Below are 1,153,433 nucleotides of genomic sequence, written 5' to 3'. Positions count from 1 at the left end.
TCACAAGAAAAGAGAGATATGGAATAATTTCCCCATGACATAGTGGTAATCAGAGAATTCAATTTAAAAACATTATTATTATTATTATTATTATTATTATTATTATTATTATTATTATTATTAAGCTCTCTGAGGTTGCCTTCTCTTACAAATAGCGAAGACACATTTCATTCTGGTACAAGTAGATAAGGGAAATGTCAGAAGTTATTTGAAATGTAAAATACTGGGTTGAGTAGTGGGGTGGTTTTTTTAAGCTTCTCTCCCCCCCCCCCAGCTCTCCCCACTTTGATTGTACTGAAAGCAGAGTTCTGTGAGCTCAGGTAAGAAGTGGGGGGGGGGGACACCAAAGCTACCAAAACCTGCTACTTAAATGTAGAATATGCCATCCTGACCATCCCTACTCGCCTTCCAAAAAACCCTCAGCTTTTTGTGTTTCAAATATTGTTTCTAGTCCTTATAAGAATTTTAATGACAACATGGAAAGACTCTGGCTCTGTATTGTGGGAGGAGGGGGGCATTGTGCAAACCACTCTCTCAGGGAGCCCTCAGCGAATCTTTCTCTTCGTTGTCCTTCTTGAGAGCTGCTACCCTTTCCTTGATAGGTAGCAGGTCAGTGAATAAGCCGGCAGTGGCATCTACTGCTTTTCCTTCTTACTACCACCACTGGCTGGGCCAGAAGCTTCCCTTATCTCTTTCCCACCCCATCTCTGTCAACCATGAGCCACAGGTTCCCCACCCTGAGCTAAAGGAGTTAATAGTTCTGCTTCATCTAATTGTAGAATTAATTTTGAGAAATCAGTTTAAACCAAAATTTGGGCCAACTTGGATGTAGGGCATAGTGAGCTCATTGAGAAAGGCACCTGCTTTCTATGCAGCCGTTTACAGGTCCAAATTCTGGCATCTCTAAGTGTGGCTGGGAGAGAACATATCTAAAATCATAGAGAGCCACTGCTTTTCAGTGAATACAGTGAATACTGAGCCAAGCAGAGAAATTGGCTCAGTATAATGAAGCTTTTTGTGTCCCTATAGCAATATGGGTACATCACTGGGGATAACTGTTTGTTGCTGTGTTTGTCCACTTTTTTCCAGCAAGGGGTCTCCTTCAACATCAGCAGCAGAGGCCTTATGCTGGCACTATGTGACCTCCCCCCCTTCTGCCATTCGTACATGAACTAGCCATTTGTAAGTCAATTCTAGGGAATTCCCATCTTCTGCAAAGCAAGATCCTTCTCTCACTTCCCCAGACCCTTCTCACCCCCAACATATTGGGGGCAGAAATTTTCTACTAGCTTCAACCAGGAAACTGTCAGTTCCATAGGTGCACTGAGGAAATAGCTTCATTCAGTGATATTTATTTATTGTTCCTCACACCCTGACCTTTTCAGAAATAATCCTTCTGTCAAAAGGAGGGGGGGGCAGAAATTATTTCTCTGCTTCTCTGAGATATTCTGCTACTCCACTTTAAAGGTTTATTGGATACACGGATAATCATATCAAGTTGATATTCTGCACCATATCTGGAGTGAACTGTCTCCCTCACACTGCAATGAGTGCCTACTAATAGGGTTCAGGCAGGAATTCAGTTCGTGGGTGCATGCTGATTAAGTAGCAGTAGCAGCCCAGGGAGAATTGAACAAAACCCCAGAGAGAACATTTATGATATCAGTGTAGCAAGCCACTATTGTTGTCCTCAAGCTTTCAAACCTATCTCCAAATCCCTCATTAAAGCTCACATTTTCCTTAAATATCTTTGGTACAGCCATCCAGATGTCGGTGGGTGCCAACTCCCATCACTTCTGACTTTTGGCCATGCTGTATGAGCAGTGGAGGTAAACAGTGCTAATGGGGCACTGCCCCATCATAGCTGTCAATGTTTCACTTTTTTAAAGGGAAATTCCCTTATTCTGAATAGGATTCCTCACAAGAAAAAGGAAAAGTTGGCAGCTATGTGCCCCATCGGGATGTGGGTGGCACTGTGGGTTAAACCACAGAGCCTAGGACTTGCTGATCAGAAGGTCGGCGGTACCACTCTGGCGGGAAGGTAAGCGGCGTTTCCGTGCGCTGCTCTGGTTCACCAGAAGCAGCTCAGTCATGCTGGCCACATGGCCCGGAAGCTATACGCTGGCTCCCTCGGCCAATAAAGCAAGATGAGCACCGCAACCCCAGAGTCGGTCACAACTGGACCTAATGGTCAGGGGTCCCTTTACCTTTATGTGCCCCATCAACCTCAGTCTACCTTTAACCAGCTCCCAACGGCCTGTCTTCTCATTTGTGTCTAGTCCAGGGGAGGGCTGCACCTGTCAACTGCCTTCTTAGTCTATCATTGGCTCAGGCTCCACTGTTTCCCTGCCTTTTGAATCACTTGTCCCAATGAACCACAGCTACCACTGGGGCTGGTGCATTGGGAGTGGTAATCCAACAATGTCTAGAAGGCCACTGGTTCCCCATCCCTTGTCTCAACCAGTGCTATTCAGCCTTGAATAGTTCCTCACCATTGGCCATGTGAGCTGGGGCTGATGGGAATTGTACTACAACTGGATAGTGTTCTCGAAGCTACGAACATGAGTTTGACCAAACTGCGGGAGGCAGTGGAAGACAGGAGTGCCTGGCGTGCTCTGGTCCATGGGGTCATGAAGAGTCGGACACGACTAAACGACTAAACAACAACTACAACATCTGGAGGACCACAAGTTCTCCATCCCTGCCCAACAATGCTAAAACTTCAGTAAGAAGGCTGGAATATGCTTCTCATTGACATACTAGTTTTCCATCTGCAGGGTGATTTTTGATCATTTGAGTGTAGGAGGGTTTCATTGTATGTATCTCCAATTAAAAAAAAACAAAAAGAGAAGGGGGGAGGAAGAAAGAAAGAAAATAAAGAAATAGAAATAGAAAAGAGATTAAAAGAGAGAGAGAGAGAAATAAATTCAGAAGGTAAGGGACTTCCAATTCTTCATCTGATCACTACATAAAACAATATTCACTTCATCCAGTCCAATATAACACCCAAGAAAGCCACTTTCTATAAACAAACGTTATCTTCAGTCCTCAAATCCAGATGTCATTATTTCTGTTTCTTTTTCATGTGTCATGCAAAATCTATGAGAGGTTTCCAATTCTTAACAAATGTTATCAATGACTTTTCTTTGATTAAACTTGTCAATTTTGCCATCTCATCTCTTTGTTTTAACAGCATTCTTCCATTGTTGGTAATAATGGATCCTTCCATCACTGTGCATATAAATGTCTCACAGCCACAATCATACAATGTAACAAAGTTCCTTACTCCTTTTCTAACTGTATATCCAGAAGTCCTAGCAGGAAGAGCTCTGGCTTCAGCTGAAAGTCAGTATTCAATATTATCTGTATCAATGTATATATTTGTATCCAATATTTTTTCACTTTTTTAGATGACCACCAAACATAATTAAATGTCCCTTCATGTTCATTACATTTCTAACACATATTTGGAACATTTTTATACATTCTAAATAGTTTCTCAGGAGTTAAGTACCAACGATATATCATTTTATTTAAAAAAATTAATTCAAGTCACAACTCAGTGTATATTTTAACCCTTTAATCCACATATGTCCCCACCGTGCCATCTGTATAATATTCTCTAAATTTCTTGCCCATTTATTCATGCATTCTTTAATTTGCTCATGCATTTCACAATTCAGCAGTAATTTATATGTTTTTTCAATAATATGTTCATTATCTATATATAACTTTACTCTAAAATGTGTCTTTTTTGTTCTATACCAAAGTCTTCATCCACAGTTAGTTGTAAGTGAGCAACTCGGTCCCTGCTCCTGCCAACCTAGCAGTTCGAAAGCACAAAGTGCAAGTAGATAAATAGGTACCACTCCGGCAGGAAGGGCAGGAAGGTAAATGGCATTTCCGTGCGCTGCTCTGGTTCGCCAGAAGCGGCTTAGTCATGCTGGCCACATGACCCGGAAGCTGTACGCTGGCACCCTCGGCCAGTAAAGAGAGATCAGCACCACAACCCCAGAGTCGGTCACGACTGGACTGATTAGGGGTCCCTTTACCTTACTCCTGTATCCAAACTAAGCAGCAGACTGCAAAATATAATTTGAAACCAGGCACTCCCAATCCTACCCTTTCCTTCACATCTTGCAATACTTTCATTTTAACTAGTGGTTTTGTTTTTGTTTTTTTACCTTGCCAGGAAAACTTAGATAAATCTTTTCGCCAGTATTTCAAAAAACAGCTATTGTGAATAATGCCTTACTGTTTAAATACATTATTCACAATAGGTATTGTTTGAAATAAAAACATCATTCTCGCCAAAACATTCCTTTTTATCACTGAAATTCTACCAAGCAATGATAGTTTTAGCTTCTCCCATCCTGACATATATTTACTTCAGCCCATGTTTTAACAGTTATTTTCAAACAATGTATATATTAGTCATAGTGATACCCAAGTAACTTTTTTTCCCCAATTTGAAACCCAGTTTTCTCCATCAAATCCTTCTGACCATCTGTTGTCATATTCTTTGTTAACTTTTTTGTTTCCTGATGATTATTCTTAAAACCTGCTAACATACCAAACACATTTAGTTTGCTCATTAAGTACTCCTACTTCATGCAGTGGGTTTTCTAAAGTTATCATCAATTCACCACTTTTTTGTTTTCAGATCCTCTTAGTTAACATGTTTCTTTTTAAATATTTATTCCCATAATTCTCTGATTTTGTCTAATGTCTCCAAGCAACACTTAGAGACCAATTGCTTAGATACTTAAAACAATGTGAAAAGTAATGGGGATAATGGGCATCCTTGTCTTGCCCTCTTTTGTATATCACAGGGTTTAGTCAAATCTGCATTTACCACTACCCATGCTGTCTGCGATGTATAAACTTGATTTTACCCATTTAGTAAAATTGTTTGCAAAGTTCATTTCTTGCAGTACTTTAAACAGAAATACCTAATTCAGGTTGTCAAAAGCCTTTTCTTCATCCAGGAAGATCTGGACAGCTTGCTTTTCATTACGATGATGCAAATATTCCAAAATATCTAATGCATTACTAACATTGTCTCTTAATTGTCTTTTAGACAAAAATCCACATTGATCATAGTAAATAACATCCTGTAGAATTGTCGATGTTGTTGTTGATGATGATGTTGTCTTTCTGCCAATATCATTGTAAATAGTTTATAGTCATTATTCAGCAAGGAGATAGGTCATTAATCTTTTGCTAAAATAACATCTTGAGTCTCTTTTTGTATAAGTGCAATATATGGCCCCTCTCCGTCTGGTACTTTAGCACTGTAGAATATCATTTATTTTAAAACTGGCAATGAGAATCTAGCCTCTTTCCTTAACATCCAATAGTATTTTAAATTTGATCCTTGGTCTTTCCCCCTGATAGATGATTTTTGATAATTCTTTTTTCCATTGTTTGCTTGAAGCAGCCCATATTACCTTTTACCAGAACTGTCTGAAAGAAATGACATCTTAGGCAAAATATTCATTTCTCTCACTGAGATTTTTCCCAAAAGATAAAAAATCATTCTACATCTCTCCATATCTTGTTTAATATTACTCCATACATTTATATAATTATTTAGAAACAAATTTGCATTATTTTTTATCTAGTTACTGATATTCCACCTTCTTCTTCACCTTAATATGAGTTATTTTTTGCAGTTATTTCTTGCAGTTTCCCAATTCAGCAGTCATTTATTGTTGTTGTTTAGTCGTTTAGTCGTGTCCGACTCTTCGTGACCCCATGGACCAGAGCACGCCAGGCACTTCTGTCCTCCACTGCCTCCCGCAGTTTGATCAAACTCATGCTGGTAGCTTCAAGAACACCATCCAACCATCTCATTCTCTGTCGTCCCCTTCTCCTTGTGCCCTCCATCTTTCCCAACATCAGGGTCTTTTCCAGGGAGTCTTCTCTTCTCATGACGTGGCCAAAGTATTGGAGCCTCATTTATACATCTTCACAATAATATGTTCATCATTATATATAACTGGACTTCATTTTCTTTCTTTCCTTGTTCTATACCAAAGGTCTTTTTATTCAACTTAAATGACCAAACATTGGAGACTGTAACTATGCCCATCCATATTTTTTTGTTATCATTTTAGTTTTATTATTATTCATGTAAAATCCTGCTAAATCACCAAACTGCTTTATTACTTCCAGTACCTTAACCACATTTTCCATTGGGTTTTCTAGGAACTCTATCACACCACCTGCAAATGCCCTCAGTTTGTAACTTTGAAGGTTTACCTGTAGGCCTCTTATACCATTACAGTACTTAATTTGTTCCGGAGGTCTATTCTTAACCTGAAACTGTTCTTAACCTGAAGCACCACTTTAGCTAATGAGGCCTCCTGCTGCCGCCGCGCCGCCAGAGCACGATTTCTGTTCTCATCCTGAAGCAAAGTTCTTAACCCGAGGTACTATTTCTGGGTTAGCGAAGTCTGTAACCTGAAGTGCCTGTAACCTGAAGCATATGTAACCCAAGGTACCACTGTATTTTCTCTAATATCCCTGCACAGCACTTCTAAAACCAGAATAAACAATAACAGTGAAAGTGGGCAATGTTGTCTTGTTCCCTTAGCAATAAAACATTTCTCTGATTGAACACCGCTTACTATTATATTTGCGAATTGTTCTATATATAATGCCTTTATTCCTCATACAAATCTCTCCCCAAACCCCATTAAATTTGGTAGTTTTCCCCCAAAAAACCTTCCAAGAAACATTATCAAATGCTTTCTCCATGTCTAAAAAAAAAAATTATAGCTAATTTCTTATCACTTTTTGCAATGTATTCAAGAGCATTCAATGCAATTCTTTCGTTTTAACTGCCTAGTTGGCAAAAATCCTGTCTGACTTTCATGTATTAAGTTTCTTGACACTTGTTTAAGTCTTCTTGCTAATATTGCTGCAAACTATTTGTAATCACACTTAAACAGGGAGATAGGTCTATAGTTCTTAACTTGGGTTGGGACTTGATCTTGTTTTGCTATCAATGTAAATACTTTCAAGTGTTCTGTATCAAAGCATTGTCCATTATCGTTTATAAGCATTGGATTCAACGGTCCTGAAATACTTTCTAATAATAAGCAGTTAAGCCATGGGTAGGCAAATTAAGGCCCGGGGGCCGAATGTGGCCCAATCACCTTCTAAATCCAGCCTGCGGACGGTCCAGGAATCTGCATGTTTTTACATGAGTAGAATGTGTCCTTTTATTTAAAATGCATCTCTGGGTTATTTGTGGGGCAGAGGAATTTGTTCTCCCCCCTCAAAAAATATAGTCCAGCCCCCACAGGGTCTGAGGGACAGTGGACCGGCCCCCGGTGAAAAAGTTTGCTGACCCTTGTCCAGCCCTGGCACTTTATTAATCTTTGCTTCACTTATTGCCTATTCTGCTTCCATTGTTGAAATAGGGGTCTCCAACATTGCAATTTATTCTCTTCTCAAGATTTGTAGCTTTCGTCCTTTTAAAAATCTACAGTATATATTCCATAGTTGTTGGTTTTTCATTATACGTTATTCCTCCATCTGTATTATTTTATTTTTAACATTAGACTTCCTATCTTTTTTTCAATTGCCAAGTCATCAGTCTTCCTGGCTTATTTGCAAATTCAAAATGTTTCTGCTTGAGAAATTTTAACTTTTGTTTCATATATTGACTGATCAACGTAGAAAGTTGAATTTGTAGCATTTCATATTATTGTCATCGGCTTATCAATTGGGGACTTTTCATACAGTCCTTTCTCCTATAATATCTCTTGCTTTTTTGCTCTTTCAACATTTTTGAAAGCACTTTGTTGCATTAAAAACCTCTTATGACAGCTTTCTCAGTATCCCAAACTATATTGTAGAGGGAGAGGGAGAGTACAAAGCAGAACACATTCTAGACTCCAGGATGCGAAGAAAGAAGTTGCAATACCTGATTGCCTGGAAGGGGTTTGACCCTGAAGAAAAAGTCATGGGGATACGCAGAACATGTCCATGCATGAGACTTGCAAAGGGCATTCCATACGCACCATCCCGACCAACCAAAACCACCAGGTTGGGGGGAGGAGGAGGGCACTGAAGAGGAGGGTGATGTCAGGTACTGGGCAGAAGAGGAGGAAGAATGGTGGAGACTTCCTCCACATCCTGTCCCTTCTAAGGAGGAGGAAGAGGAAGACAGTATAGATTTACAACAGGGGGTTGTGGGAGGTTACAGCTCAGAGGCAGATGAAGGGAATAGTTGGAAAATAATGGGACAGCAGACAACAAAATGATCTGGACTCCTTGGCAGGTTTTGAATAAACACCCACAAATTTATTAGTTGAACACAGGATAGATAAAGCAAGGATATGTACAATTTTATAATATGCAGAGAACAATATGTGCAAAGAAACCAGAGATGCGAGCTGAGGGATGTCCTTGGTGGGGTGGGAGGGGTGGGGGAAAGGGGGGAAATAATGCGATTGATTATGTGGAATGATATTTTGTTATGCTGAAATTGTTTAATAAAAAGAAGAAAAAAGAGAAAATAATGGGAGAGACAGAGCAACAGCTGACTGATACATTGTCATTTGAAAGTATTCCAGACCCATCATCTCCCAGAACCCAGCGAGCCTTAAAAGTAGGAGAGCAAAGAGCTCAAAGACAAAGGGCACTTAACAGCACCTGTAGAGGAGGTGATGATGATGACAAATGAAGAAGTGGGAGAAATGGGGGTTGGAGATTCATTCGGGTCTGCACCATTATTCAAAAGGCTGGGTTCTATAGCCTCTTTCTGTAAAATTTGAAATAAAAAAGGTCTGTAAGAAACTTTTCTTTGTCTTTACAATTCCTGGGCAACCAGCCAGGAGCTGCTGACAGCATCCTGACATTAGCTTGGAAAAAAGGAGAGGAGAGATGAGAGCCATCTTCAGATATCTTAAGGGCTGTCACATGGAAGAGAGAGCATGCTTGTTCCTCTTGCTCTGGAGGGTAGGACTTGAGGCAATGGCTTCAAGTTACAAGAAAGGAGATTCCAACTAAACATTTGGAAAATCTTTGTGACAATATGAGCTCTTTGGCAGTAAAACAGACTCCCCTGAGAGGTGGTGGACTCTCCTTCCTTGGAGGTTTATTAAGAAGATGGCCATCTGTCATGGGTGCTGTTATGTACTGAGCTGAATCCTAGAACAATAAGATTCAGAATGCAGCAGTCTGATTGGTGTGCAGGAGCCACCCAATCCAGCTCCTGGTGGAAGTGAATCAGCGACCTCATTGGGCTGCAGGAGCAGCCAATCAGGCTCCTGGATGAAGTGAATCCACAACCTGATTGGCCTACTGGAGCAGCCTGGAATTAGCCCATCACGTGGGGCCCATTGTGTAAATAATGTCTATATAGCTAGACATTTTGGGGGAAAGTTTCATTCATTGCTACTATGAGCTGAATAAAGAGCATGAAATTCACACTTGACTCCGAGTATATTTCAAATGCTTTAGCTGGGACTCCTGCACTACAGGGGGTTGGACTAGATGACCCTTGGGTACCCTCCAACTCTAAGATTATACGATTCTATAAAAAGAAACTGGAAGCTTTTCTCTTAGAGGTTATAGGGACAGAGGTTCCAAAAAAGATGTTTGAGTTGTTTATGTATGTAACAACAGTGGCTAGGATTCTATATGCAAAAAAAAAAAAAAAAAAAAAAGGAAGGAAGGAGAAGTTCCCACCAAAGAAGAATGGATAAGTAAGGTGATGGACTCAATATTGGCAAAGCTAACAGCTAAAATAAGAGAGTCTGATTGGAGAGAAAAAAATATAAGCCACCCCTCCAAGCTGCATTCCCAGTAAGGATTCCATCCACCTCAGACAGAGGAGCTACATGCTTTACATTGTGCAACATGCTGTTGTTTAGTCATTTAGTCATGTCCGACTCTTTGTGACCCCATGGACCAGAGCATGCTAGGCACTCCTGCCTTCCACTGCCTCCCGTAGTTTGGTCAAACTCATGTTAGTAGCTTCAAGAACACTGTCCAACCATCTCGTCCTCTGCCGTCCCCTTCTCCCTGTGCTCTCAATCTTTCCCAACATCAGGGGCTTTTCCAGGGAGTCTTCTCTTCTCATGAGGCGGCCAAAGTATTGGAGCCTCAGCTTCAGGATCTGTCCTTCCAGTGAGCGCTCAGGGCTGATTTCCTTCAGAATGGAGAGGTTTTATCTTCTTGCAGTCCATGGGACTCTCAAGAGTCTCCTCCAGCACCATAATTCAAAAGCATCAATTCTTCGGCGATCAGCCTTCTTTATGGTCCAGCTCTCACTTCCATACATCACTACTGGGAAAACCATAGCTTTTACTATACGGACCTTTGTTGGCAAGGTGATGTCTCTGCTTTTTAAGATGCTGTCTAGGTTTGCCATCGCTTTTCTCCCAAGAAGCAGGCGTCTTTTAATTTTGTGACTGCTGTCACCATCTGCAGTGATCATGGAGCCCAAGAAAGTAAAATCTCTCATTGCCTCCATTTCTTCCCCTTCTATTTGCCAGGAGGTGATGGGACCAGTGGCCATGATCTTCGTGTTTTTTTTATGTTGAGCTTCAGACCATATTTTGCGCTCTCCTCTTTCACCCTCATTAAAAGATTCTTTAATTCTCATTCCTCCTCATTGTGCAACATGCACTTTGGATAATTGAAGATGTGGCAGAGACTGCCGTGGCTTTAAAAATATGGTTTATTCACCTATTTACACCTTCAATCTGCATGGAGGGAGTCCATATCTTTCTGCATAGTCATTTGGAGAGGAGTTTGTATCCCACAGCAGCACAGCCCTGGAGCCAGCCTCCCCCAATGATGGATCTCAGCTCCTCTTCCCTTTTCCCCCTCCTAGCAACCCTTGCTCCCAGACTCACCTTTCCTGTCACCTAAAGCACACAGTTACTCTGGTAATCTTTCAAACCCCTGTCTCTGTTCACACCTCAGGGCAAGGGGGAAGGAGTTCTCTTGTATTGTTAATGGCCCTCTGTTGTTCTTTTGAAAGCAGTAGCTCAGCCAGGTTGGTTTGCATAAGCCAGCCCAGGAACTCCCTGTCTGGTACAGCTCTGCAGCTTGTACTGTACTTTAATCCATATCCCAATTAATCAAAATCCTAGCATTTATTAATTTCTAGGGTTTAGGGAGGACCCCCTAAATCTATAACAATATGGACCGTGAATGCTGATCTATTTAAAGACTAGAAATGCTGATTAATTTTATTAGGGCTTTTTAAAAAAATCAAACTTATATTGAAATATTAATAACTGAATTTAAGATTGGAAATATGAGAAGCTGAAATTTACAATGTAGTCCATCCCTGGTACTAAGATTAGACAATACTGGGCTGTAAGGATTAGCATTGTCTAACTCTCTCTCTCTCTCTCTCTCTCTCTCTCTCTCTCTATGTAATTTCACATGTTCTTCCAATAAAATGAACAGAACTACAAAGTAAATGCCTAAGGCATCATTGTACACACAGTCCTTAAGTGCAAACATAAAACATTTCTACTTCCAAATTTGATTTTGGCTGGGCTGGCCCATTCACTGGTGAATCTGAGAAGGATCAGCCCCTTCAAAATTCATGTCACTTCTAAGGGGCGGGAGGAGATCTGCTTAACAAACTGCCAAGTCATTATTTTGGAAGGCTGGTTCGTGGCTTTTCACATCTTGAATTTACAATACAAGGAACACTGTGTTGGAGGATGGGTTCATTCACCAGCTGTTGCTTGGCACTGTCCACTTCCGTGAGAGCACAATTCTAATTAAAGGCACCACACACATCCGCTGTGTGCAAATTAGCTGCGGTCCTGTGCTGTTCTCTGAAGCGCTCCCCTGGGTGACCCTTGCTGTGCAACAAGCTGGCCCTCTGCTAGATCAAAACAAAACTTTGGCCTAGCAACATTGTAATAATAAAAACAGAGTATATTTCCTTTTCCCAGCCTACGTTTGTAAAAAAAGGGAAGCAATAACCGAACCATTGAAGTGCTCAGGGAACTGAAATTCACTCACAGCATCTGTGCCATTTTGCATGTGCATGTGGGTGTGTGTTTTAAAAATTAGCTTTCCCTTTAAATACATGTTCCAGCAAGCCACATAATTGGATTTTCTTTTCTTAAAAGAAGGGAACATAAATTACTCCTGTTGGGTGCAGATTAGGTTACTGGATTTCTTTTCTTCTGTCATCGTCGATGCCCCGGTGTCAGAGAGCTTTAATATTTAATGCATTCCTAATTAGTCTCTCTTGGTTTAAGGCACTTAGCAAAACCTAACACCAGCCGTAGAGTCAAGTTCATTTAGGGAAGCAAAATTAGCCAGACATCATTTCCACATCACAGCCAGCACACACCCACAAAGGTCTCTCTTGTCCCCTCCCTCTCTCAAAGACACATGTGCTTGACAACCATAAAGTAATGCTTGGCTGAGAGGCGAGTGGCTTGATTTACAGCGACAGTTGCCCCAAATTACCTCCTGTACCCAGGGCACTGGCATTTTGAATTCCCTTTAATTGCTATGAAAACACATCATTTTCAACTATGTTTACCAAAGAAATTTGTCCCTGGTGTTGTTTGGCCAGGAGACCCATGTTTCATGCTCTCGAAATTGAAGGTTCTCACTCTCTCAGAAATGCAAGCTTTGCTGGGTCAATCTGCAACCCAAACCTGTGGCTGTGTTTACTCATAAGTAAACCCTCCCTAACTTTTCTGCTGCAAGAGAAAGCCTTTCAGATATTTGAAGATGGCTATAATATTTCCTCTCCATCACCTCTTCTCCAGGATAAAAATGCCCAACTCCCTCAATCATTCCTCATAAGGCTTGGTTTCCAGATCCTTGGTCATCTTGGTCTCCCTTCTAAACACCTTCCAGCTTGTCAATATCCTTCATGAATGCCCTCTCAACACCCCTGTTTACAAGTCATGGTCACAGGACTGCTGGATATCTTCCTGTAGTGATTTCAGCCTTCGCTGGTGGATAAAGGTGGTGTTACTGCCTTTGCTCATGATAGAAGTTTATAAAATTAAACATGGCAGAAAGAAACTGGGAGAAAAAAACTTTTCCTTCCTCTTTTAGGATCATAGAACTCATGGACATACAATGAAGCTGAATTTTGGAATATTCAGGGCAGGCACATAAACTATGGAACTTGCTCTCAAAGTAGGCCATGATGGCCACCAATGTAGATGTCTTTAAAAGAGGATTGGACACCTTGCCAGATTTTAAAATTTATTTTGAAGCAGCTGCACTCTGATTAAAGAGTGGATACAATTAGAAGATACCGATGTCTTAGACGTGGAGGGATTCGACAATGTGTTTGGATGGCACACATATTTATGGTATGATAAAGTAAAGGCCCATAATGCATATAAAAATCATGTAATTAGGAAATCTTTGTACAATGTTTGGACAAAATATAAAGATCTTTTAGAAAGGAAGACGCCCAGATGGCTTTCACCAACGGAGGCGATGGCCCAGAAAGTTAAACATGGAAACCAAATGGTTGAGATATTCAGATTTATTATTGGAGGATAAAGAAGGATACAAATTAAAACCATTTGATCAAGTTAAAGATAAGTTAAATTGGTTACATTAACACCAGATTAATGAATTGTAAAAACTAGATTAAAAAATAGTTTTGCTTCTGAAAAATCTAAGTTGGAGACAGAGTTGTTGGATTCTAAAGTTAAAAATCTGTCTAAAATGTATAAGTTACTGTTGGAGTGGCATACAAAGGATGAACAAGTTAATTCAGTGATGATAGATTGGGCAAGAGATGTAGGACATAACATAATGTTCGAGGATTGGGAAAGATTGTGGAAGAAAGGGGTTAAGTTCATTGTATGTACATGTTAGAGGAAAATATAATGAAAATGATGTATAGATGGTATTTGACCCCTGTCAAACTAGCAAAGATTTATCATAACTGTGATAATCTTTGTTGGAAATGTAATGAAAAAGAAGGTACTTTCTATCACATGTGGTGGACCTGCCCCAAGGTGAAAGACTTCTGGGAAAAGATTTATAATGAATTGAAAAAAATGTTGAAATATACATTTATAAAGAAACCAGAGGCCTTTCTTCTTGGAATAGCAGGTTTGGAATTGCCCAAGAAAGATGTTAAATTATTTTTGTATGCCACAACTGCTGCTCAAATTTTACTAGCTAAGAAGTGGAAAATGGAAGAAGTACCAACTGTGGAAGAATAGCAGATGAAGATGATGGATTTTTCGGAGCTAGCTGACCTGACGGGAAGAGTCCGTGACCAGAAGGAGGAGGAGTATCAGGAAGAATGGACAAAATTTAATGATTATTTAGTTAAATATGCTAAGTTAAATTAATTGGAAAAAGCTTGCAATTACCAGATAGACTTAGGATTTAAATATGTAATGTGGTGAATTAATATGTGTAATGCTGAACTGGTAAGAAAGAAAGATGTTAAGTGATTAAGTTAAGTTTATAAGAATTTTGATTTGGAAAACCGTTAAAATGATTTGCATTGAAATTCAACTCGGGGGATACGAGGAAGTCACTTAACAATGTTAATAAGATTAGTTTTAATAAGGTTATGATGTTTGTTTGTTTGTTTGTTTGTGTGTTTATAATTTTGTGAAAATCAATTAAAAAATCTGGGGGGGGGGGGAGAGGATTGGACAAATTCATGGAGGAAAAGCCATAATGTCTGTGCTTTGCCTTCATTGTCAGAGGCAGTAATGCTTGTGAATACAAAGTGATGGAAGCCAGGGAGGGGGGAAGTGCTCTTGCGTTTGGTTCCTGGTTGCAGGTTTCCCACAGGCATCTCTTTGGCCACCATGAGAACAGCATACTGGGCTAGACAGGCCATTGGCCTTATCCAGGATGCTCTTGTTATGTTTGTTTATTGCTTCCATCTGCCCTTCTCTGCCTTCAGAACCTACAGCTTGAACTCATTTCACACTAGAGCATGGAATTGCTATGACACATTTCAGATAGCCCTGACTTCACCGGCACAGTTAATGCAGAGTAAGTGACCAAAGTCAGCCCATATTGCAAACCATCTTTTTCCATTTCTGATATCATCCCCTCCAGTGTGACAGTCAACAGAGGGTTAATTCCAATTCTTTCACCATGCCCCAGGGCAATGTTGAAGCTTAAACCGCCAACAGTTAATTAAAAATAAACTGACACTTTACATTAAGGATAGTTTTAATAACCATTTATAAATGTTACATTAAAAATTCATGCCCTGTTATCAACCCCTGCTAAGGATTTACAGCACAATGGAAGTGTTATGAATGTTTTATAGATGCTGCAGAACAAGAAAAAAAATCTCTTCCTGAAGAGATATTTTCAGGGGCTTATTTGTCTTCCCTGGGCCACATTTTAAGTGTCTGAGACAACAGCAGCAAATACATATGGTGTGTGAGATGCTTAGAGACTAAATTTAGACTCTGTGCTGGCGAGAAGGGACCACCCACTTCCAAGTTTCATATCTCCATCCAGGCCCCATGTCACTCTTAAACTCCAGAGAAATGCCAGAACTTAAGAAATGCTTTCAGATTCCATTTTGGGTTTGGGGTCCATTGCAAATCTAGAAACCAAGCCACACAAGGAACAGTTGAAGGAGCTGGGTATGTGTAGCCTGAAGAAGAGAAAACTGAGAGGTAATACGATAGCCACCTTCAAATATTACATGGAAGATGGAGCAAACTTGTTTTCTGTTGCTTGAGAGGGCTGGACCTGAACCAATGAATTCAAATTACAAGAAATGAGATTCCAGCTTAACATTGGGAAGGACTTCCTAATGGTGAGAGTTATTAGAAAGTAGAATGGACTACCGTGGAGGGTAGGACCTGAACCAATGCATTCAAGTTACAAGAAAGGAGATTCCGACTAAACATGAGGAAGAACTTTCTGATGCTAAGATCCGTTTGACAATGCAACAGACTCCCATGCCACCAAGGCCTGTTTTTAATATTTATAGTCATTGGAGTAGCAACTGGCTTACAATTTTCCATGCCACTGGACTCCAGCAGAGCTTGGATTTTACCGCTTTGGCTGATCAGAAAGGAGCCTGATTTTTCTCCATATCCATACCTAGTAATTTTTCATTGCTCCTCAATCTTTAATTTCAAAATGTGTTTGCAAACCTCCCTCAAACTTGTTTTTCTGTTTGTTTGAATCAAATACCTGCAGAAGATCATTAACATACACCACCAAACAATTCCATTGTCATCATTAATAGTATACAGTCATACCTTGGGTTAAAGTCGCTTCAGGTTGAGCGTTTTCAGGTTACGCTCCGCGGCGACCTGGAAGTAACGGAGCGCGTTACTTCCAGGTTTTGCCGCTCGCGCATGCTCAGACGCTCAAAATGACGTCACACGCATGCGCAGAAGCGACGAATCGTGACCCGCGCACGCGCAGATGCGCATTGCATACTGCTCTGGATGCGAACAGAGTTTGTATACTAAATTTGGATCGTCCACAAAACCCTGTGGTTGAACCATGTATATCTCTTCTTCTAGTTCACCATATAGAAATGCAGATTTGATGTCAAAATATGAAACCTTCACTTTCTTTTCTGCTGCTACTTTCAACAATAGTCTAACACTGGGATTTTTCTTGTAGGTGTGAAAACTGATTCATAGTCCACATTGTATTTTTGTGCATAACCCCTTGCAACTAATCGAGTTCTGAATCTCTCTACTTTACCTTGTTCATTTCACTTCATCTTAAACACTTATTTGGAACTGATGGGTTTTCTCCCTTTAGGTAAAGGCATAAGATCTCAAGTTCCATTTTTATGCATTGCTCCATATCTTCTGACATAGCATCAAACCAGCATTTTGCTAATTCTGGCTCCATACTATTAATTTACAGCAAGTAGGACAGGAAGATGTTAGCAGAGAGCCCTGACACTTAATAAATCCAGTCTGTGGGGTGAAAAGAGACCTCAAGGAGTTTGGAAGAAGAGAAAACGAACATTTTTTCTAGCTCCTAAGGTTTTCTATGGGACTTTCAAACCACTAAGCAGTCTTCTGAAGGCAAACACCTGGACTTAAACCCTAACTTGCCTGCTCAATGCAGGCAAAACCACTCCTTTCATATGGAGAGGTCCTATAACGCTATCTTTTGCATTTATTAGTTATCACTGATTTTTTATCCTCTAATGGATAGGTCTAAGCTGAGATAACAGACCAGCACAATACATTTCTTCCTGAACAATTGGTTAGTTTTAATTTAAATTTTAGGTATAGCAATTGTGTGTGTGTGTGTGTGTGTGTGTGAGAATATGTTTTAACTGTTAACTGACACTTAAATCAAATGGCCTCCAGAAAGTTATCTCGAAACAATTCCAACCATGCCTCCCTCCACCCCCACCCCAATACTAAACAGCTGAAAATTGATGAGCTTTTAGACCCAATAGGTCAATACCAGATGATAGTAAACCTACAATTCCTATCTTTAATAGATTTAGTGTTTTAGAAATGGAAAGTCCAGAGCCCCAGCACTTATATGACCGCAGTACTAATAACACTAATAATAAAATCAATCATACAAGTGTAAGTGGACAGGACGATTTCTTTAAAAAAACCAAAACACCACAACCCACCTCTTCTCCAAGTTATAGGGTACTTATTGCCAAACAATGTAATTTGGTGGCTGCAACAATCAAAAATATTTTTAAAGAACTCAGAAACATCTCAAATAATGTAAACATCCTGCTATCTGTGATAAAAAGGATAAGCTCTACATTCCCTCCCAATTACTGAGAAGTGGGATAGTACTGAAACATCAAATAATAATGCAGTTGGTCAAACTTCCCAACTCCCAATAGTCAAGAATTTTTCATTGGATCCAAACCTACTTTTCCAGGCTAACAATATAGCCCTAACCATTTACCTTCACAGGAAATACACCTTCCAGAGGAATACGAAAACCTGTGCCTTGAAACATCTTAGCACTTTATGACAATTACCAATGAGGGAGATTGAGCTATCATTCATCAAAGACCCTCCTTTAACACAAAAATGCATTATAACATTCTGATCGGATACAATCCCATCTCTGCTTTTAAGGAAGAAATACAGGGTGCGTGTTTTAAAAGAGGCCCTGTGGGACATGTGTACTCTGTATCCACCGGGCCTCTTTTAAAGGACTCACCCTGTATTTCCTGGCTGGATTAGGTGTGCTAATCAACAGAGGGTTTTGTTTTGTTTTTGATACAGTGGTACCTCTGGTTACGAACTCAATTCATTCTGGAGATCTGTTCTTAACCTGAAACTGTTCTTTTAACCTGAGGTACCACTTTAGTTAATAGGGCCTCCCACTGCTGCCGCCACGCGATTTCAGTTCTTATCCTGAAGCAAAGTTCTTAACCCGAGGTACTGTTTCTGGGTTAGCGGAGTCTATAACCTGAAGTGTCTGTAACCTGAAGTATCTGTAACCCAAGGTACCACTGTACATTGAATAAACCTCTCCTGACCCTAAAGAACTCCCAGGTCCTGGAAGGATTCTACTCAGGGCCATGCCCCACGACTGAAAGTCAAATTTTAAAAGAAATGCCCTTGAAATCCTTCAGCAATGAACATCAGTGTTCCAAGTCACATCTCAAACTTGTGAATACTCCCGTGAAGTACTGCTTTCAAGACCTGTCTAGCTGAGGAGGACTCTTCTTGTGCTCCTAGTTTCTTAGGAATCATTTAGTCATGCTCTTCCCCTCCAGTCTTTAGCTCCCCCCAAGGCTTTAGCTTCCCTTTCTGTCAAATAGGGAGGTGTGTGTGTGTTTACTGTTTCACAGGAGCAACATTCAGCTAAGTTCATTAATGCCTATCACTTAACAGCATGACAAAGCACAGATAAAAGTTTATAAAAAAATATATAATGTGACAAATTTTATTAGACTCATTTCGAAACAAGATTTCATGCCTATGCTTGTAAATATTTGAATGGTTGGGTCCCTTCAGCAAGCATGGTCCCGGAAGGCAAAGATGAACAGATCTATATCAGGCAAGATATATTTCATCATGTGGAATGAAAAACTGGGTTTAAACAGCTGGAAAGCAAGTTTGGGTGAGCAGTGAGAGCAAAACCTTTGGGAACAAATCAGGTCATAAATAGAGATGCCACAGTTGTGATGGGCATTTGCCTAGTGCATTGAAGGAGGTGGGAATGGGGCATATCCTAGCTCAGTTGTACAGCACGTGTTCTGCATGCAGAAGGGTCCACGTTCCAACTCTGGCATCTCCACTTGAAAGGAACAGAAGGCAGGTGATGGAAAAGATAAAGGATAATGACTGTCAGAGCCGAACAAAATGGACTAATAACCTGACTGGGTATAAGGGAATTTCCTTATGATCACAAGTTATACCTGCAGTGGATGTTTTCATTCTGGCAATAATAGGTCCAAACTACATGAAATGAGAGAGAGGCATGATTGCTTCTCCCAAAACTGTTGTTGTTGTTGTTGTTGTTGTTGTTGTTGTTGTTGTTGTTGTTGTTGTTGTTGTTGTAAGCTTTATGCTTTAAAGCCATAGGCTGCAACAATGTACATACAACAAACTAGCATTTTTGACAGCCAGACAGACAACTATATATGAAAGAAAACAGAAAAATAATGCTCCTCTCATGTAAATCACTGATGACAATAAGCTAGAAACACATTAAAATACAATATATCAGAAGCACATTTCAACCCCCCCCCCCCAATTATTATTATTATTTTACTTAGGGGCAGAGCCAGAGACAAAAGTGGTCAGAGCAATATATGTAAATGTTGCCTTCATACAGTAGGCTAGTTTCTACACACACACACACACACACACACACACACACACACACACACTTTATGCTCCTTCTAAGCAGACTGAGTTCAAGGGCACATTCCAACTATACAATCCCTTGGCCCAGTGTTTATACTATTAACAGGGTTCACTATCAATTATGCAACATTTATTAAAGAACATGGGGCCAAGTTCAAATCATAAACTCCCCATCCTTTCTCTGCCTCTCATTTGCCTTCCTAAAGCTAATTTGGGGGTAAATGGCTTTTCCTTCCCCCACTTTCTGTTGAGGCTGGTTGTCAGCTTTCTTCAGAAGTGAGTTGCAAGGTGCGCTAAATGCAGCAAGGGGCTCTATCAGCAACGACTTCAAAAAGCTCATTTCACACGCTTTTGTTCCTTTCATCCTTTATTGTCCCTTGTTATGTTAGACTCCCACCGCTAACTGGCCTTATCTGCTCAAATTCCTGACAAGGATTTTGGAGCCAGCACAGACAAAAAAGAACACACACACACACTTGCGATACCCACCATTGAGAACTGCTGCTTTCAAGCCTGCAGATTTCAGCATGTATAGTGAAAGGCACCTTGTCTGCATAGGCACACCTGAGGAAACAGCAGGTCCAGGATGACATGCTTTGCTTTCACATGCAGGACTAGTTCTACATCTCAGATAGCACACTGCTGCAGGGAAGGGCCTTAATTCAATGGTAAGAGCAACTGTTTTTCATGCAGAAGGTCCCAGGTTTGGGGGAGAGCTGGACCATAAAGAAGGCTGATCGCCGAAGAATTGATGCTTTTGAATTATGGTGCTGGAGGAGACTCTTGAGAGTCCCATGGACTGCAAGAAGATCAAATGTATCCATTCTTAAGGAAATCAGCCCTGAGTGCTCACTGGAAGGACAGATCCTGAAGCTGAGACTCCAATACTTTGGCCACCTCATGAGAAGAGAAGACCCTGATGTTGGGAAAGATGGAGGGCACAAGGAGAAGGGGACGACAGAGGACGAGATGGTTGGTCAGTGTCCTCGAAGCTACCAGCATGAGTTTGACCAAACTGCGGGAGGCAGTGGAAGACAGGAGTGCCTGGCGTGCTCTGGTCCATGGTGTCACGAAGAGTTGGACACAACTAAATGACTAAACAACAACAACATAGGTCTGGGGAAATGTTCCATCTGAAACCCTGGAGAAATACTGCCAGTTAGAGTGGTAGACAATATGAAGCTAGATGGAGGAATGGTCTGACTCAGTAAAAGGCAACTTTCTATGTATGGACCAGCCCTGCCTTTATGCAGAGATAGAAGGGCAGTAACCTCAGGCAGATGATTCTGGGTGTCATGGAAAAGCAAAGATGCATCCCACAGCCCAGAGATCCACACCTTTGTCATATTTCCGAGCACCGTACAGGAGTTCGGGAGCCCGGTACCACCTGCTGGCCACTTGATGGCTATACAGTCTCTCTCCATCGCTGGTGAACACCCTGGCCAGGCCAAAATCAGCAATTTTCAGCTGACCCGTGGAGCTGATCAGCAAATTGGCCGGTTTCAGATCCCGATGCATGATGGAGTTGGCGTGGCAGAAGTCCACCCCTTTGAGCAGCATCAGCATGTAGCCTTTGACTTGGACCTCGGTGAGTGGTTGCTCGGAGTTGCGGATGACCTCCGACAAGTCGGACAGCATGTATTCGAAGACGAGCACAAAGCCTGTGCCGTGGGGGAAGAAATCCTTCAGCTTCACCATGTGTTGTTTTTCCTCAATCTCCTGCAGGGCTTTGATCTCCCGAAGTGCTTGATTGGGGATCCCATCCTCTAACTTGCGGAGAGCCACCTTCTTCAGGGCAACAGTCTCACCTGTTTCTATGTTCTTGGCTTTGAATACGATCCCATGGGCTCCTTCTCCAATGCGGCCTAGGATGCTATATTGGTCCATGGTGGCCTAGGTAGAGGCACAGGCACAGGTACAGCATCCCCACCAAGGACCCACTGCAAGCATCATCCGAAAAGCAGCAAATTGTTTATGTTTATTACATTTTTGCTATCATAGACAGAGAGGAGCACTTGTGGGATTTTCTTCCTCAGATCCAAAATCTAGCATTGGGTACTATAAACCTGAGGGGACACCATCTGCTCTCCTGCCACAGAGAGCAAGATACTTTCATATTTAGGAACCCTTAGACTCTGTACCAAAAGATAGTTGCCAGCACACCAGGAAGAAGAGTCAAGACAACCAAACGTGGACAAATAGGTTATATTGATTAAATATAATGACTTGGAGATTGGCAAAACAAACTAATTAGTCATATTTAACCAATGTTACCCATTTGAATTAAGTCCAGGCAGGTGCTCATTAATTTCTAATCCAATCCCCTGGGCAAGTTAACAGCCATACACTGTGTGCACATAGAAAGGTTTCCTAAGATTCCCCCTTCTCCACTGCATGGACTTTGGTGTAAGAACCCAACAGGCACATCGTGGCTCCGTTGGCCAACATTCACCCTGATGTGTCCATCAGGTACACCAGTTCAACAGCCAAACATAATCCAACAGTGTGGAGTAGGTGAAAAAATTATTATTATTATTATTATTATTATTATTATTATTATTAACAACAACAACAACAACAACAACAACAATAATATCCTACTTAGGCCCTGGAAAATAGTCTGTAGGCCCACAGTGCAAAAGGGCAGGAGGGGGTGCCAAATAAAGAAGAGGGGAGACTGTGGGATGGAATAGCCTGTCATCACCTCTCCCCATTGGGCAAAACCACCCTCAGGCCATAATATTCTCCCCCAGGGAGGCACCACCCTTCCTCTTCTTGGGAAGGAAGGGTGGAACAAATTTGTGCCCCTCCCATAAATGGGGGGAATGGCATAATCATAATCAGAAATCCAAAGTAGCCCATATTCTGCACCATGATGAGCTAGATTCTGCAACCTATATCTATTATGCATATTGAATAAATTTGTATATATTCTGTAAGCAAACACCCATAACTTTCTGCTATTGGCTGGGAACAGTCTTTGAAACACCATCCCACTTTTTTACTTTTGGGGATTTGTTATTAAATGGTTGATATGAATAATTCAATGTGCTGTTCTTCAGGGTTTAGTACCCTCTCTCAATCCCTTAGAGCAGTTTCCTCCAAGTCTTCATATATTGTTGAACTTCATTTCCCACCATCCCTCACTACTGATTGGCCAGGCTGGCTGGTGAAGATGGGGAATGTAGACCAACAATATTTGAGATCTAAGCTTAGGGAAGGCTACCAACTTGGACCATTTTAAAAGAGGATTAGACAAATTCATTGAGGAGAAAGCTACCAATTGGTACTAGTCATGATAGCTATGTTCTAGCTCCAGGACTGAAGACAGCACATATCTGAACTCCAATTACTGGGGATCATGAATGGGAGTGGGCTGTTGCCTTCATGTCGTGCTTGTGGGGTTGTCATAGGCATATGACTGGTCACTGTGAGAATAGAATGCTGGACTAGATAGGCCCTTGCTCAGATCTAGCAGGGCTCTGCTTATGTTGTTCTGAGGTGCTTCGCCTCTAGCATGCATATAGCTGAATTCACGCACATGGTTGCTAAGGCAGCGTGTGACACAGAGCTTGCCATTTCACACACTGCAGCGGCTGGTATATATATTTTGAGCAGTTGAGAATGATAACATTGTAAGGCAATTATGCTTTTCTAATGCTGCTTTAATCAAAATGAAATGAAACGAAACGAAACACTGCCTTTGCTTTTAAATTAGTATGGGGCAGGTGACGGCAGGGTAAATGAATACAGCAACTGGGGGAGAAGTGTTCAGCAATGTGAAACAGTTTACTTGCAGGGTGCATAGTGTGTCATACAATGCTCCTTTGTGCAGGAATAGGAGCGGTGAATGTAGGTAAGGATGAGCAAATCTGTTTTGGTTTCTATCAGTTTCTTTCTTTTACAATATTAATTTCTACAATCTTAAATTCAGTTCTCAATATTTCCATGTCAGTTTCCAAATTGATTTTCAAAAAGCCTCCATCCATGTTCAGCATCTTAGTGGGGATCTGTTTAATATATGCATTTTTGCATGCAATTTTCTCCAATACACACATTTCTGCAAGCACTTTTCACTCATGCATTGTATTTTGGTATGCAGTCTTTACTTTTAAAAAATCATTTGTTAATGCCCATGTCCTAATATATCATTTCTTTCACACAAACAGCATTGCAAAACTCAGAGAAGTGTGAATCTTGAAGGATGGCTGTGTTTCAGTTCATGTACAATTTTAGAAAGTGAAAATTAGATAGGTTCACATTTAAATGTGAATTGGATCCAATCGCACCCACCCATCCAGTCCCTAGGTGCATTTCCTGATTTCCACCTCTGAAAATTAAATTATGGTGACATTCCCCTTCCACAATTTAGCCTTCATCACTCCAGGCCCCTGAATCCCTATTCTTTGGTGACAATATGTTTTTCTGAGCTTCTACCTCACCCCAAATCAGGGGCAGATCTGCTATGAAATTAATGAAGCCTAAGCTTCAGGGGGGACACAGGTCATGCTGTGGGCTAAATCACAGAGCCTAGGACTTGCCTATCAGAGGGTCGGCGGCTCGAATCCCCATGACAGGGTGAGCGCCCATTGTTCGGTCCCAGCTCCTGCCAACCTAGCAATTTGAAAGCACATCAAAGTGCAAGTAGATAAATAGGTACCGCTCCGGCGGGAAGGTAAATGTTGTTTCCGTGTGCTGCTCTGGTTTGCCAGAAGCAGCTTAGTCATGCTGGCCACATGACCCAGAAGCTGTATGCTGCCTCCCTCAGCCAATAAAGCAAGATGAGCGCTGCAACCCCAGAGTCGGCTGTGACTGGACCTAATGGTCAGGGGTCCCTTTACCTTTAAGCTTCAGGGCCTCAATTCTCAGAGGAGCTCCAGAAGTGACTTTAATCCACATTGCTTAAATTTTATTTATTATGAATTTTGCAGCACAGTACTCCAACCAAGCAATGTGCACAAAAATGCACACAGTAGGGTAAAGTGTACATAAGAATGCACTTACAGTGGTACCTCGGGTTAAGAACTTAATTAGTATTGGAGGTCCGTTCTTAACCTGAAACTGTTCTTAACCTCCCACTGTCGCTGTGCCGCCACCGCGCGATTTCTGTTCTCATCCTGAAGCAAAGTTCTTAACCTGAGGTACTATTTTTGAGTTAGCGGAGTCTGTAACTTGAAGTGTCTGTAACCTGAAGCATATGTAACCTGAGGTACCACTGTACTATGTTCTGCAAAAGTGGGAATATTAGGAGAAATCTGAACAATAGGGCTGTTGAATGTTCATGAGGACCCCTTTTAAAAAAGAATTCACAAAGCATTGGGGAAATGTGGAGACCTGAAGACTGAAAAAATGGGAAGCTGCACGAAACTGAAATGGATAGAATCAAACCATCCTTAATTAGTGTTCATCAAAATGCAGGGATTTGAACTACCACGGCCTGATGCTATCTTGGCTGTGCTCCATGCTCAGAACCAGCAGCTCAGAACCTCTTGCATAATGCACACCTCACTCAGAGACAGCCACCCACACATCTTCTCCTATAAGAGGCTGCTTTTAAAATCCTTTATTCAACTCCATCTGCTCACACAGGGACACAGGGAAGTGCAGCACACACAAGGAGCCATTTAACTATCCCTCTTTTTTTTGACTCACGCAATTCAGTTCCAAATTGTTTTGATTTGCACCGATCTACGCTGTGCTTCAGACTGATTCCCTCCGTCTCCCTCTCTGTAAGTACCATGAGGCATTTACGCAGCATTCATATATAAGCCTTACACGGCAACGAGATGGTGTGAAACCTGCAGCCTCTTTTCCAGATGGCATGTGCGTAGGCCCATACAGTGGTACCTCAGGTTACAGACGCTTCAGGTTACAGACTCCACTAACCCAGAAATAGTACCTCGGGTTAAGAATTTTGCTTCAGGATGAGAACAGAAATCATGCAGTGGCAGTGGGAGGCCACATTAGCTAAAGTGGTGCTTCAGGTTAAGAACAGTTTCAAGTTAAGAACGGACCTCCAGAACGAATTAAGTACTTAACCCGAGGTACCACTGTAGTGTAACACTCTCCCTTTCAACAGCAAGCAGGAGAGACAGGGCAGTTTGTAAGACTGACACGCAGGAATGTTTCTTCCCGCACATCAGCTGTTAGGTAAGAGAGTGTTATGTACTAATCTTGGATCATAGAACAATAGGCTGTAACCTGAAGTGTATGTAACCCGAGGTACCACTGTATAGCAAAACAAAACAAAAAAACCAAAAAACAACACAAAGAAAAGAGTCCCATTTCTAGTCATTAAAGGAAGGCACCCAATTTATTTATTTATTTATTTATTTAAGGGTGCAATACTATACTCATTCAGGAGCAATCTCCACTGAACAGTGGGAGTCAGACCATTGGTCCAGCATTGCCTGAAAGCAGAGCTTTTTTGGGGTTGGTACTGATTGGTATACCGCCACCTCTTTTTCTCCTGCTACCATCTCACTGCCACTGCTTGCCCACCCCCCTCGCTGCCCCCAGCACCTTTGCCACTTCCTCCTCCCCCATCACTGCTTCCTGCAGCTGTAGGAACAGCCTCCTGGAGGTGCTTTACTGTGACTCTTACAATTGCCAAAGTGCCTTCAGGGCGTGCCTGACACTCATAAGCTCTGGTGCAACATTTTTACAATTGTCAGGCACTTCCCAGAAGATGCTTTGGCTATCATAATGGCCGCACCAGACAGTGAGGAGACAGTGAGCCTGCGGAGTGGGTAGGCAAGAAGCGGTGGGGGACATGGCACATATTTTTCTTCAAAAAAACAACTACTGCCTGAAACTGGCAGTGGCTCTCCAGAGTCTCAGATAAAGGGCTTTCCCAGACCTACCTGGAGATGTCAGGTATTGAACTGGGACCTTCTGCATGTTTGACCATTGAGTTACAGCCCTTCCAGGTCAAGCCATGGCTGTCTCCATGGCTCCTGGCACATATGAGAATGCAGTTGATTCTCCAGTCCTAAATAGTAAACCTCTCTATTGATGCCTGTACTGTATCCATGCCTGTAGGTCACTCCTTTGACCAGATATTTGCACATATCAAGGCCAACTCAGCTCTCACTGTCTCTAAAATGGAGGAAACACACACACATGCATACAGTCTACTTGCTTTTCTGTCCCAGTTTCATTCCGCCCTCTCCATAAGTGGATTGTTCCTTCACCAAATCTCCCTGAAGTATTTTTAATCTAATCTTCTCTGTAGCGGAGAGGTCCAGGTCACTGATGAACATTTCTTTCCTAAAGCAAAACCCCAAAAGATAATAATGCAAAAAAAGGCAACACAAACACACTTATAAGAATAGAACATGCACCTGAGACTTACTGTAGAGGTGAAGAGAAAATGTCAATATTGAGAGCAAACAAAATTGAGCAAACAAACTCAGGGGCATGTCGCCCCCTGCTGGAGTCTTTCCAGGTGAGCTCTACAGTGATGTTTTCCTGCCAAAACTATATTGGAAAAAATTACTGGTCTACCCTCCCATGCCATTGAGCTTGTCCTCCAAAAATCAGCAAATGGGAACAGAATGGAATATTCTTTAAGAAACAATGAGGCAGCCTTATTGGTTTGTCTAGCTCAGGACTGGTGATTGACTCTCCATGTTTTTAGGGAAGGAGTCATCTGTCCCTCTCCTCTCAACCCTACCTAGGGAATCTGGGAATTGAGCCTAGGGCATTCTGCAAACAAAACATCAGCTCTACCACTAGGGATGAGGGAGCAATTTGATTTGGTTCACATTTAAAGGTGAACCTACCTAATTTGCACTTAGGTGGACTAAAGCACAGACATGCTTTGGAATTTGTGCTTCTCTGAATTTTGCAATGCAGTTCTCTAGTCAACCAATGTATTTTTAAAAAGGAAAGACTGGGTGAGGTTTGCATAAAAATGCAAAGGCTTGAATTCAGTGTTGCACTATTATAACAGTCCCGACAACACAAGGATTTTTGCTTGCCAGAAGGAAGAATCTCCCTGCACCTCCTCCCAAGGTTCTCATTAACCTCCAGGGCAGACTGAGGAGGAGGCAAGTGTGGGGGAAGTGAAGGGAAAGTCCTGTTGTGCTAGCAGCACTCATTGCACTGGCTCCCACTTAGTGCAACAGTTTAGGTGGATGCAGCCCGCATATGCATGAAAAAAACATATACATAAATACATTAAATTAGGAGGAAATGTTTTGCAAAAATGTGTAGATATAGGAAAAATTGCATGACAATGTGTTTATAGTTCAGTCTGCAGAATGTGGAGGGCCAAAAGTTTCCCACTTGGCTTAATGTAAGTGGTATTGTTCTGAACTGCATGCCCAAAGCAGGGCTCATGGGAGTTGTTGGGTGCAGGGATACCAAAGAGGGATGTCCAAATGTCAGAGTGATCAGTTCTAGTGCTTCATTAAATAAGGTCTAGACCTGCCAGGTGTCCAAGCCTTTTCAGATGCGGGACGGACACCACAGCAAAGAGATGGCTTGTCTGTACCTAAGCAAATGTGCCTACATTCTTTATACACAAAGCAGCAGATGTCACTTTGACCGGGCAATCTGAACAACTTTGAAGATATCACCACCCCATTTGATGGGACTTTACCAAATTTGAATTCCAACTGCATGAATTTGGATAGCTATCATTGTCCTATTTGGCAGGGCAATTCTAATCAATACCAGCTTGGATGCCTCTGAATATATCATAACCCAACTTGGCACAAGGACTTCCCAAGATGGAGGAGATGGTCTTCATCTACATTTGGATGCTAGATGCCAACTTGAATTGAGATGGTGGACCAAATTAACCCTAATTAAACATTAGATCTCTCACCCACAAATTGAGTCAGGTCAGGCTCAGGTGCACCTTGGGTCGAGTTGGAACCATGGGTTGGTTTGTGTAGTGCACGCGCAAAGCCTCAAAACTCACAAATTACACTGCCCCTTTAAAAATCACATTTTTTGTTCCTTTGAATTCTCTAGCAGCAACAGGCATATCCTGTTTGATTTAGTTAAAACAGCACATCTAACTCTCAGGTCAAAGTGCCCTCAGACACTTACTCCTTGGCACCCACCAAAGCCCACAACCCCTCCTATTTTTTATTCTAATAAATCACTGTACCATGTGGGTGGGTGGGGATGTTGCCTTAGTATAATACCATTAGAAATGTACATTCCATCCTCTTCAACACCCCCATCCAATGCTCTTGCTTACCCTGACCTGCCTAACACAAGAGCCCTTATAGGGTCCTTTGTAGGTTCTCCATCGGTAGGAGAAAATAATAGAGGCCAACCAGAGAATACTGAGAAGCAAAGCAGTTAGTAAGTCTGATCTTTATTAAAGCTGTTGCAGCAGGGTTCTCCCCACACAGGCAGGAGAGAGGAGGAGGACCCAGAACAAAGGTGTCCAAGCCCTTACATAAACTTTTGAACTGCCCACCCTGGAGCCCAGACCACCACCCCCCAATACATCATACATACATCAGAGAAGGGGCGGACTACAACAGAAATCTGAGTGCATTGTTTTTATCCTGTCTGCCAGGTTACCTGATTGGATTACCTGGGCATCCTGGCCACTCTTGCGTCAATTATTGAATCCAGGTCACAGGTTACAGGCTCACCCTATTCATATCTTAACTGTGCCCTTGAGACAGGATTTGTGAGCAAAGAGACAATGGGGAGGCTCCCCATTTCCTTCCACCTTGCAGGGAAATATTTGAGGTCAATTTGGAAGAGACAAATGGTTTCAGGACTTTTCTGTGGGTCTCAGACATGTGGTCTATACATTTATGTATGTGTTTGCTTGGTACATCTATGAACATTTATTTTATGCATATATAAGACGTTAAAATTCTTATAACTGTACATTTTGCTGAATGGGTTTAAATGGTTGTGCTTTTTAAGCAGTTGGTGGGACTTTCACCCATCTTCTATGCAGATGACTTAACCATACTCATGTTCCTTTTGCAGTACCCCCTAGTGCTCTAGAGGGTAATAAACACCACAAGATATAGACAACAGCCTCCTAAATCAGGACTTGGATTCATCAGTTCTCCCAGAAGCAGCTCCTGCCTTACTTTTAATCTTGCCCAGCCTAGCTTGTGAAACACACAGTGAAATTGTCGCCTGAGGGGCTATGGCAGCTGCTGCAGGCTATTAGCCCACCATTGCCCTCCTTAACTTGCACCACTGGGCTTTCTTCCCCCCTTGTATCTTTTTTCTTTTTCTTTCATGATTCCTGACACACCAGCAGGAAGCTTAAGTGTCAGGCTTAATTTTAACATTTCCTGGCACTTTGCTGCTTGCATGGCTCACAATTCGTGCCTTATTTTGGAGACAATTTGTGTATTTATAATTAATATGGATTAGATATTATTATCCAGGCAATATGGCAGGCAAGCAGTTAGAGGAGAGAACAGCTGTTCAATAATGCAAATGATGCACACATAAATTACATTTTAGCATTGGGATATTATTACCCAGACGGACAAAAGTTCAGAACCCTGGGGCGGCTGAATTAAAATAGCCCCTGTGTGGAAAGTCGCCATAGAGACAGAGAGGAGGATTGCCAGCCTGGTGAGTGACAAGAGCAATGCTGCTCTTGGGGGTTAGCTGGGCTTGTCAGGCAAGGGATTCAGTGTTGACACTGGTGACCTGGGTTCAAAGAGCTAGAATCTAGTTGGTTGATCAATGATTACATCAACTGCCTTTCAACTTTGATGTCACTATGACAACGGGCAATTGACTGGTCAGTTGTTGGCTCACAGAGCTGGGTGTGGCAGATGATCTAGTATGCTGTCTGGATCTCTACATAAGACAAAGAACCATTATTTGGTGGTCTGATAAAGGTTTCCTTAGAACAACAGAGAGCGGCAAGATACAGGCTTGCCACTCTCCTGTGTGGTGATACAGACTCCAGAATGGCAGGTGATCAGGAGAGGGAGAGGCCACAGGTAAGTGGAAGAGCACATGATCTGTATGAAGGGGGTCCCAGGTTTGTGTATTTATTTATAAAAATATTTATATACTGCTAAACTGTAAAAAATATGCAACATTATATTTAAAAACAAACAATAAAAGCATAAGAAGTTTAAAATGATTTTAAAACAGAGAAGTTAAAAACAAGCATCAATAAGCCATTGTGGAAGGATGGACTATTAATTACTTGCATAGGCCTGGTGGAATAAAAAAGTTTCAGCAGGCATTTAAAAGTTGAACAGTTGGCACAGAAGTCATCTGCTGAATCTCCATTGGCAGAGTATTCCACAGAACCTCTAACTCTCAAGTATCATACTGAAGGCTTGCTTTCTCATTGTTATCCAACAAGTCTCACCAACTTGCAGGGATGAGACTGGGGGTGATACAAAGTGCACAAGGATCTTCCGTGGGAGAATCGGTGGAGGTAGTGACCGAAGGGGCTGAGCAAAGGAGCTCTGAGGGAGCTGGTGGGGAACAGCAACAGCAAACTGACTGGAAGGGACATACGTGGTAAGTGCACGAGTGGGTAGAGCACGCATGCTTGTTTGTTTGTAACGTCACCTCTGCCCTCCCCCAACCTCACCTCACCTGCTATTGGTTGGGACAGATGGTGAGGTCACACACAGCCCTGAGAGGGAAGCTGGAGCAGTGAAGCTGCTTGCAACATCTGCGGTTCCCAACTGAGTCGCAGCCGTGTGTGAGTTAACTGCTGCACAAGAGAAGGCAGGGTGCCATTGGCATTTTGAGAAAACCCTGGATATTTTGCCCAATTTAAAAAATCCACCCGGACAGAAATTTCACCATTTAAAAAGAGGACATTTCCAGGAAAAGGAGTATGTATGGCAACCATTGCTATATGGACACTTTGGGCCTCTTATGCAGCAGATCCAGGTATTGGGTGAAAGGTCTCTTTAGTCCAACTTTTTGCTTCCCATGTTGACCAGTCAGATTCCTAGTGCTCAGGTCAGAAGTCCAGAAGCAAGACATGAGTGCAATAGCTGTCTCCCATAGTTGTCCCCCAGTGAGTGGTATTCAGAGTCACACTACCTCTGATCCTGAATGCAACCAGCCAGTGTGGCTAGTAGCCATTCATAGGCTTCTCCTTCATGAATTTGTCTAATCCCCTTTTAAAGCCATCCAACGAATGCAGCTGTAACAAGGAAGTGACCCATGTAGTTTCACCAGGCTGCTTTTATTCAACAGATTCCCTTCCATTTGTTTCAGATCCACTCTAAAGACACCTTCCCTCTCCCCATGCTATATTTCTGCCAAGCTGACATTCTGAATGCTAGAGGAGAAGGCACAGTTTCTCACACGCACAGTAAATAAGGCTGAGATTACCGGTAGTGTGGAATGGGACTGACTATTGCAATATTTAATCTGCTGGGTGGGCATATCATTAAAATGGATATCCAGGGCTTTAATCATGATGCCAAGTTGCCATCTGCCTCCTCCATGCTCCCTCTTGGCTTAGGCCGGGGCTCAATATACGAGGGGACAGCTTGCAAGAGCACCGTCGTCATAATTCATCTTCTGAGCACGATGGCACAAGCTGTTTTGGCTTGATGAATCCCTGCCATATAAACATGCGTTCCCCATTAAAGCTGCTCAAGCAGGCAATTAGACCTTGGATGAGGTTAGGGGCAGAGGACCAAGCTGCCACTTGTTCTTCAGTGCTGGACAAATGGGGTGCTGCATCCCCTAAGAAGCTTTCAGAAGCACCTTAGATAATTTAATCAAACATGGTGTTCACTAGTGAAATGATGTGAGAGGTGAATGTTTCCCCCCAAGGCTTGGCTTGCTTTTCTTTCACTGTACAAGGCACAAATATGGAAGGCATGCAGGTTTCATGTTTCCATAGAATTCCACCGAACCCCAACAAAATATGAGTTCAACATAGGTTGCTCAAGAGACTGAACTGCAGGCAGCTATTGGAGATGAGCGCTGGGCTCAATGCCAGAGAACTGGGAATGCATTGAAATACATCAGAGGCTGAAAGATTTTTTATTTTGCTTCGGGTGCATCTCCGCCCAAACAGAAAGACTTTAATACCCATTCTTTTCCCAGATCAGAGGTGGGGAACCTCAGAACTGGGAAGTCTCCCTACTTGTCCTTCAGAACTCTCCCCAGGTCACACCCCCTCCCGAGCCACGTCCTCCCCAAGCCACACCCCTCACCATCCTTGCTTGGCATCCTCATGAGTGTTTTTGTCAGGCTAGAATGTGTCCTTGGACTCTGGGAATGCCTCTTGCTTGGCTGGATGGAAGAGAGAGAAGGTGTGTGTGTGTGTGTGTGTGTTGGCCTGCTATACAAAGCCAAGATTTAGATGCATTGCTGCACACACTGCTGCTCTAGCCATGCCCACAACTGACACATGTGCTCTGAGTGGTTACCCAGCAGACAATAAGTCCTCTGAAAAGGTGGCAGAAAAATAAACATAAATTTTGCCTTTGTTTAGTATGCTTGTTTCTTTACATTCACACACCACTATCATCCATCAAGGTAGCCTTTGGCCCCTGGGTCCTGAGATACTTCTTATGTTCTTAATAGTTTCAGAGTTGCCAAATGCAGTATACTTCAACCACCCAAGGCCTTGAATAGTAACATTTTTAAATTTCCCCTACATACACTAATGATGAGGGGGACAGGGACAACTCAACAAAGAGGGCATCGCATAACCAGGTTCTGAGAAAACTCTGCTGTGAGTCCCCACCAACCAGGAAGTTTAGGAGCATTATTCTCAGTTAAGGATGAGGGGTGATTGCTTTTCCCACAACTGGTTACTTCCTACGCCCCTTCTCAAAGCTAAGTTTGGGCTTACCGTGTTTTCTGTTGTGCTTGAAATTGAGGTGTAGGGAGAGGGTGGGAACTTGGTGAGGGAGGGACTGGATTCCATTTTGTGCCAGACCTAAATGCAGAAGGAGGTAGGAAATGATGCATGAAGGCAGTAATTTCCATTCCAACCACTGCTCATTGCATGTAGCACTGTATCCATTCCCAATGCAGTTTGAGTTCTGACCAAAATTGCATTATTTGTTTCACTGTTTGCTGTGGCAGAATTTTGCATAATTAATCACATTATCATTACGTTTTCCCAAACCATTCATTTCATGCAAATGAGAGGGAAGGAGTCATCATTGACATGTTGTTTGTTGACCGAAAACAACAACAGCAAATACTAATCATACTTGCTGATCAATTTCTGCTTCAAACATGGAACGAATAAGCAATTATTGGCAATTTCTGTTCTCATTTTCATTTCTGTCAGAATTCTCAGCATCCTTAGTTTGTAGGCAAGGATGCAAGAAGGCAAGGATTTGACCTTTGTCACAACCAGTGCTTTCTCCATTCAACTGCAGGCCTGTTTCCACCAAATGCTATGTTGTTTGTCATGCCATCCACTATTTGATGTAATTTATGCAAGTTACATAACTTACACTCATTTCTATGCAAAAGATATAGCAAAACAATGTTCTGAAATGTCAGTAATTATATATCATTTGCAGGCTTGGAAAAGAACAATGATGTGACTAATTTTATTCAATAACCTGATTTATGTCTCTGATTGCATGGGAATGCACAAACTGCAACAATTTCCGCTTTCTTTGAATCACCTGTTCAGGTTTACCCACAACTGACATTACTGAATATGTGGATGGACAACAGGAAAGCTTATTGCTGTAAAGAGCTTTTGACATGGATGTCAGCTGCAGCTAGGACTTCAATAGCCAGCCTAGCAATGGAAAACTTTGAAAAATCTGCATTTGTCTGTGCGGTATAAGAACTTACGGACTTTGGCTATTGTGGAAAAAATAAACATATACTACTTGTTTTCAGGGTGAGGGGTGAAGGATCTTTCTGGTGGGATTATGCTTTGGACTTAGATGCTCAGCATTCACTATCCATGGCAGCTTGGGAAAGATGGATGTCTTGATTTATATTGGTGTGTCAACATTTCTTTCTCTTATTATTTATATTTCATTTGCTTTGTATATGGTGTGATGTGCCATCCTGCTACCACACTTTCAGGTTGTTAATGCCAATAAAGTTACAAAAGAAAGCCCCACTTCCTTTTTTTGTTTTCATCAAAAGTCTCCAATATCCCTGGTTGTGGGCCTTGCTTGAAGTGGGGGAGAAGCTTTACAAACTCAAGCTACCAAACTTCTCTCTGGCTTTGGTACTGGAATCATTTTTTAAAGGTTGTTTTCACACCCTCCCCACCCTTTTTATATTTAAAAAAAATGCATTTCACACTTATTTCATAGAGACACACTTGAAGAAAAGTGAGTCAAATGTGACTGAGTTCAGGTTTAGAATAAAAAACCCTGCCAAATTGGAGCCATCCCCTCTGATGTTCAAGAAGGGAGGGTGTGACCGTATGTTGCAGAAACTAGAGTGTATAGATATCACACAATAGGGCTCAGACACTCAAGTTCCAAGGAGATGGGCCGAAAAGTGAGGAAGAAGAAAAGGGATATCAGAGTGGCGCTGACAAAAGGGGGGTCTTGCGCACTGCTTTAGGCAGAATGAAAATAATCAGTGCCACAGGAGAGGAGATGGAAAAAGCAGTCATTCCGAAAAAGTAGACATTTAAGAAATTAAAATAAAGGCCACTGCTCTGAATGGTATCATCTTTATGCAAGGAAAAGAAAGATACTATCTGAGACACAATCTGGACAGTGAAGGATATTTCCCCACCCTTCATTTCCTTCCCAGCCTTTCAATGCTGGTCAGATTATACCCTCCATGAGTGGTCATACCACCTACTCTATAGATGATTATGCACTATTTCAAGGGTGAAGAACCTTTGGCTTGGGCACCAGTTGTAGCTGTCCAAGCCTCTCTGTATGTCCCTCAAGGCTCCCCAGGCTACACGCATCGCACCAGCCCCACTTCTTAACCTCTTTGAGTTGTTTTAGCCTGTCTGGAAATCTAATATGGGGCAGATAGATGTTCAAAGTACACATCCTGTATTTTCAAACCTTCCATTTTGTCTGCCATTGTTGTTGTTACGCTTGTGAAGGCCCTGAGGTGATGTCAGGTGGGCACAAACAATACAGCATTCTGGCTGAACTTGTAACAAGTCTGAGCTTGCTGCTTCATCATGGCAGCCCTCAGATTCTTCCTGGGCCACACCCTCTTTCCCCAAGCCACACCTACCAGTGGCCTTATTTCACACCCTCCTCAAGCATCTTTGCCTGGCTGGAAGCTACCACTGAGTGCTGATGATGCATCTTGCTTGCCTGGATGGAGGTTAGAGATACATGGAAACGGCCCTGCTGTGCTGAGGCAACCTTTATATTAATTGCCCCTTTCCTCCTCTTACCACACCCACTACTGGAATGTGCTATCAACCCAACTGGAATGTGCTATCAGAGACCACCCAAAACTACATCTGAAGAGGAAGATGGTTGTGACTGGCAGTTAGTGGAGGCAGAAGCAATGCTGAGCAAGAACCCTAATGGGGGCAGCAGCAGAGGTGCCAACAGGCCTTCTGAGCACTAGGGCCAATTGCTAGTACCCAGTCCTGCAGACCCCCTGCCCTGCATGTAGCATAGGGGAAAGGTAAGACAGTGTTCAGCTGTGGCCATTTCCCAGTGCATAGGTTGAACGATTGTGTTTGATCATCACAGATGTGAAGATTAACAAAACATTTGGCAACCCAGGAAAGGTTGTTGTCCCAGCAAGAAGTCTGCTTTTAAACAGCTGGGGTTTCCAGACTAATTTGTCCAAGACACTGAATGCTTTTGCAATTGTAAGTGAGTCTTGTAAATGGAGGTCGCAGCAGGGTGCTTGTGCTTTTACTCCTAACAGGAGTGAGGTTCCGAGTGTCTTGCATGCCACTCTGCATTCCAAACCAATTGTGACAGTTAGAGGGGCTTTAATTGAAGCTGATGGATTTCAGGTTGGCTGAGGGCTTTTGCCAAACCGGGAGGCCAGCTTCTCTCTGGTTTGAATGACAAAAAGGTTCATCGGGCTTCCTGCTGAAATGGCTCGACACAAGTGAGTAGGACATCCTCATGAGCCCTGGGTTAGCAGTTGATCCGGCAAAGTTGCTAGGTGAATCTGCTCCAAATTAATGCCTCTTCTCATACACTCCAGTGATGGGAGAGATTTTCAATGGTGCATGTCACAGCCGAGAGTGCTGAACTCAATATGGCATTTGCCTGCTTTACAGTCTCCCTGAGTGTGCAGCATTAAAATGAAGTTTTCTTAAGCAGTACTGCTGAAGTTCTCAAGTGCTTGGATGCCACTTAATTCGGGACTGAGCCAGTGAAATACAGTGAGGGACCTCAAATAGGAATTCTCAAATGCCGAGTCATCCTATAACAGTAGTCCAATACAGAAGATAGATCCACTGCCATTTCTTCCATTGAACCCTGAGGAGACACCTCTATCTATGCCCAGACTCCAGTGACTGGCCCACAGACCAGTCCTGAGGATCAGGAGAACCCAGAGGTGCTTATTTCTCCACTTAAAAAAATTAAAATAAAAAATATCTCTGCAGCTTGAAACTCCACTCTCTAGAGAGCCTCCATATGCTGTAGGACTCCAACTCCCATCACCCCTGACTATTGGCTGTGATAGCTGGGGCTGATGGGAGTCCAACTACAGCTAGAAGGCCACAAGTCATCCCCACCCCCCAGTCTAGAAGAAGCCAACAGCTAGAGGAAAAGGCACCAGTTTTTAAACTGTCCAGATGAAGTATGCAAGGGGTGAGTTTTCATCTTGGACACAGCTGAAACAACTTGCTTTTTCTGCCTCCATTCCATTGCAGGGCTGCTAACTGTTGTCCTGAACTGGTACTGTGGTCCTTGTCCAGAGTGCTAACCTGGCCTAACATTAGCTTCTTGTCTATTCCAGTACTTATGGGTCTTTCTGTCATGCCAGATGAATCTTGTTTCTTTTTTCTTTTTTTGTTAGAGTTACAAGCTTGGTGGATCAGAGGAATACTGTGGATGTAGTGTATCTTGATTTCAGTAAGGCTTTTGACAAACTCCCCCATGATCTTCTTGCAGAAAAGCTGGTAAAATTTTGGTTGGATGAGGTTACTGTTAGGTGGATTTGTAGCTGGTTGACTGACCAAATCCAAACAGTGCTCACAAATGATTCCTCACCTTGCTGGAAAAAGTGACAAGTGGGGTGCCATAGGGTTCTGTTCTGGGCCTGTTGTCGTTCAATGTCTTTATAAATGACTTGCATGGAAGAATTTAGGGGATGCTCATCAAATTTTCAGATGACACCAAACTGGAAGGGGTAGCTAATGCAGCAGAACACAGAATTGGAATTCAAGATGATCTTAATAGATTGGAAAACTGGGAACAAACTAACAAAATGAATTTTAATAGGGACAAATATAAGGTTTGATACTTAGGCAGGAAGAACCAGCTGCGGGTTGGGTAGATGTGGAAAACCTGGCTTGCCAGTAGTACATTTGAAAAGGATCTAGGGGGTCTTACTAGACCACAAGCTTAATATGAGTCATCAGTGTGATGCAGCAGCAGCAAAAACAAAAACAAATAAAATAAAACAGAAAACTAATGCTATTTCAGTCTGCATCAGCAGAGTACTGGGTCCACTTCTGGGTATCACAATTTAAGAAGGATATTGACAAGCTGGAACATGTGCATGTTGCATGCATTTAGACAAGTAGGAGAGGGTATTTTCTTTAGTAATTATCCTTCCTCTTACCCACTTGTGTAAGAAGACATACATCTATTTCAGCAGAGTTAGACTCACAATCCATGTATGTGGTGGACCTATAAGAAAGCAAGGAAATTTTGGGAAATGATATATGATGGGAAATGATATATGATGGGAAACCATCAGAACAGCAACAGATGGACTCCTTGAGCAGCCAGAACATTGCACCTTCACTGGTCTTGATGTATGCTGAGGTAGAAGGAGGAGAGTTTTCAAGCCCTCTTTATTTTTTGCAAACATAAACATTCTCAGAGACTATGTGACTAGACTCCAGTACTCCTTTAAAGAGGTGGCTGCTCATGAAGCCCTGCCAAGAGCTGCCCTTGGCAAAGCAGCAGTTAGGCCATTAGCCACCTCATGAACAGCTGTCATAACACAATATAAGTAGTAGTTACAGGTAGGTAGCCATGTTGGTCTGCTGTAAAGGTAAAGGGACCCCTGACCATTAGGTCCAGTCGTGACCAACTCTGGGGTTGCAGCGCTCATCTCACTTTACTGGCGAAGGGAGCTGGCGTACAGTTTCCGGGTCATGTGGCCAGCATGACTAAGCCACTTCTGGTGAACCAGAGCAGCGCACAGAAACACCATATACCTTCCCACCAGAGCGGTACCTATTTATGTACTTGCACTTTGACATGCTTTCGAACTGCTAGGTGGGCAGGAGCAGGGACCGAGCAATGGGAGCTCACCCCATCATGGGGATTCGAACCGCCGACCTTCTGATTGGCAAGTCCTAGGCTCTGTGGTTTAACGCACAGCGCCACCTGCGTCCCGTTGATCTGCTGTAGTCAAAACAAAATAAAAAAATTCCTTCCAGAAGCACCTTAGAGACCAACTAAGTTTGTTATTGGTATGAGCTTTCGTGTGCATCTGAAGGTATCTGAAGAAGTGTGCATGCACAGGATGCCTGGAGTTCTTCTGCTTTCAGTACTGCTACCAATCCTCACCAAAACTCCAGGAAACCTTAAAAGGGAGCATAGTGGTACTGGGAGACCCCAGAGGGCATTTTCCTCAGTGTGCCCTTGAACCTGGCATCCATCCTTGCTCTTCTGTCAGAAGTCAAATGAGTAGATGATTTGCTGCTGCTGCTGCTGCTGCTGCTGCTGCTGCTGCTGCTGCTGCTGCTGCCACCATGGGAATGGCTGCATAGCTGTCAACGTTTTCACTTTTTTAAGGGAAATTCCCTTATTCCGAATAGGATTCTTCGCAAGAAAAGGGAAAAGTTGACAGCTATGGGAATGGGATGTCCATGCTTGCCCATGATTGGCCAGGCTGCACTAAGCAGTGAATAATGATGTCCCAGCATTACTCTCAGGATCAATCCCTGTAAATGCTAGACTCCATCTCACACCATACATGCAGATTGGCCACATCAGCTGGGGCTGATGGGAGTTAAATAAATAAATAAATAAATAAATTTTTATTTATACCCCAGGGCCGGGCTCAGTGCGGCTAACACCGAATATAAATTAAAATAGAACACAATAGGGAAAGGGGGAAAGGGAAAAAAAAAAACCAGTTAATTAAAATACGACTTAAAATGTGGCTTAAAATGCAGCCTCATTTTAGTAGTAGTCCATAAATCAAGACCATAAAAGGTGGGAACATCAGATATTCACCTGAGCCAGCTATCCATGCTGGTCCTACATGGGCCAGCAAAAAAGCCAAGGGAAAATTTAAATGCCAAATCCCATATAAGGGGTCAGAGTGAGTCCAAGCCAAAGGCCAGGCAGATCAGCTCCATCTTGCAGGCCCTGTGGAAAAATGTCAAGTCCCACAGGGCCCTGATCTCTTGTGACAGAGCGTTCCACCAAGTGCTGAAAAAGCCCTGGCCCTAGTTGAAACCAATCTAACCTCCTTGAGGCTCGGGACATCCAAAGTGTTGTTATTTATGGACCTTAAGGTCCTCTTTGGGGCATACCAGGAGAGGCAGTCCTATAGGTACAAGGGTCCTAGGCTGCATAGGGCTTTAAAGGTCAAAACCAGCACCTTAAACCTAACCCTGTACTCCAGGTCCAACACCACTTAAAGGGCCACCCATCCACCACCTCTGCTCTAAGGACTGTAGGCAGAATTGCCTATTGTAAAAGGCTGGAGCAAGGGTGTTGCCGAGTGGATCACAAAACTATAGAACCAAATGGTTATCTAGTCCAAACCCCTGCAATGCAACAGTCACAGCTAAGCAGAGGCACAGATGTGGTAGAGATGAGCATCAGCTGTGCTCCAATCCTCACTTAAACTGTGCATTCTGCATGATGCGATTTATCTTCCTAAAGTTATGGGCTGTTGGGTTTGTAGTGGGGTAAGGGTAAAATGAAGTAGGGGAATTGGAGAAGAGGAAGCGTGAAGCACAGCTTAGCAGGGGGGAAGATGGACAATTAAGGAAGAATTTAATTGACAATTATTTAGATAAAGTCAAGAGATGTTTCTATTCTCAGCCCAAGTGTGGATAAGTGGCACAGGGACTAAGCATACAAATTAAAATAATAACCGTTCAAAGCTTTAGAGGAGAAAATCTTCTTTTCTTTTCTTTTTTTGTTGTGCAGAGAATTGAGACTATAGGAAGTGGGGTGGAAATCAGCAGGGGGAAATTCTCAAGAGCTTACACTAGGGGCAGTCAGGAAATAATTAACTGGCTTCCTGAGGGGTGAATGTGTGTATTAAAAAAGAGGGATTTGGAGGTTTGAGGGGGGAAGGAAGAAAAGATAAGATTCTAATGCAAGGGAAGTCTGTGATGAGCTCACGGACTTGTAATTCATTTCTACATCATATAAAGGTTAAAATAATAATGGTTGCATATAAACAATTTCATTCAAAACAATCCACTCAGTTCCTAATTTATTAATTTGTAAGCTTTTTTGTAATCCACTCTTCAGCCCGGAAGAGTCCCAGATCAATAAAAATATACCCTCAGGCATATGATCTCATAGAAGAGTGCCCAAGGCAAACCTTGGCCAAAATGCATTGGACGTTAATAAAAAGAGCATCATCACCTTTCTTCAGCATCTTCAGTTTGGCTCTGGTTTTTACAATCTAAAAGACACAGTGCAAAAGGGGGAAACAATGGGGAGGGAAAAGGAAAACAATCAAACTAAGGGGCTAGTTAGTGTTGTGTATTGCCTTTTTGTGTTCCCTGCTTTACAGAGTGAACTGAGATCATTTAGGAACAGCTCTCACATTTTCAAATCAGATTACACCATTAACAAGGCAGAATATTAATAATATCATAATTAATCAATAAATTAACTTTGTGTAACATCCTATACCTTCAAGTCTCACAACATAAAATCACAATATAAAAACACACACAAAACAAAAACAACCCAATAACCCACACCCAAACACATTTTAAAAGGGCATTAGATGTCATCTGCCAAAGGCCTGGTTAAAGAAGAATGTTTTTGTCTGTTGTCTAAAGGTGAAATGAAGGCGCCAGGCAAACTTCCCTGGGGAGAGCATTCCATAAACAGGGAGCCACTGCAGAAAAGGCCTGTTCTCGTGTTGCCACCCTCCGGAGGAAGCACACAAAGAAGCACCTCAAAAGATGATCTCAGGGTTCGGGTAGATTCATATGGAGAGAGGCAGTCCTCAGTGGCGGGGGGTGGCACGGTGGTAGCAGAAGTGTGCCACGGTAGTGGCAGCACACAGTGATGGAGGTGGAACAGTGGTAGTGGCGTCAGCGGTAGCAGTGGTGGTACACAGTGGTGGGGGCATAGTGGTTCTGGAGGTAGCAGCAACATGCAGTGAAGTGGGTGGCAAAGCGGTAACTGTGGCAGGGGGTAGCAGCAGTGACATGCAATGGGATGACAGTGTGTGTTTGTGTGGCATGTGGCAGTGCAGTGTGGGAGCCCCAGAAAATATGTGCCATAAAAATACTGGGCTTGTGGAGGCCTAGGCAAAGTTTTTTTTTATGGTGCCAGCATGCTCATACACGTGCACTGCCATGACATGACATCATGTCATGACATGGTAGTGCGTGCACTTCACAACCACAGTCAGGTGTCCAATTTGGCATCCCTGGCAATCCTTGTGGTATTGCATTCCTCAGGTATTGATGAGGAGCCAGTTCCTTGATTGAGCTTACAAAGGAGTCATCTGCACTGCAAGGGAGTTTGAGTTTGATGACGAGGCCAAACAAATCCTGAGCCCTCAGGAGAGATTGCACCTCAAATGCCAAACACAAAGTGCCTAACTACAGGCAAGGTCTCCTTGGAAATAAGATCCCTCTTTTGAGGCAGTGGCATATCATGGGTTGCTGGTGCCTGGGGTGGAGCAACTGTTGATTACTCTAAGAAACTCATTTTCCCATGAGTGCTTGGTGGATCCCTGCTACAGTCTGAACAATTTAAAGGTAAAGGGATCCCTGACCATTAGGTCCAGTCGTGACCGACTCTGGGGTTGAGGCGCTCATCTTGCTTTATTGGCCAAGGGAGCCAGCGTACAGCTTCCGAGTCATGTGGCCAGCATGACTAAGCCACTTCTGGCGAACGGCGTTTACCTTCCCGCCGGAGCGGTACCTATTTATCTACTTGCACTTTGACGTGCTTTTCAACTGCTAGGTTGGCAGGAGCAGGGACCGAGCAATGGGAGCTCACCCCGTCATGGGGATTCGAACCACCGACCTTCTGATCGACAATTCCTAGGCACCTGCGTCCCTGAACAATTTACGTATTCAATAAACATTTGCCATATGTTATAAAAGGAATATGGATTGTATTTGCCCTCTACCACTCCCACATGCTATGCCTCTGTCTGGAGGAGACCTCTGAACAAAGATAGTAGCTAGGAGTCAGCTGGGGTCAGGGTGTGGTTCCAGCACAAAAGCGGACTGGGTAGAAAACCAAATCATCATACGAAACTTTCTGAGCACAAGCAACCATCCTGTCTTCACACAGACACAATTAATCTATATGGTTTTGTTTTAAGTGTTGTCATCTTCACTGGTGATCCATAGGGATTTCTTTTCTTCTCCTTCCTCATCTTAATAGTTTAGTTGCTACCAAGGCACTCCGAGAATGGGGCCATGGAGGGTTTGCTGTTGGGGGGGGGAATTAATTTAAGACGCATCAACCAATTTGTCACTTTTGTAATGAGAAAATGAACAAACTTGTGCCCTAATATAAATAATAATTTATAGCTGGGGCTTAAAAAGGAATACATAAGTCTTTTGCCACCTTCTTTATTTGACATGTGTGTGTACACACACACACACAAAGATGAAAACCTCAAAAGATAGCTTGGGGAATACTTTGAATATAGGAAGTGGTCTTAGAGAGAAGACGATTCATGGCCAAGAATTTGCACTAATTGCCTCTGTGCTCTGATAGAACAAAAATAAGTTGGCTGGAGTATTCTCAGCATATGCCATGTCCTTGGGCCGTTTTAGGCAAGATTGCTTTTCACTGCAATTAGGGGTGCTACCTGAATTCAAGCAGGGGTGCCCATGTGTGGCTGGTGCTTTTGGGGACTGGTAAGATGGAAGGCAAGGACCTAAGCAGGGTCCAGTAAGGTTCCAAATTGGATGTGGGAGTGTGTGCTGAGATCCCTGCATTGCAGGGGGGTTGGACTAGATGACCCTGGAGGTCCTTTCCAACTCTGCAGTTCTATCATTCCAATTCATACTAGCTTCATCCTCTTCCTCCTCCTTTCTACAGGGGCAACCCTGAGCCTACCAAGGAGGCAACTGACAAGCAGTCCCACCTGCTGGACTGGTTGCAAGAAAGATATCAAGGAAATGGGGGCTGGATGAGGCAAGTTCAGCTCAAGACTTTGTGCTGCCTGAGGCGAATGACAAGATGGCACCTTCCCCAAGGCACATAAATAAGCCAATTGCACTGGCTGTTACTCCAATACTGGTAAAAGTTCAGTGTCTTCCACTGCCCTTGAGGGCAGTAGACTAGCATAGGGTGTATACAGGCAGGCCACTTGGCACTCATAGCTCTAGCTGCTCTCCCCACTTCAACATCTGCTGCCTGAGGCAGCTGCCTCACTCTGTCTCATAGTAGGGCTGGTGCTGGGCAGAGGGTAGGCTGAGGTTGGAGGGACAGTGGTGCATTTATCCTAGCACATTACCCTGCACAAGTGAGTCCTTGGAAGCATTATCAATGTGACTGTAGCCTTAGTTCTGAATGAACCTCTCTTCCACTATTGATGCAGATGCCACAGCTTACACCAATATGTAGGGGATCTCACCACTCTGTCACCATTTGAGGAGAACCCCCCACATTTACCCTATAACAGCCACAGGTTATCTTATGGGGTTTTGCCTGAGGTAAGGCTTTGATACTTGGTGACTCAGGCAGAAGTTGAACACATAAGATTTATTTTACAGGAAGAAAGTTGGTAAAACAAATGAAGTGTCTGGAGATAAAGTTATTTAAGGAAACAACAAATTAATCATTATTTTAAAACTAGTGGATGTTATAGGCTTCTAAACAAGGTAGGAATCACACAGCTTCTTTTAAACTTTTGTTGCTTATTTTCAGTTAGATGTTACAGGTATCTAAACTAGATGGTAAATGGTAGATGCTTAGCTTGTTTTGAGTTAATTCACTTCAGTTTATTAACATAGTTGTTGCACAGGCGTTACAGCTTAATACTTTGGTTCTTAAACAAGGTGGCACTTTTTGTTAGTTTTCCAACTTTTTAACAATCACACCCCCTTCAAATAGTATAACTGATCCATGTGATCACCACACCCCTCTTAATTGGTTTGGCAGTCTTCTCTTTCTAGACCTCTCTCCTCCTGGCAGGAATGAGACTTAAGTAAACTGCTTACAGCTCTATTTATCCTTGCTTAAACTCAACTAGGGTTGCCATATTTCAAAAAGTGAAAAGTTGTTGAGCTATTCTTGAAAAATCACAAATAAATTGAATGTTTCTGAGCTATTTTTGAGAATAATTGGCAAAAATGACACTGCCATTTCCCTGGAAATTTAGCTGATTTCTGCCTGGACACTGCAGTATTCCGGATATGTCTGGGAAATTCTGGATGTATGGCGACCCTAAACTCAGCCCTCCAGTTAACTCCTGTCTGAATACTCTCCCAAGACACTAAACACTGTCTTTATATCCCAGAGATTTCTTTCTCTATTTTCTTCATAGAGGAGGTTACACACAGATCAGAGCCAACTCTCTCTCACAAACCCTCCTCAAACCATCTCAGACTATCTGAACAGTCTCTCAGAAAGATACAGTGGTACCTTGGTTTACAACCATAATCCGTTCTGGAGGTCCATTTGTAAATCAAAACAGGTTGTAACCCAAAGTGTGCTTTCGCCATTGGGGCCTCCCCCCCAAAATTTGTTCGTAATCCAATAAAAATGGGTTGTAATCCCAGAAAAGTTTGCAAACCGGGACACACACTTCCGGGTTTGACGTGTTTGTAATCCAAAAGGTATGCAAACCAAGGTACCACTATACTCCCAAAGTGCTGTCTCCACCCATCCACCCCGACTAGCTGTCTTGGTAGCCAATCAGAGAGAGGCTCCAGCCCTCTGGTGGAATTCTGTTTTTGGGTTTTTTAATTTTTATTTATGATTTTCAGTTATATACATTTCAATAGTTTTACAATCATTTTAACATTTCAAAACTCAACTTCCTCCCCCTTCTTTCCGCAGTTCCTTAAGCCTATTTATTATATTTCCTGCATATACCAAATTAACTTTTATACCAAATTATTGTATTGGTATAACTTTTATACCAAATTATTCATTTATTCATCTACTTTAGATGAATCTACTCTTATGAAACTGCAGGTTTTTACAATAGTCCTGCCAATGTTCACAGCTCGTTTGTAAATATTCAATAAACCATTTCCATTCTTTTGTAAAAGGTTTGTTATCTTGATTTCTTATTTTTCCTGTAAGTTTTGCCATTTCTGCCTATTCCATAAGTTTTTGTATCCATTCTTCTTTCATCGGGACTTCTTCTTTCCATTTGTGGGCAAATAACATTCTTGCCGCTGTAGTCACAAACATAAAAAAAATTCTATACAGTTTGGGTAGTTCTGCCCTTATAATTTGTGAGATGTAAAGGTGCAGTCAAGTGCAACATTCCAACAGAGGATTAACGGCCTCCATGTTCTAACCGGTTGCTGTGACAATCAGTTTGTTGGTTGCTGGTAGTTTTGAAAGATTAACTGCTCAGTTGCAGTCACCTCAGGACCAACTTCCCTCTGGTATAGTTTATTTGCTTGTTATGTAACCTAAGCCTACCTTCAGGTACAGTTCTGTAAACCTGAATGAATCAGAGAGTAAAATAGTTTTATATTAACATGAATCAGATTCGTGTGTGTATTCTTTAAGAGGGATTCAAATGGATTTTTAACCAGGAAGTCATCTTTATTAGTAGAACTCAGATGAGTCAGCAACAAGCTGATTGCTGCATAAACTTATAAAGGGGATTGTTTAACTCTGCTAAAATAAACCTTCTCACATAATTCCCAAAAGGAAAGCTTCTGGATTGTTGGTTTTTGGTTTGTTTGTTTTTTAACAAATGTTATTTTGAACATCTTTTTCAATTCATTATATATCATTTTGCAGTAAGCTTTAACCTTGCTACAAGACCACCACATATGATGAACAGTACCTTCTTTCTCTTTGCATTTCCAACATTTATTTGATTTTGATTTATACCAATTTACTTGGTGTTACATAGATACCATCAATATAACATTTTCATATAGTTTTCGCTTAAACCAAAGCATGCTATGAAATTTATATCCATATTCCACAATCATTCCTATGCTTTCATATCTATATTACAACCAATATCTATTGCCCAATGTATCGAGGATTTTACTTGCTTATCCTTTGTCTCCCATTCCAATAATATATTATACATTTTAGACAGCACTTTAACATTATATTCCAACAGATCTCTCTCCAATTGTGATGCTTGTTCCCCAAACCCTCGTATCCTATCTTATTATTAGCTGCCTTCTGCCACGTCAATCCACTGGTCCATGTAGCTCTATATTGTCAACAACAAGATTTCAGACTGGGGTGTTTCCCAGCCCTGCACAGAGTGCTAGAGATTGAAGCTGTGGCCTTCTGAATGCAAAGCACATGCTGCTCCACTGTGTTCTGGGTCTTCTCCTTAAATGCAACCTTTGGCTACCAGTGATGGGTAGCGGGTATATGTTACCTCCAGGATCAGAGGCAAATGTCTCTAAATACCAGTTGCTGGGGAATATCAAATGCTAGGGATTGAAGCTGGGTGCTTCTACATGCAAAGCGTTTAAAATCTATACTGAGGAGCCATTAGCTGGAAAGCCCCAAATTAAGGCTGCTGTAAGCCCCTGCCAAGGCTGTGTCCGTCTCCACCACTGCAAAACGAGCAAGAAATGCAAAAGTCAAGTCTTCTATTTGCTCCTGCCTGCTTGTCCATTTTCATCCATTGCAGTTCACAACATAGGAGACAAAATGCAGCCTGGATACAAACACAGCTAGCAAAAGGGTCAAAAGCATCACTTGGTGGAGTCAATACAAAGGTAAAGGTAAAGGTACCCCTGCCCGAACGGGCCAGTCTTGACAGACTGTGGGGTTTGTGCGCCCATCTCACATTTATTGGCCGGGGGCCAGCGCTGTCCGGGGACACTTCCGGGTCACGTGGCCAGCGTGACATCGCTGCTCTGGCGAGCCAGAGCCGCACACGGAACGCCGTTTACCTTCCCGCTGGTAAGCGGTACCTATTTATCTACTTGCCCCCGGGGGTGCTTTCGAACTGCTAGGTGGGCAGGCGCTGGGACCGAACAGCGGGAGCGCACCCCGCCGCGGGGATTCGAACCGCCGACCTTTCGATCGGCAAGCCCTAGGCGCTGAGGCTTTAGCCCACAGCGCCACCCACGTCCCGTAGTCAATACAAAAGGGAACTGCATTTGACATGTCAGAGAAGGGGGGAGGAGAGAGAGATCAGGATAGTAATAAAGGCCTAGGAAGCTCCCCCCCACACACACACACATTGCTTCAGCCCTTTTGAGTCCCCTGAAACAGGGCAAATTAATGAGGAATTCAAAGACAAGAGATTACAGCTGAAGGTGATGTGTCAGGAATAGGCAGGAGGCAGATCAACAAGGGAGGCTGCGTTTTAAAAAGCTTTAATCTGGCCGACATGTGTTGTCAGGGTGGCGTGCTGCAACCTGCTCTGTGATATGGTGGATTGTGTTAGACTTTGTGCTGGTTTAATTAGAGCTTTGCAGCTGCCCTTGGTCACAGCTAATTGTCTTAATTGAAATAGTGGGGCCATGGGCCTCTAAACCCCCGGACTCAGTGTTTCAAGGCATTGTCTGGCGTGCTCGGAATTTGGTCAACAACAGCAGATGCTTGCCGTGCTTTTGAGAAGCTGGTACGGGAGAGGAGTGTGGGGAGGCTGTGGCCTGTTTGGAAAAGCTTGCTGGTTGAACTGAGTGATATTTATAAGGCAAAGGAAAGGTACAAGCAAAATAGCATTGGGTAAAAATGCTTCCATGCTACTTCTGAACTAGTGCACAAGTGCTCAGCATGGTGGTAATAATTAATAATTGATGATAAATAAATATATCTATTAATGAGTGGCTATATAAATTTACGGGACGCAGGTGGCGCTGTGGGTAGAAGCCTCAGCGCCTAGGGCTTGCCGATCGAAAGGTCGGCGGTTCGAATCCCTGCGGCGGGGTGCGCTCCCGTCGTTCGGTCCCAGCGCCTGCCAACCTAGCAGTTCGAAAGCACCCCCGGGTGCAAGTAGATAAATAGGGACCGCTTACAAGCGGGAAGGTAAACGGCGTTTCCGTGTGCGGCTCTGGTTCGCCAGAGCAGCGATGTCACGCTGGCCACGTGACCCGGAAGTGTCTTCGGACAGCGCTGGCCCCCGGCCTCTTGAGTGAGATGGGCGCACAACCCTAGAGTCTGGCAAGACTGGCCCGTACGGGCAGGGGTACCTTTACCTTTATATAAATTTAACAGTAACAGGGTATATCAGTTGAACCCCACTCAGAATAGACCCACTGAAATCAATGGACAAGACTAACCAGGGTTCATTAATGTCAATGGGTCTACTCTGACTCCAACCCCTTGCAATATGGGAATCGCAACTAAAGCATCCGAGATAGATGTCCATCCAACCTCTGCTTTAAAATCTTCAAGGAAAGAGTCCACCACCTTCCAAGAGAGTCCAGCTCTTACTATCAGGAATAGCTCAGTCAGTAGAGCATGAGACTTAATCTCAGGGTTGTGGGTTTGAGTCACACGTTAGACAAAAAGATTCCCTCCTTGCAGGGGGTTTGACTAGATGACCCTCATGGTCCGTTCCCATTCTACAATTCGATGATTCTATGATATCACACCTCATCCTCCTTTTTACCAGGCTAAACATACACAACTCCCCCAACCGTTTCTCATAAGGCTTGGTTTCCAGACCCTTGATCATCTTGGTTGCCCTCCTCTGCACACATTCCAGCGTGTCAACATCCTTCTTAAATTGAGGGGCCCAGAACTGGACACAGTAATAGAATAGATCAGTACTATTTCTTCCTTTGATAGTGACACTATTCTTCTGCTGAACTCAGGTGCAATTCAATATTATTATTCCTATTAAATTCACATAACCATCCATTAATATGAATCAATTTTATATAGGCAGCCATTAATAGATATTCCCCAGATGGCTCACCAAATAGTATGAAAATACAATATATAATAATTTTTAAAATCAGTAAATAAGCAATAAGAGTGCTGCTTTTGTTGCTGCTTTTTCCTGACATTTTCTGTAACCTGCCCCAGGGGTTGTATGGCACAGCTTATGTTCTCAGTTTTTAAAAAACAAAATAGGTAAAAAGGAAGTTAGAGTTCCAGACTAGGACCCGGGAGTCCATGGTTCAAATCACTACTTGACCATGAAGTTCACTGGGTGAGCTTGGATCTGTTGCTGCCACTGAGAGCCAGTGTGGTGTAGTGGTTAAGAGTGGTAGTCTCGTAATCTGGGGAACCAGGTTCACGTCTCCACTCCTCCACATGCAGCTGCTGGGTGACCTTGGGCCAGTCACACTTCTTTGAAGTCTCTCAGCCCCACTCACCTCACAGAGTGTTTGTTGTGGGGGAGGAAGGGAAGGAGAATGTTAGCCGCTTTGAGACTCCTTCGGGTAGTGATAAAGCGGGATATCAAATCCAAACAACTCCTCCTCCTCCTCCTCCTCCTCCTCCTCCTCCTCCTCCTCCTCCTCCTCTTCTTCTTCTTCTTCTCAGCTCCTTCCACCAGCCTCAGCCAGCATGGCAGGTGATCAGGGATTATTGGAGTTGTAGTCAACAGGAGGGCAACAGGTTCACTGCCCAGCTACAAGCATACAAGTTTCTGACAGTATGAACTGTTAGACAGTGGAATAGACTCCAGCGGGGGGGGGGCTCTCATTCACTACAGGTTTTTAAGCAGAAGTTGGGTGGCCATCTGTCAGGGATAATCTAGTTGAGATTCCTGCATTATAGGACGTTGGATTAGATGATCTTATGGATCCCTTCCAACTCTGCAGTTCTATGAACCTGTGCACAAAGTAGCTGCTCTGCCACTGAACTCCAGCTGTTCCACTAGACAGGGAGGTAATTTATAGTGGTGTGGCAATAGGGATGGGAATAGTTAAGCCCCCCCCCCTAAATTCAGTTGTTTCTTCAGTTGTGATCAACCTGAGTTGCGATCAACCACAGGAAAAGTGGCTTTTCCTGCTCATCAAAGGCTGTTGGCTATAAAATGATGACATTTAATGGCTATTTTAGTTCTTAGCAAAAAGCACTCTATAAAATTATCACTATCATCAGTGCTATTTTCCAGGAAAAAGAGTTGCCGGACCATGAACACTTCCCTCTTTCTCTTAGAATGGCAATGGCACCCACCTGAGAGCTGCCGGGACTGAGGTCTTGTGAATTTTCCCTGAGAAAAAGCCCTGACTACCATTATTTACAATAGTTGCTCCGGCTACTACTTCTTGCCTTTGCTGGATGCAGTTCTTAAATAATTCACAGTGTAAGCAAATTTTGTTTGTTTGTTTAAAGCATTTTTAACAGCAATATTCAGCCAAAAAAGGCTCTCAGAGCTGCTTACAGATCAATAAGACAAGACAGTCCCTACGTTCAGGATTACAATCTAAAAGACACAACACAAAAGGAAAAGGGAATGGAGAGGGAGGAAGAAAACAATAAACTTATGCAACAGTTCTTAAAGTGGCCAGGTTATTGTATAGTTATCATCTGGGATGAAACAGTCCAAGGGGGAGGGGGACCAGAAGGAGCTGTTCTCTCTAGAGAGTCAATGGTGTCACTTCTGGTCTGCACATGGCGCCATGAGCAGTGACTCCCCTCTCCTGTGAGTGCTAATTGTCTTTGGGATAACTTGATTAACAGACTGAGCAAAAAACTTACTAATTGGGTAAATACTCTCTCTGCTTTTCTACACTACCTTTAATTTTGAAGTGGCTTAATCATGAATAACAAGAATAACAGCAAGGAATCGGGGGAACTGCTGCAAGCCCAACTACACCAGTAATGGCCAAGCCAAAAAAGACGACAGGGGAGACTGAAACAGTCTCGAGCCCTAGTCCCTTACAAGAGATTTTATCTGTTCTCAAACCAATACAGAAAGATCTGGCTGAGATTAAATCTGACATGGATGGTGTTAAAAATGCACTTTCAGACATGCATTAAAAATAGATGAATTTGAACAGTGTTTGAACATCCACAAGTTTGTCAGAACATTGCAGATAAACATATCACCCTCCTGGAATCTCAACTATGGAGGTTCTCTTCTTATATTCTGCATCACAACAAGTCTCTGCTATTATGATCAAGCTCAGCACAAACGAAGAAAGCAAAAAGAAAGCGAAAGAAGACTTCCGGCATAGCGAACTGCTGATCCCACAGTAGCAGATGCCAGCTGTGCAGTTAATTAAGGATAATTTGGGAGTAATTATCCTTGGAAGCCCCCCTTCCAGGGTTGGGAGGGAGAGCTTTCTCTCCCGGATCGTCCGATAACTGCTTCTCACTCCGATGGAATGCTGGGGCAGGGACACAGAGTGCATAGCACTGTATGTATTGGAAACTCCCCAGTGCAGTTGCCATGCGCAGAGGTATCTCTGTTTCTTTTAAGATGTATCTGAATTTGGACTTAAGAAACAGACATGTTTTGGAGGAAGGAGAAACAAAACCTGTGAAATGAATCAGTCAAGGTTTTGATCTGGAGAGGACTCTCGTTATCATAATTGGAATGCTACATAAGTGAAGGGGAGCCTTTGTTCTTTCTTTCTTTTTTACATTATTTTTGCTGTGCTATGAATCGGTAAGCCTTCACTGAAAAAGAATCGATTATTAATGGAATGGAATTACCAATGGATTACAACTATGTATGGAATGTAAAGAGGGATACAACAAGAACTTATAATTTTCTTTACGGAGCGCTTGAAAGAATAGAGTGTGTGAATACTGTGATGATTTGTAACATTGCCAACTAAAGAGAGCTCTAGTTCTGATTTATTACAGTTTTGCTGAGATGCCAGCTTGTTAGATGAAGCAAGGTGATAAACACTGGAAGTTAACCAGAAGTCACGGCCAGATGCTGGATGCTGTGGTGTACCTATAAATGAGTTTTCAAAGGAGGAGCAATGTTGAAGAAATTTGACTGGTTACAAAATGAAGGAAAAGAAGAAGGTAAACAAATATTTCACACAGCTACAGGATATACAGTAAATTCCCTCTGCAAGTTAATGGATTTGGATTTATTAAACGATCGAAAGTCATCACATCAGTGGCTGCTACAACAAAGGATTAAGATCGGAATTGTGGAACGTGGACTAATTAAGAGAACTGGCACAGGATCAAGGAATAACATCAACTCCTGGTAGCCGGGACATGGGAAGTCATCAAAAAATGTTTAATTCGGAACTGTTTAATTCACTCTTTTTATTGTATTGTGAATTGGCATGATTTGGCATTGTATTAATGAGGCTTTCATTGGATTGCTATTAATGAAAAAAATAAAAATATATTTTTTAAAAAAAAAAAGAAAGTGAAAGTAAACACTTTGATTTCTGCCATTACTGTATGACCTTATCAGTCCATCAGGGAAGAATGCTGGACTGAGCCTTGCGTACCAATTTTGAAGGACAGCACCTATAAATTACTTGAACTATTTCCAGCTAAAGAACTTTTCTTGAAGACTCAGAAATACTTTTAATATCCTGACAGTGTCTGGATTTTGTGAATATTGCCACCACATTCTGAAAGTCATCTTTTAAATAAGAATAATAAAATGATTGCACTACCTACTGTATTTAGTTTAGTTTTGTTTGTTTTCCCCTCTTTTACTGTTTCATACAATAATTTTTTTTAAAAAATTCATTTTCATTTCCCCCATACCTTCCCTTTTTATTGATATCCTTTGTTTTTACTTTTCTATTTTTTCTTTCTCTTCCCAATAACAGAGGTGCATTCAATAAATATACTGCCGTGTTTCTTATTTGTGAGTATTTTTCGGAAGCTGGTTGTCCAACACAGCTTCTGCTTGAGTTCAGGAAGCTCCTGCAACCAATTGGAAGCCGTGCCTTGGTTTTCGAACGGACTCCCAGAACGGATTAAGTTTGAGAACCAAGTTTCCACTTTATATGGACATGAATTCTCCTGATATGTTCCATGAAAGCTTTCCAAAACTGAATCAATGTACTTATGACTATCTGATAACCAGTGGTGATTTAAGTGAAATATTGGATCCTAAGTTAAATAGAAATATTTAGTTAAATAGAAATATTCTGATAAGGAAGATTGCATCTTTAGTGAAGGAATCAAAAATATGTGCAAGAATTTAATAGACCCATGGCGATTAAGGTATCATACCAAAAGAGAGTACACACTTATATCAGTTCTTCATCATTTTTTTTTATTAGATTACTTCTTAACATCAAATTCAGGATTGTAGAATTGGCATTAGCTATATATATTAGCTATATATCTGATCATAATGCAGTTATCTTGAATATCATAAGTAAGCAAAAATGGTATTTTAATGTTTCCCTACTTCATGATAAAGAATTTATACAAGAATTTATACAACAAATGTGGACAGAGACTGCACAATATTTTGAACTCTGGGACATCATCTGCCCAACTATTTGAATGGGAAGCATATAAAGCATATATTCATGGTTGAATTATTACATACATATTATATAAAAATAAAAGAATAAAAAGGAAAAGCTGTTGAAAGAAGACCTTTGGGCGCACATGGTTAGGAATCCAGCCACCATGGTATATTAGAAAATGCAAAAAAAGTAAATTTAAACTAAATAATATGTTGTCTCAGTAAATAGAATTTATGCTCACCTGTGTAAGTCAGAAATACTGGGATAATGGTGAAGAACCAGGAAAAGTTTGGCAAATAATAAATAACAAAAAAATAAACATTTATCTCAGGTATTAAAGGTGATAAAGGTGAAATGTATAAAAACTCAAAATATATTAATGACAATTAAAAAGTGTTTTTACTTGGAATTATATACTAAACCAGAAAAGAAAATGTTATCAGCACCAATATAGGATGCAGAAATTAAACAAACTATTTTTAAAATGACAAGTGACAAAACACCAGAATTGGATGGACCCCTCATTGAATGTTATAAGACATATTTAAATCTATTAGTACCAAAACTTCATGAATTGTATGATGAGATAGTTGATACAGATATTTTATTAACAATATTTAATCAAGTTTATATTACAATTATTCCCAAACTAGTAAGAAACATACACAATGTGCAAATTATCAGCCTATATCCTTGATTAATGTTGAAACAAAGATTTTAACAGTGATCCTAGCAAACAGAATTCAGCAAGCATAGAAGCCAACTACTAGGGGCTGTGGGGGCTTCAGCCCCCACAATAAAATATTTGAGGGAGCCAGGCCCCCACAAAATTGATAGGTATGTCAGGAGGTCCCACACACGCGTAAGAGTCCGGTAGAGACACATGCCCAACTAGCATGTTCTCTCCCTCCTGGTGGTTTGCTCGGGAGATTCAAAATCTTTGTCCAGCTCGGACATCACAGCAACTGATACCCAAGAGGCATCAGCACACTTCAGGATCAGCAGAGTATAGGCAGTCAGCATTCAGACTCAGTAGCGCAGCAATTTGGCTGAACTACGTTTATTTACATATACACACTCGGAGCATCGTAACTCCTTCCTTTTCAACATCAGACAGCAAAGAGAGAGAACAAAAGGACAAATGTCCTACATCATGGAAACACAGTAATATAAACATCCTGTCTCCATCACTTCCCACAATGTGGAATGAAAACATACACCGTCATGTGATAAAACCAATCCCATGACTGCAACACGGGGGATGAATCCTAACAGGGTATTCCCATTCAAATTGTGTTTGTGCACTGCATCATGTGCTTTATTATGTAGGGTGGGGCTTACCTGCGTCCCCACAGTATTTTATTCAAGTTGGCACCCCTGTCAGCAAGTAATAGTGGTGATTATCAAGAGGTTTAAACAAGCTTTATAAAGACAAGACATGCTGCAGATAATATTAGATTAGTAGTAGATTTTGTAGATTTAAATAAAAATAAAGAAATAAAGTTTGTAATCATATCACTAGACACTGAAAAGGCAATTAACAAAATTTATAAACAGTATGTGGAGGTCAAAATCTGATTCAGGAATATCAATTCTAGATTTGTTCTAAATCTATTAGATATCTAGGTATGTTAATACCAAGAGATAGAAATGGCTAGTCACAGTCAATATTTTTATTTTTATATGCCACTCATCTAACTGGGTTGCCATAGCCACTCTGGGTGGCTCCCAACAAAATATTAAAAACACAATACAACATCAACTATTAAAAACTTCCCTGAACAGGGCTGCCTTCAGATGTCTTCTTAAAGTCAAGCAGTTTTTTCCCTCTTTGACATCTGATGGGAGGGCATTCCACAGGGTGGGGGCCACTACCAAGAACGCCCTCTGCCTGGTTCCCTATAGCTTCACATCTCACAGTAAGGAAACAGCCAAAAGGCCCTCAGAGCTGAACCTCAGTGAGCCGCTGATGGGTGAATGCTCTTGTGCTGGGCAGGTGTGGGGCACAGTGCATGATCTTCACCCTCTATGCATCCCACCCCCGCCCAGCACGCAGCACTCACCTGGTGGTGGTTGGGGATAGAGAGCGCGGAGGGTGATTTTCACCTTTTGTGCATTCTGCCCCTGTCCGCGCACCACTCTTTGCCTGTCAGTAGACGGGTCTAGGGAGTGCAGAGGCATCCACTTCACCTTGCCTCAAGGATGGGTCAGGTCTGCGGTGGAATAACCAGACTTGTCTTCTCTTCCTCTCTTGCAATCTTAATTTCCTGGTTTGTCTCTAACTTTAAGCATATATGAGTTGATCTTCAACTAAAATTTCACATTCACATCTTAGTGGGTTTTATTACACTAAAAAGTCAATACATGTTGATTTGGGTTGCCAGTAGTGTGGATGCAAACCAGTAACCTGGACGTTGCATGTGGCTCATTCCTTGGTCCAGTTTCAGCCAGGCAAATATTGGTCGTAATAGTAGATTGGGCTTGCAGGCTTCCCTTCTCCTACTTGATGCTGTTGGCAACATACATTTATTTTGGGGAGGGGCTGCAAAAGATTTGGCAGTCTTCAGGAGATGCATGGCTTTGAGTTAATTTATAAGATCCCGGACAGCAAGGGAGTTCATTTAATTGAAAGATGTAATTATCAGGTGTTGGAGGCGAAGGGGCTCATTAATTTCACAGACATTCTGTAGACTGAACTGTCCTCATTTCAATTTTTCACTCCACATCAAGGCTGAAGCTGTGCATCAAAGATAGACCAAAGGGAAACAAGAGATCTCTTTTGCCTCCCCTCTGAGCAAAGACCACACCAGTCTGCAACCCAACACAGGAGCCATATCTCAGGTCAGGTTCCCTGGAGAACTCAGCTCTTAATGGAAATTTCCAAAACTGTAAAAACACCACTTCTGTAGAAAGGAGCAGGAGTAGAAAGGAACAAATGCTGGTGTTCACCCATAATGGGAGCATAAAGGAATTCCTACTGCAGGAAAAGGATTTCTTTTTGAAGGAAGGGGGAACGTTTCTTTCTGAATCTGTTGGGGTCAGATGCTAACTGTAGGTGGACCCATGGCTATAGGCAAATTTGGATGGGGGCTCTTTCTTTGCATCCCATCACCACCTTCTCTCTCTCTCTCTCTCTCTCTCTCTCTCTCTCTCTCTCTCTCTCTCTCTCTTCCCCTCCCTCCCCTCCCCCTCTCTGCTATACTTCCTTCTCTCTGCCACAACTTTCTGCCTCCATATCCTTCTTTCTTTCTTTGGTCTTCCTCCTCAGCCACTGGGTTGCTGGGAAATGGAAAATAGAGCTGCAGCTCAGTGGCAAAGCATGTGCTTTGCAAGCAGAAGTTCCCTGGTTCAATCTCTGGCACCAGCTGCGGAGCATATGCCCATGCTGCCCAGGGTGGGCATGCAGGGCGCCCCCCCCCCCGGGAAGCATGCCATAGTTCAGTGTAGAAGAGGGGCTGTTACAGCCAGGCCAAAGAGAGTGGGAGCCAGCTTTGCTGCCCACTCTCACCCTCCTCTCCACCACTGGGCCAGGCCTGACCTGGCGGTTGAGGCAGAGCTGATGTGGCCAGGCATGCCTTGCCACAGTCGAGGTAGGCTGCTCTCCACCACCCAGCAGCAGAACTACCACAGCTGGGCACAAGGTGCCTCACAGCCAAGGAGGGTGGGCGGCACCATGACTGCTGACTCTCCTGCTCTCCACCGCAGGGTCAGACCTGACATGGCAACGGAGCTGCTGTGGTCTTCCATGCCTTGCCATGGATGAGGAGGGCTGCTCTCCACTGCTAGGCCAGACATGCCCCAGCAGGAGAGCTGCTGCGGCCAGGTGTGAGGTGCACCATGGCCAAAGAGGGTGGACAATAGCGCTGCCACCAACTCGTCTTCTCCCCTCCCCCAGGTCAGGCCTGACCCAGGGGTGGAGCTGCACCAGGCACAAGTGCTGCAACCAAGGCGCAGCTTCTTCTTGCATGGAGCCCAGCTCCCATGAAGGAGCCTGCTGTGGGGGCGCCTGTTTGAACCCAGGGGCCTGCCTCTACATAGGATTGGGAGACACCCTTGCCTCAATCCCTTGGAAGCAATTGCCACTTAGTGTAGACAAAGCTAAGTTGATGAACCAAGGGTGTTTCAATATAAAGCAGCTTCCTGTGTTCCTGTGACCTTCCCAGAGGTCTGAACTTCTACAGGACTTTTGAACATAGAAGCCAACTCATAGGAACTGAGGTGCTTTAAGTCCCCCTCCAAATAAAAAATTTGAAGGAGCTGCCTCCCAGACGTTGATGGGCATTGCCCTTCAAATGGGGTGCATGTGCTTGATTATGCAGGGTGGAGCTTACCTTGCCCCCAAAATTTTATTCAAGTTGGTACCCCTACTTTTGAAAATAGACTAAGGGCCAATGAAATTAGGCCATGGGCTGCATGTAGCTCTAGGCCCAAGTTGCCTGGAGCTACATGCAACCCATGGCCTAATTTGTTTCATGCCAGTGTGCTAGATTTGAACTGAGACTACCTGAGTTGAAATCACTGGTTCTCTGGAGGAGGAGAAATTCAATTTGCACTTAAAGGCAAACCTACCAAATCTGCACTTTCTGAAGCAATGCATGAACTGGAACTGTAGCCAAATAGAGAATAATTGGAGAAATTTGCACTCAAATTCTCATGTATTTTCATGAGGACTTTTTTTAAAAAAAGAAAGAAAAAAAGAATCACAAACTGGTGTGGAAATGTGAACAGAGCTTAAGTTTGGAAAAGTGAAAAGCAGAGACACCAGAATGGACGGATGCACCCATCCCTACTCCCACCCCAAATTCACAGAATCAGGACTCTTAGGAAACCACATGTTCCCTGAGCCTAGGCAGTAAATAAGCGGGCAATAAGGCCTCACACATCTCACCTGTCTCCAGTGAACCCTCAACACTGACACTTATTTGTTTGCTTGTTTCATAAAATTTATGCACTGCCTTTTAAACGGGTCCCAAGCTCTTAAGGCCTTTATATACTAATAGAAGCACATTGAACCCTGGCCTGTAGCAAATCGGCAACAAGTACAAATCTCTGTTATATGCTGACAAGGCCTCACAACTGTCAACAATCATGCTCCAGCATTCTGTACTAACTGCAGTTTCAGGATCAAGCTCAGGGGAAACCTAGCATAAAGTGCATTGAAGTAATCCAGTCTTGAAGTAACCAACATGTAAACTACTGTAGCAAGGCTTTCTCAGGTAAGCTGTTGAACCAGTTGCAGTTGGTTAACGGCATTTCTAGCCACTGAGGCTACCTGAGCCTGCAGTGACAGAGCTGGTTCCAGAAGCATCCCCAAAGTGCAATCCTGCTCCTTCAGGGTGAGTGCAAGCCCATCTGTGGTAGGCAACTGACCAATTTCTTGAACATGGGAGCTACTCACTCACAGTGCCTTTGTCTTGTCAGGATTCAACCTCAGCTTGTTTCTCCTCGTCCATTTCACCACTGCATCCAGGCAATGACCCAGGGACAGGACAGCATCTCCTGATTCTACTGTTATGAAGAAACAGAGAGGAGTGTCATCAGCATACTGAAGGCTCCTCAGCTTAAAACTGCTAATGGCCACCCCCAATGGCTTCAGCACTGAAGATAAGGTAGTCCCTTGTAGCACATCGCAGTGTTGCTGCCAAGAAGTCAAAAGGTGCTGCTGAAGTTAGCATTGGAATAGCCACAAGACCATACCCCCAATTCTCATTTCCTAGAGCTGGTCCAGGAAGATGCCATTGTCAATGGTATCAAATACTGACAAGAGATCAGGAAGCAGGAGCAAAGTGGCCTGCCCCTTGTCCCACTCTCTGCAAAAGTCATCCATCAGGGAAACCAAGGATCTCTCAGTTCTCTAGCCAGACATGGACCCAGATTGGAATGGATTTTAATAATCTGTATTCTCCAAGGATGCCTGCAGCTGACCAATCAAGGCCATCTTCCAGCATTTGATTTAGGGTTGTGTTCCTGATTCCTACGCACAGGGCTCAAAGATGGGGGGGGGTCAAAACAACAGCAACAGCAACAACAGTAACAATAATCCTATATTTATACAGGTATCTAGTGAGAAGATCCATAAAAAACACAATTATGCCAAAAAGATTCATTGTAAAAATAAGAAATATTTCATTGGGGAAGGGGAAATATTGTCATCACTCAGGGCAGTATATTACCAAGAGATGGTGCCTATGTTGCCACTTATTGTGAGTCAGTAACCTCTGGACCGTCCAAGATCACTCTACCAGCCAACTACTAAAGGATATAATATGAGCTGCAAAATGAACCTTTTTCACAGCCTATACTGCCACTTGATAGGCACAATTATGTGTTCATCCCAGTATTTGCTCAGCTTCAGAGCAGACTTGCACCTCTTTTGTTCAAGTCTTCATCTGACTTGTTTCATTGTCCAAAGTTCCTCAGAGTACCAAGGAGCTACTTGAGCTCCAAACACTGGAGAGGATGGTCAGGAGTGATCATGTCAACTACCCATTTCATCTTGCCATTCCACTGTGAGACCAGGGCTTTGACAGCATCACTAGCTTTCTCCATTCAAAAATTCCCCAGAGCAGTGATTTTCAACCAGTGTGCCATGACACCCTGGGGTGCCTTGAATGGTGGTCACGGGTGCCATGGGCAACACTGACCTCCATCCCCCTTTCCTTCCCTCCCTTTTCTGATGCCCTCTTGTGTCTCTGCCTCCCAAAGGCTTGCACGGCTACAAGCTTCCCCTGCGAATGGTGCCTCTGGGGCTGGCCAGGGGGTGCTGGTTGCCAGGAGCTGAGGCAGCCTCAGAGTAAGCAAGAAAGTGGATAAGGGAACCCAGCCAGCCAGTCCGCCTGTTGGGAATGGACGGACAAGTGGGAGACTGGGCAGGCAGGCAGGCACTGTACTGGCCTTTCTTGTGCTTGCTGTGTGCGATGCCTGCCTGTGAGCTGAGTGTCTGGCGCTGAAGGTGAGCCTTTTTACCATGCAAGTCCAGCAGCATCTGCTGCCTCCCAAGGTGAGTAAGCTAGTGGCCTCACATTCATCTTCAGCCAGTCTCCATCAGGCCACTAAGGCTGGGGGCATCCTCTTCCCAGGCCCCTGTATGATAGCTTGAGGAGGCACCTCTCTTTGGGGTGGGGGGGAGGCTCAGAGACCAGGGGCAGCTGCACAAAGGACTCCCAAGGAGAGGGGAGAAGAGAGGAGGCTGAAGGAACACTCCATTTGGGAGGGTGCTTGAAAAGAGGCGAAGGGCTGCCAGCTGCAGGCAAGGAGTGACATAAATTGGCTTCTGAGGTTCAGAGCGCACTTCCCCACAGGGGAGCCACAGAAAGAATGTAGTTGGTCAAGGGAGCCATGGACTCAAAAAGGTTGAAAACCTTTGCCCCAGAGCATGCAGGGGCACACCTGGTTTCATCAGTCTCTGAGGGGGGGCCATCAAAATTGGCCCACCACACTTACTGTATAAGGAGGAACTGCCACTCCCAGTCCAAACTTACCATCCAAGGGAGTACACTGCACTCCCCCTATCTTTGTTCCATCCCTCGTATCACAAGGGGCCAAGATTACATCAGAGTGTGCCCTTCCTGGTGTGTTGGACCAAAGAGACCCATAATTGTCATGGAGACCATGAAGTCTTGGGCTAGCCCCACAGCAGCCTCCACATGGATAATTAAGTCATCCAGGAATATCATTTTAATTTTTAATATGATTTATATTAAATTTTCTGTTTTACAATTTCAGATAAACATTTTACATATTTAAGATGTCAATGACTTCCCTTCTTCTCTTTCCATAGTTCATTTTACATATCTTATATCCCTGCATATTTTACAAAAACTATACTAATCAGTTTTCCATTATTACATCCATCAAAACTTACTTTCACTGCTGAATTTATCTTAATGCTGCCAGAGTTTCCAGCTGTACACTATTATTTTCCATATATTCAATAAACATTTTCCAATCTTATTCAAATGTATTTTCTTCTTTTTCTCTTTTTCTATATGTTAAGTCTGCAAGTTGCCAGGAATATCATTTTAAGATCCACCAACAATACCCCAGAGACTACATCAGCCAGCCTGGTCAGGAATACTGCCAGGCAGCAGGGTGGTCAGTAGACCAGCAGCATCCCTGATTTGTATCTCTGGCCCAGCAGCAGGTGAAGGTCCTCTAAGCCCATCCCAAGATCAATACACTTCCTGGTCAAGGAGATGGTATTCCTATAGAAAATAACAGTACCCTCACCTCAACACCCTGGTCTAGCCTAGCATGGTACTGAAAAACCTTCTCTGCAGAGCAGGGAAAGGTCAGGCCCATCCAGCTCACTCACCCATGTCTTGGGAATGCAAGCCAGATCAGCTCATTCACCCACAATCAAATCGTGAATGAGCATGATTTTATTATGGGTTGATCTGTCATTCAACAACAACAGCACCAGACTAGAGGGCTCAGTGGCTATGCTATACTAGTAATGTCTAGTGGAGTGAGAGGACAAGAACAAAGAACAGAAACAAAACACTTAGGCCTAGCCCTCATGGGTGTTCAACAACCCCTACTCCCATTGAGCTTTCCTCTGTCTACCACCACTGGAATTGGTCACCATCTTGACCACTCGATGTTACCTGCCCACCCAGAAACATTAACACACCACCATTTAATTTATAAGCAACTGGGGAAAACAAAGGCCCAGTACTATATTACCCCATACCAACAGAGGTTAAATCCCCTAGCTCCTCTCCTCCCCATGCCTCTCACTCAAGGGAAGTTCCACAAAACCAAACTTCCCTACAAGCAAGCTCTCACCCTGGCTGAGGTTCACAGGCCTGTCTCATGCAGTGTCCGGCCTATACTTCTATTTCTTGACTTACAGTGTGTGTGGCAACCCTGCCCTTGCATCATCCTGAAGTGGCAACATGGCCAACCCCATCACGGCTGCCCCCACCCCTGTGGTGGGGCCTGCTGTTATAGTAAGGCAAGCCCTGCACCATATCCCAACCCCTGCTGCATTCACTCAACCAGCAATCAAACCGTAACCCACACTACAAGCAGCACAGGTACCTGGAACCAGATAGCCCATAGGTCACACAACTGCTGCAGTGTAAAGCACACACACTTACTGACTGGGGGAACAAACCAGGCAAGAACCAGGATGGTGCAGAGCCCACCCCTCCCTGTTTCTCTGAGGGTCTGCTCTCAAGAGTGAAGAGTTTGATTAGGAGGGGAGATTGGCAAGGGTGGGGGGGATAAAAGAAAATAACCCATTCAGAGACTCTTTGGATCATAATTAAGTATGGACATCCAAACTGGATGAGTTTAGATTCTGAAGCTGAATTTCCAAAATCTGCCTTCCCCAGCCTCATGCACTACGGATGTCTTGGACCACAGCTTCCTTCATCTCCAGCCAGCTAATGGCCAGGGGCAACAAGATTTGTAGTTCAGCATCTGTAGGACCACAGTTCTCCTTCTTCCTGCTAGAACCACAAGTAGGCATCAGAGTTGGCAATACTGGCTACATTCATATGTAATATGAGAGGAATGGTGGAAGTTGAAGCACATAGTTAAATAATGAAATTTGCTCAAGCAAAATGTAGTGATGGCCACCAGCTTGAGTAGCTTTGAAATGAGATTAGCTAAATTCCTAGAGTATAACACTATCAGTGGCTACCACCAGGGCTTTTCCTTGCCTTATTTTGTTCTTATGTTAGTCCAACAACATCTGGAAGACCACATGTTCCCTGATCTTTAACTAGGTAGGCCTTTGGTATGATCCATATGGATATGCTGAAGATTTGGAACTGATAAAAGGAACGCCTAACTAACACTTGAAATATGCTGATACAGGATGTAAAGCTGAAACAGGCTTTCACAAGTTCATGGAGGAGCTTAGATTTATTGTTGGTGGTTGGCTAGGATAGTGAAATGGAAGCGCCCTTTAAAGGAGCTGTACACCTCTAAATTTAGGGACGCGGGTGGCACTGTGGGTTAAACCACAGAGCCTAGGACTTGGCAATCAGAAGGTCGGCGGTTTGAATCCCCGCGACGGGGTGAGCTCCTGTTGCTCGGTCCTTTCTCCTGCCAACCTAGCAGTTCGAAAGCACCTCAAAGTGCAAGTAGATAAATAGGTACTACTCTGGCGGGAAGGTAAACGGCATTTCCGTGCACTGCTCTGGTTCGCCAGAAGCGGCTTAGTCATGCAGGCCACATGACCCGGAAGCTGTACGCCGGCTCCCTCGGCCAATAAAGAGAGATGAGCGCTGCAACCCCAGAGTTGGTCACGACTGAACCTAATGGTCAGGGGTCCCTTTACCTTTACACCTCTAAATAATAGCATCTGGTGTATGGGAATGCTGAAGGGTTATTGCAGTGATGGGGGAACTGAGGTCCTCCAGGTGTTGCTTGACCATAACTCCCATCACCCCAGACAACGGACTATGCTGTTTGAGGCTGATGGAAGGCAGAGTTCATCAGCATCTGGAGAGCTACAAGTTTCCTACCCCTGAACTAATGCCCTCCTGCCCTGTTTCTTTGTTTCCTGGAAGCAGGTGGTTCATTTCCCAAAATGCCTCTACTTAGTGTTTCTTGAGTATTGTTGGACATTAAAATGGCAACACTCAGCCTCCCATTTCTGCTGCTGCCGCCAACTGCTTCCAGATAAGCCCAATGCTGCCTTCTGAAAGAGAACACATGCCCCCAGAGACTCCTTTGCACAGGAGCATATCGAACCTACAACTGGTACCCTGGAGAGCTCAATTCCTCCTCTACCAGCCTACTGCATTTCTATGCTCCATGTGGAAGATGTGATTGTCCTCTTTCTTTCCAGATAAGGGACAGATAGTGCCCCCTTTTTCTTCTACCAGCCCACTCACTCCCCTGCATGGAATTCCTGGTTGTGTAGTTTAACTAGGCTAGGACTTGCTTTAGTATCTCGGTACATTAGGTGTGCTTATAGACCAGGGATTCAGAACCTCAGCCCCCTGAGGACCTCTATCTCTGGCCCTCTCAACTAACCTTAGGTTACACCCCTTCTCTCCAGACCACACCTCTCAACACACCTGGTGTTCAATATCCTTGAATATTTCTAATTTGGTATAATGTGTCTTTGACCTCTGCAAATGCCTATTGTTTGCCTGGATGGAGGAAGGAGAGGGGTATGTGAGCATGTGCTGAAACAAATCTCCTACACAATGGTAAAATAAACATTTGATGACGCACCCACTTTTGTTTCTGGCCTTGCCCATCACATGCAGCCCCTGGTATGCTGCCCGGAAGAGCAAAAGATCCCCCACTCCTGTTATAGACACTGTTACTAATAGAATCCAAAGTCTCACATGCCATGAAGGCTTTAACTGTCCTGCTGAGTTCTATGTGCCTGTTTATATGGCCTCACTTTGGTGTTCTCTCTATCACTCCCTTGTTCCTGGCAGATGCTACCCCAAAGCCACTGTCTCCACATTGTTATGCTCTTTGGTGTGCCAGCCTGCATTTATGATTTATTTAGAACTGGATTGTATTGCCTCTCAAGGCCAGCGCTCCTTAATCTGTCACTGTTCCCACCACGGCCATACACAAACATTTGTTTTCGCTGCATCAGCATCTCTGTTTGCTGAAGAAAGATGCCCATTGTTAATCACTATAGCAACTGCAATTTGGTACTTGGTAGTTGGTGGAGGAAGGGGGTGGTGGGTTGTACGTGAGTTTCTAGGTATTTTTATTCTCCTTTTAATATTAACACACACCCTTGTTGACTGAAAAGTTCTTGCTTTCATCAAGCAAAAGTATTTATAATTTAGCAGAAATGGTAGCAGGCCCTACGCTTTGCACTTGAGATGCATCACAGCCAGTGTTGTTCTGCTGTGTGTATGCATGTGTGCCTGGAATAGCAACTAGAGCTTGTAAGTGATTCAGCTCAGGGGCTTTGTCTGGATGTCGACAACATGGAATGGCTCAAGTGCATTCTCTGAATGCACACAAAGAAGCACGTTTGTCGCTCCAAGCAACTCTGGGTCTGGCATGGGGCTGGATAGGAGGTCATTTAGGAACCTTAATATATATATCACCTCCATGATGGAAGAAAGGAGAATTCAGAATCTGAGAGTTGGGAGTGACTTTTGAAGTCATCTAGCCCAACCTGCTGCTCTATGCAAGTATCTTGTAACTCTGGCACCTCTAGCAGATGGTCACCCAGCCTCTGTTTAAATACCACTAGCAAAGAAGAGCCCTCCTCTACCAGCCTGTTCCACTGCTGAACAGCTTTTAATGTCAGGAAGCTTACCCTAATCTGTTTGCTTGATGTTTCCACTCATTGGTTCTAGCCCTGCTCTCTGAAACAACAGAAAACAAATTTGCTCTATCTTGTGCAGTGCTTTTCTTTCTTTAAAAAAATGTTTAGGAGTACTCTCATTCCTTCAGAGACTTAGGAAACACCGTGACAGGAAATGATGCCGCCATCAGGGATAGCAACGGAACTGACAATTCACTGTGCTAGAGAAGAAACTAAAAAAAATAATATTTTTAGTTTCTTCTCCCGTTAGATTCACAAAATGTTTAGGGTTATGCATACCCCTGCACCCCCCTGCACCCCCTCCCCCCCACTGATCTTGTGCATGGCCAACTCTCATGAGCCCCATGGGGGAGGGTATGGACAGGCCAGGAGAGGAGGCTGGACAGAAAGAGGAGGAGCCAGATGAGTTGCCCACTGTCTCATCACTGAGAACTAGGTACCACCTCCACCATTGGGAACCGACCCATGTCACCATCTGGAGAAGCACGCCAGTATGTAAGGCAAGAGAGTCTTGCAAGTGAACATGCCATGTCTTGAGGGTAAGGGCTGCAGTTCAGAGCATCTTCCTAGCATACAGAAGGTCCCAGGTTCAAGCCCCAGTATTTCCAGCTCAAGCTGGAAGAGAATCCTGACTGAAATCCTGGAGAGCCTTCAATTAGTGTAGACAGTACTGAGCTAGATGGAACAAAGGTCTGACTCAGTGTAAGGCAGCTCCCTGTGCTCCTGTCTCACCTTTAAAAGCTGATGGAAGGGGTGTGCTTGTTGAGGCAGCTTCATAGCACAGCTTTTGTCCAGTTGTAGACTGTGTCATTATTGAGCTCTCTAGTCATAGCTGTGGCAATCTGTACCCATAGCTTTTCCTGAACCATTGCAAGCCTTGAAGAGTGTTTTCTTTCTTATTCTCACAAAAGACCCTGTCATTGCCTGTGGAACAGAAGCCTGGACACTGACAGTCCTTCAGCTGTTTGAAGACCACTATCATGTCTCCCATTCTTCCTCTTTTCTCCAAAGTAAACAGCATACGCTGGGATATAACCATAACAAACAAGCATAGCACTGAGTCCCTGATGTTTTGGGAAGGACTGTTGACATCACTGAGGCCTTGATAAGCTAGGATATAATTGAGGGGGCAGTTCTCCATCTGGAATGGATGTCAGGTGTGAATATCTCTGCTCATGGATGCAGATACAACTGTGCTCCAGACCTGAAGGGCAGCACTAGGTCAGGATGTTGCAGAAGGTCAAATTCAATATTGAGTGAGTTACCACATGCATACAGTGGGGTTCATGCTTCTCATATTCTCCCAATGCATGGATAATGGGGCAGAGGCAGCATGGATGAACACAACCCTGCTCTCCCACTCATAGGATTCTTAATCGTGTGGAGAACAATTGAATAGTTTTATGAAAGCCCTCTTCCATACCTTGCTGGCAAAACTGGGCTAGATCAGGTATGGAGAAGCTGTGAACATCCAGAGGTTGTTGAACTCCGTCCCATCATTCCTGAACATTAGCCGTGCTGGAGCCAACCGGAGTCCAGGACCACATTCCCTTCTAGGCAACCTTCTGAGGGCCATATGGTGGTAGGCATGGCCAGAACAATAAATACATTATTTTCTTTGTACAGTAGGCTTTCTACATTAGGCTGATTCCTACAAACACTCCCATGCCCCTTTCTATTTTCCATCCAGGCAAGCCAAAGGCATTCTCAGAGCTGAAGGAGACATTCTAGCCAGGTAGAAACTCTCAAGGAGGGTGTGAAGCAGAGTGGGTTGATCTGGTGAGAAGGGGAGTGGTTGCCATAGGACCCAACAAAGAGGCTTGGGGAGCAACAGATCCAGAATAAGGCAGAAGCCCCAGACTGTGGGTCCCCAGTGCTGTGATGTGACATCATCATGGCATGGCGTGAGCACAGCCGTCACTCTCCAGCACCGCTTCTGTCCTTCTGAAGTGGCAGGAGGGGGTCAGCAGAGCATGGGTGCATGTTTGCAGCTGCAGAGGGCCCCAACAGAGGCCCTGAAGGTGAGGCAGAGGCCCTGGCCAAGTAGTTGCTGTGGTGCTAGAGAGCTGGAGGTAAGGCAGCAGACAACAGCAGCAGTGGGCAGAGGCTGGGCACCCACAATCACCATTTTTTGGGTGCCCAGGCACTCAGGTTCCGCTGGAGATGGCACCAGTGGTATAAGGCAGGATCAAAGATTCCCAAGAGGCATGGTGTATTGTGGAACTGCGCCCTTGTGGAACATCTGCTGCCCACCTTTATATAATCATCCCCGTTCCCAACCACTCCTGCCATGTCTCCAAACTGGGTTCTGTTTTCCCCACTTGCATTTTGCCTTGAGATTGTCCCCTCTCCATCTGCTCTTCCTCCTACCAAAGCCCACACAGCAAACTGTCCTCCTGCTCAGCTCTCCTCAACTAGGCAGGCCCTTTTCCTCACCTGACCATGCCTGGACACATTCTCCCCCTCTGCTTCTGCCTCATTTGTTACACAACCACCCCTGCATTCTTTCTACAGAGATGGGAGGAGAGACAGCATCTTTGCATGAGCCCCCACACAAGATTCCTGCCTCACTAGAGCCGAACTGCTTAGCAACGGCATTCAGTGCTGTCATGAGACTCTATGGAAGCTCCAGCACAGCTCACTCACTGGGCATGACCTAGAAGAGCACCCACCACTATTCAAGTTCAAAAAGCTGCACACAGCCCAAATGCCTGCCTGCAAGAGGCTCCCATACAGCTTCAGAGCCTCTCTGGAGCACAGAATTCCAGTAATTGCACTGAATTACAACCATTATTATCTTTTGTGCAGACTACTATCCACTAGGGGATTAAATGAAGACTGGAGATTAGTCTAGGAGCTTGTTTAAAGAAAGTTCTCTATTCCTTTTCTTCTTCCACTCCTGTTCGCTCTTGGACAGAAGAGGGGAGTGAGAGCCCGTACCTTTTCTGTTGGCGAGATAAACCCTCTTTTCACATGCTCAGGAGAGTCAAATTGGTACTGAGACCAACCAACACACAAGAGAGAGAGAGAGAGAGAGAGAGAGAGAGAGAGAGAGCGCATGATTGCATCTTACAAAGGGGTTCCATTCCAGGGGTTCCACATATAATCAAAAATTGTATATACCCAAAGCCTTGGAGCTACCCCTGTAATAATACCTATTGCACACCTGCATGGAGAGATGTGAGTGTAGAAACCCCTTAATTCTGTGCAGGCTGAAGATGTAGCCTACTGCACAAGGGTTCACTTACTTTCTTCTCTGATTCCTGCTTATCACTGACATGTGGCCCCTGGGAGGTTATCCACAAGGGAATGCAACTCTCAGGCTAACCAGGGATCCTCACCCCTGTGTTAGCAAGTTAGACTAGGACTAGGAAAACCTGAGTTCAAATTCCTACTTGGCTATGAAGATCACTCTGTGACTTTGAGGCAGCTGCTATAAACTTTGAGCATAACACTACCTCACAGGATTGTTTTGGGGATGAATAGTGAGGTGGAGAATTGTGTAGAGTACAGTAGACTGACACCCTCCACACTTTTAACTTGTGCACATTCAACTTCATGCATTGGGCAATTAAAACAAAACCAAAGGGGGCAGAAAGATGTTGACAAGCTGGAACGTGTGCAGAGGGGGGAAAACAAGATGATCAAGCATCTGGAAACCAAGCCTTATGAGGAATGGTTGAAGGAGCTGGGTATGTTTAGCCTGGGGGAAAAGGAGACTGAGAAGAGATACGATAGCCACCTTCAAATATTTCAAGGGCTGTCCCATAGAAGATGGTGCAAGCTTGCTTTCTCCTGTTCTGGAGGGTAGGACCTGAACCAATGACTTCAAGTTACAAGAAAGTAGATTCTGAGTAAACATCAGGAAAAACTTTCTGGTTGGCTGACAGTGGAGTGGTCTCCCTCAGGAGGCAGTGGACTCTCCTTCCTTGGAGGTTTTTAAGCAGAGGTTGGATGGCTATCTGTCATGGATCCTTTAGCTGAGATTCCTGCATTGCGGGGGGGGGTTGGACTAGATGACCCTTGGGGTCCCTTCCAACTCTACATTTTTGTGATTCTATGAAAGGGAACAGACATCCAGGAAAAGACTTTCACACCCGCCCTGCCCCCAATGTGTTTTTTGGCTATATGCCATTTGGGCTTCATGTGCTACTCCTGGAATACACCCTCACATAAGCTGTGGGTCTACTGTATACTATGCTGAGCTCCTTAGGATAAAGCATAATAAGTAAATCCAATAAACAAAATGCAGAACTAGGTGGATCTTCAGAGTAATCTGGCAGGTTTGTATACCGTTACCTACTAAATAGGTCAGGGCTGGGGAACATGGAGGTTCCCAGTGTCATTGGATTTCAGTTCCCATCAGCATCGGCCAGAATGACCAGTGATCATGAATGGTAGGAGTTGTAGCCCAGCAATATCTGGAAGGCCACAGGTTGCTCATCCATGATCTAAAAGAAGTACATGCATACTGCGGCAAATTGTCACAAGAGCCATGGAGTTGAGAATTGTAGTTCATTGTGCAATAGAATACTTAAAGAACACAGGGGGCTTTGTTGTTGTTGTTCTACAGCGCCCTGTTGAAGATCTTCACCAAACCCCCATAAGTTACATTTCAGTAAAAGCACAGATGGAGAATGTGTGGCCCTCCAGCTGTTGCTGGACTGGAACTCCCATAAAATCTGACCATTTGCCATGCTGACTAGTGATAGTGGGGTTTGGAGTTCAACAACATCTGGTAGGGCACAGGTTCCCTGCCCCTGAAATAGACTGGTAAGTTGGTTATAATTATGCAGGTTTCCAAAAGGTGTCTGTCTGTCTGTCTGTCTGTCTCTTTCTCTCTCTCTCTCCCTCTCTCTCACCTACACCCACCCACCCACCCACCCATCCCTGATAAGTTTTTGCCAAGTAACATTGCAGCCAGCTGTGCATATATTATAGAATATGGAGAGGAGAAGGGGAGAAAGGGGGCATTATTTTACAACCACATGTGGGCACCCGCCCCAAAGCCTTTGATTTGCTTTCTGGGAATGCTTTGTGGCTCACCAAACAATTGAAAACTACATAGTTGCAAGGTGGAATCAACAAAAACAACAACAAAAACCCCAGGGGCATTAATTATATATAGAGAGAGATTTCCTTTTTCTTCCCTCCCTCTTTTTATTTTTATTTTTTAAAAGACGCTATTGCTTAATTATTGTTTGCAAATCTCCGGTATTTAAATTGACTTATTTGCAAATGTCTGTTTAGAAATTGACTTTGTAATTATAAAGTCCGTGCAGGCATATCGCAGGCCCTGGAGGGGTCTCTAACGAGGAATGATAATGTACCAAGCAATGTGAGCCTCCTGCGTTGCATTCTAATAGCAGAGAGATGGTTACGAGCTGAGGCAGAGGGGTCTGCTGGCAAATCCCACAACCTAACAGAGGAAAGAGTGAGAGAGGGTGAGTGCAGAGTGGAGACGAGATGGATATCCAGACAGAAATTGAACCCATAGGGAACCCATGGGGCTTCAGGATGTGTGTGTGTGTGTGTGTGTGAGAGCGAGAGAGAGAGAGAGAGAGAGAGAATGAATCGCTTTCCCTTCCAGCTCCAGCAATCGGATCGAGCTCAGTTTGAGCATAGAATGAGAATGAGGCTGCCTCTTGGTCTAAAACAGCTGCTCAGCACTCTGCTGCACAGAAATACCAGCATTCAGTGTGTAGCAGGTGATGCCTTAACAGGCAGCTTGTCTTGCAAGTGGACTTTGAAGCAGCTATGCACTGTTGTGATGCTAGTTATGATGCTCCTGGCTGCTGAGAATAGGTGGCTTTTGAGTTCTTTGTAGTCTGAGTGTGCATTATTATCATGGAGAATAATAGGTCCAGTTCCAGGATGGCTTCTCATACCTGTTTTGTTATTTTGCACAATACTTCTTGTTGTTTTTGTTGTTTTACTTATACTCCACCCATCGGGCTGGGTTTGCACAGCCACTCTGGGCAGCTAACATCATATCTGAAAACATAATACGTAAAAGCATCAAGCATTTAAAACCTCCCAAAACAGGGCTGCCTTCAGATGACTTCTAAAAGTTGTGCAATTCTTTATCTCCTCGACATCTGAAGAGAGGGAGTTCCACAGGGCACCACTACTGAGAAGGCCCTCTGCCTGGTTTCCTGTTACTTTGCTTCTCGCAGTGAGGGAACCAGCAGAAGATCCTCAGAGGAGGACCTTAGTGTCTGGGCTGAGGTATGGAGATGCTCCTTCAGGTATACTGGGCTGAGACCGTTTAGGGCTTTAAAGGTCAGCATCAACATTCTGAAGTGCTCAGAAACATACTGGGAGCCAGTGCAGTTCTTTTAGTACCAGTATTATATGGTCTCGGCAGCCACTCCCAGTCACCAGTCTAGCTGCTGAATTCTGGATTAGTTGTAGTTTCTGGGTCACCTTCAAAGGTAGCCCCATGTAGAGCGCATTGCAGTAGTCCAAGCGGGCGATAACTAGAGCATGCACCACTCTAGCGAGACAGTCTGCGGGCAGGTGGGTCTCACCCTGCATAGCAGCTCGAGCTAGTAGACAGCTGCCCTGGACACAGAATTGACCTGCGCCTCCATGGACAGCTGTGAGTCCAAAATGACTCCCAGGCTGCACACCTGGTCCTTCAGGGGCATGGTTACCCCATTCAGGAACAGGGAGTTCCCCACAACTGCCTGCCCCCTGCCCCCCCAAAACAGTACTTCTGTCTTATCAGGATTCAACCTTAATCTATTAGCCACCATCCATCCTCCAACTGCCTCCAGAAACTCACACAGGACTTCACTGGTTCTGACTTAAAAGAGAGGTATCATCTGCATACTGATGAACACCCAGCCCAAACTCCCTGATGATGTCTCCCAGCAGCTTCATATAAATTTTGAAAAGTATGAGAGAGAGGACAGAGCCCTGAGGTACCCCACAGGTGAGAGCCCAGGGGTCCGAACACTCACCCCCACCCCACTTTCTGGACATAACCCAGGAGGAAGAAGCAGAACCACTGCATAACAGTGCCCCCAGCTCTCAACTCGTCTAGACAGTCCAGAAGGATATCATGATCAATGTCATCAAAAGCAGCTGAGAGATCCAGCAGAACTAGGAGACAGCTTTCACCTCTGTCCCTAGCCTGCCAGAGATCATTTAGCAGCATGACCAAGGCAGTTTCAGTCCCATGATGAGACCTGAATTCCTGATTGGAATTGATCTAAATGGTCCAGAGCCTTCAGGGGTGCCTGGAGTTGTTCAGTGACCAACCATTCAGCAACCAACTGGGCAATAGTTGGCCATATTGGCCGGGTCCAAATATGTTTTTTAAAAAGCGGTTTAATAACTGCCTCTTTCAGTGGGTCTGGGAAGGATCCTTCACAGAGGTTAGCATTCACCATCCTGCATAGCCCATTGCCCAGCCCTTCCTGGCTCACTTTTATGAGCCAGGATGGGCAAGGATCAAGGAGAGAGGTTGTAGGACTGATGTCCAAAAAGGTTGAATTTCGGGACAATCCCATCACATGTGGAGGTAAGTGCCTGTAGAGGAGCAACCTCTCCAGCATTTTGATGAGGTTCCTGGATGTATCACTGCCAGCTTCCATTATAGATAAGTTTCAGGGTCAGTTCCCTTCTTTTGGCTGAGATTGATTTAAAGGGTGGCTTTGACCGCAGTTTAGTCCACTGGGTAACATTTATTTCATAGCCTATGCCATGTGCCCATTGTTTTTGGATTGAGATGAGGGGGTTTGTGGAATTCTGGAGTAGTATTTTATGTATTGTGGACAGAATCCCTTTGCCATGTCCCTCTGCTGTCAGGAGGTTTTCGAAGGTGGTCAAAGGCCTAGTGGCTGCTGTTTTTATTGCTGGGATGTTTAAGATGTGCAGTTGGTAGTGTGCTTGCCAGGGTATTTGGGTGTCCCCTAGTTTTTCTTGTATTTCTTGTGTTGGTATGGGTTGATTATTTTTGTAGAAGTTTGTTAGGTGGTATAATAAGCCTTTGGTTTGCCAAATTTTTATTTGGAAGTTTTGGACTGCATGATGAAATAGTAGATGGTGGGCCAGGTAGGGACAGTTTTCATACTTTTTCCTTCTATGCTTTAAGCATGGACTATGTGAACCTGTTTGGTGTTATGGGGATTTTTCTTTGTTTTGGAGGAACAGGTATGCTGCGGTGGGTATGTTTTTGATTGTGTCTATATCTATATTTGCTTGTTTTGCTGTGTTCAATCAGAATCAGTAATTTCTTCATGGAATCTGTTATGTTGAGACCAGGGACAAAGCCATCCTGGTCTGGTGCTATTAGTTTGTGTAAGAAAAGGTTTAGAGCATTAGTCAAGATTGATGTGAATGTCTTGTAGTCTTGATTTATCAGTGAGATTGGGCAATATGATTCTACTTTGTGACTATCTGAGTGGCTTTGGGATAGAGATTATTTTGGAGGATGTCTAAGTTTTAGGAATGAAGGCCCTTTTGATATTGTTAAACAGGCAGGTCATATAGGGAAACTGGATTTCTTTGAATTTCTTGAGAATTCTGCTGTAAAGCCATCAGGCTCTGGAGCTTTCTGTGGTTTTGATTTTTGAAGACCCTCTCTATTTTCTCTGGGTCCATTAATTCTTGTTCCTCTGCAGTTAAGACTGGCATAGTCTGTCCTCTGAAGTTAAGATTGGCATGGTCTGTCCTACTAGGAAATTTTTATTTCCTTTTTTGGATGGATTAAAATTCAGCAAATTCTGAGGTTATTTCTTTGGAGGAGAATGTAATATTGCCCTCTTTTTGGTGATGCAATGTATTCTTGTTTTGAGTGCTTTTTTCCAGCACCTGTTTGCTAATAGTCTGGAGTTTCCCCCTCCATGCTCATAAAGCATTGTTTCAAGTCTAGTGATTGCCATATTGGTGGAAGGTCGAGTCCAAGGTCTCTCAGTAGTTGCAGGCCATGTGTTGTGTTGTGCCAGTGGTTATATTGAGGCACCAATATTTGTGTCCTGCAGTGTTGAAGCACATGGGCATAGTTTTTTTATTATTATTTGGTTTATGGTCTGCTGTGCTAGATCCTGTAGGAGTCATGATGGCGTTATATTGGAGATTGGTTGACTTTCTGAGGTTGTTCCATATTTCTTCTTTCTTTCTGTAGTGGGCAAAGTGCACAATTATGTCTTGTGGAGGGGCACTGACTTTCGGCATGGGTCTCAGAGCTCTGTGTGCCCTTTCCAGGTCATCTACTTTGAGTTCCAGGGCTGGAAGGTATTCTCTGAAGACCAGAGTTCATAGGAGAGTGAGGAGGTGTCAGGGACTGGCTAGATGAGGAGCAGTGGAAACTGCCTGACCAAGATTCCCCCAGGGAAAGCACAAAGAAAGAGGAATTGTATCCTGGATCCTGGTGGTGGAGAACTGGACATACCCCCAGAGGACGGGAAGAGCTGGGAAGTACTGAAGACTGGGATCTTGGAGGAGTAAAAGGAGGAAACAACCAGCTGCCCCAGTACAAGAGCAAAGACAGGAATCAAACTTACCAGCTTTTCTGCTGACAGTCTCCAAGCCCCCGGCCCACTCCCAAAACCAGATGTTTGATGAATATTCAACAGCAGAGAACCAGGCAGAAAGAGGATCCCTTGGGGTTCACTGTAGACAGAGGGAGGTGCCTGACACAGAGGGAATGGAGTGGGAGGTACAAGCCAGCCTGAGCAACTGCTTGCCTAGGTGGAACATATCTCAGGGGTCTCCGTATGTTCCCCATTCTGCTTCCTTAATAAAGTTAGCTGGTGTTTCCCTAGCTTTTTCTGATCTGTGATCGAACTGTTCTCCTTGTCAGCTCCACTGACAGGAGCTGATGCTTTAGATCAGAAGTGAGGAGTCTGTTGCTCTTCAGGTGTCCTTAAACCACATCAGCCCCAGCCAGCATGGCCAATGGTCAGGGACATTAGAGTTGTAGTCCAGCAACAACTGCAGGACATCACATTGGCTACCCTTGGATTGTGCCCTGGGACTTTGCATTCAGAATTCATGCATCTCATCTAAGATTCATGAATGAGTGAAAGCTTCTAGTGATAATCTGTAGTAGTAATTTCCCCCACATTACACGGTGCATGCATTGTTCCAGACCAACAGGAAGGACTGGAAATATGTGGCCCTCCAAATGGACACCAATGCCCATCATCACTGACCCTTGATCATGCTGGCTGCAGCTGATGGCAGTTGGAACATCTGGAGAGCTGCAGATTCTCCAGCTCTGATGCAGGGCTTTGCAAGTCACAACCAGCACTTTGAACTGGACCCAGAAACCCTTTGGAAGCTGGTATAGCAAAAAAATAAAAATATATGTATTGGCATTCTATGCACAGAAAATTATCTTCCCACAAGCAGTTTAGCTGTTGCATTCTGCACCAAAAGAAGTTTTTTTAGATCAGGACTTGGGAACCCATGGCTTTTCAGATTTTGTTGGATTCCAGCTTCCATCAGCACCAGCCAGAATAGCCAATGGGCACAGATTATGGGAGTTGGAGTCCAGCAATGTCTAGAAGGGTACAGTTCCGTCATCTGTGTTATAGGCCCACTTGAATGGCAACACCTGAGTTCATGATAGGTACGTGTGACCAACTAGTTTGGTGTAACCAAGCTACCACATCCCTTTGGTGGCCTTCTTCAGGAAAGGCCAGAGTGGGCATACTGTCGAAAGTTCTGCAAATGCATTCAGAGCTTTTAGTGCACAAGCTGGCACTCAACTGCAGATGGGGACCTAAGCATAGCTAAGACATTGATTAGGATGGGCCCTCCTTGAGCTTTCTCTTTGCTTTTCTCTCTGCCTTGGAGAACAAAAGGCCCTGATGAGATAATGAGATGTACAGATAATAATATACTAAAGGCTAGATTATATATCCCCACTTGGATATATTGCGAGGCATATTCCTCCGTGGGTGGCTTGTGGACAGAGGTTGGCAGTATCGTATTTCTTCCTTTTTGCACTCTTTAATTTCAAGTGGTTCAGCTAAGACAATAATTGTTCAGAGGAGAAGCCCATTACAGACATATGCGTGCATTAATTAAAGCCATCAAGGAATCTGCAACGTTTGCTATTGATTCAGAGACCCGCAGATAATTAATGGCTCTCGATGACACTTTCAGGGAGGGGGAAATGTTTTTCTGGCAGTGCTTCACATATGTGGGATAGACTTCTCTTCTCTTCTGAAAGTCTGCTGTGACTCCTAAAGGCACACAAAAAGAAGACAGCAGGGAGCTTTTGAAAGCCGCTAAACATTTTTGTGTCTGGAAAAAAAGGCATTTGGAATAGGGAACACTGATGCCTCTAAGGTGCAAATAAACAGAAGCAGCCCAATTTATTACAGTGGTACCTCGGGTTACACACGCTTCAGGTTACAGACTCCGCTAACCCAGAAATAGACCTCAGGTTAAGAACTTTGCTTCAGGATGAGAACAGAAATCGTGCTGCAGCAGCACAGCGGCAGCAGGAGGCCCCATTAGCTAAAGTGGTGCTTCAGGTTAAGAACGGACCTCCAGAATGAATTAAGTTCTTAACATGAGGTACCACTGTATTTTGATGTTTATTATATGCCAGTCTTCCCCAACTGGTGCTCCTCCCAACTCCAATCAGTCCCAGTCAGTATGGGCAGTGGTCAGGGATAATGGAACATGGATTCCAGAAACATATGGACAGCTACAGGATGCAAAATGATCAAGTAGCTGGAACAGAGGCACTGACTTGCACCCAAGATTGAGGAGGCCTGGCATGCGGCATGTGTGTGTAACATCATGTGAGTGTTGTGCATCACATGCGCATGACATTACAGTGGTACCTCGGGTTACAGACACTTCAGGTTACAGACTCCTCTAACCCAGAAATAGTACCTCGGGTTAAGAACTTTGCCTCAGGATGAGAACAGAAATCATGTGGTGGCGGTGCAGCGGCAGCAGGAGGCCCCATTAGCTAAAGTGGTGCCTCAGGTTAAGAACAGTTTCAGTTAAGAACGGACCTCCAGAACGAATTAAGTTCTTAACCCGAGGTACCACTGTTTATGTGACATCGCATCATCGGAAGGAGGCCAAGCACAAAGCCCAGCATGGCACAGCTTCATGGAATTGTAGAGTTGGAAGGGACCCCCAGGGTCATCTAGTCCAACCCCCTGCAATGCAACATGGGGCTCAAACCCACAAGCCTGAGATTAAGAGTCTCATGCTCTACCAACTGAGCCATGCTAGCACCTTGCTTCAATGGCTGGCGGCTCCTCCTCTCTCATGCTCAGGAGGAGCGGGCTGCTGCGCTGTGCCATGCTCAGCTCTGCGCTTGGCATCCTCCACCCCCTTAACACTGATGGGGCCAGGCCCCCTCCCAACAGATTTTTTTGGGCGTGGGCACCTCAGCCGCATAGAGTTGACTCGCATGGATCTGGAACAACTCCCCCACTGAGAAAAGCTTACCACATTGGAGGCTTTCTAGCACTATTGCTTAACACAAGTTTGTCATGGCGTTTAGCTAGAACAATAAACTTATGAACTGAACTGAAAGCTTACAGAAAAGGTGAGAAAGGGAGATGACAGAGGTGTATAAAACTATGCATGCTGTGGACAAAGTAAACAGAGAAAAGAAATGACTTCTTCACCTAGAGAATACTTAAATTACGGAATTCACTCCCACAATACCTAGACATGGTCACTTGGATGGCTTTAAAAGAGGATCAGACAAATTCATGGAGGTTAAGGCTATCAGTGATTAATAGTCATAATGGCCATGTTCTAGCTATACTGCTAGAGACAGGATGCCTCTGAATTCCAGTTATGGGGATTCCAAATGGGGAGAGAACTGTTACTGTTACTGTTAATGAGTCTTTGGCCTGATCCAGGAGACTATTCTTCCATTTTTAGTTTTCACAACCACAACCTAGCCTAGTTTTGCCAACTCTGCCTGGGTGCCTCTTAGAACAGGGTGTTACAGAACACTAGTTCATTGTCCTTTCATTATCTGGAACATCTACAGGGCACAAGATTGGGGAATGCTGTTATAGATATTTCAGCCCAGCCTTTAAGCAAGTTCCCAGGGCACCAAACGAAAAGCAAGGTATAATTTCTAACCCATTTTGTTTCAACTGAATTTAAAGTGTAGGCTCCTTCCTCACTTGGCGGAAACCCCCTTTGGCTCCATCTCCCCTCTTTTCTAGCCCCTCCCATACATGCAGCCATTTTAAGGACATCCCTGCAGATTTTTCTTTTTCTCAGCATGCAAGCAAACAATCTGCACAAAATGGCTGATGTGACATTTACTCGCTGGAAATTGGAGCTGGGAGCAGCAAAAGGGAATACAAAAGAACCTGTGACTCCTGACAGGTAGGATTCTTGTGGGACTAATTGTTCAGGGCCAACCATAACCACCACCACCCCTCCAAGTGGTTTCATAAAATGAAATAAATTTATCAGGGTCAGAGGAAGTGCTTTTTTCTGGGGATACTCAACGGTACACAATACCAGCAGCTAAGAGCTGACGCGTCTGCTACAGCATCTCTGATAGACAGCCACTCCACATCATCTCAAAATCCTCTTAATGAAGAAGAATCCACTGCTTTACAGGGCAGTCTGTTCCACTGTTGAACCATTCAAACTGTCAGGAAGCTCCACCAAATGTTGAGTCAATATCCCCTTTCTTGTAATTTGAGCTCACAGGTTCAGGTCCTACTCGCTTGACAGTGGTGGCTGGTGCTCATCGACTGATGGGGCAGAAGGCAAGGAGCCCAAATAGTAGGTTGAGCCAGAGCCTACTAATTCTAGTTTTGTCCCCATCCTCCTCCTTTCTGCTGAGTTCTGCAGGAGTAAGACGAATGCTAAGGAAGAGGAAACTGGCAAGTAGTGCTGCCATTTCCTGGAGTGGTTGTAAGAAAGCAAGCAGGTGAATGCTGGGTGTGAGCAGACTGCTGTTGGCCATACAGTCTCCCACTTGTCCTAGTGGACCAGACTTCACTTCCTCTTGGGCAGTGATGGGGAACCTGCGGGCCTGACAAGGTTGTTTGGACTACAACTCCCACCATCCCTGACTATTAGCTGTGATTATTGGAACTGATAGGAACTGGAGTCTGAAAACATTTGGAGGGCCACAGGTTTCCCATGACTGCTCTGGGGCAACAGAAAATATTTTGTATATCAACCCTTCAAATATGTGAAGTTGGCTACCATATCACTACTACGGCTGAATTCACACAGTGGATTATTCCATTCTCCCAACCTAACTGTAAATTTCTGCATTATACTTGAGCTTCCACATGACATAAAAGCTCTTCTAGAAATATAGTTTAGTGCTCATTTCCATGTTATTTTCAAACAGTTGTGGTTGTTTTGTTTTTTGGTATGTTTTTCTGGGAGCAAATAACACAGACATGAACACTAAGCTTACACTATGTTCTGTTATATTTCTGGAAGAAGCTTTTATGTTGCATGAAGGCTCAAATATAATGCAGAAATTAACAGTTGGGGAAACGTCTGTAGAACAGAATAAACTGCAGTGTAAATGCAGCCTTTGTCATCCCTTCTTGAAGCTAAACATACTCATGCCTCATAGGACACATTCCAAATTTTTATTGCTAAGACTGAACAAGAAGTGATTAGCACAAAAAGCTTATTATTGTTGTTGTTAACAAATGTGGGGTTCTAATGATTTATTTTATAACAAACAAACAGTATCTGGACAACATTCATGTGACAAAAGAAGAAGAGATGAGATTGACAGATTAACAGGTAAGCAAGTATTACCCCCAGCAACAAGTTCACCAAAGTAGATTTGAGTTACAGAAGTCTCACACACTTTTACTGACTGTGATGAAGATGTAACCATGGTCTGTTCCTTTTTTTATTCTTATTTCTTGTTTCAGGAGAGCCTCAAAGAGTGAGCAACACATTTGTCATGCCCAACAGCTATCTGCGCATTCTAATACGTTTCACAAATGGATTCCAGATCACATAATAGTCCAAAGCTTTTTTTTTTACTTCCCTTTAACTAGCTTAATGTTGCTGTTGTTGATGCTGTTCTTGCTGGGGTGTGTGTTTATCTTTAACACCTATAAATCTTGTTCTCTGTGTGTGCACCATGGAAGCTTCAGTAAAGCTGGTAAGCTTAGCAAGACGAAACAGTTGTTTTAAGCAGAGTTGTTTTACTTGGCACACACAAGGCACTCACTTTGTATTTACACACCACATACAGCTTACACTAAGGCTTTTCTCCTTCTGATTCCAGAAGGGTTTCTGTACTTCAAATACCTTGCTGAACAAAGTCCACAAGCAAGTTCCAAGAAATTTGCACAGAGTCCTACAACAGCTCAGAGTTCTCTGAGTCCTGAAGTCTGGCAATTATACAAGTCTTCTTCTCAAATAAGATCTTCTAAAAACTCCACAGATCTTCTAAAAACTCCACAGTTCTGCACCAATCCACTCCTTCCTGATAACAACCCACAACCCATGCAGTAATTCGATCCCTTTTAGAAACAAAGTTACATGTCTAATCTGCCCAGTAAGACTGATAAGGAAGTCACCAGATTCAGCCAGGTTGCCTCAGGAATGAGACCTATTAATTGCATTCCTTAACAGTTGTTACCCACCATTCTGCTTGCTCTTCTTAAAAAAGTGGGAATTAGACAGAAATCCTGGCTGATCTAGTGCAAATCATCCACAGACCTACTAACAGATCCTAATTTTTCTTCTGCAAGCTAGGTATATTATATGTTTCTCCCATAATGTGACTCAAGATGCCACACTCAGGTTCCCAGCAGGGCCGTCTTAACCGTTGGTGCTAGGGGTGCATGGCACCCGGGTGTCGGGCTCTTAGGGGCTCCAGGCCAAGAGTACGGGGCTAAGCGTTGGAGTCCAGGGAAGAGCCGCCAACAGCTGAGCGAAGCAGAGCCCTTCGGAGTGCTGCGGGCTCTTCTGCTGCAGGCGGCTCTTCTCTGGACTCCAACGTTCGCCCCCGGACTCATGTTGAGCCACCCGCAGCAGAAGAGCCCGCGATGCTCCAACAGGCTCTGCTCTACTCAGCTGTTGGCTCTTGCCCCAGCTGCATGGCTGATAACTGTTTCAGCGCCATGCCTGGAGTGCCATGTAACATTGTGGGCACTGCGCGACGCATCCTGTTGCATGTGTCAAGCTGCGGGTTCCTTTGCTGGCTTTTCCACTGCCGGCACATGCTCCCAGTGCCACCCAACGTGGGGTGCCAGCACAGAACGATGGGGAATGCAAGTGGAAGCGGAGGAAACATCTCCGGATGGGATCCATTGCGTGCCGACACCAGCAATAAAACCCGCCGAATAGGAGCTCGCTGATCCTGCCCATGTAATGACTAGATCAAGTCTGATGAAATTATTCACTATATTCACCCTAAAGCGACACAGTCCACTCCAACGTTGGGATTCTAGCATTTCATTTTGCTGTACATGTAAATAAGACTGAATTTATCCAGTGCTGAAGCCTTTATTCTGTATCTGTTGTTTAACACACACAAACACACACACCCCACATTCAAATTTATTGCAATTCCAGTTTTTCTTTCCATGTTTCTTTTATTGACATTCTCTCTTTAATGAGGGAAATATGACCACCTCTCACTACCCATAATTCATATATGCATACTAATTAGGCTGACATGTCACGAGGTAACGAACTATGCCAATCACAGAAGCACTTTGCAGCAAAATGCAACAGATAGAACAAGATGGTTAAGAAAATGCAGGGGAAATCTTTGTTTTGACACTTTGGTTGCTGCCACTTCCATCCTCAGAAATGGAGGAGATTGGGATGAGAAATCCTCCTCTCACATATGAAATTGATGCTCAAGGCCCAGTCCCACAGGGAAGAAATTAATCCCTCAATGAAATTAGATAAAATGCCCAAAGCCTAGGTCTTCAACCAGTGTGCCATGGTGCCCTGGGGTGACTTGAATGATGGTCGGGGCACTGCGAGCAGCACTAGCCTCCATCTCACCTTCCTTGGTCTTAGCATAACTCCTCCTCCTGCCCATGATCACTGAGACTGGATGTCCCAGTGCATCACCCCCTGTGGAACCTGCCCCAGCCATTCTGTTGGCTGGGGCCCACTCCCAGGCAGCCCTGACCCTCTCCCCTTAAGAACAGAACTATACAAAACTATACCAACTATACAAAAATAAAAATAGAAACTATTAATAATAAAAACAATTTACAGTGGTGCCCCGCAAGACGAATGCCTCGCAAGATGGAAAACTCGCTAGACGAAAGAGTTTTCCGTTTTGGAGGTGCTTCGCAAAACGAATTTCCTATGGGCTTGCTTCGCAAGACGACAATGTCTTGCGAGTTCCTGCTGGTTTTTTCCCCTCCCCCCCTTTTTCTAAACTGCTAATCCGCTTATCAGCTGATCCGATCAGCAGATAAGCCGCTAAAAGCCGCTAAAAGCTGCTAATAGCGCTAATCCTCTAATCCATCAATGGGCTTGCTTCGCAAGACGAAAAAACCGCTAGACGAAGAGAATCACAGAACGGATTCTTTTTGTCTTGTGAGGCACCACTGTACAACTATACTAAAATTAAACGAATCCCCAACCCAACACCCATCCTACCCCCCAACAGAGAAATAAACAACAACATCACAAAAAGCCCACCATTTAAAACACCACAGATAAAATGTAATTTAAAAACAATTAAAAGAAGAGCCCTCTCTGCCGAGTAGCAGCTGCAGTCCTTGTGAAGCCTGTCAGGCCCTGCCCCAAGCCAGATCCCAGCAGGCAGTCCTGGGCGGCAGTCATTTTGTTGTTGTTTAGTCGTTTAGTCGTGTCCGACTCTTCGTGACCCCATGGACCAGAGCACGCCAGGCACTTCTGTCCTCCACTGCCTCCCGCAATTTGATCAAACTCATGCTAGTAGCTTCAAGAACACCATCCAACCATCTCATTCTCTGTCGTCCCCTTCTCCTTGTGCCCTCCATCTTTCCCAACATCAGGGTCTTTTCCAGGGAGTCCTCTCTTCTCATGAGGTGGCCAAAGTATTGGAGCCTCAGCTTCACGATCTGTCCTTCCAGTGAGCACTCAGGGCTGATTTCCTTCAGAATGGAGAGGTTTGATCTTCTTGCAGTCCATGGGACTCTCAAGAGTCTCCTCCAGCACCATAATTCAAAAGCATCAATTCTTCGGCGATCAGCCTTCTTTATGGTCCAGCTCTCACTTCCATACATCACTACTGGGAAAACCATGGCTTTTACTATACGGACCTTTGTTGGCAAGGTGATGTCTCTGCTTTTTAAGATGTTGTCTAGGTTTGCCATCGCCTTTCTCCCAAGGAGCAGGCGTCTTTTAATTTCGTAACTGCTGTCACCATCTGCAGTGATCATGGAGCCCAAGAAAGTAAAATCTCTCACTGCCTCCATTTCTTCCCCATCTATTTGCCAGGAGGTGATGGGCCCAGTGGCCATGATCTTCGTTTTTTTGATGTTGAGCTTCAGACCATATTTTGCGCTCTCCTCTTTCACCCTCATTAAAAGGTTCTTTAATTCCTCTTCACTTTCTGCCATCAAGGTTGTGTCATCTGCATATCTGAGGTTGTTGATATTTCTTCCGGCAATCTTAATTCCGGCTTGGGATTCATCCAGCCCAGCCTTTCGCATGATGAATTCTGCATATGAGTTAAATAAGCAGGGAGACAATATACAGCCTTGCCGTACTCCTTTCCCAATTTGGAACCAATCAGTTGTTCCATATCCAGTTCTAACTGTAGCTTCTTGTCCCACATAGAGATTTCGCAGGAGACAGATGAGGTGATCAGGCACTCCCATTTCTTTAAGAACTTGCCATAGTTTGCTGTGGTCAACACAGTCAAAGGCTTTTGCATAGTCAATGAAGCAGAAGTAGATGTCTTTCTGGAACTCTCTGGCTTTCTCCATAATCCAGCGCATGTTTGCAATTTGGTCTCTGGTTCCTCTGCCTCTTCTAAATCCAGCTTGCACTTCTGGGAGTTCTCGGTCCACATACTGCTTGAGCCTTCCTTGTAGAATTTTAAGCATAACCTTGCTAGCATGTGAAATGAGTGAAATTGTGCGGTAGTTGGAGCATTCTTTGGCACTGCCTTTCTTTGGGATTGGAATGTAGACTGATCTTCTCCAATCCTCTGGCCACTGCTGAGTTTTCCAAACTTGCTGGCATATTGAGTGTAGCACCTTAACAGCATCATCTTTTAAAATTTTAAACAGTTCAGCTGGAATACCATCACTTCCACTGGCCTTGTTATTTGCAGTGCTTTCTAAGGCCCATTTGACTTCACTCTCCAGGATGTCTGGCTCAAGGTCAGCAACCACACTACCTGGGGTGTACGAGACATCCATATCTTTCTGGTATAATTCCTCTGTGTATTCTTGCCACCTCTTCTTGATGTCTTCTGCTTCAGTTAGATCTTTACCACTTTTGTCCTTTATTATGGTAATCTTTGTACGAAATGTTCCTTTCATATTTCCGATTTTCTTGAACAGATCTCTGGTTCTTCCCATTCTGTTGCTTTCCTCTATTTCTTTGCATTGCTCGTTTAAGAAGGCCTTCTTGTCTCTCCTTGCTGTTCTTTGGAAATCTGCATTCAATTTCCTGTATCTTTCACTATCTCCCTCGCATTTTGCTTGCCTTCTCTCCTCCGCTATTTGTAAGGCCTCGTTGGACAGCCACTTTGCTTTCTTGCATTTCTTTTTCATTGGGATGGTTTTAGTTGCTGCCTCCTGTATAATGTTGCGAGCCTCCATCCATAGTTCTTCAGGCACTCTGTCCAGCAAATCTAAATCCTTAAACCTGTTCCTCACTTCCACTGTGTATTCATAAGGGATTTGGTTTAGATTGTATCTTACCTGTCCAGTGGTTTTTCCTACTTTCTTCAGTTTAAGCTTGAATTTTGCTATAAGGAGCTGATGATCTGAGCCACAGTCAGCTCCAGGTCTTGTTTTTGCTGACTGTATAGAGCTTCTCCATCTTTGGCTGCAGAGAATATAATCAATCTGATTTCGATGTTGCCCATCTGGGGATGTCCATGTGTAGAGTCATCTCTTGTGTTGTTGAAAAAGCGTGTTTGTGATGACCAGCTTGTTCTCTTGACAGAACTCTATTAGCCTTTGCCCTGCTTCGTTTTGATCTCCAAGGCCAAACTTGCCAGTTGTTCCTTTTATCTCTTGATTCCCTACTTTAGCATTCCAATCCCCTATAATGAGCAGAACATCCTTCTTTGGTGTCACTTCGATAAGGTTTTGTAAGTCTTCATAGAACTGGTCAATTTCAGTTTCTTCAGCACCAGTAGTTGGTGCATAAACTTGGATTACTGTGATGTTAAAAGGTCTGCCTTGGATTCGTATCGAGATCATTCTATCATTTTTGAGACTGCATCCCAGTACAGCTTTCGCCACTCTTTTGTTGACTATGAGGGCCACTCCATTTCTCTTACGGGTTTCTTGCCCACAGTAGTAGATATGGTAGTCATCCGAACTGAATTCGCCCATTCCCGTCCATTTTAGCTCACTGATGCCCAGGATGTCAATATTTATTCTTGCCATCTCATTTTTGACCACATCCAACTTACCCAGGTTCATGGTTCTTACATTCCAGGTTCCTATGCAATATTTTTCTTTACAGCATTGGACTTTCCTTTCGCTTCCAGGCATATCCGCAACTGAGCGTCCTTTCGGCTTTGGCCCAGCCGCTTCATCAGCTCTGGATCTACTTGTACTTGTCCTCCGCTCTTCCCCAGTAGCATGTTGGACACCTTCCGACCTGAGGGGCTCATCTTCCAGTGTCATAACTTTTATATGCCTGTTGTCTTTGTCCATGGAGTTTTCTTGGCAGGGATACTGGAGTGGCTTGCCGATTCCTACTCCAGGTGGATCACGTTTGGTCAAAACTCTCCACTATCACCTGTTCATCTTGTGTGCCCTGCTCGGCGTAGTTCATAGCTTCTCTGAGTTCTTCAAGCCCCTTCGCCACGGCAAGGCAGTGATCCATGAAGGGGGGCGGCAGTCATACCTCAGGTTAAAGTCGCTTCAGGTTGAGCGTTTTCGGGTTGCGCTCTGCGGTGACCCAGAAGTAATGGAATGCATTACTTCTGGGTTTAGCTGCTCGAGCATGCGCAGACACTCAAAATGACGTCGCGCACATGCACAGAAGTGGTGAATCGCAACCCGTGCAGACGTGGGTTGCATTCTGCTCTGGATGCGAACGGGGCTCCAGAACGGATCCCGTTCGCATCCAGAGGTACCACTGTAGTAAGAAGCATTACATTTCCGTTTCAGCTGTAGCAGTTATTTCTAAATTGGCACCTATACATTTAAATTAGCCTAAGCAGATTTCATGCAGATTGGTGGTCTCTTTCGCTGAAGCATTCCACCCCACCCCGCTCTCTTTGGCAGTAGATATCTTATACAGAAAGTTTGCATTTCAGTATTCTTGTCACCCTTTTTATTTATTTATTTATTTCAATGGCACCCACTTTGAGTCCTTGACCCTAGGAGTGAATTAATACAGGGCTGAGATTCACTCCATGCATTTTGCGGCTGTCAGGTGCAGCGCTTGGGGGACCCAGGAGAGAATCAATGCAACGACTGGGATTCACCCCACCCCCAGCTCTCTGCTGAGTGCACACAACTGTGAGATTGTCGGTGGGGCCAAGGGAGTGAATTACCACAGGGCTGTAATTCACTCCCAGTCAGCAGCTGCCTCAACACACAAGACTGAGTGATGCTGGGGTGTGAATTGACTCCCAGACAACCTTGACAGAGAACGGAGGGGGATTTTTGCAAGCCCTGCAAGGCAGAAAGCTTCTTTGAGTCTCTGCCAGGGAGGGGAAACAAGGCCTCTAAGATGCTTTTTAAAAGTTTTAATTGGTCAGATAACAACTATTTCTACTAACACTGGGTCGCTGTACAGCACATACAGGGGCATTCAATATATGGTGGATGGGCCAGATTTGAGTGGGGAAGCCAGGGAATGGATGGCAGACATAGTGAATAATCAGGATGCTTATTGCAATGAGAAGGAGGGCAGGGAATCCAGTCAAGAGAAAACTACCATATTTTTCGTCCCATAGGACGCTCCGTCCCATAGGACACACCTAGTTTTTTTTGGGGGGGAAATAAAGGGAATTTTTTTCCCTTTATTTCCCCCCCCAAAAAAAAAGCAGGTCGGGGAAACCAAACCAGGTCGAGGAACAGCGGAATAGCGGCGCTGCGCCTCCCTGCTGTCCCCCGAGCTTGTGGGGCTGGCCTATGTCTGCCCAGCGCGAGGGGCGCTCTGTTTCAGGGCGCCCTGCCCGCCCGGCGGCAGGCTGCTATCCGCAGCGTGGGGAGCCCTGCGGGGAACTTCTGCAAGGGTCCCCACGCTGCGGATATCTGCCGGGCGCGGGGGGCGCTCTGCTTCAGGGCGCTCCTCGCGCCGGGCGGCAGGCTGCTATCCGCAGCCTAGACATCCCTGCAGGACCTCCCGCAGGGCTGCCTAGGCTGCAGATGTGTTCCTGAAGCGCCGGGCACTCTGCTTTCAGGACGCCCGATGCTCCGGGAAGCAGGCTGCTATCCGCAGCCTAGACAGCCCTGCGGGACCTCCCACAGGGCTGCCTAGGCTGCGGATGTCTTCCTGAAGCCTGGAGAGCAAGAGGGGTCGGTGCGCACCGACCCCTCTCGCTCTCCAAGCTTCAGCAAAAGCCTGCAATCACCCCATAGGACGCACCCAGATTTCCCCTTCATTTTTGGAGGGGGAAAAGTGCGTCCTATAGGGCGAAAAATACGGTATTTATTTCAAGATTTCTACTTCATCCCTTCTAATACCAGTGGAGGCTAGTCCATTAGGGCTGTAGCAGGGAGTTCCCAAGGCTCGAGTTGGATGGTCAAACAAAAGGCTCCAGCCAAGATAAGAAGCAAAACAGAGATCAAGAGGCCTGTTCTTTATTGTTGCAACAAGACTTCAAACTACAATATAAAGGAAGCAGAGAAAAGCCCCGAACAAAGGGGTGCTTTTAATAGTTTCCCATAGTTATTCACAACACCCTTGGAAAAATGTCATGCACTTGTCATAAACATATCATAAATCAGGCACGGCATCTGAACTGAAATCTGAGTCTCAGACCTGTCCTGCCAATCAAACTTATTCTATATTCCTGTTTGCTTGTTCACACTTTCACTTACAGTATACCCAGAGGGGGTCCTCTGCAATTCTAGCAGAGCTGGGTTTGCAAAGCAGGCTTTGACAGCTACAGCTCCCGTGGAGCCTTTCTTAGGGGGCGCTATTGTATAACCGCATCTGTGTTGCGGGCAAAAAGGGACTCTTCTGATTGGTTGCCAGTTTGACAGCTATTTGAATAATGGTTCTTGATTAGCTAGGCATCTTGTGGATGGGAAATAATGCATGGGCATGGCAAATGGTCTACCCTTATCTATGAGCACACCATGGATGCGAAAGAGAAGGAAATAAAGGAGAGAGAGCAGGCAAGGCGAAGTCTGGTGACTCTGGCCATGGGAAGGGCTGAGTGCCCCCTCCCCCCAGATTCCTGGCAACAGGGCAAATGAGGCACTGTTCTACCCAGCGGCGTAGCGTGAGTTGTCAGCACCCGGGGCAACGCAAGTAATTTGCGCCCCCTAACCCGGGGCAAGGCACGTAATTTGTGCCCCCCCCTAACCCCTAACCTGCGAGTTGCCGCTGGCACTGCTGCCCAAACGACGCCGCTTGCCCGGAGGAGGAGGGGGGCAGAGAGGCGAGGAAAATGCAACGGCCCAGCAGCTGCAGCGGCGGCGGCGGAGGCGGGGCTGTGAGGAGGGGCTGCCTGGCGCGTCCTCCACGGCGAGCGCTGAGAGCCGCTGCCTGCCGGGCGCCTTCAGCCGGGCGCCGCGAGACATGCGGCTCTGCTACAGCCTGCACCCGAGGCTCTTCGGCGACTCCGGAGGCAGCGAGCGCGCCCCCCCAGATGTTGCGCCCGGTGCGGCCTGCCCCCCTTGCACCCCCCACGCTACGCCACTGGTTCTACCAACCCCAGCCTGCTCTTAGCTAGCCCCCTCTGGCCTGCTTCCCACTTAAAACCAGTTGAGGGGTGGCACTGCCTGACCAGAGCCATAGCTAGGTGATCTTGCGCCCCTGGCAGAACCGTTCAGATTGTGCCCCTTAGCCAAGGACAAAGTAGCTCTTCTTTCCACCTCTCCTCCAACCACCACCCCTCTTATAAAGACCCTCTATTTAAAACATTTTCTTATGAGGCAATAATCGATATTTTTATTTATAGACATATTAAACGTTTATTTATAGACATATTTATATACGTTTGTTTATAGACATATAAACGGCCTCCGCCCAGTATACCTGAAGGAGCATCTCCACCCCCATCGTTCTGCCCGGACGCTGAGGTCCAGCTCCGAGGGCCTACTGGCGAGAGCCTTCTGGCGGTTCCCTCATTGCGAGAAGCAAAGCGAGAAGCAAAGCTACAGGGAACCAGACAGAGGGCCTTCTCGGTAGTGGTGCCCACCCTGTGGAACGCCCTCCCATCAGATGTCAAGGAAATAAACAACTTACCTGACATTTAGAAGACATCTGAAAGCAGCCCTGTTCAGGGAGGTTTTTAATGTGTGACATTTTTTTGTATTTTTAATCTTTGTTGGAAGCCGTCCAGAGTGGCTTGGGAAACCCAGCCAGATGGGCGGGGTACAAATAATAATAATAATAATAATAATAATAATAATAATAATAATAATAATAATAATAATTGACATATTTTTAGCTGATTTTGTGGGGCCTTTCTCACCCCCCTAGCTACAACCCTGTGCCTGCCAAATTCCTCCTCCTTTGCCCCAGAGCTGCTCTAACAAAACCGAGCAGGCAGAGAGGTGGAGACAAAGCAAGGGTTAATATGTGGTGCCTGCTGTTGGCTCTGTCTTCCCTTACTGTTGGTGCCCCTGCCTTCTGCCTCACTGTTTCCAATGGTCACCACCCAGCAGTGCCCAGGCCAGCATTTTAGAAGTAGAACTGGCCTGTTCAGTCACTTCCAGCTGCTCATTACTCCTCTCATCAGACTACAGCAGAAAGGAGAGGAAAGATGGGACTTTGGAGCCTCTCTGTCAACTCCACTGAGAGACCAGCAACCTTTGGCTTTTACTCTTGAACTTTTTCTGATCTGGTTGAAAATGATCAGAGCTTTGTGCCCAAGAAAATTTGTGCCCAAGTTTGCATTTTCCCCGAACACAAAGCTTGCCTCATTGCTAATGTTTGCATACTTCTCTGAGAGCCTTTTTCTCAGAATGAAGACTGGGGGTAAAAAGATTGCATCAAATAAATAAGCAATAGAGTAACTAAACAAAGCATTTCCAGCACATTATTGTTCTGGGATTCCCACACCTGGTTAGTTCCCTCATTCACTGTTTCACAATCGCACAACTTCACAACTCATTTATTCATTAAAATGATTGTTTAAAGATTATTTAAAAGTAGTTTCATGTTGTGCTTTGTACGAGCGGGACTTGCAAAAGAATGTTGCAGTGTGGAATGCTCTTGTTAACTGTTCCAATCAGCCAGCCATGAGCTCCCTCAGCGTAATCTATTCCATTTAGAATCATAGAATCATAGAATCATAGAGTTGGAAGAGACCACAAGGGCCATCGAGTCCAACCCCCTGCCAAGCAGGAAACACCATCAGAGCACTCCTGACATATGGTTGTCAAGCCTCTGCTTAAAGACCTCCAAAGTAGGAGACTCCACCACACTCCTTGGCAGCAAATTCCACTGTCGAACAGCTCTTACTGTCAGGAAGTTCTTCCTAATGTTTAGGTGGAATCTTCTTTCTTGTAGTTTGGATCCATTGCTCCGTGTCCGCTTCTCTGGAGCAGCAGAAAACAACCTTTCTCCCTCCTCTATGTGACATCCTTTTATATATTTGAACATGGCTATCATATCACCCCTTAACCTCCTCTTCTCCAGGCTAAACATGCCCAGCTCCCTTAGCCGTTCCTCATAAGGCATTGTTTCCAGGCCTTTGACCATTTCTCCTTGCCACCCACCCTACTTTTCCAATTTTCTCTCTACAGCACTCAGTCCCAACACTAGTTGGAGCCAAAGCCAATGTTTGACAGACAAGTAACTCTTGTTTTGCTTGTGTATTCCTCTCTGCTGAGGCAAGGGAAAGATAGGGACTAAGGAAGAGGAGGCTGGCAGGGAGTGTCAACCCCTGAGCTGGTTGTAAACAGGAAACAGGCAGCTGGAAGCTGGCTGAGGGCACACTGAGCTTGGTGGGGCAGTGTCCCTCTTGCCCTACTAGAGCAGCCTTCCCTAATCACACATTGCCACTTACTGTAGCACATTCAGTTCTCATTTGATAATTTTGGTGTGCTTGCTGGTAACTAGTCAGAATTCACATGTTCTACCTCCAACACCAGAGGCAGTATGCCTCTGAACACCAGTTGTTGGCAATTGCATGTGGGAATAGTAATGGACTAGATGGGCATTTGGCCTAATCCACCTTCAGGACTCTTCTTACACACACACACACACACACACACACACACACACACGTTTGGGCACTACAAGTTCTTTTGCCTGGCAAGAAGGCATCCTTCTCTGTTGCATATCTGGATTGAGGACTGAGATCAGTATGCATATGTAGAAACTAGCTTACTGTATAAAAAGTGAAACTGGTGTTGATTGCTCCACTCACATTTGCCTCTGGCTCCACCCACCACTGGCATGTGGCACTTAGAAGCTTAGCTAGAAGGGAATGTGGCCCTTAGGCTGAAAACACTTCCCTACCCCTGCTTTAGAAAAAGGTCCCTTGAATAAATGGCTCTCCATAGTCCATTTGAAGGACTGAATTGATGGGACCATACATTAGTTGGAGGTTGGAGGCAGTTCACAAATTTGGGGCCACAACTGAAAGCTCCCTGTCTATTGAACCAGCCTATCTGGCTTATCACATCAGTCAGGGGTGCCAACTTGAATAAAATATGGGGGGGCAAGTAAGCCCTGCCCTGCATAATTGATCACATGACACGGTGCACAGACACTATTTTATTGGGGGGGAGACCCCTCAGCCCCTAGAAGTTGGCTCCTTTGACACCAGTAGGCTCTGGAGCAGGACTCAGAAGCTGATGTGGGGGAGTTACAACCTTGGTGGATCAGGGGAATACTGTGGACATTGTGTATTTTTATCTCAGGAAGGCTCTTGATTAAGTCCCCTGTGATATTCTTGCAAGGAAGCTGATAAAACGTGAATGATGTAACCATTATGTGGATTTGTGGCTGGTTGACTGATTGAAGCCAAAGAGTACTCATTAATGGATTCCTGTCATCCTGGGGAAAAGTAACAAGTGGGGTGCCACAGGATTTTGTCCTGGGCCCAGTGCTTTTTTCAGGGGGTACTCAAGGCTATGCAGTACCGGCACTTCTTTTTTTGTTGTTAAAAAGTGTGGTACTTACTGTAACAACTTCATGGTGAGTAGTGACACCTATTTTTCTAGGGAGGAAAGCACTGCCTGAGCCCATTATTGTTTAACATCTTTATAAATGACTTGCATGAAGGAATTGAGGGGATGATTATCAAATTTAAAGATGACACCATACTGGGAGGGGTAGCTAATGTCGCAAGAGAAAGAATCAGGATCCAGGATGACCTTAACAGATTGGAGTGCTGGGCCCAAGCTAGCAAGATGAATTTCAGTAGGGACAAATGTTAGATTCTGCACTTAGGCAGGAAGAACCAGATGTACAAATATAAGATGGGGGACACCTGGTTTACATGTGAATGAAAAGGATCTAGGACTTAGTGATCTAGAACTTGGTGGACCGCAAGCCTTTTTTATTCTTTGTTGAACAATAATAAGTACATAATTACAAGTGCACAGAATAAGATAAGACCCAAACAGAAAAGAAATAGCAACCAATATGATCAAAGGTCTGGAAGCCAAGCCTTATGAGAAACAGTTGAAGGAGCTGGGTATGTTTAGCCTGGAAAAAAGAGTGAGAGATTTAACAGCCATCTTCACATATCTTAAGGCCTATCCCATGAAAGATGGAGCAATTTTCATGTTCTGGAAGGTGCCAATTGTTTCAAGTTACAAGAAAGGAGATTCCAACTAAACATCAGGAAGAACTTTCTGACCGTAAGAGCTGTTCAGCCATAGAACAGTCTCCCTCGGAAGGTTGTGGACTCTCCTTCCTTGGAGGTTTTTAAGCAGAGGTTGGGTGGATACCTGTCATGTATGATCTGGCTGAGATTTCTGCATTGCAGGAGGTTGTACTAGATGACCCTTGGGCTCCCTTTGAACTCTACAATTCTATGATTTTTAATTCCATGGGGAACTGGCAAGATCTCTTTAAATTGGAAATGCAATTTCTGGGAAAGCTCATGAATACCAAACTAGTTCCAGATTGAGCTGCAGGGAGTTCACCACTATTCCACAGCTATCATCCATCCTCAATCCTGCATTTACGTGCTTGCATGCAGTACTGGGGGAAAGCAAAAAAATTCATTTAGAACACTTTGCACTTCAACTTCCATCAGCCTAATCCAGCATGGCTAATGGTTTTGAGTGATGGGAGTCAGGGCCAAGCCAGTATGTTTTGCTGCTTCAGGCAAAACAGAAAATGCTGGGGGTGAGGAGCAGTGGTGCTGCTGTCTCTGCACCCACCTGCTACTGCCAATTGTGGAGGAGGCAAAGGAGTCGGTCTCAGTGGCAGGAAGGTTTAAAGGAAGCAAGGGCAGCAAAGGGGGCATCACAGCACATGTGTGTTAGCCACAGCAGTGGGTGGGTGCAGAGGAGGAAGTGGCTGGAGTTGGGCAAGTGAAGATAAGGAGGGGCCAGCAAGAGGCAGAGGAGGTTGGATCTGCCACCTGAGGTGACTGGGCTGGCCCTGATGGGTGTTGTAGTCAACTAACAGAGGGGGCACAGTTTCCAGCTAGGTTTCATTTTGTGTCAATGCCTGTCCATTTCTCCTGGCCTATGCTTACCTAATTGCACTCCATGGGAGTCGTCATCATTTGGTATGCCTGCAGCCTTCCTCTTTGCAGCTCTTTGTTTTGGTGGCCTGCCTGGCTAGTGCTTGGGAGGAGGCTGAATCTCTCTGGCTCCTCAGAGACGGTGACATTAAAAGTTCATCACTGGAGTGGTGAGATAGGAATAACATCAGGGTTATAAAACACATTTCCCACACAGATAAAAATGAGCAATGGAGGGAACAGAGGCACCGCACTGGGCCCTTGCGCCATTGTTCCTGTTACTGAGATGGCAGCTGCAGCAGCGAGGTGAACTTGGCTTGATGGAGTGTTTAATGAAGGCGACCTATTTGTAATGCTTCTTAGCCTGAGACGCCTTCGTTTATCCATTGCCAGCTACTTCCTCAGTTTATTTATTTGCTTTCCCCTTTCTCCTGTTGCACATTTTCTTAGGGGGGGGGTTAGCTTTAAAGCTTTCCTTTCCCTTCCCTTCCCTTCCCTTACTAGTGCTTGATTTAATACTGGAATGTCTTGATAAGGGGTTATAGCTATCTATATCTATCTATCTATCATCTATCTATATCTAAGCCTTACAGTTGTTAGGGTCTTGGGCTGCTTAGAAGACAGTTTATATCTTAGCAACAGCTGCAGCCTTTCCTTTGCTCCTAACCTGAGGGGAGGCTTCTTAGATTCAAACTAGTTCTGAATCTAAGCACTTTTCTTTCTCTAGTGGAGTAGTGGTCAGCAACTTCATGGAGGGTAGGGTTATCAATAGCTACAAGCTATGATGGCTTTATTACCAAGCTTCCTCAACTTTGACCCTCCAGATGTTTTTGGCCTACAACTCCCATGATCCCTAGCTAGCTGGACCTGTGGTCAGGGATGCTGGGAATTGTAATCTCAAAACATCTGGAGGGCCAAGGTTGAGGAAGCCTGCTCTATCACTCTCAGGAGCAGAGGCAGTGTGCCTCTGAATACCAGTTACTGGGGAGTTACAAGCAGTGCTACTGTGTTTATTCATTTAATTACTTTATTTTTTTACCAATCTAACTAAGATAAAAAAGATTACAACTCAATAAACTAAAAGTTATAAAACAATTTATTCAACTGTATAATTATTATTCCATAAAATGACTGGGTCACACCTCAGAGAAAACCTTATTAAATTTTAAACAATGTCTTCAATAGCAGCCTAAACATCAGAATACTAGGCACTTGATTAAGTTCAGCTTGAGAGTGATTCCAGACAATTGGAGCTACAAGACTCAATTGGAGCCCAGTCTCAAGTATGTACTAAATGCACTTCTGGGACATGGCACTTTCGCTAGTGTCCCCATCTGAGGAGCACAGCTGCTGGGTAGAGGAAGTGAGTTGGTCTCTTAGGTCACTTTGTGCCAAGTTGTTTAAGGCTCTAAATGCTGAACACAGAACGTTTAACTGTGCCAAGTCCTATTTGTGAGCTTCCCAGAAGAGGCATCACGGTTGGCCACAATGGCAAAAGAATGCTGGATTAGATGGGACTTTGGCAGTGCTTTTAACTAGAAAGATAGTTGTCAGTACTCGCCATGAAGTTGTTACAGTAAGTGCCACACTTTTTAACAAAACAAAAAAACAAAAACAAAAAGGTGCCGGTACTGCATACCCTTGAGTACCCCCTGAAAAAAACACACACACAACTGCACTGGACTTTGGTCTGATCCAGAAGTGCTCTTCTTATGTATGTTTATCAGTTTCATGAGTTGGGGTGAAAATAGCATAAGAATGTGGGGAAGACTGGAATCAGTGGGCAGTGGTGGGGAGAGGTATGGGCATAGCCAGGATATTTGTTTGAGGGGTCAGGCTTTTGTTAGGGGGGCTGGCTTTTGTGGTGGGGCAGAACCCCAGTTTTGTATTGATTTAGGGGGGCAGTTGCCCCTCCAGCCCTCCCTTCACTATGCTCATGGAGAGAGGTTACATACCAAATGAGGATAAAAGGGGATCTAAGCAAAAGTGCCTGACTGTTTGGCATAATTTTCTTATGCCTACTAGTGGTTCTGATGTGACGATATACCTCATCACCAGGGATTCTTCAAATGTGGACATCTGATCCCTGCTGGTTGTTTCTCACTTACTAAATGGTTTGGTAACTCATTAATGCACATATTCTGGTAAGATCCTCCTCTAATGAAAGTTAGAATTAGACATTATTTAATTATTATTTATATATATGAGGGTGACTTCTCTAAGAACATATTTAGTAGTGGTCTTTACTTTGTATTCATTCTTATTTTATTTTATTTTTGTTTTGAATCTAAATAAAATTGTAAAAAGAAGAAAAAGAAAAAGAGAAATAATATTTTAAGGCTTGATGGTTTATAACATTTTATTTTATTTATCCATATGGTGTATGCAGGTACAGTAAGTTACTGGTACACAATACAATGAGCATACAAGTTAATAGATGTAACAGTGTCCAATCAAACGATAAAAAGCAAAAGTCAGCAATCCTTATGCTCCCCTAGAGGTCAGTTAGATAAGCTAAAGAAACTACCGGTACTCATTTTGAAATGGTCAGACCTGAGTATTACAGCTGCACTCAAACAATATTCCTTTTCCGTCACTTGCTCATGCAGTGAAGTAAGGAACACCATTTCAGATAAAACCACAGCGGACCTTGCCACCAAACTCTGCCAATTTGTCCTTACCCACAACAACTTCAAATTCGGTGATGACCTGTTCCTTCAGATCAGCGGCACAGCAATGGGCACCCGCATGGCCCCACAGTATGCCAACATCTTCATGGCAGATTTAGAACAACGTTTCCTGAACTCCTACCCACTCAAACCTCTCTTGTACCTGCGATACATTGACGATATTTTTATCATCTGGACACATGGTCAACAGACCCTGGACACCTTTCACCAGAAATTTAATGATTTTCACCCCACAATCAACCTTACAATGAATCAATCTATGCAAGAAATACATTTTTTGGACACTACTATAAAAATACAGGATGGGCGCATAGACACCACCTTATACCGCAAACCAACTGACCGACAAACATATCTACATGCCTCCAGCTACCATCCCAAACATACCAAACAGTCCATTGTATACAGCCAGGCACTACGTTACAGCCGCATCTGTTCCAACTCTACAGACAGAGACTCTCACCTAAGAGATCTACAGCAAACCTTCTCAGAACTAAAATACCCAGCAGACGAAGTTAGACAACAGATCAACAGAGCCAGACTGATACCCAGAGAGAACTTGCTGCAAGACAGACCCAAAAAGGAAAATAACAGAACACCTCTAGTCATCACATACAGCTCCCAAGTTAAAACAGTACAACGCATCATCAGAGATCTACAACCTCTCCTGGACAATGACAGTTCTCTTTCTCAAGCTCTGGGAGGAAGACCTTTCATTGCCTACAGACAGCCACCCAATCTTAAACAACTCCTAACCCACAATAATACTACAACCAGACTTAACACAGACACTGGCACCAGAGCCTGCAATAAACCCAGATGCCAACTTTGCTGCCACATACACCCGGACAACACCATTACTGGCCCCAACAACATCACACATACCATCTCGGGACTATTTAATTGCTCATCGTCTAACATTGTGTATGCTATCAAATGCCAACAGTGTCCTTCAGCTCTCTATATTGGACAAACAGGCCAAACCTTACGCCAAAGAATAAACGGACATAAATCTGACATCAAGAATCACAAAACAGAGAAACCAGTAGGAGAACACTTCAATCTCCCAGGACATTCTATACAAGATCTCAAAGTAGCTGTTTTACTACAAAGGAATTTCAGAAACAGACTGGAAAGAGAAGCTGCTGAATTACAACTCATTACCAAACTTAAAACTATGGAAAAACCTGGGCTGAACAAAGACATTGGATACATATCTCACTATACATGACTAAACCATTTCTCACCTCCTCACCCCTTGCCTTCTCCTGTAAGACCTATTACAGTCGTTAAGAGTCGTCAACAGGCTCTCCCAGCTATCTGCCTATCTCGCATTCCCACCACCCTTCTGAGTAACACCCCTCCCCACCTTCTCACTATATAGAGGGATCTGGCTACTTCTGTTTCAGTGTATCTGAAGAAGTGTGCATGCACACGAAAGCTCATACCAAGAACTAACTTAGTTGGTCTTTAAGGTGCTACTGGAAAGAATTTTTTTATTTTGACTATGGCAGACCAACACGGCTACCTATCTACTACTTGCTCATGCAGGTAAGCTTTAATCACAGACCCAAAGTTTGGAAAATGCAACTGACTGAGGCACAGAAGTGTAATTTTCCCAAACATACATCACAAGCATATGTTTCGGGGGGCTTGGTGGCATATCATGATTGGAGGCCATGAGGCCAAGAGGTAGGAGAGGAAAAGTTTAAATCTAAGACTGCTAAATGTCCAGGACATATCAGTAAAAAAAAAAATGTCTGGGAAAACAGAGATGTATGGCAACCCATAGCTCAAGAAAGCTCAACAACTTTCCCCCAAAAAAGCTCAACAACTTTTCAAAATATGGCAACCCTATTTTTATCAGGGTACCCATTTTCAAGATCTTATCCTTGGTGAAATGGGCACTGTTGAGTTGACCTCAGCAACCTATGTTGAGAAAAGCCCAGTACGTTATGAAAACAAATCAGCTGCCTCCAGGGATGAAAGTCAGAAGGTCTCTTTGGCATGTTTCTTTTATCTCCTCCATCTGCTGTCAATTTATTCCCCTTAGGTGATCAGTATTGAAATGAAATGGTTTAGGGATCAGTTTAAAATAGGATAATTGAGGAGTGCTTGGCGAGAATGAACAATGACTTTTTGAGGGGTGTTTGTGTTGGTTATATGGCAGGGTTCTGTGAGAATGAGCTGTGTGCAATGTTAGTCCTACTCAGAGTAGATCCATTTAAATTAATGGATGTGATTATCTTAGGTATCGTACTTTACATGGGTCTGCTCTGTGTAGTAGTTAGTTGGATGCAGTTCAATGCATAGTACAGAATTATGTAAGCAAGTACATTTGGCCTGTATAGCAATATATTTAATGGTCTATCGACTTCTTTATATAAAAAAAAAATACTTTCCCAAGCAAAAGGAAGTTCTCTGCAGCCTTTTCATCATTTCTATTTTAAAATATCAAGGCCAGCTTTCCAGACACTGCTTGTCTAAGGACAGCTTACAACAATTAAAAAACCATAAAGATTGATTTTCCTTAACACAGGGCTGAAGAACTTACGGTTCTCTAGATGTTGCTGGACTCCAAACCCCACCATCCCTGACTATTGGCTATGCTGGCTGCGGCTGATAGGAATTGGAGTCCAACAACATCTGGAGGGCAACATGTTCCCCTGTTACTCTAGAAAGGAGGGTGGAATAAAAACTCTGACCCTTCAGCCAACAAAAGACAAACTCAGTGCATGGGAAGAATTCAGATTTAATGCTCCAGAGTAAATCTAGAGATCCCAGTGTATATCTCCGAAAAGCTGGGACTCCTCAACAAAGGCTGTATAAAGCTTTGATAATATTACAGAATGGAAGCTTAGATTATCCTAGTTGGCTATCTCTGCACACACTAAAGACATGCACCTATGTACTACACAAAGGGTAAGGTAAAGGACCCCTGGACAGTTAAGTCCAGTCAAAGGTGACTATGGGGTTGCAGCGCTCATCTCGCTTTCAGGCCGAGGGAGCCAGCATTTGTCCAATACCAAAGCAGCAGATATCTTTAAGCAAAGTTATAAATTTGTCCCATACAGAATGTTACACTTCTCTGCCAGTGTCACTACATAAAGAATGCCTGAGTCCAATGAAATTATTGTCCTCCTGACTTTGAAGTTTCTCGTCCGGAAGGTCAGCAAGCTCTTGGCACACTTTGCTAAGCTGATAAGGTGAAGTGAGAGGCCCATGATGAGTGCTCTGCTAGCAAAAAGAAAGAAATGCTGCTTCTAATTCTCTAATTGGGGGTTCAGGGAAACCAAAAAAGTGTGAAAAACAAATATATAAACATTTCCCAACTAACTAACACACCTGGATCTGGTTCTGTTCAAGGTTTTAATTAGCAAGCTGACAGTTCAAGGCTATTCGACCACTGCTTGCACCTCTAGCGTCTGACAGCAGTATATTCATTGCAAAACAAGCTCCTAGATGAAAAACAAGGTCAAAGAGACGTAGGATATAAGCATAGGTTTGTGTGTGCTGTGGATTCTGACATACTTCCTGGGCTACGACATCCACCTGGGTCATGACACCCAGGTATCACCCCACCCTCTGCTTTAGCAGAAGGAATAGTGGAGGATGTGAAGAACTGAATCTTAACAAGATCTATTTATTTATCCAATCTACAGACTGAGGACCAGCCCATTCCATATTTTTTGTATGATGATTTCAACTTATTAATGCAAAAGGCTCCTCCCGGTATGTAAGAATCTGCAACACCTAAATCAGTCTCAGAGTTTAAAGCCTATATGGCACTTATGAATTATCTTCATCCATGAGTTTTTGTCCAAATTGTCCATAGTACTTATCTTCAACCCAAGAAGCACTTTTAACTCAAACATGCATTTGGGGATCCATTTTAATCATTTTAACCCATCTTAATCTTTCACCATATATTTGCCTGGTTGTAGCACTCCTGTTGCCACCCACCTTGGATCAGGCTGCACCCCACTAGTGGGTCCTGGTGCTGATCCACTAGTTAAAGACCAGTGGCCGACACCATTGGCATCATTGCATGAATTGTTATGGGAGGAGGTTCAAGAGAGGCTATTTCAAATCTAAAAAATATTCCCAAGGGGTTTTGGAAACTTCCAAGGTTCTGACACAGTTTGACTCCAGATTACCATCAGTGCTGGCTTGTGGTGTATCCCAGCATGGGAAGTGGGAGATTTTGCACTCGTGTATATCCAAATGGCTCTGAACAATCAATTGGATTTGCATCCCATGTCATGGCTCCAGCTGAAAAGAAATATTTTCCATGTATTCTCTTCCAGTTTTCAGTGCTAGTAAAAAGCCAATACAATTCTGGGCTGCATCAATAGGAGTATAGCATCTAGATCAAGGGAAGTAATAGTGCCACTGTATTCTGCTCTGGTCAGACCTCACCTGGAGTACTGTGTCCAGTTCTGGGCACCACAGTTCAAGAAGGACACTGACAAACTGGAACGTGTCCAGAGGAGGGCAACCAAAATGGTCAAAGGCCTGGAAACGATGCCTTATGAGGAACGGCTAAGGGAGCTGGGCATGTTTAGCCTGGAGAAGAGGAGGTTAAGGGGTGATATGATAGCCATGTTCAAATATATAAAAGGATGTCACATGGAGGAGGGAGAAAGGTTGTTTTCTGCTGCTCCAGAGAAGCGGACACGGAGCAATGGATCCAAACTACAAGAAAGAAGATTCCACCTAAACATTAGGAAGAACTTCCTGACAGTAAGAGCTGTTTGACAGTGGAATTTGCTGCCAAGGAGTGTGGTGGAGTCTCCTACTTTGGAGGTCTTTAAGCAGAGGGGCTTGACAACCATATGTCAGGAGTGCTCTGATGGTGTTTCCTGCTTGGCAGGGGGTTGGACTCGATGGCCCTTGTGGTCTCTTCCAACTCTATGATTCTATGTATTCACACACCTTTTGACAACAAATGTTACTGTTTAGAGCCTCAGCACCACCTTCTGAAACAGGTGAACAGGCAATGTGTTCCTGCTTAGATTTATCTAAATCAAATCCAGTTCTGTAGGACACTTCATGAAAACAAGCTGTCCCTCAGTGTTCACCAAGGGGAGCATATCATAGGCGAGGCAACTCCTACCACCGCTAGTTCCAACGGCTTGAGAATATGCTGGATCCGATCTTTATTGTCCTTAAACTTCCCAGACAGCATCTTCAGAACTTAATTTGATTTTGATTGATTTCTCAAAACTTGAAATACTTCTAAACTAATTTTCAGTATATTACTCTTGTCAACTCTTAAAGATTTTGTCAGGAGGAATTTGCTGAACAGACACAGTAATTTCAATTCTTCTTTTGGCATATCACCCCTGAAAGAGGAATAGCTGGTGGAAGGAAGAGAGGGTGAAGGGGGTGGGCAGATGGTTATTATAGCAGCCATTATTAGAATATACATTGTAATCATTTGGCTGTTATTTATGGGGCATTTGGTTTCTTTGGGGGAGCATGGGCAGCTGGCTAGAAACTGTCATAAGGAGAAAATAAGAGCATTTTTACTGGATCAGATCAATTCAGTCTCAGTGTTTCCATTACAGCCATAAAAGGATTCTCTGTTCCTGTAGTCATATTAATGGTTTAACCAACTCAATACCCAACCTCTAAAGGTGCTCAACTTTAGAAACAATAGAGGAAACACAGAATCAGCAGTGAAAGAGATGTAATTCCAAGTGCATGGAGTTGGCTTCAGTGAGGGAAAGGCACCCAGCACATTTTCAGAAACACTCTTCTTTGCTGAGCTTCACATTATCCAGAGCTGAGTCTCAGCACTGAAAACACCACATACAGAGGTGGACTTTGCAGCCTGAAATGAAAATCTTTCAAAGTCCAAATGAAAGGCTGTATGTCTGAATCTAGTTCCATGTTTAAAAAAACAAACTTAGAATACTAGGGTTTCTAACTGAGATTTCTTTCTGGCACACTATTTCTCCACATTCAGGGAGTTTTAACATATCGGAATACTTAGGTATGGTTGTTTGTTTGTTTGTTTTTTTAACTGGGCTGGACTTTGAGCAGCAGTCTCAGCTGATCCGGGAACATAACACCAGGAGCTGTGAGACAACCCAAGAGCAGCCAGCTTGAATAGCTTCACAAGAAGTGCTATAGATTGGGGGCAGAGGGCGCTAAACCTTAGGAATGAATAAATGCTAGTATTTTGATTAATTGGGGTATGGATTAAAGCAAAGGTTTTCAACCTTTTTGAGTCCATGGCTCTCTTGACAAACCACAATCTTTCTGTGGTGTCACTGATTTCCAATGAAGCCAGTCGGGGGTTAGAACATAGCAAGTTGAAGCTCCTCAGCGACCTTCAAAACCATGTAAGGATTGGGAGGTGGGAATCTCCACTTACACAGGAGTTACACCCGAGGCCACTATGTGCATCCTGTGGAAGTGGAGACCCCACCCCCTCTGAGGAGCTTCAACTTGCAATGTTCTAACCCCTGACTGGCTTCACTGAAAATCAGTGACACCATCAGTCATATCCATCAATTTCAATGGGCCTACACTGAATAAGATTAACACTGGCTACCACCTAATATAAATGGGTTTTATCCTACTCAGGGAAGACCCATTGGAGGCCAGTGACCGCTTAGTAAGCAACACCCATCATTTTCAGTAGGTCTCCACTTGGATATTATTATTATTTCTATTACTGTTCATTGCCTGTCTATTACCCATGTATTTCAATGGGTTTCCTCTTGAGCTGGACTCAACACTGCCTACAACCCAATAATGATGAAGATGGGCTTCACCCAGAAAAGTCCTACTCAGGACTCACTAGGGTCAACTGGTCAAGGCTGCCCCACTATCTTCCAGTGGGTCTCCTGTCAAGCAGGGCTTACATTGGTCACGGCCCTGGCAGGAAGAAGTTGCCTTGCCGGGTTCAATCATCACCTCACTCTCACTCCAGCGACCCCATGAAGCATCTACTTTCCTCCTCTCCTTTCCCTCCTCTCCTCCTTGCAGGCTCCCCTCATGTCCCCACTCAGCATCTGGGATCATAGAGATGGACTAGAGGGGCGCACACTTGGGCAGTACCCTTTCGAAAGTGACTGCATCACATAGCACAGTCATACATGAAAAAAGAAAGGAAAGCGTCTCATTTTGGTTTGAGCAAGGAGTTTCCAGCTTTGTTTCAGAAGCCATGTTTTTTTCATCAGACGAGAGAAGTAAGGAGGAAGGGACGGAGGCTAGTGCTGCTCATGGTGCCCCTGACCATCATTCAGGTCACACCAGGGCACCAGGGCACACTGTTTGAAAACCTAGGGATTAAAGTACAAGCTGCAGAGCTGTGCCAGACAGGGAATTCCTGGGCTGGTTTATGCAAACCAGGCTGGCTGGCTTAGTGCAGAACAAACCTGTTAACATGACAAAAGGTGTTGATGGGGCATTGGGAGTGGAATCCTTTAGCTTGGGGACTGAGCTGTTACCAAGGTGATGGAGTGTATTTGAGAGGCCTGGAAAATGGAGTTTTGAGGAAGGGTTGCTAGGAAAGAGAAGCAGGAAAAGCAGCTGGGATCCATCTTTGGGAGAGGCTGGCTACAGGCCTGGCTGCAGAGATACCTTGAACTTCAGTTGTCTCAGGCCCTGCTTGTGGGTGCATTGGTGCAACTGGTTGGTCACTGTGAAAAAACGATGCTGGACTAAGTGGTTCCCCTTTGGTCTAAGGGGCTCTTCTTAAGTTCTTAACAAGAAAGCAACAGAAAATTGCCTCCCTTCACAGGGGAATAATTGTTTGGGGAAATTTGTTTGTTTGTTTTTTATAAAAATTTTATTGGTTTTACAAAGTAAAACCAATTGGTTTTGTTTGTTTGTGTTTATTTACAAATAAACACAAACAAACAAAAAAAACACACAAACAAACATGTATAATTTCGTATCCTTTTTTTTCTTTAAACCTTACTTCGCCGACTTCCCCATACCTCACCTTTCTGCATCCCAATTTCCAAAATTATTTCAGCAAATCCTAACACTTGATTTTATCAATTTTTTCCCTTATTCTTTTCTTTTACTTAATCTTTTACAGCTGTAACCCCCATTTTTCCCTAAATCCTCAACATTCTAACATTCATTAATTTTGCAATGTTTCTTAAGATAAATTTTGAATTTCTTCCAATCTTCTTCCGCCGTCTCTTTCCCCTGGTCACGGATTCTGCCGGTCATTTCAGCCAGTCCCATATAGTCTATCACCTTCATCTGCCATTCTTCCAGAGTGGGTAAATCTTGAGTCTTCCAGTGCTTTGCGATGAGTACTCTTGCTGCTGTGGTGGCATACATAAAAAAAATTCTATCCTTCTTTGACACCAATTGGCCGACAATGCCCAAGAGAAAGGCCTCTGGTTTCTTAGGGAAAGTACATTTAAGTACCTTTTTCATTTCATTATATATCATTTCCCAGAAAGCCTTAATCTTTGGGCACGTCCACCAAAGGTGATAAAAGGTACCTTCAGTTTCTTTGCATTTCCAACACTTATTATCAGGCAAATGGTAAATTTTTGCTAGCTTGACTGGGGTCATGTACCACCTATAAATCATTTTCATAATATTTTCCTTTAAGGCATTACATGCCGTAAATTTCAAACCGGTGGTCCACAACTGTTCCCAGTCAGCAAACATAATGTTATGACCAATGTCCTGTGCCCACTTAATCATAGCTGATTTAACTGTTTCATCTTGTGTATTCCATTTCAGCAACAAGTTATACATTCTAGACAAATTCTTAGCATTGGGTTCTAACAATTCTGTTTCTAATTTTGATTTTTCCACCTGGAAGCCAATTTTCCTGTCTTGTTTATAAACCTCCATTATTTGATAATAATGGAGCCAGTCTCGTACTTTGGTCTTCAATTTCTCATGACTCTGTAATTTCAATTTGTCACCCTCTTGTTCCAAAATTTCCCAATATTTTGGCCATTTAGCCTCCATATTGAGTTTTCTCACAGCTTTAGCCTCCATTGGCGACAACCATCTAGGGGTTTTGTTTTCCAACAAATCTTTATATCTGGTCCAGACATTGTATAATGCTTTCCTAACAATATGGTTTTTAAAAGCTTTGTGCGCTTTAACCTTATCATACCATAAGTATTCATGCCACCCAAATACGTTATTAAAACCTTCCAAGTCCAAGATATCTGTATTCTCGAGGAGCATCCACTCTTTCATCCAGCAGAACGCTGCTGATTCATAATACAGTTTTAAGTCCGGCAGGGCAAATCCCCCTCTTTCCTTTGAATCCGTTAAAATCTTAAATTTTATTCTGGGTTTTTTGCCCTGCCAGACAAATTTCGAAATGTCCTTCTGCCACCTCTTGAAACAGTCCATCTTGTCAAGGATTTGCAATGTTTGAAACAAAAATAACATTCTAGGCAATACATTCATCTTTATAACTGCAATTCGGCCTAACAAGGAAAGCTTCAAATTTGACCAAATTGTTTGGGGAAATTTGGGCAGGTTTCAGGCCACCCTTATTGTATGACACCAGGTTCAGAGCAGGTGGGTGTGGCTTGCCCAAAATGGCATCCTGAACCAAGTGGGGAGACCTGTTGGGGCAAATTAGGCCCACTAGTCAGAGGTTCCCCACCACTACTTCAGACCATAGGTGATGCAGATCTGCATGGTATGGTGTAAAGCAGGGTTGGAGAGCCTGTGTCCCTCCAGATGTTGCTGGATTCCACTTTGCATTAGTCCCACCCAACATGGTTAATTGTCAGAGATCATGGCTGTTGGAGTCTCATAACACATCAGCACAGAAAGCTGCCCGATATTGAGTCAGACTCTTGGTCCATCTAGCTAAGTATTGCCTACTGTTGACTGGCAGTGGCTCTCCAGGGTTTCAGGCAGAGGTCTCCCCCAGTTCTGCCTAGAGCTCAACCTAGAGATGCCAGGGATCAGCGGCGGAGCAAGCCAATCAGGCACCTAGGGCGGCATGCGTGCCCTGTGCCCAGGGGTGGGGCTAGCCGCCCCCAGGCGAGGCGAGCAAGGGCAGGACGCTCCGTGGGGCCTCCAAGGAGTCTGCCTGCCTCCTCCCACTCAGCCGCCCTACAGCTGAGGGGGAGGCAGCGGGTGGACATTTGGGGCAGTGAGGAGTCTGCGCGTGCCAAAGCCAACATGTCACTCCCAGGAGAGACGTGGCTCGGGTGCGCTGCAGGTCCCGCGGTGAGTGCCGCCTGGCATTTTGTCACGCCCTCTCAGTGGTGACACCCAGGGCAGCTTACATCCACCATGCACCCCTTCCTCTGACCCTGCCAGGAATTGCTCTGGGGACCTTTGGAATGCAAAAGAGATGCTCTACCACTGGGCTACATCCCTTCATCTGCATCTGGATGTCCAGTCTCCCCATCCTTGCTTTAGATCATACCTAGAAGAATGTGTTTCACCAGGCTTAGATAATGTGAGGTATGATAATGAAAAATATGCCTTGCAATCACATGCATAATGCCTTTCTCTTGAATCCATTTTCAGGTATATTCTGAATGAGCTGCTCCTTCCTTTACACCCTTCTTTGGGAAATTAATTAAGCACTCTTGTTAACAGAGAAGATCATTATGCCATGTCAGGGAGCAATTTTTGAGCTCCGAGTTATTTTCTTCTGCCCTTTATTTCTCCTGCTCACCCCCCCCAAAAAAAAAACCGAATCCCCTGCTGTGTCATCATCTCCATTTTAACTTCTTTATATGGGTCTATTTGTTTCTTGAACAAAGTTTTTGAGAAGATGGTGCAACATAAACGTTTAGAGCAAAAAATGTTAATAGTAATAACCAACCATATTTCAACAGGGAATTTATCTCTGCACAACTTCTCCAAGCTTCCAGCACTTATCATCCCAGGCATATCAAGGAACTTTCCTAAAGGTTCACAACAATAATATATTAAGAGTTATAAGCTGCCTTTCAAGCACTCCAAGTACTTCATATAAATATAATAAACCCATTAATCCAAGGGAAAAATTAGCTGACTTCAAAGAAACAACTTTGACACTTCATATAAATAGGTACTGTCCATTCCCACTTTGCAAGTTGAAGCTCTAAAGCAATGGGGGATGCAAAATTAAGGCTAATTATTATTATTATTATTATTATTATTATTATTCCCCACCCATCTGGCTGGGCCTCCTCATGGATTGGGTCATGTGTTATGAATTGTTTTGAACTGAGAGGCAGACAACCAGATTGCCCAGACTGTTCTCTGTAGGGCAGAGCCAAAATAAGAGGAGAAAATTTCATGGGGTAGAGGGAGGGTAAGGTAAAGGGAGCCCTGACCATTAGGTCCAGTCGTGGCCGACTCTGGGGTTGCGGCGCTCATCTTGCTTTATTGGCCGAGGAAGCTGGCATACAGCTTCTGGGTCATGTGGCCAGCATGACTAAGCTGCTTCTGGCGAACCAGAGCAGCGCACGCAAAAGCCGTTTACCTTCCTGCCGGAGCGGTACCTATTTATCTACTTGCACTTTGAGGTGCTTTCGAACTGCTAGGTTGGCAGTTGGCAACCTTGATTGGTTGGTTCACATCAGAATCCAAAGAACACACTGATTTTTTTAAAAAAAGAAATATGCCAATAAACATAAGCCTTGGGTGTGGGGGGGGGCGAATCTCAGGGCCAAACGTCTCACCAAGTCTCTCTATCAGTCCATTAGGACTCTCCCCCTCTCCAGGCTGGGAAATGTCCCTGAAATCTGATAATTTTTTTTGCCTGCCTGGATAGAGGATAGAGAGGAGTGTGTAAGTGGGTGTAGAAACTAGACTAATGTAGAAAGGTAATATTGCTTCACTCATTATGGTATCTGGCCCAGCGGCATAGCTAGCTGCTCGGGCACCTGGAGCAGTGCACATGTCATGCACCCAGGGGCAGGCTGCGCCACCCACGGGCCACGGGCCACGGGGACAACTGGCACAGTGATCCCCACCCACAGGGACAATTGGCGAGGTGATCCCCACCCATGGGGGTATCAGCGAGGCGATCGCAGTGATCCCTGCCCAGGAGGGAGGTCAGCGTGGTGATCCCCACCCATGGGGGCAATCAGAGAGGCGATTCGCGGCAATCCCCACCCAGGGAGGAGATCGGCACGTCGATCCCCGCCCAGGGAAGAGATTGGTGCGGTGATTTGCAGTGATCCACACATCACACAATTAAACTAAGGAATTCGCAGCCACAAGAGATAGTGATGGCCACTAACTTGGATCGCTTTGAAAGAAAATCAGTCATGGAGGATAAAACCACTAGCCACAATTGCTATGTCCTGCCTCCACTATCAGAGGCAGTATTTGGTTCTGCATATCTGCTGATGGGAACTGCAGGTGGTGAAAGTTGCTGTTGCGCTCTGGTACTGTTTGTGGTATTCCCACTGAAGTATCTGGGTGGCCACTGTGAGAACAAGACTACTCAAGCAGGCAGGCTCTTCTTGTGTTCTTATGGATACACACAACTTCTGATTACTAAAATTCCACCACGCCTCACTTGTGAGCTTCCCTGACTATGGGCAGAAGTTAGAATGACAAGTCAGATGGACCATTTGGCTGAGCCCAGCAGGACCATTTTCATTTTCTTATGTTTCCCTTTGTTTCCTTTTTCTTTCAGCACAGCTATGGAACCTTCGTGTCCTTGGATTCTGCTCTGCCCCCCACCTCCCTCCCCAGTTTTTATCATGTTCAGCATTCTCTGTTCTTCCAGCTCAGCTTTTATCATCAAAAATCACTTTGGCACCTTTGGTGTCAGCAAACAGCTGTTTATCTGCTATATCTTTCTAAAGCCTGGCTTTGAAATGGCCCCTTTATATTTGATTCAGGATCATCTGTAAAGCAGAGAGAAAAAGCAATGAGAATATGTTTTCCTGCTGTGGATCAATAAAAGTTTAACCTTCCTCCACTCCCATGCCAGAAATTGCTCCCCTTCTCTCATTCTTCTCCCTACAGCTACATCTGCATGTTTTCTTCCCAGTGCTTGTAGTGTTTACTCATAAGTAAGCCTTGCTAAATTCAATACAACTTACTTTCAACTTTGTATGACTTTTTCTGAATTGCAACCTTGGCTCTGTGATTCAACCTGTGCTTGGACAATTAAAATCTGTCATGAAGGGGCAGGGAACCTCAGGACTAGGGCCAAATGCGGCTCTCCACATGGTGCTGACAATGCCATGGTTGCAGGTTTGATCCCCATATGGGACAGCTGCATATTCCTACATTGTGGGGGACTGCACTAGAAGATCCTCAGGGTCCCTTCCAACTCTACAGTTTTATGATTCTATTATTCCAGGCTTTTCTACCTGCCCCTTTGAACTCTCCCAAAGCCACACCCTTATCCCCAAGTGACACACCTCACCATTCCTGCTTTGTACTCCAAATGTATTTACACACATTGCTCCAGTCACTTTTGTGTCTGGTACTGCCTGCCATTGGCACACGGTCCCTGGAAAGCTGTGCCAAAGAGAATGTGGGCTCTGGACCAAAAACGTCCCCCACCCCTGCCTTAAAGAATGACTGCCACACAATTTTGGAGCCAGCCCTCTGTCTACAATAGGGGATAATCAGAGTGGTCTAAGAGAGCTTTTGTAAGGAATTCTTCAGATACTTGAAAAGTGCTGTATATAGGGATGGACAACTCTGCCCCATTGTTGTTGTTTAGTCATTTAGTCGTGTCTGACTCTTCGTGACTCCCTGGACCAGAGCATGCCAGGCACTCCTGTCTTCCACTGCCTCCCGCAGTTTGGTCAAACTCATGTTCGTAGCTTCGAGAACACTGTCCAACCATCTCGTCCTCTGTTGTCCCCTTCTCCTCGTGCCCTCCATCTTTCCCAACATAAGGGTCTTTTCCAAGGAGTTTTCTCTTCTCATGAGGTAGTCAAAGTATTGGAGCCTCAGCTTCAGGATCTGTCCTTCCAGTGAGCACTCAGGGCTGATTTCCTGAAGAATGGATAGGTTTGATCTTCTTCCCATTAGATCTCATCAAATTTCTGCATGGGGGTTCTGTAGGATAATTCCTGGGAAATATTTTTAATCCATGATTTAAAATAATGTGCAGTAAGATAATGTGTCGGAGTTCTTAGGAAATGGTCTAAAAGTTGCTTTCCTCCACATACACATAAACACCTTTAACAATGTAAATATGCTCAGAGCTGTTTCAAAAGTACTTCAGCTTTGCCACACTGGGGGGGAAATGCTTTTAAAAGCAGGTACAAGCACACTCTTGAATTACGTGTCTGTAGTGTGGGAACAGTTGATCTACGAAAATGGACATTGCAAAAAGACTTACACTGCTTGGCTGGAAAAATAAACACCCACCATCTGCTACCTAGTGGACTGAACATATCTCTAACCTAGAAGTTTGAACATATAGCTTATTTATAGCCAATCTTGTTTGAATACCTATTTGGACATGCCTTAATTAATTTCTATGCTTAGGATTGATGGGACAGTATTATTGTTAATGTCAGCGAAGGATGTTTATTTTGTTTCTATATTTATATTTGCAAAAATATCTATTTTTAAAAAGGGGAGAAGATGGTGATTTTCCTAGTGTATTTGTATGTGCGATTTTACATTCAAAGGGCTATAGCATGGGGAAAAGATTTTTGCCTCATGTGGGCAGCCATATTTTTCTGCAGAAAAAACAACAGGATGCTTTCAGATAAGTATTCATCCCACAGAACTCAGTGGACAGGTTGCTCACCAGGGCAAGACAGTTTGAGCATATTAGACTGATCACGGTCCAACTGCAGTCTACCAGTTAGTTTCCAGACCCAATTCAAAGTGCTGGTTTTGACCTATAAAGCATTAAATGGCTCAGGACTGCAAAACCCATACCTTCCAATATTTATTTGATGAAAATAGGGACACCCCATTCCATAATTTATACCCCACACAACCTATTGGGTTGGCCCAGCACTCTGGGCAGCTTCCAACATATATTCCAACATAATTAAACATTAAACATTAAACAAAACTTCCCTGTACAGGATTGCCTTCAGAGAGCTCAGAGGTTGGATAACTCCATACCCTCCAACATTTTTTCTAATGAAAATGTTGACATCCTAAGAAAAAGCGGGACATTCAAATAAAAAACTGGGGCGGCTTCTCTAAATCAGGGGCACCCTTGGAAAATAGGGAGACGGAGGGTCTGCAATACCTCAAAGACAGCCTCTCTCCATATGAACCCAACCAGACCCTGATATCAGCCTCTAAGTCCCTTCTTTGTGTTCCTCCATGAGAGATCCAGAGGGTGGCAATCTAATTTCTTTCATTTCTACTTTCTTTTTTTTTTAAAAAAAGATATTTATTACTTTTCCAACAATTTAAACACAACACAACAAACAAACAAACAAACAAAAAAGAAACAATACAATACAAAAACACTAAATAACACTGACACATTAAACTAACATAACCAAACAAAAACAGTTTAAAACTCTTTCTGTATCTTATCTTTCATTCACTTATTTCCACGAACTCCTCACACCTCCCTTTTTGTAATCCACTTCTATTAGTTGTTTCAGCAATTCCTTTCCATCTTCCTCTGTTTTCTATCCTATAATTATCGTAACACATTCTAACCTTATCTTTCCTTCAATACTCTATTAATCTATTTATACTTATTTCCTTATAACATTTCTACTGCAGCCATATCACTTCATTCCAACATTCTTCTAACATTCATTAATTTTACAGTGTTTCTGTAAATAGTCTTTAAACTTTTTCCAGTCTTCTTCCACCGACTCTTCTCCCTGGTCTCGGATTCTGCCAGTCATTTCCACCAGTTCCATATAGTCCATCAACTTCATCTGCCATTCTTCCCTGGTGGGTAAATCTTGTGTCTTCCAATACTTCGCGATAAGTATTCTTGCTGCTGTTGTTGCATACATTAAAAAAGTTCTATCCTTCTTTGGCACCAATTGGCCGACAATGCCCAGGAGAAAGGCCTCTGGTTTCTTCAGGAAGGTATATTTAAATGCCTTTTTCATTTCGTTATAAATCATCTCCCAGAATGTCTTAATCCTTGGGCATGTCCACCAAAGGTGAAAGAATGTACCTTCAGTCTCATTACATTTCCAGCATTTATTGTCGGGCAGATGGTAAATTTTTTCTAGCTTGACTGGTGTCATGTACCACCTATAAATCATTTTCATTAAATTTTCTCTTAGGGCATTACATGCCGTAAATTTCATACCTGTGGTCCATAACTGTTCCCAGTCAGCCATCATTATGTTATGTCCAACATCTTGTGCCCATTTAATCATAGCTGATTTCACCATTTCATCCTGAGTGTTCCATTTCAACAGCAAGTTATACATTCTTGATAAATTCTTGATTTTTGGATCTAACAATTCTGTTTCCAATTTTGATTTTTCCACCTGGAAGCCAACTTTTTTGTCCAATTTATATGCCTCCCTTATGTGGTAATAATGGAGCCAATCTCGCACTTTGTTTTTCAATTTTTCAAAGCTCTGCAATTTTATTCTGTCTCCATCTTGTTCCAGAATTTCCCAATATTTCGGCCATTTGGCCTCCATATTGAGTTTTTTCTGTGCCTTCGCTTCCATTGGTGACAACCATCTTGGGGTTTTCTTTTCTAACAAATCCAAACATTAAACAATGCTTTTCTAACAATATGATTTTTAAACGCTTTATGTGTTTTTACCTTATTGTACCACAAATATGCATGCCAACCAAATGCATCAGTTAATATCTTAAATTTTATTCGAGGCTTCTTGCCCTGCCAAACAAATCTGGAAATATCTTTCTGCCACTTCTCGAAGCAATCCGTCTTATCCAAAATTTGCAATGTTTGAAACAGAAATAACATCCTTGGCAACACATTCATTTTTTATCACAGCAATTCAGCCTAACAAAGATAACTTCAAATTTGTCCATACTTCTAAATCCTTTTTCACTTCAATCCAACATTTTTCATAATTATCCTTAAATAAATTCACATTTTTGGCAGTCATGTTAACCCCTAAATATTTCACTTTCTTAACCAATGTTAGTCCTGTCTCCTCCTGAATCTTCTCTCTCTCATTCACAGTTAGGTTTTTCTCTAAAACCTTAGTTTTCATCTTATTCAACTTAAAACCTGCTACCTGTCCGAATTCTTGAATCAGTTCCAATACCCTTTTAGTACTAGATTCTGGCTCCTGTAAAGTCAATACTAAATCATCAGCAAATGCTTTCAGTTTGTACTGTTTAGCTCCCACTTGTATACCTTTAACCTCTTGGTCCTTTCTAATCATATTTAGCAAAACCTCAAGAACTGATATAAAGAGCAAGGGAGAAATTGGGCAACCTTGTCCTGTCCCTTTCTCAATCTTAAACTCTTCTGTCACCACATTGTTCACAAATAATTTTGCCTTTTGTTCTGAATAAATTGCACCTATACCATTTTCAAAACCTTGACCTACCCCCATCCCCTGTAGATTCTTCTTCATAAAACTCCAAGAAATGTTGTCAAAGGCTTTCTCTGCATCCACAAACATCAAGACTGCCTTAGTATTGATATTCACTTGTAGTTTTTCTAGAATATTAATTATATTCCTCGTATTGTCAGACAAATGTCTGCCCGGGAGAAAGCCCGCTTGGTCTTTATGAATTTCTTCTGCTAACACCTTTTTTAATCTTTTAGCCAAAATATCTGCAAAAATTTTGTAACCCACATTAAGCAGCGATATAGGGCGGTAGTTCTTGAGCTATGTCTTTTCAGACTCTATTTTTTGGTATAAGTGCAATATAAGCTTCCTTCCACGACTCTGGTGCCTGTCTCCCTTCCAATATTTCATTACAGACTTCCTTCAATGGTTGTATGAAAGAATGGTTATTCTTTCAAAGATCTGTAATATCTTGAAGTCAAACCATCTGGTCCTGGAGATTTACCTAATTGCATGTTCTGGATGGCCCCTTCTACCTCCTGATCCATTATTTTATAATTCAACATTAGCTGGGTTTTTTAAAAATATTTTTTTATTGGGTTTTCACAATTTATATAAACACACACAATACACAATACAGACATACAAACACAAAAACAAACATACATAATTTCAAGTCCTTAATTTCTTAACCACTTTCCCTGACTTCCCCACACCTCCCCTTCTTGCATCCTAATTCCAATAGTTAACTCAGCAAGTTCTTATCTCCAACTTTTACCTTATTAATATTTTACTTAATTCTTCTTAATTAACCAAATTTAACTTATAAACCTCAATTAAACCACAATACTCATCATTTACGTCCTTTTCTAAGATAGACCCAAATTCCCTTCCACAAATTTCCCAATTTTTATATTAATTACAAAACATAATAACAGAAAACAACATACAATTATACACCCTTTGGATTCCAAAACTCTCGCCCCCCCCCTTTCCCGGTTTCATTCCCCAAAGAATGTCCATCAGTCTATCAGTTCTCAGCCTGGATCCCTCACGTCCGAGGCCCTCAAATCTCTCTCAGTCCCTCTCTGCCGGTTTTGTTGGTAGTCCTTTATGTTGGACATCGAGTCTCGGAGAAGCTCTGTCCCAATAGGGTCTATGTTTCTTCCAACCAGACCTCCATATTCAAAAGCGGAGCCCAAATCATGTTTCTTATTCCTTTTAAGTCCAAGTGTCCCAAATGTCCCAAAAGCTCCAACTTTTGTCTTAATCAAATTTGTAATCCATAGGTCTTCCGATCTCCCCATGGGGAGATCTCTCCAATCTTCATTCTCAAATTCAAACCAAATTCTCATCATCCAGGTCTTGTTTTCCTTGTAATCCATTTTTACAGGCCTCTGGTTGTCCTTTTTCACCTGCGGCATTTCAGCTCCTCCTTCCCACTCCTCTGAATCAGCACATATCTCTTCTTCTTCATCTGCAAAATTTTCTTGAGTCAAGTCCTTGGCACAATCAACAAGTTTATTTGCTTTAGAATTCAAGGTCGTTACATCTGTAGCCAAAGCTTCACTCTGATCTTGTAACTTTCCCAAGAAAAAGAACATTCTATCCAGCTCAGCCTGTATTTTTCCATCTGCAGCCATTGTAATGTCTCAGAACCCCCTCTAGAGGGATTCTAGTTACTTAGTATTCTTTCTCCAACAGTCAAGTTACTTTGTTTTTGTTTCTTTATTTTCAACGACTTAAGATCAAATGTATCAAAAATAGCCAGCAGAAATAACAAAAGACAATTTTTTCTAACTTTGACAGCTCGTTTGATAGCTGTCAAACTCTTTATGTCTCCTCAACAGGCTCTCTCACGGATCGCTCCCGGATCCCGGGGGGTTGCACGTCAGCTCCTAAAAATCAATTCTTATCCTCCAGCGAGCGCAATACTTCTAATGCCAAATCGTGAAATTAATAACTTTTGTCTCGCAAAGAGAGAAGTGGTCTCTCGACCTTAGTTATCCAATTTCTTGCTTTAAATTGTCAACAGGACAGAGGGCGGACTTCCTTTTAACACCTCCCCCGATCGTACCAAATTCAGAAGAAAAGAGATTTTTAAGTCCAATTTCCGTACTACTCACGGGTTGTTACTTTTGCAATCCAAATGTTCAAAGAAAGAAGCCAGCGCTCTCCGGCCATGGCTTGCGGCTTCACTCCGTAGAAGAAGCGGTCTACTCACAGCACCACGCCACTCTCTGTCCCCCGCTCCGAAGCCTTTAAAAAGGCTTCTTCGCGGGTCAGGGGGCGCAAATGGTGCCCGCCGAGTCACCAAGTCCACAGGCTTCAGCGCCTGTGGTTTCTGAGGGTCCCCGCATCGCCGCCGCAGCAGGACCCGTCTTCCACGGAGCCGATTCCCTCCGGAGCTCGGAGGGAATCCGCCATTAACCTTTTCGCGCTAACCTGGAAGCCTCCAACATTAGCTGTTTTTCCTGAGAGATTTTGTGTAGTCCATTTATTTTCAAAAATCGATCAATATCCCTTTCTTTCAGATTTGGTCAATTCTTGTCCATGTCATTTTAGCCTCAGAGAAGAAAGTTCCCTCTCTTCCCAGAGGGTTCTTCATTCTCCAAATGTCAACTAAGTCCATACTTTCGGTCATGTCAAAAAAGGTTTTTGGTAGTCTACCGTCTTTGGTGACTACCTGTCTCTGTGCCTTATCCATATTTGTAGACACCACTCCATTCATGTCTCCCATCAAAATCATATTATAGTCCACATAGTCCATCAGGGTCTCGTGTAGCTTCTTAAAGAACTCCGATTTTCCTTCATTTGGTGCATAACTACCTACAATCAATAATTTCTCTCCTTGTAATTGAATTTCAATTGCAACAAATCTTCCTTGGTCATCTTTGAATATGAATTTCGGTGATAGGCTCTCTTTTGCATAAAGGACTACCCCTCTTTTTTTTAACTTTATCTGATGAAATAAATTCTTGGCCCAGTCTTTTATTACTCAATATCTTCCTGTGTAGCCTTATCTCATGTGTTTCTTGTAAACAGATCAAATCCAAATGTTCTTTTTTCAATAAATGAAAGACTCTCCGCCTTTTTTCTGGGGAATTTAGACCATTCACATTCCAGCTTGAAACCTGCAACACCATCATGTAATTACACTGATATTCCTCCAACTGCACCCAATGCTTGCTCTTCTTCTGTTGGTGGTGGTGGTGGCATGTTCACTGGGAGATCCAATCCAAAGGATAATGCTAATATATCCAATATTCCCCTGTTTGGTGATCTTCTATCCAATGCTCTTTGCTCTAGTCCTCTATCCGATGATCTTCTATCCGATGCTCTTGGCTCTTTTCCAAGTTCCTTCTGCAGATCTTCATATTTATACAAAAACTTTACTTTATCTTCTACTGATCTTATTTTTATTTTCCTTCCTTTGAAACTGAAAGATAGACCTTGGGGGAACTCCCACCTAAAGATGATTTTATTCCTTCTCAGCAGGGCAACAATATCTCCGTAGTTAGGCCTAAGATCCAAAAGGTATTTCGGGACGTCTTTAAAAATTTCCACTCTTGACTGTTGTACTTCTAGGTTCTCCTGGTAGTGCCAACCCAAGATTCTATCTCTCTCTTCTTTAGTTCGGAGGGTGATCAAAGAGTCTCTTATTCTATTCTTCTCTTTTTTCCCTCCTCTTCCAAGTCTGAAGGCCCTCACAATTCTAAACTCTTCTTGACCCAAGTCCAAGTCCCAAAAGTCAGCAAATTCCTGTGTAAGGAAATCTGTCAAGCTTTCCTTCTCCAATTCAGGTAGGGCTCTGATCCTCAAATTCGTCTGTTTTTCTTTAAGTTCAATCATAGCAAGCGTCAACTTTTGTTCATCAAGTTGCCTCTGTAGGGCTGGGACTCTCTCTCTCTCCAGTTGTGTTACTTTACATTCAGCAGCAATAGCTTTCTCTCTGGCTTCCTCTGCAGCTTGCCGTATCAAAGTAGATTCCTGTATCAGTTTCTGGATGGTTTCTGTATTAGTATTCACCTTTAGTCCCAGATTATTTATACTTTCTGTATTTAAGTCAATTTTAATATTTGCAGCATCCACTTTCACATTTGTCGCATCCACTTTCGCATTTGTCGTATCTACTTTCTTGTTAAGCTGTTCCAATGAATCATTTATCTTATTTAATGCAACTGCTAAGGCCTCTTCTGTCGACATTCCTCTTGGTTTTGAATGTACTGGTACAGAAGCAGAAGAAGCAGAAGCAGGGGGGCCTGATGTTGAACCTCTCCTGGGTTGCTGCCAAGTCCTCCCAGACCTTAATGTTTTTTCAGCAGTTGGCTGGTCTGTTTTTTCCTTTCCATTTGCCATAACACTTAAAAGATTCAAGGTCAGTCCCAGAGTCTCACAGTTTTTTATCTTGCAGCTGGAAATTCCCCTGACCCAGCTCTTGTAAAGCAACCAGTTTCAAAGCCAGTTTCAAAGACTTCCACTAGGGGAAAACAGTTTCTATTTCTCTCTCTCTCAGTTTCTATTTATAATAGTCAATAATGTCCTCTTTTAAACACAACTCAAACAATCCAGAGTTAGTTTCAGTTTTCAGTTACTTTTACTCCTTTTTAAAAGCAACCGGAGACAGTAGAAACAATGTATTTCTCTTATTTTGCTAGCTGTCAATGAACGTTCTAAACACTGTCAATGAACATTCCAAAAGACGTCAGTCCTGCTAGCAGCCCATTTCCAGGGTCAGAGCGGCAGTATTTTAACTCTCTTCACTCTCTCCCACAGGCATACTCAGTTCACAACTCCCCCCCCTTCTCCTGCCTCCAAGGGGGGGTTTAATGTTCTTTGCCGATGGAAATTTAGTCTTTTACAAAAGGCTTTCCAAGACTTCAGCTTGCAGCATCATTGCTTCAGTCTATTTACAAAAGGGGAAGGCGGACTTCCTGTATTGAACCTCCCCCGTTTTGATACCAAATTAAACGTTAAAAATCCAATTCTCCCGCTTCAGCTCTACTCATGGGTAATTACTTTGAAGTCAAATTGTCCACAGGAAAAAGTCAGTGCTCTCCGGCAACTGCTATGCGGCTTCACTCCGTGGAAGAAGCAGATGATTCAAAGCACCGCGCCGCTCACCCCACGTCGCCACAGACCCCCGAAACTGGGTTTCCTCGTGAGTAGGGGAGGCGCAAAAGGTGCCCGCCGAATCCCACGCTCACAGGCTTCTCCCGCCTGTGATTTTTTATGGGTCTCCGCTTTCACCGTGGTGGCCAGACCCAAATTCCCATGGGGCAAATTCCTCCCGATCAGAGGAATTCTGCCATTACCGGAGGCACCAACCCAGAAGTCTCTTTCATTTCGACTTTCAAATCACTTTCCTTATAACAAAAAGTCTGAATTTCTGGGAAAGTGTGTTTCTTGCACAAGATCTCCCAATTGGCTATAATTGCACAACCTGAATTTGCTGGGATGTGATTGAATCCTTCCCAAAAATAGCAACGGTCTGGAAGCAGCCAGTCTCTCATGAGCGTGGCAATAAAAACAACAAAAATGCAAGCACTTAACAATCCTCTCATCTTTCATCACTAACTTTCACAAAAGAAACCCTAGAAATCCTGTTTCAGATTCATCCCTCTAAGCTTGCTTCAGCATTACAATATCTTAAATTTAATTTCTAGGTGTTCTGAACCAGCGAATAAATCATTGCGTATTAGCCCACTGAGACTGTAGCGGAAGCACAGGAGAAAATGTCTTATAAGGCACCAGCGAGACACTCATTGATAGATCTGATTTCATTCTCCTTCTTTTCCCACCACAACTCATTTGTCTCTCTGTGTTTTTCTGCTGGTCAAGGAAAAGACAGGAAGACCCTTCTCTAAAGAGTCTTTTCCAACTGGCAGATTTACTCCACTTGAGCTTCCTTACAGCTGTTGCAGCTGCCATGTTGAAGAAGCAGAAACAGAACACTCATATTCATTCATTCTGGCTCTTTCAACATTTTCCTCTTTAAACCACTTGAGACTTTGTGAGAAAGTCTGGAGGATACAAGGGGTCAAAAGAGAAGGAGGGATGCACCTGCTGCTGGCACTCCAGAGACTATTGTGTCTCCTCTGACATTAGATGAAAATGAGGACTGGTGTGTAATTTGTAAAAATAAAAAAAGTGATCATGCTTGGACCAACTACTTTACATGCAGAAGGTCCCAGGCTTAATGCCAGCTACTCCATGAGGAGCTGTGATAGGCTCATGGTCTGAAACCCTGGAGAACCACTGTCAATCAGTGTAGACAATCCTGAGCTAGTCGGACCAGTCGGTGGTCTGACATTGTATACAGCAACTTCCTGTGTCCCTAATGCAAATCCTTAACCGCTATATTGGAGAAGTGATAGCTCAGTGGTAGAGCAGTTGCTTTGCATGCAGAAGGTCCCAGGTTCAACCCCTAGCATCTCCAGGTTGGGCTGTAAAAGAATTCCTGCCTGAAATCCCAGAGAATCACTGCCAGTAAGTGTTGACATTGCCAAGCTAGATGGATCAGTGGTCTAACTCAGGCTTCCTCAACCTCGGCCCTCCAGATGTTTTGAGACTACAATTCCCAGCATCCCTGACCATTGGTCCTGCTAGCTAGGGATCATGGGAGTTGTAGGCCAAAAACATCTGGAGGGCTGAGGCTGAGGAAGCCTGGTCTAACTCAATATACGTAATGCTACTTCCTGTGCTCCTATCTCCAGCTCATCTTTGGGAACAAAATGTTTGCTTGAACAAAAAAAGTTGAAGCTTTTCTTCTTTTCTGTCACCCATTAATGTGTTTCTGATGTTTATTTCTTAGTCCCACACCACCTGCAAAAAGAAGTAAGTAAATCTGATGGAAAAGAAGAGGTCCTGGGTGTTTATAGCCTTGGCTTCAAAAATAAGACTTTAAAAAAGGGATCACACTGATGTGTTTTGTCCATGTTCTGTCAAATGCCAGCTGTTGTCAGCGATTAGATGTTTTTTGCAGATCAAAGCAAGTAATAGGCCTTTCTAGATAAGGATCATAATAAGCCAAAACTACAAGGGAAGGAAGGGGATGGGGTGGGGGAAGAGATGGAAACAAAGTGAAATAACTATTATCAACAGCTCTAGGTATCTGCAAATCAATTAGACCAAGGAAGTCACTCAGGGGTCTAGAATGCTGTATGGCTAATATTCAGGCTTACTAATGGAAAATCTAGCTGTTCTTTCAAAATTGAAAAACAAAAAGAAAACAAAATCCTGCACACTTTTATTGTGGAGTGGAGCTAGATCATTCATGCACCCATGGCTTACTTTAATTATTAGCAGAGCAATGGTGGCAGGAAGAGAAAGAGGCAAGTAAGCCAAGAGTGGGGAATCTGTTGCCCTCTAGATGTTGCTGAACTCCAGTGCCCCCTGACCACTGGCAGAGTCTGGCAAGAGCTCAGTCCTCCCATTGAGGCTCCTAGTGGCACCCAAGGCCTCATTTGTCTCCAGCCTGCAGTCTTTAACACAGGGCTGGGACAGTGCCCCTTTGTGGGCAAACTTCTAGGGATGAAATGCTGGTGATGGGCATGGTGAGATGAATGAGAGGGTGAAGCAATGATTGCAACTCTTACCTTTGTACAGAATCAGAGGTCCATAGGCAGGCACACATCTCAACATCCAGGGAAGCACATGCCATCGTCACAGTCCAACAGTGTGTAAGGTGTGTAAGGGCCAGGTAAAACATCCAAGAAGTGTGTGAGCAGTATGGCCTGGGGAGAGGAGGACTTGTAGCATAAGAGCCAACTCCTAGGTGCCAAGGGGCCTTCAGCCCCCTTAATAAAATATTTGATGGGGCTACCCCCCCAAAGTTGATGGGCATTACCATTCAAATGGTGTGTGCACACTGCATCATGTGATTGATTACATGGGGCAGGGATTACGTTGCCGTCCCCCCCCCCAATATTTTATTCAAGTTGGCACCCTTAACCTAGAGAGAGTTCCCAGGGTAGAGAGAGAGTTCTCAGGATAAAGAAGGCTAGAGGGGCACATTTACTCACCCCCACCCCACACCTGAGTTCCCCAATCCCCAATTTCAACAGTTGGGGGAGCAGCCAGAGACCACCCTGAAATTTAAGCCTAAAGCTGCACTAATGTTGCACTCAAGGAAAACAATGTTAGGTGGGGCTGTGCTCCAGATTTGGCTGAAGCCTGAATATGGAGAAACTGGGCTTGGGCTGAGTAATGTCCAGACAACCCAGCACCATTCTGGATCAAGTCAGAAAGTAGAGATAGATTGTGGGGGCCTGTCATCTCAACTGGAATGCTGTTCCATGGAACAGGGGCAGCCACATTGAAACCCTGCTCCAATTTATACTGGCATAGACTTCTAATATTTAATATATTTAATTAAATATATATATATCTAATATATATATATTTTAAAAGGGAAGAAGAAGAAGAAGAAATACGTTCTCCCTCTAATGTGAAGTGCACTGACCTGAAGGTGGCCTCGCAACATAGGGTCATGGGGGATGTCCTCAGGAGGAAGCCACCATCATTTTGGGTTTCCCTGCTGGGTGCCACCGTTTTCCACCATGCTCTGCTTGTTCCCCATCGAGCCCACACCCACCACCAACACCCTTCGGTTGGCAGGGGAAGGACCCCCATGGCGGCTACCTTACTGCCAAGCACAGCTTGCCGCACGGTCTCCCAGGGGATTTTTGTGTTCCTCTTCAGCAGGTTGGTCCCAAGATGAGCACTATTCCCAGCAACAGGCCTTCATGTGGCCTTCTCCACCCTTCCAACGCATCTTGGCCTCTCCTTTGCAAAGGCGGCAGTAGCGGCAGTGCCCGTCATGCCACACAGTTCCCCTGGGCTGCCAGGTTCCCCTGAGCTGCCAGTTGGGTCAGTCTCCATCCATGGACAAGGAGCACCCAGGGAGATGCTCTTCTCTGTGACATCTCCAGTTGCCTCACTCCCGTTGGGTTCTACTCTGCCTGCAGTAGCAGCTGCTGCTTGCAGCGATGGCTTCAGTGGTGAAAGAACCAGCTAGATGCTCCTGCAGGTATTGTGTTTTTCCTAGCAGCCCACTTGTAGATTTGTCTACTGCTCATGCAATGGGACTTCCCTTTACTCTTTTCTGAGCTTCAGCCTATCCAAACCCACCATGGTGCCAAACAAAAAAACCCTGGATATTTTGCCAAAATCTGCCTGGACAGAAAATTTAAGCCTGAAAAAGAAGACATGTCTGGGGGAAACCAGACATATGGCAACCCTAGTACCAAAGCCTTTTTATCCAACTTAAATCTCTCAGTTAATTGCAGGTGAGGAAACCACTGGAGACTGTAACCTTCCTTTGTGAGTTTTCTCCTTGTTTTAATTTTACAGCCCCTTTGACTCCACGCTAATGCCTCTTGATAAGTTAACCATTTGTCCTTGCCTGTTGCCTCTTTTCTGTGAAACGCTTCTTGTGTTGAGATCCATAAGAGTATCTTTGCATAAAACCTAGTTTTATATCTATTCCAGACTCTCAAAATAATATATCTAACAAAACGATCCACATTAACTTTGCCCTTTCTGACAGTAAGAGCTGTTCAGCAATGGAACAGACTCTCTCTGAAAGTGGGAGGTCATTGGAGGTTTTTAAGCAGAGGTTGAATGGGCACCTGTCATGGATGATATAGGTTTTTCCTGAAAGTCCCCAAAGTATTAGAAATCTACTCCAGTATAAATTGGAGCAGGATTTCAATGTGGCTGCCCCTGTTCCAAGGAACAGCATTCCAGCTGAGATGACAGGCCCCCACAATCTATCTCTACTTTCTGGTAGCAACTGAAAACATTTTCATTTTGACAAGCTTTTCCAGCTGAATGAAAAGGTCTTCTGCCTTAGGCATTCATTTTGTATTGTTTTTAAACCTATCTTCAACTAGTGGAAGCCAGCACAAGGAGTCTTGCTAGCAGAACAGAGCCCCCCCCCCCCGCACAACCCTGAGAACTCAAAAACAGCTTGGGGGAAGGGTAGGATCAGAGTATTCCCCACTACAGCCAGAATGGGGCAGAGACTGAATGTCTAGTAGCTATATTTAGCTGTTTTATGGTATGTCTATTAGTCAACATGATACATATATGTAAAAGACAAATCATAAATTAATACAATAACAATAATAGTTCAATTCTGTTTATGCACTGATCTGCATTTTCAACAAAAAAATCTTCATGCAAAATTGTGTGCGTGTGCGTGCATGCGTGTGTGCTTCCCTCCACAATATACAGTTTTAAAGTTAATGTCTCTCAAAATACATATTTATAGATTATTATTTTTTTTAAAAAAAAACACCATCATTTTATATACATTTTCAGCTGAAAGCTACATTGCAAAATTCAGGGAATTGTGAAAACCTAAGGATGACTGGCTCCCGAGCTGCACATTAGCTTGGGAGATGCAGATTAGGTCAATTCATATTGGAAATTACAACAACAACAAAACAATAACCTACTGCTCAACCTTTGCTATGACTATGAGACTGCTACTCTCTGTGGGTACATGTTGTACGGATACAGATGGAACGATTAAAGCAGTGTTCTCAGTAGATCTGAGAAATCACTTAGTTGCTTAGTAGAAGAAGCAATCAGCAAAATCTTCAGGGCATATTTGAAGAGACTCAACTCCTTTCCTTATCCAAGCTGGAATGAGGGATGACATGGAGACATGGAGAGGAACAGAGGGCCAAATATATAGTCCTGGAAACAACAGCTGTCTGGGACATCTTCAGCTCTCCGGAACCATTTTCACCACCTGCTTTATGCAATGAGCAATGGAGAATCGGCACGGAGGAAGAAAGGAAGTAAAGAGAATTGGCACATGACATGTGTTCCCAGAGATAAAGCGAGCCTAGTTCAGAGGTTACTAATTGGGTTTCTGCTTCGTGTTCATATTTAGCACAACTCAAAATAAGAACACACATCACATTTTAACTCACACCTTAGCTGCCCGACCTCCCCATCTCCAAATGGGGCTTTCTTTTCCTGTCCCTGCCTACCCAGCACATCCACACACACAACCCCCAAACTGGAGAGCCTGGAAGAAAAAATATCCATGCTTTTGAAAAATTTGCATAGCATTGGAACGAGCAAGAAAGCTCAAAGCGGTCAAGGCTGTCTCCAAGGCTGAAAGGTATTCCTACGAATCCTACCATTCAAACAAACCTTCTCATCACAAGCCAGGGCTGATTCGAAACTGCTGACTGAGTGACTTATCTGCAGCACACAGAATGTAGCCAAGTGACCCAAGTTGGGGAAAGTCTTAGAGGTACATTAAGAAACAACTGGATAGCTCAGCTGGTTAGAGCATGATGCTGATAATGCCAATGTTGCAGGTTTGATCTCCATATGGGACAGCTGCATATTCCTGCACTGCAGGGGGGTCAGACTAGATGGTCCTCTGGGTACCTTCCAACTCTACAATTCTATGATTCTGTGATAGAAATGTGGGTAGGAACTGTCTGTTGTAGAATGTTCACTCACTATATCACAGGCACACATGCAGGCTTAAGGTGCAGAAAGGAAACAGAAACCAGTTCTGGTAGAAAGAGTTGTGCAGAAAGCAGAAAGAGTTGTGCAGAACACACTGGCTGGGCATCACTAGTGACTTCTGGTTAATTACAAATGATTGGATTACTTCATAGGTGAGGAACCTCAGGCTAGAGGTGAAATGCAGTTATACAAGCCTCTGTATCTGGCCTTTGGGAGTCTCCACACACCAAGCCTCCATTCCAAGACACAAACCTAGGCCGTGTCTGTCACTGACTCTGCTTTGCACCCTCATGGGTGCTTTTGCCTGGTTGGAATGTGTCCTGGAACCCTGATAATGGCTCTTGCTTGTCCAGATGGAGGATGGAGAGGGTCCGCATGTGTGTGTGTAGGCACAGGCCTATTGTACAAAGTAAAATTCACACCTGTTGCTCCACTGACCTTTGCCTCTAGTCCTAGAATCATATAACAGTACAGCTGACAGGAACCACGAGGGTCATTACATCCAACCCCCTGCAATGCAGGAATCTTTTGTCCAAAGCATCCCTCTAACTGAGAAAATCCTGCTTCTGTGGCTGATGTAACTACATCCTTTATTTCACAGGTAGCCAATGTGTCATTGCATTGCAGCTCCCATAATCCCTGACTACTGGCAAGCTGGATCTGGTTCCTAAATCCTAAAATCCTAGAATTGTAGGAATTGAAAGGGATCCTGAGGGTCATCCTGTCCAACCCCTGAAATGCAAGAATCACAGTGAAAGCCTTAATAATAGGTGGCTATCCACAGATGGGGAAAGTGCTGTAGACTTCAAGGCCAACTTGCGGGCCTCCCAAGTCATCTAGTCAGACACTATGAGAACAGAGTATAAGTAGAGTCTGACGGAGGGGTTCCTTCTAGGCCAGCATCCTGTTCTCACAGTGGCTGGCTAGTTGCACCCAATGTGAAACCCACAAGCAAGACCTGAGCATGAGCGCAACTCTCTCCACCTGAGGTTTCCAGCAACTGCTTACTCAAAAGAACTGCCACCTCCAACCAAGGAGGAAGAACATAGCCATCACGGCTAGCAGTCCACAATAGCTCTCTCCTCCTCCATGGTTTCATCTCATCCTCTTCTAAAGCCATCCAGATTGGTGGCCATTACTGCTTCCTATGGGAATAAGTGCCACAGTTTAATTCTGTGCTGCCTGAAGGAAGGCTTATGATTCTTATGTTCAGAAAGAGCTTCTTTGCACGGGCACCTAGAGGCCCCAAAGCAGAGGTTGGAGGGCTGTCTGTCATGGATGCCTGAGTGGAGACCCCCACCCTGCAGTAGGCCATGACCCACAGGGTCCCCTCCCATGCTACCATTTAATGAGAGTTGGCATGCAATAACTTCTGAAGGGCACCATGTTGGCTACCACTGACTTAAATATGTGGGCTTCTTTACAGAGAAGCAAAGCAGAGCTTTTAGGAGTGCAAAAGGGAAAGGGAAGCCATTCCTTTACGAAGCACTAATAAAACAATGAAATATAAGCACTTCTATACCACCCCACATTCCTCTCTGTCTTAATCCTGTGATTTATGATGTTACCCATCACCCTTTTAGTGACGGACAAGTCTACAGCATTGCATTCATTCAGTTACAGACCAGTTGGCACTGTAATAGAGTTCTAGGACAATATCTAGACACAGATGAACTTTGAAGCTCAACTTCTCAAGTTGGTACCAGTAATGATCCAATAACAAAGGTGAAAAACATCAGTGAAAGATAGAGCACAGCTTCAGATCTAGCAATGAAGAGCTGCAAAGTTAGCAGTCAAGTTGGGACTCAGCTCATAATTGAGGCATATACTGTGCTGTAGAGATCTGTAGTCTGCACTGAAGAATTGTGATGCTCAGCAACTCTTTCTGGTTCTTAAATTCCTCAAGAAAGAGTTTGTCTTCAGGATCGGTGATTGCAGATCAGTTGCATCTTTGTTTTTTACCGTATTTTTCGCCCCATAAGACGCACTTTTCCCCCTCCAAAAATGAAGGGGAAATGTGCCTGCGTCCTATGGGGTGAATGCAGGCTTTCACTGAAGCCTGGAGAGCGAGGGGGGTCGGTGCACACCGACCCCTCTCGCTCTCCAGGCTTCAGGAAGCTCTGCGCAACCCTCGGGAGACCGGCTCCGAGGGTTGCGCAGAGCTGCCTGCAGTCCCGGGATCAGCGCAGCTTTGCGCGGCCACGGGAGCCGGGGGCGAAGCTCCACCCCGCTCCCGGTGCCCGCGCAGAGCTGCCTGCAGTCCTGGGACCAGCGCAGCTCTGCGCCGCCATCCGGAGTGGGGTGCTAAGTCCCGCCCCGCTCCGGATGGCGGCGCAGAGCTGCCTGTCATCCCGGGATCAGCACAGCTCTGCCCATCACCAGCCCCACAAGCTCGAGGGACAGCGGGGAGGCAGAGCGTGCCTTCCCACTGTTCCCCGACCTGGTTCTTCCAGCCCCGCACCTGGGGGGGGGAAATAATTTTTTTTCTTTCTTTCCCCCCCAAAAAACTAGGTGCGTCCTATGGGCCTGAGCGTCCTATGGGGCGCAAAATACGCTAAATGATATTTATTAAAGTTTCAGAAAAAATTACAAAAGTAAGAAAAAAAAGAGAAAAAAGAAAAAAAGAAAATACAAAATACAGAAAAATAAAAACAAATCAAAACAAATCAATCTTTCCATGTCTTGTCTTTCATTTACTTGTTTCCCTGACCTCCTCACACCTCCCTTTTTTGTATTCCAGTTCAGTTAGTTAATTCAGCAAATCCTTTCCCTCTTTGTTTTTATCTTAATCCTTTATCTTAATATATTATAACTTTAGATTCTCACCTATTAACAATCCATTTTTACATACACCTTTGTAACCTTGCTGCTAAAACCACTTAACTTCATTCCGACATCAATCTAACATTCATTAATTTTGCAGTATTTCTGTAAATAGTCTTTAAATTTCTTCCAGTCTTCTTCCACCGACTCTTCTCCCTGGTTTCGGATTCTGCCAGTCATTTCCGCCAGTTCCATATAGTCCATCACCTTCATCTGCCATTCTTCCAGGGTGGGTAGATCTTGTGTCTTCCAATACTTTGCAATAAGTATTCTTGCTGCTGTTGTAGCATACATAAAGAAAGTTCTATCCTTCTTTAACACCAATTGGCCAACCATGCCCAGGAGAAAGGCCTCTGGTTTCTTCAGAAAGGTATATTTAAATACCTTTTTCATTTCATTATAAATAATCTCCCAGAAAGCCTTAATCCTTGGGCACGTCCACCAAAGGTGAAAGAATGTACCTTCAGTTTCTTTACATTTCCAAAATTTATTATCGGGCAAATGATAAATTTTTGCAAGCTTGACTGGTGTCATGTACCACCTGTATATCATTTTCATAATATTCTCTCTTAAGGCATTACATGCCGTAAACTTCATACCTAGAATCATAGAATCATAGAATCATAGAGTTGGAAGAGACCACAAGGGCCATCGAGTCCAACCCCCTGCCAAGCAGGAAACACCATCAGAGCACTCCTGACATATGGTTGTCAAGCCTCTGCTTAAAGACCTCCAAAGTAGGAGACTCCACCACACTCCTTGGCAGCAAATTCCACCGTCGAACAGCTCTTACTGTCAGGAAGTTCTTCCTAATGTTTAGGTGGAATCTTCTTTCTTGTAGTTTGGCTCCATTGCTCCGTGTCCGCTTCTCTGGAGCAGCAGAAAACAACCTTTCTCCCTCCTCTATGTGACATCCTTTTATATATTTGAACATGGCTATCATATCACCCCTTAACCTCCTCTTCTCCAGGCTAAACATGCCCAGCTCCCTTAGCCGTTCCTCATAAGGCATCGTTTCCAGGCCTTTGACCATTTTGGTTGCCCTCCTCTGGACACGTTCCAGTTTGTCAGTGTCCTTCTTGAATTGTGGTGCCCAGAACTGGACACAGTACTCCAGGTGTGGTCTGACCAGAGCAGAATACAGTGGCACTATTACTTCCCTTGATCTAGATGCTATACTCCTATTGATGCAGCCCAGAATTGCATTGGCTTTTTTAGCTGCCGCGTCACACTGTTGGCTCATGTCAAGTTTGTGGTCAACCAAGACTCCTAGATCCTTTTCACATGTACTGCTCTCAAGCCAGGTGTCACCCATCTTGTATTTGTGCCTTTCATTTTTTTTGCCCAAGTGCAATACTTTACATTTCTCCCTGTTAAAATTCATCTTGTTTATTTTTGCCCAGTTCTCTAATCTGTCAAGGTCATTTTGAAGTGTGATCCTGTCCTCTGGGGTGTTAGCCACCCCTCCCAGTTTGGTGTCATCTGCAAATTTGATCAGGATGCCCTTGAGTCCATCATCCAAGTCGTTGATAAAGATGTTGAATAAGACCGGGCCCAAGACAGAACCCTGTGGCACCCCACTAGTCACTCTTCTCCAGGATGAAGAGGAACCATTGATGAGCACCTGTGGTCCATAACTGTTCCCAGTCAGCCATCATTATGTTATGTCCAACATCATGTGCCCATTTGATCATAGCAGATTTCACCATTTCATCCTGAGTATTCCATTTCAACAGCAAGTTATACATCTTTGACAAAATCTTGGTTTTGGGATCTAACAGTTCTGTTTCCAATTTTGATTTTTCCACCTGGAAGCCAATTTTCATGTCCAAATTATATGCCTCCATTATCTGGTAATAATGAAGCCAATCTCGCACTTTATTTTTTAGTTTTTCAAAACTCTGCAATTTCAATTTGTCTCCCTCTTGTTCCAAAATTTCCCAATACTTCGGCCATTTGGCCTCCATATTGAGCTTTTTCTGAGCCTTCGCTTCCATCAGTGACAACCACCTTGGGGTTTTATTTTCAAGTAGGTCCTTATATCTTATCCAGACATTAAACAGTGCTTTCCTGACAATATGATTCTTAAATGCTTTGTGTGCTTTGACCTTATCGTACCACAAATATGCATGCCATCCAAATACATTATTAAAACCTTCTAAATCCAAAATGTCTGTGTTTTCAAAAAGCAGCCATTCTTTCAACCAGCAAAAAGCTGATGATTCATAATAAAGTTAAAGGTCTGGCAGGGCAAATCCACCTCTTTCCATTAGTATTTTAAATTTTATTCTGGGCTTCTTGCCCTGCCAGACGACAAATCTAGAAATATCTCTCTGCCACTTCTTGAAGCACTCCATTTTATCCAAAATTTGCAATGTTTGAAACAGAAACAACATTCTAGGCAATACATTCATTTTTATCGCAGCAATACGGCCTAGCAGTGAAAGCTTCAAATTTGACCAGATTTCTAAATCTTTTTTCACTTCAGTCCAGCATTTTTCATAATTGTCTTTAAATAGATTCCCATTTTTAGCTGTCATGTTAATCCCCAGGTATTTCACTTTCTTGACCACTGTTAAACCTGTCTCATTCTGAAACCTCTCTCTCTCTCAAACGCTGTTAATTTTTTCTCTAAAACCTTTGTTTTTAACTTATTCAGTTTAAATCCTGCAACCTGACCAAATTCTTGAATCAGTTCCAAAACTCTTTTGGTACTAGATTCTGGCTCCTGTAATGTCAATACTAAGTCATCTGCAAAAGCTCTCAATTTGTACTGTTTAGCTCCGACTTGAAAACTTTTAACAAATTGGTCCCTTCTAATCATATTCAGCAGGACCGATATAAAAAGCAATGGGGAGATTGGGCAACCTTGTCGTGTCCCTTGCAGATCAGTTGCATCTTTGGTCACCTTCAGAATGTCAATATTTTGTGGGAATGATTCAAGCACATAGTGGAGATTTAGCTTTGTGCAATTAAAGTGGATTAAACACTTTGGACATATCCACATTTACCTTTTGCCCAACACTTTGAAGGTACAGGTCTGTGTTCCTCAGTCTGTGTCTGAACACTTGTTTGTTCCCTTCACCTTTCCCCAGGAAAACCTGATCTTTACCGTTGAATCAGAACAAATGGAAATGCTGTTTGCTCCGATTCAGCAGTAAAAAGCTAGTTTTGAACTCTCTGGACCCCCCCCCCCCAAAGTGTGCTCAGGCATGGAGCTTTAAAGCACAGACCATGCCTGGAAAGCGCAGAGGAATGGTAGGTGCCATAAGCTCTCTGTCATATCCTAGAACAAAAATCCACTTTTAAAAATTAAAAAAGTGGTTAGGAACATGACGGAAAAACACACTGAAAAGTGTGAGATGAACACAAGCTTAACAAGAAGACAAGCAACTTAGGATCAGAGGCACCAGCTTGTAAATGAGATTGGGGGCAACTGTCACAGCTGCAATGACATGACATCATGTCAAGATGTTGCATGTGCGACGATGTCACGTCAAGATGTCGTGTGCAGTCTGAGAAGCCGGGAACACGGCAGCAGCACAGCTTTAATGGCAAGTGCTCCTCCTCCTCTTCCTCCTGCCACTGTGTTCCAGGGGGAGGAGGGGGAGGAAAGCAGTCCCCGGCCCATGGCAGTGGCAGAAGGAGGCAGAGGAGCCACACACCATTAAAACCAATGCTGCCACTGCGTTCCTGGCGCAGCAATGCTGCTGCCCACCCTCCTCAACTGCGGTTTGCCGGCTGCAGCAGCTCCATCCCCTGGTCAGGCTTGACCCGGGGGGGGCAGTAGGCTATCTCTGCACCCTGCCCCCCTCGGGGGCTTGCCCGGAGCACCCACCCCAGCAGCACTAGCCTAAGCTCCATTGCTGCCTGAGTGTAGACTCCTTGCTTTGCAAATTCAGGAGACATCAGGACACCATGGCTGACTCTAATTTGGGTTTATCTGTTTTGCAAGCAAACTATGCAAGGCTGAAGTCTGTTGGTCACTCCTCTCCTTCTAGAATCTGCATTCAAATAACACTTGAGCTTGTAGTAGTACCTGATAATTTATCTACCTTTTTTTTTTTTTTTGAAATTAGCATGTTGGTTTAGAGCAGGGGTGGAGAAACTCTGGCCTGTAACCCTCTGAGCCCTTGGAATTCCCACTAGGCCTAATCCCCTCCCTAGGCCACACCACAGCAACCCTGCTTTGCACCCTTCTTGTGTTTTTGTGTGGCTGGTATGCATCCTTGAACTCTGATAATACTTGCCTGGATGGAGGATAGAGAGGGGGGCAGTGAGGGCCACTGCAGACTGTCTGTTGGCGGGTGCATTCTGCCATGTGTCACTGATACAATAACAGTGCATTAGTGTTGGATTCATACTGGACCATCCATATATCACAATGCTGCTTTGTGGTACTTCCTAGTGTCACTGCATTATTGCCCCCTGGACGGGCACTCTTGCACTAAAGTGCAGCAAAGGTAAGACGATGCACACACACTCTGGAACATTCATGGTAAAGTTACAGGATTTCAGGGGAAAGTTATGGGACATGCACTGATTGGAAACAAAACATTAAATCTATACCAAAAGCCAGGGCTATCTTAAGCATATCTGGTGCTGTGATGCAAAGATCCCTCTGGCACCCCACCCCCCCGTTTCCCAGAGTTGTTGACCTTTTCCCAAGCCTCTGCGGGGATTGCTCTTCTCCTGTGGGGGCTTGGGAAGGAACCTGCACACCCACCAGTCATACAGTTGGCAGGGCGCAGCTTCCATCCTAAGCCTCTGCAGGGATCGCTCTCCTCCCACGGAGGCTCGGGAAGGAAGCTGCATGCCCACCAGCCATATGGTTCACTGGGCGCAGCTGGCGGGCGTGCAGGAGGGAAAGGGGAGGCCGCCGGCAAAGCCGCGCAGCTCCCCCACTCGCTGGGGCGCCCCTGAGAGGCCGGCACCCTGGCACAATGCACCAGTAAACCCAGTGAGAAAGACGGCTCTGCCAAAATGTTTCAAGACACAAGTAACACTGAAATCAGAACTACCCTGGTACCACTATAAGTACAAGTTAACACATATGCAAAATAAAAATGATGTCTGGAGGGGCTCTGTGTGTATGTAGAAAATACATTATTGTACCAAGGTAAAATCTGTCTTCATTGTTCCACCTACTTTTGCCCTGCCCACTGATGTGTGGCCCCTGGAAGGTTGCATGAAAGGGAATGTGGCCCCCAGGCGGAAAATGGTTTAGAATGTGCTATAGACAAAAAGGGGAAGTAAAGGCATCTTTTTAAAATATTTGTTTTCCTCTGGCTTGTTATTTGGGTTTGGGATTGTTGTTATTCTAAATATATATATATATATATATATATATATATATATATATATATATATATATATATAATTATTGGATGAAATTGCGTTGGTAGCTTGTCTTTTCCACTCGCTTCTCCCTTCACCTGGGCAGCTGCCCCAGACATATATCACTGTCTCTCAGGATAAATGGAGGTCCGTAAGTGCCGCAAACACTAATGACAACATTCATCAAAAAGCCGAACGGTTCCATATTGTGGCAGTTGCTGGGGCACCTGCAGCCTTACGGATGAAGGTCTCTCCTATTCTGCTGCCTGCTCTTCCCACCACCCCAAGCCTCCCATGCTTCGGAAATGTCTTCTTTTGCCTTCATTCTGACTCAACAAATACCTGCTCATACTTTAATAAAGCTTTGGTTCCTTGGATGACTGGATTCCCTTTTGGAAAACAGCTTGATGGTTCACTGGGAGTTTGTGGTGGCTTTCTTTTGGGCACATCTCAGTTCTCAGCCCCCAAGGTTTAGCCTTTGTAATACCCATTTCACAGATGCAAATACCAAGGTATCTGCTCTCAGGTGCAGTTGTGGCTGAGCTAGGTGCCTGTTGGCATATCCTGTTGTGTGTGGTGTGGGTCGCTTGCTCATCTGCAACTATTTAATTATGTGCAGTCCTTCCTTTCTTTGATGCACCTCATCTCTGTTTGTAGCATACTGTAGTCTGGATCATATGGATTGAAAATACCCCCATCTCCACTGCCACCACCATTGGACAATCTCAAATGTATATGAAAGAAATGCACTTTGCATGTACTCAGGGACACACACTTCTCATACTGTCCAGGGCTGTGATTTGCTGTGGAGACACACATAGGCATAGCCATGAGGGTGCAGTGGGGGATGCCCCCCTTAAATCAAGTAAATAAACTTAGCTGACCAATTACATTGCAGATAACTCAGTGCTGCACCCCCCCAACATAAAGCACCCCCCACAAATAAATAAATCCTGGCCATGCCCATGCAGACACAGCTCTCCCTGCTAAGTCTTTTCAATACTGGAAGACATGAAGGGCCTCAACCCTTTTCCAGGCAAATGGAAGGGCAATTGTTCATTCCTAGTGGGAATGTTTAAAGCAAGGGTAGAGAGCCATGGCTCTGTCCAGGGTGAAATCTGTTGGGGGCAATATACCAGGGGTCAGAGCCAGTGGTGGGTGGGGTCAGAGCCAGAAGTTGTGGGTGCCTCATAAGGATGAGTGAGTCTGTCATTTTTTGTTTTTCTCCATTTCTCGTTTCTTGCTCTGGAAACTAAGCCTTATGAGGAACAGTTAAGGGAATTGGGGATGTTTAGCTTGGAAAAGAGGAGATTGAGAGGAGATATGATAGGATCTAGGGAGCAGAGGTAGGGGGGCCGTGGAAAGCCCTGTTCTTATGTAGAGGGGGTCCCCAGGTGATTTTATGTAAATATATACACTTGTCAGGAGCGGGTGTCAGGAGCAGAGGTTGGATGGCCATCTCTCATGGATGCTGGAGTTGAGATTCCCACATTGCATGGGGTTGGACTAGATAACCCTTTGGATCCCTTCCAACTCTACAATTATATGATTCTTACAACATATCTGGAATAGCATTGGAGAAGGGAGAAGGTGAAGAGTGCCAGGTTTCTGCCGTGCCTGCATAAAATAAAACCACAGAAAATTATGCTTCTTTTATTTTCATGAGCAAGAAGATTCCCTCCTAAATGGAGATAAATAAAAGTTTATTGAAATATGAAAGCACAAATAGAAATGGCTGCTTTGGGCCCATTGCGGCAATTAGGCAGGAGGCATTCATTTCGGTGTTTTTATAAGCAACTAAAAAGATATTTTGGAGTAATGGTGAAATTTATTCATCCCGGGCAAGAGCAGTCCAAATTGCAGTATCTGTTTTCCCTTCGAGACTCTTTGCTGAGTTGTGTGTGTGGATTTAACTCACCTGTTTTTCTAGGCTGGGTACCTAGATGTCTAGTCTCACCCATTTTGCCTTGTTCATCTCAAAGCAGTGTCAGATTTTCTTTACAGCAGGAGAGGGTGGTGGGTAGGTGAGGCCAGAGGAAAAGCAGTCAGAGCAACAACTGCAGATTTTACCTTTGTACAGCAGGCTAATTTATAGTTGTCTGCTCTCTCCTTCACCCCTCTTGCACATTGCAGAACCACATCAGGGAGTGGCAAGAGAACTTTGACCCATCTAGAACTTCTGGAACAGTCCTAAGGGTGGACTGGTAACCTGAAGAGTTGATTACTGCAACGTGCTCTATGGGTTACCAGTCCACAAATCACCATGGCCAGGCTATCCCTGTCCAAGAAAGGCTGTAGTTGGCTTACCATTCATAGCTGGTAAATTATGGCAGCAGAAGGAATACGGCAGCATAAACAATACTCTCCCTTTCTCCTCCTTTTATTTACTTACTGAATTTTAATACTTCCACCACTCTGGGCAACAGAAAAGCCAATGGAATAGTAACACTATGCATCCAAAGAACAATGCATCATCATTAAAATATCATAAGGAATAACAAGCATGCAGATGCAGATGAGACTCAAGCCATTAGGAAATCCTGCTTGCCCAATTAAAAGTATCCTGAACTTAGAAGGCTTGATTCCATACTTCTTAAAACTGGAGGACCAGTGTGATCCCATTGTAATCATGTTAGTTGAGGGCTGGGGAGATCCAGGTTCATATCCCACCCACCTTTAGCCATAAAGTTCATTGAGTGAACTTGGGCCAGTCACTATACCCCAGCCTAACCTACCTCATAGAGTTGTTGGGAAAATAAAATGGGGACAAAGCATGTCCGCTTTGATCAATGGAATGATTGTCATAAGAACAGGAGAAGAGCCAGCAAGAATAGGCTATTGGCTCATTTAGTTCCGTGTCCTGTTCTTACAGTGGGCAAGCAGAGTGTTACTATGGGAGACCTGCAGGCAGGACTTAAGCCCCAGAGCGCTCTCCCACTCTGGCAGTTTTCAGAAACTGGTATTCAGAAGCACTACTGTCTCTGATCTTGGAGGCAAAGCATTGTCTCTGAATTCTTCTCCTTGCTTCTGAGAGATGCCCCTGTTCTCCTCACCTAGTTATGCCCGAGTTCTTATTCTCTGTACCATGCAATTATGTTATGAAATAAATGCCAGGATGTGAGACTATATTTCTTGTCTATCTAGATTGATAGATCTAGATACCTGTCTAGGCACTCTCCAAATAAATTCCAAACAAACAGCCTTTCAAACTCAATAATATTTCAGGGGCCATTAATCACCAGTGCTGCCTTGTTTGCTGAACCAGGTGACTACAAGTTAATAAAGAGGAGATTGAAGAAGACACTTTTACTGGGGAGGGGGAATAAAAGGAGAAAGATAATTCCTCCATTTGCTGTGAACAGACATTCTGATCTCATCAGGAAGCCTTAAGGAAATATAATCCTAACCACACCTACTGCAAGAAGAAGGAAAAAAGCAAAAGAAAGATAGCAGTTCCTGGGCTCCATCAAAAAGCAGAGGGGCATTTGTACCAGCCCTGGTTAAGTAGAAATGCTGAAAATAAAAAAGAGGATTATCCTGTCCCTCCACTGTCAGAGGCATTATGCCTCTGAATACAAGTTGCTGGGAGTCACAGGTTGGCAGAGTGCTGTCCCTCATTCCAAGAAAACTGGAACCCCTAGAATCTCGCACCGCTTGGAGATTGGGGTGGCGTTCAACAATATATAAAATATAGACAGTGGTGCACTGTGCCAATGCTTTGGCACAACGATGGCTTCATTGTAAGTTGCTTTGAGTCCTTTCCATTAGTAAAGCTAATAAATCATCATCATGACAATCAATGGGTAAACTGCACCATGGAGTGTATTCAATGCCAGTTTGACTCAGGGCTTATCCACACTTACCTTTGGCCCCACTCTTTCCTAGCACAGGCCCACACTTTAAATCTCCATGTCAGAGTGTACATTTTCTTTTGCCCTGGAGCATTCCCCATCAAAACTCACTCTTTAAAGCTGAAGCACAACAAACAGCAATTTGGGTTTTCTGTGGATTGCTGTTTCCTCCAATTCAGCTTTAAAGAGTGGATTTTCACAGGGAAAGCTTTTGGGCAAAGGGAGCTTAGACACAGGTTTAAAGTGCAGGCTGTGCCTGGAAAGCGCAGAGGAAAGGCAAGTGTAGATAAGCCCTCAGAGCAGACCCATTGACTTTAATGGACACAACTAACTTAGATCCATTAATTTCAATGGGTCTGTCCTGATTAGCACTTAGTTCAATACAAGTCTGTGTGAATTGGCTTTAAGGCAGGGATGAGGGAACTCATTCCTCTTCCTTTTTTGTTGGACTCCAAATCCCATCAGCCTTGCCCAGCACAGCCAATGATCAGAGATCATGGGAGTTGGAGTCAAACAACATTTGAAGGGCCACAAGTCCTGCAACCTTGTTTTACAACAACCCTGTAGGGTAAGAGAGGGGAACCTGTCTTCCTCAAAGAGTTGGCTCTCAATTTCCAACTCACCTCACCCCTGCAGGCATCAAGTCTGATACCCATTCTCAGATTTCTGTCAACTTTTTCATTATACAGTGGTACCTTGGGTTACAGACACTTCAGGTTACAGACTCTGCTAACCCAGAAATAGTACCTCAGGTTAAGAACTTTGCTTCAGGATGAGAACAGAAATCGTGCACCAGCGGCGTGGTGACAGTGGGAGGCCCCATTAGCTAAAGTGGTGTCTCAGATTAAGAACAGTTTCAGGTTAAGAACAGACCTCCGGAGTGAATTAAGTTCTTAACCCAAGGTGCCACTGTGCATACATTTCCAGAAAACACAATATGTCTCTATATAGAGAGCCAGTGTGGTGTAGTGGTTAAGAGCGGTAGTCACGTAATCTGGGTAACCGGGTTCGCGTCTCCGCTCCTCCGCATGCAGCTGCTGGGTGACCTTGGGCCAGTCACACTTCTGTGAAGTCTCTCAGCCCCACTCACCTCACAGAGTGTTTGTTGTGGGGGAGGAAGGGAAAGGAGAATGTTAGCCGCTTTGAGACTCCTGAAGGGGAGTGAAAGGTGGGATATCAAATCCAAACTCTTCTTCTTCTTCTTCTTCTTCTTCTTCTTCTTCTTCTTCTATAAGTACTCCAATTCTCCTGCATGTTTGGTTTCTTTAGTGCACAGGCTTCAACAGGAGATTGCTATAAAGTTGCTTTCCTTTAAAGTAAGTCTTGGTCCTGATCCACATTCCATACAAACATCTCCTTATACAATGATTTAAAAATTCTCTATGTACATTTACCTTTTGCTAACACAGGTAAACATACCACCCATACCAATTCCTGTATCCTTTTTAGGAGACTTCATATTGGCAGTGCTCAGACACTTTCAACCCTGACATTTAAAACCTAAAGGACTAGAAACTTGATTTTCTTCATGCAGTACTCACATACTTTCTAGCCCACATTGAATGTGTTAAGGACGAGAAAGTTTGTTTTTTAAAAAATACTTTTCTCGGGATCTTTATTTTTTTATTTTTTTATTTTTTTGCTCATTATCAGGAATGGGCATACTCCCCTTGGCTTGGCTTGAATCTTTTTATTTATTCCAGATTTCTTTTTAAAATTAGTCTTTATTTTTAAAAAATTGTGTTACAAAACAAACAGATAAACATCTATTGTCTCCACTTTCTCTAGCTTTCCAGGAAAGCACTGTGAGTGGCTGTTTCTTTTTGTGAAATGGCCTGGAAAAAAATGTGTGAAGTGCACCTTTGCAGTTCCCCTCCACTTTCTCTCCCCTCCCCCCCCCACCTTACATTTGAAAAAGGAGAGTGGGTATAAGCAGCACTGGAAAGGCTTAAAGCAGGGATAGAGAACCTTCTTCAACCCTCCAGTCACATGCCAGTGGGGAGAAGCCAGAGGTAAAATTGGGATGAACAACAATTTTAACTTTTAACTTTATGCAGTACACTATTTACTCTGCACTTGTAAGAAATCAATCTTTTAGTGTTGCAGCACTTGCACTCTGGAACTTTGACATCAGGGAGGCAACTTCACTGTACTCTATTTTGCACCCCTTTGGTTCTGTGCCCTCTTTGCACCACCCTAAATCCAGCACTGACTTCAGGACTGTTGTGCAGCAGGGGGGCAAGGGGTAGGGAGACTCTTCTGAGCTTCCCTGTTAGTCCTAAGAGGCCAAAGGATGGCAGTAGTTTTTTTGGAAACAGGTTCCTGAAAACAGGGAGGGAGGGAGTGGGGGTGCTCTTCCTAAAACAGACAGATTGGCTAACACACACACACACACACACACACACACGACTTAGGTATTAGAAAGATGTCCCAAATGGAGACATTTGGGTGTATTTCCCCCTGACCCAGATGCAAAAGTTACGAATGATCTCCTGTGAAAGAGAAAAAGAAATTATCTAGCAGGAAAGTTGTCCAGCCTGTGAAAAGTTCCCCCTCATGCGCTGAGATTCTGTGTTATTTGCATCCTGCTGTGAGCGATTATTGCTTCTTTTTCCACCAGCCCAAGCAGCCTCCCTGATAATAATCGTAAAAAAATTTAAGCTGGAGGGTATTAGGGAACAGACCTTCATTTGCTTGATTTTCAAGGGCCTTCCTATCTCCCGCCGGCAGTCTCAGAGCCTCGTGACTCCTTCAAAGAGCCGCTTTCCAGGAAGGCTGAGGCGTCCCTTTCCCCGTCCTTATCGGAGTCCCTCAGACTGGCTCATTTGCCTAATGGCAGCTCTGTATCTGACACGTGGCGGCGCGCACCTGAAGCTGACGACCAGGGGTGACCTTTCCAAATTGAACTTTTTGTCGCCGTTGTTGTTGTTAGTTCTGCGCGCACCAGAAAACCCTCACAGCATCATTGCGCCACCAGCTTCCCGGTCTCTCACCTGCAACAAGTGCAACTCATCAACCAACAATTTTTTTCAAGGGGTGGGAGGGGAAGGTAGGCTCAGAGAAGATTCATTTATCCACAGCGTTGGCCTTGACAGCAAAACCACAGGAGGCAAACCGCCACAGAGACCATCTTTACAAACATACCATTTAAAAAAAACACCTAGCAACCAGAAGTGTCATTTCCAATATATTAAAAACCCATGATTGGATGATCTACCCACCCACTCCCAAAAATCCAAATATTGTATGTTGTTGTTACTATCACCAGTAGCATCTTCATTATTAATTTCATTTGTGAATCTCTTCCTACAAAGCAGCCCAAAGCAATTCCAGAGTGCTATAAAAGCCACATGCAAAACAATTGCATACATGTAAAAAGTTAAAGCAATTGCACATGTACAAATGGTTCATATAATTTCACATGTCGAAACAATATCATATATTTTAAAAGATGCTGACCGATATAATGGGGTGGTGGTGGTCATCATCAATTAATTAATTACAGTCAACAGAACAAAAATAAAACCAAAGGATTGTTTCATTAATTTCAGTGGATCTACTATTGAGTAGGACTTAGTTGGCTACAACTCAAAACCTTGTATCTGGAATAAGGCAAGCTAGATTTGTCTTTTATCTCTTTATTATTTCTAAACTGCCTTTCAGGTTAAGTCCAACCAGAGTAGCTCGCACAGGAAATTAAAGGTATAAAATGCACATGAAATAATATATTTACCATTATAAAACTAAGGGCTCCTCCCACTGACCTGTTTATTGTGCCTTTGCCCTAATTTGCTTGTGCAAAGCTTCCACATAGATTAGACTATGCCCAATATTTATTGAGAATTAGTTTTGATTTCTTTACAGAGCAGTTTTAAGACAATCAGCATTCATCCTGATTTGCTTGTGGGGCATTTGTACACCTTCCAAGTAATCATTCAACCATTCCCCACTTTTCAGCGGGTTTCCCCATTGCTTTCCTAGCTTGCAAAAAGTCTCCTTTTTTAAAAAAAAGTTTTGTTATGCTAGGGCAAGGATAACCAACACAGTGTCCTTCAGATGTTGTCGAACTCCAACTGCTACTGACTCCAGCCAATGACATATAGTCAGAGATGATGGGGACTGTAGTCCAACAACATTTGAAGGGCACTGTCTTAGGTGTTTCTGTAGAGCAACAGAGCCTTTCCATCCACTAATTCCATAATAAGTCCATGCCTCGTCTCAATGTGGATTGTGAACTTGTGCTGCCTTTAATCCCATCCTGGTCTATACAACTTTCTCCTCCAGCTACTAATGGCCCACACTTTCTCTTCCCTAAATCTGAAGACTGCCTATGTAACTAATGTAGCTCTCTTAGTCAGATTTTCAAAGCATAGAGAATACTGTGGTTGTGGTGGGAGTGATAATTGGGGAAACCAACCATGGCCAGAGTGCATGGTGGGTGGAGCCATAGCCAATGATGTGCACTTGTCCCCATCCTCCTCCCTGCTGAGTTCTACAAGGACAATAGCAAGAAGATAATACCAAGAAGGAGGAAGCTAATGGTGAGTGCCACCACTCAGACTATCAATAAGAAGAAGGCAAGCAGTTGGGGACTGGTTGAGGACAGACCAAGGTTGATGGGGAAGTTCCCCATTCACTCTACTGTATGAACCTTCACTGGTTCTTATGAACCCACAGGCTACAAGACTGGAGGTCCCGTACCCTATACATGCAGCCACCATGCCTCAACAGAAATAAAATAAAGACACTTATGCATCTATCCGTCTGTCTGATTTCGACAGGTCTATCCAAATACATTTGCACTTTAGCCTTGCTGCTTTCTGCTTGTCTCCTCACAGTGGAGCTCTGACACCCCCTGCTGTTTGCTGCAATCTGAAAAGCTGCCAGTCTCAGTCCTCACTGCTGCTTTTTCAGCAATCGCTGGGGAAATCCAACTCTGGATTTTAGCCAGTTTCCATTCTGGACACATGCACAGAGATACACACACACACTTTCCTTTCAGGCAGTGATGCCATATGCCAAAGAAGTACTTGGGAACAGAAGCAAAGAAAGCTTCAGCAAATCTGAGGCCAGTCGAGTGGAATCTTGCAACCTATGTCTTTTGGGTTATTGCTTTTTCGAATTGCAATAACACGATCTTCAGTTAATGCTTTCTGGGTGCTTCGCTGTACAAGACGAAGGGACTGACAGGGGGGGAGCTCTGATGCAATTTGTCAGCACTTCTGATCCCCAATTTTGCTCTGACCTTCCATCCATATATGGACACAGTTCCAAGTGCTAAACTGATGTATTTGAATAAGGGAACGGCATTAGCCCAGTGGTGGAGCATCTTCTTAGCATGAAGTAGGTGCCCTGTTGGATCCCCGGCATCTCTAGGTAGGGCTAAGAATCTGAAATCCTGGAGAGTTGCTGCCAGTCAGAACAGGCAATATGGAGCTAGATAGACCATTAGTCAGACTTGGTGTAGGGCAGTCCTCTGTCTTCTTTTTAAAAATTAGCACTTCATTCAGAACCCCAAAGAGTGGAGCATTAGTTTGTTGTTAGGAAAAGGGTTGTAACTCAGTGACAGAGCAATTCCTTTGCATGCCAAAGGTATTGGGTTCAATCCCAGGCAGGGATGGGAGAGATCCCTGTCTGAAACCCTGGAGAGCCACTGTTAGTATATCACACTGAGCTACAACAAGGCAGCTTGCTATGTTTCTTCCTACGCTCCCACATGGCCATAGGCACCAACTCTATGGGACTGAGGACACCTCAGGCCTCCCAATATATTGGGATGGGGCTGAGCCCCTCCACAATCTTGAGGGGCTGGGCTTTATTGGGCCTCTCTTCAGTGGTCCCATCAGGCCTCACCAGGCCCACCCACAGCTGTGACAGGCCTTACTGGGCCGCCCCCTCCCTCCTCCTGCTGTGTGACATCGCATGTGCATTGTGGGCCCTCCAAATTTGACAGAACCCAGCGCCTAGGCACATGGCACTGAAGGATGCACACACATAGTGGGGTCCACAAGTGAAATACCATTTTCCAATGCATTTCCTGTCACATTCCTAGCCATTAAAAGCTTGCAAGCAAAAACAGGATCTGGCAGATTGAGTGGACAAGGCCAGCAGTGGGTCCAACAGTCAAGAAGGCAGTTTCTGCATATGCTTTAGGTCATAGGAGCCAACTCCTTGGTGCCTTCAGCCTCTCCCAATACAATATTTGAGGGACCAACACCCCCCCATTAATGGGCATTTCTATTCAAATGATGTGTATGTGCCACATTATGTGACTGATTATGTGGGGTGGGGCTTACCTACCCCCCCATATTTTATTCAAGTTGGCACCTCTGCTGTAGATGGAAGTGAAGGGCAGATGGGGTTCATCCACCTGAGAAGGTAGCCCATCTAGAACAAGGAAAACTGATTCTAAACCGCTGCTCCCTTGCAGGATAAAAGGTAAAGGTAAAGGGACCCCTGACCATTAGGTCCAGTCGTGACCGACTCTGGGGTTGCGGTGCCCATCTCGCTTTATTGGCCGAGGGAGCCGGCGTACAGCTTCCGGGTCATGTGGCCAGCATGACTAAGCTGCTTCTGGCGAACCAGAGCAGTGCATGGAAACGCCGGTTACTTTCCCGCTGGAGTGGTACCTATTTATCTACTTGCACTTGATGTGCTTTCGAACTGCTAGGTTGGCAGGAACAGGGACCAAGCAACGGGAGCTCACCCTGTCACTGGGATTCGAACCGCCGACCTTCTGATCGGCAAGCCCTAGGCTCTGTGGTTTAACCCACAGCACCACCCGCGTCCCAACCCCTTGCAGGATATATTCAGGCAAAGAAAAGGCTAAGGAGCAAGCCCCACACAAATCTGGAGTAGAGTTCCTAAGACAGTTGGATGGTACCTTGTATTCCTCCTTCTGGCAACTCCTGCAGCCAAGCTGGTGCCAAACACATTGCTCCACTTTCCTTTGGAATGTATCAGCCTGGCCAGGAGGAGGGTCTTATCGTCTGAGCAGCCACAGACTGCCCAGGCTTGTGCCCTGTAGAGGTCACTTTGGCGCTGCTTGACTTCACCCCTGGAGACACACTCTTGAGACAGATGGAGGCCAACAAAAAAGCCTGGATGAACCCATTCAGTGCATAGGCTACAAACGCAAAATAATTCCAAAGTTCTAAAATCAAAATCAAAACAGCTATTTTAAAATGTAGCAAACCGAAAATAATTTTAACAGCAGCATAAAATGGGAAGGCTGAAAACAAGCTGGAATAGATGACGGTGGTTTGCAAGCCTATTTTAAAATTTGTTTTGAAAGAGCCAATTGTACCACAGTGGGTACAAAGTGTTTCATAAACTTGGGACCAGCACTGAGAAGGCTTAGCCTTTCATGCCTGTCTAGTGCCAATCTGATTGATCTTACTTCTGTGCAGGGCGTGCCAACTTATGGGAGCTGAGCCCTTTTGGGGGCCCCCAATATTTTGGGGTGAACTTGAATTGAACTGTGAATTGAATGCAAACCAAACTAGTTTAGCTGGAGCTAGTGCCATTTAAAAATGAACTTTCCAAGATCATAAGAGAAGAGTTAGTGATGGTTGTATCCAACTATGTCCAGCTAAGGGGACAGTTAATAGGTCAGTGGTAGGGCATCTGTTTTGCATGCAGGAGATCCCAGGATCAATACCTAGTTTTCCCAGATACAGCTGGAATGGACTCTTGTCTGAAACATCGGAGAGCTCCTGCCTGTCCTTGTAAATCAGAGGTTTTCAACCTTTTTGAGTCCACAGTTCCCTTGACCAACTACATTCTTTCTGCAGCTCCCCTGTGGGGCTCAGGAGCCCAGTTATGTCACCTGCTTACTTGCAGAGCTGGCAGCCTCTCACTCATTTCAAACACCCTCCCTTGTGGAGTATTCACTCAACCTCCTCTTCTCTCCCATCTCCTTGGGAGTCTTCTGGGTGGCCACAGCTGCCACCCCTGGTCTCTGAGCTGCCCACCCCAAAGAGAGGCGCCTCCTCACATTACCCCACAGGGGCATGGGAAGCACTCCCAGTCAGTCCGAAAGGCACCATTCGTCTGCTGCAACAAACAGCTGTGCAAGCCTTTGGGGGGCAGAAATGCAAGAGGGCATCAGAGGAGGGAGGGAAGGAAAGAGGGTCAGAGGCCAGTGTTGCCTGTGACACTCATAGAATCATAGAGTTGGAATAGACCACAAGGGCCATCGAGTCCAACCCCCTGCCAAGCAGGAAAACTCCTGGCCATCCTTCAAGACACTCCAGGGTGCCACTGAAAACCACTGGTGTAAATGATACCAAGCTAGATGAACCAGTGGTCTGATGCAGTAGAAGGCTGTTTCCTATGTTCCTAAGTCCTACTTGGAGGAGACCCACTGAAATTAATGGGCCTAAGTTAGCCATGCCCATTCATTTCAATGCGTCTATTCTGGAAGTTCACTAGCATTGGATGCAAACCTGAGGTTTCCCAGCATTGCTAGCTACCAACAGCACAATTCGGACCCTTTGGATGAGGTCAACTGGAAGCCTCAAGTCGTCCTGATCTTGAAGATGGAATAGCTGGAGAGAAACGTTAAACTCATAATTACTACACTCCCACCCTCTGCATGCCCTTTGATACTATTTGACATCCAACAAAAGAACTGATGATTTAATGAAGAACCAAGGGACTGGTTGTTTTTTTAACCAGACTCAGCCTTCTTCCTGCCTACTTGCTCAGCGTCTCCACCTCCCCAATGAATTCTCTTGTTCCTCCTCCATCTCTCCAACCCCAAGAATCCACCAGCTGCCTCATAGGCCCAGCAGTGGGGATAGCAGGGAGCAATCAGATGACTGTGACACTGGCAACACATACAACCTGAGTTTGCTATTATGAGTAATGGTTAGCAGAGTAAGATTCCAATCTTAGGTCAGTGATGGCTTCAGGTTTTGAAGGGCCTTTGAGCAAGACACACTCCATGGTAGACTCCCCGTCCCCATAGAGTCTACTTTCTAATTTCAACAGGGGCAACAAACTTTTTTTTCAGTGGGCTCTCTGCTGCAGTTTGGTTCCTCAGGAAATGCCCAGTCATACTAATGTTTAACACCAGCCCTGTAGAAGTTTGTGGGGAAATCTGTTTGAGAAACAGCAGTTGGATGCTTTGAACACACACACACACACACAGAGAGAGAGAGAGAGAGAGAGAGAGAGAGAGAGAGAGAGACAGCGCACTGAAGTATTGAACAGAATGTGCTATTCGTGTGTGTGTGTGTGTGTGTGTGTGTTTTCCAGGGACATCTGTGGTTCTCCTGATGCTGCTGGACTCCAAATTCCAGCAGCCCCATTAGCAGCTTGGTCAACAGTCAGGGGTGGTGGGAGTTGTACTTCAACAACAACTGGAAGGCCACAGGCTCCACACTCGTGCTTTGCTCTCTAACCATGAGAGCTAGCACCTTGTTCCTTTTGTTAACAACAACAAAAGAAGAGCAGTCACTCTCAGAGCATGTCCAACTTGTTTGGCTCTCACTATGAAGGGGAGAGGAACAGTGATATTTTTCTAGAAAAGAAGTGCTGGAACTCACCATGAACGCCTCCTTTGTTCTCTTATAATGGAAATGGCACACACCTGAGAATTCTGGATGAAAAAAAGCCCTGGAGAGAAAGCTGATTCAATTTACATTTAAAGGCAAACCTGCCATATTTGCATTTTCTGAAACAGTAAACGAACCAAAACACAACCGTCCTTCAAAATTTGCATTTCTCTTAATTTTGCAACATGGTTCTCCAGCCAAGCAATGTGTGCAAAAAATGCATATACCAGACTAAAGTGTGCATAAAAATGTTCATATTCATGAATACAACATACAAAAAATGCATTGTGTTAGGGGAAATTGTTTGGGGGGGGGATATATCAGGAAAATTGTATACCAATAACTGTATCTTAACCCTCACTGAAATGTTGGTGAGGACTTAAAAAAATAATCACAAACTGATGTGGAAATGAGGAGCACTGGACTTAATTTGGGGTAAAGACAGAGGAATGGAGAGAAACCAAAATGGACAGATCTGCCTATCTCTAGTTGATGCATGTTAGTATTGGGGCCACCAAGCTGTGCCACTTCTGTAAATTGTGCCTGTGTGATGCTGTGGGCCTGATACAAGCAGCAGATTTCACAGGGACACCACAATGAGACAGATGAAATTGCAAATGCTTGCTGGGTCTCAGGAGGCTGCATAGGGTGGGGGCACAGAGCAACTCTCTGGCATGGACACCCCCTGCTCATTCAGTTGCTGTCTCATGCTCTTTGTGGCTCTGCTAAAACAGATGCAGGCACAAACTGCTTGCAGGGGAAACAGTGCAAAAGAAATTGAAGCCCAACACAAACATGATCCTGGACCGAAATTGGGATTTGGCACCAGTTTTGCATAGGGTAGAATGAGAGAAACTCCCAAGCCCAGTGTGAGGAGGTGTGTGTGGATCTGAATTCAAGATATGGTTTATCTCTGTAGATCATGGCCTAAGTATAAGATTGACATAATTCTAATATGACACGAGACCTTCCATGATGAGCTTGGAACAAGCCATATTCCAGCCTCCTGTAGAAAGGCATTTGGGCAAATGCTGAGTTCACCAACCTCTGACCTGAAAGATTAACATACACAAATATAGTTGCTAAGTACAGGGTACTCAATTCCTCAATTAGCTCCATCCCCACAATGGTAAGGTGATGTGATCACAGACAGAGATGGCCAGTCTTACTATCACAAGTCTTTCACCCTTTTGCAAGTAGCTATGGAAATTGGAGAAATCACTCATTTCACAGCCCCCTCCCCTCTCCACTGACATGCCTTGCCAAATGGGTATAAAAAACCCATTAGATTCAAAGGTTAGCTGGCTCTCATAGCTCCAATGGGGCAGCAATTATCCAGCACTTCCCAGGACTCTGCACACTTTTGCTTCACTCTAAGGACGGGTATACTTTCCTGCCTTCCTTCCCTTCTCTCCACCTGTAGTTTATGCCCATGCTTCTGTAGGCCTCTTAGAATAGTTAGGGGATGTTTTACTCTTTAATTAAGGTGTGTATGTATTGTAATTTGCTACCTGCTTAGACTGTAACTTCGCTGTTGAAAGCAGCATTTTTATATATTCTGTCATTCCTATTTCTACAATAAACCAAGCTTTCTTTCTTTATTTCTTTGTGGGAGAGCTTCTTGTGAGCATAAGGTTATGGGTTAACACACATCCATAACAAGTGCACACCATAACTCCAGCAAAAGATCCTAAAGCACTCAGCAGTGTGTATGTAAACATGCATGAGAGCTGGTTGCACACATGCGAGTCCAGGTACACACTTGTAACAAATTCCAGCTTCACATGGGGAAGATCCAATCTTTACAACTGAACTCAGTTCCCCTCTCCCCCACAACTGACTACTGTCATGAAGCAATGTGTTTCAGATTGGAAGTTTAGTTGCTGTCTCCCACAGGCCTGAATCAGATTGGCTCAGAATAATCTTACCTATTTCCCCACCCACCCACCCAAAAATGGACAAATAACTTGAGTTTTTTGCAAGCTAAATAGCATCTCTTTCTGAACCTGCTGCCTCCTCTCACTCCCAGCCACTGCCACCCCCAAACTACTTCCCCCCACCTCACTGACTACTGCTACCTTGGTGATAAGAAGAAAGAAAGTGAGGTTCCCCATTCCCCCCCAGGGGTGGAGGAAGGGGAGGTACGGTGGGTGCAGGTCACCCTGGGTGTCACCACTGAGGGGGGTGACAAAATGCTGGGCGGCACTCACCGTGGGGCCTGCAGCGTACCCAAGCCACACTTCTCCCCTGCGAGAGACGCAGTAGCTTGGGCACATGCAGACTCTGCGCTGCCCAAACGGTCCACCCACTGCCTCCCCCCACAGCTGTATGGTGGCTGAGTAGGAGGAGGCAGGCAGACTCCGGAGGCCTGCAGTGCGCCCCACCCCTATGGGTGGCTTGCCCTGCCCCTATGGGTGGCTGGCCCCACCCCTGAGTGTGCCGCTCCAGGCACCTGAGCGGCTTCCTGCACTGCTTTGGCACTTGACATGCTCTACAAAGTAATCCGGCTAGAGTTAGCTCTCACCATGAGCTACTGTGGTGTTAGGAGTCTTTGGGACAGCAACATTTCCCAGAAGCTGTCTGTGTCTGGCAGGGCCAAAAGTAGGCTTTCTGTCACCTGGATCCAAGACCCAGTTTGGCACATACATACCCCAGATGCATGTTTGCATACGTACACATGCAAACAAACAAACAAACAAACAAACACACCTCAACACTTTAAAAGAGTGCATTTTCACATTATCAGCCAAGACCCTCTGGTTTCCTTTTAAAATGCCCCCTACCCCTTTGAGGCTTTTTGCCACCCACCCATTTTCTTGGTTCTGTGCAAACCCTTTCAAGGAGTTTTGACATGTAAGTTAACTCCTGTGTAAGCTTCAACGAGATTCCTTTCAATTTTATTTTTGATTAATCATTTTAGGAAATGATAATTTTGTAGTCCTTTTAGGTTCCATGTAAGGGGAAGAAATGCTTTTTGCGAATCTGAAGTAGAAAGTGCTTGTCCATCACAATCCTAATACAGCACACCTTACTTTCCAGTGTGCAGATCATGTATAGTCTGTAAAATGCTTCAGCCTTAGCTATTTAAACACATTCATTGTTCTGAAGGGATCATAGAATTGTAGAGTTGGAAAGGACCACAAGGATCATCTATTCCAACTGATTCTCTTCCTGAGCTTCCCACCCCTCCCTCCCTCCTTCCCTCCCTCCCTCCCTCTAGAATTTCTTTCTCACATACAGTGGTACCTCTGGTTAAGAACTTAATTCATTCCGGAGGTCTGTTCTTAACCTGAAACTGTTCTTTTAACCTGAAGCACCACTTTAGCTAATGGGGCCTCCTTCTGCCGCTGTGCCGCCGCTGCACGATTTCTGTTCACATCCTGAAGCAAAGTTCTTAACCCGAGGTACTATTTCTGGGTTAGCGGAGTCTGTAACCTGAAGTGTATGTAACCTGAAGCATATGTAACCCGAGGTAGTAGCAAACCCACAGGGAATCCTGTGTGTGGTGGAGTCTCCTTCTTTGGAGGTCTTTAAGCAGAGGCTTGACAACCATATGTCAGGAGTGCTCTGATGGTGTTTCCTGCTTGGCAGGGGGTTGGACTCGATGGCCCTTGTGGTCTCTTCCAACTCTATGATTCTATGATTCTTCACTGAGGAGAGCCGCACAGCCTCTCCAGATTTTCCAACTCTCCTTCCCCCTGCATCACATTGTTAATGAGCCTTCTTCAGCTTCATGGGGAAAGGGGGAGGATGGAGCTCGCAGCTGCCGTTCATGTTTTCATTTTCTCTCTGGCTGAAGCCCAGACATGCTGGGAGCCTCAATGGCACCCCTCTGGAGGCTTCACCTGGGGCAGAAACCCTGGCTAGACCCACACACAACCCCCCCCCCCCAGCTTAGTGTCTGGCACACTAAGAAACAACACACCAGGCACCAGTATACGGCAGAGTATACCTTGCAATCTTTCTTCTACCTCCTGCCATAGCTAGTAGAAATCTACCATTGGAAGGGAACTCAAGGTAGGCTTGCCAGGAAAATTCCTGACGTCCTGGTTTTCGGATGTAAAAATGGCATCGGGGGAATTTTGCCAAATTGGTAGTATGGCAACGTGATGGAAAAAGCAGCAGAAACAGCTCCAAAAGCTTAATATCACTATTTTAGGGGGAGTCTAAAAAAAAGGTCAACAATTTGGGTTTGGGTTTTTAATAATAATAATAATAATAATATTGGTGGGATCAACAGAAAGAACCAGAGCAGCCTCAAGTATCTTGATCTTCAATCAGTACGTCGTCCTGTAGCTCATTGTGATGAAATTCCAGTGCCTATCTTCGGAGAACTTCCTGACATTAGTGACGAAGATGCCTCCAGTGTTGAAGGACATAAAGAAGAAGAAGTGGTTCTTGAAGATGATGCTCCACATCCATTTTCCCAAAAGGAGTTGAATGATCTAGTTCGTGACCTCAGCTTGTCAAAGGACTCTGCCGAACTGTTGGCATCCAGATTAAAGGGGAAAAAAACCTCCTCTCTGACAGTGCTCGCATCAGCTTCTTGAGCAACAGGCATCAAGAGTACCTCCGTTTTTTCTCGGAAGAGAAGGACTTGGTGTACTGTGCAGATATTGCGCAGCTTCTGCTCAAGCTTGGAGTGCCACAGTACGAACCCAAAGATTGGAGACTGTTCACTGACAGCAGCAAGCGATCACTGAAATGTGTTCTGCTACACAACGGCAACCAGTTTGCCTCTATACCCCTGGTTTACTCGAGTACACTGAAGGAGAACTATGAAGCGGTGAAGTATGTGCTGGAGAAAATTGGTTATGAACAGCATAAGTGGATTATTTGTGTTGACCTGAAGACTTTTTGTTGGGACAACAGTCTGGCTTCACCAAGTATCCATGTTTTCTGTGCATGTGGGATAGTAGGGACCGTGCTCAGCATTACACAAAGAAGGACTGGCCTGTGCGGGAGGAATTGGTGCCTTCCAAAGAAAGGAACGTCATCAATGACCCTCTGGTGGACAGAAACAGAATACTCTTCCCACCGCTGCACATCAAGCTCAGCTTAATCAAGCAGTTCACCAAGGCTCTGGACAAGGATGGTGACTGCTTCATTTACTTGTGCCAGGCTTTTCCAGGATTGACCATGGAGAAGTTGAAAGCTGGCATCTTTGATGGTCCTCAGATCCGTCAGCTCATCAGAGATCCAGAGTTCGTAAACTCAATGAACGAAGTGGAACTGGAAGCGTGGAAGGCATTTGTTCTGGTAGTGAAGAACTTTCTTGGCAACAATAAGGCCAGAAATGGCAGCTTCCATGACAGCTTCATCGAGAATTTTGGGATAAAAAAACCTACCCCATGGAAACTTTTCATTGTGCAACTTGCACATTAGTAGATCTATAGCAGTGTTTCCCAAAGTAGGCACTACTGCTTGCTAGGGGCGCTGGAATGATCCAGGGGGGTGGTAGGAGCTTTGGGTGCAATTGGGGGCACTGAATAAAAATAAGGGGGTGATGGAAACATAAAGAAAGAACATTTTGAAAAACCATTCATACATGTTCCATCTGTTGGGTAATGACGCTTACCGCCAGTTCAGGAGCCATTGTGTAGCATTAACAATGCCTCCCCTGGAACCAGTGGCTGTGTGCTGGAGGTGAGGGGTTTTCCTAGGCTTGGGTGAACCCTTTTTGGCTTCACCCAGGCCCAGGAAATGGATCACTGCTTGCCTGCCTATTTGGCTAATGGCAGGAGGTCTCGGGCGCTGGACCTATCCTAGGGACAGATTGGACAGCGCCTAGTCCACCTCCTTGTCCAATTTTGAAAAACAATTTGTACATGTAAATAACAGATTTCTAGGGGGATAGTAAGTATTTTTTTCTGAAGAGGGTGCAGTAAGCCAAATAAGTTTGGGAACCTTTGATCTATAGGGTATTCCTAGGGCATTGTTACAAATTGTCATCTGTACAAAGTCCCTAAATTTATGCAAGTCACCACTTAGATTGAATTTTGCCATTGGGGCGTGTTTCTTACCCCAGCCAATGTGGTGTATTGGATTAGGAACTGGGAGCCCAGGGTTCAAATCACCTTTGGCCAGTCACACTGCCTCTCAGACTACCCTACCCTCCTTTTGCCTCCACAAATTTTCCTGCTGCTCAATTTGTGCCCAGTGGGAAGCTTGGCTAATATAAGTAATTCTGCAACATCTTGGAAGCAAATGCTCTCCCACCCATCTTTCTCCATCCTACTCACCCTGCACTCCCGGGCTTCCAGCATGCTCTACTCTCTGGCTGTTATAATTGCCTTCAGCAATTCTACTCAATACTAGCTGGCCCAAATCTATATTTCCTTTGCATCCCCTGGTGGATTTGCTGTCTCTGAGGAATTCCTTTTCAGCTTTTCTCCTCAGCAGAAAAATGTATTAAGCTCATCAGCTGTTCCTCTCCTTCTCTCACAAGATTCTACCCTTTTAAAAGAAAAAAGAAAAAAGAACTACCAGTAACTGTCGCAGAGCCATTTACAGCAGGGGTAATGGAATTCTTGTGAATTTGCAAACTATTAGTAAAAAGGGGAGCAAATGCAGCTATTTATTTACAAGCACAGTAGTTGGAGGGGGAGTCTTTTTAATTGCATTTGGAATCTATTGCAATGATTTCCCCATCTGAATGCAAAGTTGCCAACCGAAGCTTCAGTACATGCAATAGATTGGGGGGGGGGAATCTAGGTCAAGATGAGTAAATGTGCTAAATGGACCATTACTTTACAACATAATTAGAAACGAGCACTTCCTCCCCCACCACCACCACCACACCCCAGTAGAGAATTGGGACAGTCAGGAATAGACTTAAAAATAAGCATGCATAAAAATGTAAGGAGAGCCCTGCCTCATCCTGCATCCTGTTTACACAATGCCAACCAGATGCCTGTGGAAAACCTGCAAGCAGGTGTGCAACCTGAGTGCAACAATTCTCTCCCTACCAATAACTGGTAGTCAGAGGCAGAGGAGTTGGGACATACAGTGGTGCCCCGCAAGACGAATGCCTCGCAAGAAGAAAAACTCACTAGACGAAAGGGTTTTTCGGTTTTGCGTTGCTTCGCTAGACGAATTTCCCTACGGGCTTGCTTCGCAAGACGAAAACGTCTTGCGCTTTTTTTTTAAAGCCGCTTGAAGAGGCGCAGTTGCGACGGACCGTGCTTTGCAAGATGAAAAACATCGCAAGACGAAAAGACTCGCGGAACGAATTCTTTTCATCTTGCGAGGCACCACTGTAGTCATTGTAGCTAGTAGCCATTAATACCATGGGTATTAATGGTTTCTTGGGAGAGTGCAGAGAAACTCATACAGTCATTATAATTTATAATCTAATGCAATGGGGGTTAAAGAGCCTGGTGGGCACACTAGTAGATCTCTGTGGTGGTTTAGTCCTACACTGCAGCGATCCAGTCTAGATGTTGTTTAGGCATGGATTATTATATCTGGATTGTCCTCCCAGGAAGAACCCTGTTAAACCAATGTAGTCCAGCATCCTGTTCTTACAGTGGATCTGAGTGCAACAGTGTTGTCACCACAATAGAAGTTGTATTGGAAGAAGGAAACAATAGTAAAAGTACAGTCATACCTCATGTTACGTTTGCTTCAGGTTGAACGTTTTCAGGTTGTGTCCTGTGGCAATCCGGAATTACCGGAAAGGGTTACTTCCGGGTTTCGCTGCTCACACATGCGCAGACATGCAAAATGACGACCCCTGCATGCACAGACGCACAGACGCAGGTTGTGTTCTGCTCATGTTGCGAACGGGCCTCTGGAATGGATCCCGTTCGCAACCAGAGGTACCATTGTAGTAGAGAAATATTGTGGGAAAAGGCATCACATATTCCCAAAGAGGTCACAGAGACCTCAATTCTGTTGATGGAAAACTGCTGGCCTGTTCATTAAAGTGATCATCAAATTCTGGGTATACTTGGAAATCTGTTGTTCATCCTGTTGTGTTAGAGAGGAGTCTGGTCACTATAGGGCAGAGCTTTCCAAGTGGTGTGTGTGACACATTAGTGTGTCAGCTGCAGTGTGTAAGTGTGTTGCACAAATGCTCCCCATGCTCCTCCCAGGGCTGGAAAAGGTTAGTAAAACTGAATTACTGTTGCAAAATGATGCGCATCTAAAAAGTGTGTCACCAACATGGAAAGTCTGTAAAGCTCTGCTGTAGAGAGATATCAGGGGTTGCTGTCTACTCAAAGAAGACCCATTAAAATTAAGGTGCTTTGGTTGGTCATGCCTGTTAATTTCACTGCATCTGCACTAAGTATGATTAACATTAGAGACAACCCCAAGACTCCACTGCAGGTCTAAAAAGGGGCACAGAATTCACAGCCACAGAAGCCATAGAGGTCTGGTCATCAATAAGGGCCAGTGATGTCACTGTGCTGGTCATCAATAAGGGCCAGTGATGATCACAACGAGCAGTGGCAATGTTGATGGCTGGGCTTATTAAACTCAAAAGTGAAGCCCATCAGAATGATGTCTACTGAGAGTACCAGTGATCCATGTCAGTTTATTATGACTTGACACAGGTTTAATGAGAGTTCGCAGGACTCAGAATGGGATTTTGTGTGGCTATTCATTAGGAATTGAAGGATTTGTCAGTTTCAGTTCTCTCTGGCTTCTCATTTTTCCAATCTTAAATTCACTTCTTCACATTTTTTGCAGCAATTTGCAGTTTGTTTTGTTTGTTTTTTTAAAAGTTTATCATGAAAAATCACCAGCATTTTATTGTGAATTTCTCCTAATGAACACATTTTTGTAGCAATATTTACATTTTTTGTTATCAATTTCCCCTAATATAATGCATGTTTGTATTGTTTTCATGAATATGTACATTTTAATACACCTTTTTCTAATACTTTCATTTGTTTGGATGGAAACTGCACAGCAAAATTTAAATAAATGCAGCCTGTTAAGTATAGCTGTGTTTTGGTTTGCATATTTTAATGTTTACTGAATAGAATTTCTTCCTCATCCTTACTGACTACTTAGGCAAGGCACAGATATGTATTTGCTACCAAAGTATCTGGACTGGTCAACGGACTCTCTTTGTCTTCCTGAGCTTTGGCATGCCCCTGCATCTTTTGGTTTTCCTTTAGTTATGACTTATGGTGTGCTTAATAATAATAATAATAATAATAATAATAATAATAATAATAATAATAATACTCCGCCCATCTGGCTGGGTTTCCCCAGCTACTCTGGGCAGCTCCCAATAGAATATTAAAAACACAATAAAACATCAAACATTAAAAACTTCCCTGAAGAGGGCTGCCTTCAGATGTCTTCTAAATATCAGGTAAGTTGTTTATCTCTTTGACATTTGATGGGAGGGCATTCCACAGGGCAGGTGCCACTACTGAGTAGGCCCTCTGCCTGGTTCCCTGTAACCTCACTTCTCTCAGCGAGGGAACCGCCAGAAGGCCCTTGGCACTGGACCTTAGTGTCTGGGCTGAATGATGGGGGAGGAGGAGACTTCCGGGTTGGCGCCTCCGGCAATGGCGGAGCTCCTCCGATTGGGAGGAACTTGCTCCGTGAAAAGCAGGGTCTGACCGCCACGGTGAAGGCGGAGACCCATAGAAATCACAGGCGGGAGAAGCCTGTGAACCTGGGATTCGGCTGGCACCTTTTGCGCCTCCTCTACTTGCGGGGAAACCCTGTTTTGGGGATCCGGAGCGACGTGGGGTGAGCGGCGCAGTGCTTTGAATCGACCGCTTCTTTCACGGAGTGAAGCCGCATTGCTGTTGCCGGAGAGCGCTGACTTTTTCCTGTGGACAATTGGATTTTAAACGACTACCCGTGAGTAGAACGGAGAATTGGATCTTGAAACACTTTAATTTGGCGCCGAAGCGGGAAGGCTCTAAACAGGAAGTCCACCTCCCATTTTTGTAAATAGATTGAAGCAGAGATGTTACAAGCTAAAGCCTTTGAAAGCTTTTGATAAAGGATTAAATTCCCACCGGACAAAAATATATAACCCCTCTTGGAAGCAGGAGAAGAGGGGGGAAGTTTTGGATCTAGTGTGACTGCAGAAGAGAGTGAAAATCAAATTGCCACTGCTCCGAACCTGGAAAAGGGCTGCCAGATGACATTCGGGGAATGTTTATTGACAAAACGGATTTGACAGCTAGCTAAAATAAGAAAGGCACTGTTTCCATTGTCCTCTTCTGCGTTTACAAATGGAGGAAAAAGTAACCGAAAATTGAAACTATTGTTATTTGCTTGAGTCGTGCTTGAAAGAATTGATACAAAAGGAGACTGTTTCCCTCTAGAGGGAGCATGTGAAACTGTTACAGGAGTGCAACAGGAAGATCTCCAGCTGCAAGATAAGATTCTGAAAACTAGAGTCTGACCGTGGACCATTCAAAATGTTGATAGGAGAAGCTATTGTGACTGTATTATACAAGATAAACTACTCGCTGGAACAGCTCCATAAAAAGACAGATGACACAATCTCTAAAATTGACAATTTGGAATGGAACATGACTAATTTGAGTCAAAAAGTGAGTGCCAATACAGAAACAATTCAGGATTCAATACAGGAACATATCTTGGTTGGACAAATGGTGGAGGAAAAGGAGAAAGCTGATGATATGAAAATGGTGGAGAAAAAGGAGAAAGCTGATGATGTGAAACCAAAAGTAGTACAAGTGGGATCCTTAATTTCTCAGAAGCAAATTGAGGATTATAAATTGAGGTCTTTCATGACTGAATCTAGCAAAAGTCAAATTTTGAGGCTAGGATCCTGGCTTGGATTGAAGAAGGAAAGTTGGAAAGAACCCTCTATCCAGGGATTGACTGACTTTTGGGACATGGACCTGGGTTTGGAGGAGCTTGAAGATTTGGGGGTCGCTAGAATTGGAGGAATCCTGAAATACGTTCTGAAACACTCTGTGGGCTTTATTTTTAACTTTGGAAATTTGGCTGAATTGTCCAGAAGGAACAAAAGTATTGTTAGGCTGGAGTTTTCCCGAGATTTGCTCCTGAGCATCAAAGAATATGAAGAAGACCTGCAGAAGGGACTTAGAAGAGATTTAAGAGCCTCGGATATAAGAACACCAGGTTAATGGATTATATGGAACTGACGGAAAGGACTGGCAGAATCCGAAGCCAGGGAGAGGAGATAGTGGAAGATTATTGGAAAATTTAAAGTGTTTATTTAGAAATTTTGTTAAAGTAATGACTGTTAGAAAAATGGTGGAATGATATTTTATGGATTTAGCAGAAATGCTATAAGAAGTTGGGTGCATATAAGCAATCTACCTTTAATGGGAAATAAGGTTAAAGAATATGTTATTTATAATATGACAGAAAAATAGAGAAAGATGGAAAGGATTTGCTGAAACAAGTACTAGAAGTGGGATACAAGAAGGGAGGTGGGAGGAAGTCGAGGAAACAAGGGAATGAAGGACAGAGTATGGAAAAGGAGGGATGTTTTTAAATTGTTTTTGTCTTGCTTTGTTTATGTGTTTAGTTTAATGGGTTTAGGGTGGGTTTGTATTGTTTATATATTGTATTGTTTTTGTTTTTTCTTGTCTTTTTTTTCTTTTTTGTCTTTTCTGTCTTTCTTCTACTTTTTTGTAACTTTTAAAAGCAATAAATATTATTTTTTTTAAAAAAAAAGAATGATGGGGGAGGAGAAGCTCCTTCAGGTATACTGGGGCGAGGGCATTTAGGGCTTTAAAGGTCAGCACCAACACTTTGAATTGTGCTCAGAAATGTACTGGGAGCCAATGTAGGTCTTTCAGGACAAGTGTTATATGGTCTCGGCGGTCACTCCCAGTCACCAGTCTAGCTGCTTCTCCATCTTGCCCTCTGGGTTGTTGGTTTTTGGCTTTGGCCTCTGACTAGCAAGGGAGCACAGGAGTAGCAAGCATTTGAGAAAGAAAATGTTAATCTTCCTTTAAGTCAAGAGTAGGAAGTAGAGGTGGGTGAACCCCTTTGTTGTTTGTATTTTGAAAGTACGGAATTATCTTTGATCTAATATGATGCAAGGGCCAAAGCTTCATGGAGGATTCAACATGGTGGCCAATAAATGCACAATACAGCTGAGCACTAATTCATAATGAAGACTACTGATAAAAACGCAAGAACATAACGGTGAAAAAATGCCTCTCCAGAACTAAACCCTCACCCCAGAAACAACCCCTAACCCAGGCATGGGGAACCTGCCATAGAATCATAGAATTGTAGAGCTGGAAGGAGGGTCAACTAGTCCCTCATGCAGGAATCTTTTGCCCAATGTGGGGCTTAAACCCATTAACATCCTTCCTTTCTTCCCCCATTTAGCTGGAGGGACCAAGCAGAGTGGTAAACACCCAGCCATTAAAAAAATATACGTAATAAAAAAGCCCAATGCACAGCCATCGATTCCAGTGGATCTTCAGAGGTTTGCTAGTCAAACAGAACAAAACAGAGTCTTTAAAACCCTAAATGCCAAGGACATAAATAGCTAGCCTCTCAAGGCCACAGAGTGTACAGGAAAGGGAATAGACCCCAGCCTTGTACAAGCCTTGCAAACCAAACCATTAAACTGAACCATTGGGATATCCCCCCATGACATGATTTCAGCACACTAGATGGTAAAGTACCTTTTGTTCCTACTCCCCAAAGTTCATGCACACTGTTCATTCCACACTGGAGAATGTGGCAAGTTATTATTTGCAGGTAAGTTGTATATCTTCTCTTTATTACATTTTATTATGTTGTTTCAACAGACTCTTAAAGCTGAAACACCAACCGATAGCAGCTTTAAATCTCGGCCCATATTATTCCCCCCTTCTTTGAAGTTTTTCTCACTTTCATGCACACACAAATATACTGTACCTCCCCCTTCATGAGACAAATTTTATAGGTCCTTTGGCAAGGGCTGCAATAGTGAAGAATCACTGGAAATCAGTGATAGAGTAGAAGGAATGGAGAAAATGGGAGGCAGACATAGAGGTGGTGTTCAATAGTGGTCGGTCAGTCCAATGCATTTGTTTATAGCCAAAGCTCAACCTTTGCAAAAGAAGATTCGGCTATGAACACAAAGGAGGGTATGGAAGAAACTGCCTCATTAACAATACAAACCACACGGTCATAAACATAAGTGCCAGATCCCTGCTTGAGCAATGTAAGTAAGTAAATAAGCTTTATTGTAGTAGCAAAAGGCCATGACATTCTTGAGCAGTGGATTCAACTAAATAGCTTCCAAAATCCTTTCCATCTTCTACAATTCTGTGAAAAGAATGCAGCCATTAATTTACTGAAGTTTATATCCTGCCCCTCCACAGTAGAAACAGCACTCAGGGTGTTTTACATCCTTTGAAAACAAAATAATAATAATGGGATGTATAATAAAACAAATTTAAACAACCATAAAAGCAGTGCCAGATTATCATGTAGACAGAGTAAGCACTGACCTATGGGCCCCATGCCTTTTAGGGGGCCCATGACAACAGATCAAAATAATATTGATTTGATCTTGAAAGAAAATTACAATCAAGTTTTATCACTTCAATGTTATTCCACTAGAGGGCACATGGGGGTGAGATTTCCACTGCCTGGGGCATCCAAAGGGTTTAATCTGGCACTGAATAAAAGAGAAAAGAGTAGAAGATTTAAAAAATCAACTTTAAAATTGCAGGATTGGCTATTAAAAATCCTAACAAAGCAAACTGAAAACTTATCTGAATAGTAATAGATCTTGTAGCGAGGTAGTAGAAGACAGGGATGATGAAGAAGAAGAGGAGGAGGAGGAGGAGGAGGAGGAGGAGGAGGAGGAGTTTGGATTTGATATCCTGCTTTATCACTACCTGAAGGAGTCTCAAAGCGGCTAACAATCTCCTTTCCCTTCCTCCCCCACAACAAACACTCTGTGATGTGATTGGGGCTGAGAGACTTCAAAGAAGTGTGACTAGCCCAAGGTCACCCAGCAGCTGCATGTGGAGGAGCGGAGACGTGAACCCGGTTCCCCAGATTACAAGTCTATCACTCTTAACCTCTACACCACTTTCGCTGTGTCCAGAGACAAGGCTCTTGCACAATTCCTGACAAATATAGCTTCAAGCATAGTCCAAACACAGAGAAGAGCATCTATATAACATCTGTGGGACTTCTGGGTGAAGATGGTGACAAGAAAAGCTCCCTACCTTTGAGCTCTGTGGTCTGTCCTAGTTTTAGTTTGTTTTTATTTTGAATAGTTTAAAATCAGTTGGCTCAGCAGATGTTAACTGCAGCATACAGACAAGGAGCCTATCTGTTGTCTGTAAAATCTCAGGGAATAGGCAGGATGGGATTGAAAGCAGACCTGGCCATAACATTAGGCGAAGGGATGCAGCTGCCTTAGATGGCAAATGTTGAGAAGTGGGCAAAACCAGTGGTGTTTTCTTGAGCCAGAGTTTGTGCCAGGCAGCCTATTCTGCACTCTCTAAGGTAGGCTGCTGCACTCAGATGTGACAGAGGATGCGGCCCTTATCACCAGTGTTGATATAAGATTCAACTACCAGCCTGGTTGGCTTCAGTACATGGAAGGAGCGGTGCGAGCACAGCTAGTAGTTGCATCAGAGTGCTCTTTCTGGGTGGCAGCAAGAGAAGAGTGAAGTTCCTGGTGCTTCTCCTTCACTGGTCAATGTATGTCACCAAATACAGTGGTACCTCTGGTTAAGAACTTAATTCGTTCTGGAGGTCTGTTCTTAACCTGAAACTGTTCTTAACCTGAAGCACCACTTTAGCTAATAGGGCCTCCTGCTGCCGTGCTGCTGCCGTGCTGCTGCCGCTGCACAATTTCTGTTCTCATCCTGAAGCAAAGTTCTTAACCCAAGGTAATATTTCTGGGTTAGCGGAATCTGTAACCTGAAGCGTATGTAACCTGAGGTACCACTGTATATGGTATTCCCTTGATCGTATTTCTGGGAGGTAGAGGGGTGGCCCTAGATCCTGTGGCCTGTGATAAAAGTCAAGGTGTGCTTCCTTTCTGCAATGATATGGAGTGGGGGATGGCAAAGAAAGGCTCTGGCTTCAGTTTCCCTCTCCCCCCCTTGCCCCGCACCCACTACAGAGACGTAGCTGGTGAGAGGTACAAAATGGATTTGCCAGCCTTGCTATTAAAGAGACATATCCCAGGCACTTAGAGGGGGAGGGGAACCATTTTCTCCCCACTTGTGTCATAAAAATCTTGCATCAAAAATACAATAAAGGCAGATTTACACAATCAAAGGCCCCTGTGGGCTTCTTTCTATCTGTATTCCACATGGGCCTTTGATCGATTGAGTTAAAACCCAAGCGGGCTGTTTTTCCTCCTACCATTCTTTCCTCCTACCATTCCTCTTCTTTTTTGCTGATTCTATTAGACTGCATTTTCTGGCTTATTTATTTCATATATATTTTTTAAAAAAGAATCTTGCCTCTCCTCCAAAGTGCTCTTGACAGAATAAATAATTCCTGTCTCATCCCTGCACCAACACATGCACACATTTTATCATTACAAAACCCTGTGAGTTTTGTTAAACTGAGAAATAGCCACTGGCTCAAGATCATCCAGAGATGCTACATAACTGGGTAGAGATTAAAACATGGTTCTTCCTATTCTACTCAAAGCTCTAGCCCAGTCTTCCCAAACCACATGCCCTCCAGAATCTTTGTGCTATGACTCCCATAATCCTAGACCATTGGACATGCTTGCTGGGGCTGATGGAAGATGGGATCCAGCATAACAGGCAAGCACCAAGTTGGTGAAGGCTGCTTCAGCCTTCAATACTACACTGCTTTCTCTTATGATTTCTTGTTAGGATATGATACATGCTGCATTCTTGTACAATAGACATGGAGAGGTCTGCAGGTAACTTGAAGATGAGTAGTCGTTTGGAAGCTATCTTTTTTTTATCTTGTTTAGTTTTACTCGTACGAAGGCTAATGCTGTGTAGTGCAATGCTGTAATCCAGGTATGTGCAACTTCAAGTAGCCTGTGATCTATGATCCAATATCAAAAGCAGGCAGTGATCTAACACCCAGGGATGGGTGCAGGCACTGGCTACGTCCCCCAAGGGGGCAGGGTGGGTGGCAGGGATGGGTGCAGGGTGGGCGGGAGGGCGCTGGTTGCTTCCCCTGATGGTGCAGGGTGGGTGGGTGCCCAGCTCTCTCTCCCTCCCAAGCCAGCCCTTTCTCCCTCCCCCCCCCAGCAGCTCTGTCCCCCAAGCCAACCCCCCTCTCCCCCAAAACAGCTCTCCCCCCCTCAAAGCAGCTGAGCTGCAGTGCTGTCCAGGGGGATGCTGCCTCCCCCCCCAATCTCTCTCTCCCCACACCCCTCAAACCAGCTGAGCTGAGGATAGGCCCATCTTACCCATAGAGGCTAGTGGTGTGGGGTGTCAGGGCATCAGACAAGAATCTGGGGAGCACTGAACAAGTGCGCTCAGTGAGTGAGGGTCCGTGCGCCGCTTCTGCCAAGCGTAGGCTCATTTCTTCCCTTTTAGCCTGCAGGCGCCGAATTCTGCGGGGCACCAGAAGGCTAAAAGAGGGGGGAAAACAAGCCCACGCTTGGCTGGAGTGGCACACGCACCCTTGGTGCAGGTCCGCTCACTTGGTGTGCTGCTTGCTGTGGCTACTGCAGCATGAAGCAGCCCGCTGAGCCGGGAGGTGCCACATGCAGCAGCCTCCGCCTCTTCCCTGCCAGAGGAGCTGCCCTTCAGCTGCTGCCCACCTCCTCCAGCCCTAAAAAAAGGTCCACAACTCTGGGAAAGGGGGGACGGAGGAATCTTTGCACGACACGCCGGATATGCTTAAGACGGTTCTGGCTGTGGAGCTGTTCCTCCCTCCCACCCGTCAAAGGGAGCCTCGCAGCTGGTGTGAATCCCAATAGTGCCTGCCCTTCCTCTTTCCCCCCTGTCAAAGGGGGCCATACAGCTGGTCCTGATCCTGACCCCTTCTTCCCTTCTTCCTTCCCTCCACGCAGCTCCTCCTCAAGCTTCCCTCCATCTCCAGCAGCTGCCCCCTTCCCCGATTGGGAAAGCCATGATAAGCCCACCTCCCCTCTTCCAGAAGCATCACTCAGACCTCTCCCAGCTCCCTCGTGCCTTCCTCCGTCCCCCCACGTGCGCGCTGCTCAAAGTTGTTGCATCGCGGTGTAGACTGGCAGTGGCTGCTGCTGCTGCATCTGAGGTTGCAGAGAAAGGCCCTGAGGTCAACCAGAAAAAACCACGGTTGACTGGGGGCTCACAATCAACATGTTGTACATGCCTGCTGTCATCTACCACTAGGTGCCACACTTGGTGTGTTCTGCTCTCCAAGGTTATTGCCGTTTTCAACTGCACTACATACTCCAGGGATAGCTAAGCTGTGTGCCTCCAGAAGTCCCTAGACTCCAGCTCCCATCAGTCCTAGCTACCATGGGATTATGGAAGTTGTTTTTTTTCCAAAAAATATTTTTAATTACTTTTTCATTAATAACATTCCAATTCATAACATATCAAATCTTGCCACATCATAACACAAATAATAAAGCCAATTATACATTCCAAATTAAATAATTTAATGGGACTTCCCATGTTCTGGCTAGTAGGAGAAGGTCTTTAATTCTTGTTCCTGAATTTTCCTCTGTTTATTCTCAATATCATAGTTCCGATCTTAACCCTTTATCACCATGACAATCACTGGTATGCGACTTTTAATTATATTTAAAAAATCTATATGTGTGTTGGCATGCAAGAGGAATTTTATTCATTCTGTTGTTTTACAATTGTTTTTGGTGCCATCCCCCTTCAGAGGGCCCCCTTTTAATCCATGCTCTGAACTCTAAAACTCTGGGCTGGCTTCCAGTTTTCCTTTGTTTAATAAAATTCAAAGCAGTCTTTCAAGTCTCTTAACGAGCTGATGTTTCCCAAATCCAAATAAAGGTCTTCCATAGAAGGCAATGCCATCAGGTATAAAGGGACCCCCGACCATTAGGTCCAGTCGTGGCCGACTCTGGGGTTGCAGCGCTCATCTCGCTTTATTGGCCGAGGGAGCCGGCATACAGCTTCCAGGTCATGTGGCTAGCATGACTAAGCCGCTTCTGGTGAACCAGAGCAGCGCACGGAAATGTCATTTACCTTCCCACCGAAGCAGTACCTATTTATCTACTTGCACTTTGACGTGCTTTTGAACTGCTAGGTTGGCAGGAGCAGAGACCGAGCAACTGGAGCTCACCCCATCATGGGGATTCGAACTGCCAACCTTCTGATCGGCAAGTCCTAGGCTCTGTGGTTTAACCCACAGCGCCACCCACATCCTGCCATCAGGTATATTCCACAGTTAATAATTGTTTGGTTCCCCTAGAATCCAAGCTTGCTTGCTCCCCCCCTCCCCGGGCCCTAGGGGAAGCTTGCATAGATCAAAGATTCACTATCACATGGACAAAAATCCATGTGAGCAGATGCAGTTTTTTGTGTGAAATATTCCCCAGTTTTAGTCCATCAGCTGTCTTTCACTCCCTTATGGAGGCTCCTTTCTTTTTCGGTGGCACCACAGTTTATGCCATTTTATCGTCCCAAGCTAAAAGCACATCTAATCTTGTTTTTGTCAGTTCTAATTAGAGCCCTTCACAAGGGACCGCGCCATAAAATATCAAATTCCAAAGTTTTTATACAGTTTCCCCTGCATTCCATTTAATTCTTTGATCTTTCTTTGTGAGGCTTGCCAAATCATGAAATAACAAATATAGAGAAGAAACAGAAGAAACAGCCACTCACCTCACATAAAATGTAGCGAAATGTCGAGGGTCCTTTTCAAATCAAATCTTTGGCACTCAGTGACTGAATTATTTAGCAGGTCCTCTTTTTTTGCCTCCTTCTTTCCAGAACATGCCTGTTTCAAAGTCCAAATTCAAATATTTTCTGAAGAACAGGGATCCTCCTGCTCATGGCAATGGCTCTGGAGAGTTTCCAATTCATGCGATACTCAGCACCCAGCGTCTCTGCCCCCACATTCTGTAGCAAGCGGGAGTTTTCGGATGACGGCAAGCCCCCCCCCTACCCTGAGGGGGTTCACCATATTATCCCTGAATAATTGCACAATTGGAGTCTGGTGCCATGGGAAAGCAGCCAAACGCCATGGCGATCAGATCGGAAATGGGATTATGGAAGTTGTAATCCAACAAAATATAGAAAGCCACAGATTAGCCATCCTTGGACAGTCAGAGATGCTGTAGCTGCAAACTTCCTGCTCTGAGTTTGACTAGATGACCTACAAGGTTACCTTTGAACACTATTGTGCTCAGTATTGTTCAATAGTATGAGAAGAGTGTATCACTCAGTGCAGAAGGAAGGATGGGAATAAATTGAAAGCGACTTTTGAAAAAGATATAAAAAGCAGAGGGTTTGAAATTAAAATATCAAAGTTAAATAAAGAAGTCTTACAGAGTAAACAAAAAATACTTACAAAAATGTATAAATTATTAAATAATATACAAATGGATCAAAAAATTAAAAGTAAGAATATGTTAAGGTGGGGACAAGATTTAGGTTATGAAACTGAATACAAAGATTGGGTTAAATTTTGGACAAAAAATATAAATTTTCTTATCAATTGAAAGAAAATTTCATGAAGATGCACCATAGATGGTATATGTCGCCAGATAGGTTGGCAAAAATGAAAAAAACGGGTGATAATAAGTGTTGGAGGTGTAATAGAATGATTGGAACCTTATACCATGTGTGGTGGTCATGTCCGGAGCATAAGAAATATTGGAATATGATAGATGAGGAAATTAAAAAGTAAATAAAAACATCACATAATAAAAGAGCAGAGTCATATTTATTAGGAATTTTAAATGGTGACATCCCGAACGACAAAATTAATATTTTCTTGTATGCAACAACAGCAGCAAGAATGTTAATAGCCAATAATTGGAAAGGGAATTACCGGTATGTTCCAACCAAAGAAGAATGGCTGAATAATACTTGGAATTAGCAAAGCTGACTGATTTGATAAGACAAAAACCAAAAAATATAATCCAGAAACAATGGAAATGTTTAAATGATTATTTATGTAGACAAAGATTAAATGTAAGGTATTGGTTGTGTTTAGAATAGATTTATGAAAGATTTTAAAAACTTATTGATTAGAATATTTGTATGAAATTGTATGGGGAAAATACGGAATAACAGATAAAATTTTGCTTAAAATGTATATAGGAAGTGCAGTGTAAGCGATGGAAGTCAACCAATGAAATTTTATTACAGTATTGAAATATCTGTAGAATAAATTTGGAAGAAATTCTTCCAACTTTTCTTCTTTTTCTCCTTATTTTTTCTTTTTCTTTTCTTCCTTTTTTCTGTTCTTTTTTTATACATGTGTGCTTATCTGAAATATGTATGTATGTATGTATCTGCAATATTTTGCTTATATTTTGTAATAATTACGTTATATTAAAAAAATTTTAAAAAGGAAATGCTTCTGGTTCTCCAGCAGGGAGGGAGGAAGTCAAACACTGAAATGTTAAAATGCTTGTAAAATAAATGAAATGTATAAATTTGAAAATTATAAATTAAAACCTAGAAAAAAGGAGAAGAAAAAGGATGACTTCTCGGTCTAGCAAGGTGTCCCTTTGTGGTCCACTGGGATGTGTCCTAGAGAATTGGTTCATTGTGCCGGGAGGGCTGGGGGGCAACTTGACCAAGCAAAACTTAAGGCAATTTTGCTAGCAGGAATGGCATCTTTATGACCTCAGTGAACTTGTTGTTTGGCCTGAATTCGGATTGATAGATTGCGCTATCATTTTGAAATTGTTGGAGTTCCTTAGGAACACTGGAAAATGGAATGAACATGATCATGGAGAATTGTTTGATGATTTGACGTTGAAACCTGCTTTGATGAAGCCTTGTAAGTTTCTGTCAGTCTTAGAAAAGGCTCCTCTACATAAACCCTCTGCACCCACCCCTGCTACTTTCTGATCCTGAAGAATATGACCCTCCCCCTTATGTGTCTCACCCCAATCCTGTCCCTGTTGATGACACTCTTGTTCACCCTGACCTGCCGCCATCCCCAATTCAAGACAGAATGTCTCCATATCAGATTTACAGAGTCTTTACCCTCTGAGGCAAATACAGTCATACCTCATGTTACATTTGCTTCATGTTACATTCTTTCAGGTTATGTCCCACGGTGACCCGGAAGTATCAGAAAGGGTTACTTCCAGGTTTCGCCACTCGCGCATGCGCACAAGCGCCAAATCATGCTGCGCACCTGCTCAGATACAGCGCTTCAGGTTACACTCTTTTCATATTGCAAACAGGCCTCCGGAACGGATCCCGTTCACAACCAAAGGTACCACTGTATCTGCAGGTCTCCAGACACTACTGACCTGGGTTCGCACCTCATTCTCCAGCATGGACCGTTTCAATTGGAAGAATCAAATGCCCAGTTTTTTCAGCTGACCCAGATCAAATGACCAGTCTAATGGAATCAATCATGTCCACCCAAAGCCCACTTGGGTAGACCGTAAGCAGTTGGTGGACCCTCTTTTGACTCGTGAAGAGCAGAGGCTACAGCTAAGGGAGCCCCAACCCCCAAATCAAGGGGACCCTCAGGCATACACAGAAACTGTTGTCCCCTCTCAGGACCCGACTTGGAAAATAGATGATGGGAGTTGGGAGTCAGACTGCCTTACAGAAGCCAGATACAGAAACAATTTTACTAATTTTACTACCCCACTCAGTGGTGTAGCTATAGGGGTGTGGGCAGGATGGATTGCCCTGAGCAGCATTGGGCCTGCAGGGTGCGTGAGCTGCAGCCTTCTGTCCTGGGCGCCCCCAGCTGATGGGCACTCTGGGGGGATGTGGAGGCTCATGTGCCCTGCAGGCCAAGCGCTGCCCAAAAAGGGGAGGTGAGAAGGTGTTTTGTGTCATTTTTACAGTTCTGATTTTTACTGCATTTTAAAAGATCACCCGTGCACATCAGGAGAGCTGAATTGGAAGGCAGAATTATTATTTCCTGAAAATCTCTTCCAGTCTAAAAGGTGTACAAAAAGCATCTATTCGGAACCATGTGCACAAAAAGTGTATATTAGTGAGAATTATGTACAAAAATACCTTAGATTATAGAGAATTGCTTGCAAAAAAGAATTGCACATAGATATCTACAAAGTTTCATGTAGGTTTTTCATTTATATTTCCTAATGCAAATTGATGTGGAAATGAGGTGAGCTGAATTTAAGACTGAGATAGGAGGTAAAAACTGAAAAATGAGAAACTGAGTCTAAGAGATGCATCCATTCCTGCCAGTGTGGTAGTCTGTAACACAACAAAGATAATATGCAGACTTTCCAGCTGAATTATTCACAGTAGGAACAGGGGAAGAATGGGGGGTGAGGGGGGTGAGTCTAGATTAGTTATTGAAACCCATACAGCCAAAGAAGTGTGGTGCATCAGCTAAGCAGGCATCTAATAACATTTTGATCTCTAAAAAGCTAGCATTTTGAGTATCTTTATGGACAATGGGGCCAATACATGCTCACACTCATATCACAGTGGCTAAAATAACATAATTGTTATGTTGTTATGTTACATTGGGTTCCTTCCAATTCTACATATCTATGATTCTAATTATTAGAGTCCTAAAGCAAACACTTTTGACCTCCATCTTCATCAGCTGCTCTGGTGGGCATCAAAGGGTGGAATATTCAGAAATGTGGCATTTGCTGTATCTGAGTGATGCCTGCAGGTTAAGGCCATGTAGTGGTAAGGACCTAACAGAAGCAGAAGACATCAAGAAGAGGTGGCAAGAATACACAGAGGAATTATACCAGAAAGATATGGATGTCTCGTACACCCCAGGTAGTGTGGTTGCTGACCTTGAGCCAGACATCCTGGAGAGTGAAGTCAAATGGGCCTTAGAAAGCACTGCTAATAACAAGGCCAGTGGAAGTGATGGTATTCCAGCTGAACTATTTAAAATTTTAAAAGATGCTGCTGCTAAGGTGCTACACTCAATATGCCAGCAAATTTGGAAAACTCAGCAGTGGCCAGAGGACTGGAGAAGATCAGTCTACATCCCAATCCCAAAGAAGGGCAGTGCCAAAGAATGCTCCAACTACCACACAATTGCACTCATTTCACACGCTAGCAAGGTTATGCTTAAAATTCTACAAGGAAGGCTCAAGCAGTATGTGGACCGAGAACTCCCAGAAGTGCAAGCTGGATTTAGAAGAGGCAGAGGAACCAGAGACCAAATTGCAAACATGCGCTGAATTATGGAGAAAGCTAGAGAGTTCCAGAAAGACATCTACTTCTGCTTCTTTGACTATGCAAAAGCCTTTGACTGTGTCGACCACAGCAAACTATGGCAAGTTCTTAAAGAAATGGGAGTGCCTGATCACCTCATCTGTCTCCTGAGAAATCTCCATGTGGGTCAAGAAGCTACAGTTAGAACTGGATATGGAACAACTGATTGGTTCAAAATTGGGAAAGGAGTACGACAAGGCTGTATATTGTCTCCCTGCTTATTTAACTTATATGCAGAATTCAACATGCGAAAGGCTGGGCTGGATGAATCCCTAGCCAGAATTAAGAATGCCGGAAAAAATATCAACAACCTCAGATATGCAGATGACACAACCTTGATGGCAGAAAGTGAGGAGGAATTAAAGAACCTTGTAATGAGGGTGAAAGAGGAGAGCGCAAAATATGGTCTGAAGCTCAACATCAAAAAAACGAAGATCATGGCCACTAGTCCCCCCACCTCCTGGCAAATAGAAGGGGAAGAAATGGAAGCAGTGAGAGATTTTACTTCCTTGGGCTCCATGATCACTGCAGATGGTGACAGCAGTCACAAAATTAAAAGACGCCTGCTTCTTGGGAGAAAAGCAGTGACCAACCTAGACAGCATCTTAAAAAGCAGAGACATCACCTTGCCGAAAAAGGTCTGTATAGTTAAAGCTATGGTTTTCCCAGTAGTGATGTATGAAATTGAGAGCTGGACCATAAAGAAGGCTGATTGCCGAAGAATTGATGCTTTTGAATTATGGTGCTGGAGGAGACTCTTGAGAGTCCCATGGATTGCAAGAAGATAAAACCTATCCATTCTTAAGGAAATCAGCCCTGAGTGCTCACTGGAAGGACAGACCATGAAGCTGAGGCTCCAGTACTTTGGCCACCTCATGAGAAGAGAAGACTCCCTGGAAAAGACCCTGATGTTGGGAAAGATGGAGGGCACAAGGAGAAGGGGACGACAGAGGACGAGATGGTTGGATAGTGTTCTCGAAGCTACCAGCATGAGTTTGACCAAACTGCAGGAGGCAGTGGAAGACAGGAGTGCCTGGCGTGCTCTGGTCCATGGGGTCACGAAGAGTCAGACACGACTAAACAACTAAACAACAGCAACAACAGTGTTAATATATAAGGACCAAGGACCCAGCCATTTCTCTTGTTTCCCAATCTTTTGCTTTAAGACTTGAATATATTCATCTCTATTTTAGAGTCCACTGTAATAAATATGTTTTAATGATTAACTGCATTTCTGGATCCTGGAAGAAGGATAATAATCCTTAGTTTGAAAATATTTTTTTCATATACTAACAAAATAGAGATCGGGAAGGCCAGTGTCTTCAGATAAGTAGCTTGCAACTCCTCCACTCTTCCCATGGTTTATTTAGGGAAGGGCACTTTCCCCCCACAATTTATGAAGATGATAAACTGGAAATAGAAATAAAGCTGCAATCCTAAGCATGCTTATTTGGAAGTTAGCTCCATCCAAATCCATCATACCTACATAAAAGAAAATACACATTACTGGGAGGGGTAGCTAATACCCCAAAATACAGAAAGAGAATTCAAGATAATCTTAACAGATTGGAGAACTGTGCCCAAACTAACAAAATAAATTTCAATAGAGACAAATGTAAGGTTCTCCATTTGGGCAGGAATAACCAAATTTACAATTTGGCGTCTGGATTGCCAGCAGTACAGGTGAAAAAGATCTAGGGATCTTAGTAGGTTAACATGAGTCACTGGTGTGATGCAGCAGCAAAGGGGGGGGGGGAGAGAAAAGCTAATGCTATTCTAGGCTGCATCAACAGAAGTATACTGTCCAGATCATGGCTAGACAAACTAAGGACCAGGGGCCGGATCTGGTCCAATCGCCTTTTCAATCCAGCCCACAGACGGTCCGGGAATCAGCGTGTTTTTACATGAGTAGAATGTGTCCTTTTATTTAAAATGCATCTCTGGGTTATTCGTGGAGCCTGCCTGGTGTTTTTACATGAGTAGAATGTGTGCTTTATTTAAAATGCATCTCTGGGTTATTCGTGGGGCATAGGAATTTGTTCATATTTTTCTTCAAAATATAGTCCGGCGCCCCACAAGGTCTGAGGGACAGTGGACCGGGCCACTGCTGAAAAAGTTTGCTGACCCCTGGTCCAGATCAAGGGAAATCAAAGTTCCATTCTATTCTGCCTTGTTCAAGCTACACCAAGAGTACTATGTCAACTTACCCTCTGATTCTAGATTTCTATGGTTCTTATGCGAATTTCTGTTTCTGTGTATGATGTGATGGATTTTCAGAGCACAATTTGATTTGGGGTCATTTCCAAATATTCTCCACCTCTTCTGGGACCTTCTTTTTAATGTGACCATTCAGAATCCTTCCTGACATCTAGGGTTATTCACCTTTTCTGAGAGGGTATGGTTGGTTGGAACGTTCTGTATTATTGATGGGATTCTTGCACATTTCTGTGTTTCTCCCTGCTCCCACATGTCTATATGTTTATTTAAGATGTTAAAACCTTAATTAATCATTAACCTTGCCTCTGAACCTACTCAAGAGTGTATCCAGAGCATAGCAGAGTGATGATCCCCAATTAGATCTAGGGCTGGACAACCCGATGCCCCACAAATCTCAGCCACGACCTAGCTTGTACTAAAAACCTTCATTTTAGTGTGTCCATATAGCATTTTCCCCAGATTTATTTGTAACAGCATTTTTTTTAAAGAAAAGTGATTGGCAGACATATATGCCACCAACCTATGATCCCTTTCAGCTTTTAGCAACCACTTTAGGCCCACTAAGCAATGCTGGGTCAAAAGCAGAGAATCAATGCCACCACCTAATCTGAAAAGGCTAGCACATATGTTCTCCTTGTTAATGTTCCCTTCCCATTAATGAGAATAATAGCACGGGCCTAGAATGTTGCCTTCATTTAACAGCTAAGGAAGAAAGAAAATGCTTCCCTCAGCACATGGCACAGTTCCAAGAACCACCTGGAGAATCCAGATAAGGTTGAAAGGGGTGGGGGGGGGAGTTGGCATTACAACAAAGAAAAAGAATTTTAGCTCAAGACACTGGTAAAGAAAAGGCACCGCTATTTTAAAAAGGAGGTAACACTGAGAGCCACTGCTATACCCTGGGCAGCCAATAGCAAGTGGGGGAGAAAAAGGTGGCCCAAATGATCAAACAATTAGCGCATCTTTCCTTTCAGCCCTGGGGCCACATGGCAGTTTGAGCTATGGAGCCATAGAGTTCTAGCATTGTGGGTGAAGTAACTGTTTGTATGTCTCGATCCACTTTCTTCACACTATGCACCACATACCTCTATTCTGCCCCTCCTTAGGCTGCTCTCCTAACCTGGTTGGGTGGGGCCAGAAGTAAAAGTAGGCAGAGCAACAAATGTGAATTTTTACTTATGTACAGTAGGATAGTTTCTACACACTCACATGTAGAGTCGTTTCTACACACTCTACCCTCCATCCAGGCAAATAAGAGGTATTGTTGGAGTGCAAGGACATATTCCAGCCAAGTTAAGGCATTCAAGGAGGGTACAAAGCTGGGCTGGAGATGGGCATGGCCTGATGAGGGTGGGTGGCTGGAGAGAGTTCTGGTTGCCAAATAGACTTGGGGTGGGCACTTGAGGCTTTTGAGTTTAGAAACAAGGTGACAAACAATGCCATCCTAACCATGTCGACTCAGAAGAAGTAAGTCCTACTGAATTCAACAGAGCTTAAGGTAAAGGTAAAGGGGCCCCTGACCATTAGATCCAGTCGAGGCTGAGTCTGGGGTTACGGCTCTCATCTCACTTTATTGGCCGAGGGAGCCAGCGTACAGCTTCCGGGTCATGTGGCCAGCATGACTGAGCCGCTTCTGGTGAACCAGAGCAGTGCACGGAAATGCCATTTACCTTCCCGCTGGAGCAGTACCTATTTATCTACTTGCACTTTGATGTACTTTCGAACTGCTAGGTTGGCAGGAGCAGAGACCGAGCAACGGGAGCTCACCCCATTGCGGGGATTCAAACCGCCGACCTTCTGATCGGCAAGTCCTAGGCTCTGTGCTTTAACCCACAGCACCACCAGCATCATCAGAGCTTATTCTTAGGTAAATGGGGTTAGGAGTGCAGCCTAAGAAGGGGCAGAATAGAGCTAGGTGGTGCGTAGTCTGGAGAACGTGGATTGAGATATACACACAGTTACTTCACCCACAATGCAAGAACTCCATAGCAGTAACTTCCATTTTGGGTTCAGCTCCATCATACAGACCCCATTCTCCTTCCCTCCAGAAGAGCTGTCAAACTCTTCCTTTGGTCTCTGTTTTGCTTTGAGCCCCAATGGAAATTTAGCTAGCATGCTCCAAACTGGCTTCTTCTCATTTTTAAAGCCACACAGTACAAAACCAGCCAATACTACAGCTTTTTAAGCATCAGCCTTCAATCTTCCTCTGCTCCCAGCAGCCCAAGGCACTGACATCAGCCCCAGAGATACTTTTTGTAAATAGAACAGATGATAAAATAGCCTTTAGGCTTTTAGGATTGCTCCCCCCCATTTGTCATAAAAGAAAGAAAGAAAGAAAGAAAGAAAGAAAGAAAGAAAGAAAGAAAGAAAAGAAAGAAAAGTATTTTGTAACCAATTTTCTAAAAGGCACTAAGGCACCAGAGAGCCAAGGGAGATTGAGTTTTTCAAAGTCCTGTTGTGAAAGCGACTGGTGGCTTGAAAGCCCATCTCAAATGTAATTTGCTGGTATAGGGTGGTTACACAATGAGGTGTGTAAATGCTACCCTCCCTACAGAGTCCCCTTCAGCTCTTCTTATGATTATGTGATGTTCCGGGAAAACCAACGCAATGTGGAGCCTGACTCCAAGTCCCAGCTGCTATTTGCACATCAATGCCAGAAAGGGCGGGCAGACAATTCTTATCAGATCTTTAAAACTTCCCATTTCCCATTTCTTTCTTTCTTTTCCTTAAAAAAAACCACACACCACTGTTGCTAGTCTTATTTACATTATTGAGAATTTTGCTACTGAAGACTGGCGTGCATCCCAAGGCAATTTCTAATGCCAATTCGCCACATGATTGTAGGTGAGTGGGTTTGTGTCACACACTCAGAAGATTACCCCCTGTGGTTGTTGAATTTGTCCTTCATAAACTCTTGGAACTGAATTACACAAAAAGTTTTATTTATTTATTTCATGAGATGAGGCAATACAATTCAGGCGGGTGGGAAATGGAAGAGAGAATTACATTTAACCAAATCCTCATTGTTAGGATTTGTTAGGAGCATAAGAAGAGCCGCACTGGAGCAATCCAAAGGCGCACCTAGTCCAACATCTGGTTCTCATGGTTGTCAGCCTGATGCCCACATGCAGCACCCCAAGCAGAAACTGAGTGCAATGGTGCTTTCTCTCCACTTGTGAATCGAAGCAGAGGTGCACTTGTCTGAGTATTTGTTTGGGTGAGGGGAGGCAGAGGAACAAATATCTAGCAATCACATCAATTTCAGACCAATTTAAATTTTATGTTTGAGATGTGCCTTCAGGTTCTCCATTCTCCTATGCCTAAGAATGGACAATTCTGCATTTTGATTTCTCTCTATTGCTAATTTTTCCAAGTTCCCCATTTCTGCATCATTTTGTGGCTTTTGAAAAAGGTGCACTGTCCACAAGAAAATTCATAGGCCTTTTCATGCATGATTCTCCTAATATATGCATTTTGTATGCAATTTTGCCTTATATAAACATATTTGCATGCAATTTCCTTGAATATACAGTGGTACCTTGGCTTACATATGCTTCAGGTTACAGACTCCGCTAACCCAGAAACAGTGCTTCAGGTTAAGAACTTTGACTCAGGATGAGAACAGAAATTGTGCTCCAGTGGCGCGGCGGCAGCAGGAGGCCCTATTAGCTAAAGTGGTGCTTCAGGTTAAGAACAGTTTCAGGTTAAGTATGGACCTCCGGAATGAATTAAGTACTTAACCCGAGGTACCACTGTATGTGCTTTACTAGGCATTTGTAAAAAGAAATAAACTGGAGAACTACATCACAAAATTCAGTGAAGTGTGAATTTTAAATAGGAGATGGTTTACATATTAGTTCGAGAAGAAAAATATCAGCTTCACAATATCAGTTTCACAATGAAAACTATCAACAATGAGAACAGACCATTTCATAAATAAAAACATGTACAAAGTTTTTTGGAAAAAAAACGAACAGCAGCAGAAACACTTACATGTTTATCTTCAAGGTTTATTTGTTGTTGCGGCCATCATGGTCATTTCAGCTTTCACTATAAAGAAATATCCACCCTATCCATACTATACAGAATGCACACAGATAAACCATTAAAAGACAATATTAGCCAATTTATGCATACAGTTGTACCTCAGAAGTCGACAGAACCTGTTCTGGAAGTCCATTCAACTTCCAAAACATTCAACTTCCAAAACACAGCTTCTGATTTGCTGCAGGAAGCTCCTGCAGCCAATTGGAAGCCCCAGAAGCCCCATCGGACTTTTGGCTTCCAAAAGAACATTCAAAAACTGGAACACTCACTTCTGGTTGTCGATCATTCAGAAGTCGGAACGTTCGATTCCCAAGTCATTCAGGAGCCAAGGTACGACTGTATATATTGGCCAAAAAACCTAGGGAACACTGCTGGACTATAGAGGAACATAAAGTAGAAAAGGTCTCTTGCTTTAAATACCTGGGTATAGTCTTTAATGCCTCAGGAAGCAGGAAAGTGCATGGGGACTATGTTACTATTAAGGCTCAGAGGAGCTCATTGGCTATACAAAAATTGTATAGATCCAAAGAAGGCTATTTTATACCAGCAGCATTGAAATTATTTGAAATAAAGTCTATAGCCCAACTCTTATATGGTGCCCAGCTACGTATGTTTCTTTCCAAATTTGGCATCGCTGGAGTGCATACAATCTAAAGTTAGGTCCCTAGAGGTGTCATCAATGCCATCTTGGGGCTGGAGGAAGGTCTCTTGAGCATAGAGGCCAGAGTATGGAAGTTTATCCTCAGCTATTGACTAAGATTATTGTTGGTTTTTTCCTACTGAGCTTCCTCCCTTTGTTCTCAAAGATGAATTCCAATCTGCATGGTATCAAACAGTTATGACCAAAATTCTAGCTCTGGGCTTTTCCCTTTGAGCATCTGCTCAGAATGAGCTTTGAGCAGGCTAAATCAGCCATCAAACAGCGTATCACAGACACAGAAAGCCAAATGGATCCGGATAGGTCCCTCTCCTTTATTGTCAGTGATTACAGTCAGTATCTTTGAACTCCTAAGGAGTATTTAAGCAATCTGGATCTGCCTAAACATCATAGGGCATTCACCCTGGCTTGATACCGTGCTCTCCCCTCTGCTGTTCTTGAAGGTCACTATAGAAAAATCCCCTATTTGGAGAGATGCTGTCCCTGTGACTCTGGCCAAATTGAAATTGTAGAACATGTGCTTCTCCAGTGCTTGTTTTACAGAGATTTATGCTCTGACCTTATCTTGCCTATACGCCAGAAATAAACTGGGAGTTCTGAACAGTTTCTTGCCACTCTGCTGCTCCTAAATAATAATCCCAGTATAATATACAAGGTGGCTAATTTTGTGCAGCAGCAATTAAAATACGACATATAATGACTAGCACCTAGGAGTAGTATAATCCAGTGTTTCTCAACCTTTTTCTGACTGTGGCCCCCTTCTGACCTTGTTTCCTTCCTGTGGCCCCTCTGTCCTACCAGTAGAAAGGTAGCTATTTTGTTTGTAAATAGAACCTGTCTTATTTATATTTTTTTATAATTTTTATTTTTATAATTATATAAATTATATAATTTCACCTGCGGCCCTTTGAAATATCCCAGTTGAGGAAACTGGTATAATATACTGACAGATGGTCATCCCTAGGTCAGAAGGGTTCCCTTCTGACAGGTAAATGAACAACTAGAACTGCTTTTTAATGTATATGTGATTTTAAACTTTTTTTTATTGTGTTCTGAGCTTTTAAATTTTGCGAAAAGGCAAAATGGACTAATTTCTCCCCCATCTCTAGCTGTGCCTGCATTTTAGTCCTGCACCATCACTCAGTCTTCTCCTATCTTGTTTATCATCGAGCTGATTGGCCTAATGGCAGGATTAAGTGTTATTTGCTGATTCCTACCACCCCTTTAACTCAAACGAACTCTCCAATGAACTACCCTAAATAATTCTGCCTCCATCTTTCATGCTGACACCCTCCAAGTATTTACAGGAGATTATTAAACCACCTCTTTAGTCATTCTTTATCTGAGTGGTGTATAATTAGTTCCTTTAATCCTTCCACATAGGTCAACCCCTTCTCTAAGCCCTTAAATCATTTTTATCACCTTTTCCTGGATCCATTCCAGTGGACTGGTGACTCCCCACCACTCTCTATTTTTCTCATCTGCCCATCTTCCTAAGACATGCAGAGTCACACTTTTCAAACTAGTTACATGAATCAAAACAAAGCTATCCTTTGGAATTTGCATTTCTATGCATTTTTTGATACAGTTCACGAATCAACTTGTACAAAAATGTGCACAAAATCTGTACGTTAGTGAAGTTAACATACATATTGGGGGAGATGTGTACTTGCCAAAATAATATACATAAATGTGTATTTTCAGAGAAATTCAAACTAAAATGCTGGTGAATTTTCATGAGGTTTTTCTTTTAAAATTGCTGAGGAAATGTGGACTGAATTTAAAATTGGGAGAAAAATAAGAAGCTGAGAGTAATCAAAACTGGCGTATTCATCTATCCCTGCTCAGAAACTAGGGAGCTACAAAACCACATTGGATGGAAAGGACCCTGAGTACCCATAAAATTCCCCATGAACAGGCTGGGTACCCACAAATTTTGGCTCCAGGGTCATGCACTGCATAGCACCTACGGTTCTGGGCACCCATGGCTGTGGGGCCAAGCTGGCACTCCTGACATACTCCCTCCTCCCATTCTGATGATGCATATCCTCATGTATCCCATATGACTATATCAGTCCCATTAAGCCAGGGAATGAGAACCTGTGGCTGTTCATGCTTCGACTCCAACTCCCATCAGTCCCACCTAGCATGACCACTGTAAAGGGGTGATGGGAACTGCAGTCCAACAACATCTGGTGAGCAAGAGATTTTCCAGCATCTGCCTTAAGCCAGCCATTTTCATGACCCAGGCATGTTGCTTTCTGCCTACTTGGCAGATGCAGACTAGACAAAATGTCACATAAGAAGAACCCTGTTGAGTCAGCCCAGGTGCCCATCCAGTGTCCATCCAGTTCAACATTCTGTTCTCACACTGGCCTACAAGATGCCCCTGGAAAGCCCACAAGTGGGACCTGAGTGCAACATCACTCTCTCCCACTTGTGATTTCTAGCAATTGGTATTCAGAGGCACACTGCCTCCCACAGTTGAGGTAGAACATAGCCATTGATAGAGCATTACCCTCCATCCATGAATTGTGTAATTCTTTTTTAAAGCCACCCAAGTTGTTGGTCATCACTGCATCTTGTGGGAGTGCATTTTTACAAAATAATGTGGCTTGAGTAACCCCTGAAAACTATTAATCAAGCTTCATATCCCTCCTGGCAGATAATCCTTTTATGTTTCCATTTTAACTACTGAACCAGTCTCTTTCTTTGATTGTTTCACATTGTAGCATTTTAATAAATGACAAGTTTATAAATGTAGTGTGCTTTTTCTCCACAAAGGATAGGCAGATTAATTAATAATTGGGCATCTGTTGGCTATTCTTTGCCAGAGTATCTGGTAGGGCTGAGCATGGTCACCAAATCCAATTTGAAGCCCAATCTAGCACTTAAAAGCAGCCCCTATCCATCCTGAAATGATTCAGTGCAACCCAACCTGCTCCTAGAAGCCTTATAAGAATCCCAGGAGAAGGACTGTGAGCAACATCATGGGAGAGGTGTTTCCAGTGGCAGAGCAAGCCGATCGGGCGCCTGGGGCGGTGGGTGTGCTCAGGGGGGCGGGGCCAGCCAACCATGGGGGCGGGGCCAGCCAGAGCAGGATGCTGTGTGGGGCCTCTGAGGAGTCTGCCTGCCCCCTCCCACTCAGCTGCCCTACAGCTGAGGGGGAGGCGGCAGGCAGACCATCTGGGGCAGTGCAGAGCCTGTGGGCCCACTGCAGGCCCCGCGGTGAGTGCTGCCCAGCATTTTGTCACCCCCCTCAGTGGTGACACCAGGAGCAGCTGCCCCCACAGCCCCCCTTTCCTCCACCCCTGGGTGTTTCTAGGACTATGGTGAAACTGTGAAGTTCCCTTGTAATTTTTGCTATTGGGTGCTGCATGTTTTAAAGTAATTTTATTTTCTTTATAGTACAGTGGTACCTCAGGTTAAGAACTTACGTCCGTTCTTAACCTGAAACTGTTCTTAACCTGAGGTACCACTTTGGCTAATGGGGCCTCCCACTGCTGCTGCGCCGTCGCCGCCGCGTGATTTCTGTTCGCATCCTGGAGCAAAGTTCTTAACCCAAGGTACTATTGCTGGGTTAGCGGAGTCTGTAACCTGAAGCCTCTGTAACCTGAAGTCTCTGTAACCTTAAGCAGCTTTAACCTTAAGCGTCTGCAACCCGAGGTACCACTGTATTGGAATGTGTTTTTTTGGTATGTTATTATATTTGCTATTTGAAATGAATCGTTTGAGCATGATTTTTTTTGTGGTAAAGCAGCATATAAATAAAAAGAATGCATGAATGAAATGCATGCAGGCTGCCTGTGCATACCAAAATGTACATTTTAGAGGAAATTAGCACTAAAATGCTGAAAATTTTTCACTTTCTTTTTAAAAAAATTATTCAAATAACTGCAGAAATATGGAGAGTTGAATTTAAGACTGAAAACAATTAGAGCCTGGACTCATTCTTACCTATTAAACTGTTATTTGGTGTGGATGGGGTGGGAGTATTTCCTAAGGGTTTGGGATTATTTTACTTCTGCAAAGCATGGTGTTTCCTCTCTCTTGTGTGTGGATGGTAGTATTTGGGCTATGTAAGGATCAGAGAACTGGAGAATTGAGATTGCTACTATTAGCATAGACTCTGTGGATCTCTAGATACATATACATGTGGATAAAAATAACGACAAGCCTTACTGAAGGTTGAAGCCACCTTGAGTGCAATCTTGGCACAGCTAAAGAAGAAGCACAGAGGTTGCTCAACTCCCCTGCCAGCTTCACTTTACATCAAAACCTGCTTTCGATGCCACAGACTTATTAAAGATGGGGATTGTGGCGCTGAGTGTGTGTATTTACAAAAACTGGGTCAGCAACATAAGCTCTCCAGATTTTATTTTTTTATTTTTTTTAAACCCACCCTCCACTAAAAGCCTGCCAGTGTTAACATCACTCTTTGGAGGGGAGTTTTTTTATTTTTTTAAATGCTGCCTTTCTTTTGACTGGTCTTCGGAATATTGAGTTTGGTGGCTTCTGTCCCAAGATAATTTACCCTGTAGGATCTGGGGACCAATTATATCATTGTATTTGTTATCCATACAGTGAGGAGGTTTTTTTCTCTCTTTTTTAAGGTATCATGTCAGCAGATGAATGTGACAAATATATTTTATCAGACTGTCTGGGTGCTACCACAGCACCCAAAAGCAAAGAGGAGACCAGTACTAGAGTACCCCAGTATTCTGGAGTGCTTTCAGACCATTGCTGTGTTCAAGCACATTCTAACAAATTCAGGTTGCACAATTAAAGTTTGTTTATAGCTCTTGTACAACACACTCACTTCCCCATCCAAAATTGGGTCACATCTACACCATACATTTAAAGCATGCTTAAAGCTTTACTCCAAAGAATCCTAGGAGCTGCTCTGTTTGTCACAGAGTAACAATTCCCAGCACCCTTGTTAGTACAGCTCTCAGGATTCTTTGGTGGGAGCTGTGACTATAAGTTGTATAAGAGTGCTTTAAACTATGGTGCAGATGTGACCAGTGCTTTAAAAAAAAATGTTTAGGGGTACTCTCATTTTGACTCAAGAAAGTTACCATTTTATAGTTCAAACTGGGAAAAATAAATACAGTAAATGGACAAAAGTACAGTCATACCTCGGGTTATAGACGCTTCAGATTGCATTTTTTTTTTTCAGGTTGCGGACCGCTGAAACCCGGAAGTACCAGAACAGGTTACTTCCAGGTTTCAGCGGTCATGCATGCGCAGAAGTGCTGAATCGCAACCCTGCAAATGTGCAGACGTGCAGACGCAGGTTGCAAATGCTGCAGGTTGTGAACGTGCATCCCACATGGATCATGTTCGCAACCTGAGCGTCCACTGTACAAAGATTCAGAAAATGTTTAGGGGTATGCGTACCCCCAGAAAAAAAAGCACTGGGTGTGACCTTAGACTTGTTTCAGTAAGGCATAGGATGGTGAAAAGCTTTGGGAAGTGTAGCATAATGCTTGATGCAACAGTTTGTCCATACTTCCGCTTGTCCCATGCCTAAAAAGCACAGGTCCACTGATTTTATGTTTGTCCTGTGCACTCTAGACATGGACTGCATTTGCCCCCCAGTTTTCCCCTGGAAAAGAGGACCTGTCGCTTATCGGGAAGTGACCCTGATGCCCCATTCCATCTGAAATGAGATGGCCAGGTGTGGTGGGCTGCCAGGCCTCACCAGCTCCTTTGCTGGTACCTGGCCCTTTAAGTAGACCCTGATCCAGGACACACCTGGAATACTGTGTCCAGTTCTGCGCACCACAATTTAAAATGGATATTGACAAGCTGGATCGTGTGAAGAGGAGGGCAACAAATATGATCAAGGGTCTGGAAACCTTATGAGGAATGGCTACGGGAGTTGGGTATGTTTAGCCTGGAAAAGAGGAAACTGAGAGGAGATATGATAACCATCTTCAAATATCTGAAGGGCTGTCCCAAGCAAAATGGAGCAAGCTTGTTTTCTCCTACTCTGGAGAGTAGGACTCGAACCAATGGCTTCAAGTTACAATAAAGGAGGTTCTGACTAAACATCAGGAAGTAAGAAACATATGACAGTAAGAACTGTTCAAGAGTGGAATGGTCTCACTCAGGAGGTGGTAGACTCTCCTTCCTTGGAGGTTTTTAAGCAGAGGTTGGATGGCCATTTGTCATGGATGCTGTAGTTGAAATTCTTGCATTGCAGGGGGTTGGACTAAATGGCCATTGGGGTCCCTTCCAACTCTCCAGGTCTATGATCCTATGAGTATTGAACCTAGGCCTTTTCAGCCAAAGCTTGTACTGTACCATTGAGTTACAAGGCACAGTTTCTGACCCATTGGGGTCCCTTCCAACTCTCCAGGTCTATGATCCTATGAGTATTGAACCTAGGCCTTTTCAGCCAAAGCTTGTACTGTACCATTGAGTTACAAGGCACAGTATCTGACCCATCCCCACCCCCATAGTCCAAGGGTGGGAAGCCTGTGGCCTTCCAGATGTTTTTGGACTACAACTCCTGTCATCCTATTGGTCATGGTGTTGTCCAACAAGATCTAGAGGCTATTCCAGAACAACACAGCATTGAGACAAAACTGGTGTTAGCAGGGGTGAATATATTCAAACTACCAGAATGGAGGTTAGATCAGGTCATGCTCCATGGGGCATCAGTGGCCAGATAGTATAATAATTTGCTATCCAGTTGCTCCTTAAAGCCAATCCTGTCCTTCACTGCCCCCATTTCAGGTTGACAAGGAAGGGGGGAATACACATTGGCCATTGTTCCATGTGATTACATTGAACTGAATATCCAGCTGCTAGAAAATCCACCTGCTTCTCTCCCATCCTAATTGGTACCCATCCCTTGTCCTCTGTCTAATATATTCAGCCATGAGTTTAGGGGATCTCTGAAGGCATAAGTTGTCAGCTAGTCAGAAGCAAGCATTGACAGGGGAATTATGTCTAATCTCCTACATTCAGGGCAGATCATTCCAAAGGGCTTAAAGAATATTTGAAATAAAGAAAGGAACCTTCTCTTTCATAACTGATGGAGAAAAACCATGGCTTGCTTCTCAACAGCTGAAAAGGTTTACCCCTGCATAGCTAGCTAGCAGAGCAAGGGCTATCTATATCTCTCCCACAACTACCTGCATCCTTTTCTCTGGGTCAATGAGTCCCAGCAAAACTTATTTTATCTACTATGTATTTTGGAAAATGGTTTGTCTGCATGTTCTGTGCAGGTTAATCCACCTCTCGATATATTGTCACCAAACTCAATACAAGGATTTCTTCATAGACAATTTGGATGCCAGGTGCCATTTTGAATCAAGATGATGGACTAGAAACATGGCTTTAGTGTGTGACTTTGCCCATTTTTGGAACAGGTTCAGACACCTCTTGAGATATCATCACCAAACTTGACCTGAAGACTCACGAGGTGTTTGGGGGTGGGTGGGTTCTTAGGTTGATGTTTTGAATCAAGATGCCAAACCAAAATGTGACTTTGGCATGACTTCACCCAATCCTTGGCGTGACAGGTCCAAATTAACAAATTACACTAACCATTTAAAAAATCAGATTTATTTTTGTTGTTTGTTTGTTTCCAAAAGTTCCCAGGACGTGCTAGGACTTCCCTGCTAGTTTAGAATATTTACATATTGCTTTTCTTAGAAAAAAAAATGTTCATAAGTTTCATAGTAATCTTTTATTACAAAACAAATGTGATCAAGATCTCAACATGTAAAGGGCTGCTATTATTGTTAGCATTATTTAATTTTGTTTCCAGTCTTTCACCATAAAATCCCAAGGGGAGCAACAGCCCCTAGAAAAGAACCAATCTCCCTAGCTTTGTAGCTTCTCATTGGCAGAAGATTTTTGATTTGTGGAGCATTCAGTCATGCATGTGTTGTCAATTTGCTGCCAAACCAGGTATGTGTTAATCTGCTAAAAGCCAAAACAACCTTAAAGTACTTTAAGGACTACCTGAACCCTTTTGTGCCACCTCAATCCCCGAGAGCCTTCGATGGGGCACTTAGAATCATAAAATGGTAGAGTTGGAAGGTACCCCAAAGGTCAAGTAGCCCAACCGCCTGCAGTGAAGGAACCACAGCCAAAGAACCCCAGACAAGTGGCCTCCCAACCTCTCTTTAAAAACCTCCAATGAAGGAGAGCCTACCATGTTCTGAGGCAGTCCATTCCACTGTCAAACAGTTCTTGCTGTCATAAATTTCTCCCTGTTGTTTAGCTGAGTGTTTACCAAAGTGGGTGATGCCACCCTCTGGAGGGCACTGGAACAGTCCAGGGGTACTGTAGTAGCCTTGGGTACAATTGTGGGGTGCTGAATAAAAATAAGGGGCCCTAGGTCACCTCCTTGCCCAGTTTTGAAAAACCATTTACACATGTTACATCTGTTGTGTAATGGCACTTACTGATGTGTCTTATTTACAACATCTTTCTTTACTGTGATGTAGGACATAGGTACAAGTATAGAAACATAAAAGAGTGTAAATTTGTCACTGCATCGTTCTGTTTGTTTGCTTAAATAAGGCGGATTTCCAGGGGGCACTGAGTATTTTTTTTTCTGAAAAGGGGGTGGTAAGCAAAATAAGTTTGGTTACCGAAGGCTTTTCACCAAAGCCAGACTAAATGTCTTTCCCTCTGCAGTGTTGGATGGCAGGTTGAGAGGAGTTCCCTACCAGGACAGACTTTGCTCGTGTGCTCAAGACATCGATTCCATAAAATATATTTTGTTGCATTGTGCAAAATATGAGCAAGCCAGGGCTGAACTGATACTACCCTTGCTGGTACCTTTCCCGGGAAAATCAGAGGTTCACTATGTCAGGTTCCTACTGGGAGACTGGACAAATGCTAGAACGTTAGCAGTTGCAAAGTTTTTATCAGTGGTTGCAAGAACAAATGAGCCCTATATTCTAAACAAAATGCTTGTTTAACCTGGAGGTAGGCTGTATGAATTGTGCATTGATTTGTAATGATTTGTTGGGTCTCTGGACCGTAATAAAGATTGATTGATTGATAAGTTTGGGAGCCTCTGCTTTAGTTAGAATACCCTTTATCATCTTGGTCACCCCCATCTGTACATGTTCCCGTTTGTCAATATGCTTCTTAAACTGTGGTGCCCAGAACTGGACACAACACTCCATGTGGGGTCTGACAAGGGCAGAATAGCATGGAACTATTATTTCCTTTTATATGGACGCTAAACTTCTGTTGATGCAGCCTAGAACTGTAACTAGCCTATTTTGCTCCTGCATCACACTGTTTGCTCACATTAAGTTTGTCAACTACTTATTGTGGTTCCCAATATGGCAGAGGTTTGGTTGGCCTTTACTAGGAATTGAGCCTCTACAGTGGCAGGCCCTGCCCTGTGGATCTCCCTGCCAGTAGAGGTTCAGCAGGAATAAAAAGCATCATTATTCCAGACAGGCCTTTGAGATGTGAATTTCTTTTTACAAACTTGTATTTATTGAAGGTTGTTTTCTTTTTTTCTTTTTTAATGTTTTATTGATTGTTTTATCTTACTGCAATTTTGTGTGCTGCATAACGTCTTGCTCTATTTTTATGAAATGGAGATCTATAACAAATGAAACAAACAAACATTCCCCTGTCCCTACCCCCAACCCTCCAGCTTGGTCTTCTGAATGTGCTGATCTGCCTTTCGTTGTGTATTCCAATACACAATATGGTCCCAAGCGACTCACAGTAGCCTGGTTCTGTATTCAGCAAACACTTACCCTATAAACAACACGTCCATCGTAAACTCTTATTATCATTCTCCCAGCTGCTCTCAGGCTTTCAGAACCCCATTATGATAATGATAATACAAAAAAAGGAAGAAGAATCTTAGGACAGTGTGATTTGAGGCAGAAGTATATTTACACTGTGAATTGTTTGTCAAGGACCCACAGAGAGAGGAAGGGGAGGGAGGGAGGAAGAGAAAGATGCCTGTGCAGTCATTTTCGGGAGCAAACTGATTCTCCCCTACCTTTTGTTCCTTAATTTAAAGCTGTAGCTTCTGAAATCCAGGCTAATATTGACATTGTCCTAAGCTTCCTCTTCTTTCCTCAGTCATAAGGACCTTGAGCAATGTCCTTGTTTACTTCACTTTAAGCAGAAAAGAAGATCAGCCACTGGATCAGATCAAAGACCCATTTAGAACAGTAACATGTCCTCAGAGCACCCCAGCAGATGCTTCTTACTGGGACGCCCACAAACAGACCATGGATGCCACAGCACTAAATACCAGATGATGAGGGCAGAGGTGTTGAGCAGGTTAATTCATTGGATTATTCCACTGCACACATTTTGATTAACTTGATTAGCAGATTAAAGGTAAAGGTACCCCTGCCCATACAGGGCAGTCGTGTCCGACTCTAGGGTTGTGCGCTCATCTCACTTAAGAGCCAGCGCTGTCCACAGACACTTCCGGGTCACGTGGCTAGCGTGACAAAGCTGCTCTGGCGAGCCAGCACCAGCGCAGCACACGGAAACGCCGTTTACCTTCCTGCTATAAAGCGGTACCTATTTATCTACTTGCACTTAGGGGTGCTTTTGAACTGCTAGGTGAGCAGGAGCTGGGACCGAAAGACAGGAGCTCACCCCGCCGCGGGGATTCGAACCGCCAACCATACGATTTACCCACAGCGCCACCCGCGTCCAGATTAGCAGATTAGAAGGTGATTATTATTATTATTATTATTATTATTATTATTAATAGTACTTATTAAAGGGGGAAGGCTGTGGGTGGCAACAGTCATTTTGGAAGAAGAATTCTACATTTTAGAAGAGGCATTCTCCTTTTCTAATTCATTATGTTATTTATTTATTTATTTATTTATTTAACAAATTAATACAGCGCTGGATTATAATAAAACCTCAGAGTTGTTTACAAAAAGAATATCAGTTACAAGCATTATAAAATAACTATTTAAACATTCAAAACTATTTAAAATCAACAATAAGTTAAAAAGCAGATCAAAACACAGTAAAACACTTCTTTTCAAAAACCTATTTGCTGTAATGAACAAATAAACACTGCCCTTGGGGAAAGTCATATATTTTTGTTTGTTTCTTGTTTATTTCCTGTACAATTTCTCAGGAAGCAACTCTATTTCCACAAAGGACCTGAATAGGAAACCATTGGTTACCTCCCATGAAACAGGAGTGTGACAGCCATATTGTTGGTAGGGATGAGGACCACGTCTGCTCCAGGCCTATGGCTACATACCCGTCACCAAAAAATAATAATCTTATTCCCTCTTCCTTTTATACTAGGCATAGACAGTATAGAACCTTGAATAAATAAAGGAGCCTCTCTTACTCTCTCTCTGCTTCCCATTTATTATTGTTAGCAATACAGTGGTGCCTCGCAAGACGAAATTAATGCGTTCCGCGAGTCTCTTCGTCTTGCGGTTTTTTCGTCTTGCGAAGCACGGCTATTAGCGGCTTAGCAGCTATTAACGGCTTAGCGGCTTTAAGAAAAAGGAAACAAACTCGCAAGAACTCGCAAGACGTTTCGTCTTGCAAAGCAAGCCCATAGGGAAATTCATCTTGCGGAATGACTCAAAAAACAGAATACTCTTTCGTCTTGCGCGTTTTTCGTCTTGCGAGGCATTCGTCTTGCGGGGTAGCACTGTACACAATTCAACTCATTTTTGTTTCATTTTCAGCAAGTCATGGATTGACCCAGAAGAGGGGGGCAGTTGTGGGGTTTGGCCCATGAGGCAGGAACCAGGGCAGAGGAAAGGCCAGAGCCCTCAGAGATGGAGAAGGGCACACAGGTCATATCAGAGGTGGAGGAAGAGACTGTTCAGGTGAGGGATGGGCCAGTGGATGTAGCTTCTGAAATGCTATCCTTATGGCAGGGAAAGGGGACCTCTGGACCTCTGGACCTCCAGGTGCTGTTGCACTACAATTCCCATCATACTTGACCACTAGCCATGCTGGCTGGGGCTGATGGGAGGCAAAGTGAAGGACACCATGTTCGTCTCCCCCCTCTTAAAGATTCCACACCACATACACAGATAATTTCCCCAAGGATAAAGGCTAAATTCTTTTATTAGGGTCATCCAACCAGAACATTCCCCTGTCCCCCACCCACTGACCCTGCACATCCTCCAGAATTTTACTGATCAGAATAGTGATAGTGACACCTTGGTAGCATCCCTATTACCATGCCAAGGTCCCTACCCTGCACCCTGAAATATCATTATACACATTGCTGAAGGCTCTTCTCTGCCTTGTGCATTGATATACTCAGCAATAGGCTGCATCCCATGAATTTATAAGCCGAAAGTGTGTTTGTTCATCACAGTAAAGATATACTATGGAGGAGTGAGTGATAATATGGTATCGACAGTTCAAAAATATACCTCAGTGTGCAAAACAGTAGCTTCCCACTAAAAGTTCATGTTCATGTTTTTATATCCATGCTAGAAACAGGGAGCCATTCCCTTCCACACACACACATACTAGGGATTATGGGGAGGGTGCTGAGCCATGGAGGATAAGCAACAGCAGGAGGTAGTGCCCACTGGACTGGTGGGGCAGAAAGCATCTCTAGATAAACCAGAGCATATTACAGGCAGATGGCTCTGCCTGTCCTCCCCATCCTCCTCCCTGCTGAGTTCTACAAGTGGGATAACACAGAGGCTGAGGAGGAGGAAGCTGGCAGGGAGCGCTCCCCCCTGGACAGGTTGTAAACCAGAAAGCAGGCAGGTGGGGTCAGGTTGAGGGCTCACAGAGGTTGGTGGGGCCATGCTCCATTTGCCCAAATGGACTAGCCCCTACTGAAAACTTATAAACGACATCCCCAAAGGCAAAGAAATGGGGAGGGAAAGAAACATAAATTCAACTGAGTCAAGGAATAGAGACTGCCCCCAATAAAGAAGGACATTTGTAGTGCATCACATTGCTTCCCAGATGGAAATTATTCAAGGTTCAATAAAGTAACCCTTCATAACATTTGTTCTCAAACATTGCCTTCACTTGGTGCAGGGAGGGCCCTACAATGGGGCAGAGTGAGGCATCTGCCTCAGTTGCCAGATGCTGAGGGGCAGAGAGTGGATGGAGCTGAGAGTGGCCTGCCTTGTACACTTTACGTTTTCCTTCTGCCCTCAACTGCAGTGGAAGTCACTGTCCTTTCACCAGTATTGGAGTACAATTCAACTACCTATCCATGCTTTCTGCATGTGCCTTGGTGGAGGGTACCATCTTGTCCTTTGCCTCAGCCAGCAAAGCGTCGGCCCTGACTTGGTGGCTGGCTCACAGCAACAGAAAAATTGAGATATGGCCCTAGCCTGCTAACATTAACCTACTAACATTAGCTTCAGTTCTTCCTTGTCCATGTTTAGCCATTAAGCAAGGCTGACCGCAGCTGTCTCAGGAATATATGCCGGTTCAACTCAGAGTCCCTCCACACCAAATAGGTGTTCCTCCGCAAGTAGCGGAACAGGCCCAACTTCCGCTGCAGAACTGCTTTGTCTGTCCCATCTAGGACAACCCAGATCATACTGGCTTTGCTGTCCAGCAGCTGCCAAGACTGAGCTACCTCGAGCTCAAAGTTACACCATCGGCTCTCCAGGAAGTGACTAGAGACAACAGTGATGACTTTCCGGCTGCTCTGGAAGCCTTGTTTGATAATGTTGGTGATGACAGGCACTCCAGGGATGAAATCGCGATAGAAGAAGCAGAGGCGGAAACTAGGCACTCCCATTTCTAGAGTTTCCTCCAACTCCCGTCTCACCCACTCCTGGTCTCTGCTGGAGTAAATGACAAAAGCATCATAGACATTGTCCTCCTCAGCAGAGCGACGGCGTCCACCAAGCAACACTGCCAAATAATACAGGTGAAAATAGTACTTATAAACCAGAATCAAAGATAAGACTAGAACCACAGAAATGGTCATTGAGATAGCCACTGTGGCTGTACTGACACGGCAAGAAGCTAGGTCAAAATTCATCAGACGGGCATCTCTTAAGTGCTTGGGGCTGTGGCAGATCATGTTTTCAACTTGCCGGAGGAGGTTCCTGTTCTCTTTGGCCCACTGCAAGAAATGCAAGTTCTCACAGGAGCAGTCAAAAAGATTCTGAGAGAGGTCCAGATTCTTCAGGCTGCTGGGCAAATTCTGTAGATCCTTCTCTGTTAAAACAGACAACTGGTTGCTATGGAAATCCAGGATAGTGAGGGCTTGGAGGTGCACATAGGCCTCTGGATGGAGGCCCAGGAGCTTGTTATGACTGATGTTCAGTTCGCGGAGCTCATGGAGGCTGGCTAGGCTGTTAAGGGAGAGATATTGCAGCCGACAATTGGAAATGTCCAAGATTCGCAGACTGCTGAGGTTCTTTAAGGTGTTAAGCAACTTATTGTTTTCAAAGGTGTTGCCAGCCATTTTCAGCACTTGCAGACTTTTCAACCCACAAAATGTACATTCTGACTGAATATTTGTCTGGGTGTGTGAAATATCAAGGTAGATGAGATTTGGAAGGCACAGAAAAACAGGGACCTCTCCTGCTCCACTGAGTGTGGTATGTTGTAAATCCATCATTTCCAGTTTGGGGAGGCCATAGCACTCAGGCTCTAAACTGATTCTAACATTGAAGCTAAGATTCAAATACTTCAAATTTGGAACCCCTTTTCTGAGGCAGAGCCAGCAAAGGTCAGCAGTAAGCGCATTCTGACTGAGATCCAGGGTCTCGAGCTTCTGCAATCCCTGAAAGTCCTCCTCAAATTCAACAAGCTGTTTGGTTCGGGTGATGTGGAGTGATCTTAGCTCCTTCAAGGAAGACAATCTCACTGAAGGCACCTGTCTAAATCTGGAGTTCTTGAATTCAAGATGGTGTATGCTTGAGTTTTCTGGGAAATTTGACACGTCTTTTATGTAGGTATCTACCAGTCGTATAGTGGAGAAGTTGTTCAAGCAAAGAGAGAGGTCATCTGTATTAACAACATCACCATTAGTGCAGATGAGAGTTATCTCCTGCAAGCGCATGTGACATAGGGCATCCAAGATACCTTTACTGAAAGTCTGCAGCTTCTTAATGTTCCTATATTCTCCTAACACTAAACTGTTGGCATATAAGCCAGTCAGATTCTGAAGGCTGGCTTGCATAATGGTGCTACTCTCAAAGCAGCCTCTCAAAGATAGTTTCTGAAGGTGAAGTCCTGCAATGGCATTTACCTCAATATGTTTTATGTCATTCTTAGATAGCACAAGTGTGAGGTTCTGGCTTGACAGTGCATCCAAATCTCCTACCGAAATGGAAGATATCTTGTTTGCTTCGAGGTTCAAAAACTTTAGAAATAGTAGATGGGAAAAATATTCAGGAAGCTTCAATGAATCAATGTAGTTGTTTCCCAGATTCAGTTCTTGGAGAGATGTCAATTGTCCAATGGGCAGGGTGTCCAGGGAGTATAGTTCAGTTTGTACAGCTACTAGTCTTTTCAAGGATGTCAAATCATGAAAAGCTCTTGCACCCAGGAAATGGAGAGGATTGGCAGTCAGGATCAAGACAGAAAGGTTACAGAGACCAGCAAAGGCATTGTCTTCGATATTCTGGATGTTGCATCTATTGTTGGACAAAAAGGAGAGAATCTGAAAACAGGGGGCTGCTCATGGGCTCCATGCAGCCATCAACCTCTTTAAGCTCATGGGCACATTTGGACTTTTTGGGAAATGTTGAGGCTGTCATTCCCTCTGGTTCCATCTCTTAACCTTCCACAAACAGAGAAAATGTGTATGTGTATGTGTACATCCCCCCTTCACTATTCCAAAGTATCTGGGCAAAATTCAGATCCATCAGAATTAATCTGAACCTTGAAAAACTCATAGAGCTGAAAGAGCAACTGGGAAATTATGTCACTCTTCCAAATTAATTTCTTTGTGCTTTTCAAGGGAGATAAGGGTAATCCCTGTCACTACTCATGACCAAGGAGGCAATGATTGGAGGTGGGGGAGTAAAATATTCTGCATCAACAGAAGTATAATGTCCAGATCAGCTGACATCATAGTCACGCTCTATTCAGCCTTGGTCAGAACAAGCTGGAATATTGTACAGTTTTGGGTGCCACAATTTAAGAAGGATATTGATAAGCTGAAACGTCTGCAGAGGAGGGCAACCAAGATGGTCAAGGGTCTGGAAACCGAGCCTTATGAAGGAGAAGAGTGAGAGGAGATATGATAGCCATCTTCAAATATCTAAAGAGCTGTCCCAAGGAAGATGGAGCACAAAATGAGGATTGTCTGTACAAGCAGGCCACCATTTTATTGCACCATTTTATTTTATGTAGGGTTGGGCGGGACCCCCAGGATCATCTAGTGACTAGTCCAAACCCTTGCAATTCAGGAAAACTCCAAAGGGAACTCCTTTGGATCGCTGCCTTTTCCTCTGCAAGGCTATGCATGGGATTAGTCCAGAGGCTGCAGCTGTGGGGAAACCAACTGCCAACATTTAACACCTGGCTTGGGGGATTTGCACTGACTGCCATTTGGCTACTGGGCCAAGTTCAAGGTGTTGGTAGTAATGTATGGTGCCTTATACAGCCCAGGACCAGGTCACTTGAGAGGTTGCCTTATCCCTTATCTGCCCAGCAGATCAGGACTGTCTGTGGGATAATGTAGCTTTCAAACTCAAAAAATCTCAGAAGCCCCCTCAAACAATAAGCTTTGTTGGTTGAAGCAGTGCTCATAATGATGTAGCATTATTCCAGATTCATTGTTGTGGTGGGGAGTGGGATTATTAGTAATAATAATACCCACCAATCGGGTTGGATTTTCCCAGCCACTCTGGGTGGCTTACAGCATATATTGAAACATAGCAAGCTGGTTCCCACTGGCCTGTGGGAGCATCCAATTTTCCCCTTCTATTATGCTCCTGAGATTGAAACACCTTTGAGGTGTGTCATTGTTCTCTTTGAGCTGATAGTTGAAAATTAGCCACGGATTGTAGTAGTAGCAAATACAGGATCTTGGAGGAGGTTGAATTCCTGTGCCACCACCAGGATTATATACTTCCACACACACCAGAAATTAGTGGAATTTACCCTCACCACAAAGATAAGGCAAGCCCTTGTTTGTCCTGCTCACATACACCCCAACCAACTGTAAGGAGGAGCCCAGTCAGATAGGCAGGGTAGGTAAAGATAAAGATACTCTTGACCGTTAGGTCCAGTTGCGGACGACTTTGGGGTTGCGTGCTTATCTCGCTCTGTAGGCCGAGGGAGCTGGTGTACAGCTTCCGGGTCATGTGGCCAGCATGACTAAACTGCTTCTGGCAAAACCAGAGCAGAGCATGGAAACGCTGTTTACCTTCCCACCGGAGTGGTACCTATTTATCTACTTGCACTTTGACGTGCTTTCGAACTGCTAGGTTGGCAGGATCAGGGAACAAGCAAGAATTCATGACATCATGATTTCATGAAATCATGAATTCATGACATCATGATTTCATGGAAGCATGAATTCATGATTTCGCGAAATCATGAATTCATGAAATCATGAAATCATGAATTCATGATGTCATGAATTCATGAATTTGAAATCATGAAATCATGAAATCATGAATTCATGATGTCATGAATTCATGAATTTGAAATCATGAAATCATGAAATCATGAAATCATGATTTCATGAATTCATGAATTCATGAATTCATTATTTCAAATTCATGAATTCATGATTTCAAATTCACAAAATCATGACATCATGAATTCATGACATCATGATTTCATGAAATCATGAATTCATGACATCATGAATTCATGGAAGCATGAATTCATGATTTCCCGAAATCATGAATTCATGAAATCATGAATTCATGATGTCATGAATTCATGAATTTGAAATCATGAAATCATGAAATCATGACATCATGAAATCATGAATTCATGAATTCATGATTTCAAATTCATGAATTCATGATTTCAAATTTGCGAAATCATGACATCATGAATTCATGACATCATGATTTCATGAATTCATGATTTCAAATTCATGATTTCATGAATTCATGAGTTCATGAATTCATGATTTTGTGAATTTGAAATCATGAATTCATGAATTCATGAAATCATGAATTCATGAAATCATGATGTCACATCGTGAATCCTAAATCATGAATCGTGATTCGTAATTCATGATTCATAAATATCGTGAATCCTAAATCATGAATCGTGATTCGTAATTCATAATTCATAAATATTGTGAATCCTAAATCATGAATCGTGATTCGTAATTCATGATTCATAAATATGAGGAATCCTAAATCATAAGTATGATGAATTATGAATCGTGATTCGTAATTCATAAATCATAAATATGAGGAATCCTAAATCATAAGTATCATGAATTGCAAATCATGAATCGTAATTCATAATTCATAAATATCATGAATCGTAAATCGTGAATCATAAATCATGATTCATGATTCGTAATTCATAAATATTATAAATATCGTGTTTTTCCGGCCAAGGGCCATATTCCTTTCCCAGCAACCTTCAAGCGGTGGATTAAGTGGTGAATGCAGAAGTAGGGAGAGCAAAAGAATGTAAATTTTACCTTCTGCACAGTAGGCCTGTTTCTATACATTCACATGCCTCTTGCCTCCATCCAAGCAAGCATTATCAAAGCTTAAGCACACATTGCAGCTATACAAAAAACTTCTGGAGGGTGGAAAGCAGAGTCATGGGAAGAGTCCCAAGAACCATACAGACATGCCTGGAGACCCCCATCCCAGTAGCTTTATGTAGCAGATGCTGTAATGTTTGCACCAACTGTTACATTTCCACCAGCTCTGCATCTGTTGTCGTTGGCTCTCAACATGACATGAAGCCAATTGGGCCAGTGGTCTCAGCAATAAAAATACACTACTTTACCTAGTGAGGTCCAGAAACTTTAGTGCGAAGAGTGGTGAGAAATAATTTGAGGTCAGGATTCCCAGTGGGTTGAAGCTGAGATCCAGGCTCTGGGCGGAATCTGGAATATCCGGTGGAATAGCACTGAGGTTCAGCTCCATGCATTTGTAAGTGATACCTGGGATCACCTGAAACAAGAACAGGTCATTTTGATAAAACTGTGTTTATAAAGATGCTACAGAGAATGAGGAAGACATGCCTAATTGTTAGGAGTGACCAAGCAACAATCTGCACAACAGTGGTCAGTGGTACAAGACTTATTTACCTTCTGTCACAGCCATCACAATGACTTAACCAAGAGGGAGAGTGGGAAGAGCAAGGCAGTAAAGCACTGGGGCAGAAGGAGTGCTACAAACACATCATAGATTTAAACACATTTAAAGCACATGACTTCCCCTGGAAAATTCTGGGGAATATACTTTAGCCTTCACAGAGCTACAATTCCCACCACCCTTAACAAACTAGTGTTCTGCAGGGGAAGTCATGTCCTTCAGCATCAGGCGCGCTGAGCTGGGCCCCACATGGGGGAGCTCTCGTGTATGCATGATGTCACACACACAAGACAATGCCCCCCATCAGGCCACACCTGCCGGGGTGTGTGGGTGCCTGCCAGAATGCTCTGGTGACTGAGGCGGGTGTGTGTGGAGGGCATAAATCACCCATCACCCCCACCCAGTGCTCACCCAAGGGTGACAGGGGATGGCATTCCCCTCAATATTGGGGGGGTTCTGCCCCCTGCCTCAAAATATTGAGGTGGCTGAAGCCCCATACCCGGCACCCCAGCTTGGAATGTACTTTAAATGTCATATGCACAGCCTTGCTATTTCACTACAACCAGAATGAATCTGTGCTTTCTTTGGCCCCTTAGAATCCTCACTGATGGGCACCAGGAGAAACTGGGTACAAGAAGGCTTTAATATTTGCATAAACACACACACACCTGTTTCCGACCACTTTGGTTTACGAAAGAAAAAAACCCTAGCACTCAAGAGATTCAGAGATATCGGCAGGAGGAGAGAAAAGGTTCCAGAGGAAGGCTTAGTGGCAAACTACCTGCTTTGCATTCATGGAATCATAGAAATACAGAGTTAGAAAGAACTCAAAGTGTCCTCTAGTCCAATCCCCAAGCAATGCAGAAAGTTCTAAATTCAATCCCTGGCATCTCCAGGTAGGACTGGGCAAGATTCCTCCCCTGAAATCCTGGAGACCTCCTGCCAGTCAATGTGGAAATTACCGAGCTAGATTGATCAGAGTGGTCTGAGTCAGTACAAGCCAGCTTCCTACAGCCCTATTTCACAGAGTCAAACCAGTACATTATGCCTTTGTGCGTGCACACCCCACGTCATGGTGCCTTGAGTATCTAAGTGCAGCTGTGTTGTTCCGACAGCTGAGGCTGAAAATCCTAGAGGTGCTTATCTCTCTTCTAATCACAGTAAGAACACTAGGACAATTGACATTAAAAATCAGCTGCTTCACTCTGCCTAATGGCTGGCACTGTCCAGAGGAAACATCAGCTCATATTTCAAAAGCACACCTACCTCCAAGCAGGGGTTGAGGCTTCTGATTATCATCTGGGACTGGAAAAACACAGCCAAAGAGAATGTGATGATCAGTGAAGGGCAGAGGCAACCATTCCTGGGCATCTTCCAGTGGAAAGAAAGAAACACACAGTTTGAAGAGGGGAAAAACAACATTAACAAAAGGAGAGTTGCATCGCCACATGAGGCCTAGTAAGAGCCATGAAGGGTAGAGAGCTGCGTCTAGAGAGGCGCACTGGAAGAAGGAAGTGAAATTGAAAACAGAACAGCTCGGTGGCTTTCTCTTAGGCAGGGTTCGTGTTGCTGGTAAATTAAGTTAGGAAGGCATGATGACCACAGAATGCCAAGAGGAAGTTGCGTTTTACCATGTGATTTCCCCTTAGCTGATTAGACAGTGGGTTAAGCTACACATTCTATGGAGTTCTGTCATTCTGTCCTCCACAGTTGTAGGCGGTGCTTCTGAATACCAGGAAAGGAGTGAGCTCTTGTGCTTGAATGCTGTTTGCCCACAGACTTGGCCTCTTGTCACAACAGGATGCTGGACTAAATCACTCGTGGCCCTGATCCAGCAGTTCTTATGTTCTTTCATTATGTACTGTGTTTCTTTCTTCCCTTCCTTTTGATGTATTCTTTAATAAATTTATGTGATGTATAATTTAACAAATTACATTTTTAATTCCACATAATTACAAACATACATGAACAAGCATGCAACATACAATGCACTCATCATATTATTCAAATATATTATGTGATTTGTAGATTGCTTCTCAAGGGATTTACAAGACAATAAAACCTCTACAGAACAGTGTGTGTGTCTGTGTGTGTGTGTGTGTACACACACACACACATACATAACACATTTGTATACATGAGATCAATTATATAGATATAAATAGTGCTTGAAAGGAGCTAATTCAGATTAACTAACTCACTGAATTGATTAAAAAATCTTTGAATTACACCTGAAGTGGGTGAAGTAAACATGAATTTTGTACTGAAAGTTTTTTTGGGGGTATTTATTTCAGTTTTAGTTCAATAATGTATGTATAGGGCATTCATCATACTTAGCTCTGTGTTTGACTGTGGCCATAGCAGTCAGCATTTTTACCAATCTGAAAAGTGATGTTGCTGTTTAAGCTTAAAGATCATAATTGTTAGAAAAATGAAACCACTTTTCACATTAGACTGTCTCTGTGTTTTGACATTTTGGGGGGTTTTTTAATAGTAAATTTTATTAGTATTTTTCACACAACAACAAAAGAAAAATAACAATACACAAAACACAAAAACAAGCATATGAAAAGCAAATCAAATCTTACAAATTAATAATATAAACACTAAAAAGGAAAACAAACATTGACTTCCACCAATCCCACAACACCTCTTTTACCTCTCATTGTATCTTCCTGTTTTCCTTATCATCTCTATCTTAGCATCTAGATATAAATCCCTCTTTCTTATCCTTTAACTTCAAAAGATTATTCCAGACTCGGCCAGATTTCTGTCCTCGAACCTTGACTCTTAAGGTATTCCTTTAGGCACTCCCATTCCTTTTTCACTTAACTTTTTGGTTTTTGTCTTATTATATCTGTCAATTTGGCTAATTCTAAATATTCTGAAAGCTTACATAACCATTCTCCCCTAGTGGGTAACTGATTCCCTTTCCAATACATAGCCACCAGGATTCTTGCTGCAGATATCATGTATAAGAAAAAATAAGTTTTGTCTTTTGGAATATTGTTATTTAAAATTCCTAAAAGGAATGCCTCTGGCCTTTTACTATATGATATTCTTAGTATTTTCTTTATTTCTTCGTGGATCATGCTCCAAAATTTCCCAATTTCGGGGCATGTCCACCACATATGGTAAAAGGTTCCTTTTTGTTTCTTACATCTCCAGCACTTATTATTATATGTTTTATTCATTTTTGCCAGCCTTTCTGGTGCCAGGTACCACCTATGATGCATTTTCATATAGTTCTCTCTTATTAGGTAACATACTGTGAAATTTCCCATTCATTATATATTGAGTGACATTTTTGTTAGTCTTCTTAAGTATATTTTAAACTTTAGAAGAACAACTTGTAAAATTTTAAAGACTGGGGAGAAGATGCTAAGAACCAGGGGAATGAATTGTGAATTTAACTGGAACAATTTTTGTTGCTGTTGTTGTTGTTTATTACATTTGTATACCATCATTTATTCATAGATCAAGCTGAGTTTAGTCCTTTTTTGGAGAGCGCAAGTTTGACCAAGAACTAAATCCTTTTTGGAGGGGGCAAACCGAAACTAGAACTAATTCCTTATTAAAATTAACTTTCCAAAGCACTGAGATAAACAAAAACACAATTTAGAGGAACAACAGCAGCAACAGCTGCTGCAGGAGCAGAAGCAACAACAGCAAGGCCCGCTCAAGACTCCTGATGTCTTGATGGTGATTCCTGCCCCCACCAGGTAAGAAGAGATGAACATCGGGAACATAGGAAAGATTAAGATCTTCATTGGAAACAAGGGTGAATATCAAATTAACCGTACCCAGCAGTTGAAGTGGGAATCAAAGGTAGACACCAGGGATGGGGAGACTGCTCTGAATTACAATAGGTGGGTGCAGACCCCAGGAGACCCCAGAGGGCAGCCCCTGCCATTTCCTCCATAATGGTTGAAGGAAACCAGCAGTACCTTCTATTCACCAAGCAGTGGGCAATGCATTCATTGCAGGACGGATCTGGTGTCCGAGTGGATGCTGACACTTGAAGTGGTCACCTGACTTTGTCTCATGGGTGGGCCAGCCATATCTATCTAAAACAAAACAGTAATATAATTTTTGCAGTCCATTTGACATCAAACCACAAAAGCAGCAAAGGAGAAAGTGGGGTATTAAAAACCCACTTTAAAATGTGCAGGAATGGAGCTTGCCCATTCTCACATGGAACTGAATCCCACAAATAAGGGGCTACCCCTAAATAGGCCAACTTTCTCCACTCCATCTGAGCAGAAATAATGGCAGACAAGGAGAATCTGCTAGACACTTTCCCATATTGTTTTTCCAGCCCAATATTTGCTTCTTTTGTCTATTCAGACAGTTTCTAATCCCACCTTTCTGCTTTAAAAAAGAACACTCTAGGCAGCTGACAGCAGAATGCTCAAATGAAAACAATCCTAAATATAGATACAAATGCAAACCTAGAACTGTTAAAAATAGAAAGAGCATATAAAAACATTGTGTTCGAACATTCCCAGAGGGAGGATGCAAGGCAAGTGGTGGCTGTTGCTCAGTCTCCTCACTTTTGACATTGCTTGCATACTCAAAGAGGGCAGGCAAAGTTACTAAGTTCTTATAACATCCAGTAGCAATGGAAGCAGTTCAGAAAGCTTGATTGAATGCCTGCTGCTAGGTGACTGATGAGAACAAACCAAAGGCAGCTGCTCTCTTTGGAGAACCAATGGAATAATAATAATAATAATAATAATAATAATAATAATAATATTTATATCCCACCCTCCCCAGCCAAAGCCAGGCTCAGGGCAGCTAACAACAATAAAAGAGTACAACAGTACAACACAATAATCCTGCTTTCCTTCCCTTCCTCTACCCTGCAGCCTAATGAATTAGGACTTGCCGATCAGAAGGTAGGCAGTTCGAATCCCCATGACGGGGTGAACTCCCATTGCTCGGTCCCTGCTCCTGCCAACCTAGCAGTTCGAAAGGACGTCAAAGTACAAATAGATAAATAGGTACCACTCCGGCGGGAAGGTAAACAGTGTTTCCGTGTACTGCTCTGGTTCGCCAGAAGCGGCTTAGTCATGCTGGCCACATGACTCGGAAGCTGTATGCTGGCTCCCTCGGCCAATAAAGTGAGATGAGCGCCACAACCCCAGAGTCGGTCACGACTGGACCTAATGGTCAGGGATCCCTTTACCTTTAGGTGACAGTTGAGAGAGCCAAAGGCAGCTGGTCTGTCAGAAGAGCTGATGGAACAGCCCTGTTTCCTTTATGTTCCTCAGTTCTGCAGCCTGATGGAATGTAACAATTATTCTTAACAAATAATTTTATTTGGACCTGTTCTCTGTGGCCCATCTTTGCTCAAACCTGGGCTACAGCTGAAGCTTACAAGCTACCTTCATGGCATCCTCATACCTATGAGTATTGCTGGTGTAAGAACTTCCTTTGCAGACCTGCTTAACAGATCTTTCTTGCCGTGCTGTTACCTCATACATTTGCAAGAGAAAGAAGGGTCTATCAAATACACTGGCCTTCCAGCAGACAACCCCACATCCCACTTACACTACACCAGTGCAAGTAATGGGCACTGGGAAAATGTGTTAGGTAAGAATTTACTTCTATATTACTGGTCCTTGCCCAGGAGAAGGAAAACCTTTAAATAAACAAGAGACCAAAGAATAGCAAGCTAGCGTCCCCTGTAGGAACCCAGTTTATTAAAGCTATTGCAACAGGACAGCCAACCAGTTATTCAGTGAACCCTCAGTTAGAAAGGACTGCCATGAGGCACATCAGAACAAAGCTTATACTGTATAGCAGTTTCAAACACAGCACACAAAGAGTCATAAAACATTTTTTAATCTTTCTACATACATCAAGAAAGGCTACAGGTTATGCGATGTAAACATGCATGGCTCCATACTGATAATTTACCTTATTTATTTGGTCTCAACTTGCAACTCCGATAGTTGTCTTGGCAGCCAGACCTTCAGTGAGAAGGGAAGAGGGTCATAAATTCTTCTCCAATCTCCTCTTTCTGGGCCTTGGATAGCTTCAATGAGAAATGCTGGTTCTCACCCAGATGCTTACTCAGGCATAGGCAAACTCCAGTCCTCCAGATGTTTTGGACTACAGTTCCCATCATCCCTGACCACTGGCCCTGATAGCTAGGGATGATGGGAATTGTAGTCCCAAACATCTGGAGAGCTGGAGTTTGCCTATGCCTGTGTTAACTCAACATTTACTTTTTAGCAAAACATCATTTACCCTTCTAGGGTCAGAAAAGGCTAGAAAGCTATGCAGTGTCTACAAGGCATAGGAAGAAAGCATGAGGGTTTCAAAACGCAGGCTCACGGGAATCGTTTGTTGATGCATTCTGTCCAAGAGATGAAATGCAATTAATATTGGGACAGGACATAATAAAAATCTATATCTAATATTCAATCAAATATCACAGTTATTACCGTACTTCATGTAGATCCAGACAGCCAAGGGACACAGACTGGTTGCATTGCTCCTATCTCTTGAAGGGGTCTTGATCTGGATTTTGGGGAGCTATGGGGAGCTCCTATCTCTTGAAGGGGTCTTGATCTGGATTTTGGGGATCTGGATTTTGTGCCAGCTATTTACCTTTTAAAAAATTGCATTAATGTTGTCATACCTAGTTTCAACCTAAGAAGTCGCCCCCTCCCCCCAAAAAAGAGGGGCTTTAGCAACACAATGAAAACACATTTAAAAGCCACATGGACATTTATCAACAACAGCAACAACACCTCCATTAAAAAGATGACAGCACATCAAAACAACTGGAAAGGTTCAGTTAACAGGGAAGTTTCTGCTAACTCTCCAGGGTCTCAACATACACTTAGCACTTACAGAGTGGCTTGTGGTGACTTTGCACCACTTTAGAAAGTGTTAGAACATATTGGAAATATTTGAATAGGAGCCAGCCAGTCTCATGACCCTGGAGGGACCTTGCAAACTTGCAAGGCACATTCAGCATAACCTGCAGGGCTGCCATAAGGCAGGTTTGAATGTCTGTTATTTTCCTTTGGAATCTAAGGGGGTGACTCTCCGATGACAAGCTCTTGGGACTGGAATCAGCATCATCAGATTTTGTGGACTCTGTTTTGTAGTAATGCAGATTTGCATGACTATCCTTGGAAGTATTTAATTAAACACACATGCATTTGTTCTAATTAAAGTGTGAACTATGATTATTGGTAATTAATTACCCAATAGCAGGATGGATTTCTAAAAATTCATAGAATCACAGAATTGTAGTGTTGGAAGAGCCAGCTGGATAGAGCCAATGGCCTATCTAGTCCAGCATTCCGTTCTCACAGTAGAAAACAGGATTTAAGCACAAAAGCCCTCTCCCCTCCTGTGGTTTCCAGTGACTGGTGTTCAGAAGCATTCCTGCCTACAACTGTGGAGGCAGAGGATAGAACAAAAGGAGCCATGGAGGGTAGAATGTGGAGGCAGAGCATAGCTTCATGGTCATGATGATGCAATGCAAGAATCACAGCTAAGGAATCCCTGACAGATGGCTATCCAACCTCTGTTTAAAAATCCCTAAAGAAGGAGAGACCATCAATTTATTATATACTTTGTTCCACACTTGAATATGGGACGCGGGTGGCACTGTGGGTTAAACCACAGAGCCTAGGACTTGCCAATCAGAAGGTCGGCGGTTCGAATCCCCGCAACAGGGTGAGCCCCCGTTTCTCGGTCCCTGCTCCTGCCAGCCTAGCAGTTCGAAAGCATGTCACAGTGCAAGTAGATAAATAGGTACCACTCCGGCGGGAAGGTAAACGGCGTTTCCGTGCACTGTTCTGGTTCGCCAGAAGTGGCTTAGTCATGCTGGCCACATGACCCGGAAGCTGTACGCCAGCTCCCTCGGCCAATAAAGCGAGATGAGCGCCGCAACCCCAGAGTCGGCCATGACTGAACCTAATGGTCAGGGGTACCTTTACCTTTTTACTGTTGAATAACTCTTACCAACAGAATGTTCTTCCTAATGTTCAGTCTGAATCTCCTTTGAATCCAATCTCCTTTGAATCCAATGGTCTGGGACCTAACCTCTGGAGCAGCAGAAAAAGAGCTATAAGGTCCTTACAATGAATTGTTTCATTGGCATTGTTCCCCCACCCCATCCTGATTGGCAGCCTTAACCCTTGTCTTAACCTTTAACCATCTCAGTGAGACATAGGTCTAAATCAGGGCTGTGGTGCTTGTGGCCCTCCAGATGTTGTTGAACCTCAATTCCTATTAGCCCTAAAACTAATGCTCAGGTGTGATGGGAGCTTTAGCTCAGCAGCATCTGAAGAGCCACAGCTTCTCTATCCTTGTTCTGAGTATTTGTCTGCCTTGTTCACCCTATCAGAAGTTCCCAAAGAGATCAATGGTGAATTCTTCCTATGACCACATTTTGCTGGAATTCAGCTTATTTCTAGTTACAGATAGGTAGCCGTGTTGGTCTGCCATAGTCAAAATAAAAAAATTCCTTCCAGTAGCACCTTAAAGACCAACTAAGTTAGTTCTTGGTATGAGCTTTCGTGTGCATGCACACTTCTTCAGATACACTGAAACAGAAGTTGCCAGATCCTTCTGAGTAATACCCCTCCCCACCTTCTCACTATATAGAAGGATCTGGCAACTTCTGTTTCAGTGTATCTGAAGAAGTGTGCATGCACACGAAAGCTCATACCAAGAACTAACTTAGTTGGTCTTTAAGGTGCGACTGGAAGGAATTTTTTTATTTTAGCTTATTTCTAATAGGAAGAACAGTTTGTTTCAACAAAAATAACAGCAGCAACAGGATGTGTTATTGGGCAGCTTGTGGGCAGTGTATTTATAGAGTGCTGATGAACCACAAATTCAAAGTTGTTGACCTCAGTCACGGATCTGCTACTTAGGATTAATAAGGTCTGGTTTCACAGTCCCATTGAGAGAATGAATGAGAGGAGGAAAAGTGGTTAGATGCCTTTTGGGAATAATAATGACCTACTAACTAGAGTTCATGTGGGGATGAGAGAAGAGAGCTGTGAATGCTTTGCATGTTGGATGGATGGATGGATAAACCTAGGATAACTGATGATGATAACTGTTCTCACTGGATTGCTGATTTATTTATGTTCATTTACTGATGAATGGTCAATATCTTTATGTAGCATTGTCTCCAGCATGTCTGTACACTATAAATCCATAAGCACAACCTAGGCTGCATATATACACCATAGATCTATGGCACATGACTTCCCCCAAAGAATCCTGGGAAGTGTAGTTTGTTGGGGATGCTGGGAACTATAACTCTGTGATGGTTAAACTACAGTTCCCAGGATTCTTTGTAGGAAAGCCATGTGCTTTAAATCCATGGGCATATGCAGTGCTAGAGTCTTATGGCACCTTCAGTTTGGAATGGGTGGGTATGTCTATTTCAGGTGCATTTAAGTTTCACACATGTTCAGTCATAACTCTGTCCAGTCCCATTTCTAACTGAATCGCTCTCTCTCTCTCCTCTCTCTCTCTCTCTCAGTGTGTGTGTGTTCCTCCTTACAAAATTTACCGGTAGCAATGCATGCTAGAGACACAACCCAAACTTTTGCCACTGTCCAGTGGGGCTTACAATGCAGAGAGGCCACCACCACATTCACAGTCCTGTTACACACCCGGACAAGGGCAGACAGTGGGGGGCAGGCGCCCAATCAGGCCTGGTGCCATTATGTTAAAGCAGTGGGGCTGGCTCAGAATCCAAAAGTTCCAAACCCCACTTAGCTCTACTCCCTTCCTGACCCTCGAATGCCTTGGTCTAGGCAGCATTTCTATTCATTCACATGTTGATGGGTATCCTCCTTCTTGCTGCAGGAGTGATATTGGGGGCAGCCGCCGAGACCACATAACACCAGTCTTGAAAACCTTCATTGGCTCCCAGTACGTTTCTGAGCACAATTCAAAGTGTTGGTGTTGACCTTTAAAGCCCTAAACGGCCTCGGTCCAGTATACCTGAAGGAGCGTCTCCAACCCCATCGTTCTGCCCGGACGCTTAGGTCCAGTGCTGAGGGCCTTCTGGCGGTTCCCTCATTGCAAGAAGCAAAGCTACAGGGAACCTGGCAGAGGGCCTTCTTGGTAGTGGCACCTGCCCTGTAGAATGCCCTCCCATCAGATGTCAAAGAGATAAACAACTACCTGACATTTAGAAGACATCTGAAGGCAGCCCTGTTCAGGGAAGTTTTTAATGTGTGACATTTTAATGTATTTTTAATCTTTGTTGGAAGCAACAAAGATTAAAAGCCACCCAGAGTGGGTGGGGTAACCCGGAAAGATGGGCGGGGTACAAATAATAAATTGTTGTTGTTGTTGTTATCAGTCTACAGGAATAGAATACGAGAGTCTGTCAGGAATGGGCAGAAGGACACTTTCGCCCAACCCCACCCCCAAAACCCCCAGACTAGTACAAAAGGGGTGTGTGGATTGTTTCCTTAACCACACAATGTACATTTGTGTATGTATTTCAAATGGCTCATATCCAATATTAGTCCTGCTTGCAGTAGACTTCCCCCATCTTAAAACTGGTGTACTTTGTCCATTCATTTCACTGGGTCTACTCTGAGTATAACTAAGATGGATACAAGGCAATGTTTACATCTCAAAATATATTTTATCCGAAAATGCCCTTTTGCCATCATTTCTGAAACATATTTTGACCTGAGAATGGTATTGCAACAGTAGAAGAAATGGGAGATACACAGAATAATTGCATTTGGATCTACACATTAGTCCAAGAAGTGCAGCTCAGGACCATTTGCTTCAGAATTCACAGAACTCAAACTCCTCAAGCATCCCTACATTTGAGATGAACAGATTCATTGCAGTGTAAGCATTCATAGGCTAGCACCAAATATTATGGAATCATAGAATTGCAGAATTGAAATGGACCCCGAGGGTCATCTAGTCCAAACCTCTGCAATGCAAGAATCTCAACTAGATTATACATGACACTTCTGTTTAACAACTTCCAGTGAAGGAGAGTCCACCAACACTTGTGGGAGTCTATTCCACTGTCAAATAGCTCTTAGCATCAGAAAGTCCTTCCTGATGTTTAGTCGGAATCTCATTTCTTGTAACTTGAAGCCATTGGTTCAGGTCCAGGAGAAAACAAGCTTGTTCTGCCACCCACATGACAGTCCTTGAGATATTGGAAGATGCCTGTCATATCTCCTCTCAGTCTCCTCTTTACAGGACTAGGCATTGGACTTCCCATACCCCAACCCATATAAATAAGAGACCAAATAAGAGACTGGGTTTTGGGTAAAAACAGGCCACAACTTTATTGAATACAGATGGAAGATGTTTGGCTTGGGCATGGGGCAATCTAAATACAGTGGACGCTTGGGTTACGAACATGATCTGTGCAGGATGCACGTTCGCAACCCGCAGCATTCGCAACCCGCATCTGCGCATGCGCGGGTTGCGATTCAGCGCTTCTGCACATGCGCAAAGCGCAATTTAGCACTTCTGCACATGCGCGACTGCCGAAACCCAGAAGTAACCCATTCTGGTACTTCTGGGTTTTGGCAGTCCGCAACCTGGAAAAACGCAACCTGAAGCGGACACAACAGGAGGTATGATTGTACTTCTGGCCCACCCACTGGAAGTGACGTGTGGTCAATCCAGGTGGGGTTAGCTAAGACTTACATCAAATAGGGTGACCCCCTGCAGGAACCGCCGTCTGGGGGAGTGCCTTCGGCCCTGCCTCCCCTCCATCCAAAACAAGGGATTGCCCCAATGCTCAACCAGTTGTGACAAATTGCTATGAGGCAGGCAAAACCACCGGGCAGTGCCAGTTAGCCTGGTGGGCAAATTCCTACCCAGCCCCATAAAGAACAGTGACCACCAGATGTGTATCTGAAGAAGTGAGCATGCACATGAAAGCTCATACCAAGAACTAACTTAGTTGGTCTTTAAGGTGCTACTGGAAGGAATTTTTTTATTTTGACTATGGCAGACCAACACGGCTACCTATCTGTAAACAGTGGCCACCATAGCCACAGCAAAGTCATTGCCTATCAGTGTAAACCGTGGGTGGGTGAGATGTGGGAGGAGGGAACCTGGCGCAGGAACAAACAGGCTGTGCCCCAGGTGTGGACTGCTTAAATGGGCAGGGGGCAGATCCGAGGGAAGCCCACTGTCGGCTCCATTGGCTCCGCCCCCTGGCACAGCCCACATCCCAGCCTGCATCCCCATTTACCAATGCAGGGTGCAAGCTAAGATCCAGTTCCTGATAGGTGGCAAGGGCATATGCTGTTTGAATTCCACCATCAGGGCCCCAGTGAAGCCTCTTCCATCCAGCAACACTGCCACACCAAGGGAGGTGAGCGGACTTACCAGGCTAAACGTACCCAACTCCCTCAACTGTTCTTCTTGGTTGTTCTCCTCTGAACACATTCCAGCACGTCAATATGCATCTGAAACTGTGGTGCTGAGAACTGGACACAGTACTTCACGTGTGGTCTGACCAAGGCAGAATACAGCAGGACTATTACTTCCCTTAATTAGGAGACTATACTTTTGTTGAAGCAGCCTAGAATAGCTTTTCTTTTCTTTTTTGCTGCTGCTGCGTCACACTGTTAATTCATGTTAAGCTTGTGTTCTGCTAAGACTAGCAATGTACAAACACATTGTTTTCCATTCTGCCCTGCGTTCATTGTATGCAGCAATGTTTCCATTCCTCTGCAGTTTGTATTTTGACAAAAATGACATTATTTGTTTGGCTTTCCGCTATGGCAAAAAAACCCCCGGGCAATTCATGGAATTAATTAATGCACATTATCTTTTCGTTACAATGTTCTACCCCATTCATTTGAATGCAAAGATGGCATGGCTTAATTATACATCATTTGCAAACCAAAAGAAACAGCAAGTGCCAATTATATTCGCTGGATTGAATTCCATTCTGGACACAAAAGAATTAAGCAGAGATTGGAACACAGGCCAGCCAGGCAAACACACACAAAAAGTGAGTGCAAAACAAGGCTAGTAAGGGGTGCCTCCATCGTAATTTCCAAGGGCCATATAGAGAGGCTTGGAGGGCCACATTTAGCCCCTGGGCCTGAGGCTCCTCACTCCTGCTGAAGTGGGTGACAAGAACTGATGGTTTTGGGTACACATGTGCCCCACAGAAAGCTAGCCCTACTCAGATTAAACCCATTGAAGTTAACGATTATAACTATCTTAGACCCATTATTTTAAATGGGTCTACTCTGGGTAAAATCCTAAAAGGATACAACCAATTGTGTTTGCTAATTGTGAGGGATGCGCCAGGAGGCCTCCAAAGGCTCAGCTTCTGTTTTGCAATGGCTCAGTTCAGCAATGCTAAATGGAGCTAGGCTCGATTATCTTGATGGTATGTGGTGATGCCTTCATTGCACTTGAGCTCCCACCTTGGGAAACTTGTTGCTTCAGTTGTATTTCTGTAGACAGCCAGAAAGGTTTTGTCTCAAGTTTGTGGTTTGGTTTGGTTTGGTTTGGTTTGGTTTGGTTTGGTATGGTTTCTTGTCGAAAACTGAACTAAAGTCATATGGGGTGATCTATGTCCCACTTTTGTTGAAAATCTAAGGCCAAAGTTAACAGCTGCACCAACGGTAATAGAGGTAGTAATAATAACCATAGTTATCATGGTTGTATTTTAGAACAGCATGAGAAGCTGCAGTCTCACTTCAGGTTATATAACCTTCCAGTACCCTAATTCTGAGGAGTTAATTCTTATCATTCTTAGGGCTCTTCTGAACAAAGCATCTCAGAAATGCTGCGTCATTTTCTTGTCGCTGGAAGCAGGAAACCACAGCCCTCAGTCTCTGCACGCAATCGCTGCTTCCTTTTTTGTACCGGACACATCCAGGAAGATGTTGGCAGGAAAACTGCTTGGTCACAGGGCAGGAGCGGTTGCACTCTGCCTGCAATTGGGACTAGTGGCTTGAGTCTTTTATTGCATATTTTATTGATGGATGTTTATATTTTAATGTCTGGATGGGAATGTTTCATTGTGTGTTTTAAATATGGATGTTTGTATTTTAATTCTAGACTGCCCCTTGGAATAATGTTCCAGGACATTATGGAAACATAAGGCGCTTCTCAGCAGGATGGAACTGGGAGAGTGCCAGTGAGCTTTGCAACCCCTAAATTCACACCCACCAAACCCCCAGAATGCAAAAGAATGTGATCTCATGTATCTGAGATTCCAGAAGTTCAGCGCCACACTATGGGTATTTTATTGGGGGAAAGAGCTAAACAGCAGGACCAGGAGCCCACAGGTCCCACCTGTGTCAAATATTTACAAGACACGGGAATCTGCCTGTACTAGGTCAGACCATTGGTCCACCTAGCTTCATATTGTCTGCATAGAGTAGCACTGGGCAAGGGATATAGGCCATAACATTGAACTGGCTGCATGAAAAAAAATTATATGAAAATGATGTGCAAATGCTATTTGACTCTTAGTAAATTAGCAAAAATGTATGTCTAAATCAGAGGTATGTTGGAAATGTAAAGAGAAAGAGGGTACTTCTTACCACATTTGGTAGTCTTGTAAGGGAGCAAAAGCTTTCTGGAAAATGATATATAATGAGCTGGGGAAAATGTTGAAGATAGCTCTTAATAAAAAACCAGGAGCTTTCCTTTTAGAGATATTAGGTTCACAGATACCCAAAGATTTTTCTAAAAAAAAACTGTTTATGTACTCCATATCAGTTGTTCAAGTTATTTATGCCCAGAGATGGAAAGAAGATACAGTCCCTACCAAGGAGGACTGGCAGCTATAATTGATGGACTATGCTGAAATGGCAAAGTTTACTGGAAGAATAAGAAACCAAGAAGAAAAAACTTTTAACAAAGAATGGGAAAGATTTGTGGATTATGCAAACAATAATTGTAAACAACTAAGTTCATTAGTAGGATTAATGTAAAAGAAGCAGTTAAATATATTTATTAAGGAAAACATAAAAGTAAAGGTAAAGGGACCCCTGACCATTAGGTCCAGTCGTGACCGACTCTGAGGTTGCGGCACTCATTTCACTTTACTGGCCAAGGGAGCCTGTGTACAGCTTCCAGGTCATGTGGCCAGCATGACTAAGCCACTTCTGGCAAACCAGAGCAGCGCACGGAAACGCCGTTTACCTTCCCGCCGGAGCGGTACCTATTTATCTACTTGCACTCTGACATGCTTTCAAACTGCTAGGTTGGCAGGAGCAGGGACCAAACAACAGGAGCTCACCCCATCGCAGGGATTCGAACCACCAACCTTCTGATCAACAAGTCCTAGGCTCTGTGGTTTAACCCACAGTGCCACCTGCGTCCATTTAAGGAAAACATAGGGAACAATTAATAAATTGAATTAAGTGGGAGATGCAGTAATGAAATTTAAAACACAAGAAGCCACAAAAGGGGGGAATCAAATTGTGTATTTTTTTATTGGAAAATGTAGTTAATTTGTGTGATTGTAAAAAATTTCAAAAAATTGAAAAATAAAACATTTAAAAAATAGAGCAGCAGTGTTTCTCCAGGCTTTCTGGTCAGGCAATCTTCCACTCCCACCTGGAGGTGCCAAAGACTGATGATGGGACCTTCTGCATACAAAATGAGCCACAACCCCTTCCTCTGACTACTTGCAATAACTATAACTGCTTGAAATGCAATATTCGTAGTTTCAGTCAGCTAATTTAATACATGTAGTGTAAGAGAAACCTTACTTTTGATGGAGTCCTAAATGAAAAGACTCAAACCTGCACATCAATTCAAAGACAGCACCTGGCTATGAGTGGGTCTCCAACTGATGCATCTGATTCAACAGGGTCTAGTTTACAAGTTTCTGCCACAATAAATCTGAATGTCTTTAAGGCTCCACAAAACTGTTCACTGTTTTTGCTGTAACAGACTAGCATGACTACTCCCTCCTGAATTTAATTAAAGGTGCAAACTAGGTATGAAATGCCCAAATCTGTTGGGCCTTCCTGAAACCACATTTCTGCATGCTTTGAGGATGTTTTTATTAAAGGGAACTAAGTGAATTACACAGAGTTAAATTTTCTGCAAACACCCGCAATGATACGGATTTTGTCTGTTTGTTAAAGGAAACCCACTGCCGTTCACCCTGGAAATTCTATAATCTTTTACAAGCATAAGAGAATATATTTTTTTTGTCTCAGATCAGGAGAGCCCCCTGGTGGCTAATTTAAAGGATAATTACTTTGGGCTCCTCTGGACAAACCTGCTTATTTAGCATTCATCCTTATTTACTTGCACAAAATTTAAACAGTGTTTAGACTAAGGCTGTGTGCACTCCATATTTTTAAAGTATAATTAACAAACAACTCCCCCCCTCCAAAATACTGGGAACAATAGTTTGTTAAGGGTGCTGAGTGTTGTGAATTTTCCATGATTCTTTGGGGGTGCTTTCAATGTATGGTGTATATGCAGCCTCTATTGAGTAGTCATTCCTATTTGTTTATGGGGTGCTTATGAAGGAATGAGCATTCATCCTGATTTGCTTGTGGGGCATTTACATGCACATCTTGGTCAGCTCATAACTTTTTTTGTTTGTTTCTTTTTGGCTACAGAAAGTATCCAGTGGTGCCAAGACTAGAGTTCGATTTCGTTTTCCAAAAGGGGCAAGTTTTGTCCTTCTGCCCTTCAGGTTTCCTAAACTAAGCCTCTGATTCAGGAATGTTCTAGAACCAAGGAGCTTGATTGAAATTGCACGAGTTAAATGCTCATGAGATGTCATTGTACTGGGCTTAGAAACCATGCACCAAAGTTTATGAAGCTAAAATGCTCCCCCACAGCTGGCCCAGATACCATTTCCCATAAGAAATCCCATAATGAGTTCATTTCCCATCAGTATGCAAAAATCTGCCCATTTCAGCTTCTCCCTGTTTCTCATTTTTCCAATCTTTAATTTAGTTCTCAGCATTGTCATATAAGTTTCCATTTAAAATAAAATAAAAGAGTCCTCATGAACATTCATCCACATTTTACTGCAAATTTATCCCAATAGACACATTTCTGTATGCAATTCTGGGTAACATACACATATTTTGCAAAGCATTTTTCCCCATATACAGTGATACCTTGGGTTAAGAACTTAATTCGTTCTGGATGTCCGTTCTTAACCTGAAACTGTTCTTAACCTGAAGCACCACTTTAGCTAATGGGGCCTCCTGCTGCTGCCACGTAATTTCTGTTCTCATCCTGAAGCAAAGTTCTTAACCCGAGGTACTATTTCTGGGTTAGTGGAGTCTGTAACCTGAAGCATCTGTAATCTGAAGCGTCTGTAACCTGAGGTACCACTGTAATGCGCTTTTATTAATATTTTCACACATATAAGCATTTATATAAACACCCCAGTATCTGAATTTTGGTACGTTACCTGCCTGAAGAACTGAAGCTCAAATTTCAAAGGATTTATAATTTATTTATTTCAAAAAAAATTATTTATTATTGAATTTCTAAATAACCTTTCAGAATGAGATCACAAAATACATAATAAGACAAAGACAAACCAATAACCACCCACCCTGCAAAAAGCCACAGAACGTTAATTCAGCGAATGGCTTGGTTGTAGAGGAATGTTTTTGCCTGGCGCAGATGAGTCACAGTCATGAATTATTGGGTTTCACAAGGACCATGAGTGCTTATGTTCAATGCTGACAGTACACAGAAACCTATGTATCTGATTCGGGGTGGGGGACATCAAATCAGTTTAAAAGATGGCTGCATTTTAGTTCATGCATTGTTTTGGAATGTGCGAATTAGGTAGATTTGCCTTTGCATCGAATCAGTTTTCTCCTACATCTCCATCCATAACCCTCAGTGGAAAAGGATGTTTTCTCCCACTGGCTGTTCCTGAGCTGAAGAAGAGATAAGAGATGAAACAATGGGGGGAAGTAATGCATTTCTGCATTGCAAGGAGTTGGACTAGATTACCCTCACGTCCCTTCCCACTCTACCATTCTATGATTCTATGGCATCTGTCTTTGCAATGCAGTGCAATCCTTTGTGCTGCCATCCTACTGAGCTTCAAAATATATAGTGCTTAGGTAGTGTGGCTTGACTGACAGTCTTAATTATATGGGGATAGTGCCAAGGCTCAGGCTAGCAAGGCACAGAACATTAGGATAATCCGTTCCTCTCTTGAAGGTAAAAGGTTGGAAAGCAGGGTCTCATCTTACCCATCTGAAGGTGATCATCTAATTATTCCCTGAGAGCAAGAGAGAGGATTTCATCAAACTTGGCAGGTAGAAACTCACCGTCGGAGGCTGGGACACGTTTCAGGCAAGGCCTGGGGATTTTAGGCAACAGAAAACTTTGTGGCGTTAACAAGCATCTTTGCAGCTCCTAAGCTCACACCAGGCAGTTTGGCTCAAGAAATGTTCTGAGCCAATAGCTGGTTGGATCATGAACAGGATGAATAGGTTTGGTGGGGCGAGATCATGATTCATGAGTTCCAACTGTTCCAATTTCACTGGAACGCCCCCTATTTTCTAAGTTCTGTCGCTATGGAGAGGTCCATGGCTCAGTGCTAGAGCACCTGGTTGGTTGGCAGGTAGATACCCACACCACCACGCCTCACGGATTGCTAGTAGTACATGTGGAAATGCTCTACGGGTGTTAGCATACCACAAGCTTAACAGTGTGATGCCGTAGCAAAAAAAGGGGATACTATTTTAGGCTGCATCTGCACAAGTGCAGTGTCCCAGTCAAGGGAAGTAATAGTCCTGCTTTATACTGCATATGACGCAGGTGGCGCTGTGGTCTAAAACACAGAGCCTACGGCTTGCTGATCAGAAGGTCGGTGGTTCGAATCCCCACAACGGGGTGAGCTCCCATTACTTGGTCCCTGCTCCTGCCCACCTAGCAGTTCGAAAGCACGTCAAAGTGCAAGTAGATAAATAGGTACCACTCTGGAGGGAAGGTAAACGGTGTTTCTGTGCACTGCTCTGGTTCGCCAAAAGCAGCTTAGTCATGCTGGCCACATGACCCAGAAGCTGTACGCCAGCTCCCTCAGCCAATAAAGTGAGATGAGCACCACAGCCCCAGAGTTGCTCGCGACTGGACCTAATGGTCAGGGGTCCCTTTACCCTTTAACTTTATACTGCATAGGTCACACACATCCTGGAGTACTGTGTCCACTTCTGGGCACCACCAAAGGCAGTTATGAGTAGCAGACACTGGCTGCCATGCTGCATGGGATGCCACAACAATGCTGTAGAACAGAACATGAGAAAAGGGAGGACACCAAATTCTAGCGTCGAACAAGGCGCTGCTGAAATTTAAGTAGGCCATTGGCTCCACAATTTAGGAAGGCTACTCAACCAATATGATCAAGGAAGTTAGGGGCGTTTAGCCTGGTAAGGAGGAGGCTGAAGAGATATGATGACAGTGTTCCAACATCTAAAGGGCTGTCACAGGGAAGATTGAGCAAGCTTGTTTTCTCCTGCTTCAGAGGCTAGGACCCGAAAGAAAAGAGTTTCTGACTAAAAATCAGGAAGAACTTTCTGACAGTAAGAGCTGTTCAGCAGTGGAGCAGTCTCCTTTGGGATGTTGTGGACTCTCCTTCCTTGGAGGTTTTTAAGCAGAGGTTGGATGGCCATCTGTCATGGATTCTTTAGCTGAGATTCCTGCCTTGCAGGGGTTGGACTAGATGACCCTTGTTCTATGAATCTATTTTGCATCTCCAGTTAAATCAGTGGTGAAGAACCATTCCAGTCTAAGAGCCACAGTCACTTCTAGGCACCATTCTGGGTAGGGTAGGGTAGAGTAGAGTAGGGTGGGGGACTTTGAGGATGAGTTTATGGAACCAAGGGACAGTGGCCCCCAAAAAGTTTGGGAAGTCCTGGTGAAGGCAGTAGCAAAAACCTCATTATTTTCTAGGAAGATACCCTTCCCAAAATAGGAGGTGGGGGAGGTGAAAACCAAAGGTAATTTTTGCTTTTAAAAATCAAGATGCTGACAAGACTATTTAGAAATTCCTACCATAAAATTCCAGCTCCCTTCTGCATAGTGAAATCTTTCCTTTTCATTTTATTTAACTTTTTATTTTTCATTTTTTACTTCAGTTCTTCATTCTGGGATCCAGTTTTATTTTTAGAGAGGCTTTTTCTCCACGCCGCACCCCATTTTATGTGTTAGGAATATCCCCCCTCCTCTTGTCTCTCTTTCTCTCACCACCACCCTTTAAAAAAAAATATAATTAAAGTATTTGTCTCCGCAGCAGGCAATGTAAACTGTATGGCATCCAATTTATGGATATTTTTATAAAAGGAAGGAGAAAATCGTTTAAGAAAACAATTATTGTCAAACGTGCACAGAATCCAACCTCTGTAGTGCTGACCCCTCCCCACCCCCGCCCCATCTCCAGTAACCAACTTTGCCATTGCTAAAAATGCATAACACATCTTTTTAAAAAGATACCCTCCTATGGGTATATTTTTAATTTCATAAATCCAAGAATTCAGCCTGTGCTTAGGGTTTTTTAAAAAATAGAAAGCATATTTTCCCCCTTTGCTTGTTAAAAAGGTAAAGGAGCCCTGGACAGTTAAGTCCTGTCAAATTCGACTATGTGGTAAAGCGCTCGTCTCGCTTTCAGGCCGAGGGAGCCGGTGTTTGTCCACAGAGAGCTTTCCAGGTCATGTGGCCAGCAGGACTAAACCACTTCTGGTGCAACAGAACACCATGACAGAAGCCAGGGCGCATGGAAATGCCATTTACCTTCCCATCACCGGGGTACCTCTTTACAGTGGCGTAGCGTGGGGGGTGCCAGGGGTGCCGGCCGCACCGGGCGCAACATCTGGGGGGCGCGAGTCCAGAGGGAAGGGACAAGTTCCTTCCTCTGCCGGGCTCCCTGCCGCCACCGCCAGCCTTGCGCCCTAGCGCGCGCTCGCCCCCCACCGCCGCTGCGGCTGCGCTCCACTCACTGCTCGCAGGAGGAGCAGCCACTGCAGCAGTGCCGACGCCGCCACCGACACCTGGCCAGGCACGGGCAGCCTCCGCACCCCGCCGACGCCCGACGCCATCCCCTTGGCCCAGCCACAGGCGACGGCTGCTTCTGCCGACTGGGAGGGAGGAGAGCTCCGAGGGGCCTCGCCGCGCCCTGCGCTCCCCAAAACCCTCCGAGAGGAAGCCGGCGGGCGGGCAAGGGTCTCCCAGCAGAAGGGGGCGCCGCTGGCTCCGGCTCTCAGCGCAAGTCTCAGCCACGGGGGGGGGGGAGGACGGAGCACGGCTGGAAGCCCCCGGACCGGCCGGGAGGAAGAGAGGCGCTCACCAAGCCCAGATCTGGAGCTCCACCTACAGCCCAAGGAGAGGAGGGGGCGGGGAGGCGCCCGAGGGGAGGGGGCTTCGGCTGCCTCAGCCCGCGGTGGCTCCGCAAATAATAAATTTAATAAATTCCTGCTGAGCCTTTGGGGGGGTCCTTGGCTCCTTCGCTCGCCCCCAGCCCCAGTGGCGCAGCGTGGGGGGGTGCAGGGGGGCCGGGCGCAACATCTGGGGGGCGCGCTCGCACTCAAGTGCTAAAATCCACGGGTTAGGGGGCGCAAATTACTTGCCTTGCCCCGGGTGCTGACAACCCACGCTACGCCACTGCCTCTTTATCTACTTATGCTGGCATGCTTTTGAAGTGCTAGGTTAGCAGGAGCTGGGACAAAGCAACGGGAGCTCACTCCATCATGCGGATTCGAACTGCCGACCTTAAGATCAGCAAGCTCAAGAGGTTTGGTGGTTTAGACAGGGTCGTCTTACCCATAGGCGCTAGGGGTGCAAGGCACCCAGGCACCAGGCTCTCAGAGGCGCCAGGCCAAGAGTCTGGTGCCCGAGAGTTGAGTATGGGAAGAGCCCATCCATCGGTCGGAACACCGCGGCGGGCTATTCTGCTGTGGGTGGCTCTCCACTGCGAGTTCAGGGGCGGCCGAGCCAGTGAGATGCCCACCTGTGCACCTGGGACTGGTCAACTGGGGGGGGGGCGCCGGGCAGATCTTTGCACCCCAGCACCACATATGCTTAAGACAGTCCTGGGTTTAGACCACAGTGTCATCTGCATCCCTACTCATTTTAATTTTTTTAAAACCAGCTGGGGAGAACATTAGAAAGTTACATCTATTTAATATCAAGGCAGGGTCCTCTTAGTGGCTGCTCCAGTGTTATGGAATAGATACCCCAAGGAAAGCAATAGATGCTCAACCCTATAGGTAGTCAGGGGTAAATGGATGCCCTCCCAAAAACAGGGAGCATAGGTAACAGAACTCCCCCCCCCCATTTGTTGCAAAGCAACTGGTAATTAGAGATACACTTGCTTTAAACCTGGAGGTTCCATTTACCTATCATAGCTATTTATTAGATGTCTCACCTGTCCTTTACCGTATGGTCCTAGGGCAAGTTACAATAGAATATACCATTTTATTTTATTTTTTAAATGCACCCATTGAGTTGCATCCAATTAGTGCTACTCAAAGTAGACCTACTGAAATTAATGGGCCTAAGTTAGACATCCATTTCAGTGAGTATGCTATGAGTAGGACTAACATTGGAGACAATCCACTGCAGTGATAAAACATGCAAACTGCCACAACTGGAACAGAATAGTGGGTGGGGACTCCACAAAACAAAATACCTAAACCGTCAGAGGCCAGGGTGGAGATGAATCTTCAGTGAATGGTGAAAGCACAAGACACACCTCTATGGGAGGGGGAAGTTTCACTGTTTGGGGGCTACCATAGAAAAAATTCTTCCCTGCACTTTTGAGGGTGGTGGAACTACAGTGGTGCCTCGCAAGACGAAATAAATCCGTTCCGCGAGTCTCTTCATCTTGTGGTTTTTTCGTCTTGCGAAGCACGGCTACTAGCAGCTTAGCGGCTTAGCGGCTATTAACGGCTTAGCGGCTATTAACGGCTTAGCGGCTTAGCGGCTTTAAGAAAAAGGAAACAAACTCGCAAGAACTCGCAAGACGTTTCGTCTTGCGAAGCAAGCCCATAGGGAAATTCATCTTGCGGAACGACTCAAAAAACAGAAAACTCTTTCGTCTTGCGCGTTTTTCGTCTTGCGAGGCATTGGTCTTGCGAGGTACCACTGTACCTGCATCTGTTAACACCTGATAGGGTTTGTGGGAATGGAGATGGTCTTTTAAACAGTTGGAAATATGACACCAGGCTTGTATAGAACAGGGGCAGTGATTTATGAAAGATAGCAAACAGTCTCTAGTACCTTGGTGGTTTGGGCAATAAAAACTGGCAAATTAGGATTTATGGAAGGCCCATAGCTGAGTGGTAAAACATCTGCTTTATGGACAGAAGATCCCAGGTCCAATCCTTGGCATCTTGAGACTAGGAGAGACTGAAACCTTGGAGATCCACTGCTGGTTAGTGTTGGCAGTGCTGAGCTATATGGATCAATGGTCTGACCCAGGGCTCAGCTACATTAGTAAAAAATAAAGCGTTATAAATGTTATAACACTGTGACACCTGATGGCGATGTAGAACTGAAATCGGAACTCTGTGAAATTTTCCATTGCAAGCTTCAAAACGGGTTTTTTCAGAGCATTTTCAGAGTAGTTTTTTTTTTTTATAGCTGTGTAGATGCAGCCTCAGTAGAAGACAAATTCCTGTGTTTCCTATGGCCAGGTAACCTGAAAGGTCACCTGCCCCTGTGTAGGTCTGTAAGATCATGTAGATCCAGTGGTGGAATTCATGCTCCGGCACCGGGGGGTGGGGTGGAGAGCAGGCGGGGGCGGGACTGGTGCGCATCCCGGGGGCATGGCACACCACCCACAGGGGTGTGATGGGCATCCTGGGGGTGTGGCGTGCCGCCCACAGGGGTGTGGCATGCCACCTGGGGCCGTGGCGTCCAGCGTGGGGGGAGGCAGCCGTGATGGCAGCCCACCGGGATCGCGCTGCTGGGGGGGTGTGCTCCCCCGCACTCCTCTTCCTCTGCCACTGCATAGAACATCTGGAGAAGCTCCACTTGTGGTACCACACTTTTGAGAATATTGGAGGATGGTGAACATAAAGGAGACATTTTCTGATCTCGCCCTTGAAGTGCCCATCCCTCCACTATATGTGAAGCAGCAACTCTTTTGTCCAGGCAAAAGTTCAGGCCCTGTTTCAGGCCTGACTTCAGCAAGAACTCTTTTGGCCAGGCATCCCCAACCTTCGGCCCTCCAGACGTTTTGGACTACAATTCCCATCATCTCTGACCACTGGTCCTTTAAGCTAGGGCTCATGGGAGTTGCAGGCCAAAACATCTGGAGGGCCGAAGGTTGGGGATGCCTGGTTTTAGCAGTGAAACCATGGGAGGAGATAGACTCTCCTTTACCAGGGGTTTTTAAGCAAAGTTTGGGTGGCCATTCATCAGGGATCCTTTAGCTGTGATTCCTGCATTGCAAATGATTGCATCAGACGACTCTTGGGGTCCTTCCAACCCTACAGTTCTATGATTCTGTTATGCTTTTTTGCTACTGTTATGCTAGCTACGTTCTATTTTTGTTTTAATGTTATTTTCTTTCTTTTTTTTTGAATGTTTTGCAGTGCTTAGAGATTTATTTTTTTAAAGATGGTGGTTTATCAATGCTTTTCAACAACTATATAAATCACAAAGCTGGTAGCAGAACACAGAACATTCTACATTTAAAAACAACAACACTATTTTCTTTATTTTATAGAGGTCAGTTCAGATTTCTTTGAAGTCACCTCTCATCATCATGCCCGTCTCTGGTTCTTACTTCTTCCTCTGCATGCTGCTTTGCTTGTTTCAAAGAAAGGGGGGAGGAGAGAGAGAGAGAGAGAGAAACCACACAACTTCTTTAAATACTACTTCTGCAATTCTAACCCAGCAGGATAAGCTAGAAAACAAATTAAAACCATGACAATAACCATCCTGCACCAGGGTGAGAAAGAAATGGATTGGCAAAGGAGAACTTTAATAGCCTCACTTGAGCTTAAATCTATTTATATTATAATAAGAGGTGTGCGTGCATGCACAGAGCCACGTGTACACAAAGCAGGAAGGAGAAAAATCAATCATATGCAGTTTAAAACAAGCAGACCTGCCACTAAGAGTCCATCATGCTGAGAGACAAAGAGAGAAAAATTGAGAAAAGCAATCTCTAACTTGGCGCTATGAGGAAGGCAGGTGTTGGGATGGTACTTCCAATATCAATTCATCAAGGGAGATGCTCATTTCAGACAAAGAGAGGTGAAGAGTTGCAGAGTCGGGAACAGGCACATCCGGGGTGGCTGGTGCCCATTGGGACTGGCAGGGCTGAAGGCAGAGAGAGGCCAACAGAAGATGGTGCCAGAGCCAAGGATAGTCTAAGCCAACTAATTTTGTCCCTGTCCTCCTGCCTACTGTGTTCTGAGGAGAAAGCTGACAGGCAGAGCCACACCCTGGGCAAGTTGAGCCAAGTGTGGCGTAGTGGTTAGAGTGCTGGACTATGACCTGGGAGGTCAGGATTCAAACCCCCACTCAGCTGTGAAACTCACTGGGTGTGGCCATGGGCCAATCGCTGCCTCTCAGCATGACCTACCTCACAGAGTTGTTGTGAGGATAAAATGGAGAGTTGAAGAACTATGTGCTGCCACCACCGTGAGCTCCTCGGAGGAAAAGATGGGAATGTATAAATAAATGAAAATATTGGGTGGGGGCTGGCAACGGGCAGACTGAGACTGACAAAGCAGTGCCCCCATTTGCCCTAATGTGCCAGCACCCACTGGCACACATTTCTCATGAAAGGTAGTGGCATCTCAGGTTGTCAATGTGCCTTGTCCTCACCCCAACCCATGGAACAATTCCTGTGCCTTCAAGACATGGGTGGAGAACCTCAGCCCTGGAATTCAAATTCATTCCTCCAGTTCACTCTGCTTGGTTCACAGGACTCTCTCCAGGCCACACAGCTCACTGGCCCTGCTGAATGCCACCTAGTGGGCAATTGTTGTGACTCTTGCCTTTGTTCAGTAGGCTACATTCCATCCATGCAAAAGAGAAGAAGAAGAGTTTGGATTTGATATCCCGCCTTTCACTCCCCTTCAGGGGTCTCAAAGCGGCTCACATTCTCCTTTCCCTTCCTCCCCCACAACAAACACTCTGTGAGGTGAGTGGGGCTGAGAGACTTCACAGAAGTGTGACTGGCCCAAGGTCACCCAGCAGCTGCATGTGGAGGAGCGGAGACACGAACCCGGTTCCCCAGATTACGTGATTACCGCTCTTAACCACTACACCACACTGGCTCTCAAAGCCAGATATTTCTACATGCACTCACCTCTCTATCCTCCTATAACAGTTCAAGGACACATGCCAGCCTAGAAAAAGCATTCAACGAGGATGTGGCATGTGGTAGGTGGTATGGCCTGATGAGAGTTGTGGCTTGGAAGAAGTCCCAAGAGCCAAACAGAGATGCCTAGAGGGACACATATGGCCCCTGGGCTTGATGTTATCTCCCACCCCCCACAATAGGAGAATGCCTGTGGTTTTTGGCACCCTCATACCATATGGCTTGTATAGAAAGCTGCCTCAAACACTGAGTCAGACCCTTGGTCCATCTAGCTCAGTAAGCCTTCTGGGTGGCTGCTCCTAAACTTTGGAATTCCCTCCCTAGAGAAGCTAGATCAGCTCACTCCTTGTTGTCCTTCCACCAACCAGTTTGAAGACCTTCTTGTTCCAAGAACTGGTTGTTTTTAATGAAAGGGCTGGTGCTGTGCTGTTTATATTGTAATTATCCATATGTTTTAGATAGATAGATAGATAGATAGATAGATAGATAGATAGATAGATGATAGATAGATAGATAGATAGATGATAGATAGATAGAGATAGATAGATGATAGATAGATAGATGATAGATAGATAGATAGATAGATAGATAGATAGATAGATGATAGATAGATAGATAGATGATAGATGATAGATAGATAGATAGATAGATAGATAGATAGATAGATAGATAGATAATAGATAGATAGATAGATGATAGATAGATGATAGATGATAGAGATATAGATAGATAGATAGATGATAGATAGATAGATAGATAGATGATAGATAGATGATAGATAGATAGATAGATAGATAGATAGATAGATAGATAGATAGATGAATGATAGATGATAGATAGATAGATAGATGATAGATAGATATAGATAGATAGATAGATAGATGATAGATAGATAGATAGATAGATATAGATAGATAGATAGATAGATGATAGATAGATGATACATAGATGATAGATAGATAGAAAGATAGATAGATGATGATAGATAGATAGATAGATAGATAGAGATAGATAGATAGATAGATAGATAGATAGATAGATAGATAGATTAGATAGATAGATAGATAGATAGATAGATAGATAGATAGATAGAGATAGATAGATAGATAGATAGATAGATAGATAGATAGATAGATAGATGATAGATAGATATGAGAGAGAGAGAGATGATAGATAGATGATAGATGATAGGTAGGTAGGTAGGTAGACAGATAGATGATAGATGATAAATAGATATATAGATCTTCAGTTCTATCTAATTGTTGTCTAATGATTACTTTTTTCTATGTTTAAAGCCTTTTCATATTTTTATCTGTAAACCGCATTGAGTCCCTGTTGGGAAGAAAGGGGATATATATATATATATATATATATATATATATATGCTTTCGTAGATTTTCACGGGTACAGGAATGCAGGTTTTGGTGTCTTCGGGTGTCTTCCCGTGTAAGAGTCGGGGTGTCTGGGCGACGTTTCGACGAGGTCTCACTCGTCATCTTCAGGCTGGTGCTTTCGGCTTCTTGTTACTGGAACAGAGCAGGCTCTGCTCCAGCAAACCACCCAGAAGCAGTCCTCTGCTCCAGCAAACCACCCAGAAGCAATTTACACAAAGAAGAACAGAAAGCACTCACCAACCTGAGGAAAGACAACAACATAATCATTCTCCCAGCAGACAAAGGCAACGCCACTGTTGTGATGAACACATCGGACTACCAAGCAAAACTATCAAATCTACTCCAAGACCCTACCTACCAACCTATAAAAACAGATCCCACCACCTATCTGGAAAAAACCACCAAATCCAAAATAAAAGCCTCTCCTATCAGTGAAGAAATCCAGCTAAGAATCATCCCCAGAGAAAAATCATCCAGATGCCCCAAACTCTACGGTCTCCCCAAGATACACAAAGAAGGAACACCACTCAGACCAATAGTCAGCTCCATAGGCTCACCTCTACAAAATCTCGCTAAATTTCTCGCTAAGCAACTTCAGCCCTATGCAGAATCCATCGCTTCACACGTTACTAACTCCTTCCAGTTCATAGAAACAATAAAGAAACAATACCTACATCCCGATGACCTACTTGTGAGCTTCGATGTTGTATCTCTCTTCACTCAAGTGCCCATTAATGAAGCCTTGACAGCCATTCAAAACAAATACAACCCCCCCAAATACATCCTGGACCTGACCAACCACTGCCTAACCAACACGTACTTCATCCACAATGGACAAAGATACAAACAGATAGAAGGAGCACCTATGGGATCACCCCTCTCACCGGTCATCGCAAATTTGTACATGGAACACTTTGAAACCAATGCTTTAGACAAGTCAGAACACAAACCCAAACTTTGGCTCAGATATGTTGACGACACCTTTGTAATTTGGCCACACGGGAAAGAAAAACTAGATAGCTTCCTCACACATCTCAACAGCCTACACCCCAAAATACAATTCACTATGGAAATAGAAGACAACAACCAACTCCCCTTTCTTGACGTCCTAATCTACAAAAAACCTGATGGCTCCCTAGGACACACTATCTACCGGAAAAAAACACACACCAACCGCTACTTACATGCACAATCACACCACCACCCTGCACAAATAAACTCCGTAGCCAAGACTCTCATCTCCAGAACCAAACGCCTGGCTGACAAAGACCACTTGACAACTGAGTTACAGAATCTCTCAAATGTGTTAATCGCCAATGGATACCAGAAAAACAGGGTTACGAAGCTAATCCAAAAAGAAACACCCCCCAAAAACCAAGACACAGAAGAAAACAATGGCATGGCCCTCCTTCCTTATATCAAGGGCACTACAGACAAAATCAGCAAAATCCTCCATAAACACAATATCAAAACAGCCTTCTGCACCAACCAAAAAATAGCCAATATCCTCAGAAACCCAAAAGACAAAATCCAGCTGGAAAACCAAGGGGTCTATGAAATACCCTGCAAAGTCTGCCCAGCCACGTACATTGGACAAACAAACAGACGAATAAATGCACGTATCGCAGAACACAAGAATGCCGTCAAAAAAGAAGAAAAAACTTCCTCTCTTTTCCAACACATGAAAGAAACAGGACACGAAATTAATTTTGCAGATTCCAAATTGCTCTTTAACATGGAACATCACCACAAGAGAATAATCATGGAAGCCATCGAGATAGAGAAACACCCTCACAACATGAACAAGCGTGACGACACGTCCCGCCTGCCAGACATCTGGAAATTAGCCCTCCCCACAAAAACCGACACCAGAACCAGAGGCACACAGAACGCCGTCACCAATCAACCACACCAGACCCAAACCCAGACCCTCTCCACAGACATATTACAGACTCCATCCAGTAACCAAACTATAGTGGCACCTCCTGATGCTACCCCCCTGCAATCCCTACACAGATCTGGCTGGCACAAGGCACAAAACCATAGCTCGCCCCTATACACGAAGCCAAGCCAGAGCACAACTAAATGCAGCACAGCCATCTTCTCAGAAAAACTCTTCACAAGCTCAATAGGTCAAGACACGAAAGCTTTAGCAACTAATCTACACTTAATGACCCACCCAGTGATATTCAGAATATCACTCATGAAATCACCCAAGATATCCCTCAAGTAATTAAGGAACAAAAGAAGAAAAGGCACACTAATCTAGGAACTTTCTCTCTGCCCAGAACGTTGGAGGCTATACACCACACCCCTCAACAGTATTTATAAGAACTCAAACACCAGACTCTGCTCTGTTCCAGTAACAAGAAGCCGAAAGCACCAGCCTGAAGATGACGAGTGAGACCTCGTCGAAACGTCGCACAGACACCCCGACTCTTACACGGGAAGACACCCGAAGACACCAAAACCTGCATATATATATATATATATATATATAACAACAACAACAACAACAACATACACTGGCTGGGAGTGACTCTTTGGGGTTTCAGGCAGAGGGAATTCCCAGACCTACTTGGAGATGCCATGAATTAAACCTGGGACCTTCTGCATTCCAAGCAGATGCTGTACTGCTGAGATGCAGCACTTCCTAGGAACCACTGGAAGCAAAATAATAAAGTAGAAGGGCTGTGGACTTGATCCAGCAGGTGACTCCTTATGGCCTTATGATGTTCTAACCATTCCATCAAAATCAAAAATCCAGCAGATACAGCTTCCTACTTGCCTGACGACAGACAACATGGTATAGTGGACAGAGTGTGAGACTAGGACTAGTGAGATCTATGCTGAGATATCTAGTCAGCTAGAAAGCTCTCTGGGTGCTTCCCTCACAAGACCATTGTAACAATACACTGGATGTGTGGGAACTTGACACTTTTGCAGCCGCCTTAGAGCTGGATGGATGGATGAATTGTCAAAGCCACAAAATATATGCTAGGTGAAGATAGTGGCACTCCAACTGCTAGGAATCCATAGGTAATTGTGGGACTAGGCCTTGGAACCTGGAAGCAAAAAAACAAAACAAAAAAAAAACCCCAGATGCTGTCACTCAGGCAGGTTTATTTATTTGCTCAGTCAAAATAGAAGGGGCTGCCTAGGTATTTAAGAAAGCCATTTAAATTGGTCAAGGTTTCGTTGGTGGGATTAGGACTTATGGCTCATATTTGGGAGGGGAGATTTTGGTTGACTACTAGGAGACACTTCTTGACTGTAAGAGCAGTTTGATAGTGGTGCCTATTTCCTAGAGGCAGTGGAGAAGAGTCTGCTAGGACAAGAGGTGCCCTGCCCCACCAACCTCACTCTGCCAATCGATGCCTTCATTCCTACTTACAAACAGAAAGAAATAGCATCAGTATTAAGGAAACAGCCAGTTATTTGTTCTTGTTTTCATGCATAATTCAAGGGTTTTTACCATGGCACCTAAAAAATAAAATAGCAACAGTCAGAGATGCTGTCCCTGTCAAAATCCCCACTTCTGCAGGACATGGTAGCTGAGATGTAATTTTACTGATATCTGCTTCCTAGCTTTCATCTTTAAACCTGGAAACTGTAATTTTCAAAATTCTGAGATCCACAAATTTGGCCCTTTGGTTGTGCCTCTCCTGAAGAGCTCTGTGTAACTCGGAGAGCTGACATTGTCTTTAGACCAAGTAAGCCTTTTCCCTTTCTTAAATGCTTTTCCTCCGCCTGTATTTTTGATAGAAAAAGGAGGCAGAGGAGGGAGGCAAGATTCTTTCTGTAGCTCTGCAATGCCTCCTTGTGGCATAAGCATGAGCTACAAGCAGGAAGAATCCTCAATGCTTCTACCAAAGTGGGAAAATAGCCTAAAGTCTGGCTAGCAACACCCTCCACTAATCAGCTGTCAATGATCAACCTCACAGTAATCTTATGCAACTTCATCCAGTACATAAAAACTAGATCTTGTGGGCACAAATGAAGACACTGGGAAGCAGCTTTAGAAAGCACCCAGGCACTCATTTGAACATTTTAATCTGCTGTCAACAGCAAGAAATAAGCAATCCTGTTCGGAGTTTAGGTTGCCAACATTTTCATTTGCTTCCCCTACAAGTCTCCTGTGCCTTCAGCTGTTGTTCGACGAGAAGTGCAATAGGAAATTGAGTGTATTAAACACGAGGCTCAACCTTTCCCTGCATACAAACATTAACAATAAGCAAAACTTCTATCAGCTGCATTTCACCTGGCAGCTGTAAAACAGACATGCAAGCCCTGATTTTGGGGGAGGGGGTGCAGAGGGGCAATACTCTGTTCTGAAGGTCAAGGTCTGGCTTGATTAAGGGTAGGTAAAAAGGTAAAGGGACCCCTGACCATTAGGTCCAGTCATGACTGACTCTGGGCTTGTGGCGCTCATCTCGCTTTATTGGCCAAGGGAGCCGGCGTACAGCTTCCGGGTCATGTGGCCAGCATGACTAAGCCATTTCTGGCAAACCAGAGCAGCGCACAGAAACGCCGTTTATCTTCCCGCTGGAGCGGTACCTATTTATCTACTTGCACTTTGATGTGCTTTCAGACTGCTAGGTTGGGAGGAGCAGGGACTGAGCAATGGGAGCTCACTCTGTCGCAGGGATTCGAACCGCCAACCTTCTGATCGGCAAATCCTAGGCTCTGTGGTTTAACCCACAGCGCCACCCGTAGGCAGATGCAAAAAGAAAACGGGGCTCTTGCATCTTTAATAGTTGTGTTCCTAAAGTTCCCTTTTCCACAGAACCATTAAAGGTGTGCAAGCCTCTGCTCCATTTGAACCCAAGTCCAGCCCTTAATGCTGTGCCTTCAACAGCCAGGTTTGATCTACAACAAGGGTGTGGAAACTTTTCCAACCTGAGGGTCGCATTCCTTTCTTCACAACCTTCCAAGGGCCACATGCCAGTGGTTTGTGGGGCTGCCAGAGGCAAAGGTGGAAGGAGCAACAAATGCAAATTTTACCTTCACACAGTAGGTTAGGCTCAGGTCCTATTCATGGGCCTCAGGTATCTTGCTTGGCCATTGGGAGAGTGGGGTGCTAGACTAGATGGACATGTGGCACCCTCATCCAGCAAGTTCTTCTTATGTTCTTAGGTCCAAGGGTCCACTAAGAAGAATGAAAAGTTGGCTTAGCACATATTTGAAGTAAGAAAAGAAATGCCCATTATCATGTGCTCTGTTTTACAGAAAGCAATCCTCTATTTGAAGGGCTGTCCAACAACAGGGCTATTTGAAAGTGTCCTCTAGTTGAAGGGCTACCTGGTCCAAGTCCACTTTAAAGATATGAACCTCTAAGCACGGACAGGAGGAGGACCCTTGACTTTGGCCACCAACAGTTAGTGCCTGGACAGCAGATACAGGTGACCTGATCAAAGTTTTCTCCACTATGTTGAACTGCATTGTGTTTCTGTTTATTTCTAAACTTGCATATATACATCAGCATATGATTTTTAAAATGCAAATTGGCATCTGTAAGTCACCTTGCTACATATTGCTGTCTAAAACAGTGCTTTTATAAAGTGGGTAGAAGCACCCCCAGCGGGGGCGAGATTACCAGGTGGTGGGGGGGACAGCATTAAGAGGCAGGGGGTAGGCAGTGGGCACTGGAGCTACAATGGCTATCAGACTTTGTGGATATGCTATCGCTAGATCAAGTTCATCAAATTCTGTTGAATTAATTAAACCAAATAGTTTCTATTTTAATTTTGAATAATGATGCAATTAACTGTTACTGTTTTGAATTTTCTTGTGTTAGACCCACTACTTGGTGGGTCATGTAAACTGCTATTTTGAATTATGCTTCTTTTGGGGAAGGGAGGGGAAGGGAAGGGAAGGGAGCACTGTGGATGACTTTATGAAACCAAAAAGGCATTGTCCCCAAAGGTTTGTGAACCACTGACCTAAAGGGTGAAGAGAGTCACAGTAAATCCATTGAAGTCCAGAACCAAACGTTCCCTAACTGAAGCATTGCAGGATAGTGTCTCCCCCCCCCCCGTGCTCTTTTCTTAATGAATATGGAGGCATTTAAGCCCCCTGCTGTTTGAGGTGTTTTTCTTTTGCTCTTACATTTGAGATTGATAATCAGTCTAACGATGGATCCAGTTGTACTTAATCTAGAATACCTACATCTCAAGGCACATTAAGCCATGTTTACCATCTGGAGAAGCAGTTTCAGGCAGGATAAGAAGAAAACTAATGTACTCTGGAGCATATGAGGAAATGCTAGCAAAAGAATGTTTTCAAAAGGCATCTGTCAGATGTTCCCATAAAGGCAAAACAGGGGCAGTAGTTTACTAAGGACAGGGACTATAAAAGGGGTGCTGTCCTTGATAAATAGTTACTGTTGGGAGTGTGTGCTCTCCCAGGCAAATCACTTTTTAAAAAAATATTTACTTTAATGTCCAGAAATGCCTTGTTAATGTTCATAACCAAGGGTCGTCTAGTCCAATCTCCTGCAATGCATAAATCACAGCTAAGTAATCCATGACAGACAGTCTTTTACAGCTGGCTCCTATCAAGCAGAGGTGGGTAGCCAACTACCTACGCCCCCATAAAATTCCCTTCGCCCCCATAAAATATTTGAGGGGGTCAGGGCCCCCCAAGTTGATAGGCATTGCCATTCAAATGGCACCTGGGCCCTCCCAATATTTTATTCAAGTTGGCATCCCTGCTCTGCTTTAAAACTTCCAGTGAAGAACAGTACATCTCCTTCTGTTCATCTGAACTCCCAGAATTGTATCCCCACCACATGTAAGTTTTTTCTTTCTTTCTTGTTGTTGTTTAGTCGTTTAGTCGTGTCCGACTCTTCGTGACCCAATGGACCAGAGCACGCCAGGCACTCCTGTCTTCCACTGCCTCCCACAGTTTGGTCAAACTCATGCTGGTAGCTTCGAGAACACTGTCCAACCATCTCGTCCTCTGTCGTCCCCTTCTCCTTGTGTCCTCCATCTTTCCCAACATCAGGGTCTTTTCCAGGGAGTCTTCTCTTCTCATGAGGTGGCCAAAGTATTGGAGCCTCAGCTTCATGATCTGTCCTTCCAGTGAGCACTCAGGGCTGATTTCCTTCAGAATGGATAGGTTTGATCTTCTTGCAGTCCATGGGACTCTCAAGAGTCTCCTCCAGCACCATAATTCAAAAGCATCAATTCTTTATGGTCCAGCTCTCACTTCCATACATCACTACTGGGAAAACCATAGCTTTTACTATATGGACCTTTGTTGGCAAGGTGATGTTTCTGCTTTTTAAGATGCTTTCTAGGTTTGTCATTGCTTTTCTCCCAAGAAGCAGGCGTCTTTCTTTTTAGCATGGCAATATGAGCAGTGGTAGATGACTGGATCCAGCAGTTGTTTTAGGCCCCAAATCCCTGAAATATTACCTGCTTCCCTACAAATCCTCTTAGATGTTAAGATCAGCAGAGGGGGCCCTCTTGATATTTTCACCACTCTGGAAAGTTTGGGTGGTGACTGCCTGGGAGAGGACATCCTCTGTGGTAGCCCCTGAGCCACTGCTTAGTGAAATTTAGGCAATTCCCTCCCATAGAAGTGTATTTGACAGCTTGATTGTATACCTTTCACCATATGCTGAAGGCTAGGGATGTGACTCAGGTTCAGCAGCCCAAGATTGCCCCAGATCGGATTGGGTCCATTCATACTTTGGGTTAATTCATTCTACTATATCATATCATTGTATTGTGAAATATAGGATGAGAAATGGTAATTTAATCCTTGCTGGACTGGTCATTCCAGAATGTCAAATGTCTCCTCAGTACTGTATATGTTTGTTCTTGTTTTGTTTTCACCAAATTAAATAAATATATGTTTGTTTGTTTCTTTTTAAAAATATAAATACTTGCCTCTATTTTTCATGTCTGATGCATTAGATTTACATTTCCCCCCTTTTCTTCTTGGCACTAAGTTATCTCCAGATTGCACTTTCTTTTCTCTTTTTTTTTAAAGAGTCTTCACTAAGTTACTCTCAGACAGCTTGGAGTTGTCAGCCACTTTCCAATCTCCCAGCCAACATTAAGTCATGGCTTTCGCAGAAAGACAGAAAAGAACCGTCACTTTTTCTCTGCCAGAGATGATCAGTCTGGAGCCTGTCACCAGCCTCAAGTCTTGTTCTAAAATATTTAATTTTGTGATGATAAATTGGCAGATTGTTTGAAACAGACAACAAGGAAACAGAAGGGTGGGGAAAACAGACATGGGCAATCTGTTGCACTGCCCTGCCCGGGCCAGGTTGAGAGTGTTTCCAGGAAGATGGAAGAAGAGGAGATGTCCACAGCTCAGCTGCAGAGCATTTGTCTTGCATGCAGAAAGTCCCAGGTTCAATTTTAGGCAGGGTGGGGAAGGCTTGTGCCTGAAATCCTGAGCAGCCACTGCCAGCCAGTGTAGACAATACTGAGCTAAATGGAAAAGTGATCTGGCTTGGTTTAAGGAAGCTTCTTATCTCCGTATAGCATAAGACCTTAGACTTCTTTGTGAAGCTTTTGGGGAAGGACCGTAGCTCAGTGGTAGAGGATCTGTTCTGATAAGAGGGGAAGCCAACTCTCCTATCCTCCACTCTACCCACACAAGCAAGCTCTTCTGATCTGGCCAGCAAGGCAAGAATTGCAGTACCATGGAGAGCTCCGAGCAAACCACTTGCTCCAACAATGGTTGAAAGCAGACAGGGACTGGATCTAGACACAATTTTTAAAAAATGCATTACAGGAAAATGCATTATAAAATGCAAAATCACATAGGCGATTTTGGCTGCTCTACAGCACCATCTGGTGTCACATGTTTATAACACAGTTATAACGATATAATTGAGTGTAGCTGAGTCCAGGGCCTTTTATGGCCTTTTAAGCCTCTGCTCCCAGACTACAGGTTCATTCAGACTACCTTTTGTGCTGCATTTCTAGGCATAGGTCAATGTTTTAAAGCACTGTGTTCAAGTGCTTTTTTAAAAATGCCCATGCACTTTCCCCATGAAATGCTGCTCTTTACCGCTGAATCGAAGCAAACAGTAATCTACAAAAATGCTAAATTGCTGTTTGTTCTGATTTCATGCTAAAGAGCAGCTTCTACTGGGGAAAGTGTACTTTAAAGGACAGACCTGTCTATAGAAAGAGTGGGGCAAAAGGTAGGTGTGGATGAGCTCTACATATCCCATGCTCTAGTGGACTCACCCTTTTCAGGCTCACCCATTGGCCTGAAAACCAGCATTCCTCCTTTGCTCCACGGCCCCCCAACAAATGCACTTCAGGTGCCACAGGACTGATGAGGCTGTGCAAGAGGTCTTTGGTTCCTCCAACTTAGGAGAAGGTACCCATAAGCTGCTGCTGCTGCTGCTGCTTCGGCGATCACTCGTAGCTGAGTAAGATCATCTTCCATAAATACAGTTTTAAAAATGAGTCCGAAAGTGATTGTGGAGGCCAATTCTGGATCCACACGTCCCTCCACAGTAGGGACCTTGGTTTCCGGGCAGGAGTTGATCATGGTGTGGATTTGCCAAGCGTGCCTTCCTCTTAGCATGTTTCTCCCTTGCGTCCTGAGTTTGAGTGTCTTCAAAGCCCATGACACCTTTGGTAAAGGCTGTTCTCCAACTGGAGCACTCACAGGCCAGTGTTTCCCAGTTGTCAGTGTTTATACTACATTTTTTTTTTAGATTTGCCTTCAGACAGTCTTTAAAACTCTTCTTTGTTGACCACCAGCATTACACTTTCCATTTTAAAGTTTGGAATAGAGTAGTTGCTTTGGAAGACGATCATCAGACATCCACACAACATGACATCCTGGCTCTGACTCCATGGGATCTAATGCTTTGGGAGGTGGTTTGGATGGCTCCCATCTGTTAGCCTCAGGCAAATAATAATAATAATAATAATAATAATAATAATAATAATAATAATAATAATTTATTTCTACCCCGCCCATCTGGCTGGGTTCCAACAGCAGCAGGTTTAGGAATCTGAACTTGGTTCAGCCCCTTAGCTAGAAACCTTGCAGCCTCTTACTCTGTAACACCTCTTACCTGGTCAACTTCGGAGTCACAACACCAGCAAGGGAAGGAAAAAGTGGTTCCTCCCCTCCCCTTCCGTTCCTTCCCTTCCCCAGATTGGTCTGCTAGTTTTCTTGTATCTTGGGACTCAGGCAAGCAAAACAGGTAACTTGGCAAATTTACCCCTCACCACCTGAAAAACTAGAAGATGGATGAGGCATATTCCCATAAATGGCAGTGACAAGATTTATTAGACTATGTACTCTCTGCAATCAGTGGTGGTAACCTGAGAATTGATATTATCTGAAGAGTAATAATACATTTCTCTGCCTTGCCATTTCCATAAAAGAAACAGGAAACTGAGCTACTGAATGGGAGAATGATTAGAGTGTTGTTTCTTCTCTCTCTCTCTGCATGAATTTAAAGTTTCTCCTGTGTTTGATCAATGTTCCAGGGAGCAGTGCATTTGCACTGTGGGCAATGGAGCATCTTTAAAATCTTTCCTGCTTAACCACACAAGAAGCATAATGGGTTTGAATGAGAGAAGCAGACAGACAGAAGCAGTCATCACATCAATCATGGCTTACACTTACCATTGTTTGCAAGCCACAACATGGTAGGCACTTCCAAATGTGCGGGATACATGGTAAACCAAGGTTTAGCAGCACTTGCCTACTTTAGTTTTCCAAAGCCTTAGTACACTGGTTTCTAGGTTCAGAAGCCTACAGAGACACAGCAGTGGCTGTAACCATGGTTTCTCCATTCTAACACAAATGATTTTGGAGGAAAAGGAATTTTCTCCTCTCTGGTTGAGGCCAAAGAATTCCAATACTTGTTCTACTTGAGGAATGGGAATCCTACATCAAGGGATCAAATGTCATCCTCCAAGTCTTTGTCTGGTCCTCACAGGAGTCTCCCCAAGCCAACATCATTCTCCCAAGCTACCTCCTCTTCCCAGACCACATCCCTTGTCAACACTGATTTGCACCCTCCTTGAATGTTTTTTCCTGGCTGGAATATGACCCTTCAATATTGTCTCTTTCTTGCCTGGATGGAGGATAGAGAAGGATGCATGAGTGTATGCAGACACAGACCTACAAATGCAAAATTTGCATTAATTGCTCTCCCTACTTTTGCTTCTGGCCCCACCCACCACTGTCATGTGCCCCCCCCCCAGAACGTTGCCCAGAAGAGAATGTGGCCCTCAGCTGAAAATTGTTTCCCCATGCCCCTTCTACCTCCATTTATCACCCATAATTTATGGAAGTTAACTGAGTTTTGGCTGGTGCCTCCATCTAGGCTGGATTGGGGAAAAGAAGGTTCCCCAAATCAGCAGGACTGGCTTATCACATTTTGAAATAAGTAAAGGGATGCACATTACAATTAAAACATCCATAACACCATTATTCCCTGGAGTCTAAAATTGCCTAACTGTACCAATGGGACTGGGATAATGTTCTGAATAGGCTGTCTGTTGGTGAATCATCCTTCTTACAATACACAAGGGAACCCTAAAATACCTGATATCATACACACATCCTTCAGGCTGATGTTTGGGCTGTGTGATGTAAATTTCATAGAATCAAAGAACTGGAAGGGAACTCAGATGTCATCTAGTCCAACCTCTACTACAGGATCTCTGATACATGTAGCCATCCAGCCCTCCTTGAAAACAGTCCCTCACCTCCAGAGACAATGTACCCTATTATCAAGCAGCCTGTACTATCAAGAACTTCCTTCTAACATTTTATCAAATTTTCCGTTCTTGTAATTTGAACTCAGGCGGTAAGCTTTGGCACATCAGACAACACATTTGCTCTATCTATGCATGAAAACTTTTCAAATAAAATAAATTGTTTGGCAGTCCCAATATGAGATAATGAGCCCCTGAGGCAAGGACTGTGTCAGTTCAGTGCATGCAGGTCCTGCTTTCTGAAAAACAATGCATTCCCTAAAAATCGTTTGTTAAGTGAGTGTTTGCATAATGAGCTGACAATTTCCATTATTTCCTATTGGAACATTTGTAATTCTGTGCTGGATTACCAAATAGGCAATTGCCCTTAAATAGCTGCCCTCAGCCTGACTGACTCCTTACTTACAACCAGTCTCAGCTTTCTCCCCCTTGGTTCCAGCTTGTACAACTCAGAAGGATGTGGGCAAATGCAGAATTAGTTGGCTCCACATCTACTGTAGCCTCCCTGCCTTGCACCCTACCAGCCCCAATGGACACCATCCGCCTTGGGGTTATGAATTACACCATTTCAGACATCCCTGGCCTGTTATGAGCCAAGTCCAAAACTTCTCCAAAGTTCACGAACATCCCATTATAACTCCAACACTGCCACCAGCAGTAGCTGCAACCTGCCAGTCAGTTTCTACCACAATCAGCAGCTAATTTACCCTTGCAAAGGAGGCAAGGGAAAAGAAAATTGGCAGCAGACAGAATTATCCAGGGAGAGGAGATAATGTGTTTGCAAAGAACAAGCAAACCAGAATAATGATCCCTAATGCAACTGCTGCACTAAAGCCTCTTTAAAAAAAAAAGTCCTCTTGTTAGAGGAGGGGTGGGTCTTCAGATTCAGCCAAGAAAGATTGCCATGGGGGTGGGGGGTCCCAGCCAATATAGTGAACCTTGCTATCTCACTTCAGAATGAAGCCAGAGGAATGGCTTCTGCCAGAGGCACAATAGGTCCCAGCCAGACTGAAAATAGAAAATGTAGCCAAGTGGAATAGCCTCTGGGCAAGTCTCTGCTGGGATGGGAAAGCTTTCCAAGCTTTTCATGTTAGCGACACACTTTTTAGAAATGCATCTTTTCATGACACAGTAATTCAGTTTTACTAGCAAGCCAGAGGTTAAACTAATCCTTGACCTCTCAGCGGCTTTTGATACCATCAACCATGGTATCCTTCTGGAGTGACTGTCTGAACTAGGGGTGGGTGGCAACGCTTTGTGGTGGTTCCAGTCCTACTCGGATGGTGGTTTCCAGAGGGTGTTGCTTGGGGAATGCTTTTCAGCCCCGTGGAACCTTTAATGTGGGGTTCTGCAGGGCTCAATCCTATTCCCCACATTGTTTAACATCTAGATGAAACCGCTGGGTGGGGTTAACCGGAGGTTTGGAGTACGTTGTCAGCAGTATGCTGATGACACTCAGCTCCACTTCTCCTTTACATCTGCAGGTGAGGCAGTGGAAATGCTGGACCAGTGTCTTGCCTCGATAATGGACTAGATGAGAGCCAAAAACTGAGGCTCAATCCAGATAAGACTAAGGCATTGTTAGTGGGTGGTTCCCTAGACAAGATGGGTGGGAGGTTGCCTGCTCTTGATGGGTTTACACTCCCTCTGAAGGAGCAGGTTCATAGCTTGGGGGTACTTTGGGATCCTTTGCTGTTGCTCGAGGCACAGGTGGCCTCAGTGGCCTGGAATGCCTTCCACCAGCTTTGGCTGGTGACCCAGCTATGCCCCTATGTGGACAGGGATAGCCTAACTACTGTTGTCTATGCTCTGGTAACCTCAAGGTTAGATTACTGCAATGTGTTATACATAGGGTGTCCTCTGAAGATGGTTCAGAAACTTCAGCTGGTGCAGAATTCAGCAGCCAGGTTGGTAACTGCAGCAAGATGGTATGAGCCTATTACACCGATCCTGGTCCAACTGCACTGGCTACCAATTAGTTTCCGGGCCCAATTCAAAGTGCTGGTTTTGATCTATAAAGCCTTAAAGAGCTCAGGACAGCAGTACTTCAAGGACTACCTCTTTCCATATAAACCTACTCAGACCCTGAGATAATTTTCTGAGGCCCTTCTTTGTGTGTTTCCTCCTTGAGAGGTCCAGAGGACATGAGAACAGTGCCTTCTCTACAGTGGCTCCCCATCTATGGAATGCTCTCCCCAAGGAAGTTTGCCTGGCGCCTTCATTATACACCTTTAGGCACCAGGCAAAAAACTTCCTTTTTAACTAGGCCTTTGGTTGATTTGACTGACATCTTATGCCCTTTTAAAATGTGGGGTTTTTTTGGGAGGGGGGTTATTGGGTTGTTGTTTTTATTTTGATTATATATATTGTGATTTTATATTTTGATTTTGTTCTGTGAACTGCCCTGAGACCTACAGGTATAGAGCAGTATATACATTAAATAAATAATAATAATTAATAACCCCTTTCCAGCCCCAGGAGGAACGTGAGGAACATTCACGTGACACAGCTACACACTGCACTCAATACACTAACGTGTCATGACACACAGTTTGGAAAGCTCTGGAAATGGATGTTAATCTCAGACAAACAAATGGAGGGGCCCTTTCTGTCTCACACTGCCTTCTAAGGCAGCCACATGGAACAGCCTCTGATGTTATCTGCTCGCATAATGACTATAACAGGAAGAGATGAAACTGGGCTTTCTGTCACCAGAATTCAAGACCCACTTTGGCACCCCCCCACACACACACACCAGATGCGTGTTTGCATACGTGCACATACAAACAAACACACCTCAATACATTTATTTGTAAAGGGCCTAGAAAGGAGACAATATATCATTTGAATACAAAGAAGTATTATGACTGTATGACCAAAGGGAAAATGATCATCCCTTCCAGTAATAGCAAATTGTTTGTCAAAAGTAGAACTTCCATGTGCAACAATTGTCTATCTGATGTCAAGTTTTGAATTGGATTTATTTGGTCACAGGTTCATTAAAACACTGCATTTTCATAAGATCAGCTAAGACCCTCTGGTTTCCTTTTAAAATGTTTTTTTTCCTCTCTCTCTCTCTTTGAGGTTTTTTGCTATCCTACCCCTCTTCTTGGTTCTGTGCAAACCCTTCCAAGGAGTTTTGTCGTGTAAATTTACCCCTGAGTAAGCTTCAACAAGATTCCTTTCAATTTTATTTTTGTTTGATTACTCATTTTAAGAAATGATAATTTTGTAGTCATTTTAGGTTCTGTGTAAGGTGAAGAAATGATTTTTGCAAGTCTAAAGTGCCCTTCCATTACAATCCTAATGTAGCCAGACTGACCAAAACTTGTCAGGGAACTGCCTCTGGCAGGAAAAATGCTCACACACACCCCTTACTTTCCTGTGTGTAGATCATGTATACTTTGTAAAATGACCCAACCTTAGCTGTTTAAACACATTCTAAGTTCTGGAGTGATCATAGAATCACCCCAAGGATCATCTAGTCCAACCGATTCTCTTCCTCAGCTTCCCACCCCTCCCTCCATCCCTCCAGAGTTTCTTTCTCACACAGTAAATGAGCCTTCTTCAGAAGGATTGAGCTTGTGGCTGCTATTCACTTTTTCATCTTTCTCTCCAGCTAAAGCCCAGACATGATGGGAGGCTGGGAGCCTCAATGGCACCCCTCTGGAGGCTTCACCCAGGACTAGAACCCCGCCCCCAGCTATGGCTCTGATGGAGGAGAATTTATTTGGTCTGCATCTTAATGTAAACCAATCTAATTTGCCAGTCCTGAACTTATATGTGGATTGGTACATGACTATCCATTGGTTTAAGCATGTCTTTGAATTTTGCAATGCAGCTTTGGTTTAAAAAATGTCTTTTATGGGAGAAATGCATATATATATATGGACAATGCATTGAAAAGCACACAGAAACACCTACAAAATGCAGATTTTCAAGGAAAATGCATAAATTTATTTTTTTTAATGATCACATTCACACATGCTTAAGATCATACAATTATAGAGTTGGAAGGGACCCTCAAAGTCATCTAGTCCAACCCCCTGCAATGCCTGAATCACAGCTAAATAATCCATGACAGATGGCCATCCACCTCCGCTTAAAAACCTTCAATGAAGGGGAGTCCACCACCTTCAGAGGGAGTCAGTTCCACAGGTGAATAGCTCTTGTATGGTGCTAATGTGACAGGATGGAAAGGACTCCTGATTGAGCATGTGTGAAACTGGTGTGGAATTGAGAAAGGCTGGTCCTTCCACTCCTAAGCCATAATAACACCATAAAAGCCTACCAAGTCCCTCTCCCCAGCCAAAAAAGGCTTTCCCCTTGAGATGATAATAATAATAATAATAATAATAATAATAATAATAATAATAATAATAATAATAATATATTATTTATACCCCGCCCATCTGGCTGAGTTTCCCCAGCCACTCTGGGCGGCTCCCAATCAATGTTAAAAACAGTAAAGCGTTACATATTAAAAACTTCCCTGAGCCTTAAGATGTCTTCTGAATGTCAGGTAATTATTTATCTCTTTGACATCTGATGGGAGGCCATTCCACAGGGCGGGCACCACTACCGAGAAGGCCCTCTGTCTGGTTCCCTGTAGCCTCACTTCTCGCAATGAGGGAACCTCCAGAAGGCCCTCGGCGCTGGATCTCAGTGTCCGGGCTGAACGATGGGGGTGGAGACGCTCCTTCAGGTATACAGTTAGGCTAAGCTGAAGTGATCTGCCAATACTCACACAGCACCCACTTACTTTGAAATGAACAACTGAAGCTTCCAGTTTTCTTGATTCATAAGGAGTTAACTTTCTATTGAGCAGCCACTGTCATAAGAAGGATGGGTTTAATTTCAGGGCTGGATCCTAGACAACAAAGGAGAGAGTGGGGAGGAAGGGAGACAGAGACAGAGACAACATTAGACTGCTGGAAGGGAGGGAGAGAAAGAGACAGATTTCAACAAACAAAGGCCATCCCCCTGCGAGGGATTCATTCAAATCCACAGTGTCAGAGTCTATTGGAAAATCCAATAAAACCCACTTGATCTTTTTCTCCATGTGGAGTTGTCACCAGATGCCTTAATTAGATATTGTCATTAACAAGAATGTAGCACACAAATTAAACCAAGCCTGCCCTTAATCTTTGGTGGCCAGTGAGCCAATTTTACCAAAGTAAGCTCACGGCAGGGGCGAGAATTCTTTATTTAGGCTCTCCTTTATTCTATTTTACCATTTTGGAACATGCTATGCAAAGAGAAGTTTTGTTCTGGGAACTGTTACAAGTCTCACCCTGAATCCCTATTTTTGGGTGGCTTCAGTCACATACCGGCAAATTAGGGATGCTCTCTTAAAACTGATTTGGCTCTCTTACACAATAAATCCACCCAAAAAAAACTAGTCCCCCCCCTTTTGTTTCATTTTGCAATATAGAAAGTGACAAGAAGATGCAGTGGAACGTACAGGATAATAATGATTGCTCCCCATAAACAACTCAGAATGAACACTGAGTAAATAGCTGGTGGCATCTAACAAACTTTGTGCTAGGGTTGTGATATGTCTGGGATTTCCTGGACATTACTGGGATCTCAAAGGCAGAAAGGGATGTCCAGAGGGAATTTTTGGAAGGTGGCGGTTTGTCCTGGATCTTCGGCAAGTAAATCACAGGGGGGTTTTGAAAGAAAAGAAAAGCTGAACAATTTTTGGGGTGTCCTGGTTTTTACTTATTGAAATATGGCAACCCTAATTTGTTCAGACAAATCAAGATAATGTTCAATAAATAGGTAAATCTGGAAGCAATCTAAATGGCTAAGCTAAATTTGATGCAGGATGGGAAAGGACAGACTTGGCCAAGGGTGGGCATGGGAGATTGTCCCAACTCACACTGTGAAAAACCAAACTAGTGTGATCAAGCCACATGAGGATATCCTTGAGGAGTCACAAGCTTCTTCACATCAAGACATCTAGTCTAGTGTTGTCTAAACAGACAGGCAGAGGCTACCCAAGCTTCCAGGCAAAGATCTTTACCAACCCTGGTACCTGCCACATATAAAGCATGTGCTCAGTCACCCAGCTACGATCTACCTAGCTCAGCCATGTCTTCCTTAATCTCAGCTAGCTATGCTATTTCTTTGTATCCTATTGCAGTGGTGGGGAAATGGTTTTCAGCCTGAGGGCCACATTCCCTTCTGGACAACTTCAGGGGGGCACATGCCAGTGGCTAGTGGGACCAGAGGCAAAAATGAGCAATGAATGTAAGCCTACCTTTGTACAGAAGAGTTGGTTCAACACACACATCCAGGCAAGCAAGCAGTGACGTAGCATGGGGAGCAGGGAGGCGTTGCCCAGATGCACAATTGGGGATCCTGAACCAGGCACCCCTTGCAGAGATCCCTGTCATGCACCCTTCACATCCCACCCCTGCCTAGCACATGAGCTCTCACTGTGGCAAGGCAAGGACTGGAAGAATGTGCTCCATACCTGCTCCAGGTGCCGGCAAACAGAACTACACCCCTGCAAGCAAGAGGCATTATCAGAGTTCAATGGCACATTCTGGCCACTCAAGGAGGTTGTGAAGCAAGGCCAAGAAAGGATGTGACCAGAGGAAAGGAAGTGCAACTGAGGAGTAGGCTGCAAGTAGGCAAGTCCCAAGGGCCATGTATTGGAGGGGTGTATTTGGCCCCTGAGGTGAAGGTTCCCTTCCTCTGTCTTATTGGGAAAGCCTGAGAGTTTAAGGAAGAGTAGCAGACCACCTGGTAGATCCCTATGGACCATGTTTCTCCCATTGACTACTTAAGATGATGCATCATCCCCTTAACCATTTAGGAGTTCTGTGAATTCTGCTGCAGAGTCAGACTTCCCAGCAAGACATCCCACTGCCCACTTGACCTAGTGCCCTTTCTCAGTGCTGCCCTTTCCATCTATCCAGGCTTTAAAAAGGTCACGGTGTCATAGACCAGTCATGCTAAGACACTGACCTTTTCTTCTGAGAAATTCAAGTGTTTACAGGCAATCTGTCAATGTTCTGCTCTTCTAAGATGGTATTCAGTAGTAGTGTGTGTGTGTGTGTGTGTGTGTGTGTGTGTGTGTGTGTGTTTCTGGTCTAACCTCTGCACTCATGTTCAGAGAAAAACACAGATAAAGAATATTAGGAGGAACAGGAAACCCTTGGTCCAGAGGGCCAAATACAGTCCTCCAGGTTTTCACTGCAAAATGCTGCAAAATTTGGCACCGGTTTGGAGGGGATCCCAAATTTTGGGGTTTGTAGTTAATGAAGCTTTTGAGGCCTTTGCCCAGGCCACATCCTTTTCTCCAGCCACACAGCTCACTGACCATACTTTGCACACCATATGGCCTGACATTGGCTCCATCTGCACTATAACATTTAAAAAAGGATCATACTGATTTAAACTGTCATAGATTCCCTCAGAGAATCTTGGGGTGTATAGTTAGCTATGGGTGCTGAGCTTTGTTAGGACACTCTACTTCCTCTCAGAGAGCTACAATTCCCAGTTTCCAGAGAAGAGGGATTGACTGTTAAAGTACTTGGAGAAATGTAGTTCTCTCCTAGCATAAGGGTCTCCTAACAATTCTCAACATCCATAACAAACTACCCTTCCCGAGTCGAAATAATAATAATAATAATAAAATTCAACTGAGTTAGACCAACACGGCTACCTACCTGAATCTACAATTCCCAAGATTATTTTTTGTGGGGGCGGGGGAGCCATGACTATTTCAAGTGGTATGATACAGCTTTAAATGAATAGTGCAGATGGGACCTTAGTGTAAGGCAGTGATGTCCAAACTTGGCCCTCCAGCTGTTTGGGGTCTACAGTTCCCATCATCCTTGACCACTGGTCCTGTTTGCTAGGGATGATGGGAGTTGTAGTCCCAAAACAGCTGGAGGGCCAAGTTTGGCCATCACTGGTGTAAGGCAATATGCTATGGTCCACCCTGGAGAGGTTTTGGTGAATTCAAAACACTGCTCACTGCTACTGTGACCTTTCAGTTGGCCTTAACAAAGGCTTGACTATTCTCTTCACTTTTGGATTTATTTGTTTTCTTCCCTAACAGGCCTTCCACCTACAGTGTTTTGCCAGTCAAAGCAGAGTCATGCAGACAGGATAAGGCAGCTTCATAGCACTTAAACCTGCTTATATCAGTTTATCTCATTGCCCACTTATCCCTGAGTCATAGGGTCCCCTAAGTGACTGTTTCTGCTTCCATGTCCTTGGATTGCAAAACTCTTGATTAAACACGCCACTGTTACACCTTACAACATGCATGCCTGCAGCAGACACTGAATACTGGCACAGTTCCTCATTTGGTCCAGAGTGATGACTCATAGTGAAGGGAAATTATCCCTTGAACCAGAGAGAGTGAGAAAGAAAGGACCTGATTTTTATTTAGAGCTGAAATCAAAGCTTATACAGCACCTGCCTCTAAGCATCATTGGACAGGACTGAGGTTCCCTGAGCCTTTTGTTTTGCTTACCCCTCTGTTTAGAATGTTCTCAGCATAATGTGGGTATCTGGACTGGGAGTCACAGGTTGTTTGGGAGGTATCCATCTCTGAATATTGTTTCTCTTGTGACTGCAGTCAGCGAAATACAATTATCCAGTTAGCATATTTCTGGAGTTTTCAGTGAAGCATTTTGGCCTTCTCCACAGCTGCTCTCAAGGGAGCAGGAATCAGGGTGGTGCAGTGGTTAGAGCAGCCTTTTCACAACCTGGTATGCTTCAGATCATATTAGGACTACAACTCCAGACTACTTGCCATGATGGCTAGGACTGATGGAGCGCAGCGTCATCTGGAAGGCTGGGAAAGGTTTAGTTGGAACACTGAACAATGGTTGTGGAGACTTGATTCAAATACCCACTTAGTGGAGACATTACTGAGGTAGATGAACCAATGGCCTAATGATGTCATTCATTTTGCAAGAATCTTTTAGTGTGGTTGCACTTGCACTTTGGAACTCCTTGCCTGCTGGTGCCATGCAGCCGCCTTCACTGTACTCTGTACATGCTTAACAAGTTTTTGTTCAGGCAAGCTTATTCCTACATGTTGTAGCTACATGTGTATTGTTATGCAGTATGACTCACTGCTGTTTTGTGCCTCTCATACACCACCCTAGAATCCATTTTGGATGGAAGAACATTGACAAATAGTTTAATTATAAAAATAAAGACATTTTAGAAATGCAGATGGGGAAGTAACCCTGGGATAGCTGTTGGTAGCGCATGAGAATCTTAATCTCAGAGTTTGAGCCCAAGTTGGGCAAAATATTCCTGCACTGCAAAGGGTTGGATGAGATGATCCTAGTAGTCCCTTCCAACTCTAAATCTATAATTCTATGATTCTAAGCTGGAAAGAATGAGGTGAGACAGCAACAAGTCACTGCAAAAGCAGTCAGCATGATGAGACATGCATGTCCTGTTTTGCTTTACAAGTGGCTTTTAAATGTTAAGACTTATTAGCGGCTGTCGTTAAATTGCTGTGCTTTCTCCCCAAGATCCCTGCAGATGAAATGCACCTTAATGTTAATTGGACATGTTGTTTCCGGTTTTGAAGAGAGAGCACTTTGATTTGTTAAAATGGCCCTCAACCAGACTGGAGTACACACACACACACACACACACAACTTGCACCACAATTTACATCCAAGTCAGCCTTCTTGGTTTCAGCTGGGACACAGGTCCAGCACACAAATTTGACCCTGGGCAAATTAAGATAGTCTGAGGGTTGCATTGTAATTAGACAATGGGCAAGCTAAAAACCAGCTGTTAGTAGTGCAGTGGCAATGAGGATTGAACCTGGGACCTTTTGTATATAAGGCATGTGCTTACCACTGAGCTACAGCCCCTTCCAAATGTATCTATTTCACCAACAGGTGGCATTCTGCTTTGCAATGTGCTGCTCTGCTCTGTTGGCAAAATAAATACAATTTGGGGGGAAGGCTGTAGCTCAATTGTAGAACACCTGCTTTCCATGCAGCAGACCCAAGAGTCAATCTCCATTGCCACTCCGCCACTGATGGCTAGTATTTAATTCACCCCAGTCTAAATGTAATGCACAATAGGAAGTCTTCTCTTAGGGCTTCAAGTCTCCTTTGCCATTAGCACCCTGGAGCATTGGAAACCTCTGGCAACTTGATGTTTTGGTGGTGCCATCTAGGTTCTGTTGCCATACGTGCCAACTTTAGAATTGCCACTTGGCCCCTGTGAATAACTGCAATCCCACAAGCCATATAAATCCTCATCTTAATCAACAGATGTGAGATGAGTTGTGGGTAGAGCATCTGTTTGCATGCAGAAGGTCCCATGCTCATCGAATCATAAGCCTATAGAAACATAGAATTGCAGAGTTGGAAGGGACCAAAAGGTCATCTAGTCCAACCTCCTGCAATTAAGAAATCTCAGCTAAAGCATCCATGACAAATGGCCATCCAAAATCTGCTTAAAAACCTCCAAGGAAGGAGAGTCTACAACCTCCTGAGGGAGACAGTTCCACTGTCAAACAGCTCATACTGTCAGAAAGTTCTTCCTGATGTTCAGCTGGAATCTCCTTTCTTGTAATTTGAAGCCATTGGTTCAACTCCGACCCTCCAGAGCAGGAAAAAAACAACCTTGCTCCATCTTCCATGTGACGGCCCTTGAGATATTTGAAGATGGCTATCATATCTCCTCTCAGTTTTCCATTTCAAAGGCTAAACAGCTTCTTCAACTGTTTATCATAAGGCTTGGCTTCCAGACCCTTGATTATCTTGGTTGCCCTCCTCTGCACACGTTCCAGCTTGTCAACATCCTTCTTAAATTGTGGTGCCCAGAATTGGACGTGGTATTCCAGATGTGGTCTGAACAGGGCAGAATAGAGTGGTACACCTTACTTCCCTCCCTTACTTCAGGACACCTTACTTCTGTTAATGCAGCCTAAAATAGCATTAGCTTTGCGGGGGGGGGGGAGGCTGTATCACACTGTTGACTCATGTGATCCACTGTTGAGCTTGTAATCCACCAAGGCCCCTAGTTCCTTTTCACATGTACTCTAGTAATCCAGGTGTCCCCCATCCTAGTTTAGTGTCATGTGCAAATACGATGAGCATCCCTGCAATTCCTTCATACAAGTCATTTATGAAGGCACTGAACAGCAACGGGCCCAGGACAGAGCCCTGTGGTACCTCACTTGTCACTTTTCCCCCAGACTGACAAGGAACCATTAATGAGGACTATTTGGGTTCAGTCAGTCAGTCAACCAGCTACAAGTCCACCTAACAATTACCTCATTCAACCTACATTTTACCAGCTCCCTTGCAAAAATATCATGGGGGACAGCATTCCTCTGATCCACCAAGCTTGTAACTCCATCCAAAAAAGAAATGACATTTGTCTGGTATAACTTCTTTTTTGAGAAACCCATGCTGAGTCTTAGTAATCACAGCATCCTTTTCTAAGTGCTCACAGACCGATTGTTGAATTATCTGTTCTAGGAATTTTCTTGCAATCGATGTCAAGCTCAACAGGCAGTAGGTACCTGGGACTTCTTTTTTTCCCTTTCTGAAGATGGGGACAACATTTGCCCACCTCTAGTCTGCAGGGACCTCATGTGTTCTCCAATAATTGTGTCCTAAAGCAGCTCATCAGGCCAAGGGAATTTGAATTCATTTAAAGAAGTTAGGTGTTCTTCTCTCTGTTACCCAATAGCATTTCTCCATCTTCTCGATGCAGAGGACCTACCACTTGTTTATTCTCCCTCTTACTTCAGACATAGCCAAAGAAACATGTTTTTTTAAAAAAACTTTCTTGCAAGCCTGAGCTAATTCCGAGCCTTGGTCAGCCTGACCTTCACGCTCCAATTGTTGGCTACTTGTGTATCCTCCTCCTTTGTGATTTCCCCTTTCTTTCATTTCTTATACATGCCCTTCTTAACTCTCAGCTCATCTGTAAGATCCTTATGCAGCTACATCAGTTACATGCCTCCCACTGTTCTTTCTTGTTGGGATTGTCTGCATTTGGGCCTTCAATATTTCTCCTTGTACAAACTCCCATTCATCTTGGACCCCCTTTTATTTGAGTATTTCTAACCATGGGATCTCACCTAGTAGCTCCTTAAGCTTTTAAAAACCTCTATATCATGAAACCCAGGAGCACACGACCACTTCCTCCCAAGTTTCTGAGTACTTCAACTGAAGCTATTATCCCCAGTACCTGGTATTCTTCTATCATTTGTAATCTTGTCTCCCTCCTCCAAAAGATCTAGTTTAAAACTCTCCTGGTCAGGCCAGGACACATTCACTTGGGGGGCAAGCCCTGCCCACTTGGCATTTCCCACCCCATGACATGGGGTGCACACGTGCACTGCTCACTCTCTTCCGTCTCCTCCTTAGTCTCCTCATATTGCAGATATTAATACAGTATTGCATAGCTTGAAGCTATGGGGTACATAAAAACTGACTCCTTTTGAAAATAAAACATTTTCAAGGCCCATAAGTTTAATTACAATTTCACTTGCAGATCTTTCCTCAAAACAGAATAAAATCATCAAAGATACACCCAAATAACTCCATACAATATCTTGTGCTGTCCAGCACAGGCTCAGCATGCTAAAAATAACTTTAACTTATAATCAGAGCTGACAAACATTGCTCTCTTTCACACAGGTTGCACTTTGCCTGTGTTCCAGTCCCAAGGCTGTGTGCTCCTGAAGAGCCATTTACACATCTTTACTCCACAGAGCCTGGGAACAAAGTCTTCAAAGGCAACTCCCTTCAAAATGTCAATTTGCAATTCAATACCTTTGTCACATGTTCAAAAGACAAACAATCAGTATTAGAGCATAGAACATTCACAATTAGATCATTAACTCACTTAGAGCTCAGAAAGCTCTCAATATGCTGCCATGGGGTGGAGTGGACACAATGTTGTGCTGTTGTTTAATCGTGTCCGACTCTTCGTGACCCAAAAGTATGGGTCCCCAGATCCCAAAGAAATTAGGTGGGGCCACAGACAAATTTTTGCTTTAAGGTTCGGTTTACTCCTGTTGGTTTGTGCACGCTTTGGACACTCCCCTTTTGCTGCATTTACCCATGCAGAAGGGTCATGTCTGGGTAGAGCATCTGCTTTTGCATGCAGAAGGTCCTAGGTTTTATTCTCAGCATCTCCAGATAAGGCTAGAAAAGGCTCCATATCTGAAACCTGGAGAGCTGCTGCCAGTCAGTGTAGACAATACTGAGTTAGACAGGTGTTGGTCTGATGCAGTATAAGACAGATTCCTCTGTTCCTTTTATCCATATTGGAGGTCCAGTGAAATCAGTTTACCCTATAGTTGTGCCAACCCTGCCCCAAGGTCCTCCAACAAGCTTTCTGTCCGAGGGTAGATTTGAACATAGGTCAACTCATTCTTATGCCTGACACACTCTAACCACTGCATGATGGGGATCCCTCAAATGCCATGGATCCAAGTCCTAATGTAGGGGAAATATTCCAAGGCTCAGCTGTGCAGATCCTTGACTCTTCTTAAGGCCAGGTAAGCGAACACTTAGAATCAGCCCAGCAGTATGGTACACCTTCCTGCAATCCTATCCAACTCTCTCCTTCGTGATATGTTCTTACTCCGCAGTCTCTGGTCATTACTCTCTCCACTCCTTCATTACCAGAACGTGCCATTAAAGTTTCACTCACTTCACAATGATCTCCTATTATCTCTCCATGGAAATTACCCTAGCAACAAGCTCCTTCCTTCACTATCTATCAAGCTGAAGAAAGCCATTAAAGAAATTGCAGTACGGACACAAACCCACCCATTCCTCCTCCTCCTCCTTCTTTCCCCTCCTTGTTTTTTAACCATCCCTCCACAGGTAGAAATGAGGCAACTTACGATGACTTTCTATTGCCATCTAGAGGGCATGGAAGTAAGGTCACCACCTATCATTTTCACTGCTGTTACTGTTACAATGTAAAACCTGCAAAACGTAGAATCAAGGGGGGCTTGAAAACTATCTAGTCTAATGTCATGGTCAGTTCAGGAGATCCAGATCTACAGCATCCTCAACAGACGCCCATTTAGCTTCTGCTTGAAACCCTCTAGCAAAGGAACTATATTGATGGATGGTTCAGACTGATGCTTGCAACACCATGAGCTGTATCTAGTGCAAGCTGGTCCATTTGGGCAAACAGGGGACTGCCCAGCCAAACTCAGGCTGTCCTCAGCCAGCTGCCACCTGCCTAACTTCCTGCTTACATCCAGCCCAGGAGGTGGTCCTGCTTGTCACCTTCCTCTTCCTTAGTCTCAAGTGTTTGCCAGTGTGGTGTAGTGGTTAAGAGTGGTAGACTCCTAATCTGGGGAACCGGGTTCGCGTCTCCGCTCCTCCACATGCAGCTGCTGGGTGACCTTGGGCCAGTCACACTTCTCTGAAGTCTCTCAGCCCCACTCACCTCACAGAGTGTTTGTTGTGGGGGAGGAAGGGAAAGGAGAATGTTAGCCGCTTTGAGACTCCTTAAAGGGAGTGAAAGGCAGGATATCAAATCTTTTCTTCTTCTTCTTCTTCTTCTTCTTCTTCTTCTTCTTCTTCTTCTTCTTCTTAGAACTCAGCAGGGAGGAGCATGGGGAACAAAGCTAGAGTGAGTTCGCTCTGCCTGTCATTGACTCTGTTGCCACCTACTGTTAACATTTCTGCCTTTTGCCCTATGTGCACCAGCTACATCCTCTGTTTCTAGCAGAGTGTGCATGTCTTTAGTGCAGTGTATAAGTAGGGATCCTGGAACAGTGTAGCAAGCAGCATTCCTGGATCCCACCCCTACCCTCCAAACTTCCTTCACAAATGCATGAGCATTAATGTTCTTGTGCAACTGAAAGGAAGGACCAGCATGAAGTTGAGGCTTGTGTCCACCTATGACCCCCTGCAGGCACTGATCCCACCCACTGAGTTTGGGAATTACCAACAATATCCTGTGGCATGCACCTCACCACAGCAGCAGCAAAATGAGCTCTCTAAATCTGTGACCTCATTCAAGTCCATCTGTGCAACTCCCTCCACCAAGCTGCTGAAAGAAACATTTTCTCCCTGTAGGAAGAACAAGCAAAAACAGTGAGACATGTGCCCTCCATGATACTCTCCCAATAGGATAGGGAACATTCAGGATTAATTGCAAGGGCTTTGTGAGAGGTGCTTCTCACCATGCCCCCCAAAAGCACATGGAAGACCTTTTCACTTAGATTAATGGCTAGATAAAGCGGAGACAGGCTAAAAGCAATGAACTCAGCCTGCGTAATTCACTGCAGTGGGAGATCATGGTATGATAGACTTCGGCTAGGGTGGGAAAGGTGCTCTATAATTTTTCAGCCATTAAGAATATGTCATTATGTCTTCTGGGGGGTGCAGGGGGGAAGAGATGTAGGTGTAATAAGTGTAGTTTAAGGAATCATCATCCTAAGCCAACTTCTCCAGCTTCCCATTAACATGGAATTTTAGAATCATTGGGTTGTAGCCAGTGTTACTCCTACTCAGAGTAAACCCACTGAAATTGATGGGCATAAGCAACTCGAGTACATTAATTTAAATGAGTCTGCTCTCAGTGGGTCTAAAATTAGGCACAGCCCATAGAACCAGGGGTCCCTTGTAAGCAGTCAATGGTCAAATCCCTTGTTCAGTGCAGGAAACCCAGATATAAAGGATTCCCAGTGGACGGCTGTCCAGCATCTTCTTGAAGACTTCCAGTGAGAGAGAGCAAACCACTCTTCTAGTTAATTGATTCCATTGTGGAACTGCTCCTAATACTTCTCCTAATGCTCAACTTTAATCTACCCTCCTGTAACTTGCATCAAGGGCTCCCAAACTTTGGTCTGCAGACCACTAGTGGTCCACTAGCTTCATTCAGGTGGTCTGCAGTATGTTGGTGAAGAACAGTGGAAGCAGCAGTTGGGAACAGCAGAAGCAGCGGCTGCTCCATCATTCTTAGAACCTGGCTGTCCACCCAGAAGGTGAGCAGGATAGACCGGGAGGGAGGGGAAGATGGAATTTGAAATGAGAGGAGAGAATTAGCAGCAAAATTGGTGAGAGGCTAGAATTAAGAAGTTTAATCATGATTCAGTTAAAAATCATACAGTATCTAGCGCAGAGCATTACAGTGCTACAGCAGGCACACACACACAAAAATCATTAAGTGGTTGCGTTCAGTAGTGGAGGAAGGGGGTGGAAGGAGGGACAGGGTGCACCAGGCAGCACTTACCTTCAGGTGGCATGCTGGAACCCAAGGTGCAGTGCCCTCCAGCCCTGTGCCTACCGGCTCCCTCTTAGCCACCCCAAAAAGGCAGTGCAGGGCTGGCATCCACCAGTCACCTCCCCCTCAGCTGCCCTCCAGCAGGAGGGTGCCTAGGAGGGACGCAGTGGCTTGGACCTGTGGTGCTTTTATGGGCAGTGCGCACGCATGCCATGTCCTGGGGCACCGGGGAGGGATGCAATTCCGGGGGCATGCCCCGCCCCTGGGACACCTCGCCCCCAGATGCCCTGCCCTATGGAGCAACATGAGCATGCTGGCATGCAAATGTCCACCCCATTTGTCCCCGGGGCTCCCTACTGGTTGCGTTGAACCAAAGTGAAATGTTCAGGAAGACCTGCAAACACCATCTTGGTAGTCAAGATAGCCTCAGAAATAACTGGTAGTTTTTTCATGAATGAGCTCATGTAAGTTTATGTTTCCTTGCTTTGATATACGGTAATTGGCTTGCCTTGAGACTGTGTTTATCTGTTGACCTTGCAAAGCTGGGCTCTAGGCCCAGAGAAGAAAGAAGCTTCGGGTAGCTGCCACCTATGGCCTTACCAGTTGGGTGTGATGGGATATTCTGGGCAAACTGATGTATGGTGCTTTGTGCATAAAGGCTATGCGAATGTTTGCTTGGGTGCGGACAAGTCATGATGACAAAAATATGTCTGACCATGGGATCTCACCCAGTAGCTCCTTAAGCTTTTTGAAACTGGCCTTCTTCAAGTCCAGCATGCATGTCAGACCACACTCAGCTTTTGCTTGCTTCTGCATCATGAAACCCAGGAGCACATGACCACTTCCTACCAAGTTTCTGAGTACTTCAACTGAAGCTATTATCCCAGTACCTGGTGTTCTTCTATCGTTTGTAATCTTGTCTCCCTCCTCCAAAAGATCTAGTTTAAAACTCTCCTGGTCAGGCCTGTAAGACTCTTAGTAAACACACTCATGCCAACCGCTGTGAGGTGCAGCCCATCTCTTGCCAAAAGTTCTTCCACAAGGAAGCACAGACCATGATCCAAGAAGCCAAACCCTACCTGTTGACACAATCGGTACAGACAGTGGTTTACCTCCAGTATTTTCCTCTCTCTTCCTGGGCCACAACCTTCAACAGGAAGGAGTAATGAAAAGACCACCTTCTTGTTTATCATGATATGTTACAGTATGAGAGTGAAACTTTGGTAGAGCACCAAAGCCCTGCAGATAGCTGGTGGCAGATCAGCTAATTCATCAATAGGGAAAGTTGCCACTGAGCTACCATTCCAGCTCCGCTTCCTTGGGGAAATGCTGCAGCTCAGTGTCAGTACAGCTGCTTGGCATACAGAAGGTTCCAGGTTCAAGCCCAGCATCAGCAGGTACAGCTGGTAGTCTTTCCCTTCTGAAACCATAGAGAGCTGCTGTCAGTCAGTGTAGACAATGCTCAGCTAGATAGATCAATTGTCTGACTTAGTAGGAGGCAGTTTCCTGTGTTCCTGTGATATTTTGCATTTGCCCCGCCACCCAAAAATCTTGCTTATTCTGGTGCTTCACCACACTGGGCAAGGAAATGGAACAACTCAGCTGCTTGCTTTGCCACTGGCTGCCTGGCTGGCAGGAGTCACATTCTGTCAACTGTTCCCAAATTGCCTTGCTTCAGTTTGCATAATCTGTGGCTGCCAAGACTGGCATGGAACACGAGACCCAAGGGAAAGAGAAGTAGTAGGCCCAGAATCTAAAATGTGTGAGCTCAAGAAAAAAGTGGTTTCTTTCTGAACATATGAAATGGCTTTGCTAAATGAAGCCTTTACTGCACTTAATTATTGTGGGGTGGGGTGGGGGGTTAGTCATAATTTCTGCTTTTTGTTTTTCTTAATCCAGCAAGGATAGCCAGCTCAGTTGGCAACATGAGATGGATGATCTGGAAGGACCAACTGAGAAACCACAGACTTCGCCAACCAGGTGCCCCACAGTTACTTTGAACTGCAGCTCCCATCAGCTGCAGCCAGCGCAGCCATGCTGGCTGAGACTGATAACCATTAGACTCCAAAACATCTGAAGGACACTAGTTTAGCAAAGGCTGGCATATAGTTATCAACACAGTCTGAGAAATAGATAGCAAAAAGACTTCATTCACCGTTCCAGGGCCTCTTGACATGTTCAAATGCTTATGTCATAGTCTAATTCTTCAGATGGAATGTGATAGGTGCTACCTGCACTATCCATTTGGAGCAATATGGTACCTCTTTAAAACAGTCATAGCAACATCTGGAGGGGGCCACACATTGCTCCTACCTGGTCCAAGGAGACATTGAAAAACAATGCATTGGTTGAGCCTACATGGATTTCCCAGTTTGTAAAGAAACTCTTCCTTTATGGGTGTTACTATTGAGCTGCCATGAAAAGATCTTGCATTTCAGAATTTAACACTACATCACTGGTAAGCAGCCACCTTATTGGAAGGACCAATAAAGAAGGAAGAAGGAACCTTTTTTTCAGCCTGAGGCCTACATTGATGCCATGGATTGGTTGGATGCAGAGGAACAGTGGGAGGAACCCGTTGGGAAACCACCAAGGGAAGAAGTTTCAGAGCCCAGGGAGTGGTGGTGGAACAACAAATGGAAGAAGACTGGGAAAAGGGGGTTTGGAAGCTGAGGAGGTAACTGGGCTTAGTGAACTAGGAGAGTCAGTGGCAGAGAGAATTCCAGTGTCAGGGGCAGAAGCAAAAGAGGAGGGAGGTCAAAAGGCAGAGATGAGTCAAGCTGGTAAAGAGTCCCAGGTATCTCCCTTCCTGCTGCAACGTCCCCTCTCCCTTGTCTCCCAGAACCAGAAGAGGCATGAAAAGGGCAGAGGAGAGCCTGGTGATGTGCAGACCTCATGGGGGCAAGACCTACCAGAGATGAACTGCTGAGCTCAACAGACCTGGCACTCCTGTACAGATCATATTTTTGCTAATGAAGAGTTTACTCAAATTTGCACGGTGTGATTTACTGCTGGCTTGCTCCTGACAATTCCCTCCTAGGCCAATTTTCTGGGAGCCACAAAGTAGTGGTGGGCAGGGCCAAAGACAAAAGTGGGTAGAGCAATGATTGAGAATTTTATCTTTGTACAGCTTCTAAATTCTTGCCCCCTCTTAGTCCTGCCAAACAAGAGGTGTGATTAGAGTTCAAGAACATGTTCCAACCAACCAGGCATAAACACTCAAAGAAGTGGGCTGGTGAGGCATGTAGCTGGAGTGGAGGGAAGGAGTGTGGCAGGAGAAGGGCTGTGGCCTGGGGTGTGTGGGAAGACCAGATGGCGAGTGCTGCCTACTGGCCTACAGACCTGGGAGAATTGGGGGGGGGGGATATAAGAGAGCAGAGTGATTAGTCCCCAGCAGTCATTTAACAGTATCCTGAGATCAGACAGAAAGACAAGGATGTGTCAGAAACTGGAGAACCATGAGGAGCATAGAACAGTGGACAGGAGGAAGAAGGAGGGGTAGAGTTCATTGTACTTAAAATTGATGGAACAATCAGTCCAAAGCTAAAGCAATTTTAAGATTAGAGCCCCTTTTGTTGGAAAAAGTGATCTTTCTTTGATGAAAACACCGCCTTCACCCATCCTCTATGCAATCTTTTTTTTGTGGAACCACTACCCTGTATTTCACTCCTGGCCCACTTCCTTTATCTTCCTGCCTCCTTGCCTTCAAGTGAAGTTTTAGCTCCAAACCACATAAACACCTTGTTTAAATTGCTTTAATCTCCAAGTGCTATTTCTATTGATCCACAACAGTTAAGCTGTCAATCAGACCTTTTCACTTCATGCTCTGGAGAAGAAGGCCAGAAAGATTAAAACAACAAGCAAACAAGATGGGGAAATGGAACCAGGGTGTGGGGTGGGAGTGAGAGGAAGGAAGCTCAAATTATTTTTTGCAAATCACTCTTAGAGCAAAGGTTAAAACCAGCACTTTGAATTTGGCCCGGAAACCAGTTGGTAGCCAGTGCATTTGGACCAGGATTGGTGTAATATGCTCAAACTGACTTGCTCCAGTGAGCAACCTGGCCTCTGAATTCTGCTGTAGTCGAATGAAAGGATACTATAGCCATGGTGGAAAATTCCAAAGTGCAGTACCTACTCTAGATGGAATCATAGAATTATAGTTGGAAGGGGCCCAACAGATCATCTAATCCAGGCATAGGCAAACTTGGCCCTCCAGATGTTTTGGGACTACAGTTCCCATCATCCCTGACCACTGGTCCTGTTAGCTAGGGATCATGGGAGTTGTAGTTCCAAAACTTATGGAGGGCCGAGTTTGCCTATGCCGGAACTAATCCAATCCTGTACTATGCAAGAACCTCCTGCATTGTTAGGTATTAATTTGTATGCCGAGCTCATGTGGTGTTAAGTTGTCAAGTCTATGGATCGAGGTGTTTTCTACTGTTTCCAGAGTCTTTTTTGTCAAGCTTGTTGATTTATGGTTCCTAAAACACATGCATATTTAATATCGTATCCAGAGCATTTTCACTCAGTGATGCAAATTGTGTTGTGTGTTGTGTGACCTGCAGGTGATGTTTTGTTTGTTACAGTAAGTTCTACCAGCCATAGTGAACCTGAATGAAGACACGGGAGATACTGTGTTTAGATTCATTAAGATGTGACCTAGGATGGTTTAAGGACAGCTCTCATTAGCAATCTACTTAGTTCTGAAGGCTGTTGGATTGCTACAACAGAAGGTTTTAGCTGGTTGCTTTAGCAAGACATTCAGTGTTGGCTAACAGGGAGAGCTTCCCCTGGCTGCTAAGTGATTGCTAGGAGATGCTGAGTGGGAATCACAAACATTTTTTCTATGTAATGAAGAACTTTACAAGCAAGGTACAGGCAGCACAAAATTTCAGTTACTACCCCCTGAATGGGGCTGGCCCTAGGATTAGGAAGAGTGAGGCAGCCACATAAAGATAACAAATGCTCAGACATGGGGATGATTAGAGGCTGTGGACAACCAGATGTCCATGGAAAGCCCATAAGCAGTAACTGAGCACAATTCTTGTGATTCGCAGAAATGGTATTTAGCAGACGCCATTGTTACTTTCCATAAATGTGTCTTATGCTCTTTTAAAGCAATCCAAGTTGGTGGCCATCACTGCGTCTTGTCAGAACTTAATTCCATTTGTGGATGCTATTCCATCACCAGAACTGAAGTTGGATTCCGCCTGCCCGTCTAATCCACTTCTATGTGAAGGGTGGTGTCTTGCCCTCCACAGGTAGTAAAAAGTTCTGACGACCAACCTGGTTTAGACTTCTCTAGAATTTCCAGAAAGATTTGCTTTCTGTTCCCTCCAAGTTTAAACGTGTATCCCCTTTACAGTGGTACCTCTGGATATGAACGGGATCTGTTCCAGAGCCCTGTTCGTATCTTGAAGTAAACATAAGACATGACTGTGCGTCTGCGCATGTGCGGGTCACGTTTTGCTGCTTCCGCGCATGCATGTGATGTTGTTTTGAGTGTCTGTGCATGCACGACTGCGTGTCTGCGCATGCACGGGTCGCGTTTTGCCGCTTCCGCACATGCACGTGACGTCATTTTGAGCGTCTGCGCATGCGCAAGCAGCGAAACCCGGAAGTAACGTGCTCCGTTACTTTCGGGTCGCCACAGAGCGCAATCCGAAAATACTTAACTTGAAGCTACTTCAACCCAAGGTATGACTGTATTAAATTTTGATTTGAATTGGAGAACAACATTCTGCTATCAATTCTCTTTGGTGTTAACTTTCATTTGACTCTGTTTTTCATTATTCCAAACAATCCAATTTCTGTTGCATTCCATGCTTCCACACCCCTTTATATTTTCTATTGATGTTTCATCTTAATGGCATGTTATTGTTTGTATATTTTTATATTGATTAGAAATGTTATTGTTTTTCTACAGATCTTATAGATTCATATTTTTGAATTCTGGGCTGCCGTTTTCTTCCAAAATCATCCAAAGCAAAAGAAGACATAATCAAGGGTGCCAAAGATGAGCAAAGGGTGCAGGGGGAGAGAACTGTCTTCATCAGTGGCCATTTCAACTATCAATGAAACATTTACGGTATGTCATTTTGTTTATCTGAGCATTCACAACCCAGTCTTCAGGGGAAAAAAGAGGCACCCAGAGTCGCTGACATATGATCAATTGAAAACAAGCAAGCAAAATCATGATCAAAAAGGCAATGACACAGAAGGAAAAGACGACAAGGAGGGAAGAAGGAGGGAAGCAAACTCGGGCACCAGTTGTTACAGTTGAATGTTAGACCTTACGCAAAGCCATAGAGACTTGCAAACTACCCAACCTAAGATGAACTTATAATGTCTGGTTTCAATGGATTTTTTCAAATGCTTAACTCAGTCTTTTGTTTTCTTTATCATTTTAGGTAAGTTCATGAAGATACCAACAAAAGGTAAGTTCGGTGTTGTCACAATACCGAGAGATGCTAGTGAAGTTGTAGACAGGGTGCCGGCATTTTGCACCTGTTTTGGCCTGGCAGTCCAACATTCCCAAGGTAGTTAACATCCATCTACAGCTTCACTAGCATCTCTCAGTATTGTGAACAATACCGAACTTACCTTTTGTTGGTACAGTGGTACCTGGGGTTACATACGCTTCAGGTTACATATGCTTCAGGTTACAGACTCCGCTAACCCAGAAATAGTACCTCAGGTTAAGAACTTTGCTTCAGGATGAGAACAGAAATCGGGCTCTGGGGGCACGGCGGCAGCAGGAGGCCCGTTAGCTAAAGTGGTGCTTCAGGCTAAGAACAGTTTCAGGTTAAGAACGGACCTCCAGAACGAATTAAGTACGTAACCTTTCTTTTTTCTGTGGAACCTGGGGGTGGGGAGATATAAGACAAAGTCAAAGGGGCCCTTCAGATTACTTTTATATTGAGCATTCATCCTGATTTGCTTGTATAAAGCTTACAGCCAAAAATCACAAATGCATGTTTTGCTAGACATGCACAGGACTAGTACACAGAGTTCTTGAAAGGACTCTCTGTGTGTAGTCACATCCTTGGCCTCCTCTGAGTGTGAATTCCGTAACAAAGGAGAAAATCCTTTATATTTCCTTCTGCCCATGAGGAGACTCTCCGCCACGCCTCCAAGCTGATCAGAATTGCATGGCTAAAGCTCCTGCTTTCAGCCATGTTAGCTAAGACTACCAACTTCTATTTTACCGTAACTTAGAAGAATTTTTCTGCACACCGCTTTGCTGTGTATGTTGCTTGCATTGAAATGTAGGTAAACGTTTTTTCTGCTTATCTTACTAAAAACAGGTCGTTTATTCTCTGCAACAGGAGATGGAAGGTCAGCAGACCACTAATGAAATGTAATTGCCTAATTCCTAAGCTTTAATAAACTGCAAACTTGTAAGTGTTTTACTCTGCTAAAAAGCCTTCACAGCCAGATTACTTTTGTATTTCTCACACACATGTGAGATAAGCAGTTTAGATCTAAATCTACAGATTTAATCCTCAATTCACCTGTCACATATTGAACACTATTTGCAGGGTGTTTACATATCTCACTGTTAGTAATTTGTTCATCCCACACTTTCCAGTAAATTTCCCCATCTCTTTCCAAAGAGCAAAAAGTCTGTGCTTTTTTTAAAAAGTGGGTTTGTTGGCAGTGCAGCAATGGAGCCCCTTAGTTAACTTTAAATGCAGAAAACAAAAGTTCAGTGTGTGCTTAGGGATGGTGGAAAAAATTGATTCAGTTTGCGTTTAAAGGCAAACTTACCAAATTCACACTTTCTGAAACAATGTGTGTTGGCATCTGCCTGTTTTAGGAGACAATGGAGGAGTGCGACTTTGGGGGTGAGGTCAAGCTGTTGACAGGTTGCAACACCTGCTGTGCCTGTAGAGACTGATATGGGAGAGAGATGTTTTGTTGCAGCTGGGGCAGTTGAAGGCGTCCAGTTGTGCTGCTGCAAATACACCATGAAATGTCTTCTCTCTGTGCCGTGCTTCTCCCACCAGTCATTTTTTTGGACACGGCAATGGATACATATCTTGACTCCCTGTCTTCAAGGGATTCCCAGATGGCAGGGTTGATGTTGGCAGCCTTTGTGTCACGTTCACAGACATCTTTGTAACACAGAGTTGGTTCTGTCAATTGGTCTGGTGCCAGAAACCAGCTCCCCATAGAGCATGTCCTTGGAGATCCCACCAAATAATGTATACCAAAAAAAAAATGTATATACTATGGCAAAGTTTCTAATAATGCATATGTTGGTGAAAATAACACATTATATTTGGGGAAATGATTTGCCATATGTGTATATTGGGGGAAACTGCTTACAACAATGTGTAAATTAGGAGAAATCGACATTAAAAACTGATGAGTGAGGGCTTAAGAAAAAATAATTGCAAACTGTTGTGTGTCATTATTTTTCAGGTAGGATTCAAATATGTGCCAGAAACTGGTTTCTGCAAATAAAGTAGGTTAAAGCACTGCATTGTCCTAATGTGACAAATCAACTTCTTGCCCTAACGTAACAAATGCACACAGACTTTTTGCAATTTGGTATTGCCAAGAGGAGCAATACTTGTTGTTGGATTCCAAACACAATGCACGCACAAATGGGCTGGTGGCAAAAGATTTAACTAAATAGCCCAAATAATGCATTGCAATTATCTTACACCCCAGAGCTGTTGGAGACATTAGGTGTGGCTTCCACAGCTGGAGCTTGGTCAGTACACAAGGCTTTCTAGATACTGACCTAGACTAACACAGGTGTTCTTGTGAATTATGGTAGGTCTTTATGGCCACCTTTGCTGTCATCCGGGGATGTGGGTGGTGCTGTAGTCTAAACCATCGAGTCTCTTGGGCTTGCCGATCATAAGGTCAGCAGTTCGAAAGCATACCAGCGCGAGTAGATAAATAGGTACCACTGCGGTGGGAAGGTAAACAGCATTTCCAAGCACTCTGGCTTCTATCATGGTGTCCTGTTACGCCAGAAGCGGTTCAGTCATGCTGGCCACATGACCTGGAAAGCTGTCTGTGGACAAACGCCAGCTCCTTCAGTCTGAAGCAAGATGAGCTCTGCACCCTATAGACACCTTTGACTGGACTTAACCATCCAGGGGTCCTTTACCTTTACCTTTTGTGGCTTATATACCCTTGGGGCTGCACATTTATATGAGACATGTGTTCCTGCCAAAATAAAATACTATTTTGCATTGTTGGGATTACATAAGCCAACATCACCCCACGCCCTGGAGTGAAAAAACCAACACAGATAGCCTAGCCTAGCCTATTCTCCCTACTTCAGGTGACAGTCTTATCTTAAAAGTAAGAATTCTCACAGTTCCATCTCAACATATGAGAAACTAATACATTATAAAATGAACAGAATTAACCAGTGCTTTTTTAAAAAAATAAAAAACAGGGGTACTCTCATTTTCCTACTCATATTGAAATACTGCCCCTCAATGAGGCCAAACTTAGATTCACAAAATGTTTAGGGGTATGCGTACCCCTGCATACCCCCAAAAGAACAGCACTGGAATTAACCATTCAATGGGCCAAGACCACAGGATTTCTAGGCATTACTGAGCATGAGAGGAGCAGACTTCTGCGCACCACCTAATCTCCTCAAGGTAACAGTCATATTTTGCAATGTGGCAATACAGATTGGGAAACCAGTTGAGAGATCCACTGAAAAGTTTGAGATGAATGAACGATTAATGGGAAGCCACATAAACACCCCACAAGCAAATCAGGATAAATTCATGATTAATGCTCATTGCCGTAAAATTCTCCACAAATACAAATGAATGCTCTATAAAGACCAGATATAGAATAATCTATAATCAAAAAGTGCCTAACTCTGACTAGATTGTATTCTTATCCTGCGTGCTGACATCCACACATGTATAAAGTAATATTAAGTTTTAACGTTTCAACAAATAAGCTGTGGCTTTTTTCCTTTTTATTTCCTAATTAAGACCCTAAATAATTTTGTTCCATTTAAACCTTTTGATATCTCCTTGTTCATTGTTTACTATTAACACCCTTAATTATTGCAAAACAAAATAGTATGCCAGTCACTTAGTCCAAGATGCTTGTAATTAATTTTCCATTATAATCAACCTTCATATAACCTACACAAACTCATCTGTAACTCTGTCTTCTTTTTTACATGAGACATCTAATTATGTATTTATTTTAGGAAGATGTTAATTATGAATAGGTAAATGCTTCTGAATGTAAAAATAACTGTTCTTATTTATGTTATACTTTTCTGATGCTAACAATCCACAGACGATGAATGACGCATAAACATTGGGCTTGATGAGCATGTTCTAGAAGTGTCCATTAGTAACCAGGAAATCACAGGTTCTTCTTCTCCATCTTTGTTGTCCTCTTCTGGAAACTTCCATTTACGTTTGTTGAGAGTTGGGAAGAGTCTTGAAGCAGTGCAGGGAATCTACAGAGAGCAGAAGGGAGAACAGATATTGTAGAGGCCATGTGGGCTTTTTACACTGATGGCAGGAGAGGGAAGCCAATGGTGGAGCTTTAATTCATTTCACATTTAAAGGCAAACCCTACCTAATCTGCACTTTCGGGGGGGAGGGATACAGAGTTATCCTTCAAAATTCACATTTCTCTCTAGCTTCCTCCAAAAGATTCTGGGAACTGTGGTTTATTAAGGGTACTGAGAGCTGTTAGTAGACCTCCTATATAAGTTATATATAGCAGTTATATAATTCCCTCACTGTTATATAATTCCCAAAGCAGTTAGACATCAGTCCCTCTTTCCAGGGGGACTCTAGAAACCGTAGATCTCATAGGAATAAGGGTCTTCTAGCTGCTCCCAGCACCCATAGCAAATGACAGCTCCCAGGATTCTTTGGGGGGAACTCATGACTGTTTAAAGTGACATGATACTTCTTTAAATGTATATGGGATCTAATAAAGTAGAATGAATGCCCCGGTATAAATTCACCTATAGTGCTCTATTGTTGTATCAATGACATGTTTCAGAATATGCTTGAGTTTTCTGCAACTCAAAAACACTGGTTTGGAGAGATAAATAGGTATGGACAGGATTTCAGTCCACATTACAGGGGCATGCAATTTATTATTTCTGGCTGACTTTCTGGGGAAATGATTTCTATTTATTACGTACGTAGAGTCAGCAAAAGCAATGCATAGAAGATTGTTGCATCTGAGTTCAGTATTTTTCTTGCAAAATTAAAAGGGAGAAGGCAGGGAGAAGAGAAAACCAAATAAACTGCTTTGGATTTGCTTATCTCTGATTTTCCAACAGTTGAAATTTACAAGAAATACTGACTGTTGCCTGATTTGTTTTTTCCTTGAAAAACAAAATATGTTTTTAAGGAAAACTATAGAAGCAAGTCTTATGGGGAACACTTTTAATCCTCAGGTGGAATCTCTTCCTTAGAACATAAGAGGTGCCCAGCTGGAGCAGGCCAAAGACCCATCTGATTCTACATCCTATTCTCAGATTGGCTAACCAGATGCCCCAATGGGAAGCCTACAAACAAGGCTGAAGCACAACATTGCCATAATGGCTAATAACCATTGATACCTTTATCCTCAATGAATTTATCTAATTGACCTTAAAAGCTAGCCAGGCTGGTGATAATCAATACATCTTGTGGAAGTTTAACTAAATCACATAGTTTAACTAAATCAGTTTAACTTCACTTGTAGGCCTTGAAAATGAAGCTAAAACTCCCAAATATTTAGCCCAACCTAGAAATCTGGCAATCCTCACAATGCCCTTCTTTGGTTTCCTAAAGGCAGCACAGAGTGGACAGGAGAAGAGAACACAGGAAACCTTTTTTTCTGCAACTCTCTTATTCAGGGAACTAAACCTCTGGAGCTTCAGTTGCCTGGATATTAAAAGAGCCATCTGCACATCAGGCAATCCAGGTGGCAAATATGAGGCAGTGAGTCATTATTTTATCATTAGCACTGAGGGTAATGACACTGCCAGTATGACTCATTGATTTAAAGGTGATCAGTCAAGGAAAGAAGAAGGAGAGTGGACATGAGAGGTGTATAACGTGTCTCTCTGATGCAGAAATGCCCCAGTCCATAGATTTGTGGCCTGTGCTTCTCAGCTAGAAGAGGAAGGAGATTTAGAGGTGTTGGCAACTTTCTGCTTCACTCTGCCATGCCTTTCAATATCTCACCTGGGGAAACTTGGGTTTCCATGACTTCTGTCTCTCAGTATGGGCACTAGCATGGCTATTTCCACCTAGCACTGAATGCTGAAAGCCTGCTCAAATTTCAATAGCCTAGTTAGTTAAAGTTAGTTTATTTATGGATTGCAATTTCCACAGATACAGTTTCTACAAATCTGTGCTCAAAGCAGTTAACATAAAACTCAAACAGTCTAAATACAGCAGCACAATCTTTGACATTTTTTTTTAATTGTAATTTTTGGAGCAACTCCCATCAGCCCTATTTCTGCATCAGAGTGACCTCCTCACAGCTCCTGAGGTGCCTAGGTCATCAGGGATCTCCTTACATCAGTAGTAGGCATATTTTACTGGCTCATCACTGAGCTTCCAATTCAAACTTCTGCCTTTCTCAATTGACCTTCCAATTCTCTCATTTCTTTTGCCCACCCTTCTGGATTCCACTTGAGCTTGCTGCCAGCTGCTGTGGTGCTCCAAGCTGATGCTCAGCTCTGGGACTCCTGTCTCTCCTGCTTTCAGCCAGAGTGGCACATTGCAGAGCATCCCCTAACAAGGGCTGCCATCCTGACACTCACCTCCTGACCCAGCTGTTTCCACAACCAGGTGACTTGCAAGGAGTGATTCCTCAGAGGCTGCCCAGATTCAGTTCGCCCAAAGATGGAAAGAAGGCACAATTCCAACCAAGGAAGGGTGGCAGATAAAACTGATGAACTATGCTGAAATGGCAAAACTTACAGGAAGAATTAGAACCAGGAAAAGGCAAATTTTAATAAAGAATGTCGAAAGTTTATAATTTATTTGAAAATTATTGTAAACAACTACATTCATTGGTAGCTTTGACAGAAAACTTGTAGTAAAAATTTGAACTGTGGGTTGGCAAAGGATTTATAATAATAGAGTTACAGAAGAGATGCAGAGAGAAAGTCCTTACATGAGGCTCCACAAAGGGTGGGGAGGAGGAAGTCAAAAGTGATTTCATGTTTTTATTGTGTCTGTATATTTTTCTTTTGCTTATTGTATGTAAAATTGAAAATGCAAAAATAAATTATAAAAAGGAGTGACTCCACAGTGGCCAGCCGCAACTACAACCACAAGTCCACATCCACTCTGCAAGTGTGAGCAGGAAGCAGAGGTTCCCATTTTTCAACACTGAGTTTTCCTCCATCTCTCCATCTTCACTTTCAGAAGGACCTGTCCTCTCAAGATCTCTACAAAGTCCTGTTTCTGTCCGAGGCCATGGTGGCAGCTCTTCCATTCCCAGGAGAGACTTAGGCAGAGGGAAGTAAAACACCCTGAAAACACTTGAGGTGATTAAGGGGACCACGGATCCTGCGGTCGTCTCTGTGCCCCACTCCTGCCTCCGAAGAAGCAGGGTGTGTGTGAAGACACAGGATATTGAACTCTCCGCTTTGGGATTTCTATTTTAGAATGGACAACAGACTACAACAGGAGGTACGTGGAGTGGAAATTTAAGAGTTCTGGACAGAATCTTGGACAGAGTGGACTGCGGAGATAAGTAGAAAAATCTAGCGAAAGTGAACTTTTGGACATTCATACATGCAGAAGGAAGGAAAGGAATTCATTTTAGAAATGATAATTGCTGATTTATTGTGGATTGATAATTTGTAGCGTAACCTGTGCTGATGGTTAAGGATAAATAAGTTTTTTAAATAAATAAATAACAGCTATTGTAATATAAGGTGAATTGCAAGGAGTGGAATGTGAACTAGAAACTCTTAGAAATTTCCATTCCACCTTTAGTTACAAACATGGAACTGCTGCGTGTCACATGTCTGTTTACGTTCCAGCACAGTCTGCTGGGAACTTCCATATTGTGTATAACTTTTGTTTTTTACTCTCTCTCTGAGGAGAAGAAAGGGAGACAACATGTTTGTTTTGGCCTGATTTATGCTTAATAAATCATTAGCTGTTAGTATGTTTCCACAAGCTTCGGCGCCTCTTCTGTTTGCGCAGCATGCTCTGCTGATATAGCGTGTTCAGGCTTTTGAAGTCTGAGCTGCTGATTTACGTTGCACCAGAGATGTGGGGTTCGTCATGGCTGGAAGGGCATGATCCAGCTGGGGGCTAGCCAGCTGGCATCTCGACCCCCAAAGGATGCTGACAGAAACAACTAGGAAAATAAAGCAACAAAAAGAGGAAACTTTGGACACATCAAGAATGCAGTGCAGCAAACCAATTTTTGGAGAAATTGTATTAAATTGTTCCTAATTTGTGGCTGATTTGGTAAAATTTGAAAAATTAATAAAAACGATTTGACAAAAACAAAGTGCATGTGGGGGATTACATCTTTGTTACTCTTTCTCTCATCACAATTCTGCCCAAACTTACCAACTTTTGTCTCATCCAGTGTTGCATCCTGTCATGGGCCAGGAATTGGCTTTACCTGCTGAGCAACAGCCTGAAGAAGCAAAAGACAGAGTGACTCCACCTGCTGCTGATCAGCTTTCTTGCTCCTAATGAGAACCAGCTGGCTCCAGCTTTCTTAAGCAGGGTTCCAGCCTCAGTCAGTTCCTGGAAACAACATTCGTCATTCCTGGCCAGACCTTGATGCTTCTTTGTTCTCATGACCTTGGAGTCTTGACTTTCTTGACCCGTGGACCATCTGACTATGTGAACTGAGATATTCCTGACCTTAGGATAGGACTGAACCTTGCATATTGACTCTGCCTTAACTGGACTCTGAGAAGCCCTCTAAAACTATTTCAAGTCAAAGCAGAACCTGACCAGTATGTGCATGTCTACACTATTTTTAGATCTAAGACTCCACCTAGCTCCTAACTGCTCCTAGCAGCTGGGGGGGGGGGCATTTGTATTTCCTTTTCTTCCACTCATCTCCCATGTAGCAGCGTGTTAACCTTTCCAACCAGGCCTCTGCCATTGCACGGACATGTTTGCGTGAGGGCCCTTCTAAGCTGGAAGATGGTGTCAAAAGGGAAGGGAAGTGGGTAGCAGAAATAAGAGAGGAGGAGAGAAAGACTGACAGAGGAGAGAAGGGAAAAGAGGGAGAAAAACAGGGAATTCAGAGAGAGGGAGAGAAGGGGTGGAAGAAAGAGGGAAAAGGCAATGTTTCTGTCCATTTTTGCCTTTGGCCCCAACCACAACTGGTTTTCAACCCTCAACTGATTAAGAGAAAGCAGGCAGTGGCAAAAAAAGAGAAGAAGTTCCTCACAGCAAATCTGTTTAAAAGGCATCAAACATTTATTTTTATTTTATTTTTTTAGGTGCCCCATTATTTGAACGGATGGTTTTGAAATTCCAAAAGCTTGCTCGCCTATCCACCACCACCCATTTTTGAGAATAGGAACAGCAGCTGCCACTCCGGCATGTGTATTTGCATCCTCTTTACGTGGAACTCCAGAGAAAGTAGAAAACTGACAAGCCCCAAATGATGAAAGCCATGGCAATAGCATTTGATTTGTTAATGATTTTTTAAAAAAGGAAATTGCCCTAAAATACCTATGAGGGACTCAGATTTCCTACACAATGTGTGCTGTTCCAAATCTCTTTGTTCTTTTTTTAAAAAAATACTCTGGGGGTGGGGAAAGGAATTGATATCTTAAGGTTCTTTTTAGCAAGCGAATGTAGCTGAAAGGTGACATTTAACACATGTTTGATTTGAAAATTGTTTGTAATCCTTGAACATCAAATGCTAGCAAGAAAGAGGGAGATGGAAAATAGGCAGCTGCATTTGCCGTTCAACATTACCTTAGTAATCGCCCAGACATATGAGCTATTGTGAGCTGTATATAGGGTAAAGTGCAATTGCCCTTGCTGAGAGTGCAACATCACAGCTTCCAGCATTGCATAGCCATTGTGAGGCAGCAGCTCCTGGCAGCATATTTCAGTGACAAAGCAGATGATTTGCAGCATACAGAAGATTCCCCAGGTTCATAGAATCATAGAATCATAGAGTTGGAAGAGACCACAAGGGCCATCGAGTCCAACCCCCTGCCAAGCAGGAAACACCATCAGAGCACTCCTGACATATGGTTGTCCAGCCTCTGCTTAAAGACCTCCAAAGTAGGAGACTTCACCACACTCCTTGGCAGCAAATTCCACTGTCGAACAGTTCTTACTGTCAGGAAGTTCTTCCTAATGTTTAGGTGGAATCTTCTTTCTTGTAGTTTGGATCCATTGCTCCGTGTCCGCTTCTCCGGAGCAGCAGAAAACAACCTTTCTCCCTCCTCTATGTGACATCCTTTTATATATTTGAACATGGCTATCATATCACCCCTTAACCTCCTCTTCTCCAGGCTAAACATGCCCAGCTCCCTTAGCCGTTCCTCATAAGGCATCGTTTCCAGGCCTTTGACCATTTTGGTTGCCCTCCTCTGGACACGTTCCAGTTTGTCAGTGTCCTTCTTGAATTGTGGTGCCCAGAACTGGACACAGTACTCCAGGTGTGGTCTGACCAGAGCAGAATACAGTGGCACTATTACTTCCCTTGATCTAGATGCTATACTCCTATTGATGCAGCCCAGAATTGCATTGGCTTTTTTAGCTGCCGCGTCACACTGTTGGCTCATGTCAAGTTTGTGGTCAACCAAGACTCCTAGATCCTTTTCACATGTACTGCTCTCAAGCCAGGTGTCACCCATCTTGTATTTGTGCCTCTCATTTTTTTTGCCCAAGTGCAATACTTTACATTTCTCCCTGTTAAAATTCATCTTGTTTGTTTTTGCCCAGTTCTCTAATCTGTCAAGGTCGTTTTGAAGTGTGATCCTGTCCTCTGGGGTTCAATTCCTTCCTTGCATCTTTGCACAAAGGGGCAGGGATGGGGCACCTCAGACCCAAGGGCAAAATGTGACCCACAGGACCTCTCTGTCTGGCCCTCAAAACTCTCCCCAAACTATACCTTTCACTGGTCCTGTTTCACACCCTCTTTGAAATGGGTGTACAGTACAGTCTACTGCACAAAGGTAAAATTTACATTCTTTGTTCCACCCAGTTTTGCCTCTGGTCCCACTCAACACTGGCTATTGGAAGGTTTCCCAGCACAGAATGTGGCCCTCAGGCTGAAAAGGATTCCCCGCTTTTCCATTACACAAAGCTGGCTCTAAAGGTTTGACAATAGCAAGTGATAAAATCTAGCCACCATTTTTACTCCTTTGAGCACCCCTGAAACTTAAGATGCCCCTTCTCCACCTTACTGTCTTTGCTCCATCATTAATTCTCACACTTAGGAGCGGAAAGGGATGCATAAGTTGTGACAACTGAGTTGTGGCATATCCCAGCCCTGTAAGGTTAAGCATCTTGACGCAGAGCATGAAATAAAGAACAGCAAAGAGCAAAAAAATCAATAGTCCTGAGCAGAACTCATTTTCAATATGCGAAAGCAGTTTGTGATTAGCAAGGAGCTCAGCAAAAAAGCCATTATTTCCAGCCTCTGCTCTAAAACTTAAATGTCAACCCATTGCACAAGGCAGCACAAAAACACTCTCACGAGAGAGAAATGGCAGGTAGACCTTAGAAAGCTGGCTATCTGAGGGGGTTGTCAACATTACATTTGTGGGTAACGGTCCACCTGCCAGTACCTCCTATGGCACAGGCAAAAGGTCTTATTATATAACCCCTCAAATATCAAAATTACTTGGGGTGGCATATCTACACCATTTTTGGTTCTTTTCTCTTTCTAACCTTTTATATATGAGTAAAACAAAATGTGGAGTAAAACAAAATGACAGCCATTTTGTTTTACTCATAATCCAGGGCAGTCATTTTGTATTATGGCACATGCAAGACAGCCATATTGTGTTCTTGTTGTTCTTATTATTTGTTTGTTTTATAATTATGTATTGTTACGTATAAAGTGGTACCTCAGGTTGAGAATGTAATTCACTCTGGAGGTCTGTTCTTAACCTGAAACTGTTCTTAACCTGAAGCACCACTTTAGCTAATGCTGCCGCTGCACCGCTGCTGCACAATTTCTGTTCTCATCCTGAAGCAACGTTCTTAACCCCAGCAACTATTTCTGGGTTAGTGGAGTCTGTAACCTGAAGCGTATGTAACCTGAGGTACCACTGTAATTATGTTTTATAAAAACAACCTTAATATGAAGATCACAGGACAGTTTACGACATAAAAATACCAAATGAGACCAATAACTAAAAGGTAAAGGTAAAGGTACCCCTGCCCGTTCGGGCCAGTCTTGACAGACTCTGGGGTTTGTGCGCCCATCTCACTCAAGAGGCCGGGGGCCAGCGCTGTCCGGAGACACTTCCGGGTCACGTGGCCAGCGTGACAAGCTGCATCTGGCAAGCCAGCGCAGCACACAGAACACCGTTTACCTTCCCGCCGGAGTGCTACCTATTTATCTACTTGCACCCAGGGGTGCTTTCGAACTGCTAGGTTGGCAGGCACTGGGACCGAGCAACGGGAGCGCACCCCGCCGCGGGGATTCGAACCGCCGACCTGACAATCGGCAAGTCCTAGGCGCTGCGGTTTTACCCACAGTGCCACCCACGTCCCTGAGACCAATAACTACCCTCCCTCAAACACATTTAAAAGCTCATAGATTGTTTAGTCAGTCAAAGTCCTGATTACAGAGAAACCACTTTGCCTGGCACCTAAAGATATGTAATAAAGGCACCAGGTGGGCCTCCCTGGGGAGAACATTTCATAAACGGGGAGTCACCACAGAAAAGACGCTGTTCTCATGTTGCTACCCCTGGACCTCTTGTGGAGGGAGCACACAAAGAAGGGCCTGAGGTGCCACACCCATGGCAGTTATTTAGCCTAGGGCTTGCCCATCAGAAGGTTGGCGGTTCGAATCCCCACGATGGGGTGAGCTCCTGTTGCTCGGTCCCTGCTCCTGCCAACCTAGCAGTTTGAAAGCACAAACTGCAAGTAGATAAATAGGTACTGCTCCAGCGGGAAGGTAAACGGCTTTTCCATGTACTGCTCTGGTTCACCAGAAGTGGCTTAGTCATGCTGGCCACATGACCCAGAAGCTGTATGCCGGCTTACTCGGCCAATAAAGCCAGATGAGCACTGCAACCCCAGAGTCGTCTGCGACTGGACCTAATGGTCAGGGGTCCCTTTACCTTTACACATACCTTAGTAGTCATTTTGTGATTGGTGCCCATGGCACTTTCTCTTTTTTAAAAAAAATAAATAAATTTTTATTAAATTTTACATAACAAATTTAAACTCAAACAAATCATTCACCTCCTCATTTAGCATTCTCTAAATCCCTTGACTTCCCTCCGCCCTTCCATGGTTACCATTATCAATCTTTCTTTTTATCTGCTTATCTTATTTTCTCTAACTTGTTAAAAGAATAGTAATCCATTTTTCCATAGTTTTTCGTACATTACAAGCATTACTGAAATGCTGCCAAAGATTTCAGTTGTTTTCAGTGTTCTTTTTAGTACATTATGAATTTTTCCCATTCCTTCTTAAAATTCTTCTCTTCCTGGTTTCCGATTTTCCCAGTCAATTTCACCATTTCGGCATAGTCCATCACCTTCATCAGCCATTCCTCTCTGGTTGGAACTTTGTCTTCTTTCCATCTCTGGGCCAGTGGTATCCTCACTGCTGTCGTTGTGTACATGAATAGTCATTTCTGCTCCCTCGGAATCTCTGTACCTAAAATGCCTTTTTTAAAAAGCCTCTGGTTTTTCCACAAATTGTATTTTAAACATTTTCTTCAACTCATTGTAAATCATTTCCCAGAATGCTTTAGTATTCTGAAGAACATGCCTTCCTTCTCCCTACATTTCCAGCAAACATTGCAAGCAGTTCTATACATTTTAGCTAATTTTACAGCTGTAAAATACCACTAATAAATCATTTGCATGTAGTTTTCTTTCAACGCATAGCACACTGTAAATTTTAAGTCTTCCCACCATAATTTTTCCCAAGATGAAAATTGGATATTGTGCCCAATATCTTGTGCCCATTTTATCATTAACGATTTAACTTCTTCATCCTTAGTATGCCACTCTAGCAACAATTTATACATTTTAGAAAGTGACTTCACATTATTTTCCAATAATTCCTTTTCAAACCTTGAAATTTCTGTACTAAATCCATTTTTCTTATCTATTTTAAACCTATCATTTACTTGATGATATTGCAACCAATCTGTAACTACTGTCATATCTTCAGAACTTTTCGATTTCAATTGTTGTTGTACTTCTGTGAGCAACTCTTTGTAAGTTGCCCACTTACAAAGAGCATGGCACTTTCTCAACATTCCTAATTTACCTGACGTCCCACATAGTTTGGTGACTCCTATCTTAAATGAGTGAGCTGTGCTCTGTACTTGGAAGATCAGGAATAGACACACACACATACACACACACACACACACAGAGCCAAATCAAGTTCAACAACCATCATGTGAATAAATAAATATATGAATATAACTACCTAAGAAATTGTTTAATCCTTTGTTTCTTTCCTTTATAAAGATCATTTTTAAAATCAACAAACCCCAGACACATCGCTTAATTTGCTGTTCTTCCCAGACTGAAATATATCTTTAATTTTGCATCACTCCTAACAACATACATAGTGTGGATTGAACATACGTAGAACTGAACACTAATCAAGAAAAAAAGATAGTATCGGAGAAAACAGCAAACTATAATTAAGATTACTACCTTAGAAGAATGGCAGATGAAACTGATGAACTACATGGAAATGGCGGAAATGACTGGCAGAATCCGAGACCAGGGAGAAGAGTCGGTGGAAGAAGATTGGAAAAAAATTAAAGTATATTTACAAAAACATTGTAAAATTAAGGAATGTTAGAAAGATGCTGGAATGAATTTACATGGTTTTAGCAGAAAGGTTATAAAGAATTAAGTAAAAATAGATTGTTAATGGGTCAAAGTGTAAAATTTAAGGTTAAATTGTGTCAAGATAAACTATGGAACAAAGTTTGAGAAAGAGGGAAAGGACTTGCTGTAACAACTAATTGAATTAGAATACAAAAAGGGAGGTGTGAGGAAGTCAAGGAAACAAGTAAATGAAAGATAAAGATACGAAAATACTGGATGTTAGTGTTTTTAAATGTTTTTGTTTTTTCACTCTTATTGCTTTGTTGTACTGTTTTGGGGTTTTCTTTTTTTCTTTTCTCTTTTTTTCTTAGTATTGTATTTTTCTTTTATTTTTGAAGTATTGTAATCTTTTTTCTTGTTTATCACTGCCCACTTTTCTTTTTTTGTAATTGTTAAACTTTAATAAATATCATTTTTTAAAAAAAAGATTACTACCTTAGAATCAATAAATATCAAAATGAAAACAAACACGCATACCTATATGTATTTATGTGTGAGTATACGTGCACGCACACGCACACAAACAAACAAACACAAACACACACTCATATGTATATGTATGTATGTATATTCCAAACCATGACCTTTGGAACATAGAAAGTTGCCTTATACACCAGCCCACTGGTCCACCTAGCTCTGTACTGTCTACACTGACTGGTAGCAGCCCTCCAGGAGACATTTCCAGCCCTGCCTGGAAATGCCAGAGATCACACCTGGGACCTTTTGCATGCAATGCAAGTGTTTCTGCCACTGGCAAAAGAAATGGCTGATTCACACTGCACGTAGTTAAACTATATTCCGAGGGCAGCCCGGAAAGGTTGAGCGCCATGAGAGAGGCAGGAACATCTCCTTCTTTTTAAATCTAAGGGCTTATTCACAATTAAATTTTGCCCTGTTCTTTCCAGCTGTGTGCTTTAAATCTCCACCTCTGAGTGTGTTGGGGGGGGTGGCTTTCCCTGCTAAAACCTACTCTTTTAGGCCGGAAGGTTTGAGGCCTAGTTCTCCAACTGTCACTCCTCATTGGAGTGACACTCCTCCAACTGTCACTTCCTTATTGAGAATGCCTGCCGGAAGGAGAAAACGAGATGCAAAGAGCCAGAAGATCGTTATTGGGACTCACAATTGGGACTCACAGGTGACTGGGAGGGCGTGGGCCTGTCTTATTTAGGGCCGGCGCAGAGGGGGCTCGCCCTCTTTTTGCCGGCTAGCCAAGAAAACAGAGCAAATAGAACAAACAGTGAGTAACAACGTTGGGTGAACCTTACCCCACCTTAAGGAGGATGACAATGACCCGACCCCCCTCCTCCCAGAAAAAGCTAATCCGTCCAAGAGGGCAAGAGCAGGAACAGGAGGGATTCCTCCCACTCCTAACGCTGACCCACCCATGCCTCTAGAACAAGATACAGTGGTACCCCGCAAGACGAATGCCTCGCAAGTCGGAAAACCCGCAAGACGAAAGGGTTTTCTGTTTTGGAGGCGCTTCGCAAGACGAATTTCCCTATGGGCTTGCATCGCAAGACGAAAGCCCATAGGGAAATGCTGGCGGTCGGGAGCAAAGACTTTCGCCCACAGCCGGCCTTCAGAAGAGGACCTCTTCTGAAGGCCGGCGGGGGGCAAAAGTCTTTGCTCCCCCCGCCTGCCTTCCCCCCGCCTGCCCTGGGCGATCTTAAAATGCTGGCGGGCGGGAGCGAAGCGTTCGCTGCCGACCCCCAGCATTTTAAAATCTCCAAGGGACAGCAGAGAAGTCTCTGTCCCGGGGAGATTTTTTTTTTTTTTTTTTTTATAATAATTTTTATTACATTTTTCCAGATTACAGAAAGAACAAAAGAAAAAGCAGAACAGAAGAAAAAAAGAAAAAAGAACAAAAAATCACATCCAATTCAACAGCTTATTTCAAATTTCCCTTGGGCTTCCCCACATCTCCCGCATAATGCATTCTTGATAATAAAGTCATCAGCAAATTATACCCTTATTTCGTGTGTTTCTTTATATTTTCAGTTGCAGTTTAAGTTTAAATCTCTTATTCTCCATTTACTCCAAAAAAATATAACATGATATCATTTTTACCCATTTAAACTTTGATTCTTTCACAAATGTTAGCAATTTCATAATTAATTAAATTTCATTGCTGGGGCTAACGTTCCAAATCATACGACGTCTTATGTTTCATACAACTTATAATACTTTTGCAAATAGTCTTTAAATTTTTTCCAGTCCTCCTCCATTGCCTCTTCTCCCAGGTCTCGGATTCTTGCAGTCATCTCGGCCAGCTCCATGTAGTTCATCAATTGCGTCTGCCACTCCTCCAGTGTGGGCAAATCTTGGGTCTTCCAATGCTTGGCGATAAGGATTCTTGCTGCAGTTGTAGCATACATCCCGGGGAGATTTTAGAATGCTGGGGGTCGGGAGCGAAGCGTTAGCTGCCGACCCCCAGCATTTTAAAATCTCCCCCTGTCCCGGGGAGTGTTCCGAAGTGGGGCGGGGGGGGCGGGGACGCCTGCCCCAGCCGCCCCACTTCGGAAAGCTGTTCCGAAGTGGGGCGGCGGGGGGCGGGGACGCCTGCCCCAGCCGCCCCACTTCGGAAAGCTGTTCCGAAGTGGGGCGGGGGGGCGGGGACGCCTGCCCCAGCCGCCCCACTTCGGAAAGCTGTTCCGAAGTGGGGCGGGGGGGCGGGGACGCCTGCCCCAGCCGCCCCACTTCGGAAAGCTGTTCCGAAGTGGGGCGGGGGGGCGGGGACACCTTCTGAAGGCGGGCAGGGGGCGAAAGTCTTTGTCCCCTGCCTTCCCAGGGGCTTTTAAATCGCCCCGGACAGCGGAGGACTTCTCCGCTGTCCGGGGCGATTTTAAAATGCCGCCGGCCAGCATTTTAAGATCGCCCTGGACAGCGGAGAAGTCCTCCGCTGTCCCAGGGTTTTTTAAAATGCTGGGGGTGGGAAGAAAAGCCCTTGTCCCCCCCCCCCAGCCTTCAGAAGAGGTCCGGGGACAGACTGTCCCCGGACCTGGTCTGAAGGCGGTTTCCCTAGGAACGCATTAATTGATTTTCAATGCATTCCTATGGGAAACCGTGCATCGCAAGACGAAAAAACCGCAAGACGAAGAGACTTGCGGAACGAATTAATTTCGTCTTGCGAGGCACCACTGTATCAGAGGAGCCTGCTTTCAACCGATTCCGGATATGCACCACTACCAAGAGATTTGCATGTTGTCTGCAGAAACTATGGTTCTGGTTCTCCAAAGACTGAATGAAATCCTCACCAAAATAGTTAACATTGAGAAACAATTGGATACTAGCTCCTCTCCTTTAAATGCCCAAGGGCTTAAAAGGATAATAAGAAATGACTTTGTTAACAACTCACCAACTCAATCTATGGATGAAGTAAGGTCCTGTCAAGTCTTGCAAACGAACCAGATAATGCTTGAGAATCACCGATACACTCATAGGTGGATGAACCGCAGACAAAATTACTATGTCCTTGTCTCAGCTCCTGAATTACCATTACCGAAATGTAGATCTAGAAAATTTCCACTTCCTGCCTACCATGAGAAACACAACACGCCTATTTATGACCTTTAGGTCATCAGCCCTCCTATCTCGACTCATGGAGATAAAGGATACTCTATGGTGGATCCACTCTCTCCGCCCAGTGAGAGTATTTAAGGACGAAACAAGGAGGCAATTGGTTCCTTGCATAGAGTCAAAGCTAATGCGGATAAGGGAAACCCAGCTCAACACTAGAAACACTAATTGCCCAAAGGAAAAAAAGAACTCTGCAAGCCTAGAATTACAAGACCTGAAGAAGAGACTAATGAGTATAAAGACTGATATTTCTACCCAAAATATAAGGACAGTAGAGCCTAGAGCACAATATTTAAAGACGTCCAACAGCTCTTTATCCCGTAGAAAGACATCAGTGCAACTCCCTGTTCCCTTTTCAAACGACACCGAATTAGATGAGGAATTTGGCACCTCCGACATTTCTATGGCAACAACACCTAAAGAACTCTATGTTGCTGACAATCTGGAGATATCCAGCACCAAATCTACATCTGGACCTTTGCCTAATGTTCCAAAAATTAATCAGAATGATCAACCTTCTCTACTGTACTCCTGGCGAGACAGGATGGACAGATCTTCCAAACTCGAAGCTGGCTCTTTGTTGGCCAGTGATCCACATTTTATAGCACATACCTCATTAATACTCCCACAGCCACAGATAGAACCAACAATCCTCCAAGCAATCCAGGAGGGAGAGGGGGATTGACAGTTAACTAAACACCATGGGACTGTCCTCCCCGCTTGGGGTGCGGTTGGTTGGGTTCTATCTTCTAGGGATACTTACCCTATCAAACCTCCACCTCTTCCCCATACCATTTTAACCCAGGAGTCCTGGCCCAAGGATGACTTGTTATTGAGGGGATGTTACCCATCTATTGGGGAGGCTAGTATGGGGTCTGGGATTTCCACTATTGAAGGGCTAGGGAGGAATGGCGGTGGGGCTAGATATCTCTATTGGCGAAGGGTTTCGAGATGCAGTGATCCTTGAACCCCTTCCAATCTACGCCCCATTCCAAGGGATGAGGGTAGGGCGAGCAAGGATTGCCCACCTCCGTCATTGGTGCTGTGCAATGCCAGGTCCATAGGCAACAAAACCGCCACCATGCGTGACTTTATTATTATTATTTACTATTATAGAATTTGCTCCCACATGAGGCAGTGATGTCCACCAACTAGGGTGGCTTTAAAAGAGGATCAAAAGAGGACTAGCTAGGATGGCTATGCTCTACCTCAATGGTTAGAGGATGTTTGCTTCTGAATAGCAGTTTCTGAAAGCCACAGGAGGGGCGAGTGCTGTTTCGCTGAGGTCCTGCTTTTGGGTTTCCTGTAGGCAACTGGATGCTGGACAGGGTGGGGCATTGGCTTGATCCAGCAGGTGCTTCTTCTATTCCTTGTCACCCCAGGACAGCCCATCAATTCCAGGAGTCCTGAGATCAATTTGTGAGCCTCTTGTTCTGCTGCCATGACAACTGCAGCACACAAAATTAGCTGCCTCTTCACTAGGAAGATCCCCCCCCCCCGCCCAATAAAACCCCAGTATATCCTCTTGAAGCCTTTTGCACTGATTGCTCTCTCTCTCCTTCCTTTCTCCCTTCAAAGCTGGCACATTCCTGAGCCTCTCTGAAACAGTCACTCCAAGCATCCCTGATTGAATGCTGAGTTCTTGACATCCACGAAGAGAATGCACAGTGAGGGGGACAAAGGGTTCTCCTGGACTCTGAATCGACAGGAAATTCTCTAAGATTGGTGTTGTGTTTAGAGCCACCTGGAGTGGACAATTTTTGCCCATTCTGAAATGGTCCCACCTGAACGGAGAACTGGAAACAAGAGAAGAAACATTGGGGAAGCTCAGGTCCAGGGGCCAAATGCAGACCATCCAGTCCTCTCCAGCTGGCCCCCAGAACTCTCCCCAGGCCAAATCTCTTGCCAGACCTGACTTCGACCTTCCTTGAGTGCTTTTGCCTGGCTGGGATGTGCCCTTGAACTCTGATCATGCTTCTTGCCTCGCTGTAAGACGCAAGTGTGTCTAGAAACCAGCCTGCTGTACAAAAGTGAAATCTACACCTGTCTCTTCACATACTTTAGATTCTGTTCCTAACCACCACTGGCCTGTGGCCTCCTGGAAAGTTTCACAGAAGGGAATATGGCCCTCAGGCTATAAAATTTTCCCCAACCTGGGTTAGACTAATCCAAGTTTGTTTTCAAAGGACTGATATGCTTTTGAAGGATGAATCGTGAAGATTTGGTGCTTCAGTTTACAGTTAAATGGCATGGGGCCAGGTTGTTTGTGTGGGAATTAAACTTTAGTTCCCATTTACAGAGTTATGCAGAAGAGATCCTGGGTTGTTTGACCCTTTAATTAGTTCCCTTTTACCTCCTATAAAAACTATGCAAGACATTCTCTGTTTAAAGTTTAAATAACATATAACTTTTACTCAGTGTACTTGCACTTGTTAGATTAAATATACAAGACAGATGTTATTTACATTGCTGATACATCTTACATAAGCTTGTCTCTAAGACAAATAGTGTTGCAGACTGACTAACTGAGGCAGACAGCAGCACAACAGAAAATACCTGCTGCTCTCAAACAAAAGACTGTTAATAACTGCCACTGCTGTACCAATGGACATAACTGCTTCAGAGTTCTATAGCCCTTGCAAGCATTAACCCTTTACCTAGCATTTTGAATGCTTTCATCCCACAGTTCAGGGGACTGACTTCAACCATATGTTCCTGCCCGGCCCCTGAGATAAGTTATAGAGGCCTTGTGCATAGGCTCCCCTGGAAGATGAATCAGATTAGCAGGCACAAAAAAGCAGAGCCTGCTCAGTGGTAGCCTCACATAAATGGAACTCTCTTCCAAATTATTTATCTATGGTGTCATCAACACAGGCTTTTAAACAGGCCTTTAAAACACAGTTATTTTAGGTTGCTTTTTCTTGAAAGATTCATAGAGATGCTTGTCTACAACTGTTTTAAGCTGTTTTACTTGATGCGTAGCTGGCCTGTGAATGGCTTTATAATAATAATAATAATAATATAATAATAATTTATTATTTGTACCCCGCCCATCTGGCTGGATTTCCCCAGCCACTCTGGGCGGCTTCCACAGAAACCAAAAAACACTAAAATATCATACATTAAAAGCTTCCCTGAATAGGGCCGCCTTAAGATGTCTTCTGAATGTCAGGTAGTTGTCCATCACCTTGACATCCAATGGGAGGGCATTCCACAGGGCGGGCGCCACCACCGAAAAGGCCCTCTGCCTGGTTCCCTGTAGCTTCGCTTCTCGTAATGAGGGAACCGCCAGAAGGCCCTCGGCGCTGGACCTCAGTGTCCGGGCAGAACGATGGGGGTGGAGACGCTCCTTCAGGTATACTGGGCCGAAGCCGTTTAGGGCTTTAAAGGTCAGCACCAACACTTTGAATTGTGCTCGGAAACGTACTGGGAGCCAATGCAGGTCTTTCAAGACTGCCAATCTAAATGCTTGGTTTTTTTACTATGTATTTTGTGGAGTGCTTTGCCCTAAAAGGCAGCCTAGAAATATGGGCATTAAAAAAGGGCCTCTGGAACAGGCTGCAGAGAGATATAGATATATGTAGATGTAGATATACTTGATGAGAAAACACAGAACAAACAGTTGAAAAGTTTTTGAGGATATCCAAAGTAGAATAAATTAGAGTCCCAAAGGCAGAGGACATAAGCCACTTCAGATGGGGTTCAACAGCCTCAAGAAGGCAGATGGAAGCTGAAGATCTAGTCTATATCCTGTAATGTATTCCTATAAAAAAAATTGAAACTTTCCAACATACTGTACAATATAATAAAAAAACTAATCAAACTAAAGTAAAAAACAAAACAACAACAAAGAGAAATAAAAGAGAAGAGAAGGGGGGTGAGGAGAGAATCCTGTAATATATCCTGAAATGAATTCCATGAGTGGACTCCAGGTTCCAAAAAAGCCAAAATGCTTTGCTTTCCCTTCGCCCAATTTTATATTCTACACTTATTTTTCTTCAAGTGCAATATGCAAAAATCTGTGGAACCATTGCTCAAAAGTTAAGCTGACCACCAACTTCCAGGTTTTTGTAATTTCTAACCAAGCAGCTACTAACATGAAGGAAATTAATGTTTTACCCATTAATTTCTCATTGCACTCCTACCACACGTTAAGTACAGTTGTACCTCGGAAGTCAAACAGAATCCATTATGGAAGTCGGTTCGACTTCCGAAATGTTTAACTTCCAAAGCGCTGCTTCTGGTTGGCTGCAGGAAGCTCCTGCAGCCAACCAGAAGCTGTGAAAGCCCAGCCAGATGTTTGGCTTCCAAAAGAACGTTCAAAAACCAGAACACACACTCCCAGTTTCTATCGTTCGGGAGCTGAAACATTCAACGCCCAAGGCGTTCGGGAGCCAAGGTACGACTGTATTGCTAATTGTGGAGTAAGAGGAACCATCAGGCTGCAGTTTGCGAACAAAGCTCCACAGAGTCAAAGATAGTTTACATAGCTGGAAATCAACATGGTGTCCTCTAGATCACTGTTTCCCAACCTTTTTTGGGCAAAGGCACACTTGTTTGATGAAAAAAATCTCGCGGCACACCACCATTACAGCCCCGTGACGTCAGCACGCAGCGTCACGCCGGGAGGGACGCACGAAAGTGAAAGTTTTCAATTTTTTCCCCTCCCCCTTGCCGGGGAACCTCTAAGCTTTGGGGGTGGGGGGGAGGAGGCAGCAAAGCGAGGCAGGAAGGAGAGCGCGGCTTGGCTGAGTGAGCTTTGGCAGGGGCAGGGAATGAGAGCCGCGAGGTGGGCGCTGCGGACGGAGGCGCTGCCCGCCGAGCTCGCAGCTCGCCCGTCGAAGCCTGCACGATCACCCGCCGCGGGGAGCCAGGGGCGGCGGTGCGGTTGCCGGGCAGCGGCGGGGGTGGTGGTGGCGGTGGCTGCTTGCCGCCCTCCTGGGCGGAGGCGGGCACGGTGGGCACCGGCACGGCCAAGGGCCCCTGCTTGGTGCCGTCGGATGTGGGAGCTCGCTCGCTCGCCGCCCCGCGTGTGCTCGCCGAGCGGCGATAGGATGTAGCGAGCGGCGATGGGGCTAGCCGGAGAAGAGAGGGCGAGCCCCCTCCGCTCCGGCCCTAAAAAGGGCAAGCCACGCCCCCTCCAGCCAGCCAGGAGGCGTGGCCGGATGGGATTCCCCTGCTCTCGCGGGGGCTGAGATGGGATTCCCCGCTCACGTGGGGGCGGATGGGATTCCCCGCTCACGTGGGAAAGGGCGTGATGCCCGCAACCCCACCTCCTGGGGCGGGCCCAGTGGCGAGCGGATGCGCAGGCCCAGTAGCGAGCGGCGATGGGATGTGGGAGCTCGCTCGCTCGCCGCCCCGCGTGTGCTCGCCGCCGCCGCCCCGCCTCTCACCGCCCGACTCGCCCGCCTCCACGGAACACAAGGCAAAGTTCCACGGCACACTAGTGTGCCGTGGAACACCGGTTGGGAAACACTGCTCTAGATATTGACCTCCAACTCCCATCAGCACTAGGCAGCATGGCCAATCATTAGGCATGATGGGAGCTGTGGTCCATCAACATCAGGAAGGCACTATATTGGCTACCCTTGACATAGTCAAAAGTAAGCTGTTGTGGGAAAGGCAAATCAAGAAGTAAACAAGACGAGGCACCTGATGAGATGAGGAGTTCAGACTGCAGGAATGACTTGGGTTTATTGAACTTACATCTTGATTTGTTTTCACAAACTCTGTGGGGAAGTTAGCTGATGCCAGCTGATTATTGAGAATTCCTTCTGAGTTTATATGAAGTTGTGTCAAGTAATTGTTATCCTATATGTTCCAGCACATTTCTCTTTAATTTGTTTTTATTGCAAGTCCAGTTTTGGGGAGTCAAGTTTGTTGTGCAACAGCAACGGGCAAACTTTAAATGTGTAGCCTGAATTTGCCAGTATGTGGCCAAATCTCACTTGAAAAGAGTGATGTTCTGGAAGTGCCCTTGGGTGTCGGTTTTATATTACACAGTGTGCCTTTGTTTGGACTGTAGGGTCAGCCAACAAGCAATTGGGCTTCAACATCAACCTAGAGGGTGCTCTTGATCCACAGAGCCAAATCTGCCTGGTTGGCTGAAGTATCAGAGCACTGGTATGTCAGACTGGTGGCTAGAATCCTTGTTTTGAGACATACACACCCCTTGGTGCCTCACAACTAGTTTAAATATTTGTAAACGCAGGCTCTCCACACAAAAGGCACATCAGTTGTCTGGGAGGTCAGTTAGCTGAGATCAAACATCAGCTGCAAACCCCAGGGCTGCCATCAGGAGTTGACATAATAGAGCACTTCCCAAGGCCACTCACCATACATGGCTAGGGAGGGTGGTGGGGCATATCTGAGAGCCTGCTTAGTCAGCTGCTTCTCCTCCTGTTTGCTGTTGTAATCTGCTTGCTTACCCCACACTCTCTCTGCCCTATTGGGGATGAGATGAGCAAGTGAATAGTAAAGGCAGCAAGGGCAAATTGCAGCATACACCACCTGATAACTCCCCATCTTTCTTCCTGGCAAGCAAGCATTAACACAGTGAACATAAGAAGCTGCCTTATACTGTGACAGACTTTTGGCCCATCTAGTTCAGTACTGTCTATTCTGATTGGCAGCAGCTCTTCGGGGTTTTGGACAGGAGGTTTTCAAAACATCACAGGAAGACCAGAAGCTGCCTTCTTCTATGTCAGGCCATTGGTCCATCTAGTTCAGTGTTGTCTACACCAACTGGCAGCAGCTCTCTATGGTTTGAGATGGGGACCATTCCCAGCCCTACCTGCTGGTGCTGGGGATTGAACCTGGGGTCTTCTGTATGCAGTGATTTCCCATATGGAAAGGAGACTAGGGTCCACTAAAGAAGAGGTCCTCACGCTAAGGTTATCCTCAGATATAGGAAGTTGCCTTATAGCAGGTCAGACAAACTATCTAGTTCAGTACTGTCTTCTCTGATTGGCAGTGGTTTTCTGGGATCTCAGGCAAAGAAGGGATTAAAATAATCCATGTCATAATAGCAGTAAGATAGCTCCAATACTAATCACTGGAGGAATATGAGTAAGAGGTGGCTGTTCCCTTCTTGTCCTTATTTTGGGCTTCTCTGAGATTGACCATTATGGGAAACGGGATGCTGGACTACATAGTCCTTTGGTTTGATCCAGCAGGGCTCTTCCTATGTGCCTATGTCTTTCAAACGTAAGAGCCCTACTGGATTGGACGAAAGGCCCATCTAGTCCAGCATCCTGTTCTCACAACCAGGTATCTCAGGGAAGCAGGAAAATCCAGGAAGGGACAGCTCTTCTCACCTCTTTGTTCAGAACTTTTCCTTAATGTCTCTTCAAGAAGTGCAGATTACCTAAAACCCTCCAACTGGGTTGAAACTCAGTGTGTCTGTTAGTTAGACTATAATTACATTGGCTTTAATTCTGGTTCAGCCGTTAATATCTGGCCAGTGAAAGAGCTGGACACGTTCTCCTGTTCTCCACCCATTCCACCACCCTCACCTCTGTAAATGTCGAATTATTTTACAGTTGATCATCTGCTGGATTCTCCGACCTTTAAAAGCTGAACACTCTGTGCCTGTTGAATTTTAATCAATTTATATATCTCTCTTTTCTCTTCCCCTCCCTCCCCCCCTTGAATGGAAATGTCAGACTACTGGTATGGAATTACTCAGTGCCAGATAATGTGACAAAGACTCCAGAGTTCAGTGTCTGAAGTCATTCAGGAGCAGGGTGCAGCTTGCATTAACAGAGGTAATTTGTGAGATGTGAAAATTAGATGGCTCATGGGAGAACAAGCATATATTTTTCATTAGGTTTCATTTTGAAAGTTCTGGGACCCCATTCTTATTTCATCCAGAGACCTCTGGCCTCATTAAAATCTTGTCAGGGGTTGGTAATGACTGGAAAGTAGCAATGGTGGAGGCCATCAAAGTGTGTGGGGTAACCAAGTTTGTTGAAGGAGCCTGGAGTGAAAGGCAGTGGTGTCCAGACAGTCAGATTTGAATGGACCACAATGGAAGGAGGGCGAGCTATCAAGCATAGCAGGGATGCCACACCATCTGAAGGTCATCTTTAAAAACAAAACACCATACACACCCACACTACAGCAATTGCTTTAAAAAAGAGAGATTTTGACCCATTATATTAAATGATTTTTTAAGAAAAACAAGAGAGAGAGAAATTACTTTGCTTACAAGGCAGCTCTCCTTCTAAAAATTTGCTTCATTTGCATCTATAAATAAAGATATGAAAAATGTGTGCAAACGGCTTGTGCCCCCAAATCTTGTCAAGACCAAGCAATGCTAAGGGGAAAACGGGGGTCGATCAGTGGTAGAGTACCTGCTTTGCATGTGCAAGGTCCCAGGTTCATTCCCCGGCATCTGTAAGTAGGCCTGGGAGAGAACACAGTCTGAAACCCTAGAGAGCTGCTGCCATCAGTGTCGGTATTACTGGACTAGGTGGACCATTGGCTCTGTATAAGGCAGTTCTCTATGTTCCTAACGCCCCTGGCAAAAGGCACATTCATGAGTAGACATTAATTGTGTCAGCATTTCCCTTTTTTTCTCTTTGCAGAGTATTGAGGGTGCAAGGCTCAAAGATAATCTATTTTATCAGAGCCCAGAAAGGTCCACTCTTATTCAAGAAAGGGCAAACCAATTATATCTGTTTGGCTGAAGTTCCTGGCTTTTGGTACAAGGTACAAGCATGTGCCATTTGTAGCAACAACAAAGTGCAGATAGACAGAGAAAGGCATCACAATCATCATTTTCACTGTTTATTGTCCCATTTTCTATGGACTGTATTTATATACACCACTGCGAAATCTGAATACAGTAATTAAGCAGTATATAAATGACTTTTATATGCCTGTTGTCTTTGTCTATGGAGTTTTCTTGGCAGGGATATTGGAGTGGCTTGCCAGTTCCTGCTCCAGGTGGATCACGTTTGGTCAAATCTCTCCACTATGACCTGTCCATCTTGGGTGGCCCTGCACAGCATAGCTCACAGCTTCTCTGAGTTTTTCAAGCCCCTTCACCACGGCAAGGCAGTGATCCATGAAGGAGTTCCATGAAGATCAAACCTATCAATTCTGAAGGAAATCAGCCCTGAGTACTCACTGGAAGGACAGATCCTGAAGCTGAGGCTCCAATACTTTGGGCCACCTCATGAGAAGATAAGACTCCCTGGAAAAGACCCTGATGTTGGGAAAGATTGAGGGCACAAGGAGAAGGGGATGACAAAGGACGAGATGGTTGGACGGTGTTCTCGAAGCGGCCAACATGAGTTTGACCAAACTGCGGGAGGCAGTGGAAGACCAGAGTGCCTGGCATGCTCTGGTCTATGGGGTCACAAAGAGTTGGACACTACTAAACGACTAAATAACAGCAACATAAATGGCTTAAATAATTAAGTAAGATCTTCATCAATAATAATAAGGAATTATATCCAGTGCTAGTCCTACTCAGATTAGGCCTATTGAAAATATCAGATATAACTATTAGAGTCCTTAATTTCAGTGGGTGTACTCTGAGCAGGACTTAGTTGGAGACAACCCTAAGTTTCTAACATTCCCTTTCCACCCAAGGCAAGAAACAGCAAAGTAGCAATTAATAAATGGAATAACCAAAAAGTTTAAAGTCTGTGAGCATTTAGGGTTAGCAGTTAGTCCTGAGTATCTGGGTATAAACTTCTGGTAGTAGTTTGCGAAACCCAGGAATCATTGCAAGTCTTTCTTGGTTCTGGGTTCCTGCCATGTCACCACTGCCTGCACTTTGGCAGGGTCCATGTGTACTCCTTGGGGAGTGATGTGTTAGCCCAAGGACTCCACCTCAGTCACGTGGAACTGACACTTCTCTAATCTGATCCTGTCGTTTGCAAACTGTAGTCTTCTACCAGCTGCATTCCAAAGCTGGGAGCTAGCGTATTCATGACAGCCACAAAAGACTGAATCAGAATTCAAAATGACCATAACAGTTTGATGAACTGGGCCCAAGCTAACAAAATGAATTTTAACAGAAACAAATGTCAGGTTCTGCACTAAGCCAGATGCGCAGGACACATGAAAAGGATCTGGGGGGGGTCTTGGTGGATTACAAACTCAACAGTGGATCACATGAGTCAACAGTGTGATACAGCAGTGAAAGAAGCAATGCTATTCATAGAAACATAGAATCATAGAATCATAGAGTTGGAAGAGACCACAAGGGCCATCGAGTCCAACCCCCTGCCAAGCAGGGAACACCATCAGAGCACTCCTGACATATGGTTGTCAAGCCTCTGCTTAAAGACCTCGAAAGGAGGAGACTCCACCACACTCCTTGGCAGCAAATTCCACTGTCGAACAGCTCTTACTGTCAGGAAGTTCTTCCTAATGTTTAGGTGGAATCTTCTTTCTTGTAGTTTGGATCCATTGCTCCGTGTCCGCTTCTCTGGAGCAGCAGAAAACAACCTTTCTCCCTCCTCTATGTGACATCCTTTTATATATTTGAACATGGCTATCATATCACCCCTTAACCTCCTCTTCTCCAGGCTAAACATGCCTAGCTCCCTTAGCCGTTCCTCATAAGGCATCGTTTCCAGGCCTTTGACCATTTTGGTTGCCCTCCTCTGGACACGTTCCAGTTTGTCAGTGTCCTTCTTGAATTGTGGTGCCCAGAACTGGACACAGTACTCCAGGTGTGGTCTGACCAGAGCAGAATACAGTGGCACTATTACTTCCCTTGATCTAGATGCTATACTCCTATTGATGCAGCCCAGAATTGCATTGGCTTTTTTAGCTGCCGCGTCACACTGTTGGCTCATGTCAAGTTTGTGGTCAACCAAGACTCCTAGATCCTTTTCACATGTACTGCTCTCAAGCCAGGTGTCACCCATCTTGTATTTGTGCCTCTCATTTTTTTGGCCCAAGTGCAATACTTTACATTTCTCCCTGTTAAAATTCATCTTGTTTGTTTTTGCCCAGTTCTCTAATCTGTCAAGGTCGTTTTGAAGTGTGATCCTGTCCTCTGGGGTGTTAGCCACCCCTCCCAGTTTGGTGTCATCTGCAAATTTGATCAGGATGCCCTTGAGTCCATCATCCAAGTCGTTGATAAAGATGTTGAATAAGACCGGGCCCAAGACAGAACCCTGTGGCACCCCACTAGTCACTCTTCTCCAGGATGAAGAGGAACCATTGATGAGCACCCTTTGGGTTCGGTCAGTCAGCCAGTTACAAATCCACTGAGTGGTAGCATAGTCAAGACCGCATTTTACCAGCTTCTTTACAAGTATATCATGGGGCACCTTGTCAAATGCCTTGCTGAAATCAAGGTAGGCTACATCCACTGCGTTCCCTTCATCTACCAGGCTTGTAATTCTGTCAAAAAACGAGATCAGGTTAGTCTGACATGACTTATTTTTCAGAAATCCATGCTGACTATTGGTGATCACAGCATTCCTTTCTAGGTGCTCACAGACTGTTTGCTTAATGATCTGCTCCAGAATCTTCCCTGCTATTGATGTCAGACAGACTGGGCGGTAATTATTTGGGTCCTCTCTTTTCCCCTTTTTGAAAATAGGGACAACATTTGCCCTCCTCCAGTCTGCCGGGACTTCGCCTGTTCTCCAGGAATTCTCAAAGATGACTGCCAGTGGTTCTGAGATCACATCTGCCAGTTCTTTTAATACTCTTGGATGCAGTTCATCTGGCCCTGGAGACTTGAATACATCTAAACTAGCCAAATATTCTTGTACTATCTCCTTAGTTATTCTGGGCTGTTTTTCCTTTGCTGAATCATTTGCTCCAAATTCTTCAGGTCGGGCATTGTTTTCTTTATCGGAGAAGACTGAGGCAAAGAAGGCATTGAGGAGTTCAGCCCTTTCTGTGTCCCCTGTTTGCATTTCACCATCTTCTCCTCTGAGTGACCCCACTGTTTCTTTGTTCTTCCTTTTGCTACGAACATACCCATAAAAGCCTTTTTTGTTGCTTTTAACCTCTCTAGCAAGCCTGAGTTCATTCTGTGCTTTAGCTTTTCTGACTTTGTGTCTACACGTGCTGGCTATTTGTTTGAATTCCTCTTTAGTGGTTTCCCCCCTTTTCCATTTTTTGTACACATCCTTTTTTAATCTTAATTCAGTTAAAAGTTCTTTAGATAGCCACCCTGGTTTCTTTAGGCACCTTCCATGTTTTCGTCTCATTGGTATTGCCTGATGTTGTGCTTTTACTATCTCCCTCTTAACAAACTCCCAGCCATCATGAACTCCCTTTCCTTTTAGTATTGCTGTCCATGGGATCTCACCCAGCACTTCCCTAGGTTTTATGAAGTCGGCTTTCTTAAAGTCAAGAAATTGAGTCCTAGTATGCTTGGCTGCTCCTTTCCGCTGTATAGTAAACTTCAGAAGAGCATGATCACTCGCGCCTAATGATCCTTCCACATCTACCCCACTAACCAGGTCATCAACATTGGTTAGGACCAGATCTAAAATGGCTGTTCCTCTTGTTGCTTCTCCCACTTTCTGGACAATGAAGTTGTCTGCAAGGCCAGTGAGGAATCTGTTTGACCTTATGCTCTTGGCTGAGTTTGACGTCCAACAAATATCTGGGTAATTGAAGTCCCCCATTACTACTATCTCCCTTCCTTTTGCATGCTTGGCCATCTGTTCCAGGAAGGCATCATCTATGTCCTCCGTTTGGCTTGGGGATCTATAGTAAACTCCCACAATGAGGTCTCTGTTATTCTTCTCTCCCTTAATTTTGACCCAAATGCTCTCACTTTGGCTTTGAGGTTCTAAATCTTGGATCTCTTCACAGGTATACACATCCCTGACATATAACGCCACTCCTCCTCCTTTCTTGTCTGGTCTGTTTCTCTGAAATAGATTGTATCCCCCCATTATTACATTCCAATCGTGGGACTTATCCCACCAGGTTTCAGTGATGCCTATTATGTCATATTTAGTTTGCTGTACCAAGAGCTCAAGCTCATCTTGTTTATTTCCCATGCTTTGCGCATTAGTGAAGTCCATTAATCATTCCCCCGTGTCTCTTATTTAAGGATTTTTTCCTCCCTCCACTAGGTCCGCGTGTTGTTTGCTCCATTTGGTCTATGACATTTGGATGATCATCTTCATTAATTGATAGACTCCTACCTTCAGGAGCACTGTCTCCCTTCCCCACATTAGTCAGTTTAAAGCCCTCCTGATGAGGTTTCTGAGATTTTTGGCAAAAACATTTCTCCCAACCGTTGTGAGGTGCAGCCCATCACTTGCCAGAAGTCCATCTTCAAGAAACTGCAGTCCGTGATCTAAGAATCCAAACCGTTCCTGTTTACACCATTTGCGAAGCCAGCTGTTCACTTCCACTATTTTCCCCTCTCTCCCGGGGCCATGTCGTTCAACTGGGAGGACAGACGAGATGACAATTTGTGCATTTAGTTGCTTCAATTTCCTGCCGAGAGCCTCGTAGTCTCTTTTGATCTTCTGGAGGCTATTGCTTGCAGTGTCATTGGTTCCCACATGAACCAAGAGGAAGGGGTATTTGTCAGTGGGTTTAATGATTCCTTGCACTCGTTCAGTTACATCTTGGATCTTAGCCCCAGGGAGACAGCACACTTCCCGAGACATCTTGTCAGGCCCACAGATCACTGCTTCTGTTCCCCTCAGTAGGGAATCCCCTATCACCACTACACGCCTCCTCTTGGGTTTGGTCGGGGTTCTTCCGTGAGCTGTCCGTTCCAGGGTCGCCTGCACATTCCCTGAGGACTGACTTTGCTGCTCGTCTTCATATACCTGATCGACTGTAATGAGGGAGAGATCCTCAAATGGAGTCTGCTCTTCGTCTTCCATGCTAGGGGGAAAGACCTCAAAGCGATTGTGTATTTCTAAACAATCAGAGTGAACCCTGGGCCTCCTACTTCTTTGAGTCACGTTTCTCCATATATCTGGCTCCTGTGTTGGTGAACTATCCTCCTTCTCAGGGGAGTCCCCTGTCTCCTCCTTGGTGGGGACGGTGAGCTCTCTTGCTTCCAAGAAGAGCTCCAGCTCTCTAATTCTTTGGAGCATAGCTACACGTTCCTCCAGTTGCTGGACTTTGTCTTTTAAAAGGGCAATCAACATGCAATTGCTGCAGGTAAAGCTGCCTGCAACCTTTGGCAAGATGGCAAACATTGCGCAGGAATCGCAGGCGACTGCAGCTGTTCCCTCCCCTTCCATCTTGCGATCGTGTCGTTGGGGGTGGCTACAGAGGTCCTCCATCATAAAAAGCTTGAGGACAGGACAAATAACTTCCCCCACAAAAAAAACCTAGGTCTCCCCCAACAAACGTTTGAGACTAGGTCCCCTAAATCTAAAAGATGGGTATAAGTGCGCGCGCCGCTGCCCTGCAAACTCTGATAAGCTCCTCCCACAGCTAATCCCCTGCCTCAACAGAAACCCTGCCCCCTCTGACCTTTACACAGGGAAAACAGCTAATCAGCCACAAAGAAACACACACACACAAGAAAACCCTTTTTGCTCCTTCTTCAACTGCTGCCCTGCAAACTCTGATAAGCTCCTCCCACAGCTAATCCCCTGCCTCAACAGAAACCCTGCCCCCTCTGACCTTTACACAGGGAAAACAGCTAATCAGCCACAAAGAAACACACACACACAAGAAAACCCTTTTTGCTCCTTCTTCAACTGCTGCCCTGCAAACTCTGATAAGCTCCTCCCACAGCTAATCCCCTGCCTCAACAGAAACCCTGCCCCCTCTGACCTTTACACAGGGAAAACAGCTAATCAGCCACAAAGAAAGGTTAGGTTGCATCAACAGAATTATAGTGTCCAAAGCAAGGGAAGTAATAGTATCACTCTATTTGCCCTGTTCATACCATACATGGAACACTGTGTCCAATTCTGGGCACCACAGTTCCAGGAGGAGGGCAACCAAGATGATCATGGGTCTGGAAACCTGGCCTTTTGAGGAGCAGTTGAAGGAGCTGGGTATGTTTAGCTTGGAAAAGAGGAGACTGAGATGAGATTTGATAGCCATCTTCCAATATCTCAAGGGATGTTACACGGAAGAGGGTAGAAGCTTGTTTTCTCCTGCTCTGGAGTGTAGAGCTTAAACCATTGGCTTCAAGTTACAAGAAAGGAGACTCCGACTAACCATTAAAAATAAAAAAAATCTGACAGTAAGAACTGTTTGACAGTGGAACGGTCTCCCTCAAGAGGTTGTGGACTCTCCTTCCTTGGAGGATTTTAAGCAGAGGTTGGATGGCCATCTGTCATGGATGCTTTAGTTGAGATTCCTGCATTGCAGGGGGTTGGACTAGATGTTTCTTCCAACTCTAAAATTCTATGATTCCGTGATTCCATGAAAACCTCTTGAACCAATGCCTAGAAGCATGGGACAAGTGGGAAACCACCCAAAGTGTGCTTTCTAGGCAGAAGACGTGTATGAGCCCTGCATAAAGATTAGAGTTGAATGACAACTGAATGCAAAAATTCAGTTTGTTAAGCCTGCTGAGCAGTGTTAAAAGACCCCTATTCCATACCCTCCAACATTCCTCAGTTGAACATAGGGACATTTCTCTCTCTCTCTCTCTCTCTCTCTCACACACACACACACACACACACACACACACACACACACGACTGACTCTCCTTGATCCCCCACCAAAGAGCATTTCCTATCAGAATAAAGGCGAGTGGAAGAATGAGGAAATCCCAACAAAAGAACAGTGGCAAGAAAAATTGAAGAGCTATGCAGAGTTGGCTAAATTGACATGCAAACTGTGGGACAAGGACAACTGTGACTTTAAGGAAGAATGGGAACTTTTTACAAATTATCTAAAAGACAACAAAATGAACTGAACTGCTTGGCAGGTTTTGAATAAACATACACAAATTTATTGGTTGATAACATGATAGATAGAAAAGGCAAGGATATGTATCATTTTATAACATGCAGAGAATAATATGTGCAGAGAAATCAGAGAGAGGAGCTGAGGGAGGTCCCTGGTGGGGGGGAGGGAGGGATGGAAGGGGGGGGGAAGGGAGGAAATAATGTATGTGGATATATGGTTTGATAATTTGTTATGTTGAAATTGTTTAATAAAAATATTTTTAAAAAGAATAAAGGTGAGTGCCAGCACTACATCAATGGGACACAGCGCATATCATAGAATCATAGAGTTAGAATAGAGTTGTAGTTTGGATCCATTGCTCCGTGTCTGCTTCTCTGGAGCAGCAGAAAACAACTTTTCTCCCTCCTCTATATGACATCCTTTTATATATTTGAGCATGGCTATCATATCACCCCTTAACCTCCTCTTCTTCAGGCTAAACATGCCCAGCTCCCTTAGCCGTTCCTCATAAGGCATCGTTTCCAGGCCTTTGACCATTTTGGTTGCCCTCCTCTGGACACGTTCCAGTTTGTCAGTGTCCTTCTTGAACTGTGGTGCCCAGAACTGGACACAGTACTCCAGGTGAGGTCTGACCAGAGCAGAATACAGTGGCACTATTACTTCCCTTGATCTAGATGTTATACTCCTATTGATGTTATACTCCATATGACCTCCACCGCCCTGAGAAAACCCCTTAATCCTTATTTTATTCTTTAGTAGATTTATAAAAAAAAACAACCACAAAAACACACCACCAATAAATAAGTTTCGGAAAGGGGAAAATTTAGACACAGATGCACAAAGCATTTCTTTTTTAGAAAAATAAATCAAAATTCCTTCTGCTCCACTTTGCTCCCCCCCCTTTTCTTCCCACCCAGGGCAGCCCTGCTCTCTGCCTGCACTTCAGAGCAGGTGCATCATGTGGGGCTGGGCCTTGACAGCAGCAGTGTCTCCTCCTCGGCCACTACAGCAGCCAATAGGAGCAGCAGCCATGGAAAGGACACGGAGAGGCAACTGGATACTCCATTGTAGATGCAGCTGCAGCTGCTTAGGACAAGCACTGGCTCATACTCCTCCCCAAGCCCAGTGGTGGCAGCACTGACAGGAGTAACAGGGACATTCTGAGATCAACTCAGAAGCCAGGATGGCTTTCATAATTCTGGAACTGTCCCTGGAAAATCGGGACACTTGGAGAGTATGCTGTTCCCCTCCCAAAGCTACAGTCCCAGTGTTCCTTCCAGGAAAAGGGCTTAACTGTTAAACCACTTTGGGAATTGTAGCTCTGGGAGGGAAATAGGGGTCTCCTAACAACTCTCAGCGAAGGGACACGGGTGGCGCTGTGGGTTAAACCACAGAGCCTAGGACTTGCTGATCAGAAGGCCGGTGGTTCGAATCCCTGCGACGGGGTGAGCTCCCATTGCTCGGTCCCAGCTCCTGCCAACCTAGCAGTTCGAAAGCACATCAAAGTGCAAGTAGATAAATAGGTACCGCTCCGGCAGGAAGGTAAACTGCGTTTCGGTGCGCTGCTCTGGTTCGTCAGAAGCAGCTTAGTCATGCTGGCCACATGACCTGGAAGCTGTACGCTGGCTTCCTCGGCCAATAAAGCGAGATGAGCGCTACAACTCCAGAGTCGTCCGTGACTGGACCTAATGGTCAGGGGTCCCTTTACCTTCACCCATAACAACTCTCAACATCCTTACATTTCCCAGGTTTCTTTGGAGAGAGCTATGGCTGTAAAAGTAGCATGATATTACTCTAAAAGTATACTGAAGGTGTGGCTTAAGCAGGAAGTGGACCATTCAGTGCTTGGTGTTCCTTTCCCTAGGATGTGATTGCAGGGAATTGTAAAATCCACTGATGATGGCTTCCAGAGGCCTCTTAACAGGGGGTGTAGGAATAGACTGCACCAATGCCCAAGGAAGATAGAGAGTGCAGAGCTTCTCACAGAGCCCATTTGACCTGATGGGAGCTGTGCTTGGTGCATTTTGTGAATCATTATCTCCTGCAAGTTCACACACTCAGTCACGCTACAGCAGCCCCATTGACTTTGGTGCAGGGTGGATGGCTGTGACTGAAGGACATGACTGGCAAAAAAAAGTTCTCCTTTGCAGCACCTGTTCCTCTATAAGCTAAGGAAACATCAGAGAAGATATAGCCTTGGCAGTAAGGGGGGGGGGAGGACACCAAGGTTGCTCGACTCCTCTTATGCAACAAACTGATATTAAAACAAGAGTGAGCGACAAAAGAGTGATTTGCAAAGATGTGTACCAGGCAGTTGCAAAGACTAGTGCTTTGGCTGATAATAGTTTGTACTATAGATAGGGTGGCCACATAGGAGCAGATGCACCCACTTCAAAGAAGTGCGCACTTGCAATTCTGACATTCCCAGAAGGTGAGAGAGCCTCATGAGTGAGCATACCACACCACATCTTTAAAAGCTTGGTGAGAACCAGGAATCGTTTACATGCAAAGCAGGAGCTGTATCACTGAGCATTGGTCCGTCTCTCAAGTGGACATACCAGGGATTGAACCAGGGATCTTCCACATGCAAAGGAGGCGCTCTGCCTCTGAATTACTGTGTGTCCCAAATGGGAGTGTTAGTAAAACACTGAATGGAACAGAAAACATTGATACAATTGTATAGATAGTTAAATATCAAGGTCTTTAAAAAAAAAAACATGCTTTTTTTTTAAAAAAAAAGCATTAAAAGAAATACATTGAATTTTGCATAAGGCTCATCATCGCCATCTAGTATCACATTGTATATTGCACGAAAAACACACATAAAACATTTTATTTGCAGCTATATAGCTGAGTCCTCGGTCCTGACTCAGAATCTGAGCTTTTGCAACCAAATCACAGGCATATAATGCAGGCATGGGGAACCATTTCAGTCTGAGGGATACATTCCTTTCTTAACATTATTCAGGGGGCAATGCAGCAGTGGTGGGTGGGGTCAGAAGTAAAAGTGAGAGGAGCAATACATGTAGATTTTACCTCTGTACTGTAGGCTAGGTTCTACACACACACACACTCCTCTATCCTCCATCCAGACAGGCAAGCAAGCAAAAAGCATGACCAGAACTCCGGAACACCTTCCAGCAAGGCAAAAACACTCTAGAAGGATCAATGAGGGGCTTGCCTGGGGAGATGGGGTATGGCTGAGGAGGTATAGCCTGGGGAGAGTCCCAAGGAACAGACAGAGAGAACCGCATTTGATCCCCAGGCCTGAGGTACCCCAGCCTTCCAGCATTTAAACCCAATTTCATTATAAAATTCCTGAGCAGTTCCTGCTAGAGATAAATGGCAGAATATATTCTTATGAAGGTTGTACACCACCCCACCTCTCTACCAAATGGCAACAAGACCCAGGGGGTTCCTGATGTTCCTCCAGGATTGTGTTTCCATTGGGAAAATCAAGGCACAGCGGAGAGTGTCTTTAAGAAATGTGGTTTATTGGGCGCACATTTACATGTGGAGCCTTCCATGGAGAGGGTGCAGAACATTATACCTCGAGAATGTCTCTCATTGTCCCTCTCCTAGCTTCAGCAAGCTTGAGTCCAGAGCAGCAGTCAGTCATGTCTCCTGGTCTCTTGGTGCAGCTTCCTCTAGCCAGCACCAATATGGGCTTTTGTTCTCCCAGAACACCTTTAGAATTTCAAAAGGGACAATTTAACCTGTGACATCATGCCCTCCCTTCACCTGGGCAATCTGCCAATTCTCCTTAGAAGCGGGTGGGAAGGCCAGCTCTTTTGCATTGCCAGTGATGCTTAATGGCTCAGTGCTTGGTTCCCCATTGTTCCTTAATGGCTCTGCACTTAACTAGCCCGCCCAGGCTGGTTGCATAAGGTAACCCAGGAATTTCTTCTCTGGCACATTTCTGCAGCTTGTATTTTTCTTCATATCCCAGATATTGCCTAAATAATACCATTTATTAATTTCTACCATTGACTAACAGACTCCAGTGTGCTAGATCTATTGCAATATATATTTCTGCTCGACAACAACGCATGGTCACATTGTATGTCTGTATCCTTCTTCCTGTTGCAAAAGAGAGGCCTTGAAGAGTCTTAAAGCACCCCCTTATGCATCTATTTGCAGCATGCGCAGGTCAAGACACCCTGCTACAAAAATGCATGTTTGCTGTAAAGAGTGTGTGTGATTATTATTCTCTGCTTGCCCCTTTAAAATGGATTGGGAACACATTTGTATATTTCAGAGGAGTAAAATGCCACATAATAAAGACTCTCATGCCCTTCATAACTGACTCCAATGTGTACAGGTATCTTTAAGTAAAAATAGTTTGTGAGAGAATCTACACTGGAGAAAGAAGGTCAACTAAAAATAGGGCACTCAGACTCCAACAAGATAACCAAGCTAACTATTGTAGGGTGAACAACAAACCAGGATGAAAATGTGAGTAGTGAGGAGCAACAGGAATGATAAAGAATAAAAAAGCTTATAAAAGATATTCCTTACATTGCCAATTACATTCTGCATCTATTTCAGAGGCATGTGGATGTGTATTTGTTTTGGGGCTACAACAGATGTTTCATGGGTGGGCAGGGGGGAGGTTTAAAATATTTCCTGAGTAGCTCTACATTTGAAACACCTTCACCTCGTTTGAGCTTCTTTGCAGTCTAGAAGAGGATGGTGCCCATTGGGATTGCTAGGGCAAAAGGCAATGGTTGGTGGAGCCAGATCCAGTGACAGAGACAGAACCAATGAAGGGCAGAGTTCAATAAGGCAACACTGAAACTAATGAAAAGGAAACTGACAGCCCGTGCTACCTCCTGGACTGGGTGTAAGTCAGGAGACCGGTGGGTAGGGGATGGCTGAGATTGCTGGGGCAGTGCCCCATCCACCTTAATAGGCCAGCCTTCACTGTTGCAGCCATTGTTCTGCTTCTTGTTTTGTTTTTTTAGCCAGCCAGTTCTTTTCCTAATCACTCAGGGCTTTTCTTCTGTTCATCGCATGATCCTAGCCAGTCAGGGATCATATTGTGAGCAGAATGACATGGTGGTATAGCCAGTGTGGTCAGTTCTGGACTAGGACTCACTGTGTGGCTTCATGCCAGTCACCATTTCTCAACCCAAGCCACCTCACAAGGTTGTAGTAAGGTTGAAATGGGGAGGACCATGCATGCTACCTTAAGCTCCTTGGAGGGAAGATGGAATATGAATTTAATAGTCAATAGATAAATCAGATTAAGCGATTGTGTCACATGACTAAAGAAAACCTAATTGAAGCACAGTTCCTGTATTCAAACATGAAGAACAATAATCACATGAGGGAGAGAAGCAGAGCATATTTGCTCATCCTGTCCCTGTTGGGAAAGAATCATTCTGCATAGAAACAGTAAAGATGTTCATACCTTTAAGAACAGTTTTTGTGAGCTCTGCGCTAATTGGGTGCAGCTGGCCATGGCTACAAAAGGAGAAAAACTGCAGTTTGAACTCTGCCTGCAGGAAAAACACCCACAAGCTTTACTGTTTGTTGTTTTGAAAAAAAAGTCTTTATTTGGTTTGGTTTTACACCTGTCTCATGGAGTCACAGTCTCTGTCATCTGCCACCAGTGGAAAATCCCCCTCTAACAGTTCCTGCTATACACCCCTACTCTGCTCCTTCCCCAACACTTTCCACAAGTTGAGGGCAAGTCTACAGTGGGGGAACCTACTGAATGTGCATAGGTTGTTCCTATGAGCTGGAACCATGAACACTACTGTACTGAGGTTTCCAAATTCTTCTTGTTGCTAGCTCAATCAGTTTCTGTAATGAAACCTAAATCAGTGTGAGGTTTAGTAAATTTCCAATATCACCATCAATTTTAATTTAAAAACCTAGGGTTGTATATCACCATGTTTTATTCAGAGTAGACTTATTGAAATTAATGGATCTTAGTCACATCTGTTAGTTTCAGTGGATCTACTCAGAGCAGAACTAACAGTAGATATGGCCCAGAGCTTGTAAAAATAAGACAATTCACCTGTATTAGCCATGCAGATGGGGCTCGTCAGGGCTATTTTTCTAGAAAAAGAGGTGCTGGAACTCACCATGAAAACCTCTCTCCTTCTCTTAGAATGGCAATGATGCCCACCTGAGAGGTGCAGGACCCCACTTGAGACGTGCAGGTCCTGTGAGTTCCCCCTGAAAAAAGCCCTGGGGCTTGTCAACCTGGGAAGGTAGACCATCTAGGAAAAGGAAAACTCTGTTCCTAAACCTTCACTGCCTTGAGGCTTTCTCATTAATGAGAAAGGCTTCAAGAGTAATCCCCAAGGGAAAATCTGTAGCTGCTGCCTTGCAGGACATATTCAGGAGAAGAAAGGACTAAGAAGTAAGCAATACATAAATCTGGAGTCCCTAAGATACTTCGATGGCATGTTGTATGCCTCCTTCTGGAAACTCCTGCAGCCAAGCTTCTGCCAAATGTATTGCTCTGCTTTCAGCAAAACCAAGAGAGGGTTTTGCCATCTGGGCAGCCCTAGGGTTGCCATATTTCGAAGAGCTAAAAAAAAAGGGATGCATTTGCCAACTCATGATTTACAACTCATGATTTTCCACAGGTTGGTCCATGGCTTTGCATGTTGCTAAATGCAGTAGTAACAGCTACTGGGAAGAGGAGGCTAGTGTGATATACTGCTGAACCAAGCCTTGCACAACATTGTGCCTTCTAAATAGAGGTGTCAACTCCTAGGGGTCCAGGTCCCTTCTCTTAGCCTTCAATCTTGGGGGTGGGAGTAGGCTCCGAATCACAGCCCTGCAGAGCACAAAGCCATGAGCAGTGCTTGGTCTCCTCCTGCCCAACAAGTGCCAACCCAGGCCCAAGGCAGGTTGGGTGCAGAAGGAGAACAGAAGTGGTTGTAGTCTGCCCAGGACAAGCCGGAAAGGACCGGGGTGAGTGGGAGGACAGTGTTAAGAGGGTGAAAAGACTCCTCTTGCCTTGGCCAAGATGGAGAGGCTACCTGAGTGGCCCCCTCCTCTTACCTGAACTCCTTGTCGCTTGACGTCATTTTCATCAGCAAGCTGGAGATGTAGTACAAAGCACTCACCACGTTGATGGTTCCGGTGGGGGCCATGTCTCTCCGGCTCCATGTCGCCCAGTTCTGTGTGCGTTGATAGTAGCTGAGGGGGGAGCGATGAGGAAAGGTGGGATGGGGTGGGCTGAGGGAGCGCTTGTCTGGTGAGGGAGCGTAGCAGTTCCGCACGGTGCCCTTACCCGAGGTGAGGGTGGAACACGTCAAGGCAGGGTGAGCAGGGAAGGATTAACACCCGTGCTGCATGGAGGTCAGAATCATCGAGAGATCTGAGAGGAAAAGGGAAGTGAGGAGGAAGATGAAGGATAAGGAGGAATGAGGGTGACCTCTCTTTTCTCAGACAAATGGGGGGGCTGCTGTTTGTCTGCCTCACGCTCAAAGCCTAGGTTCAAAGAGATCATTGCACAAAAGGGGGCTGTGCTAATGTCACTACTTCACAGACTCCAATTAGCTCCCCATGGCAGCCATGGGCATGATGCTCACACATGCACTGCATCCTTGTCATGAGGGAATGTGTGTGTGGGACAGTTAGTTGAGGAAGAGGGGAGGGTGAATGGGCAACATGGTCACCATGTTTGATTTGGATGCTGCACAGAACCCCTGCTCAGATAGAGATTTTAGCCCTGAAAAAAAGAGGACATGTCTGGGGGAAACCGGACATATGGCAACCCTACACAGCCCAGGACCTCCACACATACTGCCCAGGCTTGTGCCCTGGAGAGGACATTTTACTGCTGCTAAGGCAGCAGGGGGGAAATGCAGGATGCAACAGTTATGAGTTAACAGTCTCTGCAGCCAAAGCAGATGCTGTGGTTCTCCAGTGGTTTGACTTCACCCCCCACCCCAGAGGCGCATTCCCTTGTCTCTCGAGACAGACAGATAGATGCCAACAACTCATGTAGCAAAATTAGGTGGCAGGACAGAGTGTACATTCATGAGACCCGAGGAGATGTCATGGAGGGACTGATTGGAACCTCAGGAGGAATTGAAGGCATTCAGGGCGTTGGAGCAAACTTTTTCAGCCGGGGGCCAGTCCACTGTCCCTCAGACTTTGTGGGGGGCCAGACTATAATTTGAAAAATAACAATGAACAAATTCCTATGTCCCACAAATAACCCAGATATGCATTTTAAATAGAAGTACGCATTCTACTCATATAAAAACATGCTGATTCCTGGACTGTCCGCGGGCCGGATTTGGAAGATGATTGGGCCAGATCCGGCCCCCAGGCCTTAGTTTGCCTACCCATGAGCTAGAGAATACTGCTGGGATTGGGGAGGTGAAATAAGGACTCCAATAGGGCTTCCGGTCTCTGAAAGATGGCGAATGGAGCACGCATCTGATCATTCTGACAGATCTGAGCCTTGAGGAGTGGAATGCCAAGGGTGGAATGCCAAGGTGAGGCATACCCCCCAAAAAGTCTTGAGAGGGCCCTCAAGACGTCAAGGGGTCCAAAGAGCTGTCCCACAATTCCCAGACCCGTGCGCCGAAAGGCTTGGGAGAGTGGGGAAAAGAAGTGGGACTGAGTGCAGTCTTCGCAGTAACATATCTCCAAGGGAGCGAAGCCTTAACGCTCCGGCCACCAGCAGAGATTTTCCGTAACCAACATTCAGGCTGACAGGAATGTAAGAATATTTACTATTGAAATCAATTAAGATAAATTTGGCACCAGACGAAGGATTAAAAAGGAAGTCCGTTCTTCATCTTCTGGGTAATTAACTGTACATGGGGGAAAATTGCAAGTGGAAAACTATTATCTTATTTGATATTTACAGTGTGGGCCTGCTGATGGGAGAATTCAAAGCAACTGAAACCCATTCTGTATTGTTTGACACTGCTACAGGATTTTAAAGTTGGTCACAACTCGGTATTTGTGTATGGAAAAGGGAAGGTAGTGCTAGGACTACCTTCTGAGAGTCCTTATGCTGCCCTTCCAAAACTTTCCTCCATTTGCGGGGAAGAAAGGTTAAGGCAATTGAAATCTAGTGTTCTTGGCTTGTTACTAATGCAGTGGTACCTCTGGTTACAAACTTAATTTGTTCCAGAGGTCCGTTCTTAACCTGAAACCGTTCTTAACCTGAAGCACCACTTTAGCTAATGGGGCCTCCCGCTGCCGCTGCGCCACCACTATGCGATTTCTGTTCTCATCCTGGGGCAAAGTTCTTAACCCAAGGTACTACTTCTGGGTTACCAGAGTCTATAACCCGAAGTGTTTGTAACTGGAAATGTTTGTAACCCGAGGTACCACTGTACTGGAGAATAAAAGTAGAAACTGGATTTTGAACTGCAGCCGCCGTTAAAATTCACCTCAGCAGAGGAGATTTGGATTAAGACAATTAAAGTACTCTGTTGGGGGAATATAAGAAAGACATATCTGGGCTGGAGGGATCTACAGATCACGGAAATAGGTTTCCTGTATATAAATCGGAATTTTAAGGAGAAAAAAAGAAACTGGCAAGAGAGGTTGATATACCTATTTATAAGAATCTTCAAGTGCTGCAACTCTTCATTCTACCCTGAGACATTTTAGAAAATTGGATACTGAGTTTAGTACTATCTCTCCTGGACAATTAAGTGGTAATTCTTATGGATATATTGTTTCTGTCTCTTCTTTAAGGTAGATATTTGTTATATATGAATATCAACTCAAACTTTGGATTTTATGTTAAATTGCATATGTGTATAAAGTAAACGGGTCGAAAGAAGTGGAATAGTGAGAAAGCACAAAAACTGTTACAGTTTACTGAGAAATTACCTTGAATGTCCTTGAAACTGATAAGGTGGTGGTGAAAACTAGCTGTTTTGAGAACAACAGAAAGATGAAAATATGACAATGATTAAACAGTCAGAGTTGAGTCTGGACAGAAGGGCCCAAGTAGGGGGAGGCGGGGCACATAGATGCAAGGGGCACATTGATACACCAACAATATTTCAATATTGAGATAAAAAAATTCCTTCCAGTAGCACCTTAAAGACCAACTAAGTTAGTTCTTGGTATGAGCTTTCGTGTGCATGCACACTTCTTCAGATACACTGAAACAGAAGTTGCCAGATCCTTCTATATAGTGAGAAGGTGGGGAGGGGTATTTCTCAGAAGGGTGGTGGGAATGTGAGATTGGCAGATAGCTGAGATGAGCCTGTTCTCAATATTGAGAAACATTATTCGTGTTGTGACATCACTAAAATGTGTCTATACATGTGTGAGTATGACTGTTGTGTATCAAAACTAAAGAAACAAATTGTAAGGCTGATTATGATCTCTCACAATAAAAATGTTTTTTCCCCATTATTATTTTTTAAAATAATTACCATTCTCATACAATTTACGCTTTGTATCCAAGTGCCCTGTCCACTGTATCCAAGTGCCCCGTAGGTGGGGCAGAATGATACAAACCCATTTTTTACTCAAGTCATTATATTCTTATCTTCTAACTTTAATGGTTCTTTTGATTGCTGTTATAATATTGATTAGTTATGCCGTGCATAAAGCAATTTTTTTAATTATTTGACTCATTTTGGTGCAAAAAATATCTGATTGAATTTTTCTGCATCAATCTGCCCCACTTTGCCCTACAGAACCCAGGGGATAAATCTCAATCTGAATTGGCGAATCTTTTTTCTGAACTGAAAAAAGAATTCATGAGGGAAATTATGGCTAAAATAACAGATGAGTTTACAACCCGAATGGACCGAAGCAGTAAAAGGGTGACAGAACTGATTGAAACAGTAGAGTCTTGGACAGGGAGAATTGAGGAAGGGGATGTTCCTAGGCAAAAGTTGGAGAGGAAGCCTGAAAAACTGGGAAAAGATGGTTAATATGAAGAAAGTCCAAAATAACAGGGTAGATTTGAAGGTTTTGTGGTTTAGGCAGAAAACACTTGAGGAGGCCTTGGTGAAGAAAACAAAGCAGAAAATACAACCTCTGAGACTGTGAGAAGTCTGGAGGGAAGGCGAGCGGGATCTGGAACTTGCCTCAAATGACAGATGTCTTCTAATGAAAGTTAAGGACGCCAGTTAGGGGAAAGAGTGGGAAATAGTCTTGGAAATAGTTCTTGTTTATGTGTCAAATTTTGTAGATATTGGTACATTAGCAGGCTTTGATTAAACACTTGCAATTAGTAGAAATGGGGATAAAATTAGAAGGAAAAATAATAGTTAAGCCCAGATGTGGAATGCAGAAAGTTGTTTTAAATTATATTCTAGATTCTTAAATGATATCTGTGTTAAATAATGGTAAATGATTTGAAGTGTAAGTTTTGATTAATTATGTGTAATTATTAGAAAATTGGGTAAATGAATATGGAAATGTAAGAGAATTTTGTTTATATTAAGAATCAGAAGAGGGGATGGAGGGAAGTCCAGAGATTCCTGGAATCTTGAAGAAAAGGTTTTGAAAAGATATTGCTATACATGGGGATTGGGGGGGGGTAAAAATGTTCTTTTTTACTGATGTTAATGTGGAATTAAATTGTGAAAAACAATAAAAAATTATTTAACAAGAAATCAGGACCCCAGGAAGTGTCTGAGTCTTGGGAGAAGACCAGTAGTCCAGAGAATGGAGAGGTGCATCTAGGAGGAGGACCAAAAGGTGATCTTGAATCCTGATTCTGTCTGATGTGGCATCAGCTACCCCTCTCAGTTTGCAGATCTGATGAGCAGCCCCTCAACTCCTTCATCCAAGTGGTTTATGAAGTCATTGAACAACTGTGGGCCCAGGACAGAGCCCCTGCAGCACCCCACTTGTCACTTTCCTTCAGAATGATGAGGAATCATTAGCGAGCACTCTTTGGATTTAGTTAGTCTACTAGCTACAAATCCACAGTTACCACTTTTTACCAGCTTCTCCACAGGAATACCATGTAAACTCAGTAGTGTCCATCCGCTCTTGGTCTGTTTGTATGATTAGGGTTACGTCTTGAATTTCTGAACTCATTTTGAGCAACGGAGATACTTTGTACTTGTCTGTATCTGTCTATATCTGTGCCTGCAAAAGCCTAGAAGCTGTATATATCCATGTCAATAACTGTTTTACTGAGCCTTGTCTTCTGCAACAGTGCATTTTCCGAACCTTACTCTGCTTCTGAAGCAGCAGCATTTGGATACCTGTTCAAGGTGTGCTTCAAAGACCGCAGACGCAGCAGTTGGAGAAATAGAAAGTAAAGTTTATTGCTGACAGCAATAGGTCCAGGCGAGTTCTCTCCCAAAGACTGGACCTCGATCAGTTGTGCTCTGGGCTTATATACTTTTTTCCAGATAGCTATAGGCATTACATATTCATAAACTTCAGCAAAACCAATAAGCACAGACATCGCCCTTCCCAAATCCTCCTATGTCCATATACAGATCACTTCTGCTTTCCATATAGTTGCTCATTATATTACTAATTACTCATATACTGTTATCAGCAAGCAAAGCAAAAATCCCCTTTTGGCAAGCAAAGCCCAAAATTCCCCCCTGTTATCAGACATCCTGTATCTTATGAGGAAAGCACCCAAATTGGACATCCTGCTCTGCTGACTGTCTGGTCATGGTGACCATCTCATGACTATGATGGATGCCTTCCTTACAGACTGCAAACACAGCTAAATATATTTATGTTTTCTGCTAACGCAGCAATAAGGCACAGAGAGAGACAGCATTTGATTTTCAGAATTAGGCACTTCAAGCATTAGGCACTATACAGTAAAGTGAGACATAACAATATATAAGGCACAGAGATATACCTGTATACTTTCCTTAGGTGGCCCTGCCAAATAAAAAGTGTCTATATACTTCAACATGAAAGCCTGTTGAAGGGAGGGAGGGAAGTCCACATGCAGTAGAGCATTTAGAAAATAAGTGGACATATGACTGTTGAATTTTAGAGTATTTATTTTGTTTATGTTAAAGAAAACTCAATAAAAAGCATTGGGCGGGGAAGTGTCTATATACATAGCAAAAAGTAAAGAGCAGAACAGTGATTACTACAGCAAGTAGAAGGGGTCTCCACCAAGGACCGGGCATTCCTACAAAGAGAACCACACTCCGTCCAGTCATACCCAGTGGAAATTTTCTCGTCCTCTGTACCTGGGTTTTTTTGGGGGGGGGGTTTGCATATAATTTTTTATTATTTTCTTTATATAATCTTTTTTCAACAACATCCATCAACCAAGATATATACCCTTTTGCTCTGCCGAGCTGTGACTTCCCTGCATCCCTTCATTTGGTATCCCTTATCACATTTTTTATCACATATTTTATTCTCACATCTTATCTATTTTACATTGTAGGTGTTACTTCAACCCTGCTAGTGTTTTTAAGTTTTTACAGTTCTCTTTGAAATACTCAATAAATTTACTCCAATTATCCTGGAATCTCTGGTCATTCTAGTCCCGGATCCCTCCTGTCAATTTGGCTACTTCCACATAGTCTGTCATCTTTGCCTGCCACTCTGCAATGGTAGGAAGTTCTTGTGATTTCCACTTTTGGGCCAGCAAAGTCCTTGCAGCAGCTGTGGCATAGACGAATACTCTTTGATCCTTTGTCTAAATCTCCTTTCCCATCAGACCTAGCAGGAAAGTCTCTGGTCTTTTGGGGAAGGTGTATTTTCTTAAGTTCATTGTAAATTGACTCCCAGAAGTTCTTTACTTTAACACAAGTCCACCACATATCATAATATTCTCCTTCTACCTCTTTACACTTCAAACATTTTCTGTCCCTCTTCCTAAACATTTTTGCCAACTTAGTTGGCATTAAATGCCATCTATAAATCATTTTCATTAAATTTTCTTTCAAAGCCGTACATGCCGTAAATTTCAAACTCTCATTCCATAATTTTATCCATGCATCCAATTCAATATTGTGCCGAAAATCTATAGCCTATTTTATCATAGCTTCTTTCACTTCATTTTTCGTGAACCATTCAAGCAACAAATCATACATTCTGGATAGTGTTTTACCTCTACACTCTATTAGTTCAATTTGAAATTTTGTTCTTGTTTTTTTATCCTCAAACCCAACTTTCCTTTTATCTTCATTCAGTATATCGTTTACCTGATGGTATTGCAACCACCCTGTTAACATACTTTCAATTTGGTCATACGGCTTGAGTTTTAACCCTTGTTCCATACTTCTAGTGATTTCCTTGTATGTCGCTCTTTTCCCTTCCATATTCACCTTTTTGATTGTCAGTACATCTATCGGTGATACCCACCATGGGGTTTTCCTTTCCAATAATTTTTTATTCCTTTCCCATACTTCGTATATTGACCTTCTAATCACATGGCTTAAGAAACCTTTGTGTACTTTTACTTTGTCGTACTATAGGTACAAATGCCACCCATACCTATTGCCATGACCCTCTAAGTCCAAGAGATCAGTGTTTTCCAATGTCATCCATTCCTTCAACCATACTAGACAGGACGCCTCATAATATAAATTCATATTTGGCAAGGTGAAACCGCCTCTTTCTTTTTTGTCTATTAATATTTTCAATTTAATCCTCAACTTTTTCCCTTGCCAGACGAATTTTGATAATGATTTTTGCCAATTTATGAGTTGTTCTGTCCCTTTAATTACCGCGGAGCTGCAGCCATTGCAAGAAGCCCGAGATAGCCCTCCAGGGAATCTCAAGGTTCAGCGAAGGCTACGTGGACCTCGGAACCTCAAGGGGTATCTTGGGGGACGTGGCACCCGGTGGTGTCTGGTCATGTTCCCCTGCTCTTCGGGTTTTAGAAATAAATCCAGAGATGGGATCGAGCTTCTAATGAAAGCGGCGAGCTTCCAAAAATTAAAAACCAATTTGGAATTATAATTGGTAGAGTCTGTCCCAGCAGCTTGGAGACGATGGCGTATAGCGGAAGGTTGCAGGAAGGAGCGAGGAAAGAAAGTATCTGCTGAGTGAGTGTTACTTATTAAGACCTTGGTTATATTGTATAAAGTGTCGAGGCGACGCTTTTATTTAAAATAACTTGTGGTGAGTGGAGTTAGAGGTTTCCCTCTGTCAGTATTGGCTGGAATTTGAACTGTCTGCTGCTTAAAATAAATTAATTCATAACACTCCACCATTTTTAGATGAGAAAAGTTGTACTAGCCATGACTGGCTAAACATATTAAAGATCTGGATTAGTGACCGATTGCCGAACATGGAAAAATCTAAAACATTCAACTGTAGCTCTTTATTGGGATTAACAACGGACTTTGTTGGAGAAGGAGACTTTGGCGTTTGGATTTATAAACACCCCCCCCCCCAGCATTCTTTCGTGAGGAGGAAGACACTGGAAACCCCGTTCTTTATTGCTTTTGGAGTACACGGCTTTTTTTTTTTTTTTTTTTTTTAGGTTTCCAGTGGACTAAGCTGACAAGCGGACTTTGTTGGGGGGCTTAAGACAGTGTTGGAGAAGGCGATTTTGGTGTTTGGATTTATAAAATCCCCCCACCCCACCAGCATTGCTTCGTGAGGAGGAAGACACCGGAAACCCTGTTCTTTAATGTTTTTGGAGTACATAGTGCTTTTCTGAGGTCACCAGTGGATTAAGCCAAGAAGCGGCGGAAAAAAGAAGAATGCAAATTGGGTCACAAATATCTTCCTTTTTTATTCTTTCTCATATACAGCAGTTTGGATTCTCCGCTCTTTGTTTCTTGCTGGCTTTCTTCGGATGAGACGGTGGGACAGACAAAGAAAATGAAAGTAACTGTATTGAAGGACCGTCATTTCTGTGTTTGCTGCCATCGCATCGGACAGGAGGGAATCCAACCTAAAAATAGAAAGGTTGGATTTGTGACCTCTGGGGCTTGTCAGAAAAATTACACAGGACAATTTAAGAGCCAAACAGTACTTTTGGGCAATAAATAAACAACATGTCTGGGGGGAAATGGGAAAAAGGGAATAGGCACCCCAGGAGAAAGACATCCTTCCTGGCAGGAGAATGGGAAAGAGGTCAAGGAGATTAGAGACTGTAATGGAATGGTTATACCAGATTTAGATAGATCAATGAAAAGACGAGATGCAAATGAAGGTAAATAACCGAAAACATTCTTTGATATTGTTAATACATTGGGACTAATTGATATTTGGAGACTTAAAAACCCAGCAACAAAACAGTTTACATTTTTCTCAAAACCAAATCAAAGATCTGGTAGAATAGCTTATATATGGTCCTCTAAGGAATTGATTCAAAGAGTTTCAAAAACAGAGATCTCCCCAAGAACTTTGTCAGACCATAATTCATTATATATGGAAATAATAATAATAATAATAATAATAATAATAATAATAAATTTTATTTATACCCCGCCCTCCCCAGCCAAGGCTGGGCTCAGGGTTGCTAAAAACCAATAATAAAAACAAGTTGAATGAATGCAACTTAAAAACAAGATTAAAATACACATTAAAACATTAAAATGCAGCCTCATCACAGGAGGAGAAAGGAAAAAAGAAAGGGGGAGGGAATCAAATTGGCTCCAAGCTAAAGACCAAGCAGAATAACTCTGTCTTACAGGCCCTGCTGAAAGAAATCAGGTCCTGCAGGGCCCTGGTCTCGTGAGGCAGAGCGTTCCACCAGACTGGAGCCAGTGTTGAAAAAGCCCTGGCTCTGGTTGAGGCTAATCTAACTTCCATAGGGCCTAGGACCACTAGGGTGTTGCTATTTATGGACCTTAAGGTCCTCCGTGGGGCATACTGGGAGAGGCGGTCCCATAGGTACGAGGGTCCCAGGCCGTGAAGGGCTTTAAAGGTCAAAACCAGCACCTTAAATCTGACCCTGTACTCCACCGGGAGCCAGTGCAGCTGGAAAAGCACAGGGGGAATAAGCTCCCATGGCAGAGACCTGTGAGGAGCCTCACTGCAGCATTCTGCACTCACTGGAGTTTCTGGGACAACTTCAAGGGCAGCCCCGCGTAGAGCGAATTACAGTAGCCAAGCCTGGAGGTGACCGTCGCATGGATCACTGTGGCCAGGTGGCGGGAAAGGTAAGGGACCAACTGCTTGATGCGGAGAAGGTGGAAAAATGTCGCCTTGGCTGTTGCTGTAACCTGTGCCTCCATGGAAAGGGAGGTGTCAAGGATTACACCCAAACTCTTAACGGAAGGCAATGGCACTAATTGGGCCCCCACAGAAGGGAGTTAAAAGGGAAAGACCCCTCAGCATTTAGATGGAGATGAATGAGTCTGTTTAATGACCAAAAGATAGTGCAAAAAGCCAATGGGATAATAGCAGAATATTTCAAATGGAATTTAAATAAAGGAACACCCATTGAAACAGTATGGGACGCAAGCAAAGCAGTGATGAGAGGCTTTTTGATTCGAAATAATAGTTTCCAGAAAAAAGGAAGAGAGAAGAAAAAAGAAATTCTGGCTCATCTCATGGAGAATGAGAGAATGCTAACAATAAAACCAAAAGACGAGACAATAAAACAAAATATTAAAATATTGCAGACTCAGTTCTCCATTGTGGTGGGTCAGGAAGTTGAGTGGAAAATAAAGACAATGAGACAAAAGAACTTCGATTCGGCTAATAAAAGTAGAAAAAATTGGTATGGCAATTAAAGTCAAGACAAAAGCAAAACACAGTTTGTAAGATAAAAGAGGCAGATAAGATAATTGAAGACCCCAAGGAAATTATAAAGACTTTCCAGAGATTCTGGTCTATAAGGAGTTATACGCAAAAGATAGTAAGAGAATAGAAAAATATATGCAAAACCACCAATTGCAACAAATTCCTACAGAAGAGAAAGAACAATTAAATCAAGAAATATCAGAACAAGAAATTGAGAAAGCAGTAAGAAGAAAGAAAATAGGAAAGGCTCCAGGCCCACATGGCATTTCTGCAAAATACTATAAAACAAAGCGAAAGCTTTCGCAGATGATCTAGTCTTAACTTTGGAAGACCCCAAATATAGTGTAAAAGAGGCCTTAAAGAAACTGGAAGTTTTTGGAAAGGTATCTGGGTTTAAACTCAATAAAATTTAAACAAAAATGCTAGTAAAGAATATGAACAAAGAAGAAATAGAAGAACCATAAGCATCTCCAGGTATTATGGTGCTTAAAAGGGTGAAATATCTGGGAATCTGGTTGACAACAAAAAATATTGATTTGTTCAAATATAATTATGAGAGTACATGGAAGGAAATTAAGAAAGATCTAGCTATATGGAGTAGAATATAAGTCATTCCTGGGTAGAATATAAGTGATAAAGATGAATATCTTACCTAGAATGTTATTCCTATTCCTCTGCATCTGCAACTGGTTTGACCGGTGCAGTCAGCTCACACACCACACACATTCCCACTGCGATTCCCAATCGACCAGGAGTAGTGGGTGGTGGGGGAAGGAAGGCTACTGTGACAGGTATGGTGGCAGGGTTTGCGCCCCGGGGTGGTGGAGGAGAGAATACCATCACTCTTTTCTGGGGCTCACCTGGCATTTTTTCCCCTATGGTAAGTCAAAAAGCCCAAGGCAGGAAGTGTGCCACTGTAGCAAAGAGCCAAAGGGAAATGCTGACCTTATATCCCTTCCTGGCTCTTGCACCAGGTGCTGTGAATTACCAATTGGCCTCACCTGTGTGGCCGCGCCTTGCCTCTTCAGAACAAACTTAGGAAAGCCCAAGTCCTGCGAAGCCCTACTGGTCACAGGGCCTGGCTCCTTCATGCACTCCTGACAATAAGATGGGAGACACCTGGCTTGCTAGTAGTAAAAGGATCTGAAAAGGATCCTTTTCAGTAGTAATAAAAGGATGTGAGTAGGATCTACGAATCTTAGTAGACCACAAACTTAACGTGAGTCAGGTATGATCCAGCAGCAAAAAAGAAAAAAGAAAAGCTAGTGTTATTCTAGACTGCATCAACAGAAGTATAGTTTCCAGTTTAAGGGAAGTAACAGTCTCACTCTATTCTGTCTTGGTCAGACCACACCTGGAACACTGTGCCCAGTTCTAGGCACCACAGTTTAAGAAGGATGTTGACAAGCTGGAACGTGTGCAGAGGAGGGCAACAAAGATGATCAAGGGCCTGGAAACCAAACCTTCTGAGCAGCAGTTGAGGGAGCTGTTTAGCCTGGATAAGAGGAGACTGAAGGGCATTAAGATACCCATCTTCAATATCTCAAGGGCTGCCACATGGAATACGAAGCAGGCTTGTTTTCTCCTGCTTTGGAGGTTAGGACCCAAATAAATGGTTTCAAGTTACAAGAAAGAAGATTCTGACTAAGTTTCACAAAGAACTTTCTGACAGTAAGAGCGGTTTGACAGTGGAACAGTCTCCCTCAGGACGCTGTGGACTCTCCTTCGTTGGAGATTTTTAAGCAGAGGTTAGTTGGAATCTCATGGACACTTTAGTCGAGATTCTTGTATCACAGGGGGTTGGACTGGATGACTCTTGGGTCCCTTCCAACACTGCAATTCTATGATTAATCAGATCTAGTTGGGTCACTGGACTGTTACCATAGCAACTGAACTTTCACCTGCATCATCATGGGATGATTTACAATCATGAAGAAAATTAACCCCTTCTAGTTACTCTGTTTTGTACCTGGTTTTTTTTGTACCTCAAACCTAGCCTGTGTACTGTTTTGATTTACACATCAAAGCCTTTAGCCACATTAACTGAGGACCAATGGGAGGTGGAATCCAACCACATAAGGAGGACCCAGAAGTTCTTCCTTTCAGTGCCTGGCACCTTCCCTCTGTACATTGCAGATCTCTCCCTTCACCTTCCCAGCAGCACACTCTGCTCAAGCATCTCAGCTGTGTTGCCTGCCTCCTTTGCTTCTTCTCCCTAATAGTCAGTGCCACATGGAAGCCCAAATTGGCATGATGTTGATTATGCAAGAGTGGGTTCTTAGCACCTCTAATCAGCTGGTAATCCAATAACCTTCTCAGCTAACATGCACTTGCCACATCCTGATGGCTGAGAGAGAGCAGGAGCAATCCCATCAGGCTACTAATTATCACCTGGCAGCTGTAAAGGTGAGCATCAGGTGGGGAAGCAAGGAGAATCCAGTCCTGGGTTATAAACCATGTGTCAGGTATTCTCTCCTATACCAGTTATCTGCTACCCATCCATATATATATATATATATATATATATATATATATATATGCAGGTTTTGGTGTCTTCGGGTGTCTTCCCGTGTAAGAGTCGGGGTGTCTGTGCGACGTTTCGACGAGGTCTCACTCGTCATCTTCAGGCTGGTGCTTTCGGCTTCTTGTTACTGGAACAGAGCAGAGTCTGGTGTTTGAGTTCCTATAAATACTGTTGAGGGGTGTGGTGTATAGCCTCGAACGTTCTGGGCAGAGAGGAAGTTCCTAGATTAGTGTGCCTTTTCTTCTTTTGTTCCTTAATTACTTGAGGGATATCTTGGGTGATTTCATGAGTGATATTCTGAATACCACTGGGTGGGTCATTAAGTGTAGATTAGTTGCTAAAGCATGTGTTGGTGCCTTTTCTTCTTTTGTTCCTTAATTACTTGAGGGATATCTTGGGTGATTTCATGAGTGATATTCTGAATACCACTGGGTGGGTCATTAAGTGTAGATTAGTTGCTAAAGCTTTCGTGTCTTGACCTCTTGACCTCCCATTGGTCCTCAGTTAATGTGGCTAAAGCTTTAGCAACTAATCTACACTTAATGACCCACCCAGTGGTATTCAGAATATCACTCATGAAATCACCCAAGATATCCCTCAAGTAATTAAGGAACAAAAGAAGAAAAGGCACCAACACATGCTTTAGCAACTAATCTACACTTAATGACCCACCCAGTGGTATTCAGAATATCACTCATGAAATCACCCAAGATATCCCTCAAGTAATTAAGGAACAAAAGAAGAAAAGGCACACTAATCTAGGAACTTCCTCTCTGCCCAGAACGTTCGAGGCTATACACCACACCCCTCAACAGTATTTATAGGAACTCAAACACCAGACTCTGCTCTGTTCCAGTAACAAGAAGCCGAAAGCACCAGCCTGAAGATGACGAGTGAGACCTCGTCGAAACGTCGCACAGACACCCCGACTCTTACACGGGAAGACACCCGAAGACACCAAAACCTGCATTCCTGTACCCGTGAAAATCTACGAAAGCATATATATATATATATATATATATATATATATATGCAGGTTTTGGTGTCTTCGGGTGTCTTCCCGTGTAAGAGTCGGAGTGTCTGGGCGACGTTTCGACGAGGTCTCACTCGTCATCTTCAGGCTGGTGCTTTCGGCTTCTTGTTACTGGAACAGAGCTGTAACAAGAAGCCGAAAGCACCAGCCTGAAGATGACGAGTGAGACCTCGTCGAAACGTCGCCCAGACACTCCGACTCTTACACGGGAAGACACCCGAAGACACCAAAACCTGCATTCCTGTACCCGTGAAAATCTACGAAAGCAAATATATATATATATATATATATATATATATATATATATATATATATATATAAGACAATGAAGATGCTTAGCATGCAGAAGGTCTCAGAACCAATTCCCTGTATCGCCTGTTAAATTAATCTGCTCATGCAGTGAATGGAGGAGGGGAAATTCTTCCTGAATCACTGGAGCAGCATTCTCAGTCAGAGGAGAGAGTTATAGTGCTGGATGGACAAATAGTCTGGCCTAGTGTACAGGAGGCATCCTAAAATACTTGTAGAACTATTTGAATCTCAGCCTCCCATCAAGCCTTGTTAAAAGACAGCAGAAGGAAATGTTGCAACCTTTGGGGCTTTTTTGTTTAGAAAAACAGAAAGGGAGGGGGGAGATTGTGACCAACGAATGGAAACTAGGAGCTGGTTTTTTTGTGTGTCTTACTGTTATTGCAGTGCCACTAGACTATTTCTCAAAAGTGAGACATGCTCTCACCCACCCAAAGGCAGATGCCCCAGTTAGAAAAAACATACTCAATCAAAGAAATAGACCAAGAAGTACACAGCACGCAGGCCAATTTTCCAGTTGACGCACAGGGCACTATAATATCCAGGTTCTTGACGGGGAAAATGTCATTGAGGATTCAATTTCTGTAAAGCAGAGGTGTAATATTTTCCTAATGCTAAATAGAAGGAAGAAGGGCTATGCTAGCAGAGGGAAAGGTTATGGCGGTAGCATGAAACGCTACCCCCTGCAATGCATGAAGCATAGCTAAATAATCCCTGTCAGGTGACCAATCCAACCTCTCTTTATAAACCTCCAGTGAAGGAGAGTCCACCACCTCCCAAGGTTGTCCATTCCACTGACAAACAGCTCTTACCATCACAATGTTCTTCCTGAAGTTTAGTCAGAATCTGCTTTCTTATAATTTGAAATCAGTGCAGGGCAGGCTATTCTGGTATAAATGAATACATCAGACAGTAGAGAATGGATGAGAAAGTTGTGGCCCTCCAGATGTCGTGGGACTCCAAACCGCATCATCCCTGACCACTAGCCACATTGACTGGGGCTGATGCAGAATTGGAGTCCCACAACATCTGAAGGGCCACAGACTCCACAAACTCTGTAGGAGAACCTTCAGTAATGTGGAACGCCCTCCCACCAGATGTCAAAGAGAAAAACAACTACCAGACTTTTAGAAGACATCTGAAGGCAGCCCTGTTTAGGGAAGCTTTTAATGTTTGATGTATTATAGTATTTTAATATTCTGTTGAAAGCTGCCCAGATGGGTGGGGTATTTATTATTATTATTATTATTATTATTATTATTATTATTATTATTATTATTTAACTATTATTAATTATTAATTTTTGTTATTAATTAATTTTGTTATCATTTATTAATATTATTTAATGGCAATATTTAATAGACTATTGTATTTTAATATTCTGTTGAAAGCCGCCCAGATGGGGTGGGGTATAAATTATTATTATTATTATTATTATTATTATTATTATTATTATTTATTGATATTAATTATTGTTATTATTATTTATTGTTATTATTTAATGGAAAATAATCCTCACGATAAGAAGAGTGACACTCCACATTTGTGCCTGTATCAGTCTGTGAAATTTTGGAGAGTGTAAGTTACTGTGAAATGCCAAGTGCCTGACATCTTGTCTGGGGAAGTTTTGATTCCCAAGCAGCAAAAATGAGAGCTTTATCTAGCACCCAGTATGGTCATAATCGTTCATGACTAGTGGTGAACTGCATTCATCCAGGTGTGCCACTGCTTTTATCTATGATATGAATCCTCTCTTCTGTCTACTGGCAATGCCACATCTAATACATTAAAAAAATTAGATTTGCCATCTTTGCTACTGCATTGCATCAGTGGCTTACAGCATAATTCTATTAATTGTGTTGATATTGTTTTTTAGAACTGTGTTGTTTTTTTATTTTTTGTAGTCACTTAGAGTGCAAACTTCTTTAAAAAAATATAGCAGGTCACGTAAGGCAGGTAGAAGAAGCTGACCAAATGATTCCTGACTGCAGTGTAGGTTTGGGGAGATGCTAATGAGAAATGAGGGGGTCGGGACAGGATGCCAGAGATGAGATACTTTGACTCTGTGGTGAGAAGCAAGAAGATGAGTGAAGTTGCTGTTTACTTAGAGATATATACCGTATTTTTCGCTCTATAACACGCACCCGACCATAACACGCACGTAGTTTTTAGAGGAGGAAAATCCGTAGGCATGCCACCCGTAGGCATTCCCTCCATAACACGCACAGACATTTCCCCTTACTTTCTAGGAGGAAAAAAGTGAGTGTTATGGTGCAAAAAATACGGTAGTTACAGAAAGAGGCTGGAACGATTGCTGACATGCTGTTTTGCTGAGCAATAAGATTTTTTAAATGCAGCTGAGCAAAATCTAAAAGCCCTTTCTGAGGTCAACCGAGGTCATCCATAATCTGTAAATGCAGGTGTGGGGAACCTCAGTCACAGGAACCATATTCTGCCCTCTCCATCTGGCCCTTGGGATTCTTCCAAAGCCACACACCCTCCCCAGGTAAACCTCTGACTAGCCTTTATCTGCAGCCTCCTTTTTGCATGACTGGAATGTGTCACTAAACTCAGATAATATTGCAGGATCACCTTACCCCATGTACACACAGTCTGCAGAACTGTTACAAGTGCTGTGTAATACTCATTCCACATGTGTAATAAATCAATCTTTTAGTGTGGCAGCACCTACACTTTGGATTCTCTGCCTTTGGGTACCAGGCAATTGCCTTCACTGTATTTCTTTTGGCACCTGCTTAGAACATTATTTTTTCTTAGGCATGACTATCCAGACATGCAGAAGTTACATGTGTTTCATAATTTCCTCTGTGCAATGTGGCAAAGAAAATGAATATGCCAGCATAACATTTCCCTTCGCTGGATGTGGTAAGCTGTAACTTATTGTTCCACCTGAGTGGCACTTGCATTGGTGCCATATATCCTCTCGTGTTGATGTAGGTGTTAGACTTGTAGTGAGTGTGTAATTCCTTTACGTTCTAGTCCAGAAATTCCTTTTTCTGTTGGTGTTGTTCTCTATGTAACTTGGACAGAAAACTGTTCTGCATCTCTTCCCCCACAATTTATTTAACCAGGGTTGCTCTCCATTGTGTGTTACACAAGAACCCAGTAGGAGACAGCTCTGTACCTCTTCAGTATTTCCCAGAAGTGTGTGAAATGCAGAATTTCCATTTGTGATCTTCTGGGTTTGGAGGGGATGGGATGATGAATCCCATCTTTTTGTAGTAGATCAATGTGAAAAATCGCTTTTCTTTTCTGAATAAAGTGAATTGGATAAGGGCCTGAAATACATCTGCCTCTGTGGACAACCTGCCCCCACCCCCACATAGAAGGTCAAAAATTAGGTTTTCCTAGGGTCTGAGTCAGATTTTAAAAAGAGGGACAATAATGTCATTATTATAATGTCATTATTTTCCTTGTGCTGGAGTGAATTGAGGAAGTTGATGGAATTAGTGTTTGCTTTTCTTTCATACACTAGCCCCCAGACAATAGTGATTTATTTGCAGTGCCATTTTGCATAATTTCTGAGCTTGCTAAAGAGTTTCCTTCTCTACTTTTGGTAATGGGTCAGTTGAGAATGTGTAAATCAGGGTACAAGAAGACTGAATACTATTTGTTACAGTAAGATGCAAATGGAAGGGAAGTGTTTACTAGATTATCTGAGGGCAAGCATGAGAAGTGTAATGTATCCTCCTGATACTTCTGGGGACAGAGTTCTTAATCACATTTATTCTGAAATAATTGGTTTAAAAGTTTGTTAAGGAGCAAGACGTTCAAATAGCTTTCTCCACACCCACCCACATCCTTTCTCCTATAGCTGAAAATGAAATGTTCTAGCAATATGTCACAACTTCTATAGCCTACATATAGTAGGGGTATTTAAAATGAGAGTCATCATAATGATTCATAGTTAAAAATCGGTGAGGCAGCAAATGTGTGCTCATTTTTTGCTTTTCAAATTATGCCACCCCTACTGCCACCCCTCTCATTCTGATCTGACTAGCTCTACCATGGTGGCTTCCTAATATTGTCCAACCAAACAAAGGTGCTGTAAATGTGTATTCCAAAATTGCCCAGGTTGGAAAGTTAAAAGGAAGGTTTCCAATATTTGATACGGGTGGCACTGTGGGTTACACCACAAAGCCTAGGACTTGCTGATCAGAAGGTCGGCAGTTCGAATTCGACGGGGTGAGCTCCCGTTGCTCGGTCCCTGCTCCTGCCAACCTAGCAGTTTGAAAGCACATCAAAGTGCAAGTAGATAAATAGGTACCGCTCCGGCAGGAAGGTAAACGGCGTTTCAGTGCGCTGCTCTGGTTCGTCAGAAGCAGCTTAGTCCTGCTGGCCACATGACTCAGAAGCTATACACCGGCTCCCTTGGCCAATAAAGCAAGATGAGCGCCACAAGCCCAGAGTCAGTCATGACTGGACCTAATGGTCAGGGGTCCCTTTACCTTTACCTTTAAGGTAAAAAAAAGGTAAAGGACCCCTGGACGGTTAAGTCCAGTCAAAGGCAACTATGGGGTTGCGGCGCTCATCTCACTTTCAGGACGAGGGAGCGGGTGTTTGTCCACAGACAACTTTCAGGGTCATGTGGCCAGCATGACTAAACTGTTTCTGGTGCAATGGGACACTGTGATGAGTGTGAAAGTGCTCAGAAATGCTGTTAACCTTCCCACCGCAGCGGTACCTATTTATCTACTTTAGCTGGTATGCTTTAGAACTGCTAGGTTGGAAGAAGCTGGGACCAAGCAACAGGAGCTCACCCCATTGTGTGGATTTGATACGCTGACCTTCCAATCAGCAAGCCCAAGAGGCTCAGTGGTTTAGACCACCGCGCCATCTGCTCCCCTTATTTGATACTGGACTATAAGTAGGCATGATGGTATAGTTCCAAATTTAGAATTCCAAATCTACCTGAAAGGATTTTCTTGGTGTTGTTGAACCCGAAATACATTTCCTAAACACATAGTTTATCTTCTGGAAATATGTTCCAGGTATAAAAACTGACAGAGCTCTCAGAAAATATATAATTATGGGAATAATATTCATTTTGAAAGCATTCACCCTTCCCGAAAGGGTAAGGTTTAATGACTCCCATCCGTCAATATCCAAATAAACCTCTTTCATTATTTTATTTATATTGACTGTTACTAGCTGAGTTATATCTCTTGGTATTAGCATACCTAAGGATTTAATAGATTTGGGGCAAATTCGGAATTGATATTACTTAAATGAATGAGCAATAAAAAGTTTACCTATTGGCATCAATTCCAACTTGTACCAATAAATAAAGTATCCTGGTATTTTACCAAAGTCATAAATTGTTTGCATTAACATAGGAGTACTAGTATGAGGTTTCAAAATAAACAAGAGAATATCAGCTGCAAATAAAACCAATTTATATTGAACTGAATCATGGACTGCTCTGTAAATCTTGCAATGTTGTCTAATAGTGCAAGCCAAGGGTTCTAGGCAAATATTAAAAAGCAAAATACCGTTCACTTTAACTCTAGATGTAAGTGAGTCATACAATAGTTTAATCCATTTTATAAAAAATAAATAAATCCAAATTTAGTTAAAGCTACCTCTCTATACTGTTTATAAATTTTGTTGAAAGCCTTTTCAGCTTCTAGTGATAAACTTAGAAATTGATCTTTATTTTTGTTTAAATCTACCAATCCATTTCTAATCTAATATTATCTACTGCTTGTTTTTATGAAGTCTGTCTGTTCACTCTTAATGAGCAGTGCTTTTACTTGGTGAATTCTGTTTGCTAAGGTCACTGTTAAAATTTTTGTATCAACATTGATCAATGATATAGGCTGATAATTTGCACACTGAGTATGATCTTTATCTGGTTTGGGTATGAATGTAATATAAGCTTGATTAAATGCCCTACCTTTAGCCAATGTTTTTTCTAGAAAAATAGGTGCCAGTTGTTACGGAAGGGGGGGGGCATGTCTTCTTCACTACAATATATTTGCTCAATTTCTCTAGGACTCCATCACCCCTCCCCTGTCCTCCATAATCTCTCAAGTAATCCTGTCAAAATCACTCTGCCAAACCTTTCCTCGGGCAATGCCAGGTGACAGACTATGCGTACATGGACCATTGTCTTCTCAGGATGTGCTTATCTGCGCATATCTCCAGCTCTGCATATCCCCCCTCCCTCCTCCATATGTTAATCCAGTGTAACCCAACCTCTCCTTAATGTATTCATGATGTAATCTGTGTAACCCAACCTTTCCTTAATGTATTCGTGATGTAACTGGGAGGTATTTTGCACTGTATTCTGGGACATGGAGGGAAATTTCAAAAGTTCATGTCACCCCCTTTCTCGCTGTTCAATCTCGCCTTGAACCTGTTGCGCAATAAACTTGGACCTTCTGCAGTTGCTCCTGTGTCCGGCTGAGCTCATTTTCTTCCGCAGGGACCCACGGACTTAGTCCGATGAGCTGGGTGGCAGAGTAACCCCGCACCCAGATTTTAGCCGTAACAGTTGGCTGCCCAACGTGGGGCTTGCGGTTCTCCCGAGCTGCTGACTGGGGGCCCCGAAATCTTCAGCCGGCTCCAGGCCATTTTGCCTGGGAAGATCCTTTTGGACCCCCAGCCATCTTCTGGGCGGTAATCGAAAGCCCTAGGAGTTCAGCCGGGGAGCAAAAGAGGGATCCAGCCGGCTTATTCATCGATCCCGGGATCATCATAGAAGACGCGTGAGTATAAGGAAAAAGGAAAATCCAGTGCACTGGTGGGAAGGGGGTGGAAGTCTCCTGGCAACTGAATTCTCTGCCCTCCTCTCTATCGCTCCTTCTTGCCTTTCTCTTGGTCCGGTTAGTGAGAGAGACCGTGGACCGCTGCTCAACCCGAAAGGGGGGTTCTGAGCTCTATCCCTTTTCCTTAAAATCTCCAGCCAGCCGCACCAATTGGGAGCCCGAAAGTAAGACGGAGAGACCCGACTTGAAAGATAGCCGACTCTCTGCAACTGGCATCCCAGTTGAAAGCAAGGGGTTGGAGCTCTCTTTCCGAACTTCCCGAGCGTCCTTGCTAGGGGGCAGGAAGTGGTCTTGCTTTCTATCCCAATCCCAGCCGCACCGGTCGAGCTACATACCACGTGTACTGTAAGCTCGCTTCCGAAAGCAAGGGGGATTTTCGACCCGAAATTCTATCCAGGGACCACCCGATCTGGCACCGCATGGCGCGGGCGTCCAGTAGGGCCCCTTTTCCTGAGATGTGACGATAGGTAGGAGGTTGCCAGGAGGGATAGCCCATGAGGAATTGGGCAGGACCGGCAGAGTGGAAAGAGACCCCAGGTTACAGGAAATAAGGAAATAGGAAATGGAACGCAAGGAACCGGATAGCTAGAGCTCTCTAAAACCCACTAAGGAAGTTGCCAGGCAACTAGAAGCCCCTTCTCCTCTTTACTATACGTCCCTGTACTAAGCATACCAAACCCCTAGACATACCAATCCTAATCAACCCCTCTTTTTCCCCTTCTCTATCCCAGACACCCCCCCAAAAAAAGAAAAAAGCAAAAAAAAGCAACAACAGCAACGCATGCATCTATAAAGGGGTACCCAGTCAACCAAGCGTTGTGAGCCCTACCAGTCTGATTACCTGGTGGTGTGTTTGAAGAGGCAAGGAGGCTCATAAAACCATGTGGGACCTTCCTACTAATTTCACTTAATGAAGCCAAAGGTAGTGGCCCATCTCCTTGCAATAACCAACTAAAGGATGAGAATATATATGTTTACATGTTGTCTGTCATGTGTGTTGTCTGTTAATACATATATGAGAAGATGTATGTTTACATGTTGTCTGTTATGTGTGTTGTCTGTTCCTTCTGTCTCTGGCAGACTGCCTTTCTTAAGTGTGCATAGTTTAAACTGCAAGCTTGCTTCAAAATTTAAATCTAAGGAAGCCATGCTGGATCTTAGCAGTCCTAAATAAGACAAAAAATTGAGAATGAAGTGTGCAAATGTTTACCCCACCTCTTGCTTTGCCCCAACTTTTGAGATTGTGAGTCTACAGTCTTATTTTGGAAGGTGCTGATAACCTAATGTTTCTGCTGCAAAAGCCTAGTTGAGCCAACTGCTCTCTCAAGCTAAAATGCAGTGTATGTACTTCATTAAGCATATGCCTATAAAAGTATGGTGTTCATTCAAAGAAAAATATTTGAATCCAGTTTTAACTTTGATTTGGTTGGACAGAAGAGTTATTGTAAGGCTCCTGATATCAGTCTCTATAAGACTTCATGGCCTCTTTTGTTAGAAAATGCCCCCCCTCCCCCTTGTTTCACTCTGCCTCTTTCAGTTGTTTTCCCCCTTCTTACTTCTGTGCCAGGTAAATTTACTCCCGAGTAAGCTTCCTTTAAAGGAAACTGCAAAGAGGGGAGGGGGGCAACACTCGTGTATTCCCTTAAAAAAAAATCAAATCTAGGGCTGCTTTAACTGTGCTTTATAATAGATCCTCTCCCTATCTTACGAAAACTGTTCACTTCAATCTTCCTTAAATATCATTTCAAACTCACTCAAACTATCTCAAGATCTGCAAAAAGGGTTCTGTGTAAAGTTATGTACTTTTATTTTCCTCTTCCTTAGTACATGATAGGAGCATAGATGTTTCCTTTCCCAGCTGTAAATCTGTACTTAAATGTGTATGCCTCTTTGGTAGTACAAATCTTGCTGCAAAATCTTGCTGTGAACCCTATATTTTGGAGGGTTGGACTAGATGACCCCAGGGTCCCCTTTCAACTCTCCCGATTTGTGGCTGTGTGGAAGGACATGTGTCTGCAAGCATTGGAGGGTACTTCTTAAATTCTGGTGACGTGATGGAGTTGAAATTCAACCTAGCTATGCTCTTTAGTTTTAAAAGGTGAGAGGTGAAGCCCAACTGGTAATATCAAGCATTTAAGTGATTACAGTGTTCATCATTTTGTCTATTATTTAAAAAAAAATCAAACTTAAAAGTCCATTAAAAGTTTAAGCACATAAAAATTCATATAATCAAGTAGAATTAGCCTTGACCATCCATCCTGTAAATAAAGGGCAGTAAAATTTGTCTGCAGATGGTAAGGCTGAGAATGTTAAAAAAAAAAAAAAACCAACAAAAAAAATCATATGAATTCTAACTCTCTGGCCATTTTACTCATAAATAAGAGAGCGGTTGATTGTTCCTCGAATGACCAGATAAAATGACCAATAATGATAGTCCTTTCCTGTAGATAAAGGAAGCACTCCTGTTGCTTGGGCTGAAATTGCTAGCTTTGGTGAATACTTAAATTGCTGAGTTTCTCTTTTTTGTTGTTTTAAAATCTAACCCTATTTTTAAAATCTACTCCTTACCTTTCCCCTCCTTATTCTAATTGAGCCAAAGGATGCAACATTTTCAATGGTATAAAAGGTTTGCTGAGACATGAACTCTGCACATGCACAGAGGCTAGATCAGCTTTAAAAAAAAGAGAGAGAGAGCGAGAGAAAGGAGGGGGGAGAGAGAAGGTTTGGAGAGCGTGAAACCTATACAAATTTCCTTATGTAAAACTTGGAACCATTGAGCGAAATCATCCTTAATGTGTTTTGCTCCAGGGCTACTTAAGACAATAGAGTTAAGTACTGGACATGCCAAATTCTTTTCACAGGTAAATATCAAAGCACTCCCACTGTGAGTTCCTCTCTTGAGTAGTTTCCCTCCCCCCCCATGGGATTTAAATTTTATAACAGTTTTCTTGTGTGTGTGTGTATGTGTATATGCCTATGCATTTTAGGAACAGCATTTCCTGACAGACCTCTCACATGAAATAATTTTCCCTTTTAACAGAGTGTCCTTTCTGAGGGGATGCAAACAGTGATTTAAATACTCTATAAAAAGTAATTGCATTTGTTTTCCTTTTGTCTTACTTCCCTTAAAGCCAAACAGTCACTTTCTTTCTGTTCAGCAAAACAAGTCTGAATCCCTGCTATATTAGCTGATTTCCTTCTATCTCTTTGTGGCTTTGACATTATTTTTTAGGTTACAAATAATCTGTTTTCCTTTATTAAGTTCGTTTTATCAGTTCTTCCATTATATATGAAATTAATCGAAGCACAACCAAACATTGTTTGTGGAATGGTATTTGTTTACCTTTTGCCTGAGCATTTCTTAATTCTGTCATTTTGGCTAGTGCAAGGTACTTGCACAACTTTAAATTGCCATTCATTTTCTTGGAATTAACTCATTTCCCAGTATTCCACTATTAACATTACAGCTGATGTCACATCAAGAAACACTTTTATTTTCATTTGGGATGTTAGAATGCCAAAACAGATTACTTCAGGTTACTTATTAATTGTGTGTCTTAGCATTTATTTATTTTTGGTTCCTCATAGCTCATTTTGTGTGTTTGTGTTTTACTTTGGGGACATGTTCATCACATGTTGAAAGTCAGTTTCATGAAGTTCTTTTATCAGATAGCACATGGTGAATTTTAAGTTTTTCCCCATTGTTTTCCCATCTTTTCAGTCTAGTGGTTTTGATAATATATTTAATAATAATTCTTTTCTAAATCTGATGTCCTTGTGTCAAGTTTGTTTTCATCTGACTGGTAATCTAATTTTTTGCTTTCTTTTGTATTTTTTTAACCTTTGTATTTTTTCAGTTCTCTTTCTATACATGTGGAGTAATTTTTATTTTATAATATGAAAAGAACAACAACAACAAAAACTAAGTGAAGGAAAGCAAACAAACTTAGCAGATAATAACAGTAATTATATGGAAATGTGATAATAAATAATACTAAATAGTAAATTTTATTTCTATCCTGCCCTCCCCAGCCGAAGCTGGGCTCAGGGCGGCTAACAACAATCAAAATAGTCCAATAATGATAATGAATAAAATGTTTAATCCACTAAGATTGTTATTATTTGCAGCTTCCCATGGAAACTGGAGGACATCCTTTTTGCCTTTTGCCCCTTCCTTGTCTAACTGTTTTTAAGTCACCCCAAAACCCTGCCCCTTACAGGATATCACTTCTACAGATGTGCAATGATGAAAAGCAGCAACAACCCCTCAACAACCCCTCAACTCAGTTCTTCGCTATCACAAGACCTGCAACACCAGAGTTTTCAAAGTGGCCACAGCTATCTCTTTAAAATGATATAGACTGACGGGGGGGGGCTGACAAAGGGGGGAGGAGTTGAATTGCAAGGACATTTTTTCACTTGAACCTCAAGCCTCTGCTCCAAGATTCAAAAGATACATACGTAAAAGATCACAATGGTGTCAAGATATGCAACAGATATTTAATTATTTTGTTTTGTATTATGTGTTATTATGTAAGAATGTTGAAATGTGTCTGACAGTGTGATTTCCACAAAGGGGGGCAATTTATTGTGTGTAACTGTTTTTATGTTTAATGTCTTATTCCTTACACACCAGTGGAGAATTCTCATGCATTTTATACTTTCTAATAGCTCACACTATTGTGTAGTCCAATGTTTAGATAACCACAATTCGTTGTCCCACCTGGCACTATGCCAACCTTCCCTACCCATTTTAAAAATGTGCTAAAACTTGCTTTACCAAGGAGAAGCTTCTAAGAAACATGAAGGTGGATATGCTTTGGTTTAGCAAGAATGATTCCTTATAGACTTAAATTGACTTATTTGGACAACTGCCCTTGTTAAGAATGGTTTTCTTTTAACAGATTGGTTTGAAGAGTTGAGAACCATGGGGCAAGATAAATTCAAATTGGACTCAGTTTGAATTGGGCACGTGTATCCAGGCTGCAATTAGCCTTTTGGTCCTTTAAGTGCAAGTGAGCAACCCCCATGCGTGCAAAACCACAGCCTATAATAAAATCCCATAGCTAAAGGCCAAGGCGAAGACATCTCCCTCAGAGATGCCCAAACCTGTGCCAGCTATGGTGAATGCCAGGCGACATGGTTAAATGAAAGCCCTGAGGGGATTCAACAGACAGGATGTGTTGCTGTAGCACTATGTCAGTGTGAGACCACAGAAGAGCTACCTTGACACCTGAGAACACAAAATGGCGGGGGGGAAGCAAACTGCACTTTGCAGTCATTAGTGGACCTTCCTGCCTAAATGTAAAGCATAGATCACTATTGAGAAAATATTTCTTCCAAGGTGCTAGAATACCACAAGTAACTGAGCAACAAAATATTAATTTACGTGATATCCTATGTCTAGCTATGTGTACTGTTACACCATTATATTTCTGTGCAAATATCCTTAAAGCAGCATGATATGCAAGTCCCTTTCAGGTTTGCATAAACCCACACATCTGGTACGGTAGATACCAAGTTATTATTTAGCGCATATATATAACACGCGTGTACATTGTATTCGTCCGTGTTGCTCCCTCTTTTGCTGCCCTGCTCAACCCACCTCCTTTCCATTAGAGCGTATTCCCACTCACAGGGAAAACCTACATTCACCGAGATTTAGGGTGCGGAGAAAAGATTTGCAAGTTCTTACAGAACTTTAATGCAAATCTATCTCCGAATGGGGGACTGTTACGGAAGGGGGGGGCATGTCTTCTTCACTACAATATATTTGCTCAATTTCTCTAGGACTCCATCACCCCTCCCCTGTCCTCCATAATCTCTCAAGTAATCCTGTCAAAATCACTCTGCCAAACCTTTCCTCGGGCAATGCCAGGTGACAGACTATGCGTACATGGACCATTGTCTTCTCAGGATGTGCTTATCTGCGCATATCTCCAGCTCTGCATATTCCCCCTCCCTCCTCCATATGTTAATCCAGTGTAACCCAACCTCTCCTTAATGTATTCATGATGTAATCTGTGTAACCCAACCTCTCCCTAATGTATCCGTGATGTAACTGGGAGGTATTTTGCACTGTATTCTGGGACATGGAGGGAAATTTCAAAAGTTCATGTCACCCCTTTCTCGCTGTTCAATCTCGCCTTGAACCTGTTGCGCAATAAACTTGGACCTTCTGCAGTTGCTCCTGTGTCCGGCTGAGCTCATTTTCTTCCGCAGGGACCCACGGACTTAGTCCGATGAGCTGGGTGGCAGAGTAACCCCGCACCCAGATTTTAGCCGTAACACAGTACAACCATGAAGTTGTTACAGTATGTGGCACACTTTTTAACCAAAATAAAAGAGGTGCCAGTACCCCCTGATAAAAGGCACTGCCTTTAGCAAATGATGATGTTTTGGAGTTAATAGAACTATGTATGTCTTATACCATTCAAAAGGAAACCCATCCAATCCTGGTGTTCTACCATTTCTCATTTTAAGAATTATTTGCTTAATTTCTGCTTCCGATACTGCTGCTATTAACATTTGTTTCTGTGAATCCTCTAAATACAGTGGTACCTCTAGTTGTGGACTTAATCCGTTTGGGGTGCCATTCACACCCTGCCCCGAAAAGTCTGCAACTAGACTGCTTCTTCTGTGCATGTGCGTGGCACGATTGAGCGCTTCTGCACATGTGTGAAGTGCGCAGATCGCTTCTGTGCATGTGTGCGTGGCGAACCCAGAAGTAAACACCAGGTTCATAAGATGAAAGTCCATAACGGAACGCAACTAGAGGTAACACTGTATGGTATATTTATTTTGTTAAAAACCTCTGTATCATCATACGCTGCATAGTATTTGACATGTACTGGACTCTGAAGTCAAAACGAGCAAAGAACTGTGTCCTGCAGATCTGCCACTTGTTGAGACAACACATTGTCTGCCAGTACTCAAGATTGAGATGATCATTGAAGACCTCCACCTGGTGCTGTACCCCTTCAAGAAAGTTCTTCCATGCTTTGAACAGCTGCTACCTCAGCTGGGCATGGACCAGTTGTTGGGGCAGCATTATAAAGTCTGCTTGCCCTGAAATCCATCTACCTGGCCCTGCAGTCCCCCCTTGGGGGCCATCAGCTACCCTACCTGGAGGATTCCTGCTGTTGCTACTGTTGGGGATACTGCAATCTCCCCCCACTCTGAGGACTCCTGCTGCTACTGCTGCTGTTGGGGGGACTGACATATCCCTGTGGGAATGTTTAGGGAGGCAGGAGAGGAAATCTTGTTTATTAATATCCTTCCTAACTTCCGCTAGTTCTATAACTTAGCAGAGTTTTAACATTCCCCTTTAAATGCACAGCGGGTAGCTGGTTGCAAGCTTGTTTAAGCTTCTCAATATAGATTCCTGGTAAGATCCCTTATTTTCCTCTTGAAAGAATGAACTCACGACAATCTTATTGAAAGTCATAAAAGAAGTTTACTCACAGCATCATCAGTTCACAGTTGGATCCCTGAAGGCAGACTTAGTTCCGGATATATACATGTGAGTGTATCCCATATGGATAGACTTTGTTGGCTGAAAGCCAACAGGACACCTCTAGCTAAAAAGCTGCTCCAACGACGAGAGGAAGTCAAAGAGTCTACTGTGTGCCTTGGGCTTTTGTTACCTGCACAGGTAAGGTCATGCCCACCTCTAGTCACATGCAAGAGGAAGGATGCCCCAGCCCAGGAGGAAGTTTTCGACTGGCTGGACCAAACATCCCCTTTGCGTGTCCACTCTAGGAAAACAAGGAATGTTGTACTAGACTTGCCACTTATCCCACACTCCCCTCTGAGGATTTGCAGGACTCCTGCTGCTGCAGTGGGGGGATGGATGGCTGGTGGGTGGGATGTTGGGGTGGGTGGGATGAGGGCATGGGCCAGCCCCCCATGTTAAAGTTGTTTTAAAGGGGATAGGGTTTGTATTTGTATGGGGGTTGTCTTAATGTATAGTTGTTTTAGCCTGTATTGTATTGTAGCTTTTTTGTTTTTAGTTAAGTTGTTTTGTTTTAAGGGGGGGCAGGGCTGCCTGGAAGAACAGCTGGGGCAGATTCCACAAGGGGGGGCTCTTCCTTGTCCAACCCTCGGCCCATCTCCGGGTGTGGTAAGACAACCTTGCCAGGCCACTGAGATGGACCGGCTGCCTGGTGAGGCCTAGTCAGTGGCTGAGGGCATGCTGGAGGGGTCTGTCTCTGCACCGGTGGCCAAGCGCTGCTCCCAGGCACCACTTGGGAGAGGGAGCCCAGCAGCCTTCATGATGGGGGGCGCGGGGTGAGTATCGGGGAGTAGGGCCACACTGAAAGGGAGTCCCCCCCCAGCTGCAGCCTCTGAGCAACATTTGGACGGGGCCAGAGAGGCCTTCCCTCCTCACTCTGCTTTGTGGGCTGGCTGCTTGTGGGGGGATTTTTAACATTGATTGGGCACTACCGTTTGATTCCAGAATATGTTTGTGTGTGTGTGTGTGTGTGTGTGTGTGTGTGTGTGTGTGTAGATAGATATGTAACAGAAATGACAAGGGGGGGGCACATCTTTAAAGTTGTTAAATGTTACAAATATTATGCCTGAATGTATCCTTCCAACTTGACAGCTCAGGGAAGATACCTAGCTTTAAAAATCGTATAAAATCAACCCCTTTTGCCAGTTTCCTCCATTTCAACACTATTTGCTCTTGGAAAAAGGACTCTTTTCCCTGCCCCCTCCCCAAGCTTGAAGACAAGTATTACACACCTCCTACTCCAGGAAGTTCCCAGAGGTGACAACTGCTGAGCTGATTGTTGGCCAAGGAAAACCTAATCCCATCACCAGACTTCGAGGGGTCCAGACATGCAAAGGAAGTTCTATTGTACTTTGGGTGGTGGGACTTCAGAGGTGTTTGCCTATGCTAATCTTATACCTGGGTCTTGCCCTGACATGTTTTGCCTATGCTAATCTTGGCCCAAGGACTTGTCTGGACATGTTTGCCAAGGTTGAACAAGTGTAACCCCTGTCTACCCCTCCCCTTTGGTGACATGTCAGTGATATAAAGATGATGTACCAATGATGCTGTACGAACTGTATTCTGGGATGTGGTGGGAAGTTTTAAAAGTCAATGTTGCTCTGGGTTCACTCACCGCTGTTGAACCTGTTGCGCAACAATAAAGGATCTAAGTCTACTGACTGCTGTTTTGCTCCAAATTACTTGGCTGGAATTTCCTACTTTTACTGACTGCATGGGCCCACGGGGAACTGGTACCCCAACGAACTGGGTTGTTGAGTAGTCTCTCAACCCAGAATTTCCTTAACAGATATAGATAGATTTAGATATAGATAATATAGATATCCCATACACACACATACCCCCTTCTCCCTACCCCCTTTTCCCTTTTCCTTTTTTCTCCACAAATATACACATATTTGGCTATTATTATTTTAATTAAAAACAACCAATAACACCCCTCTATTATTTCTTGCTTCTGCAACCGTTTCCCCTTTGCTTCTCAGGTTGCCATGGCAATGCTGCCAGCTTTTCAACCACATAGCCACAGGAACAAAGTCCAGCACCTCACGGCCCTACCTTCACCTTTCCTCTGAAGTGTCTTCCCTCTAGGCAAGCTCAACCAAAGGCAGGCGCAACCTAATATACATGTTGGTGATTAACCATACTCAGGCTGGTACATCTGCAAATAAGAAGCAGCCTTATTCTAAGTTGCACCATTGACTCATCTAGCTCAGGACTCGTCCATACTTCTGCTTGTCCCATGCCTAGAAAGCATAGGTTAGAGCAGTTTTCCCCTTGTCCTGCTCCTTTCCCAGGGAAAACCCACTCTTTAACTCTAAATAAGAGGAAACATCAATCCGGAGGAAAACTGAATTGCCTTTTGCTCCAATTGAGCATGAAAGAGTGGTTTTCCTTGGGGAAAAGCAGCCAGAGGAAGTGTGGATGAACCCTCACTCTTGTCTGTGCTGACTGGCAGCAGCTCTCCAGGATTTCAGACAGGGAATCCCTAGGAATGCCAAGAATTGATCCTGGGACCTTCTACATGCAGGGCAGTTGCTCTACCACTGAGCTACATTCCTTTCCAAATACAGTCATACCTTGGTTCTTGAACACCTTGGTACTCATAGGTTTTGGCTCCCGAACGCCACAAACCCGGAAATGAGTGTTCCGGTTTTCAAATGTTTTTCGGAAGCCGAATGTCCAATGCAGCTTCTGCTTAAGTGCGGGAAGCTCCTGCAGCCAATCAGAAGCCACACCTTGATTTTTGAACGTTTTTGGGAGTCAAACGGACTAGTTTGAGAACCAAGGTAAGACTGTATGTAAAAATACCGTATTTTTCACTCTATAGGATGCACTTTTCCCCCTCCAAGAATTCAGGGGAAATGTTTGTGCATCCTATGGAGTGAATGCAGGCTCCTTGGCTTCAACGATAGCAACATGAAGCCCCCGAAGCGCAGAGGGAGCACTGACCCCTCTCGCTCTCCAGGCTTCAGGGATAGCCGCCTTCGGGTTCCTTTTGCTGAAGCCAGGTCCTGGCTTCAGCAGAGAGGGAGAGCTGTGCAGCGCCCCTTCAGCCAAGCGGGAGGAGAAATGGAAGGGGCTCCGTTTCTCCTGCCGCTTTGCTGAAGGGGTGCTGAGCACCCCTCTTGTTCTCCCCCTCTAAAACAAGGTGCGTCCTCTGGTCGGGTGCATCATATACAGCGAAAAATACAGTAAAAATTGGAAGCTGCCTTATACTGAGTGAGAGCATTGGTCCATCTAGCTCAGTACTCTCTGCCCTGACCTGCAGTGGCTCTCCATGGTTTCAGGCAGAAGATTTTGTCCAGGGATTGAACCAGGGACCTTCTGTATACAAACCAGATGTTCTGCCACTGAGCTATGCCATTTACCCCTTCTTTGATCAATCCTAATACACTTCGAACACATTGCAGATGCCTATTTCCCACCCTATCTCCTTTTGCTTCCTTGTTGCACTTTCAAATAGTCTGCCAGGGCTACCAGCCTCAGTCAGTGCAGCCAATGGTGATGGATGAGGGGAATTATGTGTTGGAATTCCTGCTCCATGACTGCAGTCATGGGATTGTTGTCTTTCACATGACGTGGTATGTTTTGACTCCACAGAGTGGGAAGTGATGGAGACGGGATGTTTGTGATACTGTGTTCCCTAAAGTGGGACTATTGTCCTTTGTTCTTTCTCTTTGCTGCCTGATGCTAGAGAGAGAGGGAGCCATGTTGCAGTGCTCCGTGTGTGTTTATACGTAAATAAACTAGATTAGCCAAAATGTTGAGTTGCTGAGGTCTGTCACACAAGTTGTGAAGACTCTGCAGATCCCTAGGTGTGCTGGTGTCTGTTGGCATCGGTCGCTGTGATGTCCGGACAGAAGAAAGCTATTGAAGCTCCCGAACGATTGACCAGGAGGGAGAGAACATGTCAGTTGGGCATGTGTCTCTGCCAGCGTCCTACTTGAGTGTAGGCTGAGCTCCTGACATTATCATCCAGCAAGATCTGGAGGACCACAGGCTCCCCATCCCTGATTTAGACTTCCATGCTTGTCCAGGAATTTTTAAGGGGCTACATTTGGTTTTTACTTGTTGTCTTTAATTTTTGTTAGTTTGTGATGGTTTATGTTTGGCTTTTATTGTGTTTCATTGTCTTTTTTCAATATCACACAGTGCCGTGGGAGTAGTTTAGATGAAGAACAATTTAGAAATGCATTGTTATGAGTTGGGGGGCACAGTTTAGTCTGTACGCGTGAGTCCTTTCAAATTCCTGGAACCCAGGCCAGGTTCTTGATAATGGCCCCCTAAGTATGAATCGTTAAGGTAACAAAGGAAGTTGCTCAGTGCCAGAAGACAAATGGGTAGGGCCCTCCTCCCTCAACTGGCTGGTAGTTAGAAGGATGAAAGCCAGAGCTGAGTATGTCAGAGAGACCTAGTCACTAGAAGCAGATGGCAGGCAGAAGCCTGGGAGGTAGAGACATGCTTGACTTCTGCTGGAATCCAAGGCTGTGGCTATGGAAGAAGCGAGACCTTGGGGTGTTAATGCTGTGATTGGGATGTTAATGCCATTGTAGGCTCAGTTTGTATATATGTGTAAATAAAACATATACAGTCATACCTTGTGCCACGTTTGCTTCAGGTTGCGCGTTTTCAGGTTGTGCCCCACAGCGACCCAGAAGTACCAGAAAGGGTTACTTTCGGGTTGCACCGCTCGTGCATGCGCAGACGCACAAAATGACCTCGCGCATGCACAGAAGTGGTGAATCGCAACCCGCGTGTGCGCAGACACACAGACGCGGGTTGTGTTCTTTTCAGGTTGTAAACGGGCCTCCGGAATGGATCCTGTTCGCAACCAGAGGTACCACTGTATTCTAAACCAGGGGTCAGCAAACTTTTCCAGCATGGGGCTGGTCCACTGTCCCTCAGACCTTGTGGGGGGCCAGACTATATTTGGGGGGGGGTGGATGAATTCCTATGCCCCACAAATAACCCAGAGATGCTTTTGAAATAAAAGCACACATTCTGCTCATGTACAAACACCAGGCAGACCCACAAATAACCCAGAGATGCATTTCAAATAAAAGGACACATTCTACTCATGTAAAAACATGCTGATTCCCAGACCGTCCGCGGGTCGGATTGAGAAGGCGATTGGGCCGGATCCAGCCCCCGGGCCTTAGTTTGTCTGCCCATGTTCTAAAGACACCAAAGTCCCTTCTGTCCCTCATTCCAAGGAAACCAAACCCTGCGTAAGCACCTGGAACCCCTGGAGTAGGGTTGCCATATGTCCGGGGAAACCCCCTCTTTGGGGGAGCAAACATGCCCATTTTTAAATTTTAAAGAAAATGTCCAGGGTTGGGTTGGGGGGAGGTGTCTTGGGATTGGGTGGCTCAGGGTCAGCATGCTCTGCATGCCATGGCTGCTGCCAGCCTGAGCCAGGGAAAGAGGCATGAGGGCACAGCAGCGCCCCCACGTGCCTTTCTCCGGCTCAGGCTGGCAACGGCTCAAGCTGCTCTCTTTTTTGCTCTTCAAGATATGGCAAGCTACCCTGGAGTCTCGGACTGCTCAGAGTGGCATGCAACAATGTAGTGTTTGATCAATTTGAACTGCAGAAATTGCCTTTTTACAAGTGCCACATAATGGCTGCATTCCAACATGGGGTTTATTGAGTTTTCCTGATTATAATGCTAGCACTTCTGTCCTGATTTCTAATGCTCCTTTTACACTACAGTACCTGTTGGGTTATAGAACTGCAACTTTTTAATCAATATATCAGCACATAGTGCTAAATTTTAAACAGCAAAAAATAACTGTATGCGAGGGCATAGCCCCAAATTTTGCCCATGAAATTGCAATGTAAAACTCCTACAATTTTCTGAGTTAATGCAGTTGCAAATTGACTTTTTTCTGGAAACAATTAGCAGGGAAATGAGTGCTAAACTTCCGCTAGATTTCCAGAAGTGACCTTTACATAATGTGAAAAATCACATAAAATGTGGAAATTATCTGGTATGGAAATATCAGGAAAATGTAGTAAATTATTTTCTTTATGTAGCAAAATCTCATTCCATATTTGTGAGAGCTCAGTTCTTTGGTATGGGAACAATTGTGCTTGGGAGCTCCTAGGCAGTTGCCCTGATTTACTGTTTTAGATACTGGCTTTTTGGTTCAGCAAGCCTATCAAGACATATAATTTAGTCACCTATATCTGTTTTAGCTTTGCATTATCTCTAAGCTTTCTTTGTGCACAGCTGGGGAAACTGTTTTATCAAGAGTGTATATATATTTTTACATAAATTTCACCATAGATATAAGAGAGAGGGAGAGAGAAGAAAATACAAATTGTTACAGACATACAAACTTGCTGGATAGTTTTGGTTAAAAGACAAAGCAGCCCAAGCTATATATTTATGTTTTGGTGACATCTTCAGATTAGTTTGCAGGGCTGTTCTTGGAGATGGGTCCAGAGATTACGGCTGGTACAAAATACTACTGGAACATAGGAAGTTGACTTATACCAAGTCAAACTATTGAATCCATCTCAGTACTGGCTGCCTGCATTAGGGGCAGCAAATCTGGGGTCCTCAGTGTTGTTGTTGTTTTTTTGTTGTTGTTACAGTGGTACCTCAGAAGTCGAATGGAATCTGGAAGTTGGTTCGACTTCCAAAATGTTCAGAAACCAAGGCGCAGCTTCCAATTGGTGGCCATCTTCCAAAGGAGTCCATTCTGCTTTCAAACCACTCCTACTGTCAGGGACTGGGATAAAGAGGCAAAGGGATGGTGGGGATCTCCCCCCCCTTCTCCTTTGGCTGACAGGGAGGGAGGAGATATTATTGAATTGTAGCCAAGCTATGAGGGACATAATGAGACAGAGATGGGTGAGCAGCCAAGCTATGCTGAGTTAGGAGAATTAAGGGAAGGGAGAGAGCAGCCAGCGAACACTTCAATAGACAGTGTAGAAGATCCTCCATCCCCTAGGACTCGGCGGTCGTTGAGGGTACAAGAGCAATGCACACAGCAATGTTTGGCAATGGGAGGCTTCTGTAGGGGCCGGTGCTGTTGGGGAAGGGGAAGAGAGGAGGAGCCAGAGTGATCAACTCCATCATGAAGAAAGACTGAAATTCTTCAACTGTTATCGCAGTGACTGAATAAATCTAAATTAAAAGCTTTCTTGTTTTCTCCCAGCTCCTTGAAACCATCGGGAGGGGAGGGAGAGAATTCCTCAAGCCTGACACTTACCCTTAGAACATTCCTAACAGAATAGCTCAGAATGGTGGGTTCAAGCCCCACATTGGACAAAAATATTCCTTGCAGTGGGTTTGATTAGATGACCCTTGTGGTCCAAATTCTATAATTCTTTGATTCTATGATATTTCTCAGTCTCCTTTTCACCAGACTAAACATACCCAACTCCCTCAAATTTTCCTCATAAGGCTTGGTTTCCAGACCTTTGGTCATCTTGGTCAATATTCTTGGTCAATATCCTCCAGTGAAGGAGAGTCCATCACCTTCCTTGAGAGTCTATCCCACTGTCAAACAGCTCTTACTGTCAGGAAGTTCTTCATGATGTTTTGTCAGAATCTCCTTTCCAGGTTGAAGAGTCCATTTGCCCTTGAGTTTGTCTGATCCTCATTTAAAGCTGTCTAGGAGGTGGTCACACACCCTCCCAGAGGCCTTCACAGTAGATTACATTTCAGCCATGCAAAGGCAGGTTTTTCTGCACACACACACACACACCCTCTGTCCTCCTTTCAGGGACACTAGAGGCATTGTCATAGTTCAAGGAGACAGCATAGCATCATCAAGCTGGAAGCTACCCCCAAAGGTGATCTAGTCCAACCCCCTGAAATGCAGGAATCTCAACTAAAACATCCATGACAGATGGTCACCCAACCTCTGCTTAAAAACCTCCAAGGAAGGAGAGTCCAGCACCTCTCGTGGGAATTTGTTCCATTGCTGAACAGCTCCTACTGTCAGAAAGTTCTTCCTGATGTTTAGACGGAATCTCTTTTCTTGTAACTTGAAGCCATTGATTCGAGTCCCACCCTCCAGAGCAGGAGAAAACAAGTTTGCTCTGTATTCCATTGGATATTGGAAGATGGCTATATCTCCTCTCAGTCTAAACATACAGGCTAAACATACTCAGCTCCTTCAACCGTTCCTCAGAAGGCTTGGTTTCCAGACCCTTGATCATCTTGTTTGCCTTTCTCTGCACACATTCCTTCTTAAACTGCGGTGCCCAGAATTGGACACAGTATTCAGGATGTGGTCTGACCAAGGCAAACTAAAGTGGGATGATTACTTTCCTTAAGTAACTGACGCCCTGTATGAATTTCTCCAAACCCCCTTTAAAGCCATTCAAACTGATGGCATCTTGTGGTCATGAAACACAGTATTTAACTATGTGCTATGTGAAGAAGTTCTTCCCTTTGTCTGCCCTGAATCTTCCAACATTTTCCTTCATTGGATGATGCCTGGTTATAAGGGAGCCCATTCTTCACACCATGAATAATTTTAGACAATTCTATCCCCTCCCTTACTCACCTTTTTTTCTAAACTATAAAGCCCCAAATACTGTAATCTTTCCTCATTAAGTGATAATGGTGTATCAACAAGGTCATAGGAAAACTTTCCAAGTTGGTCACCAGCATTTGTAGCAAATTCTACAGCTTTAACTATGTGCTGTGTGAAGGGATTGTTCCTACTGCCTGACCTGAATCTCATTCAGTTTCACTGGATGACCCCAGGTTCTAGTCTTATGAGAGAGAGAGAGAGAGAGAGAGAGAGAGAGAGAGAATCCTCTCTCTAGCCACTTTCTTCACAACATGCATAATTTTATACATTTCTATCATGCCCTCACTCTTACTTACACCTAAACTTTGTAGGGAAGCTCCTCCAACCCCTTGATAATTTTGGCTGCCCTTTTCTGAACCTTTTCCCGCTTCTAAAATATCATTTTTAAGGTATTATTTGAGTAAAGCTTTTTAATCAGGTAAAGTAACCTGGGGTCTAAGCCCAGTGACTCCAGTTTGGACCATAACAGCCCCCTGTCAACTGAGTCAAAAGCAGCCTTAAGATCTAAAAAGCCCACAAATAGGTCTTCTTTATGGTGCTGCGTGTACTTGGCGGCTAAATGGGATAACACTGTACATTTAGGATTTCCCTGATCTAAACCCTGCCTGCTCTGGGCCTATGCCCACCTGGTGGAAACTCTAGTGCACATGGCCCTTAAATGTAAAATATATGATGATCTCCGCCATCAATTTCTAGACCATCTATGTATTCCAACATGGAAACCAAAGACAGAGGTTATACGCTTCTTATTACAGGGCAGAGACCAGGAGCTCACCAAGACAGTAGCTAAGTTCCTCTATTTGATTTTTTTGTCGCCAAAGTACACTACAGGATCCTACCCTTGTGGAAACCCACAGAGGATGAAACAGATTGCTCACCTCTTCTTCCCTTTGGCTGGTGGCTGTGCTGTTGGGGTGGCGACGGGATTGCGCTGGCTTATTTATTCTTAATGTATTCTGAATGTTTCTATGTGATGCCAATAAAGGTTACTTGACTTGATTTTTTAGGTGCAGTGACCAGAGGTATACACAGTATTCCAAGTGTCATTTCTCCATAGATTTTTTTAAGGCATTTTAATACTGAGTTTTCTTTTTGCTGAATCCTTCAAACAAAAACTAAGCAAAAAAAACCCCAAAAATTTAAAAAATGGAACAGTAGCTTGATTATGAAGGACAAAAATGGAGCAAACTCATTTTCTTTCAATTGCAGACAGCTAATGTCTTCCTGGGAATATAGCTGAAGAAGCCTTTTGTTGTAATTTTTGAAACCAACTTTTGCTTTTGGTGTTACATGATTGAAATTTGCCTTTGAACCATGAATTGCTTGAGTTTTTCTTCCCCCAGTGGCCGATTGTTTGATTTTACACATTATTTATTCAATTGTTTATATCCTTCCTTTCCACTTGAAAATCCACAAGGAAGCTAACAACTTGATTTAAAAATCACAAACACAGGCATACACCAATAATTAGAACAACAAAGAAATCAAAATGGTATTGACAGCAAGACAATAAGTCTACGGAATTGACTACAGTCAATTCCAAATTACGTGCATACTGAGCATGTATCCTGATCTGCTTCCACAAAGTTTGCAGAGAGATTAAATGACACCAGCTATTTATTGAACAAGAATTTGGATTTGTTTGCAAGGAGGTTAGATGGCGTTGTAGCAAGCAAATATTATTCCACAGTTCCCAGTACATTTCCCCTTCACTTTCCCTGCTGCAAAAAGTCCAATGGGGAGGACAGGGCAGGTTTGCCAATGAGATTGACACATGCCTCCAAAAAAACAGCAGTCCTGAAGCACCCTAAGAGCAGCTGCAACTTTCCAAATGCTAACCAGAAAAGTCATGCCTTTGCTATAAATCTAAAGCACAAAAGGGAATATGATGTTTTTCTCATCATTTCTTCACTGAAAGGGGATACATTCCACAGGTACAGTTGCTTTCCCAGTTTGGTTTCCTTTGGAGTGGAATCTCTGGGGGCATATCAAACATTATGTAACATTTATTTACAAATATCCAGTTTGGGCATGGGTGGAGCCACACAGTTTAGAGATTTCTCTGTTCCCACATCAGGTCTCCAGGGAGGCAGCCAGCATCCCAAGATGCCCAAATTCATCTATCTTTTAAAATCTCAGTCAAAAACTGTCCCTTGCTTACATACACAAACACCTATCCAACCCTCTCTGCTTGGCAAGATGGGTGGGAGAGAGATATTTGGTTCTGTTCTGACCATCAGCTTAGAATGTGCCTCTTATACAGCAGAATTGTAGAAGTGTAGAGTTGGATTGGACCACAAGAGCTATCTTGTCCATCTTTTGCCCAGGGTGGGGCCTAAACTCATGGCCCTAAGACTAAGAGTCTCATGCTCTACCAACTGAGCTAAGTGGGATTCTTTTTCAGCTCAAGGGCCACATCTCCTTCTGCGCAGCTTTCCAGGGGTCATGTATCCATGGTAGGCTGGACCAGAGGCAGAAGTGTGTGTGTGTGTGTATGAGCCTACAGTACAAAGATGTTTATATATACGGGCCAAATGGAGAGGCCTGGAGGGTCGCATTCAGCCCCTGGCCTAAGGTTCTCCACCAGTGATATACAGTAGGTATGTCCAACTCCCAAGAGACTGCAATCTACTCCCACTATTAAAAAAAAAATCTGGCAGTGATCTACCCATTGGATTTACAAAAGTTGTTGAGCTTTTTTTTGGGGGGGGTGTATCAGGATCTCGCGATCAACCACAATCTGCCACGGACAGCCCAAGGTTAACCAGTAGATCACGGTCGACCTGTTGGACACCCCTGATATACAGCAAAGTTAGATGTTATGACTCACAGTGACTCCATTCCTAGAACCAGGGACTGCTCCTTTTTTTAAGCTCCCTCTTTTACCTGGAAGTCATCTGCCATTGCACCCTAGCCACTGCCATATGTGTGTGCAAGTTGAACCTGGCATCACTTTAAGCCCACCCCCACCTCACACAACCCTCTGCCCCATCCTCTCTCTGTCATTCCATGACAGAACAGAATCAAATTAAAGTTCCATTTAGTAGCTTTATGGCCTATTATTTATAACACTTCGGCTCCAAAGTGCTGTTTTATAGAGTGGTTAAGCTGCCATCGTCTGGATAGACTTTGCCATAAATGTCTCGAAGTGCACAGAACATAATGTCCCAGTGTCGCAAAGGAAAAGGCAAGAGATTACTCTCAATTATTTCATATAGTCTGTTTTATTGTCTTATTGTAATAAACTGTCATTCCCCTACAACACTTTAAAATCAATAGTTTGCATTAAAAGTAATGAAAAGTCGTTATTAATCCCACTTAGTGCTTCAGCTCTCCTGCTTACCAAGATGGTCTTGGAGAATGAGGAAAGGGAGTAATTATTCATTTCCAATCAATAGGAACATTTCCAAATGGTCCTGTGTGTATCACCATTATCACTGCCATGTGAGTTAATAATGGTGGGGAAATAGGTCCCAGAACTCTGGCCTGTTGAGATGCTTTCCTGTGCCAGCGCCTCATGGGGTGCCCTTGCTCCAGTTATGAGAAAACAGATACTTCTGCAAAGCTGGTTACAATCGCAACATGAGCACTGTTCATTCACAGTGGAGGTTGGTCGATTGGGGCAGATAGGGCACTTCCTTACCAACCTCCATCTAACTTCAGTTAGTCCCCACCTGCCCACCTTCTTTACTTACAGCCCAACCAGCAGGTAGACCAGGTTGTCAGCTTCCCCCTCCTTAGTCTTGCCCTTCTAGAGCTCAGCAGGAAGCAGGATTGAGACCTAGGATTAGCTGGCTCTGCCTGTTATTGTCTCTGACTCCAGCTACTGTTGGCCTCCCTACATTTCAACCAACCAGCCCTGATTGGAACCAGCCACCATCGACCCCCATAACCCACCAGAGTCTCTCTGAACATTCCACATTCTGTTCTGGCTCCATCCCCAACCTCCCGTATTCTTCTACTACCACTAGGGCAACATAAGAAGGCATGGTTTTCCATTCTACCCTGTATTCATTTAATACAGCACTGTTTCCATTGCACTGCAGTTCATCTTCCATTAAAAAAAAAAGCCTGCATTATTTGCTTCGCTGTCCACTATGGCAAATTTTTGTTACTTACACAGTCAATACATTATTCCATCCTATTCATTTCAGTGCAAGGGAAATGCAATGCAAATGGTGAACAGTGTGGGATGACGACACACAACCAAATATGTATTGTTTGCAGTCTGAAAGCAGGACCGCATTTGCTGGGTTTATTTCCATTCTGGACACAGGGTGAATAAGCAAACAGGGGCAATTTCCACTCCCATTTCTGTTTTCATCAGAATTGTCTGACATCGCAAACCACCTCTAACCTTAATGCCCTGGTTCCTCCCTCAGGGCAAAGAATTAGTGCTTTGGAATTTAAATAAATAGCAATCCTTCCTGTACAATTTCATGGTTATATAGGTGAGCTGGGGGCAGGAAGTTAATGCTCGGCTCCCAAGCCCAGCTGTATGTGGAAACAACAACTCTGGAACACACAAAAAAACAACACCCAAACAGAGCCATTTCTGTCTTTATATAAACTCCATTTAATCAAATTTTCTGATGTTTTATCGGTGCCTAGCTGGATGGATGGATGGATGGATTTACTCTGTCTTTGATACAATGTCATTCTAATGAAAAAGAACTCGGCAGCATATTAATTCCGAGGGACGATAAACATCAAAGTGTCTGCGTGCCTGCTGAACAGGCAGGGATGTTGCCATAATACGGGGAGGGGAGAGGGGGACAATTGCTATAGAGCCAGGTTCCATTGGGGGAGTGTAATACAACTTCATAATAACATGACAAAGAGCAAATAATTGTTACAGGGGATTAAAGATCAAGGGAGGGCTTGTTTTAATAAACTTCACCGCTGTCTTGTTTGTAGGAAACATTTGGGGTTAAACACTGCAGGAGCTGTGATCATGGAAAATGAATACGACTTACAATGTCCACAGTGGATTCTGAAGCACTTTTCAGGAAACAAACATTGTAGCACATTTAAATAACAAAAATGTGGTGCCATGTAGGGGCTACGAGACTGAAGTTTAGAATTAGGAAGTCTCCAACTGGAATCTTCCTGCTGCAGTGAGCAGACCTGAACATTCTATATATATGCTAAGTGGTTAGCTTGTTATAACAACTAGTGTCCCATAGAGACCAAAGGAGCAGTGACCCACAGGTAGGAGTTCCCAGGCTCCATCAGAGCTTGAGCCCACTCTCCCACTCCTTTTCCCCACTTTATAAAATCTACATTCACACCATATATTCAAAGCACTATGATATCACTTTGAACAGTCATGCCTCCCCACAAAAAAGCATTATGGGAATTGTAGTTTGTTAAGAGTGCTTTTTAGATGTCCCCTGGTCTCCTTTCAGGGCTACGGTTCCCAGACTGCCCTGTGAAGAGGGGTTGACTCTTAAAGCACCCTGGGAACTGTAGCTCTGGGCGGGGGTAGGTGTCTTTTAACAAATCTTAGGACCCTTAACAGAGTGCAACTCCCTGAATTATTTGGGGGAAGCCATGACTGTTTAAAGTGGTATCATAGCACTTTAAATGTATGGTATGGATGTGGCCAGGATCAGTGATGTAGCATAGGTTGCCAGCACCCAGGGCAAGGCATGTATTGCACCCCCTAACCCATGGACCATTAGCACTCCCTGAGTCTGTGGAAAGACCAGTCCAGTTACTGAACTCCAGTATTGAACCCCTTACCCCCCCCCCAAGCACATGTATTGTATCTCCAGTAAGTGTGTTCGGCATCCCAGCCTTCAACATGGAAAGTTGTGTGTGTGGCAGCAATCATGTGTTTGAGAAGCCAGTATGCAGTCCTTAGGCATGGCCGGTGATGGCTCCCTGTTGAGTGTCAGCCAGGGCACATGAAGCCTGCCCTCAGTGCTGTGTGAATGAGCCCCATGTCCTGTGTTCTCTGCTTTGCATAAACAAGGGCATTGCTCATGGGCAACTGCAAGTGATGACCTGGTTTCTGTGGACAAACAAAGAGCCCATTGGAAAGACAAAAGTGCTCTGCTTCTGGAAGCACAACAAGCAACTGGAAGAGCAGTGGGACACACATGCATGCCTTGACTACTTCCCTTTCTGGGTTACATGTGTCAGTGACTTCCCCACCTTGTTTTCCACAGATCCACACACAGCATCTGAAGAAGTAGGTTGTTGCCCACAGAAGCATGTACCACTTTATAATAACACATTATCCAAAGTTATCCAAGCTGGCATGAAACATATTTTTCCACAAATCTCCCAGAATATTTTATCCTGTATCATTTTTTCCATGTGCCCCACATTTATCTAAATATAACCACAATGGCCTCATTTACATCAACACTTCAGCCCCTAACCCCAGCTGTTGCCAGGCACTGACAGAATGCACTTTGCACATAGTCTGAACCTATTCTAACCATATCTGTGTAGTGGAAGTCTGATCTTTTGCTACTCTGTACAGATCTAGCCTCAAAACTCCATTGGAATAATTATGCTTTGCAGGGATGGCAGGGTAGCCAGTTTGGGATAACAAATCCACAGATTAGGAGATAACAAATCCACAGATTCCATGATGGTGTCTCTGTGGCTGCACCCAAGTTGTGTGGGTGGAAAAGAGGAGGGAGGTTCAGCCCCCTCCTGCCTCTCTGCTTTTGAGAGGCTGCAAAGTTGCACACACGCACACAAACACACTCCAGAGAGACGACCCCTCCCTGTAAAGTTGAACCCACCCACCCACTAGAGGGATGATCCCTGCCTGCCTCCATGAAATTAATGTACCTAAGTAATTCATCTCTAGCCATTTCAGTGGTTCTACTTAGCTGGATACAATCTCCTGTCTGAAGTCACCAAAATGCAGGAGAGAATGGATATAGAGAAATGAACAAAGAGCTTATCTTTGGAAAGGGTTGGCATGTGTCAGGCAGTGCCCTAAAGCTGTGTTGTAGGTTTCTTTGTGGGGGGGGGGGCTGAGTCCCTTCCAATTCTTGGAGCCCTGTACCCAGTGAGGGTTAGAATATAACAGAGGAAGTTGCTGGACTTATCAGACAAGTTTATTTGTAAGGCATGACCTTAGCTGGCCACTTAAGTGTCTTCATTCCCAAAAGAATGAGCTAGTAGTGATGCCATTCCCCACCCCCACCCCTCACATAGGTGCTAGATAGGGGACAGTAACATGTGGTCAGTGGACTGGGGGACTAGGTTAGTCCCCTAAATGTTCCTGGTAAATTAGAGTATTACAGTATTAAAGCCTGACACCTCCTTCCCAAAGCCCATGAAGCTTCTGTCTGGCTTAGGGAGGTATGTGCAATGCCCACATGCACGGCATCAGGATGTCATGATGTTGCCCCACTCATCACCCTCGCAAGCTGGTGCCTCTGGCCACCACATGCCACTGGTAGAAGAGCAAAAGCCAGAGAGTTATGTTTGAGTAAGCTGGAAGCAGGCTGGAAGCTGGATATACATAGGCATGTTTTCTGTGTGCTGGATCTAAAGCTGTGACGAATGGAGAAACAAGATCTGTTGGGGAGTTCATTCAGTGGGCCCCTCAGGTTGTATATGAGTATAAATAAAGCCATATATCCTAAAGACACCACAGTCTCTGTGGACCTTCATTCCAAAGAAACAGAACTCTGTGTAAGTGCCTGGAATCCGTCTCTCACTGCTTGGTGATTGGGGTGGTGTGTTAACAGCTGTATCCTTGACCCACCACAATATTGGATGAAAGAACTAATCTCATTCCCAGAAGTACGGTACTCAGCACCCACTTCTGCACAATGGAAACCAGGTCGCTCTAATTTGGGCATGTAGGTATGGATTTCAACAGCACACTGTTCAGGCAACATGCTGGTCTGCCTTTCCTGATAGAGCCAAGAATAGAATGACGATCAATAGACTTTTTGTCTTATGCTCAAGACTAAGGGATCAAGAAGAAGCTAAGTGGGACAGATCAAGTGACAAGCAAGTGAGCAAAGGAGAGCAGAGCTTGGTATGGCAAATGCAGGGGGAAGCTAAGATATGATCACCTGGTGACTCTCTTCACATTCCTCCCACTTCACTGAAAAAAAACCAGGAAACAGATTGAGCAAGGAAGCTTGAAGGGTGATGAGCAGGAAATATATCAATGTGGGTTTTGCATGCACATGCACACATACAAAGGTTTTGCATGCCTTCAGACAAGGACACTGAGCCCAGGTCCTGCCCCCCCCCCTTGCTGTCTCCCATCAAGCACAGTGATGCAGATGTTCAGAATTAAGAACTCCAGAGCACACATTTCCCTAGTTCAAAATTTCTGGGCAATTTATAAGCCATAACTCTCCAACATCCAAGCTCAGGTTGCAATTTCTTTGGCCTCATCTCCAGGACCTGCCCACCCTCCCATTACAGCTTCCCTTCTCTCCTTTCCTATGAAATTTACTTGGTGACAGTAGCAGCAATGAGAAGGATTACTACTGCATCCTTTACTGAGCTATGCAACTGCTTTGCGGATGCAAAGACCCTGGGGAATGCCATTTCCCCAGGGCTACTAAATCATTTCAGGTGATGATGATGATGATTATTAAAATTTATATACTGCCCTTCATCTGAGGATCACAGGGTAGTTATACAACATAAAAACACAATGATAACCAACAAAACTTAACATGGTTTTAAAAGACCATAGACTAATTTGCCAAACACCTGGGAGAAGAGGAATGTTACATATCTTTAGGCATCAGATGAGCCTCCCTGGGGAAAGTCTCCATAAATGGGGAGAACTGTTATTGTGTTGCCACTCTCCAGGCTTCTCATGGAGGAAAAACACACAGAAAGACATCAGATGACGATTGTAGGGTCTGGGTCGGATCATATGGGGAGAGGCTGTCCTTGAGGTATTGTGGTCCTGAGCTGTTTAAGGCTTTAAAGGTCAAAACCAGCACTTTGAACTGGTGATCCAGAAGACCTAGGAAAGTAATTACAATTCCCAGAGATATTAGCATATGAGATACTGCATACCCTCCAAGTGTCCCAATTATAAAGGGACAGCCCCAGAATTATGAAAGCCATCCAGGCTTTTGATTTGATCCCAGAGTGTCCCTATTTTGCCCACCATAGCCGCCAAGCTCAGGGAGGAAGGTGAGTCGATGTTTGTCCTGAGTGATGGCAATGGGGGTTGTGAGGGAGCACCTTCCATGGCCGCTACTGCTAGCCTCCTCCCTTGGGTGGCTCACAGTGGCTGCTGGATAGCAGGAAGGCAGGGAGAAGGAGAGGCTGCTGTCACTGAGGCCCAGCCCTATGTAATGTGCTGGCTTTGAGGGGCGGACAGAGGGCAGGACCACTCTGGGTGGGAAGAAAGGGGGAGTAGTGGAACTGAGTGCAAGCAGTCTTCATTTTGTTTTTTAAAAATGCTTCGTGCATCCGTGTCTAATCCTGCCCCTTTCTGTAATTTATTTATTAGTGTGGTTTTCTTTTCTTTTTTGTAAATCTACCAAAGAATAAGATAAAATGAAATCAGGATTAGGGGGTTTCCTCAGGATGGTGGAGGCTGTGTGTGCTGCGTCCCGTTGGCGTAGCGGTGGTAGCGCTCCTCGCCCTTCTGCTGGGAGGAAATGCACGTGGGAGGAGTGAAAAATGTTCCTATTTTTATCTGAGTAATGTTGATACTGTTCCTGCAGCATTCTGGGAACTATTCGAACTGCAGCAGACCTCATTATCTAGCACTACCAAGTAAGTTTTTATGGGGGAAGGAAAGTGGTCTTAGCAGGGTATTCTCAAAGAAATTGGGGTCTGTAAAGCCCCCCTTTTTCACCCCATTTCATCTACCTCAAACCATTCTTTTGGCATTTTCTTCACTACATACAAATGGAACTGCAAAAATGGGGCAGCATTTCAGTTCACCCTGGCCACTTTAATCAGCTTGCCACATAGCATATGAGCCTGTTTTGCATGCCACTGCCCTCAGATATAGACAGTGGCATTTAGGGCTTCTTTAGTGGTGACACCCCAGCTGCAGAATATTCTCCCTAGTGACACTTGACAGGTGCCTTGTTTGCAACACCAGGTGAAGACAATTGTGTCCTCATGTGCTTTTTAATTGGTTTTCTGTTTACCGTATTTTTCGCTCTATAAGACGCACCAGACCACAAGAGGAGGAAAACAAGAAAAAAAATATTCTGAATCTCAGAAGCCAGAACAGCAAGAGGGATCGCTGCGCAGTGAAAGCAGCAATCCCTCTTGCTGTTTTGGCTTCTGGGATAGCTGCGCAGCCTGCATTCGCTCCATAAGACACACAAACATTTCCCCTTACTTTTTAGGAGGGAAAAAGTGAGTCTTATAGAGCAAAAAATACGGTAATTGCTGCTCTGGTTTTCCTTCTGTGGTGCTTAATAGTTTATGGCTTTCATGTCATACAAACACTGGCGGAGGAACAGGGCTGCGGAGGGAGCAGACCACCCCTGGCACCACTATTCTGGTAGGGTGCCATTGCAGCGGGCCCCCCGGACACGCACCATGCACCCCCCTGCGCGCTGGGCGCCACACCCCCACAGGCAGCACATCACACCCCCAGAACACAGACCATGACCTCGTGCAACGCCCCAGGAGCGTCAGCCATGCCCCGGCCTGCTCTCCGCCCCTGGTAGTGGAGCATGCAGCTTCACCACTGCATACAAGTAGCTAGCTGAGTTTTTTTAAAAACCACTGTTAGCTACCTTGAAATTGTGGGGGGGGGGGGTTAGTGAAGGGATTAAGAACCTCAGGCCCAGGGACCAAATGCAGCTGCCCAGGCCCAGGCTAGGAGCTCCAGTAGCACAATGGGTCAGTGTGTCTGGCTGTTAACCAGAAGGTTGGTGTTTCGAGCACCCAGAGACAGCTGTGGACAAGATTCCTGCATTGCTGGGGGTTGGGCTAGATGACCCTGGGGTCCCTCCCGATTCTACAATTCTATGAGTCTTTAGCCAGACCACAAAAACTCTTCTCAGGCCACACCTTGCTTTTCCCTGGCTGGAATGAATTCTTGAACTGTCACCTGCTTGCCTGGAGGATAGACAGGTGTGATTGTGGCTGCTTGCAAAGACCTCTGGTTTTGCATGGCTGGAATGCAGCCTACTGTGCAAAAATAGCAGTCACATCCATTGCTCCAACTGCTTTTGCATCTTGCTACATTCATTACTAGGGGACGCGGGGGACGCTGTGGGTAAAAGCCTCAGCGCCTAGGGCTTGCCGATCGAAAGGTCGGCGGTTCGAATCCCCGCGGCGGGGTGCGCTCCCGCTGCTCGGTCCCAGCGCCTGCCAACCTAGCAGTTCGAAAGCACCCCCGGGTGCAAGTAGATAAATAGGTACCGCTTACCAGCGGGAAGGTAAACGGCGTTCCGTGTGCTGCGCTGGCTCGCCAGATGCAGCTTTGTCACGCTGGCCACGTGACCCGGAAGTGTCTCCGGACAGCGCTGGCCCCCGGCCTCTTGAGTGAGATGGGCGCACAAACCCCAGAGTCTGTCAAGACTGGCCCGTTCGGGCAGGGGTACCTTTACCTTTACCTTTACCTTTACATTCATTACTGGCATACGGCCCCTGGAAAACCTTCCCATCAGTAAATGTACCCCCTGCACTAAAAATTGCCCCGCATCCCTGTTTTTATGAAAGACACACACACAAAAAGCCTTTTTCCTTTTTTATTATTATAATACATAGCATTAAGGGGCAGAGTTTACACATGTACTTCTTAACACCCAATGCATTTGTGGAATTAATCCCAGGATGAGCTAAGGGTAGGAGAGGATGGCGAGTGCTTCTTTCCATGTTGTTGAGGTATCAGCATGGTGGATGGACCATAAAAGTCATTAAGAGGCATAAAAGTCAAGTGTGTGCAGAAGGGAAAGGAAGACACATTGCTCCAGCAGCTCACTGCTACAAGTAAGGAAGGGATGGCCCTTTCTCTGAAGATGATAGTCCTCTAATCGAGCAGTGACTTTATCTGAAATTAAAATCAAACCTGACATATGGACAGTGGTAGGAATGAATTATATCTCAGAGATGGCTAGAGCATTCCTTGCTAATTTTCTGCTTTATTCAGACAAGGAATGGTTTGAGAAGGGAAAGCAGAGATGAGGGGGTGGGGTGGTTCCCATGCTACCAACTCTGCAGGCATCAACAGCTGTAGGATAGAATAATATGAACAGTGAGCCACTGTGCAAAAGCACCAAGTGGGGTGAGTAGGGCAGGTGGCTGGGTGGAGAAGGAATCCCTTAAACATCCGAAGCATCCATGTCGTGAGTCCCATGGAAATGTCATGAAGGAGATGGTCAAATCATGAGAAGGAATGGAAGGAACTTAGTGGCTGGAGCTGGGCAACCCTAGGGAGGGTCCAAGCAGGATGGGGGAGGTGAAATTTACTGACCGAGTTTACTTGTACACAGCTTTTCCACAATGAACTGTACCCCAAGCAGCTTACAGCAAACAGCCAAAATGTCAAAATACAGAGCATTGGAAATACAGATATGCAAAATACAGAACCTATCAGTAATTTTTTAAATGGCGAAAAAAAAGGCAAACAGAATAAATTTAATATTACAAACACACACACAATCTAGGCACCTGTTGAGACGTCTGATATCTGATAATTGTCTTGGGGGATGGTTGTCTCAGTGGGTCTCATGCTCAGTGATAGAGCATCAGGTTCAATCCCTGGTATCTCCAAGCAGGGCTGGGAAAGAATCTGTGCCCGAAACCCTGGAGACCCACTGTCAGTTAGTGAGGGCAGCAGTGGAGCCTAGTACACCCTCCTTTCTCAAGCAGTTCATGCTGGGCATGCTGCCTTTACTGGCACACTGCTCCATGGAGTGCAGGGCCCTTGGAAGCAAGTTTGCCGGCCCCCTGCAAGGTTTGGAAGCTGCCGACTCTGATCCAAGGATCAGTGACAGTGATGGAACTTGGGCAAAGGGTTTCCTGCCTTTGTGACTGGGCCACACTTCTTTAAACAGTGATTACAGAAACATTTCTGAACAATGTTGTTGTTTAGTCGTTTAGTCGTGTCCGACTCTTCGTGACCCCACGGACCAGAGCACGCCAGGCACTTCTGTCTTCCACTGCCTCCCACAGTTTGGTCAAACTCATGCTGGTAGCTTCAAGAACACTGTCCAACCATCTCGTCCTCTGTCGTCCCCTTCTCCTTGTGTCCTCCATCTTTCCCAAGATCAGGGTCTTTTCCAGGGAGTCTTCTCTTCTCATGAGGTGGCCAAAGTATTGGAGCCTCAGCTTCACGATCTGTCCTTCCAGTGAGCACTCAGGGCTGATTTCCTTCAGAATGGATAGATTTGATCTTCTTGCAGTCCATGGGACTCTCAAGAGTCTCCTCCAGCGCCATAATTCAAAAGCATCAATTCTTCGGTGATCAGCCTTCTTTATGGTCCAGCTCTCACTTCCATACATCACTACTGGGAAAACCATAGCTTTTACTATACGGACCTTTGTTGGCAAGGTGATGTCTCTACTTTTTAAGATGCTGTCTAGGTTTGTCTGAACAGTGAGGAGAGGCTAAAATCAGGGAAGGGAGCTATTCCCAAATGTGTAGAACTTTAGACGGGGGGGGGCGGGGTGTTGAAGTCTAAAAATGCCCTTCAAACACAATGCATTTGTTCAACGGTGAGGAAAAAGGAGGAGGAGGAAGTTCAAAATGCAGTTTGTAAACTCTCCTTCTTACATAGATCCTCAATTGATTAAAAACCCCAGTACATTAAAACAGCATACTTGTTGTTCACACATTCACACTGAGAGAGCATGAAAAGTGCTTTCTGGCAGCACAAAATTGCATGTGCAAATTGAAGTTATGTCCAGTAAAAGTCCACCCACTGTTCTGACATCCCAGCACAGGGAAAGTAACATTATCCCATTTTCCTGCAGCTCATTTTACTGGCTATCTACTGTGCTGTGTTGAAAAGGGACCCTACCCTACTGTTGCAGTCAAAATATATAGAATAGGATGGGGAAACTGTGGCCTTCTGGGTGCTGTACTTCAACTCCCACCTACCCAAATGAGCCAACTCATAGGGGCCAAGGCGTCTTCCCCACAAATAAAATATTTAAGGGGCCCACCCCAAGCTGATGGTCATTGCCATTCAAATGGTGTGTGTGCACCATGTCATTTGATAAATTCTGTGGGGTGGGGCTTACCTGCCTCCCCATACTTTATTCAAGCCGGCACGCCTGCACCTGCCCCATTCACCATGGCCAATGGAACATAGGAAGCTGCTTCATAGTGAGTCAGATCATTGGTCCATCTAGGTCAGTATCATTTACACTAACTGTTAGTGGCTCTTGAGATGCTCTGCATGCAAAACAAATGCTCTACTGCTGGGCAACAGCCCTTCCTCCAAATGTTCAAGGATGATAGGAGAGGGAGAGGTGTAGAAGATACATACTGTGTCACCCATGATATGGAAGATCCAAGAGCTTGTCTGCCCTGCTGCCTGCCTTTAAAGTTAGACATATGTAGCTCAGCCATAGAAGGGCTTGCCAATCAGAAGGCTGGCGGTTCAAATCCCCGTGACGGGGTAAGCTCCAGTTGCTCAGTACCTGCTCCTGTCAACCTAGCAGTTTGAAAGCATGCCAGTGCAAGTAGATTAATACTTGCTCTGGTGGAAAAGTAAACGGCTTTTCCATGCACTGCTCTGGTTTGCCAGAAGAGGCTTAGTCATGCTGGCCACATGACCCAGAAGCTGTACACCGGCTCCCTCGGCCAGTAAAGGAAGATGAGCACCACAATCCCAGAGTTGTCCGCGACTGGACTTAATGGTCAGGGATCCCTTTACCATTACCTTTTACCTTAACCATTCCCTGGTAAGAGAATTTATTTTCCTAGTCTGTGCAGAAATGCAAACTACCAGTAGACTTCCTAGTAGAAAGATCAGACGTACTTCTCTTATGTATGTATGGTTGTGCCTTTTTCCATACCTAGGTGAGAGCCAGTGAAGTGTAAGGGTTAGTGTGTTTGACTTGGAGACCAGGGTTTGAATCCCAACTCAGCCATGAAGCTCACTGGGTAACCTTGAGTAACAGCCACTGCATAACCCCCAACATTTCTCTGATGAAAATAGGGATGTCCTATTCTATAATAATGATAACAATAATTTTATTATTTATACCCCACCCATCTGACTGGGTTGCCCCAGCCACTCTGGCAGGCGTCCAACACACACACACACACACACACACACACACACACACACTAAACATTTAAAAGCTTGACCATGCAAGACTGCCTTCAGATGTCTTCTAAAGGCTGTATAGTTACCGTACTTATCTTCTTGGCTTGGGGATTGCATAACTCCATACTCTTCAACATTTATCTGGTGAAAATAGGGACGTCGTAAGAAAAAGTGGGACATTCTGGGATCAAATCAGAAACAGGGATAGTTTCTGTAAATATGGGACTGTCCTTGGAAAATAGGGACACTAGGAGGGTCTGCCACTGTCTCTCAAGCTACCTTGCCTCACAGAGGTGCTGTGAGGTTAAAATGGGGAGGGGAGGCTCATATGCACCACGTTGAGCTCCTTGTAGGAAAAGGTCGTATATAAATAAAATTGATAAATAAGAAGAACATAGGAAACTGCCTCATACCAGCTCTGACTATTGGTGCAGCTTGTGCAGTAGTCTTCCCCAACCTGGTGCCTTCAATGTGTTTTGGACTCCAATTCCCATCAGCCCAGCCAGCACAGTCAGTGATCAGGGATGATGGGAATTATAGTCCAAGCCATTTGGTTGCAGGAGGGCTGGTGTATGCACTGCCTGGCTGTTACCCTCCAAGGTTACATGCAGTGGTCCTTTCCAGCCTAGGATTGAGCCTGGGGACTTCTGTATGCATAGCAGGTGTGTTACCCTTGAGCTACAATATATTCCCTTTTTCTGCACTGAGCTGTGGTCCTTCCGCCATTCTTTTCCCTCCTAGTTCATGTAGCCAGTGGCAGAGGAGCTGGGTGGGTAAGATATGTGGCTCTGCTAAAATGAAACTGACAGCAAGGCTGTCTGCAACACAACTGAATTTCAAAGCCATTCTTGCCAATAATGAAATGACTCTAAAACAGAACGTAATCAGTAATTCACATTGTAAGGCAAGTCTAATTGCTGTGAAGAGGGGGGATGAAATGGGTTTTGGAAAAGGTTCCACTGATGTATTTCGCATTGAGTTTGGTGAGGTCACAAGATAATGGGACATCCATGCTCAAGTGTCATATAAATCAATCTTCAGAACATCTTCAATCTTTGTTTAATGGTAAAGGAGAGCAATGTTGCTTCCTTCAAAGCATCAGAAAACTTTGCGAGGTTTCAGTCTTTGGTTTTCTGTCTTCACCCAAAAGGAAAGTGATGTTAAACCTGGTGATAGCCTCATGAGCTGCATCCAAGGGTACTAAAGGAGCCTGCAGATGTACAGTAATCTCAAAGCCTTTGTCTATCATCTTTGAGAAATCTTGGAGAATAGGTGAGGTCCCTACAGACTAGAGGTGGGCAAATGTTGTCCCCCATCTTCAGAAAGGGGAAAAAGGAAGACTCAGGGATTGACTGGTGAGCTGACAATGATACCAGGGAGGGTCCTAGAACAGATAATTCAACAGTCGGTCTGTAAGAATTTAGAAAAGGATGCTGTGATTATGAAGACCCAACATGGGTTTCTCAAAAATAAGCCATGCCATACCAATCTGATTTTCGAATTACAAACTTGGTGGATCAGGGAAATGCTGTGAACATAGTGTATCTTGATTTCAGTAGGGCTTGTGACAAACTCCCCCATAATATTATTGTGAGGAGGATGGTAAAATGTAGGTTGAACGAGGTAACAGTTAGGTGGATTTGTAGCCGGTTGACTGACTGGAAAAATGTGACAAATAGGGTGCCACAGGGTTCTGTCCTGGGCCTGCTGTTGGTCAACATCTTTATAAATGACTTGAAGGAATTGAGGGGATGCACATCAAATTTGCAGATGACATCAAACTGGGAGGGGTAGCTAATGTCACAGAAGACAGAATCAGAATTCAAAATGACCTTAACAGATTGGAGAACTTGGTCCAAGCTAACAAAATGAATTTCAGTAGAGACAAATGTCAGGTTCTGCACTTAGACAGGAAGAACCAGATGCACCAATATAAAATGGGGACACCTGGCTTACTAGCAGTACATGTGAAAAGGATCTAGGGTCTTGGTGGACCACAAGCTTAACATGAGTCAACTGTGTGATGCAGCAGGGGAGAAAAGTTAACACTATTCTAGGCTGCATCAGCAGAAATATACTGTCCAGATCAAGGGAAGTAACACTCTATTTTGCCTTGGTCAGACTAGAATACAGTGTCCAATTTGGGCACCATAATTTAAGAAGGATGTTGACAAGGATGTTGCAGAGGAGGGCAACCAAGATGATCAAGGGTCTGGGAACTAAGCCTTATGAGGAACGGCTAAAATAGCTGGGAATGTTTAGCCCAGAAAAGGGGAGATGGAGAGGAGATATGATAGCCATCTTCAAATATCTTGAGCTGTCACGTGGAAGAGGGAACATGCTTGTTTTATCCTGCTCTGGAGGGTAGAATCATAGAATCATAGAGTTGGAAGAGACCACCAGGGCCATCGAGTCCAACCCCCTGCCAAGCAGGAAACACCATCAGAGCACTCCTGACATATGGTTGTCAAGCCTCTGCTTAAAGACCTCCAAAGTAGGAGACTCCACCACACTCCTTGGCAGCAAATTCCACTGTCAAACAGCTCTTACTGTCAGGAAGTTCTTCCTAATGTTTAGGTGGAATCTTCTTTCTTGTAGTTTGGATCCATTGCTCCGTGTCCGCTTCTCTGGAGCAGCAGAAAACAACCTTTCTCCCTCCTCTATGTGACATCCTTTTATATATTTGAACATGGCTATCATATCACCCCTTAACCTCCTCTTCTCCAGGCTAAACATGCTCAGCTCCCTTAGCCATTCCTCATAAGGCATCATTTCCAGGCCTTTGACCATTTTGGTTGCCCTCCTCTGGACACGTTCCAGTTTGTCAGTGTCCTTCTTGAATTGTGGTGCCCAGAACTGGACACAGTACTCCAGGTGAGGTCTGACCAGAGCAGAATACAGTGGCACTATTACTTCCCTTGATCTAGATGCTATACTCCTATTGATGCAGCCCAGAATTGCATTGGCTTTTTTAGCTGCCGCGTCACACTGTTGGCTCATGTCAAGTTTGTGGTCAACCAAGACTCCTAGATCCTTTTCACATGTACTGCTCTCAAGCCAGGTGTCCCCCATCTTGTATTTGTGCCTCTCATTTTTTTTCCCCCCAAGTGCAATACTTTACACTTCTCCCTGTTAAAATTCATCTTGTTTGTTTTGGCCCAGTTCTCTAATTTGTCAAGGTCGTTTTGAAGTGTGATCCTGTCCTCTGGGGTGTTAGCCACCCCTCCCAGTTTGGTGTCATCTGCAAATTTGATCAGGATGCCCTTGAGTCCATCCTCCATGGATTTGAACCAATGGCTTCAACTTACAAGAAAGGAGATTCTGACTAAACATTCGGAAAAACTTTCTGACAGTAAGAGGTGTTCAGCAGTGGAACAGACCCCCACAAGAGGTGATGGACTCTCCTTCTTTGGAGGTTTTGAAGCAGAGGTTGGATGGCCATCTGTCATGGATGCTTTAGCTCAGATTCCTGCATTGCAGGGGGTTGGACTAGATTATCCTTGAGGTTCCTTCCAACTCTAAGATTCTATGATTCTATGAACTGGCTGTGAATGATCAGGAAAAAGACCTTGGGGTCATGGTGGCTAACTGAATGAAAATGTGAACCCCGCAGCTGTGAAAAGGACAAATTCCATTATAGGGATTATTAGGAAAGGGGCTGGAAATAAAACTGCCAATAGCGTAATGCCATTATACAAATATCTGTTGCAACTGCAGTGGAAATGTTTCATGCAGGCATCCCAGAAGAAACTAGTTGGCCACTTTGAGAACAAGATGCTAAATAGCCCTTTGATTTGATCCAGCAGGGTTCTTCTTATGATGTTATATTCTTACTGTATACACTACAGCAATAGAGACAAGAAGACCCTCCCTGTTTGTCTAGTTGTAAGTTGTTTTAACTGATATTCATCTTGTATTTTTAAATTATGACCTGTTCTGGGACCTCAGGTGAACGCTGGTTACGGAATCGAAGAATAATAATTGTTCCCACAGTGCCCCTGACATAGTCCTATTTGCAGCTCTGCTGTTGGCGCCTGCTATCATTGCCAAGTAAACCTTCCAATACCTACCTAAAGGTAAAGGGAGCCCTGACCATTAGGTCCAGTCATTGCCGACTCGGGGGTTTGGCAATAAAGCTCATCTCACTTTATGGCCAAGGAAGCTGGCGTACAGCTTCCGGGTCATGTGGCCAGCATGACTAAGCCACTTCTGGCGAACCAGAGCAGCGCACAGAAACGCCGTTTACCTTCCTGCTGGAGTGGTACCTATTTATCTACTTGCACTTTGACGTGCTTTCGAACTGCTAGGTGGGCAGGAGCAGGGACCGAGCAATGGGAGCTAATGGTCACGGGGATTCGAACCACCGACCTTCTGATCGGCAAGTCCTAGGCTCTGTGGTTTAACACACAGCACCACCCACGTCCCTACCTGTTGTTAAATGTAGGATCTAGTAAGCCTGCTCTCATAGAATCATGGAATCATAGAGTATGGCTGGGGATGGGCTATGGCTCAGTAACAAAGAATATTGCTTTGCATGACAAAGCTCCCAAGTGATGAAGTGCAGCAGGGTCAGTTGGGGTGAAGTACTACTGATTATTCCACAGCAGGGAGTATGATGTCATCTCCTGGGGCGCTTTAAGACAATCCTCTGCATAGCAAATAAATAACCATTTCCCAGAGAGAAACCCACCTAATCATCTAAGATAAGCAGAGGAAGAGGGAGGTTGCATTAACATGCAATGCTAAGGATAATTACATTTGATATTTTGAAAAATCCACTAAGTCTGTATATTGTAATTGACCAGCCATGTCACAAGAGAGTGAGCAAATCTGTGAGTCCACCAGAACATTCCATCAGGCCAGATGTTAAGGAAAGCAGAGGTGGGGTGAATGAGGTGGGGAAAGCTGCCTTGGTACCAAAGCTATAACATCTGCACTGGTTAAAAAAATCATTTTTGCTGCGCAGTCTTGGAAGGCTATGGGGGTTGTCACCACCCTGGGTTCAGTTTTGTGGAATGCTCTCCCCAGGGAAACATGCCTGGTGCCTTCACTGTCAGTTTTCAACCGCAAGGCTTCACCCAGGCTTTTAGTTGTTAATTTGGATCACACCTTGGTATGATGGCAGTCTTTTCTATGGTGCTCATCTTTTAGGGAGCAGAGAGACCTGCAAAGCATCACTATCATCTTCTAATATTACAAAGTAGCACATCAATATTCAAGGTATTTTATAGTGTGCAAGATGATAAGTTCTGCCCCAAAGAGCTTACAATCTAATATTTGGCACAAACAGAGGCCATGGATGCCATGCATCACAGTCCCATACTTTGCGGGGGGGGGGGGGCTTCTACCAGCTGCTGGCTTGTATGCTATGGTGAGGCAAACTTACCCGTTAATCTTTGCCTTCATTCCCAGCCAAACACACACTTGCACAAAACCAGCAATAACCTTGGGGAGATGAATGACCTTGAGAGATTGCAAATATATTGCCTGTCATCCCTTAACAGAGCTGCCTCGGGTCCAGAGCTCCTCTCTGCGTTTGCTTGGCTAAGTGCAGGCCCTGAGAATACCGCAGAGACACACGACTCATTACAAGGCACATAGAAAATGTGTGCAATCTGTGGAGGGGCAAGGATGGAGGAAGGAACACAGTGACTTAAAGACCTCCCCACCGTGTGTGTCCCCCCCCTTTTCTTCTTTTTGTGCATTTCTTGGAAATTTAAAAGGTCGCCAGGAGCTAATGAACCTCGGATAGCAAAGCTGTCTCCTGTTTGTTTGTCATTTTGAGTTTTTCTGGTTGATTAGGATCCAGCCTGGCAGGAAGGTATGAAATAACAAGTGCCTGGGAGTTAAGAGAGGTCACATTTTGTTTCCTGAAAAATGCTGAATTGACTGTGGAGGGGGGAATAGTTTGTCCAGAACACTAAATGGAGTGGGGGGGGGGAGAGAAAGAAGAGCGAGAAAGTGCAGCAGTGCCACAGAAATAAACACACTGTTCTCTGCCTCTACCTACCCTCTTTACTTATCATTTTTTAAAGCATACCCCTTCTTCAGTAAATCTATTTATTTCTCCCCGTCACCAGCCCCCGGTTACAGAACTCAGTGACTTTGCCACCCAAACAAAAGGGAACTGTGTTAGGAAGTTGGGTTGACTCATTCGATTGGTTAGAAGGTGGGGCTGCACTGCTTAAGCATTGCAGACTACAGTATTTCTGTGTGAGAAGCTTGGCTTTATTTATTCATCTGCCATCCCTTTAACAATAAATCCTCTGGACAACCTACAAAACGCTATTATTATTAACCGTAAAATGTCTTTAAAAAATGCAATGCAAACATAAAATTGAACATGCTAAAGCACCACCAGAATAAAAACAGAAACAAACCCCAGGACAAAGTAAATGGGGTTCCCACTGTCTAAAAAGCACTCAGGGAAGTTCAGGTCCACAGTCACTTGCTCAACCAAGTGAATAGTTGTGGACAAGTACCATCTGGATGGGGAACACTGAACCAGGCAAAAACAGTCAAGGGAGATGTGAATCAAGGCTGGCAAGGAGTGTGTCTTGAGAAGGCTGGCCACATCTGCCCCCGGAAACTAAGGTTCCCTACCTCTGCCCTAGAGTTTCCTTTACAAGCTCTCTTTGCCCCCTGCCCCCTTGTAATGAGTGTTCACCTGTACTCCTGTTCCTGCCTATTGGCCTTGTTTCTGGCTTCAACTGTGTTATAATCATCATCCCTCCCTCGGCCCAATACAACCTTAGTGTTCAAAAATGTTACTTTACTTTTATTACATTTCTATCCCACCTTTCTTCCAATGAACTGTAGGTGACGTGCATGGTTCTTTCCTTCCTCATTTATGGGACCACCTCTCCTGCTCTGCCCCACAGAGGACCTTAAGGTCCATGAATAACCATAGTTTAGAGGTCCCGGGCCCTAAGGAAGTCAGACTATCCTCCACCAGGGCCAGGGCCTTTTCAGTGATGGCTCCGACCTGGTGGAATGCTCTGTCCCATGAGACCAGGGCCCTGCAGGATTTAACCTCCTTCCACAGGGCCTGTAAGACTGAGCTATTCTGCCTGACTTTTAATTTGAATTCAGCCTGATCTTTTATTTCCCTTCTCTTCCCTCCCCCTCCCCTTTTATGAAAATTACCTGCTCTGATATCCCACACCTAATTATCCCCTGGCCTTCTCGCTGGCCCAAGTAGGACCAATTCAGCCAGCTAGCCCTGGGGATTATCTAATGCTTATTAGATGGATTTCCCCTAAATTGATTTCTGAACTTTGAATTTTATTGTTATTCATGTTTTTATACTGTATTTTATGCTGCTTTTACAATTAAGTGTTTTCAATTTGTTGTTAGCTTTTGATTGGCTCTAGTTTATCGTACAAGGTCTGGACATTCTATATGCATACTGGGAAATATCCTTTACTTTCAGTATTATGCTAATGACAATGGATTTTCAGGATCTGGTAACCTGTACCTGTTTCTCCCCACTCCTGGGCTATCTGCCGTGTTTGGCCCTGAACTACATTATAATCCACTCCTGCATTTCTGCCATGAGTGGGGATGGATGATCTGGCTTTTCAACCACTGCTGATTGCAAAGCTCCCCAAGAACAGAGGCCAAGGCGTGTAATGAAAGCTACTGTATACAATCGTAACCGCAAGGGGCAATTTAGGCAGATAGAATGCAGTTACCCAAATTACAATTTAGCCAGGGCATAAATCTTTCAGCAGTAATAATAACACTTACCCCGGCTATGCAGGTTTGCATGTTCAAAGCACAGATAGTAATTTGTGTGTCAGAGGTACTTCAGACCCTGGAAAATTATTAACCATCAAGGAAGTCGCTCCAGCTGTGAGCACCTCCGGTTTCAAATTTGCAAAAGCGGCTTGGGAATCTGTGCTCAGATTATTTTTCTTTGGCCAACCATTGCAGAAACCTGCAACTTTGAATGGGAAGAGTAAAACAACAACAACAACATGTGACAACCTTTCTAGCCTGCCAGAGCTGGGGTTCTCATTCAGCAGGCTTTAATCCTGCCGTGGCATCCTGATGCCCTCTGGATTAGGACACAATAAAAGATTGGAAGAATGCATTGCAGTATCCACCACTCCTCAATAAATAAATAAATGGCCCCTCAAATTTTGAAGGTCATGGCCCCATTGTTCCCGAAGGAGATGTTTAAAAAGCAGTATATTTCAGTAATAGGTCAGCACCATTGAAACAAGCTAAAAAACAAAATAAAATAATTAAATCAGCACCACAATAAGACCTTTAAGATGAAGCAGTATTGATTAGAGTGTGGTGCTGATAACGCCAAATTGTACTAGGCCAGGCTTCCTCAACTTTGGCCCTCCAGGTGTTTTTGGCCTACAACTCCCATGATCCCTAGCTAGCAGGACCAGTGGTCAGAGATGATGGGAATTGTAGTCTCAAAAACATCTGGAGGGCTGAGGTTGAGGAAGCCTGTACTAGATGATCCTCAGGGTCCCTTCAGACTCTATGACGCTATGATTCTATGGGTGAGCTTTTAAAGGCCATATTGAAAGGGCCAAACACACAGTGGGAGGGAGGGAGCTCCACATGTGTGAGGCAGCCAATATCACAGATCTTTGAGCAGGGCCTTCATCATTCATCTGAGCCAGGGCAAGCTCATTCAGGTAAAGACTGCCTTGCAGCTATCTGCCAAACAGACTGGGTATTCTATTCCCTGCATCTGACAACAGGAGCAAAGAAGCTGCCTTATCCTGAGTCAGACCCTTGGTCCATCTAGCTTTGTATTGTCTACACTGAGTGGCAGCAGGTCTACAGGGTTTCAGGAAGCGGTTTTTCTCTCTCTCTCTACTGAGGACTCAAGATGCAACTTTCTGCATGCAGAGCAGATGCTTCACCACTGAGTGATGGCCCTTCCACATGAAGGCTTTTGCCATAATACATTTGATAGTCTGTTTACTTCAACAGACTAATATGGCTGCTCCTCTGGAAATTGGTACTGTTAGAGCAATTGCTATTATTTATTGCCCCCAGTTACCATTCTGTGTGTGAAATAACCATGCACACTTCATATTTATTGCCCTCGGTTACCTCCATGTGCAAAACAACCATGCACACTTCATATTTATTACCCTCAATTCCCATTCCAAGTGCAAATTTAGCATGCACAGAAAATATTTTGTAGGATTTGTCCTTTTTATAGTATCGCTGGATGAGCACTTTAGGAATTCAGTTTATAGTGTTTCATTTCCTTTTTTGTTTCTAACTGGTTTTTAATTGTTTTTGTATTTGTACAGAATTGGAAGTTGCTTTGGGACTTTTACAAAAAGCAACAAATAAATGCAAATAATAATAATAGTTTGCTGTCCTTGATCACCTTTCCATGTGGATAACAAGCATATAGAGCAGCTCATATTTATTGCCCTCTTCGCAATTCCATGTACAGATTAAGAGTAAACATGTAATTTTTGCTCCCCTCGATCACCATTCCGAGTCAATAGCATAGCAGCCCCCACCAGTGCCTGGTGAAGTGTGGGGTGTGTGGTTTGCAGGTGTACGACACTATGGGGGTGGAGCATCCCAAGGGGGCAGGGCAAGCAGCGCGGGGTGCGCCACCCAAGCAAATGCATCCCTCCCACATTTGGTTTTGGGACAGCTTCCCTCTCCCCACCAGGTGAGAAGGTGGTTTGGCATTTTGTCAGGGACTGGGAAGAGGAGGAATGGTGAAGACCTTTCCAGGGAAGAGGAAGAGGAAAACAGTTTAGATTTACAACAGGGGGTTGAGGGAGGTCACAGCTCAGAGACAGATGGGGGGGGGAGTTGGGAAATAGTGGGAGAGGAGGAGGAGGAGGAGGAAGCACCAGGGGGGTGACAGCTGATGGACACAGTGTCTTTAGAAAGCATTCCAGACCCCCTCCTCCCAGAACACAGCAGGCCTTGGGAGTAGGAGAGCAAAGAGTTCAAAGGCAGAGGGCACATAGCAGCACCCGTTCCACAAACGAGGAACTGGGAGAGACAGCAGGATGGAGATTCACTCGGGATAGCGCCATTATCTAAGAGGCTGGGTTCTATAGCCTCTCTCTGTAAATACTGAATAAAAAGCGGACAGTAAGAAAAATTCCCTTGTCTTTGTACATTCCTGGGCAACCAGCCGAGATTCGCTGGCAGCATCCTGAAAACATCTTCTCTCCAAAATAACTTTTCTTCTTGGGTTCTTCTGCCCCACCCCTCCACTCACTCACCTGGCTCCACAGTTTGCCAGCTGCCCCAGTGCGGTTTGCCAGCCCTCCCTCCCAGGAACAACCCAAAATTAAACCCAAACTTTTGGGAAGAGGCCAGCTGGCGGCCAGGAAGGAAATAGGTGCCACCCAAGAGCTGCCAGCCAGCCTTGGAAGGGGAGGGGGACTTGGAGGGGCAGGGCTGCTTCTGTGTTGCCTGCGTGCCACCTCTGCAGCTCTTGCTCCTCCAGGCTCTCCAAGAGTTACTGTGGGAGAGCCACTATGAAGGAGTGGATGCCATGTTGCAAAAGAAAACCAGAAACAAAGGGAAACGTTTTTCAACATGCTGCTCAGCTTTTCTTCCTATGGAAAAGAGGCAACTCGCAGAATGCAAAGCACAGCCACCTCCGAAGAGACCTGTGTCAGCCGGAGACATAGCTGGGCGGGCGGGGGGGCTCCAGCCAGGGTTTCTGTCCCGGGTGAAGCCTCCAGAGGGGTGCCATTGAGGCTCCCAGCCTCCCAGCATGTCTGGGCTTTAGCTGGAGAGAAAGATGAAAAAGTGAATGGCAGCCGCAAGCTCCGTCCTTCTGAAGAAGGCTCATTTGCAGAGAGAAGGAGAGTTGGGAAATCTGGAGAGGCTGTGTGGCTCTTCCCAGTGAAGCAAAAGATAAGATCCCCTGTGGGTTTGCTACTGTGTGAGAAAGAAACTCTGGAGGGATGGAGGGAAGGGTGGGAAGCTGAGGAAGAGAATCGGTTGGACTAGATCAGTGTTTTTCAACCACTGTTCCACGGCACACTAGTGTGCCGCGAGATGTTGCCTGGTGTGCCGTGGGGAAAATAGAAAAATTCGAAAGATTTTTTTTTTAAAGAAAAAGTCAAATTTTCGCCCACTAGGCGGGTGCCGGACTGTGTCCTGGGTATGGGGGGGTTGACTCCACCCTTGGCCAGCAGGGGCGCCGATTGGCGCTCCTCAGGGTGACACCCTCCACTTTCCTGATGTCCAGGCTGTGATTGGTCCAGACTCCAGCCTGGACCTATCACAGTAGGACATCATCTTCCGACTTCCTTCCCGCCCGAGCACAGTGTGCGCAGCAGCGGAGAGAAGAAGACGTCGCGACTCGAGTCACCAGAAGGACCGGAGCAGGAGGAGACGGACGGAGACCAGGACTCGGCGGAAGTCGGCACTGCAGAGAGACCGCATCTGGATCCAGACCAGGCCGCAGGTGCAGCGTGAGGTGAGGAGGTCATCTGGAACCAGTCGGTCACAGTCGGGTCTCGGAAGAGAGATGAGTGAGTCCAGCCCTGTGCTGCAGGAGCAGCCCGGTATGTTTATATATAGTCAATATAGGCACAGAGTTAAATTGTTTAACATTTTCTAATGGTGGTGTGCCTCGTGATTTTTTTCATGAAACAAGTGTGCCTTTGCCCAAAAAAGGTTGAAAAACACTGGACTAGATGATCCTTGGGGTAATTCTATGATCACTTCAGAACTAAGAATGTGTTTAAACAGCTAAGGTTGGGTCATTTTACAAAGTATACATGATCTACACACAGGAAAGTAAGGGGTGTGTGTGAGCATTTTTCCTGCCAGAGGCAGTTCCCTGACAAGTTTTGGTCAGTCTGGCTACATTAGGAATGTAATGGAAGGGCACTTTAGACTTGCAAAAATCATTTCTTCACCTTACACAGAACCTAAAATGACTACAAAATTATCATTTCCTAAAATGAGTAATCAAACAAAAATAAAATTGAAAGGAATATTGTTAAAGCTTACTCAGGAGTAAATTTACACGACAAAACTCCTTGAAAGGGTTTGCACAGAACCAAGAAGATGGGTGGGTGGCATAAAGTCTCAAAGATGAAAAAAAAATATTTTAAAGGAAACCAGGGGGTCTGGGCTGATATAATGAAAATGCAGTCTTTTAATGATCCAGTGACCAAACAAATCCAATTCAAAACCTGACCTTGGATAGACAATTGTTGCACATTGAAGTTCTACTTTTTACCGGAAGAGATGCTCATTTTCCCTTTGGTCATACGGTTGTAATACTTCTTAGGATTACTTTATATTCAAATGATATATTGTCTGCTTTTTATGCCCTTTACAAATAAATGTGTTGAGGGGTGTGTGTGTGTGTGTGTGTTCATATGTATGTGTATGAACACATGCATCTGGGGGTGGGGTGCCAAACTGGGTTTTTGACCCAGGTGACAGAAAGCCCAATTTCACCTCTGCTGGATCCTGCCCTGAAGGCTCGCTTGTCCCACAGTGTGCCTCAGGCTGCTTTTTCTGGCAGCACTGGGCCTGCTGGAGGGCGACCAGGAGGGGAGGCAGTGACTGGGGTCCCCTGCAGCCCCAGTGCCCCTCCCATTCCTAAGCTACTCTTCCGAGTGATAACAAGTATGCACAGCTCCTATGTATTGCCTCTCCATCACCACACCAAGCTGTGTCAACTCTGTTCAATAAGTTTGCGGAAAGAGATATAATGGGGGAAAGAGACAATAAAGCCCCCTGCCCCCAGGATCTTCAGGGCTTGAATAACTTTCCTAGGCACAATTAAATGGAACACAGCACTCAGATTTAGCCTGCAGCAGAGATCCCAATGGGGGCAATGCAATCTGAACCTGCAAAGCCTAAGCTTCCCTTCACTTTCTCTTCCTTTCTTGCTCAGAGCAACGAGGGAAAGACTGAATCATTTGGTGGAAGGGAAAGAAAAAAACAAACCCAGAAACCACTGCCATCTGAACTTTAATGGCTTAGTTTCTCGTAGCTGGAGGCAGCGGTTCATATGCATTCCAAACAGTGCTTTGAAAGCAAATGTACCATTTTGGAAGCTATTCTACCTGAAAAACAATATATTTCATCTACGTTCCCCCTGCATCCTCGCAGGGGCAAGAGAACACATCAATCTGAGGGGGGTGGCAGGTTCACACATGCAAGTGAGATGTCTGGGCAGGGAGAGAAAGGGAGAGAGTCAGAAGAAGGTTGATCTATTGCAGGTGCAACCCCCCCACCTCCCCCCTACAATAGCTTTTACTGGAGGCCCCCAAAGCACTGGGGTTCTGAATGTCTGTAGGATAGGAAGTGATTCAGGAGGATGAATCAAATCAGTCTTCTCTGGTTTTCTCTTCCCAAACTCTGCACACTACATGTGTAGGTTCAGCCCTGCCCAGGCCTCAAACCTGGCATCTCCTCATCGTGCTTAAGAAGAGCCCTAGCTGGATCAAGTCAAAGGAAAGCTTGCACAGAAAATGAGGCAAGATAGAGGCTGCTCACCTATTACACACATCATGCTGCAGCAAAACTTCCACAGAGCAATTTTCTGTAAGGCACGGGTGATGCATGTGCATATGTCTGGCTCCTGTTGGAGTTTTGTAAATACACTACAGCTGTGTGCAGAAAGAAAAAAAAACACTGGTAAGACTGCTGGTTGAAAGGATAAAGAAAACCCAGAACTAAGCTGTTCTGCATAAAGGCTTTGTATGTGGCCAGTATGGAGCCAATAAGTGAAAACTAGCACATGCAAACAAGAAATACTGACTAAAACCCCAGTGCTTTGGGGGCCTCCAGTGAAAGCTATTGTAGGGGGGAGGTGGGGGTTTGCACCTGAGATTGATCAGCCTTCTTCTGACTCTCTCCCTTTCTCCAAGCAGTGGCACCATCTGGGGGGCAAGGCAGTGTCCCCCCAAAAAAAATTCAAAGAGGGGGTCAGGCCTGTTATGTATATGAAAATAAATTTTGATGATATGCAAAGAAGCAGAGTAGCTCACAGCTAGGAAGCTAAGTAATTCTTCTAGGTGATTGATAGCCTCTTTGTAAAGACTATACAATGTCCAGATTCAGAAAAACTTTACTTTCATAAACATATAACTAATAACAATATATTTATTCAAACATGGGTACGTTCTCACTTGTAGATGGAAGTCTTCTTCCTTAGACTTATAAATAAAAACTGTGGTGAGACTCGCACAAGAGTTTTACCTCACTCAGGCCTTACAGCTTCTTATAAGAAGTTTTTACTTTCACCTCAGCAGTATTTTCTCTGCTCCTTAGAGAGAGCTCCTGCACAGGTTTCTCCCAATTAACGTTTAGGGATCTTCCTCTGTATGTTTCACTTCAGACAGATCACACTGACACAACACTGCCCTCAGCAGTATCCAGAGAAGCCTCCCAGCAGCCATTCTCCCTCACACACAGAGAGGGGACAGAGAGCAATTAAAAACAACAGTTACTGGAATAACAGTCACAACAGAATGAAATGCCTCTCTCATGTGACTCAGTCAGCCAATCACAGGAGAGCTACTGCCAAAGGGGGGGGGACCCATGTTAAAAGTACATAGTAATTTAACACAAGTAAACATTCAAATTTCAGGAAATTCAATCATTATCCTTAACAGGGCCCCTTCAATATTTTGCAGCCTGCTTTGGCTGTGATGGGGTCTGTCAGGCAGAAGGCCACACCAGCCTGCTCAACATCAGGAGACGTGCCTGACGTCACACATCACTTGTGCGCACCAGGTGAGGGCAACTTGGTGCCTGTGCCAGGAAGGAGATTCAGGGTTGCCACTAATGAGCCCTGTTAGCTACACGTAGGGCTGCTCGGGAGAAGGGGGAAGTACATGGCAGCATCTCCCATATCAGGGCCAGATTGAAAGCCAGTAAGTGTTGGAGCCCCCAGCTGCTATATAAGCTCCCAGTTTGGGCTGCTCCGTCGCTGATGCAACAGCTCTCTTGCAAACTTTAGCCTGCCAGAAAAGAGAGCAGGGTTTATCCTTGGCACAAGCTGATATCTACCATTAGGGCAGGACTTTGAGGCAGTAACCCAGGTCCAGGATCAGCAAGAGCCTGCCACCACCCCCTGCATATAAAGGAGCAGATGAATGTAGGACAATTAACACTGTTGTCTGTGAGCATTCATTTGCCTCCATCTTATAACAGAAGTACCGTATTTTTCGCCCTATAGGACGCACCTTTTCCCCTCCAAAAATGAAGGGGAAATGTGTGTGCATCCTATGGAGCGAATGCAAGCTTTCGCTGAAGCCTGGAGAGCCCCAGCGCCAGCCCCACAAGGTCGGGGGACAGAGGGAGGTGGAATGCCGCCATCCCGCTGTCTCCCGAAGTGGTTTGGAGGCTGACGGCGGGGAGACCCCACCGCCGGCCCCGCAAGCTCCGGGGACAGCTGGGAGGTGCAGCGCGTCTTCCCGCTGTCCCCGGACCTGATCTGAAGGCGGGCTGTGGGGAGAAGAGCGCTTCTCCTCGCTGCCGGCCCCACAAGCGCCTGGGGGGGAAATAATTTTTTCCCCCTTTATTTCCCCCCCAAAAAACTTGATGTGTCCTATGGGCCGGTGCGTCCTATGGGGCGAAAAATACGGTAACTGTTTTTGAGTCCCACTCTAGAACCATAGAATTGTAGAATTGGAAGAGACCCAGGGGTCATCTAGTACAACCCCCTGCAATTCAGGAATTTCAACTAAAGAATCCATGGTGGATGACATCCATTACAGATGATCAAGTCTCTGTAGGAGACTTGGATGAATTTCCCTCTCATTCATTTTTCCAATAAGGAATTCATCCTCCAACTGGTCACCCAAGTACCAGGAACAATGTATTGGGGAGAGTGTCAGAATGGCAATGATACTGAGAGCATGTTCTTGGGCTGGGAGACATAGCCACCTTATGCTGTCAGAGCATTGGTCCATCTAGCTATGGCCCTTGCTCTAAAGAAGCAGGATGCTGGTTTTAGATGGAACTTTGGTCTGGTCCCTCAAGCTCCCGCTTATGTACTACCCATAATTGTTATGTTCTGCCTGTACTGTACAGGCAGTACATCTCTGAATGCCTGTTTCAAGGGGAATGCTGTTGAATTAAGGCTCTGCTTTGTGGCTTCCCATAGGCATCTGACTGGCCACTGCAAGAACAGGAAGTTGAGGAGGTGGCTGGCTCTGCGTATATTCCTTTCTGTTCTAGTGGCCAGTCATACAGCTCCAACACTTTTTGTGGTGGCTGTCAAGGCCAGCTGTCAGGGTGCCAAGCAGAGGTTTTTGCCAGAAACTGGACCTCAGGTCTTGTCAATGCAGGGTAGGTGCTATCCAACTGAGCAACAAGCCCTCCAAGAACAAGTTGAAATATATGCTTTGTATGGTTTGAGGAAGGGAGTGTGTGAGAAGGGATGGACAGTCAAATAGCCAGTCCTTTGAGGGGGTGAGACGTCAGCTGCATAAGCATAATGGCTCCGTGGTGTTGCCCTGGCAACTGTAGCCTCCAAGACGATGCAATCAAATTTGGGGAAGAATGAAATGAGAAATGACAGAGGGGACGGGAAACAGAGATATAGCGCATGCAGGCTGCCACAGAACAGATTCAGGCAGCAAGACATTATTCCAAGCAATTACACTAAGCATCATCTTGTATTTGCCAGCTAATTACAGAATATTATTTGGAGCCCACTGTCCATCCGTGCCAGCCGCCCCTTGCTCTCTGGGCTTCGTCAAAGCCTAAGGAATGACATTCTCATTAACCTGACTGTGTTTGATCTGTTGCTACATCTCCACTTGGCACAAGCCCAACTAGAACCGAGCTGTCCCCTTTGTAACACATCACCACATCCTCTGTTGGTTCTTCTCCTGCTACCCCCTTCTTCCTAGTGTACAATTTGTACAAAGAGAGGGCCCGGTGTTATGGGGAAATCACACCCTTTGGAGCTGAAATCTCTTCCCTCAAATTAAAAATATTCAGGGAGCTCGGTGGGGTCACCCAGTGATGTGGTCCTCAGTACATGCACAGGAGCCACCTTTAACATTAATTCCATCAATCCAATGCTGAACAGAAGCACTGGAAAGATACCTCAAAGAGGAACCCCATAGAATCCATATTAAGGCTTGCCTGTTTCTCTGCACATGCATGTATGTGCAAACACCACATGCAGGTGGCTTGCTGGAAATGGGCTTGACTTCTCTCCTGACCCTCTGCTCTCACAGTGTGGATTCACTGGGTTAAGAATCAGAGAGCACACATCTGACATTAGAAATGTTAGAGCCCTGGGGGATCAGGCATGCTCTCCAGATACCTATGGGGAACCCAGAAGCAGAATCTGAGTGCAACAGCAAATCTCCCCCCTTGTGATTCCCAGAAACTATTACAGTCATACCTTGGTTCTCAACAGGGCCATCTTAAGCATATCCGGCGCCATGGTGCAAAGATCCCTCCGGTGCCCCCCTTCCCGTTTCCCAGAGTTGTCCACCTTTTTTTAGGGAGGGCAGTGCTGCCAGCGGGGCTGGAAGAGGCGGGCAGTGGCTGGAGGGCGGCTCTTCTGGTGGGGAAGAGGCAGAGGCTGGATGCGGCACCTCCTGGCTCAGCTGGCCGCTTCATGCCGTGGTAGCCACGGTAGATGGAGGCTCTGGGTGCGGCACTGCTTCGGCGTGGCATGGCGGAGGCGGGCAAGGGTGGCAAGCTGATGCCAGGAGGCGCCACGTCCAGCCTCCAACTCTTCCCTGGCGCCCTCCAGAACATGGTGCCCTTGCATCCTGCGCCACTAGCCTCTATGGGTAAGTTACCCCTGGTTCTCAAACGCCTTGGTACTCATCCATTTTGACTCCCAAATGTCACACACCCGGAAGTGTGTGTTCCGGTTTGCAAACATTCTTTGGAAGCCAAATACCCGACGCAGCTTCTGTGGCTTCCGATTGAGTGCAGGAAGCTCCTGCAGCCAGTCGGAAGCAGTGCCTTGGTTTCTGAATGTTTCCGGAAGTCGAATGGACTTCCGGAACGGATTCCGTTCGAGAACCAATGTGCGACTGTATTCATATATTTTTTCCTATTTTTTTATTGATTTTCCACATTTATAACAAATATAACATAAAAAACACACACAAAAGAAAACACATTACAATACTAAAAAGAAAAAGGAGCAAAAATATAAACACATGTTACTTGTAAAACCCAATTTGTCTTTCATTGTTAACTGACTTCCCAGAATTCTCCCAACTGAATTTCATTGTATCACCTTGTAACAGCTCTCCAAAATCATCTTTCTAATAAAATTAACTCCTTCAATTTACTATCTTCTCTTTTCTTAATAATCTAAATCCATATTTCTTTACAATTCATTCTTATTCTAATTCTAAGCCTATTTGATAGTTTCAAGTGTCTTCTAATTATCTTGGCTAAATAATCTTTAAATTTCTTCCAATCTTCTTGGTACTCCTCTTCTTCCTGATCGCGGATTCTTCCAGTCAAGTCGGCCAGCTCCAAAAAGTCCAACATCTTCATCTGCCATTCTTCTATCATTGGTACTTATTGCGATTTCCAATTTTTGGCTAATAAAAGTCTTGCCGCTGTAGTGGCATACAAAGACAATCTAACATCTTTGGGGGGGGGGTAATTCCAATCCTATTATTCCAAGTAGAAAGGCCTCTGGTTTCTTAATAAATGTACTTTTCAACATTTTTTTCAACTCATTATAAATCTTTTCCCAGAAGTCTTTCACTTTGGGACACGTCCACCACATACCTTCTTTTTCTTTGCATTCCCAACATAAATTATCATTCGTATGGTAGATCTTTGCTAATTTTATCGGCGTTAAGTACCATCTATACATCATTTTCATAATGTTTTCTTTTAATAAAGATACGACTGTATTCAGAGGCATACTGCCTCTGATATTGGAGGCAGAGCAAAGCCATCATTGCTAGTAGCCATTGATATCCCTCTCCTCCATGAATTTTTCTAATCCTCATATAAAGCCATCCATGTTGCTGGCCACCACTATGTCAAATTCTATAGTTTAACTATGTCCTGTGTGAGAAAGTATTTTATTTTGTCTGTCCTGAATCTTACACCATTCAGCTTCATAGAATGTCCATGAATTCTAGAAAACCCCTAAAATGGATTTTGTCTTTCTCACATCTACTGTGACGGAGGGTTGACAACATCACTGAACTATCCACCACAACCCCCAAGGTCTTATTCTGGGTTAGTCTCTGTTGGTTTACAACCTACAAGTATGTATGTGAAATTCAGATTTATTTCTTTATTGCCCCAGTGTACATCTCTTTGCACTTGCATTGGATTGCATTTGCCATTTAACTGCCTGTCCACACAGTTCTGAGATCCTTCTGCAGTGTGTTGCTGCTGCGGGAAGTGGCAGGAAAAAGTCTGCTGTATGGTTCTAGAGCATTTTTGGAAGTTTTGCCTGCTTCAGGCAGCCTGGCTAGCATCATGAAAATAAATGGGAAAAGGGAAGTTCTGGGCTCATCCACACATATCTTTGTCCTGCACTTTCTAGACACAGGTCTGTACTTTCAAGCTTTTCTTTTTGCCTGGTGCTTTCTGCACCAAAAAATGCTCTTTACTGCTGAACTGGAGCAAATGTCAATCCATCGAAAACCCGAATTGCTATTTGCTCCAGTTCAGTGGTAAGGATTGGGTTTTTGTGGAGAAAGCGTCAGGCCAAAACCCCCCAAAAAACAACGCACTCAGACATTAACTAAGAAAGTGCAGGCCTGTGCCTAGAAAGCCCTCACTGAGCTAGTGAATCTGCTAGTGGCTTTAAAAGTCAGGGAGAAGGCTGGCCCTGGGTATTATATATATATATACAGCAACCCATACAGTTTTCAGAATTTGATGTTACTGTTTAACCCTCTGGCAATCCTGAAGATTATCCTAAATCTACTAAATTGGGTAGGGGAGGGGGTAATCACAGGCGATCGCTCCCTCATCTGCTGCAAGCCCAAGAAATTGATGAGTCTGTAACTGCTCCAGCCAGATGGCTTGGAATGGGCATTTACTGTTCTGCTGTCTCCATCACTAGATGCTGACAGCCCTTTATCCCAGGCCTAGAGTGTTAATCCCATCACCTTCTGTGGCTTCGGAATAATTTTCCCCCTAGTGTACAAACCTCTCAGATACAAATTCTTCCCTCTTGCCACTAGTAACAGAGAATATCGGGGGGGGGGGACATGCCAGGAACTGAATTAACACTGGCAGGGGTCCAAGACCTGGTGATGGGGTGGGGGTGGGGGAAAGGTGCCTGTGGCACTTGGACAAATGTAAAGACTTTGGGTTTGCAAGCAAGGGGAATGGCAGGCATACATGGAAGAATCTGTTTTTGCCAGCTGGGACACAGGGAGGCAATCTTAATTTGATCGCTTGCAGGCTTAGCAGCTCAGCAGAAGGAAATCATTGGAAAATCCATCCAGTGCAGAAGTAATTCTCATCATTAGGAAACAAGATAGGCTTGTGGTGTCTGCAGTGCTGAGGCAGGTGCTGTAGACAAAGGAAGGTGCTGGCCGTAAATGATGTGCTTCTCTTTGTCCTTTTATCTATCTAACCGTTGCCTTTCTTCTTTTACACTTTGGGAGAAACTGCTCCTGCTGGAATTCTCCCTGCTCTGTGCAGCAATGATGCATGCAGCCCGCATCCCTCGTATTGGCTTTGGAAGCCTTAAGTACCCTGCAATGCATGCTAGACTACAAACTGCCTGCTGGACACTGTTGGAGGACATATCCCAGATTGAAACACAGGAAGTTGCCTTATACGGAGTCAGACTGTTGGTCTTTCAATACTGTTAGCAGCAGAGGTAGGGAACTCCAGGCCTCTTAAAACTCATTGCAGCCCACTCTCCAAAGGCCACACTTCCTCTGTTTTGAACCCCTGGGTGGAGGATAGAGAGCAGCATGGGTGTGTATAGAAACCAGCCTACTGTACCAAGGAGGGGTCATTCTTGGCTCCACTCACTTTTGACTCTTGCCATTCATTACAGGTAGAGGCAGGATGCCCAGAAGGAAATGCGGCCCTCAAGTTAAAAGGTCCCCCACTTCCGCAAAATAGTATTGTCAACTAACATAGCTAGGGGTAGTTCTGCTAATTGCACAGTAACTTGGGTGTAAGTGCAACAAGGAAACTTCCTTGTACCAAATCAGATCATTGGTTCATCATCACTCTCGACTTTGCTTATAGCACCCTTCCCCAGCCTGCTGCCTTCCACAGTGAATCACAGAATTCTAAAGTGGAATGGGACTCCAAGTGTCATCTAGTCTATCCCTTGCAATGCAGGAGTCACAGGTAAAGAATCTCTGACAGATGGCCATCCTGCCTATGTTTAAAGACCTCCAGTAAAGGAGAGTCCATTTATGTAGACATTAAAAAAGCATTGGGGACAGGATGGTATCTTGTGGAAACCCACCACACAACTGCCCAGAAGTCGAAAGACAACCACCCACTGCTGTCCTATCAAACCAACCCTGGATACAGGATCAGAACCACTGTCAAGCAGTGCCACCAATACCCATCTTCCTAAATTGACTCAAAAGGATACCATAGTCAATGGTATCAGAAATCATAAAGAGATCAAGTAAGAATAACAGGGTCACACTCCACCTGTCCTCCGTCCAATAGTGGTCATCCATCCAAGCAAACAAGGCTAATTCTCTCCTATAATTAGGCCCAAACCAGGATCAAAATGGGTTGGGATAATTGATTTCATCCAAAAATACCTGCAACTGTTCCACCACAATCCTCTTGATCACATTTCTTAAAAACAGAACACCTGGAAGGCATCTTGCTAGTCTAGTAGTCTGACTAGGACCAGAGCTTTAGGGTTTCAGAACAAAGTCTTTCCCATCTGTACCTGATGATTCCACGACTGAATCTGGGACTGCATACTCACTAAACACTTGAGGCACGTCTAAAGGATGCTTCCCTATTAAGTATAGTGATTTAATTTACTGAAATTGGGAATGCTTAAATGCATTACTGTGTCTTTAATTCTGGAACGTTCCCCAGTTGCTCTCAAGTGATTAGTTAACTCTGGTCACATGGGGGGTATCTTATTCCATTCTCCATTATGTTTTGTGTTTAATGACTTGACTGGTTGCATTTCCATGAATTCAGAAGAGGAGACAATGTTAAATAACTCTCTCTAAATGCTATAGAGGTAAGGAATGCTAATGTTTCTGTGTGAAGGTATGTGACAGAAAGAAGGACAGAAGTTGATGTTCTCCCAAAGAAGCAGTAAGAAGTCTGCTGGAAGGAGAAAGTGGGAACATCTCGGAAGGAACTGCATGGCCCGGCTGGGTCATGTGCAGAAGTCTGGAAAGAGAGAAATACTGTACACCATTTGTTCGAAGGTTTAAGGAAGAAGCTGTAATCTCCAACTAAGAAAAAATAAGCTCATGCTTGTATAAGCATGTGAATGAAAATACTTTGCACATATTCTTCTTTAGCTATATGTTATGCAAGTAATAGCTTTTGAATATTTTAACAAGTGTTAGGACATTGTTTTGTTTCGAGAAAAGAGTCAGTATTGCACATGATTTGGCTTCCTAGCTGCAGTTTAGCTACTCTGCCCACACTCTGCCTAAATAATCCTGGGAACGAATTCGTTAAGGATGCTGGGAATTGCAGCTCTGTGAGGAATATTCTTCTCCGGGGGGGGGGTTGCTTTTAATATATGGTGTGTAGACAGCCCGAGACGTTCTTCATGCAGTGGTATGCACATCTATCTGGGAGAAGTACTTGCTTCTGAGTAAACATGCAAAACAAGTCTACTTTAAATCCCTGGTTGCCCTGAGGGGTGGCAGACTTTGGGCCTTAAAATTTCAGCAGTGCACTGTGCAATGCCTAAATTTGGCGCCCCCTGCCTCCATATTCCTTTGTTCATTGTTGCTGCAGCACACTTTGCAGCACTGTCTCGGCTCAGTGCCCAGTGTGAGCAAACCAGTTGCACTTTCCTAAATTCACTTCTGCCCTAAGGACAACAAACCACCCAACCAACAACGGCAGTTGTATTCTAAAGTGTATAGCCTACTATCTAGCCAATAAATAAAGAGAAACAGACAGGGACTGGAAATCTCGAATCTTTAGATAAAACCTTTGGGTTTTCCACCTCCACCACTGCTACCATCTCACACTTTCTCATGTAGCATTCCCAAAGCAAGCCATTTTAAAAATAGTCAAATACTTTTGGATAGCATTAAAAAAAAAACAACAGATCAATAACTTGATGCAGGCCAGACCACTTGAGTGCCAGTTCTTTTCTTTTTTTATAGTAATAATAAAAAACCTTGCTGCCCAATAATGGAGGGAAGAGGAAACGAAGATGGATCTCAAGGGACACTGTCAGGTTTGGTGTTTCGTTTCTCTCTCCCTCTCTCTCTCTCAGAAGAAAAACCCAGGATGAAAAATTCCACAATTCATTTTGCCAATAATGCTAACCATTCATCATCCCAAACAGAAAATCTAATGTCCTGAAACTGTTTTTATTGCTTTCGCGTCAGGTTCTTGTTTGCTTTCATCCATCGTATTTATTTAAATAAAAGCTGCTGTGATTCTTTTTCATCCACAATGTTTTAAAAGATGTTGGTGTTTCACTGAGGGGAGGGGAGGTGTGTAATTAATGGAACAAAGCGCTAACTGCCCTCTTTGGTGCCCTCCCAACAGGCTTCTTCATTAAGCCCTGGTTGTTCTTCTATAATTATGAGGCCTGTGCATCTATCTGTGTGCACTTTTTTTTTTTACCACCTATCCAAGTTAATTAGCTGTTTCCATTTCTCTTTCTCACTCCCCTCCCCTCCATCTTCTCAAGTGGCTCTTAGGACTCAATGGGAGTAAACAGTTCTCTCTCTCTCTCCCTCTCTCTCTCATCTTATCATCACAACTAACCTGCAAGGTAGACTAAGCTGATAGGTGATGACTTGTCCATTGCACCATAGGCGTGCAAAGGGGTGCTGAAACCATGGGTTTGTCTGCATTCAGTATAGTATAAACCTGAGGTGGGGAACCTGCAGTGCTCCAAATGTCATTGGACTCCAGCTTTTATCAGCCTCATACTTCATAGCTAGTAGTCAAGGATGTTGGGAACGGGAGTCCAACCGTTCTAGAGGGCCACAAGACAGTAATCGGTCTACACACAGCAGGAAAGGGGAGAGCCCTAAAATAAAACTATCACTTGGGAAGGGGAATAGGGAGTATCCTAGAATCTACCAAAGTCACACTTCCTGGCATAATTTGTGAATCGAAATGCAGCCATCATTTGAAATTTGCACTTCCCTGAATTTTGCAGTGCAGCTCCTCAGCCCAAACCTTGTGTAAATAACATACAAAAATGCAGTATATTAGGAGAAATTATTTGCAAAAGTATGTGTGTTAAGCAAAATTTGCTGTTATAGATGTGTTCATTAGGTGAACTTTGCACTAAATGCTAAGAAATCTTCATTCTTTTCCCCTTATTAATCAAAAAAATGCTGCAGAAATGTGGAGGAGTGAATATAAGATGGGGAAAATGAAAACCAAGAGAACCAAAATTGACAGATCCATCCATTCCTACCTGAAAGAGGGCACGACACTCTAGATCAGGGGTCAGCAACCTTTTTCAGCCGTGGGCCGGTCCACCATCCCTCAGACCATATGGTGGGCCAGACTATTGGGGGGGGGGATGAATGAATTCCTATGCCCCACAAATAACCCAGAGATGCATTTTAAATAAAAGCACACATTCTACTCATGTAAAAGCACACTGATTCCCAGACTGTCCGTGGGCCGGATTGAGAAGGCGATTAGGCCGGATCCGGCCCCTGGGCCTTAGGCTGCCTACCCCTGCTCTAGATCCCTGATCAAGACTTCTCTGCACTTCAACATTTTGTTGCAGGTCACACTTGTGCTTTACACAATCGCATGCTCATGCACTCACTCGTGTGTGCGTGTTGTGTGTGATATATACCCACCTCAGAGCTCTAAGCAGCATTGGATGACTGAGTTTCTCAGCTATACTAATTTCCCATAATGCCCCAGTGTGACACTGTGTTAGGAGCATTGTGGAAAATTTAAATGGTGGCTGGACTCAATTGCATGGTACTGCTGCTTCTGTCCACAGCCAGGCACTGACTTTGAGGGGAAAGGATGCCCCTTGTGGGGGGTGAGATTTAGGGGGGGGAGAGAGACTTGATTAGACAAATGGATTAGTCTTTTGTATTGATATTCTAAGGACTATGGGGGTTTTCTTCTGGATTTCATTTATTCTTTTTCCTATTTGATTTTGCTGTTAGTAAAAGGGGGAGAAATTCAATTTAGTTTGCTTGTAAAGGCGAACTGACAAATGCACACTTTTCAAAACAATATGCAGACCAAAACACAGCAGACCTTCAAAATTCTGAATTCCAATTACTGGAAACCACAGAAGGGAAAAGGGATCTTGTGCTCAAGTCCTCTGAGAGCAGCACTCTCATAATTTTCTTATGTTCAAACTTCCTGAATTCTGTTGTGCAGTTCCTCAGCCAAGTTATGTCTATGAAAATGCTTATACTAAAGTGTGCATACATTAGTGGAAATAGCATACAAAATGCATTGTATTGGGGGAAAGTGCTTTGAAAAAATATGCACATTGGGCCAAATTGCAAACAAATGTGTGTATATGAAGAAAAATTAACCTTAGAATGCTGCTGACCTTTCTTTTAAAAAGATCTGCACGTTGATATTGTAATGTCGACAGTGGCGTAGCGTGGGTTGTCAGCACCCGGGGCAAGGCAAGTAATTTGCGCCCCCTAACCCGTGGATTTGCGCCCCCTAACCCTAACCCCCAGATGTTGCGGCCGGTGCGGCCGGCCCCCCCCCTGCACCCCCCACGCTACGCCACTGAATGTCGAAGATTGGGGGGAAATGAAAAAGTGAGACAAAACCAAAATGGGCAGATTCACCCACCTTTGTTTATTTCAATTCACGCAGCAAATGGCATTATATGAAACATCTAAACAAAGAAAACGTAAATAAGGTCCCTTGTTCTTATTTTTGTTTTCAGACCATTTCCACAGCATCCTCTGCTGCCTCAAAAGCCTTAAACACACTGCATTCAAGCTATTCCTCCTCTCTTCCCAGCACCCTGTCCCTGCCCCACAATGCCTGCTAGTTCCCACTGGGTTGAAAAGCAATAAAAAGTCAAGAAGAAGTATAGCCTCCCCTCTTCTCTTTGTCATGTGGATGAATAGCACAGCACAAAGCACTGAATGCAATCAGTTCAAACAAACTTGCTGCTCCAGAAAAGTACATCTTTGCAGTGCCCTGTGTGGCTGGCTGGGGTGGAGGAAGGTTGCTGTGTTTCTGCATTCAGAAGAACTTTTGCTTATAAGCTCCCAGTTGGGATCTTCCATGTTGACATAGGGCTTCGTGCTGCTTCTGCTGCTTTTCTGTTTCTTCGTGTCACAGAAACAAATCTAGAAAATGGTAACTTGAAATCAGGGTACCTATGAACATTTCAGAGAATCTGGCATCGTAACCTCAGAGTGGAGAGGTGGTGTTGTTTAGCAGGTTTATATACCACCTTTCTGCCAAGGAGCCCGGCGGTCTACAATTTAAATACAGAAAGAAAAAGAATATATAAGCCAAAGACTGACAAGAGTCCCCTCATACCAACTGGTAGGGAATGCTCTGTGTGCTCTCTGGCTTTCTTCTGTCAGGACATGAGGGAAGGTGAGGGAGCAGCTGCCACAACAGTTATTTCAAGCTGTTGGTGGTTCTGGCAGCAGCTGATGTTATGTGTGCTCCCGACCTGGGCTCACTTAACTTAAGAAGAGCCTTTGCTGGTTCGGACCAGAGCCCCATCTTGTCTAGTATCCTGTTCCCACAGTGACCTACCAGATGCCTCTGAAAAACTGACACTCTCCCACTCATTCCTCAGCATGACACCTCTGTTTCTGACATTCATTCTGCCAGTTCACTGCTGCAAACCAAGACAGAGAAGGGGAGAAGCAACATTGACCTTGCTACCCATGACAAAGCTGTTTTTATATATAAAAAAGGCCCCTTACTATTTTGCATCCTCAGATATATTGATTGAATCTCTCTCTCTCTCTCTCTCTCTCTCTCTCTCTCTCTCTCATATCTTTTCCTTCCTTCCTTCCTTCCTTTGTTTCTCCATCTATCTGTCCATCTTCCTTCCCCACATGCTTTTGAATGGTTCCACAAATCAGCCCAGGTACATGTGTATGAGATACAGATATTTAGATATGAAAGCAGCCTTGAACCCAAAGTTGTTCAGGAATTCTAAAAAAACAACACCACAACAACAACAACTAAGTTTTGAGACCAGTGGTTAAAATCCATGATGTTTGGAAAGATTAATCCAGTTATAGAAACTAGTCCACTGAACAGGGACACGGGTGGTGCTGTGGGTTAAACCACAGAGCCTAGGACTTGCCAATCAGAAGGTCGGCGGTTCGAATCCCCGTGACAGGGTGAGCTCCCGTTGCTCGGTCCCTGCTCCTGCCAACCTAGCAGTTCAAAAGCACGTCAAAGTACAAGTAGATAAATAGGTACCGCTCCGGCGGGAAGGTAAATGGCGTTTCCGTGCGCTGCTCTGGTTCGCCAGAAGTGGCTTAGTCATGCTGGCCACATGACCCGGAAGCTGTATGCCGGCCCCCTCGGCCAATAAAGCGAGATGAGCGCCGCAACCCCAGAGTCGGTCACGACTGGACCTAATGGTCAGGGGTCCCTTTACCTTTACCTTTACCTTTAGCCCACTGAACAAAAGTAACATTTACATTTATTGCTTTTCTCATTTTTGTCTCTGTCACTGCCCAGCACTGGTATATGGCCCTTGGAAGGTTGCAAGGTTGCCCAGAAGAGAATGTGTCCCTCAGGATGGAAAAGGTTCCCCACACCTCCTCTAGCCTCCACAACACTTTGCGGCTGTGAGTATCTGGCCCCAGCATTATGATTTGCTCCTCTCCAACTTTCCCCTCTACTCATGCAATGAGGCTAACACAGAATAAACTAAGCTATTTCCCAGAGAACAGAGCAGTTACAAAGAAAAGAGGGATCCTGCCCCCATCCCCACAGCCACAGTGCTGGGATCTGGCAGACATCCTAGGGCGCAGGCAATAGAAGGCTGATTTTATACAAGGTCTTCCTTTCACAGTGGCTTTGCCATTCATTCTCTGATGTCTGGCTCCTGCCAACACCATGCAGATCTGGAGGTGGGTGGGAAGAGGAAGACTGGAGGAAGGTGTGGTGCTAGGCAGTCAACTTAAGGTGAGAAAGGGTGACTGCAAACATACACCATCAGTGTTTTCACACTGGAAAACAGAAATAACCATCTTTGTTTAATATTATTCTGTGCTCCCCCTTTCCAGAATCTTATACATGGGCCAACTTCCTCCAGGGGAGGCTGTGCCAGATCTAAGATTGTCTCCAAATGGTCAGTATTTTGCAGGAGGGGTTCAAGAACACATCTGGAATGTCTGGTTGGAGCAATTAAAGTGGATTAAAGTACTCTGTTACCCTGGCAGAAGAAATCCACTTTTTTAAAAAGCAAGCTTTTGTGGTTGATGAAATTTTTGTAAATGTGTGTGGGGTGTGTGGGTGTGTTTGCATGCGTTAATTTATTTCCAGGCATTCTTAATATTCAGAATTTCTAAGAAGTGAAGATATTTTACAAGAAATATACAAAGAATGAGCACAATTGAAATTTGTCCTCCTAATGAACAAATGAATGAATGAAAAATGCAAACACCCAAAAATGTAGTGCTTGAATGTCCACTGTCATACTGGATAAGCTCAGTTGGTGTGATGCTGATAACACCAAGGTTGCAGGTTTGATTCTCATATGGGATAGCCACATGTTCCTGCTTGGCAGGGGGTTGGACTAGATGATCCTCAGGGTCCCTTCCAACTCAGTGATTCTATGATTCTATATAACCTGTATGACACCCAGCTCTACCTCTCCTTTAAATCAGAACCAGTGAAGGCGGTGAAGGTCCTGTGTGAGTGCCTGGAGGCTGTTGGAGGATGGATGGTGGCTAACAAATTGAGGTTGAATCCTGACAAGACAGAAGTATTGTTTTTGGGGGACAGGGGGCGGGCTGGTGTGGAGGACTCTCTGGTCCTGAATGGGGTAACTGTGCCCCTAAAGGACCAGGTGCACAGCCTGGGAGTCATTTTGGACTCACAGCTGTCCATGGAGGCGCAGGTTAATTCTGTGTCCAGGGCAGCTGTCTACCAGCTCCACCTGGTATGCAGGCTAAGACCCTACCTGCCCACGGACTGTCTTGCCAGAGTGGTGCATGCTCTAGTTATCTCCCGCTTGGACTACTGCAACGCGCTCTATGTGGGGCTACCTTTGAAGGTTGACCCGGAAACTGCAATTAATCCAGAATGCGGCAGCTAGACTGGTGACTGGGAGTGGCCGCCGGGACCACATGACACCGGTTCTGAGAGATCTGCATTGGCTCCCAGTACGTTTCCGAGCACAATTCAAAGTGTTGGTGCTGACCTTTAAAGCCCTAAACGGCCTTGGTCCAGTATACCTGAAGGAGCATCTCCACCCCCATCGTTCAGCCCGGAAACTGAGATCCAGCGCCGAGGGCCTTCTGGCGGTTCCCTCATTGCGAGAAGTAAGGTTACAGGGAACCAGGCAGAGGGCCTTCTCGGTAGTGGCGCCTGCCCTGTGGAACACCCTCCCACCAGATGTAAAAGCAATAAACAACTATTTTACTTTTAAAAGTCATCTGAAGGCAGCCCTCTTTAGGGACGTTTTTAATGTTTGATGCTGTACTGTTTTTAATATTCAGTTGGAAGCCGCCCAGAGTGGCTGGGGAAACCCAGCCAGATGGGCGGGGTATAAATAATAAATTATTATAAATTATTATAACCTTCCTGCAAGCAAATAAAAAGGGTTGTTCAGCCAGATGACTTCTTTATTGAGCATTCATCCTGAGGTTTGGAGCATAGGAGGAATTCTGAGGTGAACCAGAAAGAATAGAACTACATGGATGTCAAGCTAGGAGGCAGGGCTGACAAATAATCATGGAAACAGGAAAACATCCAAGCTAGGGAACCAGGCAGAGGGCCTTCTCGGCAGTGGCACCCACCCTGTGGAACGCCCTCCCACCAGATGTCAAAGAGAAAAACAACTACCAGACTTTTAGAAGACATCTGAAGGCAGCCCAGTTTAGGGAACTTTCAATGTTTAATAGACTATTGTATTTTAATATTCTGTTGGAAGCCACCCGGAGTGGCTGGAGAAACCCAGTCAGATGGGCAGGGTATTATTATTATTATTATTATTATTATTATTAATAATAATAATTTATATCCCGCCCTCCCCAGCCGAAGCCAGGCTCAGGGCGGCTAACAACAATAAAACAGTACAAAAGTACAGCACAAACAACATTCTAAAATCATTCATTATAAAATTAATTAATTCAAGCCACTGGCAACCATTGGGCCAAAGCTCCATGAAGATTGCCGAGGGAGGGAGTCAGGCTGTGCCCTGGCCAAAGGCCTGGTGGAACAGCTCTGTCTTGCAGGCCCTGCGGAAAGATGTCAAGTCCCACAGGGCCCTAGTCTCTTGTGACCGAGTGTTCCACCAGATCGGAGCCACAGCCGAAAAAGCCCTGGCTCTAGTTGAGGCCAGCCTAACTTCTCTGTGGCCTGGGACCTTCAAGATGTTTTTATTTGAAGACCATAAGTTTCTCTGTGGGACATACCAGGAGAGGCAGTTCCGTAGGTACAAGGGTCCTAGGCCGTATAGGGCTTTAAAGGTTAAAACCAGCACCTTAAACCTGATCCTGTACTCCACCGGGAGCCAGTGCAGCTGGTATAGCACCGGGTGAATGTGATCTCGCAGCGAAGACCCCGTAAGGAGTCTCGCCGCGGCATTCTGCACCCGCTGGAGTTTCTGGGTCAGTCTCAAGGGCAGCCCCACGTAGAGCGAGTTACAATAATCCAGTCAAATTTGATGGGTATTGCCATTAAAATGGTGTGGAGAGGGCTGCATCTTATCATCAACTATGTATAGCAGGGCTTACCTAGGTCCCTCCAATGTTTTATTCAAGTTGGCACCCCTGCTAGGAGCATCCAATAGGCAGGCTGTGTAGATGGAGTCAGGCTCTGGGCCCCGAGGCACCTAATAAAAAAGCCATCACTGCCATTTGATAGCTCACCATATGGGGGAGCTGCATAGGCCATATGGGGGACTCTCCAAGGCCACCTTGAGTTCCCTAGATGAAAGGAAACAGAATACTGTGGTACCTCTAGTTAGGAATTTAATTTGTTCTGGAGGTCCATTCTTAATCTGAAACCGTTCTTAACCCGAGGTACCACTTTAGCTAATGGGGCCTTCCGCTGCCGCCTCGCTGCTGGAGCACGATTTCTGTTCTCATCCCGGGGCAAAGTTCTTAACCCGAGGCACTACTTCTGGGTTAGTGGAGTCTATAACCCGATGTGTTTGTAACCCAAGGTGTTTGTAACCCGAGGTACCACTGTATAAAAATTAGTAGGTGGGATTTAAAACCTAGAGTTCTCTGCCACAGGATGCAGTGATGACCTCAAATGGCTTTAAAAGAGAATTAGGCAAATTTATAAAGATGTAGAGGTCTCATCTGCTTATGCCCTGTTTGCAGGCTGGCTCCCACTGGCAATTGTTTGGCCACAATGGGAAATGGGATGGTGGACTAAATGGACTAGACTAGACCTGATCCAGTGGGGATCTTCTTATGTTCTCACTAGCCATGGCAGTTAAACAGAACACCCACTGTTCAGAGCAGCAGAGCACCAAAATCTTTTCCACAATGGACCACTTGAAAATTGTATTGTTTTTCGCCTGTGATCTCGAAACTTCTGATCAATGTTGGATGCATCTCGAAATCAAACGCTCTGAGCTGCACCTGGGTGACTTTTCATGCACCACCCCTTCTCTCTCTCTCTCAGCTGAGTTTCTCACCACCATCTATTGTCTGAGGCAGTCACATGACTCCCAGCATGATTAAATATTTATAAGTTCTGTAGCTTTCAGCATTTTTCATTGCAAACTTCTTTCTTCCCCCTCCACTCTTTCCTTCCCTAGAACAGAGAGAGGCATCATAGTGTAAGAATCTCTCCAGAAATGGGCTGATGAATCCGCCATTCAACTTTACGTTATATTCAGTATTTGCACAGCGCTTTTGAGTGCTCAGCCCAACACATTATTTTGTGTCGTTGCTCCTCAGGATAGCTTCCAAAATTATCCTTGTCCACATTTCTTCCTGTATTTTGTAGCTCAGAATGAAGTGGAAACCAGCGTGTTACAAACTATTCCCAAATTGCCACAGTGCTACAATCCTTCATGCCTTTTCAGTGGTACAGCATTTGCTTGGCTTGCAAAAGATTGCAGGTTCAATTCCTAGCATCTCCTGGTAGGTCTGAGATAGATTACCAGTTTGAAATGCTAGGGAGCTGTAGTCAGTCAGTCTAGACAGATAGATGGACTATTGCCATGGCTTGTGATGTCATTTTAGAATGAAGATTTTGTAGCTCAATGGCAGAACATCTCCTGGTCATGTAAAATATTCCAGGTTCAATCCTGCACTGCCGACCTTAAAACCCAAAGTGCTGTTTATGTTTTAAATTTATTTTGAATATTTCTATACCACCTTTTAGGACAAAGCCCATTGCAACAGGAGCGTACATGAAAACAACCATAAGGCAGTAGCACTGTTGTGGAATTAATATGCATCCATGCCATTCCTCCTTCCTGGGCTATAAATACTGATCAGGCAGGCAGCAACACAAGGAGCATAAACAAGTGTATCAAAGGGAACTAAAGGACACCAATCAATCCTCCAGTTTTTCAAAACAGACAAGGCCATTCATTGCAGCGGGGCGGGGGAGTTATAAGTGTAGGAGGCTGAGATAAATTATGCCTGGCCACCTTCAGTTATTGCCAGGATTCCCTTGGTAACCCTCCACTTTGGTTCATTGCTGGGTTGGCACAACTGAAGAGCTGTGTTAGGGGTAACTTCCTCTCAGTGACTTTTTCTTCTTTGACTTTCTACTTTCTGCTCTTTCTACTTCTGCCCATTTATGGAATACTCTTCCCAGGATACTCACCTGGCACCAACTTTGTCACTGTTTCAGCACCAGGCAAATATGTTCTTCTTTTGCCCAATATTTGAACAGCACCAATAATATCATACTATGCTGCTGCTTTTTAAATAGGCTTTTGTAATTTTATTGTTGCATTGTTTTTATTATTATTTTACTTGCTTATAAATGGCTTTGGCACTTTTTAGTGGGACACAATACAGTGGTACCTCAGGTTACATACGCTTCAGGTTACATATGCTTCAGGTTACAGACTCCGCTAACCTATAAATAGTGCTTCATGTTAAGAACTTTGCTTCAGGATGAGAACAGAAACTGTGCTCCTGTGGCATGGCAGCAGCAGGAGGCCCCATTAGCTAAAGTGGCGCTTCAGGTTAAGAACAGTTCCAGGTTAAGAACAGACCTCCGGAACGAATTAAGTACTTAACCGAGGTACCACTGTATACAAATTTAATAAATCTGAATCTGCGCCTCACATTGCTACGTTTAATTGCAGCTACCACTTGTCACTCTGGTCGATAAGGACAGTTAGAACACACCCAGACCTGTCCTTTTCTGTGCAAAGACACCAATGCAGACAGGGATTCCCCTTCCAAGAAGACCAATAGCCCTGGATATGTGTGCAGAGCAGTGATAGATTTGCGCTCTAGACAGCTCTGTACCTGGGCTTTGAAGTGTAGCTTTGCTGGTGGGGTTTCCTGTGCAGAATCTCATTGTGATTTTCAGGCAGGCTTTTGAAAAAACAAGAGGAAATTAATCCAGAGCTCGCTACATCCACCTGGGAGCTGACAAGCCTGTGGGGTCTATTTCTGGCACTTGTCTGCAGTAACAGGCAGCTCCGTATGTGTTGTATCAGGGGCACACAATGAATTATTTGTTTCACAGGGTTTCCCCCCCAGTGAAATAGTTCTTTTGCAAAAAAAAAAAAAGTCATGCAGCTTTATTCCCCCCAACTAGGTCTGCAATCTTAGTGCTTTCCTCGAACAGGAAGCAAGCTTTATGACCTCCAAACGCTCTCCCCCTCCCACATGTCCTTTGCATGCAGAAAGCTGTAGGTTCCACATAATCTCCACATAAGGCTGGGAGAGGCTGTTGTGTGAAACCCTGGAGGGCCAATGACAGTAAGTGTAGACAATAATGAGCTACACTGAATAATGGTTTGAGTCCGTTTAAGGCAGCTTCCAGTGCTCCTGTGGATACAAACAGGCCATAGTTCAGTGGTAGCACATTTGTTTAGCATGCAGAATGTTCCAGGTTCGTTCCTGGACTACTCCAGTTAGGGCTGTGAATATCCACATCCAAAACTCTGGAGGACTGCTGCCAGTCAATGTAGACATTACTGAGCTAGATAGAGCAAATGTCTAAGGCAGCTACCTATAGTCCAGCAGACAGACTTATTGGAGGGGGATTTTCAACTGGTGGCAGAGAACAGACTGTGTGACACCATGAGACAGGTGTAAAACCAAACTAAAACGAAGACTTTATTACAAAACAACAAACAGCAAAACTTCTGGGTGTTTTTCCTGCAGGCAGAGTACAAACTGCAGCTTTTTTCTTTTGTAGCCATGGCCAGCTGCAACCAATTAACCCAGAGCTTACAGAAACTTCTTAAAGGTATACATATGTTTCTGTGCAGAATGTCTCCCAACAAGACTACACACAACTGGTCACCAAAGCCTCATCAGCCCACAATAACCCCAACATGATAAGCCCACTCAGCTGCTGCTGCTGCTACTTCACAGATGTTGTCAGGGGCTCCTGTGCTGCAACTGGGAGCCTTTGGGTTTATGTGTGGCTACCCCATGTGAAGAGTCAGAGAGCTGCTTTTTGCAACATCTGCCTAGACTCAGGGTGGGGAATCTTTTTTCAGCTCTAGGGGCCAAGTGCCAGTTGTGGATGGAGCCATATGCAAAAGCGGGGAGATCAATTCATGTGATTGTAACCTTTAATATAAGAACATAAGAAGAGCCCTGCTGGATCAGGCCAGTGGCCCATTGAGTCCAGCATCCTGTTCTCATGGTGACCAAGCAGATGCCTGTGGGATACCCACAAGCAGAACCCAAGCACAAAAGTACTCTCCCCACCTGCTGTTTCCATCCACTAGTATTCAGAAGCATCGCTGCCTGCCAACTGTGTAGGCAAATCATAGTATCATGGCTAATAACCATTAATAGGCCTCTCCTCCATGAATTTCTCTTTTGGCAGCCATCTGTCTCAAGAGACCATGGAGTACAACTCCAGGGATAAAAATCAAACTACTGTATTAGCAGCACCAAAGTGACCTCCCCAGGGTTGAACCAACTGCCCTGTTTTAAATGAGACAGGCTTGCTGCTCACTTTGAAGGTGTCCTGGGCTCTGCCTTCATCCTGGGGTGTCCTGGTTTTACAGGATGGGTGGGCAAGGGCAAGTGGTGATGGGCAAAAGAGTGCAGAGATGGGGCGAAGGGGGTCTCCCTCTCTGGTTGCAACAAGCTCCCATCCCCCCTGGTCTTCAAGAATGAGCAGAATAGGAGGGCAGAACAAAGATCAGAGGTGCGTAGACAATATCCCCCATCTTATATTTGTGCATCTGGTTCTTCCTGTCTAGGTGCAGATCCTTACATTTGTCTCTGTTGAAATTCATTTGTACATTCAGCTCGGGGCCTGAGGTTCTCCACCCCTGATCGAAAGACCAGCCACACATGATTAAGCAACACTGGAGACAGAATTCTTTTGATACAGCCATAACTTGAGCCCAAGTTATGCCTAAAAGGTAAAGGCAAAGGTACCCCTGCCCATACGGGCCAGTCGTGTCCGACTCTAGGGTTGTGCGCCCATCTCACTTAAGAGGCCGGGGGCCAGCGCTGTCCGGAGACAATTCCGGGTCACGTGGCCAGCGTGACGAAGCTGCTCTGGCGAGCCAGCACCAGCGCAGCGCACGGAAACGCCGTTTACCTTCCCGCTACAAAGTGGTACCTATTTATCTACTTGCACTTAGGGGTGCTTTCAAACTGCTAGGTGGGCAGGAGCTGGGACCGAACGACAGGAGCTCACCCCGCCGCGGGGATTTGAACCGCCAACCATACGATCAGCAAGTCCTAGGCACTGAGGTTTTACCCACAGTGCCACCCGCGTCCCGAAGTTATGCCTAAAGCTCTCTGTAAATCATACTGCATGTTTCAATACCTTCTAACATTTCTCTGATGAAAATAGGGACATCCTATTTCATAATAATAATTTTACTATTTATAACCTACCCATCTGACTGGGTGGCCCCAGTCACTCAAGGCGGCTTCCAACATATATAATAAAACATGAAACATTTTTTTTTTATAAAAAAAACCCACCAAACTTCCCTTACAGGGCTGCCTTCAAATAGCTCAGGGGCTGGATAACTCCACACCTTCCAACATTCTCTGATGAAAATAGGAACATCCAAAGGAAAAATGGGACATTCTGGGATCAAATCAGAAACTGGGACAACTTCTGTAAATCCGAGACTGTCCCTGAAAATACAGACACTTGGAGGGTCTGTATTTTCACTATGTGGAAAAACAATTTACAAGTTTTCTGTCTCTTTCCTATAACTCTGCTAGTGACTCCACATTCCTTATTCTGAACTGGGAGAGTTCACATCTAAAACCAGATGCAATTGCTAGTTTAAGCTGCTTTCCCTCAAAGTAGCCAACAGAGGGCGTTGGCATCTAGCTGAGCTGAGTCTTCAATGTACAAATACACATACTGTATATTTTAGACATGCTAGTGGCAAAACCAAGCTAGGCCCTTTTGTCATATTTTGACATTTCACTGTTTACAGGGCTCTGCCTCCCTTTGTTCCCTTCAGCCCATGCTTTTAGTAGGGATTGTTTTCTCTCAGAGATGATTTAGGTGGGAGGGGAACAAGAGCTATTTTTCTAGAAAAAGAGGTCCTGGAACTCACGATAAACAACACCCTTGTTCTCTTATAATGGCAATGGCGCCCAAATGAGAGGAGCTGGAACTGAATTCCAGTGAAAGAAAGCCCTGGCTAAAACTCTTCGGCAATGCAGATCTGATACATAAAACTTAGCACACAGAAAGAGAGAGAGCATGCCAAAGTATCATCTCTGATCCATGCTCTGCTCAACTAAATCAAAAGAGCTACCAAGCCAGACTTTTGGAGAGACTAGAGGAGACGGAAGGAGAGGCTTTTGAGAATGCATGCCAGCACATTAGTGCCTTTGGAATAAAGAAAGCTGCCTTCAGAGGTAGATTTGAGGGAGTACAACTGGTTTGCCCACACTGGGCATTGAGCTGAGACGATGCCACAGGGTGTGCTAGTAAAGGTAAAGGGACCCCTGGCCATTAGGTCCAGTCGTGACCGACTCTGGGGTTGCAGCGTTCATCTCGCTTTATTGGACGAGGGAGCCGGTGTACAGCTTCCGGGTCATGTGGCCAACATGACTAAGCCGCTTCTGGCGAACCAGAGCAGTGCACGGAAACGCCGTTTACCTCCCCGCCAGAGCGGTACCTATTTATCTACTTGCACTTTGTGCTTTCGAACTGCTAGGTTGGCAGGAGCAGGGACCGAGAAACGGGAGCTCAACCCGTCGCGGGGATTCAAACTGCCGACCTTCTAATCAGCAAGTCCTAGGCTCTGTGGTTTAACCCACAGCGCCACCCACGTCCTTATGCAGGGTGCGCTACAACAATGGAAAACAAAAGGCAATAGGCTGGGGGGCAGGGTACTGGTTTTAGGCATTGCACAGGGCGCTGCTGAAATTTTAAAGCCTGAAGTCTACCACTCCTATATTCATCTAGCTCAGGGTTGCCTACACTGACTGGCTCTCCAGGGTTTCAGGCAGTGGGCACGTCCAGCCTGACTTGGAGATGCCTTTGGGGATTGAACCAGGAACCATCTACATGCAGAGCAAACCATCTACCACTGAGCAGTGGCCCTTCCCCTAAGCCTTAGCTTCATTGATGAAAGGCTTTCACTGACATTACTAACCATTTTTGGTGGCTAGAATGAGATAACAGCATTTAAGGAGGTGCAAACTTCATTTCTTTTTTGTTGCTGCAAGACAGGTGATCACAAAATATTAGAAAGGTGGAAATGGAGGCTCTGTGTAAGAATGGCATTGTGTTACAATTGGCAGTGCCAACCCACCCATGAAGAAGAAGAGGAGGAGGAGGAGTTTGGATTATACATATACATATACATATATACATTTTTTTTAAAAAAAAACAGAAGCTTTTTTACTTGGTATTATAGGTCAGGACATTAATAGGCAAGATGATAAATTGTTTTTATATGCAATAACTGTGGCAAGAATATTGTTAGCCCAGAAATGGAAACAAGAAGAAATTCTGACGAAGGAAGAATGGCAGACGAAATTAATGGACTATGCAGAATTGGACAAAATGACAGGAAGGATTCGAAACCTGCGGGACCAGAGATTTACAGAAGATTGGGAGAAATATATGAATTATTTGAAGAGCAACTGTAATTAACAAATTACGCTAGTAGGACTACAAGAGGTTTTGTAAGGAGAAATATACAAAGTGTTACAAAGTAGAAAAAGATAGGGATATTGGTTATGAGATTGAAATGTAATATGGAAGATAAGAAATGCATACTGAGAGATTAGATTGGAAAATTTTCAGACAGGATTGATGGAAGTCAAAAATTTGAATAAAATGTAAAAATATGTTTAATTACTGTTGAAAATGATACGTTCAAAAAACTAATAATATATATATATATATATAGAGAGAGAGAGAGAGAGTGTTTGGATTATCACTACCCGAAGGAGTCTCAAAGTGGCTAACATTCTCCTTTCCCTTCCTCCCCCACAACAAACACTCTGTGAGGTGAGTGGGGCTGAGAGACTTCAAAAAAGTGTGACTAGCTCAAGGTCACCCAGCAGCTGCATGTGGAGGAGCTGGGAATCGAACCCGGTTCACCAGATTACAGTCCACTGCTCTTAACCACTACACCACACTGGCTCTCCATGAGGTAGACTGAAGCAGCAGCCTCAGGCAGTGGAATCCCCATGGGTGCCATGCCTTCCCCTTCTGCTGCTGGTGCCTTGAGGTGGCTTCTGGTGAGATCTCGTGGAACTCTCACAAGCACTCACTGGATGCTGCTGCTGCCACCACACAACCTTTGTAAGCAGGGCTTCAGGGGTCTGGTGCCATGGCACCTTCCTATTTTGCCTCAATTGGTGAAATGGGATTGGCAGTCCCTGATGGATGGCAAGGTGCCTTGGCAGTGAAGCTGGCTAAAGCTGATTGGCAGGTCCTCAGGCACCAAGTTCAAAAGAAAAAGGGGGAAGGAAAAGAAAATATCATCGGGTGACTTGGTGATGTCAAGTGATTGACAGGTAGGTTGCTCCACCCACCCATCAAACTTGGCCCATGATGGGCAGAGGAGATAACAGTCTGGTCCACTGAGCTATCAAGGTTCCTCACCCCTGGACTAAATAAACCGGAGCTTCGAGGATGGCTAAATGTGAGGATAACTTTGCACCTCACTGTTATAATTTTATTCTATGGTTTAATAGAGAAGGTAGCCATTGGATTTCACCACCCAAACATGGGACTTTATGGACTGACCTGCTGAGATAAATAAAAGACATCCCTTTCCTACTCAGCAAATTAAACTAGGGTTTAGATGCATTAGCAGAAGTTTGAACTGTGCACAGAAATCTCTTGGAGGAGTGCACGTTGGCCTGGATGTAATTACAAAGAGAAAAGTTTAAGGTAAAAAATACATGTTAGATAGTAAAGATACTAGTTCTGGCGAACTGAGTTGGAGATGCAAAGAGCCATGTTAGAGAGAGAGAGGGACAGAGGGAGAGGAAGAGGGAGACTAAAGTAAATATGACTCCTCTCCCAAGGTGTGATTGAGAAGAAAGGCAAGGGGAAGTTAGGTTAGCAAACCTAAGATTACCAGACATCAGAAGGAAGGTCAGCACAGGTTAGGTCAGAAAGACAGTCTTGGAAGCTTTGAATTCATCTCTATCTACCTTCTCCCTGAGTTGCATCCTAACTGACTGATACAGTATCATGCCCCTTTAAACAGGGTTGGCTTCCCCAAAAGAAACCTGGGAACTGTAGTTTGTTCCAAGTTCTAAAGATACACTAATCCCCTTCCAGAGCTTCTGGGAATGCTTTAAGAGTTCCCTGGGAAGAAGGATGGGTTGTTAAACCACTCTGGAAATTGTGAGAGGAATAGGGGTTTCCTAATACCTCTCAACAGCCTTAAAAAACTACGGTTCCCAGCAGGGTCCAAACTTGAATAAAATATTGAGGGGCAGGTAAGCCCCACTCCACATAATCAATCACAAGACACACACACCATTTGAATGACAATGCCCATCAACTTTGGGAGCCCCAGCCTTCTAAAATATTTTATTGGATGGCCGAAGGGACCTGGGCCCCTAGGAGTTCCCAGTATTGTTGGGAGAAGCCATGACTATTTAAAGTGGTATGATAATGCTTTAAATGAATAGTGCAGATATGGCTTAAGATTGCTATATACCTACGTATGTACTGTGAAAATGATGTGCCACATGTTGTTAGGTTTTTGAAAAATATATATAAATAAATGGTTCTCTCACTTTTTTAAAAAAAAAGTACATTACTTATGGGTGGCTTTTCTTAACATTTAACCACGCTTTTGTGTTTCCTATGGGTTTTCTGAAGAGAAGGAATCAACAGTCCTGAAGCTAGGACAAATATACCGTATTTTTTGCACCATAACACTCACTTTTTCCTCCTAGAAAGTAAGGGGAAATGTCTGTGCGTGTTATGGAGCAAATGCCTGCGGGTGGCGGGGGGGATCTGCTGTAGTCGTGAGCAGAGGATCCATGGTTCCCCTTCCTTCCCTCCCCCGTGGTTACAAAGCATGGATCCACATGGATCCTCAGGATTTTTGCATTGGGCTACTCCAAACTCACTGTCAGATCACATGTCTGTGGCCACAGCATGAACCACAAAAATCATATACGTATCCACTATTTCATGTAGAATTTTTTTTTCTTGTTTTCCTCCTCTAAAAACTATGTGCGTGTTACGGTCTGGTGTGTGTTATAGAGCGAAAAATACGGTATATCTATATACACACACTCACATGTTTATATATAATCACATATACATAAATCTGAGCAGATGGTGTCCGTTGCTTTGCAAGTACACAGAAATCCTTGGGGTTTGGCGAAGACAGATGGAAAGATCCTATTCTCAGTACCTTCAAAGTCCATCTTTTGCAGCTGCTCTAAAGACCTGGACATCTCTAGGCATATCATGGGGTGCTGGATTGGTCTGAACTAAATTAAAACCAAACACGATAAGCCATAGCTCAGCTGGTGTTGATAATGCCAGGGTTGCAGGTTTGATCCCCATATGGGACAGTTGCATAGTTGCAGGGGGTTGGACTAGATGATCCTCAGGGTTCCTTCCAACTTTTATGATTCTATGTGGGTCCTGCAACCGATCATTGTAGTGTGGAGTGATGCTGTTCAGACTCCAGCCAGGCAGTCATACTAGAGATTCCACTATGTTTCCCCTCCTCTTTGTTTCCTTCCCTGCCCCTAAGCCAATGCTCTGTAGCTACTGATCCTGTCCAGTACTCAAGTTCTCTTTGCACTGGTTCTGCCACCCCCAGCCACTTCCCTTCTTGTACCTCTGCAAACTTTGTGTATGCTGGTACTCTTACATCCACTTTGCTTAGCTGGTAGTGAATGAGACTCTTAATCTCAGAGTCATGGGTTTGAGCAGATGGGTGAAAGATTCTTGCATCGTAGGGGTGTGGACTAGATAACCCTCATGGTCTCTTCCAACTCTACAATTCTATTATTCTATGGATGGCATGGTTTTGACTGCATAAGGACCTACCCTCAGAAAATGAATCTGCAGATAGGATTATACAGCCAAAAGAATGGTTCAAGGCCTCATGAGGAGTAAAATGGAACACCGTTGTGGCTGATAGCCAGAGATGATGGGAGTTGTCCAGCGACATTCGGTGGCAGGTCAAGGAAGTTTTCTTTAATCCAGGGGCAACCGTCAATGTGGTAGCCTCCAGATGGTGCTGAACTCGATCAGCCCCAATGAAAATAACCAATGGCCAGAGATATTGGGAGTGGCACCCCAACAACATCCAGAAGACACTATGCAGACTTGCCCTGTTTTAAGCTATGGGCAGTCCTGCTACCATGGAGGAGACCACAGCAGTTTGCTGCTTGAGACAGAGGCCAATTTTAAATAATTTATTAAAAGACCTTGGCAGATGTCAAGAGGGGTGTCTGAGGGTTCTGAGCTTCCCATGGGTGGCAAATTGGGAGGTGATGTGACATCCAGGCCCAAAGGCATTGTAGTGAGGGGGCTTTGCTGCTTCCACCACTACCACCACAAAATTGACAATACGGGGTGAGGCAGGACATTGATGGGCTGTACAGCCACCAGCCATTGTCAAGCTAAGGGGCAGAGGGCAAATGAAGACCCTGAAAAAACCTAGAGCCTGATGCCAGCCTCAGCTGAGAGGGGCCAGAAGACTGCATAACTGAGGATTCCAAATAGATTGGCAATCGACTTGCTAACTGTGGTTGCTGCTTCACTCGGTGGAACCTGCTGTACTCCATAGGCTTGTTCTATTTTAGCAAAATGAGTATGTATTTAGGGCACACGTTTATCTGCCGAAGTAGCATCCTATGGAGAATTCCCTGCTAGCAGATTCTTGCACCCTTGGGTGGCCCAATCTCCTGCAGGAGGAGCAACCTTCTATAATAAGAAAGAGAACGCTCACTCCCTACCCACTCCAGCTCCTCAGTTACCTTCAGAAAGCTGCCTTCTGCTGAAACAGATCACTGGTCTATCCAGCACAGTGTTGTCTGCACTGACTGGCAATAGCTCTGGGGTTTCAGGCAGGCATTTGTCCCAATCCTTCTCATAAGTGCTGGGTGCTGTACCTTCTGCATAGAAAGCAGGTACTCAGTTGCTGAGCTATGATCTTTTCTCCCCAAAACTGACATTTTAAAATGTATTTGGGCGCCTTTTTTTTTTATCTACAAACAGCATTGAAAACTTTGGAGTATTGCCAAATCTCAATAATAATAATAATACCCCAATCCAAATCTTTATTACAGTCATAGACCAGCATAAGATAAAAGCACCTTCATATATAAATAAAATATACTAGATGGGCAGTAAGGCAACTGCAAAAGTAGTGGGTACACATACTCATACTCACAGATACAGTAGACCAACATAAGATTTTAAAAAAACATAAAACATGTAAATCAAACCTTCAATTTTAGACTTGCTGTGTGGCACATACCGTCCTCTGACGTATGTCAATCATAGCAGCACAATATCTGGCAACTGAATATGTTATAACAGGATTTATATCTTGGAGCAGTAAGGAGATACAGTGGTACCTTAGGTTAAGAACTTAATTCATTCCAGAGTCCGTTCTTAACCTGAAACGGTCCGTTCTTAACCTGAAATGGTTCTTAACCTGAAGCGTGCTTTTGCTAATGGGGCCTCCTGCTGCCGCTGCGCCGCTGGCACGCAATTTCCATTCTTATCCTGGGGCAAAGTTCTTAACCTGGAGCAACCACTTCCTGGTTAGCGGAGTTTGTAACCTGAAGCGTCTGTAACCCGAAGCGTCTGTAACCCGAGGTACCACTGTACAGTCATACCCCGGGTTGCAAACGCTGCGGGTTGTGCGTTTTTGGGTTACGGATGCGCCGAAGCCGGAAGTACTGGAACTGGTTACCTCCAGGTTTCGGCGCTCACGCATTTGCAGAATTACTAAATTGCGTTTTGCGCATGCGCAGAAGCGCTGAATCGCAACCCACGTGTGCGCATAGAATCATAGAGTTGGAATAGACCACAAGGGCCATCGAGTCCAACCCCCTGCCAAGCAGGAAACACCATCAGAGCACTCCTGACAAGCCTGAGTTCATTCTGTGCTTTAGCTTTTCTGACTTTGTGTCTACATGTGCTGGCTATTTGTTTGAATTCCTCCTTGGTGTTTCCCCCCTTTTCCATTTTTTGTACACATCCTTTTTTAATCTTAACTCAGTTAAAAGTTCTTTAGATAGTCACCCTGGCTTCTTTAGGAACCTTCCATGTTTCCGTCTCATTGGTATTGCCTGAAGTTGTGCTTTTACTATCTCCCTCTTAACAAACTCCCAGCCATCATGAACTCCCTTTCAGATGTGTGCAGATGTGGCGCTGCAGGTTGAGAATGCTGTGGGCTGCGAACATGCCTCCTGCATGGATCACATTCGCAACCCGATGTTCCACTGTATAGAACTGCCCTGTGTGTCCTGGAAATGTGTGTATGATCAGCAGAATAAACTTAACACATATGTTTGTGTAATACTGGCAGTGGAGGAAAACATGTTCATTTGTTTCTATATGTCCAGAGCTGCAGGGGCATTTTCTCTCCTCGTAAGGTGTCTTCCTGAAATGACCTTCCTGGGTGGCTGAAGGGAGAGCCTGGCAACAAGCCAGAGTGAAAGCTCTTTGCTGTTTTGGTATCTCAAGATAGGCTAAATATGCCATTGGAGAGGTGAGGTACCTACTGGTTTCACTGATAATGAACTTTGGGGACCTAGCTACATATATCTGAATGACGTTCTACAAAAACCACACGCTGTTTAATGGTTTCTTTGGCCTGTTCATAGCCCATGCTGAGTAAAAGCTGTGAGGTAAGACCTAGAGTTAACATTTGTCTACCACTGCTGGTTTCCATGTCATTTGAAAGTTGTGTTTTATGATTAGTGGGGCAAGGTCATGTGAGTAAAAGGATAGTCCCTGTGAGAACAGAACGTTGCACTAGCAGGATCCTTTGGTCTTAATAGCGGGCACTTCCAATGTTGTTTCCCCCATCAACAAGATGGCCACAGCAGTGTCCTAGTTTAAAGGAGTCAGGGCCAGCCCCCCATGCGGTAAGGTGGCCAACTCAGGCTGCAGGCTCTGGAGTTGGGAGGGGCGGCAGATCCACCACACCTGCCACCTGCTGTGTGCTACTGTCAGCTGCTCCCTTCCACAGCAGCAAGAAAGGCGACTGGAAAAGGCTCTCAAACCCCTCAGCCGTCACTCTCGTCATTATTCTCTGAGAGAGGGAGACACAGCTACTGTGAACCGACCCCCCCCCTTCCACAGACACACCTTCCTCAAGAGGGTTGGTTCACAGCAGACAAGGAGTGAAGATGAATATTGCAAAGAAGGGCAGGACTCAGATCAGCATCAGATATAAGGGGGAAGTAAAGATCAGCATGGGGCGCGGGTGGCACTGTGGGTTAAACCACAGAGCCTAGAGCTTGTCAATCAGAAGGTTGGCGGTTCGAATCCCCGCAACGGGGTGAGCTCCCGTTGTTAAGGCTGAGGCTTGGGAGTTAAGGCTGAGGCTTGGGAGTTAAGGCTGAGGCTTGGGAGGAAAGAGTCCCAAGGGCCAAAAAGAGAGATATAGAGGAACAACACATTTGCAAGGGAGTACCTCTCTACCTAGGGACACGGGTGGCGCTATGGGTTAAACCACAGAGCCTAGGGCTTGCCAATCAGAAGGTCGGCGGTTTGAATCCCCGTGACGGGGTGAGCTCCCATTGCTCGGTCCCTGCTCCTGCCAACCTAGCAGTTCAAAAATACGTCAAAGTGCAAGTAGATAAATAGGTACTGCTCTGGCGGGAAGGTAAACGGCGTTTCCGTGTGCTGCTCTGGTCCGCCAGAAGTGGCTTAGTCATGCTGGCCACATGACCCAGAAGCTGTACGCCGGCTCCCTCAGCCAATAAAGCGAGATGAGCGCTGCAACCCCAGAGTCGGTCACGACTGGACCTAATGGTCAGGGGTCCCTTTACCTTTACCTTACCTCTCTACCTACGCCACCTGAGGATGTCTGTTTGTGGAGACAGACTGCTGTCTGGAGACAGAAGAAGAGAGAGATCTGTGCTTTTGGACTGCTGCACAAACAGAATTTTGGGGTGCTGCCTGTCTTCCTGGAAATCTGATGTGAGAGCACTAGACTTTTTCAGGTATAATATGTGCCTCCAACCATGCTCAGCCTGTATATCTACAAATTCAATTGATAAAGCACACTTAAGCATAACGTGTTGTGTTAAGAGCTTTTTGTGTTCATTCAAGCTCCAAAAAGGTGGGAAATTGCAGCTGCTACAGGCCACAAATTATTTAGGCATTGTAGATATGGTACTGTATTTTGTGCTTCAAGTTTCACAGCTATCTTGGAGCTGAATGACTGTCGGAGGCAGAGGATTGAACCTAGGTCCCAGATTTGGCTGTTCACTGGAACGGATGCAAAGAGTCTCTGCCATGGAAGCTACAAGTACCCAACTAGAATACTTGGGCATAGCCATGGGGGGAGGGGCAACTGTCTCCCCAAATCAAGTAAATAAATAAAAATGAAAAGAAATAATCCCAATATTTGAAATTGAAATGCTCACTGGGGTCACTTGGATGATGTTGTGGTCATTCTAGTGACGCAACTGGTAACCTGATTAAGCAATAGGTGTGGCTTCTGCAAACTGACCAATTGTGACACAGGTAGTTTGGTTCTGGAAGCTTCTCACAGTTTTCAAATGACTGAAGATTTTGACAGATTTTTCTAAGCAGTTGGGGGTCAAGAGAAAGTAATTTAAAACAACGGTTGCTGAGACATTTCATTCTAAATCTGCTAGACAGAGCCAGACAGAGGATGATGACAGGGGGTGTCTTGCCTGCCCCCAACATAAATCCTGACTATGCCCATGACCCTCCGCATAGAATTATAAGAGCTGGAAGGGACCTTTTCATTACAAAATGTTCATAAGTCTCATTTGTCAAACATGGGTACGTGCTGCACCTCTGGAAAATGTCACTGCTCTGAAAAGTATGGTGTGTGTGTGTGTGTGTGTGTGTGTGTGTGTGTGTGAGAGAGAGAGAGAGAGAGAGAGAGAGAGAGAGAGAGAGAAACACAATTCCATTGGACTTCTCCCCAGTCTGTCACTGCCTCTATTTTGCTAATGTGAATTGTTCAAATGGTCCCAAGGGTAGGGTGACTGGATGGATGGATCTTATATCGAGCACATAGGCATAACCCATGGGTCAGCAAACTAAGGCCCAGGGGCCGGATCTGGCCCAATTGCCTTCTGGATCCGGCCCGTGGATGGTCTGGGAATCGCCGCATGGATTGGCATGGGGATTCTGACAGTTTGGGGTGCTCCATTTCCCACACACACACATACACACTGCGACGGCGCCTCCTCCCTCCCTCCTCCTGGCTTCTCCCCACCCTGCCTAGAAGAAAAGGGGGGCTGGGCTTTGTTGAGCCGTGATTGGCTGAGTGCCATTTTAAGCAGCCCCTCTCTGGAACCAGCCCTTTCGCGCCGCTCATTGTCCCTCCACTGCTGCCGCCACCAACCCCTGCCACTCGCAAGGCACAGGTAAGCAGCCACCGGGGCTCGTCCGGTGCTGTGGAGAAGGGAGGGGAGAGTTGGTGGTGGGGATTTCACCCCCCAAAATATAGTCCAGCCCCCCACAAGCCCTGAGGGACAAAAAAAGTTTGCTGACCCCTAGCATAACCCCCAAACCACCCCATTAATGTAGTGCATTATTTTTATTTTTAAGTTGTTTGGTACTTTTGCCATTTTTATTTTACTGCCAATGGATGGAGACTTGTTTACTGCAACTTCTTGAATCTCTGCAAGTAAAATATTCACTTATTTGCAAAGCTACATGTCTGTGATTTATTTTAGTCTAAGTATTTTTGTGGAGAAGTTTGTGTAAAGATGGATGAGGGCAGATGTAAATCTAAGCAAGTTTTAATGGAGTGATCACAATTGTGCTTCACTTTGCTACTGTGTTATGAGAGAATAAGATATCTCTCTTCCAAACTTCTCTCTAAAAACTGGTAGATTCGCCTTTAAAGGTAAATTGAATAGAAGTTCTCCCCCACTTTTATGCGCTGTATATATAATTGGTGGTTGGATGGGGTAGGAAAGGCAGAGTCATGTTATACTTTCTGATATTTCTCCTTATGTTTCCTTTCATAACTCTGTGTATTTTTAGGTTCAAAAAATGGAAACAACATAGCCAGTGGGATTTGGTGCTTAGATGATTTTTAACTGCTCTATTAATAACCAGTCAAACAGTGGTCAAGCTTTTTAAAAGCAAATCTTAATTAAATCAGCTTACTACAGTTGTTTCACTTATTGAGAGGGCAACAAAAAGACTTTTCATCTTCCTATGTATTTAATGCTTAAAATAATTAACCCCAAAAAGTTAGCCAGGACCTAGTGTGAAACATTGAAGTTTTAATCCTTAACATGGTGCAATGAATTGGTATAATTTAGGGAACAATGTTAAGTATAAATGCATAAGATATAAGAGGCCGAGCAGTTCTTATTGGTGTTTTGTCTCCAAATACCAGCATGAATAGGACACAAAAGGAAAAAAGAATTGCAATATGCACACTGTATTAAAAGAAACAGAAAGCAAACATAATAAGGGTCATTTCTCCCGTATATCAGCCTTTGTCAACTTGGTGCCTTCCAGATGTTTGGAACTGCAGTTCCCATCATCATCTACCAGCATGGCCATTCTAAGCCTGTTCCAAATGCTATTTAAATTCACTTGGCAGCAAGCCAACCATTCTAGTATTTAGATCTGTGATTCTCAGGGCTCCTCCAGTCCACCTCTTTATTCAGCGTTCATCCTGATCTGCTTGCACAAAGCTTACATGGAGGTTAGTCTGTGCCTAGTCTTTACTGGGCATTTGTTTTCAATGCATTTCTCCATCACATTCCTAACCTCAAAAACTCAATCTGTTGTGCTAGGGGGGACAGAACACTTTTTACCCATGTTAATTGTGCAAAACTAAATTTTCTGGTATGTGCTCTCTCCCTCTCTCCTCTCCTGCAAAACTAGGACCTCGTTGGGGATAAGAACTGGCCTGAATAGTGCCCTGAACCCTGGACCAGACAGGAAGATGGGTAATTTAAACGCCCCCCTGAGAGAGAGAAATCAGCACATAAAAAAAGAACTGCAAAGATGTGTTCCCAACATGTTCTGATCACGTGAGCAAGTGAAAAATGTTGATTGTGTCAAGAAACAAAAATATAATGGTTATTGGGCAGCATGCAGCTTTGCTGAACAGACTTATGAAAGGATATGTGCAATTTTTCTTGATAAGAGTATCGCTGAAACACGTTGGCAATACTAAACTCTCATTTTTTTAAAACAAACCTGCGCATACCTGCATCCTTTTTCAGCTGCGTTTGGCCCTCCTTTTGCTTTCCTTGAACTCCTAAAAATAGACGCACACCCCTTATCCACATTCAAATGATTACAGTAGTACCTCGGGTTACAGACGCTTCAGGTTACAGACTCCGCTAACCCAGAAATAGTACCTCGAGTTAAGAACTTTGCTTCAGGATGAGAACAGAAATCATGCGGCGGCGGCAGGAGGCCTCATTAGCTAAAGTGGTGCTTCAGGTTAAGAACAGTTTCAGGTTAAGAACGGACCTCCAGAACAAATTAAGTTCTTAACCCGAGGTACCACTGTACTACGAGTTGGACCTGCAACAAAGTGTTACAGCACATTCCTCATCTCGTAACAGGGGTGCTGTTGCTGAGGCTTCTAGTCAGCTTGCCATTCAGAATGCTGTGTGTGTGCTGTGGTGACTCAAGCAAGCCAACACACATACGCACATACACAATTCCCCACCACCACCTCACTTTATTTTCCAACCAACACTCAGCGGTCCATTGTTCCTGGAGGCTACAGATCAAACTAAGCATGCACTGGGAGGGTTGTGCTAACTACTGCATACAGCAGGAATAGGAAACCTTCTGTATGCAAAGCAGATGCTCTGTTCTGCCCCGAAAGGGTTCAGTTATTTAGTGATAAGATTAGGCAGAAGGAATAATAATGTTGCCCCTTTAAGAAAAGGTAGTGCATTTCCCATTTCCAGACCTCAAGGCAGCCTGGGAAATAAAGGAACAGTAATATTTTAGTTTCTATTGGCTCTGTTCAGAGCAGGAAAACTTTCCCTTCCCACCTGTCTTTCCTTGCAACTTTCTGTTTTAGTTCATGCAAGTTCAGGAAGAGAGGCAAAATCGGTCGTTCCTACAGAACTCCATAAAGAACTCCATAACTGTAGAGTTTCCCGACCACATTCATTCAAAGCCAAAAGGACAGCCTACTGGAATGTGAGTCCATGTGCCTTGTAAACTTCAATAAAATACATGTTTAAGAGCTTTGTGGAGTTTTGTTGCATACTATCCAGACTGAGAGAGAAGTCTCAGGACAGAACATGCTCTAATACTGAGTTATGCTTTTCCTCCACAAGGCAATGGATGGATGTCCGCAAAAGGCAAAAGTAAGGATGAATTTAGGACAGTAATTCACCAAGGGCAGGCAACAAAAAGTAGGAACTGCGTCAGGTAAATAGAGACCAGTATTTCAAATATTCTGAAATGTTTTGTACATGACATTCTGACTTTTAAAGATTTATTTACATTCTTCCAGTAGCATCTCATGCCCCATAAAACCACATGCTGGCTCACAGTTAAATCGGAGGAAAGAATCCTGGCTGTTGGATCATAAATGTCACTTCCTGCATTACTTAAAATATTCTTTCACTACCCCCTGCTGCCCTCCCTCTCCCAAATCCAGAAATCTTTTAATTGAATTGCTGACCTAAGCATGCTCCTGCTTTAGAGGCTGTGAAAGCTGACAAGACCACAGGTTGTATTGACGTAACTCTAGGCCACAGCTAGATAATATATGGGCACAGAACAGAGTTAATACACCACAGTTTAAAGGGGGAAATTAATTCTGCGGTGTTTTCCTTTGGACTGTGAAAAACTCTCTCTGCTCTTCCTTAGAGGAGTTATTGATGCTGATCTGCATCTTGAAAAGTGAAATATAAGCCTCATATTACATCACAGTAGGGCAATATGACATATTTGACTAGCTGGCCCTAGAATTTGCCAGATCTGTTACAGACAGTGCAAATTGTTCCATATATTGTAAATACATATGTAGTGCACCATCACTGTATATACATATCATCAATAATTGGTCCAATTGAAAACCACTTCAGAAAGAAAATTCTAAGCCTCTGCTGATATTTTGCAATAACTCTCTCATCTCCTGTACTGCTTAATGAAAGATACATTACACTAGGCTGTCCAGAACCGTAACTCAGAAGATTGTAAGGCAAAGCAAATGTTCCACCTGCTACCACTTAGACCAAAGTGGTTATTTTCTCTTCCTCTTTCTCCTTTTTAACCTGGATTGCATTGGCGTTTTAAGTATTTTTCAGTTTAGATTACTGCATACAGATGCCTAGAGAGAGACCACGCACAGACCAGCTACCATTGTGTCTCTCTCTCTGTGTGTGTGTGTGTGTGCGCGCGCGCACACACACACACACACACACACACGACCATAGCAACTGATGCTGCTTAGAAAAATACATCACATCACTTCTGGGATAGCTGCTAATGGCTACAGAATGAGAGCTGTAGCCTCCGGGAAAGGCTCAATCACCAAGAGGGATCTGGGAAGAGCACAAGGGTGCTGTGCACTCCAAAAGCCCCAAATTGAATTTTGGGTGCTGAGGATTCGGTGGCACCGGTCAGCGAATTCTCCTGTCCGCCCCACCACACAGAAAGGCGGCAGCGGCGGGGGGAGGGGGAATGAGACGGGACTGAGTCATGGCATGGAAGAAAAACATCTTTACCCCCTGGTGAGAAGCCTCGAGCTCCAGCTAGGATGTAGTAATCCTTTCCAATTAATTTAAAGCGCTATTGAATAAAGATATTTGGAATTAAAAGAATCAGAAAACTGGGCATTATGATGGGGAAACGTTTCAGGAGGTCCGCCCTATTCTGGCATTACCTTCTGTGATGCATGCGTTTGTCAGTTGAGTGAGTGATTTTCGGCATTTCCCTCCCAAAAAAAGCTCAACAACTCTGGGCCATCTCCTCCCATTTTCTTAAATTGGAGTCCCCAAAAGTAGGGGGTGTCTTATACATGGAAAAATATGGTATCTTCTTTGATCCCTTTCCCATCCATTAATAAGCTGGTATCTTGCTGAAGCCATAATAAATCAGAACTAGAGTCCTCTTTACCATCATAGAAGGTCAATGCCACAAATCATTACAATATTTTCACACAGTTCAATTATTGTAGTTATTTCGTAAAAATTATGAAGTTCTCGTTAATTCCCTCTTGCATTCCATTAATAATACATCTTCGGGGGAGGCTTGCCAGATCATAAAACAGCAAGTATAATGTATATGAAGATAGAGTAAAGGCTTCCTTCCTCCTACATACCAATCAGGTTATGGCAAAAGTCCTCTCCAGTGGCTGATTCATTTAGCAGGTTATCTTGTCTCCTTAGTTCAGAATGCACCTATTACTTAAGTCCAAATCCAAATACATCTTAAGAAACAGAAGGACCTCTGCTCATAGTGACTGCGTTGGAGAGTTACTGATATGTGGCAGTGCTAGGCACTCAGCATCCCCTGCCTCCAACATTCTGTCAGAATGAGAGGCGGGTATTAGATGAACTGCAAGTGAAAGTTCACCCCCCCAACCCAGCTTGCAAGGGTAATTACTCTCAAATTATCTTTAATTTGCTGCACGGACGCTCTCCGCTAGTGTGGGAGCCACTTTTTACCATGGTGGTAAGCACCGGAAGTCCTTCATAATACAATTTTATATCTGTTTGCTCAAAGGCTGATCCTCTTCTGTCACTACGACATCCAATTCTGAAATGTGCCAACTCTTTCTTGTATTTTCTCCAAAATTCCACAGCCTTCAGTATCTCAGTGCATCTGTATTTTTTTTCATTCTATATGTAAATAAAATCCCTTCTGGGAATTCTCGCCTAAATGGGATTCCCTTTTTCCTGAGCGCTTTGGTCAGAAATTTAAAGTCCTTTCTTTGGTTCAGTATTCTTTTTATAATTTATTTCAGAATTAGTATCCTCTTGCCATCTACCTATAGGTTGTTTTTAAAATGCATTTGCAGAATTTCATCTTTAATAGCTCTTGAGAAGAATTGCACTAGGCCATCTCCTGGTAGCTTCTTTGTTCTGGTGAACACAGACAACATGGAATGCCAGTGTGGTGTAGTGGTTAAGAGCGGTAGTCACGTAATCTGGGTAACCGGGTTCGCGTCTCCGCTCCTCCACATGCAGCTGCTGGGTGACCTTGGGCCAGTCACACTTCTTTGAAGTCTCTCAGCCCCACTCACCTCACAGAGTGTTTGTTGTGGGGGAGGAAGGGAAAGGAGAATGTTAGCCGCTTTGAGACTCCTGAAGGGGAGTGAAAGGCGGGATATCAAATCCAAACTCTTCTTCTTCTTCTTCTTCTCTATCACAGCCAGCATCTCTTCTTTCATTTTCCCCAGAAATTCCGCTAGTTCTGTAGCGTTTGTCTTTAATGTTCTCACCTTCTTGCTCCAATTCCACAAAACCGCAAGATTTTGGTCTCATTTCCAAGAGAGTCATCTGATCTAATACCTGCTCTTTCTCCAGTTTAAGAGCACCCACGTCCTTCTGAGTTGTGTCCACATTGGTTTTTTTAACCTCTTGATGTTCCACCCAAATTTTCTTCACAGAATCTTCAACAGAGGTTGTTCTCTTAGTCTGTTCCACAATGTTGAAAGGAAGCTGAGTTATTGTATTTTTATTAGCCTCTAATGCCACTTGAACCCCTCTCAGGGATTCATTTAAATCTGAATTTTTCTCCTCTTCCACTGCCACCAATCCTCTCCTTGATGAAGTCCCTATTCGCCTTTCTTAACTTCTGTCATTTTGGTCCTGTCAGTTGCAAATAAGTCAGCTTAGACAACAGCCTTTCTGGGTCAGGATTTTGTTTAGTAGTTCTCTTCTAGACTAAACAATCTCACAGCCAAATTTTTGTGATCCCGTGATTCTTCCCCCTCAGATTTCAAATCTAGACCAGCATAAGAGGGTAAAACAACTTCAGAATTTGCATGCAGATGATCCCAGCCACCCTGCTCACAAAACTCTGCATGTCTAGACACTACAATCCCGCCATGCCCAAGAAAAAAATTGATAGCCTTTGGACAAGCTCTGATATCTGACAAACCTCAACCTCTGTGCTGTGGGGTCCCCTTTTCTTTTCTTCTCTGCCCCCCTCAGGTTGTGCACCCAAGCCCAGCAACTAAAGGTTCTGAGATGATCCACGCATGGCTCGTTGCCAAAAAGCAGTAAATAAGGAGTATTATCTACTGTAGAATGAAACAGCTTGTTCTGTATGTAATTAGCATACAGAATTGCTCCCCCCCTCACAACTTTCTGGGTATATCAGAATCACTCAGCATAGAATCCTGCATTGTTTGCAAAGATCGAATCTCACATTCTGTTCTCCTGAGGAGAAAATGGTCATGTTTTACGCTGACTGATCCCACACTTCTTCAGCCAGGTATGGAAAGCTCCTGACATGAACTCTCCACCTCTATCAATTTGAAACTGTGCCACCTTGTGGGAGAATCTTCTATCCACATAGTTAACCCAATCCTTAATTACCTGGAACGTTTCACTCTTTTGCTTTGTGCCTCACCCACATGAGGTGCTAAAAATCATTGATTAGGACTAAAAAATACTTAGCCCCTCCTTCCATCTCAGGGAACGGCCCAAAGAGATAAACATGAACCAGAACAAATGGTCTCTGACTAACCCTGTCACTTTTCTGATAAGACCCACATTTATTCTTTGATTCTTTGCATGTATTGCAATCCAGAAAAAGTTGAACTTTTTCCCCCTTTCATTTTGGACCCTTCACACAGCTCAGACATTTTACCCACATTTTTTTGAAATTTGCAGTCCCAATGCATCAATGCCATGAATGTAAACAACCATTATGCAAAGCTTTATTTCATGCTCTCATGCACGCCCCAGACTCTTTCACACAGCCTGGTTGGTCTTACAACACATACAAACCATTCTTCAGTGGCGCAGTGGCAAGTTTGCCTGCCTTCTCTACTGTACAGCAAGAATCAGAGAAAGATGCTTTGAAACCTTGTTTCACAAGACATGATACAGACATTAAATTATTTTCCAGACAAGGAACAATTAACACATTAGGCATTGCAGCGTCAAGACTGTGAACATACACACTGTCACGCCCAGCTGATTCCTGCACTCTACCATCAGCCAGGACCATGTGTGCAGGTGTATTAGGAAACTCCTCTTTGAAAGATTGTGATGAGCAAACTAGAGACTTAGATTATTCACTGTCAATTATCCAGCATAGATGGGCACCTCCATGAGATTCCTTGACCATTGAGCCTGATGCTGATGCTTCTTCTGCTTCTTAGCAGCTGCTGGCTGCTGTTTGGCTTTGCTGCCACCCAAATTAGCAGTGCAGTTCCGCTGAAGATGTCTTGATGATCCACATGGAAAACCCTATGCTGACTCCTATGTGCAGTCACCAGCCTCTCCGGAATGCTGTCCATCACCAGCTGCGTTCCTTCCACCAGAACACCTCCCACTTCTTGGGTTGCATTGAGGGGTTAACTCCTCCCTCTCCTGGTGTTTTGACACCTCCGTCAATGATCTCCCAGTGAGATACTGCATGGTCCCTTGCTGCTCAGGCAGAGCCTCAAGAGTTAAGACCAAACTGTCCCATGATTTATTCAGTGATGACAATATGATATACACCTTCTGCTGCTCTGAGTAATCCTCACCAAGCTTGCTGAATTGTGAAAACAAATCACACATCTTTTGCAGATGATCTGAAACACTTTCACTTTCCCTCAACCTGGCTCTATACAAAGCCCTTGTTCTTACTCCCCACCGAAACTCAGCTGTATCTTGATTGGCAGCATCTATTCTATGCACATGTGATAGTTGGGAATTTTCCAAACTTAAATCAGATTAGCATGGGATTTGTCCTCAAACTCTGTTGCCCATTATCAAGATTCCCAACAGGAGGATTCATTACAGTGCTCCACAATCCCTCCTGCTTCAAATACGCCCACATCTTGTCACTCCAGGATAAATAATTGTGTTCATTCAATCTTTCCATCGGGAAAGAAACTGACGTTGAAGCCAACGCCATAGCGGCAACCAAGCTATCAGCTGTCCCGGACCGGTGATTGATTACTCACTCAAAGCGGCAAGAACACTGCTCAACTTCTGGCCCCACAGACTCTCCTTGCTGGCGCTCCTCACAGGCAACTCCTGATAACACAGATTAGCTGCTGTTTATGCATCTGTGCCAACCCCAACACCTTCACAGGAATTAACCCATAACCTGTTAAGGATTTTATTATCTCCAGATCACATTGGTGTGTGCCAGCCCTAATATCAGCAGAGATTAGCCTTGGACAGCCGCCTTGGAAGCACATCGAAGTTCAGGTCACACACAAAAGGCAACAAAACATTCATGGAAGCAATAAAGCTCAATCAAGTAAGTTGTTTACTTGAGCAGGTCATAAAATGCATAACTGTTTCTTTTTCCATGCAGTTACTACAACTGTCTCCTGTAGGAACTGTGCATGTTCAGAAAACAATTCCCACAGCAAAAGTTCATTTGTAGACTAAATAATTCAGCTTTCACTGCTTCTTGAATCTTCTTTCTGTTTCTGGAACGAATGATTGAGTGCACTCTCAATCACTCAGCCCAACATGCCAAACAAATCCAGGATTACTCTGAAACAAATACTCCCATGATGTGAAGCCAAGAGAACACCAATAATATGGTCTTGGAGTAAGTACTAATGATTCCTGCAATAAAAATATGTAATGCAATGCAAATATGTATTACAAGATGTCTGGTCAAATTACACAGGCATTACCAGTCCTTAGTAAGTTTGGTTGAAGCAATATTTCACTGAGTTCACAGGAATTTGCTTCCCCTGAGCTTGATACTGCAGTCCAAGATGTTGGTCAGGGAGGGAGAACGGCAGGTATGTAGGTGTAAACACCTTTCCCTCCAGAAAATAAACTCCCTTATATTTTCATAACAGCAGGGGACTCATGAGAAGTGGATGGTGCCCACTGAGACCAGTAGGACCAAAAGCAGGGAAGCCAACAGCAGGTAGAGCCAGAGCAAATAACATGCAGAGACAATGGCAGGTGGAGCCAGTTTTGTCCCTATCCTCTTCCCTGTTGGATTTTTACAAATGCAACACTGAGACTAAGAAGGTGGATGACAGCCAGTGTCACCCACTGGGTCTGTTGTAAATAGGAAGGCAGACAGGTGGAGGCTGGCTGAGGGCAGTCTGGGGTTGGTGGGCCAGTGCCCTATTCAATGTAATGGAACAGCCTCCACTAGGACTCACATCTTTATGAAGCACCCCCACACACACACACAGCATTGAACCCTCATTCACATGGTCTTCTTTCCATGACAGGAGTTCCCATAGGCAATAAATATATTTGGGGTAACCAATATGGTGTCCTCCAGATTCCACTGGATCCCAATTCCCATCCTCCCCACCACCACACATAAAATCTCTCTGCAAGAAAAAAATCTAATGTAGCAGGTAGAGGTCTGAACCTAGCCCACTCCTCTGCCTGAAGAAATGAACCTCTGCTGCCAATTCTCGTAGTATAAAGTAAGCAGCACATAAGGGGCACACAAAACTCTACCAAACCATTCTACGTTCTAAAACAAGATCTACTACAGAAGCCACAAATAGAAAACTCATTTAAATTGTGTCTGTGCTGAGACTTCCGGTTCGGCGCCAGCGCTAATGGCTGCTCCCTCTCCGAGCTCCGGAGAGAGGACGGCTCTGCGAGTTCGGGTCTGACCTGCTACGGCAAGCGGGGGACCCCTAAAATCACAGGAACGGAGCCTGTGAACAAGGAGATTCGGTGGGCACCTGAAGCGCCCCCCTTTACCGCAGAAAGAGCCTTTTTAAAGGCTCCGGAACGACAACGGGGAGCGCGGTGCTGAGAATCGCTACCCAGCCTGCAGGGTGAAGCCGCGTCGCCATTAGTGGAGAGCGCCGATTCCCTTCCTGAATAATCTGGACAAAAAAGACCCGTGAGTAAGATTGAACCTCTATTCGTGCCAAAACTACTTGAAATTAGGCTGAAAACGGGAAAGGCGAAAATTAAGGAAGTCTGCCTTCCCCCGACTGCATGACAATTAAAGCAACGAAAGTTACTGAGCTGCATCCGTATGGGATATTGTTTTTAACTGCTTGAATCCGACATTTGGACTTTGACTATCCCCTCTAGCTTGCAGGGCAGAGGGGAGGAATAAGTGACTTTATAAGCTGCATGACCAACTTAAAGGAAAGGGAACTCTCTGCAGCCTTCAACCTGGCACAAACTGCTATTAGAACAAAGGAACACTGAACTGACTTGAGACTCTTGTGAAAGTAACAAAGTGGAAGTCTCATTGCTTATTTGATACAAAGTTTTGGGACTTTCTGGACACAATATATCAGGGAAGGCTGGGACTTTATCTATTGGGAAAGTGTTGCAATATACATATAGAAGCCTCCCGATAAATTTGCTTTTTAAATACTCTTTGCCTTTGTTTGCGGACATTTTGATTTGCTCCCTCTAGAGGGTAAATTAAAAGTTGCTACGCTTTGGGACAGTGGAATTTTCCTTGAGGAGAAGGCTCTCGTGGGAAACGACCTTGGGATATGAGTGGCCCAGCAGACGAGATAAGCACGAGAGCCAAGACAAGGCAATATCAACAACAGCTACAGCAACACAAGAAAAGAGGCTCGATCTCAGGCATAACTCCTACAGTGACAACAGGACAAGAAAAAGGTACAGCAGTCTCCATGGATGCAGTGTCGCAAGCCCTTCTTAAGATAAACCAGTCTCTGGAGAATCTAACAAAGCAGACGGCAGAAAATACCAAGAAATTGACAGAGAATTCACAGAAATTGACAGATTTAACAACAAGACTTGACCTGAATACAGAATCTATAAACAGGCTTACGCAAGAAAATTCTGCCACACGCCAAATTGCGGAGGAAGCCAGAACTATTGCTGGAGAGACCCAGGAAAAATTAGAACCGATTGCCAGGAAGGTCTATGACCACGACGCAACTCTGGCATTGTGGGAACTACAAAGAAAAGAAAGGAATTTGAAATTACGATCAATTCCAGAGGACGAAGGAGACAATCTTACGGACTTTTTAACGAAAGAGTTTGCTGATTCCTGGGAAGATCTAGAGGAAGACGAATTTAAAATCACAACAGCATTTAGACTGGGCAGAAGACAGAACAGAAAGGCGCCGAGAGACTGTCTGATTACCTTGAGATCGAAGGAGGAAAGAGACAAAATTCTAAGACTGCACTTTGAAAAGGCCTTACAAATTGGGAACTCACCGATACAGATCTTTAAAGACATTCCTAAACATATTTTGGACTTGAGAGCTTCTTATAAGGATTTGGTCTACCTGTTGAAGAAGAACACCATTCTCTTCAGGTGGGAATTTCCACAGGGACTGTCTTTTGACTATAGGGGGAAGAAGGTGAAAATAAAGACGATACAGGATAAAGACAGGTTCCTGCAAAGAAATCAAGAAGACTTACAGAAAGGAACTGTAGACCCAATTGCTGAGCAAAAGAGTGTAATAGATATCCTGAACCTTTCGTTTGGACAGAACCTTCCACCACCAACAGAGGAGGAACAACAACTGGGAGCTGTTGGAGGAATACCAGAAAAATAACAAGATGGCCCTGCAATTCCTTAGCTGGAATTGTAATGGGATGAACAGTCCTTTGAAGAGACGACAAATATTCCATATTTTGTACAGAGAACAATTGGACTTGATTTGCTTACAGGAAACTCATATAACTAGAGCACACAGGAGACTGCTTATGAATAAAAAATTGGGACAAGAATTTATTTCGTCGGACAAAGTGAAAAAAAGAGGAGTTGTGATTTATGTAAAAGAGAAGTGGGCTCCAAAAATGATGTTCAAAGATGAACAAGGAAGATATTTAGCGGTGGAGATTCAGATACAAGGAGAAAAATTTTTGATAATTGGGATCTATGCGCCAAATGAAGGTAAAGCAGAATTCTTCAAAAAACTCCATGAAACTTTGATGGACTATTTGGAATACAATATGATAATCATGGGAGATATGAATGGTGTAGTTTCTACAAACATGGACAAGACACAAAGACTGACACTTACTAAAGAAGGGAGACTCCCGAAGACTTTCTTCGAAATGACTGAAAATATGGACTTAATAGACATTTGGAGAATAAGGAACCCTCTTGAAAGAGAGGGAACCTTTTTCTCCCATGCAAAGATGACCTGGACCAGAATCGACCAAATATGGGTTACTAGTGGAATGGCTCCGAAGATTAAGAAGGTAGAAATCTGCCCAAAAACCTGTTCCGACCATAACGCCGTGAAGATGGAAATGAAATTTACAACAACTGGTCAGTTTAGATGGAGAATGAATGACACCCTATTTCGAGATAGAGAGATCCACATGAAGGCCCAAAAAACTCTAAAGGACTATTTTGAAATCAATCTAAAGGGCGATGTGGAAAAAAGAGTGATCTGGGACGCAAGTAAAGCTGTGATACGAGGATTTTTGATTCAACAAAATTCAATAAAGAAGAGAAAACAGAATGAGAAAAAGGAAAAATTTTTGGAAAAGATAAAAGAAGGAGAGAAAAAATTAAGATCAAAACCAAAGTCCCAGGAGATTTTGAGGGAGATTAAGTTGTATCAAACACAATATATGGAATTGATGAACCAAGAGATAGAATGGAAAATAAAGCAAATGAAACAAAAGACATTTGAGTCGGCAGACAAATGTGGTAAACTTCTGGCATGGCAACTTAAGAAAAGACAGAAATTAAATACAGTCACAAGTCTAGAAGTGGATGGAAAAAATATATCTAAACCCAACGAGATAAGAAATTGTTTTGTGAGTTATTTTAAAAAACTTTATTCCCAAGGATTACAAAATGAAGAGGACATAGATAAATTCCTTAATAAATATGGATTACAAAAAATCTCTCATCATAGCAAGGTGGAGTTAAATCAGAGAATAACAGAACAAGAGATAGAGGGTGCCATTCAGGACATGCAATTGGGCAAATCTCCAGGGCCAGACGGACTGACTTCCAGATATTACAAATCTTTAAAGGAATGGCTGATACAACCGTTAAAGGAAGTTTGTAACGAGATTTTAGAGGGAAAAAAGGCACCCGAATCGTGGAAAGAAGCATATATCTCACTCATACCAAAGACAGAGACTGAAAAGACTCAACTGAAGAACTACCGCCCAATTTCGTTATTGAATGTGGATTACAAAATTTTTGCAGACATTTTAGCAAAAAGATTTAAAAGAGTACTGATGGAGAAGATTCACAGAGACCAAGCAGGCTTTCTCCCAAAAAGACACCTCTCAGACAATGTTAGGAACATAATAGACATTCTGGAAAAGTTAGAGGTGAACATAAATACTAAAGCAGTTTTGATATTTGTGGATGCGGAGAAAGCCTTTGACAATATTTCGTGGAGTTTTATGAAAAAGAATCTTCATGGGATGGGGGTAGGACAAGGATTTGAGAATGGTATGGGTGCAATATATTCCGAACAAAAAGCTAAGTTGATTGTAAACAATGTAATAACTGAGGAACTTAAGATAGAAAAAGGAACACGACAGGGGTGCCCAATTTCCCCATTGCTTTTTATTTCGGTCCTGGAGGTGTTGCTGAACATGATTAGAGATGACCAGCAAGTTAAAGGTGTAAAGGTCGGAACCAAACACTATAAGTTAAGAGCGTTCGCAGATGACCTTGTATTGACCTTGCAGGAGCCAAACACTAGTACAAAAAGAGTGTTGGAAATAATCCAACAATTTGGGCAGGTAGCCGGATTTAAATTGAATAAACAAAAAACTAAAGTCTTAGGGAAAAACCTAACAGATATGGAAAAGAATAAGTTTCAAGAAGAGACAGGTCTGACGGTGGTCAAGAAGGTGAAATATCTAGGGGTTAATTTAACATCTAAAAACTTGAATCTGTATAAGGACAATTATGAAAAATGTTGGTCAGAAATTAAAAAAGATCTAGAAATATGGTCAAATTTGAGATTGTCAATGTTAGGCCGAATTGCAGTGATTAAGATGAATGTATTGCCTAGAATGTTATTTTTATTTCAAACTTTGCAGATTATTGACAAGATGGACTGTTTCAAGAGGTGGCAGAAAGACATTGCGAAATTTGTCTGGCAGGGCAAAAAGCCCAGAATAAAATATAAAATATTAACAGATGCAAAAGAAAGAGGGGGATTTGCCCTGCCGGACTTAAAATTGTACTATGAAGCAGCAGCATTCTGCTGGCTGAAAGAGTGGATGCTCCTCGAGAATACAGATATCTTGGACTTAGAAGGTTTCAATAATGCATTTGGCTGGCATGCATATTTATGGTATGACAAAATCAAAGTGCATAGTGCCTTTAAAAACCATATTGTAAGGAAAGCGTTGCTTAATGTTTGGATGAGATATAAAGATCTGTTGGAAAACAAAACCCCTAGATGGTTGTCACCCTTAGAGGCTAAGGCCCACAAGAAAGTTAATATGGAGGTCGGATGGCCAAAGTATAGCGAGATCTTAGAACAGGATGGAGAGAAACTGAAATTAAAGAGCCATGAAAAACTAAAACCCAAAGTACAAGATTGGCTCCACTATTATCAAATAATGGAGGTTTTCAAACAAGACAGGAAAATTGGCTTCCAGATGGAAAAATCAAAACTTGAGACAGAATTGTTAGAACCCAATACTAAGAATTTGTCAAGAATGTATAACTTGCTGTTGAAATGGAATACACAAGACGAAACAGTTAAATCAGTTATGATTAAGTGGGCACAGGACATTGGTCATAATATTATGTCTGCTGACTGGGAAAGGTTGTGGAACACTGGTATTAAATTTACGGCATGTAGTGCTTTAAAGGAAAATGTGATGAAAATGGTTTATAGGTGGTACATGACCCCAGTTAAGCTAGCAAAAATTTACCATTTGCCTGATAACAAATGTTGGAAATGTAAGGAAACTGAAGGTACTTTTTATCATCTTTGGTGGACATGCCCGAAGATTAAGGCTTTCTGGGAGATGATATATAATGAAATGAAAAAGGTATTTAAATATACCTTCCTTAAGAAACCAGAGGCCTTTCTCTTGGGCATTGTCGGCCAATTGGTGCCAAAAAAGGATAGAACCTTTTTCATGTATGCAACAACAGCAGCAAGAATACTGATCGCAAAGTATTGGAAGACACAAGATTTACCCACCTTGGAAGAATGGCAGATGAAAGTGATTGACTATATGACATTGACGGAAATGACAAGCAGAATTCGTGACCAGGGAAAGGAGACTGCGGAAGAAGATTGGAAGAAATTTAAGATTTATCTTAAGAACTATTATAAACTTGATGAAGTTTAGAATGTCGAGATTTTACAGAGAGAAAGGGTTGCAGTAATATAAGATCAGATTAAGAAAGGACTATGATGAATTAGGATGGGAAAAAACATTTATAAGTTGCTATAAAAATTTGGACATGAGGATGCAGAAAGGGGAGGTATGGGGAAGTCCGAGGAAAGAAGTCTATGAAAGGACATTTTGAAATTATATTTGTTTGTTTGTCTGTCTTTCTTTTATGTTTGTTTGTTATAAAAACTTTTGTAAAACTAATAAAAATTTTATAAAAAAATAAATAAATTGTGTCTGTGCTATACTTACTGGAGAACATTCAAAATTATTATCCTCTCCATGGCAGTAAAAAAATGAAATAATAATAATAATAACAACAACAACAACAACAACAACAATAATAGAAGAAGAAGAAGAAGAAGAAGAAGAAGAAGAAGAAGACCATTTCATGAACCTTCATGACATCCCAAATCAGGGCTGGATCTACACTGACCATTTTAACTTTATTAGAATTATATGAGATATATTGTTCTAAAAAGTCACAGGGGATACTGGAGAATTTTTAAAAGTTCCTTACCTTGTTTTGTCCGTAACAATGCAGCTTCCCTATTGCCGGTTCCTGGTTGCTCTGCAGCGCTCTCTGATGTCACATTTTAATAATGCATTATTAACGTTAGAAGTGAAACGTAATGTGTCCATCTATGTTATGAAAATCATTCCTTAACCCTTCCTGAATGTTATAAACCATGAGTGTAGATCCACCCCAGCTGGTTGCAGATATTACTTTTGAAGCTCTCCTGCACGTACAAAAGTAGCATAGATGGAGGAGTGGGCTTGGCTAGAAAGCTAATGGCTGCATGACACTCCAGCTCCCCCGCAACCCATTGCACTGAGTGGAAGAATACAGTTTTTGTCACAAGGATTCAGATTGTGTGATGGAGCATGCCAAGAGCATTGTTACTGCTGTAACAATTTGTTACTAACAACTGTTTTCTCATGTATATTCTATGAAAAATAAATAAAAACTTTATTTTAAAAAAGAACATTAGAGCATAAGAAGAGTTAACTTTTCCAGATATGGTTGCTCTAAGTCTGACACCCTTTCCTCTTCCTTTTGTGGCTCTACACAACAGAAACTCAGAGAGTAAAAGATTACAAACACACACATAAACATACACTTACTTCTGACCAGGCACTCCTTTTTCTCAGGCTTACTGCTTCTGATGCCTCACACATGCAAGAGAAGCATCCAGCCTTTCAGCTGGATTTTGTGGTAGACAAAGCAAGGGTCAAAGAGCTTTTGAGAGATGGGGGGAAAATGAAGGTGATGTTTATGAACATTACCACTGCTGCTATAACAAATTAAGCCAAGTGTTCACTGAGATTGTGAACTTTTAAGATCATCTGACCCATTTCTGTGATGGTGCCCTTTCCCTTTTCCCAGTTTAATCCAAATTAGTGGGTAGTCAGCCACTTACGTGCTTAGATCTGAGGCTTCCCAGCAGAGGAGTCCGCAGTGGTGTCCACCTGTGTCTCGCTGCTCAGCCTGCCTCGGATGAGATCCTTTGACTCCGTCCAAGGCAGGAAACAGTGATTCCGATACATGTGGAAGATCTCCAGCCAACCCAATACATTTGCCTTTGTGACCCCCAAATCCCCCCAGGCCTTTTCCAATCTCAGAAAAACTGCTTTGTGTAGTTGCAGTTGACCCAGAAGTCAATTTTAACAATTTTTAAAGAACAGCAGAAAACCAGCAAAACTAAAACAGCAAAATAAAAAAACAAGATTTAAAGATATAATCAGCCTTTCAAAATAACTGAAAATACTTTTTCATCACATGAGAAACTGTTGTCTGGGTGTGTATACTCTTCCTCCTCTTTCACTCAATGCCACCACAAATAGAATCTGTTTCTGTCTTGAATTTTTTGGTTACTTTGTTCAAACAGAAGGCGCATTGCCTTGAACTGGGTGTTAAGGACATCCAGCTATGATTTTAGCAACTACCAGCTTTCTCTCACATATGTTGCTAAACAGACTATCAAGTAGTAACAGCTCTTTAGCTGCTATTGATTGGAGCTGGATTTGAACTCTAAGGTACAAATCCCCAGAGCCAGTCAACCTATCCAGCGGCTGATATTTGAAAGGGCAATGAAAGGCTGAGCTGAAAGTACATTTTTCTCCCAAGGCCTTCTGCTGTCTCACGCTTGCTTGCCTGAACGTAGAGGAGTTCAACATAGAGGAGCTTGGACACTTTTAGAAACCTTGTATGCATTACAAGCCTATCTACCTATAAAATGGAAATAACCAACCAAGAATATTGCCTGGAGCACAGCTGTGTTGTTATTACAGAGTTGATAGTCTTGAGAGGAATGTGTTGCCGGTGGGTAAACTGGGTAACTATTTCAGAAGAGTGTGTGTGAGAGCTGGACTGTGTAAAGCCTAGACAACAAGAGAAGTTATGCAAAGGGCAAAAAAGGCATTGGAAGAATTAATAGCAGACTGGAAAGAGGAGGCAGAGAAAATGGATTGAAAGAGAAGGAGCAAAAGGGACAATGAGAGAATGAAAGATAGGATGAAAGATTAAATAAGTGAGGCAGAACTGAAGAGAAAACAAAGCTGATGAGAGATATTAATGCATTGGTAGGCAAGAAGTTTGTTGAAGGTAGTACAACAAAAGGGCAGACCTGAGTAAGAGAAAACTAAAGAAGGGTTTAAGTGACAAAGTACTGAAGCAAAGAAAAGGATGGAAGAGTAGTGCACCTCACCCAAGATGGGAATTGTTCCTAAGATTTGATTTGATTGAGAGTTGTGTATGAGAGATCCCATTCAAGGCCCAGGGAACTGAGGGCTTAAAATAAAATTACCGGAAGCAAGCAGAAGTCAGCCAAGGGGAAAGGGGAGTGATGAAGCTGTCTGAAATAATCTTTAGGAAGGACTAAGGGTGGGGGAGATTAGCAGAATGTGGGAATGAAGAGGCGAAAGGTTAAATAACACAGTAAATTGACTACTTTTATCAGATAGGAGGAAAGTGGAGACAGCTTGCAAAGCGTACACAAGGGAGGAGAATATATAAAGGGTGGGGTGGGGAAAAGGCCCCCTACTTGTAGTGATTTCAGTTTTTGTGACTCCCTTGTGAATTCTTTGTTGTTCTTTCTGGAGGGGAACAGAAGAAGAGTTTTGCTGGATTAGGCCAAAGACTCATCTAAAAGCCCTCTAGACTGGTGGATTTTTCTGTGTGAGAATATTCGGCAATATGCATTAGTTGTGGATTTCAATCACATATCATTCCACTTTATTAATAGTTCTGCAATGCTTCTCCAATGTTTCCAAATTATTTTCCTCTGGAGGGGTACTCTTGCACTGTAGTGCAACAAAAGCAGGACAGTCCCTCCCCTCAGCCCAAACAGTTATGATATGAAAAGTTACATATTTCTGTACGCAACAACAGCAGCGAGAATGTTGGTAGCCAGTCATTGGAAAGGAAATTATATTCCAACAAAGGGGGAATGGTTAAGTAAACTCTGTGAGTACCTGGAGTTAGCAAAATTGATGGATTTCATAAGGCATAAGTCAAAAAAATTAATTCAGAAACAATGGAAATGTTTAAATGATTATTTATACAAGCAGGGCTCAAATACAAAAGTTTGGTTGTTTCTAGACTAACCTTGTGAAGAATTCAAAGAACATAAAGATTTGATTGATTGTGAAAGAATCTAAGGAAGGGAAATGATTGAAGAACAGATGTAAATGCGGGCAAGATAACTAAGAGACATGTGGTGAATGTGGTGGAAGTCTTTTATAATATTTTAACCAAGATTTATATATGGCAGTACAGTGGTACCTTGGATTAAGTACTTAATTCATTCTGGAGGTCTGCTCTTAACCTGAAACAGTTCTTAACCTGAGGCACCACTTTAGCTAATGGGGCCTCCTGCTGCCGCTGTGCCGCCAGAGCACAATTTCTGTTCTCATCCTGAAGCAAAGTTCTTAACCTGAGGTACTATTTCTGGGTTAGCGGAGTCTGTAACCTGAAGCATCTGTAACCTGAAGCGTATGTAACCCGAGGTACCACTGTATTTGAAGCAAGAATTTGGTAATAGTTCAGGTTATGAAAAGTATTTCTTCTTTTCTTTTGTTCCCCCCTTTATACCTTCCCCCCTCTTTTTTCTTTTTATTATTGTTTAACTTCTATTTTTTGAAAAAAATATTTTTTTAAAAAAAAAAGTTACAGGATTTTTGCGGGAAGCTATAGGGACGCAGGTGGCGCTGTGGGTTAAACCACAGAGCCTAGAACTTGTCGATCAGAAGGTCGGCAGTTCAAATCCCCGTGACGCGGTGAGCTCCCGTTGCTCGGTCCCTGCTCCTGCTGACCTAGCAGTTCGAAAGCACAAAGTGCAAGTACATAAATAGGTACCACTCCGGCGGGAAGGTAAACGGCGTTTTCGTGCGCTGCTCTGGTTTGCCAGAAGCGGCTTTGTCATGCTGGCCACATGACCCAGAAGCTGTACGCTGGCTCCCTCGGCCAATAAAGCGAGATGAGCGCCGCAACCCCAGAGTCGGTCACGACTGGACCTAATGGTCAGGGGTCCCTTTACCTTTTATAGGACTAAGCAGTATGACAAAACTTTCTTGGTGCAAAGAGGAATGAAAAAGGGATTCTGTACAACCTTCCAAATGCCATCATGAGCACACATCACCATGAATGTACTGAGTCAAATATTCTGTTTCTCACAGTGGGCAACCGGATGCCTTTTCTTGAAAGTGCACATGCAGGACCTTAGTGAAACAGTTCTTCACCACTGTTCTTTGTCAGCAACTGGTATTTGGAAACAGGCTCTCTCTGCCCCATTAGCAGCTCTGTCCTCCATGAATTTGGATGATTCCCCTTTAAAGCCATCTAAGTTGATGGCCACAATCATATTTTGTGGAAGTGAATCCCATAGTTAAATCTTTGTGCTGTGTGAATACATACTTTCTTTTGTCTGTTGTGACTCTTCCATCATTCAGCATCATTGGATGACTCACAGTTTAAATTTTAATTGCAGGGCCAGGGGAGACTTCTGTCGATTTAACTGCCACATGCTGGCTCACTGTTTCATTGTGCTATCCACCTGCAATATCCCAAAGTACTCTTCCTGATCAGCCACTACCAGCTCAGATCTCATCAGTCTACATGAAAATGTAATTTATTTATTTTTACCTGGTCCAATATACATCACTTTACTGCTAACTTACAGTTAAACTGCATCTTCCATTTTATTGCTGATGGAGACATCGTTTTTTAATTCTTTGCAGTCTTTCTGTTTTTACTTACATTGAATAATTCGGTGTTTTAAGCAAATTTGGCCACTATACTTCACCGATCACAACTCTGTCATCAGTCCCACTATAGATCCTTAGGGAGATCCCCCCCCTTTTATACGTGTCCACTGTGCGAATGTCCCCATGATACATAAGGGAGGCTGTTCTCTTGCACCAGGACTACTAAGTTTAATTTTGGCAAGAGACTTTGTCCTCACAAATTAATGGGGATAATTTGTTTTTAAAGAAATATGTGTAAAGGGGCTTTAAGATTTTGCAAGGGTGGCGGTGGTGAGATGAAGTAGAGAATTCTGAGGTGGTTTTAGCAACATTATGTTTAAGTACACTTGAGGGGGGGGAAAAGGTGAGAGGGAATCCTTATCTGCTAAGTGACTAACTAGAAGGTGCTAATATGTCTTCAGGAAGAGAGCAGATTTAGGTTCCTTGTTACTGAGTATATTTTGAGGCTCTCTCTTCAAGCTTATGCAACAAATTCAAAGTCTTCTATTCAGAAGAAGAGTTTGGATTTGATATCCCGCCTTTCACTCCCCTTCAGGAGTCTCAAAGCGGCTAACATTCTCCTTTCCCTTCCTCCCCCACAACAAACACTCTGTGAGGTGAGTGGGGCTGAGAGACTTCACAGAAGTGTGACTGGCCCAAGGTCACCCAGCAGCTGCATGTGGAGGAGCGGAGACGCGAACCCGGCTCCCCAGATAACGAGACTACCGCTCTTAACCACTACATCACACTATATATTCAGGATGCTGCATTCCATGATTTTGGCCTTACCAAGCAGGGCTTTTCTTATGTTTTTATCCTCAAGTACTTTTTAACACATATGTTCTATCCTCATACTTTCCCAGCCTTTACAAAATTCCTCACCCCAAGGTCATTTCCACCTACCTCTGTACACAAATCCTTCCGCTTTGTATATTTCTATTTCTCCTCACAAGTTCTTCATATCCCAAGAGTTTGTTTGTTCTGTAAAATTAAATATCCATTAGCTATTGTTGGCTGTATATTCCCCTCCTTGCCAAAACCCACACATTCCAAGGACTTATTGGATGTATATATCATATAATCTGAGTAGTAATTTACCATCCCAAAGTGGTAATTTTTATTTGATTTTACTTGTACATCTTCTTCTCACATTCTGCATATTCTAGGAATAGGTTGTTATTTTTGAAACAATTCCCCCCCACCCCGTATCCCTTACAAAACAGAGGGCAGCATTTTAAAGAGGCTATTTATATACACTTCCCTCCAATTTCTCAAAATACAAAAAAGCTGAGGGGATCCATAGGTATTTTCAAAAGCAAAGTAGTATAATACTGCTTCTAATAATAATGATAATGCTTTCTGGTTTTTATCTAATGGACAGACATGCATATCTGCAATTTTTGCTTGCTTTGAAGAATTTCTATTTGAGCTTTGTGTCTACTTCTTCCCAGAGATTTTGCATCTATGTGTTTTTTTTTTTCAACTTTGAATAGCAGACCGGTAAACAAAAGTGGAGGAGGAATTAAAGAACCTCTAATGATGGTGTAAGAGACTCTTGAGAGTCCCATGGACTGCAAGAAGATCAAATCTATCCATTCTGAAGGAAATCAGCCCTGAGTGCTCACTGGAAGGACAGATCGTGAAGCTGAGGCTCCAATACTTTGGCTACCTCATGAGAAGAGAAGACTCCCTGGAAAAGACCCTGAAGTTGGGAAAGATGGAGGGCACAAGGAGAAGGGGACGAGAGAGGACGAGATGGGTGGACAGTGTTCTCAAAGCTACCAGCATGAGTCTGAGCAAACTGCGGGAGGCAGTGGAAGACAGGAGTGCCTGGCGTGCTCTGGTCCAGGGGGTCACGAAGAGTCAGACACAACTAAACGACTAAACAACAACAACAAACATGGGAACATTGTTTGTGTACACATGAGTAAAAGTGTATTAATCTTTCATTGTGAAAAGAGGCTGCCAAAAAGTGAAACTGGCAGTGTGTAAAGATTTGTATAATGTGTTGTGTATAAAGATTACATTTATTTTTAACTTTGTGAGGGGAAACAAGGCAGTAAATTGGAACATCTTTTAAGAGAGAGGCAGTGTGTGTGTGTGTGATGAATATGAAGTTCTTTGAATATTTGAAAGTGCTATATAAATGCTAAGCATTATTTTTAGTGTTTATTTATTTATTTATTTTAGTGAGGGGAAACCCAGCCAGACAGTAAATGAATGCAAAACATCTCCAAGTGCTGAAAGCATAATGAAAAGTCTAAATATTGTACTATTATTAATAATATAATTATTATTGTTTTAGTGTATGTTTTCCTCCATGTGAAGCATGGGTAAGGGCAAGTGAGGTAGTCAAAATCTTTAAAAGAAGTTTGTGTAATGAATTTAAAAGCACACTTTTTTTGGTAAGGGGAAGCGAGCTATTAAGACTGCAGCTCTTTGCCTGTTCACCTAGGAGTAAACCCAGCTCAATTCAGTAAGACTTCTGAGTAGATAAGTATAGGATTGTGCTATGATTAAAGTTGGAAGTGTGTTTGTAGGCACATTTATTTTTTCCTCATGTGAAGAAGTGAGTCAGCATCTAAATCTAGAACCTATTAAAAGTGTGTGTCTGTGTTTGATGACCAAAAATTGCTGACCACATGAAAGTGCCATATAAATGCTAAGTACTAATTTTCTAATTATTGTTTAGTTTTCCCTTGAGAGAAGAGCCAGTAAATTAAAGGATTTTTTTTAAAGGACTGATTTTAAGGACCCAGGAGAGCCAATTTTATTTTTCTCTCCTAAGTAGTGAAGTGAGCTTCAAAACTCATAAAGTTAGAAATCTTGAAGAAAGAAATAATGTGTTTCTAAGTGATGCAAACCTGTTTGACCCCTTGAAAGTAGGCATACTTTCTAAGTTATTAACACTATTTCAATTAAGCCTGAGTTTTGTTTCTCTCTCTGGAGAAGTGAGTTAAGATTGATTAAGTTGGGGATATTTAAAGGGCTGTGTGTATGTGATGAATGCCTCCTCAATATCATTAACAATAACTAACAGAGGTGTGGTATTTTTGACCCCCAAGCTCTCCATGTTACCCTAGTTATTGTTAATAATAATAGTTATTATTATTTATTTTTGTGAGCAAAGATGTGTTTTATGTTCCTTTTTTTTTGAGCTGTGCACCCAAAAAGCACATTTACCGGTATATTTATGCAAAGGGAACAGAGTCTAAAAAGTCAATAAAAGTTGGAAATCTTTCAAGCTCAGAGTTCTTCGAATTTCTTTTAACTCTTCAAATGCTGTGCACACACAGAGCCTAATTACTAATATTGCTAATTATGAAGAAACATGTCCTCTCTCTCTGTGTGTGTATTGCCTAATTACTAATATCATTACTAATTATTATGATTTTAAAACACATTTGCCTTCTTGTGAGGGGGAGGCATGATACATTACTAATATTAATTATGATTAAACGTCTTTTTCTCTCTCTTGTGTGTATACGTACATCCTAATTACTAATACAGTATCAGAGTATATCTAATTATGATTATTTTTAAACAGGTTTTCTTTCTCGTGTATGGGTGTGAGGGGGAGGCATGATATAAAGCCTAATTACCTAATATTAGTGCCAATTATGATTAAATACATTTTATTTACTTTGTGAATGTGTGTGCGCACACACAGAGCCTAATTACTAATATCATTACTAATGACTATGATTTTAAAACACGTTTCCTCCATCCCTCTCGTGTGTGTGGTGTGTGGAGCCAAGAAGCGGCTAGTCACCCAGACTGCGCTTTAAAGTTGGGACCTGTCGAACGGAGCGTGTTTTCGGGCGGCTCAAAAGTAACTCGCTTTGATTTTTGGAAGCAGGTCGCTTGCGAAGCGGCGGCGGCAGCGTCCAGAACCAGAGCCGGCGCGCGAGGCGGAGCCAAAGCAGCGGCGGCGGCTGCCGAGCTGGGGGGCGGCTGAGTCGGGGGCGGAGCAAGGGCGGGGAGGAGGCAGGCGAGGCAGGCTGTGCCCGGCAGGCGAGTCGCTCGCGTCGGCTGCTGCTGCTGCTGCTGCGACGTCCTCCTGCTCTCTCTCGCTCCTTCTCTCTCTCGCTCCCTTGCTCCCTTCTCGCTCCCCGGGTCCGAGCCACCTCCTCGCGCGCCCCGCGCCCCTCTCCGCTCGGGCATGGCAGCCCCTCGCCCCTTGCTGCTCCGCCGCCGCCGCCTCCTCCTGTTCCTGCCCGCCGCTTGCTCTTCCCCATCGGCGGCCGCCGCTGCGCCCGCCGCCTCGGCTTCCTTCTCTTCGTCGCCTCCGCCGCTGCTGCCGCTGCTGCTCCTGCTGACCAGCGGGCCGGGCCCTTCGGCGGGGGCGGCCGCGAGAGTAGAACCGGGCGGAGGAGCTGGCGGAGCCGGCGGGAGGAGCGGCGGAGCTGGCGGCGGCAGCCCGTGTCGGGAGAAGACGGTGACGGTGTCTACTCTGCCGGTGCTGAGGGAGAGCGACGTCGCCTGGAGCAGCGGCGGCGGCGGGAGCAGGAGCCCCCCGGTCGGTTCATCCTCGGCAGCGGCGGCCCCGGCTGCCGATTCTTCCTCTTCGTCGTCGTCTTCCTCGGCTGCTGCCGCCGCCTCACCGGGCTCGTCGCCTCCCGCGGACTCGCGGCTGCTGCTCTTCGTACGGACCGAGCTGCCCGGGCGCGTAGCTGTGCAGGACGACTTGGACAACACCGAGCTTCCCTTCTTCACGCTGGGTAAGGTGGCGGGGGAAAGCGACCCACAACTTGGATGGGTGGGAGGGGAAAAGGGTAGTGGGGTGGGGTGTTTGCCTAGAGGTGCCTCCGTCCTGCTCTCTTCGCCTTCTTTGTGGGAATTTATATCTGCCTGTCGGGAGCTCCTGCAAAAGTTGTTAGGCGACCCCCTGGGGTGCGGGAGGGGGGAGAGAGAAGCATCTCTTTCTCCCCCCCCTTCCCCGCAATTTATGGAGGTAGCGCATGCGACCCCTGGGATGGGGCAAAAAAGAGCTCCTCTGCTTTTTGTGGGATTTCTTTCTTTTCTATCTATCTGGTGCTGCAAAAGTAGTTAGGCGACCCCCTGGGATGGGGAGAGAAAGATGCTTTCTACCCCAAATTTGTGGGCATGAAGAGACTACCGAGGTCGCACATAGGACCCCCTGGATAGAGAAAGAAAGACTCCCACATCCCTGTATTGTGGGGATTTATATCTATCTATATCCTCAGGGTAGGGATATAAATAAGCTTTCCTTTCTCCCCACCCCTCCAATTTTTTGTGGGCATGAAGAGAGTATGGAGGTAGTACAAACACATACGACCCTCAGGATGATGCAAGAAACACATCCCTCCTAGGGGTGGGGGCATAAAAGGAACTGCAAAGATTGCCCCCCACCTTCCTCCTCCCATTGGGTTGAGGGTAGAAAGGGATGCATTCCCCCTGACCCCTTGGTGAGCATGGAGGGTGTGTAAAGGGTAGATGGGTTTGCCCTCATGACCACACACAATATGGGGATAGAAAGAAGTGTCCCCTCCTTATGGGTGTAGCAGGAGTACAACACCCCCAAAAGGGGGGGTGTAGAAAGGTGCCCACAAAGGGGTTGCTCCCTCCTTTGGGGGCATGCTGGGAGTAGAACATGGATGCCCGCTGCCTCCACTTTTTTGAGCCTGGAGAGCTGAAAAGGTGCTCCTCTTGGCATGAGGAGGCAGCAAAGAAAGGCAGGCATACCCCCCTCCCACCCAGAAGGGGTGGAGGGGGGTGCTGACACCCCCCCCCCAGTGAGGGAAAGCAAAGTAGAAGGGTGGAAAGAGATCTGCCTGCTTTCCCTGAAATGTCTCTTGGGGAGGAGGGTGTAGTGTGCTACCATTACTTACTCCAGGTGCTGTACAACTGAAAAAACAAGAACAAGTCCTTTGCGAGTTACTTGCAACTGAATGTTCAGAGAGGGAGTAGGTGATGTCTGGAGCGAGGTGAGCAAAAATGTATAGCAAATGTGAGGTTTACTCCACAGAACTGCAGGTGCTCCTTGAAAGGATGGACTGGAATGGGGATGTGAGATGTAGTGGATGACGGTGCCTGGTGTTGCGCTAGGTGCTGTGCATCTTAAATATAAGAACATGCACTTGCTAACAGCTTATTGGAATGGCTTCAGCTACACAGATAAATAATATTCCTGTAACAGCTTATTGGCTAACACACTGGGGAGCAGGTGCCCAATTGTCCCGTGATGGTTGGGGAATGTGGTGGGGAGTGCAAGGCTTACCATACATGAGTTGTGACTTTTCTACCCCCAACTTTCCCAGTGGGAACACACATTGGAAGATAGGTAGGCTTATCTCGTCTCCATGTGAGTAGGCATTGGAACAGTGGGCAAGATATTGTGCATTAATATTGTGCCGGGAATTGTAAAAAATTAAAAGCAGCCAATTCCCTGCGTTGTTGCATACAAAAATTTGCCCACTAGGTCTAGGAGAGAGACCCTACTTTGGGGGTGGGGTTGCAAGTTTACTATGATGGGTTGCAAAAGAGATTCCCCATGGGCACACTTACTGGGAATGGGAGAAGATCATAAGTAGTGAATGCCCAGCACATAGGATAAATGGATTTGTGCGTGGGGATAACACAAGGGAAGGCATGGGGTATTGAATGGCAGGAAGCATTATATGTGCATTTAGGCAGGCGAGAACAAGATTCAGCAGAGTGGGCGGGAGGGCAGTGGCATATATTAGAAAAACCATTCAGGAGGTACAGTAGGTGGCCAGATGAAGGAATTGTGTACACTGGTGAGTAGAATAGGAGAAGGGCATGTCTTGAAATGGTGCGTTGGAGGGATGCTCATGTGCTGATGGCTGGAAGGATGCAGTGCTGTGTTTCTGGTTTCACAGACAAGAAGCTTTTTGGAGAAGAAGGGCATTGGATGAAGAATATGTTTCACATGGCAATGGACGGTTCAGTAGAAGGAGACACTGGGCCAGGGTGACCCTTCTGTGGATTGAAGGGAGCACACCATAGCACAGTAGCGAGGGGTGGGTAGGTAGGTGGTGGGACACAGAGTGAGAGATAGTATAGAAATGAAATACTAAATAATAATAATATTGATAATAATACTCACTGACAGGTGAAGAGGATGCTTTGGAATACTGCATCAGGGTTTAATCAAACCTAAAGTGATGGAGAACCAGTTGCAGATGTTCCTTAGATAAAGTGAGGCATTGATAGGAATGGGTAGGTTTGGGAAGAAGTGATGATAACAGCTGTGGAACAGCTCGCTGCAGCAATTTCTTTGGCAGGAAAGAAGGAGATGATGTACTAGGATGCAATGTGCAAAGTACCAGTCATGAGAATGTCCTGGGAATGGACGTGAATGCATAATATGATGGCCTTGTGGGGTAGTATACCAGGCATGGAGGTTAATCAGGTAGGGAAAGAGCCAGTTGCAGACTACAGCAGGAGAAAGGGGGCTGAGATCCAAGACCTACGGTAGTGTAGGAGGAGCTGTGTGTGTAGATTGGGAGGGGTGGGAAGAGAGGAGGAGTTATCTTGAACATTTTTGGGACTATGGGAATTTTTTCTAGGTTGCGAGGGCTAGTCCAGGTTAGGAAGCATAAAAAAACCTAAATTAAAATGTTGCGCAGCTTGTCTGCATTAGATTGTATCAATAGTCTATAAGCATTTTAAACTTTTTCTTTACTTAGGGGAAACTAGCCACGTTAAAAGATGTGTAATGTGATTATTATTTTTCTTTTATGTTTGCTAGGATTTTATAAATAAATAATAATAAGTTTTGTTTAAAAAAGAATATATTTTGCCACTTGAACAACCTGTCATGTACATTTGGAAAATCTTGCGGTGGATCTAAATAAATAGTACTCAGAATAAGGGAGGTAAATGCAAGTTTGCTGTGCTCTGGAGAGTGGCAGAGGGTGGGATGGAATGTGGATTGGTGGTGGTGGTAAGGGAGTGTCTTTGCAACGAAATATTGGTGGCACCACCATGGACCAAAGCAGAATGACTGAGAACTGTGGAGCGGGTAGGCATTGAGGGTCAGGAGAAGGGTGACTGTGCTCCAGTGAGTGAGAATGTTATGAAAGGTGATTCTTAGATGTGTGGCCTGGAGGCTTGCTTCAGTTGAGGTTGGTGTATAGGGGAACAATAATGAGACTTGTTTGGTTGGTATTCTGTAGTATATGAATAGGATTCTAAGCACGTGTTTGACCTACAGTTGCTCTAGGCAACAGTGGAGAGGCTGGGATAACTGCTGGCAAAGCTGCTGGACAACTTGTTCTTCAAGTTGCTATCCCTGGTTTCTGGTTTCTTCTGCTCCTGGTTAGGACAACTAAGAGTGCTAACACTATTGATTGACTGTTAATGATTTGGCTTATGTCTTATTTCTGTTCATGGGGGGGGGGGAGAGAGAGAGAGAGAGAGAGAGAGAGAATGCCTTGGGCAGAAACAAGTTTTGTCAATATGATTTCCATACAGTTTCCAGAGCTTTGCGATGGGTTCATTTGGAGATGCTAAGCGGTTTATGGGTTTTCTTGCCATCTCCTATTCCTCCCTTGCAGTGTGTGCTGGACTGAGTAAATTGTCATTTCCATCCCTCAAGGATTGTTACCTTTGTCCCTGTGGATGTTTAAATATAGGCCACATCTTCAAATGGAAAGTATCTTCCCTCTTCCCTGCCCCCTTTCCAAGCTGCCAAACACTTTGAATTTTGTAAAAAGACATTCTTTATGCTGAGGCAGGAGTCTCTTTAGTGCTGCTGTCACTTTGCTGTGGCTTGATTTCCTTCTCTTGCAATTGATAGCTTAATTATCTTTTAGTGCTTTGTAATTTCCCCCCTTCCCTTCTTCTGCTTCCTGGTGTGTTCCATGTCCCCCTCCTTTCTGTTCTCTTCGCCTGGTTTTGGAACAAGATCTGCAAACCTGCCCAGTATCTCTTGCTTTGGAGGAAACTCTCCTCATCTCCAGCGTGGCAGATGGCATCCTTAAAAGACTCTGTTTCGAAGCTGAATGGTGGAGTATGAGAGTTGCGCAAAGCAAAGGCTTTGTTCTAATAAGCATCTTGTATATAAATATTTTGTTCTGATTATTCTCATTCTAGTTGTCATGGTCTGTCACTTGAGTGTCTCTGTGTGTTTGCTCCAAGCTTCTAAGGTTCTCTCTAGTCTAGTGGGAAGAAGAGAAAGGAACAAACGTCTGTCATCCTGTGTATACCTTGTTGCTCTTTTGCTCTAACATGGTGTGTTCTTGCCAGGCCTTGTCAAGGTTGTCGTGTGTATCATAGCTAACTTGTTATCCTCACTAAAAGTAAACTGTTTAGAATTCTGCATCCAGAAGCAGGCAGGCTCTCTGCTTTGGCAGAACAGCAAAGGCAGTCTGTTGATCTCCACACAGCTCCTCTTTTATCTACCAGCTTCTTCCCCTCACTGACGCTTCAAAACCTTGCTATAATTTGTGGATCTGCTTGGCTTTGTGCTGCCACTGATTGGTGCTTAACTAGCTGTGGTTGTGAGACCCCCTCACATGTCTTGCATAAACTTAAATGTGTCAGGCTGTTGTGTAGGTACACATATATGCCTGAAGTACAGCTGTCCTAGGCAGTCTTTAGATCACTGGCTTAGTTTTGTTTAAAGCATTTTTTTTCTTTGATCAGGGAAAGTATAATGCTGATGAAAAATACAGATTTCTCCACACTGGGGTCCTTTTAACCCTTCCCCAGTGAATTTAAATGCTGTTTTGTTTTGTTTTTACTTTAAAATAATACAAAAATTGCCAAGTAGAACTTTCTATTGAATGTATTTCTCTCACTAAAAGCACAATTTTATACTCTCAGTTACACTGGGTGATGAGGTTGCAGGATTTGGTGAAAGACCCGTCACGCTGGTTGAAGTGGATTGAGTACAGTGGTACCTTGGGTTACAGACGCTTCAGTTACAGACGCTTCAGGTTACAGACTCTACTAACCCAGAAATAGTACCTCAGGTTAAGAATTTTGCTTCAGGATGAGAACAGAAATCGTGCTGCGGCTGCACGGCGGCAGCAGGAGGCCCCATTAGCTAAAGCGGAACCTCAGGTTAAGAACAGTTTCAGGTTAAGAACTGACCTCCAGAACGAATTAAGTTCTTAACCTGAGGTACCACTGTATGCTGCTTCTGTGAAAGATACACCAGAGGCTGACCAAATTAGTAGGGTTGCGGGCAGCACTAGGGTCTACCCTAACTCCTCTAATCATGGCCAGTGCACTGGACCTGGAGTAAATCGTTGCCCTCTTACAAACTTCAGCAGAAAGGATATTAGCAGCTCCTGCATTGAGGGCCACCCCACCCAAGACATCACAACAGAGCAACTTTGCACATAGTCACAGCACTCTACCACCATTGGTGTAGCCGGGGGGGGGGGTAGGGGGACAGCTGCCCCCACTAAATCAAGTAAATCAATAATAAATACTTAAATAACTGAGGTTTTTACCCCCTCCCTAATATAAAGGCAGCCTCCTAACAGAAATCCTGGCTACACGCATTCTAAAAAGGTAAAGGTAAAGGACCCCTGACAGTTAGGTCCAGTCGCAGATGACTCTGGGGTTGTGGCGCTCATCTCGCTTTATTGGCCAAGGGAGCCAATGTTTGTCCACAGACAGTTTTTCTGGGTCGTGTGGCCAGCATGACTAAGCCACTTCATTGCCATTTCTGCTGTTGCTAAGAGAAAAATGAGGTTTTTTGATACATAGGTTTTACTCGGAGTAGATCCATTAAAATGAATACATATAAGTTAGTTGCATTCATTAATTTCAGTAAGTCTGCTCTGAGTAGGACCAACATTGAATACAACTAGCATTTGGAATTCACCATTCACCAGGTGCGTTACATGCCTGAGAACTGCTCAAATATGACCAAACTAAGCTTTCCGGTCGCTTGCTTTGCACCTGAGCCGTCTGTGAGAAGTGGAGAAACTTCTTTGTTTCCCGACCTCAGCACCACCTGATCCCTGCCCGGCTTGCTTCAGAAAGACTGTTTTAGAACACTAATGTCTCAACAAATGAAACTGACTTGTAGAAAATGTAACTTGAAAAAAGAGACATTGCACATACTTTTGTAAACCAATAAATCTTTAATAAAAATACATTAAAAAAAGGAAAGAAAGAAAGACTTCTTTCAGCCTTTCTCAACCTGTGGGTCCCCAGATGTTGTTGAACTACAACTCACATCACTCCTAGCTAGCAAGGCCAGAGCTCAGCGATGATGGGAGTTGTAGTCCAACAACATCTGGGGACCCACAGGTTGAGAACCGCTGGTAGATGCTGGATGAGAAGCGAAGGGGGTGGGTGTGAAACTCTGAGCAGAGGTGACTCCCTGCCCATCCACCAGAGTCGCATGGTCGGCTGTCTTGGGTAGCTGCCTGGTGGGAGCAAAGAGGAGCTGTGGTGTTTATGATGATTAGGGCAAGCAAGAGGAGGTGGTGGGGAAGAGCAAGCAGCTGCCTTTTCCCTCCCTCTGTCCCTCCCTCGGTCCCTTTGTCTCCATCAGTCTTGGTCTCACCTCGCTCATATCCACTGAGAGAAGGGTAGACCTTGCCTGTGTAGAGACACCAGTCCCACAGGGCTCAGACTCGCTCTTTCCTCAAATAGTTGTGAAACTCACCCCACGCTCCTCCCCACAGCCTGTCTTCCTTGAACCTGCCAGAGGGATGGGCTTTGCTGCTGGAGCAGATTTTGTTGGGAGGAGGGGGAGACCCTGAAAGGAGCGGAGAAGAAGATGAGAAATTGGCAGTGTGAGCAGCAACTGTGTGTCTGCTTTGCTTGTTATATGTGTGTGAGAGATAGAAGAAGCCAATAGCAGCACTGCCTGCTTGCTTGCCTGCCTGTTTTAAGGGCTGAACTGAGGAGGGGGAGGCTCCAGTAAGCAGTTTAACCCTCGCCTGTGCAGCATTCAGCCAGCCCTGATCGGCCAGACAATTTTTGAACAGGGGATACGCAGAACACATAATAAAAAACGCAGTTAGGAAAATGACCAACATCAACAGGGAGAGTCTATTCCAGAAATGGACTAACATTTTGGAGCACAGAATAGCAGGTGCATTTGATTTTTCATGTTTGTCCACAGAATTAATACTCAAACATTGGCATGTAGTATCAGTAGTATTGAACTTTATTTGGATCACAAACCAGCATAAGATGAAACATACGGATAAACTGTACACATAAGACTTAAAACAGGTAAGGGATAAAAACTAATAATTAAAAGGTGATTATACCATCGTTGTTGTTGTTGTTGTTTAGTCATTTAGTCGTGTCCAACGCTTTGTGACCCCATGGACCAGAGCATGCCAGGCACTCCTGTTTTCCACTGCCTCCCGCAGTTTGGTCAAACTCATGCTGGTAGCTTTGAGAACACTGCCCAACCATCTTGACCTCTGTTGTCTCCTTCTCCTTGTGCCCTCAATCTTTCCCAACATCAGGGTCTTTTCCAGGGAGTCTTCTCTTCTCATGAGGTGGCCAAAGTATTGGAGCCTTAGCTTCACAATCTGTCCTTCCAGTGAGCACTCAGGGCTGATTTCCTTCAGAATGGATAGGTCTGATCTTCTTGCAGTCCATGGGGGGACTGCTGTCACCATCTGCAGTGATCATGGAGCCCAAGAAAGTAAAGTAAAATCGCTCACTGTCTCCATTTCTCCCCCTTCTACTTGCCAGGAGGTGATGGGCCCAGTGGCCATGATCTTCGTTTTTTTTGATGTTGAGCTTCAGACCATATTTTGCGCTCTCCTCTTTCATCCTCATGAAGAGGTTCTTTAATTCCTCCTCACTTTCTTCCATCACTTTGTGTCATCTGCATATCTGAGGTTGTTGATTTTTCTTCCGGCAATCTTAATTCTGGCTTGGGATTCATCCATTCCAGCTTTTCACATTATGTATTCTGCATATAAGTTAAATAAGCAGGGAGACAATATACAGCCTTGTTGTACTCCTTTCCCAATTTTGAACCAATCAGTTGTTCCATATCCAGTTCTAACTGTAGCTTCCTGTCCCACATAAAGGTTTTTCAGGAGACAGATGAGGTGATCAGGCACTCCCATTCCTTTAAGAACTTGCCATAGTTTGCTGTGGTCCACACAGTTCAAAGGCTTTTGCGTAGTCAATGAAGCACAAGTAGATGTATTTCTTGAACTCTCTAGCTGTCTCCATAATCCAGCGCATGTTTGCAATTTTGTCTCTGGTTCCTCTGCCCCTTTGAAATCCAGCTTCTACTTCTAGGAGTTCTCGGGCCACATACAGCTTAAGTCTGCCTTGTAGAATTTTAAACATAACCTTATTATACCATGCATCACTCAAAAAGATAAAGACAAGGACAAATGGTTAAAGCGAATATAAGGGAAAGAATGTAAAGGAGCACAGGTCTTGCATTTTGGACCTTCAGTTTAGGCCTAGTTTGTGGCACAAACCATCCTTTGACGAATATCCATCATGGCAGCGCAAAATCTGGCAACTGAGTATGTAACATCTGGGTTTTTATCTTGAAGTAGTATGGAGGTATAAAGCTGTTCTGTACAACCTGGAAATTTATGTAGTACAGTCATAACTTGGATCCCGAACGTCTTGTGAGTCAAACATTTTGGCTCTCAAATGCTGCAAACCCAGAAGTGAGTGTTCCGGTTTGGGAACATTATTTGGAACCTGAACGTCCAACATGGCTTCCACAGCTTGCAATTGACTTCAGCCAATCAGAAGTCATGCCTTGGTTTCTGAACATTTTGGAAGTTGAATGGACTTCCGGAACAGATTCCATTCAACTTCTGAGGTACGACTGTATAGGCAAGATGAACCTCACACGTGTATATTATTAGCAGTGAAAAAAGGCATGTTCTGTTGTTTCCAGTTGCCCTGAGCCACATGGGCATTTTCTCTCCTCATACAGCATCTTCCTAAAGAGGCCTTTCTGGATGGCTGAAGGGAGGGCCTGGCGATGGGCCAGAGTGAAAGCCCTTTGTTGTTTCGGAATTTCAAGGTTGGTATTAGGTATTTGGGAGGTGAGGTGTCTTCCGGTTTCACTGGTTAAAAATTTCAAGGACCTGGCTAGATCTGCTTGGCATTTTGTATCTTCCATGCAGTATTTAGTAGTGTTTTTTTGGGGCTGGTTCATACCCCATTTCGAGGATAAAGCAGATTTGGGGGACTTGGGGGTGAAAGGCAAAAGTGGGCAGAACAACAAATTTACTTTTGTACAGCAGGCTAGTTTCTACACACTTGAACATAGCCCTCTTTATTTTTCATCCAAGTGAGCAAGAGTTCAAGGAGATACTCCAGCCAGGCAAATGTACTCAATGAGGGTGTAAAGCTGCATTGGTAATGGATATGACCTGAGAAGAGGGTGTAGCCCAGGTGTGGAGAGAGTCCTGATGACCAAACAGAGACTTGGAGACCACATTTGGCCATATCCTAAATTTGCCAGTCTCTTTTCAGAGGCACCCCCATCACAATCTGTTGTTGTTGTTGCTGCTGCTGCTGTTTGCATATAAAGAAAAACATGACCCATCCTAGACTGGAGTGAAATCTGTCTACTAATCAGGATCACTTTAGACTTATTCTCTACCCACAGGCATTAGGGGGGAAAGAGAGAGCTGCAATTATCCTCCACGTTTCAGAATAACATTGTGCTGATTCTGTTATGTGTGAAGCAGCCCTAAGCCTGACTGCATATGATCTAGCTTGCTTGTTACTAGGAAGCATGAAATGGCAGGCTGAGGTTGTCGTCCTGATTCCAAGAACTTGTGTGCTTGCCACATTAAACTAATAAGACTTGAATCTGTGGGGACTGGGTTGCTTAGCCCGATGCAAAGAAATGCAGTTTCCTGGAGAATAACAGGAACATCGCTTTAGAAAACAGCATCAGCTATTGCTGCCCTTGCAGTTGAGAGAAATTCCTGTGCCAGCGTTTAGAGTCAGTCTTCTATAAATGTGCGCTGGCCATCACTACATCTTCTGTGAGTGTATGGAAGGAAAAAAAGCCCACTCCCATTTGTTTGTTTCCACATGATGCAAATTCTATGATTGTTCATCTTATCTGCATGAAAAGAATGGTTAGGGAACTTTTTTTTCTGAATTCCTCTGATGTCATCTGTTAGCAACCACTTATCATTAATGGTCAGGGCTGAAACCAATAATGGGCAGTGCACAAGCTTTTCTCTGTTTACTCTCTCTGCCCTACGCCTTCCCTTGCCACCTTCTTGAAATTAGGCCAAAAACTGCAAGTTCCCCATTTCTGCTTTTCAAATAAAATGTCCCATATATTGAAACTTGTCTTCCAAGGGGGGTTGCTCTTGCCCACAAACATTTTGGTTGCCCTTTTCTGTATTTTCCCCAACTTTACAATAACCTTTTTGAGATGTGAACAGAATTGTGCGCAGTATTCCAAGTGTGGTTGCAACATAAGTTTGTATGAAGGCATTGCAATATTGGCTGTTTTATTTCTAGTCTCTTTGATCCCTATCATGGAATTTTCCTTTTTTTCACAGCTGCCAGCAGACACTGGGATGCTTTTGTTGAGGTAGCCATTACAACCCCAAGAACCTTTTACTGATCAGCCCACTGTCAGCTCAAAGTTTTAAGATGCATTACTTATATTTATTGTGCATTGAACTGCATTTCTCATTTTATGCCCATTCATATGTTTTAGAGAAGTCCTTATAGGGTGTGACCCAATCAGTTTGTACCAACATTAATATTTTTGTGCCCTCCCCAAAGTCAGCTGCATGCTGGCACACATAAACATACCCACACCACATCCCAGCTTAGTATTGCAGGGAAAGTAGAAATAAGATTTCTTTTTAGTGTACAAAAGTAAGTGCAACAATCCAAGCATTACCTCTTGCTGTCTTGGTCTAGGATGCAAATAATTGATGACATGTCCTTTAGGGGCATCAATCATACCTTAACTCATAGCTGTAACTGTTGAAAAGTTATGACAGTTCTTTTTACTCATCACATGTCAGAGAAGTATTTTAGCCCACTAGGGGGTGTTGGTGACTGGATGGAAATGCTTCTACAAGAAGTTTTCAGCACTGAATTTGGCTTACAGTAGTTTTAAAATTTTTATTTTTAAGTAGCCTGTATGAGTGTGGGGATAATTATTCCAGCTACCCATCAGAGCCCAAAAATAGCTTTGTGGATTTGTTTGCATGATTACTGCAGGGGATCTCTGTCAGAAAACCCTGCTCCCGACTTCGTTTTCTTAGTCTCCTGGGAGCTGTTAAAATACATATGTGGTCAGCCTTTTTTGCCCATGGAATCAGCAGCTTTCTGTGTTCTCCATAAACTTGCCTCTCTGTTCTGCCCTATCTTAGTGTGGCTCCAATAAAAGAAATGTTCACACTGTACATTGGAGAAACAAACTTTGTTCACTCCGTTTTGAGTTCATACCAAAAAGTGTGCTTTTGTTAGGTAGATGTAAGAGACTGCTCCCCTCCCCATAAATGCTTATAGATGTTTCCTGTAGCTCAGGATGCACTGATATCTTGCAGCGCATATCTTTTTTCTATCTTTTGTCATTTTCATCACCATAAAAGACTGCTGGCTCTGATCTTTAGACCTTTTATATGAGAAGGTCTCTACTCTTTCAAATATATATCGTAATTTTGTCGGCAGCCATAATATTTCTTTCGTATTATTCTGTACCTACCTTATGTTCCATCTCATTTTCTTGAACTGTGAAATGCTAGGTTAGCAGAGCAGAATGTGAGTGTGTCACCAGCTTGCATGGGTGTGGTAAGGGTGTTTATCAATAAATTCACTTTGTAAATTAAAGGTAAATTTTCTGGGCTTGAATTCTACTGTGTTGCGCAAGGACAGCCTTCTGTCCTTTTAGGGTTGTTATCTGATATGAGTTGATGATCTGATAAGAGTGAGTATAGGAAAGGTTTTCACAAGGGGCTGAATCCCTGACATAGAACTATACTACATCGCCAGTCAAGTACGCCACATATTCCCTTACATTCTAGAGGATGAGACAAAACAGTGGGTACACTTGGAAAGAGACATATTTGAAAACACACCCACCACACCATACCCATTCCTCTCAAACAAACTAAGGAAAATTCCCACAACATTAAACTGGTTCACGAAGACCATGCTTAAAGCATAGAAGGAACAAGTAGGCAAACTGTCCCCAATCCCATCCCCACTATTCCCCTTGGTTCGGCATCCACTATGCAGCACAAAACCTCCAGGTAAAAACCTGGCAAGCCAACAGCACAAGAAATACAAGACAAATTAAGGGACACCCAAATACCCTGGCTAACACACCACCAATTTCATGCCCTCTTAAACAATCCAGTTGTAAAAGCAGCAGCAACTAGATCCTTAACCACCTTTGAAAACCTTCTCCCAACAACAAAGGAACAAGACAAGGGGATGGTATCCATAATATATAAAATATTGCTCCAAAGCCCCACAAACTCCCTCAGTGCAATCAAAAAGCATGACATAGGCTATGAAATTTACCCCACCCAATGAACTGGAATGTGATCTAATCCTCCCTTTAAATCCATCTCAGCCAAAAGAAGGGAACCCATGCTGAAACTCACATACAGATGGTACTTAACACCACAGAAACTGGTGATACACCCAGGAACTTCACCAAAATGTTGGAGAAGCTCCACCTCCACAGGCACATACCTCCACATGTGGTGGGAATGCCCCAGAATCCAACCCTTCTGAACAACAGTCCTACAAGAGATATGCAAAATAACTAAAAAAGGATTAGAACTCACCCTAGAACTGGCCCTACTGAACAGTTTCCAAGATCATAATGACCACTCACATTACAAAGAGCTTATAACCCACCTACTTTCAGCAGTCAGAAGCCTCATAGCCAGACACCGGAGAGCCCTGTCAGGAGTGAACATAGACAACTGGTACCAAGTCATATGGGAAACAGCCTTATTAGAAAAAACTAACAAAAAATTGAGACTGACACGGGGGCAAATAGAAGAGGATGCCTTCATCCCAGTATGGCTCCCCTTTATCACATACACAGTCCAACAAGACAACAGCAAGAACCCACCAACAACATATGAATGAATTTGTCTTACTTGACCCAACAAGCCTCCCCCCCAATGCAAACAAAACCCACCGCAGACAACCAACCTCACCCTGCCCCCCAATACCTCTCACTATCAAGGAAATTTAACAATCAAATAGAAAGAGAACCTACCCAGTTGACTCTGACACTCCCCCCATTAAGTAGAAGAATATAAGCTTTACCACCACCCCACCACCCCTCTTCTCTTCCCAATCTTACACTGCATACAACACTAATGTCTCACAACAAATGTAACTGATCTGTAGAAAACACAACCTGAAAAGAGACAACACACTTACTTTTGTAAACTAAGAAAACCTTTAACAAAAATTATTTTTGCAAACAACAAGGGACTGAATGCAATGATGCAGATACAGATTTCCATTTGCACAATGGAACCTGCCTTTCCTCTCCTCTACCTGTGCACCTTCACAATCTGCGCTGGAGGGCCTTCCACTCCATGAGAGCAGATTTATAGAATTCATTTATTTTTCAAAAACTTAACTAGCAAATGCAATAAAATGCAACAAATGAACAAGTACGTTGAAGCACAGAAAAGGTGCTTCAATGTATAATACAATGCAGAAATACAACGAATAATAATAATGCAGAAATACAATGTAGAAGAAGGCACAATTTATTTCATTCAGTAAATCCCTCTATAGTCCTCTGTGTGTTTGTGGTGGTTTTCTTGTATGGTTGTCATGGCATATATAGGAAAGAAGAGGAGGCCAAGATGCATAAAAAGTCAGTGGGTCTGAAGCTGGCTAGTCAGTTTTTCTGCTAACACAGCATTCCAAATATGGGCATTCCAAGAGCCAAGGGTTAGCCCTTCAACAGAACACAATACCTGACAATTTCTAATTGTGCTATAAGACAAACTATTTTTCATGACTTACATTCTAATTAAGATTGCCTCTGGAGAAGGTTTTGAGGGTGGGGTGGGGCTGAAGGGGAGAAAAAGGAGAAGTTTGACTGTGCAAGAAGAAGTTGGTTATACTAGTAGAACAACACGTTGGCTTACGACCCATGGGTAGTATTAAATATGCAGAATAGTAGGTAAGTAAACTCAATGTTTAAACTGACTCCAGACAGAAGATTAGATGGACCTCTCATTAATTTGGATTCAAACAACTGCACAAATATTTCTCCATGGCTAAAGGAACTTTTGGCAGCATCCAACCAAGTTCTGTTCCAAGTAGATCAACTGAAATGTGGGCAGAGAGTTGTTACACTCAGTTCCTGCTCATCACCTCCCCAAATGAGGCATCTGGTTTGCCATTGTGAGTTCAGGATGCTGGACTATATAGACCTTTAGCCTGATCCAGCATACTCTCTTATGTTCTTAAAAATATACGAAGCTCGGTATTATTTGGCAACCACTGTACCTTAAAAGATTCAGCACTGAATCCTAGCACTCCTGCTAGGGAACTGAGTGACTTCAGCTGAAAATTACAAACAAGGACAAAATTACAAACCTTGTAGTAGAGGAGGGAACACTCTTGGACACGCAACTCCATTGGTACAGCTCTTCAGACACAGGAATACATTATTTATAATTATATGCCATGAAGAGTCAAAGGCCTCTAGGGCTTTTGCCTGTTCCTGCAAGCTATTCTAATGTTCTTATTATGGCTACAACCCTTTGTGCTTCTTAAACAGTGACCAAGTGGCATTTGCTTTTCAGAAAACTTTGAATTGAATATTTTTTATACTGGTGTAAATTGATAGAGACCTGATTAAGCATATTTCATTGACATATTTAGCATATATGTTTATATGTATATGTATATATGCACATAGACAGCTCTTACTGTCAGAAAGTTTTTCTGTATGTTTAGTCAGAATCTCCTTTCTTGTAACTTGAAGCCATTGGTTCAAGTCCTACTGCCTAGAGCAGAAGAAAACCAGATTGTTCCCTCTGCCATGTGACAGCCCTTGAGATATTTGAAGATGGTTTCATATCTCCTCTCAATCTCCTCTTTTCCAGGCTAAACATACCTAGCTCCTTTAAGTACTCCTCATAAGGCTTAATTTCCAGACCCTCGATCCTCTTGCTTGCCCTCCTCTGCACACATTTTAGCTTCTCAACATTCTTCTTAAATTGCGGTGCCCAGAATTGGACATAGTATTCCAGGTGTGGCCTGCCCAAGGCAGAATAGAGTGTTACTATGACTTTCCTTAGTCGGGACACTTTACTTCTGTTGATGCAGGCTAGCATAGTGTTTTGGGTTTTGTTTTTTAAATTGATTTTTTAAAAAATAAACTTACAACAAAAAACAATTCAAAATCCAAATATCGAGATCACTCTGAATCTCCTGACTTCCCCCCATCCCTTCCATGCGTCCTATTGATAATATTTTCCAACTGCATATCAATACTTCTCCGATTTTTTTTTTTTTGTCTTTCTAAATTATCTATACATTCCGTTACAAGTGTGGTTAAAATCCTGCCAATGTTTTAACCTGCTTACAATGATCTCGTGTATATAAATTATAAACTTTCCCCATTCTTTTTAGAAGTTCTTGTCTTCTTGATTTCTGAACTTCCCAGTTAATTTTGCCATTTCAGCGTAGTCACAATTTTTAATTGTTTTTTATGATTTTATTTTAAAAATGTACTTCTTTAACACTTCTATGTTTGCTACCCTGGATATCTTTGAGAGGAGGCGGGTAGCTCAGTTGGTTAGAGTGTGGTCCTAACAAGGCTAAGGTTGCTGTTTCGAATTAATCGCCATAAGAGACAGCTGCATGTTCCTGCATTGCAGAGGGCTGGACGAGATGTGTTGGGAGACATTCTGCACAGAAACATGTGTATACCTTTAAGAAGTTTCTGTAAGCTCTTGGTTAATTGGTTGCAGCTGGCCGTGGCTACAAAAGGAAAAAAGCTGCAGTTTGTACTCTGCCTGCAGGAAAAACACCCAGAAGTTTTGCTGTTTGTTGTTTTGTAATAAAGTCTTCGTTTTAGTTTGGTTTTACACCTGTCTCATGGTGTCACACAGTCTGTTCTCTGCCACCAGTTGAAAATCCCCCTCCAATAAGATGATCCTCAGGTTCCCTTCCAACTCTGTCATTTTATGAGGTAAAGCTTCTATGATAGAAAGGTTGAAAATAAGTCAAATCCATAAATAAATAAATAGGTTGTTTGGATCCAGACCTTTTTCAGGCTCCTTTTTTCCTTCAATATTTCCACTTGTGCACAGAGTAAAAATCCTGAAAACTGTATTGAAAGGAGATCAAGACAATCAACTATTCCACTATGAAAACATCTTCAGATTTTACAGCTTTGCAATTTGGGAATTACTGTTCCTCCTTCATCTCCTAAAAAAGGTAAAGGTAAAGGACCCCTGACAGTTAAGCCCAGTTGCAAACGATTCAGGGGTTGTGATGCTCATCTCGCTTTACTGTCTGAGGGAGCCGACGTTTGTCCGCAGACAGCTTCAGCGTCATGTGACCAGCATGACTAAGCCACTTCTGGCAAAACTAGAGTACCACATGGAAACACCGTTTACCCTTCCTGCCAGAGCGGTACCTATTTATCTACTTGCACTTTGACATGCTTTTGAACTGCTAGGTTGGCAGGAGCAGGGACTGAGTAATGGGAGCTCACTCCGTCGTGAGGATTCGAACCACCGACCTTCTGATCGGCAAGCCCAAGAGGCTCAGTGGTTTAGACCACAGTGCCACCCATGACCTTTTATCTCCTTAGATGGTAGCTATAATCTGCAAATTCTTAACACAAGTCTGACTTGTGCACAGATCTATGAAATAGCCTGTTTGTTTTATAAATTTAGATTTCATGGATCTGTCCAGGAATCTGACTATTTCCCCCTGGTTTGCAATTGTTTTTATATCCTTGAATGCAGATACCAAAATGACCTACACAGCTGCATTTTGTGAACTTAATCACTAGATTGTGTGGGTTAGGAAAGGGTGCAGGTTGGAGCTTTCTTAAAACGAAAAGATAAAATACAGTGGTACCTCTGATTGCGAATGGGATCCGTTCCGGAGGCCCGTTCGCAACATGGAAAGCCCGCAACCTGAAGTGCTGTATCTGCGCAGGTGCGCGGCTTGATTTGGCGCTTGTGTGCATGCGCAAAGCGCGATTGGCGAAACCTGGAAGTAACGTAAGATGAAGCAAACATAACATGAGGTATGACTGTAGCTGGTAAGATCTGAATTTGCATAATTTCTTCTTTCTGCATATCATTTTTGTGTCATGTCTGCTATGTTGTTAGCAACTACAGTGGTACCTTGGGTTACATACACTTCAGGTTACAGACTCCACTAACCCAGAAATATTACCTTGGGTTAAGCACTTTGCTTCAGGATGAGAACAGAAATCGTGCTCCGGCAATGTGGTGGCAGTGGGAGGCCCCATTAGCTAAAGTGGCTCTTCAGCTTAAGAACAGTTACAGGTTAAGAATGGACCTCTGGAACGAATTAAGTACTAAACCCTAGGTACCACTGTACATTAAACAGAGATCTGCCTTGAGTGCTGTGGTGGAAGAGCAGTAAATAAAAATGTACACGAATAACTGCAAATGTGTGTTTGATCAGCCCCTGTTGTGCTCTGAAGCAAACTTGGCTTCTTCAGTGCAGAAGCTGGTTCACAACCAGTGCTATTTTTCTAGAAAAAGAGGTGCCGGAACTCACCATGAACGTCTTCCTTGTTCACTTACAATGGCAATGGTGCCCACCTGATAGATACTTCCGGCAAGTTCCAGCTGAAAAGAAAGCCCTGTTCCCAACTATTGTTTTTGCTAGGGCATCCCTCAAAGGACACAGATTTTGTTACTTGGGTATAAAAAAGCTCAGAATTTGTGCCCCAAATAGTACCATTAACATAATTGTTTCCATTGGATATGACCAAAATAGTCATATCAAGTAGAGTAGCGAGCTTCCAGACTGAAGAGCACTTGCCTCCCACAGAACAGAACGAATCCTGCTGAGCAAAACTACTGAAGGGAAATTGTGATGGAAGCAAGACACAGCCTGAGAACTCCCTGTGGTGGGAATTGAGTTAATGTCTCCCGAGTCAAAGGATGAGGTGCTCTCGCTTTTGAGGGAACCTGCCAACACGCAGGAGTCATTCTGTCAGCATGCATGCCTTTGGTCTTTCCAACAGTGTCACAGTGTCGGGCACTGAGCTATGTCTACTTACATTCACACTGAGGGGAATAAAGGAAATAAGGAACAGATTCTGATTCTGGTTTGAATCATTTTGTTGAAAATAAGGGTCGGACTCAAACTGGTTGGTTGGCAATGGTGGTCTGCTTCTTCTTTGTAGACTACCATCTTTGTAGACTACCATTTTTTACCGATAGCATGTCTAATTTGCACAATCAAGACACAAACTACTTTCTTAAAAGCATCAGTGAAATAGATGACTATTCTCATTTACAGACAGGAAGGAAAGGAATTCTGTAGAGCAGTCAGTAGGAGCATTCTGTGAATGGTATAGTGGGCTCACCTGATCTCCTTTTGGTTGTGTCACTGCTGCTTACCTTGAGGTAGAGGTGTGAGGCAAAATTGAGGTCAATGCTCTGCCATTGCAGAGGTGGGAGTTTTGGATTTGCTTCTGCTGGTGCATTTGTACTGCACCACACTTGCTGTTACTTCTGTCCTTCCCCTCTGCCTCCTGGTAGGCAGCAGTGATGTGAACAGAGGTTAGGTGAGTGTCCCCATGCAACCATGCTGTCCACTACTACTTCTGTGGATGTAGATAAAGGTAGAATATAAGCTTTGCAGTTTGACTAAACTGAGTTTGACTAAACAGCGGGAGGCAGTAGAAGACAGGAGTGCCTGGCATGCTCTGGTCCATGGGGTCACGAAGAGTCAGACACGACTAAACGACCAAACAACAACAACAACAACAACAACATAAGCTTTGCAGAGAGGCAGTTGCAGACTGAAGCCCTGACATCTCTAGGAAGGGGTGCAAAAGGCTTGTAGCTGAAATTATAAGAGAGGTGCTACCAGTTGGTACTGTATATAGTCTAGGCATAGGGAGCCTTCCCTTCCTCACCTATTGGCCATGACTGGGAATTGGAATCTGACAATGTCTGGGCAGCCAAAGTTTTCCCACTGCTAGTGTAGACAATACCAACGGTCTGATTCACTATTAAGACAGCTTCTGCATTGGGAGGGGGGCAATTCTTCTGAAGGTGCATGCTATCAGAACATGGTCTGAGGAAACTTGGTTAGTGCAGTGGACAGGCATTTTAGTATAGTGTGCCACCATTAGCAAATCTCCACTTGGCCACTAAGACATAAGTGAGGCCATTGTTGGGGCGATGCAGGAGCATGCATACCCCTAAACATTTTGTCAGTCTTTGTGGTTTTGTCCATTTACTGTATTTATTTCCCCCGATTTGAACTATAAAATGGTGATTCCCCCCCCTAAACATTTTTTAAAGAAAAAAAGCACTGAGTGAGGCAATTCTTCTGTTGAAGGGAAATTATGTTTTCAGTATCCAAAGTGCAACATTTAGCTAGCATATCTGTTGCAATTGTGGCTGTGTGACATTTAATTGCACTAGTGTCACAAGGCCTAGTGCAAGGTCTATTAATGATGCAATCACCTCACTCCCCCCAACATTTGTGTACCTTTCCTTGGGAATTTAGAAAGCTTATTTGGCTATTCTCTCCCCTCCCCCCAGCAGTTCCTACTATTTCGTAAATGCTAGCCTCTTGCCTTTTAAAATTAATTATCTTTGTTTGCTTTTCCTCTCCGCCTCTGTAATGTGCATCTCCATCTTTCACCCCACCCCCACTGCCAAGTGGTGAATGGAGGTAGGTTATTCACACCTTGTTAATCTGACCTTTAATCCTTTCATTTATGTCAGGGCCTGGAAATTGTGATACTGGAAAAGTGTGGTTCATAGTTTTTGGGGGGGCGAAGTGGTGATGATGATATCAGTCAGTCATTTCACTTGTATCATTTTGTTTGCTCTGGACACTATACTTCTGTTGATGCAGCCTAAAATAGCAAAATAAAAAAAAATTCCTTCCAGTAGCACCTTAAAGACCAACTAAGTTAGTTCTTGGTATGAGCTTTCGTGTGCATGCACACTTCTTCAGATAATAGCAGTAGGTGTTTTTTTTGCTGCTATATCACACCATTGACTCATGTTAAGATTCTTAATCTCAGGGTTGGGGGTTTGAACACCACATTGGGCAAAATATTCCTGCATTGCCGGGGTTTGACTAGATGCAGTTCTAGGATTCTGTCATGAAAAAAATGTTTAAAATGACATTTGTAAAAACAAAACAGAAGCATTTCTGTTAGGGATTCTAGGACAAGACCTGCCAAGAAAAATAAAGAACTTATTTATGTATGCTACAACAGCGGCAAGAGTTTTGATAGCACAAGGATGGAAAGAATAAGGAAATCCCAATGAAAGAACAGTGGCAAGAAAAATGGATGAGTTATGCAGAACTGGCTAAATTGACAAACAAACTGTGGGACAAGGACAGCTGTGACTTTAAGGAAGGATGGGAGCTTTTTACAAATTATCTAAAAAGACAACAAAATGAGCAAAATGAACTGGACTCCTTGGCAGGGTTTGAATAAACATACATAAATTTATCGGTTGATAACATGATAAATAGCAGTTATGGGCCACAGGTATGAAGTTTACGGCATGTAATGCCTTAAGAGAGAATATTATGAAAATGATATACAGGTGGTACATGACCCCAGTCAAGCTTGCAAAAATCTATCATTTGCCCGACAATAAATGTTGGAAATGTAAAGAAACTAAAGGTACATTCTTTCACCTTTGGTGGACATGCCCAAGGATTAAGGCTTTCTGGGACATGATCTATAATGAATTGAAAAAGGTATTTAAATATACCTTCTTGAAGAAACCAGAGGCCTTTCTCCTGGGCATAGTCGGCCAATTGGTGCCAAAGAAGGATAGAACTTTTTTTATGTATGCCACAACAGCAGCAAGAATACTCATTGCAAAGTACTGGAAGACACAAGATCTACCCATTCTGGAAGAATGGCAAATGAAGGTGATTGACTATATGGAACTGGTGGAAATGACTGGCAGAATCTGAGACCAGGGAGAAGAGTCGGTGGAAGAAGATTGGAAGAAATTTAAAGACTATTTACAGAAATATTGTAAAATTAATGAATGTTAGAACGATGTTGGATAGAAACTAAGGGGTTTTTAGTTGCAATACTATAAGGGAATATGAAAAATGGATTACTAATAGGTAAAGATTTAATGTTATAATATTTTAAGATTAAAGATTAGGATAAACAAAGAGGGGAAGGATTTGCTGAACCAACAAACTGAACTGGAATACAAAAAAGGGAGGTGTGAGGAGGTCCGGGAAACAAGCTATTGAAAAATAAGTAATGGAAAGATTGAGTTGTTTTTAATTGTTTTTATTTTGTATTTTTCCTTTTTTTAATTTTTATTTTGTAATATTTTGAAAATCTTAATAAATATCTTATAAAAAAGATAGTTAATGTAAGGATATGTACAATTTTATAACATGCAGAGAATAACGTGCTGATAAATCAGAGAGAGGAGCTGAGGGAAGTCTTTGTGGGGGGAGGCTTTTAAGGGGGAAGGGGGGAAATAGTGAATATGATATGTTGAAATTATTAATAAAAATATTTTAAAATAAAGTAGTCATGAATAATTAACAAAACATCAAAAAGTGCACAACCAAATTAAACAATTTCCCCATAAATCATAAGATCCAAAGTAAAGATACAAAAAATTAACAACAAAAGTAACAACAGCCCCCCCCCTCAACAATCCTCCCTAAACAATACCTGATCCCAAGGTTGTGTTCCACAGCCTCAGCTTTTGTAGCTGGAGTCAGTCAGGCCCTGCCCTTCCAGGTCAGGTGGAAAAAGGCATGCAAGGCAGGGAACAGATCTTTCAGCTCTCACAGTTATTTATTGCTCATGCTGTTGATGAGTCTGGGCTTCTAACTTACAACACTTGGAAATAAGTGTAAAGCAATTTTAACGAGTAAGAACCCTTTCAGATCGGGCCAAAAGCACATCTAGTCCATTGCTGTGTTGTCACATTGGTTGGCCTGGTCTCCTTGCCATGGTTACTTGAATGCTGCGCTTCGTCTATCAGAAATGGACACTTAACTAGAGAGGTTCTTCAGGGAAGTGTATAGAAGGTGCCTGTGGTCTGCGCATCCTAATTTTTCATTGTCTTATACAAGCAAAATGAAATGTATACTTGGCTAGGATGAATCATAGCATGAAGTAGCAAGCTGTTGTCTAAGCCAGAAAACCTTTGGTTTTTATTTATTTACTTCTTGGTTATGTAGCCCTGAGCAAAATGCCTAAGCATAATTTACTGACTGGATATTGAAGGACTGGCAGGGTAGGGAGAATTAATCCCACCTTTGCTTTTGCAGTCTGCGGTCTTGACATGTTTCAGATCTTTACTGTATCTTTAGATATTTTTTTTCCTTCACCAAGCACACACATTGCTAGGTTTGGAGTGATCGTCACAAAGTGATAGAGGATTTGGAACATAGGAGGAAAATGTTTGTAAATAAGCATGTTCGGCTTTGAAATGAGATTCATTTTGTCAGGGAATGACAGAAAATTAGAAACACTGAATAATAGCAACATTAACTGAGTTTGCAAGAGGGAGAACAAGAGCAATGTAGCAAAGAAGTTCTGTCTTAAAACATGTGAAACCAAGAATGAATGTAGTACTTTGGATAACTGAATTATGGAAGTCTAGGTTAAAAGGTAAAGGTAAAGGACCCCTGACAGTTAAGTCCAGTCGCAAGCAACTCTGGTGCTCATCTCGCTTTACAGGCCGAGGGAGCCGGCGTTTGTCCACAGACAGTTTTTCTGGGTCATGTGGCCAGCATGACTAAGGCACTTCTGGTGAAACCAGAGCAGCGCACGGAAACACTGTTTACCTTCCCGCCAGAGCGGTACCTATTTATTTACGTGCACTTGGCGTGCTTCCGAACTGGTAGGTTGGCAGGAGCTGGGACTGAGCAACGGGAGCTCACCCTGTCATGGGGATTTGAACCACCGACCTTCTGATTGGCAAGCCCAAGAGGCTCAGTGGTTTAGACCACAGCGCCACCTGAGTCCCTTGGTCTAGGTTAGTATAATGTATAACATGTAAGCCTCTGTGCAGCAATTTATTTTATTTAAAAAAAATTGTGACCCACTCAATAAAAAGAAGACTTTAAGCAGTATACATAAACACAAAGCAATTACCAACAATATAAAAGCTACAACCAGAAAATCTTATAAACAAGTATACTTAACTAAATTATGTGTCTGGATAGGCTTGCTGAACTAAGTTTTTAGCAGCTGTCACATGATTGAGCTGCGCATGTCAGTATCTCTTGGCCTGACTTCACAGGGTATTTTTGAAGTGTGAATTCATGCTCACTGAAAAATGTGGACTAAACGGGATTTGGAAAACTGAATAATAATAATAATAATAATAATAATAATAATAATAATAATAACAACAACAACAACAACAACAACAACAACAACAACAATTTATTATTTATACCCCGCCCATCTGGCTGGGTTTCCCCAGCCACTCTGGGCGGCTTCCAAAAGAATATTAAAATACTATAATACATCAAACATTAAAAGCTTCCCGAAACAGGGCTGCCTTCAGATGTCTTCTAAAAGCCTGGTAGTTGTTGTTCTCTTTGACATCTGGTGGGAGGGTGTTCCACAGGGAGGGCGCCACTACCGAGAAGGCCTTCTGCCTGGTTCCCTGTAACTTGGCTTCTCACAGGGAGGGAACCGCCAGAAGGCCCTCGGTGCTGGACCTCAGTGTCCGGGTAGAACGATGGGGGTGGAGACGCTCCTTTCAGATATACTGGACCAAAGCCGTTTAGGGCTTTAAAGGTCAGGACCAACACTTTGAATTGTGCTCGGAAACGTACTGGGAGCCAGTGCAGGTCTTTCAAGACCAGTGTTATGTGTTCTTCTTTACACACTGTCTGTTCCAACCTTCCCCAGCCTGGTGCCCCCCCAGAAGTTGTTGGACTACAACTCCTGTCATTACAGACCATTGACTGTGCTGCCTAGGGCTTTTCTTCTTCTTCCTTTTTTCCGTTTTATTAAATTTGCTTAGTAACATAACATTATTATATATATTCTATAAAACAAAGAATACAGAACAAAATTCATTCATACTATAATGCCTAACTACATAACATTAATATATATGGTTTCTGGGAAAAAAGGCTTACATAACAAAATCAATTTAAAATACCATCCAGTTTACTTTTTCCCCCTCCCCACTCCAGCCCTCCCCACCCCCTGTCAGGCCTTCCTTCTTCATATCTTTATCCACGTACACAGTCTGTTCATTCGAGCTTGTATGTTAGGGTTGGCTTCCCCTCTTTCTATCCAATTCCTGTAAAATGCCCATTTATTTGTGATTCTTTGGCTTTTATTTTCCCATCTATCCTCTCCAACTATCTGTGCGAATATTTCTGATTGTACGTATTCAAAAACATAATCATTCCATTTTTCCATATTCCATTTGGCCTTTTCTTTCCATCCCAAAGCAATAACTGCCATTCCAGCTAGAATCATAATCTTGTAAAACTCTTGCTTATTACTCTTTGCTTTGTTATTTCCCAGTATTCCCGAAAATAACAAATCCCTAATAGCTTCTATGTTTATTTGAAATAGTCCAGAAATTACCTTTATAATCTTTTGCCAATATTCCTTAACCAGATTACATTCCAGCTGCCTAGGGCTAATGGGAGTTGTGGTTCAAAACATCTGCAAGGCTAGATTGGGGAAAGTGGCAGTCTTGCTAGTTTGAATGGGGAATGCCCAATCTAATTGGAAGCAGGGCTCTAAACTGGCAGGGGCATTAAGTTATTCAAAGGCCAAGTACCCACTATCCATCATGTGTGCATTAGGCCTCTTGTGATGTGAAGACCTGACCAAAAAAAACCCTTTCCCCAGGTTTTTTTTTTTTTTAGTCTCTCTGCTCTCCACCTGCTCCCCAGCTTTCACATTGATACTGCTGAATTGTTGGGATCAAAAGAGAAAAGCTTTCGTGGCAGTGTAGTCCTGGCCACAGCAATGGCTTGAGATGCTATTCTGGGTGGGCAGTTCAAGCACAGAGCAGTTCGTTTAATTATAGTCTCTTTTCTTACTACAATAGATTATGAGTTTGCTCAGAACCTAAATGGCTTTTTTTTTTGGGGGGGGGGATAATGGCAGCCTGCCAATAGGAAGCATGGATAGGTCAGAATCACTGAAAGTGTCTTTTATAGTAGGTGCTTATCTATTATCCAATCGGCCACAAAAACAGCTTTATCAAATTGTGGTTGTTAAGAAAAAAAGTATTTATTAGAGCTACTGTTTGTATCTGAACAAAACCAAGCAACCAAGAACTGCACTTTTGCAAGAGTACCCATGCCGTCCAGCCAGTGGCAACAGACAAAGCACTTGCACTCCCCAACAAGAAGACAGTCTGTAGGAAGGTAGAAGCTATTAGAAGATCCTAAAGTTTCAGGGAAGGCAGGCCCAGGGCTGGAATACTGTGAATATTACAATCTTTTCTCTGTACAAAAGGCCTGTGAGTTGAAGGTGGGATTCATTCCAAAAGTACCTATTACCTGCGGTGGTGCATGGTGATATAATAGGCTATAAAGCTTGCTGCCCCAGAGACTATGGTGGAAGAGTTGTTGTACACAGAAGTATCCAATGTGGAATCTCCAAAAGACTAAGCATCATAGAATAATATAATAGTAGAATTGAAAGGGTCCCAAAGGCCATTTAGTCTAACTCCTTGCTGTGCTGCAATCTTAACTAAAGCATCCAATCACTGCTTTAAAACCTCCATTAAAGGAGAGTCCAAGGGAATCTCTGTTCCACTGTCAGAAAGTTCTTATTGATGTTTTGTTGGGATCTGCTTTATTCTAACTTGAATCGAATGTTTTGGGTCCTAGCTTACTGAGCAGGAGAAAACAAGCTTGCTCCATCTTCCTTGAGACAGCCCTTTAAATACTGGAAGGTGGCTATCATATCAGTCTTCTCTTTTCCAAGCTAAATAGAGCCAACTCCCTCAACTGTTCCTCATAAGGACACTTGATCATCTTGGTGGTTTCTCTCCTCTGCACATATTCCAACTTGTCAACATCCTTCTTAAATTGTGGCGCCCAGAATTGGACACAGTATTCCAGATGTGGTCTGACCAAGGCAGAAGAGAATGGCACTATGACTTCCCTTGTTCAGGACACTATACTTCTGTTGATGCAGCCTAGAATAGCATTACCTTTTTTTTGTTTTTTGCTGCTGCATCATACTGTTGATTCATGTTAAGCCTGTGGTCCACCATGACCCCTAGATCCTTTTCACATGTACTGCTAGTCAGCCAGGTGTCCCCCATCTTATTGTTGTGCATCTGGTTCTTCTTGTCTAAGTGCAGAACCTTACATTTGTCTCTGCTGAAATTCCTTTTGTTAGTTTGGGCCCAGTTCTCCAATCAGTTAAGGTCATCTTACATTCTGATTCTGTTTTCTGCAACATTAGCTACCCCACCCAGTTTGGTGTCGTCTGCAAATTTGTTGAGCATCACCCTCAGTTCCTTCATCCAAGTCATTTATAAAGCTGCTGAACAACAATGGGCCCAGGACAGAACCTGGCAGCATGCCATTTGTCACTTTTTTCCAGGATGTCATGGAGCCATTTGTGAGCACTCCTTGTGTTCAGTCTGTCAACCAGCTCCAAATCCAGTTGTTACCTTGTCCATTCCACATTTTACCAGCTTTTCTGCAACAATATTATGGGGGATTTTGTTAAAAGCCTTACTGAAATCAAGATACACTACATCCACAGCATTCTCCTGATAATTATTTTCCCCCTTTTTTGAAGATGGTGACATTTGCCTGCCTCCAGTCTGCAGGGACCTCACCTGTTCTCCAAGAATTCTCAAAGATTATAGACAGAGGTTCTGAGATTACAACCGCAAGCTCTTTTAGTACCCTTTGGTGCAGGTTATCAGGCCCTGGATATCTGAATTCGTTTAAAATACCTAGGTGTTCCCGTAGTACCTTTTTCCCTATATTCAACTGCAGCTTCCTCCTTGTATTGGTTATTCTGTTATCTTTAGGCTGGCAATGCTTTCTTTTTTGGTGAAGACAGAGGCAAAGTAGGTGTTGAGCAGTTCCACCTTCTGTCTGTCACCCAATAGAGTTTATCTGTCTTTTCCACATAGAGATCTATTACTTGTTAATCCTTCATCTTTGAAAATAGCCAGAGAAAGCATTTTGTTTGTTGTTTTTAACCACTCTTGCAAGCCTGAGCTCATTCTGAGCTTTGGCCTGCCCAACCTTTTCCCTGAAGTTGTTGGCTACTTGTATATACTCTTCCTTTGTGATTTCCCTTTTCTTCCATATTTTATACATGCACTTCTTAAATCTCAGTTCATCTATAAGCTCCTTATGCAGCCACACTGGTTTCTTTAGATGCCACGCACTTCTCTTTCTTCTTCTAATTGTCTGCCTTTGTGCCTGCACTAGTTCACCTTTAAGAAATTCCCATCCATCTTTGACTCCCTTCTCCTTGAGTATTTCTGACCATAGGATCTCACCCAGTAGTTCCTTGTGCATTTTGAAATTAGTGCTCTTGAAGTCCAGAGTGCATATCCAAGTACATTCTGCTGCCCCTTGCGTTTGTATCATGAAACGCAAGAGGGCATGATCACTTCCTCCCAAGGTCCCTAGCACTTCCACTTTGTCAATGTTCCTTCATGTTGGTGAGGACCTTGAATGAGATAGATGTTCATCTAGTTGCTTCTTCTACTGTCTGGGAAATTATATTGTCAGTGAGGCGATGGAGGAATTTGTTGGACCTTACATTATTGGCAGAGTTGGAGTTCCAACAGATATTGGGGTGGCTGACGTCTTGTTTCTCTCTACTATTTTTTTTTACCCATAGTCACTCAATCTGCCCTCCATGCTCCATTCCGCATTTAGGGCCTTACATATTTGGTAAGTTTGGGAAGCAGAGGAAGAGAGCTTTAATGTCCAACATGAATGGCTAAGGCATATATTTCTGATTTTGTGGTGTGTGGGGAGGGAATGGTACAGTAGCTTCTGACAGTGACACTGAGGTCCAGCGCTGAGGGCCTTTTGGCGGTACCCTCACTGCAAGAAGCAAAGTTACAGGGAACCAGGCAGAGGGCCTTCTCGGTATTGGCTCCTGCCCTATGGAACGCCCTCCCATCAGATGTCAAAGAAATAAACAACTATCCGACGTTTAGAAGACATCTGAAGGCAGCCCTGATTAGGGAAGTTTTTAATTACTGATGTTTTAAGATATTTTTAATCTTTTGTTGGAAGCTGCCCAGAGTGGCTGAGGAAACCCAGCCAGATGTGCAGGGTATAAATAATAAATTATTATTATTATTATTATTATTATTATTATTATTATTATTATTAGTGAGTGTTCTGCCTATTTAAGAATCTCTGTGCCATATGTGCAGGCAGAATCTAGCCTAATACAACGGCATGACCTTGTATCTAACTCTTTAGATCCCTCAATCTGTAGTATATCAAGTTCAGATGAGTGTCTTGCTTAGCAGTTAAGCTGTTGCTTTCTTGAATTTAAGGAACGACAGGTCAGTTTTTTGGCTTAGGAGGAGAGTGTGCTGGAGACATACAGAGCCTTCATAACAACTCAGTTTATTTCTAGTTGTAGAGATTGAGGAGTGATAAAAAAACAGCACCCTCTTATTCTCAGGGCAGAATGGATTACTCCTCCACACAATTTAACAAACCTCTCTTGAATGTATAGCTTCTTCTCTTTTGCAGCATCTTAATAAGTCAGTTAAAAAGATGTGCTGTAACTTCTTGCCTACCTGCACTCTTGTTAGCCTTTCAAGAAAACCCTATGTGTTTATTATGAGTCTGAACTGGAAAAGTACTGTAGATTGTAAAATACACCTTTAAGCAACACACTAGATAGCTAGAGCTTAGTGTTATGAGTGACACATCTAGCCATGCCCATGGGAGAATAGTTAGGCCCTGATATGTGTATACTCTGTGCTGAGATTGGCACTTTATGGAGTGTGTGCTTAAGGACTGGCCCTTTTCTGTGTGCATGCAGTGATGAGGCTGGAGTAGTTATGGCTGACTTAAAAAGTTTAAACTGTGCAAACATTGTCCTCTACTAAGGGCAACACCAGCAATAGCTAGGAGCAGCATCTCACAGAACAGGACGTTCTATGACATCTGAAACCCTTATGGTTGATCATCAGGAACCTGTGCCCCTCCTGGCATTGTTGGACTACAACACACATCACTCCCAGTCAACACAGCCCATGTTGAGGGATGAAGGGAATGGTAGACTAGGTGTCCGGAGGACTACAGGTACCCAATGCCTGCTCTGTTCCTTCATGGATTGTGTTAGGAAAACAAGTCACCAGCCGCTATATGTTCATGAGATATGTTTAAGCCAATGCAGCCCATAGAATAGACACTATTCTTCCTCATTTCCTACAGCACTTCGTTATTTTCTTGTGTGGGATGAAAGCACTGGGAACCTTTCAGATCACTTGGCAGAGAACAAAAGACTCTTAAAAAACAGTGCTTGGGGTTTCCACACAGATTGCTTGCTGCTGCTGGATCACAACTTGTTAGTGCTGATTCTGTTAGGATTATCAGTATCTTCATAATGACCAGGGTTTATGGGTTGGGGTTTGGCAGTAAGGAATTCAGGGATTGGACAGTGTTGACTGCAGCCTTGTAAATAAAACCACAAAATGTACAAGCTTGCAAAGATATTTGCGAGCCTGCTGGGAGCTGGAAATATCAACGCTTCTTCAGGTGGCCTGCTCTATTTCTCTGCTTTCACATATGATGGGTGCAAGAGGGGCTAAACATTATTTCTCTGCTCCCCAAGCCTTCTCCCTTGTTTGCATGGAGCCCCTCCTGGCATGCAGGTTTTGATTGCATTTTATATTTATTTATAGTAGTATTTCTTTACTGCCATGCCATGAACTGTCAGGGCTATGTACAACATTAAGACACGAAACACCGTTAAAGACAATAAAATCAGCATTAAAGTGATTAGCTAATCAGTTTAAACAGCTGCAAAGTCCTATTGGCATAAAAAGGTCTTCAGGAGACCCCTGAAAGTCCAAAGTGAACATGTTAGCCAAATCTCAAATGGAAGAGTATATTGCATAGTATGGGACCAGTGTTACTAAATGCCAGACTTCACGTTGAGGCCAATTGAACCTCTGTAACACAGAGGACAACACTAGCAGTCTTCTGGATGAGCTCAGTGATTGTGTTGGGATATAAGTGCTCTGGTGGTCCTTAAGGTATCCTAGACCCGCATTGTTGAGGGCTTTGTGTATCAGCACAAGAACCTTGAACCTGGCCATGGCATATGGGGAGTCAGTGCAGATATTTTAGCAGAAGCTTTGGCTACTAGTCTACTGCTTACAGGGTTGCTTAATACAGGCAAATACCCACTTACGCAGGGGTTACCTTCCTGGGACCTACATGCATAAGTGAAATCCTGTAAAATAGGGACCACCCTCTAAGCATCCTTTAAATGCCCTGTCTGCTTCTCTCTTCAGTCCATGCCAAAAATACTGTATCCAAAAATATCCACAACTAGAATTGAAGCTCTGGGGCCAGTAGGAGGCTGGAGGTTGTGCGGGAAAGTGAATGCTGCTGCTGCTGCTGCTGCTGCGCTACCACACTAATAAGCTGTTAGGAAGGGAGACTGAGCCCCATTTCACCTCCAGTCCCTCTGGGGCTTCCTCCACTCTCAATGACATCCTATTTGGGCTCCAGGAAGGGTCTCCTCATGAGCTATGAGGACTCTCCAGCAATCTCCTGCCATTTTCAGGTATGAATTGAATTATTTATTCCTGGGTTCCATGCATCTACTCTTTTGTACATGAATTGAACATGTGTAAGTGGAGAACATGTGTAAGCAGAGCCATCACCTTGCCAACAAAGGTCCGTATAGTTAAAGCTATGGTTTTCCCAGTAGTGATGTACGGAAGTGAGAGCTGGACCACAAAGAAGGCTGATCGCCGAAGAATTGATGCTTTTGAATTATGGTGCTGGAGGAGACTCTTGACAGTCCCACGGACTGCAAGAAGATCAAATCCATCCATTCTTAAGGAAATCAGCCCTGAGTGCTGACTGGAAGGACAGATCCTGAAGCTGAGGCTCCAATACTTTGGCCACCTCATCAGAAGAGAAGACTCCCTGGAAAAGACCCTGATGTTGGGAAAGATGGAGGGCACAAGGAGAAGGGGACGACAGAGGACGGGATGGTTGGACAGTGTTCTCGAAGCTACCAGCATGAGTTTGACCAAACTGCGGGAGGCAGTGGAAGACAGGAGTGCCTGGCGTGCTCTGGTCCAGGGGGTCATGAAGAGTCAGACACAACTAAACGACTAAACAAAAGTGGGGAGTACATTGCCTCTGCTTGCTTTGCTGTCACATGTTAATTCTACTCCTTTCCAGTTGGGACGCTAATGGGTGTTTCAGGCTATGTGTCTCTTCCTGCTATGTAGGTTAATAAATTGGTTCTATTTATCCCCCCCCCCACTTTTTAAGAGTTAAACCGCTGATTATTTTTTCATTTGCTACTGCAGGAATATAAAAAATATGACTATTGGCAAATAATTTCTTTTCCTTTGAGCATGGGTTAATTTAAATTCCTTACTACAATGAGAGCTGTTTAAAGAGGGGTATCAGAAGCAAATAATTCAGTGCAGAGATTGCAATTATTGCAACACCCCAAAAGTTAGGAGCAGAAGAAGAGCCCTGCTGTATCAGGCCAGAGAGGACCCATCTCGTCTACCATGCTGGTCTCATCGTGGGCAATGAGATTTTTATGGGAAACCTGCAAGCAGGACCTGAGTGTAAAAGCATTCTCCTCACTTGCAATTCCCAGTAGCTGGAATTCAAAGGCATAATGTGTTTGATAGTGGAGGCAGAACATAGATAGCAGGGGGCAGAGAAGTGGGGCACCTGGTTATCTCTCATCAGCCTGCAATAATGATGTCCCTTACATGCCAGGTCCTTCCTCTCTTTGCTGTAAAACAGAGTCTGTTTTTGAGCATTTACAGCGATTCTGTTACAAGCTGCTTTTTATTATCTTCTGTTTTCTGGTGGATTTCCAACCTGCCTGCCTCTTATTGTGAAAAGCAAAAAACCAATAAAGATGCTTGAAAGCATGGCCAACCCTAGCTTCCTGAATGTGTGGCCCACAAATTTTGGATCCCCTCCAAACGGGTGCCAAAGTTTTTTTGCTACTTTTATGTTGTTTTGTACTATAAAATCCACATTTTGTGCCGCTCCCCAAACTGAATAACTGACGCAGCAAACCATGGCCACAAGTTAATGCTCAACAGTCCAAGTCGAAAGCATGGTTTTATGCTAGTTTTGTATCATTTTGTGCTGCAGCTCCAATGTTTGGTTCGGCCCTCCTAAACTGAGTAACTGACACTCAAACTGGGGATCATAGGTATACTCCAAACCCAACACTGTCCGATTGACTCCAAACTGGTGCCAAAGTTTTGTGGTAGTTTTGTGCCATTTTGTGCTGCACACCCCACATTTGGTGCCACCTCCCCCAACTGAGCAATTGACTTGGGAATTTGCCCCCTATGCCCTCATCTGCTCAGGTGAAGCGATGGGAAATCCTAGCTAAAGTGATATCTGCTACTTTGTGTATAAAGAATGTAGTATGCACATTTGCTGGGGTGCTGTCAGGCTTCTTTGCTTTAAGTCTACACCTACTTTAATAAAGCACTAGAACTGGTCGTTCTGATGTTTTCACATCCTTCTTGGTATCCCTGCACCCAACCACTCGCATGAGCCCTCCTTTGGGATTGCGGTTGAGAACAGTGTTTGATAGGCATTACTTAAACATGACAGTAGACCCTCCATAATTTGGAGACCCTGGAACAAGCCTGGTACCAGTCTCCTCCAGAAAGTAATTCAGGCATATCTGGAGTTCACCAACACCTGAGCTTTAGATTTACACATGCAAATTTAGTTTCCAAGTACAGGATACTCTACTCCATGGGTAGGCAAACTAAGGCCTGGGGGCCGGATTCGGCCCAATCGCCTTCTAAATCCAGCCCACGGACAGTCTGGGAATCAGCGTGTTTTTACATGAGTAGAATGTGTCCTTTTATTTAAAACGCATCTCTGGGTTATTTGTGGGGCATAGGAATTAGTTCATCCCCCCAAAAAAAAATAGTCTGGCCCCCACAAGGTCTGAGGGGCAGTGGACCAGTCCCGTGCTGAAAAGTCTGCTGACCCCTGCGTCTACTCCAAAGGGATCCATCCCTACAAGGGTAAAGTGAATGGAAGACAGATAGTAGGCAAAGAGGTGGCCAATTTCAGTTAACCTGCTCACTATCACAGATGTTTCATCCCTTTGTTAAGTGAACAGAATGGCCAGTTTTCAATCTTTCTCACTAGGATGAGCAATGTGAGAAATTGGCAGAAACATTGTGGGAAATAAAATAAAAGATAAGCTGTTATGCTATTGGCCGGGGGGGGGGAGATAAAGAAAAAACACATTAGCATATCCCTGAAACAAAAATTAGGAAATCTCTATCCCAAACCATTTAGAAAAAATGTAGATAAAGGGCAGCAAACTGAAGTCACTTACAATTTTGTGCTTGGGTTACAGATAAGTTTGTTTGGTGCAGGAAATACATGATCATGCTTTGATCTTTTTCTTAAAAAAAGAATAAAGTTCGACAAAACTAATCTGCCTGGTACTGGGTGAAAAGTTAGAATGCAATTTCAGATTTTAGTATTGGTCTTAAATTCCAGGCAAAATGTAAGTAAGATTTGTATCAATCTGCTCCTTAAGGGAGCAAGGAATTAAAAACTGAAAATGTGTGCATGAGGAAAAATGGTTTACCAGAAGTGTGCTTAAGGCAGCAAGCAAGACCTTTTTGTGACTGCAGGGAAAAACTTTAAAATTCATGTCCAAACAACCCATTGGTGAAGAAAGTGGTTGGATGAGAACAGAGTTTAAAACATTCTACCCTATCTTAAGGACCCCCAAAGTCTATGTGCTATCCGGTTAAGCAACTTGCGAAGGGACAGAAGTTTATATGAATCTATTGTTTTACGTGCCTCACAGGAGAACTTACTCAAAGAGACAAGAACCTGGTTTTATAGTAGAGGAAATATTCCTGAGGGAGTCTATGAATGATTTAAGTGCACAGTCAAAAGTGCCTCTAGGCAGACTGGACGTTACACAGCTTACCTGGGTACATCTACAAGAGTCAATAAGTGAAGTACCAGTATCTGATTTTCTATAGGAAACAGGAGTTCCCAAGAAGAGAGATGATTTATACAGAATAGACTCTTTAGAACCCATTAAAACTATGACATACACCCATCAAGGTTCTCATTTATATAAAATTCAAAAGCATTTTTTGAGCATTAACTTGTGACCCCGGTTTGAGTGTCAGTTACTCAGTTTGGGGGCGGCAGAAAATGGGTTTGTGGCACAAAACCTTGGCACCAGTTTGGAGTCAGTCAGATAAGGTTGTATTTTTGGGCACTAACTTGTGACCACAGTTTGCTGTGTCAGTTATCCAGTTTAGGGAGCAGCACAAAATGTGCAGTTTGTGGCACAAAATGGCACATAACTAGCACAAAACTTTGGCATAAGTTTGGAGGAGATCCAAAATTTTGGGGTCACACATTAATGAAGCTGACAACTCTCTAGCCAGCAGGGAATAGTAAGAATCCTCCCCAACATTAGCTGGAAAAAGATAACCAGTCACCTGCTAACTGCCCATTTTAGGAAGATTATTAATAGCTAGGCTCTCTTCTCTACGAATGGGCAAAGAGAAAACCTTTGAAAGAAAGTGGGAGACCCAATTTTCTGTTAGAGGTAGCTGTGACCTTTGGAGATGGATGACTCAGGGATTTGTTTGAAATATTGATATGAATGTAGTTTTGAATAGATCTTCCTCGCAATGATAAATGAAGGGTCAGCATAAGGGTGGGGGACAGTTGCTAATAGGCCACTACTTCATTAGACTCTGACACATTCTACTAATACCCTGGGATAAAAATCTAAGTTGTTGTTTAGATTTTTACCCAGCCTTCATTTTGAGGCAGGCTATAACAACTTAAATATACAATATTAAAATCAGTTAAAAGAGATTGCAGTGAAGATAATAGGGTGCCCCCCCTCTCTCTGTGTAGAGGTATCAAAGGTCAGAATGAAGTGGTGCCTCTTCAGCATATGATGAAAAACAGCATAATAAAGGTGACCAGCTACACCTTTGTAAGGAGGGGGTTCTGCAGCCTCAGAGTTGCCACTGAAAATACTCTCTCCTGAGCTACCACCACTCAAACTTCTGAGTGGGGCAGAACTGGTAAGAGAGCCCCCTCTGCGGATGTTAACACCTCAGAGAATCCATAGGAAATGAGTGGTTGTTTCCAATGTTTAGTGCTCCAACATCTAATCGAAAAATACTCCTCTTGCAGCACAGTCTCCCTTTATGCTGTCTTCATTTACTTTAAAGTAGCCGTTGACTCCATATCCAGAGTTAAACTATGAGAGAAATTGGAGGTCTCCACACTTGGCAGGTGCTTGTTATACTTAACACGCATGTCGCATGAAGGAACATCACTAAAAGTGCGATGTAACCCCCAGACCATCTCTCCAGTACTGTTGCAACTGAGAAAGGTGTCAAGCAAAGGTGCATAATGGCCCTACTCTTATTGAATTTGTATATTAATTATATTTTACCCTACCTGCATAATGTGAACTTCCATCCTCCAAAATTGTCAGGGACGCATATCCTTCTGCATGCAGATAATGCAGCAATTCTTTCAGGAACACCCATAGGCCTTAGAAGAGCTATGAAAGCATTAGCAATATATTGCAAGGAGGGCAAATTGGAACTTAAATATCAGAAAACTAAAATCATGGCATTTGCCCAAAGGCCCCAAACCCCTCCCATGGTACATTGATGGTCATAAGATTGAGCAGGTTGCCTGCTTTAAATATCTGGGGGTAGTCCTCCATGCTTCTGGAAGCAGAAAAGCCCATGTGAACTATGCTGCTGAGAATGCACAGAGAAGTGCAACTGCCATACTTAAATATCTTAGAACCAAAGGTGGACATTATATACCCAAAGCCTTTAAACTGTTTGAAGCCAAGTCGATTGCACAGCTTTTACGGTATATGGCGCCCAACTAGACCTCTTCACCTCTTACATCATTGGAACTAGTACAATCTAAGTTCCTAAGATCAGTTCTTCAAGTGTCAAACTATGTCTCAAATGCTACCATACATCTTGAGGCAGGTCTTGTAAGAGTAGAGGCTACGTTGTGGATGGCTACACTTAACTTCTGGCTATTGTTTTACCCACATGGCCTTGCTCGACTAATTACAAAAGACAACTTTCAAACGACATGGAATCCAGCCATGGTAGACAAAATGTTAACTGTAGGTCTTACCCCACAGCTTTTACTCGGCATGGGCTATGAACAGGCCAAAGAAACCATTAAACAGTGTGTGGTTGACATAGAACATCCCCAAAGTTCATTATCAGTGAAACCAGTAGGTTTGGAAGCACCCTGCACAATTTGGAGCCACAAATAAATTATGGGTTGTATTCGATGCTCTCCTACTCGGGGTAGAATCATGGAAGATACTGGATTTGACTAAGATACATTAACTTCAGTGGGTCTACTCTGAAAAGAACTTAGTTGTATATAACACCATATCTTTTTATTCTGTTGGTGTAGGAACCTGCAAACTTTGGGGTTTCAGAGACTGAAACAAGCACAAGTGCCCATGCCTCTCAACAAGGTTGGTTCTAAGTGCCTAAAACACACATTTCAAATTGCAGTCTGATTCACAAGCGTTTTCCATGAAATGAAAATGGGTGGTGGTAGTGTGCTGTTGCTAATGTGGTGATTAGCCTTTTACAATGTAAACACAATATAATAGGGAGCATTACATTAACAGCAATATTAAATTTCAACATTGTCAAGAATGATAATATTGAAACAGCATATACTTCTGGAGAGCTGCTGAATGGGAAATGCTTTGTGAATAGGCCATTTTCCAAAATGCAAAGCTTTCTTTGCTTGCAAGCCAGTGTGCTCAATACACTTGAGATTTAGCTACTCCACCATTCTGTCTTTTGAAAGCTTCTGTACTAGAAGCTCAGAAATCTATGTGCAGTTTAAAACCTTATCAGTATGTTAAGCCTACATGTCTCCTCCAACATGAATTTAGCACCTTGCTGTTGGAAGTCTGCAGGCATTCCTTAGAATGTATGAACCTGGCCAAGCAATATTTCCCTCACCCCCTCCCTTGAATTTTCAATTCAGTAGGTGTGTGTGACTTGAAAGCTCAGTTTTCAGTGCTTTAAACACTTGAGCCAAATAAAGGCATTCTCTGTTTGTATTTCAAAAGCTTACATCAACAAAAGGAAGAGAGAAATAAAAGTGCTTTTGTCTGTCTTGCATTTCTTAATCTCTGGGACCAACAAGGATCCTATGATCTGGATCAATCAGTTGGAGACAACAGAAACAGATTTTTCTAAGACCTTTTGTGCCTTCTCTGCTTGCCTTTTAAAATAAATGTTAGAGGTCACACTTAATTAAAGTATGGCAACTAAGTGCTGTGCTGAAAAAGTTGCCATGGTACCCCCACCTCCTGGCATAAGATACAGTACAAAGGAGGTGTAGGGACTGTCAAAGCTTCATAGCACTTTGAAAAGCCTCAAACACCTGACACTGAATTTGGGGGGTCACAGACTCTTAAAAGAGTTTCAAACAATTGGACAAACCTTGGTTACACCTTGTGGTTAGTCTGAATCTTGAGCCTGGGTTTGGGTGGCATGTTAAACCAAGCCATGTGTAGCAGCAGAATGACCTAGGAGGAGCAAATTGGCCTCTTGCAGAACCTATGCATTCCTGCAAAGCCATGGTGTGCCTTAGCATGGTGTGTGAACCAGACCAGCTCAGAGACACTGCTTCCTGCTTCCTTGATCCTGCTTTGCTACCTGGCTCTTTAAGTTCCTTCCTTTGTCTTTCCCTTATCTCCAGCCCTGCTTTCTCCTGGTACCAGGCTCGTTGGTATGAACTTTCATTTCTGAATTGTTGTCTAACTTTTTGGTCTTCAATACTGAGTCACAACCTACTACTATGCCATAGCCTGATCTAATATGGGTCACAGCAACAGCACTACCTCCATACATATATATGGTGGTGAATTTAAGAAACAAGGCTACATACATATCATTTGCTTAAAGCTCACAATTTTCCCCAGAGTCCAGGGAACTGTAGTTCGTTAACAGTGCTGGAAATAGTAGCTCTGTGAAGGATAACTGAAGTTCCCAGGCTGGTGAAAGTCATGTGCTTTGAATGTATGGTGTGTATTCTGTCTGTCCCCAAGTGTATGTTAGGTTTAAATGTTTATCTGTATCTAAAAAGACTGAAGAGTGTTAGAGTTACCTATAGCAGTGCGGAGTGTGTCTCTAGTGATGTATGGAAGTGAGAGCTGGACCATAAAGAAGGCTGATTGCCGAAGAATTGATGCTTTTGAATTATGGTCCTGGAGGAGACTCTTGAGAGTCCCATGGACTGCAAGAAGATCAAATGTATCCATTCTTAAGGAAATCAGCCCTGAGTGCTCACTGAAAGGACAGATCGTGAAGCTGAGACTCCAATACTTTGGCCACCTCATGAGAAGAGAAGACTCCCTGGAAAAGACCCTGATGTTGGGAAAGATGGAGGGCACAAGGAGAAGGGGACGACAGAGGACAAGATGGTGGGACAGTGTTCTCGAAGCTACCAGCATGAGTTTGACCAAACTGCGGGAGGCAGTGGAAGACAGAAGTGCCTGGCGTGCTCTGGTCCATGGGGTCACGAAGAATCGGACACGACTAAACAACAACAACATAGCAGTGCGGAGTGTGTCTCTATGCAACCCGGGGTACGCAGCAGACATGTATCCCTCGACCCCAGCCTCGTGGGGCTGGGGTTGAAGGGCGCATGGTTGCTGCAGCCCCACTCTGCCCTCTCTGAGCGGCCTTGCGAGGCTCAGATCCAGGGCGGCCTGCTCCACCCGCCTGCCTGCACAGGGGGGAACCAGCCAGCTTGTGGCACTATGTGGTGCAAAGGAGGTGTCCTTAGCCCAGCTCATCTCTGCAAGCGTTGGTTTCTCCAGTGCAGGAGGACGAGCTCCAGGCCGTGCCACATTGGGGGTGCTTGCTTCATGCCCCCTCAAAAATCTACAACTGGGACCATGGCTCCTCTGGCTCCACCACACCACGCCACCAGCCTATAGTTTTACCCCTCAGTCACAATTACTTCATCTACACTAGCTCAATGGAAAATATTTGGCCCTATGAAAGTCTAATAAGGAAACAAATAAATAAATACTGGTTCTGGTCAATACAGTTTTCCTGGATGGCTTACAAGAAAAATTAAAAATGCAGCGTATAATCTGTGTCCCTTTCCTCTTCTCCCCTAAGCCCAGAGAGAAGAACCATAGATCAGTTGTAGAGCATCTGCTTTGCATACAAATGGTGTGAGGTTCAGTCCCTGACATCTCCAGGTGAGGCTAGAGGAGAGAACACAGCCTGCAGGTCTGGAGAGTTTCTCCCATTCTGTGTAGACGGTATTGAGCTAGCTGAACCAGTGGTTTGCTTCCTAAGATTCTGTCTCTGCTTAGGGGCATTGGGGGATCTTTCAGAAAGAATTAACATAGGAAAATGCTAGCTTCCCATTATCCTGCAATACTCTCCACAGTGCTTTGGGGAGACTGGTGTTTCTAATATCGTGCCTGTCCCTGCCGCTACAGTTTGTGAAAAATGCTGGGAATTAATGTAGTTTGTATATTTCTTTGTTTCGCTTTGGGGAGGAGTGCTGCACTCACAAGAACACTTGAGGTTGGGAGGGAGACACTCGTTCTCCACTTGCAACCTGGCTTTTTCATCTTCCTAAGATCTTTGGCAAAGTGTAGAACACCTCTGATGTTCCTTAGCATGTTTACTTGTAGGCAATTTTGATGTAAAATTTACAATATTCCATTCCTTTGAGGCAGGAATAGCAAAGTTGCCTGAATGTTTCTTTAAACACCTTACTGAATATTTAAAACTGTATTTTAGGCATCCTGTTCTATTTGGTAACTGTTGAGCCAACAGAAAAGAGCTGTATATGTATGCTAGATACATTTAAAGTTTGGCAGTATAGGCATCACCACTTCTCTGAAACTCCCTCCCTATTCATGTTAAGCAAGTGCCTTCATTATACTGTTTTTATGCCTTCTAAGCCCATTCTCATTTAAACACACCTACCCAGACATGTAATTTTATTATGTACATTAAAAAACCTCAACACAGTTGGACCTGGAAGCTGCCTGCGGACAACGCCGGCTCCCTCGGCCTATAGAGCGAGATGAGTGCGCAACCCCAGAGTCATTGGCAATCTTTACCTTCCTTGTATTTCTGATTAGGTTGGCCTCTAGCTGAACACAAAACTCAAAATGCATGACAGGTGTTTGTACTGTATTGGTGTATGGCATTGTAGTGGCATTGGGAAGTCTTGGGCAACATTCTGTTTGATCTAGAGCAGAGGTGGGGTACCTCTGGCCCATGGACTGCATGTGACCCACTGCATTTGGCCTGTGAGGCTGTTTTCCCCAGGCCACACCCACCTGCCCCACACCTGACCTATGTAATATCAATTGTGAGATAGGTAGAGACACAGCTGGATCCTGCTGTATTGGGAGTCCAATGCTGCTCAGTTTGAGAGCCCCAGGTAGTTTCCAAAACCCCGCGGAAAAAGTAGGATAGAACACCCGGTGCAATCTGCTTGGTTTGGGCATGCATAGTAATGTAGGTTTTAGAGATTCATGAAAGATTCACATTTATAGTTCAATAAAGCTCCCACTCTGCTTCTCTGCACCAAATTTATTAATACTGTTCCTTTTCTCTATAGAAACACTGTGCATATGACAAAGGCTTATTTTGTTAGCTGCATTGCATAGCTCTAGTGCCTGTGTTTGAGATGTGGAACGGAGGGGGGCATAACTCAGTCATAAAGCACATGCTGTGCATCCAGAATGTTGTAGCTTCAGACCCTGGTATCTCCCTTTAAAAGGTCTCTGACTCTGAAGGCTACAGAAGGCCCTTCCTGGAGCTGTTGGGAGAACCACTCTCAGTCACAGTAGGCATTAGGGAGTGATGGTGGAATCGGTGGTGTTGCTGGATTCAGATGCCCATCAGTCTCAGTCAGAATGGCTGGTGGTCAGGGGTGCTTTTATTTCATTTGTTGGATTTCTTACCTGCCCTTCACTATAAGGTTCTGGAGCAGGCTTCAGCAATAAAATATTCAACTATGAATAAAGATAATACCATTAACAATGTGAAAACATATAAAACTTCCAGATGGAACCGACAGTATAAATTCAGCAAGAGAGGTGGGTCCCACAAAACAGCAACCTGATAGGTTTTTGGATGGCCGAAGTTCATGCCTTTATTTCAGTGACTCCTCAGTGCTATTCTGCATAACAGCACAATGGATGTGTATGTGATTGTTTATATGTTCCATAGCAAGCTTCAGAGGGCAGGAGGTAGTGGCCGTGGAGGGAATGTCTGATGACAAAAGTGCCTTTGTGGCCAGGATGCCCCTTGAGGGATTTGTTCCAATCTCAAAAGGTGGCTTTGCTGCACTGATATGAATCAGATGCCTTTCAATTCCAGGGCATATGAGTGCTTGGCTGACATCTGCTTTTCTGGCAGGTTTCCCTGCTAGCTTTATAGCATGCGAAGAGTCATTCAAAACAATTTTTTAGGATGTCTCGGCCCATAAAGCCTTTCTTCAGCAGGAACGGCTGAAAAATTGTTTTCAAATTACCTGGCGTACGCTTTCTAAATTGCATTACTCCCCACCCAGCACTCCCCAGTCTCCCTTGGGATGTCTAGGATTGATCAATTGCTCTGTGTATACAAAACCTTTTCAAGTTGGATGGCTGAGGTGGGGCAGCTCTCAGACCTCTGCTAATTGGGAATGTCTTAACAAGGAGAAGAGTAGATGGTGTTCAGAATGTAAAGTTAAAAGCCTGACAGCTATATAAAAGACAAGGCTTATAATTTAACATGAAACTGCCTTTTCTTTCTCTCTCTCCTCACAACCCCCACTTTTTGTCTCTCTAAGGGGAGATACAAGGAGGGGTGTGTTTTATACCCTCCTGCCAGCTTCCTTGAGGGGGGAAAAAAGGAAATTGGATTGATCCAAGAAAGGCTGTTTTCTCTGCAAGGGGAATCCTTGCACCATCCCAGAGGACATGTGAATTGTAGCAAAAAGCCATTTGCTTTTACAGAAATATCTTTGAGCAGTATACACTTGAAATCCTAACTGAAAGAATGTGACCCCTAATGACTGCCCTATATATCAAAGTTTTTAATAGGAAAAGTTACCACCTTGTGGTGGTGAGAAGTGAAGAAGGTTTGGATTAAATGTACAGACAGTTTTAGTGGTATTTTGATAATCAGGGTGAGGGAGGTGGCAGGCTAAGTGAGCACATTGTACTTTGTTTTGGTTTTCACTCAGAAATGAGTGTTCGAGAGAACTCTTCCTATTCAGTAGGAGTACCTGCCTGAATGATTTGAGGTTGCACTCTGTCTTGATCTTGGCAGATGCTGCTGTAAATGTAAATCCTACCTAGTATATTGATGAACTTCACTACGGGTTGTATAAAACATCCAATCTTCCTGATAGATTTGGCTGGGAGTGATTCCTGTCCTGCCTTCCACTCTAAAAGCCTGGGCTGTGGCAGTCAGCTCCCTGCTAATCAATGTTTGCCTCAGCAAATGTTCACATGCAGAAGTAATGTGTGTGTGTGTGTTTATACATATATGTGTTTATATGCGTCCCCGTATCTCCAAAGGCTGAATTGCAATGTTGACCACTGTGAGAACAAGACGCTGAACTAGATGGCCCATTGGCTTGATCCAGCAGCTATTCTGATGTTCTCAATGTGATGAGATCTCCTGAGGTTCTTCAAAGAGGAAGGGGGGACTTAGGAGAGCATAAATTTAGTTGAGACTTGACACCCTGGGGAGGTTCTTTTCCTATGCTGTTTCCCCAGGGGAACTATTTCTGTATTTCCCCAACCTGCTTCAAGCTTCCTATTGGTACTGCTGGAGAAGAAAATTCAAAGCCATTGGTATCACCATTACAAATACTAATAGTATTTACAGACTGTTGCTATTTACTGGCAAATTCAAGTTGTACAATTATAGTTTTTTCACCTCAAACCTGCTTCCCCAAAAGGTTAGATTTTGAGATAAGAAAAGTGGCTTTAAATTGCACTGGAAACAGCGGGGTAACATTTGCTTTGAGGTGATGCCATGTAACCTCCCTGAAGGCAAATATGAATGAATGCTCAGAACTGTATTTTCTATTATTCATTTAACAGAATTTATATCCAGCTTGATTGTAACAAAACCTTTAAATGGTTTAAAGGAAATTGAAATTATCAGTAAAAGCAAGTACTGTAGTGAAAACATTTAAAAGACTATTAAAATCAGCAGTGGAGGGACGCGGGTGGCGCTGTGGGTTAAACCACAAAGCCTAGGATTTGCCGATCAGAAGGTCGGCGGTTTGAATCCCTGCGACGGGGTGAGCTCCTGTTGCTCGGTACCTGCTCCTGCCAACCTAGCAGTTCGAAAGCACATCAAGTGCAAGTAAATAAATAGGTACCACTCCGGCGGGAAGGTAAACGGCGTTTCTATGTGCTGCTCTGGTTCGCCAGAAGCGGCTTAGTTATGTTGGCCACATGACCCGGAAGCTGTACGCCGGCTCCCTCGGCCAATAAAGCGAGATGAGCGCTTCAATCCCAGAGTCAGCCACGACTGGACCTAATGGTCAGGGGTCCCTTTACCTTTACCTAAAATCAGCAGTAAACTAGATAGATGTAAGCATGTCAACATCTATGTATCTGGCTAGACTTGTCTAAACAGTAATTTAAGCAGATGCCAAAAGGAATGTGGCAAAGAATGCCTCCCTTAGGCAGAGAGTTCCAAACTGTAGGCATTTCCACATTAAAATAGCTATTTCTTACAAAAATGCAGAACAGGTAATTGTTTGGCACGTGTTGTAGTGCCAGACCTACAGATCAAAGTGGTTGAATGGGCACACATGGAGTAAGGTAGAGTAAAGCCCAGGCTATTAAGGACTTCCTATGTCAATAGAATTTGGCCTGAAGTCAGCTGATCTTGCAAATCTATCAGGATGAGGGCTTACTAAATGGGTGGCTTGAAAGTGCCCTAAAAGTGAACTAAATTGTATTCCCGAGAGGAAAACTGTCTTTGCGCATCCTAGGGTAATCTCTTAATTAAGTTTCCTTAATTGGGGCTGCTGGCAACATTGGAGGGGGTGAGGAAGAGATTATTTCAATTGAGAAAATGGAATTTAAGGGAAAGGTTAAATGTGCCTTTTCTCAATTCCATTTGCCACTCTCAGTTGTTTTAGTGAATTCAGGTGATCTAGTTGTGGTTCTTCTATGTTGTTTGGCCCCTTAATATGTGTACGCAGGTTTTAGAACAAAAGAACCTCCCTATACACTGCCCAAGCTCACTTCCCAGGAAGTTCACTAGGTGTCGTTAACACAGCAGTTTGACTTCACCCTTGGAGTCCCAGTCCATTGTCTCTTGAGACAGAAGAATGCCAGCAACAAATAGGTATTAGAAATGGTGTGTAAATATATCATGCTTGCACACTTTAATACATCTGCTGCAGAAAATACTAGCGTGTAAACTGCACCAATTGAAACTTTTTCTAGAGAGTTAGCTGAGACAGTATTTTTCAGGTCAAAACCAAACAAATACCTTAAGACTCTTTTGTTGTAATTGGAACTTAATTGCACTGCCCTAATTGTAGATCTGGCCTGACCTGTGTCTTGGAGAGAAGTGCCAAAAGATCAAACAGAACAGTTCCTAAAGAAAATTGGTTGTTGGGGGAAGAAAACTCACAAGTAGATCAAGGGATGATTACCACATGATATAGTACCCCAATTAAACAACATTCTTACTGTGTAGCCTTGGGTGGAACTAAGCATTGAGAAGGTATGGTGTCTGAAGAGGTTGTAACATTCCCCTGCTGTTAACACTCTGTAAATGTGCTGCTGTTTTCCTCTTTAATGTGGTGATAAAATTGTTGGATTTAATTGCTATTGCCATGGGATCCCTTTTAGGGTTGAAGACTGGGGAGCAGATGCATATTAGATAAAAGAAACATAGGTTTGGGTTGTGTCTTAGGAACATGCCATATTTTTTCGTGTATAAGACTCCCCCATGTATAAGGCGACCCCTATTTTTTGGCACACAAAATTAAGAAATCAATATTTTAGGGTTGCCATGTCTCCAGAAGTGAAAATCTAGATGCTGGGTGGCAGCGAAGTAAAATTGTTGAGCGAACAACCACTAAGCTGTTGAGCTTTTTTTTGGCCGAGCAGGCAAACCCAACCATTACGGTCAGCCTGTAATGGCTGGTGGAACTGGTTCTGGCAGCTTCTTCACTGCAGCCGTAGGAAAGTAAGTGCATTCACCATCCATGTATAAGACTACTCCCAATTTGTAACTTTTTTTTTAGCGAAAAACATCATCTTAGATATAGTACTAAGAATGTCCATTGGTCCATATATTACCTACACTGACTGGCAGTGACTCTTCAGGTTTGAGATGGGTGGAACTCTTAGTCCTATCTGCAGATATTGAACCTGGGACATTCTACATGCAACTATGGAGTCTCCTGTGGGAACTGAGATCAATATTAAGTCTCTGCTACGGGCTTCTTCTTTTCTGAGCAAATGCCATTCTTTGAATTATCTCCTTTTTTGGTGGGTTGGTACATTTATTTTCCCTACTATCCCATGCTGCTGATGTGTGTCTTTTCTGTGCTGCTGTAGCAGAATTTCATGGATTTAAAACTCATTTGACTGTGCTGACAGTTCCGAGTCTCCCCCCACCCTTTTCATTTTGCTACTTGCCTAGAGGCCATTGACTCTGTGCTGTATAATTAAAAACACTGTGTCTGGAGAGTTGTAGCAATGGAGCTGCATGCCCAAGAGTTGCATGTCCACTGGAAAGAACTACTGTGATTTTATAAGGGGAATAGTGCCTGTTCTCCCCCTTCCTCTCCCCCCCAGTTATAAGACAAAGGAATTCTGCTCCCTTGCAGGATGGAATACCTACTTTGCAGCACTCTTTGACACGTCATTTCAGTACCTGTCAAATAACACCGGTATTAGTAAACTTTTAAGCACAGAAGAAAAGCTTGATGGATCAAACCAAAGGCTCATCTAGTCCACCATCTCCTTCTGACAGTGACCAACCAGACACCCCAATGGGAAATCCAGCAGCTGGACATCAGCACTCTGCCTACTTGTGATTCCCATCAAGTAGCATTCATAGGTAAAGGTAAAGGTACCCCTGACCATTAGGTCCAGTCGCAGACGACTCTGGGGTTGCACGCTAATCTCACACTGTAGGCCAAGGGAGCCGGCGTTTGTCCGCAGACAGCTTCCAGATCATGTGGCCAGCATGACTAAGCCACTTCTGGCAAAACCAGAGCAGCACACGGAAATGCTGTTTAGCTTCCCGTCGGAGCGGTACCTATTTATCTACTTGCACTCTGATGTGCTTTCGAACTGCTAGGTGGGCAGGAGCAGGGACTGAACAATGGGAGATCACCCCGTCACAGGGATTTGAACTGCTGACCTTCCTATCGGCAAGCCCTAGGCTCTGTGGTTTACATTCAGAGGTAGAACATAGTAATTGCAGCTAGTAGCCATTGATAGCTTTATCCAACGTGAATTTGTCTAATCCTCTTTGAAAGCTATCCAAGTTGGTGGCCATCGTTGCTATTTGTAGGAGTGAATTCCATAGATTCACATTTAAGTGCTTTCTTTTTGTCTGCCCTGAATCTTCCAGCGTTCAGCTTCACTGGATTTCCATTAGTTCTAGTGTAAGGTTACAAGACGTCCCCGTTTCCCGGGGACAGTCCCTGGATTTACAAATCAGTCCCCATACAAAATCCATTGAGGTTGAAAAGTGTCCCTGGATTCATTGAAAAAAAATCTGGTAACCTTATTTATGAGAGAGGGAGAAAATTCTTTTATCTACACCATGCATATTTTCCCCCGCCGCCCCACTTTTCATACACCTCTGTCATTAAAAGCCCAGGCTAGGTGGGTAACCATGCTTAAAAGCAACTTACAAAAATAACCCTCAAAACATAACCCTCAAAAAATAATAATCTGCAGGTGCAAAAAACCTTTGTGTATCCCCATCAGTTAAATGTGTTTCCAAATTGAAATGCCTTGCCTTGTTCATGCAGTGTGCCCTAGTGATGGCTTTGTCATAATAATAAGTTAGTACTTCTTATGTACAAACTGCTTTCTAGTATGTCTCAGTGTCACTCTCATTTGGTGAGCACAGTTGTTATTTTTTAGAGGAGCGAGCAGCGAGTGGCATGCCCAAAGCCACACAGTGACTTCATGGCTGAGTAGAAACTCAGGCCCTCACATTCTAGTTTCAGTACATCAGGGCGGGAAACCTCAGACCCAGGGTCTGAATATAACTCTCCAGGCTTCTGTTAGATCCTTGGGATTCTCTCTAGGCTACACTCACCCCAGGCTACACCCCTCACCACCCGATTCATTGTTTATCGAGTGTTTCTGGAAGAAGGCATTGGTATGTGTATGTAGAAACTTCTGACTTCCATGTAGATAAAATGTAGGCTATACTATCCCATCACACCTGTTCCACTGCCCCAGTTTTATCAGTGGCCTTGCCCACCACTTTCATGCCCTCCCATTCTCCTGCAATATCTATCTTTTGGGCTGCACTAGTTTTCCGGGTCTTAACATGAGTCACTTTCTAGAGTTGCCAATCTGTCATTTGATTCATTGGTCCATTATTTTGATCTTACCAAAGCTTATCATTTGAAGCAGAGTTGCATGATAGACCTTTAGTTTCATGCAAGCGTAACAGTAAATAAAATCTGATCTACAGTGGCATTTTTGAGAGGATGGAGAATTCTTGGTTGTGTTTTTAAGTGTAAAGCTGGTTCATGAGAAGATAAGCCTATGGAAATAGTTGCCATGGTTAGAGGGACAGAAGGGCAAATTCACTCTACTCAGCTCCCAGTTTTGCTCTGCCACTTTTGAAATTTCTTAATGGTCACACACCTCCAATTTTTTCCTTCCACAGCCCCATTGCAGAATTCCCCCAACCAAAAAGAAAAAAGTTAGGTTTCCTACCTTAACAACAAGGAAGTATTCCAGCCTTCAGTGGCATTAGCTGGTTTGGTGCTGTATTCATCTCTCACGAACTCCTTAACTGTTAGCAATATTCTGTCATTGGAACATTCTCTTTTTGTTTGTCCTCATCCTTCTTTTAGACTATAGCTTAAATTGCCATTGATCTTTTTGAGTTCAAAAGTAGTTATGTCTGAATGTAAGCAGGCTTGGTCATCTGCTGAACTGCAATACAGGTTGACTTCTGTTAGAGCATGTTTTCTACCTGTGATGGATAGGCAGAGCCAGCATGGTTAGAGTGCTGGCCTAGCACCTGGGTGACCAGGGTTCAAATCCCTACTCAGCCATGAAGCTCATTGGGTTTTGTTCACTCTCAGCCTAACCTGACTCACAGGGTTGCCTTGAGGATAAAATGGGGCAAAGTATGTATACCACCTTGAGCTTGAAGGAAAGTTTGGATATAAATATAATAAATGAATTCCAAAAGTATGAAGTCTGCAACAGGTCCCTATAGAAGTTTTCAAGTAAATGGGTGTCTCCTCCCTGCCAGTCACTCTACCTTGTTACAAATCTGTTCTTTGATGCTAAATCTTAGGTGACTCAGTTGATCTTTTATACCCCTCTCTACCAATTCCTGTAAAATGTGATGTCGTGTAACCTCAGAAGCTTCCATGCTGTACTGAAAGAACTTTGACTATTCTATTAAAGAATGATTCCTAAAAAAAGGGCTACTACAAGTGGTGTTTGTGAGGGTGTGTGTGTGAATATGTGTATGAGTGACCAGGGGCGTAAGAAGGGAAGGGATTATTCTAGATGCAAGACAGTGCTGTTGCATGAACTGAGCCTAGGGAAGCTTCTTTATTTAACACATTTATATACTGTCATATCTTGGGTTAAAGTAGCTTCGGGTTGAGCGTTTTCGGGTTGTGCTCTACGGTGACCCAGAAGTAACGGAACATGTTACTTTTGGGTTTCGTCGCTCGCGCATGCGCAGATGCTCAAAATGACGTCACACGGATGCACAGACGCAGCGAATTGTGACCTGCACACACGCAGGCGCGGGTTGCGTTCGCTTCAGGATGAGAACTGGGCTCCAGAATGGATCCCATTTGCGCCCAGAGGTACCATTGTACAGTGGTACATTGGTTTTCAAGCGTCTTGGAAGCCAACCGTTTGGGTTTTCAAACGCCGAAAACCCAGAAGTAAATGCTTCTGTTTTTTAACAGGCCTCGGAAGTTGAACGGTTTCCGCTGCGTGTACATGTTAATTTTTTCCATTTTCTGCAGACCACCCTTTGCACCTTGGTTTTCAAATGTTTCAGAAGTTGAACGGTCTTCTGGAACGGATTACATTCGAAAACCGAGGTACCACTGTACTATTGCCTTTTATCAATGATTTCAAGGTAGCCTGCAATTTTTTTAAAAAAAATATTGACATGCAATATAATTCACTGAGCACCTTAACTGTTGGGCTGCACATGTGCTCTTTCATCCTTCTCTACTTTCACACAGCTGAATACTGCTGTTGTATTTTGCCAGGACAAGATATCCTTGCAACGGTTATAATGGGGCTCCATGTTGGACAGATTAGTAGTGTGTGTTCTCTCTCCCCACCCCTGGCCTTGCATCAGTACAAAATGCTTGTATTTCTTAAAAGAGGTGTGTGTGTGTGTGTGTGTGTGTGTGTGACTTTTCTCATTGTGATCTTTGCCAGGGGATTGACAGCCTCTCTAATTAGGCAAATGCAAGGTAACCTTAGCAACTCCTTGCAGGCGACAAGGACTCATCTCCTGCTGCCCTTGCAGGCAGCACCTTGAGCATGAAGTGGCCTCACTTGGGAGTGCTGGCAGAGATTCTGCTGCTGCTTGCTCCAAGGGCTTCTCTCCCTGTTGCAGGACTAATACAGTCTGGGGCAACTCCTAGATTGAATATGAGAGCCTTCAGTTTACAATATAGGGTTGCTTACTCTGTGCTCACTTCTCCCCCCTACCAGCCTTCCAAGTTCTAGATTGACAGGAGTGAAGAAGCATTTCAAGACTCTAGGAGATGCGTGGAAATGAGGATGTGTAGGAGGAAAAGTAGCATTGTAGCTAACCCTGTATTCCAAGAAGGTGCTTATTTTTGGCTTAAAAGTTCACAGCAAGTACTTTTTATAATGATTCAGCTCCTCTGATTGTATTCATGCTGGGTTCAGCAAAACACTCTGGGTGGCTACAGCTAAGAAATCATTCTCTCAGCTTAACCCCTTTCATATGAGAAAATTGGTTAAAATACAGTAGATGAGAATGTAGTTCTACTTCCCCCCCGCCCCCCCCCAGCCCCAGGATGGTATGGTAAAACAAATAATAATTTATCATTTCTATAGCACTTTCATTTTAGAACTGTAGAAAATAGCTCATAAAATTAAGAGAGAAAGCCTTCTCCCCAAAATGAGAACATTTGCTTTATTTGAGAATCAATATCCTGCCAGGCTAATACATTTGTATTACTCAAGGAGGCTTACAACAATTAAACATTAAATTATAACAATCTCAAAAGCCTTTGTCGGGGCTTATTGGCATGAAGCAGACTGCCAAACCCCACCCCATAAACCCTGGTCGTTATGAAGATACTGATAATCCTAACAGAATCAGCCCTAACAAGTTGTGATCCAGCAGCAGCAAGCAATCTGTGTGGAAACCCCAAGCACTGTTTTTAAAGAGTCTTTTGTTCTCTGCCAAATGATCTGAAAGGTTCCCAGTGCTTTCATCCCACACAAGCAAATAACTAAGTGCTGTAGGAAATGAGGAAGAATAGTGTCTATTCTATGGGCTGCATTGGCTTAAACTTATCTCATGAACATATAGCAGCTGGGGACTTGTTTTCCTAACACAATCCATGAAAGAACAGAGCAGGCATTGGGTACCTGTAGTCCTCCGGACACCTAGTCTACCATTCCCTTCATCCCTCAACATGGGCTGTGTTGACTGGGAGTGATGTGCGTTGTAGTCCAACAAGTCCAGGAGGAGCACAGGTTCCTGATGATCAACCATAAGGGTTTCAGATGTCATAGAACGTCTTGTTCTGTGGGATGCTGCTCCTAGCTATTGCCAGTGTTGCCCTTAGTAGAGGCCAATGTTTGCACAGTTTAAACTTTTTAAGTCAGCCATAACTACTCCAGCCTCATCACTGCATGCACACAGAAAGGGGCCAGTCCTTAAGCACACACTCCATAAAGTGCTGATCTCAGCACAGAGTATACACATATCAGGGCCTAACTATTCTCCCATGGGCATGGCTAGATGTGTCACTCATAACACTAAGCTCTAGCTATCTAGCGTGTTGCTTAAAGGTGCATTTTACAATCTACAGTCCAGTCCAGACTCATAATAAACACAAAGGGTTTTCTTGAAAGGCTAACAAGAGTGCAGGTAGGCAAGAAGTTACAGCACATCTTTTTAACTGACTTGATAAGATGCTGCAAAAGAGAAGAAGCAGAGCAGTCAAGAGAGGTTTGTTAAATTGTGTGGAGGAGTAACCCATTCTGCCCTGAGAATAAGAGGGTGCTGTTTTTTTAATCACTCCTCAATCTCTACAACTGGAAATAAAGTGAGTTGTTATGAAGGCTCTGTATGTCTCCAGCACACTCTCCTCCTAAGCCAAAAAACTGACCTGTCGTTCCTTAAATTCAAGAAAGCAACAGCTTAACTGCTAAGCAAGACACTCATCTGAACTTGATATACTACAGATTGAGGGATCTAAAGAGTTAGATACAAGGTCATGCAGTTGTATTAGGCTAGATTCTGCCTGCACATATGGCACACAGATTCTTAAATGGACAGAACACTCACATTGCATCATCATCATCATGATATGTAAGCTTGGCGTGCTATGTAGTGGTTGGATTAGGACAAAGGTGGGGAACCTGTGGTCCTCCAGATGTGGTTAGAATCCAAAGACCACCCACCCCAGCCAGCGTGGCCAGTGGTCAGGGATGATTGCTCTCCATCTCTACTTTAGAAAAGGCATTGTGGAACATATATGTATAAAGGTAGTCACTGGCTCTGTTCTTCTCTGCTTGTGTTTCTTCTGATTGCTGTGCTAGGACAGAATGCTACCTGCATGGACACAGGTAGCATTCTGTTTAGTATGGTGTTGTAGCTTTATCACACACCCCTGCCTGGCCTTGTTAGTTCCTGACCACTGTGGGGCTCTGTCACTCCGTAGACAGCCTGCCCAGTTTCTCTCCATTTTTAATAGCAACTGAGAGTGAGCCAGGGTGAAAATGAGTTGAGGCCGCTTGAAGGGAGATAAGCTTAGGCATAAACTGTGATTTTCTGCCCTGTGAGCCCTATGCGTGGATTTCATCTTTTAATGGAAGTGCAGTAAATAAAAGCCATTTTCACAATAAGCCGAGCAACAGGTCATAAGCGCCTGAGCCACCAAAATTGATAGAAGTGAGCTAAGCGTAACAAATCTTCCAAAATTGCACCAGGCTCCGTGTATCCGGCTCCCTTCCTACATCTCACCAATTACAGCCAGCGGCAATTATTTCTGAGCTACAACACTCTCCAGTTTAAAACCATGCATAGCTGGGAAATGCTTTATCTTTTACTGTTCTCTCCCTCTCTCTAAATAGATTTGTATTGTAGCAAGAGGACTGGGGGGGGGGGAATTTACATTTAAAGGGGCTTCCCTGCTTTAAGATAAAGGAGAAGCTGCAAGTTACAGTGAAGAAGCATGAATACTCATGCAGCGGGAGCAGCCTTACTCGGCTGCATATTGGGTACATTCCTTCCACTAACACATATTGGTGAGACAGCATACTGCAACAGCCAGGAGTCAATGTTCAGCCACTGTGAGCAGGCATGACATATGAGTGACCTCGTCTGTGCAGTAGCGGAGCAAGCCGATAGGGAGCCTGGGGTGGTGCGCATGCCCTGCGCCCAGGGGCGGGGCCAGCTGCCCACAGGGCAGGGCGAGCTGGGGCAGGATGCTCCACGGGGGCTCCAAGGAGTCTGCCTGCCTCCCCCTTTCCACTGCACCTGCATCTGTGTCTGAAACCACAAAGAGTCATCACTCTCCATTATTCTGGTTCCTGTGTGTATCTTGTGGTTCCCTGTCCCCATCCAGCTGTGCTGATAAAAAGGTCCACTCGTCCCTAGCTCCCTAACAAACAGCAACAGTTGGAAGTACTGAGGCAGATGGGCCAAGGAGCTGACAGAATGTTCCTAATTTAGCCCTTGCTTCCTGTGCTTCAGTAGGAGGGAAATCGTTCTTCTTGAAACTAAATTGAACTTCTGAGTCTCCTTCAGCTTGAGTCTCAGGACATATGTATTTTGAAGCTAAAATGCCTTCATATGTTTTCATGAAGGGCTGCAGCTTATTGGCTGGGCAGCTGCTTTGCATGCAGAAGGCTGCACATTCAATCCCTGATGCCAGTCAGTGTAAACAGTGCTTAGCTAGATGGACCCAAGTTCTGGCTTAGTGTAAGACAGCTTCCTATGTTCCTGTGGATACCTGTTGTACTATTTTCTGTGCATGTGCAAAGAAAGAGGAAGTTGCTCCTGTATAGAAGAATGCTCTTCCTTCTGCCATCAGTTGCTTCAGATGTCTTTTAAAGACATCTTGTCGGGTACTAATGTGGAGAAGAAGGTGAAATATTTAGGTGTTTGGATAACAAATAACAGTGCTAATCTGTTCCAGAACAATTATGTGCTTGCGTGGAGCAAGATTAAACAAAATATGGAGAGATGGAGTAGGATGAAACTTTCCTGCTGTACCTCCCCACAGCAGCAGAAGGATTTTCTATGCCCCCAGAGGTTCCTGCTGTACCTCCCTGTAGTGGCAGAGGGTATGCCATGCTTCCGCAAAGCAGCAGAGGGCCTTGCCGTGCCTCCCTGCGGTGGTTGTTGTTGTTTAGTCGTGTCCGCCTCTTCGTGACCCCATGGACCAGAGCACGCCAGGCACTTCTGTCTTCCACTTCCTCCCACAGTTTAGTCAAATTCATGCTGGTAGCTTCGAGAACACTATCCAACCATCTTGTCCTCTGTTGTCCCCTTCTCCTTGTGCCCTCCATATTTCCCAACATCAGGGTCTTTTCCACGGAGTCGTTTCTTCTCATGAGGTGGCCAAAGTATTGGAGTCTCAGCTTCAGAATCTGTCCTTCCAGTGAGCACTCAGGGCTGATTTCCTTAAGAATGGATAGGTTTGATCTTTCTGCAGTCCATGGGACTCTCAAGAGTCTCCTCCAGCACCATAATTCAAAAGCATCTATTCTTTGGTGATCAGCCTTCTTTATGGTCCAGCTCTCACTTCCATACATCACTACTGGCCCTGCAGTGGTAGAGGGCCTTAAAACATATGGAAGTAGTAGATTTAATAAAAATATTAAATAAACTTCCATATAGTATATTTAATATATTTCTAACTAATTTAAGAGTATTTTAAGTGATTTACTACTCAAGTTGCATCTGCTTCCCCACTCAGCAGTCTAAGTGGAATCTGTGTGTGGATAAACCCCACTGAGTTAAACTAAACTTTTCTGGGAGTCAGCCGCATTGAATTCAGTAGGGCTTGCTTGTGAGTAGACACACATTTGCTTGCACTCCTTACCGAAAAACATTCTCCCCATCATTCCCAAGCTTCCATTGCAGCATAAGGCAACCAGCTAAATCCTCTTCTCTCGATCCCCCCCCAGAAGACCCCCCCCAGTCCTCATTTTACCATCCTCTCCCTTTTTATCAAAGGAAGGGAGGGCAAGCAAGCAAAGTCTCCTTTAAATAAAAAGACCTTTTTGATACGGAGGAAGGCTATTTAGGGGGAACCAACAACATAAACACCACCAGAAAATAAAAATAAATACTGTTCCCCCTCTTTTTTCCATTCTTGGGGGTGATTGTGAGGGAAGAAAGAAGTGCTTTCCAGTTCTTTGTTTACATTCTTTGTTTACTTTGCCACTGGATCTTTGATTGTCTAGCCGTGGGCGGTTCCTCCTGGATTGTTAGCAGGCTCTGCATAATTAGCTGAGCTCTAAGTGGAAAGATAATGGTGGTGCTGTGGTGTAAACCATTGAGCCTTGGGCTTGCTTATCCGAAGGTCGGCAGTTTGAATTCCTGAGACAGGGTGAGCTCCCGTTCTTCAGTCCCTGCTCCTGCTAACCTAGCTGTTTGAAAGCATGTCAAAGTGCAAGTAGATAAATAGGTACCGCTCCAGCGGGAAGGTAAACGGCGTTTCCATGCACTGCTCTGGTTCGCCAGAAGCGGCTTAGTCATGCTGGTCACATGACCCAGAAAAACTGTCTGTGGACAAACATTGGCTCCCTCGGCCAGTAAAGTGAGATGAGCGCCGCAACCCCAGAGTCAGCCACAACTGGACTTAACTGTCAGGGGTCCTTTACCTTTACCTTTTAAGTGTCCATCTTTTGTTCCCTGGTATATTGCCTTGTTGAAACACTTAACACGATGTTATTTCAATACTGTATTCAATGATCCAGTGATTTATCGCACAGCCCTACCTATTTGTGGTATGATAAGGTAAAGGTACATAGATAATTTTTAAATCATTATATAAGAAGATGTCTATATTGTGTGTGAACCAGATATCAAGTTAAAGGAAAACACTGCTATGGTTATCCCCAATAGAAGCTCGTACTCAAAAGAAACTAAATATGACAGAGAATTGGGGTACCTATAGAGATACAGTGGTACCTCGGATTAAGAACTTAATTCATTCTGAAGGTCCGTTCTTAACCTGAAACTGTTCTTAACCTGAGGTACCACTTTAGCTAATGGGGCCTCCTGCCACGCGATTTCTGTTCTGATCCTGAAGCAAAGTTCTTAACCTGAGGTACTATTTCTGGGTTAGAGGAGTCTGTAACCTGAAGCGTCTGTAACCCGAGGTACCACTGTATACTGCTCCCCGCCCCCAATATATGTGCAAATTGAAAAAGTTCGAAGAAATCCAAGAATGGGTGTTGGACTGGTTTCAATATTATCAAATTAATGAGTATTTTAAAAAGGATTTATTAAAAGGTTTCATAGACCTTAGACCTGACTTTGAAAAGATTCTGCTTGAAGGAAGAGAAAAATTGATTTCAAAAATGTATAGTTATTAGAATGAATGAAAGAATTAGACGAAAGATGAAAAGGTTAAATCACTAATGATGCATTGGGCTAAAGATGTAGGATATAATATGGAAATGGGAAAAGTTATGGAAAACTGATATGACATTTACTGCTTGCTGTACCTTAAAAGAAAACTACATGAAAATTATGTATAGATGGTACTTACCAACTAACAAGTTGTCTAAAATGTATAAGAAGTTCCCAAATTGTTGGAAGTGTAAACAAGTGTAAACAAGTACAGTAGATGGATCTTTTTTTCATATGTGGTAGACTTGTAAGAAAGTGAGGGTATTTTTGGGAAATGATATATGATGAGGCAAAAAAGATGCTTAAAATGATAATACCAAAAAACCTGAAGCTTTTCTTCTAGGGAGAAGTTTTTAAAAAAAGATGATTAGGCTCTTTATGTATGTAACAGGAGCAGCTAGGATTCTGTATACAAAAACAAGAGAGAGATGGGGGGGGGGAGGGAGGAAGAAGTAGTTCCCACCAAAGAAGAATGGATAAGTAGAGTGATGGCTTATGTCTAACTGGCAAAGTTAACAGCTAAAACATGGGTAGGCAAACTAAGGCCCAGGGGCCAGATGTGGCCCAATCGCCTTCTAAATCCGGCCCGCGGACAGTCTGGGAATCAGCGTGTTTTTACATGAGTAGAATGTGTCCTTTTATTTAAAATGCATTTCTGGGTTATTTGTGGGGCATAGGAATTTGTTCATATTTTTTCCTTCAAAATAAAGTCTGGCCCCCCCACAAGGTCTGAGGGACGGTGGACCGGCCCCCTGCTGAAAAGGTTTGCTGACCCCTGAAAATAAGAGAACCTAATGATGATTGTTACGCAACAGAAGTAATTAGAGCCTATTGTTTTGTTATTATGGTATAATAGTCAATAGGGTACAGCAAGGGAGACAGATAAAAAACACCATGGAAAACAGGGTGTGAAGTTGACCCAAAAAAATCTATTATGTATTGGAGTGTACATGTGGACTTTTTGAAAATTTAATAAAATATAGTGTGTGTGGGGGGGGGGACCTCTCTTGGCTCTGGTTTTGCCTGATCCAGAAAAAGTATACCCAGCTCTTAATTTTTTTGATCTCCGTCTTATTTTGTTTTATGTGTGTTTGTGTTGCAATTGTTTTGGTTTTAGGTTGCGTTTCTGTTTTAATGGGGCATATTTCATTTCTTTTTTATAAAGCGTGTTCTCCTTCATAGAGAGCATGTGTTGCGGTGGGGGCCGCCAGGACACTCCAAAGTTGGGGGCGGGCTAATTGTTCGTTGGCCACTGATGCGATTGGGGCTTCCCTTGTTGTTGGGACGAAGTTAATGTTGCCATTTGATTGATTGACAGCCAGAAATGCTAAAACTCCTTGCACGAGGCTAGGGCTTCCTCTTTTCGACCATGCATCGGATTGTATTTTTCTACTAATTACCTTGTGTCTTTGGCCTGCTTTAATTGCGTTAGCTTCTATTTAATTGATATTTTAGTCCTATTAAATTTTCTTTTTCCTATGTAATATTTTCTTTTTACTTTTACTCTGCTTTCCCACCCCCCACCCCTTTTTTGGTCTTTAATTTCCCCCCTACTTCCCCCTCCCCCTCCTTTAGCTTACCTTAACATTGGGCCTTCTAATTTGGTGACAGGCCTCTCCAAGGCCAGTTTTCTTTAATTCATTGCCCTGGCTGCCCCTTTCCTGCCAGTCCCGGGTGAAGGGTGGGCCTGGCTGAGGGCGCAGAGGCCTCAGCCTGCGCAGGGGCCCAGCAGCCTTGGGCGGCCGTTTTTAGGCCTTTTAGGAGGCGCCTGGTGCTGCGCTGTGGCAAGGAGTGCCTCCGGCCTTGCCAGGCCCGTGAGCTCCCCCCCCCCCCGCCCTATTTCTTAAAGGGCCGGTTTCGGCCTTATTAGCCTGGCAGGGAGGCCTGGTGTCTACCAGGGCTGCAGGGAGGCAGGCGCGGCCTAATTGGGGCCTGGGAGCAGGCCCCGTTGTGATCACCAAATGGCGGGAGCGCCATTTTTGAGGCCTAGTTTGCTCTCATAGGCCCTCTAGTGGCCGTTCCGAGGTACTTCGGCGCTTGTTTTTATTGCATTATTTTAGGCTGACATTGCAGCCTGGGTACTTTAATTGTAAAGAAAATATTTTAGAGGCGAGCCATTGTGGCTCAGTGGCTCGAGTGCAGGACTAGGTCCTGGGAGACAGGGTTCATATCCCTCACCTAGCCATTGTTATAACAAAACAAAACAAATCAAAATAAATTTGGGTTTCTTGAGGGTGTGTTCTTCCCTCTAAAGGGCAAGCAGGGGTACCTGGACGGGCGGTGGGCTGCCTCAAGTCTGTTATCTCATTGGAAACATTTATGTCTGGCCTAGCAGGTGATCCTAGGGCTTTGCTCGAGAATATGATGGCCTCTGGCAGCGATTCTGGCCTGAATAGCGTCCCCATGTGGTGCACGAAGGATTGGTTTCACTGGTTCCTCACATTGTTTAGTTTTTTGCAGACTATGGCAGGGCCTTTGCAGATGCCTCCAGAGCTTGTCTCTCCTGCAGAGGATGACTTGCTGATGCCCCAGGTGCCTTCTTCTGGAAGAAAGTGTCTTCAGAGGCGGCGATCCAGGAGGGGAGGGCAAAGAAGAGCAGAGGTGATTCTTACACTTCCTCACAGGTACTTCATTCCTGGGCTCTGATGACGATTCAGGCGCCACCTTGGACCTCTATGGGGTCAGGGTGAGGCTGTCCCGGGTCTTTAAGGATCATCCTGGTTAGCTCAGCAGGTCAGCACGTGATGCCAGTAGTGCCTAGGTTGCAGGATTGGTCCCTGTATGGGACAGCTGCATGCTCCCCCATCGTTCTACCTGGACAGAAGCCTGGTTGCAGGGGGCCGGGCAGAGGGCCTTCTCGGTGGTGGCACCTGTCCTGTGGAGAGCCCTCCCACCAGATGTCAACTACCAGACATTTAGAAGACATCGGAAGGCAGAAAGAAGGTTAGGAAGCAGCTTGCATTGGGACTTTTTTCAGCCACCTTTTCTTTATCCTTTTTTGGCGCCCCGAGGGTAGGAGAGGTGGTATTGGAGTTCACCCGCGGCAGAGAGTCAAGGGGACTGCTTTTGCAGGACGTAACTCTATCCCCTTCGGAGGTGGTCCTGTTTATCCGGAATTCGAAGACAGACCAGTTAGGCAGGGGTGCCACTCTTAGGCTGCCTGCCACTGAGAATAAGGGTCCTTGCCCGGTTAAGGATACCTCCAGGTATTTGGATCTCAGGCCATGGGGGGAGGGTCCATTCCTTATTCATGAGGATGGTGCCCCGTTGGCTAGGCATCAATTTGCTAAGGTGACGCGGAAAGCGATTGCAGCTTGTGGTTTGAAAGCAGCAGGTTACGCCTCTCATTCTTTCCGCAATGGTGCTGCCACTACAGCAGCTCATTGGGGACTGTAGAAAGAATTAAGAACATGGGCCGTTGGAAGTCCAATGCATTTTGTGGATATGTGCATAGACATCGTTGATCACCCATACTTATATTTGCTTGTCTTCTCTTAGGTGTGGCTGCTGTTCACATTGTGGGCCACAGCATTGTCTACTGGGCTGGTATCAGAGCAAGGGAGTCTGGACTTGGACTCAGTCTTGGCTTTCCTCAACACGCGCAAGTGTCTTGGCTGTCTAGGCGTGAAATGCTGTGGGCCGAATTGCTTCCCCTTGTTCGGAAGCATGTGAGGTTGGAGGGCCCCCCTACAGCTATCGTGCTGCAGTTAGGGGGAAATGATCTGCTTGCCACGGACTGTTGTTATTTACATTTTACAGTTCAAAAGGACCTGGCTGAATTGGCAGAGTTTTTGCCAGGTGTGAAAGTTTTTGGTCCCAGTGGCATGGCAGTCACTGTCCAGCCGCCACTGATAGAGCCAGAAAGCGTGTTAATAAGGTGGCAATGAAAGCAGTCATTGCTCATGGTGGTTCTGTGATTGCGCACCCCGATATCACCTTCAAGGCGGCTGTCCTTTTCAGGGACGATGGTGTGCATCTTTCCCCGTTGGGAAATGACACATGGTTAAATTCTGTTGTGTGGGTTTGAAGGTGGGGCTGCAGTTGTGAGTGGTTGGTGGCGAGCTTGAGTGCTCGGTGACGGTTAGGCATTGGTTTATGGTTTGGTTTGTTTTGTTGAGGAGAAGTGGTTGAGTGCCTGCCCTTGGTAGGTTGAGTGCCTGCCCCTCTAATGCTGCTGCTGCAAGGGATTCCGTTAAAGGAATTGGGGGCTAACTATTGCTTGTCCACTCTGTCAAGGGGGCTCAGGCCATAGCAATGAGCTCCTGGTTGCATTTGGGGTGAGGGCAGGTTCCCTGCTCTGCGTAACCCCCAAGTGTATTCCCCTATTCTGACTTTCGCATCGTGCGGAATGTCAGTCTGTCCCCCATGGTGGGGGCAGATAGTCGCAACCAATGCCTAAGCAGCCACTCACAAATTTGTATTTCAATAAAGTTGTGGCCAAAATTATGCCAAAAATATTAAACAAAAAATTCTGTGTGATGTGTGAGTTATTGGGGTGGCCCTGGGGACCTCGACATGCAACATACACTGCTTAGAGGATTTTTTTTTTTAAAAAAAACCAAACAGAAATATGGAGCAGTTTATAAATGCTTTCAAATAAAAGAAGTGAGTTAAGCCTGGGAGGCAGCCCTCCCAGTAGTGCTTGGTTTCCTAGGTGATGGCAGGGACCAGTGTGTGTATTGCCCTTCAGCTCAGCTCAGCCATACCAGGGCAACTTCGCTGGAGAGCAGAAGAACAGCTCAGGAGTAGCAATTCTATAGATGCATGAATAATTAGTCAGCTTTGGGCAAAAAAAAACCAACAACGCTTAGAGAACTATGATTATGAAATGGAACATGAATTCAGGCTCCTTTTCTTAAATCATCCTGTTTCTCAGTGCTTTACATTTGTTAAAAGGTAAAGGGACCCCTGACCATTAGGTCCAGTCATGACCGACTCTGGGGTTGCAGTGCTCATCTCGCTTTATTGGCCGAGTGAGCCAGCGTACAGCTTCCGGGTCATGTGGCCAGCATGACTAAGCCGCTTCTGGTGAACCAGAGCAGCGCACGGAAACGCCGTTTACCTTCCCGCCGAGCAGTACCTATTTATCTACTTGCACTTTGATGTGCTTTCGAACTGCTAGGTTGGCAGGAGCAGGGACCGAGCAACGGGAGCTCACCCCGTCGCGGGGATTTGAACCGCCAACCTTCTGATCGGCAAGTCCTAGGCTCTATGGTTTACACCACAGCGCCACCCTTTACTTTTGTTACCACATGTTAAATAAGAAATGAGCTCACGGGCTTTACCATGTGCAAATTCTTCTTCTTCGGCGAATCAACGGTGTCTCCGAATAATTTTACACATCACTTGGGAAGACAGGTGAACTAATATCAGTGTACTGGCAGAAGCAAAGATCACCAGTGTTGAAGCAATGATTCTTCAACATCAGCTTTGTTGGACTGGTCATGTTGTGCGGATGCCCGATAATCGTCTTCCAAAGCAACTACTCTACTCCAAACTTAACGATGGAAAGCGTAATGCTGGTGGTCAACAAAAGAGGTTTAAAGACTGTCTCAAGGCAAATCTAAAAACATAGAGTATAAACACAGACAACATGTGCAAATTCTTCCTTAGCCCTCCCTGCCTCCACCCCACCCTGTAGCTAACTTTTCACACCAAATCTACTCAAGGATACATTGTTCCCTCTCCCTCCCCTACTTCACAAAGCTTTTTTTAAAAAAATATATTTTTATTAGAGATTTTCTTGGTCTACAAAAGTATGTGCAATGTCTCTCTCTCTTTTTTTCCAACTAACATTTTTTACAGATTAGTTTTGTTTGTTGAGACATTAGGAAGAAAAGGGGGGGAGAGGTGAGTGGGGGTGGGGTCGGGTGGCGGAAGTTATAGGGTGTACAATACTTGTGGAATATTCCTGCAACAAGTAAAACCAGTTCAGAACTTAGTGCTAAAAACAAACCTATGTGAAGTCATCCGATCAGAAATGATGCAGATTAAATACATATGCATGAAGTTTCCTAGTTTGCATAATGCATCAAATCTTGCTATAAAAGTGCATTTTTCCTTCCAGAATTTGCAATTTTATTTTTTTCTTTAGTTTCTTTATGTAATCAAGTAAACTTCTATATGAAAGAATGCATTTGACCCAACTTTGTTTCACAGACTTCTTTTTGTTAATAAAACTTTTGTTGTTGTTTGATCAACTCCTGCCTGAGACTCTAAATCACTAAGTTTTCCCTCACACAAGACCCCCACAAGATAGCCTGTGGTAAATGGTGGACATTCATTTAATTGGCATATCCTGAGGTGGGTCCACTATATTTAATTGTGGGCAGTTAGCAAGGTGAATCCACTACATTATTAATTGGTGGTTAATGGTGGGATCTGCTACACTAGCCTTCCAAGAGGAATGCTAGAAATCATGAGGTGAGCTTTAAAGTATAGCACGTGACATGAGGAAAAGACTTTGGCAAGAGGTTAGGGTACAAATCTTGACTTTTAAATGCAAACATTTTAATTGCTTCAGATAACAATGCTTAGCAAGTGTTCTGAAGAGACTGAATTTAGTTTTTTGGTTTTGGGAAATGGAGCAAATGGAGCAAATGATTAAATACAGCAGGCTTCTGTAAGATAACCTGTCTCATATTTCAAGTGTTTCCAAACTGGTCCGCCCGCTTCATTTAGGTGGTCCATGGCATGTCAGTGCAAATACAGTTTAAAATCTTACAGCATGTAGTAGAATGCATTATAATTGCTACAACAGACAGAAAAATCATAAAGTGGTCCACCACGACCCTCAACAATTCTCAAGTGATGGTGGTGGTGGGGAGTTGGGGACATAGAATAATGCTGTTCTGTGATGATGCTGGGGAACTGCTGATCTGAATTGACTGCTTTCAGCATAACTGAGACCTGTGGGTATAGGGCGGTATACAAATTTATACAACAACAGCAGCAGTTGTATCTTCAACTGCCAGTGTGGTGTAGTGGTTAAGAACAGTAGTCTTGCAATCTGGGGAACTGGGTTCACGTCTCCGCTCCTCCACATGCAGCTGCTGAGTGACCTTGGGCTAGTCACACTTCTCTGAAGTCTCTCAGCTCCACTCACCTCACAGAGTGTTTGTTGTGGGGGAGGAAGGGAAAGGAGAATGTTAGCCCCTTTGAGACTCCTTCGGGTAGTGATAAAGCGGGATATCAAATCCAAACTCCTCCTCCTCTTCTTCTTCTTCTTCTTCTTCTTCTTCTTCTTCTTCTTCTTCACAGCCGTCAAAGAAGATGCAGAAGAAGATTTTTTTGATGAAGATAAATTCCTGATCCAGGGATTTCATAACTTTTTATTGGATGCTCTTGACTTTATTGTGATCAATACAAGTCTCTTTTCTTCCTCGGTGACCAAGCCAGCGACCATACAGGTGACAGTGATGATGGCAGCTGTAGCACGCAGGCCTACACCATACATATGATACTCTGCATAAAAACACAATGTATTTCTAATGTGTTGTGCTCTGACGTTTTATTAGAAGTAGAAGGCACACTTGGTTTTTTCATTTTCACCAGCAGAGAAAATTTCAATTGATGGTATGGAAGCATCCTGCTTAGTTCTTTGCTTATATTCAGCAAACCTTCTCTCATATTCTTGCTGCTTTGCTTCTTGACTTGTTTGTTAAGCTCAGGCATATATAATATAACTGAAAGTACTTGGCAATCATATTTAATGATTTTATGCAATATTACACACATTTTTTCATAACTTTTAAATGAAACAAGTTTAAAATTATTGGAAATTTCACAGAAACATAAAAAGTCAATATTTTTATGCAGTTACCTACCAAGCAAAACCAAATGTTAATTTAACCAGAATATCTTCTGAATTCCCAAGACATATGACAGCTTCATAGCACCCCTCATTTTAGGAATGCGATAATTGAAAAATTCAACATGCCCTACATTTCTACTAATCATTTGCATTGATTAGCTGTGATAGCAGTCAGAGGTGGATATGCTAGTGGATAACAGTTGCTGGATGTGTGTGCATGCAAAGACTATGTGCATCTTACTCATTAGACATTTACTTTATTTAATCTTTTAGACAGCACTTTATCATAAGTTCTCTGAAAATCTATTTGGGTTATAGCTGCTAGGTAGCCTTTCTGTGAAACTTTCATTTACTCTTTCTTTCAAATAACTAACAGGTTACTGGCCTGAATGAGTTTTGTTCCCCTTTATGGACTGCTATATCCACTTAACCTAATCAGGTTAGGGTTAATCGGATTGTATTTAATGAAATGAGTTGCTTTCTTGACCCTTAATTTAAGATTGCACCAGTTTCGCAGCAAAGAAACTTAGTTATATGCATTTTTATAAAAGAAATTGTTCTTGTTTTGGGCAAGTAGCTACTATTAGTCTCTCTTGTCTTGTCCTTGATGGTCTATGTTATCAGAATGAGTGTATGTACTTTACTGTAAGAACTACCAGCAAAGGATTTGTCTTTTCCAAAGAGTAGTTCTGATGTTTTCAAGCATCTTGTGGGAAGTACCATTAAAAGGAAGGAGCAGCTTCAGAGTGACACAATTCAAGTTGCTATTTGTCACACTGCAAGGGAATATGTATTTTATTTTAATTTGATTCTGCTTATGAGCCACTTCTCATAAATCTACCTCAAGCAATTTTGCAATAAAAGCATCAACATAAAAACAATTAAAAATAACTTCACATGCAAAAACAATTTCAGATCCAATGGAGAAACAGACCAAGATTAAAAATTGCCACTTAAAGGTTTGTTGAAAAAAGAGGGTGTTCAATAAGCAATGAAAAGACAATAGAGACTGTGCCTGTCTGATATGTAATGGGAGGGAATTCCAAAGGAGTAAGGCATGCCATTTTCTAGTGTGAAGGAGGAAGAACAAATCTGATCGAAGTGGCAAATATTTGGCTGGGGGTGGTATTATTGAATTGAATTTTATTATTACGGTCACAGACCAGTTCCAGCTCACTTACAATATCAGGAAATATATCAGGAATACATTGGTGGTATTATGTATGCACTAATTATTAATTCAGAAGCAGGACAGACATTCATATGGACCCAAATACTAGTTGGGAGAAGACATATTTCATAAAATGAGACCCTGATTTTAACCACATTTTTATCAAAGGGTATGAGGACTTATCTGCCGTGCAGCAGAATCAGGAACCTGGTTGTTGGACTCTGGCTCCCCTCAGTTCCAGCCAACATTGCCCAGTGACCAGGGATGGTGATGGGAATTGCACTACCACAACATATGGATGGCCAAAGGTTTCTTATCTGTGTCATTCAATGTTCAGCCAAATAATTTTTAAATTCTCGTGTAGGCATGCAATGGTTTGATGTAGTCGCTGGAAACCAGTCTTTTAGCTTCCATTTTGCAGTGTGGCTTTTATTCAATGGTAGGCAGAAAGTAGGTCAAAGATTATTAGTAATTTAAGCTAGAATTTGTACTCTCAGTTTAAAATTCCAACCAAAAAAAAAAGACCCTCCCTTCCCACTTCTTCCCAAAAATTTATACTGCTGAAATGAGGGAAGGGAGAAGCTGAGGGGGTGTAACTGGCAGTAGGTTTCGCTTTCGGAAAATTCAGAGTATTTCAGTATGTCAGTGTTAACAGCATTAAGGAGGCTGGACCAATGGGCAGACTGTGTAAAACAACCTCTCATGTTCACTTGTAGATTTAGAAGTGAACTAGCAGAGAACTTACCTTGAAGAAAATATGTCAGAGAATGGTGTCAGGGATGCTGACAGGGCAGGAAAGGACAGGAAAACACAGGGCAGGAAAGGACCAAGAGCTGCCTGTTAAGACAGACATGTTCCTTAAATTTCCAGTTTTAGGAGACATTTGTCCAGAGGTTTATATGAGTATGCAGTGCTGGAAGAGCGAATTTAAGCAAGACTGCTGGGGACTGACTCTTCTGAAAATCGATTCATCAGCCAGCCTGTTCTTGGGGAACCTTAGTTACAAGTTTTTAATTTCTAAGTAGAATTGAGTTATCGCTGCATTCAAAAATGCAATACCTGGATTTCAGAGAGTGAGTTAGCTGTAGTGCGGGGGCACTTTGCTACATCAGATTTAGGCCAGGTGTATCCTCCAGATGCTGACGGATTACAGCCTTCATCATCCCCAATCATTGGTCATTTTAGCTTGGCCTGATGGGAGTTGGAGTACAACAAAATCAGCAGGGAACTGGGCTATTTGAAACCTTGCTGATTTTTGCAGGATTCTTTTAAGCGGAGTTTTCTCAGAGCAGGGACTGCACATTCTCTGACATCCCCCGTGTTTTTAATTGACTGCACTGATGGCAGCTGAAGATGGCAGAGCTGGCCAGCCACAAGCTCCTGCTGCTGCTCTCAGACAAAATCTGTTGCTATTGTTGTTGTGTTGCTGCTGCTACCCAGGACTATAAGCCATTTCAGCTGTTTATATCCTCAGGGAGATTCTGATGACTTTCTTTCTCTGTCCCCAAAGTGCAAAATTTCACATTGCTTTAAGCAATGAGCATTCTGCTAAGCCGAGAGCCGGTCCTGCTCAGACACAGATGGTGCTTTATGGGCTTGTGGATTTAAACTGAAAATGTGGCGTCTCTTCTCCGTCTGTCTTCTAAGTGAAGGAAACCAAAGCAAATTCACACTTCATATTGGACCAGACTCTGTTAGTACTAAGAGGATGCAAACTTGAGAGTGAAATGGAGCTCTGTCGAACAGGAATGGTTTTACTAATTAAAAGAATCCGCAGTGCTGAGGCAACAACTCAAAAGATCTGGCATCAGTCCATCTCCTTGTGGTGGTCTGTCCTTCCTTGGAGTTTTTTAAAGCAGAGGTTGGACGGCCATATGTCATGTATGATCTAGTTGAAATTTCTGCATCACAGGGGATTGGACTAGATGACCCTCAGGGCCACTTCCAACTCTACAGTTCGGTGCTTCTATGATTCTTTGGCATCCTTTGCTGGAGAAGATATGTTTTTGGGTGCACAGAAGGCCTACTCCAAAAAATTGTTGGAATATCTCTGAATTCACTGCACCATTGCAGCATTAGATCAAGAGACATTATTTTAGTAGGTAGCACGGTAGAGATCCTTCACCATAACCTGCATATTGTGAAGCTTCTTTTGCAGAAAAACTTGGGGAAAGGCTGTAGCTTAGTGGTAGAGCATCTGTTTTGCATGCAGAAGGTCACAGGTTCAATCTCCAATATGTGTCTCTCTTTTGCCAAATCCTTTTTATCAATTTTCCAAATTTTAACAAATCAACCAGAAATTAAAATAAATGTAATACAATTTTTTCAAAAAGTGGCTTTCCGCATTCTATCCAATGAAGAGTGGCTACCGTAGTCACGGACAGGAACCAGAAGCCCAATCTCTGATATCGCCAGGTAGGAGCCTGGGAGATGCTCCCATCTGAAATGAAGAGCCGCTGCCATTCACTGTAGGCGGTACATGGCTAGATTGATCCGATGGTCTGACTCTGTATAAGGTAGCTTCTTTTGGTCCTATGCTTTCAAAGAGTGCTTTGCCAGGCAGTACCTTAGTTCATATCCACAACTGGGATGGGGAAGGAAAATGCTGAAGTCTTAAGCAGTTTTTGTGCCTCCTTCAAGTTAAAAAAATGTTTCCAGGATAATTTAAAGCATATCAATAAAACAGTAACAATCAAATTGACACTGAATCATGGTTAAAACATGATTATAAATAACCCCACAAAAATACGACTAATAATAGTATAAATACTAGGCTGCAAATTCTGTATTGGCCTGTTCAATCTCTCCTTTGCAAGCCACTCATATACAGTCATACCTCGGGCTGAAGTAGCTTCCGGATGAATATTATCGGGTTGTACTCCATGGCAACACAGAAGTAACGAAGTGCATTACTTCCAGGTTTCGCCGCTTGTTCATACGCATACGCTCAAAATGACGTCACGCGCATGCGCGGAAGCGGCAAAACATGACCCACGCACGCGCAGACGCATCTTATGTTCTATTCAGGATGCGAACAGGGCTCCGGAACGGATCCCATTCTGTAGTGGGTATGGGGTTGCTCGTGCGTAAGTTGCCACCTCTCCTGGTTATGTTGCCTTGTTAAACCTTTCTGTCTGGACAGCCCTTCAATTCATGGCTGCCTTAGTCGCTAGCAGAATCCGTCAGTGGGCGTTTCTTAAATCTTTTCCAACATAAAAGTTGTTTGACACCCAGTCTCCTCCTACTCTCTCTGCGCGGAAGTCTTCTGCGCAGGGTGGGCATGGGTAGCGGAGGACCCGTGCTCTCCCCGCTGGTGTCCGGTGAAGAGTCCTGGAGCCCTCTTGCAGATTCCCCCATCAGCCCCTCTATATCCCTGGTGTTGCGCTGATTTGCTTCCCCATCTGCGGAGCTGCCTCTCTCCCTGCTGGGCCCTTCTCCAGCATCATTTGAGAGCCTTCCCTCCACCTCTAGCTCCGATGCCAGTTCCCTGACACATTCATATCCAGAGGTACCACTATATATAAAAGGCAGACCAGTGTTCACCACTGAGCTACTAACTCTTGATGCAGACCATCATTTGCTTAGAAGCAATCTATGCTCACCAGGTAACTGGTTAAATACAAGACAGAGTTAAAAGCGGAAACCCTAGCATTTCACTGGCATTAAAGGTGTGAGGGGAAAAAGAATGTATTAGCCTGGCACCTAGAGGGCACCAGTGCTGTGGGATGGGGAGGGGATTTCTCAAGGAAGGGTACAATGTCAGATAAGGCTTCCTCACTGGTTGTCACCTATTTCACCTCAAATACAGGAGGTCCTCCAAAGAAAATATTGGTGTAAGAGCAGGCTGGTGTGGGGAGGTGTTCTTTTAAATATAGGGGAATGGTGCAAACCCACCCCCTTCACCACAGAAATAGCCTTCAGTGTGAACTGAACCATCCTCAGGTTTTTTATTTATTTGATTCAAATCGCACCTTTCCTCCAAGGAGCTCAAGGTGGCATAAATAGTTTATTCCCATCCCCCCCCCCATGGTTTCCCTTCTTGTTTTATCCTGGCAACAAGGCTGTGCGGTTGGTTTGGCTAAGACTGCACTATGTTCACCCAGTGAATAGGGATTTGAATCCAGGTCTCCCAGATCCTAGTCCAACACTCATAACCACTACATCACCACACTGTTTCGGTACCATCTTCAGCTTCTTGTATAGCAGGAGTGGGGAACCTTTTCAGACAGAGGGCTTTATTCCTCATTTGGAGGGGCGCACTGTTGCGCAAAGCCAGAGGCAAATACGCATGGAGTAACAAAGGTCAATTTTATCTTTTGTGCAGTAGGCTAGTTTCTGAACTCATTCACATACTCCTTTATTCTCCACAAGCAAGAGGCATTATCAGAGTTCAAGGACACATCTCAGCCTGGCAAGAAGACTCAAAGAGGGTGCAAAGCAAGGCCAGTGAGAGGCACGGCCTGGGGAGAGTTCTGAGGACCAGATAGGGAGTGTTCAAGGGCCATACTCCCCATCCCTGGTGTGACGTATTGTGACATGGGCATCTACTGTACCAGAGGTTCCCAGACTTATTTGACCTACCACCCCCTTTTCAGGAAAACAGTTATTCAGCCCACCCCCCCAGAACTCTACCTTCTTTAAGTGAACAAACAGAAAGATGCAGTGACAAATTTGCTTTCTTTTAAGTATCTATATTTCTACAGGCATCCTACAGTATGGTAAAAGAAGATGTTGTTGTAAATAAGAAACCTTGAAGCTTGAAATTATGGTTGTTGTTTTTAAGAAAAATCAAACAGTAACATTCACATTACACACAGAAAAGTAAGATAACAAAGGATAATGTTAAAAAGAAAAATTACGGATAACATTAAAAATAATCCTTATGAGAAGAATGAATCTTGTGCCCTGCTATCAAATTTTATCAATTTTGTCAGCAGCATTCTTAAATCACCTTGATTAGCTATTTGCAGTCAGTTTTATTTTTTTTAGTTAACAGATTTGATTTGTGACCAGATTTTTTTAGTTAACAGATTTGATTTGTGACCACACTGAACCCACAATAAGATGAAGGAATTGGCTAAATAGGCAGACAAGCTGCGATCCACTTCCCAGGCCTGGGTGAAGCTAAAAAGGGTTCACCCAAGCCCGGGAAAATCCCTCACCTCCAACACAACCACTGGATCCATGGGAGAGGTTGCCACTGTCCCACATTGGCGCCTGACCTGGCGGTAATCATCATTACACAACAAATGAAACCTGTACGAATGGTTTTTCAAAAAAAATCTTCTCTTTCTTTATGCTTCCACCAGCCCCTTATTTGTATATTGTACCCGAGGCTACTACCCCATCCCTGGATGGTTCCAGTGCTTCCCAGGGGGCAATATCGACCACTTTGGCAAATACTGTGCTAGACTATAGCCTGCTTCCTCAGATGAAGGGCATGGTGCCATTCTGTCGGCTCTTCTTTTGTACTGCATTTGCTGTGTCTTAAAACCCTCTTCCATCCCAATACAATCTTTGTCCACCCACTTCAAGGCACTACTGCACATCAGATCAATCAGTGCAATCTAATGTAGTTCCTGTAGAAGTTCCTTTACTTATTGATTAAATTTATGTCCAACTCCTCCCTCCTGAAACATCCCAACTTGGCACCCAATGGGCAGTTTTAAGTACCAACTGAAGTTACACCATAGACTTAGGCTCGTGTATGCTGGTGATGGTCAAATCACACATTTCTTCTGTGTCTTTGTCTTGCCTCGTAATGTGTGGCACAAACTAGGCCACTGTATTTTTATCTTTCTCCCACGACAACCCTATGAGGTAGATTGGGCTGAAAGATAACGTGCACCAAGGTATCAGGAGTAAACCAGCAATAAATAACACAAAGTAAAGTTGAGTGTATTAGAAGAAACAGGAGTCCCAGGCCCTGTGATATTTTTTTTTGAGAAACAGGTGCCAGAACTCACCATGAACACCTCCCTCGTTCTGTTAGAATGGCAATGGTGCCTGTCTAAGAGGTGCTGGAACTAAATTCCTGTGAGTTCCTGCTAAAAAAAAATAGCCCTGACCAGTCCTAATGATCACAGCAGCTCATGGTTTCCCTCCCCATTTTATCCTTGCAACAAGGTTTTGCAGTTGGTTAGGCTGAGACTGCACTTCAACAAAGCTTCTTTCTGAATGGATGCCCAGTGCAAGGAGTATATCTGCATTAAGCCAATGGTCTGCTGACAACCAAAGAACGCTTGCTGAAGCTGACACACTGTTCTTGTCTATAATAATTTTTCTCCTGAGTTATCAATGCCCTCTAAATTACCTTGTTAAAACTGCTCTTTATCTTCTCACTCCAGAGAAGCTTTGCCATGGGAGAACTACCTTTGTCCTTACTGCTGCTGTCTCACTTGTCTGTATTTATACATAGAATAAAAATACTTTATTGTTCATATGATGCGTGGTCATAGTAGAAGACTCTCCCATGGTCCTTTGCAAAAGATATAAAATGCAGCCACTTTGGAGGGCAGAAATTGATGGTGAGGGAGAAGCTAGCCAAATAATGCTTGCACATTATTCTGCAGAAAATGTCAGAGTATATTTTTCCAAATAATGGTGATTACCAGTAGTGCTAGTTTATAGTCTCATTTGGAGAAAACACACACTGATGTGGAAAGATGAATTTGCATGATACTTTGTTTTTGTACTAATGGGTTAGGCTGAGCTATGGAGTTGTCTTCTTCGCCAAATCTTTATTAGGCATTACAAATATAGGCTATCATAAAGCATCCATATATAAAATATATACAAATAAACAGTCATGGAGTTGTCACATTTATTTGAAAGAGGGAATTGGCATCAGTTGTGTTCAGAGTCTTCAGAATTCCACAGTGTACACAACTGCGCACAACAGTTGCACTCAAACATACAAACAAGTATTCTATGCAGATGGCAACCAGTTCCAGGAGCTTTTATCTCTTTTGCAAATCCTTCTCCCCCCACTTTTCCATCAGCCAAATGGCTCAACTTCCTGCCAAGTTATTTTGTTTCATTCTTCTTTGTCACTGATGTCAAGCACTTGGATTTTCAACCTAGCCTATGCAGAAGTCCCAGGGACAGTTTAAGCTGTTTTTAAAGGCCATGGAATGGCTTCAGGGGGGTTGCTTGATCCTCAAATATTTGCTTCCATATGCAACATGGTAGCCCCCATTACCAAAGAAAACCCAAAGGGGCTGCCTCTTAATCCCAATTTGTTCATTTGGATTGCCTCTGAGTACCAGTTGCTAGGTCTTGCAGGAGGGCAGAGTGCTGTTCCACGTGTGTCCAGCTTGCAAGCTCCCCACAGGCATCTGATTGGCCACTGTGAGAACAGGATGTTCAGTGTTGTATTAAACCCATGGAGGCCTCTAAACACTGAACTAAGAAAGATTGGTTGTAATTTTCTTTCAAGGTCAAATCAATATTATTTTGATCTGTTGTTGTGGGCCCCCGAAAAGGCACCCATAGGCTGGTGCCTACTCTGTCTGTCTGGTAATCCGGTATTGAGGGTGTTGGACTATTTTGCATGGGAAACTTTATTAGAAATGTGAGCACCCTACCTACAGTTGACAACAGCTCATCCCAGCCCATGCCAAAACGTTCATTTGTGTGTTCATTGTTCTGTAAACAAGGCGAGAATTAGGGTCCTCCTTGAAGAAAGCCGCAGGTTCTAAAGCCAGACTGCAGCTTCCCATCCTACTATAAGTTGCATAGGATGTGATATGCAGGAGTAAATGACTAAGGTTGGTGGGGCAGTGACCCATTTGCCATAATGGACTAGTCGCCAGTCCAGCAGGGGAAGGCCTTGAGAGAAGTGAGGTTGAATGGGAAAAGTGCCCCTTTATGTCTTCCCCACTACTTACCCCCCTCCCCCACTAAATAAAAGCCTGAACAAGGCTCACATTGTAGGCTGTCTGAAACCCTGAGGAGGAACACTTGCCTTAGGAGGTGCAGATTGATTGATTGATTGATTGCATTTATAAGCCCTACACAAGTTAGCCATCTATAGGATTGTCACACAATTAAATAAATGATAAGTATATGAGTGGCAATTGATTAAATCAGCCAAAATAAGCATATGACTGAAATAGTAATTTTTAAGAAGAAAAACGATGTTTTCCATTTTTTATGTGTGTGTTCTTCGCTTACTCCCTAAAGGGTGACCAAGACAGCTGATAGCAGTAAATCCAGTAAATAGCACACACATGTATCCCAGCAGGCATCATCTCAGAAGACATGTTCCTTCTTGTGTAAGAGTGGAGAGGGAATGCTTCTTCTAAAACAGTGCTTGCCAACTGCACTTTTTATATAAATTACTTATACTAAAAACAGTAGGTTTTTTTTTTAATGTTGGATTACTTGCTTTTTTAGTCCAACAGATTGATTAAAGTTTCCACAACCCCTACAATATAATAATTGCCTGAAGTTAAACAATCTTTGTCAGGTGCCCCTGCCATCTCATCTCTTCCAACATAAAGGGAACTTGAAAACTCTGAACCCAAGAAGTCATACCAATCTGGCAGTCTTTCACCAACCAGGATGGGCAGGAATCAAGATGACATGTGGTCAGAAGTGAAGCCACAAGTATCCTGTCTGCATCATCAGGCTGCATAAATTGAAAATGATCCCACAAGGCAGAGGGGGATGGTGCACTTCAACCAAAATGCCATAGCTGTGGCATTCAAGTTGCTACAGAGTCAAGTTAGTTTATCCTCAAAGTTTTGGGCAAATCCCTCGTATTTGGATTGACAAGCCTCAGGACCACACAGAAAATCTCAACTGGGCAACATAGAGACAGCATAGAACCTCTTCTTAGCTGCCCTGGCTGTTATTTGATCAGTATGATTATGTGCCCTTGGAAGTTCTTCGTTGGCTTGAGGGCAAGTTTTATGCCATGCGTGCTCTAGCGCAGTGTAAATGTTTTTTTTTTCTTCTTCTGTTGGGGAAAGGGGATGGAATAGCATATGGCAGAAGGCATTAGTTATGACAAATGATTGATAAAACCCTTCAGGGGTTTTTGACTGCTCAAAGGGAATGCTCAAAGAACCCAATTGATTTTTGGAATGAGGAGTAGGTTTGTTCATCTGCTTTTACCCTGTGCATCAGCCTGTCTGCCTAAAAGCAATGTATGGCTACTGGAATACAAAGATGCAAAAATTTGTGAAGTGTGAGGAGGTGTGTGTGCGCGCGCGCGTATGCATGCTGCATAAAATTTGATGCTTTGCTTGTAACTCCTATATTTGTTTGATTTGTTGGGATGCCCTTCTTTTTAATTTAATTTTGTAATGCTTAGAATTAGTGGTGCAGTTTCACCCTTGATCCCTGCTTCTTCAGCTGCTGTCAGTTGAGATAGAGACTTATATGGTGGAGCCATTCCTATTTGGGCTTATCTATTACATTTGAGGAACTCTTAAGAACTGCAAGCCCATGGATAATGGAAGGGTTCCTGGACAAAAAAATGCTTCCCCAAGCAGTTTTAAATACTTTAAGATAATCTCCCCACTGCCTGTGACCAAGTTACAATAGTATGCTTGAACAGCCAAGCCAAATATCAACAGATAAATTAGCCCAAGAAAAATACATAGAAAGGAAATAATAAAACTTGCAGCCATTAAAAGCCAGATCGTGTGTGTGTGTGTGTGTGTGTGTGCGCGCGCGCGCGCATGCACAGGACCTGCTGAAGGGTCTGGGTGCAAGTGCGTATGATTTCACAAGGGACAACATTCTGTGTGAAAAGGTAGTGCTACTAATGTCTTTGCTGGAAATGTGCAGCCAGTGTGCTGTAGCTTCTCTTCTTGTTGGTGTGATCAATAATTGCTTAAAGAGCTCTTGTTCAGGAGACTCTATTGCTAGACAGCGCCAATCAGTGCCAGCATTTTGTAATGGAGATGTCTCTACTGCCTACTCTTTATATTACTGTCTCTTTTCAGCACCCTCAATATGATGCTTGCATTTCCTCTCCCATCTCCCCCCAGCCACACCTACATGTGCTTTTCCAGTATTTTTAGGCCCTATGCCACTGACTTCTGTCTTACTCTCACCAGGCAGTTCTGTTCCTTTGCTCATGGTGTCACTGGTATCTGCTTTGCTGCTCTTCAACTGCCTGGTCTTATTAGCTTTTGAATAACCTGGAGTGCCACAGTGCAGAGGTAAAGATTGCTTAAGGCTTAGATGCATAATAGGAGAAGTGCAAAGTCAGGCCCTTTGCCAAAAGACTGCTGAAACTCAAGTTTGATTCATAACTCCCTGCTTGGATAGATGGCTGGCCTTTTTGAGATGCAAGTGATAGATGAGGGGATCCATACCTTGAACTTCTCAAGCACCTCACGTAGTTCCTGAGTACGGGGCAGTAATGGTCGACCTTCTCCCCACCTCAAAGCCTAGCCTGTAAACAAATGGCCCTCGCTCTAGCTTAAAATTTGTGTCTGCACGTCTGCTTGGGTAGAAAAGCTAATCTATTCTTGTTTCCCTAAATGAAGGATGCACTCAAGCAATTGAAAACAACTTCTAGAACAATCTCGTTCCATTATGTCTAATGGAATTGAGTCTGTGTGGTGTGTAGTGTGTGCTGATATCTTGGAGAAACAAAGAGGGATTTCTCCATTATTCAGAGAATGGATGAGACGTGAAATGAACTCCTCAGAGGCATTTTCAGTTTGTCACAGGAGAGCAAAGTGAACCACATTCAAGGGGCTAGGGATAAAATGCATTCTTCTACCCACCCACATGTGTGTTTTCCTTCGTTTTTGGTTGCTAATCAATCTGGCAGCAGAAGCCAAAACCGAAAGGCTCGTTCACTCAGTGTCTTAAAGAGTTGTCACTACTGTTTGGAATACAAAAAGCCTCATTTGAGGGTAGCATTGTCTTTCTCCTGATTGTAAGGGATTGTTCAGAGAAGCTGAATTCTGTTGGTAAATGGAATGAAAAGTTGCTGTCTTGAGTCTTTGCGCTTTCTCACACAAGTGTTTTGGCAGCTGCTTCATTTGGCTGTGAATAAAATCCCATCCCATTATGTCAGGCTGTGTTGCTCTGCAGCGGAGAAAATCCATAGGTTGGGCTTTGCATACCCCCCCTGACTGGTATGTTTGAGGATGGTGGCACAAGTGCCCTTGGCTGGATGGGTTTTCTACCTCAAGGATGAAATAAGTCCAGAGCTGTGCAGAAAATTAGGCATATTTCCTCTTTGCTGATCTAAGGGGTGCTTTGCATAGGTCTAGGGAAGATCTCTGCTCTTCCTTGTCTTTTAAAAATTGCATGTTTTTGCAGGGGCAATAGTTGCAGGAACCTAAATATTATTACACTACAGAATGTAGGAAACTGCCTTATACTCAGACACATTGTTTCACCTAGGTTAGTATCGTCTACACTGGCAGTGGCTGTGTGGGGTTTCAAGCAAGGAGCATACTCGGAGGTGCTAGAGCTTGAACCTGGGGCCTTCTGCATGCAAGGCAGTTGCTCTACCACTAGGCTACATGAAGAGTAAAGATGATTAAAGACAGGATTCTGCATTGCATAGGGTTGCCATACATCCTCTTTTTTCCAGCTAGGTCCTCTTTCTTGGGGGTAAAATTTCAGCCCGGGCAGATTTTTTGAATTTGCCAAAATGTCTGGGTTTTTGCAAACAGAACTAAGAAGTTTGCATGTGAGTATCTCCATGGACACACCTTTTCTCTGTGCAAACTTTTGCTTTACAAGCAGGGCCAGGAAGTGTGCATGCAAGGATCACTCTTAACCTTTTCCTATCTCTATAGTGCACCCGCATGGTGGGTGTTGGGATTGGGCAGATTGACCAGCTGCTGCCTAGACCTTTCCAAGCTGTTGGCCATGCCCAGTAAGCTCCCCATGAGTAGGTGGGAAAGATTCCCTGAGGGGGTCTCTGCTGACACCTCCCTTAGTGGGTCTCTGTCTGTCTGTCTGTCTGTCTGTCTGTCTCTCTCCCCCTTCCCCCTTCCCCTTTCCTTTTCCCTTCCCCGGTTTGGGGCCTCCCATGTACTCTGTGTTCCTCAATGCCAAGAACCCCACCCCACCCTAATGCATTATCCATTGATTGCAATTAAGCGGACTCTATTTTACAATACAGTATTAGAAAGATCTAAGAAAAGGAAGAGAGAGCTTGCTAGTAAAGAGGATCCTCCCAAGCTCTCTCAGTTCTAATTAAAAGTTATTCATCTAAGGCCAATGGACATTTGGATAGCTATTGTAGAAATTAAACAAATCACCTTGGGTGACTCTAAACACAATTCCTGAATGTAAGTTAAAATACAAGGCTGCCATGTAAGGTCAGGGAAAGCCCCCCCCTCCCTATTTGTGTGTGGGAGGGTGTCCCGAAATCTTAGCAGACTGAAGAACCTAGCAAAGAAAGTGCTGGGGGGAAAGAGTGGAGGAAATGGCTGAAGTACTAGGCACCCCATTTCCCCCCTAAAAGCTTTGCTCCTTTCCTTTGATCACCATACTGCTTGGATCTTCATATTGTATTTCTTATTGCCATTATGCCTTTAGAAGACATCTTTTGAAGGCAGCCCTGTATAGGGAAGTTTTAAAATGTTTAATGTTTTATTATGTTTTTATATATGTTGGAAGCTGCCCAGAGTGACGGGGGCAACCTAGTCAGATGGGATGGGTACAATTGTTGTTGTTGTTGTTGTTGATGATGTCCCTATTTTCATTGGTGAAATGTTGGAGGGTATGATGTGCACGTCCCTAGTGCCCACGAGCCATGGAAGGTGAGGGGGCCCTTTTTTTGCTCTTCAAAGTATGGCAACCCTAGCATTGCAGAAGATGGTCAAACAAGGTATCTTCTAAAGTTGGATCCCATCAAAGTTACATTCTGCTTTGCCCTTGTAGTTCATGCTTGTGTAACTTGCTTGAGTTATCTGGAATGAAATGATCCGGGGAAATGTTCTTTGTTTCTGCTCTCTGCTTGTGGTACACTCTGCACAAACCTTTATGACAGTGAGATAGAGTCGCTTCCTTCTAGCTCAGTGAGTCAGTGAAAAGACTGATGTGACAAGCAACACCGTTGAAGAGCGGAAAAGAAATTTGCCTTATATGGAATCAGACCATTGGTTCTGTCAATCCCCTGATGTAACTATGACATCAGGTGATGTTGTGCTTTGAAGACCCCATTGACGGGACTTCCAGTGCCATTTGAAAGCCTTTTGCTGTTTGCTAAGAGCTTTTGATATGCCCATGCTCCTGTTGAGCCTCTGAAGACTCAAACAAGTAGGGGCAGAAGGGGTGTGTTTGCATGCATCTGAAAGCCTTTTACAAAGGCAGCTGTTTCCAAATCACCTGAGGGGGGGGATGTGCCTCCTGAAAGGATTTATTCTGCAGGAGAAGTCACGTGCATAGCCGATCCTTCTAAAAGGCAGCGGCTTCTAAAAGGGGCTGCTTTCTGTGTCCTTGTGTGCCTGTTCCCACACAGCCAAACTGAGCCCTTTGCAAGCCATTGGCAAATTGGAAGTTGAAAGGAGCTGTGTGTGGATTGCTTCAAAGGGTAACATTGGGAGGGAGCAGTGGTTTCTATTTGATAGAAACCGCTTTCCCCACTTCCAGCAAGGTGCACTCATCAGCTGATGGTTGAGTGGGAGCGCACCTTGCTTCAGCAAAGAAACATTGAGGAACCCATTTTCAGATGCTGGTTGTTCCTTTGGAGCCCTGCCCCATATCAGATGTCTTGTAAGATCTCAGTTGTAGGTTTCTTCGCAATGGCCTTGCAGGGCAAATAAATAGGCCTGTTGGGCCAGGATTGGCTGGCCGTTCCCCATCTCTGAGATGAAGCAGTGTGTCCTCATCCTTCAATCAAGCTTCTCTCTCCAAACTTGATGTCATAAGGCCCCTAACTACTGTAGCCAGTATCTAACCTTGATTGAAGATCTTCAAGGCTTGTATTTAATGTGGCACCTGCAGAAAACTTGAGAAAACTCAAAATTTGTGTGAAGACCTTTTCTTTGTGAAATTTTCTGAGATGTTTGTTCCCCCTCCTCCCTAAAAAGACTGCTTTTCTCTGAATACTCCCCACCTTTGTGAGGAAGGGGTTAGTGGTGGCCAGCATTTCCCCTCCTGAAACAAATCTAGGTCTGGGATATTATAAGGATGCAAAATGGTAGTCAAGCTACCAACAAATTTTTGATGTGCCCTCCCCCTCACAAATAAAACTCCATTATGCTAAAAGATAAGCAGTTCTGATGGCCCAGCCAATGGTAAACATCACCCCTGTGAAACTGTTGGGGATTCCCCCCCCCCAAAAAAAAATTTGGCTTCCATGCATGAAGGAGAATTTACATTCAATTCTACAGAAAAATAGGCTGTGACAACTGAAAAGTGGACTTACCCTGGCAGCCAAAGTATATTCATGGAGACATTGTTTTAACACCCATGGATGTTAAAACAAATGTTATTGAAAAGCACTGAAAGTACTCGGTTATCTGTGGTTCTGCCCCCCTAGCAAAATCCTGGCTATGCCCATGTGAAATACTGTCATTTTATCTCCCATTTAAAATGGCATTCTGTTTTCCCATATTTTTTTAAACAAGGGCTCTGCAAAAAAAATCTGTTGCATGAGCATAAAATTGAGAAAACCATACATGAGTGCATTTAAATGCATTCATTAGCCTCACAATCCTGTCCCTCTAAGCAAATGTTTTAAAGAGTTGGATGGGATACTTCCACATCCAATGAACCTTTTCCTTTTGCAATACCCATTGGCTTTTGATTTGTTTGGTCTAAAAAGATTTGAAAAAGCTGCAGTGAAAGAGCTTGCAAAGTTTCTATTGTTTTTTTCACACTGCTTCCCCATATAATAGCAGAAGCCACCCTTAATTTACACTCAAAGGTCAGGAATTTCCATGTGTGTTCCTTCAAACAGAAATTTGAAGGGTTGCTTCATTCCTCTCAAGTGGTTCTTAGCTGTCTCATCTGTTCTGTGGATCAAGAGGTGATGGGCCTCTCTGCAGATATCTTTTTTTCAATTAGCTTTTTATTAAATATTTTCTGGTGTTACAAAACAAACAAATAAACGGGAAAGGACATGTCTCCACTTTCAATTCATATAGGCTTGCTGCATTCACAACCTGAAAGTTACGTTACCCAAAGGTAACGTAACCTGAGGGTCTAGTGTATTGGTTGTGTTCACTCCTGATAGGTCGTTCCAGTGTCTAGTTACGATATTTCTTGCTGCTTGTCATGTGCAAGTGCCAGAGGTGAAACTAGGCTTTCTTTCACCGAGGTCTAAGACTCAATTTGGCATCCCCCGCCCTGGCAAACATACTATATTATTAAACATAATGATGATTATGGCAATGGAAACACATAATGTTTCTGTACCAGAAAGCCGTATTGAACTCAGTGGGACTTACTTCTGAGTAAAAATGCTTGGGTTTGCAGTATAAGACTGCATAATCTTTATACATTTACCTGTGAGTAAGCTCCATTGAATTCAGTGGGTCTTACTTCTGAGTAGTAAAGGTTTGCAATTTAAGGCTCTAAAGAAAAAAATAAAAGAATAGATACTCCACAAGTTTCCTTAAAAATTGCTGGCTGCTAAACCATTGCAATTAAAGAATTTAAAGTGGATTGGCTGCATTTCCCTTCCAAATTACAGGAAGGGATGGACACAAAGTGCTTTGTATGTCAACATCACATTTTTTTCAGTGCAGGTATTTTATTTTCAATATAAACAGGGCTCAGTTTTTGTAGTTGATTGCAGTGCCCTCTTTATGTATTCACATGGTATAAACATATATGTTTACTGAGATTAGAGTTGGCTAGGCAGGAAGCTCCCTGCTGAAGGATGCTTTTAGACTCTGGAGCCACAAGGAGGAGCTGTTTGGAGGAAGCCCAGGCGGGCTGGGAGCCCCTATGGAGCCCCTCTAGAGGCTTCACTCGGCGCCAAAAATCCAGCTAGCCCCCGCTAGTTAAGGCCCTGGCATGTGCATTTTTCCTGGAAGATATTTAATAAGGCTAGTTATGGAGTTACTTATATAACCTGTTTTGTTATTTTGGAGATTTCCTGCAGCACTGATATCCAAAAGGATTGAACTTTGGGGCATTCCCACCTCATATGGAGGTATGTGCCTATAGAGGTTCAGCCTCTCCAGCATTCCTCTATGTTCCTGTGCGTATTAGTGACAACTTACTTGGTGTTAGATACCATCTTAGTTAAGTTTCAGAGTGAATTCTCTCTTTTTTGGGGGGTTGAGATGGACTTAAATGGTGCTTTTTGACCATTGTATAGAGTTTATTTTGTATCCTATGTTGTGTTCCCATTTTTTTTTTAATTCTGGTGAGGGGGTGTGAAGGGATGATGAGCTGCTTGTGCGTAAAATCGTAGTCCCTTAGAGTTTGTTCAAGTCCACAAACCTCTGTCTGTGATGGAGCCCCTCAGACACGGCTCCTCTAGTCACTGGCAGATTCCGACAGTGGTTGCTTTCGGAATCACTTCCAACATAAAAGCTCCTTAACGGAAACACGTCTTCTGGACTCGTGGCGTGACAGTTTCCGGCGAGGAGTGGGTGTCCCTATGGGAGGTCCAGAAACCTCCCCACTGTTCTCGCTCGACGTTTCCCTGAGCCCTCCCTCTTGCTCGCTTTCCCTCAGAGACCCACCTCTCCCCCTGCTGGTTCCTGCTTCAGCTGCTGGGTCTCTCCCAACCTCCGTGAGCCCTTCCACCACCTGTCCCTCCGATGGCAGTTCCCTGACAGGGGGTTTGTAGTGTCTTGGGGGTAATATTATATATATTGTTTCCCCCCAAGAAAAACCCCTTTATTAGGCATTAACATATATAGACCATCTTAAAACATCCATATACAAAAAAATTAAAATATATACAAAGAGTCATTTAAAATATATAGTAACATAAATTTTCATTGGAGTGTCTTTCTGCTAAATCATGCCATTCACCACTCTAAAAGATAGAATCTGATATTTTCATTGTGCCATGATGTTAAACTACCCCAAAAGGGGGATAACACGTGTTTATGCAACTGTTTGTACAGCGGGCAGTAGAAAAGAATATGTTCTACAGTGTCCAGCACACTCAAATAACATCCACAATGTCTATAATTTCTAGGGATATTTCCCCCTAACAAAAGCTGAGGGAAAAATGTTCAGTCGGGCTGACATAAGTGCCCTGCATCAGACTAGAATTATTAACTTTGAGATAGAAGTTATCCGGTTGTATTTCAACGATAGAACTTGGGGGAGCAGATTTTATTTATAGCTGACTCAATGTTTTGTTTTTCAATATCCCTTAAACTAATTTGGATATTGCAATAAATATATTGCTCACTAGAATTGTAGCATAATTCCAAGTCGTTGCCAATAGATCTAATTTTGCTGTGTATGAGTTGGAGCCATCTGGATTTATTGGAGTCCTTAAGTAAATCGGAAAGCAGACTTGAAGGTTGGGAACAAAAATGGCAACGCAGTCAGTATTTTATAGTGCTAGTCCATGCCCAATATTCCATCATGTATATACCTAATTCTGCACATATCGTCACATAACTGATTGAATTTGGGAGCCCGAGGATATGTCTCAAGAAACATGAGTGTATCTAAATCACTATTATGTGCTTGTATCCATACTGGGATCCCAAAAAGTAGCTGGGATGACACTTTAGCTTGAAAAATCTGAATGGCAGCTGGTTTAAATTGGTTACCTTTCTGAAAATAAAAGCGAGCTACTGCTGAAGAGGTATGCTTTGCCTCACCTGGAGTACTGTGTCCAGTTCTGGGCACCACAATTCAAGAAGGACACTGACAAACTGGAACGTGTCCAGAGGAGGGCAACCAAAATGGTCAAAGGCCTGGAAACGATGCCTTATGAGGAACAGCTAAGGGAGCTGGGCATGTTTAGCCTGGAGAAGAGGAGGTTAAGGGGTGATATGATAGCCATGTTCAAATATATAAAAGGATGTCACATAGAGGAGGGAGAAAGGTTGTTTTCTGCTGCTCCAGAGAAGCGGACACGGAGCAATGGATCCAAACTACAAGAAAGAAGATTCCACCTAAACATTAGGAAGAACTTCCTGATAGTAAGAGCTGTTCGACAGTGGAATTTGCTGCCAAGGAGTGTGGTGGAGTCTCCTGCTTTGGAGGTCTTTAAGCAGAGGCTTGACAACCGTATGTCAGGAGTGCTCTGATGGTGTTTCCTGCTTGGCAGGGGGTTGGACTCGATGGCCCTTGTGGTCTCTTCCAACTCTGTGATTCTATGATTCTATGATTGTACTTGGGCGATGGTTTGACCTTGCTGAGTTGCCCTGGAATAAAATTCTGAGATATCTATGCATCTTTACTTGCTGGATTTCTTGTCCTCTTATTTTCCATTTCTCTAGTTTTCAGGAATTAGAGAAGACCAGATTTCTGTCTTCTCTTATTTATAGAGCGTTTGTTAATTACGCAGTAAGAAACCAAGGAGAGTAAAAGACGATTCCAACCTATCCTCGTCAGTGATAATAAGGTTGCATCATCTGCATACGGTAAAAGTGGGACTGGTTTTCGGTTGACTTTGGGGGGCATGTGATTCTATTTTTTGGATGTGCTCTGGAAGATCTGGTAAAAATAAATTAATGAGAAAAGGGGCAAGAATACACCCTTGTCTTACACCTTTCGTGTTAGGGAAATCAGAGGAGAGGTGACCTTTGATAATGAGTTTGATTTGGGAAATGTTAAAAGAATATAAATTCTGTATTAAGATCAAGAAAAGTTGATCAATTCCTAACTCTGCAGGCTTCTTCCACAATATCACACAATCAAAGGCACCACGGAAATCTATGAATGCTGCATAAATCTTGGATTGTTTTTGAAATCTGTATTTTTCAACCAAATGTGTAAGTATGAGACAATGGTCTAAAATGGGGCAGCCTTTGGAAAAACCTATTTGTTCTTTTCCTGTAAGTTTAGATTTTTCATTCAGGTAAGCAATTTAAGTAAAAGGTGCTTAGCATAGATTTTCCCTATCACTGACAGCAGACTTATCCGACTGTAGTTCTTTGGTTCACCCAGATCAGCTTTTTAAAAGATTGGAGTAATTATTGATCTGAGCCATATTTCAAGGATGATTCCATATTTACCAATAAGAGTAAATAATTGAGCTAGGTGTTCTGCCCACCAATCTATGAAAGTCTTCAATAATTTTATTGGTAGACCATCCGGCCCTGGCGAATTGCCCAGTTTAAAACTATTAACTATCTCTCTAAGAGGAGGCTCTTTCACCCTTGGCCACTCCTCTAGTCTGTCCAGTTTGTTATCATTGGTCTCCTTTCCATTCAATTCACCGTGCAGGTCATTAAATATGGGTATGAAATACTGGGTCCATTTTGATTCTGCAGTTGGTGGAACAACTAAATGGTCATCAGCTTTCAGGCCTCCATACACTAACAACCAAAATGCTTTGTTGTTTTTGTTTTGGATGGAGTCGAGTAATTGGGACCATTTGTGAGAGGCATATTTTTTTGGCCAAAATACTCCCCCCCCCCATCAAGGTAGATAGGTTCTAGTTTAGTACGGTTATCTTTGAAAATTTGGCACATTTTAACATTCATTGTTGAACCAGGGACTAGTTCTGTATTTAAATACCCTGATATTTGGTGGAGTGTTGAGCTCTTCAAATGTTTGAAAATTTCACTATATACTTTCAGAATGTCCCTTTGAGAATTGATATTCTTTAGCTTAGACAGCAACTCATTTCTAAAATCAACTGTAAGTTTTTGCCCCACTACTAAACTTATTTCCTGAGACCATTTTAGTTGGGTCATTTACCCGTGTTGGCAAAATTTTGTGTTATTCCAATTAGTTGTTTCTAAATTGAAGTTTAAATTTATAGACATCAACAGTGGTTGGTGATCACTTTTGGTATGTGTCCCAATTTTGAAGTCTAGTATCAGTACAGTGGACACTAGGGTTGCGAACATGGTCCATGCGCGAGGCACATTCGCAACCTGCAGCATTTGCAACCTGACGCGCTATGCACGCGCACACGCGGGTTGTGATTTGGCGCTTCTGCGCATGCGCAAAGTGCGATTTAGCATTTCTGCGCATGCGCGACCGCCGAAACCCGGAAGTAACCTGTTCTGGAACTTCTGGGTTTCAGCAGGTCTGTAACCCGAAAAAACCCAACCTGAAGCGTCTGTAACCTGATATATGACTGTATAAGCCTTTAGCTTGCCAGGTCTTTATTTGGATGCTTTGGGGTACATGGTAAAATAGTGGGTGATGGGCCAGGGGAGTTAGTGGGACTAGTTTTCCTACCTTTTCCTTCCATACTTTAAACATGGAATGTGTGAACCTGTTTATTGTTGTGGGAATTTTTCTTAATTTGTTTTGGAAGAATGGGTATGCTGTGGTGGGGGTGTTTCCAGTTTTATCTATCTCCAGGTGCACCCATTGTTTTGTTTTCTCTTCTAGGATGTATGGGATTATGTGGCACACTTAGTTGGTGATGTAGTATACTGTAGTTCTATGCTGGGAAGTCCCCATCCTTGGGGAGCGGGGTGAGGTGTAGGAATTTGGAGCTTACTAGTGGCTTTTCCTGTGAGAATATGAATGAGTGTAGTTTTTTTCTGCTTTTTACAGGGGGGGGGGGATCCAGATTGGAAAGGTTTGGAACAGGTAGGTTAGCTTTGGGAGTAGAAAGGGGGGAGAGTGGACATCCTTATTTGGTGCCTCTTTGAATTTCTATATTGTTGGAGTCTAGGTTGTTGATTCTGATTTTCGCTGAGGCCTTAGAGTAAATGTCTTTCAGGATTTGTAGGAAGTTAGGGCCCAATTTCCTTCTGATTAGTACTTCTATTAAGGATTTGCATTCTAGACAATCAAATGCTTTAAAGGGTATCTAGAGACATGATCGTTAGTGGGAATTTTGTTGTTTTGTTGTGTTCTTTCCAATTTAGTAGCTTCCTAATGGGGTCTGTTATATTATGGCCAGGGACAAAGCCAGCTTGGTCTGGGGTTATTAATTTGTGTAGGAAGCATTTCAGGCTGTTGGCCAGGATCGATGTGAATATTTTGTAATTTTGATTTATCTATGAGATTGGTAGTAAGCTTCTACCATGCGGCTGTTACTGAATGGCTTTTGAATAGATATTATCTTGGAGAAGGACCAGGTTTGGGGAATGGGAGCCCATTTTATGATGTCATTAAACAGATGGGTCATGTGGGGATCAGGACTTATTTGAATTTCTTGTAGAATTCTGTTGTGAAACCATCTGGACCTAGGGCTTTATGTGGTTTTAGGTTTTTAAGGACAGTCTCTGTTTTATCTGGGGTGATCGGACTGTCCATGAACAGGTTCTTTTCACACCGTATATCATATAGGCCATGAAATGGCACTGTAGTTCAGTCACAGGAACTGTGGGCTCAATTCAGTAACTGTAGTTTCTTGTTGCCTTTCTGTGCCTTCTTTTCAATATCACAGTTATGATTAAGGAGATGGTAAACAGGTATGGTGTGAAAATAGGAAGCTGCCTTATCCCAAACCAGATGTTTGGTTCCCCTAATCCAGGCAAGGGGAAGCTGTAGCTCTCCTCTCTAGATGTTGTTGGATTACACTTTCCATTGTCCTTGACTATTGGCCAAGCTAGCAGGGGCTGATGGGAGCTGGAGTTCAACCGCACCTGGAAGACCACTGAGTCCACATCCATGTGCTAATTAGCCTTGCCTACACCAGGAACAGCTAGCCTGTAGCTCTCCAGATGTTGTTGGACCCCAGCTCACATCAGCCCTAGCCAGCATGGTCAAAGTTCAAGAAAGATGGGGAATGTAATCCAGCAACATCTAGAGGGCACCACATTGGGTCCTCCTGGTCCACACTGACTGGCAGTTGCTCTCCATTGTTTCAGACAAGAGTCTTTTTAAGGTGTCCCTACAGTGGTGTGAGATTTTTTTTTTGTAGGGGAACAGTTAGGGCCAGTGTGGGCGATTGGTGGGGACATTGTGACATCACACAGGTGAGTATCACACCTTCCTCCCTAAGCTGGACAGAAGCTTCCCAGGCTTCTAATTTACTAGGAACATTTAAGGGACTAGCCTAGTCCCCCTAGTACACTGACAACAATCCAATGGTCCCTAGAAATGCCAAGGATGAAATATCAGCTCTTTTTCATGCAAAGCATGTGCTCTACTATTGAACTGCAGACTCTGCCCACTACTGAGAGAATGACTTTTCCTTGTGCTCTGGCTGTGCCTGTATATCCGTGGTTTGAGGAAGGGATTTTCTCTTGAGTCGCATAATGCTAAACTACCCCTGCCTCTTTTTGACTTCCTTTACAGATTGTGGGTTGAATTATTTTCTTAATCACCTAGATTTATTTGAACTTAGGTGTCATGGACATTTTGGTGTCTCTCTCCTCTTAGTTGATGACATCAGGGGAGTAATACTTATTATATATTCTGATCTTACACAGAATTCCCAGTGGTCTTCTGTCCAGATTGCTGATGATGTCTGCACCTTCTTAGCTTTAGCACAGCCATTCTCAGACCATTTGGCCCTGACTTTGGACTTTTTTGCCGTGCTTTCTATGCATAGCAACATGGAAGGTACCATATTTTTCGCTCTATAAGACGCACCAGACCACAAGACACGCCTAGTTTTTGGAGGAGGAAAACAAGAAAAAAATATATTCTGAATCTCAGAAGCCAGAAGAGCAAGAGGGATTGCTGCGCAGTGAAAGCAGCAATCCCTCTTGCTGTTCTGGCTTCTGGGATAGCTGCGCAGCCTGCATTCGCTCCATAAGATGCACACACATTTCCCCTTACTTTTTAGGAGGGAAAAAGTGAGTCTTATAGAGCAAAAAATACGGTATATCACAAATGGATTTCTTTGGGGGTGGATAGAGAAACATTATACCAAGGACTTTAAATGTTATAATGACACAGATCTGTAAACCAAGTATATCTCTTTGTGTAGTCTGACACCCTCATTGCTTCAGAGGAACAGAAATAGTTTTACAGTTCATGCTGCTTCCCTGAAGTCTTTCTAATCTCCTTTTGAGATAGAGGCATGTGTGTGTGTGTGCACAGTTGAAATGTCAGTGATTTTCAAGAGTAACCAGAATGATGATAGGCTTGTGTGGGCTGAAGGTAAACGTTTCTATGAGCAGTGTATTTCTCTCTGTTAAGTGAGTACAGCTAAGAGCCAGCTCCTGCATACGACTGTGCATAGATTTATAGTTTGATCCTGTAGCTTCAGTTTGCAAAAGGAAATGGTTTTAACAAAAGAGACAACTGGAAACAGTCAAGAATTGCTTCTCAGGTGTAATTGCAGCTCATGTTTTAATGCTGCCCACCTTCAGACATTTTTGATCCAGACACCTCCCACCCCAAGTTTTCTTGAGTGAATGAATGTATTTTAGGAACATAAAAAACAACCCTATACTGCATCATACTATATGCCTACTGCACCCAGTGTTGTCTACTCTGACCGCAACATGTTTCTAGTGTTATAATTATGGCTCCTTTACCTGCAAGTCAGTGGAGGCTTGTGCAATAGAGTGAATGGGGCTTCGTTTGCCCTCAGACAGCCCCATATCAGTCTGCCTTCTTACTTAGAATCATAGAATCATAGAGTTGGAAGAGACCACAAGGGCCATCGAGTCCAACCCCCTGCCAAGCAGGAAACACCATCAGAGCACTCCTGACATACGGTTGTCAAGCCTCTGCTTAAAGACCTCCAAAGCAGGAGACTCCACCACACTCCTTGGCAGCAAATTCCACTGTCGAACAGCTCTTACTGTCAGGAAGTTCTTCCTAAGGTTTAGGTGGAATCGTCTTTCTTTTAGTTTGGATCCATTGCTCCGTGTCCGCTTCTCTGGAGCAGCAGAAAACAACCTTTCTCCCTCCTCTATGTGACATCCTTTTATATATTTGAACATGGCTATCATATCACCCCTTAACCTCCTCTTCTCCAGGCTAAACCTGCCCAGCTCCCTTAGCCGTTCCTCATAAGGCATCGTTTCCAGGCCTTTGATCATTTTGGTTGCCCTCCTCTGGAGGTGAGGTCTGACCAGAGCAGAATACAGTGGCACTATTACTTCCCTTGATCTAGATGCTATACTCCTATTGATGCAGCCCAGAATTGCACTGGCTTTTTTAGCTGCCGCGTCACACTTGTTGGCTCATGTCAAGTTTGTGGTCAACCAAGACTCCTAGATCCTTTTCACATGTACTGCTCCCAAGCCAGGTGTCACCCATCTTGTATTTGTGCCTCTCATTTTTTTTGCCCAAGTGCAATACTTTAAATTTCTCCCTGTTAAAATTCATCTTGTTTGTTTTTGCCCAGTTCTCTAATCTGTCAAGGTCGTTTTGAAGTGTGATCCTGTCCTCTGGGGTGTTAGCCACCCCTCCCAGTTTGGTGTCATCTGCAAATTTGATCAGGATGCCCTTGAGTCCATCATCCAAGTCGTTGATAAAGATGTTGAATAAGACCGGGCCCAAGACAGAACCCTGTGGCACCCCACTAGTCACTCTTCTCCAGGATGAAGAGGAACCATTGATGAGCACCCTTTGGGTTCGGTCAGTCAGCCAGTTACAAATCCAATGAGTGGTAGCATAGTCAAGACCGCATTTTACCAGCTTCTTTACAAGAATATCATGGGGCACCTTGTCAAATTCCTTGCTGAAATCAAGGTAGGCTACATCCACTGCGTTCCCTTCATCTACCAGGCTTGTAATTCTGTCAAAAAACGAGATCAGGTTAGTCTGACATGACTTATTTTTCAGAAATCCATGCTGACTATTGGTGATCACAGTATTCCTTTCTAGGTGCTCACAGACTGTTTGCTTAATGATCTGCTCCAGAATCTTCCCTGGTATTGATGTCAGACTGACTGGGCGGTAATTATTTGGGTCCTCTCTTTTCCCCTTTTTGAAAATAGGGACAACATTTGCCCTCCTCCAGTCTGCCGGGACTTCGCCTGTTCTCCAGGAATTCTCAAAGATGACTGCCAGTGGTTCTGAGATCACATCTGCCAGTTCTTTTAATACTCTTGGATGCAGTTCATCTGGCCCTGGAGACTTGAATACATCTAAACTAGCCAAATATTCTTGTACTATCTCCTTAGTTATTCTGGGCTGTGTTTCCTTTGCTGAATCATTTGCTCCAAATTCTTCAGGTCGGGCATTGTTTTCTTTATCGGAGAAGACTGAGGCAAAGAAGGCATTGAGGAGTTCAGCCCTTTCTGTGTCCCCTGTTTGCATTTCACCATCTTATCCTCTGAGTGACCCCACTGTTTCTTTGTTCTTCCTTTTGCTACGAACATACCCATAAAAGCATTTTTTGTTGCTTTTAACCTCTCTAGCAAGCCTGAGTTCATTCTGTGCTTTAGCTTTTCTGACTTTGTGTCTACACGTGCTGGCTATTTGTTTGAATTCCTCTTTGGTGGTTCCCCCCTTTTCCATTTTTTGTACACATCCTTTTTTAATCTTAATTCAGTTAAAAGTTCTTTAGATAGCCACCCTGGTTTCTTTAGGCACCTTCCATGTTTCCGTCTCATTGGTATTGCCTGACGTTGTGCTTTTACTATCTCCCTCTTAACAAACTCCCAGCCATCATGAACTCCCTTTCCTTTTAGTATTGTTGTCCATGGGATCTCACCCAGCACTTCCCTAAGTTTTATGAAGTCAGCTTTCTTAAAGTCAAGAAATTGAGTCCTAGTATGCTTGGCTGCTCCTTTCCGCTGTATAGTAAACTTCAGAAGAGCATGATCACTCGCGCCTAATGATCCTTCCACTTCTACCCCACTAACCAGGTCATCAACATTGGTTAGGACCAGATCTAAAATGGCTGTTCCTCTTGTTGCTTCTCCCACTTTCTGGACAATGAAGTTGTCTTCAAGGCCAGTGAGGAATCTGTTTGACCTTATGCTCTTGGCTGAGTTTGACGTCCAACAAATATCTGGGTAATTGAAGTCCCCCATTACTACTATCTCCCTTCCTTTTGCATGCTTGGCCATCTGTTCCAGGAAGGCATCATCTATGTCCTCCGTTTGGCTTGGGGATCTATAGTAAACTCCCACAATGAGGTCTCTGTTATTCTTCTCTCCCTTAATTTTGACCCAAATGCTCTCACTTTGGCTTTGAGGATCTAAATCTTGGATCTCTTCACAGGTATACACATCCCTGACATATAACGCCACTCCTCCTCCTTTCTTGTCTGGTCTGTTTCTCTGAAATAGATTGTATCCCCCCATTATTACATTCCAATCGTGGGACTTATCCCACCAGGTTTCAGTGATGCCTATTATGTCATATTTACTTTGCTGTACTAAGAGCTCGAGCTCATCTTGTTTATTTCCCATGCTTTGCGCATTAGTGTACAGAAATTGAAGTCCATTAATCATTCCCCCGTGTCTCTTATTTAAGGATTTTTTCCTCCCACCACTAGGTCCGCGTGCTGTTTGCTCCATTTGGTCTATGACATTTGGATGATCATCTTCATTAATTGATAGACTCCTACCTTCAGGAGCACTGTCTCCCTCCCCCACAGACACTCTCTCTCTCCCTCCCCCACAGTCTCCCTCCCCCACAGACACTTACAGACAGTCCAGGAAGCTTTCCTGCCTGCCAGCTTCCTCCTTCTCAGTCTCAGTGTTACCCCCCCGTTGAACTCAGCAGGGAGGAGGATAGGGACAAAGCTGGAATTAATTGGTCCTTTAAACAGCCAGGAATCAAGCCTGGGACTTTTTGAGTGCTGCAAAATTGAGCTGGGGGCTAGGGCTGGGCAATATGTTGACATATCACCCAAAACCAGTTTGAAGTCCACAACAACATCAACAATAATAATTATTAGAATTTATATATTGCCATATACCCGGAGGTTTCAGGGCAGTTCACAGATATTATTGGTTTCATAATTTTAGACCTGGCAATAATGTGAATCAGTGTGTGTGTGTGTGTGTGTGTGTGTGTGTGTGTGCTGTGTAAAAATCACAATGTGGGGGAAATTGTGCTTCTCTTGATTCCTGTGGCCCCTTTTAATTCTGCCATCTCTGCTCTCCCCTGACTCATGCAGGGGGCAGTGAATCACAAAAGTAGGTGTCAGCAAAAATCACAGGAAAAACAGATGCAGGAAAAACCACGAAGCCAGCCAATACCTTTATATAGCTCCATCCTTATTTGAGACATAGTGATATATCAGTATATCATGACGTTTAGCTGGTGATATATCATGATACTGAAAAACAGATATTGCCCAGCCCTGCTGTTCACCTCCGCATAGTTCCATCCTTATTTCAGACATCATGATATATCGATATATCACAATGTTTAGCTGGTGATATATTGTGATGTTGAAAACCAGATATCACCCAGCCCTACTGGGGGCATTCTACCATTTCAAGGAGGTCATTAGCAGTGAGAACAGGCAGGTTTAGCAAGGTTGTCTCCTAAAAGTAATAAACACAGCCAGCGATGGGAATGAAATGGTCCTGAGCTCCGGGTATTCCTCTTCTTTGTTGCTGGCAGAAAGACTTATTGCTGCTTATGCCACACACTTGGTGTTCGTATTTTTCTGTTGTTTGTTATGAAGATTTCTGGGTCTGTTTGCTTGAGTTATGGAAACAGACAGGCTTTGGAACAGCTGTGTTGGTAATAATAATAGTGGCTTGGCTAAGCTGGGAACAGTCTGTTTCTTTCACTTGCTCACTGGGTGGCTGTAATTTCTGCAGTATCTCACTCACTTTATTTTCTCTGTAACATTCATATGCTTTATAGGTCTGCCTTTTCCCTGTGGATTGTTCACTTCCAGGTCTTTGCAGCTTTGTCCCCCTTTCCACCCTGCAAATTAGACCAAGAATTCTGAAAAGCCACAATGATCCAGTGTAATAAGCTGCCACATGTTGTGCAAATGTGGCTCCTCACTGTAAACGAGTGTGAAACCCATGTGTTCTTGTGGTATCTGCTCGATATTCACAGGCATTCTTCCATGTACTCACCAGGTTTTGCCTCATGTGTCCTTCAGAAGGTTCCCCCAGGATTTTTGCATTTCATTGTAGATTGACAGCTGCTCTGAAACACTTGTGAACCTTTCTTTAACAATTCTCACATTTTTCTTTCCCACCCACCCCTTTTGTGAGTCTTTATTCTGCACCAGTGGTGTGCCATCGCTGCCCTCTCCCGGGGGTGGGGTTGGTCAGAAATTGGTCAGAAATTGAAGTCTCAGCATTAAAACTAAATACTGGAATTTCTGAGGTGCTGCACACTATGCGTCATTTCAGACATTCCTCTTTTATACATAATGTATGTGTGGCACAAACATGTGTTTGCAATTGACTGTATATTTTGAAGATTTATTTATTTATCCAACAAAAAGTCAGAGGAAGAGCACCAGACAAGCCACAATATATCCACCACCCCCTCCCCCCGGAGCGAGCCCAAGTGCTGCTCATTGGTCAGTTAGATCTGCTTCCAGGGGAATGCCTGTCCTAAGCCTACCGGCACTGGCCAATTGCCAGCAGCCGGGCGATCTGGCCTGCCATCGGCTGAATCGCTGGCGTGGCCCATAGCCTGGCTGCAGCACTGCCCACCGTAGAAGGTGAGTGGATTTGCATGCCAAGACCCCATGATCCTGCAGTTCCCTGGGAAGTGAATGACCAGAAAGGACAACAGGATATTGATTTATGAATTCAACTAGGTCATAACTTTATTGGTTACAGAAGAGAATGGTTTGACATAGGCATTGGGTAAAGCCCGTCTGCTGGAAGTGCATCTGAGAGTAAATCACATCTTTTTTTTGGGGGGGTGCACGCTATATGACCTACATCAAATAGGGGTACCCCCATATAGAGTCCCCATTGGAGAAGTGCTATGGCCCTAGCACCCACCTGGGTGTCAGACAGAAGCCACTCAAGATCCTATTAACAGGATACCCTTTACCCAGGAGGGGCAGGCAGAGGCTACAACCTTCCCTCGGGCCAAGACCTAGGCTTACCCAATGCCTAACCACCAACTGCGCCGAAACGGCTTGCCACAAAGCCCTTCATGCTTGCAAGCAACACTTGATGCCCCTCCACTATGTCACTTAGTCAGATTTTGTTGCCCGCTTCCGACATGTGTACTCCATCAAACCAATACAAGGCCTCCTGGTCGAATGTGATGTTAGGGTGCTGTATCACCCATTCTCCCAGGCACTCCACTTTCATGCTACTTTGTAGTTGCCTTCTTCCTGTCCTGGTTGATGCCTGCTGGGTCTGGACTGTTGTGCCAGTGCTGCCTTTCAGCAAATGTGACAAAACAATGATCATATGTGGCTATAAATCCAGGAGTCTCTCAAAGTTCTCTATTATATTCCAAGTGAGCTTGATGCCTTTTCACTGAGCTGGATGACAACGGTGTCGGGAGGGCCAAACTCAGCAACGTTTGATGTCACCTTGGACATGAATTCATGTTATTTCATTCTGCACCTAGTTACCCAAGAAATATGGATGTCAGATGGAAATCCAAGGTTGTTCTCTCGATCTTTGTCTGTGGTGTGGGTAGCTCAGTTGGTTAGAGCGTGGTGCTGATGATGCCAAGGTTGCAGGTTCAGCTGCGGGGACAGCTGCTCATTCCTGCATTGCAGGGGGTTGGACTAAATGATCCTCAGGGTCCCTTCCAACTCTGAAATTCTGTGGTATTATGAGGACAGGGAACCAGTAACCTCCCACCAGCCCTGGCCAAGTTAGGAACAGTTAGGAATTGTTATCAAACAATCCCTGAAGTTTCCCAGCTTCCTCATCCCTCACTCAAAATGTTAACCACTCTGCACCAGAAGATTCTAGGGTGATGTACAAAAGTGTGAATAAACTATGAATGCATTTAAATAATAACCATAGGCAAACTTTTTATTGAGTACAGTATGTGCTCCACTGAGCCTGCATTTCCTGGGGGCTTCCCACTGTGTCTGTGGAGTGCCAAATGTTGTGTTTATTGCTGTGTGACATGCAGTTTGCTAAATAAATATATTGATTCATATTCTCATCTCCTACAGCCCTACCTCCATAACCTGAGGTATGCTAGGCTGGGAAATGAGACTGTGGAACTGTTGTGCTGGCATGTGTGTAGAGAGGTTGTCTTTCCCCTTCACTGATAATCTTTGGCATGATATTTTGACAAGCATTTGTTTTTTTTAATGGGCTTTTTTATGGTCGCTTTGTTTTTCATATTGTGCTGTAAGTTGCATTGAGTATTATTATTATTATTATCACTAATGCAGAGAAGTGGGATATAAAGTATTTCAATAAATGAATAAGAGGGAAGCAGGGAAGGGAAATAACTTGAAATCTCATTTTTGTTGTAGCCAGCAACTGGATTGCTTCTGTTTCTTAACCCAAACATGGGTCAGATTCAGAAATAGCCTGAGTGCCAAGAGGCCCTTTAGGTTGTGCTGAAAAACCAGAGGGAGGCACCAGTGTGGGTTGTTCCATTAGGGTGAATGATGCCCTGCCCCATCAACCTCCATCTGCCCTCAGCCAGCCCACACCTACCATTCTTCTTACTTAAACCAGTCCAGGGGATGGCTCTGCCAGACATTGACTCTTGCTCCACCTACTGCTGATCTCCCTGCTTTCCACCCAGATAGTCCCAATGGGTCCCTAGAGCAGTGTTTCCCAACCGGTGTTCCGCGGCACACTAGTGTGCTGCGAGACGTTGCCTGGTGTGCCGTGGGAGGGAGGCGGGCGAGGCGGGCGGCGAGAGGCGGGGCGGCGGCGGCGAGGAGAGGCCGCCCAGCGCGGGGCTCTCGCCGTCTGCCTGGCTGGCTGCCTGTGTGGCGCTGACGTCACGGGGCTGTAACGTGCCCCACATAGGCACACGCGGGGTGGCGAGCGAGCTCCCTCCCACATCCCATCGCCGCTCGCTTCGGCCGGCCTACTGGGCTGTCGCAGGCGGAAGGCCTGCGCATGCGCGAGGTTTTCGCGCCTTCGGGATTCCCTTCACGCCTTCCTCCTCCCGGGTCCTTGAGAGCGCGGGAAGCGGCAGCGCGAGACCGGCGTTGAGCCTGGTAGGTATTGCGCTTGCCAAGGCAGTCATTTGGGAAATGAAAACTTGCAAAGCAAGCAACCAGTTCAATCTGAAGTACGTGTATGCTTCATATCCTGTATCTGAAACCTGTTCTGCCCCTTCCCCCACACTTGGTGCTATTTTCATCTACACATGCAGCAGAGTAAGTTGACCCAGAATATTACCAATTCAGATGGCAGATGGGAGAATGACAGTGCTGAATGCTTTCCCATGTAGAACAGTCCCTGCAAATAAAAACCTAGCATATTTGGAAGAGGGATGCTAGCCTAACCATTACCTTCTATGTTGTTACTATTTTTTTTTTTACATAAGTAAAAAGTGACCTTTCCCCATCTGGCATGGTGGTGTGCCTCGAGACTTTTTTTCATGAAACAAGTGTGCCTTTGCCCAAAAAAGGTTGGGAAACACTGGTTTAGAGGTCACCTGGACCTCTAGTGACAAAGATGGATCAAGGAATAACCCCAAACTACCTACCTGCTCCTTTAGAGAGAGTGCTACCTGGTCCAGAACAGGCAGGTGAGATTTCTCCCAGACTTGGGATTCCTCACCCAAAGCCTTTGTATCTCAAGGATTCAAGCTTAGTTTATTGACCCTCATTCAGTCCACCTCTGTATCCAGGCACCAGTCCAGGGCTTGCACAGTCTTTCATGACTCAGACGTAGTGGAGATATAGAGCAGAGTATCATCAGCGTACAGATGACACCTTGCTCAAAACTCATTATGACTACACCCAATCATACAGATGTTGAATAGTATGGGGTGGGCATTGTACTGGCTCTAAGGCAGAGCACATGCTTTTATTGCAAAATGTCTCAGATTCAATCCCCAGCCTCTCCAGTTATAGTCTCCCTTTTGATGACCTGGAGGACTATTACCAATTAGTGTTGGCAGTGCTGTACTAGATGGCTCAGTGGCCCAATTCCATAAAACTGCCTTCCTGTTGCAAATTCTTACACTGTCAATAGTTATTTGCTCATTGTAGAGCTCAAGAGTCTGAGTTCAAACCATTAGCCTGTGGTGAGACGTTATACATTCGTAGACGGCATTTCCTTGCAGGTTGTCATGATCGGAACAATGTGACAGGAGGGAGAGAGCACCCTGAGCCTTGCTTGTATTTCATGCACAGTTCAGCAGCCCTATTGTTTGTTTTGAAAGGCGCCGTCTTGGTGAAGGCTAGCCTGTGTTGGTTAATTTCATGCCTGCTGTGCTGAGATCAATGGCTTCTTTCTTTCCACAGCCCAGTTAAAGGTTCTTGAATTACTAATACTAACCACAATCTGCCCAATTTAAAAAAAAAACAAAACAAAGCATTGTGTGTGTGTGTGTGTGTTTTGCCTCTTGCTAGGTAAATGTTATATGCTGTTTACAGTTATCCTTCCCCTGTTCATCTCACCCCCACCCCCATTCTGCTTTCATTTCCCAGCGTTGATTTTATTAATGGCTGGTTTTGAATTTGTTCTTGGAATGATTGAGGCAGCAGAGACTTACCGGCAAGTGTTTGGAAATGAGCAGTTATCCATGTCCATTCTTGGCAGAGGCAATAGAATTTTTAGTCTCCAAAATTTCCTTTTCACATACTGTGAATTGAAGACAGTACAGTGGTACTTTGGGTTAAGAACTTAATTCGTTCCTAACCTGAAACTGTTCTTAACCTGAAGCACCACTTTAGCTAATGGGGCCTCCCACTGCCGCCGCGCCACCAGAGCATGATTTCTGTTCTCATCCTGATGCAAAGTTCTTAACCCGAGGTACTATTTCTGGGTTAGCGGAGTCTGTAACCTGAAGCGTCTGTAACCTGAAGTGTCTGTAACCCAAGGTACCACTGTACTCAAACTGGAGGAAGGCTCCACCCTCTTCATTATTATTATTATTATTTTAGGTGGGGAAATTGTGCTCCCAAGAATAGGAATAAGGTGGTGGGTGGCCATACATGATTTTGCTTCATGTGATCCTTCTGTAAGTAAGTCATGCTGCTTCTCCCTTTACAGTGTTGCAGAAATATGCCCCTTCTTCACCCACCCCCTTTACTGGCAGAAACTCTGGCCCATGCCCTAACCATACAGTGGAACCTGTACTTGCAACCATAAACCGTTCTGGGGGGTCCGGTCATAACTAGAAACATACATATGTAGAGGTGCACTTTTCCATAGAAAGTAATGGAAAAGGGAATTGATCCATTCTAGACAATGAAAAACACCCCCTAACACAGCAATTTAACACAGATTTTACTGTCTAACGAGACTATAGATCCATAAAATAAAGGCAATAATCAAAACACTGTACTATAAAATAAATAAGACAGTATTGTAGATGAAAAAAATCAACATTTATTTTTCCTTATGTGCACTGAGGGTGGGTGGGATTACCTGGCTACAAGCTGGGGGTGGGGCAAGGGTCAGTAAAGAGCTGGTTCACTTCAGCCAGGGTCCCCTTTTTTTCCCTTGCCAAGCCAGGTTCTTCTCTGGACTTCCTGAGGTTAGTTCGTTGGCGGGGTTTGGGGCTGCAGTGCGCCCTGCTGTGCCTCTTGCAGATGGCACCTCCTCCACAGCTTCGGGGGGTGGGATGGGAGCCCTCTCCCCGGGGGTGGAGACCCCAGCGCTGCCCTGCAGCCAGCCAGGCGAGCTCTGGGCTGCTGGCAAGGCCTCTGTTCATATCTAGAGGAAAGTTCATAAGTCGAAGCACCTACTGAAGGCCGTAACTGGAATCGTACGTAAGTACAGTGGTGCCTCGCAAGACGAAAAGAATCCGTTCTGTGATTCTCTTCGTCCAGCAGTTTTTTCGTCTTGCGAAGCAAGCCCATTGAAGGATTAGCGGATTAGCGCTATTAGCGGCTTTTAGCAGCTTATCGGATCAGCTGATAAGCGGCTTAGCGGCTTAGAGAAGGGGGGGTAAAGGAAAAAAACCCCGCAGGAACTCGCAAGACATTTTCGTCTTGCGAAGCAAGCCCATAGGAGATTCGTTTTGCGAAGCACCTCCAAAACGGAAAACTCTTTCGTCTAGCGAGTTTTCCGTCTTGCGAGGCATTCGTCTTGCAGGGCACCACTGTAGAGCTGTACGTAAGTCGAGGTTCCACTGTACAGTGGTACCTCGGGTTAAGAACTTAATTCGTTCTGGAGGTCCGTTCTAAACCTGAAACTGTTCTTAACCCGAGGTACCACTTCAGCTAATGGGGCCTCTCACTGCTGCCATAACCGCCACACAATTTCTGTTCTCATCCTGAAGCAAAGTTCTTAACCTGAGGTAGTGTTTCTGGGTTAACGGAGTCTGTAACCTGAAGCGTCTGTAACCCAAGGTACCACTGTATCTTGCTTTGACTTCTGCATCATGCTGTTCTCTGTCCCACCCCCCACCCCCCACTGGTCCCTTTGCCTCTATCTGGAGCTGTGTTGCCAAAACAGTATGTGTCTTGCCACTTCATGAAGCCCCTCCTGAAATCCCTCTGCTCATTCCAAGCTCAGCGGGGAACAGAGGAAGCTGCCTGATAATTTGGGTCTTTGGTCCAGCTAGCTTAGCATTATCTACATCGGCCAGTAGCAGCTCTGCAGGGTTTTAGACAGGATGTATCTCCTAATCCTACCTGAATATGCCAGGGATTGTACCTGGGACCCTTCTGAATGCAAAAACAAATGCTCTACCCGTGAGCCATGCCCCCATTCAGATATATCCACGACCTGAATACACACCCACTCCAATTTATCTACTCTTATATTCCTTTGCATCCCTGTTTGTGATCTTTGCTTCTCCGTAATCTGTACCATTTTGGAGGTCTCCTTCCTTAAGCAACTCTTCTTCCATGCTATCCTTTAGTGTCTGGATCGGCCTACATGGTGGCTCTCTTCCCCTTCCTCAACTCCCTGCTTCCATTTCTCCTTCCTCTGATGTATTCCCTCTAAGATAACAGTGTAGACCTTTTTGAGGTAGGGAGCTGGCTTCTTGTTTTTCGGAAAATACAATGCACGTTGATGGCACTGTATAAATAATACATAAAAATGGCAATCTACTATGGGAAGGATTGCGCTAACTCTCAGCTCCTTTTCCTGACTCACAGTGTTCTTTGCATGATTAAAATGCAATTTGGGGACCTATTTCGCTTTATTTTATTTTTATCCCTATTTCCATTTATATCACTAATGCTATCTGAATTTTGCTATTCATGTTGTTACTGATTTGTTAATCATAAAATATGACTTTTGCTTTAATTGTGATATTTACTTTTTAGCTGTTGTTTTGCTAGCTGTGTTTTGTAATCGTTTCTCTGATGATTTGTTAATTATTCTATATGATTTATGCTCTATTTGTTATGTTCTATTGTGTTCTATCATGTTGTTATTTATTGTTTGTAATTCACTTTGGGATTCATTTCAATGAAAAATAGCATATAAATAAATAAAATCAATCAATCAATCCATTGATTGTCTTCTCCAAGAAAAACAGTATTGGAGTTGTGGTTTAAAGCTCATTGAAGTTTTAATTTCAAGGTTCTGCAGTTGTGGGAGTGGGGTGGGTGGGTGGGGTTAGGGGATGCAATGATAAGAATTACCAGGAAACCATCAGTAGGATTCGTTATACACATCTGTCGTCTGCCTACTGTTCATTTTTGTTCTCCAGAAGAGAACCATAGGCAGGGTTCTGCAGATCTGGTTGCCAGTGATAACCACCTTTTCACCCCTGGCCGGTGTCCCTGCTCCTAGTCTGAGCAGAAATATATCTGCCTTCCTGCAGCCCAGATTGTCTTCAGATTTGTGGGGTGGGGGACTTGGTGGCTGTAGTGATGTCTTTGTGCTAGGCAACAGAGACTAATCCCTCCCTTTCACCCCTTCCCTTTGGCGTGTGCAGATAATTAGAATGAAAGCTGGACAGCAGTTCTACCTGCTACAAAGCTCATTGCAAAGTGAAGCAATACCACTTTCACTCCCCTGAGTCCTCTGGTGCACACATACTTTTCAGAAGAAGGATAATTTATTTTATTTACAAAAAAATATCAAGGCCGTACAGTGGTACCTCGGGTTACATACGCTTCAGGTTACATATGCTTCAGGTTACAGACTCTGCTAACCCAGAAATAGTACCTCGGCTTAAGAACCTTGCTTCAGGATGAGAACGGAAATCATGTGGCAGTGGCGCAGCGGCAGCAGGAGGCCCCATTAGCTAAAGTGGTGCTTCAGGTTAAGAACAGTTTCAGGTAAAGAACGGACCTCCGGAACAAATTAAGTACTTAACCTGAGGTACCACAGTATACAACAATATACAGATGCAATAAAACATAGTGATATGAAGAAGGATAGAACCCATACAAGCTTCTTGCACTATTGGTGGCTGGTGCCCATTGGAACTGGTAGGGCAGGTAGCAGAGGACCAACATTAGGTAGTGCAAGAGTCAATGTTAGGCAGATAGTGGCCAGGTCATGCGGGAGATTAATAATGATGAACTGTGTAGGGAGAGAGATTTTCCACTCCTGGTAGGATTTTGAGTGAAACGGGTATGTTGCCCCTTTATCACATCACTGAAGACTTCAGTTGTGAAAGAGTGGAGAGCTCAGTTACACTTCTTTGCTATCTTTGACCATGGCCATTTTGGGGCTCTGCTGTGATACACACAAGATCACTGTCAATGAGATCTCCTAATGTTCTGCTTAGCAAACAGTTTATTTTTTTAGTCAGTGCATTCAGTGACTTCATTGTTTTAACACTGAGGCAAAGCCTTTGGTGCTTGTTGGGTCAGAATAGGTTACTGCCAGGAATGGAGAGAAGTAGATAGCTTGGGACCATATTCAGATTGTCCAAAGTGAGCTGGAAGATAACTAGCTCTGATGTATTTGAAGTAGCTGGATGGTTTACATTTTGTGGCAGCTGTGTTGACAAGTACATGGATATTAAACTAGTGCTTCTCACACCTAAAATGTGAAAGACATATGCAACCTTAAACACCCATGTACTTATGTCAAGGAGTTGTGACTGCATCAGGTCTTTCAGATGCATGTTTATACACAGATAATGGGCACCTCCCATTCACACTTCCATGTAATTTCTGTAGGAAATGTTGCTGAACCCACAGTCATAGCAGTTACCATATAACTGTGGGAGCACTTCCGTACAGATCATTCTGCTAGCAGTTGTCAGCCGATATGACAGCTGAATTGTGAAAGGATTCTTAACCCTTGATATGGGGCTTAGAAACACCCATCAGGTTTTAGTTCTTGTGCTCATGCAGAAAAGTTTTTTGGAAGGAGTGGGCAATTCATTGCCCTTATACAACATATATAGAAGTATAACGTTGTAGAATTTTTCTGACTCATGACCCATATAGAAAACCCATATTCTGAAGTAGAAGGCCAAACGCCCACATGAGCAAAGGCATGGGTATAAAAAGAGGGCAGGCTGTATCCAATTTTAGTCCTACTAACAGTAGACCTATTAAAAATAATGAACGTTACTTAGAGCCATTAACAGCAGTGGGCCTACTCTGATCTAAGCCACAGAGCCTAGGGCTTGCTAATCAGAAGGTTGGCGGTTCAAATCCCCACAACGGGGTGAGCTCCCATTGCTCAGTCCCTGCTCCTGCCAACCATCAGTTTGAAAGCACGTCAAAGTGCAAGTAGATAAATAGGTACCACTCCGGTGGGAAGGTAAACAGCATTTCCGTGCGCTGCTCTGGTTTTGCCAGAAGTGGCTTAGTCATGCTGGCCCCATGACGCAGAAAAACTGTATGCGGACAAATGCTGGCTCCCTTGGCCAGTAAAGCGAGATGAGCGCCACAACCCCACAGTCGTTCACGACTGGACTTAATGGTCAGGGGTCCCTTTACCTTTACCTTTACCATCATAAGAAATGAGAGAACAAGAGGTGTGGCACACATGACAGTAAGAGCTGTTCGACAGTGGAATTTGCTGCCAAGGAGTGTGGTGGAGTCTCCTTCTTTGGAGGTCTTTAAACAGAGGCTTGACAACCATATGTCAGGAGTGCTCTGATGGTGTTTCCTGCTTGGCAGGGGGTTGGACTTGATGGCCCTTGTGGTCTATTCCACCTCTATGATTCTATGAATTGCAAAATGTGCAGAAACATAAACTTATGACTGAAACCACACAAGGAGGATGAAGAATAAAAGGGTCTATATCATATTAAGAAAAATGGTCAGCCAGTTAAATGTTCCTCATCCCAACTTGCTTAAGAGAATTTTTTTTCCCTTTTTATATATATTCAGTGAAATCCTATAAAACTGAGATAAAATAGATTATATTTGTTTTTCCTTTCATAAAACAGATGTACCAGGTAAGTTTTTCATGTAATGCAGTTTTCAATATGTCACTCCACCAAATGAGGTGAATTTCAGTCATTGTTTTTCATCTTTAGGCAATCGATAGATGTGCAGCAATAAGAAGGCAATTCAACATATCTTGATTTTATATTTTTACCCTCTCCTTCAAAAAAAGATAATAATAATTTATGTTGTAAGCTGCCCAGTGGCTAGGGAAACCTAGCAAGATGGGTCCGGTATACATATAATAATGATGATGATTAATAATAATAATAATAATAATAATAATGATAATAATAATAATTCCTGTTCACCTCAGGCACTAAGTCTCTTCAATTATTATCACTGGCATAGGGTATAAAATCCACTGCACAAAAATCCAAAGGCTGTGTCTTGCTCTGAATATAGAGTTTTATAGAAACAATAATCATTTAACATACAGGAGAACTAAATCTTTATAAGCTTTTTTTTTATCTGCAAATATCACCATGACAGAGATTAGAAGCTAACATATGTTCTGTACTGATGATGCTTAAGTTGGTTAGTCACTGTTGACTTACTGAGCTTCGGAGATGTGTTTTTATCAGTTTTAATTTGCTAAAACTCCTTTCATTTGAGGCAACTGATATTGGCATTGTAAGAAAGATTCTCAAAACTGTTGGCACTTAGGTCTCCTCAGCACAAAGATATAAATATATATCATCACCATCACAATCATAATGGAAACTGTGAGAATGATCAGGCACATACCAGAGAGTAAGATGTATTGAATTCAGTTGGACTTACTTCTGGGTAAAAATGCTTACGATTGCAGTATAAGACTGCACAGTCTTTACACAGTTACCTGGGAGTTAGCTCCATTGAATTCAGTGGGGCTTAGGTAAAGTAGGTAAAGGACCCCTGGATGGTTAAGTCCAGTCAAATTCAACTGGGGGTGTGGCACTCATCTCTGCTTTCAGGCCAAGGGAGCTGGCATTGGTCCACAGATGGGTCATGTGGCCAGCATTGACTAAACTGTTTCTGGCACAATCGGACACGGTGATGGAAAACAGCACACGGAAACACCATTTACCTTCTTGCTGCAGCGGTACCTATTTATCTGCTTGTGCTGGTGTGTTTTCGAACTGCTAGGTTGGCAGGAGCTGGGACAAGGCAACAGGAGCTTACCCAGTCGTGCCAATTCAAACTGGTGACCTTACAATCAGGAAGCCCAAGAGGCTCGGTGTCCAGATCAAGGAAAATAATAGTACCACTCTATTCTGCCTTAGACCATACTTGAGTCTAATTCTGGGCACCACAATTTAAGAAGGATGTTGATAAGCTGGAACGTGTGCAGAGGAGAGCAACCAAGATGATCAAGGGTCTGGAAAGGGTCTGCATTGTGTGTGTGTGCTTTGGGGGGAGGGGGTTGGACTAGATGACCCAACTCTAAGATTCTTTGATTTTACGATTCTATGATTCTTTCCATATCATCTGCACAGAGACAGACAAGGCCCTGCCACCACATAGCTTAAATATGGACACATTCCAGCTTCTCTATGGAGAATGTTGAAAGCTAATTACCTGACATTCTTTGTCTTTTGTACCTCTACCCACTCTTTAAAGGGTGTCATACCACAAAAAAGCAATATAAGTAATGGTGTGGGGAGTGCCACTGTGAAGATAAGCATGCTTCCTTATTTTCAACTGCTCAAGAACATGGAATAATTTAATGCAAATGAAACAAGCTCAGTGCAGCAGTATGGTGCAAGGGGAAGTAGTGGCTGAACGGGCTTGTCTTGCCAGTAGCAGGATTTTACTAGTTTTTCCCCTATTAATTGGAGTGCATTGTGATATCTGACTTTTAGAAGACATCTGAAGGCAGCCCTGTATAGGGAAGTTTTTAATGTTTGATGTCTTACTGCATTTTAATTTGTTGGAAATCGCCCAGAGTGGCTGGGGCAACCCAGTCAGATAGGAGGCATATAAACAACAACTTCAACTTCTTCTTCTTCTTCTTCTTCTTCTTCTTCTTCTTCTTCTTCTTCTTTAATATAAATGAGTGGAGGGTGGGTGGGTGGGTGGATGCAGTGCTTTTGGGGGCAGGGGTGCTCAAGAAAACACACTACTGGCACCTTTTTTAAAAATGTGTAGCATTTACTGTAACAACTTCATAGTGAGTACTGACACATTTTTTCTATAAAAAAGAGCACTAGATAGATGGATGCTGGCAAATGAAAAACAGTAAAACTGATTGGGGGAAAAACCAAATTGCTATCCAAAACTTCACGAGACTTTGGACTTAAAATGGAGGCCTGGAGAGACATTGGCCCAATTTGGTCACACAAGTCTTGTTAAACCACAGTTTAGCAACTGAGAATGGGTGTTGAGATCACACACACACCCCTTTGTCCGATCCCTCCTTCCTTTCCTGGTGCTTCTATCTTGGTTTGATTAAATCTCAAATAATGCATGTCCAAATTTGGAAACTGTGCTTTAATGTTAGCTTAATAAAGAGGATCTAAAGCACACTGGTTAGCAAATGAACATTACCCTGTTTTGAATTTGATGTCTTAACTGTGGCTTGTTTAAAGCAAGAGATAAACCTCCAGGAAGGAAGGAAGGAGTGTGTGGTTTTGTCACTCATTGCTGGCTGCTAATCAATGGTTTAGCAAGCTGGGATCTGTGCAGCCAAACCAAGTTGGCTTGGTCCATGCATAATGTTCAAACCATTGTTTTCCTATTTTGGGACCGTGCCACAGGTGCATACTTTTTATGCATTACCCTTTCTCCATACACTCAGATTCCCTCCCTTGCTTCCTTGTCCAGGAAAGCTAAAGCTTACTGTTGTGTCCAAATCAGCCAAACTATGGAATATTTATTTATACATACATACATACATACATACATACATACATACATACCCCACCCATCACTCTGGGCATCTTACAGCACATAAAAAATTGTAAAACATTAGACTAAAAAAATCCTGATACAAGGTTGCCTATATTTCAAACAAAATATAGTTAGGCAATATAGTTAGTTGGGTATAATGTCAGACAGTGACTTGTCTGGGTCAGAACTGTGGCAGGGGATGTGAGCATGTGAGAAAAGGAAGGGGTGGGCTTAAGCCCACAGCATGACCCCATCATCCAAACTGAACTGAGCTTTTGTCTTGTCTGGGATAGAGGTACCTCTTCCACCCCCTGCACCCTGGGGCACAATATTTTATGAGTGGGTGGTATATAAATACTTCTGTAAATAATAATAATAATAATAATAATAATAATAATAATAATAATACCCATACTGTATCATTAATCCAGAAGTCAGGTGTGGATGAGAATTGCATTTGTAGCTGCAGAGCTACTCAGTTTTTCTTCTTTGCATTCTACAGCTGTCTTTCTCAAGTTCCTTAGAATTTACTTTAATGGTCCACAAATGTTCCTAGAAGTCAGAACACTGAGGAGCTTGTTAGTGCTGGGGGAATTCTGGTTGCTTGAAGCCATTAATTCCTTGTGTAATATGTTTTAACTGAACCTTTAATAAATGCTCTAGACTCAGGGAAAGTACTGCTAGGTCTTCCTGCAAGTAGAGGCCTGAGTAGAGGTTGCTGGCATCCATTTTGAAGCATTTGGGTATGAGGATATAGCCTCCAAGTGCATTGCTATGCAGAAGCTCTCTCTCGGAGCACATTATATGGAGCCAGCCCATTAATCTGTCTAGTTCAGTGTTACCAAATGGCAGTAGCTATGCTGGAACACCATTCAGGAGTCCGAGCTCTACTTGGAGATTCCAGGGAATGAATCTGGAATTGTTTTGCACACAAAGCATGCACTCTACCACTGAGCTACAGCCCCAGACCCTCAAGGTGTCTCTATTTTCCAGGGACGTCCACGCCTCCCCAGCCCGCCGATTGGCGGGCCAGGTCACAGGCACGCCCGGGGATTCCCTGGATCTCGCGGGGGCAAAAGGCCAGCCCCCGCGTGTGTGGGAGGGGATAACCTGCAACCCCCTCTCCTCCCAAGCTCGGAAATGGCTTAGTTGTGGATTGCAATGGGGCTGATCTGGACCTGGAATAATGACATGGGTGTAAGAATGAGTGGTCCCAGATGTTCATGAAGGACTAGTTATTCGCAACACATTACCATCCTCATTAGGGACACGGGTGGCACTGTGGGTTAAACCACAGAGCCTAGCACTTGCCGATCAGAAGGTTGATGGTTCGAATCCCCGCAATGGGGTGAGCTCCTGTTGCTTGGTCCCTGTTCCTGCCAACCTAGCAGTTCGAAAGCACATCAAAGTGCAAATAAATAAATAAATAGGTATTGCTCCAGTGGGAAGGTAAACGGCGTTTCCATGCACTGCTCTGGTTCACCAGAAGCGGCTTGGTCATGCTGGCCACATGACCCAGAAGCTGTACGCCAGCTCCCTCGGCCAGTAAAGCGAGATGAGCTCCGCAACCCCAGTCGGCCACAACTAGACCTAATGGTCAGGGGTCCTTTTACCTTACCTTTACTATTCTCATTATAAATAGCTCCTGGAGTATGTCAAATTTGGAACTTAGACAAACAGTTGTCCTGCACTTGTTCCCAGGTCCATCCTGCTTCTTATTTTTTGGTGGTGGGGAGGAGGATATTTTGTAGGACCATTATTATTATTATTATTATTATTATTATTATTATTAATCGTTGGCTGCTGCTCATGTATGTAGGTCATTTCAGGATTGGTGTAGAGAGGATTTCTCCTCCCCTGTTTTGTACTTTCTGATGTCTTCTGGATTGCCTGTGGGGACCCAAAATGCTGCATTGTGGAGAAAATGAGAATTCTTACTCTTCATGGACGATTTGGCCTTCTTTGCTGATAGCTCCCCCCCATTCCTGTGTTTTTTAAAAAAAGTCAAATATAAAATAGAGGAAATCTGACCTCCTTAATAAAATCATGATTTTTCTATCCAACCTGGCTTGGGGAGATATATATATATATATATGCTTTCGTAGATTTTCACGGGTACAGGAATGCAGCACAACTAAATGCAGCACAGCCATCTTCTCAGAAAAACTCTTCACAAGCTCAAGAGGTCAAGACACAAAAGCTTTAGCAACTAATCTACACTTAATGACCCACCCAGTGGTATTCAGAATATCACTCATGAAATCACTCAAGATATCCCTCAAGTAATTAAGGAACAAAAGAAGAAGAGGCACACTAATCTAGGAACTTCCTCTCTGCCCAGAACGTTGGAGGCTATACACCACACCCCTCAACAGTATTTATAGGAACTCAAACACCAGACTCTGCTCTGTTCCAGTAACAAGAAGCCGAAAGCACCAGCCTGAAGATGACGAGTGAGACCTCGTCGAAACGTCGCACAGACACCCCGACTCTTACACGGGAAGACACCCGAAGACACCAAAACCTGCATATATATATATATATATATATTATTAAAGACCCCGTGGGCTCATATTAACAAGTCTGGCTTTAAATCTGCAATAACACCTATGCGAGAGGCATGTGTAGAGACTGCTGCATCTCTCTTCCTTAGGCTGCTATGTCCTTTAACTTTGGTATTCTCGCAGAGAAATAGGAGTAGATAAACGCCTCTCATATAACTGCCTCTGGAAACCGCTTAGCATTCCCTCCTTAGTTAGTTTTTAGGAGGGTTTTTGAGGCCTGGTTTTACTCCCGTCTGCATTTGGTTAATTTCAAAGTACTGAGGTTTTATCTGCTGCTGCTGCTGCTATCTTAATTGGTACGTCATAGATTCAGATAGTGAATATTTATTTATTTATTTAAGATTCTGGTAGTGAATAAATATTGATTGATTGGCTCGCTCATTTACTATTCTTCTAACGTATGCTGTAATCTGCTCTGTGGAGGGCAACAACAAAAATGAAATTAAGAAAAGAGGGTAAGCAGGTCCGGTGCACAGATTGTAAGGCTCTTGCTTTGTAGTAGAGCACCTGGTTCAATCTACTAAGGCCCGGGGGCCGGATCCGGCCCAATCGCCTTCTAAATCTGGCCTGCGGACGGTCCGGAAATCATTGTGTTTTTACATGAGTAGAATGTGTCCTTTTATTTAAAATACATCTCTGGGTTATTTGTGGGGCATAGGAATTCATTCATTCCCCCCCCCCCAAAAAAAAATAGTTCGCCCCCCACACGCTTATCTCGCTTTACTGGCCGAGGGAGCTGGCGTACAACATCTGGGTCATGTGGCCAGCATGACTAAGCCGCGTCTGGTGAACTAGAGCAGTGCACGGAAACGCCATTTACCTTCCTGCCGGAGTGGTACCTATTTATCTACTTGCACTTTTGACGTGCTTTCAAACTGCTAGGTTGGCAGGAGCAGGGACCGAGCAACGGGTGCTCACCCCGTCGCGGGGATTCAAACCGCTGACCTTCTGATCGGCAAGTCCTAGGCTCTGTGGTTTAACCCACAGCGCCACTTGCGCCCCTTTCTTTGGTGAGATAGGAAGGCACATATTGTAGAGAGTGTTAATGAACTACAGTGGTACCGCGGGTTACATACGCTTCAGGTTACATACGCTTCAGGTTAAAGACTCTGCTAACTCAGAAATATTACCTCGGGTTAAGAACTTTGATTCAGGATGAGAACGGAAATCGTGCTCTGGCGGCCTCTACCCCCCCCCCCGCTCCCAATTCTCATGACTTTGTATTCTACAGTGGTACCTTGGGTTACAGACGCTTCAGGTTACAGACTCTACTAACCCAGAAATAGTACCTCGGGTTAAGAACTTTGCTTCAGGATGAGAACAGAAATCGTGAGGCAGTGGCGCAGTGGCAGCGGGAGGCCCAATTAGCTAAAGTGAACAGTTTCAGGTTAAGAACGGACCTCCGGAACGAATTAAGTACGTAACCAGAGGTACCACTGTACTGCCCATCCCAATGACAGAAGACAGCTGCATAAGCAAATTGGTTCTCACTATGTTTCTAGATAGTCTCTTTATCAAGGCAGATATGTAAAATATACAGAATCACACATTCTTAAAGGTTAAAGACACTAAGCTGTTTTTGATCCTTTGCATTTTATTTATGAATTTATAAGATGTATTATGCAGCCTTCATTATAAATTTCTGGGGCAGATTACAGCAGTATAATCATACAAGTGAAAGAAGTAGAACAGTTTATATACAGTTGTTTTCTTTTAAAAAAAGTAAAACACTTCCAGCAAAATCAGTACAGTTTAGATTATATAGATCAAAAGAGGAGAGTTCTACAAAAATACCTTAATTGTCAAAGACCAGGGTGGAAAGAGGTACTTTTTCAGCATACACTAGAAGCAATAAAAACATAACCTCTCCTGCCTGGAGTCTCCTCTTTTAATTCTTCTAATTACCATTTTAACTCTTTTAATTGTTATGATGTTTTAATATGCTTGTTTTTATTGTACATGTTTTAATTGTGGATGTTTATTTTAATGGCTTGATGAAAATAGTTTTGTTCATACCCTCCAACATTTATCCAATGAAAATGGGGACACCCTATTTAATCATAATCTTCACTTTATTATCTATTTCCCACCCATTAAACATTAAAAAACCCTATACAGGGCTGCCTTCAGATGTATTCTAAAGGTGCATAGTTACTTCTCTCCTTGGCTCGGGGGTCACATAACTCTGTACCCTCTGATGTCCTACCATACCTCCCAACATTTCTCTGCTGAAAATTGGGACGTTCTAAGGAAAAGCAGGACATTCCAGGATGAAATCAGAAACTGAGATGGCTTCTGTAAAACCAGGACTATCCCTGGAAAATAGGAACACTTGGAGGATCTGTTTGTTGTGCATTTTAATTACTGTATGTGTGGGGTTTTTTGGTAATTTTATACTTGAAAACCACTTTGATTTAGAGTTATACACTTTGTAAATCAACAAATATTAATAATAATATACCTGTGGGGAGGAACTTCCACAGGGAGAACCCTCTCCTCAGCCACTGTTCCCTGCACATCTGAGGGTGGAGGGTATTGTGAATTAATTTCAGGCTGCTGCACAGATTAGCAGGAACGCTTTTATGAGGGCCTAACAAATAAAGGGTCAGAAATCCCCACCAGGCGTCTCCCCACCCACCACCCAGTAAACAAACTCTAGAGATGAACTCCAGAAAACTTTGCGTTGCATCACGATCAGATTTTTTTGGTCCGTTCTTGCCCTGGTCTCAGATGTCCTGTGCTGATTGACAGTTAACAAGAGCTAAGCAGTTGTTGGTAAGTAGCTTGTCTCGTTCCCTCCCTCCTTCCCTCCATCGCCTTTTCTGTGGGGAATTGGCTAGGGAAGGGCATGCCAGATGCCATTCTGCACACACACAGTCCCTGCTGCTCAAGGGACAGTAACCTTCCGAGGGCTGCGTTTCCATTCCATCATCCTACTGCTAAATGAAAGAGACAGTTCCCCGTTCAATAATTCATAGCCGCATGAAGCTAGCCACCATAAAGGAAAAAATGTCCTTCCTCCCAGGCTGCTGGTGATGATGGTTGGAGAAGTGATTCTGCATAGCCTTTGAGGTAGTCATTTTTGTCTCCCGCCCCTCCACCCACTCCATTGCTGCCTTTCCTTTCTTTTCCTCCTGAAATGAGTACTCCAAATAGACTTAATTAAACCAAACTTCTATTTGCACAAAAAAGAAAGAAAGAAAGATGCAAACAGGCCAGTTCCTAATTAAATAATAATCTAATGGAATGCATTGAAGAGGATAAAACTCTGCTTTCAAAGAAGCAGTTCCTGCTGGTTAAAATGATAAGAGTCCTTCAAAGGATTGCCTGCAATTTGCCCAAAGGCACTGTTCTCTGCATGTGAGGTGGGCTTGTCTAGCAAACTCATGGAATATACTTTGTATATAGCTCCCATTCAATGCAGTGTCTTTTCAACACTGCAATATGAGCCATCTTCTAGTATTCTACTTGCGTCTAAAAAAAACGGGACATATTCAGTGTTCTGTGCCCCCTAGTGCAAGAGCCTTCGGGCAGAGTTTAAAGGTCACACGAAAAAGGAATCCAGTGCAGCAGTTGTGCTAGTGAAAGTTTGTTGTATGGGATTTGTTGATTCTTGTGCAGTGTGTTGTACAACAATATTTGGTAATGTACTTGTTTTCCTTTGTGCTACATCATCATCATTCTATTTGGGTGCCTCCTTTCCATAGTTAAAACCATCCTCAAGGCAGCTTACAACACGAAAGACTGACATACAGTAATTACAAACATAACAAAAGTAGTTATAAACAATAAGACACATAAAAAGCTACATAACCAAATCGAACAATTTTCACAATGATAATAATCATAGGATCTAAAAATAAAGATACGAAAAATTTAATTTTGTAGCTGGAGTCAGCCAGGGCCACACAAGCGCAAGTTAAGTGTCTTCAGGATATGGCCCTGAACTGATGTGGGGAACCTTCTATTTTCATAGAGGCATCCCATCCTGTTTAGAAGCACTGAAGGATTAGGATTCTAAATTTCCTAGGCAGCATCCACATGTACAGGAGACTGCCCACTTAAGATGTTCACCCTCCAAATTGTTGGAAGGGGACTGGGATTGCAAAATGTTCTTGTGGCTTCTGTGTTGCTTTTACATGCAACTATAATCCCTGAAGACGGCTACATGCTGTTATTTGTGGCAAAGAGTGGCGGTGAACCTTGGCTCCCTGGAACGTGCACCTGAGGATTGTATGTGACAGAGGAAATAGAGCATCAAAGAGTACCCCTAAATATTGTGGGGGTACCACTGCTCAAAAGGTAAAGAAGGAAGATGCCGACAGAGAGGCTTGTCCAAGGAATGTGATGGACTGTGCTCTGAGCTTCTAGAAGAAACTTGCCTGCGTGTTCTCCGGAATCCATATACCTGGCCAGGCCAGTTTCAGGATGCATGCAGGGGAAAGAGAGAGGGGAAACCCCTGTTGCACAAACAGAAGTCTTTGTATGGGGCTTCTGTTGACAGGATTCGAACCCCATCCAATTTCTTTACAAGACTTCTGAAACAAATGGTGGCTTATTTATTATTATTATTATTATTATTATTATTATTATTATTATTATTATTAGATGTAGTAGTATATTTAAATTTATATAACACCCTATACCTGCAGGTCTCAGGGTGGTTCACAAGATAAAATCACAATATAAAAACACTGAATACATAATAAAGACAGAAACATCCGAATAACCCCTCCCCCCCCCCAAGTAAAGGGCATTGGATGACAAACAACCAAAGCTCTGGTTAAAGAGTAGCGATTTTGCCTGATGCCTAAAGGCATATAATGAAGGCACCAGGCGAACCTCCCAGGGGAGAACATTCCACAAGCAGGGAGCCACCACAGAAAAGGCCCCATTTTCATGTTGCCACCCTCCAGACCCTCTCATGGAGGAGGCACACAAAGAAGGGCAGAAGGAAGGACATTCCAATGTTATAAGGGCAATAGTGGAATATTGCTCTATAATATTCTGTAGGGTGATCTAAGTGACCTTTCAGGTTAAATTAGAAGGCTGATCCTATGGTCTAATGATCTCAGGCACTCAATAACATTTTGATCAAGGAAACAAAATAAGCTTGTTTCTTGGCTGTGCTGTAGAATTTGATCCTAGACAAATTCCTTCGCTTCCCTTTTTAAGCCCAACTCATCACTCCCCCTTTTCCTTCAGAGCACACTGAGAACTGATTTTCTTAGAAAATAAAATTAACTAACGATGGCAGGTGTCAAACTTTACCCCCAAACCCTGACCCTCAGTATGGGAAGATTTCCAAATGTGGCTGTTTGCTTCAGCGCCCTATTCAAAGTGGTCAGCATTCCAAGTCTCTCACTTTTCTCTCTCCCCTCAACAACACCCTCCTGCTTCTATTTTTTATTTTTATTTTTTGCCGTCTGGCTCTGAAATTGCATCCTGTGCCTCCGAGCAGATTCTGCTGGTGGAGAAGTGCCAGATTGAGGGAGTTAATTGAATAGAGGCTGAAAACATCACAGAGCTACTGCTCTTGTAGCCACAGTCTCTCAGAACCCCTCCGGAGGTGTGTGTCCAGAGAACACTTTGGATATCAACAAAATAAAAGAGGTTTCCCCAGTAACAGGAGTAATAAATAGACTAAATCTTCAGAAAGAGTTTGCAGCTTGGCTTCTAATCCCAGCATCTCCTTTAGGCTTGAAGTTGCAAGCTATCATGGGAGAGTCATAGATTCTTCTGTGAAGTATAGTTTCATATTGCCAAGTGCGAAATGAGGGGTTTTGAGGCAGTGACTAGGATATATATATATATATATATATATATATATGTGTTTTGGTGTCTTCGGGTGTCTTCCCGTGTAAGAGTCGGGGTGTCTGGGCGACGTTTCGACGAGGTCTCACTCGTCATCTTCAGGCTGGTGCTTTCGGCTTCTTGTTACTGGAACAAGAAGCCGAAAGCACCAGCCTGAAGATGACGAGTGAGACCTCGTCGAAACGTCGCCCAGACACCCCGACTCTTACACGGGAAGACACCCGAAGACACCAAAACCTGCATTCCTGTACCCGTGAAAATCTACGAAAGCAAATATATATATATATATATATATACACTCTCTCTCTCTCTCTCTCTCTCTCTCTCTCTCTCTCTCTCTCTATTGGAGAGGAAGAAGAGCAGTGAGAGCCACTAAAAAGAAACTTAGTGGGGGGGGGGGAATCCAAAACATACCATCCAGCATTTCTCTGATGAAAATAGGGACGACACATTCCATAATGATAATTTTACTAATTATACCCCACCCTTCTTACTGGGTTGCCCCAGCCACTCTAGGCAGCTTCCAACATATATAAAAACATAATAAAACAACTTTGTTGTACAGTGGTACCTTGGGTTAAGTACTTAATTCATTCTGGAGGTCTGTTCTTAACCTGAAACTGTTCTTAACCTGAAGCACCACTTTAGCTAATGGGGCCTCCTGCTGCTGCTGCGCTGCTGGAGCACGATTTCTGTTCTCATCCTGAAGCAAAGTACTTAACCCGAGGTACTATTTCTGGGTTAGTGGAGTTTGTAACCTGAAACGTATGTAACCTGAAGCGTCTGTAACCCAAGGTACCACTGTACTTACCGGTACCTTTATTGTAAGATTGTATTTTAAACCAATAAAGATGTATTTTAGAAAACACATTAAAAATTATTATTATTATTTTTAATATTGCCTTCAGATGGCTCGGGGGGGGGAAGATAACTCCATACTCCCCAACATTTCTCCAATGAAAATAGGGACATCCTAAGGCAAAGTGGGGGCATTTTGGGATCAAATCAGAAACCAGGATGGCTTCTCTAAATCAGGGGTGTCCCTGGGAAATAGGGACAATTGGAGGGTCTGCAGGCCTACACAGTGGTTCTCTGACATACATAATGAGAGTTTTATTTAAGATTTTTATTTATTTATTTAAGATAAGGTCTGAGGGATGGTGGACTGGCCCCCTGCAGAATTTTTTTTGCTGACCCCTGGTCTAAAGCCTCTAGGTATTCTCCATTTCCATTTAACATTTCATATATCTCTGATTCATTTTCATTCTTCCTTTCATAAAACACTGATCATATCATTTTTAATTGTTCAGCCATCAACTGTTGAACAATACTAACACCCACTGGGAGATCAAAAGGTATCATCATCATACTGGATGCTTTTGTTGTTTTTGATATTATTAGCAACTTAAAGGTAAAAGTAAAGGGGCCCCTGACCATTAGGTCCAGTCGTGGCCGACTCTGGGGTCGCGGCGCTCATCTCGCTTTATTGGCTGAGGGAGCCGGCGTACAGCTTCTGGGTCATGTGGCCAACATGACTAAGCCGCTTCTGGTGAACCAGAACGGTGCATGGAAACACTGTTTAGTTTACCTTAATATTTTGAATTTAAGGTTCCACCTTAAAATCACTATCTCAATGAATCTTATCTCACCTGGATTTCCCCCCCCACAGGAGTAATGGCTGATTAACTTTCAGCATCCTTAGCTGCAAAAACAGAAAGAAGGGGTAAAGAGATTTTTTTTTTTTACAGAGAATTCCCTTGTCTGTTTAATCTTTATTATCAACCATAAATCAGGCTTTTCGCTCTGCCTTAGACACTGTAACTACCAGTTTTTCTTTTTGTTGTTCTTAATGGCAGAAAGTGGTACCTACACATTTTCAGATTGTAAATTTTCACCAGCAGATAGAGGGATCTCTCTAAATCACAGTTTTCCTTGTCCCAGAAACGTTTAAGAAAGGTTCGTAAGTGGCATTTGGGTATGATATTGAATCTGCAGCAAGCCAGCTCATTCTAACTCCTGTCCAAGCTCACACTTCTCATTGAGCTTGTTTACATACTGAAGGTTTATACGTAGGAGACTTGTTTATAATTATATTTTGGGAATAATTCATGTTCTTATGTATCTGCATTGTTTTATACTTTCTGGATGTGCCATGAACATATTATAAAGTAGTTGTGTTCAGCGACGATCCATCAAGAAAAACCACGAGCAGAGTGAGCTCGTGGCCATGGGACTCGGCGGGCACCTGGAGCGACCCCCAAAACGAAGAAGGGACCCCGTAAGGGGCTCCGGAAGCGCGGAGGGGAAGCGGTGCTGAGAGTACATCGCTCTTTCTGCGGGAGCGAAGCCGCGCGGCTGTTGCTGATGAGCGCCGACCTTTCTTCCTTAAGCAATTTGGTCAAGACTGAAACTATCCTTGTTAGGCCGAATTGCAGCTATAAAAATGAACGTTTTGCCAAAAATGTTGTTTTTGTTTCAAGCCTTGCAGATTGTGGACAGAGTGGAATGTTTTGGAAAGTGGCAGAAGGATATCTCTAAATTTGTCTGGCAGGGCAAAAAGCCCCGAATAAAGTTTAAAATACTAACTGATGCAAAGGAGAGAGGGGGGTTTGCCCTGCCAGACTTAAGGTTATATTATGAAGCTGCGGCCTTCTGCTGGATGAAAGATTGGATTCTGTTAGAAAACACTGATGTCCTAGATCTGGAAGGCTTTAATAATTCGCTAGGTTGGCATGCGTATTTGTGGTATGACAAGGGAAAAACATACGGAATGTTTAAAAACCATATTGTCAGAAAAGCAATATTTATGGTCTGGAAAAAATACAAAGACTTATTGGAAAGCAAAACTCCGAGGTGGGTATCACCAATAGAGGCCAAGGCTCGGAAAAAACCCAATATGGAGGCTGGCTGGCCGAAATATTGGGAAATAATAGAAAACATTGGAGACAATTGGAGGTTGCAGAGCTTTGAAAAACTAAAGGGTAAGGTGCAAGATTGGCTTCATTAATGAGGTTTTCAAGTTAGACAAAAAAACAGGATTCCAGGTGGAAAAATTGAAACTTGAGACAGAGTTGTTAGAACCAAAGACCAAGCTATTATCGAGAATGTATAACTTGCTGCTTAAATGGAATACTCAGGATGAGACAGTTAAATCAGCCATGATAAAATGGGCTCAGGACATTGGTTATAATATCATGTCTGGAGACTGGGAGAGGTTATGGACCACCGGTATGAAGTTTACTGCATGTAATGCTTTGAAAGAAAATATTATGAAAATGGTATACAGGTGGTACATGACCCCGGTCAAGCTGGCTAAGATATACCATTTGTCCGACAATAAATGTTGGAAGTGTAAGGAGGCTGAGGGGACATTCTTTCATCTTTGGTGGACTTGTCCAAGAGTGAAGGCCTTCTGGGAAATGATTTATAATGAGTTAAAAAAGGTGTTTAAGTACACCTTCCCTAAGAAACCGGAGGCCTTCCTTTTGGGCATTGTCGGCCAGAAGGTGTTAAAGAAGGATCGAACTTTTTTCATGTATGCTACCACAGCAGCAAGAATCCTTATTGCTAAGCATTGGAAGACTCAAGATTTGCCCACACTGGAGGACTGGCAGACGCAATTGATGAACTACATGGAACTAGCCGAGATGACTGCCAGGATCCGAGATATGGGAGAAGAAGCAATGGAGGAGGACTGGAAAAAATTTAAGGACTATTTGCAAAAGTATTATAAGTTATATGAACTTTAAGATGCCGTATGATTTGGAAGGTTAGCCCCAGCAACGAGAGTGGATTATATATGAAATTGGATAATATTTATGAAAGAATTAAAGTTTAAATGGGTAAAAATGATAATATGCTATATTTTTAGAGTAAATGGAAAATAAGGGATTTAAACTTAAATTGCAATTGAAAGTACAAAGAAACACATGAAACAAGGGTATAACTTGCTGATAATTTTATTGTTAAGAACGCACTATGCGGGAGATGCGAGGAAGTCCGATAGAAATTTGAAATAAGTTGTTGAAATGGTTTTGATTTTCTGTTTTTTTTCTTTTTCTATTTTCTATGTTCTTTCTTTTTTCTGTCTTATCTGTAATTGGAAAAAATGTAATAAAAAATTATTATTAAAAAAAAAATAAAGTAGTTGTGTTCTATGTTATAAATCAAGCACTGCTAGGAGTTTGTTTACTAACATGACTTTGACCAAACCGTGGGAGGCAGTGGAAGACAGGAGTGCCTGGTGTTCTCTGGTTCATGGGGTCACAAAGAGTCGGACACGACTAAATGACCAAACAACAAGGAGTTTGTTTTTTGCTTTTTTATGTATTTCTGATCAATAATTTTTGTGTGTGTGGTACGAGCAAATTTTTATTCTGAAAGTGTGACCCAGGGGGAAAAGTTTGAAAACCATGACTAACAGGTCCTTTTATTTAAGTGGGTCTAGTCTGAATAGAACGTAGTTGAATTCTGTTTGGTTCAGATGATACCAATGGCATCACCAAATTTAGGTCATTGCAGGTGGTTTCCCTGCATGGGGTGCTGAGCCAATAGGGTGCGAAACAACAAGAAAACCTATATTTATACAAGTGTCTACTGAGACAATCCATTAAAAAGCAACTGTACCAAAAGGAAGAATTGTGAAAATAAGAAGTGCTTTTGCGGTGGCACCCAATTTTGTTCTGGCTCAGGGCACCATATTACCAAAATCCACCCGTGCCAATGGGTCCCAACCAAACCTGCACCTATGACATGGAGGTTTGCAGTAGACGGAACCTGCTAAGGTGGTCAAACCATTTGCTGACTTGGTAAAGTAGCCAGTCTGAATAACCAAGAAGCTGCCCTTTTTTCATACAGGCAAATAAGCGGCCCTCCCTTTTACCTCAGCTGGATATTTCACTCACTTCGCCCAAGGTCTTATCTTTTTTTTTTTTTTAAGATTCCATGGCTTTTATTTTTTTTTTAAATATATATTTTATTCAGGATTTTCTTGTTTTACAGAAGACTATACCTAAACTAACCTCAGATTCTGGAATCCATCACAGGAGCTCAAACTTCATGTTCAGTTCCATTTTCACAGCTGCCAGACTCATAAAAATCAAAGTTATTCTTCATTACTATGATTCAAACTTGAATACAGATAAAATATGTTGTTTGTTTCAGATCTAGTATTAAAGAACCATGTGCTGCCTTTAAAAGACCTTATAAATTCATTGTCACTAATCAAGCTTTATTGGGTCTAAGCCCACTTTATAGAATGCTTAAAGAGTTTTAGCTAAGTCAGGTATAGAGAATTGGTGGTTCTCTATAGTTGCTGGACTGCAACCGTGTCAACTCTGCCATTGACCCCACTGACTGGGGCAGATGGGAATTTGGGATCCAGCCACATGAGAGCCACAGCTTCCCCAGTTGTTAATTTTAAGTCCACATTCAATGCACCCCGTTGACTTCTAACTGTTGCTACTTTAGTGTGAATATTAAAAACAGAGTGTGTTCATTGTGTGCCTGTTTCATTTGGCTTTTTGGCAGGAAGGCTGTAGATCTCACACAGAGGCTTAAATTGAAGAGGGCTGAATCCTGCCTCTGAAACCTGTGAAGGCATGTTTCCACATTCCCGTAGGAGGCTGGGCTTTAAATCATTACCTTCCAGCCTGCATGCAGATTTGTGGAAGCGAATCTCAGTTAATCATAGGATAAATTTAGAAATCAATTATTATTTGCCAAAGTGGTTTCCCTCACTTTCCTTAATGAGAAGGTTGAAGGGATTAATCTTCTCTTCCCTGACCCCGGTATGTATGGATGAAGGGCAAGAACACTTAGCATGCCTTTCCCTTTCCATATGCACTTGGCCCTTTAGAAGATCAAGTCTGAAGTACCTGGATGTGAAGCTGCAGAGAAATGATTTTCCTTGTTTAGGACGATTCTCTTCATTGGAGGCCTGATGCATAATGGAATGAAAGAAGAGGTGTGTTCTTTGAGACTCAATTGCAGGGCTGAGAAGCTGCATCTAGTTCCAGTGGGATCCTGCATTTGTGATCTGGTTGGAGGGGAGCAGATGACTCTTAAATGCCTCTTGCCTCCTACGGTAGGATGAGCTGGGCTCTCGGTGTTGATGAGTATATTTTTTAAATGGGAAATAACTCCCCTAAACATAGCAATATCATCAGCATCTCTTACTCCCTACAAAATAAGCTCTGAATGGATGGGTGCATTTCCAAATATTTAATTTACATCTCACTCTTCATCCTAAGCGAGTCCTAGGTGGCTTGGCTGCCAATATGAGCAGCTTACTAACCAACTATTATGACACTGGGTTATATCTAGTGCTTGTCCTCCTCAAACTAGTTCCTCTGAAGTTAATATGAATGATTTAAGTTTATTTATTTTAGTAGGTCTAGTTTGAGTAGAACTTAGTTGGATATAACCTACTTCTTTTGTTTTTGGATGTCACAACCTTCCCCTTCCCCAAATGTCCTAAGCTCTGAATAGTCCTCTGCTCATCTATGTGGTTTTTGAGCTTCTAAACAGGCATTTTTCACGCTTTTGTTTTGTAAATTTCCATAAAGCACAACTGCCAAAGACTCTTGGATGTACTTTTCACAAAGCTATTGGCAAAGATTTCCTCCAGCATTTTCCTGTGCATGCCTTGAATACAAGAAGAATTAGGAGCACAGGAAACTGTGTTACACTGAGTCAGAACATTGGTCTATCTAGCTCAGTATTGTCTGCACTGGCTGGCAGTGGCTCTCAAGAGTTTCAGACAAGAAATCTTTCCCAGCCTTATGTGAAGATGCTGGGGGTTGGAGCTGGAACCTTCTGCATGCAAACCAACACACACTTTTCTCCTCCTCCTCCTCCTCTTTCCCAGAGCCATTATAAGAAGTCATTCTGTACTGCTGCTCATTTTACAAATGGGGAGCAGAGTCCTGACTTATACCTTGTCCAGGATCATCCAGTTAATGTGGGGCTTCTGATGTGTATATTGTGGCTTGTCAATCATGGAAGGATAGGTCTGCTACATGTGAACCTCCACCGTCACATGTAGTGTACAGTGCCTCTGAATTCCAGTTGCTGAGGTGTGAGAACATGGGAGGGCATTTATTTACTTATTGAAGTATTTAAAACGCACACTTCCATAAAAATTGCAAGGTGGTATAATACAAGAGGTATATAACACACAGTCATTCCTTGCCTTGCGACTCAGATGTTTTGGCTTCCGAACACCACAAACCCAGAAGGGAAGTGAGTGTTCTGGTTTGCAAACGCTCTTTGGAACCCAAACATCCGTTTTGGCTATCAGCATTGTTTCCGGGGCCAATCAGCCAATCGGAAGCCGTACCTTGGTTTGCGAACCTTTTGGAAGTCGAACGGACTTCCTGAACAGATTCCGTTCGTCAACCAAGGTACGACTGTATTCTCAAAAAAGTAAAATTGTTTGTGACTGTATCTGGCTTCTGTAAGGCAGTTTTACTCCCAACACCGATCATCTATTTTCCAAGCCAGGTCCTGAGAGGGGACAGCAGTTACTGTGTATGCCTGAGGGTCCCCTTGTTTAGGGGTGGGGGCTCTCTTAGCTGCAGCCACTGCTCTTCACAAGTCAAAAGAGGGTCCACCAATGGCTAACAGTCTACCCAAGTGGGCTTTGGGTGGACATGATTGATTTCATTAGACTGGTCATTTGATCTGGGTCAGCTGAAAAAACAGGGCATTTGATTCTTCCAGTTGAAAAGGTCCATGTTGTAGAGGTGGCAGTCATTGTACCACCAACTCTTTTATGCACCTCTGCATATTTCCGGTTCTTGGGCTCCTGCTGTTTGTCCTTGGTTGAGAAAGGCATGGCATGAAAGCGAATCGCCTGTGAGGAAGAGAACAAACTCCAGTCAAAGTCAGACCAAGTTTGCACATATGTGATAATCCCTCTGTTGCCAATTTGTAAGGCAACAGAGGGAAAAGCCAGAGATTCTGGCTACACACCATCAAGGCAAAGGAAACCGTGGACCTCATTTTCCCTCTGCTACAGCGCCGCCTATATAATGGCCAGAGAGGCCACTTTAGTCACTGTGAACTGTAAGGGAGGGAGGGAGAAGCTGGACCCTGTTGCACTCCCAATGACATCACCAGGGAGCGCAATAGAATCACCCAAGGTCTATTATCCTTTGCAGTAAAAAAAAAAGGCTTGTAGCAACACCTTGGGGTGCAGATCCCAAAGCAGCAGCTGCCACACACCCCACCCCCAAGTGTGACACATAAGGTTAGAATGGTCTTTAAAGGGTGTCACACATAAAACCATCCTCTTCACCCCAGAAGGGCCTCACCCTCCTTGCTTACTTCAGCTGGCCCAAGCATTTCTCCAAGTCTGGGGGGAGTCACGCCGCCTGCTACTTCTCCCCAGCCCTGTGATTCCACACCACAACCACCCTTCCTCCCTAAAGGTGGGCAGAGGATGGCTATGGAAGGAGACCTAGACACAGTCACAGTCCAGCAGGAAGCTTCTCACGTGTGCATCTGGTGACTCTTGCACCACTCTCTCACCATGAGATTTGAATCCGGGTTTCTCTGCGTCCAGTCCAACACAGCACACTGGCTCTCCCACCTTCACAAGGAGAGGACCCCGGAGATGGCGGTGAAATAGAAAGTGGAGGTCAGAGCAGAAGGACCTGAGTGAAGGAGTGCCATTTACCCAAGGAGGTCAGCAGGTGAAGGTGGTCATTTCCCAGCCAGAATTCCATCAGCTGGCTTCCAAAACCTCTCTTGCAAGATCCCAGTCTCTGTAAAAATCTGCAGAGCCACCACTCCACCTTGGGAATACCTGCAAGGACATGATGACAAGGTATCTTTTAGGTCTTTTCCTCAAAATGGGGCAGAAAACTCAAACGTCTGCTCATAATATATTCCTAAGTAGGTTAGATGCAGCCCACCAGGATGGTCTTCTGCAAAATCCCTGTGGAAAGGAAGGCAAGCAACTATGGTCCTTCACAACCAAAAAACCCTGAAAGGGAAGGTTCCTCAGCTCCCGGATCAATTTTCGCCAAAATGGCATCAATTGCTGCAGGATATATTTTTTTGTGGGGGGTGGGTACATGTCTTTCAATTCCCCCCTTTTTATAACTGTATTTATCATTTTTCATTAAAGTGTTTTACATTTCACTGAATATAACCGTACATTTAATCCTTGACTTCCCTTCCCCCTTCCATGGTTCTATTTCTTCATCCATTAAGACTGCCTATTCTAATTTCCCCTTATATTCATATTTCTCCCTTCCCGCTATATCTATAATACTTTACACTGCTGAATTTACAATGACTCTGCTAACGTTTTAACCTGATTAACAAACAATGGTGGAAATCTGCGGGGCCTGCCGGGCTCAGCAATGCCTACACTACTTAGGACCCTCCTGAATGCAGAAAGTGTGTTTTAGCCACCAAACTAAAGCTCGTCCCCAACAAGAAACCACGGCTCCCCTTCTCCCCTCCCCTCACCCATCCCTCCCACACTCCTCTAGCTATACCACTGGGTGGTACCCCAGAACCAAGGGGGCATTGCTGCCTCCAGTTACCAAGGTCTCTCTAGGTGCTCTTGCTTGACCTCTAGCAAGTTTTCCTTGGGTTTAGGTGGCTTTCACTCCAGGTAGAAAACATGGCTCCTGTGTCTAGTTGGCAATGGTACTGGTGGCCGTCTATGTGAATTTTGTCCATGGGGTCAGTGACAGAGAGGGTTAAGACGGGACACAGGAGTTCTCAGTGGATGCGATTCCTATTTAGTTGGCGGCATTCTCCTTTCTCGCTTCCAGAAGGTTTTGGAGGTGGGGCAAAAGCGGCAAAGGCACCCACCTCCCCTCTTGGTTGGTAAGAACAATTAGTCTGTTGATGAGGTGCCTCGCCCCTCAGAGCATACTCTTACTGGCATTTGGGAATTATATTTTGCCACCTCTTCGAATTCTTTGGGTTAGCATTGTTGGCTTGTGGACAAAATCTCCTATAACATCCAACTTTGCTGTACTGGTAACACTCATTAGTTGGGCAAGATCCTTCCCTCTGTGTCAAAGCTGAGAGGTTTACTGAGTGGGCCCAGACTCACCTTGGTCAATGGAGGGAACCTCTCATCCCCTGACTCGATGTTTCAAATTCTCTGGAGGCTTCGTATGTATTTAATCCCCCTGATGGGCTAGGGTTGGATGAGGTGGGGCTGGAGGTGTTATTTCAGAGGGCTGGGTGTCTGGCAATATGGAGCGTTGGGGGGGGGGCAAATATGGTGGGTCAGGTAGGGTAGGACTCCTGCCAGCAACGCTGGGCAGGGGTCTCCAGCAGGTGGGGAGGGAAAGGTGAGAGGGGGGTGCCCACCCATACAGATGCGAGCCAGATGGTCCTGCTAATGACTCAGGGTAATCCACATGGATGAGCAGGGAGAGGGGTGCCAGGCCCTGCCCAAATTGGGCTGCTGGCTTCGGCAGGGAGGGGGGCTGGGGAGGGGGCACCAGCTGAAAGAAGCTTTTGGAGTGTTTTTTAGGCCTTTCCTCAAGGGTTATTTTGTTCTCTGAGATGCCCCCTTTTTGCACTTCTGGGGCTTTGGTATTTTTTTCTTGGGGGGGGGTCTCTTTTTGGGGGTTAGGTATGCCTATGCCATTCATGACCAGGTCTCTCCTATCTTTCTTCCCACGGGTGGGTGGGCTTTTTTGGAAACCCCCAGGGATAGGTTCCAGGGTCCTTCTCCATCTCAGGCCTTCACTCAAGTCTAGAAAAAAAAGAAATGGAGTTACAATCATTTTCAATGCCAAGGCTGTCTTTAGCATATGCGCCACCCGGGGTGCAACGATCCGCCCAGCGCCCACAAATTTAGTTTAGCAGCCCCCAGATTGGGGGGGGGGACTCAAAGGAGAATCGCTCACCCGTAACAATGATGCGGCAGAAATAACTGTTTTTGTTTCCTGACTCGGCTCAATATTTGATGCTACGGAGTAACAGAGCGATGGAGGAGGCGGGCGGGGACTTTTCCTCCATTGCTGTTCACTGCCGTCGATCGAGAGGGACCAGTATACAGTAGGTATACATTTGGCGCCCCCCATAATTTGTTACCTGGGTCCACCACACGCCTTGCACCCTCGGGTAAAGACGGCCCTGTTCAATGCAGCTAATTTGTCCATAATGGAGAGTCTTCATTTATTCCAATGTATTATATCCATATTTAGAGCTTTTAAACCGATACAACTTGTTTGTTCAAATTTTGGGTAAATTTGCACCCCCAGATATCTAAAACTTTTCCTAGCTATTGGAATCTTCAGCATTGCTGTTAAAGTCTGTTGTTTATGAATAGGGTGGTGTATGAAAAAGCATGACCTTCACTTTCTTAAAAGTATCCTGCAATCCTGAGACCCTGGAGAACTGTTCCAACTCTGTACATAGTACTTTGCCTGCTTTGATAGGGTCAGAGGTGCATAAAATTACTGTATTTTTCGCCCTATAGGACACACTTTTTCCTCTCCAAAAATGAAGGGGAAATGTGTGTGCGTCTTATGGGGTGAATGCAGGCTTTCGCTGAAGCCTGGAGAGCAAGAGGGGTCGGTGTGCACCGACCCCTCTTGCTCTCCAGGCTTCAGGAGAGCCCCGTCGCCAGCCCCGCAAACTCGGGGGACAGCGGGAGAGGCATATAGATGTCTTTAGATGTCTTTAGATAGATGTCTTTGGAAAGTCATGTAATTGGTTACCTCTTTGACAGCTGATGGGAGAGTGTTCCACAGGATGGGCACTACTACCAAGACGGCCCTCTGCCAGGTTCCCTGTAACTTTACTTTTCTTGCAATGAGGGAACTGCCAGAAGACCCTTGGAAATGGACCTCAGTGTCCGGGCTGAACAATGGGCGTCGAGATCCCTGATGGATCAGATTGAAAGTCCGACTTGGTCTTGATCACTCTGTTTAGCACAGTGGTCATGTGGGTGTGTCTATGTAGCTCCCAAATAGAACCTCTTGTGTTTTCTCCTGTATGCTTGGTCACAGAATGTGTCTTTGGGTGATGAAGATTCTGTATAGCTGCTCTATATCATTGGCAGCATGTTTTGAGTTAGCATTGTGGCTAATAGACTCAAGCTACGAATTGAACAGTCCCTTGTTCGACTCTTGCCTCTGCCATGAAGCCCAATAGGTCACCTTATGCTGGCCACTCCTTTAGTTTTGCCCCTCATTTGCAATATAGTGGGATGATAGTACTGATTTAGCTTCGCTTCCTGCCAAAAAGGCTTAACTTCTCATAGGGTTGTTTTAAGGATTGCAACTTCTTAAGTTATATGAAGTGTTTTTTGTATTCTGCCAAGTTCTAGTGTTGTGGAAAAGACTTACTCCTACTTATCTCACGGCATTCTCTCTCTCTCTCTCTCTCTCTCTCTCTCTCTCTCTCTCCTGGCCCTCTTCCATTTCAAACTGAACAAACCTCTTCTACTTATTTATTTGAAGAACTGTAGCTTATTATTTTAGCCAAAGTGGCTCCTGAACTAGCTTACAAAGATCAGTAGCAAGTAGTCTTCCTAACCTGTCATCTCCCCTCCCCCCTTCAAAATAAAGTACCTGTTTGCAAATAATGTTTATCTCTGGCTTTTACTAGAATTATCACATGTGTATTTTAGCAAAGCCTAACAAGATGTCATTGTTAGCTTCCTGTCTTGTTTTCCCCAGTACTGTACTCCACAACATTTTATTATTATTATTTTTTCTGCTGCCTTTTCCAAGCAAACTCCTCAAGATAGTTTGCAAGCAGGTAAAAGCAATAAATATTATTTTAAAATGTCAGAACAGCAATAGCATGTTACATATACAATGCATGATATTGCAGCTGTTGTAAGAAAAGAAAAAAGAAAAAGAGAAGAGAAGGGACGTCTGGCTTTTCCCAAAGTAAAGTAGCAATTCTCTCTGGAGAGCCAGTATTTTACAAAGTTCATATTTGGGGCTTGTCTGCAGCAAGTCATAACATTTTGCAAACGAGGGGTGGGGGTGGGTCTTAATTCCTCCCCATTGTGTGTGAATTCATTTCCCTAGCTATCACCTGCTGCCAAGCAGATGTGTTATTTATTAAACCTCTTGGTGGAAAAAGGATCCCCTAAGCTTTGAACATCTGTGATGATGAAAAGAGCCTGGTTTTCGTTGCCAAAGCTGCTTTTTGTCTGCCAGTCTGGGTGCTCCTCATGTATAGGCAGTGGCATGCTTTCTGCACATGACGGAGTGTCTTCTTCAGTTCTCTGTGGATTAATGTTAGGCTTGCAACAAGCCCTCAAAAATGCTTTTCGGCACTCAGAGCTTCTCAGTGAATGTCCCTCCTGAACTTGGCACCCTAACCCATGAAGTATCTACAAAATGACATCACAAAGTCTTGATGACATTACTGAGAAACTGAAAATTTAAAAAGTAAAAAGAAAACTACTAAGCCAAATGAGCATATATAAAGATCCTTGATTGCGTCTCTCACCTCCACCCGGGCTGCTTTTATAGTCTCAAATTTTGTTGGGGTTTGCAAAAACCCCAAAGTCCTGGAGTCCTGCAGGCCAGGCTCAGAATATGAACCCGGATAGAGCAGAGGAGGAAAGATCCCAATTCCTTGGTGGATTCTTCAACCTCTTTGCCCAAGTCTTTCTCACACTACTACCTCAGATGCAACAGGAAGTTTCATAATTCCCTTTTCACCTGAATTTTGCTGTGTACAAAATTGGTGGCTCCTAAATCATGCCCTGGCTCTAGTGACTGATGTTCATAGAATATTTACACCGTAAGCTGCATTGGTTTGTTTGTTTGTTTATTCATATAATTCCTAGGCCACCTTTCTAGAATATATTTGGTGCCATGGGAGACCTGCAAGTGATTGATATAAAACTGCCGTCACCACAGTGCATTCCATTATAAAGCATTTGTTGCATTGATAATATAATTCCATTCTGAAAACATGACAAGATGAACAGATTTATTTTTTTAAAAAAACTATGTATGTAAATAACATCTAATTAGCTGGAAGATAGCACTGTTCTAAAAAGGGAATTAAAGCACCCATATCCAAAAATTATAACCTTCCCACCAATTCTGTATATGTTTATTTCTTTCATTTTGATACTGTGGTCTTCCAGTAGAACTGCGGGTGATCAAAGGTGTAATGTGATTTGATTTGACTTTCTGGCGTCTCAGCACCCATATGATTATAAAATACTGAATTGTTAGCAAATTGATGGTGCATTGCAGATACATACTGAATGAGGAGATGCAGCACTGAAAAAAATCATACATTTACCCTTTCTCAAAGGAATTGCAAATTGTCAAAAGGCAATTTGCAAACATGCCATTAAAAAACTGCTTAAAATAGTCTTAAAAGCAGTTCAATAAACAACTAAAGATTTTGCATTGTTTTAAAGTATAGGACAGAGAACCTTTCATCCAGCTGGAAAAGCTTCTTGAATTAGTCTTGCCCATCCCTTTCAGTGGTCTACTCAGAGTAAGTCCCAGACCTCTAACCATTACACCATGCTGCCCCTCCAGTATATAGGATTCGTGGCCAAGCAGTGGCACAGTGTGCCCCTCTGGTGTGCTTTTGGGTATTTCAGGTAGCACCCAGGACCCGGTCTTATCATATTGGCCCTGAGCCTACAATGCTGACCCACCACATCCAATTGTGCAAGTGATTTTCATAATGGTTGTCTTTAATATTTGACAGCACGGTTTTCTGCTGGGTTGCACTGCTTAGTCAATGAGAACCTCTGCAGACAAATAAAAATGGGATTGGATGGCATGGAAATTGAGAGTCAAAAGGGCCCTGTAAATAATTTTAGAGTGCCTCCGGCAACCTGCTCGAACACTGCCATTATAAATAAGGTGTAATGTACTAGAGACTGAATTACAATCAAGGCAGCCATAAGGATGTGGAATGTGGACCGTGCTTATTTAAAGTATATACAGTTGGATTATGATCTGCAGGCAGCACAGCGTGAGGAATCAATAACCACTCACTCAACCAGGGGCCAAGGAGACTGTGATTATAAAAAAGGAGTTGGTGACAGGGAGGGGAGGGGGAGCGACTCAGAATTGTAAATGCCGATTTCCGAGGACGGTAGATATAGTAGTATAAGTTTCATTAATAGAGTGGCATTTATTAGTTGGCCTGTTGGCTCTCCATAAAATGCCAATGCGAAAGGAGGCTGAGATATCCTTTGGGGGGTTTTGGTAGGAATTTTGTCTTTTCCTCTTGATGATACAATGGGCTTTTCTTTCTGTTGCATGCATGGTCTTAGAAGAACTGTTTGCACCTACTGAATCAAATGTACTGTGTCAGTGGAGCTGTGTGTGTGGAAGTGGTTTAACCTGCTCTGATGTGTGCTAAACTGCAGGGGTCAGCAAACTTTTTCAGCAAGGGGCCGGTCCACTGTCCCTTACACCTTATGGGGGGCCAGACTATATTTTGGAGAGAAGAAAAGAGAACAAATTCCTAGGCCCCACAAATAACCTAGAGATTCATTTTAAATAAAAGCACACATTCTACTCATGTAAAAATGCGCTGATTCCTGGACTGTCTACGGGCTGGATTTAGAAGGTGATTGGGTCGGATCCGGCCCCTGGGACTTAGTTTGCCTACCCATGTGCTAAAGGATATTGTAGCAAACACGTCTGCCCAGAACTTTGCTCCATGGAAGCTGTCTGAAGCAAGGAGGGGGGAAAACAGTTAAACCCAAGAAGGGGAATTTGTTTTAGAAACAAATAAACAAAAATGGAAGCTTGTGGCACCTTCAAAGGAGCTGTTGTGGCATAAGCTTCTGTGGACTAGAGTCGATTTCCCTGAATGGTTTCTTATGAAGGGGTATCTAGTCCATGAAGGTTTGTAGGTAAGGTGCTAAGTAGGAATGTCTCTGACCAGGGCTCCCAATACTCAAGCTTCAGCATCTGGTGCCTGTGTCAGCAGCATTGTTTCAACAGCACTCTTGCCAACCTGCTGAAGTACTCAATTCTTTTGACAACAAGAACCAGTTCCTGTCCACCAGGGTCTATTGCCCCCCCCCAAAAAAAAAGTGCTTGGCAGATCCACAACATACATTAAAAATACATCCAGTACACGGCCTCGGTCTAGTATATCTGAAGGAATGTCTCCACCCCCATCATCCAGCCCGGACACTGAAGTCAAGTGCCAAGGGCCTTCTGGCGGTTCCCTTGCTGCGAGAAGTGAAGTTACAGGGAACCAGGCAGAGGGCCTTCTCGGTAGTGGCACCCGCCCCGTGGAACGCCCTCCCACCAGATGTCAAAGAGATAAACAACTACCAGACTTTAAGAAGACATCTGAAGGCAGCCCTGTTTAGGGAAGCTTGTAATGTTTAATAGACTATTGTATTTTAATATTCTGTTGGAAGCCTCTAAGAGTGGCTGGGGAAACCCAGCCAGATGGGCGGGGTATAAATAATAAATTATTATTCTTATTAGTAGTAGTATGTGACTTTCCCTCAAAAAATCCCATGAATTGTTGTTTGTTAGGGGTGTTGGGAATTGCAGTGTTGTACGGTGTTGTAAAGATGCTTAACACCATTCACTGAGAGATTGAAACGGTATAGAGTAGGGCGTTACCTGAGTGGGTGATATTGGGGTGTGTGTGGTTATGCTGCTGTTTGTGTGGTGGCATATTGCTCTATATAAGGAGTCTTCAACTTCTTCAGAACTGGGACACACCTTTCACCCTAAGATGCATTTTGGGACCTATTTATAAATTTATTTTTTTACCATACATTTGCATGGCTGTAGTGCTGCTCTTGCAACGTACCTTAGATCAGGTTGCAACCCAAAAGCTGAAAGACCAATACTCTAGATCATAGGCCTACTGACCCCTTTTCAGAAAAAAAGATTACTCAGTGCACCCCTGGAAATCTACCTTCTTTAAGTGAAGGGGCAGGGCTGGCACTGCAGCTCTCCTGCCATTGGCCAAATAGGCAGGTAAGCTATGATCCACTTTCCATTCCTGAGTGAAGCTGAAATGGTTCACCCAAACCCTGGAAAGCCCCTTGCCTCCAGCAGGATCACCAGATCCAGGGGAGGTGTCATTGCTGTCATTGAAACAGCACCCGAACTGGCGGTAAATGGCACTACACAACAGATAAAACATGTACAAACGGTTTTTCAATAATTTCTTCTTTCTTTATGTTTCCACTGCCCCCTTATTTTTATTCAACACCCCCCCAATTGCACCTGAGGCTGCTCTAGATGGAAGTGGGTGAATGAGCTGGTTGTAAATTGTGATTAATGTTGCCTGGATTTTTTGTGTTCGCACCAGATGCTTGCTTTGCAACAAATTGTTGGCTGGGGGTTAGCTACGTGTGTTATGGGTATGATTGTCGGGAATGAACAGGAGTGAAATTTGTATGTGGAAGGATGTGCTTGGAAGATGCTGCCTTGCAGGGCTGCCAACTTAGAATAAAATATTGAGGGACCCATGTAAACCCCGCCTTTCATAATTGATCACAAGATGTGGCATACCTATCATCTTTGGGGTGGCCCCTCAAATATTGTATTAGAGGGGGGCAAAGGGGCCTCGGCCCCTAGGGTTTGCCTCCTATTCTGCCTTGTGTGTAGGGTGAAGTATAGGTGCGGCGTTTACCTTTGTTTAGTTATTAATAATAACTAAATTAATAATAATTTAGTTACTAATTTATTTAATAATTAATAATAACAAGTTAATAATATTATAATTTATTTTATATAATTAATAACTAAAAATAATTAATAAAGTAATAATAATTTGTACATGGCATTTTTATTGTATCCAGGGAAATACTTCTGCCTGTGCAATGGAACTCGCCCTCCTCCTCCTCACATGCCTCTTGTCTTCCCTAATCTGCTCCAGAGAATTGGTGGAACCACCAGAAAATATTCTGAGGTAGTAAGGGCACCGTGTGCTGCGCTGGCTCGCCAGATGCAGCTTTGTCACGCTGGCCACGTGACCCGGAAGTGTCTCCGGACAGCGCTGGCCCCCAGCCTATAGATGTGAGATGGGCGCACAAACCCCAGAGTCTGTCAAGACTGGCCCGTTCGGGCAGGGGTACCTTTACCTTTACCTTTAAGGGCAGGCAGGCGAGACACACAGGAGGGAGGAAAAGCTCCTTTGTGCAAGGGAAGCCCTTGTACAGTGTTACCGCAGGTTAAGAACTTAATTCGTTCTGGAGGTCCGCTCTTAACCTGAAACTGTTCTTAACCTGAGGAACCACTTCTGCTAATGGGGCCTCCCGCTGCCGCCCACCACTGTGCAATTTCTGTTCTCATCCTGAAGCAAAGTTCTTAACCCGAGGTGCTATTTATGGGTTAGCGGAGTCTGTAACCCGAAGCGTCTGTAACCTGAGGTACCACTGTACAGTTAATTTCCCTTTGATATTTACATGAATATATATATATATATATATATATATATATATATATATATATATATATATTTTTCTTGCTAATTATTTGCTCTTAAATTGTTCACCATCTCTCTTGGAGCAAAACACTGGTCTCTAAATGTGGATCTTCATCATACTTTGCATTAGATTTTCATTTGTAATCACATCTTGTTATTTTTTTATACTTTAAAATTATTATTATTAAATGCAAATTGGTGTGAAATTGATTGAAGTGAAATAAATGAATAACTGATTAAAATCATCAGTTAAAAGAAAAGAAACACAGGAAAACAGATAAAGAAACCATTTTGGTGTTCTTTTAAAGTCTTAGCAAGTGCAATGCCCAATGGAACCAGGAACCAGATGGCTGCTGTTAGGAAGTGTCAGTCAGATTAAAAATGGGGAGTGAAGAGAGCAAGGATAGAACCTGCACAGGCTGCACATTTCCCTGTTCTGCTTATCAATGATCCTGCATGCATTTTGTAATAACAGGATGGATTCATCTTTAACTTCCTATGCGAGTTAAAAATATAAATAAATAAATAAAAATTTGGAGGCCTTCCCACCACCCAGCGTTGTGATTGGAACAAATGAACAAACAAATAAATGGTTTGCAAGCAAGTGTGGATCTCAAGGGCAATAACTAGTTTGTATTGCAGAATTTTGTGTGTATGAGGGCCTGTAACTTGTCACACCGTTGATATAACAACAGCAGCAGCAGCAGCAGCAGCAGCAGCAATAACAGTATAACACGTCTAAATACTATTTCCATTGGTGCTTAAATATTATAAAATCAGAAATAAACATGATCATACTCATTATTACAGTGGAGCTGAGAAAAAGTATTTACTCCCTCTCCTCATTTAATCCCTATAAACAACCCTGTGAGATGGGCAGGTACAATAGGGGCTAACCAGGTTGTCCCCCACCAAAGGCACAGACTCAGAGGAACACAAATATGGCACCATTCCGCCTCTCTGCCCATCTGCACACTCTACACTTCACTGCTCTGGGCAGCTGGGCAAGGTGCACAGGCTCCCCTGGGCGCTTCGGCAGGAGAATCCAGTTGCTGGCAATGACATCCCTGTAGGGCCCCCTCCCCGCTTGGTGGTGGCACTATTAGCTGCTTCCCAAGGGTGCAAGGAATGGGGGTGGGTGGGTGCGCCAATACATCTCATTGACAAGGGTGCAAGGGAGCCTAGGTATACCTCTGAAGGTAGGTTAAGCTGAGAGGTAGTCGCTGGCCCAAGGTCACCAAGTGAACTTCATGCCTGAGTGGGGACTTCAGCCCTGGTCTCCCAGGTCCTAGTCCAGCACTCTAACCACTACACTGCCTACGTCTCCCTAGTGAATTTGTGGCAGAGGTGAGATTTAAATTGGCTGTAGTTCAGAATATTGGTTATCCTGTTAGCCATGCTTTCAAATGCAATTTGAAGAGGGGCTGAGTACATATAGGAGATCAGCCAGATCAGAGGTTACTGGGACCTACAAGACCAATGTTGAAAGTTGAGTTTAATCTCTCTCTCTCTTTCTCTCTTTTCCCTGTGTGTGAGAGAGGGGGAGGGGAGAGGGGACACAGAGACCAATTGCCTGCTCTAGGCTACTTGCAATATCAGTTTTTTATTCATGAGCGTTATAAAAAATATATGCTCACAAGCTTCATGCACAATTACATTCAGAGAGAGAAAAGCGATCTATTGTCTAGGTGGGAGGTGTGGAAAGTTCCTGGCTCTTGCTAAGGGATGCTAAGATGATTGTGCCACCTGCACATTAGGAAGCCACTTCCACAAACTCCTGCTCCCACTCCATCTGTTTAAATTAATGGCCTTCCGCTGCTGCTTTTTCTTTTTCTTTGCATGGACTCAGTTCTCTTGCATCTTCCATTATTTTCTGTAGATCACGTTTAGCTTGGTAATCATACTGGGAAAAGGAGGGTAGTAAGGGAGGACAGGCCGAGGTGTGTGTTGCTATTCACATGGGGAAGATTTTTCCCCAAGAAAAATAAGCCGTATAACTTATTTTAATAATGACCTTGATAAATTAAATAAAAAGACAATAAGCATGGTAGATTAGAAAGAACAAGCCAATTAAAAACAAAACATGCTCTGCAAAATTCTGTGACAGATAAAAGTGGCCTGCAACCTTGACAGTAAGAGATGAATACTAACATGATTTTGCAAGGACCACACACGGCTGTGGGTTTTTAAAAGCCTTCTGAATTTTTAAAGAGTTGTAGGCTATTTTAGAAAAAGTAGAAAGGTGAAAAGGCTATCTCACTCCTTTTTATTTTTATGTTTTCAGTTAAACAACTTGGGAAGGGATGTGGGGAGGAGGAGAAAGCCATACTGAGTTTGCCTGCAGCTGGAAGGCATGGAACAACATTTCTCCAACTTTAATATCTGCTGTTTCATTTTATATTCATCATGTCAGCGTAATCTGCTTTTATGGGAATAGTCTTGGTTCCCGACCAAATGCATTTAAGCCCTTTTGCTTTTAAGTTTGATTGTAATGCGACTTGAAAATTTCAATGAAATGTTTATATTTAAGGACTGTAGAAATGGCAGAGAGAAAATGGAATTACAAAATCAATCAGAAAGCATCTTGCTCTTGTGTGCGTATGTCTCTCTGTTTCCTTGTCTCTCTGACCTTTCTTGTGAGCAGACAACTGAATGGCTGGCTGGAAACGTCTTCCCTGCTTGTTCTTCAGGGACATATTTGTACAATGTGCTGGAAGCAAAATTGGCTTCTTGAGCACAATTCTTCTGCGTTTGGAGGGAAAGTGTGGTGTTCAGCAAATTTTTACTCAGAGTAGACCCACTGAAATTAATTGACCTAACTCAGTTATGTTCATTAATTTCAGTGAGTCTACTTTGAGTAAAAATTAGTTGCCACCCAATCTACCTGCAAAGGGATAGCTGTCCCTTGCCTTTGGGGGGGGGGAGGGTCGCCAATTCAGCAGGAACAGAAGAATCTTAAATATATCAGCTCCTAAGCAAGCACAGATTATTGTATTGTATTGTATTGTATTGTATTGTATTGTATTGTATTGTATTGTATTGTCATATATCATATCATAATCTCATAATGCAGTTTTCAGTGATGAGTGCACTTCAGTCAGATGTGAAGATATGAATTTCTTGGCAGGCCTTGGGAACGTAAAGCAAATTTCCTGTTTTTTTTTGCATTCTTCTGTAACATAGGGATGTATCCCACTAAGGCTGGATCAAAGAAGCATTTCAGTTAAACACGTTGTGAACTTTGTATGAGAAACTGGGTTAGCAAAAGTGGAACTCCACAGTGCCTTTTGCACAGTGTTAGAATGCATAAACAACGGATATAAAGCACTTTTTCTTTGCCAATGTAGCTGAGTCCTAAATGCTACTAAGGTGGAGGCCATGGCCTGGTGAGAGAGCATCTGCTTTGCAATCAGAAGGTCCCAGGTTCAATTGTTGGCACCTCCAGATCAGGCTGAGAGAGACTCCTGTCTGAAACTCAGTAGAGTGGCCGCCAGACAGTGTAAGCAATGCTGAACTAAATGGACCAAGTGGTCTGACTATGTATAATTTAAATGGGTATATTCTAAGAACAAACATTGGGTATTTACAACCCAAAATGTTGGTCATGTTATGGTGCACATATGCATTATTTATTTATCAAATTTATATCCTGCCTTTCCTCCCCAAGGAACCATGGTGGCAAGTACACAAATCTTTACACAAATGGATTATGTAAAAAGAGTTCCAGTGCAGATTCCCCTTTAAGGTTGCAGTTCCCAGCATCTGCTATGGTGGAGTTGTGCTTGAAAATTCGACCACTAGTGCACTTTCCAAAATAAATATATTGAGGAACAAGATAGGGTTTTAGATGTGTTTAGAGGGACAACAAACAATCAAGAGAGTTGTTTCCAGCTGAACAGGCTACCTGGGTAGGTAATTAGCTGTTGTGGTTCCCACCAATACACAATAATTTTGGAAACATTAAACATTAGAGAACCCTTGTGTGTACAAAGCAGTCTGCCCAACCTGACTGCTGACTGTTCTAATCTTATTTTGCATTCCAAGGCGGAGAAGAATTTCTGGGTAAATGACCCTCAATTCATAATGTGTCTGAGCATTACAAGCTGGGCAAATTTTCATTCTGAACTTTGACAGTGTTGCTACTTACCAAGGAATATTAAATAGCTAAGCCAATTTCTTCTGTTCACACTTGCACCTCACCCCACATGAATTGTATGCTTTTTCTTTCTTTCTAATAAAATAGTTTGGTATAAAACATGTCCCCCCCCCCCAACAAAATCTTGATAAAGGGCTGTATCTATGTTCTCCTTAGAGTGCATTCTCTGGAATCAGCGGACCCTAGTTCTGTACATTAATTCCAGTGGGTCTGCTCTGAGTAACATTGGATACAACTCAAAATTGGAAGGTGTCAACTTAAAAACAACTTCTGGATCTCCAGTGGAAAAGCCTTAGTTAGTCCAAGGGAAATTCACAGATCTGGGAAATTTCAGAGAAGAGAGGCATGTTCTAGATTTATCTGGTTCTAATTTGGGTGTTGCTAGTGTGCTGCCCTTAAGATTTTGTTGGACGCCCATCAACACTAACCAAAGTGGTCAGTGGTCAGGGATGGCGGGAGCTGCAGTCTAGTAAAATATCAAGGGCACCATTTTGGCTATCCCTGTTCTAACTGGACAGTGTTGGTCATCAAGTCTTAAGTACATGTGCCTCACAAGGATACTGTGAGGACAGAACAGGAATAGTTTTTTAACCTGCCTTTAAGCTCTTATCTATTCTTCTAAATACATTTAATACTAACATCACATTACATTGTGCTTGGCACTGCAGTTCATATTTGGGGTTGTGTGGTGTCATATTTGTGTGATGTCAGCTATTCTGTGAAGCCAAGAGTGTGACAGTTTTAATTGCATTGTGGTGCCATCTGACAGGGCAAATTGGAGAGAAGTCTTTTGGCTTGCTAACTACAGAAATCTGAGTGTGCATAGTTGCTCACTTAAGAACAGGCACCCACTTTCCTGCTCTGACACCATAACTATGCATGGGTTGTGCAGTGCAGGGCTGCCAACTTGAATAAAATATTGGGGAGGGGGCAGGTAAGCCCCACCCCACATAATCAATCACATGACAGCGCACACACAGCATCTGAATGGCAATACCCATTAATTTTGAAGGGACCTGGCCCCTTCAAATATTTTATGAGGGGGGAGGGACCTCAGCCCCTAGGAGTTAGCTCCTATGGTGCAATGTATACACCATGAGTAGCTTGTTTTAAAAATAATGACCCTTGGTCATCGCCGAGATTCTAGGATAAAAGCCAAGAGCTTCTCAGTCTCATGAATATTGTTCACATTTATATTTGCATAATATCATTAGCTGTAGTGATTGATTGCTATAGTTTAGAATGTAATTTGTTTCATAATTGCTAACTAGAATTTTTGTAATGGATGGATTTGTTCTACTAAATTAGTAGTTTTAATATTTGGCCAATATTTGGCCAATTGAGCAAGTGCTTTTCTTTAGAGTGGTCAAACACTGATCATTTTAATATCACATTCTAAAGATCAGTGCAATAACATCTAAATGAGTTGGTCATTCAAACTTTTGCTGCCCCTTTCCCAAGGAGCCATGCAGTACAACTGTCTTTCTCAACCTAAGACTTTTGATGTGGGTCCAGTGTTGCTGAGAAACAGTTTTGTTGTTGTTATTGTTGTTTTACAGAGCAGCTTTCAAATCCCTCTTCATCCATGAAGCTCACACTGTGAGTGGGAGTGCAGGTTAACCACCATCAGTCCAGGCTGTCTTTCACCATAAGGTTTTTTTGTGAGGGGGGAGAGGGGAAATAAGGGTTAGAGGAGTGGATGTGTTTGCCTTACCTCCTTGGAAGATGGTTGAGGAAATTTATAATTATTGTATTTTTCCGTGTATAACACACCCTCATGTAGAAGACGCTTCCTATTTTGGGGGACTCAAAATTAAGAAAATGGGGGGAGATTGCCCCTGTGTGTAAGACTACACCCCCTTTTTTAACATTATTTTTTGGTAAAAAGATCCTAGTCTTATACACAGAAAAGTACGGTAAGTATAAGTAAAATAGGTCCTCGTGTACCATCACAGGTTGAAGTCTGCACTGTGAAAGTGAATGGAGGCAAGCAAACCAGCCAAACCAATCCTTCCTTGTTAAATTTGCTGTTGCCTCCTCTGCTCACTCAGTTGCTTGGAACTCTATGGCTGTCAGGTGAGCTGTTATATGCAAGGCTGCACCAACCATATAAGCACAATGTTTGCAGCTTCTGTTCGCTTAGCTAGGATCCCAAAAACAAGTGAAATGATAAAACTCTCACTTTCCAGACAGGGCTACATACAGTGCTGTGAAAAATATATTTTATATCTGGTTTAAGTCTAAGGAGTCTCGTATGACAGAACAACTCTAGCCCTGCCCCATAGCAACAAAACCCCACTTCCTAACCTGAATTATCTGTTTCATCAGTTATTAGCAGAACATCCACCAAGCTACTTAATGTCGTCTGTCAGCTACAATGACATCTCTGTCTATTTAGCTGTCCCTATGTATGGGTTTCTCATATTGCCAGGGCATGACCTCGGTTTATATACAGTACTGTATTTCATCCTTAGCAGGTGCATGAAATTCTAGGTCTCCTGATAGTACTGTTATTGCTATTGAGGTTCAGATGAAGGTTTCTGTAGCAGTTGACAAACAGAAGTGTTCTGAGCGGATTTCCATGGTGCTGTTCTCCCCCACGCCCTCTTAAAAATACAGATATTGGTTACATCACCTCTTATATACCTCATAAAAAAGGTTTTTTATTTGAAGCTTTAGTGCTTTTTCAATGTTTCACTACCAAAGGTTATGGACTGTTTCTCTGTTGTCAGAACTAAAATGAACTCATTTTTCTAAAGCAAAATGATTATTGTGTGTGTGTGTGAAACCTTGGGTGGGTTAGCTTAACTTGTCCCACTGTTCAAACCTTTTTCACTTGTGCTCCTGTTTTCCCTCTCCTGTTTCGGAAGGTTTTTGTGGGAAGACTAGAAATTACATTCTATCTACAAGTCATACTTCACCAGGAGAACATATTACACTCCACATTTTGGTTTCTGAGATAACTCAGCTTTTTCAGCTAGAAAAAAGTAGTAGTTAATTTATAGCTTCCAAATTGGAAAATAATGAACCATTTGGCCTAACCTTCTGTCCTGGTGGCAGATGAATTTATACAAGGGATAAATTCAGGCATAATGGAAAGCCATGATTTGTTTGGCCAAACCATGGATTGTCTTAATGTCTGAATCTAACTCTGCCCCCAAACTGTGATTTGTTTTGAGACTAACAGTCCAAGACATCAAAGTTGAAGGTGATTTGTAAACCACACTTCCTGCTGTGGCTTGCTGTTCATGACTGAATTCACATATCATTAAGCCATAGTTATTTATTATAATACTTTATTTTGTAATATTTTTTTAAACCCACCCTTCATCACAAGATCAGGCTACATAGAATATGCAGTTTTAAAAGCAAATGTAAGTAATACAATAAATCATGTAAAATTCATCTAAATGGAGCAGAACCAAATAAATTCTGTAAAAGAAATGGATTCCACAAAACAAGGTACCTTACCTGTCAAAGGTCAAGGTAAGAAGGTATGCCTACAGCGTACAGCAGGAGGTGTACAATAAAGATGCTAGATGCACCTCAGTAGGAAGTTCCACAGTTTAAGGACTGTCACAGAAAAAGCCTTCTCCTGTGCTGCCATTTTTAGGTGAATTGCCTCCCTCTGCTGACAAGGTTGGTAGGGATGTTCGGATATTTGGGGCCTAAGTCATTTAGGGATTTAAACACTAATGTGAGCACCTTGAATTGGGTCTGGAAATGAATGGGCAATCAGTGCAGCTACTTTAAAACAGGGATTATATAGGCACTAAATGAAACCACAGCCACTAATCTGGCCGTTGCATTTTGGCCTGGTTGAAATTTCTGAATCATATTCGATGGCAGGCCCACAATAGAGTGTGTTGCAGTAATCCAGTCTAGAGGTTACCAGAGCATGAAATACAGTGAGCAACTCACTCCTGTCTAATAATAATAATAATAATTTATTTATACCCCACCCATCTGGCTGGGTTTCCCTAGCCACTCTGGGCAGCTTCCAACAAAATATTAAAATACAATAGTCCTTCAGATATTAAAAGCTTCCCTAAACAGGGCTGCCTTCAGATGTCTCCTGAAAGTCTGGTAGGTGTTTTTTCCTTTGACATTTGGTGGGAGGGAGTTCCACAGGGCGGGCGCCACTACCGAGAAGGCCCTCTGCCTGGTTCCCTGTAACTGAAGCTCTGCAGCTGGTGAACCAGCCAGAGATGGAAGTGGGCAACCCTGGGCACAAAGACCACCTAAAGCCTCCGCTGACTGTGCTGGATCTGGGAGCACTTCCAAGCTACAGACCTCATCCTTCTAGGGGAGTTCATTCACATCCAGAACAGGCCATCTCTCTACCTCCTTTACTAGTGAATGTGGAACGGATAACACCTCTGACTTTTCAAGAATTTGATATAATTTATTGGCTCACATCCAGCCCATCACTGCCTCCAAGCCCTAGCCTAGCACTTTTGCCCCCTCTCCTGATTCAGATGGATAAAAAAGATAGCATTGGGTGTCATCTGCATAATGGTGACACTTTACTCCAAATCTCCTGATGACAGCTCCCAGTGCTTTCGGATAGGTGGGCAGTGAACTTCTGCACCTCAGAAAGATTCTGCACTGTGGAGTTGGGGGTGAACTTACATATCTGTGAAGCCAACCTCTAAGCATATGGTGGGGGAGACAAAACAACTAGTTCAAGATCCTGGCTTGCCAGTCTAGAAGCTCAAACCATGGTTTTGCTAACACCTAAAGCATCTTGAGTGTATGTTTGCTGAGACTTCCCTTGAAAACCACAGAAGGCACTTTTATATCTTACCAAAGTACTTTATTCCACAATTTGGATCTGGGGTACCTGATTAATTGCTTTCTCTTATATGTACGCTAAGGTCTTCCCTGAAGACTCTGTTCTATGTGCCTCTACCAGCTGATAAACTCTGTTCTCAGGAGAGAACATAACGTATGCTGGATCAGGCCAAAGGTCCTTCAAGTCCAGCATCCTGTTCTCACATCAGCCAACTAGGTTGCTCATGGGAAGCCTGCAAGCCGGACCTGATGCAACAGTGCTCTCCCCATCTGTGATTCCATGCAGCTTGCCCATCCCACTTTTGGCTCCAGCCAAGGGTGTTTCTCCTGTCCAGCTTTTGGGATTTTACAATACAGATTTTTATTAATGAATTATTGCTGCTGATAGTTGTGTTGAGTTTTGCTTCTTTGGTGGTTCTTTTTATTGTGTCTTATTAGTGCTTACTGATACTTATTTTGTTGTAGTTTAAACATTTCTTATTAGTTGTCTTGTGTGACTTTGTAGATCAAAAGGCAAAGTACAAATATTTTAATAAAATTACGTAGGAAGTTCTTTCACATGTTTTCATAAATCTCTTGAAAGCTCTTTCTGCCTGTTTGGCCTAGGAAAGCTTGGGCAATTGTTCCCCCTCTTGTTTTGAGATTAAGAATTCGTGGATTTCCTTCTGATCATCATTATTCCTTTCTGCACAGCATCTTGAGTTTTCTAGGTCCTGCATTATCTAATCAAATTATCTGTGGAAAAGTACAGTGTGTTCTAAATGAGATATTACAAAGGCAGAGTGGAACAGTATTATTAATCCCCAAGTCTTCGAAAATGATGCTTCTGTTGACAGAGCCCTGAATCTGACCCTCATGCCCAGCACATATAACCGATGGGACATTAACTATATTAAGCTTTCCTAATAATTCTTAATATGGATTTGTCTTTTTGCTGCCCATGTACCTCATGTTGACATTTTTCACTGAACTACCCAGTGTGACCCACTAGTTTTCTCTTGAGTACTCACTTCAGAGATTTGTGGTTATGGAGGATTGATTAGTGAAAGCAGCCATTAAGTATACAGTGGCACTGCTGGAAAAGTTAGTTCATGCTGAAACTTAGCTGTTTCAACAGAATGAAAATATACTCTAAAACACAACAAAATACCTCCCCCCCTCCAACAGTCAGTATTGAGTCTCAGAAGATTTGCTCTAATGGCCAGCTATGCAGGCCAAATGTATTATGAAAGGGGTGCTACATTTCAAAAAGTGAAAATCCAGAAAGAAAAGTTGTTGAGCAAAGTCCGAAAAAAAGAAGTTTTTGAGCTAAGGCAGGATCGCCAAAAACAACACTGCCAACATGGGTTGCCATATGTCCAGATTTTCCTGGATGTTTAAGCGATTTCTGCCCAGACACAGTTTCTGACGTCCAATCTGGCCAGCTACGTCCGGGAAATTCCAGACGTATGGCAACCCTATATTATGAGTAGGGGTTGGGGCACAAATGTGATCAAGGTTGCAGTTAAAGGCAAACGTACCTAATCCACACATACTGAAACAATACGTGACATTGCCATCCTTTGAAATTAATACTTCTCTGAGTGTTGTGCTGCAACTCTCCGATCAAATAGTGTGCAAAAATGCATATACCAGGCTGAGGTTTGCATAAAATGCATGTAATAATGAAAATGACATACACAGATGCATCCTAATATGGAAACTCTAAAAGAGAAAATAAGCTTTGCAAAAAGGTGTATATTAGGAGAAATTCACACTAAGGTTTTGATGAATTTTCATAAAGACTTTTTAAAATTTACGAACTGATTTGGATAACTGAAAATATTGGGAAAATGAAAAACTGAAATTGACTGATTTGCCAATTCCCAACTATAGTTAATACCAAGGTCCTTGTAAAAAAACCAGTTCTTCAGTTTACCTTCGTAATTAGGCAGAACTGAAATATCCTTTTGATGGGAGAAAGTCATTTTCACCTTGTTTTATCAGGGAGGGGGCAGTTTGAATGGGATGATAAATGATTTAATGTTTCTGTCCATTTTGTTCCACAAGCACACATTCTCTCCCGATGGAGGATGCAGTTTTGAGAAAAGCCTTCTCAGATTTTGGAAGGCATCATATCTGATAGTTTCCCAAAACACAGCAGACTCTGCAGTCCTGAGCAATGGCACTTACTCCCTAGTAAGTGTGGTTAGGAATGCAGCTTAAGTTTTCATTCAAGGAGCAATTTAAGAGTATTTAATCTCTATGTACTGGGAGATGTTTATTACAAGCACTATAGATTAAACATATTTATTGCTTTGCCCTGATTGAGCTGTCCTAGATGGATTTCAGCCAGGTGTGGGGAGTGTTGATTTATATTGGATGACTAGGTTGGAATACCAAGAAGACTTATCAGCAGTTTTTACAGCTTGTTCCAACAAGCATAGTTTGGATAACCTTGGATCATTTTGATTTCTTATCAGAATCCAGTCCTTAATACCTTTTAGTAACTAAGCAAAGCTAAGAAGCCTTAGCAACTAAAGGTGCTTGCTTTGTGGCTTCTCCGGCATATAAAACTACTGTCTCTTGTGGAAGAGGTAAAGGGGCATTTAAAGGTTTTCTTGAACTATCTGGACGTCCTCAGTCTTGTCCAGAAACCTCAATACTTCCCCGAAAAGTAGAATTCTGGAAAATAGTAATATAGTATGCACTGGATGTAAGAATTCCCAATGTAATGTAAGCATGCCCAAACCACGTCCCTAAATATTTAAAGGAAGTTGCTTGTTCTGAAGTGTTTCCATCCAGTTGAAATAAGGGGGATAGTGCCAAAGGCCCTGAATGCTCCCTTGTAATTCTGCAGTTGCCAACATGGTGCCTGTGAGCACAACAACAGCCACAAGGACCTCTCTGGTACCCATGAAACCTTTGAACTCACTCGCTGCCTATTTAGCATGAGGTTGTGAGGATGGTTCCCATCTCCCCCTTTTGAACAGTAATGATGAAGCAGGAAAGAGCATTGTGTTCTGCCATGTCGCCTTTCAACTCCATGAAGTGACCTGGAGTGAAAAAAATTCTCTGGCTATTTCCCCCAATGCCCCACTCCCCAAACTTTGCTATGGGAAGGTTTCACTTTTTTCAATCCATTAGTAACAATGAATGGGTGCTAATTAGACAAGCTTTCGGTTCCGAAACTTTCTACCTCCAGGATCTGCTTGAGAGGTGACAATTAGTATAGCAGGTAGATACAAATTTTGTCCTAAACAGTTAGCAGTTACTGGAATCATTTTCCATTACTGTACTCCCTAATCCATCTTTGAAGATTGCCAAATTCTTTGCCATAATAATATCATTGTTACAACAAGGAGTTCTATAGCTTAAATTTCCTATAGGTAAGCCCATACATTGACCCTGGACCCAGCCTTCCTATTTTAGGCTCAAAAGTGGGGAAGGGTTCTTTTATATTTCCCCCTCCCTTGCCCAAAGATGCCATTCAAAGTAGTTGTCATCTCCTGCCATTCCTTGCCATACCCTCCAACATTTTTCTGATGAAAATAGGGACGTCCCATTCCATAATGATAATTTTACTACAGTGGTACCTTGGTTTTCGAACATCTCGGAAGTTGAATGTTAGGGTTAGGGTTAGGGTTAGTTTTCGAATGCTTTTCTGAAGTCAAACATGCCATGCAGCTTCCGTATTGAGTTTTCCGTAAGTAAATGCTTCTGTTTTTTGAATGTTTTGGAAGTCAAATGGTCTTCTGGAACAGATTATGTTTGAAAACCGAGGTACCACTGTATTTATACCCCACACATCTTCCTGGGTTGCCCCAGCTACCTTGGGCAGCTTCCAACAAAACTCCATTCCCTTCAACATTTCTCTAATGAAAATAGGTATATTCTAAGGAAAAGCAGGACATTCCAGGATCAAATCACAAACCTGGATGGCTTCTCTAAATCAGGGATGCCCCTAGAAAAAGGGGACAATTGGAGGGTCTGCCTTTTCTGCTTCTCCTTTCACACTCAACTTGTGCCCTACTCGCCTTCCAGGCTGCATGTGCATTCATCCTTCCTTCTTGTACATGCACCTACAGCAGATTTCTTCTTGTATATTTGTTCTTTATGTTCCTAGTTAGTTAGTTTGTTTGAAACAACCTTTTCTCTCTCTAATTCTACTCCTGATCTGCTCCAGCCTTAAACCTCAGAGGAAGGAGACTTCCATTCCCCATAACTTTCCCTTTCTTCTTTAACTTCCCTTCTCCTCATAACTTCCCTTCTCTGCCTTGTTCTGGCAGAGGCTTGTGATGTGGCCAGGGTGCAGGTGGGCAAGTGAGGTAGCACTGAGCAGGCTGCAGCACTGATGCTCCCCATTTGGGAAGCAGAGTGCTGCACCACAGTGCCCCTTGGGTTCTGTCTCTGCCACGAACTTCCTTAGCCACCACATTTGAGAAACTGCGACCCAGCCATGAGATCTCCTGTCTTCATTCTGTGTGTACCACTTGGTCGTTCTCCATATTTTCTTCACAATTTCAGAGTCTACTGTCTACTGCTATCAGTATTAATATTTAATGCTTGTTTAGCATCATTCACATCCTAGACGCCGTACAGAAAGCAGCAGTAATACAGTCCCTGCCCACAGGGCTTTCTGCCTTTATTAAACATACGAAACAGGAACGGGGGGTGGAGTGAGAGAGAGAGAGAGAGTGGGAGGGAAATGGTAATGAAAAGCCTGAACGATGAAGAGTCAAAAGTGTTGCAGTGGGTAGAGTAGTGCCTAGGAAATGCTTTTCAAAACAAACGGATGTTCAGGAATGACTCAGGAGACCAATGCAGTTTGATGTAGGCAAGTTCTAAATGTGTATCTATGAGTAGTGTTGGATGGATCACTGTATTTCTGCTACGTCAGTTTCTGCATGTGTTCATTCATAAGTTCGTAATGACCTGTTCTTACAGTACTCTGAGGTAAAATCAACATGAGGTTATTTTGTCCTAAATTTTGTACAGTTTTTTTTAAATGCATTTTGGCATGTTATTTGGGTTGAGGATTGTATTGTGAGCTTCTGTGAAGTGCAGAATCGGAAGGACAATTATATTCTGGCCCAGGTATTATATTGGCACATGGGATATCTGTTGGTTCACTTAAAAGCTTTCAAGGAAGATTGAATACACATTTTTAATAAACAAGCAAACAAAGCATTGTTAATTTATCAGGGGAGAGCATGCGTCCTGCATGCAGAAGGTCTCGTGTTCAGTTCCTGGCATCTTTAGGCAGGACTGGGAGAGATTTCCCATCTGAAACCCTGGGGAACTGCTTCCAGTCCGGTCAATGTGCACAGTACTGCGGTAGATGACCCTGTGGGTTTGATTCAGAATAAGGCAGCTACCTATGTTGCTGTTGTTGATAGGCGTTTATTCCCCAGCTCTCCTGAAGTATTCAGATAGGGCCATTAGATGGAAGTTTGTGTTTCCTGTCCTTGTTCCTGGTTGGATAATGAGCGACCTGGGCCACTAACTGTCCTCGTTGGGGATTCAAGTGGCAATGCCTCTGTCTTGGATATGTCGATAGAATAATTAGCAAAGTGCTGAGTAAGGGAGTTTGCAATAATGGTTTAACCTTGTCTCTGTCAAGGGGGAAAACAGCAGCTGGGTATTCAGTCAGCTATAGAACAGTGGGAGTTTTGTGAGGGGGTGGAGGGGGATAAGTCTGATGGACAGGTAAGCTAAGCTCCACGCAAAGGGTTTCACTTTCTAGATAGGGTCTGTTTTGCCTGTTCATATCTGTTCCACCAGCTTAAACTCACATCAGCTATCTTTTCAGTACTGCAAAATAGGGAGTTTGTGCTGGGGGCCAGTGTTGGAGAAAGGAAAATGAACTTACGTGGAGCAGAAAACCTCTCTTGCGCAGAGGGGCATATGAGTCCTTGACATGAGCAGAATTTTAAAATATTGAAGTCTGTAGCTGTTGGCTACAATCTTTCCAAGAGCAGCTACTGCATATCTTAATTCTGAAGCCAGGGGCAAGCCCCTTTTTTAAGACCACGAAGATTGTGCATGGCTGCTCCTTTTGCTTGTATTCATGAGTATCTTTCAGAAATGGTGTAGGGTCTTTCAGTTTCAGCTCATTTTTGGTAGCTGAGCCTAAGCAGGTTGAGTGTTTTGTGTTCTGCTGTTGGCAATGTTTGTACTAGTTTTAATTTGGTGGTATTTGGAAGAGGTTTTGTGTGCAGTGTGTACGTGTTCATCACCAGGAGCTTCTGAGATACGAGTAGCCTAATAAAGTTGCATCAAATTTAATAACCTAAAATTTGGGCAACTGGCCCAGGGTCACCAAACCATATGGGGTTCAATTCTAAGGGTTGAAGCCAGACATTGTGAATGACTTGCTTCTCCTTATATAAGGATTTGAAATGGTTTTCCTGTCTTAATAGCCTGTGGCTTGATTAAGACATAATGGGAATCCATGTTTTCCTGCTATGTCAGGTGTTGGGAACCTTTGGCCCTCCAAATGTTCCTGAACTACAACATCCATCAACCTTGGCCATTGACCATGCTTGCTGGGTCTGATGGGAGTTGTAGTTCAGCAACATCTGGAGGGACTAAGTTTCCCCATAATTGTGCCATGTGAATGAGCTGTAGTGAGCCTTGGACTCAATGTGCTCCTCCTACCCACTTCTCTTTCATGGCTGCAAGGAGAAGACCTGAAGCATTCATTTATGACTTTGAACAGGCCACTGTTCTCCCTGCCATGCAAAGAGTTTGTTTATCTAGTGATCTGAAACCACTGTTTTATCCTGGTTTATTCTCACTAAAATTAGAATTTAAACAAACAAGAGTTCCTGAGGTTGGACACAGGATGTACCTAGGGGTTGGTCAGGTTGGCCACTGCCAAGGGCGCAGGCCCGGGGGGGTGGGCCCCACAAAAATTGTGCTTCTCCACTCTGGCTCATAGTGATTCGGAGTCCACCCTGGGCTGCTCCTCCACTGCTCTGGGTTGCCTGGGCAAGGCATGCAGGCTCCTCTGTTCACCTTGGTGTAGGAATCCAGTTGCTGGCATAGGCCATCACTGCAGCAGGGTGGGCACTAATTTGTAGGAGAAGGAAAAGGGAAGAGGAAGAGGAAGGAGGTGAAAGGGAAAGCAGTGAGGAGAAGGAGGGAGGCAGAAAGGCAGGCAGATGGACAAACAGAGAAGAGGGGGAGGGGGAAGGAGAGGAGGAGCAGAGCAACCAAACTCCAATGGCTCTGGGATGCAAAAGGCAACAAAATGCAAACTTTTTAATTTCTGGTCCATGATCTCTCCCAGCTTTGGAGGCGCAAGGTACACCTCTGCTTGTACATTGCAGGAAACTCAAGCTTTGTTTGAAACCAGATTCAATCTTTGCATGAAGCTTTGAAAGAGAAATAGATATTGGGTGGGAGTGTGGCATTCACACTCCTTATTCATGTAGCTGGAAATCATAATCAGGTGTTGGGAACCTTTGGCCCTCCAAATGTTCCTGAACTACAACATCCATCAACCTTGGCCATGGACCATGCTTGCTGGGTCTGATGGGAGTTGTAGTTCAGCAACATCTGGAGGGACTAAGTTTCCCCATAATTGTGCCATGTGAATGAGCTGTAGTGAGCCTTGGACTCAATGTGCTCCTCCTACCCACTTCTCTTTCATGGCTGAACTTGGCCACAGGGTGGGCAGGATCCCCCTGCCTTATTCCCAGAAGGTTCACAGTGCAGAGGGCTTCACTGGACACCTTTGCTGTGAAAGATGTAGCAGACTTCCCCAACCTGATGCCTTCCAGATATTTCAGACTACAACTCACATTAACTCTAGCTTGCACGGTCAACAGATGGAGTGTTGCAAATTGTAGAAGGAAACATCTGTAGAGCACCAGGTTGAGGAAGGCTGATCTATAGCACGTTGTCAAAGGGCATGATAAGAGCTGTTCAACAGTAGAATGGGCAACCTTGGAAGGTGGTGGACTTTTATTGGAGGTTTTAAAGCAAAGGTTGGATGACTATCTGACACGGATTCTTTAGCTGTGATTCCTGCATTCTAGGGAGTTGCAGTGACGTAGCGTGGGTTGTCAGCACCCGGGGCAAGGCAAGTAATTTGCGCCCCCTAACCCTAACCCCCAGATGTTGCGCCCGGTGTGGCCGCCCCCCTGCACCCCCCACGCTACGCCACTGGGGAGTTGGACCAGAAAATCCTTGGGAATCCTTTCAAACTCTGCAATCATATGATATTGTGAGCAGTTACATGCAGTTACATGATCTTTAAGCTTGGGTACTGTTGAGAATGGGAGTTGCTGAGAGATACCCAGGAAGAAGCCCTTTTCAACAGTACCTAAATATACTGAACAACTCTTTGTTTCTGTTCTTGCAGAGATGTCCGGGACGGTTTCTGACATTTCCTTGGTACACTGGAAGCAGCAGTGGCTGGAAAATGGCACCCTCTATTTCCATGTCTCTATGAGCAGTGCTGAACAGCTCTCTAGGAACACACCACCGACCCTGCAGGAGCCGTCAGAGATTGTGGAGGAACAGATGCATATTCTTCACATCTCCGTCATGGTGAGTGACCACCATTCTCCCCTTTACCATCTCAAAGACACCCCTCTTTTCTTGTCACCCTCCTCAGTTCAGCTTCTTCTGCAAAAGAATAAGAGAATCATAGAGTTGGAAGGGACCATGAAGATCATCTAGTCCAAGCCCCTACAATATGCATCTGTCCCTCATCAGGATCAAACCTGCAGCCTTGGTGTTATCAGCACCATGCTGATAACTGACCAACTGCTCTATCTATGGTCATAAGTGGATTTGATTTATGTATATATCCATATAGCTACACCTGTATTCACACTGCTTTTCTGCATAAGTTACAGCCTTGCTGTAAAACCACAGCAAAATACAATGGAAGCAAGCAGGCATGACAGGTTAAAATAATATTCAAATAAAAACATCTACCCAGCAAAGGCAAATGCCTGCTGGAATAGTAATAGTAATAGTAATAGTAATAGTCATTCACCAGCAGAAAACAGCAGGAGAAGGTGGATAGCTAAACTTCAGTGGGAGGAAGGTGTTCCACAAGTTGGGTGCCACCACAGAGAATGCCCTCCCTAGCCACTGCCAACCACTCTTCCACCACAGGGAACAGAGGAGGGCTTCTCCTCCAGATCCTAGGCAGCAGTCACGTTAGCATGGGAGGAGGGCTATTTGGGGTTATTTCTTTGTAAAGGGAATAATAATAATAATAATAATAATAATAATAATAATATCTTTATTTTCATTGCCCCCTTCGGGGACAACGAAATTACTTGACTGCTCCATAAAAACACTAATTAAACAATACAGTATAATACAGCAAGGGAGATTAGATGACTTTCAAAGTCCGGGCTTCCCATTCAGGGCCGAGATCGCTCTGGAGAAGAAGCTGTTCTTAAGACGGCTCGTTCTTGTCTTCATCGACCTGTATCTCCGTCCCGACGGCAAGAGCTCGAAGAGACAGTGAACAGGATGCGATGGATCTTTTACTATGTCCAGTGCCTTCCTATGGCACCTTGTGGCATAAATCTGCTCTAAGGTGGAGAGTGGGCAGCCAACAATGCTCTCTGCTGCCTTAACAACCCTGCACAACCCCATCCTGTCCTGGGTAGTACAGCTTCCGTACCACACACATAAGCCATAAGTGAGCACGCTCTCAGTGGCACAGTGATAGAAGGCAAGCAGCAGAATGTGCCTTGAGCAGTGAATGCTGGTCTATCAGAATTAGCTGCCCCATCAACCTCATTCTGCCCTCAGTCAGCCCCTCTGTGCCTGCCTTCTTGCTTATGACTAACCCAGGGAGTGGCCCTGACTGACCCTTACTGGGTCAGCTTCCTTCTCATTGCAGAATGCAGCAAGAGACCAAACCAAACGAGGATTAGTTGCCTCTGCTTGTTATTGGTTCTGTCCCCACCTACCCTTGGTGCCCGTGCTTTCTGCCTTACCAGTCCCAAGGGACATCAGCTGCCTCTGGCCTTGAGGCATTCATGTTTAAACTCCCTTGCTCTTAAAAGTTCCAGGCTGGTCCCCTGCCTCTGGGTACTGTGTAGCCAAATTTTCTTTTTAAATTATTTGACAAGAGCAACAAAGTGTGGCCTGGGGGAGTTTGGAGGGATGTTCTCTCTAGGGCAAGGGTAAATGCTAGATGACAAATAGGATGACAACTTCAACATGCCTTTGTTGTCATTATCTCTTGTATAACTCAAAACATGTGAATTGAAGGCTTCAGTGCTGTCAGAAGAGCCTGGCTTTTCTATGCTATATTCAGTCAGATAAAGACAAAGCAATGGGACAACATATACTGTACCTTGATGCCTTTTAAAGTTTGATCACACTCATCAAGCAGGTATCAGCAGCACAGTGGTGTGGTTTTTTTTTGGGGGGGGGTGGGGTTGTTTTGTTTTTTGCTGTTTGCACTGAGAAAGCAAATCTGTTATTGCAGCGCCCTGCAAATCGAAGTTTTATCACTTCAAGGCTTTTTGTTGTTAAGGCTTTTTAAAAAGCTGCCGCTTACCACTGTGCAGACTTTCTGGGACTGAGAAGAGAGACTTCTGGAATAGTAGTCTCTGACTGATGTTCTTCAGAGACAAGGCAAGGGGAAGACACAGGTGATGTCTGAACTCCTCTCACCTTCATAAGATACTCATGATGGGTAGCTTTGTGATAACCTATCCAAGGAACAGTAATTGATTCCACCTTAACTTCAGCTGTAAATTGCCACAGCTCTGCTTGCACAGCTGCTGTAGTGGGGATTAAACCACTGTTGTTTCTTTTTCCTTTTCGCTTTTGCCAAGAGGAGTAGTGCCTGTGTTGTGGTACCTGTGTCGAGTATAGAGTTCTTTCTATATTTTTTTTATTTTTACATGTTTTAGTTTGGGGGAAAGGCAAGGAGGTTGTGATGGTGGGAAGAATGTGATAGAGGCATATAATGTTACGCATTGTGTGGATAAAGCAGATTGGGATATGTTTTTCTTCCTCACTTGGGACAGATAGAAGGAAGTACTTCACACAGCACATCATTGAACTGTGTAGTTTACTTCTACCAACTTGCAAGGCTTTAAAAGTGGATTCAACACATTTATTGAGAATAAGGCTGTCAGCAGCTACTTGTCATAATGCCTATGAACATCAGCTGCTGGGAATTGCAACTGGGGAGAGCACTGTTGCATTCAGGCCCTGCTTTCATGCTTCCCGTGAACGTCTGCTTGGCTATTTTAGGATCAGGATGCTGGACCATGTCAGACCTTTGACCTGCTCCAACATTATGAAAGTGGGGGGTCCATTTCCCCTTTTTGCCGCCACCTTTTGTTTCTGGTGTTGGCAGGGATTGTGTCTGCAGGTGGAGTGAACAAAACTTGTAAGTAGCTTTGAGTGCATACTAAACCCGGCTCTCTATGTTTGCATATAAGTGAAAATGAAATTAATCTTTCCAGCTGTAGCATCTGCAGGAGCTGTAGATACAATATCATACAAGTGCCTTTTTATTTATGTAAGTGCTTTTATGAACCGCTTAGAGCAGTGGTTTTCAACCTTTTTGAGTCCTTGGCTCCCTTGACCAACCACGTTCTTTTTGTAGCTCACCTGTGGGATATAGGGAATCCCCACTTACAGGTTCCATTTTGGGCCACGCTGTATGTCACTGGGACACACATAAGTGGGAATTTTTTCGTTTCACCCTTGCCCCACACCATTCCATCCCTGCCCATTTTCAGCATCGTTTTTGGTGTAAGTGGGAACACACAAAAATACATTGTATTAAGACTTTAAGAGGAGGCTGCTAGGAGAGCAGAAAAGGCAGCAGAGGGTGAAACGCAAGTATTTGCTGTACAAAAGACTGATAAGTATAATTTTAAAAATAAAACTGATTTCCAAGGTGCAGGCGAAAGAGATAAAACTAGATGCTTCTTGTGTGGGAAAATAGGGCATTTTGCACAGAATTGTACAAAACAAAGTGGCACTAATAAAGAAAAGTTCCAGGGTGGTGGCAGAAAGCAAACTAAAAATGCATTTGCAGTTCCATCAGATTGCTATCTAGCAATCTCAAGTTAGAGGAAAACTGATGCTGTTGACAGTAACTCTTCTAGTTGGTTAATTGATTCAGGAGCTTCAATGCACATGACATGTGATGCTGATTTTTTTCAGAGAGTTACCAGTAAATGAAAATGCATCAGAGACAGTTACAATCGCAAATGGCCATAGAATATCTGTGCAAAGAAAAGGAACAGGTTTGCTTCAGTGTGTTGCAGGCAGAGAAACTATTTGTAACGAAGTGAGAAATATAGTTTACTTGCCAGAATTAACAGACAGTTTGCTGAGTGTGTCAACTCTGACCAAGCATGCTTTTAATGTAAATTTTAATCGCGACAGATGTGCAATTACCAGAGATGGAATTTTGTATGCACAAGGTTTTGAAAATAATGGACACAGGTCAAGAAAGAGCAAATATGGTCAAGAAGAATTCAAGTGCAACCTGTATCCCAGAAAATGGCGTACCAGAGAGAAAGAATTACTCTCTTACGGAGATTGTCAGGTATATGCTGGCACAGTCTAATTTATCATTTGAATATTGGGGTGAGGCAGTGATGAAAGCAACATATTTGCAGAACAGACTGCTAATAAAAGCTACAAATAGAACAGCATTTGAACTTTGGTTTGGAAGAGTACCAAACATCAGTCACGTTAAAGTTTTGGATCAAAAGTGTTTGCATATGTGCCAGTACAAAGACGTACCAAACTTAGCAAAATAAAAACAGTATTAAGGGTTTTTTTCAGGGCAGTGGAGAGTGTGTGTGCTATGTCCCATTTATGCATTTGGAGTGGGACTTGCCCTTCATCTGACAGGAAATGCACTGCTTGGGGGGGGATACAAAAAATGGGGTGTTGAGGGTCAGTTGGGGAGTGAGTGAGAAAAGTCCCTATTTTCCTCTAAGGAACATTGGAGGGTATGGGAATCTGAAACGTGTCTGGGAGATGGTGAGGAAGAGGACGATGACAGAGGATATATATATAGATTTTCACGGGTACAGGAATGCAGGTTTTGCATTCCTCCGGATGCTGCACCCCCCTGCAATCCCTACACAGATCTGGCTGGCACAAGGCACAAAACCACAGCTCGCCCCTATACACGAAGCCAAGCCAGAGCACAACTAAATGCAGCACAGCCATCTTCTCAGAAAAAACTCTTCACAAGCTCAAGAGGTCAAGACACGAAAGCTTTAGCAACTAATCTACACTTAATGACCCACCCAGTGGTATTCAGAATATCACTCATGAAATCACTCAAGATATCCCTCAAGTAATTAAGGAACAAAAGAAGAAAAGGCACACTAATCTAGGAACTTCCTCTCTGCCCAGAACGTTGGAGGCTATACACCACACCCCTCAACAGTATTTATAGGAACTCAAACACCAGATTCTGCTCTGTTCCAGTAACAAGAAGCCGAAAGCACCAGCCTGAAGATGACGAGTGAGACCTCGTCGAAACGTCGCACAGACACCCCGACTCTTACACGGGAAGACACCCGAAGACACCAAAACCTGCATATATATATATATATATATATATATATATATATATATATATATGCATGCATGCAGGAAGATATGGCCTATAAGTAAATGAAAGGGAGGGAAGGAAGGATAGACTTCTGCTGCTCTCCCGAACATCCCTCAAGTCTTCCCAGGGAGCCAAGGATCACTGGTTGAAAACCATGGACTTAGAGGAAAGTATTATTACACCAAGGCCATAGGGCTACTGGTAAAATTGGGGTGAGGGCCTGAATTGCTGCAAAAGCACGGTTGTTTGGGGTGAGGGAATGCAAGTTCGATCCTCCTGTATGCTTTTTTAAAATATTTTTTTGATGAAGTGGGGAATTGCTTCTATTCTTAAGGCACAACTAGGCTTGAGGGTTAGATGAACTGGCCCAGGTCTGAATTAAACTCTGTAAAGTGGTGGTGGGGATGCACAGTGTATAACGGCCTGGTCTGCCTGGCCTGGTAAGCCCAGAGTATTTCTTACTGTCACTGCATGAAAATGATGGTTCCTAGTGAGGGATTCACTCCCAATTTGCTCCTGTAAGGCATAGTTTAGCTTAATGTGTTGTCTAAACCTGGGATCAAAGTTAAGGTTTCTCTACTGATCTGCACAGTCTGTTACCATAGGAAAACATACCCTCCAAGTGCCATGATTTGACTGAGGCCATCACAGAAAATATGAGCTATCACAGATTTGTCCCTTGGTCCCTAATGTCCCGAATTGAGTGGAGCTCCTAGAAACAAACTCCTTCCCAACAGGACAAACTCAGCCTTCAACTGCCATGTAGCAGATTGTGCATCCTTCCGGCTCTGGCACAAGCTGGGCTTTTTACCTTCTTTGTCCATTTATTTATTAAATTTGCTCTCAATTTAAATTAGCTGCTGATGCGAGTGCCTGGTTGTGCCACTGCCCTCTTGCTACAATTCAGCTTCCCTGGCACCCACCTGGAGCTCACTGGGCTCAGGCTTAGGAGGGAGCTTACTTGTGAGTAAGTGTGCAGGGCTTCTATGGCAGGAAGCGGGGAAGCAGTATTGCTGTGGTTGTGATTGGGAAGGGGGACCTGACAAGAAATGTATTGATTTCTTCTTGGGAAATGTTGGGGTCTTTGGTCATAGACGGCGGTGAAAGAGGAGAGACCTTAAGCACAGTGCTGTGTTCAGACGACACCATAAGCAAAACTTTGTCTTAGCTGTTGTGCTTATCTAAACAGCCATTGAAGTGGCAAAGTGGTCTCCCTCCAAAGCCGGGACATTCAGGTAAAGTCATGGTTTTGCAGAGCATGGCGTGTGAATTTGCTTAGCCCACAGTTTTCTACCAGAAATTACTTTTTTAAAATCCTAGACCTGGCTGAATTGCTTGTTCCCTGGTAGATGACTCTCACTGAGTGTGTGTTTGAGGAGAGGGTGACTGCTTCATCCATTTCTAGATCATCGCTTTGTTATTTGAGTCAAACAATTGGAAAGAGCTGCTTCTTTGTTTTGTGTAATGATTCCTTTTGCATGGTTTTAGGTCAGAGATAATCTTGCTCTATTTTTTATCTAATACCAGTGTGGGATTAGATGCTTAAATGAACACCATGAACATTGTAAGGATTTGCACATTTTTATGGGTAGAATAAGAGGGTGTGGGCACAGGTGGGGGGGGGAATCAAAGAATTGTAGAGTTGGAAGGGACTCAAGGGTCATCTAGTCCAGCCCCCAAACAATGCAGGAATCTCAACTAAAGCACCCATGACAGGTGGCTATCCGACCTCTGCTTAAAAATCTCTAAGGAAGAAGAATCCACTACCTTCTGAGGGACTCTGTTCCACTGTCAAACAGCTCTTACCACCAGAAAGGTCTTCCTGATGTTTACTCAGAATCTACTTTCTTGTAACTTGAATCCATTGGTTTAGGTCCTACCCTCCAGAGCAGCAGAAAACAAGCTTGCTACATCTTCTATGGGATAAACCTTGAGATATTTGAAGGTGGCTATCATATCTCCTCTCAGTCTTCTCTTTTCCAAGCTAAACATATCCAGCTCCTTAAACGGTTCCTTATAAGGTTTGGTTTCCAGACCCTTGATTATATTGACTCTCCTCTGCACATGTTCCAGCTTGTCAATATCCTTCTTAAATTGTGGCTCCCAGCATGGACACAATATTCCAGGTGTGGTCTGACCAAGGCAGAATAGAGTGGGATTATTACTTCCTTTGATCTGGACTCTTCCTTTCCTTTTCTTTCTTTCTTTGCTGCTCCATCACACTGGTGACTCGTGTTAAGCTCGTGGTCAACAAAGACCCCTAGATCCTTTTCACATGTACTGCTTATAAGCCAGGTGTCCCCCATCATATATTTGTGCAGCTGGTTCTTCCTGTCTATGTGCAGAACCTTACATTTGTCCCTATTAAAATTCATTTTTTAGCTTGGGTCCTGTTCTCCAATCAGTTAAGACCATTTTAAATACTGATTCTGTCTTCTACGGCATTAGCTACCCCTCCCAATTTGGTGTAATCTGCAAATTTGGTGAGTATCCCCTCAATTCCTTCATCCAAGTCATTTATAAAGATGTTGAACAACAATGGATGCAGGAAAGAACCCTGCAACACCCCACTTGTTCTATTTCAGGGGTCCTCATACTTTTTAAACAGGGGGCCATTGTCTCTCAGACACTGTTGGGGGCTGGACTATAGTTTGAAAAAAAAAATGAACAAATTCCTATGCATACTGCACATATTTTCTTTGTAGTGCACAAAAAACAGGAAAAACAAAACAATATTTAATCTGAAGAACAATTTTAATCAACATAAACTTACAAGTATTTCAATGGGGGGGGGATATGAGAGTGGAGGGTGACCAAGTAAGAGGGGGGAAAGGAAAGAGGCGCTGCCGGAAGGGATTGGACCCAGCTGCTTGCAGTAGTAGCGGTTCAGAGGGAAGGAAGCTCGTGTTGACTGTGGTCATCCCGGGCAATGGGCGGGCTGGATCTGGCCTGCAGAACGTAGTTTGAGGACCCCTGTTCTACTTTAAAGCTCTCCTGATCAAGTTCGCGAGACTCCTAGCAAACACATTCTTGCCAACAGCTGTGAGGTGCAGCCCATCTCTTCCCATAATTCCTTCCTCAAGGAAGCACAGACCATGATCCAAGAAGCCAAACCCTTCCTGACACCACCAACTGTGCAGCCGGTGGTTTACCTCCAGTGTTTTCCTCACTCCTTCTGGACCATGACCTTCAACAGGAAGGAGTGATGAAAACACCACCTGTGTCCCAAGGCTTTTCAGCTTCCTGTGCATAGTCTCATTTGTTGTTTAGTCATGTCCGACTCTTCTTGACCCCATGGACTAGAGCACACCAGGCACTCCTGTCTTCCACTGCCTCCCGCAGTTTGGTCCTTTGCTATACATTAAGGGCTGTGTATGGAAGTATTATTAGTATGCACATGAATCAGGTTAGTGGTCAGTGGGCTTCATAAGACTTCACAACTTCTCTGTCACATCTTGAATCTTGCACCTGGAAGACAGCACACCTCCTGGGATATCCAGTTTCCTCTGCACACAACTGCTTCTGTTCCCCTCAGTAGGGAGTCACCTGTCACCACCACACATCTCTTCCTTCTCTTGGGAGTGGCAGGAATCATTCCATGTACTGTGCCTTCCAAAGCCTGCTTGGAATCTTCTAAGGTCTGCATCATCTTAACTTCAGTCATCCCCTCTTGTGTATTGGAGCTTATTTTGATGTTGTTGAGATCAGTTACAAAGGCAGAAATCTTAGGGTTTGAGCAATTCCCTTTCTCCGATATCGTCTCCATGGAAGGTAGCAAGTACGTTATTACCATACACATCCATGATCAAGAGCCTTGGATCTGAAGCGGTTAGATCAAGAATGGAAAAAGATTCCTTCAAGTCCATCTCCTCCTGTCTTCTTTCTCCTCTGGGGGGTGGCAGGAATCCTTCTGTGCACTGTACGTTCCACAGCCCCCTTGGTGTATTTTGAGGTTGGGAACTGCTGTCCTAGCTCCTCTGGCTGAGAATTGGTGCCCAAGGTAAGAACATGGAAGCAATTTTGCAACTCTAATGATAAAACGTGGCTTGTGACTATCCTACTTCTGTGTGTCACATACCTCCAGGGGTTAGTCTCTTGCAATGGGTGATCTTCCTCATTGCTGGGGAAACCCCATCTATCTTGCTGTTCCATCACAGCCAACTCAATTCTATCAAGAAATTATGCATGTTGTGGCTGTGGCTGGGCAGGCCTCAAGTTTGTTGCACCTTCTCTTCTAGCAAGACAGTCAGCTTGCACTTGATGCAAGTGTACTATTGCATATTCTCTGGCAGAAAGACAAACATGGCAGAGGTGCTGCAAGTCACTGCAGCAGCTGCCTTGCCTTCCATGTCTCTTGGTCCTATGTACACCGTGAGATTGTCCTCTGGGCCTGGGCCTCCCCATTAAACTCCCCTGTTCATGAGCTCCCAGAATCTGCAAAGAGCTAAGTTTGACTGCTGCTGGCTGCTAACTCCTCCCTCAATTCATCCTGGCTTCCTCTAGGCTGTAACTCCTCCCCCTCAGAGCACTCAGCCACAACCTCAGGCCTGCATTGAAAGATGAATAACTTTAGAAAGGGGGTCAGTTTTGAAAAGTTGACAAAACCCTAGCCTGTGGATTGCAGAATATATCATATTAGTACATATATCACTATAATAAATCACTGTGCAAAAATATGCAGGCTGAGCAGATTAATTCACCACCAGCATATTTGCATATGGTGCATTAATTAGCATGATTTATTTTGAGCACAGAACCTAAGTTGCTGTTACTGGATTGTGGTTCACTTAGGATAACCCTGACACTGACTAAAGTATGGGGTTTTTACGGAATTCCATTTTTTTTAAGGGAAAAGGGTTTTTTTAGTAGGTTTTAATTAAAGAAGAAAATTTGCTTTCCTCACTGAAGGTAGCTGCATAGCTTCATAACTCAGCCATTGGGAAAGTTGCCTTTTGCAAAGAAGCAACAGATGTGAGCTGGTGTAAAGTACCATGTCGTTTACGTGGCACTTCCCATCACCACCTGGTTTGATGGAACCTGCAGGTACACCTCTTAAAAGATTCTAAACCAGCCATTGTCTCAGAAATAAACCATGTGAAAGGAAGCCCTTAGCGAGGATTTATAATGACTGGGAATTATAATTAAGCTGGGGAATAAGCAGAGCAGAGGGAGGGGTACGTTGTTCATTTTGTTTAATTCAGCATTTTACAGGGGAAGAATAATTAGTGGTTTTAAATGTTTTGACATAAGCAGCCCAAATAATCATAATAAATCATATCAGGCATATGCCCAGAACCTTGAAGTGACAGATGACAAACAGAGCAGTGACAGGTTGCTCCATCATGCAAGGGAAATCATTGAGGTAATGGAAGAATTATGGCTTCTGAAATCCACTCCACTCCTATTGTGGGGAAACATTCCAATTTATCAAAGCCAAATGAACATTAATTGCAGCAGCCTGGTAAATTTTCGAGCCGCTGTGACCTTCATTGAATTTTAATCCAAAACAGATAAGATTTACTTCCACACACAAGAGGAAACAACACAATTAAAACTCAAATGACAGCTAAGATTATGGTGCTGCGGGAGGTTAGTGGGGGGGGGGGAGAGAGATGACAGCAGGCGTAATGACAAAAATATTGATTCCTTTGTACTTGACATTGCACAAATTAAAAAAGCGAATAAATAACATTCAGCTTTTGCATATTCCACTCACACCCCCCCACCACCACAACCGAAAACAAATTTCAGATGTTCAAGATGAGAAGAGAAAGGGGTGATGACAGTAATGAAGACGGAACTTCCTTTAAATGTAGTAATTAATGTTAAGTATCATTGGGGAGATATTAACGGGGAAACAAACAAACAAACAAGTATTAATTTTGTTATTAAAAGATGCTCCTGAACAAAGAGACATTGAGCAGCAGAACTTGCTTTTTGGTTTTCAAACTTGGAGGAATGCTATTTATAATGGACCAGCTCACAAATGTGTGTTCTGTATCAGCTACTTAAATCCAGACCATGTTACTACATAAAAGAAGCTCCTTTTTATTTGTTATGGTAGGTCTGTGGTTTGCTGACTACCCGGGCTTTGCCTAGGACTGCTAGACCTAATGAACCTGCCTACCTTTTCTGAATCTTCTTTACCTCTAGGTTGTTCAGAACCAGTGTGGTGGTGTGGCTTAGTGTGTTGAGTTCAAATCCATGCCCAGCAATTAAACTTTGATACACTCATCTCTGTCAACCTGATCTAACTCAAAGGGTTGTTGGGGGGGGGGTCATACTCAACATTACTTGGACTAAATGACTCTTGGGGTTCCTTCCAGCTCTGCAATTCTACGCTGTATGGTGTTTAAAAATGAAAAACTTTACAAAGAAAATAGGTGTTCGAAAGACCAATAAAATATACAATTATTAACCAGCAAGCTTGCGTAGTTTCTCAACAACAAGTTGCAAAAACTGCATGTAATTACATACCAGTGGGTTATAAAACATTTGACTGTGCTGACTAAATGTATCACTAAATAATAACTACACCACAGCATTGAAATTCCAAGATATGGTTGTCCAAAACAATTGTATCCTGCTGATGATAATTGCGCCAACCAGATGTTTTTTGAAAAACATGCCAGACATATTTCAACTTATAAAGTCTTCTTCAGTGACAGAAGTTGAAACACATGAGTTAAATATTTAGTCAGCACTGTCAGATGTTTTAGAATACAATGATGTGTAATTACATTGTACTGAGGCTACATGAGATTGTTGATCATTGTATATTTTATTGGTCCTTTTTTTGTAAAGTTATTAATAATTGTACAGCACACAATTGATGATCATAATCAACTGCTGGGGACCTGAAGATCTATGGAAGGGTTACTTTTATGAGCTGGCATTTTAACTATCAGCAACTCCTTCTAGGCTTCTTCTTCTGGAGGAAAGAGTGTGGATGTTGGACTCCTATTCACTTCATTTCTATACTGCTTTATATTTTTAAGAAAGAAAAATTTCAAAGCAGTTCACAGCACATTAAAAGATCAAATAAAACAACTCAGAATGAAACGTTACTGAAGAAAGTCAAATATAAAATATACAAGATAATTAACAGGAAACTAAAATATTAGCTTGAAAGATTTCAAAATAAACCATTACAAAGGAGGTCAACTACAGAAAGCCGATTTAGCCATAGAATAGTTGGAAGGGACCACAATGGTCATTTAGTCTAATCAGTATTTTGCCCAAAGTGGGCTTGAATCCACAACCCTGAGATTAAGAGTCTTGTTTCATGCTCTACGGACTGAGCTATCTGCCCAAACTTGCATCAAAGTTCACACAAAAAAATCTTAAACATTTCAAAAGAAAACATTACTAAATGGGGTCAAATATAAAATGTACATTTAAAAGGGAATAATTAACAAGAAAATAAAATATCTTAATCAGAGAATGTATCTGCTGCTGTTGTTGCTAATCCTGCCAATGGTGGTTCATGGTGGAGGCTGCGAAAGCTCTCTGGGTCTACAATAAGAGACAGATAAGGTGGTCTCCAGCATCTTCAGCTGCCTCAGCTTTTGTAACTGGAGTCCATCAGGGCCCCTCCTTCCTATGGCAGGTAGGAAAAGGCCTGCAGGACAGGGAGCAGGTCTTCCAGGACTCACCACCAATACTATGAAATCAGCTTCTAGAGATCTGAAGAGATTGAAGTAAACACCTCCACATATCTCTAATATATTTAATCATTTATTAAAAATAAAATACATTTTGATTGCAAGACAAGATGGCTAGCCAATCTTTGCTCAGAGATAGGGGTGTAAATATAACACCTGCACAACCTTTGGTAGTTCCCTAGAAATGAAAATGTAATAAATGGCTTACATCCCAAGTGTTACCAATGGTGATTTAGGACTCCTAAGTAATGTTATTGATTCCAGAAGGGGACTGTATTGCCTAATGAAAACCTCAGACTCCCCCTATGTGCAAAAGTAGAAGAAGGAAAACTCTGATCCTGAAGTGCCTTGCGGCTCTTCTCATTCATGAGAAAGGCTTTGGGAATAAACATCAGGGAAAAATCTGTACCTGCTGCCTTAAGGGACACCTGCAGGAGAAGAGAAGGCTAAGGAGTAAACCCTACGCAAATCCAGAGTGGAATCCCTAAGACAGTTGGATGATGCTTGTATGCTGCCTCCTGGCAACTCCTGCACCCAAGCTGGTGCCAAACATATTGCTCTTATTTCCTTTGATGCACATCAACAAGGCCAAGTGGGAGGTCTTTTCTGGGCAGCCCCAGACCTCCGTACAAACTGCCCAGGCTTGTGCCACACAGAGGTAACTTTGGTGCTGCTAACACAGCAAAAACTATACAGGAGGCAGCAGCTACTGGTCTCTGCAGTCACACAGATGCAGTGATTCTCCATGAGTTTGAATTCCTCCCAGAGGCACACTCCATTGACAGACAGATGCCAACAAGAAGAAGCTTGAGTTAACACATTCAGCTGTTACATGGCCATTAATGAATATGGCCAAATATTTGGCATGAGAAGGCTTCAAAAAGTTCTCAGATATTCTTATTTTATTATTGTCTGCAACAAGTGTCGTCAGTATGAAGGTGCTCCTTTCCCAACCATTTTTTAGCCTCTGATTTTGTCAACTTTTAGCAGAGGGGCAACCAAGCTTCAAGGGCATGGTAAACTTTTGCTGCTGTTGCATGCAGTTTTGATGAAATGTGCTGGGGACCCCTATTTCTCCCTGTAAATATTGGCTTTTCCTGACATCATTAGTCTTGTAACTGCAATGGTTATTCAGAGGACTCTATTTCACAACAAACAATAAGATGCAAAACTGTGTGTAATTACACATAAGTGCATTCTGAAACATCTGACTACTGAATAAAAAGATCATTCAAATAATAACTACACCACAGCAGTGAAGTTCCGATATACCACATTTTTCCATGTACAGTGGTACCTCAGGTTACATACGCTTCAGGTTACAAAAGCTTCAGGTTACAGACTCTGCAAACCCAGAAATTGTGCTTCAGGTTAAGAACTTTGCTTCAGGATGAGAACAGAAATTGTGCTCCAGCGGTGCGGCGGCAGCGGGAGGCCCCATTAGCTAAAATGGTGCTTTAGGTTAAGAACAGTTTCAAGTTAAGAATGGACCTCCGGAACGAATAAGTACTAAACCTGAGGTACCACTGTATAAAACTAGGTCCCCCCCCCTAAAAAATAATGTCAAAAATTAGGGGGCGTCTTATACACGGATAGTGTCGAGGGTGGATTTTTAAAAATCTGGGTCCCCCAAAATAGGGGGCGTCTTATACATGGGGGCACCTTATAGATGGAAAAGTATGGTAAGTTTGTACAACACCATACTGTATATAATTTTTTTTGCATGATACAGTAATGCATATCATGATCATAAGCAATGGCCAAGGACCCGAAGACTCATTAGAAGGTTACTTCTGTAGGCCTTCCTCTAAGGAATGTAAGGTGATGCACATGGTTCCCCACTCCCACATTTCATCATCACAACAACCCTATAAGGTAGATTAGGTTGGGCAACCAGCCCAAGGGTACCAAGTGAACTTCATGGCTGAGTGGGGTTTTGAACCCTGGTCTTCCAGGTCCTAGTCTGACACTCATAACTACTACCTCACACTGGCTGTAGGCCTATCATACCTTAGAAGTTGCTGCCTCCCCAGTGCCCAGTTAGTCTATTGACTTTATGGCAATATCATTGATCTGCTGATAGTTTTAGTAACTAAGGCGTGAGGAGAGGTGTCCTTGGTGGTTGCCCCACAGTTAATTAACTTTACACCCCTCTCCCAGGAAAAAGGGAAAACACCCTAAATACAGAGCCTTTCTGTTTGCATTTCCTCCGTCCCGTCCCTTTTACCTATAAGTGGTATAAGGTGCTAAGAAAAGATAAAACTAGCAAAACTTCCCCTGGCAGAGTTATTGCACACACCTTCTTTATTACACACTTGAGCTTTTGCAGTTCCATCTCTTTTCCAGGAAAGTGGTAGTGGTGGAGATGCCCCTTCTTGACCCACCTTAAGTTAGTCCATGACCTAGTTTAGGATCCTGACCCACCAGTTGAAGGCCAGTGCTAAAAATTACCTCAAACAGGGAATATCTCTTCTGCCCCTCTCCCTTTTTTCTCCGTGCAGAACAACAGAAATGGCCAACTAAGATCTGGTTTAAGAGAAGTAATTCAACTTTGACCTGCTTTATTCAAAGAGCACCAGCATTTTATGGAATCACTGACCAAGCTGTCCCAGTGTTGCATTGATGCAAGTGGAGATATTTGGTCTACAACTTGCAAATTCATTTATGGCTACATTTCCAAAGGTGGTTCCTCACCTGTGTAGCATTGTGGCAGTTTTGTATGTGTTAACACAGCTTTATTGAACACTTTTAGTGGCACTGGATGTGATTGATAGTAAAAATGGGGAGTCTTCTTGTAGCCCCCTAGAGGTCATTGGACTTCAAACTCTTATCAGACCCAATCAGCATAAAAAATGTTCAGAATGGTGGAAGCTGTGATCCCACAATATCTGGAGAGCCACAGATTTCTCGTCCCTGGACTGGAGGAATTTTGAGGGGGGGGGGCAAGGGGTTAGTTGAGAGAAGGCAACTTTGTTAACTGCCCCCCCAAACCCCCAGAGTTCTAACATCTATAGACTACAAGAGCCAGGTTTAACTTTGAGTCCTATAACTCGATATTATACAGTAGTACCTCAGGCTCCATATGCTTCAGGTTACATACGCTTCAGGTTACATACTCTGCTAACCCAGAAATAGTGCTTCAGGTTGAGAACAGAAATCGTGCTCTAGCAACGTGGCAGCAGCAGGAGTCCCCATTAGCTAAAGTGGTGCTTCAGGTTAAGAACAGTTTCAGGTTAAGCACGGACCTCCGAAACGAATTAAGTACTTAACCGGATGTACCACTGTATTGGGATTGAGACCAAGCTGTGCTACGTGAACTGGGGTGGTGAGAAGACACATGTTCTGGCAAAGCAGAAATGATACTCCCTGCCGGGTATGCCATCATGTCTGAAGAACAGCGGCCACATAGCAGCAGCTGCCAGTATTTAGAGTCTAAATGGTGCAATCGGATGGAAAGCACTTGGACTGCATTAGTGCCCCAAAGAGACCCTTGCTATATGATTAAGCAGCAGGTTTTGCTTGGTCTCTCCTGTATATCCATCATCATTCCTGTCAGGGCTGGGCCTGTCAGCCTCTCTCCACCTCAGAAATTAATGATTTGAACTTAGCGACCTCATTCCCATGACAGGACAAAACTCAGGAAGTCAACATAAAGCTGTGTGGGAATGACAGAGTTCCTTCAAGTGGCCCAGCGCAGCTGCTAGAGTGGCAGTAGCAGGCAAGAGCAGCTGAACTGGTTGAGGGTGGGAGAGGACCCAGAATGGAGGTGAGGCTGATGCTCCCTGCCTGTAAGCTGGGCTGAGATGAATGGGCTGATGCTCAATCACTGCAGATGGACAGCATGCCAAAAAGGACTTCCTCCCATCTGCTTGGTAATGTGCTGCAGTTAGACATCCCTGTTGATTTTAGCAGGAAAAGTGCATTCAGAACCTGACTTTCTGTATTGTTCTGCTTGGCACTTGGCCATGGCTTTGGGGTCTACTCAAGACTCAGATCAGCGGCGGGATGAGGTGGGGAAGAGAACATTTAGTCTCTTGAAGAATTGCTATGAGTGGAAGTCCTATTGAAATACACCCAGCCTAGCTTTTTTTCTGGCTGCAGCTCTAAAAGGTAAAGGGACCCCTGACCATTAGGTCCAGTCATGGCCAACTCTGGGGTTGTGACGCTCATCTTGCATTATTGGCTGAGGGAGCCAGCGTACAGCTTCTGGGTCATGTGGCAAGCATGACTAAGCTGCTTCTGGCGAAGCAGAGCAGCACACAGAAACGCCGTTTACTTTTCCACCTGGGCGGGACCTATTTATCTACTTGCACTTTGATGTGCTTTCAAACTGCTAGGTTGGCAGGAGCAGGGGCTGAGCAACGGGAGCTCACCCCGTTGCGGGGATTCGAACCGCCAACCTTCTGATTGGCAAGTCCTAGGCTCTGTGGTTTTAACTATACGGACCTTTGTTGGTATAGTTAAAGCCATGGTTTTCCCAGTAGTAATGTATGGAAGTGAGAGCTGGACCATAAAGAAGGCTGATCGCCGAAGAATTGATGCTTTTGAATTATGGTGCTGGAGGAGACTCTTGAGAGTCCCATGGACTGCAAGAAGATCAAACCTCTCCATTCTGAAGGAAATCAGCCCTGAGTGCTCACTGGAAGGACAGATCGTTAAGCTGAGGCTCCAATACTTTGGCTACCTCATGAGAAGAGAAGACTCCCTGGGAAAGACCCTGATGTTGGGAAAGATGGAGGGCACAAGGAGAAGGGGACGACCGAGGACGAGATGGTTGGATAGTGTTCTCAAAGCTACCAGCATGAGTTTGACCAAACTGCGGGAGGCAGTGGAAGACAGGAGTGCCTGGCGTACTCTGGTCCATGGGGTCATGAAGAGTTGGACACGACTAAACAACAACAAGGCTCTGTGGTTTAATCCATAGCACCACCCGTGTCCCTCTGGCTGCAGCTCTAGTCTGCGCCAAAAGTACTGCACAGTTGGGATTTTTATCAGGAAACTGAAGCAGCATGGTTTATGTTTAGTATAGCAGTCCTTCCCACCATTGTGGCCCTCACTCGCTTTCCCCCGGTACACTTGCTTTTCTAACTTAAGAAGAGCCTCCCTGGATCAGGCCGAATGCCCATCTAGTCCAGCATCCTGTTCCCACAGTAGCCAGCCAGATGCCTGTGGGAAGCCTGCAGGCTGAATCTGAGTGCAAATGCAAATCACTTGTGATTACCAGCAACTTGTTTTCAGAGGCACAGTACCTATGGCAGTAGAAATAGTACATAGCCATTGTAGCTAGTAGCCATTGATAGCCTTAGCCTCCACACACCCTTCCGCCCACAGTTTTCATGACTTTGCACTCTACAGTGGTACCTTGGGATACAGACGCTTCAGGTTACAGACTCCACTACCCCAGAAATAGTACCTCAGGTTAAGAACTTTGCTTCAGGATGAGCACAGAAATCGTGCTGCGGCAGCAGGAGGCCCCATTAGCTAAAGTGGTGCTTCTGGTTAAGAACAGTTTCAGGTTAAGAACAGACCTCCAGAACGAATTAAGTTCATAACCCGAGGTACCACTGTATCTCTGTTCCTCCCTCAACTGTATCCTGTAAAGTTCTGCACAAGCCCTTCTTAGCATGTGCCCAGATGTTTATGACATTTAAAATAAACGCCATGAGGAAAAGAGGCTGTGACGTATTTGCTTTTTTTTATTGGTTTAAATCTTTTCTCACTGTGTGTGTATTTAACCTCTAGTCTGTCTCTGCAGGAACAAAAGATAGCTCAGCTGAAGCTTGTTCCAGAATTTCAGGAGCCAGAGAATCAACTTGCATATATAGCATACAACACACTTTACCCCACTTGCTTTGAAATTGCTTTTTTAGAGCCTTAGTTCTGGTTACAAAGGATTCATAGTTTGTTTGTTTTTTAAGCTCTCATTGAATAGATTGATTAATCTAGTTACTTTCCTGAATGGTCTTTTGTTGTTTATGTGATTTTGAGGCTCCTGCGAGTGTGAAGTTCACTGTGCAGTACATCTCAAGGGCAGACGATATTCAACATGAAAAAGCTGTTTGGATGCAGAGGTGTTGCAGCACAGAGATGATGGGGTGCTAAGTGGATGCTGGATGAGAGTTGAGGAAGGGAAACTGGATGTGGGTCTTGAAACTAGGAAGAGGCCTATGGCCTTTTGTGGCTCTCCGTAAAATTTAGCAGATCTTGAACTAGTAGCTTCTCTCTTTATAGGTAGAAAAAAAGGCATGCAGATAGAAATACAAAGATGTGTCAGTAAATCATGAAGCCCCTTTGATTCTACTCTATGCCCTCGGTACATATCTAGTAATCACAGGGCTGACCCAGGAAATTTTACTGCTTGAGGCACAACCCCCACCCACTCAGTGGTGCTGTGGTCTAAACCACTGAGCCTCTTGGGCTTGCCAGTCAGAAGGTCGGCAGTTCAAATCCCTGCAACGGGGTGAGCTCCCGTTGCTCTGTCCCAACTCCTGCCAACCTAGCAGTTCGAAAGCATGCCAGTGCAAGTAGATAAATAGGTACCGCTCCAGCGGGAAGGTAAATGGCGTTTCCGTGCACTCTGGTTTCCGTTACGGTTTTCCATTGCTCCAGAAACAATTTAGTCCTGCTGGCCACATGACCCAGAAAGCTGTCTGTGGACAAACACCGGCTCCCTCGGCCTGAAAGCGAGATGAGCGCCACAACCCCATAGTCGCCTTTGACTGCACTTAACCATCCATGGGTCCTTTACCTTTTTACCTTTGCCCCTGCCACCGCCTCCTCCTCCATGTGCCACCCCCCCCCCCACTGCCACCTATTTCACTACAGGTGTACACTGCCACCATGTCTTGCTGCTGCCATGTCTCTGCCTCTGCTGCAGGTGTGTGTGTGGTGCCAGCAGGATGCGTCTGTGTCAGAGAAGATGGCGGTGGGATGTGGCAGAGAGTGGCATGCTTCTTGAGCTCAGTTCTGCTGCCTGAGACAACTGCCCATCTCACCTCATGGGCAGGCTGGCCCTGGGTAATCAGAAGTACTTAATGTGTTATGTAGTAGAGAACCACAGCTCTCTTCACATTTTATAGTAAATGAAGATTGGATTGAATACACACACACACACACACACACAGAGTTGTCCATGACTGGACCTAATTGTCAGGGGTGTGTGTGTGTGTATATATATATATATATATATATATATATATAGGGTGGCGCCCTCCCTGTGGAATGCCCTCCCACCAGATGTCAAAGAGAACAACAACTACCAGACTTGTAGAAGACATCTGAAGGCAGCCCTGTTTAGGGAAGCTTTTAATGTTTGATGTATCATAGTATTTTAATATTCTTTTGGAAGCCGCCCAGAGTGGCTGGGGAAACCCAGCCAGATGGTCGGGGTATAAATAAATTATTATTATTATTATATATATATATATATATATATATATATATATATATATGCCATAAATGCACACAGATTGGGGATGCAAGTATGAATATCAGATACCTGACATTACAAAATTGGCTCTTTATATTTCTTAGAATTAAACCCCAAGGTCTAAGATCTGGCAGTGGTTAAATCACACCCACCCATTGGAAGCAGGCAAGTTGGTTCGCTTATGGTTTGCTACAAGTCAGCATAGTAAATACTGATAATAGAGATGGAAATCACATACTTGGTTTGGGCCTCTGACTGGGCGTTACAGCAAAATGCATATGCTAGGACTCCTCTTTAGGAGAGCTATGCTCTTTTTTTCATTTCTTTAGCATTGCCCCAGTCATCTCTATTTGTGGGAAGTGGTAATGAATGATTACAAAACATCCCAGTTGGTGCTTACTAAAGAGAAGAGCTGCTCAGTTTCTACACTGCTGCATGATGAAAGTAGGCGCCGTGTGAGAGTTAAGGTGTTAGGGGAAGTAGCCTGGACAGCTCTAAATGGGAGAAAGAGACAAAGCAGCCAGATGTTCTCACAGACCATGAAAAGTGGGCCGCAGTTCAGTGGCAAAGCATCTGTTCACATGCTCAGGTTCAACCACTTAGCATCTCCAGGTTGGGCTTCTCAGGTGCTGGTCAGGAGTTGAATCAGTACTGTCTGATTTGTTCTCCGGGGTAAGTGAGCAGGTGGCTGGTCCCATGGACACTGTCAGGAGAAACCAAGGACACTGTGTATATTGGCATAGATGTCAGTAGCTGTGGAAAAGGGGCAGTGGAAGTCAGGCAGGTGCTGCATACTGAAGCAAGGTACAAGCACTGTGGGACATTGGCAATTTCTGTGTCTCTAAGTTTTCTCTTTCTCTCCATCATGTCCCCTACTCTGTATAGAAAAGGGACAAAGCAGCCAACTGTTCTTATGAATCATGGGGTTTGGGGAAGACATTTAGTTAGGAAGGATTGTAGCTGTGTGGTAGAGCATCTTATTTGCATGGAAAAGTGCCAAGTCAAATCCCCAGCATCGCCAGTTGGGCTAGAAGTGGCCCCTGCCTGAAACCCCGGAGATCTGCTGCTGGTCAGTGTAAGCAATGCTCAGTTAGATGGATCAATGGTCTGACTTGGTATAGGGAAGCATCCAGTATCCACACAGTACACCAGTAGCATATGGAATTTTGCTGCCATAGGATGTAGTGAGGGTCACTGGCTTAGATGGCTTTGAAGGGGCAGTTGGAGAAACTCTTTGAGGGATAAGTCAATCAGTCCTAGTCATGATTACAGGCAACTCCCCATTTCTGTGGTGGTGAAGTCACATAGATTTGAAACACCATTGAAAAAGCCTGCAAACCTTCCACCCCACCCAGCCTCCACCCTATTCCATCTCTTTTTGTGATGTTTTTGTATTACTTCTGGGTTTGGCATGATGCACGTATACACAGTCGTATGCATATTGGACATGCATAAATGGAGGATTGACTGAACTGTGTTTGTGGACCTCTGGAAGCAACAGTGGACGAGAGCTTATTGACTCTGCTTATGGAGTTCATGAAAGCAGTTGGTTGGCCATAACGGGAAACTGAATGGCTGACTAATGTAATCACCTGACCCAGGGCACTATACACTATCTGCTGGTGGAGGGAATAGTGAGGTTGGTGGTGGCAATTGCTTTTTGGCCCTGCTTGTGCTCTTTCACCGAGTACCTGTTTGACCACTATTGGCACAAAGACAATGGATTAGATTAATATATGGTCTGATCTCCGTGTGTATGCATTTTGTTACTGTGTGCTGAAGACACGCAATATGCACAATGACACTTCTTAGGACCAATCTCCTAAAAGGATTAGCTGTGGGATAGAACAGGGCTCTCCAACTTTCCTCCCTCACCAACTGCTTGAAAATTGCTAAGCATCTTATCTTATTTTTCTGCCTATTTTAGAAATAGATGCTATATTTTTTATTGTACTTTTGTTGCTGCTTTTATTTCTTATACATTGTATTTTGATGTATTACAATTTGAATAAAAGAAGCAATGAAAACAAAATGAAAGCAATATGAACATGAATGTTTAATGCAACGGATGGTGCTATTTCCCATCTTCTACCACACATCCACGGACATGCTGTGGATGACCTGAAAGAAAGTCATGAACCAGTGGTGCTTCATGGACCACAGTTTGGAAACTCCTGTACTGAGAGAATTGGGTGTAGGATAGAAAATTTAAAGTTTTTTCATGTGCAAGATGAACGCTAAATTCACCTCAATAGCATAAAATTCTAAGGTAGCTTTAAGAAGAAAAGAGGAGTCTCCCAGATCAGGCCAATGGTTTAGCATCCTGGCCAACAACATGCCTGTGGGAAGCCACAAGCAGAATTAGATCAGAATAGCCCTCTCCCCTCCTGTGGTTTCCAGCAGCTGGTAGATCTTGTAGATGATGATAATTGTGTAAGTCTACAGAAAGTTACTAGCTTGCATTATTTATTTTTCACTAGCCTGCTAAGTCTTGCACACTCTGTTTCCAGGCCAGCTGTGGAAGTTGAGAAGGGCCACTGACCTCTTAGCAGACTGTAGTTTAAAAAATAAAGAAGCCTACCAAGTGATCAGGTGGGGGCGAGATGGGCTGATCCATCCTACTTCTTCCATTCTGCTGCATTTCTATACAGTGGTACCTCTGCATGCGAATGGGATCCGTTCCGGAGCCCTGTTCACATCCTGAAGCGAACGCAACCCGTGTCTGTGCGTCTGCGCATGTGCGGGTCGCGACTCGCTGCTTCCACACATGCGCATGATGTCATTTTGAGCTTCTACACATGCGTGAGCGGCGAAACCCAGAAGTAACGCGCTCCGTTACTTCTGGGTCGCAGTGGAGCGCAACCCGAAAAGGCTTAACCTGAAGTGACTTCCACCTGAGGTATGACTGTACAGTGGTACCTTGGGTTAAGAACTTAATTCATTCCAGAGGTCCGTTCTTAACCTGAAACTGTTCTTAACCTGAAGCACCACTTTAGCTAATGGGGCCTCCTGCTGCCGCTGCGCCGCAGGAGCACGATTTCTGTTCTCATCCTGAAGCAAAGTTCTTAACCCGAGGTACTATTTCTGGGTTAGTGGAGTCTGTAACCTGAAGCGTCTGTAACCTGAAGCGTATGTAACCCGAGGTACCACTGTACTGGATACAGAAGAGATAATTTACTTCCTCTGCAGCTAGTGTGGAAACCAAGGCATGGAGTGGATCTGTCCATCATCCATCACCCCATTCACTCACCTGAATGAGTTGTGAGTCTCCCCTAAGATGGTGCGCAGTGTTTAGATTTTTAATGGGCTTGTGGTATTCCAGGTGCTGGAAATTTCACCACCTTAGTTTCAAAGTCTAGGCCAGGCATAGGGAAACTCCGGCCCTCCAGATATTTGGGGACTACAATTCCCATCATCCCTAGCTAACAGGACCAGTGGTCAGGGATGCTGGGAATTGTAGTCCCAAACATCTGGAGGGCCAGAGTTTGCCTATGCCTGGTCTAGGCTAAGGTATGAAAAGCATGGTTCAGAGGGTGTTCTTTTCCAACGCTCCTTGCCTTCTCCCCACACTCATGTAAAAACCAGAGATCAGGGTTGTCAGATGGCAGTGAGGGGGGTTGTTCTTGATTGAATGAATACTCAGCCTGCCTTTTGAAATCATTGAATCTTGAGAAGAAAAGCAGGCATGTGCTCCTGGCAATGATCAAACTTAGAAAGAGGTGATGCGCTGTATGGGTATGATACCAAAACCCAGGAGAGAAGCTGTCTGCCTTTATGAACTCCTCCAGGCCTTTTCACTGACTGCTCCCTCTCCTCACAGTGGGAACGAGGTCACACACACGTATGTGTGTGAGTGTAGGTACAAGGGAGCATACAGATTCTGAAATAAAGCCTAAGGCTCTGAAATGTATCTTCTCTGCTCTGTCCGGTCAGGTTGAAAAGAAAGAGAGAAATTCAGCTCCTAGAAGCTGCACAACTAAATGCTTAGTTGTCCCCTTAGCTGCTCTCTTGCCTGATTTCTGATGCCATCAAGACAGAGAGCAGGATATAATGATTGTGGGTTCAGAGCTCCCACCCACAATCCACTGGAAATGTCAGCAAGAAATATACCCTTTAATTTCAGAAACACTGGCATCATTAAAAGGGGAAGAGGGAGGAGAAGATGCATGGAATTTGCCATGTTGTAAATTAATGTGTCTCTTATTCTCTTATTTCCTATCAGGTTTCAGTTGCTTCACCACCAGTCTCTTTGCACCCCATTTTTCCGCCTCTCTGTTACTCCACATGTCCCTTATTGAAGGGCCATGGGGACCAACCAAAGGGCCAACCAAAGTCTTTGAGCTTTTTACCCCAGGGACCAGATTAAACTGACTGGCGGGCCACATTATGCCCCGAAATGGACTTTGGACATGCCTGGTGTAGGTGTAAAGACATGGGCATTCTTGTTCCCACAGAGTTGGTGGGCTTGGAGAGGGCCTTCAATGTGAAAACGAGTATTTGGAATTCTTCCTGCACCACTGAAGGAGCTGTAATCAGCCTGAAACTCCCCTACAAGTAAAGTTTGCAACGGCTGGGGCTAAGGAATTGACCTTTTAGCATGGCGGCACCTATACTTTGGAAATCTCTGCCATTTGATATCAGGCAGACACCTTCGCTGTACTCATTTTGGTGCCTGGCTTAAAACATTTTTGTTTTGCTGAGCCTGTCCAGACGCATAGATGCTGATTTATTTATTTATTTATTTATTTATTTATTTATTTATTTATTTATTACTACTCAATTATTTTTATATGTTTTTCAGTTTGTTATTGACAGGTTTTAATTGATAATTCTAATATGGTAAATGGCTTAAGAGCTTTACTACGATCAAGTAGAAAATACATTTTGTTGTATAAAATACAATTTTAGTTTACTGAAAGGGGCACCGTGATAGAATGCACAGTGTGTAGAAAGTGTGAGGAGAAAAGCTATTCTCCCTCTTATAATGCTAAAATATCCAGAGATTTAGGAGAGAGAAAAGAAAGAACTAATTCACACAGCACATAACTAAACTATGGAATTATCTCCGGCGAGAAGTATTTGACTGGGGCCAACTTGGATGTCTTTAAAAGTGAATTAGGCAAATTAATAGACAGTAAGGCTACCTGTGCCTACTAACTCTGATGAGTAAGTTCTACCTGCACTGTTGGACACATTATGCTTCTGTGCTGCAATTGTAGAAACTTCTGGAAGAGAGAGTGGTGTTGTGCTCAGGTCCTGCTTGTGGACCTTTTGTCGAGACATCTGTTTGGCCACTGTGAGAACAGGATGGTGAACTCTATGGGCCACTGGTCTGATCCAGCAGAGCAGTTCTTAATGATCTTATGAAACCTGTTGTAGTGCATTCGTTGGGTGGTTGTCAGAGATTTCTTTCTTTCTATAACTCTGAGATCCACCAGAGTTATATTCTTGCCCAGGAATTTTGCTTTCAGAACCAGAACTGAGCTCACAGTCCTGTCTGGAAAAATCTGCTCCCGATTTCCTTCCATTCCCAAACCTTACTTCTTTTCAGCTGCCTAATTTAGTAGCAAAAGAAGCCGGGAGGGGGAGAGCTCTTGTTGGTGTTGCTATTATTATACAGTCGTGAGGCAGATTCCTTGCCAGTTCTATAGCAAATCACTCAAAGCTACCAGTAGATCCTGATCTTCTTTCTGCCCACCTCAGCTAGTTAGGGATACCTTAACTCTGAACTTAGGACACGGGTGGCGCTGTGGGTGCCTAGGTGCCACAGTGCCTAGGACTTGCCGATCGTATGGTCGGCAGTTCGAATCCCCACGGCGGGGTGAGCTCCCATCGTTCGGTCCCAGCTCCTGCCCACCTAGCAGTTCGAAAGCACCCATAAAGTGCAAGTAGATAAATAGGTACCGCTTTATAGCGGGAAGGTAAACGGCGTTCCGTGTGCTGCGCTGGTGCAGGCTCGCCAGAGCAGCGATGTCACGCTGGCCATGTGACCCGGAAGTGTCTGCGGACGGCACTGGCTCCCGGCCTCTAGAGTGAGATGAGCGCACAACCCTAGAGTCTGTCAAGACTGGCCCGAACGGGCAGGGGTACCTTTACCTTTACCTTAACTTTGTCTCTCAGTTCCTGGAAGTTGTCATATTCTGATCCAGTCCCAGAACCCCCAAAGCAAGTGGCAATGCTGCAGGCAAAAAGGCTGGCTGAGGGTTGCTGGACCACAGATAGCTCCAAGTGAGCAACTTGATCTGATAAAGAATGGGAGCAGATTGAGACCTTTTATGCCTGTGTCTCCAGACTACCTCCTCCGGGATCCAGCCCCTTGAGAGAATTTCAGAGATTCAAAGGGCGAAGTCTCTGTCCTGAAGATGGGCATTCCTCCTTTGTTCCATAGCCTCCCTCCTCCTGGTGCACTTCCAGCACTGCCAGACTGGCAATTTGTAGTGGGAGGCATCTGGTTCTTTCAGCTCAGGGGAAGGTGTCCAGGAGGGTCTAGGCTCTAACTGTATAGGCTCTGGAGGTTGGGGGAGGCTCCACTAGGAGTTCCTGTCCGGTTGTGGAGCCCTCTTTGTATTTGGTGCTTCTGCAGTCTCCCATCTCTATGCCCAAATCACTGCTGGATAGAGGGGTCGTGTTAGAAGTGTTGCTGGCTTGTTTAAGCAAAATGTGTTTCTGCAGTGCTTGAGATTCATGTGCCCTGACTGATAAATTTCAGCCGCTGCTTTTCTTCGTCTGTCCCCCCTCTCCCCCTTATTCCCTGGGGAGGATTTGCCCGCCGCAACGCACTGCTGGCTCCATCATACGATGAAGTGTTAATGACTTTTTAACACTGCACAAAGGCAGATTGGCGTGCTGGGTTGTGAGCTAATGTTCCTTCCGGTTATAGAAATAGAATTCCATATTACAGCTCAGAGGGGTGGCCACCGCCTTCCTGCTCACTGTCTGTAAGATCTTGAAATCTGCATGTTCCTAGTCTGGAAATGAGCCTCGCTGCCCTGGTTTGCTCTGTGATCATCTGCATGTTTTCTGCTAAAGGAAGCTGGCTTAATAAAACTCAGCATTTGGGGTTATTATGCATGAGATGCTGGGTTTTTCTTCCTGTCAGGTTTGCCACCAACCTACCCCCAGCTTTGAAAAGCAGAGTATGCTTTCTGATCGTGGAAAACAATAGGGCTACAAGGGGCCAAAAATATCATCACCTGCCGACTGCATCTCAAAGCAGAACGAAGAACATAAGAAGAGCCTACTGGTTCATAGCAGTGGCTCATGTAGTCCACCAACCTATTCTCACATTGTACAGCCTGATGCCCATATACTGTTGAGCTCCTGCAATCCCAACCCACATAACCCAGACTGCAGAGTGCTGTAAACAGAGTGGTTGCACCATCTAGTTCCATGCTATGTTGTTTGCAGAGCAAATTTACACAACAAAGATACAGGGAGCAGCTTTACATTAAGCCTTAACACTGGTTTCATAAGAAGCTGCTTTATAACAGGTCAAAGTATTTGTGGAGGCACTGTGGAGGATTTTGTATGAAAAGTAGGATATAAATAGCTAAACAAACAAAATGTGTTTGCTATTCCCCCCCCAACCCCTGGCACCTCTACCTGGTCTTCCTAAATTGTGATGCCTGGTTTTGAATCTGGGAATTTCTCCATGCAAAACATATGTTCTGCTGGTGAGCTACAACCCTTCCCAGGAATATGCTTATACCTCTTATATGCAAAGCAAACAGCAACTTTGGAAAGTAAATGTGAGAACATGAGAACTGCCTGCTGGATTGGGTCATTGGCCCATCAAGTGCAGCATCCTGTTCTTTCAGTGGCCAACAAGAAGCCTATGGTGAACCAGCAAACAGAACCCAAGCACCAGAAAGTTCTCCTCAGTTTTGATTCCCAGCTACTGGTATTCAAAAGCATATTCGCTCGGATATTGGAGGCAGATCATAGCCATCATGGCTGGTAGTCACTGATAGCCTTGTTCTCCATGAATTTGTTTAATCCTCTTTTTAATCTGTCCAAATTGGTGGCGCGCACTGCCTCCTGTGACTGCAAGTTCCATAACTTAACCATGTGCTACGTAGTTATGTGCCACATAAAGAAGTACTTCTTTTTATCTGTCCTGAATCTTCCAGCATTCAGCTTCCACTGGATACCCATGACGTCTAGTGTTATGAGAGAGGGAGAAAAACATCTGTCCACTTTCTCCATAATTTTATAAACTTCTATCATGTCACCTCTTACTTAGGCAAGATGTCCAGAGGGTGGCAACATGAGAGCAGGCCATTTCTGTGGTGGCTGCCCACTTGTGGAATGTTCTCCCCAGGTGAGCCTCTTCTCCCATTCCTCTTCTCCCAGACGTTTGGCTAATTAAAAAATCTATGTGTGTTGGGAAAGATGGAGGGCCCAAGGAGAAGGGAACGACAGAGGACGAGATGGTTGGACAGTGTTCTTGAAGCTACTAATATGAGTCTGACCAAACTGCGGGAGGCAGTGGAAGACAGGAGGGCCTGGCGTGCTCTGGTCCATGGGGTCCCAAAGAGTCGGACACGACTAAACAACAACACATGTGTGTTGGTGGTGGTGAGGATATTGTTTTTGTTTATTATGGTATGCATTTTAGTGTAAACCTCCCTGTGATCCTTGGATGAAGGGCAGTATAGATATTTAATTAATAATTGTACCATAATACTTGCCTTTTCTCTAAACTGAGAAAGTCCCAACCACTGCAACCTTTCTTCACGGGGGAGTCACTCTATTCCCTTGGTAATTTTAGTCACCTTTATACGACCTTTTCACAACACTATAATATCCTTTTTGAGGTTAGGCAACTGGAACTGTACCTGGTATTCGAAATGTGGTTGTACCATTGGTTTGCCTAATGGCATTATGCTGTCAGCAGGGAAGGGATTGGTCTGATCCAATTTCTCCCCCCTCTGCACCTGCAAGGTTGTTTTTATTTTGTTTGCTTGTTTTAAGTGGTGGAGCTCAATGTTGTTTTAGTTTGGCCATTAGATCTTTTGTCTAAAAATGAATGAAAGCTGGGACATTTGTAGATATCTATGCAAAGCATAAGTTGCCCTCTTTTGAGTTCCTTGTTTGCTGCTGAAAATTATTCAAAGATATGACCAAAAAGAAAATTCAGCATGAGACAGAAAATGGGGGTATACATTGTCTAAAGGCTTCGCTAGTTCATTCTGTATTCCTGAATATCTTTCACCATCCTACATGTATTGTTATGTACCAAGTCAGCTGCAGATTCTTTGCTTGGAGGATCCCAAAGCCTTTCTATTCAGTTGTCCAAGGAAACAAGACAAATTCTTGTGTAAACTACTTTTGTGCAACACCAGGTATGGGTGGGTGAGAGGGCTGGAGGAGAATCTCATTTCGGTTTGCATTTTAAGGTGAATTTACCTAACTGGCAATTTCTGAAACAGTCCTTAAACCAGAAGAAAGTGATTCTTTGAAATTTGCACTTCTCTGAATTTTGCAGTGCAGTTCTCTAGCCAAGTAACATATCCAAAAATGCATCTTCTGGGGGGCGGCGGATTGTGCACAGAAATGGATATACAGTCAACTCCCTATTTAGATGCCTCTGAATGATGCATGAACACGCACATGTGCCCAGCGCCAAACCCAGAAGTATGCTCCAAATGTCATAAAGACGTCATGAAAATCTGTGCTGAGATCTGGCAAAGAACCAACGCACAAAATGAGGATTGCCTGTATTATGAAAATAATAATAATAATAATAATAATAATAATAATAATAATAATAATAATAATAATTTATTTGTACCCCACTCATCTGGCTGGGTTTCCCCAGCCACTCTGGATGGCTTCCAACAAAGATTTAAAATACATTAAAATGTCACACATTAAAAACTTCCCTGCCTTCAGATGTCTTCTAAATGTCAGATAGTTTTTTATCTCTTTGATATCTGATGGGATGGCGTTCCACAGGGTGGGTGCCACCACCGAGAAGGCCCTCTTCCTGGTTCCCTGTAGCTTTGCTTCTCACAGTGAGGGAACCGCCAGAAAGCCCTCGGGGCTGGACCTTAGCGTCTGGGCAGAACGATGGGGGTGGAGACGCTTCTTCAGGTATATTGGGCCGAGGCAGTTTAGGGCTTTAAAGGTCAACACCAACACTTTGAATAAAATAACTTACAAATATGCAGTGTGTTAGAGAAACTTGCTTTGCAAAAATGTATATTAGCCAAATTTGCATACAAAAATGTGTATAACAAATTTGCATGAAAATACTGATGAATTTTCATGAGCACTTCTGCCCCCCCCAAAAAAAACCTCCCCCCAACTTTTGTGAAAATATGGATAACTGAATTTAAGATTGGGGGGAAATGAGAAACAGAGAAACGGAAATTGTCGGATGTTCCCATTCCTAGTTGGAGATGACTGAAAAAGGGGGAAGAGTATTTCCTGGATTGGCTACAGATAAAGAGAACCAAAAAATAAATCAACAGGACATCCTTTTAAACTTTCTCACTGTTAAGAGCCATATCCCCTCTTCCTTACTTCTGCTCTCTGCTTCCCAAAGGGACCTTATGAGTTCAGATGCACTCAAGACAGATGTTTACTGAGCTTACTTGCTCACTGTGCTTTGAGACAGCAGGACATAGAACCAGCAGATGGAAATAGCTAGGAGCAGAATTGGGGAAAGCTTCTCGATTGCGATTGATTATTCAGCAGTGGAACAGACGGACTCTGGAGGTGGTTGGTTCTCTTGCCTATAGATATTTAAGGGGAATGCTGTAATGAGGCAGTTGAAATAGATGACCTCCAAGATCCCATACACCTCTAGGCCCATCTGCACTGTGCATTTGAAGCAGTATCATGCAACTTTAAACACTAATGACTTCTCTCAGTGGATCCTGGGAACTGTAGTTTGTTAAGGGGGCTGAGAGTTGTTAGAACAGGCATAGGCAAAATCAGCCCTCCAGATGTTTTGGGACTACAATTCCCATCATCCCTGACCACTGGTCCTGTTAGCTAGGGATTATGGGAGTTCCCAAAACATCTGGAGGGCTGAGTTTGCCTATGCCTGTGTTAGAAGATCCCTATTCACCTCACAGAACTACAATTATCAGAGTACCATAGGAAGAGGGATTTATTGTTAAACCACTCTGTGAATTGTAACTCTACATGACTCTCAGCATCCTTAACAAACCACAGTTCCCAGGATTATTGGACAGGAAACCATGACTGTTTGAAGTAGTATAATAGTGCTTTAAATGTATAGTGCAGATGCGGCCTGTGCTTCTGTGGATCTGAGGTCATTCCACCCCCACCCCCCTTGGGCCCAATCTAACCAAATTAAGTCTACAAAACTTACTCTGTATTTCAACCTAAGATTGTTAGAAGTCTGGAGCTTTACCATTATGCCCACTCATATCTTTCCCCTTGTTTTCACTTACCTTGTAGCCCGAAGAAGAGTTCTGTTAAACTTGCTCAGTGCTTTGATGTTTCCGTTGGCCCCTAATAAAAGGAATTGCACCATAGTTACTTGTAATCTCTCCTCCCTCCCATCCCTGGGAGAACACAACTCTCTACAATTTTAGCGTCTCCTGCTTGTCATTCTTAGCAAACCAGGGGAGCTGTTACTCAAAGCAACAGTAAACATCCAAAATGGGAAAAAAGCTTTTGCCTGGCTGGAAGAATGAAAAGGTTTCCCCAGTATTGAAGGTGTGGGTAGTACTCCACATACAAAAAAGGCAGGCTACCTGCAGGGTCTCTAGGGAATTGCTACGCAGATGAAGAGATGAAGTAAGCCTCACATGCCTGAAAGGCAAAAATGGAAGGTTGAAGGGGTGTGCACAGAAGCGGCAGGGGAGGCGTTTTAATTTTTAAGCAGGAGAGATTTAAGCATTTCATTAATTTCCTGCCAAGGTGCCCCTTTGATAAATTACAGGCATCTATTCTCCACCTCCTCCTCTGCTTCCCTCTATTACCCCCACAATCTCCCATGACTGCTTGTTTCTTCAGGCACCAGACAGAGCTGAGAAGCTCCCAGATAATGTGTGTGTGTGTGTGTGGAGGGGACAGGGGGCACAAACAGGAAATAGATCTCTGCCTGCTTGTTAAGTGTGCAGCTTGCAGCCTTTGAGCTCTTCCTGCCTTATTCCGGCATCTTCAGGGATGCTTCTGTGATGGAGCGACCTGGCTTGTTCCCTGGTTCAGCGTTTCTGACTGCCAACCTCCACGAGACTTCAATAAAAATCTAAAATCTAAAAATGTGATTAAAGTTGTGATTAGAGCTCGTATCCACATACAAAGCTGCCTTATGCTGTCAGACCATTACTGTCCACCTAGCTCAGGAATGTCTTTAACTGGTCTCTTATGGTCTCAAAGCCTCTCCTATGAGAAGACCCCGGCTGAATCAGGTGAAAGGCCCATCTAGGCCATTGCCCTGTTCTCACAGTTGTCAACCTGGCTTACCAGAAGTACATGTGAAAAGGATCTAGGGAACTTAGTAGACCACAAGCTTAACATGAAAGCTATTCTAGGCTGCATCAAAAGAAGTATGGTGTCTACATCAAGGGAAGCAATAGTCCCACTCTATTCTGTCTTGGTCAGACCACACCTGGAACACTGTGTCCAGTTCTGGGAACCACAGTTTGAGAAGGATGTTGACAAGCTGGAACACGTGCAGAGGAGAACAACCAAGATGATCAAGGGTCTGGAAACCAAGCCTTATGAGCAGGGGTCAGAACACTTTTTCAGCAGGGGGCCGGTCCACTGTCCCTCAGACCTTGTGGGGGACTGGACTATATTTTTGTGGGGGAATGAATGAATTCCTATGCCCCACAAATAACCCTGAGATGAATTTTAAATAAAAGGACCCATTCTACTCATGTAAAAACACGCTGATTCCCAGACCGTCCGCGGGCCGGATTTAGAAGACGATTGGGCCGGATCTGGCCCCTGGGCCTTAGTTTGCCTACCTATGCTTATGAGGAACATTATGAATGCAACAGTAACTCTATCTACCTGTGATTCCTAGGAACTCGTATTCAAAGGCATTGTGGTAGCCACTGATAGCCTTATCATTCATGAATTTATCTAATCCTCTTTTAAAGCAGTCCAAGTTGTTAGCTATTACTACAACTAATGGGAACAAATTCCCTAGTTTAACTACAGGACATCTGAAGAATTATTTGCCTTCCTCACCTCGCCCCCCAAAGTTCTTGCATTATGAGAGGAAGAACTTTTCTCTAACCATATTCTGCATGCTATGCATAATTTCATATACTTTTGTCATAAGCATGCCTGCTGAATCTCTGTTGTCCTACTTTAACACTAGGAGCTGGATCCTTTTCTCAAGACCTTTGATTCTGTATTGCCAAATGCAAGGTGGTTCTTTTAAAATGAGAGGTGATACAAAACACAAGTGAACGAGAAGATTTAAGATTTTATTCTAAACAGCAAGCAATATACACATTACCAAGCAAGCACTTCAATCTGCCACTTGGAAGCCCTCAGGAAGTGGTGAAGCGACTCCCCAGGTAGCTTTAGGTTTGCACGGCCCTGCCATCAATCAGTCTGTGCATGACCTTCTCAGAACTGCCTGTTAGCCAGCTGAACTATTTAAAATTGTTAATGATGCTGTTAAGGTGCTACACTCGATATGCCAGCAAGTTTGGAAAACTTGAGTTTGACCAAACTGCGGGAGGCAGTGGAAGACAGGAGTGCTTGGCGTGCTCTGGTCCATGAGGTCATAAACAGTCGGACACAACAAGCCTGTTACCCTGTGTAGCTTGCCAGACTGGCTACCTGCTACTGGCTACATGCATATTGTTCATTAGCCATTTCTCCCAATGCCTCACTTTCTTCAAACAATGTCCAACATCTAAAGAAGGTACCCAGCAATATCACTTCCTTCTAACAGATTAGGGCATTTAAGGCTGTTCTCAGCCATCAAAGAGCTTTAAAAGAGGTAGAGAGGTGAAAGCAAACAGAGGCAGGAAGGGTAACCATGTCAGATCACTAAACTCGAAATACAATTATCTTCTGGCTAGTTACAGGCCATATAGGTTCTAGGGAAGCACCTCAACTAAATGTTAGGGTGCACCTCGTAGCATTTGCCATCTCTTTAGCATAAAATCTGACGTGTTTGGCCGTATTCTGGGGTTTTTTGTGTGAACTCCTTCCAGCATGGGCATACAAGCTGAGCGCACTGAAGTGTTTGCATGCTGAAAGTCAGCCTGAAGGCCACATTTGCTTTTCAGTAGCTAACCATGGACCAACCACATACCATTGATGGGTGGGTGAAGCCTGAGGCAAAAGTGATCCTGGTCAGAGGCAAGAATGGACAGAGCAATGAATGTGAATGTTGTACAGGAGAATACTTACTGCACATTCCTCTCCATCCAGGTAATCAAGAAGCATTGTTCTAGCCCAAAGGTACATTGCAGCCTGGCAAAAACACTCAAAGAGGGTGCAAAGCATAGCTAGTATGGGTATGTGGCTTGGGAAGAATCCTAAGGACTAGATACAAAGGTCTGAAGTGCCACATTTGGGGTCTGAAGTTCCCCATCCCTGCTAAAAGTGCTTCTGCTGCGAAGGAAAAACAACAACATCTCACCCTGTGCTGATTTCTTAATATTGACAAGGGTTGTCTTTAAGTATAATTTCAGCAAAAAAACAGAGGCTTTCCTGTTGGGGTTAATTGAGGAAATTCAAATGAAAGAAGTAAATTTGTTCATGTATGCAACAACAGCCGCAAGAATACTCCTGGCCCAAAAATGGAAGCAACAAGAACTCCCCACATTGGAAGATTGGCAAGTAAAGATGGTCAAATATGTGGAGCTGGCGAAGCTGACGGGGAAATTGTCGTGATAATTTGTTTCAAAAGGACTGGGGCAAATTTATATTATATATGAAAGAAAAATGTAAGCAGTTGAATACGTTTGTAGGTTTAAGTTGAAATGTTTGGTAATGGGAAATTAAGGAGCTGATTTACTTATAAGTAGGTGATTGTTAAAAGATTGATTTAAGGTAAAGAAGTGAATTTAGGAATGTGGAGAAATTGGTAGTGAGATATGGAAGTCCGTTAGAGGGAAGGAAGGAGGTCGATGCTTTATTTAAGCAATGTTTTAAGTCATGAATTATTATTATTATTTTATTCTTTGATTCTGAAATGTAATAAAATATGGAAGACTTAATAAAAATTATATTTTAAAAAAAGACAAGGGTTGTCTTTGGGTAGGGATGAATTATTGAATGGTCTTGTTAGGAATTGGCCCAAATCTTTGGCTGCATTTTTGCCATGGTGGAAGCAATTTCCATGTGGTTCAGAAGCTTGCAAATTCTCATCTGCCGTTTAGCTTTGCGCCTGGCCATAGATTTCTTCTCTATCAGGATTTTTCTTCCCTTAGACATTGTTCTCTTGCAGCGTTTGCTGGGCTCCTCCAAATGCAACAAGTATGCTGACTTTGTTCAGAATCATCCAACATGTGTTTAGGAATTCAGCTCATCTCCTCACAGACTGCTCAGAACTTAACTTGCCCCTCTATCTTTCCCTCTTCTTATCTTTCCCAAAGCCTGTCATGTATTTAGAGATCTATGCGCATTGTCCGTGCGGGCAAATTCAATTTCTCTCCTTCCATCGCTGTGATATAAAATTAAAGATTAAGGCAAGCACTCTTGCTGCCGTGACCCCTGGCGGGGATTTATTTGTCTTAGGCATTGTTCCTCAGAAGGACTTAGCTATCTCATGCGTAATGTGTAACTAATGTGTGTCTCCTTTGAGTGCATTCTAGTTTCCCTTTCTGTATTTGTAAGAGGATTTGAGGAGGCAGAAGTCTATGGGTCTTTCGATTTCTTGTCTCTGGAGTGATCCTGTAACCAGACTGCCTAGTATGTTGAGTTGAGGCATTCATATGAATGCCACCACCTACCATGGCATGGTACTGAACCCCCTGCCACCTTTGGTCTTTCAATTCACCTTTCAGCTGTTGGCAGAGTGGTAAAATGGGTTGTTATAAAAGGACAACAGGAGGTAACATAATTGAAATTTGTTCTGCTTGTGAGAAAGAAGAAAATAAGTTTTAATCTAGGGTGGCCCTGCAGCCTCAGATATACCCATTTGCCTTGAACCATAAAAGACAAATGAGATATGTATGACCAATATCAAATAATAATAATAATAATAATAATAATAATAATAAAAATGTGGAATTCTACTTCCTTTCTTGATGGATAATCATAAAAGAGACATGGCACTAACCACTTCTAGATCAGACTTGTGGAATTGGTCAGATTTAATAATCCATGTAACTTTGGGATTTGAAACTGTGTGCGGGTGAGTGGATGGCTCTAACCTTCTATTTGACCTGCTTCTGACTGGATTTCTTTGGTTTTCATTCATTGAGGACACTGGTGTCAAAGTCTTGGCTAAGTTTCAGGGGTCTGTCTGCAAGTAATCATAATTAATCCTGTTTTCGAGGATGGCAGAGATGAGAATTAGTTGTGATTGCTTTTTAAATCACAGGGTAAAAAGGAGAGTGCGCAGGGCTTTCAGAATGGCAGTCCTTGTGAGTTTTCGTATGCATTCACGTTTCTTTCTTCTACATTTAATAGAAAACACATTTGGCTTTCATTTCACTGTGGGAAGGACATCCATTTGAAGCAGCTGACCACTTACCTCCAGTTTCTTCTTTTTAAATCATAAATATTGAACACTTGAGCTAGTGCAGTAGGAAGGAGTGCGTGAATCTGTCTATTTCCATCCTGTGGCACCTTTGCATATGTTCACACATCAGCCCATTCTCTATTGCTTCTGTATTTATATGCGATTTTTTTTTTTAAAAAAAAGCCATGTATTTTTGTGCATTTAAACAGGGGGTCAGCAACCTAAGGTCCATGGGCTGGAACCGGCCCACAGAGGTCATTTGACCAGCCCATGAGCCCCCAAACTGTGTTGCCTGCTCACGCACTATGTTAAACTGCCACAGCAAGGCATGGGGACTCACTTCCACGGCGCCGAAAATCGCGTCTATGCAGACGCCGAAAATCGCGGGTGCGATCCAGCCCATGGAGGGCTCTCCCTGGGACCATTCTGGCCCATGCAAGATAAACCTTGCTGACCCCTGGTTTAAACCATGGGTAGGCAAACTAAGGCACAGGGGCCGGATCCGGGACAATTGCCTTCTAAATCTGGCCTGAGGATTTTTATTTGAAATGCATCTCTGGGTTATTTGTGGGGCATAGGAATTTGTTCACCCCCCCCCCAATATAGTCCAGCCCCCCACAAGGTCTGAGGGACAGTGGACCGGCCCCCTGCTGAAAAAGTTTGCTGACCCCTGGTTTAAACTGTGAAGAACTGAATTGCAACACTTGGAGATGTATTAAATCTGGTGTATAGTTAAGTTCTGATCTGCACATTAGTCCAAGTGGTGCGGATCAGGTCAGTTAATCCAAATTTGTGGGTAGCTCATAATTATTTCAATCATAGAATCATATAATTGTACAGCTGGAAGGGAACCAAAGGGTTGTCTCGTTCATTCCCCTGCATTGGCTATGCCCACCTCCCTTCGGGACAGCTGAAGCCTAGAAAGGGATATGTTTATGCCGGCAACATTTTTAATTGTCTGGGCTAATTTGTTCTAATTGATGGACAGGATATTGTGGGATTCAGAATTCAGGTCTACGGAAAAAAACAAATAAATGCACAGCTGGCACCAACAATTTTGGGAATGAAGCCCTATAAAGATCTGAGGAAATATAAGAATTGCAATGTTTATTTGATAAATCAAGCGAATCTATTATAATACATAGATCAGCTCACAGGATGTTCCCTCCAATTAATCTGTCGTCAGCTTTTAAACTTCTGAAATTATTTTTTAATACAAGGACTTACATAAACTGTAAACTGAGGAATGACTGTCTTAATATGATGCCTGCCACGATGCAGTTTAATTGGTTAATTATATGTGTTACAGTTAGATATAAGATTTCTCTAATTGTGTGACAGTCCTAAAATTATATTCTTTTCAAGGAGTTTATGTAATTTGAGGTGCCTGGATTTTTTTAACCCTCTTAGAGAAGCAGCTCGATGACTCTTTGGAACAAGATGGAAGCTGAACCAGATGGCAGACACCCTGTTGTGAGGCAGCCACATTGTGTGCTGTTGGGGATAATTTCTGTGCAAAAAGGAGTAAATTTTGCTTCCTAGTGTGTGCAGCAGTATGAAACTGCTGGATATATTCTTCTCATCCTTTTTGTTTGATTGTGGCCTTTTGTTTGCCAGAGTTTGCTGTCCCATTATATAGGTACTTGAAGGCTTGTTGATGGGCCATAGTTCAGTGCTAGAGAAGTTGTTTTGCATGCAGAAGGTCCCAGGTGTCAGGAAAAAGCACCAATGCAAGAGCGAGCTGCAGGTGTCTGGAAAGCAAAACAGGATGTTGATATTTGGGACTGTACCATGGGAACAAAGGGGCAGTCTATTCACTGTACTGAGCACTGGATGTTAGCTCAGAGTGTCATCTGACCTGTACTGGAAGTACAGGGGTGGAGTTTATGTCTCTACTGTTGGAGACTGGAGAGTGCAGACGTGTTTCTCTGTACTGCTGCAATGACAGAAATAAAGACATGTAAATAGATTTCTGTCTGTCTCTTTCCCCCTCCCTGAGGGAAGCAGGGAGGAGGGAGGACAGGTGTGTCCCTCTCACGCTGAGTGGGATCGCCGATAGTGACCTCGCCTTTATCCTGCCGGGAGACGCAGACGGGGAGGTCAACAAGGATCTCAAGCCGAATGCCTGGAGAATGACCAGTTACCTCTGACTGCGGCCTGAGAACCCGACACCAGGTTCAGTCACTGGTATCTCTAGTTAGGGCTAGAAGAGACCCCATCTGAAACCGTAAGAGAGCCACTGCCTGTCCTTTTAGACAGTGCAGAATTAGATGGACCAAGGATCAATGCTTCTAAGAAATGCCGCCTATTTTTACTTTGGTTTTATTTGCTAGATGGCATTGAGCTCAATGGGTTCAGAAGCAAGAGAGATCCTCTGAAGATGAATGTGCTACAGTCATACCTCATGTTGTGTCTGCTTTAATTTACGTCTTTTCAAGTTGCGTCCCGCAGCAACCCGGAAGTACCGGAATGATTACTTCTGGGTTTTGCTGCTTGCGCAGAAGCGCTAAATCACACCACGTGCGTGTTCAGGCACTTCTGGATGCGAACACTTCAAGTTGCGGACGTGCCTCTGGGACGGATTAGGTCTGCAACTTGAGGTTCCACTGTATTGTGCTTTGAAGTTCAGCAGCACATCAGATGAAGGGTGGTATAGATATTTAATTAATAATAAATCTTCTTCTTGAAAAAAGTAATAAACATTTGAAGAAAAAATATGTGCTGACTGAAGTGAAAAAACCCCAGTTACCTGCCATTGCTTCCCGCCCCCCCTACTTGTAATTCTGATCTCTTGGGCTTACTGTGCAATGGTAACTTGATGAGGTCTGATGAGTTGTCTGCCAGCCCAGTTGCCAAACATATTATTTAAATAAGTTGCAGCCTGAAATGTGAGGTATAACTTGTTAAAGGAAGATGATCTACAGATACTGCAATTAAGCTGACAGTATTGTGTCAGAAATGCACTGTGGCACTGAAATTGGCAGCACTAAGAAGAATGGAAGCCATGTGGGACTGGAGAGTTTTTGTTTTTGTTTTATGTAATAATATTTATTAGTTTTCCAACAAATTGAACACAACACTACAAAAAACAAAAAAAGAAAAAAAATACAATAATACAATACAATACAAAACAAAAAACTGCAAAACACTAACATACAACTAACAAACAACTAACAAAACAAAACAAAAACCATTTAAAACACAGTCCAATTTCAATATCTTATCTTTCTTTCACTAATTTCCACGACCTCCTCACACCTCCCTTTTTGTATTCCACTTCTATTAATTGTTTCAGCAATTCCTTTCCATCTTCCTCTGTTTTCTATCCTATAATTGTCTTAACATATTCTAACCTTATTTTTCCCTTTAATGCTCTAATAATCTATTTATACTTAATTCCTTATAACATTTCTACTAAAGCCATTATAACTTCATTCCAACATCTTTCTAACATTCATTAATTTTACAGTATTTCTGTAAATAGTCTTTAAACTTTTTCCAGTCTTCTTCCACCGACTCTTCTCCCTGGTCTCGGATTCTGCCAGTCATTTCCGCCAATTCCATGTAGTCCATCAACTTCATCTGCCATTCTTCCCTGGTGGGTAAATCTTGTGTCTTCCAATATTTCGCGATGAGTATTCTTGCTGCTGTTGTTGCATACATAAAGAAAGTTCTATCCTTCTTTAACACCAATTGGCCGACCATGCCCAGGAGAAAGGCCTCTGGTTTCTTAAGGAAGGTATATTTAAATACCTTTTTCATTTCATTAGAAATCATCTCCCAGAATGCCTTAATCCTTGGGCATGGGACTGGAGAGATTTTAGCCTGTTCTCCATTTGCCTGAGCATCTAATTGGCTTTCAGCTGTAACCTGGATGGTGTTTTCATCTCCTCTTTTAGAGCAGAGATTCTTAGCAAGAAGAGGAGAGTAGGTCATGGGCCTTTTCTGGGCGATTTATCAATAATATCATCCAAAACCACATTGAAGTTGCAATCTACCACAATGTCTGAAATAAGGATGGAACTATGCAGAGGTTTTCAACATTGTGATATATGACCAGCTAAGCATTGTAATCTACCACAATGTCTAAAACTGATAAATGGCAATATTATCAGTCACCACATGGTCACTTTCATTAGCAGACAAGCCAAAATGCATCAAATATTTATCACACTATACCAATATATCACAATGTCTGAAATAAGAATGGAGCTATGCAGAGGCGAACAAGACAGGGTAACATCCTGGCAACTTAAGGGTCTAAAACGGACAAGGGTATAAAACTTCTGCCACCACCTCCCATTGCCACCATGAGGCCTCACAGGCTGCCACAACTTTTGTCGCTGCTTCTCACTGGTGCAGCAGGGCCTTGAAGGCCATCACGAGTCTATTGCCTCCACCTCCTTCCACCGTTCTCGAAGCTACCATCATGAGTTTGACCAAACTGCGGGAGGCAGTGGAAGACAGGAGTGCCTGGCGTGCTCTGGTCCATGAGGTCATGTAGAGTCGGACACGACTAAACGACTAAACAACAACAACCTTCCACCGTGATGAGGCCTTGCAGGCTGCCTCTCACCACCACGAGGCCTTGTGGCCCACAACTGCGTGTGCTGCCACTGCAAGGCCACACAAGGTGCTGCTGCTGCTACTGCCACCACCTTGAGCAGCACCACCTGACAGGCAATTGCCACTTCTGCTGCCACTTCCCATTGCTATGATGAGGCCTGTGAGGTTGCCATTGTTTGTGCTGCTGTCACCAGGCCACCACGGCTTCTGCCCCTTTGCAGGCCTGCTGGCATTCCCTGATTATTTGGAGTCACTATGACTCACCACTGTATTTTGGATTGTCCTGAATGCAACCATTTGATAGACAAGCCCAAAACCATACTTCCTGCTTGGATGCATTTTGGTTTTCCTGCTGAGAAAAGTGACCATGAGGTGATTAATACTATCATCATTTAACAATTTAGTAATAGAAAGGACATTACCCTGGTCTCCTCTGCTTAGTTCCATCCTTATTTCAGATACTGTGATATATCAATATATTGTGATGATATATTGCTATATTGAAAACCAGATATTGGCCAACCCTACTGATGTCACAGGAAGCTTGGGTTTACAACTACTTGACTAAACCTCTTCTTCCATTGCTGGGAGGAGTTTGAAAGCAACAGCTTCCAGTTTTAAATGCAGCACAGTTCATCATGACATCCAAACTTGGGGAACTGCAGTTGGCTTAAGCTCTTGTAAGACCAACCAGGATGAAACCATAGTTTCAGGCCCTGGCTTGTCCACTAACTAGAATTTAAAGAGACCACAGTTCTCCCGAGTTCAGACATAATGATGAACAGCAGCTTAAACAACAGCAACCTATTCATCTTTTTGTCATGGTCACTAAAAAGCAGAAGGAAGAATGTGCAAGCCCATTAGTGTTGGTCATCCACATGGGAGGAAATCTGGTTTCCTATTATGTCAGTGTTGCATCTTCTCTGCTATACAGCTACAAGGAAGCATGTCAGTAGCCACTAAGAACATAAGAATTTTGTTGGCTTGGACCAAAGGTCCATTGAGTCTAGGACTCTGTTCTCAGAGTGACCAACCAGATGCCCCTGAGGAGCTGTCCTGCCCTACCCTAGCTAAGGAAGGCACATGTCTGATAGTTGAGCCTTTATTGACAAAAAGAAGCATGTACAGTAACTCCCGTGGTGCTCTGGATGCGCACGCACACACTCCTCTAGCTACTAAGCAACTTCTCCCACATATCTGCACTCTGCGGAGCAGTTGTAGCAACAGTGAGATCCTGCCCCTCTTAGTTCTAGGGGTGAAGTGGGGAAAGATGGGGAATCTACTTACCCATCTGTCACCAGAACAGCCTTTTCTTCCACCACATCCTATACACGTTCCTCCGTCTTAGATTGCCCTGATTCTCTCTCCTCCCCCTGCCCTGGGTCCTGCCTTGTAGGTGGCGTCAAACCCCATAGATTGTTGGTCACCTTTACTAGATCACTCTCCTGGCCCCCTTCCTGTGCCACACAGTCTTCAGAGCCCTGCCAGTTCCTGTCAGGAGCCCACAGTAGGGCATGAACACACTAGCACTCTCCCTTGAACTCCTCTTCTGTTTTATGGAAGGAGTATTTATGTCCCAGAGTGAGCACGCAATGGTACATACAAAATCTCATTGGGAAGCTGAGCATACAGGAGGATCTCAAGGAAAGGACTTGCATGCCACTGGTGCTGTGTGCGCGAGTGAGTGAGTGTGCATGTTAATGTAGCACTAATCCCAAATGCGACTTGAGTACAGTTTGGAACTTCAGAGAACCAGAATTCTAGTCTGTGCAGCATTTTAGTTTTACACCAGGGCTGCCTCAGAAGAACTTTGTATAAATAATCCCTTGCACATTTGAGAGAAAGTGTAACAAAACTCCATGTACATTCAAAACAGCCCCCCCCCAAACTAGCACTTGCATTTTCTTTGCAAAGTGCCTGAGGATAACAATAACCACTGCCTCCCTCACCTGTTCAGGTTCCCTTGTAAAAGACATTCCTAAGGAAATTTTGCTAATGTTTGTGTTGCATTTTTAATGTACTCACTCCTTCAGGTTGCATGCTTGCTTTAAAACATGTTAGACTAAACTGGCAGGGAAAGTGTTGGACAATGACTGTTATAACTGCTTTGAGAGTTCCTGACTCAATGTGTAAACAATACAAAGCATGCATATTATTTATTTCAACAAATCTAGTCAAGGACTGGCAGAAAGGCTTACAATTACTCTGACAATAGGGCTAATGTCCACTTTTATGCTACGCCCCCCCCCCCAGCTATAATATCCAAGTGGGTTTATGTAAACATTTAAAGATAAAAAGTGTGAATGTGATAAACCATATGCTTGGCAATATGTAGATCATGTAAGCCTAAGACTGCTACCTAATTAAATGAATCAACAGTTGACGAATCAGCTAGAGCTCATATGCTTGATCAATTATATTTGCATATGAAAAAATAGTTCTAAAGAAGAAGAAAAATGCTGTATTTTTTGTGACTGACACATGTCAGTGCAGGGATCTTAAATAGATGCAACATCCCCACCATCCATTTCTCTCTCTCACCTAGGAATAGAATAATTCTTCTAAAATTGCACTTAGCACATGCAGGTATTACAAGTACTTGCATTAAAATATATACCTGTATTAGATAGCTTCTGACCAATTAATCAGGGACACTTCAGTTGTGAATTTAAAATGTTTTCGATCTTTGTACCCATAGTATGCAGACTTGTCAGGATCAGCTAAAACTCTTCATTGAGAGAGTGGTTACTCACCCAGGAACGCTTCTGAATGTTCTTCAAATTTGTTTACATATTTTATAAAAGTTTTTTTTTTCCTGCACCCACCTGCCTTCAGAACAGCTTACAAAATCAAATACAGTTAAAAACACATCATAATGAAATAAAATAATGTGAATGAAAGCAGATTGTAGCAAATGACACAAAATAAAAACAGCCATGAAAATTGCAGTAAAGATTATGGGTAGGCAGGAGAAATGAGTAGGCGGGATGGGAGAAGTTTCAAAACCAAAGGCCCAGCAAACTACAGTGAACTCAGCAGCCTTTCATAAAGGCTTAAAGAGATTAAACATTTTCCAAAGGAAGAGCATTCCACAACCTCGGTGCCACTACTGAAAAGGTTCTGTCCCACATCACCACCGCTGGACCACTGGAAGCAGTGAACATGAGAACATAAAATGAGCTGCTGGATCATCCCAATTCCCATCTTAGTCCAGCATCCTGTTCTCACAGTAGCCTGTGCGAAAGCTGTAAGCAGGACTTGAGTGCAATGATGCCCTCCCCACTTGTGAATCCCAGCAACTAGTATTCAGAGAGGTATAGTGCCTTTGATTGTGCAGGGAAAATACAGCCATTGTAGCTAGTAGCCATTGCCAGGGTTGACACCTGTCCCTAGAAAAACACGGTTGTCCTTTTTTTGGGAGACAAGTTCTCCTCTCCTGTTTGGACTTCAAATGGGATACTTGCTTCATGTATTCAAGCTCCTCCTCAAAACTGCATGGGCAGAGGGTGGCTCCAGTAGGAAGAGGAGAGTGAGAGCTTGAGCAGGAGTTTGTGCAGGCAGAGAGTGGGTCTATGAGGAGGAGAGTTGAGAGCAAGAGTTATTGTGGGACATGGGCAGAGGGTGGAGTGCGGCTGAGAAGAGGAGTTTGAGAGAGAGAGAGCTTTTGTACAGGCAGAGGGCGGGTTGCAGAGAGCAAGAGAGTGGGTTTGCAGTGCGCAGGTCTGCTACAGTGTAGTTTTGGATTTAGTATGGGATAGCGGGTAGGTAGCATAGCTGTCAACTTTCAGATTTGAAAATAAGGGATCAACAGCCTCACCTGTCCTGGGGACAGTTTACGGGATATCTAACAATCCGGGATAGCAGCAGGAAGCAGCAGGAAACGGCGCTGGAATACGGGAATTTCCCGCAAAAAAAGGGAAGGTTAACAGCTAAGATGTGTAGGAGTGTAAGAGGGGGTTTGCAGGGGCCTAGCCTGGGGGGGGGAAAGAGTTTTTGCACAGGCAGAGATGGGTGGATTGGAGATGGAGATTTGGAGACAGAGAGTGAGAGGTTTTGCATGTGCCTGTTTTCCCCCCATTGAATAAACCATTGTAAGCCCGGTGTTCCATTGTAATTGATTGCTTTGAAGTAATTTCTACCCCAGGTAAAGTAATTTTTAAACTCCCCCTCCCCCATCCAATATTTTGCCAGATCTGTCCTGGTAATGGTGGTAACCCTAATTGATACCCTTTTCATCCATGAATTTGTCTAATAATCCCATTTTTAAAGCCATCCAAGTCAGACTGAGGCCTCTGCATTTTTGTAAAAAGCTTCCTGATGTTCCTGGGTATTTTAAATGTTTAGTTACCCACTTTAATTGTGTTGTTTTTCTCCTTTGCTGTTTGCCATTCTGGACCACTTGGGTGTGTGGGTAGGGCAGAAATCTAACAGATGGAAGTGGTCTGTAATGTAGCCTAGGCCTAAATCATATGAATATTATAACAACCAGCTGTTTGGCACTTTTGGAGATCATGCTTAAACCAGGCTTGTGAGTGTCCTTTTCTTCTGAAGCAAGGAGTTTGAAAGCTTTCACTTCTAGTTTATATTACCCACAAGTTGTCATCTCATCCAAACTGCTGTTATGTTTATTTTAGTTTGCTTAAATAAGCCAGTTTTATAGCCACAGTTAGTTGCGTTTGGACTCCACAACAAGTGGAAATGGATGGGTCCCCCAATTTTTGTTCTCTCGTTTTCCATTTTTAAATTCAGTTCTCCACATTGCAGGAATTTACAATTGAAAAATCAGTTTTGCTGTCAGCCCTTCTAATAAACACATTTTGTGTGTGTGCAATCTTGCTCAATATACCTATTTTTGCAGAACAATTTCCCCTAATACAATGCCTTTCTGTACGTTATTTTCATTAATATATGCACTTTACCTCAGCATATGGACTGTTGTACACAATACTTGGCTGGAGGACTACCTTCAGAACTCAGATAATGTGAATTCCCACTTCCTTAGTAAGTTGTGAATAATCAAAACTGAAAGCAAAAGCTTCCAGAAACTTTGCAGAGGAGGTGACTTTATTTGGCTCATTTTCCTCATGCTAAATGTGTCTGGAAATGAATTGGGAGCCAGTATACATAAAAAGATTGGTTAGTAATGTACTTCCTACAGCTTCCTCTCTAGCATTTACCTTCCAACTATTCATTCCTGCGGCTGTTAAGCAACCTGTTGGCCCTGCTACAAGCAAAGTGATTGCAAAAGCAGACAACTCCCGTTTGGTTGACATGTATAACTTTATTCAAGCGTCTCTGAATGCACCTTTTTGCTCACTCCACCTGGCAAGATTTTAGTCTGCTGCTTAACTGCCAAGTGATTCATCCCTCCTGGCATGACCTCATATACCTGTGGTAGGGATACACCTGTTGGGAACAGCTGCTCCCTCAAAGAGTGAGAGATTTCAACGTCCAAGCAGAGATGCTAACAGTGTGTGTTCACATCATGTAGGCAAAATTGGTTCAGTCTCATCTTGTGCTTCCATTGCAGAGCGGTATACCTGTCTTAGCCATCTGCTTTGCCACCTGAGTTTTGTAAAGCAAAAGGGAGGGGGGGAGCTAACTGGGGCACTGATATGCATTTAACAATATGTACATAAGTTGACTTTTAAGCGAGAATAGACATGAGAAGACTGGAGTATAAACTCTACTAAGGAGAAGTGGGTTGGGGGGGATTAGCAGCTTCAGAATGTGGTGATAACCACTGGCTTGGCTTCAGATAGAGCATTGCATATGCTAAGAGTCAGTCTTCGTCTGTCTGGTGTGGTTACAGCAGGGATGGACGAACTGTGGATCACCTTGGCCCTCCAGTGTGTGAAGAGGAAGACTGCCTCTGAACATGGCAGTTCCATGTAGCAGATCATTCCTAAGTACATTTGTTGTCCCAATAATTCAGTGGAAGGGGAACAGGGGCTAAGAAAGTGTGGCTTGCTCAATGCTACTGTGTGTGTGTGTGTGTGTGTGTGTGTGTGTGTGTGTCAGTCAGTCTGTCTGGTGAGGTTGTACTAGGGACTTGCAAATTCACACTCCTACCCAGAGATGGAAAGACCTGTAAGTTTTGTTTCTCTCTGTATCTCATTTATCCAATCTTATATTCTGCTCTTCACATTTCAGCAGCAATTTGCAATTTAAAATATTCTCATAAAAATTCATCAGCATTTTATTTGATTTTCTCCAAAACAAACACATTTTTCTAAACACATTGTTTTATAAACATATTTTTGACCATGCATTTTCGCTAGCAGTTTCTCTTATGCAATGCATATTTGTATTTTGTTTTCACTAACGTATTCATTTTGTGTGTACCTTTCCTCTAATCTATACAGTGGTACCTTGGGTTACAAACACCTCGGATTACAAACACTTCAAGTTACAGACTCCACTAACCAGGAAGTAGTACCTCAGGTGAAGAACTTTACCTCAGGATGAGAACAGAAATCGTGTGGCGGCAGTGGGAGGCCCCATTAGCTAATGTGGTACCTCAGGTTAAGAACGGTTTCAGGTTAAGAACGGACCTCTGGAACGAATAATGTTCATAACCAGAGGTACCACTGTATGTGTTTTGCACACATTGTGCGGTTGGAGAAGTGCATCACATAATTCAGAGAAATGCAGATTTCAAAGGATGACTGTGTTTCCATTCTCATATCGCTTCTGAAAGTGTGAATTGGATAGATTTAGATGTGAACTCGTCATCACATTTCTCCATGAGCAATATTTCAGGGGCCGTATGTCTGGAATGGACTGGGCCAGAGGGGAAAGTATGCAGAGCAGCATATTTAACGCTTAGGTTTGTACAGCAGGCTGCATTTCAGACTTGCAAAACCCACCATTTCTTACACTCTCCCCACCCCTGTACCTCTTTCCCCACCCAGGTAGCACCCAGGTAGCAAGAGGCATTGTAAAAGCCCAAGGGCACATTCTGGTTAGGTAAAAGCACTTAAGGCCACTAAGGCATATGGCCAAGGGGTCAGAGAGAATGGAGAGCTGCATTTGGCCCCTGGGCTGGAGGTTCTCTACCCCTGATATAAATCGTATTGGACAAGATGGAACAGTTTTCTGGATTGATGTGTACCTTCTTATTTTTATTTTTATTGGGTTTTATAAACAAGAATAATGTTATACAAACAAGTATACCAAGTTTTTCCATGTTATTTGTATATCACAAAAATAGCATAATAAATGTAGGGGGAAATCTGCAACATAAGTCTCATTATTAGTGGTCAGTGTATAAGTTCTTGGTTTATGAATGGCCAAACTTGGCCCTCCAGCTGTTTTGGGACTACAACTCCCATCATCCCTAGCTAACAGGACCAGTGGTCAGGGATGGTGGGAGTTGTAGTCCCAAAACAGCTGGAGGGCCAGGTTTGGCCATGCTAGGAGGAAGAAGAAGAAGAGGAGGAGGAGGGGAGGGGGAGTGGCGAGTGGGGTGGGGTTGGGTGGTTATGCTTCTATTATTCTACTTAGTGTGTGTGAGGGATCGTGTCAGTTACCTGTATGGGTTCTCTTACCATTCACTTGTTGGTGAGAGAAATTGGGTGTGGCTTAGGGTGTGGTCGGTTGTCTTTGGCTGTAGTGAGGATTTTTTTTAAAATGTGTGAGTGGAGTGTGATTGTGTAATGTGTACCTTCTTATGTGGAACTAGCAAGAAAGTAAAATGGAATCATTTTAATGTTTGATGATACCTTGAGCTGGACTCATTTTTCAGATTTTAATGTATGAATAGTTAGAATTCCAGGCGTGGTACCTGGAATTCTAAACTATCCTCTTAAAGGAATGCCCCTTTCCATTGTTGCAAGTTTTTGTTTATAGATTTTATGACATATACTGTAAACTGAAAGGGACTTGATGCATGTCACCTTGTGAGTTACAGGTATGTGTAGTGAGACTGCAGTTGCAAGACTCTTCTGGTGTGCAAGCCCCTGAGAAACCCTCTTTCAATACCCTCCACGGGTCCAGTTTTTGACATTTTAGTAAACCTTGGAAGGGTGTATTTTCTCTCACTGTTTTCTCAAGGAAATGAATGTGTTTCTTTGGGGAGTGCTTTTCCTGTTAGACATGGTATGCCTTTCCCCTCATTTGTAGAGGTGCCCATGGTGATTTGAGCCTTTTTTTGATGTGATACATGGCACAGGATGACAGTTCAGATGTATTCCATTTGCACCCAGACAACTTGAGGAGATTAATTTTGAACTGTTTGAATACCAAGCAATGCAATTATTTTGGGAAGCTTTTTGCACTTTCTTAAGTCTGCCTGTATTTTCCCCAAAGCGCCTGACACTCTATTTTTTGTGTGGAAATTCTCTCGTCTTTACCCATCTTCTCTTCATTGCAGCTGCTTGAAGACTAAATATTTGTTTTCATAAGGGGAGTGTGGAGTAAAGAACATTACGGGTGCTCTCTTCTCTTGCTACCCTAAGTAACTTGGACTCCTGGTATTACCAGCAACCAGCTCTGATTGTCCAGTTCTGGGCAGCTTTCCTCTTAGGCATGCAAGCCTATGGCTCAAGCTGTATGTACTATGCAGAGGGCTAACCGCTGCATAGGAAGCCGAGGGTTCTGCCTCCCAGTAAAATATTTAAGGGGAACTCCCCCCCCCCAAGTTGATGGACATTGCCATTCAAATGGTGTCTGTACACATCATGTGATCGATTATTCAGGGCAGAGCTTACTTGCGTGGCCCCCCACCATTTTATTCAAGTTGTCATCCCTAAATGGCTGGATATCCTGGTGTTAGGAATTTGACTGTACTACAGCTGCAAGGGCCTAACAGGTTTGTGTATTAACCATTTTCTTGATCAAAACTTGCTCTTTGCCCTATAGAAAGGGAGCCAACATGGGTGTAATGGTTAAACCACTGTGGAAGGACATGTGGGTCCAGAATTGGCCTCCACAGTCACTTACAGACTCACTGTTAAGGCCGTGTTCATGGAAGACAATCTTATTTGGCTATGAGCGATCGCCAAAGAAGAAATGGTTAGAATGCTAGTGTTGGGATGCAGTCAAGGAATCGGGGGCAATTGGCAGGCCCCCAGCTGGCCCCAGCCCACTGGGGGGATCTCCAGTCCTTGGATCAGCATGAAACTGCGACCTGAGCTTCAGAAGCCTTCAGAAGCTGGAGCACACAACTCAGCAGAGTAAATAACGCTGTGCAACAGAAGTGACAGGAGATGGCTGTATGAGCATATTTACAAGCAGTTTATTCAGTGTACATCAGGACAATAAGAAAAACATGTCTTCTCCCCTTCATGTCCAAGCAAGCAGCATAAGCAATAGCTATACACAAATGGAAGTTCCCAGCAAGCTGTTCTGGAGTGTAAACAGGCATATGACACACAACAGTCATGCCTGTACTTAAGGTGGAATGGAATATCCTAACAGTTAGACCAGGACTGCATACATACCATATGTTTAAAACACCACCAGTCAAAATAATTTTGGGAACTCTAGTTTACCCCTCACATAGCTACAATTCCCATCACCCTTAATGAAACACAGTTCCCAAGATTGTGTTTATGGGTGGGCAGGTGTCCTTTAAATGTATGGTGTGCACACAGCCCAGGGCTCTGGGGAGCCCCATGTTCAAATGTGGAGAGACTCAGCCATGCAGCCTTGGGCTAGTCATGCTTTCTCCATCTAAGCAACTTGATGGGGCAGTTGTGAGGATAAAATGGGGTGAATAATAAAATGGGAGGGAATAATGTATACTGTCCTGATCATCTAAGACATGGGTAGGCAAAATAACACCTGGGGGCCGGATCCAGCCCAATCGCCTTCTAAATCCTGCCCACGGACGGTCCAGGAATCAGCGTGTTTTCACATGAGTAGAATATGTGCTTTTATTGAAAATGCATCTCTGGGTTTTTTGTGGGGCATAGGAATTCGTTTATTTCCCCCCTCCAAAATATAGTCTGTCCCCCCACAAGGTGTGAGGGACAGTGGACCCGCCCCCTGCTGAAAAAGTTTGCTGACCCCTGATCTAAGAGGAAGAGCAGTCTAAATATGTCATAAAATAATGCACGTAAAATGCTTCAACGGCCCCACCCCCTCTACTGGAGATATACAAAGCAAATATTGGGCGGGGGAGGGGGAGGCATTTCCATTAGGAAAACTACAAAAATTCTTGTAGCACATTTTAAATCAACAAATGTATTGTGGTATGCGCTGCAGTTCACTTCTTCAAATCTGTTGTATTGCTGGGGTAGCCTAGGAAGCCCAAGACTTGGGACTTTTGTGCAGAGTCTTCACAAGTTGTCTGAGCCCTGGTGGCTGTGGCCCTTGGAACCAGTCAGGCACATAGCTGTCAACTTTTCCCTTTTCTTGCGAGGAATCCTATTCGGAATAAGGGAATTTCCCTTAAAAAAAGGGAAACGTTGACAGCTATGGTCAGGGACAAGGCAGGGGGAAAAAACTGTTGTTGTTGTTTAGTCGTTTAGTTGTGTCCGACTCTTCATGACCCCATGGACCAGAGCACGCCAGGCACTTCTGTCTTCCACTGCCTCCTGCAGTTTAGTCAAACTCATGCTGGTAGCTTTGAGAACACTGTCCAACCATCTTGTCCTCTGTCGTCCCCTTCTTCTTGTGCCCTCCATCTTTCCCAACATCAGGGTCTTTTCCAGGGAATCTTCTCTTCTCATGAGGTGGCCAAAGTACTGGAGCCTCAGCTTCACGATCTGTCCTTCCAGTGAGAACTCAGGGCTGATTTCCTTAAGAATGGATACGTTTGATCTTCTTGCAGTCCATGGGACTCTCAAGAGTCTCCTTCAGCACCATAATTCAAAAGCATCACCTGTCTGGTTGTAAGAATACTGGCTGAGTGCAGACTTGAGTTTGGTCAGGCCTCGCCCTATTTGCTTGAACAGACCATCATCCATGTTGTTGGAAGGAACTAATAGACAATGGCAGAGGGAAGGGTATTTCACAATGTGGGGGCATGGCAGAAAATGTCCATATTTGGGTCACTGGAACAATATTCATTCAAAGTTGTGCCTAAGGCCTGTGCCCTGAGTTCTTGAAATACCTAGCTGCTCCCCTGTGTCTGATACATGAAATGTATGTTGCTGATGTAACTTGATAATGGCTCTGGGCACACTGATGGTGTACGCAAACAATATATCTCTAAAAAACACGCCTGTTGTAATCCCAGCTTTGCATTTGAGCCTTCTGCTGTCTCCCAGAAAGCTCTGGTGATATTGCAAAGTTTGAACCTTGGCATGCACCACTGCTGTTGCTTTCCACATGAGGCATCTGTTATGCTGAAATATTTACACATTAAAACTGCCTAAACATATTTACACAATAGTCAGAAGGGTTCCCAGAGCAATTGGCTCAGTAATAAAGCTTCAAAGACAACAAAAAAAAAGAACTCAAATCCCCCCCATTTCCGATGTGAACAATAACATTTCTTCTTTTACTCAGTTCCCAGCTCCATAAATTGTTTTGAATTGTCCATAAATACATTTTAAAATGCTTTTCAGTACACTTGCATGTGTTCTGTCTCCCATGGTTTATGTGGGTGGGAGGTAACTTTAGTTCCTGAAAAACAACCACAGCCACAGGGAACACATGGTGAGGCCTCCTTGGGAGGGCTGCACAAACTCCTGCTGTCCCTATTTTCCAGCAATGGTCCTTATTCCTCACCCCCAATGCATGCCCTGGCAAAACACCATCACTGGTTCATCAATATATTTGATTTTTGGGCAGCTATTTTTTGGGGGCAGCTATTTTTCTAGAAAAAGAGGTACCGGAGCTCACCATGAACACCTCCCTCGTTCTCTTCTAATGGCAATGGTGCCCACCTGAGAGGTGCCAGAACTGAGTTCCATTTAATTCTGGCTGAAAAATAGCCCTGATCTGGGGTGAAATTTATGAGGATTGAAAGAAAAAAGGTCATAATTAGCCCCACTTCTATCACTGCTGCTCATTTAGTAGTTAAACCTTTGAGTAGGGCTGGAGGCATTTGGATCTTAGTGCATTGTATAAAATCAGAGAGTTGGAAGTGACCCCAAAGGTCATCAAGTCCAAGGCAGGAATCGAAACTGAAAAATTTCTGACAGATGACCATCCAGCCTCTGCTTATAAACCCAGTTACGGTATGTTGCCCAATAGCTCTTACCAGGGGCATTTTTTCAGGGGGAACTTGCCAGAACTCAGTTCTGGCACCTCTCAGGTGACTTCTGGAATCTCTCAGGTGGGTGCAGTTGCCATTCTAAGAGAAAGAGGGAGGCATTTATGGTGAGTTCTGGCACTGGCTTTTACTACCAGAAAGTTCTTTCGAATGTTCAGTCAGAATCTTGTTGTTGTTTAGTCATTTAGTCGTGTCCGACTCTTCGTGACCCCATGGACCAGAGCACGCCAGGCACTCCTGTCTTCCACTGCCTCCCGCAGTTTGGTCAAACTCATGCTGGTAGCTTTGAGAACACTGTGCTTTCTTGTAATTTGAAGCCATAGGTTTGGGTCCTACCCTCCAGAGCAGGAGAAAACAAGCTGTTCCATCTGCCATGTCTTCAGATATTTGAAGATGGCTATCATATCACCTCTTAGCCTTCTCTTCGCCAAGCTAAACATAGCCAACTCCTTCAACCATTCCTCATATGCAGGGATATAGTGTAGGTTCCTCGCGTCCAGGAAGGGGCGAATGTTGTGCCCCCTTGGTGGACTGGGCAGGGGTCAGTCTCTTTGCTGGCCAGTGTCTAATCAAGGGAGTTTTTCCTTGCAAACTGGCCCTATCCTGGGAGAAGAGATAAGGCAGAGAAACTGCTGACAGGAAGCCAGGCTGAACGAGGAAGTGAGTTGAGGGAGGAGTTAGCAGCCAGCAGCAGTCAAACTTAGCTCATTGCAGATTTTGGGAGCTCATGACCAGGAGCTTGTGAACAGACCTTGCAAACGGGTGTTTGTGAGGGCATTTAGCGGGGGAGTTTAAGGGGGAGTACTGCCTCTCAGTGTGCGTAGGGAGATTCTGAAGTGACCTGCAACACCCGTGCCATGTTTGTCTTTCTGTTGGAGAACATGCAACAATACACTTGTAGCAAGTGCAAGCTGGTTGTTTTGCTGGAAGAAAAGGAACAGCAATTTGAGGTCCACCTAGCCACAGCTCGAACTACAGGACAACATGCAGAATTTCTCAATAGAGCTGCATTGACTCTGATGAAACAGCAATACAGTGGACGCTCGTGTTGTGAATGTGATCTGTGCGGGATGCACATTCGCATCCCGCAGCTTCCGCAACCCACAGCGGTGCACCTGCGCATGCAAGGGTTGCGATTTGGCTGTTCTGCAGATGCAAAAAGTGCAATTTAGTGCTTCTGCACATGTGCGACCGCCGAAACCCGGAAGTAACCCGTTCTGGTACTTCCGGGTTTTGGCGGTCCACAAGCTGAAAAAACGCAAGCTGAAGTGTCTGTAACCCAAGGTATGACTGTACAGATGAGGCTCTAGGCAGGAAGCAGAAGAGCCTCAGGGCACTGGTAGTCTTTTTATTACTCATGGCCCAGGAAAATATTGGAGGTAAACTACTGGCTGCATAGTTGGTGGTGTCAGGAAGGGTTTGGCTTCTTGGATCATGGTCTGTGCTTCCTTGAGGAAGGAATTATGGGAAGAGATGGGCTGCACCTCACAGCCATTGGCAAGAATATGTTTGCTAGGAGTCTTGTGAACCTGATTAGGACAGCTTTAAAATAGAACTTGAGGAGGAGAGAGACAACATCACAGACAACAGAATAACACCTGGTACTGGGGATAATAGCCTCATTGATGCACAGGAAGTGTGAGGTGATGCTCCAGAAACGTGCTAAAGGGCAAGAAATTACAAGAAGGAAGCATCTGGAGGGAATGACTCATGGTTTCAGTTGCCTCTACAGAAATGCACAGAGTATGGGAAACAAGCAAGACGATTTTCAACTATTAATACAGGATGGCAAATATGACCTGGTAAGCAATACTGAAAACTGGTGGGATGAGACTCATGACTGGAATATAGGAATTGAGGGGTATAGCCTGTTCAAAAGGAATGGGCTTAACAGGAAGGGAGGAGGAGTAGCATTTTATGTAAAGGATGTGTATACTTTTGAAGAAATCCATGACCTGGAACATGGAAAGCAAATTGAGAGTATATGGGTAAAAACTGTGGGAGATAGAAACAGCAGTTTCCTTAGTGTACCTTACCTTACTGGGGGTCTGTTATAGATCGCAACTGAAGACTTGGATTATGCCTTCCTGGGGCAGATTACTAAAGAGGAGGGATAATAGTCAAGGGAGACTTCAATTTCCCCGATATCTGTTGGAACTCAAACACTGCCAAGATTGTAAGATCTGACAAATTCCTCCATGTTCTTGCTGACAATTCCATTTCCCAGATGGTGCAAGAAGCAACAAGGGAATAATCTATTCTGGACCTGGTCCTCACCAACAGGGAGGAACTGATCGACAAAGTGGAAATTCTCAGAAACTTGGGAGGAAGTGATCAAGTTCTCCTGGGTTTCAGGATACAGAGGCAAGGGAAAACTGACTGTCGTTGGACACACACTCTGGAAGGCAAATATCAAAAAGCTTAAGGAGCTATGGATGAGATCCCATGATCATAAATACTCAAAGAGAAACAAGTCCAAAATGAATGGGTGTTTCTACAAGGAGAAATATTGAAGGCCCAAATGCAGACAATTCCAACAAGAAAGAAAAGTAGGAGGCATCTAAGGAAACTTTTGTTGCTGCATGTACAAGAAGGGCGTGTATAAGAAATAGAAGAAAGGGGAAATCACAAAGGAGTGTACACAAGTAGCCAACAGTTGCATTGTGAATGTCAGGCTGGCTAAAGCTCAGAATAAGCTCAGGCTTGCAAGAGGTTAAACAATAGAAAAGGTTTCTTTGGCTATGTATGATGTAAGAGTGCTAGGTCCTCTGCATGGAGAAGACAGAGAAATGCTATTGGGTGACAGAGGGTAGGCAGGACCAATAAACACCTACTTTGCCTCTGTCTTCACCCAAAAGGAAAGTGATGCCCAGCCTGGTGATAACAGAATAAGTGATGTAAGGAGGGAGCAGCAGCCCAAGGTAGGAAAAGAGGTAGTAAGGGATCGCCTAGCTACTTCAAACAAATTCAAATCTCCAGGGCCTGATGAGCTGCATCCGAGGGTACTAAAGGAGCTTGTGGATATAATCTCAGAGCCTTTGTCTATGATGTTTGAGAATTTGTGGAGAGCAGGTGAAGTCCCTGCAGACTGGAGATGGGCACGTGTTGTCCCCATGTTCAAAAAAGGAGAAAAAGAAGACTGTTGACTCATGTTAAACTTGTGATTCACCAAGACCCCTAGATCCTTTTCACATTTACTACTAGTAATAGTAACACTCTTATTTTGCCTTGGTCAGACCCCACCTTGGTTTCAGGGACTAGCTAGCTGAGGAAGAGGCCTCCAGAGAAAGTGGAGCCCAGGACAGTTTGGACCCAGGTTCATGATAGTGGGAAACAGGACAAACCTCAGAGGAAGAGAAGGGCTGGGAAATGTTGGAAGGTGAAGAACAGGGGTAAGCCAGCAGATGCACCAGCCTTGAGCGAAGACAAGACTCAGACTTAATGGAGGTGGCACCAACTGATAATGTGTCTGTTGAAAGCCTGCCAGTTCTCCCTCTCCCCCTAAAACTAGGCGGTTTCTCCACATCAGAGAACAGAAAGCTAGACAGAGACAGAGAGAATCCCTTAGCTCTTGATGTAGGGAGGGATCTGACACATAGAAAACAGACCATAGTGGGGAGAGTCTAGTATCTCTGAACCACAGCTTACATGAGAGAGCATATCTCATGAATTTTTGTATATTTCTGTTCTGATTTCATAATAAAACTGTTTGCTGCATGTTCACTGTGTGACCTTATCGTCTTCACTGAACTGTGCTATGCTTCAGTGTTCCAGCCATGATACCTGGAATAATGTGTCCAGTTCTGTGCACCATAATTTAAGAAGGATGTTGACAAGCTGGAATGTGTGCAGAGGAGGGTAACCAAGATGATCAAGGGTCTGGAAACCGAGCCTTGTGAGGAGCAGTTGAAGGAGCTGGGTATGTTTAGCCTGGGGAAAAAGGAGACTGAGAAGAGATACGATAGCCATCTTCAAATATCTCAAGGGCTGTTCCATAGAAGATGTAGCAAGCTTGTTTTCTCCAGAGATTCCTGCTTTAATGGCACTGGAATGGATGACCCTTGGGTCCCTTCCAACTCTATGATTCTATGAAATGCAAGGCCAGGAGCACCACACTCATATGTCCTTGCATTTAGGTGCTCTGGGCAACACAAATGGCTCCAGCAATGCTTTCCTGCCTTCTTCTTTCTCCTTCCCTCCTCAGTGGGTGTTGGTTGCACTCCCTCCCTCTCCCTTCGCCAGCCCAGTGGCAAGATGCACATTGACGTTCCTTCACTTACCATGAAAAGAAGGAGTTGCTGCTGCCGCTTCTCCGAGGGAACAGCCCGGGTGTCGCTTGCCTCCCCATGCACCCTTCTCAACCGCTGGGCTCACAGGGGCCAGGGCACAGGCCTGTTGTTTCCTTCTCACGGCGCCCTCCAATTGGACGCAACAGCTCATGGTGCTCTCCCTGCGGACCCAGCACCGCTTGCAAAAGCAGTGCTAGGCTTGCAGGGCCAGGGCACACACCTGCTCACAGTGCCCCATGAGCCCTGTGTCTTTTTTGCAAGTCTTGTAAAGTAACACTGGACCCACAGGGTGTCTTGAGCATGCCTTGCTTTGCATCAGTGGGGAGGGGTCGTTCCCCTGGCGCACACCGCCCCTGGCCTCGCCACCACGTTGTGCTCTGTGCATGACCTGGGCACAGGCAGGGGATGCCCCACCGCTGCCTGGTTGCTCTCTCTCATAAACTCGTGCCCGAGGCCTCCCCCACACCACCCTGGGAAGCAGTGCTTGGAGCAGTGGGGTGGTTATTGCAGTACAACCTGTTGCCATTTTCTCACCAGTGTGATAAATGTGTATTTGGCTTGGACACTGACATGCTAGCTTTCTATGTGCGGTTATCCAGTCCCCACTTGCAGTCTGATGGGATAGAGAGCCCACATGCAGGTTTAGTGTCCCATGTGAAAAATAGGCTGTAGATGGTCACACAATCTAGCTCAGGGGCTGACATGTTTGCTCCTCCTTATCTATTTGGCCATATTTTTTTTAGATGAGCAAGAGGGCAAACTAAGTTGCAGAAAGGTTGTTCAAAAGACAGTACTTAAGTGCATGCAAGAGGCAGAGAGAGAACACAGACCAGAGGCACAATCTTTATTAGCATTTCTTCATCTGCAGATGCGAGGTTTGGTTTTCTTTTCTCTCTCTTTTTTTAAAAAAATTAAAATAATTCATTTTAATGTATGTGGAATGTGCAGCGGAGCTGCATTAATTTGCACTAATGATCGAGAGATCCACTGAGATTAACTGCATTTTTGTAAATTAGCAAGGAAGCAAATAAACACTATCATCATAATTATCATTCCTCCCCCTCTTTCCTGAAAAAGCAAGCAGTGACTGTTCTGCAAACGCAATTGTTACTTATTGCTTGTGGATCTGGCACGTGTTTTGTATTTAATTATTTATGAAACTTCATTTTATGGATAATAATTATTCTGCAGCAGATTTTGGTCAAATAAAGTGCTAGGGGCAGGAGAGGGGTTCAGAGGAAAGGACTGCTTGAGGTTTGGGTTGCACAATAGTGTAGCTTAGCATTAATGTACAGTATTAAGGTAATGCTTAGAAATCCTAGTTGAAAGCAGAACATCATGGAACCAAGTAGGGCATCCAGAAGTCTCTTTATGCATTTCTTTCCTGATGCAGAGTAATCAGTGACTGCAAAGTTACTATTTACTTACGTGGTATTTTCAGGCTTGCTTAACCCAAGGGTATTTTCAGGCTTGCTTAACCCACTGCCCTTGGTGCTTTTTGCCATTTTATTTATATACGTATTGCATGCCCTTCATCCTAAGGTTCCAGGGTGGGTCATGGATCATCACTTCCTTCATGACCATCCTTCTGCAAGACAAGTGGACTGCCTGATAAAAGTATGCTTCAGACATTGCATGCATGTCGTGTTCTGTACAAAAATGGTGCCTGAAGGCTGTGTACTTCCATTTTTGAGCACCTTTTCAGTGGTTCCTTAATTTTGACCACTGTTCTCTGCAAATCCAATAACCTTTGACTTGTTGCATGCAGAGCCTACCCTCAAAGGATCCTAATTTGGCCCATGAGGCTGTCTTGCCCATCCGCCACGTACCTGATATCTGACATCAAGCATGGGGCAGGTAAAGACATGACTGCAAAGGAACACTCAGTCTTAAAGTGTGCTCCTGATTGTTGTCTGGCAAACAGGGCTTGCATTCATAATCTTTTAAATATGGTACCAGATGCAATCCCCACTGGCACTTGCCATGTGGAAGCTGTGGTTTTGCACTTGGCACTGATCGCCTGATTGACACTAGCTAAAATCCTCTTTTAGTAGCGTTCTTCCTTTGCAGCCCAGCTTGAGATCATGAAGAGAGGAAAGATGTGGGAGTGTACATAAAGTGCACTCTCAATTCTTTCCTTTTAACTTGGGTCACCTAATGCCATGGTGATGCCAGGTGACTGAAAGCTGGATGGCCCCACTCACCAGTCAAAGTGGCTCACAGTGGTGGGGTAGCTGAGGATCTTGCTGGCCTAAACCATTCTGCCTATTTGCCTTCCCTAACCTGGTGTTCTTCAGCCCTTTGGACGACAACTCTTGTCAGACTAGACAGTTAGCCATACTGCCCAGGGCCAATAGTACAGAACATCTGGAGGTCACCGGCTTCGGGAAGATTGCTATAAATGCCTGCAATTTTCAGACACCCTAATGAGAGTTGCGTCTCATATGGTTCAATGAGCTTTGTACTATTAACCCATATATCAGGATTGAGAGATAGTAGGAGAACCTGGAGGAAACAACATCCCTCCTCTTGCTTTCACTGCTGCTGCTTGGTTTGCCCTCCCCCCACTCCTCTTGACTGGGAAGGGGTAGGATTATGTTTAGGCAGATGGTCTGGAAGGCTTCTTGGGATGGTGTGGGACTGATAGGGTGGAAGGAATCTGGCAATTATTATTTGGCTCAATCTTTGAACCAAGCTGGAGAAGATTGCAAGGACCTTCAAAAGCTTGTCTTTCATTTATTGTGTGGTTTTTCCTAGCTCAGGGAAACGGAACTCTGTGACAGGAAGGCAAAATATAGCCACAGCTTGAGTATGGGGATGCAGAAAGGGAACTTGGGTGAAAAGTATTGCAGGAATGCTCTCATGCTGCTCCAGCAACTCCATGTAACCCTTTGGAAATTCAGGTTAAACAGCATTCATTGGCTGAACTGGCTTTTGCTTGTTCAGGTGAGAAGGTGGCCAACATTAGTGATTGCAGTTGATGCTGCATGACCTGGGTTAGTCAGATTCTTCATGATCAGGAAAGAACATCTCGGCAGAAAATTTATTGAAACAGCCCCTCTTGCTTGTTGTCAACTACTGAACTGCATGAGGCTTTGGCAAGAAAAGCAAAACTTTCATGAGGCCAGTGATGGTACCCCAGTGTTAATTGGGGTCTTTCTCTCCCACACACTCACCACATGACCTGGAGCAGAGAGCCGATGAACCCTGAAGAAGAGTCATCCTAGTTCTTAGGATGTGACCTTCTCTGAAGGAATCTCCCCTTTCCCTCTTGTGAATATGCAGGTGCAAAAAGGAACTGTACACAAGTGTGTGTGCACCCACCCACCCACACAATTCTTAGAGCAGGGCCAACATGTGTCCTCATGTTATTATTCTGTTGCCCTCTTTCTTTTGGTCTGGTTTCCCCTACCTCAGGTCCTCAGCTGATGGACAACAATTCTCATACTCCCTGACCACTGACCTGCTGGGTAGGAATGACAGCTTGCTGTCCAACAACTTCAGGGGACCTAAGTTCTGGGAAACCTATTCCAGGAAGGCTTACTGCTCACTCATGTATGTGACAATGAAACCATGTTTGAAAGCAGTCTCTGTGTATTCACACCTCTCTCCCTATGACACATGCAGTTTTGATCTTGGTGGTTGGGTTCTTGACTGATGGGGGGGGGAGAGAGAGAGACTTTCTCCCTCCTGTCTGTTGACAAAGTAAAGGAATAGAGTAGAGGGCCAGCATGGTGTAGTGGTTAGAGTGTCAAACAAAGACCAGGGCTCAAATCCCCACTTGATAATGACTCTCACAGGGTGACAGTGGTCCAGTCACTGTCTTTCAGTCTAACCCACCTCACAAGGAGAGGATAGCCATATATGCCACCTTGCGCTTCCTTGGAGGAAAGGCAAGATCTCTACCACGATAGTGCTAGTAGCAATAATAATAGTCTCTGGATAGGTGTGGTGCTACATTAGCACACTTTCATTGTTGTGTGTGCTTTTAAACCGAGTAGTTTTTCTAGTTATTGTTCATGCTTTGTGCATAATGTGTAAAAGCAGCAAATTTTGAAAACAAAATGACAAAAAATCAAGTGATCCATTGCCCAATTGTGTGGACCAAATTAAAGAGAAATATTTGAGGTATTTCAATATTCACTCTGAACTGTACTGCCATATTATCTTGGGAGACCAAGAAGTGGAACATTTATTTTATTTTTTAAAAGTACCACACTAGTTGCAATGGACCTTGGTCTTATCTGAGGGTTTTTGACATGTCAAAAGGCAAGAAGCTATGATTGGTTACCAATCGTAGTTACCAAAGGGCCCCCCCCTTTTTCTACAGCTTTTCATGTTTCGTGGTGTGAGCCTGGTTTCAGATCAAATCTTAAGCTAATTCAAGTAAGCACTTAGTGGAACGTGGTAGTGCATATTTTAGTCAAACAAAATATCTGCTTGACAAAATTGCTGTTCTCTCTCTCTCTCTCCCTCCCTCTCCCCTTCCTTGGAACACTAAATGAAAACCAGCTTTGAGATGAAACTATACAGAAATTGAACATTCTTCACTGTGATTATTTTTTATGCACAGGAAGTCACATACTTTAAAGTTAGAGTTCCCACAGCAATTGTAACTCTGCCCTCTTGTGCATATTCTATATCTTTGGAGTACTTGTATCTGCTATTAAAAGTATGCCCTTTGTGTATATGGTTGGTATAGTACCTAATAAAGACATACATAATATACGCTTTGCAAAAGGAGGCTGACTTCTTAAAATACCTGGCAGAGAGATAACCCTTTTGTTAAAGAGCACTATGAATCCCATTTCATCTCTAGGTTTAAGAAGGAAGCACGGCCCAAGGGATATTGAATCATAATTTTAACAGTTCCCAAAGGTCATCTGGTCCAGCCACCTGTATTGCAGCAATCTCAACTAGATCATACATGACAGATGGCCATCCAACCTCTGCTGTAAAACCTCCAATGGAAGTCTGTTCCATTGTCAAACAGTTCTTACTGTCAGAAAGTTCTTTCTAATATTTAGTCAGAATCTCTTTTCTTGTAACTATTCCTCATAAGACCTGGTTTACAAACCCTTGATCATCTTGGTTGCCTTCCTTGCTTGCCTTCCAGCTTGTCAATATCCTTCTTTAATTGTGGCACCCAGAACTAGACACAATATTCCAGGTGTGGTCTGGCCAAGGAAGAATAGAGTGGGATTATTACTTCCTTTGATCTGGACACTTCCTTTCCTCCTTTCCTTTCCCTTCTCTTGCTGCTGCATCACACTGTTGCCTCATGTTGAGCTAAATTAGTGTGGTAAGTAGACAAAGCAGAGGTCAAAGGCACAGCAGGTTCAAGGCATGACTAGGCACCTAAAATGTTGTTGCAATGGTTGACATGCTCCCAGGATCCCTGCCATAAAGGAGTGGGAAGTTATGGCATCAGCAGGGCAAATGGAATTCATCTTTGGACTGGGCAAGCAAACATGGACTGGGCCTGTACTGTCTGCTTACTCTAGTGCTGGCATCTCTGTGTCTTAGGTGGAGGAGGAGGAGGAGGCATCACTTGCTTGAAGACATACAGGTGATGTTTCCTCTGGAGGTGGAGACCTACCAGCAGAGCCATAGGTACGGGGTGGTGAGGAAGGCCCCCACCAGGGGGGCAGACGGGGGGGGATCAGTCTCCCGGTGGCGCAGCACTGTCTCCTGCTCTGCGGAGCGGGCCAGAAGCTCCCAGTGCTCGCGTTGGATCTGCACCTGCAGCTGCCAGCTCTTGTCGCCCAACGACATGTAGCCCAGGAACTCCTGGCTCTTGGTGCGCAGCTTCTGCACCTCCCGCTCCAGGAGCTTGTGCTGTGCCCATCGCCTGTGCTCCCAGCAAATGCGCTCCAGCTCCCCATGCAGCAGCGAGGTGCCTTTCTTCAGCGGGCAACTCCCATCATCCTTGGCACCACTCCCACCGCTGCACATCCTGTCCCGGTTGGCTGCATCTGCACCCTCATCTTCCCCCAGCGCTTACGAGGCATCCTGAGCCCTGGAGAAGGAGGGAGAAGAAGGATGCTGGAGGTCAGCCAAGAGCACAGCAGCTGCCCTACAGATCCTGACTGACCCAGGGCCCTGGGGAGCAGAGGAAGATCCGCCGCCTCTGCTCCATGCACAGAGCTCCCCACTGTTAAGCCATCAAACCAGGGGGCACTGGCCACTCAGAGGAATCAAGAGGGGCCAGAAAGCTGCCAGTGACCCCCTTTCAAAGGCGGAAGAAAATCTTCCTCAGCCAAGTTAGGAACCAAATGTTTGAGCGGCCTTTTACGCACGCTCCTGGCTTGGGGGGTGGGGTGGAGGAGGTCTCTCCAGGGTGCAGGGGAGTTGAAAAGGGGCGGCCCCCTGGCAAGAAGGGGGTCTACTTGCTGGCTGCGCTGGAGGGTCCTTTGGGGTGCCCGAAAACTTTTTGTTAAGAAATAAGAAATTAAATATTGGATTTTCTTTGAAAGAATTCATTACAAGGTAAAGTGCGTGAGGAATTGAATGGGTGGTGGTGGGGTTTAGGAGAGGTGGAAAGAAGAGCTACTTTGTCCTTGGCTAAGGGGCACAATCTGAACGGTTCTGCCAGGGGCGCAAGATCACCTAGCCACGGCTGTGTCCACCAGCAGGAACTGAGGAGAGGGGAGGCTCCCGTGGCATGAGAGGTGGGGATGTGGGCTGAGCTGGCTGAAAATCATCATCATCCCTGGAATCATCAGCCTCTAACTCCCCCCCCCCCCATCCTTCATCTCCATCTGATCAGTCATCTTCATCTGAGCAGCGAGTAAGCCCCACCCGGCATAATCAATCACATGACACAGTGCACACAAACCATTTGAATGGCAATGGCCATCAACTGGGGGTGGGGTAACCCCCCTCAAATATTTTATGAAGTTGGTTCCTATGAATCCCTCCAATATGTCACAAGAAACCATGGTTTAACCCTGGGTAGTGCAGTGGGTGGGAGCAGCAGGACCAGAGGAGAAGCATTGTAACCGCAATCTTCATTCCAAAAACTTGCTTTATTGCTCTTTCATCCCATGGTTTGGCTGTTATCTGAGAATCTCTGTGTGGAATTATGTAAAGCACCAGCCATGCCTGGACATCACACTGGTAATAAATAATCTTTAGGGAAACTAGCCTATGTATGAGTTGCACCATGGGCGTAGCTACGATTAATGGGGGGGGGGCAGAACCAAGTTATCTGCAATGCAATTGGTCAGTTAGTTAAGTGTTTTTATTGATTTACTTGATGGGGAGTACAGCTGCCCCCCCCCCCATCCATTGGTTATGTCCTTGAGCTGCACACTTGTGCATGCAGTTTAAGCAGCTCTCATTTCGCCCCCCCTTTCCTAGTGTGGGGAAACAACTCAGGCAGCAGCTTGCTTAGTGTTATTTACAAGCCAGTGTTCATTTTCTCTCAAAACAAACCACAAACAGAAGGCATAGCTTGGCTTCCCACTTGTGGTTTGCTTTGGAGAAACCAAATACAAGCACCAGTTTGCATGCAGTGGTAAACCAGCCATTCTGTGAGTTACTTTCTCTGCTTGGGTAGGGACTGCTTGACCTGAATGCAGCTCATATACAAGCTAATATTCTTAACAACAGTTTGTGACCAGCATTACCTGCCTAGCAGTCCACTGTGTCCGCTTGAGGACTTGAAGTGAGGATTATGGATGGAGAATGTTTTTGGCTAGATAAGGGGAATTCTTAAGAGAAACAGGCCTGGGGTTTGTTACACCAGACATTCATCACCTCTGTTTAGCATTTCAGCAGCTAGTGGTGGTGAGGAGGATTTCTTTCCTTCTCTTTTCCTTCCAGGGCTTATAGAACTGAGGCACTTTAGGATTACAGAGGCTTCAGAAATGACAGGAATGCAATGAAGATGGTGATGAATGACAGTCCATGGAGAGGGGAGGAGGAGGTATCCACAAGGATTTCACTGAGATTGGCAGTAGCAAGTCCCCTATTTATCATCATTAATGACCTGCAAAGAAGAATAAACAACACATTATATTTCGTAGCATGTTACACAGGGAGGTGCTCTTGGGAGGAAGACAGCAAAAAATGCAGCAAAAAAATGTATTCACTCAATATTGTAGGGCACCAATGTAGACCTGGAGCTTAAAAATATTTTTCCATATTAATTAGCTAACAAGAATGCTCTAAATTAATAATAAAGAGCATCAACAACTGAAAGATCAGAGCATTCAGCAAAATGGACCTCATTTTAGCAGAATCTGCCTCTATGGGAAGACAGCTCTTAAGTTCATTTCAGAAGATCAAACTTTTCCATTTATTGCTATATCATGCTCATGGAAAACATTTAGCTCATACTGCTGCAGTTCGTGCTTAGCAAGCCGAGAACAAGCCGTGGTTGTAGGTCATGGTTTGATTGGAATGAGACAGGCCACAATACAGGTTTTGACTTGATGCAAAGCAAAGGCTTATCTTAGGGTAGTACATCAGCAGCAAGACTAGCAGTCACAGTTTTGCTTTCTTTACCTATAAACTGTTTCCTCCAGGAGAATCGGCAGCTGTATCAAACAACCCTCTTGAGCCCCCAAAGGAATATCTGCACCTGGGTGTCAGTTGTCCAAAACATCTGGGTTCCAAGTGGAGTCGGTCCCCCCTCTCCCCGTGACTGTTGAATGCTAGTGTGTAGTAAGAACACTGTATGGGCAATGGGAATTTGAGGATGAAGAGAAATGGGCATTGGTTTCCTGTTGGAAGATCCTTGGCTGGCCTTATTATTTATCTAGCAGTACACACATTAAACATTGAACACCCGGTCTCATTCTCCCCCACCCCTAGGTTAGGTAGCAGTAATTATCCCGCTTGCCCTTTTCATTGTATGTCCCTTATCCCTAAAAATAAAACAAAATATGAAAATGAAAAACAAAGGGGAATCGAACAAAATCACTTCTGCCTCAATGCAGTTGTGAGCAAATGTGCTGAATGAGCTTTTTACTAAGCAAGCAAACAAACAAACAGTTGTTCAGGTTGCAGAAATCACTCCAGTCCCACAATTGTTGTCTTTGGTTGCAGAACTCAAAACCTTTTAATCTGTCTCTGTTTAATGCCATAAGCATGTGCATACTGACAATGGACTGTGAGAAACATGGATTTGTGCTCTGCTTACCTTGGGACAAGGTTCTAGGTACTCTTTAAGAGGCCCAATCTGCATTCTAGATACTCTTCTGAGTGCTCCATGCTTTGTCCTTCTCTGCCAGTGCTTGTGTGGTTTGGGGACACCACGGAAGTATGGCAAAAAGGCTATCTATTATGCAAGAGAATATGCATGTTCACAGCTCAGAGGATTAAAGGCCTGTGTTCTTATCACTGCAGAACAGAATATTATAAATCCTGTCTTAGAATACTAAATCCCCCCTGGATGTAGCCATTGTTTGGGAATATGGGGTGAGGGGGGAGCTTGGAGACAGAAATAATCAGTTTGGAATGACACATTGTCAAATAAAACATTTCACATATTATCCCTTTTCCTTCCCCTTTTCTCTATCTGGTGCTTTTGGTTGGACAATTCATAATGAAAAATAGATTAAAACAAGCCCTTTCTGAATCCCTCCGAAGTTTGACTTTTCAGAAAGATCTTTCTTCTCTCTGTGCATTTCATGTTTAAACACTGGGCTGCTGGTGTAGGGGTCACTGACAGAAAATAGGCAGCTGAAAATGGGCAGTGTCTGTAAATGAAGCCTCTAATTCTTCTTTCTGGGGCTTGTTAACTTGTTTATCCTTTGCAGGGATGTGGAAACTTAACCTCTGCTCCGTTTGAAATCAGCTCAGGAATTATGGGCTTTCTTGACAGGTTTCTGAAGGAAAAGTATGTCTCTGTTCTTGAAGTTCTTTCTCAACTTCCAATACTGACTGAGCTTTAATGATACTTTGAAACTTTTGTTGTAAGGAGTGAATCATGCACTGAAAATTTAGGTTTGTGCAATTAGTTTAAAGTACTCTTGCCCCAGTGCACTAATGCTGTGAACACACTCACGTTCACTCTGCCTCTGTCCTCCCACCACTGCTTTGGGAAGAGGTGTACACATCATCACAATCCATATCTATCCTGTAATTGTCCTCTCATTTTTAAATTACGGTAGATACTGCATTTTGATGTGCTTTCACCCTAACCAGCTTCAATCCAAATTGAGAAAATAATGACCCCTCTGTGCTTTAAGCCAATAATGTGCACACAGCCCAAATCCACTTAAAGATAAAAGAAAATGACTTTTGTGTTCCAAAATGCCAAGAAGATGTACTGAAACTTGTGGGATTATTGAATTATTAACGGGGAGGTGTGCAACCACCCCACAAGTAAATGAGGACTAATGCTCCTTGCAGTACACTGTTCTTCCAAACAAATCAGAAGAAATGCTCAATGAAGACTGGATATAATCTAGCATGCATGTAAGTAAATTGGAATGATTGCTGAATAAACAGGTCATGTGCAGAAGCCCTAAGTTTTGATTTCACTTCATTGTCAAAAAGCACCAACTTTAATTACTTTCCCTTGGTATAAGTTACCTCAGTTGGTTAGAGTGTGGTGCTGATAACACCAAGGTTACAGGTTTGATATCCATATAGGAGAGCTGCATATTCCTTCATTGCAGGGGTTGGACTAGATGATCCTCAGGGTCCCTTCCAATTCTATGATTCTAATAGGGTTCATGTTTTATAACCTTGTCTTGTTTAACTGTTATTTCTGTTATTAACTGTTTTGGTCACTACTTCCCATGCATTCATATACTTGTTTGTTTGTCTGTACAGTGGTGCCTTGCAAGACGAAATTAATTCGTTCTGCAAGTTTTTTCGTCTTGCGAATTTTTTGTCTTGCGAAGCACAGTTTCCCATAGGAATGCATTGAAACGGTTTCCCATAGGAATGCATTAATGGTTTTAAGAAAAAGGAAACAAACTTGCAAGACGTTTTCATCTTGTGAAGCAAGCCCATAGGGAAATTCGTCTTGCGAAGCAACTCAAAAAACGAAAAACTCTTTCGTCTTGCGAGGCATTCGTTTTGCGAGGCATTCGTCTTGCGAGGCATTCGTCTTGCGAGGTACGACTGTATTTGTTCAACCATGATCTATAATGGTATATATTCATAATGTCACCAGGTCCTGTTTGATCACCTTGTATTTTGCAGAATCTTGTATAACCTTTTTTGAAAATTATAGATGGGGTGCTAGGGGAGGGGCAGTATCTCTGGTGGGGGACATGATGTTCTCCTTCTGGGTAGTTCATCCACCACTGGTCCCCATCTCCTGCACTCAGCTCTCATCTGTGGCTCCTGGAAGCTGTCAGCATGTGACAGCGCCCACACCCTGGGAACAGCTTTGTCTTACTGGCTAAACCAGGTGTGGGTGGCCAATGGGTCTCAAACCCTCAGTGAGTTAGAGACATGTCCTGCATGTGAAGGCAGGCTCCAGAAGACTGAGCAGATGAGACCAATAGTGGGTCCAGCAGTCAAAAACGCAGATTCTACACAAGATGAGGGTAGGAAAATGAGAAGGTAGCCCATCTAGGAGAAGGAAGCCTTGTCGAACATCTTCGGGAGAAGAAAAGCCTAAGGAGTAAAGCTTACACAAATCCAGAGTGGAGTCCCTAAGGTGGTTGGATGGTGTTTTGTATGCCTCCTTCCAGCAACTCCTGTATCCAAGCCAAATGTATTCCTTTCCTTTCCTTTGGACCACAAGGGCGTCTTGTCGCCTGGGCAGCCCAGGACCTCCATACACACTTCCCAGGCTTGCGCCCCAGAGATGTCACTTTGGTGTTGCAAATGCAGCAAAAGCAATTGGGGGGGCAGTTACAAGTTATAAGCTCAACCTGGGTGGTAAGGTATGAGTGCTACGGGTTGCCTCCATTGATGGGAGAGAGGATTGTGACTCACTGGTCAGCTACTGCCTGCCTTAAGCTGGGCAGCCCCCGGTCAATAAAGTGCTGACCCACCATGGTCCACCTGCTTCTGTGGGTGCTTGGAGCAGGCTGAACTTCTGCACCATGCAAGAAATATCTATCATCTATCTATCTATCTATCAATCATCTATCTATCTATCTATCTATATCTATCTATCTATCTATCATCTATCTATCTATCATCTATCTATCTTTCTTTCTTTCTTTCTTTCTATCTATATCTATCTATCTATCATCTATCTATCTATCTATCTATCTATCTATCTATCTATCTATCTATCTATCTCTATCTATCATCTATCTATCATCTATCTACCTACCTACCTACCTATCTATCTATCTATCTATCTATCATCTATCTATCTATCTACCGTATTTTTCTTTCTATAACACGCAGATTTTTTCTCCTAAAAAGGAAGGGGAAATGTCTGTGCGTGTTATGGAGCGAATGTGTGGTCCCTGGAGCCGAAAAATCAGGCAAAAATCAAACCGTGCTTCACAGAGAAGGGAAACCTGGAAAGAGGAAGTTTCTGCTTTCCTGCATTCTGCCTCAGGGTCTTACTGCCCACCCCCTCTGTTTCGTTGCTGTGTTTGCTGAAACGGAACAAAGAGCAGGGAAAGCCCCTCCCCTCCAGGCAAGAAGAGGGGAAAGCAGAGTGCCGTTCCTTCCTCTCTGTGCTCCGGTGCTGCTGAAAACATGCAGGTGGGAGACACACACACACACACAGAGAGAGAGAGAGAGAGAGAGAGAGAGAGAGAGAGAGAGAGAGCTGGCTGGCTTGGGTAGGTGCGTGGGGGAAACTTTTGCCTTCCTTTCCTCCCTCCCGTTATAACCCACTCCTGCATTCTTAGCCCTTCTGTGTTTTTCCTTCCCTCCCCACTTAAAATGTGGTTAAAAAGCATGGATCCACATGGATCCTCAGGATTTTTGCACTGGGTCACCCCAAATTCACCATCAGAGCACATAGCATGTCCATGGCTACAGCCTGCCCCCCAAAAATCATGCACCCACTGTTGCCTGGGGCTGCAATGGTGCAAAAATGTGGTTAAAAAGCATGGATCCACATGGATCTTTGCATTGGGTCACCCCAAAATTCACCATCAGAGCACATAACATGTCCATGGCTACAGCCTGCCCCCCCCAAAATCATGCACCCACTGTTGCTTGGGGCTGCAATGGTGCAAAAATGTGGCTAAAAAGCATGGATCCACATGGATCCTCAGGATCTTTGCATTAGGTCACCCCCAAATTCACCACCAGAGAACATAGCATGTCCATGGCTACAGCCTGCCCCCCCAAATCACGCACCCACTGTTGTCTGGGGCTGCAATGGTGCAAAAACATGATTACAAAGCATGGATCCACATGGATCCTCAGGATCTTTGCATTGGGTCAGCCCAAATTCACCATCAGATCACATGTCTGTGGCCACAGCATGAAGCACAAAAATGATACATCCACTGTTTCATTCAGAATGTTTTTTCCCTTGTTTTCCTCCTCTAAAAATGATGTGCGTGTTATGGTCAGGTGCGTGTTATAGAGCGAAAAATACGGTATCTATCTATCATCTATCTATCTATCTATCTATCTATCTATCTATATCTATCTATCTATCTATCATCTATCTATCATCTATCTATCATCTATCATCTATCTATCATCTATCTATTTATCATCTATCTATCTATCTATCTATCTATCTATCATCTATCATCTATCATCTATCTATCTATCATCTATCATCTATCTATCTATATCTATCTATATCTATCTATATCTATCTATCTATCTATCTATCATCTATCTATCTATCATGTATCTATCTATCACCTATCATTTATCTATCATCTATCTATCTATCTATCATCTATCTATCTATCTATCTATCTATCTATCTATCTATCTATCTAATCTATCTATCTTCTATCTATCATCTATCTATCTATCATTTATCTATCATCTATCTATCTCTCTCTCTCTCTCTCTCTCTCTATCTATCTATCATCTATCTATCTATCTATCTATCATCTATATATCTATCTATATCTATCATCTATCATCTATCTATCATCTATCTATCATCTATCTATCTATCTATCATCTATCTATCTATCTATCATCATCTATCTATCTATCACAAACTTTTCACTCAGCTTCCAAGTACACCTCAGGTAGGCATACATATATTTGAGCCAATGAGGAATACTTTATTATTGGAAATGTTGCTCAGTTTAGTATAATACACCCTAGCATTTTGAACTGACCAAATCCATATGCTAAACCAAAGGATTTCAAACATTAGCATCCTTGCTACTTATTGTATTCCTTATGTCCAGAGCTGACCCTGCTACATGGTGTGCAGAAGGGAAGGGTTACAATAAGCAGTGGTGATTCACAACTGTGACAAATTTGCTCTGTTCCGGGTAGAAATCTAAGCTTGCCTTTTGTATAGCAAATGCTTGGTCTGACACCCTAAGCCCCTCTGCAACAGATACCACATTAGCTGGGTTTTCCCCCTTCCACGGCAATACACAGGAAACAACATGATTCAGGGATGAGTCTTAGGCATATATGTTAGGTAACCAGTGACATAGAGTGGGGGGTTGGGAGGGGCATTGCCCCAGGCACATTTTTTGAGGGGGCACAACCCAATACAGTTCCGTCATCAAGGGAAGCGTGCCCAGGCCTGGGCTTTGGGGCTGGAGCGGCAGTGGCAGCAGCTGCTTCTTTTTAGGGTCACCCTTGGGCCAGCTGAGAGGAAGGGGGAGGGGTCAAGCCTGACCTGAAGGCAGAAGCTTCAGAGGGGCGGTGGCAGCAATAAGCTGCAACTTGCTCCAGGGGCATTGCTGCAGGCAATCACAGCATCGGAGAGGGGTGCCGCCACTGCCTCAAACAACAACAAGTTTCATTAACAAAAAGAAGTTTGTGAAAGAGAGTCGGGTCAGGAGATGCGTTCTTTCATATAGAAGTTAACTTATCACTTAAACTAAATATAAGGATGCAACAGGCTTAAGCACAGTAGTATATTCACAGCTTTTCTTAAGCTTCCTTTGCTACAACTCCCATCAGTCTAAGCAAGCATGGCCAGTTGCAAGAGTTTATAAGAGTTGTGGTCCAGCAACCTCTGGGCAGGTGAACCCTGGCTCGTGGGTTAGTCCTACTCAGAGTAGACCAACTGAAATAGATATGCACGTCTACATTAGATCCATTAATTTCAGTTCGGGTTTCTAATGTACCATGTCTGCCTGAAGGAATTTCTGTATAAAGGTAAAGGTAAAGGTACCCCTGCCCGAACGGGCCAGTCTTGACAGACTCTGGGGTTTGTGCGCCCATCTCACATCTATTGGCCGGGGGCCAGCGCTGTCCGAAGACACTTCCGGGTCACGTGGCCAGCGTGACAACGCTGCTCTGGCGAGCCAGAGCCGCACACGGAACGCCGTTTACCTTCCCGCTGGTAAGCGGTACCTATTTATCTACTTGCCCCCGGGGGTGCTTTCGAACTGCTAGGTGGGCAGGCGCTGGGACCGAGCAGCGGGAGCGCACCCCGCCGCGGGGATTCGAACCGCCGACCTTTCGATCGGCAAGCCCTAGGCGCTGAGGCTTTAGCCCACAGCGCCACCCGCGTCCCTAGCGCCACCCGCGTCCCTAGCGCCACCCGCGTCCCGTGTACCATGTCTGCCTGAAGGAATTTCTGTATAGCACCTAGCAATTTAGACACTGGAAAAATAATGTTTTCTTAATAAGACTGATTTTTAAAATTTGGGTTTAAATGGTGTTGGAGAGTGAGGGTGTTGAACAGCTACGGAGTTTTTCTCTCTCTCTCCATTTAGGGAGGCCTGATTGCTCTCCTGTTGCTGCTGCTGGTGTTCACCGTTGCCTTGTATGCCCAGCGCCGTTGGTACAAGCAGCGCAGGATCCCGCAGAAGAGCGCCAGCACGGAGGCCACCCATGAGATCCATTACATCCCTTCGGTGCTGCTGGGCTCGCAGGGAAGGGACAGCTTCCGGAACTCACGCTTGCAAGCCCACACCTCGGTCATTGGCATGCCCATCCGCGAGACCCCCATCCTGGACGACTACGACTACGAGGAGGAGGAGAACCCCCTGCGGCCTGAGCATGGCTGCCAGGAGGACGAGTTTGCGAGCCAGATGATGCAGCCGCTGGACAGCTTGGGCAGGAGCGGGGAGAAGCCTGACTATGAAAAGAAAGGTTTGTTTCTTCCATTCCCCCTCTCCCCCACGCTTTCCCTTTGCCAGAGGCAGCCATCTTTGGAATGTGCTGAAGGGGTCATTAAAAAGTGATGGATGAGAAGGGCAGCAGCCATGCTAGGTGTTTGTTCTTCCCTTGCCCAGAGCTGCGATGTGTAAGCACAAGGGGCTGCTGCACTTCAAATGAGTGTTGAGTTTCTAGGAGCAGTTTGCTTGCATGCAAATACAGGTCACAGGCATACTGCCTTGTGATGCTGCTGACAGGTGCTTTGAATGATAAAAACATTAATCAATTCGTCTGCATGCGCATGCGTGCGTGTACACACACACACACACACAGTAAGTTAATCATTGCCTTCCATTGAGGAACCTGGGGGTTGTGTGCAGTGCATCTCTGTAGGGACTTGCCATAAGACACGTTGCAGCCTAGTACTTCTTGTGTGGTGGATATTAGATAAGATAGGAGGACTTGTCACCTGAGAAGTTTGCATATCCTTTTTGCTGGATGGAAACTTTCTGGGAGCAAATGAAGTACAGCATCTTTCAGTGTAATACTTTGCAGGCCCCTCACCTGGAGCTTTTAATCTTCAAAGCACTCCTTGAAGGAGGGAATTGTCATCTTTTGTAATAGCATAGAAAGGCAGTAAGGGAGATGGGTCATATTTCTAAATTCATGACTGAATGCTCAGGTGGATTGTGAAAGGTATTCTGCTAAGCCTCCATAGCCTTTCTTTCATTCCTGAGGGTCCCATGCTGATAAATGATTCCTGGCTTGTGCTCTTATTTAAATGCACATTGTTCCCACCACCCACTTTGTCACTGGATAAAGGCCACACTTAAATAACATGACGTATTACAAACCGAAATTTTCCATTGGGTATGCAAAAGATAAAACAATAGAGCAGCAAATGGAACTGGAAAGAGCCGTAGGAGCATAGGAAGTGTTCTTATACTAGCTTAGGCTATTTGCCAATCTATTATGGGATTGTCTGACTCACAGTGGCTGTCTTGAGGTCTTGGACAGAGAGAGGTGTTTCATCTCACCTGAAGTACGTGAGCAGAAGCAGTGACTCTGTCCTTTTGGCCCTGACATTGTCCATTGTCATCTGTTATGCTCATGGATCTGGAGCTACAGAAAGAGGGGAGAGTCATTCTCTCTCTCTCTCTCTCTCTCTCTCTCTCTCTCTCTCTCACACACACACACACACACACACACACACACTTGGAGAGCAGTTGTCCTCTTAGATAGACATATATACATCTGTCCACATATGTCTATCTAAGAGGACTGCATTCTTCGTTTGATAGCACAAGGACTCTTGAACTAGCGGGTGGGTGAATTTCAGTATTGTGCATCAAGAATCCAGCTAGCAAAACCTTGTTGTGCAGCAGATTGCACAATCTATTGTGCAACAAAGATACCAGCAACTTGCTTGTGTATTCTCTTGCACAATGTTTCATAAGTGGAAAACATTTTGTCAGTGGAACAATTATGCCGCTATGTAACTTTAACTTAGTGCTGCATTGGATACAACCCTATAACAATAAGCTTTCTTTTTCCTCCCTCCCTTCTCATCTCCCCCCCCCCCTCATGTTTTAGTTTGTAAACCTGAGGACAGTGGGTAACTGGTTTTGTAAGCTACTCTGGGAGCCTGCTAAAGAACAGGATATAAATGCTTTAAATAAATGAATAAAAGTGGGTAGCAACACAACTTTTATATCCCTTCTTAATTTCCAGAGTTCTTCACAATTGTTGTTGTGCTGAGTACCTTTTGCGAGTGGCTGCTTTTATCCCCCTTTTTAAGAAAGGGATACTGAAAGACCAAGAGTGATTCTGTGTAAGACAAGAGTGGAGCTCTCAGAACCTCATATCATCCATTACATTTCACCATGCAGCCTTAAGCAAGCCAGCATCTGTTCATCTGTAAAATACTTGTGATATGTTTGATTTCATTTTTGCATTTGAACAAGTAATGTGTTTAATTGCTGTGTGAATTAAATGTACAGTGCAAATTACAAATCCAAGTATAATTACTTTAAACCACACACAACAAAACAAAAACCTTATTTTACATTTAAAAAATTCTCATTAAAATAAGATTATGTTTTAAAACACAATGGATACACAGTTCATGGTGCACATGCTTGAGGCATGATGGAACTGCAGAGAGGACGTGCAGTGCTGAAGAGTTGAGTAGAAACATTTCCCCCCTCTCTTTATGCCTTTTCTACCTCCACATCTTGCCCCCACCTCTGCTTCTACCTGCTTATGCAGCCACCTGCGCTGCAAGTAGGAAGCCAGCCTCAGTGTGAGAACCACGTCAGCAAAATAATTAAAATCCCCTGCAGCCTTGAATTTATTGTTTCCCCTTTTTTAATGGTAGAAGGATACTCACTATATTAAAAACCTATGGAGTGGATTAAACCTCTGCAGAAATCTGATTTCTTGCTTGTATCCCTTAAAATATGATCTCTGCAGGCCTTCCACTAAAGCTAACGTGTGCTTCACAGCAGTGATCGAAGGTAGGAGAAGTCCTCCACAATTATTAACATAATCACATATTTCAGAGCAAGCGTCTGATTTCTAGACCAGTCTCCCCAACCTGGTGCCCTTTGGGTGTTATTGGTGTTGTTCGTCTCTAACTCTCACCATCCTTGACCCTAGGCCATGCTGGCTAAGGAGGATGGAAGCTTCGAGTCCAACCCAGTTTTCCATAGACTTCTCTATAGACACTCAAGCACAGTGCTATTTTTCTAGAAAAAGAGATGCCAGAACTCACTATGAACACCTCCCTTGTTCTCTTAGAATGGCAATGAGAAATGCTAGAATAGAGTTCAAGCAAGTTCTGACTGGGGAAAAAAGCCCTGCTCAAGCATGTCGATCATTTCCATCTCTTCACTAAGTTTTCTTAAAAAGGGAATCTCCTTGCCTTTCTTACTGCTGGTTCCAACAGTATGGTCTAGGGGTGGAGAACCTTCTTCAGTCTGAAGACTGCACTCTCATCTTGGAGCCTTCCGAGGGCCATATGTCAGTCATGAGTAGGGCCAGAGGCAAACGCTGGTGGAGCAACATATGCATATCTTACCTTCATACAGTAGGCTAGTTTCTACAGTCACACACCCCTCTCTATCTAAGCAAGCAAGAAGCACTGCGGACCCAGGTGTAGTGAAGCTGTGGGAGGGGGTACAGGCGGTGAGCAAAGATCATGAGACAAGTGAATGAATTGCAATTAGGCTTTACTGAGTACAGATGCATAGGTTTGGCATAGGCATTGGGCTTGCATCCCTTGATCAACCAGACTGCCTGCTGGTTAATATTCTGTCTTTTCACAGAAAAGGGGGTTGACAGATGTTGGGGGTCACCCTCAACGTAAACTTCTTCTGCTGTTCAGACACTGGTAGTCTGTCAACTGGGGTCTATCAGCCCCTGATTTGGGCTTCTGGAGAGGAAGTGTCACCCTCCAAGGGAATCTCTTGATGGGAGAAGGCAGGGGGCCCCTTTCCCCTCTGCTCCCTACTAAGTATTCAGCCCAATGCATCTTCCACCACTAGACCTGGTGCTCTTGCCAACTCATTGCCAAACCTAGAACCCCTGAAACCAATCAATGAGCTTAAACACCTGTTACCCACATGTCACTGCCTGGTGCTCACAGCTGCATGCAATCTTGCCTATTCAAGGCTCCGATCTTGTGTGAAATCCTGGGGTGCTGTATTACCAAAGCACCATGAGCCTGCACGTTCCAATGGACCCCCTGGTTAACTTTCCAATGGGCCCCATCAACTTGAGTGGGGTCTCTGCCTCCCCTCCACCTTCCTTTTGATCAGATTTCACCATATGCTAGTCATTTAAGAACAGTTGAGTTACATGGCATTCAGAAACCAAAGAGGAGCTTACATAGTACCCTTCTCATCAACTGCTCCCCTCCTCTTAACCTGAAGTGAAATTCATTCTGGCAGAAAATGACTATTAGCTCTTGCTGTTTGGAGAGCAGGATCTGGGGAGCTGGCCCAGGCTGGCTTGACCTCCTGACCCTTTTATTCCGTGCGTCTTCTACATGCCCACGCTCTGTGCATTGTGTTTAGAGGAAGGCTCACACAAGTGATAAGAATATGTGTTTTTCTTCCTTGCGCCAAACAGAAAATGCTTTCCCCAGAGTGTTTTGGCTAATGCACATTTGATTGCCTGCATTTTTAGTTGTTGTCTCTTGAAAGCAGCAACACCCATCTCTGCTTATTGAAATGTCATTAGAAAAGCATTTAATATTGTTAACCTGCAACAGAGCAATAAAATTCCTCTGAAGAAACAAAAACAAGGCATTAAAATTTTAACTAGTAAGCGAGTGCACGGTAGCAGGGAGCAATTTTATTCTATGTTCTCTCTCTCTCTGTCCCCACCCCCTTACAAAGCATTAGCTTTAATCTTTAAACACCCTGCCATGGATCGGGGCTTGGGTGGGTCTCCTCTCCAATGCTTCCTGCTGTGCTTTTAGGTCTGCCAGGGAGACCGTGTTGATATATCTCATCGTGTAAGCAGTGTTGGGGTCATGCATGGCTGAGAACCAAGGTAAAAAAAAGAAATCTGTATGAATAAAACAAAACGATAGAGGTAGCTGGGAGAGAAACAGTCAAGAAAGCAACAAGCTGCTTCAATGTGGAACAATTCCCCAGGGATGGTCTTGTCTTCTATCTGCATTCATCCCCTGAACCCTCTGCACTACTGATAAAAGGAATCGTGATGCTTCGCCAAGAGAAGCAGACATGTATTCTCAGTGCCACACTCCAGTGAGATATTGGGGGGGGGGGTCAGAATATTGAGCGTATGTGCCCGTCCTGTTTAAGTAGTAATGGTGTGTGTCGACACCAAAGTTAGATACGCCTTTAAATACAAGGAGCCGTTTATTTTAGCTGACCTTTATAGCCAAGTCAAAATTTAGGCTGCAATATCAGTCTGCATGTTCATTCAAAGGTGAATCCTGTTGTGTTCAGTGGAGTTTACTCCCACTCCCTGCTTTTGATTTAAAGCTTTTGCGCTGGGGTGGTGGTGGTGGTGGTAGGAGCCCATTTTGGTAGCATGGGAGCTCACCTTACTTTTTCAAGGCCAGAGGAAAAAGCGGTGGGTCAAGTAGTAGGTGTACTGCCAAAACAGTCAACTTAGCTTTCCTCTTCTGCTTGGCTCTAGAAAGGAAGGGGGTGAGAATTTGATTGACTGGTTGATTGGTTTTGTTTATTTATATGCCACTTTTCCACAGTGAGCTGTGCCCAAAGCAGCTTTCAACAAGCACCCACTTATTAAATTGAGTGTGTTGAAGAAATTGTTTTATGAAACATATTAATAAATTCAAGTAGGACAAAAAAAAGAATTAATTCAGCTTTGAAAAAGAAGTAACTTAGACTTATGTGCAGAGCAAAAACAATGTTAACAGACAATAAATAAAGTTCCACTGTACTGGTTCCACTGCTGGTTCTACTGTACTTAAAGGTGCCTCAGCTGTTGTTGTTTAGTCGTGTCCGACTCTTTGTGACCCCATGGACCAGAGCATGCCAGGTACTCCTGTCTTCCACTGCCTCCCGTAGTTTCGTCAAACTCATTCCGATAGCTTCGAGAACACTGTCCAACCAACTCGTCTTTCCCAAAATCAGGGTCTTTTCCAGGGAGTCTTCTCTTCTCATGAGGTGACCAAAGTATTGGAGCCTCAGCTTCAGGATCTGCCCTTCCGGTGAGCACTCAGGGCTGATATCCATAAGAATGAATAGGTTTGTAAAAGGCAAAAGATTTATACTATCTGAAGAGAAATCAGAGTATATCTGATCTTCTTGCAGTCCATGGGACTCTCAAGAGTCTCCTTCAGCACCATAATTCAAAAGCAATGGAGTGGCTTGCCGGTTCCTGCTCCAGGTGGATCATGTTTAGTCAAAACTCTCCACTATAACCTGTCCATCTTGGGTGGCCCTGCATGGCATAGCTCATAGCTTCTCTGAGTTATTCAAGCCCCTTCACCACGGCAAGGCAGTGATCCATGAGGGATAGGAGCCTCAGCAGCCAGGCTTAAATATCATTCATAGAAGATGGGGTATTCTTACCAGGGTAGATTTTTCATTGCCAAAGAATGCTGACAGCCTCAAAAGCAATCTCTCCAAGTGTTCCTATTTTCCAGGGACAGTCCCAGATTTACAGAAGCCTGCCCGGTTTCTGATTTGATCCCAGAATGCACCGCCTTTCCTTAGGATGTCCCTATTTTTGTCAGATAAATGTTGGGGGGTATGGAGTTAGGCAAGCCCCAAGCGAAGGAGATGAATAACTTTACAACCTTTAGAAGACATCTGAAGATAGCCCTGCATAGGGAAGTTTTTAAATGTTTAATGTTTCATTATGTTTTTATATATGTTGGAAGCCGCCTAAGTGGGCAAAGTATAAATAATAAAATTATTATTATTATGGAATAAGATGTCCCTATTTTCATCAGAGAAGTGTTGGAGTGTATGCAGAAGGAAAGTTTCAGGGGGACCATTTGGGTGAGTCTTCTTCACCAGTCCAGCTTTCCCCTCAAAGTGCTGCAAAACTGTAGGATCCTGGGCTTCTTCTTGCTCCAGGCTGGAGAGGAAGGTCGTGGCTCCTCCCACCACCCTCAACAAAGGGTAATGATAATACTTGCAGGAAGGGTGCTGAGCAGAAACTCTTTCTTGAAAATCTTGGTGTCCTGCTTCTGTGAAAGCTGTTGCAGTTTCCTCTTCAGGTTTTCAGAAATAGGTATACTGGATTCTGCTCATTTTCCTCTTCCTGCCTCTTGCCTGTTTCTACCTCTTCTCTTGATTTTCTTTGTGTAAATTATTTAGAACGGTATAAGTCTGCAGGGATGTGGGTGGCGCTGTGGTCTAAACCACTGAGCCTCTTGGGCTTGCCGATCAGAAGGTCGGTGGTTTAATACCCGTGGTGGGGTGTGCTCCCATTGCTCGGTCCCAGCTCCTGCCAACTTAGCAGTTTGAAAGCACCTCAAAGTGCAAGTAGATAAATAGGTACCACTCTGGTGGGAAGGTAAACGGCGTTTCTGTGCGCTGCTCTGGTTTTGCCAGAAGCAGCTTAGTCCTGCTGGCCACATGACCTGAAAAAACTGTCTGTGGACAAACGCCGGCTTCCTTGGTCTGTAAAGTGAGATGGGCACCACAAGCCCAGAGTCGTCTGCGACTGTACTTATCTGTCAGGGGTCCTTTACCTTTACCCTTAAGTCTGCAAAAGACAGAAATTACTGAAATTTCAATACAGTTCAGAAAAGAAACCCCAAACAAGATTTAGGGCAGAATATCATTCTGTTAACGTTTCAGGAATTGGCAATAAAGCATATTCACATTGTATCACTTTCCTTCTCTCCATCTACAGAAGATCTAAAAAGCCAAAGGTAATCTAACCAAAGGGATGCAGGTGGCGCTGTGGGTAAAACCTCAGCGCCTAGGACTTGCCGATCGCATGGTCGGCGGTTCGAATCCCCGCGGCGGGGTGCGTTCCCATTGCTCGGTCCCATCGCCTGCCAACCTAGCAGTTCGAAAGCACCCCCCAGGTGCAAGTAGATAAATAGGGATCGCTTACTAGCGGGAAGGTAAACGGCGTTTCCGTGTGCTGCACTGGCTCACCAGATGCAGCTTGTCACGCTGGCCACGTGACCCGGAAGTGTCTGCGGACAGCGCTGGCCCTCGGCCTCTTAAGTGAGATGGGTGCACAACCCTAGAGTCGGACACGACTGGCCCGTACGGGGTACCTTTACCTTTTACCTTTAATCTAACCAAAACAGTGATGGTAGTAATACACCAATTGTCTCCCTCTTCCTGCTCCTCTAGAAATGTTGAGACAGGGAGAAAGGAGGGGCTGAGCGATGCTCAGCATGAAACACAACTGCATCACTTGATGGATATGGTAGGTGCTGTTGTGTTTTGGAGACAGCTTGTTGCATCCCCAGGCAGGATGAGGTGTCATCCCTACTCTCTAGACGGTAACTTTTGGCTCCCAGGGGAAATCTCTCAGTATAGTATCACAATAATACTTCAGGGTTTTGTCACCAAACCTCAAACAGCTTCACCAGCAGAGCTGTCACTAAAACCTCTGTAGGGTGTCACTTGCTAATTGCCATGGATGGTGAGTCAAGCTGATTTCTGTCATCCTCTGCAACTTCACTGACCTCTTCCCCTTCTTCATTTGAACCTGTTGCAGACATAATTCATTTGGGAGACAAGTTTTCAGGTGAATGTTGAAATAGAGGAGAGAGAGGAAGCAGAGATGCAGGGATGCATGCAGCACAGTGACTGTGTGATGTCTTGAATCATATATTTGCTCCCAAAAGCTATACAGACATACCTCGGAAGTCGAACAAAATCGGTTCCGGGGGAAAAACACACACACACAAAAAACAAAACAAAAAACAAAATCCGTTCCGGAAGTCCGTTCGACATCCATAAAGTTCAGAAACCAAGGTGCGGCTTCCAATTGGTTCCTGATTGCGCAGGTGAGGCGGAAACAATAGCGGAAGATGCGCCGGACATTCAGCTTCCAAAAGAAGTTTGACAACTGGAACACTCACCTCTGGTTTTCGATTGTTTGGGAGCTGGAACGTTCGACTCCCAAGGTATTCAGGAGCAGAGGTACAACTGTAGTAGCTCTCTTGTTTTCAAGAACTGCATCATCAAGCTCCTTGGATCCTTCCTATGTTCTTTGTAGGCTATGCTTTCCCTCTTTTTTCTGCAGGAGGCATGTTATGCATTTTGATTCAGACAGAAAATTGCCATGCTCCCTATGTGAACAATTCAATCTGCCCACAGTAATGGTCTTCAATGCTACAACACCCAACTGGACTGCATGCTTATCAAAGGGTGGGCCATGCACTGGTGGCACTACTGTCATTTTATTTTTGTTCTTCTGTTTTGTGCACACACGTGTGTGTACATGTCTGAGAGATAGAGACAAAGACAGAGATTGGTAATTATTTTTGGGAGCTGGGAGCTAGGGATCTCCCAACAGATATTTATGAGAATCCCATCAAGCTACAGTTCCTGGGAACTTTTGTAGAAGGCATTACTGTTCAAACTGGTATAAAACCATTATTCGGTTGGTGTATAATCACCCAGAGAGAAATAGATAAAGAAAGGTGGGCACCTTCAGTCTGAAATTACACAGGATAGATTTAAGGATGGTTCCTGCACCTGAAGAAGTGAAAGCATACCTAGTAAACACCCCATAAATCAGAGTTGGAGCCCAAAATATTGGCGCTGCACTCACAAAAGCTCTATTTAATATATCCAAATGAACTACCTTTCATGTTATATCCATATACAGTATAAACATACAACTGAAGTGAAATACACACTATGCAATCAAATGTGGTGATTTGATCTAATCCAGCCTGTTTGATAGAATGACTGAAATGCAGAATCACAGATTGTAGAGATGGAAAGGATCCTGAGGGTTCTCTGACTTGGTTGTATGTTTTTAAGTGGCTTTGAAAATAAGTGTTTGGGTTGTTCATCTACAGCTTTCTAGAATGGCCACGTTTTCTCACTTGGGCAGTTTGGTAAAATAAATTCATAATTAATAAACTAAGGGTGATGAGAAGGCTGTGTGTGTGTTTTTGTGTTTGTGTTGTGCAGAAAGTTAACGAGAGACAGATGTGTTGTAGATCGAGCTCTCTGTTTGTCCTGCGCTGGAGCTGTAAGCTAGCACAAATACATCCAGATAAATAAATGTGTTGTATCATCTGATGACAAGCATGTCATAGCGAGAAAGTTAATGGAGTTTCATGCTTTGACCTGATACCAGGCTGTGCAACAGCTAGATAAGAAGCAAGGTAAAGATCAGATGCTATTTTATCGCCCCCTCCCACCTCCTCTTGCACTATTACCATGAGGCAGGGGGTGAGATCATGGAGAGAGGGAGGGAGTGGAGAGACAGATAAGGAGGCAAAAGAAACCGAAGGAAAGTTCTGATCACATCAAAGACTGACATGGTGACCTTGCGTAGAACACGGACAAAAATCCATGCAGAGAGGAAAATGCAGCATGGGACAATCTTTCGGTGGAGGAATTCAGAAAAGGATTAAAAACAAAACACTGAGATGGAGAAGAGTGGTGTGGGAATGCAGAGACAAAATCAAAGCTGCTTTGTATTTTTATTCACCGTCTGCCCTTCCAAAGCCTGGTGAGGAAAAAATGGAAATGTTGGGAACACAAATGTTCTGCGACATTCCTCCATTCACCCCGGAAGCCGTCCTATGGCAGTGCATCATCTTAAGTTAACTGTTGTTTTATTTCCCATTCAGTCTCAGACATGGTAATAATGAACTGGGGGGTAGAGAGCAATTTGTATGTATTTCCAGTGATGCCAGAAGTACAGATTTCTGTCAGACTACTTTCTCCCCAACCACTTGAGATCTCTCTAATAGAAATCTCTTGGTCCTAGATATCTCTTTCGGTTGCCAGATTGCTTATTCTTTCTCCTGTTCCTCCTTTTCTCTGTTCACACTCCACTGTAGGCAGCCTCAGTTCTCTCAAAGGAGCAGCAATGAGCGATTTCCTTATCTTTGCTGTGTTGCTGGTGTGAAGCTCCCTCCCATTGGGGTTTACCAGTATAGTTGCTGCTGCCCTCATTTCATGTCTTTATCTCTCCTTTAAAAAAGCAGAGAAATAAGAAAACTCATTAACTCTTAGCATCCACTCTTTTTTCTTTTCTTTTCTTTTTTTTTGCAGATTCTATACCCAGGTAGTATCCATCAGCCTCAACTTCCTTTTTCTGCACTGTGTCTAATATTCATTCTTAGAAAAACGGCAGAGGACCATGCACCAAGAAAGCTGGTTGAGAGTGTACTGTCCTGGGGCTAGGGATGGGCAACCTGTCAGTTCTTGGCTTGCCATTTTTCCAATCTTAAATTCAGCTCTCCACATTTTCATGTTAGCTTCCAATTCGTTTTTAACATTCTCAAGGAAATCCATCAGAATTATTTGCAAATTTCTCCTAATAATCATAAGTGTGTATTTAATTTTGCCTACTAATATTTATGTTTTGAAAACATGTTACCCTAATATAATGCATGCTTGTATGTTTTTTTTCACTAATATATGCATTTCCCTCCCCCGCCCCCTACACACAACACTTTACCACAATACAGTGGAACCTCTACCTGCGACCATAATCCTTTCTGGAGATCCATCCAGAGGTTGAAGTGAGTCGCTGGGAGAGGCGCTGTTGTGCACAGGTTTGGGTGGCGATTGCCCACTTCTGCTCATGCACGAATAGCGATCACTGCTCCTGCGCATGCACGAACGGCGGCAAACCCGCCAGCTACTCCCGGATTTGCCACGGACGTTGGGCGAAACAGACGCAAGCAGAGGTGGATGTAAGAAGAGGTTTCACTGTACATGCATTTTTGAACTCATTGCTTGGCTGGAGAGCTGCATTACAAAATTTGGAAAAGTGTGTTTTTCAATGGTTTGGTTTTCATATTGTTTTGGAAAGCGTGAATTAGGGAGATTCACGTTTAAATGTGAACTGGATCCAGTATTCCAGAAAATCTCCAGAACTAAAACAAAGACATTATCCCTCCATGGCATTTGTTCATGATAGCCCGGGTTTAGCTTATGCCTTCGCAATCCTTGTGGTTGTGTGAGCTGATTAATGCTCGCCAAGTTCCCAGCGTCAAATCGTTATAAAAGCTAATTACCTTGAGAGCTATAACACAGGCCCCAAACAGATGTGTCCTGACTTCATTGCCCTTTGATGCAACTTTGGGATGAAATGCATAGTGTGCTACAGTTATAACTGGGACATTTTCTCTATGTCACTTTCCAGATGAAATTTGTTCTCTTTCCCTTGAAGCTGTTATTTGCCATGATGGTGGTGGTGAAACATAGTGGGCTAATAGCAGGCTTGTTGTTTTCTAAATATTTTTTATTAGTTTTACAAAATCTCAAATTTAACACATTAAACAAGATTCTTCTGAATCTTAGGACTTGCCTCCTCCCCTCCGTTGGCCCTTAGTATATCTAAGTCAATTGCATATTATAATTTCTCCACATTAAAGTCCTCCAAAGTATATAAGTCTTTGTCACATTGCAGGAGTTGTTAAAAGAACTCAAGTCATTGCAGTGTTCCTTTGAATACAGTTTGTATTTGTCCCATTCCCTATTGAAGTTCTGATCCTCCTGATTTCTGATTTTCCCTGTCAGTCTTGCCATCTCTGCATAGTCTAATAGTTTCATCTGCCAGTTCGCTTTTGTCGGCATTTTCTCTTTCCATCGCTGGGCAAGTAGCATCCTTGCAGCTGTAGTCGCATACATGAATAGTCTTCTCAAGACCTGTCTGCACCTAAAATTTCTAAAAGAAAGGCTTCTGGTCTTTTGACAAATGTTATTTTAAACATTTTTTATACTTCATTATATATCATTTCCCAGAATTCCTGAATCTTTTTACAGTTCCACCACATATGATAAAAGGTGCCCTCTTTTCCCTAACATTTCCAACATGCATTCAAACTAGTCCCATACATTTCCGCTAACCTACTGGGTGTTAGATGCCAACGATACATCCTCTTCATATAATTTTCTTTCAGTGTATAGCTTACTGTAAATGTTAGATCATCTTTACATAATTTTTCCCATGCTGCCAACTGTATATTATATCCAAAATGTCTTGCCCGGTGAATCATTACGGACTTAATCTTTTACCTCCCATTCTAACAACAATTTATACATTTTCGAAAGTAAGGTAAAGGTAAAGGAGCCCCTGACCATTAGGTCCAGTCGTGGCCGACTCTGGGGTTGCGGCGCTCATCTCACTTTATTGGCCAAGGGAGCCGGCGTACAGCTTCCGGGTCATGTGGCCAGCATGACTAAGCCGCTTCTGGTGAACCAGAGCAGCGCACGGAAACACCGTTTACCTTCCCGCCAGAGCGGTACCTATTTATCTACTTGCACTTTTGAACTGCTAGGTTGGCAGGAGCAGGGACCGAGCAAAGGGAGCTCACCCCGTCACGGGGATTCGAACCGCTGACCTTCTGATCGGCAAGTCCTAGGCTCTGTGGTTTAACCCACAGCGCCACCCATGTCCCTTTTCGAAAGTAGTTTCACCTTATTCTATAACAATTCTCTCTCAAAGCTTGATATTTCAGTAGTGAAACCCTTTCTTTTATCCATCTTAAATGCATCATTCAGCTGGTGATATTGTAACCAATCTGTTAAAAGGTCTCTAATGTCATCAATTTTTTTCAGTTTTAGCTCATTTTATTCTTCTTTAAGTAATTCTTTATATATTGCTGAATCTTTTCTCATATTAAATTTCTTTACAGATATTGCCTCTAGTGGCAATATCCACCATGGCGTTTTTGGTTCTAACAAACTGTTATATTTGTCCCATACCGTGTATGAGGACTTTCTTATTACATGGTTCAGGAATCCTCTGTGTACCTTAAGTTTTTCATACCATAAATATGCATCCCATCCAAATCTTTTTTAATGACCCTCTAGGTCTAATATATTTGTATTTTGTAATGTTATCCGTTCCTGGAGCCAGCAGAGACAGGACGCCTCATAATATATACATATATATATACATATATTATATATAGTTAGTTATTATTTTTTGTAAATATTTTTTATTAAATTTTAACAATATAAACACAAAATGATTTCTCAATTACCCCATCCCCATGACTTCCCCTAACTTCCCTTCCTGGTTTCTTACACATTCATTTCTCCTGTTTATTATTTTAATTTGTTCTTAACATTTTATCCTCATTTTTCTGTTTTCACTATTTTGCTAATTGTGTTTAGTCAAACCCTGCAAGTGAGTTCATTTCTTTACATTGTTTCTTTACATATAACATAAAAGGTTCCCAGTTTTTTAAAAAAAGTTTCTATTGTCCTTATCTTTGAGTCTTCCAGTTAACTTTGCCATTTCAGCATACTCTTATCAGTTTTTCTTGCTATTGTTCTTTCGTAGGTATTTCATCACTTTTCCATCTTTGGGCTAGCAGAATCCTAGCTGCAGTTGTAGCATATATAAATAAAGTCTTCTTATCTTTTGGCAGGTCTTCACATGAAATGCCTAATAAGAAAGCCTCTTAACAAAAGTTAACTTAAACATTTTTTTTTTTCATTTCATTATAAATCATTTCCCAATAATTTTTAATTATTTTACAATTCCACCACATATCAAAAAACATATCTTCCTTTTCTTTACATTTCCAACACTTATTAGAACTTGTTCTATGCATCAATACATCATTTTCATATAATTCTCTTTTAACAATATACAATCAATGAATTTTAAATTAATTTTCCATAGTTTTCCCGAATCTTCCAGTTGTATATTGAGTCCTGTATCTTGTGCCCATTTAATCATTACAGATTTGACCTCTTCATCTTTGGTCTCCCATTCTAACAATAAATTATACATTTTCTTTAAGAGTTTGTTTTGTCATCTACAATTTCTCTTTGAAATCTAGATATGGTATCTCCAAATCCCTTCTTTTTATCTTCTTTGAAACCCTCATTTAATTGATTATGTTGCAGCCAATCGTGAACATATTCTCTTATCTCATCATAATCCTTAAATTTTATTTTCCCTTCTTTTTCTATCAGCAGGTCTCTATATGTCGACCATTTCCCTTCATAAATGTTTTCATGATCATATAATCAGGAAATCACTGATAAAAGTATGGAGAAAATATAAATGTCTGTTAGAACAAAAAAATTCGTGGTGGGTCGCCCGAACAGAAGCAAATTCATAATATATTTTTAAATCTGCCAGGGAGAAGCCACCTCCGTCTTTAAAATCTGTCAACAGCTTGTGTTTTATTCTTGGTTTCCCCGCTGCCATATAAACCTTGAAATATCTCTTTGCCATTGCTTGATGGGCCCTGCTCCACCGATCACCAGGCTTGCTTGAAACAGAAATAGCATTCTCGGCAGTACGTTCATTTTTCTCACAGATCTCATTCCCCAGAAAGATAAATTCAACCTCCCCCAAATCTCAAATTTTCTTTTTACTTCTTTTCACATGGTTAGGTAATTATCCTTATGTAAATTAATATTCTTTGGGGTCAAAAAAACTCCCAAATATTTGACCTTTTTATTATTATTACCATTTCAGTAACTTTTTGTAATTCATTTTTATTTTGTTCTGTCATATTTTTCACTAGCAACTTAGTTTTATTTTTATTCAATTTGAAACCTGCCACCTGGCCAAACTCATTAATCATCTCCAAAACCCTAGGTAAGCACACCACCGGGTTTTCTGTTGTTATCACAAGGTCATCTGCAAATGCTTTGAGCTTAAATGCTTTGTTTCCCACCAGTATTCCTTTTATATCTTCTCCTCCTCTTATTGTTCTTGCCAGTAGGCTAATAGCAGTTTTGGTGGGGTGGTTTGATCTGGACTTCTTTTTCCTCCTTGCAGCATTCATAACAATTCTTCCTTCTAGCTGCTTTTAAGCCAGGAGAGGGGGGGTGCATGAAGATCCAGTTTTGACCCTCAGGAAATACAGATCCCAGGGGCACATGCTTACCAAATTACATTTTCTGGTATGGAAAGGGTGAGAAGCAACAGATGGAAAAGGGTGAGAGGTTTGGAGATTCTCCATGCAGAGGTCCATATTGATTTTTTAAAAAGAAGATATTGAGTGAAAAGATGCTTAGAACTGCACCTTCTAATCAACTCATTTGTCTTTAACTGAAGGTTGCCTTCTTTTAATATGAGGATCTTTGACATTTACCCTCCCTGAACAGCAAAAAGAGGGCATCCTGGCCAGCTGTGTGGAGGACAGCGTGACTGTTTTAATGCATCCATAGCTGATACCCCTCCCTGCTGTTCCCATTTGTATTCCTGATAGCTTGCAATACCTATGACGATTGGGAAATTGAGGCACACAATACTTAGCCTCAAGGCCAACTGCAAAGGTAAAATGAAATTATCTGCTGGCACTTTGCAGTCTCTTGTTTTCTACAAGAAACTGGTTTTTCCCCTCACATCCAGACCAAAGATTCAGGTGGTTTTCTTCATATTTGTCTAAAGAGGTTTAGCAAAAATAAACTTATGAAAATGCTGTATTTTATAAATATATGCAGTTTTCTTGGTCCCCAGACACAGGAAGGCAACAAGTATATTTGCCTTTCTGCTTGGTTGAATTATCCCTCTCCCCACCCACAAGAATCCCCATCTGCTTTAAAACAATGGTGGAAATGAATTCATTTGAATTGCCCTGAGTGTTTGCACTGAAAGCAGATGGTTTGATTTTTACAGCAGTTCATCATATTTAGGGTAGAGCAGTTAATCATATGGTCCTTATCTCTTTCTCTATAAACAAACTAGTCTTGAGGATTTCACAGAACCTATTTGAAAGGCGTCTTGTGGGCAGAACTCCATGTAGCAGCCCCAAGGGAACATGCCTGGATTATTTATGACTGCCGCAAATTCCCCACAAATACTGCATTTTCCCGTTTTCTTCCATAGCTGTTTTTTTTCTGGAAAAATGGGGGGATGGAATATTCAAACTACATCAAACTCCCTTTTCCCATTTTTCCAGAGGTAAACGGTTTTGGGGGGAAATGTGGGGAAACTGGTTATCCCCCCCCCCATTTTTTCCCCAGGCTTTCCCATCTCTACTCCTGGGGCAGAACCAGTTAGATACAGGTCTCCTTCAGATAAAAACCAGGAACAGCAAAGTTAGCTATAGAAAGGGGTGTCAAGGAGAACTAATTCTAGACGTCTTAAGCAAGACAATTGAGATGGAAGAAGGGAGAGACACCAGGGCCACTGACCATTCTGATGCTGGGAAAATTTCCCTTTGCAGTAGCAGTTAAGTTGATTAGCCAGACTTCTTGTATCAATACCACCCAGCATCACTGCCAAACACACAGTGGCACTGATGGCTGCTTCCCATTTGGACTGTTAGGCCAGAAGGCAGGGAGGCCAGCAGCAGGTAGAGCTATTGCTAACGACAGGCAGAGCTAGCTAATTCTAGTCCCCCCTCCCCTCCTCCCTCTCCACAGTTCTCCAAGGGCAGAAATGGAAACTTAGGGGAAGAAAGCCGATAGTCAGTGCTTAACCCTGGATCTGTTATAAGAAGGTGGGCAGGTGTGTGGACTGGCAGAGGGAAGGCTGAAGTTGATGGCGGTAGTGCTCTGTTTGCCCTAGTGAACCAGATACCACTGCACAGTGGCAAGTCTTGTTTTTCCCAGGTGCATTTTGGTTGCTTTACTTACTAGTTTCTTTTATTTCTTCAGGTAAGTGACTAGTAGATCTTTGGGGACAGAATTCCTCAGTTGGCCAATCTCTAGGCTCACCTGGGTAGAAACTGTAGCTACTTTGTTGTTGTTTAGTCGTTTAGTCATGTCCGACTCTTCGTGACCCCCTGGACCAGAGCATGCCAGGCACTCCTGTTTTCCACTGCCTCCCGCAGTTTGGTCAAACTCATGCTGGTAGCTTCGAGAACACTGTCCAGCCATCTCATCCTCTGTCGTCCCCTTCTCCTTGTGCCCTCAAACTTTCCCAGCATCATGTTGCAAACTGGGCCACTGAGACAGAACATTGATCTACCTAGATCGGTATGGTCTATGGTATTAGATCTCCAGGTCCAAATGGTATGATCGGTATGGTCTACGGTATTGGATCTCCAGGTCTAAACGGTATTGGATCTCCAGGTTTTCAGGCAAAGTCCTCCACCCCCCACTCCCCAAAAAACCCGTGCTGTGTCTGGAGATGCCAGGGATTGCTTGCAAAACATGTGCCCCATCGCTGAGTTTCTCCTTCTCATCTAAACAAAGATTCCTTAGTTCTAAATAAGGAGCAGAATTAAATAGGAATATAGGAAGCAACCTTATACTGAATCAGAAAGATAATGATGAACATACTCGTTAGTTGTTTGTTACCCAAAAGTATCCAACTGATCTACAACATATTTATACCTTAAATATAAATATATCATACCATAAATGCAGAAAAACTCACGGAACAACCACAGGGAGCTGTGGCAGCACACTAGTAGCAAAATAACATAGTCTATCAGAAACCAGGGGCATGGGTGGGAAGATAAGTCTTACCTGGTTCCAGAAATATGTTAACGAAGGTGCTAGCCAGAGCTTGCTGGGGAGAGCATTCCACAACCAGGGAAGCAAACCTGAAAAGGCTCAGGCCCTAGTCACCACCCCCAAGCCTTCATCAGAGTGGGGAGCTGGAGAAAAGCCTCAGAAGAAGATCAAGGTGTCCAGGTATTTTCATACTTAGAAACATTCCAGAAAATAAGCATCTAGCAGAATTATGCCTACATTGACTGGTATTGGCTCTCCAAACCTTAAGAGAGAGGTCATACCCAGCCCTAGCTGGACCTTTCTTAAACCTTTTGCATATCATATAACACCGGTCTTGAAAGACCTACACTGGCTCCCAGTACGTTTCCGAGCACAATTCAAAGTGTTGGTGCTGACCTTGAAAGCCCTAAATGGCCTGTGTCCAGTATACCTGAAGGAGCGTCTCCACCCCCATCGTTCTGCCCGGACACTGAGGTCCAGCGCCGAGGGCCTTCTGGCGGTTCCCTCATTGCGAGAAGCGAAGCTACAGGGAACCAGGCAGAGGGCCTTTTCGGTGGTGGCGCCCGCCCTGTGGAATGCCCTCCCATCGGATGTCAAGGTGATGGACAACTACCTGACATTCAGAAGACATCTGAAGGCAGCCCTGTTCAGGGAAGTTTTTAATATGTGACATTTTAGTGTATTTTTCATCTTTGTTGGAAGCCGCCCAGAGTGGCTGGGGAAACCCAGCCAGATGGGCGGGGTACAAATAATAAATTATTATGATTATTATTAACAACTATGTTCTACTGAGCTATGGTTCTTACCCTTCATAGGGTCAGTTTGTAAGTGTGAAAGCAGATTTTGCTTTGGATAAACTTTTTGTATTTGAGAGAAAGAATGTCAGATGGTGACCAAAGGAAGAGATTTTCTGCTGGAGAGGTATTGCCTACTTGATGCCACAGTTGATTTTTCACTGAGTGGAAGAAATTCTCTGCCTTTCTAGTTACATAAAATCAGACCTAATAAACACATTTATTGTCCCTCCACCTCTGAACCTGTGTTTTCCAGAGCTGTGCTGTGTTCGATTTCCCTGTTTTGAGAAATTGATTTTTTTTTTACTTCCAATGTTGGGTTGCTCTGCTGGAGAAGGCTATGGATAGCTATATAATACAGCAGGCCACCTTGAGTACAGGATGGTTAAAATGAGGGCACTGGGATGCACTACAATGAATGAGAGATGGAGACTGGAAACAGAAGGTGACATCTCTGAATCTAAATATCATTGAGACAAGGAGTGGATTGAGCTGGAGTGAGCCTGTGGCATTTTTATGTTGCAGGGTTAGTTTGGCTGTGGTCTAAACCACTGAGCCTAGGGCTTGCCGATCGGAAGGTCGGTGGTTTGAATCCCCATGACGGGGTGAGCTCCCGTTGCTTGGTCCCTGCTCCTGCCAACCTAGCAGTTTGAAAGCACGTCAAAGTGCAAGTAGATAAATAGGTACCGCTCTGGCGGGAAGGTAAATGGCATTTCCGTGCACTGCTCTGCTTTTGCCAGAAGCGGCTTAGTCATGCTGGCCACATGACCCGGAAGCTGTACGCCCGCTCCCTCAGCCAGTAAAGCGAGATGAGTACCGCAACCCCGGAGTTGTTCATGACTGGACTTAACTGTCAGGGGTCCTTTACCTTTACCTTTATTCAACAGCAGCCTGTTAATTGTAAGGAAAATAAATTTGCATGGGATGGCAAATGGAAAGAGGCATAAACTGTGATATTGTTATTATCTTTGATAGAAGTAGCAACCATGATATCCTGCTTGGTGTAAGTTTGAGAGTTTGTGAATGTGTGACAAGCGAGCCCAGTTTGCTGGAGAGAGTGTTCTCTGTACTCCTCCCACCCACAGCTGTGTCCAATAGGCAGATGGTCATGTATTTTGTACAATAAACTGGGTAGCAGCTCCCAGCTTTCTACCTGCATGCATGTTGCTTGTTGAGTTAATTTGGTTTGAGCCTGGAGTTTATTACATCAAAAAGAGGGAAGGAGAACAATCTGCCCTGGTCTCCTCAGTCTTTTGCTAAGCTTGCATTGCTGCCTAACTCTCTTGTTGCCTTGACACTAACTATGTCACAGGGTTTGAGACACTTCACTAGCCGGAGCTCCCCTGCTGCTTGTAGTGCATACACGGACATCTGGAGGAAGATATCTGATAATAGCCTTAACCACAGCTCAAACAGTCCCATGTCATCCAGTTGAAGTCCCCTTCCCCCCGCCACGTGTGGCTAGGTGCTGTTCTGAACATGCTTCTAAATTGGTTTGTCCTATGCTAGTTTTTTAGTTTTTCGTTTTTATGCTTGGTAGTGGTGATTGGATTTGGGGAGGCCAAGTGCTTTATGACCTTTTTTTCTGCGACAGTGCGTAAGAGCTAACTAGTCTTGTTGGTCATTCTCAGGCCTCGATATCAACAAGAGCTTCCTTCCAATTCCCAAATACATTCAGTTTTCGAAAGGATAATCTTCTTACAGCTATGAAAACAGCTAAAAGCCCTTAGATTAGCCAAACCTCACATTTGTGGCAATAATACATTACCCCTATTAAGTGCATTTTCTCCCATACAGACTTGTGTCCTAAACTGCCATTTGTGTGAAAAATAATCAGGAGTCTACAAGTCTGTATGTAATGTTTAAAAGTAACAAGTGTGTGCACAGATACACTTAACTTTCCTAATGTATTCCAAGTGCGCACACACTCTCCCTCCCCTTCCTCCACCACCCGAGGCTTAAGGCACATAAAGACTAGCAGATTTATTGCAGAGTAAGCTTTCATGGACTGGAGCTCACTTCATCAGATGCAATATATACCATTGTCACTAGATCTTGTATAATTTTGCCTAGAGTAAAGAATGGGAATGCTGAATCTTGGGTGACAGCTCCTGGTATAGGAGTCAAGCTGCTGACTTAGGTCCTGATACCCTGCCATGGAAATAAAATCAGACTCTGACCATAAGGTGCACAGTATCAAGAGAAGCTACAGGGCTATTATTATTATTAGTAATGCCTGTTGGATTTTCTGTTGGGTCCCCCCCCCCCCCGTGGAAAGGGTAAATCTGGATTAAAGAGGGGGTGGTAAATACAGGCTGGTGGTTTGATTCCAATGATGCTATGCAGATGCTGCAAACAAAACAAAACAAAACAAAACAAAACACCAGCCATGCATGAGGAGCACAGATCCTCCAATAAACACTCACCTGGAAACACTCATAAACGTTGCAATACTGAATGGTACTTCTCGTGCTGTTTCTTAAACTCTGCATTCCACCATATTTTCTCATTTCACAGTTACCATATGGGAAGTTGTTTGAAAAGCTTCTGAACTAAAACACAGCTGTTTGATTTAGCTTTAATAATCCAGCAAAAGCTATATCCAGGCGGAAGAATGATTTTGGTAGCAGTGGTGGTGGTGGTGTGTGAGTTATTCAAAGTTTCCAGTGTAATTGTTTCTATACCCCTCTCCTTTGGTCCTCTGCCACCTCAGACATTGCCAAAAAATTCGTTGTCTATGTTTGTGTACTTAATATATCTGTGCATCCATTGTGTATCTATATTAGCGGTCTTGTACACAGCATTTCCTGGGAATTCCAAGGAAAAACAACAAAAGATTGCATTATTATTTTTTTAAATTCAGTGGTTAAAATCAGAACAGTTTTTAAAGGTGCAGTCAGCCGCATTGGTTCAAAATGCTATCCAATTATATCCAAACACAGGCCAAAACTTGCCTATGCTGTGCAAAATTTGGGTGCAGTATCTTAAGAGGTGTCAAAATGCATAGAAGACAGACAGACAAGCAGTCTTCTTCACCCCACACTAATAAAATTTGGAGAAAGAATCAGCAATGCAAACTTTAGGATGGTGTGCCAGTTCACTGAAAGATATATGCATATTTCCAACATGCATATTTCTATACAGCCATCTTTTTGTGGATTCCGAGAGAATAACAAAATATATTGATATTTGTTAGGAAAAATTATAATATTTCCCTCCTGCTCATCCCTTGGTAAGCTGAATGAAAAAGTGGGGGCTTAAAAATAAAATTGTTCTAGATGACTCTCAGACCATTTATATGGGTTACTATATTTACCATTTTATTTGTCTCAGGGACTTTCGGAAGCTGCTCAGTAGATTAGTGAAAGTGTTGTGATGACTTTCTATGGCATTCTGGAATGGCTTATATGGACAAGGGTCATAAACCGTAGAAAATACCATAAAACTTTAGTTTCCCAGGGAGTAAAACAAACCACTAGGAGCTGTTTTGTTATCTAAATTTCAGTCTATGTTTTTCTTAACTTTGTCCATAACTATGAATGTTTGATACAGCTTGTACATTATTTAGGGGCTGGCTGCAAGGTACATGGTGGGCTGGTATGGAACAAAAATAGCCTAGAGGTGCTCTTTGCTTTCTGAAATAACAGGCATTGTTTATCATTCTTAGAGAATTCACAGATATACTCTCTGCTGCCTCTGTTTCCCAATTGTTTGTTTTTCCTAGGCTATCCTTTCTCTAGTATGATTCTTGTCCCAATATGGACCTCTTCTGGTTTTCTGTTGCAGAGGTTTCAGGCAAACACTTTTATCTTTTAAATAGAGAGGGGTTTTAAGCTCAAAGTTCAGGAGTGACACATACAACAGACTGTGCCCTTTTGGCTTTGTTCAGATGCTGCTGCTAAGCTTGTAACCATGGTCTAAGAGAAGCGTAAGGTAAAGGACCCCTGGACGTTTAAGTCCAGTCAAAGGCAACTATAGGGTGTGGCACTCATCTTGCTTCAGGCCAAGGGGGCTGGCATTTTTCCACAGACAGCTTTCTGGGTCATGCAGCCAGCATGACTAAACTGCTTCTGGCTCAATGGAACACGGTGATGGAAGCCAGAGTGCACGGAAACGCCATTTACCTTCCCACCGGAGCAGCACCTCTTTATCTACTTGCACTGGTGTGCTTTAGAACTGCTAGGTTGGCAGAAGCTGGGACAGAGCAATGGGAGCTCACCACTGTCGCAGGGATCTGAACCGCTGACCTTCCCATCAGCAAGCCCCTAAGGCTTGGCGGTTTAGACCATAGCACCACCCGTGTCCCTTTGCCTTTAAGAGAAATATAGCTAGATGTTGTTAGAATGCCAGTTCCCATCAGCCCCAGCCAGGATGACCAATTGTCAGTGGTGATGGGAGTTGTAGTCCCACAACACCTGTTGTACACCAGCCTGTCCTGTTTCACCACCTGAGGCAAAACAGGAATGTGTTGCCACCCTCCCCCTCTCCAAACTCAGAGAGAGCCAGAGCGTTCTGCAAAGCATTGCCTCTCTGCAAGAGGGGGGCACATGTTCCAGTGGAGGTGGTGGGTGGGTGGGGAGCCACATCTTGTGCTTCTGCTGCCAGAGATGAGTGCAGCACCCTGCCTCATCAATGGACATGCTCTCTGCACCACATTGGCTACCCCTGGTTTAGGAGATGGGGAATGGGCTCCCTTAGTGGCTCTCCTCCCTCTTCACCAAATTGGTAGTGTTAAATCCTCACTGATGTGAATCTTTTTTCCCTTCCCCCCACTTTTCTTGACCAAGCGTGTAAAGCTGTGGTCGCATAGGTTAAATGAGCTTAAGTTGCAAATCAACTGCTATTGAAACTTCCAAACTGTTTTCAAAGGCAGGATGTGAGGTGCATTGTAATAATCCCATCTTGCGGTTACCAGAGCATAGATCACTGCAGCCAATTTATCTGTATCCAGATAGGGCCGTAGTTGGGCCACCCCCCTAAGGTAACTTAAGGTACTCTGTATATATTGACACATATGTGAACAGAATCAAACCTTGCACTTGGCATTAAATTAGTAGTTTGGTATGTTAGCAAGCATTTTAGGACTGCAAAAGTTGGTTTGGTTTATCTACTCATTAAATTGATTCAGCAATTTTAATAGATGAGGCTAAGACTGAGTGGCGTATAAGAAATATATTTCTTGAAAGCTTTTTTTTTGTCTCTGTTGTGTCAGAATAATAGGGAATGAAAGAAACAAATATTTCATATGGCCTTTTCTTCTAACACAAAGCTGGTAGATTAAATAATATTTTATTGGAAAATGCCTTCAGCAGGTACCTCCTAAATCCCAAGTTCTGATAGTATGTGGAGTGTAGGTGGGTTCAGGCATGACCCAATACTGAGATTAAGCTCAAAAAGGATTTATTGGAACATCAGGAACAAGAACGACAGACAGAGGCACTTGGCCCAGTATATATACCTCAAGCCAGCCAACGTAAAACACACACACCGTCTGTGATAGGCTGTCTTAATGCTGCAATTAGTGAATCACAACACTGGACCTATCTCAGCAGGGATTGGCTGCCTGCCAGCTACTAACAATGTCATTGGAGGGTTTTAGAACCCTCTCTGTCTTTTGTTATACAGATGAAGCTCCTGAGTTACAGGAAACCTGAAGACCTAGGCCAGCATTGCATTCAGCATACAGCCTGACTTCAGCCTACAGTGCCTGCATACATAACAGTATGCACACCCTCATGCTCCCCATGGCACTGATAGGTTAAAAACCAGACAATTATTTAACAAAACTTTAATTGGTGCATAGCTTTAATGAATCTGAAATATTGGCTGTGCTAAAATTGAAGTCAGAAACCCTGTTTTGAAACACATACACACAAGCATACACATACAACACGTTGGCTTTTTGGTAAGGATTGAATTGTCAAAGTGCAATAAAAGGAGAGGTGTGGATGCAGTGAAGGGGCATAGGACTTGGCCACAGAGAAGCTAGTTGTAGATATACAGCAGCTTTGCCAGACCAATGATGCATTTGTTCCTGGCTGCTGCAAGCCCTAGCCAGAGCTCCTGTGTTTGGTTTCAGGCTCTTCAAGGTGTGCAGCTATAAAATTCACATGCTTTTTATTAAATAGTGGGTAGACATAGCAGACAACGCAGCGATTTCTCCAAAGCAGCTCTTTATTTGTAAGCTGGAACAGAACTGAACAGCAAACAACTCAGCCGGCCTGCTTTTATAGGCAGCCGGCTGTCAACATTGTAGCAACAACAACCCAGGGTTTCCCGCCTAAAGTAACTGATGTGGACCTGAGTGAAAACTATATACAGTGGTACCTCGGGTTACATACGCTTCAGGTTATAAACACTTCAGGTTACAGACTCCGCTAACCCAGAAATAGTGCTTTAGGTTAAGAGCTTTGCTTCAGGGTGAGAACAGAAATCGTGCTCCGGCGGCGTGGCAGCAGCAGGAGGCCCCATTAGCTAAAGTAGTGCTTCAGGTTAAGAACAGTTTCAGGTTAAGTACGGTCCTCCGGAAAGAATTGAGTACTTAACCCGAGGTACCACTGTACACGATACTCCTGGTGGCCAGGGTGAGAACTTCAGTACATAACACTTTTCTCTTGCCAAAGGAGTCCGTAGTGGAGGTAGAGATTAAGGTCTTTTATTATTCATAGAATACGATTGTGCTAGGCTCCAGAGCCATAGCTGGGGGTGGGGATAGTCAGGTTTATTGCCCTGGATGAAGCCTCCAGAGGGGCACCATTGAGGCTCCCAGCCTGTATGCATATGTACACAAATGTGCGTTGTGGGAGGCAAACTGGGTCTTTGACCCGGGTGAAATAAAACCTCGCTAGGCTCTGTATGAACTTAGAAAACACAAGCCCCTGCCTGCGGACTTAAAAATAAGCAAGACCTATTGGAGGAAAGGTCTGAAGAAACTGAAATTGACCAATTATATGAAGACTTGCAACAGCTTCTAGAAATGACACCGAAGAAGGATGTTCTTCTCATTATAGGGGATTGGAATGCTAAAGTAGGGAGTCAAGAGATCAAAGGAACAACTGGCAAGTTTGGCCTTGGAGTTCAAAACGAAGCAGGGCAAAGGCTAATAGAGTTCTGTCAAGAGAACAAGCTGGTCATCACAAACACGCTTTTCCAACAACACAGGAGGCGACTCTACACTTGAACATATATCAAGCTACTGGAGATGACATCATCCAGCTTCTGGTGAACCTGGAGACAGTGGTTTTCTTTTCAATTCAGTCATACTTAGCTGTGTTGTGATGGAAATGTGCATAGAATTGTTCAGTGGGACATCTTTATCAGTCAGGGCAGCTCCAATCAACTTCAGTTATCGATGGGATTCTGAATCATGAATCCTTTGGCATTCATTCTCATCACTTGAATACACAAAGACATGAAGAAACATTCTTTCCTTCCCATTCAGAAGCTGAATTCTCCATACCAATCACATGTCAGTTTCCTCAAGGCTAGATAGTAAGACTGTCTGCAGTTATCCTTGGAGATCTCTGACATGCTGGTGTTGAAAAGGCTGTCCTTTTTTTCAACTTACCAGGTGATGGAAAGGGACCACACTGGTGGAACCTACATTCTCCACTGCTGCTTCTTTGAATTTCTGCTACATTATTAACATCTGGAGGGGTGAAAGACAAATCATTAGCTTTTCTGAGCCATTCTACTTGCTGACATCAAAGTATTTTTGTTTTTTTGTTATAATGTCATGTCCTGTTTCAAGACTTATCTCTGTTAATTTTCCTTACCCTTGTGCAGAGTTCTCTGTAGAGCTGAGCAGCTGCACTGTGTGTTAGTATATGTTTGTTTGTGTTGTAAGGTGTGGTTGTTGTTTTCCTGAGTATTCTCTTCTCCTTAAAACATCCCTCTCCCTTTTTGGTGATTTGGATACCAATGTGTTAAAGGTTGCCAGACTGTTCACAAGGGGTGCGCGTGGTTGGAATGTGGAAAAGGAAAAGCATCCTACATCTTCGTCACCTTGATCCAGCAGCACAAAACTCTTCAACTAGCAGATTGGAACTGATAATTAGGTGAGCTGCACTAGCAGCACTACTGTCACTGTCATTCATATGCTTGATAAACAAGTAAGAGAATCCTGTTATGCATGTTCAGGCTAAAGAAGGGTTCCACATATGAAAAAGTTGAAGACTACTAGATAGCTGGCTAGTTGGGGCAGAATATGGATAGGAAGGCACATGCTACTGAATGTCATGCAGTGTGGACAGTTGTCACATTGTGCTTGTCAGCAAGTGTAGCAGGATCAAATGTATGAGCTGTTTGTCTAGGTAACAAGAATGCATTCTTGTTGATACGTTGAGCCATCTTCAAATATCTCAAGGGCTGTCACATGGAAAAGGGAACAAGCTTGTTTTCTCCTGCTCTGGAGGGCAGGACTCGAACCAATGGCTTCAAGTTACAAGAAATGAGATTTTGACTAAACAGCAGGAAAAACTTTCTGACAGTAAGAGCTGTTTGATAGTAGAATGGTCTCCCCTGGGAGGTTGTGAATTCTCCTTCCTTGGAGGCTTTTAAGCAGAGATTGGATGGCCATCTGTCATAGATGCTTTAGCTGAAATTCCTGCAATGCAGGGGGATGGACTAGACGACCCTTACGGTCCCTTCCTACTCTACAGTTCTATGATTCCATTATTCCCCTGCCCAAATTTGAAGTGAGGTCAATGGGCTCCTTTCTTTTGTTGGCTGTTGATGTGCATGATCACATAATGCACATTGATCGAAACACTGCACAATGCAATTTGGGGAAGAGCTATAGCTTTGCATACGCTTTGCGTGCATAAGATCTCAGGTTCAATCTCCAGCATCTCCAGGATTGGACTGGGAAACAACCCATCCTGAAACCCTGGAGAAGTGCTGCCTACTCCCTGTAGACCATGCATGGGGATCCTCTGACCCACAACCCCCAAGGTCCTTCAAGTAACTTGCCCTACACCTGATGCCATATTCTAGCAGGTGTGGTAAAGACATGGCTGCAAAGGAATAACCAGAAGGCTTTAAACATGCTCCTGATTATTCAGTTGATGAAACAGACACAGAAACTTTGTAACTGCCAGCATAACACACTGTTTACTTGGAAGAACAGATACTAGAAAACAACAACAACAAGAACAACAAATATTATTTCTACCTCACCCATCTAGCTGGGTTTCCCCAGCTACTCTGGGCGGCTCCCAACAGAATATTAAAAGCACAATAAAACATCAAACATTAAAAGCTTCCGTAAGCAGGTCTGCCTTCAGATGTCTTCTAAAAGTCAGATAGTTGTTTATTTCCTTGACATCTGATGGGAGGTCATTCCAGGGTGGGTGCCACTACCGAGAAGGCTCACTGCCTGTTTCCCCGTAGCCTCACTTCTCGCAATGAGGGAACCGCCAGAAGGCCCTCGGCGCTGGACCTCAGTGTCTGGGCGGAACGATGGGGGTGGAGACACTCCTTCAGGTATACTAGAGACAAACCAGAAGTTGGAGCCACTGCTTGAAACAGAAAGTGGAACTGATGGAACATGAAGAAGCACACTAGAACCAGGAAGAGGTATACCTCTAGCTTACCAGATGTTGCGAAACTATAACTCCCATCATCCCTGGTCAGCTGGGGCTGATGAGAGTTGTAGTCCGCAATATCTGGAGGGCCAAAAGTTCTCCATACCTATCCTAGACCAAGAAGAAGTCTTTTGTTCCTCTTTTTTTTAATGCAATTTTTATTAGTTTTTCACAATTTTTATAAACACAAACATCACACAATACAAACGAACAAACACACACACAAAACACACATGTATAATTTCAAATCCTTTTTTTCTTAAACCTTACTTCACCAACTTCCTCATACCTCCCCTTTCTGCATCCCAATTTCCAAATTTATTTCAGCAAATCCTACCCCTTGGTTTTATCAAATTTTCCCTGATTCTTTCCTTTTACTTAATCTTTTGCAGCTGTAATCCCCTTTTTCTAAAACCTCAACATTTTAGCGTTCATTAATTTTACAATGTTTCTTAAGATAAATTTTAAATTTCTTCCAGTCTTCATCCGCTGTCTCTTTCCCCTGGTCACGGATTCTGCCAGTCATTTCGGCCAGTCCCATGTAGTCTATCACCTTCATCTGCCATTCTTCCAGAGTAGGTAGATCTTGTGTCTTCCAATACTTTGCGATGAGTATTCTTGCTGCTGTTGTAGCATACATAAAAAAAGTTCTATCTTTCTTTGTCACCAGTTGGCCGACAATGCCCAAGAGGAAGGCCTCTGGTTTCTTAGGGAAAGTACATTTAAGTACCTTTTTCATTTCATTATATATCATTTCCCAGAAAGCCTTAATCTTCGGGCACGTCCACCAAAGGTGATAAAAAGTACCTTCAGTTTCTTTACATTTCCAACACTTATTATCAGGCAAATGATAGATTTTTGCTAGCTTGACTGGGGTCATGTACCACCTGTAGATCATTTTCATAATATTTTCCTTTAAGGCATTACATGCCATAAATTTTATACCGGTGGTCCACAACCATTTCCAGTCAGCAAACATAATGTTATGACCAATGTCCTGTGCCCACTTAATCATAGCTGATTTGACTGTTTCATCTTGTGTATTCCATTTCAGCAACAAGTTATACATTCTTGACAAATTCTTAGCATTGGGTTCTAACAGTTCTGTTTCTAGTTTTGATTTCTCCACCTGGAAGCCAATTTTCCTGTCCTGTTTATAAACCTCCATTATTTGATAATAATGGAGCCAGTCACGTACTTTAGACTTCAATTTCTCATAACTGAAGTCTTTTGTTCCTCTTCCTGTCCAGAGGAGCCCGATGAGTGAGCAGGACCAGTCCATGGTCTGGGACTACTTTACTGCCCAGGCTTATGCTCTAAAACACAGTTCTGTGGTTTGCCACAGAAGGTTCCAATTCTAGCACTGGTAACTTTCTACTGTCTGCTTTCCACTTTTGTCCTCGTCATACCAACATATATACTGCTGACAGGGATATTCTACACATACTTTATTGTTTGAGAGACAGATTTATTTCTTTAGGTCAATCTCCATCAGAGTTGACAAGGCCTTGGTATGTTCTCCAGTGAGGTTGTTTGTTGACTGCACTGTGCTGTGATTCTGTTTGAAAGAATGTCTGTGAAAATGGCAGCCCTCCTGGGTCTATTCTGTTGTTTGTGTGTATGTGATTTTACTGCATTATCTTAATTGTCACAATGAGAGGAATAGCAAAGCAGGCAGGAGAAGGGGTAGATGAAGTGACACTATCTCCAAAGTGCTTGAATAATAATAATAATAAAACCTCTCAGTCACTCATAGGTTGGGATTGTGGCTATAATTGCAAATAGTGCTATTAATACAATGCTTGTTTCATATCATTTTTTATAAGGGGGGGTGAAGCATTTCACCGTTACCCAGCTCTAAATGAAATTAACATTCTGCAGTGTTTTCCAGTCAATGGTTAGTTTGCACACATGAGTGGAGGCAATTAGCTGGGAAGTGATTGAGCACCGTGACTGGGGAGAGGATGAGTATTGGGTCACTGTTTGGAGAAAATAAGGTGTAGGGTAGTTCTCTGAAACTATCAACCTCTTCCCTTTTGGTAGAAATTGATGTTTTAAGCTGAGATAGGGGTGCTTTTGAACCTCTTGAGGCTCTGTGGTTGTAAGGCCCATATACCCACACTGCCACATTGAGAGCAAACAATGGTTGAGGAGATTTGGCACCTCTGGGAGGGTGAGAATATGCAAAGAGTAAAGCCAAGCAGACAGTTCCAGTCTAGATAGTTCATTTCACTGCAAATTTTACAGTAAACTTAACACTGAAGCGTACAGTCTGCAGGAATCCTCAGGTTTATTCGTGCTCATTAATTAATCAATTTCATTGCTGAATCACTGCCCACGAAACGCCCTGAAGCCATGTCACAACAGAAACATCAACAAATGCATGCGAGCATGTGCACGCGCACATGCACACACACAATTCCAAGCTAAAGACATATACAGACCGGGATTGGGTTGCTGCAATACATGTTAAACTACCCTTGGCATTGATCTGGAGACTACAGCTGGTGCAGAAAACAGCAACAAGTCTGCTTATGGAGGTGGCATATAACACCTTGCTTGAAGGTTTTGTACTGGCTGCCAGTCTGCTATGGGGCTCAGTTGTACAGTTGACATATAAGGCCCTGTACAGAGCTTAGGACCATGTTACTTGAGAGATTGCCTTATTCATATGTATATGTGACAAACCTAGACAGCATCTTAAAAAGCAGAGACATCACCTTGCCGACAAAGGTCCGTATAGTTAAAGCCATGGTTTTCCCAGTAGTGATGTATGGAAGTGAGAGCTGGACCATAAAGAAGGCTGATCGCCGAAGAATTGATGCTTTTGAATTATGGTGCTGGAGGAGACTCTTGAGAGTCCCATGGACTGCAAGAAGATCAAACCTCTCCATTCTGAAGGAAATCAGCCCTGAGTGCTCACTGGAAGGACAGATCGTAAAGCTGAGGCTCCAATACTTTGGCCACCTCATGAGAAAAGAAGACTCCCTGGAAAAGACCCTGATGTTGGGAAAGATGGAGGGCACAAGTAGAAGGGGACGACAGAGGACGAGATGGTTGGACAGCGTCCTCAAAGCTACAAACATGAGTCTGACCAAACTGCGGGAGGCAGTGGAAGACTGGAGTGCCTGGTGTGCTCTGGTCCATGGGGTCACGAAGAGTCGGACACGACTAAATGACTAAACAACATATATATCCCAAAAGTTTTAACAAATTTACTTCACATGCAATATATCATTCACTTGCAGTACATTTTCTGTTTTTACTTCCCACCCCTCTCCCCTGTTTGTTGTTGTTTTTTTATGTAGCCGGTGGATCACAGTGGTCTGCTGGAGAATTTCTCCTACACATTCCAAAGATCTCATAAGCTCGCTGCACGGTAACTGGGAGCAGGGCTTTCTGTATGGCTGCCCCTGTTTATGGAATAGAATTCCTGTCAAGATGCTACAAGCACTTGCCACCTGCCCTTTCCAGAAACAACTGAAGATGTTTCTGTTCTGACAAGCTTTCCAAGCTGCATGAATCGGTTTGCAGCATGATTGCCCATTTTTGTTTTGTTTTTCAAATCACGTTCTTTGGTGTTTGTGTTGTGTTTACCTGTTTTTTTAGTTGTTTTTATTAATGTTCTGTACAATGCCTTCAGATATGTGGAGGGTCATCAAGTATAAATAATAATAATAGTAATAATAATAATTTGTATCCAATAAGTTAAAGTCACATAGTGATATACTTGCTCCACCGGCTAAACTTTTTGCACGCGTGAAACATGATTGCGCAAGAGCTGGTTGCTGGTAATGAGTTTTTGCTAGCACAACTGTTGCATTGGATTTCTTTGAGCTTTATTAAGAACCCGAGACTCCCCCCTCCCCAGTTTGTTAAACTAGTGAAAAAACTTGTGATTCTATCAAGGGGTTCCCCCCCCCACTACTGCTGCGTCTCCTCCTGCCTAGTGCCAGATAAGGGCTGCTGTTGGCACAGTGCCCAGAACCAATGAAGGGGGAAGCATCTAGGGAGCGGAGGGATCTCATAAATATATGAAGGAGAAAAAGTACATTTGTTCAGTTCCCCTCAGAGGCAAACTGTATCACTGACAAAGCATCATTTTACTCTTACTTCCTCCCTGCCCCCACTATGAATTTACAATTGTGTGTGGATATGCAATGCATTCATTTTTTATCCTGCAAAGCGCAGTGGGTTGGAGACAAAACTGAATTTGAAGTGGGGTGTGTGTGGAGCCTTTTAATGCAGTGGGTGATACATTTTTTTGCATAGAATTCTCCCCCCTCCACCGCCTTGGCTTCTCTAAGCTGGGCAGGCTGATGTACTTGTTTTAAATCAGTCCGCTGGATCAGCCTGGGAGCCGGGGAAGGAGACGAAAGAGGGTCCCTGGAGAGAACATTATCCTGCCTTGTTTATAATCCAATTCAATTGGCTTATCTAAAAACTGACTGGAGACCAAAACCACTTTCCAGAGCTATCGATATCTAGCAGGTTGCTACGATACACAATCAGGTTTGGTTATTTTTTATTATTGCTTTGCTGCATTATGCGCATCTAACAATATTACAGTAGGCCTACCTGTTCCTTTCTTCAGCAAAGGAAGCATAAATATCTCACGCATGCTTTGGAGCGGGTGGTGGGTAGTGGATGAGAAGGGGGATCTATTTGATTCTTCAGGGCCATTTGCAGTTTGTGGTTCAGTGCAGCCCTGTTGGAGTAGCCATAAGATGTTGAAGCACAGAGAAAGCAGTGGTGTCCACAATCTTCCATCCAAGAAACCCCAGCAGGGGGTTTGCCTGCTGGCGGAAGCTGAATTATGAATGCCACTTCACGAATCCTTCAATATCTTCCACCAGCAATGTTCTTTTAAATCTACATACGCATATAGTAAGAAATGATACCCCACCACAGACGCACCTGTCCTTCCGATTTCTTATCTTCTTAGAGTAATTTCTAGCTTACACCATCTCTTTCCTCAGGTATTGTTCGCCTGTGTGTGCCATACACCTGTCCTTAGGTAATCCATCCCATTGGCAGTTAGCCCCTCGGCTGTCACTCATTACTCTCCTGATTAGCAATCACAACACATGGAATATTTCCCTCTATTTCCCTCAGCCTCTGATCAACCATCTCAGGAGACTCTATGAAACACCAAAGTGACCGTGACGCAGTGCAACTTTGATGCTCTGTTAGGCTGCACAGTGTGGAATCAGGCTTACCAGTAAGCTAGGTTGTTTATCACACATACTCACAGGCTTTCTCCTATTTATAGTGTCCTTTCATAAAACTTGATTAGTTTGGCATTTAGACTTGGCTGCATTCCGGTGCCACCCAGGGGATAAACTTCCTGTCACACTTGCCTAGGCTGTTACTCCAGGCTTTTATAATTTAAGTGGAAAATGAAAATGGGTTGATGTTTGATTATCTGGAGGCTGTGGGCTCAGCTTCTTGCCCCTTTGTCACCAGTTAAATAAGCAGCAAGCTGTGGTTAGCTCAGTTGCTCTGGTTTAGGCTAACAAGGAGTGGGTGGTGACGCCCAGGTAGAGGATGTGTTGCCAGGGGTTTTCCCTGCAAGGCTTACAGTGGGACAGCCTTTCCCCTACTTCCACAGTTGTATCAGAGGGCAAAGTGCATCTAGAGTTAGGAACATTGGAAGCTACCTTATACAGAGTCAGAAATTTGGTCCTCCAGAAAGAGGACAAAAGACCACACGGATCTGCATGAAGTTTGTGTGCACTAATGTATATGTGTTGATTCAAATTTAGAAATTATGTCTACAATTTAAATAGACACCTGTGTGTCTGCTCAGACGGCTGTCCAGATGCTCACTGCTAATGGGCATTCTTGATACACACCTCATTCTCCCTTCTTAGGATCCATTACCTGTTGACCAGACTTTAACCAGGCAGCCCTTCTGCCTGGTTATGCACACTTCTTCAGATACACTGAAACACCCCTTGCCTTTTCCTGTAAGACCTATTGCAGTCGTTAAGAGTCGTCAACAGGCTCATCTCAGCTATCTGCCAATCTCCCATTCCCACCACCCTTCTGAGTAATACCCCTCCCCACCTTCTCACTATATAGAAGGGTCTGGCAACTTCTGTTTCAGTGTATCTGAAGAAGTGTGCATGCACACGAAAGCTCATACCAAGAACTAACTTAGTTGGTCTTTAAGGTGCTACTGGAAGGAATTTTTTATTTTGACATGTAGAACAGTAGCTCTGGATATCCTTTTGTGCCCATCCCAACAAGTTTTGGACCTGGTGATGCACCTAGATAAGCAGGCTATGGCCAGGTAAATATTTGATCAGTTATATTTGGTGTATTGGCTCTGTTCAGAGGCTTTTGAAGTCACTGGATTCCTGCATACCTTTGCAGCCCCTAGGAGTGACTATTCCTTCAAAGCATTTTCCATTATTTTCATCCTGAAAAGCTTTTCTGTAATGCAGTATGCACCAGGCTACCATTAAGGATAACTCAAAAGTTACCGGTGGTTCAGAATGCTTCGGTTTGCCTCTGAATGAGTATCAAGAGGTGACAGTGTCCTTCTGTTCTTCAGCAGCTGCACTATTGCTGCCTGTGAACTCTTGGACCTAATTCAGGTTGCTGATGCTTACAAGTAAAATCTTTCATGACCTAGAACTGACATCCTGTGAGAATTCACACTGCTTATAGTCAGTCGATCCAAGGCTTGCTCTGTACACCCTCCTTAGACAAGGTTAAAAAACTTCAACTGCAAATGGGGAAAGTATCCACTTCAATTGCCCTCAGGCTTTGAAATGGCCTCCTTAGCAAGGCCAGAAACTACCCTTCTCCTCAGAGGGGTTATATTAGAATGACTTTTAGCAGCTGAAACTGTTAATTGGCCCCTAAAATAGTTCATTGGCACCTCAACACATTTACTTGGAAATAAATTCCATGTATTTCAGTCAAACATAATTCCAAGTTATGTGTATAGAACAACTGTATTAGTTAACCTCTTATTAATGTGTTAGTTCAAGAGGGAAGCGGCTGGCGCTGTGGGTTAAACCACAGAGCCTAGGGCTTGCTGATTAGAAGGTCAGCGGTTCGAATCCCTGCAACAGGGTGAGCTCCTGTTGCTCGGTCCCTACTCCTGCCAATCTAGCAGTTTGAAAGCATGTCAGAGTGCAAGTAGATAAATAGGTACCGCTCCGGCAGGAAGGTAAACAGCATTTCCGTGCACTGCTCTGGCTCACCAGAAGCGGCTTAGTCATGCTGGCCACATGACCCGGAAGCTGTACACTGGCTCCCTCGGCCAATAAAACAGGATGAGCGCCACAACCCCAGAGTCAGTCACGACTGGACCTAATGGTCAGGGGTCCCTTTACCTTAACCTTTAATGTGTTAGTTCACTGTGTTTGTTGGGAATGGGGAAACATACACACACACAAACAAACAAACAAACAAACACAAAACAGAAACCTATCCATTTGTTCTGCAATAGTTTAAGTGGGATGGCTGACTTATCCACAAACTATGCAACCAGGAAAAAAATGTAAAATTGGAACATTGTGTAGACGCAAAAACACACATTTTTATCATATTTAAAATGTCCCCTTCTAACTGTCAGATGAGAGCCAGCACATAGCCAGGTCAGGGTTAGCCAACACTGCACCCTCCAGAAGTCACTGAACTCCTACTTCCACCAGCTTCAGCCACTGAGGCCTCTGCTCAGGGATGAAGGGAGCTATGGTTCAAAACATGTAGAGGGCACCACGTTAGCTAACCCAGTGTTACACCAAAGATCAATGAGAAAAAAGCTGGCTTATAAGTAGGTCCATCTAGTTTCGTACTGTTTGTTTTGTAAGCTGTGTAACATTCACACTAATTTCACAGGCTGGTGTGTGTGTGTGTGTGTGTGTGTGTGTGTGTGTGTGTGTGTGTATCTCCAAGGTTCCATGTTGGCAACTTAGCCTTGCCACCTGGATACCCTTTTAAAGTGGAGAGGTTGGGGGATTGAATCTGGGGGTTTCTGCATGAAAGCCAGTACCATTGAACTATGGTTTCACACAAGTGCACCATAATCACCTGACTATTATTAAAATGCTTTTACTGCATATGTTTCATAAACACAGGCTTCCCTTGCTCCCACTGTCCCGTGAATCCAGTTTGATGTAGTAGTGGTTTGTGTGTTGAGCAAGGACTGTTGTGACCCAGGTTCAAGTCTCCATTCAACGATAAGCCTCACTGGTGGTTTGGGATAGCGGGGGTGGGAGGCGCTTTTTCTCAGCCTAACCCACATCATGCGGTTGTTATGAGAACTGTGCCTGTCACTTTGAGCTCCTTGGGGGAAGGGCAGGATAGAACTAAGGAATCTAAACCAGCAATGAAATGGGGAGAGGGCAGTGATGGTTGTTGATGATGGTTCCACCTTCACTGAGTCAGAGGCGTATCTAGGACCCCTGGTGCCCTTTGCAAGGAGCTGTTGCAGCTCCCTCACTCCGAATCACTTTGGCACACGTTTTGTGCTGCTGTGTGAGAAGGACAGGACGCTCCCCTCCCCCACGCACATTTGATCTTGCTACGACAGTGGCATCACCTCGCCACATACATACGGTATATGCCATGCACCTCGTTGTTTGAAAGGTGATTTTTGAGGCTCACCCTGGACCTGTGCCCCAGCAGAGGCCAGTTTTGCCAGCCCCTGGGTACGCCTCTGCATGGAATTACCATCACCTGACAGCTTCATATCATCACCTCCCAGAGCTGGTTCTGTCATTGCTGATAAGTCTTTGGATAAATCCTGGAGCTCTTAAAAGCTACTATCTGGGAAATGTAGGCCCATTATCTCAGGCACCAGGGATACCCTTCAAAGGCAGAGCAAATCTGCAGCATGTCCAGTAACATGATGTTATTAGAGACATCTTATAGATCCTGCTGCCCATAGTCCAAGTGTGAAATTACACATCCTGGCCGTGGTGGCATCAAAGGCCTGACAAATGAAGGGCTGCTCTGCCTTTCTCCTTCTAACTTTTCCTCCTGATGCTTTCTATTTTCTCCTCTGTGACCTTTTTGCTGCTTTCCGCACATTTTCTTGCTCAATGATGTCAGTTGCTCTTCCAGAAACAGGGGTCCCTCCTAATGCAGTGCAGGGTGAGGGGAAAGGGAAGACTCGGGCCTTAAATAAGAATTGCATCTCCCCATGTCCTGAGGGGGAGTAGCTCTTTCTACCTTGGTATATCCTACTTCACTTTACACTTTTGCCAATCTACACTGACACCCCGGTGTGTCCTGTTAAAAACACACTCTGCTTCATGCTGGAATGAGAATTAAATCTTTAGGCTGCAGCCTTTCCAGATACCAAATGCCCCAGGTGTCCAAATAACCTCCAAGTGCTATTCCTACCTAATGCATCTCTGGGCCAAGGCAGGCCAGCAGGGTTAATACTTAAAAAGGGAAAGGGGAAAAGAGCCCTGGGACTATCTTGGCATCTTAAATCAAGGTACTATGTTGAATGAGTTTAACCAATTCATTTCACTATGTTGGCAATATAAGTTGGGGTTTGGAACAGTAGGCAAATTCTACATTAGGGCAAGTTTGGGCTAGAATACTGAATGATTAAAAAATAAAGGAATGAAAAACAGCCCAGGAAGATTTTGTCTTGCAAAAATAGCATTTGCTTCAGCCTATAGCAAGTCAGTCACTTCCCCATGTCACCACAGATTGAATTCAGCATTGAGTCTTCATGTCATGGCAGACATACAGCAACCAGTACTGGCATTTCCCATTGGAAGGGGGTTAATGAACCAAAGAGGGTATTAAAAGAAGGAAGGAAGGAAAAGAAAAATCATAGCTCATCCAGTAATTAATACCTGGGCTTTTCAGTGTTGGTGGGAATGACAACTCAAAGCCTCTGTAATGTTGTATACTGGACTTAACCATCCATGGATCCTTTACCTTTACAATTAATAGTCTTTCCTTGGAGTTCAGGCTATTTATCTTCAAGTTTGGTTCTTGTTGAAGGTGTATAGTAGAGGTTGATAGATATCAAGCTTTTCCTGAGTCCTTAGATGCCTCTCCTACTGGTAACACTGCTCTAAAGGGACCAGGTTATAGCCAACTAAGAACAGACTAATTGAAATTAATGGACCTATGTTAGTCATGCCCATAATTTTGATTTTTTTCCTGCTCTAAGTAGGAGTAACATTGGATGTGATGGGTTGCGGAAGGCTCTTTTTTTGGTTGGGATGGGCAAACAGTGTTTTGTCTCCGCATGAGCTCTTTAACTGTTCAATTCCTTATTGTCCCCTCACCAACAAATTGCAGCTACAGAGGTGACACAAGAAACAGTGGAGTCCCTGATGCAGAAGTTCAAGGAGAGTTTCCGAACCAATACACCCATCGAGATAGGCCATCTGCAGCCAGCACTTCGCAGCTCTTCAGTTGGGAGGCGAAAACGCAGAAACCAGCCCAGAGGTAATTTCACAACTTCTGGAATATTGAATCATTTCCCCACTCTCATCCTTCCTCTGCCCCATTTCTTATGTGCTATCTTTCCTTTTGCTCATTCAAACTCAGGGGCTTGGGCATGCTTTTTTTTTAGCAATGATGCTGTTTCTGGTATGTACCTGTACAACAGGCTGCATAAGGAAATCCTCATGCAACTTTCCTCTGACACTTCCATAATCATCATGGGTTAGGGAAATGGAACTTGTTTACACTGATACATCCAGGATACAGTCCTGCACCTCTTATGCTGCACTAATGTGCTTTGGGATTTGGTGCTCCAAGTATCTGGGTTATTTGTCAGAGGCAATTGAGAATCTTCCAGGGGTGAACATAAGAAGAGTTCTTCTTTACTTACCTATTTTAAATACCCTCTTTCTCACTGTGGCCTACCAGATGCCTCTGGAAAGCCTGGGAGTAGGATATGTGCACCACATCTGTCTCCTGCTGTTGTTCCCCAGAAACGGATAATTAGAAGTGTGTTGTCTCTGATCATGTAAGGTTGCATGCAACCAATCATTATGACTCATATCCTCCGATAGCCTTCTTGACATTTCCTAGCACCCTTTTAAAGTCATATGTATTGGTGCCTATTAGAGGCATGTGAAAAAATCATTAGCATTTGTTCTCATGGTTTCTGTGGCTTGGTAGCTTCCTAATTCTACCTAACTTGTAATGTTTCATACACAGTTATGAAAACACTTGCTGCAGCAACTGTTCTCAACTTCTTTCAAACCTTCTTTTTCCATAAGAGTATCAGTTGCATTGCTTTACCTTCTCTATGTTACAGCCATTTCAAACATATGCACTCGCATTGGTTAGCAGGTGAAAATGATATTATTCTCGACATCAGCCATCTGAAGACCCCAGCCTGGGGCTTCCCATACTGTTATTTCCCCTGGTCAGTGATGCCATGACTCAGATGCTGTCCAGTTAAGCAACAGACATTTATTGACTTAACATGACTTGACTCTTGAAAGTAAAACCATCCTCAAAATGTCACTGGAAAGCCAACTTAATCCAAGTTTTTAAGATTTTCTGCTAGTAATGTATACTATCCCTGCCTCCTCATAGCTTCCACTTCCCCGCGGGCCAGATAAGGCCTGAGGGACTCATTTATCTGGCCCGCAGCGACCCCCACCACCCACTGCCAATGCCTGCTCTTACCGGCGCTGCACTGTGCGGCTGTCCACTTCCAGGTTGGAGGAGCACCGGAAGTAGCTTGTGTGCATGTGCAAGTGTTATTTCCTGTGCACATCCAGGTCAGAGGAGGCCCGTGCACATGCACACAAGCTATTTCCGGTGCTCCTCTGACCTGGAAGTGCGCCAGAAATATTGTGTGCTCACGCGCTCCCCCACCCTCCGGCCCGCCGCGCGATCGGCGCTGGAGACACTGGCCTGAGGCGTGGTAAGTTTGCTGACCCCTGATCTAAATGCAGAGCACCAAACATTACCCACTGTGGTTTATCACACGGGGGTGCCTTTGGGGTGCATCATCTTCCTTTCTATAGGAACCCACACAAAAGAGGGGAGTGGCTTTCCATTGTCAAGCTGACTGCATGCATACCTAACCCCTCTGGGCTTCGGATAGAAATTGTGGGTGGGTGTCTTGCCTTAACAGAGTTTCATTACTCATAAATGGATTTGGGAATATGGCATTGGGCACAGTGAAAGCACTTGTGAAATGATCGCTTCCTTCAGCTGGCTTAAGGTAGCAAAAAAAGGCTCCCAAAATGTTCCATCCTGTTTGTGGGAGGCAAAATTCTGGGGAGCATTTCAACAAATGTTCTTCATTGGTGAGCAGAAATTCTCCCATCCACTTCCTGAGGGCTGGGAGCAACATGACCAGTTTGGGGGAGACAGTTTATTTGTTCTCTCCCCATTTTCCTCCTGTGCAGCAGGAAATAGATTGTTTTCTATTGTTATTGGAAAACGATGATGATAATGACGATCTGCCTATTTAGGTAATTTACTGATGCCTGCTAAATGCCTTCGAGGATCATACTCTTACTAAGCTGAACTAGTTAAAACAACTAAGGACAGGGGGCTAGGCAGTAGTTCAAATGGAGAACTACTTAGCCCTTAACCCACATAACCTTAGAAATTGGATTTTTGTGCAGGATGCCAACCAAGACAGAGCATCCATCATTGCCGCCTGTTACTTTCCTTGGTACCCGCAAATTCTGACCAATCACCCATTACCTTGAGACTCTGACCTTCCCACAACAAAGGAGACCCTTTGCAGAACTAATATTTCAACAGATGCCCTAGGCATATTTAGAGGGGAGATATCAGGAAATTCACCATATGGATTGCAAATGTAAATGGATGCAATCAGATAGAGGACACCACACACTATCATGCTGATTTGCCCCCTATATACAATGCCCAGAGGAAAAATTATATTGCCAATTCTTAATTGGTTTCCAGGTCAATCCACACAGGAAGTGACAGTTGAACTCCTAGCAGATAAACATCTATATATTACACACCAGGGAGCCAAGTTTGCGCTGGCAGCCAAGAAACTCCATTCTAGCTATGTGAATGCACTCCAATATTAAGTTTTAATGCTGTAAAATTATTTTTATGTTGCAAACCCGCTACAGGTTACGTTGTGTGATTTTAGATGGAAGTTTCCTTTTATTCTCTGTCGTCCATTGTAAAGTCCTTTGGCGCTATAAAATAAAATTGATTGACTATTGACTATTTAGGTAATTTATGTACCATTTCATATTTCAAAGGAAGTCTGTAAGGTGTTTACAACATCCTAAAGACACTACAAATAAAATTCAAAAAAGGAAGGGGAAAAAACCACAGGTAAAAATATACACATTTTAGAGCAGCAAAGATAATAATCAGTGACTGCCCCAAATAAAAAGCAATGGCAAACCTAGACAGCATCTTAAAAAGCAGAGACATCACCTTGCCAACTATGCCAACAAAGTTAAAGCTATGGTTTTCCCAGTAGTGATGTATGGAAGTGAGAGCTGGACCACAAGGAAGGCTGATCGCCGAAAAATTGATGCTTTTGAATTATGGTCTGGAGGAGACTCTTGAGAGTCCCATGGACTGCAGAAAGATCAAACCTATCCATTCTGAAGGAAATCAGCCCTGAGTGCTCACTGGAAGGACAGATCCTGAAGCTGAGACTTCAATACTTTGGCTACCTCATGAGAAGAGAAGACTCCCTGGAAAAGACCCTGATGTTGGGAAAGATGGAAGGCACAAGGAGAAGGGGATGATAGAAGACGAGATGGTTGGATAGTGTTCTCGAAGCTACCAGCATGAGTTTGACCAAACTGTGGGAGGCAGTGGAAGACAGGAGTGCCTGGCGTGCTCTGGTCCAGGGGGGTCACGAAGAGTAGGACACGACTAAATGACTAAACAACAACAAGCCCCAAATAAATGTGATAGAAAATATTTAGGAAAATGTTCTCCTTGTTTGGGAAGCATAAGAAACAGAAAATTATCTGGGGTAATGGTGGGGGGAAACACCCATTCTCCTCCAATAATGATCCAGGAAGGACCTTTTTTTCCTAAAAAAATATTCTCAGCATGCGCTTGCTTGAACAGGACTTAGATTTTCCAGACAATGATTGGAGGCTGGAGGGAAGAAAATCCTTTTCTGGTTTTTTCTGTTTTTTTCTGTTTGATTCTCTCTTCTCCCTTATTTATTTCTGAGCTGTGTGAAAGAGAGAGAAAAAGAGAGAGAGAGAACTCTCTGTATGCTTCTCCTGTACTACAGGCCTGAAAAGCATTCCTTTTATTACTGTTATTGTGAGGATGATAGTTTGGGACATAAATAATTCACTTGGTGGAGAGAAAACGTCGCTTTTTCTTAGCTGCTTTAAATGATGTAATTTCTCTTGTTGTTTCTAAGTATCCAGAGAGATAATGCTGAGGTCATTAATTGGGATGGGACTTCTGTAAGCCTAACAACGTTTGCCACCTTATCTTCACCCTGCATGCAAATCAGGATGATAGGGAGTGGTTATATTGTCTTATAACCAACCACTCCCGTAAACAAATCAGAACAAATGCTCAGTAAATACTAGATATAGTATAACCACTACATAAGCTTTGTCTAAGCAAATCAGGGTGAATGCTGAATAAGCAGGTCATGTGGAGGAGCCCTAACTCTTCCCTTTTGTGCTATTTCTCTTATCTAAATTGCCTTGTGATCAGCTGGCATTATCTTGGCTCTTTCCCAGGGTAAGGGTAACCTGTACTCTGGGTCTCATGATTGTTATTGGGGGTGGGGAGTTGATTCTATTTTCCTGGTGTGCTGTGACACAAATCTAGGAGGAATGCACACTCATCTTGTGTTGATTGTACAGTATATGTGGACTAGGAATGAAACAGTTTTTCACATGGATTTTTTGCTTTCTTCATAGGATCTTTCCATTTGTTTTTGTTTTTAAATGCATTTTGGGTTGCATCCAATGCCCTACTCAGAGTAAGGTAAAGGTAAAGGTACCCCTGCCCGAACGGGCCAGTCTTGACAGACTCTGGGGTTTGTGTGCCCATCTCACATCTATTGGCCGGGGGCCAGCGCTGTCCGGAGACACTTCCGGGTCACGTGGCCAGCGTGACAAAGCTGCATCTGGCGAGCCAGCGCAGCACACGGAACGCCGTTTACCTTCCCGCTGGTAAGCGGTACCTATTTATCTACTTGCCCCCGGGGGTGCTTTCGAACTGCTAGGTTGGCAGGCGCTGGGACCGAGCAGCGGGAGCGCACCCCGCCGCGGGGATTCGAACCGCCGACCTTTCGATCGGCAAGCCCTAGGCGTTGAGGCTTTAGCCCACAGCGCCACCCGCGTCCCCATACTCAGAGTAGACCTGTTGAAATTAATGGACATGACGAACATAGATCCATTCATTTTAATGGGTCTCCTCTAGGACTTAGTTGGGTAAAACTCGTTATATCCCAATCTTTCACCAAGGAAGAGTTCCAACTGGTGTTTATGTTTCCCCCTTTTTCTCTTCTTTTGTCCACACAAACCCTCTGAGGTCAGTTAGGCCCAGACAGTGTGCCTGGTCCAAAGACACGCAGCAAAATTTTGAACAAGGGTCTCTTCAGGCTCCATCTGGTCCTTCCACTTCACGCTTGTAATAAATAGACCACCTGCTTGCCACAGGGAAACTCGGCTCCTTTTAAGGTGCTTTTTTTGCTGATAGCCGCAATAAATCTCTTTAGTCCTTAAGGTGCCACAAGGTGCCCTTTTGCGTTTTCTGTCAAGCTGGGCGTTTTAAAACCACCTTATTCTCTTTTAAACCTTTTGGCCTTGTATTCTCAAATTCTTCTTCACTGCAGCTGTTTTTTCCCCTGCAGCTCTTTCCCTCTCCCATTTGGAATGTTCTCTTTTTCACGGCTCATGGTTAATTGCCCCTTTGGTGTGCTAGTGATTGGAACTCTATTGAACATTAAGGTTAAATGATGATATCACAACTTAGTATGTTTGCATTTTACATCCAATTGCAAACACAAACCCTTCGCCTCATTAATCCTTCACAATCTTTTTTTTATTTTATTTTTTACTCTTCCTAAATGAAATCGTCGGTTTGGGATGCATTTATTTTCTCCCTAACAGCCTCATGACAGTTACGCCAGTGGAGTTCACATCCAGCGTTGGTTCCTGGGTAGAGACTAGTACCTGCCTTTGATGGATGTGCATGTGTGCAATTATTTTTACGGTTCCGTTTAATTAATGCCGAACCTCCTCACAAGCTTATATTAGGAATGGCTTCCATTGTACGTATCAACGGGTGGAGGAAGGTTATAGGATGTAAACAGCTCAAAGCAGGACAGATTGTGAAAAGAACTCCACAAAGACACACAACAAATAAGCAGCACTCCCTTAACTGTGTTTTAAACATTGTCTATTTCTTGATTTCATTACATCTGATGTCAAGCTGTTTCTAACAGCAATGGGTAAAGTTTATTCCCCTCATCTGAAGAATACCTAAATGTAAAATAGAGAAGATGAAAGAAAAGGGAAATTCCTTGCTATTTTACAAAGCTGTTAGACTTCTTTGTTTTTATGTATTTGTTTTCTCTACTCCAAATAAATAACTAAATAAATGCAAATCACCAAACACTCCCCTCCTTAAAAAAACAGTGTATAAAGCACCTAATAAATGTTGCAAAGAGGCAGGTAAGAATGGCTAGGAATGGTCCAAGGGTTCTTTTTTGAGAGATGCCTGCAAACAGCCAAGTTTCAGATTATTGCTGCATGCCCCTGCAAGACAGAGGCCTGAGCTAAAACAGAGTCACATCTCACCAAATAAATCCTGTGTGGTGTTAGCAAACCTATTCTCTGTGTCAGGCTTCCTTAAATTCAGCCCTCCATATATTTTAAGACTACAGTCATACCTCGGGTTACAGCTGCTTCAGGTTGCGTTTTTTCGGGTTGCGGACCACCAAAACCCAGAAGTACTGGAACAGGTTACTTCTGGGTTTCGGCAGTTGCACATGCACAGAAGCACTAAATCATGCTTTGCAGAAGCACCGAATCACGACCTGTGCGTGTGCAGACATGGGTTGTGAACGCTGCGGGTTGCAAACATGCATCCCGTATGGATGTTCATTGTACATCCATACAGTGTTCACTGTACAATTCCCATCATCCCTGACCACTGGTCCTGCTAGCTAGGCCAGAAACATCTGGAGGGCCGAGTTTGAGGAAGCCTGCCTGTGTAATGATCCTTATGCAATCAAGGTAGCTCCACACATGAACAAGAAAGGAAGTAACATCAAGCCTGAGAGCATCCCCGTGTTTGCAGAAGCAGCAAACCACAACGCTGGAGTTGGCTTTGGGTTCTATCAGTGAAAAAGGCAGGGTTTAAATAAAGATATAATCATAATCATAATAGCTTTTAGAAACAAGAAAATCTAAAGTGGAGAACACCTTAAAAACAGCCAGGTGAGTATCCCCATGGCCACATAATGCTGCCTTGTTGGTGAAGAAGGGATGCAGTTTTATGAAAGGGACATGGCTGGTGGAAGCCTTTAACGGGGCAGTACTCTGTGCCGTAACATTTTGTTTCAGTTCCTGATTGCCAATAAATAATTATTTTATGAATTATCTATTTATTGGTATTTTGATGCTGTATTTTGATCTTGGTTGCCAAAAAGCTGTTGTTCTTTAGTGGTAAAGGTAATGGGACCCCTGACCATTGGGTCCAGTCGTGACCAACTCTGGGGTTACGGCGCTCATCTCGCTTTATTGGCCAAGGAGCCGGCGTACAGCTTCCGGGTCATGTGCCCAGCATGACTAAGCCGCTTCTGGCAAACCAGAGCAGTTCACGGAAACGCCGTTTACCTTCCCACTGTAGCGGTACCTATTTATCTACTTGCAGTTTGACGTGCTTTCGAACTGCTAGGTTGGCAGGAGCTGGGACCAAAGAACGGGAGCTCACCCCGTCGCAGGGATTCGAACCGCCGACCTTCTGATCAGCAAGTCTGGTTTAACTCACAGCGCCACCCACATCTCTTTAGTGGTTGGATTCTGTCAAATGCTCATAAGTATTCTGAAGCAGTACATTTTTGTAACATATGTCAGAACTTCTTTAAAAAGAACAAGTGGAACCTGCAACAAAACATTGCAGTGTGAAGATTTTTGTAATCTGTCCTATAACCAGAGGATTGAGTTTTGTCCTCATTTGGTGGGCTGGGGTGGGGTAATTGCTTGGATTTTTAGTAAAGTTCCAGATAGTTTGTTTCCTTTTTCTCTTCTATCTGCTAGTGTGGCTTCACCAACCCATTATCTCTCAAGGTGACAATTGACTTGTTTGTAAAGAATGATTAATTGATTGATTATATTAAGGTTACCAGACATCCCCGTTTCCTGGGGACAGTCCCCAGATTTACAAATCAGTCCCCATACAAAATCCATTGAAGCTGAATAGTGTCCCCGGATTCATTGAAAAAAAATCTGGTAACCTTAGATCATATTTCTATGTCGCTTTTCATTCAAATAAATCCCACAGTGATTTACTAACAATAAATAAGAATATCATGATAGAACATAATAGAAGTGACCTTACAATGCTACTTTACCTTTCCACACTGGACATAGAAAAGCAGAATATCAGGTGGAAAGGACATTTTCTGTGTGGATGGATTTATTTATTTTCCATAAGGGTAAATAATCCAGTCATGTGATCCTCATACTTGTGGTCTGATGTTATACAGCTGAGACACAGGTTGACCACCTGATAATGATGATGATGATGATGCCAAAGCTGCTCCATGCCTGAGCTTGCTTCCTACAGTATTTAGTGCGAACCCCAAGAGACATGAAAAAATTGATTTAAAAAGAGGATTTGGTGCCCTCTTTTGGATCAAAATTTTAAAGTGGCCAAATCCACTTGTCCAGAATCAGAGGTAGTAGTAAAATGCTGAAAATATATCCTGAACAGCAGGACCAATATTTTGCATATATAAACATAGAGCCATATCAGTGCATACGTTTAGCACATGTCACTACCATGCCTTTCAGTTTCAGAGAGTTGCAACAAACATTCACAAAAAAGGACTCCGGTGACATCTTAAAACCACAAAGCTGTTACTCTCTTGGGTGCCACAAGACTGTCTTTAATGTGTGCATGTAAAACAAATTTGTGTGTCCTTGAGGGCTTGCCAGAGGTCTAGATACTCCAAATAAAGAAAAACAAAGCACCTCAGGATTTCAACAGGAGTCCGTTTATGAGCCATGAAAAAGTACCACAGCACCCACACATAGTTGTGCAGGTTCAGGCAGTAGTGTTTATTCTCTGCTAGCTTTGCTTTAAACAGGCACAAACAGCCGGGGGAGGGGGGAATAGTATGTAAAGGGAAATCCTACTTTAAAAGCAGCTGGCAGAGTTTAGCCCCAGAAGTATAAAGCTGTTAGGTGGATAAGAGCCGGCGCTGAAATATGGTGTTTATCTTGACTGCCAAAGGTAAATAAAAAGGTTAAATGAGCTCCTTTCCCGTTTAAAATAAATAAGTGATTAATAGCTCATTCTGCCAACGGGAATAATTTACTACGGTCGGGGCTGTGCTTAATATGTTTCTCAGGCCTCTGCCGTGCCGTAATTCACCAAAAGCTCCCATTTTGGAGAGCGGCTGTGAGGGTTGGGTGAGGGGTGCAGAAAGTGCTCCGCTATCAGAGGCTGGAAGCCTTTGAATGCAAGTTGGGATCGCAAGTGGGGAGAGTGCTGTTGCACTCAGGTCTTGCTTGCTGGCTTGCCATAGGGATAATCCCCCTGGAATAATAAAGGAGCGCTTGCCAATCTCATGCAGATTTATAGTCTCTTTTGTCCTTCCTTGGCAATGCTGAGTCGCCACCTTACCTGAAACTAATCTTCCCCTGTCACAAAAGAACACACCATGTTGCAATGGCTCTCCTGGACAAGCTCTCAGTCTGCAGAGGCTGGGCCACTAATTAGGAAGCCCTTTGATTGACTCCTGCTGCTGTAGTGAACTGAACTCAATAGAAGGGTCATGGCCAGAATACGCAAACTGCTTCAACTGGCAAGTCTTGCAAGTGAAGGTAGAGCTATAGGGATGCAAATGCTGTGATCAGCGTAATTGAGCAGTGATGGGCGTTCCACATGGCCTCACACAGCACTGTACAAAGGAACAAAGGAAGCAGCCTTATAATGAGAGAAACAACTGGTCTATCTAAACCAGTACTGCTTATTGTAATAGGCAGTGGCTCTCCAGGGTTTTGCATTGTTGGAGGTTGCACACCAGGGGGGGTCTTGCCCACAGAGACAAGTGCGAGGGCACCAAGTTTTGGAGGGCGCCAGGGAAGAGGCAGAAGCTGGACGCGGTACCTCCTGGCATCAGCTCGCTGCCCTTGCCTGCCTCTGCCATGCCGTGCTGAAGCAGTGCCACGCCTGGAACCTCCGCCTGCCGTGGCCACCGCGGCACGGGTGCCAGGGGAGAGGCGGAGGCTGGGCACAGCGCCTCCTGGCAACAGCTCGCCACCCTTGCCCACCTCACTGAAGCAGCGCCACGCCCAGAGCCTCCGCCTCTTCCTCGCCGGAGGAGCTGCCCTCCAGCTGCTGCCCGCCTCCTCCAGCCCTGCAAAGCTGCCAGCAGCACTGTAAAAAGGTTGGCAACTCTGGGAAATGGGGGGGGCGCGCCGGAGGGATCTTTGCACCACGGTGCCGGATATTCGTAAGACGGCCCTGCTGCACACTAGCAATCAGACGTAGGGAGAATGCTGTTTCACTCAGGTCCTGTTTCTTGGCTTCCCATGGGCAAATGAGGTTGAATCCCGAAAGACAGAAGTACAGTGGTACCTCAGGTTACATATGCTTCAGGTTACAGACTCTGCTAACCCAGAAATAGTACCTCGGGTTAAGAACTTTGCTTCAGGATGAGAACAGAAATCATGCTCCAGTGGCGTGGCAGCAGCAGTAGCAGGAGGAGGCCCCATTAGCTAAAGTGGTGCCTCAAGTTAAGAACAGTTTCAGGTTAAGAACAGACCTCCGGAACGAATTAAGTACGTAACCAGACGTACCACTGTACTATTTCTGGGGGACAGGGAGCGGGTGGGGGGGGACTTCCTGGTCCTGAGCGGGGTAACTGTGCCCCTGAAGTACCAAGTGTGCAGCCTGGGAGTCATTTTGGACTCATAGCTGTCCATGGAGGCACAGGTCAATCCTGTGTCCAGGGCAGCTATCTACAAGCTCCACCTGGTATGCTGCCTGAGACCCTACTTGCCTGTGCACTTTCTTGCCAGAGTGTGCATGTTCCTGTTATCTCCCACTTGGACTACTGCAATGCGCTCTACATGGGGCTACCTTTGAAGGTGACCCGGAAACTGCAATTAATCCAGAATGCGGCAGCTAGACTGGTGACTGGGAGTGGCCGCCGGGACCTCATGACACCGGTTCTGAGAGATCTGCATTGGCTCCCAGTACGTTTCCGAGCACAATTCAAAGTGTTGGTGCTGACCTTTAAAGCCCTAAACGGCCTTGGTCCAGTATACCTGAAGGAGTGTCTCCACCCCCATCATTCAGCTCAGACACTAAGGTCCACTTCCGAGGGTCTTCTGGCAGTTCCCTCACTGTGAGAAGTGAAGTAACAAGGAACTAGGCAGAGGGTCTTCTCAGTAGTGGCACCCTCCCTGTGGAACGCCCTCCCATCAGATATAATAATAATAATAATAATAATAATAATAATAATAATAATAAATTTTATTTTATAAGTTTGGCCACTATGTTGACAGGATGCTAGACTACATGGGCTAGTGACCTAATTCGGTAGTGGGGCTGTGTGCCTCTCTCTAGCAAGCAAATATTTGTGCTCTTTGCTGACTTTTCAAAAAGAAAAGATAGCAGGAGTCATAGTGGTGGTGGCTTTCCATCTATACCCCTCTCCTCTTAGGTTTACCTCCGTTCAGTGTTTTCTTGCTCTGCATAGAAATTGTCATGGACTGGTTGAACGCCGAGGAATGGTGGGAGTAATCAGTTGGGGAACAACCAGGGGAAGAAGTGTCAGGGCCCAGAGAGTGCTAGTGGGATGATGATGAGTGGTCAGAGGGAGAAGACGGGGAGGAGAAGGTGTCAGAAGCTGAAGGGGTAACAGGGCTTAGTGAGCGGGGAGAGTCTGTGGCAGAGAGAAGTAAAGAATCAGAGGCAGAAGCTGGTGAGTGAAAGAAGGGAGGCCAGGAGGCAGAGTTGAGTCTGGTGGTGAAGAGTCATTCATTTCATTCATTCAGCTGTTATTGGCATAGTTTAGACAATAAAATCATAAAAGAGGTGAGGAAACAACATTGGTAATCCAGACATATTAAACACATGAAGCGTATAAAAAGACTCAATAAGCCACCATTAAGTAAAATTAAGTCATTTTAGATTGGTTGGCTTCAGAAAAACTCGGTCTATTAAAGACATACTGGTCCACTCTGACCTTACATTGGCATGTTTTCCCACTAGTTCTAGCTTGATGTGTCATCATAAATGTAGCAGATGCGTATCTTGCCAGTTTGTGTTACAGACAAAAGAGATCTACGATGCTCAGTCTAACTTTATAATTCACTATCCACCACTTCAGTACCTGCCAGACCAAATATGTGGTGTACTTAATTAGATGCCCTTGCAATTTAATTTACATTGGATCTGCTACGCGGGCTGTCAGTGTCCGCATTGGGAAACATCAAGCCCACATTAGGAATCAAGTCATGAAGGCACCTCTAGTTGAGCACTTTGTAGAACACCATCATGCAGATACAGATCTACTCTACACAGTCTTATAGGTTAATCAGAAAAAAAAGTTGGGATGAGGAGAGATTATGTCAAATTACTGTACCAACAAGAAACCAGACTGATCTATCTGTTTAAATCTCTGCACCCTGGGGGGTCTAAATACTGAATTAGATTTTAATTGTTTTGTTTAAGTTTTCTGTCAAGATGGCTACTGTTGGTATGTTCTTTGCTATATTTCGGATAATGTACCTTTAAATTTCCTGTAAATCTATGTGATTCATTGCACCTGTTGAGAGCCTTTGTAATGCCACTAGGGTTTAGCCAACAGCATCAGCTTACTACACTTTTTAGTGGTAGCTGATCCATGGCCATTTGATGTACCTTTGGGGACTATTAATTTGGTATGTATTTATTATTGGTTGGTTAACATGCAGGGCTTCCATTTCTTTCACTGGACTGTATCTGAATGTAATGGTTTTCATTTCATATTATTGTTAACTGATGAAGATTTATCATTGAAACAGTTCATTATCCTGGAAGAACTGTACTGTCTGCTGCTGTGCTCGGAGCACCCTACTGAGACATTTGGCGCACCCATCTCATGTTTGTAGGATATTGACTGTGGAAAGGCATTCTGCCTCCATTTCAGTGATCTTTGACAGTGAATTACCACTCCTACCATTCCTGTTCATGGAACATTTATTTGATTCTTATTAGTTTGTGACTTCATGCACATATTATATGTCTTCTGTTTATGAATTTTGAAACCGTATAGTGTTATAAAAATATTTTCAGTATATTGTTAGGCGACGTGTTGCTCATTGTTGTTGCAAGTGTAGAACCTGACATTTGTCCCTTTTGAAATTCACTTTGTTAGTTTTGGCTCAGTTCTCCAATCTTTTTTGAATCCCAGTTCTGTCTTCTACGGCATTAGCTACCCCTCCCAGTTTGGTGTCATCTGCAAATCTGATGAGCATCCCCTTCATCCAAGTTATTTATAAAGATGTTGAATAACAATAGGCCCAGGACAGAACCATGATGCAAAGACACCTTCTAGCTTTCTTGCTGCTCTTGCTTCAAGATCTGGAATTAGGCCCTGTGGGCAGCTGTGGCTACATGTTAGTCTGTTGAGTGGATTATCAAGCTTGTAAATCAGGAAACAGGATTAGAGAGAAGAAATGCCTTGATTAAGATGTGTTTCTGGCAGAAGCTACATTAATAGCTGCAGATTCCCCCCCCCCCCGACTCCTGGGCTGCATTCAGACAGTACTTTTTCTTTTTCCTTACCTGATGATTTCCACATTTTATGTGTTCTTTCACACAATGTTAAAGCCACTTCTGGAAATCTAATGGAATCCAGCAGAAGTTTAGCATTCATTTCTGTGTTCATTGCTTTCGGAAAACAATCCATTTGCACTGGCATTCCCTTGCAGTTTTCATGTATCATGCCATGCAATGAAATTTGTGGTGGTCTTCTGGCATGCAGTTCCTGCCTGCCATTTCCATGAGTAAATCATGGGGGGAGAGAAGCATGCATGCACAAAAAGGGTGGCGTTATGCCCAGTGACATTTGCTGTTGTGTCTAGGGTTGGGCACTATCGCCAGCTTAAACATCACAATATACCAATATATCACTATGACTAAAGTAAGGATGGAACTACATCAGAAGCAAACAGGGTCATGTCTTGGCAACTGCTACTACTTAGGGGTCTAAAACTGATAAATTTTACTTACCTTTAACATACTGTTACAACTGTTATTTTACAGTTCAGGTAATTTTTAAATCCGCACATTTTCTCTAAAATTAAAGCTGTATAAGTATAGTTAAAAAGGTAAAGGGACCCCTGACCGTTATGTCCAGTCATGAACGACACTGGGTTTGCGGTGCTCATCTCGCTTTACTGGCCGAGGGAGCTGACATTTGTCTACAGACAGTTTTTCTGGGTCATGTGGCCAGCATGACTAAGCCGCTTCTGGCGAACCAGAGCAGCACACAGAAACGCCGTTTACCTTCCCGCCAGAGCGGTACCTATTTATCTACTTGCACTGATGTGCTTTCAAACTGCTACTATAGTTAGAAGTCAAAAATTGAAAGAATTGTAAAATTTAAACAATTTAATCTGTCTCAGCTAACTGAAGAGTAATTTAAATAGACTAAATGCCTTCCCCTCTGCAGTGGCCACAGGTAGATACTCACAAATTCCTTATCAAGTGCACCTGTGTGCCTGCAGTCAGGGAGTACCAGACTCACTGGACCTGCCCTTTGCACAGCAGAGTTCGCAAACAGATGCAGAGCAAGATGCTGGACCTGCAACCCACAGTTCTGAGAGAAAGCCAAATGAGGTTCCTCCTAGTGGACAGGAACAAGGACATTACTGCCTCAATGGCTTCCTTTTTAATCTCCATCTTACCCGAAAGGGTTCTTAATGAATCATCCCTCTAGGGAATAGTGAAGCAGAACAACTGAGTGCCTTTCGACCCTCGAATGCCTCACTCCTGTCCCTTTTAAATCTATCCCACTGACTTGAAATGTCTTAACTTGAAATGCCAAAAAAAGGTATTTGTATTTGTATTGTATGGTATTGTAATTTACAAATGTCAAGTTGCATCTGCTTCCCCACTCAGAGGGCCAAGTGCAGCTCCATGCATGTGTGTGCTCCACCGAGTTCTACTAAACCTACTTCTACTTTCCTAGGAATAAGCCCCATTGATTTCAGTAGAGCTTACTTGTGAGTAGACACACATTTGCTTTCACTGCTTACTGACAAACACCCCATCGTTCTCACTAGACAACTACCCAACCTCCCAGCTGTAATGTGGCCAGTTAAATTCCCCCCGCCATTTCCCCTATTGTGACACTGAAGCCCAGCCCCCAGCCCCTCCCCCCAAATCCCACCAATCTCTCACTTTTTACCATCCATAAAGAGCCAGTAGTAGTTAGAATGTTAGACTATGACCCAGTGGCGTAGCGTGGGTTGTCAGCACCCGGGGCAAGGCAAGTAATTTGCGCCCCCTAACCCGTGGATTTTAGCACTTGAGTGCGAGCGCGCCCCCCCCCAAGATGTTGCGCCCGGCCCCCCCTGCACCCCCACGCTACGCCGCTGCTTCAGGCCCCCCAATAAAACATTTGAGGGGGCCAGTCCCCCAGTTGATGGGCATTGCCAATGTGATCAACTATGCAGGGCGGGGCTTACTTGCCTCCCCCCCCAATATCATACTGTATTCACGTTGGCTTACTTCTGCCCCGTAAGCCTTTGCACCTCCACGTCTCCTTTCCTCTCTATATGTAAGAGGGTGAAGGTCAGGCTGGCAGCGCAAATAAGGGCCCCGCTGCTGAAGGCCTCGCCCGCCGCGACCTCCTGGTCCACGGGCAGGGCAAGAAAGTGCCTTTTCCTTGGGGGGGGAGTCTTAAATTTCAAACCATTATTATTATTATTATTATTATTATTATTATTATTATTTCTCTACCTCCACCGACGACTCGCCACGTGCGAGGAGGGAGGCAGCAGGCTCCCTTCACCTCCCCGTCCCCTCAAGGGAAAGGGAAAACGACGTGAGGAAAAGCGACGCGGGACAGCGAGCGAGCTTCTCCTCAGAGCCTTTTCCCGCCGCCCCCTCGCAAGACAGCCCTGAAGCCGAGCGCGGAGGGAGGGAGGGGCGGGGCCCGGCAGAGTCTCGCTGTCCCCCAACGCCTCTCGAGGCGGCATGAGGGGCGCCGCGTCAAGGGCGCCCGCGGGCGCAGCGGCGGCTCCTGTCAGGTTACGAGGCGGGCCCGGCGCCTCTCCCCCACCCACCCCGTCCGCCCACCCATATCCCGCTCAGGAGGGGCCGGTGGGCTGGCGAGCGCCTCACGCCAGCAGCACCAGAGAGGGAGAGAAGTCCGCCTCCCGCCGCCGCCTCTGCCTCTTCATCCCCAGCAGCAACTTCCCTGCCCGGCTCCCCGCCGCCGCCGCCTCCTTTGCAGTAGCAGCCGCCGCCGCCGCCGCCACTCCTCCTCTCCTCCCGGGGACGATGCTCTGGCTCCTCAGCGGCAGCTCCCGAGCCGTGTCCCCGCGGCGCCTCCGCTCCCCCGGGCTCCCCTTGGCTCCCCTTCGCTGCCTAGCTCCTGCTGCACCACCTGGGGGCAGCGCCCATGGCCGGGGCTTCCTCCTTCTCGAGACATGGGGCTCTGCTATAGCCTGCGCCTGAGGCTCTTCGGCGACTCCGGAGGCGGCGAGCGCCCCCCCAGATGTTGCGCCCGGTGCGACTGGCACCCCCCACGCTACGCCACTGCTATGACCAGATAGACCCAAGCTCAACCATGATACTCAATGGGTCTCCATCTCTCAGCTTATTCCACCTCTCAAGATCTTAACTAGTGCAGCTGCTTGGAAAAGAAATACATTCTAATTCCGCCCCCCCCTTCCTTCCTGCTAAGTGAATTACCATTGCCTCTTCCCAGGGAGTCAGAATGCTGATTTCCTTTCCAGCTTGTGCAGCAACACATTGTTCTGCCCCATCCCCATGTTTTAAAAACCTGTGCAGGTTCTAGGTAATCAGAAAATGCAATATCCCTGTCACTGACTTTCTGAAGATGTGTGGCCTGGGTAATTTAACCTGTCAGCACCATCAATCATGGAGGCGCAACCAGCAGCTGAACAAAAATGGAGGGGTGCAGCTGAACAAAAATGCAGGCAGCTGTGCAATGGGCTGCAGTCTTCTAAAAGCACCCCCCTTCCTCCTCTGGCTTGTGCCTTTTGTGTGGCAGCAGTCCATTAAATGCTCCCTTAGTCAGTGAGCTGTCTTGCTTTTAGCTGAATAATTAAGTGCTTAAACTAGACATTAAAACATCTTAACATAGGTGGGTTTTGAGTCGTTTGAGCCTCAACAGTTTCCCTTGACTAAATTACAGATATAAAACTTACATTCTTGTGGAGGATCATTTCCTGCAAGAAGAGATGTATATAAAACTGCAAAAAGTGCTGTGGCCCCTTAGAGACAGAAACTGGTTTAATGAAACATTTAGTTTATTGGGCTTTACTAACTGGCTTATGGCAGTGACAATTCTCAAAGCGATCACAATACTACTTATGGTCTTGCTGCTGTAGATGCACAATGCACAGGACTACAGTTGTCGCCCCCCCCCCAATAAATTGTTAAAGGTATCTGTGCATTTATAGGAGAAAACTGAAAATAAATCACCTACAAATAGCACTCTCAAAGTTCTGATCCTTAAGCAGCCAAAACTACAACATTCTTGCACAAGAAGTGGGAGTATAAAATATAAATAGGTCTGGGGTATCCTCCCAAATGTTGCAGAAGTCAGAACAAAAAGAGCCCCCAAACTGGGCTGGGGTGTGTGTGAAAGCCCCCCCCCCAGCCCAGTGAGGATTGGTGCATAACATCAGCCTTTGGTCAGTTGGGTTTGGCATAAATATCAGGAGTCTAGCCCCCTACGCTGTCCTGCTTCACACATCTGTGATATCTGCATGCTACACTCCAAGACCACCACTCCAGCAAGGGCAGTTAGGACCCTACATTGGGAAATATCTGGACTTGGAAGCAGCCTGATCCCTGTTAGAATTCCTGCTCCGTGATTGCAGTCATGGGATTGTCTATTACATGACGGTATATGTTTTGACTCTACAAAGTGGGAAGTGATGGAGACAGGACGTTTGTGTTACTGTGTTCCATGAAGTGGGACTATTGTCCTTTGTCATTCTCTTTGTTGTCTGATGCTAGAGAGAGAGGGAGCCATGTTGCAGTGCTCCATGTGTACACAAAATGCTGAGTTGCTGAGGTCTGTTACACAAGCTTGTCAAACTGCGGATCCCTAAGTGTGCTGATGTCTGTTGACATTGGTCGCTGTGATGTTTGGGCTGAAGAAAGCTCATGAAGCTCCCGAATGATCAACCAGGAGGGAGAGAACATGCCAGCCAGTCTCTGCCAGGGTCCTACCCTGTCATGTGGTAAAGTGAAGCAGGTTGCTTCAGTCACCACAATGAAGTGGCCACAGGATGGGACATAGATAAAAGCAGGAATGGACAGTGCAACAAGACCCCCAGCTAGAGGTGTGGATACCATTTGGACTCCACTTCAGGCAACAGGATGTCTGGGCCAGCAAAACAAGGTGGTTAGATATAGCCCAAAATTTCCCCACGGACGACCTTTCTAGATATTCTCCAAACAGGGGCATTTTCCAAAGTATTGCAAAGCTTGGCAACTTTTCATACCTTCCAGAAGAGTGCAGCTGAATCTGTGCCACTGCCAGGGTCTGTTGTCTGAGCAGAAGCCGCAACACATTTTCCTTTGAAATATTTGTCTCCAGTTCTTGGTTGAGTGGTTTGCTATCATCTAACTCTAGTTTTCCTGAAGACTTTCCTACACTTCAGAAGCATTCCCATGTGTTTTCTCCCTCCCAATGCTAGTGTCCTTGAGAATGTTTTCAACACAACCTGCTTCTCTTCCTCCACTCCTGAACCTGTAGAGGCTGCAACTAGGGAACATAGGTAGCACAGAGCTTCCTTGCAGCTTAGGAACATGAGAATTTTCCCCCAGTCACTGAATAAATCCAACCCAGGCAGTTGCTATCTCCTTTAGGACTTCAAGAATTGAATGGTACTGGGTCATTCATGAGAGCACTTTAATGCCCTACGTTGTGCACTTGTGAACAGGTACAGTGCCAGATTTTTAAAGGGGAGAGTTCAGGGTGCCTCCCCTTCCCTCCCCCTCGTAATAAAAAAACAGGGCAGAGCCCAGTCCTGTTCACCACATTTTATTTGCCATTGCTGTAGATCTATTGGCCAGGCCACTACATTTTTGTTAACTTAAAATGATGGGTGCCCGATATGGATGGGTGCTGAACTTAGTTTTCCTGCTCACTTTGTTTGAGTTTAGCCATAGATTCCTGCCCCTGCCCCTGCCCCCAGATCTAGGCCTCAAAATGCACACTCTCAAACATTTAATAGAGGTAACATAGGGACTATTGTATCCTTACAGCACCCTTATTCTGACAGCAAGAAATTGTAGCCTAAGGACCCCTTGTCTCATTGCATATTTCCCTCCAACATGTTGTATTAATTTATTCTGAAATAGCAGGCTCTATATGGTGCCAATAGTTCAAAATGAACTTTGCCAGCGGCAGCATATGATATCATAGATTGGACACTTGGTGATGTGTTGATGAATGGCCCTAGGTCCTAGCAACCGGTGTCAAGATACCTACAAGCTGGTGTGTGTGTGGTGTGTGTTAATGTCTGAAGAAGTAGCTCAGAACTAAAGAAAGGCAACTGGTTAGAATGTCTGTCTGAGACTAGGGATGCTTGTGTTTAAATGAAGCTCACGGTGACTTTGCTCCTGTAACTCTTTCAGCTGAACCCACCAGGATTGTTGTGAAGATTAGCTGTGTGTGTCTGTGCACACACAAATGCACACAGCTGAGAGCCTTGGGGGCAATATAAAAGTAAAATGATAAAAACTAGGGCTCAAGGGATGCAACTAACACAACATTCTTTTAAAGACATCACCAACTCTTTCCCCAAATCAAAATTAGAAACAATGTTTTACCAGGCACAAGTATCATTAAAGAGAGCCTGTCCCTTGTCGGTTGAATGCAGGAAAACAATGGCTTCAGAACTAAAGAGCACGTTGTTGCTTTGCAGGAAGTAGTATCTGAATGCAGAAATGGAAGATTTTGCAGTGTGGGGAATAAGCCTTGCTTATTACATGATCTTCCAGGTCTGGAGCTTTTGCAGTAAGCCAGAAGCAAACCGCCATGCCATATGCAGTAGCTTACTATGTGCAGGGCTTTGTGTTAGTCAGATTGCACTCATGCCATAATTTTCAGAGAAATCACAATTCTATTAATATTGGTTGTATGGCTCCCACTGTTATTCCAGTGCAAAAGCTTACTAGGAGGTGGACGAGTGCCAGCAAATTGCTAGTTCATAGCCAGAGGGCTTCAATTAGCAGCCACCCAGAATAATGATTTGTTTCTCTTTGATAGAATTTTACAGAGGGTTGTGGTTGTTGTTAGGTAACACCACCACCCTAGACATCTTTTTCCCTGCCTTGTATTTTTTACTTTAGCATCTCTTTAACTTTCTGTTGGTAAAGAGTAGAAATACAGACTTGAAAGACTAATCAAATAATAGAAAATGATAAAGCATAGTTCCACGTTGTCTTAGAAAAACAACAACCCACAGTGTTCTTCATCCAACTAAGTTCTACTCAGAGTAATCTCACTGAAATTAATAGATCTAAGTTAGTAATGTCCATTATTTTCAATTTATTTATTTAAAATTTATGCATGGCTTGTCTGTAGTAAAGTTGCTTTCAAGAAAAATATATAATTATGATTAAAATACAATTATAGTTAAAAACAGTTAAAACATTAAAAAAAAATAACAGCAAAGGAAGGAAGGAGAAAGCCAATAGTAGCTATACTCTGAGTAGGGTTAACATTGGATACAACAAATTTTGTTTGGTAATGCCAAATCTTGTTTGGATATGCCAACCTTGACATGGTAGGATTTTTTTAGATTCTACAAAGTCAGTCTCCTAATGATTGTTGGCAACCCTTGGTATAGTATGTAGATCTCCATTGCTCTCTTAATCGGCAGCAGTATGAAGCATGTTCTTGCTTAAGAGACCTCCGTATCACAATTGCAATTAATTGCTTGCTCTCTGAAGGCTGACAACTGTGTATAGCACACACATTTCAGTGTGTTTCACAATATTTAAAATCTCATTTTATCCTTATACAGTAGGCTAGATTGTGTGTGTATAATTTGATAAGCACTCTGTAGTGAGCTTCATGAAGAATCCCCCCCAAACCTTGTCTTCTGGCTGTGCCAGAGGTTGAGATCTTTTACCCGAGTGACATTTCCTAGAATGTGGGAAGCCAGTACAGTGGTACCTCGCAAGACGAATGCCTCGCAAGACGAAAAACTCACAAGACGAAAGAGTTTTTCATTTTTTGAATTGCTTCGCAAGACGAATTTCCCTATGGGCTTGCTTCGCAAGACGAAAACGTCTTGCAAGTTTGTTTCCTTTTCTGGGAGGTTTGGTGCTTGTGTGTTTTCTGGGAGGTTTGGTGCTTTTGAATTTTTTGGATGTGAAGCACTGATTTTTTTTGGGGGGGGGGTTACGAAGGTAGGAACTGTGCTGCCATTCCTATGGGAAACCGTGTTTCGCAAGATGAAAAATTCGCAAGACAAAAAAACTCGCAGAACAAATTAATTTTGTCTTGCGAGGCACCACTGTAGTGTTTTTAGCCTTAAATATTTCAAGGGCAAGATAGCCATTAATCTCACCCAAGCTGGCTCTATAACATAGCCTGTCTGGCAAATAAGAACAGGGATGGCTCTCCTAATTTTTAGCCTTCTTATTTTAAAATGTTTTTTATTATATATTAATAAAAAAGATGGATCTAAAATTTCACAGGTCAGGGCTTGTCCACATTTCTGCTCATCCTGTCCCTAGAAAGCATGGGTCTGAGAGGTCTTTTGCTTGTCCTGTTCATTCTCTGCATGGGTGCAAGAGGTTTTCATTTGCTCTGCCACTTTCCCCTGAAAAACCTGCTCTTTACTGCTGAATTGGAGCAAACAGGTTTTTGCAGATTGATATTTGCTCCAATTTAGTGGAAAAAGTGAAGATTTTCCCAGGGAAAAACAGCAGGAGAAACAGAAAACTGCTCAGCCCCATGCCTAGAAAGCACAGAACAGGCAGAAAACTTATTGGACATATGCTTTCTAGGCATGCGGCAAGCAGAAGAGTGGATGAGCCCTGAATCAGAGCAAATGTCAATCTGCGGAAAACCCAATTGACCTTTGCTCTGATTCAGCAGTAAAGAGCGGGTTTTCCCAGGGAAAACCAGTAGGACAAGCAGAAGTGTGTATAAGCCCTTTGTGAAGCAGACAGGCAGTGAGTGTCCTCCAATCCCCAAACAAGAAACACTTTAATATATTTGCCTCTCCCCCCCCCCTGTCTCTGAGCTCCTAGGCATGCTAACTATCTCATTCAGGAATTCAGTCTGCAAGTGTGGTCGTTGAGCTGATGCTTCTCCAAACACAGGCTCCAAGAAAATGCCACCATATGGTCACTCTCTCCCAACTATCCTTGATAATTTGAGTACAGTTCACATGGTTCACAACTGGTTACAAAATGGCTTTCCTCTGACTCTCTTTGGAGACTTTGGTTCATCATAGAGCAGGCACAGGATGCCATAGCCAACAGCTTGAGACAGGTGCCTTTGGGATGCTTTTCTATACCCATACTAAAAGCCATGTCCTGTCTTCCGAGGAGTTCATTGGTTGAGTCAGGTGGTAGCAGAAATACCCCTCCTTATCTGCTCCTGTTGGTTGAGTTGTCCATCATGCCCTTGGCAAAGATGGGGGATCTTCTGCATCCCTTATTGGTGAGGCAAGGGGCAGGTCATCTCAAAATGGATCTCCAAACATCCAAAGGGTGAAACATACTGAGGTGCAACCCAGACATTTAGGATGGGCACCCGTGCCTTAGGTTGGGGAAATGACTTGAAACTATCAGGTTGGGGGCTAGAAGCCAGACATGTAGAAAAGTCATATGATCTCATAAAACAGACTTTTTGGGGGCAGGGGATCAAATGTCTATTAAACAATATAAAAATTTATATAAAACAATGCAACACTTACATAAAAGGATGGAACTCCTGATAAAAAGGGGGCAGGGCTTCTGCCACTTTTTGTGAAGACAAAAAGCATGCCTTCTATTCTTCACAAGTCACTGCATTAAGAAAATAAGAAGAAGCTTGACTGTATATACAGTGGTACCTCGGGTTAAGTACTTAAATTGTTCTGGAGGTCTGTACTTAACCTGAAACTGTTCTTAACCTGAAGCACCACTTTAGCTAATGGGGCCTCCTGCTGCTGCCATGCCGCTGGAGCACGATTTCTGTTCTCATCCTGAAGCAAAGTTCTTAACCTGAAGCACTATTTCTCGGTTAGCGGAGCCTGTAACCTGAAGCGTATGTAACCTGAAGCGTATGTAACCCGAGGTACCACTGTATTGACAATATTTATTTTGATTCATTGACCAAATCTATTATTTACTGGTCAGATTCTCAGCCTGACCTACATCTCAGCACAGTTTCCATTACACTTTCCAAGAGATATTCACATCTCTTGGTGGTTGCTTGACCTTATTGCTTCCCTCCCAACCAACTTCGGTAAGGCTGAGCTCTGTCAGGTTAAAAATTTCTTTTGGTTCTTGATTTGGAACAGAGGTCTCTTAAAGGGGCCAGTCCTCAGTATTACTCACAACTGAAAGCAGCTTTTGTGTCTTTAACTGCTCTCCATTCGGTGCAGTCCTCTGCCTCCTTGGCTTGAAGTGATTAAGATTTCCATGGGCCAGGGGGCGGCACTTTCATTTGCAGTTCTCTTGCCAAGAAGCGTGCAGGATGCACTTCTGCGTAGAATAATAAAGAATTTTTACAACAGTAAAATACTTTAATGGCAGTTTAAAGGGCCACTGTCAACCCCCAGAGGCCTCTTTCCTTTTAACCTTCTTCACAGAGTGAGAGGCGTGCGCCAAACATTTTCACAAGGCCTTTCATTTTGCTTTTCTTCTTTGGTTTCCCTTACCTGTACAGTTTCAAAATCACCAGGAGCATGGATCTTACAATGTCCAAAAGCAGGTGTCTTTGGGGGAAAGGTCTGGTAGAGAAGACTCTGTCAGGGTCTGGCAGGAGGTCAAGGAGAGAGGGGATTTGTGGGCAGAGGAAGAGGAGAGTGAAGAGAATGATCTTGGGGAAGGTGCCAGTGATGCGTAGGGTTCTATGCCACAAGTGAGGAGAAATCTTCCCCTGTCACCAATTCCTTCATTGATGCCTGAAATATTTGTGATTGCCAGAAGAGGCAGAAGAAGTGGAGCAGGAGCCAGAGGCCAGTCAGCAAGAGCAAGGGAGAAAGGAGCAGGTTCAGGAATTGAGGAAAGAGCCTTCAGGGATCCCTAACTCTTAGAGGCTACTATGTCTCCAGAATCCCCTGGAAACCCACCCACCCCTGCTGTCTCTCTGCTTGAGGAGGAGTTTAGAGCAGTCTCTGAGAAGGAGCCAATGGTTACTCAAACACAACACAGTCATACCTCGGTTTAAAGATGCTTTGGGTTAAATCTTTTCAGTTTGCGTCCCACAGTGACCTGGAAGTACCGGAAAGGGTTACTTCCGGGTTTTGCCACTTGCACATGTGCAGACACTCAAAATGATGTCATGCGCATGCACAGAAGTGGCGAATTGCAACCCGCACATGCACAGATGTGCAGACGTGGGTTGTGTTCTGCTCAGGTTGCAAACAGGGCTCTGGAACGGATCCTGTTCGCAACTAGAGGTACCACTGTATCTTTTAAGGGATGGTGGTTGGGGATATTCTATTGCTCCAACTATCTGAGACTCGCACAGATCTTCAGCAGTGGCTTGCTTAGACAGCTGACTAGTGAAGAGCTTTGTTGTATATCACTTGTGCACTAGGACCTGATTTAACCAATAAAATGATAAAAAGCAAAAGTCCAGTGTGTTGAACCAAGGTGAACTATTCTTGAAGCTCTGTAAACACCATCTTGGTTGTCAAGATAACCCCACAATTAATTGGTAGTTGTTGTGCCAATGAGCTAAGATGTGTTTATATTCACTTGCTTTGAGGTTGTGCTTATCTTTGGGCTTGGGGTGCTGGGCTCTGAGCCCAGAAAGGGGAACTATCTGTGAGACTTGGGAATTTGTCCCTTATGCCCTCATCTGGTCAGGTGAAGTGATGGGTAGGCCTGGCCAAAGTGATGTCTGCTGCTTTGTGTATAAAGAATGTAGGCATGTTTGCCTGGGTTCAGACAAGCCATCTCTTTGCTGTGGTGTCCATCCCACAACTGAAAAGGCTTGGAGATCTGGCAGGCTGCTTTGCTGTATGTCTAGACCTTCTTTAATAAAGCACTAGAACTGATCACTCTGACATTTGGACATCCTTCTTTGGTATCCCTACTTTGGTGTAACCAGTCCCTCGAGCCCTCCTTTGGGCCTGCAGTTCAGAAAATCCATTCACTTGTCCCCGTGGGTCTGGGTGTGTTTTGGGTCAGACTTGTTTTCTGGGCAACTGTTTGCCATGATCACTAGCACTAATCCTCAATTTCCTTCTCCATAGGTGGGATTGGATTTGGCCGTACCAAAGGCAACTCTGGCTCTGAAGCAGATGATGAAACTCAGTTGACCTTCTACACTGAGCAATACAGGAGCCGACGACGTAGCAAAGGTGAGGAGGGGAGAAAATTCGATTTAATGGTTTAGGCCACAATATGATACGATAATCTTTATTGTCATTGTCCCATACAGAACAATGAAATTGAAAAAAAATCTACATCAGATATTCAAAAGCCAACAAGCCTGCTATCCCAGCTATCCCAGCCTGGTTAGCCCCCTAGAAACTCTGATACCCCATAATTAAATACAATATACAATACAATTGGTGAAGGTGTGTGATGCAACAATGTTGCTGAAGCTATATGTATGACTGGATGGTTGACTGCCAGGGAAACATTAAATCATTTGATAAAGCCTAGGATCTTAACCATCATACAACCCATGGGCTGTATCCAGCGGTAGTTCCAGTGGAGGCTGGTCCACTAGGGCGAATGGGGCCCTTCCCCACTAGCCTCAGTCTACCCTGAGCCAATGCCCACCTGCCTGATTTCCTACTTGCAACCCACCCAGTAGGGTGGCACTACTGCTGGCCTCCTGGCTTGTCACCCTTCCAGTCCCAATATGCACTATCCTGCACTGGCAAGTCCTACTCAGAGTAAGCCCATTGAAAATTATAGACTAATTAAATTCATTCATTTAAATAGCTCCACTCTGCGTTGAACTTAGTTGGTCATAAGCCCATGTGTTCAGCTGGAATCAGATGTTCTTTGCTGTTCTGTAGCTGTCTGTACTTGCCTTCCCTGGAAATGGATTCTTTCTGTTTCTTTTTCCTTTCTCCCCGCCCCCTTCATGTCCTTTTCCTTTTCTCTTTCCTTTCTTCTTCCTGCTTATTTTCTATATCTTACTGTATTATGAAAAACTTTAACAAAAATCTCAACGGGCTGCAGGGGGAGAGGAAAAGAAAAAGACAAACTAGTGCAGCAAGGCAAGGAATTGGCTTGGTTGACCACCTTTTCTCCTTCTGTGCCACTTTCTTTCTTTTTGCAGATTTCTTTTAATGTGTTTTATTTTACCTGAAGCAGGTATCTTTCACACTGAAGTGACACAATCCACTCTATACAACCAATAGATTGCACCACCTCATTTTGCTGTATGTGTAGAACAGGCTATAGGCAATTCTAGAGAAATGCAAGAAAAGTAGAGCAGGGAAATCTCCCGAGTTTCAGTTTTAGCAGAGTTAGGAGGCTTGTTCTTTCTCTATTATTTTAAAGCCTTAGTTTCAGAGAGTGTCCCACACTTGCTTCCCTCCCCACCAAAAAAAGTTCTAATCTGCATTTGCATTCCTTTATTTTTGTGACAAGAGGTGGTTTTGAAAAATGAGTGTGAAGAAATAATGAAGTTGCAGGGTGCTTTGAGCTCAGGAACAAATTACTGTTTTGTGCGATGGCTTCTGTGCTTTGCATTCACTATCTGTACTTAAGCGTAGCAAGATGCAGGATCAGAAAGTTGCCTCTACTATCCTGGGAAAAAACAGTGAAATTTATTTCAGTGATTAGGTGTTGGCATGCATAGGAATAGGGACGCGGGTGGCGCTGTGGGCTAAAGCCTCAACGCCTAGGGCTTGCCGATCGAAAGGTCGGCGGTTCGAATCCCCGCGGCGGGGTGCGCTCCCGCTGTTCGGTCCCAGCGCCTGCCCACCTAGCAGTTCGAAAGCACCCCCGGGTGCAAGTAGATAAATAGGTACCGCTTACCAGCGGGAAGGTAAACGGCATTCCGTGTGCGGCTCTGGCTCGCCAGAGCAGCGATGTCACGCTGGCCACGTGACCCGGAAGTGTCCCCGGACAGCGCTGGCCCCCGGCCAATAAATGTGAGATGGGCGCACAAACCCCACAGTCTGTCAAGACTGGCCCGTTCGGGCAGGGGTACCTTTACCTTTACCTTTATGCATAGGAATATGTTCGTTTGGGGGCAAAGCTGGCTCAGTGATTGCACACTGGATCAAACACAGGTATATTTCGGATACAGACACATGCTGATGGTGTACAATCTTTCATTTTGGAAAGTGAGAATCATAGAATTGTAGTGTTGGAATGGACCCTAGGGTCATCCAATCCAACCCCCTGCCAAGAAGGAAACCAAACAAAACATCAATGGCAGATGGCCTTCCAACCACAACTTAAAAACCTCCAAGGAAGGAGAGTCCACCACCTCCTGTGGGAGTCTGTTCCACTGCCTAACAGCTCTTACTGTCAGAAAGTTTTTCCGGATGTTTAGTCGGAATCTCCTTTCTTGTAACTTGAAGCCATTGCCTTGAGTCCTTTTCCTACCCTCAAGAGCAAGATAAAGCAAGCATGCTCCCTCTTCCATGTGACAGCCCTTTAGATATCTGAAGATGGCTATCCTATCTCCTCTCAGTCTCCTCTTTTCCAAACTAAATATACCTAGCTCCTTCAACCATTCCTCATAAGGATTGGCTTCTAGACCCTTGATCATCTTGGTTGCCCTCCTCTGCACACGTTCCAGCTTGTCAACATCCTTCTTAAATTGTGGTGCCCAGAATTGGACGCAGTATTCCAGGTGTGTTCTGACCAAGGCAGAATAGAGTGGGACTATTACTTGGGACACTAAACTTATGTTGATGCAGCCTAGAATAGCATTAGCTTTTTTTGCTGCTGCAAATACACTGTTGACTCATGTTAAGCTGTGGTCCACCAAAACGCCTAGATCCTTTTTACATGTACTGCTAGTAATAGGGTTGCCATATTTCAAAAAAGTGAAGATCTGGACAGGTCTCTCAGGGGAAGTGGTGGAGCAAATAGAAGTGCTGACAAGCCCCGAGGGAGATTCAGGATTGTATCCAATCTATCCCATGATAGATCTGACCCAAGATGATCCAGGACCAACTCAACCTGGATCTGGGCCCCAAACTGATTCAGGATCCTTGCACAGTTTTAATTACTATTTCAACCCTAATTAAACATGCAATTGGGGGAGAGGGGAGAATAAGACACAAACAGGCTGCATCCTTCTCCGTCTCTCCTCACTGCCAGACCTCCCAACTTTTGGATCGTCCTGGGTTGGATCAGGTCAACTTCAACCTAATATGGCCAAAACCCTGGTCCATCTGAATTTACCTGATTTGGTTCAGGAAGGACCTATGATTTGGTTGGATCTGGCGCACAGCTTTAGTAGAGGAAACCAACTATAAATGAAGTGTTCCTGTTCAGGGTCCAAGCTTTCCTTCCCCTTCCAAGCATTCTACTACTCCTTTTCCCATGCTTCATTCCCTGTCCTTTTCCATTGTAGTTATTGAAAATTTTCAGTTCTTCCCCATCAGTTCTCCCCCAATTTACCTAATTTCCCTCTTGTAGATTTTGGGATTATCTTGACCATGCTGGTGCTTCACTCTTGCTTCTTGGTGCCCCCTTTTTTGATACAATCCTGTTGGCACCAGGGCTGGCCCAATACGTTTTGGTACTTGAGGCAAACCACAAAATGCCCCCCTTGCCAGGGCGGAAAGGTCACTGTAGAGGCTGCATGGGGGAGGCTTCTGAGGAGGCAGCAGATCAGGCATTCACTGTGACCGTGGGAAATATATTCCTTGGAGGCCAGATCTGCTGCCTCTGTAGATCCTGCCTTCTGAGACAATTGCCTCACCTTGCCTCATTGATGGCATTATTAGATGTGAGGGGATGGTAGTGATGAAAATGACCTTGAAGATCAAAGTCTTAATTACAGGGCCAGCTGCCTCCCCCTTAACTCTCCATTGTCCTTTGCTCCTGGTCGTTTTTCCTGTATGTCCCAGTGAGTCTCTTGTGTAGGCCATTGTCAAAAATGGCCTGTTTTGTTTTGATATCTTTGCCACTTTCCCTTTATGGAAGAATATATCTACGTATATCTATCTCATCTATTTCTATTTCTGTATTGAACTCTGTTAATCCCATGTGCAAGGGACATCACCAGTTTAAGAGAAAACGGTGGCTTTTTTATAAACATAATAATTAGAACTGCAGCTGAGAACCATAATTGGGCGAGCTTCTAATTCCTACTAGGGAAAGCTGTGTCACCAGAGACAGCTAATTGTTAGTGGTGATGCTTTCCTGTTGATTTTTATGGTGGGCCTCTTGTCACGGTTATTTGGAGTTAAATGGCCATTAAGGGCAATGCAAAAGTGTCTCCAGCCCAGATGAACCATAGCAGGACAGAGGACAATTGTTAAATGTGCTGCAGTGCCTTTTTTTTCTTTTCCAGTGCTTATTGGAGTGGATCTGGTGGTTCATCTTTAACTCTGTACATCTCATTTTATGCTGTATCATAAAACAGACTTTCTGCATGTGAAGCACATCTCTCCTCATTTGGTTTTGGGGAGAGAGTTCCAGTGTGAGTAATCTGAATTCAAGGTTAACCCCTGAGGTTAATAAATTCAGTGGCCTTGTTAGCATGTCAACTCAACCAAGGATAGCAATGGAGCTGTCCAGTTACTGTTGGATTCGAACTCTCTTCAGTCCCAGACATCATGGTAAATGGTCAGGGATGATAAGAACTGTAGTCCAGAATAGCTGCACAACTCAAACAAGTTGTGTGTTTTTTTAAATCAAGTAGTTAAAATAATAAATTCATATTGGGCTTTATTTAATAGCCAATTTGTTTAACAGCAATTCATTCTTGTACTTTCTCCCGCTGAAGAAAAGAGTAATGAATACTCCTCACATTTTTGCTTTAGTGGATGTGTTTTGTTCTTTCTCGGGATCCTGTTGCTGTTGTCTAAAGGCCTGTTCTTCACTTGCAGGAAAATGGGGTAGGCGAATAAGAATGGACATTGGCAGTAACCACCCCAGGCTGCAGGTGAAATAAAATGACTCCCCTATGTAAAACTCCTTGCAAACAGAAGTCTAGCACGTGATAATACAGATTATTTATTTATATTGAATTTATATTTGCCAAAGCAGTTCAGGGCAGCAAACACAACCATAATAAAACAATTAGGAGGGGAGAAGCATTCTTTTTAAAAGTTGCAATAAAAACAATTTCTGAAACCTTCTCTCTTCATTCCAATGATCTCAGGATTGCCAAGAACAGTGTCCTTCAGCCATCAAATGTCAGTAATGAGAGGAGGGAAACAGATGCACCTCATCAGAGTCTCACCTGCAGATTGCAGTGTCCAAGATAGTTGATATAAGGGAAGGTGTTCTTTAAGGTACTTGGGTCCCAACCATTTAGGGCTTTTGTATGGTAGCACCAACACATTGAATTGGGCCCAGTAGTTTACAGGTAGCCACCACAGTGCTTTCAGGACCAGTGGCATGTTCCCATCAGGCTGCCTCACTTATCGAACTAGCAGCTGCCTTTTGCACCAGCTGCAGCTTCTAGTCTTCAAGGGCTGTCCCACATACAGCACACTGCAGTAGTCCAGACAGGAAGCCAGCAGGGCATGGAAAATGAAGGCCATGCTATCCTGGTCTGGAAATGGTCATAACTGGCAAATCAGCCTAAGCTGTGCCTAAGCACTGCCATCCACAGAGAGACTAGTGGCAATTGGAACCCAGGACTATTCTCTGACTATGAACCTTTTCCTTCAGGAAGAGTTCACCCCTCCCAGAACAGGTTGTGCAGTTCATTCCCAGACACAGGAAACACCCACTGACTACACCTTTGTCTTTGCAGGATTCAGCCTCATCTCCCACTGCTTTTGTATAGCTGATAAATAGCATAAGGGACAGTTTATACTCCAATTCCTTGCCTGCTTTTCTGTTTCTAATGAATTTTTGTCCTAAGGGACATTAGGAAGTACCACCGCTACAAGAAAGAAGATTCCACCTAAACATTAGGAGGAACTTCCTGACAGTAAGAGCTGTTCGACAGTGGAATTTGCTGCCAAGGAGTGTGGTGGAGTCTCCTTCTTTGGAGGTCTTTAAGCAGAGGCTTGACAACCATATGTCAGGAATGCTCTGATGGTGTTTCCTGCTTGGCAGGGGGTTGGACTCGATGGCCCTTGTGGTCTCTTCCAACTCTATGATACTATGATTCTATGATTCTACCATCCACCTACAGTCTGAAGTCTACCACATCATTCTGCTGTGTATAACACCAGCTATAAGTCCTAGTTTATTCATACCTTCCATTGCAGTCATCCGTTTGGCCCCATTGTTACTTGTGGCAGTTTGCATTGTGGGAGCGAGTATCTAGGTCACATGACATACCCACATTCATGGTTCTATGTGGTATAGTCAAATATGGTTATCTTGTAGTAGCCTGAAGAAACCCCTGCGATAACTAGTGCCCCCCCCCCCGAAACATCCAAGTTTATGACCACTTTATTCTGTTCCAGGGCTGTGCCCGCATTTGCTTCCCTCTCCCTGGACTGTGTGGCGGTTTTCTTCACCAATATTTGGTAGTTTCCTTTTGTCAAGATAACACAGTGAGCCGAAGCATCGCTTGGTCTCTGGAGAGCTGTATTATTGCCTCATAAACCAGCACTGCCATCCCATTATAGCCTAATTAAGACCATGGGGATTTAGGTTCCTCTTGTCCAGTGATAAGTTCCACGCCTTACTGAGATAAGGAGGTTCTGCTGTTGTTCAGAGGCTTGCAGCAGATATCACCAGTATATCTTATTTTTGGGAGGGGTTAGGGGAAAGAAGACCTTTTTTTTAGTCTACAGGATGTCCAGCTCTTTCCCCTAATTTGCAGCAATCTTTAATGGGTATTCAGGGGAGCCCAATTATCTGCCTCAATTTTGCATCAGCCACTGTGTGTGTATCTCTCTGACTCACGGAGCCTTCCGAGGGCTGTTAGAGAAAGACGAATCCAGGCTTTGATCTGCTTCTGTATTTGGTGTTTAAAACAAGGCCTTTATAAGGGAAAATTAGGTATTTGGAATCTGTTACATACACAGAAGCCTGTCTTTGATCCTCGCACGCCTCTGGAGGCAACAGACACTTATTATTTCAAAGCAAAGCAAATGAGATGTGGAATGAAAAATTTAGGTAGTCTTTCTCCTCTCTTCTCCCTCCCCTCCCTTCCCTTCCCCTTCCCCCAAAATGTACATAGATGCTAGGGCTAAGTAAACAAGGTGCATCATAGCAGGAGACATGGCACTGGCTATAACAGCAGTAATGGGTGGGATTTGGGGGGGGCGGGGGTGTAGATAGAAATTCACAAGTTCCCCTTCCTCCATTGCTATTCTTTGGACCTGCATTTTATCTACCTTTCACTTATTTATTTAATTTATTGTGAATAGCTTCCTGTAAAATCTCTAGAAGCTATTTCACAATAAGAAACATCAGCAATGACAACATTTCATTATATACACAGTTAGAACAATTTCATTTATATAGAACTATTTCATAAATAAAAACAATTTCAAATGCAGTACAGATACAGATTGCCACAGGTACACACACACACACACCTTTGTTTAAAAGATTTGTTGAACAAGGTGTTCAATTGGTGCCAAAATTACAATAGACACAGCGCCTGCCTGATATGCAGGGAAAGGACTTGCAAAGAGTCTTCCACTGCCTCCCGCAGTTTGGTCAGACTCGTTTTAGTAGCTTCGAGAACACTGTCCAACCATCTCGTCCTCTGTCGTCCCCTTCTATTTGTGCCCTCCATCTTTCCCAACATCAGGGTCTTTTCCAGGGAGTCTTCTCTTCTCATGAGGTGGCCAAAGTATTGGAGCCTCAGCTTCAGGATCTGTCCTTCCAGTGAGCACTCGGGGCTGATTTCCTTAAGAATGGAAACTCAGTTAGGCATATAAGGCATCAAATCATAAGTGTTTGGACAGGGTCAAATGGTCATTTCAGCTAAGCTTCAGGTTGTATCCCTCCCCATATTCTGTTTTGGCTGTCTTTGCACCCAAAAACAACAACTCCTGCCCCACTACATAGTTTCATTTTGTCCTGCAAAAACCAGCTAATTGCATTTTTTAGTATTATGGCATCTTTTAAAACCAAGTCACAAATGGATCAGTTGCTATATATCCCTAGAACAAGGTGCTGAAATTGGGAGGGGGCACACACACATGAGAAATGGATAGGAATCAAAAGAGTTTCAAGGTAAGAGTAGTTTTATGTAACTGAGTTATATTGTTGTTACATTATTGAATAGCTTTAGTCTTCCATGAAGTGTGTGTGTGTGCGTGTGCACACACACACGTGCTCGCATAGGAACATAGGAAACTATACCTAGGCAGACCATTGGTCCATTCACCTCAGTTCTGGCAGCATTGATAGGGCCAGGTTCTCCAGTGTTTTGGACAGGCATCTTTGGACAGATGTTGAACCAGGGGTGTTCTGCATTCAAAAGAGGCACAGTACCACTGAACTATGGTCCATATGAACTATAATGAAATAAAGAAAATGTCAGCTTATTCTGAGTGAAGCCATTGGTTCATCTAGCTCAGTGTTTTTAGCACTGCCTGGCAGAAGCTTTCCTGAGCTGCAGACAGGAGACATTCCCAGTCCTACCTGAAGATGTTGGGATCAGACCTGGGACTTTCTGCAATGCAACACATGCATTCTACTGGAGCTACAGCACTCTCTCCCCACAAGTGATTGTGGACTCACTTGGCCTTTTACTCTTACTTTCAATTTTGCATTAGAGAAGTATATATAGGAGCCAGCTCTTAGGGGCCACAAAGTTGATGGGCATTCCCATTCAGATGGTGTGTGCACTGCGTCATGTGATTGATTATGTAAGATAGGGCTCACCTGGGCCCCTGTAATATTTTATCCAAGTTGGCACCCATAGAAGTACACATTACGATTTGGATCAGGATCTTAATAAATCCCTCCTCAGTTCCATCTTCCCGAGGTTAGTGTGTGTCATAATACACTACTGTGCCACAAACATCAATATACCTACCGTAACTATCCCTTTGCTCCTGATTTGATGCCATGCTTGAGGAAATAACACTGCCTCTGCAGTTTGTAATCTGATCACCAACTGAGGACAGCAAGGGTAGAGAGCTGGAGTGGTGGTGGGCACACAGATGGTAATCCCAAAAGAGCATCCTCAGCAAATCTCAAGGACCATAGCAATATATGATAAGAGAAGACAGTTCTCCAGATATAGGTCTTTAATAAGATCCTGGGTGGGTATTTTACAGTTATGCTCAGTGTGCTGCTGCCTGCCTTGAGCTTTGGGGATGAACTCTGGCCATTAAGTAGCTCTACATAGGAGTTCCAGAATAATGGGTGGTACAGCAGTGTTAAGTAGGCTGGTGACTGAGCTGATATCTCTGTGGTATCTTTGCTTGCAGCAGTATGAAAGGCAGTATGGAATTGATAAAGTTCCTCCTTAGCTGATGAGATGCTTCCCGCTACTCTTCAGATGACTCGATAAGTGGATAGCACGTAAATCTGAGCTGAGGCGTCTACTCAAATATTCCCTCAAAGTTCCTCTGCCTTCTCATTATTACATAAGCTGCCACAGTGCTGTCTTGATTCTGCAGGAGGAAGAAATTGGGATAAACATTAAGTTGGGGTGCAAATTACCAACTGTTAAAAGTGAGTCCTGTGTGCCGAGGGAGTAGAATTCTTTCTATTGGAGGAACCCAAATGTCACAGTAAAGTTTGTAGCTCTGGCATAGGGGTGGGGAACCTTTTACAGCCCATGGACCACATTCCCTTTTGGTGGTCGCATGCCATCAGTGGTGTGGCCAGAGGCAACAGTGGGTAAAGCAAAAAACGCAAATGTTGCCTTTGTGGCTTAGTTTCTACGCACATTTTCACATCCCTTTCTATCCTCCATCCAGACCAGCAAGAGGCATTATCAGACAGGGGCAGCCCATGCAGGTGAGGGGAAGCCATTTGCTCCAGGGGGTGGATTTGATCCTTGCATTGCCGTTGTTCACACAGTTCACACATTCCAGCCATGCAAACAAATGCTCAAGAAGGGTGCCTAGTAGGGCTGCTGATGGGTGTGACTCCTGAGGGTGTGCTGCTTGCGTAGAGCACAGGAGGTGCCACTGGGTGCCAAAGCCAACTGAAGTAGCCCTAAAATGGTACTGAGCAAGCTTTCACATTCATTAGACTGGATGCTAGACATGATTTATTATATCTACATTGAGTGGCAGGCAGGAGCGCTGACTTGCCCCCCCCCCACATTTAGGAGGTGCGGTGATGAATCACATGACGTGTCATGTGATGTTGCCTGGCATGGGAGGGGCGGGGCAGAGCAGGAAGTATGGAGGGCGATCTCTGTGCTTGCTTGTCCCAGCCCCTGCCCAGGTCCTGGGCTGCCAGCCAGAGGCTGGAGCTGGGGTGTGCAGAGGGCACCTGGCAGCGGTGGGGAGTGGCAGTCCCCTCAGTATTGGGGAGCGCTTCCCCCTGCCCCAATATATTGTGGGAGCCGAAGCCCCCTCCACCCCCTATAGCTAACGCCGCTGGTGGCAGGGAGTATTAGGCAGAGATGCTCATTGACATGGGAATAAAATGAAATCTTACTCTGCAGTTTGTCAGAGGGAGTGGAGGATATGTACATGGACTTGAACAGGTAAAACTGTGAGAGGTGCAAAAATATTTCATGTTTTACGAAAGGCTACTGGAATAGCCAAGTAATGGCTGTTGGCTCAAAATGCCCCTGCCCCCCTGGACCCTGCAGGTTTTGTCCTTGGTCACAACACAACAGACCCCATTAGGAAACTACTGAACTACTGTATTTCCTGAACACAGCAAAATAACCAAATTCCCACTGGCGATCATGTTCCTAGACATCCTTAAAGCCTTTGATCGCTTAGTTGCAGAAGAACTCCAGGCATACCTGGAGGATGCAGACTATTTGAATCCCTTTCAATTGGGATTCAAGCCTCACCTTGGGACTGAAACTGCCTTGGTTGTGCTGGTCGATGCTCTCCGGCAGGCTAGGGACAATGGTGAAAGCAGTTTCCTAGTTCTGGATCTCTCAGCAGCCTTTGATACCATCAACCATGACATCCTTCTGGACCAGCTAGAGGTGCTGCTGTTCAGAAAGTAGTGTTGGGGGATGAGTGTTCGTATTCCTGGGCTCTCACTTGTGGGGTGCCTCAGGGCTTCGTTCTCTCCCCCATGCTTTTTAACAGCTATATGAAGCCACTGGGAGAGATCATCAGGGGGTTCTGGGTGTTCATCAGTATGCGGATGATACCCAGCTCTACTTCTCTTTTAAATCAGAGCCAGTGAAGGCGGTGAAGGTCCTGGGTGAGTGCCTGGAGGCAGTTGGAGGATGGATGACAGCTAACAGATTGAGTGGCGCCCTCTCTCTGTGGATGTCAAGGAGATAAAAGAATTACAGTCATACCTCCGCTTACGTATCCCTGCAGTTACGTAAACTTCGGGATATGTAAGCGGCAACCCAGAAGTATATTTCTGGGTTTTTGTCACGAGCACATGCGCAGAAGCGTGTGTGCGCAAAAGTGGTCTCTTCAGTTACGATAACCTCGGGATCCGGGTTGACCTCCAGAACGGATCCCTTCCGCAACCGGAGCTACCACTGTGTACACAGCTTTTATGTCAAGGAAATAAACAAGACTTTTAGAAGACACCTGAAGGCAGCCCTGTTTAGGGAAGTTTTTTAAGTTTGATGTTTTATTGTGTTTTTAATATTCTGTTAAGAGATGCCCAGAGTGGCTGGAGAAACCCAGCCAGATGGGTGGGGTATAAATATTTTGTTGTAGTAGTAGTTATAAAATGGAAATATCTATTATCAGTATTAACTAACATGAAATTTGGCCCCAACTTCCTACAAACCTCAAACAAATTTACTCCCAAGCCTCAGCAAAATGCAGAGTTAAGAATATGGATTCCAATACCATAGCAATCCAAAGAGGCCCAAAACAAGGATTCCCACTGTCTCCCTTCCTATTCATCTTGACCCTGGAACCCCTAGCAATCATACTCCAAGAACCCAAGATATCAAGGGTGTGGAACTAAAAGGTAAAACCTTCAAACTAGGGCTCTTCACAGGAAACTGATGGTCACAGCACCAGACCCCAGAAACAGAGCAACCACCCTAACCAAATAACTCAACATATTCCAATGGTGTTGGGCCTACAAGTAAACTTTGCAAAATCTGAGGCTGTGTTCTTCAACACCCCACCCCCTGCATCCAAAAAAGGAATTCACCAACATCACAAAGATCACACTCTGCTACACCAAATTCAGATACCCAGGGGTTAAAATAACCAGAAACCTTAGCAAACTATAATACCTCCACAATTACAAGCCCTTGTGGCGACAAATCAACAGAGACTTGAACAAATGACACCAACTTCATCCTCTAAGACAAAATAGCCATGATCAAAATAATCACCCTCCCAAAACTAACCTATTTGTTCCAAACCCTCCCAATCTGGATTCCCCCAACCCAACTGCAGAAGTGGCAGAAAAAAACTGCACTCGTTTATTTTCTCACAGAAAAAGCCACGAATAAGCCCCAAATACCTGCACCTCCCCCCACAAAAGGAGGATGGGGAATCCCCCACATAATCCCATATATTCTAGAAGATGAGACAAAGCAATGGGTCCACTTAGAGAGAGACACCATCGAAAACATCCCTACACTGAGAGCCAGTGTGGTGTAGTGGTTAAGAGCGGTAGTCACGTAATCTGGGGAACCGGGTTCGCGTCTCCGCTCCTCCACATGCTGCTGCTGGGTGACCTTGGGCCAGTCACACTTCTCTGAAGTCTCTCAGCCCCACTCACCTCACAGAGTGTTTGTTGTGGGGGAGGAAGGGAAAGGAGAATGTTAGCCGCTTTGAGACTCCTGAAGGGGAGTGAAAGGCGGGATATCAAATCCAAGCTCTTCTTCTTCTACTCTTCTACAATGACATACCCTTTTCTCCAAAACAAACTAAAGAAAATCCCCACAATACTGAACAGGTTCACACGGTCCATGCTTAAAGCATGGAAGGGAAAAGCAGGCAAACTGCCCCCATCCACATCCCCACTAACCCCCCTGGCCTATCACCCATTATTCCAACATGCCACACAAAACCTGTCTCCCCTTCCTGTCTTAGTGATTAGGGCTCTGTTTTGCTTCAGTTGCCTCTTTAACTTCCCCAGGGCTGCAATAGAGATAATGACATTTACATCTGTTCCCAGCGGTCCAGGTTTTTGGATGTTTTTTTTTTATTGCATCTGATACAGTCTTACCAAAGTAATTGAGTATTTGCACTCTAGCTTGGTCCTTATCTTGACAGCAAAGCAACACTTTTAATTTAATTTTGTTCCAAGCATGCAGGTAACAAATTTTACTAATCGTTCCACTCATGCCCGCTGCATGGTAATGAGCCTCTTGTTTCACAGGAAATAAAATACTACCATGTTTGCTGGGGAGGCAAAGGAGGGGTGGCTTACAAGGGTATTGCTGCTTTGTCTAACAAGCAGGGTAAATTGTAAGTCTTTGAGGGCATTTGGTAAATAGACTGGCATAAAGCAGGGTTGGAATTACCGTATTTTTCGCCCTATAGGACGCACTTTTTCCCCTCCAAAAATGAAGGGGAAATCAGGGTGCGTCCTATGGGGCGAATGCAGGCTTTCGCTGAAGCCTGGAGAGCGAGAGAGGTCGGTGCGCACCGACCCTTCTTGCTCTCCAGGCTTCAGGAAGCTCTGCGCAACCCTCGGGAGACTGGCTCCGAGGGTTGCGCAGAGCTGCCTGCCGTCCCGGGATCAGCGCAGCTCTGCGCGGCCACCGGGAGCTGGGCGCGAAGTCCCACCCCGCTCCGGATGGCGGCGCAGAGCTGCCTGCAGTCCCGGGATCAGCGCAGCTCTGTGTGGCCACCGGGAGCGGGGAGCAAAGTCCCACCCCGCTCCGGATGGCGGCGCAGAGCTACCTGCAGTCCCAGGATCAGCGCACTTCTCCCCATCACCAGCCCCACAAGCTCGGGGGACAGCGGGGAGGCAGAGCGTGCCTTCCCACTGTTCCCCAACCTGGGGGGGGAAATATTTTTTTTTCTTTATTTCCCCCCCCAAAAAAAAAACCTAGGTGCGTCCTATGGGCTGGAGCGTCCTATGGGGCGCAAAATACGGTATTGAAAAGTGAATGGTGGTGTCCCCATCACACAGGTTTATTAGTAGGGTTGTAATGTTTAATTGACTTGCTTGGACTCTGACCTTGGACTGGCCCTGGGTACAGCTTTGGTTTCTGCCCCCTTGGTCTGGTTCCTTGCAAGTTCCCTGTTTACTCTGGAGCCCAGTGAAAACAGGTCATAGTAGAACCTAGAGGTGTGTAAATGACAGTATGATTAGCTTTGTCCTTACCTAAGCCTGGCAGCAAAGTTCTGTGCATGGTTTATTCAGAAACCCCACTGACTTCAGTGGAAATTACTTCAAGGTAAACCTGAGAAGACTTCAGCCATAAGCTCTGATCAACAGAATGGCCCCCTGCTTCTTGACAGGATCAATTATTTTATCACTATTTTATCACATCATATCTATTTCATTCTTGCACTGAGGCTCCTGTTGTCTTTGATCTGACCCAGAATTCAACTCTGGTTTAAGGCATATGACAGCAATGAATCAGCCACGATTTCATCTGATTTGTACTGAAGAACAGCGCTATGCAAAAATCTATCTAAAAGATATCTATAAATAGTTTTCCTCAATGTAACAATGATTCTCATCTGATTCCAGAGCAGGGAAATGAAAGCAAAGTTGACTCCATTGATTTTAATTGTCCAATCTGGAGGAATGAGAGAGGGAGGGAGGGAGGCACAGAAAGCCCATCAGCAATGCGAATAAAGAGAGAACTAATTGGACTTTCAAGAATGAAAATAATAATAATATTTCCAATCAAAAAGCGAAATGTGTTTTGAATAATAGGACCCCCATAAATGTTTTAATATGTGATAAAAATTTGGCATGGTGTCTCTTAAGCACAGGTTTATATAGGTAAAAGGTTTATATAGCTTCAATGCTATATAAGCAGCAAATGCATATCAAATACACAGCGAATTCACACAACTGATGGAAAATGCAGAACAAGTCTGAGCGCAGAGCCACCCATGCTCCTGCTTCCAGGTGTGGCTTTTTCGTCTTTTGTTTTAAAAACAGTGCTTTTATACTGCTGCCTTTATGTTGCATTTGTGTTTTAATGATATTCTTTACTGGTTGTTTTTTTTTTTGTGGGATGCAGGTGGCACTGTGGTGTAAATCACTGAACCTCTTGGGCTTGCTGATCAGAAGTTCAGCGGTATGAATCCCTGCAGTGGAGTGAGCTCCTGTTGCTCGGTCCCAGCTCCTGCCAATCTAGCAGTTCAAAAGCATGTCAAAGTGCAAGTAGATAAATAGGTACCGCTCTGGCGGGAAGGTAAATAGCATTTCTGTGCACTGCTCTGTTTCAGTGTTCCGTTGCACCAGTCGTTGCACTTAGTCATGCTGGCCACATGACCCAGAAAAACTGTCTGTGGACAAATGCTGGCTCCCTCGGCCTGTAAAGCGAGATGAGTGCCACAACCCCAGAGTCATCTGTGACTGGACTTAACTGTCAGGGGTCCTTTACCTTTACCTTTTATTGTTTTTATATTGTACACAGCTTAGTGGGATTTTTTTTTTTTAAAAAAAGCCATGTCTGAATGCTTTCCTATAAAATAAAGTGGTTTAGAAGTGAAAATAAAAACTGAGCTCCTCAGTTCTGGGCAGGTGAACAGGCAGGCTGTATGTTTGCTATGTTTACCTGACATCCACTTCTTCTCCGGAAACAATATGGACAGAAAAGAAAGTGTTTGGAGGATGCAACGTGGAACAAAAAGCCTACTGCACCTATACTGCCACCCTTTTTGCAGAGTGGGCGTTTAGATGATTTGTGGCGGGGTAGAGAGAGAGAAAGTGGGGTAGATGCAACTACCAGGGGTGCTCATGTTCCTAGTTGTTGACGGGCACTATTTTAAAAAACAACAACACCGGGCATTAGAGAGCGTGCAAGAAGAATTGTCTTCAACCAGGTGCTGCGTGATTTATTAATTTATTTCATTTCTATAACATTTTATTTTTATTTTACAACCCACATTGTTTTCTCCTGCTCTAAAGGCTAAGACCCAAACCAATTGCTTGAAGTTACAAGAAAGGAGTTTCCTACTAAACATCAGGAAGAGCTTTCTGAGAGTAAGAGCCGTTCGACAGTGGAACGGTCTCCCTTCGGAGGTTGTGGACTCTCCTTCCTTGGAGGTTTTTAAGCAGAGGTTGGGTGGATACCTGTCATGTATGATCTGGCTGAGATTCCTGCATTGCAGGGGGTTGGACTAGATGACACTAGGGGACCCTTCCAATAATTTCAACAATTTGGCAAAGTTGTTGAGCAATATCTAAAAAAAGAGAGACTCCCCCCCCAAATGCAGTATTCCGTCTACGTCCAAATGTATGTCAGCCCTAATAAAATAATCATAGAGCATAATATAGAATCGTATCTTAATCATAGAACATTTCTGCTGCTGTTGCTGCCAGTGGTGGTTCGTGGTGGGTGGCAGCTGTCGAAGCTCAGGCTCAGTGACCTGGGTCTGCACTAACAAGACAGCCAAGATCGTCTCTTGCTTCTTTAGCAGCATCAGTTTTGTATCTGGAGTCTGTCGGGGCTCTCCCCTCCCAGACCTGGTGGAAAAAGGCTTTTACTTTACAATGGTACCTCGGGTTAGAATAAAATCATAGAGTTGGAAGAGACCACAAGGGCCATCAAGTCCAACCCCCTGCCAAGCAGGAAAAACCATCAGAGCACTCCTGACATATGGTTGTCAAGCCTCTGCTTAAAGACCTCCAAAGAAGGAAACTCCACCACACTCCTTGGCAGCAAATTCCACTGTCGAACAGCTCTTACTGTCAGGAAGTTCTTCCTAATGTTTAGGGTTACAGACACTTCAGGTTACTGACACTTCATCTTTGTACCTGGCATTCCCCTGGGAATTTGAATAAACTAAAGAATCAATTCAGTTTTGAAATCAATGCTTAAAATGAGAGCAGTTTTGAAAAGTTCAACCCACCAGCTTGATTCAAAATGGCATGTAAAAAGGTAAAAGTAAAGGGACACCTGACTGTTTAGTTCAGTCACAAACGACTCTGGGATTGTGGTGCTCATCTCGCTTTACTGGCTGAGGGAGCCGGTGTTTGTCCACAGACAGCATCCGGGTCATGTGGCCAGCATGACTAAGCTGCTTCTGGCGAACCAAAGCAGTGCACAGAAACGCCATTTACCTTCCCGCCGGACCTATTTATCTACTTGCACTTTGACATGCTTTCGAACTGCTAGGTGGGCAGGAGCAGGGACCAAGCAACTGGAGCTCACCCCATTGCAGGGATTCGAACCGCCGACCTTCTGTGGTTTAGACCACAGCGCCACCCACATCCCATAGTTGTTCCCAAATGTGAAATCTAGTTATTACATTTTAGCAGGTATGCAAATGCATAGCAAGCAAACAACTTTCCAAACTGCATAGTGACTTTATATCCCAAAGAGCTCAGGTTGGGGGTGGGGTTTTCCTCTCTCCCCATTTCAGCCTCAAGGACAGTGCCTTGTGTCCTCTTCCAGGGGCATTTTTTTTTAATAAAAATGAAATGAAATGGTGCCCACCAGTATCCAGGACTCCCTGGAGTAGGAATAGCCAGGCAGCTCAAAAAATAGGAATAAATGGCAGCTTTAGTTGGAGTTATCCATTTCCAAAAGAAAAAAAAAAGGGGGGGGGGAGAACCGATCCATGTTGATAGTGTCCTCAACAGGACCTTTTTCTAAGAAAGGACACTTTCTTTGGCTGTGGGATTTTTTTGTTTGTTTGTTTGATTAATGTCTCTCTGTCAGGACTGTTCGTCTTTTGGGATTATCTGCACAAATTTGGCAACCCATTTCCTATTCCTGTTGAAGTTGTATATGTTACATGGTTTGTTTGTATTTGAGAGATACTGATCAATTGCTGCAGTTTGACAAACTTAAACTGGAAATAAGGAGACATTATTTTGGTTCCCTTCTTGAATGGGGAAATTCTCCTTGAAACTTGTTGATCAGGATTTCCACACTTCTATTTGTGCCACTGACAATCTGGCCAGCCCTCATCCTCTCAGCCACATCACCAGCCCACATATCTTTGGAACCTGCACCTTCTCTTGGGCAGCTGTGCACACCGTGATTTGCATTCTGGCCATAAATGCCCACAGTTAATGCATGAACTATGAGCTAGTCAGCCTCCAGGGCCCATTCACTCCTTGTTGGCTTTGTATTTCCATTTATTCTGTTTGCAGCACCATTTTCTCCTCCCTCTCCCTATTGGGACTCCATAATATGATGAATTTGTTGGCTTGTAAAAGGTAAAGATGTGCCAGTTATTTGCCATAGGACTTTTCATAGGTTTCGTATAATAATAATAATAATAATAATAATAATAATAATAATAATAATTTATTATTTATACCCCGCCCATCTGGCTGGGCCTCCCCAGCCACTCTGGGCGGCTTCCATAAAAACCAAAAATACAATAAAATATCACACGTTAAAAACTTCCCTTAACAGGGCTGCCTTAAGATGTCTCCTGAATGTCAGGTAGTTGTTTATTGCTTTGACATCTGCTGGAAGGGTGTTCCACAGGGCGGGCGCCACTACCGAGAAGGCCCTCTGCCTGGTTCCCTGTAGCTTTGCTTCTCGCAGTGAGGGAACCGCCAGAAGGCCCTCGGCGCTGGACCTCAGCGTCCGGGCAGAATGATGGGGGTGGAGACGCTCCTTCAGGTATACTGGACTGAGGCCGTTTAGGGCTTTAAAGGTCAGCACCAACACTTTGAATTGTGCTCGGAAACGTACTGGGAGCCAATGCAGGTCTTTCAAGACCGGTGTTATATGGTCTCGGCGGCCGCTCCCAGTCACCAGTCTAGCTGCCGCATTCTGGATTAGTTGTAGTTTCCGAGTCACCTTCAAAGGTAGCCCCACGTAGAGCGCATTGCAGTAGTCCAAGCGGGAGATAACCAGAGCATGCACCACTCTGGCGAGACAGTCCGCAGGCAGATAGGGTCTCAGCCTACGTACCAGATGGAGCTGGTAAACAGCTGCCCTGGACACAGATTTGACCTGTGCCTCCATGGACAGCTGTGAGTCCAAAATGACTCCCAGGCTGCGCACCTGGTCCTTCAGGGGCACAGTTACCCCATTCAGGACCAGGGAATCCTCCACACCTGCCCGCCTCCTGTCCCCCAAAAACAGTACTTCTGTCTTGTCAGGATTCAACCTCAATCTGTTAGCCGCCATCCATCCTCCAACCGCCTCCAGACACTCACACAGGACCTTCACCGCCTTCACTGGTTCTGATTTAAAAGAGAGGTAGAGCTGGGTATCATCCGCATACTGATGAACACCCAGCCCAAACCTCCTGATGATCTCTCCCAGCGGCCGCATGTAGACGTTGAAAAGCATGGGGGAGAGGACAGAACCCTGAGGCACCCCACAAGTGAGAGCCCAGGGGTCTGAACACTCATCCCCCACCACCACTTTCTGAACACGGCCCAGGAGGAAGGAGCGGAACCACTGTATAACAGTGCCCCCAGCTCCCAGCCCCTCAAGACGGTCCAGAAGGATGCTATGGTCGATGGTATCGAACGCCGCTGAGAGATCCAGCAGAACTAGGAAACAGCTCTCACCTTTGTCCCTAGCCCGCCGGAGATCATCAACCAGTGCGACCAAGGCAGTTTCAGTCCCATGATGAGGCCTGAATCCCGACTGGAAGGGATCCAAATGGTCCGCTTCTTCCAGGCGTGCCTGGAGTTGTTCGGCAACCGCTCGCTCAATCACCTTGCCCAGGAATGGAAGATTTGAGACTGGGCGATAGTTGGCCATTGTGGCCGCATCTAAAGATGGTTTTTTAAGAAGCGGTTTAATAACCGCCTCTTTCAGCGGGTCTGGGAAGGCTCCCTCACGGAGGGAAGCGTTCACCACCCCACGAAGCCCATCGCCCAGCCCTTCCCGGCTTGCTTTTATTAGCCAGGATGGGCAAGGATCCAGGAGACAGGTGGTTGGTTTCACTCGTCCAAGCAGCCTGTCCACATCCTCGGAGGTAACAGATTGGAATTGATCCCACTCAACTTGACCAGACAGAACTCTTGCACTCTCCCGCCCCGGCCCTGCTCCCACGGTGGAGTCTACTTCTTCCCGAATCTGAGCGATTTTATCTGCAAAAAACTTTGCAAAATCATTGCAGCAGAACATGTGGCCCATACTGGGCCCCGATGTTGCAGGTGGTTCCGCTAAATTGTGAACCACCTGAAAAAGTCTCCTGCTGCTGTTTTCTGCAGATGCAATAGAGGCGGTGAAGAAATTCTTCTTCGCCGTCGCTATCGCCACTTGGTAGGCTCGACGTTGAGCTCTAACCTGTGTCCGGTCAGATTCGGAATGAGTTATCCGCCACCGGCGCTCTAGCCGTCTCAACGATTGTTTCATTGCCCTCAGATCCGTGGAAAACCACGGGGCTGTCCGGGCTCCATGCAATCGGAGAGGGCGCTTCGGAGCCAAACAGTCAATAGCCCTGGTTAACTCCACATTCCAGCGGGCCACCAGGGAATCAGCTGAAAGGCCATCAACATGGGATAAAGCATCCCCTACCACTCTCTGGAAACCATTTGGATCCATTAAGTGGCGGGGGCGGACCATCCGAATTGGTCCCACCTCCCTGCAGAGGGGATGGGTCGCAGAGAAGTCCAGTTGCACCAGGAAGTGATCTGACCATGGCACTTCTTTCGTTTCGCTTTTACTTAGTGTCAGATCACCAACATCCATAGAGGTAAACACCAGGTCCAAGGCATGTCCACGGCTATGGGTTGGGCCAGACTTATTCAGGGACAGCCCCATGGAGGCCATGCTTTCCACGAAGTCCCGAGCATCAGTATCTGGCTTAAAACAGTGGGGAATACAGTAATGTTCACATAAGATTGCCAGTGTACCCTGTGTGTGCTCGTGCATGCACACACAAGAGATCAATATTTGAAGCATTATGGTCTTTACAGAAAAGCATATTTATTTCAATGCATCAGGCATTAAAACTCCTAAAGTCTACTGAGACTGAGTATTAGAGACAGATTAGCAAAAGGCTTCAAGGACTCTTCAGGCTGAATAGAACATGCAGAGTGCTCAGTTGTGGGAGTTGGCAGTTCCTGCTGCTTAAGCCAAAGATTTTGCTGTCTCCATTGATCCTGCTGCAAATTATCACCCATGGCAGATTATTGCTTTGGAGAGGGAGGTGTGTGCGGATTCTGCCTTCATCAGACAAATTATCCTCTTTACTCTACAGGTAGCCTCATTTATGTACCTCCTCAACATGTCAATTGCTGGACTACTGGTTAAGGAAGAGTGGTAGACTAGGTGGAAAGTGTTCTCCAGTTAATACTGATTCTGATAGACTTGGCTTTCTCTTTTTAAGTGAGAGTCCACTCCTGAGGTGTGTATCTATGGACAAAACCAAAAGAAGCCCAATGATAGCCCATTGTTTTGCACTGCTCTCTGACAGAATACATTACTGTTAGTAAAGAGAGAGATTGATGACACCAGTCATATGCTCAGCTCTATTGACTCCTCTCTTGTGAATGAAAATTCAGTAGGATTGGGCATATCACCAGTCAGATATTGTTGAAAAACTGTCAAATATTTTTAAGGCAATGCACCAGTTGAGACACAATGATCTCCTTAATAGATGACAATTTAAAATGCTTAGATTGAACAATCACCCTGCTGATGCACCTCATCCACTGACCTTTGTGAACCAGCTTTGACATTTTTGTTGTGACTGTTTAAACTACAGTTCCCAGAATTTCCCTTTTCAGGGAAGTTTGTGTCTGGATTTTCACTTTTTGAAATACAGTATGGCAACCCTACTAACTTCTTACTTAGCTAAGAATAACTTGTTTATTCTTGGCTAAGTAGCCAACATATGAAAGTAAGGTTGGTAAACTTTATTGTTTAAGCCAAAATCATTGCATAAGAAGTGGCCTAATTAGTGTTCAGAGCATTAACAGAAATATACTTTAGGTTTTATAGTTACACTGTTTACAATTCGAAATCAGTTAACTTATGAGTGGAATTTCATCCATTGAGCACTGAACACAATTCTTTGTGTATAGTTAATTAATCATTGGGGTGTTTTTTTCAAGAAAGAGGAAAAAGAGAGAATAAAGCAAAAATATTTGTATAGAAGTGTGGGGGGGAGAGAGATTTTAAAGGCAATTGTGCTAAATTGGCAGTGGACTAGTTCTTCAACCCTCAACTTCAACTTCCCTGTTCTTCTTTCAAAGGTGAACACACTTTTATTTATTCTAGCAGTTTGGAGATAAGTAGAGATTTTTGTCAGTTTTATGTGGTTTTCTAATATTGGCCCTTTTTGGTATACTTTTAAATCGTTTTTAAGTTTACCTCCTGAACTTTTTTTGAGTTGAAATGCTGTCTATAAATAAATAGAAGTATGGCTTTTTCAGAAAAGAAAATATGTTCTAGCTCCTTTTTCAAAAAATCTTCCTTAAAACTCCCAGCAGATTTCCATCTGTTTCTTCTTCCACAGGGATCAGTTATGAAATAAACAGCTCACTTTTTCATCTTTCTCTCCGGCTGAAGCCCAAACATGCTGAGAGTTTGGGAGCCTCAATGGTGCCCCTCTGGAGGCTTCACCCGGGACAGAAACCCTGGCTAGAGCCTCCTAGATATGGTTCTGTGGAGTTCCCCCTCCACTGTCGTGGGGGGCAGCAGTGGGGCATTTCACTTCAGGTTCCAAAATGCCTCTGGCTGCCCCTGCCCTGTGCCAACAACATTCTGTCAAGATCCACCCACACTCCACCCCACATTTTGAGGCAAAAAGATCTAAATGCAGTTTGTGTAAACCAAGAAGATATACTAGTTTGCATAATTCTACTTTGTTATTAAAAATGGAAATAAGCAATAAACTATGCAGGCTGCTGAAATCTCTCCTCCCTATGCTGAAAATGCTACTGCACCTCCCTCCGACTTTGCAGGTTACACCAGGCAGTATCCACATAACTGAAAACACATCTTTTCAGTACTAGAAACCATTTTTTGTCAAGTGAGAGCTTCAGGAAGCAAAATAATACAAACAACTGGGGGCTTTCCCATGCTCCTATAGCATTCTGTGTTTCTTTTGATGTAGAATTCACCTGATTGACAGTGGTACATATTTCATAATCCATAAATTAAGAAATTTCTTTTTGTTTGCTTGTTTTATTGTGGTTTATTTAACAGAGGTAATCTTGCACCCTTTGATTAGCAGGTGGAGCGGCTTTATGCAGTGCTTCAGCTATTTATTTATGGAATTTATATAGGCTTTCCAATAATGTTTATCGCTGGGCACTCACCATATAAAATAATAAAATGGGAAGTTATTCCACAGCTGGTGTGCCATCACCAAGAAGACTCTCCCTCCATCTGGCAGCCAGCTAGATAATTTCATCTGCTGGGACCCCCTAGAACAGCAAAATAGGGTTCTGAACTTGATGATCCATATATATGCATGGAGATTAGCTAGATAGATATACGATAGATGGATATGAAAATGAAGACATTTGTGCAAATAACATATGAAAAATAGATTGTATTTGAAGAAATTGCCTTGGAAAAATGGTCAGGTTAAGCAAAACTGCATAACAAAAATGAGCATATATTAAAAGAAATGCACACTAAAATGCTGCTATTTATTTTTTTAAAAAAATCATAAACTCATGTGGAAATGAGAAACTGAGAGAAGCAAAATAATAATAATGGCAGATTCACCCATCACTAGGTAAGAAGAAGAATTTCAAAAGTAGCCTTGAGAACAAGCAATGTAGACTGCAGAGATTTAACAGCAAACCTGTCTCCCAACTGCCCCTTCCATGCAATGCCTCACTGAGTCTCTTGGGGTTGTCAATTGGAAGTTTAGCGGTTTGAATCCGCTCGATGGTGGTGAGCTCCTGTTGCTCTGTCCCAGCTCCTGCCAACCTAGCAGTTCAAAAGCACACCAGTGCAAGTAGATAAAGAGGTACCACTGTGGCAGGAAGGTAAACGGCATTTCCATGTGCTCTCTGGTTTCTGTCACGGTGTCCTGTTGCGCCAGAAGTGGTTTAGTCATGCTGGCCACATGACCTGGAAAGCTGTATGTGGACAAACGCCAGCTCCCTCGGCCTGAAGCAAGATGAGTGCCACACCCCATAGTCACCTTTGACTGGATTTAACCATTCAGGGGTCCTTTACCTTTACCTTAATTTGTAATTAGTTTTTGAGTTGCAGGATACTTGGTAATGTGAATTGCCTTCATGAGTCTCTGCCTAAACATAACTCTGGATAAAATAAAAAAATTCCTTCCAGTAGCACCTTAAAGACCAACTAAGTTAGTTCTTGGTATGAGCTTTCGTGTGCATGCACACTTCTTCAGATACACACGAAAGCTCATACCAAGAACTAACTTAGTTGGTCTTTAAGGTGCTACTGGAAGGAATTTTTTTATTTTGACTATGGCAGACCAACACGGCTACCTATCTGTAACTATAACTCTGGATAGTTACTACACAGTGAACTCCCTTGACAAGTGTGGCCTTCTTTGGTGTTTGGTGGGCAATTCTTACCCCTCCCTTAAGTCAGCGAAAGCATACTGGGCATGTACATGGGCAATTTTGCCATGCTTGGATGCTTCCTTGAGGTGTTGATCTACAGTTTCCTCCCCTTTCCTCCCACACACATAGGGCTGCTGTGAGTTTGCGGCTGCTGTGTACCAGAGCTTCTCGCAAGTGACTTCCTTTCATCTTAATGAGATTGGTGCAGGTTCAAAGCAGCATGGATGACCCATTCACCCCCCTCCCCAGCTCTTTTCCATATTCCTGTAATTATCTTGAGGTGGGAATTTTCAATGAAATATCAAGTGCTGCCATGGAGTGGGAAAGAGAGACCTGATTGCTAGGCATTTTGGCATCCACATCTGGCTCCAGTTAACAAAATTTGTGCTGATTAAAAATTGGGTAATTAAAGTTCATTATGTCTTGGTTGGCTGATTTCCCAACTGTGTATTTATAAAGTTGATTTAGGACTATATTGTTATGAGGAGGTTGAGCTATTAAAGATAGTCATAAATCCATACAGAGTTGTGCATGTCTCCATCAAATCTAGCAATGTGCCGGTTTCCCAGTGTTTCCCTAACTATTAAATTCTGCATTATATTTGTATGTGACGTAAAATCTGCTACCAGAAATATAACACAAGTTTAGCACTCAGGGGGGAAAAATCTGTTTGCAAATAACACAGAAATGAGCACCATATTCTCCTATATTTCTGGTAGAGGCTTTTACACCACGTGAAAGCTCAGCTATAAAGCAGAAATTAACAGGATATTGCTGAGAAAATGTGAATGCAGACCCAGTTAACCCTCCAGTGCAATAAGAGGAGAAGAAGAAACTTGTAAGGTACGTAAGCCATGTTGGGGTGCTTATTATTCCCCTTTGCTGACCCCCCAACTTCTGGCTTCTGTCATTCTTTTGAAAGGTTTCAGAATCTTCAGAGGAATCTGCCACTTCATGGGACGTTTTCTCTAGCAGCCTGTCTGCCCCCAGCGAGTCCAGAGCACATCTAATTGGTGCCAATGGAAAATGTCATGAAAGAGAGGTCAGGAGGCGTGTGACACTGGCAGACACTGCTTACATGCCCAGGGTTACAGGGCACCGCAGGGAGCCTTTGTTTCAGAATCCAGCTTTCCTTCCAGACTAATTAAGTGGCAGCTGATTGGATTGAAAATGACAATGATGCTTGGATGCCATTCCTGTTTAAAAAAACACAACAACAAAGGCTTGCATGCCTCCCCCTTAAAAAACAACAACCTTCTTGCTCTTTTGTTCTCTTAAACAAGGGTTTCTTGCTACAGGGCCTTTTCTTGCCCTCTTCCTCAAGGATTACTACATTGGGCACACTCTTCTTCTTGAGAGAAGCTTCTGCTGCTCAGCATTCAGCTACATTTCAGCTGTTGAGTCTTTGCAGAAACATACCATAAAGGTATAAAGCCTGTCCCACAAGACAAAAAGCTTGCCCCTGAATTTAAACTCTGCTGGGTTTGCAAGGTGCTTCTGGGTCAGAGGAGTGCCAGAAATAGTGCGTGAACATGCGCACGGGCGCTCCTCGACCCCGGAAGTGTGCCAGAAACAGCGCGTGCATGTGCTATTTCTAGTGCTCTTCTGACCCGGAAGTCGATCTCCACGGCAAGTAAAAAAAAAGGCAGCACTAAAAGAAAGAGCACGGAATCCCCACGCTGATCCATGGAACGGTCGTGGGCTGGTTCCAGGAAGCTCATGGGCCGGAAGCGGCCCATAGGCCTTAGGTTGCTGACCTCTGGTCTAGATGTTTCTCTCGTAGAGCCCAGACGTGTGTTTGAGTGTGTGTGACTCCTGTAGAAGCAGAGCACTGTTCACTACCCCAACCATCAATGAATCAATTAATGTTCTCATTTCTTGACTAAACCTGCTTCTTGACAGCTTTAAGCTTCTGGGGCAAGGGATGAATAGGTGTTACTTTCATGTTCGTAAAATAAGCCCTGAAATCCAAGGATTCTGTTGCAGTGTGTTTAGTTAGTGCTGGGTCATAAAGTTTAAATTCATCTGTTTTTTAAAGGTCTCCTGTTAAGTCATTTATCTCTTGGTGTGCATTTAAATGCAATGTGCACATTGTGTATGCTCTCCAGGTACAGAGAAAGTTACAGAGTTGAAAACAATTAAGTCTCCTTTCTTTTTTAAAGAGCCTCCAAATAATTGGCTAATACTAGCTGTATGGTATGGTTTATTTATGTACTGCTTTTTAGTCCCCAAAGCAGCAAACAGCATGAATACACATCAATACCAAAATAAATACACAATAAAAGTACAATACATTAAATATCTCCATCAAAATGATGTAAAATAGCAGTAGGATTTTCTGACATCATGGGGGTGGGGGTGGGGAATAGTAGCCATTTACCTATTGCAAGTAACAATTCAAGGGACTTAGTTCAGTGGTAGAGTACATACAAAAGGTCTCAGCTTTAGCCCTCCCCCCATGTGATGACATTAACTTTAATCACAGCGAACCAAGTGTAACAGTTAAAATATTTGAAGGGACACCTGTAATCTACATGCTTAATCCAGGCATTGGCAAAACATTTTCAGAATACTATGAAAGTGTTATTAAATCATATTTCAATAATCAACTGAATAATGTTTGACAACTAGATATTGTGTTGTACGGAAACTCTAGTAACATTTTGAAGGCAGGGACCTGAAAATCAAGAGGTAGTGGCATCAGTTTTCAAGTAAAAGATTCGACTACAATTCCAAAGCAATTTAAGCAATTCCTACTTGTTAACGAAAACAAGCAACAGTAGTTCGAGTTGCTAGCTAAGATAATGGTGCAAAACGAGTGTCCAGGAAAACATATTGAGCATTTCCCTCCCCACGTCCATGTTTGATGCTGTTAAATTGGGGTGGGAAGAAGTTTTTATGGTCACATTTCTAGGGGGTGGACTAGATGACCCTTGGAGTACCTTCCATTTCTACAATTCTGCAGTTCTGTGATTCTGCGATATTGGGTGTGTGTATCATACTGATGTACATTTTGTTCTAGGTGGCTTAGCTTGGTCAGAATCAAGTATACACTTCCAGAGTTAATGCTAAATACATTGCTTCTGGTAGATGAACCGCCATAGCCAAGTGGGCTCATATGGGAGCAGGTAGTCATTAAAATGTCATTATCGTAACCAGTTTAGGCTTAGTTAAAATGGTTTAAAAATATGTTTTAAGAATCTCAAAAGTGATTTTTTCTTATGCCTGTTTTGATCACTTACTGCGGTTTCCCCACTTACCTCCTGGGATCAAGCTGAGATCAAGGCTTTTATGTTTGTGATAGATACTTTGTAGAATGCAACACATATTTTAGTGTGGAACAGCAGAATTATGTAATGTGAGCACTCGCCTGTCTTAAAAGGAACCAGTGCATCTTGGACCTTTTTTTTGGGCTGGGACAGTTCTTCACTGAGTGCATGAACTCTAAGCACTCATCCACACTTCCCCATGTCCTGCTGCTTTTCCTCCGGGAAAAACTGCACTTTGGCTCTCAGTCGGAGCAAACGGCAATTGGGTTTTCCATGGATTGCTATTTGTTCCAATTTAGAGCTAAAGAGTGGGTTTTTCTTAGGAAAGGAGCAGGGCATTGGAAAAACTGCTCAGGCCTAGAAATTAAGGGTCAAGCCGAAAAAGCTCTCAGACCCATGCTTTCTAGGCATGGGGCAAGCAGAAGTATGAGTGAGCCTACAATTCTGTTTAGTCTGCCTGTAGGGAGCTGTCCAGTCTTTCAGAGAATAATAATCAGTGTGCAAGGTTTGCCTGCCAATTCAGTTCCGATTTTGAAATCCTTCCCTTCCTGGAACAAATATTTATTTAGTTTTGGTGCATGTATTTCTCCTTAACTTCCAATCTGTGTGGCCTGTTCTCTGCTCTTGCTCAAACTGTGTTATTATAGCAGAATTGACCCAATTATTACAGGAAAGGAGGATTCGATGTTCATGTGGTGTTGGCATTTTCCTTGTTTCCGCAGCCCCCTCCCTGTTTCTTTTTCTTTTGCAAAGAGAACATTTTGGCCTTCTTAACTTGAAGGCAGAAAGGGCAACGGGCTTTCATTCAATTAGTTTCACGGCCTTTGTGTTGTGCAGTAGGGTTGCCAATTTTTCTTCTGCTAGCACTGTAACTTGCACTTTCCCCTCATTAAACTGGCTTTATTAACAAGATCCGCAGGAGAACTAGTTTTGGTCTTGATGGAGGCCCAACTGCAGCACAATATTCCTTGGAGCGGCTGCGTATCTTGGCTCTGCATAGACTCAAAAGCTTCTGCTGGCTCTGAATAATTTCTTAGGTGTCAGCTTTTTGGCATGCGGGATGTTAAGACTGTTGGTCCACAGGGAGAGGGCACAGAGAGAGGCAGAGAAGCACTGTCTGACCCTCATGGCTCTCCAGTGCTGGGGTTGGTCTAGCATCAGACTTGGGCTGCAAAGAGCCTGTCTTCATGCTGTCAGAAATTATTTTAGCCCACACTTGCTGTGAGAGGCCCTTTGCAAGAATGACCTTGAGCGATGAAAAGGCTTTCTGTGACTAACAAAACGGATTTTGCTGTCTCTGTACCATTGTAGCTCGTACCAAGTTCCAGCTTTTATGTGCTCTGCAATTCCAGCTGATTTCCCTATAAATGGTTCTACATTGGAGAATACTTTATTTTTTAAAATTCTTTTATGTAAAAAGTGTATTAATTTTCTTTAGAAAAAAATTACTGTATATAACTATTGATGTTTCTCAGAAGACAACAGCTTCTTATGTAAAATGTAAGGGGAAAATAGTTTTGTGTCTTTTATTTAGTTATCTTCCTTTATCAATTAAAGTTTAATAACATTTCCCCTGCTCCAATATGTTTGGGATTGAGGGAGGGGGGATTGAAGTGTTCTGTAAATGAGATCCACAAAGAAGGGCGAACAGAGGAGTTTCTTTAGTGACTAATTTCACAGCACCAAATTTGATGTTGTTCCTTCTGCAAATGTCAATTACGGTACCTGTAGCAGGTAAATGAAGGTGAACCCCTGAGAGATGGCAAGGAGAAGCATAGTCTGGTTTTCCACAAACACACATTGTTCCTTTTTTAGCAAGGGACCACAGAGATACGTATCATAAAGGATTGAGTCATCAATTCAAAATGGAGTGCTTTATAGGCAGGTGGGCGAGTGGGGAGATGGGAATCCCAACATGTTTCAAGCTAAAGCCCTTCCCTGGTGGGTGGGGGGAATAGTTCAATAGAAACTTCTCTTCAAAAAGCATGGCTGTGTGGCTTCTTTCACAGGAACATGTATAACCATGCTTTTGAACAGGAGTTTCTCTTGAACTAAATATCCTAAGATGGAGACCTTATTCTAGCTTAAAATGTATTGGGATTCCAGCCCTCCCAACCACAAAAATGCTTTTTGTGCCTATTACTCAATTACTTATGCTCTCCATTGTTGGGGTGCTACCCAAGAAGGTACTGAAAATGCCATTACTACCTTGGTGATGAAAATTCTGGTCAGAAGTAGTCTGAAGGCTCAAATCTAAAACTTTCTTTATCATGCCTCAGTATGGTGATTGAGATGAGAATGGGCTCTGATCTTTCTCTTCACATTGTAACTGAGTTTTTCTTTTACTTCCCAGGTTCCCTGAAGAGCCCTGTGAACAAGACAGCACTTACCTTAATTGCCGTGAGCTCCTGCATCCTGGCCATGGTGTGTGGTACTCAGCTGTCCTGCCCACTGACTGTCAAGGTGACACTCCACGTTCCTGAGCACTTCATTGCTGATGGTAAGAGCACCAGCCTCCCTGCTGTGATGATAATTGCAGAGCCCTTCTCTCACACCCCAAGCTTCCTAAAGATGTCATAGGCCATCTGGGGCAGAGGGGTTTGGGATCTTTATTTTAAATTGATCTAGCTCAGCATCTTGTCTCTGATTGTTAGGGTGGCAGAAAACAAGAGTGTGCAGTTTTTCATAAAAGGACTTTTTCTCAACTTGTTATTGCTGCTTAAATTTAATTGTGTGTAATGTACATATTTGATTAGGAATATGTTATCTATAATTGCAGATACACACTTATAACAAAACAAGCAATGAAAATATAGTATAAATTATTCCATTTATATTCCCCCACCCCCAGTAACATATAAGGATTTCTTTAATCGTTTTTTATGTCCTTCCTCATGTAAATATAGTTTTTATGGTAAATATGAGATAAATAATCATGAGCTCACATTAACAATAAGAATTATCCATCATTCCCAATTTAAAAATAAATATACACTAATATATGCTGGCATGCACTCAAGTAGATACCTACTGGTGATTATAATATATACATTCAAATATAGAAAGGGGCAGCAAGATCTTCAGGCCATGAGTAATGGATGGTGGATGTTTATCCTTCCAACCTCGAAGAAGTCTCTGCTTCATTTTAGTGCTTTGTTAAATGGCAGCACAATTAAATTTTACACTTGTGCTGTTTAGCAAGTCCAAGTTCCTGTATTTACCATACTTTTCTGTGTGTAAGACACCCCCTATTTTGGGGGGCTCAAATTTAAGAAAATGGGGGGAAGATTGCCAGTTGTTGAGCTTTTTTTGGGGGGGGATTACCCTGGGTTGTTCAGCTTTTTTTTAGGGGGGCTTGCCGAAAATCACTCAACTGCACGCATCGCTAAATCCACCTTTTGTCTGTCCCCTCACTGGCAGAATCTGCCAATCGCCCACACAATTGCTGCAGTGTCAGCCAATCAACACCAACCATTGACGCAGCAACCAATACAGTGGTGCCTCGCAAGATGAAAAGAATCTGTTCCGCGAGTCTCTTCGTCTTGCGGTTTCTTCGTCTTGCGAAGCAGGCCCATTAGCGAATTAGCGGATTAGCGCTATTAGCGGCTTAGCGGGCTTAGTGGATCAGCTGATAAGCGGCTTAGCGGCTTAGCAGATCAGCTGTTAAGCGGCTTAGTGGATCAGCTGATAAGCGGCTTAGCGGATCAGCTGTTAAGCGGCTTAGCGGCTTGGGGAAAGGGGGGGAGGAAAAAGACCCCGCAGGGACTCGCAAGACATTTTCGTCTTGCGAAGCAAGCCTATAGGAAATTTGTTTTGCGAAGCACCTCCAAAACGGAAAACCCTTTCGTCTAGCGGGTTTTCCGTCTTGCGAGGCATTCGTCTTGCGGGGCACCACTGTAACATGCACAATAGTTGCTGACAGCTGCAGCAGCAACCAATCAAATGTCCACCCTATGCACTACCCGTCTATAAGACGACTCCCATTTTTTTAGCATGCTTTTTACAGGAAAAAACCTAGTCTTATAGATGGAAAAGTACAGTATTTGTGATATTTTTATATTGCCCTTCTCTTTAGGGATACTAGGACAGTGCAGTTGGTAGAGCAAGAGGCTCTTTATCTTATTTGGGTTTGAGCTCCACATTGGGCAAAAGATCCCAGCATTTCAGAGGGTTGAGCTAGATAACCTTTGAAGTCACTTCCAGCGCAGATTCTTAATGGTCTCCACCCATTCCCCTGGTCCCATCTCATTCTCCCAGAGTCCTCTTAATTAGGCCATTGGTTTTCAACCAGTCTTCCATGGCACCCTGGAGTGTCCTGAGGAATGTTCAGGGTAGCCCCAGGGCCCGTGCTTTCATTAAATTGCATCCCATATCTTCCTACATTATATCTCTCTCTTTCTTGCTGAAGAACATCCAAGGAAACCAGCTTTAACTTGCAGCCAATTATCTTCCTGAAATAAAACATTGGCAAAAAAGTGGGGAAATGCTTTTGCATGACTGATTATTTTCTTTAAATCTCTCTTCCCCCCCATTCAACAACAACAAACAAACAAAAATCCTCCCCAGCTTCAGTAACTAACAGTTCCTTAGTTTTACACAGGGTTATTGAGAAATGCAAGAAAATAGCAAACTAACTTGATGGTGTGTTTGCCTGGATGTGTGTGTGCTCTATAAGGAAGGATTTAAAAATAACCCTGAAAGTGAGGAGTATCTACAGTGTTTTTCGCTCCTTCTACCCCCAGCATTGCTCCCCCCCTCTTCTCTACCTCACCCCCCCAACCGGCAACACTCCTCCTCCTTAACAGTCACGTAGATTTCCTAGAACAGGGATAATGTTGCAAGAAAGCACCATGTCTGCATGTGTGTCCTGTGCTGTGCATTTCTTGCTTTCCCTCCCCACAACAGCAAAATATTTCTGCTTTTGATCTTAGTTGCCCTCTCCAACCCCTACCCCCAGCATGTGTGCACAAATTTCGGGAAAGGCAGGCTGGAGCTGCCATGTGGAATACGTCAGCTCAGCCCTGCAGAGCAGTGGCATTTCATGGGTTGCCATTGACACATGTGCTGCCACTTACACGTGTGCCAAAAAGGAGCAGGGCAGAATGGGGAGGGGACAGGGAAATCCCCGCTTACATGTGTCCTGTAATGGAACCCTAGTGTAAGTGGTTTGCCACAGGAGAGCTGTGGTTTGTCAAGGTACCTGAGGACTCAAAAATGTTGAAAACGCCTGAATTAGGCTGAGAGAACACCTAGTAAGCTGGCAAGCCCAGTAGGATTTTGAACCCGTCTCCATTTTCTAAGCCCATCACTCTGACCACAATACAACACAGATTTCAAAACTCATTCTCTCTCTCTTTTGAGAGAGTGCTGCGCTGTTTTGTTTATCTCTTCCTGATAGTAGTATTCTTTATGAATTTTTTACTCCACCCTTCCTCCCTAATGAGCCAAGGGCAGCAAACCCCAGAATGTTAACACAATACAATTAAAAAAACCCCATAATAATAAAAGTGATTAAAAACATCTAAAAACAATTAGAATTACCTAAAACAAATAAAAGCAATTACATACCCTCACAACTTATAATTTCCAGGGATAGTTATCTCATACATCAAATGCCTGGGGGAACAGGAATGTTTTAAAATCCTTCCTGAGCATTAATGATGAAGGAGGGAGGGAGACGTCACCATGAAAGCGTTCCACAAGTCAGGACCCTGCCGTGAGTCTGGGAAGCAACCTTTGACAGCACCAACAATAGGACCTGTTAACAAATATTTTCAACAGTTTTTCAACTCCTAAAGTGTTTTGTGATTCATCCCTTGCTTTTTAATCTCATGTCAACCCTGCCAGGAATATGGGAAGTTGCCTCATAGAGGTCAGGCTATTGTCCACTTGACCAGTATTGTGATTAGCAGCAGGGCTCCAAGGTCTCAGGCAGAAATCTTTCCCAGTAGAGGAGGCTGGGCCATTCAGGCTAGTGGGGCATTGCCCCACCAGTCTCAATCTGCCCTCAGCCACCATCACCCCCAATCTATGGAAAGTGCTTCCTGTTTGAAACCCAGGAAAACTGAGCGAGATGAACTGGTGCTGTGACTTGGTGTAAGGCAGCTTTCTGTGCCCCTGTCTTTCTTCTTATTTAAACCAAACCAATCTTTGGGGCTGCCCATGAGCACCCTCCTCCTTAATCTCAGTATTGCCATTGTAGACCTCTGCAGAGAAGAGGATGGGGCCAAAAGTATAAGTTGGCTCTGCCTGTCATTGGCTCTGACCTCTCTGCCTTCTGCCCTACCATTCCTAATGGGCACCAACCACCACTGATCTTTTCCCAACCCCTGCTACTGGACCCTTTCTAAACTGGAGTTTGAACCAGAGGCATTCTGCATTTAAGACATGCATTTTGCCATTGAATTATAGGCAGAAAATCAGCAACTTGCTACACACATCACCTTTGTTCTTCAATGTCCAAATGTAGCACTATTCACCATCCTTCATTGGGCTGACCTTGGAGTTTCTGTTTCCAGGCTGGAAGTTTGCTAGGCTGGACTTTTTCACTGAACTCATCACTCACAGGAATTACTCAATGGAGGGGACCGGGAGAGCAATGCAGTGTGTGAATCAGCCCTGAGGCACCCAGTTTTTTTGCTGCTAGTGCCTCATCATATCTGAATTGCGGAGAAAATGGTATTTGCCTTCAGGGCTCAGGAAGCCAGTCTATTTCAGCATCCTAGTGTCATCCGAAATGCTACAGTGTGGGCAGGAATGCCATGAAAGGAGAATTGGGAGTGGGTGGGGATAGACAGTTCTGCCTGGAGCATAATATAGATCTTTGCATGGGAAGGGCTGGTACATTTTATTTTATTTTACTTCCCTTCTACACCTCCTGCATAGATACTATCTATTTGGCATTATTAGAAGGTATGTGCTGATTTGTAAGGAAATGTTTCAGTGTATTTTAACAGCCTGTTATGGCAACTGTTCTTATCCAGTGCTCCAAGCAGCCAGATAGTGCTGTTGGGGCTAACAGGGGAATTTCCAGAAAGGAGGAAAGGGTCACCTCCCCCACCCTTCACCTAAAGCAGAACTGGCTCCACTGTACTGAACACATAGCAGCTGGTGGATGTGACTCCCCTGAAGCCCTTAATCATCAGGCAGGGATATCGGGGATCAGGCAGTCCTTATGGGATCCTGGACCCAAGTTGTAAAGGGTCTTGCAAATTAATTCAGTAAACCTTGAACTTAGCCCAGTAACACATGGACAGCCAGTGCAAGCCTTTAAGCACTGGTGCTGTGTGCTAGCAGTCGTCTGTCTGCACCAATGATATAGCCACAGCATTTTGCACCAACTGGAGCTACCAAACCAATCTGAATGTTAGTCCCACACAGAGTGTGTTGCAGTAATGCAGTCTTGAGGTTGCCACTGCATGAGTAATTGTGGCCAGGCTATTCTCAGTCGAAGAACAGCTGGGGTACCAGCTGTACCTGGCAAAAGACACTCCTAGGCACTCCAGTGCTGTTAGCTAGGTAGTTTTACAATTATACAAGTGACCTCTGCTACTCAAAACCTTTGTCTTCTGGCTTCAGGTTTTGATGGCGTGTAGCAAAACTTCGATTGGTGGTGTGAGACACCCTCACAGTACTGTTTCTATTTTTAATGTTATGACTGATAAAATCCTCATACCTTCACTTAGAAGCTGCTCATCTCTGCTGCTTTTTCTGGTTCTCAGATTGTGAACTTGCTAATTTCTGATGGGGAAAAGAATGAGATGCTGATGCATTAGTTGGGAGCCATTCCCACTTTCTATTGCTCTCCCCACCCCCAAGGTTCAATGTTTCTTGAATTTAGCTGACCTTATTAGCCCAACGTGCAGTGAGCACCAAGTTCAACTACTAAGGGCAAATTACATTTTCTCCTTCTGCTGGGACCCTTCACTCAGCCACTTCTAACCTTCACCTTTTTTTCTTCTTACCACAAGGGCAAATTAAACAGCATCCTTCTCTTTTGGATCAAATGTTTTGCACAGAAACTCAGAACAGAGCAGGAGCATGGAGGCACTATGCTCGTTTCTGAGTGGTGGGTCACTGTTGCTTACCAGGATGGGTGAGGTGGAGAGGGTGTCGTGCAAACACTCTAGCAGAGCCCATCTGGCACTGCTGCTGGTGTGTTTGCTTCCAGGGCTCAGAAGTCGGTAAAAGGCTTTGGGGCTGTTCCTCATAGCCACTTGTTCCTAGTGCAGGAGTAGGGAACCCTACCCTCTCCAATGTTGCTAGACTCCAGCTCCTGTTAGCCCATCATCATCATCATCATCATCTTCATTTTTTATTTGTATGCCGCCTTTCCACAGTTAAAAAAACAATGCTTAAGGTGGCTTACAGCATAACAAGATTTACATAATTACAAAAGTAATAAACAATAAATAAACCACATCAAAAAACACACACAACCAAATGGGAAACAATTTCCACATAAATCAAAATCTAAAACTAAGAATACAGCGTTAGTATCACAGTTTAAAATGACATAGGTAAAAAATAACAGCAATTTAAACAAAAACAAAACAAAACAGAGCCCTCTCTGCCCAGCAGCGGCAGTGGCATCAGTCCTTTATAGAGCCCATCAGGCCCCGCCCTAGGCCAGGTGTTGGGTGGCAGGACTGGGGCCCTCAGGTGCTAAGCAGGGGAGTATAGCATGCTGGATCAGACCTTGACTAATCTACTCCATCATCCTACACTCACAGTAGTCAACCAGATGTCTATGGGAAACCAGCAAGCAGAACATGAGCACAAGAGCACTTTCCCTTCCTGTGGTTTTCTAGCAGCTGGTATTTGTAAGTACTGCTGCCTCCAACTGTGGAGGTAGAGCATATCCATCATGCCTAGTTGCCATTGATAGCCCTCTCCTCCATGAATTTGCCTAACCCTCTTTTAAAGCCATCCAAGTTGGTGGCATCACTGCCTCCTGGAAGAGCGAGTGCCATAGTTTGGCTGAGTGTTGCATGAAGAAGTATCTGCCCTAAATCTTCCAACCTTCAGCTTCCCTGGATACCTACAAGTTCTAGTGCTATGAGACAGGGAGACAAACCTTTCTCTATCCAATTTTTTCCAGGCCATGCATAATTTTATAATCTTCTTTCTTGTCACCCCTTGCCTTTTTTTTCTAAACTAAAATGTCCCAACCACGGCAGCCTTTCTTCATAGAGGAGTAAATCCACCCCCTTGATCATTTTGGTTGTCCTTTACTGAACCTTTTCCAACCCTACACTATCTTTTTCGAGGTGAGGTTATGAGAACTGTACACTGTACTCCAGATGTGGTTGCACCTTATAATTGTATATCAGCATTATGATGCTGGTAGTTATCCTAGGTGGGGGGAGGGAAGTAAGTAAGTAAGGGAAAGACAACTAGAGTGGACTCTTTGGTCCTGGTTTCCACAATGGATCCCAGTGATAGCATTTCTCTCTCAAAAACTGGCACAAACATTCTTCTTCTTCTTTGATGATCACTCGTAGCCAAGTAAGATTGTCTTCCATAAACATGGTTTTAACAATGAGTTCATAAGTGACTGTGGAGGCCAATTCTGGACCCACACATCTTTCCACAGTGGGGACAATGGTTCCTGGGCAGGAGTTGATCACGGTGTGGATTTGCCAGGCGTGCCTTCCTCTTAGCACGTTTCTCCCTTGTGTTCTGAGTTCGAGTGTCTTCAAAGTCCATGACACCTTTGGTAAAGGCTGTTCTCCAACTGGAGCGCTCGCAGGCCAGTGTTTCCCAGTTGTTGGTGTTCATACAAATCATCCAATATCCAGATGGGTTTTATACACTCCTTAAATATGTCCCAACCTTTCCAACAGCAGCTGGAACCAAGCATAAGCCAACTGTATTGTCTACACTCACTGGCTGTGGCTTTTCAGAATTTCAGGCATAGAGTCTCTTCTATCCCAGATGCCAAGGACTGAGCCACTTTTATGCACTGCATGTTGCCAGGAGAACATAATTTAGGAGTTTTCCCGCTGACCTCTCCCATTGCTTTCTAAGCCCCAAGAGAATACATTTCCAATCAGTATGGAGAAAACTACTCTCCATTTTTCAAGCCCCAAATTGTTTAATTCTTTTTAAGAAGCTAAATTAATGTATTCAGTGCTGGGAAAGAAGTTAAACTAATAACACTTCATTGGGTGTTATTAAAAACTTCTAGCCCCAATGGTATCCCTAAATGGTTTTCTGTAGTTTGCTGTCAGAATGATTTGAAGCTGTTAAAGAAACAGCTCTCAGTGCCTCTGTTTGTCAAGGAGAGAGGCTCTAAAGGAGTTTGCATAAACTCAACCCAGCTGAAACACAGCAAGAGTTCATGCATACAACTTTGACAAGGCTTTCGTGAGCGACAAAGTGCTGTCCCCAATATTGCACTGCAGTCTGGCTCAGCTTGAGCTAGGATGAAGAGGGCACCGGGAGAAAACACCTTACAGCGCCCTGGCAAGAAAGTGCAACATTTCAGAATAGGAGACAGCTGCTGATACTTCCAGCCTCACCTTGGCAGCTAAGGATGCTGCTTCCCATTGAAAGTCCCCTACTCTCTCTCACACACACACATACACACATTTCAAACAATGTTTTACAGTGTCATTATAGATGCCATTCTCATTCTACAGCTAGCTGTTCCACCGGGCCCCCTCTCTTCTTTCTCTTTAGAAAAGTCATTATGTCTGAATTGGAAAACAGCCCATTTCTTCCCCATTTCCAAGGATATTAATCTGTTTTACTGGTATTTCATTGGCAGGCCTGTGCAAGTGTTCTGAATACTTGCATAATTTGCTCAGCTGCCTTTTTCCCAAAGGGACTGGGTTATAAGTGATTCCATTTTTTATTGCAATATTATGGGGACATGTTGGATTTCATTTTATTTCAGCTTCTTTTCTCCCATTCTAAGAGGGATCACATTGTAGTATTTAGAGGATGGTAAGACTGAGGGCTGGAGGGGGAGAGATTTATACCTATTATTATACTACTAGCACAGGGGACACACACCCTATGTAAATTTCACCATTTGCCCCCCCCTTTCATTATCTTTTTTTAGTCTTACATAGAGAATAGCAGTGTTGCATGAAGCATTTTATTTTATTCATTACCCCCATCAACCAACCAACCAAGTAAACAAGCAAGCAACAGAGTTCAATCTTGACTATGTCTGTTTGAAACAAATCAACTTCAAACTATGATTTATGAAGCTGGCTTGTTTCAGCAAACCGTAGCTAATATTAACCTCAGTTACATGCAAACCCTTTCAGTTAACCAAAATTGAAAGCAAAACCTTTTGAACTTCTCCACATGGCCATGTTGGAGGAGAGGGAGTATACAAGCCCAGGTGGGAGTCTAAGCTCATTTCCATTCATAATAAGTTATAACTTACTATGATGTTTGAATGCCACCATGGTGACGTGAAAAGCCTGTTCTTGCCTGATTTTGTCTTTTATGTTTAAGATGCCATTCCATTAAATAGATAAAATTACTACTTACAGTTTCCAATCTTTAGGGCCACATTCCACCCAATTTTTACAGTGTGTGTTGCATAATAGGTTCCCCAAAGAACTTGAAACTCCACTGCAGTGTGAGATTTACAGACACACAATGTATGACTTATTGAAGTTCTATTTTGTGGCTCACATCTGTTAGGGAATTGTTAATGTCTCACAAATGTTTAGAAGATGAACCCGTGGAACTTTGATCAGAACTAAAGATGCCTAGTGAGAGAGATGTTCCTATCTATTCTGGGCCCCTTGGAAGCATTATCATGCACACAAAACCTCTTGGGACCTATGTGCCATGCTTGTGTATTTTGGATGATGCATCAATCTCTGATGAAGAACGTGACCTACTTATTACAGACAAGCCATGGAAGTAGCATGACATCTGAGACATCATGTGTGTCTTAGTAACCCAAAAGACTTGAAGCTACACAAAATCCCTGATCACAGGCCAGAATGATGTGACCGGGAAGGACCTTTCCTCTTTCACATTAAAGAGTGGGAAAGAAGCAATGTTGGCACAAAATATTGGGAACTGCATAAGGTTACAGTTAAATGGAAACGAGTGCCAGCTCCAGAAGCAAAATATGGGGGAAGCTATTTGATTGGGGGCAGCTGTGAGGACTCATTCTGTGCTCATATTTCCTTAGTTCTGTTAATTTGTTTGTTGGTTTTTGTGTCCTCTTTCTACTCTTTGAACCATCTCTGGGTTTGTGCAGCTGCTCCATCAACATGTCAGGGACAGATGGTCCCATTCCTGCTGGATGTGGCATTAGGGCAAACCAAGATTTCCTGGAACAGGCAGCTGACCTCTCTTTTAATTATTGGCATAGAAGATTGCAGTTTCTGTGTTTTGGCTTGACACCAGTGACACCATGTCATTGAATTAGAGAATAACTTCCATGGATAAGGGGAAAGCAAGGCATGAGTAGAAGGTATCTTGAAATGAGGAGGATCATAGGAGGAAAGTAAAAAGGTAGCCTGTTCTGCAAAATACATTATTTTTAAAAAGTATTTTAGGTCCTCTAGTTTTTAGCCTTCCACCTAATAGTTTTTTGGGGGTTCAGGGGGTGGGAGGAGGAAAATGCATGCTTACTAGAAATAGATAAGCAGATGCACAGAAGATGATCTTGAAACATTTGAGGGTATATCCTGTGCAGCGCCAAATTTTCGTCTAACTGTGGCTGCTAGAAAATTTCTGCCTCCTCCTCCTCCTTCTTTATTATCATATTCATAGAGGAATTTTGATATACACAGTAAACAAAGTAAAATAAAATATTTGAGCAGAAGAGTTAGACTACATTTGTTAAATGTCAGAAGAACATATAGAATGCATTTTTAATGCTTGGCAAAATGCCGTAAATAAAAACCATTTGAAATGAGAAAAGCACAATCCATTAATGAGTGCAGAAATTTGGAGAAACTGCAGGAGGTGGCTGGAGAGAGCCTTGCTAGATTGTGTGGCTAGTCAAAGCTTGGTTGTTGTTGTTAAAATTTGTATACTGCCCTATACCTGCAGATTCCAGGGTGGTTACAACATAAATTCACAATATAAAAACACAAATGCATAATAAAAACAAAAATAACCCACCCCCCGGCCACAACACATTTTAAAAGGGCATTGGATGTCAAAAGCCTGGTTAAAGAGGAATGTTTTTGCTGGGCACCTAAGGTTATAATGAATGTGCTAGGTGAACTTCCCTCGGGACAGCATTCCACAAATGGGGAGCCATTGCAGAAAAGGCTCATTCTCATGTTGCCACCCTCTCAACCTCCTGCACAAGTGGCACACGAAGAATGGCCTCAGAAGATGATTTCAGGGTTCGGGTAGGTTCATATGGAAAGAGGCGGCCCTTGCGATATTGCAGTCCTGAACCATTTAAGGCTTTACAGGTCAAAACCAGCACTTTCAATTGGGCCCAGAAACTAATTGGTAGCCAGTGCAGTTGGACCAGATTTGGTGTAATAGATTCAAATCGTCTTACTCCAGTGAGCAACCTGGCCACTGATTTCTTCATCAGCTGAAGTTTCTGAACTGTCTTCAGAGGCAGCCCTAGGTATGACACATTGCAGTAATCCAACCTTGAGGTTACCAGAGCATAGACAACAGTAGTTAGGCTATCCCTGTCCAAGTAGGGGTGCAGCTGGGCCACCAGCTACAGCTGATGGAAGGCACTCCGGGCCACTGAGGCCACCTGAGCTTCGAGTGACAGCAAAGGATCCAGGAGTACTCCCACGCTACGTACCCCCTCCTTTAAAGGAAGTACAACCCCATCAAGAACAGGCATCAGGTCTAGGGAACCACCCACTAACAGTGCCTCAGTCTTATCTGGATTGAGCTTCAGTTTGTTGGTTCTCACTCAGTCCATTATCGAGGCAAGACACTGGTCCAGCACTTCCACTGCCTCACCTGCAGATAATAAGGAGAAATAGAGCTGAGGCTCATCAGTATTTTGCTGACAACATACGCCAAACCTCCTGCTAACCCCACTCAGCTGTTTCATGTAATGTTGAACAGCATAGGGTATAGGGTTGAACCCTTGGAACCCCAGATTGAAGGCTCCATGGGGCCGAAGAGCACTCCCCAAGTATCATTCTCAGGAAATGTTCATCTAAGTAGGCCTGGAACCACCATAAAGTGGTGCTACCCACCCCTAACTCGGGCAGCCGCTTCAGAAAGACACCATAGTCAATGTTATCGAAAGCTGCTGAGAGGTCGAGGAGCATTAACAGGGACACATTACCTGTCTCTCTCCCAACAGAGGTCATCATACAGGATGACCAAAGCACTTTCTGTGCCAAACCCTGATTGAAATGGGTCTAGAAAATCAGTTTCTTCCAAGAGTGCCTGGTCTGGCCCATGAAAACCCACTCCAGAACCTTGCTCAGGAAAGGGAGATTAGAAGCTGGCCATTAGTTGGTTAGATTTTCTGAGTCCAGGGAAGGTTTTTTAAGGAGTGGTGTTACCTCTGCCTCCTTCAAACAGGTATGCATCACCATGTGTTGTGAAGAGGTATTAACCACCTCCCTGGGCCAGTCAGTTGTTCCCTTCCTGCTGGTTTTTATTAGCCATGAAGTCCTGAGCCACCCCAGAGCCAGCTACCTCAGCATTGATGCTGAAGTCCCCCAGAAACAGCAGTCTGGGAGTCCTCAACATTGCCTCCAAGATCAGCTCTGTCAGGGAGACTGCTGGGCAGCAAGACAGTGGTAAACCAGCAGAATCCTTAATCTGTCCCGATTGATCAATGTCAGGAACACACACTCTAGATTCTCCTCTGACTGAGGGGGAGAGAGAGGGAGAGAGAGAGAGAGAGAGAGAGAGAGAGAGAGAGAGAGAGAGAGAGACTCTATAGATCACAGCAACTCCCCCTCCCCGAGCCTTGAGTCTGGCCTGATGCTGCACTGAGTACCCAGGTGGACACAGGTGGGTGAGACCAACTCCACCCTGTTCACCCACCCAGGTCTCAGTGATACATGCCAGATCAGCCTCCTCATCCATAATCGGATCATAGGTGAGGGAGGTCTTTCTACAAGCCAACCTGGTATTCTTCAAGAGCAGCTGCAGACCCAAGGGCTGCCTGATATGACAACCACAGTTTCCCAACTTGGAGGAGGGGCTGCCACACAACAGACACTTAACTGCCTGTGTCATGTACCCCTTACCCAGCCTGCCCCAACTCTCCAACCTTGAACCACTGTAATTGGGGCACCCCCTGCTCTCCCCCTTTCCAAGCACATCCTACAAAGAGCCTTTACAAAATAAGTTTAAAACAGTTAAACAATTAAAAGCAAATTAAATCAGTCTGAACAATTGGGGACATAACACCAAACCCCAAAATAAGGTTTGTCTGGCTGTCTCAACTTCCAAGGCTGCAGTTAACTTCCAGGGTCCCACACAATAGAAGGCAGGGGGCAGGTCCCACAGGACTCACAGCAGGTGCTGTAATAAAGAGGGAAATGTATTGACCTTACACTCCTTCGGTGTGCCATTAGTGCGCTGGGTGCATAGCCTGAGCTTTCTTGGTGGCAAGCAGACCCCCCTGCCCTCCCAGACTAGGAAGCAATCAGATTCTCAGTCTCCTGTGATTTCTAAAGTTTTGAGTAATGATAAAAGTGTCCTTCATTTCTCATAATATACTGCATTATATAATAACACTGGGGTGGCTGCAGATCTTCTAACATGGTTGTTAAACAGAAATATAAGGCTAACGGTTGGAATTGGAGATGCAGGGCGGATGGATATAAGGTTGAGAGAGAACTCCTGCTCAGTCCAAATGATTAATCCTCCATGAATTTATTACATATGTCTCAGTTAAACTTGGCAATAAGCTTCTGTTTCATTGCAGTAAGCAAGTGTCTGAGAGCTGTGGGCTGGAGCAAAGGACACCAGTGGGCTGGGCTGGGAGTTTGTCCTTGCAGAACAGCAGCTTGAAATACGATGCCAATTAAAGCAAGGCCACTGTTTTTACAACCCTCCTACATGTTATAGATGCTAGAAGAGCATTGCTGAATTTGTTAGTGAAAGAGGCTGATAGGAGGGTGTGCAGCCAGTGGTGTAGCGTGGGTGAGACTGCGTAGGGCCGTGACCCCAGGCACATTTTTTGGAAGTGATTCAACCAGACACCCCCACAACGGGCTCCCTCATCAAGGCCAGAACTGTGGATAGGGAAGGTGTGCTGATGGACATCTGCAGTGGCAGAGATGGCAAATACATCCCAAGAAAGGCACTTTAGGCACATGCCTGCAAAGCCTATTACACCTGGATCAAAGCATTGTTCTAGAGCAGCTTTCTCTGGCCTACAACCAGGTGTTGTTGGGCTACAGCTCCCATTATTATCAGCCAGGATGGGGAAAGTTATGCTAAATATAAAATGATCAGCACTATTCTGTCCTGCTATGGGAGGACTGGAATATTAATGCACTTTGTAAAAGGTTAGTGGATATTTCTCAGAACCCTGTAGTAATGTTAGAATTGTGTTGTCTCATCAAGTTTTTGTTGGTTTCTAAAATGTATACCTCCCCACTTTCAGTGGCAATCAGCTTAATACCCAAATCCATAAATAAAGTGATAGTAGCACATTGAAAATGACAAAACAGTAAAGGATAGAAAATTAATAACTGGCTATTAAGGGCTTAAGAGTTTCAGAAGCTTTTAGGGATATGGTCTGACGGTTGGTCCATCAGTGTTCTTATCACTGACTGGCCGTGACTCTCCTGAGTTCAGGTAGAGGACATTCACAGTCTAGCAGGAGATACCAGGCATCAAACCTGGGATCTTTTTGCATGCAAAGCAGATGCTGTACCACTGCAGTAGGCTCCTTTCCTTAAGTCTTTAAAAAGTCATGCAAAACAGAAATGAGCTTGCCTGGTGCTAGAATTACAGTGAAGGAGGCACCAGCTAGATTCCAGAGGTGGGGCCCCACCACCAAGAAAGCATTCTCCCTGGCTGCCACCTACCCTGATTCAAAGAGTGAGAGTTCCCTGATAATATCCTCAATATATGTCAATATGCAGGCAGTGCAGACTTGGGGTTTTTCATTTTTAAAAGGGGCTAAGGGTATAACAGAGTGCAAAAGAGAGGATACAGAAATTAACAAAGTTGCCTTCTATATACAAAGTCTAAAAGTGGTGTGATTCTTTATCTCCTTGACATCTGAAGGGAGGGTGTTCCACAGGGAGGGGCCACTACCAAGAAGGCCCTCTGCCTGGTTTCCTGTAACTTCACTTCTCACAGTGAAGGAACCAGCAGAAGACCCTTGGAGGAGGACCTCAGTGTCCAGGCTGAACGATGGGGGTGGAGACGTTCCTTCTGGTATACTGGGCCGAGGCCATTCAGGACTTAGGTCAATACCAACACTTTGAATTGTGCTCAGAAGTGTACTGGGAGCCAGTGAAGATTATTTGGACCGGTGTTATATGGTCCCAGCGGCCATTTAAGAGTCACCAGCTAGTTAGTCACCAGTTCAGCTGCCACATTCTGGATTAGTTGTAGTTTCCAGGTCACCTTCAAAGGTAGACCCACATAGAGCACATTGCAGTAGTCTAAGTGGGAGATATGCACAACTCTGGCGAGACAGTCTGCATGCAGGTAGGGTTTCTGCTGGCATACCAGATGGAGCTGGTAGACAGCTGCCCAGGACAGACCTGTGCCTCTATGGACAGCTGTGAGTCCAAACTGACTCCCAGGCTGCACACCTTCAGGGGCACAGTTACCCCATTCAGGACCAGGGAGTCCCACCCAACTAGTTTTCCAACAGAACACAAATGCATACATGTTATTCTGGTTTGCAATAAATTTGGCTTAGTTCATTTTTTTTTTTTTTAAAAAAAAAAAGCAAATTAGAGTGAGGGAAATAAAACACTTTTTTTTTCAGGAAGGGGAGTTTTCCAAGAAACCAACCAGTGCTTTTTTTGGGGGGGGGCAGATCTGATAAACTTAAATATAAGAGCCTGCCTTTGCTGAGCATTGTAATAAGAAGCTGTACAAGCATGGGTAGCAAGTTGCTGCTGTCTTCCTTATGAGCTTTGTCACCCAAGACCTTGACTCCCCCACTCCCTCAGAGATCTTGAGGACAGATAAGTCTGGGTTCTTGAATACCACAGGAATGCAGTCAGTAAGCTTCAGATGCTGCACCCCATCGTTCATTATTCCAGACTCCTGGCCATACTGTCTGGGACTATTAACAATTCAATCCCAACCTGGAGGGCAACACATTGGTTGTCCTGAGACTTCCATGGTAGATGAGAGAATGAGGCCTCTGTTTTCTATGTTTTTGAGGATGCACCATTGACCAGCTGTAGCCTGAGAGGACCCTTCTGCACACCAAGCTCTTTTGGAACCACATGAGATATCCTGGCTGTGCTGGAAAGCACACCTGTATGACCCTGTTAACTATTGAGCGGTCTTCTTCTAGGATACCAGAAGGCCTTTTCTTTGCTGCACACACACCTACTTCTCACTGCAAAAATACAGTGGTACCTCGGGTTAAGTACGTAATTCGTTCTGGAGGCCCATTCTTAACCTGAAACTGTTCTTAACCTGAAGCACCGCTTTAGCTAATGGGGCCTCCTGCTGCCGCCGTGCCACCACCGTGCAATTTCTGTTCTCATCCTGAAGCAAAGTTCTTAACCCGAGGTACTATTTCTCGGTTAGCGGAGTCTGTAACCTGAAGCGTATGTAACCTGAAGTGTATGTAACCCAAGGTACCACTGTACTTAAATCTTCAGCTTCCTCTAGGCTGGTGTTGGAACACACATTCGGCCTGATGTATTAAGCCCTACTGGGAGCTTTCCATGGTCCTGATAGTCTTGCACTCTGACTTATATGTTGATGGGCCTCACCTCATTTTAGGCCTCTCTCTTGCTATGTAGAAATATACTTGAAGGGTATATGTGTCTGAGATTAAGTGAGTTTGAAGGCAGGTGTTAGAACAAATTGTGCCATATATTATTTTTCTAAAAAAAGAAAAGTAGTAAAAACGTTATTTCTCCCTTGTGAGTGATTGGAGTGTGGCCTGGCCTTCTCTAATGAGAGGCTGTAATTGCCCTGAGGTTTTATATGCATCATGCATGACTACGAAATGCTAAATTAATGACAGAGCAGTGAAAAAGCACAGGTTTGGTGTTGCTAAACAATGAGGTAGAAACAGCTGATCACTGGCCAGTAAGTTATATTTGAATGGGTCACTGACTAGCTGCCTGACGGAGATGGACAGGCTTAGTGAAGAGAAGGCCTTAAGCCCAGTTAATGATATAAATATTGGCTGTTGTGGAAAGCTGGACCTAAAAGACTAGGAAGGTATGCTGGTAAGATCCAGCCACATTGGTTTTATATCTTGTGTCCAGGATAGCAAAGTGCTAAATAAGCCATGACTTCATTTAGCTCGTGAACACCATGCCATGATTGGTGTGCAGATGGACTTTAAGTGTTCCATCTGAAGATTGTTTATCTCTTTTCTCCACAACTGTCTCCACCATGATGCTCTCAAAATTTGATGCAGCTATTACCCGCTTTCCCTTAATTTTCCTCTTGATCTCTGCAGACAGAAATGCTGGGCTTGGAACAACTTTGGTTGTGTTAATTAAATGTGTTGCTTGAAACTGTTTGTTTTGACAAACTCAATCTCTCTGTCTTTCACCTTTAGAGGTGACCCAGTGTTATGTTTGTTTTTTCAGGTGTTTACACCTGTGAGTGTCAAGTTCTCCCCTCCCCCACCAATCCCTCTGAAACAGTTGCTTGTTACATCTCAGAACTAAACAACCTCCAGTACATGATTGCTACAACTGTGTGCTGAAGACTGCAAATTGCACAGTAATTCACTCAGTATAAAAGATTAGCTTCCTGTTTGTTGACTTGGTTCATTGGCTTGTCATCCCATTTAGCATGTAAGAAATAAAAATGTATTTATCTTTTGAATTAAAAAAGTTTACTGCTATAAAATTCCCCCTTTCCTTTCTTTACACTGTAGCTTAATCCCACAGTACAGAGCAAATTAGATCACATTAATGCTTTGGATAGCATTCAGGTTTGATTATTGCAGTAACTTTAATGTGGGTCTGCTCTTGAATACAGAACCTTCAGCTGGTTCAATTTCGTACTTTACATATTTATTATTGTATTTGTAATCAGCACTATCACAGAAGTATATCAAGGCAGTACACAACATGCAAAGCCATAATAATATGAGTGAATGCACCCATGAAAGCATCATTAAAAACACCAACACATCCTGGAAGGTTATAAAGACAAAATAATATTCCTAAAGTCTATCTAAAAATGCAGTGGTTGCAATGTTGTTAAGGATAATTTATTGCATGGAATCACCTCTCACCAATATTGGGAGACCTGCAAATCTCCAGCTGGGAGATCCTGAATGGAACCATTGCCAATGGAGTTTGCATTTGGCACCAAATTTAAAAGGTACTGAATGCAAGCCATACTTGCCAAGCAATGCATTTTAAAGTTTCCTGGTTGTTCCTTTGCAGCCATGCCTTCACTTGTCCCACACTTGATGTAATATATCTCATTACATGGGATAGCTGAGCATGACTTTTGGAAGACAGTCTTGAAGGCCAGGAGCTAAACCAAATAGAAGGCAGAAGCCTGGTCTTGCAGGAATCACTACTAAATTGGAATGGTAGGAACATGTCACCTAGTGTTTGGACTTGTAGAACCTCAAGTGAGAAAAATCTTTGGGTTTTTTTTAAAATAAAATATCAGAAAATAGTTTTGCACAGTAAATAAGCTAAAGGAAACAAAAGAAAACAACATTTTATTTAAGTTGCTTTTGGAAGCGCAATTACATATATATTGAAGGATATTAAAGGAGCGGGGAGAAGAATGGGGTGGAGAAGAAAAGGAAATGCTGCCAAGTATTTTGGGCTCTAAAGATATTTAACAAGGGAAAAGAACAAAGTCTGGGGCTGTTTCATCTGATTTTACTTGGGGGGAACCCACACACATTTTTTAAAGTCAAAATTTCAAGCCTTTATTGTAGAAGCTTTAAACAGGCTCACTGAACTTTGATGAAGACCTCTGGATGAGGCATTTGAACTTTTGAAGCTGCTGCACCCAGCTATGCTTTGATATAAATGTGCGACTAGAGAGAGGGAGGGGAAGGAATAATAAAACAAAACAAACAATGACTATGTCTCTCTGTGAACTCTTGTACAACTAAGAATCAGTTATGCTGGAGGCTGTGCACCCTCTCAATTTCTTTGAAGAATAAGCCTTTTTGCTATCTACCACACCCAAATATTTTTTCCTGTGCTAGCCATAACTTGGACTGTTGGTGGCCTAGGAACAATCTGCCACTGGTGCTTTGCTACCGAAAGCAATTGTAATCAAGTCTGTGCTTCTGAATGACACTCATTGTTTTGAAAGATACATTATTGGATACCCTACACATTTTATCCATGGGCTCCTTTTCTTATTGGCTAAAAACTGAAATATAAGAAGGCAAGTGGGGGACTTTCACATCTGCAATAATAATAATAATAATAATAATAATAATAATAATAATAATAATAATAAATTTTATTTATATCCCGCCCTCCCCAGCCAAAGCCGGGCTCAGGGCGGCTAACAACAATCAAATAATCAGTCAAATAATCACACAATCTAAAATATTTCATTATAAAATTAATTAAATCAAATTGATGGCAACCAATTATGCAGAATTATGTGCAGGTTGCCAGAGGAGGGAGTCAGGCTGCGCCCTGACCAAAGGCCTGGCGGAACAACTCTGTCTTGCAGGCCCTGCGGAAAGATGTCAGGTCCCGCAGGGCCCTAGTCTCTTTTGACAGAGCATTCCACCAGTTTGGAGCTGCAGCCGAGAAGGCCCTGGCTCTAGTTGAGGCCAGCCTAACCTCTCTGAGGCCTGGGACCTTGAGGATGTTATTATTTGCAGACCGTAGGTTTCTCTGTGGGGCATACCAGGAGAGGCGGTCCCGTAGGTACGAGGGTCCTAGGCCGTATAGGGCTTTAAAGGTTAAAACCAGCACCTTAAACCTGATCCTGTACTCCACCGGGAGCCAGTGCAGCTGGTATAATACCGGATGAATGTGCTCTCGCAGCGAAGACCCCATAAGGAGTCTCACCGCGGCATTCTGCACCCGCTGGAGTTTCTGGGTCAGTCTCAAGGGCAGCCCCACGTAGAGCGAGTTACAATAATCCAGTCTGGAGGTGACCGTCGCATGGATCACAGTGGCTAGGTCAGGACGAGAGAGATAAGGGGCCAACTGCTTAGCTTGGCGGAGATGAAAAAATGCCGCCTTTGTTATAGCTGTAATCTGCGACTCCATAGAGAGGGAGGTATCGAAGATTACACCCAAACTCTTAACGGACGGTGCTGGCACTAATTGCACCCCCGCAAGAGATGGGAGTTGCCCCCCTGATCCCATATCTTCCCGCCCCAGCCAGAGGACCTCTGTCTTCGAAGGATTTAACTTCAACCGGCTCCCACGTAACCATCCAGCCACAGCTTCCAGACATCTGGTCAGTGTGTCTGGGGCCGAGTCAGGATGGCCATCCATCAACAGATAGAGTTGGGTGTCATCAGCATACTGATGGCAACCCAGCCCAAAACTCCGGACAAGCTGGGCGAGGGGGCGCATAAAGATGTTAAAAAGCATCGGGGAGAGAATTGCACCCTGAGGCACTCCACACACCAAGGAGTGGCGTGATGACAATTCCCCCCCAAGCGCCACCCTCTGTCCCCGACCAGAGAGAAACGAGCGCAGCCATTGAAGGACTGTGCCCTGGATCCCCACGTCGGCAAGGCGGTGGTCCAGGAGTTCGTGATCGACCATGTCAAAGGCTGCTGACAGATCTAGAAGATCTAGAAGAATCATGATGTTTGAAGCTTTGTAGACAGTCTTCTTATTGCATAAAATGTTTCTAGTCTACAGAAGGGAATTGTGGGAGAAAATTGAGCCTACTAGCTCATTTAGATAATCTTCAGAGGTCCTGGTTTGGACAATCTCCTGTTTGCCATGTTGCTGTGACTAGTGGATGCACAATGCAGGTGCATCTCGGCAATGAAACTTATTCCTTACCCTATGTGCACATAATGCTAAACCAACATGTGTTATTTGTTTAAACCATAATATGCACCTTCTGGTGCACTCTGCTCAAGCATTCCCCTTTCACTCCTCAGTTATATCCAAACAGGAAACCAAGGACAAATGCATCATGGTTTGTGGTGAGAGAAACAAACCATGAATGCCAGCTCAGATGTCATGCCAATTCACATGGTTTATTGCACCTGAATAGAAAAGAAGATGAACAAAACAGATTCATGCTTGTACACTTTGTGGTTTAAACAAACCACACACCTTGTATTAGCATTATATGTGAACACCAGCATTGTTTTGTGGGTATATTGGACCTAAGCCAGGGCTTCAAATCTGTGCTCAGCCATGAAGTTCACAGGGTGACCTTAGGCCAGCCACACAACATTTTCAGCATAACCTACCTCACAGTGTTGTTGTGAGAATAAAATGGGGGGGGGAGAGATGACCTTGTATGTCATTGAGCTCCTTGCGGGCAATGTGGGATATAAATGCAAGTGAGCAAGCAGGCACAAAATAAAGTCAATTAAGACCCTATTATTTCAGAGAGTGTTTGGGATAATAGGCAACTCCTTACATTCTGCCCTTTTTCATCTCCGGTGTACTGTCGATGCTGTGCCCCTTGGATAGTGACATGGGATGTCAGATATTTTAAATAAAACAAATTAACCCTCATCTGAGCTGGCCATTCCATCTGCAGGAACTAGCCTGGTCATTCAAAAGCAGAAGTTTGTGGGGGTGGGTGGGGGTTGGCTTCCGAAAAGTTTATGAAATAAAACACCATTATTTTTTTAAAGTCCTAGGTTTCTGCCATAAAACTTCAAGGTAACTGGAGGTCTGGGCCAGTGTTAACCATCTCAATTAGTTCCTTTGTTTTTGTCTCTTAAAGTTTGCCTGCCTTCTCAAGCTGTTCCAAAAATCCTTTCCCAGTTTTCAGTGGTTTCCATGACGTAATTTTTTTGCAAAATGTGGCATTATGGCAATATCTCTCCCTTGCCCCAGTCACCTCTGATCTCTGCAGCAAAATTGTGAAAACAGCCTTATAATCAATGTAATTGGAAATCAGAGTTAATGAGAACCTTGGCATTCACGAAATCCCCAAAGTGATGTTGGGCTTCAGACGCTAGATAAGAAAATGATTGGGCTCAACTGAAAATCGATTTGCCTAATTAGAAGATGCATACTCCCACCAGTTCATGTGGGAAAGACTCTTTAACCCCACCCGCCACTAAGGTAAGACAACCTGTTGGCCCACAAATGGACATTTTCTAGGCTAGTGGTTCCCAATTAGGGGTCTGGGGACCCCTGGGAGTCTGCAGAACACACTCAGGGGGTCCACGGCATCATCCCCTGCCAGGGGACTCACTTATCTTGTTAATTGCACAGTGAATTAAATCCCCCCCACTAAATCTTTTTTGTGTTTTAATATCACAAATTTTATGATCTGTTTTTAGTATTTCTAAAATCCTTTGCTTATTAGGGCCTACCCTACATTTTATTGCTTTGCACAGGTAACTACCATAGAGTTATCAAAATTTTCAAAAGTAAGGGGTCCGTGGCTTAGCTTTTGAAAAATACGGGGTCCCCAGTAATTAGCTAATTGGGAACCACTGTTCTAGGCAATAATAATAATAATAATTTTTTTTATTTATACCCCGCCCTCCCCAGCCAAGGCTGGGCTCAGAGCGGCTTACAAGCAATAATAAAAACAAGTTAAATGATTACAACTTAAAAACAAAATTAAAAATACAACATTAAAATATTAAAATGTAGCCTCATCGCAGGAGGAGAAGGAAAAGAAAAAAGAAAGAGAGGGAGGGAATCAAATTGGTTCCAAGCCAAAGGCCAGGCGGAACAACTCTGTCTTACAGGCCCTGCAGAAAGAAATCAGATCCTGCAGAGCGGAGCCAGAGTTGAAAAGGCCCTGGCTCTGGTTGAAGCCAATCTAATTTCCTTAGGGCCCGGGACCACTAGGGTGTTGCTATTTATGGACCTTGAGTCTCTCCGTGGGGCATACCGGGAGAGGCGGTCCCGTAGGTACGAGGGTCCTAGGCCGTGAAGGGCTTTAAAGGTCAAAAGCAGCACCTTAAATCTGACCCTGTACTCCACCGGGAGCCAGTGCAGCTGGAAAAGCACTGGGTGAATATGCTCCCATGGCAGAGACCCCGTGAGGAGCCTCGCTGCAGCATTCTGCACCCGCTGGAGTTTCTGGGACAGCTTCAAGGGCAGCCCCACGTAGAGCGAATTACAGTAGTCAAGCCTGGAGATGACCGTCACCTGGATCACTGTGGCCAGGTCGGGGAGGGAAAGGTAAGGGACCAACTGCTTGATGCGGCAAAGGTGGGAAAATGTCGCCTTGGCTGTTGCTGTAACTTGCGCCTCCATGGAAAGGGAGGCGTCAAGGATTACACCCAAACTCTTAACGGAAGGCAGTGGCATTAATTGGGCCCCCGCAAGAGAAGGGAGTTGGTCCCTCATCCCCATGCCATCCCGACCCAGCCATAGGACCTCTGTCTTCGAAGGATTTAGTTTCAATCGGCTCCCACAAAACTATCCAGCCACAGCTTCCAAGCATCTCGTCAGTGCGTTCGGGGCTGAGTCGGTGTGGCCATCCATCAGCAGATAGAGCTGAGTGTCATCAGCATAATAGTGTTCTATAATGAGATATAATAGCAACTCCCATTATTTTGTGAACTCTTTTATGTTCTTTGTTCATTAATTTCCACCTACAAACAATTTCCAACTGTATGGAGTTCAAGGTTTGCAAAAGTTCCAGTTTCTGGCCAATGTTATTACTAAAGATCTTTCTAAGACCTGTTACCCTGCCTGGTTGCTGCATCTCTGAGCAAGTGTGCATAGTAGTTACAAACTACACATACCTTTACCACCTGATAGCCCCTTAAAACAGCTAGAAAGCAGCTTTCTAGTTTTGCACATGTGGGGAATCCTTTTTGGCTTCTACTAAATTGAGAGCTGCCAGTTGTCACTCTTTTGTTCCTGTTCTATCTGCAAAGCAGGGAATGGTTTGTGGGAGAAGAACACATACCAACTCAGACAACCGGTCTACCATCTCACTATTATCTACAGTGGCAGTAGTACTCCTTGCGCAAGGAATGTTCAGAGGCTCATTATTTATTTATTTGATCTTCCTAGGATCATGTTGTTTGGGATCTACAGTCTGGTTGCTGACTTATTATCAAACTAACATTTGCTCTGCTTTCTGTGGTTACCGCTTGTATTTGCAGGGAGCAGTTTTGTTGTCAGTGAAGGAAGTTATTTGGACATCTCTGACTGGCTGAACCCGGCAAAGCTCTCTCTTTATTATCAAATCAATGCCACGTCGCCTTGGGTGAGGGATCTCTGTGGACAGAGGACTACAGATGCCTGCGAGCAGCTGTGTGATCAGGAGACTGGTAAGTATAAACATGGTTGGGGTTATGGTATGAACCATAGCTGTCAACTTTTCCCTTTTTTTAAAGGGAAATTCCCTTATTCAGAATAGGATTCCACGCAAGAAAAGGGAAAAGTTGACAGCTATGGTATGAACCACAAGAGACTGTATAAAAAGGAGAGAGGCATTACTTTGAGAACCACTGCAATAAGAGGGGCACGTGGTTTCTGCAACCCTCTTTTCTTCTGTCTGGTCTAGGGAAATTTTCCTAGGCTTCTGACATTTTGTCTTCTATTCACAAGTGATATGAATCACGTAACATATGTTTTTATTAACATATGTTCATGCATAACACATAACATCTCTGTTTTCAGTTCACATAGTTCTATCTACAGGTCAGTTACATTTGGTGTGATACATTGCTGTCATAGGCATTGTGAGGGTGGGGGAAAGAAAAATGTAGGGAGAGAGAGATGGGAGAAAGAAGTGGAGGCAACACTTTCCCTTCTTTTGCATAGTGTATGGGGGGGGGGGTTGTGTCAGCATCACGTGGATATGTTCTTCATCTATTCATATATTAGTTTTCATTGATGGTAAGAGATTGTGGAGTCCAGGGTATAGTTGGTTGCATTCAGTTGATTGCACTGAGTTTTGTTTGTGTGTGTACTATGAATCACTGTTGTGGACACCTTCACTTGGTGATATATTTGCAAACCTACAGGGTCCCCTACAAGCAGTGGATAAGGTGGTTGGACAGCTTCTAAATTTCCTAGTTGGAAGCTCTGGACAGATTCACTTCGCTTTGAAGACAGGTTGGGAACAGCCCATGCAAAGAGGACTTTGAATTGTCAGTTCCCCCTGATGAATTCTGAAAAAGCTGCCATGGATGCTTCCTTAATGAAGATGCTGGTTTAGATGTTGCACTGACAGAGTGGGAACACAACACAGTTTTAGCTTAAAGACCTGCTTAATGGACACATGGGTCCTTATCACTTAACAGTCTTTCCACAGTCCTGGGTGTATGGTGCCTTCACGGTAGAGGCCTGTACAATTGTAGAAAGACTTAATTTAAATTGTACAAAGGCTTGTTCAGGAACACCATGGGATGAACACACGATAAAACAGCTCCTGTTCCATTGCTTTAATGCCCAAAGGACACTTGAGTAGAAAGGCAAGCTGCCTTAGTTCTGGTAAAGCTTCTTGTGTCTTGAGTCTTAAAAAACAGTGCTAAAAACTAAATAGATAAAGCTGGAGACTTTACTTGGCTTACCCTGCTCCCATAGTGTAACTTGCCCTTTCTCTCCTAGCCCCTCAAGGAGATCCTTTGGAGCAGGATTTTGGGGGAGGTGGGGGTGGAGAGGAAGGGAGCTCTTTTTGCTTGAGCAGGACACCACTTGTGCAATGCTGAATTGAACCTTGGTGGGGGGGAGATAATAATTTGTTTTTAACCAATTAAAAGTGAATACACTTTTAAGTGAACTAGAAACCTTGATCAAGCAGGGTTCAAGTGGACAGATTTGCAAACTCCGTCCAGACGCGGAAAGGTCAGAGCCTGAGGAGGCAGGGCTGGCATGTGCAGCCACACCCCTCCCAATATTGTTTCACTTCTTTAATGCCTGTTTATTGTGGTATTTATTCTGTTTATTGTTTATTGTTGTAAGCTGTGCTGCCCTGAGTGGTGTATTCACACCAGAAGGGTGGGATACATTAGTGTTGCTAATAATAAGCATGTAAATAATGTTGGCATGTAAACAAAATTACAAAGAGCAGCTGGGAAGAAGTCTAAATGGGGGTTGTGCCCATGCCATTTTTATCAGAAATAAGGGTAATCACATCTTGTGAAGAGTTGGCTGCACCTATGCAATGCCACCAGTTGCTATAAGAGTTTGGGAGCAGGAAAACAGAAGCTGCTGCCTTAAGTCAGGTCTGTCTAGCCCAGAATTGCCCTTTCTGAGAGCCGACAGCTTTCCAGGGTAAAGCGCTTTACCATCACTGGCTCTCCCAGGGTTGGGTAACATCTTTAAGTCCAAGGTCTGTCATTTCTTCCCAGCAGCCTTCCAAGGGCCATGCTCCAGTGGTGGGCAGTCACAGAGGCAAAAGTGTGTGAGGCAGTGTATATAAATTATGCCTTTGCAGAGTAGGCTATTTTCTACACAGAAACACACTTTTCTGTCCTCCAGAAAGGCAAATAAGACACACCCTTGGGAGTTCAAGTACACGTTATAGCCAGGCAAAATCCATCAGCTTGCGAAGCAGGCCTAGTGAGTGGTGTGGTCAGGGAAGAGGGCTGTGTGGCCTGTGGGGAAGGAGAGGCCTGGAAGGGTACATTTGGCCCCTGTGCCTGAGGCTCCCAACACGTGTGCTATTTGATCCTTCTGACTGGCAATGCCAGGATGGACATGGAACTTTATGCATGTAATCCTAATGTGTTCTACATTCAAGCTGCTTATAGTGTGGACCAGGCCAAACATTTCCATAGCCCTTTAGACATGTCTAAAGGTGCTTATGTCCCCTTCAAAAGAAGCACAAATATTTTCTGAGATTACAGAGTTGATTATTTCTGAGCCTTTCTGGTATCTGAACAAAACAATTAAGTCCTGTCATTGTGTGTGTGTGTGTGTGTGTGTGTGTGTTTAAGAGATGCTGCTTTGACCACTGACCTTCAGTGTATCTGATGGGAATGCATGTTGCTTTAACTGAGTTTGGCTTTGGATTTTGTATAATGCAAGAAGGAAAACTCTGCCATCAGAGATCCATTAATCTCCAGGCAGAATGTTGAAATTGTGTTACAGCTTGCCATCTTTAGTTTGCTGAAATGAAGTTTCCCATAAAATGAAGCCTGGAGCAAAAGCTTTAGCTGTGGGTATTAGAAGCACTAATTTTATTGTTTTTTAAGGTTTATAGAGCTTCAGTTTCAGCTGTCATGGAATAAAGAAATACAAAAGGTGTTTGGGCCTTTTTCTCCCTTTCTTTGTTTAGGGAAGGGGGAGAGATGATTGAGTGGGGCATGATGGAAAAGTACAGCGTTATATATGGTATGAAGTGGACATAAGGGGGCTTAGTACATTTATGGATTGGGGTAAGAGGTTCATCAACAGGCATCAGCCATTGTGGCGCAGTGGAGTACCTCGTGGTCCAAGGCAGTCTGTCTCTGAATACCAGTCGCCAGGGGGTAAAATAGCAATGCTTGACTGCTGCTTTTGTGCCCTGCGTACCAGCTTCCCTGAGGCATCTGTTTGGCCATAGCAGGAAGCAGAGGTGCATCTTTGGTCTAACAGTCTTATGCTATATTTCTTTGCCACCTATCCTGCTGTTTATCCAAAATATTTAAACCCTAAAGCATCATTGAAAGTTTCTCAAGAAAACTGCTTCTGTTGTTAAATCCATTCAGTACAAAACAGTGAAACATATTGCATTAACACAGTGTCCATAACACACACTGTTGTTGTTGTTGTTGTTGTTGTTGTTGTTAGTGCAACAAATCCACTTTTAAGAAGAAACAGATTTTATTTGTTCAGGAAAGTGACAGGGAAATGTGTAGAAAACTGTGGGGTGAACAATGTCTTAACAGGAAGGCATATAACAGTGTTTCCCAACCACTGTTCCGCGGCACACTAGTGTGCCGCGAGATGTTGCCTGGTGTGCCGCGGGAAAAATAAAAAAATTCGAAAGATATTTTTTTTTTAAGTCAAATTTTCGATTGGGGCGCCATCACTAGATGACCCCTGGGGTTCCCTCCCTCCCTCCCGCTCTGCGCCTCCCTCCTCCTCCGGGGAGGCCCTTCCTGGCTCTCGGCCAAGGCTTGGTGGCTGCCACTCACTCACTCGCTCGCCCACCCGTCCCTCCATCCCTGCACCCGGCCTCTCCCCCTCCGTCCCCGGTAGTCCCCTCGCCCTTGGGCTCCGCGCCCGCGCGGGGTGCGCGAACTACATTTCCCAGCGTGGCCTGGCGGGCCGGGCGTTTTGTTTGAAGCGCTCTTCTCCCGGCCATGGAATGAGCGCAGCGGCAGCGGCCGGGCGGGCAGGGGCTCTTCCGCGCAGACCCCGCGCAGCCTGCCTGCACCCCCGTGGAGATCGGGCGGCAGGATGGAGCCCGGGGATCCCCGCGGAAGCGGAGGCTGCCCCCCAGGTAGGGCTGCGTCGGGGGGGTTTTATTTTTGCAATACTGCATCCGCGCCGGAGGGGACGCATCGGACCGCGGGGAGACCCCTTGGCGGGCGTGCAAGGCAATGCATGCGTGCAGGCGTTGCATGGAGTGCAGTGCAATGCAATGGCAACGCGGCGCCCTGCATGCATGCACGCAACTTCCACCGGCGCTCCGGACTTGGCAGGTGAGGGGGGTCCCCAGTGGGCGGCAGAGAGAGCCTGGAGGGCGAAGGGGAGCCGGGGGGAGCAGCGCTGCTCCCCGAGCCGAGCCCGGGGGGGGAACTTTGGCGTCGTTGCGCCGGGTGTTGGAAGCGGAGGCTGGCGGGGGCCCCTCACCTGCAAAACCTGGTCGCCTCTCATATATTTCGTGCATTGCATTCATCGCCCGCTTTCTCCTCCAAGGAGCTCCCGGGGGCGCGCGTGGTTCTCCCCGTGTTATCCTCGCAACAACAGCCCTGCGAGGTGGGTCAGGCGAGTGGCCCAAGGGAGCACCCAGGGATTGTCCTGGCCAGGTGGGGTGATTTGAACCCTGCTCTCTGCCCGGTCTTCGTCCTCATTTAGCCCCCACATGTGCATGACTGTGCATGACTGAGGTTTTCCCCCCTCGTCTTGGCTATGGTGTGAGTCTGTGCTGTTAATTAATGGGGTTCTGCCTTCGGAGAAGATGAGCCAGCCCTCAAGGAGGTGATTATGTAATTTGCTAGCAATTCATGTCCCTCCCGGCGTGACGCTGCGCGCTGACGTCACGGGGCTGTAATGGTGGTGTGCCTCGAGATTTTTTTCATGAAACAAGTGTGCCTTTGCCCAAAAAAGGTTGGGAAACACTGGCATATAAATCCCCTGCAAGCAAATTGGTATGAATGCCTGTTGCTGAATACCTCCCCACAATCAAACCAGAGCGATTGCTCAATAAATAAGCTTTGTGCAAGTAAATCAGAATGAATGCTACACTAAGCAGGCCCTCTAGGGGAGCCCCAAGTCAGCCCCTCACAGAAAGGCATTCCATAGACAGGGCACCACCACTGGGGAAAAACGCTTTTCTGGCAGAGAAAGGTCTAAAGAAGGTCCTTCAATGAAGATCTTAAGGCCTGGATGGGAATATATAACCACGGGTGCTCTTTCAGTTAATCTAAAGGTAAAGGTACCCATGACTGTTGGGTCCAGTCATGGATGACTCTGGGGTTGCGGCACTCATCTCGCTCTTTAGGCCGAGGGAGCCGGTGTTTGTCCGCAGACAGCTTCCGGGTCATGTGGCCAGCATGACTTAGCCGCTTCTGGTGAACCAGAGCAGTGCATGGAAACTCCGTTTACCTTCCCGCCGGAGTAGTACCTATTTATCTACTTGTACTTTGATGTGCTTTTGAACTGCTATGTGGGCAGGAGCTGGGACTGAGCAACGGATTCGAACCAACCTTTAGACCACAGTGCCACCCATGTCCCCGTTCAATTAATCTAGTCCACAGCAATTTATGATTTTTAAGGTTAAAACCAGCGCTTTGATTGGCCTTGGAGTGGAAAGTAGTGCAAGTGACAAAGCACTGTACTAACTGGTGCCTATCAGTAGCCTGCCTGCTCTATTTTGAAACAGCTGAAGATTCCAGTCTCTTTTTTCACACAAAAGACCTTGCCGTAAACCTCAGTCTTCAGTGGGAGTGTACCTCTGAGTACCATTTGAGGGATGACATAGTAGGGGCAGACGTGTTAGCTTGCAGTAAATATTCAGTGTAACCAGCTGTCAGGCTCATTATACAGGTCTGTGGAGACAGAAAACTGTGGCTGCTTATAATTGGAGGTGAGTTTCGAACTATTAAAAGTACCACCTTTTTGTTATCAGAAAACGAACATTTTATTATTTGGCCGCATTAAGCTAAATAAGGAAATGTGCATATATTTGATTATATATGAGTCCTACCCAGCCCTATATTTGCAAGGCAATTTCAGACCGATGTTTGGGAGCACATTCAGTGACAGAGGGTGTGCATATGCCGCCTGGGGCAGGCGTGTAGGGTGCTCCCTTGGGGGAGGCAGGGCATGGAGTGACTCCTAATCTGGGGAACCGGGTTCGCGTCTCCGCACCTCCACATGCAGCTGCTGGGTGACCTTGGGCTACTCACACTTCTTTGAAGTCTCTCAGCCCCTCTCACCTCACAGAGTATTTGTTGTGGGGGAGGAAGGGAATGTTAGCCACTTTGAGACTCCTTAAAGGGAGTGAAAGGCGGGATATCAAATCCAAACTCTTCTTCTTCTTCCGGCGGGAAGGTAAACGGCGTTTCCGTGCACTGCTCTGGTTCGCCAGAAGCGGCTTAGTCATGCTGGCCACATGACCTGGAAGCTGTACGCCAGCTCCCTCAGCCAATAAAGCGAGATGAGCACCGCAACCCCAGAGTCGGCCACGACTGGACCTAATGGTCGTGGGTCCCTTTACCTTTAACTTTATATGGAAAGGGATGTTGGAGGCAAAGCTCTCCTAGGAAGAGAAACAGAATTTGTTGCTATCTTCACGTCTCTTTGGTGGGGTTTTACCATTCTTCTTACAGGCAGAAATCCAGCAGGCGGGGAGGATGTGAGTTATTGAAATTAATGTGCATTGCTAACTCAGATCCAGAAATTTCATTGGGTCCACTCTGCGGGTGTGACCAACATTAGAAACAACAAAATGACTTTGAAGTCATTTCTGCACCAAGTAATTTTTAGCCTCCTAATTCTTCCCCACCCCCTCAACTTGTCCCATATTTTTGCCTGACCTGTTCCTTATTTTACCCAACCAAAGGTGTCAACACTTCATTGTGCACACTATATGAGCTAAAACCTAAAACAACTCTGCAGGGAGTGTGGTAGGGAGGCTGAAACAAAAGACCATGGAGCCAAAAATTATCTGACATCAGGACAAAGGTCCCCTTTCTTTGCCGTTACACTTTCACAACCCCCTTTTTAAAATGCTGCATAATTACAGAACACATATTTGTTATGCAATAAGAGTGAGGAATTAATGATCCAGGCTGTAAGAAACTTGCATGCTAAGCACTGTACGAAGAAAATGACTTATTAATGCTTCTTTCCACTTGTGTTCAAGTTCCTAAAAAGAGAGAGAGAGAGAGCATTAAATGTGGGCCATCCCTTTAAGTTATCCCTCCCCACCCCAGGAAAGAACAGTTCCTCCCAAGTAGGGAACAGCCAACCCTTCCTCGGTCCACCCCCCACTTTCTTTTTGGAAAGGTTACAATTTGAAACCTTGCATCATGAATCACAAAGTTAGCGGCTTCTGGCAGATCATAAATCAGGCCTCTGGAGTCGCTAGGACAAATCCCAGGACATTTAATCTTTAATATTAGACATGTTTAAGACGGTGAATATTTTATGAAGGTGCTGTTGCAATTTAGCACATCATTAGCTCCTCTTATTTTCCCCTCCCCTCCTTTACAGGACTTTTTCCCCCCTCAGTGAAAGAAAAGAAAAGAAAGATGTCCAACAGATGAACCCATTTCACTTATCTTTGGCAACAAAAGATGCTTACCTAATCCCAGTGAGAGATTTTAAGGAACCTGATGATCATAAGAACGAGTTTGTCAGACTGTATTACAGTAGTGCCTCTGGTTACAAATTTAATTCATTCCGGAGGTCCGTTCTTAACCTGAAACTGTTCTTAACCTGAGGTACCACTTTAGCTAATGGGGCCTCCCGCTGCCGCCACCGCATGTTTTCTGTTCTCCTCTGAGGTAAAGTTCTTGACCGGAGGCACTACTTGCGGGTTAGTGGAGTCTGTAACCTGAAGTACCACTGTACTTCCTTAGTGGAAACAGCTTTCAATCTCTGCATCTTCCTTGTTTAGCTAGGTGAGGGGAGGCATTTGCATACCTTCCACTATTTCTCAAATGAAAACAAGTTCAAGACTGGGACAGCTCAGTTCTGATGCCGGTTGTGCCTGTCCCTGCCACCACTACCCATAGCCTGGAGGTTCTGTTCCACCTGCTGCACTCAGTAGCATTTACTTACTCTGCAGTATTGATATAATCTACTCTGCCCTGTTTCCCACTGAGTTAAAGCCCAATAAAGGTGTTTGCTCTTTTGGCTAAAGAAAGATACATTTGATAAGCATGGTTGCCTACAATCTGTTGGTGACAGTTGAAAATACATTCTGGAAATTGCAGTACATTGAAGTTTAGGCTGGGCATTGTCCAGCACCGCATTGTTTTTTGGGCTGATGACTATGCATGCACATTCATGTACACTAGAGATAGGATGCATGCCTCCTGCTTGCGGGCTTTCATCAGGGCATTTGGTTGGCCACTGTGACAAGAGGATGCTGGGCTACTAGGAGACGCCTTTGGTCTGATCCAGCAGCACTCTTCCTGTGTGCACTTGAGATACAATGCATTCATTTCCCAGGTCTGCCATCTAATAGTTAGGGGCTATGGGTTTGGAGCTGAAATCTGGACAGTTTCCTTTTATGGTTGTTGGTTGGACTCCTTCTAAGGCTAAGTGTTCTACCCGGACACTGAGGTCCAGCACCGAGGGCCTTCTGGCGGTTCCCTCACTGCGAGAAGCCAAGTTACAGGGAACCAGGCAGAGGGCCTTCTCGGTAGTGGCGCCCGCCCTGTGGAACGCCCTCCCACCAGATGTCAAAGAGAACAACAACTACCAGACTTTTAGAAGACATCTGAAGGCAGCCCTGTTTAGGGAAGCTTTTAATGTTTGATGTATCACAGTATTTTAATATTCCTTTGGAAGCCGCCCAGAGTGGCTGGGGGAACCCAGCCAGATGGGCGGGGTATAAATAATAAATTATTAAATTATTATTATTGTCAAAGTAGACCTAAGTGACCTCTCATAACTAGGAGGGCCTTTTACCAGCTTTGTCTGGTAGGCCTGCGGCAGTCATACAGTGGTACTTCGGGTTACAGACGCTTCAGGTTACTGACACTTCAGGTTACAGACTCCGCTAACCCAGAAATAGTAGTACCTCGGGTTAAGAACTTTGCTTCAGGATGAGAACAGAAATCGTGCAGCGTTAAGAACAGACCTCCAGAACAAATTAAGTTCTTAACCCGAGGTATCTGTATCTGGATTGGGATCACTTTGCCATTTGTATGCAGTGCACTTTATATGGGACTACAGCGGCTGGATTGTTGATGGGGCAGGTGGCTAGCAGACTTCTGCAGCTGTTTAACTTTATTAGCCAGTCATTTTAATTATTATATGTATTTTGGTTATTTTTCTAATGGTACAGTATTTTTTTTACCCTGCCCTACTATTTTCTGATATTTATTCATTTATTGAATTGAAATTTCTGCTGAAGGAGCCGAGAGTGGCAAACATGTCCACAGTTAAAAAGGAGAAAGAATTCTAAGACAGTTAAAGCAGTATATGACATTTTAAAATATGACAGTATAAAAATACTTTTATAAACAAATAAATATATCTGCGGAATGGCAACTCACACTAACAAAATATTGACAAGGTATCTTCCAAAAGATAAACCAGGGATAGTGATCAAATTGGAGCTGTCCCTGATAAATAGGAATAGCTGGAGCTACTGGAACATATGTGGTGGGGAGTTATGCAAAGAGGCCCTCAATCTTCTTTATGCCAACTGTGCTTAAAACTTGCCCTAGCTTGGTGCTTTGTCAACAGAAAATGTCAGCTGAAGGGGAAAGGAGAAGAAAAATCAACACAGGCTTTTAACGGCTCCTGGATGAACAAATCCAATTAATCTTTTATTATATATTTTTGCCAGCGCTTGCTTGGGGATATGTATTTCTGTGAAACAAAGGATCAATCTAAGCCATCTAAGAATGGTGTGCCACATGGCAGCCGACTGCTTGCCCCAGGTGTGGGTCATCTGTTCCCACATCTTGCCAAATGGGAAGGGAAGCTTTAGTCCTTTCTCCTCCCCCCTATGCAAGAAAGTTTCGTATGAACTGATATTTAATATAAAAACTGTATTTATTAGTATATGGAATACGCATTTGGTTTCTCTTCTTTTCTCCCCTTCTCATATTAAGGCTGTGTGTCAGGGGATGATTAGCTGCTTGTGCTTAAAATTGTGCCCCTTCAGAGTTTGTGCGGCCCCACAAACCTCTGTGTGTGACAGAGCTCCTCAGACATGTCTGCTCTAGTCACTAGTAGAGTCTGACAGTGGCTGCCTGCGGAAGCGCTTCCAGCAAAGAAGTTCCTTAACGGAAACGCGTCTCCTGGACTCACGACGTGGCAGCTTCCGGCGAAGCATGGGTCTCCCTGCAGTTGCTTCTGACACCTCCCCGCTATTTTCGCTGGAAGTGTCTCTCACCCCTTTCTCTCCCCTGCTGTTTCCTGCCTGGGCTGCTGCGTCTCTCTCAGCATTACTGAGATCCTCCTCCAGAGACCCCTCGCTCCCCCTCCTTGTCCCTGCTTTAGCTGCTGACTCTCTCCCAGTCTCTGGGAGCCCTACCACCTCCCTTTCCTCTGATGTCAGTTCCCTGACACTGTGTTTCAGAATGTTAGAATGTGTATTGGGTTTCTCTTTAGGAGAAAGGACATGGCTCATTGGTAGAGCAACTGATTTGTATGCAAAAACTCTCAGGCTCAGTCCTTGGCAACTCTAGGTAGCGCTGTGAAATACTCCCTGCTTGAAACATTTTAGGAGCTGCTGCCAGTCAGTGGACCAAGTGATACCTTCCTGTGTTCTTTGTTCCATTCCATACTAACACTCACATATAACATATCATGAGGATGGTTCGATGCACGCTTTAGTTTCTTGTCTTTCAGTTGTACAAACAGAGTCCAGAATATCTTCAGAATTGCATGAGCCCTTATATCCCACTTTGAACAATTTAAGAAGGTTGTTGACAAACTGGAATTTGTATAGAGGAGGGCAACCAAGATGATCAAGGGTCTGGAAACCAAGCCTTACAAGGAATTGTTGAGGTTGCTAGGTTTCTTTAGGTTGGTAAAAAGGAAACTGAGAGGAGATATGATAGCCATCTTCAAATATCTTAAGGGCTGTCACATGGAAGGTGGCACAAGCTTGTTTTCTTCTGCCCTGGAGGGTAAGACCTAAACCAGTGACTTCAAGGAGATTCCGACTCAACATGAGAAAGAACTTTCTGACAGTAAGAGCTGTTCAACAGTGGAACAGACTTTCATGAGAGGTGGTGAACTATCTAATTGCTAGGAGTTTAGCATTCCAACATGTGTTCTCTCTTTCTAGGTGAGTGCAGCTGTCACGAGGGCTATGGCCCTGACCCTGTGCATCAACACTTGTGTGTGCGCAATGACTGGGGACATAGTGAAGGGTGAGTGCAAAGTATTCCAAATGGGAAAGGCAATAAAAGCTGGCAAATGGTAGTGGTGGTGGTGGTGGTGACTGGCCTACCTGTTGCATCCAGACTGATCCCTGCTGGGCCACATAAATGTCCCAACCAGTCCAGCCTCCTGCTTTCCACCTTGGCCAAGTACCGGTAGGTGCTTGCAGGTACAAACGCCACCCCTTCCCTACCACCCTGATTTAGAGAAGCCATCCCAGTTTCTGATTTGATCCCAGAATGTCCAACTTTTCCTTAGGATATCCCTATTTTCATTGGAGAAACGTTGGATTTATCTGATCCCCAAGCTGTCTGAAGGCAATCCTGTATAGGGAAGGTTTTTATTTCTATTTTTATGGGTTTTTTATTATGTTTTTTATATGTTGAAAGCTGCTCAGAGTGGCTGTGTGGGATATAAATAGAAAACATTATCATTATGGAATGGGATGTCCCTATTTTCATCCAAGAAATGTTGAGAGGATATGCTCACCGACTGAGCTCTGTCCCCTCCTTGAGAGTTTTTGCCCACCTGGGATGTGTCCTTGCACTCTGATAATGCCTCTTGCTTGTCTGGATGTAGTATAGAGAGGGATGTATGTGTGTGTGCAGAAACCACCTCACTATACAAATGTAAAGTTCTGTATTTATTGCTATGTCCATTTTTGGCTTCTGGACCAAGTCCCCAAGAAGCGTGGCCCATGGATTGGAGAAGGTCCCCCATCCCTATTGTAGAGAAAGAACCAACATTATGGCTTGTTATGAGCCAGCTTCTTGCATTCCTACACTTGGTTTGTATGTCACATTGTGAGGCTACACTCTAAAATGTAGCATATAAATAAAATAAATGCTACCTCTCTGCTAACAGGTTCTCTCCTTTCCTGGTTTCAAGAGATTCTTCTTTTTCCATATCTTTCAGGCCTTGGCCATATACAACACTGGAAAGGGGCTATGACTTGGTTACAGGAGAACAAGCACCTGAAAAAATACTTCGGTGAGTCATACAACCTCTTGGCAGATATGGGAGCTGCCAGCCAGTTTTTGTTCCATTCTGTCAGAACTTATTTACACAATCAGAATCAAGAAGTTGTTATCTTTGCATGTTATGTTGGGAAAGAAACATTCTACACAGAAACAGCAAAGATGTTTGTACCTTTAAGAACAGTTTCTGTAAGCTCTGGGCTGATTGGGTGCAACTGGCCATGACTACAAAAGGAGAAAAGCTGCAGTTTGAACCCGGCCTGCAGGAAAAACACCCACAAGCTTTGTTGTCTGTTGTTTTGTAATAAAACCTTTATTTTATTTGGTTTTCTCATGGTGTCACAATCTCTGTCATCTGCCACCAGTGACAAAACCCCCTCCAACATGTTATTCTTCTTGTGCGTTTCAGGATGTTTCAACTAGGTTCCCTTCCTGGCTACAATTGACAGACTCTCTCACTAAAGATGAGAGCCAGGCAACATGACTAATTTTCTGGGTGTTTAAACTATTCACCTCACCCTATTAACAATGCTGGATGGGTCCATTTCAACTGTTTGTGGTAGCATTTCTTTATTTAACTGCAGCCAGGTGTTTTACTTATGTGAAGGATGCCCTATGTCTGCTTATTCCCATACTACTCCAGAGGTTGGTTTTAATGTATGCACTTGTTAAAATGTGCTTCTAGTTATTAAAAAGTGACTAATAGGTAATAGTAATAATAATAATAATAATAATAATAATAATAATAATAGAAATAAGGGGAACAATGAATCCCTTTCAGATTCATCTGGCTGGGTCTGGCCCTGTCTGATTCTTTGCGCCAGAGCACTAAAGCCCACTACACCAGCTCCTGAGAGAAAATTTTGAGGTGGTTTGCCAGCCAAGAAGCAGAATTTATATTTCTTTGTGCATCAGGTTAGAGCTCACTTACTTGCTCTCATTGCCATCAGAGTTTGGCTGACAGGGACTTATGACAAGGCCTTTTCAGTTGCGGCATCTGGGTTGTGGGAATCCAGTACTTTGGGAAATTTGATGGGTCCTCTATATTTTAGTTTGTTGGAGTTTAATAAATACTCTTCCGTTTCACCAAAGCTTGTGGGTTCAGTTTTTGTTTTCCCTGTTGCAAAATTGCTTTTTTGCTGTCCCTGACTGTTAGCTTTTCGTTCATTTTTTTAAAAATGTAATCTGCCTAGAAAGCTCTTCTGGGAACCAATTGAGTTGAGGTAAATAATGTTATTAAAAAAGCAAACCATGTGATTCTCCTCTTGACTGCATAAAATATTCCAGCACAACAGACACCATAGTGTAGGTCGGGGGTCAGCAAACTTTTTCATCAGGGGGCCAGTCCTCTGTCCCTCAGACCTTGTGGGGGGCCAGACTATATTTTGAAAAACATAAATACCCTGCAAGCTGGTCCTGCAGGAGGAATGCACTCTGCATGTGCTCAGGAGCACGTCTCGGTGGCGCCTGCTCACCGGCAATGTTAGCGAGCAGCAGCCACGCCATTGGCCCATCCCCGTGGAGCTACCAGGAGGTGTGCACCATGTGCTGCAGCCCGTCGTCCGAGGCCAGGTCGGTGGGCAGGCAGCACATGCGGGGCGCCCGGCAGGTGGCGCGCAGCTTGCTCTCCAGCTGCTTCAGTGCGGCTGCCAAGCGTGCCACCAGCAGCAGCATCAAGCCGGGCACCAGGTGTGGGGCCAGCAGGCACGCCAAGCGCTGGCTGAAGCCCCATGATGAACCCGTCACGATGCCCATGGCACAGCCAAGACTCGCCGCCTGCCCGCCGGCTTCTCCGTCCATGGCCATGCTGGGTTTACCTCAGTGGTCAGGTTTCGGACTGGCTGCAGGAACTTCCTGCAGCCAATCCGAAGCCACACCAGTGTCGTCACATACCCAGAGCCGCCCGCCCGCGGCTTTGGATTGACTGCAAGAGCTTCCTGCAGCCAATCCGAAGCTGCACCAACATCGCCACCCACCCAGAAGCCATGCTAGCATCGCGGAAGTCAGTCTCCGCATGGTGAGGCATCCGCAGAGGGCGGGAACTGACTGAGCAGGCGGCACGGTCTGCGGGCAGGATTGACGAGCCTGGGGGGGCCACATCCAGCCCCTGGGCCTCAGTTTGCCAACCCCTGGTGTAGGTGGACCTGTTCATATTTTCCTCCATCCCTAATTATTACTGGTGCTTCTCAGGACAGTTAACAAAACACAAGTTACAAGGTAGACAGTGAATGCCAGCGACCTATAAAATATATTAATTATAAAAAGATATAAGTAAATGAGTCTTTAAAATGAACCTCAAAAGGCAAAGTCTTTCCATGATTTCAGGAACACCACTAAGCAAGACTTCCCATAATGCCACAGTTATGTGCAGAAGCAGAATTTCCCTTCAACTAAGAAAGCCCTATGAAGTGGCCCTGAGATGGATAAATTCCGTATTCTGTTAGAAGATTGTCTGTGCAAATGGGGCACTGCCTCACCAACTTGCTTGCCTTCTTCCTTCCAACCACTCCAGGAACCTGTCAGCTTCCCCCTCCATCTCAGGGTTACCTCTTGCAGAACTCAGCAGGGAGGAAGAGGGTGGGGACAAAACCAGAATTAGTTGGCTCTGGTGGTCTTTTTCTCTGGGTCCACCTACTGTTTGTTACCCTCCCTGTCTTCCACCCTACTAGTACCGGTGGTCACCAGCCACCATGAAATCTTAAGGAACAAACAAGTCTATAAGGTTCAGCACTTCTGTCAGTAATTAATTTGCAAGTAGCAAAAAGCTCAAGTATTCTGTGTTAAAAAGAGAACCAAATTTGGGAACTAGAGCAACCAGAGTCTGTGTAGAATGTAGAGAATGTAGGCACCATTCTCATCTTCTGCTCTTTTTTGAAGGTCCACCTACAGCCTAGGCCAGGGTCTCTGGCTGCCTGTTAGCAAGAGCTTTGTGGTTCCTCCAGTGGAGCTTTCTATAAATCCGCTGGCCAGCTGCAAAACAGATGTCCTGGTGACCGAAGATCCATCAGATGTCAGGTAAGGATGATACTCCCTGCACTGTGGATGAGGGAAGGTCACAGTACCCATTTAGGTTTCTAAAATGGAGTGAGCTGTTGCAGTGAAACCTCTACCTAGGCTTCTCTCTCTACCCTTGATATTTATAGTGATACAAACTTATTCCTTTGTAGAGATGGGAGATGTGTTGTTTTCCTCTTGGCTTTTCTGCAGTTTTACTCCAGGATAGAGAGCCTGGCTTGTGCACAGACACATCTGTTAATATTTAAACAAAGAGGGCTTCCTGCAGATACTGTCTTACCATGCATCGGGGCCCTTAGGGTGGTGGCCGTTTCCCTTTGGGAATTCCCTGCCATTAAATATTAGACAGGCACTGTCTGTGTTATAATTCTGGCCCTGACTGAAGACCTCAGTTTTTCAACAAGCCTTATAAGTAAAAATATTTTCCCCTACTGCTTCTGCAGTGAAATTGTTTTTGATGTTTTGATTGTTTTATCACTTGTGCCTTTGCTGTCCAGGGCTCCTTTGGGAAGAATGGCATAATATAAATTTAATAACAAAATAAATAATAAATTTAAAGGTTATTTTTGCTGTGGTTTGAGCTCTGTGCTGCTGCGCCCTCCCCTGTTTCAAGCAAGCACTTTGGCTCTTTGGATAATATCAATCCTGCTCCAAATGCTTTTGCTATCCTTATATCAAATACTGTTATTTGCCTATTCGGGTGATGTGCATGGTTAGCTCATCAAACCTTTCCTTGGCATCTGTATATTTTAAATTATAAATAGTTCAGATTATAACCGTATTGGCCCGAATATAAGCTGCACCCGAATGTAAGCTGCACCTTTAAAATTGGAGGGGGAAGAGAAAGGAAGGAAGGAAGGAAGGAAGGAAGGAAGGAAGGAAGGAAGGAAGGAAGGAAGGAAAGAACGAACCCAGAATATAAGCCGCTCCATTCCTCACTGCTCCTGGCTGCATACTGGGGGGGCGGGGGGAGCCACGTTGCGTTGCCGGTGGCCTTTCCCCTTCCTCACTCTCTCCTTTCCCGGTCTTGGGGGAGAGGACGGGGGACCATGAACAGGGCAGGCACTGCTTTGCTGCACTCCTGGTGCTGTTTGCCCCACGCTCCTGGCTGCATACTGTAAGGTCGCGAATATAAGCCACGCTTTAACTTTTCACGGCCAGAGTTTGGGGGAAAAGTGAGGCTTATATTCAGGGCAATATGGTATTATTTTCCTTTGTTGTTGTTGAAAAACTGCTCCAAGAGGGAGTGGAGGTTGTTTCATGATTGACATAAGGGACAGCGAATCAGTGCTGTTCACAACTGTGCTCTGGGAAGAGGTTACGAGGGATTAATAAAATGGCTCCATAATTATGATAGTGAGCTAAGTTATGCACAAGAGCTCGCTTCTAAACGTGTGTGTGTGTGTGTGTGTGTGTATGCCAGTCCACACCCATAGAAAATATCTTAGAATTTGCATATGAGAGCTCATGATTTGGATTGTTTTGAAACTCCAAATTCAGGTTCAGGTGTTACTTTCCATTGCAAGTTAGGCAGGCTTGGTAGTAGACAAGGCTACAAATTTTTCCCCAGTGAAGAAATAATTATAAATGCTCCCACTTCCCAGACAACAGCAATGGTGTCCTGCCTCATAGGCTAACTGGTTTGCCATGCATAAAATTAAATCCATCACTTGTGCTTCTATGCCCAAAGCTACTTGATGAAGACTTGGATTGATAACCCACTATTTAGATTCAACACTATTGAGGGGGGGGGGACTATTTAAATACTCATTGGCAGGTGGTTAATTTTGCCCATAAGGAAAACGACAACAGTAGAGACAGGAATATGAGAGAGCTGCAGAAGGTCTGTGGTTGTGCCTCTCAAGAAGAGAACCACAACTTTAGAATACAAGATGTGAAAAAACTGGAGACTCAGATGCAACAAAGGGAAAATAGTTAACTGAACACCTTGGTGACACACAGCAGATGTTAAATTATTTAACATTTAATAAATGTGGTAATAAATATTTGATGCTGAATTATGGAAGGCTCCACAAATACATTGGGAACCAAAGAGTGATCTATTGTGTCTGTATTCAAACCTGAGCTCTTCTCAGGTGGAGCTCAGCCTGAAAGACGGAATTGGTGTAGCATTCAATGATTTCTCCATATCTTTTTACTTGAAAGTAATCTTGATCACAGCTGCATAAGCTGCTGTGGAGATGTTAGTCTAGAATTAAGAGCTGGGTCTCTGTGTTTTGTTCACATTGCAAGAAACTGCCAAAATTTTATCTCTTCCCTCCTCAGTTTTTACCCCCTCCTTCACCATTTTCTTCATTATATTGTTATTATTAAAGCACTTCTTACATAAGTGCCTAAGGCAATTTGCAGATACTTCATAAAAACAGCTAAAATGGATTTATAAGCAGTACAAAAGCAACTGAAAATAGGTTTTAAAACAATAGAGAATTAACACCTAAGGCAGAGGAGACCATTTCACCTAACTAGGAAAGTTGGTTGAGACAAAAATGTCCTCAGCTGCTCCTGATGAGTACAGATAGTACTTTCCTGAAACAATTTAGATTGTTATCTTCAGATTATTCCTTCCTCAAACAAAAATTGCAGATATTGTTGAACATCTATAATGGGGGTGGGGGTAGCCAACATGGTGACCACCAGATCCATCATTCCTGACCCATGACCTGGCAGGCTGGGGCTGATGGTAGCTGGAGTCTATATTTAGGTTGGTCAGAAGGTGGATCAGGATCTACTGGTAGATGTATGACAAGCAGAAGATCAGCATGGGTTTCTTGCTCCCAATTCTTTAAAGACAGGAATATATATATATATATATATATATACACACACATATACATACACACACACACACACACACACACACACACTTCCACCCCACTGTGTAAACCAGGATACTGAAAGGAAGAAATCTAGCAGGAGTGAACTTTTGTGTGAAAGGCCTGCACACAAAAATTACTGAAAGCAAAATTACCGGCTTAGAATGTGCTCAGATGTACCTGTTCTTTCATTCTAACCTGGTATCTTTTGCACTTGGCACTGGTTGGCGGATCTTAGGGTTTCTAGGAAAGCAACAACACAGTGTAGTAGGTTTGACAAGCCAGAAGATTGTCACCCACACCCCAGATCAAGGACATCTGTAAGGCAGCAGGCTAGGGAAGCCTGATATAAGCTCTATACAAGTTGTTGTCCCAGGCTGATCTCTCTCTGGCAGGGATCTTCTTTTCTCTGACATCCATTGGAATACAAGACCTGCTTGCGAGGTTCCTTGGAGCACAGCCTGGCTTTGTTTCCCAGACTTATTTTATACCTGCCACTGAACTGGATGGTCTCCTGACCAGGTTATGACATGTTGCCTTAGCAGCAAGGCCGCCAGGGCATTCCTCTCTCCTCCTCTGTAGGCATGGTAGCATCCCCACCCCCAGCCCTTACCTGTGAGCGCACCATATTCCTCTAGCCCTCTTATTAGCCTGACACCTTTGCCTGAAGGTTGTATGCTTTGCTAAGAGCTTAATGGAGGAAAATTGTCAAGCACCTGCATTGTGAAAATACTTAAGTTCTTTATAGCTCTCAGGGTGAAGGTCTCAGCATGACCCTTCTATCTTAATGAAGGTGTCTTGAGTGCAGCAGATATGTGTGGTGGGGGGGGGATGCTGATCTGCTTTTGTGTGCTGGTTCAGAAAAGGATTCTGCTTTCTAGAGATGATGGTATTTATAAAGGGTGTTTGTGTGTAGGATTGTTTGGATCTTTGAGACTTCGTGAATGGGAATAATTACATGTCTTAAGCACAATCCCAGGTTCAGACAAAATGCCAAGTTAAAATTTGGCTTAGCTACAGTCCCGCAGTAACCTAGAAAGCCCAGGAAGAAGCAGCAAAGTATGTGCAAGCTCCTTCTAGAAACCAGCATATTTATGCAATAACAGTACACCATGATTTGGGTTACCATGACACGCAAACCAGGACTAATTACTAGTGTCTGTTCATTGCAGGAACACTAAACTGTGTGCAGAAGAGATAGTGGAGGGTGTATGGTTACTTAAGATCCATTCTGCACATGTGCTAGGGAAGCGGTGTGCTTAGGTTATTTCCCGATACATCTTTCTCGTAGCTTTGTGCATTATTTTCATTAATTTATGCATATCTGTGTACATGTTTGGGTTGGAGAACTGCATGACACAATTTGGAGAAGCGCAGTGTTTCCAGAGATAAGCTGTACACCATTTTCCTTATTGTGAATTAGGCAAGTCTGCATGGAAATGAAAACTGAATGGCTTTCCCTCCATCCCTGTGAAGGGAAACTCGGGGGGGGGGGGAGAATACCTGAATCCCCTACAAAATTTCTTCTTCTTTTTTTAAAGAGTTAAGGAATCTTTTGCATTTTCTGCCTTACTGCTTCAAAGCCTGTTGCATTTGCTCACTTTGCCCTCTTATTCTCACGTTACACATTGGGAACTTGAGGGCTACTTGCTCTGCCACCAGTTCTAAAAAGACAATGTTTCTGTAATATTATTTATTTAATTCTTAGCATCTGCAGACATAAATCACAGGAGCAGAGCCTTAGCTGTTGTGGTGACATGACTTATGGCTCTGTCGTTATAGTAACTGTGGAGAGATAGAAAGGCCCTGCACTTGCCTGGCATGCTCTAGAGGAGCTTTGATGGGAGGATCAGCTGGAAGGATGTTTTCTCTTTAGCTTGCTGCAGATAAATCTTAATTTTTTCCTCTAGAGTGAACTCACTTGCTTTTGGTTCATTGCATGGTCTCTGGCATTACACACACACACACACACACACACACCCCGCATCGGAAGGGAAAATATGCTGATTGGTGGTAGGGTACGTAGATTAGCTCTGATGCCCTTTAAACATGTCCTCCTTAAAATTGACTTTGCCAGAGGTCTTTGGATATTTCGATCTGGTGGCATGATTCAAACTCAGACTTGGACAGGATGTTGTTGCAGATCCCTGGAGACAAGTAAATGTCTTTCAGACTCCGTTCTCCTTCCTTAAAACGGGAGCAATAGCTATCTACCTCAAGAATTCTCGTGAGGGTAAAATATCACAATGGTGTAAAACAATTTGCCTATCACACCCCCACCCCCGCTTGTGAATAATTGAATACCACACTGCCTCCCTACCATCTTTCAGGGAGGGGCTATTGCTCAGTGACAGAGCACGTGCTTTGCAAACAGGTGGTCACAGGTCCAAACCTTCCCATCAAAAGGATCAGATAGTAGATGACGGGAAAAACCTTGCCCTGAGATCCTGGAGAGTTGCTATCAGTCAGAGAAGGCAATACTAGACTGTCAGACAAATCAACTCATTTTAAAGCAACTACCTGTTTTCCTTGGTGGATTTCAATCACAACTATGAAAGAATGAAAGAAAGAAATTAAGAAAGAAAGAAAGAAAGAAAGAAAGAAAGAAAGAAAGAAAGAAAGACCACCACTACTACTTATTATGATTATGATTAGAATTTATATACTGTCCTATACTCGCAGGTCTCAGGGCAGTTCACAGAATAAAATCAAAATAGAAAACCACAAAATACATGATCAAAATAAAAACAACAACAACCCAATAACCCCCCTGCAACCCCCCCCCCCATTTTAAAAGGGCATCAGATGTAATTACCGTTATATACTTGGAAAATGGAAAGGAGCAACAAAAGATCTTCTGAACTAAGGCAGCACTTAAAGAAAGTATTAAAGAGAAAGTGAGATAGAAAGCAATGGGTAAATTGAATTAACCACCAAGTAATTGAGTGAACAGGACAGCTTCATTCCTAAAATAGAGCAATGGTGCTTCCAGGGGGAACATGCTTGGGAGAGATTTCCATAGTTGGGATGCAGCCATAGATAAAGACTTGTGCCTCCAGTTGCTGCCCATGTGATCTTCGCAGTGAAAGAGGGCTTAAAGAGGAGAGCCTCTTCTGAAGATCTCAGAATTTAGAGTGCTAGAAAATGATTGCCAGTGCTTTTAGAACTTTGTAATGCCACCTTTTGGCTTCGGGACATTCCGTACACCTGTCTGAAAGAGTAGCTTCCTGCACAATCTTTTTTTTTTTGCTTCTAGTGCCACTGAAAGAAAATGGCTTAGCTTTGAGCAAGTCCTTTATCAGACCCTTTAATCAATGGTTACATTGAACCGTAGAGGGAGCTCCCTTCAAAGTCTATTGCTCTGTCAATAACAGCATCAACCGCCTCCGATAAAGGCATCCCTGCACTCCTGACAGCAGGCACCAGTGATGAATGGCAGATTTAACATGATGGAGCAAATTGATCATTGCTTTGCTGGACATCGCTTCACGTCACGGTGGTGCTGTCATCACCAGAGATAAATGCCCCGTGCTGGGGAGATTACAGTTTCCTGGCCTTTGCTGTAAGCCATAGTGATTACCTTGGTATAAGTCCATAGATCAGGAAAATACCTTCCAGCGAAATGGTACAACTTGCCCGGCATTGGTACTGTAGTGCTTGTGGATATATTGAATATTTAATTGGCACTGTCAATGTGCTCAGTAATGTGTACAACAGTAAAGTGGCATGAATTGTGTTCATACAGTTTGTGGCATAAGCCAGGCATGTAAGCAAGAAGAGAAGATTGAATCATATAATCATAGAATTCTACAATTAGGACACTGAGGGTCATCTAGTCCAACCCCCCCTGCAGTGCATGAAACTCAGCTAAAGCATCCATGATAGATGGCCATCCAACCTCTGCTTAAATACCTCCAAAGAAGGAGAGTCCACCACCTCTTGTGGGAGTCTGTTCCACTGCTGAACAGCTCTTACTGTCAGAAAGTTTTTCTGAATGTTTAGTTGGAATCTCCTTTCTTGCAACTTGAAGCCATTGCCTTGAGTCTTGCCCTCAAGAGCAGGAGAAAACAAGCATGCTCCCTCTTCTATGTGGCAGCACTTAAGATATTTGAAGATGGCTATCATATATTTTCCTAGGCTCCTCTTTTCCAGGCTAAACATACCCAGCTCCTTCAAGCACTCCTCATAAGGCTTAGTTTCCAGACCCTTGATCATCTTGGTTGCCCTCCTCTGCACATGTCCCAGCTTGTCAACAGCCATCTTAAATTGTGGTGCCAGAATTTGACACAGTACTCCAGGTGTGGTATGAGCAAGGCAGAATACAGTGGTACTATTACTTCCCTTGATCTGGACACTATATTTCTGTTGATGCAGCCTAAAATGGCCTTAGTCGGTTTTTTTTGCTGCTGCATCAGCCTGTTGACTCATGTTAAGTTTGTGGTCCACCAAGACCCCTAGATCCTTTCACAGGTACTTTCTCTTTTCCATTTCTTATACATGTCCTTCTTAAATCTTAGGTTATCCGTAAGCTTCTTATGCAACCACATGTCTCATGCTCTCTTGTTAGAATTGTCTGCATTTGTACCTTCAATCCTTCACCTTTAAGAAACTCCCACCATCTTGAGCTACCTGCTCTTTGAATATTTCTGATCATGGGATCTCACCCAGTAGCTCCTTAAGCTTTTTTGAAATTGGCCTTCTTAAAGTCTAGAGTGCATGTCTGACTACACTCAGCTTTTACTTGCCTCTGCATAATGAAACCCAAGAGGACATGATCACTTCCTCGGAAGGTTCTCCGTACTTTGTTGATCAGTTCCTTCCCATTTGTGAGGACTAGGCCCAAGACAGATGATCTCCTTGTTGCTTCTTCTGTCTTCTGGGAAATGATATTGTCAGTGAGGCAATGGAGGAATTTGTTGGACCTTGCATTTTTATCAGAGTTTGACTTTGAACAGATATCTGGGTAGTGTTAATTGACCAACTGACAACTGAGCTAAGCTGCTTCTCCAAGCCAAATAGGACAACAATTGGGTATTCAAGTCAGCTGAACCTTGTCCTACCCGCTTGTGCTCCCCTGATTGGTGGGCATGGAGTGCAGTCCTTGTATGGACTTGTTCTTCTCAGACCTTGCATTTATTCCTATTAAACAAACAAGCAGACTGATGCTCTAATTCTTTTTCACTCCAGAAGTCCAGTATGCCTCTTCTTTAATTTTTATCTTCTGATGGCCTAATTTAATATTTTTCCAGTTCTTTGTGATGTTTTTATTTTAAGGGTTCCAACATATCTCAGTGTCATACTAATCAACAGTCCATTTTCCTCAATTCTTCTCTCTTCTCCCCTTCCAGTTCTTCGGAAAACTAACTTTGGGTACATTAGCAGCCTTCTCTATTTGTAAATCCACTCCCCCAGCAATCTCATTAAGCAACCTCTTAAAGTCACAGCTGGCAGGAGAAAACGTGTCTTGCCTTGTCACTAACACCTCTTGTAATTCAATTTATTCAACTATTAGCTGTTCATTTTTCTCTGAGCATCAGAAATATTTTGAGCACAGGGTCTGCAGATTCAACATGATGAGGCAAAAATGGCCCCTCTCTGTTGTCTGCAGATTCCACTTCTCCTATTTTTCTAATCAACAAGCTAATCTTTCTGTTGAATTCTTCCTTTACTTCTCAGAATTCAGATTGCAATGCCACTCGCTGCTCTTTAAGCAACACTTGCAAACGATCTTCTAGGATCAGTGAGATATTCTGATCAATCCTCATTTACTACCTCTCCCTCCCCCTTAAGGATTTATAACGCAGCTGTAAATTCCACAAAGAGATTAAGACTTACGGACTTGCAGAAGATGTACAACTTAAATTACAGACAATAAAGAGTCATAGTCTGTTGATATCTTTAATGGCAATAGATCCTTTAATGCTTCTTGAGAAAGATTCCAGCCTGTAGGATTGTCGTTTTAAGCTGTCCACAGATCTCTTATCTCTTATTTGTGTGCTTTTATAAAGAATTATTTTTCTATTTCTTCCTCAATTCATTCTATAGCTAAGAAAATAATGTGTTGCAAGCCAAGTGTCCATAGCAGGCTGTTGTGTAGTTTGGGCTAGGTTTTAATTTCCTTGGCTTCAGAGCTGTTCTACTCACCCAGGGTCTTCCAGACCCTCCTGTGAGACACAGCTCTTAGAAAACTTCAAGAGGATGACCACATGTTTCACTCCTCACCCTGGAATGAATTTTCTGGCAGCTGGAAAACTTCTCAGCCACCATAAACGCCACACAGCTACCGGTATCTCTTTCAGCATGGAAGCTAATAAGAGACTTCTAACTCACCACCATACCTCACTGGAACATCAATTTTTACCAAATACAGTCGTACCTCGGAAGTCGATTGGAATCCGTTCCAGAAGTTCGTTCAACTTCTAAAATGTTCAGAAAGCAAGGCACGGCTTCCGATTGGCTGCAGGAAGCTTTAGCCTAGCCTTTAGGTTTAACTGAAGATTGTGTGTTAACTGCTGCACATACCTTTTTGTACACATCTGATGAAATGGGCTGCAGCCTATGAGATTTCATCCCATAATTAATTTCCTAGTCTTTAAAGTTCCTCAGCCACAATTCTCTTTATTGTTAATGCTGCCATGGACTAACATGGCCACCCCTCTGAAAATCATAAATGAAGAAGGAAGGATTAGATATTAAATCCTTCCTTCATTTAATCCTTCCTTCTTCATTTAGATTTGGTGGACAGAGTGCCTGAAGAACTATGGATGGAGGCTCGTAACATACAAGAGGCAGCAACTAAAACCATCCCAATGAAAAGGAAATGCAAGAAAGCAAAGTGGCTGTCCAACGGGGCCTTACAAATAGCGGAGAAGAGAAGGCAAGCAAAATGCGAGGGAGATAGTGAAAGATACAGGAAATTGAATGCAGATTTACAAAAAATAGCAAAGAGAGACAAGAAGGCCTTCTTAAATGAGCAATGTAAAGAAACAGAGGAAAACAATAGAATGGGGAAAACCAGAGATCTGTTCAAGAAAATTGGAGATATGAAAGGAATATTTTGTACAAAGATTTCCATAATAAAAGACAAAAGTGGAAAGGACCTAACAGAAGCAGGAGACATCAAGAAGAGGTGGCAAGAATACACAGAGGAACTATACCAGAAAGAAATGGATGTCTCGTATACCCCAGGTAGTGTGGTTGCTGACCTTGAGCCAGACATCCTGGAAAGTGAAGTCAAATGGGCCTTAGAAAGCATTGCTAATAACATGGCCAGTGGAAGTGATGATATTCCAGCTGAACTATTTAAAATTTTGAAAGATGATGCTGTTAAGGTGCTACACTCAACATGCCAGCAAATTTGGAAAACTCAGCAGTGGCCAGAGGATTGGAGAAGATCAGTCTACATCCCAATCCCAAAGAAGAGAAGTGCCAAAGAATGCTCCAACTACCACACAATTGCACTCATTTCACACGCTAGCAAGGTTATGCTTAAAATTCTACAAGGCAGGCTTAAGCAGTATGTGGACCGAGAACTCCCAGAAGTGCAAGCTGGATTTAGAAGAGGCAGAGGAACCAGAGACCAAATTGTAAACATGCGCTGGATTATGGAGAAAGCTAGAGAGTTCCACAAAGACATCTACTTCTGCTTCATTGACTATGCAAAAGCCTTTGACTGTGTCGACCACAGCAAACTATGGCAAGTTCTTAAAGAAATGGGAGTGCCTGATCACCTCATCTGTCTCCTGAGAAATCTCTATGTGGGACAAGAAGCTACAGTTAGAACTGGATATGGAACAACTGATTGGTTCAAAATTGGGAAAGGAGTACGACAAGGCTGTATATTGTCTACCTGCTTATTTAACTTATATGCAGAATTCATCATGCGAAAGGCTGGGCTGGATGAATCCCAAGCCGGAATTAAGATCGCCGGAAGAAATATCAACAACCTCAGATATGCAGATGACACAACCTTGATGGCAGAAAGTGAGGAGGAATTAAAGAACCTTTTAATGAGGGTGAAAGAGGAGAGCGCAAAATATGGTCTGAAGCTCAACATCAAAACAACGAAGATCATGGCCACTGGTCCCATCACCTCCTGGCAAATAGAAGGGGAAGAAATGGAGGCAGTGAGAGATTTTACTTTCTTGGGCTCCACGATCACTGCAGATGGTGACAGCAGTCACGAAATTAAAAGACGCCTGCTCCTTGGGAGAAAGGCGATGTCAAATCTAGACAACATCTTAAAAAGTAGAGACATCACCTTACCAACAAAGGTCCGTATACTTAAAGCCATGGTTTTCCCAGTAGTGATGTATGGAAGTGAGAGCTGGACCATAAAGAAGGCTGATCGCCGAAGAATTGATGCTTTTGAATTATGGTGCTGGAGGAGACTCTTGAGAGTCCCATGGACTGCAAGAAGATCAAACGTATCCATTCTTAAGGAAATCAGCTCTGAGTGCTCACTGGAAGGACAGATCATGAAGCTGAGGCTCCAATACTTTGGCCACCTCATGAGAAGAGAAGACTCCCTGGAAAAGACCCTGATGCTGGGAAAGATGGAGAGCACAAGGAGAAGGGGACGACAGAGGACGAGATGGTTGGACAGTGTTCTCGAAGCTACAAACATGAGTCTGACCAAACTGCGGGGGGCAGTGGAAGACAGGAGTGCCTGGCGTGCTCTGGTCCATGGGGTCACGAAGAGTCGGACACGACTAAACGACTAAACAACAAAACAATGTAAGGAGAGGCCTTAAATAAGGGAGTTATAAGAATATTCAGAAGCTGTTGCCTTACTGGGGATTTCTAAAATAACATAGACCGAGCAGGAAATACATTCTAACCCAGGAACTGCCCTGATTTCCTTTCTTGTTCAGTTATCACACAGTGATCACCAAGCAGATTATTTGGCCAGTTTTGTAAAAAGTTTTGCTATTGACTTAAACTATAGGATGGGTTATATAATAATACAGTAAACCCACAACTTACATGTATGTAACTTGTACACATTCAGCTTTATGCGCTTGGCAAAAAGAATTAAAAGGGGGTGGAAAGTGGGGAGGCATCTGAGGAAAAAAGACTTTGGCATTCCCACTCGCCTTTGAACCCAGTGTGTTTTGACTATACATGATTTTGGTTTTAGGTGTGATCCACGGAACATAACCCCCATGTAAGTTGAGGGTGTTCTGCATAAATAGGGGAGTGAATGGACCCACCATGGTGTGGTGTTGCCAGACATATGAGATACTAAGCTTAGGAGTCCTTCTGACTTGTGAACTGATTTGGGGGGATGCAGCGGGTGGCGCTGTGGTCTAAACCACAGAGCCTAGGGTTTGCCGATCAGAAGGTCGGCGGTTTGAATCCCCGCGACTGGGTGAGTTCCCGTTCCTTGGTCCCAGCTCCTGCCCACCTAGCAGTTCGAAAGCACGTCAAAGTGCAAGTAGATAAATAGGTACCGCTCTGGCGGGAAGGTAAACGGTGTTTCCGTGCGTTGCTCTGTTTTGACAGGAGCAGCTTAGTCATGCTGACCACATGACCTGGAAAAACTGTCTGTGGACAAACACCGGCTCCCTCAGCCTTTAAAGCAAGATGAGCACCACAACCCCAGAGTCGTTCGCGACTGGACTTAACTGTCAGGGGTACCTTTACCTTTACCTTTACCCCTGTGCGTAGCGCACACACAGGGCATGCACATTGCTGTGGATGCCCAAATGGTAGTTACTCCGCTGTTGTTTGTGTTAGACTAATGTCAACACCTTGATTTGGGGGCAGTAACACATAGACCACCATTGCAGATTATTCAGAATATTGGGCCTTCAAAACACTAAAAACACCTGTAGTAGAAATAAATGCAATGTTTGAAGTGGACCAGGAAGCAGCTGGATGATTGTTTTCAGGTGCCATCATCCTTTTTTGTTTTTACTCATGCCTTTGTGTTGGGCACTCTTGCTAAATCCGTGTGTGGTGTGTGCAGTCCTTTTAAACAGCATGGCTGAAAGCATAAAGGACCAAGCTGAGAGAAGGCACTGTAAATCTGCACTGAGAAATGCAGTGGGGGTCGAATACATATTCTTTGCCTTTAAAAACTTCTAACACATTTCACTCTCTGCCAAAATACCACCCTACAATCCATCTGAATCTGCTCATAAGCTGCCTCTGCATTACTCCACTTTAATATTAATCTGCACATATATGGTCTTTTAATATGAAAATGTTGTTAGAAAATGTTTAATAGATACTTTAATAAATGGTCAAGCAATTGATGACCCACTAGACTGTGTAATCTTTCCTTTTAACCAGCTGTTTGCTCTGTTATTATAGATTATGCTTGGCTTGGCTAGACTCTAGTTTCTAGGCAGGTATACTCCAAAGAACAGGTTGGGTGTGTGAGTGTGTGTGGGTTCTCAGTGCATTCTGTTCTCTTGTCAGTTTTAAAGAGAGTCTGTGAGTGCTTCGAGGCTGACAGTATTTTGCAGAGGGGATTCAAGCACATACCTGAAATTTTGGTGTGCATGATTAAAATGGATTAAAATACTATGCAACTAATCACCTTTTTTGTTTTCTTTTTAAACAAAAATAAACAACAGCAAAATTCTGCAGTTAGGGTAGTTAGAGTGCAGGGAGACCTGGCTTCAAATCCCCACCTTGTTAGGAAGCTCACTTTGATGACCTTGGGTTTTCGCTTGTCCCTTGGCCTAAGCAACCTCACAAGAGCGGTTGTGAGGATAAAATTGCAGAGGGTAGACTCTGCTCTTGATTCTCCCTCTCTGCCTTTGCTGGTTAGTTGCATTGTGTTACCTTGTGCTCTTGGGTTTTGTCATGCTTTGAAGTTTGCTTTTCTGTTTTATAAACATAAGGTGCTTTGAGGCCCTAAAAGGTGTGATATAAACAGGAGACTTTAAAATATTTATTTATTATAAATTAAATAAATAAAAGCTACTGTGAGAAAGGGCATTTTACTCTCCATCTTACAAATGGAGAAGTGAGAATTGGAGATAGTGATTTGGCAAACATGGCACACATGAAAATGGGTTCAAATCTTAGGCCTTCCAATCCATGGTCAGCCTTATTTGCAGACGCTCATCAAATTTGCCGATGACACCAAACTGGTAGGGGTAACTAATGCCGCAAAAGACAGAATCAGAATTCAAAATGACCTTAACAGATCGGAGAACCGGTGCAAGCTAACAAACTTAATTTCAATAGGCACAAATGTCAGGTTCTTCACTTAGGCAGAAAAAACAAGATGCACAAATATAGAATGGGGAACACCTGGCTTACTAGCAGTACATGTGAAAAGGATCTGGGGGGTCTTGGTGGACCACAAGCTAGCAGTTTGCTATATGCCAGACATTATTCCCCCAAATGTGGTACGCTTCACAAAGTTGAGTATCATCCTTGCAAAGGGGGCACATGTTTTTTACTACGGTATGCTGTAGTGGTTAAAATGTCCTGAGATCTGGAAAAAAATCCTTACTCAGCCATGCAGCTTTTTGGCACTGCTTTGTGAGGCTGGTCCTCTTTGCCTGCCTGGTCGCCCCCCGCCTTACCACAGGTGGTTGTGGGGTGTGTATAAAGGTAAAGGTAAAGGGACCCCTGACCATTAGGTCCAGTCGTGGCCGACTCTGGGGTTGCGGCGCTCATCTCGTTTTATTGGCCGAGGGAGCCGGCTTACAGCTTCCGGGTCATGTGGCCAGCAGGACTAAGCCGCTTCAGGTGAACCAAAGCAGCACACGGAAACGCCGTTTACCTTCCCGCCGGAGCGGTACCTATTTATCTATTTGCACTTTGATGTGCTTTTGAACTGCTAGGTTGGCAGGAGCAGGGACCGAGCAACGGGAGCTCACCCTGTCGTGGGGATTCGAACTGCCGACCTTCTGATCAGCAAGCCCTAGGCTCTGTGGTTTAGACCACAGCGCCACAGCGCCATCTAAAATTGACCCATTAATTCATCGGAATAAAAGAAGCCTTATACCCAAGGAAGCAATTTTTAGTGACCATTAGGAACACTGGAATGACTAAATGACTTGCAACGAATTGCAGAGGATGACTGTTATATTTATTAATTTGCTTTATCAGTGGAGATCTGCATGTAACAAGCTGGGTCCTACTACCTAAACTGCTAAGTTGTACTGTTTTCAGTAGAAAAGTGTGGTGAAAGTTGATGCCTCTGAACATGTGCAGAGTGGCACCCTCCTATGTAGCTGCTGCCTGTTCATGGTCATTCTGGCATTACAGGACATGAGGATCTAGGGATGGGGAATCATTGTGTGTAGGATATGTGTGGCTATTAAAAAATAATCCATGGGTTAGGGGGCACAAAGGACTTGGGTGCTGGGAATGCATGCTACGCCACTGGGGGAAACAAAGTGTGGGGTGGAGTGTGGCAGTGTGTGTTTGTGTCTGTGTGCACGCGCTCTCTCTCTTCCTTCCTTCCCCTCTCTCTCCTTCTCCTACATAAAAGTCACCGTTTTGCCTCACTGTTTGCCTTTCACCCACCACTCAGCACACTCCCCAAAGAGGAGGAAGAATCTTTCTTTCTTTCTTTCTTTCTTTCTTTCTTGCTTGCTTGCTTGCTTGCTTGCTTGCTTGTGTGAATTTTGCCACATCCCTCTCCACTGCATGCACACGCTCCCCCTCCTCCCGCCCCAGGCACCAGCTAATGTTTCCTCTTTTTTGCTCTTCAAAATATGGCAGCCACAACTAAGCCTTAGAAGGAGCGCTTGAAGGAGCTCGGTATGTTTAGCTTGGAAAAGAGGAGACTGGAAGGAGATATGCTAGCCATCTTCAAATATTTTAAGGGAGCATGCTTGTTTTCTCCAGCTCTTGAGAGTTGGACTCAAGTCCATGGCTTAAAGTTACAAGAAAGGAAATTCTGACTAAACACCAGGAAGAACTTCCTGATAGTAAGACCAGTTTGGCAGTGGAATGGTCTCTCTCGGGAGGTGATGGACTCTCCTTCCTTGGAGGTTTTTAAGCAAAGGTTGGATGGCCACCTGTCAAGGATGCTTTAGCTGAGATTCCTGCATTGTGGGGGGTTGGACTAGAAGACCCTTGGCTCCCTTCCAACTCTAAGATTCTATTATTCTAAATCAACTAAATACCACTTGGCTTTCCCAACTGTGTGCCATGATTGTATAGTAGACCTGAAGAGGGCATTCTGGTCTCATAGTTGCCCTTGCCTAGTGTACTAGGAGGTATAGTGGGTAGGTGTGTGTGTGTGTGTTGATTTTAATTTAAACACCATGTTGTGGTACTCTGTTCCTTAGGCTTACTTGTTTGTATTTCAGTCTACCAAGTTAAAAGTTAAAACTTATAAACAGACAAAGATACATGCACATGCACCAGAATGTGTAGCTCAGGCACAGGCATACTCGGCCCTCCAGATGTTTTGGGACTACAACCCCCATGATCCCTAGCTAATAGGACCAGTGGTCAGGGATGTTGGGATTTGTATTACCAAAATATCTGGAGGGCCGAGTTTGCCTATGCCTGGTGTAGCTCATATTTCCCAGAGGTAAGGCTTTTAGGAAATCACCTGGTATTGTGCAACTCCGGATAAAATGTTTGAGAATTAGCATGGCAGGATGGGGAGGGGGTGGGGGATGATAAAGAAACAGAGGAGGAGAGTTCAGTACTGTACTTTGGGCCTCATCAGCTGAGGCTTTGCTGAGATTTAGGGGATGATGAAAAGATTTACTGTCAAACATGTGTCTCATTCTCATCGCAGCAGGTCTACACTGGAGAGCTTTGTGTGTGCTCAAGATTTCAACCCCTCCCCCATCCTTTGCATTCAAAGGAGATCTGAGGCCAGCAGCCTTATGTGACTTTTTCCTGATGACACACTGTTTAGATTCTCATGCTCTCTATTGTCTTCAGAGTGTACTTCTGCTTTGAAGAGCCTGAAGCTGTGAGCCTCCCCACCCTGTTCCTTATTCCCTGCGTCACCATGATATTTCAACAGAGAAAGTTACTGCAGGTGCATCAGCCTAGCCAGAACCAGTAGCTCAGGCTGCCATTGTAACACCTGCATGGGCTGGTATGCCTTCCAGTTTCTCCTATGGCACCCACAAAATGTCTAAGTAAATATTCCCTTGAAAATCCATAAGGCAGAGAACGTTCTCTCTTCCTGCTCAGTTCCCGTTTGCACTGATGCAGCCTTTCCTACATTGAACATGCCCCCTTAAACATGCCCACATTTTATTGGATGCCACACTATGCTCCTACCTGTGCTGAACAGAGAAGAGATGCAAAGAGTTTCTTACACACATTTTGCATTATGTTATGCACCTGGGATGCGACGCGGGTGGCGCTGTGGGTTAAACCACAGAGCCTAGGACTTGCCGATCAGAAGGTCAGCAGTTCGAATCCCTGTAACGGGGTGAACTCCCATTGCTCGGTCCCTGCTCCTGCCAACCTAGCAGTTCGAAAGCACGTCAAAGTGCAAGTAGATAAATAGGTACCGCTCTGGCGGGAAGGTAAATGGTGTTTCCGTGCGCTGCTCTGGTTCGCCAGAAGCAGCTTAGTCATGCTGGCCACATGACCCAGAAGCTGTATGCCGGCCCCCTCGTCCAGTAAAGCGAGATGAGTCGGCCACGACTGGACCTAATGGTCAGGGGTCCCTTTACCTTTGTTGGAAACCAGCCCCCTCGGGAAAGGCTGACTCCTCTTCCCAGGCACTGGGGCCTGTTGCCGGTGATCTGCCCCTGGCTGGTCTTCGGTCAGACCAGGGAGATCTTTAATAAGCGTCACCTCCCTCTTGAGAGATGCACACTCCCTTTCCCCTTGCATGTCAGCAGAAGAAGGAAAACAGTCTGAAAAGTAGTCTATTTCATTCTACTTTATTCCTGGACTATACACTGTACACGAGCTTGCACAAAGCATGTCTGCTCTCTCAGAAAGCTCCGAGCATCTCACTGACTCCTCCTTTGCAACAACAACAGAAAGGTCTCAAGTTACACTGAGAACACAACCCTGAGGAGAGCGAAGAACATCCTGTCTCACGCTCAGTCACATCATAAGAATCACATGATGTAAACAATGAGCTGCTAGGTCGCAGCTGCTGAGCACTCATATTACAACAACCTTTACCTATGCACCCAGGGCATGCATTTGTGACTGGTGCCTATGTCATTTTCTCCAAATGTGCCCACAGACCCCAAAATGTTGGAAACCCTTGAGCTAGAGGACCTAGAACATCATCATCATCATCATCATCAATGATGATGATGTATTTATTTATACCTAGACTTTTCTCTTGATAGACTCAAGTCAGCTCGCAGATAAATTAATAACAGCTAAAAACAAAAGGAAATACAATCATGAAAACAATTAAACAGTAATAGAATGTGTGTGTGTGTGCACACATACACACACACAAAAAGCAATGGTCAGACTTGGCAGCTTCTTGTGTTATGCATTACTTTGCCACTAAAAAGCAAAAGACTGCTGGCAGAATCCGGCAGTTGTACTGTATATATTGAGAATAATTCAATTTGATTGCCACAAAACTACGTTTAGCAAACCCTCTTGAGAGAACACAAACAGCAGTTTTATGCTGCAGAAATAATAATAATATTTTAATCTGATTTAGGTAAAAGAGAGAAAACCTGAGCTAGGGAGCTGAATGTTTGGATTTTACTCACACACATCCCAACAAAGGAAGAAAAAAAGGAAGAGTGAAACCATGTTTCAGGAGCAGCTTTGGTTCCATGCCTTCATGGGGGCTTCTAAAGATCCCATAAAGGATACTGCTCAGTTGACAGAGAGATTAAGATTTAAGGATAAATGAGTGAGGCTTAATGGGGTGGTTAGTGTTATGCAAAGCCAACTCTAGGTTTTGGAGGAAGTGCAGTCATTGAGAGGGTGGATTGGAGGCTTAGGTGGGGTTAAACCTATCACATTTCTGCCCTTTCCTTGGCAGGCATAATAAATGCATTTGAATCAGTGTAAGAGTTCTATTAAGGCTTGGATTTGCTGACCTTGGCAGGGGCTCTCTAATTACTTTGGGCTTTTCCCCTGATAGGGGAGAGCAGGGAAGGTTGTGAATGGAATAAAGGGCATGGCTTGCATCTTGGTGAATGGGAAGTGGTTATTGGGAATAAATGACATATTTTTTGTCCAGGAAATGAATCCTTCTAGCACACTGCTTGTACAGTCTCACACGCTTCTTCTGGCTTCAAGGCCTCTCTCCCCCCACCCCCACATCCTTTCCCAAAGAGAGAGAAATACAATATGACCCAGTTTAAGTCATCTGCTGAAATGGTGTACTCTGGTGATGAACTTTCCCCCCTCTTCCTGGGTGTATTTCATATACCCAGGAGCAGGTATGCTTCCCAGAGGATGGATACAACAGTGGCTGACTTTGGGGTCTCAAATCTCAACAGTGCCGTGTGACATGTCTCTTGCCTTCCATTCTACATCATAGTTGTGGCACCTTCTGTGGCACCCCCAAGGCTCTGTGCCCAGTCTGGCGAAACCAGTTGCATTCCCTTAAATCTGCCTCTGGATTCAGGGAGCGATTGTGAAGCTTCCTAGGAGGTTGCTGCCTGTTCTTCAAGGAGGGATGAACTACCTTTTTCTGGCCTGCTCTACCCATCACACATTTACCTTTTCCAGACTTGTGTTTAAAAGATTTTCCATGAAATGTTTGGGCAAGAAAGGGGCAAGGAGATGAAATGTGAGTTATCAAAGGAAAATAGGAATATATGAAAGGGGGGCATTATTTCACAAAATACTCTGCCTCACACCTTTCCATTTTGTCTTTTCACATTTACTTTTCAGCCTATAAAATCCAGTACGAACCTAGTCCTCGCTCCCTTCTTCGCTTTTTATGCTTACCCTTTCAGTGCATGGAAGGTACATTAGAAGCAGAATAAATTCAGCAAAGCACACTTATACAAATTCTTCTATTGGCAGTAATAATTATTATTATCATTGCAAAGTACACATTTCTCTGCCCACACAGCATTTCTCCAATTTCCCATTTGCTGTCTTTTAAGTCTTACGCACTTGACCAAATAATACTAGTGTAATAAAACGCTGCTTGAGCAATCTGGGTGTGTAAACAAAGGCCTTCTCCACTTCTGAGATCCCGATTTGATGACTGTCATGTGCTACCTTTGACAAATGTTCAGAAATAGCAACGAGTTTAGAATGCAGCTGCAAGCTTTATAACTAGAACATTTTTTGTGTGCATAAAACTCAGATTTCGTCTCACAGTCAGCTTTCAGGCCCAATTCCAAAATGCTGGTTCTCACCTTTTAAGCCCGTTAACTGGCCTTTCCCAGTCAGCTGCCCTGCAGATTAGGGCTGGGTGATATTTCAGTATATCGTCCAAAACTAGTTTGAAGTCCATGTCATGATATCAGTGTCATAATTTTTGACCTGGTAATATATCACAAATCATGATGTGTGCTAGTGTTGTCTGGCTTTTCATATCGTGATAGATCACCAGCTAAACATTGTGATATACGGATATATCATGATGCCTGAAATAAGGATGTAACTGTGCCTAGGTGAATAGGGTAATGTCCTGGAAACTGCTACTACTTATTTTTACTTACCTTTAACATATTGTTACAACTGTTATTTTATAGTTCAGAGCAACAGGAGCAGAAGGCATCATCAGAGAAGCAATGACTGGCTTCACAATTTTCCCCACATCACAAATTTTTGAATAGCACACACACACATCATGATTTGTGATATATCACCATGTTGAATATTATGAAATCTTTACCACAATGTTGTACTGACTATTACTACATTGCCCAGCCCTAATGTGTGTGTGTGTGCGCGCACGCATGCACACACTATGCCAAAAAAATAAATTGAAAAAATGTGGGGAAATACATGAAGCCAGCCAATGCCTCTACATAATTCCATCCATATTTCAGGCATTGTGATATATCAGTATATTCATATTGCAATATTTGGCTGCTGATATATCACGATGTTGAAAACCAGATATTGCCCAACCCTGCTCCAGATGTGTTAGATTGCAACTCCTACCACACCTCACCATTGACCTTGTAAAATTGGAGTGGTGGGAGTTGTAGTCCAAAACATCTGGTCCCCTTCTCCTTGTGCTCTCAACCTTCCCCAGCATCAGGTTCTTTCCCAGGGAGTCTTCTCTTCTCATGAGGTGGCCAAAGTATTGGAGCCTCAGCTTCAGGACCTGTCCTTCCAGTGAGCACTCAGAGCTGATTTCCTTAAGAATGGATAGATTTGATCTTCTTGCAGTCCATGGGACTCTCAAGAGTCTCCTCCGGCACCATAATTCAAAAGCATCAATTCTTCAGCTGAGGGTCTTTACTTATGTTTATTGTTAAATTAAGCCTTATCTATTGCCCTTTTGTTCCTTCCCTGGAGAAACTTCCTTGTGGATCCCAATGGATGAAGAGTTGGGATATAATACCTACCCCAATGAACGAACAAATAAATTATTGTGGTCCCTCTCTGAATTCCACCAGCATTAGAACTCATTTATTTTTGTCTGTTATACTTCTGGAGATGCCTGCCTGGTTTCTCAATCCAACATGTGTCTCAGTTTTATCATGTGGTTGGATGCCTCAGAAAGGGATGTCTGTCACAGGCCTCATTCCTCCCTCAAGCAACAGGTTTCTTGGGCGTCTCCCAGCTACAAACTCTGCATCAGAGAGGACTCCATTAATATTCTGGGAATTGCAGCAAAGATTGACTGCCTCATTAGCAGGCATCGTGTGGAACCCTGACAATAATTAACAACTCAACGGTCTTATTTGCTGGCCTATCACAGAAGTATTCAATCAAAAATGTAATTTGCTCAGCGCACCCATTTAGCATGGAGAGAATATTCCTTCAAAGTTTTAAATAGACTAATTAAGAGGGAAGAAATACAAGCAGAAAATTATTAACAGTATAGTTTTAATGGGAAATTATTGGAGCGTATTAATAATGCAATAACCATTTTTAACAGCTGTCTGTCAGTTTGTGGGCCAGGGGTAATTAAATTAGCTGCAAAGGGTTAGTCAAATTAGGTTTGGGGCTTAACGAGGATACTTCAGGCTTCATGGACTGGTGTGTGACAAAGAACAATCTGCCATTGGAGCGTGGATGGCAATTGTTTAATGGGCAAAGGCTCCTCCCTCCCTTCTGTCTTTCCCCAAATAGTTAGAAATTGGCTTTGATTGAAACTTGTAATTTATTTAGTGAACACAAACTGAACCAAGCCATAAAAAAGAATAGATAGGATTAACATCATTTTACAATTTTATCAAACACTTCACTGCCTGAGGCTACCAAAGCAGTGTACAAGATAGAAATGAAATGCAAACAACAACAAATAAGTCTAAAAACAATGAAAACAATTCATGCAGTTGCACAGTTAATGTTTCATAAATGACTGGGCCACACTTCAGAGGAAGCCTTGTTAAACAAAAACCTTTTCAGTAGGTGCCTGAAAGTAATGCATGATGCTGGGCCTACAGGCTAATTTTGTCTCGTAATTGGTTCCAGAGGTATGAAACTGCAGTACAAAAAGCCCGGTTTCTAAAACTACTGAATTGTAGATTTGAAAGGAACTGTGAGGGTCATCTAGTCCAACTGCCTACAATGCAGTAATATCAACTAAAGCATCCATGACGTATGGCCATCCAACCTCTGCTTAAAAACCTCCAGGGAAGGAGAGTTCACCACCTCTTGTGGGAGTCTGTTCCACTGTCAAACTGTTCTTACCTTCAGAAAGTTCTTCCTGTTGTTAGTTGGAATCCTCTTTCTTGTAACAAAACCATGGGTTCGGGTCCTACTCTCCGGAGCAGGGGAAAACAAGCTAGCTCCATCTTCCAAGGAACAGCCATTCAGATCAAATATCTGAATGGCTGCCGCATGGAAGATGGAGCAAGATGGCTATCATATATCCTCTCCATCCCCTCTTTTCCAGCCTAAGCATAACCAACTCCTTCAACTATTCCTCAGAAGACTTGGTTTCCAGACCCTTGATCATCTTAGTTGCCCACTTCTGCAAACATTCCAGCTTGTCAAAATGCTTCCTAAATTGGCCAGAATTGGACACAGTATTCCAGATGTGATCTAACCAAGGCAGAATAGAGCAGTACTATTACTTCCCTTGATCTGGACACTATACTTTTGTTGATGCACCTAAAAAGACCCCTAGATCCTTTCCATGTGTACTACTAGCAAGCCATCTTAGATTTGTGAATCTGATTCCTCCTGCCTGAGTTTGGAACCTGACATTTGTCCCTGTTGAATTTCATTTTGTTCATTTTGGCCCAGTTCTCCAATCTGTTGAGGTCATTTTGAATCTTGATTCTACCTTCTGTGGTATTAGCTACCCCTCCCAGTTTGGTGTCATCAGCAGATTTGATTAGTATCCCATAAATTTCTTCATCCAAGTCATTTATAAAAACATTTATAAAAACACTTCTGGGACATGCAGTAAAGTAAAGGTAAAGTGGCCCCTGACCGTTAGGTCCAGTCACAGATGACTCTGGGGTTGCGGCACTCTTCTTGTTTTATTGGCCGAGGGAGCCGGTGTACAGCTTCCAGGTCATGTGGCCAGCATGACTAAGCCGCTTCTGGGGAACCAGAGCAGCGCATGGAAACACTGTTTACCTTCCCGCTGGAGCAGTACCTATTTATCTACTTGCATTTGACGTGCTTTCGAACTGCTAGGTTGGCAGGAGAAGGGCTCAAGCAACGGGAGCTCACCCCGTCACCGGGATTCGAACCGCCGACCTTCTGATCAGCAAGTCCCAGGCTCTGTGGTTTAACCCACAGCGCCACCCGCATCCCAGGACATGCAGTACTTTCAGTAATATCCCATGTAGTTGCAAGGTTGGGATAAATGAGGTGAGGTTGTCCCAAGTTGTGGGAAGCTACTCAGGGCTCCACTCCCATCATGAAGCATGCAAACCACTATCAGTGTTGTAAAGTGTTGATCATTTCTCCTACCTGGTCAGTTATCTCTCCAGAAGGCCAACATTGTTGCCAAAATCCAGCATCGCCTGAGCTCTGTGAGTGCAGCTTTCTCCCAATTGAAGTGCAGAGTGTTTAAGGACCAGGACATTTGCAGGGAAACCAAAATGCTTGTTTTCAAAGCTATTGTACTGCCAACCTTATTGTATGTTTGTGAAACATGGGACTACTTATAAACATCATCTCCAACTCCTCAAATGATTCCATCAACGGTGTCTCCAAAATTTTTTACATATCACTTGGGAAGACAGGTGAACTAATACCAGTGTACAAAGATCACCAGTGTCAAAGCAATGATTCTTCAACATCCACTTGACTGGTTGGACTGGTCATGTTGTGCAGATGCCTGATTGTGCATGTTGTGCAGATGCCTGATTATTGTCTTCCAAAGCAACTACTCTAGTCCAAACTTAAAAATGAATGGTGGTCAGCAAAAGAAGTTTAAAGACTATCTCAAGGCAAATCTTAAAAAAATGTAGTATAGACACTGAGAACTGGGAAAAACTGGCCTGCGAGCACTTCAGTTGGAGACGCTTGAACTCAGGATGAAAGGGAGAGACGGGCTAAGAGGAAGGCACACTTGGCAAAACCTCTCCATGATTAACTCCCACAGGAAACCAATGTCCCCACTGTGGAAGGGTGTGTGGCTCCAGAATTGGCCTCTGCAGTCACTTACAGACTAACTGTTAAAACCAGTGGGGGTTTTTTCCCTAAAGAAATGTTTACTCTCATTTTGACTCAAGAAAATCACCATTTCAGTAGTTCAAATTGGGAAAAATAAATACAGTAAATGGACAAAAGTACAAAGATTCACAAAACGATTAGGGGGATGTATACTCCTGCGTCCCCCCAGGAAAAAAAAGCACTGATTAAAACCATGTTCATGGAAGGCAATATTACTCGACTACGAGTGATCACCAAATTAGAAGAAACCACTATCACTTACCCAATTTTTTTTTTTTTTTTAAATAAGAACCTAAAATTAGTGTTCATTTTGTAAATGTCTCAAAAGCAACTAATACTAATGCTGTTGCTGGTTGGGTTTTTTTAATACCAAAATCTTAGATGATTGATTATATATTGTTTTTAATGTGCAGCTCTGCATATCAGAAACTGGGGGGGGGGGCTGTTGTTTAGGAAGCATCATTTTAGAAGAGGCACCCCCTCCTTCTTCTACCCATAGGAGGAAATACCTCTTTTGAGATGGTGTTTGACACGTGCAGTTGTTATTAAGTATGTTTATAAACGGATCCAGACCCTGTGTTCATCATCTGAGGCCCTTGTTTGCATGCTTCCTCCACAAGAGGTCCAGAGGGTGGCAACATGAGAATGGACCTTTTCTGGGGTGGCTCCCCACATGTGGAATTTTCTCCCCAGGATAGCTTGCCTGGTACCTTTTTACATATGTTTAAGCACCAGTCAAAAACGTTCTTTTACACCCAGTCTTTGGGCCTTCTATGGCCTTTTAAATGTGTTTGTGGGAGGGGGGGTTATTGATTTGTTTTTGCTTATGTTTTATTATGTGTTTTGTGTTCTCATTTTGTATTTTTATATTGTTAAATGCCCTGTGATCTTTGGATGAAGAGCAGTATACCCATTTAATAAATAAAATAACTATTAAAAGTAATTTAAAACCAGTTGAAAATCCAGCCTGTAGAACAGTTACCCTTTTTTTTTTTTTTGTTAATGCTAAATGCAGAGTGTTTTAATCAAGAGTACCGTCTTTGGGCAAGTTTCACTGGGGTGGCAAACTGTGTGTCTGGTTGCCTTATTCTGAAGAGCAAAAAAGAGGGCACATTCGCCGACTTCTACATTTAACTACAGATCACTGTGATGACACTCATTTTAAATACCCCTACTGTTTGTAGGCTATAGAAGCTGTGATATGTTGCTAGTAGCAATGTTCTTAACTATATCCCTGAAACTGTTTTGCAAAATACTGGCAGTCCGAAGTTGTTCTCAACCTATTTGCATGCTACAATTTCCCACAGATACACTTGTGTTCAAAGCACTTTACAGAAAATAAACTATGTTAATCCACGCCAGGTTTTCCCCCAAAATGCTTACAGCCTTGTCGCTAAATATCTCTTTCTGCTTCACCACCACCTCCAACAGTTCATTACTTCACACGTACACATGCTAGATGCAGCTTGCTGTGAAATGGTGAGAAGCTGCAATTACTGCAATTCCTTTTTATACATAACTATCCTTTACATCTGGTCTCTCTCTCTCTCAACGTAACTTAGAACCTGGGTAACTTCCATCCCAATCCTGTGCAACTCAGTGGTCACTGAGCACAACCCATTTTACAACAACCCCTTTCTCCGTGGGAGTGTCCCAAAATCCAACTATTCTGGACAACAGCCATACAAGAAATATGTAAAATAACTAAGCAAGTAATAGACATCACCCCAGAATTGGCCCTACTAAACATCTTCCAAGACAACAATGCCCATTTACACCACAAAGAACTCATAACCCACCTACTTTCAGCAGCCAGAAACACCATAACCAGACACTGGAGAGACCTGTCAGGAGTAAGCATGGACCAATGGTACCAAATAGTATGGGAAACAGCCCTACTAGAAAAATTAACTAATAAACTGAAACTGACACGGGGACAAACAGAAGAAGATGCCTTCACCCTGGTATGGCTCCCCTTTATCACATACACAGCCCAACAAGACAGTGACAATAATCCACCAACAGCATACAAATCAATATGGCTAACCTGATCCAAAACACCCACCCACCTCACCCACACACGAAAACAAAGATCACCACAGCCAATCACAAGCAAACAATCACACCCTAGGCCAACCCCAACCTCTCTCACCACCAAAGGAACACAAGCGAACAACACAAGCAACACTGACACCAAACTCTACATACATTAAACATAATAGAAACACCGCCACCCGACCCCACCCCCATCCATCTTCCCTCTCTCCACCCCCTTTCTTTTTTCTTTTTTCTTTTCTTCTCCCCCTAATGCCTCAACAAATGAAACAGATTTGTAAAAATGTTACATGAAAAAAAACTTTTCTGTTCTGGATGGGATGGGCAGGCAAGCATGCCAAGGGACAGGGCTTGAAGGATAGCAGGGATGGAGCTTGGAGGATGCTGATGGGCAGGCGAGTGCTTGCGCCGTGTTTTTAACCCCCCCCCCGGACATAAATTTTAAGCCTGAAAAAGAGTGTATGTCTAGGAAGATCAGAACAAATGGCAACCCTAGGGTAGGTTGGCAGAAAGGAGAGGGGAAAGAATGAGATAAAAGAGGGTGCAGTATCCACTTTTGGTTGTGGCCCCTGACGCTGATCACCCACCCATTGCCAGTATGTCTCCTTATATATTACTCCTTAGGACAGGGGTTCTCAGACTTTCTACCCCAAGTGCCGCCTCCAGGGGCTGAAATTTACTGAGACCCACTAGTCACAAAATGTTAAATTTCCCCCATTTCTGCAATGCCTCTCAAAAATACCTCAACCAGACCATGTAATGTAGTAAGTCCTGACTTAAGGTGCCATTTAGCTCTTATCACAGGCTTGATGATTTTATCATTCCCTTCCTTTGAAGAAATCAAGGTGGTGTGCATAGTCCCCATGGTTAACAATTTAGCAAAGTAGATTATTATTATTATTTATTCCTGTATCGTAAGAAAATAGTGGCTTTCATAAGGCAACCCAGTGAGTGTCTTAAGGCTACAAGGAAAGCACATGGTGGGGTGAGATTTGAACAAGAGACCTCAGGGATAAATGTTTTAAGGGTGAGGGTGAATGGCCACTTCTCATGGATGCTTTGGTAGCAAGATTCCTGCATTGGCCAGGGGGTTGGACTATTAGATAACCCCTTGGCGTACCTTTCAACAAATGCACTACCGTCTGTGTAGCTTTGGCAGACTTGGGTTAGTTTTGAGGAAGGTGCAGCATGGATAGAGATGTGTAAAGGAAGGGGGGGCATCACTTGCCTTTGCTCTTATAGGAAAATTATGAGCAGTATAGATTATTTTAATGGTAGCATTGCCTCCCATCTGCAGTTCCACCATCTGTTCTTCTCCAATTATGGATGCAAAAACCCAGCATGGTTTTTCCATTTCAGCAGTAGAGAATGATATATAAGAGCTATAAAAAGGATGCATAGTCTTTGAACAATACAGCCGGCACCTGGGTGTGCATTCTTTGAACAGGGCATTTAACACCTGCACTCCTTTTCTCACACTTGAGGCTCCCATCAGCAGGAATCCCCTTTTTGAGATCAGTATGACTTTAGCACCTGCCACTCTGAATTCCTGAGGTGGTGGATGCCAGAAAAACATATTGTGCCATAAAGCTGATACTGCCACGTGAGTTGACTGAATTACTGTTGATTAAAAATATGTGTACTGTAGAAAGCATCCCAAATGCTAACAAAATTAATCTCAGGACAGTGCTTAAGATGAGAGTTGGGGAACCTCAGTTCCAGTGGAGAGGGGGTGATGTGGCCCTCCAGGTCTCCCTGTATGGCCCTTGAAACTCTACCTAGGTCATACCCTCACTGGCTCTGTTTTGCACCCTCCTTGAGTGTCTAACTTTGATCATGCTTCTTGTTTGCCTGGATGGAGAACAGAAAGGGCTGTGTGTGTGTGTGTGTGTGTGTGTGTGTGTGCATGTAGAAACTTTCACCCAGATACATTCTTTTAGGTATAATTGGTACCTAGAAGTACCTAGAAAACGGGGGGGGGGGTGTTTATACATGCTAGCATGGCTGCTCAAATTATTTATGCCCAAAGATGGAAGGAAGAAACAGTTCCGACAAAGAAAGACTGGGAATTAAAATTAATGGAATATGCAGAAATGGTGAAACTTACCAGAAGAATAAGAAATGAGATACTTTTAAAAACAGAGGAAAATCTATTGACTATACGAAGACACATTGTAAACAAATCAAAACATTAGTGGGACTGATATATAAACACGTGCAGTAAGAGACATTTAAGGGGAAGAAAAGTGAAAATTTGTAAATATTTTTGAATTGGATATGCAGTAATAAAAATATATAAATAAATTACTGTAGAAAGGAGTAGAGTGAAGTCGAGAGGAAGGTAAGTTCGAATTGTAAAGATTCTGTTTTTTAAAAATATTTGCAAAAGGTAAAAAAAAAATCAAAATCCCCAAAAAATCACACAGATACAATTTATATTAATCATCCCACCCATTAATTGCCTTTGAGACCACCCACCACTGGCACGTGGCCCTTGGAAGGTTACCCAGAAGCGAATTCAACCCTTGTGCTAAAAATGTTTCCTTGCCCCTGCTTTCGACCATGAGCTTGAACAGGTGGGTTGGAGCCAACAAGTGGATTGTGCCCTGAGCTATGATAGGCTGGGCTAGTACCACCTTTATTTTGTAAGAGATGTGAAGATATTAAGAAGGAGAGAGGGAAAGGAGGAAATAGAAAGGGGAAAGAGAAAGAGAAGAAAAATAGTGGGGAATGAAAAATGTACACTATTATTATGATCCTGATCATTATTATTTTCAAAGTGGGTCTCATGTTGCAGGTTATTAGGTTAGCCCTGCATGTCTAATCGCGTGCCCATAAGTAACATCCAACCCAGAAGCCATTTTATCTTGCTCCTCATGGCCATTTCAGCAGGATATACCCTTCTCTGCTGCTGTGAACTGAGCGCTCCCTCCACCATTGGAAACAGACCCATGTCCCAGAATTGGCACCATTTTCTCAAACGGAAATAGAGAAATTTGAGAAGTCAATACACAGAGCATACAGAATTAAGTCAGCATCTACAAAAGGGAGGAAACTTTCAGGGAAGTGTTTAATACAATTCTTCTCAAGAACAATTAGAGATAGAATTCTTCATGCTCACTTTCAAAACAATCTTAAATAGACGGTCAAAGGATTATGATATTAAAATAAATTCCAATAAGGATGCTTAACAAGAAAAAGGTTTACAGGTTTCTGGTAGATGCATTGAAGAACCAGAATATTCATTCCCAGAAGGAATATCCTTAACATATAAATCTACGAGATAAAGATGTAGAGAGCTACAAAAAGCTTGAGTTTTGGGAGAAATACAAAGAGGATCTAGAACAAGAGGAATTGAAAGATAACCAATGAGGCACAACAAAGATAAACAACAATATTAAAAATAGGCTGTAATGTAGTAAAACAATGGATTGTAAAATAATGTCATGGAATGTAAATGGACTTAATAGCAAGAATAAGAGAAATAAGATTGCACGTGTACTGACAAAACACTAACTAGACGTAATCTGCCTATGAGAGACATAATTAAAAAGACACAAAGGAAAATTTTGCTAAATAAAAGACTGGGTCAGGAATTTGTTACAGTGCATATACGTAAACCCAAAATTGGACCCAAAACAACATTTTAAAGATGAAGGGAGGGTTATTGGAGGGGAAGCAACAATAGCAGGAATTAAGACAATATTAGCAGATTTTTATGCAACAAATGAAAAAGAAAAGGGCAGAATTTGATAAAAACCCGGAGGACAAACTTAAAAAAAAAAATATTATGGGAATATTATCCTATTGGGGGACTTTAATGGAGTGGTCTCAAGTGAAATGGACAGAACCACTATATCAACAATAAGACACTGGAAGGTAAACTTCCAAAAGTGTTATTTGAGTTAACACAACGTATGGACCTACCAAATATTTGCAGGCTTAAATTCTCTCTACACTATTCAGCCAGCAAAAAAAAGCCATGAGAGATTATGTATGATCTGGACATCTAAGTTTATTACTCATTACCTTAATTTTTTTTTTTTTAAATACAGCCTAGAACTTTATTAGATCACAACCTGGTATATGCTCTTATGGCAGGTGGACAAAATTCTTTATATAGATGGAGACTGAATGACAGTCTATTAAGAAAAACTGAGATAATGCAAAAAGGCTCAGTCACTTGGGGAGTTGGGCAGCAAAAGCCCCCCCCCCCTTTTTCTATAACAGTGGACTTACAATAAAGCGAGGGAAATGATACATGATGAGATAAAAAATACCTTTAAAATGAGATTATAGGGGCAGAAATCCCCTATATATTAAACCCCCTCAAAATGTTAAAGTTGTTTATGTATGTAACATCAGCAGCTAGGATTCTATATGTGCAGAAATGAAAGGAAGCAGAAGTCCCAACTGAAGAAGAATCGATAAGTAAGATAATGGACTATGCAGAACTGGCAAAATTAAGAGTAAAATTAAGAGAATCTAATGATGAGTGTTTTATGGAAGAATGGATGCCTTTTATGGACTATGTGAAGAAATATTATAGTATGATGAACTTGCGAGCAGGATTTGAGCTATGAGCAACAGAAGTACTTAGAGTACAGTGGTACCTCTGGTTACGAACTTAATTTATTCCGGAGGTCCATTCTTAAGCTGAAACCATTCTTATCCTGAGGCGCACCAAAAGCTTATACCAAGAACAAACTTAGTTGGTCTCTGAGGTGCTACTGGACCATTTTTTTTTTAATTTTTTTACATAATAAATATAATGGGGGGGGGGAGGAAATAGGCTCATGTCCCTTGGATAAGTGAGTGCCTCTAAGCACACCAGTCTCAAGGGGAGAAAGAGTCTTGCAAGTGGTCCCACAAGCTGGCGGGAGGTGTGGGACCTTTCGTTGAGCTATCTTTGCAGCTTTCATCTGGTCGCAGACCCCTGGTACTGTACACAAACTCTCATCCTGCCTTTGGGGATCTGCAGCCATAGCCTGACCTGTGCCTGCAAGCCATGAGTAAAGCTTTCTTTCTTAGTTTCACGTAAGAACCTCTGGTGTAGCACGTGGGACTTGAGTCAGGACATTACAGTTGTGGACTAGGAAAGTTTTCTGCTGAAACGCTTGTTGGAAAAGGAAGGTCTTCAGTTGGCACTGAAAAGACAACAGAGTTGTTGCTTCCATCCATCTGCCTCAGGAGACATCAGAAGAGGGTTCCTTCAGGGGTAAAGTCAAACCGTTGAAGAGCTGTAGCTATAGAGACCAGTCCTGGGGGAAGACATGTTTTATTGCAGCTGGGGCAGATTTCGGCATCTGGTTTTGCTACTACCAGCCCACCATGGCGTTTCTGCTCTCTGCACTCTCAGAGTTTGTGCTTGCTTATTATTTAATGGAAGGGAATTCCATAAGGTAGGTGCCAGAACACTAAAGGCCTGGTTCCTGCATTTCTGTAGAATGAGCTTCCTGATAAGATGGTATCTGCAGGAGGCTCTCACCTGTATAGACAACGATTGGTTATAATATTAAAAGGAGGGGTTAGAGATGAGGGGGAGTTAACTCCCACATCTGACCTGCATTTTGTTTCCTCCACACCTTCAAGTCTTAGACCTAGCTGAGGGAGAAGTTTTGGGGGTACTGGACGCAATTTGGCAGAAACATGACGATTTGACAGTACTGTTAGATTCCTGCTCCCCACTTGATATGTCAACAAGGCAGGAACATGTTCAAACACATATGGCTGTCAAGTCTAGGATGAGTCATTGTTGCTTCCTTTATATGTGGGGTGCTGTGCCTTGAATACTAATTATAGTTGCCCCCTTGGCATTCTTCTGCTGGAGGCAGCCCTGTGAATGAAGAGCTAGAAATAAGACATACGGAACTCAGGAAAGCAGAAGGGAGAGGGGAAATTGTGTTCTGTTGGCATTTTCATTTAGAAGCCTCCTGCCCTCTCCTTTTCTACAAGTGCCTCCCTCACTTGGGGGGCGGGGGATATGTAGAGAGCTGGAGAGGAGGAAGGGGGGGAAGAAGCAAGCTAGGTGGTGCTGACGTGCAGATTCAGTTCCTTGCTTGAGTGTTTTGTTGTTTGGCTCTTGATGCTTTTCAAGAATCCTGCCTTCTAATCCACAATTGAAATCCTGTGAATAAAGGTAATAATAAAGGTGCCAGGAACTATTCAGAGTCACCATGGTCCCATGCGCTCTTAATAGGAACAAGTGGAAGCCCGATTTATTATAATAGTCATGGGGCTCCATCTAGCACTTTGCCTCCACATCTTCAAATACCTTTTAAAAAACAAATATGAAGCAGAATGCCCACCCCCGTGACTTAGGAACCTGTCAATCAAACCTTCTTTACAAGTAGGAGATAAACTGTGTTATTGAAGTGTATTGCTCAAAGTTTTGCAGTGGCTGCAGCTTGCACACCCATTATTTTATCTGTCCTTTACTGTGGCCTCCATTGTGTGTTTTGTGAAGTTTTTCCTGTGCTGTTGGTGCTTTAAGCACTACAACCAAATGCCGCAGGTGTACCTATAAAGCAGATCATATGGGAAACCTGTGGTCCTCTACATGTTACTGGACTTCCAAATCCCATCAGTGCCAGCCATTATGGCCAGTGGGGGCATGATGGGAGTTGTAGTCCAGCAACACCTGCAGTGTTGCAGGTTCCTCGTCCTTGTTTCATGGTTTCAGTTAGACCAGGGGTAGCCAATGTTGTGCCCTCCATATGGATTGGACTCCAACTCCCATCAGTCCTGCCCATTGGCACTGTTAATTGCTAAGACTCACGTAACATTATGACCTGAGAAGCCCATGAGATTGTCAGGGCAGTGCTACACCATACAGTTAAATCTCATCCAATACACAATTAAAGCACATTACTTCCCGCAAAGATTCCTGGGGACTGTAGTTCCTCCTCACAGAGCTACAATTCCCAGCACCCTTAACAAACTACTAAATACTTCTTCTTTAAATCTATGGTGTGGATATGCATCACAGGGTTTATTCATATAGAAAGACATTTCCTTCCACACAAGAATATGGGCAAAGACATTTACTCATGTCCATTCTCATATTCTTGAAAAGAACTGCTTCAGTTGCAACCTCTTTTTCTAGTTGAGTGCATTTGCATAAGCAATCTATTAGTCTAATCTTCAGTTTAAATGGAATATTGCAGCTGGTTAGTTGAAATGATACTGCAGAATTTGCAGTGGCCAAGAGAGCCCATGCATTGCATGTGGAAGATCCTAGGCTAAACCTCTGGCGTTTCCAGTTTGAGTGTCTCCACTCCCGTGGCTGAGAAAGACCTCTTTCTGAGAGCTGCTGTCAGTCAAAATAGACTAGAGGGATCAATAGTGTAACTCTTTGAAAGGTGGCACCATATGTTCATTTATGTGGGAGGATCTATAACTGAGTGATAATGCATGTACTGTGTTTTTCAAAGGTCACATATCTAATCCCTAGTTGTGTAGATAGAACTAGCTGCCTGACCCTCTAGGGAGCTGCTGCCAGTCATAAGATAGAGCTGGCTATATTCAATATTATACTAAGACAGCTGCATACATTCATAATTCTGCTCATTGCCTCCTGGACTTTGCTGCTTCCAGTGATAATAGTGAAATGCATACTCATCCCAGTGACAATTATCATCTAGATCCGGGAGTCTACATGATGCCCTCCAGATATTATTGCCCCCCAAATTCCCATCTTACCTGACATTAGTCATGCTGGCTGGGACTGATGAGAGTTGTGGTTCAACAATTCCCATTAGCCTGTGTCTTTTGGTTGAAGGATTTCAGTATTTAGCAATGCAGATTTTAGCTGTTGCTAGGAGAACCTTCCTCATTTTATACATGTGAGCATTACCTCTGGCTGCAGCACACCCAGCTTGGTCTAAAAAACCTGATGCTTTCTGTTGTTGGACCACAACTCCCATAATCCCTGGCCATTGGCCCTGCTGGTTAAGGCTGTTGGAAGTTTGAGATCAAGTTGGCCTATAGCACCCCATCCTTCCCAGAAATCTATTTCTTATCTACCATGGGGTTGTATCCAGCTATGTTCTACTCAGGATAGACCAATTGAAATTAATGGACTGAAATTAATGGACTGAAATTAATAATGTCTGTCAATTTTTATAGTTCTACCCTGAGTAGGATTACTCTTGGATACAACCCTAGATGTATTTTTTCCCCTATGAGCAGCATGGCCAGCCACAGAATTTTCTGAGTGGCCTTAGGGCAACATTGTCTCCAGATGTTATTGGACTGCAATACGCTTTAGCTCCAGCCGGCATGGCCAGTGGTCAAGGATGATGGGAAGTGTAGGCCAACAACACCCAGAGACCCATGAATAGAGAAGACTGCTGTAAACTGCTGTAAAGTGTGAAGGGATTTGTGGTACTTTAGGGTTAGCAGAGCTGGATAAATAAGAAGAATGCTGAGTGGTAGAATGAATAGTATCACATCTTCAAATATCTAGACTAAGAGCTTTCACATGGAGGATGGAGCAAATTTGTTTTCTCCTGCTCTGGAGGGTAGGACTCGAACCAATGGATTCAAATGATAAGAAAGGAGATTTTGACTATCTGTCATGGATGCTTTAGCTGAGATTCCTGCATTGCAGGGGTCTAGATGACCCTTGGGGTCTCAACTCTATGATTATACGACTAAACATGAGGAAGAACTTTCTGACAGTAAGATCTGTTTGACAATGAAATACTGTATTTTCCCGTGTATAAGACAATGCTTTTTGCACGCACAAACATTAGGCAAAAATTGGGTGTTGCCTTAATACACGGATAGTGAATGCAGAGGGGGGGGGCGTGCAATTAATGGCACCAGCAAGCAGGAGATTGGCATTGGCGATTGGGCAGGTGATTGGTGGCTGCAATTGGCTGTAGCTGCGGCAATTGGACAGGCGGTTGGCAGCTGTGGTGAGGTAGGCAGGCAATTGGCTGCGGCAAGTGGGCGGGTGGGCTGCTGGTGGCGGTGAGCGGGCAGACAATTAGCAGCTGCAGTGAGGTTGTGCGATCGGCAGTGGCAGGCAGGCAGGTGAGCGATTGGCAGAAGTGACCTCCCCCACCCCCAAAAAGCTTAATTTCTTAATTTCGGGTTTAAAAAAATAGGAGTCGTCTTATACACGGGGGTGTCTTATACATGGAAAAATATGGTAGTCTCCTTTGGGAGGTTGTGGACTTCATTGGAGGTTTTTAAGCAAAGGTTGGGTGGTCATCTGTCATGGATGCTTTAGCTGAGATTCCTGCACTGCAGGGGGCTGAACTAGATCCCTTCTAACTTTACAATTCTATTGTTCTAATATACTTTTCTATGACTACAAGTAGTGAGTACCATTTCTCCCCAGTCCTCTTAAACATCCCCCTGCTTCATTCCTACCACCCTGCCTGGAGAACCATTATAAGGACTAAGCAGTCTGATTAATTCTAGGAATCGTCTTATGATGTGACTGAATGTGAGACTGGAGCTTTATTCCCTTTAATAGGGTCTTTATTTTAAAACACAAACACTTCATTTTCTCCCTAAATTGCAGCAGCAGCAACCACACTCAGAACAAGCTGTGTTTCCAGCTGAATCCCATTGTGCTAGCAGGAGCTGTCTTTCAGCTGGGTCGATGAACATTTTCCCTGCCTTTTATATACCTGTGTAGGTTTTCCTCTGAAGTTTCCCTGTATTCACCATATAGCACATTTAGGTCTCGTTCCACAGCGCCGTTCCTGGTCTTCTTTTGTATTCCTTTGCATGCCTCTGTAAAATGGGCAAAATGTAATATGCTTGTGTGTGTTGCAACAAATGCCCTTTTTTTGTACCAAGCAGTTTCCCGCTGTTGTCTTCTCAGTGCTGACAATGGGTTGCACATTTTATTTCTCTAGTACCTTTTGAAAAGGGCTCATGTATTCCAAGAGGGCCTTTCAACATTCCCCAGCTCGTAGGTGGGAGGGAGGGACCATCCCTTGTGTGTTATTACTGGCCTGTAGTGACTTAGAATAAGCCATAAAAGTACTGGAAAAGGGCACTGGGAGAGAGGTTTTGAAACACCAACAGGACAGAACTTTACGCTGTCTGTTCCTCTTGCCAAGTTGCCTGTTGCTAACACACCAGTGGAGAGTGACTTCTGAGGCACAAGTTCTGTCTGATGTGTTTTGACAGATCTAATCAGGTGAGCATGGTGATGCCTCCTCTGTACCCACTCACCAGTGCCTACCTTTGTGAATTGCAGTTCAAACTGAATATCCTTCACAATTACCTTGTCATCTTGAAGCAGAGCCAGTGACTTCACCGAGGTTGATAAAGCAACAGAGAGGGAGAGACAGCATGCTAAGGTAGCTGCTGGAGAGCAGAATTCAGCTGTCTGGCATTGGCGCCAGCAGGCCTTGAGAGCCCAGGCACCCACATTTTATTTATTATTTTTTTTGCTGTGGGTGCCAAGCCTCCCTCCCCGCCCCCCGGGCTGCGTTAACTCTGGCGCTCCAACTGGGCTGGGGCCTCCATGTCCACCACGGGGCATCTGTTGGGGCCCACTACAGCCACAGATGTGCTTCTTTCCCCCCCTCTTTTTTTTGGGTGTGGGGTTTTTGTTTGTTTGTTCTTTATTAAAGGAAAATAAATCTGGAGGGAAATCAAAAATTACAAATAATAAAAACCAACCCAGATCATATATTATAGCAGCCATTTAAAACCGCACCATTTAATACAAATCCACTGTTCTGGGGACGAGGGGACGCTCATTACGAAACAATCCTCTTTCATCAGATTTTTCTCCCTCCCCCAAATATAAAGGTAAAGGGACCCCTGACCATTAGGTCCAGTCATGGCCGACTCTGGGGTTGTGGCGCTCATCTTGCTTTACTGGCCGATGGAGCTGGCGTACAGCTTCCGGGTCATGTGGCCAGCATGACTAAGCCGCTTATGGCGAACCAGAGCAGCACACGGAAACGCCGTTTGCCTTCCCGCCGGAGCGGTACCTATTTATCTACTTGCACTTTGAGGTGCTTTCGAACTGCTAGGTTGGCAGGAGCAGGGACCGAGCAATGGGAGCTCACCCCATCATGGGGCTTCGAACCACCGACCTTCTGATTGGCAAGTCCTAGGCTCTGTGGTTTAACCCACAGCGCCACCCGCGTCCCTCTCCCCCAAATATACACACTTCTAAATTATTGCACTACTGTTTAAAAAAGAATGAGAGAGAGAAAGAATCACAGCTCCAAAGACCTAGGTATAAAAACTTCACCCTCAAGTTTTGCCCCAGGGAAACTGAATGGGGCAGGCTGGGTGGGGGGCATCCAAAACAAGGTAGAGTTTTCAAGACATCCAGTCTTGAGAACCAGGTTTCAACAAAATGCCGTCCGTCTTGCCTTGACGGACGCAGCGGTGCCTGCTACCAAACGCTTGATCTCTAAACAAATGACCCGGATTGGGTTTTCATGTACCCAGAAGGTAGAACCAGGCGGTTTATTTTGTTATTGCGGCTTGAGGCCTGAAGATCCCTGCTCCTTTTTTGCTCTCCGTAAATCTGAGCGGGGTGGTCAGCAACCTGCGGACCCCTTCACAAGATGATTACCGGTCTGAATCACTTCATGCAACCTGAGAGAGAGGGAGAGGCAAAGCGAGAAACTCATCTGAGCCCTGAAGCTGGATAAAAGGAATGAAAACAAGGCAGAGGAGTTTTTTTCCATCTCGGCCAAATGACATTTCAAAGATCTGCCACACCGTTGGCCCACCAGATGTTCCCGAACTCCTGTTAGTCTTAGTGAGGATGGCCTGGGATGATGTGGATTGTACTTCAGCAACATTTGGAGGGTCGAACTGTCTCCACACACGATCTCACAGATGTGCTTCTGAGGTGCGTCTTGGCCACAGTGGGCCCCAACAGAAGACCTGTGGCGGACATGGAGGCCCCAGCCCAACACCACCACGGTGCTGGAATTTGAGCATGCACCATGACACAACCTCATGATGGTGTGGCATGCATGCATTCAGCACAGTCTGAGAACTAAGTCAGCACTGCTGCTATATATTGTGGTGCTGAAAAGTGTGGCAGATTTAGTGTGACAGAATCTTTGGTGGATTGCAGCCCACTTCTTTAGACGAATGAACTGCTTTCTTTGGTACACAGATTGTGTTCTCACACTAACACAGTCAAAGGGGAGTGTAGGCAGCAGATCCCAAAGGCCATCAAATACAATGGTTAAACAGAGCTGGTTTGCAAGAACAGAATGGAGCCTGTGAATTCAAAGAGTCAGGGTTTGGCTCAGTGTGTTATGTGAACCAAGCCACAGTCTTCAGCATTTCCATGCAAAGCTCAAATGCATAAAGAAAAGCAAAGTGATCACTCAGGATAGCAGTAATTGGCAATAACACACAGTCTTTGTAGCTTTGCTTTGATAATTAACAACTTGAATGGGAGAGCTCAGGTGATCAAGAAGAGCCAGTCATATTCCTGTTATTGCAATATCTCTCTGGCCAACTGCGTGCTCTCTCTCTCTCTCTCTCTCTCTCTCTGTGTGTGTGTGTGTGTGTGTGAGAGAGAGAGAGAGAGAGAGAGAGAGACTGACACTGACTGACTGACTGACTGGGCAAGGAATCAGTCAAAGCACCCATCTGCACTTATTTGCCTGCTGTGTGCTCTGCCAGCTGTGCTATCTGCCACTCTCCCTCTTCTGCCTTATCCAGACCTGTTTTATTGCCTTCCCCTCAGTGTAATGGGCTATTGGTTTTCTGCCTGTGCTGCCAGGTGCTACATCTTCCTGAAACCCATCCTGCAAGGGTTTTAGCTCTGAGCACCTGTCAGGTATCTCTTCTCCTAACCATTTTATCTGGGTGTTGTTGTTTTTTTTTAAAGTTTTATTCCTCTTTCCTCTGAAAGGCACCAAGCAACAATACCGCTGCTGTGCCAATAACTTTCTGCTGTTGCTGACTTCAGTAAAGCAAGCAAGCAGGAGACAGAATGTCATGTATTTTATTGTCCCATGACACAAAAGCAGTTGAACAAATTGTGCTGGGCAAAGAACAATTGCCATATTTGTTACTGCTGTATGTCTTACAAATTTGTTTGTGCCGGCATCATGCATGGTACTGTATGAGACGCAAAGCGACAATGGTTAATTCTGAAGGCCTTGTGGTTCACATCAGAGAGACTGGGGTGGGTATTCTGAGCCAGGCTCCTCCAGGTCCCGAATAGGAAGTGAGTGTATGTTTACAAAGAGTGGAAGATCTAGTAACTCATGATAGTTACTTAGGGAGTGGGGCGGGGGTGGGTATTGTTTTGTTATTTGTGTTTTAACTATTCATGCTTTTATCTTGTGAACTGCCCTGAGATCTTTTGACCAAAGATGGTATATAAAACTAATAAATAATATTATTATTAATAATAGATCAATTAGGGGAGGAGAACAGATGTCTGTCCCATTGTCTGGGGACCAGCCCTCTGTAAGTGGAATAAATAAAGCATACGGTATGTTTACTATTGGATTAGACATGTGTACTGAAGTTAAAATGTACATGGTACTAGAGAGAGGTGATCAGCTTAGCAAGTATAATTGCAATAATAAAACAATATTAATAGGCTCAGAGAAATGGCTTAATAATGTTCCAGTTAGGATTCTTAACTATGCATCATCCCCAAATTGCAAATGAGCTTGCTGAGTTCACAGAGGAACTTACAAAAAGAGAGCGAGAGGGAGAGCTAACAGCAGAAATGCATAGCTTGGTAAATGAGTTAATTAGTGTTCAATTACTAGACATTACTATCTATTACTAAATATTGCTGCTACCAATTAGATGTTGAATGGACCCATATTTTGCTGCAATTAATAATATAAATTTTATTAATAAATGCACAAATGTGTTTGGGTACCAAGTGAAACATGTATCTGCAAATGTCTGGGTATGAAAACATAACCAGGGTTCATAGTTGTTGTGTTTAAATGTAGAAATTTCAGTGGAAAGCTTGGTTTTTAACACATTGAACCCTTTCAGGGTTCTCAGAAGTTGTATAGGACTGTGGTGAGAGAGAATCAAACCGGAATCAACAGGGTTTGTGCTAACTCTGGTCAGAATGGAAAAACCATAGCTTATGGCATTTTCTCTGCCCCCACTTGTTGTTGCTATGCTGAATGGTTGAGGCTTGGATGGATATGGGATACAGATTTATGTGGATGCAATGAATACAGAGAAGTGCAGACAAGGGTATGCATTTAAATTATTACCCTTCTGCCCTCCCATCTGCTATCCTGGAGGGCTATCAGCACTTCAGGCCAGAGACAGTTTGGTTGGACTTGGTTTGAAGGAAAAGATGAGGTTCTTAGTGTATAGTGCAGAGAAATAATTGTGAAGTGCCAGAACTGAAAGGATGACAAATAATACCCTTAATAAAATGCACCACACTCTTATATTGAATGCAACAAATTTCTTATTCTCCCACAAGTATTCAAGAGAGACCACACTGGTACCTTGGGTTAAGTACTTACGGTAGTTTGTTCTGGAGGTCTGTACTTAACCTGAAACTTTTCTTAACCTGAAGTGCCACTTTAGCTAATGGGGCTTCCTGCTGCCGCCGCGCTGCCGGAGCACAATTTCTGTTCTCATCCTGAAGCAAAGTTCTTAACCTGAAGCACTATTTCTGGGTTAGCAGAGTCTGTAACCTGAAGCGTATGTAACCTGAAGCATATGTAACCCGAGATACCACTGTATATATTTCTTAACAGTTAAGGCTGATTCAAAAATGCATTAAGCACACATCATATTTGAACTGTGTCCACAGTTATTTTTTGTTGTTTGTCTCTTAAGTATATATATATATATATATATATATATATATGCAGGTTTTGGTGTCTTCGGGTGTCTTCCCGTGTAAGAGTCGGGGTGTCTGTGCGACGTTTCGACGAGGTCTCACTCGTCATCTTCAGGCTGGTGCTTTCGGCTTCTTGTTACTGGAACAGAGCAGAGTCTGGTGTTTGAGTTCCTATAAATACTGTTGAGGGGTGTGGTGTATAGCCTCCAACGTTCTGGGCAGAGAGGAAGTTCCTAGATTAGTGTGCCTTTTCTTCTTTTGTTCCTTAATTACTTGAGGGATATCTTGGGTGATTTCATGAGTGATATTCTGAATACCACTGGGTGGGTCATTAAGTGTAGATTAGTTGCTAAAGCTTTCGTGTCTTGACCTCTTGAGCTTGTGAAGAGTTTTTCTGAGAAGATGGCTGTGCTGCATTTAGTTGTGCTCTGGCTTGGCTTAGCTTAATCCAAAAAGAAACACCCCCCAAAAACCTAGACACAGAAGAAAACAATGGCATGGCCCTCCTTCCTTATATCAAGGGCACTACAGACAAAATCAGCAAAATCCTCCATAAACACAATATCAAAACAGCCTTCTGCACCAACCAAAAAATAGCCAATATCCTCAGAAACCCAAAAGACAAAATCCAGCTGGAAAACCAAGGGGTCTATGAAATACCCTGCAAAGTCTGCCCAGCCACGTACATTGGACAAACAAACAGACGAATAAATGCACGTATCGCAGAACACAAGAATGCCATCAAAAAAGAAGAAAAAACTTCCTCTCTTTTCCAACACATGAAAGAAACAGGACACGAAATTAATTTTGCAGATTCCAAATTGCTCTTTAACATGGAACATCACCACAAGAGAATAATCATGGAAGCCATCGAGATAGAGAAACACCCTCACAACATGAACAAGCGTGACGACACGTCCCGCCTGCCAGACATCTGGAAATTAGCCCTCCCCACAAAAACCGACACCAGAACCAGAGGCACACAGAACGCCGTCACCAATCAACCACACCAGACCCAAACCCAGACCCTCTCCACAGACATATTACAGACTCCATCCAGTAGCCAAACTATAGTGGCACCTCCGGATGCTGCACCCCCCTGCAATCCCTACACAGATCTGGCTGGCACAAGGCACAAAATCACAGCTCGCCCCTATACACGAAGCCAAGCCAGAGCACAACTAAATGCAGCACAGCCATCTTCTCAGAAAAACTCTTCACAAGCTCAAGAGGTCAAGACACGAAAGCTTTAGCAACTAATCTACACTTAATGACCCACCCAGTGGTATTCAGAATATCACTCATGAAATCACCCAAGATATCCCTCAAGTAATTAAGGAACAAAAGAAGAAAAGGCACACTAATCTAGGAACTTCCTCTCTGCCCAGAACGTTGGAGGCTATACACCACACCCCTCAACAGTATTTATAGGAACTCAAACACCAGACTCTGCTCTGTTCCAGTAACAAGAAGCCGAAAGCACCAGCCTGAAGATGACGAGTGAGACCTCGTCGAAACGTCGCCCAGACACCCCGACTCTTACACGGGAAGACACCCGAAGACACCAAAACCTGCATATATATATATATATATATATATGCGCATGCATATTAAGAGTTAGGTTTCTCCCTACCCCCCATGTATTCTAAATAGATAAGCTGCTAAAAATACTCAGATTCTCAGTCTAAATATGCCATGCGGGATATATATTGGATTTCCTGTTGCTTTGAAGTGGCACTTAGAGCTTTTCTGCATTGCAGTTTAAATGTATTTGTCTTCTTTGCAGCTGGTTTTTTTTTTGGGGGGGAGAGTAATGATTAGCTTTTTAAAGAATTCTAAACACAACAGCACTCAACAAACTATATATTGTTTCCAAGTCTTTCAGCAGTAACAAAATCTACAATGTGTTGTATTCAGTGATAGTCCTACTCAGAGCAGAACCATTGAAACTGATGGAATTAAGAAGTTCATTAATTTCAATGGCCCTGCTCTGAGTAGAACATTCTCTATCTTTAAAGTAAAGATGGGTGGATCAGGCTATTTCTGGTCTGTGCCACTTTTGCAACTGTTCACCTATAAGCCCATCCTGTGAAGTTTCTAGCTGTGGCATTAGGGACGTTTGCTGCTGAAGTGCCAACCCTGTAAAGTAATCTTGCAACCCACCATTCGGTCTCTCGGATTGTCTGGGCTTGTAAATTTGCAATAGCATTATTAGTCATGTGAGCCACTACAGATCTTGGGGAAAGGGAATACACTTCTTACACTTGCTTCACCTGCCCTTGTCTGATTTCTCTGTCTACTAGTTGCCCTCAGTTCTTGGAGCCACTGCATCAGTTAACCTCACTGACTTGATAGCAGTAGTTTATTGTCTTTAGCAAACTCCTAAGCAAGAGTTGTGAGTTTTATCACCCCACTGCAGGCTTTCTTTGAATGTGTGATCTTTTTTTAAAAAGGTGTCACCTGCTGTGAAATTGAACACACTGAGTAATTGCATCAGGCCTTTAAGACCTTTGCAGACATATACCGGTAATTTACAAAGCTCTTGTACTGTTGGAGTCTGTCATGTACATGCAAAGTCATATACTTTGTCTTAAACTTTTCACCAAATTCTTGGTTGCCAAGGAAACCAGCAAATATTGGCAGATGGAGAGAAATTCTTAGTTGCACCTGAAACCTGTCCTTGGCTTGCGGGGGTGGAAACTCTGGGAGGAAAAAAAGGCTTTCTCTGTTTGCGGCTCTGGATAGACATTGCTAGTCAAAGTAGGAAGTATAGGGCTAGATACACACAGAGTCCAACTTGGTATAAAACAACTTACAATGCCCCTGCAGTATGAGTAGCTTCCTTGATGTGCGCTGAATTGGACTTCACGTCCAGTATTGTGTTTCCTGTGTATTTTGTGATGCAGTTGTTTGGAGTAGGGAGTGTTAGGGGAGGGTAGTACCTTTGGTGGGGGACACATTGTGCTTCTTCTGGGGTAGTTTGTACACCTTTGGTCCACACCCTGCACTCAGCTCTCACCTGTGGCTCCTAGAAACTGTCAGCATGCAACAATGGCCAAACCTTAGAAAATGACTTTGACTCTGGAAGGTGCCCCATCTAGCAGAAGAGAAGAAAAGGCCAAGGAGTAAATCCTACACAGATCTGGAGTAATGTCTGGAAAATAGTTGGATTGCACCTTAGGTACCTCCTTCCAGCACCTCTTGCAGCCAAGATGGTGCCAAACGTATTCTTCTACTTTCCTTTGGACCACATCGGTGACACCGAGAGCGGGGTCTTGCTACCTGGGAAGCTCAGGACTGCCATACTCACAGCCCAGGCTTGCTGCCCAAAGAGGTAACTTCAGTGCTGCTAACATAGCAATTTGACATCACCTCTAGAGGCACACTCCATTGAGAGACTCTATTGTCTCTCAAGATAGACAGATGCCAACATGTTAGGAAACCGATTTGTTGCAGGCTTCCAAAATTGTTCCTTGTGTGACTTCTTCTCACTTTGAACTTCAGTTCTCCCCACTTTGCCCTATCAAACAAACTGCTTTGAAATCACCCATTAGTTTGAAAAGCAACATGCTGCATTTCTGGGTAACATATGAAGGTAGCAGTGGGGTGGCTTGCTTTTGAAAATAGTCAGATCCCTCTGCCTCCTCCCTTTGGAGGGAAGCACCTGGTTCCTGGACTGTCAGGGCATAAAATAGGCCCCCAACATGCACCCACCCATATCCACACCCAAATATATTGCACTTTTCTTTGAATTTGAATTGTAAGTCACCTTGAAATAAAATCCTGCCTGAAAGGGACAGGATCAATATACTAATAAAATGTGTCCACCTAAACCTGCCTTGCGCTCATGGAATGAATTCTGAAGCCATTTGGTTTCTGCTGTATGAGTTCCTCATAGACTTTGCTATCTCCTATGTAACTGGAGCTGCCTTTCCCACTTCTCTCCAGTCAGTTTTCTTTCTCCTACTGTTGACTAAGATAAGGTTGGAGATGCAGCTGATGCAGTTCAAAGCCTTTTGAACTGCTGCACATTCCCTTTGTTGACTCCTATGGCAATACCATACCTTAACTAGTCCTCCTCATCCATCTTCTCCTTCCTTCCCACCCCCAAACCCCTCTCTCCTTGTATCATAGGGTTATGGAGAGAAGTTTAGTCATTTAAGTCAGGATCACTGCCTCTAAGGCATTACATCATGTTTGTGATACCTGGCTTAGAGAGTAATGGAAACTTGGGCCTGGAAAGGGATCACTACTCTCTTTTGTGGCAGCACCACATGTAAATGCATCCCTATGTATTAAGAGGAGGGAGGGAGAAATTTGATTCAGTTCACATTTAAAAGCAAACCTACCTTATTCAAGAGTAACGCACAAAAATGCACTAGGAGGAACTACTTTGCAAAAATCTGTAAATTAGGCAAAATCCCATGCAAGTATGTATGATAAGATAATTTGCACTAAAATGCTACTGAATTTTCATGGGGACTTTTTCTTTTCTTTTCCAAAAGAAGAATGTAAACTGTTGTAGAAATGTGGAGAACTAAATTTAAGATTGGAAAGATGAGAAACTGAAATGGACGGATTCACCCATCCCTGACTAAGAGTAGACTCCCACTCCATGCTTCTAGTTCAGGCATAGGCAAAGTCCCGCCCTCCAGAGGTTTGGGACTACAATTCCCATCAACCCTAGCCAACAGGACCAGTGGTCAGGGATGATGGGAATTGTAGTCCCAAACATCTGGAGGGCAGGAGTTTGCCTATGCCTGTTCTAGTTAATATAATCTCCGGGTATAGGGTGGTATATAAATTCAATAAATAAAATAAAAATAAAGAGATGCCAGCTTCAAACTCCCACTCAGCCATGAAGCTGATACCAGACTGGAGGCAAACAAGTTGCTTTGACATAGTGTAATCTGAGGCCTTGCAGTTCTTGCATTGGTAGGTACCAATAAAAAGTGGACTCCCCTTACTTATAGGGCTACATTTTGTCTTGGAGCCTTGGATTCCTGTATCACTCAGATCTTGATCTAAGTTGGAATCTGTTGGCCCTATGGATCCTACTGCCTGAGGTGGTCACCTCACTTTGTGTCATAGCCTGCTCAGAAGGCTTACAGTGTGTCATCCCGAGTGCCTCTGTTGGCCGTTAGCAGAAAGCATGGATGGGGGCACTCATCTGGGGCTCCAACTACCTATTTGGACATACAGTTGATGGCTCTGGGATTTTGAGAGCAGCATTTCTTCTGCATGTTCCCCTTACTCAGTACCTCAACAATTTGGCTTATCTGAGCATGGGACACCTGGGGCTGTATCCAACTAAGTTTTTCTCAGACTGGACCCATTGAAATTAATGGACTTATGTCATATTCAGTTCATTAATTTCAGTGGGCCTACTCTTGAGTAGAATTAGTATTGGAGACACAACCCTTCATCTACATTAGTATAGGTATCCAAACCAGAATTGAGCCAGAATGCTTAGAAGACTTGTTTTTCTGAGGTGACTAAGATTTTAATATCTCTCATCCACCCTGCCCCTTAATAAAAAGATCAGTTTTGAAGAATTTTATCTTAATGTTTGCATGCCTCTCTACTCTTTGTGAGAGGCAACTTGTGTATGTATCTGATTTGAATAATTCTTCAATTCATGCTGTCAGGGAACTGCCACCGGAGCTAGAGGCGGAGGGAAGGCTCCAGAGGGATGCCGGAGTGGGTCCCAGTAGGGAGAGAGGCAGCCCATCTGCTGGGGAAGGAAATCAGCGTAACACCAGTGGAGAAGGGGGGCAGATGGGGGAATCGGAGAGGAGGCTCCAAGACTCCTCGCCGGAGACCAGCGGAGAGAGTATGGGTACTCCGCTGCCCACACCCTCCCTGCGCAGAAGACTTCCGCGCAGGGACAGTAGGAGGAGACTTGGCGTCAAACAGCTTTTATGCTGGAAAAGGTTCAAGAAACACCCACTGACGGATTCTGCCAGCGACTGAGACAGTCACGATGCTGGAGGCTGTTCAGTCAGAAAGGGTTTAACCAGGTAACCTCGCCAGCAGTGGCGGCAACTTACGCGCGAGCAACCCCTAAACCCATTACACATGCCATATCAGTGAACTTTTTACACACACACACACACACACATTTATACTTCCCGAATGGCACATATGTTTTTCAGGAGCTACGCAATCATAGTTGCAGTTATGCATTTGTCATCAAATGTATTTCTTTGCTTAAAATAAACAATGTACTATGTTATTTGTTTTCTGAAAAGTAAAATTAAAATTAAAACCTCCTCCCTTTAAGCCTTGAGTCCTTTACTTTTAAATGGCAGTGGGATTGTGGCAGTAGTCTAGGGGGCAATAATGGGAAGGGAGTATACATTTATTTGCTTAACATGGATTTATTTGCTTGTTGATGCTTTAACTGACATTCCTGCACTGCAGGGGGTTGAACTAGATGCTCCCTGTCAATTGTACAATTATACAATTCCATTATTCTATGATTTTTTAAGAGTTTCCTGATGCCAAACCCTCAAGATAACATGCAATCAAGTTAGATAAAAATATTCAACAAGATCAATACAGCTTTTTAAAAACAACAACAGCAAAGAATAAGAAGGGGGGAATAAATAGCAACTAAAGTCAGTAGGGGGGACAATGGTCACACCCACAGCATACATTTGAAGAACTATTGTGCCACTTTTAACAGTCATGGCCTCCCCCAAAGAATCCCGGGGGGTGATTTGCAGTGTGTGTGTGTGTTCTAACAACTCTAAGCACCCTTAGCAATCTGCAGTTCCCAGGAATATTTTGGGGAACTAAAGATATTAGAGTGCTTTTAAATGTATGCTGTGAATATGTCCTCTGATTCAAAGCCACATGACAGGCATACAAAACCAAAGACGTTCTCCTGCCTGATTTCAAGTTTGTTGGAGGGACACTGTTGCAGGCACGTTTCAGATGCATGTCAGCCATAAAGGCTAGATAGTTCTATGTCATAAAGCTATATGGCCAGGCTGCCCTTGTGTGTTTTTTGTTTGCTTGCTTGCTTGTTTGAGCAGTGATTCCTCAGATTCCTGCAGATATATACTCTCCCTACCTCCTTTCTATACCCCAATTTCCTTCCCCAGCTTCTGTATTCATTGTCTCATGTCCTCCAGACTGTTAGTATTTTCCCAGAAGGGTTCCAGTCCATACTGGAACTTTAGATTTGCACATTTTAGATGGATGAATGGGCTGTACTTCCCTAGCTCAACAAATCCACATTCATTCATTCATTCATTTTAGATTAGGGGAGTGACAGTGAAATGCATTGAAAAGTGAGAGATTAACAAATGATTAACAGAAACATGTGTAAGCGCCCCACAAGTAAGTTATGATGAATGCTCATTGTCATCTAACTGCCCTGCAAACAAATCAGAACAAATGCTCAGTAAAGACTTAATATAATCTAACATCCCTGCAAGCTTTGTGCAAGCAAATCAGGGTGGATACTGAATTAAATAGGTTGACTGAAGGGGCCCTCTGTCTGCCTGTTTATTCCAGTAGTGGGCTGACTCCCCCCCCCCCTTTTTTCCTGTTTGTCTTCTGATGGATGGGTAAGTTATTGATTCATCCCCCTCATTGTGCAATTGTGTCTGTGTGACACACAAATGGATATATATTTTAATAAGTAAATTTTTGATACACCCTGTTCACTGCTTCTGCAGCAGGCACAGTATTCCAGAAAAAAAGTGAAGTGTGTGTAGAATCGCTCAAAACAAGCAGCCCTTTAGAAGATCCCTGGGGCATGGAATGTGGCAGAAAAAGGCCTGGTTTGTCTCCTTCATGCACATCAGTCTCTTCCCCATGTGCTCAGAGGCTTTGCCTGGAGAACCTGCCAGCCGTTTTCTCCAAAGCAACCTTTTGTTCTCAGCTTCCTCTGGGTATGGCAGTCAGCCCTCTCCTGTTTCATTGTCACCTGCTCTTGTCAGACCTTCATATTTAAATAATAATCCTTCTATCGTATCAAACGGTTCAATGGAAGAATCCTGCTTGATACATAACAGCCCTTTCTCTGTTTTCTTTCACTGTGGCAAAAGAAGGAGAATGCCAGCTTGTTCATCTCATTTGAAAACTTGGTTTCCCTCTCGTCGGTTCTCACTCGCTCATACTCTGACGAGGTTAATATTTAATACATCCAGCTGCTCAGTCAAGTCCACCAAGCCTTCTGCCTTAGTAGTTGCAGCACCAGTGACAGTTTTCACCTTGCTTGAAAAGGGTGACCCTACTTTACTTAGGAAAGTACTGTTTATGTATGCGACGACAGCAGCAGCAGGAATACTGTTTGCCCAGGGATGGAAAGAAGAAAGAGCCCCATCAAAAGGAGGATGGATAATGAAGATGATGGACTATGTGGAGATGGCAAGGCTGCCTAGGAAGATCAGGGACCAAGAAGATAATAAATTTCATAGAGAATGGCATAACCTTGTAGAATATATTAAAGAACACTGTAAAAATCTAAAAACGTTACCAGGATTGACATAGCAGTTGTAATTTAAAATAACAAAGGATAAAAATGAAGTACAATAATTTGGATAAATGCAACTAGATGCAGTTAAAAGGAAGATACATTTTGGAAGCCAAGAGAGGGGTGGAGGGAAGTCCGGGGTTTAATGTAAACATCTGTTTTAAAAATTGTGGGGTTTTTTTCTTTTTGAAACTTTGAAAATACTTTTTTTAAAAAGGAAAAAGAAAACGGTGACCCTTTGTCTATCCAGCTGTTGCCACCAGACTCTGCCACTCTCTCAGTGTTATTCTTAGCCTTTGAAGTGCTAGACCATCATGGACCTGGTTATCTCAAAGGCCTCCTTCTCCCATATGGACCCTTCTGTGTTTTAAGAAACTTTTGGTGACTCTGTGCCTTTATGTGAGCAAGCATGAGAGATAGGGCGATCTTAGTGGTGCCATCTGGAATACCTTCCTGGTGAAGATTTGATAGGCTCCCTCTTTGCTGTCTTTTAGACAGAAACTGAAAGCCCACACCCCTTTAAAGATAGACTTTTAAATACAGGGTTTTACAGGATTAGAGGGTCAGTCTGGGTGATCCTGGGTATTTGTTTAGAATCTAGTAGAAGAGGTTGCTGAACCAGTCAGACAAGTTTGATAATGGCATTACCTGGCCAGATAAGTACTATGATTTACATATCCAAGACACATAACTGGGCCTTTTCTTACCACACCTGGTAGAATGTCACTTCATTTTGGGATGGGGAATAAAAGGGCAAGTGTGTGTGTGTGTGTGTGTGTACAGTATGTGAGGTTTGGGGTTTTTTTGGCTGATGCTGGAAGCTTGAGATCCCTGGAACCCTAATGGGAAAGCAAGATCTGCTGGGCCATTGATGTGGTGAGCCCCTCTATCCTATACTCAGGTGGATATATGTGTAAATAAAACCATGTGTGCTAAAGACACCACAGTCTCCACTGACCTTCATTCCAAGGAAATAGAACCCTGGGTGAGCTGAGGCACTCCTGGAGTCTCTCTCCACTCAGATATTGGGGTGTATGCAACAAGATGATTTCTGAAACTGGTTTGTTTATTTGTGCTTGTTAAACTAGTGGGACTGTTCTTTCATTCAATTAAAACAGCACCAAAGCAGCACATGGAAACTAGATTAGCATGTTGAGAGGGAATTGCTAGTCTAAAACTCAATCACTCTATTTTTCTGTGTGCAGGGAATTGAGGCCCCATGTGTAGTTGTGGATTAACTTGATAGTTTATCACCTCTGAAAGAAAAGCCTCTTGTGCTCTTTGTATCTGGCAGCAATACAAAGAACAGAAAAAGAACAAAAAAAACCCCACCCTCCTCATATAAGTAGCTTTAATTTCATCCCCTTTAGTTTCACCAGTGGGCACGCTGAGCTAGTTTTAATAGCACCTTTCTCCTCCAAGGGAAGAAGCAATGCTGTCAACCTATTTCGAAACCATCAATGACCTTCTCTCCTCCTTCGGGCCAGTTCGAGACTGCTCGCGCAACAATGGTGGCTGCACCCGAAACTTCAAGTGTGTGTCAGACCGCAAAGTGGATTCGACGGGCTGTGTGGTATGTACACCTCTGAATTCCTCAGAAAGAGAAACAGCATATGCGGCTAGGGGATGGGGGAAATGATTTGGTTAATACTGGGGTTCAGATCCTACCTAGGGTTCAGCTAGATGATGGTATCCTGAGCACGCATTGTATGCTAACGTTGCTTGTCCAACTTAGGGATTAGCCAGGCAGTAGCATCCTGCACACTCATTTGGGCACTGGGTTAAAGGTTCCACTTAAGGTTCAGCTTGGTAGTAGAATCGTAATTCTCTAATTTGGCGACTGGGAGTACAAAAGTGACCTGGTAAAAACGGGGAGATGTACATCCTCAGCACAACTGCTATGGATAAAAAGGTAAAGGTACAGTTGTGACCGACTCTGGGGTTGCAGCACTCATCTCACTTTATTGGCTGAGGGAGCCGGTGTACAGCTTCTGGGTCATGTGGCCAGCATGACTAAGCCGCTTCTGGAGAACCAGAGCAGCACATGGAAATGCTGTTTACCTTCCCGCCAGAGTGGTACCTATTTATCTACTTGCACTTTGATGTGCTTTCGAACTGCTAGGTTGGCAGGAGCAGGGACTGAGCAACGGGAGCTCACCCCATCGTGGTGATTCGAACCGCCGACCTTCTGATCGGCAAGTCCTAGGCTCTGTGGTTTAACCCACAGCACAAGTATAATTAATAAAATGTTAAAGCTTCCAAAAGAAAGTGCTTATTGGTATCCTGGCTTCATCACTTTTTCGACATGATTTAGGCATCACTGTGCACAAATTCAAAGAGTTTCTTTCTCCAGGAACTTGAAAATCTCCTTCTTCCTCAAAAAGATGCCTGCATTGCAGGGATTTTTGGACTAGATAACCCTCAGAGTCCCTTCCAACTCTTCAGTGCCATTATTTTTTCTCTTCACCCGTCCCTGCAACAAGCAAAGTGTTGGAAACATCAGACTGATCTGGATTTGGTTACTGAGGATATTTATGTCACTGATAATGTACAAAGTTGCTTAAATCAAACAGCTTTATTTTTTCAGTGACTATATCTCCCATTCCCCCCCCCCCAATTTGTCTGACACTTTACCCTACAATCTGTGCCTTTCAGATATTGTCATCTGGATGGAGAGAGAGGGATGACTACTGTACTGGACCACCTTTATAAGCCAATATGCATTATGACACTAGAAGGGATTCATGGAATCCTGAGTTGGAAAAGGTCCTGAGAGTGTTCTAGTCCAGCCCCTGCAATGCAGGAATCTGGGGTTCACAGCTACAACCCTGAGATTAAGAGACTCTCGCTCTACCGACTGAGCTACCCCAGTCGGAAGGAACCGATGATAAATGGCAGCCCCACCTCCCTATTTACATTGTGTGAGGTGCTGATAGCGGGAATTGAAATCCATGTCATCGAGCAGGGATAGGAGTCCTCCCCCCCCTATCCTCCCTCAAAATAGCTGCATCTGTACTGAAAGGGGTGCAGGCTTCATGAGCCTGATGGTACCATTTGTGTGTGAAAAAGAGTTTGCAAGCAAAAACACCTACACATCCACACACACACACGAAAAAAAAGTATTAGAAAAGGTGTGTCTGTGTATTGAGGTGTGTGTTTTTCCTCCAGTTCTCTCTGTTTTCAATTGTTATCTCTGAAGAGCAAACACTTTCACAGATTTAATGCCTAGTGCACACTTCTCAGCATTTGGTAGAATGATGCAGCCTGAAGTCTACGTTTGCCATCTTTCTCTTTTCATTCCTTCAGCCCCCTTTCTTCCATTTTGAAATATTTGTTTGAGGTGGGATAGGGAAGCAAATGAGGCCAATCCTTTCAGGAGAGAAACACCCATACATTTTGCCTCTGTTGCCATGGAAAGGTCTCTCCTGCACCAGTTGTTTGGTTGTGCCTTTTTCTTCTTCTCAGTCTGTGCCCTGGCCTGTGGTGATCCCACTCCTGGTATTCAGCACTAATTGCATACATAACAATAGTAAAAAAGTTGTATTCCCTCTGGCTTCAGTGCAGTTTCTGTGCAATTGATACCATACCTCCAGACATGTTTTTCTTCCAAGCAAAATTTCTCACTTTCTCTTTGCACCCAGCCTGTCACATCATTATTTTCAAACTCACTCTATCTTTTTGTGTGTGAGAGAGCGAGAGAGCACATCTACAAGATGCTGCCTGTGATTTGGCTGAAGCTGGGAGTAACAACAAAGTGCATCTGACTGTCTGTCTCTCCTCCCACTTCCAGCATCTCTCTCTTTCTCTATAGAGCTTGGGCTGCCATCTGGTCAATGCTATACCTGTCTCACTCTTCTTTGCTAGCTTGTCATTTTTTCTTTCTTTAAAAAAATCTCTACCTCAGTGCTAGACAAAAGTTATTTAAATATGTAGATTCAATTTTATTTCAACCCTTCGGGTAGCAAGTCCCTCAGTTACACTGGAAGAAATTGGGGGGGGGGGGGTAGGGTGGGGAGGAAGCGTGGGAAATGAGTGGCTGACTAAGCAGTGGGTGGATTCCAGGCAGAAATCCTCCAAGGCAGAAATAGCCAACGTGGTGGCCTCCATATGTTGCTGGACTGTAACTCCCACCGTCAGCTGTGACTGCTAGCCATGCTGGATGGGGCTGATGGGAGTTGTAGTCCAACAACACCTGGAGGGCATCATGTTGGCTACCCCTGCAGTAAGGGGCAAAACTCTCCAACATTACTGAAGACAAATGGCTATTTTTAATAGGAAGCAAATGAGCGGAGAGGCATTTAATGTCTTGCATCTTTCAACTACATTATGAAGTGAAGCTGCATTCCTGAATTACTACCACCTATTCCTCTGCTATGTGTAGATCCAGACCCAGGCCTTGGGTTTCACAGTAAAGGTACCCCTGACCATTAAGTCCAGCTGTGGACGACTCTGGGGTTGCGCGCTCATCTCTCTCTATAGGCCAAGGGAACCGGCCTTTGTCCGCAGACAGCTTCCGGGTGACGTGGCCAGCATGACTAAGCTGCTTCTGGCGAACCAGAGCAGCTCATAGAAACACCCAGTACCTTCCTGCCGGAGTGGTACCTATTTATCTACTTGCACTTTTTGGCATGCTTTCGAACTGCTAGGTTGGCAGGAGCAGGGACCAAGCAACAGGAGCTCACCCCATCATGGGGATTCGAACCACCTACCTTCTGATTGGCAAGCCCTAGGCTCTGTGGTTTAGACCACAGCGCCACCTGTGTCCCTCTGCATATCATACATCACTCCAATTTTCCAGTTATCCATTATATCCAAAGTCTTTGTTACCTTACAAGAGTTATTTTAAACCTGCTAACGGGTTCAAATGTTTACAGTGGTCTTCCAAATATAGTATAAATTTCTCCTATTCTTTATTAAAGTTTTGGTCTTCTTGATTTCTGATTTCCCCGGTCATTGTTGCCATTTCTGCATAATCCAGCAATTTGTTCTGCCATTCCACTCTGGTAGGGACCTTGTCATCTTTCCAGCTCTGGGCTACCAGCATCCTAGCGTTTATCATTACGTACATGAATAGTCTTTTCTGCTCCTTCGGTAATTCTGCACCTATAATTCCTAACAAAAAACTTCTTCTTTTTTTGCAAACGTGATTTTAAACATTCCCCACCCCCCACCCCAGTTCATTATATATCATTTCCCAGAATTCTTTTATTACCTTACAGAGCCATCCTTCTGAAATTGGTCCTCACTGTGGTGGTCAACCTGTGGCTGGCTTTATCACTTCAGACTATAGGTGGGGTGGGGGTGGGGCTTACATATTTAAGTGATCCTTCAAACCACAATAAATTTAAAAATGTTAAATCTTTGCATGTAGAAATCCAGCATGTCATAAGGAAGGAGTCTTTAAGAGTCTTTCCCCTGACATGCTAGCTTTCTCCATGCAGGGCTGTGTTTAATATGGAGGTGCAGTCTTTCATGCGAGCCCCACCTGCAGTCTCAGGTGATATTAGCAACCCAGGCAGAGGTAGACCACTTCAGTGCAAAAAGGTCCTGAGAAGGGGAAAGTACAGAGCTGGACGTTTTAACATCCAGAAAAGGAGAAATTGCTAAACTACCGTATTTTTTGCTCTATAACACGCACCCGACCATAACACGCACGTAGTTTTTAGAGGAGGAAAATCTGTAGGCATGCCACCCGTAGGCATTTCCTCCATAACACGCACAGACATTTCCCCTTACTTTCTAGGAGGAAAAAAGTGAGTGTTATGGTGCAAAAAATACGGTAATTGCTAATTTGGAAACAGGGGGAGAACAGTTGCCAGGTTTTATAAATCAGCAAGAATGATGCTGGATAAACTCCCATAGATACACTGTGTTTTTTTATTTTATTTTTAGTGAAAAATATATGTATATCTGGCATCTGCAATATTAAATTATAACTAAGGAGAATCCCTTGTTCTGCTGAGGCCTTCATTTCTGAGCTCTGCACATTGGTTGCCTCAGGGGGACGCTTAGCGAAATGCAGGATATTGTGACTTGTGCTAAGATGCTCAAGAGACAGTTGAGTTTGAACATCTGAAGCTAAAATAATGATGGATTGGTCTTGTAAAGGGCATAAAAAACAGATAATGTGAGAGGAGGAAATAGAGGTTTTTATTAAGGAAAACATTTGTAGTGTGTTGCCTTAGGAAGAGTTGTTGCTTTTGGAAAGCAGGGGAAGTATTAATGCAGAAGCTGCTAATAGGAGCCAGAGGACAAGATTTAAAAGTTCTGCAAATATTGGCATTCCAGGGACATTGAAACAGTGAGGAATATGAGGATAAAAGTAACTATGTACAGAGGTGGTTCATGCCTGCCCTTTCATAAAAAGAGCCCTGCTGTGAATCACGTCAAACCCACCTCCCTGAAACCGGTTGTTATTCAGAGGAACAGAGCTAAAATGAGATGCAATCAAAGCCATTCCATGCTGATAGACCTATCACCCTCCATGAACTTATCTAATCTCATTTTAAAGCTTTCTCAATCAATGGCCCTCAGCACCTTGTGGCATTGTGCATCCATCTCATTTCGTAACTCCTAAGTCCCCGCATTAATGGAGATGCATCAACTTTATTTATGCCGTACATTAAACAAACAAAAAACAACAACCCTCAGTCATATCTCTCTGTTGATGTTGCTTTTTCCAAGCTATGTCCAAATGCTCCCAAGCAAGCCCCTTCCTTGGGTCAAGCTCATGGTAGGTGACCAGTTCAAGGCTGGAAGGTGAAGGAAGGAGGGACTCTGGTCACATGGCTTTCACCAAAGAGTCATAGAAACTGTAGTTGAAAGAATTACACTGCAATATATTTGATGCTGCACAAATGCCCAGGAAAACAAAAATATCTTTTCCTAGTGCCAAAGTGATGACAAGGCTGGCAAGAAGCAGGTTCCACTAAGAAGAGCATTCCATAAATGGGGAACAATAACAGAGAAAGTGCATTCTTTTGTCTCCACGTTCTAGATCTGCTTCAGAGCTGGCACATAGAGAAAAGCTTCAAATGATGGCTTTGGGATTTGGATATTAATTATAAATCCTGCCAGGCCTAGGTCATGGGAACAGCCTGCTAGATAGCCCTATGACCCACCTAGTCCAGCAGCCTGTTTTCACAGCGACCTCCCAGGCGCCCAACAGACAGAAACTGGCATTCAGTAGCATGGCTTCCTCTGATCATGGAGGCAGAGCACAGCCATGGATAGCCTTTGATATCCTCCAGGAATTTCCCTGATCCTCTTTTAAAGCCATTCCAGCTGGTAATGGCCTTGGCAGCAACCATAGTCTAATATTGATTGTTGGGCTTTGGCTGTGCTCTTTCTCTTTCTTTCTTTCTTTTGGGGTTGGGAATAGCATTATATATAAAGGATGTGTAAACTTGTGAAGAAATCCATGACCTAGAGCATGGAAAGCAGATGACCTTACTGTGGGCGTCTACTATAGACCACCAAGCCAGACTCAAGACTACAATGATGCCTTCCTAGAGCAGATTACCAAACATTGAAATAGGAGAGATACAATAGTCATGAGAGACTTCAACTTCCTTGATATCTGTTGGGACTCAATCTCAATTTCTGCCAAGAATGTAAGATCCGACAAATCCCTCTGTTGCCTTGCTGTCAATTTCATTTACTACAAAGGGATCACCTGGTCCTCACCAACAGGGAGGAACTGATTGACAAAGTGAAAGTACTCAGAAACTTGGGAGGAAGTGATCATGTCCTTTTGGGTTTCATGAAACAGAGGCAAGGGAAAGCTGAGTGTAGTCAGACACACACTCTGGGCATGATCAGAAATACTCAATGATAAGGGAGTATTTAGATGAATTCATATCTCCAGGGCCTGATGAGCTGCATCCGAGGGTACAAAAGGAGCTTGCAGATGTAATTTCAGAGCCTTTGTCTATAATCTTTGAGAATTCTTGGAGAACAGGTAAGGTCCTGCAGACTGGAGATAGGCAAATATTGCCCCCATCTTCAAAATGGGGGGGGGAATAAAGTAGTCTCAGGTAACTAGCAACTGGTGGGCTTGACATTGATAATAGGAAAGGTCCTAGAACAGATAATTCAACAGTAAGTCTGTGAACATTTAGAAAAGAATGCTGTGATTACTAAGACTCAGCATGGGTTTCTGAAAAGCAAGTCATGGAGATGGATCTCATTTCTTTTTTAGATAGAGTTATGAGCTTGGTGGATCAGGGGAATGCTGTGGATGTAGTGCATCTTGATTTCAGTTAGGCTTTGAGGAAGTCCTCCATGATATTCTGTTGAGGAAGCTGGTAAAATGTGGGTTGAACGAGGTAATTGTTAGGTGGATTTGTCACTGGTTGATGGACTGAACCCAAAGAGTACTCATAGTGGTTCCTTGTCATCCAGTGAAAAAAATGACAAGAGGGGTACCTCAAGGTTCTATCCTGGGCCCATTGTTGTTCAGCATCTTTATAAACAACTTGGGTGAAGGAATTGAGGGGATGCTCATCAGTCTCCCTCAGGAAGTTGTGGACTTTCCTTCCTTGGAAGCTTTTAAGCAGCTATTGGATGGCCATCTGTCATGGATAGTTTAGCTGAGATTCCTGTGCTGCAGCAGGTAGGACTACATGATCCTTGGCATCCCTTCCAACTCTACAATTCTATTATTCTGTTTCTGTGTTAAGCCTCAGCATGCCATCCAGTTCTGGCCCCAATCATGCAGCAAGGCTTGTTTCATCCAGGCGTGTAGCATGGGCGGGGGCGGGGTGCAGCCAGGGCGTTTTCCCCCAGCACATTTTGGGTGGGGCATTTTGGCCACTCATGGCACCCTCCCTGAGCTAGCCCTGCACAGTTTTGTCTGGGATCTTATCAGATCCCAGCCTCACAAAGCAGCTTGGGGAGAGCAGCATGAGAAGGACCATAGTTTCGCAAAAGTGAGACTGGGATCGAAGGGCACATGCCTGTTGCATTCTTCTCCTGCACCCTCTCTGAGTGTTTACTTGGCAGGGTGCGGAGGGCAAATGGAGCCAGCTGCACCAAGCCATCCCTCAAATACTCCGTGGCTGGTTTCATCTCCCACATTGTCAGCTGCCTAAACCCCCAAAGCTGGCACCCTGCTGGCTCCTGTTTTTTTTAAGGATGCTGGCAATTTGATAAGGAGGTTGTTTGATATGCAGTGAAGCTGATCCATAGTAGTAGCAGCAGCTGTTTTCCTTTGATATCAAATGGTGCTAACAAGGTACTAAAGGGGGAACTTTGCCTAGTTCCCAGCATCCCTCAGCAGGCTGTTTCCTTGCAGGTGATGGTGTTTCTCTAATGTAGCAGTAAACTAAAGTCACTTAGTGCTATATTTATTGCACTGGTGATTTATTTTTATTTTTTTGCACCAGTGGAATGTTGTTCACCAGAAAATGCACAAAACAATAACTTTGTTGTGGAATGTGTAGCACAAGTTTCTGCTTGTGCAGCTGCCACATTGGATTTCTCTTCTGTAGGAGTCATTGTGCTATTAGACAGACAGTGCTTGATCTAGGCCCATGCTTTATTCTTTTTAATTCAAGTCCACTTAACACCCCCTATTCTTATTTATTTTTCTACAAGAGGCTACTATAACTTCCGTCCCTAAAGCTTTTCTTGTTGCTGCTTCAACCCCCCCCCCTTTCTTTCTTTACTATCAGGTGTTTTTGAAGTAAGTGCCAGCAGCATCTCCCAGCACATTTATTAGCACTGCCAACAAAATGGTTTGTAATATTTAGAGGGTGTGATAGAATATTTGAAAAGGCAGCAGTTTACGCTCCACGGAAACACTCTTTTTCAAGTGTAATAATGAAGAAAGGAGCTGAGCTTAATAATAATAAAAAAGTGAAACCTTTTAGGCAATTAAGCTCACTTATTTTCCTTTCCATGTTGGGAAAGAGTGTCAGTAATGAGGCATTTCTGATCTTTTGAAAGTAGAGCCTGTATCATCAGCCTTTGTTGTTAATGAGCTTTGTATCTCCTGGAAGTAGTGGAAATAAACAGGCAATGGTTCGGATGTTTGTTTTCTGGAGCAAATGGCCCAATGTATTTCACATCTTGGACTCATTTAATCTTGCTTTCCAAGTCCTAAATACCTTCAGTTCATTTACCATGGCAATGACATCATTTGGAATAACCACCGGATTCCTGGCTATCAGATAGGAGACACAAAGCAACATTACAGGAGGGAATTTTGGACTATGGTTCCTTTGTTTTTTTCAATCTGCCAAAACCAACTGTCCCTTCACATGTTCTCCCAATCACATGAGAACCACTTTTGCTCCTGACAGAATAAGGTAAGCTGCCTACACCAAGTCAGGTTATTGGGCCTACCCCCTATACTGATTGTTGTCTGCACTGGCTGACTGCAACCCACCAGGGTTTCACAGGCATTTTAGAACAGCTCTACCTGGGCTTCTTTGGGATCGAACATAGGAATATGTGGATGATTTGACCACACAAGTGGGACCTGATTGTACGGGTTTTTCTTACAGAATCAGCACCGTCTGCCCTTCCAGCAGGCTGACAGTTTTGTGGGGAAGACCCACGCAGTCACCACTACCACTACTCTGCCTATGTAATTGGATCGTTTGAATGTTTCCCCAGTCACGTGCAAGCTGCTTGTTCAAGATGACATGTGTAGCTTTGGGAACTCTAGGATTCTCTTCCCATTTGTGACCTTGAAGAGCATCCTTCTTAATGGCTGCTCTGCTGCAAGAAAAGTGGACAAGTTAGAAATGGCAACCTCTTACTCAGCACATATGTACTTGTGTGCATTTATAGGATTTTTTTGCTGACTGTGGGGACAAAAGCACAACCATACCTCTTTTCTCCATCCTTTTCTCTTTTTTGTACTGATGGCAAGGCAATCATGAAAGATCAAGCTTAACCACCACCACTACCCCTGCTCCAATGTCTAAAAAAATAAGAATGCAGGTAAACATTCTGAGTGAGCATTCTGAGCACTCCAACTCATTTGCCTGTTGTTTCACTATTACGTGGGTACAATTCAGTTCTTTGATTAGGAGGAGGGAATACCTTCAAAGCTCTGAGAATGTGCTTGAGGTGGAATTTATATCTGTGCATTGGAGATTGATTGTGTGCCCTTGTGCCTTATCCATTCTCTGTTTCATCATTTGGGACTTTTGGGTTTTGAGAATAGGCAAGTAAGAGGTGATGTGGTAGAAGTTTTTTGGTTTTTGATTTAATTATGCATTGCATGCAGGAAGTGGATAGAGGAAAGTCCCCCCCCCCTCTCTCTCTCAACACTAGTACTCCTGGACATCCAGTGAAACTGGAAAGTACTTCTTCATGCAGTGCATGAACTTTCTCCCACAGGAAACAGTGATGGTCCCCAACTAAGGTGACTTTAAATGAGGATTAGACTAGATACATGGAGGACAAGGCTATCAATGGCTACTGCCATGTTGGCTATGTTCTGTCTCCACTGCCAAAGGCATTGTTGTTGGCATCTGTCTGTTGTCTCGAGAGACAATTGAGTGTGCCTCCGAGGAGGGGAGGGGAGTCAAACTACTGTGTTAAGCAGCACCGAAGTGACCTCTCCAGGGTGCAAGCCTGGGCAGTGTGTATGAAGGCCCTGGGCTGCCCAAGAGACAAGACCCCACCCCCCAGCCTCACTGATGTGGTCCAAAGGAAAGCTCGGCTGCAGGAGTTGCTAGAAGGAGGTGTACAAGATACTATCCCACCATCTTAGGGACTCCATTCTGGATTTGTGTAGGGTTAACTCCTTAGACTTTTCTTCTCTCAAAGATGTCCCTCAAGGCAGCCAAGGTTCAAAATCAGAGTTTCCCTTTGTCTGTGAATACTCGTTGCTGGGAAGTGCAGATAGGCAAAGTACTGTTGTGTTCAGGTTCTCCTTCCAGGCTTCTCATAGGCATCTGGGTAGCCACTGTGAGAACAGGATGCTGGACTAGATAGGCCATTGGCCTGACACAGCAGACTCTTCATGTGTTCTCCATTCTCTCTCAGTTTGCCAAGGGATTTTTACAAGTGAACATGAGTAACCTAAGAACTTAAGCAGAGCTCTGCTAGATCAGCCTCAAAAGCATTCATCTAGTTCCAGCTACATTGTCAGGGCTGGACACCGGCTGGACACTGGTCAGAACACAGGAAGCATAGTTTGTCAGTGAAGTTAACTCTGTAGTCAAGGAAATGGCATACAATTTAGAACATATAGAACAGTTGCCAGGGCTGAGGGTTTCCCCTTCCTCTAAGTCTCTGCTCCCAGATGTTGCCCAAGCAGTCTCAAACTATGTCTGGTCACCTATAGTTGCTGTTCTTCTCTCCTCATTATCATGCATGTTGTTGAAGATGTGAGGGAGGAGAGCTTGTCACAGCTGGAGAGGGAGACTCCCAGGATTCTTCAGCAGTCCATTGATACTTCCTCTCAGCTTCAGCCTTGGAGTGTGAACTGGTCCCTGCCACCAGCTCTCCTTGCTCCCTAAACTCTGTTGCCCCATCAGCATCTGACATCCCCCCCCATCTTCTCCCTCTGACCGCTCTTCTGTGTCCCACCACCAATCCCCTGACTCTAAGCCTTCCTTCTCTAGGGTTTTCCTTGGGGGTTTCGCTGCTGGTGCCTACCACCACTCCTCTTCATCCAGCCAGTTCCTGACATGCACACACCCTTCTGCATCCTCCACTGAGGAAGTCTAGAGATATTATCAGAGTTTAAGGGCACATTTTGTGCATGGCAGGGCCAGTGAGGGGAAGGTTCCAGGGTCCTAATAGGAAGGCCTGAAGGGCCACATTCAGTCCCCCACCCCTGCTATAGCATATTCCTGACAACCAAGCTGTGGTTTGCCCATGGCATCAGTTTCCTCAGTATGTATGGAGCGGTTTGACTTGGCTGTTTTTCTTATCTTTCCTAGGGATCAGTGAATGATTTGTCTTATGTGAAGCATTTGTTCAGACTCCTGCCTAGTTTTTCTTCTTCTCAGCTGTGTTATAGTCTGAATAAATAATGCACGCAAAACTTTGTTCTCCATACAACACGCCAGCCAGCCAGGAGAAAGCTCCTGCGGGGATGTATTGACTAAGGACGCATCATCCACGATTATCCAGAAAGAATTATTGGCTGAGGTGGCTATTGATTTTCTAATAATTTCTAGCCCTCCCCCAGACTCATGTCACCAGAGAGGCAGATCACAAATTGAACTGCAGCTGAATTGCTGCAGGATTGATTAAAACTCACAGTAATTATTGCCTCTCTACTGCTCAAGGCAGACTGATCAATGTGAGCTATAACTGATAGGGTTCTTCAGGCAATCTCAGGAAATAGGCATGAGTATCATTTGCTTTGCACCCGCAGAAGAGCAGGTATGTGGGAACAGTCAATGCTGGGCATTAAATGCTCCCTCAGAAAATGTAATTGATGTCAGCGCTAGAATATAATTCAACCAAGTATGCTCTCCCCCCCCTTCTTTTTCTTGGTCCAGCTTGTTCAGGATGAAGGCCAAAAAGTCACCAAGAAACTTTTTACAAGCCATGGGAATGTCTGTTGAGTAATTAAAGGTCCATTAAATACAGACTGCATATACTAACTGAGTTGCCAGTGAATTTGCAGCCCATGCATGGCCACTGGAAAATGAGGGGATAACCAGCTTGTGTCAGGGAACCCTGGTTTGCAGAAGTACAAAAGGCAGCAGTGTAGGAGGCAGGTGGGAAGGAACAGGCAAAAACAGCAGTGGTCCAGTGAGGGCTGGACATGCCAAGTAGCCACAAACACTACACTGCAGCATTTGGTTGTGGCGCCTGCTTGTGAATTGCCTAATGAAGACAAAGGAAACAAAGCCAAGATCTAGCTCCTCAGTTTAAGGAAGAGCCTAATAGTGGTAAGTTAGTGGAGGAGTGGGCACAAATAGTTCAACGTGGTGCAAGTGAAGGCTCTGTGGTGCTTCCTTGCTTTCTTGGAAGAGCTGCTGATTGGTTGTGTCACATAGGAAGGGAGCACTTGACAGTCTGTCCCAGTCTCTCCCAGCCTGTGCACAGTTATAGGATGTCTTCTGCTGACTTGTTCAACCTATTTCACAGGCCCCTGCTGTTTGGCAGAATCCCCGAAGCTTCTTGGCGCATGTGGTCCCTAGAGCTGAGATGATTAACAGCTTGCAATTAAAAGAACGAGCATTTAGAAGTACGAAATAGTTTGCAGATATTAAATTAATCATGATGATATAGGTTTATTTAACCAATAAATATATTACTGCGGGCCCTGAATTGCTGCCAGGAGTTTTCCCACCACCCAACTCTTGTGCTCTCTCTCTCTCTCTCGCTCGCTCTCTCTCTCAGAGGGGGAGATGTAGATGTCCCATGAAGGGGTCAGTGGTAGGGGAGTATAAGACAAACTGATCTGTGCAAACTCATATTTCTATTAATCAAGTCAGAAGAACAGGCTCTCTTTCCTCAGAACTGGCCCTCATCCAGTACAAATATTGTTTGTCCCATCTATCAAGCTTTTCAGGAGTTTCACAGCTCCTCATAACTACCCTTCAAGGCAAGCTAAGGTGGAACATCTAGGTCTTACCACCTTCCTGAAACAAAAGAGCCTGAAACTCAGGAAGATGGTTCTTCCCTCTTGAGGATGAGAGACTGCAAGATGCCCATAACTATTCAGTAAGCTTCATATCTGAATGCGCGCGCACACACACACACACTGCAATATGAATACAGACAGACACAGAGACATCATTTTATTTGTATGTTGCCTTTCCATAGCCAAAACCATGCTCAAGGTGTCCTACAACTTGAAAAAAAATACATAATACAAACCTTAAAAGTAGTCATAAACAATAAATGAAACATCAAAAAGGTGCAAAACCAAACTGAACAATTTCCACATAAATCATTATAAGATCTAAAACAAAGATTCAAAAAATAATAACCGCAACAAGCCCCCCCAACCCCCCTAAACAATACCCCAGCCCAATAGTTTGTTCAACAGCCTCAGCTCTTGCAGCTGGAGTCAGTCAGGGCCCCGCCCTTCTAGGCCAGGTGGAAAATGGCCAGCAAGGCAGGAAGCAGGTCTTCCAGGACTCTCAGCTAAGATGCTTTTCAATATGCATGATATTAATTCTCTCTTACACGCAGGCAGAAACTGGTGGTGTCTCAGCTCACTTGCAGAATGTAACATCATTGATAAGCCTAGTGTAGTTCATGTTTTATTCAATACATTCAGGAAAGGAAGATTAAGAAATTGTCAGAAGCAGGTGCTTTTGAAAGGCAGGGAAGCAAACTGCTGGCTTGTGTTGCATTTCTAAATTTTGGTTGCTTTATTAACTGTTCCCAATAAAATACACTCAGACCTGTTCTGTAATTTTTAAATCAATTACTCAGATTATAAATACTGTCCGTTTTCCCTTTTGTGCATAATGTCTGCTATTGCTGTTTAATATAAACAAAAAAATAAGGGCAAAAAAATAACAATACTCATTGTTTTAAAACATCTTTACAGTGGTACCTCTGGTTACAAACTTAATTCGTTCCAGAGGTCCATTCTTAACCCAAAACCATTCGTAACCTGAGGCACGCTTTTGCTAATGGGGCCTCCCGTTGCTGCTGCGCCACTGCCGCCACACAATTTTTGTTCTCATCCTGGGGCAAAGTTCTGAACCCGAGGTACTACTTCCGGGTTAGGGGAGTTTGTAACTCGAAGTGTTTGTAACCCGAATCGTTTGTAACCCGAGGTACGACTGTACTTGATAAAAAGATGTCTTTACACATATACATACACTTTCACCTTTCAGATGTCAGACTACAACTCCCATCATCATCCCTGACCACTAGCTGCACTGGCTATGACTGATGGGAGTTGGAGGCCAGCAACATCTGGAGAGCCACAGGCTCACCTCTCCTGGACTAGAGGTCACCTTGCATTCAGTAGACAACACTGGGGAAGATGGATCATAGCTAAGGTAGTGAGGGTGGCGAGCCAATGTGGTTTAGAGTGTCAGACTAGGACCTGGGAGTCCAGGGTTCAAATCCCTGTTTGGTCACGAAGCTCACTAGGTGGCCTTGGGCCAGTCACTGCCTCTGGACCCTGCCGGTCTCACAGGGTTCTGGTAAGGATAAGTTGAGGAGTGGGAAAACCACATATACCACCTTGAACAGAGAAAAAGGTGGGATGTAAATGTATCAAATAAATGTTAATTTCTTTTTTAGAAAGAAGGGTACATGCCTGGGACCTTGGAAAGTTCCTTTCAGCCCAGGGAAGCAAGTGAGGGGCAGATGGACCAATGGGCTGGAGATCCTTAGGTTTGGGGCTTCTAAAACATGGCAGCCAGTCCTTTAGCAGCAGCACCAATGGGCATCCAAAGAAGAAGCTGTCCAGGCAACAGACTAGAGATGGGATCTTCTGTGTTCCACCACCCCAAAAAAATGTTACGGGTGGGGAACCTTTTTCAGCCTGAGGGGCTACATTCCCTTCTGGGCATCCTGCCACAGGCCACAGGCCAGTGGCAGGTGAAGCCAGAGGCAAAAATGAGTGGAGCAACAAACATAATTTTAACGTTTGTATAATAGGACAGTTTTGACATGCAGTTGCACACCTCTCTCTGACCTGCATCCAAGCACTCAAGCGGTATTATCAGAGTTCAGGGACACATTCCAGCCAGGCAAAAACACGTAGGGCACCATGCAGAATCAATGCAGGGTGTTGCTTGTAGAGAGAGGGGGCGTGGCATGAGGAGAGTTCTGAGGGCCAGGTGGAAAGGCCTGGAGGGCTGCATTTGGCCCCTGGGCTCAAGGTTCCCTTCATACAGGGCAGGGGTGGCCAACTCCCAAGAGACCGCGATCTACTTACAGAGTTAAAAACTGGCAGTGATCTACCCCATTTTGGGGGGGTTCAGGACAAAGCTGTTGAGCTTCTTTGGGGGGAGCCAGTGATCTACCACAGATGTCCAGTGATCTACCGGTAGATCACGATCCACCTGTTGGACATGCCTGATATAGGGGGTTGTGGTCACAGAGAAGTATTTTTAGGAACATAGGAAACTCTTGTCAAACTGAGTCAAACCTTTGATCCATCTAGCTCAGTATCATGCACACGGACTGGCAGAGGCTTGGGGTTTCAGGCAGAAACTCTTCCCCACCTCTGCCTGAAGATGCCAGGGATTAGACCTGCAAGATGGATGCTCTGTCACTGAACTGCATCCCTTCCCAATTTGTTTTCCTTTATTTTCTTCCTTGAAAAAAGCAACACAGAAAATGTAGCAGTTTTATGACTTTTCCTTAACTTGACAGGCAGTTTATAGCCAACCATCATGCATCTCTGGACTGGCTGTTGTTTACCCCATCTTCAGGAATTCTGTAATGCATCCTTAATTTGGAACTGCTATTAGGCTACATTTATTATCTTTCTCTTTCTCTCCAGATAACTGGTCAGCTTTCTGCTTTTAACTTATTATTATTTCTCTCTCAGTTGATAGAAAATTCAAGTGGAATAGAAGCGTTGCTTAATAAGGATGTCTATGGATTGATGTTGCTGGGTAGTTGTCTGCTTTAATTATTTGGGACAGGCAGAGCTTGCTGCAAAACAGAAATTTAAAATGTGGGTCACATTTTCAGCACGAGGATAGTAGTTTAGAACCTCTAATAATAGACGAGAGACCAGGTACCCAGCTGAATTAATGTGTGTGTGTGTGTGCGTGTGTGTGTGTGTGCGTGCATGTGTACATGTGTGTGCGGGCACACACACTTGCCGACTCCTTGCTATTTTCAACAGAAATACTCTAGAGCAGGAATGGGGGATGTGTGGCCCTCCAGATCCTGTTGCAAGAGATGGAAGAATGCCTCTCTCTGCCTGAGAGAGGAGGATGCCTCATAGGCTAGATCTAGACAAATCCAAGAAGCTTTCAGTTAAACCAGGCATGGCCAAACTTGGCCCTCCAGCTGTTTTGGTACTACAACTCCCATCATCTCTAGCTAACAGGACCAGTAGTCAGGGATGATGTGAATTGTAGTCCCAAAGCAGCTGGAGGGCCACGTTTGGCCATTCCTGAACTGTTAAACGTATTGTAAATTTAAACAGTGAAATCCAGTAGGGAAAACTGGACTCCATAGCTCCATCTGCTGGCAAAGTGTTACTCGCATAAAGGTAAAGGTAAAGGTAAAGGGACCTCTGCCCATTAGGTCCAGTTGTGACCGATTCTGGGGTTGCGATGCTCATCTCGCTTTATTGGCCAAGGGAGCTGGCATACAGCTTCCAGGTCATGTGGCCAGCATGACTAAGCCGCTTCTGGCGAACCAGAGCAGCACACGGAAACGCCGTTTACCTTCCCACTGGAGTGGTACCTATTTATCTACTTGCACTTTGACGTGCTTTCAAACTGCTAGGTTGGCAGGAGCAGGGACCGAGCAACAGGAGCTCACCCCGTTGCAGGGATTTGAACGGCTGACCTTTTGATCGGCAAGTCCTAGGCTCTGTGGCTTAACCCACAGAGCCACCCGCGTCCATTTATCGCATATACAACACATATACAGTGGTACCTTGGGTTACATATGCTTCAGGTTACAGACTCCACTAACCCAGAAATAGTACCTCGGGTTAAGAACTTTGCTTCAGGAAGAGAACAGAAATTGTGCTCTGGCGGCGCGGTGGCAGCTAGAGGCCCCATTAGCTAAAGTGGTGCTTCAAGTTAAGAACAGTTTCAGGTTAAGAACCGACCTCCCTAACGAATTAAGTACTTAACCCGAGGTACCACTGTAAATAGCTTTTTCTTTAGCAATCTAGCTGAGCCCTTGGAGCAAGGATGGGAAACAAGTGGTCCTTCAGATGCTGTTGGATTCCAACTCACATCAGCCTCAGTCAGCCTGGCCAATAATCAGGGATGGTGATGGGAGTTGGGAATTCAGCAACACTGGGAGGACCACAGGTTCTCAATCCCCATCCTAAGGGATACTAACCCAGGTATAGCCCATTTCTATTGTTCTCAGCATTTTTCCATCCTCCATGAGAGCAGTCACTGCTGAGTTGCATCTTCTCCTTTCAATATGACTTTCACATTGACCCCCGACAGGAAGTCTTTCTTAAATAGGTGTGTGCAATTAATAGTAGAAACTCAGGTAGAAAATAAATATAGGAGAGAAGAGGTGTTCAAACTCATTTCTGTTACTTAGAATCCATTCCAGACAATCTGTTTATTGAGCATTCACCCTGATTTGTTTGCAGGGAGGTTAGATAGTGTTGGCATTTTAGTGAGCATTTTAACCTGATTTCTTTCTGAGGTGGTTGGACAATGTTGCATGAAGATAGTGTTATCTCACGCTTTGCAGTGCATTTTCTCATCACTGTCCTTGCTGCAAAAATGTTAGCTCTTTTGGGGGAAGTGAGCTTGTTGTACAAGGTGTAACTGTACAACCTGAATTTGCCGGTATGTGATTGAATTCTGCTGTGGAATAATGACAATCTGTAAGCATTACGTTAGAACTCATATTGGGTTCTAATGCACAGGTGAGTTACCCATTGACAACACTTTTTAATCTTAACCTCTTCCCTTCAGAGTACATCTCCTGGTACTATCAGCCCTCTTGCACAAGTGGCTGTTGTTCTTCTAGTTTGTGCAGGCTTTTAAAGCATGAGTGCTATTGATGGACGATGCTTCACACAGACCTAAGCACCAGCTGTAAAGTATTGCTGTTCCTGGAAGTGATAGCATCATTTGGGGACCTAACTTCCCTTGCCTTCTGAAGGCGTAATACAAACACCTTGTGTTATACACCTTTCCTACAATAGTAGGCATCTCAGTGGTATTAAGGTGTCCAACTTGGAGAGAGTAATGCTCCCCTCTTCCTTAACTGTATCCTTCCCTTCTCAATGCAGTGCCCTGAGGATTTGAGGCCTATGAAGGATGGCACTGGTTGCTACGACTACTCCAAGGGAATTGACTGCTCAGATGGCTTCAATGGTGGCTGTGAGCAACTGTGTCTTCAGCAGACCCTCCCTCTCCCATCAGAACCCATGTCCAGCACCATCCACATGTTCTGCGGGTGAGTCCCATGGGCAAGAGGTGTTGGTGGGTTCAACGGATGGCAGTCTCAAAGCCTTCTGTATGCTTGCTTTTTGAACATTCCTGCCTGGCTAAGCAAATGTAATATGGAAGCTCAAGCCAACTCAAAACACTGTGCATTCAGCAGACAAAGTAAGGTAGTTGGTAGATGGACACCTTATGGGAAAATGCACCACTTCTGGAAGCTGCTACTGCTGTTGTCTGATGAACTTTGGATATGTCACTTCAAAGGGAGGTCTGGAAGTGACTGTTAACATGGCCGCTATCACCACCCACAAATTCTCAGTGTCATGCTGCCTTGTTCCATCTGGAGCCTGTCACTTTTGCACACCCCAGCCCTTTTATGCATTGTTGCTGTGAAGTCATGTTGGTGGAAGAGGGGTCAGCACAGCTGTCAGAGTTGGTTTGTGTTTAAAGATGTAGCTTGTCCCCTAGCTTTGCTGTGGGCTTTGGACTTGGACACCTTGCCTTGCCTCTGAGATAAAGGATGCAAGGAGCATCCAGAGGAGGGAGTTTCTCTCAGCTTTGGGTTGGTGGATTTCAGCTGGCCACATTCCCCAGAGCAGAGGGACATGGGGTGATCACTGCATCCCTCTTTCCCTCCAGTGCCAAATTCCCCACAGATTTTGTTTCTTTGGCTTGTGGCAGCAGCTGTTACTGCCTCAATACCACTTTGACCTTCAAAGGAATGTTAGGTGTGGATTTGTGCTGTGGAGAAGCACATTCCGAAATGTAACTCCAAGGAACATCTGTCAATTCCTGACACATCCAGGTGCTCAGGCAGCCGAGATTTTGCTGTGTCCCAGCCCTTCATGGCTCCCTGGGGCTTTGAGTTCATCAACTAGCTTTTTTCGTGCATGTGTCTATTGCTTTATTTCTCGGCACAGAAAAGTAAAGAGGAATGTGCATCCTGTGGGAAGGCTGATAGCTCCAGTGATGCAGCCAGCCCATCAAGATTTTGCTTTCAAATCCAGCAATGAAAAGATTGTAGACTGTTCTGATTCCGTGTGGATTGGCATGGGAGCAGAAGAATCGGCACACTTTCAACATTCCACCGCTCTAGAACTTGTGTCCCCTTATGAAAAGAAGAATGCAGTTTGAATCAATTAACAGCTGGCAAATATTTCTTCAGTTGAGACATAATTTGGAAGTGGGGTTAGAGAAGAGAATGCCAAAATATAAGGAGAAATGATTGATTTAAGGGATGAGGCAGATTGGGCTAAGCCTTTCCTCCCCGCTATCGCTTTGGTGAGGGTTGTGCTATAACAAGTGTGGCAAACTATTTGCCCTTCAGATATTGCTGGGCTACAGCTCCCATCACCCCTGATCATTGCCATGCTGGCTGGGGCTGATGGGAGCTGGAGTTCAATAATACCTGAAGGCTGACTGGCTGCTTGCTGCTTTTCTGTTAAGGAACACATTGTGAAATAAGCACATAACACCAGAGGGTTTAGTTAGGCTCCAGAGCAGGGTTTTCCAAATGCAGTTCTTACCACCTCACAAGGAGCACCCCACAAAGAGCATTGGGGGTGCTAGTTTCCCCCCATGTTGCTGAACCGAGACTAGATAGCTCATTTGCATGAAGATCTGCTCTGTGATCAACCCCCCCACCCCACCACATGGTGGTATATGAAGGACAGGTGTACTCTTAGCAATCCCAGCAGCAGTTTCTGCAAGTTGACATTTCTTCAACAGCACTGAGGTCAGTCCCCATCCCCTTCAGAGGAATTGTTTCTTCTGCAAAAGGGCTTTTGAAATTATTCTTAGGAACACATGAGGAAAGCCTTAAATCATAGCTGGGAATTCACGTGACGTTTGTCCAAGAAATATTTATAGGCACATATCTAATATCAATTTTGTTTATTTTCCCCAAAACATAATAATGTAAAATTTGTGCGGATTGTCGTTTTCTTCATAGTAGAAGTATTTAACACCGGTGTTAACCCATTAAACACTGTCCAAAGTACTTCAGATGCATTGTCTAGTTGTAGTACTTAGAACAGCCCTCTAAAATAAATCAATACTGTATAATTTCTCATATTAAAGATGGGGCAACTGAGGCTATGAAGTGTGGCTTGCCTAAGGCCACCTTGGGATTTCATGGCAGAAACAAGATTCAAACCAGGAACTTCATGATTCATAGTTCAGTCTCTTTGCTACAGCAACTCTTACTGTCTTTGTTACTGGTATTCAGTGAATGGTTTTTATTCCTGTGATGTTTAGTTTGGTTTTCTCTGGCTAAGCCCACTTCTACATGTGAGGTTTTTCTGCCCATTCTGTAACATGCTATGTGGTGCGCTTAACTTACTCAGGGATTTTCATATGACTTTCCCTACGCAGCTGTAAAATATCTGCCTGGTCCATATTGTTAAAGCAGACTTCATGTAAGCCTATTGCACCCTCAGGAAGCTGCTACAGCTCCAGCATGCTGACAGGGGCCATCACTGATGCCTGTCAGGGCGGCAGCTTTACATTCTCCACATCCTCCCATGGTGCTCTACTCAACTCCAAATTGCCCTAGTGTTGTCCCAGGGAAAATTAAAATGGCCGCTCCCACCTCTCTGAGCATTGTCACTGCCATTTCACTTCTAAATAAGTGAACCAAAATAAGAGGGACCCACTAAAGTGCATTTTGCTGACAAACTCTCCCCACAATCTTCAAGCTGGTCCTGATTTTAGCCAAGCCTTTGGTATATACTTTCCTCTCTTTTTTAATCTCTTTCACACACAGGGTCCCTTGTGCTGTTCCTTATTTCGGTGCCTCACTTTGGTGCATCAGATTTAATATTTATGCTGCACCATTGTGCTGGACCATTTCACCTATTCCTGCCACCCCCACCCCCCAAAAAAAGAAACAATGTGATAGATTTTATCTGGAACTGACTTTTGTTGTTTGCTGTTTGTGCATATCTGATGTATCTTTTTGTGTTTGGTTCTCAGCTGTGTTGAGGAATACAGGCTGGCACCAGATGGCAAATCATGTCTTATGCTGTCAGACATCTGTGAGGGCCCCAAGTGCCTTAAGCCAGATGTGAAGTTCAATGATACCCTCTTTGGAGAGATGTTGCATGGCTATAACAACAGGACCCAGCATGTCAACCAAGGGCAGGTCTTCCAGATGACCTTCAGGTAGGCCTTGTTCGCCCTCAACCAGCTTTTGCTACAATGTGCAATGTGCTGGGTATATAAAAATGGTAAAGGACCCTTGACAGTTACGTAAGTCCAGTCGTGAACGACTCTGGGGTTGCAGCGCTCATCTCGCTTTACTGGCCGAGGGAGCCGATGTTTGTCCGCAGACAGTTTTTCCGGGTCATGCAGCCAGCATGACTAAGCTGCTTCTGGCAAAACCAGAGCAGCGCACGGAAATGCCGTTTACCTTCCCGCCGGAGCGGTACCTATTTATCTACTTGTACTTTGACGTGCTTTCGAACCGCTAGGTTGGCAGGACAGACGCATATGCATCTGGACAGGAGTGTTTGTGTGTGTGTGTGTCAAAAAGTCAAAATCTCCCAGATTCTGCAAAGTACCCTGGATTCCCTTTGCTCTGCAGTTTCTGATACAGAATCCAGTGAGTCAGAAGAAGCCAAACATGATGTCCATGAACCAGAGTGTACTGGCTTCATGGACTCTTCTTATGGAAATTCTTTTAGTGGTTTGGGTGCTTCTGGGGCTGGTTCTGAGCACTGCCCCTCTGGAATCCCCACCTTTATCTATTGAAGAAGGGGGTGACAGGTGTATACATACAGTTCCTCAGAACCTCCCCCACAATTACAACAACTAAATTGTGTTATATTTATCCATTTTTTGGCTGAATACTTTCATACACTCTCATGTTTGTGCTCAGATTCCAGATTCTGCTCCTGATATCATATGCTATAACTCCTAGTATGAGTACAGCAGTGCAGAGTTCTCATGTCTAAGCTTAGACCAAATAAATTGACCTAGGGGATGGAAGACTGCAAAGCTCTTTTATACCTTTCTAAGTTCCTTTGAGGAAGGATACATACATGTAATGTTTTCTTTTTCTTTTTTGAAGTTTAAAGTTCACATCTGATTTTAAAAAGAGGATGTTGATTGAATGGCATGCACTGAGCCCCCCCATCTTGCACCTAAAGAATGATCTGGCTTTCGTTCCACTTTCCCTCTGTTCTTTTAAATTCAAACTGGGTTTAGGGCAGCTGATTTTATTGTAGGGAAAAGCCCAGTCACCTCAGTCTAAAAGCCAGGTGCTTCCTTTTGTAGAGTCATTAAAATAGGAAGTGAGGCCTCAGGCATCTAATCTAAACCCTATCCATTAAGCAAATGAGAGTTTAATAATAATAATAATAATAATAATAATAATAATAATAATAATAATATGCTGCCCATCTAACTGGGTTGCTGCAGCCATTCCGGGCAGCTCACAACAAAATATTAAAAACTCAACAAAATATCCAACATTAAAAACTTTCCTGTTGTTATTACTCCCTTTTCTTTATGGTTGAAAGTACTCAGTTTCATTCTGGGATCTAACTGCTAAGCAGGAATCACAGGCGATAAGAGCCTGCTGCATCAACAACAGATGGCGCTTTTAGATTCCCTCCAAGTCCAATGCTGATTCAGCAACCCATACCCCACCGTCCTCCTCACTTGAGAAAGGTTGATGATGATGCAAATCTTAAGGCTATTCGTGTCATAATATGCAATGTCTTGTTCTTGTGAGGCTGCCAGGGGCGCTGCCTGGATTTCTGAATCCCACAGAGGATAATTAGGGAGAAATCCCTTCAATGTTAAATCTGTAAGACAGAAAAAGAAAACCAGTCATGGAATACTGGTGGAATATAATTAATATGAAGAATGTGAATTAATATGTGTGTGTCAGGGTGGGAGAGAATGTAGTCCATGAAAAAGGACAGATTTGCAGACAGATGTGTTGTTGTTGTTGATGATGATGATGATGATGATGATGATGATGATAACAATAATAATAATTTAAAAAATCAATATCATGGCTCTTTAGAGTAACTATATCACTCCATAGTAATAATTTTAACTATAATAAATGGGTACCTGCAGGTTCTCAAGCTAAACCGGACCAAAAAAAATTGAGGGAAGTTGTTTTGAAAATTCGAGATCAAAGACTCAAAACTGCTCAGACAATTCTAAGGAAGGAAAGATGCAGATTGTTGGAGTTCACAATATGTGAATTGTTTGATTGAGCTTGTACAGTAAGCCCCAGAACTATGCACATTTAACCTGTGTGCATTCAGCTTTACACACTTGAGATGATAGATAGATGATATAGATAGATGATGATAGATAGATAGATAGATAGATAGATGATAGATAGATAGATAGATAGATAGATGATAGATAGATAGATGATAGATTAGATAGATAGATAGATAGATAGATGATAGATAGATAGATAGATAGATAGATAGATAGATAGATAGATAGATAATAGATATAGATAGATAGCAGAAAGTGGTGGGCGTCTGGGAAAGATAACTTTGGCAATCCCACCCACCACTGAACCCAATGTGTTTTGACTATATGCAGTTTTGGCTTTAGGCACGATCCCAGGAATTTAAACACCTGCATAAGTTGCAGGTCTACTATATACACATCTGTGTAGCTTGAGTTCCATAGTTAGCTGTACATTCAATCTACTCATCAGAGGATGGTAGGATGGGGCGGTGCTTTTGACCTGACAATGAGCTGGTTGTGTTACTGCTCACTGCTGCTTACCAGGACGAAAAGGTGAAGGGGGAAAGTGATGGTGAGTTTGGCATGGTACAAGCACACCAGCCGAAGCACTGGATTGGTTCTACCAGCATGAGGTGAGCGGTGCTACCTGTGGGAATTACGGTACTTTAGTTCCCATTTACAGAGTTATGCAGGAGAGATCCCGAGTTGTTTGACCCTTTAATTAGTTCCCCTTTCCCTCCTATAAAAACTATGCAAGACATTCTCCATTTAAAGTTTAGATTTTGTTGTTGTTGTTGTTGTTTAGTAGTTAGTCTTGTCCTACTCTCCATGACCCCATGGACCAGAGCATGCCTGGCACTCTGTTTTCCACTGCCTCCCGCAGTTTCGTCAAATTCATGTTGGTAGTTTCAAGAACATTGTCCAACCATCTTGTCCACATATAACTTTTACTCAGTGTACTTGCACTTGTTAGATTGAATATACAAGACAGGTGTTATTTACATTGCTGATACATCTTACATAGGCTTGTCTCTGAGACAAATACTGTTGCAGACTGACTATCTCTGAGGCAGACAGCAGCACAACAGAAAATACCTGCTGCTCTCACACAAAAGACTCTTAATAACTGCCACTGCTGTGCCAATGGACATAACTGCCTCAGATGTAGGACAGCACAGAGTTCCATAGCCCTTGTGAGCATTAACCCTTTACCTAGCATTTTGAATGCTTTCATCCCATGTTACCGCCTCACCTCCTACTATTCTTTTTTAAAAAAATTATTTATTCAATGTTATAACAAAACATATTTTCCAAAAACATATCCTTATTTCCCCCCATTTTTCCTCCCTCCCCTCTCCCACACATAACCCCACCCCACCCCCCGACTTCCCTCAGTTCCAGTCTTTGGTTTCTCCAATAACGCTATTTTCTGCATGTTACAGAATTGTGTAGATCTTCAAACTGTTTAACTAATTATTATCAGTTAAAAAAAAAATTGTGGATGTTTATTCAAAACCTGCCAAGGAGTCCAGTTCGCTTTGTTGCATCTTCAAATACTTTGTAAAAGGTTCCCATTCATCCTTAAAGTCACAGTTATCCTTGTCCCGTAACCTATATGTCAATTTTGCCAGTTCTGCATAGTCCATCAATTTTTCTTGCCATGATTCTTTAGTTGGGGTTTCTTCAGTTTTCCATCATTGTGCTACCAGAACTCTCGTGGCCGTTGTTGCATACATGAAAATGTTTTTCAACTTTTTTGGCAGGTCTTTCCCCACAATCCCCAACAAAAAAGCCTCAGGTTTTTTTAACAAATGTTAAATGGAACATTTTCTTCAATTCATTGTATATCATTTCCCAAATTTTTTTAATTACTTTACAATCCCACCACATATGATAAAATGTTCCCTCCTTTTCCTTACACTTCCAACATATATTTGAACTAATTTTGTACATTTTCCCTAACTGCACTGGTGTTGTGTACCATCTGTACATCATCTTCATGTAATTCTCCCTCAATAGGGAACAATCTGTAAATTTTAAGTCAGTTTTCCATAATTTAACCCAATCTTCCACCTCCTACTATTCTGCAGCGACTGGTGCATTATGGTGCTTAAATTGTTGTGTTGAAGTTTTGTGTTCTTCCCTCATTGCTTTAAAATGGTTGCATTCTTTCATAAAGTTTTATTGTGTGTGCTTCAGCTGTGGGTTCAGATTTTCTGCCAACACAAGTGTCACAAAGCAGTGGCAGGGAGTTCCAGAAGAAAGGGGCAGCTCAGGAGAGAAAGGATGGGGGTAGGTAATTGTCAGGGAACTGACATCGGAGTGAGAGGCGAAGGGAAGGCTCCCAGATGATGCTGGCAAAGGACCCAGCAGCAGGGGGAGAAACAGCTCAGTAGAGGGGGAAGCCAATCAGCGCAACACCAGGGATAAAGGGGGGCAGACGGGGAATTGGAGAGAGGGCTCCAGGACTCTTCACTGGACATCAGTGAGGAGAGCCTAGGTCCTCCGCTACCCACGCCTTCCCTGCGCAGAAGACTCCCGCGCAGAGAGAGGAGGAGGAGGCTGGGTGTCAAACAACTTTTATGTTGGAAGAGGTTCAAGAAACGCCCACTGACGGATTCTGCCAGTGACTGAGGCAGCCACCATGAGAAGAGGCTGTACAGTCAGAAAGTTTTAACAAGTCAAATTAATCAAGAAAGGCACTAGTTTACGCACGAGTAACTCATACCCATTACAGTAATAAAGGAAGGAATTATTTAATGCAACCTATTCTTGTTCGGCTTTCCTGTAACCACAATGTTTAGAAATCTGAAATGCAAGCTGACATTCTTAGAAATCCAGTGCCTTTCTTTCTGGCAACTTAGAAGAGCTTTCCAATAACCTTGCGAAGGGGGTTAGCCTGAGAGCTAGTCACCTGTCCAAGGCTACCCAGTGAGTTTCGCAGCTGTGTGAGTTTAAATGTTGATTTTCCATGTCTATAAAATATTTTGTAGCAGCTCACCGCAGGTTCACAGCTCATTGATATAGACCTGTGGTCCAGACCATTTTTGACATTACATTTTTGCTGATGGGTCCTGGGGCAGAAATTGTAACGTTCTGACAGATTTCATGTGTATCTGCCATGGATACCAGTAAACCAAGAAACAGCTCTTAATACTATTTTGCTTTGCAAATGGACACCATATTTAGTATTTCTGATGCCACATTTCCCCCCAGTCCAGAGGAGTAAGCTGTGGACTTCCCTCCATTAGCCAAAAAAATAACATGTTGGTAAACAGAACAAGGAAATCCCTGGAAAAATTATTTTGCCTATCTTTGGCAACACAGCCTCTGAAATCAGCTCCAGCCAGCATGGCCGGTGGTCAGAGGTGATGGAACTTCTACTTCAGCAACAACTTGAAGAGTCACGGGCTGGATCCAGACACATCAAAGAAGTGTTTCAGTTAAACACATTGTAAACTTTGTACAGTGGTACCTCGGCTTACAGACGCTTCAGGTTACAGATGCTTCAGGTTACAGACTCCGCTAACCCAAAAGTAGTACCTCGGGTTAAGAACCTTGCCTCAGGATGAGAACAGAAATTGTGCAGTGGTGGCATGGCGGCAGCGGGAGACCTCATTAGCTAAAGTGGTACCTCAGGTTAAGTACAGTTTCAGGTTAAGAACGGACCTCCTGAACGAATTAAGTTCTTAACCCGAGGTACTACTGTATAAGAAATTGAGTTGGCAAAAATGGAACTCCACAGCACCATCTTGGTGTCACAGTGTTATAATGCATATACAGCACATAAAGGTAAAGGTAAAGGGACCCCTGACCATTAGGTCCAGTCATGACCCACTCTGGGGTTGTGGCGCTCCTCTCACTTTACTGGCCGAGGGAGCTGACGTTTGTCCGCAAACAGTTTTTCCGGGTCATGTGGCCAGCATGACTAAGCTGCTTTTGGCGAACCAGAGCAGTGCACGAAAACACTGTTTACCTTCCCGCTGGAGCGGTACCTATTTATCTACTTGCATTTTTGAGCGTGCTTTCAAACTTCTAGGTTGGCAGGAGCAGGGACCGAGCAACGGGGGCTCACCCCGTCGCGGGGATTCAAACTGCTGACCTTCTGATCGGCAAGTCCTAGGCTCTGTGGTTTAACCCACAGCGCCACCTGCGTCCCATACAGCATATATAAAGCGCTTTTTTCTTTGTCAATGTAGCTGAGTTCATCGGTTTTCTACTCCAGTTCTACAACTTCAGCAAGGGAACCCCCATACTTCTGTGTGTCCTCCTCCGAAGGAGGGCTTTCCCCTCTACATACACTCTGTGTGGAAAGATGGACACTCTCCACTGAGTTATATTTTATCTGCAGTTAAAGCCCCAACTCTGGAGACTTCTTTCTTCCCCTGCTATTTGTTTGAGCTTTGTTACTCAATTCTTGTTTTCTCTTCCCTCAGTTTCCCAATGGAAGAAGAGAAATAAATGCAGCCTTCCACCCAAGACTACATTTAAAATAAATGGCATATGGGTTATAAAGCACTCTGTGCAGGATACATAAGCTGTTTACGTATCTCCCTGTGATTGGGAGTGCTTAGCTTTTTAGGTTTTTTGTTTTTGTTTTTTTATCTTGTTTGTGCCAAAGATCCCAGTTAAGATATTCAAGAACCTCTCTGAGCATTAAGGACACCAGCTGTTTGAACAGCCCTTAATTTGATGCAAGTGAAACATAGCAGGAAGCTGCCCTAATGCCGGGGATTAAAAGCCTTTTTCAACAAAGTGGAACAGGGGGGCTGCATCTTTTAAAGGGATTTACAGCTCCTTGGATCCCTTTAGCTACATGGATGAGTCAGCCTGCTTCCTGTGCCTTAGTAGCTTCAGTTTCCATAATAAATAGAATAATCACAACCCACTGTGCAAGATGGCATGGCAGGGAAGCAACAGTCAATACTGCAGGAATCTACCCTGAGCACCTTTATCAGGTAGTACCTAGGAATACTGCTGGGTAGTTGATTCACACCAAGTCAGACCATTGGTCCATCTAACTCAGTATTCTCTACAGTGGTACCTCGGGTTACAGATGCTTCAGGTTACAGACGCTTCAGGTTACAGACTCCGCTAACCCAGAAATATTGCTTCAGGTTAAGAAGTTTGCTTCAGGATGAGAACAGAAATCAGGCTCCGGCAGTGGGAGACCCCATTAGCTAAAGTGGTAGCTCAGGTTAAGAACAGTTTCAGGTTAAGAACGGACCTCCAGAACGAATTAAGTTCTTAACCCGAGGTACCACTGTACACTATAATGATAATGATAGAATTTATATACTCCTTCATCATAACCTCTAGGTCTGGGGGGGGGGGGAGCTCCATATGTTGTTGGACCTCAGCCCTCATCAGCCCCTGCTGGAATTAGCCCATGCATGGGGATGATGGGAGTTGTAGTCCAACAACATATGGAGTCCTACCTCTGTTTAAAAAACCTTCAGTAGAGAGTCCACCACATTAGGAGGCTTTATGTTCCGCTGTCAAACAGCTCTTACTGTCAGGACGTTCTTCCTAAAGCTTAGTCAAAATCTCCTTTCTTGGTGGTTGTGTGTGTGTGTGGGGGGGATGAAGCAGCTTTTCCACAGCTCTCTCTGAAATGTATTTAATATGAAAACAACACTGGACAAAACAACTCATTTTCCAATTTCCTTTTCATGTTGTTTGCTTTTTTATTTGACAAAATTCCACCCCTGTGCTGATTAAACACAAACAATTTAAGCATGTGAGTCGAAATTCACGAAAATTCAGTTCACCTCCCCCCCCTTCTTCCAGGGAGGGGGGGTGTCTTTATATAGTAACCCTGACTCTTCAATTCCAGAATGGCAGGCTTTTGTTTCAGCAAAGTTATGTTAATGTTGTCATGCTTCATGTTGGGTCACTGAACCGATGAGGGAGGAATTGTCATAATATTGATGGGAAGTTTTGGCAAGTTAATTTTAAAGCTGTCACTTGGCATCTCCCTCACTGTTGCTTCTCAATAAAACTCCATGATGATTATGGGTCATGCATGACAGCTAGAGAGCAATATCTGCAACCAAGAGCTGAAAAGCAGTGTCGTTCCCCCCCCCCAACATCCTTTCCCCAGACCCCACCCTTCCTTATCACCTACAGTGGTACCTCAGGTTACATACGCTTCAGGTTACATACGCTTCAGGTTACGGACTCCGCTAACCCAGAAATAGTGCTTCAGGTTAAGAACTTTGCTTCAGGATGAGAACAGAAATTGTGCTCTGGTGGTGCAGTGGCAGCAGGAGGCCCCATTAGCTAAAGTGGTGCTTCAGGTTAAGAACAGTTTCAGGTTAAGAACGGACCTCCAGAACGAATTAAATACTTAACCCAATGTACCACTGTACTTTCTTTCTTCTGAATAAAAAAATTCCTTCCAGTAGCACCTTAAAGACCAACTAAGTTAGTTCTTGGTATGAGCTTTCGTGTGCATGCACACTTCTTCAGATACACTTTCTTTCTTCTGGTTTGCCACTCAGTTATGGATTATTCACATGGCTCAAACTGAACCTGCTCTTAAGAATTTGAAAATGAAACCTTGGGCTATACATCCCTACCTCACCTTATTGCCCTTTAAGAACATAAAGAAGAGCCCTGCTCAATCAGACCAAAGGCACCTCTATACATTAACAACAACAACAACAACAACAACAACAACAACAACAACAACAAGACAGTGAGGGCCACCTTTCTTTATGGAAAACCTTCCTGAGACAGAGGCTGATTTCGTAGAATCATAGAATCATAGAGTTGGAATAGACCACAAGGGCCATCGAGTCCAACCCCCTGCCAAGCAGGAAACACCATCAGAGCACTCCTGACATATGGTTGTCAAGCCTCTGCTTAAAGACCTCCAAAAAAGGAGACTCCACCACACTCCTTGGCAGCAAATTCCACTGTCGAACAGCTCTTACTGTCAGGAAGTTCTTCCTAATGTTTAGGTGGATTCTTCTTTCTTGTAGTTTGGATCCATTGCTCCGTGTCCGCTTCTCTGGAGCAGCAGAAAACAACCTTTCTCCTTCCTCTATATGACATCCTTTTATATATTTGAACATGGCTATCATATCACCCCTTAACCTCCTCTTCTCCAGGCTAAACATGCCCAGCTCCCTTTACCGTTCCTCATAAGGCATCGTTTCCAGGCCTTTGACCATTTTGGTTGCCCTCCTCTGGACACGTTCCAGTTTGTCAGTGTCCTTCTTGAACTGTGGTGCCCAGAAGTGGACACAGTACTCCAGGTGAGGTCTGACCAGAGCAGAATACAGTGGCACTATTACTTCCCTTGATCTAGATGCTATACTCCTGTTGATGAGGCCCAGAATTGCATTGGCTTTTTTAGCTGCCGCGTCACACTGTTGGCTCATGTCAAGTTTGTGGTCAACCAAGACTCCTAGATCCTTTTCACATGTACTGCTCTCAAGCCAGGTGTCCCCCATCTTGTATTTGTGCCTCTCATTTTTTTTTGCCCAAGTGCAATACTTTACATTTCTCCCTGTTAAAGTTCATCTTGTTTGTTTTGGCCCAGTTCTCTAATCTGTCAAGGTCGTTTTGAAGTGTGATCCTGTCCTCTGGGGTGTTAGCCACCCCTCCCAGTTTGGTGTCATCTGCAAATTTGATCAGGATGCCCTTGAGTCCATCATCCAAGTCGTTGATAAAGATGTTGAATAAGACCGGGCCCAAGACAGAACCCTGTGGCACCCCACTGGTCACTCTTCTCCAGGATGAAGAGGAACCATTGATGAGCACCCCTTTAGGGTGCTCATCACCATTTTAGGGATTTAGGGCATCGTGGCTGGTTGCCCTGCACAGAGCTCTGAGCCAGAGGCACTGGGCTTTGGGAAGGAGGCATGAGAGCTCTACCAGGGTCCTAGAGTATGCCCGCCTGCTGCCCAAAGCCTAGTTAGTGCTTGCCCAGCTTTGGGAAGGAGACGGAAGACCTCCTTCCCAAAACCCAGCACCTCCCTTTCCCATCTTTGGTAAGGCAGCTCTGGTGAGGAGCATCTAATTTTGGCCTCACACAGGGTGCCATATTACCAAGGCCCATCCATGCAGAGACCATATGCCAGTGATGGGCAGTGCCAGAGGCAAAATAGGATAGAGCAACTGATGTTCTTAGCTTTCTCGCGGTTCATTCTCACAGTGACTAGCAGGTTAGCCTGGATAGCTCAGCTGGTTAGGACATGGTGCTGATGATGCCAAGGTGGCAGGTTCGATCCCTGTATGGGCAGCTGCATATTCCTGCATTGCAGTGGGTTGGAATGGATGATCCTCAGGGTCCCTTCCAACCCTATGATTCTATGTCCAACTCTCTGCATTGCAGGAAACTAACCAAAACATCCATGACAGATGGCCATCCAACCTCTGCTTAAAAAAATGCAAGGAAGGAGAGTCCATAACTTCTCAAGTGAGACCATTCCTCCATCAAACAGCTCTTATTGTTAGAAAGTTCTTCCTGATGTTTAGTTGGAATCTCCTTTCTTGTAACCTGAAGCCATTGGTTCATGTCCTACCTCCAGAGCAGGAGGAAACAAGCTTTCTCTGTCTTCCTTGTGACAGCCCTTGAAATATTGGAGATGGCTTTCATATCTTCTCTCAGTCTCAGTCTCTTTTCCAAGCTAAATGGTCTCAGCCCAGTATACCTGAAGGAGCGTTTCCACCCCCATTGCTCAGCCCAGGCACTGAGGTCCCCCTCTGAGGGTCTTCTGGCTGTACCCTCACTGTGAGACGTTACAGGGAACCAGGGAGAGGGCCTTCTTGGCAGTGGCACCCTCCCTGGGGAATGCCCGCCCATCAGATTTCAAGAAGATAAAGAACTACACAACTTTACGGTTTCTGGTCACCCCCACATTTAATAGTGGGCATTCTCTGCCATTCCTCCATGAGTTGTGAAGAAGTTCAGGCAGTGGGGAGGGAGGAAATGAGGCATAAACCCTCCTGAAACTTTCCAGGGTTACTAGAAAGACTGTGGCACCCGCAGTGCCACTTGAACCCGTGTCTGCTACTTCGGAAGGCAGGACAGGAGTGACCTGGAAGCGAGCCCCTGCCAAGGAACGAGCCTCCATTTTCCAGCATGATTTGTGGAAATGTTCCTCCTTAATTCAGCTAATTGGATGAATCATGAGGCATTTCTGAAGCAGGATATGCAAACAGGCTGCGATTAATCAATTGCTGAAAGAACTGATACTTTTGAAAGTATTTGAATGATATTTTAAAGCTTTGAAAAATTCCTGCAACAGGCATGAATGGGAAAAGAGGAGCGCAGGGTGCTTTTTGTTTTCTTATGATTATTGGATATGGTTTCCTTTCCCTCTGCCCTCCCCTGCACAATGGAAAGAGGCATGTGTAGTTGGTTGTTTGTATGTTTCTTCTTGGATGAGAAGGAGGGGAATACATCTGATTTATGTTTCACAAGGAATTCAATACGGCTTTGTACGTCAACACGGCTTTATACGTCAACACTTTATCCCCCTTGATTGAGGAGTGAATGGGTGATATTTATTACCATCTCCAGATGGGGCGTTGTGAGAGACGGAATGCAGTGAAAAAATAACCTGCAGCTTAACTGCTATGGAGCCTAGGAGAGGTAGAATTTGAGAGAGACTTGTGTTACAACCGGCATAACAGGGTAGGATCCAATGGCTCAGAGAAAAGGTCTGGAAGATTTGCTCTGCATGTTTGGCTGCAGTCAAACAGATTGCTGTGTGGCTGTGTTATCATTGGAATGCTGTGCATCCTTGAATGAACACACATACAAAACAGACACTCGACCAGGGAAAGATCTACGACTGGAACAGTGAGCATGAGGATTTGAGTGGGAAAAGGAGTTCAATGAAAAAAACTACACATGCTGTTTGGATTATATATACTAACGTTTAATTGAGCTGTTTGCTGTTTGAAGGGCTGTAAAGGGGCAACTGAATGAATGCAATACTATTGGCAAATATGAAGTGATGTCATCTAAAGACTAAATGAGAATTGACACAGCAGTGTAGATACATCTTGGACATACCCTATAACGAGAGTGGGAAACCATTTTTTTTTTAATAGAAGTTGTACTAAACTGAATTAATTTGGTTTGATTTGTAATAATTTGGAAAATCAATAAAAATAATTGGCAAAAAACCCCCACCACAAATCAACTTTTAGAAGACATCTGAAGGCAGCCCTGTATCCAGAAGTTTTTAATGTTTGACATTTTACTACCTTTTTATATTTGCTGTAAGCAGACCAGAGTGCCTGGGGAAACCCAGCCAGATGGGTAGGGTATAACAACAACAACAACAACAACAACAACCAACCAACCAACCACAGGCAACATACCAAGTTCCCTCAATTTGTTCCTCATAAGGCTTGGTTTCCAAACCCTTAAACATCTTGGTTGTCCTCCTCTGCACATGTTCCAACTTGTCAATATCTTTCTTAAATTGTGATGCCGAGAACCAGGCACAGTATTCCAGCTGTGGTCTGACCTTGAGATCAGTATCCCACAATTATTATCCAGTGACTGAAATTGATTGATTGATTATATTTCTATGCCACTTTTCATTCAGATTAATCACAAAGCAGCTTACAAACAGTAAATAATAATGTAATAGAACATAACTAATCCAACATAAAGCTTATAGAATAACAAATAATTGGTAAAACAATTACAAATAATCAGTAAAGCAATAGCCATCCCTAAAACACTATTAACAAAATAACTAAAAAAATAAGCTAATCAGTACTATTACAAAAAAAGTCATATTATAGGATTCACAAAGTATTACAGCAGTCATAATCTATAAAACAATATTAACAACATTAACAAAATAGCAACCAAAAAATAATCTAAGCACCGCTGAATTCATATACACACACTCCCCACCTCCATGGCTCACAGTCTTCTACTCAAAATAAAAAAATTCCTTCCAGTAGCACCTTAGAGACCAAGTAAGTTTGTTATTGGTATGAGCTTTCATGCACACTTTTTCAGATACCTTATTTTTTGCATGCACACTTTTTCAGATACCTTCGGATATCTTCTACTCAGTTCATCAAAAGACACATCCACATAATGCCCGTGGCAGCAACTCCCTTTTGAGGGCTCCTAGGGTTGTAGGGTGGGACAAGGCAGGTGTAAAAAGCCTTTGTCTGGTGGCCAGCACTAAGTCTCTTTCCCCTCGGAGGCATCCTGTGACAGGTCCTGGAAGTTCCATATAGTCATTGCAGTTAGTAACCATTGATAGACCAAATGATATTTCCCCCCTTCTCATATGTTAGGATAGTAAGTGGGGCATCTCAGTGGGACTGTGTGTCACCAATCCCAAAAGCACTGCACAGGCTGCCAGCACGCTACTGAGCCCAAGACAAGGTGCTGCTAGCACCCAAGTACCTAAATGAATGGCTTCCTCAATATCAATGATTTTGGAACGTATCATTGGCAGGCGAGGCCTTGCTAGGGGTGATGTATCTGCCACTCTGGGATGCTTCAGGAGGAAGGGTGGGATATAGGTTGAAAATAATTAAATAAGTGCATTTATTTATAACCTGGTGGCTGCTGTTGTGCTCCTGTCCTAACTGTAATAGAAGTGAGGCTAACTCTTTAAGCATAAGCCCTAGAGAAGTACCAACCACTGTTCCATTTTTTTAAAAAAATGGTAGACATATGTCTTTCTTTGCAGTGAGCGGCATGAACTGTAAGCCCCTTTACGTAGTGCACCCCCTTAGTCCTTTCTGTGTGTCTGCAGAATTATGAGAGTCTGGCTTGTTGGCTCATGCTAAAAGGCCAGCATATGAATGAGGATACTGTGAGGATATCATGAAAAGAAAGGCTACAGCTCTGTAAGTAGGGTGAGAAAAGATTCCCATCTGAAGTTTGCAATGTAAACACACACATGTTTGTTTAAAAAACTTTGTAAAACTAATAAAAATCTTATAAAAAAAAATGAAGTTTGCAATGTAAAATCCAGTGCAGAGGAAAAGCAGCTTGAGGATCAGCAGAAGCATTACGGGGGATTGTAAGCACATGAAGGTGATGGATGGTTGATGAAGGTTCCTGTGTGAGAGGCAGGGAAGGGAAGATCTCCCAGGGTGGGAGGCTGGGAGAAGAAAGGGAAGCTCCCAGGTGAGAGCTGGGAGGGTCCACCCCCTTCTTTGATATTAATCAAAGGATTAAGATCTACCTTTGAGAGAGGACTCTACATTTTTGTTTTCTTTGTTTTTGTCTAGATTTGTTTCGTTTATCTTAATATATTACAAAAAACCATAGTAGTAGTAGTAGTAGTAGTAGTAGTAGTAGTAGTAGTAGTAATAATTTATTATTTATACCCCGTCCATCTGGCTGAGTTTCCCCAGCCACTCTGGGCGGCTTCCAATCAAATGTTAAAAACAATACAGCATTATAAAATCTTACAAGCAAAAATAGTAGAAGCATTATGGGGGGAAGCCATTGCTGAATGACAGAGCATCTCCTTTGCATGCAGAAGATCCCAAGCTCAACTCCTGGCATCCCCCAAGTAGGGCTGGGAATATGCCCCGTTTTAAACAGTGGAGAGCTGCTGCCAGTCTGTGCAGACAGTATGAAGCTAGATGAACTAATTCTCTGACTTTTTGTAAGGAAATTTCCTTCAGTTAAGGGTCAGGTGGTATTATTTAGCTTGGCAATATTTTGGCCTTTCTCTTTACCTCTTGGTTATGTATTTCCAGGAAAGGTCTTGTATCTCTGGTTTATTGACCAACCCTGTCAAACAAAAGCCTGTGATTCTGATCTCAGGATGAAGGAAGACCCTTTAGATCTTTGAGCACATTTTGAATAGCTCTTGGGGAATATTAAATGTAAAGCATGTAACAACATTAAATTAATTTCATTGATTTTCAAAAGAGGGGTCCTTTGCAGTACCTAAATGTAAAAAGAATAATTGGTCTGTTTATTATTCCTGCCCTGAAGAGCACCGCATTTCTCAGTGCCTTGAATAGCTTGTTTACCTCTTACCCTTCAGCTTGGCATAATAGATAGATCTGCTTCCCCGGGGCTGGCTTCTATTTCATTCCCTTTTATTATGGGTTTTTGTATGTGTGCACGCGCAATTCTATTACCTGTTCAGCGCTCTAAAGCCTCGGACATATTGGTTGGAGGGTAATGATAGTTTTTGAACCCGGGCTAATACCTCCACAGCACATGCTGTGCCGAAGGATTGGACTGAGGGACGTGCTGGCTAGAGAGAAAAACTGAGCCCTTTGCCGTTTAAGCGGGGGAGCGGTACTCTCGTGGCAATTGGCTGGCTCCGTCGGTTCCCACTTGATATGCAGGCTCACGCAGGGAAATTCAAAGCAGTGTGCAAAAAAAAAAAAAAGGCTCTCCTGCCATCCGAGAACAGCATTAGTTCCTCAAGATCCATTTTGAACAAGCCGGCTCTTCTTGCCTGTGCCAACGTCTCTTTTAGATAATTTGGCCTTTGCATTTCTCTGCATGCAGATGAGCTCCCCAAGGTCAGGGGAGCCTTGTTGCAACACAAGTGGGTAAACACCTTACTTGTTTCTGCAAGGCTGCACATATCATCCGCAGCATTGGTTAAGGTGGTAAGAAGGCAATGTATTAGCTGAAGATCTTTGGGGCTGGCATCCGTTTTGACTGTGCCCTACTCTGCAAACAATATAAGGAGGGAACCTGAAAGGATCTGATATTAATTTTAAGTATGGCTCCTCCCACCTGTCCCCCTGCCAAATGCTAGGCTTTGAATAACTACAGATTGGGCAACATTACGTAGCATATTTTGTCATTGTCTGTATTCTCTTTGTCTGGTTTTGCTATTTAGATCTTCAGTGAAGGGTGTGAAATGTAAAATAATAGATGGAATAGCTGCTCTGAATAAGGCAAAACTGTGCCTTTAGTAAATTCAAGACATATTCCAGGTACTATTTTCCAAAATCTGGCTGCTTTTAATGTTCTCTGCTTTTAAAGTGCTGCTGCTGCTGTTCATATGCTGTCATATATTAAGTTATATTATTGTTAATATGTAAGCAGCCCCAAGTATATTTTAATACAGAAAGGTAGAATACCTATATGACCTTGTGGACTGGTCTGGAAACTCCAGTGGGGCAGAATGCAGTGGCTAGACTGCTGGTGGGGCGACATGTCTGCTAACATATACTCTGGCAGTTGATATGCTAGCAGGCTATGTTCAAGGCTTTTTTGTTGATACACAAAGCCCTGAACAACTTTTGTCCAGGATACCTTAGGGACTGCCTGAGTCCTACCCCCCTGCACACACAAAAATGTTACAGAGACCTGATTGATCTCAATCAGAAGTCAAGCATTTACTGCCACAGGTTCTGTTGTTATGGAACGCTTTTCCAGCAGAGATTGAGCAAGATTGATGTTTGCTCTGATTTAGAGCTAAAGAGCAGATTTTCCCTGGGAAAGAAGCAGGGCAAGGGGGAAACTGCTTGGACCTGTACTTTCTATGCATAAGACAAGCAAAAGTATGGACGAACCGTCAGGGGTGAAGTGGTTGGGTCCCAGTTGCAGCAAGGGAGCATGGAATAGGTGGCCCTTGATATGCTGATGGACTCAAATTCCCTGTTCCATTCACCCCGGCAAATGGTAACAAGAGCTGCAGCTACACAACATTTGGAGGATGACAGGTTCCCCAACACTGCCAGATTGAACCCAACAGCATTGGCAAAGAGCTTCTGTGACAGTGGAGTAAGAACACTTGGCCAATGGTCCATGTAGCCCAGCAGTTTGTTCTCACAGTGGGCAGATGCCAGATGCCTCTGGGAACCCCACAAAAAGGAGTGCAACAACATTCTCCCTACCTGTGATTCATAGCAGCTGGAATCCAGAGGCAAATGACCTCCAAGACCAGAAGTAGAACATAACTATTAGAGCTGGGGGGTTTCCCTGCCTCCAGGCCATGTAGTCCCTGCCAAAGTGTTCTTACTTCCCAAGAAAACTGGAAAGAAACAGCTTCCCATAGCTTGCTCTCCACCCACCTTTCCTGCACCATAGAACACACTGCATCTTCTCCACAGATGTTTGTAATCTGTTCAGTGAGTGAAAATAGTCATTATCTTGTTAGCTTGCTGTGGTGAAGGAAGTTCAAATTTGCATTTTCACAGATAATCACCAAGCACAAAAAGGGCCTTCTCACGCAGCCGCGTTAATTGGGCTGAATGGTTAGGGAGGAAACTCCTGCCACCAAAGCGCCAGATCACCCTTCACTCAACTTAGAAGAGATACTGGGAAGAGCCAGTTCTAAAAATAGGCAAGCCATGATGGGAGGGAAGAAGATTTGATGCTGATGGAAAGGGGTGTGGTAGTGTTGGTAGCAGGATGTGGGACGGTTCCAAAGGAAGTGGAGTACAATAACAATATTTGTATTACGGTAATATTAAATGACAGTGAAAAAGGAAGGTGAAAAAGATAACTCAGACAGATTTTTTCCCCTCTGCAGATGAGTTGTGAGTACAGTGGTACCTCAGTTTAAGAACAGCCCTGTTTACGAACTATTTGGTTTACGAACTCCGCAAAACTGGAAGTAGTGTCCCAGTTAGCGAACTTTACCTTGGTCTTAGAATGGAAGCCGAACAGTGGAAGGGCACTGGGAGTGGGAGGCCTCATTAGGGAAAGTGCGCCTCGGTTTAAGAATTATTTTGGTTTAAGAACGTACTTCCGGAACAGATTAGGTTCATAAACCAAGGTACCACTGTATTATAACAGTTTTATCCAGCTTTTTATCCAGGTACTTCTAGCATCACCTAAGCTCCAATAAGGCTGGAGTAGACCTAAACCCATTTTTTTTTTGGGGGGGGAGCTGAAAAAAAATCACATCTGGCAACCAATACACCACTTTGGTTTCAGATAGTACATGGGTAGACAAGTCTAAAAAGCCTGGGACACAAATTTTCACAGTCCTCTGGCAGCTGTGGTGGTTCATTTACCAGAAGTATGTATTAAGCATTAACTCTGGAAATGTATACTCCATTCTGATCAACCCAAGCCTCCTAGAGCACAATATACATCAGCATGACTCCCCCTCCAATATCATAGAATTGTAAAGTTGGAAGGTACCTCAAGGGTCATCTAGTCCACTCCTGCAAATCTGACCATAAAACCTTCATCTCCTCGTTATTCGATTTAACAGCATTGAACATTGTTGTGCTTATAGATCTGCTATCCTAGAGAACAAAAAAGAAGGACTCAAATGTGAGTTTCTTCTTCCAAATGGAACCTCTGACATGTCAAGCTATTTCCTGTTTAGCCATGGGAAACAAAAAGAGGCGGGGAATAGGAAATTTCTTGGTGTGGAGCTTTCCCATTGCACTGGGTATGATCTGGCAATGGGAAATTGGCAAAACCTCTCAGACTTTTACCATATTTTTCGCCCCATAGGGCACACCGGCCCATAGGATGCACCTAGTTTTTTTTTGGGGGGGGCGAATAAAGGGGAAAGAAATTATTTTTTTTTCCCAGGTGCGGGGCTGGGGCAGGGGAAGACTGAGCTTCCCCCGACCCCAGCCCCCAGAACAGGCTGCTACCCGCTAGCCGTGGGAGAGCTGCGCAAAGCCTGAAGCTTGGGGCATGCTGAGCTCAGCGCGCCCCACGCTTCTGGGTGCAGGCAAGCTCTCCGCTAGCCGTGGGAGAGCTGCGCAAAGCCCAAAGCTTGGGGCATGCTGAGCTCAGCGCGCCCCAAGCTTCTGGGTGCAGGCAAGCTCTCCGCTAGCCGTGGGAGAGCTGTGCAAAGCCCAAAGCTTGGGGCATGCTGAGCTCAGTGCGCCCCAAGCTTCTGGGTGCAGGCAAGCTCTCCGCTAGCCGTGGGAGAGCTGCGCAAAGCCCAAAGCTTGGAGCATGCTGAGCTCAGTGCGCCCCAAGCTTCTGGGTGCAGGCAAGCTCTCCGCTAGCCGTGGGAGAGCTGCGCAAAGCCCAAAGCTTGGAGCATGCTGAGCTCAGTGCGCCCCAAGCTTCTGGGTGCAGGCAAGCTCTCCGCTAGCCGTGGGAGAGCTGCGCAAAGCCCAAAGCTTGGAGCATGCTGAGCTCAGTGCGCCCCAAGCTTCTGGGTGCAGGCAAGCTCTCCGCTAGCCGTGGGAGAGCTGTGCGACTTCGTGCAGCTCTCCCACAGCTAGTGGAGAGCTTCCTGAAGCCTGAAGTGCGAGAGGGGTCGGTGCCCACTGAGCCCTCTCGCTCTCCAGGCTTCAGCGAAAGCCTGCATTCGCCCCGTAGGACGCACACACATTTCCCCTTCATTTTTGGAGGGGAAAAAGTGCGTCCTATAGGGCGAAAAATACGGTACATAATTGGCAAGACACAACATAGGTTAAAACAAAGTTTGAAAAGGACATGAGCCTTTCATCACATTGGACAGTCCTCCAGTTGGGTGTCCTCATGTGCAGGATGGTGCTATTTTAAAACCTGGCCTCGATTTTCCAATGTTAGGTGTTTTTGAAGGCAAAGAATGCCAGACAGCTGGTGCAGCAGTAGTCGTCCAGGAAAGTCTTCATGGAAGACCATGAGAGGATTAGAATGGAGGGAGTTAACATAGAAAAGAGGAACTAATTCAGGTGCTCGATGTAGCATGGAGGACGAAGGTGCATGAATGGACATCCTCCTAGTATGAACTTAGATGTAGAGTATGCTTCTATAATAAAGTGTCACTCTTCACCAGGGGTAGGGAGTCTTGGGCCTGGCCACTGAATATGGCTCTCTAGTCTTTTCTGTGTGGCCCTCACAACTGTCCTCAGGCCACTATCCTCACCAGAACTGCTTTGCGCTGTCCTCGAATGTTTTTTGCCTGGGAGGAATGTGTCCCTGTTTCATTCAGGTAAATGTTTCATTCATCACTCTGCCCACTTTTGCCTCTGACCCTGCCCACAACTGGCATGTCACCCAGAAAGGAATGTGGCCCCCAAGCTGTAGAAGGCTCCCTGGCCTTCCTCTGAATCAGCATTTTGTGTGAGACAAATGAATACCTGTCACCAGCAATACCTACTGCATTCTGTCTAGTGGCATGCGGAGCTTCTCACCAAAGCCCAGCTCTTCTGTAGTCCTAAAGTCAAGGTGGGTTGAGGAAGTCTCCAGGTTTCCCTCACTGCCTGGATAGTAAGCTTTTCAGAATCGGGCATGATTCTCTTTGTACCTCCCTGTTCTCTTCACCTTGCAGCTGATGGCTAGGCATGGAATTAGCTGACCTAGGAGGTTTTCTTGTCTCCTGAGATTTTATTATTCTAAATTTAACCTGGGATTATTGCACAGTTACTCCACATTATTAAGCAGTGTGACAGAAAATTGGTTTTACAATTATAATAATAACTTAGATATATTACACACCTTACCTTTCATCCCTAAAGGAGGTCCAAAGTGCTTCCCCCACCTGTCCCCATTGCTGATGCCTTTCCAGGGCACCCATAAAAAAAATATCCTCCAGCACCAAGATGCAATTTAAATTCCCCACAAGTACACATAAGGACACCACATTTGGGGGTATTGTCAGAAATTAAAATGGCAGTGCCAAGACCCTCTGTGAATGACCCAGTACCACCAAATGGTATTAATTTGGGATTAATTGGTAATTACCGTATTTTTTGCACCATAACACTCACTTTTTTCCTCCTAAAAAGTAAGGGGGAAAGTCTGTGCGTGTTATGGAGGGAATGCCTACGGGTGGCATGCCTACAGATTTTCCTCCTCTAAAAACTACGTACGTGTTATGGTCGGGTGCGTGTTATAGAGCGAAAAATACGGTAATTTGGCATTAAAGGGAACCTTGCCAAGGTGTCAGGGACTGGGCAGAGGAAGAATGGTGGAGATTGCCTCCCCATTCTGACCCTTCCAGGGTAGAGGAAGAGGAAGACAGTGTAGATTTACAACAGTGGTTTGCAGGAGTTCAGAGTTCAGAGACGGATGAGGGGGAAAGCTGGGAAATAATGGGAGAGGAGGAGGCAGAAGCAGAGTGACAGCTGACTGACATGCTGTCATTAGAAAGCATCCTAAACACTACATCTCCCAGAACCCAGCGAGTCTTGAAAGTAGGAAAGCAAAGAGCTCAAAGACAGAGGGCACATAGCAGCACCCATAGATGTGACGAATGAGGAAGTAGGAGAGACCGGGGGGGGGGGGGTGAGATTCATTTGGAACAGCACCTTTATCCAAGAGGCTGGGTTCTATAGCCTCTCTCTGTAACAGGACCTCCTCTATTCTAGGCTTTATTCTGGGGGTGAGGGGCTTGAACTGTGTAGCCCTTAATAAAACCCATCTCCCCTCCCCCCCAGCTCCTTCAGTTTAAGTCAAATTACTACTCTGTCCTTTTACTTAGGGGACTATCAGAAAGTAAGGGGGCAGCTGCCTTGCCCCAAGCACTGAGCTAGGGGTTCAGAATGAATGTTCCAAAGCAGAATCTGTATAAGTCCTTTGCTCCACTGAAGTTGATAGAAGCTTTGGCATGCATTGAAGTGGGAACCAAATTTCAATTTGGCATTGGTGTGATGGCCTGGGAGTCTGATTCAGAGGCTGAACCAGAGGAATCCCAGCCTGCACAGGAGTCCCCACCTCCAGGGCCGGCTGAGCCGGAGCAGGGCCTTCAATCTGAAGCGCCTGCACCTGTGCCGGATCCTCAGGAGCAGACACCAGCTGAATCCACTCTGGCTCTGGAGGTGATTGAGGACCCATTGCCTACAGGTGCGCCTCTCCCAGCCCTGTTAGGGGAAGGTGAGCCTCCCCCTGGGTCCAGTAACCCACCAGCCTCTCCTGAGCTGCAGAGCCTGGGTTCTCTCAGGAGGAGAGCTTGCCTCCAGGCCAGGAGAGGCGGGTCACCTGTGGGCCGGGACCGCCCCTGGCCTCAGAGAAGATAAAGGCCAGTCAGCCCAGTCCCAGGTTGTGGGAGCAACGACATTGGAAACCTGTTTCTGCCAGCACCCAGAACTGTTCTTCCGGAGTTCCTGACCACGCCCGGCTTCCTGCTTTGGACCCCGCTTCGCCCTTGGTGGACAGTCTCCAGACCCTCAACCCAGGACCGGACTCTAGCCACGCCTCTCAGTAACCCCCCCCCCCGGGTCCAGCACAATTGGTATTTGAAGCTGCACTGAGCACTAAATAGACACCAACCATTAGTGCACATTACAATTTCCTAATAATCCTCTGCCAAGCCATACTGTGAGGACAGCATGAAACAAGTGTCTCATGGCCATTGTGTCCATAGTATTCTGTGTCTCACTCGCAGGATCATCACCTTGTGGTGAGTGGGCTTGCACGTTCCTATAAGTGGTCCTATTTAGGATTCACTCTGCTTACCCTGAAAAGAGGGAGGGGCTAGAAAAGATGTCCTAAACATAGTCTGCTTCTCTCCCCCCCCCCCCGACTGGATCACCACTCAGTGGTTGTAAAAGACAATTGTAATTTGGAACATGGAATATACGCACTTTGTTGAATAACACAGATAATGAGCATCCCGAACGCAGGACTGTAATCATTGCCAGAGAGTTGTGATGCTTTAATATTGATATTGCAGCACTTCAAGAAACTTGAAAAGTAGGAGAGGAACAATTGAAGGAAGAAAAAGGAGGCTATACATTCTTCTGGGAAGATGTACCTGAACAAGAATGATGAATACATGGAGTAGGCTTTGCTATAAAAAAAATTGATCTTGTGAAGCTCTTGTCAGAAGTCCCTACTGGAATTAATGAGCAACATTCAACCCTTCAAATAAAACTCACCAAAAACTAGCAGGTGACTATTCTAAGTTTTTATGCACCTACCCTGGGTGCCAATGAAGACATTAAAGAAAAATATTATTCTCAGCTGGATGCCATCCTATCAGAGACACCTAAGGAGATTATCCTCCTGGGTGATTTTAACGCAAGAGTTGCATGAGATTTCAATCCGTGGCCAGAAACTATTGCGAAAGAAGGAATTGGCAACAGCAACCAGAACAGAATTTTACTTTTGACTATATGTGCAGCACACAACCTTGTTATTACCAGCACACTCTTAAAAAAAAATAAAAATCAAAAATCATGGAAGCACCCTAAGTTGAAATACTGGCACCTCTTAAATGATATAATAGTCCAAGCTAAAATTGGTGTGATGTGCTCCTTACCAGAGCCATGACAACTGCCGACGAGTGCTGGACATATCACCAATTAACACATTCCACAATGGCTATTAACATTATACCTCAACACAGGCTTCAAGGAAGGAAACCAAGGTGTAAAATGAACACTCAAGCCCTTCAAGATTCTATTAAGTGGGCTTGCTTCCAAATGACTCTTAAGGACCACCTGCTTTCGGGGTTCCCTGATAGCATCAAGGAACACTGGACCAAGCTAAAATATCCATTACCACGACCAGTGAACAAACTATTGGATACCAACCAAGAAACAGCAGGACTGGTTTGATGAGAATGATAGTGAGATAGAATGCTTTATCAACAAGAAAAGATCTGGCAAAGAAATAGAAACTGCATCACTAAGAAAAATAACCTACGCTAAGGCCGAGTTTCAAAGAAGAACCAGAGAACTAAAGAACACCTGGTGGATAAAAAAGCTCAAGGGATCCAGCACTTAGCCAACACTTACAATACATGGGACTTCTTTAAAGCCACAAAGACAATTTATGGGCCAGTATATTATGGTATAAGCCTCCCACAGATGGTACCACACTTCCATTACCCTGGAAAGAACATTACCAGCATCTCCTTAACCGCAACTCCCAGGAGCTGCCAGGGTCCTCTCGCAAATCCCACGAAAACAAATTAGAGATGAGCTTGCAGTATCTCCAGATTTGGGAGAGTTGTGTACAGCTATTAACCAAATGAAAAACAACAAAGCCAGTGAACCTGATGGGATACTTGCCAAAGTCTTCAAAGTGGTCAGAAATGAACTTACAGACAGTGGTGGAGTATGTCCACACTGCCCAGGAGCGAGTTGCTCACAGGGGCGGAACGAGCCACCCATGGCAGACACTCGGTGCGCCACCCACCCACGACTCCCAAGCCTTCCCCCAAGCTGTCAAAATGAAGGAGGAAGAGGGGAATGCTGCTGCCAAAGCAGCACAGTGAGGGCACCTGGGGCGGTCCGCCCCCACTGCCCCGCTTCCTATGCCCCTGCTTACAGAACAATTTCACAAGCACATAAAAAAAAATCTGGGAGAGAGAGGAGATCTCAGCAGACTTTAGGGTTGCCAAAATTATCAATCTTTATTAAAAAGGTGATAGAACAGATTGCAGAAACTACTGTATTGAGGCATCTCTTTATTAGCTGGGCTGGAAAAATTCTTGGAAGGATCTTAGCAAACCATCTTCTAACTATATCTGAGGATACCCTTCCTGACTCACAAAATGATTTTCAGCCTAGGGGGACAGTTGACATGATTTTCACTGCTCAACAGCTTCAAGAAAAATCCAGAGAGCAAAACTAACCCCTGTGTATGGGGTTGACCTGGCCAAGACCTTCGACACTGCAAATTGTACTGCCTTGTGGACTGTTCTTCTGAAAATTGGCTGCCCAGATAAATTTGTGAACATCCTTCAGCTCCTCCACAATAATATTGCAGCAACAATCGCAGGTAACAATGGCTCTCAAAGTGAATCATTCACAGTGGAAATAGTCGTTAAACAAGGATGTGTTATCACCCCAACTCTATTTATTATTTTCATTGCCATTATCCTACACTTTGTCAAAGGGAAACTCCCCACTGAGGTAGAAATCATATATTGAACAGATGGAAAGCTCTTCAATCTGAGCAGGCTGAAAGCAAAGAGTAAGGTACCATAACCTCCGTCATGGAGCTTCAATATGCTGATGACAACATAGTGTGTGCACACTCAGAGGATGACCTCCAAACCATCCTAAATATCTTCACAGAATCTTATGGAAAGCTCTGCCTATCGCACAACATCCAAAAAACCAAAGTGCTGCACCAACAAGCACAAAAAACCCTTTGCAGCACCACAAATCCAGCTTAATGGTGTAACATTGGAAAATGTCAATAATTTTTCCTACCTAGGCAATTATCTTTCCACAAGGGCTGACATTGATGCCAAAATTCAACATCGCCTGAGCTTTCTCCCGATTGAAGCGTGCAGTGTTTGAGGACCGGGACATTTGCAGGGAAACAAAAATATTTTTAGTTTTTAATTTTTAATAATTTTTAATTTTTATAATTTATACCCCATCCATCTGGCTGGGTTTCCCCAGCCACTCTGGGCTGCTTCCAACAGAACACTAAAAACAGAATAAAACTTCAGACATCAAAAACTTCAAACATTAAAAACTTCCCTAAAATGCTCGTTTACAAAGCTATTGTACTACCAACCTTACTGTGCACTTGTGAAACATGGACCACTTATAAACGCCATTTCCTACTCTTCCAAAGATTCCATCAGTGGTGTCTCCAAAAAAATTACATATCACCTGGGAAGGCAGGCAACCTAATGTCAGATTACTGGAAGAAGCAATGATTCTTTGACATCAACTTTGTTGGACTGGTCATGTTGTTTGGATGCCTGATTTTCGTCTTCCAAAGCAACTACTCTTCTCCCAACTCAAGTATGGAAAGTGAAATACTGGTGGACAACAAAAGAGGTTTTAAGATGCCCTCAAGGCAAACCTTTAAAAATATAGTATAAACACCAACAACTGGGAAACACTGGACTGTGAGCGCTCCAGTTGGAGAACAGCCTCTACAAAGGTGTCATGGGCTTTGAAGAAGCACAAACTGAGGACAAATGGAAGAAATGAGCTAAGAGGAAGGCACATTTGGCAAATCCTCACCATAATCAACTCCTGCCTGGTAACTTTTGTTCCCACTATGGAAGGACGTGCGGGTCCAGAATTGGCCTCCACAGTCACTTACGGACACACTGTTAAGACCATATTCATGGAAGACAATCTATGAGTGATTGCCAAATAAGAAGAAGGTATTCTGTGTGAAGAGAAAGCAGACCTGGTTCACACAACATGGTAAATCATAGTTTGGCTTACCAAGACTGCACGGGTATGCAGGCTCCTGGAGGGTTGCTCACAGCTGCTTTGCTCCTTCTCTGTCTCTTATACCCCTATATGACACTGAGCTAGGACAAGATTTGACTCACTGCATTCACCAAACTGGGATTTATGGTTAAACTCAGTGCTCACTAACCATGAGCTGTAACCTTGGTTTGTTCTGACTCAACCAGGTTGTGAATCTATATTATGAGTCTGTTTTACACCTTTTTTTGTCCTGATCTTCCATGCCTATTTATGTGGAAATCTAACTGCATTTTGGTCCTTTAGGTTGTCTCAGGAAGTGGTGGAATGTATCTCCATGATGCCTGGGGCTGGTGTGCATGTGGGGGGGGGCTCCTGCACCAGGGGTGGGGCGAGGGATGGAGGACAAACAGAGCCCACTGCACCTGCTCAGCTCCCCCCACCACCACCACTGGGGTGACACCAGCCCCAAACAGCATGGCTGTTGAACCCTTCTCGCACTGCCTTCCATGAATTGAAATCTTGCAAGGCCACTTGGGAACGACAGTGTGGGATGCAGCAACCGTGCACTCTTCAATCCAAGCCTCATATGAGGAGGGTTTAACAGCTCTGCCACTCAGGGTTGGTGTAGCCCCAGCGGCGGTGGGTGCTGGGTGGGTGAGGTGGGCTTAGTTTGTACTCCAGCCCCCTTCTTTCCCCCTCACAAGGCTGGGATCGAAGGATACCTAGCTGTTGCCTCCCCCATGCTGCCCCACCCCCAATGGCCTTGCAAGGCTGGGATCCAGGGAAGGCGGTGCAAGAAGGCACAACAACAATGGCTGTGCTGACTGGAAGCCCAGTCAGCCCACATGACATTTGTCAGGCATGAAGCTGGCACCCCCAGCATGGCCTGGTGCTCCTGTGAGCATCGATTCCCCCAACGCCAGGAGAGGAGCACTGGGCAGGGCTGTGCTGGGGGCACCTATTTTGTGCCCTCTCAAAAATCCATGCCTGGGGCCACAGCCCCTCTAGCACCTCCCACACTATGCCCCCTGGTCTCATGGATCCTTACACTCCACCAGTGTGTATTGTGTGAATGTGTTTGCTGTTTTAATCCAGTTTCAGAAATAAAAGCACAAACCAGTATCTGTTGGTTTCTATCCAACATCTCTCATTCCTTCTTTCATGGCAGGCTTCTATTTCTGGTTGTTTGTCCAAACCCAACATGAATTAAAGACTCTTCCAAATACAGGATTCTACATTTTCTGGGCTAACGTCAACCTGGATATGTAACATTTTTCTCTTTTCCTTTTTTTATTCCTTAGGTATATTTATCTACCTAATCCTGAACAAGAGCTCAGTGCAAACTTAAACATTTACTTAACTAGGGCATTTAGTTGGCCCAACTGAGGGATTTCAGCATTCTGTATATTCTCTTAAGGTACTATAGCACAGAGATGCTTGCCTTATGTCTGGGGTGGGTGAACATGTTGCCCTAGGGCCACAGTTAGCTCAGTTTCATGCAGTCCTCAGCATCATTTGGCTCTCTGGATGCTACAGGGGCAACATTTGCTCTCGGACCACCCTTTTGAGGATCCTTTCCTCCTTCACTCTGCACACACACATGCATGTGTGTTGAGAGAGAGAGAGAGAGAGAGAGAGAGCTATGCAATGATGCAAACTGCTGAACTGTTGGAAACTCATTGCATAGCAGATTTGTATTCTATTGTGTGAAAGAAAAGTTGCCAGCAAACTGCTTATGCATTCCCTTGCAAACAAGAGGCTGCTGGTGCAGAACACTTTGCCAATGCAATGAGTAATTGACTTTAACTTATTGCCACACTGGATATAACCCTCTGGCTGTGCTCGCTATCAACTGTTCCCCACCCATCTTACTTTTCCCATTGGTAAACGGCATTTCACGTAGAAATAATTCCCCCATCCCAGCTCTACATCATATCCTTCCCCTCAATTGTCCCCCCCCCTTAAATATAACATTCTCCCCCTCACACACACAGTGGAGTGTAGAGTAAGAGACCCTTTCCACCCCTTTTTATTCCTTCAGAACCAGCTGCCAGGCCATTTGGGTCCATCTCATTTCTCAGCCTCCTTGAAGCAGTTTGACACTCAGTGCATCACACAACCCAGCAGGCGCTGATAGGTGGGAGGAACTGCAGAACTGATGCAGCAGGTGGTGACTGAGAGAAGGGAAGAGTGCTCCGCCTGCCTGCCATTCACCTTCTTCTCTCCCTTGCTCCACCTGCAATACTGCCATAGAGATTGCAGCTCATACCAGATGTCTGATACCTGCAGCAGCAACAAGTGAACATCTGGAAGGTTATATGGCATTGCCACATGTCATTAAGAAACCTGTGAGCCCCATGCAGTTGATGGATATGCTGATGAAATAGAGGCTGTGTGTAAAATGAAGGCTGCAATAGAGACAATGGGCAGCTCCCTAAGAACTGGATTCTGCCTCCTGGGAAAATTGACTTGGAGAGCAACTTGTGTTTGTGTATGTGTGTACACTCTCCTTGCATAGGGTGTTTTGTCTTCTACAGTTCAGTTGGAATGCAGAAAAGTGACATCATCATGTGCTTTTAGTGTAGACAATATTTCACACATGAAAAGGGGGCATACTTGCACCATCCCTATTTTCATAACAAGGATCCTCCCCCTTATTACACCTTGCTGGAAGCTGTACTGCCTTGTATTTATTCAACTTGTAGGGACTTTGTGGAGGGGGCTGAACTCGTTCAATTCTCATCAACAAAATTCCAAGTAGGTATTCTCTAAAGGAATAAACAGGGATAAGAGACCAGAAAACCAGAGACAATTGGTGTGTATTTGATTACAAGCACGTGGACACACTGAACTTAACATGCTGTTTCAAAGGAATGTCTAGGAATTGTATCCTGATAGAGTCAAAATATAGACCATAGCTTCAAGGCAGAAAACACAGTTGGTTGTTGTTTGAGCTATACTTATTTTCTAGCACACCACTCCCCCAGTACTAAAGCTTTTGAAGATCTGGTTCCTTCAGGAATATAGTAGCTTTCCTATATAAACTTTCCTCTCCCTTTTTTAAAAAGTCACCAATTTCGATCCTTTTCCTTTAATGCTTATGGAGTGCAAATCAGCAATAGTACAGGAAGTAACCCTGCTTCCAGTATTGCGAAAGTAGTGGAATCAGTGTTCAAAACTCCCATTGTTCTAGGCACATTTTGCGACAGGAAATTTCATTAAGACGAGCAGTTTCTGAGCTCTGGACACAGTACTGTGTCTAAGATTTCAGATTAAAACTGCAAAGTGGAAGGAAAGGAGGACCTTTTTCTGCCTCCCCACTTTCAGCTATTCTCTGAAGACCCTCTTAAGAATATTAGGGGGAGGGGTGGAACTAGACCATGTGAAAAATTAACATAATATTTTAGCTGCAGTTCATTCCGTTGTTGCGCCCATAACCTAGGTTTGAGGTGTCATTTAGCTCTTAGCTTTCATATCTCAGTTTCTAACACTTACTGGAATACTGAAAAGTGTTTGATGTGTATATTAACATTTAATAAACCAGTTTAAGCTTGGTTTTTCCTGTTTCCTATGGAGTTCCAGTAGGAGCTCTATAGTTATCTCCCCACCTCAAAAGAGAACAGTGTTGCGTTCATTTTGCTGCTATTAACATGAAACTTCATACAATCAGAAATTGGGAAGTGGTGATCTTGGGCAAGGACTCCTTGTGTGGACCATATTTTTGTGGTGTTTCCACCACAGTAAGTGACAGGTTTCAAGGCTGGTGTAAAATGGACCACATTGAGACCAGACAACAGCTGCAGCATCAGGAATGATTTAGATTTCTTCACTTGGCAACTGTTGATATGCAGATTGAAGCAAAATGCAGCCAACCAAGCTGTATTTGAAGCAACTGTGTACACTATTGCTATGGGGAGGAAAACGTAAGTCACTATATATTCCCCATTGTGATATTTATGAAGAACCCAGGAAGAAATTAATTGCAAATTTGCTAGTCAGCTTGTCTCGTTTCGGATGACGTATCTAGAGTAAGCTTATCTTTACTTGCCAATCCAGTGAAGGATGTGACGTTTAGAGGTGCCAAAGTTGCAGTGCTTGCACAAAAGCCAAAGAAGGGAAATAGATTAGATTAAAGCTAATGCAATGAACTGCAAAGATCTGTGGAAACTTAACATCCGGCCCCTCATAGTACCATGACCAATTTCCTTTAGGTAATTAGCAATTGTGGCTGACATGGAGACATTAGAACTCTTGAGCCCTTTAATACAATTTCATTTAAACTATTGGTACACACTAATTGTTTTATGACTTTTGGTCCTTGGCTATTATTTCAAGATGGCCATGTTTTCTGGTGAAACAACAAAACTAAGAAAATGTTTTTTTGTTTTGTTTTTTGAGATAGAGATTCAAAGATGCATTTAGCCAGATCAGTTTCTCTGCACGTGATTAAGCAAGTGAGAACATGTCTTCTGGTCCCTTCCAACAATTCTGTGATTCTAGCTAGATGTTGAGAGCTGTTTTACTTCAAATGCCACTCAACAAGCTAATAGATAACACAGAGAGAGATTTATATACACTTCCAAACAGACTCATAGAATTATAGAGTGGGAAGGGACCCAGAGGGCCATCTAGTCCAATCTCCGGCAATGCAGGAATCTCAACAGGCCGTCCCCCATCCAATTTGAAACCATATCGGACCCTGCTTAGCTTTGCGAATGTGGTAGTAGTTTTATTGCTGCATTACAAGGAGTGGGAACCTGGGTAGCTGTGCAGCTGTTCTCTGAGACAGTCAGAAAGGAAATGGTCCCTTGCAGTTCAATTGCACCTAAAGGAGGCAACCCACTGATTTCTTCTAACAGTAGGGAGAGTGCAGCTAGCCACAAGTCAGAAAAGCAGAGTGAAAGGGGGAGCCTTCAGATCCAATCTGCAGGGTCCCAGTTTTTAGGCTTGTTCAGAGAATAAACCCATGCCTTCCACACTCTGGCCAGGTTCTAGCTGGCCTCGTCCTTGTTCCGCTCCTGGGAAAACTTCTTTATCACCAAGACCACTGAACTACCTGTGGATTTTCATCCACAAAACGCCATTTGTGTTGTGCAATTATGAAATTCTCCAGGTCCCATTCAGAGGGTCTCAAGTGACCTTGGCTTATCCCCACACGAGCCACCAAAATGTGGTAAGAATTACCGTATTTTTCGCTCTGTAGGACGCACTCAACCATAAGACGCACCTTGTTTTAGAGCGGGAGAACAAGAAAAAAAATTCTCCCCCTCTCTGCGCATTGCCCCTTCAGTGAAGTGTCAGGAGAAATGGAGCCCCTTCCATTTCTCCTCCCACTTAGCTGAAGGGGCACCTACCTTTCAAGAAAAGGAACTTGAAGCCTCCGGAGTGCAGTGGGACCTCCCGCTGTGCTCCGGAGGCTTCAGGTGGCTATCCCTGAAGCCTTCGGAGCGTAATGCGAGTTCCTGCTGCGCTCCGGAGGCTTCGTGTTGCTTTTGCTGAAGCCAGGAGAGCGAGAGGGGTCAGTGCGCACCAACCCCTCTCACTCTCCAGGCTTCAGCAAAAGCAACGCGAAGCCTCCGGAGTGTGGAGGGAGCGCTCCCTCTGCGCTTCAGAGGATTCTTGTTGCTATCGCTGAAGCCAAGGAGCCTGCATTCGCTCCATAGGATGCACACACATTTCCCCTTAATTTTTGGAGGGGAAAAGTGTGTCCTATAGAGTGAAAAATACGCTATTAAGATGTTCTATCCATGGACACTTACGCAATCCAATGAATTCTTGAATGCTGGTTGAGGATGAGGATTTTCTGACAGAGATCTGATGATCCTTCCAAGGCCCCAGTCTTATGGTTGAGTGGTGAAATGTGTTGTGCTCTCAACTTGATCCCAAGTATTGCAAATGCTCCACCTTGTTACTCCCAGGAGATGCAGACTATGGCACAGGTTGGACAATGGCTGGGGATGGTGGTGGGAGACTCATGGTGAAGATGGCCAAGCATATAATTTTGTCTCTGTTGCATTACAGTGAAGGCAATGTGTAAGGTTTACTTTGCTGCCTACAACGTATCCTCAAGTAGCAATCTGGCAGAGTTTTTCAGAGTGGTGAGAGGTTTATTAACACCTAAATGGGAGGATGGGGTGTAGCAGCCCACAGAGGCTCACTGTGGCAAATTTGCTCAACAGTTTGGAAATGAAATCACTCATCCCTGTAACAATTTAGATGCCATGGATTTGACAGTTCCTGTTGAAGGTGTTTAGTGTGGTTTCATGATACCAGTTTTTAACTCATGAAGTCAGAGGAGAAAGACAAGGTGCTTGGAAAACTTGGTCCAACCACATGCTCTCATGATCATTTACCTATTGTGAATCATTCAAGGAGGGTGCTGGCGAGATTGCTGCTGTGTATGGTAAAACATAATTTCACAAGAGGATTGTGCTTACCACCTTAATAGTGGTGGAAGTGTGTCTCCTGCTCAAAAAGCCAACCTGGGCCTAGAGGTTTATGTCAATCATCACCAAGTTGTAAATACACCTTTGTCAAGGAAAGGCAAAACTTGAAAAAAGACAGGTCGTGACTTTGGGACTGAGTTGGCTTTGGTCCCCTTTATCAGTAAAGAAACAGGGAGTGCGTAACTCTGTTCCTCTTGCTTGATCTCTCAGCAACCTTTGAGACCCTTGACCATAATATCCTCCTAGACTGGCTCAGTGAGTTGTAAATTGATGCCCTGCTTCCCAGTGGTTCCATTCCTACTTAGAAGGAGTTGTTTTGGAGAGTAGCATTGGGCAACAATTAATGCCCACCCCCCGGTGCCATGAGGTGCCTCAATATACCACCTTGTTTCCAGTGCTGTTTAAAGAAGCCGTTGTATTCAGTCATTAGGAAATTTGGGACATGGTATCAATATGCTGGTGACAGCTAGCTCTATATCACTATTATATCTGAGTCAGATGAGGCTGTGGAAGTTCAAATCTTATAAAAAACAGTCTTCACCTGCCATCAGGAGGAAGTCATCTATGGAGGGAGTTCTAAGGTCTGGGCCCTTTAAAGGGCCTCCCCCAAAGATCTCAGAACAGCTTTGTATGGGAGAATATGGACTTTCAAATAGCCTGGTCACAAGCCATATAGGGCTTACCCATCTCATGTCCAGGATGGAAATCAATCCATGGAACACAATTTGTATTTGCTAGTATTGTTGCTTTCAGTCTGCGAACAATATGGAGTTGATTAAACAACCTCCCATTTGAGTTGTGGTTCCTTTGAAGGGAAATGAATGGGGCAGAATAGCATAATGACAACATAGGTTGCATAATTAATCACCTAAAAACATAAATTTCACAGTAAACAGATACAGTGGTACCTCGAATTACAAACACCTCAGGTTACAAATGCTTCAGGTTACAAACTCCGCTAACCTGGAAGAGTTACCTCGAGTTGAGAACTTTGCCCCAGGATGAGAATGGAAATCGTGTGCCGGTGGCGCAGCTGCAGCAAAAGGCCCCATTAGCGAAAGCACACCTCCAGTTAAGAACAGTTTCATGTTAAGAACGGACCCCCAGAACGAATTAAGTTGGTAACCAGAGGTTCCACTGTAAAGTGAAAATTACAGTGGTGCCTCGCAAGACGAAAAGAATCCGTTCTGTGATTCTCTTCGTCTAGCGGTTTTTTCGTCTTGCGAAGCAAGCCCATTGACGGATTAGCGGATTAGTGCTATTAGCGCTATTAGCGGCTTTTAGCGGCTTATCTGCTGATCGGATTAGCTGATAGCTTAGAGGCTTGGAAAGGGGGGGGGGAGGAAAAAAACCCAGCAGGAACTCGCAAGACATTGTCGCCTTGTGAAGCAAGCCCATAGGAAATTCGTTTTGCGAAGCACCTCCAAAACGGAAAACTCTTTCGTCTAGCGGGTTTTCCGTCTTGCGAGGCATTCGTCTTGCGGGGCACCACTGTAACTGCAATGGAATGGAAGCAATACTGTATGCCATGTATATAGAGCTGAAGCAATGCCTTCTTACTTCCCTACTCCCAGCTCTGTATACAGCTGACCTAAAGTTGCCATACATCTTGGAAAACATGTCCTCTTTTGGGGGACCAACATTCCCATATGTGTGGATTTTTACATTTTAAAGAAAATGTCCAGGTTTTTTGGGGGGTAGGGGGGTGGGTTCAGGCTCTGGCACCTCTGGCTTGGGCTGCTCTGCATACTGCGGCTGGGAAGTGGGGAAAGAGGTGCAAGGGCACAGCGGTTCCACACATCTATGTACCTCTTTCTCCAGCTTCGGCTCGAGATATGGCAACCCTAGCTGACCATTATGGTCAACCATCAGAACTGCAGTTTGGGACATCTCCTTGAACAGTGTGGTGTTCACCTGCCCCCCATGAGGCAGTAGTGGAGAATGTGTTACCAGCCCCCGGGAAGGCGCAAAAGGGGTGGGGCACCACAGCTCAACTGTAGCACGCCCCACTGGAAGCTCCACAATTCAGGCCCAGGAGCCAGCGCCAGTGGCGTAGCGTGGGGGTGCAGGGGGGCCGGCCACACCGGGCGCAACATCTGGGGGTTAGGGTTAGGGGGCGCAAATCCACGGGTTAGGGGGCGCAAATTACTTGCCTTGCCCCGGGTGCTGACAACCCATGCTACGCCACTGGCCAGCGCACTGCCAGCCAAGGCTTGCATGGCTGCCTCTGTGTGCACTGGGCGTTGCAGCGACACATCACCATTCCTGTGGCTGCCTGCTCCCATACAGCAGCCTTGGCTGGGGAGTCAGTGGCAGCTCTGGGGCAGGAGGGAGCCAAGGACACTTCCTGGCACAGCAGCAACCCGGCAAGCACTGTGGTGCCAGCCATGGGGGCAGGCAGTGAGAGGGGGCTTCACCCCAGCAGGAAAGGGCCTGGCTGGCTGTCCACTCTTGACTTGCAGCCCATCCAGCCAACCATGCACCGCACTTTGCAGTGCCAGAAAATGGAGCCACCTTCCTCCCACCCTTAAGACTCCTATGGCCTAGTTGCACCCTTCTGAATGTTTGCCCAGGGTGACGCCCCACACACTACACCTCTGCTACCAGGCCATTGTATCCTCCTAGGTAGGAAGGACTATAGGCAGCTTCCTGTTTGGAATGGGATCTTATGTGAACTATGCCTCTCCTTGCCAGCCTTGCTCTGATGCAGTTGGGGAAGGCTGGTTCCTTTTGAGCATCAGTGTAGTATTTCTAAATCAGGATGTCTTCTGTCACATCTTTCCTGATTGTTCCTGGGGTTAGATTAACTGCCTGACAGGTGTGAACTTTTAAAAACACATTGCATTTGAGTAGGAGGTCAGCAGTGTAAAGGTTCTGCAATCTTTTATATATTTATACTAGACTGCTCAATAGAAACTCCCCCCCTCCTTTTGAACTTTAAAAAAACACCACTGCCTTTTTGGGACACAAAAATTGCTTTCCCAATTGTAGTCAAGCTTTGAACTTAATCGTCACAAACATAAGGCTCTGTGTAAGCGGCTGGAATCTCAAAGGAAGGAAGATAACCTCTGATTTACCAAGAAGTTGAGAGCAAAATAATTTAGCAGTGACTACCTCCCATAACAGTGACTTTGTAATTAAGGCATAAATCTGGAGCGGCATTGCCTTAACAGTGCATTATACATACGAACAAGGTGTTGCTGTGGGAACGATAAATTTTCCTGAATCTGTTCACGTTCCACACCGAGTCTTCCGACATTCCCTCTAGACACTTCAGGGGAAGCTAGATCTTTTTGCCTATCATGAGTTTTAAACCCATGGGAGACAGTTTAGTAGAATAAACAATTGCAGCGAGGAGGGAGGGCGGATTGAAAGACCAGGAGAGAAGGGAGGGATAAACATTAGAATGGGCATGTAGAAACTCTGCCATGGTACTCAAGCATTGCAGGAATTAATACTGTGGGTTGGGATGCTTGTATGTCAGGATGCACCTCATCCATCTCCTGGAGCAAAACCCTCACATGAATAGTCTGAAGAATAGTCAGCATAGTTTACCCATTCGTCTTTTTCTTGGCCCCCTTAGAACAGGGGTCACCAACCTTTTTGGGCCAGTTGACATTGGAATTTTGAGAAGGCATGATGGGGTGCGACACAACTCAAAACGTCAGTTGTTGAAGGGTGTATATGAAAGGCTGGTTAGGGAAGAGCAAACAGTCTTGCATGGAAGGGGTATTATACCTTTTGTACCCTGTCCATAACACAGGTTGGACCAATTCCAGCACCAGTAACTTCCCCACATGCTAAATACAGGTGGACCAAAGACATGAGAAATTTGAGGAGCCAGGGGACATCTCCTTCCTCCAAGGAGAAAGGGCAAGAGCAGGTGTTGGAAGAAATCAGAAAGACAAAGTGTTTCACCCCCCCCCCATAAGTAAGAAGGGAGGGAGGGAGGGAGGGATGAGCTAAAGCTGCTGTGGGAATGTATGCAATTGGGGAAGTAATGTTTTCTGTTTGTCCTGAATCTTCCAACACACAGTTTATTTGGATGTCCTGAGGTTCTAGTATTGTGAGAGAGGAAGAAAAACTATTGATCCGCTTTATCTATCCCATGCAAAGTTTTATATGCCTCTAGCACGTCTCTGAGCCCCATGTTGGGCAAAAGATTCTTGCATGGCAGGGGGTTGGGCTAGATGACCCTTATGGTGTCTTCCAACTCTACATTCATTCCTCTCATTCAGCTTTTATCTAAACTTAAAAAGTCCCAAATGTTGTAAACTATGCTCATGGGAGAGTTGTTCCATCCCTTTGATTGTATTGGTTGAATGAGGGGGATGAGGGTTGTGGGTGGCTTTCCTGGGAGCTGACACCACAGTTTCCAGGTGACACTTGTGCTGTTTTGCAAGCAGTGCACCTGGAGAGACTTTCAGTAGACAGCTGCCTCTTTATTTCCCCTGTCCCTGTGCCATTTGTGTGTGTGTCATTCTTCCTTGTTTCTTTTGTTTGTATGTGTGTGTGTGTGTGTGTTCTCAAATCAGATGCTATTAAGGAAGAAGGGTCCAGGTTGTGCCGTCTGGAGCATCCCTTGGCTCCGAAGCAAGTGCAGCTTTTAGTGCGCCTGTCGCCATTATGATTAGTATTCTGCTGTTAGGATGAAAAAAGGCTGCCAAGACAGAGCCCGAGGCATTCTGCCAGAGATGATTGACTGAATCATTTTCAGCACCTCGCAGTTACAGACCCGCTAAGTTTATATTACAGCGCTGATAATCCACCCACCCACTGAGTGGTTAATTTATTTTTAAAAGGGGTGCCAGAGCTTTAAGTCTGCCTGGGAGGCAGGTTTGCTAACCTGGACAAGGCTTTTACTTAATCCCAGGTGTGCTGTGGTTGCTCCTGGCGACTCATTTTTGCAGAAGGGCAGTCTGCACATGTCCATAGATCCTCTTCTCGTACTTGCTTAATGTGCTTAGAAGGTGAGAAGGTGAGCTCCACTTCACTAGAAGTGATACTTCCACTCCATTGATGTACTGGGGCTCCTAGCTCAGTGATTTGCATCTACAAGGTCCCAGGTGTAATCCCCGACATTTCCAGGCAGGGCTGAGAAAGACTTCTGCCTGAAATCCAGTCATTGTGAGCAATCCTGAGCTGGAGAGACCTGATTCAATATTGATATGACATTTACTGGCGCTTCAAGTTTCATGACTCTGAATTACAGAAGGGATTTTTTGTGTGCATTGGAGTGGGTGGGGGGGGAGTGCAATAAAATTCTAGCTGAACCAAAGATTGGACGAAAGATTGCTAACTCATAGCCCTTCCGATGTTGTGGGACTACAGTTCCCATCACTCCCTGACTGTTGGCCATTCTGGCTGGGGTAGGCAGGGTTGGAGTTCAGCAATACTGATGATCCTGATTTGGGATGAGGCAGCTTTGTATGAGAAATTCTCTTGTGCCCAGTGCCACCTTCTGCGACCGACAGCAAGCAGCTCTCTTGAGCAGAGAAAGGCCTTTTCCTGGTTGTGATCCACAGAATCAGGGACTGGGTGTGAGTGTGCAGCTGTGATTCTTGCATTGCTGTGGCTTGGACTAGAAATCCCTTTCCAATCCTACAATCCTGTTGTTCTGTTATTCTAATAGCTTGATGACAGAGCATCTGCTGTGCATGCAGAAGGTGTGAGGTTCAATCCCCAGTACCTCCAGGGAAGGCTGAGAGAAAATCCTTGTCTGAAATCCTGGAGTGCTGCAGCCAGTCGGTATTGGCAGTGCTGGGTTGGACATACCTATGGGCTGATTCAGTGTAATGTGGCTTCATTTGACTACCGAAGATGAGGCAAGGGGGCAAGATGTGGTATAAACGGGATAAACTAAGTGACAATGCACATTTCAGTGATCACAAGTCATGGGTCACTAAGAGGTTCTCTGTGTGTGTGTGTGTGTGTGTGCGCGCGCGCGTGCGTGCGTGTGTGTGTCACCACTTTCCCTAGGAAGACCTGCTGTTTACTGCTGAATCAGATTTTCTGTGGGTTGACATTCATTCAAATCCAGCAGTACAGTGGTACCTCGGGTTACCGACACTTCAGGTTACAGACTCCACTAACTGAGAAATAGTACCTTGGGTTAAGAACTTCGCTTCAAGATGAGAACGGAAATTGTGCTCCGGCGGTACGGTGGCAGCGGGAGGCCCCATTAGCTAAACTGGCTAAGAACAGTTTCAGGTTAAGAACGGACCTCCGGAATGAATTAAGTTCTTAACCTGAGGTACCACTGTATACAGCTGGTTTTCCTAGGACCTTTTAGATCTGTGTCTGAAATCCTACAAGAAATAGGTAAAATAACCAAACAGGTGTTGGAACCCCCCCCCCCAAATTGGCCCTATTGAATATTTTCCAAGCCAGTAATGCTTGCTCACTCTATAAAGAACTTAAAATCCATGTGCTCTCAGCAGCCAGAAACATCATATCTACACACTCATATCAGGAGTAAACATGGACCACTGGTACCAAATTGTATGGGAAACAGATATATTAGAAAAGCTAACCAACAGATGGAAACAGACCCGGGGACAAATACAGGAGGACTCCTTCACCTTGGTATGGCTCCCCTTTATTATATATACAGCCCAAAATGACAATAACAGGGATCCACCAACACATATGGATCAATATGGCTAACCTGGCCTAACTACTCATCCCCCTTCCAAACACGCAAGCAAATCTCACTGCAGTTAAGTGAAGGCAATCATCCACGCCCTGCCCTCCAACCTTCTCTCACTGCCAATGTAAACCAACAAATTAATAGAAAGAGAACCTGCCCAAGTGACACTGACACAAAAACCTCACACATTTACCAATTTTGAAAAAAAGGAAGAATAATATGTACGTTTACCATCCACGACTCTCTCCCCCCCACCTCTCTTCCCCTACAACCCTATACTGCTTAGAACACTGTCTTACATTGAACATAACTAAGAGACTCTGTGATCTGGAAAAAGAAAAGAAAAAGAAGAGAAACATTGCATGTTCTTTTGTAATTCAAGAAAATCTTTAATAAAAATTATAAGAAAGAAAGAAAGAAACTCTACTATTTACATGCCTCTAATTAAAAAAGCCATTGCTGACCCCATATCAAAACACATCATGCTGAAGCTAGCTGAGCTGTTTTTGAATTGCTGCAGTGCAATTTCCTCATTGTCACTTTTCGGAATGTAACCTCATTGGACAAAGGGGTGGATGTTAATATGATTAACATTTGTAGCAGTGTGAGCTGGGAGAAAAGGTAATTAAATACCATGCTTTGTGGCTTCCGCTAATCACTGTCATGGGTCATGATCTCCTCCTCCTCTCCCTCAAATTAATGTTTTTATGTTGGTGCATTATGGGATGGCAAGTGGGGGAAGCTACTGCCTTAAGCAGGGAATCAGGAACACAGGAAGCTGTCGTAGGCCAGGTGAAACTATTTTATTGATAGGTGTCTACTCAGACTGGTTGTTCTACCTGATCCTGTTAGCAGGTGATAGCAACAGTGGTCCATGTGGTTCAGTGTTGTCTGCAGTGACTGGCAGCAGGGACTGAGACTAGGATTAAAGCATATTTCCAATTTAGGATGCTTCCAGACTTTCCCTATTTCAGGTGAAATACCAGAAAATTCAGTTTGCTCAGGTGGAGTGGATTTAGTGGTCTTGCACAACATCAGTGGCGTAGCGTGGGTTGTCAGCACCCGGGGCAAGGCAAGTAATTTGCGCCCCCTAACCTGTGGATTTGCACCCCCTAACCCATGGATTTGCGCCCCCTAACCCTAACCCCCCAGATGTTGCGTTCGGTGCGGCCGCCCCCCCTGCACCCCCCACGCTACGCCACTGGTTATCCCACTTCCCACTGAATTTTCCCATCACTTTCCTTACTGCTTTTGGGTAAGCAAGTTTGTGGCAAAGAGTTTCAAATCCAGGATTTTGCAGACTTGGAAAAGGTACAAACAAGGGCAATCAAAACTATCATGTAAAAAGATAGTTTGACACAACTTGGTCTCCTTTTTCTCTTTTATTGAAGAAGAACAAGGTAATTTAATGCCATCATCGTCACAGAGTTTTCTGTGGACATGATTGAAAATGTCTAGTAAACAACATTGGTAGCTGGGTGCCGATTGGAGCCAACATGACAGTGATGGCAGAATGAGAATTGGAGTGGCTGTTTGTTCTGTGGTATTATGGCATTGGACAAAGCCTTAGTGCAACTTTTGATTTTGTTTCGTATAGTGGTTAGTGAAATGTATTGTTATGATTTGCTTTAATATCAAATAAATGTGCAATTTTATTTTGCTTTTAAGTGCAATAAAAAATTATCATGGATGTGGAGTAACTCCCCTGTAAGGAAAGATTGCAGCATTTTGGGTGTTTTAGTTTACATACCGATAAGAGGCGGCATGATAGACGTCTACAAAGGCATGCCTTGCAGGGAAAGTGGATGGATATTTCCCCCCACCTCCGTCTCTCATAACACCAGAACTCCTGGACATCAAGTGAAGCTGCCGGAAGATTCAGGACAGGTAAAAAAAGTCCTGTACTTCATGCAGTGCCCAATTGAGCTATGGAACATGTCCCACAGGAGGTAAATTAATGGAGGGCCTTCTGGTGGTTCCCTCGCTGCGAGAAGCCAAGTTACAGGGAACCAGGCAGAGGGCCTTCTCAGTAGTGGTACCCGCCCCGTGGAACGCCCTCCCACCAGATGTCAAAGAGAACAACTACCACCAAACTTTTAGAAGACATCTGAAGGCAGCCCTGTTTAGGGAAGCTTTTAATGTTTAACGGACTATTGTATTTTAATGTTTTGTTGGAAGCCGCCCAGAGTGGTTGAGGAAACCTGGCCAGATGGGCGGGGTATGAATAAATTATTATTATTATTATTATTATTATTATTATTATTATTAAGCTATCAATGACTACTAGCCACAAAGGCTATGCTCTGCATCTGGTTGGCCTCTGTGAAAACAGGACACTGGACTAGAGGGGTCTCTGGCATGATCCAGCGAACTCTTTTTACATCTTTACCAACCTTATTTGTGGAATCTGAATTAGGATCTATGCAACTGAATCCCTAGCCCCCCCCCCTCTGCAATTGGTGACACCGCCAGTCATCATCCTCTGTTTGGCTCTGTCTAGCACAGAGGTTTTCAACCTTTTTGAGTCCACAGCTCCCTTAGCCAACTACATTATTTCTGTGGCACACCTGTGGGCAGTGCTCTTTTTTCCTAAAAAAAATGTTTAGGGGTAGTCTCATTTTGACTCAAGAAAATCACCATTTTATAGTTCAAATTGGGGAAAATAAATACAGTACAGTGGTACCTTGGGTTACAGACGCTTCAGGTTACAGACTCTGCTAACCAAGAAATAGTACCTCGGGTTAAGAACTTTGCTTCAGGATGAGAACAGATATTGCGCGGCGGCAGCAGGAGGCCCCATTAGCTAAAGTGGTGCTTCAGATTAAGAACAGTTTTAGGTTAAGAACGGATCTCTGGAACGAATTAAGTACTTAACCCGAGGTACCACTGTAAATGGACAGAAGTACAAAGATTCACAAAATGTTTAAGGGTATGCGTATCCCTGCGTCCCCACAGAAAAAAAGCACTGCTTGTGGGGCTCAGGAGCCCAGTTAGATCACACCTTACCTGCAGGCTCTCACCCTTTTTCAACCCCCCCCCCCTTGTGGCTTGTTCCCTCGGCTCCCTCTCCTCTCCCCTCTCCTTGGGAGTCCTCTGGCCAGTCACTGCTGCCGCCCCTGGTCTCTGAACTGCCCCCCAACCCTGTCCCAAAGAGAGGGGCTTCCCAGAGGCACCATTCTCTTGTGGAGCTTATAACCAGCAGGGCTGCTGCAACAAACAGCTGTGCAAGCCTTTGGGAGGCAGAGACAGGAGAGGGCATCCGAGGAGGAGGGAAGGAAGGAAGGAGGGACAGAGACCAGTGTTGCCTGCAGCACCCATGACCATCATTCAAGGCACCCCAGGGTGCCATGGCACACTGGCTGAAAACCACTGGTCTAGCAGTTTGGGAATGAAATGTCTCATTCACAGTTGTTTTAAATTTCTGTTGACCTCAAGTGCTCAGCAGGGGACGCTGGTGGCGCTGTGGGTTAAACCACAGAGCCTAGGACTTGCTGATCAGCAGTTCGAATCCCCGTGATGGGGTGAGCTCCCGTTGCTCGGTCCCTGCTCCTGCCAACCTAGCAGTTCGAAAGCACATCAGAGTGCAAGTAGATAAATAGGTACCGTTCTGGCGGGAAGGTAAACGGCGTTTCTGTGCGCTGCTCTGGTTCGCCGGAAGCGGCTGAGTCATGCTGGCCACATGACCTGGAAGCTGTACACCGGCTCCCTCGGCCAATAAAGCGAGATGAGTGCCGCAACCCCAGAGTCGGTCACGACTGGACCTAATGGTCAGGGGTCCCTTTATCTTTACCTTTACAAGTGCTCAGTAAAATCTGTCACAATATTTCTACAATTTCAGTTATTTTTATTTACTTGAGGGGGAGCCTCACCCTGGTTACATAGGTGACAGTGTGAACCCTCCCACCCCGTCTGGAAGCCTGCGCTAGGAGCCTTCTTTATCCTTCACACGTGCCAGCATCGTTACTCACGGGATGGATGCAGAAAGCAGCTTCCAGGAACACCTGATCTCGGACGAGAAGATTTCAGGGCAGGTGCATTTTGGGTTGCTAGGAGACGGCGGGGGGAGCAAAGGACGCTGCCTCTAGCGCCAAAAAAAAAGCCTTGAATCCTTGGACTGGGTGACGGGGCGGAGTCGCGGCTGCAAGGAACCGACGGGGCGAGTCGGCGCTGCAGAAGGCGCCGATCCACTGGATCCGCCTTGGGGTTTTACAGGGAACCCGATCGGAAGCAAATCGTGCTGCCCAGAAGAGCAGCCGCGGGCCAGCAAGCGCTGCGAGGCCGGCAGCCGTCGGCGCGGGGAGAGGTTTTCATAGTGACCCCCATTATCACGCCACAACTTTCCCTGCCGGGGGGCGGGCGGCACAGGGGAATGACGCCCCGGCGCGGAGAAGGGAATCGGGCCGGGGCTGCTGCTGATTTCAAGGAGGCATCTGCCGTCGCAGCGTTTCCGGGCCCAGATCAGGGCTGGAGGGAACCGATCCGAGCATTGCCCCTTCTCCAAACGGCAGTGGCTACGCCACTGCTCCCACCACAAGTCTTCAGGACAGCCATCCGAAGGCTGGCGCGGGGAGAAGGTCTCTCCCGCCTTGGAGAGGTTTCCGCTTCCTCGAGGGGGGCCGGCCAAATGCGCGCCCCCAAATGTTGCGCCCGGTGCGGCCAGCACCCCTGGCACCCCCCACGCTACGCCACTGCACAACATACCCATTCTCCACACCCCATGCCAAAAAAATGGACTTTTTGTGATAAGGAAAGTCATAGTGAAATGTACTAGAAAGTGTGGGTTGACATTTGCTTGACGTTGCTTGACCTCTGCATAGTTTAATCAGAATGAATGCTCAACATGAATGAATGCTACATTGTTTTTAACACTTGATTGGAAGCCGCCCAGAGTGGCTGGGGAAACTCAGCCAGATGGGCGGGATATAAATAATAAATTATTAAATTATTATAAACAGCCAGTGTAAACCAACCTCTCTGTAAAGAAAGAAGGATGTGTCTAATAGACAAGCTGTTTGGAAGACCAGTGATTTACGTCACCTGCCAGTGTTGGGTGTAAAGGGATGACTCACCCCCACAAGCTTTTTGCTTTCTTGAAGGGTCCTATTCCTGAGACACTACCTGGCTGAGTGTGTGAGTGTGCTCCCCCCCCAAAAAAAAAAAACCCAACACTCGGCCTTTGCCTCAGTTTCATTCAAAAGAATTGGAGCTGTGATCTGTTAAAAAAAGAATATTTTTTTGAAATTTTCCATGTTTCCAAATACAGTACAAACTACATGGTGGAGTCCAAACTTATGATTAGAACAGCACCAAAATAAGGGAAGGGGTTGTTAAAGAAAAGAAAACACAGGAAAACAAAGTAAAAACCTAATTATGCCAGGTGTATTCAAGAAACGAAGAAAGGAAGTTGCATGAATTAGCAAGCTATTACTATAGGCACACACTAAGAGGGCTGAGGCCACAAATATTTTGGCATTAAGTCATATCAGAACCACTTACGACGTGATTCCGGAGGTTTAATAGCATTGCTTTTGATACATTGTACAGGCATTGAGTGGGTATCAAGTGCTAATAAACGACTCTTTTACTATCACACCTCTATTCATTCTGCTCACACACTTTGGACAACAGAGCCCTGAGAAGTAAACAAAGAAGTGTAACGTTAGTGTCCCACTGTTTTGAGTCAAACTGCCACTAGGAGGAAGGTGACCAGATATTTGGGTATAAGATTTTGCCTAGTGACTATTTGGCAAGATACTAAGGAATTATTATTATAACTGAAATGTAACTGACATTAATTAAGATCATGGAACGCAGTGATATAAGATCGGAAATGCACCCAAACCATCATGCAGGGAGCCACTTTAACTAAAATGTATTAATTGGAAGTTGCTTGGCATTCTGATAATTGTATAATTTGGGAATTGTTATTTTTGTAATTTGGCAGTTGTTGGGGTATGTTGGAAAACTAATAATAATAATAATAATAATAATAATAATAATAATAATAAATATTTAGATAATAAAGCTAGCTCTGGAGTCAAAGGGATAATTTGCTGCAGTGTTGGCAGGATTTCTGGGAGCTATGAACTTGACTTGAGGAGACTTCCACTTTAGAATAAATATTGGGATTCCGAACTGTGATGCACTTGATGGGAGTGATGGCTTTGGATGTGGGATGGTGAGAGTCAGATTGTCACAATTTCTCAGTCTCTAGCCTATCTCAAGAGAGTGTTGCATTTTAAAGCGTGCAAGAGGGAAAACAGTACTTTAGTACCTCTGGTTAAGAACTTAATTCAATCCGGAGGTCTGTTCTTAACCTGAAAGCGTTCTTAACTTGAGGTACCACTTTAGTTAATGCGGCCTCCTGCTGCCGCCGCACCACTGGCACGCAATTTCTGTTCTCATCCTGAGGTAAAGTTCTTAACCTGGGGTATTACTTCCGAGTTAGCGGAGTTTGTAACCCAAAGTGTTTGTAACCTGAGGTGTTTGTAACCCAAGGTACCACTGTATTGCCTAATCAGTACTCATTACCAAAACAATCATGTCCAAACACTGACCTATTATAACTTTCCCAAACACACATTCTGTGTTTCCTCCTTCTCACACCTTCTTGTTCTCTTCCTCAGTAATTAGGTATATTTTCATTTCATGAGTGTAAGCCATGGGTAGGCAAACTAAGGCCTGGGGGCCAGATCTGGCCCAATCGCCTTCTAAATCTGACCCGTGGACGGTCCGGGAATCAGTGTCTTTTTACATGAGTAGAATGTGTGCTTTTATTTAAAATGCATCTCTGGGTTATTTGAGGGACATAGGAATTTGTTCATTCCCTCCCCCCCCCCCAAAAAAAAGGTCTGAGGGACAGTAACCGGCCCTGTGCTGAAAAAGTTTCCTGACCCCTGAAAAGCAGTCACACAAACCTTCCAACTCTCTGCCCATAGCAAGGAGGGCTGGCCATGAGACTTCTTTAGAATTCCAAAAACCCACACACATCCAGCAAGAAACTCTGCCTTTTCACAGTTGCTTGAGAATGGAAGTTAACAGAAGTAGTGCATTGTTCAAGGCATATGCAGCCCTCTACTGGCTGAAACCTCTAACTGCACCTCTGGTTCTACCGTGTTTCCAGCTGGAAGGACTGTGAGACATTTCTCTGTCTTCCACAATCTCTGCAAAGCCATTTAGTGCAGCAGCCTTTCACCTTTTCAGACCCAACTTTAGCCCAAACATGTGTTTTGGAAAGTCACTTCTTAATGGTTTCTTAGAATCCAGGTAGTGCTGCCACTAACCTTTGATGAATAAACAAGACTACAGGTGACTTTCATTTTATTTGGACTGATTTCATTTCTTACACGATGGCTAAAGAACACGGTTATCACCCACCTTGATCAAACACATGCATGTCTATGGAGCAGAATTCTAAAGTGAAAACCTTTTGGGTTCAACTCCTTGCCTTTTTTAAATTCATATTGTTCTGGAGAAAGGGGGAGGACTGCTTTGGGGATGCTGTTATTTTCTGTATATGTTTGTATTTGTCCACTGTGTTCCTGAAAATCAATAAATATATTTGAAAGCACCCATGCATATACATGCACAACTTAGATCTGTCCTTGAGTGAGAGATTTAGGATGATTGTGCAAGGAAAAACACATAGTTTTAAACCTGTTTCTGTGTGGGGTGAATATGTGATGCTGGATGGGAGGAGCTGCAGCTCACATAAGAACAGGGTGCCGTGACAATTTGCAGGCCCAGAATTTCAGGGAAGGGTCCACAACTCAGTGGCATTCTCTAGCTGAAGGCCCTTTGGGATCTACTGCTAATCAAAGAAGGGAATACTCAGGTAGATGGAGCAAAATGCATATGGCAGCTTTGATTATGTGTGTTGTGGGGAGGAGGAATCGCTTTCAAGGAAGGGAGGGAATATGGTGGCAGAAAGAAAATGGGTGGTCCACTGCTTGTTTTCACCCCACACCCTTTGATCCCACCACTGCTTTGGTATGCAGCCCCGCCAGCAAAGGGGGGGGTATTCCTAATCTACATACATCTTACGCACACACCTCTTTTCATTACCCCAACCCCTCAATTGCACATAAATTCTATTCAGAAATGATTTGATTTCTCTCTTTCCCCCCACACTCCACCCCCAAATTCATATGCAGATGGAGCTTTTGGGTGTTTCTATTCTTCGACTTCTTGCCCTTTTTCGAAATCTGGGTTGCGATTGACGGCAAGCCAGGAAGGCCAGCTTCTGAGCATGTATGCATGTTGAATGTGTTCAGTTCTGGGCACCACAGTTTAAGAAGGATATTGACAAGCTGCAATATTTGCAGAGGAGGGTGACCAGGGGATAAAGGGTCTGGAAACAAAGCCTTATGAGGAACGATTAAGGGAGTTGGGTTTGTTTAGCCTGGACAGGAGGAGACTGAGAGATGACATGATAGTCACATATCTCATGGGCTGTTACGTGGAAGATGGAGCAAGCTTGTTTTCTGCTTCTCCAGAGTGGATGACCCATATCTATGGATTCAGATTACAAGAAAGAAAGAACTGTTCGACGTTGGAACAGACTAGTTTTTGAACAGAGTTTGGTGGCCACGTGCCAGGGATTCTTTAGCTATGACTCCTAAATTGCAGGGGGTTGGACTAGATGACTCTTGGTATCCCTTCCAACTCTTGTGATTCTATGAATACCGAAAGGAATTAATGTGCATCTCATGCATGTTTGAATCTCTGACATCCTCTCTGAAAACTGCAGCCTGCATTGATCCCTCTTCCATTATCTAGGTTGCGATAATTTATGAGGGTCATACTTTTCAGTGGGGTGTGTTTTGTTTCATCCCCGTCACACACCGGGCCTACGAGCAGAGTGAAATGGTAGTGCAGATTTCCACTGCACCTGCCTTGACTGATGCATCTTGCATCTGTGTCCAGCATGTGCTTTGCAACAACATTCATCAGAGGCATAAATCTCCCTTGTCACTGCTACTGTCTCTCCCAGAGCTGCTGTTGCAGAGTCAGCTTTCCATGGATGTTGGAGCTGTCACTTTGTACAAAAATCTATTTGCCAAGAGTTTCAGTGTCCACAGTGCACTGTTGCCATTCTTCTCACGGGCATAGCCAGGATTTTTTTGTTGGGGGGGCAGGGCTTTTGTTGGGGGAGGGGGGCAGAACCTCAGTTTGCTATGTATTTTTATTTATTTTTGTTGATTTGGGGGGACAGCTGCCCCTCCCTGCCCGCCCTTGGCTATGCCCATGATTCTGAATGTACATGGAGTTGCCTTACTCTGAAGGTGCACATTTCATACATTCTGCTGTTTTGTTTAAAGAATAATAGAATCTGTAGCACGAAGACAGCATCTGATCAGTCTGTGGTGCTGGTGGAAGAGGGCTAAACCTTCCCTGCCTTTACCACACACACACACACACACACACACACACACACACACCATTTTCCTGAAATCACCACACCTCCCAAGCAGCAATAGCCCCATGGGACAAAACATCCAGTTATTCTGCTGTCAGGTTTTGCTTGGTCCTAGATGTTGAACTGCCTAACTTGGTAGTGCCATAGCCTTCCTGCCAATCATTCTCCAGGGTCTCACAAAGAGATTCCGCTTTCTATCTAGGATCCTTTTCAAGGGAGATGTCAGAGACTGACCCCTTCATTTATACATGTGATGAATGTTCTAGATCTCTCAGAAAGTGTTAGAGACCCTCATTCATTAGAGGGAGTGAATGGCCATCTGTCAGAGGCTCTTTAGCTATGATTCCTGCATTGCAGGGTGTTGGACTGAATGATCCTTAGGGGACTTTCCAACTCAACCGTTCTGTGGATCCTTCCCATATTCATCCATAGCAAAACTTTGCAAATGAACTGGTTTGCAAGTGCTGGTTTCGTTTAGCTGAGATAACCATTCTGGGTTCTCTTGGAGGGAAGAAGAGTGTGTATTTTTGTTGTTGCCATTTTTTCTGTCTTGAGCTCATAAGGAAGGTTTTCCCACCGCCTTGCTTTCCCTTTCTGTATAAACTGTCAGCACTGTGTCTTGTCTGGCTTACCAGATTGCAGATCAACAGGGTTATATTCAGTGTGGCACCTTTCATATCAGTTGCTGCTGCAAAGTGCCTGAAGCAAAGAATCTGAAGGGAAAGCAGGAGTGGTGGGAGAGAAGATTTGTCACACACATTCAGTGTGGGAAAGAGATTCAGGGTACTGTAGACTTCGGGTAAACTGATGGCATGAGTAGCAGATCAGACACACCAAGTATATAAGAGCCATAATGACTGAAACTAAATGCTGCTTGCATTGAAACAATTTGGGCGGGGGGAACTTTGGCTATCTGATTGCTATAGCATTGGTGGAACTGTTATGTCCTGTTGAATTCTGAACCTTGAAGAAGTAGCTACTGTTTTCTAGAACTAGTTATGAAACACCAGCTATCTTCTTCTTTTTCTTTTTTGGCGATCACTCATAGCCGAGTAAGATTGTCTTCCATAAACATGGTTTTACCAATGAGTCCGTAAGTGACTGTGGAGGCCAACTCTGGATCCACACATCCTTCCACAGTGGGGACATTGGTTTCCGGGCAGGAGTTGATCACAGTGTGGATTTGCCAAGCGTGCTTTCCTCTTAGCACATTTCTCCCTTGCGTCCTGAGTTTGAGTGTCTTCAAAGCCCACAACACCTTTGGTAAAGGCTGTTCTCCAACTGGAGCGCTCGCAGGCCAGTGTTTCCCAGTTGTCAGTGTTTATACTACATTTTTTTAGATTTGCCTTGAGACAGTCTTTAAACCTCTTTTGTTGACTACCAACACTACACTTTCCATTTTTAAGTTCAGAATAGAGTAGTTGCTTTGATAATCAGACATTGATAATGCCTTACATTCTTACCCGGAGGGTGACGATCAACTTTGCTTGGGCCGAAAAGAGACTTGAGATGTCCCAGGCTTGCAGTGCAGTGGCAGAGATGGAGTCTAGTGATGTGGTGGATGTTTTGTTCTTATAGGGGTTGTTATACCCACAGTTTTTTTCCCACTGGAACTTGCTGGAACTCAGGGAGGTGTTCATGGTGAGTTCTGGCACTTTTCCCCCCTAGAAAAATAGCACTGGGTACACCTAAAGCATTTGAAAAGAGGGCAGTGACTTTGGGTAGTGGAGGATGACAGAGGCTATGCTTGATTTAGGCTGCTTATAGCATTATATCTTAGCAAATTTAAACAATAACAATAAATGTTGGGGAAAATACACAGTAAGTCCATTCATTCATTCACTCACTCACTCACTCACTCATTGTGAATAAATAGTGATATGAATTCCTTCTCCCCACCAGCACTACTCAATATCTCTAAGCCTCCTGGATCTCATTCAGGACACTGCCTGTTAATATGCTTTAGGAAGCCCACAAGCAGGGCATAAAGGCAATAGCCCTTCTGTACTTTCTCTTTTCTATTCCACCCATACCAAACCTGCAAATCCCCAGTTCAGTGGCATTCTGCTTCCAGGTGGATATAAAGAGAGTAGAGCTGAAAGAACATATAGCAATTAAAAAAGGGCAAGACACCGACTCATGGTACAATGAAATCCAATTAAAAAAACAAACCCGCCACAGCAACAAAAACCAGGAAAAAAAGGTGTGCATATATTTTTTTAAAAAACTTCCAGATGTCTCTCTCTCTTTTTTCTTCTCCCCCTAATGCCTCAACAAATGAAATGGATTTGTAAAAATGTTACATGAAAAAAACAAACAAAAAATGAGGCACTACACTTCTGTAAAACAAGAAAATCCTTAATAAAATATTTAAAAAAAAAAAACTTCCAGATAGCAAAGTCCACAAAACTACCAGCAAAAGCTGCTGCTGCTGCTGCTTCTTCTTCTTCTTCTTCTTCTTCTTCTTCTTCTTCTTCTTCTTCTTCTTCAGAAAAGCATATATAATATAAATGTACCCCAATATGCTAAAGGCATATTGACATATCGACTCAGGGAGAAATGAGTCCAAGATGGATGGAATTTTCTAAAAGGAGAAATATTGAAGGCCCTGATGTAGACCATTCCAAAAAGAAACAAACGTGAGAGGCATCTAAGGAAACTACTGTGGCTGCATAAGGAGCTCAGAGATGAGCTGAGAGTTAAGTAGGGCATGTACAAGAAATGGAAGAAAGTGGAAATCACAAAAGAGGCATACACATGGGTAGCCAATGGTTGCAGTGATAGGGTCAGGTGGACTAAAGCTCAGTATGAGCTCAGGCTTACAAGAGAGCATAAAAATAAAAATAAATAAATGTTTCTTTGGCTATGCCCAAAGTAAGAGGAAGAACAAGCAAGTGGTAGGTACTCTGTATGGGAAAAAGAGAGAAATGCTACTGGGTGATAGAGAAAAGGTGGAACTACTCAACACCTACTTTGCCTCTGTCTTCACCCAAAAGGGAAGCACTTCCAAACCTGGTGATAACAGAATAATGGATATAAGGATGGAGCTGCAGCCCAAGATAGAAAAAGAGCTAGTAAGGGAACATCTAGCTATATTAAATGAATTCAAATCTTCAGGGCCTGATAATCTGCATCCAAGGATACTAAAGGAGCTTGCGGGTGTAATTTCAGAGCCTTGTCTATGAGCTTTGAGAATTACTGAAGAACAGGTGAGGTCCCTACATACTGGAGGTGGGCAAATGTTGTCCCCATATTTTTTAAAAAGGCAGGGGGATAAGACCCAGGTAACTACTGACCGGTGAGCTTGACATTGGAAAGGTCCTAGAACAGAAAACTGAACAGTAGGGCTGTGAACATTTAGAAATGGATGCAGTGATTACTAAGACCTAGTATGGGTTTCTCAAAAATAAGTCCTGCCAGACTAATCTCCTTTTTTATGGAGTTACATGGTGGATCAGAGAAATGCTACGAAAAATAGTTATCTTGATCTCAGTAAGGCTTTAGACAAAGTCTCCCGTGATATTCTCATGAGAAAGCTGGTGAAATGTGGGTGGAATGTGGTTAGGTGGACTTGTAGCTGGCTGGAGGACTGAACCCTAAGAGTACTCATTGATGGTTCACCGTCATCCTTGAAAGAAGTGACAAGTGGGGTGCCACAGGGTTCTGTCCTCGGCCCATTGTTGTTCAATGTCTTTATGAAGAAATTGAGGGGATGCTCATCAAATTTGCAGATGACACCAAACTGGGAGGGATGGCTAATGTTGAGGAAGGCAGAATCAGAATTCAAAATGACCTTAACAGATTGGAAATCCGGGTCCAAGCTATCAAAATGAGTTTCAATAGGGGCAAATATAAGGTTCTGCACTTAGGCAGGAAGAACCAGATGCACAAATACAAGATGGGGGACACCTGGCTTACTAGTAGTAGATGTGAAAATAATCTAGGGGTCTTGGTGGACCACATGCTCAACATGAGTCAATAGTGTGATGCAGCAGCAAAATAGCTAATGCTATTCTAGCCTGCATCAACAGAAGACTATGTTGGATATTAGTGAGTATATTTTCCAATTCACAAGGTGTCCAGCACACTCCTCACTCTGCACAGCATTGCAAGGCCTTTTGGAGACAATCACCGATGCAATAAACTCACTTCACACCCATGGTTCAGGCAGTAAAGTTTATTGCTGGTTTGCAGCTTAATGGTTCTGTACATCATTAGCCCATAAATTAGTCACTAGCATGCTGCTGGGACAGTCCGCTTCTGAAGATGGTTCTCTCCCTCCCAGCAGAGAGAGCAAAGAGAGAAAAGAACATGCTCAATTCTTTCTCTCAGTCTCTTATCCAGGCCATAAGAACTCTGCGCATGAACATTACCTCATGCTTCTGACCTTGAAGCTACCTGCTTCTAGATAGTTTACATGACATGTGCAGATAAGGAATGACTACTGGTTTCAGTTTCATATATATCAACTGTCTAGTGTCCAGATTAAGGGAAGTCATCGTCCCACTCTATTCTGCCTTGGTCAGACCACACCAAGAGTGGTACCTTGAGTGCCTGGAGTGTGCATGCATGTGTGTGTGATGTTGGCAGGCCCACAGCATGCTGATGTCATTTGCACACATCGTGTTAGTGTGCCAACGTGACATGTGCAAACCCCACAGTGTGCACATGCCACCAAGTGGAATCGGGGGTGTGTGTGTCAGCCCCTTCATTTAAAATTTGTGGGTGCCTGGAGATCCAGGGCCATGCATGGTTGCTGCCTGTGAAGCACACCTGGAATACTGTGTCCAGTTCTGGCCACCAGAATTTAGGAAGGATGTTAACAAACTGGAATGTATGTAGAGGAGGGCAGCTAAGATCAAGGGTTCAGAAGCCAATCCTTATAATTGAAGGAGCTAGATTATTTAGCCTGGAAAAGAGGAGACTGAGAGGAGATATGATAGCCATCTTCAACTATCTGAACGGCTGTCACATGGAAGATGCTGCCGCAAGGTTGTTTTCTCCTGCTCTGGAGGGTAGGACTCCAGCCCATGGCTGCAAGTTACAAGAAAGGAGATTCTGACTAAACACCAGGAAGAACTTTCTGACAGTAAGAGCTGTTCAACAGTGGAATGGACTCCCCCAAGAGGTGGTTGACTCACCTTCCTTGGAGGATTTTAAGCAGAGGTTGGGTGGCCATCTGTCATGGAGGCTTTAGCTAAGATTCCTGCATTGCAGGGGGTTGGACTAGAAGGGACTGTCTCTTGGTGTCCCTTCCAACTCTAAAATTCTATGATTCTGTGATATGTGCTTAAATATGCGTTGGAGAGCTCCCTGATGGTGGTTATGCCACATGTGAACAGAACAGGAAGAACATAGGAAGGAAGTCAGGGCTCATCCAGACTTCCTTTGGGGCTGTTTCCAGGCACAGGTCCACACTTGAACATGCCATGTCATGTCCATGTGCTTCCCACCCTCCCCGTGAGCACTTTCCCCACAGAACTCACTCTCCACTGCTGAATCGAAGCAAATGCAAATCCGCAGAAAACCTGAACTGATGTTTGTTCTGACTCAGGAATAAAGAGTGGCTTTTCACAGAGGAACTGCCAGGGCAAGAAAATAAAAAGCTCTCAGACACAGTGCTTTAAAGCACAGACCTTTGCCTAGAAAGCGTTGGGCAAAAGGTAAGTGTTGTAGCTTGTGCAGAGTTTCATATTGGCTTCTGTATGTGCATTTTAAAGAAAGAATAAAAAGGAGGAACAATACAGCAGACCCCGAGGGATCTAATTAACAGCTCCTGTTTCTTGGAGGGGAAATCCAGGTTTGAAGCTGAATGGCGGTGTCACATCTCAAAGAGGCAGCGTCTGTCTGCCTTCCAGAGTACATCTGCAGAGCGTTCTGGGACGAGGTTGGCGGCAGCCATCCTCCCAGACAGCAGCCTTGCTGAACGTTCCTTTGCTGAGTGTAAGTGGCTCCTAAAAGCCAAGGCACCAGGCTGACTGCCTCGCGGCACTCCTTGGGCAGCCCTGTTAGTTACTTGCACCTTGTGGTGGAGAGCCAATAGTAAGGGGAACTCATTATTGCATCTGCAAAACCCAAACAATGCACTCGAGCAACTTGAAAGCACAATGTTTTCAGTCTATCTCCACCACCACCAACAGACAAAGAAGGTCTGGACAAGACAGAATGCCAATAGGCAAAGACTGGATCATGTAAAATAAATGTAGCATAAGTAGGAATGGTTTTGCTACTAGGCTTGCCACCTTCTGGTTTTAGGAGATTCAAAGCATTTTATGGTGAAGCTTAAACTGGAGAGGGGTGCCTCTCATTATGAGAGAATCAGCATTCATTGTTTAAAATGCTGCTGTTGTCCGGGTGCAGTCGTAGAGGTGAGGGCAATGTACTTGTAATCTGTCCTTCACTGCAAGTTGGGACAGTATTAGCCGCTCTAGAGTGTGTTTTAAAACAAAGAACATAGCAAATGGCTCATTCTACAACAAATCACAGGGAGGCAGTTGATTACCTGAAGAGTTGTATCACTGAGGTTTCCCTCTCTCCTTGCACACACACATAAACAGACAATTTCTCTCTCTTTTACACAAGTGCACCCTTCGCTTAATGTCTCCTACCACCTAACACTGTGCTCAGATTCTCTGCCCAGAGGGCACCCAGATCATTATTTTTGAGTTTTCTGATTTCTTTCTGCAGGGAGAATAATTTCATCAAGGACTTTCCCCAGTTGGCTGATGCGTTGATGGTGATCCCGTTACCAGTTGAGGAGCAATGTCGTGGTGTGCTCTCTGAGCCACTTCCAAACCTCCAGCTGCTCACAGGTAGGAGACTTGGACATAGTTGCAACTCACCCCAGAGTTCTAGGAGGAGGGTAGTTCTTATTAATGCCCAGTTGGGAAGGAAACAGTTTAAGCTGCTTGATGGAGTGGTCACTGCCACGTGAAAAGTGCAGGAGAGGCAGAGCCAAAGGCAGCTGGTCTTTCAGCAAAGCCAAATGCATAGCGTTCCTTCTTTCCCTCTGTTGCAGCCCGATGGAATAGCTGCTACAGACTGACAGCTGTACGTGAGCCGAGGGAAACTGGTCTATTGGCAGAGCCCTGTTTCTTCCCCTCTCCCTTTGCCCTTCCCACAGATGCCACAATTTTTGTGGCTGGAAATTACGTTTTTCTGGATAATTTCCAATTCTAATGCCATGTTAAGTGATGTTTCTTCTAAAACACACACCCTGTTGGTGCCAATAAGCATGGCTCTGTCTTCATCTTGCCTGCAGCCTGTTCATCGAAGAACCCCAGCAGTGACTATTGTTATGAGGCTGTGATCTCTGTTACTCCACTCTTCATAATCCCAAAGTTTGTGACAATGAAATAAGCCTGTGGGAGCGTAAGTAGACAGCTCTCTTCTCTGGCCACCTCCTGCCTCTTGTGCTCTGACTCCAAATTATGTCTTCACAGGTGATATCCGGTATGACGAAGCCATGGGCTACCCCATGGTGCAGCACTGGAGGGTCCGAAGCAACCTGTATAAAGTAAAGCTAAGCACCATTGCCCTCTCAGCAGGTGAGAACAGCCACATTACAGTGACGATTGCAAGCTGGGAGGCAGCTGTAGTTCTTTGCCAGAGACTTCTGCTGCAACTTGCAATGGTTGCAATGGTAACTTCTCAGTGGCAGTGTTTGAAACTCCCATTGTTCTAGGAGCATTTTGCGAGAGGGTATTTCATTAGTGCGAGAGGTTTCTGAGCTCTGGGTGCAGAACTGTGCTTAAGATTTCAGGTTAAAACTACAGAGTAGAAGGAAAAGAGGACCTTTTTCCGCCTCGCCACTCTCTGAAGACTGGAGAAGAGACCCTCGTAATAATATTAGGGGGGTGGGCAGGGGAAGGACTAGACCATGTGAAAAATGAACATAATATTTTGGCTGCAGTTCATTCATTTTCACCTTTGTATTCTTGTTGTAAAAACGTGCACCTAGACATTCCATTGCTGCACCCATAGTGTAGGTTTAAGGTCCCATTTAGCTCCTATCTTTCATGTCTCAGCTTCTAACATTGCTCAGTGGTGATACATGTGTCACACGCATCCATCAACTAGCTTCCTAAAAGACTAGCAAAACACATGCCTGGCTATTGATCAGGGATGGGCATTCCAGCAGTTTCTGTACACATCTGCAAGGGAAGCAGCATTAGGGATACAGAACAGCATATTGTCTGCTTAGAGCAGGTTCACTGAAAATAATTGACAAGACTTAGGCCTGTAAGTTTCAGTGGGTCTGCTTAGGTGGCTATAACCTGAAGGAAGCTGCCTTATACTGAGTCAGACTATTTGTCAGTATTGTCTTCATTGACTGGCAATGGTTCTCCAGGATTCCAGGGTCTCCCCTGGGGATTGAACCTGGGATGTTTTTCATGCAACTCAAGAGCTTTACCTCTGAGCTAAAACCATGTCTTTAACAATGAATTAAGAGCCTAGTCCTCATGGTTCCATTGAGCTCAGTATTGTCAACCCTGACTGGTAGTGGTTCTCCAGGGCTTCAGGGGGGGGGCTCATTGCCAGCCCCACCTGGAGATGCCAAAGATTTAGCCTGGGATCTTTTGTATGCAGAGCTGATGCTCTACCACTGCAGAATACCCCTTCCCTAATAAAGGATCACAAGAAGCGGCCATATTCTGGTTCGAGCTGTTTATCCATCTAGCCCAGTAATGTCTAGTCTGGCTGATCTCAGGCACGGATGGCTCTGCCTACTAAGATTCTTTCACTTCACCATTTACTTGGTCCTTATAACTGGAAATGACAGTGATTGTCCTTGTGGTCTTCTTCCCATGGCTTTCTGCAGGCAGGGCCTATTTTCAGTAGCAGACAGTGAGATGGGGCAGTAAAGATGCTGCTGTGTAGGGGGAGGGGCAAGGTGGTATCAAAATTGGTGCTATGCAAACGCACCAACACTATAATAGCCCATGGAAGAGAGGGCTATCTGTGGCTAAGCTCTACCTCCAGAGGTGAAAGCAATAATGCTTCTGAATCCTAGTCACTGGAAACCACGGGAGGGGGGAGTTGCTGTTGCACTCAGGTCCTGCTTTTTGGTTTCCATGGGCATCTGGTTGGCCACTGTGAGAGCAGAAAGCTGGACTAGATGGGCTATTGGCCCGATCTAACAGGCTCTTCTCATGTATTGGCTCCACTGTGTGTTTGACCAGCACTGATCTCTCCGCTTGCCCTTCCCACTCTCCATACTGTCAGAAAGTCAGGCAAGTGCTGCTGTTCCACCCTTCTGTTGACTGCTGTATGTGCTCTACCACTGAGCTACAATGCCTCCCTCCAAGGCTAGGGTTATGCCATGCCTCTATCTATAGCATTCTGTATAGGTTGGCAGCCAAAGCAACAGAAACACTAGGAATGTTGCTTATCACAAACAAGAATGTGCTCATTTTTTTTTGTATTTACCACCCAATATCTGTGTAAAGCCATTAATTTCATGTTCCCATTTTTCAGATGAGATGCCTGAGGCTGAGAGTGACTTGGCTGAATTAATCAGCATGCCTATAACATATCCGAACTCAGGTTTTCCGAGTTCTCTTATTTTTAAGGACAACACTGTCTGATTCTACTTACAAAGTACGGTCATCAGGCACTCTTTGCCTAGCTGTGGCACCGAAGTATTATGGTGATGGTTCTTTAGCCCTATGCACACTCCCACCAGAAAACACGCACTATTCTGTGTTTTACACAGTGCATATTTACATTGTGCAACTCGCACACATGGGAGAGAGTAATGGCCACCATCCTGGATGGCTTTGAAAGAGGATTAGATAAATTCATGGAGGTTAGCCATGAAGGCTACGCTCTGCCTCCACAGCTGGAGGCAGTATACTTCTGGATTCCAGTTGTTGAAAACCACAGGGTGGCGATTGTGGTCAGATCCTGCATGTGGGTTTCCCACGGGCATCTGGTCAGCCACTGTGAGAACAGGATGCTTGACTGATTCAGCAGGCTCTTCTTATGTCCTTATGGTATTATCCTATTCTTTGGAATTGGTTTTGGGCCCCATTTATCTAAAAGGCAGCTCCCCAGAGAACCCGGTGGCAGGTGATAAACAAATACTCACTGATCTTGCTGTGTTGGTTGCTGAAATGGCTGCATTGAAGGTCACAGTCTTGCAAAACAGGTCCAATGGTGTAGGTTCGAAGGTGGGCGTGTGCAGAGGGGTAAAGAAGAGCAAGCTTCACCTGAGGAATCCTTATGGAAACAGCAGTGCAGGAAATAGTGAGTAAAGTTCCGCTTGCCAAGCACCAAAACTGGAATTTGTAGGAGAAACTAATAGAGAAGGAGGGCACATTGAGCAATTGGTCAATAGTGTATGTGAATGGTATTCCAGGTTCCCTTCTGTTGCATCATTTCTTAACTTAAATATATATATATATAAAATAAAATAAAATCTGTGACATCCATCCTCCTCCTCCCTCTTGGCTCTTACAGGATTTTTTAATGTCCTGAAGATCCTGAACAAGGACAGCAGCCGTGAAGAACTGCTCTACTTCATTCAGCAGTATGGCTCCCACTACATAGCAGAGGCCCTCTATGGATCCGAGTTCAGCTGCACCATCCACTTTCCCAGCAAGAAAGTCCAGCAGCAGCTCTGGTTCCAGTATCAGAAAGGTAAGATGCTCTTGGAGGCTAGCAGAAGTTTTCTCGCTTACTCCCACTTTGCTTTGCATATCACGAGTTCTGCATATTTCCTTCTTTTGCATGGATGAGAAGAGGGCTGCTTTCCAGTGCAGGAGCCTGGGGCCACCACTTTTTTTTCTTCTCCCAGATGCAAACCTCCCCCCCCCCCACTCCCACCAAGTCCATCTGCACTCCTTGCTTTCCGCCTGCAAGGCTTCCGCTTGCTGTCCTCTTTCTGAGCCCAACGTGCTGCGATCCTTGTCATCTGCTTGCCAGCCCTCTGAAAATTGCTGAGGGTGATTTGAGTAGGTTTCTATAAATGTGACATAATTGAGCTGTCTGGGAATGGTTCCGTTTTATCGCTTGCGACAATGACGGTCTTTAAGGAAGTATATTAATTCAGCAGCAGACTCATTGTGCAGTGCCATAAATAACCAGACACATCATTAAACAGGGCAATAAACTTTGGGACTTTGAAGTGATACAATTAGGTTATATTTCTAAAAGTTCAGCGATTTGCAATAGCCAGCTTGTTTGCCGCCTCCAGAAAACTACATGCCCACCTGCTTTTTGCAGCTTGCCTGCCACTTACCATTTTCAGAAAGTTGGGCCACTGCTAATCCCAGTCCCCTGCTGGTTAAATTGTATAGCTTGTTGTGAAAACAAATCTCCAGAAATAATTGATCAGGGTCCATCAGCATAAAACCCCATTGTACACGAGATAAAGATCCTCCTCAACACTCTGTTTGTTGGTGACACAGGATGGAACTGCAGTGTGCTGGAATTGGGGGGGGGGGGGTTGCTCCCTAGGGACATTTGCCTCACTCCTTATCTGCTGGTTTATAAGGCTATTAGCTATGATAGCTATCTACTGTCTGCAGTCTGGGATTGGGCTGTGCATTGCATTCAGAAGAAGAAATGGAACACTGTGAGCATAATATACTTTTAAAGTAAATTTGAAGCATATCACATACACACACACACCCCCCCCCAAGAATTCCGGGCACTGTAGTTTGTTACAGATTGATGGGAATTGCAACTCTGTGGGTGATAAACAGCAGTGCACATAGTTCTTGGGTGGGTGGGTGGGGAGTGTTTCAAATGTGCTTTAAAGTTATTGTGCATAGGCAAGTTATTGTGCATAGGCAACCTGATGCAAGACAGTGCGGGTGAATGAAATCCACAAACTGGATGCAAAACAGTTTGACGCTCCAAACCATTTCCTGGACAGTCTTTTCCCCTCCCGTGTTTCCCTATGTGTTGTGTTTTGTATAAAATGCATTCAGAACTCATCTAACCCATTTGCTTCAGTCTTAAACAATGATAAATGACAACTTCCTGGTGCTGCCTTACTAGAGAGTGTGAAAAAGTGAGTGTGTGCTCCTCCTTCCATGTCATTGATCTTACCCACTGTGTGATTTCTGGGGAGTCTTAAAAATTTTGATTATAATGATGGTATGAATGAGTAAACTAGACTGAATCCTGTAGGTTAGCAGTGCAGGTTTGTGTAGTAAATCCGGTGTAAAGTTCAGCTTGGTTGAGGGATTTGCCCTTCAGTGAATTCCACTCAGTAGCTTTCTTTAAAAAAAAAATGTAATGTCCTTTCCCACTAAGAGAAACCTTTACTTTTCTGCATTTCGCTTCTTTACTGATGACAATACAGCAGCGGTTGCCAGTGTGGCGCCCATGGGCACTTGTGTGCCCACAGAGGTGTTCCTTGGTGCCTACAGGGCTCTCCATTCCAAGTGACCTTAAGTTTCGAAGAAGAATCCAATAGGATAGCATTTGTGTGTGGTGCTCACAGTCAGTTCTCCAGTTTGCCAATGTGACCATGGGAAGCAAAAAAAGGTTGTCACCCCCTGACCAACAGATAGATTGGGTGGCGCTGTGGGTTAAACCACAGAGCCTAGGGCTTACCGATCAGAAGGTCAGCGGTTCGAATCCCCGCGACGGGGTGAGCTCCCGCTACTCCGTCCCAGCTCCTGCCAACCTAGCAGTTCAAAAGCACATCAAAGTGCAAGTAGATAAATAGGTACCACTCCGGTGGGAAGGTAAATGGCGTTTCCGTGTGCTGCTCTGGTTTGCCAGAAGCGGCTTAGTCATTCTGGCCACATGACCCGGAAGCTGTACGCCGGCTCCCTTGGCCAGTAAAGCGAGATGAGCGCCGCAACCCCAGAGTCGTCCGCGACTGGACCTAATGGTCAGGGGTCCCTTTACCTTTTATGCAAATAAGCATCTTTGCATTTTGCGTCAGGGCAGGGTGTTGTGGCATTTTTGCTTTCAATAACCCGGCTTTCAAATAATGTAGAGTTCCTTCTTGGAAAGTAGCGTAACAACTGTAGCTGAGAGGGTTTGTGAGGGTTGAAACCAGGTTATTGTTTCTTTGCTTATCATTTTTTAATGCCTTATTCTTCCACAAAAGAGCCAACCATTGTTATCTTCTCTCCACCCACCTCACCCCCAACCTCACAACAATCCTGTAAGGCTGAGTGTCACCTGGCAAAGCTTCATGGCCAAGTAAGGATTTTAAGCCATGAATCACTGCTCTAACTCCTATACCACACTGGTCCTCAGTTATATACTAGTTGATTGAAACCACAAGACCAAGACCACAAAACACCAATGAGTGATCATGTTTCTGGTATCTGCTGTTCTGTCATCTAATTCCTCTTGCATTGCTTCACCAGTGTGAGGGCAGAAGGAGAGAAACTACCTTGACCTTTTTTTAAGGAGAAAGAATTTGGAGAAATTGCAACATTTCACTGGGGACAGCCATTACACTAGCTACCGTCTGCCTCAACCATCCCATCCTAAACATATGCAGCTGTCCTGGACTGATTCATATTGTCTACTCTGAGTAGTTCTCTCCATGTTCTTCCAGAGTTTGGAGATGCTGGGGACTGAACCTGTTGCTGAGCCTATATACCTTAAGCAACACACCTAAGGAAAAGGGCAAAGAGTTCCAAGATGGAATATTAGTGGAATGGCTGTTGTCATCACAGAGACACATCTCCACCGCTCTAAAACAGGGATGGGGAACACTTAGCCTTCAAGAAGTCCTCCAGTTACCATCATCCTTGACCACTAGCCATGCACAGAGGGGCGAGGGGGGTGGCAGGGAGTTAAGAGTCCAGCACCTGAAGGGTTACAGCAGGCTTCCTCAACCTCGACCCTCCAGATGTTTTTGGCCTACAACTCCCATGATCCCTAGCTAGCAGGACCAGTGGTCAGGGATGATGGGAACTGTAGTCTCAAAACATCTGGAGGGCCAAGGTTGAGGAAGCCTGGGTTACAGGTTCTCCAACACTGTTTTAAATTCATCACACAAGATCTACCAATATTGTAAAATGCTGTAAAACAACACACTTGGCGACAAAGATATCACAGCTGAGCCATGGGACACCCCATTAGTTCACCATTTAAGCACAAAATCATGTTTATATAGGTGTGCTGAGTATATCCTCAGAAATTGACCCACCCTTGACTATGGGATTAATTTCCCTGAGATTCAATGCCCAAGCTTGAGAGCTACCACTAAAGGTGTGTGTCCCTGATCTAGGTGAAGATACACAGAGTCCTTCACTGGAAGATTCAGGGAAGAGCCATAACTCAATGGTCGAGCATCTGCTTTGTCATTGTACACAGTACTGAGCTTGATGGACCAGTGGTCTGAGTCAGTATAAGACAGATTCCTATACACCCAAAACACATAGACAAAATATGAATTCTTTGCTTCTTAATGCTTTAGAGGAGATGGTTTTTTTTTTTCTTAAATAGCCCTACCTTTACCTAAAATTTCTGCTGCAGCTGCTGCAAAAAAAGAGAGAGATTGTGTTCAGGCTGCTTCTCTTTGTGTTTAAGAAATAATAGGAGCCAATACAATAAAGGAAAAGAAACCCCTAATATCTGAGTAGCAGGGAGTCAAACTTGATGAAGTTACCCTGTGTACGCCCACAGGAATTTCTGTTTGCTGCTGTTGCAATTACTGCACCTCCTAATAGCACGAGAGAGAATGCTTCTGTTTCTTCCCTACCTACCAAGCATAATTTGTTTTTAAGACCTTGTGAAACAGACCTGCCATTAAGGGGGAGGAAGGAGGAGAGAGAGGAGATGAAGTGTTTTTAATAACACCAGCTTTTTCTCTTCTTATTATTTTTGCAGTGAACATTTAATTCAATTTCCTCTCTATTACTCAGCCTTCTAAAAACACAATGCACCCTCAAGCACACAGCCAGAAACAAAAGGCAGAGCAAAACACATTTGTGCAAGTGACAAAACAGTTACCCAGCTGTTTATTAATCCACATATGTGTATACCGATAGCGAATGTGGGTGAAAGAGTGCCTATCAGTGTTGGGAGCGAAACAGGGGCCACCCCCACACCAAACTCAAAATGGTTTCTACAACACTTAGGTGTGCCTCCCTGCATACACAGACGTGTAGACATGGTGCTGTGGGTTAAACCACAGAGCCTAGGACTTGCCGATCAGAAGGTTGGCGGTTCGAATCCCCGTGACAGGGTGAGCTCCCGTTGCTCGGTCCCTGCTCCTGCCAACCTAGCAGTTCGAAAGTACGTCAAAGTGCAAGTAGATAAATAGGTACCACTCCGGCGGGAAGGTAAACGGCGTTTCTGTGTGCTGCTCTGGTTCCCCAGAAGCAGCTTAGTCATGCTGGCCACATGACCCAGAAGCTGTATGCCGGCTCCCTCGGCCAGTAAAGCGAGATGAGCACCGCAACCCCAGAGTCGGTCACGACTGGACCTAATGGTCAGGGGTCCCTTTACCTTTAATGGGATGAGATGTGTGGAACCAAATGTAGCCCCAAGGGAGCTGACCATGCTCAGCTGTCCAGAAGGGAAGCAACACTTCATCTCAGCTGAAAGAGAAAAGTGGACCCAAGGAGCAGAGCCATTCCTGTTAGGGGCTGAGGATATGATTCAACATTTGTTTGAAATTAATGGATCTGTGGTAAGCCCTGTTTGTATTATACATTCAGATCATTATCATACTACTTTAAGTGCTCATCACTTCCCTGAGGAATTGGAAGCTTGTTAAACTGTAGTTCGCTATTCCCCTCACAGAGCTAACAGTTCTCAGAGTGGTTTAACAATATTTTCGTAAACTGCTTTGAGGATTTATTACGATTGAGTACAGTCAAACCTCAGAACTCAAACGTAATCCATTCCGAAAGACCACCTGACTTCCGAAATGTTTGAGTTCAGAGTCGCGGCTTCTGATTGGTTGCAAGAGCTTCTTGCCCTCAAGCGGAAGTTGCGTCAGACGTTCGAGTTCCGAGGAACATTTGAGAACTGGAACACTTCCGGGTTTTTGGCGTTCAGGAACTGAGACGTTCGGTAGCGGAGCCGTTCGAGTTCCGAGGTTTGAGTGTATATACATTTTATGAAAATAATCGTAATATTTCCCTCTTCCCTGGGAACTGTGGTTCTGTGAGGGGAACAGAGGTCTCGTAACAACTATCAACACCCTTGTTGTTGTTGTTTAGTCATCTTAGTCGTATTTGACTCTCCGTGACCCCATGAACCAGAGCATGCCTTGGAAACTCTCACTTTCTTCTCTAAGCTTCTCCTGGAGCCAGCGTGGTGTAGTGGTTAAGAGCGGTAGTCACGTAATCTGGGAAACCGGGTTCGTGTCTCCGCTCCTCCACATGCAGCTGCTGGGTGACCTTGGGCCAGTCACACTTCTGTGAAGTCTCTCAGCCCCACTCACCTCACAGAGTGTTTGTTGTGGGGGAGGAAGGGAAAGGAGAATGTTAGCCGCTTTGAGACTCCTGAAGGGGAGTGAAAGGCGGGATATCAAATCCAAACTCTTCTTCTTCTTCTTCTTCTTTTTAATGTCCATGGAGTTTTCTTGGCAAAATACTGGAGTAGTTTGCCAGTGCCTTCTCCACTCAACACCCTTAGCTTACCACATTTCCCAGGATTCTTTGGGGGGAAGCCAAGACTGTTTCAAGTTGTATGCTCCTGTTTTAAACATATAGCTCATGTGAATCATCACTCAGTAAGAACTCTGGCTTAGCAGCTGCTTGCAAAAGCGATTCTCTCCTCACCAAAGCAGGAAAGGCCAATTCAGAGAGTTCTGCTTTGCCAAGAGAGGCACGTGGACTGCAGCTGGGGTAGAAACGTCCTGTGTCTTCCTCCATCTGTGCTGAAAACAGGACAGCAGAGCAGATGCAAAGAGCACCCCCCCCCATACAGCGAGCATGTGGGGTGGACCTCTGTGAATCACAAATGCACAATAAACTAAAATGTGCTGTTCCTCTTCCCTCTGCCCATTTGCTGTCGGGAGAGTGGAACAGATGGTGGGCTTTGCTTAAACTGCAATGTGGCTATTTGGCTAAAGCCAAGGCAGTCAAGTGCTCTGTCAGCAGAACAGAGTGGGCTTTAAGTCCACTTAAATGAACCTATGGCTTTCCCAAATGCTCTCTGTAGTGGGATATTGACTACAAAAGATGCTCCCTGGAACAGCATATGCGGCAAGTGCTTATTTATAAAACACAATATTGCTTCTGCAAATCAGTCTGGCACAGGCTGTGTGCAACAGCCAGCTCATAAAAGCAAACATTTCAAAATTGCAAAAAATAAAAAATAAAAAAATATATTGATAGGCGGCAGTTATAAATGTAATGTTTATCGAAGGGCCGTGGGTGAAGGCAGCACAGCAATTAGACAGAAGAGACACACACATACCCCAATCCAGGTGATTATTTGCAATCTCAGTTGTTTCTACATACTGAAGCCATTCTTTGTCTCTCTGTTTGGTATAAAAGCTCACTGGCAAGGCCCACCCATTAAAGCTAAAACCCACACAGGAAGGGGCAGCCCACACCATCAGCTTTCCATTTCATTCACACAACTGGGATTGTGGGTCACTGTCGCTGTATTTGGGATATTACCATAAATACAATCCACCTTCTTTAGAAGCAATAGTTGGCTGCAATCAAATCTATCTTAAAAATAAAAATAGTACCCTTTCACTGTGCTTTAGATCATTATGTAGCATCTCATGTGCAGTCCATCATGAAAAGGTTGCTTATGTTGGAGCTAAAACAATATTCTGTTTCTCATGATGATAAAACATGGAAATATAGCAGCTTTTAAAAAAGGTAAGGTTTGGGTAAGGGTCCCAATAGCAGAGGGACAAGTTCTCCACTCACCAATACTATCATCCAGGTCTTCTTTCTCCCTAACTATGCCCTTTTAAAATGTGTGTGTGTGTGTGTGTGTGTGTGTGTTATTGGGTTGTTTTTGTTTTTATTTTTATTATGTATTTTGTGGTTTTATATTCTGGTTTTATCCTGTGAGCCACCCTGAGACCTGCAGGTATGGGGCGGTATATAAATTTAATAAATAATCATAATCGTTATTATATGAATATTATTCCCCTCTACTCTCTTCACATCACACACTTAACAAAAATCACACAACTCTGCATGTCATTAAGAGAATGAACACAAACAAACACAGTCCGCAAAATTCATTCCAAGTGCAGAGTCTGGGATCTTTAGGACAGAGTTACAGAGTCACACTAGCACAGAATAAGATCTGTGGTGTTTTTAGGTGTGTGTGGGTTGTGCCCCCTAATTATTCACACTCCTTCACTTTTTTTGGTATCCATCACCTTAACTGTAACCCTGCCTTTCCTGAACTGTCTTTGGGAAAAACTAAAAGGAGGCTTGAAGAGAGAGCAGCCTGCCAGTCCCCCTTTTCGCAAGAGTAAATTAGTAGGAAAGGTATCTATATATCCAGCTCTTGCAACTACAGTGGGAGCGTAGTGATCCTCTATGTTCTACATAATACCTGTCACATCCAAAGCATTTCAGACCAATTAACACTCCACTCTTGCTTGACACAGCCAGAGCACAAACCCATATGCAGTAGCTTGGCCTTCCCCAGCCCATGTTGAGAATGCAAGGGCCATGATAACTGGAGCTTTGGCGAGCTGTGACTTTTTTTCTCCTTCCAGCAATCCAAGCCACTACAGAACCAGCTTGAAATCATTTTCCCTGCCCCAGCATTTTTGCAAGGGCACTGCTGGAAGTGAACACCGTTAATTCTGGCAGATTAACGCTGGGCAACTGTGTCCTATTTATGCTTAACAAGCTGGTTTCCTTTCTCTCTGAGACATTTCAGTTACATCAGAGGATGTGTTTCTTGTCCTTTTTTGGGCATGCCTAGGGTGTGCTAATTCACCCAGCTGTGGTTTCATGCTTCATCTGACCCAAGCCTTATGCCCACTGGCTGATGCGCAAACCCGTCTGTTACCTTAAATAAGGCCTAGCGGCGTCGCTGGCAACATAGCATTTTGCTGTGAAAGGAATTGAGACGTGAAGACATGGCGTGCGGGGGGTGGGGGGAGATCCCCTGTAATGAAATAAAAAGCTGCCTTTCCCCCATCTTACGGACAAGTAGCTTTTCCGTATGGTGCAACTAGTGGAAACCCATCAGGCAATGCAGCGGTGTGGAATGCTGGATATTGAAGGTGCAGGGTTAAACATATCGTTTGTCAGATTTGATCTTGTTTGCTTCCAATTTCTCCTTCCCCTGGCAAAAACATCAACAAGAAACATGGCTTTCCAAGACATTTTTTTTCCCAAGCGAGAGACAACACAAAAGTCATGAATCAAAAACAAATCTCGGATCAGTTCCCATCCAGCAACGCTATCGCTGCTGTTGAAAACAAAAGGTTCATGAACATAGAATCCTAGGAGACAGTTTTAGCTTCAAGTCAAGTTTCCTGCAATTGCAGCAGTCTAACTTCAGAATGATAAATGGGCAAAAAGTCAGTCTCTCTCTTGCACACACACACACATACACATTAACACATGTTGAGCGCTAGGGCTCTGTTGGCACTGTAAGAATGGGTGAGATCCTGGTTTGGGGAGGAGGGGGGTTGATTTCAAACCAGGACTGTGGTGATGAAGTGTTTGTGATGGGTGGGCTGCACCAACACAGTTGGGAAATTAAAAGGATTCAGTAGTGGGGAAAGTACTACCAGCTACTGTGGTGAAAAGGCCAATGAAAAGAGACTATTGCTGGAGCCCTGATACGCATGCAGTGGCATAAAGTGGGGGTGGAACCTACAGGTGCAAGGCAGGACTAATAAAAATCCCAGCTCTCTTTTACCAGCATTCTCCACTTACTCAGGAGATTTACTTAGCTAACTTCTATTTTAATAATAATAAAATGCGCACACACAAACACAGAGATTGCCTATCTTTTCTTCTAAGAGCACACACAAAAAAGGTGGCCACTGCACCAGTTCAGCCAGGACTGTGGCACACTCTGCTTGAAAACTATGGCACTGAATCACAAGTCAGTCTACTAGGAACAACAAAGGAATCTCTTGTGTGGACACACATGTTACCCCCCCCCCACACACACACACCATGCCTTTTCCCTCTTAAGGTGTGGAGTACCTCCTCAGGTGGTAACTGTAGATCTTAATGCAATGATCCCAACAGTCCAAGACCAAGAGCTGTCCTTTGGGGGTGATGGCTATGCCAACAGGGCACGTGAGTCCCTCCCGGATTAAGATGTTATAGCCACCCCCTTTTGGAAAATGCAGTATTTCCTTCCGGCTGCTGTCTGCAACGATCAGGTCCCCCCGGGCGTCCACGCACATCCCTGCGATGCACCGGAAGTCCTCATTCTCCGAGAAGAAATGGCTGATCTGCCGGCCAAGATGGCCATCTGGGCCAACGGAACCAATCGAAAAGCCTCCTTCCAAGTGGTGCTCATGTTGGCGGTTTTCAAGGTTCAAGCCCAGCCCCTGGGTGAAGTAGATAGTCCCTTCGGTGTCACAAGTCACGAACTTGGGCCGCACAGCGCTACACAGGCAACTGTACTTCACAACCCCAATGCTGCGGTCTACTGTGAAGCACCAAAGCTTCCCCCCTTCCACATCCGTCACTACAAACTGCCCCGACGGGAGGGCAGTGATGCCCCACGGCTTGCTTAGCTGGCTCCTGTGGCACGCCACACAGTGCCCGTCCATCGTGTACACCTTTACAGAGTTGTCGTAGCTGTCGGTCACGCCAATCAGTCCATTGCAGTTCATGGTGACAGACAAAGGAGTCAGGTTGGGCAGATCTGCTCCGAGAAAGCTGAGCACAAAGCTGTCAATGCCACTGGGACTCCGGCGGATCTCCTTTAGGAAGCCCTTGCGGGTAAAGACTTGGATTCGGAAGTTTCCGCGATCTGCTACAAGCACCTCCCCCTGGGGCGTGACATGCAGGCTAACGGGCAGGTTGAAAGTCCCTGGAGTGCTGCCTTTAGAGCCCATCTTCTTGAGGAAGTTGCACTGCTGGATGCTGGCTGCTGCCTCTGGCATGCGTGGTTTGGTGGGTGAGGAGCAACTGGGCAGCGAGCTGACCTCTGCGTCAGCCACGTTTGCCTCCCTGAAGGAGACAGAGGCCACTGCCACCATCTCCACCTGCGATTCCTCCACATTGATGCTCCTGGGTTTTTTAACCACTTGTCCAATCTGCAGCGGCCCAACATGGCCTACCTTGAGGAGCTCAACTTCTTGCAGGGTCAGCTCTTTGGGGAGGCTGTTCATCAGTTCAGGTTCCTCTTCATCACCCTCTTCCTCTAAGAGGGCTATGTCTCCCTGTTTGATTTTGGCAAGGAAGTAGTCACACCGTGACACAATCTGCACTTCGGCGATGTTCAGCAGGTAAGCCTGCTCCTCCATGATCTGGCTGTTCACTTTCTCCACCTCAGAGAGGGAAGTGGTGAAGAACTTTCGGGATCTAGCAAGCTCCTCTTGGACTTTGCGCTCCTCTTTCCCATACTCCTGCAGGACGGCTTTGTACCTTACTTGGAGGTCTTTCGAAACTCCTTCCAAAGTTGCCTTCCTTTTCTGCAGGTCCCCCATGAGCTCTCGCAGCTGGCCAAGCCGAGCCCCAAATTCCCTCCTCCGTTCGTCGGCTGCCTCTTTGATAGCAACCACGCCATGCCCCTGCTGCACATGCTCAGCTTCTTTGCACGATTCACACAAGACCATGCCACAGCTCTTGCAGAAGTGCTTGGGGAGCCTCCGCCCACAAGCCTTGCACATGAGGATGCCAACTGTTTCGCTGAGTCCCGCTGTGTCTATGATCTTCAGCACGGTCAGGTTGTCCGTCAGCTGAGCCAAGCTGGTGATCCTCGTGACTTTGCTGCAGAAGGGACATCGTATCCCGTTGATGCTGTTGGCCAGGAGCTTCTCAGTGCACTGTTTGCAGATGGTATGCCCGCAGTGCAGCAGTTTCGGCCTTAGGTACTCTTCGGTAAAACATTCCATGCAGATGGGGCATTCCAAGACTTCACGGAGTGCGTCCACATTGAGATGAGGGGCAGCAGCCATGACTTTGCAGGTGAGGTCGAGAGTGGCTGCATTTATCTCAGACGTTTTTGATGCTGTTTGGGAAAAGAGAAGAATAAAATATTTAAGTCCTAGTGGGTGCTTAGCCCTTCCAATATTCTGAACCAGGCTGATTTAATTGCACTGCTTTTTTTTTTAAAAAAAGTGTCAGGCTTCTAGATCTCATGACATTTTTGGTGTGGAGCAGGGAGCTTCTAAGACTAAAATGGACATAGAAAGAGCTTTCACTGGCCCAAGTGAGAGATTCCTTACTTCTGCATCCCTCTACCTATGCCAAGCCATTATCTCACAATAATCCAGTGCATGCAACCTACTGCTTTCATTACACCTCTAGGCCACCATGCCCTTCAAGCTTTGAGTGGGTTGCAGTTCTCTCTCTCTCTCTCTCTCTCTCTCTCTCTCACACACACACACACACACACACAATACCCAGATTTGGGTTTGTTTCTTTGTTTTTTTTTGTCACACTAAATAAAGCCATGGGCTCAAAAGGTACAATTAAATAGGAAGTTTAACCTTCACAGCTGAACTGCCCCAAGTGGAAAGGAAAGTTCGCAAGTTGCAGCAGCTTTGGCACTGAGCAGGTCTGAATGTGGAACAGCCTTTTGAGAGGAGCACAGTATGTACCCCTGGCCTTTCAAAGGCTCTGCACATGCCAAATAAGTAAAGGGCTAGCATGGGTCAGCAAAGTTTTTGTGGCTTGGGGCGGTTCACGGTCCCGCAGACGCCGCGGTGGGCCTGAGTGCACACACGTGCAAACGCTATTTCTGGCACTCCTTCTGGTGCAGAGGAGGCGTGTGCAGCTTCCTGCAGCCAATGGGAGGCCAGGCAGCATCACAGAAGGCGGTCCCTGCTCTGTTCCCCACCGGTTTAGCGTGGCACACAGGAGCCGACTGAGCGGGCAGTGGGGGTCCATGCGCAGGTTAAATGACCCCCACAGGCCGCTTGTGGCCCATGGGCCTTAGGTTGCAGACCCCTGATCTAGCGCAACCTAGGTAGGAATGCCTCTCAAGCAGAATGTTACTCTTCAGAGCTGATGCTAAATATAATCCACCTTAATAAATCAGATCTGTTTAACATGATTTGGATTGAGAGAAGGACTGCAACTCATTGCCAGCACACCTGTTTTGCATGCAGAAGGTCACAAATTCAATCCCTGGGAGCTCCTGTTAAAAGGCTCCATTAGAACAGGTATGGGGGACCTTTGGCTCTCCAGATGTTGTGGAATTACATATCCCATCATCCCTAGGCATTGATCATGCTTTCTAGGGCTAGTAGGAGTTGAAGGTCAGCAGCACGCAGAAGGCCAAAGGCTCCCCACTCCTGAATTAGCAGGTGATGGGAAAGATCTTCCTGTGCCTGATATCCTGGAGGCCATTCACAGCAGATGCTACTAGGATACATGGAAAAATATATCTTGCAGTACAAGGCAGGTTACCATATTCCTAGCATGGTATAGAATAATGAGGCGACAAATTGACTAACAGAGAAAAGAGTATGAGATGAGAAGGACATATGGGAGAGAGAATGGAGAGCTGCAGTGTTATTTCTTCTAAGACATGGCCAAAATAATGGTCATGACCAACTTAGGTTGATTTGAGCTTTGGGGAACCTTTGGCCCTCCAGCTGTTGCTGAACTAACTCCCACCAGCCCCAGCAAATATATCCAATGGACACAGATAATGGGAGTTCTAGTCCAGCAACAACTGGGGGGGGGGGCAAAGGTTCCCCTTACCTGGTTAATTTCTGTGTGTAACTTAGTGGAGGGGTACAACCTATAACACCGATTCATATTTTTGGGGCAAAATATCTCAATTTTGGGGGTTAGTCAGGCTTGGGAGGGGAAATGTGGGGGTGGCATGAATGAACAGATTCTTTTAGGGACTAGATCACCTTCACACAGCTTCAGCAGCATGCATGTAGCTGGTGAGGGGCCAGAGCTATGTAGAGAGCGCATGATTCACACACATATTGGACTTGGATTCAATTTCCGAAATCCTTAAAAGATGTGAAATTGCAACGCTGGGAGAGATGCCTGCCTCAGTTTTTAGAGAGCCACTCTGAAAAGCCATGGCTCTGTGGTAGAGCATCTGACTTGCATGTAAAAGGTCCAGCTTCAATCTCTAATGGCAACTGCAGGTAGTAGGGCTGTGAATGTCTCCTGTCTGAAGCCCTGGTGAGCTCCTTCCAGGCTGTGCAGGCAATACTAAGCTAGGTGGAGCAGTGGTCTGACACAGCAGAAAGTGCCTTCATAACAGGAGAGGATGACCACAGTTCAGGAGGAGAGCGTACATCTGTGCACCTCAACCACAGTTCCAGTCACCAGCCTCAGGTAAGATGGGGCAGGGGACAGGACTCCTGACTGAAACCCGGGAGAACTGCTTCCAGTTAGGAACAAACAGATAAGATGAGCCAGATAAGATGGTTTTCTGTGTTCATAAGAGGAGCATAGCTCAACACCAGAGCTCTGCTCATGGGGAGTCCCAGAATCAACCCTTAGCGTCTGCTGTCAGTAAGCAACATACAGCACTGGATTAGGTACGTGCAGGCATGCTCTGCATGCAACATATACAGGTTTTAGTTAAAAAGGTTTAGTGTGAAAGAGTGCTTGAGACCCTGTGGAGCCACTTAAAAGTGGAGTGGAAGGAAAGACCGATGATCTGGCTCATTGAAATGTAGCTTCAGAATGGGAAGGCCATCACTCAGTGGGAGTTTTCATGCTACCTGGATTAAGGTTAGAGATTGTGAAGCAATGTTGCCAGTCAGAGCATGCGGTACTGGGCTAGTGCCTTGATTCCATATAACAGAGGTTCATGTGTTTACATACATTTGTTCACCCCTGTGGAGCTGTACCATTTGTTGGGTATCAGGAATGGCAAAATAAAGATCCTCTTAGGTTACACGTCAAAGACCATGTAACACTGCTTACTGCGGAGATGAGTTTGGAAAAAATGTGAAGAACAAAGGATATGGACTAGGTGAGGGCAATATACCACTCCTGGTATTAGTCACCCAAAACAATCTTTCAAAGCAAGAAACTTCAACAAAAACCATAGATTTGATGTCTCTTAACAGGCTTTATGCTTTCATGCCTCAAGTGTTCCAATCAGTGCTGGTACAGCAGGGGTTGATCAGGTGCTTTAAAAAATGATTGCAAAAATCCTGTGCATTTCCCTGTGCAGGGTCACATTCCTAAGCAACCCCCTCCACATGGGCATTTTTTTGGGTAAAATACATGTAATTTCCCTTCTCAACTATCCTTAATGAGTCTTGTAACAGCCAGATATCTTGCACATACTGTATAGTCAATCTAATGAGACGGTATTGTTATCCAGGCTCCCAAACCACTTCCCTATTCCTTTCCTTTATATTAAACTCTGCATTCTCGGGATTCCAGCTGTGCTGTCTTCAAAGTAGTTAAGCCATTGAAAGCCATTGAAAAAGAGCCACACAAAACAGGTGGCATCATTAAGCCATTATGTGGTAGGATAGAGATGGTCTACGTCTTCCTCGTGGATTTGCAATTGGGAAAGCTTCCAGTTCTGCACAAGAATACAAACTTTCTATGCAGAAGATCTTGGGTGCAATCCCTAACATCTCCAGCTAAAAGGATCAGGGAGCAGATGACGAAAGAGGTACCAGCAGGTGGTGTAGTACTGAGCTAGGTGAACCAATTGTCTAACTTGCTATAAGGCAGTTCCTATGTTCCAAATAGGGACGCGGGTGGTGCTGTGGGTTAAACCACAGAGCCTAGGACTTGCCGATCAGAAGGTGGGTGGTTCGAATCCCCGCGACGGGGTGAGCTCCCATTGCTCGGTCCCAGCTCCTGCCAACCTAGCAGTTTGAAAGCAGGCTCAAAAATGCAAATAGATAAATAGGTACCGCTCCGGCGGGAAGGTAAACGGCGTTTCCGTGCGCTGCTCTGGTTTGCCAGAAGCGGCTTTGTCATGCTGGCCACATGACCCAGAAACTGTACGCTGGCTCCCTCGGCCAATAAAGCGAGATGAGCGCCGCAACCCCAGAGTCGCCCACGACTGGACCTAATGGTCAAGGGTCCCTTTACCTTTACCTATGTTCCAAATGCTTGGTCATTAAAGGAGGGGAGGGTGGGTGAGAGAAATCCTGCACAACCACTGGGGTTATTAGAAAACATGAAGCTAGAGATGCATGACACTGGCAACCCCTGGGTTAGACAGAAGCCTTGTTTTCATCCAAATTGGGAAGGACTAGAGCACTTTCATAAAGCAGATAGGGGACCCATGTGCCCAAATGCTTCTCCATATAAATATTTTTAGAACAAGAGCAACAAAATCCCTACCCATAGAAAGCTAGCATGTCAGGGTGAAGGGTTCTGCCTAGTCTTCTCTCCAGCATACTGATTTTCTATGTGCAGGGACTGTTTTTACTACTTTGTGTGGGTCCTCATCTGCAGCCCATAATGCTACAGCCCTACCTATCATAGCAACTTTAATACCTGAGTGGTGAAAACTCCCTAACCTGCTACCAAGCAGAATCTGATTATTAGATTTTTCCATGGATGCTGCAAGACACTGAACTTGCTGGAAATGCGCTTCCAGGAGACATTGATTGTTATCTGCACATGTACAAGACTAGCAGATGCGTGAGTTTCTTTGTGGATTCTTGGCTTGGTAAATTGCACAGAGGAGCTTCTGAAATGAGCTCCGAAAAGTGGAGAATGAGAAAGTTGGTGGCTTTTTAACAAAAGAGGGGGCTCTGGGCTTTTACAAAACAAAAAACAGTTAGCTGTTTGTGGGGGGTGGGTTGCAGTTAAACAATGAATTTGCACATCTTCTGCTTATCAGCTTTCTACAAAGTATGACTGCAAAGAGGCATAAGTGCAGGGGAATTTCTAGATAACCAGAAGGGGATGGAGGATTCCAGGCACTATTAAATAATACACTGGCCACATTCTGAGGATCTACTTCTTAGCAATAAACGGCAATCGGTTTTAATAACAAGGCAGATTTGTGACTGGTGAAACTAAGTAGTGTTACCATTTTATTGGTACTAAATTCACATCATAAATACTGTGTGTGTGTGTGTGTCCGTCCCCCTGCGTGTTCGGATGCAGTTACTGGAAATAATTCAGCAACTCAGCCAACTTGGTCTTTACCTCACTTGTGGTAGATGATCCGTAATGACATCCAAGCAGTCTTTGTCTTGTGTGTCTCGTGTCAAGGCAGTTCCCTGGATTCACAGAGGCAAAGAGAGGGGAAAGAAAATCGCAGTTAATGAGCAAGTTTCAAGCTGCCCCCACCCTGCCCTCAGAAAGTACTTTAGATACTACAAGAAACATGGTTCCAGTTACAGATGGGTAGCCGTGTTGGTCTGCCATAGTCAAAATAAAAAAATTCCTTCCTGTAGCACCTTAAAGACCAACTAAGTTAGTTCTTGGTATAAGCTTTCGTGTGCATGTAAGCTTTCGTGTGCATAAGCTTTCGTGTGTGTATCTGAAGAAGTGTGCATGCACACGAAAGCTTATACCAAGAACTAACTTAGTTGGTCTTTAAGGTGCTACAGGAAGGAATTTTTTTACAAGAAACATGGTTAGCAATAAGGAGGTATATTCCTTGTCAAAGTAGTAATAAGCCCAACACTTTCCAAGCTGTATTCAGCTCTTAACAGGAGAAATTTAAATCTAAAGACAAAAACATAAAGTCTGAAGGAGACCAGCACTATATTATTTTTACTTCCCTCTGTGCTAAGCGTGAGCTGAATCAGTTGGGTACAATTTCCTGGTAGGGCCCAATTTGAATAAAATTAGTGCTGGAGTATAATTTGCTTGTCACAATTGTTTCTCTCTCCCACCCTAAAAAAGTACATTTACTCTATTTTGTTGTTTTCCAATTAATTTCATTTGCAGATGTTTGCACTAGGGCAAAACCTAACAAGCACAGCCAACAGAGGAGATTTAAAGCTGACTGATCTGAACCAGAATTCTCAGTTGCATTGGCTCCCTCTGAGCTTGGGTTTACTGAACAATTTAGTTGTATGATGTCGAAAGCCCAGAGCGCGGTGCCAGTTCTGGGAGAGAATAGCTTAAAAGGAATGATCTGCAAGGGAAACTGTGGACAGAGGAGTGTGGGCTTAACCCATTCCATGGCTTGTGGTTCCCACCCACCCACCCCTTTCCACCAGCTGCTTGCTCTTCTGCTGAGATTCTGGACACATTTTTTGCTGTGGTTGGGGAGAGGCTTACAATGAGAGAAGAATGGTTGGGTGACGTGGTGGGAGGGGGGCAGCTGAGAGAAAGATGGAGGCAGTTTTGGGGGGAAGAGGTGGGTTGCCCACCACAAATCATGTTCCAGTCTTCCCCATAACTTTTCAATTCAGTAGCCACCTAAGCTCTTGTCCCCATGGCTCCTGCCAAATGAGCTCACACCCACAAGATCTGACCAGTCCATACCATCTTGGTATTTCTGTGCTTCCACTTTTAACAATGGCAACAGAGGCAGGGTTCGAAATTAGCCAGGCGACAGGCACATTTTGCACCTGCCTTTTGACCACTTATGATTAAGTGAAGATGCCTGGGCCCCTGACATCTCCATCTGGGAATCACTGGATCTGGACTGTTTCCACACACTAATACCCCATCCTGCAGAATACAATCAGTTGTATTTTATCTGCACAATCGGAATGAACTTCTGGAACCAAAATGCTTTTTCTGTGCAGCCTGGGAGCAGTAAAAGAGGTTGGAATAGGCCAATGACTTTTATTATTTAAGTTATCAAAGCTCTTAATCTAGTTTAAGGTTGTCATCTGAATTAGCCAGGTGTTTAACTGAGAATCATTCACAGTCAATCCATCACTTGCCCCAAAATAGCAACTAGACATTCAGTTTTGGTGACTGCAACCTTGGTTTAAGGAACCATTTGACACCTAGCTTATATATCTGAGTTTTTAACACTGAACAGAGGTTTTAGTATTCAGGTTTAAAGTGATGTATAAGAGAGTAAGTACAACACAAAAATGAAGTGTTTTGCTAGCAGTTTTATTCAGCTTCAAGTCTTATAAACACACTCTTCAGTACTCTAGGTGCACACTTGAGTGAAAGAAGTTGGCATTGTTGGGGTGCTTGGAGGGGGCAAGCATGTTAGCAGTTGCTCAGCAGAAACTCTCCTAAGTGAGGCTTCTCAGATAGGAGGAGTGTAGTTGCTTAGAAGACTGCTTAGCAAAAGTGTGACCAGGTGCGCTGCCTTGCCCCCACAATTGAGGGAGCCAGGGCTGTGCAGGTAAAGTTAGAACACCCTGCAGCATGTGTGCATAGGTGCTACTGAATTTTGAGGGGGCCCAGCCCCCTCCCTGGAATTTTTTGGGGACCCTCAGCCCCCGCCCCTGAGTGTGACCATGATACAGTGATTGAACAAGACTCCATGAATGTGGAAACAAGGCAAATTAACCAAAATTAACCACGGATACAGCTGGAGCCATATGTAAACAAGCCAAAGCGGTCTGCTAACGTGAGGATGAAATGGCACCTTAATATCAGAAGGAAGCCCTTCCAAACGTCTGTCGTTTATTCAAGGAAGTATGGCACATTAGCAGATCTGGCTCAAAGCATCCCAGTTTGGTTAATAACAAAGGGACACGAGACTCTCTCCCCACACCCTTAGTGTTTATTGCAGGCGAGTGTGTCCCCCCCCCCCAATATTAAGGGAAGTGCAAGGAGCAATGAATTCAAACTGTGGCAGATCGGATTTAGGCTGACTGTGGAGAAATATTACTTAATTTGTAAGGCCAGTTGAAAAGTCTCAGGGAAGTCTAAACTTGTAACACTCAAAACCACTTTAGCCACTTTGCTGTACTTGCAAGCAAGGCAATTAAAAGATTTGAAAGAGCAAGTTCGTTTTAACCCTCTAATAACACACTGTTGGTTTATAGTGGCCCATGTTAAAGTGATGTGGTGACATTTCTGGCTTAAGGAGGAAAAGCACCACCACAGTTATTCAGGAATGAGGGAATAAGGAGATCTGGGAGAGGCAGAATCATTTATAATCGTCAAATGCTGACACCCAGTTAGAATAGTCTTCCATCCCAAACTATCTGCTTATTCCCTCCTTTCTTAATAACCTTAGTTACACACTTTATACACACACTATACGCACTTTAAGCCCTGTAAAAACAAACAAAAACACCAGCGCAGGAGCTGAAATGAATAGCCCTCATTGTGGTTCTGCCGCCCTATAATGTACTGCATGGATGACTTCTTCTGAAATAGGGAATCCAGTACCCATTAGAGGAACTGGAAAGTGAGGTCTTATGTCTTCCTTCCATATCCAGTGCCACTTTGTATATTGACAAGGTTACCCAAGTATGGTATGGCTTTGCTGAGCGTGCCAAATGTATGGCCAATCCAAAGCATTTTATAATTTATAACTAAGGGGATAACTTTAACACAGTCACACTCTCTACTGCAGTTATTCTCCACATCTGTTCATGTAAATCTGGCTTAGGCAAACTTGGCCCTCCTGATGTTTTTGGGATTACAACTCCCATCGTCCTTAGCTAACAGAACCAGTAGTCAGGGATGATGGGAGCTATAGTTCCAAAACTTCTGGAGGGCCGAGTTTGCCTATGCCAGATGTAAATGGACTTATTCGCAGTCCTAGGTGCACTAATAATAATATGCTACTACCAATAAAGACTTTGTATTGTGCTTTCAGGTGTTCAAGCACTGTACATAATGATCCAGCTGTAGGGAAGCCACTAGGGCCCACCCTAGGGAGGAGAGGGAGACAGACATACTTTTTCAAGCCTTTGACTGAGCTGCACTTTCCAGGATATCGCTATAGGGAAGATGGCTACAGATACTGTGTTTAAAAAGTATTTTATTTCTGGTTTTCGTTTTTAAACTATTGGTGAATATTCTTATGCTCATTGAGGAGGTAACGTTGTGGAGGGAACGGAGGACATTTTTACCAAGATGTTGCTCTACATAGAATCACAAAACTGTAGTGTTGGAAGAAACCCAAGGGTCATCTAGCTCCACCCCCCTTCCAGGGCATGAATCTCAACCTACAATTCCTTGATCTTATCTGAAACCATACCAATTCAGAAAACCTAACTGCCTGCCAGTTGCTAATCTCCATTTCCTGAGCAAGGTTCTGGAGGGAGTGGTTGCAAACCAGATCTGGGTGCTTTTGGGAGAAACTGATTTCCTGGACATTTCAATCAGGGTTTAAACCCAGTTTTGGCACAGAAACTGCTTTGAGAAGCAACAAACTGAAGCTCAATCCAGATAAGACTGAGGCACTGTTAGTGGGTGGTTTTCTAGACCAGTTGGGTCTGAGATCGCCTGCTCTTGATAGGGTTACACTTCCTCTGAAGGAGCAGGTTCGTAGCTTGGGGGTCCTCCTGGATCCTTTGCTGTTGCTCGAGGCTCAGGTGGCCTCAGTGGCCCAGAGTGCCTTCCATCAGCTTCGGCTGGTGGCCCAGCTACGCCCCTATCTGGACAGGGATAGCCTAACTACTGTCATCTATGCTTTGGTAACCTCTGGGTTAGATTACTTCAATGCATTACATGTAGGGTTGCCTCTGCAGATGGTTCGGAAACTGCTACTGCAGAATTCAGCAGCCAGGTTGCTCACCGGATCAAGACAGTTTGAGCCTATTACACCAATTCTGGTCCGACTGCACTGGCTACCAATTAGTTTCCGGGCCCAATTCAAAGTGCTGGTTTTGACATATAAAGCCTTAAACAGCTCAGGACTGAAATACCTCAAGGACTGCTTCTCGTATGAACCTACCCGGACCCTGAGATCATCTTCCAAGGCCCTCCTTCATGTGCCGCCTCCTCGAGAGGTCCTGAGGGTGGCAACTCGAGAACGGGCCTTCACTGCAGTGGCTCCCCGTCTATGGAATGCTCTCCCCAGGGAAGTTTGCCTGGTGCCTTCATTATACACCTCTTGGCACCAGGCAAAACGTTTCTATTTAAGCAGGCATTTGGTTGATCCTATGCCCTTTTAAAAGGAGTTGGAGGGAGGTATTGGTTTGGGGGGGGGTTATTATGTATTTTGTGGTTTTATATTCAGATTTTACCCTCTGAACCGCTCTGAGACCTGCAGGTATAGGGCAGTGTATAAACTGAAAAAATAATAAAATAAATAATAATACCAAACTCTGCTTAGATTTGCAAATGTGCTAGCAGGTTTATTGCTGCATGTGTAAAGGGTGTTCTTTTAAAGCAGGGGTGGTGAACCTTTGACAGCTCCAGCTCCCATCATCCCTGAAAAGTTGGCCATGCTGGCTGGGACGGATGGGAGTTCAACTACATCTGAAGGGCCACAAATTCCCCCATTCTGATTTAAAAGACTGCTATGAGTTTTCTCAAGGACCAGAGGCTTTAAAAAAAAACAACCAACCACCACCACCACCAAACCAAAACCAAAACAAAGAACAGCATCTCCTCTTCTGCCTGGCACACACCTGTGATCCTATATATTTCCTTCAATTCTCTCCACAAAACCCAGCTTTTTTTTTCATCAGGCCTTTGGCACAATCTCCTAGTTCTTGCACTGCACCACAGGGGTGGGGAACATGTGCCCACCCTCCAATTGTGGTTGAACTCTGATTCCCATCAGCCCCAGCAAGCATGACCAATGGTCAGAGGTGATGAGAGGTACAGTTCTACCAACATCTGGAGACCACAGGTCCCCCACCTCTACTGACCTGTAACTCAGCCATTAAATATCCTGCCCCTGTTGCATTACATGTGGCAATTTTGAGACTGCAGTCTCCTCCTGCAGAGCAGACTGATTGTGCTATACTGTATGTATAAAAACGAATTGCTTATCTGGCTGCTGCTACAGGTGAAGGAACAAAAATAATTTAAAAAGAGGAGATGGTGACAACATTGGTAGGCTACCCTAATGTAGATTAGGAAGTTGATTGTCAGTTTTCAAAGAATCCACAAAGCAATGTGTATGTGTGTGTTTTCTACGTAGTGCTTTCTATCTTAAATTGTGTGACTTATCAAAGCAAAGATAAATTTGGGTTTGTATACCTTATGGCATGGAGAGGGAAGAATGTATTGCAATGCAGTTACACTCAGGACACTTTTTACAGGCTATCTTGGAAGTTTACTTGAGAGAAGGCAGGGAGGAAAGTGAACAGTGTGCCCTAATGAATTTTATTAATAATTATCAAAATGACACCATTGCATTTTTCCCTTCCACCCTTCTTGCAAACAGCTCTCGATTCCCCCCACGACCTTTATAATCTTCACAGTGGCCCTGTGAGGTAGATTAAGCTGAGAGACAATAAATGGCTGTCCAAATAAAACATGGCACTAAGCCAGGGAGTTAAAGTCATGCCTGTCCAGTCTTAATTCCAACATCCTGACCGCTAGGTTAGGGAACTGGAGAGGTAAAAATAATATTCGGCCCATGAGGCTTAGAGGCTTTTGTGGTGTACGAATTTTAGTCGTGTGCAGCACTGATCACATGCTGGGCATGGAGAAAGAAAAAGAGATTTTTCTATGCATGTAATCCATAGATCTCTATGAAATTTTGTGTGCACGCCATAGCTCACCATGAAACTGGGGCTTCTTTCAGGGAGCTCTTGTCAAACCCGCAGGGGGGCTGAAGATTATGCCCTTCAGCGCCTGAGAGATAAACGCTGCTTGTACCTCTGGAAGGATTTGGGGCTCCCTATGCAGGAAAGGACTGTGGGCTCCTTTCACCTGAAAGGGAACTTTGGCACAAATCTGCATGCAGAATTGCGGCTCCAGGAACTGCAGAACTTAGGTTGTGCTGCTGCTGCTGCTGCTTGCTGTCTCTCTTTTCGGCCCTCTCTCGCACATCCTTCCTACGGTGGGACTTGCTTCGGAATAGAAAGTGTGCTCCAAGCTGGACTAGAAGCCCGTTTTAAGGGGCACTGAGCAGCTGGAAATTAGGAGAACTGAAGTGTTTTAAAATAACAACCTGCTTTTGTATTGTACGGTGTGCGTGTGTGGTTTTTGAAAAAAAAAAAGACGTGTCCTTTGTTGCTTTTTCTGAAGTCGGGTCCCCCCGCCCCCGCCCCTTGTTCGGATTTCCGCATCTGTGGTGGGCCGGAAGCTGGCCTTTGGCGAGGCCTCTCTGCAGAGGGAATGATGCTCGCGTCTCTTTGCACGGCCAGATCTCTCGCTCTCTTTTTGCACAGGAAGCGAAGCGCCCGCAGCACCGTCTGCTTTAGGGATGCAGCGGAGGGGGAAGGAGGCGCGGCGGGATGGAAGAAGCAGCCTTTTCTGGGCGCAAATGAGAAGGGTGGAAGTTGCATGGGGATAACTGGTTGGGGAGGAGATGTGCTGGGGTCGCCCAGTTCCTGCCCGTTGCCCCCCTCCCTTTCCCCGGTGCGGCCACCCCTTTGCCCCCCCCCAAACAAAACAGAGCCCCTCCCTACCTGCAGCTTTCTCTCTCTCTCCTGCAGCTGCATCAAGCCTTTGTCCCCACCATCCTCTGCGCCTGCGCGAAGGGGCCTTTGCCACTCCCACTCCTCCCTCCCCCCTCCCCTTGGCACAACCCTCATTCGCTCGGCAACGTCGCCTCCTGCGAAGCTTCATGGGAGTTGAAGTCTTCAAGGGAGGTCTTCTTTCCTCCGCCTCCAGAAGGAGTTTTGGGACTGAAGAGTTCGAATCCGCGGAATACCCTAGGCGGATAATTGTTTCAGGCATTATTATTATTAATAATTATTATTATAATGTAATAATATATTATTAATAATAATAATTGTAATAATAATATAATTATAATTTATTATTAATTTTAATATTAATAAATAACAATAATAAAAATAATGGCAGCAATAATGGAGATTGAGAGTCATCCAGCTTTAATGCGACTTTAGGGCTTTAAAACCCACACACAACAACAACTTTGTTTTTCTTGGGGAGAGTAAAAAGTGTTTGCTGTACTCGGTGGTTGGTGGGGGGGGGTTAGATCAATTTTGTTTTGCAGAACTCCCCCCCCCCCAAGTTGTGTCTGAATCCCCACAAAGTCATATTGCTCACTGCATGACCTTTGACCATGGGTAGGTAAACTAAGGCCCAGGGGCCAAATCTGGCCCAATTGCCTTCTAAATCTGGCCCATGGACGGTCCTGGAATCAGCATGTTTTTACATGAGTAGAATGTGTCGCATTATTTGAAATGCATCTCTGCGTTATTTGTGGAGCATAGGAATTCGTTCTTCTTCTTTTTCAAAATATAGTCTGGCCCCCCACAAGGTCTGAGGGGCAGTGGACCAACCCCCTGCCTTGGACCAACCATAGAGTCTCAGCCTATGTTACCACACTTGGTTGTTGTGAGGGTAATATGTGGGGTGGGGTGGTGGTTGTGGAGAACCATGTACGTCACCTTGAGCTCTTTGTAGAAAAAGTAGGATAGAAATGTAATAATAAACCAAACTCTTAGAACTGTGTCCAATGTTCATCCCACTCATTGGACCCTTTGAAAGTAATGGGCATGACTAACTTGGATAGATTAATCTCAGTGTGTTGTATCAAATGTTAGTTCTACCCAGAATAGACCCATTGAGATTAATGCACAAGTCTGACTTAGGTCCATTTATGTTAATAGGTTCTGTTCTTAGTAGTGGAACTTAGTTGGGCACAACCCTTTACTTCTACGCCACTGTTTGTTACATATTCATTTGATGGATGCATTGCCTTAATCTTCCAAGTGCAGCATTTTTCCTTATGCTTCAGGTATCTATGTTTTGTCTGGTTTTTAGCATCATGTATACATTTATTCACTTAAATCTCCTTTTGACCTCCTTGTTGTTGTTTAAACCTTTTTTTGCAAAGAAATTGCTTCATATAAGAAAGTGGAGGTGAGATGATTTTGTCACTGATTTCCAGCCAGTCAGAGCTGCCATGTAGACATAGCACTCATTTCGCCTTAAGCTGAACCCAGAAAATAAGATTGCTTGTCTCGGCTAAATGCAGCGAGTGTCCTTTCACAGCACCCACCTCCTCAAATTGTCTACCTCAATTGTCTTGAGAATAGAAATGCAATAACAGAAGCGCTCTTTTTGCCTTGCTATGAGATGCCTTTTGCCACTGCAATAAGGGCTCACCAAATATTTGAGCTGGATGCTGTTTCCTCATTAAATAAGGGAGTTGCATAAGTTTAGCCTGTTTTGGACCCTGGATCTCTGCAGAGGGCTTCTGCTTTCGGACACAATTGCTTTTCTTGAGACTGCAAACAATGCCACCTCGAGATCTCTGAGAAGGAAATTATTTTTGTCTGTCTTCCTCTCCCCTCATGCACCATATACAACCCACTTCCCTTCACCAGAAGTTACAACTCTATAACTCCACTGGAGGGCAGCAGAAAATTACATAAACCAGTTTTTAAAGCACAGCATGCGCTCCCTGAAAAGTTCAAGATTTAGGCAAGGATGGTGTGTGTGTGTGTGTGTGTGTGTGTGTGATGTGTGTGTCTAGTCTCCAAGCAGTCTGAGATATTGGGGTGCCATCACATGCCCTGTGGTTACTTGGAATGAAGGTTGCTGGAGACTGGTTTCTTTGTGATAAATATGGTTTTATTTACACACACACACATATACATAGGTTGAGTGTAAGATAGAGGGTCTCAGGGCAGGAGCACCCCAACAGATCTTTCTCCCTCATTCAGTTTTCGGGGGGGGGGGGGTCGGGTCAGGTACCAAAGCCATAGCATTGGTTTCAGTACAGAACATTCCAGGCTACTTGCTCAGAACCTTTTCTGGGAAACAGGAGGTGCCCACCTAAGTTGGTACAACCAATTAATGGTGAAGAGGATTCTTTGGCTAATGTGGCTGGTGCCCTTGTAATTCCCTTCATTGGCCAACACTTAATCCCTGTCTATTCTTCCCCAGCTCTCTAATTCAGGACTTGCCATGGTGGCTCAAATGCAGATAGTTGGCAATTTAATTTCAAGACAGCTTAAAAGGTGTTGAGAGCTGGGAAGATAATCCCCTCCACACATACACACAGATCAACCATATTTTACTTTCGATTAATGAATGTTCAAACTACATCCTCATACAACTATTATTTGCAACCGTACAAACCATTTAGAACACTCACTTCATCAATGAGCTGTTTCCACCCTCTGTGCTGGATGGGGCGTGTGCTTGTTGGGTACACAGTTGAAGACTTAATTGTGAACTTAGAGGGTAAGTTATGACAGCTCTGTCATATCAGCCTATCTGGGAGAACTCTGAAATTTGCAGTATTAGAAGAAGAAATATATATTTAGAGGATAGATCCTCAACAGCAGCCCAGTGAGAACAGCATATTCTGTGGCCACATAATTCTGTGAGGCATTTGTATGGGGTGGGGGGTTAAGCCCAGAAACCTGGAGTGGGGGGGGGGATGAATGAATAGGATGAATGCTGAAAAGAGGCATGGGTGGCTAAAATTCTGAACGGGAGCACTCCACAATGCACTATTTTGTTGCAGGTACCACTTTTTTAATATATATACTCTAAAATAATTTACTTGGGACTGAACTTTAGTGTTTTACTTTTGTTCCCCCCACCCTCCATCCCACCTCTCCCTGCTCTGTTCCAAAACCAGAAACAACTGAACTAGGTAACAAGAAGGAACTGAAGTCCATGCCATTCATCACCTACCTCTCGGGCCTGTTGTCCGCCCAGATGCTGTCAGATGACCAGCTGATATCGGGTGTGGAGATCCGCTGTGAAGAAAAGGGTCGCTGCCCCTCTACTTGCCACTTATGTCGACGCCCAGGCAAAGAACAGCTGAGTCCTACACCTGTGCTCCTTGAAATCAACCATGTGGTCCCTCTGTACACGCTGATCCAGAACAATGAGACCCGGGAGGTGAGTGGAGCAAGAGATGAAACTGGGGAAGTTGGCCAATTAGGGCAAATGGGGCACTGCCCTACCAGCCTCAGTCTGCCCTTGGCCGGCATATGATAAAGGGTAGAACATTCAATTTTCACACACCAGCTGCTCAAACTATATTAAAACACCTTCCTGTTGGGGGGCAGCAACTCCTATAATTCACCTTTCATCACGTCTTTGTAAATACACTTGAAGTGCTATTGTTTCCGTGCCTTAGGCCTGTCTTGCTCACCAAGTTCCCTTTCTCTTCAGCCAGTGCAAAACATATGGTCTGGTGTCCCTCTCAGCCACTGGTGGCATATTATAATGGATGTAAAGATACCTGAGCCCTGCTTTTCCTTTAGAACACATTGCTTATACCTGTGAACCTCTCAGTGCTAGCACCGTGGGGCTTGGCAGAAAGTATGCTGGCACAGTTCGTAGCAGTGTTCTGGTATAGTAACCCTGCAGTGAATTTGACTTTGTCCATCAAAGCCATGGAACACACACTTTCAACATACTCAGCGCAGATTATTTCATCAATAAAAACGTCATCAATTTATTTTTTGCTTTCTTAGAAGAGTGCTAAACTCACTGCTTTCCTTTTTTTCTTCACACAAACAAATGAAAAAGATAGCAAGAGAGAGAAAACTTCAGCTGAGTATGAGAGGCAGAGGAGATCCTATTAGTGAGCCAGCCCAGAGAAACCCATTTCAACTTTGCTCACTAAACTCTAGCGTCTCCTAGTCACGCCTTTAAGATTCATCAGACCAGTAATAGGCCTCCTCCACTGAGAAGCCCTCTGAAAAACCTTGTTGGTTACCAACGTGTTTCTGCAGACAATGTGCCTGGCAGAGAAAACTGAGCCCGAACATCCTAGTGATTGTAGAGCAGACTGAACACAACAGCCAATCTGACTTTGGCTGTACTTTGGCTCCACTTGACTGAAGGAACAACTTGTGTAGTATTTTTTGCTGCTTTGTTGTGGAATATTTAAAAAAAGAATGATGTAAGGCCAAAGATAATAGACTTGTCTCAACCCAAAGGATTTTCAGACAATCAGTAGATCAACATGTATTTTAGTTCTATTGAGATTTTGGTGGAGCTGGCAGCATTGGAATAAGTTCAGGGCATAAAGTTTTACCTGGAGGTCTGGTGTGCCTCAACCTACCTCATTCAGTCTGCTTGGCCTAGTAGCTGCTTGACTTTGTCCAAGAGTCTCTCTGAAGCTTGTGCTGTGAATTTAGAGGAAGAAAGAGTTGAGAATTGACTGCAAATTTCTATGGTAAGAACTTAGCAGAACCAGGGCTGAAAGGTGGAGCAAGGAGACACTTGAAGGCAAAGGAGAACAGCAGCTGGTGGGCCATGTGGGCATACTAGAAGAAGTACTGCATTGATTCCAGTGGTGTGCTCACACCGTCCTGACTTCACCGCCATCCAGTCATACCCTGGCAGTGGCAGTTATGCCAGTGTCAGGAGGGTGTCTCTGCAGCCCTGCTCTACCATTCTGGCTGCTCCTGGTTGTGAGGCTGCATGACAAACAGGCAAAAAGATTGATGGTGAGCAGAGAAAGGAGATTCATGTCAACATATTTTTTTTTAATGATACCTGAGCAGCAAACACCAGGGAGTTTGCGTAGAATGGCATCTCAAAATCTTCTATAAGGTGCTCATGTTCCTCCCCTCAGAGATGGTATCTCTGTTGTGTGCTTAAATCAGAGCCAAGTTCCTTCTCCTTCAATTCTCTTTTTAGCTAGAGTTGAAGAGGAAGTGTTTGACTCTCTTCTTAACTGATAGATAGATGGCCATTTTAACTTTATTTGCTCTCTTTGATCCTCACTTGCTCTCAGTGCTGCATTGTGGCATGCAAGCACTTATTTCTTCTCTGAGCTGGCTCTTAGCGCCATAGAGACTTTAGGAAGCTGCTTCATAACAAGTTAGATTGGGCCCTTCTAACCCAACAGCATCTCCTCTGGCCCTCAACAGCTCTCTGGGGCCTTCTGCATCGTCTGCAATCTGTTTAACTGAAGGTACCAGGGATCAATCAGGGGCACTTTTCTGTGACTGAAGCACATGACCTACCACTGAGCTTTGATCCCTCGCCATATCTTTGTAAACCTTTGTAAGTCAGTAGTAGATAGGTAGCCGTGTTGGTCTGCCATAGTCAAAATAAAAAAATTCCTTCCAGTAGCACCTTAAAGACCAACTAAATTAGTTCTTGGTATGAGCTTTCGTGTGCATGCACACTTCTTCAGATACACTGAAGAAGTAGTGTATCTGAAGAAGTGTGCATGCACACGAAAGCTCATACCAAGAACTAACTTAGTTGGTCTTTAAGGTGCTACTGGAAGGAATTTTTTTATTTTGACTTTGTAAGTCAGGCTCCTTGAGTAAGGAAGTTTTGATTTCCCTTTTGGCAGTGGCCTTTTCTAGCTATGCCAGACATTTGGAAGCCTAAAACTAACAGCAATTCTTTGCATCATTCAAATCCCCACCAGCAGCCATATAGACTGCTTCTCTCTCACAACATCCCTGCTGTACAGTAAAATTGCTGTCAAGCAGAGGCCAATGGAATGTGCCCAACTGGCCACTGGAGGTCAGTGTAAGTCTAACAGGTGCAGGTGAACTTTCCTTGGTGACTTCCTTCTTGAGCTTAGCTACTTGGCTCCTCTTCTTCCTTACTTCAAAACACTGAAAGAGCTTACATGTTAATTATATGTAGATTTATTTCCTCTCCCCCACCGTTCTTCATCTCGCCTCTCCCTCCCACAAACCAGGCTGTTGTTTCTCCATCCAAAAATGATAGCCCTGTTTAAAGTAACTTATTAGCACTGTAGCCTGCACTTGATTAAGGTGCTTGGAACACACCAGCTTGCAACAGCTGTGGGTGGGATGGGCGAACTGAAGGTCTGGAAGTAATCACAGGTAGTGAAGGTATGGCCACCATTCAGGCCAAGCTGATCCACTGTCCTTTACCCCATGGCAGTGGTGTAGTGGGGGGCTGAGGGGGCTGTCACCCCAGGTGCAGTTTTTAGGGGGGCGCATCACAGCACCCTGCCCCATCATGGGCTATTGCATCCTTCTCAGCACCCTCCAGCTGGGGGGAGGGCAATTGAGAAGGACGCAACAGACTTGCCCCATGGCCCCCCTGCGAACCCAGTGCTGCTTTTGTGAGCGGTGCTGCTTACAGAGAGGCTGCTATGAGCTGTTGCGTCCTTGTCACGGCACTCTGCAGCTGGCTCTCGGGCCAGGGCGCTTGTCTGTTGTGTCCTTCTCAGCCGCCCCCCAGCTGAGGGCACTGTGAGAAGGAAGCAACAACTCAAGGCACCCTCCCTGAGAGCCCAGCACTGCTAGCAAGAGTAGCACTGGGCTTGCAGGGGCCAGGGTGCATGACTGTTCACGGCGGCCTGCAAGCCCAGCATCATTTTTGCACCGGCTCCCGCCCCCGTGACATGGCCTAGCAGGCCACTGCCCCTTCGGCCACTGCCTCCCACTGCCATGACATGACCTTGTAGCCTGCCACTGTTTCTGCTACCACCTCCCGTCGCTGGGGCAAGGCCTTGCAGGCCACCACTTCTTGTGCTTCTGCCATGAAGCCTTGCAGGTTGCTGCTGCTACTGCCACCACCTGCTGTGGCCATGGTGAGGCCTGCAAGGTTGCCAATGGTTTTGCTGCCACTGCCAGGCTGCTGCCACTTCTGCCTTCTGGCAGGCCTGCTGGCGGTCCCAGATTATTTATCTTCACTATAACTCGTCACTTTCCTTTTAATTGTCCTGAATACCACCATTTGGTAGCTAAGACAAAAAACCAAAAGTCCTGTTTGGATGCATTTTGGTTTGTCTGCTGATGAAAGTGACTGTGTGGTGATTGATAATATCGTCATTTATCAGTTTTAGACCCTTAAGTAGTAGCAGTTGCCAGGACATTACCCTGTTCACCTCTGCATAGTTCCATCCTTATTTCAGACATCACAATATATTGGTATATCACAATGTTTAGCTGGTGATATATCATGATGTTGAAAACCAGATATTGTCCAGCCCTAGCACCTATGGCAGTTTTATCAATATATGAGAACCAGAAGCACCTCATTTTAACACACACACACACACACAGAGAGAGAGAGAGAGAGAGAGAGAGAGAGACTTATAATAATAATAATCAAAATAAATAAATTAAAATTGTCCAGTGGCACCTTGGAGACCAACTAAGTTTGTTCTGGGTATAAGCTTTTGTGTGCATGTGCACTTCTTCAGATACACACTTCTTCAGATGCAACAAAAGCTTATACCCAGAACAAACTTAGCAGGTCTCTAAGGTGCCACTGGACAATTTATTTATTTATTTTGACTGCATCAGACCAACATGGTTACCTACCTGAATCTAATAATAATAATAATAATAATAATAATAATAATAATAATAATAATAATAATAATTATTATTATTATTATTATTTATTATTTGTACCCCGCCCATCTGGCTGGGTTTCCCCAGCCACTCTGGGCGGCTTCCATAGAAATCAAAAATACACTAAAATATCACAGATTAAAAACTTCCCTGAACAGGGCTGCCGTAAGATGTCTTCTGAATGTCAGGTAGTTATTTATCACTTTGACATCTGATGGGAGGGCGTTCCACAGGGCGGGCGCCATTACCAAGAAGGCCCTCTGCCTGGTTCCCTGTAGCTTTGCTTCTCACAGTGAGGCAACCGCCAGAAGGCCCTCGATGCTGGACCTCAGCGTCCGGGCAGAACGATGGGGGTGGAGACGCTCCTTCAGGTATATTGTGCTCGGAAATGTACTGAGAAACGTAATAGTAGTAGTAGTAGTAATGATCTTGCAGCCCAGACACAACTTCCAGTCCCACTTTGTCCGAGGAAGGTGCCTTGACATACATTCCATATCTCCTTAGGACAACCACTTCATCTGAACTAACTTTTATGACATCTGGAAGGAAAGATGGTTGTGCTGGCAGTGCAAATCCTGCTTAAAAGCTCCACTGGAGACTTGCTTTCCTGCAAAAACTGGAGACTTGCTTCCCTGCAACTGGGCTGGAACACTGCCCAGCTGCTGCAATGGAACATCTGAAGGAAGTGTGCAGAGGCACTTATGTTCCCTTTGCACAGAGGTGAGGAACATTTTTCCAGCCCAAGAGCCACATTCCCTTCTGGGCAGCCTTCTGAGGTCCACATGCCAGTGGCACGTGGAACTAGAGACAAAGGCGAGTGTAGCAACAAGTGTAATCCTTCCCTTTGTACAATAGACTAGTTTCTGCACAGACAATCCTGTCCTCCATCCAGGCAAGCAAGAGGCATTATCAGAGTTCAAGGGCACACATCTAGCCGTGCAAGAAGCACCTAGGGCAGGGGTCTGCAACCCGCGGCTCCGGAGCCGCATGTGGCTCTTTTACACCTTTGCCGCGGCTCCGGGGCAGATACTAGCGAGGGGAGGAGGCGCATTGTGCGCCCCAACACTCCCCACTGTGGCGGGCGCTGTACTGGCTGTGACATCGCATGGGGGCGGTGTGTGCGTTAGTCATGCACCGTCCCGACGTCACCTTCCCGCCCACTGTCAGATCGGACATTAAGGTAAACAATATATGCAGTGTTATATTTGTTTTAAATGTCGCAATGGTTTTGCGGCTCCCAGGTTTTTTTTCTTCGGAAACGGGTCCAAGTGGCTCTTTTTGTCTTAAAGGTTGCAGACCCCTGACCTAGGGTGTGAAGTGCAACTGGTGGTGGCTTGGGAAGAATTCTAAGGTCAAGTCCGAGAGGCCTGGGGACTGCATTCAGCTCCCAGCCAGAGGCTCACCAGCAGTGCTTTTCTTCTAGAAAGAAAGGTGCAAGTACTCACCATGAAGTTGTTACAGTGGGTGCCACACTTTTAACCAGTGCTTTTCTTCTAGTACAAATGGTGCCGGTACTGTGTACCCTTGCGTACACCCCTCCCAAATAAAAGCACTGGTCACCACCACCCCTTGGCTTCCTACTCCAGAAAACAGGCCTGGGGCACCTGTGGTTTCCCCAATCCCCTCCTCTTACCCTCTGGAATTAATCTGCTGCATTAATTAGGAGGGGGTCTGGTCTGTGGAGGGCGATGCTTCTCTCCCTGGCAGCACAGCTTGAAGAGAACTGTTCCCAGCCCTTGAGACAGAAGCCAGCTCCTAGAATAAACCAACCAGACACTGACTGATTAGTCCCTGCAGAAAACACCCCAGCCCTGTCCTGAGTAGGGGGACTGCAGGAGGTGGGGAGTAGAAGCAGCATGCTTGTGGTGTGTGGAACGGAGTCCAGAAGGGACAAGTCGGGTGTAGCAGACGGTGTGGCAGGTTTTTGTGCTGCAGGATGGAAGGCAAAAGCACACTTGAGTTACACCCTAGGCAAAAAAAAAAAGAGGGGGGGAGTGCCCTTATTTTGTGGGAAGAGGAGCAGGGGTTTGCCAGCAGACAATGGGTAAACATTAAGGACAGTGATCAGTGTAGTCGTAGGGCCTCTCCTGACATCATGTTTTCCTTTTCCAGAGCACTTTTGGAACAGTTCCTGTGGAGAAATGCATGCACAAAACTTTATGTGGGGATGGAAAATCCCCACATATTTCTTTCCCTTTTTCTTTTCTTTTTCCCTCTCCTCCTCCTTCTCTCCCTGCCCCCTCCAACTTTTCTTCGTGAAAGATCCATGAGCAGGAAATTGCAGGACTCCTTGTTTGCTACTTATGGATCTTACCTGGAAAATCCACTTTAATATTCCATTCTGGCATGTGGTTTTCCACATGGAGGGTGGGGACCATGTTTGGCTTGGTGAAGCTGCTATGTGGAGACTGTTGTTTCTCACCCATTAGCCATGGCTGCAGCCACCCTTCTCCTCCCTCCCTCCCACCAGTTCTTATGGAGCAATCCGAATTTAAGGAAGCCAGCATAATTCATGCCTGGGTAGATTGTGCTGGGGCTATTTACCCCCATTCCAAACTCAGTTCAGGGGCAGTTCTGCTGCCAGCTGAACTGACCCGAGCCTGGCAGAAGAAAAACAAACCTTTAAAATAGAGTCTGACGTACTTTTTTTTTGCCTTTGCAACTTCCATGGCATTGTAGGTTATGTGACTGAGCTGAATGGAGTTCGGGCTCTGGGGGGGAGGGGAGTTTTCAAGCTGTACATTTGGAGCTTCAGTAAGAGGCAGAGTGGGCTCACACATGAGGCAAGGTGAGGCAACCGGCTCAGATGACAGGATCCACAGAGGCAGCAGATCTGGCTTCCAAGGAATGCATTGCCTGGCACTGCCACCACTGCTGCAGTGGCAGCAACAATTGCAGCACACTCCTTGGAGGTTGGATCCGGTGTCTCCTCAGCAGCCCCCCATGTCACCTCTTGGCAAATAGGAGATGCTGCTGGTCTCTTCCAGTGGGAGCCAGTGTGGTGTAGTGGTTAAGAGCGGTGGACTCGTAATCTGGTGAACCGGGTTCGCGTCTCCGCTCCTCCACCTGCAGCTGCTGGGTGACCTTGGGCTAGTCACACTTCTCTGAAGTCTCTCAGCCCCACTCACCTCACAGAGTGTTTGTTGTGGGGGAGGAAGGGAAAGGAGAATGTTAGCCGCTTTGAGACTCCTTAGGGTAGTGATAAAGCGGGATATTAAATCCAAACTCCTCCTCCTCCTCCTCCTCCTCTTCTTCTTCTTCTTCTTCTTCTTCTTCTTCTTCTTCTTCTTCTTCTTCTTCTTCTTCCCACCCTTCCTCCCAATATAGATTTCTCTCCCCACCCCACCACTGCTTTATCCTAAGTGTGGCTCTTCACTCATCCCTGGGATGGGCATTTTCTGGTTTGCCTCAGGTACCAACATTTCTTGGGCCACCCTGGTGACAAACAAATGGGACAGTCACTTCTTCGGCTGCTTTTCTCCTCACTCTCCTGTTTTCAGCCAATCTCATTTTTTCTTGTCCCGCCAGGGCATGAGAGGCTGGTTGGGGCAGGCTTTTCTCAGAGACCAGAACCATTTCTTTCCCTTGCTGTTCATTACGGGAGCAGAGCGTTCTTCAGCCATAGCGTCAGAACTTATGAGATCCTGCAAACCAGGATCCCCACTACTGTTGCTCCCTGTAGTTGATTACAGTTATGTACCCCTCTTGCATTTGTCTGGGGTTCTAAACGGGATGTTATGCAAGTCGGAATGGATACTTATAACACACACACACAGACCACAATTCTGAGTTGGGCAACCACCACACCAGTAGCCCCTTGGTTTGTTTGTTTTAATCAATTTATGTTAAAAGTTTTCAACAAAAAATACAATAAAAGCCTAATTGACGTAGAGAAAAGAAAAAAGAAAGAACAAGAAAAGAAAGAAAAGAGAGAAAAAAATAGAAAGTGAAAGCAAGGCCCTCTACATTATATCTTAGCCCTTACCAGTGGTACCTCGGGTTAAGAACTTAATTCGTTCTGGAGGTCCGTTCTTAACCTGAAACTGTTCTTAATCTGAAGCACCACTTTAGCTAATGGGGCCTCCCACTGCCACCGTGCCACCAGAGCACGATTTCTGTTCTCATCCTGAAGCAAAGTTCTTAACCTGAGGTACTATTTCTGGGTTAGCGGAGTCTGTAACCTGAAGCGTCTGTAACTCGAGGTACCACTGTATTCCACACACAGAAGAGTGAACCCTCCCAGCTCCCACCTGGGAGCTTCCCCATCTTCCCTCCAGCCTCCCACCCTGGGGGATCCTTTCTACTCTGCCCCTTACATGTCCCCTTGTCTTCCATCTATCAACTTCCGGTGTCTCCTTCATTAATCCAAATTCGGGAACTTCAAAAAGCAAAGCATAAATATAGATAGAACAGAAAGAAAACAAGTATTAGATATCATAGAAAGATAAGAAGAGAAAGAAAAAGAAAATAAAGAAAAAGAAAAAAGGCTTCCAATTCTCTGTCTGCTAATTATGACAATTATCCAAAATATTCAAAGTATTCACTCCAGGATATCATCTATCTGTATTGTCCAGATATTTCTCAATCTGCTAGGTCTTGTTTTCTATATCTTCCATTCCAGACATCTCAAATTCTGCCCTTTCCACTCAAAAACTCCAAAAGTAACTCTTCAATGATTATTATCACTAAATGTCCAAAATAGTCGTTCTCTGGTCCAATATGATGAATTTCTCCCCAAAAGTTTTGACAAATCTTAAAAATGTAATAGTCCATTCTTATTTGTGTTTTGTATCTTCATTAATTCATACTCAGTTCCATATATTCCAAGCCCATTTCCTGTTGGCCATGCGTTTTCCTGATCTAAAGGGAAAAGGAAATATCCTTCCATGGTTCCATTCTTTTTCTAGACCAGTTATCAAGAGCTTAGAGGCATTTCCCCCCTGTTTTCACTTCAGTTTGTACACAAGGCCCTTTCTTTCTCAGCTCCATCTCTGCCATCTCTTCTCCATTCATCTCTTCTGGCATTACAGCAGCATCCTTTGTCTGTTTAATGCTCCAGATAGCTGTATGGATATCCACTCCAATTCATTGTCCGCTGTTACCCATTTTGTCTGCTTGTTAGCCACATCTTTTTCCACAGGTCCTGTGCATTCTCTAGTCTGATGTATCTTTGATCCAATCTCTTTTAATGTTCTACACATCTCAGCTCTTAATTCTGTCAGCTGTTCATCTAGTAGTTATTGCATGATACCAATGATTAATGAGGCATTCAGTGTTGTCTTTCCCATGTTGGTTTCCATTAATCTCCCCCTTGGCAGTCTCTGCTTCCAGGAACTTGTGCGCATTCCTTTCTCACACAGATAAGGTTCCGTTTAGTATTCACAGCTAATACAGCACATACAAGACGCAGACTTAGTGGCAGTATAAAATGAAGATTTAAAACAGACTTAACTCTTATCAGTTGTATTCTTTTAGAGTCATCAGTAATTAAGCTTTTTTTTGGTCAATTATTTTTATTAATTTTCCAATTTTAACCCAAGTATACAAATACCAATTAATTCCAAATTAATACAATTTCATCAAAGTGGTTTCCTGCATGCTGTGCTTGATGCGTCCATTATGATTTGATATTACTGTGTTTCATATTTTTATTAACTTCTAGTTATATTCCATTTAACAAATTAATCACTTAGACAACAGCTGAATTCTTAATGATTTCTATTCTGTTACTTAACCTTTCATAGAACTTCAAGTGAAGAATGCTAATTGTTTCCCCCCCCCCAGTCTGTGTGTAACAATATAATATGTACAATTGTTGGTTTCATTGCCCTTGTATGCTGCCACGTCCTTGAGCTTCTCTTGCTGCTGTTGTTTCTTTCCCAGTGTAATTCAGGGTGGAGCTATGATCTCATGGTTAGCTCCTACTTGCTCGCTTTAGCTCCATCCCATAATGCTCAGGCAGTTCCATATAAACAACAGTCCACTCCTTACCTCTGATTGGTTGAAATCTAGAAGATTTGCCATTCCCTCTTCAATCTGGGAAGGGGGAGCTGTTTCAAACATATCTGCTGATGATCTGGCAGCACTTTCCTTTTGATTTATCAGCATCCTAGGAGCCCCTGTGCCCCTTTTCATCCACAGCCACTAGAATCCTTTCATCTTTACGGTTGCATTTTAGTTTTGGCCAGTATTCTTCCTCTTAGGTTATGTCTCAACTCCTTTTAGTCTCTTTTCTTTTTCCATTGTTCGGGGGGGGTCAGCTCTAGTTTCTCACCGTGATCCATTTAAACAATAGAGCTCCTCCACCTTCATTCCCTTTAAACCACACGCAGCTTCAACTCTCTCTTTTAAATCTCAATATTACACCATCCAGCAATCAATCCTCACTTGTATATCCTTAAAACTTGCAATTGGAGAGGGTTGCCAAATCATAAATGTAGAAACTACCATAATATAAACAATAGGGCTTCCCTTTCCACCAGCCACCTCCAAAACAGAATAAAATCTTTTCTCAATCTCAAACCTCAGATTGGTGTAGCTGGATAGTCCACAGTTCTGGTAATCACATCTCCTCTGGCATGTGCCTTGCTTTATGCCAATTAAAGGTAAAGGTAAAGGTACCCCTGCCCGAACGGGCCAGTCTTGACAGACTCTGGGGTTTGTGCGCCCATCTCACATCTATTGGCCGGGGGCCAGCGCTGTCCGGAGACACTTCCGGGTCACGTGGCCAGCGTGACAAAGCTGCATCTGGCGAGCCAGCGCAGCACACCGAACGCCGTTTACCTTCCCGCTGGTAAGCGGTACCTATTTATCTACTTGCACCCGGGGGTGCTTTCGAACTGCTAGGTTGGCAGGCGCTGGGACCGAACGACGGGAGCGCACCCCGCCGCGGGGATTCGAACTGCCGACCTTTCGATCGGCAAGCCCTAGGCGCTGAGGCTTTAACCCACAGCGCCACCCGCGTCCCTTATGCCAATTAAGATCCAATAATTAGGAGAACCTCTGCTTCTGAATGGCAGTATGGGGGGCTTGTGTCACCTCTGCTTCTGAATGGCAGTATGGGGGGCTTACCCAGCACCTCCGCCTGCCCCTACGTTCCAGTAACAGAGGAGGCAGGTGGGGACTTTCGCTCCACTGCTTTTCACTGCCGTTGATCGAGAGGGACCAGTATACAGTAGGTATACATTTGGTGCACCCCCCCCCCCGAATTTGTTGCATGGGTGCACCACACCTCTTGCACCCTTGGGTAAAGACGGCCCTGTTCAATGCAACTAATGTGTCCATAATGGAGAGTCTTCATTTATTCCAATGTATTATATCCATATTTAGAGCTTTCCAAACCGTACTATAATTAAACCGATACAACTTGTTTTTTCAAATTTTGAGTAATTTGCACCGCCAGATATATAAAACTTTTCCTATTGGAATCTTCAACATTGCTGTAAACGTCTGTTGTATATGAATGGGGTGGTGTATGAAAAAGCATGACCTCTGCTTTCTTAAAAGTTTTTTGCAATCCTGAGACCCTAGAGAACTGTTCCAACTGTGTACATAGTATTTTACCTGCTGTGATAGGGTCAGAGGTACATAAAATTATATCCTCTGCAAAGAGGCCTGAATCTTGTTCATTTTTGTTTGCAACCACTGCTATATGAGTAGGTCCCAGGATGGGTTGGGCTTCTACCTGCTGGAAGACCAGAAACATTTCCTTGTTTGCAGCTGATGGCATAGGGACAGGGCTCCCAATCTGGACAGCGGGGTTCCTCTGTTCCAGTGGAATGGGGGCTAAGTTTCCATGATGGTAGAGGCCCACCCCAGTTAAAGATTTAGGCACCGGCTAAACCTTACACCTGTTAAGCTCACCTGTTTCTATAATTCGGTGAGATAGGGGTTACAACAGCAACAAAGATCATCATTCATCTAAGGAACAATTGCTATTTCAGGCTCTCACACGAGAGCAGAATCTAACCAAACTGCTTTTGGTTCTGGATCAATGTGGAACATTTATGGACATTTTTATGGACTTAAAATTATCTACTGCTTTTCCTCCCAAACTGATGTTTTGTGTTGTTGCTCCTTGGAAACTCTTGGTTCGTAAGCTGCTTTGGACAAGTGCAATGTACATTGTTCTACAAAATGCAATGTAGATGGACAGTAGTACCAAACATATATATGTGATTTTGAAGGAGCCTCAGACTTCACCGGCACATCTAGTGAAATATAAATTCAAGACTAAGTCCCACTGAAGACCATTAAATGGGCCTTAGTCATGGCTTATCTAAGCCCCATGGGGGGTACTGGGACCTTGACTAATTGGAGTGGCTTTTTAAGGGAATCTGCCTTTCTCCCTTTTCTCTTGCTGTCTATCACAGCATCCACTTGCATGTATACTACCATCTCTTAAGTTGTCCAAAGATTTCATCCATCCCCAGCTATAAATCCTTAACTTCCCAGCTGGCTTCTCTGTTTGCTTCATGGGACAATGAAGCAGAACAGGTGAACATCTAGATGGCACAATTTCCTACTTGCCATGTTGATAGGAATGCTGACACAAAAACCACAATTATCTAATCTGAGAGCACACCTTGCACTGCTTACTGAACGACGTCCGGTAAGAAGTGGGAAACGGAATAGCGATGATGCAAAGTTGTTTCTTGCTGTCTCTATGGTAACCCTGCAGAATCTGAGGAAGGGGCTACGAGAATAGTAGAATCAGAATCAGATGATGTCATCATGGAAGGTGGAAGAGCAGCCCAGGAGTGAGAAAACCTTCCTGGTTGACCATTCATCTTCACAAATGTTCCCTACTCATTTTTAAACATAGTCACCTGAATTTTCCTTTGGAGTTTGTTACTATCTTCTATGGAGACGATGTTGGAGAAAGAGAATTGCACTCTGGAGATGGCCAGCCGAGAGGAAGTTGTAGGAAGTACTCAAACCGTACAGTTCCTGCTTTTGTAACTTATCCCAACAATATCCACATAAGCTCCAATAGGCAAGAGGGGAAGACCTTAGAACACTCCAAACAGCCCTTGGAAGGCACAGCACATAGAATGATTCCTGCCACTTCCCAGTGGAGGAAGAGAGATGTGGAGGTGGCAGGTGATTCCCTACTGAGGGGAACAGAGGCAGCAGTGAGTGTGCAAGGGAGAGGTGGGAACTGCTGTTGCTGCCTCTTGCCCTGGCTTAAAGCATAAAAGTTAGAATATCCATTAGAGGCAATGCTCAAGATGAGGTCTGCTCCTCCTTTGCAAATGAAGCTTCCTTGGGAAAGGTGGCAGGGGAAGTGGTGGAAGTTAATCCCAGGGTTGGTCTGCAGTAAAGGGGTATAAGGACTGCTGGGGGAAAATAATGACTTTTTTAAAACCCCACAACAAATTCTAACAATTGTAGGTGAAATGTGCCATCATAAAATAGGCATTTAGTTCGTGGCCGGGGGAAGGGAAGCATTTTTCAAAAACAATTAAATGGCAGGATTAATAGAGGACACCAGATCAGTGATAAAAAGTAGGCAATATATTATTTGAATACAGTGGTACATCGGTCTATGAACAGCCTACTTTATGAACTTTTTGGATTACGAACACTTCAAACATGGAAATCAGTATTCCCATTTGCAAAAAAAAAAAAAAAGGAATATGAAGCATCAATGCCCCCCTGCCCCTTCTCCGCTTCTCCTAGTAGACTACAAAGGGGCACCTTGCTAGACCCAGAACTCATCCTTTTTCTTCTCTTTTTTCTTCTTCTAGATTTTTATTTATACTTTTAAAATTTATACATTTCATTAATTTTGCAAGCATTTTAAAATTTAAATGTTTGGCTTCCTTCCCCCTCTTTCTGCGGTTCCTTAAATTTATTTTTTAATATCTTCTGCATATCCAAATTCATTTAATTTGTTCATTTAATTATCTACTTTAAATATAAACTCTTATGAAACTGCAGGTTATTACAGGAATCCTGCCAATGTTTTTATCTGTTTGCAATTTATCTGCAAATATTCAATAAACCATTTCTATTCTTTTATAAAAAGTTTGTTATCTTGATTTCTTATTCTTCTGATAAGTTTCGCCATTTCTGCATATTTCATAAGTTTTTGTATCCATTCTTCCTTTTCTGGGACTTTTGCTTTCCATTTTGGGGTGAGCAGCATTCTTGCTGCTGTACAGTGGTACCTCTGGTTACATATTTAATTTGTTCCGGAGGTCCGTTCTTAACCTGAAACTGTTCTTAACCTGAAGCCCCACTTTAGCTAGTGGGGCCTCCCGCTGCTACCGCGCCACCGCCAAGAGATTTCTGTTCTTATCCTGAAGCAAAGTTCTTAACCCGAGGTAATATTTCTGGGTTAGCAGAGTCTGTAACCTGAAGCATATGTAACCTGAAGCATATGTAATCCGAGGTACCACTGTAGTAGCATACTAGTGCCTTTTCGTCCCCCAGCAGTCTGTTAGTTTTCCAGTTGCTAATTAACTGGCAGACAGAAAATCCATTTCATATTTGCTTCCAGCCTTAGCAATAGTTAAAAGAAGGTGTTGCCTACTTGGTGCCCTGATTTAAGGACTATTATGTGGTGTTTTGGTCCAGTGAATATTCCTTGCTCAAGAAGATCCTCTATTCCAGGGACGTCCATCTCCCAATAGACTGTGATCTACTCACAATGTAAAAAAAAACTGGCAGTGATCTACTCATTGTCATAAAAAACGGGCAGTGATTTTAGGAAGCCAAAGTTGTGGAGATTTGGGCTTTTTTTTCTTTTCTGCTTTTCTGTAAGGAAATTGCTGAGAGGCCAGAGATCAACCAGGATCTACCAGGAGCACCCCATGATCTACCAGTAGAGCACGATCTACCTGTTGGACATGCCTGCTCTACTCCAAAAAACTTTCTATCTCTGGCATGATGAATGTCTTCTTCTGAGCTTGTGAGGCTTATTTCTGAACTCCCTTATTTGGTAACTTAGACATTACCATGGTTGTCCTCAACCACCGTATAATTATCTCTGCTGACTGGAATGTCAGCAGTCCATTTTCCTCCCCAGAAGTTCCAAAGGCAGCCGAAGTGGTAGCTCCCCTTAACGAATAAGCTGTATGCTCCTTAGAAGCTTCCCAGAGCCCCATAAGTCTGGACAATAAACTCCTTAGGTCATCTAGAAATCAAGGAAGAAGAAATTTTCTTTCCCACAGAGGCCCAGCAAATGCCAGAAGCAAAGACTTGTGGAATTCCTAAGCTCTGTCTAAATAAAATTGTAAGCACAGACCTCCAGTTCACTTGAGCAAAAACTGAAATTGGTTTTCTGTTTGAAAAGAAGAGTGGAAGGCATTCTTCCCAACTCCTTTCCTTTTGCTTTCTGCACCCATGTCTTTGGGTGGGTGGGACGATGGTGTAATAGGGTTGGATAACATTTGAGTTTTCCCCTCCACTGACATGACATACTTGATGTTCGTTTGAATGGTTGGTGAGAGTGTGATTGTTATGCAATTCTCAGCTTACATATACGTGTCCACTGTGGCAGTTTTTTGAAACAGACATGACCATTTTGGGCTATGGGTGGATGAGTTGTTTTTAGCTCTGCCAGTTCAATCTGGAGGGCTCCCGCCAGTGGAAGGAGAGGCAAAAGACTTCAAAGGGCCCTGCCTATCTGGTCCTATGGGAGGAGTCATCCTGTCAGAACAATGTCCTCTGGTCTACTCTTCAAACAGAAATTCATGGTAAGAAACCAATTTCTGATTTTTCTACCCAAACAGTTATTACAAAAAAAGCATATATTAGATAAAAGTGTGAATTTAAGAAGAATACATTAGGGAAAATAGCATACAGAAATGCTTTACATTAGGGGAGATTGCTTGCAACAACAACAAATCGTACATTAGTCAAAACTGCATATAAAATATTTTATTAGGAGAAATGAAACTAAAATACTGATTTGTTTTCTTTGCTTTCTTTTATCTTTTAAATTGTTTATGCATTTCCCCCAGTTTTATATTTACACATCATATTTCCATCCTTATACAATATTTTACATAGACTTTCCCACCCAGCTTTCCATGGCAGTTCAGATATATCTTACTTGGCTGCATATCCAGTAATTTATCCATCCTATTCTACACCCCCTTCCATATTTTTGTTGTTGTCAACTGTTGTTCATAAAGTTTCCCCTACTTGGAAGTTAAATTTAATGCCATATATTTTTAAATACTCCCCAAATATTTCCCACTCATCCTTGTATGTTTTTCATCTTGATTTCTTATTTTAGTAGTCATGCTTGCTAGTTCTGCATATTCTGTTAATCTATACAACCATTGTTCTTTTCCTGGAGTCTCCTTTGGTCTCCAATTTCTAGCATGCACTATTGTTGCTGCTACTGTTGTATACAATAATAAATTGTGAGTCTTATTTGGTATCGCATCACTAATTATACCCAGAAGGAATGCTTCTGATTTCTTAGGGAATGTAAATTTAAATATCTTTTTCAGCCATTGTATACCATCTCCCAATAATCTCAGGCATATTTACACCACCACCACAGATGTATAAATGATCCTTCTACTTCTAAGTACTTCCAGTACAGCTTGGAACCTCTTTTGTACATTTTGACCACCAATTTGGTAGGCATCAAATACCACCTATAAAGCATCTTTTGCATGTTTTCTCTTATCAGATAACAGGCCGGAAAGTTCGTAGTTTTATTCCAAAGTTTTCCCCATGCTGAGATTTCAATGCTATGCCCAATGTCTATTGCCCATTTTGTCATTGCCTCCTTGATCAGTTCATCTTTCGTCTCCCATTCTAATAGGATTTTATATACAGTTGTACCTTAGTTGTTGAACGGAATCCATTCTAGAAGTCCGTTTGACTTCCAAAAATGTTCGACAACCAAGGCATGGCTTCCGATTGGCTGCAGGAGCTTCCTGCACTCAATCAGAAGTCAAAGAAGCCACGCCAGACGTTCGGCTTCTGAAGTACGTTCGCAAACCGGAACACTCACTTCTGGATTTGTGGCATTTAGGAGCCAAAACGTTCAAGTTGCAAGGTGTTTGGGATCCAAAGCACTACTGTATTTTGGAAATTATTATTATTATTTTTGTTGTTGTTGTTCCCCAATACCACTTTTTCAGTTTATGATCCTCCTTGTACAAATCCTCTTTCTTTGTCTTCCCTAAAGACCTCATTTAGTTGAAAGTATTGAAACCAGTCAGTTACCCAATTCTGGATTTGCTCCCAATTTTTTAGTTTTATGATGCCCTCTTTATATTCAAGAAGTTCATTATATGTTCCCCAGTCTCTTTCCATGTTTAGTTTTTTCCTGCCACTGCTTAAATGGGTGAAATCCAACAGGGAGTCTTTCTTTCTAAAATATCTTTGTCTTTCCCAGACATTGTATAGGCTCCTCCTTATAACATAGTTAAGGAATCCCTTATGTACCTTAGCTTTATCGTAATGAATATAGGCATGCAATCCATAAACTAAGTTTGCTCCCCCTAAGTCTAATATGTTTACATTCTTCAGTTCTATCCACTCCTTCATCCAACACAAAATGCTGATTCATAATATAGTTTCAAGTCTTGGAGGGCAAACCCCCTCTATTCTTCGCATCAATTAAAAATTTATATTTACTCCGTGGTTCCCCCCTCCCTCCGACATATAAAGTTTGATATATCTTCTTTCCATTGCTTAAAGCAATTATTGTTATGCTAATCCAAAATCCATATATATTATACATTTCTTCATAAAAACCCACAAGACATTATCAAATACCTTCTCTGCATCTAGGAACAGTAGTTTTGCTTGCTTTTTATTTCTCTATTCTAGGTATTCAGTTATGTTCAAGATGTTCCTAATGTTGTTTCTTATTTGTCTAGATGGCAAGAAGCCTGCTTTGTCTTTGTGGATAAATGTGTTCAATACTTCTCCCAGTCTTTTAGGCATAATAGTTGCATATACAGTGGACCCTTGGTTTTCGAACATAATCCATTCCGGAAGACTGTTCAACTTCCAAAACATTCGAAAACCGAGGAGCAATGTGCGGTTGGCAAAATCCATTGAGAAAAAAGAAAAACATGCAGCAGAAGCCGTTCGACTTCCAAGGTGCATTCGAGAATGGAAGCAATTACTTCTGGCTATTCGATGTTCGGCTTCTAAAATGTTCGGCTTCCGAGGTGCTGAAAAATTGAGGTTCCAGTGTAACTTATCATCATTATTTAATAGGGATATTGGCCTGAAGTTCTTTGGTTGCTAATTAGTTTACATAAGGCTTTAAAAAATAAATAAAAATAAATCACAAACTGCTGCAAAATGTGCAGAACTGAATTTAAGATTGCAAAAATGACTAACAGATAAAACTGAAATTAACAGATTCTACCATCCCTACACTTTGCCCAGGCCCTGTCATTATTTAGGATGAGACCTTTTTCTGCTTTCCCCCAGAATACATAGGACAGGTGGTGTCTCCCCCCATTTGCAGAGCCGTGTCATCTAGAAAGCCTGCATGTTGAATATGGAAACATATGTGCTTCCATCATCCATCACACTCACAAACACACACCCTACTCAAATGAGAAGGGGTTGTCCCTTCTTTTGCAGCTGGAAACTATCCCCTAATTACTGTGTTTTGCCAAGACCCTGAGCAGCAACAGCATGAACAGCAACAAAAAGATCCTCTGCTATGGAGACTTTGATTAATGCACACTTCTCCTCCCTGCACCTGCTGGACATGCATACAGGCAAACCCACACCCAGAGCAGCCCCTTTCCATGTGAGCATGGATTTCTCCCGCCCTCCCCCACAATCCACCTACACCCCTGCTAAAGAGAATAGAAGCACGTTTCTTCCATTCTCCACTATGGATTCTTTGTCAACCTTTGTTTCAGGGCCTCAGATCCGAAACATTTGTCCAGATCCTTCACTGAAGAAGCCTGGAAAAGATAGCACAGATAGAATAAATTTGGGGTTGATTTGTCCAATAGCTGCCAATAAGAGATGTCTAGTAGGGCTCCTACTTATTATTATTTTTTAGGACGAGAGCAGTGTAACGTCTGGTACCCAGAGGCTGCATTCCCTCCAAAAGAACAAGTGCACAAGATGTAACCATCTTTGTCCATGTAGGCCCAGGCTATCTCTTAGCCACCACACCAGTTTTAAGGTACTGTTACTTGCATGTTTTTTAGTCATTTAGTCATGTCCGACTCTTCGTGACCCCATGGACCAGAGCACGCCAGGCACTCCTGTCTTCCACTGCCTCCCGCAGTTTGGTCAAACTCATGCTGGTAGCTTCGAGAACACTGTCCATTCATCTCGTCCTCTGTCGTCCCCTTCTCCTTGTGCCCTCAATCTTTCCCAACATCAGGGTCTTTTCCAGGGAGTCTTCTCTTCTCATGAGGTGGCCAAAGTATTGGAGCCTCAGCTTCAGGATCTGTCCTTCCAGTGAGCACTCAAGTCTGATTTCCTTCAGAATGGATAGGTTTGATCTTCTTGCAGTCCATGGGACTCTCAAGAGTCTCCTTTAGCACATAATTCAAAAGCATCAATTCTTTATGGTCCAGCTCTCACTTCCATACATCACTACTGGGAAAACCATAGCTTTAACTATACGGACCTTTGTTGGCAATGTGATGTCTCTACTTTTTAAGATGCTGTCTAGGTTTGTCATTGCTTTTCTCCCAAGAAGCAGACATCTTTTAATTTCGTGACTGCTGTCACCATCTGCAGTGATCATGGAGCCCAAGAAAGTAAAATCTCTCACTGCCTCCATTTCTTCCCCTTCTATTTGCCAGGAGATGATGGGACCAGTGGCCATGATCTTAGTTTTTTTATGTTGAGCTTCAGACCGTATTTTGCTCTACAAAGCCCTAAATAACTCTGGACCAAGTTACCTAAAAAAACAGTGTTTCCTTTCACTGCAGATCCTTCAGCATAGGTGTGATACTAGCCCAATATGGAGTAGCAGTCTGCATCTCGGTTATACTGTTCTGAACCAGCTGCAAGGGAAGCTCCACATAAAGCTCATTACAATAGTCCAGACATGAGATAACCAATCCATGTGTCACTGTGGCCAAGTTGTCCCCATTCAGGGAAGTGCACAGTTGATGCACCAGCCAAAGCTTTAATTAGGTTCAGCTAGTGTGTCAGCTGCGCCTTTACCTGGACAGGGATAACTTTGCTACCAGGAGTACAACCCCATCCAGATCAGGAGGCTCCTCAATGCTCAGATCTGGGAAGCTCTTGCCCATAGTGTGTCTGTTTTAACAGGATTCAGCTTCAGCCTTTTCACCCCACCACTGCATCCAGGCACTGGCTCAGCTTATTCATGGCCTCTCCTGACAGATTTAATAGAACTGAGTATCATTAGAATACTGATGGCAGTGTGTCACAAACCTCCTGATGATTGCTTCCAACAGTTTCATATAGATAAGTGGTTCCCAAACTTTCAGGCCACCTCTACCTCGTGCAACTGATTGTGCCACAAATGTTCCCAGCAACCTGCTTATGCATAATCTTGTGCAACAACGTTCCAGTGGTGTGGAACGAGTACAGTGGTACCCTGGTTTACAACCCTAATCAGTTCCGGAGGTCCGTTTGTAAACCAAAACAGGTTGTAACCCAAGGCGCGCTTTCGCCAATGGGGCCTCCTAAAATTTTTTTGTCCGTAATCCCCCCCCCAAATGGGTTGTAATCCAAAAAAAGGTTGCAAACTAGGACACATACTTCAAGGTTTGACGTGTTTGTAATCCAAAATGTATGCAAACCAAGATGTATTCAAACCAAGGTACAACAGTATACTACTTGTACAATACTAAGTGACTTTAACTTAGCATTGGATGCAATCCATTGTTCTGCTTTTAAAAGTGTTTTCTCCCCTTCTGTTTCCTCTTGCCTTGCTTTTTAAAAAATAAATAAAGAAAAAATTCTCTATTTTGGTCCTCCTCCCAGTTTTTTTATTTCCTTCACCTGCCACCACCTTCCTTTCCAGCACTGTTCTGCGGCATCTGATCTGCCCATTGTAGCAATCTGTCCTCTTCTGGCTGAGAGATCCCAGTGACTTCAGAGTCAATCAAGGGTAATTGATAGCAGGCATTCAGGGGCTCCCAGTAGGCAATCGTGGTCACTACTGTGGAAAGAAATATGAGTCAGGTCTCGTGAATACCAGCCCAAGGCAAGGATCCAGCCGCCCCCGCCCCCGGCCAAATGTCTATTAGCAGGAGGGCTGGTGCATGACATGTGTTTTCTTCTTGGAGGGATGGAGCAGACAGCAGGATCAACCAAGGAGCTAGTCGAGGTGGAGATGAGACAAGCTGCCTCTTTGCTTCCCAGATGTTGGCTTTCTTTTGGCGCGGACGCAACTGTTAAGTAGACAGTTGTTCTGGAAGCAGACATGCAATGTGAGCTCAGGCGTAGAGTGAGGCTCACAAGGGGAGCCAGAGCCTCACAGTAACAGACACGAAAGTGTCTGCAAGCAGCAGTTCTCCTGCCGGAAGCAGGCATAAGGTCCATGTGGCTGCTTGTAACATGGTGTGGCAGGAAACAGGGTGCTTTATAATGAAATTTGTAGCTAATAAATGAGCAGTCTGGTTTGGTCAATTGGGAGCATCCATTGGCAAGCTTTCACTTCCGGTCATGGGAACACAGGAAACTGTCTTCTTCTGAGTCAGATCACTAGTCTGATCAGCCAGTATTGTCTACACTAACTGGCAGCTGCTCTTCAGGGTTTCAGCCAGCAGTCTCCCCCAGGCCTACCTGGAAATGCTGGGGACTGAACCTCAGATCTTTTGCATGAAAAGCAAATTATCTACTATTGAGCTACTGCCCTTCCCCATTCTTCAGTTGTTTCACTCAGAAAGTCAGGGGTCTTATATTTAAACTTAACTTTTCTCTCTAAAGCTGGGCCTCATTATTCTTACAGGGTACATATGCTTTTTTTTTTGCTTTTGCTTTTGTTTTGTTTAGAGCTGTGTCTTGTTTCTGAATTTTCCTTCGTCCAGATTTCCGCTTGTTCCATGCTTAGAAAGTACTGGTCTGAGCACTTTCCACTTGGCCCATGCTTTCTAGGCACAGGTCTGAGTGGTTCCCCCCCAGCTCCAGTCCTTTCCAAGGGGAAAGCCACTCTTTAGCAATAGAGTGGAACAAACAGCAATCCAGGGGAAAAGTCAGGTTGCCAGTTGCTCTGATGTGAGCACTGAAGAGCAGTTCCCCCTTAGAGTAAAGGAATGGGGCAAGAGGAAGTGTGGATAACCCCTAAGTATCTGTAGCTCTGCAAAGTCCACTGGAACCCCAGGCCTTCTGGCACATGTGAATGGAACCTCCAGATTCAGAGGCAGCATGTGACTAAATAACAGGCTGCTGGGTAGCAGCTACAACATAAGAGGGTGGTTGATTCCATGCTCAGCTCACATACAGGCTTCTCAAGGGCACCTGGTTGGGCACTCAGGGCCCAGCCACACTTCTGTTTGTCATGTGATTTCACATAATTTTAAACTATGGCTGAGAGGTGCTTTTTTTGTCTTGCCACTTTCCCCAGAAAAACCTGCTCTTTACTGCTAAACTGGAACAAACATCAGTTGGGTTTTCCATGAATTAACATTTGCTCTGATTTAGCAGTAAACAGCTGGTTTTTCTGGGGAAAGCGATGGGACAAAAGAAATACTATTGGCAGGGCTTTTTTTCAGCTGGAATTCACTGGAACTGTGTTCCAGAACTTTTTCTCTCCCCCCCCCCCCATCAACTTTTTTTTTTTAAAAAAAACCTGATTGGCTGGCTATACGCAAGTCCAATTGCAAGCAGGAAAAGGGGTGACCCAACAGGAACTGGCACTCCCTTTTCTCACCACGTGCATTTTCCTGGAACAGTTCAGGTTTGTTTTGGCCGCCAGCTAATTGCAGAGGCTCCCATTTTGCACGGTAGATCCCAGGATCCAGGAATCTCAGATCAGCTGAGTGTGGGGTGGTGAAGGGTAGGGCTAGGCTATGTCAGCTTGTGGAGCAGGGCTGCCCCACCCTGCTTCCGAACCCTGGACCCAGCAGCAGCTCCCGGCGGCCTTGGCTGGGCTCCATGAGGCAATGAGGGGCAAGCCTGTGAGAGAAATCTCTGGTGAACATTTTCCATCCTGGAATTACCGTATGTAATTAAAACATTGAAGGAGCTTGGACTTCTTCTCTCCGCACCCCTCCCCCCATCTAAGATATTTAGCAATGGAAGGAAGCCCCACCAAACCTATTTATATACTGTAGACTATTATGCAATTTGTTAATGTCAGCCTTCACAGATGCTTCTGTTTCATTATGCTTTTAAATATTACTTTATGCTGCAGTGTGTTGGGTTTCCTCAAGCAAAAAACAGGATGACTTTCTGTGCACTTGGTAGAAATTATTATAATTATTATTATTAGGGCAGATCATTTCTTTCTTTAGCAAAATTGTTGGGTAGTGCCACCATTTCCCTTTTTAACCTACCTATTTTGGGGCAGGAAAGAGAACAAGATTTAAGGTAGTTATAATGATCTGAGAAGAGAAAACACTTTTCTAGAATCCCTACCTTGAAAGAAGCATCCCAACTCCAAGCTGCAATACAGTTTCTTTCCATGACGGTTTAGAGCATGGGCTCTAAGTTATCCACGCAATGGGAGGAGGCCAGATCCAGAATTCAAATTATGAGTGGGCAGGGAGGCTGTTGTCCTACTTTTTTATTTTTATTGGTTGTTTATATATATATATTATTTTCAAATTTTATAATCACAATGATTCATAAATTCAATGCTTTTCCAAATAAGAGGAAACAAAAATATAGACTTTCCCCTGCCCCACCCCTGGATTCCATTCTTTCCCCACATAATTTCTTGCATTTCATTTTATCTCCAGATTCTTTGTTTTCCCTCTTGTTTATCTTAATTTCCAATTATTTAACTACATAAATGTTATATCAAACCTGCTAACATTTTAATAGATTTACAGTGGGGGGTTTCTTTTTAAAAAATCTATAAATTCCTTCCATTCCTGCTCAAACTTCTTCTCATCCTGATCTCTGATCTTCGCGGTTACCTTTGCCATTTCAGCATAGTCCATCATCTTAGTTATCCATTCTTCTTTTGTTGGTATCTTCTCCTGTTTCCAATTCTAGGCAAGCAACATCCTTGCAGCTGTTGTCACTTACATAAATAACCTTTTTAGGTTCCTAGGTATTCCATCCCCTGTTTATCCAAGTAAAAAGTCTTCTAGTTTTTTTAGTGAAGGTTGTCTTAAACATCTTTTTCAGTTCATTATATATCATTTCCCAGAAGTCTTTTACTTTTCTACAGGACCACCACATGTGGTAAAACGCACCTTCCTTTTCCTTACGTTTCCAACATACATTTGATGCACTTTTACACATTTTTGCTAGTTTTGTCAAACTCAAATACCATCAGTACATCCTATTCATATACCGTATTTTTGGCTCTATAAGACTCACTTTTTCCCTCCTAAAAAGTAAGGGGAAATGTTTGTGCGTCTTATGGAGCGAATGCAGGCTGCGCAGCTATCCCAGAAGCCAGAACAGCAAGAGGGATTGCTGCTTCCGCTGTGCAGCGATCCCTCTTGCTGTTCTGGCTTCTGAGATTCAGAATATTTTTTTTCTTGTTTTCCTCCTCCAAAAACTAGGTGCGTCTTGTGGTCTGGTGCGTCTTATAGAGCGAAAAATACGGTAATTTTCCTTCAGCAAACAACAAGCCGTAAATTTTAAGTTCTCTTTCCATAACTTTTCCCATTGATTTAAAGGTGTAATGTATCCCACATATTTTGCCCAGTATAGCATGACCGCCTTAACTTCCTCATCCTTTATCTCCCATTCTAACAGTAATTTATACATTTTTTGTAACAGTTTATCATTATTATCTACTTTTTCTTTCAAACCTTGAAAATTCTTTTCAAAACCCACTCCCCTATCTATCCTGAATACATCGTATTGTAGCCAATCTGTTAACAAGTCTTTTACATCATTAAATTCTTCTACTTTTAATTAGTTTTCAGCCTCCATTAATAATTCTCTCTTTTTTTAAAAAAAGATATTTATTAAAAGTTTAAGAATTACAGAAAGCAGAAAAAGGAAAAACAATAAAAAATTAACAAAACATACATTACAGTACACAAAAAACAAAAAATATAAAAACAATACAACAAAAAAGAAAAAACATTAAAACACATCCAATATTCCATATCTTTACCTTTCATTTACTTGTTTCATCGACCTCCTCACACTTCCCTTTTTGTATTCTAGTTCAATTAACTATTTCAGCAAATTCTTTCCATCTTTCTCAGTTTTTGTTCTATAATTTATCTTAACGGACTAACCTTAATTTTTTTCATTTTGGCCCATTATCAATCAGCTTTTACTTAATTCATTATTACATTTCTGCTAAAACCATATAGCTTCATTCCAACATCCTTCTAACATTCATTAATTTTGCAATGTTTTTGTAAATATACTTTAAATTTTTTCCACCAACTCTTCTCCCTGGTCTCAGATTCTGCCAGTCATTTCCACCAGTTCCATGTAGTCCATTATTAATGCTGATGGCATTAATAATTCTCGATAGGTCTCCCAATCCCCTTTCATATTTACTTTTTTAACAGATATCGCTTCTTATGGGGAGAACAACCATGGTGTTTTAGTTTCCAGTAAGGGTTTATACTTTTCCCATACTTGATGAATTGATTTCCTTACAAAGTGGTTCAGGAATCCCTTGTGTACCTTTGTTTTTCCATACCATACATATGCATGCCACCCAAATCTATTATCATGCCCTTCCAGAGCCAACACATCTGTATCCATCCCCATAGCCAGCATAGGCAGGACGCTTCATAATACAGCACAGTTTTATGTCTGGCAGGGAGAATCCGCCCCTTTCTTTGGCATCCATTAACAATTTATATTTAATTCTGGGTCGTCGTTCCCCCACCAGACAAATTTAGAAATATTTTTTTGCCATTGTTTGAAGTGACTTGCCCCTCTGATCACCGGTACTATTTGAAATAGAAAAGACATTCTTGGCAATACATTCATTTTTATCACAGAGATCCTTCCCCACATAGATAGTTTCAGCCTTCCCCATATTTCCATATCTCTCTTTATTTCACTCCACACCTTTGTATAATTATCTTTGAATATGTTTATATTTCTGGGTGTCAACCACACCCCCAAATATTTCACCTTTTTTCTACCACCAATTCTGCTGATTGTCTAAATTTATTTTTCTGTTGTTCTGTCATATTCTTTACCAATACTTTAGTTTTAGTTTTATTCAGCTTGAAACCTGCTATTTGTCCGAATTGTGAGATTTTTTCCAACACCTTTGGTATATTTTTCCAAAGGGTCCTCTACCATTATTAATGGTTGTTGGGTCAGGTTAGCCATATGCTGTTTTGTTATATTTCCAGATTGCAATAATGCTTAGCACTGGGGTATTATTGCAGTACAACTGAAAGCGGAATGATGTGTGGATGGTCCAGTATAAATCCACCAATAATGCGCTATCATTGCATCAATTTCTTCTTCTTCTTTTTAATCCTTGATATTTTATGAAGGATTTTCTTGTTTTACAGAAGAAAGTGAAATGCCTCGTATTCCCCCCCCCATGTAACATTTTTACAAATCCGTTTCATTTGTTGAGGCATTAGGGGGAGAAGAAAAAAGAAGGAAAAAAGAAAGGGGGGTGGAGAGAGGGAAGATGCACGGGGGTGGGGTCGGGTGACGGTGTTTCTATTATGTTTAATGTATGTAGAGTTTGGTGTCAGCGTTGCTTGTGTTCCTTTGGTGGTGAGAGAGGTTGGGGTTGGCCTAGGGTGTGATTGTTTGTTTGTGATTGGCTGTGGTGATCTTTCTTTTTGTGTGTGAGTGGGGTGGGTGGGTGTTTTGGATCAGGTTAGCCATATTGATTTGTATGCTGTTGGTGGATTGTTGTCATTGTCCTGTTGGGCTGTGTATGTGATAAAGGGGAGCCATACCGGGGTGAAGGCATCTTCTTCTGTGTGTCCCCGCGTCAGTTTCAGTTTATTAGTTAATTTTTCTAGTAGGGCTGTTTCCCATACTATTTGGTACCATTGGTCCATGCTTACTCCTGACAGGTCTCTCCAGTGTCTGGTTATGGTGTTTCTGGCTGCTGAGAGTAGGTGGGTTATGAGTTCTTTGTGGTGTAAATGGGCATTGTTGTCTTGGAAGATGTTTAGTAGGGCCAATTCTGGGGTGATGTCTATTACTTGCTTAGTTATTTTACATATTTCTTGTATGGCTATTGTCCAGAATAGTTGGATTTTGGGACACTCCCACCACATGTGGAGGTATGTGCCTGTGGAGGTGCACCCTCTCCAGCATTTTTGTGAGGTTCCTGGGCATATTAGCGCTAGTTTCCTTGGTGTTAGGTACCACCTGTAGGTGAGTTTCAGTGTGAGTTCTTTTCTTTTCGTTGATATGGATTTAAAGGGGGGTTTAGACCACATTCTGGTCCATTCATTGGGGTTAATCTCATAGCCTATGTCATTCTCCCATTGTTTTTTGATTGCGTCTAGGGGATTTGCGCGATTTTGGAGTAGTATTTTGTATATTGTGGATACCGTCCCTTTCCCTTTCCCTTTCCCTTTGTTGTTAGGAGGAGGTTTTCGAAGGTACTTTGTGATTGAGATGAGAGCTCATAAGCAGTCTTACCCAGTAGAGATGTTAATAGAACATAAAAGTTGGCCAGTGTTTTCTACTTCCCCACTACCCTGCTCTCTCTTCTGTTCCATTGGCCCCTATCAGTGGCAAAACCCAGCACAAGCTGCTCACCTTGAGCCTGTTTTCAACACTATGACCTCTTCTGCAGAAAAGATGAAGTCTCTACATGGGATGAACTTCAGGAGATATGGCTCCCTGGGGTTTGGCAGCTTGGGGAGCAGTGTGTGTGAACGCTAGAAAGATGAGGTCACCTGCCAGCAACCATACAGAAACATCATCATTGTTAGCTCTGTGAACCTGACCTCAGCAGATAGAAAACCTCACAATCCTTGAAAGTATCATCTGGCCCAGAAAGTCAGTTTGTTAATACTTTTCTTCCCTGGTGTTTCAAATGCTGCAGAACTCGCTTTAGATCCTCCAACCACCTAAAGAAAACTTGAGGTCCCATGCAAAGGTAACCATAAACATTGCACCTGGGAGCTGTTAAGTTCCTGGGTTGATACTTTTAGCATCCCTGTCATTGGTAAATCAGGACATTATATCATTTAACTTGGGATTTAGTACACCGGCACAGTGTGGAACAGCAACAGGGAACAGATGGCCCTCCAGATATTGTTGGGCTACAAATGTCCACCCCCGTCCCCCATGCCTGTCAAAGGGAGAAAGGTATCTACACCAACCATTTCTGCACTCATAGATAGAGGCTCTTTGTACATATCTGCTTTTCAGAACAGAAAGGAAGTTGGGTGTCTAGTCAGTCCTGACATCCAATGAAATGTGGGCATGTTTAAGGAGGAGTGTTCATTTGTGGCCTCTATACAATTTCCTGGCAGGCACATTAGTGCCTACAATTACCATATTGGTGACACCTGGCCCAATATACGTTTAGTGAATTATTTTTTACATCCTCATTTTGGTGCAGACCCCCAGTCTCCCTTGCCATTGCGAATAATTCAGCGTCCATTGAAAACAGGCCATAGGTAAAGCCAGCACGAGTATTGTTTGTTTGCAAAACACAACACTAGCAATTCCCTTGACCCAACAACAAATGATAACCACTTCTTGATGCAATTGTCATTGCAACACACAAAACAGAGGAAGCCGTTTATTTGCTTAATGGCTTGTTGTATAAAGATGCAGGATGTGGCTATCCTTTTGTCTTGTTTGTGTCAAAACTAATTAACAGAATATGCTTTGTGGTGATGGGGGGAGTGATCCATCAATTCCACCCTCTGTGGGTACACATGGGTGTGTGTGTGGAGTCAGTCATCTTACACATTTAAGAGCAAATCAGATGATGTTTTGGGTGATTCATAATACCATATATTTAATGGTATGACTCCTCTTCTAAAAACAGCCATTTCTAGCTAGCTTAGAGTCTTGCAAATCCCCCTTTGGCACTGGAGGATATAAATTAAGTATAGCAACTGACTCACAGAAGAAACAAGACTCAGGTCAGAGACATTTGTGTTTTCTTTTAAGATGCTGTTGAAGGCAAAGTCTTGCAGCTTACTAGGAAGAGGAATGGTGCTGCTTGCCCTTCTCCAAGAACCAGGAGCTGTAGAGGGCAGCTTCCCCGCAAGGAAGAATTCTACTGCAGGCTGATCTGTTACGGAGGTTTGGCTCCTAACATGAGCTAACTCAAAGAAGTTCATGAAAGGAAATTTTCCCTTTCCTTCCTTCCTTGTAGCCACCTGCGCTCCCAAAAAACTTTTGGGGGTGCAGAGGCCATTCTGAATATTGTGGGGTGAAGCAGGCAGGGGGGCTGCTGGAGGAAGAGGGCGTCACCCAAAACCAGGATTGGATCCTTAAATAAATTAACTTAAGGAAGTTTACCCCACCCCATATTGTTCTGAAGAGGCTTTTTGTGCATTGTAGAGGGCTGCTCAGGAGGGCAAGGAGCAGACAATAAATCCTTAAGTTTAATAATAATAATAATAATAATAATAATAATAATAATAATAATACCCCACCCACTGGACTGTGTTTCCCCAGCCTTTCTGGGAGGTTTCCAACAGATATAAAAATATAATTAAACACCAAACTTATCTTAAGACTCAAGTCGGAAAGTTTGGATGGTTCTATTTTCGCACCTTTCTAGAGGTAATCTTAGGGGCCAAACTGGTTTTGGTTTTCTCTGTCTGTTTGTCTCTTTTTAGCCCTGCAGTTTTGCCACCATAAGCTTCTCTTGAAATGCAACAGCATAGCTGTCAACTTACAGATTTGAAAATAAGGGACCAGCAGCCTTGAAAATAAGGGACCAGCAGCCAAAATAAGGGACCAGCAGCCTTGAAAATAAGGGACCAGCAGCCAAAATAAGGGACCTGCAGCCTCACCTGTTCCAGGCACTCCTGTCTTCCACTGCCTCTTGCAGTCTGGTCAAACTCATGCTGGTAGCTTCGAGAACACTGTCCAACCAACTTTGTGTTTTTTGTTTTTTTTAAAGATATTTATTGAAAGTTTTTAAAATATAGCAAAAAATGAAAAATAAACATACAAGATAAAAAACAATTAAAAACACACATTAATTTTCAATAACATAACTTCCGTACACTTATTTCCTCAGACCTCCTCCCACCTCCCCTCCTTGTATTCCAATTCAGTTTGTTAGTTCAGCAAATCCTTACCATTAAACTTTTACCCATTTGTGAATCTTTTTTTCATGTCTCCTAAAGCATTACAGCTGGAAACCGCTTAGTTTCTATCCAACATCCTTCTAACATTCATTAATTTTTACAATATTTCTTTATAAATAGTCTTTAAATTTCTTCCAGTCTTCTTTCACCAACTCTTCTCCCTGGTCTCGGATTCTGCCAGTCATTTCAGCCAATTCCATGTAGTCGATCACCTTCATCTGCCATTCTTCCAGAGTGGGTAGATCTTGTGTCTTCCAATACTTAGCGATGAGTATTCTTGCTGCTGTAGTAGCATACATAAAGAAAGTTCTGTCCTTCTTTGGCACCAATTGGCCGACAATGCCCAGGAGAAAGGCCTCTGGTATCTTCAGGAAGGTATATTTAAATACCTTTCTCAGTTCATTATATATCATTTCCTAGAAAGCCTTAATCTTTGGGCATGTCCACCAAAGGTGAAAGAATGTACCTTCAATTTCTTTACATTTCCAACATTTATTATCGGGCAAATGATAGATTTTTGCAAGCTTGACTGGTGTCATGTACCACCTGTATATCATTTTCATAATATTCTCTCTTAGGGCATTACATGCCGTAAACTTCATACCTGTGGTCCATAACTGTTCCCAGTCAGCAAACATAATATTATGTCCAACATCCTGTGCCCATTTAATCATGACAGATTTCACCGTTTCATCCTGAGTATTCCATTTCAACAGCAAGTTATACATTCTTGACAAGTTCTTAGTTTTAAGTTCTAACCGTTCTGTTTCTAACCAACTTTGTAACCAGAGGTTCAACTGAATAGAATCTGAATCACATGCACCACAAGGCCTATGCAGCCTCAACTTAAGATGGCTCCCCGGCCTGGCTTTGCACTGCAAGGTTTGCAGCAGCATGTGCAACAAAATGGCGTTCAGCATTCAAAAAACCCCTCAGCTTGCAGTAACTAGCCACACACAAGGCATGCAAGCTCCACCCCCCAGTCTTTATTAGACTTCTTATTGGGTGAGCAACACAGCCAAGCAACACAGTTGGAGCCTCCCTCCTCCCTGGCTGGCAGGGAGGGAGGGAGAGGAGCTACTTCCTTTGAAATTTAAGGGACATCATTTAAGGGACATTTAAGGGACATCCATCAATAAGGGACAGCAGCGGGACATGGCGCTGGAATAAGGGACTGTCCCTTCAAATAAGGGACACTTGACAGCTATGCTTCAGAGATTATTTTTTATTTTATTATTACATATTTCTTTTCCATCTTTCCTTCATGGAGCTCAAGAAGGTACTGTATGCATGGAACTCCTCCTCTCCATTTCATCCTTGCAACCTCTGAGGTATGGTATTAGGCTGAGAGACAGTGACTGGTTTCCTGGCTGAGTGAGGATTTGAAATCTTATCTCCAAAGTCCTAGTCTAAATCTTTACCACTACACTACACTGGCTATACGTGTCAAGCCTATTGGAGAGGGGTGTGGCCTGTTATTGCTATAACTAAATGAGGTGTGTGTTGATTGCAATATCAGTCAGTAAAATTACAAATCTAAGCAAGCATATATAAATAATTAAGGGAGATAGAAGTGCAGATATATAAATGTATGTGTGTAATCAACCAGAAACATCTAAAATACCTGTTGGAATATGTATGTCTCTAAACCTCACCCAGAGGGACACGGGTGGCACTGTGGTGTAAACCACCAAAGTGCAAGTAGATAAATAGGTACCACTCCGGTGGGAAGGTAAACAGCATTTCTGTGTGCTGCTCTGGTTTCACCAGTCATGCTGGCCACATGACCTGGAAAAACTGCGGACAAACACCGGCTCCCTTGGCCAGTAAAGCAAGATGAGCGCCGCAACCCCAGAATTGTCCACGACTGGACTTAACTGTCAGGGGTCTCTTTACCCTTTAAACCTCACCCAGTGCAGTACCACTTGGACCTCTGACGACAAGGAGTTCTATAAACTGGTCCTTCCCCCCTGCAAAAAAGAGCAGTAATGGTTGTATCTAATGTAATTCCTACTCAAAGTATACCCAGTGAAAACAACAGGCATCAATAATTTCATCAAGTCTACTCCATGAACAAATTAGTTGGATGGAACCTCTTTAGTATTGCCCAAATTAGGGGGCATTCTTTGCAAGGACAGGCAGTGCCATAGAGGATAAACTTACCAAAGAAACAGTCTCTCCCTTTCTAGGAAAGAGTTTCTGCAACTCCAGAGAGTGGTAGATGTGACTTCTCTTGCCTGTTAGAAGATTTAAAAGGAGCTGAAACAGCAGCAAAATATATGCTGCCTCTTGTCAGTATGATCTTGTGGTCCCTGGGAAATATCACATGGAGTTAATGTTTTACAGCATTTGAGGGTGCTTACAGAACTTACAAAACCAAAGCAAAAAAACAATGCCACAATACCATCAAAGGTATTCACCTTCCACATGTAAGACCAAATTATTGTGTATTCAGCAACATTAACCTATGCAAGTAGAGGGGCTCCAGGGTTCAGCCCTAGCCATCTCCTGCTAGAAGTATCTCATAGTAGGGGGCGAAATTTTTTTTGGCTTGAAATGCTGAAGTGTCACTGCTAGTCAGGTTTGAACTCAGGACCTCAAGGACTTCATTTCCAGGAAATACCCTCTGCTGTGCTGGATGGGCGTTATAATAGGGTTCTGTACTTCGTATAGGCTTTGTATTTGTGGGCAACCGCATGTGGAGGACATCCAGTATTATTTATTACATTGCCCACTATACACAGAACCTAGGATACACTTTCTAAATCCCATGTTTGTCCAGGAAAGCAGTCTCTCCCTGGCAGAGAGGGTTCTATGGCTGCTCAGTGATGCTAATGCCCCAGTGACTTTTTGTGCTGGTGGCAAGAAAGGTTAGGAAGAAGAATCTGGATAAAATTGCAGCAAAAGGTAAGGGAGATTCAGAGGCCTAAATAGAAAAATACTGTATGCTGTGTGGAGACCCCCGTTTTACATATGCACCTGCATTTTATGATTCTGATGGATTAGGCAGAAGTTGCTTTTTTAATATATATATTAAAAAATACCCGTGAAAATCTACGAAACCAATATATATATATATATATATATATATATATATATATATATATGCTTTCGTAGATTTTCACGGGTACAGGAATGCAGGTTTTGGTGTCTTCGGGTGTCTTCCCGTGTAAGAGTCGGGGTGTCTGTGCGACGTTTCGACGAGGTCTCACTCGTCATCTTCAGGCTGGTGCTATCGGCTTCTTGTTACTGGAACAGAGCTCTCGTCGAAACGTCGCACAGACACCCCGACTCTTACACGGGAAGACACCCGAAGACACCAAAACCTGCATATATATATATATATATATATATACCGTATTTTTTGCACCATAACACTCACTTTTTTCCTCCTAGAAAGTAGGGGGAAATGTCTGTGCGTGTTATGGAGGAAATGCCTACGGGTGGCATGCCTACGGATTTTCCTCCTCTAAAAACTACGTGCGTGTTATGGTCAGGTGCATGTTATAGAGCGAAAAATACGGTATATATCTCCTGCCCTCCCCAGCCAAAGCCTGGCTCAGAGCAGCTAACAACACTAAAATAATACAGCATTCTAAAATCAATTCATTATAAAATCAGTTCAAATCAAATTCATGGCAGCCGTTGGGCTAGATTCTGTGAGTTCTGTTTTTATATATAGTTATATAGATTTATATTTCTTTGATAGTGTTTCTTTGGTTTTGTCATAGCCTTTGGCTGGTACAATAAAGCTTATTTGCTTACTTTCCACATATGACCTGACCCAGACCCTGTGATCATCATCTGAGGCCCTTCTTCGTGTGCCTCCTGTGTGAGAGATCCAGAGGGCAGCAGCACAAGAATGGGCCTTTTCTGCAGTGGCTCCCTGTTTGTGGACTGATCTCCCCAGGGTTGGTTGCCCAGCACCTATATCTTTAAGTGCCAGGCAAAAACATTCCACTTCTTCCATGCCTTTGACACAATATATGGTCCTTTAAACTGGGGGAGGGAAGTATTATTTTTCTTTGATACTATGCTATTCATTTTTGTGTTTTTATGTTGCATAACATCCTGTGATCCTTGGAAGAAGGGTGGTATGATAATAATAATAATAATAATAATAATAATAATAATAATAATAATAATAATAATAATAAATATAATAATTTTTAATTTATACCCCTCCCTCCCCAGCCAAGACCAGGCTCAGGGTGGCTAACAACCAATAATAAAAACAAGTTGATTAAAATACAATTTAAAAGATTAAGATACAACATTAAAACATTAGGATGCAGCCTCTTCACAGGAGGAGAAAGGAAAAAGAAAGAGGGGGAGGGAATCAAACTGATTCTAAGCCAAAGGCCAGGTGGAACAACTCTGTCTTACAGGCCCTGCGGAAAGAAATCAGATCCCGCAGGGCCCTGGTCTCATGAGACAGAGCGTTCCACCAGGCCGGAGCCAGTGTTGAGAAGGCCCTGGCTCTGGTTGAGGCTAATCTAAATTCCTTAGGGCCCGGGACCTCTAGGGTGTTGCTATATATGGACCTTAAAGTCCTCTGTGGGGCATACCAGGAGAGGCGATCCCGTAGATACGGTAATGATGATAGTACTGATAATGATGTAGCTTCATAATAATAGCTTAGTGGTGTTAGCCCAAGGAGCCACATACCAAAGGCAGGCAGAGCCATAGGCAAAAGTGGATGGAACAATGGATGTGATTCTTACCTTTGTGCAGTATGCAAAAATAATGGGGTTTCGATACACTCCTACATCTCCATTTAGGCAGCAAGAAGCATCCACAAATTCTCAATTCTAGGCATATTCTTTCCTCCATGGGCCATGCTTGCTTCATACACGTTTTCTCAGCTCTGCTCCTCTATATCCATTTGGGTTTGTCAACATTCTTCCTGAACTCTGACATAATAGAGAGAGCTGAGCACGTCCTCTTGATGTGGTCTGCCTTGCATTGCATGCAAAGTGTCTGCAATTGATTCCAGATCTTGAAAACAACACTTCGCTCATAAATGGCCTTTCATGTCTCACCATTACAGTCTTGTCTCTCACTGAGTTGTGGTCCTCTCGCTCATGCAGCTATTGTATAGATGGCCTTCTAGGCCAGCAGGGTGGTGAGATCTATCTTATCCTTATGTTCTTTGTGGGATGGGAAAGATGAATAATGTTGCCCTGAAGGCTACAGCTAAGGCCAGGCATGTCCAAAGTCCATTTCGGGGGCCCACCAGTCAGTTTAATCTGGCCCCTGTGGAGTTTATTTCCTGGGGTAAAATCCTAAAAAAAAAAAAAAGCTGAACAACTTCAATCCTAAGAAAAATCCTAAGAAAAATCCTGTTTTTAAAAAATATTTTTTATTGAATGATTTTATGTTACAAAGAACAATACAACCATACTACCACTAAATATAATTGAGAAATAAAAATTACATACATTAATATTTAGTTTGTTATTTGTTATTTACCTCCCAAACATTCCATACAAAAACACACATATGTACAGACACACACACATACACACACACACAAAATGATAATAATGAAAGTAAATATTTCCTCCCCTTTTATCTTACAAAATCTTTTCTTCAACTTTGACTTCCTGTCAAGTCCCTTTGCATATATTTTATCTTACAACTGAATGTACACGAAACAGTAAACCTTTCTATATAAAATTCCCAATACATTCTGAAAACATAATAAATCCTTAATTGTTGTCCACCTCCTTTTAGTTCCTTTATCACGCGAATGCTAGCACGGAGTCAAAACTATTATTGTATTTTTGAACAAATCTTCTATAGCCATCCCATTTTTCCGCAAATTTTTGCTTTGAGTTTCTTCTGAGTTTGCTAGTCAATTGAGCCGTCTCCACCAATTCCTGTAATTTGATTTGCCAATCTGTTATTTTTGGAGCCTCGGGATCTTTCCATCATTTGGCCCAACAATTTTGTTTGGCCCTCACGGCCCTTCACTTCATCAAATCTGGTCCTCTTTGAAAAAGTTTGGACACCACTGGCTAAGGCTGAAAACTCAATTCAGTTGACTCAAGGGGAATATGGAATCCTTGATTGTTATGGGTATGTCTTTTAAGAATGACATGAGCCTGCTGAAGATGGAGGGGCCCCTCTTTGATCTTTTTTCTTCGCAATTATTCTAAGGCATCTCAATTCTTCACACCCCTGTTGCGTTTCGCTCAGCCTTACCTTGCATTCCCCACCACTTGCATTCATTAGAAATTTTGATTAAAAGCAAACAAAACCCTAGCCCCAATGAACCCTATCAGCTCAGCCAACTCTCTCTCTGTCTCTCCCTCCTCTTCTCCTGACTTAATTTGAGGTCAGTAGTCGGTTGCTGCTCCATAAACAAATGTCAGCAAATTGAATTGAAAATGGGGGGAGGGGAGAGCTCTTGTGCCTCAGTGTAACCGCGTTAAAGGCACGTAGATGAACTCGCCATAATGAGGGGAATTGAAGGATGCATCAGATGGATAACACTGTTTGTTTGAAGGTTGAGACAAGGCAGATGGTGCCTTGTGTACCTGCAGGATCTAATTAAAGCAGAGGCGCACAGTATTGGACTTACTGTAAGAAACAAATAAACCAAAAAAATTACTCTATTGGATTAGACTCTGTGGCAAGAGCACAGCCAGCAAGATTACTCCTGTGGCTCAGCATGCCATCAAGCACCATAATCAGCGCTCTTCATTATGCATCCTTACTTTATTAATTATATTGTTATACCACTTCCTCACACAAAACTTGTCTCTCAAAGCAACCCACAGGCAATGAGTAATGCAAGGCAGTGCTGAGTGTAGGCTCTATTACTTACATGAAACTAAAAAGCATGCCAGGCTACTCTCAGGACTGTTGTTGTTGTTGTTGTTGTTGTTTAGTTGTTTAGTCGTGTCTGACTCTTCGTGACCCTATGGACCAGAGCACACCAGGCACTCCTGTCTTCCACTGCCTCCCACAGTTTGGTCAAACTCATGCTGGTAGCTTTGAGAACACTGTCCAACCATCTCGTCCTCTGTCGTCCCCTTTTCCTTGTGCCCTCCATCTTTCCCAACTTCAGGGTCTTTTCCAGGGAGTCTTCTCTTCTCATGAGGTGGCCAGAGTATTGGAGCCTCAGCTTCACGATCTGTCCTTCCAGCGAGCACTCAGGGCTGATTTCCTTCAGAATGGATAGGTTTGATCTTCTTGCAGTCCATGGGACTCACGAGAGTCTCCTCCAGCACCATAATTCAAAAGCATCAATTATTTGGCGATCAGCCTTCTTTATGGTCCAGCTCTCACTTCCATACATCTCTACTAGGAAGACCATAGCTTTAACTATACAGACCTTTGTTGGCAAGGTGATGTCTCGGCTTTTTAAGATGCTTTCTAGGTTTGTCATTGCTTTCCTCCTAAGAACTATTATTATTATTATTTCTGGTCTCCCTTCCCTTTTTTAAAACTCTCAGGCCCAGAGACTTTTAAGAAAGGGAAGGGAGACCAGAAAATAATAATAATAATAATAATTATTATTATTATTATTATTATTATTATTATTATTATTATTATTATTATTTATATCCCACTCATCTGGCTGGGTTTCCCCAGCCACTCTGGGAGGCTTACAACATATGAAACACAAAACATCAAACATTTCAGCACTCACAACAGCAGCAGAAAATTGGGATGGATGAGACTGTCCATCAGAGATGTAGCTAGGAGGGGCGGGGTGCCACACGCGGTGTGTGTGTGTGTGGTGCTTACCAAGGGGCCTGCAGCGTGCCTGAATCACACGTCTCTCCTGGTATCTTCACCTCCTCAGGAGTTTGAGTGACAAAGACACTTTTCTTTTTCTTTTTTTATATAAATTTTTTATTGCGTTTCTTTCCATAGGTTCACAGATTCAGTTACAAAACAGGAAACAAGAAACAATTTTTAGAAATAAAGAAGAATAAAGAAAAAGAAAAAGTTAAATATGTTTCAAATCATCTTTCTATAGGTTACTTTCCAATGGACCTCCTCACGTCCTCCCAACATTGCGTTCTTTAAACTAACAATATCAGCAATTTATTACCTTATTTCACCGCTTACTGTACCTTTCAATTTATTATGTTACCAATTTCAAAAATTTGTAATTCCATTTTAGTATCTTTATAATAAACATAATATATTTGTTTCAAATTTGTCTCCTTTTTTTGTCCTAACTTACCTTATCATTTACCTAATCAAGTTGCAGAAGCATAACGTTTCGTAATCGTGCACAATCTTAACATTCAAACAACTTATAGTATTTTTGCAAATAGTCCTTAAATTTTTTCCAGTCCTCCTCAATTGTTTCCTCGCTCAGATCTCGAATTCTGCCAGTCATTTCTGCCAATTCCATGTAGTCCATCATCTGCGTCTGCCAGTCCTCCAGTGTGGGTAAATCTTGTATCTTCCAAGACAAAGACACTTTTCTACTTGAAGGGAGTTTTATTTTGTGAGTGGATCGCATTAAAAGAAAACAGCTGCTTCTTACCAACCAACTATGGTCTGAAGTGGTACAGCACATTCTATCCCTTTGAGACTCTGCCACCTCATTCCGCTGCCCTTTGTAGGTGGCCATAAATGCAGTTTTCAAACTCTGCAAAGCATCAGCAGGCCTTTAGAGCACTCCCAGAACACACTGGAGGCCATTTCCTGCTTTCTTCAGCTGGTCAGGTATCACCTCTCCCCCCCATCCCACTCCCTGCTTTGCCCTGTTCCACGACACCTCCTGCAGATGGCCCCTCTCACATCATCAAGTTTAGCTGAGCTTCTCACTTTAGCTGGAGATGTAATAAGAAAGGGGTGCTTGAAGGAGGCTCAAGGGAACAGAGGTTTCCACTGCCGCCTCAGCCGATGGCCTCCAGGGCTGGGGAAAGGCTTGGACAAAAGGGAGGGAGGAAAGGAGGCCATAATGCCCCCTGGACCTCCTCTAGAGAAATTGGAGAGACTACGGTACCCAGTCATGCTGGCCACATGACCCGGAAGTTGTACACTGGCTCCCTCGGCCAATAAAGCGAGATGAGTGTCGCAACCCCAGAGCCGGCCACAACTGGACCTAATGGTCAGGGGGTCACTTTTCCTTTACCTTACGGTACCCATAGATGGGTTTGTCCCTGCAAGGGCAGACACAATAAGGTGCTGGTGCAAGCTGCTTGTTGACAAGCAGGTCTCCATGTTGTCTTGCTGTATGTAGAATCCTCTTCTAGATTTGGCTAATTGGAATAGAGCTAAAAAGGCTTTTTCTTGGAAAGATACTGAAGGGATACTGCAAACAAATCATCTGTCCAAAGGATCAGGATCGTGAAGGTATTTATTTGGAATTTCAATGACTTAGAATCCTAGAGTCGGGAGGGACCCAAATGTCATCTAGTCCAAACCCCTGCAATGCAGGAATCTCAGTTAAAGCATCCATGGCAGATGGCCATCCAACCCCTGCTTCAAAACCTCCAAGGAAGGAGAGTCCACCACCTCTTGCGGGAGTCTGTTCCACTGCTGAACATCTCTTACTGTCAGAAAGTTTTTCTGAATGTTTAGTTGGAATCTCCTTTCTTACAACTTGAAGCCATTGCCTCGAGTCCTGCCCTCCAGAGCAGGAGGAAAAAAGGATGCTCCCTCCCCCATGTGACGGCCCTTAAGATATTTTTCTCCACTTTTCCAGGCCGCATCACACTGTTGACTCATGTTAAGCTTGTGGTCTACCAAGACCCCTAGATCCTTTTCACATGTCCTGCTAGTAAGCCAGGGGTCCCCCATCCTATATTTGTGCATCTTTTTTTCTTCTTCTGCCTAAGTGCAGAACCTGACATTTGTCCCTATTAAAATTCATTTTGTTAGCTTGTGCCCAGTTCTGCAATCTGTTAAGGTCATTTTGAATTCTGATTCTGTCTTCTATGATATTAGCTACCCCTCCCAGTTTGGTGTCATCTGCAAATTTGATGAGCATCACCCTCAGTTCCTTCGTCCAAGTCATTTATAAAGATGTTGAATGACAAGGGGCTCAGGACAGAACCCTGCGGCACCTCTTCTGCCTCTTTTTTCCAGGGTGACGAGGAACCCTTAATGAGTACTATTTAGGTTCAGTCAGTCAACCAGCTACAAATCCACCTAACAGTTACCTCGTTCAACCCACATTTCACCAGCTTCCTCACGATAATATCATAGGCGACTTTGTCAAAAGCCTTACTGAAATCAAGATACACTATTTTGCAGCATTTCTCTGATCCACCAAATTTGTAATTTCATCAAAAAAAGAAATCAGATTGGTCTGACATGATTTATTTTGGGGTCTTAGTAATCACAGCATCCTTTTCTAAATGTTCACCGACCGACTGTTCAGTTATCTGTTCTAGGACCTTCCCTGCTATCAATGTCAAGCTCACCAGTCGGTAGTTACCTGGGTCTTCCTTTCCCCCCTTTTTAAACAAGGGGATGACATTTGTCCGCCTCCAGTCTGTAGGGACCTCACCTGTCCACCAAGAATTCTCAAAGATCATAGACAAAGGCTCTGAAATTATATTCACAAGCTCCTTTAGTACTCTCAGATGCCGATCATCAGCCACTAGAGATTTGAATTCGTTTAACATAGCTAGATGTTCCCTTACTAGCTCTTTTCCTATCTAGGGCTGCAACTCCCTCCTTACATCATTTATTCTGTTATCACCAGGTTGGGCACTGCTTTCCTTTTAGGTGAAGATGGAGGCAAAATAGGTGTTGAATTGTTCTGCCTTTTCTCTGCCACCCAAATGCATTTATCCATCTTCCCCATGCAGAAGACCTACCACTTGCTTGTTCTTCCTCTTACTTTGGACATAACCAAAGAAACCTTTTTTATTATTTCTAACCTCTCCTGCCTCCTACTTTTCTTTCTTCTTCATATTGCCTGCATTTGGGCCTTCAATATTTCTCTTTTTAGAAACTCCCATCGTTCTTGGACTCCCTTCTCATTGAGTATTTCTGACCATGGGATAACACCCAGTAGGCTCCTTCAGTTTTTCAAAGTTGGCGTTCTTAAAGTCCAAATGTGTATCTGACTACACTCAGTTATCCCTTGCTTCTGTATTCTGAAACCCAGGAGAACATGATCACTTCCTCCAAAGCTTCCAAATACTTCCACTTCATCAGTCAGTTCCTCCCTATTGGTGAAGACCAGGTCCAAGATAGATGATCCCCTTGTTGGTTCTTCCACCTTCTGGGAAATGAAATTGTCAGTGAGGAAATGGAGGAATTTGTTAGACTTTACACTCTTGAGCAGAGCTTGAGTCCCAACAGATATCAGGGAAGTTGAAGCCCCCCATGGATGTTATTTCTCTCCTTTTTGAATGTTTAGTAATCTGCTCTAGTAAGGCATCATCAAAGCATTCAGTCTGTCTTGGCAGTCTATAGCATTCACCCACAGTAAAGTCACTGTTTCTCTCTTCTACAGTTTTCACCCATGTACTCTCAATCTGCTTTTCATACTCCAGGTCATGAATTTATTCACAAGTGTACACATCCTTTATATATAATGCTGCTGCTACTCCCTTCCTGTTTGATCCATACCTTTTGAACAGGTTATGCCTCTCAATTCCTACATTCCAGTCATGAGTCTAATCCTACCAAGTTTCAGTAATGCCTACCAGGTCATATTTCCCATCCTGTATTAAAAGCTCCAGTTCATCTTGTTTGTTTCCCATACTCTGTGCATTTGTGTAGAGACAACTGACACCATAAGTTTTCCCTACAGCTGCATCCTTCCTGTAGTTTCTTATCCTTTAGCAGGTTTCTAGAGCACCACCTCAGTTTCATGTGCATCAATGAAGCTTTTACCCCCAGTGCCAGGTGCTGTTTTGTTGTATGTATTGTTTTCTCCCTTCTCCTCAAGATCTAGTTTAAAGCTCTCCTGATTAGATTCTTAAGAATCTTGGCAAACACATTCTTGTCAACTGCTGTGATGTGCGCCTCATCCCTTGCTAGAAGTCCTACCTCAAGGAAGTTGAGACCATGATCCAAGAAGCCAAATTGTTCCTGATGACACCACCTGTGCAGCCAGTGGTTTACCTCAAGTATTTTCCTCTCTCTTCTTGGGCCTAAAGTTGCTGCACCTTCTCTTCCAGCAAGACAACTAGCTTGCAGTTGCTGCAAGTGTACTCTTGCTTGTTCTCTGGCAGAATGACAAAGATGGCACAGGTGTTACAGATCACTGCAGCAGCTCCCTCGCCCTCCATGTCTCTGGTCCTATGCACACCGAGAGACAGAGTTCTGGGCCTCCCCCTTAAACTCTCCTGCTGAACGCCCTAGTTTGGGAGGTCTGTTCACAACCTCTGCTGTTAACTGGAATTAGGGGGAGTGGGGCAGATTCTTTTATGTATTACTGGGAATTTGCCAAGGCTTTGTTTTACTACACCCTCACAAGTGAGGAAAGCGCTACTGGAAAATGGAAAATGAAATGAATAACAACAACTGTGTATTCAGGACTTATTAAAAGAAATGGAGGAGAGGAGTTCACCTGAGCTGTACTGGGGCTGGGTGACTTTGAGACTAGTCGAATTTGCAGTGTATTGTCTTAGTGAAAGATCTCAAGCCAGAATTTGAATTTATGCTTGAAAGGCTGGAATTGATGGTTGTAATCAAGGAAAAGTCATGGAGGATTGAAGTGAGTAGGCCTGAAGAAGCGGATATATTAGTATAAAGGCTCCCCTGGAATTATAAATGGCAAGATAAATTTGCCTTGAGTTTATCAACAAAGGAAAGGAGGGGGCCAAGTTTTTTATGGCTGGATTTTTCCAGGGAACATGGTAAAATCTCCTTCCTTACACAATAGGCCTGATGCAAAAGCCTTATCGCCAATGGAATGTAAATAATGGCCTTGAGATGTTGTAAGGCAATAACAAAGACTGAGACAATCTGGCTTGCATATGAAAGGATGAGTCTTCACAGATGAAAACTACCAGGGATGAGAAAATAGAATTATGCAAGTTGAAAAGAAGAATGAAAGATTTAAATTACTATAACCTCACTTGTTGTCATTTGATATAATTCCTCTATGCAGGAGTTGGTAAAGGGACAGCTGAAGGACAAGAAATTTGCTAATAAATGAATGTTAATTAGAGATAAATCTGTAAAATAAGAACAATGCAGGTTGAATGTGGTAAATGTAAGGTGAATTGGTAGCTGGCTGACTGACTGAACCCAAAGAATACTCATTAATGATTCCTTGTCATCTTCAACAGGAAGAATCAGATGCACAAATATAGCGTGGGGGACACCTGGCTTACTAGCAGTACATGTGAAAGGGATCTATGGGTCTTGGTGGGCCACAAGCTTAACATGAGTCAACAGTGTGATGCAGCAGGGGAGAAAAGTTAATGCTATTCTAGGCTGCATTAGCAGAAATATAGTGTCCAGATAGAAGGAAATAATAGTCCCACTCTATTCTGCCTTGGTCAGACCACACCTGGAATACTTTGTCCAGTTCTGGGCACTGCAATTTAAGAAGGATGTTGACAAGCTGGAATGTGTGTTGCAGAGGAGGGCAACAAAGATGATCAAGGGCCTGGAAATTGGTCTTAGGAGAAATGCTTGAAGGAGCTGGGTATTTTTAGCCTGGAAAAGAGGAGACTGAGTAGAGATATGATAGCCATCTTCAAATAACTTAAGGGCTTTCACATGAAAGCGGGAGCTCTGGAGGGTAGGACTCAAGGCAACGGCTTCAAGTTGCAAGAAAGGAGATTCCGACTAAACAATCAGAAAAACTTTCTGATAGTAAGAGGTGTTCAGCAATGGAACAGATTCCCATGAGAGGTGATGGACTCTCCTTCCTTGGAGGTTTGTAAGCAGAGGTTGGATGGCCATACATCATGGATGCTTTAGCTGAGATTCCTGCATTGCATGGAGTTGGACTTGATGACTCTTGGGCCCATTCCAATTCTAAGATTATGAATTGGAATATATCTGAGAGAGTGGGAAACCAGTCTTTGGAAAAAATGTACTAAATTAATTTTAATTTGGTTTTGATGTGTTATAAATTTGAAATTGAATTGGCAGATAAATGGGAGCTGAAAACAGGGAGCCCTCCAAGTAGGTGGGGTTCTCAAGGAGAGCAGGAATGAGTATTGCAAATTTCAAAGGAAGGAAAAGTTTTTAAAAGTCCAAGTACTGAGCTCATGTTTGGGCTTTCATCACTAGGAAGTATTGGTGTACCTGACCACCAAGTCTCCCTCCCTCCCACCCTTTAGTATCCTTCTGTCGTCTTCTCAAACTGTTCATTTTTGTATTGTGCTAAACATGTGGCAGGGGCGTGAGTATATTGGGAGGGGTGATGCAGTCCCAGAAGCATGAGGGAACTAGTTCTCATTGAGCAGATCCATCTCTATCTCTAGGCTATTGAACTTTAGATTGCTATGTATGGTGCCTTAATGTTTGGTCTTGAGGAAATAGCAGCTGTAGGAGGGAAGTGATTTCAGCCCTGGTGCTGAGAAGGGCGGAGAGATTAACACTATTTAGCATTGTTTCCCATCTGAATCACTTCTCGCTATGCTTGTTCATGGATCTCCAATAATCTTCTCTAGTTGTTCCCATATATCAGGGAGGGAGGGAGGCCTGGGTTCAAACCCCCACTCAGACATAACATTTTATCAAGAGAGCTTGGGCCAGTTCTGTGACTGCCAGCCATGCCCCTCTCCTCTCTCAAGGTAGTTCCATTCCATTCCACTCTCTACTTGCTTGCTTTCTTTTCCCCATTGACATTCAACGCTCTGTGGTGACCGAGTCCTTGATGATTGTTCCCTGGTTGGGGGGGGGGTCTAATAATGGTTTTTTGGTTGTAGTTCTGCAGAATTTGGGGTTCCCCCCAAGTATGCATGCCTTCCTGTTTCTCAGTGGCTTTGTTTTGGCTATACAGTGGTGCCTCGCAAGACGAAAAGAATCCGTTCTGTGATTCTCTTCGTCTAGCGGTTTTTTTGTCTTGCGAAGCAAGCCCATTGACGGATTAGCGCTATTAGCACTATTAGCGGCTTTTAGCGGCTTATCTGCTGGTCGGATCAGCTGATAAGCGGCTTAGAGGCTTAGAAAAGGGGGGGGAGGAAAAAAACCCAGCAGGAACTCGCAAGACATTTTCGTCTTGCGAAGCAAGCCCATAGGAAATTCGTTTTGCGAAGCACCTCCAAAACGGAAAACTCTTTCGTCTAGCGAGTTTTCCGTCTTGCGAGGCATTCGTCTTGTGGGGCACCACTGTATAGCCTTTGATACTCACTGCCTAGGTTTGCTTTTAGAGGTAAGATGCACTTGTCATTAAAAACAAAAGTACACTGTGCTGTTCACAACATTGGTAAGCCTGCTCCATTGGACTGTGGTACTTGCATTTTGCAGCACACTCCCCACTCTGTGTGTTCCATGATTTCAGGGTCTTTCTGTTCTCCCATGCAAATTGTAGCTAGGTTGAATGTGCAGCAGTACAAAATATTGTTAAATATTGTTGGTTGGTTGGTTGGATGCTATATTCTCTCTCCCTCCACCCCCCTCTCACACACACAGACACAGACACACACACCATTATATATCCCTTCCTCCGTGGAACTTTGGGGTATACATAAACAGCAGCAGCAACAACAACACCAACACAACCCTAGGAAGTAAATCAAGCTGAAAGATGGTATCTGTTTTAGTGAACTTTTGGGCCCGTATCACTTAGTTCCATGCTATTCCATACTAAGAAAAGAAGAAAAGCCCTGCTGAATTATGCAAAAGGCCCATCTAGGCAAGCACTCTGTTCTCACAGTGGCTATCTGGATTCCTATGAGAAGCGCATAAGCAGAACCTGAGTGCAACAGCCCTCTCTCCACTTGGCAACTAGTTTTGAAAAGCATACTCTTTCCAGCAGTGGCAGAACATAGCCATTGTGGCTGGTAATCATTGGTAGCCTTATCCTCCGTGAATTTGTCTAATCCTCTTTGAAAGCCATCCAGCTCTCTCACACCCATTCTGGAAATTTGCTAAATATAGGGTTTCTAAGTAAAACCTTATTTTGGTTGTGGGAGAGAGATTACGCATTAATTTGGGCTTGTTTTCTGATTTCCCTAGTCACTTTTCTGTCCATGTGCTAACTTACTTCAGCAGCAGTCTGTTTAATACTGATTACTATTTGATTACTAAAATGTCCACAGATCCAGCCCACTTTTGAACTTTCAGTTATGATCTAAACCTAACAAATGAAATCAGATTATCTCTTTAGCTTCTGTTACTTCTCTTTTCTTCCTTTTTGATCAAATGGGAACATTTCCTAAGTGTCTGGAAGGCAGAAACAGCAGATGTGTGTGACTCAGGATGCCTTGTTAAAGGCAGCTGTGTATCTGGGGAAACTGGACTCTGTTTATACCCCTTCCTTTTATAGCTGGCTTGAATAAAACATTTTTGCTATTGTCTGCAGTAGAACCCTTTGGATCCTCTCTTGATACAGTGGAAGCCAATCCATCAGGGCAAATGGTGGCACTGCTCCACCAACCTCATTCTACCCTCAGCCAGCCCCCACCCTGCCTACCTTCTTCCTTACAACCACTTTTGGGCATGACACCACCACTTGTCATCTTCCTTAATCTCAGTGTTGCCTCAGTAGGGAAGAGGAAGAGGACAAAATGGGGGAATGTGTTGGCTCTGCCTGTCAGTGGCTCTGGCTCCCCCTACTGTTGGCCTCTCTGCATTCTGTCCTACCACTCCCACCATCCTCCAGTGTCTTTAGATGTGGATTTTAAAGGTTTACAGCAGAGATGGGAACTTGTAGCCCTCCAGATGATGCTGGACTTCAGCCCCCATCAATCCCAGCCAGCATGGCCAATGTTCATTCACACCGATGGAAGTATTAGTCCAATAACATCAGGAAGGCCACAGGATTCTTATTCCTGTGAATCCATAGTGAATCCTCACTATATTTATTTGGAATAGAATCCTACCAAGTTCAATGGAAGTTGCTAGGAAGTGCCCTGGCTTGGCAATGCTGCAGTTTCTCGAAATGTATTGAGACAACAAGTTTAGTTCTGACTAAGATGGGAAGTCTTTCTCTAGAGCTGTATCACGCAGGTGGGACTTGAATATTGTGCCATACAAAAAGGAAAACCCTGAACCTAGAATATTAACTTTTCAGGGAGAAAGTCTTGAGCCCAGCCTTTTGCCTGGCACACTTATTTTCTATGCGCAGGGAATTACAATATTCTCTCACACGCTATCCTCTTACACACTATAAAGCTGAGATAGAACCCTTCTCCCTGACAAGGCAGCTTTCTACACACAAGGTTTGTTCATTTGGTTGGTTGGTTGATAGATATGGAAGAATATTCCACCATGCAGCATTCACCAACCTGATGCTCTCCAGATGTTTTGGATCACAGCTGGCTAGTGCTTATGGGAGTTGTAGTGCAAAGCATGTAGAAGGCACCAGGTTGGCAAAGACTGACATGGTGTGACCCCCTATCTTAGTCTGAAACTGTACAACCCAGACACAGGTTGCTTATTTAAAAAGATTATTGTTGAAAGTTGACATACAATAAGGACTGTTCAGAGTGTTAGGTCAGAGAGCAGATAGAGGTTTTCTCATTGAAGTGAACTGTGTTTGTGTTATGTACTGAGTTGAATAGGATCCAAACTGAAGAAGTCTGATTGGTCCTAGAACAATAGGATCCAAATTGTAGCAGTCTGATTGGTCCTAGAACAATAGGATTCAGAATGCAGCAGTCTGATTGGTCCTAGAACAATGCAGCAGTATGATTGGTCGGCAGGAGCCACCCAATCCAGCTCCAGATATAAGTGAATCCACAACCTGATTGGCTTACAGTAGAATTCCAGAATTAGCCAATCATGTGCAGCCCATTGTGTAAATAATGTATATAAAGCAGATACTTTGAGGGGACTTTCATTCATTCCTCCTCACCACTATGAGCTGAATAAAGAGCGTGAAATCATTTTGCGACTCTGAGTATATATCAGTTTGCTTGTGTTTTATGCCAGGGATCAATTTCATAAATGTGATCTCCCATCAGCAGTCTGAAATAGTCTAGTCTAGTTAGCAACTGCCACCTCATTTATATATTAACACTGGCCCCTTTTTCTGACAGTTAGTAGTGCTATGGTAAATGCCTTTATCAGTTCTGCAATTCTTGACAGTCCATTTGTTCATTATTCTTTCCTAGGCCTTCAAGGGGGCCCTCATGAGTTCATACTGGTGCTCAGGGAAAGGGGATGTAATTGAGGACTGGTGTCGGTGTGATCTAAATGCTTTTGATGAAAATGGACTCCCCAGCTGCAGCCCTCTCCTACAGCCTGTGTAAGTATCTCTTTACAGACAGACTTCTTCTTCTACACAGTCAAAGATCCCCCCCCACCCTTTGTGTGTGAATTTTTAAAACATGATTTCCAAGGAGCTACTGGAACACCCATGTTCATAAACAAGTAGGTTGATCCAAATTATTAGGATGATGTAAGCAAAATGTGGCGTAAGTCTGTGTCATAGCATGGAGAAAGCCCTGAGTTTGATTCCTGACATTTTCAGGTAGGGCTGGAGGATACTGAAGAAAAGCAAATTGATTCCCTTCTCTTGTAGTTATTGCATGTGTCACTTTAAACTACCAGGAGCACTATTTTTTATAGTAATCTAGCCAACAATTACTTGTAGCCTTTTTGTTAGCTCCACCCCTAAAAGCTGAGCCTTTCTGTTTATTATTCTCTCCCAACTTGTTGAGACAATATGTCTGCTATTTGGCTCTTTCATTTCTATTCATCGTGTAAATGGTTCCTGCATGAATAAAGCCTTTGAACTCCAGAAACTGTAAGTGATTACTTCAGTATAATTAACCCTCCTGTCTGAAACCCCAGAGAGTTGCTGCCAATCAGTCTAGGCAATACTAGGCTAGATGGACCAGTGATCTGATTCATATGGACCTCTCATACAGACAAAACCTGGTAGACAGAGGAAGTGTGGTTTCCCCCAATATAGACTTCTCTTGCCACATATTTGAAAAAAGAGAGAGAGAGAGAGAGAGAGAGAGTACAATGGTTTTATAAAGATGGTAAGAAGGTAAAACTTGATTCTGAATACTAATGAAAAATGCATTATTATATACGAAAGCAGACACGGTCCCTTGAAAATTCACCCTGTACATATGATTAAGCATATAGGAAGATAAATCACTTAATAAAATCAAGTTCAATTATTCTTCCCTAAGGTCAACACAGTGTTCCATCAGTTCCAGGAGACAGTGCTATCTTTGTTGTATAAGAATGCTTCATGCTGACAGGAGCACAGGTGGTTCATTTTGGACAGCAGGAGGGCATTATAGTTCTGTCTGGAGGGAACTAGGGACTTGGGGAATGCTGAGTCTCTGTGGTTTTGCTGGCCCTTCTGTGGGAGAGAAAGGTCTTTTTCTGGTCTGGTCCTAGGTGGTTCAGGGAAACCATAAGCCAGGCCTTTGTGGCACAGGACAGGCACTGGTCATATTCAGTACAATATAAGGCAGCTTCCTATGTATCTGCAAGCAGATGACCTGCACAGATAAGCTCCTATTGTGTTGATTTGTGCACACAGATCCTAAAAAATACTGGGGCAGGGGGAACAACTTAGTTTGATTCATATTTTAATGCAAACTTCCCTACTTGAGACTGTCCATAACAATATGTAAACAAAAATGCAACTAACCTTTGAAATTTGCACTTCTCCAAATTTTGCGATGCACTTCTGCACAAAAATGAACACTGTGAAGGTAAAATGTGTATAATAATGCATATATTTAGTGAAAATGGCACACACAAATGCATTGTATTAGGATAAGCTGCTTGCAAAAAACGCATTTGCGTACATAAATGGTTTTTTGTTTGCAGCTGTACCAAAGGAAAGAAACTGGTTTCCAACCTGCCTGTCTTTTTCTGTTTGTCCCAGGTTGCGGCTTTCCCCCAGTGTGGAACCTTCTAGCACTGTTGTCTCCTTGGAGTGGCTGGATGTCCAGCCAGCCATCGGAACGAAAGTCTCGGACTACATCCTCCACCACAAGAAGGTTGATGAGTACACAGACACTGATCTCTACACAGGTGAACAGAGAGAGAAGGGTGGCTGGGGGGGGGGCAGGGGCAGACGGACAGATGGATGGACAAGAAAGAAACCCTTGTCTCTTGCCATAGTGCAAGTTCTGGGACTTGGTTGGTTTGTTTTCAATAACAAGGACAAGAACCTTGTTGGAAGGGGTTTTTTAAATGTGTTTCCCTCCCAGAAGGTGACAAAATTTCAATTGTTGTGCTAGCTATTCTGCATTAAAGAAAAGAAAAAAAAAAGACGGGATATACTTACAGAAGAATGGTTTCATGTTGCAAAGTTATCTCCCAGAATCACAAAACTCATCTCTTTCACTTGGATTTGGATATCAGCTCATATTTTAGACCCTTCACAGGGAAGTGCCCCTCGGTCTTTAGCCTCTCAAATAAGTATCATAGTGCAATACATCAGACATCAGTGAGACATCAGCTAACAAAATACTGTATCATCATTTACATGCTGATTTTCTTCCCAAACACTCAAGATGGTTCATCGTTTCCTAATCATGTGTTTATTAACCTTCGGAGCATTCTTGGGGAGGGAGGGTATGCTTTAATTGTGTAGTGTGTATATAGCTTGAGAGACCTGATAGGAAAGGGAAAATGTATGGAGCTACAAGAGGGAAAGAAGCAAATACAGGTGACCACTCTTGGGCGTGGGAAATTACACTGGACCCTGAGGTTTATGCCAACTACTGATCAGTAACTATCACACCTTTCTTGGCCAACTTGATGGAGAGACCAGTGACAGTTCATTTGCAGGCACTCTTAGCTGAAAGTGAATTAACCCTGGTTGGCCTGATAGATTACCTTATTCAGGAGAGGAACAAGGGGCATGCAGTTCTTGTTTCTCTGTACCATCTGAATTCGGAGAGACTATGAATGTCATAAACCAGTAAATGGGTGCAGTCATTGATTAAGGCTAATAAACTGCAACTGAACTGACAGAGACCCTATGCATAGGCTGGTGCATGATTTCCTACTATCTCCATCTGAGATAACCAGGTGGAAACAATCTGTCTATCCATCCATTCTATCTCGGCCAAAGTATACGTAAGAACAGTACCAAAACTGAATGCCATTGCTTTACCCAGTGAGCATAGAAGGGCACCCAAGGTTTTTCCAGGCAGTCTCTCATTTATGTCACAGTATCCATTTCCTGAGACACGCATCCTCCACACCCCACATTCGTCAAAAGCAAATCACTTCCAAAATAGAGTGCTAGAACTCCAGTAGATTTTAAGAAATTCTCTCTTTTTGCCGGTTACTAGCATGGTTAGGTTTCTGGGCCTCCTCTAAAGAGCCATGTAAATCAAAGTGCCTCTGAACATGAGCAGAGCACTTCATGTAATCCCAGCTCGCTCCGACACAGTGCCTTGAATAGATTGGTCACAGCTTTTCATCAAGTTCCAAAATACTCCGTTCTGCTCATCAGCTAAGCATGCATGTTACCTAAGATGGCAAAGAACACAAAGTCCTGCATGATGTGTCCTTGGATCTTTGGGGGTTGTTTGAAGATAAGAATGAGTTGTAAGCGATTAATCATTCCTTAATTGTCCTTACTTCCCCCTGTCCGGGATTTTTCCTTCTGAAACATCCATTCATAGATGAAGGGCTGGATGGGTCATTATCTAACCCAATATGGCAGTTCTGCTGTTTGCAAATACTTTGGCATCTTTGGGCTCATGTAGCTTTTGCAGCTTAGTCCCATCCCCTCTCCCATCTCCAGGGGAAATTCAGTACTGTACGTGCCACAAAACCAGTCTCTGGCATGTTTAGAGAACAGACCTAGCTCTGGAGGGGATATTTATGAGGTGCTAGTGGACAGATTGAGGATGGGTTTCTTTGTTTGTTTGTTTGTTTGTTTGTGATGGTGGTGGGGTCTACAACCTTTATGTGCAGTTTGACAGGTTCTACCAAAGGAGCCTAGAGGGTACCACAGCCCACGATGTCGGTCTCACTGTCACAGAACCTTGTGAACCCTTGAACACTTAGGATTGTTTCCAGAATCATATAACATTCAAACATTCCTCTTACCACTGTCAAACAGGTTTAATTTTCAGCTAGATCTTCTTCTCAGATGGGAATGGGGCCAGGGCAACTTCCAGGACATGCTATATATGGCAATTCCCCCTGAAACTTATATGCAGAAAAACTCCCCTTCCCTCCATCATCAAAGTTTCCAAGACTAGGTGAGGAGCTAGTATTGAACCATTAGGGACAACCTTTCCCAACCTGGTCTCTCCAGATGTTATTGAGCTACTGGCTGTGCTGGCTAGGGCTGATGAGAGTCATAGGCTACTAACCCTGATGACTGTGTTCTGCCTCTCCTGTTGGAAGCAGTATGCTTTTTAATACCAGAATCCGCAGTAGAGGAGGGCACTGTTGCACTCAGGTCCTGCTTACATGCTTCCCATAGCCACCTGGTTGGCCACTGGGAGAAGAGGACATTGTAGTGGATGGGCCAGTGGCTAGATCCAGCAGGCTGTTCTTTCATTCTCATGTAATCCAACAACATTTTGAGGGCAGCAGAGTGTGGAAAGCTAATTTGGGATGATATATGTGTGGTCACCCTGTAGAGCTGGAGGAGAGAAATCCATAGGCATAAGGGCTGGAGGATAAGACAGGGGAAGGTCAATATACAAATTAAAGATATAGACCAGAAATGGGGAACCTGGTGCTCTCCAGATGGAGTCCAATGTACATTCTCACCATCCCTCATTCTCAGGGGCAGCACCAGTAGAATGATGAACTTAACATGAGTCAGCCTTATGATGCAGGAGCAAAGAAAAGCTAATGCAATTGTAGGCTGCATCAATAGAATTAGATCAGAGGTTTTCAACCTTTTTGAGTCCATGGCTCTTTCTGTGGCACCCCTGTGGGGCTCAGGAGCCCAGTTATGTCACCCTCTGCCTGCAGAACTGGCAGCCTCTCACCCTTTCCCAAACACCCTCCCTTGTGGAGTGTTCCCTCAACCTCCTCTCCTCTCCCCTCTGCTTGGGAGTCCTCTAGGCAGCAGCTGCTGCTGTCCCTGGTCTCTGAGCTGCCCCCCCTCCATGCCCCAGAGAGGTGCCTCCTCACACTGCCCCACAAGGGCCTGGGAAGAGGATGTTCCCAGCCTTAGTGGCCCAACAGACACTGGCCAAAATTTAACGTGAGGCCAGCACTTGCCTTGGGAGGCAGCAGTGGCAGCAGCGGGCACTGCCAGGCATGCATGGTGGAAAGGCTTCCCTTCAGAACCGGGCATTCAGCTCCCAGGCAGGCCGTGCATGCAGCAAGCACAAGAAAGGCCAGCACAGTGCCTGCCTGCCAAGCCTCCAATTTCTCTATCCATTCCCAACAGCAAGGTCTGGTGGACTGGCTGGCTGGCTGGGTTCTCTTGCCTGCCTGCTTGTTTGCTTGCTTACTACAAGGCTACCTCAGCTCCAGGCAACCAGCACCCCCTGGCCACCCCCAGAGGCACCATTCACCTGCAGAGCTTGTAGCCAGGGCTGCTGCAACAAACAGCCATGCAAGCCTTTTGGAAGCAGAGACGTGAAAGGGCATCAGAGGCAGGAGGGAAGGAAAGAGGGACAGAAGCCAGTGTTGCCCGTGACACCCCTGACCATACTTCAAGGCACACCATGGCACACTGGTTGAAAACCACTGGTCTAGATTAAGGGTACCCGGAGGTAAATCCTGATACAGTGGTGCCTCGCAAGACGAAATTAATTCGTTCCGCGAGTTTTTTCGTCTGGCGAATTTTTCGTCTTGCGAAGCACGGTGTCGGAAAAGCTTCAAAAATCACAAAAACCTCAAAAAAGGCTACCACGCCGCGTTCTATGAGTTGCTCCTCGAAGTCGAGTCGCAACTGTATTAACGGTGTTAAGAAAAAGGAAACAAACTTGCAAGACGTTTTCGTCTTGCGAAGCAAGCCCATAGGGAAATTCGTCTTGCGAAGCAGCTCAAAAACCGCAAAACCCTTTCGTCTAGCGAGTTTTTCGTCTTGCGAGGCATTTGTCTTGCAGGGCACCACTGTAGTGCACACAGTCTCAACACTCAAGAGTAGTCAAAGAGTCCACATGGTCAAATACTGGTCCAGGTCCAATACAACAAGCAAGGTCTGAAGTCAATCCACAAGGTCAGGTTCATGCCTCATCAGCTAGGGCCAGTCCTGAAGTCACAGTCCAGTGGAGTTCCCAAAGCAGCCAAGCTATAGTTCATCAGTGGAGAAAGTTGAGCAGACCCAGAGTATCTGCCTTTCTTCCCTTTTATCCTTCCCCATTTTGATTGATGCACCGGAGTTTGATCCAGCTGAGCAGCTTTGCCTCTCCACTTCATTAAGCAAGTGATTCTTACCTGCCCTGACCAGCTGAGAGACCACAAACCTCCTCACAGACCTAATGCACCCCATGATCGCCACCTGGTCAACTAGTGAGCTGGGCTGTGTCCCCTTGCCTGTCAGTATCCTGGAGTGCATTTCCTGCTGTTCCCAATGCCTTAGAGTTCTGGTGATGTGTTTCCTCTGATTCTGATAACTGAACTGTTGGTTGCCCCTGCAACATCATCTGATGTCCCTCCTAAGACCCCGACCTCCCCTTCTTCATCTTCAGCTTGTCCTAGTGTCTACCAATTGTGGCTACACTGCTCGCCAGGATTCCCTTCCCCTTCCTCTGTGTTCTGACAGCTCATGACTGGAAGTAATAGTACCGCTATATCCTGCCTTGGTCAGACCCCACCTGGAGTACTGTTTCCAGTTCTAGGCACCGCATTTTAAGGAGGATATTGACAAATGAACATGTGCAGAAGAGACCACCAGGATGATAAGGGGTCTGGAAACCAAGCCTTATGAGAAGTGCTTGAGGGAGGTGGGTATGTTTAGTCCGGAGAAGAGAAGCCTGAGAGGTGATATGATAGCCGTTTTCAAATATCTCAAAGGCTGTCCCATGGAAGATGGAGCAAGCTTGTTTTCTCTTGCTCTGGAGAGTAGGACCCAACCCAATTGATTCAAACTACAAGAAAGGAGATTCCGACCAAATGTTAGGTACAATTTTCCACCTCAGGAGGTGGTGGACTCTCCATTGCTGAAGGCTTTTAAACAGAGGTCAGATGGCCATCTGGCAATGATTCTTTAGCTGTGATTAGATGACCTTTGGGCACCCCTTCCAAATCTATAATTTTATGATGCTTTCAATGGCCAGTTGTGGGGAGCGGGACTCTGCCCACAGCAGCTGAAAACAGCCCTGCTTGCATCCAAATCTATTGAGTGATAGTTGTGGAAATGTGTCCTGAACAACAGTGCAACAATATGCTGCACAGACGAATGGTGCTCTTTGCTTGCGATGGAAAGCCTGCCTCTGTGTGTGAATATATTGCAGGCCACAGAACAACCCAGCCCATTATGTCACAGTAGAAACAGGCTCCACAACTGAAAGAAAGGGAGTGTGTTTTTTTTACAGGGTGAGGTACAAACTGAATGGCTTACAAGCATCTGGAATTAATATTAGGCTTGGAAAAAAATGTTTTTTGTCACACCAGTGCTCCTCTGGTAGAAGGGTGAGACCCTCTAAAGGAGGGGGGAGGGGCTGGAGAACAGTGATAATTCTGTACCCCTGTGCTATATTTCACAGACTTTAATAAAAAAATGTGGGGGAAATGGATGAGGTTTGTAATGATTAAGATATGCCATGTCTGCCATACGCATCTAAGACAATGAGTAGTTTTCTCTAAAGCAGTCAACAGTTCTGGGACTGCACCACGTCAGGCTGTAGAAAACTAGCATGCTGAACTAGGCCCGTTCTCCCTGACATCTATACTTCATTCCCACTGAAGGTGTAAATTAATATCTCAGCTGGGTTGCACCAAGTGGAGACTCATCTTCCAGGTCTTCCACCAGACAAACCAAGTTCATAGTTCTACATTTGGGAAGGAGAAACTAAATGCGTAGGTATAGGATGGAGAAAAGTACACGTGAAAAGGATATTAAGATTGTGGTTTTATCACATTCCGAAAATGTGTCAGCAGTGGTAATGTGTAGGAGTAATAGTTGGCATTCACATAATACCAAGCCACAGTTTATTAAATTATGGTTTGTGAAGCTATGGCTTGGTGTTATGCGTGACCCCTGTCCAGCAGCTTAACAGTGGTTAAACCAACCAAGCTAGTTTATTCTAACCACCCCATTCCTTCTTGAGAGTGTTGTGTCCCACTCCCCATCACACAAGCCTCCCACTGGGATAAGTGTAGTTGTTTCCACTTGTTTCCAGTGCACCTTCCCAATCTCTTGGATATTTGTGTCCTGGAAAGAGTTGGGGGAGGGAACAAGAGAGGCAGCAGGGAGGGAGGAGTATTTTGGCCAAGGTTGAAACTATATGCCTAAATAATCCATTGAATCATGTTTTCCACAAGGCGGTTCTAGTTCATCTGACCAGTAAATTCTTTTTTTGGCTGCAGCAGGTTCTGGGCATTGCTGCTGGTTCCCCATCACTCAGGAGGTTATTTTAGGTAGGGGCCTTGCAGTGGGTGGGGTGTTTGTGTGTGTGTGTGCATGCTGCTTTGTGCTAGGGTTGTTCTGGAAAGTCTGTTCTGGTGATATGAGCCTTGGAGAGAGGAGAGCCTGGCACGTTTGATGTGTGGGTGCCAGAGAGGTTGTGGCCAGTGTTAGCCATACAATATGTTAGCAGACATATTGAAAGTAATGGGCATGACTATTTAGGTCCATTAATATCAGTGCGTCTACTCAGAGTAGGACTAACACTGGCCATATCCCATTGGGTGGCATGTGTGTACACATGTGTGCTGTTATATATCTCAAGAAAATAAATGGTGCAAGAATGAGAAGAACAAAATAAGTTATCTGATATATTTCATCAGGGGGAACAAACATAGTACTCTCCAGATATTGATGGACTACAACTCTGACAACTCTTTGGTTACTAGCAGTGTTGACTGGAGCTGATGGGAGTCATAGTCCCACAACATATGGAGGGGCACCATGTTGGCTAGTCCTGCATCACATGGGACTTGGGCTATCTCCAGTGGTGGAGGGCAGAACATTTTCCATTCATTTATTGCTCTGTCCATTAGTAACATGAATTTATGCCAGTTGCAAATAAATATTAGGTTAGTTTGGAAGTTTTCAAAGTTTTTTTGGTTTCTCCTCCTCCTCCTCCTCCTCCTCCTCCTCCTCCTTCTTTCGCAATCACTTGTAACCGAGTAAGATGGTCTTCCATGAACACAGTCTTAACACTGAGTCCGTGAGTGACTGTGGATGCCAATTCTGGATCCACACGTCCTTCTACAGTAGGGACATAGGTTTCCGGGTGGGAGTTGATCATGGTGAGGGTTTGCCAAGTGTGCCTTCCTCTTAGCATGTTTCTTTTGTCCTGAGTTCAAGCATCTTCAAAGCCCATGACACCTTTGGTAAAGGCTGTTCTCCAATTGGAACGCTCGCAGTCCAGTGTTTCCCAGTTATCGGTGTTTATATTACTTTTTTATATATATTTGCCTTGAGAGAGTCTTTAAACCTCTTTTGTTGACCACCAGCATTATGCTTACCATTCTTAAGTTGGGAATAGAATACTTGCTTTGGAAGATGATAATCAGGCATCCGAACAACATGACCAGTCCAACGAAGTGGATGTTGAAGAATCATTGCTTTGACACTGGTGATCTTTGCTTCTTCCAGTACACTGACATTAGTTCGCCTGTCTTCCCAAGTGATATATAAGATTTTTCAGAGACACCGTTGATGGAATCTTTCAAGGATTCCAATGCACAGTATTCACAGTAAGGCTCTGTTCCGATGGCATGAGTAGTCACGATGACCGGTAGATTCTTATCTGCTTCAGCCTTCATCAACCATCACAGCCATTGTAACACTTTAGGAAAAAAAATCTTCTAATGTACCTATTTTTGCAAAGTATTATTTCCCCTAATATTTATATTTTTGAATGTTTTTAGTCATTTTTTTGGAATGTCTGTATTTTGGAGTGTCCTCCCCAAAATGAATACAGTGGTACCTCAGGTTAAGTACTTAATTCGTTGCGGAGGTCCGTTCTTAACCTGAAACTGTTCTTAAGCTGAAGCACCACTTTAGCTAATGGGGCCTCCCACAGCTGCCACACCGCCACAGCACAATTTCTGTTCTCATCCTGAAGGAAAGTTCTTAACCCGAGGTACTATTTCTGGGTTAGCAGAGTCTGTAACCTGAAGCGTATGTAACCTGAAGCATATGTAACACAAAGTACCACTGTATATGCATCGTTGTGCTGACTTTACCTAACTACGTGCATGTTTTTGCACATTACTTGGCTGGAGCACTACATTACAACATTGCGAAAACCGTAAATTTTGAAGGATGGCTAAGTTTCAGTTTGCATGCTGTTTCAGAATATGTGAATTAGCTAGAATTGCTGTTAAATGTGAACTGAATTACCCACCATACCTGGACTTTGACCATGCAGACGGGAACTGATGAGAGTTGGGGTTCCAATAACATGTGGACTGTCCTTTAATGTGACAGTCAAATGTGCCCATGTACAAGAAACAGCTTGCAAGGACAGGTGTAGAGGAAGCTTTAGGGGCGTGGAACCTGTTTCAGTCTGTGCATTGTTTCAGAACATATATATGAGGCATATTCACTTTTTAATTCAATCTGAATTGAATTTCATCCCCACATGTAGTGTGGATAGATATAAGTAATAAGGAGATACCCTTGAAGTGCCCAGAATCTCTTGTGCTCAAGTGGAATTTGCTTTTCCTGGGATTCATCCTCTACAGGCACATTGGTGAGCCAAGCTTCTAGAGACCAACAACCCCAGGCATGCCTTTCTGCTTCTGTCCAGTTGTTTTAGCCAGATGCATCCAGAATAAGGGCTCATACTTACCTCTGTTTGTCCTGTGATTTCAAATCACAGGTCTGAGAGGTTGGAATATTTCCCCCCATTTTTTTTGGGGGGGGGGCTTCTGCTACTTCTCCTGGGAAAACCCACTGTTTTACTACTGATTACTACTGAATCAGAACAAACATCAATTTGGTTTTCTGTGGATTGATGTCCGTTCTGATTGAACAGTAAACAGTGGGTTTTCCTGGGAAAAGCTGCGGGTCAAAAGAAAAACCTCTTGGACCTGTGCTTAGAAATCGCGGGACAAATGGAATTGTGGATGAGCCCTAAGTCAGAGGGCTGTGGAAGCCTAACACTACAGTTTGAAAATGCAGAGAGCCGTCTTTCCCATAGGGCTTAGTGGTGCATCGCGCCAGGGCACTGGCCTCTCAGGGGCGCCTCAGCAAGTGGGGGAGCTGTGCAGCTTTGCCAGTGGCCTCCCTTATCCCTGCGCCCTGCCAACCATAAGGCTGGCGGGTGTGCAGCTTCCCCCCCAAGCCTCTGTGGGGATTGCTCTCCTCCCAAGGAGGCTTAGGAGGGAAGCTGCGCTCTCCTCCCGCAGAGGCTTGGGAGGGGTGCAACTTCGCTCCCAAGCCTCTGCAGGGATTGCTCTCCCACAGTGCCCCCCCCCGATGGCTGACAGTGCGCAGCTACGGCCACCCCAACACCATCCATGGTAATTTGGGGGCACTGGGCAGATATTTGCACTCCAGCACTGCATCTACTAAAGACGGCCCTGAACACACACACACACATCCTCCTTTGACACACAAGCTTTCAAGCACCAGATAGGTACTTTGAGTACCTTTCTTCCCTTTTGCTGTCATCAGCAGAAAAAGCCTAACAATCACCTGTTTTAATTTTGGCAGAGCATTATTTGTGTTCCTTAACAGAGGTGGCAAGATTCTTTCCCTTCTCTCCCCTCCCTGCCACTTTCTGCTGCTTGTTTTACAAATGATCCACTTTATCAAGGAGCCTTTAAAGTGGCAACTTCATCAATCACCCATAATTTGCCTCTGCCATTGCGTATACGTGCATAATGGGAATCCTACATTTATTAGGATTAATTTATTCTGTAGTTCTTGTTTTTGTTGTTTCTCCCTTGGGCTGTGAGTGATTTTGTTTGTTTGTTTGTTTGTTTTCCTTTTCTTGGTTTGAACACATCGTTCTACGCAGCACAATTTCCTGCTTTCTTTCTAAGACCCAGCACACTTTTGGTACATGATGAAACTTTTCCAAAATAAAACGAATGTTTTATCTTTGATCACGGGTCTTTGGATAAAAGTGACTTGTTCCAGTAAGAATGCCAATGAACTTCATTTTAATTAGTATTCCTTGTGTCCAAATTGGGGACAGGTGATTGATGATTACTACACTTGTCCCAAACTGTGACTGAGACAAAGGTTGTAAGCCAGTTAAATCCTTTTTTATTTCACAAGAAACAGCCTGCTGGATCAGGACAGTGGTCCATCTAGGCCAGCACCCTGTTCTCACAATGGCCAACGAGATGCCTGTGAGAAGCCTGCAAGCAGGATCTGAGTACAACAGTGTCTCTGCGTGTCACATTCTATTTTTTTTAAAAAAAATATTTATTGAATTTTCACAAATTATAAAAACACACATATCACACTATACAAACATACACACACAAAAACAAACAAACATGTATAATTTCAAATCTTTTTTTTCCTTGAACCTTATTTCCCCGACTTCCCCATACCTCCCCTTTCTGCATTCCAATTTCCAAATTTATTTCAGCAAATCCTCCCCTTAATTTTATCCAATTGTTTCCTTTCCTTTCCTTTTACTTAATCTTTTTCAGCTGTAATCCCTTACTTTCTTAACCACAACATTTTAACACTCATTAATTTTACAATATTTCTTAAGATAAATTTTAAATTTCTTCCGATCTTCTTCCGCCGTCTCTTTTCCCTGATCTCGGATTCTGCCAGTCATTTCAGCCAGTCCCATGTAGTCCATCACCTTCATCTGCCATTCTTCCAGAGTGGGTAGATCTTGTGTCTTCCAATACTTTGCGATGAGTATTCTTGCTGCTGTTGTAGCATACATAAAAAAGTTCTATCTTTCTTTGACACCAATTGGCCGACTATGCCCAAGAGAAAGGCCTCTGGTTTCTTAGTAAAGGTACATTTAAGTACCTTTTTCATTTCATTATATATCATTTCCCAGAAAGCCTTAATCTTCGGGCACGTCCACCAAAGGTGAAAAAAAGTACCTTCAGTTTCTTTACATTTCCAACATTTGTTATCAGGCAAGTGGTAAATTTTTGCAAGCTTGACTGGGGTCATGTACCACCTGTAAATCATTTTCATAATATTCTCTCTTAAGGCCTGTGTGTCACATTCTAGTGGTGGACGGAGCCAGAGGCAAAAGTGCATCGAACAATGAATATGACACTTACCTTGCTCTACTTATGTTTGTTTTTGCACACAATTGTGCAACCCACTCTATCCTCCATCCAGGCAAACAAGAGGCATTCTCGGAGTTCAAAAACACATTCCAGCCATGCAAAAATACTCAGGGATGGAATGCTGCAGGCCTGGTAACTAGTGGGGATAGGGAATGTGGCTTGTGGAGAGACTCAATGACCAAATACAACAGTCTGGAGGACCACATTTGTCTCCACCCGGACCTGAGGTCCTCCAGTCCAACCTTTGAGGCTCCACAATTTTCAGAATCCAGATCACATCCAAAGTCTTGATCCTTAAGCTGCTAAGCTTAAACTTTTCCCTCCCCCCCAAAAAAGTTTCCCTGTTCAGACTTCACTTGCCTCTCTCCCTTTTGTGTATTTCTGAGCCTCAATGAATACAGTGGTACCTCGGGTTACATACGCTTCAGGTTACATATGCTTCAGGTTACAGACTGCGCTAACCCAGAAATAATACTTCGGGTTAAGAACTTTGCTTCAGGATGGGAACAGAAATTGTGTGGCGGCGGTGCGGTAACAGCAGGAGGTCCCATTAGCTAAAGTGGTGCTTCAGGTTAAGAACAGTTTCAGGTGAAGAACGGACCTCTGGAACGAATTTAGTACTTAACCCGGGGTACCACTGTATATTGCTTGTCCCAAGCTTATCAAAATCACCAATGCTCTGGCTTCCTAACCACTGCTTAGGTGATAACAGAATAAATGATGTAAGGAGGGAGCTGCAGCCCTAGTTGGGAAAAGAGGTAGTTAGCTCAGGGGTCAGCAAACTTTTTCTGCAGGGGGTGGTCCACTGTCCCTCAGACCTTGTGGAGGGCCGGACTATCTATCTATCTATCTATCTATCTATCTATCTATCTATCTATCTATTATCTATCTATTCCTATGCACACTAAGGGGGGGGCAAGTAGTCGTACTCCCCACCCCACCCCAGGCCCAGCCGCCTTCTTGGTTTGCCGCCTGCCTCATTTGCCAAAGGGCTAGCAGTGTCGGCATGAAACAGGCTTCCTCCCCGCTGAGAGAAAGAAGGTGCTCTGCTTATCTCCCCACCACCGCTGCTGCTACTGCTGCTATAGGCAGGTAGGCAGAGCGAGCTTGTCCACTCTGCTCTCTGGCCCACAGGAACACTAGGGCGGTGGCGGCAGGAGGAAGAGGCTGAGCAGCAGTGGCTCTGCCAATCAAACCAGGCGCAGTGTTTGATTTGCAGACCTGCCACCGCTCGGCCTCTTCCTCCTGTTGCCATCGCTGGGAGTCCTGTCTTCACGTCGGGTTCCACTTTGTGGCACGGGCCAGTTTTACAAGCCTGGAGGGCTGTATCCGGCCCCTAAGCCTTAGTTTGCCGACCCCTGATATAGCTACTTTAAATGAATTCAAATTCCCAGGGCCCGATTAGTGGAATCCAAGGGTACTAAAAATGGGCCTGGGAAATCACACAACTGCTAAGGAGACAGACAGTAAAAACACCTCAAAATGAAAAGACCACAGCAAGGATGCAGCTGGAAAAGTAAGAGGTAGAAGCACTTGCTGCAGGGATGTAGCTGGAATGAAGGTGTAATCACACATGAAATGTTGACAGGTTTGCATGGTTGAGGTTCAAGAGAAAGCAGTGTTCCCGTGGGCCAGTAGCCTTTTAGCCTATGTGAGCATGAAAGTCCAGTTTAAGGATTACTTGGAAGAGTGGCCCTTCCCTCTTGTAGCTGAAAGAATTGGCTAAAGGTATCAGGTAGGGCTCAGCAAGACCAGGATCTGGTCAGCTCTGACACTTGGCCGACAGAGGGTGCTCCTGTACTGTCCAGAGCGACGAAGAACAAAAGTAAAATGAAAAGGGCAGCAGCAGAGGTTGCCAGCTGACCTTTTTTCAATCAGATCATATATTTCCAGAGAAGCCAAGGTGCCAGCAGTGTGGAGCAGTCACAGCTTCCCAGGAGTTGCTGAGGGAAGGCAAGGAAGTACATTATTGGGGAGGCAGGCAGCATGGTCTTGCAGTCTAATCAACATTTTCTCAGCAAGTGCAAGAGAGCAAAATGGGAGTGTGCCATCTCCCATTATGGAAACTTTTAAGAATTCTCTTTTTGTGGCTTAATACCCAGCAGTAGCTGAATGAGTGATCAAGTGACTGAGGCATCCTTTCTAACTGGCTGTTTATGCACACCCGGGGCTGCAGTTTTTCTGGAAGAGATATAGCTTTCTGTACAAAATAACCCACAGGTATAGCATGTGGTGCTTCGATGCCTGCACATTCAGCAGCAAGGCAACTCCCTGTGGCCCCCAAAAACCTTCTTCGCTGCCCTTGTCTCTTAAAGCAAGGGTGACACCTGGACTGTCCTTGGTGATTGTTCGTTTAGGTGGAATTTATTTAATGCCCAGTGGAATTTCAGCATGTCTTGGTGTTGAGGAACTGTGTGCAACTGAATGAAAGGAGATGAATCCACAATCCAGGGTGCTAGATTGGTATCCTGTTAAGGTTGGTGTCCTGTAGCTACTCCTGCTTTCATTCATCATTTTGTTCTATAAGCCACTAGAGGAAGTGTTTAGAAATACAGCAGTTTTACAGATCCACTTCATACTTTGTCCCTTCTCAAAAGCAAGCCCATGTGGGGTTGTCTTGGATGGATCATATACCTTATACAGTGGTGCCCCGCAAGACGAATGCCTCGCAAGACGAAAAACCCGCTAGACGAAAGGGTTTTCCGTTTTTCGATGCACTTCGCAGGACGAATTTCCCTATGGGCTTGCTTCGCAAGACGAAAATGTCTTGCGAGTCTTGAGATTTTTTCGATTCCCCCCCTTTTTCTAAGCCGCTAAGCCGCTAATAGCCTTTTAGCCGCTAAGCCGCTAAGCTTTTAATAGCCACTAAACCGCTAATAGCACTAATCCGCTAAGCCGCTAATAGGGTTGCTTCGCAAGACGAAAAAACCGCTAGACGAAGAGACTCACGGAACGGATTAATTTCGTCTTGCGAGGCACCACTGTACCATGTGTCCATTGAGCCCAGTATCTTGCAAATTTTTTTACAGTGGGCGGGTGCATGGCAGAGGCAAGGCTGGCCCAATACATTTGGGCACCTGAAGCGAACCACAAAATCAGGGAAGAAGGGGTGAGTAAAGATCTACCACAGGAACAAAGTGGGGATAAATATCTATATCAGGAATAAGGGTGGGAGGAAACCAACAGTGCCTCCTATTCGCCAAAGAGGCAGCTGTAGAGGCAGCATTTAGAGGCTGTGGGACTGCCAATAAGATGGCAGATCTGGCCTCTAAGGAAAGTGCCCCAGCAGGCAATGCATTCCTTGAAGGCTGAATCTGCTGCTCATGTGCCCTTACCAGGCCTCATGGATGAACCAGCCCTGGGCAGAGGTGATATTGAGGCTGAGGACTTCCTGAGTCATAGCTCAATCTCCTAGACCAGGCATAGGCAAACTCGCCCCTCCAGATGTTTTGAGACTACAATTCCCATCACCCCTGACCACTGGTCCTGTTAGCTAGGGATGATGGGAGTTGTAGTCCCAAAAACATCTGGAGGGCCGAGTTTGCCTATGCCTGTCCTGGACACTACACCTATGTCAGTTATCATATATAGTTAGTAGCAGTATCACATACCCTCCAATATTTCTCCAATGGTGATGATGATCACCATCACCACCATGTTATTATTTATATGCCACCCATCTGACTAGGTTGCCCCAGCCACTCTGGGCGGCTTCCAACATATATAAAAACATAATAAAACATTTAATGTTTAAAACTTTCCTATACAGGGCTGCCTTCAGATGTCTCCTAAAAGTTGTATAGTTCCTTATTTCCTTTGCCTAGGTGCCGCATAACTCTATACCCTCCAAGATTCTCTGACGAAAATAGGAACTTCCTAAGGAAAAGTGGGACATCCTGGGATCAAATCAGATACAGGGATGGCTTCTGTAAATCTGAGACTGTCCCTGGAAAATAGGGACACTTGGAGGGTCTGGTAGCAGCAGTAGTAAAGAGCAACAGCAACAACAATAGCAGCTAATGGCAGCAGTATCTTTTACCTGCCCTTCATTGGAAGGTTCAGGACAGGTTATAGCATATGAAAACACATGCAGCCAGAACACCCTCCAAAAATGTGCTTATTGATTGGGATCTGGAATGGCTCACTGCTTCACATGCACAGGTCATGTCCTCCCAATATAGCCCCCCTCAATATAGCCCTGGTTTTTCCTGCCCAGTTTGTGAGGGTCCTATCCAGGGGTTGGTGTTATCAGATTCTGCCAAGACTGATTGATGCCCCAGCAGGAAAGCCCCAAGGCTGCCCTTAAGCCTGCTGATCCTTCTTGCTATGGCTGCCCGTTCATCGGGCCTCTCCAAGTGGGTAAAGCAGTGACAGCAAGCGGTAGGAGTCACAACCTCTGCTATCTGCCTCTTGCCTTTTGTACTGATGGGACAAGGCAAGTAAGTGAGTGGTGGGGTTACCCTGGGAAGTCCACCACTCCATGGCATGTTGGGTTCATCCAACTAAATTCTACTCAGAATAGATCCATTGAAACCAATGGACCAAAATCACAGTTATGTCTGCAACAAACCATTATTCAAAGGTCCCTGAATAATAATAATAATAATAATAATAATAATAATAATAATAATAATAATAATAATAATAATAATTTATTATTTATACCCCGCCCATCTGGCTGAATTTCCCCAGCCACTCTGGGCGGCTCCCCATCAAGTGTTAAAAACAGTACAGCATTAAATATTAAAAACTTCCCTGAACAGGGCTTACTTCAGATGTCTTTTAAAGATAGGATAGCTGCTTATTTCCTTCACATCTGAAGGGAGGGTGTTCCACAGGGTGGGCGCCACTACCGAGAAGGCCCTCTGTCTGGTTCCCTGTAACCTCACTTCTCGCAATGAGGGAACCGCCAGAAGGCCCTCAGCGCTGGATCTCAGTGTCCGGGCAGAACGATTGGGGTGGAGACACTCCTTCAGGTATACAGGACCAAGGCTGTTTAGGACTTTAAAGGTCAGCACCAACACTTTGAATTGTGCTCGGAAACATACTGGGAGCCAATGCAGATCTCTCAGGACCAGTGTTATGTGGTCCCGACTTGACATCCTAGAATAATTGAGTTGGAAGGGACCCTAAGAGTCATCTGTCCCAAGCCCCTGCAATGCAGGAACCACAGCTAAAAAAAGTGTACTAAACATACCCAACTCCCTCAACTGTTCCTCATAAGACTTGATTTCCAGATTCTCTATCATCTAGTGTGCCAATATCCTTAAGCTGGTGCCCAGAAGTGGACAAAGGCAGAATAGAGTGGTACTGCCATTTCCTTGGATATGAATAATAATACTTCTATAGCTATAATTCTTTCCTCAGCTGTCTAAATCCTACTCCCACTTCCCCTCCTCCCATGGGATATTCTTTTGTTTCTCTCCCCTTCCCACAACCCCTAATATGCTGGACACCTCAGTCCTGATACTCCCATTAATGTAAGGACCAGAGCTCAGTGGTAGAGCACTCTCTTTGCATGCAGAAGTCCCAAGTTCAATTCCTGACATCTTCAAGTAGAATTAGGAGAGACTTCTCATCTGAAAGCCCTGGAGAGCCACTGCTAGTTAGGGCTCATCCACACTTAACATTTGACATGTGCTTTCTAGGAACAAATCTGTGCTTTAAAGCTCCGTGTTTAAGCACTTTAATAAAATATTATTATCGCCCCAGTGCCTTCTCTGAGACAACCTGCTCAAGCAGTAATCTGTGGAAAGCTCAAATTGTCATTTGTTCCAATTCAGTGTTAAACAGCAGGTTTTCACAGGGTAAGTGCCAGGGTAAAAAAAGGGGAGGGGGCTCAGACATGGCGCTTTAAAATCATGGACCTGCTCCTAGAAACAGAGTACAAAAGAAAGTCTGGATGAGCTCTCAGTATCATCAAAAGCATCTCTTCCATTACAATTCCTGCTTCTAATTCACACAAACTGGGATGGATGGCACATTGCTGCAACAAAAAATGGAGAGTCAGGCATATTTTTCACTCACACATGCAAGTTCACGCTGCCTTAGGGGCAACCGTAAGGATTTTTTCCACTACAGGAACATTGTGGTGGTGGTTAATGTATTTATACCCTCCCTTTCCCCCTGATGGGATGTGAGGCAGGTTGCAGATAAAAACAATTGATAAAAACATAGAAAATGCAATAATTAAAAAACACAACTAAAAATTAATAAAATTATACACATATATAAAATCTGTTTAAAACATAGAAATAACAACAACAACAATCTATTTCTTATACTCCACCCATATGGCTGGGTTGCCTCAGCCACTCTGGGTGGCTTCCAACAAAAATGCAGGAAAAATAACATCATCCTCAGACATTAAAAGCTTCCTGAAGGAGGGCTGCCTTCAGATGTCTACATTAAAAATAGCAGGGCACCAGTCCTTTCATTAAAAGCAGTCTGCTTTCAAAAACCTGTTGGAGCAAGAAGGTATTCACCTGCCAGCAGGATAACTAGGAGGGAGCCTTCCTGGCTTCTCCAGGGAAGGCATTTCAAAGTCTGGGAGCAGCCACTGAGAAGGCTCTCTCCTGAGTCCTCAGCAAGTATGCCTGTGAGGGTGGTGGGACTGAGAGCAGAGCCTCCCTGGAAGATCTCAAAACCCAGGCAAGCTTGTATGGTCTTTCAGATAGCTTGGACCATGTAGGACTTTATAGCACTTTGAATTGCACCTGTAAACAGGCAGGTAACTGGTGGAGCTGTTCTAACAAGGGATATTAATTCCCCCCCCCAATTCATTATAAATCATTTCCCAATATACTTTTACCTTTTTACATGTCCACCACATGTGAAAAAGGGTTCTTTACACTTCTTTACACTTCCAACACATAACCCTATAACCAGCTCCAGTCAACAATCTGGCTGCAGCTCTTTGAGCCTGTTGAAATTTCTGAGCCCTTTTCAATGGCAGCCCCACGTAGACTGTGCTACAGTAATCCAAATGGGATGTAACTTAAGGCGTATGTGACTGTGGCCTAATCAGAACATGTGAGGAACACGTTTCCTAACTTCCCTCTTCCCTTCCCCAATTTAGCTGCTCAATGCAAGAGCACCAGAGGTCCCTGCTGCTATCCATTAACACTCTCCCTGTTTCTAGGCACAAGGCAGATTCTTGCTAAAATGAGTAGTTGTAAGGTGTTGTTGATACGTCCTAAATCCTGCTGGGGTGGTGGGAGAGTCCATCCGCCCCTTGGTAGCTGCCTCTCTGCCAGACATGAGATAGTATGATTGTAAATACTTGAAGTTTGAAAGCCTCAACTGGCAAAGCGGGTGGTGCTATTGTTAAGCACATTCATTTATACCAGTGCCCCACCAGAATAAACAAGTTGACAAAGAGCTGATTCGTGCTGGACATGGCATTCATGTTTGTCATGTTCCCTGCCGTTTCATTGTGTGTGTTCTCTTCATGCAGCATGTAAAATGCTAAGGGGTTCTGTGTGTCTCCAGAGCACATTATAGAACCTCACTAGGGAGCTGTGATTGACACACACACACACACACACACACACACACACGTGTTCATTGGTGTCAAGGTCCCAAGTACAAGGTAAAGGTAAAGGGACCCCTGACCATTAGGTCCAGTCGTGGCCGACTCTGGGGTTGCAGTGCTCATCTCGCTTTACTGGCCAAGGGAGCCAGCATACAGCTTCCGGGTCATGTGGCCAGCATGACTAAGCTGCTTCTGGTGAACCAGAGCAGCGCACAGAAACACCGTTTACCTTCCCGCCGGAGCGGTACCTATTTATCTACTTGCACTTGACGTGCTTTTGAACTACTAGGTTGGCAGGAGCAGGGACTGAGCAACGGGAGCTCACCCCATAGCGGGGGTTCAAACCGTGATCTTCTGATCGGCAAGCCCTAGGCTCTGTGGTTTAACCCACAGCACCACCAGCGTCCCAAGTACAACTTGGATGTAAATAGCTGGGTACCATGTTTGCAAACAGGAGCCATGAAATTATGAAAGGAACCAACTTGTTGGTGGTCCTATAGCTTCTCTCACACCTAAAGGTAAACTCAAAGCCAAATTTCAGCTTCTGATTTACTATGAATGAACTTGCTAAGTAGCCCATTCAACTTAATGGACTGTGCAAACATTTAGTAACTCTTCCTGTACCTACTGGACTTAGGCAAATAGATATAGCTATTCCTGGGCAAATAGTTTCAGGAAATAAATGAGGCTGAGAATTCTAGCTCCCTGATAATAGTTACCAAATTATTCTTGTTGGGTTTTTTTAAAGTATAAAATATTAAAATGAAGTTGGAGGACAATAATGCAGTAATACAGCTCAGAAGTCAGAATTCAAAATGTAGCAAAAATATAGGCCAATCATTGATAATATCCACACATCTGAATGGTATTCTACTAATACTTGAGCTGCAATCTTTTATTCACTTAACTGGGAGTAAGGTCTGCTGAGTTCAGGGAGCTTTCTTCTAAGTCAGGCTTCCTCAACCTCAGCGCTCCAGATGTTTTTGGCCTACAACTCCCATGATCCCTAGCTAGTAGGACCAGTGGTCAGGGAAGAGGGGAACTGTAGTCTCAAAACATTTGGAGGGCTGAGGTTCAGGAAGCCTGTTCTAAGTCCTGCAACTAAATTAAAAAAAGTTATTATTTCCCCTGTATTGCTGGGCAGAGGGAAGTGAAGAGAGAAAGGCTTTGCTTAAGACCCCTTGGATCCTATCCAACATCCTACCACCAGCATCCTATCCACCAGCCCTGTTTGGAAAGGGCACCATCCTTTATGAAGACAGAATATTTGCTGAGAGCTTCAGCAGAATGAAAAACTTTTGCCGTTTCTTCTGTGTCATGGTTCCACCCTCCCCCTTTAATTATTCCTAATTCAGGGGAGTTGGGTTTAAGGTGAGTAAAAGGTGGCAGATGAGCTCACTTTGGTTGCAACTTACCTAGGAGGAGTAAGCCCTGTTGTGCTTCATGGGACTTGTTCATTTCAACCTGACTGACTTGGACGCTTGTATACAGTGGTACCTCGGGTTAAGTACTTAATTCGTTCCAGAGGTCCGTTCTTAACCTGAAACTGTTCTTACCCTGAAGCACCACTTTAGCTAATGGGGCCCCCAGCTGCCGCCGTGCTGCCAGAGCACGGTTTCTGTTCTTATCCTGAAGCAAAGTTCTTAACCCGAGGTACTATTTCTGGGTTAGCAGAGTCTGTAACCTGAAGCGTATGTTACCTGAGGTACCACTGGATTTGCTTTTGCTATTGCCCCCCAGAAGAATCTGAGGAACACAGCTGTGCCATTGATAGAGGAGGCCCATTCTGTGTCTCTTTGTATAAAAGGTAAAGGACCCCTGACAGTTAAGTCCAGTCACGAACGACTCTGGGGTTGTGGCGTTCATCTCGCTTTACTGGCCAAGGGAGCTGATGTTTGTCCGCAGACAGCTTTTCCGGGTCATGTGGCCAGCATGACTAAGCCGCTTCTGGCAAAGCCAGAGCAGTGCACGGAAATGTCGTTTACCTTCCCACCAGAGTGGTACCTATTTATCTACTTGCACTTTGACGTGCTTTCAAACTGCTAGGTGGGCAGGAGCTGGGACCGAGCAATGGGAGGTCACCCCATTGCGGGGATTCAAACTGCTGACCTAGTGATCAGCAAGCCTTAGTGGCTCAGTGGTTTAGACACCTGTGTCCCTGTCTCTTTGTATAGTTCATCCCATTCAGCGCCCCCTCTCCTGCTTCAGCAGGCTGGCCCACCCATGAGCAAAGGTGAGGTGAGCTCAGGTGGCAGGATCCACAGGGGCACCAGATACACCCCATAAGTAATGTGCTACAGTGACAGCAACAACTGCAACATGCTTCATTTGGACCCGGGGCAACCTTCTCCTCAGCAGCCCCCCAGTGCTGCCTCTACAGTGGCCTCTGGGTGAATAGGAAGCACTGATAATCTCCCCCCTCCCTTAGGGAAGAAATGGCAGAAGCTGCCAAGTGGGGTCTCCTGGGCTCTGTCCAGTATGATTCCCTCACCTCCACTGCGGCCTTTGATTACTGCTTGATTACTGCTTCAAAGGTCTGGTAAGGTTAATTTTATCCCCCCCCCCCATTTCCTGATAGAAATTTTCGCCCACACTTTATTCCTTGATGGGGTGTGTGTGCCATTTTGTGTTTCACCTCAGGTGCCCAAATGTCTTCCGCTGACCCTGCTCTTTAGTGTGGATTGTGCCTTGCCACCAAAATGTTTCACAACCCAACCATGTTGGCCTTGTACTTAGGTCCTCTGTCTTACATCTTTCGGAGCAGGTGGGTATGGAATATAGTGGCGTTCTAGCTTCCCATCTGCTGGTCAGGAACAGCTGAGCCAGCAGTGCAAGCAGAGGTGTTAAAATTTGCTGATGGGCTAAAAGCAGGGTGGGATTACTATCTGCCAGAAACAGGTAGGAGGCATCGTGACTCATTGAGGGGTGGGGGGTGGCAGCAGCCAAGGAAAGTGTGGGAGGGTTGCCTCTTGGGGTATTCCAAAGCAGAGCATCTCACACACTGACTGTTTTGCTAGATTGGACTGGCTTGGGTGTCTCTGTCTGGCAATCCCTTTGTGCCCCCTTAATATGAATTTATATGAAATGCACACTATCCGTCCTCTCCTCTTCCTCCCTACACTTGGCCCTTCCATCAGCATTTTTTGATACATACAAATCTCATCTGCAACCACAGGCAAAGTTGTTGTTGTTTTTTTTTAAAAAATAATTTTTATTAAGTTTTCAATTTTACATCTAAAAATAAACATTTTTCAAACTTTAAAATATCCAATGACTTCTCTTCTTCTCCTTCCATCATTCATTTTACATATCAAGCATTCCTGCATATTTTACTAAACCATACAGATCAGTTTTCCACTTTTACATCCATCGAAAATTATTTAATCTGTTGAATTTACCTTAGTGCTGCCAGCGTTTTCAGCTGTATACAGTTGTTTTCCATATATTCAATAAATGTTTTCCACTCTTCTTTAAATATATGTTCTTCTTGCTCTCTTATTCTATGTGTTTAATCTACAAGTTCTACATATTCTGTCAACTTAAGTTCCCAATTCTCTTTAGTTGGGACCTCACTCATTTTCCATTTTGAGGCTAACAAAACACGGGCCACAGTTGTTGCATACATAAATAACCCTTTATGATGCTGAGGAATTTCTGTCTGGGTTATTCCCAACAAAAAGGACTCTGGTTTTTGGGGGAAAGCAGTTTTAAATATTTTTTTCAATTCATTATAAATCATTTCCTAATATACTTTTACCTTTTTACATGTCCACCACATGTGAAAAAGGGTTCTTAACACTTCTTTACACTTCCAACACATATCTGATTCTGTTTTATAAATCTTAGCCAATTTACTCAGAGTTAGGTACCATCTATGAATCATTTTAAAATAATTATCTTTCAGTGAATAACATGCAGTAAATTTCAGGTCACTTTTCCAAAGTTTCTCCCAGAGGTTAAGATCTATATTCTGTCCTTTATCTATTGCCCTGTGTGTCATTGAAGCTTTAACTAGCTCGTCTTTTGTTTCCCATTCTAATAAAAAAAATTATACATTTTGGACAAAAGTTTATCCTTATTCTGTAAGAGTTCTTTTTCAAATTGTGAGCTTGGTCCAAAAATCCATTCTTTCTATCTAGTTTAAACATGTCATATATCTGGTGATATTGCAACCAGTCCGGAGCTTGGCTCCCTATGTTTTCCATTAATTTCAGTAAAATCCAGCAGTCTCCTGTAGGTCACCCATTGTCTATCCATATTAACTCTCTTAATTGTAATTGCTTCAATGGGAGATAGCCATAAAGGTGTTTTTCTTTCCTGCAGATTTTTATATTTCTCCCAGACTCTACACAGATTCTTTCTAAGAATGTGTTCATTAAACTCTTATAGATTTTAAGCTTCTCATACCAAAGACGCATGCCAACCAAATTTTAAATCGTGACCTTCTAAATCTAAAATGTCTACATTGTCCAATATAATCCATTCTTTTAACCAACATAAACAAGCTGCCTCATAGAAACAATTGCAGATTTGGCAGGGCAAAGCCTCTTTCTTTTGTATCTATAATAATTTTATGTTTAATTCTTGTCTTCTCCCCTTGCCACATGAATTTAGAGATATATTTTTTCCTTTCTTTGAAGCAGCTTAACTTATTTAGGGAAGAGTTAATGTTTTATGTCTTATCACTTATTATTATTATTATTATTATTATTATTAATATTCTGTTGGAAGAATATTATTTATACTATGGGGTATAAATCGTTGTTGTTGTTGTTGTTGTTGTTACCCCACCGTATAAATAATATTCTTCCAACAGAATATGTTGTTACTATTGTTATTATTATTATTATTATTATTATTAATTATTATTATTATTTACAATCCAGATTGATTGGAATAAAAATAACATCCTGGGGAGTATATTCATTTTGATGGCTGAAATTCTACTAAACATGGAGAGTTTCCTTCCCCATATCTCCAAGTCTTTCTTAACCTCTTTCCACAATTTAGTATAATTATTTTCAAATAGGTTAAGATTTCTTAATGTCTGGGTTGAGTTAAATCTGTCATTCTGAGACACTTTTGTGTAAAAAAAAGTGACAAATAAATGTTGGGTTGTATCCAACACTGGTCATATTCATAGGATACCCATTGAAGTTAATAAACATTGCTGTCTTTGGTCCATAAATACCAATAAGTGTACTCTCAGAAGAAATTTGTTGGATACGAAACAACAACAACAACAACAACAACAACAGACCTTAATTTGAAAGCCATAGTATAGTCACAGCAAGCCTTTTCAACCTGAGGTTCTGTGATTGACATTTGTAGCCAGCATGGTCATGGAAATCATACCACTGCTGTTTTCACATGGACATTGAGATCTGAAATTGTAAGACTCCAGTGCTCTTTCTGCTCACTCCTGCAAGTGTGATAACAAAAACTCATGTCCCTTTAAGCTGTAGTTGCTATGAGGAACTTTAAATCACTGAGATAGCCCTGTTAACATTTACCTTGATTCTGCTGTCAGACAAACCATAACATGCTCATCAGGAGCCTCCAGGCTTAGAGCCTGTGAACTTCTGGATCTGAGTACTAGTAGTGGAAGAGGATTTTGTATGGCCTATATTTTCAATAGAAGTTACCTAATTTACGTCTCCCGTTCTAACAATACACAGGTGAGAATGTAATTATCTTTCGGATGATTTTTTATGTAATTATCTTCCATGATTTTGTTGTTGTTGTACAAATCTCTGCTTCAAAACAAACAAACAAATACCACCCACTACAAAATAAATTGCATTTTAGGATAGAATATGTTTAGAAATGTGTACGCGGAGATTTAAATATTCAAGTACACATTTTGTGATAAACAATTTAAATGCAAAACTTTTGAATGGAAATCACAATTTATTACACTGGGGCAGAACACATGTGAAATTGGCATGTGCTGGAAAGAGGCTGATTCATCCACCCATGCTGTGCACTATGCCCTCCCCCTGGGTGTGTTTAGGCGCAAACACGATACAATAATGGACTTGGGCTTTCCAGTTTTGATGGCACCCTATTTGGCATTTAGCACACACATCCGCCTCTCACCTTCCAGTCTACCTCACTGCTGCAATGCCCCTTGTGACGCCCTCTTGGCTTGGTGCCTAATGCAGGCAAACCAGTTACGCTCTCCTAAATCTGCCTCTGAACTATACAGGTTGCAGAGTCCCTTGATTCCAGTGTCTCTCTCTTCCTCCAACCTGGATATTGCCTCCTCTTGACCAAAAGGACTTATAAAGTCTTGCTGTTCATCCTGTGATTTGCCTGGGAAACAGTCATGACACGTTCCTCATAATTTTTAATTCTCAGTTCTTAGTCTTCACTTGGCAGTGACTTAGGGCCCAGGTCTGAGAATGCTGTTTGGTGGTTTGGTTGGGTGAGTAGGTGGGTGCACTATATCTCCTGCCTTTGAAAACCTCTGCTTATGTCAGTAGTGTTGAGGAATATGAATGTTGCGGAGAATGCTAATTTGGAAAACACAGTTTGTGCAAATAAGACCTGGTAGTGATCCAACTTTGCTTAGCACTGCTGGGACTTTCTCTCTTCTAAATGGTGAGCCCATGTCCAGGAAAGGGGATGTTGAGAGAAAGACACAGATCTGGCAGGGTGGAGTCATTTCTTGTTTTTGCTACCAGTGCCAAAAGTGCTCAGTCTGCATGCTAATGGGCCCAGGGCTTATTAGCTGGAGAGCGCACAGAGATTTTTGACAGTGGGGAAATGAAATTTGCATACATTCTTAAGTTAACAAGCGAAACAATCTGGCGTCTGCATCTCTTTCTCTGTGGCCCCACTCCCACCCCAAAACACCATCCTCAGGAGGCAACCCTTTAGACAAGGAGAGTTGCCAGCATGCACTGAGCCAAAGGCCAGGAGCACATCACCAAGCATTTTGCTCCAGCCAAATTTAGAGCATACCAGATTGTGTTCTGTGTTTGGAACTGGGTGGGGCCCCCACCACTCTGGAATCCAGACTCTGGATGAACCTGAAAGAAAGCTCAGAATCCTACCACCACCCATTTCCAAACTTTTTGGCAAAACCAGGATCAGATCGCAATCCAGACCTCCACGGTTACAAATGCAGCCTAGCTCTATGTTCTTATGTAACTTTGCTTTGGGAATCCATGAATTACATCCCCATATTTTCATAGGAGCAAAGTCCTAGTGAGGGACTTAAATGGGAAACTGTTTCCCTTGTATCCCTCAACTAATAAGCTCATGATCAGAAGCTTTTTCTTTCTTTCTTTTTGATATTTTCTGTGTCTGTCCACCCATTCTTCCACCATATAGACACACATCAGTGCAGAAATAGGACCTTCAATAATGCTTTAAATAGGACAGAAATACAAATGAAATTTAAACAAATAAGAAGAGGGGGTGGGATCCAAGTTTTGATTTGCCTGGAAATCCTTACATTTGGTAGGTTGTGACAGTGTCATAGATATAAATAAAAATATGTAGGACTGCAATGTTTAAATGATTCAACCCAACCTTGTAAACAATCCCACAAAGCCTGCAAAACACACGTACACCACCCTTACTAGCCTGCTTAGAGTTTCCATGCTGGCTGTGGAGGAGGTGATGTATGGAACTCAGCAGGCTAGTAAAAGAGAAAAGAAAAACCTTTCTACTAAGTAGATTAAAATGAGAGGCAATTCACTCCTCCCATCTTCTACACCCCTACAATATTCCATGCTGGTTTCAGAAGAAGGGCCTTTTCTTCCTCTGTGACCTAGCACAGGAACCGATCAGGCTGGTGAATGGTCTGAAGGACAGTCAGGGTGGTTGTTTCAGCACCACAGAGAGTTCCAAGTAGGCAACTTAGGACTCATCCACACTTCTGCCTGCCCCACTGCTTTCCCCCAGGGACTCCAAGATGAACTGAGGCCTTTGAAGCCTTTGCCTCCAGCCTATCTCTGCTGAGCTCTGCCCTCTTTTGATTGAATAGTCTGTCTGAAAGGACCAGCCCTCTGTCTTGAAGACAGACACTTTACTTTGCCTGGTGAACTCCCTTGTGCTATTGGATTGGTGAGGTCATGTGGAAGGCATTCTGGTTCCATGTTGGCTGGTGCCCACTGATACACAACATTTGGTGGAGCCAGAACCAGTATCAGGCAGAGCCAACTGATTCTAGTTCTGCCGCCATGCTCCTCCCTGCTGAGTTCTACAAAGGGAACACTGAGTCTAAGGAAAAGGAAGGTGACAGGGAGTCCCCTGGACTGATTGTAAGCAATGAGGCAGACAGGTGGGGACTGGGTGAGGGCAGGCTGAGGTTGGTGGGTCAGTGCCCTATTCAGCCTCCTTAAAAAGAATATTCTCTTTTTTATATAAAAATTTTATTGGTTTTACAAAAGTTTTTATAACAAACAAACATAAAAGAAAAACAGACAAACAAACAAATATAATTTCAAAATGTCCTTTCATAAACTTCTTTCCTCGGACTTCCCCATACCTCCCCTTTCTGCATCCTCATGTCCAAATTTTATAGCAACTTATAAATGTTTTTTCCCATCCTAATTCATCATAGTCCTTTCTTAATCTAATCTTATATTACTGCAACCCTTTCTCTCTGTAAAATCTCGACATTCTAAACTTCATCAAGTTTATAATAGTTCTTAAGATAAATCTTAAATTTCTTCCAGTCTTCTTCCGCAGTCTCCTTTCCCTGGTCACGAATTCTGCTCGTCATTTCCGCCAATGTCATATAGTCAATCACTTTCATCTGCCATTCTTCCAAGGTGGGTAAATCTTGTGTCTTCCAATACTTTGCGATCAGTATTCTTGCTGCTGTTGTTGCATACATGAAAAAAGTTCTATCCTTTTTTGGCACCAATTGGCCGACAATGCCCAAGAGAAAGGCCTCTGGTTTCTTAAGGAAGGTATATTTAAATACCTTTTTCATTTCATTATATATCATCTGCCAGAAAACCTTAATCTTCGGGCATGTCCACCAAAGATGATAAAAAGTACCTTCAGTTTCCTTACATTTCCAACATTTGTTATCAGGCAAATGGTAAATTTTTGCTAGCTTAACTGGGGTCATGTACCACCTATAGACCATTTTCATCACATTTTCCTTTAAAGCACTACATGCCGTAAATTTAATACCAGTGTTCCACAACCTTTCCCAGTCAGCAGACATAATATTATGACCAATGTCCTGTGCCCACTTAATCATAACTGATTTAACTGTTTCGTCTTGTGTATTCCATTTCAACAGCAAGTTATACATTCTTGACAAATTCTTAGTATTGGGTTCTAACAATTCTGTCTCAAGTTTTGATTTTTCCACCTGGAAGCCAATTTTCCTGTCTTGTTTGTAAACCTCCATTATTTGATATGTTTTAACAAGCCACATTCCAGAGGTGTCTCCCAGTGCTTGAGTTGCACCATCTGGACTTTCTCAGATTTTAATAAAAGAACACGGAATGACAGTATTCTGATAATGCAGTATTTTTTCCCAAATGTGGTCTCTATCTGAGATTTTCAGAACAATTTATGCTTATTGCAGACCAAACTCCTTATTGTTCTTATCCACAGTTCATTTAGTAGTTACTGCTTTTATAATTACTGTATAATACCAGGGTATGGTGTAGAGGCACGTGAGGCTTCTACCTCACTAAAGCTAAGGGGTTCTGGGTCTGGTCAGTGCCTGGATGTGACTGCCTGGGGATTTCCCTTGGGTTCCATGATGGGGTATAAAAAGCCAGGATATAAACAGAACGGTTAAGCACACACCTACCCTCCACTCATTTTCCACCATAAAGGCCCACCTCCAAAAACAAAACAAACAACAGTTTGTAGGGCCTTCATTCACATCACGGCTGCATAAGAAATGAAGATGGTCCGTGGAGCCAAAAAGGAGTAGCACAGACCTCATCTGGTGATGAGTTCCCTTCCTCTCTCAGTCTGCATCCCTGCCCCCCGGGTTCCTACCTGCCTTTCTGTGTCTCCTTCTCAATAACTTTTAAGCCCAACTCCCCAGCATCCACATCCAAGACAGCAACACCAGCCCCCCTGCCAAAGGCAGGCTTAGAGACACACACACAGACAGAGCTTCTTTAAGCCAAGCCGAGTCTTACTGGAATAATTCCTGGCCGTGTCTTGAGAAAACAAATATAGCACGTTGGTTTTCTTTGGCTGCTTTGAAAATGAGGTGGGGCTGGGGGCTTGAGGAGGAGGGAGGATCACTCAAGGACACGCATTTGCTGTTCGGATCTGGAAGAGTAGCAGGCAACAGAACCAGAGCCTGGCTGCAGGAGTGTTGATGCATCAAGGATGATTCTAGCAGCACATTAAGGAAACAGACTTGAGGATGGCTTGCAATGTGTTGTAGTGCCCACTGAATATAGTGCAGCTTGGTTGCATGGGGTTATATTCCCTTCCCTGGCATTCTCCCTGAAGTAGAGAGAGGAGCTGCAATGATGGAAAGCATGCTTTTCATGCAAAAGGCCCCTAGTCTCCAATTCAGTTTATGGTTCCTTCAGACAACAGCTCAAGGACTGCCTCTCCCCATATGAACCGACATGGGACACTGCAATCACCATCCAAGGGCATTCTTCATGTTCACCCTGCACAAGAGGCTTGGAGGGCACAAGAACTGACCTTTTCAGCAGTGGCTGTTTTCTCCCCAGGAAAAAAAAAACAACAACTTTCCTCTATAGCACTTGATCTTAGCCAAAAGGAAGAGAAACTTTATAACCAGGTCTTTGGCCTTTAACTGTCTGTGGCCTTTTAGAAGTGGAGGACACATTTTTAATGCCCCGTCATGGCTTAGTTTAATGTATCTATGTGGGGTTTTTGGGTTGCTTGGTTGTAAGTCGCTGTAGGCTTCCTTGGACAAAATAAAGCAATTAACACAACAACAACTTATTCATTCAGCATCCATTCTAATTTGCTTGCACAAAGTTTACGCATAGACTAGACATGTGCCCAGTCTTCATTGAGAATTAGTTTTGATTTTGTAAGGGGTGGTTATATGATAAAAAGCATTGATCCTGATTTGCTGGGGGGGGGGTGTTATATATACCTTCCCATTAATCATTTGTTCATTTATTCCTCCCACACTTCAGTGGATTTCTGCACCACTTTCCTCACTGAATAAATCCTGTTATTTGTTTTAAGTGAATTTGTTGCACCAGGGTGACAGAACACTTATAATACACTTTAATGCTCCATCAAATCTAATGCACACCTAAATTTTCAAAACCTTGAAACCAAAAAAGCATTTGCTGCTGAATGTAAAGGTGCCCAAAAGTGCATTACATTTGAGTAAATACAGTATAAGGTATGCACTTGAACACTTCCTGCAAAATAGTGATGATCCGGAGACACCTTCAAATGGTTGCTGGGTTGCAGGGATGTAAGAGACCCCTGTCTGAGCCCTTTGACATCTCTGGCATCTCCTATTAAAAGGATCAGGTAGCAGCTTGAAGGGAAAGGACTCTTGTCTGAGACCCAGGAGAGATGGTGCCAGAGTAAACAGTTCAGGATAGATGGACAAATAATCTGACTTGCTATTAGGCGACTTCTTAAGTGCCTCCAGGGTTGAGCAACTTCTGTTTTTGGCTCTGGGGATTTGCTAAACAGCAGGTGTATACATGCCCATGTGTATTTCCCCTGGCTCTTTTTTCTTTACTCACTGATAAATGTCTCAGCTTTGACACTTGAACTTAAAAGAGCAGCTTCGACTCAGCTGGGCATGGTTAGTTTTTTCTTACCATCTAGTGTAGGGGTTAATATTGTACCCATATTAAACCATGGTGGAAGTGCACAGCTAAGGGTTTACATTTACCTTTTGTTCTGCTCACAGGTCTGTGCTTTAAAGCACTGTGTTAGAGCTTTGCCTGTGAAAACCCGCTCTTTAAAGCTGAAGTGCAGCAAATAGCAATTTCGGTTTGGCGAGGGTTGCCATTTTCTCCAATTCAGCTTTAAAGAGTTGGGGGGGGTAAGTGTGGATAAATTCTAAGCGACTGAGCTGAGAACTAACAGGTTGGCAGTTCATCTCTTGCCTCTGCTATGGCAGTGCCTTTAAAGGAAACCTCTCCCTCTCTCTCCTTCTCCCTCTGCAATAACAACAACCTACAATGCAGGTTTATTTAAATAATTAACATGCCTCACGTCTGCTTGGACTCAATGGGACATACTTCTGAATAGAAATGTATAGTATTGCACTGTACTGATTGGCTGTCATATATATATTTTTAAGGCACCCTCCCCTCCATCGTCCTTTTAAAACCATGCAAACCACTCTTTAAACCCCAAAGATAACCTAGCATACAGACAAAAGCCATATGAAGGTCCCAAAATGCTCCATCAGCAAAACACAGAAAGTCTGAAGGAGGACAGGGGAACATGCAGCCCTTGAGAAGTCATAACTCTCATCATTCCTAACTGCTGGCCATGCTGGCTGGGCCTGTTGGGAGCTGGGAGTTCAGCAGCATTAAAAGCATTCGGCTGATTAACATTTTGTGGCCTTTTAAATGCGTCTGTGGGAGAGGGGATATTATTGGTTTCTTTGGTTTTGCTTATGTATTTTCTGTTTGCATTTTGTATTTTTGTATTGTGAACTACTCTGTGATCTTCAGTTGAAGGGCGGTATAAAAAATAAATAAAATAAAATAATAAAATATACAGTGGTGCCTCGCAAGACGAAAATAATTCGTTCCGCGAGTCTTTTCATCTTGCGATGTTTTTCGTCTTGCGAAGCACGGTCCGTCGCAACTGCGCCTCTTCAAGCGGCTTTAAGAAAAAAGCGCAAGACGTTTTCGTCTTGCGAAGCAAGCCCATAGGGGAATTCGTCTTGCAAAGCAGCTCAAAAACGGAAAACCTTTTCGTCTAGCGAGTTTTTCGTCTTGCGAGGCATTCGTCTTGCGGGGCACCACTGTAAAATGCTGCAGGTTCCCCAGCCCTAGTTTAAGGCCTTGAAGCATCTTATGCATCAAACTTCCCTATATCTGCAGTTTTGGGAAATGATACATAATGAATTGAAAAAGATGTTTAAATTGATAATTCCTTTAAAACCACACAAAAGAACCCTACAGCCCTTTTGCCAGGAATAATGGGGATGCAAGTCCCGAAAGAGCTGACTAGTTTATGTAAGTACGTGACAACAGCAGCTAGATCTTTATATAAATGCATAATGGGAAGAGGCAGGGTTACCAACAAAGGAGGAATGGCTTATGAAACTGATGGAGTTATGCTGAAATGGCGAAATTAACTGCCAAATTAAGAGGACATAATGACAAAGTGTTTAAGGAGGAACGGAGACCATTAAAGGATTGTCTATCAAAGTATCGCACATACATGAAGTCACAGGCCAGATTTGAAACAGAAGCAGTGGATTACTGAAAGAACCAATGATAGTAAAGTTTAGATAATAAAATCATGTGTCGTAAAATAGATTATAAAATGAAGTAAAAAACAAACATCAGGAAAGGAGGGGTATAATTCTGACCATTCATTGAAAGCTGAAATTTTCAGCAGAGAACATTATTCTAAACTATATACTACAGTGGACTCTTGGGTTGCGAATGTGATCCGTGCGGGATGCACGTTCGCGACCTGCAGCATTCGCAACCCACAGCGGTGCATCTGTGCACACGCGGGTTGCGATTTGGTGCTTCTGTGCATGCGCAAAGCGCAATTTAGCGCTTCTGTGCATGCACGACCGCCAAAACCCGGAAGTAACCCTTTCCGGTACTTCCAGGTTTCGGCGGGTGCATAACCTGAAAAAACGCAAACTGAAGCGTCTGTAACCCGAGGTATGACTGTATATGATGGTTAACAATGGGATAACAAAAATGTATTCTACATGTTCTAATGGTAGCCAAGCCATATTGATGAACTGGAAGAGAAAAGCTATAATCCCCTTTAATAAATGGATTGACAATATGATAACACTTGCAACTTTTGAACGGACTACTTACAGACGTAGCCTTGGATAGATATGACAATAAGGATAATAATATGAAATTTATAAAATAATGTATGGGTTAGGGTAGTTTTCATATATATTCATATGCTGTTTTTCTCTCTCCACATTTTGGTGCCTTTTATTTTTATTTTCTTCTTTTCTTTTTTTGTATCACTTTATTTTTTTCATCATTGAAAAATTTTCAATAAAATATTACCATAATACCAAGGAAAGGAAGGGTAGGAAGTCAAGAATGAACTTTCTGTTTTTAAATAATGTATATGATGATAAATATTTTGGAATATTTTTGGAGTGTGTGTGTGTGTGTGTGTGTGTGTGTTTGTGTTTGTGTGTGTTAGATCCAGAACAGGATTATCTCAGTAAATGAGAATGTGGCTCCTGAGGCACTGACCAACACATTCAGTTGTGCTCTCAGACAAATAGTCCGCTAGCACACCTGGGGATGTGCTACTCTTCTAAAAGTAGCACAAGGTGTGATACTCTTCTGTGTGATAACTCTTCTAAGAGATGTTCCGCAGCTTCTGGAGAATAATGCAGTCCTGGGCAGTGGGCATTACAGTAATTGATCCACTGTTGTTCTCAATAAATGACTCACCTCTCAAAGCAAAGTTAGCATACTACACGCCTCCCCCCCCCCCCAGTTGCAGCAATAAGTATATTAATTGCAAACTGTTTTCTTCTGCTGAAGGTTTCCTGTTTTGCTTGGTCTGTTTATTAGATTATTGTAATGGTTTTATTGTAATGTATTATATTGTTTTGATGCTATACTTTTGGCCTTTTTGTAATTCAATTATGAAATGTTTTTGTAGTGAGTGACTAATAAGATGATGCTGATGATAGTAGTAGTAGTAGTAGTAGTAGTAGTATAGCTCAGTGCAAGTGGAGCTACTTTGCATGCAGAAACTCTCAGGTGCAATCCCTGATATCTCCAGGCAAGTCTTGAATATACCCTTTCATGAGACGCTGAAGAGCCATTGCCAGTTGGTCTTGAATCATAGAAATGTAGAGTTGGAAGGGACCCAAAGAGTTACCTGGTTCATCCCCCCCCCCTTAGTAGTCCAAGTACTACTAAGCACAGAACTACTAAGTGAGATGGATCCTCATATAAGGCAGCTTAGTAGAAAGTTCTTCACAGAACTCCACCCTCTACTCCCCAAGAATGGATGATCTAGGAAGGAGTTTATTTTGTAAAATCACCAGAACCCTCATTCAGCTTCTGTTGCTCTCCCAGTTGCTGGTAGGCATTATTCCCCCCCCCCACACACACACACACATACAAGTGCAAAGCTCCTAAGTGAAGGTGGGAAACATAATCCCCTGAGCTTTGACTTCATGATGATTTCACATCATTACACAACACCCATCATGAAAGCCAAATCAGAGTGAGAGCAGTGGTTCTTTGCGTTCGCTCTCACTTGTATCCAACTTAAGTTTTACTTGGGGTGCACCTGCTGAAATTAATGAGTGTGAACTAGTTATGTCCATTAATTTCACTGGGTCTACTCAGAGTAGTACTAGAATAGAACACAACCCCCCCAAAAAAAACCTGATTGGGGGAAGGGAGTAATGTACCTCCCAGTATCGTTATCACCACTACTGTAACGTAATCACCACCCTTTGCCTGATTTGTGCCACCACTCAAAAGATCATATAAGCCCTTCCAGATTTTGCATTCTGCAAACATGGCAGCTGAGCACTTCAGTTTAGCACTAGGGGATGATCATCTGGTGCCAGTTGAGTTTTCTGTCTAGCATAGTTGGGATTCAGAAAGGAAAACATTTGGGAGTTGGGGAATAAATAGTGAGTGAGGGAATTCACTGTGTGTGTGTGTGTGTGTGTGTGTGTGTGTGTGTAACGATCGTGAATTAAATCCAAGGTGGCTTAGCTCTTTCTTCTTGTGGAGTAAAGTGTGTGTCTTTTGCCCTCTGAGTGCTGAGGTTTTCCATTGGTTTGGCTCTGCATGAAGATTTTTCCTGTTGCTACTGTGTTCTCCCAAGGCAAAGGACTGGAATCCTGCCTGCTCTGAGGTGCTCTGTCTTCTCTTTCATCTTTGCAAAGAGAGTCACTGAAGCAGACACTGCCATGGCCTCTGGGACTCTCCCACTCCACCCCCACCCTCAGACCTCCTGCCATGGGTCGACCCCAGCTTGCTTGGAAGGCCCCACTTGACTGCAAGCCAGCAAGACCCTCTTGGCAGCTCAGCCTCTGACTCAGAAACAGCCCCACCCGGAGCACCTTCCTTAAATCATGTATATTGCACACAGCCTGAATGTTCATTGGAAGCCCATGGCGATGGCAGGAAAGGATTTACCACATCCAAATTCACTTGACAGAAAAACAAAATTCCAGCATAATTTTAACCAGCTGTTATAGGGAAAGGGAGAGAGAAAACAGTGTGGGGAGCAAGAGAAGCGGGTTCAGGAGAGGAGGAGGAGGAGGAGAGAGGAGAGGTTGTCACCACTGAATGTACTTGCTGCAAGAGGAAAAGGCCATGGTGGTGCAACTTCCTAGCTATCGCTCTGCAGGGTACCTTGGGGTTGCCAATACAGATGACTGTAATTATCACCAGCAACCAGAGATGGTCACACATTTGCATGTGAAAATCTGGAGGTCACATCCAGTAACCTTTTCCCTCCTGCAAAGCCACTCTTCTCCCACACAAAACACCCCTTCATTTTAATCACCAGAGGGGGAAAATTGAGACTTTTGTGCAGAGGCATTATAATACATTTTTTTTATTTTGTGGGCCATGGTAGATATATTTATTTATAGCATTTATATCCTACCTTCGTATCCAAGGAACTCAAGGTGGTGTACATGGTTCTCCCCCTCCTCATTTAATCCCTACAACAGCCCTATGAGGTAGGTTAGGCTGAGAGGTAGTGACTGGCCCAAGGCCACCCAGTGAGCTTCATGGTTGAGTGAGGACTTGAACCCTGATGTCTCATGTCCTAGTCCAACACTCTAACCACTACATCACACTGTCACCCTGACATTGTTTTGCTGATACCAAAAAACTCATGTCTGTAAAGGAGTAGTTAGAAGTCATAGAGATGTTAGGATCTGGCTGTGTGTCCATTTCATGGTACAAAGGAAATCCTATTTTTCCTGAGCTGGGTATATGCATGTCATCCAGTGCACAATGCTATCCAAATATTCTGGTCATATTTGAAGGCCCTCTGCCATGTCCCTCTCTCCCAATTTAGACAGTTATTGATAGGTGCTAGGTAACACCACATGAGCAGCCGGTGATGTTTTTAGGGGCGGTTTTTTTGGGGGGGGGATAGAGAAAGCCTCCTGCCAACCTAGCAGTTCGAAAGCATGCCCAAAGTGCAAGTAGATTAATAGGTACAGCTCCGGCAGGAAGGTAAACAGCATTTCCGTGCGCTGCTCTGGTGTCAGTGTTCCGTTGCACCAGAAGCACCTTAGTCATGCTGGCCACATTATCCGGAAAAACTGACTGTGGACAAACGCCAGCTCCCTTGGCCTGTAAAGGAACATGAGCGCCACAACCCCAGAGTCATCTGCGACTGGACTTAACTGTCAGGGGTCCTTTACCTTTACCTAGAGAAAGTGAGCATGAAGCCCTGCAGATAATGTTGGACTACAACTCCCATTAGCCTAAGCCAACATGGCCTGTGCTCAGGGATAATGAGAGATCAAGTCAAATAGCATATGGAGTGCACCATGTTGTCTACCTCCACTCTCAGCTATGCTGGCTGTAAGTCCTGGGTTGCTGTTTTTGAATCATTTCCTCTGTATTTCCTAATGTATTAGTAACATTAACAGCAGCAACAATGGAACCAGTTGCTTAGAAGGGGGTAGTCCCTCCCTCACTGAAGGAGCAGCTCTCGCTTTGGAGATCCCAACAACAGCAGAGAGCAGGGCTAATACCCTGTGTGAGCTTTGTTTTGGTTCTCGCTAACCACCATATTCTGCGGGGAGGAATCTCTCCTCTCCCCTTTGATTTGAGGTTGGTTGGTTTTCCTTCTTCTGAAAGACATAGTTTTTCTGCTTATTAGGGTCAGCTGGAGCTTATGCAGGATTCTTAATGAGGCATATATGACCGCTTTGGCCACTTAGATCTTTTTTTGCATTACCTGATCTGAGATAGCCTGGCTCTACTTATTAAATGGGTTCCATTTAGTCCCTTACAACTGCCAGGAGCAATGCCTCAATGCCTTCCACAAGCTCTACATCAGGAAGATTTGGGGCATCACATGGCAGGACAGAGGCTCAAACAAAGGTGTGCTGTCCTATGCCTACACTCCCAGCATGTTTGCATTCCTGTCTGAGCAACATCTACGCTGGCTTAATCATGACCATAGAATGAAAGCTGTCAGGGTCACCAAGCTCCAGGGGGAGCTGCCTTAAGGAACCAGGCCCATTGGCAAACCATCTCTGTGCTACAAAGATGTCTGCAAATGTGGCATGAAGACTGGCAACATCAACCCCACTATTTGAGAATCCCTTGCAGACAACCACAGTGCCTAGAGATAGGCAGCCAGGTTGTGCATCCATAGCAGTGACCAGAGGAAGAATGACTGCTGGGAGGACCTGGAAGTTACCCTGGGGAGGTAACTTCAGTGCTGCTTACAGCAATTTGACATTGTCTCCAGACATGCACTCCATTGTCTCTCGTGACAGACAGATGCCAACAACCAACAACATACCAGACTGCAGAAAGAAAGAAAGAAACAACCAACCTGTCATGAATACTTTGCCTCTGGCTACCTTTTAATGTATGTGAATTTTTCTTCAGTGAAGTATCCTGCCACACTTTATTACAGTAATAATGTAAATTATCAAAATCTGAAATTCCCCCCAAAATATTGCCTATTGTGGCTCCAGCAGCCATGAGAAGACAGGCAGAGAGTTTACTGTTTTGGATACTTGTATCAAGATGAACCACGCTATGCCTCTTCTCCCAAGCACTCAAGGACATGGCCTAGATTGTTGCTGTTCTGGTCAGATGACATCATTGGGCAACTGAGACCCTTCCATGTCCCCAGTCTTTTGGATCACTTCACTAATCAATAAATTCTTGCTGGATTCATGGACTTCTTAAAACTATCTAAGAAGCATTCTGAGTGGGAACACTTACATGGGACAGGCAGATAATAGAGACTAGCATTACAGGGCACCTAGGAAGGTCCACACACCCCTATCAGGAGGGGCTGCATTGCCAGTCCTGGAGGCCCAAGATTATCGCATTGCCGTCCTCTGACTCACAGGACTCTCATTACAGAAGCCCCAGTACAAACAGAGTCTCTTCTACTTTGCCAGTGAAGGTAGAGCTTGTCGTTGTGGCTGAACTGCTGCTCCTATAAGGGGCTCACCCTGAAGCAACATCATAGTGGTACTATCCTATATTATTCAGCGTTAGCCAAACCCCCCCAAAATGAGATTGCTCCCTCTCCTTTGCCAACTGGGATGATTACTGTCCTCTTTGTCCTGTAAAGTAGAGAGTATGAAGGTTTGACTGTTTCACACCCCATCAACGTTTGAAGCCAGAAGAACTATTGTCAAGGCAGAAAAGAGGAATTCCATACCTACAACACTGCCCCCCCTTGCTGTTAATATGCACGCTCAAGAAAACCAAAGCACGAATAATAAATCAGTACCCTCTTGTGGGCCTCAGTAACTTTACCAAGCAACTCTCCATGCTTTTCCAAGCTGCTTGATGATAGATGATTCTGTACTGCCCGTTGTTACTCTGAACTCCCTCTAAAAGCATGGAAATAGGTGGCATGGCTCTTACTACAGGTTCAGGGTGTTGCATGGCTTCTTCTCTTCCTCCTCCTCTTCACCCCCCCTCCGCAATACAGAATAGCAGTGGTTCTCAAACTTTTTGCTCTGTGCCGCACTTTCAGAATAAAACCTTGCTCACACCACACTAATGGAAAACAAAAATGAAACAATTTCTAGTAGTGATTTATAACATAGGACCCATCTACTTTATAATATGGCCATGGGACATCCAGAAAGTATGAAGGAATGCAGCTACACAAGAACATGACTCATTCCACACACACACACACATATGCAATACGATAAAAAAACAAATCTGAATAAAAATAATACAAACAAAAAATACAGTCAAATCCCAGTTCTCGAACGGCTCCGTTTTCAAATGTTTCAGCTCCCAAATGCTGAAAACCCAGAAGTAAATGCTCTGGTTTTTAAACTTTTTTTGGAACCCGAATGTTCAACGCGGCTTCCGCTTGAGTGCCAGAAGCTCTTGCAACCAATCGGAAGCCATCCCTCGGTTGTTGAACATTTTGAAAGTCAGATGGTCTTCTGGAACAGATTACGTTTGACAACCGAGGTTTAACTGTAGCAAGAAAGAGGATAAAAGAAGAAGAAAATAGAAAGCCCTCTAGCAGAGGTGGATCTTAATCCTGCTCTCACACTCAAGGGTTTGGACCCCCCCCCACCTCTTACCAGTGGCGGAGGAAGCCTCTCTGGCATCCGGGGCAGGGGGCACCCACGTGGCACCTGTACAGACTGCGCCCATGCGGACCCATATGGACTGTGCATGTGTGGCGCCCGTGCGGACTGCATGCATGGCAGCCTGTATGGATGCCGTACAGCTGGGGGGCAGCGGGTCATCTTGTCAACCCCCCCAGGGTGGCACGCGGGGGACGCCACCTCCCCGCCCCTCTTTTGCATGCCTCTGCCTTTCACCTGGGAGCTTCTCTCTCTTCTCCCAGCCTCCCACCCTGGGAGATCTTCCCTTCCCTGCCTCTCACCCAGGGACCTTCATTAATTATCCATCACCTTCATGTGCATACCCTCATTAACCCAGAATGAAGGACATCAAAAAACAAAACATAGGCAAGAGTAAAGTGAGCAGAAGAAGAATGAAAAAGAGGAAACACAGGAAATAAAGATCATAACAAAATGAGAAAGAGAAGAGAAATAAATAAAGAGGAGTCCTGATTCTCTGTCTCTCAATTATGTATATAACGATTATTCAAAATATTCCAAGTGGTCATTCTAGAATGGTATCCAGCTATATTCCAGAGTAATATCCAGTTTTTCCTCAATTAGCTAGGCACTGTTTTCCCAGTCTTCAACCCCAAACATCTCAAGTTTATTCCTTTTCCTTTCCACACAAAATGTCCAAAGTTCAATTGTTATTATTGCTAAATGTCAATAATACTTTTCATCCAGTCCAGTATAATGACTTTTTCTCCAAGAAATACCAACATCCATCATCATCATCATCATCAGTAGTTGTTTACTTGTTGTATATTCATTAATTCATACCCAGTTCTGTATATTCTGATCCCATTTCCTGTTGGCCATGATTTCCCGTTCTAATTTAGAAAAATAAAAGGTTCCTTCCATTACCACTTCTTCCATTCTTTTTTCCAGAAGAATCACCAGAGGCTCGGTGGGTTTTTCCTCTGAATTCACTCCAACTTGTACATAGGGCTTTCTCTCTCAACTCTATCTCTGCCATTTTAAGATGCTTCTTAATGTCTCTATCAATGTTTTTATTCCACTTCTCCAGCATCACAACTCAATTGTTTTTCTGTTTCATTCCTATAGACACCTGTGTGGAGATCCTCTCCATTTCATTATATGCTGCCTTCTCACTTTACCATTCCATTCTCATATTCAGGTAGATCTTGATCAGTATTTTTTCCCAAAGAAGCTGTGTATTCATTGGTTTGATCTGATGATGATGATGATTCTATTTATTAGATTTGTATACCACTCCTATACCCCATGTCTCAGAGCCGTTCACAGGATAAAACCACAATATAAAAACACAAAATATACAATAAAGATTAAAAACAAGTAGAAGCCATTTTTGTGCACCATTTTATGCATCAGAGCTCTTTCAATTGCTCTTCCAATAATTGACACATGATACCAACAGTCAGCGGGGGTGTTCAGCAGTATCTTGCCATATTGGATTATGATAGTCTCCCCCTTAACAGCCTGTTAAGATCCAAAATATAATATTGATTGTCCTTGAATATTCCCATCACACTTGCCAACTTCTCATGCCACACCAGTGTAGCGCACCACAACCTTTGAGAACCACTGTAGTAGCAGGTAGTTTAAGGCAGAATTCCATTAGTTGTTTTGCTGTTGTTTTTGAAGCAATGTGCCCTGCTAGTGACTCAACCTTTGAAAACATGCTGATGATGGGGCATACCACAAAAATGATACTTCCTTGTATCTGTGCCAAAATACCATGGTTGTGGCTATCCAGAAATTCCTAGACTGATCAAACTGATACTTTGCCTTTGATCTCCCACATATACCTGGCTTGACTCCTGTGAACTGTGTAGTGTGGGGGACGGAAGGGGGAAGAGGGAGAAGGAGATACCCACCACTCCCAAACTGTAATGACTTCCATCTGGGACTGAACTTTGTGATGGTTTTCCTTTATTGACGTATTTTATCACCATCCCCTCCTATCTCACTTAAGAGGGGAAGGCATTGACAGCACCCAAAGGAACTTCCTATCCCAAATGTTTTCCCTCGGAAGTTTGTGGCCTCTCCTTCATTGGAGGTTTTTAAACACAGGTTGGATGGCCTTCTGTCAGGGATTGTTTTGTGTGATTCCTGCTTGGAGTCAGTGACCCTCAGGGTCCCTTCCAACTCTACAGTTCCATGATTCCATCCACTTTCTACCATCTCCAGTACTCTTCCCTTTCCTCACCACTTGGATCCATTTGTGCCAGAGCCCTCACAAAACTCTCTTATACATGGGCAAGGGAAGTTCATATGACTGGAGTATTGGCTTCCAGGAGAACTTTTGTCTCTTAGACCAGCTCTGCACTTCCTCCCTAAGCTGGTTCAATGCTTATATTGATCAATTTTATTATGGGTGATACCCTGCTCTGAGGATGACTGAAGTTGGATACTTTAATCAGGTATGAGGAATCCCCAGGCTACCATTCGTCCAAGCCAAAACACTTCTGTGCACCACCCTTGAGTGTTTTTTGGCAGGTTAGAATGTGTCTTTGCACGCTGATAATGCCTCTTGGTTGCTTGGGTGGAAGATAAAGATGACTGAGAGTGAAGAAACTAGCCTACTGTACAAAAATAAAACTCACATTCATTACTCCACCCACATTTGCTTTGGCCCCACCCACCACTGGCATATGGCCCCCAGGAGGTTGCCCAGAAGTGAATGCAGACCTTGGGCTGCAAAGGGTTCTTGACCCCTGATATATATTTCTTTAACCCACTTTTTCAGACCAAAAACTACCCTCTCCCTAAAGTGCCTCATACTAGTAAAAAAATCCAACACAGTGCTGGTGGCATGGACTACTGTACACGAATATGAATGAGATGCAGCTCCTGCCTTCAACCTTATAAACTAAAAGGCAGTGTTCACACACATGGGAAGTGATGCGAAGGGGGCAGTAGAGAAGGGTGTTAAATTTGACCATCTTGGAATTATGAGTATGTCCTTTCTCTGCTGTTGGAAGCAGTATGCCTCTGATTAGCTGTTGCTGGGAATTGCTAGTGAGGAGAGCGCTGTTTCAATCAGGTCCTGGTTGCAGCCTTCACTCAGGCATCCAGCTGGGTACTGCGAGAAAAAGATGCTGACCTTTGGACTCATCCAGCCACAGAGTTCTTCTTACATTCTTAGAGAGATGGTCTGGATGCTGTTATCCATGCCCCAATAATGTCCATCCCAGATTATTGTAATGCTGGGGTCTCCAGTGTATCATCAGATACCTACAGAGATATCCCAAGACTGCAATTAGGGCCTCCTTTCACCAGAATATAAGCCATAATGGTTAGGAGAGTCTCTTAACTCTCCCAAGCACTACCCACACTAGCAGTGGCTGCTAGCTACAATTCCTATATTCTGCCCCCAACGTCATTATGCCTCCACATGCCACTTGCTGGGAATCACAAGTGTGAAGAGTGCAGTTGTACTCAGGTTCCTTTTGTCCCTTCCCATGGACTGCTGCCTTCAAGATGGTAGACCAGATGGGCCTTTAGCCTGATCCAGCATGACTCTTTTTTACATTCTTAAAGAATGCTAGTGAGTTGTAAATGATGCAACTACCCAGTGGCTTCTTCCTCTGGCTTGGTGGCACAGGCCACAGTGCCTTTCCTGTTTACTTCTTCTGGAAACAGAGTTGTGTTGTTGTAGTTTTGGCAGTTAAGGTGGAAGCCTTCCTCTTGGATTGCCAGAGGAGTCACACAGGATGTTCAGAGGACCCGGCGATTAAATACAGCCTTACACATATGTTTTAATCAGGTAGCCTGATCTTTTCAAATTGTGTTAATCTGAATAAAATAAAATAAGATTTTTAATTTTTTAAAAAGTACCTTGTACTCACCAACCATTTTGGTGTCTTTGCACTCTTAGACCACATCACTGTACAATGCAGCAGATTTACTTAGTTCTGCTTTCCACGGTGGGGAGCCTCAGGCCTGAGGGCTGAAAGAGACTGGTCCTTCCCCTGCAGACATGCCTTCTCCCCAGACCACACCCCTTCACTGTAGGCCACACCCCTCAGCCCTCTCATGCTTTGCTCCCTACTTGGGTGTTTTTGCCTGGCTGGAATGTGTCCTTGAACTGTGATAATGCATCTTGCTTATCTGGCTGGGGAGAGGAAGGAGGATGTAGGAACCATGGATTTTTGTGTGATATTGTGAGACTGAAATGTTGTCCTCTGCACAATGGTAAGAATCACCTCCATTGTTCTAATTCTGTCTGAACCTAGGCTCACAAAGTAGCGCAGAGGGTGCACTCACACGCCAGAACCCAGCGGAGGAAAGGGGAAATGATGTTGCCACTGCCTCTCTTCCTCTCCGCTGCTTCCGTCCCCAGGTCAGGCCTGACCTAGGAGTGGGGCTGCAGGTAGCTGGTGGTGTTGGGCTATTGCACAAGGAAGCTGTCTCAGCAGCTCCCTCACACGATGGAACCAGGCCCTGAAGGCCTGGCCCAGGCATGGCTTCCCTCCCTGGGTTCTGGCGTGTGAGTGCACCCTCTGCGCTACTTTGTGAGCCTAGGTTCAGACAGTACGCTCTGGGTGCTTTTCCTTCTATTTCCAAAAGTAAAAGGGATGAATACTTAACTTTGTTGAAAAGCTGAAAGTTAAAGGAAGGGGTCTAGGATCTCTCTGGGAGGTGAGGACCTCCCACAGCCCCTCCACCTCCTAGTTGTGGCCCTCAGTTGGAAGCAGCTTGGTGTGCAGTGGTGGTTTCTTTAAAACATTGTTTCTGCAATGCTTTCTGCATTGGCTTCTCTGGCAGGGACACTCTGACATCTGGCAGAGATTCCCTGCGCGCCTTGCACAAATTCCAAATATGTGTTCTAGGGCATGTACTCAGTTCATGCAGGGTGCTGGTCAAACCCATAATTTATTCTTATCCTGCCCTTCCTCCATGGTGCTCAGAACAGTACGGTACATTGGTTTCTCTCTCCCTCCCTCCTGTTCCACTTCTCTCTCTTTCCCTCCTGCACCACCCCTTTGTCCTCACAACTTCCCTGTGAGGTCGGCTAGACTGGGAGATAGGGATGAGTGAATCTGTAGGTTCTGATTTTGCTCTGGAGTCCCCGTCCCCCCCAGTCTTGAGTTCAGTTCTCCACGTTTCCACATCAGTTTTGACAACCTCTTTTTTTAAGTTCTCATGAAAATCCATCAGTGACATTTTCCTAATATACACATTTCTGTGCAAGCACTTTTCACTAATATGATTTGTTTGTGTATGTTCTTTGCACTAATGCATGCATTTTTATGAGTATATATATCTGACTGTGAAGAATGGCAGGATTTCAATTCATATGTTTCTTTGGAAAAGTGTGAATTTGGTAGATTCACCTTTCTCTGCAAACTGAACAGAATCCCTGCTGGGCAATGGTGACTAACTTCAGGGTCACCCTTGGAGTGTTTTGGTTGAGCAGGGATTTAAAACCCATTCTCCCTGATAAATGTCTGTCCACTTCCCCATCCTGGCTTTCTTAGTTATCACTGTAATCCTCATGTGAACATAGAGTAAACCCTAGGAAGCACCCACACTTGCCCATAGCCTCGCAATGCAGAGGAAGATCAGAATACTGGGCAAATATTCATATGCCTCTGGGGAAACCCACAGGGCTTGAGTTACGAAGCAGCTACCAACAGACAGAACCATGCTGCCTCCCAGCAACATAGATTGCAAATGACAATAGAAGGGAAGGACATTAATTCTACTGCAGGCTGAGAAGAAGATACCCCACTGAAGTGAGACTTTTAAGATTTATTTTATGATGCTGCCTTACCTCAAATGTATTCACAGTGTTTTTTTTCACTTGGGCATTGTCTAAAATGCCAGTCCTGACAGCTGACCTAAGTTTTCATGTGCCTGCTCAGCCTGCTGCCCATGTTCACACAGCAGATAGCTTCTCCCTGTCCCGCTTTCATGCTGAGAGCCTCCCGCTCCACCTCTGGCCATGCATTCCATTGTTGTTCAGCAGTAATGCAAGGTGGTTGTGGTGGGAGTGAGAGAGATGGGAGCATTTTGATTACTCTTATGGACTTGATTTATGGGGACCATTTTAAATCACAAACCATCTGTGCACCTCTTCCCGGTCCAAAATGGATAAAAGACCAAGCCATCAATCTGAGCACAGCCACCCGCCACCCGCCCTGCAACACATGCACGCACATACAAAGCCAGATCTCCCTTCCTCTCTCCTTCCCTTCTTATTAGCAGCTCAGTTTCCCGAGCCTAACTGTCTTTTTGCCCGAGCCTAACTGTCTTTTTGCCCGAGCCTAACTGTCTTTTTGCCCGAGCCTAACTGTCTTTTCCCAAGGGTAGGGTGACTTGCATGCATTTTTATTATTTCCTTATGGAAGCCAAAAAAGCAGATAGGGGAAAATGAATACCAATCTTTATTGCTCTTTGGCAAGATTATCTCTTATCTTCCTTTCCTGTGAGGGTGCCTTGGAGAGGAGAGAGAAAGGGGGCATGCTGCCATAAAGATCCCAAATGACCTCGGCCGCATCTCAATCTCTAATTCACCCTTTTTGTGTGGTAGAATAGTGATAGCCCTTCTCATGAGCCTAAATTGGGGCACAACATGGGTAAAGGAGGTAATCATCTATGCAGAGCCTAAGGGGTGTGCAGTCAAAGCTCCTTGACGGAGCATATGCTTTGCACGGAGAAGATCCCAGGTTCAGTCCCTGGCATCTCTAGCTGAGAAAGGCTCAGGTACCATAGGGGAAGGAAAGTGCAGGCTGGGGCCAAATACATCCCTCAAGAATTCTCTGCCTGGCCATTGAGACTCCCCACACCACGCCGCCTCCCAAGCCATACGCTCTCTCCATGGGCCATGCTACTCACTGACCTCCCTTGCACCTTTCTTGGTTGTTATTGGCAGGATTGCATCCTTGGACTATGATAACACCTCTTGGTCGCCTGGGTGGAAGATAAAGGAAGGTGTGTGGTAGAAACTAACCTACTGTGCAAAGATTATTTGAAGTTTATTCATAAGCAAATGAAATTGCAGGCAGGATTTGAAATTTGAGCAACGGGAAGAAATGATAATTTATGGAACAGAGGAATGTGTATTAGGTGAAATGCGCAATATTATGCAGTATACAAAAGGGGTGGGTATAAAAACAGCATAGATGAGGAAGTGGGAAAAAATATAAGATAAATGTATAACTAATTTGAAGTTGAAAATTAATTGGCTAAAGTTATAAAAAATTAATGAAAATTGTAATTAAAAAGATAAAGTCTGCATCTATTATGCCACCCAATTTTGCTCTTGGTCCGCTGCCACCAGCATGTGACCCCCTGAAAGCTTGGCCAGTAGGGAATAAGGACCTCAGGTTGGAAAAAGGTAGTAGGTGATGGGGAAGTCATTCTGCAATCTAGTTCAGCAAACATGATAATCTTTTAAACATGAGTTTCTAATAGTGAAACACTATGGAGTTGTGTGCGCAAAAGGTTGTTAGTGCTGTAAGTGCTCTTCCAGGACACTCAGTTCCATGACAGTTTTACACATTCCCCTCTAAACTCTTAGCATGTTAAGAGCATGCTCAATCCTCTGTGAGGTCATCGAGGGGAGGATTCTGACTCCTCTGCACCAAAGAACACTTTTTATTTCTAAAGGATTTTGGAGGGGGCGGGCAGTAACATTTGCAAATCTAGAGATTTCCACAAGTCTGTTGATAGCTTCTGACTTTAGATGGGTGTGCTGTTTTAGCTATGGAAGGATTGACACTCACCCTGAATATCACTCACAAGAGGAATGGTACAGCTATAAACATATGTACACAGACAATTATTTTAGCTTTCCCCCATTAAATTGCAGGTGCCCCATGAGAATTATCTTGTGCCCTCTTTTTTATTATTTGAATTCCTGGTTTGGTTTATGAAGATGCCTTTTCCTCATGGTTTGGATCATGAGTAGGCAAACTAAGGCCCGGGGGCCGGATCCAGCCCAATCTCCTTCTAAATCCGGCCCGCGGATGGTCCGGGAATGAGCATGTTTTTACATGAGTAGAAAGTGTCCTTTTATTTAAAATGCATCTTTGGGTTATTTGTGGGGCCTGCCTGGTGTTTTTACATGAGTAGAATGTGTGCTTTTATTTAAAATGCATCTCTGGGTTATTTGTAGGGCATAGGAATTCGTTCTTCTTTTTTCAAAATATAGTCTGGCCCCCCACAAGCTCTGAGGGACAGTGGACCGGCCCCCTGCTGAACAAGTTTGCTGACCCCTGGTTTGTATTAAAGGCTTTTAAAGTAACCAGATAAGGAATTTATTTTTGTGCACTCATTGCCTATAAATAAACTGCTTCTTCCTAGTCCTTGAATTCCATCATACCCCAGTAGATTCCATAACTTAGCTGCCAGTCTGGATAGTTTCTGACAGGAACAATTAAAGTATTATCTTTGAAGACTTTCAGATTTCAAAGGGATATAATTTGGAAACAAGGGCATCCTAGCCTAGTCCAAACCTCCTTTGAAGATATATTTTCTCTCTTTCTAAGAACTCCAGTCACATGGACTGTATTCATATCAACCAGCTCCCCCATTTTGAATGTTTCACCCTGGATTATCAAAAGCTGCCCTGGCTTCTGTCTCCAACCCCAGCTGCCCCACTTTGGTTCCTTCCACAGCCCCCGCCTCAATGGCCTCCTCCATGGCCTCTTCTGCTGCCGCCACCATACTTCCAGAAGCCCGCACTTCCTGAGATGGTGGAGATGGAGAGTGCAGTGGTAGCCATGGCAGGGCTGCCAGAAGTATATTGTGGTGAAAAGTGAGTGGGCAGTCATGGGTACGCCAACAAACAGGTGTGGGTCAGTCAGGTGGCAGTGGCAGGATGGTGCCGGGGGGTGGGGGTGGGGAGTAGAGTCCTGATTTGTCCTCCTGAGAGGGTATGCTATATATATACTGCACTGTCCATAATCCCTATTTAGCAGGAAAAGTTATTTTTAAAAAATACTTTCAAATTTAACAGAAGAAAAAACAGAGAAAGAGACAAAAAAGTTGAAAGAGAAAACAGTGTCAGCTCATATTAAGGGTACAGTAACCATTAGTACGATTAATATTGCACGGTTTGAAGCGTCTGGATGCATAAAAACTGGCTCCTTCTGAAATGAAATATTGCCGAGACCCATTAGATTGTTTAAAACTTTACTTGCAGAACGTTCTTCAAAAGAGAACAGAAACATCAAATGATACATCCAAACAGTTCCATAAGACATATGACAGTTCAAGGGACAGACTCAGAACTTTACAAAAAAATGAAATAATTCCAACAGACCTAGAAACAGAGGTCTGTTTCTTCCCACATACTGAGGCTGTGTGCTTCAAGAGAGCTTCATTTACATCCTTACTGAGAACAAAGACCGAAGGCAACTTCCTTTCAAAATGGTGATTTGCAATGTGATACCTTTGTTACATGTTCAATGCTAAACATTCAGTATTGGAGCAGAGGACATTCAACAGTAGTGGAATTTCCCTGCATTGAACTTTTTTGGTAATATGCATTTTGCCATTTTCCATTTTAGTGTAAATTAAACAATTATACTTAACAAGTACATCCATCTTAAACATGTAACTTGATATACACGATCCAGGTGCCGAAATAGGTGTCTACATAAGACTGACGTATATAGGGAAAATGTTCAAATGTAGAAAAGGCAGTAAAGGTCCTCAGACCATTTCATAATGCATGAGGGCTGTTTATCCTTCCAGGCTCAAAGTACAAGTCTCTTAGCAACAGGGATGATGATGATGATGATGATGATGATTTATTTGTACCCTGCCCATCTGGCTGAGTTTCCCCAGCCACTCTGGGCAGCTTCCAACAAAGATTAAAAATACATTAAAAATGTCACACATTAAAAACTTCCCTGAAGAGGGCTGCCTTCATATGTCTTCTAAATGTCAGGTAGTTGTTTATCTCTTTGACATCTGATGGGAGGGCATTTCACAGGGCGGGTGCCACTACCAAGAAGGCCCTCTGCCTGGTTCCCTGTAGCTTTGCTTCTCGCAGGGAGGGAACTGCCAGAAGGCCCTCGGAGCTGGACCTTAGCGTCTGGGTAGAACGATGGAGGTGGAGACGCTCCTTCAGGTATACAGGACCGAGGCCGTTTAGGGATTTAAAGGTCAGCACCAACACTTTGAATTGTGCTCGGAAACGTACTGGGAGCCAATGTAGGTCTTTCAAGACCGGTGTTATGTGGTCTTGGTGGCCGCCCCCAGTCACCACTCTAGCTGCCGCATTCTGGATTCTGGATGGGGGAGAAATCTGATTCAGTTTGTATATAAAAGTGAACCTCTCAAATTCACACTTTCTGCAACAATATGAGTACTGAAACACACACATCCTTGGAAATTCATTTACTCAAATTGTGCAAATTTTTACTCAAATTTGTAATCAAATTTGTGCAATTTGTACTCAAATTGTCCTTGAACAAAACCATGCTTACAGAAGTGCATGTTTTAAGTGTTCATAACGATGAATGTGTTTGGGAAAATATTCTGAAATTAATCTTATTCAATGACATTGCTTGCAAAAATGTGCCCATCAGTCAAAATGGTAATCAAACTGTGATTATTAGGAGAAATTCTCACTAAAATGTCAGAGAATTTTTTGAAAATTTAAGAAATCATTGCACGGATGTGCAAGCATGGAAATCTAAATGTAAAATAAGAAACTGGGGGAACCAGGTCGTTCCATCCCTTCTTAACAACCTGGCAGGGAAGATATCTTGATTGTTAAGTTTTGTTTTGTTTTTTAATCTGTCCCTGTTGGAGGGATACTTGTTAAATTTTTGTTGGTGTAACTTGTTAAGAGTTTTCAGGGTTCAGCTTCTTCACCACAAAATCCCACACCAAATTTCAGGGAGTGGGGTGAGAGTAAAAATTGTGGGCCCACAACTGACTGCTGCCGTCTTAAGAGGAGCCCTAATGGCTGCTTTCCCCATCTGCAGAATTCAGGTGGGGGCGTGTGAAGTGTGTGTGTTTGTCCCACTTTCCTGTCCCCAATTGTTGGTAGACTGGTATGGGGGACAGGAGTTCTGTGGCTTCATCTGTGATTCTCCACCTTACCCCACCACTGCACAGAGCGAACAATTTGATAGGACACAGGCACAACCTCCTTCATTTCTCATCGAAAAAGAATTCAGAGGAGCCTAACTATGTTGTCAATTGACCTGAGGATGTTCTTGAAAATATAATTTTGGCCTAGATCTGGATTTGGTGCACACCTGGCTCCTATGTTCAGTGCCCCAATGTGAACTCTTTTTAGGTAAAATTGAACCTTTGGAGCATGCAGCATGTTAGCAATGTGTGGGGTTGGGTGCTTCTACCAGACAGTTGGGACGTTTGTTCATTGGTTCCTGCACTCTATTAATGAAGCAGACTCTTTCTTTCTTACAAAGGGATCTGAGAGGAAAACTACGCCTCCTGGCCTAAATCACACCTCAGCCAGGCCTCCAAAGCCTTGTTTTGTTTAAGCATATGTTGAAACAATCAGTTACAGCTATACACAGGTAGAGTCATAGCTTCGTTGTTGGTTGGTATGTCTGTGTATATACATGTGTGTGTGTGTGTGTACACACACACATACACACACAATGTAAAACCATAAACTGTATGGTTTAGGTATAAATTAGAACCTTATAAAATGTGCTTTCTCATTTCTGTGTAACTCAGAGCAGGGATTAAACAATAGGAAAAACTCACCAGAAAATTTTCCAAGGTAGAAATCTTTTTTGCAACTTTTCATTGTGCATTTGAGAGGGTGAAGCATTTTTCCCATTTTCCTCTCCATTTAAATATTTTCCCCATGTCTTTAAATAAATCAATATAGGGTGCTCTGCGGGTGGGGGGCCAGTCAGGAATGAGAAGACAGGAAACCGGAATTTAATAGGCAAAGAAAGGAACGAAATGAAGGGGGGCAAAGTTTCTACACCCCCCCCAGCTTTCAGACCACCATGCATAAGGCACAGAGAGGAGAAATTTCCCTGTGTCTGTGGCATTCGGGAAGGCATCCCTAGAGCTCTCAACATTACTAGATGAGGCCCTGCTTTTCTCATCTCTTTGAAGGCCAGTTTTATGGAAAAAACAGAAATCTTTTTTTACTCCAAGGCAGGCAAAGCGACAAGGTTGGATAAAGCAGTGAAAGTGAGGAGCGAAATGCAGCCTGTGTGAGTTACAGAAGACCAGGAGTTGAAGGAGAAGGGCTGGGAGGCACATGAGACTGCTCTTCCACTCCTCTGTTAGGCAACACTTAAGCAGTACAGTCATACCTCGGGTTACAGCCGCTTCAGGTTGAGTTTTTCGGGTTGTGGACCACTGAAACTCGGAAGTACCGGAACTGGTTCCTTCTGGGTTTTGGCGGTTGTGCATGTGCAGAAGTGCCAAATCGCAACCCGCACATGCGCAGACACGGGTTGCGAACACTGCGGGTTGCGAATGTGCATCCCGCACAGATCATGTTCGCAACCTGAGTGTCCACCGTATTGCTCAAATGACCACCAGAGGAAGGAGCAGTTAAATGGTCTGAGTGTCAGACAAGGATTGGGAATACCCAGGTTCAATTCATAAGGGAATAAAACAGGTGGGAGCCTGTGGCCCTCCAGATGTTGCTGGTGTGCAACTCCTACCACCCTTGACTGGCTGGGGCTGATGGGAATTGGAGCCAAACAGCATATTGGATGGCCATCTGTCATAGAGGCTTTTGTTGAATCATAGAATATTAGAATTGGAAGGGAGCCAAGGGCCACGTAGTCCAACCCCCTGCAATGCAGGAATCTCAACTATTGATCCAGAGAGTACAAGTCATTGCCTCCATTTTATTTTACAAAAATCTAATGATCCAGTGATTTTTCAAAAATATACATAACCCCTGCATGTTCCACTGTAATATATGCCTTCTTATTACTTCTAAGTAAATATCTAGAGCTGAATCTTTGGGGCCACCAGGAGGCTGGAGGGTGTGCGGGAAAGGGGCTGTTGCTGCTGCGCTACCACACTAATCAGCTGTTACACAGGGAGGCTGAGCAGCATAAACAAAGCCCCACTGCGCCGCCAGTCTCTTCAGGGCTTCCTCCACTCTCATGGACATGCTCTTTGGGCTCCGGGGAGGGTCTCCTTGTGGGCTATGAGGACTCCCCCGTTCTCTTTCACCAGTTCCTGGTGTGATTCTGTTTATTTATTTCCTGGTGCCAAGTGTATACAGAGTCTCGTGTGAGTAGAAAGGGCATAAGTGGATGGTTGCCTGTATAAAATGCATCTGCTCTCTCTGGCTCATACATTTTCAGAAGTGGAAAGGAAGACCAGGAAATAACCCTGACAAGAAGGCTTGCCCCACTTCCCAGTCACACTGATTGGGCCCTGATCACAGCCAAGAGCCCATTCTTGCTAACCCAAGTAGCACTTTGGCTTATCTATCAAATTGCCATTTCCAGTCGCCACCCCAGAAGCTCCACACTCCCTTAGAACTGTCTCTGCCTTGCTTGCAAAAATCAGCATTTTAAGGGACATACTGTAAAAGTATGATTGCTTTACGGTTTCCATGAATGTCTTGGGAGAAACGGGGCATTTGACGGGTATGCTGTTAGCCACATCCCCGTGACCCCATATGTCTAAATAGCTGATCATCCTGAATTGTCCAAAATCCAACCCACCCAAAAAACCTTGCATGGAAAAATGAGACCAAAGAAAGTGGCATATTTCTTTGGGCTAGCAAGGTGATAATTGGATTTTAAAAAATTGTCCACACCTGTTGAAGATTAATTACGCTGTCAGTTTTCTCTCTAGGAAATGGCTCCTATTTTCCTAGAGAAAAAGATTATGTTGCTTTAATTGTTTTGTTTTCTTTATTAATGACCAGTGTAAAGTTTTGTAAATATTAAAGACTCTGAGAAACAGAACCAAATGATGTTTATTCCTATAACAGGAATTTCACTAAGAGATAGTTGGAATGCTTCTGCTGAAAAGAAGTAAAATATGCAGGAAAACTTTTCCGTAAAGAACTCAGCTGCAGAAAGAAATGAAAACACAAGAGTAGATGCTCACACACCAACAGTATAACTTTGCCGTCTATATTAATTTTATTTATAAAATTCATACCCTGTTTTTTCTTTTATTGCCACACCTGCAATTTAACTGGTTTGTTGGCAAATTCAAAGTGTTTATGTCACATTTTTTTTTTTTTCTATTCAATTTCTTGATTCAGACTTCCAGATCAGTTGTGATCACGTTCAGGTCATGAGTTTGTCCAGTAAGCTTGACAGGATGACTCAATCATAGAAAAGGGTGAAAGGGGGAGTGAAGGCAACACAATACCCCTAAATTTCTTGATTTACCAACATTGAATATTGTGCTTGTAGCATCTAAAGGCAGCCCTGTTTAGGGAAGTTTTTAATGTTTGAAGTTTTATTCTGTTTTTAATGTTCTGTTGAAAGCCACCCAGAGTGGCTGGGGAAATCCAGCCAGATGGGCGGGGTAGAAATAAATTATTATTATTATTATTATTATTATTATTATTATTATTATTATTATTATTCATTTGTTTTATGGATTCTTTCCCTGGCTTTTTGATCAATTCTTTCTCATTTTAAATCAAGTCTTCCAGAAGTTCTAGGTTAAAAAAATAATAATCTTTTGATATCTCAAGGGTTGTCACATCGAAGAGGGAACAATATTGTTTTTTTCCTGCCCTGGAGGGTAGGATTCAAACCAGAGGCTTCAAATTACAAGAATGGAAATTCAGATTAAACATCAGGGAGGAAAACTTTCTGGCTATAAGATCTGTTTGACAGAGGAACAGTCTCCTTCAGGAGGCTGTGGACTCTTCTTCCTTGGAGGTTTTTGAGCAGAGGTTGGATGGTCATCTGCCTTGGATGCTTTAGCTGAGAATCCTGCTGTGGTGTTTGCCCGTTCCTTTGAAAATGTCTGTACAGGGGAAGAGAAAGAGTTAATAGGTAGACCAATAGAAAAGCCAGAGGGCTTAGCCCAAGGTTTAGTTAGTTCGTTAGTTAGTTAGTTAGTTGGTTGGGAAAAGGCAGTTGGGAAAGCATTTGGCAGAGAGATGGAAATAGAGAGACAGTTAGTGCAGTTGGTTCTTGTGTGAGGGGAGGTAGAAGAGTTAGAGGCAGAATAAAATAAGACTAAGAGGGTAAAGGGTAACAGCGTTTCGAATGCATTTAAAGTTTATTTGTGTTTGCAATAAACCACAATCTTCATTATTAACTTAAGAACCTGGCTGAGACTAAGTGATTTACCAGGGAAGACCTGGTTGGTGGCAGCGGATTAGTGGTGTACGGGTCAATAGCCCGTGAGACGACTGGGGGCTCCGTACGAACACCATACCTGCATTGCAGGGGTTTGGACTAGATGACTCTTGGGTCCCTTTCAACTCTACTATTCATATGAAGCTACCCACTGTGACCCTAAAGTTTTGGTCCTGGTCAGTGACCGCCAGTCCATTCCCACAAATGTGTATGTAGTGTGGCTAAAATTGACAGGAAGTGGGGAAGAGCTCTGGAGCTCCTTGAGGATAGGTGGGGCAAAATGCAATAATTTAACAACAGCAGAGTCTGAATTTCCTCCTTGCAGGTTATTGTAGAATCATAGAAGTGTAGAGTTGGAGAAGCACCAAAGGGTTCATCTAGTCCCAACCCCTGCAGTGATTCCTGCATTGGAAGGGGTTGGACTAGATGGCCCTTTGCATACCCCCTTCCAACTCTATTATCTCCCCTTTTTTGATGGCTACAAAAACATAACATCATACATTTAAAGCACATGGCTTTCCCCAAAGACTCCTGGAAATTGTATCTTGTTTAAGATGCTGGGAACTGTAGCTTTGTGAAGGGGTAAGCTACAATTCCCAAGATTCTTTTTAGTGGGAGGGGATGTGCTTTAAATGTATGGTGTGTACACAGCCTTTGTGTACACGTTCTATAAATTCACAGCGGGCATCTCATTGCAGACTTGTCATCCAGAGCTGCAGCCTGGGAACTGATTTTTTGCAAGGTTCAAGGCAAGGTGGGCTAGTTTGAGCAAGCCACCAACCCCAGAATCCCCCCTCTCCAGTCTTAACACCTTGAGGTGGAAAACTGGGAGAAGGGAAGGGTGCATTGAACACACACCACATGTGACGTATTTTTATGGATCTCCTAAGGCCAGGTGTTTCCTGAGCAAAGAAAGAACCAAACTGGGCAGGAGCAAAATGGAAACAATTCTTACTCACCTTCCTTTCCACTGCCTCCCTGCTTTGCACCTCACAAAGGGCTGTCATTTGGGAGAGGGGGCTGAAGTCCTAAGTGCCCCTCCCCCTTCCACCCTCCCAGTCCCCACCATTTATGCCTATTTGTGCCTCTTGACAATTCTGCTGTGTTTTCCTTTCCTTGAAGTAGGGGGAATTGAGAGCCTCCCCTCCTCCCCAATGCAGGTATGTGCCTGTTCTCCATTACAGCTCCATTGGGGCTGAAATATGACCATGCCTGTGTCAGACCTACCAATATATTTATTTATCCATATAGGCTTTTCTCCTTAAGTTCATTATGTCCAGAGGTTTTCAAGCTTTTTGAGTCCACGACTTCCTTGACTGACTATATTCTTTCTGCGGCACCCCTGTGGGGCTCAGGAGCCCAGTTATGTCACCCCTTGCCTGCAGAGCTGGCAGCCTCTCACCCTTTTTCGAACACCCTCCCTTGTGGAGTGTTCCCTCAACCTCCTCTCCTCTCCCCTCTCCTTGGGAGTCCTCTGGGCAGCTGCTGCTGCTGCCCCTGGTCTCTGAGCTGCCCCCTCCCACCCTAAAGAGAGGTGCCTCCTCACACTGCCCCACAAGGGCCTGGGGAGAGGATGCCCCAGCCTTAGTGACCCAACAGAGACTGGCCGAAGGTGAATGTGAGGCCTGCACCTTACCTTGGGAGGCAGCAGTAGTATCAGTGGGCACTGCCGGGTCTGCATGGTGGAAAGGCTCCCCTTCAGCACTGGCCACTCAGCTTCCAAGTGGGCCTTGCACACAGCAAGCACAAAAAAGGCCAGCACAGTGCCTGCCTGCCTGTCCGGCCTCCCACTTGTCTGTCCATTCCTAACAGCAAGGGCTGGTGAACTGGCTTGCTGGGCTCCCTCACCCACTTGCTTGCTTATGTCGGCTGCCTCAGCTCCTGGCAACCAGCACCCCCTGGCCAGCCCCAGAGGCACCACTCGCCTGCAGAGCTTGCAGCCAGGGCTGCTGCAACAAACAGCTGCACAAGTTTTGGGGAGGCAGAGATAGGAGAGGGCATCAGAGGAGGATGCAAGGAAAGAAAGAAGGGCAGAGGCCAGTGTTGCTTATGGCACCCCGACTATCCTTCAAGGCACCCCAGGGAGCCATGGCACACTGTTTGAAAACCACTGTGTTAGGCAAAGGATGGCTTGCTATTACTGTAGTAGTAGTAGTAGTAGTAGTTGCGGTCATCATGTTAATCTCACTGCTGCTTCTAAATTTCAAAATGAAGCAAAAAGCTAAATAAAATACCGTATGGGAAAAAATAAGAAGAGGGAATTTCCCCCCAACCACCCTACTTCATTGGCAGAACTTAAGCTATGTATACACTCCTATTTGCTAGAGCAACTCCCACCACTGGTCCTTGAATTGGCCTACACACAAAGTTAGCCACAATCAACAAACTATGTCTATCCTGCTGTTTCTCATGAAAAAAACTGTGTTTTCATACCCTCTGACATTTCTCTGACGAAAATAGGGACGTCCCATTCCAGAATGATAATTTTACTATTTATACCCCACACATCTTACTGGGTTGCCCCAAAAGCTGCCCAGAGTGGCTGGGGCAATCCAGTAAGATGTGTGGGATATAAATAGTAAAATTATCACTCTGGAATGGGGCGTCCCTATTTTCATCGGGAAAATGTTGGGAGGGTATGCAAGCTATCCTACACTTCGGCCAAGATCAGTATTTAGGCCCAGTATCAGCTCTCGGCATCCTTGGGCATCTTCCAGGGCTCCAGAGGTGCTGGGAGACAGTGGCGTAGCGTGGGGGGTGCAGGGGGGGCCCGGCCGCACCGGGCGCAACATCTGGGGGTTAGGGTTAGGGGGCGCAAATCCATGGGTTAGGGGGCGCAAATCCACGGGTTAGGGGGCGCAAATCCATGGGTTAGGGGGCACAAATCCACGGGTTAGGGGGCGCAAATTACTTGCCTTGCCCCGGGTGCTGACAACCCACGCTACGCCACTGCTGGGAGATCAGCCCTCTACCACCTTTGCCTAGCAGCAGCAAGCAAACTTAAATTTACCAGAATGCCCTGAAGCAATGCCATCCATCATGGCAGTTATCACCAGGGAATTTCCATGGCTAAGATCCCACCAAGAAAATCTTTGCCAAGAGCCCACTCAAAACTGGAGCCAGTATCAATTTTCTAGACCACAGATGGAAAACCTGTGACCCCCCAGATGTTGTCAGGACTCCACCTCCCATAAGCCTCAGTCGGCAAGGCCAGGGTTGATAGGAGTTGGAGTCCAGGAACATCTAGAGGACCACAGGCTCCCGCCACACAGGTCTAGAGAAATAAAGAGAGCCAGTGTGGTGTAGTGGTTAAGAGCGGTAGTCTTGTAATCTGGGGAACTGGGTTCGCGTCCCCGCTCCTCCACATGCAGCTGCTGGGTGACCTTGGGCCAGTCACACTTCTGTGAAGTCTCTCAGCCCCACTCACCTCACAGAGTGTTTGTTGTGGGGGAGGAAGGGAAAGGAGAATGTTATCCGCTTTGAGACTCTTTAAAGGGAGTGAAAGGCGGGATATCAAATCCAAACTCTTCTTCTTCTTCTTCTTAAAGGCAGCACATGTGTAGAGTGTATGGGTTGCTCGTGCATAAGTTGCCGCCTCTCCAGGCTTTGTTGCCTTGCTAAACCTTTCATTCTAGACAGCCCTTCACTTCGTGGCTGCCTCAGTCACTAGCAGAATCCGTCAGTGGGTGTTTCCTAAATCTTTTCCAACATAAAAGTTGTTTGACACCCAGTCTCCTCCTACTCTCTCTGCGCGGAAGTCTTCTGCGCTGGGTGGGCGTGGGTAGCGGAGGACCCGTGCTCTCCCCGCTGGTGTCCGGCGAGGAGTCCTGGAGCCCTCTCGCCGATTCCCCCATCAGCCCCTCTATATCCCTGGTGTTGCACTGATTTGCTTCCCCATCTGCGGAGCTGCCTCTCTCCCTGCTGGGCCCTTCTCCAGCATCATTTGAGAGCCTTCCCTCCGCCTCTAGCTCCGATGTCAGTTCCCTGACAACATGCAACAATAGTGTTCAGCCTCAGTGCCCTACACCAGGCATCACTTCAGGCCAATCACTTCTGCCACTCCCAAATTTTGGTCTAGACTTGCTTCTTGAAACTGCTGGAGCAAACAGTGGTGTGATGGAAACAGCATAGCAATGGTGCCATTTGGGGACTTGCAAGAGGCATTAAGATGACTAACTTTGCCTTTTGGTTTCTTTAGGGAAAGAATAAATGTTCTGTTTCTCCTCTGGCAGGAGAAATTTGTTACCCGCATGTGGCTTTTTATGAAAATAATGTTTGCATGTCCATGTTTTGTTTTGTTATTGCCACTGCCACCACCTGTAAAATCAGCTCCTGGCTTTATGGATTGCTGGTTTGTCACACCAATAGGCTGGTTTGCGTGTTTTATACCAAAGACTTCAGCATTTCTTATGCACTTTTGAGTCTTTGATCAGGTTGAGAAGAAAGTAAAGAAAGGAGGATAGGCACAAGAGCCATTCTGCTGTTCGCTGTCAGAGCCAAAGCCTGACTCACAATAGATGTTCAGAGCTAAGGAATGAGTTTCTTGTTACTCCAGGATGCCCAAAATGCTGACTGTTCTCTCCCTCGACATGCAGTCCTACTGTGCCACTAACATGTCCAGCTCTGGAAGCTGCCAATTTATATATGAAGCCGAAAGAACACAGGGCGTGATCCAGAAGTACTCCTGCATACACAAAAGTTATTTTTGACCATTTGCAAAGCCATGCAAAGGGGGGGGAGGGGACTGGCTTGACAGTTGCTTTATGTAAAATCCACTTTTCAACACTTATTTATGCAAACATGTGCCCCTCAACTGCTTTTTACATTGTCTCAGGGCCAAGCTGAACCTTACTGATCTTCCATATTACATCTCCACTGAGTATTCATTCCAAATTATTTTTCAGGAAGCACATAACATTGAAAGGAGCACTCTTTTTGCACTGTATTCCACTATTGTTCCCAAAAGTGGCTTTTACATTGTGTTAAAGTTAGAATATAATGCAGAACTTAACATTTAAGGAAAAGCCATGAAAATGGAATAAACTATCATGTGAATGCAGCCTAAATCAGCACGGGTGGGATACAGTACTCCAGGGTTTCTGGCAGGAAGTCTTTCCCAGCCTTGCCTGAGCAACTTAAGACAACACATGTGCAAAGTGCACACACTACCACTCAGCTCAAGCAAGTCATTTCCATAAATTCCAATCTGCAATGTATGGAAAAGTCCCTTGTATTGTCAGTCCTGAATCTGCTGCTCAGGGGTTCAGTTGAGTGACCTCAGGTTCCAGAGTCACAGGAGATGGGGGAGAAAAACAAACCCAACAACAACCAACTCCTCACCACTTCCTCCACCACATGCATATGTTTTCTCTGTCAAGTAAATAAATGAATGTTTCTCAGGTGTTTCTTTTCTTTGGCCTGCAGGAGAGTCCTTGAGCTTTGCTGATGATTTGCTCTCTGGTCTTGGAGCCGCCTGTGTGGCTGCTGGAAGGAGCCATGGAGATATCCCTGACACAAGCCTCTACTCCGTCATTTTCAAGTGTCTGGAGCCTGATGGATTGTACAAGTAAGGAAGGAGATGCGGTGGAGTCGTGGGGCATGGGGAAAAGATCATCCAGTGTCTTGTGCACATTACTTCTCGCATTTCAAAGTCTGTATGGATTGGAGACTGCCCAACCCAACCTCAGTCTGTCCTTAGGCAGTCACCATCTGTCTGTTTCTTATTGATAACTAGTTCAAGGGGTGGTGCTTCCTCTCAGCTTCCTACTCCTTGTCCCAGCTTTGTAGAAGGGAGAAAGATGTGAACAAAAGCAAAATTAATTGCCTCTACCTCTAATGGACTCTGGCTCTGCCTGCCATTGCTCAGGCTCCACTTACTGTTGGCCTCCCTGCCTTCCGCCCTACCAGTCCCAATGGGCACCAACAACCACTTTCTGTATGGCACTAGCAACAAAGGGCTGAAGAGAGGCAACTGTCCTATTGTTTGCTTCTTAAATTAGAAATGAGCCACTTTCCCCCTCAAAATAAATTGAAAAGTGGTTTACAATAAAATAGACTTAACACTAAAACTATCAATGCAATTGTTCCCTTAGGTTCTTAATCCAATCACAGTCAAGTCAGCTCCTTGGCACTCCAGAGAGCTGCAGACTGTGAAATGGCCAATGGTGGAGGAAAGCTTGTGATGATTGCAACTGAAGATGTTTAGAAAGCCAGTATAGGACTTACTATGTGACAATGGTGCTGGCAAAGGAAGCTTACTTCTCTGTCATCATTGCATCTGCAGGATGCCAGCCATCGTAAAACTTTTCTGTAGTGAAGAGCCATTGGGTTAGGAGTTAGATACAAGGCTGGCCCAAGACCTTTTGGCACCTGAGGAGAACCACAAATTGGCGCTCTCATCTCCCTGCCAGGGAAGAAGGGATGAGTGAAAATCTAAAACAGGAAAATGGGAAGGGGGGAATAGAGATCTACCTCGGGATCTGCTGTCTTATGTATCCTGCCACCTGAGGCAGTTGCCACACCTCGCCTCATGGGTGGTTAGCCCTGGTTAGATAATAAAAAGAGCCCTCAAAGAGCCAGGGTGACCAGTTTGCATTGCATTATGCAAATAAAATCACTCATATCCTTTCTAAATTTAATGCCACAGATTGGGCAGATTCAAAGATGGATATAGGAAACCATCTGGTTGTGATGATTTGGATACTTTCTTAATGTATCCTCCAAGCAGCTTGCTCGTGGTATGGCATGGAAACAGCCCTGGTCATAGATGATTTACACCAGTAAATGAATGTGGGGTATGTGACCCTGTTGTTTCGAATGGAGCTCTTAGTGACCTTTGATACCATTGATTGTGGCATCCTTCTGGGCTGTCTTATTAGTTTGGATCAGGGAAACACCACTTTTTGTTGGCTGTGGTCTCTCCTGAGAGAATGGACCCAGTATGTGGTGCTGGGGGGACTTCTGTTCCACCTCAAATCACTCCTGTCCTTCAACCAAAATGGCTAAAATGCACCTGCCAAGTTTGCAGCCTGCAACCTGGGGATGTATTTCAGCTCAGTAGTGCCTTGGGTGCTAAGGTCAAAAGCTTTGTCAGTTTGGAGAATCCTCTTACTAAAATGGGTTACCTCCCCTGTTGGAGTCTGTGTGTCTTTGAATGCTTGGAACCCCAAGTGGGGAAAATGCTGTGGTGCTCAGGTCCTACTTTCAGGCTCTCAAGAAGCATCTGTGTGGCCACTGTGAGAACAGGATGCTGGACTAGATGGGTCAATGGTCTGATCTAGCATGGCACTTCTGAGGTTTGGAAAACAAGTCCAGGAATCTAGGTGTCCAGAGATATGGCCCCCTGCATTAGCCTTCTGCTGCGACTATCATTTTTCTTACAACTTGCTTGGTAAAATATTGGGGGCGGGGGTTGATGGACGAGAAGAGTGCTTTAATTTGCCTGAGATTTAAGACATGAAGTACAGAATGAAACATTAGACTGGAAAGATGTTTGGAACGGGTGGGGGACAACCCTGGAAAACAATAGGAGAATATCAGAGCAGCCTCGGATAATTAAAACCCATTGTTGGAATGAATAATTCTCCCCCCTGCTTGGAACCGCAAAGGCAATTAAACCTGCGAACTGGCAAATCTACCACCACTGGCAAACTTTTCAGGCTTTGTTAATACTTTCCTTCTGCACCTCTAGCCAACTCCACAACCATTGGCTCCCACCAGCACCACTCTCAGGCCTCCCCTACAAACTCTATTACATATGTTGACATGATCTTTAAAAAGGAAATGGCTTTATTACACTTTGGTTTACGAGGCACGGCAGCTCTAACGTGTGCTTGCCATTTAATAATTTTTAATGTTTCCTTTTTAAAAAGGCGTGTGTGTGTGCGCGCGCACGCACACACACACATAACCCTTCTGATTGTATATATTAAGAATCAGGCTGTTCTGAAAAGGTGCCCAGCATGAATGTGGAAAACACAGCACAACCTGGCAGTGATTTGCTTCTAGTAAATTGTTCAGTCGCTATCAGTTGCTGCATACCCTCCAACATTTCTCCGATGAAAATAGTGACATTCCATTCCATAATGATAATTTTACTACAGGGGTCAGCAAACTTTTTCAGCAGGGGACCTGTCCCTCAGACCTTGTGGGGGGCCAAACTATATTTTTGGGGTTTTTTGGGGGGGTATGAATGAATTCCTATGCCCCACAAATAACCCAGAGATGCATTTTAAATAAAGGGACACATTCTGCTCATGTAAAAACATGCTGATTCCCGGACCACCCCCGGGCCGGATTTAGAAGGCGATTGGGCCGGATACAGCCCATAGGCCTTAGTTTGCCTACCCATGTTTTACTACTTATACATCTTACTGAGTTGCCCCAGTCACTCTGGGCAGCTTCCAACATATCTAAAAACATAATTAAACATTAAGCATTAAAAAAAACCACACCCCTTCCCTATACAGTGGTATCTTGGGTTACATATGCTTCAGGTTACATACGCTTCAGATTACAGACTCCGCTAACCCAGAAATAGTGCTTCAGGTTAAGAACTTTGCTTCAGAATGAGAACAGAAATCGTGCTCCGGCGCCACGGCAGCAGCAGGAGGCCCCATTAGCTAAAGTGGTGCTTCAGGTTAAGAACAGTTTCAGGTAAAGTATGGACCTCCAGAACGAATTAAGTACTTAACCCAAGGTACCACTGTATAGGATTGCCATCGGACACCTCGGGAGTCAAATAACTCCGTACCCTCCAACATTTCTCCAATGAAAATAGGGACATCCTAAGAAAAAGCAGGACATTCCAGGATCAAATCAGAAACCAGGATGGCTTCTCTAAATCAGGGGTGTCCCTGGGAAATGGGGGCACTTGGAGGGTCTGTTGCTGACTCCTCAGTTGCCAGTGGTACAAGAAAAGGAGGGGGAGAAGGAAGAGGTGGGGTTGTGTTCTTCCTCCTCCCAAATACATTGAAAGGAAGAAGCACAGCGTAGGCTTGCCCTTTATGATACACGTGGCATGAGAATTAATTCCCCCTGTTGGACGTATTTATTTGTTAACTCTATCCATATATACCACTCAGCAACAATGTTCTCAGGGCGGATAACAACAACATTTTTAAATTCCATAAACAGAATACAGAAGGGAGATAGAAACAATTTCAACCTGAGGCCCACATTCCCTTCTGGGTGCCACTTGTCAGTGGTGAGGCAAAAGTGAGCAGAAATGTGGGTGGAGCAACAAATGGAAATGTTACGTGTTTGTGTGTGTGTTCCAATCTGTTATAGATATCTAGTTTTCTATAAATCTTATTAGTCTGCATGGTGCATTATCTGTCAGAATAATACCAACTATACTAGGGTAAATTGTGCCACTGGAGCTTATCCCGGTTCCAAACTCTGTTCAGACTGAGCTGGCCCAAGCCTGGCAGATGGAAAATAGAATCATAGAATCATAGAATCATAGAGTTGGAAGAGACCACAAGGGCCATCGAGTCCAACCCCCTGCCAAGCAGGAAACACCATCAGAGCACTCCTGACATATGGTTGTCAAGCCTCTGCTTAAAGACCTCCAAAGTAGGAGACTCCACCACACTCCTTGGCAGCAAATTCCACTGTCGAACAGCTCTCACTGTCAGGAAGTTCTTCCTAATGTTTAGGTGGAATCTTCTTTCTTGTAGTCTGGATCCATTGCTCCGTGTCCGCTTCTCCGGAGCAGCAGAAAACAACCTTTCTCCCTCCTCCATGTGACATCCTTTTATATATTTGAACATGGCTATCATATCACCCCTTAACCTCCTCTTCTCCAGGCTAAACATGCCCAGCTCCCTTAGCCGTTCCTCATAAGGCATCGTTTCCAGGCCTTTGACCATTTTGGTTGCCCTCCTCTGGACACGTTCCAGTTTGTCAGTGTCCTTCTTGAATTGTGGTGCCCAGAACTGGACACAGTACTCCAGGTGTGGTCTGACCAGAGCAGAATACAGTGGCACTATTACTTCCCTTGATCTAGATGCTATACTCCTATTGATGCAGCCCAGAATTGCATTGGCTTTTTTAGCTGCCGCGTCACACTGTTGGCTCATGTCAACAGTTTTGCTTACCATATCCTTTTTGCCAGTGTAACTTTCACTGGGTTGCTAAGTCACGTGACAGAGCTGAACGGAATTTGGAATGGAATGGAATTTGGAATAGGGGCCTGCCTCCCTTGCCCCATCCTGCCCCCACTACACCCCTGGAACTTTTCAGCTATGACTCTTGGGGACCTGCTTACTTGCAGGCCTATTCCACCTGGGTGGAGGGCATAGGAGGGTGGGGCCAGACTGATTGCCGCAACTTCATGTATGGCTGATGCATTGATAGACAATCCATCAATGGTCTCCATTCCTCCTTAAACACTTTGTCATTATTCAGGTAGGTAGCCAAGTTGGTCTGACGTAGTCGAAATATATAAAAATATATAAAAACTGTCCAGTGGCAACTAAGTTTGTTCTGGGTATAAGCTTTTGTGTGTATCTGAAGAAGTGTGTATCTGAAGAAGTGTGCATGCACACGAAAGCTTATACCCAAAACAAACTTAGTTGGTCTCCAAGGTGCTACTGGACATTATATATATATATATATATATATATATATATATATATATATATATATGCAGGTTTTGGTGTCTTCGGGTGTCTTCCCGTGTAAGAGTCGGGGTGTCTGGGCGACGTTTCGACGAGGTCTCACTCGTCATCTTCAGGCTGGTGCTTTCGGCTTCTTGTTACTGGAACAGAGCAGAATCTGGTGTTTGAGTTCCTATAAATACTGTTGAGGGGTGTGGTGTATAGCCTCCAACGTTCTGGGCAGGGAGGAAGTTCCTAGATTAGTGTGCCTTTTCTTCTTTTGTTCCTTAATTACTTGAGGGATATCTTGAGTGATTTCATGAGTGATATTCTGAATACCACTGGGTGGGTCATTAAGTGTAGATTAGTTGCTAAAGCTTTCGTGTCTTGACCTCTTGAGCTTGTGAAGAGTTTTTCTGAGAAGATGGCTGTGCTGCATTTAGTTGTGCTCTGGCTTGGCTTCGTGTATAGGGGCGAGCTGTGATTTTGTGCCTTGTGCCCGCCAGATATGTGTAGGGATTGCAGGGGGGTGCAGCATCCGGAGGTGCCACTATAGTTTGGCTACTGGATGGAGTCTGTAATATGTCTGTGGAGAGGGTCTGGGTTTGGGTCTGGTGTGGTTGATTGGTGACGGCGTTCTGTGTGCCTCTGGTTCTGGTGTCGGTTTTTGTGGGGAGGGCTAATTTCCAGATGTCTGGCAGGCGGGACGTGTCGTCACGCTTGTTCATATTGTGAGGGTGTTTCTCTATCTCGATGGCTTCCATGATTATTCTCTTGTGGTGATGTTCCATGTTAAAGAGCAATTTGGAATCTGCAAAATTAATTTCGTGTCCTGTTTCTTTCATGTGTTGGAAAAGAGAGGAAGTTTTTTCTTCTTTTTTGACGGCATTCTTGTGTTCTGCGATACGTGCATTTATTCGTCTGTTTGTTTGTCCAATGTACGTGGCTGGGCAGACTTTGCAGGGTATTTCATAGACCCCTTGGTTTTCCAGCTGGATTTTGTCTTTTGGGTTTCTGAGGATATTGGCTATTTTTAGGTTGGTGCAGAAGGCTGTTTTGATATTGTGTTTATGGAGGATTTTGCTAATTTTGTCTGTAGTGCCCTTGATATAAGGAAGGAGGGCCATGCCATTGTTTTCTTCTGTGTCTTGGTTTTTGGGGGGTGTTTCTTTTTGGATTAGCTTCGTAACCTTGTTTTTCTGGTATCCATTGGCGGTTAACACATTTGAGAGATTCTGTAACTCAGTTGTTAAGTGGTCTTTGTCAGCCAGGCGTTTGGTTCTGGAGATGAGAGTCTTGGCTACGGAGTTTATTTGTGCAGGGTGGTGGTGTGATTGTGCATGTAAGTAGCGGTTGGTGTGTGTTTTTTTCCGGTAGATAGTGTGTCCTAGGGAGCCATCAGGTTTTTTGTAGATTAGGACGTCAAGAAAGGGGAGTTGGTTGTTGTCTTCTATTTCCATAGTGAATTGTATTTTGGGGTGTAGGCTGTTGAGATGTGTGAGGAAGCTATCTAGTTTTTCTTTCCCGTGTGGCCAAATTACAACTAATCTACACTTAATGACCCACCCAGTGGTATTCAGAATATCACTCATGAAATCACTCAAGATATCCCTCAAGTAATTAAGGAACAAAAGAAGAAAAGGCACACTAATCTAGGAACTTCCTCCCTGCCCAGAACGTTGGAGGCTATACACCACACCCCTCAACAGTATTTATAGGAACTCAAACACCAGATTCTGCTCTGTTCCAGTAACAAGAAGCCGAAAGCACCAGCCTGAAGATGACGAGTGAGACCTCGTCGAAACGTCGCCCAGACACCCCGACTCTTACACGGGAAGACACCCGAAGACACCAAAACCTGCATTCCTGTACCCGTGAAAATCTACGAAAGCATATATATATATATATATATATATATATATATATATATATATATATAGACTTTGTCATTATGTCCTCTTAATTTGGCAATTAATTTCGCCATTTCAGCATGAGTCCATCAGTTTCATAAGCCATTTCCGCTTCGTTGATAATCCTTCCTCATTCCACCTCTGTGCATATAAAGCTCTAGCTGCTGTTGTTGGGTACATAAATAAATAGTCAGCTTTTTTGGACTTCTGTCCCCATTATTCCTAGCAAAAAGGATCCTTTCTGATTCATTATATATCATTTCCCCAAATCCCTTCACCTTTTCACAGGAACACCACATTGTTGAACTTCTTCATCAACACAGAGTGTGTGCAGCCAATGGGTCTCAAAATATGTTAGACAACCAATTATCTCCTGGGCACCTTCGAAGGTGTCCTAAGAACATAGTAAGAGCCCTGCTGGATCAGCCTAGTGGCCCCTCATAGTTCTGCATCCTGTTATCACAGTGGCCAACCAGATGCCTCTGGGAAACTCACAAATAAGACCTGAGTGCAAAAGCCCTCTGCCCACTTGTGACTCCCAGCAACTGATATTTAGAGGCAGGCCACCTCTGACAGTGGAGATAGAAGATAGCCATAGCGGCTAGTAGCCACTGGCAGAGGAAGAGGAGTGCGGGAGGAGCGTACCGCCCTTGGCAGCGCAATCCCGGTAGGGTGCCATTGCAGCTGCCACCTCGCCTGCGCTGGGACCCCACCCCTGCAGGCAGCGTGCCCCGCCCCCAAAATGTGTGTCACACCCCTGCGGGCAGTGTGCCACACCCCCAGGACACGCGCCAGCCCCGCCCCCACCTGTTCTCTGCCACTGCTAGTAGCCACTGATAGCCATACCCTTCTCTTTCATTCCTGTATGTGCTCTTTTTTCTTCCTCTGACGGCAGTCCTCCCTTCGTGGAGGATGCTGAAAAGCTAAATGTGTCCAAAGGGAATGATTTCATGCCAAATGTTCTTGTTATCACTGGCAACATCAAATCATAAGCAAAACACTTCAGAGTAACCTTAGTGTTACCATGAGCCAAATGGCCAAGAAGCCGGTGTGGAGGCAGCCGTAAAAGGAATATCTTTAAAACCATTTGGCATGTTCTCTGCTGTGCTCTGTGATGACAACAACTGGTATAAAAGAATGTCAGTTTCCTAGTTCAGGAAGGCTGGAGCTTGGAGCTGGGGTGAGAGATGTCGCTTCAGTAATGAGGCAACCCAGACTGAGAGCTAGTTCAGGAACTCCACCTTTCATGGCTTTGGGTCAGCCCCTGATCCAAGCAGATGTTCCCATGCACACCCCCTTCCTCCCAAACAGCCTCACAGGCAACTAGCTGGGCACTTGGGCTGCTGCTCACTGTTTCCTCTGCTTCTGTAGCCTTGGGGGAGATGAGGGGAGGGATCTGAGAGCCAGCCATGAACTCAGGCAGCTTTTGCGGAGGTGTCCAGCCCTGGTGTTGGGATGTTTGGATCTGATGGCTTCTCAAGGTCATTGGCAACATGGAGATCTGCTGAAGGGTTCTGCTCTCCTTCTTCCTCTAAGGAGGAAACCTTGGGTTCAAGGACAGGGTTCAACACTGACATAGATATGGATATTTAAATACCTGAAGCTGCATTATAGTTTCAGGGCATTCAGTTCATCCTTTGTAGTATTATCTACACCAGACTACAATTCCCATCATCCCATCATCCTGAACCTCTGGCTGTGCTGTCTGTGATTTGAATTGGTGCCTAGCACCATCTGGGAGCTTGAGGAAATGCCAAGATTTGCAGGGTGAATCTAAGAGTGTTTGGGAGGCAGCTTCAAAACAGCCAAATGTGGACTAATCATCCTCAGTGACCACAAAATGCCAACTAATGGTTGGGGGAGGGTGGGATGGAGAACTGAATGAGAATGTGAATTGAATGTGGTATCCTGGAAGATATTGCTGCAGCTGCACTTGTCTATTTAAATGTGCTTAACACACACACACACACACACAGAGAGAGAGAGAGAGAGAGAGAGAGAGAGAGAGAGATTTGTTCTTTTTTTACCCTCAGATTTGACCCATTTAAATTAATGCACATGGCTAACTTAGGTCACTTAATTTCAGTGGGTCTACCTTAAGTAAAACCTAGTTGGCTATAACCCAGATACCTTTTTGGTTCTCACTGGTTGATAGGTATGCTGCCTTTGAGTGCACTGATTTATTTGTCCTGCCTGCAGAATAGTGGAATACATGAGATATCTGGAGGCAATAGTGAGAGGGGGTGAGGGAGCAGGAATTGAGGAAAAGGAGCATGCTGGCATCAGGATCAAACAGATGTGTGCAGTCCTAAAAATGAGTAGCCTTCTCAAGACATCCTGAAGGCCTCTCCACTCCCAGAGGTGCTTTGATGTTAGTTCTGTTGCAGCAAAACCCACAGCACCCAATAAAGCTTATAGCTGATGCTGCCTTCACCTCTCAAAAGTGTCACCCTCCCCAAAAGCATTGATGTATGACAGTTCCAGTGGCTGTCCAAAATCTGTCCAAAATACAGCCCATAAACATTCACACACATACAGAGAGAGAGAGAGATTCATATCAAACACAGTTGAAAAGGAAGCATAGGTTCCTCCAGTTTCCCAACACTTCAAGAGTGACAACAGCCTAAGCTGTGGAACGTGAGGCCAGCGCTGTGCTCTGAACCTCTGCAAACATCTCAGAAACAGAGGCTCAAGAGGTGTGTTTTTGTTTTGGCCTCTGTCTCATTTCCTCCCTATTCCCAAATGACTTCCCCATTGCTTATTTGCTTCCACCACTTGCTATCACCAGTAAGGGAAAGAGAAAGGCATACTCTACCTCTCACCAGAGCCCTTCCCTTTCCCAGCAGTTCCTCAGGAGACTTTCGTTTTGCATCCACCTCTCAGGCATGCTGGACCATATTGTCCTGTGCCCCAAACCCAGCCCCAATTTGAATAATATGATCTAAAGTCAGAAGGGGGTTGCTTCAGAAACCTATGTGGATTCCATCAATATTATCTAACCTGCGGTCCATTTGCATCATCCTGCTTTGACTTACCTCAAGTAATTAGTCTGCACAACTGACTGACTCTTTCCCTCTTCCCTTCCCTTCCCCAAGCCTATTTCCTTCCTCAGATCAAAGCTGGGCTTGAGGTTTCTGAAAACAAACAAACAAACAAACAAACAGAGGCTGATTGATTTCTCTGCTTTTTAAGACTCTATCATTTTAAAGAAATAAACAAAAACATTATTCTCTTCCCCTTCCCCATGCTTTCACTCTCTCTTATGAAAAAGCAGTTTGGCAAAAATATGTTCCCTTTCATATTGGAGCTGTCTTACCTGTAGATTAGGGCTTGTAGAACCTGTGTCCCTCAATATGACTACATATTCCAGCATCCCTGAACATTGGTTGGCTGGGGTTCATGGGAGTTGTAGCCCAGTAACATAATGGAGAGAAACAGGTTCCTCCAGAGCTGCTGCATCAATTACTACTAGCCACATAGGCTGTGTTCCACCTGCACTGTCAGAGGCAGCATGTGTCAAGTACCAGCTAGGGAAGGGGAAATCACACAGATAAAATGTGTAAATGGAATGGAAGTCTAACAGTGCAATCCTATGCATACCCATTAATGACCTTAATTGTCCCATGCACCATTCTCCCCCACTCTTCAGATGGTTTAATTTTACTTGCTTCAAAAAGTGGCAAGCCAGACCTGCAGAATTTGAGCTTATTCTGCTCAATGAGGACCTGGACCCTCCCTCCCTCCTCTATTTTCAATTGCAGTTTCTTTGGAAGTGGGGGAACCTCTGAGAGGGGGTGAGCTGTAGAAGGGATGCTGCTTTGCCTGCAGAAGGTCTGATGTTCAATCCATGACATCTCCAGGTTGGACTCCTGTGAAACCCTGGAGAGCTGTTGCCAGTCAGCATAGATATTACTGAACTAGATGCACCCAGCAATCTGACTCAGCTTCCTATGTAACTGAAAGGTGTCAAGCCTGCCAGCAGTATGCAGTAGTAAATTTATAATAGTAGTAGTAGTAGTAGTAAAGTATTTGCACTTGGAGAGGCCCATAAACTGGGTCCCAGCATGCCAGTTTTGGGGCCTCCTTTAATGGAAGCAGTGGTCATTGTGTTGGGCAGCAGAGGCTTCTAAAGACCTCTGTTCTGCTTAGCCCATTCTTTGAGAGATGTCTGTGAACAAGCTAGCTAGGCTGTTGTCTACCTGGGATGAGAAATGGAGGCTTTTCCTTCAGAAAAGGCTCAGAAAGGTCGGCTCCTTCTGGCTAAATCCTCGGACCACCTGCTCTGCATTCAGAAAACTTCAATCCTTGCCACCTCTGGCTGAAAGAATTTGGTAACAGGAATTGTGGGGGGAATCATTGCCAGAAAGCACTCCCTGCTAAGCAATATGGGGGTGGGGTGGGCTAAAAGGGATTAGAAGAACAGATGGTACCCCAGTTCCTGCTCTCTCTTCCGATTGCTTGCCATATTACCCCAGTGCTCCACACTCCTTTTCCAAATCAATTTCAGTATTTTGGAGTTGGAACCAAAAAAATATCAGGGTATTTAGCATGGTAGGTTGAAGGGTGTATAAGCCAAGGAAGCTCAGTAATGTCTACACTGACTGGCCAGCAGCTCTCCAGGATTTCAGACAAGGAAGTCTTTCTCAGCCCTACCTGGAGATGTTGGGACCTTCCTCAGACAGATGCTGTGCCCATGAGCCCCAGCCCACCATGTGCATAAGCAAGCTGCCCTATACCAGGAGAGGCTGTTCCTATCCACTCACTTCCTTCTGAACAATGCACTTCTATGAGTTGTCAGCCTATTGAACCTACTTCAGTGTTCCTAGAACTGGAGCCATAAACTGGATGCTGAGAGAATGGAGTTGGGATTTTTTTTTGCAGGAGAGGGAGACATCATGCCCCACTCCATCTCTTTCTGAAACCCACTCCTCTCCTTCCAACAATACAGGCGGAAGAGAAGTGTCAGTTGCCACAGAGTTCCTGCTTCAAGACTACATTAGCTGTAGGTTAGATTAAATCCCAGCATTTTGCTTTATTTACATTCCTGCACGACCTTCCTAATTTCTGGTGCTTCTGCCAAGTGCTGGCCTACATGTTACTGGAAATAATGCAGAAGCTATCTCATGGGAGACCTCAGTCCTTCAACCTCCTGCTGCACATTTCTCTGTGCTGGGCCAGATTGGCTACTTCACTGTGGAGCTGACCTGCCCCACTGTGCAAGCATGTCTAAGAGGCACTGCTGGGGGAAGGTGTGATCATACGGTCATGCATCATTACCTCCAGGAGACAATATCTTGGAAGCCTTCACTGCCTCAGCCAGTGCCGTTTTGCTCCTTTGCAGGCAGCAGAGAAAGGAAGGTTGTGTTGTTTGGATGGCAGTGGCTAGGAGATCTCAAAAAGGAAATGCACCATGTTGTACTCTAACAGGCTTAAGTTGCAGAGCATTTGGAGCATCTGTTAGATAGTAAGAACAGTTTGCCCATGGAAACAGTTCCTGGAGGCAGTCCGGCTCTCTCACTTTGCTGATGTTCTCTAGGCAGAGATTAGCAGCCATTGGTTGGCAATGATGTCCCTCTGGAATCCTTTCATTGAGCAAAATGCTGGACTGCATGGCCTTTCATGACCCCTTTGAGCTCTGAGATTTTGTGCACATTGGCAAACACTAGAAAATTCTTGATGAGGCAGGTGGGTGTGGTTTGGGAGGGGGAAATAGCTTTGTGGGCCAAACAGGAACCCATGTTGGGCCTAATTACACCAGCAAGCTGGAGGTTTTCACTATACACAACCATCAAGTTGGGTCAGATAAAGAGAACAAACCAAGAGCCCCAAAAGACTCTCTTTGCTCAGTCCCCTCATGCAGGAAACTTTCTACCACCCTGTTCTATGGACCAGGACTGAATCCTGGAGATCCGTAACTTTGTAGTATGTATGGTGCGTCAGAACTTTCAAGATTGTCCCCTTGCCATTCATTGCTGTCATAGGCTCCCAAGCTAAGTTCATTGGCAGTCAGGGCAACCATTGATCTTAATTGCTGCTGTAACCCAATCCTGATCACACCTAGCCCTTTCAGAACTCTCAGTCGCCACCATCCTTCCAGTCTCTGCTTTGTACCACCAAGTTTTCCTGGCTGGCTGGAACGTGACCTTGAACTCCGGCTTGTCTGAATGAAGATGTGTATGTGTGAGCATGAAAGCTGACCTACAGTACAAATGTATGTGTGTTGCTCTGCCCATTTCGGCCTCAAGCCCTGCCCACCACTGGACCTTGAAAGGTTGCCCAGAATGTCGCCCTCAGACAGAAAGAGGCTTCCCATCACCTGATGTATTTTTAATAGTAGGGCCATTCCTGAATGTCTCTTGTAGCCCTGTCTCCAATTCTTAGAGTAGGAAAAGAAGCTGAACTTTTAAAGTTCCCTTTCTTCTTCCTGCTCCCCACAACACACTTGGACTTGGACTTTTCCTTACAACATCACAAATGAAATAACATTCTTTGCATTTTTGTTACGAAGCTTGTAGAATTCTCCACCCAGCCCCCAGCCATGTCCAAAGTGTGGCTGTGTGTGTTGCCTTGGTCTGATGCAGGAGGACAGGGAAAGCAAGTGAGATATGATTTTGGCTTTGAACTAAAGTGGGGAGGACAAATTAGCTGAGACATTTAGATATATTCCAGCCAAGGAGAAGAGAAAATTGCTGATTGCCTTCCCTTTCTGCGAAATGTTAGCAGTTCTGTCTGTTGATAGTTTAATAACCCTTCATTAGTCATTAACCCTCCATCAGAGGTAGAACAACTCACTGGTTTTATCTCAATTCCTTTTTTCCCCTATGCCTCCTCCATGTCCAGCAAGCTAATGTAATTAAACAAAACATTTCCTTAATCTTATATCTATCCAAGAGAGTGGAGGGAGGGAGATATCTAATTCAGAGGCAGCAAAAGCTGTTGGTGATTTCACTTTCTGCATAACCCATAAGTGTTCATTCCATAGCATCCTCCTTAGTGAAGGAGTATTTATTGATGTTTGGCAACCTTATTCCCATTCCTGCTAAGGCTAAAGTGGCAGGATTCCCTCCCCCTGCCCCATGGAGTAGAGTTGATGTCATTAGAATTTTTCATTTTTCCAGCATTTAGTTCTTCCTGTTGTAAGGAAAAGCAAATGGTGAAAAATGTACCCATGGATTCGGCTGTGCTGGCCAGCATATCAAAGAAAGGCACAACATTGTTTTTCTGCTCAAAGTTGTGAACTCTGTAGCGCAAACCCACAAGAGGGCAGTGTCATAGAAGCTGTGAGAACAAGGCTAAGTCCCCTCCTCCTTTGTAAAATATGAATACACAGCTGCTTTACACTATCAGATCACTGGCACATTTAGTTTAGTGCTAAATGAACCTGGCATCTTCTGCATGCAAAGCTATGTGCTCTACTATTGAGCTGGAATGGGCAACACCAGCAACTTCAGTTTTTCATTTTTCCAGTCTTGAGTTCAGTTCTCCATATTTCCACATCAATTGCATTTTTCTTATAAAAAAGATCTCAGGAAAATTCATCAGCAGTTTAGTGTGAATTTCTCAAAATATATACATTTCTGTATGCAATTTTGCTTAATATACAACTTTTCTTGTGCAAAGCAATTTCCTCTAATGTAATGCACTTTGGTATGTTATTTTCCCTAATACAATTTATTAAATTTATGCCCCAGCCTTCCTCCTAAAAGGAGCCTAGCACAGCAAGCAACAAGTGTTAAAACAATAAAACATGTTAAGACCAATCTCAGTACAAATGCAGACTGGGAAAGTTCTCAATTTAGGTGGCTTGTTGGAAGAGGAAGGTGATCAGTAATATATGCATTTATAAGCGCACTTCAACTGAATCTGTGTGCATTTCTTGGCTGAATGAAGTTCTTCAGTCAAAGTGAGCCAAATTTTGAAGAATGGGTGGATTTTGGTTTGTGTATTGCTTCAAAAGCGTGTTTGGTAGGTTTGCCTTTCTCCCCCATATCTACCACAGAGCCATCCTTAAAGGTAAAGGTAAAGGACCCCTGACAGTTATGTCCAGTCGTGGATGACTCTGGGGTTGAGGCACTCATCTCGCTTTATAGGCCGAGGGAGCTGGCATTTGTCCACAGACAGTTTTTTCTGGGTCATGTGGCCAGCATGACTAAGCCGCTTCTGGCAAAACCAGAGCAGCGCATGGAAATGCCGTTTACCTTCCTGCTGGAGCAATACCTATTTATCTACTTGCACTTTTGAGCATGCTTTCGAACTGCTAGGTTGGCAGGAGCTGGGACCGAGCAACGGGAGCTCACCCCGTCGCAGGGATTCGAGCTGCCAACCTTCCCATCGGCAAGCCCTAGGCTCAGTGGTTTAGACCACAACACCAATTTATGTACATTCCCTCTTCTGCCCATGCCCCACCTCCTTAGAAGATGCAGGGGGAGGGGGAACAACAATGTTTGCCTTCAGGCTCCTCTAGGTGACCTGTTTATTGACCACACGTCCTGATTTGCTTGCACAAAGCTTATACGGAGCTTAGATGACATCCAGTCCTCACAGAGTCTTTGTTTCCGCTTAGTTTGAAGGGAGGTTATATGACCATGAGCAGTCATCCTGGTGGTTATGCACCTTCCAATTAAGCATCGGTTCATCCCAACTTTTCAGTGCATACCCCCTCTCTTTCCTAACTTCTTTGTTGTTGTTAAAGTGAATTTGTTTTGCTAATTCTCTTCAGTTGTGCAAACCTACATTTCTGTCATGTGTTTGAATCCCTCCAGCAAAATACTGTCAACCTGGGAACAAACCTTCATCAGTTTCAGAATGCAAAATCCTCCTGGATTACTCTGGCCATTGTTATTGATACATTCTTGTTGTTCTTCTTCTTGTTGTTGAAGTGTGTCGTTTTGTGATGCAGAAAACACAGAACAAAGAAGCACACACTTATTTTTCTAAGCTGGCCTTGAATGAACACTTTTATAGATCCCTTTCCCTGAGCAAAGGAGAGCCTGCAAGCCTAGGCTCTGAGGTGGTCCAAAGCAGTGCTCCCAGGACAAGGTTACAGCTTGAGCTCACTTGACCCAAGAATCAGTTATCTATATCACTGACACCTGCAGTATGCATTCTGTTTGCCCTGCAGGGTTTTGTTTTTTGCAGCAACTTAAAAATAAACACAGAAGGGTGCTGTTGCTTACTTCCCCCCAGCCTGCTTTTTTCCCCCTTTTCCCTTTTCTAAATGAAAAAAGACCTCCATTTTCCATCTAATCTCCCATTTACGCAAAACATTACGCCTTTGCGGCCCCTTCGTTCCCACTCGCTGCCAAGTCCAGCTGCTCCCGCCGCTTATCAAGCTTTGATAGCAACCCTTGGACCCATCCCAGCTGCACAAGGCATTCTTACAACTCAAGGTTTTTGAGACCCAATGTTTCCACCACAGTTATCGTGGGGGTGATGCTGCCGTGCCAGCGGCCCCACCACAGGGCTGATAGGAAAGCGGATGGTGGGCATCACATCTCAACAACAACCCCTTCCAGGGGGAATTTGGCTCAATCTCCTGAGACCACCTAATGGGTTTTCTCCCACGACTGAGCAATATGAGAACAGATGTTTCCTATGTCTACGGCTATCAGAGGGGTGGTTAACAGGATGGGCCAAGGTTTAGATTGGCATCCCATGCTCAGCTGTATGTTTCTCGCTGAAATGCAGACAGAATCGAAAAACGGTTTCACATGGGGTTCATTTGGGAAGACACATAACAAGCAAGAATATGCAGGGAAAGGGCATAATTACAACCCCATTTGAACAATATGGTACAATAATCTTTATTGTCATTGTCCCATACAGAACAATGAAATTGAAAAAAAAAATCTACTTAAGACATTCAAAACCAACAAGCCTGCTATCCCAGCTATCCCAACCTGGTTAGCCCCCTAAGAACTCTGATACCCCATTTTTAAAATACAATACACTCCCATAGAGACTCCTTACACTGTGTTTAAAACCAAAATCACATTTGGATAGAAACTGTTTCTCAGGCGGCTAGTCCTAGTCTTTATAACCCTGTACCTTCTTCCAGAAGGCAGAAGCTGAAAGAGATCATTTCTGGGGTGTGCACTATCCTGCTCTTCCATTGAGTCCTTACTTGGGAAGATGGTATTCAAAACAGCATTCATGGTTGTGGAACAAATAATTAGGGATAATTAAGGGAGCATCCAGGATCAGTTGAAGTACTGATTTTTATTCTTTCTGCCTCTTGCAACTGTTTGGATTGCTATGAAACAAAATTATTTAATGTCTAGATTTTTGAGCTGCATTGGGTATTGAACTGGCAGCCTCAAGGGTAGCAAGAGTAGGAGGTTCAGCCTTGTGTGCCATTACCCAGCTCTGGGCAATGTGGGGGTGAGGTGGGAATGGCAGCCATATCAGCCAAGAAAGCAATAGGCCAGAAGGAGTCGAGTGATGCTTCCTGACCCATATAAATAATCCACTTGGCCACTGTAAGAATAGAATCCTGGACTAGAAAGGCTTCTTCTAATGGACTTCATTTGTTTTTCTGCCCACAAATAGGGGTGGAGAATTCCAAGAAGCCATTCACACACCATTCTGCCTTGCCATTGCACAAAGACAGAATCTGACACCAACCTCTCCCTTATCCACAGCGGCCTCTGAATTATACTGTCACACCCTTTCAGATAGTAAATTCAGCTTCATGTTGATTCGGCTGAACCAAGCTACCTGTATTGTTCCTGTAAGAAGCAATCAATTCATTTCCCATCCTCAAAACTCAAGCTTCAGTTAAAAGAACTCTTCCTCCAGCCTTACTGGAAAAAGACTTGTTCACATTTTCTGTGGGAAGCATCAGTGGCCATTAGTCAGGTTCACCCAGGTTTACTTTATTCAGCTGAGGACAGTCCCCAAAGCCTTAATTGCCCAGGAACTTGAAGCAAATCTCAGTTAAGACCCAGAGCACTCCATGATTGGCCAAGTGCCACTGAGCACTTCCACAGTAACATCTGTTCCCTCCCCTCAGAGACAGGATGTTTGGCTGCTTGGACAGCTGGGCTGGACCCAAAAGGACGTTCTTCTGCATTCAGCCTGGCACTGCCCAGCTGGAGGCATCGGTTCACTGCACAGCCAGGGGTGGTTTGGGGTTGCTGGGTGCTCTTCCGGAAGCTTCCAAGATTTCGCATTCCTTTCTCCATCCGACCATGTCACTTTGTTCTTTGGTTTTGCAATCAGTTAAGCTCTCATATTTTGTGGTGCTGCCACAAGAGGATGTTTTCTTGGTCAGAGGCGGCACATACTTCTGCCGGGATCATATCCCCCTGTGGGTTTCCCTTTTCTGTCTGTCTGGTTTCTGAGACTGCATTAAAAAAATCAAAATCAAACTATTTGTATAAATAGGAAGCCTCCCATGTCAGGAGGTTGGGGGAAAGAATTCCTCAAAAAAGAGACATTAGCATCCATACATAATAGTGTGCTTTTGTTGTTCAACCCATGAAATCTGCAATGACAGAGGCAATCCAAGTATTCACATTCTTTGCCTATTCGATTTGAAACTAGGTCTTGGCTGAGTTTTCAGCAGTTCAACCGTTTAGCCCGAATTTGGTGATAGAGTTGTAGGGTTAAGAGGGAGCAAAATCACTTCCTCCCTTTTGCCATTTTGAGGGTGAGGCAAAAATCACAGGAGCTTCTTGCAGTACTCATCAGCTGACAGCTGTCATTTTGTCTTTCCCAGAATGCCCCATTCCAATAAACATTATGGGGAAAAGAAAATGGCACCCACCAGCCAATTAGAACTGTAAAGAGCTCTGGTGACCTTTCCCACCACCACCACCACCACCCCCAAATCACTGACATATTGCCCTTCTCCCAGTTTTATACCCTACAACCAGAAATATTGTTAGTGTGATCAGTCCACTGCAGCCTAAACAGTTGTGCTGTCTTCACACAAGTTTGTCTGGACCACAGGGCAATGGTTTGAGGTGATCTGGAACCGAAGGGAAGTCAGACCCCAAAGATAAAGAATAGATAGAGCAGTGAAAGGGATACAGTAACATGCCAGAACTGAAGATGACCTAGTAGCACAAAGCGGGGTACCACCAGTTGACATGTTTAGTGATCATTCACTTTGATTTGCTTGCACAAAGCTTACATGGAGATAATATGATGTCCCCTCTTTATTGTGTGCTCATTCTTATTTGTTTTCGCAGACACTATACATCTTCCAGTTAATGAGCCATATATCCAGCATTTAGTGCAGTGCCCTGTTACTTTCGTGACTGTAAACAAAAAAACCAAAAACCAGTTGTTTTTAAAGTAGATTTGTTGTGACAGAACTCTTTATTATGCTTTTAATTGTGCAAACTTGCATTTCCGGCATGTGATAGAATCCCTCCTGCAAAATAACTCAAAGTCTGCTCGAATGACCAGGAAGCCCTCTAATATTCTTGTTCAGGAGGACCTAATGGCCAGCCTGTGTGGGCTCACTCCATATCCTAAAGGTAACTAAATTACTGAGACAGATGCAGAAATGTGCAGTTTGCTGATTCACCATATGGGGCAGCTGTACACAAACCCAAAGTCTCCCAGTTTGAGCCCCAGCAACTCTTAACTATCTTCTTAAATTTATTTATCTAATGTATGAATTGCTTCCTATGAAACATCTTGAAAGGATTAACTGTGAATATATATTTGTGATGTACCTCTAGGGGCTGTACCCCTCTACCTCACTACTACTGCCACCACATGAATCCCCTAGAGTTTCCCCTTCCCACACCATGCTGCTACTAAGCTCCCTTTGCACCTTCCCAGCCCCATTTCTGAAGCCATTTCTTTCTTCTATTCTTCAGCCCCATTTTACACCCCTGTTTTCACCTTTACCTCAGTTTATTTATTTATTTTCATTGCATGCATATCCCACAGTTTACTAAGAATGGCTGTGTTTTGGTTTTCATGTTTTGGAAAGTGTGAACTGAATCTAATTTCTCCACCATGCCTAGAAGGGTACACACAAAGAAGCTGTTATACACCTGTCACTAGAGCAAAGTTGGAGAAGCTTGAAACAATTCTCTTCTCTTCCCCCTTCCCTTTCTGGGTGATGCCCTTTGCTAACAAGTCATTGACAAAGACCAGGAGCTATCAGATACCTATCACCAGTCCCCCTGGTGTATAGGCATGGATCTGCCACCCTCCTTTTGAATCCAAGGCTCATAAGGGTTTCATTCAAACATTGATTCCATCACCTCCCACTTGGGTTAATACCACAGACAACCTTTTTCAGACGCCAATAAGGTATATCTGTTCTTCTTGTGAAATGCTTTGCACCTGCAGAACACTGTTGTACAAAAGAATGTATAGGCAGGTTCCTAGTGGTGCAAATGATTGTGTGATCTGTTGCACAACAGGTTTCCACTAGTGCAACTGTTGCATTGTATTCCTTATGAAACATTTAAAGAGCCCTTGCCCTTGTGGACAGAGAATGCTGCATACAGTCCTAGTTATACTTGTTCGCAACTTATTCCTTTTTAAAAACAAGAATTAACTAAATCCATGAACAATTAAAACAGAAGTTTAAAAACCAGATTGTTTTGACACCAAGCTCATCTTCCTTTTCATAATTGTGGTCTGATTTTGATGGCTACAGTGAAGAATGTGGCTTTGTTTTCTGTATAATCTTGGGGGTTGGAGCTTGCCTCCACTATTAAAACATAGAATTCATCTTAATCTGTCATGTGTAGAGAAAATACTGGGTAGATAAATTGGCATCTTCTGTCCCTGTAAACGTTACAGTATAGAGGAAGGAGGACCGACATCTCAACTGAGCCACTTGCACAAAGACAGATTATCAAGGAGCAAGGCAAGCCTGGCAGACTGACCTTCTAGATCTGCTGATGGCAAAGCACAAAGCAAAACCACCTCCCAATTGAAAATGCTTTTCTGTATCTAAGAATCTTAAATTCCCCACCCCTAAATGACTAGTGTCACATGAATGAGAGGAACAGCAGTCTCAGTGACATTGGTTGGGGTTAGGTTCTTGCTTCCAGGCAGCCATTTACAGGTAAACACATTGTAGACTGTGGCAAGATGAGGATGGCTAAGGTTGTATTAAACAGAACCAAGCTTCAAATCCTCTAGCTCAACACCACCACTACGCTGCGCAATCTCTGATGCTCAGTTGGCCCATTAATCCATCTGGCTAAACACCACTACTCAAGTTGGCCCTCCAGGACCTTGGGCAGATTTTTTCCCTATCAACAGCTATCTGAAAGCTTTAACTGAAGAACATGGGAACTGAACACGGAAACTCCCCCTTGCATGCAAAACAAGACCTACCACTGAGCTATAATCTACCTTATCCAATATTGCAGATGCTCTTCAAGGTCTCCGGAAAAGTCTTCCCTCTCTCACACAGATAAAACCACACACGCCTAAGATATTTTTATCCAAGGACGCTGGAAAATGAACCTTTTGTTCATGTACTCTACCGCTGAGCTATGGTCCCTCTAAAATTGCCCAGTCTTTAAAATATTTGGGTAGGCCCCGCTTCTGTTGAGCTGCCTTTGTACACTGGAGCCCTCTTGCAGACCTTTGGAGGGGAGCTGATGAATTTATTTTGGTGTACGCCTGGAATCTGAACCCCATAGAGATTCCCTAGCTTTGCATGGCATCAGCCCCCTGAAACTGCCATCTGTGACTTGTGTGTGTGAATCATTCATGTGCTCTGATATAGGATCCCTACCTTTCCTGACCACTGGAGTCAAGGTTATTTACCGGGTATTGTATCTGATCAGCCAGCAATGTGGTTCAGATTATATGGAGAGCTCTCACTAGGGTCAGGACAATGACAGTGATGAGGGAGCGTCTCCTCATACACACAGCCAAACTCTTCTCTCCCCCCCCCCCAAGTAGATTTTAATGCAAAGAAAGGGATGGGAGTGTTTACTGATAGCTGGGGAAAACTCCATCACTTGAGCAGAAATGAATGGGAAGGCAGTGTTAGGAAGAGCGATATACATAATGAAAATATATTGTGTAGAACAGAAGATGCTATATAAAGCACAGGGGCTATATGCACAGAAACTCTTTGCCTGGGAGTTATTGTCCGTAAGCTGTTGCAAAGCAGGATGGAAGGGTGTAATAATGAGATGCATCTTAAGTCACCTATAGCACACATATCCCTGCTATCAGAAATGGTAAAATCTAGGGGAAAGCTTCTGATTTTAGCAGGGGCGGGGACAGAATTGACTGAAGTTGCCCTGTGTGTGTGTGTGTGTGTGTGTGTGTGTGTGTGTGTGTGTAGTCTTCTTCCTGAGTTTACAAGGAAAGTTTTGGGGTTCAATTTAGAGGACAGACTCTCTCTCAGTGTACAATGGTTTGTTTTGGATTAGATAGTGATAGCACTCAGCATGGATATGAAACTGCATAGGATGGTACCTCTCCCTAATCCACATGTATGAGAATAGGAGCATTCTCTCCGCTCACCTAATTTGCCTTCCCTTTCCCAATGTTGCTAAGTGGCTGTAATGTTTAAATACAGCTGACATGCCTAAAATCCAAAGTGCGTAGACTCACAGAACATGTTGTTAGCTGCCAGGTTTTCTCCATGTGAAAGATGAATGTAAACGTTAAGCCCCCTCCCCCTCACACACATCAACATCCAAGGATGTTGGTGGCCAGATGGGCACACCACATGTGTGGACTGGATTGGAGAGATGATACAGTACACCATTCAGTTTAGCCACTGATTTTTGAAGTTTTCAGAGCATATTGCATACAGTGTCCCATCTCAGAAGTCCTTAAAACGACTCTGCAAAGTTTCATCACCCACATAATACGGGTAGCAGACTGTGGGTGCCTCCAGCCCACAGAAGAATTCAAACAGAAATTGGAACTTTAGGTTTCTACAATGTAAGTAGACTGAAGTGCTGTGTTGCCCTAGCACAACAAATCCACTTAAAAAAGAAGACTTTTTGAGGGGTTGGAATGTAACTGGGAAATACATTGGACAGTGGGGTGAACAAATGATTAACAGAAAGATGAGCAAACACCCCACAAACAAATCAGGATGAATACAGGATCAATGCTCATTGTCATGTAACCTCCATGCAAACAATCAGAACGGATGCTGAAGGAAGATCAGACATAGTTTGACCACCACTTAAACTTTGTGCAAGCAAATCAGATTGCATGCTGAATAAACAGACCATCTGGAAGAGCCCTGAAGCTGAATGATAGCGGCTTGGCCACCTCATCCAGTTTTGTGTTGGAAGTAAGACTTTAATCCATCTCAAAGCTCCAGTACCTAGCCACTACTATAAGCAGCTCCCTGATATTATGTAAAATCTCCATCAACAGATGCCTTTTTAATTGCATCTCCCTAAAAGACATCATATCCAGGGAGCCTCCCTTGACTTGCTGTATCCCACCCGTTACATGAAGGCAGGACTAAACCTCCCTAATAAAGAAAGGCAGGCTCCAGGTGGGAATGTATGTTCTTGAACCTGGCTAGGAGAATCATTGGTAGATCACATCCTTTGCTTGAAGAAGGTCCTAGGAACCATGCCTCGCAATTTCAGTTTTTAGAAAGGGTCAGATGGCAGGTGCCAGGAAAGCCCTCTGCCTGAGACCCAGAGAACTACTGCCATTCAGAGTAGACAATATGGGCTGATTAAAGGATGGGGAACCTTGGGTTTCTAGAGGTTACATGTCTCTCAACTCCCATCAACCCTGGCTAGCATGGCCAGTGACCAGGGATGATGGGAGTTGTAGTACAATGGGCCACAGATGTCCCTGGTCAAGTTGGACAAATATTCTGTAGCAGCTGTTCTCTACCATTGAAGGTCTGCTAGATTTGGCCATCTCTGTGATGCATCTTGCCTGATTATCATTCCATGATGTAAAAACGGGGGGGGGGGGAGAGACATCTGTTCCACTTCAAAGAGGGGCGCATATTTTTTTGCTCACCAGAAATGTATAAACCCCATTGAGCCTGAAGCAGCAAGTGCCCTTTTCCAAATCTACGCTGAACTTCAAGCGCATCCCGACATGCACACAGTGATTATTGATTTGACCTTAATTCAGCTTCGAAGTTTGTTTGTTTGTTTTCCTCTCCCTGACGGCCCAGCTTCTCCTTTCTTAGCTCATAGCATTCATGTGGATTCCTTGCCAGCTATTACTAGCACAATGTACTTTCCCTCATTGCAAAGAGACCCAGAGAAGGGGAGTTTACTGTTAAAGGGAAATGCTGTTCTAAGCCAACATAGTAGACTTGCCTACAACCAGTCACAATGACTGCCTCATCCTCTGTGGGCATTTCTCTTGAACAAACTCTGTTCCAAAGCCCATTCCCCTTTCTAGAACCACTTATTGGCCACCCCTGTCCACCACTTCATTCTCTCCCCCCTGTCCATTGTGTTTGTTTATTCCAAACTCTGCTGTACCCTATCCTAAAAACTCAGGGCAGGTCATGACATATTTGGTGAGTAAACATGGTAAAGCTTGAAAGGATTTAGTTGGATCACAAAATTAGATGAGATGTAATGGTTTGTCTAATGCAGTGTTCTTCAAACTTTAGTAAATGTTGTTTAATTATTTTTTTATTCTCCCCTTCCTCTAAGCCAGTGGTCCCCGGTTTTTCAAAAGCCAAACCACAGACCCCTACTTTTGAAAAAGTTGATAACTCTATGGTAGTTACCTCTACAAAGCAATTTTTTGAACAAAATGTGGGATAGCTCATAATAAGCAAAGGATTTTAGATATACTAAAAAAACACAACAGTCTAGGGCTGATTGATATCTGGTTTTCAACATGTGATGTATCAGCAGATAAATATTGCAATATTCTGATATATATCATGATGTCTCAAATTGTAGATCAGGCGTGAGGATGAGGAAAGAAGCAGCTGTAGAGATAAAATGGGTGGGGGGAGGAGAGGAAGGGGAGTCACTCCACCACATGGTTTCAGGGGGAAGGGATGGGGATGGGGGACTATCAAGCTGCTACCAGCGGGGCAACCAGTGGTGGCAGCCAGTGAAAATGCACATCCACTGTGACTGCTTTCCTACTAACTGAGAAAAGCTGCTCACCTCAGTGCCAGGGGAAGGTAGTGCCACGATGTCTTGAAGTGAGGGCAATCAGCTGCCCTGTTCTCTCTCAGCGTGAGGGAAGGCAGCTCAGATCAGCAGTGTTATCAGCTGACATCATCGTGCGATATCAGCAGTGCCTTGAAATTGGCTGGCCTGCTCCCCCTTGCACAAAGAGCGATATTTTCCTGCGTACTGCCAGGCCAAAATTGTTATTTCAAAACAAATTTTGGCCAATATATTGAAAAATCACACTGTGCTAAAACAGACCATAAATTTTGTGATATTACCATGCAAAAAATGACAAAAAAAATAGTTGGGGGGAACAAGGGATTGGGCCGTGGACCCCCTGTGTGTTTTCTGTGGACCCCTAGGGGTCCCCAGACCTCTAATTGGGAACCACTGCTCTAAGCAGTTCAGGGGAGCCCCCTTCCCCATTATTGTTGGATCACAACAACCTTGTAGCTTGGGTTGAGTTAAGATATAGTAAGTTGTTCAAGATGTTGATGATTATGAATTCAAATCTAGGTCTCCCTGATCTAAGTCCCACACTCTATCCACTACTCAAGGTATGAGGAACATGTGGCCTTCAGGATGCTGCTGGACTACCACTCCCCATCATCCCTGACCACTGGCCATGTTGCCTAGGGCTGATGAGAAGTGGAGTCCAACCATATCTGGAGGGACACTGGTTCTGTATCCCTGTGCTGCACCACACTAGCTCAAGTAAGCAACTAATGGAACCCCTTACTAAAGGATGTTGGGATATGTTCTAGAATGCATGCTCAGTTCACATTTGCCTCTGAGAACTAACACCGGAGTCGGATCATGTGTGCTTTTCCTGTCCAGTGAACAGGTGTTTGCAAACTATGCATTGTTTCAAAACAACAACAATCATCATCATCATCTGTGAATGGAGATGTCTCCTGGCAAAATTGGGAAGTGATGCAACTCTCTCTCTCTCTCTCTCTCTCTCGCTCTCGCTCTCTTTTTTAATAAAATATTTATTAAGATTTTCAAAATATTACAAAATAGAAAATAAAAAAGAAGAAAATACAAAAGAGAAAAAAGTGGTTAAAAACCAATCTTTCCATTACTTATTTTTCATTAGCTTGTTTCCCGGACCTCCTCACGCCTCCCTTTTTTGTATTCCAGTTCGGTTTGTTGGTTCAGCAAATCCTTACCCTCTTTGTTTATCCTAGTCTTTAATCTTAAAATATTGTAACATTAAATTTTAACCTATTAGTAATCCATTTTTCAAGTGATGCAACTCTCAACCCACTTTTAATTCTCAAAGGGTGCTCTGCACCACACCCAACACTGTTGCAGCTGTGCATTGCAGAAAAAGAATGTGCAGTAGTGGTGAGCAAGCTGCCTTTCAAGAAAGCTGGTCCACCACTGCTAATCTTTTATATATATATTTTTAAATGATATTTATTGAAAATTTTTGAAATTACAAAGAAAAAATAAAGCAGAAAAAGAAAATAGAAAAAACAAACCACCTCAAACAATACAAATTCAAAAAACAAAAATACACCGCAAACAAACAAAAATAAATCCATCTTTCTCAAATCCTCAACTCTCATTACCTTCTTTCTTTGACCTCCTCCTCCTCCTCCCTTTTTTGTATCCTGGTTAATAATTATGCAGCAAATCCTTTCCATATTTCATAATATTCTGTCATTACATTACCTTAATCTATTTTCATCTTATCTTATAGAAAACCTTAAAAGCTTTAAACTTAAATCTTATTTTTACCGACTTCTCACAACCATAATATTCTTACCTAATTCTTTAAACATTTTTTCTAGAGCCAAGTAATTTCGTTCCAACATTTTTCTAACATTCATCAATTTTATAAAACAATACTGATAATAAAAAGAGAAATAAAAACAATCCAATCTTCATCCAGTGTCCCTTCCTCCTGGTCCCGGGTTTTGTCAGTCCTTTTTATCCCATCGATCTAGTGCATTAACCTGGCAACCTTATATCCGAGGCCCTTAAATCTCTTCCATGTCCCTTCCGCAGCTCTTCTTCATATTCTCCTTTCACTCGTGGGAACTCCAGCTTGGTGATGTTTTTGACCCTTTTCAGCAAACCAGCCCCTTTTTCATAGTCCAGACACAACTCCATGTGGTATTTAAGAAGATGTTTCAGAATCCCTCCGAAATTGAGAGCCCCCACAGCTCCAAACATCTCACAGCCCAACCACTGCTAATCTTTTAATTGAGGAACCCCAATAAGTTTCTAAGGTGTGGCAAATTCTTGTGGTCTCTGTGCAGGTGTGCATATGGGGAAACCTGTATCTGGACAGACCATCTTCTGAACGTTATAACACTCTCAGGGTCACATAAGCAAGGTCAGAGCCAAGAGGGGATGTGGCACCCACTGACTCTTTCTGCTGCTCCTTTTCCAGGTTACATTTACATGTTTTGCTCTGCCATATTGACATGTGGTTCCTGGGAGGAGAGGCGGCTCCAGGGGAGTGTGACTGGTACGATCCCTCCAGGCACAGAGCTTCTGGAGCGCCAGAGCAGGTTCCACCACTATTATTCCAATGGAAGGTGAGAGGGAGGAGCACTGGATTTTGGTGTCACACAGGGGGCCACTGAAATCTGAGACGCCAAGGTCCAACACTTCTGGGAAGTTGCGCAGAAATGAATGTGGTCTCCTGGATGAAAACAAAGTTCATTGTCCTTGATCTAGAGAAATGTTCTGCTGCACTTTTTGGATATTGCTGTGTCGTAGCCTGATAGGATTCCAAGGAACCACACTTTGAAAAGCAATGATCTAATTCATCCTCCTGTCCTAAAGCATGCTTGCATTGATATCTGAGGACTTATGTGCCCGCTTACACATTCTGGGGTATCGAATGACTCATTTGCGTGTTCAAGTCACACATCAATTGTTGTAGTCAGTTGACATAAGATATCCCAATCGGAAAATTAAAACAGCAGGATCTCTTTTGATTTCTCTTTCTTCAAAATTGATGATCACTGAATGATTACCCATTCAGGGGTTCTGGAATGTCCCCAGATTCATGGCTTTTATAGACAAGTGTTTGCTATCCCAGGTTAACAATCCGGAGATAATTACCCATTCACCCTGTAAGCAGACTGCGAAGCAGCCCACACAGAGCCTGTCCAACTTTTTCTGTAAAATGTCCAAGAAAAGAGATTCCACAACCCCCTAAGGTAACTTGCTATGAGTAACTTTTAAGAGCTAGAATATGTATAGTGCTTTATTTCCCCCCCTCCCCCAAATGCATAACCTATGTCTGTTTTCCACTTCTAAAAAGTAGGTTTTCTTCTGCCTTTTCAGGACCAAGCAAGACGTTAGATGCATGTACCATTTTGTTTGGCCTCTCAGTCAGTCTTGCACTCTGAAAAGTCCTGGTGATTTTATGCACAAGCTCCCTCACATTAACATTGCTTTTTAGCACTAAGGAACCCCTGAAGAAAATTAATTCTTCAATGCAATTCCCTGCCTATTTATTTGTTCCCTTAAACTAAGAGTGGAAACATTTTTTTTTCAGTCCAAAAGCCACATTCCTTTCTGGGTATACTTCTGAGAGCCACATGGCAGGTGGGGGGCAGAATATAAATGTTGCCTTTGTACAGTAGGCTAGTTTACAAACACAGACACTCACTTCTCTGTCCTCCATCCAGGAAAGCAAAAGGCACCACCAGAGTTCAAGGGCATACTCTTGCCATGCAAAAACACTCCAGGTGCAAAATAGATTGCACATATAAGAGAAGTTGTCTATTGCCCAAGCACAGTTTGCAGCTGTTCTCTCCCCACGCTGCAGCAGTACCACCATTTTTCACCAAACAGGCTTGTTTCCAAGCCGATCCCAGTTGACAAGGGATGTTGGCAGCAGCCTGGTGATTTGAGATTGATATACAGCCAATCACAGTTTGACTGCACATCAGTGGACTCAGCCAGTGGCGAAGCTGCATGCTCCAGTACTGGAGGTGGAGAGCAGGCAGAGGCGTGACTGGAGCGCATCCCAGGGCGTGGCATACCGCCCATGGGGGCGTGCATCCCAGGGGTGTGGTGCACCGCCCTTGGGGGCATGGTACTGCCTGCGGGGTCGTGCACCTGACACGGTGGGGGGGTGTGTGCAGCGCATGTCTGGGAGGGCGGCTGTGATGGTACCCCACTCCTTGATGGTGCTGTGGGCAGTGTGCTCCCCCCGCCCCTCCCTTCCTCCACCAGTGGACTCAGCTACATTAGTAAAGAAAAAGCACTTTGTGTGTGTTATAACACTGTGACACCAGATGGTGCTGTGGAGTCCTATTTTTCATCAACGGGATTTCCATTTATGAAGTTTACAACACATTTAACTGATTCCTTTTTTCTTTTATTTTATTTTTTGGGATGTGTCTAGATGATCCAGCCAGTGTCATATAAGGGACAGGGAGCAATTTCTATCACTCTGAAGCAGCACTATAAAGCCCATCAGATTTAGGGGTTATCCACACTTCCACTTGTTCTGTGCCTAGGAAGCATGGTTCTGACCAGATTTCCACTTGTCCCATGCTTTTTATGCATGGGTCTGAGCAGTTTCCTGTTTGCCTCGCCACTTTCCTTTGAGGCAAACGTCAGTCCACAGGACACCCAATTGACATTAGCTTTGATTCAGGAGTAAATATTAGGTTTTCCTGGGGGAGAGTGGTGGGACAAGTGGAAGTTTGGATGAGCATTTACATAACCAGGCCACGATGTTGCACTATAAGGTGGGCCCATCTGGGGAGGGTCTTCAAAGGCAATGCTTCCTGTAGGGCCTCCCCTACTGCATCATCTCCTTGGTAACTTCAAGAGGAGGATATTGATTTTCTTTCTCCTTTGCTCATTGTGATGAACCTTCTCTCCTCGCACCACCTCCAGCTGTCAGATTGATGCCAATCCCTGGAGACCCTCTCACTTAAGGGGTCTTGAGCTTTTAAACAGCTTTCAGATGTGTCTTCAGGCACTTCCAGCACTAGAACTATAAAAAGCTGATAGGCTGTAACCTTTGACTAATGGATTCAGTGTTAACATTGAACTTTTATTCAGGGCACCTTTGGCCTGAGGGCTAGCTGAAGCAGCATTTGCAAAATGCTCATCAAATGCTTTGGCTGAAAGAGATGGTGAATCCTAGAAGACATGGAACTGCTTCTGGCATGTTCTAGTAGCCTCTGGAGTAGCAGTATAGAACATCTGAATGTGGTGATTCCTCCTTGATTGGAACACAGCAAACTGTGATGTTGAGGTTGTATCACTAGGATATAACTCTATGCATCATTGTGGGGTCTTGCCAGTTCCAGATGCTATCAGCCTTGAAATAGCTCATAATTGTCATGTAGATAATTGTACCCCTGCAAATCTGAGCACTGTTATCTCCGCCATATATAATTTTGTCAAGTTATGGGCCTGCTGAGGGCATCAGAAAGCCATCTGCAAAGCCCTAAAGCCAATATCTGTAGCCGCCCATAGCTTCCTGTTGAGCATAGCAACTACAGGATATTGCCCCCAATTACTCTGGGGCAGAATCTGTGGCCTTCCAAATGTCTTTGGACTCACAATCCCTGACCATTGGTCATACTGACTGGGGTTAATGGGAGCTGTAAGTCCAGGACCACAGATTCCCCAACCTTCCTTTGGCAATTTCTTCTCAAGTTCTAGCAGTGCTTTTTTCCCTTTTTTAAAAAAATGTTTAGGGGGTACTCTCATTTTCCTACTCATATTGAAAGGCTTCCCCTCAATGAGGCCAAACTTACATTCACAAAATGTTTAGGGGTATGCGTACCCCTGCAAAGCCCAGGAAAAAAGCACTGGGCAAGCTCTCTCTCCAACCTCTTTCCATTGCTGATTTGCTGTTTTTGTGGTGGTTATAGCCACAGGGATATCCTGTTCTCCCCTCATAGAATTTACCCCCATCCTCAACGACAAGCCACCACAACCGAATGAGTATGCAAAGTAGATCTGTTTATGAGCTTCCTTTTATTGTGGCATTGTCAATATGCTTCACCCATTGACATTCCAAAATCCAAGAAAAAGGCTCCATTTATTTTATTGGCACAGTGAGAAGGTTTTATGTGTTGATTTACTGATCCCTGATTATGCTGAATCACAGAGTTGCCATCAAGCAGAGGAAATGCATTCTTGTGGCTTTGATTTATATTTGTATAAATATATACTTTAAATTGAGCAGCCTCTGAGTAGACATTCTTGCACAGATATCTGAGGAGCTTACAGTGGTGAGGGCACACTACTTTGACATTCCGGAGGAAAGCTGCATTGCTTGGTTTTTCTGAGACATTGCACAGTTCACACACACACACACACAACCTTATTTTGTGAAGCTCTGAAGTAGCACTGAACCCAAATGGTGCCCAAATGTTGTAGTCTCTTTGTCAGTTGGAGAATTGGGGTGGGTGGGAGATTTCTTAGATTTTTTTGTGGGTGTGAAATTTCCCATCGATTTCAGGGGCAGCTTGCTGTTGGTAGGATTCTTCCTTCTTTTCCCCCTGCTAGCTCTATAGGCCTGGGGTGGGGGACCCCAGGTCCAGGACCTAGCTGATGTGAGTGCTCTGGTCCTTGGGACTGGTAGGGCAGAAGACAAGCAGCACAAACAGTAGGTAGAGCCAGAACCACTCGTTTTGATTTTGCGCCCATTCTCCTTCTCCCTGTGGAGTTCTTTGCATGGGAGAACACAGAGAAGATGGAGCCAGAAGCTAACAGACAACCCCCTCCCCCCCGTCCACACACACACTGGTTGTAAGTACAGCCCCAGCCAACATGGCCAATGTCCAGGAATGATGGGAGGTGTTATCCAACAACATATTTCCACTGGCAGTAGCTATCCAACATCTCCAAGTGTTTGAACCAGGTACCTTCCACATACGGAATTGTGCTCTGTTGCTGAGCTTTTGCCTTTCTCATTAGGATCACAGTTTGTGACAGGTAAAGCAAAGGCAACAGATCTGTGGTGCCTCCTCAGGGCATATGCTCCTATGTGGAATTCACTCCCATGAAGAAGTAGTGATGGACACGATCTTGGATGACTTTCAGAGAAGGTTAGACAAATTCAGGCTGTCCATGGCAACTATCCAAGATTGTAATGTTATTCTTCCAATGGATCCCACCACTGTTGGAGGTCGTGTACCAGTTCTGGGAATAGCAAGTATGTGGGGGGGTATCCTACTAATGGCTTCCAATGGGCATCTGGACGGCCACAGTGAGAACAATATGCTGGACTGGATGGACCACTGGCCTGATCCGGCAGAGCTCTTATTTTTCATACACAAACATGCACACCAGCTTCTCCATGCAGTTGTCCCTGAAGAGCCTGGATAGTCTCCACTCCGAACATACTTTAGATCCTGTGTGTCCTCAGACCCTTTTTCACAGCCCAATGGGCATATTTTACATATCAGGTGCCTGGCTGCATTATCCCTTTCTCGGTATGTGATTTCTCTCTCTCTCAGTGCCTCTCCCTTTCATCTCATCACCACACATATATACCTCCCTATAGCATTCCCCCCCCCTCAACATTGCAAAATTCAGATTGACAGTTTAAAAGTGCTATGCCTGGCTAGCCATCATATTTAAAGAACTGGAACGATTCCCCCAGCAGAGCAGAGCAGCTGTCCTCCTCAGCTTTCTGTGGCCAACCATGTGTTCTGCCTACATGTAGTTGATTGTGACCATCAGGTTGGCTTGAATAGGGATTCCAATCTCTCAGATTTCTGACATCCCCAAAAGGGAGAGGGACCAACCAAATTCTGACTAAAATTCCCATGAACTCTACTCCTTCCTTTGTGTCCCATGCTGGTTGTCCAACATTTCTCCCTGCTTACATTGTGTGTGAAAAGTTAGCAGTGAGTAACCATGGTTAATAAAAAGTGTAGACCAAAGGTGGAGAACTGGAGGCCTGTGGGTCAAAGGAAGCCCTCCTTCTTTGTTTAGCCCTCCAAACTCTCCCCAGCCCACACCCTTCACTGGCTCTGCTTTGCACCCTCTGTGAGTGCTTTTTCTTGCCTGGAATGTTTTCCCAAACTCTGATGATGCCTATTGCTTGCCTGAATGGAGGACAGAGAGGGGTGTGTGAGTGTGTGTAGAAACCAGCCCACTGCACAAAGGTAAAGTTAAGTTTAATCGCTGTGCCCACTTTTGCTTCTGGCTCCACCCACCCCAGCACATGGCCCCTGGAAGGGAATGCAGCATTCTACTCCACCCCTGGTGTAGTCAGTTCCCACTGTGGGTGTCTGGAAGGGAATAAGCTGCACAGGTTGTGTCCCCGCTGAGATGCTCAGAATGGAGTGTTGCTTTTGTCACAAGTAAAGGAACTTTGAGGGGTCAACTTGCCATTAAGTAACCATCCAAATTTCAGAAAGAGCAGCTCCCGCTCCTCTTCAAGGGCACAACTGTCTGCCTTCCATCAGCAGGTTCCCTGACACTGGGCAACTTGGACCATCTGCACTTTGTCAAAGCCAGCCCAGAATCCTTGCTTTGTTTGTTTGCTTACTTGCTTGTTTTGCACTACTTAGCTAAGAATGGAGAAAGGGGGGAAGTGATTGCAGATAAGAAAGGAGGAGAGGGAGAAATCAAAAGCTTATTCAGAGATTTACTTGGACTGCTTCTGATGAGGAGATCTTCGGTTTCTACAGTGCAAACATCTCCAGATGCCACATGGAGCCATGTGTTAGACTTCTTTTTCCAGTAGGGCACAATGGTGTGCTTAGAACCACGTGCACCTTGCAGAAGGATGTGTGTGCTCTCCTGCAGTACTTCAAACACTCTGAATTTGGGAGCATGTCTTCGGCATTATTTATTTATTTATTATTTCCATAGATGAATCACTTCCTATGAACCACCACTGGTGGATCAACCTTCATGCATTAACCCAAAAGTAATTTTTTACATGTCAGGTGTGGAAAAAAGCACCTCTACAACACTATTTCCTTTGTGTCTTTAGTGTACATTGGAAACACCGTGTTTGGTGGCAGTGTACTACCACAAGACTTACAGGGCAATTCAGAACTGGTGGGGTATGGCGAAGCATGGCCATTGCCACACTTGTTGATGTAGGCTGTGATGGAAGGCAGGGGGTGGTCCAGTTGTTCTACCAGGTGCTGCAGTTGGGCCACAATTGAACCCTGAGCTCTCAAACATTTGCAGTGGGTTTGACTGTGTACCCTGAGGCAGTTCAGTCCATTCCTGCCCCTGGACCAGGGATTGGGTGGGGGTGGAAGTTCATAGATCCCACCTGCGGACTTTTTGCTGGCCTGAATATTCAGTGGGCAGAACTGACCTCCCTACTGGCAGAATGATACTAGCTTTACTCTGTAGGTTGAGGGACACTTTCACCAAATCCAATACAGACCAACATGAAGGGTTGTTGACTTACAGCCTAAGCCATCTCTGTGAACCTCCCTTGAGCCTTCTTGAGTACTGGTGAGCCATCCATACCACTGGCAAGAGTGATCTGTGTCCCCATGTGAGCAGTCTACCAGGAAGAGAAAGGGGTGGGGTGGTAGGAAGAGTGAGATGAAAAGTGATTAGCTCTGCCCACTTAATTGGTGGGGCCTCAGGCAGAGAGAGATTAATCCCAAGGGAATGTGGTTCTTGGCAGAAGAAAGGTTATCTGTTCCTGCTTTAGTCTGACAACATCTTGCACCAGAATGTATGGAGGTTACCATAATTTCAGCCATTCCAGCATATTATGTTAACTTTACTTTTCATGGTTGAGGTCTTATAGTTTTCTTCTCTTCCAGGTTCACCCTCTATGCAGTGGATACCCGAGGAAGACACTCCGAGCTGAGCACAGTCACTCTGAGAACGGCTTGCCCATTGGTGGATGACAGCAAGGCAGAGGGTAAAAGAGGGCTTCCCATGAAGTTCTAACTGGCCACTGTGAAGATAGTGTGATGGATTAGATAGGCCTTTGGCCTGATCCAGTACTGTTTTCTTAATGCTCTTATATTTAGTATGTGCACAGCAGTTTAAGAAGGATATTAACAAGCTGTAATGTATACAGAGAAGGGCAGCTAAGATGATCAAGGGTTTGGAAACCGAGTCTTACGAGGAACAGTTTAGCCTTGTTTCATGTTTAGCCTTGAAAAGAGGAGACTGGGGAGATAAGATAGCCGTGTTCAAATATCTGAAGGCTTCCAGTTACAAGAAAAGAGATTCTGATTAAACATTATAAATAACTTTCTGATAGTAAGAACTATTTGGCAGCGTAACTGACTCCTTCAGAAGGTGGTGAATTCTTCTTCCTTGGAGAGTCTTTTAAGCAGAGGCCGAGTGACCATTTGTCAGGGATTCTTTAGCTGTGATTTGGCATTACAGGGATTTGGACTATGAAACTCATGGGGTCCCTTCGAACTCTACAATTCTATTATTCAGTTAATATGGTAGATCCCTCCTCTGGAATTCTTGCTTGAGTGGACATCACCTTGTCTTTTCCCAACCCAGAGCTGCAGTCTTTGATCCCCCAACAGTAGAACAGTAGATTAGACCCCCCAACTAATCTGCAGTAGCAACTTTGGCCAGATTAGTGTCCCTCCCTTTCGCACGTGTTGTATCCAACATCTGCCGACCAGTAATTGGGCACAAGGCATATGCAGTTCATTAGCATTGAAACTTGTGAGGGGGTTACCTGAGAACTGCATCCAACACTACATTTCCCCGTTTGAATTATATGTATGTGTTTGTGTGTGCATGTACACGTACATGTGTAGGGGTGCTGGCAGCATGGACAGGTCAGATGAAAATACAAGGCCAATATACCCTGGACACCTGCTTTATAATCCTCACACCTCCTCCTTTCAGTTCAAAGAGGTGTGTCTTGTCCCTCCATGTGCTTGAAAATGCAAGTGAGGAACTAATATTAGACGGAGCCTTCAGATGCCTGCTGTAAATCAGAAACTTGCTTTGTTAGGATGGATGTGCACACACATAATGTCTTAACTACTGCTAAGTCAAAATGCCTCTCCCTTGCCTAGACCTTCTCCACCATATTCCCAGGGTGCAAAGTGGTGGGGATGGGGATTTTGATGACTGAGGGTGGGTGTTGAAAACAGTGACAAAGTGCTTGCCCAACGTTTCAGTGGTGTTACACGTGCTGCCTACCAGTATGGTGGGCACCATTTCTCTACTGCTTCCTTCCTACCTAGAATGCACCAAAGCGAGAGCAGAAAGTAGCTCCCTATGTTTCTAAGAGATGACCTGGTCTCCACTGCTGGATTCCCATTCTGCCATGGCCATAGCTTAGTGGTAGGTAGGGTTGCTGCTCCATATACAGGAGGTCCCTGGGTACATTACTAGGTAGGGCTGGGAAAGACTTCTGTCTGAAACTCTGGATCTGTGTAGATCAAAGGTGGACAACCTCTGACCTTCTGGCCAGTGCTTTTTTCTAGGGGGTACTCAAGTACTAGCAACTTTTTAGTTAAAAGTGTGGCACCTAATATCAAAAATTCATGGTAAGTACCAGCACCTTTTTTTCTTTTTTAAAAAAGCAAAAGCACTGCTTCCAGCACTGCTGGAGTTCGGCTCCCATAATCCATTACTATTGGTCATGCTGGGGCCACAAGCTCTTTATCCCACTGGCAACTGATGTAGACAATCCTAAACTAGATAGATCAGTGATTTGACTAGGTTTGAGGGAACTTCCTTTATAGAGGAAGGTGGTGGAGGAGGTGAATATTGGACATAATTTCATGAAAACTTTTCCAGCTACAACCCATTCACCCTCTATGCCTCCAGGTCCAAGCCAAAAATGTATCTAAAAGTAATTTTTGTTCCATTCCATTTGGGCCAAGATCTGCTTCCTTTGTGCTTAGATGATGATTGCCCCTTCCCACCCCTCTCCTACTTCCTTTCCAGAGGTAGCAGACAAGATCTACAACTTGTACAATGGCTACACCAGTGGGAAAGAGCAGCAGACAGCCTACAACACTCTGATGGAGGTCTCCACTTCCATGCTTTTCCGCATCCAGCATCACTATAACTCCCACTACGAGAAATTTGGGGACTTTGTCTGGCGCAGTGAGGATGAGCTTGGACCCAGGTAGTTATTTCCAGCAAGCTTACATTTGTGACCCCTTCCTGAAATCCGGGAGCACAGTGTCGAACCAGCCCTGTACTGCCAAATTTTTTATGTTGCCTTAAAAGTTTTGGTTGCTCAGGGAGATGCTTTGGCCTGCAGCCTTGGTGGCGTGTCACACATGTCTGGCATCCACAGAGCTGAATGTGCATGCCCCTCCATTCTGGCCTCAAACACCTCCTGACACTGTCCAAAAAAGCACTTGCCTCCTGCTTAGGAAAAATCCAATTTTCTTTTCTCCTTTCCCAAAGATCCCTGGCCATCTACAAAGCCTCCAAAAGAGGAGAAGGGCAAGCCAACTCTTTTTGGAGGGCGGGGCACTTCTTAATGAAGTTTTAATAGCAGAAAGTTTGTATTCTCAGAGGGTCATTTATTTCCCTACCTTGAAATGTTTATCAGAGGATCCACAGATCCACAGTAAATGCTGAGCCATAAAACTTAGTGGCGAGCAGGGAGGCTGTTGCATCTGCAGCATAAATACATCACACCAAAGACCTCCAGGGCCCAGTTTCAGGAGGAGCCACAGATTGCTGCAAACAGCTGCTTGCAGTACGACCCAGTATTCAGTCAGCAGGAGGCAGGAAAAGGCTGAGCTCATAGGTGGCCTTGGTTGCGATGCTATGAAGCTAGCCAGCTCTTCTCTGCACCTGCCTCAATCCCTGTCTGGGGCCATCTTTCTCTCTCTCTTTTTAAGCCCTCCACCAGCACCACAGGAGGAATCTCACTGTTCCTCCTGACCCTCAATTTGTAGCAAACATTCATTCCAGGAAAACAGCAAGAACATATTTGCATTGACCACATTGTGATCCAAGGGCAAGCGGCATGTAGGAGCATAAGGAGCTGCCTTATGCAGTCACACCATTGGTCCATCTAGCTCGTTAGTATACGCACTGGCTGGCAACAATTCTCCAGGGATTCAGACAGGGAATGTCTCCCATCCCTACCTGGTGGTGCCAGGGATTGAACCTGGGGCTTTCTAGGTGCAAATCAGATACTGTAACAGCTGAGCTATGGTCTGCCCCTGAAACAATACAATAAGAGCAGCAGCAGTAGACAGGAGGTGAGAACGTTCTCATATCTGTGGTGCTTATCAAAAGCTTGCAACACCTATAAGGGGTCAGTTTGTGTGCTACTGAAATGAGCTGTTTGGCAGTTTATTGATCTTTGCTTTTAATTCTTTTATGCTTTTATTGCATGGTCTAATCTCATTTTTATTCTAGCAAACTTCTTTGATACATTTTTATGATATAGTGGCATACAAGCATTTTTCATAAATAAATTAACCCTCATCAACCCAGCCAGCACAGCTGGTGGCCAGGGAAATTGGAGTCCCACAGCACTGAGGTAGGTAATACACTCAATTCCTGGTGCAGATGAACAATAGGCTAGATGAACCCATGTTCTTGACTTTGCAAGGCAACTTCATATATTTTGACATCCATATACCTATGAAAGGTTTCAACCCTGCCCAGACCTTGAAACTAAGATATCCTCAGATGAGGTAGGTTTCTGTGGCCTACAAGCAAGATAAAGTGCCTGCAAGTGGTCTGTGTATGGCAGGAGTGAGCTGACTTCAAGCTTGTGGGGTTCTTCACTAGGTCCGCAAAAGACTCAACTCTAAAATAAAACAATTCCATGCTAAGCAATTGGCTAAGAAAGTGAACTGATCTCCAAACCCTTCAACAGAAAAATCCCTGTTGGTTACTCTAACCTTTTTTCTTTTCAGAAGTATAATGTACAGGAGGGGCTGGGGGTTGGGCCATTTTATTGCTGCTACTGTTAAAAAAGCAGGGGCATCCGGAAACCTTGACGATCTGCTGCAGATCACCCAGAAATCTATCTAAATCACTCTTCTGGCCACCACATTCATTGTAAGGCATACCATGAAGTGCCATCCCTTTCTTGATGCTGCCCGTTAATGACTTAATCAATCACCACTTGTGTAAGATTATTACTGTTTTCTGGAGTGGGTTCGGTGGGAGGCAGGTTAGCATTTGAGACAATTTCATCTCCAGGTTTATAAAAATCCACAACTTCCACAGGGAGAACTTGGAGAGGACCCAGTGCGTGATTTATGGCCCTGTCCTGGCTGCTTTTCTAATTGATTTCCTTGCCTTCTCCAGGAGGTACCTTGCTCTTGCCTTCCCGGTTTCCTTCTCCCTTCCTTCTCTTTCCCTTGTCTTCTTCTTCCTTAAAGGGGGGAGGGGCAGTGACAGGAGAGGGGAGATGTCAGCCAAAGATAAGCCTGACCTTTACACATTACTTCATTAACCTTTTCACATAAGTGAATCACACCAGGAGCTTGTCCTCAATATTCCCAACCTTCCAACTTTTGCTGAAAGGGAGCTTGTCATAACGAATGTCTCTGAAGGCTCCATTTCCTCCTCCTTCTCTCCAACCCATTCTCCCTTCTAGATTTACTCTTGCATGGTGCTGCTGTCACTTCTCCCAGCCTGCTTTGTCCCATCCAGTCATGGCTGCTTCCTGTAAACCACACCCTTGAGGATCCTTGCAAGCAGTGGACCGCTCCAGGGAGCTATGGGGATGGGAGCAGACCATAACTCTCAACGGTCAGGTGGTCATGATGGGGATTGCTCAGGTGGTAATAGTGGAAGGATGGGATGCTCAGCAAGGAGCAGGGGATGACTCTCAACCTGAGCTTCTTTTAAGTCCCAGAGTCATCTTTTGTAAAAGTATAATACTAAGCATCCATGTAAATAAACAAAAGCTTTTCACAGCCAAGCTACATAACTGTTGACTGATGCATGTTTGCCTTCAACTTGCTGTCCACTTCTCACCCCCTGTCAGCTGCCCATTGGTGGGTGGTGCATGACCATTGGGCAGAGGGAGGCAACCACTCAGGTGGCAGTTGTTGAGGAGGAGCAGCAGCAGCACTGACTCCTTGATTCTTTTCCTCCATTGGAGGGCAGACGTGGGTGTGCCAGGTGGCCAGTCCTGCACCCCCTAAACTAACCTTCAGTAGCCTTCAGGTGTGCTTGTGTGGGTGTGGTGCTGCTATCCTCTTCCCAGCAATTAAGTCACTTTCTGCACATGGAATGGGACATTATCTTGTCCTTTACTTCAGGCAGCAAAATGTCTCTATCCAACTCTGGCTGGTGCCCTCTGGGACTAGTAGGGAAGAGGACAGGGAGACCAAGAGTAGATGGAACCAGAGCCAATGACAGGCAGAGCATACTAATGCTAGTTTTGCCTCCATCCTCTTCCCTGCTGAGAAACACTGAGACTTAGGAAGAGGAAGCTGACTACCAGTGTGTGTGTGTTTTAAAAAAGTCAGGCAGCTGGGGGCTGGCTGAGGGAAGTCTGAGGTTAGTGGGGCAGTGTCCCAGTCACCCATACAGAGCAGCATCCATTGCCATCACCTTTTGTTGTCTCTGTTTCATACAGTGTGTAAGGAATTCAGTCTTGGAATGAAGGTCCAAGGGGCCATTCTCTGCTCCAGAGGCACCAGCTTGGGAGGCCAACAATGTGTGTGATGGTTGGGTGTGCACGATGTCCTGACATCACAATGTGATCTCAGGAGGAGCCTGGAATGGAGCTGAACGTGGCAGCCATGCAGCTTCAATGGCCGCAGACGACTCCACCTCCTTCTGGCGCTGCCACTGGCGGGAGGCTGCTTCAACCTTCCTTCCCTTCTGTGGCAGAAGGAGCAGAAGGAGAAGGAGCTGGTCACTGAAGCCATGCTGCACTCAGCTGAATACTTTTTGGACATTGGGGGGCCAGCCTACTCCCCAAATACTGGGCCCCTCCAAAGGGCTCAGCCCCCAGTAGCTGGCACCTCTGTTCTGCACACATCAACAAATAGCCCAACTCCTTTTAAAAAACATCTTAGCTGGCAACTCTGAGCTTCAAAACCCCACAAAGCTCCCCATAATCAAATAATTCCCCTGTTTAGACTTGGATGACTGAGAGCTCTGCTCCTGACATGTCATTAGCTTGAATTTACATTCCTGCTGGGAAACCCCAAAGCTGAAACCCAGAGCTTTACTGTGGCACCAGAGGGAGAGGAGAATAATCAATAGTCTTGGAGCTTTCAAACCACTGTAGTAAACACTTCCTTTTGATTTAGCAGCGTCTCCAGAGTGCTTTCTTCTGACCCTTGGCCTGTCACCTCTTTCAAGTTCACTGCACTTGACCGTTCCATTTTGACTTTCTTCTCACCACAAAGTCAGCACCGCTTAGAGAGCAACTGCAATCAAGGAAATACAGGTCTACAAAGGGGGGGGGAACGCTAGCACCTGCTAATTTGGGGCAGTCTACTGATGCTGGCTTCACGTCCTTGCACTTTTACAAGTGTGCTGGAGATGGGGGAGAAATCCGTTTCATTTCACATTCACAGGCAAACCTGTCGTAATTCACACTTTCTGAAGCAATATGCAAACCAAAATGCAGGCCAGCCCCTCAGAATTTTGCAGTGGATTTCCCCGACCAAGAAATGTGCATAGACTAGGTATGGAACAGAAATGCATATGGTAGAAACAATAACATCCTAAACTGAATTATATTTGGGTTAGTTGTTTACAAAAATCTCAGGATGTTTGTGTCTCAGGAGAAATGTGCATTAAATGCTGATGAATTTCCAAGATGACACTATCTCTATCTAAAACTGATGTGGAAACATAGACAGTCGAACTTAAGTTTGGGTGGGGGGAATAAGATATCAAAATGGACAGAGTCGAGGGTTGTGTGGACATTTTGGCCCTAAAACAAAGTTTCCCCAAACTCTGGAAGAAATGGAAGCATTTTGACCCTGAATTGAGGAAGCGTTTGGGGAGCCCCAGCGTATCAACAGACGATGTCAGCCGCTAACTGCGGTTGCCCTGGCTGCTTCTCCCACACCTGCCGTCCTTCTCCTGTGTAGTCTCAGACTGTCCCGTTTTCCCTTCCAGAAAAGCTCACCTCATCCTGAGGAGGCTGGAGAAGGTCAGCAGCCACTGCTCAACCTTGCTCCGCAGCGCCTACATCCAGAGCCGCACGGACACCATGCCGTACCTGTTCTGCCGCAGCGAGGAGGTCAGGCCACCTGGCATGGTGTGGTACAACATCTTAAAGGACACCAAAATCACATGTGAGGAGAAAATGGTCTCCATGCTGCGCAATATGTATGGTGAGTCGAAGGGGCGATGAGAGGATGCAACGGACCAGGCAAGCGCACGACGAGAATCTCTACTGTGGTGGTGACTTGTGGCATCTTGGAAATTTGAAGCAAAAAAAAAGAGGAATGAAAAACCACATGGGACTTCATGGAAAGTTGCAAATTGAGAGATCAGCAAGACTTCTTTTTTTGTTTGTTTCCTTTTTTCAACTATTATTATTATTGTTTTTAAAAAGGAAGTACATAATTTTGCTCAGTTTTTTTTAAAAAGTGTCTCTCCTTTTTAATCTCTCTCCTCCCCTCTCTTCCTCCCTCCCTCCCTCCCTCTCTCTTTTGTCCTTACTAAATGCCTAGATTATGTGATCAAAAGTAAAGAGAAAGAGATGGAGAGGGAGGGGAGGGAAAATCAAAACAGCTGGGGAGGGGGACACAACAGTGATGGGTAGGATAATCCCTACTGCCCTTCAGGATGGACTCATTTGCCCAGGAAGAACTATGTCCCAGAAAATGTGTTTAACAAGCAAGGAGCCAAACAAGAGGCACCATCCTGGAGGGAAGAGATGGAACAATTAACACGAGGCAGGGACAAAGGCTTTGCTAGAGACCCTTGGAAAGAGTGATGAATGCAAACACAAAATGCTCTTGAGTTTACAGAACTTGCTGTTCACGCAGCCATCTTTTAGCAGGGTCCTGACAGGTTGTTCTGTGCATTAAAACATTCATATTTACTTCCACCTTCTCTGCCTGCCTGACGTTTCTTCAATCAGCAGTGCATTCATTCGTTTTTTTAAAAAAGTTTTGTGTTTTTTTTTAAAAAAAAAAGTTTACACACTTCCTTATTGCTTGCTGCCTTTGTCAATCAGGAAGGTTTAGGGTTGGGTTCCTTCCCCAGAATTTGTTCCAGGAATGAGGTGATAAGCGGTGTTTCTTTTTAGTATGAGGTAGACCTGAGATAATGGAAACTTTCAGAATCATGGGCAGGTAAGGAAGAAGCAAGCATTGGGGGATATAAAAAACCAAGTGGTCCATGAAAGGGTTAGGAAGACATGATTTTCCCAACAGTTTGTCTAAAAACATAAATTTGAATATATGTATAAAAGAATCTGCATTTTAAACCATGCAGCTGCATACAAGATGATAGGACTTGCCTTATGTCAGATCAGACCAGTGGTGCATCTAGCTAAATATTGTCTGCATTGACTGGCAGTGGCTCTCCTGGGTTTCAATCCAGTGTTACCTGGAGGTGTCTGGGTTTGAACCTGGAACCTTCAGCGGGCAAAGTAGGTACTCTACCAATGGTCTATGGCTCTTCTCCTGTGGTTGTATAATCAGTGATAGTGCCCAAAGAAGAATTTTTAAAAAGTAGAACTTTAGAGTTGGAGAAGGGACCTTGGAGTTCATTTAGTCTAAACCAGAGGTCGGCAACCTGAGGCCCATGGGCCAGAAGCGGCCCATAAGGGTCGCTTAACCGGCCCATGAGCTTCCCCCGAACCGAGCTGCCCACTCGGCGAGTCGCTGCACTAAACCGGGGCAGCACGGTGCGAGGACTCTCTTCCGCGGCTCCGGAAATCATAGAATCATAGAGTTGGAAGAGACCACAAGGGCCATTGAGTCCAACCCCCTGCCAAGCAGGAAACACCATCAGAGCACTCCTGACATATGGTTGTCAAGCCTCTGCTTAAAGACCTCCAAAGAAGGAGACTCCACCACACCCCTTGGCAGCAAATTCCACTGTCGAACAGCTCTTACTGTCAGGAAGTTCTTCCTAATGTTTAGGTGGAATCTTCTTTCTTGTAGTTTGGATCCATTGCTCCGTGTCCGCTTCTCTGGAGCAGCAGAAAACAACCTTTCTCCCTCCTCTATGTGACATCCTTTTATATATTTGAACATGGCTATCATATCACCCCTTAACCTCCTCTTCTCCAGGCTAAACATGCCCAGCTCCCTTAGCCGTTCCTCATAAGGCATCGTTTCCAGGCCTTTGACCATTTTGGTTGCCCTCCTCTGGACACGTTCCAGTTTTGTCAGTGTCCTTCTTGAATTGTGGTGCCCAGAACTGGACACAGTACTCCAGGTGAGGTCTGACCAGAGCAGAATACAGTGGCACTATTACTTCCCTTGATCTAGATGCTATACTCCTATTGATGCAGCCCAGAATTGCATCGGCTTTTTTAGCTGCCGCGTCACACTGTTGGCTCATGTCAAGTTTGTGGTCAACCAAGACTCCTAGATCCTTTTCACATGTACTGCTCTCAAGCCAGGTGTCACCCATCTTGTATTTGTGCCTCTCATTTTTTTTGCCCAAGTGCAATACTTTACATTTCTCCCTGTTAAAGTTCATCTTGTTTATTTCGGCCCAGTTCTCTAATCTGTCAAGGTCGTTTTGAAGTGTGATCCTGTCCTCTGGGGTATTAGCCACCCCTCCCAGTTTGGTGTCAAAAAATCACTTCTGTGCATACCCAGATGCTGGAAACCACATCTGTGCATGTCCGTGTCGCTGGAAATCACTTCTGCGCAGGCACGATTTTTGGTGTCTGGGTATGCACAGAAGCGATTTCCAGCGTTGCGCTGCACTGGTCTGGCCCACAGAGGATCTCTGCGGGAGTGATCCAGCCCATGCCCAGTAAGCCTTGCTGACCCTGAAACCACCTGCTCAGTGCAGGATTGTGCAGTTACAGCATCCCTGACAAATGGCATTTGCTTCTCCAGTGAAGGAGAGCCTACCGCCTCACAAGGCTGACTGTCTAACTGCATATTTATGACCCACATTTGCATTACACCCCCCATGTGCACACACACATCAAGGCAGCCTACAACATACAAGAATAAAAAAGACATCCATAAAATCATCAGTAATTGGTTCGTGTGTGTTTTTTTAAATCACATTTCAAAGGTCTATTTAAACAGTATGCATGGAGGTTCCACCATCCAAATCCTCATACAGTGGTGCCCCGCAAGACGAATGCCTCACAAGACGGAAAACCCGCTAGACGAAAGGGTTTTCCGTTTTTGAGCTGCTTCGCAAGACGATTTTCCCTATGGGCTTGCTTTGCAAGACGAAAACGTCTTGCGAGTGTTCCGATTTTTCCCCGCTCCCCCCCCTTTTCTAAGCCGCTAAGCCGCTAATAGCCTTTTAGCCGCTAAGCCGCTAAGCCTTTAATAGCCACTAAGCCTTTAATAGCCGCTAAACTGCTAATAGCGCTAATCCGCAAAGCCGCTAATAGGGTTGCTTCGCAAGACGGAAAAACCGCTAGACGAAGAGACTCACGGAACGGATTAATTTCGTCTTGCGAGGTACCACTGTAATATGAACATTCAGTTGTCCAAACACAAAGAATTGGTACCCAAACCTCACTATATACACTGCAAATCCAAACAGCCAGATCTGCATATAGTACTGTAAACAAATAAGCAGCCTTAAACAAGCCTTACTTTTTGTTTTTTGCTGGTTTGATTTTCCTGGGTTTTACTTTTTTATCATTTTGGGGTCCAGATTCCTTGGTTGGGAGCACATTAGAATTTTCCCCAATGGGAATTGTCAGCTCCTTATGCAGGCACCCACCTAACAAAACTGTCATACTTAGTAGCCAGAGGTGCCAGCTTGTGAGAGCAATTGGGGGGTGGGGGCAACATCACACGTGTGACGAAATGTGTGGCACTGTGTCCTGACATCACATGTGTGGCGTCAGGATGTCGAGAGGAGCTGGGGATAGCACCGACTGTTGGGAGAAGAATGGAAAATGGGCGAGAGGGGAGATGGAACAGTGTGCCTGGAGTGCAGAACTGCTGCCATGCCTAACCTTGACCTGGTACCAGTCACAGAGAATGAACCAGGCACCCTGCAGATCAAGGAATTTCAGAAGCAGCTAGGGTCCCTGGAACCAGAGCTGAAGATCCCCCTGATGGCCTCCTAGGCACAAACCTGTTCAAGAACATTTGGAACTACCAGAGGAGAAATCAGTGCCACCACCATCCAGTCCATGATAACAACATAGCATGCACCTGCTTATCTCAAGTCATTGTGCAGCTTGTGAGTAAGGGGTCCCCTACTGAGAAAATAAACCCTGAAGCTTCCTCACTCCCAGCAATTGTGATTAAGGTGTGGTCTAGGAGGTCAGAGGTCTCTCTCTGTTGAGCCACTCAATTGCCAGAAACAAGGTGGGTCGTTGGGTCCCTGGTCCTGAGTGTAGCCTCTTCTTGCTCTTTTGTACTTTGCCTGCACTCCTTATTGACGCTAGTTGATGCTCCGCACTCCTTATTGACAATAGTTATTGACGCTAGACTGTTGCCTGACCTTGTCTTTGGATGATGCCTTGAATCTAGGTCAAGTCTCCATGCTTCACCTTGGTTTGTTTAGACTGTGCTCCACCCACAAACCTGCCCTCAAAGTGTTTTGGTAAGAGGCTTATCCATCCTGGGAGTGAAACCCTAGCCCCAGCAGGCACCTACTGAAGTGCGACAACTGCAGTGCTTCATACTGCAACACTTTGTTGTAGAACCCATTTTCATTTTGTTTCTGTGGGGTTCCCCCCCTCCTCACCCCAGTTGGTTCTTTTCTGCTGAGTCTATGATTTAAGCAGGTTTTGCCCAAATAGCCATATGCCTACAGTTTTCTGGGGCCACCTTGCTGACTTTGCCTTGTAATGACATCTGTCCTCTGAACCAGACACCACTTTGCCACGCTGTCAAAAACTTTGTAAAAGCAGAGAAGTAGCCACTGTTTTTTTTAATTTTATTTTACTTGCTTAAGGTGTATAGCAGAGGGTTGGACGAGATGACCCTTGGCTTCCCTCCCATTCTATGATTTCAAGGTACCTGTTCCTGAAAGTTTTTAGAATCTTGCAAGCCTACTGGCCAAAGTGTAAAAAGTGCCTCCCCACCTTCACAACCCAAGAATGGGTCTCCAAAGATGGGGAGACACTATCTACACTGTCCAAGTGTATCCTTTTTTATTTTATGCATATACTGGGGATTAGGAGAGGCGGGCAGACTGAGTTCCTTCCCAGCCTTCTTCTGCTGTCACCACAGCAGCCACCATAGGAAGGGAGGCGGAGACAGGTAAGCAGGAACACCACAAAGCCCAGAAACACCAGGCCAAGGTTTGGGGGCCAAAGTGGTGGGGGGAGGGGAAGTATTTAGAACTCTAAGGAATTTGGCACTTCTGCTAATTCCAGACCCACTTCAAGGCTTGCGTGTGTGTGTGCATGTACTTAGGTGTCAGAGCCAACCCAATACATTTTGCCACATGAGGTAGACCCCAAGATTGCACTCCCTCTTTGCCAGGGAAGAAGGGGTGAAGGAAGCGCTACATCAGGAACGAGGGTGGGGGACAGGAAGATCAACATCGGGATCTGCTGCCCCAGTGAATTCTGCCACCTTGAGGTGGTCGCCTCACCTTGCCTCATGGGTGGGCCAGCCCTGGTGTGTGTGTCTGTGTTTCTGTCTTTCTATGTATATAAATTATTCCTCTTGCCACATTTTAGGCCGGTTTAATTTCTGCTGTGTATTGTCCAGCGAGCAGATTGCTTTCTAGTTTACACCTAGCAAGTTGCTGCAGACCACCCAGGAAAGTTCATGGTAGAAACATGTTTTTCAAATCTTCTAATTTAGCATTTTGTCAATCCATTTCTCCTTCTCTTTCTCCTTCTCCTTCTCCTTCATCTTTGTCCCCTCCTCCTAATCTGTGCTATCTCTGCCTACTCTTCTTCTTCCTAAGTCTAAATGGGTCTTCAAAATCATTCTAGCTATGTTTTGTACTAATTGAAGCTCCAAGGGAAGCCTCATGTATAACACATTGTACTGACCCAAATGGGATGGTAACCATTTGCCAGGCCAGGAGAGCTGACTAGCCAGGAGGTGAACTAGCTACAACTACCTTAGTGAGGAAAAAGCAGAGGTATGTTAGAGGTACAGTGGTGCCCCGCAAGACGAATGCCTCGCAAGACGGAAAACTCGCTAGACGAAAGAGTTTTCCGTTTTGAAGGTGCTTCGCAAAACGAATCTCCTATGGGCTTGCTTCGCAAGACGAAAATGTCTTGCGAGTTCCTGCGGGGTTTTTTTTCCTCCCCCCCTTTTTCTAAGCCGCTGAACCGCTTATCAGCTGATCCGATAAGCCGCTAAAAGCCGCTAATAGCACTAATAGCGCTAATCCTCTAATCCGTCAATGGGCTTGCTTCGCAAGACGAAAAAACCGCTAGACGAAGAGAATCACGGAACGGAATCTTTTCGTCTTGCGAGGCACCACTGTACCTAGTGGGCAGTGCTTTTTTTCTGTGGGTACGCAGGGGTACACATACCCCTAAACATTTTGTGAATCTAAGTTTGGTTGTTTTTTATTTTTTTTTAACAATGCCAAATTTTAACAATGCTTGGCAGGGGGTTGGACTCGATGGCCCTTGTGGTCTCTTCCAACTCTATGATTCTATGATTCTATGAAAAAAAAATACAGGGACAAAGACAAAAAAGATATAAAAACACCAAATACATATAAAATACAACAATACCAACATTAAGCACAACATTCATTTTGTGAATCTAAGTTTGGCCTCATTCAATATGAGTAGGAAAATGTAGGGACGCGGGTGGCGCTATGGGTTAAACCACAGAGCCTAGGACTTGCCGATCAGAAGGTCGGTGGTTTGAATCCCCACAACGGGGTGAGCTCCCGTTGCTCGGTCCCAGCTCCTGCCAACCTAGCGGTTCAAAAGCATGTCAAAGTGCAAGTAGATAAATAGGTACCACTCCGGTGGGAAGGTAAACGGCGTTTTCGTGTGCTGCTCTGGTTTCGCCAGAAGCGGCTTAGACATGCTGGCCACATGACCCGGAAGCTGTATGCCGGCTCCCTCGGCCAATAAAGCGAGATGAGTGCTGCAACCCCCGGGGTCGGACACGACTGGACCTAATGGTCAGGGGTCCCTTTACCTTTTACCTTTTTAGGAAAATGTACCCCTAAACATTTTAATTTTTTTAGAAAAAAGCACTGCTAGTGGGGTTTTAGTAGGGTTTTCACCCAGTAAGGCCAGAGGTGCCAACTTGAATAAAATATTGGGGGAGGGAGGTAAGCCCCACCTTGACTCCTATGAGCAAGGCTAATAACTTTGGTTGGTTTAAGGAAATAATGTCCCACAGCACTGCTTCCCTGTTTAAATTAGCACACCTGCCTGATAGCTGCTCTGAGATATTGAAGACTATATAGGCTTTTAGAGTTGGAAAGGATATTGGATCTCATCTAATCCAACTCTCTGCATTATGCAACTGGAGCATTCCCCAGCAGCTGAAATGCCTCTGCTAAAATATTTCCTTTGCTAGAGGTATTTAACCAGCATCTGGATGACCTTTTGTCTGGGATCTCTCTCATGCCATCTGTGATCTATAGATGCTAAGCAAAAGGACCTAGGTTTGCCTGTCTTTTTTGTCTTGGGACATGATTCTCACTGAAAGCACAAGAAATCCCAGGTTAGAATCCCAGGCAAACCCAGTTTCAAGTGATAAGATGGTGGTGCCTTTGGGAAGTTGGACATAGCTCACTGGCAAATCTCTACCAAAAGAGGCACATCTAAACCAGATAGGCAGTGCTGGGGGCACATTGTCTGCCTTCCTGTAAGGCAGCTTCCTATGTTTCTAAATTCAGAAGCAAATTGGGGAAGGGCTGTAGCTTGGTGGCAGAACATCTGCTTTGTACACAGAGAGTCCAAAGTTCAAACCCTGGCATCTCCAGGTAGTAATAATAATAATAATTTATTATTTATACCCCACCCATCTGGCTGGGCCTCCCCAGCCACTCTGGGCGGCTTCCATAGAAACCAAAAATACAGTAAAATATCACACGTTAAAAACTTCCCTGAACAGGGCTGCCTTAAGATGTCTTCTGAATGTCATGTAGTTGTTTATTGCTTTGACATCTGCTGGAAGGGCGTTCCACAGGGCGGGTGCCACTACCGAGAAGGCCCTCTGCCTGGTTCCCTTTAGCTTTGCTTCTTGCAATGAGGGAACCGCCAGAAGGCCCTTGGCGCTGGACCTCGGCGTCCGGGCAGAATGATGGGGGTGGAGACGCTCCTTCAGGTATACTGGACCAAGGCCGTTTAGGGCTTTAAAGGTCAGCACCAACACTTTGAATTGTGCTCGGAAACGTACTGGAAAGGTAGGGTTGGAAAGGACCCTGCCTAAAATCCTGGACTGCCGCTGCCGGTTTGGGTAGACAATACTGAGTGAGACAGTCCGATAGTCTGAGTATAAGGCAGTTACCTGTGTTCCTAAATCTTGCCTACCTGATTTGGGCACAGGAGCAAAGAGGCCCTCAACATTCTCAACCAAAAAAGAGAGGAAGTTTACAAGACACTTTAAAGGTTGTGAAGATCCCAAGCAATGATACACATAGACTTCAGTACTGCTGGGATGGGAGAGGGGGTGTTGCATTCAAGCCCAGAGCTTGATTGACAAACACTTGGGGGGGTCACGGTATAACTGCATCTTCCCCAGCAGCCGTCATCTCTGCCCAGCCAAACGTGATGTGTCCAGCCCTTCAGATCAAAGCCAGCCCCAGGCACTGGAGCAATGTGAGCCCTTGATGCCCGGCAGCAGAGCCAAACCAAATGCAGAATTGACATAAAAGGGGTCTTGACTGAAAGGAAGGATCTGTGGTTCCTTCTTTGGAAACTTTTTGACCATGTTATGCTGGGGCTTTGAAGCCAAGCCTGTTGCACTTTCCGGCTTCCTGAGACTTGGCAGGCTGTTGAGCACTCTGTTAATATATACTCAGGTGTCCCTACCACTGCTGGCTGGCTGCCTTCCTCTGAGCACGGTTCTACTCCAGTCCCACATTCAATACATGACATGGAAGAACCCAGACCCACACAGTTGCTTCCACCTGCCCTAAAGGCTCTACGGCAGTGCCAGAAACTGACCAGGTGAAGGGGTTGGTGGAGGTTGGGGCAGTCAGATCAGCCTCTAGTAGCAAATTTAGCACCTGGGCCCTTAGATGCCTTGGCCAGGGAATTCTTGACATGGGCAGAGACTGTTTCCCCCCCCCCCTGGAAATAGAGGCTATGGAAGACCCTTGTGAGATCAAAAGACTTTTTCATGTACTTGGTTTCTCTCTCTCTGTGTGTGTATAGTTGGCATCCATCTGTCTTGAGAGACAATGGAGTGTGCCTCCAGGGACGAAATCAAATTGCTGGAGAATCACAGCACCTGCTGTGGCTTCACAGACTGGTAACTTGTAACTGTTTCCTCCTGTGTTGTTTTTGCTGCATTAGCAGCACTGAAGTGAGCTCTCTGGGGTTCAAGCCTGAGCAGTGTCCAAAGGAAAGCAGAGCAGTTCATTTTGCACTAGCTTGGCTTAGGAGCTCCACTCCAGCTTTGTGTAGGCTTCATTCCTTAGCCTTTTCTTCTCCTTAAGATGTGTAATGGATTTTCCAATACTTGAATAATATAATATAAATACATAAATGGTCAAATAAAAGACAGGGTGAGGAGGGGAATGGGGTTGGGGACACATTGGGTAGGGACAAAGATTAGGCAGAGGAAGGTATCACAAATGAGCGCTTAGTTAGGAGAGATATAATATGGTCATGCCCACAGAAGGGAAGATGGCTGGATCCCTAAGGACATGCTCTATGAGGAGCCACCTTCAGGCACTAGGCTTGTTGGCAGACCAACGCTGCATTACAAAGATGTTTGCAAAAAAGATATTAAGGCTGACAACATCAGCCCTGCCTTGTGAGAGTTCCTTGCAGTTGACCACAATGCCTGGAGACAGACAGTCAGGTTGTATATCCACAGAAGTGACCGGAGGAGGAATGACTTGACTGCTGGAAGGAACACAGAGAAAAGAAACACTATGGTGTACCAGTAGTAGCAAAACTGGATGCCTTCATCTGCCCCACCTGCAATAAAACCAGTCTTTCCTATATTGGTCTATACAACTATAGCACACACTGTAACTCTTCAACAGTTTGACTTTACTTCCAAAGGTGCACATTTCCATTGTCTCCCCAGACAGATGGATGCCCGCAACAACGATTTCCACTCCTGCTGCCTGAAGTGCTACTATCCATTTCACTACCCCAGGCCTCTTCAATCTCAGTCTGTTGCAAGTGTAGACCAAGCATGCAATGTCATTAAAAGGACATTAGACTATCAGGATAGCTACAGGAGTAGCTTGGATTTTTGCCCCGGGTGCAGCCTCCAGATGGACACGATTGAGGCTTCCAGCCTGTGTGTGTGGCAAGGGTGTGCTAAACTGGGTCTTTGACTCAACTGAAATAAAGCCTAGTTTCACCCCTGGATTAGAGTGGGGTAGGTCTGTCAGCCATTATTGTTGCACAGGCTGCCTCTTAACAAGGTGGTCCTTTCTCTATTAATTGATGGGAAGACAGCAGCAAAGGCAGTGTGTGCGGATGCATTGTTCTTGTACCCAGATTGCAGGATTCCCTTAAAAGGGCATCTGATTGGCCACTGTTGGAATCAAGATGTTGGACTAGATGCATCTTTGGCCTGAACCAGACAAATTGTCTTTGTGTTCTTGAGCCACATTAGAATAGGTAGCAGCCACATGTGTGCATGTGCAGCAGTTCCTATTCCTTTCTCTGTGGTTGCACCACCTTTTAATTAATAGGGGTTGTGGGCGGGGCTATTGCTATTTGGATTCTCCATTGTAGGTGTCAGACCCCTTGTTCACTGGCTCTGTGACAAATCTGTGTGGACATTTATATGAAAATGAACTTGGGAAAGGTACAAATGGTCGGAAATGTGTGGTGGGGCTGCTAGACAAGTGAGTCTGTATTATGTTGGGAAGAAAAGCTGTGGGGCTGGCTACATGGGAATAGCCCCTCCAAGGTTGAAAGGTTATGAGAACAGGGTCATGGGTGGGTCAGAGGCAGACCATTGTCAGCTTTTGTGAAATGGGGAAGGATCCCTCAGTAGGCAAGGCAGGGCATGGAAACAAGGGCAGGTATAACCAGGGAACTGGTTAAGTCACCAAATCTGAAGTGAAGGCTCAATTCTCCAGTTGTTTCATTTGGTTTAACTTCAAGCACAACCACCCCCAAAGTTATAACTTTCAAATTTTCTGAATTTGTTACTGATCTTTAGGTGGTCAGAGATGGGGATTCTGCAGTCTTTCCTATGTTCTTTGACTATAACACCAACCCATCCCTGCCCTTTGGGCAAGCAGGCTGAGGCTGATGGGAACTGGAGTATCTCCAACAAGTTTGGGTGGGCCATAGGTTCTGCATCTTCAGTGAACTTAGGATACCTGCAATGAGCTTAGGATACTCACTGAAGGATTTAGTAGCTCTAATTTTATTGCCAATGAAGAGGGAGACAGTGAAAGGGAAACAGGTTGAATGATGGGGAAAGATCTCAAAGATTTTGGTGGGGGTAGCAAACTGGGTTCACTCCAATTGCTGCTGGACTCCAACTCCCAAGAGCCCCAGCCAGCATAGATGCATGGAGTACTGGGAAGTGCAGCTTTCTAGGACTCCTGACAAATATGAGATGCCTTGGGGAAATTACATTTCCCAGGGATCCCATAATTAATGCACCAGGAGAGAAGAGAGGGCACTAAGACCTCCTGCCCCTGCAGGATTTGTTGCTACTTGGGCTGCTGCAGTAGCAGTGAAATGAGTTGATTGATGGGACGGAGTTCTTCTTGTGTTCTTCTTGTGATGAAGATCTGACCCAGGCAGGAACATAGGGCTGTAATGTTCTGCCTCCTGTGGAATTGTCAGATCCTGAACTTTTGCGGTCTCAGCATACTATCTCTATGTAGCTTGTTGTCAGGGACTGGACTGAACAGGAGGAATGGGAAATGGCTCCTCTCAGAAGAGGAGGAGGAGGAGTGGGAAGTTTCGCCCTCCCAGTCTCCAGCAGTTTCAGGAGAAGGAAGCAGATAAATTGCCACCCCATAGGTCTTATGACTGCAAGATAGATCTCCTGCCGGGTGCTTGGCTACCCACAAGCTGCCTCTATTCAATATCCAAGACAGAGCTGGTGGCTTTGAGAGAGTTTTTGGAGAAGAATCTGGCAAGGGGCTTCATCAGACCTTCCAATGCACCAGGAGGTTCCCCAGTGCTGTTCATGAAGAAAAGGGACACCACAGAACTTAGATTATGCACAGACTACTGAAAGATCAATAGCCTAATGGTGCCCAATCGCTATCCCCTACCACATATTGGGGATTTATTAGAAAGGCTGAGGTCAGTGAAGATTTTCACAAAGCTGGACTTAAGGGGGGGCTTATAACTTGATCCATGTGAAGGAGGGAGACAAGTGGAAAAGAATGTTCTGCACCAGGTATGGAATTTTTGAATACCTGGTCTTCAGTTGGGGACAGCAGCGTTTCAAGCCTCCCTTAACCATTTTCTCAGTGGCCTGGTGGATAAGTTCATGATCAGTTATCTTGATGATATTTTTGATTTACTCTGAAAGCCAGGAACAGCACATGCAACATGTGGCAGAGGTGCTGCAGAGGCTGAGAGAACACCGGCTTTTTGTGAAGCTGGAGAAATGCCAGTTCCATGTTTCTGTGGTAGATTTCCTGGGTTACTGCCTCACACTAGAGGGGGTGTGCTTGGATCCAGCTAAGGTGCAGAGCGTAGTTTCATGGCAGGAACCCAAGACGAAGAAAGACCTGCAGCAACTACTGGGGTTCGCCAACTACTACTGCAAGTTCGAGCTGGCCTATTCAAGACTCAAGGTGCCTCTCATGGACTGCTTGAGGGGTAAGAAGTCGTTTCAGTGGACAGCTGATGCGCTACAGGCATTTGAGCAGCTCAAAACCATGTTCTCCTCAGAGGAATACCTAGCACATGGCGACCCTCACTGGCCACTGGTCGTGGAAACAGATGCCTCTGACAGGGCAGTAGGGGCGGTACTGCTGCAAGAGGACCAGAATGGCAACCTACACCCTTGTGCTTTCCACTTTAGGAAGCTGACTCCTTCCTGAGCAGAGGGGGTGCAACACCAAGTGGAAGTGCGCACTGACCATCAGAATTTGGAGTATTGGCAGATGATGCAACGTCTCAATCAACAGCAGATTCGTTGGGTGCAGTTCTTTGCCAGATTTGACTTTAGAGTGCATTATGTGTCTGGCAGTCAGAATCAAGGGGTGGACGCCTTTTCCAGGAGGCTGGAATATCAGGATGCTGAGCTAGTTCCAGTGTATAGGCATATTTGAAACCAGAGCATTTACAGATGGCAGCAGGGTCAGTTGTCGAAGTATCTGAATTTCAGCTGAAGACATGGGAGAATGCTTTTGCAAAAGACAAGTTAGAGGTGCTGCGGAATGATGCAGGTGATGCTGAGGGGTTTGTGGGGAAAGATGGGCTACCGTATAGAGGAGAAGCACTCTATGTTCTGGAGGGAGATCTCCTAGCCAAGATCCTACGTCAATGCCATAACCCTACAGCGGGACACTTTGGGCAGCACAAGACACTACGTGATGAGGCAATTCTTGTAGCCAAGGTTGAAGGAGGATGTCAAGGAATACGTCTGAGCCTGTGAGATTTGTCAGCAGGCAAAGAGGCTCAGGGAAGTGTCTGCAGGATTGCTCCAACCACTACCCACACCACAAGGACCATGGAAAGCCATAGCTATGGACTTCATCATTGATCTGCCTGAGCCACAGTGACAGAGAGTAATTTGGGTAGTGGTAGGCCTATTCACAAAAATGGCGCACTTTGTGCCCTGTAGAGGACTGCCGACTGCACAAGAGACAGCACAGCTTTTTGTAGATCCTGTGTTCAAGTTGCACGGGCTCCCCCTTAAAGTGATTTCGGATCGGAGAACCCAATTCACCTCACAGTTCTGGAAGAAGCTCGTGCAACTACTCAAAGTAAAAATGTGTCTCACCTCAGCCCAACACCCAGAGTCTAATGGGGAAAGGACCAACTCCATGTTGGAGCAGTACCTCCAGCGTTACGTGAACTACCAACAAGATGATTGGGTGTCCAAATTGCCCTTGGCAGAGTTCACGTACAACAATGTACTTCATGCTTCAACCCAACAGACCCCCTTTTTGCCAGTTATGGGTAGCACCCAGATACTTTCCCTTCCCAAACTGACATAGTGTCAGTACCATCTTCAAAAGACTTCGTAGAAGAGTTAACAGCCATACAGAGCCTGCTAAGGGAACGTTTGGATTATGCTATGGAGTTGTCTAAGAGGACAGCCGATGCCCATAGACAAATAAGCAGTGAGATAAAGATAGGGGACCAGGTGTGGCTGTTTACAAGAGATTTGCCCCAGAGAGGTAGATGCAGGAAACTGGATCCTCAGAGGGTGAGGCCATTTGAAGTGATAGAACAGATCAATCTGAACAGACTCAGGTTGCCAGCCTCAATGAAGATACACCCTGTATTCCATAGGCCTGTGCTGTCCCCAGTACTGCCAGCACACCACTACCAAGTGCCCAGGCAAGCACCCCCACCTCATGTCCGGGTAGAGGGAGAGGAGGAGTTTGCAGTAGAGCAGATTCTAGACTCACGCTTGAGATGGAAGAGACTACAGTACTTGGTTGCATGGAAGGGGTATGGGCCAGAAGAAAGGTCTTGGGAATATGCATAACATGTTCGTGCCCCGGAGTTGCAAAGGGAGTTTCATAAGAGCCACCACAACGAACCAAAACTGAAGGGGTGGAGGGAGACAGGTGAGGAGGAGGAAAATTATGGAGAGGGGGATGATATCAGGGACTGGACTGAACAGTCCCCCCGTCCCCGTCTCCAGCAGTTTAAGGAGGAGAGGGAGACAGGGATGATGTACAGCTGAATGAGGAAATCCTTAGTTACAAGATAATGGGGGGGGGGGGTTAGAGAGCAAACAGCAGAGACCTCCCTGGAGAGTATGGGAGACCCTTCTATTCCAAGGGCTTGCTGGTCCCTCTGCATTCAAGAACAAAGAATGCAGAGAGATGTGACTCCTGTGACTTCCCGTAGGTTTCCAGGATGTTGTGGGAGACGGAAGAGGAGGGACTCAGAGTAGCCAACCTCTCCTATGCATGGAGACGTGGATCTTTTGTCTGGCAACCAGATGAATGAAAAAAAGCCACAAAATATGAACTGTTTATTCTTCTTGCCGCTGAGGCTACCAGGGGAAGAGAGGATACTCTACGTCTGACACTTGTTAACAAAAGCCTTGATTATTCCTTTCATATGTGGCTACTGGGTATTGAATTCAACCAAGAGCTCTGTGGCCACCTTCTAGACATTCTGTTGCACAAGGAATTCCATGGAGTATCCTTGAACTCCAGCAAATTTTTCTCATAGTTTTAAGAGTTTCTTGCACCATGGAGGCTGCAGAAAGCCAGACACTGAGGTTTCTGTGTAGCTGGATGGAAAGTTTGAGTTTTTAAATTCTGGAGGTTGGGGGGGGGGATATTGAATAAAAGGGATTCCCTTCTGCTTTTCCCCTCCAGCCATGTTTCCCCCCCACTGTGGCTGCAAAGCTCATTTATAGCCACTTCCATGAGCTGGAGCCATAATACGTGATGGAAAGAGCAGTTGGAATTTGCAGAAATAAGACGGCTAGCATTTCAGATTAAAAACAAAAAGAATCCTGACCCTTTTGAAAAGACGGTGGGGATTTTAACAATGCTTCCAGTGCAGCAAAGCCCACAGTAGTGGTTTTGGGAAACTTTATTAGCCTTTTTCCAGAGCCTGATCTATAGGTCAGGACTGAAAGAACTGGATGTTTTAGCAAGGAAATAAACTTTATGCATGAAAATTCAAGGGAATTTGCCAGCATAGGCGCATAATGGCAATGGCAGGTGAATGAAGGGCCACAAGAATGACACAGGACACTGGTATTGGGTTGAATTGGGCCACAACTTTATTGATTACAGGAAAGACTGGGTTTGTCTAAGGCACTGGGCATGTCTCCAGCATCAGGCAACCCCCCTGCTACCTGTAGGAACCTGGTGGGGTCAAGCTTGTGCTGGGGAGTCACTTCCAACATGGAATGGATTCTACAACCCTGTACAAGCCACCATTGGGAGAAGTGTATTGGCCCATCGGTCCCCCAGTGGATTCCTGGACAGAGTCACCCCTCCTGGACCCCTCCAACGGGGTGCCCCTGTAACTAAGGATCCAGCCCAATGCCTTGTCCACCAGAGTTGTGACAGTTTCTATGAGGTAAGCAAAAACCTGCAACCCAGCCAATTTGCTTGCAGGAGAAAATTCCTCCTTGGCCCCAAATACAGTGACTGAATAAACCATAGCACAGTCTGTAGGCAATGTGCCCACTTCCCTCCTCCCCAGACAGGCCCCTAAAGACTGGCTGGATGGAAAACTGATCGGCCAAGAGGGCATTCAACACCTGGCCACCTTCTTAAATAAGCTAGAGGTGGGTTGCTCACAGACCCCAAGCCCTTGCCTCCGATTGGCAAATGGGCACTTCCTGCCCTTACCAGAGGACCTGATGCAGCTGGAGGTGGCCAGTGGCAGCCATCACCTCTCCTAGTTGCACCAGAAGATGGCAGCCTCCTTGAACCCACCATGGCCATGCCATGAGGCCACGGCCGCCCATCCGGAGTTCCAGGTGAGTGGATATTCACAGCTGATTCCAATGAAATGAGATTTCTCCCCTCCCCTCTTTATGTGTGCTTCTCTCTCTTGAAACCAAGTTGCCCTGTACTTCATGAGCATGATAAAAAAATTGTCTGCAGGACTAAGTGGCCTTCCAGATATTTTTGAACTCCAACTCAATTTTTAAGAGTCCAGTGTCACTTTGGTCAGTTTCTAGATGTGGAGAAGGGCCAGCAGGTGTGTCAAGCCACTTTGTCCTTCATCTTAAGCAGCAAAAGATCTTGGGCTGTCCCAAGCATTTTGAAAGAAGGGAGGGGAAAAATTGGGTCTGGAGACAGAAACCCATGACAAGAAAAGTGTATATGAGGTGTCTGGTGTGGGACATCTGCAGAACCATTGTCAGGTGTGGTAAAATAGCTGCAGATTTTTTTTAGTTTTTTAGCCAGTGTCCACCTATACAATGCAGGTAATTTGGAAGAGCAAGGAGAATGATGGTGGCATAAAAAAGATTATCCATGGCAGCAAAGCCCTGTTGATGTGATTGTTGGGACCACTTCTTGACTAGCAGCCAATGGTAGGTTCTGCCTCCACTTTCACAGGCAATATTTGCCTCTGAGTACAAGCTTCTGGAAATAGTGCTGATGTGCCAATGTCCTGCTTTTGGGCATCTGGTTGGTCACTGTGAGAAGATGATGCTGGACTAGATGGGCTATTTGGCCTAATCCAGCAGTCTGGCTCTTCTTAGATGCAGTGGAGGATGCTACCCATCTCCTATACTGAATTTGTCCTTATCCAGTGAATACTAATGCAGGACTGCCATCATTGCACGAGAGTTGTGGCATTTTAATATTGATATTGAAGCACTTCAAGAAACTCGAAGAGCAGGAGAGGGACAACTGAAAAAGGAGGCTATACATTCTTCTGGAAAGGTCTAACTGGACAAGAACGACGATTACATGGAGTAGGCTTCACTATCAAAAACGACCTTGTGAAGCTCTTGTCAGAAGTCCCTATTGGCATTAATGAGCAATTTTCAACCCTTCGAATAAAACTCACCAAAAACCAACAGGCAACTATTTTAAGTGCTTATGCAGCAACACTGGATGCTGATGAAGACATTAAAGAATTTTTTTATTCTCAGTTGGATGCCATTCTATCAGAAACACATCTGGAGGATAAAATTATCCTCCTGGGTGATTTTAACACAAGAGTTGGGTGAGATTTCAATCTGTGGCCAGGGACTATTGGGAAAGAAGGAATTGGCAACAGCAACTAGAATGGAATTTTACTTTTGACCTTATTTATTTATTTATTTTATATATTGCCCTGTACCCGGATGTCTCAGCGTGGTTCACAACATAGTGTGTGCACACTCGGAGGATGACCTCCAAACCATTATAAATATATTCACAGAAGCTTATGGAAAGCTTGCACTATCGCTCAATATCCAAAAAACAAAGTGTTGCACCAACAAGCCCAAAACAACCCCTCTGCAGTACCACAAATCCAACTTAATGGTGTAACGTTGGAAGGTGTTGATCACTTATGGACACACTGTTAAGACTGTGTTCATGGAAGACTGAGTGATTGCCAAAGAAAAGAAGGTAGCCTGACTACCACACTAGGTGGGTTCATAATAAGACCTTGCTCGTTTGCAACTTGATCACAGATGAGGGAGCCAGCCTGGTGTGTATTACTGAGACCTAGGTAGGTGAGATAGGTGAGAAGTAGATCTTTCCTCTGTAGGAAGTGAATGGTGTTTGTTTCTCAATTGTGCTGCAGTAATTGTTCATTTCCTTAGCCCCATGGAACAGTACATGAAAGGAAGGAAGCTGAAGTCACTGGAATCGGAATAATAAAAAGAACATCCATCAAGTTCAGAACTCTTTTAATACAAGCTTTTATACTGCTGCTTTTGAGTCTTTGTTTTCTCAGGTAAAGACCACATATATATAACTTTAACATACAGGAATAAGACAATGGGAAAATAGTGCTGATGCATGATGGGGAAAAAATTATTATTATTTGGATATGTGAAATATAACCAGTTACCTGAAAAACTGAGGGAGGGTATGGGGAGGAAGAGAATAATTGAAAATGAACAAATACCAGACCTGTAAAAAAAATGACATTTAAACAAAGACCCTGAACAGGAAAAAACAACAACACCAGTACAATCATAGAGAAAATAACTGTACTACTAAAAAGGTAATAAATTAGATGAACAATTGTGTAAATATAATTTTTCTTAAAAAAGATGACAATCTTAATAAATAAGGTGGTTTTTTTTTTACTATTTACATCTTTATATATTGCTTGGAGATTTAAATTAGATTTGTTAAAAACAAACGAACGCAGCAACGGAACAAGTAAAATAACCAGGAGCAGCAAAAGTACAGGCATGAGGTACCAAAATAAGGTTTAAACTGTGTTTTTGTTTTGTCCCTCCAATTTCCTTCTTACTTCTCTCTCTCTTTCTCGCTTATACAGTAGACCCGTAGAACTCTTATGCAAATAGTTCCATCTAACTTTTTTTTTGGGGGGGGCGGGGATAAGTATTGGTTGACACTGACTTGGAGCTGATGCCTAAAGTACAAATTCCATAATAAAATCACCAATAAGTGTAACCATCATAACTGTAACAATAAAAAAATGATATAATATGGTTTATCATTATGGAGGAGCAGTTGGTAATAGGAATAATTATATTATCTATCAATATATATATATTTATATCTATATATGTTGCACTAGAAGAGATCACAGTTTTATTTGCAAATATTACTATATTATATTCGGATATAGCTCAAAATACGTATTCTGCTTCTCTTGAAGGCAGCAGCAAATGGGGTCTACTCCCCCCTTACACTTGTGTTTTGTTTCAAAGGAATAGAGAGACAGACCCATAACTTCAGTCGGAGCAGTTTATGTCCCAGGCGCTCAAGCGCTGTAAACCCCACAAATCAATTTCCCATCCCTCTTGCTCCTCTTGCTGGTGAAAATTAAACCCTTAAGTCCATCAGCCAGATCCAGCAAAGGGGTTGATGGTAGAGTGCTGGTTGGCCTCCAGATAGCCCAATAAGAGTGTGGTGTGGTGTGGTGTGGTGTGGTGTGGTGTGGTGTGGTGTGGTGTGGTGTGTGTGTGTATGGGAGGGCCTACTCTGTGACCACCCGTGACTGTACATTCAGTTGCCCTTGCTAAATCTGAGTCACAGGTATGCTTTCAGCTCTGAAAACACTGAGTTACCTGCTTAGGGCACAGGATCATGGTGCGCATCAAAGTGTTTTTGTTCTACAATCAGCAGAGTATGGCTTTGGTACATTACACTGTTTACCTCCTTATTGAGAAATGATGGAGAACAAAGCAGGAAAGATGGCTTCAGACCTACTTTTGAAACCTGAACCAGAGGCTGAAATGTAAGCCTCACTACTTTTCCCCAAGGCAGTGTGAAGAACCTGTGGCATTCCAGCTTCTATCACCCCTGGCTATTGGCCACATTGACTGGGACTGATGGTCCCAGCAATATTAGAGGGTTGGGGGAAGGAGACATACATTTCCCCACTTGTGTTCAAAATAACTTGCAGGCCTCTGTGATTTTTGGGACTGGGGCTCTCGAACTATCTCTGTGTCAGGCATTCCTGTGGGCTGCAAATATGCTCTGTTTGCCCCTTCTCTGCCTTTGGGGTCTAATGTGTGTTTTGAGATGAGTGGGGTGGGAAACGTGTGTTTCACAAGCATTCCTTTTGGCCTTTTCCCAGCTTTAGGGGGCCAAAAAGATCCAGCCACTAGGTGGGTTTCTAGGTCAGCTACATTCTACCTCTTCTCAAACACGCAACCACTTAGCACTCAGGGCAGGGGCTAGCTATGTGAAAGCAGCATGACTAGTCTGGTCAGTGTTAGTTATGCATTCATTTGTCTTGCCAACCCATTTCTACTGTCAGGTTGTGCAAATGTCTGCAGCTTTCCATGTGAGTGTACACAAAGCTCTACAGAATGGAGAAATCTGCCATTTTAACTGTTTGGAAGCACAGGAACACATGACTCAAACCTGCTAACACTTTGCAAGTCTGTTTTTCTCTTGAAGCAGCAACAGTAAGGGTATATTTCAGCCACTGCTAGTGATTTGCACCTTTTTCCCAACACACATGGAAGCTTGATACAAAGAGGTGATCTCTGGTTCTAGGAAAAGCTTTGACTTGGGACAAAGGTAGGTGCTATGGAATGGGTAATGAAAATATACCTTGTTATGCTGTTAGCGAAAGGGCCTTATCTTATTGGAAGAGTATATGCTTTGAATGCAAGTCTCAGTTTCAACCCCCAGCCTCTCCAGAAAAGATTGGCTATGTCCCCTGTCTGAAATCAGCTAGTGCAGCTTCTTTCATACCTGCCTGACACACAGGCCAAAAATTTCCACTTTTGCAGAACTTGGGAAACAAAGAGGCCCCACTCCCAAGGAAGAGTCTGCCTGATTGTACCAGGACCTCCTGTTCCTAGGCTGGAGAAGGGATGAGCCAGGGAGAGCAAATTGGCCTTGGTCCAGTTGTGCAGCAAAATTGAGACACTTCTCTGTTTGTGCTGCAAAAACATTAGGCTGCTCTGCCTATACTGGGCCATTATCATTACACCAATGGTGGGAAACCTTTGGCCCTCCAGATGTTGCTGAACTATAGCTACTATCTGCCTCAGTAAGCATGAGGAAATGGGGGAGCTGCCTCCGGTAGTGTATGCTGGTGATGCGGTGGTGGTGGTACAAGTCCCATCCAACAATTCTCCATAAGCTAGCCTGCTCTGTACCTCCTCAGCACTCTGATATGGTGGAAGACATGAACACAGAAATTTAGATCAACTAGCTGGAACCTGTATGTGTACTGACTGGGCACCATTTTGTCCTTTGCTTCTAGAAGAAGCTTTGGGTTGGCCCTGTCTTCTCCTAAATCCTTAGGGTGGTACAAGCAGTGACTGTTTGGTGTACTTTATATATGTTGGTCACATATGAGTCAAGTAGGGCAGTGTAATTGTTTTCCAGTTTTGTGACCTGAGCAATGAAGAAGGAGCTGGTTTGGGATATGTTGAGGACTAGTGAACATTTTGAAGAATTGTCTCCTAGTTACCATACTGGGTATAAACTCATCAGCAGGAACACTTAGTGGCTGCTCCCACAATCCTTTGCAACACATACCACCCACAGTTAAGAGCATTACTCTCCCCTAACCTAACCAACATCATGCATTGGTAGTAAATGCTGTCCAGATCAACATGACTTCCATGATCAGCAAGATCATGCTTGAGGAAGTAAGAGGAACACTGATTCTAGAAATGGCCTTGGACTATGGGGTGGACAAGGGATGGAGCTGTGAAAGTGTGTGTGGTAAAATAGGGACGGGGAACAATAACTCCTCCAGATGTTGCTGGACTCTCAACTCCCATTTGCCCCAGCCAGCATGGTCAATGGTCATGGATAATGGGATGTGCAGTTCAATGCAATCTGGAAGACCTCCTCAGTTCCTCCTCAGACCTAGTGAATTCACGGCAGAGGTAAGATTTGAGATCCATCATTATTGTCTATATCAGGGATGGGGAAACTGGTGAATCTATAGGTATTATTGGACTCCAACTCCCAGCAGCTATAGTCAGCAGGGCTAGTGCTCAGGAATGAAGGGAGTTGGAGTCCAGCAACATCAGGAAAGAGAGTCTCCTCATCCCTCCTGTAAAACAACACATATTATACTGTTAGAATTAGTATACTGCATATATCACACACACATATATTAGAATGTTAAGGTATTAATCATGCTATACATGCAGCAAATTTCATGGCAGCCCAGTCCTGTATAGAAAGTCCAAAGGCAGACAGAGATGGTGCCCCACATCCCCCACAAACTTTGCAATCTGTGGCTGACCTAGCTGTTCTGCTAATCCTGCACTACCTATCCAGTAAATGATTTTTTTTTCTTAATGAGAAAACATTGATGTTTTCCCCAAGAACTGGGATCATCTGTCTAATCATTTTAGCAGCCGCCTTCTTTTGCATTCTTCTTTTTTTTGTGTGTGCTGTTGTTCTTTTGAATTTAGTCCGTGCGGTTAGGAGAGCTGTGAAACACTGGAAGTTGTATCAAATACAGTCTGATCAGTGTGGACTGGGTTAGGGGGAGAGATGCAATTTCTTTGCCCTCAAAAACATCTTGGGAGAAATTAAAGTAACCCCCCCCTCCCACACACACACAAATGACAGACATACCAAGGGAAAAGGCAGATGCCTATGAAGTACTACAAAGCATAAGGGAAAAAGGAATCAGGGCAAACCGAAATTGGCAAACGTTATTGGACTCCAACTCCCACCAGCTGTAGTCAGCATAGCAAACAGCCAGGGATGGAGGGCAGCATGTTGGCCAACCCTGGATTAGACAATGAACCCAATTCTCTGACTCCCCTCTGAGCTATCTCCGGAAGACTTGCACAAGATAATATTTCATGAGATTTGTGCCCAACATATTATAAAGCCCTCAAGTTATTTGAGTCTCTCTGTCTGACTGTCCTTAGTTGTTAGAAATGGACATTTCCTTGAAAACATGTGCAGTCCCAGCAATAACATTGCCTCTCCTCTCCCCTTTCTTTGCACCACCCTCTTTTGTCTTTTCCTTTCTTCTCTTCAGTAGCCACTCAAATCAGTTGCAGCAGGAAATGTTGGTTGAGAATCTTTCAGGTTTAAAAAGCAGGCAAGCAAACGAACAAACAAACCTCTCTCTCTCTCTCTCTCTCTCTCTCTCTAAAGACAGAAACAAAACACAGGTAAAACCTAGAACAAACCGACAGTTGCAACCAAGTGACACCAGAATGGAGGTAGCTGAGTCCTGCTTCCAAAGCACCTTCCAGCGGCTAAAACCCTCCTCATCATCTTGATGGACAAGAAAATCCAGGCCACCAACCCAGCCCAATAGGTTTGACAGGGTGGAGGGTGGTGAAACTTCTAGGAGGAGTCATTTGCCCTTAGCATTTGTATATTTGTTTCAGAAAATTTATACACCACTTGATGATTAAAAAAACAACAACTCAAAGTGGTTTAATATGCGCGATGTTCTCTTTTGATTGCTTTCAAATCACCTGTCCCTTGCACATTTGAACTGATTTGCGTGCACAAAGGTTGCAAACTGGGCAATGCTGGCTATTTATTGTTTATTCTTATTTGTTTGCAGGGAGGTTATACAACCTTGCAGAGCCTTTTTGCCCTGGAGCGTCAATGAGGCTCCCAGGCTGTGTGTGTGTGTATATATGCAAATGCACATGGGATGTGTGTGCCAAGCTGGGTCTTTGACCCAGATGAAATAAAGTCTGGTTTTGCCCCTGCAACCTTGTGTCAAATGAATGTTACTCCACAGTTTCCAGTGCATTTCCCCACCACTTTCCTCATTGCAAAAAGGCTAGCTCTTTTTCTTTCTTTTGGCTGATTGGAGTGCTGTGAAGAGGACGCAGGCTTGTAGTACAAGAGCACCACATCCATTTCAACTGATGCAACCCCTAATTCGTGGACACGTGAATGACTCCCACCTGAACACAGCAACAGTATGGAATGGGTGGAGTTAGGAGAATAAAAGCAGTTTCCCAATTATTTCAGGAGCTGGTTAACATGGAATAGGATGCAAACTAACAGGGATAGACAATTCTGTCCAATTTCATTTTCTCATTTTCCCCCCAATCTTAATTTCAGTTTCTGAACTTAAGTTCATTTCTGCATCCGTGTGCAATTTTTTATGTCCTTATGAAAATTTGGCGGCATTTTAGAATGAAATTAACCTAATAAACCTACTTTGTATGCAATTTTATCTAATATGCATATTCTTGCGAGCCATTTTCCATAGTCATAATAATTTATCATTCATGTTATTATTATTTTGTATATTTATATCCTGCTTAATACCAGGACAGCATTTAAGCAGCTCACAAAAGTATAATGCTTTTTTCTATGTTGCTTTTACCAATGTGGTGTTTTTACTGCACACTTTTTCTGAATATTTGCATTTTTTCATGTATTATTTGGCATTGCAAATTCTAAAGAAGTGTGAAATCCGAAGGACAGCAGCATTTTAGCCTGTGGATTGTTTTGGGGAAGTGTGAATTACATAGGTTTCCACTGAAATACAAACCAAACTGAATCCTCCCCCCTCCCAATTCTTATTCATGAACAGAGTTGGTGCTTTTTAAAGCAACTGGGGCCGAGACAGCCACAAGGAAGTTCTGTAGGAAATTATTGGGTAAGAATGTTTCTGACAAATCAAATTCACTTGCCTTTTTAAAGTCACACCCCATGCCCATCCCCAAGCATACTCCCTTGTGTATTTCAGCTGGAATTTGTTTTTAAAAAGATGTTCTCAGATGGGAAAAGATTCCCATCTTAAATTCACTTATATCTGGATGGATTTGGGACTATAGAATGATATTTTGCATGGTGGTGGAGAATAATGTCTCCAAACCATAGTTTGAGTGTGTGTGTGTGTGTGTGTGTGTGTTGGGGGTGATTTGTTTTGAGTAAATGGCATGGCAGCAGGAAAAGGTTAACCCTTTCTTTCCCAAGTGCCACCAGCAGGATTCAATTCAGAGGCCCCCCACAGCTGCTTAGAAAGAGGTAGAGCTGCAGACCTGCACATACATTCCCTCCACATGCCATTTAATTTGGCCTTGCCATGCCTTTCCCTGAAGAATACTGGGAAAGTCAGTTGGGTTCTGGGTGTTTTTTGAGAACTCTTTGTTAAAGGTTCCCAGAATTCCTAGGAGTGAGAGAAGGACTATTAAACCAGTTTATGTTTATGTCTGATGCACAGGCATGTCCAATTTGAGAATCAGTTAGCAACAGTTAACATTTGCAAAGACCAGGGTTCTTTTAAACTTGAAATATTTCCATTGGCTGCAAATAGCCCCCCCCCCACAATTTGCTAGAATTGAAATACAAAGGATAGATGTGGGGAACCTAGTTTGCCGAATCACATGAGTGGCCAGTGCTGTGGTTTTTCTTCCCCATAATGGCATCCAGTTATGTCAAGATGGGGCTACTGCTTTTTCAAAATGGCAAGCAAACAATCCTGGCAACAAGTCAAATTGTGTGCCTGTTCCATCACCGGCCCATCTAACACTTGGCTTCTTCTTCTTTTGGCAGACACCAGAGGGAATTGTAGTCAGTTCTTCAGATTCCCTGCAGGGATAGGAGACCCTGAAGTTGTACAAGCCCAGGCCCCTGTGTGCAGAATTTAGAGTTCTAGCAGCAAAATTGCACATGGAGTCCAATGATTGAGAGACAGAGAGGATGGGGGAAAGCTGGTAGCTACCAAGAGCTGACTCCAGATATGATGGTGTGGAAGAGGTTAGACAGGCAATGGCAGGAGCATTGTGGGGTCCTGCCCGAGAGGTTAATACTGATAAGGGTTGTTCCACACAGCTCAAGGGTCTTGCACCAGGTAGCTTCTATCACTTTGGGAAAGGCCCCCCTCTCTCTCCTCAGTCACAGGTTGGGTCATTGTCTCAGGGATTTTATATTTGGAGGAGAAAGGCTGATCAGGTGATGGAAAAGCCACATGCCCTCACGAGGCTTTGTTTGCTGCTGAAATTTCATTTTGGGCCTTGAGGGTTATTGGTCGCATCCAACCCACTGAAATGAGCAAACCTAAGTGGGCTAGGGCCATCAAATTCAAGGGGGTCTACTCTGAAGAGAACTTAGTTGGATATGTTTGGGGGGGCTGATTGGTGTCTTGTTTTTCTTTGTCGTGCTTGAGGAAAGGAAGGTGGGGAGGAACCCCGAGGTGGTTTGGAAGGCAGGCAACCGGTAAAGCGGTTTAAGGCAGACTGTTTGGTTGCTTGGAGGTTAAGCAGCACCCTGTTCCTGACACAGTAAGGGAATCAGTTTTACGGGATATAGCAGCAGCAAGAGTAACAGCAGCAGCAGGATGGAGGTTTGGTTGACCTTCTTCTGCTTCCTTTTCTTCTCCGTTCCCCATTGGTGGTGCAGAGGGACTTCCATCCTTCACCCCCAGCTTAGCAGCTGAAGCCACCCCCCCTTGACCTTCAGCTCTTTGCCACAGAAATGCATCCTCTCCCTCAAGCACAGGCTTAAGCATCTCAGGAAGCCCCCTCTCCTTGTCTGCAAAGCTGGCAAGCAATTCTTCTTTTTCTCCCCCCCCCTCCTCTTCTTCTTCTTTCCAACCCAACCACAACAAACCAAATGGCTTACTGGCCTTCCTTCCTTCCTTCCTTCCTTCCTTCCTTCCTTCCTTCCTTCCTTTTTCTCACACCCTCATTGAACATGAAGGGAGTCTGAGTGTACAACACTGAAGGCAGCCAAGGCAATGCACTCCTTCTTCTGTTGCCATGGCATGCTCCTCTCCCTCTCTCCCTCTCTCCACCCCGCCCCCGCCAACTTCTCTATAAATATTAGGTACATATTTATATATGGCTTGGTATTTTTTTTTGCCTTAATCTGCATACAAAAGAGGAGGAGGGACTTAAACCAAAAGACATACAAACCCACAAACCAAACCACACATTGTTCAAACGAGGTGGATGCACAATTGCATCAGACATGATGCCTCCTCCTTCGTCTCCTGGCACATTTTTGTTGTTGTTTTAAAAAAGTCCTCTTTGACTCAACTATTTGCCATTTCCTGTTTTGCTTCTTCTTGCTAGGTAAGATATGTCTAATACAAGAGCCTGCCTCTCCCTCCACCCTCCACCCCCACCCCAAATTTCAGTTCTCCTTGGGCAAAGAAATTAAAGGCAGACTGGTTGAGTTCTACAGGTCCCTGGTGCAGAAACACCATTGAGTTGAGCAGCTGAAATTGTTTTGTTTTAAACAAATGAGGAAAAAAATACACACAATACCAACAAAAATGGGGTAAGTGACGATGCCTCTCTCCTAGCCTTTGGAGGTGGTTTCTCTTCTGCCATCTTGGTATTATCCAAAGCTGAAGGCGCGAAGCTCCCGTCGGCTGTGCTCTTGGGCGCTGGGGTCCCGACAAGCACAATCCCCCTGCATGTCGCAGGACATTGGGAAGGGGATAACCTGCACAAAGGAAACCAAGAAACATAGGGCATCAGTGCCTCACTCTTATTTGCAAAGCTGCTTAAAAGGATTTCTAAAAGCACAACAGGGCAGGGCCTTTTTGGTGTTGACACCATCTTTGTGGAAAGCCCCCCCCCATGGATATACACTTGGCTTCCTCTTTCAAATGGGCCTTAAAGACTTGGGGCAGCTCTAGGCAACCTAGACCATTCATCCTGATTTGGTTTGTACCAAGGTTCTGCAGAGGTTTGGCACTCTCTGTATCAATGATTTGTTCTGATATGTTTGTAGGAAGGCTTATATGGCAATGAACATTCATTCTGATTTGCTTTTGGGGTTTATATGCCTTCCCTTTAACCATCAGATTGCCCCCAAGTCTCTTCCAGTACATTTCCCATCACATTCCTAACCACGAGAAGTCATTTTTATGAATATCTAGTAGATCTGTTGCACTAGGGTGACAGAAGGATGTGCTTTAACTGTGCAAGCCTTCAATATCCAGAATGGACTTGAATCTCTCCAGCAAAAATCTGCCATCTGGAGATGGTGTTAAACTGAGCCACTGACCTATCAATAAATGAGCCACATGGCTTAGCCTTTAGAAGACCATTAAATCAGAAACTAATGAATTTGGGTCAGGGACAAGAATGGGACCTTTTCTGCAGTCCATAGCTGGAGGTGGGTGGGATCAGAAGCAAAAGTGGGTGCAGAACTGAGAAGATGCTTGCCTTTTGTAATGCTATGTCCCTGCTATACAAAGTTAAGAGGCTTCTATATATGCCACCTGCCTCCTCCACCCTCCACCCAGGTGACCAAAGAGGCCTTGTCTCAGTTTAGGGGCACATTTAAGCACTTAAGGTGAGGAGCTGGGCCAGTGTGACCTGGGAATGACCCAAAGGCTGGACAGAGGTGCCTGGGCCAATAAAGGGGTGTGGCTTATGGGGAGGGGGGAGTTCCAACGGCTGGATATACATGCATAAGAGGCTGCATTTTGCTCCTGGGCCTGAGATTCCACACCCCTATGCTAATAGCAACAATCTGCCAGCATTTACAATGTAGACTGGTTTAGCAATAACCCACCCACCCTGATCACACTTGCCCTTCCTAACAGTTAAGATCCCATCCAGATCAGACCCAGGCTTCGTTTTGCAATGTTCGAAAGTGAACCTCTCTCTCTCTCTCTCTCTCTCTCGTATTATAAAGCTTGCATCAGGTAGAGCAAGACCCTGCCCAGCTTTCCCAGGTGAGCAGAGTTCTGGATTTGGGGTAGGAGGTCACATTTTGCCAAATGAAGGTGGGTGAGGAGCTTGCAAGGAATGGAAGAAGGCTATCATGCAAGAGCAGCTTCCTGTCTCTTTAACCGAAGAAGCGAAGGCAGGAACTGGAGCAGCAGCTGGGTGTTGCTTTGGTGAAAGGAAGTTGATTTCAGTGGATTGCATCAGGAATTTACATAAAGTAAAGAGCAGGGCAAAACTGGGGTTGGGGTGGGGGTGGAGAGACTTTGGTGCCTGGGATGAATTCCCAAGAGTCTTTTCCATTTATTGAGCCAGAGTTAATGACCTAATTCCCTTCCCTTCCTGAACGATGCCACAACCTGTTCAAATGTTTTTAGCAAGCATAAATGTGTGTTCCCTCCCTGCTGACACATTGGCTTCCTCCTGCTATGGCAATTTCTTCTCCTCCTCCTCCTCCTCCTCCTCCTCCTCCTCCTCCTCCTCCTTCTTCTTCACCATGGTACAGGTCATGTAAGGAGACCCTCCCATCTGTCCTCTCTGCTGACACATTTGTTATGGGTGCTTCTGGGAATGCACATGCCACACATACATATGTGTGTCCTCCCATTGCTAGGCAACGCTTCCCTTCTTCATGCATGTCCCTCCCTGCCTCTTCACAACATGCCACTCTCTCTTTGCACCCAAATTATGCAGAATGACGGGGGCTGGGTCACCTCTGGTCCCCCCCCCCAACCTGGCAGACTTTTTCACCAGGGGCTGGAAGGATCTCAACACTGATAACTGGGTCCCCACCGTCTGGCACCAGACAGATCTTCCATTGTAGTGCTCTGCTTTCAAAGCTGTGGAGATCCTTCAAAAGTAGCTACTGGGGAAATCACTGACTAGGAAGCATCAGTGCAGTTTCAGCAGCAGCGAGGATGTTCCAATGTTCCTCCGCAGAAGGGAGGATTTTTCTCCTTCTTCTTCATGGAACCAGGAGGGTACTCGATTCAGGTCAGCTCCTCCTTGAGGAGTTTTCCTGTTGAAATCCATGTGGATTTTCCTTCCTGACATAGTGTCTCAATCCTCTACAGGAAAGATTCCAGAAGTCCTACCACAGAGGAAAACATTATGCTGAGAGAAGGGAGGGAACACTGAAGGTCTAGTAACATGATAGGCACTGGAAGCTTCATCGCCAACAGAGGAGGCAGAGGAAGGTGAGATCCCCCAAGCCCTGCTGCACACTAAAACCAATCTAAGCCACAATCTGTTTCCAGTGGTAGCTAATCAGATGCCTTCATGAAACCTATAAGTAGGCCTGGAAGGTGATAGCCCTTCACTGCTGTGGCCATCCTAGGCTGGCATAAAATCACAATTTGCCAGGGCTCTTGGAAACTTTGGGCACAGGAATGTAGGAAGCTGCCTTAAACAGAGTCAGATCTCATTAGGCCTGGGACCACCTACATATTTGTCCATGTACAAGATTTTGTACCCACCCTTCATCATAAGGTCCCAGGCAGGGAATAATATACAGATATGAAAACAAGCAAAGCCCTTTATAATTATAAAACAAGGAGAACTGTTCCAAATGGAACAGGACAGTATGAATTCAAATGAAGAGGCGGGTCCCACAAAACAAAATACTGCAACTGTCAAAAGCCAAGGTAACGGATGTGCCCTTAGAATGAACTGTGCTTTCCTTCCCATTTGACAAAAGCTCAAATGCCATGGATTTTTGAGCATGTCACCAGCAACACATAAGCCACTGTTATTATCATGACCTAGTCCTCCTCTTCATCATCACTTTACCCCACAATCTCTAGGTGGGTTACAATCTAAAACACATTAAAAACAGGTTTTTTTTTAAAAAAAAAACTTGCAATCACATAAAGGGTGGTTCCTGAAAATATACATCTCACGTGACAAAAGAGTAGAGTAAAAAGATGTGTCTTCATAATTTGAAGGAAGCTGTACAATAAGGTTGCCAAATGCACTTTTGTGTGGAGGGAGAACAACAGTTTAGGGGCTGCTGCAGAGAAGGACCTCTCCTGAGCCATCATCACCACTCCGAGCTTCTGGGGGGTGGCAGAACTATGAAGAGTGCCCTCCACCCTAAACATCTGATAGGTTCTACAGGGGAGGGCCTGGCATTTGAGATATTCATCACTGCTGCCATTAAGCTGCCTCCCACAGGTTAGGGATATGAACCTGAGGAGAATCATTTTATCCTGGGAGAAAAAGAACTTGTTATGTGATTTTAGTACCAATAATGTTCAAATTTTTAGTGAGCAAGTCAGGCTAGCTGTAGGAGATCCAGGGCAGATATGTTTTGATGTTTATTGGCTGATCCTGCCCTTAAGGCACAAGTTACTAGATCCCTTACTAAATCTAGAGGATTTGTTATTATACCTGGGCCATTGGGACAGAGGACTGGTATCTGTTATTTATATGGAACTTCTTGATAAATCTATGTGACCGTTAGAAGTGGACATGGGTAGCTCTGTGGTCTAAACCACTGTGCCTCTTGGGCTTGCTGATCAGAAGGTCGGCAGTTCGAATCCGTGCAACAGGGTGAGCTCCCATTGCTCTGTCCCACCTTCTGCCAACCTACCACTTCTAAAGCATACCAGCACAAGTAGATAAATAGGTACTGCTGTGTCAGGAAGGTAAATGGTGTTTCCGTGTGCTCTGCCACTCATCACAGTGTTCTGTTGCACCTGAAGTGATTTAGTCATGCTGGCCACACGACCCGGAAAGCTGTCTGTGGACAAACGCTGGCTCCCTCGGCCTGAAAGTGGAGATGAGTGCCATACCACATAGTCGAATTTGACTGGACTTAACCATCCAGGGGTCCTTTACCTTTTTTAAACATTAGAAGGTCTTAAGCTTACCTGGGAGAAGGAACCTACAATTGAAAAGAAATGACTCTTAAGTGGACTGCAATATATTTGTGTGTCTTCTCCACGAGAGGTCTGGAGGGTGGCAACATGAGAAAGGGCCTTCTCTGCAGTGGCTCCCCATCTGTGGAATGCTCTTCTGGGGAAGGCTTGCACAGCGCCTTTATTACACAGCTTTAGGTGCCAGGCAAGAACAATTCTCTTTAACCAGGACTTTGGTTGATTGTCATCCAATGCCCTTTTAAAATGTTTTGGCAGGGAGGGGGGTGTATTGGGTTGTTTTTGTTTTTATTTTGATTATGTATTTTGTGGTTTTATATTGTGATTTTATCCTGTGAACTGCCCTGAGACCTGTGGGTACAGGGCAGTATACAAATTTAATAAATCATCATCTTCTAAGTTCTATAAATCTACCTCAGCTTACATTAAGGGAATGTCATTTTAAAATTCTGCATGGGTGGCATTGTACTCTTGTGCAGCTTTCTGACAGGACATCAAATGCACCGTAGAATTGTTGGCATAGTTGCGACAATAGGAGAATATTCTTCAACTTATGTTGGGAATGCCCTCTGGCATCAAAACTTTGGATGGATTTTTTTTTAAAGAAATACAGTACCAAAAGCAAGCAAGCAAACAAATAAATAAATGCCCCACCCAAGGCTTCCCACAACCTGACCTTCTAAACTTATGAGATAATGAAACAGCACGTTTCCAAACTAAGGAACTTCTTAGGTGGATGCTGGAATTAGGTGGAATTTCCAGGATTTAAACATCTCGCTGTGGTATAAGAATACGTGGACTCTGCCTATTGCAGAGATAATAGCTCACAAATTACGCATTTCTAAGGGTAAGCAAGACCCAGAACATTTCTGCACCATGAAATTCATAAAATTGTTGGATAATTTTCTCTCTTCCTCTTTTTCCTATATTTGGGGGGGGGGGGGGATCCTGAACGACATTGATTGTCAGTAGATTTAGTAGGCCACAGGCATGTCCAAAGTCTGTTTCGGGGGCCTAATCTGGGGCCCTGTGGCAGTTTATTTCCTGGAGCAAAATCCCCTCAAAAGCTCAATCCTTCCTAAAAAAAGGTCAACAACTTTGGCCAGCCCTTACGCATGCTCACTTCATGAAATCTGGCCCTCTTTGAAAGAAGTTTGGGCACCCCTGTAGGGATCCATGTGAGAATAAATATTGTAGTATGATTTATTTTAGATCCTAGCTATTGTGTATCAGGACAACAGAAGAGCCCTGCTGGATCAGACCAAAGGGCCTTGCCCAGCACTCTGTTCTCACACCAGCCAACCAGATGGCTATGCAAGTAGCAATCAGCAGAAAAGGGGGTGATCGCCTGAGCTCCCATCACCAGTATTGCTGCAGCATTCTGGGAAGAGGAAGGAGGGGTGAGGCTGACGCACGGCAAGTGTCCCGGTGGAGGTGACCTGGTGTTCCCAATGGTGCCTTTGCACCAGACCCTTGTTGCTGCCTTGATCCTCCTCCTACCAGTAAGTCACACTGATGCCTGTGACAGGAGGTCAGGTGAGCACCCACTTGCCAGCTACTGCTGAACCTATGACCATATTCTCCAAGCCTTACATCCATAAATTTACTTTGGGTTCTGCCAGGTATTCACTACCAAGTACAGTGGTGCCTCGCAAGACGAAATTAATTCATTCCACGAGTTTTTTCGTCTTGCGGTTTTTTTCGTCTTGCGAAGCACGGTGTCGGATAAGTTTTGGAAAAGCTTCAAAAATCACCAGAGTCTTCAAAAACCTCAAAAAAGGCTACCACGCCGTGTGCTATGAGTTGCTCCTCGAAGTCAAGTCGCAACTGTATTAACAGTTTTAAGAAAAAGGAAACAAACTTGCAAGACGTTTCCATCTTGTGAAGCAAGCCCCTAGGGAAAATCGTCTTGCGAAGCAGCTCAAAAAACCAAAAACCCTTTCGTTTTGCGAGTTTTCTGTCTTGCGAGGCATTCGTCTTGCGAGGTACCACTGTATTCACTATCACCATGCAAACATGTCAGGTTGACTCCTTGAGTCAAATCCCATCTGCCCTGGCCATTTTTGTTTTTTTGCTAAAGGAGGAGTGGTCAGCCTGCAGTTCACATGGGTAGGGAGAGAGCCCAGAGAAAGAGAGAGGGAAGGATGGATGAGAGGGGGGTCAGAACAGGTAGACTGATGGGAAAAGAATAGGGAAAGAGGAAAACCCTCTGCAAGCAACAGAGATCTGTCCCTCCACTATCAGAAAAAAGGAGCAAAGAAGGGTGACTGAAGAGAGAAAGTGTTGCTTGTTTTGCTCTGGACTTTGCACACTTCCAACATGTAATCTGCCTGACCGATTACTCCCAAGGGAATGTAGCCCTCAATGGAAGAAAGGCTTGCCCCAGTCCTGCTGTAAACAGACTGCAATTTGTGTTTATTTGCATTTCTGATAAAATAGTGTCAGGTTCTCTAAAATGTGCGCTTCCTTTCCAAGATCAGCACCTGTTTTGCAAATCAGCCAAAAGACTGTTGAACTGACAACTTAAAATGGCCTCTTTTTATAAATAAATAAACATGTAGGTCATTTCTTTTTTCCCAAATTGCTTTGATACTCTGTGTGTATCTGATGTATAACGGAATCGCTAAAAGCCCATGTGCTACGATATTCCCCTCCCAGTCTGTAGTGAGGCAATATTGTGGAATTCCATGGCCTGATCCTTGCTTTAAGGAAGCAATGGTTCTGGCAGAGGCAACAGAGGCCCATCTTTTTGCAATTAGAATGAGCTCATTATTCATGATTCGCGGATGTGGACTGTGAGGAGAGGTTGCTCCAGCCATGGAACCTCCTGACAAAAGAGAGAGCAGGTGAGCAAAAGCAATCCAGATTTTCTCAGCCAGCAAGAGAAGTTACACACACACAGAGCCAGATTATACACCAGACAGGAAGAGCTCAGTAGTGGTTGGCTGCCTGTGTCTTCCAATGCAAACATATTTCAGCACAGCAGGGGTAGCTCGTCAGATATTGTTGGATTCTAACTCTCGCTACCCCTGACCACTGACCATGCTGGCTAAGGCCGATGGGAACTGGAGTCCAACATCATCTAAAGGGCACCATGTTTTGTCTAGAACATTATTGTTTTATCAGTTTCTCACCCAAGATATGGAAGCCTGGAGAGCTGCCTGTCATTGTAGACTACATGGAGTTAGAAGGACCAATGGCTATTGGGGAAGGACCATAGCTCAGGAATAGAGCATCTGCTGTGCATGCAGAAGGCCACAGGTTCAATCCTCAGCATCTCCAGGAAGGGCTGGGAGAGGTCCTTGTGAGTTACTGCCAGTCAGTGTAGACAAAACTAAGTGGACCAATGGTCTGACTTAGTATAAGGCTTCTTCTTATGTTCCTTTGCATTTGCAAAGACTGCATTCTTCAAGCATCCTTATGTTACCAGGATGCTGTGCTTCAAGATCTCTGAGTTAGCTAGTCAGGGATGATGGAAATAGGATGTGTGTGTGTGTGATATATATATATTTAGGAGGAACACATCAATGTAAAAACAAGCAAAGAATTGAGTCATTTTTTAAAAAGTGCTGTGATGCTTACCCTGGATCTTAATAATGTAATGAAAAAACAGTCCACTATTACAACCTATAATTTTTTCCCCTAGCTCCACTCGCGGTTGGCAGGAAATCCTATGAAGAAAACATTGCAGTGGAAAGATATGTCATGGTGAGTTGAGAATCCTGGAATATTTGATAAGGAATTGTGGCCACAGTGACCGTCTAGCCTTTAGGGAGAAAGATGGTGACCCCTTCCATTCACAAATAACATAAACAAGAATATGAATATGAATAGTCTAACTGCTGGATCAGGCCAAAGGTCTATCTTGTCTAGCATTCTCTGCTCACAGCAGCCCACTAGATGCCCCAATGGGAAGCCTACAAGCGGGACACAAGTGCAAAAGTGCTCTCCCCATGTGCAATTCCCAGCAACTGGGATTCAGAGGTGATACAACAGGCTTCCTCTTTTGAGGGATATCCAGAAAGAGCAGCAAAGTCCTGTTTGCTAGAATGGACACACAATGGAATGTGGATCCAACAGGGAGAACTTCCTGTCAAACCTGCAGGAGCCACTCCTCCTGGGTGAGATGTGCGTAACTATAAGAAGGGCTGGTCCTGTATCTCTCTCTCTCTCTCTCTCCCTCTCTTACTTCATCTTGCTCGTTTGCCTTCATCACGCATCTTCTACCACTGCTTTTGACTCCATCATCCTATATACACACAAATGTACCTCCAGATTGCTACTGAATGTGATCTGTAAGTAAACACTATTTTATTATAAAAAGACTTTTTTGTGTTATTGTTTGAAGTGGGATAAAAGGGGGGAAATACCTGGAAGAATCCAAGCTGCACCAAGGCATTCTGGTTGCTTCATCAAAAAGGCTGTAACCAGCTGAATCAACAGCTTCCTATTCTGCTGCAAAGGGATGTACTCTGCTGTACTCACAAACTTGAGTAAGGAGGGATAATATCTAACTAATATATCATCTCCTAGTTACCATACACTTTCCAACATCTGTGTTTAGATGTGAAACTGAAATGTAGTTGTCTGATATTCATTTTAGCAGAGAACTGGGCTATATTCCTTTGGTTGCTGCCCAATGTATTTCAGCTTTTGATTTTATCTATATTTTGATTTTATCTATATTTATAGATCTATATATCTATAATTTTATTATGTCCACTTGTTCTAAGAGTTTGATGTTTTAGATTATTTTATGTGAACCGCTTAGAGGTCTTTTATCTATTTATTCTTTTTGATTAGGTAGTATACAAATAAATGTTGGGAGAGAGAGAGAGAGAGAGAGAGAGAGAGAGAGAGAGCTGCTCTGCTTATAACTTTGCAGAAAACCAATAGGTAAAGGTAAAGGTAAAGGTACCCCTGCCCGAACGGGCCAGTCTTGGCAGACTCTGGGGTTTGTGCACCCATCTCACATCTATTGGCCGGGGGCCAGCGCTGTCCGGAGACACTTCCGGGTCACGTGGCCAGCGTGACAAAGCTGCATCTGGCGAGCCAGCGCAGCACACGGAACGCCGTTTACCTTCCCGCTGGTAAGCGGTACCTATTTATCTACTTGCACCCGGGGGTGCTTTCGAACTGCTAGGTTGGCAGGCGCTGGGACCGAGCAGCGGGAGCGCACCCCGCCTTGGGGATTCGAACCGCCGACCTTTCGATCGGCAAGCCCTAGGCGCTGAGGCTTTAGCCCACAGCGCCACCCGCGTCCCTCAGAAAACCAATAAATACAATAAATAAACAGGAACCAAATGATTTGAAAATATGTCTGCAAAATCCAACCCTTTCTGGTCGACAATCACCCTAGAGGGATGCAGTTAATGCCTCCACCATCAATACACACACACAAACACAATTGCTGGCTTGCTTGCTCAATTTAACAGTGTAGTTCTGCTGTTCTAAAGCATTTGTCTCCCTTTACAATTGTTATGCAGTGGAGAAAATAAGAAGGTAGAAAGCTTCACTAAGCATTCAAGCTATGAGGGAGCTGGGAATCTGGGGAGGGTCAGGAGGTCGCAGACATTAAAAGGAAATAGGATTTTGTTTGTCCTTAATAGAGGACCTTATCCCCTCTGGATCCCTAGAAGAAGGCCCCATTCCCTGCCATTAGTTAGGAAAGGCTGGATGGAACACTCTTTGTTGAGCCTCAAAGACGCTCCCAGGTCAATTGCAGGGCAAGCGGCTCAGTAGATTAACATGTTCATTCTGCTGGCTGGCTACACACTGCCTTCCTGCTGAACTAGCAAGACAGCCTGCCTGGTTCATAGGAGCGTGTGTCTTGAAAAACCTTTGCAAATCATCCATTTCAGTTTGTCTGTTTTCCAGTATTAAGTTCAGGTCTCCACTTCAGGTTGTAATATTTATTTTTTTAAGTCCTTGTGAAAATTTGTCAGCATTTTACTGCAATTTTCTCCTAAGAGACACATTTTTAATGCAATTTTGTCTAATAGACACATTTTTGCAAGACAATTTCCCCAGCTATAGTGAATTTTTCTACTTTGTTTTCCCAAGTATCTTTTATGCACATTTTACTTTGGTTATATGCATTTCTGCGCATATTATTGGGGTGGGAAACTGCATTGCAAAATTTGGAGAAGTGTAAATTTTGAAAGTTGGCTGTGTTCTGGTGTGCATGTTATTTCAGAAAGTGCAAATTAGGCAGATTCATATTTAAATATGCAAACTTTATCAAATTTCTCTCTCATGCCCTTCCTTTCATTTCCCTCTCCACTTTCCTTAGCTTGGCCTTCACATCCAAGTTCATTCTAGGCTTGTTTTTGTGAAGGTGGCATAATCATGCTTGGAAGACAAAGCAGTCAGAGTATTTTGATACATAACACCCTCCTTTCTCTTGCCTTTCATTCTCCTCCCCCTTTTGGAACATACCATTTTAACATTCCACTAACAAAGTACCTCAAAGGGCAAAGCAAGGATGGAAGTGAGGTTACTCTATTTCAGCAAACGATGGCAAGAATCTGCTTTACAGTCAAGGGTCACAGACAGGGCCGTCTTAAGCATATCCGGCACCGTGGTGCAAATATCTCCCCCACCCCATTTCCCAGAGTTGTCGACCTTTTTTAAGGGGGGGGCGACTTCGGTCTGGCTCGTTTACATCACATGGTCTGACGCGCGCTCGGTGCTGCATGTAAGTAAGAGGCGCCTGGATCGCAACCCAGACGGCCTCCCATCTTTGCTTGGTGCCGGGATTGCACAGGCACTTCCCTGCTCCACTCGCAGACTCCGCAGGGAGGCGCACAGGCAGAGATGCGGCCAGAAAGGGGTGGGAGAGACACGCCCACCCCACGCCGCCCCTGTCCCCGATTGCACCCACCAGACACCCAGGCAGCCCCAGAGGGGACGCAAAGGGGCTTCCCTGAGCCGGAGACAGCATGCTCCGATGGGTGGCTGAGAGGAGAGGAGCGGGCTGCCCCAGCACAGGGAAGGGAGCGCACACTGACTCTCCAACCCGGACACTTAGCCTGTGGCGCCCTCCAAAATCTGGCACTCTGGCGCCCTGCGCCACTAATGTCTATGGGTAAGACGCCCCTGATCACAGAAAGGAAAATACTTCTCAGGGCTGGGCCCCACTGTCCGAATGACCAAGAGTCTGAATCCCATACCCAACAGGTACCTGCAAGCTCCTGGAAGCCACAGAACAACACACATTACAAAGAGGGGCATAAACTGAATCACAATTTCCAAGCAGAAACAAAAAGCATCAAACAATAAATGGTAATTGTAGCTTAGTTGGCAGAACATCTCCTTTGCATGCAGAAGGTCCTAGGTTCAATCCCGGGCATCTCAAGGTAGGGCTGGGACTGACCCCTGTCAGAAACACCGCTAATAAGTGTATACAATTCTGAGCTAGACGGACTAAAAGTATGGCTCAGTATGGCAGCTCTCTGTTCTCCTAATGTGCTTGCATTCATTCAATTCAATTGTTTTGGAGCAAATATACAGATCTGGAATAGTCAGTATAATGCCCTAAAGATTTTGTTGGCTTCCTACTCCTATCATGCCAGGGCAGCATAACTATTAGCCAAAAATGATGGGAGTTTCAGTCCAAAAAGATACAGAGGGCACCACATTGCCTACCTCTGATGTAGATAAATTTTGATATAGATAATTTTACTCCGCTATCCGCTCCAGATGTGTTCACATCTCACCAAAAGCTTTGTTACTTTACTTGGACAGTACATTTTGACCTCTATTTTGATTCACTGTTACAAGTGGCAGGGAACACGTTGACTTTGTACTAACTGCTCAGTGTTTGCAGAAAAACACCAAATGTCCAATACTTTGTGCATTTATTTCATTGTTTAAATACGGCCAATATTTTTAAGAATTTCTGGCAGATCTGTGTCCTCCACTTTGGAGAGGTTCTATTCTAGTGTTGCAGCGCTTCTTCCATTTCAACAGAAGTGAGTCAGGATAGAAATCAGCCAGTTACCTACTAGGAACATAGGAAGCTGCCTTATTCAGAGTCAGACCATTATCTACACTGACTGGCAGCTGTGACTCTCCAGAGTTTCAGAGTGGGGTCACCACCAGCCCTACCTGAAGAGGCTGGAGACTCAACATGCATGTGAAGCAGTCACTCTACCACTGAGCTAGTAATTTACCCCATTAAAATATTAACTCTGATTGGTGCTCTCCTAACACATCATGGTAGTTAAGGCCCAGCATCTAGACAAGAAAAAAGTAAAAAGAGTGGCAGCATGTTCCACAGGAAACAAAACATCCCCAAATGTACCAGTACTTTCTGGCACATCTGAACAAAGCAAGCTATGCCTTTGAACACAGGACTATCTGCAGGAGATCTGTCACTGACATCCCTAACACAGAGATGAGGAACATGTAGCCTTTGAGATGCCTTCTTAACTCCTATCTGCCCCTGCCAGCACAGCCAGTGGCTAGGGATATGATGTGAGTTGTTGTTCCATAGCACCTGGAGGGCCACAGGTTGCCTAACACTGCCCTAATGAAGTAACAGCAATACACTTCCCTCTAGTGTTCTTCTTCCATATGGGGGCTGCAATAAAATCAGGAGGGTGCCAGCTTACCTTTTTAGTCTTCACTGTTGAGGCACAACAGTCCCCACCATCATAGTTGCAAAAGGCTCGGTTATTGTTCCCATCACAATAGTTGTCTCCCATAAAAGGCTGAAAGAAAGAAGCCAAATTGAGACGACGACGATGACAACAACAACAACAACAACAACAACAACAACAACAACAACAACAACATTGGATCAGCCCAATGGCCCACTTCCTCTGGCATCCTGCTCTCACAGTGGCCAACTAGATGCCCCAATGGGAAGCCTACAAACAAGACCTGGGCACAACGGCACTTATCCCCCAGCAGGGCTTCTGGCTGATGGACAAGGCCTATTGGTCAATTACCTGGTGTCACTATTACAACCGGTGATTCATTTCACCTCTCCTGTGACATGCCGCATGCTGTGCCACAAAGGTAAATCCACGCCTAGCCAAGCAGGGCTTGAAGTTGCCTTTGAATGGCTGATGAGTTCTGACTTCCAAATTCCACTTTTGCATGGCACATACTTAAACTGTGCAATTCACTCCCACAAGATGCAGTGGGTGACCACCAACTTGGGTGGCTTGTAAAGTGGATTGGACAAATACAAGGGGGAGCAGGCTTTCAATAACTACTAGCTATAATGATGTTCCATGTCCAAAGTTGGAGGCAGTGTGCCTCTGAATGCCATTTACTAGCATTCAAAGGTGGGGAAAGCGCTGTTGTGCTCAGGTCCTACTTGCAGGCATCTCATTGGGGCACCTGGCTGACCTAGTGAGGACACAATGCTAGGCTAGATGGATCTTTGGCCTGATCCAGAAGCAGGGCTCTTCTCACGCACTTATAACACAGTTGGCTGCTTGCACAAAAATCACACCATTTCATTGTTTCCCCATGAAACTGTCCTGCCTGCTGCTGTTTTTGCAGGTGGGGGTCACTTAATTGCATCCCACAGTTCCCATTATGTGACCATTAGGGCTCTCCTGTTCCGCTAATCCTAGATGGAGACACACTGTCCTTTCGGAAGAAGAAACTGTCTCTGGAAAATGAAGTAGGGAGCTAAAAGCAGCCCTTGTTTTGTTTGCAGCTAATTAATTGTGTGGGGTTTTGTTTTGTTTTGTTTTTTAATAGCAGGAGAAATAAAACATAGGGACATCTGAAGAACAATCAGTGAGGACATTTTGGCACTCTTTCCTTTCTGTGGAGCCAAGGTCAAGCTCATAAATATTTCAAGGGGACACTGTGAAACATTTTAGACCCCATAAGTTTTTAAATCACAGTTATTCCCCTCTCTCCATACGCAAACCTGCCCTTGAGGGGCTAGAGGGGAGCATCAATGCCCTTCATTGAGTACCATGACAGGAGAGCTGTCAGCTTGCTCATTGTAAATTTCTAAATTCCTCTTTATTCATTGATGGACTCTAGGGCACTGTACAGCAACACAATACAGTGGTACCTCGGGTTACATATGCTTCAGGTTACAGATGCTTCAGGTTACAGACGCTTCAGGTTACAGACTCTGCTGACCCAAAAATAGTACCATGGGTTAAGAAATTTGCTTCAGGATGAGAACAGAAATCGTGCGGTGGCAGTGCAGCGGCAGTGGGAGGCCCCATTAGCTAAAGTGGTGCTTCAGGTTAAGAACAGTTTCAGGTTAAGAACGAACCTCCAGAATGAATTAAGTTCTTAGCCCGAGGTACCACTGTACAGTAGAACAGAAACAGCAACAAAACTCTTCCACAGGCCCATCTAGGCCAGCATCGTGTTCTCACACGGGTTACCCAGATGCCTCTGAGAGGCTCACAAGCAGGACTTGAGTGCAACAGTGCTTTCCCCACTGGTGATTCCCAGCAACAGGCATTCAGAGGTTTGCTGCCTCCAACAGTGCAGGGAGAAAATAACCAGCATGGTTATTTTCCATTGATAGCCTTTGCTGCCTGTCAGGGAACTGATATCGGAGCGAGAGGCGAAAGGGAGGCTCCCAGATCATGCTGGCGAAGGACCCAGCAGCAGGGGGAGAAACAGCTCAGTAGAGGGGGAAGCCAATCAGCGCAACACCAGGGATAAAGGGGGGCAGACGGGGGAAGTGGAGAGAGGGCTCCAGGACTCTTCACTGGACATCAGTGAGGAGAGCCCAGGTCCTCCGCTACCCACGCCTTCCCTGCGCAGAAGACTCCCGCGCAGTGAGAGGAGGAGGAGACTGGGTGTCAAACAACTTTTATGTTGGAAGAGGTTCAAGAAACACCCACTGACGGATTCTGCCAGTGACTGAGGCAGCCACCATGAGAAGGGGCTGTGCAGTCAGAAAGTTTTAACAAGGCAAATTAGCCGAGAAAGGCACCAGTTTACGCACGAGTAACTCATACCCATTACACTGCCATTAATTCATTTAATCTTCCTTCAACGCCACCATCACTGCATATTTTAGAAACCAGCTTAAAATGCCTGAGATAATGGCATGAAATGAATCACAGAGCCATTCTAGGGAGTGTGTGCCAAAGCCGGGATGCCATCACAGAAAAGATCCTCTCCTTTGTGCATACATAACCAGGCTTCCCCAACTGATGGTTGTCGGAGAAGGGCTTTATTTAAGGATCTTACTGCACAAACACCTCTCCTTTGTGCAAACATAACCAGGCTTCCCCAACTGATGGTTGTCGGAGAAGGGCTTTATTTAAGGATCTTACTGCACAAACAGGATGGTACAGGAAGAAGTGTTCCTTCAGGTATATAGGTCCTGAGACCTTTAGAACCTTAACGGAGGAATAGGGAAGTTGTGATCCTCCAGCTGTTGTTGCACACCAATTCCCACCATCTTTGGCCTGCAGGCTGGGACTTACAGGAACAGAGGTCAGAGAAAGCTTACGCTGAGTCAGACCAATGAATTTTCTTGCTCAGCACTGCCTACACTGATTGGCAGCATCTCTCCAGGATTTCAAAGAAGGGCCTCTCACACAGCTCTACCTGGCGATGCCATTGGGGAATTGAACCATGGGACCTTCTACGCACAATGCAGATGCTCTACCCCTGAGTTATTGCCCCGCCCCATAAGAATGGAAGTCCAACAGTCTCTGGGAGCCATAGGTTCCCAACCCTGCTTTAAAGGTTAACATCAACACTTGAATCAGGCTCAGGGACGAGTAGGCAGCCAATGTCATTCTTTCAGAGTTGGTATAATATAGTTTCACTTAGCTAAAACTTTCAGAATCCAAGCGGCCAGATTCTGAACTAAATTAAACTTCTGAATAATCTCAAGGGGATTATGCCTTCTAGCTCATAAATGAAGAAGGGGTCTCAGGCATATTCCAGTCTTGGGCATACTCCTGTTGTCAAGGATAAACGTCCAAGTCCTTCAACCCAACCCACAAATACACATGATTGTAAAATTATGATTTTTACGTTCCACACTATCTTCCCAAGATGACAAACATGTGGTTCTGAAGCGGTCACCCAACCAGGAACTTACCAGAACCAGGCCTGATTAGCTTCATTAAAGTCGTTATTTCATGTGTTTATACAGACCACACCCTGGAATATGACTCCTGGTTTGTAAGCAATCTATGGCTTGCTTTATAAAAACCATACTTTACTATGCTTTGATGGAATGGGAAACTATGGTCTGATGGTTGGACAATTTCTTAAGTTGAAAGGGAAGGAGAGGAAGAGAGAAGGGAAGTAGAGAGATCACTTCTGATCTCTTTCCACGAGCTTGGAGCAGACTACTCCACGATGGTTCCTTACAGATGATGTCAGTCAACAGCTCCTATAACACCCAGCCAGCATGACCAACAGTCACAGATGATGGAAGTTGTAGTCTGAGAACATCTGAAGGGCAGCAGCTTGGGGAAGACTGGCTAGGAGGATCATTTGAATACATTCACATGTGTACACCTTGGCATCCTTTCGTTGCACATTGTTGTGTGGTTATTGTTTGCCTTCCTCCAAGCTGCTCAGAGCTCCATCTTTCACACCCTCATCCCTTTTCTTTAGCTTTGCAATGACTTTAAGCAAACATAGGAGACCTACTGGAAAATTCACACACATACCCTTAATCAAATCTTGTAGCTGTACCAGGGAGTGAAAACAACACGTCTTGGCCAAAACTATGTCTGTATGCACATACACACCTCAAGAGCGAGTGAGCTAATTTCAAGGAGATGAGTTAAGTGCAAAGCGTAAACACAGATCTATTAATGGAGCAGTGAGACAACTTCTAATCATAGGTATTAAGATTCTCTTTCATCTCTTCCTCCCTTTCTTTTCAATCCTCTGCTTCCTATATACGTGGTTTTTTCTCTAAAGGGGGAACTGGAATTTGTTGCAGGTAATTTTTAGTTCAAGGAAAAGTGTGAAATGAGTGATGTAAGTGTCACCAGAAAGCTCTAAGGTGAGAAGAGGTAATAAAGAAAAGAGAAACAGTGGGGGTTATTTTTTAAGAGTTTAAGGTTTTTGAAGACACTGAATTTTGGGGAAAGGCTGTAGCTCAATGGCGGAACATCTGCTTTGCACACTGAAGGTTCCAACTCTTGGCATCTCCAGGTAGGGCTTGGAATGCCTCCTATCTGAAACCCTGGAGAGCCACAATACTGAGCTATATGGTCTGACTTATTGGATGGCAGCTCTCTATGTTCTTATTTAAAATCAGCTCTGAAGGCCGGAGTCTTAATTTATTATTAGGCAAATGGTCATAGCTCAGTGGTACAGCATCTGATTTGCATGCAGAAGGCCCTAGGTTCAATCCTTGACATCTCCAGGTAGGATTAGGAATGTCTTAAACTCTAGGCCAGGAGTTCCCAATTAGGGGTCCAGGAAGTTCTCGGGGTTTGTGGAACGCACTAGGGGGTCTGCGGCCCCATCCCTTGCCTCCTCCCCAACTATTTTTTTTGTCATTTTTGCACTGTAATATCACAAATTTTATGGTATGTTTTAGCGCTGTGCAATTTTTCAATATATTGGCCAAAATCGGTTTTGAAATCACATCACGATAACAATTTTGATCCAGCAATACACAGCAATATAGCGCTCCTCGCGCGAGGGAAAGCAAAGCAGCCGATTTCAAGGCGCTGCCAATATTGCACAATGATCTCTGTCGAAAACACTGCTGATCTGAGCTGCCTTCCCTCATGCTGAGGGAGACCAGGGCAGCTGATTGCAAGGTGCTGCCTTCCGCTCACACTGACAGAGAACAGGGTAGCTGATCTCCCATACTTCAAGGCACTGTGGCACTACTTTCCCCTGGTGGAGCAGCTATTCTCAGTCAGCAGGAAAGCAGCAGTAGCAGCCACAGTGGACATGCAACTTTGCTGGCTGCCACAACTGGCTGCCCTAGCTTGATGGTCCCCCACCCCCATCGCCTCCCCCTCAAACCATGTGCTGGAGTGACTCCGCTTTCTCTCCTCCCCCCACCCATTTGATGTCCGCAGCTGCTCCTTCCCTCACCCCCATGCCTGATCTCCAATTTCAGACACAAGGAACTAACTCAAGGAGCTCAGACTTAGTCCAGTAGCAAACTGGCAACCAGTGCAGCTCTCTCAGCTGGCAAGTAACATGTGCCCAGTAGCTTGCTCCTGTGAGCTGCCTGGCCATCACATTCTGTTATAACTGCAGCTTCTGGATCACATACAAGGGTAGCCTCATGCGAAATGCACTGTGTACCCAACATAAAAAAATTCCTTCCAGTAGCACCTTAAAGACCAACTAAGTTAGTTCTTGGTATGAGCTTTCGTGTGCATGCACACTTCTTCAGATACATATCTGCATGCACATGAAAGCTCATACCAAGAACTAACTTAGTTGGTCTTTAAGGTGCTACTGGAAGGAATTTTTTTATTTTGACTATGGCAGACCAACACGGCTACCTATCTGTAACTGTGTACCCAACAGCGTTTCAATAGGAACAATGAATTCCTCTTGCTAGGACAGGGACAGGGAGCTGGATCTGCCCAGTGGGTCAGATTCTTATCTCCCAAACCCCTTGCAGGCAAAGTTTGACATCATTTAAGGTCAGATTACATTTTTTTTGGGGGGGGGGTGCCTTCAGAGATATTGTGGAGCATGCTTCAAGGGGATCCACAAAACTCCACAATCAGCTGATGCATCTTATTAATTAGTGAGCCAGCGTGTTGTAGTGGTTAAGAGCAGTGAACTCGTAATCTGGTGAACCGGGTTCGATTCCCCGCTTCTCCACATGCAGCTGCTGGGTGACCTTGGGCTAGTCACAGTTCTCTGAAGTCTCTCAGCCCCACTCACCTCACAGAGTGTTTGTTGTGGGGGTGGAAGGGAAAGGAGGTTGTTAACCGCTTTGAGACTCCTTAGGGTTGTGATAAATCAGGATATCAAATCCAAACTCCTCCTCCTCCTCTTCTTCTTAGTGTTGCTTGGTTTAACACACACAAGAATACATATGCAAGAGTTGGCTCATGGATGCTCACCTCACAACCCTTGATGCAGTGGATCAGTGCAGGATGAGGATACCACTTGAGTTCAGCGGTGCAGACAACGTTCTAGATGGAGGAAAGGAAGCAGGGAGACATTAGGAACAGAAGGAACTGTCTTATATCAAGTCAGACTCACTGGTCTATCTAGCTCATTACAGCTATGGGCAAAACTTTAAAAAGCTCACAACTGTGCCCCAAACCATGTCCGGATTTTCACTTTTTAAATATGGCAACCCTGTTCCTGGAGATTGAACCTGCGGTGGTCTGCATACAAAGCTCAGCTATGGCATTTTCCTTAAGAGACAGTAACGTAGAAAGCTGACTTTCATGGAGTCAGACTATTGGTCCACCTAGCTCAGTACAGTCTACGCTGGCTAACAGAATTTCATACACTTGACATTCCCAGTCCTACCAGGAGATGCCAGGGAACGAACCTGTGGCGACTTCTGCAAAGTGGATGCTCCTCCACTGAGCAACAGGATACTGAGAGACAGGATACCATTTTATCAAGCTATTTCATGGCAACACACTGGTGGCATTTATTTTGCATGTGTTCAGTCTCATCAGGTTTTTACGAAAAGTGTGGTGGTCTATGCACACACACATACATTACCCTTTCCCCCCTGCTAATTCTGAAGGCTAATTTAATCTGTCTGTGGGGAAACCTTGGTGTGTTTTTACAGTTTCGGTCATTTGAGGCTTACCTGGTATGTGCTAGAAAAAGGACTTTTATACTATCTGCACAGGGCTGTTTATCTTTCCAATGCACTCGGATTTTCCACTATTACTCAGGGCCCAGATTGCTCCACCTGTCTTGCAACAGGCCTGGTCTGTGTGAAATGGAAGGGAAAGGAGTCTGGGGAAGGCCGGGCAGGGGGGCGGGGAGGAGGAGAGCCCCGTGCTGTTTATTTGCTGAGTGAGCGAGAAGACTGCAAAATTCAGCAGGGGCCCCCCTTTCTTGGGTCAGATGCCTTCCCAATCGAGCCCTTGACAACCCTCTGGAAACTGAAGGGCTGGTGCTTGCCACAAACAGGAAGATAGTATTTCATTTCATTTCAATCTCTTATTTACCGCAAGATGAGGAATAGAGGAGCATGTTCTTATTTTTAATATTTGGAAAGATTGATGAAGTCATCAAGATGGGCCTCGGGATAATGAGAAGCGGGAAAAGCAACAGATTCTATTCCCCTGAACCCTGAGGGCAAACGAGCTTAGAGGTGCCAATAATTCCCCTCACCTTATCTGGTGGGTGGTATTGCGGCCAGAGCATGGGCCCTGCAGTGATCTGGTGAGGGGGGCGGGGTTTAACTGACTGCCTACTGGCGACTGACCTGAGCCCGCAGGTCTTGGGTGGGCTTTCCCTGGGGGCAGGCCCAGCCAGCCAATCAGCACCACCTGGGCCTGCTCCCAGGAGGGGCGGTATAAACTGTGGCCCAGCCTGGCAGTCCCTTCTTCTGCCGGATCTCCCTCCCTCTAATTTTGTTGCAATTCATACTATGACCTTGCTATGGATCATGTTGGCTGCCATATTGGGGCCATGCAGGAATTTTTTCCACTTGGCAAATTGGCACTGGCCATTTGGTTTGCCTACCTCGTAGCAATCATTACAACTTCGTGAGGTTAGGTACTGGGGAAGCCTTGGTTTTGGCTGGAGGGGAGGTTGTAGCCTCTGCTTGCCCTTCCTTGGTTAATGGTATCCTGTTAAAGGGATCCATGGGGAGTGGCTTCTGTCTGACATCCAGGCAGGGGCTAGGGCTATGACACTCCTCCAACAGAGACCCCTTGGGGATACCCCTATCTTATGCAGGTCATAGAGCCCCCTAGTGGTGATTTACCCTTAGATGCTGTCCCAGGCTGGAGTGATATAATTTGGCTTCACCCGATGCCTATGCCAAACAGTTCACAACTGTAACTGATTGTGACCTATTGGAACCCATAAAACTATATGCTGTTGTCTCATTTGGTTATTAACCCCTTAGGGATCTGCGGAGTCTGGGAGACTTGGCACACAAGGGACAAGAAGATAGCAAGACTTTCTCTTCCATACAGTCAAAAACATCCCTAATAGAGTGGCATTTCCAGGCATCCTCTTTGACAAAAGGAGGGAAGGAGGCTAGTGTGGCACAGGGGTAATTTCCACTCAGCCTGAAACGCACTGGGTGATCTTGGACCAGTTCATTATCAACCTAACCTACCTCGTGTACACCGCTTAGAGATTTTTGACGTATGAAATGATTCAGAAATGCTTTTAAAATAAACAAGATTACAGCCTTAAAGTTTTTCCAAGTGGAAAGAATGACTGTTGCTATTCTTCCTCTTAATAATATTTATTTGAAGACGGCAATACCAAGTCCTTGTGCTAACAGCAGCAGCAGCTGCAAGGCAAATGTGTGTCAGCTGCAGCAAATGCCAGTGTGTTACATTTGGCCCCAACCTGGTTTCAATTCCAGAGGGAAAGTTTTCAAGGTGGTAACAGGCATCGTAAAAGTCTAATGGCCCTGTCTTATATAACACTCACTCTCAGCTGGCTAACCAGTGGCTGTGGCACTGCAAATGACCCCCATACACTGCTTTCTGGTCACTGATGTTGTCTACAAGACACACCTATGTCATACAGGTGCCATGGGTGTCCTCCAACACCCAACACTTACAGCTGCCTTCAATTTTACACCTGCAATCTAGCCCATATTTCCTTGTGGCCATCCCTACCATTGTATTTGTTAAACCTGTGCTGTGAGTTTTGGGCATTCTGTCTCTCAGAGGTAGGCATATAAAGGGAGATAGCTGCACACTGTTTCGGTGACCTGCTACAGAAGATCTTCAATTGAATTCTAGTGGTTTGGGAAATGTATTCCTTTCATAAAGGCCTCAATTTATGCTTGCTGTGCGAGTGGGGGAGTGCAAGCTTGTAGGTGATTGTAGCAACCCAGTGATCTTAATCCCTAGATGAGAAATGGTATTTCAGTCCATGTTGCAGGCAAATGAGGTGAGGACAGTAAGGGTAAAGGACATTTTCCTCCTTCATCATCTAAACAAATCTGAATTAGGGCTGAACATAAACAACTTGCTTCACTCCACGATCATTTCCTAGAGTGTTGTAAAGCACTATTCATTTTTAGCTGTTTTCAACACTCATTTCCAACATAGGCGTGTTATTCCAGTCATCTTCTTTGTTTACATTGCCATCTTCACCCTCACTGTCCTAATTTGCACTATTTCATTCCATTGCCTGTGGAAGCCCATTTGAATGCCTCAATATCACTATCCAACATCTGGTGTGGCAGCATCATAGAAACACTTGTAGATAAAAGCTTAGTTTGCATGTAACACTAAACCATGGTTAAACATAGTTAAACCATAGTTAAGTTGAGGTGTCTGGCGGATGATCACTTAAACCTTGTTTTATTACATAATAGTTAAAAGCACCAGTGAGAGCAGATGAGACATGAGAGTGGTTTGAATTTTTTGTCACTCTTCACTTAAGTTAAAATTAAAGAGGTCTGGATTTGTACAAAATGCAAAGCTATAACTATGGTTTATAAATGAATTATAAACCTTGGTTAGTGGACAACCTTCAAGTTTTTAATGCTTGATGTTTAGCTCTGTTTTCATTTTACAGTGGTACCTCTGGATACGAACAGGATCCGTTCCGGAGCCCCGTTCGCATCCTGAAGTAAACGTAAGATGCAACTGCGTGTCTGTGCGTGCACGGGTCGCATTTTGCCGCTTCTGTGCATGCGTGTGACATCATTTTGAGCATCTGCGCATGTGTGAGCAGCAAAACCCGGAAGTAATGCGCTCCATTACTTCTGGGTCGCCGTGGAGCGCAACCCGAAAATATTCATCCCGAAACTACTTCAACCTGAAGTATGACTGTCTGTTGGAAGCTGCCCAAGAGTGGCAGGAGCAATCCAGTCAGATGAGCGGGGTACAAGCAAGCAAGCAAGCAAGCAAGCAAGCAAACAAACAAACCATAGTTTAAAAACCATAGTTAAGTTGCTGGGCTGGGTTAACACATAACGCTAAACCATGGTTTAGATTTTGTGTGAACTAGGTCACATTTTTGTGGATTGTCACAGCCAACTGGATTGAACAGCTATGTGGGCAATGAAGTTGAGGATAATGAGGGCAATGAATGGCAAATGAGGGCAAGAAGGAGGAGCAGCCAGAGGAAGAAAGGGATTCTGAAGAGCATTGAAACAGTGCAAATCTTCAGCCAAGAGAGCACCCTATCAGTGATTTGTCCAGCTGCATTGAACATGTGACTTTTGAAATAAATGATCAAAATTAAGGAATAGTCATCACACCCCTAACCTGAATTGATTTTCTGCATGCCTCTTCCCATTGAGGGTGAGAGTGACTTGTATTTTTTTCCTCCTTTTTTTGGTCTGTATTCCTGGAATACTTCAGCCTTTCTCTCTGTCACCTCCCCGCAATCTGGGCCACTTTCCCCTTTTTACTACCAGTTATTTCCCCTCCTCTGGCTACCTAATGAGCCCTCCAGGGATATGTAGGTATAAAACTCGTTATGGCTTCTTTCAAGAAACGGCATCAATAAAGGAGGACAGAATGGGGAGGGAGGGGGGAGGGGAAAGCTACAACACTTTCAAGCCTGGATTTTTATTTCACAGTGAATTACAAAACCAAAAAAACAACCCCCCTGAAACCCCACTTGAAAGTCTATATGGTGAGAAAGAGCCTCTAAAATGTAGATAAGGAAGTTTCTAATGTGTTGTGTGGTGCAAAGAGTGACAGGAGGCCCTGTAAGCAGGGGTAGGCTGTTATTATTGTAGGCCACCCACTCTCTGGTCTTATTCTCTGCAAGAAATTGCCCCAATGGCCATGATAGATATGTAAATTCCAAATTTATCTTGAGGTCTGAGGTCGGTCATTCCTCCCTTCCTTTATTTTGTTTCCAAATCTGGATGCTCAAGGACTCTGTTCAGCCTGCTATTTTAAGAGGACCCACCTGATTTGGACTTCACAGGCAAATGTACAAATCTGGAGCTAGTTCTCGTGTCAGTTTTTTACACACACACACCCTTTTGCAATAGTTCTCAATTCAATAAATGTACCTGAGTGTGTACAAAACTGCATGCTTCAGATTAAAAAGCATATGAAAAATGCATACCTGAGGTAAAACAGTGTACAATTCAGCCCAGAAAAAGTGCAAAAATAATGGGAATTTTTATGTGTTTAAAAGATAAATGGGGAAGCAGGGAGCAGATTTATGGATTAACAGAAGTGAATGGCATGGACCAGAAATAGACTGTGAATGCTCTATCCCTATCTTCAGAACAGCCAATTCAATGACAAGGTTTTTGAGTTAGCAATCTTAGAAAATGTGCAATCTGAAAGAAACCTAGAGCCCTCTGACATGGAATGTTGGAAGATCCAGGACAGATAAAAGAAAATACTTCTTCGCAGAGTGCCTAGTTAGACTATGGAACTCGCTGCCACAGGAGGCAGTGATGGCAACAAGCCTAAATGACTTTTTTAAAAGATTAGATAAATGCATGGAGAGGGGTATCAATGACTACTAAACATGTTGGCCATGCTCTGCCTCTACAGTTGGAGGAACAATGCTTCTGAATAGCAGTTGCTGGAAATTGCAGGAGCCAAGAGTTCACTTGTGCTCAGGTCCTGCTTGTGAGCTTTCTTCCCATAGAGGCATCTGGTTTGTCACTGTGGGAAAGGGATGACAAAAGGGATGGACCATTGACTTGACCCAGCAGGCTCTTCTTATGTTCTTAAGATAGACGAAGCCTGAGAATTTGGACTTCTGGGAGAAGTGGAAGGTGATAGGTGATCAAAACTCATTGTTTACTGAGCATTCGACCTGACCTGATTACAGTCAGTTTAGATGGCACAGACTACTGAATGAACATTCATCCTGAGTTGTTTGCAAGGAGACTAGAGCCACCCAACCCTCCCAGTGCTTTTTCCCTATCATTGACCTTTCGGATTGCAAAAAATCCTTTCTCCTCTGGAAATACAAATCAGCTATAATTGTGCAGCCTGAATTTGCTGGCATGTGACTGACCCCTACCCGAAAGCAAGTCACTGCTTGAATGTGGCTAATAATACTAATAATAATTTATATGCTGCCCATCTGACTGATTTGCCCCAACTGCTCTGGGCAACAACTTAAAACATCAAACAAGGTAAAACATCAAACATTAAAAAGTTCCCTTCAGATATCTTCTAAAAGCCAGATAGTTCTTTATTTCCTTGACACTTCATGGGAGGGTATTCCACAGGGAGTGCGTAACTACCAAGAAGGCCCTCTGTCTGGTTCGCTGTAACTTCACTTCTCACAGTGAGGGAACCACCAGAAGGCCCTCAGAGCTGGAACTAAGTGTCCAGGCTGGATGATGGGGGGTGGAGATGCTCCTTCAGGCATACAGGGCCAGAGCCGTTTAGGGCTTTCAAGGTAAGCACCAACATTTTGAATAGTGCTCGGAAACGTACTGCCTCTCCATCACATTTGTACACTTGCCCATAATACCATAAGGTTAAGCATGTATGGCTAGCCCAGGATCATGCTTCCCTCACTGGGATACCCTAGGTAACAAGTTTATAGAGCATTCATCCTGATTCGCATGCACAGTGCTTATGCAGTGGTCAAACTAGGTCCAGTCTTTAGTGACCATTTGTTCTGATGTGTGGATTGGCTATATGACAATGAACATATATAATGACATACATATCCTCCTATTAGTCATTTGTCCAAGCCACACTTTCCTATGCTTTTCTCCATCACTTTCCGAACAAAAAAGGGAGTCCAGTTGTTGTTTTTTTAAGGTAGATTTGTTGCATGATGGCATGTTTTAATCCACCTTAAAAGTGCAAACCTAAAATTCTAGTATGCATTTTAATCCCTTCTATAAGATAACAGCAGTCTGGAAGAACCCAGTGACCAACTAGAGTCATGAAGGCAACATGACATTGTGTCTGGTATTCAGGGGTAGGCTACCTATGAACTAGCAGCACCACTTTGTTCCATAGATTTAGGGGACCCGATGTCACCTGTGTGCATGGTTGGCAGAAGGCCCACACTGTCAGTAGGAGGCTGGGCGTCACCCTGTAACCCAGCGCCCTGCACAGAGGGGATAGGCCAGGCAATGTACCGTGCCTCACCCACCATTCTGGAGAATCCTGCCCATGCTGTTGGGAGGCAGCCGTGTGCCAGAACACCCCATGGTTGGGAGCAGGCTGCAGTGGCGTAGTGTGGGTTGTCAGCACCCGGGGCAAGGCAAGTAATTTGTGCCCCCTAACCCGTGGATTTGCGCCCCCTAACCCATGGATTTGCGCCCCCTAACCCTAACCCCCAGATGTTGCGCCCGGTGCGGCCGGCCCCCCCTGCACCCCCCACGCTACGCCACTGGCAGGCTGGGTGCCCTGACCATGAATTTGCCCAGTTCCGCTTTCAAGACAATCTGCTGGGTTTGTTGCAACCAAACCTACCTAGGAAGCCCATGAGGGGGTCAATGTTCCACGACAACCTATCCATCAAATCACACTTGGGACTATCCACTGACCTTCACTCTTGGAGGGTTCATCCAGTGCTGGATGTCTTGTAATGTCTCATTGGCACGCAACAGGATGGGCTCACTAGGATGGTCTGGGCACAAGATGGTACACTCAGCTCCTTCAAAAATGAAAAAAAGGAAGATTGGGGAGGTGAGGCCCCATTATATATTTATTTTTTTAAATAAATATGATTACACTTGATTGTAAAAGAAACCTCTAAGCAGTATTCAACCCGCAAGCAGTTTATTAATCACCCATTCATTGCACACAACATTTTTATGCCACTTACTCCAAAAATATTTCTATGTGATTTACATAAAATTGCATA

General features: G+C 44.1%; 5 protein-coding genes and 5 long non-coding RNA genes across 16 annotated transcripts in view; 2 read left to right on the top strand and 8 right to left on the bottom strand.

Moving 5' to 3' along the window:
- Window positions 1-21,089: 21,089 nt before the first annotated feature.
- On the bottom strand, window positions 21,090-21,745 carry LOC309524250 (cyclin-dependent kinase 20-like; the record flags this gene model as incomplete). Its single annotated transcript, XM_082208710.1, has 1 exon — window positions 21,090-21,745. Exon 1 carries the CDS (start codon window positions 21,681-21,683, stop codon window positions 21,090-21,092), a length of 594 nt encoding a protein of 197 aa, XP_082064836.1. The 5' UTR covers window positions 21,684-21,745.
- A 24,750-nt stretch (window positions 21,746-46,495) lies between these two features.
- LOC309524115 lies at window positions 46,496-60,053 on the top strand. Its single transcript, XR_014215805.1, has 3 exons — window positions 46,496-46,656; window positions 57,301-57,411; window positions 59,992-60,053. It is a non-coding gene; the product is annotated as an uncharacterized lncRNA (long non-coding RNA).
- A 131,093-nt stretch (window positions 60,054-191,146) lies between these two features.
- Window positions 191,147-199,849, bottom strand: TLR4 (toll like receptor 4). Its single transcript, XM_082208876.1, has 3 exons — window positions 199,555-199,849; window positions 197,978-198,144; window positions 191,147-194,673 (listed from the first exon to the last, which is right to left on the bottom strand). Exons 1-3 carry the CDS (start codon window positions 199,708-199,710, stop codon window positions 192,456-192,458), a joined length of 2,541 nt encoding a protein of 846 aa, XP_082065002.1. The 5' UTR covers window positions 199,711-199,849; the 3' UTR covers window positions 191,147-192,455.
- A 64,014-nt stretch (window positions 199,850-263,863) lies between these two features.
- Window positions 263,864-268,710, bottom strand: LOC309523846. 2 transcript variants are annotated; one of them, XR_014215666.1, is made up of 3 exons: window positions 268,472-268,710; window positions 266,698-266,838; window positions 263,864-264,378 (listed from the first exon to the last, which is right to left on the bottom strand). It is a non-coding gene; the product is annotated as an uncharacterized lncRNA (long non-coding RNA). The 2 variants fall into 2 exon arrangements; XR_014215667.1 differs by lacking the exon at window positions 268,472-268,710 and having other exon boundaries at window positions 266,698-267,082.
- Window positions 268,711-336,411: 67,701 nt separating this feature from the next.
- On the bottom strand, window positions 336,412-368,153 carry LOC309524434. Its single transcript, XR_014215921.1, has 3 exons — window positions 368,009-368,153; window positions 367,374-367,486; window positions 336,412-336,858 (listed from the first exon to the last, which is right to left on the bottom strand). It is a non-coding gene; the product is annotated as an uncharacterized lncRNA (long non-coding RNA).
- A 58,463-nt stretch (window positions 368,154-426,616) lies between these two features.
- On the top strand, window positions 426,617-1,099,604 carry ASTN2 (astrotactin 2). 6 transcript variants are annotated; one of them, XM_082208795.1, is made up of 23 exons: window positions 426,617-427,347; window positions 578,318-578,505; window positions 652,052-652,430; window positions 691,155-691,304; window positions 716,684-716,791; window positions 746,826-746,972; window positions 770,805-770,972; window positions 782,282-782,366; window positions 783,292-783,366; window positions 786,231-786,368; window positions 837,619-837,769; window positions 856,046-856,212; window positions 859,173-859,361; window positions 914,590-914,714; window positions 915,345-915,449; window positions 918,364-918,543; window positions 945,496-945,761; window positions 994,653-994,786; window positions 996,395-996,543; window positions 1,056,512-1,056,653; window positions 1,091,425-1,091,525; window positions 1,093,538-1,093,721; window positions 1,098,665-1,099,604. In XM_082208795.1, the coding sequence occupies exons 1-23, from the start codon at window positions 426,789-426,791 to the stop codon at window positions 1,098,900-1,098,902; spliced, it is 4,128 nt and encodes a 1,375-aa protein (XP_082064921.1). In that variant the 5' UTR covers window positions 426,617-426,788; the 3' UTR covers window positions 1,098,903-1,099,604. The 6 variants fall into 6 exon arrangements, with proteins under 6 accessions (XP_082064921.1, XP_082064922.1, XP_082064923.1 ...); XM_082208796.1 differs by lacking the exon at window positions 1,093,538-1,093,721 and having other exon boundaries at window positions 1,098,665-1,098,821; XM_082208797.1 differs by lacking the exons at window positions 426,617-427,347; window positions 578,318-578,505; window positions 652,052-652,430; ... (8 more) ...; window positions 856,046-856,212; window positions 859,173-859,361 and adding an exon at window positions 862,032-862,054.
- On the bottom strand, window positions 549,613-958,776 carry LOC309524411. The gene is made up of 3 exons (XR_014215894.1): window positions 958,699-958,776; window positions 551,305-553,356; window positions 549,613-550,479 (listed from the first exon to the last, which is right to left on the bottom strand). It is a non-coding gene; the product is annotated as an uncharacterized lncRNA (long non-coding RNA).
- Window positions 860,189-862,631, bottom strand: LOC309524421. The gene is made up of 2 exons (XR_014215907.1): window positions 862,443-862,631; window positions 860,189-861,007 (listed from the first exon to the last, which is right to left on the bottom strand). It is a non-coding gene; the product is annotated as an uncharacterized lncRNA (long non-coding RNA).
- TRIM32 (tripartite motif containing 32) lies at window positions 927,137-942,395 on the bottom strand. Its single transcript, XM_082208908.1, has 3 exons — window positions 942,338-942,395; window positions 935,070-935,143; window positions 927,137-929,970 (listed from the first exon to the last, which is right to left on the bottom strand). Exon 3 carries the CDS (start codon window positions 929,915-929,917, stop codon window positions 927,971-927,973), a length of 1,947 nt encoding a protein of 648 aa, XP_082065034.1. The 5' UTR covers window positions 929,918-929,970; window positions 935,070-935,143; window positions 942,338-942,395; the 3' UTR covers window positions 927,137-927,970.
- A 17,669-nt stretch (window positions 1,099,605-1,117,273) lies between the features above and the next one.
- PAPPA (pappalysin 1) overlaps window positions 1,117,274-1,153,433 on the bottom strand; it is a 243,570-nt gene continuing 207,410 nt past the window's right edge. The window contains exons 19-22 of the mRNA XM_082208779.1: window positions 1,153,114-1,153,223; window positions 1,145,567-1,145,638; window positions 1,139,162-1,139,260; window positions 1,117,274-1,126,435 (exon numbers count right to left, since the gene is read on the bottom strand). Of these exons, the coding sequence (XP_082064905.1) occupies window positions 1,126,328-1,126,435; window positions 1,139,162-1,139,260; window positions 1,145,567-1,145,638; window positions 1,153,114-1,153,223 (389 nt within the window). The 3' untranslated portion in view covers window positions 1,117,274-1,126,327. The remainder of the gene's footprint in view (window positions 1,126,436-1,139,161; window positions 1,139,261-1,145,566; window positions 1,145,639-1,153,113; window positions 1,153,224-1,153,433) is intronic.

The sequence above is a fragment of the Podarcis vaucheri genome (genome assembly GCF_965113315.1).
Source record: "Podarcis vaucheri genome assembly, chromosome: Z".
NCBI classification, from domain to species: Eukaryota; Metazoa; Chordata; class Lepidosauria; order Squamata; family Lacertidae; genus Podarcis; species Podarcis vaucheri.
This window is presented reverse-complemented; position numbering and strand designations above follow the sequence as displayed.

Excerpts from the sequence above, each read along its gene's own strand:
- TLR4 (XM_082208876.1), bottom strand. The coding sequence starts at position 199,710 with ATGTTGTTTTTCCCCTCTTCAAACTGTGTGTTTCTTTCTTTCCACTGG. Across the intron at positions 198,145-199,554 it reads GCCTCAACCCCTGCTTGGAG|GTGATCCCAGGTATCACTTA; the intron begins GTAGGTGTGCTT and ends TTCTTGTTTCAG. Across the intron at positions 194,674-197,977 it reads AAGTTTCTGGACCTCACTAG|ATGCAACATCCAGAATATCG; the intron begins GTAAAGTAGTGT and ends GTCCAACAATAG.
- ASTN2 (XM_082208795.1), top strand. The coding sequence starts at position 426,789 with ATGGCAGCCCCTCGCCCCTTGCTGCTCCGCCGCCGCCGCCTCCTCCTG. Across the intron at positions 691,305-716,683 it reads ACGCAGAAACCAGCCCAGAG|GTGGGATTGGATTTGGCCGT; the intron begins GTAATTTCACAA and ends CCTTCTCCATAG. Across the intron at positions 782,367-783,291 it reads GACTGGGGACATAGTGAAGG|GCCTTGGCCATATACAACAC; the intron begins GTGAGTGCAAAG and ends CATATCTTTCAG.
- TRIM32 (XM_082208908.1), bottom strand. The coding sequence starts at position 929,917 with ATGGCTGCTGCCCCTCATCTCAATGTGGACGCACTCCGTGAAGTCTTG.